Source organism: Neofelis nebulosa, chromosome 6 (genome assembly GCF_028018385.1).
Source record: "Neofelis nebulosa isolate mNeoNeb1 chromosome 6, mNeoNeb1.pri, whole genome shotgun sequence".
Taxonomy (NCBI): domain Eukaryota; kingdom Metazoa; phylum Chordata; class Mammalia; order Carnivora; family Felidae; genus Neofelis; species Neofelis nebulosa.
Genome location: NC_080787.1, coordinates 39587327 through 40551413, shown reverse-complemented (window position 1 = coordinate 40551413; position 964087 = coordinate 39587327). Strand labels below are relative to the sequence as shown.

Sequence of the window (964087 nt, the reverse complement as noted above, 5' to 3'; positions counted from 1 at the left end):
GCAAGTCAAACAAATAGCAGGACTTACAGACTGAAATAAAGTACACTTTTAAATAAGACCGTGTTTAATTTGTAAACTGTCCAGTTTGTTCTTTTTAAGAAAGCCTGCAGAAATTTGAAAGGGCTTACAGGCTCGCTCTGAACTTGGAATAGCTGTAAATCTGCATATCCTACAAAAGCAGATAGTGTATATAAGGGAGTGTGGGAAAGGTGGAAAGAGTAAATAGAGAGGGATAAAGCAATGTGGGAGGAAAAGTACAAAAGAAGAAGGACCAACTATCAAAAGGTGACTTGTGGGAACCAACGAAGACCAATGTCACATGTTAGGTACTAGAATTATCAAATGGGAGGGTGACTAGATTTACAAGTCAGTCATTTAAACCTTGTTTCTATGGAAAGAAGCTTGCTCTACTTGCTAAGTAAAACTTGCCAAAAGACAGCCCTTGTGTATTCCTTAATTCATCTCTGTATGCATTGAGAAGATGTATATTGGATCGCCAGGTGAGGGATTGGGATAATTCAGCGATTTCCCAATTAACTTACCTAAAAGTGGTGATATGAAATAGTGACATAGAGCACAAGTTTTCTTGTTTTCCACAATTGGACCACAAGACTGTGTAGCTGTCAATGTAAAATCAGTCTCATGTGAGTCCTTCACAGCTAAGCCCGGGATGCAGTTATAATACAGTGGTTTGAAGTAGGTGCTGATGGCTGAGAGAGAATTCCTGTAGCTTCCCTACATAGCATTCTGAGCACGATGCTTACAGTGTGTATAAATACTCCTTAGCAACACAACTGCTTGTGAAGAGGGTTATATTAGTAAGGATGCTTGCTGCTGGCAATAAGAAAAGACCCAACACTATCAGATGTCAAGAGGTTCTAAAAATGGGTTGATAGAGGGTTCAGAAATATCAAGATCGCTGGTTTCCTTCCACCCTTCCCAAACTGACATTCTCAGCATTTTCTTTCTGGGCTACTAATACTCATGATCAAAGGTGCATACCTACCACGATTCCAGGTATCCAGCATAATCCAACAATGTCCAGTAAAAGAAAATGACTTTCGTTCCTCCTGTGTCTTTAATGACTTTAAAGCCTTTCCCAAAGCTCCTCAGCATTCCCCTCATGTCTTGACTACATCTGGATCACTTGCCTGTTTTTAATCACTGACAAAGGGAATGGCCTCTCTGGCTTAGATGGGTCATATTTACTTGCCCACCTGAGGATGGGCACTGGGTCAAAACTGAGACTTCCACAATGTGGAGGAGCAAATAACGGCTTCTGAGTAGCATAAACAGAAACTGCAACAGGGTGAAACTAAATGTTGAGGACCTGTAAGAAATCAGACATTTCCTGCCCTTGAAAAGCCTGGTCTGAGATTGTAGTTCTCAACCCTATCAGACTTAGCAGACTCTTTTTATTATTACGTGGGAACATTTATAACATCGATCACACCCACTATCCTAAAATGAAATTCACATATAATTTACCTATATACACAATTCCAGAAATGGTCAGTCCAGTGACTCTATTGTAATATAAAGGAAAAGTGAAACCAATTTGTAATACAACATGAATTTTAACATACAAATGCCCAGATACTACTACACTAGAAAACAATGAAGTAGTCAGGTGCTTCCTCTTAGGTGTGAAAAAGTAAAACTGCTCACTCAAGTACTGTTAACCCTATTAGATATTTTATTATCTTTTTTCAGTTTATTTTTGAGAGAGAAAGCATGAGCTGGGGAGGGACAGAGAGAGGAGAGAGAGAATCCAAAGCAGGCTCCACTGTGTGTGCAGAGCCCAATGTGGGGCTCGAACCCATAAACCGTGAGATTATGACCCGAACTGAAGCAGCTGCTTAACCAAATGAGCCACCCAGGTGCCCAACACTATTACATATTTTATAAATTTTTTTTTTAATCTTTATTTTTGACAGAGAGAGAGACAGAGCATGAGCAGGGGAGGGGCAGAGAGAGAGGGAGGCACAGAATCAGAAGCAGGCTCCAGGCTCTGAGCTGTCAGCACAGAGCCCGATGCGGGGCTCGAACCCACAGACTGCGAGATCATGACCTGACCCGAAGTCGGACGCTCAACCGACTGAGCCACCCAGGCGCCCCTGGATATTTTAAAATAAAGACTGAATTCATGATTTATAAAGAGCTGTAAGTTTACGTATGTATGTAATGATGATAACAAGTATGTGTTATTGGCCAAAGAACATGAATAATGTTACTGTTAAAAATGTCATTTTCCAAAATGGTGATCAAATTCTTGCTGAAGTTTTGAATAAAAGAATAGTATTCCTTCTGTAGGTAGGAAAGTTTGTCCCTAGCGAATATTAAAATTATATAAGTAACAAGTAAAATAGGAGTTCTAGGCTCAGATAATAAAAAGGTGGGTTTATAATTTTTTTATTGAAGTAATATTGATATAGTGTGTAAGTTTAAGATGTATATTTGATACATTTATATATTGTAGTATGATTGCTAGAGCTAGCTAACCCCTCTATCATGTCACATAAATATGTCTTTTTTTGTGGTGGGAACCATTAAGATCTAGTCTCTTAGCCACTTTGAAGGTTATAATATAATAGTTGCCTATCAGCACTATCCTGTGCAGGACTTACCTACTGGTTGCAAATTTGTACTTTACATTTTTAGAAATTTTAGAATAGTTTTAGATTTATAGAAATGTTGCAAAGATAGCACAGTTCCCATATACCCATGCCCAGTTTCCTTTATTTTTAAAATCTTACATTAGTATGGTACCTTTGTCACCACTAATGAACCGAAGTCTACACTTTATTCACATTTCCTTAGTTTTCAGCTACTTTTCTTTGTTACAGGATCCTATCCAGGATACCATATTACATATAGTTGTCGTGTCTCCTTAGACTCCAGTAGGATGTGATAGCTTTTCACACTTTCCTTGTTTTTGAGAATTTTAATAGTTTTGAGGAGTGCTAAATAGTCAGAGTGTTTCTCAGTTGGAATTTTATTAATATGAATTTTTTCTCATAATGAAACTGGTATTATGGGTTTTTAGGAGAAAGCCTATAAAGTGTCCTCAGCACATCTGATCAAGGGTACACATTATCAACACGATATATCAATGTTGCTATTAATCTTGATCACTTGGCTGAGGTAGCTTTTGTTGTTTCTTCACTGTGAAGTCAATTTCCACCCACCCTCTTTCCACTCTGTGCTCCATGGAAGGTAATCAATATGTGAAGCCCACTTCCTTGAAGGGAAAAGCAAGCTTTTTACCTGTATGAATACTCGGTGAGATTTTTCAAAGTTGTGCAGGCCTTTACAGGATGTCTCACAGCCCTATCCCTTGTCCAGTAAGAACCAGTTGTGAAACCCAACCAAAAATGCCCCACGAGTTTCCAAAACTACCCCTAGGGGTCAGTAATGCCCTGTGGAGAACCACTGGCCTAAGATCTAAAATCTAGTTTCTTTAAAGTGGAGTGTGAACTTAAAGCATTTACAAAGGAATCTGAGTTCAGAATCCATAGTTTCATGCTTTTCTCCTTATTCACATGTTTTTTTGCCTCTAATTCAGGAGCAAGTTATTTTAGCTGTCTTTGAGAGTTCTTCAGGATATTCAGCTTTCCTTGTACATAAACTCATTTTATTGTTTTATATATTTCATTAAATTATATACTTATCACTACAAGAATAACTCTTGAACATGTGATCTGTCAGTGGACACGACTGACTTGATAAGCACACAACTCATCAGGTAAGTGGAAGTGTGCAGGTGTCCAAGAGAGTGACCAACTGGTTATAGTTATTCAGCCCGCCAGGGCATCAGTTCTTTACTGAGGAAATGGTAAGTCAAATCAAAGCAATAATCAGTGAAGTGGAAACTGGTTAAGAGAATTTTTACTGTAAATGCATCGATTTGAGTCCTATCAATATTAGCAAAGATTACAGGAGATTTTTTTTAAATGGCAATACCTAGGACTGCTGTACTTGTAACGAAACAGGCACTTTCATAGACTTAATCCAAACTATTGACACATCAATTTTACATTAGGTTTCAAGAGTCATTAAAGACTTTAAAATGTTCAGATCCTGGGTGGCTCAGTCGGTTAAGCATCCAACTTCGGCTCAGGTCATGTTCCCGTGGTTTGTGAGTTCAAGCCCTGCATCCGGCTCTGTGCTGACAGCTCACAGCCTAGAGCCTGCTTCAGATTCTGTGTCTCCTTCTCTCTCTCCCCTCCCCTGCTTATGTTCTGTCTCTCTGTCTCTTTCTCTCTCAAAAATAAACATTACATTTTTTTTCTAAATGTTTAGATCCTTTTATCCAGTGTTATTGTGATATTCTGGGAGTTCTATTTCCTAGAAAATAATCAGTTTAGTTTTAAAATTATATGCTATTTATTGCTTCCATCATTATTCATAATAGCAAAAACTTAGAAACAACTTAACTGTCCAAAAATGGGGAAATAGTTAACTATCATAGCATCCTCATGTGAGAGAATATTATCTATTTCAACACATTGTGTTTTAAACAGACATTTAAAGATATAGAAAGATACTCATGAGATACACTAAATGAAAAAGCAATATGTGAACTTATGTACATTACTTTCTTGATTTTGTTTTAAAAGAAAACAAGTACACAAAGAAATGACCAGAAGGAAATGTATCAAATTGTGATTATCCCTGGCTGCTGAGATTATCAGTGATTTTATTTCTGTCCTTATATTTTTCTGTATTTTCTAAATTCTCTAAAATAAGCAAGTATTTGCCACCCAGGGGCACCTGGGTGGCTCAGTCGGTTGAGCATCAGACTTCGGCTCAGGTCACGATCTCACAGTTTGTGGGTTTGAGACCCACGTCAGGCTCTGTGCTGACAGCTCAGAGCCTGGAGCCTGCTTCAGATTCTGTGTCTCCTTCTCTCTCTGCCCCTCCCCCTCTCACGCTTTGTCTCACTCTTTCTCAAAAATAAATAAATGTAAAATAAAAAAAAATATTTTAAAATAAGCATCATTTTTATAATCTGAAAAAGAATGAGAAATATTGTTTGATTTGCTAACATTTGATTTTTTTCACCTTTTGAATACAATGAGGTATTTTAACATGTTTTTGTCTGCTACTTAAACTTCTGTTCAGGATGGTGACATATTAAAAATTATGACATGCTTCTATAGTAAGTTATATTAAGTTAAAAAGACAACATTCTAGATGAGAAAGTTCAATTCAGTGACATTCAAAATTTCTTTTAACATTTAGAGAGAATGTTTAATTTTTTAACAGTTGAAACAAGTGGGGCGCCTGGGTGGCTCAGTCAGTTGGGCATCTGACTTTGGCTCAGATCATGATCTCATGGTTAATGAGTTTGAGCCCCTCATTGGGCTCTGTGCTGACAGCTCAGAGCTTGGAGCCTGCTTCTGATTCTATGTCTCCCTCTCTCTCTCTCTCTGTTTCTTCCTTGCTCGCACTCTGTCTCTCTCTTTTTCTCTCAAAAATAAACATTAAAAAAAAAAAGTTGAAACAAGTGATAATCCATGAAGGAAGTTAGTAAGCATTGTATTTTTATCTATATTGTCTGCTCTTAGCTGACTGATTCTGTAAGAACTTTCTTTGTTTCTTATATTCATTTTTTATTTTATTTTATACTGTAGTCCAGGGGCACCTGGGTGGCTCAGTCAGTTAAGTGTGACTCTTGATTTCGGCTCAGGTCATGATCTCATGACTGGGATTGAGCCCTGTGGTAGGCTCTGCACGCTGAGCATAAATCCTGCTTGGGATTCTTTCTCTCCCTCTCTCTCTGCCCCTCCCACCCCCCATTCTCTCTCTTCTCTCTCTCAAAATAAATAAAAAATAAACATAAAAAAATTTAAAAAACAAAACGAAAAACTGTAGTCCAAAATTGGACCTCAAGTCAATGGCACACTTCGAGCATGAATGTCACCTGTGTTTATTTGAGAAAGTGCTAGTCAATATATTTGGAAGACCAACATATTGTAATCCTCTTACCAGTATATTGAACAGCCTCACTACTCCCAAGGGTGGTCCCTGTATCAGCAGCATCAGCATCACTGGAGGGCTAGTTAAAAATTAAGATCTTCAGGCTTCACTTGAGACCTACTGAATGAGAAGCTTTATTTTCAAAGGATCTCCAGGCAATTAGTGTGCACAATAGTTTGAGAAGCACTGTTGTACAGACTCCTTTTTAAAGCCACTGATCTCAGAGAAGTATATTTCCAAAAATATGAATTTTTTCTCCCATTGTTATATAGTAAAACACTCATTATTTGTAGCAATGAATATAAGGGATTCATATCTAATCTACAAACTCAGAGGTGAAAGAATATGAATTTTTATTCCTATTGCACATAGTTTAAAGGCCCCATTTTCTGAGGGGGTTAGGTAGAAAATGAATCTCAATAAATTCAGGATCTCTCCTGCTGCTGTTCTCTGAGGTAAAATCTTAAGTTCCTGTAATGTCTAGAAGGTTGGGGGAATGTGAGCATCTGATCTTCCACAGGAGAACCATTCTATTGGCATTTGCTAAAATGTCAAGTGTCCTGTTTGGTCCTTTGTTATAGATCTAATGTGGCTTGCTGTTAGTCCATCATTCATTCTTATTGCCGAGGCTCTTTCAGGTCTGTTCCCTCCCCTGTGATTTTATTCTGCTATTTCCATGTTATGTCAGCTATTTCCATTCCACTATTTCCATGCTGTCAGGGAAATCTTTGGGGCTAAGGGTTCTCCTCTACAACATTTACCAAGGGAGCACTGGATGGTTCTGCAGCTCCTACATCACAAGGGGATGTTTCCATGGGGAACATAACTCATGAGGTTTATATATGGTCCTACCTATTAGATATCTCTCACACCATTTCTTCAGGGATCTTGCTGACGTCCAGGTTTCTACCTTGGAAGTCAGAAAAAGGGCCCTTTTCCATTCAGATCTGAAGATACTCTGTCTCAGGACTCTGATTTCCCTTTACCTTAACCCACAGGCGCAGAGGAAGGTACGGCCTCTTCTTGGGGATTCACCAGGTCTCAGAGCTCTCCCTCGTGACCTGTCTCCTCACAACTCATAGCATAAAGGCTTATATTTTTGAAAGTTAAAGGCTTTTCTCCTTTTGTAACATTCCTAAGGCCTGTGTTCTAGCCGCCTGAGTGAAGAAGGGCCATGGGTCACAGAAATGTTGGGAGAAAAGTTAACGTTTTAAAACATCATGTCACATGAATAATAGGATATAAATCCTTGTAGGATTTATAAATCTCATATAAATCCTTAACGGATTTATATCCAATTATTATTTTATTATTGTAGTGTGCTCAGCATGACTGGGAGCACACAATCAATAATATTAAGTGTTTTCATAGAACCAGAAGGCTGGAAGTATAAGACAGGGATCCTGTTCTGTGAATGTTATAGTTTGTGGAGGCAAACTGCACAAAACAACTACAGCACAACAGCAAAGCAAACCATCAGGAGTAAAGTAGGTTTAAAAGCAATAATAGCTATCCTACTTGGGGCTATTAGTGGCAAGTTATAACACCTGGAGGACTTGTTAGAAGAATCCACCCTTAACTCAGTGTTCCCTGGATTTGGGAGCAAGAACCTCCAAACAAGCAGGGCCAAGATCTGTAGGGATAGGAAGCACAAATGCCCCAAGTGAATAACCAAGCAATGGTGGCAGGCAGGGGCTGCTTACAGTTCTATCCACTGGTTCCTGAACCCATATAATGCCTATTGGGTGTACAATACTAATAATGATACTTGCTTTAGGGTATATGATGTGCCCTGGCAGATGGCATCTCATCATTGCAGGCTTCTATCTCCAAGTGGACACCTCAGCTACACCTTCAGAAGAGCTTCTCATCACACTCTCATACCAGCAGCTTCTTATCTCTCCAAATCAAATTTGAACTGGCTCAGGCATCCACATGCCATTTAAGTAGGAAGTTCAGAACCACTCTTTTGGTGCAGTACGTGATAGATCTAGTAAGTTCTGTGGCCATGTGTCCACTGCTACACCTCTTTTGCTGTAAAATGGACCCTTTGGCTGCCATCACCATGAGAAAAATATGCTCCAGGCAGCCACTGCCCTTCTAGCCTAGAGCCCAGCATGGGATGCATGGAGCAGAGCCATCCCAGGTGTCCGAGAGCCTGAAACAGAGTGACCTTAGCTGATCTGCACAAGCAAGAAATAAGTGCTTATTGTATGCTACTGAGATTTTTGTGACTGCTTGTTACACAGAATTTTTCTGACAATAACTGGCACACTTCTTTATCGTTATCCCCCAAATTTCTTAGTTTATCTTGTTTTATTTTCTAATTTCTTGAATGATTACTTATCAATACTACTTTAAAATCTGAAAAGTGCATTTAAAAAGATTAGTTTTTCCTGATGATACAAGCAAATGGAAAGATGTTCCATGTTCATGGATTGGAAAAACAAACACTGTTAAAATGCCAATGCTACCCAAAGCAATCCAGAGATTTAATGGAATCCCTATCAAAATACCAACAGCATTTTACACAGAACTAGGACAAATAATCCTAAAATTTGTATGGAACAAGAGACCCCAAATAGTCAAAGCAGGCTTAAAAAAGAACAAAACTGGAGGCATTAGAATCCCAGATCAAGATATACCACAAAGCTGTAGTAATAAAAACAGTATGGTACTAGCACAAAAATAACACATAGATCAACAGAACAGAGAGCCCAGAAATAAACCCATGATTATATGGTCAATTAATCTATGACAAACGAGGCAAGAATATGCAATGGGAAAAAGAATGTTCAACAAATGGTATTGGGGAAAATGGAGAGCTACATGCAAAAGAATGAAACTGGACCACTTTTTTACACCATACACAAAAATAAGCTCAAAATGAATCAAGGACCTAAATGTGAGACTTGAAGCCATAAAAATCCAGCACAGGCAGCACAGGCAGCAGTTTCTCTGACATGGAGTATAGCAACATTTTTCTAGATATGTCTCCTGAAGCAAGGGAAACAAAAGCAAAAATAAACTGTTGGGACTACATCAAAATAAAAAGCTTCTGCAAAGGAAACAGTCAACAAAGTAAAAGATAACCTACTGAATAGAAGATACTTTGCAAATGACCTATCTGGCAAAGGGTTAGGAGCCAAAATATATACTTATACAACTCAACACCCAAAAAACCAAATAATCCAATTAAAAAATGAGCAGAAGACATGGACATTTTTCCAAAGACATACAGATGGCCAACAGACACATGAAAACATGTTCAACAACACTAATGAGGGAAATGCAAATCAAAACCAAAATAAGATGTCATCTCACACCTGTCAGAACGGCTAAAATAAAAAAACACAAGAAAACAGGTTTTGGCGAGGATGTGGAGAAAGGGGAACCCTCTTGCACTGTTGGTGGGAATGCAAACTGGTGCAGCCACTGTGGAAAACTGTATGGGGTTTCCTCAAAAAATTAAATATAGAATTACCCTATGATCCAGTTATTCCACTACTGGGTATTTGCCCAAAGAATATGGAAACACAAATTTGAAAAGATATATGCACCCCTATGTCTACTGCAGCATTATTTACACTAGCCGAATTATAGAAGCAGCCTGTGTCCATTGATAGATGAATGGATAAAGAAGATGTGATATATATGTGTGTGTATATATATATCTGTATATATCTCTATATATGTGTACACACACACACACACACACACACACAGTGAAAGCTTACTCAGCTATAGAAAGAATGAAATCTTGCCATATGCAACAATGTGGACAGTATGAAGCTAAGTGACATAAAACAGGGAAAGACAAATACCACATGAGTTCATTCATGTGGAATTTAAAAAACAAATGAACAAAGAAAAAAAGAAAAACCAGAAAACAGACTCTAAACTACAGAGAACAAACTGGTCAGCAGAGAGGAGATGGGTGGGGGATGGATGAAATAGGTGAAGGGGGATTAAGAGTGCACTTAACGATGAGCACTGAGTAATGTATAGTTGTCCAATCACTATATTGTACACCTGAAAGTAACTTAACACTGTATGGTAACTGAAGTGGAATTAAAAAAATAAATAAATAAAGAGGTAATTGTTAAAATGAAAATAAAAAAAATAAAAATACTAGTTTTTCTTTTTCCTCAGAACTGTTTTGGTCACATAGTAAAGCTTTTGATGTTAGATGTCATTTACTGCATTGTGGCTAGTGAATGAGAACTGTATCACTTCTTCCTTTCGAAATTTACTATAATTTTCTTTGTGAACAAACATGCTTGACACTCGCGGACAGTATGTATCTTCTGTTATGGGCTACTAAGTTCTATTTACAACTGCTAGATCAAAGTCACTGAGAATTTAAGTAACCTCCACAGCCACTGCTATCTCCTCCCCCTTCTCCTTCCTCTTTTTCTTCTTCCCCCTCCTCTTCCTCTTATTTGTCTACTTGGTGCATTGAATTCTGAGAAACACATATTAAAGTCCCCTAAGTAAATTTCTGAAAAGTTTTTGCCTTATATAGTTTGCTACTATAGTGTTTGATACATAAAGATTTATAACAGATCTTCACTTCTTGGGCTTTTATCATACAAAATATCCTTTCTTTCTCTGTGTAATGCTGTTGATTTTGAATTGCATTATATGTGAACTTAATATTGCCACCTCTGCTTTCTTTTTGTTTGCATTTAGCTGAAAGTTTTGCTCTTCTTTCTCCCTTTTAAAGTTTGTCTACTTTATTATCTTTAGCTAGCCAAACAAAGTATATAGAAAAAAAGTGAATAGTTGCCCTCTCCTCCTCCAATAACAGTTATCTTGAAGAAATTTACATTAAAAAGTTGGTGTATACCTGTCCTTCAACACCATTCTCTAAGTCCATAAAAGTAAGTATAAATGTGTTGCACTTGGCTGAATAATGGCTCCCTGAAGTAACCAGGTCCTAATCTCTGGGGCCCATGAGTGGTACGTTATATGGAAAAATGGTCATTGTATATGTAGCTAAATTGGGGATCTTGAGATGAGGAGGTTATCCTGGATTATCTGGGTGGGCCCTAAATGCAATCATAAGGGTCCTTGTAAGAAAGAGTCAGAGGGATATTTGACACAGAAGAGAACAAGACAATCTGACAGTGACAGTAGAGATTGGAGTGATGTGGCGACAAGCCAAGGAACGCTGGCTGCCACCAGAAGCTGGAAAAGACAAGGGACAGACACGCCTCCAATGACTCTGAAGAGAACATGAAAATTAAAGATATTTATAATAATCTTTTTTTTTTTTAAATTTTTTTTTTTTTCAAGTTTTTTTTTTTTTTTTTTTTTTATTTATTTTTGGGACAGAGAGAGACAGAGCATGAACAGGGGAAGGGCAGAGAGAGAGGGAGACACAGAATCGGAAACAGGCTCCAGGCTCCGAGCCATCAGCCCAGAGCCTGACGCGGGGCTCGAACTCACGGACCGCGAGATCGTGACCTGGCTGAAGTCGGACGCTTAACCGACTGCGCCACCCAGGCGCCCCAAAGATATTTATAATAATCTTTGATATGTCTCTAGACACATAATGGGTATACAATGCTCCATTAACTCTCAAGGTATGAATATAGTTCCAGCACTCTTATCTCTCCTAACCAAATTAAAAAAAATTTTTTTTCGTCTATTTATTTTTGAGAGACAGAGAGAGAGACAAAGCATGAGGAGGGGAGGGGCAGAGAGAGACACACACAGAACCCGAGGCAGGCTCCAGGCTCCGAGCTGTCAGCACAGAGCCCAATGCTGGGCTTGAACCCACAAACCATGAGATCATGATCCAGATTGAAGTCAGACACTCAACTGACTGAGCCACCCACGTGCCCCGCTCCTAATCAAATTTAAGTTGGCTTAAGCACCCAGATGTCATTTAGGTAGGAAATACAGAATCCTTCCATTGGGCTATTCCCATTGACCCTAAATTGATTTTTCTCAATGAAATATGCATACCTTCTGTATCAAATCATCTGGAGGTACTGTTAAGAAAGACTCACAATATCCATTAATCAGAATCTCTTAGGAGTGTCTGGGTGGCTCAGTCGGTTATGCATCCGACTCTTGGTTTCGGCCCAGGTCATGATCTAACAGTTCGTGAGTTTCAGCCTCACATTGGGCTCCATGCTGACAGCACGGAGTCTGCTTGGGATTCTCTCTCTCCCTCTCTTTCTGCCCCCCCTCTGCTCCCTCTCTTTGTCTTTCTCAAAATAAATTAAAAAAAAAATTTTTTTTAAATCTTTGGCAGTGGGATGCGACATGCCCCAGATCACTCTTTTTTTGTTTATTTTTGAGAGGGAGAGCGAGCAAGAGAGAGGAGAGAGCAAGGGAGGGGCAGAGTGAGAGATAGACCTAGAATGTGAAGCAGGCTTCAGGCTTTGAGCTGTCAGCACAGAGCCTGGGGCTCGAACTCGTGAACCACGAGATCATGACCTGAGCTGAAGTTGGATGCTTAACTGACTGAGCCACCCAGATGCCCTGCCCCAGGTCATTCTTACACACACTTAACACATGACCTTTCTTAATTCCTATGAGACTGAAATTCCTATGAGACTTTTAGACTGGCACTCTCCAATAGAATTTTGTACAATGATAGAAGTGTTCTACACATGCACTGTCCAGCCTATAGCCACATGTGGTTATTGAGCCCTTGCAATGTGACTGGTATTACTGAGGAACCAAATTTCTAATTTAATTAAATGTAAAAGGTCACATGTGGCTAGAGGCTACCATATTGGACAGCGCAGTTTTAGACTATTAGTCCTTTAGGCACCCTCTGTGCCTGGTACATGGTAACCTGTGAATAAAAACGGAAACAGGAAACAGGTCTGTGCTATTTCAATTTTTTGAGGTTCCTGGTATATTAAGAAATGACAAAACAGGATTACAAAATTTGTGGTATACTGTAACTGTTTACCTTACACTCTTTGGTTTTCTTCTGATGAGGAATTTTAAGATCTCCTCTCTAAGCAGTTTTCACATATGCAATACCATACTACTAACTACAGCCACCATGCTGTATATTCCATCTCCATGACTTATTTTATAAGAAGTTTGTACCTTCTGACTCCCTTCATCCATTTCATCCACTCTCCATCCTCTGTCTCTGGTAACTACAAATCTGTTCTCTGGACGTTTGAGCTTGGTTTTGTTGTTATTGTTTTAGATTCCACATTTAAGTTAGATCATAGGGCGTTTGTTTTTCTGTCTGACTTATTTCATTTAGTATAATGCCCTCAAGGCTCATCCAAGTTATTGTAAATGGCAAGATTTCATTCTTTTTCATGGTCGAATAATATCTATTGTTCATATATACCACATTATCCTTATCCATTCATCTGTTGGACACTTTATTTCCGTATCTGGGTTGTTTTAAAGAATACTTCAGTGAGCATGGGAGCACATATATGTTTTTATATTAGTGTTTTTGTTTTCTTCAGATATATACCCAGAAGTGGAATTGCTGGATCATATGGTAGTTCCATTTTTAATCTTTTGAGGAAGCTCCATACTGTTTTCCACAGTGGCTGCCCTGACTTACATTCCTGCCAACAGTGCATAAGTGTTCCCTTTTCTCCACATCCTCGTCAACACTTGTTATTTCTTAACTTACACTTTCAAAGAAGCCTTATTGTCCTATTCTCAGGATAATTACAAGATTAAAATATTACATCATAGGCACATTATTGTCTGATGACAATGCCTAATTGTTATGGGGTATTCAATTGCCTTTCTACCTTTAAATTAACCAACATAAAAGATGTATTAAGACAATGATGAATTCTGCTTTAAGATTTTCCATGTACCTTCAGTTAAAGCATATATGTGCAAATACATACATCAGTGAATACAAATCAGATCACTAATACATGGTAGAAAGGAATTTAAACCAAGAATATAATTTAGATTAGATTACAAAAATTCTGGCTTACTAAAAGAATATAGAGAGGTTCTGAGAAATTATTTGGTTGGAGAATTAGAGATTTGAAGTTTCCTACTTATGTTTGCCAATCATTACTTTATCTACCTCTATCAGAAGGAAAAAGCAAAATTAAAAGAATGACATGGTAAAGATCTGCAATGACATTAAAACTTCTTTGAAAATAATTCGTATTCCTAGCTTTATTTAGCTGAAGTGAAACCCTAGAGACCTTATAAACAAGACATTGTTATCAGCATGGAAGAAACTTAAGTTTCAACTCCTGCTTGAAGGGTAAGTGGCTGCCTTTAAGGTAGTCATCATTAAATGTTTATCATTCATTTCTCTACATTTTCCCACAATCAATTGAGGTGGCTAGTGCAATTACACATAGCATGTGGAAAGTTATAAATAAGTCTGAGCAATAGAAAACCCAAATTTAAGTAGGTTAGGACCAGGAAACAAATTAGAATGCAGATAGGCAGGCCACAGGTTCCTATTCAGGCACTAAAGCTGAACTGAAACTTGACTCAGAGCTTCATCATGGCCAAAGTGAAAAGGGAAACACATCCAATTATATAATCTACTTGTCTGTAAGGAAGACATATTCAGTTATTTAAGGATAGCCAAGCATTTCATGACACTTGGCTCTGAAAAAAAAATGTCTCATGGGATTTTCCATGAGAAACATAAAATGACTGAATGCACAAAAACTCTACAGTAAACGCACTAGTGGGCTCTGTGGAGCTGTCTCTTCTAGAATCCCTTAATGTATGCTGAAGACACAATATTCAAAAACAAGTCATTAAAAGGCTCCTGGTAGGGGGCAAGGAAGGTTTATGTGTGTATGAGCTCAGGATAATACAATCAGGTATGTAATTTTCTAATGAACCAGCTAATATTCTGTAGTTGACTGAAGGCTAATTCATATTTAGAATTCAGTAATGCAAATAGCAGATCGTTGACAGCCTTTTGTGAAGAATAAGTCCCAATGAGATTCTCACCTACATAGAAACACTTCTGTCTACAAAGTGGTGAACAGAGTGACAAACTAGAGGGAACCCAGGATTTTCCTTTAAAAACAACTCTTCAAAAATAAGAAAAATTAATAAGTAAGTCCATAAAGTTCTACCCAATTGAGCAGAGGGTCTGCAAACCCACATACTGTTTTGTTTGTTTTGTTTCGACAAAATTCATGTTAGTTACCAATACTTAGAGATCAATAGATTTCAAGTCTGGCAACCCTGGATGCTCCTATCACGACTTGGCAACAATCTGTTGTGTGAAGAGTACAGCGCTCACTCATCCCTGAGGCATCTGAATGCCCTGTTGGAAAATGAAGATTTGGATTGAAAAATCTTCAAAGAAGAAATTATCAGTTGTTCACGTTGGCTATAGAAAAATCTGAATGCTCCCCTGAAATGAATGACTTTTAGTGGATTATCCAGTAAATCTACCTGCAGGAATTACTTGCAAAATATACCCTTAAATAAAGAAATGAATCTGGTATTAAGTTACTGGATCGAAGCCAATTAAACTTGAGAACATGCACCAAAATAATACTTTTAATTTTAGGACAGGTGATCTTTATCCATTCTTTCAGCCAATGGTAAACCACAAAATCAACTGTATATTAAAGATCATTACAATAAAATATCAGCATTAAGGAAGATAATCAACTTCCTATCTCTAAAGCAAGGTAGCATATGTCAAAAGAATCCATGGTAGATTGAAAGTGGTTTCAAATTACTTAGCTACAGGTTAAAAACAAGGAGGGCCACAACTTGCTTCTACTTGAAATATCTTCTGATATATCTGAACACAAATTCTATTCATCTGGACTTACAAGAAATGCAGAAATCCTGGTTTCCTAGGAACTAGGATTCTGTATTGAACTCATGGAATTTAACCTGAAACTAGTTCTTGTCCACAGAGTAAAGTCTGAGAAATCATTTGATGAAAGCATGCTTTTGTTTGCTTTTTTAAATTTGTAATTATAAATGTACACTGTCAAAAATTTGTAAAATAAAGAAGAGTTTAGATTATTTTTCCCCCAACTTTTTAGTTTGAAAAATTTCAAACCAACAGAATACAGATATGCAGGCCAACGCAGTTACTAAAGCTGAGGCACAAATTTACTTGGAACTTCTAGGCAGTCAAAGTGAAAGGAGACAACAGCCAGTTATATAATTCACATTGCCTATACAGAGAAAACATATCAGTTACTCAAGTATAGCCAAGTGGTTCATGACATCTGGCCTGAGAAAAAATTCTCTTGTGTTCATTTAATAAGGAATACAAAGCAATATCACACACAAACAACATTCCTACAGTAACTGCATTGATGAGTTCTGGAAACTATATCGTCTAGAATTCCTCCATGTTAGCAGGGGGTGCTTGGTATAAAGGTAGCAGCCTGGAGGTTAAAAGCATGGACTCTAGACCTTCACTGCCTAGGGCTGAATCCTGGCCCCATCAGTTATTAATTGTGTGAAAATCAAGAAAAATATTTCCTGATTTATAGTATTGTGATTAATATCACAAATATCAAAGAGCTGGTATGAGGCTCAAGTGGGCTAATGCCTATTATGTACTTAAAACAGGACCTGGAACAGAGCAAGCATCATCGTAATTACAGTAAATGCTAAAATAAAGGTGTGCACATGATGTAACAGTACAGAGGAAGGGCACTTAAACCAAGAGCCTGAGGGAAGGTTTCCTGGAAGGAGGATGCCTGTGCTGGGTCCAAATCTTAGTGTACTACTTAACTGTTGTTAGTATGACCTTGATCAGATTATTTAAACTTTGTATCCTGACCTGCTACAACAGAGATATAATGTCAGTTGTTGATACAATAAAGCTGATGTTTGCAAAATTAAATGAGATAATACACGAGAATTAGATGAGCAAATGTAATAGAGCATGGAAATATAACAAATAGCTGTTTCTTCTGGGATTTGGTAGAAAAGTAAAAAAAATTCCTCTTGCATTCAACTATTATGTATGTCCATTTTTTCCAGTTAAACAGTGTTCTTAGCTGGGAAGTAGCTGTACATGAATAATCTTTCAGATCACAATAAAACTACCTAAATGGAATGTTAAATGATCAGCATTGGCTTAGCAGAGCTCTCATTTTTTTTAATCACCGTGGAAAATGTCTTGGTACAGTTACATCCACCTTTGAGGTATGCTGTGCCTACCTGAGAGAGTAGGTAAATACCTTGATTTCAATTAGACAAAATCAGTTACTCCCTTATCTGTATCACTTTATACATACTCCATGTCACTTCATACAGATTTCTACTACAGCACATAGTGTGTTACAGTTAAGAGTTCATTCAATTTGTACCTTGCTTTGTTTTAAAAAGAACTACAGCAATTAGTTATATCGTTATGTGTTTATCTCCCTTCCAAAATTGTGAGCTTCTCAGATAACTGGGTCATGTCCACCTGGACAGAAGCTAGTATATAAATATACTGACACTCAATGTTTGGTGAAATAATCTAAGTAGGATTTGAAGTGTGCTGTTACAAGCAAATGAGTCTAATATAAAGTTGGGGGGATTATCTAGGAATTTATGTGAAAATCATAGGCTCAGCCTGATCTCTCCTTCGGTACAAGAGAAAACCAAAGCCTGGAAGAGTTAAGTGACTTGCCCAAGGTTACCCAGTTAACTGCCAGAACCAAGCAAGACTAGAGTCTCAAACTCCCATCAACCAGTCCGAAGGCCAATCCACTATATTGACCTGCCTTTCAGACCCCAGTCATTTGATGTCTATATCCACTACTTTACTAAAGCCATTATTATTGGTCACCAATCCCTTTTGTGTTGCTAAATCTAGTCAGTGCTTTTCAGCCATTGATATACTTAACCTGTTTGTAATCTCTGACTCTGATGACCCCATCTCCATCTGGCAATTCCTTCCAACCTTGGCTTTTGAGGCATTATGCTCACCTAGCTCTTCTATCTCTCTGGCCATTGTTCCTCAGACTTCTTTGTGGGCTTCTGTTCATCTGTCACTCCCCTTTACTTATTTATTTATTTATTTATTTTAAATATAATTTATTGTCAAATTGGTTTCCATACAACACCCAGTGCTCATCCCAACAAGTGCCCTCCTCAATGCCCATCACCCACTTTCCCCTCTCCCCCACCCCCCATTGTCACTCCCCTTTAAAGTCAGTGCTTCCTGGGACTATATTCCTTGGTCCTTTTTATTGTTTCTTCTAGATTTTCTCCTGATTGATCTCATCCATGCCTAGGACTTAAATTACCAATTACAAGTTAACGTCCTCTAAATCTATTTTATTTTGACTCAACTTCTCTCCTCATTCATAGATCTGTGTAATTCAACTGCTTATTGGATGTTTTCCTCTGGATATGGAGGTTCCCTCCATCAAGTCACAGTTACAACGCAGCAGTCTTTGAGGGAACCTGAGGAACTTGCACCCTTCTTTTTCAGATAAAGGAGAATGTGGCAGAAGACCAACCATCATCTTTACTACTGACTATTAGTTTCCTATTCCTGTTGTAGCAAATACCACAAACTTAGTAAAGAACACAAATTTACTACCTTAGAGTTCTGGAGATCAGAACTCCTCTAAAATTGAGGTATCGGCAGAGCTGCGTTCTTTCTGCGTTCTAAGGAAGAATCCATTCCCTTGCCTCTTCCGGCTTGCAGAGCTGTCTGCATTCCTTGGCTCCATCTTCAGTGCCAGCAGTGCAGAGTCTTCAAATCTCTCTTTCTCTCTGACCTTTGTTTCCTTCATCATATCTCTATCCCTGATTCTGACCTTCCTGCCTCAAAGCCCAGCCAGATAATTGAAGATAATCTCTCCATCTCAAGATTCTTAACTTAATCACACCTTGCAAAGTCCCTTTTGCCATGGAAGGGAGGGAGCATACTCAGATTCTGGAGATCAGGGCATGAACATCTTTGGGGGGCCATTACTCTGTATGATACAACTGGCAAAGTTGATATTGAATATTGCCTGTGGATAGCAAGCTTCATAATGCCAAACTCTGAAATTAAATAGGTTTACTAACTTTGTAGTCCTGGACCGGGCACCCTCAACCCCACCCCAGGTCCTGGTCTTCCAGAACAGGAGAACACCAGGGCATTGCACTCTGCCCGATATGGGGCTTGAACCTACAAACTGTGAGGTCATGACCTGAGCTGAAACCAACAGTCAGGTGCTTAACCACTTAGCTTAACCACTTAATTTACTGAGCCACCCAGGTGCCCCTAGTTTTTCCTTTTAAAATCACCATCAGAAAGTTACTGCTCCAGGGAGGAGTGAGCTGGGGCAGGTGCAGTGAGAGGCCAGGAGTGTTATTTTAATGGATTCACTCCAGATGGAAAGAGACATCATGAGTGGAGAGTGTTTCCCCAACAAATATATCTATATTTGAACTCATCATCATCTCATCCCACAAATCTGATCATCCTCCGAGGCTGTCAACACCACTATCTATTAACTTAGTACAGAGACTTTGTACTCATTTTTCTTCCCATCTTGTGAAACGGTTCCACCATCTACTATGGCACCCATACTAGAAACTTGGTCTACTCACGTATCCTCCAACCTCCCACTCAGTACTGTCAATTCTACCACCTTAATAGCACTCACATCTATTCCTTTCCCTACATTCCTACTGCCAATACCTTTGTTAAGACTCTTATCGCTTAACTGGAATACAGCAATGGCCTCAATACTGGCCTCTCTGCCTCAAGACCTAACCTCTTTCCTGTCCATTTTTCACTTCCATACCTTTGCTCATAAAACACCTTTTGCCTGAAATTATGTCCTTTTTGGTTAGTCTCCAAACCGTGGCACCCCAGTTTGCCCAAGCGTCAAGCAAAACTGACTATCCAACATCAGCCAGGATCAGACTTAAAGTTAAGTTTCTGACTCCAAAGTCCATGCTCTCATCTGCTCCTGCTCGACTGCCTTCTAACAAAAATATTTTAAAGTCTAATGGGCTTTATACTTTACAAAGAACCTCCGCATACAGTATTTTATCTTAGCTTCACAATTCCTCAGTGTAGGCAGGATGGGTACCGTTACCCCATTTATAAAATGAGGAAACGGGAGTTCAAGGCTCGATCCATCACACCCTGTTGCTGGGTTAACGAGTGTCACTCAGCAGTCTTCCCCGTTAACCGCACCCTCAGCCCGCTTTGGTCCCCCTTTTGTATAACCTTCCTGCACTTTGCAGAAGTAGCCCATAGGATCCGCGCCAGTCTGGACAAGGCAGCTGCTCTTTCCGCCACAGGCGCCCTGGAACCTCGCGACGGGGACCTTCCCATCTGCCGTGACGCGATCGGTGACATCACACAGTGACGTGTGGTGACGTGCTTACCCGGAGCCAGGTGCCGGCAGGGCAGCCACACCCTGGGGCCCCCAACTCAGGAGGGCGACGGGTCGGGCGGGTGGGGAAACGGCGCAAAACCCGCCAAAGGCCACATCCGAGCCCTAAACCCTCGGATCCCGCCCGCTGCCGACCGGTTGCTAAGTGACGCCAGCGCGCAGAGGCGCGTGCGCGGCCACGGCGGTGTGCGTGAAGGCGGACGCGCGCCGCGGCGGCGGCGGCGGCGGCGGCGAGGACGGCGGCGACGGCAGCGGCCGAGGGGGCGGTGGCTATAAGGGGGGTGCGGAGCAGGCGGAAGAGGCGTCCGTGCGGGCGGCTAGGTCGCAGAGAAACATCGTTGGGGTGAGTAGCCGGGACCTCTCAGGGGAGGTGGGGCCTGGCCGCACCTGCTGCGCGGGCCCGGGGCGCGGAGACGCGCACCCCCACAGTACCCGCGCGCGCCGCTCCACGCCCCTCTGCCGCTTTTTCCGGGGGCGGGGAAGGAGAGGGGACGGGGGCTGGCGAGGGTCAGTTCCTAGGCGCTGGCGCTCCGGGAAGCGGCAGCGAGGTGCGGACGGAGACTGTGTGTTCCCGGAAGGTGTAGTGGGAAGTAGGTGTCTGGGGGCGTCGAGGTGGCTTTGCCAGGCTCCCCGACAGAGGAGTCGGAATCAGGAGAAGCCCGGGTTCCCAGAACAGCCTCGCAGCCTGCCTGAGACGAGGTTGACCGGGATGGAGAGGAGGTGGAACCGGGGACGTAGTAGGGCTGGGATTCGGAGAGTTTGGCACTGCTGGGGCCTTCCTCGCCCCTGCCCTGGCTGGGCTCCGAGGAGGAGCCGGTTGTTATGGAGAGAGTTGTGAATCAGTGCCTGCGTGCGGCGTCAGACACACCCACGACCTGGGGAAGGCGATTGTCAGTACTGATAGGGGGCAGCTAACCTGTTGCCTGGAGTTTCCAACTTCACATGTGTGTGCACGTGCGTAATGCACGCATACAACTTTGCCCTAGGCATTTTATCACGTTGCTACAGATTTTAAGGTCAGGGGGCAGATATCCATCCTAAATTCTCACTTCCCTCTGGACTCAAATCAGCTGTTTTATTTCTCAGAACCTGTTGTGTTTCTGTCATTACTAGGGCCAAAAAAAAGTATGGAGGCACTGTTTTTTATTTTCCTTAATAGAAGTACAGACGTCCTATTTCCTAGGCACAAAATACAGATTCTGTTCAACGTGTGGGCTGGAAAATGTTGGTGGACAGACAAGCCTGAGTGTGAAGGTGTAGCAAATCATCAGCCCAGTGCTTTCAATGCGCTGGCTCCCCTCGTGAGTCAATGTGTGGTGATTGTAGTTGCCATCCTTGGGAGAAAAGAGTATTGAAGATAGGGAAAAAGTCGGTATTTTCTGACTTTTGATTAAGGCAATGCCTAGAACAGAGGTAGATGATACTGAAATTTAATCAGGATCTGTGCAAGAAAATTGAAGAAACATAACTTGTAAGTTTTCATTCAGCTCTAAAATTTTGTGGTTCAGTTTCATAACTGAGGATCTGTGAAGTATGCTGCCTGAGGTGCTTACGTCTTGGAACCAGTAATCTTGCTCTGTAGCACCTAGAGTACTGGAAATTCAGTGTCTCTTGCTCACTGGACTAGGTAGCTTTTAGGACAGGTGTCGTATCTTTTTTATTCATGGCTTTATCTTCAGCATCTACACAGGTTTTGCCACAGAGTAGGCATACAATAAGGTATTTGTCATATATTACACTGTGTATGAGTGTTTATCAATGAATCTAGCTTAGTCCATCAAGGAGTTAATATACGTTCTCCCCCCCCCCCCCCCCCCCATCATGTTATATGTGGGAAAAGGGAAAAGAGTTATATGGGTACAAATGACATAGAAAACCTGGCTTTTTTTTGATAAAGAGCAAATAGACTGGGGGTGCCTGGGTGGTTCAGTCAGTGCAGCGTCAGACTCTTGATTTCTGCTTAGGTCATGATCTCACTTTCATGAGATCAAGCCCTGCATCGGGCTCCACACTGAGCATGGATCTTGCTTAAGATTCTCTCTCTCTTCTTCCACCCTTCTCCCCTGCTCATGCTCTCTCTCTAAAATAAAAATAAATAAATACATTTCTAAAAAAGTGTAAATACTCTGGGCACAATTGGCTAAGTGTGATTCTTCATCTTAGGTCTTGATCCTAGGGTGGTGAGTTCAAACTCCGCATTGGGCTCCTCACTGAGTGTGAAACCTACTTGGAAAAAAAAAAAAAAGCAAATAGTTTGTTATGTGTATGTCAAATGTATGAGCAAAAATATGTCAAATCATTATGAAACCAAATGAGGCAGTATGTAAACAGGTGCTATGTGAGATGCTATACTTTAAGTGCAGTAGAAATTTAGAAAAGATAAGACCTGTGGTGGACTGAGTTAATGAACTCTTTGGAAGAGGTGAGATTTGATCAGGTCTTTGAAAGAGCTATAAAATTTGAATTAGAGAAGAGGTAAGGTATCATGTTGAGAAAATTGTGTGAATGTGCTTGATGAGGGAGATATTGAGGAGACCTACATGTCTGGTGAGTGTAGTTTAAGGTCTCTGATAGGGAGATATTGGAGAGAGAAGGTTTAGCAGATTGGGAAGGAAAAGTGTTAAGACTAAGGCACTCACTGATAACAAGATAGGGGCTGCTTGCTAGGTGGGATGGGAATTGTGTTAGAATAGTCTTAGACAAGAATAAGTGTTATCCTTACTTAAAATTAAGGGATATTGGGGCGCCTGGGTGGCGCAGTCGGTTAAGCGTCCGACTTCAGCCAGGTCACGATCTCGCGGTCCGTGAGTTCGAGCCCCGCGTCAGGCTCTGGGCTGATGGCTCGGAGCCTGGAGCCTGTTTCCGATTCTGTGTCTCCCTCTCTCTCTGCCCCTCCCCCGTTCATGCTCTGTCTCTCTCTGTCCCAAAAATAAATAAAAAACGTTGAAAAAAAAATTTAAAAAAAAATTAAGGGATATTATGGTTGAATCAGGATTGGGTTGTTGTATACTTCTGATGTCAATTACTAATTTGAATAAATGCCTCATTAATGTGAGTGTATCTTATGTACTTTGTCAGCAGCGCATGTCCCCATTTCTAAAATCTACCTAATGTGCTTGGGCCTTTCCACTGGAAATCTGAAATGATGTACCCAAAGCAATTATCCAGCTATTCTCAGTGACACAGTTTTGCTTGGGATTATCTTTTAGAGTGCCCTGTGAGGTTTGTACTTAACCTCTGATTCTGTAAAATATACAAGTAACGTTTGCTGGGAAAGGAGTCTGAAGAAGGATGCTAAAAAGCATTGACAAAAAGATTTGAGAAAATTAAAGATATTGCTGCTGAGTATTGAACCTTTGTTCTTCATAATATCTTTTGTTGTTATGTGGAAATTCTTCAGGCCCATTAAACCTGAAGCTGAATTGCTAACCTACCATGTGTAAAGTTGCAACACCAAATGTTGCATTATTTAACAACTCAGCAAATATTTATCGGGTGCTGGCTATGGCTAGATATTGTGGTGGGTGATGGGAAGACAAAGAACATGACACGGTAAGCCCAAACCCTGTGAGTTACTACATGTTCATTAGACGAGACAAACCCCTAAACTTGGGATGTTATGATAAGAGTTAATCACTTTGGAATAAGTAAAATGCTGAGGGCATTGATCACTTTGGAGGAAAAAAAAATTGATAGAATCAGGGAAAGCTTTAAAAAGAAGAGGATAGAACTTAGCCCTGCAGGTTAAGTAGAATTTTGCCACATGTAAAAGGGAAAACACACAGTCCAGGAAGAGGGGAGAGCATAAGCACAGTTGCTAGAGATTAATATCAATAGGGTTTTTGGAAAACCTTGAATTGTTTCTTGATGAGACAGGAAAGATATGGTTGCAGCCAAACTTTGAGGGGTTTTCATTCCATTCTAAAAAGCCTATATTTTCCCTCCTCCCATTCCAACCCCCGTGTTGGTGATGGAGGGCCTTGGAAAGTGGACTCATAAGAAAGTTAACTGGCAGTTCCCGTGCAGAGCTGCATTGGCATGGAGAGGCTAGCAGACCGGTTAGGGTATATGTAAGAGATGCTGGGAGCCCGAAGAGGGACAGCAGGAATGGATGGATTGTAGAGATATTTTAAAATCTCTCTAATAGAGAGTTGTTAAAATCTCTAAATGTTATGACCAGTTAGAGGTGAGAGAGAGTGAGAAGTTAAAGATGTGTCTAGCTTTAGTAACTGGTGATTATGATGACATTAAATTAGAAAATACAGGAGAAGTAACAGAATTGCAGTGGAGGGAAGAAATGATGGCATGTTAATTATCAGGTCCCTGTGTAGAGTTTGGAGAGGTCCGCTGGGTGATTGGAAATTCTACTCCAGAGTTGATGAGACAGTTTAGGAATAATTGTAACAGTCTATAGGGCCAAGAGAATAGTACTATTCTGGGAGTAGTGTAGTAGTTAACACTGTGGACTTTGGAATCAGGAAAACCTGAAGTCTTGTCTATTTCACTTACTGATTGGGTCAGGTGACCTTGGACAAGTTTTTTAACATCTCCAAGCCTTAATTTCTTCTGAAAAGTGGGGTTAATAATACTTCAAAGAATAGTTGTGGAGATTAAATAAATAGAATGTGCACAATGATTAGCATAATGCCTAGCTTATAAATGCTTAATAAATGATAGCTGTTGCTATTAATAGTGGTAGTAATAGTGACAGTTATAGAGGTAGTAGAAGAAGATACAACTACCCAGAAGAGTGGAGAATGAGAACTGGAAAGAACAAGGAATGGAACTTGTGGACATCAACACTTAGATTAAATTTAGATTGGTTCTCAAACTTGAGCATGCATTAGAAATACCTGAGGCCCAACGATCTCTTTTGCAGTGCTGGTGGGAATGCAAACTGGTGCAGTCACTCTGGAAAACAGTATGGAGCTTCCTCAAAAAGTTAAAAATAGGGGCGCCTGGGTGGCGCAGTCGGTTAAGCGTCCGACTTCAGCCAGGTCACGATCTCGCGGTCCGTGAGTTCGAGCCCCGCGTCAGGCTCTGGGCTGATGGCTCGGAGCCTGGAGCCTGTTTCCGATTCTGTGTCTCCCTCTCTCTCTGCCCCTCCCCCGTTCATGCTCTGTCTCTCTCTGTCCCAAAAATAAATAAAAAACATTAAAAAAAAAAAATTAAAAAAAAAAGTTAAAAATAGAATTACCCTATGACCCAGCAATTGAACTACTAGATATTTATCCAAGGGATACAGGTGTGCTGTTTCGAAGGGATACAGGCACCCCTATATTTATAGCAGCGCTATCAACAATAGCCAAAGTATGGAAAGAACCCAAATGTCCATCCATGGATGAATGGATAAAGAAGATGTGGTGTGTGTATATATATATATATATATATATATATATGTACATATATATGTATATATGTATATATGTATATATGTATATATGTATATATATATATATGGATTATTACTCAGCAATCAAAAAGAATGAAATCTTGCATTTGCACCTATGTGGATGGAACTAGAGGGTATTATGCTAAGTGAAATTAGTCAGAGAAAGACAAATATAGGACTTAACTCATATGATAACTTTAAGATACAAAGCAGATGAACATAAGGAAAGGGAAGCAAAAATAATATAAAAACAGGGTGTGGGACAAAACGTTAAGAGACTCTTAGGGGCGCCTGGGTGGCGCAGTCGGTTAAGCGTCCGACTTCAGCCAGGTCACGATCTCGCGGTCCGTGAGTTCGAGCCCCGCGTCGGGCTCTGGGCTGATGGCTCGGAGCCTGGAGCCTGTTTCCGATTCTGTGTCTCCCTCTCTCTCTGCCCCTCCCCCGTTCATGCTCTGTCTCTCTCTGTCCCAAAAATAAATTAAAAACGTTGAAGAAAAAAAAAAAAAAAAAAAAAAAAAAAAAGAGACTCTTAAATATGGAGAACAAACAGGGTTACTGGAAGGCTTGTGGGAGGGGGGTGGGCTAAATGGGCAAGGGACATTTAAGGTATTTACTCCTGAAATCATTGTTGCACTATATGCTAACTAATTTGGATATAAACAAAACAAAACAAAAAAAGAAATTCCTGAGGCCTTGATAAAACACAGATTGCTGGGCCCCACCCCCACAGTTTCTGATTCAGTAGGTCTGAGTGGGGATTGAGAATTTGCATTTTGAACAAGTTCTCAGGAGATGCTGATGCTGGTGTTCCCAAGACCTCACTTTGAGGACTACTGACTTAAAGGATGGATGAAAGGAGAGAAACCGGCATAGAGACTAACAAAAACTGGTGGCAGAGAACCAGGAGAGAGCGTAGAGAAGGATAGGGAGGCAGCAGCCTGCAGACTGTAGATCCACCAGTGTGCTTTCCAGTTCTGTAGACTTCATCTTGTTCTTATTTCTGTCTTCTCCAGAATTTGGCATAATACTTGGCACATAACAATGCTTGTTTGAACCTTGAAGCCCCTTACTACTGTCCTTGTGCATGATTGCATGTACTTCATGTGCAGATTTCATTCATTCTCTTATATTTCTGCTGAGTCATAGGGTACTGTTTCTAATGTTACACACACACGCACACACACATACACACACTAACTACAGAAAATTTCTTTCAAATAGCTGATGCATTAGCTAGCTGCTGTGACTTTGAATTAGATATTTTACCCTCCCCCCCTTTTATTTTTAATGTCAGAGAGTCCAAAATAATTGTCAGTAACAAGTGTCAGGAGGATAGTCTGTGTCCTGAATTAGGCACTTTGCAGGTTTACAAGGTAAGCAAATAGTATACTCCCTGTACCTTGGAAGTTTGCAGTAGGATGGGTGAAGGAAGGGAACAGGAGGAGATAAGATCACAGAAATGTGGATTGAGAGGAACCTCAATATAAAGGCTTTTTTCCTTGTTTGCTGGTATACTTTGGATCTTATGTGTCTGAGGACTTTAGCATATAGAGCAAATATTAGTTCTAATCTCTGATAGGAAGTTAAAAGATTTACACTGTAAAAGGAAATCAAACACTAGTTGTGCAAAGATATAAGTACTATAAAGAAATTTCAGGAGTTAAGTTGTAGTTTCATGATGGACTAGTTAGCTACTCACCATGCTTCTTTGGTTCTTGTTATCTCTCATTTATTTTTCTGTTAATATTTAAGTATTTTACTTACTATGTGCCAGAAACCGTAAAGTGCTGGGAAATAATTCTCTGGGCATCTAACACTGGCTTTAGTTAGGGGGTATGATACTGTGTAAATGAGTGTGCACACATGTCAGGAAGATCTGATATCTGCATTTTATAATTTTAAGAATATATTGATATGAGCAGACATCAAGAACTTGAAGTTAAATTCATTCAACCTATGTATGCAAGGGACCATGAAAAAATATAAGCTGAAAACCTGAGTGTCCTGACTTTCTGTCTTGTACCCTCATATTCTATCTTGTTCATAATCCCTCATATCCATTTTCTCCTTTCCATTCTTACTGCTTTTATCTTCGTTGAAATCCTCAATTTCTTGCCTGGATTATTGCATTAGAGTCTTTAACTATACAGCAGTGGTTCTAGGGACAGCATTAAAGTCTCCTGGTAACTTGTTTCAAGTGGAAATTTGTGGACCTCACTCTAGAAATTCTGATTCAGAAACTCTGGGGATGGTGCCTGGCGATCTGTTTTATTGCTCTGTCTAGGTGGTTCTGCTGCAACTAAAGTTTAGGAACCATGGACAGGGTGTTTGTAAAATTGTAGGAGCTTTTAAAGAAATTAGTAGATGCCAAAAGTGGAGAAAGAAGTGAACAATCTGTGAGAAGCAGGAACACATGAACCAAGCTGACTAGGGTGTAAGGTACCTCCCACAAGGGGGAAGGAAGACTCATTTGTTTCCCTTCTGGCTGGCTTATTTGTCCTGTAGGGTACGTATTCTTTGGCCCAGGATCCTAAGCTCACACTGACGCTTTCTTGCTGGGACCCCAGCTCGCATAGAAAACGTCTGTATCTTTTGATGGCTTCCCTCAGGAATTCTACCAGACATTTAAAGCAGAGTTAATACCTATCCTTCTCAGGCTGCTCCAAAAAATAGAAATGGAAGGAAAACTTCCAGACTCATTCTATGAAGCCAGCATTACTTTGATTCCCAAACCAGACTGAGACCCCACAAAAAAAGAGAACTACAGGCCAATATCCCTGATGAATATGGATGCAAAAATTCTCAACAAGATACTAGCAAATCGAATTCAACAACATATAAAAAGAATTATTCACCATGATCCAGTGGGATTCATTCCTGGGCTGCAGTGTTGGTTCAATATTTGCAAATCAATCAATGTGATACACCACATTAATAAAAGAAAGGATGAGAACCATATGATCCTGTCAATATATGCATAAAAAGCATTTGACAAAATGCAGCATCTTTTCTTAAAACCTCTCAAGAAAGTCAGGATGGAAGGAACATACTTAAACACCATAAAAGCCATATATGAAAAGCCCACAGCTAATATCATCCTCAATGGGGAAAAACTGAGAGCTTTCCCCCTGAGATCGGGAATATGACAGGGATGTCCACTCTCACCACTGTTGTTTAACATAGTTTTGGAAGTCCTAGCATCAGTAATCAGACAACAAAATGAAATAAAAGGCATTTAAAATTGGCAAAGAAGAAGTCACACTTTCGCTTTTTGCAGACAACATGATACTCTACATGGAAAACCCAAAAGACTCCTGGAAGTGATACATGAATTCAGCAAAGTCACAGGGTACAAAATCAATGTACAGAAATTGGTTGCATTTTTATACACCAATAATGAAGCAACAGAAAGAGAAATAAAGAAACTGATCCTGTTTACAGTTGTACCAAGAACCATAAAATACCTAGGAATAAACCTAACCAAAGATGTAAAAGATCTGTATGCTGAAAACTATAGAAAGCTTATGAAGGAAATTGAAGAAGACACAAAGAAATGGAAAAACATTCCGTGCTCATGGGTTGGAAGAATAAATATTGTTACAATGTCAATACTACCCAAAGCAATCTACACATTCAGTGCAATCCCAATCAAAATTGCACCAGCGTTCTTCTCAAAGCTAGAACAAACGATCCTACAATTTGTGTGGAACCACAAAAGACCCTGAATAGCCAAAGTAATACTGAAGAAGAAAACCAAAGCGGAGGTATCACAATCCCAGACTTTAGCCTCTACTACAAAGCTGTCATCATCAAGACAGTATGGTATTGGCACAGAAACAGAGACATAGACCAATGGAATAGAATAGAGAACCCAGAACTGGACCCAAAAATGTATGGCCAGCTAATCTTTGACAAAGCAGAGAAACATTTCCAAAGGAAAAAAGACAGTCTCTTTAGCAAATGGTGCTGGGAGAACTGGACAGCAATATGTAGAAGAATGAAACTAGACCACTTTCTTACACCATACACAAAAATAAACTCAAAATGGATGAAAGACCTAAATGTGAGACAGGAAACCATCAAAACCCTAGAGGAGAAAGCAGGCAACAACCTCTTTGACCTCAGCCGCAGCAATTTCTTACTAGACACATCTCCAAAGGCAAGGGAATTAAAAGCAAAAAACGGACTATTGGGACCTCATCAAGATAAAAAGCTTCTGCACTGCAAAGGAAACAATCAACAAAACTGAAAGGCAACCAACAGAATGGGAAAAGATATTTGCAAATGACATATCGGATAAAGGGCTAGTATCCAAAATCTATAAAGAACTCACCAAACTCCACACCTGAAAAATGAATAATCCAGGGAAGAAATGGGCAGAAGACATGAATAGATACTTTTCCAAAGAAGACTTCTAGATGGCCAACAGACACGTGAAACTATGCTCAAGGTCAATCATCATCAGGGAAATACAAATCAAAGCCACACTGAGATACCACCTCACACTGGTCAGAGTGGCTAAAATGAACAACTCAGGAAATAACAGATGCTGGCGAGGATGTGGAGAAACGGGAACCCTCTTGCACTGTTGGTGGGAATGCAAACTGGTGCAGCCGCTCTGGAAAACAGTGTGGAGGTTCCTCAAAAAATTAAAAATAGAACTACCCTATGACCCAGCAATAGCACTGCTAGGAATTTACTCAAAGGATACAGGAGTGCTGATGCATAGGGGCACATGTACCCCAATGTTTATGGCAGCACTTTCAACAATAACCAAATTATGGAAGGAGCCCAAATGTCCATCAAGTGATGAATGGATAAAGAAGATGTGGTTTATATATACAATGGAATGCTACTTGGCAATGAGAAAGAATGAAATCCTGCTATTTGCAGCAATGTGGATGGAACTGGAGGGTATTATGCTAAGTGAAATAAGTTACTCAGGGAAAGACAGATATATGTTTTCACTCTTATGTGGATCTTGAGGAACTTAACAGAAGACCATGGGGGAGTGGAAGGGGAAAAAATATTTACAAACAGAGAGGGAGGAAGGCAAACCATAAGAGACTCTTAAATACAGAGAAAAACTGAGGGTTGATGGGGGTTGGGGGAGAGGGGAAAGTGGGTGATGGGCATTGAGGAGGGCACTTGTTGGGATGGACACTGGGTGTTGTATGTAACCCAATTTGACAATAAATTATATTAAAAAAAAAAAGAAAAAATGTCTATATCTTAAAACTTCCTGTTTCTGTTGTCCAGCATAGCACACAAACAGAAAAGTATGTGGAACACAAATACTGCACTTAATGAATTAGTTTAAAGTAACATCCAATTTTTTGTCCCTCAGCTTAAGAATAAAACACTGTTGGGGGTGCCTGCGTGGCACAGTCAGTTGAACATCTGACTTCAGCTCAGGTCATGGTCTCGCAGTTTGTGAGTTTGAGCCCTACACCTGGCTCTCTGCTGTCAGCCTGTCAAGTCAGAGCCCGCTTCGGATCCTCTATTCCCTTCTCTCTGCCCTCCCCCCCCCCCCCGCTTGTGCTTTCTCAAAAATAGACATTTAAAATTAAAAAATACATAAAAAATAAAAAATAAAACACTGCTGGTCCCTAGGCACTCATCAGGTGCCCTTTCCTGGCCCTTCCCAATCTCAGCATCTCTCCCAAAAGTAAACACTGTCCTGACTTTTATATTACTTCCTCTTATTTTAAGTTTTATCCCTTAAGTATACACTTCAAATACTTATAAGCTACTTGGCCTATTTTTGAACTTTTTATAAATGAAGTCATAAATGTGTATTCTTTGTGTTTGGCTTGTTTAATATTACATTTTTGAGATTATTCATCTTGTTGCATACAGCTAATTTTTTGATTTTCACTGCTGCATAGTATTCCATTTCAGGACTATACAATTTATCCTTTCTGCTTTTGGTGGACTTTTGGGTTGTTTCTAGGGCCTTTTGTTTTTTAGCTAGGATATTCTTATACATGCTCATGAACATATTTTACCTTAGGGTATAATAGTGTAGAACTACTGAGTCATATATTATACAGGTCTTTAATATCTGTAGGTAACAGCAAACTTTTCTAAAGTGGGTAACCTACTTAAATGTTTCTATTTATTTTTGAGTCTTTATATTATCACTTACATCAAGCCAGCTATTACTCCTACCATAGTTTTCAGTACCTAGCTGAAATCCTAGAAACAGAGAAGGCAGCTTAATGAAGAAACACCCTTTGTAACCAACACCTCAGCCAACATCAACTCATTACCTTTTTTAAAAAAATCATTTTTGGGGCACCCGGGTGGTTCAGTCAGTTAGGCATCCGACTTCGGCTTGGGTCACAATCTCGCGGTTTGCGGGCTCTGTGCTGACAGTTCAGAGCCTGGAGCCTGTTTCGGATTCTGTGTCTCCCTCTCTCTCTGCCCTCCCCTACTTGTGCTCTATCTCTCAAAAATAAATGAACTTTTAAAAAAAATCATTTTTTGAGGAGGTAATTTATGGACATGGTACAAAATTCAAAAACACAAAGGGGTACACAGTGGAAAGTAAGTCTTCCTTTCATTCTTACCTAACAGACCTCCAGTTCTTCCTTCTGGGAGCAGCCACTATCACCACTGATCTATTAATTTGTTCAGCAGATTTTTATTGAGTGCCACTGAAGCACCAGGCACTGTTACAGTGTTTGGAGACAGAGGAGTGAATAAAATAGGCAAAGATCTGCTCTCACTCATGGATTCTTCCATTCTATTAGAGGTGATTAAAAGTAGTAAAGATGCCTGTATACCTTTGCAGAAATATTCCGTGTGTATATGGCGTATTTTGTATTTGTTCTTAAACATAAATGTCACATACCACATTACTGCCCTTGCTTTTTTTGCATTGTATCTTGAGGGCTGTTCCATATTAGTAAATGAAAAGCCTGCCTCATTCTCTTTTAGCGGCCCTTACAGTGTTCCATTGTATGGTTGTTGTCAGGAAAAAACTGCGGAGGACTGAAATGGGCATAAAATATCCCTGACTGCCCTATCTAGTGCACTCTTCCAGGCTGTCTGTACCTTTCATTTTCTTTGAGCTGTTTTATAACTGTAAATTGTAGAAAACTGATAGTAATGCAGATGATTCTTATCCATAGGGACCAAGTGGGTTTTGTCTAGTGGAATGCAATCAAATGTTGTCCTGAGGATATAGACTAGTTTTGCATCTATTTGTAAGGCAGTGTTAGTATTCCACATAGGGTGCGTGTGTCTTGTGTGTGTGTGTTCTTTGACTTCTCCATTTAACTGATTATAATATCTTAATGAATGCTTCATTAATTAATGATTTAAATAAAATCATTAAAATATAAACCATTTGATATGGTTTATATTTGTATGTGTCATGATTTTTAAAAAATACTACCTTTTAACAGATACATTATAATAAGTTCCCTCTAGATGGCCACTTTATTTCTTCAGAAAGCAGTTCATACGAGTTTTAGACAGTTTTGGGCACAGAAAATCTGTGCTATCATAAAGCAGTACTTTGTGATGCTTCAACAAAGAGATTAATGGATGAGACTGTTTTGGTAGATCTTCCATCAAGCATTGTGACCTAGTCCCTGCCCTCAAGGAGTTTATAGTCTAGTGGAGGAGGAGGAGGAATGGTGTCAGATGAAGTGTAGCATGGATACTGGATAATCTAGGAGGTAGCTAAAATGAGGTTCCCCTAAGGGCAGAAAGAACAGCATGGACTTGCTTTCCTCACAGGATTTGCTTTTTTTCACACACCCCTGGTCTGGGCTTACTGAGGCAGAACTAAACATCGCCCTCTTTTCGATGCTTGGTGCCAGTGTACTTGTTTTTATGCTTATTGTGGAACTAGTCAAGTCTTGGGGACTCCAGTGGAATCCCGTGGCTCCAGTTGCCAGCACAGTGGTTTGTCTGTTCTTACAGATGGTGGCATTAGCAGGAGAATATAGTGGAGTCACATAGTTGGGGTGGAAGTGGGTTAGTGGTTATATTCTAAAGTCAGGACAAAGTGTAAAAATCAAGTACTGTGAAAATTTTCTTTAGAAGACCCTTTAATGCCTACAGAATCCCATGTCATGGTTCTCTTAATACAGGGAATGTCCCCAAATAAGGTAATTTGGATTATGGAGTTTAATTTTATTAGAAGTTTTGTTTGACGTCCTTAATTTGGCTTATTAACACCTCACCATTACTAGCAATTCCTGGCTTGCCTCTACAGCACCACTAGGAAACTGTCTTGGCAGTTATGTAACTGGTGTTTGATAAAGTTCTCTCCGATACCTAGTTCCCTATTCTGTCAGTAATCATCTTGTGTGCAGTTATACTGTTTGCATTGATTTCTTTGCTCTACTGTTCTGTCACCCCTCCAGTAAGGTTTAATTACCCAAATATTAACGTAATGTTACACTTTGTTAACTACTGAGGAATTATGTACAATTTATTTCAATGGTATTAAATTCTTTTGATGTGAAAAAAACACTCTTTCAGAGGTTTTTTTTTTTTTTTAATGTCTGTTTTTGAGAGAGTGCAAGTTGCGGGGTGGGGGGGAAGGATGGGGGGAAGGACAGAGGATCCGAAACAGGCTCTGCGCTGACAGTCTGATAGCAGCAAGCCCCATGTGGGTCTTGAACTCACTAACCAGGAGATCATGACCTGGAGCTGAAGTCAGACATTCAACCGACTGAGCCACCCAGGCACCCACCCTCTTCAGAGTTTTTAAAGAAAGAGTTAATTTTCCTAAGGCAGGATAACTCTGTTCTACCACTTCTCTTCCTTTCTGTTGTCAGTGTTTCTCTTAGGCCTTCAATTAATTTTTTTGCCACCTCCGGTTATCAGTGATTGAGAAAATTCCCAAATCATTCATATCTTGTTTCAGGCTTGACTACAGCAAGGAACACTGAATGGAATCATTGAGTCTGGAGTGATGGGTAGCTCCAGCTATTTCTGACTCCTCTTTCTGTATAAGTAATCGAATTCACATAAGTTAAATTTCAGTATGATGTGACTCCTTTGTGGTAAGAATTGGCCTAATTCAGATGGAATTGGAGATGAGATTCCCAGGCAGCTTCCCTTTCATCCATGTAAACATCTGTTGATCTCCTGCTAAGTTATATCAAGTGCTGCAAATACAAAGGAGAATAATTTGTTTCCTGTCCACAAAGGATTTGTAAACTAGTGGGGGAGGTAGATTTAAAGGTAGATGATTGTAATATAAAGTGGTAAGTGCTGTGAGAATAATATATCAAGACTGTTAGCTTAGAATTTATATGCCATGAATACTTAGTCTATCAGTACTTCTGTGGAGATTCTTAATAAGCACTGATGTTCAGAGAAGGCTTCCTGGTGAATCTGATACCTTATTACCCCTAAAGAATAAGGCTTTAACCTGTGCAGGGGGTCAAGGGAATATGTATTTTTGACAGGGAGGTGGCAAAGTGTGTCAGGGTCAGTGGTGTTGCTGAAGCATAAAGTGAGAGGCAGGGCATCCTCAGAGAGGAGGCTAGAGTGGTAGGCAAGGGTCAGTTCAGAGAGGCCTATGGATGTCCTGTCTGTGAACTTGTATACCATTCCAATGACCATTATATGATCATTAATTATAAAGTTACTAATAAACCACCCGTTAAGCACTTACTATATGCCAGGGACTATATTAAGTGTTCTGTAGTTATTTAATCCTCTTGGACATTCACAAGTGAAAATATGATTGGTTGGTTATTGGTTGGTTATTGTACAAGCCAAGTGGATGTGGAACTAAGGGGGATAAAATGGGAGGTGGGGAGATAGTTTGGAAGCTGTTGAAGTAGTGCAGGTGAGAGATGGTTGAAGCCTGAACTAGAGTAGAAGTTATTGGATAGGCATACGAAGGATGAATTAGAGGAATAATATTTAGGAGGTAAAATAAGATCTAATTAATTGATTACACAGGGTGGGGTCAGGGAAAGGAAAAAGTCAAGGGAAATATACAGGTTTTTAGCATGAGTTACTTGTGTGGTGATACTACCTTTTTTTTTTTTTTTTTTTTTTTTTTCCCCAACGTTTTTTATTTATTTTTGGGACAGAGAGAGACAGAGCATGAACGGGGGAGGGGCAGAGAGAGAGGGAGACACAGAATCGGAAACAGGCTCCAGGCTCCGAGCCATCAGCCCAGAGCCTGACGCGGGGCTCGAACTCACGGACCGCGAGATCGTGACCTGGCTGAAGTCGGACGCTCAACCGACTGCGCCACCCAGGTGCCCCGGTGATACTACCTTTTAAGGTAAAGGACACTGGAGGAGGGCCTGCATGAAGAGAAGATTAGTTTGGTATCGAGTATGCCGATTTGAAGTGCCAGTGGGGACATGTGGTGGAATCATATTGCAGGCACACAAATCTGAAATACAGAAGAGAGAGAGGTCTGGCTGAGAGATAGAGATTTGGAAGTTGGCAACCAGCAGTTGAAACCAGGAGGAATGATAAACTCACAAGGAAGGCGTGGCCCTGGGGAGTATGCGTCTTAAAGACGAAGTAGTGAAAGAAGAGACTCAGAGGTAAAATGAGAACCAGGAGAGGAGAGTGTCACAGAGGCTAAGGGAGTAGAGTTTCAAGAAGGGCATGTTCAAGAGTGTCACATGCTACCTCGAGATCCAGAAAGATAAGAATGGAAAGTGAATCTTGGGTATTCCAATTAAGAAGTCATTGATGACCTTGGTTAGAGCGGTTTCAGTCGGGTAATGGGCCGTGTGAGACTTCAGTGGATTTAGGAGTGAATTGGAGTTTAGAAAGAGGAGGCCAGGGGTGTGGATAATCTTATGAAAAGTTTGAGTAAAAACTGGAAAAAGGATTAGAAAATATGTGTGAGGTGTAAGGGTGAACAGCTACCTCTAAACTCTTCATGCTCTCAACCTTAGGGAAGCTGGTTTGGGCTCAGTTCAACAAGTTGAATGTTTTTGAAACCTTCGGAGAGTGTAGACTCAAATCCTGAGAGCTAGGGTCAGCTGTTTCCTGTGTAGCCTCCCAGTAGCCCTTCTGTACCTGAATGGACTGTAATTTGGTCTAATTTGTTGTCAATGCAGTGTATGTGTCAGAAAATCATCACCAAAGTGCACCATCCTAAATGATATTTTGGCCAAAAAAAAAAAAAAAAGTGACGGGAGAAATTAGTAAAGGAAACCCTGGGAAGGAAAAGGTATCAATCATTGTACTATGTCCTTCGCATGTCTTATTCTATACTTTATTGCATCCTCATAGCCACCATTTTGGGGGTGGGGTTATCCTCATTTTCTCAATGAGGAATTGAGATCCTGTAGTCCTATGTCTCCTTATCTTACCCCAGCTTCTGCCACTGATGACTGTGACCTTGGATAGGTTTCTCAGTTTCCTCCTCTATAAAAAGCTGTGGTTTTGATCCTTAAGTCCTTTCCAGCTCTAGGGTTCTAGGCATCTGTGAATATTTATTAGTGTTGCTATTTGGGCATGAAAAAAAAAAAGGCTATTCAGGGAATTTCCCCCCTCTCAGTGAATTAATAACTTAATAGTAACACTGTCAGGTTGTTCGGACTAAATAATTTATTTTCCCATCACAAAGTGAGTACCCATTATGTATGTGGCCTTAGAAAGCTACTGTAAAATAAATCAAGTAAATAGGCTTGGTGACAGGCTCTCCATCAGTTGTTACTAGCCCTGGGCACATGGGCAAATCGCTACCTGCAAGATTGTGTGATGATTTTAAAGTGTGTTATAGGTTAAGTGCTAAGTATTTTTATTAATTTAGGAAGTACTTTGGCATGTGGCCTTTAAAATTGCATTATTATATTATCATAAATCTTGATTAAGGCAACAAAACATATTTACTATGGCCAGCTTCACAGCTGGGGTGAAATATTTTATAGCGTGTATAATGAGCCACTAGATGATGGTGATTCTCTGTTCACATCTGAAAGATGAGAGTTGGGAAATGAATTAGAGGCTTTAAAGGGCTATTTAATTGTGAAAATTAATTTCAAGGAACAGTATCATGTGCTCAGTGAGTATTTAATAATTGAGGAGGAGGAGGGAAAAAAGGGAATTGTGAGGCTTTCAAACCTTCTTAAGCCCATTTTGGAAAAAGGAGAAAAATATAATGCTAATGTGACTTTCAAAGACATGCTCTACAACAGTAATGTAAAAGAAGCAAAATTAACCAGTACTAGGCATTTTAAGAGTTAAATATTCTCCCATTTTGAAGCCAATGTGTTCTAGATACACTGTGCCTGGCAAGCAGATGTTTTCAATGGATGTGGAATCTCTCAGAGGGCATTTTGAAAACTTACAGGGGCATTTTTGTTTTCTAATGTGGTTGAGATACATATTATTTTATTATAAATTATTTTCTTTTGTTTTTTCCCTTACATTTTAGCCAGTGTCTTATTTTAAGTTGCTGAGTAGGTTCTAAATCTCTGAATTGTATTTCAGAACAGTGTGTGTTGGGGCAGGGGGTGGTTAGCAAGATATTTGTTATAAAAAATAAGTTTGGGTCTGATGGGGTTGATGGCCATTATATTAGTTTTCTATTGGTACATAACAATGAACTACAAACTTCCAGCTTAAAGCAGCAGCCATTTTTATCTCACAATTTCTGTAGGTCAGAAGTCCAGGCACAGTATAGCTGTATTTTTGCTCGGGGTGTCCCCAGGCTGAAATCAAGGGGTCTGCAGAAGCTATGATCTCATCTGAAGCTTGGAGTCCTCTACCCAAGCTCATTGGTGATAGACAGAACTCAATTCCTTGCACTCATGTGACTGAGGCCCTCATTTTCTTTCTGGCTGTAAGCTGGGCTGGCGGGGGAGGGGGGGTCACTCTTGGGCCCTAATCACATGGCCTACTTGTAGTCCAGCAACTTCTTCAGAGTCAGCAGGAGAATTCTTCCAGTCTGCTTACACACACACACACACACACACACACACACACACACACACACACACATTTATATATAAGGTAGCCTAATCACATGGATGACTATTCCATATTCACAGGTGCTGCCCAGACTCAAGGGGGGATTGATTATACAGGATGCATACACCAAGGGGTGGAAATCACGGGGGCTGTCTTACAATTTCGCCTACTGCATGGCCGCTGGTATCAAATCTTCATACCTCTGTCTCTTATCTATGTCAATGGACCTCACTTATTTGAAACAGGACCTGCTAGCTCTTTTAAGCATTTGTAGAGGTATTGTCTACTGTGCAACAGGTATTTTTCTAGGCACTGAGATGAACAGGGTAGTCTTTGCTCCCAGGGAGGTTATCTTCTAGTGATGCAGTGAAGAAAATAAAACAGAATAGAGGGTTAGAAGTGGGGTGGAGGGTGGATGTTCCTTTAGGTGAGGTGATCAGGGAGCAGATACCTGAATGGTGAGTAGTCAGTAGTGGTCTCTGAGGACAAAATATTCTGGTAGTGCGGACATAATTATAAGGGCCCTGAGTTCAGAGACCAGCTTGTCTGTGTTTAAGGAAGGCAAGACCAGAGTGGCTGGACTAGAATGTACGAGGAGGAGGGTAGGAAATAAGTTTTGGGGAGGTGCTTGGTCACAGTGCATGCAGAGCCGTGTTAAAGGGTATGATTTTTATTTAACATGAGATAGGAAGGCGTTGAAGAGTTGTAAGCAACAGGGCGACCAGTCTGATACACATTTTCATAAGGTTTGTGTTGAGAAATGGCCTGTCAGGGGGAGGGCTGTTGTATAAACACAAAGAGATGAATTCTGTGAAGGAAATGATTGCGGTGTATGAGTGTAGAGGACAAGGGACCCAGACTAGACTGAAGTCAAGGAAGGCTGCCTTGAGGAAATGGCACCTGGGAGATGGAAGGTGAAAGACGAAAGGTAGTCCCAGAAGGGGAACAACTTATGCCAAGGCTCCATGATGTAAGGGAGCTTGTCAAGTGAGGGAACATTAGGGGAAATAACCGCGTAGTTAGGAGGCAGATTCCACAAGTCTTGAAGGCCTCGTTAATTGTGTTTTTTTTTTTCTTTTTTTCTGTTGTTCTTTCATGTTAAGAGCGTTGGGAAGCCACTTAAAGGGTTTTAAGCGAGAGTGGTGTCCTAAAGGGAGGGGTTGAAGGAAACGGTTCATAATCAGTTTTAAAATTTGACAGATTCCAGTCTGGCTGCTGTGTGGAGGATGGTTTGGAGTGGAAGCAGGGAGATCAGTTAGGAGCCAAGTGATGGTCCGAGTGAGAGACAAGCCTGGCGTGGACTCGAATGGTAGCATAGAACTTGCCATGAAGCGAGTCGATTTCAGAGTTCATTTAGGAGGTAAAACCGAAAGACTTCCTGCTGGATTAGGGAGGGAAAGTGAGCTTAAGGGAGGTGTCGTTCTGGTTTCTCGAATTGGGTTCATTGAGCTGGCAGCAGTGCATGGGGACAGTGTTTTCATGGGAGAGAGGACATAGAGAGTATGAAGTGAGTTTTGAAGTACTTCTGAAGTAACCCAAGTGAAGATGTAAAGTAGGCAGTATATAGAAGTCTGGAATTCGGAGAAGAGGTCTGTTAGTATCTATATGAACTTTTTTGCTAATTTTGAGGGCTTAAGTATGTCTGACACTGTATTAGATTCTGGGAATATAAAGAGGAGGGAGATGTTATGTTCACTCGGTATTTGTTGAGTACCTCTAGGCACCATGTCATGGTTGTTGCCCTCTGTGAGTTTACTGACCAACAAGGCAGGTGTATAATAAAATCCTAGTGTGTTGTAATGGGGGCAGTGATAGAGGGAAATAGCATGTAAAAAGGGCGCCTGACCCAGATTGGCAACATCAGCGAAGGCTCTTGCTGAAAGGCATGAAACCTGTTCTGAGCCTTGAAAGAAGAGACAGAATTAGCCAGACGAGGGGAATATAAAAAGTGCCGGTAGTAAAAGTCCTGGTTGTCTGAGAGAAGACAGTGGCGTCTCAGCAAAGCCATCAGGTCTACATCCCTGGCTTTCACTAGAGGCTCGACAAGTGGGAAGGCAACGTCTATGCCGGAGTTGGATGTTTTTACGGTGGTGGTGATGGGACTCTTAGGAAGCTACTCTTGCTCTGCAGCCCTTTTGGAAAGAGGGGAGAAGAATATTCATAGCTGGCAGGGACTTCAGAGAATTTGTAGCCCTTTCTTCTCATTTACAAAGTAGCCAGTAGCCAGAGGAGAAATGATTGGCTGATACCTTGTCAGCAAGTCCGTGTCTCCCAGAGTCAAGGCTAAGGGTCCTCACACTGCTACAAGAGTGGCAGTGCCTTTAACTACTTGTTCCCACACTTTCTCTGACATCTTTCGATGGAAAGAGAATGTCCTGGAAATACCTAGATACTGCCTGCTGTTGAGTAATGCGGGTCTCCACATGGGCTGTGTCTTTGGGAGCTGATGCTAGCCTAGGTTTAGTTCTTTACCTGTGTGGCAAAGTGGACTTGGTCCTTTCTGGGCTGCCTCTTTAAATTTAAACAGAGAAATCTCTCCGGACAGTCCATGTTTGTAACTTCTCTCCATCTCTCTACCCATTTGTGTCTTTGTCCTTTTCTTCATCACGCACTGGTAGTGAATCGTAATAATAGTAGTAGTTGTAGTAGTAATGATAGTAGTGGTAGATATTTACTGAGCATTTATTATGTGCCGGTTACCATAGTATTTGCTTTTCTTTACCTCATTTAATTCTACCAACAGCCTCCAAGGTAGCATTTTCTTATTGCCATGTTTACAGAAGAGAAAACAGAGGCTTAGAAAGAGGTTAAGTAATGTGTCAAAGCTTACACAGTAGTATATGGTGGTGCCAAGATTTGAACTCAGGCAGAGTGACTTGAGATACTCTTTACTGCCTTTCCTAAGATAAACTATCTTATAGAAATTCTATATTTCTATCAGAAAACTATAATAGAAATATAAGGTGAGCTACAAATGCAAGCCATGCTTGTAATCCAAAATTTTCTAGTAACCATGTTGAAGAATAAAAATAGGTAAAATTAATTTAAAAATTAAAAATTTATAATGTTTATTTTTCAGAGAGAGGGGGGAGGGAAAATATGAGTGGGGGAGGGGCAGGGAGAGAAGGGAACAGAGGATCTGAAGAAAATTAATTTAAAAATTAAAACTTTATAATGTTTGTTTATTTTTCAGAGAGAGAGAGAGAGAGAGGGAGGGAGGGAGGGAAAATATGAGTGGGGAGGGGCAGGGAGAGAAGGGAACAGAGGATCTGAAGCAGGCTCTGCACTGACAGCAGTGAGCCTAATGCGGGACTTGAATTCACCGACTGTGAGATCATGACCTAAAGCGAAGTCGGATAGATGCTTAACCACTGAACCACCCAGGCGATCCTAAAAATACTTTATTAGGCCCAGTATATCTCCCATATTATCATTTCAACATCTACTCAACATAGAAAAGTAAATGAGATGTTTTACTGTGTCTTTGAAATACAGTGTATATTTTATATGTACAGTACACCTCAGTTTGGACTCGCACATTTCAGGTGCTCAATAGCCACATGTGATGAGTGGCTACCATTTTGGCTAATGCAGCTCCAGAGGTGGATGAAAGTTCTGAGCACTTTCTATTGCTTTAGTCAACTAGAGAGAGAAAAAAATGTGCTGGAAATCAGCAGATGAGGCAACTGAAAGGGAAGAAAGCAGAGCAGTAATTCCTGGGTCTGACCCCTGAGCAGGAACAGGTAGAGAAGAGTTTCCTCTGTTTTTTTCCCTGAAGCCAGCCAGTAAGGTATCTTTTTTCTTTCCAAATTGAGACTCAGCATTTGCCCATATTGTTACTCTTCGGCTTATTTTCATAGTGGTCCATTCCTTAAGATGCTTTGGGACTAAACAAGCATTTGTGACTGGCCCATCAGATATTGCAACATTGTTTCTATGGAAAAGATTTAAGCCTCCTGAGGTTTCTAAAAAGTTGTTTTTGGAATGTCGTCTTTCATACATTGTGGGGAAGATTGGAGAGGAAATTATAGTTATCATTTGCTTTATGATCTTTAAGTCACAGATCAATGATCTGTTAAAGCACAGAAAGAAGAATAATGAACTTTTTTAGTTCCTATTTACGGGTAATGTTCATCACCTGTTACTTTCTTCCCACTGTACTGAGGTTCCTAGTAAGCCTTCACCAGTTGAAGATTGGCTGAGAAGCAAGTATCTATAGAACTATTTGAATCATTTCCTTCATACACTTGCTTCTGGTTTGGTCCTACCCCTTATAATTAAGCAACACAGGCTCATCCTAACAAGCTAAATAATGTAGAAGTATAGAAAGAATGGACTTCCTTTGTTCAGAAAATGCAAACCTGTCTATTGGCTAAAAGCACATCGACAGGATTTTTATGTTTTTGTGAATGGAAAAATAGGATAGTGATATATTAAAGATTTTAAGGGAATGTTGGCTCTCAGGTTTATACTGTTGTTCATGTTTGTTTATATTCTATAAAAGTACGTATGGCATTTACTATTGAAAAAGCTTTGCATCACTAGAGACTTAGAGAACACCAAGAAAGGTGTTGTATAATAAAGTGGTTTTGTAAGTTTAAAAATATTTGAAAGAATTTGAGAAATATGAGAAACAGTATGCAAAGTATGATACAGGAGTGTAACTGTAGACAGTAAAGTGGAAATTAGGAAATCAAATACCTGCTGAATATTAGGGGGAGGGAAAACTTGTTGATAAAAACATTTGATTGTAAGTAGTTGAGAGATTTTTTTAAAGCCGTTAATTTATTTTGAGAGAGCATGCTCCCCCGTGAGGGTAGGGGAGGAGCAGAGGGAGAGAGAGAAAGAGGTAGAGAGAATCTCAAGCAGGCTCCATGCTCCGTGCATAGCCCAGTGCAGGGCTTAATCCCACGAACTGTGAGATCATCGCCTGAGCTGAAGTCAAGAGTCGGATGCTTAACTGACTGAGCCATGCAGGAGCCCCAAGAGATGGTTTTTTTGTTTTTTAATTTTTTTGAAAATCTTTATTTTTGAGAGACAGAGAGAGACAGCATGACTGGGGGAGGGGCAGAGAGAGAGGGAGACACAGTATCTGAAGCAGGCTCCAGGCTCTGAGCTGTCAGCCCAGAGCCCGACGTGAGGCTCGAACTCACGAAATGTGAGATCATGAGCTGAGCTGAAGTCAGCCGCTTAACAGACTGAGCCACCCAGGCGCCCTGAGAGATGTTTTTAAGATGAGCACATATATTTTTATCCTTGATCCCCAAGAATGACACAGTTGTACATTTGGGTCTATAGCCTACAGCCTGTGCTTGGATCATTTCAATGTAATATTTATTGATTGAATGTTGTCCTTGTGGAACACCAGGGAGCAATACCTAGTTACTGTTCTCTAGGATTTTGTGTTGTAACTCATTTTCAGGTAACTCCTAAAAATCTGTTATTTACTAAATTTCTCTGTGCATCAGAATTTGCTCATTTCTACTCACGTTGCTTCTCAGTAAAGTACAAGTCAGATCTTGTGTTTTCATCCTTTTCTTAAAAGCCTTTTGATAAAAATATCTTACCACCTTTTTTAAGTTTCTGCTTTTTAAAGTTTATTGAAATACCGTTTATGTAAAAGATAAATCAGTTATTGTTTTAATAGAAGGAAACACTTTAGAAGTACAATGAGTTTAAATGTAAAACTTCCTACTCTTTCCCTTGAGGGCCCCCACCCCCTCCCCTCCCCAGAGGTTATTGCTGTTATTTCCCATTTGCTGCAGTCATGGACGTTTAGTCCCCCAGCTTTTTGCTGTTACAAACAATGCTAAATTAATAACTTTTTATATATCCCTGGAAGTACAATTGTGGAGTTATAGGAAGTATATATTTAAGAATTTGGCAGATTCTGCCAAACTAACCTTCACAAAACTGAACCAGTTTGTTATACTTCTAACAGTATATAAGAGCATGGCTTCTACACATATGATTTAGCTATAGAATTTTAGAACTTGAAGTTATCACAGAATGTAGCCTACCCCCTCCCACTCCTTTTCCAAGGTAGAAACTGAGTCTCAGGGACTGGAAATGGTTTGCCTAGATCTAACCCAGCAGAACTTATGAGTACTTCCCAGTCTCAGATCTGTGTTCCCTTAGAGGCATCTTAGTTTTAGACACATTTTATATTGTGAGGTTCTACCAGACTGTGTATCTGTTTCTATCTCTTCTCTGTTGTTAATCAAAACAAACTTACTTTTCAGTCTCATATTTGCAGATATTACCCCAAGACTCCTGCCTTTGCCATCTTATCTGCATGGAACATCTTTTACTTAATATCCTTAAAAAGTGACCTTCTTCCATTATTTAAAACTCACCTTATCTACAGGGTGTATGGGTTACTTTAGATATACTCATGGTTCTGCACAGTGTTTTAAGAATCTTGTTTCCTCAGCAGCAGCTAAACCCTACCTGGGTGGCCAAGTAAAACATAAGCTGCTTCTTTCTTTATGAACATAGAGCATTTCTGCTATATTTGATCATTTTGTGTTTGTCAAATAATATAATACCGCTTCAATGAAATGAAATCTAACTTAATAGCATTAAAAACTTTATTAATCACAGTATATTTTTTTCTCTTAGAAATGACCTTCAGAAATATTGTGCTTCTAAAGTATGAATAGATTCTCCTCTTGTGTGACTATATTTATTCCTTAGGTGCCTGCATTGTAGCCTTGTTTCTCTTATAAAGGCATGGTCTTAGTATCTTTTCTTGATGGGCTATGAGAATTTGTGTCAGTGATATCCCAAGTTGGTGCTGTAGCTGAGCTGGTCACATATCAAGATTATGACTTTAGGTAAAGAAACAGCTGATGAAATTCTAAGGAACAGAGATCAGCCTTGATGCATATTTTGATCATGATAAAAGAGATAGAATTCAATATTAGATATGAATTAAATTTGGTCCATGAATGTTGTTCAAAACTGAGGATGGCAGTCTAATCATAAGCTCATCAATTATTCAGTAGCATCTTGGGGGTATTAGTGTATAGAATATAGAAGACCCATATACTAGCCTTTAGAGTCTTTGTTCTAAAACAGAATGAAAAAAAAAATACAGTATTCTCTCTCTCTCTCTTTTTTTATGGGTTTTATGCTCCCACAGCGTAAGTGAAGTTTATACATGCACCAGAAGAGGGTGAAAGACAGGGCACATATTTGCTTATTCACGGGGGTTTGTGGAAGATTTAGGGGAAGATTGTTTGGAACATGACAAGATGACAGTTTTACAGGAAAGGTCAATTTTCCTAAGCTCAGGAGACATGAACTTGAACTTTTGGCTAAGTTTTTCTGTTGCTAAATGAAGGTTGTTTGCTTGACATGTGCTGTTCGTTCCCTTATTCTTACATATGCACTATAGCTTTGGATTTGGCTATAGATTTAGTTTGGCTATACATTTGGAGCAGTGGCTGTCATTTCAGACAGTAACTCCTAGTCTGCAGGATGGTAATTACTCTGATTTTTATTCTTTTTTTTTTTTTCATTGCTGTAGAGAATGCTATGTTGAAGGAATTAAAGACAATGCTCATAAAACTAAAGAGAAAAGGGGGAAAAAAACAAAAGGAAGACTAGTATCAATTGTGAACATTTCCTTTAGATTATGTTCTAGAATGGCAACAAATAAACTTATAAGTCAAGATTTTTAGGTGGACTGACTTCTAAGACTTGATCTTTTTTTAAATTCACAGCTCACAGAAAGTAGCCTGGATATGGGGTTTAACAAACTGCATCAAAGTATGCACAGTAGAACATTATTATAACATCTACAAATGAAAAGCCAATTTCCTTTACACAGACAGTAATGCAAATGTTCACAGTAGCTTTGCTGCAAAGAAATTAAATTGTTGCAATTGATTATTCTACTGCTTTAATGGGAGTTCATGCTATAATGTTTATTAATTAGGAAAATATCATATAATTTAAATCTGGGCAAAATATTATAGACCCATAAGTTGCCACTGAAGAAATTAAACAGAAATGGCTTGTCCTGTATTTTCAAATATTATTACAACTAATAACCTCTGCACTCATCATGACTTATTCATTGCTTTTTGGCTCTAGGTGCATATATATTTTTTTGCTCCCAGCATACAGTTCATGCAGTCTTCAATGGACTTGGGACCAATAAGACTGAGCACCTGAAAAAGGATGTTTATATAAACTCTGAGAAGTATAAGTGATAGTCACTTCTTAGAGTTGTAGCCTGTGACTTGTCATTCCCAAAAGTCATCCCATCTTTTAGATGGTTGCCTTATAGGGGCTTAAACAGTAGAACAAACATGACCTGAGAGACTGAGGGAAGTTGGTAGCTAGATAATGCATGTCTTTGGGTAAACATTCAGAACTTAGGTTAATAAAATCTGATAGTAAGTTTCACCTTATGCTTTTCTGAAGCATAAGCTTAAGAAAGTACTTTGTAGGGAAGAAAGAAGAAGTTTCAGTATTTAGGGAAACTTTAAAACAACAGAAGGAAGCTCCCTTGGGTCATTTGATATTTTTGTTCTAGGATAGCTGATTTAACGCTTTTGTTTGTTTGCAGGTATTTGGGAAAGATTGTTTTAGAGATTGGAGCCAGAGAAACTGAAGACAGAAAATAAAATTAATACTGTAAATTATATACTAGGCTGTTTTTGCCTTGGGAATCTTAGATATTTTTGTGATGGAGTAATAGAATAGGTTCCCCCAACCACCACAAAATTAGATATCATTGCCAAACTGAGCCAGAAGCATTGCCTTATCTAGGAGAATGCTTCTCAAAAATGGCCAAGGCTACTGGTGAGCCCTGATCAAAAAATATTGGCAAGTGTCAGTCGATCTCATAGTCTTTCATTTATATATATCCTTTGGCAACTTATTAAAAACCAACCAAGTGAAGTGTTAAGGGTATGCAAAATGGCATTCATAAACCCACATTAGCATAATACTAGAGTCTAGAAAGGATTTTAATTTTTTTAATGTTAGCAGTATTTTAATATATATCTGGATAAATGCCGTGGTGCTCTCAGTACCTTTTTAAAAAATTATTTTTTAATTCAAGTACAATTAACATACAGTGTTATTTTAGTTTCAGGTATACAATTTTATATTCTGCTAATAATTCTGGCTACTGTGTAGTCTGTAGCAACATTGCAAAGCTCCTGTTCCATGTATGAACATGCTTAAGTTAGAATTATTTTACATTTTCAGAGAGATCCATATTATCAGTGTATGTTGGGTTGGTTGTACTTTTCACAGTTGTTTCTATTCTTGTTTTTTTATTATAAATTGCTGTTCAGTTGTATCATTGTCAGCTTAGTTTGTTATAGATTTTCTCTTAACCCTGTACTGTACATGGATGCATATTTGTATTAACAATATTCTTGGTCTGTAATTTTTCAGTAATTAGAATTTAACTACATTCAGTTAAAATCTGAATTATTCTCCCTATATTAGTAAAGCAGATGTGTACGTAATCTCCAAAAGCTGGCTTGAAAAATGACACTTCATTCTATCAGCCAAGGCATATTTTACCTAATCTAAACAGGGTGTCTTGAAAAGAATTTGAGGACTGCTGGTCAGGGAAGCTAGTTGGCAGGAATCATAGAGTCATTTCTGATTTCTTCCATGTCACTGTGGCATAGCTCTTGTTAGTTCAGGCCTTTGACAGACGTTGGTTTGGATGTGCTGTTTATTGTCTGTGCCCTTGGACTAGTGCCTAATCTTGTCTGTGTCTCAATTACCTATCTGTAAAATAGAATTAAAAACAGTACTTTCCTAAGCTAGTTCTTTGAATATTAGATAAGATGGCGTGTATAAAATACTTAAGAGTCTGCCTGGCTTATAGTAAGTCCACTGTAAATCGTAACCATTATTATTAGGTAAAAGGTACTTTCTGTGTCCTACTGCAAAATAGTTAATTTGCTACTAGATTGTAATTTTGTTTTAAACTTATTTTTGGGTTAAAGCATTCAACCAATGTTTGTTCAACATGTGTTTTAATGCGTTTTGTATGAAGGTTCGTTGTTTTTTTTTTTTTTAAGTTTATTTATTTTGAGAGAGAGAGACAGTATGATCAGGGAGGGGGCAGAGAGAGAGGGGGAGAGAGAGAATCCCAAGCAGGCTCTGCACTGTCAGCTCAGAGCCCAAAACAGGGTTCAGTCCCACAAACCCTGAGATCATGACCTGAGCCGAAATAGAGTAGGATGCTCAACCAACTGATTGAGCCACCCAGGCGCCCCTGGAAGTTCATTGTTAATAATAGTGTATATTTCAAATGATCTTCTTGATTATTTCAAATTTGGAGGTCACTTTTTTACTGAAACATATTTGACATATAGCATCATATAGACTTAAGGTGTGTAACATGTTAATCTGATATGTTTGCATGTTGTAATATGATTGCCATTGTAGCCATAATTACCACCTTTATCATGTTACATGATTAGCCTTTCTTTTTAGTAGTTGCAATAATTAAATTCTAATGTCTTAGCAAGTTTGATGGTTATAATACAATTTGTTGTCTATATTCACTGTAGTATGCATTAGATCTCTAGGACGTATTATAAAATCTGATTACTAGGAGTAGAATTATCATAATGGGCATTTACTTGTTGTTTTGGCATTGTTCCATTATCTTCAATCAGCGGTTTCCTTGCAGGAACCTTTTTTAGTCTATTTGTCGTTTTGTGAGCAATAATTTAATTAAAAACCAGATAACATTTGGAAAATTCACATAAGCAGGCATAAGTAAACCTGATACTTACTTGAGCAAATGAGTATACTTCCTGAGCCGTATGTCTTTGTTGAATTCCCTAGATGCTTATTTATCCTAGACAAGTGAGTGTTTTTGACATGTAGATCATGAGAGAAGGCAATGTTCATCTACATATTAAATATTACTGAAGCTTAATTTTCCCTCTCATTTTTCTAGGTTAAAAATGAATGTCAGTAGAAGCGTTAAGGCTTTCTCACCAAATTCCTGTGGCTTGTATTGTACTTGCTCTGGGATGTGAACATCCCTTTTTGGAGAAAAGTAGTAGCCAGTTGTTTGAATATTAACTTTTACTCTGATACAGGGATATAACATAATTTTCTGAGTTCCTGTTCATTTAATAACCTGTTTAGCATAGTTGTGGTTGCTTTAGTGTGGTACTTACAGAAGATGGCTGTATTTTACTTTCTGAACATCATAAAATCATGGCTTGCTAGTTCTAGAATTAGTATTATTTGCCTTCCGAAGTCCTAGCTTCCTCAGCAGACAGTGAGTTCTTCAAAGGTAGCAACTTTATCTTTTATTAATCTTTGTGTTCCTGTCACCTAGCACTGGGCCTGTATCATAGAAGAGAGCTCAATAAACCTATTTTTTTCTTCAATAAATCTTTTATCAGATGAATCATATACAGATTCAGAAACTAGTTTGTCCCTTGACAAAGTGGAGAATCAATGTGGTAATTGGTAAATGGAGTTATATACACTTCGATAAAATAATCTTGTTAAATGGTCTTGTTATAATATAGTTCTTTAGTATTCCAAACTGTGTATATCCATAAACATTTATTTACAAACATATAAAATCATAGAGTGACAGGAATTTGGAGTGGGACTGGATGTTAGAAATCATTTCATCTTTCCCAGGGAAAGACGTTTCGGGCATCCTGAAGCCAGAAAATGCCTGTGAGACACAGTTGTGCTGCTCACACAGCCCTTACTGCCCCAGTGACAGGACTCTGCAGGTTTAGGATTAGATTTGCAGAATATCAGAGTCAAGGTTACACCTACCAATATGGGCAGTCTACACCTGTTTATTCAGACTTTTGGATGACAAGGGTAGAGTATATATCAAAAGAAGTGAGGTATCCCTCCCATGAGAAAGTAGAATGTGATTTTTTTGACAGTGCTTAAGATGCAGACAGGATATCTTTTATCTCCCCAGGCGATATTAATTTAAAGTTTAAGGAATACTACTTCAAGTTACACACCACATGGGTACCAAGAGCAGAAAGAAATTGCTAAACCATATGCTTGTAAATGCCATTGCTTTCCTCAAGAGAAAGATCATTTATATTTTGTAATTAAAGAGCAGAAGGTCTTTTTAGCCGTAAAGGCCTTTCAGCCAGGAAATAGGCGGGGCCAACAGGGCTTCCCAGGGGGATTTATACAGCATTCAAGGACTCCTTGGCATCTCCACCTGGTGGAACTTTGCTCTTTGTCTATGTCCTGATTAAACACTGGAAAATAAACTTTAATTCTAACAAATGTGGTGGAAAGCCCTTCTTAAAAGTTTGTAAGCAGTTCTTTCAGAAGTGAGCTTTAAGTAAAGAAACTGATATTTAGGTAGGCTTGTTTGTTTGTTTTCAGACTCCTTAAGAAGTAATTATAACATTACAGTGTTAAAAACGACACACGGTGATCTCATTTTATTGATGGACATTGTTTATTATTTTGGTTTGAACAAATGGGTGTGGGTTTCTTATTGCATAGTAAACAGTCAATAACCCTTAGAATATTAGTACTGCTGCATTTGTCGTTTTTTTTTTTGTTTTTTTTGTTTTTTTTTTTTTATGCACTTGAACCCATGAAAGTTACCCAACCATGAAAAAGAGTGTTGTTTCTATACCACAATCCCTTGTAAATAAATCCATATGAAGTCCTGGAACCCTCAATTAATCGTAGTAACTATATGCTCTCACGAATGGTGCCATTTTCTGGTGGTGGTATTCTTGCCCTCTCTTCTAGTAAGTCTGTCGGTATTCCCTCTGCCTTCCTGTTCTCTTTCCTCCCACCTTGAAGGAACAGCTTGAGTGAATAGATTACCCTTGCCTTATCCTGTGAACGTCAGCAAATTTAGACTGGGGCTGTCAACAGGAGCAAATCTCAGAGCACTGTTTGCATCTGAAACAATGTGCCTTCAGTCTAGAAAAAGTCGAACTGAAAACCTCTAAGGTGAAGACCTTTAGTTGGGATATATCAGATACAGTGCCCTAGTAGGCCATGCTACCCAGGTATCTGATAATCATTCCTGCCTTGGCGTAATGTCTGTCTTAGTGTAATGAACTTTTTGTCCTTGTCTCCAAGTTGTTAATTAATTTTCATCTGTAGAGATAATATATAGTCCCTCTGCTTACTGTTTTTAGTCGCTAAATCAGGTACTATTCGTTGTGGCAAATTAAAACACTTGCTGTCTCATACCTGAACTAATTTATTTTGTAATTTTAGTGGCCAAAGTTACTGAAATATTTGTATAAAGTTTTATCATAAATGAAAAATCTTATAAAATTTTAAACATTACAAAGCTATGTAGTGCGCTATTTAAAATTTTCACATTAATTAACCCTGATCCATTGGGTTATTAATAACTCTTAACAATTTGACGTTTGTTTTTTAAGATTTTATTTAACAGAATAACATTTTACTCTAGTACTGTTTTGCAGCTTGCCTTTTTCCACATAAATACATATATTTCAGATTTTTTTCAATGTCAATGGTATCTAAATTTATTCTTTTTAAATCATTATATACTATTCTACTCTATAGATTTACCATTATTTGTTTATCTAATTACCTTTAAATGAGCATTTACATTTATTCCAATTTTTTACTGTTACAGAAAGTGCTGAGGTTGACATCTTTATGCATTTAATTTTGTGTTCTTGTGTGAATATCCAGGTTACTTTTTACAAATGGCTAGCCAACATCTTTTATTGAAAAAAATCCATATTTCCCACTACTGAATAGAAATGCTGTGTGTGTGTGTGTGTGTGTATATACAAAATACATATATTTGTAGTGAATTCCTGTGTATAGTTTATTTCTGGCCTAATATGTTCCAGTGATCTGTCTCTAATATGACATTGTTCTAATTGCTCTAATTTATGATTTGCTTTCTCATCCACTAAGCTGGGCCCCCACTGTTTTTTTTTCCAGAATACACACACACACACACACACACACACACACACACACCAAATTTCATATTTATTCTTCCAGATGAACTCCTTTATCCCAACTTAATTTAAAAACTCTGTTGTGATTGTGATCAGGATTACTTTTAATTCCTGTATTAATTAGAACTGTGTTTCTCAACCTGAAACACCTCTTGATAAATATAAAATTCTTATTTCTCAGTGTCAACTTTTTTGTCCGTGCCCATTTACCAAATTATTGTTATTTAACTGTGTTATCCCTACCAAGAATGTTTTCTTGAATTTTGAGGTTTCAAAACATTTTGTGTTCACAATTTAAAGTACAATAGAATTTTTCATATGGTGATTTAGGGGTGATAGATCTCTTTAAACATTGAATCTTTCTATGTCCAAACAATGTATGTCTCTTCATTTATTTCTCCTAAATTCTTTTATAGAGTTTGATAATTTACTTATTCTATGAATTTATTCCCAAGTATTGGATAGGTTTGCAATTATAAACTGCAAGTCTTTTTCTTTATATTTTCTAGCTGGTGGTTTTGGTGTGGAAGGATGCTATATATTTTCATATAATAATTTTTTGAGATTACTTTAGTGAACCTCCTTTATTTTCTTTCAGTTGATTTTATTTTTTTCAGTTGATTCCTCCTTTATCTTTTTTCAGTTGATTCTCATGGATTTTTCTTTTTTTTAAATTTGATTATTTATTTCAAAAGGAGAGATGATTTCAGAAAAAATATTTAAAAAAAACTATGTTGATGCACTCTCTGGTTCTTTAACATAGAAGCACAAAGTGCACAGAGAGAGAATCCTTAGAACTATGTCTATAATAAGAACATGTTAGGACAGACTTCTTAAAATTATGTTACAATTCAAAGATTGTTTCTTACCTCTTTTTTTTTTTTTTTTTTTCAATATATGAAGTTTATTGTCAGATTGGTTTCCGTACAACACCCAGTGCTCATCCCAAAAGGTGCCCTCCTCAATACCCATCATCCACCCTCCCCTCCCTCCCACCCCCCATCAACCCTCAGTTTGTTCTCAGTTTTTAAGAGTCTCGTATGCTTTGGCTCTCTTCCACTCTAACCTCTTTTTTTTTTTTTTTTCCCCTTCCCCTCCCCCATGGGGTTCTGTTAAGTTTCTCAGGATCCACATAAGAGTGAAACCATATGGTATCTGTCTTTCTCTGTATGGCTTATTTCACTTAGCATAACACTCTCCAGTTCCATCTCATGGATTTTTCATATGGGGAATCAGATTATCTTCAAATAGTGATTATTTTGCCCCTTTGTTTTCTAATCCATTTAACTTTCACTTGGTCCGATTAATTAATTGCATTGTCTTTTGTTTCTGAAAAATGTTAATAGTGATAAGAGTAGACATCCTTGTCTTATTTCTGATCTTTCTAGGAATGGTTCTAGTGTTTTATTATTAATTAGATGCTTATATCCGTTACGGTTAAACTATATGTATGTATCAAGTTAAGGAAGTATTAGTATCCTAATAAAAGGAAATATACTTTTATTCCTATTCAATTAGAACTTTTAAAAATAAATTTAGTAGTGATTGTTTAAAAATATTTTAGCTTTTATTGAGCTAATTATATGATGATTTTTTTCCACTTTGGCCTTTTAATTTGAGGACTTATTTTTCTTAATATTCGTCTGTCATTCTTGGAATTGACTTACTCTGTCATGAATTGTTCTGCTTAATTCTGTTTTCTAATGTTTTACATAGGATTTTTGTTATTTATGATGGTTTTTGAGTTTGTAGATATGGTCGCATCTTCCTGTCAGGGTTAAATTGACTTCGTAAGAAGCAGCAGAAAACTACTTCTTCCCATGTGTAGGAATTGTTTAAATAACACTGGAATTATCTGATGCTTGAAATTTTGAAGAAAGCTGTCCCTAAAACTATTTGGATCTGGCATAATGGGAGGTCCAGGGTCAGGAATACATTTGGGCAGGTAAGGTAGGCTATTTTCTTGGTATTCCTCTCTCCAGGCCAAATCTAAGATTCAAGAAGTACATCAGATAGGCTTTTAAATTCCTTGTTTTCATTGCTTTTGCTAACATCATTAGATCCCCTCATTGTTTCTGGAACTATACAGAAAATGTCTAACATAGAAGGACTGAACTGCAAGGTTGGCCCTTGTCTGGCATCTAGATGGAAACTTAGATTTTAAAAGTGTTCCTGCCACCAGTTGATAAGAGTGGCTCACTCTAAGCAGTTTGTACAAACAGTATGGTCTGTATTGAACTCTAGTCCTTCTGGGAGTCTGGAATTTGGATACATGCCAGGCAGGGGCTTACTATTGGAACAGCCCCCATTATAAATCCCCAGGGCATCAAGCCTCTAACAAGCTTCCTGGTTGGCAGCATTTAACGTGCTGTCAAAGCTTGTTGCTGGGGGCATTAAGCATGTCCCATGTAATTCCTGGGAGAGGAATTGGCAGATTCCTGGGAGAGGACCCTTGACAGATTATGTCTTGTTCTCAACCTTTGTCCCATATGCTTTTTCAAAACCTTTGCTAATTTTGCTTTGTATTCTTTGGCTGTAATAAATCACAGTCATGAGTTACAATCAAATGCTGAGTCACAGAGTTGATTTCATATGTCAGGCCAAGACACTGATATTAAAAGGCGGTAGCAGAGTTATAAAATATAACTTTAAAAAAAGTCTATAACCATGTCATTACAGGTGTGGAAACAGTCTAATTGAAGTTAGAAAATTTGTCAAAGATCACATATGTCGATAGTGGCAGAATAAGGTTTAAAGTTTAAGAAACAAGTCAAGAAACAGTTTTGCTCCATTAACTTTAACATTGTCCCCATTTTATTTATCAAATTAAAATCGGCAGTTTAAAAAATTAACTTTATTGGTACATGTTTCTAAAACAGGCCTTTTAAAATGCAGGTGGGTGGGCCCAAACTATTACTTTGTAAATAATCTAGGGCTTTGGGCAAAAATATTTTGAAATATTTTTTGTTTATAAGCTGTGGCGTTGGTAATTTTGTTAGAATCATTTGCCTCTTTGCAGTAAGATTCAAAACAGAATCAAACCCTCAATGAACTTTCTCAGCAGAAATTTTGTTTGTATATTTGTGCATCAGAGTAAGCTATGTGACCATACGACAACAGAGTCTAAATCAGTGGCTCCTTTTCGGCCTGCTCATTAAAATCAACTTCTGGAAAGTGATTCCACATTCCAGACCAATTGAATCAGAATTTCTGATGGGTAGGGTTCAAGCATCTCTCCACACCCCCCCCCCCCACCTCCCTTTTTTAAAACTCCTCATGTGATTCCAGTGTGTGTAAGCTCATTGACAATCTCTGCTCTAATTAAATTATTTCTACATGGCTAATAAAAATTGTATTTATTCCGTAGTAAGTGGATAGTCGGAAAAGCATAATTAAACCATAAATTTAGCAAAATGAAATTGTATGTATTAGAAGTACAGATCTGGAGAACCTATTAAGATATTTATAAATGTAATGTTAATGTTTATTATATATCAGTTGAAGAATTAAAAATTTATCTTTGTGCTAGTTAACCAAAAATCAGTCATTTCTCATTAATAGTCACTTAGTCTCACTTATGACCTAGATAAAATTTTAAGAGAATATTATACCAGAGAATATAGTCACTGGTATATGCATAGCATTTGTTCAGGCAGAGAAAGAGTCTGTTTTGTTTAGAGCCATGCACCATCCCTGAAATATAGGATAGTGATGTGAGAATTCATGTTGAAGAGGAGTGAGATTTTGAAGTCAGCTCCCAGTAGATTCCACAATTTCATGGCTAACACAGAAAATAACCATGTTATTTTGAACACTGATTGGGTAACCCAGCCAGAAATCAAAAACTAGAAAACAGTCTGATCCTTTGTCTAGAGTACAATCTTTGATCATATGTTAGAGGACGGTTTGGCAAACTATAGTCTTGAGAGTTCTATCTGTCCCTTTCTGTAAATAATTTAATTGGAACATAACCATGCACATTCATTACTTACTGTCTATGGCTGTTTTTGGCTTCAGTGATCTGTATAGACACCGTATAACTTGCAAAGCCTAAAATGTTTACTATCTGACCCTTTGCAGAAAGTTTGCCAACTCCTCTATTAGACTGTTGTATCTTGCATTAAACAATCAAATCATGCATTATTTGCTGACGCTCAAGCTGAATTTGGTCTTTCATACACAGGTGACTGGAGATGATTCAGTTTTTAAGGCTTTCAAATGGAGATTGCAGTTGAAGAAGAGGAATTTGCCTTGGCAACTAGGGAACTATGCTGTTAGCCCTCTGATGCTGCTACGATAAGGGGCCAGGAACTTGTCCACTTACCTGGGGCAGGTGTCTCCTTGCCTCACTCATCCTCCATGTCCTTCTGTGTCGCTGTCCTTGCTGGTGCTTTGTCTGCTGGGGGTGAACATGGAGTAGCAAGTAACTGGGGAACCTGGTCTGTGAGGATCTTTCACTGCAGTATCTGGGGATTAAGGCCATTTTTTGTACACCTTGCTAATAATGGATCTAGATACGGAAGTTTAAAGATTGGAGTGGCTTAAGCTTTAATCCTGGTCCAAGTGGAGAGTTCAAGAAGGTGTGGATGTGTAGTGAAGAAGGCACATTCCCCTAGTCTCTGGTGCATTAGAAGGGTAGCAATAGAGGCTGAGCTGTCAGCCACATCTCCACCTTGGGCACCTGAATGCCAGTGAATGCTCTTACTCACTTGCTGGGTAACTTACCCTTAAAAACATTGTACCTGCAAATATTGGAGAGATTGGAGAATATAAACACTTTTAGCTTTCAAAGAACATAACTCCCCTTTCAAACAGGTAAATCTATTAATGATGTTTCAGACCTTTGATTTTCAGTTACATCTGTAGAAAAGCATTGCATGCAAAAGCAAGGAAGTGCCTATAAATAAGTTTAAGTGTACAGATGTTTTGGTAAGCAATCTTATCAGAGCTGCAAGTTTATACTAGAAATTACAGTCTTGAGAAAAATATTGGGGTTATTTTTTTTTGAGGGAGGGTTAAGATTTCATTAATGCCAGGTTATTTTTGTGACTCTAGAAGATTATGATTTTTATAAAATATTTAAGATATTTTCAGAGCAAAATCCCTGAAATTATTTGAAATCTGATGACTTAGTTTATTCTGTTTGTGATTTAGGTCTAGATATATGCCTGGATGACTTTTCAACTGGGTATAGTTAGTGATACCCAACCTCATTGAATAGATCTACGCTATAAAGAGGAGTTCTTCTGGTTGTTGATTTTCCTTTCCTGAGGTTCTGATAAATAAGGGGCCTGTATTTGGGCATAGTTTTCTAGAATATGATGGCTCCAAGTTCTTTTGTATTGGAAGACCTGGCATTTTTGTTTTCCTAGTGTGATAAGACATTGAAGGGAATGGAATTAATGGAGTCAGGCTCAATTACTTCCCAGAATAAATTGGTTGATAAAGATACCAGTAATGATAAAATCTCTCTCATGTGAATTTTTTAAAAGTACTTTAAACAAAAATTAAAAAAAAATAAAATAAAAAAAAAAGGGGCGCCTGGGTGGCGCAGTCGGTTAAGCGTCCGACTTCAGCCAGGTCACGATCTCACGGTCCGTGAGTTCGAGCCCTGCGTCAGGCTCTGGGCTGATGGCTCAGAGCCTGGAGCCTGTTTCCGATTCTGTGTCTCCCTCTCTCTCTGTCCCTCCCCCGTTCATGCTCTGTCTCTCTCTGTCCCAAAAATAAATAAACGTTGAAAAAAAAAATTAAAAAAAAAAAAAAGTACTTTAAATTCTTGCTTAGCTATGTTTGTGGTATGTGATTTTCTAAGTATACTTCCCTCTCCCCCACTAATTCTTATCCCTCCTTTATATAACAGATCAGCGACTATCACCTGTTCTACAAGATGAGTAACAGTCACCCTCTTCGCCCCTTTACTGCTGTGGGCGAAATTGATCATGTGCACATTTTGTCTGAACATATTGGTGCCTTGCTGATAGGGGAAGAATATGGCGACGTCACATTTGTTGTGGAAAAGAAACGCTTTCCTGCCCACAGGGTAATTTTAGCAGCGAGGTGCCAATATTTTCGGTAAGTTTATATTACTTTTTGAAGATTCAAGTTACTTGTGGAAAACACTGGTATTTTCTACTCTATGAAAAATATGTAACAAAGCATAACAGTAAATTCTAGCAGTCTTTCAATTCAGCATCTGTAAGAATTCCATCTTTGTAGACTTTTTGTTACTTTTTAATCACCTTTTCCTTCAGAAACCATCTGAGAATTAGTGGGATAGAAGGCTTTCCAGGCTAGACAGTCTCACACCAACCATTTTTCAAGGTCTTGAGAATATTTCTCAGGCTGAATCTTTGTTGCCCTCACCTGCTTCTCACAGTTGAACTTCAGCTGATTTATTGATTTATTGGCAGATAGGCTTCTTGTTGTGTGGGTAGACTGACCTCTGGACTTGCTAGTAAATATGTATACCTCTTAGTTTCAGACCACTGAGACTCAGGTAACCCAACAGATCTATCTCTAAGATATGCATTTGGCAATCCCATTAGATTAAAGGGAATTCATTTATTGAAAGGAAGTTTCATAGTTACATTAGAATTAAAACTAAGCAAAATATTTATGGACTAATGTAAAAAAATCCTCCTTGGGGTGCCTGGGTGTCTCATTCGGTTAGGTGTCCAACTTCAGTTTAGGTCATGATCTCATGGTTTGTGAATTTGAGCCCCACATTGGGCTCTGTGCTGACAGTTCAGAGTCTGGAGCCTGTGTCTCCAGGGATTCCTCCCCAGAGGGATTCTGTGTCTCCCTCTCTCTGCCCCTCCCCCGTTTGCACAAGTTCTCTCTCTCCTCTCTCTCTCTCTCTCTCTCAAAAATAAATAAACATTAAAAAAAAATTTTTTTTAATCCTCCTTATACATAACTGTTGTCTGTTACTCAGACCTTTAGCTTCCAGGCTTAAGATTGTTAAGCTAAGCTCTAATGACTCTACATTTTACCTAATAATTGTTAAATGGGAATCACCACTGAATTATAGACTGAGTGATAATTTATCCTTGATAAATCCTTGGAGTCCATGGAGTCCATATCCATAAAATCATGGATTTACCTGGGAAACTTGATATCTAAAAATTAAGATGCCAAAGGCTTAGAGAAAATTTCAGTTACCTTCTAGTGAAAACTGTAGTCTGATTTTTACAATTAGAGTTAAGTAAGTCAACAGAACAGTATCTAGAGTCACACACACACACTGTTGTGAAGTGAGTCTCTTGGAAATATTTACCATTTGTCTAGAACGCGTTTAGTACATTTTAAACATTTTTAGAGCATTCCATTTTGTACATATAAAATGCCACTGTCGATAAAGCCAGGAGCTTCGAAAAGAGAGCGCACACTGTCCTACTCCCCCTGCTGGTGGTCAGTTCAACCCTGACTGCTGGCCTTGGTCTAGTCATTTTTCGTTACCAGCCTCTATCCTCTGCACACTTTTCCTTTGTGTTTCTGTCCCTTTTCTTACTTTTGGTCCACTCATTACTATTAAAGTGTTTGAGAGACCATTCCTTATTAGGTCAGAACTTTTCAGCCTTATGTTTTATATTTGTTAATATTATATGCCTCTCTTCTTTCAAAGATGATTTGAGACAACTGTGTGTGGGTACCTTTAACTGTTCAGGATATTCTTAAAAGAAACTCACATACTTTTAGAAATTTGAAGATCATTTTGAATGAATGGAATGTACTCCCCTCGCTTACTGAACTTGTTCTTGGTGTCTCTTTGTGGATATTAAACATTTATAATCTATGATGGCTCACTAGGCTCAATTCAGAGTCATTACCAAAGCTGTCTTAGATTCTCATTGCGGACACTGTTCATATGCCAAGGAAATTTAAGAGAGGCCCTAGTGTTGTCATAAAGCCTATCAATTCCCACATAAGGACAAACTAACTGTACAAGAGGGGATTTTTCACAAGTTGGGGGTTCATATTTAGTGTTCTAAGGGAGCCCCATGAAAACCACTTTTAAAGTATTGAGAATTTAGGTAAATACCATGGATCACTCTGCAGGGGGAGTAAGTCTTGGCGAGCCCTCCCTAGGAAAGTATTCTTTAATCTAGTAATTTTAAGGTCAGGGTGGGGTGCTCTCTGGATTAATGAAAACCTTTAAGAGTGTTTTTAGGCAGAGTATATAACCGGGTGAAGAAGTATGCTCAGAATATTTGTGAATCTTTGCCTGGATGGTTTCAGCTGTTGCCCTGAGGCAAGCCAGAATGCCAAGTTGGCCTGGGGAGGGTGGGAGAAGTTCCAGCAGGTATGGAGGGAACCCTTGAAATGCTAGTCCTGCTCTGAGAATCTTAGGAGCAGGGGGAGTCTCTTTTTCCCCTCCTTATGGTCTTGTTTTCACTTTTACACATTTCCTTTCTCACTTGTACTATCCTTTTCTGCACTCCTCCCTGGTCCTCCTCTGGCTGCCCTTTCTTTCCTGATGGATTAGAGGTTTAACTGGCTCATATTATTCCTCCTGTAGTAATAGAAGTAGAAATTCAAATTCATTGCCTGACTGGATTGTCTGGTTTTCATTTTTTAGATGAGCAGATAAGCAATAATATGGGGATTTTTTTTTAATCTGAAAAATACTGAAAAGACAGGAGAAAAAAAAAAAGTTAAATCACCCATAATCCCATCACCAGTTTCATTTTTAATTTATAAAGTAACAAATGGAAGTCCTTCCCTACCAGCCATCTAATCCCATTCCCCAGAGACAACCTCTGTTAATAGTGTAAGGTGAATTTCCCCTGATTTTTCTCAATATAAATAGATATATCCACATTACCTATGTGCATACATGTGTAATTATGTGGTATATGCTTTTTTCCATGCAACCCATGTGGGTCTACAACTTGACTTATCTACCGTATCCTGGACATCTTCCAAGACTGTATATATTGATCTTCTTTATCTCTGTAATAGCTGTATAGAATGCATATATCCATTTTTTTAAGTGCATTTCTGTTGATGGACATTTACAATTTTTTTCAACATTTTCATTGTTTCAGTATACATTCTTAAGATGTATCTTTGCTTTGCTGTATTATTTCTCTAGAATTGAGTCCTAACAGATTACTTAAATTACTTTCTCCAAAAGGGTGCCTATTTATAGGCTCAAAGCAGTGCATGAGAGAACTTGTTTTTCTATTGCTTTTGCAGCACTGAATAGTTAACAGGATTTTTAATTTCTGCCAGTCTGACAGGGGAGAATGGCATCTGAGTGTCTGTAATTGTTTTTATCTGATTATATCTTTTCCTACAGATTTTTATTTTTTAAACATCCTTATCTACCTTTAATATGTTTATACGGATTTTGCTGTTTCTTTCAAAAGAGTACTTTCATCTTTCTGTTTAATGAATGTTTATTACATATTTAAGGTCTCAAGATAATTTCATTAGTCCAATTGTTTATGGAATTAATCCAAAATAGTTTATATAAATAATTTCTCTTCTTTTAGAGAAATAAAGTGATTACTATGCATTTCTTCACCTGAATCTTTGTGTCACTAAACAAATTTATGTTTGCATAATGCTGCTAACCATCGTTTCATGATATTGTGGCAAATCTTATTGGAGGTTTTCCTTACGCATTTCTTCTCTCATGTGCAGAGCGTTACTGTATGGTGGGATGCGAGAATCTCAGCCCGAAGCAGAAATCCCTCTTCAAGACACCACTGCAGAAGCATTCACAATGCTGCTAAAATACATCTACACCGGGCGGGCAACGCTGACAGATGAGAAGGAGGAGGTGTTGCTGGACTTTCTGAGCCTAGCTCATAAATATGGATTTCCAGAGCTGGAGGACTCTACCTCTGAGTATCTCTGCACCATACTTAACATTCAGAATGTCTGCATGACTTTTGATGTTGCCAGCCTCTACTCACTTCCCAAGTTAACTTGCATGTGCTGCTTGTTTATGGACAGAAATGCTCAGGAGGTGCTCTCAAGTGAAGGCTTCCTCTCCCTTTCTAAGGTGTGTCATCATCTGCAAGAACTTCACAGGCATGCCCTGTACAATTTAGATCTGTGCTGTAAGAGTAGAGCAATAGACTGAGATTAAAAAAAGTAAAAATCATCGGTCTAGAAGAGGTCATCTGTCTAGCCACCTGCCTCTGGCTACTGAGACTCTGTGTGGATCATATAAAAGAGAGGCAAATTGCTTTTGGTTTCTTTTTTAAGATTCTTCTGGTAGGTTCTATGTGTAAAAGAGACTGTGCTACAGAGCGGTATCATCAGTGTGATGATAGTCAAATAGGTTCCTTTGTGGTATTGCATACTATGTTTTGGTTTTGTATTTCTCCAACAGAGAGTGCAACTAATAATTCCATATTATGGGAGGGATAATTCATAAAAGAGATCTGATGTATCATTGGATGTCTTTAAGTCACTGCTGTTTTGTTTTGTTTTGTTTTGCTGGCTGAAAAAAATAGTCACATTATTTTGCTCAAAATCATTCTCTGAACCCTGGTGGTTGTCTCTCCTTTCCTTTTTTGTGTTCGTCCTAGAACCTGAATATTTCACATGAAAAAACCTATTTGAAAGCTATCTATTTTGGCTTGAGTGTAAACTATGATTTTTATTATCCTACTTACTTTTTAGAGGCAAGGGTCTTCAAGGGTCACACCAAGGTTACTGGAGGTCAGTCTAGAAAACTGAGAACCAAAAATATGGGAGTGCAGTAATGCTGTGGAGCAAAAGATTTTGAATTTTAAATTCCAGCTGTATCTTACTGACTTAAAAAAATTTTTAACTTTTTTTTTTTTTGAGAGACAGAGAGAGACAGCCTGTGAACAGGGGAAGGGCAGACAGAAAGAGGGAGACACAGAATCCAAAGTAGGCTCCAGGTTCTGAGCTGTCAGCACAGAGCCCAATGTGGAGCTCAAACCCACGAATGCGAGATCATGACTTGAGCCAAAGTCGGACTCTCAACCGACTGAACCACCCAGGCACTGCTGACTGACTTCTAAATGTAAACTCTCCTGAAGAACCTGCATGGAATGACAGCTCCCCATGCTGCCATTTTTCTTCTTGTTTTATTGAAGATAGGTGCACAGAGGATGTGTTGGAAAAACTAGGCATTTGGTGTAGTGGTTAAAGATGCCCATGGCTATTCATGGAGCCCTTATGGGCAAGAGAGTATATGGCACGAAAGTTAAAGAAAGAAGATGGTCAAAGAGAGTTGCTGAGATATAAGTGATACCTGCAGTTCTGTAACATTTTGCTGATTGATCATACACATGGTTGAGCTCCTTGATAACTGGAATTTTTTGTTTTGTCCTTTTCAGACAGCACTTTTAAACATCGTATTAAGAGATTCATTTGCAGCTCCCGAAAAAGATATCTTCCTAGCCTTGTTAAATTGGTGTAAGCACAATTCAAAGGAGAATCATGCTGAAATCATGCAGGCTGTGCGTTTGCCTCTGATGAGCCTCACTGAACTTCTGAATGTTGTGAGGCCTTCAGGACTCTTGTCTCCTGATGCCATTCTGGATGCTATTAAAGTTCGATCTGAGAGCCGGGATATGGACCTCAATTACAGAGGCATGCTCAGTGAGTACCTGCTTATCCTGCGTTCCTTAGGAAGTTTTCTCCCTCGTCTGATAGTTTCAGCTACAAAACGAGCCACAAAACTCTAGTTGCAGGTATATGTGGTGTGTGGGTCTAAGAACATACAGCTCTGCTTCCTGTTGTTCTCCTCTTAATTCCTCCAGAGACTGATGAGCCTTTGCAGAGCCCAAAATAGCGATTTCTTGCCATTTCTGGATGGATTTCTTTAGCTGTTCCCTAAAATGTCAGAAATAGACACTTTCCCAAACAGCTTCTCATGCTAAGACCTTTCGTGCCTTCCTTCATCACATCAGCACTGAGTATGTGCTACACACTTACTATTTTAGGTCCTGTGAACATGGATATTCTAAATAATAATAGTAGCTAACACTTGTGTTACATTTCCAACACTTATGTGATTTTTCTTATTAATAAATATAATAGTGGTTAACACTTACAAGGTGCTTATATATATATCAGTAATAGTTCTACATGATCATTTTTTTAAATGTTTATTTTAGAGAGAGAGAGAGAGAGAGAGAGAGAGACAGACAAGTGCAAGTGGAGGCGGGGCAGAGAGAGAGGGAGACGCAGAATCTAAAGCAGGCTCCAGGCTCGGAGCTGTTAGCACAGAACTTGAGATGGGACTCAAACTCATGAATCGCGAGATACGATCTGAGCTGAAGTCAGACACTCACCCTACTGAGCCACCCAGGCGCCCCTCTACATGATCATTTAATTCTCAAAACAACCCTTTGAAGTAGCTACCATTATTGGCTCCATTTCACAAATGAGGAAACTGAAGCACAGAGAGGTTAAATAATTTGCTGAAGGTCACACAGAAAGATACAGAGCTGAGAGTCAAACCTACTAGGTAGGCTGTGTAATTAACCACTACGCTGTGTGTGTAAATGCAAAATAGTCTCTGCATTTGAGCCTTTTTAATTTCCTTGTGGAAATAAGATCTACTCCCATGAAAAGTTCAGTACAACAGTGTTTAAGACGAGCCCATGCTGTGAACTTCTAAGGGGAATCTAGGTTCAGAAGGGTTGAGGGAGATTTCATGGAAATTATGAAGCCTGAGATGAATCCTAACGTTTGATGCGAGGGGTATTGGGGCAGAGTGTATTCACAGGGGAGGACTGGTTATGACTGAGAGCCGAGGTGGGACATTTCAAGGACTGTCATCAGGAAAGCTCAGCTAGAGGTAGAAGGCTTGCATTGATAAACAACACAGGCTGTAATGGTCAGCTCAGGCAAAATCATAGAAGTCTTTCAAAGTAGCTTGGAATCTGGCTTATACACAACCAGAAGGTAATTTTCAAGAGGAAGAAAGACCTGAGTATGGTGGTGGTCTTGAAAGATTGATCCATGATGTAATACTTGTTGATTTGAAATAGTGAAAAACGATTCAGGGAGACCAGCTGGGTAGGTGTCTGACTTGTGTAAGGTTGATAAACTAGAGTGGTAGTAGGGAAGATGGAAATTTTGTATTCTAAAAAATCAGATCTTGGTGATTTAAGGGATTTAAATCTGAGGATTAAGTTTAGGAGGAAGTTAACCATATTTTATCAAAGCTAAGAAACCAGAAGTTTTGAGGTCCCATTGTGTTATGTACCACTAAGAAAGGAAACAGTATTGCCAGTTAAACCATGACATACCATCATGTCTGTGTCTCAACTTCAGAAATGTTAAAATTTGAAAAACTCTGTCTTAGAATTGATGAAATGTGGTAGTTCTCCAAAGATGCTGAGCTTGTTTTTAGACTTACTGAGTTTGAGGGTTTCTGGAACATCTTAGTACTCTGAGTTCTGTCTCATGTTAGTCATTTCCCTGAGTGATCTTTTCCTTGACCATGGCTCAGACATTCTCTTGAAAACTGACTGATCCTAAATAGGTGTCCTTAGTCTGGACTTCTCTCCTGACCCATCAGATTTAGATTCCTTTTCATTGGGCACAGAAAAAAAAGCACTGGCTTTGGAGCCAGACAAGTTTGACCTCAAATCCGGAATGAGTCACTTACTAGTTGTGTGACCTGGTATTAAGTTACATAAGGAATTTTACCTTTGGTTTTAACATTTCCTTATATTGTTATGAGAATTAATTGAAATAACGTGTGCAGGGATGCCTGGGTGGCTCATTCGGTTAAGCGATTGGACACTTGATTTTGGCTCAGGTCATGAATCTTGCAGTTGTGAGATGGAGCCCCATGTTAGGCTCCACTCTTGGTGCGCAGCCTGCTTGGGATTCTCTCTCTCCCTCTCTCTCTGCCCCTCCCCTGCTTGCATACTGTCTGTCCCTCTCAATCAATCAATCAATAAACATTAAAAAAAAAATAATGCGTGCAAATAACATCTGTAAGCTCAATCAAGGATGATTGTTTATATTATCATTATTTGTATTCCTCCTCATCTTTATGTGTCTCTGTAGGAATTATCACACTGGTCACATTGTTTTAAAATTTTTTGTTTGTCTTTGGTCCTTGAAGGCAGAGATGATCTTTGTAAGGCCTGTTAATCTTTGTACCCTTTAACATATTCTATACCATATAGGAGACATTTGGTGCATGAACTCAAGGAGAAATGACTAATGGCAGTGCAAGCATGCTACTGGAGTTTAGGAAGCAATCAGAACTGGTGAAGAAAGAGTTGAAACCTGGGCTAGAGTGTAGAGAAAGAAGTGAAGATCAAAGTCTGAGACTTGGAGAAGAGCTTTAGCCAAGGGGCTAAAGGTAGAGAAGGAAGAATTAAGTAGGAAGAAAACGGGGTAGGGTTACAGAAGCCGACAGAGGAGAGAACTTTTATAAGGAGAGGGTGGTCACAGGTGTCCAGTGATGCTGAGATATAAGAAGAACAAGAATTGAGAGAAAACCTTGGGGTATAAATTGTGGTGGGTTGCTGAGTAGTCTGGGCAGAAGCTTGACTAAACGGGGGGAATTAGGCCATAGGTTTGAAAAGATAGTAAGTACCATGTGTTGACCGTCCAGTGTGTAAATTGGAGTGAAAGGCAGTCGAGAAATAGTTTGGTAGCCAGAGGGAATAGGTCGAGGGAGGTCCGGGTGGAGATTGGAGGTGCTAGAGAGTGGTCCTAGTTGAGGGTCAGCCTTGGAATAAAGTGTGGGAGGGTGGACGGGGGAGAGATAACAAGATAAGTAATATAATTTTAGACTTTCTAAGTTCTCATTGTCAGATCCTCTTGTGTAAGTTTCTTTTTTCCCCTTCTTGCCCTGGCTTTGGTTTGAGGTGTTGGGAAGACCCTGTAACTGGATTTGCTGTTAGGATAGGTTTGGTACATTTTTGTGGGAGGGAGATGCTTTGGACATTTCACGTAGTTAATGATAGCTTAGGATTGACCAACTGATAAGTATAGGTATTAGACATGGGTTATAATAAACCCATGAAATCACCATGAAAGGGACTACTCAGTTCTGGAATGATATATTTACTGTACTTAACTACTCATAAGTATTAAATTCTTCATTCTGGAATAATTCAGTGGGGTCTCAAGGAAGAGATTATACAAATGTTTGGGAATCTTTTATCTAATTTGTGAACTTGAGAAATGAAAAAATAGCAGGCTGTTTTTCAGACTTTTTAACTATATGGATAGCAAAATCAATACTATCAATACTAAGGATGCATATCACTTTCCTATCAGATACTAAAAATATAGGTTATTTTCTAGGTAAATGTTATCCAAACATATTGTTTTATCACATTTCTTCACTGTTAGGAAAAAAGGGTCTAAAATTTGAGAACTGTTCCTGGGCTGTTCTGGAACAATAGTTCTGCTTATTTTGAAACTATTGACCAAATTTGTTTGTGTCATTGTTTTCCCAGGGTATAGTTTCTGTGTCTTTGGGGACTTTTCATGAACTGTGGAGAGGTTCTATTCTGGACTAGGGGCAGCACAGATACTAATGGTCTTACTTGGAGTTTATTAATATTAGTTTCTGGAAAGTTGTACACTTAAAACTGTATATCCTGGGGATTTTAACCAAATTGCAGCAATTTTTTCCTCCTTAAAAAAAGGGGGGGGTGTACCCAAAGGATGCTTTTAATTTACCATTGATGGTTAGTCTTCCTGAGAAGGTGGTTTTGACTAGTTTTATACATACACCTGGGGAAAAGGAATTAATTTTTAATGAAATTATTTTCCCCCCCTTAGGGTATTTGAACTACTAGCACTCAAACCATTCCTTTAATGCTTAGTTTTGTCTTATGGAGCCCTTTCTACCTTGAAAGTTAGTGCTTTTTCTGTTTGGGCTGAGTTGTACTTTGTATTGCATGTCTTAGGTTTTAGACTTTGAGAAAAGGTACAGTAATATATTGCTTCTTCATGTTTATAGCAGGGAGCTTATCACAACTTCCATTCTCAAAATTTCTTTATTTAGTAAAAGTCAGTCTGTTCATAGGACTGCTAAGTTAAATTATTGGTTGATATGTAAATATGTGTGTGTGTTTAAATCTGTGCTGTAGGTATATGGTACCACGTAGCCCTTCTTATAGTTTCCAGTAACTCAGATGGAGAAAGCTTGCCCCTCTTGCTTTTCTTGCCTAGATTCCTACAAGACTGAGCTTCCTGAGGACTGTAATTATGCCTTTCACCTCTGTTTTTCCAGCACCTAGCACAGTGCCCAAATCTAGACTTTTCACAGTAAATGAGTGACTGAATGGATCCATCCCTTGCTTCTAGACTAGATTTCAAAATGTCTCACCTGTCACATATAGGCTATAATAACAGCAGTGAACCTTTAATACTTTCACAACCCTTTGACTCCTCTTTTATTTATCTTCTATAGTTCGTAGTATCTTCATCTGTAAACTAGGGGGGTTCACAAAGAATCTCTCCTGAGTGTTCTTCTGTGGAGGCATTTCATGTCTGATATACACTTGTCTGTATTAGATGGTGAGCTTCTGAGTCCAGCACAGTCCAGCACACAGAAGGCAGCTTAGAAATTTTTTTCTTTAAATAAATAGGATGAAGGTCCCATTCGGCTCTTAGAAGTTTTCATTCTGTGATCTTTATAAGTAACTTGCCTAAAGTTACTGAGTGAAATCAATGCCTGAGCTGGAACCAGTGCTGCTCTGACTCAGGAGGCCGGTGCTCTTCGGTAAAGTCTCCTGCCGGGGTTATTTTCTATCTCTGTTTTGTGTTTGGTGTGTTTGAGCACCAGTACTGTTAAATGTGGAAAGGAGGCCTGCAGAGAGTGGAGATAATGGGGCGAGTCAAGGGAAGACAAGAGTTGTCAAGAAGGCCACGTGTAGTGCCACATGTGTTGGAAGGGAGGAGCCACACATTTTTTTCAGGGTTTTCAGGTTGGGGAGTAGAAGATGATTGCGGCACAGAATTAGGTAAAGAGATTGCAGTGGGCAGAGAACCAGGTATGGCTCCAAATGACCCATCAGGGGTGGACAGCTATCTCAGCCTAGATGTAATAGAAAGTTCAATAAAGGAGGAGTAAGAACATAACACAACTAAAGAAAAACACAAGATAATTAACCTAGAACCACTCAGATTTTGGCACTGTGTTGCTAGCAGCAGGTCCTACTCCATTTCTCCTTAGCTTTTCTTTCTAATACTTGGCTTGTTTCTGCCTACCTGTGGAAATTCAAAGCTTATTTTTTTTCTTCATGTTTGTACAGTGTATCAAAAATCACAAATGTTAAGAAAACTGTTGTTACCTGCTATGTGTTTAATCTCTAACACCCTATATTTTTTGAGAGCTCTTTTCTCGACTGATAGATATTAGGCAGTAAGAATACATTTATGGTCACTTTTCTTCTTACCTTTAACTGTGGGTCTTGTGCGTGTGTGCAGGTGTGCGCACGTGCACATAGACACGCACAAATACTTGGGGGTTGTGTTTTTATCCCGTGAGATACTCCGATTATGGTCACCATGAGAGGCTTGCCACTTGTGTAAGTGTTCTCCATTTTAAAGTGAAAGATACTTTCAGGGAATCTGTGTCAAGAACAGTTAGAAAAGTTCTCAAGCGCCCTTGAAATAAACTTCAGAAGAAGACTTTAGACTTGCAGTAGCACTTTCATTTCCATTTTAGACTTTTAGTTACAGTCACTTGAAACCCTTATGCCTAGTGTGTTGTTGCGAGCTTGATAAATTTTAGAGAAGAAGATGCTTGTGTTTAGAGAAAGTCAAAGGGTGGCAGCCATTTCTAAGTTGGAAAGCTTGAGTTCCCCCCTTCTTGGCTTGGTCTTGACTGGTGGTGGCAGAACTGGTGGAGATGGGTTCCAGTGGTCTGTAGCAACGGGCTTCAGACCCCCCCCCCCCCATTTTACACTGAGCAGTAAGGGAGAAAATACCTCTTTTTACCCAGTGTTACGCATTATTAGCACTGAAAAGTGGAGATTGGAAGTTTTTGCTTGCTTTATGAAAAGCTCCATTTCTTGGTTGGAGGCATCAGGAGGGCAGGGCCCATCTCTGTCTTCCTTTCTGAGGCATTCCAGGGTACCTGGTACAGATTGAGTCCTCGGTAAGGGTTTTTTGACTGTTTGAATGCTTTACACTTCCCATGATCCTGTAGCATATCTTATTTGTAGTATGATCTTTACAGTAATCCAGTGAGTGGGTTGGGCACAGCATTATTTGTAGATGAGAAAACCGATCCATAGAGACTGACAGGCCTCACTCAGGGGGAGTGGGGAGTAGAGCCTGAGTCTTAGACTTAGGTTTTCTCACTTTAAATCCAACTTTCTTTTTTTTTTTAAAATCATACCAGGCTCTGTTTTCTTCCCTCTGAGTCTCAGGCGACCCTATTGGGAAGGGTTTGGAGAGAGGGGTAAGTGTGTCTTCCTATCAGAAACCCTTACAAGGCAGGTGGCAGGCAGGGCTCCTGGAAGCAGACTACAAGAATGCATATATATGATTACCATGAACTAAGAGAACTCAGGAAATTCTAAACCTGTATCACTTCATCACAAAAAAGGTTGAGCCTGACTAGGTTTTGTTTTCTTTTGTTTTTTTCTGAGTTGCCTTAGACTTTTGCAAGTTAACTAAACCTGTCCAGTCCCCACTGTCAGCAGCATTTATTGTTATCTTCTGGAGCCACTCCCTTCACCTGGCTTAATTTGAAAAATGTTAAAAAAAATTTTTTTTATCTTATTTTTGAGAGAGAGAGAGAGAGAGAGAGATAGTGCAAGTGGGGGAGGAACTGAGAGAGAGAGGGAGACACAGAATCTGAAGCAGGCTCCAGGCTCCAAGCTGTCACTGCAGAGTCCCATGCAGGGCTCGAACTCACGAACCGCAAGGTCATGATCTGAGCTGAAGTCAGATGCCCAACTGACTGAGCCCCCTAGCTGCCCCAAAAAATGTTTTTAAAACCCACATTTTGGAAGAAATATGCAGTGATGAATTAACCCCCTTTCGCTAAGAGTCTAATTAAGCTCACACTTTCCCCTATTCAAATCACATAGTTGAGATGTACTTGTACTGTGAGAATTCAGTATTTGTTTACAGTCTGTGAACTTACTTAGTTCTCTTATTATTGTCTGTTTTTTAGTATATGTTTCATAATAATAATGATGATGTTTTTTCTTAGAGAGCTTATTGTGTGCTTCACAAACATTATCTCATTTAATCCTTGCAACAAATAAACAAAAACATCTGGGTCTAGATACTGCCTTCTTGAGAAACTGAAGTTCTGAGAAGGTAACTTCCCCAGAGTCATTTGCCTCGTTAAAGGTGTAGCCCCTATTTGAACTCTGACCTTGAAGCTCAGGCTCTCAACATCTGCTTTATGCTGCCTCCTGTCTTTCCGCAGAGAGTGTCAGTCAGAATGTCGGCACCTAGAAAACACGCTCTAGCTCTGTGAAGCAGCCTTTGCATAGAGGACTTCAGAGTTCCAGGAACAAATGACACTTAATAAATCTAGTAGTGTTGGAGAGGGGAGGGGGCTTAATTATAACCATAATAATGATTTTGATGACAGACTGAATTTCCGTTTTTAAAAATCTCAATTAAAGTAAAAATAGATCTTCTTTTAAACATACTGTTGTTAGCTAGATTAACTGCTTCAGCATGTCTGTGTGTAGGGTTCGTGTCCAGTATCTCCGCTGTATTGGAACGTGTCTTCTTCTGTTGTCTTATCAGATATCTGACCTCTCTGCTTTGCTTTTATATGTCCAGATGGTGGGTACAGGTCATCTTATATGGCATTTTTGTCCTGTAGATAGTAAATTAAAGCTCCTAATAGAGTGAACTCTGCAGAGCTGGTTTGTTTGCCCTAGTACCTGTTTTTTTTCCTACTATTATCAGCTTCTTCCTCGTAGCACTAGTCTTAGGCACTTTGTGGCTATGCTGGCGTCATTAAATCTAAATGGTAGGTGGTATCTTAACCCTCGTAGACATTCCATGTCTTCTATCTCTATAGACTTGTTTCTGCCACTTTTGATTAAATGCACATAATAGAATCAACTAGAATGTTAGAATTTGTCTTTTTCCCTACAATATAGAATAATTTACTAAGTAACCATTAACCTTGCTTTCCTATTTTTAATTGTAGTACCAGAAGAAAATATTGCAACTATGAAGTATGGAGCCCAGGTTGTAAAAGGGGAGCTGAAGTCTGCCTTATTAGATGGTGATACTCAAAATTATGATTTGGATCATGGATTTTCTAGGCACCCAATTGATGATGACTGCCGTTCTGGCATTGAGATTAAGCTAGGTCAGCCATCTATTATCAATCACATACGGATACTCCTGTGGGACCGAGATAGCCGGTGAGTGATTAGCATGACTTGGACAGAAAATGACATTATATTTGATTGAATTGGCCTCATTTTGTGGTCATCTCCTTTGGTTTTACAGTTTGATGCTTTATTTCCTTGGGATTGTTTTGCCATTTCTCCTGAAGTTTAGTTCTGGGAGAAGAGTGAAAGGCTGTATTCCTTTTAAAAAAACATTTTTTGCTTTTTTTCTGTTTATAAAAGTAATGAATATGTGTTTATCATGGAAAACATAGAAAATATAGAAAAGCACAAAGAAGAAAATAGAAATTGTTAGTAATTTGCCAGCCATTAATAATCTTTGCATATATCTAGTATAGATGTAATTATCCAACTTTGTATATATTTAACTAGTTATACGCACACGTACATACACAAAACAAAAACCTGTAAAACCGTATAGTTTTATAAAATGAAGATTCGATGTCTGAAGGCTGACTTCACTTTGTAGTTGTGAACATTCTACTCTTTAAAAATACTCGTCTAAAATATTACTTTCAGTGGTTGGTATTTCACCACCTGGGTTACCATTACTTATTTACTTGATTATAACCTTTTAAATGCATTTTACCCTATGAATGAAGAAAATAAGTTCTCTTTTAGTATATGTATAAATAATCATCCTGAAAACAAAGGAAGTTTGTGAAAAAAATTTGATGGGCTCCAGGCTAGGAACCCCCCAGTTTTGTGGTGGCTTCAAGATTCTGCCTTCCTTCTAGCACCTCTGACACTTTCACCCACTGTGGTTTCTAGGGTTCAGCCATGATGCTCAGAAGTACTAGAGCAGTATAGGTGACCAAGAACTGTCTTTCTCATCACTGCCCATCATTAACCTAAACCCTACATACCCAGAAATTTATACAGAGTCTCCTAGGCCCTACTCATGCCACTGAGCCTGGGTATGGAGGACTTGATAGTAATGGTGATGATACCTTGTAAATCTTGCACATTAATTCATTTCTCTTAGCACCACTGGCCATCACTCTTTTAAGCCATTTGAACCAAAGATGAGGAAGTTTTATGAGGTAGGAGTCAGTGTTTCCCATAGGCATAGGTGTTCAAGGTCCCCAGGTTATCTTCATCTGTTTCTTTTTTATTAAGAATGTATTTCCTGGGGAATCTGGGTGGCTCAGTCAGTTAGGCCTCCGACTCCAGCTCAGGTCATGATCTCACGGTTCGTGAGTTCAGTCCCCTCATTGGGGTCTCTGCTGTCAGTGTGCAGCCTGCTTTGGATCCTCCGTCCCCCCTCCCCGCCCCCCCTCACCCCCCACTCCACTCACACTCTCTCTTTCTCTCTCTCAAAAAAAAAAAAAAAGAATGTATTTTCTGATATGTATCTTGTTGGATATAATATGATGTTTAGTTGGCAAAATGGAGCTAATTCACATATCATTTCCAAGAGTCTCTGGATTAATAATAACAGTATAACAATAATAATACTTATATAGCACTTTCATTACTTTTATGTGATCAGTACTATTCTCAAATCTTTGCGTATATTCACTCATTTAATTAATAATGAAATTAGTATAAAGATAATAAAAGAAAAGGTTAGTATGTTTGAAACTGAAAGTAGTTATTATCGTTTCCATGATGTTAAATATTTATGGGCCACTTTGTTTTAGTATGTGCTTTACATTCACGGGGGACTTAACTTTCCCACAGAGCAGTTCTGTTCTCACAGAAGTGGTTATCATTCTAAGCAAAGGTGAAAAATGCAGAATCTTAAGCCCAAAAGATTCTGACATGTGTTGTAAAGTTATATCCTGCATTCCTGATAACCCAGAGAGGTTCAATAAAAGGTTATAACCAGTTTGAGACCGAGCGATAAAATGAATGGGAATGAGGGGGCAGCAGAAAATGAGGGGATGACACAAAATAAGCTGACCTTTTCTGGTCACAACTGTTGGTTGCAGGCTGACATTTATGGTCACCTAAATCTTCCGAGATTGTTCCTGTTGATATTACAGTACAAGTAATAACTGCATCTCAAATTTAAATTTGGCTTATGACAGGGGAATATAGATTGGTTCAGCATGGGACCAGCATCTAATGGTCCAGGGTAGCTGACTAGGGGAGGGTGATAGGCTGTTTTCATTACTGCTGGATTATTAGCTGCCAAATTCTTTGTTGTATCCCAAAGAAACACACATTATCTCTTCACCCATGTCATTTATTTTTCCTCAGGCTGGATGTATATGTGGGATTGTGGGAGACTGGGAGGGAGCAGGAGATAAGCTGGCCTTTCCTGGGAACCATTCTGAGTTGGCTTTCCTGAGAGAATAGGGCTGAGCACCCAGACTAGGGAAGGCAGAAGGAGAAGGCATACCTCTTACTTGTCTGTTTTCTGTCCTGTCTCTTGTCATGGGTTTATTAATCTGCTGATGTAGTAGGAGCAAGGTAGCTGGCTCTGTTTGAAAAGGAGCAAATGTCTTGTGTGCCAGATATGTGCCAAACAGTGTGCTAAACCCCGAATATGTGAAGATGAATATGGCGTGATCCTTGTTCTTAAGCAGCTTGTGGTCTACTAAAACATACAGACGTGCCCGAGGGGTAATCTCGATACATTGTGGTGAACGCTACAATACAGGGATCTGTGCAGATGTTATTATTTTCTGAATTTGATTGTTATGGAGAATAATATGACCATTAGGCAGAAAATGTAATTAGTGAATACTGTAGTTTTTGTACCCTTTAACGTTTTATTAAAGTATAATGTGGTTTTGTTATTTTAATATGGTTTTTTCTGCCTTTTTCCTTTTGATTCATAGGTCTTACTCATACTTCATTGAAGTGTCAATGGATGAACTTGATTGGATCAGAGTGATTGATCATTCGCAGTATCTGTGTCGTTCTTGGCAGAAATTATATTTTCCAGCCCGTGTCTGCAGGTTAGTTCTCATGGCTAATTAATGATTTTGATGTTTATTTAAGGAGATTTGGACTTTGAGAAATGGACTACATTTTTTTCTGTCTCATGGAAGAAGACTTTTTCAGGATATCAGCTACTAAATGCATCCCAAGTAAAAAACTTAGAGAAAATATGGAAAATTAAGCATCTCGATTCTAGAGTATACTGCGGAACTGTTTATCCACAGTATTTTGTGCCAGACTTCGGAAGAAGGCCCATAAGAACAAGAAGGGAGAGCGAACACTGAGAAGTAGAGATGCTTTTTAAGCTCCATGCTATATACTGAAAGCAGAGTGATTGGTAGGGGTTGTGTTCTTCCCGCAAAAGCCATGGGAGATATTTCTGGAGGCTTCCTTGGTAGTCCTCAGAGCCAGGAGGAGATTTTTATATGTTAGTGTGCATGTTCTGAGTAGCTGTGTTCTTTCTCTAGGTTGGTGCTTATCAGTGGAGTTTGACAGAACCAAGTGTTTCTAGTGGTTTGGGCTGGGAGCAGGGGAGGCTGAGCTGGTGGGGCTCCAGGCTCACACTCTCCCTTCAACTAGAGCACCTTCGTTCTTATTGTTGTTACATATTGTAATCCCATAGAAGGTTGCTTTTAAAAAATGTTGATGAGCTACTGTTCTAATATTTCATATTCTTCCTTTAGGTTTAGGCCATCTTTTAAACCTTCTGAATTCTGTAAAACCTATACAACTAATGAATTTGGGTGTTGGAAAAGGTGGTGCCCAAAGTTCTGCTGTTTTTTTTTCTTTTCTGTTGTAATTTTCCCTTTGGAAATTGCCCTCAGGTATTCCTTATCTTAGAGTCAAAAGATCAAAAGCAGAAAATGATTGGTTCATTTAGTCAGGTGTGGCAAGAAGAGAAGGAAAGGTATTTGGGGGTGTAAACCAGGAGCAATGTGGTTCTGGCCTCTTACCCACTCCCATCCCCACCCTCATCATGACCCCAGCTGACTGATTTGGAGCAGATGGGGGTGCCCAATAGCACTTACTCTCCAGGTCAGAAGATAACCTTATACTTAATAAACTTAGGACCTAACAGCATCAGGGTGAATTCTTAACCTCCACCAAAGAAACTCCACAAAAGCTCTCCGCCTTCTGGTACAGTAAAGAATGTTGCATGGTTTTTTTTTTGTTTTTTTTTTTTTTATGGGTATGACTGGACACAATATTGTTACCCAGGGATCCTCTTGTGTAAAAATGAAGGAAATCAATTTCATTTCCCCAAAGAGAGACTAAAGTGTTGCAGGTCTGGCAGTTGCTCTTTTATCAGGAGTTTTGAATGGATTAAAAAAAGAAGGACAAGAAATTGAGTGAAGATTTTGTGTCTCAGAGCTGCCTAGGGATACTTTGAGAGTGACAGAGGGGCCCCAACTTGAAGGAGAAGATTGAGTCTGCATTGACTCAAGTTATTATGGTTGTATTGGATTAAAAAGTAAGCAACATAGCAACCAAAGCATCTGATGTGGACTGAAGGACTGTATGGGTTGCATTTAATTTGAAACAAGAGGAACTGGACTCCCAGAACAAATCATCATGAATATAATAGTAGCCATGACAGAGGCTGTATGCCTTACCCCCTCGGAAATTCCCACCGTGTGGAGGGAGATTTATGCCTTCATTTGCCATCTCTGGCTTTTAGAAAATATACTTCACCTTATTTACTAATGGGTATTACTTATACTCCCCTTTCCTTATTTAGTCTCTTCTGTGTGGCCTTGCTTTTTATTGATGTAGCTTTTATGTGTTGTAGAGCTTGGCTGTATTCATGATGCTGGTTTTTGTCTTGGTATAGCCAGTTCCCAGCCCTGGTCAAGAAAAACTGAGCAAAGATAGTGTTAGAGATGGTGATAACAAGACAAGGAAAGAATCTTGATATCCATAGTAGTTAAGAAATAAATTTAAAAAGATTTATAACCACTTTTACATGTTAATTACTACATTCCTTTATAAACTGCCTTTTGTAATAGACTGGAATTTTGGTAGCCTTTAAAAATGAACCTAAGACTAAGTCTCAGTTGATTATCCAAGGATGTCTTATACTTGGTGTTTCTTATCTTCACACTCATTTGTTGACTGTCTAAACAATTTTCTAAATACACATCTTCCAGGAACATTACTGGGTACGTATAAATTACTTTGCGTTATTTAGTTAATTTGCACATTTGTACATCACCTTTGTTTTTCGGTGTCCTTTGAGTATTTGTCTTGCCTCTGATACTAAAATTACAAAGTCTTGGAAGCAAGGAGTATGGATTCTAATCTTTCAGTATTCTTGCATGGTACTCAGGCTGTGACTTCGTATGCAGTAGGTACTCTATAAATGTTAGCACAGGTTTCGTGGGGTCAAGGCCCTGACTGCGTAATGAAGAGAATTGATTCAGCATTAATATGTATATACATTCATTGGCACTTTTTATCCACGTATTTGTTAAAATATATATTAGTGCTTGAAAGGTCTTGGAGTGGTACGTGGTTCTGTACTGTTTGCAGAGGTAACTTCCTGTTTTTCATCAGGAAACTGAATTTTGAGGTTAATCCTGAAGGATATGGGTACGAGGTGTTGATGAAAGATTACATCAACTATATGCACAGAAGAGGAGACTGTGAGTTGGGGAGTGTGAGACTAACTGGCTCTCTCTGAGTCTTGGCTGGATTGCACGGAAATCAGTGCTGTGTCATAGAAACCATGGGCTGTGGAGCTAGATAGAGCTCTTCTTACATTCTGGTTTCACTGAATACTGGCATGGTGATCTTTGTTAAGCTGTGCTTCTCCAAGCCCTAGTTTTCTACACCAGCAAAAAAACAGGAATATCACAACACCATTTATGAGGTCTGCTGTGGGGAGTTAGATGACACGGCATATGTACAAACATTGAGTACAGTGCTTGGCCCAAAGGAGAGGCTCGGTCAGTAGTGGTTTTTATTTTTATTGTTTTTGTTTTTATTATTTTTATTATTTTTAAATTGCATTTATTTATTTATTTATTTATTTATTTTTCTAATTTTTGAGGCTCTCAACTGGTGTTTGACCTTCAGAGAAAGAGATTCGTTCTTGCCATCCTCTTTGGCCATGGGGGCTCTCACTATGAGGAAACTGTTCCTGACCTCAGGAGCCTAGTCTTCTTAACACTTTTCCATATTGCCAGTCCATACATAGCAGTCCAAAACATGCCTTAAATGGTTTGCTTTACCTCATAACCTGCGTATTGGTGTGTTTCTAACGGATTTAATGTATTTTCATTTTGGTAAAACATGTTTTATTATAACAGAATATATATGGCATAAAATTTGCCATTTATATATATCATGTGGAATGTAGTTCAGTTAGCAGCACTTCACTTCGTCAAGGTAGTAGAGTTTATCTAGTGGCAATAAGGATAATGTCAGGCTTCAAAGTCAGAGTGATTATTCCAACCATAATAGTGAGTGGAGGGAATGATCTGCTCTGTCTTCTGGGCCCTTTTTTAGGAATGTGCTATAGATTAAGTGGGGACTGTTCTCTAGAGCCAAAGTCTAGACTAATAACTCCCCCTGCTCAGCCCCCACCTAGGGATGAAGAAAATTGACTTGTCCACGTTAGTATAATCTTTCAGATGCACTCAGAACCACGTTATGTCTTACCAGCTTCCTCTTTCTCAGGAAAAGGCAATTTCTGCTCTACCCATAAATTCTCCAACCTTTACCTTGTCTTGGCTATCTAGTAAGCTCTCTTCAAGCCCTTCCACATCTTTCCTAGATGCTGGAGCCAAGGACTGAGCAAAAAACACTAATAAGGAGTGGCAAATATGGAGTGCTTTAAAAAACTTTCTGGCTGTTTCTCAACATGGTGCTAATAATTTGGCAGCCATACAACAGTGCTAAAATAGGAGAGGACTTGAGAATGTGGGTGTGAATGGGTAGAGGTGGATTTTAGAGCCTGCAGGCAGCTAGTAGCTGGAATTACCAAGGTGATCCTGGGGCCACACCTGGGAGTTGAGGGAAGGAATAGCAGGCCTGCAAGCACCGTCCCCCAGGTATGCCTGTGAAGAGAGAGAAGAAAAGACTAGAAGGCAGGTGTGTTTTCTGTACGGGCTGGGCTGGTCAGAGACACGGGAGGAGTCAGGAGGAGCAGTGACTGAAGATGAGGCCAGAAAGAGTATTGAGAAGGGTGTGGCTTGACAGGAATGTGGCACCAGAGGGATGACCTCAGTTAACACAAAACGGGGCTTCTGTCGTCGTCGTCGTCGTCGTCTTCTTCTTCTTCTTCTTCTTCTTCTTCTTCTTCTTCTTCTTTTTTTTTTTTTAAGAGTTTATTTATTTATTTTGAGAGAGAGAGCACGCGCACATGCCTGTGAGCAAGGGAAAGTCAGAGAGAAAGGAGGAGAGAGAATTCCAAGCAGGCTCCATGCTCAGTGCAGAGCTCAACTCGGGGCTCAATCCCGTGACCGTGAGATCATGACCTGAGATGAAATCAGGAGTCAGGTGCTCAGCTGACTGAGCCACCCAGGCATCCCCCCTTTTTTTTTGTAATTTTATTTTATTTTTTTATTATTTTAATTTAATTTTTTATTTTTTAAAGTTTACATCCAAATGGGGCGCCTGGGTGGCTCAGTCGGTTAAGCATCCGACTTCGGCTCAGGTCATGATCTCACGGTCCGTGGGTTCGAGCCCCTTGTCGGGCTCTATGCTGACAGCTCAGAGCCTGGAGCCTGCTTCAGATTCTGTGTCTCCCTCTTTCTCTGACCCTCCCCCATTCATGCTCTGTCTCAAAAATAAATAAACGTTAAAAAAAATTTTTTTTTAAATTTACATCCAAATTAGTTAGCATATAGTGCAACAATGATTTCAGGAGTAGATTCCTTAGTGCCCCTTACCCATTTAGCCCATCCCCTCTCCCACAACCCCTCCAGTAACTCTCAGTTTGTTCTCCATATTTATGAGTCTCTTATGTTTTGTCCCCCTCCCTGTTTTTATATTATTTTTGTTTCCCTTCCCTTATGTTCATCTGTTTTGTCTCATAAAGTCCTCATATGAGTGAAGTCATATGATTTTTGTCTTTATCTGACTAATTTCACTTAGCATAATACCCTCCAGTTCCATCCACATAGTTGCAAATGGCCCCTTTTGTTTTTAAGTACAAGAAATGGGAATGTCTTGTTCATGACATTTTTATTATAAAATTATAATGTAGGACATATTTTAAATACTGATAAAGCTTGCCCTCTGGTAAAGGTGTACCCAATTTCTACCAATAACACATGAAAGTGCTGTTTCTTTGAGTCCTTACCAACGTAAGCTTGTCAACATTTTGCCATTGTGAGCCTTGATTTATTAAAAAAAAAAAAGCAACAACTTACTTTAATTTAGATTTCTTTTATCATCAATGAGGTAGAATAGTTTTTAATAATGGCCATTGTTCTTTCTCATTTATGAAAAGCCTGTTTTTGTCTTCTGCATATTTTTCTTCTGACACAATTATCTTTTTCTGTCTTGGGAGAACTTATTCTGATATATTGACGTATACACATTGAGATATCTATGTATACACACACACACATATGCCATCCTTTTGCCTGTCATGTACAATTTGTTTTTAGTTTTTAGAGTTTCACTGGTACTTTTTGCCATATAGAGTTTCACTTTTTAAAAAATGAAGTCCAAAAAATACATACATACCTGCATACATACATATGTATATACATTAAGTAGTCTAATCTGTTAATCTTTTTTATGATCCCTGGTGGTCTGCTATCATGTTTAGAAAAGGTGTTTCTCATTCTAGCATTAAAGAATATTATATTTTTATAAACTTTTTCTACTATTTGTTATTTTTGTCTTTAGATATTTAATTCAGCCAGAATATTTTTTGTGTGTATTTTCAGTAGGAATAGTCAGTTGACTAAGACCATTTATTTAATAATTGTTCCTTACCACATGAATATGAACAGTCATACTTATCATATGCTAAATTCTAGCATATTCTCCACTCTGTTTCACTGATTTCTTTGTCTATTGCTGAAAGTGTTGTAATTATTGTAGTTTCCCTTCCCTCCTTTTGATATTATAAAGTGCCAAATGTGTCCTGGAAAAAAGAAAGGATGTTATAGAGCATCTGCCGGCCTGTCTTCTGGTCTCAGTGGTCACATTAAAGGCCATAAATGATGATAAATATCTCACTAGAATTGTTCTACTTTCACTTACAACAAGAAATTCAGGCATGCTTCACCAGCTAAGAAAATAGATTTTTCTTCATTTATTTATCAGTTCGTTCGTTCATTCACTCATTCATCACTTACTCATTCTGCAGTAAGCTCTACTTTGTGCTCTGCACTGTACTTGATACCGAGGCCATAACACCTGCAGAAGACTGCCATGGTTTCTGCTGTCATGGAATTTGGGAGAAACCAACATCAACAAGTGATAATGCATCAAGTCATTTTAAGTGTTGTGAAGATGGTACTGTGATAGTGACCGGGGTCCAGGGGAGGTGTTGGGGAGGGTATTTTAAAAAGGTGGTCAGAGAAGGCCTGAGCAGGGAGGCGGGTATTCTTTGAGATGAAAGGAGTGATATTTTCTGGTCATTGTTTTAGATAGTTAGCCTTTCTTTGGTGTACATTGACTGTTATTCAGGAGTAACTGGTCTACTGTAGGAGGCCTCATTAGAGGGATACTAAAACTGCACTGTTTTTTCACATAGGACACTTTAATCTCTTTTATTGCTACCATACATTCCAGGTCCCTCCTCATCTCTGCCATCATTAGGTGCAGTATTTTTTTTTTTTTTTTTTTTTACCCATCTTCATTAGATTATGGTACCCACAGAGTGCTATAGATCTACAGGACATAAAACAAATGAGAAAATAAACATTGCTATTTATGGAAGCATTCTTTCCCAACCATGTTAACATTATACAAAAGCTGCATGTCTTCTTTCTTTTCTCTCTTGTTTTCCCCTGCTTCTGTAACTGGGCACTGATACATTCCTTTACTTTTCAAGGAAGGCACTTACTCATTGGTTCACCAGGATGCTTTAGAATTGTAGCTAGGATTATGCTGAGGCTTTATTTCTTTATGTGATTGGCATCTTCAGAATTCAAGCAACGCCTTATCCAGATGTAGGGAAGAAAGGAATAGTTTCACTTTTAAAAAAGGAAACATTTTAGTGCATACTTAGTGTGAATTGTACCTACAACTTTGACGTCATAATTGAACTAGTATAGAGCAAACCTGCACGCAGGAACATTTTCTTCTGAGAATGCAAAGCAAAGTGCAGCCACATGGTGTCACTAAATCATAACAATTTTACTTGAGGCCAAAGAGGTTGAAATTGCTTTTTTGTTTTTTGTTTTTTAAATAAAACCATATTTATACATAGATTGTTCTGAAGTCTATGACTTATGAAATAATATGTGAAATATTTGTGAAATAACATGTGAAACTATTTGTACGATTTAAGTCTTTCAACTCACATGAAACATTATGTGTGAAGTCTGTAGATAGCAGCCAGCTCTTGACCCATCATCTGCAAAGTATAGCAGCTATGTGGGCTTCTGTAGTACATTTGTCAGTTTCATACAAATAAGGTGGGTTTTTTTTTAATCTTCCTTTGGAATTTTGAAAGAAATAAAAGAGTAACTCAAAGGAGATAGATCCATTAAGTAGTTATAAGGAATCGGGGAGCAAAAGAAAGGAGGATGAAGAAAAGAGAGACAGGATTACAGGACCTCGGGAGAGACAGGAAGGGACAGTCTAACAGTGAAGGAGCATGTTCTCTGGGCCAGCCGCGTCATTACCTTGTGTATCCTCACGGTAGCTCTACGAGAGAAAATACCGCTAACTATCTAATTTTACAAACGAGGAAGCTGAGCCTTAGGGAAGCTAAATTTGCAGGTCCCATCTGACTGTAGTTAACATCAGGGCCCTACATTGCCTTTGTAGGATATGAGGTAAAGAAATAGCTCTGGTTTAGCGCAGGAGGAGACATGAATCCCCGAAGAAGCTCTTGCTGCCTCTGGGGCAGCAGCAGTTTCCAGGAATGCCGAAAGACAGGGCCCGGTGTGGCCGCATTCTGTTCTGCTCATGGGGGTCATAGCCACCCAGACTACAAGGCCACTGACGATGTGGATGAGGATGAGGATGATGATGAACAGTTGGGGAAGTTTTCTCTTTTAAAATGTGCCAAAGGGAGTGTAGCAATCCTTTATTGTCAGTTTGTCAATAGAGCTTTGAATTCCCTGGCCCCTTAGTTCCCAATAAGATCATTGTAGCCTTTATTATTACAATAGGGAGCCTGATATTCTTAACTCCTGATTGGCTTTGCGTCCAGTGTATTTAGAAACATACTTCATATATTATAGATTCTCTCTTGAATTACTTTTTTTTTTAAGTTTAGAAATTTTCTATTTATTATTTTCACTTACAGTCCTCTTATTAGGCCAAAAGAAAAAAAAAAAAAACCACTGTGTTTTGTTCAGTAAGACCTTGGAGACATGACTGTTTGTGCTTAAGTTATTAAATCACATCCAGGCTTTTTTTGCTTGTTTTGTTTAAAGAGTAATAACACGTTGAACTGTTGTGTGTTCAGTAGAGGAATTGGAATATGAGAAAACAGAACAGGGTTGTCCTTTTCTTTTGCATTTTATTTTATAATTTTAGAATATAAATTACTGCCTTTTAATAAGCCTATTGCATAAGATGATGTTAATAATACTAATGACCTGTTGTTATTGTCACAAACAGCCGTTGTCTGTTTTTCATTCTGGAAGGGCGGGAACTATATTTGGTGGCACTAATAGTTGCTCCCCAAGCAGTTAGGTCCAGGATTAAGTTCAGATAGTACCTCTCTGGTTGAGCATCAAAAATCTTTTTTCTCATGCTTTCACTCTCCTCAGCACTGCTCTGTTACTTACAGGATTTATTCGTGTAGACATTCATCTAACAAACATTTACTGAATACCTGCTGTATTGCAGGCACTTAGTCTAGGTGTCAGGCATAAATGGATGAACTAGACACAGTTTTTGCTCTCCTTCCAAGGACTGACAAAGTAAAATACGATAGGTGCAATGATAAAGGAATATATAGGGTATGCAAGAGCATCATTATAGGGGTTCCTACTGAAGACAGGATTTGAACTGAGTCATAAAGGACCAAGGGATTGAGCCAGCAGACAAATGGAGAAAGGATGTTCTGTGTATGCAGGACACTTGCCGAAGTCAGAGTCTGCACTGGACTTGGCCAAACCTGAATTCTCTTCTCAAGACTCTTCATCATTTGGTCCTTCTGCTTCTGTAGCTTCATCCTTGGTTCTTATTAAAAATGCCTTATTTTTGTCTCATCAGTCAAAATTGTCTGTTTACCCTCTATCTTCCCATACCTCCCTAAGTTCAGAGACATGTACATGAATGACAGTCCTTCTCTCTTTATGTGACCTTGTATAACTGTTTCAGGTATCTGGGACTTGGTTTTATTTAAAGTTTCTTTCTTTCTTTCTTTCTTTCTTTCTTTCTTTCTTTCTTTCTTTCTTTCTTTCTTTAAATGTCTTTCAATGAGATTAGAAGACTCCCTGGGGAGAACTGTAAATTAGGTTAATTTTCACAAATAATATTCAGAAAAGAGTAAAAATTCCCAAGAAGCAGAGAAAAAGTTCCTGTTTTGGATCCAGAATTTGAGTCAGTGTGTCTTTTGCTTAGAAAAAGAATACATTTTCATAAGTATTTCGTTGCTGAGTATGTGCTGCATGTAAAGAAATGGACATTAGGAAATCAGCTTTCCTGTTTGAGATCTTCTTTTGGAATCTGTTTTGGTACTGCAGTGTTCCCAACACTTATTTATGGAATTTAGGAAATCCTGAACCGGGAGGCCAGGTACTGTGCGACTTGGCATGGGATTATGGGTTTATCAAGTAGAACGCAAGGAGGGAATAGAATACAAAGCCATCTGGGACTCTGGGCTTCTTAATATGAGTGAGGAGCCTCCAGCATAGGTGAGCTGTGGGACGGGAATAGGAAACCAGGAATTAATGGAAATGGTGGGAAAGAGTTTCCAGGACCTCCAGCACAGCTTCCAGAATGAATAAGAGCATGGTATCAATGGAGTAAAGCTTCACTGACTTTGCTTTTTTTTTTTTTTTTTTTTTTTTTTTCAACGTTTTTTATTTATTTTTGGGACAGAGAGACATAGCATGAACGGGGGAGGGGCAGAGAGAGAGGGAGACACAGAATCGGAAACAGGCTCCAGGCTCTGAGCCATCAGCCCAGAGCCTGACGCGGGGCTCGAACTCACGGACCGCGAGATCGTGACCTGGCTGAAGTCGGACGCTTAACCGACTGCGCCACCCAGGCGCCCCTGACTTTGCTTTTTGAAAGATCAAGAAGAGGGAAGGACACCTAGATCTGAGATCTTGGAGATCGGAAAAAAAACTTAAACACAGATTTATTTGTGAATTATATAACCATTTTTACTCTTGTTTACTTTGGAAATGGTAACATAAAGAAGATATTGGTCAAGTAGTTAATAATAGTCTCAGTGGGGAGTTAGGCCTGTGCATATCAACACATCACCCCACACGGCCTGGCAGTGATTGCTCTGACCTTTTAACATTTATAGCTTAAATCACCCAATTCAGACATTAATTACATAATATATGTTGTATGCCTCTCTAATTATTATTATTATTTTTTTGTTTTAATTTTTTTTTTAAACGTTTATTTATTTTTGAGACAGAGAGAGAGCATGAACGGGGGAGGGGCAGAGAGAGAGGGAGACACAGAATCGGAAACAGGCTCCAGGCTCCGAGCTGTCAGCACAGAGCCCGACGCGGGGCTCGAACTCACAGACCGCGAGATCGTGACCTGAACCGAAGTCGGCCGCTTAACCGACTGAGCCACCCAGGCGCCCCTCTAATTATTTTTTATTGTAGTTCCTGGACCTCACTGTATATTCCTTTGGTAGTAGTTGCTCATCAGCTATCTTGTTGAATCTCTTTAGCCTTCTAACATTCCTGAAGGAAGTTGCCTGAATAATAATCTGTTTTTCTGGAAAAATCCTTTTAACATTGCTGTTTTTTCCTCAATGTTAGAAAGAGATACTAGGAAACTAGTTTTTGTAATATTTCTTTCCACAGAAAATATGCTCAAAGAGGACTATATGTACAAGCCCCATGGTTAATAAAACCATCAGAGCTTTCTCAGTGATCTTTATAAATGGCACAAGTTCCCTAGACCAGGGTGCTTTCTGTGGATACAAGGTTGGCTCAGGGGAGAGTGGACCAGAAGTGAAACCAGATTGCTTGTCTGCTGCCAGAAATTCTGGGCAGAGTGCCAAACTTGGTTCACCTTCTAAAAATTCATCTCCCAGTATGAAAATAGAGGGCTCGAACCCTGCAAAGAATGGTGGTCGCATGTACCCTTGGACTCCCTTCAGCCCAAAGCACATTATCGATGATGTGAGGAAAGGTGGGGGAACTGATTGGTGTGGACTGGTGGCTTTGACCCCATTTAAGAGCTGTAATATTTTCCTGAACAGTCTTACTTCATTATGTTTCAAATTATAATTTCATAAGTTAATAATTGTTCTTCCAAATAATGTGGGTCATATATACACATGAGTATGTTCTGCCTGATAGGAAGCTGTAGGTTTAATTTCTAATAGTCATAGAAATTCTGTGCACATTAGGAAGCTATTAGGATGTAACAGCTGTTTTAGTTCTTTTCACCCTGCAAAAGAAATGTGATGCAGACTAAAATGATCAGTAATTATGTATTTTGAAAGCTAAAGCTCCAGTTATAGAAAGAGCTAATTTACACATTAGATACTGATAAAACTACAGTATGCTATGAGTTTCAAAGTTAGTGTTATCTCTTGCCTAAGTCTATGAAAGAGAGGCTGTGCCAAAAGACATTTTTCCCTCTCTGAAATCCTCTTTTGCATTGCCTATTGTAATTTTGAAGTTGCAAATCAACAGTAATGAAGAACTGCTTGATATTTTTCTAAAGAAAAAAATTAGAAGGAATGTTAGAGGGAGTGGGATTTAGAAGGATTTTATTTTATTTCTGTTGATCAGTGCCTACCATCTGCCTTCCATTTAATGTTGTAGAAGCATGCATGCGTTTCTCAGTTCTGAACAGATGATGTGCATGGTTTGTTGAGATATATGTGTATTCTGGATGTGTGTGTGTGTATATATACCTACAGTGCTTAAAATCACACTTGAAGTGTAAAACAGATAATGAGTCTCCATTTTGGGCTAATTTGCATATTCGGCTCTTGTACACAAAACAAAAGACTACAATGACACTGATTTTCTTTTCTACTTTAGAATCGGCACTAACCAGCTGTCAACAAATATTTTGATTAAACACTTTCCTTTATTGGGGAACTTTGGGGCACATTCTTTGTATAAACATATTGTTTTCTTTGATTTCAAGGGACATATTTTCAATATGATTCATGGATGCATCACACCGGTAAGCTGTCATGCACAAAAATATATTTCTCTCTGTAAACTTCCTTTTTACCGTTGATTTCTCTAGGGCAAAAATATGGCTCAGAACAGAATATTCCAACTCAGGATACTTGCCTGAAATAAAGGTGGCAAATAAATGTATAAGTCTGCTTTAAGTAAACTGAAAATTTTAAAGTACAGTTCGTTAAGCTGGACTTTTCCAAGAGATTGTTAAAGAAGATTTAACAGTTCCTCTCATACATTCAAAATGTAATTTGAGGATAAAAATTTTGTTAATATTTTGACAAATACTCATTGAGTCTTTCTTCTGTGTATCACGGTATGTAAACGTGTAATTTATAAAAATGGTATTATGGCGCATATACTATTTTGAAACCTTGCACGTATATATTTATATTCATTATTTTTTTTTTTTGCTTTATCCTTTTTGAAAGCACAGCATTCTTTTTATTTATTTATTTATTTATTTATTTTTTCAATATATGAAGTTTACTGTCAAATTGGTTTCCACACAACACCCAGTGCTCATCCCAAAAGGTGCCCTCCTCAATACCCGTCACCCACCCACCCCTCCCTCCCACCCCCCATCAACCCTCAGTTTGTTCTCAGTTTTTAAGAGTCTCTTATGCTTTGGCTCTCTCCCACTCTAACCTTTTTTTTTTTTTCCTTCCCCTCCCCCATGGGTTTCTGTTAAGTTTCTCAGGATCCACATAAGAGTGAAAACATATGGTATCTGTCTTTCTCTGTATGGCTTATTTCACTTAGCATCACACTCTCCAGTTCCATCCATGTTGCTACAAAGGGCCATATTTCATTCTTTCTCATTGCCACGTAGTACTCCATTGTGTATATAAACCACAATTTCTTTATCCATTCGTCAGTTGATGGACATTTAGGTCTTTCCATAATTTGGCTATTGTTGAGTGTGAAAGCACAGTATTCTGAATGTACTGTTGTTTACCTAACAGTCTCCTACTGAGGGACTTAGAATGCTTTCAGTTTTACTGTTATAGAACACTCTAGTCTGTATACTTATCTGATTATCTCTTCACATTGGCAGAGTCAAAGGATATGATCATCTTAAAATGCAAGACCTATTGGTAAATGCCACCCAAAAGCATTATACCAGTTTGTTCCTACCAGGAGTATATGACAGTACCAGTTTCTCCGCAGCCTTATCAACAATGGGCATTATCATTGTTTTTAATCTTTTGTCAAACCGATAAGCAAACTGCGGGCTCTCATTTGTTTTAGTGTGCAGATTTTTGATTATTTGTAAAGTTAAACAATTGTGCATCTGTTTGTTGATAAGCATCCATATTTTCATCGAAAAGACGAAATTTAAGTTGGCTTGGAAAAATGAGTTGAGTTTTGACTGGGTAATTTTAGAGGGCTTTTTCTTGAGGTCATCTAGGAAAGTGGTTCTCCACTGGGGGTGATTTTGCACCCCCCAGGGGACATTTGGCAATGTCCAGAGACATTTTTGTCAGCCACACTTGAGGGGCAGGGTGCTACTGGCATCTCGTGGGCCTGTACGGTATACAGGACAGCCGCCTGTGACAAAGAATTATTCCACCCAAAATGTCAGCAGTGCCGAGGTTGTGAAACCCTCATTTAGAAGTTTGCAGTAATTCCATATGTGAAGGGGGCTTGAATTAGGATGTCTTTGGTTAACACAGAGAAAGAGAACAGGTGTGAACGACAAATGAAAAACCATTCAAACTCAAAGACTGGTTGAATATGGGATAAGAATAATAAAAAGTTGAGTCAAAGAGAGCTTCAAAGCTTGGAACCTAGGTGGCCAGGAGGTGGGATGACATTGGTGTACAGAAGTTGTGAGGAAGCCAGCTTGAGCTAGTTGCAGAATTAGCACTTAGGAAACAAATGGTGACACTCTGCGAGTTCAGCTGCTTTGCTTTGGTATAGCAAGATTTTTATTTCACGCGTGGTGGCAGGATTATGTTGGATTTTGAATTACAAAATCTCTAGTACCAAATATTTGATCTCAAACACTTTCCTCTTTCTGAAATGTTCTTTCATCTTTAACTACTGAAATCTGGTCTGTTCATGTAGGGGGTTGAAATGCCATTTCCTCCAAGAAATCTTCCTTAATCTCCCCAAATGAAATTAAGTATGCTTTCCTCATTTATTCAGTAAATTCTTACCAAGTGCCTGCTACATGACAGGTACCGTGCTAGGTAGTAGAGCTCCAGTGGAGAGCCTTAAACATACATCTCCTGCCCTTGTAGAGTTTACAGCTTAGCAGGAGAGTCAGATATTAGAACAAGATAATTACAAGTAAAGGAAGTATGATAAAGGCAAAGAAGGAAGACGCAAGTGAGCACTGGGAGTATAACAGAAGAACACAGTTTCAGCCGGGTGAGTCAGGGGAGGTCTTTTAGAGAAGTGCTATTTAAGTAGTGACCTACGTGATGATTAGCAGTTAAGCAGGCAAAGCAAAAGGGAAAAGCATTTGGAGCAGAGACAGGAAAGCTTTGAGGGAGAAGAGAAGTTGACCTGTTTCTAAGGACATGAAAATAAGTCATTGTGGCTGGAGAGTGGTGACATGGTAGAGAGGCAGAGGTAGGTAGTGGCCAGGTTGTTCAGGACTGGCAGCGCCACATTAAGGAGCCTGAGGGCTAGCAAATATACAGTCCTGGGGGAAGGTATAAAGCAAAGGTGTGACATAATCTGACTTAAGTTTTTTGAAGACCGATGTCCTTGGGGAGTAGGTTCAGGTGGGTGGGAGACCAGTTGGGAGGCCTCTGCTACAGTTTAGTAGGAGAGGTAGGGCAGTTGCTTGTATAAGAATGGTGGCAGAGAAGTTAGGGAGAAATGGAAGGAATTGAGATGTGTTCTTCCGCTTGTGAGAATTCCAAGAAGTGTTGTTCCATGTACAGGCTAGGAGCTGAAAAAGGAGTTGGAAATAAGAAATTTAAGAGCTGTTGTCTTAGAGCATGGTATCTGAAGCCACGAGAGTTGATAACATTCAGAAGAGAATGCAATAGAGCCTAGAAGGAGGGAAGAGGACCTAGAACTGAGTCTGAGTGCTCCAGAACTTGATCAAGTAGGAGAGGAGAAGCCAACCAAGGAAACGAGGAAGGAGCAGCCAACAGAAGGACAAGCAGGCAAGTGTGGCTTCAGGAAGGAGGGGCAGGCCAAGATGTCAGATGTCATTGCGAGATCAAGTAGATGAGGAATGAAAAGTATCCCTTGGCCCTGGCAACATGGTGTGCACTGCCCCACTTAGCAGCAGCTGGCATGGTAGGGGTGGAAGCCAGGGTAGAATGGTTGAAGAAATAAATTTATAATGTGTCATGAAATTTACAGTGCACATACTCCTTGGGGCAGCAGTTCTCCTCCTAGTAAAATTCATTCAAAGAAACTTGTGTGTGTGTAAGGATGCTTACTGCAGCATTATTTGTAGCATTGAAAACTGGAAACTACCAAAATGCCTGTCAAGAAGGAAATTCATTTCAATTAAAAACAATTAATTGTATCTATATGAATTGACCTAGAAGGATTTCCATAAAAATTGTTAGATGAAAAACAACATGATGCAGATAGTGTGTTAATTATGCTGCTTTTATCAACAAGCAAACTACCTTACATATGTATATAAATGTCTGTGTGGATTTATATGAGCATAGAGAATGGTGTGGACGGACAGATACACATCAAACTTTAATACTGATTACTTAAGGAAAATGAAGATGGGGTAGGGAAAGTAAAAAGATAATATTTGATATTTAAAAATTTTTTTTTTTACGTTTATTTTTGAGACAGAGAGAGACAGAGCATGAACGGGGGAGGGGCAGACAGAGAGGGAGACAGAACCGGAAGCAGGCTCCAGACTCTGAGCCATCAGCCCAGAGCCCGACGCGGGGCTCGAACTCACGGTCTGTGAGATCGTGACCTGAGCTGAAGTCGGACGCTTAACCGACTGAGCCACCCAGGCGCCCCAATAATATTTGATATTTGATTTTTATTTATTTTTTGTTATACTTGCTATAACTTTTTTTTTTTTTTTTTTAGTTACAGTTGAACTTTAAAAAAAGAAAAAGCTCTGGGAGGTAAGCAAACGGAGAAAGAAAGAATGGATAACTCTTTTGGGAAACTTTGCTCTGAAGGTGAATAAAGATACAGGTTGGAAGGTAGAAGTGGATATGCCGTAAGGATAGAGGTACGAAAGCATGTTTAAATGCTGATTAAAAGGATCAGAGAGAGAGAGAGATTGAAGAGGAAGAGAGAAAGATAGTCAAAGGAATGAGAAGCACCTTCATTTTGTATAACAGGAGGAAGGGAAGAGAAAGAACAAACCCAGTTCCAGGCTGTGTCAATGTGATGGCTTCTGTTTCATATGGGGCATATGGAATAAACATCAGCTGTGGGTGAAAGGGAACTTGCAGGTTTGAGTAGAGAAAGATCAGAAATTCATAGTTGTTGCAGACAGTGGGAGGGTCTATTTGAGTCTATTTGACTGTTTATTTGAGCCTGGTAAGCATGATCTGCCAGTGGTAGATTCCATCTGCCTTGTATGGTTGTCTTTGGTGAAATCAGTTTCTCAGGTTAATGTTCAGAAAAAATGGGTGGTTGAGGCATGGGTGAGAGTTTAACTAGTCCAGTGCAATAGATGGTGGTGGGGCAAGAAAGGAGAGAGTATTTGCAGAGACTCAGAAAAGTCTAGAGGGGCACCTGGGTGGCTCAGTCGGTTAGGCGTCTGGCTCTTGATTCTTGCTCAGGTCATGATCTCCCGTTTCGTGGGATTGAACTCCGCATCGGGCTGTGCACAGACAGCACTGGGGCTGCTTTGGGATTCTCTCTCTCCCTCTCTTTCTGCTCCTCGCCTGCACATACACACAGCACTTTTTGCCATTTCCTGTGTTGTACCTAGAAGGGCAGTGCAGTGTTTGCAAACTTTTCAATTGCTTGGTAAATTGAAAGATTATTTTGAACATTGTCATTGAACAGTACTCATTATTTGACCATTATCCCATTGGTTTTATCAGTTTCTTATTTATGTTTTCATCTTAGAGAAGACATGACCAACAGATATGACATCTTTGGAACAGACCTCAGGAATGTGTTTTATTGCTGTCATAAGGTGTTTTAAAATATACCTTATGGAATGTGGGTCTGAAGGACTCTGACTCACATACTGATCTCTGGAGGTTTGGAGTTTGTTCTTTTAAAATACAAATTGTTGATATTCTTATTTTAAAAATGACATTATCTGTAGAGTGTTGGTAATAAAGATGGAAGTCTTCCTAATACTAGGTGCTTTTACATAAGTTACTTTTTTCAGTTCTTAAAATAATTAAAAAAAATTTTTTTTAACATTTATTTATTATTGAAAGACAGAGAGAGAGCGTGAGCAGGGGAGGGGCAGAGAGAGAGAGAGGGAGACACAGAATCTGAATCAGGCTCCAGGCTCTGAGCTGTCAGCACAGAGCCTGACGCGGGGCTCGAACTCACCGCGAGATCATGACCTGAGCCGAAGTCGGATGCTTAACCCACTGAGCCACTCAGGGGCCCCTTAAAATAATTTTTTAAAGATGGGTTTGATTATTCTCATTTTACAGACCCTGTGAAAGGTTAAGTACTTTGCCCAAGATCTCAAAATCAGAAAGGGCTAAGATTCTAACCCAGGTGTATCTGGCTTCAAAGAATCCATTCACTTACATAACTCACTTTTATTTGCAAGACTCATTAGGTATGTGCTTGGGTCTGGGACCTTATTTAGTGGGGGAGGAGCTTTGTTTATAATACTGGCTTTATCAAGGAATGCTGACAAATTCCACATAATGATATCATAGCACCTTGTTTTCGTAGATAAGTAGAGCCTCATTAGAGACTTCTGGAAGTTTTTATACGGTCATAAAAACTATGGTCATAATGCCTGAAAGAAGGAGGTATTTATTCAGCTAAGATATGGTTTATAGCTCAGGTACTACCCACAATTTTCCAGACACTTTGAAGTATTTCATTAAGTATTTCTCCTTAACTGGGAGCTAAGCAACCATTGCATTTCACACATGGGGAAAGTGGGACTTGGAGAGCACAATGAACTTACAGTCACACAGCTGGAACACAGCATCTGAGATTGAGGACCAGATCTGTCTGACTCTAAAGGTCTTTTTTAACACACAATGCTGTCTTTTCCATCTCTGTTTATCATCTTGTGGCATTATCTTTGTTTTCTTGTGAGGCTTCATAGATAAAAAAAATTTTTGTTTTATTTTGGACTTTAGGATTCTGAAGTAATAGCTTTTCCTGCAGGATAATCAACACACACACACACACACACACACACACACTCACTCACTCACTTTCTAGAACAAGGATAATTACCGTATGCTACATATTTTTTAATCTTTTAAAAGCACTTAGTACCCTCAGTAGATCCAGATTCTTACAGCTGCCAGATATACATTTGGATGCTTAAATTAATAAGTCAAGATTTTAATTTTGCTGCTGTGGTTTAGCAAATGATGCCAGAATTAAATCATTTCCATTATCAAAGAGTAGGATGCATACTAGGTATCATTTTATTCAGTCTATCCTCTGATGATAGGTCATGAAGACAGGCAATGTTAAAATATAAACTGTTAGGTTGTGTTTCTGGAATATACTTGTAGTCCTCTGAGGAAGATTTCTAGTTCCCAAAGACCAGCGTATCTGTGATGGCTGTGGCCTTTCATATATGGCTCTCCTTGTTATCTGAATCTACATTCTCTCATGCCTTATAGTTGCAAAGGTTTCATGGGGAAACAGAAGTCATTATAACATAAAAATGTTCACTCGTGAACTGTCCACGTGTAAAATTAGTTCCCACTCAGACGTTCATTCCTGATGAATACTCTCCTTGTCCATCCTGTTAGTTACAGTGTCTCAGTGATTGTTGGGAAGATGTAAAATCATTGTACTCGATTGCAGAGTCAAATGCAGATTTTGCAAAAATACAGGAAATAAAGATTTAATGAAATCAAGAAAAGTAATGTTGAAGAACTGCCAGACTTGCACGCAAAGTCATTGGCAAATGAAATCTGGCAGTGTTAGACCAGTGAACGACTGCAGAAAAGAAAATCCACCAGAATAATGACGTGTTAGGCATTTTAGAGAAGGATCTGACTATAAAAAATTAAAGGAAATTTGGTGATAGCTGTATTTTTGGAAGAATGTCTGTCACTATAATTGTGCTGGGAAAGTTAGTTGGGAAATGTTAGAAAAAATATACCTAAATGGTGTTGATTGAACAATTGTTACTACTAGTATTTTGGTCAGCACAGAGTTGCATTTATTATTTCTGAAATAGAAGATAAAATACACTTGTATTCAACCTCGCACTTCCTTAACTTAATGAAACGCTCACGTTCACCGTGAAATTTTGGTCCCTGTTTTAAGTGAATTGACTTTAAATGTCCTTGTTCATATAACTGTTGTCCTCAAACAATGAGACCCTCCTGTACTGGGTTATATACCTGTCTTTATGTTTCTGTATGTTGTTCCTCTCCAGTTATGCTGGTAACAATCAGCAGCAACAAACAAACATTTTACTCATCCCAAGTAAAAATGTCTTTCAACCAGTGAGGCAGAGACAGAAACTTGATGAGCAACAATCTCTTCCAGAAGAATGACTAACCAACAGATTACACTTCTGTGTTGGAGGAAGGGCTTCAGGTCACTCATTAAATCAAAAGGCATTCCCTAAATAAAGATTGCCAGTTTGGGAGCGGTTGAGGGAAATGAATGCCTTAGTATTTATGTTTTTGAAGTTTTTGTTTCTATTCAGTAACATTGCCCATAGCTTTAATGTTACGCAGACTCAGATATTTTGGAACTTCCTAATCCATTTGAAAAGAAAAACGTGTTTGTAACTTCACCAGCCTTAATTTGGCCCACCAATAGACTTGGCAGGCTCAGCTGAAACAGCAAGAGTGGAGCCGAATGAACCCTCCCGGCTGCTTTCACTACAGCCAAGGTTCTGGATGCCCGTTATTTCTGGAGATGGTGTTCCTTTTCGGATTTTTTTTTTTTAAAGTCTTGGAGCCCATGGAATACCCCAAGGGGGTGGCAGTGGCAGTGAATTCAGTATTTTCTGAGTTTTGAAATTAGTGTAGAGAACATATATCAGTTGAAAGTATAATGCACAGTTGATTTTCTGGTAACTTCCAACAACCTGCAAGCCCTGTTCTGAGCAAAATCAGAAGATTGGTTCTTTTTTTTGGAGACCTGCAAAGTAATGTATACCTTAAAACCATTTTCCAAATAGAGCTCATTCATAATGACCCCCGTTTACATTCATGCTTCCCTTGAACTTAGGCCAGAATATTTATCTGTGCAATGTAAGTAGCAACATGTTAGTTAAGTGCTTGATTTAAAGTAGCTGGCGTTTCAATTTATTTTTCTTTATTGGAAAAGTTCATCCCTTTGAGAGGGGTTGAATTAGTCATTGTGTGGTTTAGGTAAGTCCCTTGATCTGGGGACAAAACATTTGCAGGATTTGTGGAGTTGTCTATAGTACCTGCGTAAGGGACATGTCATGAATCTCTTGAAAGTTGTGAGATTGCTTTTCACTGAAAAGTATGACATGTGTGACTAGCTCCTTCTCCCCCATTTTATGGCAAATCACGTAGCTCATATATCATGCTAACCATAAATCTTAATTTATATTTGTCCAAGGATTTTACTCTGAGATTCACCTTCTTAGAGCTGAAAAGGTTCAATACCATATGGTTGCTTTTTATTAGTATGATTAAGAATGTATTTTCATCAAAGTATACCATCTGTTTGTTATAAGAAGAAAACAGGTAAATATATTGGTATGTCTACTTCACTTTTTTCCTTTTAACCTCCATCCAATTAGCTGATCAGTATAAATCTCTTAGAGTGGATTATTTAGAAAATATTTTAGAAAATTTAAAAAGGTATATGTTGAAGCAAGAGCTCCTTCAGGGCAGGTTTTAGCTGTTTTGTCACACACACACCTCGCATTATGTTACATACATAGTAAAATTTTAGGAAATGTGATGAAGCGATTTGTAACCGTGGTGTTTTCCGTTATATTATAAAACTACAGAAATATATTATCTGGTTGGAATTACATTTGGCTGCCTGAATAATTGGTTTCTTGTTCCTGGTCTGGTGCTTGGCCCTTATTTAGCATTCAAGGTCTGCATCTTGACTTAGCTAATGAATGAATGAGTTAATTAATTGATTCTTAGGATAATTTACTCTGATGCCTAAGTGAGGCATAAGACCAGTCCTATAACCTTTATTATTTAATAATGTGGTTTTTAAAATTTTTTTAAATTATTATTATTTTTTAATGTATGTTTATTTTTGAGAAAGAGAGAGACAGAGCATGAGCGGAGGAGGGGTAGAGAGAAAGGGAGACACAGAATCTGAAGCAGGCCCCAGGCTCCGAGGTGTCAGCAGAGCCCGACGCGGGGCTCAAACTCACGAGCTGTGAGATCATGACCTGAGCCAAAGTCGGACGCTTAACCGACTGAGCCACCCAGGTGCCCCTATAATAGTGTGTTTTAATGATCTTGCAAGAACAGAATTTGCTAAAAACATTTTCTTTGTAATAAGTTTGCAGTATTTATAAGAGTATGAAATAGTCTCAAAACCATAATTTATTTTTTTCTTACATTTACTATCTAAACCTCTGTTGAATTTTGTGGGGGTTTTTTGTTGTCATTTTTTCCATTGAAGCTCATAGGTAATATTCTTTCTGCCTAGATCTTTATGTTTCTAAATGAGGTTTTAAGGGTCCAGGTTAATAAATATATAACCCAGGGGTCACTTGGAGTCTTTCACTCCATGCAGTCTGGGTAAGAGTGCCTGAAACTCCCAATTCTGTGGTCTTAGAAAGTCCAAAATTTCTCCTAAGATATGTGAAAAATCCCAGGATTTAGTTCTCTACAGCTTTGCTGCCTTTGGTCTCCTTTATCCTTATGTGCTAAATTTGTGCTGCATCAGGTTGCCCAGATGTGAAATTCCATGCAGTTTTGAGTTCCTCCAGAAGAGCCCTTTCCAACAGAAGCATTAGCAACCAATGTACACTTTTCTGAGGCTTTCACTGGGAGAGAGAAGGAAAGGTTTAACATCATTCATCCCATTCTGAATGCGTTTAAAAATCTGTTTTAGACATTATTTTTCGTTTACTCATTGAAGAATATTTAATGAGTCAGGCACTGTGCTGGGCACATGGTAAGCAGGGATGAGCAAAAAGTAGACATGTCCCCATTTTCATGGAGCTTATAGACCAGCAGTGAAGTTAGGTCATCAAGCAGGCACACAGATTAATGTAAAATTCTAACTGATAAGTTCAGTGAAAAAGAAGTATGTAGGCAGTACTTGAGGATGTTTAATGGAGGTGGGGCGAATGAAGATTAAAGGAATTACCTGGCCATGGAGGGAGGGCATGGGCATGGAGGAATGAGAGGCAAAGAAAGGCCAGTTTCTAGAGTCTCTTTACCCCACACTGCTGTCTGTATTTTCCTCTGGGGCACTTCTGTCTCTCAGTGCCCAGTCTTGTTGGCTGCCTTCTCCAGGATTTTCCCTCAGAACTTCCAAGGTCTTCTCCCTCTGTTAGAGCAGTGCTGCTATCTTCAGGTCCTATCCAGAAATTAATTAATTTCTATAAAACACTCCATATGCCTGCCAAGATTTCACCCCCAGATCAAGGGAGCTATTCTAAACTGCACACTGGCAGCATCATTCATTCATTTTTTTTTTTTTTCATTCACTGACCAATATTCATTGTGCACTTGTTTTCTGCAGTTTGCCTCCTAGGAGCTAGCAATATAACCCTCCAGTGTAAAGTCCAGGGAGCACAGGGAGCACTCAGTTAAACCTCCTTGCAAGACGGTTGGGCTTATGAGAAACCAGAAGATTCTTTTATGACCTATGAAACAGTCACTTTTATAAAGTGTCAGGGATGCATCAATGAAACACAACCAAAAAACTGTGGCTTTCAACCTAAACTGTGGCTTTTAAAATAAATGGAAAAATTTGAAAGTTGTATATGTTTTGATTTTCCAGACTATCAAATCACCAAATTAAGTGCTATGTAAGTCTTTTAAAATTTATTTATGTTTAAATATAATTATCTAAAAGTGGCCTTGCCTGTTATTGTACCATCATTTTTGCCCAATTGGATCCTAAAGGAAACAACATCAGGTATGTGGGTGATTTTTAAATAATTGGAAGAGTTTTTTATATTCCTGTTTTCTGTGAGTATGTGTGTTAGTAAATTCTCATTTTGTGTGGCATTATATGTTTTCAAAGGCAGGTAGACTGTATTAAAATTATTAACTTTCTTTAGCCCAAAAGCATACTTCCTTGATAAGCCTAATGAGCTTTCCCAGCGGGATCATGGGGGATGAGGGGGGAGGGGGTCAGCCTCTGTAGCAGAAAAATTGACACTTGGAAGACTAAACCAGTAAACAGGATATTTTGTTGGATGTCTTCCATGTAGCCAGTATTGCGAACAGTCTAGAAAACCACTGGATGCAGAACTTTGTCTTCACTATAGCTTAGTGATCAGTTTTAGATCCTTTAGGTTGGCTCATTCAGCTAGATTACTAATGGGAGGTCTTGCCATCATCTCTGTTTTTTTCAGGGATGGAAGAATTATCAACTGTGGGCTCTTATGCCAGACAGCATCCTACATTATCTAGAATCTTTTAGCATTTTTTTTAATGTCTTCATTTATTTTTGAGAGAGAGAGAGAGAGAGAGAGAGAGAGAGAATGAACATGAACGGGGGAGGGGCAGAGAGGGAGGGAGACACAGAATCCGAAGCAGGCTCCAGGCTCTGAGCCGTCAGCAGAGCCTGACATGGGACTTGAACTCACGAACTGCAAGATCATGACCTGAGCCAAAGTTGCGCTCTGAGCAGACTGAACCACCCAGGCACCCCTAGAATCTTTTCAAAAGACTTTTTGTTCTTTATTACTTTTTTAAAGTCTATTTATTCATTTTGAGAGAGACAAAGTGAGTGGGGAAGGAGCAGGGAGAGAGGGAGAGAGAGAATCCCAAGCAGGATCCACACTGCCAGCATGGAGTCCAATGTGGGGCTCGAACTCACAAACTGTGACATCATGACCCAAGAGTTGGACACTTAACCAACTGAGCCACCCACGTGCCCCAAGACATTTTGTTCTTGATCTTCTGGAGAGGCCATATGTCCCACCCCTCTGTTAGTAGGAACTGAGGGGTAAGGTCTATCCGGTTTTTTCTTTTTGGACACTCAAAATGTTAGCCTTAAAGCTGCTAGAACTGAGGTAACACTGCCAGAGGCAGCAGCTTTTTTCTTGGATCTGTTTCAGTGACCAGCCTGTTCCCTCTAATTCTGTTCAGTATTGGGTGAAAATTATAGTCCCCTCACCACTGCTTGGAGTTAATTTTACTTTCAGATTGACAGACCGTGGTGTGCTGATCCTGTTTGTCTTTTGCCCCCTTCATTTTAATCACATTTAGTGTCTGGTGGCTCTTTCCCCCTTGTGATGATATATTAACAATATGCTGATTGAAGCAGTCAGAGTCCAGGACACTGACTGTACTGACCAGTGAGCAAGATTGGTGGATTTTGAGTAATCACACAACTATCGAGTCTTCTGCCTTTCATTTCCTTTATCTCTGGGATTGGGGTGGCCTTGCCATCTTGTTCTCTCTCCTGAGGGTTTCCTGCCTCAGTGAGGTGCTTCTGCCATCAGGTTCTCCTTCAGGACTACTTTCATACTTTCTCCTTTCCTATGGGCAGTGTAGTAAATTGAACCAGATCACTTCATGTAATCAAGCTTCCATTTCATGAGCATCTCATTCTCGTTCTCTCTGCATGAAGCCTGAGTGTGATTGACGCTGCTGCTTCAGGTCCCTGTACTCGTGGTTGGCTGAACTTAAGGAACTGTAGAGGCCCTTAGTTGCATCTTGATCCTAAGCCAAATGCTCTAATCCAGCATCACTAGATTCCTGCTTTGTAGTATTTGGATGTTAAACTAACTGGTGATAGAGTGGTACTTTGATTTTCTTTCAGCTTTTGATTTGTTTTAATGTAAATATATACAGAGAGAATGGTAAATGGCAGAGCAGGAATTCCAATGTCTTCAGCCATAATACTACCAAAACTCCTACTAATTTCTATATTCTGGGTCTAAGACCTGCCTGCCCTTCTCTCTCCTTCCTGCCCTAAGTTCTGCCTTCAGAATCTTTAGGTTGTACCTCGCTATTCTCTTTGACCTTCTCTAGTCCATTCTCCACACCGTAGTCAGTCGTCTTCCTATGGTACAGACTAATCTGTTATTCCCCAGTGTAAAAAACCTTGTCTATACCATGAAATCTGATATTCTTGGCACAGAGGTAATATGGTCTAATGGTTAGGAGTACTTTTCTAGAGTCTGTCTGCTTGGCTTTAAGTTTGCCTTTCATTTATTAGCTGAGTGGCTTTGGCTAGTCAGTTAATGTCTTTGTCTTCCGTTTGTACACCTGAAAATGGAGATAACAGTAGTGTCCTCTATGTACAAGAAGGATTGCTGTGATGGTTGAATTGCTTAAAAACAGTGTAAAGGAATTAAAGCAATGCCTGGCACGTAGTAAATGCTTAGTAAGTATTAGACCTCTATTTTCTAGCCTCACTTCCTGCTGAAACCTTAAGCCAACCAAAACCAAACTGCTTATGGATTCCAGATGTATACTATACTAGTTCATTATTCTGTATCTGTAAACATGATATGCCTTTTGCCCAGAATGAACTTACCCCACCTGATGACTGAGCATCACCTTCCCGGTGAAAATATCCTGGACTAATCTGAACAACCTGAATACTGTAGGCATTGAGGTTTCAGCAAAATACAAATTGCACAAAAATGCCTGTCTCTGTGGAGATTATGTTCTAATGGGGAGAGACAGACAATAAACAAAATAAATAAGTTTAAGCAGGGAAGAGAGACTAAGATGTTTATGGGGTAGGATTAGCAATTTCAAATAGGCAAGGCCTCATTTTAAAGATGACATCTGAGTAACGACCTGAAGAAGATTGGGGAACCTGCCAGTGTGGGCAAAGAGTGTTCCGGGCTAAAGGAACAGCACCTGGCCCCGACTTGGGAATATTCTGCTGTGCTGTACGTGTGGTTAGGAGCCCACTAGAACTGGAGCAGAAGGGAAAATAGTACAAGATGGGGTCAGAACAGAAAGGGGGCAGGTTTGTGGGGCTTGGTTGAGTGAGATGGAGAGCCGGTGGAGGGTGTTGAGCAGACAAATCATGGGATCTTATCATCTCACGCTCATGGTGAGGTTAGGCTAGAGAGGGGCAAAGGTCATAAGGATAATTTAGGCAAAAGATGGTGATGATTTGGATGGGCGTAGAAGCAGTGGAGGTAGGGAAAAATGCTTTTGATAAAAATATGTTTTGAAGGTAGAGCTAATGACATTGGCCAGTAGATTTGGAGACAAGAAAGAAAGAAAAAAGAATCGGTGATGACACCAAGGCTTTTGGCCTGAGCAACCAAAACGATGGAATTGTGGTAAACTTCGATAAAGGGGACTGTGAAGGGTTGGTTTTAGGGTGACTCAGTTTGAGCATGTTCGATTTAAGATGCGTCTTAGATGCCCAGGTGGAGGCATTGAAGAGGCACTTGCATGTGTATCTACAGTCCAAGGGAGTCTGGGCTAGATCTATAAATTGAGGAATTATCAGCATAAGATGTGTCCTACAGCTGCAGGACTGGATCCGAGCAGTGTTAAGAGGTTGAGGACAGAAGGATCCAGCACACTAGAGCACAGTTAGACGAGGATGGAGTCTTGGAAGCCGAGGGACGGAGTGACCAACTGTGTCGTGCTGCTGAGAGGTCACGTAAGATGGAGACTGACAGTTGGCAATGGGCTTTGGCAATAAATTGGCCCTGTGCCCTTGTGCAGTAGTTTTAGGTGAATGGTGGGATGGAAGCCTGATTGGAGTAGGTTCAAAAGAGAAGAGAAGAGGGGAATGGGAACAGCGTGGATAGGTAGCATTTTTGAGACACTTAACTATGAAAGAAAGGAAAGAAGTAGGGCAGTGGCTCCCTACTTTCTGGAGGCTTAGCTACATAGTCACTTCTGCTATCAATTGTCTGGGAAAAGTTATTTTTGCAGAAACCTAGTTATTACCATTAAGATTTTTTTCCCTCTCCTGACAGCTGTCATTTCGGGTTGCTTCCCTCCTTTACTTTGACAGTGCCTAAGTTAGGACCTACTGAAATCTCTCTTTCTGATCCTTAAATAGGATGCAAAAATACCAAGCTAGCCCCTGCTTGGGAACAGAGATACTGTCCTCCAAATCAGTTGAACAGGAGTGTCAGTTTGGAAACGCAGCATTTCCTAAGACTTGGGACAATGCCATGCACGCAGAGGAAGAGAACTAATATTTATTGAGTGCTTCCTCTGTGCCAGCACAGCCCAGGTGTTTTACATCATTATCCATTTAACCATAATAGCTACTTGGGGTGCTAGAGCTTCATAAAGAGAAGCTTACAGGTAAATAACTGGGTTTTGTGACAACCCTCTTAGCATTGTGTTTTATCTTACAAATGATAGCTCATTGGATGCCCAGGGATGTTTTATGAATGACTTTGAAGTGCCAGGCACATTTATGGAACTGGGCACAGAAGCATTAAAAGGAGTTATATCGTGGCTTGCTTTTTAAAAATATTATGAACTTCTGGTTAAGAAGATAACCTTAATTTTTTTTAATTTTTAAATGAGAGGCTGGAGTTTTGGGAGAAACACCCCAATTCAATGAAAATCTTCCAAAAGATCTTAAATCCTTAGAATTTACAGATTCCTTTTACTCCTGGGTTGTGTTGTCCCTTTCTGCAGTTATTGATTTTTCCTAGTTTCTTTTCTATAATGTCTGCCTGGCCCGTATCCACTTCCATATGGATTTATTGCTCATCTTTTTACCCTGCTCTCTTCAGAGGAATACTATGTCAAACTTTTATCCCTTCCATCAGGTTACAACAATTTAAAGGTAGATTGTGCTCCTGGCCTAAACATGTTGACAATGACCCTTAATATTTGAATTATAGGGTGGTTTTCTGGTAAACATCTTAGTATACTGTTTTCTTTTTATGTGTGGACCTTGCTTCTTTACTCATTTACATTTCTCTAGGGAAAGATAATGCCTGAATGGGACAGAAAAGAAATTTTGCTTGGAAATTGCTCCATTCTTTTTTTTTTTTTTTGAGGTGCAACCTAGGAATACTCTATTTTAAAATTTTGAACTTTGCAGGCACATTTTCATTTTAAAAGAAGAGGGAAAATGACTTTTTTTTTAAATTTTTTTTTTTTTCAACATTTTTTATTTATTTTTGGGACAGAGAGAGACAGAGCATGAACGGGGGAGGGGCAGAGAGAGAGGGAGACACAGAATCGGAAACAGGCTCCAGGCTCCGAGCCATCAGCCCAGAGCCTGACGCGGGGCTCGAACTCACAGACCGCGAGATCGTGACCTGGCTGAAGTCGGACGCTTAACCGACTGCGCCACCCAGGCGCCCCTGGAAAATGACTTTTAAAAATGTGTTGGCAAAACCTGAAAAGAAAGCTCTAAAAAAAAAAAAAGGACTCTAGCCTGACAAGGGAACAGGAAGAAATGATTACTGATGATTTCAATTTCCAGTAAATTACAAAGCATATGTAATAGACTTCGAAGAGAAATGATTCCTATGGCATACTTCATGCTGCCTTTCAGATAAGTGTGTAAATGAAGGGAAATGAATTGTTTCAGTCTGGCAAATCTGTACCATTTTGGTGGAATGAAAATGAATGAAATTGAAATAATTCTATCATTCCTTACTGAAAATAAAACATATAAATGTTTTTGATGTGTTCCTAGAGAATAGCATACTTGTAGATTTGCTATAGTACACATAATACTGAATCAGAGGTAACTAAACAAGTATCAAAAATAAGGGTGTAATAGTGTGTTATATAATTTACACTGCAAAATTTGAAAATTTGAAATATTGGTGACTAGGAATGATTTTTTTAAAACCTCTTTAGAACTTAGCAAATTTTTCACAATGGGAAAGAAGCTTCATATGTGTATTCATTTTTTTTTAATGTTTATTTATTTTGAGAAAGAGAGAGGGAGGGAGGGGAAGAGAGAGGGAAAAAGAATCCCAAGCAGGCTCCATGCTGTCAGCGCAGAGCCGGATCTGGGGCTTGATCCCACAAACTATGAGATCATGACCTGAACTGAAATCAAGAGTCAGACGCTTAACCAATTGAGCTGCCGAGGTGCCCCCATGCATGTCTTCATTTAACAAATATGTTTTGAAAGCCTACAATGTGCTAGATTATATTATCAATAAAACAAAAAAAAATTTGGCTAGCTCCTGCCATTAAGGACTTTATATTCCAGAGGAGGAAACAGATAATAAACAGTCATATACATAATTATATTATTTCACTTATCATACCATAAAGGCTGTAAAGGAAAAGAGGTCCTCCCTGAGAAAATGATGTTGAAGCTGAGACCTGAGGAATGGCAAGGAGGTAATGACAGGAGAGGCAAGGAGTTCAAAGCACTGAGAGAAGCAGTGAGTCAGGCAGTATGGATAGAGCAACAGAGCGAGAGTGGAGAGGTACAAAATGGAGGTGGAGTAGTGAGCTCAGGACAGGTCCTATAGTGCCTCATAGGTCATGTTGTGGATTTCAGACGTTATTCTGAGAGCGCTCCTGGAGAAGCTAGTAAAGTATTTTTAGCAGGTTTGCATTTTTAAAAGCTCACCATGGCCAAAGGACCTGAGCAGACATCTTTCCAAAGAAGATACACGAATGGCCAGTAAACACAGGTGAAGATGAAGATGCTCAGCATCATCAGTCATTAGAGAAATGCCCGTCAACACCACAATGAGATAACACTTCACAACCAATAGGACGGCTGTTGTCAAAAACAAAGATGGAAAACAGCAAGTGTTGACAAGGATGCGGAGAAATTGGAACCCTCATGCACTGGTGGTGGGAATGTACAAGATGCAGCTGCTGTGGAAAAAAATCTTCAAAAAGTGAGGCATAAAAAATTTATTTAAAAGCTGTTGTTTAAAAATATGCATAGAGAGTTGAACACATAAATAAAAAATAAACCGTATGATCCAGCAATTCTACTCCTAGGTATATACTCAAAAGCATTGAAAGCAGACACTTGAATACTGATGTTCACAGCATTATTCACAGTAGTGATGAGGTGGAGGCAGCCTAAGTGTTCAATAGCAGGTGAATGGGTAAACAAAATGTGGTCTGTCCATACAATGGAATATTACTTAAGCCTTAAAAAGGAATGAAATTCTGATACATGGTACAATATTGATAAGCTTTTGAAAACACCTTAGGTGAAATGAACAAGACACAGAAGGATACACTCTTCTCTTTAGATATGTAGACTAGGCAAATTAATGGAGACAGAGAGTAGCATAGAGGTTATCAGGGCTTGAAGGTGGTGGTGCATGGGAAGTCACTATTTAATGGGTGTAGAGTTTCTGTTTGGGATAATAAAAAAGGTCCAGAAATGGATAGTGCTGATGATTGTACAACATGGTGAATGTGCTTAATGCCACTGAACTGTATACTTAAAAATCATTTGGATGATCAAAACAAAGCATAGCATATTTTTATTTTTTATTATTTTTAAATTTTTTATTTATTTTAGATAGCATGAGTGGAGGAGAGGGGCAGAGGGAGAGAGAGAGAATCTTAAGCAGGCTCCACGCTCAGCACGGAGCCTGATGCAGGGCTCAATCCCATGACCCTGGGATCATGATCTGAGCTGAAATCAAGAGTCAGATGCTCAACTGACTGAGCCATGCAGGCACCCCACATAACATATTTTAAAAAATATTACCATGCATATTAGTTAAGGATGCATTTTAGTACAAATCACAAGAAACCCTATTAATGGTTTAAATAATTAGGGTACTTATTTTTCTTATATAAGAAAACTGGAGGTTGGTAATCTGGTATATAGTTCAACAATGCCTTCAGGAGCCAGGCTATTTCTGCCTTTCCGTTCTGATATCCCTAGTATGTTATTGTCCTCATGCTTGTCTCTGTAGGTCACCAAATGTCTGTTCTCCTCCAGGCCCACCTCCAGGCCCTTATCGGTATTCCAGGCAGGGAAAAGGAGGACTATGAGGAAGGAGCAGCACCTGTATCCAGAAAGAAAAAGCTGATTGGTTAGAACCTTTGTGTCACCCTGAATTTCTTTTTCTCATATACCATATCTACTCCAGCAACAAGTCCTGTTAGCCCTACCTTCAAAATACACCCAGAATTGGAACCATTTTTCACCATATCTGCTGCAACTGCACTGATCCAAGTTACCACCATCTCCTAGGTTATTATAGTGGCCTAATACCTCATCTCCCTGCTTCCACTCTTGCACTCCTATAGCCCATTCTCAACCTCTGGAGTGTTTTTTTTTTTTTTTTTTTTTTATTAAGACATAATTCACATGCCGTAAAATTCAACCTTTTAGAAGGTGTACAATTCAGTGATTTTTAGTCTTTTCCACGGGATTGTGCAATCATTACCACTATATAAGCCCAGAGGGTTTTCTTTTTTAAACATAAGTCAAAATCCTCTTAAAGCCTTCCAGGAACTCATGTCATTCAGGATAAAAGCATAGTTCTTGAGCAGTCTGCAAGGCCTGTATGATCTGGCTCCCCTCTCATCTCAGACCTCGTCTCCTGCAACTCTCCCCTCATCACTGCTTCAGCCCCAATGGCTTCTTGCTGTTCCATGCCAGATGCACCCTTTCTTTGGGGCCCATGCACTTGCTGGTCCCTCTACCCAGAATGCCTCCTCCCTTACCTCCTTCCAGTTTTTCCTGATGTCACCCTTTCTGTAAGCCCTCTCCTGACCCCCTATTTAAAATTGCAGCCCCCTCTGTACACAGACGCATGCACACTCACACTCACTGACACACATTACCATTCTCCCTCTATCCCTTTCATACTATATTTGTTCCTTCATCTTCATCACCTTCTAGTATACTGTATAAACTACTAACTTATTTTATTATCTGTCCCTCCCTACTAAATGATAAACACCCGGGGGTAAGGTTTTTTGCCCAGCGTCTTGAACAATTGTAATATGTATTTGTTGAGTGACTAGAATGTGTTATATGGCACCCCAACTGGCAACAGAGGCTAGCTTCTAGGTTAGTGGAAATGAGAAAAGGGGTTGGGAATGAGTGTTGACCGAGCCCATTGAAAGTTGCAAGAGCTATTATGGTAGTACATTATGTATTTGACAAGTACTTATTACTAAGTGCTAAACAGTAGAATTAGAAAGGCGAATAAGACATTTGTGGTTCCTGCTGTAGTGGAGTGTATGTTCTAGAAGTTGGTATATCTGTGTGAATATATATACGTATATATGTATATATATATATATTGTATATATTGTTTTTGTTAATGGGCATTTAGGTAGTCTCTACTTTCTGGCTATTATGAATAATGCTGCCATAAACATGCACAAGATTTTCCACGTGTGGGAACATATTTTTTTCATGTTAAAATTTTTATTTGAGTACAGTCGACACGCAATGTTACATTGGTTTCAAGCGTACAACATAGTGATTCAACTTCTCTCTGCCTTATGCTATGCTCACCAGAAGTGTAGCTACCATCTGTTACCATACAACGCTATTGCAGTATCATTGACTACATTCCCTGTGCTGTTCCTTTTATTTCTGTGATGTATTCAGTCCAATTGCAAGCCTGTATCCTCCACTGCCCTTCACTGATTTTGCCCATCTCTCATCCCCTTCTTCTTTGGCAACCATCGCTTTTCTGTATTTATAGGTCTGATTCTGCTTTTTTGTTTATTCATTTGTTTTGTTTTTCAGATTCCACATGCAAGTGAAATCGTATTGTATTTGTGTTTCTCAGTCTGACTTATTTCACCTAGCATAATACCTGCTAGGTCCATCCATGTTGCAAATGGCAAGATACCATCCTTTTTTATGGCTGTGTAATATTCCTGCATGTACACTTGTGTATATGTGCACCACATCTTCTTTGTCCATTCATCTGTCAGTGGACATTTAGGTTGCTTCCATATCTTGGCTGTGTAAATAATAAACATAGGAATGCATATATCTTTTTGAATTAGTGTTTTTGTTGGGTAAATACCCAGTAGTAGAGTTATTGGGTTGTATAGTGTTTCTATTTTTAATTGGTTAAAGAACCTCCATACTGTTTTTCACAGTAGCTATACCAGTTTACATTTCCATCAGTAGTACATCAGTGTTTCTTTTTCTCCATATCCTCTCCAGCACTTGTTGTTCTTTTTGATTCTAGCCGTTCTGACAGGTGTGAGATGATCTCTCATTGTGGTTTTGATTTGCATTTCCATGATGATTAGTGATGTTGGGCATCTTTTCATGTATCCTTTGGCCATCTGTATGTCTTCTTTGGAAAAATGTCTGTTCAGGTCCTCTGCCCATTTTTTAATCAGATTGTTGGCTTTTTTTTTTTTTTTTTTTTTTTTTTTTTTTTGGTATTGACTTACATAAGTTCTTTATTCTGGATATTAACCCCTTATCAGATATATCATTTGCAAATATCTTCTCCCATTCAGTAGGTTGCCTGTTTGTTTTGTTGGTTTCCTCTGCTGTGCAAAAGCTTTTTATTTTGACATAGTCCTAGTAGTTTATTTTTGCTTTTGTTCACCTTGCCTTAGGAGACATATCTAGAAAAATGTTGTTGGAGCCGATGTCAGAGAAATTACTGGCTTTGTTCTCTTCTATGGCCTTTAGGGTTTCAGGTCTCACATTTAGGTCTTTGATTCAGTTTGAGTTTATTTTTGTGTATGATATTAGAGAGTGGTTCAGTTTCATTCTTGTGCATGTAGCTGTCCAGTTTTCCCAGCACTGTTTGTTAAAAAGATTGTCTTTTCCCCATTGTGTATTTTTGCCTTCTTTGTCATAGATTAGCCATATAATCATGGGTTTATTTCTGGGCTCTTTACTCTGTTCCATTGATCTGTGTGTCTATTATTTGCCAGTACCATACTGTTTTGATTACTACAGTTTTGTAATATATCCTGAAATCAGGAATTGTGATATCTCCAGATTTGTTTTTCTTGCTCAAGATTGCTTTGGCTATTTGGGGTCTTTTTGGTTCCATATGAATTTTAGTGTCATTTGTTCTAGTTCTGTGAAAAAAGCTGTTAGTATTTTGATAGGGATTGCATTGGATCTTTAGATTACTTTGGGTAGTATGGGCATTTTAGCAATATTAATTACTCCAGTCCATGAACATGGAATATCTTTCCATTTGTTTGTGTCATCTTCAGTTTATTTATTTATTTATTTATTTATTATTTATTTATTTTTATTAAAAAAATTTTTTTTAATGTTTATTTATTTTTGAGAGAGACAGAGACAGAATGCGAGTGGGTTGGGGCAGAGAGAGAGGGAGGCACAGAATCTGAAGCAGGGTACAGGCTCAGAGCTGTCAGCACAGAGCCCAACACAGGGCTCGAACTCACAAGCTATAAGATCATGACCTGAGCTGAAGTTGGACGCTCAACCGACTGAGCCACCCAGGCGCCCTCCTCTTCAGTTTTTTAAATCAGTATTTTATAGTTTTCAGAGTACAGGTCTTTCACCTCCAGGGTTAAACATAATTCTAGGTATTTTATTCTTTGCCCCAAAGAATTTATGTTTTTACTTTAAATCATTGTGGAGTCATTAGAAAACTCAGCTAGGGAAGTGATATGATCTGATTCATATTTTAAATGTGAACTTGCATTTATGGATTCACATACTCATTTTCTTTCACTGGTCATGTAGTGTAAAAGTATGTGGCAGGCTGGGACGCCTGGGTGGCTCAGTCAGTTGAGTGTCCAGCTCTTGATTTTGACTAAGGTCATGATCTTCATTGAGATCGAGCCCTGTGTCAGGCTCTGTGCAGACAGAGCCCTTCTCTCTACCCCTCTCCCCCACCTCTCAAAATAAATAAAAATAGTAAACATTTTTTTTGAAAAGTATGTGGCGTGCTTACATAAAATGATATTGAAACGTCATTGATAAATGGCAACTTTTGACCTAATTGTTGGGAGACAGTGGAGAGAGATGGCTAGCAAACAGACCAAGAAAGTATCAGCCCTATGTCGACAGACACAGCCTCCTCTGAGCCCTACCAAGTTTAATCCAAGTGGAATTATATGGCTATGTTGCCATGTCTTTTAATTTTCGAAGAGAAGCCAGGAATCCAAATTGTTTTTGTTAAACTTTTCAATTTGTAAGTATTAGTAACTAATGTAAGTAATTTATGAAAATATTATGGGCCAAACAGAACAGCCTTGCAGGTAGAATAGGTTTCCAAAGATGGCACTTTGCAATCTCTGGATTAGGGTGATGGCAGTGGAGATATGGAAAAACAGATGGGTTTGTGATGACAAACATGGTGATAGAGTGGCTATAGAAGGTACAGGAGAGGTGGCGGAGACAGAAGCCTCACCATTGACACTGAATTTCTGGCATGTACAATTGGGTGCATAGTGGTCCATTTACTGAGATAGGGAAATCTAGGGAAAGGCAGGAACACCAAACGTTTGGTATTGAGAGATTTTGGATTTGAGATGCCTGTGAGTCATCCAAATGGGGATTTCCAGAGAAAGTTGCATGAAAAGGACTGGCACATGGAAAACAGGTCTTGATTGAAAATGTATATTGGGAGTTAACTGGCATATAGTTGAGTTGAAGCTATAGGAGCAGATGCGCTCAGCTAGGGTGAAAGGTTGAGAGAGAGTACAGAAGAGGGTGTGTGTCTAGCCTGAGAGGCATAACTATTCCTTTGATAAGCATCTCTGCTCTTCCTCTTTCTATACCCTTCTCTGTGTAAACGTATGGGTTAAACATGTAATTAAGTTTATGTTTCCTGCTTGAGAAAATAAATATTCCTCTTATCTTTTTAGTAAGTGTAACAGTGATCCTAGGAAGCTTAGAAACTCAAACTCATAAGGAGTTACTCATATACAACTAGAGGAAATGGCTAGTCTTATCTTAAACTTGCTAGAAGCAGAGAGAAAAAGCAGTGTTTTGACTAATTCTCAGTAGGGATTTCAGGCCAATCCCAGAATGAAAATTTTATAGTCACCCTCTATGTTCATGCTCCACTAAAGTCCATCCCGTTTGAATTCTTCCCTCCTTCCCCTCTTCCTCCTGCCTTCCTCAAATACTTGAGCACCTACTATATGCAAATCATTATATAAGCATAGGTAAGGTAATAGTCAAAACAAAACCAATAAGACCCATGAAACTTACTATCTATTATCAGTAATGATATATGTTTCTTTAAACATTCTGCTACCCTGAAATTCATTTTGTAAAATTTTTTCATGCTTTTTTATATGGGAGGGGGTAGTGTGGGAGGCCTGAAAGTAAAAATCAGAATGAATACGAATAATATACATCTCACTTTGGGGATCTTTCACCTGAGACTACCAGAAACATAGTCATTAAGTTTCTGTTTCACCTATGTGCAACATTAAGACAGCTTTTGTGTTTTCTTGGCTTGCTGTCCTTCTGATCAACCTATGAATGGATGTAAAAGAGGAGGACCCTGCTCAGTGCAGACCATGCGAGGGTGATGCTGTGTGCAGAGTATTGGCACTCTAGCATCTGGTATCTTAGAACACAGCAGGAGATATATATCACAGCTCTGCTTTGCTTTGGAGTTAAATTCAGAGTGGTAATTTTATTTTTAAAAAATTTATGTTTAAGCCTTTAGATATCTCAACACTCACTCCCAGTGAAGCACCCCTGAAGCTCTCCTGCTAGTTGGTTCAAGCTTTGGTGTCCAGAGATAACAATGTTTTCTTGGGTTAGACTTTTTATTTTATAAATCTTTATAAAGTTGGCCCTTTTGGTTGACCTTCAGGTATAAGACATACTGCTTTTGTTTAGTGCTTTAAAAAAAGAACAAAAAGTGAATCTGAACAGAGCCTAGCTTTTCTTTTCGTTAGGATTTTGTATCTGCTTTTATACCTTGTGGGCGCCAGAGGCATCTTAAGATGGACATGATTTTATAAATCTTAAATAAAAAATAAATGCCTTATGGGCTTGGGGTTTGCAAGTGTGTAACATGCTGTAAGTCAGTGAGTCTGTTGTAATACAATAAGGTTTATTGTAATACAAACCAATTTATCACAACTATGGTCATGGATTACTAGCCTCATCCATAAAATGGGTCCCACTGTGGAGCATTTCATATTAATTTATTATACCTCCACTACATGTAGTATTGCTACTTAGCCCTTATTAAATCCCAAGTTTCTTAGGCGCTGTACAAAATCAGATGACAGAACTTGACTCAGGCCAAAATGTTGGCACACTGACATCGGAGCCAGGCAGAGGAAGGACAGCCCTGCTTTTCTGTGGTCCACCTGTTCTGATTCCCGTGACCCTACCATACTGTTGATTCCTAAATGATTTCAGTCCCATATACAATTTGCTCATGATTCACATGCCCTATGCATTGTAGGTATTGATAAAGAATCTTAACCTTAACTTTTAAGAGGAAAACGCTAATAACATCAACATTCCTGCCCTTCATTCTGTGAGAAACCTTTAACACTGGCAATGCAACCACCAAGGGGTTTCTAGATCTATTTATTTCCCTTCACTTGTGCACTCTAACATAGCACAGAATTTTTCCTTAGTCACATCTCTATGAGTCTAATCCCACATACAGCTTAATACAGAATCGTGCTTTAAAATATTTTATTTTTAATACCTCTAGTCAAATCTCATTTATCTCTTATAATTTACTCTGCCTTCTGTTTTATTTGCAGTGTATTTTTATGCCCGTGTTGAATTGGTCCAGCTTCCAGTTATGCTCCCATCATTTGGCTTGGACCCAAGAAACACAAATCATTTTTCATATTATCCCAAGAAAAAGATAATCAAATAAATCTCTTTAAAAAATTAATAGACATTTCAAAGCCAATTAGAAGTGATTTGCAGATTGGTTTTGATCGTCTGTGCTTCTGCCTTCAGTTAACATAAATAATCAAAAGTTGGCTGTGGCACAGTATGACTCCTGAGCAGAGCAGTGGTCATCTGGTTATAAATACTCTCAAGACCAGCCATCTGTCCTAAAGGAATTGGGACACCAGAGTCTCAGATTCTTCACTTCATTTCTGCCCATCTTGGAAATTAGTGTTAAACCTGAGTTTATTTGATCAGAGGAGTAAATACATTTAAATAAGGCTGATGTTGGTAATACCTGTTTGAACCAAATTACAAAAACTTAATATTACATTAGTTGTTGACACTGTTGATATTAGTTAAATGTGGTGCAAGCAATTAAAAATTTGGTAAACAAAGGGCTGTGGACTTAGTAAATTTTGATTAAAAAACTGATGTAGATGATAATTTGGGAGGTATTGAAATTACTCCTGCTTATATATAAAAACTGTTATGTAGATAATACCTGTCACTCCTAAAATGTATCTGGATTTCAGCATTAAAATCAGAATGAATACCCTTACCATTCCTCCCAGTCCTATTTGCTTTTTTATTGTTAGTATAGACAATGCATATGCTCCTAAGGAACCCCTTAATTTCCCCAAAGTAATTTGTGATTTTTATCATCTTTTGGGTTTAATACTGTGGAGTCAACCATTACTCTTTCATCTTAAGAAACTAATGAATTCCTAGGTATCGAGTGTGTAGGAATAGATTTACACTAGGTGACTTTTCCTCCCAAATTGGTACCTCATTACTATGAATTTGCAAAGAGTGGTTGCGGGTTCTAATATGCAGTTCTGATGTTTAATTTTACCAGTATCTGTATCAGTAAGGGAACAGATTAAGCTATTCTGTCAAAGAGACCCAGTGACTTTGATAAAAATAGAAACACAGTTATTTTTTTCTCACTTAATAGAAATCGAGGGCTGATAGGCAGGCTCCCCCTCCTAACCTCATGGGACTCAAGCTGCCAGGGTGACCCTGCCATCTTTAGATGTGACTTCCATGGTTCCTCTGGTGGTTTCATGGTAGCAGAGGAGTGCATGCCCAGTGTATTAGATCAAGACTTGGAAATAATTAGCCATCACTTCCACTCGCATTCTGTTGGTGAGGACTTAGTTACTGGCCACACCTATTGGCAATGGAAGATGGGAAATGAAATCTCAGTTGGGTAGCCATGTGCCAGCTAAAATTTGCCAAAGAGGGAGAACAAGTTGTAAAGGCATGCCACTCCATCTTATATCTAATATTTTCTTTGTCCGTAACATAAGATTCAATGTCATATTGTCAGTACGTGGTAGTTAAAGTGAAGCACTTTCCCTAACTCTCCTTCATCTCCACATCTCTAAGAGAAATAAAAATGTAAGAGACACACTCACCCTTGTGTTAAAATGGAAGATTAACTTGATACAGTAGATCTGCAAAATCAGCAGAAATGGATAGAATTGCTCTTTGCCCTGCAGGAGTCTTTGATTATCTGTGTGTATTTACATATCCAAAAAAAAAAAAAAAAAGTCAGTCCGAAGGACTGTTGGCCACTTGTGAAAGGATAGTAAAGGGAAATTCACTGAGATAGATTCTAAGAGAGTTTATCCAAGCATTTTATAAGAGAGTAGTTGTTTCAAGTCCCAAAAGTAAGGCTGTTGATTGATGCCTTTGTTCATTTGAATCCTAACTTTCTTTTGGGGAGTAGTACAGACTCATCAAGCACCTTCCTGAGTCCCATGCCATTCTCTATACACAGAAAAAAATGCATCAATCATGCAACCTATAAATATTTCTTTTTTGTTTTTAAATTTATTGATTTATTTTGAGAGAGAGAGAGAGAGAGAGAGCATGCACGTGCACAAGCAGGGGAGGGGCAGAGAGAGAGAGGGAGAGAGAGAATCCCAAGCAGGCTCCATGCTCAGCATGGAGCCTGATGTGGGGCTCAGTCCCAGGAACCATGTGATCATGACCTGAGCCAAAACCAAGAGTTGGATGCTTACCCAACTGAGCCACCCAAGCGTCTCACGCTATAAATATTTCTGATTTCTAGGACACTGATTTCTCACGATTAAAAAGAAGTGGCTGGAAATCATAGTGATATATTTCTTCCTTCTCTCAGAAATTAGTCTCTGGTTATCATTTTGACTAATATTGAAGTGGTTTGACTACAGGAATGGAATGTGCTATTCATGTCAGTATGCTTTCACCCATGTGACAAAGTATTTTTTGTTGTAAACTAATAAACCACTCTGGTGCCTACTCCAGCCTTAAGTGAATTTTACTAAGAGTGAGCCCATTTCTAAGGGCTTGATCACCCAGACACTGACAAGATAGCCAGATTTAGCTGGCCTTCCCTTGTTTGGTGCCACCCTTCCCAGGGAGTGAATGACTGATTCTGATCTTTGTTAACTCATGTCTTCATCATGAGCCATGAAAAATTTAGCTAGTGGACAGAGACTACCTTCTTGTGGTTTTATTATATAATGTTTAGCAAGTAAAAGTGGCTTGAAGAAGAATTGAAGTCTGCCTCAATGCTGCCAAAACAACTATCACTGTGCCAAAACTAAAACTCGTTTCTGAATGGTTAGAACTACATAACTCCATATTGTAGTCAGTGTGTACATTTTTCAGAAGACTCACAATGTTGGACTTACTGGAATGCAGTTCTGTGTAAAAGTTGTGTTCTACAGGAAACAACTTGGATAATTTTGTGGTCAAGGTAGCTCATCCATTTATTAAATAAACATTGATTTAAGCCTTGTTCACTGTTCTAAAAATAATCCATCACTCTACTCAGTTTTTCTTAAGCAGTTTTCTTTCTTTCTTTCTTTCTTTCTTTCTTTCTTTCTTTCTTTCTTTCTTTCTTTCTTTCTTTCTTTCTTTCTTTCTTTCTTTCTTTCTTTCTTTCTTTCTTTCTTTCTTTCTTTCTTTCTTTCTCTTTCTTTCTTTTCTTTCTTCCTATGCTTATTTATTCCCGAGAGAGAGAGACAGAGCACAAGTGGGGTGGGGCAGAGAGAGACGGAAACATAGAATCTGAAGCAGGCTCCAGGCTCTGAGCTGTCAGCACAGAGCCCAGTGTGGGGCTTGAACTCATGTACCACGATATCATGACCTGAGCTGAAGTTGGCCACTTAACCGACCGAGCCACCCAGCCGCTCCAGCAATTTTCATTCTTGAGAATCCTAAGGAGAAGAGAAATCCCTTAGCCTGTCTTAGAACATTTTGTAATATATGACCACTAAAGAGTTTTTTTTCCCTAATATTCTGCATATGGATTGTTCTATCATCTGGAAATGAAAACCCAGCCACTAAGCAGCTTTTTTTCAATATGCTTTTGATATAACCTTCTATACTTGGAAATGGTTTGAAGTGACCCCCCCATCCCCCAATTTTTAAATTTTGGCTAGCAACTCTTATTTCTGACACTTTCTGATATTTTTTACTTAATAAATCTATTAATTAAGATTTATTAATAGTGATTAGTAACTGGAGAAATCTAACCTCTTGTTTTCCAAGTAGTGTTGTTGGCTAAGGAGAAAAACATTAAATCTCTCTTGTCTCCTTCTAATAATTGAAGAGATGTCTCAAAGCAGCTTCTTGACAAATGGACAATATGATATAGGCAAGAAATCTTAAAGGATTCCAGATTAGCAGGAGAACACAACAGTTTAAAAAACATAAACTTTAGAGCCACATTACCCAGGTGTGAACTGTGGGCCCACCGCTCACAGCTATATGTCTGGATAGTTGCTTAGCTTTCCTGTGCCTCAGTTTCCCTAACCTTTAAATAGAGATAGTAATCGTACCCACCTTGTAGCATTGTGAAATGTAAATTAGTTAATATATATATATATATATATATATATATAAAATGTTTAAGACAGTGCCTGGTATATACTAAGCATGCTATAGTAATAATACCAGGAATAAAAAACATTCTAGACCATAACACTGTTGGAAGATTTTGGGGTGGATTAAGCTGAAGGACAGACAGAATTTGGGTGATCTTAGAGGAGGGGAGAGACCTGTCCAGACAAGGCAGGGAGCCTGCATGATGGGTAGAGGGCACTCATTAGACTGGTTTGGTTGGGATGGAGTTGTCTGAAACATGAGGATTTGAATGCTGGCAGAAAGGCAGACTTATGCCCAACTCTCAGACTTTCAGTGTATTGTCAGGAGTTTGGATTTAACCTTTGTAGCAGGTAGAGTAAGAGCATGTTTTAATTTTGATACGAAGTAGTTTGCTGGATTGATTGGTGGAGACAGGTGGTTAGTGATGGCCAGTGACATTATAGCCATCGCACAGACTTGAAGTGGGATGGGTACAGTAAAAACGGAGAAGAGATGTCTCTGCAAGAGGCATTGTCATGGAAAATTGAAAGGCTCTGCCTATCTTTTGAGCACTTTTCTCCTGCCTTGTATGTGCTCTCCCTTCACTTGGTATTTTTAACTACAGAGGGAAAATCAGAATAAGAAGCAGTCCGTGGATAGAGTATCAGATTTTTTGGACATGCTTAGATTGAGAATTGGAAATGTCTGACAGGGAGTTGGATATGAAGGACTGAAAGGAGAGAAGTTGAGGCCGGAGGTAGAAATATGGCAGTCATCTCCTTAGAACTAATATTTGAAGCGTGGGAAGAGTCAAAATCTTTGAGAGAGAAAATGGGAAAAGCTAGGCCAACTCCTTGAAGAACATCTGGTTTAAGGGAATATGACAAAGCAGCCGAAGAATTGGGGGGAAACCAAGACTGTGTTAACAATTCACATTAAAGAAGAGTTTGCAGAGTGCATAATGAGCAGTGTCAAGCTGCAGAACAAACAGAATGAGACCTAAAGTTGTTATTGAATATAGTGATAAGGAGGCCATTCATAATCTTGGGAGGTAAAGCTTTGATAGAGTATAAGAAACCGGATTTGGGGACTTTTGCCTGAGAAGTAAGGATGTGAAAGGAAGAAGAAGAAATATTGGATGGCTCTGGTAGGTCCAAGTTAACATTTTTTTCCCAAAAATGATAGATGTGCATATTTTCAGAGAGAAGCCAGTGGAAAGGGGAGATTAAAGTTTTGGGGGAATGTAGTAAACTGGAAAGGAGCTGGAGAGTGGAGCCCATGGGCTTAGCCTCAGAAGGGAGGAGGCACACACTCTCGGGCAGTGGCCTGGAGTGTTTCACCTCAGACAGGGCTGCACACCCAGCAGGTATTTGGAAACACTATATAAAAGGAAGAATACTAGTTATAGAAACAGATATTCAGAAATAAGAGGTGAGAACGAGTGAGTTAATGATGCCTGTTGTGTTAGGTTCAGTCGTTAAGGTAGGAAACAGTCGTCAGACAAGATGTTCGTGAGGATGCTAAGAGTGATGGTTAACATCTACTGTATGTTGAGCACCATTCTCAGTGTTTTACATGTATTATCTCATTTATTTCTCAAACCTGTAGGGTAACTAATAAGGAATATTCATGAACATTTAGGACATTTATGGTGCTAATGGTGCCTAGGAAGCAAACTGTAAGATATGTTTTTTTTAAATCTTTAATAGCAGTGAATTTCTTTTTTTTTTCAATATATGAAGTTTATTGTCAAATTGGTTTCCATACAACACCCAGTGCTCATCCCAAAAGGTGCCCTCTTCAATACCCATCACCCACCCTCCCCTCCCTCCCACCCCCCATCAACCCTTGGTTTGTTCTCAGTTTTTAACAGTCTCTTATGCTTTGGCTCTCTCCCACTCTAACCTCTTTTTTTTTTTCCCTTCCCCTCCCCCATGGGTTTCTGTTAAGTTTCTCAGGATCCACATAAGAGTAAAAACATATGGTATCTGTCTTTCTCTGTATGGCTTATTTCACTTAGCATAACACTCTCCAGTTCCATCCATGTTGCTACAAAGGGCCATATTTCATTCTTTCTCATTGCCATGTAGTACTCCATTGTGTATATAAACCACAGTTTTTTTTATCCATTCATCAGCTGATGGACATTTAGGCTCTTTCCATAATTTGGCTTTTGTTGAGAGTGCTAATAGCAGTGAATTTCTTAAAAATGACTTTTTTTTTTTTTGTGAAGGTAATATATGCTCATTGAAGAAAATTTAGAAAATAAAGCATACATTTAAAATTATTTTTTTTAAATATTTATTTGGGGCACCTGGGTGGCTTAGTTGGTTGAGCATCCAGCTCTTGATTTTAGCTCAGGTCATGATCTCATGGTTCGTGGGATTGAGTCCCACTTTGGGCTCTGCACTGACAGCGGGAGCCTGCTGGGGATTTTCTCTCCCTCTCTCTCTGCCCCTCCCCCACTCATGTGCACTCACACTCCCTTTCTCTCAAAAAAATCTTTATATATTTATTTTGAGAGAGAGGGAGAGCATGAGTTGGGGAGGGGGAGAGAGAGAGAGAATCCTGAGCAGCCTCCATGCTCAGGGTGAAGCCCAACTTGGGGCTCAATCCTACAACCATGAGATCATGACCTGAGCCAAAATCAAGAGCTGCACACTTAACCGACTGAGCCACCCAGGCTCCCCAATAAAGGATACTTTTAAACAAAGTCATTCTAAACCCACAAATAAACGTATGTTGACAATTTCGTATATTTTTGTGAATCTTTTTTCTAAGTTTATTTTTTCTTTTTACAAAATTATATGAATGGGTGTATGTGGACAAGTATATATACTTTGTGGGATTTTCACTTAAAATGTTATTGAGACTATTATTTCATGTCATCAGATATACCATCAAAATCTCACCATTTTTCTTTTGTTGAACCACTGGGTCATTTCTGTATTTTGTTCTTGTAAATAATGTTACAGTGAGCAGCTTTCTTTGTTTACAGCTCTTATTATTACCTTAGGCTGTATATTAGTCAGGATGGCTTGGTGTGTAAGTGATGGGAGCCCACCTTGAACTAGCTTAGGTGGAAACAGAATATTTTGGCTGGGATATATAACCGCTAAACTCTCAGGGCTGCAACTGGGCCTCAGGGGTAGCTGAGGCCAGGGACAGCTCAGACTCCTCAAAACACTCCCTCCTCATTCCTAGTTCTCTGTGTGTAATTGCTTTCAGAAGCAGTTTCCCCTCCATACCTTAGGAAACGGGACCACAGATCACTCCTGGGCCATAGCTCACAGCACTGGCAGCAGGGTGGGACCACCGCTTGCTTTTCCCAAAAACGATTTTATTATAAAATTCTTCAAACAAAAAGATCTACTCTTTAAGCATGTTACTTATATTTCCTTTTTCACATATCTATCAGTCCTGTTATCTATAGTGCATCTTTTGAAAATATGTTTCAGAGTCAATTATAGACATCGGTATACTTCCTCCTAAGTCCTTTAGCATCATATCATTAACTTAGAGTTCAGTATTTGTTTACTTTTTTTTTTTGATGTAAAATTTGCATGCAAAGAAATGCACAAATTTTAAGTTAAATTTGCTGACTTTTGACAAATCTGTACACCTGTGTAACTCAAACCCTTAAGATGCCCACTTTTTATGATCTTAAGATAAAAAAAAAAAAATCCCAGGAAATTGCTGTGACTCACCTACTTTGAGTCTGGCGCCCATTCCTGAGCTCACATAGTTAGAGTGAAGGAGGCAGCATTTCCCACCATAAGAGGATTCCGGACAGATAGAACTGTAGATATCTGCAGGAGAGCTTTCTAGAAGTTGAATTACACTAATTGAATTTAGACAGCATGACTTTATGCTATGTAAAAACACGTATATTGGTTTTCATTTTCTTTAGAAAGCCACATCTGATGTCCCAGAGTAGCGATTTCTTGATTCTGTGTAACTGTGCTTCATCATTTTTTTCTTTAATTTATAGATCATGTATTTTATATGCCTTAAACAATAGATAGTAAACTCTTGAGGGCAAAAACCAGTTATTTTTCAAATCTAACTTTATCCCTTTTATAATGGCATGTGATGGTAGGTACTCAGATTCTTCTCCAACCAGCCAGATCCTTTATGCATCAGTGAAGATGCTTTTAACTGCATGTAATAGGAAACTGTGATTCAAAGAGGATTAAATAATAAGGAAGTATGCTTCCTTATGTAAAAGTACAGAGATTGACCAGCTTCAAATTAAATGCTGTTAATTTGTGGCTTTACGGCATTGTCAGAGACCTAAGGTTTTCTGTCTTTAGGCTCTCACTGCTTTAAGCCATTGCTGTGTCAGCTTTGTCCTCAGACTGCATCCTTTCATGGTCATAAGATGGCTGTTACAAGTCCAGGCATCACTTCCAGGTGCAATAGTATTCCTTTTTTTCTGTCTCTCAAAAGAGCTAAGAAACCTTTTCCAGAAGCCTCCTATCAGACCTCCATATGTCATTGGCAAGAACTAGTTGAAATCATCAACCCCACATCAGCCACTGGTGTAGTGTTTGATTCTTAGTATATTTTTAAAATGTGCATTTTAATTGTTTCTTCTTAATTTCACCTGGAATAGTTCCTGTAAGCCTAATGTCTAAGCCTGGGTTTCTGGAAAACAGAGCCTGAGGCAAGGAGTAAAGTGTTGATGCTTCCTTTGAGAGGTACAGATCCAGGTCTGCAAGGGGAAGGGCAAGAGGAGGTGAAGCAAGGAAAGATGCAAAGAAATGGATGTGATGTGTTGTTGAGTAGCTGTTGCTTCACTACAGGCTTGAAGAGACACAGCAGGTCACGCTGTGGGCATGTTTACTTGCCAACAGGATTTCTCTGAAAGGGTAGCAAGGAGGAACCATACATGGAGTAGTCCTCGGAAAAGATAAGGAAAGGGGAATTTATCTACCTGGTTTGCTCCTGTCTCCTCTTCCTAGTTGTTGAAGGTTTGTGCCCTGGGGAGCTGACTTCCCTGTACTCCTAAGCTGAATCACCCAGGCCCTTTATGGCCACTTGGGATGATAGATGCCCTGCAGTGGGGTAGTTCATCCAAGTCCAAAAGTGACTTGGATGAAGAGGCACCAGCCGAGTAAGGAGGTGGCAGGAAGGAGAGGGAGGTGGTTGCAGGTATCAGAGAAGGTACGCAGGTTTGTGTCCCAATATTCCTAAGAAGATTGAAATTGAACTTACTTGCTATATAGCTTTATAGTAGTCTCCCTTTATCCATGGTTTCACTTTGCACGATTTCAGTTACCTGTGGTCAACAGCAGTCTGGAAGCAGATAATCCTTCTGACATATCATCATCAGAAGGCCAGTAGTAGCCTAAAGTTACATCATTATGCCTATGTCCTTCCCCTCACTTCATCTCATCATGTGGGCATTTTATCATCTCACCTCATCACAAGAAGAGGGTATGAATACTGTACAATAAGATATTTTGAGAGAGAGAGAGCACATTCACATAGCTTCTTCAATAGTACATTGTTAGAATTGTTCTATTTTAATATTCTTATTAACCTCTTACTGTGTCTAATTTAGAAAATAAACTTTATCATAGGTATGCATGTATAGAAAAAACATAGTAGATACAGGGTTTGGTACTATCTGTGGTTTGTGGCATCCACCGGGGTCTTGGAATGTATCCTTCCACAGATAAGTGGGGGACTACTGTACTTCGGTTTTTAATTACTTGGAAACATAAGAGTCAGAAAGTGAGTCAGACAGTAAGTCAGAGACTGTTTTTGCTACCCAAGGCTATGAAGGTTAAGATTATCACCTTATGAAATGTTTTGCTTTTCTCTGGTCTGGGAATCTCTTTAAGAGGCGTTGGCAATGTTCCAGAGCTCACAAATCATATTGGTTGTTGTGGATCTAGGTCAACATCGACTTCTCCATAGTCTTCCTGAAATATGACTGAGACTGAATGGAGTGGCTCTGGGCACTGTGAGATTGTCTAGTCTTTCCAAGTTTATCAGGATTGATGGGCTCTTTGGAGCCCCAGACACTTGGAAATCCTCTGAATATTGGCTTTGAATTCTGAAAGTTCTTACAAGGCCACCTTCTTTTCAGAGAGCAATTTTTGCTTTTTATTCAGCGTGAAGAGAGACAATTGTATTGAATTGGTGACAGAAGAGGCACAATCTGATAGAATAAAGGGAGGAATGTCCTTTCTGACTTGGTTTGGTTTTTGCATTCTTCGTTTGTTTCTTCCATTTTCTTGGGTGAAGATCTCTTTGTTTTTTTCCATTAGTGTACTTTAGTCAGATCACTGTGTCTGCTTAATAGGTATTACAGAGTGATGGTAGCTGTTTTTGTGTGGGCGATTAAAAGATGAGCTTGTCAGAGATGAATGTTAATTGGCTGCATCTAATAAGCCTGAGGAGACTTCCTGCTTCTGTGTCGTCATAGGAACTGAGGCAGAGCAGTTGGACATCCTTAGCATGTCTCTAACTGAGTGTTCCCGACCCATTCTGCATTGCCTACAGGGAGCGGCACTGGCATGGACACTGGGAGGCCATGTAGCCCTGGGAGCTGCATTGAAAGTGGGAGAATCCCCTGCCAGCTTTTGGTGTGTGCTATCCAGATTTTTGAAGGTGTTCTGAAAGGATTTGTGGGTTTTTTCACCAGGCTTTATGTCTAGACTTTACCTAGGGATATAAAGTCACATTAGGTATATTAGTGTTCTAGCATAGTTTCTACCTGTATTATCTGGTTATTTGACCCTCTTCCTGTTTTAAGCAATTTATGGAATGACTGTTACTTACTTGATTTAAGGAAATCTTGAAAATAAAAAGTCCCTGCCTCCATTTTCTGGTCCAGTGAAGATGTTCATTTGCCTTTCTCTTCTGTTCACCTTGGACACTTGTTACCAACCATGAAGTGTGAGGCTACTTGTAGGGCTGATTTAAGGTGAGATATTTTCTCCGTTTTGAGGCTCTACTTATGAGCTAGAGTCATAAAAATTCAAGAATCGTGCCAAATGTTCTTTTGTTGATGACTGTGATTTAGTCTGTTATGTAACTGTAATGTATAATTTACACATCCTGAAGATCATCAGTCTCTGTACAAAGTGACTATATTTAACCCTCACTTCTTTGGAAAAAGAGAACATTACCAATTATCTTTGAAACTGTATTTGTGAGACAATGCACATTGACCCACCCTCTGTCTCCATTTTTAATTTTTGGTGTGCTAAGTAGTATTTTATGATTTATTCTGTGCTTTTTGTGTATAAAGGCTCAAAGGAGAGCTTGGTGGCTGATGTCTTGAGGTCCCCATTGCTCATATTGTCTACACCAAGAACAACGGACATAGTATCCGTGTCATCTCTGTTAATATTCAGGTCCAGAGAGAACAAAGGGTAAACTTCTTTCTACTATTATTTTTTAGTTGTAGAAGGGGAGTGAAGAGAGAAGATAGTGAAATATTAAATGGTGAACAGTTCTATACATAGTAGTATGAAAACCACACTTCCTTTTTCTGTTTTGTGATGCCACTAGTGCCTGTGTCATTTGGAAGGTTTTTGAGAAAGAAAATAGTTAATGTTGATTTTCTTATATCTTAACCTTTGTAAGTTAAGTCCAGTTTTAAGCTCAGATTCCATAATGGTGTCTCGTAAACAAATTCGCTTATTTACCACAACATTTTGCCTCACTGCCCTGCCGCAGGCTCTGTTTATATGAAGTTGTCATGATGTAAGAGGAAATGTTGACTGTGTTCACATAGGACTGTGTTCCCTTAAGAAAGAAAGCCTTGAATAAGAAAATGATGTTCTCATTAAATCAGCTCTTTAAGAGTAGGTGGGAGGAATTGCTATCGATCTAATGGATTTAATAGTTCATATACAAAGTCTGTGGAATAGAAGTAATATTCTGCAGCTGAGTAACTGTAGATTAATCCATCTTCAGACAGTTCTGGAAGCATCTGTAAAACTGGAAAATTACTTTTTCTTTCCTTTTTTTCAGGCACAACTGGACTAAATGTATTTCCCAAATACTTTAGAATTAAATTATATCCACATAAGTAGATCTACTAAAAATTATACGAAAAATTGAAATAAAATCATAAAATATAACTGTTAGGTTCTCCTTGGCTACATTTACTCTGCTGCTGGTTTGTTTGGAAGGGCTGCAGTGTTGAAGGGTAACCAGAGGTCACTTGTAGAAAGTCTTTCTTTGTTAGGTGGTTCTCTAATAGCTAGTAGTGGTCTATTTTAGTTCAGTTGGATGAAGTAGTCCTTTTAAGGTGGGTGGTGAAATCAGACATTTAAGCTTCTCTTCATGCTCGCCCATTGACCCTTTTAAACCCTTTTCTTTTATTCCACTCACTGAAAGCACATCACCGAGCCCTCCTTCTTTGTCAGGAAAGGCCAACCATTCCCTTTCCCCTTTCCGCCCTAACCTTTAATGAGCGGTTGGTTCTGTGAGGCTATGGGGGCTCCCGGCACATGTGAGACTTTTGATAGGTATAGGTGACATTCTGTGGATGGGAATGAGGTGTCCCTGATCATGTTCATGCTTCATGCCCATGTCAACTATGTATTCCATTCATGCCTGACACCTACAGGATAGTCCACCTGGGTAGCACATGCCATTCGAAGGTTCTTGAGGAAAGAAAAAGTAGAATAATCATAATAACAACTACAACTCTGTGTATCAGAAAAGGAAAAATGCGGAAGGAATTGGGACTCTTGATAAATTGACAACTAAAAGACACATAGAGCTGCATTAGGAGCAACAGCAGTCCCTTGTGTCTCTGTAAAGCATCGCAGTTTACAAAGCACTCTCTGGGTTTTGTGTGGTCTTCCCTGATAGCAGGAGAAGGGTGTGAATTGGCAGGATCTCATGGTTTCTTTAGCCTTACAATCTCTGGATCTAAATATTCACACCTGGGATTTTATTTTTTTAATTTTGAGAGAGCATGAGAGAGCGTGAGCAGGTTAGAGGGGCAGAGAGAGAGAGAGAGAGAGAGAGAGAAAGAGAGAGAGAATCTTAGGCAGACTCCCTACTTAGCATGGAGCCCAATGCAGGGCTCGATCCCATGACCCTGGGAACATGACCTGAGCCAAAATCCAAGAGACAAACGTTTAACTGACTGAGCCACCCAGGCACCCAGTCACCTGTGATTTTAATTGGTATGATTGCCGCGTGTTATTATTAAACTGCTCGAACAGTCAGATAGTCTGTTACTGGTGCAGCTGTTCTTCTTCGTGTTTAGTCTTTTCCCTCTTCTGCTTCTCTCATCACTGTCACTTTCCAGTTTGGAAACTAGAGCATATGTAGCCATCTTTATTTACTTTTGTTCTGTGCTAGCATTTGCCTTCTTCTAAATGAGGTTGTCCTTTATGAGACAGCTGGCAATTTGTTTCTACAGTCAGGGCTCATATACTGCATTTCAGAACCTGGGATATGTTACTAAGCCTTCAAAAATAAAAATATCATCTGAATGAGCACTGCCCCGGTGCTGGTGTGCTATAGACACCCCTCCCCTGCCTCTTCCCTACAAAACAAAAGTCACACCTGAATGTGTCAGTGACACAATGTCAGTGACATTGGTACTTCTGCTTATTTACCCCACCTCTCCCAATAGTTTTACAGTCAATAGTAGTCTGTGAGAATGGCCATAAATAGACATGTATGTGTGTATGTCTTCATATGAATCTCTTTCTCCCAAGCAGGACCATTTCTTTGGTTCATTTTCATGAGCAGTACTCTTAATTTGATTTTATTATCAGCCCACGGAGCATTTTTTTCTCTTTCATTTACATCAGGGTAGTTGAAAGCATCATGGGACTTTTAAAGCACAATGGGAGCACTTCTTAAAACATGCTTTTATTAAATCAACCTTCTAAGAAAAACTCTATAAGCCAGATAAACCCCTGAGTTCCCTGGGCTTTAATGAGGTTCATAGTTAGGCATTGGGTTAAGGGTAGGGCACCATGAATCAGTCAGAATTTATACTTGGGATGTGTGGACTAACCCAGGCAAAAACCAGTGCTTTTTGACCGGATCCTTGGGATATCTTCATCAATTCTGGTGTTTTTAGATTCTGTGTATTTTCGAACCTTGTTATTTTTACATTACATGTATCACAAACTTCAGCATTAGGGTACATGGAAATACTTAAGTCTCAACCAGTATAGTCTAGCATAGTATATCACTCACTATAGTGGTTAGTTAAATATATTTATTTAAAGAAAAATTTATAATGATATGGATTCATTTTTAAAACCTACCCTTTCATAGTTAAACGCTTACTTCTTAAGGATAATGAAAGTATTTTCTGAAATCTATTAAACTGTTGATTACTGCCTCTAAAAGGATTATTTGTTTTGTTTTGTTTTGTTTTGTTTGTGAAAGGGTCAGACTAAGTAGTTTACCTCCCAGCGACACGTCTGCTCTGTTATAGAAGCTGGTAAAGATTTTGCAAGAGCAAGGTATGTAAAGTTGCTAAAGAAGAATTCATTTCAGTTCAGTAAGCGAACTCCCACCTTTTGCTTGGCACTGGAGAGACAGAGACGGCGCGCCCACATCCCTATTCTTAAACAGCTCACAGTTTACTGGAAGAGTGAATTTTATGTGGGTCATCTCAGTTGATTGCACGTAATTGATAGGCACCATATGGTGTTTGGTGTGCACACATTCCACAGGCCCAGTGTGATTACGCGGGTGAGGTGAACCATACCATCCCTTTCCTTTGTTAAACTTGGTGGTAGCTTTTCATTGCTCTGTGGATCGAGCTCAGTATGCCCACTCTGAGCTTTGGAGAGCCACACGCCATTTCATTTATCTCTCATCTGTTTGCACATATGTGAGGTTAAGTCTTCCCCAGAATTGTACCTTGTGTCCTTCCTGTCATCTATATGCAGGCAGATCTTTACTCTTCCCTGTAAAAATTTTTCAGATGTATGTGAAAAAAGTTGACAGTCTCCCTTCATACTGTGAATTGTGCATAATGAATGTGTAGGTAATCACCATAATTCTAATATGTAGGGATTCAAATATACTGAAGGTATTTCCAAACTACTCTGGGAGAGGAGCACGGTGGAGGAAATGATTATTTCTGGGGAGTTAAGAAAATGTTTTATAAAGAAAATCATGTTCATATAGATTGTCAAGGATGAGTTGGAGTTTCTCAGGTGGGAAGTTTATTTTGGGCAGAGGGACTAGTGTATGTGAAAAGTTAGGGCATCATGAGAGAATGGCACCAGCAAGATTTGTATGATAAGCTCTGAAACGCAAAAGCCAAGCCTAGGCAGCTCTTTGAGAATGCTGCGTACTGGCGCATTACCAGCTGGTTTAGGCACTTGATAATTTTTTTTTTTTTTTTTTTAATGAAACATGAGGCTAAGAGTAGCTGGTTCTTTGATCAGGGAAGGAAAATGTGAGTAATCCTGTAAGAAGCACATTCATTCATCATTCATCAGGCATTCATTCAACAAATATACACCGAGGCTGCTACGCTCAAAGCAACAAGGGAGATATAAAGATGTTCCTGCCTTGTGTATGCAATGCCTCTTCCCCAAATACAGGGTTTTATTAGATTTTTCTTTTGAAAAGTGTTAATTCTGTGCCATTTTATTATGTTTTATGTATGCTTGCTACCAAAGCACTGTATATTACTGCTCTCTCTGAAAGGTTCAAAACCATTTAACCCACTCCACTGCTTTATTTCAGGCGTTCTCAGTCTGCGTTTTGAGCAGAGTACAGGCGCTCAAATGGCCGGCATTTTTCTGCATATTGTGCCTTGCTAGCCTGCGTTTATAAGGTCAAGTAGGTGGAGCCTGCAGTATTAGAGATGTGAAAGCTGATTTGTACTGAACCTTTTAAGCCTAACATATCTTAGCTGCCATTCTTTGCTTATAGTCGATGCAAAGAGAATACAGTTTAACTGTAGCAAAGAAAAACTGAATAACACTGAAAGCAGAATAGAAATTGTGTTCTTAAAGATTGGACTCCTGATGATATATCCTATTATGCATGTGTGAAAGAACATCCAAACCTGTTCTTGAGGATTATTTTAAATTCATCCCTTCCCTTCCTTTTCCTTCCTTTCCCTATCCTTCCCCGCCCTTCCCTTCCCTTTCATCCACCCACTGCCTGTTCCCTTCTTTCCTTTGCCACATATTTATTGAGTAACTTGAATGTGCCAGCAGTCTGCTGGTATTGGTTTTCAACCATAAACTCCATGTTTCTTGTCCTCTGGGAGGGTACAAGTTATTCTCAATCCTGGCTGTGCATTTGCTATACATGTAAGCCTTTAAAAAGTACAGGTGACGGGGTCCCTGCCCTGGAGATTCTGATTCAGTGGTTCTGAGGTGCATAGGTAGGATTACTGATGAGTTAATAGGTAATCACAGTTCTCTGAAGTAAGGCTGCAGGATAGTTCGCAAGTTCAAAGGAGGATCACCTAGCCTAGTCTTGGAAGATCAGGGTTGGTGGAGGGGTGCAGAGTAGAAGGCAGAAGCCTTTTTCAGGCTTTTAGGAGTAACGTGTGGACTGCAAGAAGAGAGAGCGTGGGAAATTGGTAGTTTATTGTGGTTGGAGCAGAGAACAGGAGGCAAGGAGTAATGAGAGATGAGACTGGAGAGGCAAACAAGAGTCCAGGTCATTCAGGGCTTTGTCAGCCAGGTTAACAAATTGGAATAATGTCCTGAAGACCATTGAATAAGGGAGGGCAATTAGAACAAAATATGAACACTTTTGCAGATATCTGGGCAATAAATATCAGTGGCTTGAATCAAAATAGTGGAAATACAGAGTTGTGGACAATTTAAAGAAACATTAGTTAAAAAAAATTAATCACCTACAAGAATAAGTATTTCGTTGATTGAGTATACTGACCTTGGTTAATATTAGATGTGTTACTAGGGCTAGGGGTGAGAGACATCAGTGTATCAAAGACTGGATTCTTGGCTTGGGCTCATGGGATGGGGAGAAATACCATTCACTGAGATGAGAACACAGGAGAAAGAGCAGATTTGGCGAAGAGAGGTGATGAGTACAGTTTAAACATGCTGAGTTTGAGATGTCAGTTAGACATCTAAGTAGAGGTGTCAACTGGACATTTAGGCAAATGGTCTGAAGCATGGGAATAGGATCTGAGCTACAGATAAAGATTTAGAGGACATTTACATATTTATTGTAACTGAAACTTTATGGGTGCATGAGATGATTGATTCATTGTGTACGGAGAGAGGGTTCTGATGGGTTAGAACCCTTAGGAGCACCAACATTTTAGGAAAGGAGGAGAAAAGAGGAAGCCTTAGAGGGATATTGAAAGGAGTGGTAAAGGTAGGAGGAACATAAAGGGAGTAAATTGTCATATAAGGCAAGAAAACTTTTTAAGAATGAAGGCATGACCAACACGGTTAAATGTTATAAAGAGGTTAGTAAAAAAAAAATTCTCGTTTGCTTTGACAACTATCGGAAGGAAGAGCAGCTGCATGGCATAGAGAGAAGTGGGTTGAAGGGTCTAAGGTGAAATAATCATGAGTAGTATCAAACCATCATATTGTAAACACCTTAAACTAATACAGTGCTGTGTGTAAATTATATGTCAGTAAAACTGGAAAGCTGATTATGAGTAGACAGTTGTTTCAGGAGGTTTGGGGCCACAGAGATAGGATGGATGGTAGTAACTAGAGGCAGAAGGGTTGAAGGAGAATTGCTGAAATAGGAGAAATGTGATCATTCTGTTGATCCTTCCCCCGACCCCTGCCCAGAGTGATGGATCTTTGAAGGTTCTCTGTGAGTCAGAGTCTGTGTTCTATGCTGAGAAGAAATCCTTGTTCTCATGGATCTTAATTGTAGTAGAATGGCTTCTTAGTAATTGAATAACAAACAAAAATAATGAGAAGTACTATGAAGGAAATAAGCAGGATGCTAGGGCTGAGAATAAGAGGACCTTCTTTATTAGATAGTGTGGTCAGGAAAGGTCTGTTAGAGGAGGTGTACTTTTAAACTGACACCTAAAGGATGCAGAGGAGACAGGATGTAAAGAACCTAGGCAAGAGTATTTCATTCAGGGGAGTATTAAGTGTATAGGTCCTGGGATAGGAAGGAGCTTGGTGTAGTCTAGAAACCAGCAGGAACAGAAGATTTTCGTGGCCACAGTGAGGTGACCTGGGGAGAATAGTGTGAGCTAGGTCATATAGTTTATGTTTTATTCAAGAGCAGTGGGAAGCTATTGGAAGAGCTAAAATGATGCAATCTGATTTAAGTTCTGAAAAAGTCCAGTGGCTGTTTTGTGGAGAATGGGTTACAAATGGAGGTAGGGCAAGAGTAGAAGCAAGGAGATCAGTTAGTGGTTAGTTGGATTAGGGTGGAGGTAGAGAGAAGATCGATAGTGAAATGTATTATGAAGATAAGAATCAGCATGATTTAGCTGATGATTGAGGGATTGAGGGATGGGGAAGAGGGACCACTTCAGTGTCTGGTTCGTGTCTGTATAAATGATGGCACCATTTACTGAGGGAGAAGAAACTGAGAGGGGCCCAGATTTTCAGTGTGGGTTGGGCCTGGGAGGACATGAGGAATTAAGAGTTCCTATATTATGCATGCTAAAATTCAGCTGCATAAGGATTGGGCTCAGCACTCGGATATAGCTATGTGGAGGTTAGAGGAGAGGTTTGGTCTGCGGCTAGAGAGTTAAAGTTTGTTGGCATATGGCTGCATTTCAAGCCATGAGAATGGGCAGGATCACCTGAGAAGAGGATGCAGGACCAAACCCTGAGGAAAATACTAGCATATAGAAGTCAGAAGAGACAAAGCTTGCAAAGAAAATTGAGAAAGCAGCTAACGACATAGGAGGAAACTCATGCTACACTGGAAGCTGAGAGAGGGGTGTTTCAGGAATGAAGGGAGTGAGCAATTCTAGAATGGTTCTCATACGATCTGAAAAGTGACCATGCATTAGGCCTCGTGTGGAGTAATAGTGACCACTGCAAAAGCACTTTGGTGTTATAGTGGGGACAAAAGATGAGTCAAAGACAGCAAGTGAAGTAGAGTTCTATTAATTGCACTAGATCTACTAGAATCTGTTGAATCGTTAGCTGCATGATGGTCCATGGTGTGGTTCTGCCGTAGCTCATTCAGTCTTACGTTCCGTGAGCATTTGCTTTGTTTTCATTTTTGCGGTTGAAAATAAGGCTATCATAGACATTCTTCCCTCCGCCCACCTTGCTCCACATGTTTGGGTGTGTGTGTGTGGTGTGTGTTTATCCTTACACACTGGTGAATTTATTTGCAAGGAAAGATTCTAAAGGCAGGATTACTGGGTTCAAGGATATATGTATTTTATGTCATTTTAGCTGGTATTGTTAATTACTCTCCTGAAAAGCTGTGAAAATTCACATTTCACTAGCAGTGTGTGAGCGATTGATGATTTGGGAAAGGAGGTCTACCTGAAGGTGCAAAGTTCTTGAATAGATAAGAAGAGATGGGTTCTGAAGCACCTGTGAAGGGACTGGGCTTTTGTGGGGAAAGGGACACCTTCACCATTCTAGTGGGGGAGAAAGAAGGTCTGAGATGTCCATAGTTTTGCAGTTTGGGTGGTAGTAACATGAGGACATTTTATACTCTCAGTGAAATAAGATATGGACATCAGTGAAAAAGGAAGAACCTGGAAGGCTCAAAATATGAAGTTGTTACTAGAAAGTTGAAAACAGAGTCTAGTAAGATTGCTGGGCCATGCTACGTTTATTTTTTTAAAGATTTTTTAAGAAATGTATTTTTTTGTTTTTGTTTTTGTTTTTGTTTTGAGAGAGAGAGAGAGAGAGAGAGAGCAAGTGGAGGAGGGGCAGAGAGAGAAAGAGAGAGAGAGAGAATCTGAAGCAGGCTCCCCGATGACATCAGAGAGTCTGACGTGGGGTCGAACTACTAACTGAGAGATCATGACCTGAGCCGAAGTCAGATGCTTATGAGACAGGTGCTTTAGCCAACTAAGCAACAAAGCCAGCTGCCAAAGTCAGATGCTTAACCGCCTAAGCCACCCAGGTGCCCTGCCATGTTGCCTTTAAAATGAATTCTGACTGTGGTTTTTCTCTAAATACATACTGTTACTTAGGTTTGTGCTCAGAGAAGCGGGTACTTGGGGTCATCTCGTGCTGGAGTTTGCCAGGCAAGTATGATGGACAAGGGAAGTCAGGGTATACTGCAAGGAAATGCTTACACATAGACCATGCAGTCTAAGCTCAACAAAGGAGGGAACAAAAGGGGACAAAAAGGGGTTGTAACATGGTGACAGGGAGAGAATTTTTAGCCATGAGGATGCTTAAGGCACATGAACAGAAAGGATGGGAAGGGGTGTTGGAATGTGGGGTGTGCGAATTTAGAATTTTGGCTGAGGTATGATTTCTGTTGATAAAGTCAGGGAGTTGCCCGTGGATTTGGGTCGCTGACATATAGTGGAAGAGGGATCCCCAAAAGAAGATCTTGAGGACAAGGCAGGCTGAGATATTGTTTGTGCAGTGTCCATCCTGTTGACACATGGTAGCAGGAATGGGAGTGGAGGGCCGTGAGCCAGGAGTAGAGGTTTCCAGTTGGTGGCATGAGTATGAAGTTGGTGGAGAACTGTGGCAGCCTGGGGTGGGGCTTAAGCTTTGAGAGAGCAGGGAGATTTGCAGGCAGAAGGGGAAGAGGAGGGTTGGGGGTAGTGGTGGGGAACAAGGAGAGTTGCCTCTTCTACCTCCTGGCTCTGGGATTCATGGGGGATTGAAAGAAAGAGAGCCTCTTGTGAGGGGTGCAGGGGAAGCATGTTTATGGGGCAGTGATAAGGAATCGGGAGCGAGGGGAGGCTGTGGAGGGACAGGTTGGAGAGCAGAGGTTCCTGAGAAGGGAGAATAGGTGGGCTGTAGTCTTAGTGGAGAGATTAGCCTTGGCCTCCTCATAGAGGGGCAGCAGGCCTGGCTGTGGGTTGGGTAGCCAGAGGCTGGTGCCTCTTTCTCTCTTCTCTGCGGGAGGTGGCAGGAACAGCTGCTAAGGGTAGGACTGTAGGGGATTGCACAGGAGATTGAAAGGCATGGAGGAGGTTTGAAATAGCACCTGTGGAGAACAGACAAATGGAAGTCAGACATGGAAGGATTGTCAGGAGATGGTGAGCATGCTCAGCTGAGGTTGGAGATGATGAGTTAGGCATAAACTTCTCCCTCTCACCCTTCCCTTTAAATATGTAATGTCTATTTTACTGTATTCCCATCAGACTGAATGAATTGCTTTCTCATCTGTGTTTCCATAGTGTTAAACACCTACTTTTATATCACTCATCACATTGTGTTACAGTGATTTACCTGTTTTCCCTTTTAGAGTGTGAGTTCCTCGATAGTAGGGCTTATGTCTCATTTATCTTCTCTCCATGATCACCTAGAATAATGACTGGAACATAGCAGGCACTCACTTAGTGTTTACTGAATTGAAGTGAATTGAATTACACAAGCATAGTCATTTTATTTTCTAATAGTTCTTTTTCTTCATCGATCTGACACCATATATTCTAAACAATGTACTGGTGTCTGTGGGCACAGTATGATCATTAAGGCCAAGCCATCCTATTTCCATGCTATGCAGGAGCAAGACCTGTGTCGAAGATTAAAGTATCCCACTCGTCTACAGCTTTGACATGAATTTATTTGCCTGCAGAATTTCTGTCAACGGAATCTTTGTTTGCCTTACTGTTGACCTTACTATTTGACCATAAGGACATTTTTGGAGAATGTAAGTGGATGTCCATATTCTTCTGAGTAATGGTACTGTGCTGTGTGATTTGAAAGCTGTGGGGGGCTGAACATGGAATAGAGAACTTTTCTTACAAAAAGAACCCAATAAGCAAAATAAAAAAGTCACCTTGCTTCCAAAATGTTGGAAATAATGTACTGCCATGAAGACCACACAACCATGGAAAAGTATTAATTTGCCCATTAACACGCTCATATTGTTTTGTGGGTAGGAAAATGAAGGGACATCAAGTATTATTCACATTCCATGTCAGTAGCCACAACTTAGGAAGGAATCTTCCTTAGGTTCCCTCTAAGATGGAACTGCAGAATCTCGTGTGAGAAGGGACCACGGAGAGCAGCTGGTCCAGCCGTCCAGTGCAACATTTGAATCCCCTCTTCAACATGCCCACCAGGGGAGTACCCAGCATCTGCTTGTATACCTCTAAGGATCAGCAGTTTTCCTGGGAACAGAAACCAAACTCTGTGCTGATACCAGAACGTTGCTGTCTCTATAACAGTAATCTTAAACTCATATTCCCAGGAGCCCTTTATACTCAAAAATTACTAAGGATCTCAAAGAGCTTTTGTTTATGTAGGGTGTATCTATCAATTATCTATTTATTTATTCATTTTAAAATGCAATACTATAAGCCCCTTCCAGGTTGACATAAATAGTATTTTTGATGAAAAAGAACTGTATATTTTCCAAAACAAAATAAATTTAATGGCCTTGCAAATCTCCTTAATATCTTTTATAAGTAGAAGACCTCTGAATTCTCATATCTCTTTCTTATTCAGTCTGTTGTGATTTCACAGATTGTGTAGCCTGTGGAAAACTCAAGTGTATGTACACAGGAGGCAAATAATTTCTTAGAATTAAGAAGGTTTGACCTCCTAGACCTCCTGAAAGGTTCTCAGAGATCCCTTGGAGTTGCCAAACCATAACTTGAGAGCTGCTGCTCTCGTGTGTACACCAGAAGATGGGGTGATTGATGAAGTAGGTTGTCAGGTACTGGAACCAGAGCAAAAATAGATACAAGAGAGAAGGAAAAGATACTCATATCTGTGGGCAACAAATACTGCGTGCCTACCATGTGCCTGGATGTAAAGCATTGAAAATATTAACACATCAATTGTTCCTTGCCTTTGTCAATAGGAAAAATATCTTAGGAGTGTAAATTAGCTATTTTACCTATATAACCTATTAATTGAGCAAATGACAAAAAGCTATGGGTAATTTGGTTACAGTTTTTAATAAATTTCTATTGTAATTGTCACAGCAGTGTCTGTGGACATTAGAAAATGAATCCTGTGACTGTGTTTTTATACATTACACAGCTGGTTTACAGGCAGTGCTTGGTGTCCGTGGGGATTTGCAAAACCCTCGCAAATAACTGTACCTGGCCTGCGTAGCTGCCCCTGCCACCTATCGCCCGAAGGCTGGGAACCATGGTTCTGTGGGTTTTTCCCCCCTCGGAAGTCATTCATCAGTTCTTGTCACCAGCTAAAGGTGTTGAGTGATAGAGTTGTTCTGGAGTTGTTTTGAGGCCATTATGACTTTTGGTGCCTTCAATTAAGATGGCGGGGTGTCATAAAGGAAAGCCAAAGACAAATAAATGCGTGTGCTTCTGGGGCTTCTGGTTCTCTTCACTTGCGCTGCTCTTGCCAAGACCAGTGGATGGGCACATGCAGATTGAGCACATCTCCCCTGCTCTGTGAAATATTGCTGAGAGCTTGTGGAAGAGAATCGTATCGAGAGAGTTAATATTGAGTTACAGAAAAGTGGAAGTGTGGTAATAGTGCAAGGGGAGGAGTGAGAAATTAAATGGTATCTTTTTAGAAGTCTGCCTTATTGCAGTCTGCATTGCTCCTTGGGGATTTTTCTACTGAGTACAAGAAAATCAGCAAGCACTTCTTGAAAAACCCAGATGAAATTACTGCCATAAATTTTTATTTTTTTTTCATGGTATAAAACCCTTAATTTAGATGGGGAGGGTTTATTACCAGTGTTTTCTTGGCATGGCTAAGTTCAATTAATTTCAGATGACAAGCTCACCCCCCCCCCTTGCCTTTTCCCTTTTTTTTTTTTTTTTTTTTTTTCCCCAATATGTGGAAAGTACAATTTGTTATTCGTTTGCCTTTGGCTCTGGAGACCTCATTAAGGGCCCGAGAAAGGGATTCTATCTCTCTTTCTTTGACACCTTTCTGTTTTCTGCAGGATTCAGCCCATTTACATTGTCACATGGAAAGTATGTATGGTGTGTGTAAGGGGAAGGTTACTAGATAAAAGTGGTGGTGTTTATACTTTTAAAATACTGATTCGAAATGACTATTGCAAGTTAAGAAATTGTTACCACAGTGTTCAGCTGAGATAGGGAGCTCAGCTTAAGATGAGGCCTCTGAAAAGAATGTGGGCACATTTAGACAGGAAACTTATTTAGCTGTTGTGACAGTTCATATGTAACATACCTGGTTGTTTGAAAGCAGGAACAAGATGTCAACAGAATATTGTATTTGCTCCTAACTCCTAAGACATAGCATGCCGCACCTTCAAGTTCTTGTTCCTATCAGAATACTGTGAACATATCTTGCAAACAAGGGAAATAATCTATGGTGTTTTGTTTTGTTTTTCTCTGCATGGTAATATAGAATCTATTGTAGTGTGAATAAAAGAAGTCACAAGAGATTCATTACTGTTTGTGAAGTGTGCTGTCTAGGTCTTTCAGCATGTGATTCTTTATTTTACTTACAAAGTAGATATAAAAATTAGAATTGAGGTGATGGAGAATATATATTGCATAAATAAGCAATTCAAACCAAAGTTTTACCATTATAACAAATAAATACCCCGCTTCAGAGGTTGGAGATTAGAATCCTGTTACATTAAATGCTTGACAATTAATTAGCTATTGTCTATAAAGTTCCCAAGATGACAAGTTACTTAAACACTATTATTAGGAGTAGCTGGATTAGTAATAATAATGTTCAAGTGCCATGGGCAACAATGAGGAGATTTTAAAAATAAAGATAAATGGGTGTGATCACAGTCAAAGTGATTTGTGTGCTGAATGCCGAGCAGGCGGTCCCTGCGCGCAGTGTTTTCTGAGCCTGCAGTGTGGAATGTGCAGGGCTTGGCACAGTGTTCTGAGGAGGATGAGACAAAAGTGCTTCATTTGTTAATATTTTTTCTCTGCTTTTTGTGTATTGCTTAACCCCTTGTCAAAATAGTGTTCACTTAGCAAAATTAAAAAGAAAATAAGAAAGCTGACAGAAAATAGGCTCGGCAGAAGGCCAAGAATCAAAGATGAACCTCTAGCCGTTGCTGACAGGCATTGTTTAAGATTCCAGATATGCTAGATCATTCATTAATGTGTTTTGTTTTTTTAAATATGGTACATAATTGGTATGGAGAAAAACGTGTGGGAATTTAACTTGATTGTACAGGTTTTTGTTCTGTGGAATTTATATCCTTAAGGCCCCATGCGTTTTGGATATAATTTTGTGAGAAAATCAACATGGAACCGAGAACTGGCCCAGTATCAGTAATAGGGGAAAATTTCCACAGACAATGATGCACATGTATCCTTATTGTGGAGAGTGAGCGGTGTGGGGCTTCTTGATTTTTAGAATCCAAGAATTAAATGGGATGATGTACAGAAGTAGTAGGGCCCATCAACTATTTCATATGTCCCTTACGTGACCCAGCCTCTGTTGCTGTCAGGTTTGGGCCATGTGACTCGCTCAGGCCAGTGGGCTCTGGGCAGAAGGGATGTGTGGCCAAAGCATTTAAAGGCCAGTGTGCCCCTTCCAACCCTTTCAGGGTTACTTTCCACTCTGCATTTTTTCAGTACTAGATAACAGAACAAAATAGAACCATACACATTTTGAAATATATATGTGCCTCTAAATAATGACAAAAATCCAGCTTATGTTAACACATACCTATTTAGCACAATCTGCTATTTAGAAGTATGCATAATAGCATTTTCTTCTCCATGAATATGGAATGTGGATGACAGACTAGTTCTGGTATTGTGAGTGGTCCTTGAGACCTCATAGGAGTCCTGGAAAAACCTCACTGAGGAAAATACTGGGATAGGTTGAATTTGGTTTTAGATATTATAGACCAGTGCCTTAGCCAGCCAAATTCGTACAGTAAACCACTTTTATAAGTGATCAGATTTCTGTCTCTGATGCTTTGCCAGGAACCACTCAAATGTTGATCTTCCTAAAGATTTGTATTAATGGGAAAGTCAGGTGTTTTTGTAAAGCTAACAGAGTTCAAACATAGCAGTGTTAAGACCAAGGGGCACCTCAGCCTTCAATCCATTTGTTTTCAGAGGACCTAACACATTATTCTCCTCGAATGCCTCTTTCTATAACCCTGGCTGTTGCCACCTTGGTGGTTTGCTTGCAGTTTGGTTCTAGCCAAGCTGGTTTAACTAAGACTTGGAAAAAGTGCTTTTAGCCTTGCCTGGACTTGAGAGAATAGGCGCTCTGAAGCCTTTATTTGCTGTAATGGCTGCTCAGCTAGTTGGTGAGAGTTCTGTAGCAACAAGGTTGGGAAATCCTCTAGTACATGATGGTTTTCATTGTAATAGGTCTGGCTGTAAGGGGCAGTCATCTGTATTGAGGAAAGTTCTTACTGGATACTTCATTTTTTCCCTCTCCCTTACTCTCTTTCCTCCCCGCAGCGTTCTCTTTATAATGAATTCTGAACCTTGAAGAACGGGACCCCACTCTGCTCTATGTGTGGGGTCCAGGAATCCTGATTGTTTGGAAGAGCTAGCCAGCCAGCTTCTAACTCTATACTTAGGAAGTATCTTACTGAATATGGCATCTTTTGTGATGAGTGAAATGATAAAAGAGGGAATGTAATTTGAAGGGGGGAAAAAAAGGAAAGCATATTCTTGGACCTACATTAGAGAATATAAATCGCAGATCAATATAAAGTTCAGATAATACTTCTTCATCCAGAAATTATATGTGACAGCAATGAGAGGTTGGGAGAAGTTCTCTCCATGTGTACATTTTGAGAAGCACAGTGTTTTTATTTGGTACAGTTGCATATTCATTTCTAACAGACTGCATCTTAAAAGGATTGGACTTTTATAGATTCTATGAATATTCAGAGAGTCACCAAAACCAATTCCGTCTTTTACCTTATGCATCTAAAGCCATCTGTCATTTGCTCCCTAGATGGTCCTAGGTCTGTATTGTGAGCTCTCCCTTTTGAGAAGAAGGTATTTCCTGTGTGGATGGGGGTGGGGGGAACATGTGGTACCTTTGCTGCCCTGGTTGAGAGTTTCCGCCCGCAAGGTGGATCTCGGTGTGTGTCTCTGTCTGTGTCACTAGGCCCCCTTGGGGATCTGGCGTCAGCTGTCTCATGCTTTTAGGGTGTTGTGTAGGACACTGACACAGCGAGAGGAGGCATAATGGCCGTTGCTGCTAGTAAGTCATCAGGGTACTTGGCAAGCCGGCAAAAGCTAGAAACCTTACTATTTTCATTTTAATTGGCGTGACCATTAGCCTAAAGCCCGAATTTTAGAAGTTGTCCCTTGAGCCCTCTCTCCCTTTTACCCTCTCATTTTCCTGATTCTGATTTGCATCTTCTAAAAGAAATGTTTCTCAACATTCTAAGCTCATACTCTTTTTAATAAATATAGAAATCTTACGCCTCCTTTAATGTTATTTAAGATATCCACTAAAAAGCAAGAATTGTAACAAAGAATCAAGGCAATGCCAGTCTTAGAGCAATGCCTTTTTTTTTTTTTTTACTTCAGTCACGTGAGATCAGTGTGAAAGTGGGGTCCGCTCGCTTTTTGCCACAAGCATTTTTCCTGTTGTTGCTAGTGACAGAGCACAGCATAGGTAACTTTCACACCAACCTGTTCAACTGCTTTGTTTTCACGGTCACCAAGGGCAGAGAGCCTGCTTTGCAAATATAGTCTATGTTATTATAATTCTGAGAGTGCATGTTCAGACTACACATGTGCCCATCTTCCCCAGAAAAGATGTTGATATGACTCCCATGCCATTTCCCACCACCTCACTGCTTTAAATACTTAACTATAAAGAGAAAAACAGATGAAAGTAATTAAGAGGGGATAAGTAAGACATTCTTATTCATGAGCACATCCGCATCTCCTGGCCACAGTCCCCATGGGTCTCTCTTATTGATCCTCCTCTTTGGTGTCCTGACCACCCTCAGACCCACCTGCCCAGCATTTGGGCCCCCCACTGCAGCCTTATTCGGACAGAAGCAATCTGGCATCACCGATTCCCATCACAGTCATAATGCTGCGGGACGGAGACTTGTGGTGCCTTAAATAATAAGAAAGACTTGGTACAACAATAGCGTAAGACGCCCAGGACAAATGTGAGTTGTGTTTCCTTTCCTTCCCTCCCCAGAATTCACTGATTTTGCTTCCAGAATCATCTTTGGGTCTTCTCATGTATGAATAGTAAGAGAGGACAGAGTTTTCATGGATGAAATCCTAAGTGGGTTTTACTGATTTATCCATGTGCCTTCATCTCTTCTCACTTTGGTTCCAGTCCTCCTTACAAGGAGGATAGGACTTTTGCATTTTTTTAATGTTTATTTACTTATTTATTTTGAGAGAGCAAGAGAGAGAGCGAGCAGGGGAGGAGCAGAGGGGGAGTGAGAGGAGCCCAAGCAGCCTCTGCACCGTCAGCACAGAGCCCAGTGTGGGGCTCAATCCCACGAACCCTGAGATGATGACCCAAGCCGAAATCAAGAGTCAGATGCTCAAGTGACTGGGCCACTCAGGTGCCCCTTTTGCATTCTTTTAGTGGTGAGAGTGGGTATAAGAAAACCAGCATTCTTTGAGGATCTCCATGTGAGTGCAGGCACTGGGCCGAGTATTTTACTAGCATCATTACATAGAATCCTCACAGTGTTCCCATGAGATGAGAATAATTATTTTCTTTTCATAGATGAAGAATGATCTTCATGAGATGAGGCACAGGGATGTTATGTGGTTAAGTTGCTCTGCAGTGGTGGAGTCAGAATCCAAGCTCAAAGCCATTTCTCTTTACACTGTAGAGTTAGTTGCTCTGTTGGTTCCAATGAAAGGAATGATAATTTCAAAAACATGTTTAAACCTTTCTGGCTTTTGGGTAGGCAGAAGAAGAAAAAAATTAATTAGGTAATCCTTATTATTCTTTGGAAAATAATGACTTTACTCTGCCTGGTAACGATTTGCTGTAGGGTCTGGGGCAATGTTTTCCATACCTTGCAGTTTATAGACTAGAAAACCAAGAACGTTATAATCACTGGGCTCTGTTTTCACTTGTTATTGTAATTAGAATGATGATCCCCTTTCATACGGGAAATCAATGTATTTTCAAGAATAAAAGTATTATACGTTGGCCTAGGGGAGCCTTTTTGATAACCTGTGAGGGTAACTATCTTTCCCTGCTTCTTTACAATAATATTTGGAGATTTTTAACTTTGGATCCATTTTGATAGAAGTTGTAATGATGAGAATATAATGTACATACAATGAATCTTTGATACTGTTATGTAAAAACAAATGTTCACATATAGAAAAAACGAGTAAAAGACATTTCTATAATTTTTAAGTTGCTCTTCGTACTCATTGTAGAACAGTCCTGTGATTTTTATAATCTCGCTCTAGAGTTTAGATCCAAACACATAAAAATTAGTTAATACCACTCTAGTGCTGGCATCCCAGCCGTTTTTCTGGGCTTACAGAAAATAATTCACTCATTGTCATGACTCTGTGTAAGGTTTTTGGTTTCACTTTGATTTCTTTTTTTATTCTCCAGAACATTTTTTAGGAGCAACTTAGATTTGAGTAAAAGACTTTAAATTCGGTGAGGAAAATTGGCAATAGAAAAATGGCCACATGTTGAAATGTACTAATATGTGCTGAGATAAGCCATTCTAATAAAAATAAATAAATAACAGGAGCTAACGTTTTGTTATTACCATTCACCATGGAAAAATTTTGCTATTGAACCTCTCTCTGCCTTTGGAAATTGCATTTTGAGCCTTTGACCACTGGAGGGCGCTGTGCTACTGCAAACTACCTATTCAAGTCATAAGTCATCAAATCTCTTCATTTGTTCTTCTCACTAAAAAGATAAAGGATTTATATTCTTGTAATGCCAAATCAGTTCATACTTAACATTCAGCCCTTAGCTGTAGAAACTTGTTTGAATGACAGTAATGGCTTCATTTCAAGTTATTTAAATGTTTAATGCTGTGTAATTTACTCAAATGTGTATAATCCTTTATTTAACTAGATGAAAATAATATACTGTTAACATTGTTTTTAGCATTAATTAATTCGACTAATTGAAGTTAAAAACACTAAAACCAATTTCCTCGTTTTGTTGCATGATCAGACTGCAAAGAGGTATCCCCCCGCCCCTAGCCCGGGCTGATCTTGGTTCAGTGCTTACCTCCCCTCAGTCCTGCTCTCTGCCCCACACACACTCCACCCTCTCCCTGCTATTTCTGTAGTTAATTTGATTTCAGTATACTGACAGCTACGGTTGGTAGCAAAACTGATTAACTGTAGATCGTTTCCCCTCTGAAAACTTGTCTTTGCAATGCATTATGACAGGAGCTTCCTAACATTATTTTGTTATTCCAAAATAAATGTAGTAATGATCGAAATCACCAAATTACTCCCACCTTAAAAGGAGGGAGAAGAGATGGAAGTACTTGTTGACATCGCCCGTCATGGCAGTCGGTGAGAACTCATTTTCAGCAGGAAAAGGTGGAGCCTCAGCATTCCTGCCTGAAGACCCCAGGAGCACAGCTCTGGTTGCCATTGACTCTTAGTAGTAATGACAAACAAAAACCAAAAGCCCCTGCTGTTTTCAAAGCTTTGGTATGGTCTTGGAGTTCAGAGGAGAATAAGTCAAAACCAGGTAACACCTTTCTGGCAGCTTGCTTATACTACTGTGATGTGTTATATTAGAACTGCCCATTACAGTTCTCTGTTTGTAGGCATACATGATTCTTTCTCCTTAAACATGGCTCCTCCAGGGTGCCAGAGAAAGGAATATTTTTGCTTTTTGGAATTGTTGATAAATATCTTTTATTCGTCTAATTGTTAGGTCACAGTATGCTTTGTTATTTTAAACTCTGGAAGTTTTGCCTACAAACTGGACAATTTTTTAAGGCTTAAAAATGCAGAAGCAGCTCATTATTTTTAGATTAAAATCTAGATTAGAATTGTCTTAGTTTAAAAAAACGCCAAAAAAAAAAAAATTGTCAACTCCTCACAGTATTTTATGTCCTCATGTGATCCTGTATATGCAGTGGCACTATTTTGTTTTGTGAATAAAATCTTAAATAGAAAATTTAAATTTAACTTCATGAGCAAAAGGCGGTCTCATTTAATTTAATGAGCAAAGTACACATTGGCTCTGGTTTATTTGTTTATCAACAATTTTTTTAAAGACTTATATGACATTTGTACCACAACATAATTTTCCTTTATCATAATTTTAAACATTATATGTGTATGTTTTATAAACATACATATATTAAAATATGTATTTCTTAAACATTGTGTATACTGTTAAAAAACAAAATTCAGCTGAGTCAATGTGAGTAGCTAATAGGCTTTATTCAATGATTCATGAATCAAGTGTCATCCCATCTAGCAAATAGAAAAGATCTTGGAGGAGCTGTACAAAATGGAAGGCTTTTGTTGGCAGAAGGAGGCAGGACAAGGAAAAGGCGGACTGCCTCATCTTTCTTTGGGAGATGGAAGGGTTGTATCAGGCAGGTCACCTCTACTGCTGACCAGGGACTTCTAGACTGACCCATTAAGATTAAATTCCTGGGAAAGCTTCAAATTGCAGTTAGGTTCGGTGTTAAGTTTCGGTTTGGGGATGTGGGCTTAAGGTAAGTGACTCCATTTGGGGCCAGTTGTGTCTTCTTTTTTTTTGATCAGACTCTCAGCTTAGAAACATGACCAAAATTTCAGTGCCACTTCCAGCTGCCGCTCTGAAGTTCTCTCAGTTTTTGTTGGTCCCTTGTGTGGTATTCACAGATCATGACATTTTCTGCTTGATCTCTGTGGTATTCACAGGTCATAACTTAAGGCTCATGATTTTGATTTTGATTTTACATTTATTTACTTTGAGAGAGAGTGAGAGAGCGAGGGAGGGGCAGAGAGAGAGAATCCCAAGCAGGCTCTGCACTGTCAGTGCAGGGCTCAGACTCACAAACTGTAAGATCAAGACCTGAGGCAAAATCAAGAGTTAGTCGCTTAACTGACTGAGCCACTCATGTGCCTCTTAGGTTCACAATTTTTAAGTCAGTCATTCTTCTCATTCCTTTTCTAACGTTTCTTGTCTTAGGGAGATCCATTGCTTGGTAGTTAATGGGTGTCAACATGCATTTAAGGCTTTTAAGAGAATAGAGCACACCAGGGAGATTACCGTGGTTATTATAAGGGTAATTCCCGATGTCTGGAGTGCACTCTGGAACTGTGTTCCCCAAGATTCAAACCAGTCAAAATCAAATATGTCAAAGAAAGAGCCCACTGATGGAGTCACCTTTTTAAAACCAAGTGGCTTCTGCAGTGATCTTATGCAACTGAGTTTCAGCCTCCCCAGAAGTGTTAATCCAGGTACAGCGGATGGCATTGGCCACAGCACAGACACCTCCTTGCTCAGCTAAAAGTTAATCAAGGGCTATCCTATTATCAAGGACAACTTTGGCCAGAGAGTCTGAGGATTTTCACTGGGCAACTGTTGGGTTAGCAGCAGATTCCGTAGTACTTTGAGAATTAAGGAAAGGTTCCTGATCATAACCTCACTTGTATTCACTTCTAACCAAGGAGGTAGCACCCTGCCAAAGGAAGCAAATTCTGAATCATGAATGTTTCCCGATAATTCCCATTTGAATCTGTGGCTCAAGACAGGAAAGGTGACAGGCATAGAGGCCAGTAAAAATTTTAGGGTCTATAGACCACGAGGTGATTTTATTCTGGTTATCCCCCATGTCCCTCTCTTTGAACAGAGCCCAGTCACACGTTTCAGTGTTTGGGGTTGTTAACCAGAGACAGAGACGTTGACCACAGTGTTGTTAACTAGCATCACAGACAGATGGGACTTTTGATGACAAATACAGCAGTCTGAAAGGTGACCCCCCCCCCCCCACCCCCTTACCAATGGTTTGGGAGCTATGGATGATAGCATTATCTTTCCAGGCCAATGCCAGAGTGAAGAAAAGAGAGGAGAGAAGGCTTCATGTTTAGTTAAAATACAAAGTCTTGATCCAGCATTTGGGATGAAGCAGTCTACCTCAATGTCAGCTACTTCTTTTCCTAGTCCGTTTGCTTTGGAGGTCTCCAACGTTGGCATAAGACCACATGTCAGGTGGAGCCTTTTTTACCTGTAAGATGTGTATTCAGAGTTCAAGTCCCTGAAGTTTGGCTGCCAAACTTCTTAAATTCTTATCCAGTTCAGTTTTATGATCTTAAAGTTGTCAGAAACCTGTACTTGTCAAAGGTCCTTTTCTTGAATTTCCTTGAAGATGAAGTACTCTTGTAAGAATACTTTTGCAAAGAAAGCATCAGAGTAAAACAATAACTGCCTGTAGATGACAAAAGACTTAAAAATTCCCATTGTTAGGGGTACCCAGCTGGCTCAGTTGGTAGAACGTGAAACTCTTGATCTCGGGGTGGGGAGTTCAAGCCCCACCTTGGGCATAGAGCTTACTTAGGAAAAAAAAAAGCCACTGTTAAAGATCTGAAGAGAGCTGATTATAATGGAATTGACAAAGAAATTTGTCATTTCTGTGGCAGAAATTTGTTATTTCTGTGACACACAATATTTTAAGAGAATAACTGGAAATATAACTGACAAATATTACATATCAGATTTTTAGAGATTTTATATAATTTCTGGAACACTTATATTAATAACATATATGCATACAAGGATATCCATAAAGATGGTTTAACATCACTTATTTGAAAATGCTTCTCATGTGAATTATTATGTCAAATACACTTAATTAGTTTAACATCTTCCTTTTTGTAAGGAGAGAGAATGAGTCTTAAGAGGTTCCAGAGACTCTCTTGAAAGTTTCTAAATTAGTTCAAGATCAAAAAGACTTCATTTAGAATTTGATTTTGGAAAGCTTGTCAAAAATATCAAAAGGTTTTAAAACACTTGGTTGAAAAGGATCATAGGTCAGTGTGAAACAATACTTAGTTATCTGTTTAATCATGGTGACAATTAAAGATTTTGCAGACAAATACACAAAATTAAATAGTTGTATAACTTCTTATTAAGAGTAGACCAGTAAACTAAAAACACTTGTCTTTTTAGTAGATGAAAGAAAATTAAGACTTAGTTGTACATAAGCATACTATTGATGCTTTTTTCAAAACCCTTATAACAAATTTGGTCTTGTACAGCTTGACCGCACACAGAATTCCTTACTCAACATTTTTTTTCCCACAGACTTCCTACAGCTTGTCCTGTTTTTCCTCTTTTCCACTTTGAAATAAGCAGCCTTGCTTTAGGACAAAATTACATTCTTTTCCCTCAACAAAAAAAGCATTTCCATTCCTCATATCTTCTTTTACTGAACACACACATCCTACTTTCCTTGTATACAGAGTTGTCTCTCTTGATATTTCTAGTAGTTTTAGTTACATATGTGAGAATTCTTAACCCTTAAAAACCTAATTTCTAATGAAAATAAAGAAGTAAACAATTGTGAACATTGTATAGCTTGGCAAATTTATAAATATTTTTTATAATTTTTAGAACAGATGCTTTCTCATAGTAAATTTCTCAGCATGGCACAAAATATGTTTACTAATAGACCCACATATCTTTAATTCCTCTGCAAAAGGAAGCAAAAAGTGGAAAAACCTATGTTTGGTAATTAATGTTTTAGTATTTTATCTTATTTAGAAATAATCTATATTCAATGAATTTAACTTGATTCAACCTTTAACTTAGCAAAACTTTAAAGGTTTCGGGTGTTGAAAAGATTTGGGGAAACTTTAAAAATTTTTTATCTTACTCATACCTATCTAATTTACTTGTTCTTAACAGTTATGTGTAGATTACCTACAAAAACTTCATGAGACATTAGACAAAGTCAGCCATCATCCCAAGCTATTTTTCCTGCTGACAAATTTTGTAAGAGATAACATGAACTCATTTGACCTTTAGTAAGTGGAGGGAGAATAAAAGCTGTATGTCTGCATTATTTTTAATCTGGATATCTGAAGACATATCTATGTTAATTAAACCAACAAACTTTAGTCATTAAAATTTTTTTTAATGTTTATTTATTTTTGAGAGAGAGAGAGAGAGAGTGCAAGCAGGGGAAGAGCAGAGAGAGAGAGAGAGAGAGAGAGAGAGACAGAATCTGAAGTAGGGTTCAGGCTCTGAGCTGCCAGCACAAAGCCCAATGAGGGGCTCGAACCCATGATCATGACTGAGCCAAAGTTGGATGCTTAACTGACTGAGCCACCCAGACACTCCTAAATTAGTTATTTTTAATGTTTATTTATTTATTTTGAGAGAGAGAGAGAATCCCAAATAGGCTCTGTGCTGAGGGGCTCAAACTCAAAAACTGTGAGATCATAACCTGAGCCAAAATCAAGAGTCAGATGCTTAACTGACTTAGCCACCCAGGCACCCCTAAGCCTAAATTTATTTTAATACCAAATATTTTTTCCCAGTTTCTGTGAACCTGAAATTCATTTGGGTTGGTTTCTGTTCTTAGAATTTTATTTCTGTAAATACTTCATTTTCTTAATACCAATTAAATAGAGCTCTTTTACAAATTAATCTTAATGATAACTATCCAGAGGTAGAAAAATACCATAAATCCACAGCACATCTATGTATAGACACCCTCAACAGAGACCTTATAGTTTCTGTTTTAAAATTACTGCTGTGAATCAGGTACAGAACTCACTAATGATAAAAGAAGTTGGATCTAAGTTGTTTTTCTGCTTTTGTAAAGATTTGTGAGATAAGGACAGTTGGTTTTAATTCTTTAAACAATGGGGTTGTAACTTAAATAATACCATAGGCTGGTCCACCCACAAATCCTTTCACAAGGGCTTTGGAAGGTTTTTCTTTGCCTCTGGGTACTTTAGCTTTAGGGACAAGGCCTACCAGATTCTGAACTTTTAACCAGAGAGATATTTACAAATCCTTTTAATTATGTTACCAGTTTTCAGTCAGGACAAACTGCAGCATTTCTGAGAGTATTAAGTAACCCTCTTGGATGTAAGAGAGGTCCCCAAAGAGGATACAAAAGATATTTTGTTTTCCTCTGTCTACTGGGGACTACAGGCAGAAATCTGGGAGAGCTGACCCTGATAAAAATTCTCACTCTTGCTGACTTCTGCCAGTTTCCCCAGGATCTACTCGGCAGGCTCAGAGTGGGGTTTAGAGAGGGTAGCTCCGATATCTCCCAGAATTGGACAAGGTTTTTCATTAATTTTAATTTTAGTTTCCCTTTGCTATGTAAGGGAATAATAGCAGTTTACTAGAAAAAACCCTTGGAATCCCGTCAACCCCCAGGAGGGACCCATACAGGGGCCCTTCTTTGGGAGCAGATATGAGAGCATCTATAAAGCCACTAACTTGATGACTTTGTTTACAGTTTTGTTTCAAAGTCCTTTCAAAGTGCTCGGCTATGGCAATGAGTTCAGTCAGAACAGTGGCCTCCCATTCTGTTTTCTGCCTTTTTATCAATCCACTAATCTCAGGAGGTAACCCATTTAAAAAAAACTTTTGAGGATCCTCCCTGGGTTTGGGAAATTCTTTGACTATGGCTTTAGATCAGCTTTTGACCTGGGAATGAGATACCTGAAGAGGAACCTTATAACCTCGAGTGGTCTCATTTTATTTTATTTTTTTTATTTTTATTTTTTTTTAGTTATCTGGATTGTTTTTATTTTTCCCATTTATTTTTTTTTTAATTAATTAATTTATTTATTTATTTTTTAATATATGAAATTTACTGTCAAATTGGTTTCCATACAACACCCAGTGCTCATCCCAAAAGGTGCCCTCCTCAATACCCATCACCCACCCTGCCCTCCCTCCCACCCCCCATCAACCCTCAGTTTGTTCTCAGTTTTTAACAGTCTCTTATGCTTTGGCTCTCTCCCACTCTAACCTCTTTTTTTTTTTTTTTTTCCCTTCCCCTCCCCCATGGGTTTCTGTTACGTTTCTCAGGATCCACATAAGAGTGAAACCATATGGTATCTGTCTTTCTCTGTATGGCTTATTTCACTTAGCATCACACTCTCCAGTTCCATCCACGTTGCTACAAAAGGCCATATTTCATTCTTTCTCATTGCCACGTAGTATTCCATTGTGTATATAAACCACAATTTCTTTATCCATTCATCAGTTGATGGACATTTAGGCTCTTTCCATAATAAAGAAGACATCCGGATGGCCAACAGGCACATGAAAAGATGTTCAACGTCGCTCCTCATCAGGGAAATACAAATCAAAACCACACTCAGAGTGGTCTCATTTTAAAAGGTAACTGTTTAATAGTCTCTTCAGAGAGGAAAGGCAATTCAGACAGAGGATCACTACAATGAGTGTCAAATAAAGGAGGACAGAGAAAGGCAGTAGGAGTTAAGTCAGTCTTGCCATCTTTTGTTTTAGGTACCTCTTATATGTTTATATATATATTTTTCTAGTCTCTTGCAGCAAATTTTTCAATGAAAGTATTTTGGAATTTTAAAGCCTTTTGGAAGCTTCTCATGCCAGTTAAAATAGGCATCCCATTCTGTTTGTTTCATTTGGGAGCCCTTGCTTTTCCATGCACTTCTTCAGTGATCTTCCCAGTCGGAGCATTTCTCATAATGGCCATTGTAATTCTTGCCTGTAATTCCCCCAGAGAGCTGGCAGCAGTTTGGTAGGACCCTAGCCACAGATGGAGTTTAATCCACCTTTTATGTCTAGCCATATCTAGCTGTAGATGGGGTATAACCCATATTTTGGGGGCCCTCAACAAATGGTTACCACACCAAGTTCTCAGGACACAGTAAGATTTTGCATTTTTGTGTATGCTTACAGCTTCTGAGACCATAGTTATTAGACATAAAATAAGTAGGTGGTATGTTCAATTCTTTGAAATTAAAGGATCCTAACTTTTTTTTTAATTATGTATTTATTCTTTTATCTAAGCTTTGGGGTCTCAGAGCCAAATTAATACCTAAGAGGGAGGTACTGCAGGATTGGAGATTGTGTGGTGTTTTACAGTGTACCTTGCACAGAAATGTACTTGAGGTCGGTGGGTGATGTAGTATCACTCTAACCCATTCCCTGACCAACTTATCCTAATATGGGAGTCTTTGAGTAGGTGGTGAACATTCTAATGCTTTTAAATGCTTGACTTGTGCACACCAATTTTTGCAGCTTTTTGGTTTCAGAAATCCCTATTAGCAATAGCCTTGGTCTTCACAAAATAAGACAAACATATACATGTACCTTAGCATAGCAGTAACCAAGAGCCGTTACTAGACAGTGGCCAAGAGAAGGGCCTGTATGTACCACCAGTAATTCCCAATCTGGAACTGGGACTGGGGAAAGGACTGAACCTAGTGGACCCCAAAAATGAGAAGGGGAGACTGGATTGGGGTTCCAAACAACAAGGGAATTGCAGGCTGGAAAGCCAATTAGATCAGGAGCACAACACAAAAAGAGCGGAGCTCATGCCCTGGAGAAACTCCCTGATGGCCTTCAAAAATGGTGAGAAAGACAGTTCACAGGGTACCATGCCTGTATTTTTTGTTGTCCCCAGATATCATCAGGATTTGCTTAAGATCCCGCTACTGCCACCAAATCTGTTAAAAAAACAAAATTCAGCTGAGTCAGTTTGAAGATCTAATAGGCTTTATTCAACAATTGATCAATCTAGCAGCTAGAAAGGAGCTCAGAAGACCTGTACAAAATGGGAGGCTTTTGTTGGCAGATGGGAGCAGGACATATTCTTTGGAAGATGGAAGGGTTCTATGAAGTGGATCACCTCACTACTGATGACCAAGGAATTCCAGACTGACTTGTTCCATTCCTGGGGGAGGTTGAAACTACAGTAGGTTAGGTGTTAAGTTTCGGTTTGGTGACGTGAGCCTATCAGATGTGACTCTGGAGCTTGTTGTCTCTTTCTTAACAACTCGCATAATAGTTATCTCAGTTGGGTAAAACAAAATAGTTGACACAAAATACTATGTTTATTCTTAAATGTATGCCATATGGCTCTTTTAGGAGATGAGTTTATGAAATTAATGAATGACAGGATGATACAAGTTTAAAAATCATTGTTTTAGTTATATTGTTCTTCTCTCTCAAGTCCATAAATGACAAGGATGCCCAGCACTTTATAAAGAGGCCTGCCTTCCATTTGATCTTTATAAACACTATGTCAGGGAGTCTTCATAAATATTATAGCCCCATTTTATAGTGAAGGACATGGAGCTATCAGAACATTAAAATTACTTTCCCGAGATCCCAGTATTAGCGTGGTGTGAGGGTGAGGCTGAGACTGAGCTCGGTTTCCTGCTCTTTCCCTCCATCCTCTCTTCTTTGAAGGCTGCTGTGGACCCTGAGGGGTGGCTGTGAATCCCAGGAGAGCCCTCCTGCAGGGGAAAGCTGGCCTTTGTTTCCCTGTGTGTTCTAGACTTGCTTAGGCTGTTTTTGTGTCAGTTTTCTCATCTCTAAAATGAGATATAGTTAGTCTTTGTCCAGTTTCATCCAAGACATCATAAATAATAACGAAGTTGTAATTTATTAAAAATTTTGAGCCGGAGGGTAAAAAAATCTACTAACATTGTGGTTGTTGTTTGTTGTTATTGTTTTGTTTGTTTTTGTTTTTGTCTTATTTTACCTCCTATGTTTTTGGAAGGGGCAAATGGCTCTTTTCTTCCTCTTTATGAAAAACAGTAAACAGGCTTGAAAAGGAAAGTGCTGGAAGTAAACAGATGGATGAGGCATCACTGAAACACAGGGAAGCAACTCTAACTATTCCTAATAAGCCTTCTTGCGCCAGGTGGAGGACTCAGGATTTGTTTTTCTTCCTTCATTGCTTCCTAGGTTTGTAGTTTCTTCTCACTTGAGAATGAGGTCCTTTTTTTTTTGTTTTTAATTTTTTTTTATGTTTTTATTTATTTCAGAGACAGAGAGAGACAGAGCATGAGCAGGGGAGGGGCAGAGAGAGAGGGAGACACAGAATCTGAAGCAGGCTCCAGGCTCTGAGCTGTCAGCACAGAGCCCGATGCCGGGCTCGAACTCACAGACTGTGAGATCGTGACCTGAGCTGAAGTTGGTCGCTTAACTGACTGAGCTACCCAGGCGCCCCCTTTTTTTTTAAATGTACTTATTGGTGTGTGTTAATAGATAGGCTGATTTCTTTAATAGATGCAATGTTATCAGTGTTTGACTGCAAAGATTAAATTAAACCATAAATTAAGACATAACATTTCCTGAAGACATTTTATGTTTTAATCAGTGCTAAGATGAAAAAGATAAATAACTGCTCAAGTAGCAATAAAGTGAAGAAAACGAACCAGTGTTACCACTTAATATTATGCAAGAAAAAATAATTCCTTGTTAAGTACATGTAAATAAATACTAGTCAGTTACCAAATAAAGGTAAGAAGGGCTGTAGCTCATTTAGGTGATTTCTTGTGATGGTGTGTAGCCTGGACTGGGGACTTTGCTGGTAGTGCCCATAACACAGTGTCACTCTTCTTTAACCAACACCTTATCTGTCTTGCCAGCGTCTCAATAGTTGAGAGTGCGTGTACTGTTGCATCACAGTATTGTGTCTTGCAGGTACTTCACAGGGCTGGGGACATCGCTTTCATCTCTGTCACCACTGCCAACCTATTCTTGAGACGTCTCTTCTCTGTGCTTGAGTTTCATGGTCTTTTGTCCCTTGTCGTGTCCCCCTCATGCCTTCCCTTGAAAAGCTTCCTCTCAACCCAACCCTCACACCTAGTGACATCTTCTCCCTTTCACCTCAAAACTTTCACTGCTTTTTCTCATCCAAGTGCCTTTGGGGGCTTTGTTATTCTGGCTTTTGTGCCATTATCTAACATGTATAGACCCCCAACTGACTCAAGAGGAAGCCACAGTGAGGTTACCTGGTGCCTTCTCTGGAAAAATCTGCACATTAATGTTGAGCCCTTTTCCAGCTTGCATTCTGTCTGCCTTCGACCCTGCAGATGATGCTGGCCAGCTTGAAATGAATTTATATAACCCTCGTGTCAAAAGGACTTTAAGTTCTCTCCTGTCAGACTCTCTTTTGCCATCTCTCACCTTCTCCACTCTTCTCATTGACAGGTCTCTCTGGGGTGTGGATTCCAACTAGACTGCAACATCTAGTACTGAGTTCCCTGCCTTCAAGTGTCAAATAAGAACGAGGCTTTGAATTGGACATGCCTTTTGAGATTGTAGTGTCCATGCCTCTCATTTTATAGGGGAGGCATATGGTGCCCAGAGAGACCGTGGGATTTGCCTAAGGACATTCAGCAAGTGGGCAGCAAACCCAGGACTAGCATCTTATCCCCCTGGCTCTTAAGCCATCCAGTAGGGTTTCCTCTACACATTCCTGCCATCTGGCCACCGCCGAGCAGAACCTGTGCAGGCCGGGCAGATTTGGAAGAGTTACACTGGCTGCTTTTTGGAGACTAATGTAGGTCGTTGGCCAGCACCAGGAGATATGGCCCCACATCAACACTGGGCTATACTGATCTCTGTCAAAATCACAAAGAACAGAGGCAGGGGATTTGACCAGATGGAAATGCTACATTGCTGAGGTTAAAAAAACAACACATTTAAAAAGACAAAATTAAAAGGTAAATGGCAAAGTGGGAAAAATACAAAATTTATGACCAAAAAAAAAAAAAGTTGAAGTCTTTACTGTTTGGCTTTTAAAAAGAATAAGATGAATAACCTAGAAGCAAAATGGGAATAGGATATGTGACCGTGGCAATAGAGAGTTCAGGAAAGAATGTGTGAAAATAAATGTTTATGTGAAGAAAAGACCACCCTCCTTGTGAAATGAAGAGAAACCATTTTGTGCTTATCAGATGGGAAAATACTCTGAATTATGCTCATAGTCATGCTAATAAGGGTGGGGTAAAACGTTCTTTCATACATGCCTGTCCTGGGAGGATTAGTTATAGGAATTATGATACATAAATATAATGGAATTGTCCCACCATTAAAACAGTTTTAGGAGAATTTTGTATGACACAAAAATGTTCACGAGTTGACTTGTAACAAGTGGAAAAAAAAGATACTAAAATAAGTGATATTCTAATTTTTTAAATGACATATGTGTATATGCACTTTTTTAAAAGCTGTAAGGAAATACACCAAATGTTAAGTGTTTATCATTGAACAGAGGGATTATGAATGATTACTGTTCTCTTGAAATTTTTTTACGTTTGCTAAATTTTCCGTAATGAATGTGTACTACTTTTAAAGTTAAAGAAACATTTTTTATAAGAGGGATTGAGAACTTGGGCGCCTGGGTGGCTCAGTCAGTTAAGTGTCCAACTTCGGCTCAGGTCATGATCTTGTGGTCCCTGAGTTTCAGCCCTGCGTCGGGCTCTGTGCTGACAGCTTCGGATTCTGTGTCTCCCTCTCTCTCTGCCCCTCCCCTGCTCATGCTCTCTTTTTCTCCGTCAAAAATAAACATTAAAAATAATTAAAGAGCTTCCTGAGTGGCTCAGTCAGTTGAGTGTCTGACTTCAGCTCAGGTCATGATCTCACGGTTCGTGAGTTCGAGCCCCACGTCGGGCTCTGTGCTGACAGCTTCGGATTCTGTGTCTCCCTCTCTCTCTGCCCCTCCCCTATTCATGCTCCGTCTCCCTCTCTCTCAAAAATAAATAAACTTCAAAAAAAGTTTTAAAAGAGTGATTGAGAACTCACCTTTAGATCACACGTTCTGTGCAGATCTGCTTGTTTTCATCTGCCCTATTTTAAAAGCTGTCTCCCTCTCTTCTGTGTGCAGATTGTGTCTCTGTAGTGAGGTGAAGGCCACTCGGCACAGTGGGAATAGACCCAGCCTAGGAGCCAGCGTGAACCACTGAGCTGTGTGAATACGTTCTGGCCTGAAGCTCATTGCTCCTCCACCAATGGTCTCTTCATTTACAGAGTGAAGGAGTTGGTTCCCAGTTTCTGCAACGCCCCTTGCAGCTCCAAAATTGGATCATTCTGATTTTCCCCAAGCTCTTCAGGAATCTTGTTTCCTTTTTATGTCCCCTTATATCATCTCATTGATCCTAGTCTGGGAGGCCAGATCCACCTTAAAATCTTGCCTCTGGGAAGTTTTGTTGTCCGTGGTATTTTAAAAAACAGAAAGAACCCCTTCATAGATACTTTCTAAAACCTTCCTAGAGTTGCCTTTTCTAAGCAGGTATTTTATTCTCTGTTACAACTATTTTATATTTTTGCATCCATTTTTAAGTTCTAGACCAGGGGTCAGCAAGCTTTTTTGGTAAAGGGCCTATAGTAAATATTTTAGACTTTGTGGGCCACACAAAAGTCTCTGTGACATGTTTGTCCTTTTTTCTTTGAAACAACCCTTTTAAAAGATGTAAAATCCATTCTTGGGGCATCCGGGTGGCTCCGTTGGTTAAGCGCCTAACTCTTGGTTTCAGCTCAGGTCATGATCTTGCGGATTTGTGAGTTTGAGCCCTGCATTGGGCTCTGCGCAGGCAACACGGAGCCTGCTTGGGATTCTCTCTCCCCCTCTTTCTCTGCCCCTGCCCCACTCGTGCTGTCTCTGTCTCTCTCAAAATAAGTAAATACACTTAAAAAAAAATAAGTAAAAGATGTAAAATCCATTCTTAGCTAGGAGGCCACAAGTAAGCCATGATTTGCTGACCTGTGTTCATAGCCGTAGAGAAACAAGAAATTATTTTCTCATAGCTGGTGCTGCTTGCAAACTTGTTCTTTTTTCCCCATATTTCTAAGCCTGGTCGTCAGACTATAAATAAAGTAATCGTTCAGGATGACAGAAGAGAATTTATATAATGGGTAACCGAAAGCACATTATTTTGTCTGGTTCATCAAATGTCTATTGAACCAGAAGCTCAGAGATGAAATCTGCATTATAGGACTGTTTTAAGTTGTTTTTTATATGATTTTCTTTGTACTATCCCTGGAAATACCTTGGAATCCTAGATTTGGGTGAAGACTCAAAAAGTTGACTCTCACACTTTCAGGAGGGCTACATCCAGTGCTTTAAACTCTCCTTTCTAAACATAGTACTTAGTTAAGAGTGCAGATTTTATAATCAAACGGACATGGGTTTTGTCCCAACTTGATCATTTATCCACTGTGGGCTTTCAATTTAGTTAGCCGTCCTGAGCCTCAGCTGCCTCGTCTCTAAAATGAGGACAATAACCTCATAGAGTTGCTGTTAAGTGTCGAAGGAAATCAGGCTTATAACACAGCCTTGGTATGGCTCTTGACACTCCTGGGGGCTACTCAGTTGGTAGAGGATTATTATTATCCCTTTGTTTTAAAAATTTTTTATTGTTTTTTAAATTCCAGTATGATTAACATAGAGTGTTATATTAGTTTCAAGCATACGATATAGTGATTCAACAACTCTACACATTACTCAGTGCTCATCATGGTAAGTGTGCTCTTAATCCCCTTCATCTATTTCACCCATCCCCCACCAACCTCCCCTCTGACAGTCACCAGTTTGTTCTCTATAGTTAAGAGTCTGTTTTTTGGTTTGTCTCTTTTTTCCTTGTTTGGTTTCTTAAATTATACATAAGAATGAAACCATATGATATTTGCCTTTCTTTGACTGGCTTATTTCACTTAGCATTATACTCTCTAGATCCATCCATATTGTTGCAAATGGCGAGATTTCCTTCTTTTTTATGGCTAATAGTCCACTGTGTGTACCTACCACATCTTCTTTACCCATTCATCAGTTGATGGACATTTGGGCTGCTTCCATAAATTGGCTATTGTAGATAATGTTACAATAAACATAGAGGTACATAATATCTTTTCAAAATAGTTCTTTTGTATTCTTTGGGTAAATACCCAGTATATTGCATGGTAACTCTATTTTTAATTTTTTGAGGGAACCCCCCCACCCCCACACACACACTGTTTTCCACAGTGGCTGCACCAGTTTGCATTTCCACCAACAGCGCATGAGGGTTCTTTTTTCTCCACTTTCTGGCCAACACTTGTTGTTTCTTGTGTTTTTGATTTTAGTCATGCTGGCAGGTGTGAGGTGAAATGTCATTGTAGTTTTGATATGCATTTCCCTGGTGATGAGGAATGTTGAGCATCTTTTCATGTATCCGTTGGCCATCTGTATATCTTCTTTGGAGAAATGTCTGTTCATATCTTCTGCCAATTTTTAATTGGAGTATTCGTTTTTGGGGGGGTTGAGTTGCATAACTTCTTTATATACTTTGCATATTAACAATCCCTTTTTGTTTTAAAAGGATGTTTAGTGTTCTTCCTCAGAAATTAATTACAATCTCAAATACTAGTCAATCCCAGGAAGTGCTTCTATGACTCTAACTCACATCTCATCTACTCTAGGACTCCTAGTTTTAGTCTACTTAGCCTGCAGTCCATCTCTTTCTATTTATCCTTGTTAGACATACAAATAAATACATACATGCATACATACATACATATACACATACATACCAGTAATGATGTCCTGAAGAATGAAAATAAAATACATCCTCATTAATTTTAATTCTGTTAACCTTTTGCCATAAGTCTGATTTCCCTATGCCCTGGTTATTTTTATTTGTCATCTTTACCCTTCCTGTGCTCTTCTGCAGTTGAAGAGCAAAGAGCTGGGCATGGTCCTCAACAAGGATTTCATCATCGTTTCATTTATTCCATAAATATTTGCAGAGCACTTGCAGTGTACTGACCACTGTGCCTGAAGCCGGACATAAACAAATGAATGAGACCAAGTCTCTGCCCTTATGCTCTTTACACTCAAGCAGGAGAGGTAGACAAATGAGGTGTCAAGAAATAGGGGCACTTGGGTGGCTCAGTTGGTTAAGCGTCCGACTCTTGGTTTTGGCTTAGGTGATGATCTCACGGGTCTGTGAGTTCAAGCCCCGCATCAGGCTCCGTGCTGACAGTGCAGAGCCTGCTTGGGATTCTTCCTCTCTCTCTCTCTCTCTCTCTCTCTCTCTCTCTCTCTCTCTCACGCGCGCGCGGTCTTACTCTCTCGCTCTGTGCCCCTCCCCCACTCATGCTCATGTGCTTTCTCTCTAAATAAATTTTGAAAAGAAAAAAAGAAAGAAATATGACACTGCTCTGCTTTGAAGAAATTGGAACAGGGCAATGAGCTAGCAGGTGACTGAGTTCAGAAAAGGGACATTAGAATGGGATGATTAGGGAAGACCTCTCTAATGAAGTCAGTTGAGTTGAGACTTGGATGATCAGAAGTTGGGCATGCAGAGAGTTTAGAGAAGAGTGTCCCAGGGTAGTGAATGGCCATGGTACAGGTCGTGAAGTGGGAACTAGCCCAGGGTGTTTGAGGAACAGAAAGAAAGTTGTATATGTCTAAAATCTGGTGATAGTCTGCAGGATGTTGGGAGAAGGTGTGGCTATAAATGAGGGCAGAGAGGAGGCAGCAGCCAGGAAACACAGGCCTTGGTAGTATGGAATTTATTCTAAGAAGCCATTGGAGGGTTTCAGTCAGCGAATGAAATAACTTGGTATGTATTTTTGAAAGATCACTGTAGCCACTATAAAAATTGACTATAAAGGGGACAGGAAGTTAGGCAGGCAAGGAAAAGCAAATACTGAAAACCGGGAAGGAGCTGCCAGGGAGGCAAGAGGGGAAAAAAGAGAATCTTCATGGAAGCCTAAAGAAGACAGTCTTTCAGTAAGGGCAGAGGGGAAAGGGAAGTGGGTAGGGATGCTACCCAAGGCGGGTAAGAACAGGAAATTGACTAATGGATCTAGCAAGGTGGAGTTTATTGGTGACCTTGCTAAGAACCAATTCAGTGGCGTCATGGGAGGAGAGAATGGAGGGGGAGGTAATAGGGATAGCAGGCAACACAAGATGAGAGGCATATCACTGGGAAGAGAAGCAGAGGAGTGGCCAAGAGGCTGGAAGGGCACTAAAGGTCAAGGGAAGATGGCATTATTGTATGTGAATTGAATGATTCTGCAGGAAGGGAGGATTTGACCATGCAAGAGAGTGGATCTTTGTAGGGAGGGGCCAAGTGAAAGAAGGACTGGGACCTCGAACTCAAGTGGAAGTTTGGCTTTAGATATGGATGAGGTTCCATCTTCCCTTATAACAGAAGGCAAGGCAGCGTACATGTAGAATGGATATATACTGAATATAGACGGGTAGATTGAAAGAGACAAAAATGGAAGAATTTCCTTCATGTTCACAATCCTTGTGTTTTGCTGCATCTTTCTGGTATGTTATGGCCCTCTAGATTTTTTTGTGTGTGCTGTTGTGCTGATTTATTTGTGCAATATATTTTTTTCTCCTTCTGCAGGCCATGTATCTTACATACAGATCTGTTTACATGCCTGTTTTTCCCACTAAACTGGCATCTCTTCAACAAGAGTGGGTATCTTTGTATCTCCAGACACTGCTCACTGTTTGGCAAGAACTGAGTTGAAGGAATGACAGCTACATCAGTACAAAGGACTCATGTAACAGCTACACAAACATGCAGTAGAAAGGAAAGTAATTCAGGAGCATGCATAAAATTCAGTGCTTATATTACTTAGGAGAATTAATCTTTTTAAAATTGAATAAATTGTTACTAGTTACCAGAACTGGGGAGTAGTTAAGGCTAAAAAAGGAACCACCTCACCATCACCTGGAAGGAGGTGGAATTTTAGCAGCCCCTTTGGGTAGGGACGAGTTAGTGTCTGGCATGCTATGGTGGAAAACACATGGGGAAAACATAGATTCAGAAGAAAGTGACACTTAACTGTATATGGGAGAAAGCAAATCCCAGTATGGTCAGCTTGTTTGAGGGGATCTCAGATTAGCAGGGAGGTTGTGTGCTAAGAACAAGATTAAATGCTAAAGAGAAATGGCCCATGCAGATTTGTGCCAAAATGAGTGAGAACAACTTTATAGAAAATTTCAGTTTAGGGTGCTCAGTTGGTTAATCGTCTGACTTCGCCTCAGGTTATGATCTTGTGGTGTCTGGGTTCAAACTCTGCATCAGGCTATCTTCTGTCAGTGCAGAGTCTACTTTGGAGCCTCTGTCCCCTCTCTCTCTGCCCCTCCCCCCACTCTCTCTCTCAAAAATAAACAAACATGAAAATAAAAAAAAGAAAGGTTCAGTTTAGCATGCAAAGCTCGTTCCCAAATGCTTTCTACTTGGACTGGGAAAAAAACCACAGCAAAACAAAATAGTTAACTTTCCCCTTCAACATTACACAGCACATCCTCAGTGAAACATGACTTTCTGAGTTACAAGCTGCCCCTGGCAAAGACACTGGTTGTAAGAGCATAATCCAACGCGGCCCTGAAATTAATGTTCCATGGGCACTCCAGATTTGTGTGACGTACTGTAAGTTATATCTAACCCAACTGTTCTTTAAGCCGGCTGCATTAAGTATCATGAAATGAGTTGCCCTGAAAGGAACCATCTGAATAAAGAAGCTTTTACTCCTTTATAACTCTTTCTTGTGTGACCCGAGGTCACTGCTGTTGATATTGGGAGCTTCCTCTCCCACTTTTCACTCTCTTGCCTTTAATGGATGGGAGGTCTCCACACCAGGCTTTCTTTCTCTTTTTGGCTGCTAGATGCTAGCAAATGGTGCTGCTGTCCCCCTAGTCGCTGAAAGAGGCAGGCACTGGCCTCTCCATCATGTCTCTCCTCTTCCCAGCGGCCCGTGGGGTACCAGCTGAAGAAAGGTCACAGTCAGAGCTGCCCACCCCACAAGAGCTCATTTTCTCCAGACTTATGAAAATGCTGTATTCATCTTTCCCCTGGACTTTTACTTTTCAAAACACTTTTCCGACGTGTGGCCTCATTTTATTTTACATTAAACTGACAACATAACATCTCACCAGGTTATCAGCTGGGAATACAATTCTTCCCTCACTGTGCTGTGCCATCTTGTCAGTTCTGTCTTCGTTACTCAGCTCTCATTCAGAAAGGAATTAATTTGAGTTACATGATGCCGTGGTTGTCTCCTTAAAGAAAGCTAGATTTTTGTACAGCTTGGGAAAGTATCTATCTGTGAATGTACTTGAATCTTCTAGATTACACGCCATTCCTCTTTTCTTTCCCTTTCACATCATCGCGGGGTCCCCTCAAATTAGAGCTAAATCTTCCTATTTCTCTCTCCCTACTCAATGGGATTTTACTCAAGGGGCCCATGGTTTCTGTCTTTCATTTCCTTTTGCCTTAGAGAAGTTGATACAAGTGGAAAGGCATTTTCTAAACGTAAGGCTACTGCCATAAAAGAAGAGAATTTTTACTCTGCTGCAGGTGCCCAGGTGTTAGCTTCCCCAGGAGGATTTTGAACAAGCTTCGATTTGGAAATAAAAATTCTTGACCCAGGGTGTGTTGATTGAGCAGTAATGGCAACATCAGTGGCCTGGTCACACAGATGTGGTCCAGAAAGGGAGTGTTGCTTGTATAGCAGTGATTCAAGCTTGGACCTGGATTTTAAATGTTGGAAAGTTTTGAAGAAATGGGATTGTTTTCTTCCAAAAATTTGAATAACTTTGCCATTGTGTTGTTAACGTAATCACTGCCTCACATTTGTCTTGTAGCCAATTTATGGTTTTACTAACATGAAGGACAGTATTCTTTTTATGTTTGTCCTTTCTGTCTTTCACCAGGTACACTGTGAATTATCATAAACAATTTGGACGGTCGGTACTGGGTTAACCAGGGTTTAAGTGACAGTGAGAGTGGGAAGCTGGGTGGGACAGGGGTAGGGACCGAATGAGTTGTGTGTGTGTCTGAACTCTGATCACTTTGATGGGTTTCATGTTGGACCCCTGTTAGCTTCTACTCACCCTTCATGGCATAGTTAGAAACTATCTTACAGGCAGAACAAAGTCAGGGAAATCTCTACTCTTGCAGTTTAGGTCGTGTGCATGTGGTTTCCATCTGTAACAACATAGTGTAGAGAGAACTTTTCAAGCTTTTTGAGAACTCCTGAGACTCTTACTTTGTCTTCGCTCGCAACCAAGATAATTGAAGCTTTGTCAGTCTGTTTCAGGGGCACATCTTCAGGTAGAATGTGATACTATTTGGGATGTTTAAATGGGCCAAAGGGAATGCAACTTGTAGCTCTTCCTGGAGCTATAATGCTGGTCCTGTGTATGATGAAAACGAAATGGAAGTTTTAGCCCACAAGACATACTAAGGCAACTTAGTCATTATACAGTAGCAGCCTCTCTTGTAATTTCCGAAGTCTCCTCAGATTTTTAGTCTGGTGATCATTCATTCCCTTCTTCAAAGAAAAAAGGATTCCTCAGCCCTTCACTGCAATTGCTGAAATGGATTCACACAAAGTTTGAAGGTGAGTGAAGTAGGTGAGAGCCCATCCAGGAGCCAAGAACCCCCATTTCTTCCCTTTCTTAGTCTTCTGCATTGTCTGTCTGTCCACATTTCCTCTCAGTGAAGACAGAGTCAAATTCAGTGATGCAGAATGGAAAGAGAGTGGTTGTTCACGAATGATGAGATCTGGCACCATCCTTATCACTGCCAGGCATGTAATTCCCACCCTACCCCACCCCCAAAACAGGAGACAGGATAGAGATAGATCATACTAATAGACCATTTACCTATATACACATGCCCGGAGATGCCTAAAAGGCCGGTAAGTGGAGATGTCAAATGATATATATATATGTAAATTAATGTGATATTCAAATGAGTAAAGTAGCAACAAAATATGTTAAAGATGGTAAGGCTCATGAAAGCAGAATAGTCACAAATATATAATCTTCCTTTGCACACAGCCCCTTCTCTCAAATACCTACACACCCATGCAGAGACTGACGGTAAACATTCTGGACCTCAGCTCCCTTCCTAGTGGAAGGGGACAGACAGGAAGCAGCATATTGATCGACCACAGGCTCTTTCCTCTTGGGCACTTGCACGTACTTTCATCTCACCTCATCCTGCACAGCACCTTGGTGCAGCACGGCTATTCTCATTTTACAGAGGAAGAGATTGGAACTCAGAGAAGTCACGCCATTTTTTATAAAAGCAAAAAAAAAAAAAAAAAATGGTGGGACCAGATTTCAAAACTAGGTCTGCCTGACTCAGTGACCTTGCATGGATTCTTTTTCTGTGAAACCATGCTGCCTCGCTAGAAAGCTACTGACGTCTTCTCCTGATGTATTTGTAGCATCGTTGCTCTTCAGTTTAAGCCAAGTTAGTGATTCTTAAATGGCTCCAGGATAAGAGGACCTCTTGTTGAGGCTTTATGAAAAACAAATCTTCCCAGTAAGTATTGCTTTCATCTTCACTTTCTTAACTATAATCAGCATTGATTCTTTCTTATTCCCTGATAGCATTAAGTTATGATAACATTAGGGTGACCGAAAATAAAATTGGCAAATATAGATACCACTTAGGAGATCAGAATGTGAGAATTGGCAACAGTTAAAGTAGGTCTTATCTAAAAAGTATGAAGGTAAATACAAAGTACAGGTTTAAAAGCATTTCATATAAAGATAGCTTTGTTTGCTAAACAAGGATTTTTTTCAGGTGTAAAGGAAAATACAGTCTTGCTGCTGAGCATCTTATGATAAGCATGATTCTGCCCCTGGCATGTCCTATAGATGAGAGTTGGCACTTATGAAAGAAGCCATGTCTATTCAGTTGTATTCAGACTACATTTAGCATATAGTAGGTACTAAATAAAGGTTATGTTATGGACTGAATGTTCGTCACCCTAAAATTCATACATTGAGGTCGTAACCTCCCTCTCCCCCCCATGTGATGGTATTTGGGTGGGATCTTTGGAAGTAATTAGATTTAGATGAGGTTGTGATTAGTGTCCTTATAAAAAAGGGAAGAGACCAGATCTCTCACTCTCTCCCCCTCCCTCTTCCCCTTCCCCTCACCACTTGAGGACACAGTAAGAAGGTGGCCATGGGCAAGCCAGGAAGAGAGCTCTCACCAGGAACCAAATCAACTAGCACCTTGATACTGGGCTTTCCAGCCTCCGGGACTGTGAGAAATGAATGTCTTTTATTTAAGCCCCCCCGGTCGATGGTGTTTTGTTAGAGCAGTGGAGCTAAGACAGGCTCGTTGAAATGAAACAGAAACTCGGTCTCTAATAAAATGTTGCCATCTTTCCACTACTTCATTTTGCTTCTGTTCCTTTCACCTCTGAATGGCTGTACTCTCCTCTAGTTTTGACTGCCATCCCCAGCGATTCGAGAAAGGAAGCACAGATTAAGGCTTCTCTTTTCTTTTCCCCAACTTGTGCCTCATTTCCATTTCAGGAAAGACGTCTGTCTCTGTCGCATATCCCTGGTCCTCAGCCCTTATTAATCATCCTCAAATCCCACCCATCCCAGGTGTCATCTCGTGTACACCTGAACGGCATTGGCAAGACCCTTCGGAGTATTGCCATCCCCTCCCTGAGTGTATTTAAAAATCAGTTAGCAAAAGTTTCTATTTAAAAGCTCCAAGGGAAAATTAGGTAGAGTAATAACATTTTCATATGATTATTTGCCATGTTGGCATTAAGGCAGAGAAATCTGTTAGAAAAACTGTTTGCTCTTTTCCCATGTGTCCATACTGAATAATCTAGAGTTGGATATGCTGTCTCTATTCTGAAGCTGTCATGTGTTGTAATAACTGGTTTGACACTTATTATCTTTTTTAATGCAAAGAGGAAATTGTCAGAGTTCGCAACAGTAAAATAGATCCTTTGTTATTTGTATTATTTTCACTTGAAAGTATATTTTACTCTCTTTGCCTTGATAAAACTGAAGTTTATGCGGTAAAAGATGACGGCATGACATGAAATGCCAGAATTTGGACAGTATCAGAGCAGGATTCAAATGAATCGTTAATTGGTTATTTTTAGAACCAATGTTTATAGACAAAGCTGTCAACTGAAATCATAGCCTAACCTCATAGGATGTTGGTGCTTTATCAGAATAATTATTCATCAATGACTTTAATCCATCTTCCTGGGGTGGCTAAAAGCGTCCTTTCCCTGCTCGTTCATAAGCACATATCACACACCCTGGCTTTCTTTGGGCCTGTGTTCATGTACTGTAGGGGTGGAAGGAGGGAAGGTGTAGCCTTGCGGGTACACTGAATTATGCTCTTAATTCTGTATCCCTGGGAGGAATTTGTGATCAGGTTATTCTAGCCTTTGTATTGTGCTGCCTTGAAAACAATTTCTGAAATGCCTAGTGGTTAACCTTAAACACACTAGTTTCATTTACTTTCAATGAACCTTTGATATTCAACAGTTAGATTAAACAAGAGTGAAAAACACAATGGCAATCCCAAATTCATTTTCTCCAGCTTGTCAAATGGACATCCAAGATACGGAATGGATGTTTCCAAACTTGCTTGCCATTTTACATTCTTGGAAGAGTTAGAGGCGCTGCTGGAATTCCAGCCACAGGATGGGCCAGGGAAAAGACCACTGAATTGGAGCCATTGTGTTTCTAGGCCTGGCTCTGCCACTCTCTCTCCCAAGGACCTGAATGGAGTCTCACTTTTCTCTTTTACTGATTTCAGTGATTCAGCTAGACCCTATCTCAGGTCTCTTCTCTGCCCCAACAATCAATCAGTGATTTAAAGTGGCAAGTATGGCAGCAGCCTTTGGCCATGAAGCAATAGGAGATGATGGCTCTGGTAGACTTCCAAGAGCCAAACAGTGCCCCCAGTGTGGAATCACTTCATTCCGAACAAGCACCAAATATTAAATGGCTGTATAGAAGGGGCTGTGTTTGGTGCTGTGGGACAGGATGAAAAAACAAAAACATAGTCAATTTGACAGAGAAGCAAGAGCTCAACGCACAGAAAAGACATTGATGAGTCAAGGCAGCATGTGTGGTGTCAGATGACTGCTTTGTGTAGTAGAGGTTGGGAGCAGGGATTGAGGTACTCTACAGCGAACTTCTACAGTGCTGCCATGAGCAGTACAGCATTGCAGCCCCAGAGAAGATGCTCAAACATTAGCAGAATGGCTAATGAATGAATATCACAATCTCAGTATGTAAAACTTGAATGGAAGAAGTCTATAGGTAGTCCTCATGGACTCAGAGCTGTGGAGCAGGAGCAGGCCTTGTGCAGGCAAGGGTAGAAGCAGGTCCCTGGGAAACAGAACCACAGACTTCTGAGCAAAGACTGGGAGGGCAGCCTGGGAGTTAGGCTGGAGTCTTTGCCTTTGAAATGGAAACATTACATAGAGATTTTCTGGAAAACACCAGAAAAACATGGTAAGAAAGTAAAAATCACTCATAACTTCCTAATCCATAGATTACTACCTTAAATGTTTTTAAGTTTGTTTATTTATTTTGAGAGAGAAGAGACAGAATTCCAAGCAGGCTCTGCATGCTGTCAGTGCAAACCCCGATGTGAGGCTTGAACTCACAGAGTGTGAGATCATGACCTGAGCTGACATCAAGAGTTGGATGTTTAACTGACTGAGCCACCCAGGCACTCCCATAGATCACTACTTTAATCTTTGATTTTCTTTTTGGTCGTGTGTATGTATGTGTATTTTACAAATGAACTTCAGATCATATATGTTTTATGTTGGTTTTTTGTTTTTTTGGTTTTGGCTTTTTTTTTTTTACTTAACATTGTATTACTTTTCTCCACATTACTAAATATTCCTTGAAAACATTTTTCAGGACTGTATATTATTTCATTAGGTAGAGGTGCCATAATTTGATTGTTCCTTTATTGAAGCACATATAGGTTATTTGCTTTGATATTGTAAATAATGCCATGATGAATATTCCTATAAGTACATTTTTTCTTGTTCTTGTATATAAATTTTGTGATTATTTGAGATTTCAAAAAAATTGTACTTCTACTTTTAAATAGAATTCAATGTGGCATTTGAGGAGCTCAAACTTTGTATTGTAGACTTGAGATACAATCTAAATTTTTTAAATCATGATATTGATTACTAATTTGACTCTAGAAAGTAACTGTAATTGTATCTCAGGAAGAGACTGGAGGATGCCTCTACCCTGGGACAAGCAAGAGTATCATAAAAGAAGACTGTAATAACTGATGCTGATACCTATTTATTGATTCATTCATTTGTGTGAACCAGAAACTGTGCCAGACGCTGGGAATGAGGATGGCTTGGATTCGTTCAAGTCCCTGTCTGTTCTTTCTAGGACTTCTGCAGTCGTTTCTTAACTAGCTTCCCTGTCTTACACTCTTGGCTTCACTCCATTTTTGACCTAGAAGCTACAGTGTTCTTTTTAAAACAGAAATCAAGTCATGCCCATAACCCTTTAGACTTCCCGTCATTCCCAGGATAAAACCCTGTGCCATAATTGTGGCCACTGTACTGCCTACTTTATTACCTCCAGCCTTCTGGCCTTTTTTCATTTTCTAAAAGGTGTTGGGCTCTTTCTTACCCCAGGGTCTTCCCACATATTGCCTCTCTTCCTAGAATCTCTTCCCCAATCTTCACCTAACTACCTCATTGCTTACCTTTGAGTCTCAGCTCAGTTTTCACCAGCTCAGAAAATCTTTTTGACTACCTCTGCCCCTTATCTTAATTAAGCCCTCTCATAGAACTCAGTCTTAAAGCACTTATCACAATTTGTAATGATGCTTTTGTGTATTTAATATGAGTCCTCTGCTAGACCCTAAGCCCAGTGAGGGCAGGGACCATGATTGTCTTGCTCACTTTGGCCCAGTGTCTGTAACTGTCCTTGGCGTATGGTAGAGGTGAAAGAATAAATGAAAGGTGAATAGAACAGTCATAGGCCCAGTCTTCTTAGAGTTTATAATCTTAATGAGCTTCCATATTGTCTCTGAGAGGAAGAGAAGAGGAAGAATCAGAAATGGTGAATGAGGACTTGAATTTAGATGGTTGGTAGGATGCAAATGTCATTAACAGAAATGGTTAGGCTTAGTTAAATTAGGAGAGAAATGATGAACCCAATTTTTGGCACATTGAATTTAAGGATGAATGGGGGATAAGTGGAATAATCCATTGGAAAAATCCAGCATTTCAATACCAATCTCTTGCCTTAATGAAACAAAGCCTTAACCCAAGATTACTGTTCATTTCTTATTTGGAGATGTTACTCGTGAACCAGAGAACTTTATTTATTTATTTATTTATTTATTTATTTATTTATTTATTTATTTTCCAATTGAGGCCCTGCAGTTTGCTTTTTTTTTTTTTTTTTTTTTAAGAATATTACATTTATCCTTCTAAATGGCAGGTGAGCAAATAGAAAGAATAAAGCCATCATTTTAGTCTCCCTTGAAGACATGGCATTCTGCCATCTCAATTACAGAAGCCTTGACACCTCCCTGTTCTGTGTGGAGAAGAAAAATAAGTTGGAACTTTCCTCCTCCTTTCCTACCCCAGCCACTGCCATTGACTCCTACTTCAATTATTTTGGAAAAATATCGCAATTACAAATTTGGGGAACTTCCATAGTGTTTTCATATACTTGCTGGGATCTAATCATAGTATCAGGCTTATAATGTTAAATTTTGAATGTAGTGTTTAAAGGCTTGATATTTTGCAGAATTGCAAACATAAATTTAAATTGGAATCTGATTTTCTCCAAGAAGTAATAGAAATATTCTTTGCTCTCTGAAATGTGAGTAATGCAAGAATGGACTTGATTATGACTTGAGCAGGATTATGGATCTTAGAAAGCCAAACCTAGATATGAGCTCATCTGTTCACATTATAGACCTAGCATATTTTTAGAAAATGAATAAAAATATAAACCAAAAAGCCCATCTCACATAGGTGCCTTTGGCCTTGGATCTCTAGAAGTCATCGAATTTATCCCTGGACTGGTTGGTGGTTTTTCACTTGTTTTCAGGATTGAGACTACCTTTGGGATAGTAGTCAGGCACAATCTGTAGGTCACAACGTGATTTTTTTTTTTTTTTTAAGTTACTTAAGAGTCTAAGGCGTTGTCTTTTGCTGCTTGGGCACCTTTCTGTGACAGTGCCCAGCTCTCTTTTTCAGTAACCGACTCAGCCTGACACAGTTGTACTTGCTGCTTAACGCTCTGTAAAATGTTATTTAAATATTTCTAACTTATTGTTTCATGCTGGGTTTTATGGAACATAAATTTCTATTTAGGCCACTAATTTACAGTAGAAGTTTGTTACTAATATCACTGCAGGCTCCATCCATCTAAAAATATTGCTCATAACCTACGCTAAAAATATGTTATATATTTGCACTGTATGTAAACAGTGTTGTGTTTTATTAGTGTGCAGTGCTTTGTCTATGGAAATGTTGGTATTGCGGCATATATTTAGTGGGGATAGGAACTCAAGTATGGTGGAAAGTCTACAGAAAAGTGAAATCCCTGCAGGATGGGATTTATGGAATTTTCAGTGTGCTTTGCAGAAAATCTACATACAATATCTACATTCTCTACAAAGACAAAGTGGAATCTTGCAGAATGTTGTAGGAAGCTCTGTTATTTCCCGTATTATCCATCTTTCTAGGTGGTTTATCGAGGATTGAAACTGCAAATATATTCAGCTTAAAAGAGGCAATCATTATTGCCATAATGACCATGTTTTTATTTTTTAAAAAATATTTATTAAATGGACCAGAAATAATGTAAGCCCTATCTTTCTGATCGTGAAGAAACATAATTTCAAGCAATGGGATTTTGTTTTCTTCCTCTTAAGTGTCCTTGAGCCAGAAGAGATGATTTAGAGAATGAAAGGTTTAAGACTTTGGAAGAGTTTCTTGGGATCATTTTGAGTAACCTTCAGTGACTACGAGTTATTTAGACTGGTTAACTGAAAGTGTTCAGCTCTTGTCCTATCCTTCACTAGCAAAAACGAGGGAAAGAAAGCAGATTCATTATGGTTAAATCCTAGTTACACAAGCTTGTTTCATTCCTGCCAACCTGATGGACCTGATTCCCTGGCTGAGGCAGCCCATGTGCTGACCCCATCCTCCTCTTTCTGATAACAGCATAGCTTCTGGGCATCGCCTAGTGAATGCAAAACTGGTGCATGTTGACTAGTCAGAAAGATGTTGTGTCTCAAAAACAGACTGATTTAAGTGGCCAATTAAATCACCAGAGCTGAGCTTTTATCACCTTTTAAAGGTATGTTGAGATTTGATAGCCAGGTTCTTAAATGGAAAATCTTAGAACTTACTTAATATACATTGGCTGGAAAGCAAGGCCATCGGTTCTTCCCCTAAAATAGGGATGCTGTGGTAAGAAGTTTATCATCCTGTGTTTACATGGCTCCCCAGAGTGCCAGGAGCCGTCATCTGTGATGAAGATTTTTTACAAACAACTCTCAAAGAGTTTTAATGTAGCAAATGAATCTTGGAGAATGACTGTCTTTTTATTTTACTACTTCATTCAATGCATGTTAAAGAAGAAGTGGGGAATCACATAATTAAATGTGACTTTTTTAAATCCTTTGAGGTGGCACTTTCCAAACGGTACTTATTGGCATTTTGCTTGGCCTGTTGGACTGAAGCAGGAGGTCATCCAAAGCTCATCCCTTCTGAATTCAGACCAAGAGTAAAAGGTGCTTTATTAGCAGCGTGTTGACTCAGCATGCCTTTAGATAGCTCACATCATCACGCTGTCATCACTCTTCTTAGGCATGGACTCCACCAACTCTTCTCTTGTTGGTCATGTTTAACTTAGAAACTTACAAATGTTCACATTAAAATGCTAAAGCTTTCTCCAAAAGCTGACCACTAGATTATTAAGAAAAAATGGGATAAGATTTAAGTACCAAAGGTTTTCCAAAAAAGGCCCGCTTCCTCAGTTGACAATAAAACGAGCACTCCCTAAACCAACATTTACATCCACAGACAAGGCATTTCCTGCAACTTCCTGAGCTGTAATCCATCCCACCTTCAACCTATGCTTTCATTTTCAAGACCAAGACAGACTTTGGCTACATGGAGATTCTTTGGGGAGGACCATGGCTGCCCTCCCTTCTCAACTTGGCCTCCCATCCACGCTCAGGCCTGTGCTAGGCAGGATGATAAATGTGAAAATTGGACTGCATTTCGTGGCTGGGTTCTTCACTTTGTCATTTTCTTTCCTCCCCTGGTTATTTCTTCTGTTCTTATAAAAAGGAAAACAAAGCCCATTTAACAACTGCAAAGCACACAGTCTGCAGAGGCCTTAAAGATTACTGGCAACAAAATATATTTATGTCTTTAATAAGGATTTGAAATTTACCACTCGCTAGATAAATTTTCCCTCTCTGTTCTTTCTCTCTGGAAATCCTTGGTGTTGGGTGAAACAATTTGGTCTACAGGATATTACATTAATGTCTTTTGATTTCTGAGGAAATATTTTATAGTTTTTTCTGCCAATAATAAAATTTTGAGATAATTCTAAATTCTGGCATACATGGGCAGTTTTGAATTAAACATTAAATTATTCTGTATGACTTCCAATTGTCTGAAAACTGAGAGCATATCACATGTAAGGAATGCAGGTGGATATGAGAGTTTATTGGAAGGGCAAAGATGTGGCTACAGAATACAGGTCATATATTTCAAGGTGAACATGGAGTGATCGCTTGTAGAATCCAGATTAAAATCAGATGAAATAATTCTGTTGCCTGTGTAATGGTCTTTTATCAAAGCCTGCCTTAAAAGATGAGGAGGTTACCATGCCACAAATCAGGCAGGGTATTTTAAGAGTAGGCTTTGGGATAACTCCTGGTCCCCCTTTTCCTTACTCTTTAGGAGAAATGGCCAGACAGGTCTCAGAGACTTTATTTGGAGATGAGGGATCTGGAAGTACTGTTGAAGTCACTGTGGAGTACATTGGGCTAGGCCATCCACTGCTTTTGCCTCAGTCAGGATATTTACTTGTTGGCCGTTTGTCCAGCATATCTGAATAGGCTTTTTTTGTTTGTCTTTTGGATGCAACTTTAGATTTCTACAAACATACAAACAAGAATAGTAGGCATGAAAAAATTGACATTTTATTTCCTTATTAAGGAATGGAGCTACTTTCTTTTCTTTATATTATCATTTAAAATTTTTTTTATTTTTAGTGTTTTGATAATCTTCTGAGTCCCATTATCTGCTTTGATTTGAATCTTAAAATACTATTTTAGGAAACCTAGAGAGTATAGAGGAAAATAAAACATGATTCCTGCCTTCAAGTGGCTTACAATTTGATAGTTACAAAAGAACTCTAATGAAAGCAGTATGTGTTAAGTGAGATAAAGAAATACAAAATGCTCTAGGAGTCTAGCAGAAGGAAACCAGACTATGCAGCGATATCATGGGGAGGCCCTAATGTCTAAAAATTTGGGGGCATCTTTCAAGGCCTAATATAAATATTTCCTTAGGAAGCCTTCCCTGATTATCCCTGAAGTGCAGTTGCCCTTTCCTAAATATGTTCTCACACCCTCCCCCCAAACCCTACTCCCCGTTCTGCTGTAACTCTTTAAATGTAAAACATAGGGAGTGAAGATACAGGAGTCCACTATGATCAAACTGTAAGCTTGGGTAATCTAGGAAAATTGTGCAGCCTGAACAGAGAGGTTAAGGGGAGGGAGGAGATAAGATTTGATGAGTTGATGAATCTTCTAGATGTGATGAAAGTGAAGTGCCACTAAGATATCAAAGTGGCTTTGTCGAGCAGGCAGGTGGAAATGTGGAGTGATGTTCTATAGGGTAGATTAGGTTTTTCAGTTGACTGCACAAGCTGACGCTATGGATGTGGATGGAAGAAACTGTCTATCTAAAGTTCTCCTAACTCTAACTTTGTGATACCCAAGTAAAACTATTCCTCATACTCGTGATTAATATCTAAGTTGGCACTATGGTCTGCTCTTCTGTTGGGAGGATGGAGATAATTTCTGTGATTTCTACCTTGGATTATAACTGAGGTATTTGTACATAGTGATGCTAATTAGAGCTGCGTAAATTCAGAACCAGGTAGATAGGTTTATGTTTGTTCTTGTGAAAATGACAGGCATCTCTTCCCTAGGTCTAGGGGGAGAAACCTTGAGGACAAAGAAAGACCTGACAGCTTCTGGAAATCAAAGCTGAAAAGAAAAAAAAAGGATGAGATCCTTTTCCATAGCCTTCTCTCTCTGTGGGTTTGGGAAACAGTCTTATTAACTTTTTCTACTTCTGTAATCTTTTTTTTCTCTTTCCCTAAATTCAAGACCACAAATAGGAAAAGCTGTCATTTGCATTTTAGTTTAATCAGCTCTCTCATTAGCACATTTTTAATGTAAGAGTTCCCTGATTTATTGACTGAAGTTTACTGGATGCCTTATGTGTGTTTGGTTATGCATACATTTGTTAGCTGTTGTTCTTGAACTTTGGTGGTGTTATTTATCGATAATATAGCTCATCTGGGTGTGAAGAGTGGTCCAGATTTCAACGATTTTCTAGTTTATTTAAAATATGATTGAACAGTGCCAGTTTTTTTTTTTTAAGTGTATTTATTTATTTTGAGAGAGAGAGAGAGCAAGTGAGAAAGAGGCAGGGGGGGCGGGGATAGCAGATCCGAAGCAGGCTCTGTGTTGACAGGAGAAAGCCCCCATGTGGGGCTTTAACCCATGAACCCTGAGATCAGGACCCGAGCCGAAATCAGACCCTTAACCCCAGCTGAGCCACCCAGGTACCCCTGACAATGCCAGATTTTTAAATGATGTCAGAAATTTATTTCTGGCTCTGTTCACTCAGTGTAACCTTTCTTTTGGGTGTTAGCACTACCCTACCACACACCTATGTCTTTGGCTTTTCTACCGTTATGTTTGTGGTTTTAAAATACTGAATGATTTCTAGATAAAGTGCATACCCCAGTTAAAATATTTGACCCATTTTCATAACTGGATTGTATCCATAGAGAAATATTTTGAAGTTTTAGTTCAAAGCACAAACCAACCAACAAAAATAAAACAAAAAACCCACTTTGCCTTTTTCTTTTTTTTTTTTTTTTTTTTTTTTAAATTTTTTTTTTTTTTCAACGTTTTTTATTTATTTTTGGGACAGAGAGAGACAGAGCATGAACGGGGGAGGGGCAGAGAGAGGGAGACACAGAATCGGAAACAGGCTCCAGGCTCCGAGCTATCAGCCCAGAGCCTGACGCGGGGCTCGAACTCACGGACCGCGAGATCGTGACCTGGCTGAAGTCGGACGCCTAACCGACTGCGCCACCCAGGCGCCCCCCACTTTGCCTTTTTCAAGAAGAAAATGGAAATGTGGAATTCAGAGTTTCAATCAACTTGGAAGAGGTTACAGAATCATTACAGATTCTACAGATATTAAAATAATGAGAATATTATGAACAATTTTGTACTAATAAATTAGACAATATAGTTGAGATGGACAAATTTGTTGAAAGACAAAATCTACCTAAGTCACTCAGGAAGAAATAAATAACCAGTATGTCCAGGTATCTATTAAAGGAATATAAATTTACAGCTAAAAACATTTCCACAGAGAAATGCCAGGCCCAAATGACTTTACTGGTGAATTCCATGACACATTTAAGGAAGAAATGACATGGATTCCACACAAACTCTTCTAGAAAAATTGGAACAGAAGGGACTATTTTCCAATTCATTTGTGAGAATGAGGCCCTAATACCACATTGGGCAAAGATATTACATAAACATTAAGAGGAAAACTACAAACCAATATCTAGTTTTCTTCATGGAACACAGGTAAAGAATTCTTAAAGAATTTCTAAAATTCAATTTTAGCAAATTAAATCTAACAATCCATAAAAAGGACAATATATCACGGTGCCTGGGTGACTCGGTCGGTTGAGCATCTGACTCTTGATTTGGGCTCAGGTCATGATTCCAGGGTCATGGGATCAAGCGTCATGTTAGGCTTCCTGCTGAGTGTGGACTCTGCTTAAGATTCTCTCTCTCCTTCTGCCTATCTTCCCTGCTTGCACTCTCTTTCTCTAAGAGAAATATATTTAAAAAAAAAATATATATATATATATGTAGGACAGTATATCATAATCAGGTAAGGTTTGTTCCAGGAATGCAAGGCTAGCTTAACATTCAAAAACTCACTAAATTAATTCACCATATTAATAAACTAAAATGGAAAAATCATGTGATCGTTTCAGTAGAGGCAGAAAAAATTTCACAAAATTCAATATTCATTCTTAACCTTCATCAAACTAGGAATAGAAAGGAACTTTCTCAAACTGATAACCCTTCTATGAAAAGCCTGTAACTCACATAAAACCTAAAGGTGAAAACCTGAATGTCTTATCTCAACATCAGGAACAAGTCAGGGAGGATGTCTACTCTCATGACTCCCATGTAGCACTGTACTGGAAGTTCTAGCTAGTGTAGTAAGGCAAGGAAGAGAAATAGAAGGAATTCACGTTGGAAAGGAAGAAGTAAAATTGTTTTTATTCTCTGACAGCATCATCATCCATGTAGAAAATTCAATGGAATCTATAAAAAAAAAAAAAAGCCACTAAAGCTAATAAATGATTTTAGCAATGGTGCAGGATACAAGATCATTGTACAAAACTGAACTTCATTTCTGTATCATATCTACAAACAATTGGCAATAAAAAATTTTTTTGAAACAGTGCCACTTACCATAGCATCAAAAATTTGACAAAAGATAGGCAAGACACTGAAAACTACAAAACAATGCTGAGAGAAATTAAAGACCTAAGTAAAGGGAGAGGTATACTGTGTGTATGCATCAGAAGATTTAATATTGTTAGGCTATCAGATCTCAAACTGATCAGTAGACTCAGTACAATCCCAATTAAGATCCCAGCAGGCACTTTTGAAGAAATTCTAAAATTCATGTGGAAATGTCACAGTGCCTGGGTGGCTAAGATGGTTAAGCGTCCAACTTTTGATTTTGGCTCAGATCATCATCTCACGGTCATGAGATTGAGCCCCACGTCAGGCTCCACACTGGACATGGAACGTACTTAATTAAGATTCTTTCTTTCTCTCCCTCTGCTCCTCTCCCTGCTTGCATGCTCTCTCTCTCTGCCTCTCTCTCTCTCTCTCTCTGTCTCTCTCTCAAATTAAAAAAAAAGAAAGAAAGAAATGTAAAGAAGGTAGATTAATGAAAACAACTTTGAAAGAGAAGAACAAAATTGGAGACTTAACATGACCCGATCTTAAGATTTATGTATCTAGACATTATGGGATTGATATAAAAGCTGATAGATTGAATGGAACTGAAGAGAAGATCTTGTGGAAGTAGATCCACATAGTTATGGATAACTTGTTTTCTTTCTTTTTTTTTTTTTTTTTGTTTAATCTTTATTTTTTTTTGAGAGAGAGACAGCGTGCGAGCAGGGAAGGAGCAGAGAGAGAGGGAGACAGAATCGGAAGCAGGCTCCAGGCTCCGAGCTGTCAGCACAGAGCCCGACATAGGGCTCGAACTCACCAACTGTGAGATCATGACCTGAGCCGAGGTCGGACGCTCAACCAACTGAGCCACCCAGGCGCCCCTGGATAACTTGTTTTCAACAGAGGTACAAAGGCAACCCAGTAGAGAAGGGAAAGTCTTCAACAAGCGATGCTGGAACAAATGGATGTCCATAAGCCAAAAACACAACACAACACACTTCAGTTCATACCTTGTACAGTGGGAAAAACTAACTCAAAGGATCACTGACCTAAATATAAAACCTAAAATTAGAAAAATTCTAGAAGAAAACATAAGAGAAAACCTTTGTGACCTTGGCATAAGCAAAAGTTTTTAAGGTACAGCATCAAAAACATAATCATTAAAAAACATAAAATCATTGAATTCGATTTTATCAAATGTAAAAACTTTGGCTCCTCTAAAGACACTGTTAAGACAATGAAAAGATGAGCCACAAATTAGGGGGAAATGTTTGCAAGTCATATATCTGATAAAGAATTTGGAGTCAGGACTCAGAGAGAGTGCTTATAACTCAATAATTAAAAAAAAAACAACCAAGAATAAAAGGGCAAAAGATTTCAAGAAATAGTTCACCAAAGAGGATAGATGAATAATAAATAAGCACTTGAAAAAAATGCTCACTATCCTTAGTCATTAGAGAAATGCAAATTAAAACCAAAATGAGATGCCACTATGGGGTTGGCTCACATGAAAAAGACCAACCATACCAAGTGTTGGTGAAGATGTGAAGGCACTGTAACTCTTACGCTGCTGCTCTGCTGGTGAGAATGTAAAATGGTATAACCACGTTGGAAAATAGTTTGGCAATACTTGAATTGGTAATTTCCTAAAATGTTCGGCATGCATCTGCCTTATGATTCAGCTATTCCACAACTAGATTTTTACCCCAGAAAAATGAAAGCATATATCCATACAAAGACTTAGACACATGTATTCACAGCAGCTTCAGTCGTAATATCAAAAGCTAGAAACAGCCTTAATGTCCGTTAGATAAACGGAGAGATAAATTTATGATGCATCCACGCAATAGAATACTACTCAGTGATAAAAAAAAAAAAAAAGGAAAGTATTGATATATGCAACAATATGGAGGAACCTGAAAATAGTTATGTTGAGGGTTGTAAGTTTGTAGAGGAGAAATGGAAGCAAAGCAAGGAGATTATTTGACTGGCTGTAGCTTAAGTGGTTGCATTATTTGGGAAAGCCTGGTTGGCTGTTTGTAATTGGTTCTTTTTGTTCTTGAGGCATTTATAGGAATTAATTCTGGCTTAGCTTTCATTTTGCTTATATAGGCTACCAAGGCATTGGAGCCACCTCAGTCTAATGACTTCCTTGTTTGATTACTTGAACAAGCAAAATAAGCCAAACGAAAAAAAAGTCATACTGTATGATCCCCATTTATACAAAATTTTAGAAAATTCAGTTATCTATAGTGTCAAAAAGCAGTACAGATCGGGAACAGGGGTGGAGAGTGGGGAGATATAGGAGGGTAGGATATCAGAGGGACCCAAGGAAACAAGTGGGAGTGATGTGTATGTTCATTACCTTGATTATAGTGATAGTTTCATATGTCAAAATGATCAAATTATAGGGGCGCCTGGTTGGCTCAGTCGGTTAAGCATCCAACTCTTGATTTTGGTTCAGGTCATGATTTCACGGTTCCTGAGTTTGAGCCCCGCATCAGGCTTCTCACTGACCATGGAGCCTGCTTGGGATCTCTCTGCCCCTCCCCTGCTCAGGCACATGTGTGGGCTTGCGCGCGCATTCTCTCTCTCTCTTTCCTCAAAATAAACTTATAAAAATGATCAAATTGCACACTTCAACTACATGTTGTTTGTTTCAGTTAAATAACTGAACTACAACAACTACATGTACAACTACAACAACAACTATAATACAATAACAACAACAATGCAACTACAATACTACTACAGTACAACTACATGTACAATTACAATGACAACTACAATACAATAACAACAACAACTACAATAACAAACAACTACATGTTGTTTGTTTCAGTTAAATACCAATAAATCTGTTAAAAGCAGACAAAACCACTTTCCTTTGAAGAGGGGAGTGGAATTCTAAAGCTCGGAGTATTTACCAACCTGGAAGAGATTTTTAGGACTTGAATGTGGGTCCAGCTTGCCTGAGGTATTCATGATGGAAACATGGAGGTATGTGGCTGTAAAATTTACTATGCCATTCCCTTCACCTTAAAGGACAGAGAATGAAAGTCCTAGTCAGAATTAGGGGGGTGATTTCCTAAAGCACAAAATTTAATTACTTTTATAGTTAGGTGACAAAAATTAAAGATTTCATCAATTATGAAGTTATCCAGCTTAAAAAAAAAAAAAAAAAGCCTTGGTTGTGAAATAATTAGTAACAAATTCCAAGGGTTGCTGAGTGTCTATATGGTATATGAAGAAACATTTCTTTTTGTTTATTATAAATTCACTAGCTATTAGTTTAAAGTATCCTATTGTTCTTATATTACACTAGTAAATTCTTTTTTTTTTTTCTTTTCTCTTGGAAGGAGAAATAAATACACAACTGCAGTGTGCATAATGATGTTCAGACTTATGTTGTTACCAACCAAAAAACAAATAGCAATGTGTTGTCAGCTTCCTGGGTTGAAATGACATAAGGGGCAGACTGGTTTTATCATTTCTCAGATCCAACTGTTTGATGATTGCTGTGATATTACTAAGTTAGAAAGGAAAAAAACTCCACAAAACTTAAATACATAGAGAAATTCATGTAGAAATAAGATCATTTGCATTTTTTTACTGAATAAAATTTAGATTGTAGACCCTTGGAAGTTTAGTGTTGTAACAATTAGTCTGTTAACTACGTGTTAAAGTGTAAGCAAACATTATTTCTGAAGTCATTACAGACTCCCCACACTATTAAATAGGCTATTTGTGTAGGATTTTTAGTTGATATCTCTATCATAAGTTAGCCCGATATGATCCCCTACAGATGATGAAACAAACAGAAATCTATGGCTTTGTGCATAGAATGTTGCCAACCACAACATACAAATCAATTCAGGAGGCAACAATAGGAAACAGAATGGCTTTTTTAACATCAAAGACAGCATGCGGACTTCTACTTTAAAAGAATTAGTCTTTGCAAATAATTATACTTGCAAATAAAATATAAGTTTGTGCAGTGTGAAATGGGTTCTTTGACCAAAATTAGTCTCTGAACTGATCTCCTGATTATCCGTAGTTATAAATATGATTTTCATCTGTGAAGGTGTATTAATAAGGATAGACTAAGCTATGTTGCAACAACAGCAACAAAATCAAAATCTCAGTAATGTAGCATAACGAAAGTCTGTTTCTTGTTGACATTACATATCTACCCTGGGTAAGAGATTCTGTTCCACAGAGTCTCTTAAGGCTGGACGCTCCACTATCTTATAGTTGTACCATCTGGAACATGTGGCCTCCTTGGTCACTGCAGCAGGGGAAGGGAGAGTTGGAGAGGCACACACTAGCCTTTTTCAGCATGAAAGTAACATGTTCTTTCACTCACAGTGCATTGGCCAGAACCAGTAATATGGCTCCACCTAAAGTAGCTGGAGAATTGTGGGGAGCCCATGCATATTTAGTGATAAGTAAATGTTTCTGCTGAAGAAGTATGGTCAGATTATTATATAACATGAACTCTACTTTGCTTGGCATCTTTGAAATAATACCTTAATAGAAAGTTTCATGTTAAATAATTAAAGTATCCAACTGCTAAAGATGCTTTATAAGATGGCCTTTTATGTCACACTTAAGTTTTTTGTGTATTCTCATTTGTTAATAAGGAGAGGAAGGGGAGAAGAGAATCTATATATTCTTCAATTTGCTATTATTCATATAAATAATAAATTACCAGTTTCCATTTTCCAAATAATCAAAATGACCTTTGACCCAAAGTGAGATATTTATGTGTGTGTGTGTGTGTCTGTATAGAAATATGTGGCTATAATGAAAACTCAAAATAGATTTTAAAAATGGCCAGAGTGATTTTTAGTATATTTGGTTGGGAGTTTCTCCTGTTAGGAATCTTTCAATCCCAGTTTTTACTGATTTTCCCACCAATAAAATGAAACCATTGAGAAGACTCTTCTATCATGATAGAATTATCTTGAGGTTATATTTTGGCTATTTCCTAAGTCTTTTGGGGTGACAAATCAAATGAGGCAGGACACGAGGATAGCAGTGGCAGGGACTTCTAGACTTCCTTTGCATTCTTAAGAACACCAGGGAAATTATTTATATTCAGACCCTTAAATCCACATATATTCAGTCTCAGTTTAACCCAGTCATCTGACCTATTAACATGTAAATTTTAACGAAGGGAAAGAACTCATCATTACTTTGCTGGTAGGAAAGTAAAAGTAGTAGAAAGAGAGTCCTCAACAAAAGTTCCCCTTGAAAGCCAGCTTCCTTAATTTGTTAGCAAATATATTGACTGCTGTTTTGAAGAGCCCCTTTTGCTTGAGACACTAATTGCCCATCACGGACACTGCAAAATCTAGCACTTGAAGTTTCTACTGTTGGGACTACCGTCTCCTTAGAGCTGCTCATTATTGCCACTCCAGTCCACTTTAGACATCCTGATGTTCTCTTCCCTCACGTATTATGCCTGTGAGAGTTCCACAGCCACTTTTAAGCACTTGTTAAGTATCAGGCACCAAGATTTGTTAAATATAGATATGAAAAAGACATGATCTGTGTACTTGAACTAACAAGCCAGTGAGGGGAGAGAGACGGGTAAACATATTTTAGTATCATGTTGAATGCTGAGGGCTTTGTCCTGAACTCCACTTTTCTCTCCTGTGCCCTCCTTTCTTAACACATGTATGTACTCCTGGCTCTCAGATTTCTTTCTCTAGTCCAAGTTTCTCTATTATTGTGTCCCAGCTCTTGACCTGAAATCTCTACTTGGGTGTCTCTTAGACATCTCAGACTTCACACGTCCCAAACAGGTCTTTGATTTTCACTTCCCCAGTCAGTTCTTCTCTATCCCAGTAAATGCCATTATTATCCACCCCATTTCCTTGGCTCCCAAGCCTAGGAGTCATCTTTGATGCTTCCGCTTTTCTTGTTCTTCGCATTCTAGCCCACGGGAGAGTCCTGTTGGTTTGGGCTCTAAACAAAGTCTTAAATCCATCCACTGCAGTCATTTTGCACTGCCAGCACTTCATTTGATGCCAGCATCATTTCTTGCCTGGGCCGTAGTGGCTTCCCGACTGGTTTCCTTGCTTACCTCTCCAGTAATTCTCAGTGTAGCCAGACAAGTCTTTAAAGTTAAGGAAGATCGAATTATTTTTTTGCTTACAACCCTTCATTGGTGTCTTGCCTTCAAATTCCTCCAAAACCTGTAAGATTTTCCCTGCCTCTGCTTCTTCATCTTCGTCTCATGCCTCATTCTGCTTTGCTTGTTGAGCTCCAGCTATGATGGGCTATCTTCCTTTCCTTGAACTTGGCCAAGCTCTTTCCCACCAAAGGGGGTTAGCCTTGCCCTTCTCTCTGCCTCTCTGTTCTTCTCTGTGGTTTCAGTGCCTGGGTGGCTCAGTCTGTTGAGCATCAGACTCTTGATTTCAGCTCAGATCATGATTTCATGGTTTGGGAGATTGAGCCCCATGTTGGGCTCCATGCTGCACGTGGAACCTGCTTGGGGTTCTCTCCTTCTCTCTCTGCTCCTCCCCCACACACTTCCTCTCAAAATAAATAAGTAAATGGTTTTTTATTTTTTTAACATTTTATTTATTTTTGAGAGACAGAGATGGAGCACAATCAGGAGAGGGGCAGAGGGAGAGGGAGACACAGAATCTGAAACAGGCTCCAGACTCTGAGCCGTCAGCACAGAGCCCGACATGGGGCTTGAACCCACAAACTGCGAGATCATGACCTGGGCTGAAGTCAGCCACTTAACCAACTGAGCCACCCAGGTGCCCCAATAAACATTTTTTTTAAATGGAAATTAAAACCACAATGAGATAGCAAAAACCACAATAGGATACCACCAAATGCCTGTTAGGATTACTTTTGTTAAAATAACCAAAAAACTGATTATGCTAAGTCCTCACAAGGTTGGAGGGTATCTGAAATTCTCATTCATTGCTGGTAGGAATGCAAAATGGCATAGACATTTTGGAAAGCAGATCAGCAGTTCCTTAGAAAGTTAAACATACACCTACATCTGACACAGCCATTCTACACAAAAACTTGAGTATTTATAGTGACATCATTAATAATCGTATAAAAACTGAATGTAACACAAATATCTCTTCAGCTGGTGAATGAGTAAACAAATCTTGGCATATCCATATTATGGACTACTACTCAGCAGTCAAAAAATGAACAGGTTACTGACAGCCACAGCAGCATGGATGAATCTCATATGTATTACACCAAGTGAAAGAACCCGATACTACATACTGTATGCTTCCATCGCATGTCATTCCTTGGAAAGCAAAACTATAGCAATTAAAAACAGATCAGTGGTTGCCATGGTTAGAGGTTGGGGGAGGTCTCACTGAAAATGGCACAGGGGAAGTTTTGGATTGATGAAACTGCTCTGTGATTGTCGCCGTGGCAATTTTTAAAATTCAAAGAATGGGGTGCCAGGGTGGTGCCATCAGTTAAGCATCTGACTTGATCTCTGTTCAGGTCATGATCCCATGATTCGTGAGTTCCAGCCCCACATTGGGCTCTGCACTGATGGTGTGGAGCCTGCTTGGGATCCTGTCTCTCCTCCTCTCTGCCCCTCCCCCACTTGTGCCCAGTTGTGTGCTCTTTTTCTCTCTCTCTCTCTCAAAATAAATAATTTTTAAAAAGTAAGGTTTTCCTTTAAAAATAAAATAAAATTCAAAGACCAATACACCAAAAAGAGTAATTTTAACTATTAATTTAAAATTAAACTTAAAAACAGAGTAATCATGGGCATTGCTCTGTAAACCTTGATTTTGGTTTTTTGTTTCATTGTGCTGGTTGTTGTACCACCGGGCTAACAAAATTCAGTTTTTATCTTCTTTCCAGTAAAGAGGTATCTAGTTACAGGAAGTGTTGGTTTCTCTCAGGCAGCCCACACGACAATGACATTCTTCAAGCTGATAATGCTGTATTGATTCTTCTCATTTTTTATTAGCTTTTGTTAAATGAATGAGGTTTAAATTTCTTATCATGAACTTACGTTATTATTTCCAGTATTTAATTTTACATTAATGTTGCTTTTTAAAACTACTTGTGGAAAGATATTTTTTTAAACTTGCATTTTCCTAAGAGCGGGATGATTTTCAGTGCTTAATACCCAGCATTCCATATGTGAACTTTCACCTCAAAAATAATTAGACTAAGAAGGTACATAATTTTTAATACTTTGTGCTCATCTCTACTAAAACAACTGGGTCCACCAGAGGATATGAACATTGAGCTAACACTTGTCAGACAGTGTTTTGTACGCTAACTTCATTATATTTTGTCGCAATCCATTGTGCAAATGTTAGGTTAATTACTTGAAACCCAGACCTACTTGTCTGAAGAATTTCCATTTTGAAGTACATCAGAGTCATTATTCACTACACCTTTTGATCTCCTCTGAAAAACTTCCCAGCATTTATTTTTCTATTATCTCCCTCAACAAAAGGAAACCACTTTTTGAGCAGCTGATGCACGACCTGGTGTGTATGGTTCTGTTTCCTGAGTCTGTGGAATACATGGATGTAGAATGCGTTCCCAACATGCCTGCCCCGTTTGAAACTTATCCCACGTTCTGACGTCTCCTCTTTCCAAAAAACAGCTTGATTTATTTACGTGACAGTCACAGCAGCTTTAACATTTTAATTCCCTCTATCATCTTCTCTCTCCATTTGGGATGATATGCAATATGCAGGCGGACATTTGATGTTCCAGTGGATATCATAAGAGAATGTTGAAGAGCTAAGTAGGAAGCATTTTTCATATGGAATCTATCCAGTTACCAGGCTGTCCTCAATCACAGGGTGGTTCCGGAGCTACATCCTCATCTACATCATAGCATTTCTTTTAAAACTTGTCATTTAAAAACTATAAAGCCAAATATTTAAAAGCACTCTGGGTGTTTACTTTGCTGAGGCTCACTGTTGATTTTGTTGTTTTATGGAAGGCTGTAGAGGAGTCCATTGTTAATCACGTCCTAACCCTATAAAATATGTAACAAGCTGCTGAACAGAATGATGACAGCAGACAGAGAACAGAGTTTCATTTGAATTCATGCAAATGTAGAGGTTTCCCAGAAAGCCGTTTTTAAAGTATGAGCCACATTTTGAAAATAAAACAAAGAATAACGCCTTGGAGTAGAAATCTGTAATGAAACCCATAATAGCTGAAAGAGTACAATAAATTCTGCTGGGAGACCATTCCATTTTCTGTTCCTTTTCAAATTCTAATACTAAACTCTATTAGTAGTCAGTATAAAATAATGAGACATGAAGCCCTGCTGGTGTAAAACTATTACTAATCTGTTACTTTGCATAAATTTTCACTCAAACGATTGTCTGTGGTCTTCTTATGAAGGACCTGTTATATGCTTTCCAGCTAAACAGATGAGACCTATTAACCATCTCCTTTGAATGAATGACGGTGGAATTTGCAGGCATTGCACTTTTTTACAAGTTGGAGAAAGAAAGAGATTGCATACAAGGGACACAAGGGTATTTACTCCAATCAGAGATCAGTGTTCTCATGTGAATACATGAATTGAAGTCCCTTTCAATAATTTTACGGTCACGTCAAGGAAAAGCAGAAAGGCATTTTTGCTCTAAAGATAGGTATATTCTAAAGTCACCTTCCTGCATCTTGGTCACATCATTGTTTTACTTTTCATAATTATAACAAGAAATTTATGGGGTTCCTGGGTGGCTCAGTTGGTTAAGCACCTGGCTCTTGATCTTGGTTCAGGTCATGATTTCACGGTTTGTGGGATCAAGCCCCAAGTCGGGCTTGATGCTGACAGTGCAGAGCCTGCTTGGGATTCTCTCTTCCTCTCTCTGCCCCTCCCCTGCTCATGCGTACGTGTGTGCTGTCTCTCTCTCTCTCTCTCTCAAAATAAATAAACTTAAAAAAAATTTTGTCATTTCCTCTCCTGCAAACTCTGATCTTGCCCTTGTCATTCCTGTTTCAGTCATATAGTTTCTTGGTCACACAGACTTTTAAATTAAGTCCATTTTGATTCTTTCTCTCTTCATAGGTTTAAGTAGCCGCCAAGTCCTTTTGATTCATCTTTCATAATTTCTCTCATATCCGTCTCTTTTTTCCATTTGCATTGCCAGCATCCTACTGCAGGCCATTATGGACTCATGCCTAAATTATTACATCTTTAATTGGTTTCCCAACCTCAAGTTAATTCCCTTCCAATCCATCCTGCATATTACCACTAGATTTATCTCACTAAAAACATGGCTTTTCTTACACTCACCCATTTGAAAGTTTGGAAGTGATTGCAGAAGTAATTGAAGCTATTAGTGTTATGAAGAGATGGCGTGGTATTGTGGTATATTGGCTTTGGAGCCAAATAGACATGGGCTGGGATCTCAGATTAATCCCTTAGTAGTGGCATGACCTCAGGCATTGAGTTACTTGACCTTTTGGGGCCTCAAGTTCTTCAACTGAAAATAGAATAATACCATGGTTATTATAGGGGAGTAAACACAATATGTAAAGTACCTCGCTTAGTGGGCTCAACTAATGATGGTTATGCTGGGTAGAAGTATTATTGCCGTTACTATTAGGACAAAATGGAAGATGGAAGCAGAGATTAGAAAACATAAGGGAAAAGAGCCCTTCTGCATTGGTAGGTGCTTCTGAAAGAATGACAATTTTCTTTTTTTTCTTTTTTTAAAATGTAATTTATTTTTTAAATTTACATCCAAGTTAGCATCTAGTGCAACAATGATTTCAGGAGTAGATTCCTTAATGCCCCTTGCCCATTTAGCCCATCCCCCCTCCTACAACCCCTCCAGTAACCCTCTGTTCTCCATATTTAAAAAAAATTTTTTTTTCAACGTTTTTAATTTATTTTTGGGACAGAGAGAGACAGAGCATGAACGGGGGAGGGGCAGAGAGAGAGGGAGACACAGAATCGGAAACAGGCTCCAGGCTCCGAGCCATCAGCCCAGAGCCTGACGCGGGGCTCGAACTCACGGACCGCGAGATCGTGACCTGGCTGAAGTCGGACGCTTAACCGACTACGCCACCCAGGCGCCCCTCTGTTCTCCATATTTAAGAGTCTCTTATGTTTTGTCCCCCTCCCTGTTTTTATATTATTTTTACTTCCCTTACCTTATGTTCATCTGTTTTGTCTCTTAAAGTCCTCATATGAGTGAATTCATATGATTTTTGTCTTTCTCTGACTAATTTCACTTAGCATAATACCGTCTAGTTCACCCACGTAGTTGTGAATGGCAAGATTTCATTCTTTTTGATTGCCGAGTGATACTCCATTGTATAGATATACCACATCTTCTTTATCCATTCATCCATCAATGGACATTTGGACTCTTTCCATACTTTGGCTATTGTTGATAGTGCTGCTATAGACACTGGAGTGTATGTGCCCCTTTGAAACAGCACACCTGTATCCCTTAGATAAATACCTAGTAGTGTAATTGCTGGGTCGTAGGGCAGTTCTGTTTTTAATTTTTTGAGGAAGCTCCATACTGTTTTCCAGAGTGGCTGCCCCAGTTTGCGTTCCCACCAGCAGTGCAAGAGAGATCCTCCTTCTCCGCATCCTCGCCAACATCTGTTGTTGACTGAGTTGTTAATGTTAGCCATTCTGACAGGGGTGAGGTAGTATCTCATTGCAGTTTTGATTTGTATTTCCCTGATGTTGAATGACGAGCATTTTTTCATGTGTTGGTTGACCATCTGGATGTCTTCTTTGGAGAAGTGTCTATTCATGTCTTTTGCTCATTTCTTCACTGGATTATTTGTGTTTTGGCTGTTGAGTTTGGTACGTTCTTTATAGATTTCGGATACTAACCCTTTATCTAATATGTCATTTGCAAATATCTTTTCCCATTCTGTCGGTTGCATTTCAGTTTTGCTGATTGTTTCCTTCACTGTGCAGAAGCTTTTTATTTTGATGAGGTCCCAATAGTTCATTTTTGCTTTTGTTTCCCTTGCCTCCAGAGATGTGTTGAATAAGAAGTTGCTGCAGCCAAGATCACAGAGGTTTTTGCCTGCTTTCTCCTTGAGGATTTTGATGGCTTCCTGTCTTACATTTAGGTCTTTCATCCATTCTGAGTTTATTTTTGTGTCTGGTGTAAGAAAGTGGCCCAGGTTCATTTTTCTGCATGTCTCTGTCCAGTTTTCCCAGCTCCACTTGCTGAAGAGACCATCTTTATTCCATTGGATATTCTTTCCTGCTTTGTCAAAGATTAGTTGGCCATACATTTGTGGGTCCATTTCTGGGTTCTCTATTTTGTTCCATTGATCTGAATGTGTGTTTTTGTGCCAAGAGAATGAAGATTTTAAAACATTTATTTCTCTTATAGCATTTGCATTTTTTATATGTCTAGGTTCCCTCTCCTTAAATAGACTACAGTGTGTAATTTTTCAGATACATTAAGACTTCTTTGCAAAGCCAAAGATCAAAGGTCATCAGTTTTTTTGTTTTTGTTTTTTTTTTTTTTAAATTTTTTTTTCAACGTTTTTTATTTATTTTTGGGACAGAGAGAGACAGAGCATGAACGGGGAAGGGGCAGAGAGAGAGGGAGACACACAGAATTGGAAACAGGCTCCAGGCTCCGAGCCATCAGCCCAGAGCCTGACTCGGGGCTCGAACTCACAGACCGCGAGATCGTGACCTGGCTGAAGTCGGACGCTTAACCGACTGCGCCACCCAGGCGCCCCAAAGGTCATCAGTTTTGATTAGGAACTAGTCTCATATAGGACAGTTGGTGCCAGACAGGATTGAAAAAGAGATGGGCATAAGAGAAATTATCAAAGGTAAATCAAAAGAACTTCAGAAAAAAATGCCAGGAGTAAATTGTAGAAAAGCAGAGATAGCGGTAAACCTTTTATCCGGTAGGTTTAGTGAGAAAAGAAGGAACAAATAGGGCACTAGCTGTGGTATCCCTGGCAGGGAGAAGGGGAGGCTTTTCTACCATAGGCTGGTGACATAAAATATTGAGAAGACAGAAGGGAACCACCATTGAGGGTAAGTGTGGAAGTAAGGACCTCCATGGGTTGGAAGGACTGATGATTACTGTATTTCACATGACACTTGGGCTGCTCTTGGGCACTACTCTTGTCTTCCTGTGTGGTCACCATCCTTGTACCACAGACAGAGTGGAGACTGCTACTCTTTATGTCTCTCTTCTGCAACTCTTGATCGTTTGTAGATGTTTGAAGTACACATTTAAGGCTAGTGGGAGTTATAAGAAATAAGTAGTGGCAGGTACTAGATGAGACACAACTGTGTTTTGTAAAAATGTCTTATTTAAAACCCAGGAAAGAAATGGCTGTCACTCATCAGTGAGTTTGATTCAAAGTTTATCATACCTTCTGGTCTACTTAAGCACTGCACTAGGACCACAGTGACTAGAGATGAGCACCTGCCTTCACGGAGCTTACACATAAGTGAGCACAAAATACAATATAAGACATACATTCATTCAGCGGATATGTGTTAAATTTATGTTTATAACACAGCGTTATAACTTGCCAACTTCTGTACAAATAATGAGGGTGAAATGGGTCTGAGACACAGACCTTTCCCTCCAGGTATGTGTTGTTAACTCCACTGTGTAGTAACAAGTTCCATTGGTGTAGTTAAAAATAGTGATACAGTTTAGAGTAATTAGGTGTCACACGTGCTTGGAAAATCAGCAGAGAAATCATTTGTTGAAGCTGTTTCCTGAGGGGGTGGATGGGCTTTCAATGGCCAAAGAAAAGGAGTTAGTAAGACTGGAGTGAGGATGTTTCCTGACAGAGGCATCAACACAAATAAATGATCAGAGCAGGGAAACTGGTTGGACAGCCCGAGTGATATTGAGGATAAATGATAGATGAAGATTCAGAAGTCACCTGGTCTAGTCCCCAATCTTGAGTGTACATTAGGATCATCTTGAGGGCTTGTTAAAGTGCAGATTCCCAGGCACTCCCCCATTCTGAGTCATGAAACCTAGAGAGTAGTCTAGTCTAGGAGCTTGCATTATTTCCTGAATTCCTATTATTTTCTGTTCGTCAAGCACATCAAGTGGTTCTAATTCAGCTTCTCCTCATTTTACACTTAAAGAAATACTGACCTGGTCCCAAACTTTCAATCAGTGCTCAAAACCCTTTCTTAGCATCTAAGTGGTTATCTACCCTTTGCATGAACTGGGACCCTGTCTTCTGAGACAGTGTATTCCCTCTTTGAATAGCCCTGCTAAGCAAGCTTTTCCTTTTGTTGAGCTGAAATTTCTGTCTATTCTATCTGTTGATGTTCACTATCCCACCTTGAGGCCATAGGAAACAATAATAGGCATTTTCCCATGTGAGAGCCCTTCAAGTATTAGAAGGCCTCTCTTCTTAGGCTGAACACATCCAGGTCCTTATTGGTTTGGTCTTGAGTCCTTTCCCTGTCCTGGATGCTTGCCTCTGAATGCATTCCAGTTTTTCTGTGACCTTTGTAAAGTGTAGCACCCAGAACTAAACATTATTACTGCATGGTCTCTGAGTTGTGAGTGAATAGTACCCAGATGGGCCATGTGGTTTTATCAATTATTTCCTCATATGGTCCTCATAAATATTGTAATGGAAACATGGGGACAAAGGGTTGATTGCAATAACCTTTATTAAGAGATTTTATGCCACTGAGAAAAAGAAAGAGACTTGAACTGGCTTGTGTGCTTGGTAGTTGTCAGCTACTAAATTTTGGAATGAAATAGAATGAGAAAGAATACTGTTCTTGTCCCTTTTTTTCCTCCTCTGCTTAATTTCAGTCTTTTAAGTCTTATAAAAATATGCATCTCTTAACCTCCTTCTACCATAATACTTTCTTTTTAAATTTTTTAATTTAAAAATTTTTTAAATTTTAATTTCTGCATAGTTAACATACAGTGTTATATTCGTTTCATGTGTACAATATAGTGATTCAGCGATTCTATGCATTACTCAGTATTCATCATGATAAGAGTACTCTTAATCCCCTTAACCTATTTCATCCATCCCCCCACCCCCACCCCCCTTCCCCTCTGGTAACCATCAGTTTGTTCTCTATTGTTATGAGTCTGGGTTTTTTTTTTTGGCTTTGTTTTGTGTTTTGGTTTGTCTCTCTTTTTTCTCTGTTCTTTTTGTTTCTTAAATTCCACATATGAGTGAAATTATGTGGTACTTCTTAATGCTTTCTTTTTTCTCTCCCCTTCCCTGTCTTTTTTCCTTTCCTTATGTGTGAAGAATTTTGCATGTGTCTGTATCTAGAGAAATTAGCTGACCTTTCATCTCATTCCAGGTACTTTCCAGTAGGGCAAAATGGAGAATCTAGGTGATGCAAGAGGGGTTTCAGTTTGGGGACAGAGCAGTCCGCCATTTCCATCCCATTCTCCCTCCTGTGTGGTGCTTGGCACACCCTGCCTGCTGTAGGAAGTTCTTAGGCTGGGGCTCGGGGTTAAGCTAACCAGAGCTGCATCTGAGCAAGCTGAATTTAAGTCATAAATTGCCTTTTGGAGGGTTATGTAAATGTACGGTTCTAGGTCTGTTCTAAAGCTGTTGAACCAGGACCAAAGAATGTTCTTGTACCTTCTGCAGACTTCATTGTCCAATGGCTGTAGTTTTAACTCAGTTTTTGCATGCTAGCAACTACTTTGAATTTTCCCTCAAAAGCTTAAATGTCAATTGTTTGAAGATGGGGTATTTTTACAGTGTGGTAAACTATATTGTATAGCCTTCCAACAAAGAGGCTGGTTGGGGCGGGGGGGGGGGGGGCAAAAAGGGAGATACAGTGTTTTTTCCTTTACCTGAGGAAGCCTGATAATAATTTTTCCTGTCTTGTAATCTTAATTATTAAGAAAAGATGTCTGTCAATTAGCTCTTTTATGTCAAAGTTCAGTATAACTGGACAGAGCCTGTACTCCAGCCTCCTTGAATTTTTCCGCTCTCTTGCCCTTTAGCAACATGTTAAATTGGTTGATGACTGTTAGACCTTTTATTTCTTCTCCTGCTGATATTTTTCTTCCAGAATAAGGATGCCAGTGGGCTTTACATGAACTCAATCACAGTTTCCAAATATTACCAACGTTTTAGGTTCTTTTTGACTTTGCTGAATTATTTGCAGCATCTTCTGTCTGTTGCTTGTCATACCAGGTGATTGAAAAGTCCCTTGAGTTTCTTCCTACCTTTCTGATCCCAAAATTGACAGCTGAATTGTAACAAATTGCTGTATACACTGACCCAAATTCTCTGTCTCTAATTGATGGGTCATTTGTACTTCCATGAGTGTTAACAAAGCAGCAAGATTTTTTTGAGTCTCCCCTCTACTACAGTGTTTTGTCTCAAGACCAATCAGCTTTTATAGAGCTTGATATATTTTTCCTTACTGGAAATAAATAAATAAACAAATGAATGAATGAATAAAACAAAAAACCCTGCAGTTAAGTACCCTTAACAAAAATGTGAGCAATGACAGTTCTTTTGATGCATTGTAAAATTGCCATTTATATAGAAGAAAAATATTAATTACATGGGGAAAAGTTATTGTTCATTTAAAAAAAAAACGAGGAGTTTTTAAGATAATTTTTGGTTTTCTGATTAGCCAGGTGCACAGGAATTTTGCCTGCTCTGATTTGTCTAGATTTGTGTGCATGATTTGACTTAAGACTTTGCAGTATGTGCTAAGAGATTGATTCCACTCTGCCTAACCACTTCGTCTAGTGTACTAGGCATTTGCCTTGACATCGAACAGACCTGGGTTCAAGTTCACCTGTATGACCTTGGGTAAGCTACTTGTCTAAGCCTCAATTTCTTTATCTATTAAATATGGCTAATAATAGATCCTACCTCAAAAAGTCCAAGGTTAAATGAAATCATAAATGTAGAGATGCACTCAGTGCCTGGCATAGAGTTAGCACTCAATAAATGGCAGGTATCAGGGTGAACAAGAGTGTTGCATGAACAGAGTCCACCTCATTATCTACTGATGGAGAAAGCTGCTAAACAAATCCTTATGAGAGTACAGGCGTATCTTGTTTTATTGTGCTTTGCTTTATTGCATTTCAGAAATAATGCGTTTTTTACAAACTAAGGTTTGTGGTAACCCCGTGTTGAACAAGTCTGTCAGTGCCATTTTTCCAACAGCATTTGCTTATTTCATGTCTCTCTGTCACATTTTGGTAATTCCCATAATATTTCAGGTTTTTTTCATTTCTGTTATATTTGTTATGGTGATCTGTAGTTGGTGATCTTTGATGTTACTATTGCAATTGTTTTGGGGGAGCCACGAACCACGCCCACATAGGACAGCAATAAATGTTGTATGTGTTCCGAGTGCTCCACCAACCAGCTGTTCTCTTTCTCTCCCTCTTTTTGGGCCTCCCTGTTCCCTGAGACACAACAATAATGAAATTAGGCCAATGAATAACCCTACAGTGGCCTCTAGGTGTTCAAGTGATAGGAAGAGTCACATGTCTCTCACTCTAAATCAAAAGCTAGAAATGATTAAGCTTACTGAGGAAGGCATGCCAGAAGCCAAGATAGGCCAAAATATAGGCCTCTTGTGCCAAACGGTTAGCTAAGTTATGAATACAAAGGAAAAGCTTTTTGAAGGAAATTAAAAGTTCTCCAATGAACACATGAATGACAAGAAAGTGAAACAGCTTTATTGCTGATATGGAGAAAGTTTTAGTGGTCTCGTTAGATGATCAAGCCAGCCATACCATTCTCTTAAGTCAAAGCCTGATCCAGGGCAAGGCCCTAACTTTTTTCAGTTCTGTGAAGGCTGAGACAGGTGAGGAAGCTGCAGAAGAAAAGTCTGAAGCTAGTAGAGGCTTTAAGGAAAGAAGCCATCTATGTAACACAGAAGGGCAAGAGGAAGCAGCAAGTGCTGATGTAGAAGCTGCAGCACATTATCCAGAAGATCTAGCTGAGATATTGATGAAGAAGATGGCTACACTAAGTAACAGATTTTCAATGTAGACAAAGCAGAAAACAGCCTTCTATTGGGAGAAGATGCCCTCTAGGACTTTCATTGTTAGAGAGAAGTCAGTGCCTGGCTTCACAGTTTCAAAGTATAGTCTGATTCTCTTGTTAGGGCCTAATGTAGCTGGTGACTCCAAGGGGAAGCCAATGTTTAATTACCTTTCTGAAAATTCTAAGGCCCTTAAGAATTATGCTACATTTATTCTGCCGGTGCTCTATAAATGGAACAACAAAGTCTGGGTGACAGCACATCTATTTACAACATGGTTTACTGAATATTTTATTTATGTATTTTTTTAAGTAAACTCTACCCCCGGTATGGGGCTTGAACTCATGATCCCAAGATCTAGAGTCACATGCTTTCCTGACTGAGCCAACCAGGTGCCCCTGGTTCACTGAATATTTTAAATCCACTGTTGAGATCTACTACTCAGAAAAAAACAAAAAGATTCCTTTCAAAATATTACTACTCATTAATAGTGCACCTGGTCACCCAAGAGCTCTGATGGAGATGGGCAACGAGGCTAATATTGTTTTCATGCCTGCTCACACAACATCCATTCTGCATCCATTTCATGGGTCAAGGAGTCATATCAACTTTCAAAATGTATTTAAGAAATACATTTCATAAGGCTATAGCTGCCATAGGTAGCAATTCCTCTGATGGATCTGGGCAAAGTAAATTGAAAACCTTCTGAAAAGGATTCACCATTCTAGATGCTATTAAGAACATTGGTGATTCATGGAAAGAGGTCAGAATATCAACATCCACTGGATTTTGGGAGAAGTTGATTCCAACCCTCATGGAGGACTTTGAGGGGTTTCAGACTTCAGTGAAGGAAGTATCTGCAGATGGGCTGTTAACAGCAAAGATGTGACTGAATTGCTGCAATCTCATTATTTTAGTTTTTTTTTGTTTTTTTTTTTTAATGTTTATTTTTGAGACAGAGAGAGACAGAGCATGAACGGGGGAGGGCAGAGAGATGGGGACACAGAATCTGAAATAGGCTCCAGGCTCTGAGCACAGAGCCCAACGTGGGGCTCGAACTCACAGACTGCAAGATCATGACCTGAGCTGAAGTCGGACGCTTAACCGACTGAGCCACCCAGGCGCCCCTGCAATCCCATGATGAACTGTTAATGGATGAGGGGTTGTTTCCTGTGGACGAGCAAAGACAGTGATAGAATCTACTCCCGGTGAAGACGCTGTGAAGATTTTTGAAATGACACCAAAGGATTTAGAATATTCCATAAACAAAACTGATAAAACAGGAACAGGTTTGAAAGGATGGACTCCAATTTTGAAAGAAGTTCTGTGGGGTAAACGCTGTCAAATTGCATCACATGCTACAGAAAAATAGTTCATGAAAGGAAGAGTTGATCAATGTGGCAGATTTCATTGTTGTTTTACTTTAAGAAATTGCCGGGGCGCCTGGGTGGCGCAGTCGGTTAAGCGTCCGACTTCAGCCAGGTCACGATCTCGCGGTCTGTGAGTTCGAGCCCCGCGTCAGGCTCTGGGCTGATGGCTCGGAGCCTGGAGCCTGTTTCCGATTCTGTGTCTCCCTCTCTCTCTGCCCCTCCCCCGTTCATGCTCTGTCTCTCTCTGTCCCAAAAATAAATAAAAAAACGTTGGAAAAAAAAAAAAAATTGCCATAGCCACCCCAGTCTTCAGCAACCACCACTCTGCCCTGATTAGTCAGCAGACATCAACATGAAGGCAGGATCCTCCCCCAGCAAAAAGATTACAACTCGCTGAAAGCCCAGATGATGGTTAGCATATTTTAACAATAATGTAGGTTTTTTTTTTAATGCTTATTTATGTTATTTTTGAGAAAGAGTGCAAGTGCACACACTAGCAGGGGAGGAGCTGGGAGAGGGGAGGAATCCCAAGCAAGCTCGTGCTCAGCGCAGAGCCTGACACAAACTGTGAGATCATGACCTGAGCCGAAATCAAGAGTCAGACACTTAACCTACGGAGCCACCCAGGTGCCCCAACAATAATGTTTTTAATTAAGGTATATACATTGTTTTTTAGACACAGTGCTATTATTGCTGTGTTGTGTAAAGATAACTTTCATATGCACGAGGAAACCAAAGAAATGATTTGTTTTATTGAGATATTTGCTTTATTGCAGTGGTCTGGAACTAGAAGAACCATAGTATCTCTGAGGTGTGCCTATAGTTGTTTGATTTTGATTACCTATGCAACATGGGCAAAATACAGGGTCCATTTAAAGAGGCTGCTTTTCTGTGGTCAGTCCCTTTTGGTGGTTTACATTGACTGAATGTGCTGTGTCTTCAGCTGGGCTGATTACCCGGATGTGTGTATGGGAGCTAGAAGTGGTGTGAGAGGGAGGGAGAAGAAAGGTGGGTGGAAAGAGAATGAGAGAGACTGGAAAGGAGTGAGAAGGAGAGAAAAAGAGAGGGAGGGAGGGGAGAGAGAGAGAGAGAGAGAGAGAGAGAGAGAGAGAGAGAGAGAGGTTAAGGCCAGTTTCTTGATTCCTGGCTTGAATGCTGAGTGCTTGCTGTTCCCTACCATCAACAGAGAGAATAGTGGAGAAACCTTTGGAGGGGAAGACATAAGGATGTAGCATTATGGACACTTGTAGTGGGAAACAGGAGTGGAAATGCCAAGATAAGGGGAGAGTGAGACAGGGACAGGTATGCATCGTGAAATGACTACAAAAACATGCCAAAAATTAAAGTGAGCAGCTAGGCTGTGACACATCTCTAGGTATTGAGGCATGAAAAGATTCAGCCAGGGAAAGACACATTTGCATCTCTTCACATGGACTCAGGACCAATCTAAACTAATCTAAATGTATTTTCTGTTTATAGAGGACTTTTGTCTGTAATACTATGTTTCAGTCTTTTTTTTTTTTTAATGTTTATTTTTTTTTTTGAGAGAGAGTGTGAATGGGGGAGGGGCAGAGAGAGAGGGAGACACAGAATCTGAAACAGGCTCCAGGCCCTGAGCTGTCAGCACAGAGCCCGACTCAGGGCTCGAACCCACGAACCGTGAGATCATGACCTGAGCTGAAGTCGGACGCTTAACTGAGCCACCCAGGCGCCACTCAGGTTTCAGTCTTTGTTAGAATCTCTCACAAAGGCCTGAATCTATTTTCTTTGATTAAGTCAGTATAGAAGTATTATCCATTCTTGTGTGGGAAATTGTTCCATGTGGCTTTTTGTGTCACAAGGTCATATCACCACAGTCCATTCGCCTGCTAAGTAAATATTTTTTGCACATACAAAAGCAGAAATGAAGATGATTTTCTGCAGTTTGAGCTTGTTACAATGTTTTTTTTTTAAAGCTTTGCTACTTCTGTATTCATTATCACAAGTGACATCATTCTACATTACTCTTTCCAACTTTCCTTCTTCATAGGAAAGGGGCAGCTGTCACTGACCAGAGCAGATAAGGTGAGCTTTCTGGTGGCATCATTATTAGCGTGGGTATCTTCTTACTGTCTAGAACTCAGTACTTTTGTTTTTATTTTATACATACCTCCAGCAAGATTCTGTTATATGAATTCAAGTTTATTACAGACTAAATCTTGTCCCCACAAAATAATAGTTGAATCTAACAAAAACCTGCTCCCCAACACTAGCATTACGAAGGTCCTGTGATTTTGTTTTTAGTGTTTCTATACATTTTGGTACAGGGGAGCCAATCTGTCTTGCCATGGTTTTGCTTGGGCCCTTAGAATAGGAACTTTTGCTCTTCTGTGGAATTCTGGGGAGGAAGCTTCATGTTTAAGGGAGTGACCCTGGAACCAGAATGCCTAGGTTATGTCCTGGCTCTGTGCCTTCTAAATGTGTGTTTATTTTTGAGAGAGTGCTAGCAGGGGAGGGGCAGAGAGAGGGAGGGAGACAGAGGCTCTGAAGTGGGGCTCAGTGCTCACAGCAGAGCTGGCTCTGTGTTTCCTAGCAGTGTCACTGAGCAGTGTGACTGTGTGACTGTATTTGTACCATGTGTAAAATGAGACTGCTGGTAACATCTACTGTACTTCATATGTTGTTGTCAGGAATAATGAGGTACTGTACGTAAAGCACTTAGAATAGGATCTGGCACATAGTAGATGCTCAATAAATGTTACCTGCGATTGCCTTCCCTCTGTCCCCCAGGTTGGAAGTGATAGGTTTTCCTTTCTGTGACACTGTAGCATCTGATATAGGATTCTATATTCAGAAACCTCCTGCAACCTCTTTTCTCTCTAAAAAGTTGTAGGAATGAGATAAATGGAGAGAGGCTCACTATATCCAGAGGAACCACTAGCACCCAAGAGAAGTGAAAACCAGTGTCAAAACTGAACCCTTTTGAGCTGTGAGCAGTGCCACAAGCTTTGGCCTTGGTTTGGGTCACCTAGCATTCTGTGCTCCTGAGGGACTTTCTCTTTTACCTTAGTATGTTAGCTCTCAGTTCTGTAGAATAGTGTTTGTTTGTTTGTTTGTTTGTTTGTTTGTTTTACCCCGGGCTTATAATTCCCTTTATTGCAGTTTCATAGGTGGTCATGCTGCTTCTCTACCTCTCCACAGGGTGTTTCTGGGAGTCCTACAATAAAATGAGTTATAGTTTTCTATAGAAAAAATACAAGTGTAAATTACTTCACTAACTTAGACCTCAGTATCAAAAAACATTCTGGTTTTGGCCAGTGCTCGATTAGAAAAGTAAAGACAGATCAAGTGAAACAACTTTCACTTAAAATGAATTGCTAAACGTTGTATGATTTTAAGGTGGCAGAGGACTTAGAAATGATCTGGTCTGACATTCATTTGACAAGTAGTAAAAGAGGTCTGGAGATGCTGTACTCACCATCCACCTGCCCTCATCACGGCCACCAGTTACTTCCACTGTGCTGAGCCCGGCGGTCTGTTAGGACCTGGTCCTCTTTCACCGACTAGCAGCGTTTGATTCAGTGGGTCACACTCTGCTCCTTGAAACACTTCATCTACTTAACTCCAGGACAGCGCTCTCCCTGACTCTCCTCCTACCTTACTGGCTCCTCCCTGTCTCCCTGCCCTCTAAAATTGAAGTTCCCTGGACTCTGCCCATGACCCTCTTTTCTTCTCTGTTTATACTCAGGCTCACACTGTTGGTGATCTCATCTGGGCTCCAGGGCTTTAAGCCATTTCTAGGCTGAAGATGCCCATATTTATATCTCCAGCCCAGACTTCGCCCTTGAGTTCCAGACTCATAAATTCATCTGCTTACTTGATACCTTTATTTGAATGTCTAAGAGACATCTGGAATGTAACGTAAACAGAGTCACACTCCTGAGCTAGCCCTTGAAACCCCCATCCTCCTGTGGTGTTCCATACTTTGGCAAATAGCAACTCCATCATTTGGCTCAGGCCAAAAACCTTGCCATCTTCTAGTCTGTCAGCAAGTCCTGTTAGTTCTACCTTCAGAATATTTCTGGAACATGATCTTTTTTCAGTGTCTCAACTGCCCCCACCCCTATTGAACACCTGCCCCCCCCCCGTTGGATTATTACAAAAGCCCAGTAACTGAGCTCCAACCCTTGCCCCCCCCCCAGAGTCTTCTCTCAACCTAACAGCCAAACTGATCCTTTTATTATTTTATTAAATGTTTATTTATTTATTTTGAGAGACAGAAAACAGGGGATGGGCAGAGAGAGAGAAAGAAAGAATCCCAGGCAGCCTCCACACCCATCAGCACAGAGCCCGAAGTGGGCTCAATCCCACAAACTAGGAGATACGACGACCTAAGCCGAAATCAAGTGTTGGATGCTTAACCAACTGAGCCACCCAGGTGCCTCCAAACAGATCCTTTTAAAGTGTCAGATTATTTTACTGCTGGCAACACTCCTAGCTTCTTCTGTACTTCCCATTCCACCCTAATTAAAAGTCATACTGCTTACAGTAGCCTACAGAGCCCCACATTATCTAGTGCCACTTTACCTCATAGACTTTCCTTTCTACTACTCTTTTCTTTATTTTTCCCACTCCAGCCACACTGACCTCCTTGCTGCTCCTTGCACACACAGGGCATACTCTAGCCTCAGGATCTTTGAATTTGCTGTCCCCTCTTTTGGAAGCTTTTTCCTCCAGATATCGGCATGACTCATTGCCTAACCTCCCTTCAGGTCTTCACTGAAATGTCATTTTCTCAGTAGGACCTTTTCAGACTACCCTATTTTGAAAATTGCCAAATGCGTATGTATCATCCTTCACTGTTTTATTTTTCTTCATAGCATTGATCACCACCCATCATATGTATTCTACTAATTTATTTTGTCTTATTTAACTTTTTTACTATCTGTCTCTTCCCCACTAAAATCCCTCCTAGGTCCTCCAGGATCTCGAGCTGTACATGAAACACAGTAGATGCTCAATAAACATACTTGAAAGACTGAAAGAATGAACTCTTGCTCTTCCTTGGTAGCTTTCAGAGGAATCTGTTCACTTAACTGAGGTCTGAATGACAAAAGTTCCTTGCCTATTGTTTACATTTGAAAACATTGCCTTATTGGTAGTACTTGGGAGATATTTGAGTAGATCTATTTGTGTCTTCCCTCTGAGCTTGTGCCCTGTCCATCACTCCCATAGCCCTGCCAGAAGAATTGGAGTCATCTACATGCCATCCTAGTTCTGAAAGGCTGTTAGCTCCTAGTCTGCACCTTGCATAGGAATCATCATCTACCCACTTCTACTGTTTGTCTGCTACCCACACTTACATTAAAAGTCCAGAGTATGTGAAAGCAATTTTTTATGTACCACATTGCCATAGAGCAGCGAGACAGTAGCATTCTCAAACAGTAGCTACAGATGTTTCAGAACTTCAAAGTCAATGCTGTCGATGTAGGTGAAAGTGTCTTCCTTCTCTGTCCCCAGAGATCACTGGACTTTGGAGCTGGTGGGTTTTGTTTAGATTAGAATTCCAGCTCTGATGCTCATCCAGGTGTGTAACCTTGAAAAGGTTTCTTAAAATCTGAGAGTGGGTCTGAAATGTCACCCTTCAGCACAAGTTGCTTCCCTTTTCCTTTTCTGCTCCTTTATCCCTTTTCTCTTCCCATCCTGTACCCAGAAAAGAGACTTGACTGCTGGGTTTTCAAACCTTAAATACAGAGGTCTCCATTTGGACATTGTCCTGTGCTTTAAAACTGTATTTTAGATTAATCTTGCACATTTCAGTGTGATCTTTCCCCGTTAATTGTTATTAATGAAACCACCTCCTCTACGTGACTGTGTACTGAGAAAGCCTCGAATCTGTGCTCTACAGGCATTGCAAAGTGAGACAGATATGTCTTGGATGTAAGATTAAAGATGACTGCATTAGAAAACATGTGGAAGGGGTATTACCGCTTTCACAGTCCTTCTCAAGATGCCATTCTTTTTCAAAGAAATAACAAGAAACCCAGAAAAGGACATATATTATTTTCACACTTCTTTTTTTTTTTTCAGTGAATAGAAGTAAAAATGAATAATAATGGGAAAAGAACATGAATCTAAATGAGATATTTGCATCTTCCTCTATTTCTTCTTCCTCAAGCTGTTGTGAGCTGAGTTGGGAAACCTCAGAGCCTTGGAGCCAGGGGCAAGATACTGAGCAGGACCTTCTTCCCTCTTGCAAGGAGTTACTGGTTGCTGTCACCCTTCCATGTCTACAGTAGGGGAGTAGGGCACATCCAGGGTTTCTTGCCATTAATGTCCCTGTTCTCCCTCTATCTTTGTGTCACTTTGACCTTTCAGTCTTAAAACATACATGTCATCGTCGATTCTGCATTTATGTATTCATACTCCTTAAGCCTTGGATTTACTGTAATTTGTATTAATTAGTATATTAGTGTAGTATACATTTTCCTCAGCCCAGCTTTTTGTGATACCATGTTTGATTCTGCATCTTTCAGAGGACAGAAGAAACTAGTTTGCTTCAGGTATCACAGGAAGCAGAGGAAAAGCTGGTTGCTCGAAGAGTGGGGCACACATACATATTCCTGTGACTACAACTATCATCATCATAGGCTTGTAATTTATTGCACTTCCTGTTTACAGATACTGTGAGGGGTTCACTGTGTGACCTGAATAATGCCAACAGCTGACTCAGATAGAGATTCTGGTTCTTGCTGAGGGAAAAGCACAGAGCTAGGGACTGAGGCATCCAAACCTGTCCTGCTCCCTTTTTTAATTTTAAAAAAAATTTGTTTTAACGTTTATTCATTTTTGACAGACAGAGCATGAGCGGGAGAAGGGAAGAGAGAGGGGGAAACACAGAATCCAAAGAAGGCTCCAGGCTCTGAGCTGTCAGCACAGAGCCCGAGGCAGGGCTTGAACTCACAGACTGGGAGATCATGACCTGAGCCGAAGTCGGGTACTTAACCAACTGAGCTACCCAAGCACCCCTGTCCTGCTCCCTTTTTTTAAACGAAAGCCTTCATGAATGAGAATGTTGATGTTAACATATATCCATCCAGATTAGAATTTGAGTGGCTGTTCCTTCATTAGTTTCATTTATAAAATATTCTGTAGCCTTTTCTTGCAGTGTTAGACAATAAGATATGGGGGTGGGAGTGAGTGGGAGATTGGGATTTAAGATGAGAAATTGGAATGTGTTTTTTGGATGTTCCTCACTCTAATGCTTCTATTAGCTGTGGGCAGGGATCTGTAACTGTTAGCCTCATTTTTTACCTTTAATAGAATGGTACTTCCTATTTATCTGCTTATTAGTACAAGGCAGAGATTTTGTATAATATCAGGTTCAAGATACTTAAGAGATTTATGACATTTAGTGATTTTGCTCCATGTTGTTAACTTTATATTCAGAGTGTTAATATTGAACATTCCCTTAGACCTGTGGTTATACCAGAATATACTTATGCCTCAGTGGATTATTAGAAAGATAGAGATCTTATGGAGTACTTCTGTTCTAAAGGCTGGTTGTTTTTGGTTTTTGGTATGTTCTAGATTTTTGTTTTTGAGAGCAAATGTTTAATTATTTTTTCTCTAGGGTCATATTTAATAGTTTTCTGTGACCCATGCTTGTGAAAGGTTAAGAGGAAAACCCGACATGTTTCCCTAGGCTAACAGTGAACCAAAGGACATAGCTCCTTAGCTGTGGTAAAACAAGTCAAACCTGTATTAAGCATTGTATATGTTCTTAGATTTGGGGGGATACTAAAGAAATAACAGCATATTTCCCCTTTCTGAAAGGTTTACATGGATAGACACAGATAATCTCTTCTATATCCTTATCTGTATCTATATCTGTGTAGTATATATATCTATCTGTATATGTAAATATACATGTTATCTATATCTACGTATAGATAGCTACCGTATGTATTTATATATACATGTACATACATGAAACAATTAAAATGAAATTTAATGTATAATCATAGACTTTGAATGTGGACTAGTACCAGAGAGAGAATGAAAGAGAAAGTTCTTTGAATTCGGATGAACTCATTCAACAAATATTGATCGAGTGCCACGCACTCACTGTTGCAATCACTGAGGATACAGCAGGGAACCCAATAGACAACGTCCCTGTGGTTGTGGAGCTTATATTTTATGGTAGAAGAAAGAAAGATAGTAAATAAACATTGAAATAAATGTGACAGTTGCAGATATGATGAATGCTAGAAGAAAATAAAACATGGCTTAGGAATGGAAAACTTCAAATTCCATGGTCAAGAAGATAAAATTGGAGCTGAAGCTTAAATGGCAGGAAGGAATCAGGTAAGTAAAGACCTCAGGGGGACGGACACATTCCTGGCAGAAGGAGTGCTCTGGGAAAGCCACAAGGCTAGGATGAGCTCTGTTATGTAGAAGGACCAGAAGGAAGGCCCGTGTGGCCAGAGGGATGGTGGAATGTGTGAAGCCACAGATGTGGCTAGAATCCTAATGAACTAAGGCCCTGCAGGCTCTGTCAGGGAGTTTGAGTTTTATTCCAGTGAGATGGGATGCCATTTTAAGCAACTTTTAAGAAACTTGAAAGAAGTCTTACTCTTGTTGCAGTGGCGATATAGGCCGAGGAGAAAAGAAGCAGAGAGACCAGTAAGGAGTTAAAATGGCCTAGAGGAGAAGTGATCAGAGCTGGGCCTTGTGTGCTACTAGTGGAAAAAGAGAGCTGTGATCAGATTCAGGATGTATCTGCAATTTGCCAGAGAAGTAGATACAGTTTGGGGAGGAGAGAAGTTTTTGGGTTAAGCAAGTAGATGTAAGATGGTGAGGAGGACCATGGGAGGAGCCCATTTCAGGGATGGGAATCAAGGGTTTTGTTTTGGTCATGTTACAATTCACATACATATTTCTAACAGTTACTGGCTGTGGAATATTGAGCAAATTGTTCCAATGTCCTCATCATTAAAAAGAAGGGTTGTAACAGCACCTGTGGTATATGGTTGATATGAAAATTAAGGGAATTAATACCTCTGGAGCACTTCAGACAGGGTTGGACACCTATTAAGTTCTCAATAAATGTTAACTATTGCTGCTACTGTTATTAATATTGTTATGATTGAAGTGTTATGTATCCAGGGGTGATGTTGAGTAGGCAATAGGATGTATAAGTTGAGCTCAGAAGTAAGGACTGGAGATGAACTTTGATAATTATCAGTATTATAGGTGGATATTTAAAACCATGGGACTACATGAGATTGCCCATTGAGGGGATGGGAGAGGGAAGGGAAGGGAAGAGGGGCAAGGACTGAAGCATGGGGCCTCACCACCATTTAGAGGTCAGGAGAAAAGGCAGAGTCAGTGAAGAACTGAGAAGATGCTGTAAGGGGATGTGAGAGAAACCCAAAGGGTATGGATGACACCATGGAAGCAAAGTATAGAAAGTGTTAAAAGACAAAAATTGACTGTATCAAATGATGCTGAAAGTAAACTAAGAGTAAAAAGGAGGACAGACCTGATAATTGGGTTTGTCAAAGGGTAAATTGATGGCAACCTTAACAAAGAGCCACATCAGTGGCATGGTGGGAGTGAAGTCCCTATTGGAGAGGCTGGGGAGAATGGGGAGGTCAGAAATGGGGCAGTAACTAGAAAGGGGAGGGGCTTGGAAGATGTCTTGCATTTGTATGTTACCTGGAATGATTCCGCAGAGAAGGAAAATTTTATGATAAAAGAAGGAAAGGGAACAATTATTAAGAAAATGTCCTTGAGTAGTCAAGAAAAGGATATGATCCAAGAGAGACATTGAAGGGGAACAGAGATACTTCTTCCATGTATGTGGAGGTGAGGCAGAATATGGACACAGCCATAGTGGATTTGAGGATGGAACAGGGGTAATTTTGTTTCATGGCATACCTTTCAAAATGAAGTATAAGGTGAAATAGTTTAAGAAAAAAAAAAAAGGAAGACTTGGAACTATTCACAGTGAGCTCAGGATCTGGACAAATATTATAAGGTAACAAAAACTGGTTTAAAAAAATTCAAAGCTACATTCTATACAATAAGGAAATAATAAGGAAGGGATAGTCCTCATGTTGCAAAGATGATCTGGTATCATGTATTACCTCTGATAAAACAGAATTATTAAATTCCTGACTTCTATTTTCTTCAGTAAGGAGTTTGGCCTTCAAAAAGGAACATGGTTGAGAAGAAATTGAAGCCCAGGGTGTAAGAGAGTCAAAGGAAGAGTAAAGAAGTATCTGTAGCTTTAGATTAGTTTCTAATCTGTAGGCTGTGCTAAATTACACCCCAGGGGAGTCAGGGAACTTTCAGATCTGATTTGGGATTTTTCATTTACTACGATTTCTAGACAGAAGACTAATAATACAGGTGATTCCCCCCCCCCCCCAAAAAAAGAGATTCTCTTTACAAATAACAATACGCCTGATTTTTTTGTGTGTGGTAAAATTCTAGAACTAGTGATTGATTAATTAACCGGATGATTTATAAGCATTTAAGGAAAAATGCATAGTTCTAGTAACCAATTTGAGATGTCTAAAAATAAGTCATTCCCAAATAAATGGATTTTCTTTTAGAGTTTTATTGGAAAATCAGGGCAGTGCTGTAGCCATAGTATGTCTTGATTTTAGCAAAGTGTTTGATGCTGTTTCTCATGACATTTTCAAAAGTAAGGATGAGCTAACATTTAAGTATGTATGTGTGCAAGGCACTTGATAAGGTGGTGAAATTATATTGAATGTTGGTTCTTAAATCAGCCACCCCCATAGTGGAGTGTGACAGAATTCTGTTCTTGGCTGTGTCTTAACCAATGGTCTTCAGCAATCTAGATGAAAATATAATAAGCACATGGAGAGAACTAATGCAGTAGATGACATAGCCAAATGAATAAATCATCTCAATGACTGGATAAGCTGTGTTATTTAACAGTCATTCAGGAACCATTCATTAGTTCATTTATTGGTATTTATTGAGAGTTTGGTATCAAATACTCTTCTTGGTGTTGGGAATACATGGGAAAACAAAGAGCAATGAGTCATGGTCCGTGCCCTCAAGGACCATATAGTATGCTAAAAGAATGCATTAATAGAGCAGTTTTCAATATAGAGGAGTGTACAAAGGTCTTTAGGGCATCAGGAAGGGAGTGGTCAGTTCATCTGGGGTGCTGTTCCATGCTGTGCTGTTTTTTCTTCCAAGTGTCCAACACCTGTTGAAAAGTCATCACTTCAGTCTCCTTGGCCCCTTTTTAAAAAGTCCTCTGTGTAGCACGTCTTGATGTTTAAATGTCACATGGAAGTATCTCACTTATTAGCCTTCGCAGCCCCATCTTTTCTTCCCCACCCTCATTCCCACCACCGTTGACAAAGCACCCCTCTGAGAACCGGTAACCTTGGGAGTAGCTGTTCTTTGTTCCCCATACCTTTGAAAGGACCTAGTTACCTCCTTTTATGCAAATATGGAAAAGTACCTTCACTTATGCAAATGTTGAACATTAACACTTCCTAGTGCCCAGGAGCAATGTTCCCTCAAACATTACACTGTTCTGGAGTAACAAACTATGAAGGTTAAGTGTACAGGAACAGTTTAATCTTGTAATCAAATAAAACTTACTTTAGTTAACGCAAAACACGTAATAACGTACCTTATCGTTATTGTGCTGCATTGTAATTAGTCAAATAGAGAGTGGTTGACCTAAGAGAATACAATTAGCATTTCTTTTATATATGAAAGTAGATCTTTTGTGCTGTTTTCTTTTTGTTAATTCTCTGTTACCTATAATTATCTTTACTCTCAACAGTTTTTCTTGAGACCAATATAACCTAATCATTTTGTGAGCTCATAAGCACACACACAAATACTTTGACACACAGGTTAGAAAAATAAAACTCTAGTCCTTCTAGTTCCTGGGATTCCCTCTTCTCCCTTCTAAGGGAGGTGTCTTTTCTGTGCTTGGTTAACTCGTGCAGTGTAAGGCTGCTCTTGCTCCCCTGGTATTGACTTCAGCTGTCTATTGGGGATCATTTGGGGAGTTTTTATAAAACCATGATGCCTACATACCCCCCTCACTGAGACTTTGAGGGTAGGTTTGAGGTAGGTCTACTACCATCAGAATTTTTTTAAGGCTCCTCAGGTAATTTTAATATGCACCTAGGGCTGAGCATTCACTGCATCTAAAGGGATGGAGGTATATTGGCTTCTTGATGTGTCCCAGGAGGGTCAGTGTGAGCCTTATGGTGCTGCTGTAGAGGGCAGAGAGGTCATGCCAGCCTGGAATGTAAGATGCAGAGCCTAGAGAGACTCTAGGCACTTAGGAACCTGGGGAGACCAGGAATCAAAGCTTCATTTCAGGCATTTAAGGGAGTATTGAAGGCTGGGTGATTTCTGTTTCCTACTCCACACATTGTACCACATAAGACATTCTTCATTATTTCTTGCAACCCCTAGGAATAGGCTTGTAGCAGCTCTAGATAGCCCCTCCTCTCTTCTTGGAGGTCCATCCTGATCCTCCTTTTCATAAAGACGCCAGAATTATATTAGATTTAGTTTCTGGGTTGGGCTTGCCATTAAATACGATGTGATTGTGAGGGGCAATCCCTCTCCCATTCTCTGCCTTGGGTGTAACTTGTAGTTAGAATCTCAGAGTTTGAAGAATGACTTATCATGAGACATTGAAACCTATAGAAATTACATGAGACATTGAAACCTATAGAAATTAAATTTATTGCCTAATGTCACACTAATGTTGTGTTAGAAATAAAATGAAAACCCAGTTCTCTTGGCCACAAGTTCACTGTCTTTTCTATACATCATACTATCTTCTAGTATATTCTTCTGAATATTTCCAGTAGAAAATACGTTTGTATTTTGAAGATAGATTAACTTTTAGAAACTTTGTAACTCATTCAGATTCAAGCCTAGTAGGATGGAAAATTTACCTAATATTTGCGGTCTATAATTGACAGAAAATTTACAATGAACTCGAGCATTGTCATCGAGCCAATTGTTGGGCAAGATTACTTTTTCTGTATCACAGAGAATTTCTCAACTGCCTCAGAATTTCTTCCTTATAAACTGCATGGACAGTATGACCTTGTGGGATGAATTTTGAATGTACTCTGCCATCTGCTTGCTGATGCCTGAAGTTCCTTTAAAGGAGAAAAAGATTTTCATTCCACAATTAGAAGTAAAAGCCTTAAGATGCAAATGCCTGGAGACATAATCCATTGAAACTCATTCACTCATTCACAAATCATTCAGTAAGTATAAAAATAACACTGATGGCCATCACTTCCTTAGTTCCTCTTAGATACCTAGCTCCTAGGTGCTTTGTGTACTCATCTCCAGTAATCCATACAAAAAGTTGAATGTCAGTATTATTTCCATTTTACAGATAAGGAAGCCAAACTTCTGAAAGGTCAATTAACTTGTCCAAGGTCATGCAGCCAGTAAGTGAGAGTGCCGAACATGGCACTGGCTCATGTCATGAGCCAGTTAAAAATATACCCATTTATTCACCTTGGGGGAATAGGCCAACAGGTCTGGTTTAACTTTTTGAGATTCCAGAAACATTCTTTTAACCCATTTCATTATTTGATTTATCATTTTTTAGATTGTATGATTTAACTACAGAATCCCAGTAGTAACTTTTATCCTTTGACCAGATGGATTTCCACTTTTGTTAACCATTTTGACTTTTATTGCCCAAATTAAAAATGAGGAGTTTATTTATAATGACCTGTTTGGCATTAGTGTATGTGTGCTTTGGTCCTCTTATGATAATTTATAAAGGAGCTAATGGATTTTGGTGAAATCACTTAAACTCCTAAAGGGTATCAAAGCATACCTATGCCTGGAAAACCCTGGGTAAAATAATTAAATGGGCAAGTCATGACATCTGAGAAATGGGGTTTTTAAATGGGTATGTTCTCAATTAGCATCTTCAGTAAATTTTGTTTTTCACGGAAGATCTAGTCTTAGAATATTAAATAGAGGAGAGTGCCACATCCTTAAATCATTTAGGACATTGGTTGTTATATCTATGAGGCCCAACATTCCCTTTTTTATAAGAAATATTATGCAATCAATGGCCCTTAACATCCTGAAATAAAATTTTAGAAAACACAACCTACCCACAAAAATAAATTTAAAAAAAATCAGTATAACCCCAACTGTTTTTTTAGTGGAATTTAATAGGCTGATTCTAAAACTTATAAAGAAATATAAAGGAACAAAAATAAATCACCTATGAAGGAGAAGAGCAGGGTGGGAAGACTGGCTTGACTATCTGCCAGGACTTACCAGGAAGGGGCATGTGCTGGGCTTCTGGGGTGCTGGGCATGGGTTTATTTTACAGCTATTCGCTACATTGTCCCTTTGTACTTTATCCATTTTTCTACGTGTTGGTTATATCACAATGAAAAGGGGGTTTGAATGAATCAATATTATGTTCTTGCTGTGGCATAAGGAAGAAATAAAAGGAAAGGATTAGACTAGAAGATAAGGTGCTCCTTTTCCAGGGCGCCTCCTAGAGTGATACCCTACCCTCCCTCCACGGAAAACCTCCGATTTAGAGAATTAACTTGATAGGGAGGTTTTACAGTTGTATTTGATGGCACTGGTTTTTTATTTAACCGGTTGAAGACCTGTTTCTTAATTTGTTATTCTCAGTCTTAACTCGTGCTCATTCTGATCGTCTGTGGAAACTAAGAGCAAGTGATCAGTATTTCCAGAGGCAAACATGCATGTTTTTGGCCAAGCTGTCTGTATTTTAGTATTTGTACTCCCTATTTCCAGTCCTTTCTTCATTGTCTTTTGCTTTATTGATGTACCGTATACGTGTCATAATGAACTTAATTATTTATTCCATTGACACTTTAGCTTTAGTGAGAACTTCTAGTGCCTAGCTAATGGCTTGCTATTTGGTACCACCTCAGAATTCAGTGGCGTCTCCTCATGCAGTTGTCTGGTCATGGATGCAAATGTTAAACACGCAGCACTGTTAAAGCTGGCCACGTTACCGTGAACCCCTTAAGTCCTTTGCTCCATGTGCCTTATCCTGAGGCCGGCATACAGAAGCAGGCATCTTTGAGATGAGCTGTCCCATCTAGAAGGCAGCCTACAATCTGTATATATACAAAGGAAAGTGTTAAAAGATAAGAACAAATTTTAAAACCAAAACATGTTCAGAAACAAGTGAACAAAATAATCTTGCCATCTAAATAATTTTGCCTTCTAAAACTAAATGTTTTCTAAAACACTTTTGTTGTTAAATACGCTTTAAGACATCATAAAAGGAGATAAAAATCCGAAAAGTTTAATCTAGTCATATCAGTGTAACATTTTAGTTTTTCTTTTTTACCATATTCAATAGCTCTAAGGTCTTTTTAAATTAAAATTTTTGTGCTTTTCTTATGTAGCATTGTCTTTCAAGCATTTTGTGTGTAGTCAGCACAGGTGCCAGTTTTAACGGCTGCATAGTATTTTACCATTTTGATAAAACCTACTGTTGACATCTTGGTGATCTTGAATTTAACAAGTCAGAAGCAATCACAAAGGTCTACGATCCAGGGATTTTACTGAAGCACAAGTTTGGGTCACTGTTGGCATTGCCCCAGAGGTGCCAAATGAGTTTCTTACATAGTGAGTGAGCAGAGTCCCCTGCCAAACATACCACCTTAGTACCTTCATGCTGTTTTCTGTGTGTGTGTGTGTGTGTGTGTGTGTGTGTGTGTGTGTGTCTGCATTGAATTTATTGTATGACTTCCTTTTTTTAAATACAATTTATTGTCAAGCTGGCTAACATACAGTGTATACAGTGTGCTCCCGTGATTCATTGCTTACATACATCACCCAGTGTTCATCCCAACAAGTGCCCTCTCAATGCCCATCACCCATTTTCCCCTCTCCCTTGCCCCGCCCCCATCAACCCTCAGTTTGTTCTCTGTATTTAAGAGTCTCTTATGGTTTGCCTCCCTCTCTGTTTGTAACTATTTTTTCCCCTTCTCTTCCCCCATGGTCTTCTGTTAAGTTTCTCAAGTTCCATATATAAGTGGAAACATATGATATCTGTCTTTCTCTGACTGACTTATTTCACTTAGCATAATACCCTCCAGTTCCATCCATGTTGCTGCAAATGGCAGGGTTTTATTCTTTCTCATTGCCAAGTAGTATTCCATTGTAGATATATACCACATTTTCTTTATCCATTCATCAGTTGATAGACATTTAGGCTCTTTCCATAATTTGGTTATTGTTGAAAGTGCTGCTGTAAACATTGGGGTACATGTGCCCCTATGAATCAGCACTACTGTATCCTTTAGATAAATTCCTAGCAGTGCTATTGCTGGGTCATAGGGTACTTCTGTTTTTAATTTTTTGAGGAACCTCCACACTGTTTTTCAGAGCTGCTGCACCAGTTTGCATTCCCACCAACAGTGCAAGAAGATTCCCGTTTCTCCACATTCTTGCCAACATCTGTTGTTTCCTGAGTTGTTAATTTTAGCCACTCTGACCGGTGTGAGGTGGTATCTCAGTGTGGTTTTGATTTGTATTTCTCTGATGATGAGTGATGTTGAGCATCTTTTCATGTGTCTGTTGGCCATCTGGAATTCTTCTTTGGAAAAGTGTCTATTCATGTTGTTTTCCACTAGTCTTTATGTGCACAGTAACTCTTATACAGTGATTAAAGAAAAATACCCTCACAGACTCATATAAGTTCTTAGATATTGTCACCATAGTAACGATGCAGGATAGTGTTTATTTAATGACAGAATCTATTAGTCTTATAAAAAGTTCTAGTCATCTACTTATAGAGTAATTAAAAGCTTGACAGGGTTATTTAATTAATTAATTATTTATTTATTTTTATTTCTTTGTCAGGGAAGTGAGATGTTTTCAGTAGTTTTGCAAAATTTGTAGATTTATGAGTACCTTGGGATAAATCAGTTTTGACTGTTTCAGGTCTAGTGCAATTTATATTCCATTGTTGGACATGTAGTTGGTAGAGAAGGAAGCTTGTTTTGACCACCATAAAAAGTGTTAAAATGTTTTAATACGTCTTTTTATTTAAAAAAAAATTTTTTTTAAAGATAGAGAATGAGTGGGGGAGGGGCGGGGGGGGCAGGGAGAGAGAGAGAGAGAGAGAGAGAGAGAGAGAGAGAGAATATGAATGAGAATGAGAATCTTAAGCTGACTCCAGGCCCAGAGCCCAGCATGGAGTATGACGCGGAACTCAATCTCATGACTGGGAAATCATGACATGATCTGAAATCAAGAATCACATACCTAACTAACTTGAGCCACCCAGGTGCCCCTCTTAATTCTTCTGAGCCCTTATTTTAGAGTCTTCTAAAATGAACATTTTCTCTTTTTTCTGGAGTACATCATACTCTGATTCTTTTAATTACCATGAATTTGAAATTTTAGACAAAGAAAGGGACTGATCAGAGGGTCTCATAAATGTGATTTCCAAACATTTCTAAATTACAAGCACTACCTCTTTTTTTATTATTGAGATATAATTCACATACCAAACAATTCACCACTTAAAGTATACAATTGAGTGCTTTAAGTATATTCACAAGAGTTGTGCAACTATCACCACAATTATTTTTATGACATTTTCATTGCCCTCAAAAGGAACTCCATGCCCTTTAGCTATCACCCTCCCCATTTCCCCATCTCCACCCCCAACCCCAGCTTCAGGCAATCACTAATCTTTCTATCTCTAGATATGCCTGCTTTGAATATTTGGTGTAAAAGGAATCATAAAATATGTGGTGTTTTGTGAGTGACTTCTTTCACTCAGCTTGTTTTCATGGTTCATCCATGATGTAGCATGATACATGCACTGATAAGTACTTCATTCCTCTTTATGGCCAAATAATATTCCATCGTATAGATATGCCCCATTTTGCTTATACATTCATCATGGAAAAGTAGGATTCTTCAAGAACTTGAAATCCCAGTACCCTAGAACTAATGGGGTTTACTGGGTAATAGGAATGGATATGGAATGTTTTGCCCATAGCCAACCTCCCCCCAAAAAATAATCAGCAAGTGGAAAGGATGTCTTGACCCTTTTCTGTAGAACTTTTTGGGAACAGAAATTGCAGACAAAAATTAAATCTATTCCTAATGTCCCATAAACAGAATCCCCCTTGGGGCATCAGGATGGTGGGAGGGAGAGCAGAGAACATAGGGCTCTATCCCACGTATTGAGTAAAGAGATAGGATTGCCACATAAGAAGATTACGAAATGCATACCAGTAGTATTCTTACATAAAGGCATGTTCCATACCTGAAATTCATCACACTAATTTTCCTCAAATGCAAACACATGGCTATTTTATAAGAATGGGTTTGGTGATCTTTGGCCCACCTTGCTTAAGAACAGGGGTTACCATGTTCACACCCTCATGCATTCTCATCAAGGGAGGATATTATACACAGGGGTGAAGATTGTCTCTCAGGGTCAAAAAAAATCTTACTCTTATGTATAAAACACAGATGTATATGCAGTACATAAATAAATAGATCGTTGTGCTACTAAAATTTCACTGGGGGTGAGGATAATTAGGAAAAAAAAGTCTACAACAGCTCCTTAGGAGGGATGGTAATGAAAAGTATGATGAGAAATACTGCCATAAGGAGGAAAATCATTATTCTAGAGGAACCTGGAACAGTTTAGGCTTCATTTGGGGATTTTCCTGAGGATTTCATAGAGCAGCCAGGAAACTTTAGTTCGCCCACTGCACTCATACATACGTTCACTCTCTCTTCCTCCTACCTCCTTTTCCTCTCCTCTTTTTAGGGGTAGGGTAGGAGGTGTTGGGAGTGGTAGAGCTCAAGAGAGAAAAAGGACCAGAATTCAATTGGGTAGAGAAGTCCAGACCATTCTGTAAATGGACAGTCTTATATACAATTAGGCCAATTTCTGCATCTGGACCATAACACATTTACATGATAGTTGTGCAACCCTAAACGTATTTCTCTGTATATTAGAGTCAGAAAGAGTGATTTTGTGTAATTTATTTCCCTTGGAAGGCTCATCTCATACCAACACTTTTGTTTCATCAAGATCCTTTATATTTTTCCCTTAAAATTTCAATGCAGTTAAATCTGACTCTTTATGGGCCATAAGCAAAGACATAAATGATAATAGAAAAAAACATTCTTCAGTTATAGCAGGCAAGAGTTCGAGGGTACATTGTTCAGCTGCTTTCTTTTCCCATGGTAGAAAGCTGATAAATGACTTTTAAAAAGGTTTTCCTTTTTTTTTTTTTTTTTTTTCCATCTTCCCCTTTGGGAAAATGTAAGTTGTGATAATCAGTTACTGAAAACAAATTGTTACTCATACTGTGGGAAAATGAAAAAGTCAACTAAAACTAATATTCGTATACTGATTTATCAACAAATGTTTGACTACCAGTTATTTGTCAATACTTTATTAGGTACTGGGACACAGAGGTAAATATGACAAAGGCTCACCTTCAGAGAGGTTACATTCTAGGCAGAGGAAATGGATGAAAAAGCAGTTAACCCTTATATCTCAATGAGATGCATGCAACAGTAGAGAATGTCCCAGGCAGTGTAAGAGTTGACAGGGGGCACGTAACTCAGGCAGGTGGGGCTAACTCAAGCTCTACCTCTTAGGAGCTGCCCTTACAGACACATAAGGTGCTTGAGCAGAACCTGGGTGTTGCAGATAGAGCCACAGGTGATGAGAGAGAACATAGCTCCCCAGATTTGAGCAGACAAATTACTTGGTTCCCTTTTTAGAAGTATTGTTTAATAGTACTTTAGAGATACTGAGGGCTATAGAAGAAAGGGGCTGAGCAAGTGCTCTGGTGACTGGGTCCCAAATTGCAGAGCCTTTCTGGTCATGTTCTGAAGTTAAAGGGATAGGCCTTTCTTAGATGGCAGTTCAACATCTGTTTTGTGCCACTCAGGACTACCCCTAGGGACTTTCACCCCTCCCCAGCCTTCCCATATCCCAGTGTTTGCTTCTAACCTCATACAGTGCTTGGTACTTTGGAATTCTCTAAAGTGTAGTTTTCCTCCATCTCTTTATGTTTCTAGCAATGTTTAGCCCCCAGCAATATTTTAATGTCCCATATAGCCAATGTTCTGATAGGGCTTCATAGACTCTGCTAGGATATTTGAACTTGGTCCTGAAGTCATTGATAAAGTATTTGAAGAAATATGATTAAGGAAGGAAGGGATGCTTTTTTTTGTTTTATTTGTTTGTTTTAGAACTCCTGTAGCAGGCAACAAGTATCAGTGGATAGGAATGAAATTGGATGAGACTACTAAACCAAAAACAGAAAAAAAACAGTGGGAAACTATGATCATCATCTGACAAAATAAGATGATATGGTGGTAATGGGGATGAAGAAGAGGAATTAGATTTGAAAGTTATTAGATGGTACATCAATAATACTTAGAGAGTAACTCTCTACCTTCTGCCTTGGGTGCTGGATTAGTTTCCTATTGCTGCTATAACAAACTACCGCAAACTTAGTGGCTCAAAAACAGCACAAATTTATTGCCCTACAGTTCTGGAAGTCAGAAGTCTGAAATGGGTCTCAGCAGACTAAAATCATGGTGTCACCAGTGCTTCATTTCCTTCTGGAGCCTCTATGGGAGAAGCCTTTTTATTAATTTATTATTTTTGCTATTATTATTATTTCAGTCTTTTTTCCAGATTCTTAAGATTGCCCACATTCCTGGATTCCTTGACTCATGGTCTCCTTCCATCTTCAAAGCCAGAAATGGCTGGTTGATTCTGTCTCCTATCATATCCCTCTGACTTTGGATCTCTACCTTCTTTAAAGACCTTTTAGACTTTATTTTCCCACCCAGATAATGCAGTGTAATTTCCCTATCTCAAGGTTAGTTGATTAGCAACATTAATTCCTCTTTGCCAGTAACCTGGACTGTTCACAGGTTTTAGGGATTAGGACATGGACATCTTTGAGAACAGGGCTACCTACCTGTTGTGCCTACCATAAATGCCTATGTAGATAGTGGTACCATTGCTGTGTTGGAAAAGGAAAAAGTTTCTGTGGAGGGAGCATTGAGTTGATGATTACTATCTTAGATGTTTGTGGGTTAAAGTCCCCCATGGAACCTTACAGCGGAAATGTCCAGTAGGCAGTTGGAAGTATGGGTTTGGAGCTTAGAAATGATTAATTTGGGTGTTCTTAGTTTAAGAATAGTAGCTGAAGTCATAATTTTGGGTGAGATTGCCTAGGATAGGTCTACAGAGTAAAAACAAGAGAAGGCCAGGTGATATCTTGGACAACACCTGTGTTTAAGGGACAAACTAAAGGAAAAGAGCCATGCATAAAAGAGGAAGGTACTGATGAGGAACATAGAAAGAAGAGGAGAAGAATAAAAGGAAAGAATGGTGTCACAAAAGAATGCCCAGCAGTCAGCAGACTGAAAAATACCTGAACAAGTCCTGTGAAGTGGTGGGGGCAGAAGAGCGATGGCGGCACACTGAGGAATGAATGGGAAAAAGGAAAGTATGGATTGATATGAAGGACGGAAAAGAGAAAGGGCAATAGCTAGAGGGAGGATATAGGTCTGAGAAAAGTTTTTTTTTTTTTTTTAAATAATAAATGGTTGGGAAAAAATGATGACTTCATAACAGCAGGGCCCTGTGACTTGCATCCTGTATGATTCAAAGAATTAGTGAAATGTATTGGTAGAGCCAGTATTAGCTATTACTTTTGAGATGCCAGGGAGCACAAAAGACAGCTGTAAAAAACTGGAGAATTGCTTTTGGATCACCCTGGTAATTACAGATGTCTTCCTATTCCAGATAGCAAGGAAGATACTACAACATATCATCAAACAATCCACTTAAAATAAGCACCTTGACAAATACTAGGCACTGAATAGCAATGACTATTTTTGCAAATAGCAAATTTTGTCAGTTGTTAAGTCTCCTTCAGTGATAGGCCACAAACCCAAAGAGATAATAAATGTAACATCTGAACTTTGGTGAACCTTTTGGGGATGTTCTGTATTGTATAATTGTTAAATGTGCATAAAGTTGACATAGGTACATTGATAGCATTAGTCGCTTTGATAAATTTATGTGCCAGACATTGTGCAGAACACTTGATATGTATCAAATCATTCAGTTTTCACAACAGCCCCATTAAGTAGATACTATATTATTATTCCCGTTTTATGCGTAGGGAACTTCTCAAAAATCACACAGTAAGTCAGTGAGACAGAGGGCCTGAATCAGGCATCAAAGCAGCTGGCTTCTAATCCGAACTCTTACAGGAAAAAAATTAGTTTTGTGACTGTGGGAAAGTCCCAACACAGGATGATGCACTACTTCTTTTTTATTTTTTTTAAAGACTGAGATTCTAGAATGCTTCTATAGGAAATGACACGTAAAACTAAGATGTCACACAATGCACCAGTCCCGTCACATTCGTAGAAAATTATGTCCCCTTCTGATCTGTATTTGGACAAATGATGTCTAACCGGCTGCTTTAGAGAAGAGCAACCAGATGATGAATCATTTAAATAATAAGCCCCCTTCAAAAACATTTAAAATAGAGCCTACAAACTGGAGGTCTAAACAGTGGCATTTTTGCTTGACCCGTACAATGTAAAGAAGTCTGAATTGGATGTTAACTTAAAAATTGGGGAATTTCCCATAAAAAATCCAAATCCCTAGCTGCTCTTGAAAAATAGGAAACTTTGTCAATCCTCCTTGGCTACACTGAAGAGAAGTGTATGTTCTCCAGTATGCCCTTCCTTGCCCTCTGCCCATGACACCCACATGGACATTACAGTTTGCCATTCCTAGTTCAGGCCATATGGTTAGAGAGGGGTCTAACTTTGAGACAGAATGCTTTTGAGAAGAGGGATGTTATTGTCCTCCTTGAGGGAGTCGTTAAGAAAATGAAAAGAAAAAAGGAAGGAGAGGGAGGTGAGGTTTAGGAAGAAAGGAAAAAACTTAATTTCAATCAAAATGAGAGTTTGGTAGGAAGAAATGATTTCCTAAGGGTTAGGTACTTGGTAGCAGGGCTATATATTGAACAGCTCCAATGGGCACCACTTTGAATAGCTATGTGAAAGTCCCCCTGTGGTGGTGTACACACCCATCATGTACAGCTATATATATGCAGCGGGCCGGATTGCGAATCTCTAAGGCAGGGTACAAAATTCCCAACTGTGGACTTTTTTACATAGTGCAAATGGCATGCCAGTTCCATAGTACCCTGTCACACAGTGGTAGGACCTCATCCCTTCCCTCAAATGCAGATCCCACCCGCGATATATGAGAGGCTGGTTTCCCCCACAACATTGCCAACAGAGTATGTTTTTCAAGCTTTTGGAAATCTACCTGACGAGAGATCTTTACTTCTCTTAAGGGGAGGGAAGTTGAGCATAATTTCGCGTTTCAGGGATGCTTGACGATTCTGTGAACTCTGCTCAGTTCTCTCTCCCAGTTTTCTGCACAAGTTTTAGTTCTTTAATTTTAGGAGTTCTTTATGTATTAGGAATATTAACCTGTGTATGTGATAGGAGTTACACAGATATTTTTTCTCATTTTGTTATTTGTACTTTTTGTTTTGTATATGGAGGTTTTTTGGAAGTTTTTTGTCTTTTCACTGTGTACAGTTTTGTTTGTTTTTATGTAGTCAGATTTACTAGCCTTCTTTCTTTCTACTTCTGGATTTTGAGTCCCTTAGGAAACATTTCTCCACTCCAAGGATGTGGAGCGATTTACCCATTTTCTTTAATACTTAATATTTTTTCATTTTTTTTCTATTTAAATCTCTGATTTATTAGGAACTTATCCTCCTGTATGATGTGAAGAATGCTAACCCGAAACTACTTACCAAAAATGTCAGTCTTTTCCAAGCCCTGATCTGAGATGTTAACTCCTTTGTAAAGTATGTATATATTTTCATGTACAATTTGATCCTGTGTCTTGGATTTCTTCTCCATTCGACTGAGCTGTTTATTCATGTGCCAAGACCACATTACTTTATTTATAGAGGCTTTATAACATGTTGTAATATCTGCTCTTCTTTTTCAAGGTTTTTCCTAGCCTTTCTTGCTTGATCATCCTTCCAAATTAGCCTTTTAATTAACTTGTCATTTCAGGGGGGAGGGGACTGATGGTATTTTTGTTGGGATGTTACAAGTTAGGAATTAGGGAATAGGGATATCCTATGATTTTGAGTCTTCCTCTCCAGGAACATAGAATGTCTTACCATTTGTTCAAATCTACTTTTATGCCATGTTCTTTCTTATACATGTTGTCCATCAGTTTGGGCCAGGCTGAATTTGAAGAGCTTTGAAGAGTTCAGTGCAGGCAGGCAGGCAATCTCAAGAGAAAGAGGTTGGGCTGGAAATATATGCTCGGAACCGCTTTCATTCATCATAGATGATTTCATGAAATGACATTTTCACTGTTGCATCTTTGAGTTAGTTATTTAATAACATTTTCTAATGAACTACCTCTTTTAAGACATTTAATTCATACTAGATACAAGACCAAGTAACATTTTTATGCCTTATCAGTGATAGAAATGTTTAGAACTGTTTTTAAATCCTGTGTAGCACAGTTTTTCAGTTTTGTGGAACTAGAAAAACAAGTTTTTGAGACTGTTTCATTGGCTAAATTTCTTTCTAATTCTAAGACAGAAAGATAGATGTTTTCGACTTTATCAGGTATACAGAAATATTCAAATAAAACCATCAGTATTTTTTAAGTCATCAATTTCTTAGAAAATGCAAAGAAAATGGCAGTGTTTTAAAATAAAAACTCAGTGATGCGTTATAGCCCAGAAAATGTAATAGTTTAGTTTCAGAACTTAGTAATTATGGAATTGGGTTCACTATAAGGAGATGACTAGGTGAATTAGTTTGAGTTATGCCTTGCTTTTGGTTTTATACTCCGGAAATCACGCACGCGCACGCGCGCGCGCACACACACACACACACACACATTCTAGAGATAGCCTTTTAAAGAAATTTGTAAGCAGAAAAGTAAGGTAGAGTCATAAGTATCTGTTTTTCTGTATTTTAGAAATATTTTTACAGATTAAAAATTAAAATTAAGGCAACTGCTGGCTAGTCTCTATCTTATGCATTATCCTTCATCTCAAAACGAATTAATACCTCTTAGACCTGTATAGACCATCTTCTGAAAGTAATGCCATGGTGTTGCAAATTAAACTTGCTTAAAGAATTAAGGTAATTAACTTTACAGTCTAGGCCACCAGATATTTCTCTTTGGAGAGTTGTCTGGGTATCTATTTTTCTCTAGCACTAGTACCTGCAATAGTAGCTAAAGCAGTTGAATTTCATACCACTTTCTCTCTTGGTCCTTGCTTTAGGCTGTGTGTGTGTGCAGAATGGACTGAGGGCGGAATGGAAGAAATGCCTACCTTTAGCCTTAGTGGCAGAGAAAGAGGGATATAGACAAAAGTAATTTGGAAGTCCTGTTGGCAGCCAAGACTTAGGAAATAACAAAAACTGTTGCCTCTTTTTTGTATAGATCTCTTTTTTTTCCTTTGTGGATTCTAGTCAAAAGCTATTTTCTTTGGAGTATTTCTAGCTTGTATGTTAAATGATTTTTCAGGAATTTTTCTTATTAGACCAATATGCAGCCATAATGACCCTCAGACTGTGTCTCTTGACAGGGGGCTAAGGTATGAATGTCTTAGAATTGTTTCAACCCAGGCAGAAGAAAAACAAACGTTGGTGGACCTCTTGCCCTATCTGCATTACAAAGCTTTGGATTCTTCCAAGTTTCCAATGCATTTAACCTTCGGGCATTAGAATAAGTGGGCAGAAGGAATAAGAGATGTGAGAACATTTTTTTTTTTAAGTTGGAAAATGGATAAGATGTTGCATTGTCACTCATACTGCATTATGACAACGGAAAGTACATGGCAGGGATGGCCTTTGGAGAGAGTGAGTCACAGGTGGCAGTGACACAAGTTGGCTACTGCTGTCTGTAGGGCCACCTCAGGGAATCATGTTCACTCACTACTTAGATGCTATGATTTGAAGTCACAGCCTTCAAGTGTGAATAAATAAAAAAGCTTACTTTCAGGTTATATATTAACTGTTTCATTGGTACTCCTTTTCTGGAGAAAAAAAAATCCATTATCTCCAAAAAGAAAGCGTAAAGCAGCTCTCCTTTGATCATACATCTGATCATCCATCAGAGAGGCCCATGCAGGTTCTTGAATGCAAGGATTCTTGAATCGATCTGTATGGGTAGACAGGCATCATGGATTTTGTTCATTTTCTAATTAAATCCAGGTCTGATGATCATTTGCATAGTTTTTTCAAGGTTTCCTATTGATCATCCTTGTAGCCATTAACATAGGAAAACATTGTGAAAACACCTTGGCGGAATGAGATAGTATTTTGCTTTTTGTTGAAAACAATCCCTTAACGGATTTTATCCTGCATACTTACCCACATTTAACCACCCAAGCTATCTCCCTTTTCTAAATTTGAACTGAAGTCTAGCACATTGACAGAATGACTTTAAATGCATAACCAGAATTCTTCAAAACCCCACCACACTACTCAAGCGGATACTACAGATTGCACACAGGAACAACAGTAACTGATCGAACTCCTTAGCCGGATTCGCACACAGCCAGGCTTGTGCACAGACGTGAGAAAGGGTAAACATACCTGATAAAGAATTGAACATAAAATTTCAAAGAACCGGAATTCAAAACTGATGCCAAAAGAGCTTCCTCTCTTATTGCTCAGAAGTGATCTTTCAATTTGGGCTCATTCTGAAAGCTACCATTTGAATTGGAGTGAGAACAAAATGTTGAAATTTACTGAAAACAACTCATTGCTTAATCTCTGGCAATTTTGTTTCATTATGTGATCAACAGATGTGTTGCAAGTCGGATTCAAAATGAAAATAAAAGTTTAGGGGCGCCTGGGTGGCGCAGTCGGTTAAGCGTCCGACTTCAGCCAGGTCATGATCTCGCGGTCTGTGAGTTCGAGCCCCGCGTCAGGCTCTGGGCTGATGGCTCGGAGCCTGGAGCCTGTTTCTGATTCTGTGTCTCCCTCTCTCTCTGCCCCTCCCCCGTTCATGCTCTGTCTCTCTCTGTCCCAAAAATAAATAAAAAACGTTGAAAAAAAAATTAAAAAAAAAAAAAAAAAAGAAAATAAAAGTTTAAACAGTTATAGTGTGGTCATCAAATAATTTTCCAGACTTGTAGGAAAATAAAATCAAATTCTGAGAATTACTCTCAGATGCAACACAGATTTTTATTCTTGTTCATTCCCATCTCTACACCACTGGTTATATTTGTGTCTTTGTTTACAAAAGTCAGTCAGGTAGCGGGACCAGAACAAGGAATTTGGACTCTGAAGACTTCATTTCAGGACCTGGTTCTGTCCTTTATTAGCTGTGTGAATCCTTCTCAGACCGGTCACTGAGTTTCCTTGAGCAAGGTGATAAAAGTACCTGTCTTCCCTCCCTCACCAGGGCGATTATTGATTTCAGATGATATGATGCATTTAGAAACTTTAATTTATCCCAGTGTCATAATGAGATCACACACCCAGGATCGGTCCTTTGATCTTCTGACACTGTTTTTGAGGGTAAGGGTATCAGAAAACTTTCCCAGTCTTTTGTACTCCCACCAAACTCTGTGGAATTGGGAATGCCAAGTCCTTACTGTAAGAAAATTTAATTCCCTAATCTAAGATTCCTTTCCAAGTGCCAATTCTGACAAGAAATTTAATGGAATGGTAATGTATGTATAGTCCTATACAGTGTGACGTGGGACTTGCTGATAAAGTTGCTGATAGTCAGTAGAATTTGGAGATTTTTTTTTTTTTTTAATCAGTTCTCAGACTATAGATCAAAATGTCAACAGTACTTACAACTTGGCAAAGAATTTCACCTTTGGCCTGTGCTGATACTCCACATAGTTTCTCTTTTGGGGACTCTAAAATGTTAGAGCTCTGTTGGAGCCAAAGATTTGTAAAAAGGTGCTAGGTCCCCCTCCTTCTGAACTGCAAAGAATTTGTTTCCTTATCTTCTCCTGTCCTTCACCTAAGGACCTATGACTGCCTGTTGGATAGAAGCTCAGATTCTGGGTTGAGAGGCCTAAAATTTAGCCCATTTGAAGGGTAGCTTACTTATACATCTCTTTGCTGGTGCCAATGCCTGTTGACATTCTTACCACTATTACTGAGCTCTGAAGCTCCCATGTTTCACCACCACCCCCCAACATCTCCACACTTCACCAACTAATCCTCCAGAGGCTCTTTAACAATTCAGTTTGTAAGTGTTGCACACACATGACTTGTAGATTTAGTCTGAGTGCTGAATTGTTCATTATTTTAATATGAGAATATTTATGATTAACGAAGAAATTCGAGTAGGCTTTATGGCTGCTTTTCCTGATTGCACTCCTTTCTACTTATTTGAGGACATTTGGCTTTAGAAATCAAAGAACAAATCGGGTTAAAATAATTTGAAGGTGCAGTCACAAAACAATGTATCATTTGCACTGGGAATGCAACACTAGCTGTGTGTTCCATTCCTTCCTTCCTTCCTTACTTCCTTCCTTTTTCTTTCTTCTTCTTCTTTTTTTTTTTTTTTTTTTAACAATCGCACCAATAAAATGGCTAGTATGTGTTTTTGCCAGAGCTTACTTCTCATTATAGCTTCAGTACTGGAACAGAGATTAAGTTTCTGAATTTGAATCCGATTTTTCAGACTTCCAACTTCCTATAAGTTTTTATGTGCTGATGCAGGGTTGCTGTTTTTTAGGTCATAGCGATTTGGCTTTTCTAGAAGCTATCCTTTTTCTAAGTGACTGACAGGAATCATTACTCTCCATGGCAAGAAACCAGAAGTTGGCAGGAGCCCTACAACAACTGTCCAGTTGGATTTATTTTTTTTCAGTGTTGTGCCAATTTCAAAATTATCTTCAGTTATAGGGCATCTGTTTTCTTAAAAAGGTTCAAAGCGAGTGATACACATGTAGTGACAGCTTTGCCCAGGTCAGTTGTGAGGGGACGGGCCCTCCCTCAGACAAAGACTTTCTATTTAGTGCTCTGGACAGAAGCCAGAGATCACCATTCATTCCTAGAATTGTGCCAAGCCAAAGCCACAACCATCAGGCAGTTTTGTATTTGTTCCTGAAACTCTCACACTGCGACTTTGATTTCTTCTGGTTGTTTAGAGGTATGAATCTGACAAGGATCGCTTTGTAACGATTGACAATAAGCACTGAAAGCCTCAGTGATTATACTAATATTTCCTGCCTCAGCCACTTCCCAGTATGAATTTTAAAACACTGAAAAGAAAGGGCCAGGGCTCTAATCTGAAGAGAATTCTGAATTTGCCTCTTTCCTGAGAGAATTAATTGACGTAGAAAGTGCTTCAGGTGAGGGCCACCCGGAGCTGAGCCCTACGTTTTCACCTGTATTGAAAACAGCCCCACTTTTATCCCCTGCTTTGCTGGCCAGGGCAAATTTGATAATAACAAGCCCAGAATGAAACACATCTGTTTATTTTCCCTTATCTGCTGGTAACAACTAGAAATGCTTTTTGCTTGTTTGAGCTTTGCCCTCCCCAGAATCTTGGTATTTGTTTTGAATTTGGTTTTTGGCAGGATGATATCCCTTGCGTGCCAGGCAGACCAAGGCATGTGTGTTTAGTAGTGTGGGGCTTTGCTTTCTCTTTTTTTATTGACTTGCTTTGGGCTGAAGCTTTCAGTTTTTAAATGTCTGCCTCTTCTCTCATTGTCCTAGCTATGCTGTCAGTAATAAATGCGTCCTCTATTTTGGAATTGTGCTGGATGAGATGCAGATTTGTCTCTCCTGTTCCTTTATCTAGTGAGTTTCCCCAACCGGGCCTGATGCTGTTTTAAAATTCTCAAGGCTTGGGGCAGCTGGCTGGCTTGGTCAGTAGAGTATGTGGCTCTTGATCTTAAGGTCGTGAGTTTGAGCCCCACATTGGGGATAGAATTTAATACTTAAAAAAATTGGGGGGCTCAGTCAGTTAAGTGGCTGACTTCGGCTCAGGTTATGATCCCACATTCATGGGTTCGAGCACCGCATCGGGCTCTGTGCTGACAGCTCAGAGCCTGGAGCCTGCTTAAGATTCTGTGTCTCACTCTCTTTCTCTGCCCCACCCCAGCTCACACTCTGTCTCTCTCTCAAAAATAAGTAACCGTTAAAAAATTATTAAAAAATACTTAAATTTTTTTTTAAATACTCAAGACTCACAGAACTGTTCCATGTTAAAAGAAGAGGGTTATTCTGTAAGTCTGCCCAGCAGTCTAGTGTTGTAAAGGAATAGATCTAGATTAGCTTACCTTTTTTAAATTTATTTTTTATTGAGATACAATTCACATATCATAAAAGTCACCATTTTACAGTGTACAATTAAGTGGGTTCTAGTTGTGTGACAACATTCAGAAGGTTGTGCAACCATCACCACTATCTGATGTAACATTTTCATCACCCCCAGAACAAACCCCACACCCATAAGCAGCCACTCCCCATTAGCCTTTCCCCCCACTGGCAACCAGTGATCTACTTTCTGTCTCTATGAACTCGTCTAGTCTGGATAGTTCACGTATTTCATACAATATGTGGCCTTTTGTGTCTGCCTCCTTTTACTTACCACCTGCTGTAATGTTTATCGGGTTCATCTGTGTTGTGGCATGTTTCAGTACCTCGTTCTTCTTTATGGCAGAATAATGTTCCATTGTGTGGATATATACTATTTTATTTACCCACGCGTTAGTTTTTGATGTTTGGCTTGTTTTCACCTTTTAGCTGTTATACATAATGCTGCTATAAGCACTCATGTACAACTTTTTGTGTGGACATGTTTTCACTTCTCTTGAGCATAGACCTAGCAGTGGAACTACTAGGTCATATACCAACTCTATGTGTAACTTTTTAAGGAACTTTCAGACCATGTTTGTGTGTGTGTGTGTGTGTGTGTGTGTGTGTGTGTGTGTGTGTGTGTTTGGAGAAAGAGAGATAGCAGAGAAGGGGCAGAGGGAGAGGGAGTGAGAGCAGGCTTAGTCTCAGGACCTTGAGATCATGACCTGAGCCGAAATCAAGAGTCGATACTGAACTGACTGAGCCCCTCCAGAGCCTCCAGACTGTTTTTGACAGCTGCACCATTATACATTCATCCCCACCATTAGTGTGTGATGGCTCTTACTTTTCAACATCCTGACTGACGCTTGTATTACCAGAATTTTTGTTGATAGACATCCTAGTGACTATAAAATGATAGCATATTGTGGTTTGTTTGAATTTACCTGATCAGTAATGATGTTGAGCATCTTTTTCTTGTGCTTGTTGAGTATTTGTATATCTTCTTTGGAGAAATATTCAGATCCTTTTCCTGCTTTTTCATTTAGTTATTCTTTTTCTCTTTTTTTTGTCCATTATTTAATCAGGTTGTCTTTTTATTACTGAGTTTTAAGAGTTCTTTATTCTGTATTATAGACCCTTATCCGATACATGTTTTGGGAATATTTTCCTCCTATTCTATAGGTTGCCTTTTTCTTTCTTGATAGTGTCCTTTGAAGCACAAAAATTTTAATTTTGATGAAGTCCAGTTAATTTTTTCTTTGCTTGTGCTTTAGGTTCATATCTAAGAAACTATGGTTGCCTAAACCAAGGCCATGAAAATATATACCTGTGTTTTTTTCTAAGCATTTGGTAATTATAGCTCTTACATTTATGTCTTGGATGCATTTTTTAAAGGTATTTTTATTTATTTTTGAAAGAGAGAGAGAGAGAACAAGTTGGGGAGGTGCGGAGAGAGAGGGGGACAGAGGATCAGAAGCAGGTTCCCTGCTGGCATCAGAGAGCCTGATGCAGGGCTGAAACTCACAAACTGTGAGATCATGACCTGAGCTGAAGTCGAAGGCTTAACTGACTGGACCACCTGGGTGCCCCAGGTGTTGGATGCATTTTGAGTTAACTTTTACATATGGTGTATGGCAAGACTATAAATTCATTCTTTTGTGTGTAGATATCCAGTTGTCCCAGCACCATTTATCGGAAGAATCTTCTTTCCCCATTGAATTGTCTTAGCACCCTTGTCAAAAATTGATCATAGATGAATGGGCTTATTTCTAGACTGTCAGTTCTACTCCTTTATTATATGTGTCTGTCCTAATGCCAGTACCATGCTATCTTGATTGCTGTGGTTTTGTAGTAAGTTTTGAAAACAGGAAATGTGAGTGTTCCAACTTCTTTTTCCTACAAGATTGTTCTGGCTATTTTGGGTTCTTTCCATAAGAATTTTAGGATTGGGTTGTCAATTTCTACAAAAAAGCCAGCCGGGATTTTGAAAAGGAGTACACGTAATCTGTTGATTGCTTTAGTGGTGGGGGGGGGGTGGGAGGAAGGGGGGGGAGTATTGCTACCTTAACAACACTAAATTTTTCAACCCATGAACACAAAATGTCTTTCATTTATTTAGGGCTTCTTTAATTTCTTTAAACAATATTTTGTAGTTTTCAGTATACACATCTTTCACTTTTATTAAATTTATACCTAACCATTTTATTCTTTTGGTGCTATTATAAATGGTATTATGTTTTTCATTTCACTTTCTTTTTTTTCATTTCTCATGTATAGAAATGCAGCTAATTTTTGTATCCTGATTTTATTCAATACTTTTAAGAGTACATGCTGTTATAATTTCAAATATATTGGAACCAGTTGATAAAGCCAGTTTTATCTTCTTTGCAATTCTGTAAAGATGAGAATATGTATAGATATCCACTGAATTATTTTCATTTAATGTTTACCTCTATCTCCATTTTACGGTGACAAACTCTTGCCCGTATCCCTACTGTTAATAAATATAAGTGGCACAGCTGAGACTTGAACCCAGATCTCTTACCATTCGACCATACTGTCTTACTGGAAAAATGCACAGTAATCTAAAGCCAGGCAATAGATTAAGTAACATGGAAATATTTTTCTGGTCTCTAATTTTTGTTCCTTATCAGAGTTGATCATTTTTCTTTTGTACAGAGGTGATTCTCTCCCTCTTTGGGGAAATTTTAATTTCAGAGAGATACTTTAGCAAGAACATGAGCCATTGTAGAGCCTGGGAGCAGGAGGTTCTCAACAGGCAGGAGTGATTAAGGAGCAGTAGGGAACATGAGATAAGGTTATGGCTTTGAGAGACATTTTGAAAGTAGAATCAAGAAGCCAGTTATATATGGGAATGAAAAAGAATTCCTAGCCTAGGTCTGTCACAAAGTATATGCTTTAGAACAAACAAACAAAAAACCTTTTTTAAAGGTGCTTATAATTAGCATGAATACTTTTATAGTCAGAAAGCCAGGTAAACTTTATTGTTTAAAAGTCATTGAAGCTCTGGAAGAGACTGAATTAGCCTTGGAGAGTGAATTTGCTGAAACAAGAAGATCTGGGATTCTTAGGGAATGACCATTGGGGTAAATCCAAGAGGATGCAGGTGCAAAAGAACCTGAGAAGGAAAGATGAGACAGGCAGGAGGAGATGGGGAGAGTGTTACAGAAGGTGGGGGGGGGGGGGGGGGAAGACTTTTGAGAAGAGAGGGTGAGTAATTATGCTAGATGCCCTTAAGGCTGTCAAGTAGGACAAAGACTGTGAGAAGTCATGGCCCTTATGTTGTCACCGGTCAGTCTTTAAGATCAGTTTCAGTAGAGCAAGGAACGAAGAGGGTAGACTAAGAAGTTAAGCTGGAGATGCAGAAATGAAAGGAGCATGTATGAACTATGAGTTCAAGAAGTGTGATAAGAAAGGGGATAATTTCATACAGAGCAAGTAGGGTGAGAACAGGTGTGTTGTTTAAGGATCTGGTCTGAGAGGAAGTGGCTGGTGGAGAGAGAGCAGCTAAAGATACTAGGGAGGAAGGAATTGGTGAAGGAGGCAGGATGGAGCGGGGCCAGAACAGAGTGGAGAGGTGTGTATTAGAAAGGAAGATTGACAGGGAAGGAGGAAAATAGTGAAAAGAAGGAGAGTTGGAAGACGCCATGTCAATGGCCTCCATTTTCTCCAAGAAGTAGGGGGCAGGGATGGAGTAGAGTGCTCCAGGAGAGAGGTGAAGGTTTACAATCTCCATAAGGAAGAGAGGTCTACAGAAAAAAGTATTTGTGAATTCTAGTGGCTTTGCAAAATATGGTATAGCTAGGAGGTATGATAATGTGTTTTTTCTCATTTACATGGTGTTAATTAATTTGTATAATATACTTTATAACTTACACAGTGCCTTTACATATACTGTTTTTTTCTGATCTCTGGTAACCCTATAAAGCAGATGCCTAGATGCATTGATTGTCACACCTTCATTTTTGTCTTTCCTTCTTTCTCCTTTTCCTTACAGAGAACGTTGTCAGTCATTGTACAGGTATTTATTATCTACTATGTGCCAGGCACTGTGGATTCAAAAGCAAACGAAACAGGCACAGTTCTGCCCTCACCGAAATCAAAGCCCTAGCTGGGGAAGCAGGCAGGTAAACAAGCAATTCAGTACAAGTGTGTTAAGTAGTAAAATTAGGGAAATGTACGGTTTTATGAGACCACATAGGAAAAGTACCATATCAACTAGTATTAGGTTCCATTGCATGTAACAGAAAACCCAAGATAACAATGGCTTAAGCACACAAGAATATACCTTCATGTAAAATAAAGTTGAATGTAGGCATTCTATGACTGACATGGTGACTCCACGAAAACCTGAAGAACCAGATTGCTTTTATCTTTGTGTTCTGCCATCATGAGTACTAGCTTCTTTTCTCAAGATTGCCTCCTTGTCCAAAATGGCTGCCGGAACTCTAGCTATCAAGACAAAATTCCAGACAGTGGGAAGAAGAGAAGTGCAGAAGAATGCATATCCCAGTTGAATTAGCAACTTTTGAGGAGCATTCCTGGCTGTTTTGCACAACTTTTCTTTCTTACATCTCTTTGGTTAGAACATAGTCTAATGGCTATTCCTAGCTAGCTGAAGGGAAATTTGGGAAATGTAGGTTTTATTTCAGGCAGCTATGTGCTGAGCTTAAAAAAAAAAAAAAAATCGGGGCGCCTGGGTGGCTCAGTCGGTTAAGCGTCCGACTCGGCTCAGGTCACAATCTCGCAGTATGTGGGTTCAAGCCCCGTGTCGGGCTCTGTGCTGACTGCTCAGAGCCTGGAGCCTGTTTCAGATTCTGTGTCTCCCTCTCTCTCTGACCCTCCCCCATTCATGCTCTGTCTCTCTCTGTCTCAAAAATAAATAAACGTTTAAAAAAATTTTTTTTAAAAAATCAAGGTTGTTTAAAGACGAGGAGAATAGATTTTGGGGTAGGTAATTCACAGTCTCTGCCATAGATAACCAGACCCATCCAGCCTAGTTGGTAAGCATGTGTAGAGTTAAAATTATTTACTAGCTCATCAATTACCTCATTTTACTGACAGTAAGGAAAGTTAAGTGGCCACATTTCACATGATGAGTAGATAGCATAGCAGAAACTAAAGTCTTCATACTCCCAAATCTAGCATTCTTTCTCTTGCACCATTGCTTTTCATGTGATTATATGCATGTAGTATTGGTAGTTCAACTAATTGACAATTTTAAGATTTAGAGCTTTACTTCCAGATATCTAAATATTTTGAATCTAGGTAGTATTATATGCATTATATTAAAGTCTAGAGAGATTAAGAAGTCAGTGGGATTTAGATGTGGTCCATTGAAAAGCTTTTTATAATGGGTTTAATTTAGTTTTTGTTCAGAAACTCGTTTGGCTTTTGAGACACAGGCATTTCTCAGTGTTTTGTAAAATGTTTGCAAATTCTTCCCACCAAAGGACTTACTATTATATCATAAGTAACATTGGTGAAGGCTATTCCTGAATACCATTTATTTTAAAAACAAACCTTTTCTTAGTGAAAACCATCTTAGTGTTGTGAAATGCATTTCATCTTAGAAAACCCGCAATGGAATGAAAAGCTGTGTGATTGCAAAGGCTTTGAACTGAGGAGCAAAGAGTATGTGATTCTGGGCAAGTCACTTGTCCTAGCCATAAAATAAAGTAATTACTTTTTAAAAATGGGTATGAGATTGGGGCGCCTGGGTGGCTCAGTCGGTTAAGTGTCCGACTTCGGCTCAGGTCATGATCTTGAGGTCTGTGAGTTCCAGCCCCGTGTAGGGCTCTGTGCTGACAGCTCAGAGCTTGGAGCCAGTTTCAGATTCTGTGTCTCCCTCTCTCTCTGCCCCTCCCCTGCTCACACTCTGTCTCTCTCTCAAAACAATAAATAAACATTAAAAAAAAATATTTTAATGGGTATGAGAAATTAGAGGGGAAAAAAATGAAGTGCTTAAACTTACACATTTGCAATAAACAGACAATGTTAAACTGTCTTTCAGCCACTAGCTTACTTCCCCTTCACTATCATAATTAATTTGTTTGGGGATTTTCTTGTTTTCCTGACTTGTTTGCCTATGAGGGGAGGATAAGTGTGTGATGAAGAGCTGAAGAGCACATGGATGGGGGATGGTGAGCAGGCCTGGATGAAGTCTCTGCTGGATAATCAGCCTGTAACTTTCATTGTTTCTTTTTAGTTTGAGCTGTTCAATGACAGCCCTCAAGAAGGTATTAACTTCCTTCTTCCTGAGTATTTTGCCTAAATATGTGCTATGCTACTTTAAAGTGAACATTGGTTCCTTCGTATGCCTATATACTCCTAACATTCAGGCTTACACCACATATTATCACCTGAGAGTGAGTGAAGGAAGGAGGATGGAGAAGGGGAGAGGGAGAGACTTGTGCAACTGGCACGAGTACCATTTTATACTTTCCTCACCAAACCTTGAACCATAGGCTGTTTAGATTTTAAGGCGTGGAGAAATCATCTAGCCCAGTGGTTTTCAAATTGTGCACCATGGAACTCAATGATATGTCAGGGCCAAGTGGATGGGGACTCCTTTTTGTTAGGAACATGTACCTTAAAGAATGCTGTGAAAATCAAATGAGGTCATGTCACTCCTCTACTTAAAACTCCCAGGACCCCTCCCTCCCCCACCCTGCTTGGCCTACAGAATGAGATCCAGGGTCCTTAGCTTGAAATACAAAGCCCTTCACCATCTGCTCGCTTTGTGCTCTTGTGGTTTCTCCTGTCCCATTCCTCCTTTGTTAGATTCCAGTAGGACCAGACTCCTGCTGTTTCCTGAATTTGCAAGGCTCTTTCACAACTGCCTGCATTTGCTCTTGGTGTTTCTTCTATGTAGAAGGCTCCTTCTCTCTCCATCCAACATTGTTCCTTGTTCCCATCTCGATTATTCCCAGACTTAAATAGCGACCCAGCCCTATCCCATTTCTCACTGTCCTTTGATCCTGCTCTATTTCTGGTATAACACCCATCACAATCCAGAATATCCTTAATGTGTTTGTTTATTTGTGTTCCCTGCTCTTCTCACTTTGCACACCCTCCCCAGGTAATCTCATGGGCTCATGTGACACCAGTCCAGCAAGATCTTCAATTCCTGCCTGAATATCTCCCTGTGCTTGTAGCTAACACACTGAAATGGCCACTGTGTAGTTTCCTTAGAGTGAACAACAGAATGCTTCAAGCTAACTAATTCTACACTCTAACACGTTCCTCTTCCTATGTTCTCATCTCAGTGAAAGACACCCACTTGTGCCAACCAGAAACCTCGGCATCAACTTTCGTTTCTCCCTTCTTTCTCCTTCTGCAGCCAGTCCTGTCAGTCTTGGCAGGTCCTTTCTCCTCAGATTCCTTCCCATCCATCCTCTTTTCTACATCTCCACTGTGACAACTAACTGCCCTTTTCGTGTCTAAATGTGTGTTATTTTAAACTTTTACATTCAAAAAGGTAAGAAGAAATAAGTGAAATTAACTTCAGCAATCATTTTTTTGTTGTTGGAAAATCATTTCTTTTTTTTTAATATGAAATTTATTGTCAAATTGGTTTCCATACAACACCCAGTGCTCATCCCAATAGGTGCCCTCCTCAGTGCCCATCACCCACTTTCCCCTCCCTTCCACCCCCCATCAACCCTCAGTTTATTCTCAGTTTTTAAGAGTCTCTTATGGTTTGCCTCCCTCCCTCTCTAAGTTTTTTTTTTTTTCCCCTTCCCCTCCCCCATGGTCTTCTGTTAAGTTTCTCAGGATCCACATAAGAGTGAAAACATACGGTATCTGTCTTTCTCTGTATGACTTATTTCACTTGGCATAACACTCTCCAGTTCCATCCACGTTGCTTCAGTAATCATTTAAACCATTATATGCAAAATATAATCAGTTCAGCAGTAATCCATATTTAAAATTATTTATTATACATTTAAACCACTTTTAGGTATGATATAACAGAAAGCTACACACATTTAATATATACAACTTGGTGAGGTTGAAGGTAAGCATATACCAATTAAACCACTATCTAGGCCATTAACAACATAACCATCACCTCCTAAAGTTTCCTGCTGCCCTCTTTATAGATGATCTTGAGGATGTTGATGATCTTCATCAAGAAGAAGATGACGATGACAACTTAACATACATCCTACCCCCCTTAGCAAATATTTAAGTATAACAATACATTATTGTTGACTATAGGTATATGCTGTGCAATAGATCCCTAGATCTTATTCGTCTTGTGTAATTGAAACTTTGACTTTGACTGATGCCTGCCCCAGCCCCTGCAACTACCATTCTACTCTCTGCTTGTATGAATTTGACTATTTTAGATTCCTCATATGACTGATACTATGTAGTATTTGTCCTTCTGAGTCTGGCTTATTTCATAATGTTCTTATGTCCCAAAGTTCATCCATGTATTCACATGTGGCAGGTTTTCCTCCTTTTTAAAGGCTGAATAATACTCCATTGTTTACATATGCCACATTTTCCAATACAAAAAAATTATTAATGAGGTGTTTTAAATTCTCTTTTAATACTAAGTCTTCAAAAATCAGTGTGTAATTTAAACTTCCGGCACATCTCAATTTGGATTAGCCACATTTCTTTTTTTTTTTTTTTTAATTTTTTTTATTTTTAAATTTTTTTTTCAACATTTTTTATTTATTTTTGGGACAGAGAGAGACAGAGCATGAACGGGGGAGGGGCAGAGAGAGAGGGAGACACAGAATCGGAAACAGGCTCCAGGCTCCGAGCCATCAGCCCAGAGCCTGACGCGGGGCTCGAACTCACGGACCGCGAGATCGTGACCTGGCTGAAGTCGGACGCTTAACCGACTGCGCCACCCAGGCGCCCAAGATTAGCCACATTTCTACCTCTAAATAGGCAACTGTAGTTAGTGGCTGCTGGATGCAACATCATAGCTATAAAATACAGAGCCTGAAGCAAGGATTAAAGTGCTGACATTGCCTCTGGTACGTTCCATCCCAGAGTGGTGAGGGTAAAGGTCAGATAAGGAAAAATGTGAGGCAGTAAATTACCATGCTGGTCACCACCTCACAACCAGTGCAAAGACACATAGCAGGTTGTTCAGTGGACATATTTCTCTCCCATCTTCTGTCACCGTCAGTTAGGGCTCACCACTTGGAAAGCTAATTTCTCTGTATTTCCTCTGCCCCTTGACAACTGTTTAGAAAGTAGTATGGCATTTTATCCGAGTGCACCTGTGGAAGGGTGCCTCAGCATGGCTTAAAGAGAATGTTGGAGGAGGTCGAGAGAATCACAGAGTCTACGTCAAGTTTGCATCCAGTACAGTGAATGAGCTTTGTGTCTCTGGTTTGTGTCTCTCCAGTACATTCTCCACACTGTAGTCAGGTGCTCTTGCTAAATGCAAACCTGACTCCATCATTTCCCTATTTCAAAACCTCCCATGACTCCTCATTGCTTTCAGGATAAAGTCCAACACATGTTTTATTCAGAGTTTTACTTGATCTGGCCCTGTCTACCTTTCTAGCTTCTGGTCTCAACCACCTCCATCCCTATCTTGGTTGCTATATGTATTATTTACCTATCTCTGGGTAACAAATTATCTCAAGCATAATGATTTTAAACAATAAGCATTTATTATCTTATGGTTTCTATGGGTTTGGATTTTGAGACTAGATTAGCTGGGTGGTTTTAGCTCAGGGTCTTTTATGGGCTTGTGGCCAAGATGTCAGCCAGGGCTATGGTCATCTAAAGGTTTGACTAGGTTTGAGCGATTCACTTTTAAAGGTAGCCAGTTCTCTGCAGGCCTTAGTTCCTCTCCTCTAGAGGGCTGCTGGAGAGTCCTCACAGCATGGTGGCTGCTTTCTCCCAGAGAAGGATCTAAGAGAATAAAGTAGAGGCCACAGTGCTTTGTTGTGTTTTGTTTTACCTAGTCTTGAAAGTCACACATCGTCATTTCCATAATATCCTATTGCTTGCAAAGGTCAGCTCTTTGTAGGGGTATGAATAACAGAAGGCAGCCAGCAAGGGCCATATGGGAGACTGGCTACTACTGAATGGTGCATCTACAGAATTTCTTTAAGTCCTTTTAACATGATCTGATTTATCTCTGAGCATTCATACATACTGTTCGTGCTTACCACAAAAAGAATTCTCTCTTATTTCTCTTTTCCTTGTTTGCCTTTCTAACTCCTGTTTATCCTTCACCAATGGTGTCCTTATTCCATGCTATCAGAGTACCCTGTCTTTCTCCTGTCATAGCACTTATCACATTTTGTAACATTTACCTGTTTCCTGGCCTATTTCCCCCATTTAGGCTCTGAGTTCACAGGACCAGGTCTTTCTGGTTCATTGTTGTATCCCCAGTGCCCAGCACAACACTTGGCAAACGTTGCAGGTTGGTTGGAAAGATGAAGGAAAGGATGTGTGAATATATGGATGAATGATTTACCAGACATCTTATCTTTTCTACTAGAATCTGAAGTCCTAGAGAACAGTGCACTGGTCTTTTCATTTCTGTGTTCCAGGATGGAACATAGAGCCCAGCAGATGACAGGCCCCTAATAAATATCCCTTTCTCTTTTCTACTCTTTCCCCCTATTCTTCTTAGTGGAATAAAGATTTCTAGAGACTCAACATCTCTATGGATCTGTCATTAGGGATAAATCTGATTATTTACAAAAATTCACCTGTTGGTTATTTCTAATTTCAATTATTGCTGATATTCCCCTGCAAGTGAACATTGTAATAAGTTTTCAGATCATTTATATTTGTGTTTAATAACTGTAGCAGTGTTTATTCAAGCTTAAGCGGATGCCTTGAACATGAAAGGTGTTTTGTGAATGGTACATAAATTCAACATATCAATAAGTGCTTTTTAATGAGTAACTGGTAAAGCTTCAAGTTGTGTGAGAAGTGAATAGTTTTTCCTAGGTCTTGATTCTGTTAACACAAGGAATTACTGACATGTAAGTTGAAGTAAATTGTTTCTGTTTCTGGATTTGAAATTTAGGAGAAAATTGACCTACTACTGTGGCATTGGATTGTTTTTAAGGCCAGTCCTCTTCAGCTACCCTGCTAGCAACATAAAGGTAGCAAGTGCAAGGGAGGCTAATTATCAGTAATGCTGGTCCTGCCGCCCAGAGGGTACAGAACCAAGGGCTAATTATGAAGAATCCAGTAGGATGAAAGCAATAGCCTGGTAAATAAAATGTGGTGATGTGGTCCTTTTACTCTTTTCATTTCCTTTAAAAATTATGGTCTTGGGGCGCCTGGGTGGCTCAGTCGGCTAAGTGTCCGACTTCGGCTCAGGTCACAATCTCACTGTCCGTGGGTTTGAGCCCCGCGTCGGGCTCTGTGCTGACGGCTCAGAGCCTGGAGCCTGTTTCAGATTCTGTGTCTCCCTCTCTCTGACCCTCCCCCATTCATGCTCTGTCTCTCTCTGTCTCAAAAATAAATAAACGTTAAAAAAAAAAATTATGGTCTTATTTCATATTTTTATTTATTTTTATACCTTATGAATTAAGTCCATATTTGTTTTTGTTTGCATTTTCATTTTCACATTCCCTACTAGCGGTTCATTAAAAGGTTGTGGGCTTTGGAATTGAACAGAACTACATTCAAATTCTGACTGCTGCTTCTTACTGGCTTTGAGTCATTGGACAAGTTACTTTATATCTCTGAATCTTACCTTTTTAATGTGTAAGATGAAGATTGAAATGACCCCTCCGTGAGATTGTCATCGGGCTCAGTAAGGTATTTTATGTAAAAGCCTAGTGTGGTGTTTGGTGTATCGTAAGTAGATGCTTTGTCGTCAAGACTGGGGAATACCCCTTCCTTACATAGGTTTGCCCGGCTTGAAGCAGTGCTTAGCACTGTGTCGTGACGATCTGAGTCAATTGATGGGGTTTTGGAGTGATGGTGGGGGTTTGTAGCCGATGGCCAAGAAAGAATTCTTGAAAAGGTCTTCGGTGCAAAAAAGGTGATTTTATTAAAGCACGGGGACAGGACCCCTGGGCAGAAAGAGCTGCTCTGGGGTTGTGAAGAGTGACTGATTATAAACCTTCAGGTTGGGAGGGGCTTAGGGACAGTGTTAAGTCTCTAAGGAATTTTGGAAGCAAGGTTTCCAGGACTTTGAGAGGCTAGCTGTTGCTAGGAAAACATCATTTATTACTATTTAGTAAAACTTTAGTCCTGAGACCCTTCAGATGGATATCAGTGGGCTATATGCTTGGAGGATGATTGCCAACATATACTTGGGGGTTAAAGATAAAGGAATTTTTGTGTGTTTAAGGAGACCCATAGGATCCTGGGGAACCTGTGGGTGGGGATCAGGATAATAATAAGCCAAGATTCCCTTTTGCCCCTAGGGAAGTGTCTTCACCGAGGCAACTGAGCTCCTAGAGGAAGGTCACTCGGCCTGATTCAAGGACTTGTCAGTGGGCTGTAGGCAGTAAGGGAATTTCATTTCTCATTTGCCTTTGTTTTCCACATCACCATGGCAAGCACTTAAACCCCGTTACATCTTGATGAGAGTGATATTAGGGCTCCAGGAAATGGAGTCTATAGGTTCCTGGAGATTAGGCTATGGATGAGATTGCCTTTTTCTTGCAGTTTACGAAGTTATCCGTAAACTGAAAGACTCGTGTCCTGCATGCCTGTGATTTCTGTCAGTCAACCGTTTGTTTTCTTTCTTTTCCCCTGTTCTTGAGCAGCCAAGAGTATCTGAGGAATATCACCCATAGCCCACCAGGGGGGCAGGGAGGGGGTGCTGTTAGCCTGTACTTTGCCCTCAGCTTGCCTCACACTCCCTCATCAGCATTGCCCCAGCAGTAAGTGACACACATCTCTTCTGGCAGAGAGAGGTGGTTCTCTAGACCATCTGATGAAACTCCTACTCTGCTCTCTTCCTTAGTTTATTTCTCAACCAACCAAAGTAGTGTAGAGAGTATTGTGCTTTTCCTGTATGTGTTTTCTTTTCTTTCCTGTTTTGCATTCCCTTTCCTTCTTTGACCTTGTTTTTTTCTCCTTCCCTTTGATGATGACCGATATTTTTAGATCCCTGCTTACTTCCATTTTCTGATATCACCAAGACTCGTTCTTCACCCTGCCTGCTTTTGCCAGGCCACAGACTCCAGACTGTCTTCCTGGGAAGCCTTTGCTCCCAACGCTCCTAGCTGGGCTTTACTTGGCATCCTGCCAGAGAGTGGTTGTTTGGTGATGTGTCCTCCTTTTTCTCCGTATGATCTTCAGAGAGATCTGTCTGGGAAGACTGTGATGGGACCTACAAATAAACCGTGTGGGTATACAGATCTTGAGTTGAGTGGCCTGTTAAAACAGGTCTGTGTCAAAAGTGATGAATAGTTTTTGTGGGTTTTGAGCAAGTTGCCAATCGATCAGCTACTGTTTAATGAGAGAGAGGCACTGTAAGAGGAGCAAAAGCCCAGCTGCCTGTTCAGAGAGCCACCTGCCTTTTTTCTTTACTTCATTTTCTTGCTAATGAAGGAACCAATTGGTTTAGAGCGATCAATGCTGACCTATTAGGATCAGACATTGTTTTGGCATTGCCAAGGCAATTAAATTCAGCAGGGTGAGGATTAGAGAGAGAAAGGCAGTGAAAAAAGAGAAACAAGAGACTTTTTATTCAGAAACAGCCACTCTGGTGTTAGAGGTATAAAAAGGATTAGTTAAAAAAGAATTAATCATTAGAGCATTTTCTTTCTTGGTAAAATAATCAGAAGATTTGTTGACATTAGTTCTTAGATTTAGGGAGATAGGAAGTGCTGCTTTGCTGATCTGACTTAAGGTACAAGCCTTTATTATTTCCTATTTAGAGCTTTGACTCATCCAAAAAGCCTTCTCTAAAAGACTGCATCAGGTAGTAGGTACCATGACCTATATGTGCTAGATTTTCCATAGCAGCTCCAACTTTAAATAGTCTTGCCCCTCATAGTGCTATTAACAGTTGATGTGATTCAGAAATTGTTAATCAGTCTATCACGGAAGACTTGATGGAGAGCATAGTACATAAAACCCTTGAGAGTAGGGTTCATGAGCTAATCATCTTGGCACACACAGTCTTCTTCCTAATTCTTTCAGCCAAGCATGGTGCCTTCCATTTAGATGCTCAGTAAATATTTGAGTAAACTGACAAATTGACTGGGTAGAATTTGAAAACTTGGTGTTCCAGGGTTAGGGAAAGAGCAGAAAGAAGCATATCAAAGCAGAAATGAGGGGTGCCTGGTGGCTCACTCGATTAAGCATCTGACTCTTGGTCTCGGCTCAGGTCGTGATCTCAGGGTCGTGAGACAGGGTCCTGTGTCAGGCTCCATACTGGGCACGGAGCCAGCTGAAGATCATGCGCGCGCTCTCTCTCTCTCTCTCTCTCTCTCTCTCTCTCTCTAAAAAAAAAAAAAAAAAAGGGGCAGGAATGACTAGAGTAAGTTAGAGAGACCGTAGGTCCTATCTAGAGTAGAAGGCATATACTTCCCAGACTGGGATTTCACCAGCCTGTGTAATTTCCAAAAGTAATTTTGCTAAGCAGAAATGTTGACTGTCTGTTGTCCCGTAATACCAAAATATAGAATGTATAGAATTTTGGCCCCAAAAGAGCACTTGTTTATATATTTTGCTATATTTTTAAAATCCTCTGTAGTTCTCTCTGTTCTATACTAAGAAGAGCTGTTTGCACAGATACAGGCGACAGCCTCTAATATCTTGGTCCTGGTGGAGTGCCTCCTCAGAGTTGTCACTAGATTGCCTTTCATGGACTGCTGATGGTGTGCCCAGGATGTAACTATGATCACTGCCACCGCCTCTTTGCAATGAGGGTAGAGACAGGCATTAGCTTACGCGATGGTGACAGTGAAGGTGATTTCCGACAAGTCCCTCAGAGTGGTGTAATATCCCTGAATTGGAGGCAGTATCTCGATGTCTATATCTGGTGGATCTTTGATTCTCCCACGGGTTTCCCATACTTTTTGGTTTAATTTGTATGTCATCTGTGGAAGTGTCTTTTTTCTTGACTAAATGCCTTGCGATGTTTGCTTCAGAATGTTCTCTGGAGTTTTCATTGGATAACTGCCCTGAAATTGCCAGAGAACTTTATACCAGTGGTCTCAGAATTTTTTTGGTCATGCACACCATTAGTTTAAAGAATTGCATGTGAATAAGATAATCAACATTATTAGTCATCAAGAAAGTGCAAACCAGAACTACAGTGAAACACCACGTCATGCCCAGTGGGATAGCCCGAATCAAACTGATGGTTGCCACAGGGGAGAGGGGTGAAGAGTTAGGCAAACTGGGTGAAGGGGAGTGAGAGATACAGGCTTCCAGTTATGGAACGAGTAAGTCACCAGAATAAAAGCCATAGCAAAAGGAATATAGTCAATGATACTATAATGCCAGTGTAACAGGACAGATGTTAGCTACACTTTGGTGAACATAGCATAATGTACAAACTTGTCAAATCACTAAGTCATACACCTGAAACTAATATAACATTGTGTGTCAACTATACTCAAATGAAAGGAAAAAATGTGGTATTAAAAAAAAAAGTCCCTGATAACAATAAGTGTCGGCAAGGATGTAGAAACACAGAACCCTCATAAACTGCTGCTGGCAATGTAAAAATGGTTCAGTCATTTTGGAAAACAGTCTGACAGTTCCCCCTAAAGTTAAATATAGAGTTACCATTTAACCTAGCAATTCCACTTTTAGGTATATACCCAAGAGAAATGAAAATATGTATCCACATGGAAACTTGAACATGAACGTTTATGGCAACAGTATGCCAATAGCCACATGGTGGAAGAGACCCACATGTCCTTAGCTGACGAATGGATATAGAAAATGTGTTATAGCTGTGCAGGGGATTATTATTCAGCCATTAAAAGGAATGAGATACCTATACATGCTACAACACAGAAGAACCTTGAAAATACTATGCTAAGTAAAAGAAGCCAGTCATAAAAGATCACACATTTTGTGACTCCTACTGTATGATATGTCCAGAATAGGCAAATCTATTAAGACAGAAAGTAGATTAGTGGTTGCTTAAGGCTAGAAAAATGGGAGGAAAATAGGGGGGTTGATGACTTAAAAGATATAGTGTTGTTTTCTGAGGTGATGAAATGTGCTAAAAATTGATTGTGGCAATGGTTGTACACCTCTGTGGATAAACTGTTAAACCACTGAACTGTGTACTTTAAATAGGTGAATTATAAGGTATGTGAATTTTATCTTACTGAAGCTTTTACAAAAAATATACAAGTGGGCACCCCAGTATATTTATTTTGTTTATAAATTATATGCCTATATTCCCATACCAGTATGTATTTTATAAAACACAAAAACATAAGCATTTTAAAAGCCTACAGTAAAGGTAATGGTAATATAAAATCTAGTATTTTCTTCTGGAACTAATGAATCAAAATTTTACAAGCCCCTTGGGGCGCCTGGGTGGCTCAGTTGGTTAAGCGTCTGACTTCAGCTCCAGTCATGATTTTACAGTTCATGAATTCAAGCCTCACGTCGGGCTCTGTGCTGACAGCTCGGAGCCTGGAGCCTGCTTCACATTCTGTGTCTCCCTCTCTTTCTGCCCCTCCCCCTGTATGCACTGTGTGTCTCAACAGTAAATAAATGTTAAAAAAAAAAAAAAAAAAAAAGAAAGAAAAAGATTAAAAAAAATAATTTTACAAGCCCCTGGAGTGCATGCACCCCACTTTGGAAAGCACTCTTTGTGACCACATGATAGAGGTCAGTGTATGTGAGACAAGCCTGCACAGGAAGGCTAGGTGTTGCAAGTCCAAGGAGCCTTCTCCCCTCTTATAGCCCTACATACACAGATAGGTGATGGCACCAACATTTCCAATCATTTCATTGTACCATCAGAGAGAAGTTTGAGTGGCATATGCTAACAATCACTGATGGGCCTTATAACCTTATATTTCATAATTACTAGTAGAATATATTCAATATGTATGTGAGACTCTACAGAGAGAGAAGGAAGAAATCCTATTCCCAACTGAATGACATAAAGCTGTATTTTTATTAAGAGCTTTGACTGACAATATAAATCATGAATCACCAACATGAAGCTTGAGGCCCAGAAGCCAAAGAGAAAATATAACCTATAAAATGTACCATTCTGGTGTATTTTAATATTCATAGCACCCAGGATTTTAAGGCTATCATATACTAAGTTAAGGCATCCAATTTTTTTATTCAGTATTTTCTTTTTTTCAGGTGAGTTAGTCTTCTTGATCCCTTGTGTAATTTCTTTATCACATCAGCCAGCAGTAATCAGTTTGGATATTTCTCTGTTTGAGTGGTTCATGAAAAAGATGGTGAATAATTACATACTTTTCATGACATTGTTGTATACTGTAGTCACTCTAAAGCATACTCAGTTGTGAACGAATGTGAATACCCAGCAGCATTTAGCATGGGTCTATAAGTGTAGTGCACACGTGTTTAATACATATTTATTGGCAGTGATATTGATGTTGAAGGGTTAAAAGGGGAATATTTTCAAATTCCCAGGCTCTGTTTGAAATGTACAAAGAACATGGTATTGCATTTGCTTGTTTTTTGGTGCAGTAATGTATCATTAACAATTTATTGTGGTGTATCAAGCCATGAAACAGACCACGTATTGAGCATATTTCTCTGGCAGACAAAGGTGCAGATTTTATGTATTGAGTTAAAGGAAATGAAACTTTCCCAGCAAGATTAAGCAGAAAGAAATTTGGCTCTAGATATAATATATGTCTTTAAAATCTGGTAAAAATAAGTTAAAAAGATTCTTTATTAAATCCTCACCTCTATCAAGTAAACTATAAATTATCACAGATTTCCTGCCAGTTAAAGACAGTTAAAAGGTCAAGTGGAGAGTTTGGTACATTACATAGTCCTAAAAATAAATTATTGTACTATTGTCATTTGCCCCCTTTTGTTTAAAAATTGTTTTTGCTAGTACCTGTGGTCTAACACAGCTCAAATTTCATTCTTGAGAAAGGATAAGACAATGCATCATAAAATACAATTTATGTAACCCCTTTAAATGTGCTTTTTATGGTGACATTTTAATATTTCAGAAGTCATGAAGGTTTAACTTTAAGTTCCAGTTTATACGGTTGTCGGGTTTTGGATATTAGTGTTTATTAGGAACAAAGTCATTTCAAGGTTAAAGTTTAGAAACAGCATAGGTGTTTGTATATATATACAAAATATGTACCATCAGAAAGAAGGTACTGGCCAAAGAATTGATGGGGACTGCTGTTTTCAACACACTTCATTTGAAAAGGACCATATCAAATCTTTCAACACACTAAATTCAGCTGGTATATTCACTTTCAGTCAGTAAGAACTCTGGTAATACAGAGGAGATAAGAAAAAGCTAATACACTGTGTGCAGAAATCCACAAATAGCTCCCTGTTCCAAAGTATCTTTGTTCCCTTTTCCTTGGTGAAAAACAGAAAGCTGTAAGACAAATCATTATAAAAGTCCTAAGTGGGCTATAATCCTAACAGCTAATATAGGTGCTAAGTGTTACCATCTTCCTTTTCTTCATTCCTTAAAAAGCAAAACAAAACAGCCCCTAATGTTGGAGAGCTAAAGCGGCTGTCATTGTACAAGCCAAGTAGGAGAGGGGCCCTGATTACAGCCACGCGGTCTGGCTCCAGCCAATTAAACTGTGAACCTCGAAGCTGTTTTACTAAAGCAGACTTTTTGTCGGGCAGTCATACTAGAAGCATTTTCTTGGCACAAAGTACACATCTGAACATTTAAATCCAAATATGCTAACAGATGTCTCTTGAGCAAGAGCATCATAAAACCAGATTTCACTTGAGTGAGGAAAATACTTTTTCCATCATTTTATATTTTTCACTTGGAGATTATATTTCACTTTAGACGATAGCCCTATGGACTGTGAGTAGCATCGGCACATCCTATCAGGGTGAGTTGAGCACATGCATTTTAAATCAAAGTGATGTTACCTAGTTCTGAGAACAGGGAATGCTAATGAAACGGACCATTATTTTCCTCTTTTGGATTTCAGGCCTGTTCGACCCACAAATGTCTGACACCCTGTGAATCCGGTCTTCTCCTTTATGATTCTGCATAAATGTATTTGGCATCTGGGCAAGTTCTTTCCCCAAGAATTTAGTGGAATAGCTTATCTATTTGGCTGATTTCTCCTCTGGGCACAGATGGAACAAGCTGAATGTTACTCATTTAGAAGGTCTGTCCCAAATCCATACAGCCAGTCATGTGGCCATCACCCATAATCCCTGCTGCACTGACCGGATAGCAACTGCTGAATGATGCACATTAGACACAGGATCCCTTCCTATGGTTTTTGTCTTATAATCTAGACTTAATATAATGTCTCCCCAAAGCAAACAAATATGCGTGGATCTTCACTCAAAACATAGAAGTAGTTGAAATAGAAATGATTATTTACCTTGAAGTTCCTAATAAGGTGAATGTCCGCAAGGAAATTCATAAGTGTTTCATTGTTCATTCTACTGTATGTTATACTGTACATTATCTCTTCTTGCAACATAATACAGAATGTCACTTTAGAGGTACACCGGATACATAGTTTGGCAAAATGTAAAATTGAGACCAGAAATAGAGAGAGGACTTTTGACAAAGAATTTGAAAATGTATCCCAAATATAAATATCATTACAATTTCTACAGTTTTAGGAATCAGAATTTTAAAATTTGACACAATATGATAGGAACCAGCACCCTCAGCACTACCATCTGTTAAATTGATCCTATGACCACTATATTGCATGATAATAGACACTTTGAACTAAAGTCTGATGATTCCTAGTGGCAGCTCATTTTTCTGTAATTCTGTATTCTTCTTTTCATATTTATTCTATTTAAATTGAAGATAAGTATCATGGATGTTATTTATGTTAGAGTCTTCTCTCCTATGAAAGTTGGAGGTAGCGAAGTTGACATCTATCTTAAATTTATCCTTACATGACATGAAGATTTCTCAAATAGAATTGTTTCTTGAGGGGCGCCTGTGTGGTCCAGCCAGTTAAGCATCAGACTCTTGATTTCATCTCAGGTCATGATCTCGTGGTCATGGGAGCCCCACGTTGGGCTTTGCGCTGAGCGTGGAGCCTGCTTAAGATTCTCTGCTTTTGCCCCTCCCATGCTTGCATGCATGCTCTTGCTTGCTCTCAATAATTTTTTTAAAAAAAGCTTTTTAAAAAAGGAATTGTTTCTTGAAACTTGTATCCTATGTGAAAGAAAATAAATTTAAATAGAGGTTTTTTGCTTATGGTTATGAATAACAGTTCACCAAATAATATTAAGAAGATTAGAATTGGGATACTATTTAATCTCTAATAGTTGGTCTGGTATTTTTAAAAATTTTATAGAGATATTTTGATTCAAAAAGCATATAATGGTCTTCCTAAAGATAACTCGTGAATCTGTTTCTTAATATTTGCAATATTAATCTATATCCCTTTTTATATGACCATTCTGATTTTTAATAATTTTATACATAAAGTTAATACTTTTGTAATGATTTTCACACAGTAATAATTATCATTATAGCATTTTAGTCTCACGGTAATGAACACAGATTCAAACTTCAGCTGATTAAGATTTCAGTATCCAAATTACAGAAAGAGCTTTTCACACCAAGTTGTATCTAGCATGCTTGACTATATTTGAAAGTGAATAAGTAGATACTAAGGATAAGTCCAAATGGCATACCTTGTTCATAGTACTTTGGTTGTTATGTTAGTTGGGTTTTATAGGAGCCTGCATATCACATGATCATTATCATGAATGCATACATTCAGTTGCCCAAAATGACACTGAAGCAGATCGTAGGCTTTTAACTCCCTTCCAAAGACTAAGGTTGAAGCCAATAGTAGAGAACTGAGGTCAAAGCTAAAAGAATCCTGCACATTTAGATTTGATATGAACCAAGTGTATTTTTGTCAGTATATTCCAAGCAAGATGAGAGAAGATTCCCTGTGAAGCCTAGATGTCTTTTATCCTTTTTTTTTTCCCCTATTGAATTGGCCACCATATTCAAGCATTGTCTTCTTGTGACATTTGAAGTCATTCAGGAGTTATCAAATATACCCCAGCCAAACTGTTTTCCAGTCTACTGGGGCCTGAAAACACCGTGATTTTCTTTATCAATTATGTGACTAAGGAAACACTAGTTGTGAAGACTTTCTAATATGTATCTTTTAGAAATGGGTTATTCTAGGGGCGCCTGGGTGGCGCAGTCGGTTGGGCGTCCGACTTCAGCCAGGTCACGATCTCGCGGTCTGTGAGTTCGAGCCCCGCGTCAGGCTCTGGGCTGATGGCTCGGAGCCTGGAGCCTGTTTCCGATTCTGTGTCTCCCTCTCTCTCTGCCCCTCCCCCGTTCGTGCTCTGTCTCTCTCTGTCCCAAAAATAAATAAAAAACGTTGAAAAAAAAATTAAAAAAAAAAAAAAAGAAATGGGTTATTCTAGTTTATTAATGCTAACTGATCTAACTTCTGTATGAACTAAGCAGACCTTTACTGCTGGGATGCATTTGCAAATCCAAAAGAACCATTTGCCAAAGGCCGAGGCTCAGAGGAAAGATAAAAAAGAATTTATATCTGACAGCAATCTTTGTCTCTTTTAATACCATTTTATTGAATTCTTCATAAGGTGAAAACTACTCAGTGAATCTAAAGATATACAAATTAGGCCTGGAGAATCAAGCACATTTGATGTTATAGCAGAGAGGCAGTAAAACTTTATATAATGCAGTGTGCTTTATTTTTATATAGCCTAATTCACAGTATCACAAGACACTTTACAGAGAGAATCAATTGCAAGCTTAAAAGAAAAAGAAAACTTTTTAGGTGAGATTTAAGGATAGAAAATACTCTTATTTTGTACTTATAGTACAACTGAGTCAGTCACTGTTCCTTATGTGCTGCCGTGAAAATTAGGCGTATGGTTTTCCCACTGAGCCCTATAATGTCAGCCTGACAGAGGGGAATATTGTTCTCATGTGGCTCGCCAGTTGTCTGATATAAAAGGCACTGTCTCTGCTACAGTGCATTCAGTCATCCTGGGATTAGGGCAAAATCCCACCCAAAGTCCATGCCCTCTGTCTCACCAACATCTTTGTCATTGTCTCCACAGAACCTACCTTCTGATTTTATTCCAGTCCTCCTTATCATTGAGTGTTGTGTGTGCATATATATGCATGTGTATGTGAGCTATTATTAATTTTTTGGCTGAACATTTGATATACTTAATGATTTTTGAAAGGAATTTTTTAAACTTCTTTAAACTAAGACTGTCCCTTTAAAATTTTCTTAAAACCTTATTAGCTGGACCATAAAAATTTTTGTCTGAAATAGACCATACATGCAAAAGAAGGCATATAATGTTTGGGTACAGTTTAAACAGTTTTAATAAAATGAAGACCCATTACTCATCACTAAGTTTAAAAGAGATCAAACATTACCAGTACTTTCGGCATCTTTACAATGTTGGGTCTTCTTATCCATGAATGTGCTGTGTCTCTCCATTTGTTTTGGTTTTCTTTACTGTCATTCAATAATATTTTATAATTTTCTCTACATCTTCCATCTTTTTGTTACAAATTTTGTGACATTTTAGAGATATATGTAGCAAATATATATATGGCAAATATATATATAGGCATAAAATATATATATTTACTGCATATAAATATAGTATCTTTAATATAATCTGCATATTACAAAATGTATAGACAAGTAACTGACTTTTGGATTTTGATCTTGCATCTGGCAACCTTGCTAAACCCTTATTTACCATAATTGTTTGTAGTTTCTTTGCAATATTTTATATGGATAATAATTTCATTTGGTTTTGTTTTCCCTTTCTTTTACTCTGATGGTAGGAAATCAGAATGATATTAAACAGAAAGAGCACTGATGGTCATCTTTCTCGTATTTGTTTGTTTTTAAATTTTAAAAGTAATGCTTGTATTTTACCATTAAAAACACATTTGCTAACAGGATTTTGATACCTACCCTTTATCAGGTTAGGGAAATTGCCTTATATTTCTGGTTGGCTAAGAGTTTTTAAAATTTTTGAATAGTGGCTGCATTTTATCAAATGCTTTTTCTGAAAATGTTGAGATGATCATATGTTTTTTCTTGTTTAAAGTTAATGAAGTAGATTATAATATTTTCTAATGTTAGACATACCTGGAATCCCTGGAAGAAATCTAACTTGGTCATGATAACTTTTTGTATATAGTTGGATTCGTTTTACCAAATATTTAGTTTTGCATTTGCATTCGTAAGTCAGGTCAACTAGAATTTTCTTGTACTTCCTTGTCTGATTTTGTTTTCAGGTCTTATCAGTCTCAGAATGTGTTGTGGGGTTTTGCTTTTTTTCCCCGCTAAAATATTTTTTTTTAAATACTAAATTTGTCTGTTTCTTGACTGTCTGGCAGAACTTACCTGTTAAACCTTCAGGGTCTTGTGGGAAGATTATTAGCTGTTAATTAAATATCTTATTATTTATGGAACTAGTCTTCTATTTTTTATTGAGTCAGTTTTAGTAATTCATATTTTTCTAGAAATTTGTCCATTTCAATTAGGTTTTCAAATTTATTGGCTTAAAGTTATTCATAATTTCTTAAGTTTTTAATCTCTGTAGCATCTGTAATTATGTTCTCTTTCTTATGCCTACTATTGTTTATTTATCCCTTTTTACTGTCATTTCTGATCCATCTTATTACAGTTAACCCTTTCCAAGAACAGATTTTGGTTTTTCTGATTCTCTACATTATATCATTGTTTCCTGTTTCAGTGTTTTCTGTTCTTATCTTTATTATCTCTTCCATTTTCTATTGCTGTTGTTTTTCTAATAACTTTAAAAGTTAATAACAAGTTGATTCAATATCGAATTCAGTAATTTTCAGTCTTATTTTCTAATGTAAGCATTTTAAACTATAGATTTCCCACCATGGTGCACATAATCTATGGCCTACAAGTTTTAAAGTCTTTGTCTAGTAAATCTAGTATCTTCTTGGCTTCCTCTTGGATAGTTTGTATTAATTTCTCCCCCCACCCCCATTTATGGACCATACTTTCCTTTTTCTTGGCATGTCTTGTAATTTTTTCCTGAAACTTGAACATTCTGAATATGATAATAATGTGACAACTCTGGAAATCCCCCCCCCTCTTCCCAGGGTTTGTTGTTGCTGCTAGTTATGGGTTGCTATTATTTAACAGCTAATGACTTTTTAAAATTACTTTTAAAAAACGTATTTTTTGGTATGTGCAGCTTTTGAGGTCTGTGTTCTATTGCACAGTGTTTTGACCTAGTGTTTTGACAATTTCCTTAAACACTTGGAGCCAAGGAAAGAAAAGAAAAACCTCTCCCAGATTGGTTCTATGTTGAGGAACTGCTTCATTGCTTAACCAACCTGTCTACAACTCTGCTTTATTTAGCCTTTACTTCCTGCTTGCACAGAGCTTGCAGGCCAGCCAGGAGTGAAAGTTTAAGGGTTTCTCAGGCCTTTTTGAGCATGTACCCGGCCCTTGGAATGCCTGTGGATTTCTCTGTCCCCCCTTGTGCAGGAGCTTTTCAATCCCCCACGTGTCTCCTTTTCTATCGTCTTCTTTCTCAGGCTTCCCAGTCTATCATTTGTGCCCATTGTTGTCCCTTGTCAAGGCTGCTCAGCCAGTAATTGTACTTAAGTGCTTTTGGTATATAGCCACTCAGAAAGCCAGCTGAGCCCTGGGAATGTTACACGTTGAGCAAAAGAAAGGTAACTCCTCACACCAGTCCTTAAGGGTACCACCAGATACATTGAAACCCACAACCACAATTCTTTGGAAATAAGCTCCATATTGTTCCCTCTGGTGCTGGAGCCCTGCACCAGGAATGCAGCTGCTCTCTTCACAGCCACTGCCCTGAGGTGTGAGGTGCGAGGGACGAAGGATGGTAAGTCGGCAGTTTAAGGTTCACAAGCACTCTTTTCCTGCAAGCAGGTGCTTTTCTTCACCTAGCCTTCTTCTAGTGGTTCTCAGTTTTTGACTAGACTCCAGAATCCTGCAAAAGTTGATTCTGACGGTTTCTGCCAGCTCATGAGTTGATTTTGTAAAGAACTGGAGTCCTGGAGCTTCTTATACCCCACCATTTCCAGTGACAGCCCCCCATGAGTTTTAGTGTTATTTTCATTATTGTTCATATCGAAGTATTTTCTCGTTTCCATTACTGGTTTCTTCTCTGACCTGTGGGTTATTCAAAAATATATTGAGGGGCACCTGGATGGCTCAGTTGGTTAATCGTCCAGCTCTTGATTTTGGCTTAGGTCATGATCTCACGGTCAGTTTGTGGTTCGAGCCCACATCAGGTTCCGTGCTGGCAGTGCAGAGCCTGCTTGGGATTCTCTCTCTCTGTCTGTCCCTCCCCTGCTCGCTCGCTCTCTCTCTGTCTCTCTCAAAATAAATAAATAAATTTAAAAAAAATTTTTAAATATATATTGAGCTTACAGATGTATGGGGTTTTTAAAGTTACTTTTAAAGTGTGTGTGTATGTATGTTTGTATGTTAATTTTTCAGTTAACTGACTGCAATCAGAGAATGTGATCTATGTGATCATGAGCCTTTAAAATTTATAGACAAGTGTAGTCTTTTTTTCTTTGGTAAAAAATGTCTTTAGTGTGCTTGAAAAGAATGTGCATGTTCCAGTTATTGGGAATGTTATTCTCTTTATTTTCTTTTATTTTTAAAAAATATTTATTTATTTAGAGAGAGAGAGAGAGCACACAAGCAGGGGCAGGGGCAGAGAAAGAGGAGAAAGAGAATCTCAAGCAGGCTTCATGCTATCAGTGCAGAGCCCAGCATGGGGCTCAGTCCTACAAACCTTAAGATCAAGACCTGAGCCAAAATCAAGAGTCTGACACTCAACCAACTGAGCCACCCAGGTGCCCCTGTGTCCAAGTTATTTTAATTGTATTGCTGACATATTCTGTATCTTTTATGACTTTTTGTCTGGTTGATCTATCAAATGCTGAAAGAAAGATGTTAAAATCTTCCAATGATAGTGGATTTGTCATTTTCTCATAAGTTTGTCACTTTTGCTTCATGTGTTTTAAAGCTGTGTCACTACATGCATACACATTTAGAACTGTTAAATATTTCTGGTGAAACAAAATATTTATCAGTGTGTAATTATTCTCTTTAGTAATGCTTTTCACTCTAATGTTTTCTTTGATGTTATTTTAACTTCTGCATATATACCCGATAGATCATTTTCCATACCTTTAATTTCTGGCTTCCTTTGTCCTGATGTTGTGTGTTTCTTATAAACAGTGTATCATTGGATTTTTTTTCTTGAGTTTGGCTTTCTTGTCTTTCAAACTACAGAATTAGTCTGTGTATATTGATTGTGATTCCTAATAAATTGGGCCCTTGAACAACATGGGTTTGAAGTACATGTGGATTTTTTTGGAACTTACACATGGATTGTTTTATACACACATGCACACAGACACACACACACACACACACACACACACACACACACACACAGTATGGTTCTCTCAATGTATTCTTTTTTCCTTATGATTTTCCTAATAACATTTTCTGTAGCTTACTTTATTGTAAGAATATAGTAGATAATACACAGAACATGCAAAGTCTGTAACTGATTATGTTATCAGTAAGGCTTCTGGTAAACAGTAGGATCTTAGTAGTTAAATTTTTAGGGAATCAAAAGTTATATGTGGATTTTCAAATGCATGGATGGGAGGAAAGGGGTCAGTGCCCCTAATCTCCACATTATTCAAGGGTCATCCCAATTTTTAGGGAATCAAAAGTTATATGTGGATTTTCAAATGCATGGATGGGAGGAAAGGGGTCAGTGCCCCTAATCTCCACATTATTCAAGGGTCATCTGTATTTTCAGTCTGTTTCTATGATATAATATTTTGCTTTCTATTTGTCCAGTTTTTTTCCTTTAAATTTCTTATTTTACAAAATAATAAATTTCTTCTTTTATCCTTCCTTGTATTCTTTTATGTTGATTTTTTTGTTATTTTTTCTTCATTCTGTTTTCTCCCCCTTCTACTAGTTTGGAAGTTACATATTCTGTTTCCACTTTAGTGGCTATACTAGATTTTGGGAAATAAATCTATGTTTTTACCCTCTATTTAGATTTCATCCGGATCTTAGAAGACATTTATCTTCTGGGGCACCTGGGTGGCTCAGTTGGTTGAGCGTCCGACTTTGGCTCAGGTCATAATCTCACAGTTTGTGAGTTTAAGCCCCACATTGGGCTGCTTTCCTCATGGAGCCTGCTTTGAATCCTCTGTCTCCCTCTCTCTCTGCCCCTCCCCTGCTTATGCTCTTTCAAAAATAAATAAAGCATTTAAAAATTTAAAAACAAAAAGAAGACATTTATCTCCCATTATCCCTTATCTGACCAAATGCTGTTCCCCCCACCCCCATCCAGAATTTTGTGTATACCTTGATTTTTTTAACCCCACCAATGTGACATATTATTATTGTTTTACCTGGTCTATATGTGTTTAGCATTAACCACAAATATTTCATATTCTTGGCACACTATTCTTTCTTGCATCTCAGATCTTCCCTGCCGGATCATCTTCCTTCTTTCTGAAATATGTCACTAAAAATTTAAGTAAGAACCTATTGGTAATTCACACCAGTCAGAGTGGCTAAAATGAACAAATCAGGAGACTATAGATGCTGGCAAGGATGTGGAGAAATGGGAACCCTCTTGCACTGTTGGTGGGAGTATATACATATATATATATATATATATATATATATATATATATATACACACACACACATATATATGTGTGTACATATATATATGTATATATATATACGTGTGTGTATATGTGTGTATATGTGTGTGTGTGTGTATATATATATATGCATATATATATATACACACATATACACACACACACACACACACACAAGCAGTGGCATACTACTTGGCAATGAGAAAGAATGAAATATGGCCTTTTGTAGCAACGTGGATGGAACTGGAGAGTGTTATGCTAAGTGAAATAAGTCATACAGAGAAAGACAGGTACCGTATGTTCTCACTCTTATGTGGATCCTGAGAAACTTAACAGAAGACCATGGGGAGGGGAAGGAAAAAAAAGAGGGAGGGAGGCAAACCATAAGAGACTCTTAAAAACTGAGATAAACTGAGGGTTGATGGGGGGAAGGAAGGAGGGGAAAGTGGATGATGGGGCATTGAGAAGGGCACCTGTTGGGATGAGCACTGGGTGTTGTATGGAAACCAATTGGACAATAAATTTCATATTACAAAAAAAAAAAAAAGAACCTATTGGTAATTAATGCTTGTCCTTTGAAGATTCTTCATTTTGAAATTCTGAAAATTCTGTCTTTATTTTACCTTTATTTTTGAAAATATTTTAATTTTGGTATATGTTTGTGATTGTCTTTTCTTTTTATCAAAGTAATATATGCATATGGATTAAAAAGTTGAATAGCAGTTAAAAGCATATATAACAAATACAGCTGTTGCCACACTCACTCATCCTTATTCAGTACAGACTCCATCTCTAAAAGTGATGACTCCAGCTTTTTCCTCAGCATTTACACATACCTATAATTTTCTAGTGATGCATTAATTCTTTTGATTAATCAATTGTAGCCATTTTCTATTCACTCAATAAGGAGTTATTATGATGGTTATTGATGAAGATTTGGCTCCCTTACACTGCCATGTCTCCTGTGCTATTGGCCCCCCCCCCCCCCCCCCGTCTCCCAGTGTAGCTTTATTACAGTTTGCAGTTAAAGCGTTTTTTTACTTTACTTTGTTTATTTTGTTGTCATGCAAATATTATTCACACCCAAGCATACATAATATAATTGTTTCCCTTCTGATTTTTTTCCCCTAAAGTTAGTTAAAAAATTTTTTTTATTTATATATTTATTTTGAGAGGGAGAGAGAAAGAACACAAGTGGGGGAGGGGAAGAGAGAATGAGAGACAGAATCCCAAGCAGGCTCTGTACTGTCAACACACAGCCTGATGCGGGGCTTGAACTAACGAACTGAACTGTGAGATCATGACCTGAGCCAAGATCAAGAGTTGGAAGTTTAACAGATTGCGCCATTCAGGTGCCCCCTAAAGTTAGGTTTTAGTAGCTACTCATGATTTTTTTCACATGTTCTAATAGCCTCTAAATAAAATTTTCTTTGAGCACTCCCTATCAATTCCGTTTTTGTTCCTGATACATATCCTTCCTGGAGACCTCTATTCTCCTCTGGTTGCTATCTCAGCCTTATAAGCACCTGTTATTCTTGGGCTCTTCTGTGCAGCTATCCACAGAATTCTCTGCCTTTCTCCTGAGTTGTATTCTCTGTTTCTTTGATTTCCTACCTTCCATTTTTTGTTTCACTCCCTTGCTTTAGTAGAGCACATACTCCAGAAGTTGCATCAGACTGCAAAGTGTCCAGTGGCCACAGGTGTGGTGATGAGAGCCTTCAGTATTCCTGCCTTTTGAGTTACACTGCTCCCGTCATTCAGATTGCTTACCCTCTGCGATGGTCATAGTGGTCATCTATGCTCTTTCAAAAGAGCATAGATACCCCTTGGAGATACCCCTTGATTCATCCTGGAGATACCCCTTGATTCTCTTCTTTGATAGATCTTGTTTCCTATATTCCATGATTTGGGATAAATTATTTTCCATCAGAAGTTTAAAGGCATTTCCTATTGCTTTCTGGCTTCAGTGTTCTTGAGAAATCTGATCCCTGGTTTTCTGTTTCTTTGTTTTTCTCTCTCTTGAATTTTCTAAGCCTTTCTCTATGTCTGATGTTACAAAGTTTCAGGGATATGCTTGTGCTATTTCATTTTGATCATTGTTCTTAGCCCTTTAAGTATGAAAGTCTACATCCTTGAATTTTCTCCTATCAATTTTTTTTGGATGTCTCTTTCTGAAGTTTCCATTATTTGAATGTTGGCCTTCCTGGATTGGTCTTCCAATTTTCTTATCTTTTCTCTCTTACTTACCTTTTTCTAAAGTTTGTTTTTGTTTTTCAGCTATATATTCTGTGATATTTCCACATGTTAATTTCTGACTTTTATTTTGATTTTTAAAATTTCTGCTATTCTGCTTTTAATTTTCTTTTTTTTTTTTTTTAATTTTTTTTTCAACGTTTTTTATTTATTTTTGGGACAGAGAGAGACAGAGCATGAACGGGGGAGGGGCAGAGAGAGAGGGAGACACAGAATCAGAAACAGGCTCCAGGCTCTGAGCCATCAGCCCAGAGCCTGACGCGGGGCTCGAACTCACGGAACGCGAGATCGTGACCTGGCTGAAGTCGGACGCTTAACCGACTGCGCCACCCAGGCGCCCCTCTGCTTTTAATTTTCAAGAGCTCAATTTTGCTCCTAAATAATTATCTTAAGGTTGTTGTTGTTGTTGTTGTTTTTAGAGTTTCTGTTTCCTCCAAGTTGTGGTGGTTTTTTTCCCTGTTTTTATTTTCTTCTCTCTCCTGTTTTAGAAGACTTTCTCATATGTCCTCTTAAGTAACCCTTGATTTCCCTCTTATTACTAATGGAAGACAAAAAACTGATTGGAAGCTTTGAATATGTTTTTGAGTTTCACTGTAAGGTAGTGGTTCTTAACCATGGCTGAACCTTAGAATCACCTGGAGAGATTTTTTTAAAATCTCAACTGTTGGCCATCTCCCCACACCTTCCCTCCCCCAAGACACTCTTGGGAGTGGAACCCAGGCACCGCTATTTTTTCAGAGCTTCCAAAATGATGCTAATAAGCAGCCAATATTGAGAGCCATTGGTAAGCCGTTTGTTGTGTAATCCCAGGTGTGAATATTTTAGGATTTTCTCCCATAAGCTAGTGAGATTCCTCAGAGAAGAAACATCTGCCTAGAGAGGAAAGGTCCAGCTGACATTGTTCCAGTTGCTGAATAGGGAAAGAGGGTTGGGTATCTCAGCATAACTCAGTAAGTATGGTCACTTAATCACTTGATTTCAGTAAGGAGCCCATGTCTTCAACTGCCTAGGCCAACTTCTAGTCCAAAGCCTGTTTTATCCTCTCTGAAGGATTTACCATCAAGTGTTTTGCTAGGACAAAGGCTTACCCAGTGGCATGGGGTGGCGAGGGATCTAGGCAGTTAAGTGCTTAACGGTTAATAGCTTTCACTCTGTCTCACCTCTCCTTTACCCCTAGTTCCAGAAGTATCAAGGACTGCTGGTTTCTGAGACTTTTCAGGATTCTGTAGCATAATAAAGACTGATTGTTATCTTCCCCCACTACTAACTAGGAATCTGTGGAGAACTAGCCTGCTATGCCAGTTCCCAGCCTTCAAAATTTTGTTATTATCTTTTCTCCTTTTCTTCCTGTCCTTTGGCTTTGACTTTTTAAAAAATCTTTTTATTGGAGTTTTAAGGGATTTCAGGATTGAACTTTTGGTCAATGCTAGCTTTCTCTATAACTCTTTGATATTATTACACTGTCTTCCATTGTTGCTATTCAGAAGTCAGATGTCAGTCTCAGGGTCTAATCAGCCTGTGCACGTAATCTCTCTTTTTTCCTGGCTGCTTTTCAGATCTACGTTTTGGTTTTAATGTTCTTCAGTTTCTCTAGTGTTTAGGTATGGATTTCTCTTTATCCAGATTGGGGTTCTTTGGGATTTCTTTTTCTGAGTATTAGTATTTTTCAGTACAAAATACTGTTCTGATATCTCATTGAATATTGCCTCTCTCTCATTCTTTATATTCTTCCTAGAATCTTGATTAGACTAGATGTATTTTAGGCTTCCTCACTCTGTTCTTCATATTTCTTAGTCTTTCTTTCATATTTTCCATTTCTTTGTGTCTCTACACAGCATTCTGTGTAACTTGTTTAGCTCTAACTTATTATTTTCTCCAACTGTCTTTGATTTTTCTGGTTGACTTATTCATTAGATAGTAATTTAAATTATATATTTTTAAAAATTTTTAATGTTTTTATTTATTTTTGAGACAGAGAGAGAGCATGAGCAGGGGAGGGGCAGAGAGAGAGGGAGACACAGAATCTGAAGCAGGCTCCAGGCTCTGAGCTGTCAGCACAGAGCCCAATGCAGAGCTCGAATTCACAGACTGTGAGATCATGACCTGAGCTGAAGTCAGACACTTAACCGACTGAGCCACCGAGGCGCCCCGTTAAATTATATATCTGTGGGGCGCCTGGGTGGCTCAGTCGGTTGGGTGGCCGACTTCGGCTCAGGTCATGATCTTGCAGTCTGTGAGTTCGAGCCCCGTGTCGGGCTCCTTGCTGACTGCTCAGAGCCTGGAGCCTGCTTCAAATTCTGTGTCTCCCTCTCTCTCTGCCCCTTCCCCATTTGCACTCTGTCTCTCTCTGTCTTTCAAAAATGAATAAATGTTAAAAAAAAAATTAAATTATATATCTTTAAATCTAAGTACTGTGTGGTGTTCTTTAAATATGCCTTTTCAACTTTGGTAGTCTTATGTTGCATTATCATACTTTGTCTCCCCTTTAAATATATTAAGCACGTTCTATATTCTAAATCTGATGATTCTAGTCTCTACAGTTTATACCATTCTGATTATGGTGTTTGTTGTTTCTGTTGACTCTCATTCCTGAGGCTTCTTTCCACTTGTAAAGTGATTGTTTTTATTGTTTGTTCATATTCCTTGGAATTTTTTTTATGGGAATTATTATTTGAGACCTGCCTGTGTGTTCCTCCATGGATGACTTGGTTAGCTTCTCTATGGTACCTAAGGGCAGACTACCAACAAGGATTATTTGAAACTTAATTTTTAATTTCAGGGTTTCTTAATGCTACCCTGTTAAGTATGGATTCTGTCCTGAAACCTGAATGAGAGTGAATTTGTGCTTTGGAATTTTCAAAGGAATTCTTTTTGCCCCCTTTTTTTTCTTTTCACATATATGAAAGAGTCAAGTTCCAGTTAAACATGGCTGTCTTCTTCTGTAAGACAAATTTCTTTCATTTTTTAATTTTCTTTTCTTTTTTTAACATAACCACTATTCTGGTATCACCCTTTGTGAGTCAGGGCTTTGTTTTGGGGGAGGGGGGTCTCTGGGTCAACATCTCACTCTATGCAGCCCCTAGGCTTTGTCACCTTCTCCCATGTACACATGTGGCCTGTTAAAATCCAAACTGCTACCAAGGATCAGCAAAAGACTTCAAGGTATGGTGACATATATCCTGGTGTGCCTGGAAAAGTTTGAGTTTGTTACAGCTTAACTACCCGTACTCAAAAATGTCCTGGTTTGGCCGCCCAACCAGAGGGCAAACACCAGCTGTAAGACTTGCTCATTCCTGTGAAAGGTTCTTTTTCAAAGATTCTTGCCTCCAGTTATTTCCTGTGCTTTACTGCCAACTTAACCATATGTTTAAAAGAATTTTAAAAATATGTTTTATCCATTATTTTTAGATATTCTTCTTGGGGAGGAGTTTCTCTGCATATATAGTCAGCTAGTTGCTGGAAATGGAAATCCTGCCTATATCTTTTAAAAGATTTTTTTTTAATGTTTATTTATTCTGGGGGGAGGGGTGCATGAGTGGGGCAGGGGCAGAGAGGGGGAAGGGGGAAGGAATCCTAAATAGGCTCTGCACTGTGAGCACAAAGGCCAACATGGGGCTCAAACCCATGAACCATGAGATCATGCCCTGAGCTAAAATCAAGAGTCAGATGCTTGACCATCTGAGCCACCCAGGCGCCCCTAAAAGAATTTTTCAAGAAGGAATCTAAAGATTTCTTTCTTAAAAAAGAACTTACTATGTTTCTTCCTTATACCTCCCTATTGATTATACAACATTTCATAGATTAGAAAAAGTAGTAATTCTATCAAAATGGAAAAAGTACTATGTGGAAAATTAATGTGTTAGGTAAACATGATTATTAAAAAAAAAAGAGGAGCATCCACGTTCTCAAATATTGTAACTGGAAGTTCCTAGGAAAGTCCAGAATTATTAAAATGAGAAATAGTTCTGGATAAATCTAAAAGAAGATGTGTGTGTGTGTGTGTGTGTGTGTACACATATGTGTGTTCTTGATTTTTATGAATCCAAGAATGAAATACACAGTAAACTGAGAAACAAACTCAAAGTAGAGGTTAAATCTTATTCCTCATCTTTAGACAGTAGGATTGCTTTGGCCTCAGCTGTTAACAGTTGTACACCCTCACTGGTTTCTGATATTATTAAAAGGTGCCATGGTAAATAATGTCTGTTCCTTCATCCCTAAATAGAGAAGATGATTTCATTCTGCTCTGAGTAATTGTTTCCGATGGAAATACTAGTCTTAGCCCCAGAGTAGCTTCCTTGCTGTGCCTGACATGGTTTCTTCTGAGAAGAATATATTAGGCAGCAGTATATAGTTACATTCTCAAATGCATCTTCTACAAAGAAGTAAGAAATCATTATGTAAAGTGTTTACTTTTCATTTATATACATATCAAAATACACTTGTAACAAGTTCAACCAAAAATTTATGTACTTTCTGAACCAAACAAGACAGTTATAAAAGAAATATAGTAGGTTCAAGTAAGTGAACCTGATGAAATATTCGAGACCTCATCCATCAACTCAAGAAATTGGTTGAGATAAACCTAACTTTGCTCAAAAAACTTAACTCTGTGCCTTGGAAAGCAGCCTTTAATACAAGGCATGCTGGGAGGGTAGGTGTCACCAGTAGGATAATGCACTTAAAGGAAATTATGACACACAGTATATTCCGATGGCAGTCATTGTAATTCTAATTATCCAGTCCATTCAAGGTACTGGATAGCTTTTTATGATTATAACCACTCCAAGAAGGACAAATATAAGGTAATAAGCATACAGAGCTATTGAGTACCCAGAGTGCGTAGGCTAGGTAAAATGAATGATATTAGAATACATCAGCTTGTCTCCAATTTTCTTTGTACACAATTGCAATAAAATTTGATGTACATTGCAGGGTGTTAGGAGGTTTCTTAGTGGTTAATGATTTACATAATGATTTCCCTTTTATCAGAGAGTTAACACAGCTCTTGTTTCTAGGTTTAGAATAATTTTGTTACAGCCTTCATTCTGTTTAACTTAAATGTCTATCTGCACATATATCTGCATGATTTGAGATGTGTATTTTTTATACATTAACCTTCATACATGGTATTTATATTATATAGATGTGGAAAAGTTCTGACATCGAGGATAAATTTTCTTTCCTTTAATTCCTTTTTCTCCTCAATTCCTTGTTTCCCTAGCACACTAACAAATATTACCCAAAAAACTCTTCATCCTTGGAATACTCATAGATGTTATTTGTAGAGAGTATGACCCTGTTTAGTCAGCCTTTAGCTAAATGGTATGTGCTTAACTCGTACAGTCTTTCTGTTTGAATTGCCCCCTTTTTTCCACATCCATTGCTTTCCCTAATTTCTCTTCACTATGTATAACATCTTTTTTTTTTTTAAGGAACTTTTCCTTTGTGATTTCTCATGCTCATTAAGCAGCAAGGGATAATTTGGTGTTAGCTTTTGGGCCCCAAATATGGGTATTATGCTTTCTGGTTATATTGAATGAGACATGAGATTGCAGACAGGGCTTTATTTTCCTATTATAGTTACCTCTGCATGGTTTGTTTGTTTTTTTTTTTTTTGGTTGGCTCAAGGTTAATTACTTTAGATAAGTTTTTGCTAAGTCCAAATTTACTTTTATTTTAGTAATAAACTGATGTCCAAAACATACTGCCAGTATCTTAAAAGAACTAGAATTGTTCAGTGTGCAGTGTATGTGTATGTGTGCGTCCACCCCTAGTGACTCAAGCATGGCTGAATCTTCCAGCTTGCCCTTTCCCACAGACCTTGTCTCCCTTGAAGAAGTCTGTTCAATAATTCAAATGGTTAAATTCCTCTGAGCAAGAAAAGGTCTGATATTGTTGCCAGAGTTCAAATATCTGGTAACCCTTCATGCTATGGTTAGCAGTGCTGGATTGTTATCTGGAAAACGTTGTTCCCAGCCTCAGCTCTCTGACTTTAGATGCTTGCCAACTTCCCATCCTCAGCAGTTAGTGGATGCTGTGATTAGCATCTGGTACTGCTTGAACTCATCTTGAAGATTACAAGCACTTTCAGAGCACAGACTTTCTAAGTTACATTAAAACTTCTTAATGCCAACTTCTAGCACAGTAGTATGCATCTTATGATTGCTCAGTAAATATTTGATGCTAATGAAAAGCAGGATACAAGCAATTCAGTTGTCCAAATAAGCCTTTCCACAGTTCCTGTTGAACGTGATTTTAACCAAATTTATATCTCATTATTATACTGACTGTCAGTCACTTTGCATTCTGAGCAAGAGCTCATGTGGACAACCCAGCAGCATTTCTTCTACTGACTTTCCTTGTACTTATGTAGTCCTGGCACATCTTGCCTCCTGACTTCTCCTTCAATGCTGGTTTTATCAGGGGACTTAGAATTCCATAGATGGAGGGAATATTGAGAAGTGATTCGGTAGTCCTGCCTTAAAGACAAGAACATATGAAAGACAACTGTAAGCCTCTTTTTCCCTCCTCAAATCTCCAGAGTGATGACTATCACATCTCAGCTGCTGCTGGACACTGCCTTGTGTTTTTTGGGCATTGTGTTCCAAAGATCACTAAAATGTCGCTGCTGACTCTGAATCACTTTCCTTGTTACTATAGTCAGGGAAGAAAGCCAGTGATACTTTTCTAAGACACAGTAAGTGTATCCATAGGTCTATCAGTGTTTTCAAGGCCACATAAAAGGTATTGATTTCATGCTGATTTCTATGCAGGGTTAGTTCTCTCTGTAGGTCGTGTGTGTGTGTGTGTGTGTGTGTGTGTGTGTGTGTGTGTGTGTGTATTGGGGGGGTGGTATCTGCATGCATGCATAAATTTTTTTCGAATAATTTGTTTTAAATTGAAACATTTCATTAATTAGTTTGTTCATTCTGGTGATTATGCTAAAAGTGAGAAGTCTTGGGGAGACAGTTCTAGTTCTTTTATTAGGAAACAGTAAGTTGAAATAATTTATAAAATTTTCAAATAATGGTATTTGTAATAATACAGACATTTCAATAAACTTGGCTTTGAAGTTCACAGACTATAATCTCTATGCTGTCTCTTCTTGCTATTATGTAGCTAGAGTGTTGATATTTAAAAAGCTTCTAGGGGTGCCTAGAAGTGGCTCAGTTCGTTGAGCGTCCAATTCTTGATTTCAGTCAGGTCATGATCCCAAGGTCGTGAGATCAAGCCCTGCATCAGGCTCCACACTGATTGTAGAGCCTGCTTGAGATTCTGTCTGTCTGTCTGTCTCTCTCTCTCTCTCTCTCTCTCTCTCTTTCTCTCTCTCTCTCTCTCCCTCTCTCTCTCTCTCTCTCTCTCCCCCTCTCTCTCTCTGCCCCCTTCCCTGCTTGTGCTCTCTCTGCCTCTCTCTATGAATAAAAATACAAAGATAAATTAAATAAATAAAAATAAAGTAAAAAATAAAAAGCTTCTATTTCAGAGAAATGCTAGGCATTGAAGCAGAGTTAAATGTTGACCTTGATAGTTTTGATATTAACTTTTAAACCTGAGTATTAAACCAATATTAACAAGTTTGTGTGTACCTCCCAATACTAAATATAGCAGAATGCTTTTCTAAAGTGCATATTTTATGGTCTCATTAAAAAGGAAACTATCACAATAAATTTCCTTTAACACAAATAGGGTATTTAAATAATGTACTAATAATGTGGGATATACAAAGATGACTTAATCACGGTTCCTATATTCAGTGAACTTAAAACCTACTAAATGAGATCCAAAGCGTAATCAGGAATTTTTCTGAATTTAAGGTTATTTTCAGTATTGTCCAGAGAATTCTGGGAAGCAGCAAATGACACATTTTATTCTTGATCCCTTAAGGCTCTCTGTGTAGCTTCCTGAGGAGGGTGGCCTGGAATGACCAACACCATGTTTTTTTTCAAATCATGGTTTCTAAGTTCTTGGTTCTGGTCATCACACAGTTAGCCAGCAGACCTTAAGCTGCAAAAAAAAAAAAAAAAGCTAATAGAAGAACTTAATTCTCTGAAAGATAGAGAAAGGTGTGCACATACATATGCAAGGCATACAAAACCTGGAGAGGATGGGGCTCCTGGGTGGCTCAGTTGGTTAAGCAACCGACTTCAACTCAGGTCATGATTTCGCAGTCCACGAGTTTGAGCCCTGTGCCAGGTTCTGTGCTGCTTCGGATTCCGTTTCTCCCTCTCTCTCCCCCTCCCCCGCTCACACTCTCTCTTTCTCTCGAAAATAAATATTAAAAAAAGGGGGGAATGGTAGAGAAAGGCGTGGAAAAAGAAACAAATGGAGAAGGAAGTCCAGCTTAGAGTTTTCACAGAATGATAGACCTTTGCTCTACTTGTTTTATGGCAAGTGTGAGATGCTTTTGGCTGGAAGGGAAGGCATTTGGATATATCACAGGTGGAAAAGGGTAGAAATCATGTCAGGTTGGGGAAATTGTTGGAAGGAAGACTGAAAAGAGGCTCATGTGGTCTGAGTGGAGGGTATAGAGGGCAAAGCCGGGGAGTCTGAACAGCCCTTCTAGGACTTTCTAGCACCAGATGGGTGGGCCATGCTCTCAATGCTGACAGTGCCTAACGTGTATTCCCTAAAAAGGGAATATAACACAGAAAATGATAAATTTGTTTTTCCTGAAAATATGGATGAAAGGGGTTTTATCCTGTTCTGCTTCTTCATACTTTAAAGTGTTCTTTTTTTTTTTTTTTCTTGAAAGATCTGTAGATTGATGGAGCAGGATTTTCTTCGAGCTGCTGTAGTGCTATGTTTGATTTTTAGAAAATGGGTTATGTCAGTCCATACCAACCCACTAAAACCCCAGCTCTCCGCTGCAGAAATAGCCTGAGGAAGTGACAAATTAGTGTACCTCATCATACTGTGATTAGGCTTAGCATCTTTTAATAATGAGTGTGACTCCATGTGAGAAGAGAATAAACTGGCAGTTTTTACAAAGATACAATTTCCCAGGGATTTTGGTGATATTTAAATTTTAATCATTTTAGATTTGGGGTTATGAATGAGCCAAAGATAAGGTTAAGATTCTGTTGCTCATGGCCCAGGGACACTTGTCTCCTTATTGACACATGTGGCTGATGGCCTAGGAGATGGCAAAACGTATGTACTGCCTTTTCCCATGGGATTCTCAGGGGTAGGACATCTAACTGAACATACTTGTTTTACGTTGAGGCGCTGTGATTTGTTGTTACATTGAGGTGTTAGCCTGTGGATAAAATTCTCTTGTTTTATTTGCATGGTCCAAAACTATATACTAATAATCTTTCCTTCGATTTTATAAAAAGTAGATACAGGCATTGAGGCCATAAAAGGCACCATAACTTAAAAATTTTGTTTATTTTCGCAGTTGCAAGCACAGGTTAGATACTGCTCTAACAGTTCAGAGAAATGAAAGATCATCAACCACGTCATGCTTACTCGATTCACTGTGGGTACATGCCTTATTTTGTGAGCTAACCTTGTTTACATTATTTTCAATGTGCTGGTGTGCAGATTACAGAAAGATTGGAAAGCTGAGAGATTTATTATTTACAGAAGGTGGACAGTAGAGTCTATTGCTTTAGGAAAACACAGCTCAGAGCAGCAGCCTGTTCGACATTAATGAATCATGGCCATGGCAGTGACCTTGAGAAGCCATCCATCTCATTCACCCCATGCTTCTGCACAGGTCTGTGTCTCACAAACACCCCTGGGCAGAACAGGCCTGTCTGTCATGTGCGGGATGAGATCCTGAGAAGGAGGGCCTACAGTCTCCCCCAGTCCCCCTGGCCAGGGATGATCTGGTAATCCTGAGTGGCTTTCGCATCCATCGCCATCACTCAGGGCTGATTTTATTCATTGCTGCTTGATTATTGGAACATTTTCAGAGTGTAAATTTCTCTGTCTTTTGGAGAGAAAGCCAAAGTTAAACTCTAGCAAAATAAAAGGTCTCATCTGTGCACAATACATGGAATGGTAAATTGTCCCAGACGCACTGGATCGCCTTTCAGTAAACTGACACTGCTGAGATCCATTAAAGCAGTGGGGGGCTGCCAAGTACTCACATCCTAGACTCATCAACTTGTTTTTTTGCTGACCACTCAGTCAGTCAGCAAGAGCAATGCGATAAGTCCTGGATGATAAACATGGTTCTGTTGCAGAGACAAAATGGATCACGGCAGAGAAGAAAAAATGTTTCAGATGAAAAAATAAATGCCAGGAACAAGGTCCTTTTAGATTGGAGCAAGTCCCTTCAGATCCAGGAGAGTCTCGTTTCCCACATGGAAACTGGGCAGGGGTGTGGGGGTGGGGAGGATTTAAAAAATGTCCCACACCAGGCCCTTAGCCTCAGTCACCTGCAAGTCTGCAGAAGCTCTCGAGGGGAACCCTTGACTCTCTGGCATCTTAAGGGCAAATTTCAGTACTTGCTTAATAGAGTAGAGACATTTGTTGCCATGAAATGCAGATCTGCTGTTGGTGTGAATTTATTGTGCTGCTGTAGCATCTTTATTATTTCCTATAAAATACAATCTGATTTAAAAATAACTGGTCCTATGACACTTACAAGGTTGAATCTGATGGGATGTCCATTGCAGATGAATAGCCCTGTAAATAATTTATATCTTTTGTCACTTGTGTGTGTATTCTCTTAGACCTACAGTAATTAGCAATAAGTTCTGGAGTAAACTGGAGAGTGAAAGTATCAGAAAGTCATATAGGTTAGTGAGTTCTATTGATTCTTTAAAATAATTCTATAGTAACGACTACGGGAAAGAAGCCAGTGTTTTTCCAAGTCTGATTAATAGCTGATTTAATTCATAAGCCTTAAAGCCCAAAGCAAAGATTCATTTGTTTTCAATTCTGTTTTATGTTTTTTGGAGCATCAAAGCTTGGATAGTTTATTTAAATGAGGTACATTTATGACTTTTGCTATGATTGCCCTCCCATTTACACAGAAAGTAATATATTATTTTCAAAGAGGCAGGACGAGTGAGTACCACTGGCTCTGAAACAAAAGAAGGTGATGTGGATCCCATGTTGGATCAGTGCTGTACCGATGCTGACATCATCAAGTCCCTTCTGTTGCAAGGAACAGAAATCTACTCAGGCTAGCTGAAACAAACTGGGAATTTACAACCAGGAGACCGGGATAGCTGTTAGAACCAGGAGACTGGGATAGCCGTTAGAACCAGGAAGGAAATGTGGTCAGGCCTCATTTGAGACCAGAATAGGGACTAGAAAGTGATCGTGAGCTCGTGTTGCTTTCGTTGTCCCTCCAGTCTTTTGTCTCTCATCACTGCTTCTATGCACAGGCAGACTTTCTTCTTCACTGTGAATATGTGACCAGCCATGGTTGCCTTCATTTCAGGTTTATATTACTTCCCAGTTCAAGAAATACCTGCCAACCAGCTAGGATCCTGATTCCTAATTCCAGATTCCTTGAAATAGAAACTGATTGGCCCATTGTGGTCAAGTAGCCAAAGAGCTATGTCCAGGAGGACAGGGTAGTCCAGCACCAGAAGGGCACTAGGGCCAAAGCTCCAGTTTTGCCTAAGATGCTTCTTGTCATTCCTCCTCCCTTACCTGCCTGTCTTTCTTCCGTGAGCATTACAGACGTTTTTAGAGCAATTACTTCATAAGGTGCAGAAGGGAAAAAAGATACCGAGGACGTTTCAGGCAGAAGAAATGGCAGGAATGTGAAGCGGCATGATGTGCCGTGTGAATTTGCACGCAGTTGGTAACAGCCGAGCCCCAAGTGTGCAGCGTGAATGGCATGAAAATGAGACAGGAGCAAGTGATTTGGAGGCTCTGCTAGGAATCTGGGACTTCATGTGTGTATGGGTTTGTCTGGGTATCTTTTTTCCCCAGAGAGTTGGTCATTAAAGGGTTTTAAGTAGAACTGACAGATTTTGTATCCTTGGAAGCTTACTTAGGCAGAAGTTTGAAGAATGGATTGGCTCAAGAAGAGCAACAGTAGAGGCAGAGACATCATTTGAGAGTCCTGGGTGGGGATGGGGCCTGAACTAGCAGAGCAGTAGAAGGGAGGGACCCATGTGAGAAACATTAAGGAAGAACAATGAGCAAGACTTGTTGATGGGACGACTGTGAAGTGAGGAGAAAGGAATCAAAGTTAATGCAAATTTTTTTCTGCCTGGGAGACTGGGAGACAGGGTGATAGGAACTGAGTTGGAATCCAGAAGTAGGTTTGAGTGGAAGACCGTGAGCTTGGTTTGGACAACTGAGTTCGAAGTATCTGTGGGACATTGAAATAGATATTTCTCTTGGCCTCAGCATCTGAGTCTGAAACTTGGAGATGAAGTGGGATTCCAGAGTACTCAAATGGTAGTTAGAGGGATGAGAATACGATAACCCCAAGAGAGCATGCAGAGCAGAGATGCTTAGCCTAGGGCCCATGGACAGGCCCCAGAGGTTCTAATAAATGTTCTGATTGTATATAAAATTTTGTACAGATGTGTTAGGGGCGGGGAGAGGGCGGGAGGAAAGGGTCTATAGCTTCCATCAGATTCTCAGAAAGGTCCATGAATCAAAAAATTGTTATGGAGCTTTGGTGTAAAGCATGCATTCTGAAAGGGGGCAAAGAACAAACAAACCAACAAACAAAAAACCCGTGTTCTTTTTACTGTATAAAGTGTAGACTTACATATATGCAGTGTACCTGTGGTGTTAAAATTTCATCGGAGCGATTAGAAAGAAAATGTCTTAAAAGGCTCCTTAGCAGAGTGACAATGAGGAAAGGGTGCAAGACATCGATGTGGAGTAAGAGAAGCAGTGGGCGTTCCTTACCATCCGTGTCTGAAAGCCGAGAACAAAAAGAATCTGTAGTGTTTATTGCTGTCAGCCCACCTTTTCCCCCCATCTGTTACAACCCATCACTGTCACTACCACCACACACATACCCAGTATATACCTTCTGAAAAGTTCTAGTACAGTAAGCTGCAGTTACTAAGAGGACCAGGAATAAAGGGAAAACGCTGCATTTTCCAGAAATGGTGTGTGTGTGTGTGTGTGTGTGTGTGTGTGTGTGTGTGTGTGTGTGTTCGTTCCATTTCTGGTACAAACCTCTTTCAAAATGATGCACATAATTAAGGTTATGAACATCTAGAGTTGGGAGCACATTTTAAAACCAGTCTTCCCCATTAATAGAGATGTCTCCTAACCCTGTCTGCTAAGTGAGAAAGAAAGCAGCGTTTGTGGTCTGCACTTGCTAGAAGCTTCCAAGAATTGTACTCCCTTGGGCCTTTTCTCTACCTTCTCTTCTGTGGCTAATAAGTTCCTCCGCTGAGTGTCTATTGAGGCCTCACTGCCCATGACACTAGATCTAAATGTTGAGGAGCTTTACAGAATTCAAAGAGGACCTGGTATGCTCTTTGAGGACCTTCTCTTTCCCTCAGAAGTAAAAGCAGCCGTTCATTTCAGAGGCAAGCCATTGCTGCTGTGTCATTGTCAGAGATCACGCTCTGTGTCCCAGAAAACCTAAGTCACTACAAAGTATCAAGGGGCTGTCACTTCACCGGGTAATGTATTATGTATGTTTCTTATCTTAATTCTTTTATTAGTTGCTTATGAAAAAATATGGTCAAATTAGCCAAATTTCACTCATCTTTCCATTCTTTTATTTTAATGTAAATTATCGGTCACCCTTGGGGCCAGAGCTGAGAGCAGCAAGTTTTGGAAGGGGAAAGCAAGATCAGCAGGTTTCTGGCCACCGTGGTTCATTAAGCCAGAAATCATTTATCTGCATTAACTCTTGTCCTAAAGTGTTCAGATTTTTAAACATATGTGTGTGAGGGTTTTCATAGGGTAACTGCACTTCAGGAAAACAACTCGGCCCTTTGAACCTGTACTCATCTTGAAGCCTTATTACTGAAAATGGTGCTATTCTCAGGCCTCCACAGTCAGAACGTTCAGAGCATGCTATGTGCTTACCTTTCCTACCCAAGCACCAAAATGCAGCAAAACTGCAATAGCAACAAATTGGGAATGCTAGAAGAGACTGAACTTGTATCATTAGACGGAAAGATCATTCTTCTTTCCATTGCTAGTGAATGGTCATAAAACTGAAAGCCTTTTTTTTTTTTTTCATTCTTCCAAAAGGCCCCTAAAGACAGATCACCATTACATTTATCATTCTTTCCCACTTTCTTTCATGGGATCAATCACAGTTGTGTGCTTGAAACTACTTAGGAGCGTTTTGATGTGTAGCAACTCCCAAAATTATGATTTTAAATGCCTCTTTTGTTTTTAATTCAAACCAATAATACTGTTTTGTTAAGGGAAGGCCGGGCCTCTGTTTTACACATACTCTTTGGTTGTGCCCTGTAATGAAGTCTACAGTATATACATGCTTTTTATGACATGCTTTGGGGACAGCTTTCCTTTTCAGACCCTGCTTTTTGTGTCAGCTGACTGGCACTCCCAGTGCTGGGGAAATGGAGTGGTTCCTTGGTGACTCCAGATAGCTGTCAGAATTAATCTGTAGACAGGAAAAGATTTTCCCTGAAAAGAAGCTGGAGGAAACTGCCGAGCAATATGCCTGCACTTCATTTTTAAGGAGGCATTTAATTGCTGTGGTGGAGGCGAGGAAGGGGGTGCGTATTTTGCAAATTAAAATTGTGCACCTCTTTTCTTGACAAGTGAAAATCAGATTCGGTGGGTTTTAATAAATGTTTAACTTGCAAGTTCTTTACATTTTGATAGATCAAGCCTATCCACTTATGAAGCAGATCATATTCTCCTTTTTTAATTCTGAACAAGTAAAGCTGGCATTTTTCTCACTCTCAAGCACTACAGAACCAGATACCTTACGGAAGCAACCGTCTTCAATGTTCTCTCTTCCTTTTGAGTGAGAGGTATCCAGTTAATGTTGGAAACAAAAGTCTGTGTTTTCTGCTGTTTCTTCTGAACCTTGCTTCTGGAAACCGGCATTGTCTAATTTGTGAGCAGTCTTTCCTTCCATTTTTTAAAAGCAGAATTTATTTTTTAATCATTCATCTACAAATTATTAAGGAGATACAAAAGTGTTACGTACGGATTGACTTGGTCTTGAGGGATTGTATTATGTACCAGTTGTGGTAGCTTGTTACGGTTACTAGTATGCATACCATGATTGTAAGTGGGTCAGATTTTTACTTCCTGTTTTAGCTATGGAGATTAGACCCCAAGGCCATGGCCTGGGACTTATGGACAGATGCAAGTTTAAGTTTTTTTGGTTTTTTTTTTTTTTTTTTTTTTTTTTTTTTAGAAAGGAACCTGTGGTGCGCCCGGGTGGCTCAGTCGGTTAAGCATCTGACTTTGGCTCAGGTCATGATCTCATGGTTTGCGAGTTCAAGCCCCGTGTCAGGCTCTGTGCTGACAGCTCAGAGGCTGGAGCCTGCTTCAGATTCTGTGTCTCCCTTTCTCTCTGCTCCTCCCCAACTCGCACTCTGTCTCTCTCAAAAAATAAATTTAAAAAAATACTTAAAAAATTCTTTAAAATAAAAAAAAATAAATAAAAAAGGAACCTATGACTTACCATAGCTGCTGTGTGCTGGCCAAGCAGTTTTAGTGAACGTTTAAAACGAAGCTTTGATGTGTAGCCTGGTTCAAAGCGTAGCTCTTTACTTCCCAGCTTGTGAGCTTGAGCAAGTTGGTAAAACATGGGATTGTGCCTCATTTTACTATCTTGAAAATGGGGATAGTAGTAATGTCTACCTCATGAATTATGAAGATTTGATGAGATAAAATGTGTAAAGTGCTCAGTATAGTGCCTGGCATAGACTCCATGCTGAATTGTTTTTTCCTTGCCATAATTCTTATAATGTTAGCATTATAAACTGTTTGATGTTAGCCTTGATGTTGTAAGTGTTATAGTTTAACACTGTCCTGAAAACACCTTCCGGGGCCTGGACTGTTCAGTCTCCCTCAAGTACTTGGGAATTTCTGTTGTCATAGGATTCAGTGTTCCTAGGGCTTTATTCAGTGGTTTTGAGGAATCTCTGGGACAAGTCTTAGAGCAGGGAGAATGCATCACCTCTCAGGTGCCACAGGACCTTGTCTCATGCATCAGCCTGTTTGGCTAGGTTTTTTTGCAGTCACTCATATGTCAGTATTTTCATCTTACCCTGTTTGGAGAGCTGAAAGAGTAAGGTGAAAGGATTTGCTCTAGATTGCCTGGGTTTGGTAGCAGAACTGGGCACAAAACCACTTTGACCGCTACTTGTGGAGGTGGCTTATTAACATGAAACCCTTCCACAGCTAAGTTGACATACGTACCATATCACATGAGTTGCCAAGGTCAGCCAAGGAATATTGCAGAGTTTCGTATCTCGTGGATTGAATCACTTAAATGTTAATTCTAAACATTTTATCATAAATATTTAAAGCAAATAACCAATTTCCACTTAATCATAAAGCACAACTCTTGTTAGTCTGAAAGCATTTGCATGGAAAATTACACATCACTTTAATGTATTTTCTGTCTGCTTTTGTGTCCATATAAAAATAACAAACCACAGATGCATGATGACATCATCATCACTGAACCAAAGAAGGAAGAAAAGGAAATTATTTCATGAGCTGAAGATTTAAAGATTTAAACTGTTCTCTATCAGGTTGTCAGTGCTTTGCTTAATATTTTTAGGAGGGAGGGCCTGTGTGTAGAGTCAGCTGTAAGACCAAGGACCGTTGACACTTCTTCCTGCAAAATGAGTCCAAAATTTAAACACAGTGTCCTCCAAATGTCCGTTGGCACCGATGAATGTGACTTTTTTTTTAATGCTACATTAGCTTCTCTAGTTCATCCCACTCAGCTCCATTGCATTTTCTCTCATGTTGTGTCCAATTTTAAATGACTTGAGTGATGGGACTTCCATCTTTTACCTGGCCAGCGTAACCCCATGGTGCCCAAGATTCACAAGGTCTTTCCTGTGACAGCCAGGCTGCAGCAGACCCAAGAAAGGGGTGGCAGAGCTCACAAGGTTTTAATTGCTGCCTAATAGGCTGTAGCAACCTGAGCATTTTATTAAGAGGGCATTTAAAATTAGCATTATTATTCCAAAAGATGCTTTCACACTGCAGTAAAAATCATGCTGAGAGAATGTCTGATATGCAACCTAATTTCACCATTTTCTTAATTTCTTTCCATTACTCCTAGTAATATACCTCTCAAGCCATTTTATATTCTCTTTGTACTTCTCTGATGACATAAATAATTTTATCTCCTCCCTTTCTGTTTCTCCCAGGTACGTTTGCCCAGAGCATTCATGGCAAGCGTAATCCTGCCGCTAGAACTGGAGGGTGTTACCTGCAGACTTCTCAGAGTGAGAGTAACTTTTAAAAAGCACATGCCGATGAGTCCCATAGAAGTAGGCAATATGCACCTTCTCATAGCAATAATCAGGATAGTTTTGAGGGGTTTTTTTTCTTACTTTTACCTTCATCTTCCCCTAAATCATTCAGTTCTATCATTTCCGGGCTACTCTTTCCTATTACTGACACTCCCATGAGTGAAAGCCGGATTTCAATATCATCCTCTTTCTAGAGAGGAATTTTTATCTCTCCTCTGTGATGATATTTGAGCAACTCTGCTATCATACCACGGTTATTTAATTCTATTGTATTTATAAGCAATTCTCTAACCTGCTGACGGTTGTCATTTAGAATCCTTACTGGTGTTTTTCCTTTCTTCTGCTATCCTCATCAAATCCTGCCACCTCATTCCTGCAACTGTGCACTGTCCCACCAGGATACAGCTACCTTATAAAAAAAAGGCTTTGAAAAAAGAAATACTGTCTAATCGAGACTTCTAATATACTAAAGCCTAAGCATCTACTTCCATACTTGGTATAACACTGCTGGAAAATTCTTTGTCCTTTGCCCTTTGGGAATAATTTATATTCCTCTAAGAAGTAATTTCACATAAATATCATTTGCTTTGATGAATTTTAACTGTCTTTTAAAATTACTATATCCTTTTAAAAAATTCTTAAATCCTTAATGCAGTTCTTACAATGATCACTTTTTGTTTATCCACATTCATTCATTCATTTAGCAAACACTTGAGGGCATTCATTGTGCCCCACTGGATACCGTACTGGGTGCTTTGAAAAGGAAAATGAGGTCTCTGTTTTCAGAACGATCAAAATCCAATGGGGGGAGGCCCGAAAATGGACACTGAACTGTCATATAATGTGAGATATGCTATAATAGAAGTTATGTGAGCACTAATCAGGGAGAAGTTAATGCTTCTCGGGATAAATCAGTATCATGGGATATTACATACAGTGTGAGCCTGGATTTACGGGAGATGTTAAGGTTTCACTAAGGAAGTATGGAAAGAAGGGTATGCCCGGGAGCAGAAACTCCATGAGGAAGGCATAGACACCTGAAGCACATTGAGGAATGACCCATGATTCAAACATAGGGCATATGATAGAGGTAGCTAATAATGGAGCCAGAAAAATAAGTGGAGGTACACTGAAAAAGTAGAGCAGCGGTCCAGTGATCCAGGGGAGGATTAATCCCAAACTAATCAGTCTTTGCTTTTGAAATGGGTGTCTTTATTGATGTATGACTATAGGTGTTTATTATGATTTAGACTAATGGTTCCCACCCCTGACTATATAGTACAGTCTCTATTAAATTAGAATCTCTAAGGGTGGCATCCATATATTTTTAAATCTCCTCAGTGATCCTGATGGGCAGCCAGGGTGGAGAACCACTGATACAGACCTCCTCAACTCTTGAACAGGTTAGTGGAGGTACCCAGTGAGACCCTGACTCATTAGAGGTGGAAAGGGGTACCCTTAAGTCAGAACCCACTCCCCTCTTGACTGCTAGGAAGCAGCAACCTCTGCCTCTCTACTCACAGCTTTTTCCCGTGTAGCATTTAAAGCTTCCTGTATCAAAAAAATAAAGTAAAATAAAGCTTCCTGTATCACTTCCACTTATAATTAAAACGGACCCCTCTCCTGACTCTCCAGTCTCCCTCTAGCCATCATCCTGCTGTTCTCTTTATAGCCAGGCCCTGTGCTTCCAGTTCTCTTTCTGCTCTGACCCAGACAGTCTAGACTCTAGTCCCATTGTGCTGCCCAGGCTTGCTGACCTTCCAGGGTATCACATTCTTAGACTTTGCATGTGCTGCTCTTCCCCCTGGATTTTTCTTCCCCATACGTCTTTTCCCTGGAATTACCTACTCATCTTTCAGTACGCAGCAATCACATCTGGGAAGCCACCTCTAATCTTCCCAGTCTGGATTAGGTGATGATCCTTGGTGCCACCATGCTATTTTATATAGAATTTGCATAATAACATTTATTAGTTATCTATTTTAATTACCTATCTGCACTAAAATGGTAGACTTTTGAGGAATTGACTTACTCATATTTGTTTTTATATCTAGTGCCTAACAATGCTGAGTATATAGTAGTTCCTCAATAAAAAAAAATGCTAAATTACACTAAATGTGTTCATTTAACATTTTTAAAAATTCCCCTCTTTTATTTTTATTTATTTATTTTTAAGTAAGCTCTACATCCAACTTGAGGCTTGAACTCAAGAATTCAAGATCAAGTGTCACATGCCCTACCAACTGAGCCAGCCAGGTGCCTCTCATTTAACATTTTTGAGTACTGACTACATGTTAACTACCAATTACGGAACTTATTATGTGCCTGGTCAAGTACTGGCTGCTGGGCACATGTATTTTTAATCTTAATACCAGTATTATTTTACCCCTAAGTTAGGTGCTGTTATTTTTCCCTTTACAGATGAGGAAACTGAGGCTTTAAGAAGTTAAGTGATTAAACCAGAACTGAATTGCCCTTGTGGTAACTTTCTCAAATTACTATTTTACATTTAATCTGAACCAGCTGGAACTTCTCTTATTTAGGCTGTAAATTGTTAGGTGTTTTGTTTTTTTTTTTAAGTTTGTTTATTTAGAGAGAGAGAATGTGAGTGAGGAGTAGGGGGGAGAGAGAGAAGGAGAGAGACAATCCCAGGCAGGCTCCATGCCATCAGCACAGAGCCTGACGCAGGGCCCAACCTCATGAATCAGGAGATCATGAACTGAGCCAAAATCGAGAGTCAGATACTCAACTGACTGAGCCACCCAGGTGTCCCTAGTCTGTAAGTTTTTAAAACACAACATACAATCATCTGATTATATGAATTTGTAAATTGGCAGCATTACCAGTTTGTCAGATAATCTTTTTAAAAAGATGGGACCCTGTGTGGTTAACTAGTAATTTTTTTGTCTTTTTGTCTAACATTTATACTTTTGCTAGCCCTTCAATGAAAACTGAGGACCAACAATTCATCCTATTGGGGAATTAAGAGAATCTAAGTGATTAAAATCAACATAGTGCCCAATCCCCAATTCTCAATTCTCTGTCTCCACAGAAAAGCCTCTGGAGCCAATAGTTTGAACGCCCTCCCTAGAAACCTGCTCATAAAAAGAAAAATCGGCTAGATCGACTTGCCCCCTCCTCCTCCCTGCTAATGAGCAGTGAAATGGCCTAATGAGTGGGGCCAGAGGGAGGGGAGAGCAGAGAAGAAAGCCAGAGTAATGTGCACTCTGAATTATCAGCCTCTGTGTAATTGAGTTTTTTTGGCTTCCTTCTTTTCAGAGTTCAGCATTTTAGAGTTGTTGAGGGGTGCACTGTCTCTCCAGGCCCTGAGACGAGCCATGGTTTCGGTCTGTGCCACCATCGTTTTGATTCAGCTGTGTGGGCTAGAAGGCCTGTGTGTCTGATAGGGACTCCAGAAAGGAAGCAGGGAGAACTCTGGATGGCACAGCTCCCTTTTCCACTGAGAGGCAAGCACAGAATGGCCTTTTAATGCCCTTGTCTTGTTAGACTGTGCATGATATAGGCTGAAAAGTGTTTGTGTGGCAGGAGTGGCCCTGGAAGATAAGGAAGGTGCTGAGTGGAATATGAATGCAGCCAGCTTCACATAAGCCCCGGAAGGGGAAGTAGCTGTTGGTGGCATGAGGTGAACATTTATCCTGGTTTGCCTGAGACTGAGTGGTTCCCTGGGCTGTGGGACTTTCAGTACTAAGACCATCGCAGTCCCGGGAAAACCTGGGTGGTTGGTCATCTTGTGTGCTTTAACTCCTTTCCTCAGCCTAAAGAAAAGCTCCCAGTCAGTTGGAAATCATTTCCTATTGTCTTTAATTCCTGTCTTGATTTGTTGAATGAGAACAAACAAAAAACTTGAGAATTTCCTGGATGCCCTGGAGTAAGCAGTAAAATTGAATGGACACTTGTTGAAAGATGTCTTCCTCCTCCACTTGCATCTAGCTCTCCCCTTGCCTAATTTAGAACCCCTGGCCGCCCTGCTCCCCACGCCTGTGAGGTATTTCTTTGTTCTTCCTCCCCTTCTCCTCTTGCCGCGGTCGCAGTAACTGCAAGGATTAAGGAGGATGTACAGTATGTACTTTCTCCTACTTTGGCACTGGCTTCCCGTGGCTCTGCTTAGATGCAGCTGGCTGAGCTGGGGCATTAGGAAGCCTCCAGGCGACCCACAGCTGAATCTCTCAAGTCCCCTGCAGCAGCTGTTATCTGAACCAACTGGGTCCTGCCGACAGCAGCAAAGGAAGGGTGCAGTGCGAATGTGCAGGAAGAACACCAGACAGGCCTGTCTGTGCTCCAGAGAGTCTAAATCACCCCATCTGCATGTGGAGCATGGTGATTGTTCTGGAGAGAGTGGGAAGGGGAGGAGACGATGTTTTTCCACAGTTATCAAGATAAACAGAGCAGCCAGTGCTGTCTGTGCAGCTGTTTCAGGGTGAGGATGAGCCGAATTATTTTATTTTTATTCGGTGGGAATTAACACTCTCCCCCGCACCCGTTTTCTTCTGGAGAGAGGGAGGCTGTGGCTAACCAAGTCACTCGGTGATTTGAATCTTTCTGCAGAATGCTGATAATTTGTGGGACTGTCTGGACATATCCCTGTTTGGACATTTAATTAGTGAAAAACCAGTCCAATAAATAAAATAGCTAAATCATCAGAGACAGACATTTGAAGAGCTGGTAGAAGGAATGGGGCAAGGAAATGAGATGGAGGGACGGCAACAAGGTGACAACGTGATGTCAAGACAAGAAGGGATACAGAGCTGTAGCCCTCAGACTAAAGACAGGGAAGGAAATGAGGAAGAATGGTTATTGTCTCTCGTATTATCGTCCTAACTACCAGACAGTTTTAAAGGTTGTACCCTTGTGGCCATAGCAGCTTGGAAGACCCAAGGTCTCAGACCCAAGTCTGGCGGAGATCTTGGATTAAAACGGTATCTTATAGGAATAACCGCAGCCATGGACATACTCTTGTGACAGATGGTTAAGGTTTCAGGTAATGGTGGCAGATTGAACACATATTGATTGTCATGACTTTTAGGACAATACTCCACTAAAGTGACAGTAAAGGGATTTTTTTTTTTTTAGGTTATTAACCTATGAGGATAAGGAAAAGGGGAAGAGGAAGTAAAAACACAAAAGAAGGAGCTGTAAAGCAGATAAACGAGTGGTAAAAGATTTAATAGGCTCAAGAAAACTCATTCCTAAGCCACCGAATTCTCAAAGGCTTAGGAATTAGAGGAACCAGGCACCTTTGAAGCCACAGTGAATAAGGCAGATAGGAAAGGGCTAAAATGAAGATTGGTTGACTATGTGTTTATGCGGCAATTAAGAGCTCAGATTCCCTTCCCTGCTCCACAGAACTTTGACTGCTTCTCCCTCACTCTGATGGAAAAGTAGAAATGTATTCTTTTCTTTCTCCAACTTTATTGAGGTGTGATTGCTATCTGACTTTGTGTAACATGATGTGATACACTTACACATTGTGAAATGATTACCACAGTAGAGTTAGTTAGCCCCTCCATCACTTCATAGAAGTCCTTTTCTTTTGTGGGGAGAACACTTAAAATCTCTCTCTTTGAAGATTTCAAGTATATAATACAGTTTTGTTAACTGTAGTCAGTCACCATGCTATACATTAGATCTCCAGAGTTTATTCATCTTATACTGGAAGATTGTACTCCTGGACTAACGTCTCTACATTTCTCTCCTCCCCTCTCTCCCCACCCCCCACAACCACCATTCTACTGTGTTCTATGAGTTAGGCTTTTATGCATTCCACATGTAGGTGAGATCATGTAGTATTTGTCTTTCTCTGTCTGACTCTGGAAGTTTATTCTTCGATGAGGGGCAAAACAGTGTCTCTGAAGCAGGAAAGATACCATGCACAGTTGAGGAAGGCCATGCTATATAGAAAGATGTAAGTGGCGTATGCTGAGAATCCCCCCCTCACAGTAATTATGCACACACCCCCCCCCCCAACACTCACACAGACAAATACCCTTTGCCCTCTTTCATCACTTAGCCTCTGGAACTCTGGCAGGCAGACCCATACCATCCATGCAGAGGATTAAAAACCTCTTCCTACGTAATTTGACTATCCCAAGTGGGAAGAGCCAAAGAATCTGAAAGTCAGGTTTTCCTAGCAGGTGACCCATTTGGGCAACTGTATTCTCAGCATTTCCTATAGTATGTCCAGAGGTTCCTTCCTAATAACCTTCTTGACAGCGAGACATTTGAGGAAACTAATATGAAACGTAAAAGACTGAAACAGAAAAAAACAAAAACAAAAACAAAAACAAAACTATACATGGAGATGAAAAATTTAAAAAAAAACCACATTGTTTTCTTCAGAGAGATTGAGTAAATATGGCAATCTTAGACCAAGAAAATACCATAAAAAAGGAACATTTGGAGAATAATAAGTATACTTGGGAATTTAAAATATTAAAGCAGATATGAAAAACTTGGTAGTTAGCACAGGTGATAAAGTTGAAGAACTCTGTCAGAAAGTAGAACCAAATGACAAAATGGTAGCAAACAGAGAAACTGTAAAAGTGTGGGTGAAGATAAGACTGTTAATATGCAAAACAAAGAGCTTCGTAAAGAGAGATTTAGGGGCTCCTGGGTGGCTTAGTCAGTTAAGTGTCCGACTTTGACTCGGGTCATAATCTCATGGGTTCTTGAGTTCGAGACCCACATGGGCTCTGTGCTGACAGCTCAGAGCCTGGAGCCGGCTTCGGATTCTGTGCCTCCCTCTCTCTCTGCCCCTCCCCCACTCGTGCTCCATCTCTCTCGCTCTCAAAAATAAACATTAAAAAAGAGAGCGAGATTAAAACAAAATTCTAAGGAAGCAGTCAGTACCTATAATTCAAGGAAATTTACCAAAACTGAAGTATATGGGTTTCCAGATTGCAGGGCCTTCTGAGTGCCCAAACTAAGGGAAAAAAATAGACCCACACTAAGGCACATCTTCATGAAATTTCAGAATACTAAGGATGTAGAGAAAATCTACATGCTTCCAGAGCGGGACATAAATTTTCTTAAAAAAGAAGAAAAAGAGAAACCAGATAAGGCATCAGCATGACTTCTCAATGGCAAAACTAGAAGCTTGACAGGCAGTAGAATAACACCTTCAAAGTTCTGAAGGAAAACTACTAACAACTTAAAATTCTATACCCAGGCAAATTACCAGTCAAAATCAAATATGAAGGTAGGCCGTAGGTATGTTCAGACAAGCAAAGCCTTAAAATCTTTACCCTCCAGATAACATTTCTTTTTTTTTTTTTTTAATTTTTTTTTTCAACGTTTTTTATTTATTTTTGGGACAGAGAGAGACAGAGCATGAACGGGGGAGGGGCAGAGAGAGGGAGACACAGAATCGGAAACAGGCTCCAGGCTCCGAGCCATCAGCCCAGAGCCTGACGCGGGGCTCGAACTCACGGACCGCGAGATCGTGACCTGGCTGAAGTCGGACGCTTAACCGACTGCGCCACCCAGGCGCCCCACTCCAGATAACATTTCTGAGCAAGCTACTGGGAGATGCTCTCCACCGAGATGAGGGAGTAGATCAGGAAAGAAGACAGCATGAGATACAACAGAGACAGTCCAGCACAGGAGATAGATGAAAGGAGATAGGGAAGACCTATCCCAGGATAACACCTGCATCACATCAGAGGGTACCCACACTTGACTGAAACTAGCCAGAGGCCTGGGAAGACTTCTTCAGGAAGAGGAAATAACTAGAAATATCTGATGTGTCAGAATGTTTTGAGGGAACTTTAGTTCAAATAAGGGACAACTGGGAGAGAGGGGGTGAGTTAGTATTGAGCACATACAAAACTAAGGAAAACAAAAATCAAGACTATTTTTAACTCTGTAAGTGAAAAAAATGTGCAGGAAAAGAAAGTACTTCCATATATTTGTTATGAATAATGTTTACATAATCATAATGTAAACACTGACTATTGATTCAGCTGAAGTTACAATGTAATCTAAATTGGGGATGGGAAAGGGTGCATGTGGAGAGGGGAGAGCTATATACTTACCCTCCACGATAGTAGATTGTTGGTAAAGCCTAAAATCAGAAAATCAAGAAGTAGCATTAAAAGTGTGATAATTATAGATGTGAAGTAAATCCTAAAATAATCCACGTAAGCAGGTAAAAACAGTTGTCTGCAGGGAGGGGAGGAAATGGAGCACGGAGGAGTATTTTTTTTTTATAATGAAGCAGGCGATTTGACCTTTCAAACTATATATGTATAAAACTTTATCTTAAAAATATAAAAGAAGAAAAAGAAATAGTTAAGCCAGTTTTATTTTAATGAGGCCAAACACCACAACAGTAGCCATGACCATTGGTCATATTATAAAATTCTCTTGTTTATTAGAAAATTCCCTCTTACCAAGTATGCATTTTACTTGATGTGTGTTCCTCTCCTAAGTTTTCCTCTCCTTGAATTTCTGAAACAAGTGTAAGGATTGACATTTTCTCTCTGACCACTGGCTTAGCACTAATACTGTACCAGTAAAGTCTAAGTCATGAATGGTTGAACTCTCAAGAAGCTTTGGGGAGGGGGAACAAAAGCCTTGCCAGACTACTACACCTCCCAACCTGCTTGCTAATCCAGCAGAAATATGGACTGGGAACAGGCTTCAAAACTGAACCTCAGTAGTACACAGGACTCTTAACACAAAAGGTGTACGGGGAAGTGTCTTCAAATGATTGGGCAGATTGTTAGATTTGGACCCGGCCCATGCCTGCTCACCCCGTGCTCTAGCTGCAGATTCTGTAGACCACCAAATAGTGCCAGCTGGGGCATCTTGCTGTTTCTTCTCTGTTGCTCGTGTGAGAGTTCTACCACACTGACAGATTTTAGCAGCAAAATCCCTTACAGCAGTCTAGTGCTGAAATCAGTAATCCTTCATGCTGTTCAGAAGCTTGAATCCATTGGAATCAGCCCTTCACTCCCAGCTTTAATGACCCCTGAGATATAGGACATTGTACATATCCATACTGACTTTTGCACCCAGGACAAAAAGACTTCTGTTTCTCTCTTCTGCTATCAGTTGCATATTTTGTGGTGTTGGCGGTGAGCATTCTTCCCAAGTTTTCTGTAGTTTTATTTTTATTTACTTTGATTTCTCTGCCTCTTGTTGGTAGGTTTGTACATAGTTATATTGATGCTCAAACTAATGTGCTAGGTAAACCTCTGGGACTTTTTTCTTTTCCCCCTCATCCATTTTCTAGGTAAAGGTCTAGAACTTCTCAATGGACAAAGGAGCACCCCTCAAATTTCCTGTGAGCATCGAAGCAGTTGGGGATAGTATATGGCAAGTGTCAGACTTTTCTGGGTTTCATTTAGTTCTCTGAGGAACTATTATTGCCTGAAACACAGGTTTCTTTGCATAGCATGTAAAGAATTCAGAGGCTTTGGGGGACATAGGTTCTGTTGATCTTTGATATCTCCAGCCTGATGGTATGTGTGTGTGGGGTATGGGTTTTCCATTAAAGGAAATAATGCATTGCAAAGCATAGCACATAGGAGGTGTTCAGAAGTTGGTGGCTTTTATTTTAATTGCACTGCTGGTTTCTCAGGGGTCTGGAGTGAAGATCTGCAATTTCCTTACCCCATGATCTCTTTATTATTCTCTTGACTTTGACTTTGTTTTCACTTCTGTTATTCTTACTGTCTTGAGCAATTTTTATCTTCTCAGTATGTCAAATATTTACATTCTTAGAAGTATTCTTAGATTTTTCTTTGGGGAGCAGCAAATTCTTTCTCCTTCTCTTTACCTCTCTTCCTTCTCTCCTTATCTTTTACTCTATAAGGACAGAGGCGGTGGGGGCAGGGTGGGGGGGGCTCCTCCGACCCTTAAAATTTTAAGTTATAATAAATTGCATATACCTACCATAGTCTTAGATTTAAAAAAAGAGTACCTTTCCTTACCCACCATGATCCTAAAGCAGGCTTGCTATAGGTCATGGTCACCAAATGAGTTCTTACAGATTCATAGGGAAACTAACAAATTTAATTTTCTTCTGCTTTTTCTCTAGTGAACAATTCCATTAGACTCATTTGTCTACATTCGTGGGAATGCACAGCCTATTGGATAAACTGAAAAAGATAATGCAGCCATTTAAAAGATAAAAGTAGTGAAATCCTCTCCCCGGCCCCCAGCATCTTGGGCAAGGAGAAAAGTTAATGAAAAAATGCAAATGTTGAACTTTTGGTAATTTAGTTGTATTTCTTAAAATATACTTTTTGTTGGTTTCAGTGTTTTACTGAGTAATAAAATTGGTTAACAGTATTCCCACATGGGGATTTGTTCACATCAGCACATAACAGAGACAGAAGAAGGGATTGGTTTATTCATATTCATGCTCTCCCCCTCTCTCTCTCTCTTCCCCTCCCTCCCTCACTCCTCTCCACTCCCCACCCCTCCCTTTACCCCCCTTCTCTCTTCTCCCTCCTCCTCTCCCTCCCTGTCTCCCTTATTCATTTTTCATTTTATATCTTCTACTTCCCATTTTGTCTCTTTATAATCCCCTGAAAATTACAATCTAAAAAAAAAAGCAAAGATAAGAAGAAAACTAAACCATGAAATAAATAAGACATTTCTTCACATGAAATTCAAATCAGTTCCTCTTTCCAGATCCTAGGAAGCCTACTTAATTAGATTTTTGCCTGTATCCTGCTAAATATCTGTAATAGGTGAACTGTGTCTGTACATCAGACTCATTTACACTGTATCTGTGTTCTCAGGCTCAGTGTCGCACCTTCCCATTTGACCCTTTTATTCCTGCAGGGAGAGGTTATATAACTGTTTATTCTTCCAGTTTAGCAAGTTTGTCTATAAAGTTCAATGTTAAATAGATCACCTATCAACCAGCGGGTAATTATTTGATTTTTTTTTTTTTTTATTTCTTGTCTGTCCCCTGACCCTGAAATAAATATTCCACGGGGAAGAGATTTTATCTGTACTGTTCAATCCCATATCCCAACATGCAGCAACAGTACCTAGCACATAGTAAATACTGAATTAATACTCGTCAGGTGAGTCATTGATCATTTGTGTGTATGTGTATGTGAGAGAGAGTCTGAGGATTATTTTTCTTTTAGCCACGTTTGTTTTGTTTTGGTCTTTGAAGCAAAAATAGTTCACAGAGAGGACTTTTAAAGTTCATAGTGCTAAATTCAGTGTTATAAGAGTTGGCTAACCTCTTCACCATGTATGAATAGATAAGAAGCTCTTATGTTTTTCTCTTGACCCCTACTACTAATGTGTTTTAGTCTTGCCTTCTGAACTACACTGTAACCTTCTTCAGATGAAGGTGTGTGTCCTGTTGTTTGGGTCCATTCCTTACAGTGCTTAGCACAATTTCTTGCACCTAGTAGGTGTTTCTTAAATCTTTGTTAATAGCAGATTTACCCCGTATCCCTACAAGGACTGTTGACTGGTTAATGTGCAATCAGGAAGTTAAATGTTATGTATTATATCATTTTCACAGGATTTATGTAAATATTATAATTAAGTTCTTTTTGTGATATTAATTCCAAATATAATTACATGAGTTGAACGTGTATTATTATGACAGGATAAGTTCTACATATTTGGGGGTGGGAGAAGGCCTACTATTGAAAATTCACTTTTTTTCCAAATAAAAAAACAACACTTAAATATTTATCTCTAATGTTGAAATGACTGTGTATTTTGGTAGCACCGGGCTACGATGTGTTAGTAATATTTACCCATCTTATCCCTTCTGCACACTTGATTCGATACAGCATCAATTTTCTCGGGAAACCAAGATGACTTCTTTCATTTGCCCTTCAAATTGGATAGTGGAGGTGCTGGGACATGATCGCTCCCTCTGCAGGCCTTATGGTCAGACAGCATGGGGGCTGCTCTCTGAGAGGGTAGCCTCTGATTAGGCTAACTCTGGACCCAGACTCTTTAACCTTTCAATAATTCTTCCTCTCCCAAATAAGCAAATGCTGCTGGGGCCCTTTGCTGAAGTCAGTAGAGGAGAATCTATAGCTCCACAGATCAGCCAGAGGGAAGGTTTTCTAAGAGTAACAAATCTTTTCTGTTGCAACCTGCTTTTTCTAGAAGCTTTTTGTCATTCTGGCAGTAAACTGTTTTCCACTTGCTGCCTTAGCAACAAGACCTGAAGTCACTTCCCCCTCCAGTCTGCGGTTTGATTATAAGAACACTAACACCGTACACAGAACTGGAAGAAAATACCATACTGGAGAGACCTGCAGACATTACCTGCTTCTTGGGTCAGAGAATTATTTATGTACATTCTTAGCACCTCCTTGAAAGGAAAAGTCAGACAAGAAGTCTTACAAGTGATGAATCCAAACCCCACACAGTTGCAAGTCCCTAGCAAATGTGGAGCTAAGGTTCTCGCTAGATGGCTGCATCTGGCCGCAGCAGAGTTCTCTGGCTAGCTCAGAGGAAGAGCCAAAATGTTAAGGAGCCCTTCTTGCATTACAGTCTCAGGCTGAATCTAGTTTCCTCAAGAGTCTGTGTTTAACCCAAGGGTATGAAGTTCACCTCGAGAATAAAACTTTGTTTACCAAAGAATAGAATTCTGATGGATTTTGGCTTCAGGTGTTCCCTTGAGAGCTCATTTAACTATTTCTTACTGAATTCAATTTTATCTGGTAGCAGAACCCACTCAGTACAGACGTGGGTGATCCTGTAACTAGAGGCAAAGGTTAAGGGTTAACTGTAACCTCAGGTGGGCTTGTGGTCCACCAGAACTGAAGACTAGAGAATACCAAAGGATTTAGAGTGGGAATGTACAAGTTGCTATTTTTCTATACTTTCTACTTTACTGTACTTCCCTTAGTATGTTAAAGATGTATGTGACTTAGAAATCCAATCTGGTAGCACCCTGACAAGAAATGATAGAACAATAGGTGAGGAATAGGAATCTGTACATTCCCAGAATTGGTAGGGAATGCAGTGAGTCTCCAAAGCAAAATCCCACTAGGACACAGTATTATGATGTCTCTCTGTTAGGAAATGCTAATGTGTTTTCTTTAATGAATTAAAACTCCAAACTTCTAGAGTTTGCACAGAAACGAAACTCTTCTGTGGGCTTGGGTAACTAGACTCAATATGGGCAAAAGATTCTTGGCTTGCTTCTTCATGTAAAGCTGACTCAGGTCAAGAACATTTTAAATAGACTTTTCTGGGGACTAGACGCTTGAAGAATGAAATGCCGTAGAGCCAGGTCATTTGCAGCTGGAATGTGTACTGCTGTGGCCACAGTGCCTCTGCTGTGGTGCCCTAAGAGGAAGAGCGAGTGCCAGCCTGTGTTCTTGAAGTCTGCCCCTGGGTGGGCCTGCCTCCTCCTAGACGAACCTTCTTAACAGCCACAGCTAGGGACACTCTTCCAGACAATCCATGTTCTCCGGGTCCAAACCAAGATATTTTGTATCCAGTGATCTCTACTCTTCGAATTTCTGATTAATGCCGAGCGCTGCATTAAACACTTTAAATTCTTACCTCATTTAAATATCTTATAAGGTGTGTGTTACAGACCACATTTTATAGAGAAGAAAACTGAAGTTCAAAAGTTTAAGGCGTTTTGTTTTTTGGTTTTTGGTTTTTGGTTTTTTGCCCAAAGTGACAGAACTAATTAAGTGACGCGGCTGGGCAACAACTGTGGTCCTGTTAGACTCGAAAGCACACTCTTCAAAACTCCATAGTTTTAGAGTGCTCTCCTTGGAGGCTTTAGGTTTCATTTCATTAAAGAAGAAAGAATCTCTTTTTACCCACAATATTACAGCTCCTGGAAACTTCTGCCTCGAAACATCCTGTTGTGAACTGTGTTCCGGGATCCTGCCCCCGTCGAGGACGAGGAGACAACTAACCCGGGGAAGGGAGGAGCACATTAGAAACAGACGGTTACATGAGGGCTCACGTGGACAGCATTCATCCCCCTCAGAAATGGCCAATCTGTTGCATATGTGCCTTTCTCAGCGCTGTTTAAGTTTTAATTATCTTCCAACTGTCTGAGCTGCTGTTGAGGATCTCTGAGAGAACAAAGGCCGGCTGCGAGATTTTTCAGCAGTGCTCCTCTCTGCACACTGATGAAGTCACTAGCTGCCACTGCCCTTATTATCAGGTTAAATCAGAGTCTGACTGTGCTTTGGAGAGATGCCGAAAGGAGAAAGAATTAATCTTAAGCTCTGCCCCTTATTCAAAATCTTTTGTGGCAGAGAAAATGTGATATCCACTCCTGTTTAGGTGTTATGACCCAGAAGCAAGTCTGGCTTTGTTTTTCAAAAAAAAAAAAAAAAAAAAGAAAGAGAGACTGGACCCTCTCCTATCCCCATCCCTTGGACTTTCAATAGTGCAGGTAATAACTTCTCTTCTGCCTCAGGGATGCTCCATTGTGAGCACCATGAAAGAAACATGCTTGTCATCAGAGATGGTACCTGTGCTGGTCCCTCTCCCTCTAGGCACTGCTCATGGGTCCAGGCCTCTGAGTTCTCAGTGTAGAGCTCCAGGTACCCCTGCCAGTCACTGAAGTTGAGGGATTAGTGGAAGCCTGTTTCCCACCTTCTAGCACAGACCTTTAGTGAAGAACAGAGTCCTGTGCTAAACAACACCCTGCTGAGAAAGAGGAGTGTGGTGTTTTTCTTGTGACTTGGTTACCGTTTTTTTTAAATGTATTTGAATAAGGACTTCATGCCATTTTTGTGAATTATGCTATAATTTTGTGGAGACTTTGAAAGTATTGTAGAACCAGAATAATTAAACTTGTTATGAGCATTACGTGTAACAGGCTAATCAAGAAGTGTGATGTACAGTGGCGAATTGCTAATTTGACCTGAGGATTATGCGGCAGAGATAACATTATCTTCATTTATATAGAACTTTCTATCTGGAGGCATCTCTCAGTGCTCTTCGAACCACATACATTATCTTGTTTGTTATCATAAGCACCATCATTAAAGCTGTAAAATGTATTCCAGGACAGTCTTTTGTTTGCAGTTTCCTACAATTGGAAGATGAGGGAGGGAGGGAGAGGTCGTATATTTTCTCTTATTTTTGGTATTTGCACCAGGGTTAAGTTTATCTAAAGTTGGAGAACATGGTACCATGTAATGATTTAAAAAGAAGTGGGTGGGGGGGGACATTACTGCATTCCCTTAGGTCAGCGTGGAGTCTTAACCTTAAGAACTGCCAACGAGGAAGGCTCTGATCTATCTGTCATTTCCTGGCTCCTCTACCTTGTACAGTGTTAGGAGAGCTGCCTCTCCTTTGGTGGAGACTCAACCTAGGGAACAGGAAAGTGATCTGATCAAATTCCCCAAACCACATTCCCTCCATTCCCTCCAAGGTTGCAGACAGGAGCACTCAGGCTGTCACGACCATGAGCACCTGAAAGTGCTATGCTGTTTGAGTTCTTGCAGGTTTAAGGAAATGGACAAAATTAGATCCAGGCCACTGTTCCAGGCTTAACACACCCCTTCCCTTCCAGAAAGTCCGTAGAGACCTGTCACCACCAGCAGTAGAGAACAGCACAATTCCTGTTCTACACAGACCACTTAGAACTTATGTTACACGAACCGCACCTACCCACCCAAACCCAGTAACATCAGTACCTTCTATCTGCCTTGAGGGCTCGAGGGAACAGATCGGGGCCAGCCTCCTGCTTAGCCAGAGGGCTCTGATGAGTGCAGCAGTTGTGGTGACTCTCCACACAGGAAGGATGGTGTCTCCCTGCAGTGGGCATGCCCGGGAGATAGCATTCATATGGGTTATGAAGATGAGTGGCCAGCTCATGTCAAGGAGCAGATGGCTAAATGAGGTGTACCGGGAATGCTGTGAGATTCATGCTTGAAGGAACAGGAGGGAAGATAGCTTATGAGATAAAAACCCCAAATACAGTCTCCTTAATGTGAATATTTTAAATTGGCATTTACATTATACAGTTAAGTTGGAGTGATGAGAAATGTAAGGGAATTACCGAATTAGTGAACAGCGATTAACTCAGAAGTAAAATTATATCATCTAAGTCGAAGGTTGTTTTACACAGCAGAGGAAGGATATTACTAAAACCTTGCCCGGTCTGTCATCGCCTAATTGAAATGTGTTCATTTAATATGCCCCATCCTTCAGAGTGCATAGCTCATAATTTGGGAGAGTGCTATCACTTAATCTAGTTATTTTTCCTGGTTCTTCCTTTGAATCCCGGTAAGACAGTGTGTGTGGCACATTCCCCAGGGATTTGTGTGACACTCAGAAGAATGAGTTTGTCTGTTCATTAACCTGTGAACTGGCGGGTCCCTTTGGAGAGTGAAAGGAACAAGTCACTCCAAGGTTAATGCTTGTTTGTCGGAGGTGAAGCCTCCAGGGAGACGCAGAGGGTGAGCAGGCCGGGATGCTCAAGGACTGCCCCATGAAACTCTGCACTGTGTCCGGATGCCAGATCCATGTGGCCAGGAGGGAGATTGCCGAGCAGGCTCGGTACCTCTGCGGATCACTTCCTCTGGTCAGGAGAAGGCTTCCCAGCAGTCAAGTGGGGTGGGGGTGGGGGCTGGCGTAAGTATATAGGGTTAACTTTCTACAAGGATCTAGGAGCAGTGTTGAAATATAAGAAACTGTGAACAGTTTCGGTGGATCTGTCTTTTACACAAGAAGGCAATATTGATTTCATGCATTTGCCTCCAATGGCTGAAATCTTTCCTTGAGTTGGAAAACATTTGATTTTGCGAGTGTTTGTGCACCTGTGCACAGGCACATTCCTAACCACAAGACGAAGGTAGAAGCGGTTTGTTATTCTCCAGTGTAAATGCCTCATGGACATGCAATTATACTGACATTCAGGGGTTGAGCTTGAATAGCACCTGGTCTGAATTTCTAGGTAAATCAAATCTAAGTTCTGCTTAGTTCTCTGGAAAGTGGTATGTCCCTAATTTTGCCGTAATTCTTCTGGGCTCAGTTGGAGCTAGCCCTAAGGAGCAGGTAGAGGGTCTGAAGTCAAGTTCAAAGTCTACTTCAGTCCTAGCACACTGTATGTGTACAAAATGTACTTTATTCTGTTGTCTCTGGATTGGTTGTGATAGAAGCTTGTTTTCTTCAACAGATTTTCTTTTTACCCCCAGGTATATTCGAATAGTTGGGACTCACAACACAGTGAACAAGATTTTTCACATTGTGGCTTTTGAATGTATGTTTACAAACAAAACCTTCACTCTTGAGAAGGGGCTGATAGGTAAGTATCACAATTACATTTTTGTATATATGCTTAGATATTTTATCTTCAAATATTTTGCTATCTCATTAACTCATCTTAACCCACCTCTTAATCAGCTTTTGACTAAAAATTGGTTGATTTGAATGCCTTATGGCTGAGTAACATAGAAGAAGTCTTATATTTTTAGAAGTAGTCAAAATAATAATAACCTTAAAAAATATAAATATTGCACTAGGAGTTAAGAATTGATAATGTTCTAGTGATGCATTCAGACTTGCTATGTGAGGAATGCTTATGATAGTCAGGCAAAGCCTTTTACACCAAAGGCTTTTCTATATTTAATGGTAGGTAGGATCACGGAGGAAGTCTGTAGAATATTGATCCAACGCTCATGCTTTCCAAGGCTATGGAAGTATTTTGGCCTTTAGTTGGATATGAATGCTGTGCTCACTGTGAGAGTATCTTCTTTTCATGGACACATCAGTCCATGTTTGCACTGTTTAGCCAAGCTCACCTCCAGAAAATGCCTGCCTGTAATTTAAATAAGACCGGAGTAACTGAATTGTCATTGTGAAAGTCAGGTTATCTTGTGGGAAATACTGTCTGACTGATCTTTCAGAAGAGTATTTTTAGTTGCTATTTGGTTGTGTTCTGTTGTGTTTTGTTTTTGTTTTAGATAATACTTAGCCTGGCATTGTTTACAGCCCATCCCGGGTCTTGGCACCCTAGATAGCACAAGCCATGCCCCCGGCTTTTTATACACGTGCTGCAGAGATCCTAGTTTGACTAACTAGTGCCTCAGATCTGTGTCTTTACTGCAGCTTCTTTGGAAAGGGACTGTGTACGTTCAGGTGCCCTTGCCTTGCTATTTCTAAAATAGAATTTTGTCCCTTTATAAAGGGATCCACGTCTTCTCTCCTTCTGAGGTCCCCTCCATCTGGGACGTAACATACGGACACACGTCCTGAAAACATGGTGATGACCAGAACAGGAAAGATGAGTGTAACTTGTAAATGTTTCCTAACTCTTGGGAAGGTCCTGAGTCTAAATTTCCTTAATACCTGCTGTGTCCTAAATGTAATCCTTTACTTAGGGAAGTTTGGAAGACTAATATTAATAGTGTAGCAGGAGTAGAAATTATTCCAATGTGTAGAGAACATTTAGGGCTCAACTAAGATAAATAATTTGGTATTACCTTTGTTGTGCATGTAACTTTTGATATTAAATACAAATGTTAATCACTGTGGTGACTTGTAAGTAATTTGAAAGTCGACAATGCTGAAACATTTCCTGGTATTGTTAAGGCTTTTAATTCTGTGGGCTGTATGGAATTGTGGTGATGGATGGTTGCAAGGAGGGCACATATTTTCACCTGCTACCCATGTTCTGTTATATGTGGGCCCCACTGTGCATGTGATTGTGTAGTTAGGGGTGTCCTTACCGAGAAGGATCTTAGAAACCCAGCCACCTTCCTAGTCCTGGCGTGCACACCACTTGGCTACCCATCTCGACCCCGTGCACTGCGTTCTTGAACATGCTGCATAGCAGGCACCCTCTACTTCAATCAGTCTCCCCTTCTTATTGGAGGAAGAACAGGTTTGTGGACATGGTAATTATCCAAGAAGCAGGTCTGTGTGGCATGAGAATCCATTACAGGATGAAACTCAGGATCAGTGGTGGTGAGGGATGTTGTTGTTGGTCTGCATTTTTTGTCCAAAGCGAAGTAGTCAGCATTATCAGAAGCCATAATGGTCTCAGACATGTCAGGGGATGAAAGAAGATTGCAGAGACGCAGGAAGTGTGTTTGGTTTCTGGTCAAACACTTTTCTTCGAGCCCTTTTCTCTGATGCTCATGAGTTTGAGTGCAGAGAGCACTGCAATCATCTGCCTGTCATCGTCCCTCAACTGAATGGGAGCAGTGGGGCAGGTTGGCAGGTATGTACGTGCACTTGGTGGTGGATGGCCTGCAGTGGGATCCTGTCTGGCCCTCCTCCTGCCATCCTCACAGCTCAAGCTGTCCCCACGCTGGGCAGACAGGGAGGCGGTGTGAGTCATAGGGGAGTGCAGGGGGATTGCATTATCCTTGTCTGACATGGCAGCGCTGCTTAGTTTAAAGGGGCGTTTGAAATAGCAATGGCCAACATTCCACATTGATGATCTCAGGTGCATTTTGGCTGCACGCAGGCCTCAGCCAGCTGCCCGTCAGGGGCCTCCAAGAAGGGAGTGGTTCTCCAATGGGGGCACAGTGTACGTCAGAATCATCTGGAGTCACTTTTCGATGGAGCTGCCTGCTATTTACTCCTTCCTGTGCCCTGTGAAGTACACACTTCTTCCTTGAGAACCACTGCTATGCACTCCCGGCTTTCAGGGAGGAAAAAAGTAAAAAGTAACATAATATCGTCGTGAATGACTAGTAGGGTATCAGACCCTCCTTTTACGGTTTAAGATTCAGAACCTCTCTCTTTCACAGCTCCTGATCTTTGTTTCATAGTTCCCGCTACTCCCATTGGGGCAGTACTCTCCTTGTAGGCCTCAAGATTACTTTAAACATATTTGTGGTGGTTTTTTCTTTTAATCAGATTTTAGGATCATTTCTTACAACATACCATGATGCCAGGAAAAAGTAAGCTTTGTGTGGTTTTAGTCTTGTTTCCCAGCGGAGAGTTTCTTGCATGTCCGTCCCTCACACATCTTCACTTGTGCAGATTTGTGGGGAAATCCCTGGGAACAGGCCCTACCTCGACCACACTGACCAGATCTGGTGTCAGCCTCTCCCAGCTCATCGGCTGCTGCCCCCACAGCCCCTTCTCATTTGGTGGCTGCTTCTGGATCGTGCTGGGATGTATCCTTGCCTGTGAGAGTCAGCCTGTGATGACCATCTCCTCTTTGTTAGGAGGTGTTGATAGAACTCTAACCTTCTGACCCGTGAGGCATGGAAGGAATAATTAGAATAGATATGACCGCTATTTTACAAGCATTCAACCTCCCAAAGAAGGCATTTGCTTTGCCTTAGCACTCCACCTTGTGATACACAATGGCATTTGCCAAGTCCTTGTACTTTTTCATAATAATTGCCAAAGCTTCCTTTCATTTAATCTTGCATTTAAATTCACTTACAGACAACCTATTTTTGTCTGTATGCTGCCCACTTCCTGTCTGTCATACTATTTTGACACCAGTCCCAGACATTTTATCATCTTATCCATAAATATTTCAGTATGTTGTCTCTAAAAAGTAAGACCCCCTTTTTTTGTACCCATAATGACGATGTCATTGTAATATCCCCAAATTGAACTGTAACTTTTTATTGTATTGTTTTTTAAGTTTATTTATTTATTTATTTATTTATTTATTTATTTTTAATTTTTATTTACTTTTTGAGAGAGAGAGAAAGAGAGAGAGCAAGCATGAGTGGAGGAGGGGCAGAGAGAGAGAGAGAGAGAGAGACAGAATCTGAAGCAGGCTCCAGGCTCTGAGCTGTCAGCACAGAGCCCGACGCGGGGCTCGAACTCACAGACTGTGAGATCATGACCTGAGCTGAAGTTGGACGCTCAACTGACTGAGCCACCCAGGCGCCCCTATTTATTTATTTATTTATTTAGAGAGAGAGCGTGCACACACAAGCATGCGAGGGAGGGCAGAAAGAGAGAGAGAGAGAGAGAGAGAGAGAGAGAGAGAGAGAATCCCAAGCAGGCCCCACGCTGTCAGTGCAGAGCCCAACAGGGGGCTCAAACCAACAAATCTTAAGATCATGATCTGAACCAAAATCAAAAGTCAGACACTCACCTGACTGAGCCACCCAGGTGCTCCAGGATATTTAATACTCATAAAAAGTTACAGTTCAAGAGTGACTCTTGATTTCGGCTAAGGTCATGACCTCACGGTTCATGAGTTTGAGCCCTGTGTCAGGTTCTGCGCTGACAGGGAGGAGCCTACTTGGGATTCTCTCTCTTTGCCTCTTTCTGTCTCTCTCTCTCTCTCTCTCTCTCTCTCTCTCTCTCAAAAAAACATTAAAAAAAATATATCCAGTCCGTGCTCAGATGTCCCTAATTGGATCAAAGTCTAGAGTGAGTTTATGTGCTTTTACAGGTTATTTAAATCAGAATTCAGATAAGGTCCATACTATCAATAAACAGTATGACTCTTAAGTCTCTTTAAATCTGTAGGTTCCCTTCCACATTTCTGTCCATCTCTTTCTCTCTTGTTTTTCTCTCTATTGATTTATTTGTTGAAGAAACTAGGTTTTTGTCCTGTAGAGTTTCTAACAGCAGGATTTGGGTGATTAAATCCCCATGGTAACATTGTCATTTTTTTTTGTTTTTTGTGGTATTTTTTGTAACTTAGTAGTTAGATAGAGACTTAATCTGATTCAGGTTCTGGGGGGTTGGTTTTGTTTTGTTTTTTGTAAAAATGCTGTGTAGGTGGTAGTATATATATGTTTATTAAGAAACACAGAAAATCTTTGATTGTCTCTCTCTTTTGGATGTTCCCCTTCATTCATGATTATTTCCTGGATTCATTATTTCATAATTTGCAATTGCAAAATGATTATTTTCTTATCGTATCCTTCCTTCTTTATTTAGTGGCTAGGAAGAGAAAAATTTCCTCGACGCTTATTTGATAATTCTGAGATGCAATTGGCCAGGGAAAAGAAGGGTAAATGTCACACCCTTTCTGTGTATTTGCCATTTTCAGGTAGGTAGTTACCTACCCTCTTACACATGGGACCACTGAGAATTGTCGGTGGGGACTGTTGGCAGGGGAAGGGAGAGGAATACACATCATTTTCAATTTATGGGATTAAACAAATTGGACACCTTTTGATCACTTGCAGTTACTATTATTGACATTCAAGTTGTCCCCTTCTTTAGCCTTTTCATACTGGCTCTTGAGTCCTTCTGACATGACCTCCATAGTCCTTAATAATTCCTTGATTTCTGGCAGGACATGACATCCTGGGTTCGTTTTGTACATTTCCTGCCCCGATCTGGAATCAGCCATTTCTGCAAGAAGCCCTGCTTCCTTTCAGTGGGAAATGACATTTGGAAACCTCAGTCTAAGCCCTTGCTGCTGGGATGGTCACTATTTCTGGGTCTTTCCAGTGGATGGAACTAGGAAATGCGTGCACATTTCTTTATGTGTTTATCATATATTTGACAGGTTAAATATATCATGAGTGCATGCTGACACATCCAGTTAAAATTCAGTACGCAAAGTTTTTGTTTAGCCTTTCGTCTTGCAGCTCCTTTTTCCCATACTAAAAATCTTGGTTACCAGTGATACAGCACAATAATTCATTCGCTTTGTCCCCAGAACATACAAAACAGCCTCAGAATTACAGTATCATTGCTACCATATGGTTACTGAAAATAGTTTAAGATTTTTGCAATTATTTTTGGGGCCCTTAGGGTATATCCCACTAGAGATATATATTAAAATTACTGTGTTATAAAGTCATCTAAAATAATTCTCTGTGTGGTCATGCCACTGTTTCAGTATACAGTTGGATTCATTTACTCCATTTTGCTTTCAGTGTTTGGGAATTGCCTTTAAAGATTTTTTGTTTTGTTTTATAACCGTGTAAACTATATACACAGTTCCAAAGTGAAGTCTGCAAAGAAGCTGTATTTAAAGAAATCTAGCTTCTGTTCCTGTCCCTTCTACTTCTATAGGTGATCTCTTTTCAAAACCCTTGAGTTTTTTGGGTTATCCTTCTATTTTAAATGATGAAAAATAAATAAACCAATATATTTTATTATGTTATATTACATATAATTTATATTTTGTATCCTCGTCAGTATTCTTTGATAATTGGTAGCACACCATGTGCTATTCCTACTTTCTTTCTGTGGCTGGCCTTTTTGTACTTAACACTCCTCCCAGAACTAGCTATATAGGAGGATACAATGCATTCCTTTTTCTAGCTGCATGGTAGTCATTAGAATAGATGTACTGTAGTTTATTTGTTCAACTAGTTCTCTGTTGATGAACATTTGGGTTGCTTTCTGTCTTCCCCTACAAATTGTGCTATTGCCTCGGGTAGAAGTCTTTTCCTGGTTTTCCGACTCTGTCCTTGGGCTAGATTCCTAGAAAGGGGATTACGTGGTCAGAGGGTAAATGCATGTTTAATTTTGCAAGGTGTTGCCAAAATCACCTCCACAGGGATTATACTATTTTGACGTTCTCATTGGCAGTATAGGAGAATGACTGTTTCCCCACAGCTTTGCCAGCGGAGGGTAGTATCACGCTTCTGGCTTGTGGCCAGTTTGCTAGGTGAGAAATGGTGTCTTCGTGCGCTTTTAACTACGTTTCTCTTTTGAGAGAAATTGAGCATCTTTTCGTATGTCTAAGGGCCATTTGCATTTTTTCTTTTTTAAATAGCTCTTCTCTTCTTATGAGTCTTGTAGATGAATAAAGAATATGCTTTTAGTAAGACTTGGGGGAGCAGTAAACACTTTACACTGATATTAGACTGTGGTATTTAGCATTACATGAGTCTAGTTTCCCTTCTTAAGGTCTCCTACTTCTGGGAAACATAAGCTGTCATAAGTCCCTCTCCGTCCTTATCTTTGGCTCTACCGCAGCTTAAGAAAGAGATAGTAGGCTAGAGCATGGAGCCCTAGGCTCAAAATTCAAGGTCCTTTAACCCTTCCAAAGAACAAGAAGCTTCCATTACCAGCTTTAGGCCTTTAAGGGCTACCTCTGTGTCTGCCGGCACGTATCCATGAGGACCAGTGGCTCTTTTGCTCTAGTTTCTTGTTAGTAATTGATGTAGGGCAACCCAAATACAGGAATTCTGTTTCTGAAGCTCTGGGAGCACTCACTGCCACCGCCACTGCCACCATGGAGTCGTGCTGTCTGCACAGGAACATGGGAGCCGGTGCTCATCTGCCACCAGAAGCAGATAGAAACATTTCCTTTCTTCCTCCCACTTTCCGGTCTCTCACTAGTTTCTTCTACTGGCAGAACTTCACCAAAAACCAAGCTGGCAAGCTTGGGAGATGTGGTTTGGGGAACGTTAGCCTCCGAGATACTCTGAGAGTATTTAGTTGGGCTCTGAAGGAGTAGAGATATTTTCTTGCCTGGTAAGAGAAGGCTTCTTGAAGAACAGTTGTATTCTGAGGGGTGCCTGGGTGGCTCAGTCGGTTGAGCGTCTGACTTCAGCTCAGGTCAGGGTCTCATGGTGTGTGGATTCGAGCCCTACGTCGGGCTCTGTGCTGACAGCTTGGAGCCTGGAGCCTGCTTCGGATTCTGTGTCTCCCTCTCTCTCTCTGCCCCTCCTCCATTTACTCTCTGTTTCTCTCTCAAAAAAAATTAATAAATATTAAAAATTTTTAATGGTATTTTGAGCTGGGCCCTGAAGAATTCAATAAATAGTATAGAGCACTACAAAATGCTAATTCACATAGCAGCAAAAATGGCTGATGCTCAGTGCGCTCAGAAGAGCTGGAAGCAGGAAATAGAAATAGGTTGTCTATAGTTGCTACTGTCATCTGAAAGTATTTTGAAATTGTAACAGTGTGTTTAGAATTCTGTTAAGTTCCTGGGGAAATAAACAGTTACAAATCTGTGCTGTGAAGGGCTTTTGGCATCCACTGAACTAAGAATATGACTTCTGTGCTTTGCAACTGTGTTTAAATAATAAGTGTACTCTGGAGCAAAAACAGAGATTTGGGGGTGGGAGAGTTCACTAGAGAGTGAACGTGTTAGAATGTGGCATCGAAGCAAGCTTGCAGGAGGTGGCAGAGGGGCCCTAAAGACCTTAATGCATATGGTTTCCTAAAATGACACTACTGAGTGTGGACTAGTCTAGACCAAGAGGCTATGCTTTTCCCAGCCTATTTCTCTAACCAGATATTAAAGCTGGTTCTAATTGTCAGTGAAGCTTAACTTCTTTATCTACTGTAAATTACTTGGCATTAAGCAGACATTTATTAAGAGGCTGCCAAGTATATCTTAGGCACTGGGGATTGAAAAATACAGAGGTGTAGTTTCTGCCTTGGAGGATCGTGTGAGCTAATGGAGGAGAAAGACACTTAAATAGAAGGTGACAACACAGTAAAATAGTTCATCTATTGGGAGATTTCAGCAGATGCTACATGAACACTGGAATGGGGGCACCCAACCTGAGTTGGGGGTGGTGTCAGGGAAGAGCCCCCAGTGGAGGTGATGAATGGGTCAGTCCCTGAACAAAGTCAGAAAGTGGAGGGTCAGGGGAAAATCACGGAAAATGATCAGTGTGTGCAAAGGCCTGTCTATCTCTGACCTTCTTCAAAGCCGGTGCCCGTTCCAGTGGACCACCTTGCATCTGGTCAAAGGGTTGGAGTAAGAGTTAAGTTAGTTGTGGTCTCTCAACCTTCCTGAGGAGAAGGTTAAGCACTGTCTTCTTACAGGATCTTAGAGTTTAAAAACAAACTCAGATAAAGTAAATGCCCCACAGTAATGCCCACAGAATGTAACACAGTTTGCCTCCTTCCCTAGTGAGCCTGTGTTCGCCAGTGGAATGGGCTCCAGTTCTTACGTTGGGCAGAGGGCGAAGGAATGGTTAGAAAGCAACTTACTCATAACCATTTAGGATTCTCAGTCTAGTGCGTGGTCCTTGGTGCACATGGAAGTTTCATTTTCCTTTATACCTATATTTTGTTTCTGGTGGTGGTGGTGTTTTGTTTGAGAATAAAGACAACCTGAAAAAGATTTTATTGCTCTAATTTTACAGAATTTGCTTCTGTAATTTACAGGATTGATTTTTTTTTTTGGATCCTACTTAATATATCCCCTTGTTTGTAACAGTGGTATAGTGGGGTGTGTGTGTGTGTGTCTGTTCATCCAGGTTAATATAAACATGCACAAGTTGTCTTAAATAGGACATCATGGAGCATAAATCCAACATTATGCAATAGTATCACTTTCTCACAAACCATGGTTCTCCCTCAAACTAGCATTAAGAATAGCCACGTTGTAAATAGGCAGGGTGTTTCTCTGGCACCTACTATGAAGGATGTTCCAGTGGTCAAGGGGGTGTAAAATCTAATTTTGTTGGTCTAGTCCCTAGTGCAGGCCTCTACCCCAAACCTAGTAGGTAGTTTTTTAATTTAATATTTAAAAAAATTTTTTTTTACATTTGATTTATTTTTGAGAGAGAGAGAGAGACAGAGCACAACTGAGGGAGGGGCAGAGAGAGAGGGAGACACAGAATCCAAAGCAGGCTCCAGGCTCTGAGCTGTCAGCACAGAGCCCGACGCAGGGCTTGAACTCACAAACCGTGAGATCATGACTTGAGCCCAAGTTGGATGCTCAACTGACTGAGCCACCCAGGCGCCCCTAATTTAATATTTAAATAGATAATACAAATATATATACTTATTTCCCCCTTTTTATTAAAAATCATAGCACATATTCTCATACATTTTTTTCAATTTGTGTTTCTTGGCGATCTTCCCTTACCAGTATACATAGAGCTTTCTCATGCTTTTGATTTTTACATTTGTGCGGTATTCCATTAAATAGAGGTCCTGTAATTTATTTAAACAGTCCCCTTTGATAGGCATGTAGGTGTTTCCAGTATTTTACTATCAATAACAATTCAGTAATGACCCATTTTATAAATAGTGAGGCTTAATCAGAGGTGATTCTAATAAAGCCTAAAACAAACAAACAGACAAACAAAAATACCCATTATAATTCCCAGGACCAGCTATATAATTTGCAAGGCAGAAGGCAAAATGAAAACATGGAACCCCTGTTCAAAGAACAGGCAAAATGCTATTAAAGGTACTTGTTTCCCTTTTCTCTTTCTGCATATTACTCTATGTTCATCACATTAATTTTACACTTAATCCCCTTACTTATTTCACCCATCCCTCCATCCACCTCCCCTCTGGCAAGGAGAGTTCATTCTCTGCATAAGTCTATGTTTTTGTTCCCTTTTTTTCTTCATGTGTTCATTTATTTCTTAAATTCCACATATGAGTGAAATAATATGGTATTTGTCTTTCTCTGCCTTATTTCACTTAACAGTGCAGAGCCCGACATAGGGCTCGATCTCGTGAATCGTGGGGTCATGACCTGAGCTGAAATCAAACGTTGGCCACTTAACTGACTGAGTCACCCAAGTGCCCCCAACACTTGTTATTTCTTATCTTTTTTATTCTAGCCATTCTGACAGGTGTAAGGTGATATCACACTATGGTTTTCATTTGCATTTCCCTGATAATTAGTGATATTGAGCATCTTTTCGTATGTTCATTGGCCATTTGTATGTCTTCTTTAAAGGCACTTTGAAAAAAATGTTTTTCCTTTCTTTTGCAATCTTTCTGCTTGGCGTGGTGTTGTGTGTGTGTGTGTGTGTGTGTGTGTGTGTGTGTGTGTGTTTTCAACAACAGATTTATTTTTTTTAAAGGAATGGATTTTGAGGAGAAAAAAACATGGGGCAGAGGTATGGAATAGAAAATAAATAGAATGTGAGCCATTTTGCTAATTGTTTTATGACCACAACAGATTCATGTGGAGAATTCCCTGTACAAAAGAACACAATAAAGGGGCAAAGATTGAGGTGATCCCTAAGGCGAGGCTGAAGATTTCAGTCTCTGGTATTTGGAATAGGCTGTGGTCCTTGTTTTTAGATGGGTCACTGAGTGTGTGACATAGCCCACATATTGGACAGCATAATGGCCACTTGACCCAGACAGAAGTAGCTTAAAGTGTTTGGTTTCATGTGTCACATAACTAGCCAGGTTCCTCCCTAGGATGCAGTACCAGGTTGGAGAGAGGAACTACTTCTTGTCAAGCTCCTTCTTAATATGAGCTACAGTGGCTTTCTCCACGTTCCATTTCAACACCAAGCCCTGTTGCATCGCCTCCGACATATTGGCATTTTGGATCACAGCCTTCGATGGCACAGGGTTACAGGGGAACAGAGGATGGCCTACCGCAGCAGTCTCCAGGGGGAGGGGCTGGTGACACTCAGACCCAGCGGGAGCCACCTTTGCTACCTAAGCCTTGGAACATCTGGGGTGGCATGATGTTTCTGTTTACCATTTAATGTCATTCGAAGTAAAGAAAATTTAAACTTTTTCTGAGAGAGAGAGAGCATGAGCAGGGGAGAGGGGCAGAGGGAGGGAGGGAGGGAGAGAGACACAGAGAGAGAAAGAGAGAGCACAAATCTTAAGCAGACTCCATGCTCAGTGTGAAGCCCAGTGCAGGGCTCAAGCTAATGACTGTGACATCATGACCTGAGCCTAAATCAGGAGTCGGACGCCTAACCAGCTGAGCCACCCAGGTGCCCTGAAAAAATAAACTTTTAAATTATTAGCACAAATTTTATCATTCATCTTTATATTATGTATTGGTGGTTTTATTTATTTTATTTAAAAAAATTTTTTTTAACGTTTATTTTTGAGACAGAGAGAGAGACAGAGTATGAACGGGGGAGGGTGAGAGAGAGAGGGAGACACAGAATCTGAAACAGGCTCCAGGCTCTGTGCTGTCAGCACAGAGCCCGACCCGGGGCTCGAACTCACTGGCCGAGAGATCATGACCTGAGCCAAAGTCGGACGCTCAACCAACTGAGCCACTCAGGCGCCCCATGTATTGGTGGTTTTAAATGCAGATAAAAGAGCATTTATCTTATGTGTGGAACCAAAATTTTACAGTTCACATTTGGTAGCTCATGTGTATGTGTTTAGTTCTTACCAGAATAGTGGAAATTCTGCGCAAAACTGAATTTTTTTATTTCACTTCTTAATTCACAGACATTCCATAAAAACTCTCCACCCTTGGCTTAATCGTTAAGCCTCCTTAATAAGGAAGGACTGAGGGGGAAAGGAATTATGGGTTGCCTGATCTTTCCCTTCCTTTTTTATCTTATTACTACCAGCATAAATATTTGGCTATAATAGGGAAACAGGAGTGAAAAAAGACAGAATGCAGTTCCTTGGTCATTAGTGCTTCTTGGAGCACTGTTGCCTTCTTTCTCCCTTGGAGGCAAGTTCTACCTTGGGGAAGTGTGGCTTCTCTAGGCTGTCAGCAGCCTCACTCACTCAGTCACACTCACAGTGTGTTTACGTCGTCCTTGCTTTGAGTCTCATTCAGCACCTATATGGTGTGGGTTCACTGGAATTCTGTACTCAGGGGGCAGCAGGTAATTGTGGACACACATGTTGCGTATCTCCTGTATTCATAGGCTTGCTCCATAGTTCCATCAGACTTTACTTAAAAAACATAAATTCAGAGATAAGATTATTAAGAATTTTAAGACCAATACAATAGAGCGTTAAACTCATGGCAGGTCGCTTCTGAGTGCAGGGCCTGTCTGAGAGCACTGGTTGCATGCCCATGAAGGGGCCCTGATTACTGCTGTTATTTAACATTGGTACGTCTGGAAGTTCTGGTGTGGGGACCCGGGGAAGAACACAAATAGGTGTGATAAATATTGAGGAAAAGGGACCAAATACCATTATTTGCAGATGAGATATGATAAGACATCCAAGGAAATGAACTGAAAAATTACTAGAACTAACAAGAACTCTGAGGAATGTAGCCAGTCACAATAATAAATACAAATAAAGTGTTCTCAAAACAAAAACAAAAACAACCCAGGGAAAATATAATGAGGGAAATTCCGAAATTCCATTCATAATAGCATTGAAAACTGCCAAACACCCAGTAACAACCCATGAGCCATACATTAGTCCATCCCTAGCCCTGTGACCAAGGATCAGCCATCTCCAAACCCCTCTTACGCCTTTAGAGATGGGAGCAGGGTCAGGAAAGCAAAGGTGGGAGCCGTAACTGTAGATTATGAGGGGAGCATGCCAGGAAGATCTGCCAGAATTTTTAAACTTTTCTTCCCCTCACAAACAATAAATACCTACCAAGGAATAAAATTAATAAATCCACATGTTCTAATTAAAACTATAAGTCTTTAAGAAACACTGAATAATGGAAAGACGTATTTCTGGATGGAAAACTTTAATGCAGTAAAAATGTTGGTTCTTCCCATCTTAATCTACCAGTTTTATGCAGGACGACTCAGAATCCCAACTGTGCTTTAAAAACAAAACAGAACAAAAAACTTTGAGTTAAAAAGAATTTTTCCAAGAGAATAAATACATGGAAATCCCTTCCCAAAAACAGGAAAAAAAAAAAAAAAATGAGAGGTCTAGTATTAAGGTATTAAACTTAGTACTACATACTGCAGTAGTATGGCATTAAATATAAGAATAAACTGGTAGATAAATTAAGCCAACTCGGAATTAGATCTTAGCATATGTAAGAATATAGTGCAGGATAAAAATGACATTTCCCATGAGTTGAGAAAGGAAAGGTAATATAGTAAATGCTGCAGCAGTTGGTAACTAAAAACACCTGAGATTTTCCCCACATACGGTATACCAAAATAGTTTCCTGTTAAGAGTTAGATTGTATAATATTACTCCAGAAGAACCACAGAGAACTGTTAATAAGTATTTATCTGAGCTCAAGGTTGAGGAGGTACTTCCTCGGCACAAAAGCAAAGGCAGAAAGCACAAATAGAGCTCAAAGGTGTTTGACAAACTGGGAAAAAATAATTGCAGCATACATGAAAATGAGTAATTACCTTTAATATAAAGAAAGTACTTTCAAACGAGTAAAAAAGTTGTGGATTCCCAGGGTACGTGTGTGACTCAGTCAGTTAACCATCCGACTTCGGCCCAGAGCATGAACTCACGGTTCGTGAGCTCTGAGCCCTGCATTGGGCTCTGGGCTGACAGTGTGCGGAGCCTCCTTGGGAATCTCTCTCTGCCCCTTCCCCACTCACTGTCCCTTTTCTCTCTCTCTCTCAAAATAAATGAATAAAATAAATTCATTAAAAAAAATGAATTCCCAGCAGGTAATGTGCACAAACAGCAATTTATTAAAAAGGAAAGAAAAAGCATAATTGTCAATAAACTTGACAAGAGTGTGGCCTCACTAATAATCAAAGAAATACAAACTAAGATACCATTTTTGTCCTCTTTTATCGGCAAGTATTTTTAATTTAAAATTTTTCATTTACATGAGCAATACAATCATTTCTCACCAAAACACAAACACAAAAATATATACAGTGAAATAAGATATTTCCATTTTAACACGTATTAGCCTAGTTATTGCTAAACTTGAGTATCTTTATGTTTATTGGCCATTCCTACTTTTTTTATGAATTATATCTTCATGTTCTTTCTCAACTTCTTTTTTGATTGCTTGTGTTTTTTATTATTAATTTGTAGATTATGGATAATCATTCTTTGTCTTTTATACATGTTGCAAATATCTTCTCCCACACTGTTATTTTAACTTTGTGATGTCCTTGTTGTGCAGAAGTTTTTTATTTTGACTTAGTCATACCTGTCAGTCATTTCTTTTCTTGCTTCTGGATTTTGTGACTTGCTTCGAAACTCCATCCTCAGCCCAAAATATAAAAATGTGCTCCTCTTTCACTGTTGTCAGTGGTTCGTTCTTGTTGTCTTACTGCTACATGTGTGTGTAGCATTTAGCTCTTCAATCCGTTTAAGTTTTATTCTGTGTTTGGTCTGAGGAAGGGGTTCCCCTTTTATTTCTAAAATATGTGACAAGTTGGGGGCACCTGGATGGCTCAGTCAGTAGAGCATGTTACTCTTGATCTCACAGTTGTGAGTTCAAGCCCCATGTTGGGCATAAAGCCTACTTAAAAAAATAAATAAAAATAAAATACGTGACCACTTGTTCTGAAATCCTTTATTGATTATTTCATCCTTTCCCACATTGATTTAAAATAGCAGGTATCCTGGATCTCTCCATCCTAGATTCTGTGACACATCATTTAAATAACTGCAGCTTTATAATCTATTTTGCTGCCTAGTATTGCAAATCCATATTTATAGCTATTCTTTTTCTAAATTTTCTGGGCTATTCTTTCAGATTTTCTTTTCCAATGAACTTGAAAATCAGCTTGTCAAGTTTCATTTCAAAATCGTGTTGGCAAAAATATTTTAAATGAAAATACTTCGTATGAGTGAGGCTGTCACGATATGGGCAATGTCATACTGTGGAGAAACGTGTAAGTTTTCTTGAAGGCAGTTTAGCAATAGATGAAGTGTCTTGAAAATACCCCTCAATCTACTACTTTAGTAATTTATCCTAAGGAAATATGCAAGAAGAACATTTCTTTTACATGAATGTATAATGCAGTGTCATATTTATGATAACCAAAAAAGTGGAAGGACTGCAATGTCTAACAATAGGGGCATAGTGAAATAAATTCTGGCACGTTCACACATCAAAATTTCTATATAATCATTCATAACATAGGGAAATGCTTGTAATATAAAGTAGAAGCAGGATGCCATCTTTATAGCCAAACTGATGCCAGTATTTTAAAGATAGTATGTGTATTTTTATATGTGCGTATATTAATTTGCTAGGGCTGCCATAAAAAAATACCAGAGCCTGGGAGGCTTAAACAACAGATGTTTACTTTCTCCCAATTGTAGAGGTTGGAAGTCCAAGATCAAGGTGTCGGCAGGTTAGGTTGGTCCTGAGGCCTCTCTCCTTGGCCTGCTGATACCTGTCTTCTCACTGCGTCTTCACGTGGGTTTTTCAGCATGCACTCCCATCCCTGACGTCTCCTCCTCTTCTGATGAGGACATCGGTCCTGTTGGAGCAGGTTTCCACCCTTATTTAATCTTGATTATCTCTTTAAAGGTCCTATCTCCAAATACAGTCACGTTCTAGGTTAGTGGGGGTTACCCCTTCACATTATGAATTTGCAGGGTACGGGACACAATTCAGTCTATAACAGTTCATGAAAACAGCCCTTGTTATAACAGGACAATAAGAAGAACATCAAAATGTTAATCGAGGTTATCTGGATGATGAGATTGTAGGCAATTTTAATTTTTTAATTATATTCTCTGCATTTACATATTTTCTTCAGTGAATATGTGCTACTTTTATGATCAGAAAAAAATATTAATGTTTCTTTTTAAAATAAAGCTATTTCCACACTGCCTATCCTAAGAGAGAGACAAGGCAGGGTGGATAGGGCCAGCACCGGTGCCCTCCAGGCACCACAGCACCCTACGTGCTCCCAAATATAGCCCGCTAAATTAAGTCCTATTTCTGGGTTAGGTAGGGGAATTTCTTAGTGAAGTATAGTGATTCACCTGATGATGATTCTGTCGAGTGAACTAGGAGTCCCTGAGAATCTAGATGAAAGATGCCAAACAAAAAAAAGAAGATATACTGTATAATTCCACTTACAAGCAATTCTAGATCATACAAATTCACATATAGTAACAGAAAGCAGATTCACAGTCCTCTGGGGCTGGGGGAGGGATTACAGAGGGGCATGAGGAAGCTTTTGAGGATGATGGAAAGGTTTGTTATCTTGATTATGCTAATAGTTTCATGGGTGTGCACATATGTCTAACTCATCAAATGCTACATTTCAAATACGTGAAATGGTTTGTGTGTCAATTATACCTCAAGAAAGATGTTTCAAAATGAGAAGAGGGAATTGGAAGGAAAAATTCCAATAGCCTTTGGGGCCTTACAATATTCCTTATTTATTAAAATAGCAACGCGAGGGCCGTGCTTCTGTGAATCAAATGAAATCCTTGGCATTTGGAAGCTGTTGGAGCAGGCTGCTGTGTAAAATGTTTTGGGAGGGGACCTCTAAACCTGATGGCCTTTTCCTGCCTCATAATTCAGTGTAACAGGGCTTGGGTGTGTCACTGATTTGAGTAAAATTAAGTGATTGCATGATACTGGGTGCCTGGTAGGTGAGCCAGTCCGGGACGCAGCAATCTTTTTGAATTTATTGGCTCGTTAATATTGTGAAGATGGGTATGTTTCTTTTATAGCTGCATTCGATACTTAGCTTTTTAAAGACAGGAACTGGTACAGTGCTACAAGAGAGAAATGTACTTAAAATCACAACATTACCTGTGGTAAAATTATCATAAAAACCACCCAGTACTGAAGCAGGGGATTACTTCAATCCTGCCCTCATAATGACAGGCAATGGTCGTTGGTGAAGTTGTTTTCCATGAAGCTGTGTTGAAATCAACTAAAATGGCAATAAAGTGGAGTGTAAAAATGAGGGGCTCAAGTGAGATGTAAAAGTGCAGAAGGTGTTAGATGTTCAAATTAGAATCTTCAGGAAATGATTCTGTAAAATATTAAAGATGAATTGATTGAGTTCTAACTTCAGGACTGTAGGCACCACAGGCGGCCCTTGTGCCTGCCGGAGGCAGACGCTGCACCCCCGTCCTAACTGGGCAGCTACTGCTTTGCTATTGGCCAGCGAAGCCGGCTGACAGAGCAATGGTCTTTGGTGGCAAACGATAGTTTAGGGAAGAGCTTAGAGCCCCATTTCCTTCCTTCTTGCTCGAAACCAAGGAGCCAGTTGCCCCAGGAGCATTATCAGACTTTTTCCCAGTGATCCTTTGATGAATGTTCAGTGGTTGCTGGTTATAAAAAACTGGAAGCACACCTCAGTAAAACCTCAGCGAGCTGTGGAAGCACACGAAGACATGTATCATCAGAGATATTTTTATATTATAGAAATAACTTATATCGATGCTGCATTCCAAATGTCAAATGTATTCCCTTCTTGGCCCCACGGCCACTACCATCCGAGTGCGAGCCACCACTGGCTCTAGCACTGCTGTCATGCCTGGCTACTCAGCAGGGTCCCGCATCCTCTCCAGTCCTTCCCGTTGTTCTCCACATCCCCATGGAGCACTCCTTTGCCCAGAGTCACTCAGAGCCTTCCCGTTCCTCTTAAGAGAAATTCAGTCTTCACCGTGGCTTGTGAACCCGTGTGTAATCTGGAGCCCGCATACTTGCTTCAGCTTATACCGGTTCCCATCTAGCCTTCTGCTGTTCAAGCCGCAAGCCTTCTCTTCATTCCCAGAACGGACAGGGCATTCTCTGACCACGGGGCCTTGCACTTGGCATTCTCTCCGGAATGTCCCTTACTCTCCCCCCATTACACCTCACCCCCTTTATCTAGGTAACCTCCTATTGATCCTTTAAATTTCAGTTTAAATGTTACTTCTTAAGAAAAGTTTTACCTGACCCTCTACCTTTGTATGATGCTAATAGATATGGATTTTTTTCCCTTCAGAAGCTCTTAGTTTCATTTGCAATGATACATTTTATTCACATGGTTTGATAATAGAAGGGACCGTGTCTGTTTTGTTCACTGCTATATTCCCAGCACGTGGAATCCCAATACTCAATAAATGTTTATTGAATGGATGGATGGACAGTATGGTGTGCTGCATTCTGAGGACCAGAAGATTAGCCCAGATTCTGGTTCCCACTCTGCTGCCGATTTGCCATGTAATATAAGACAGCATCTCTCTGAGACTCAGAATTCTCAGCTATAAAATGAAAAAACTAACCGAATGATCTGTTTCTTTTTTGTTTTGTTTTTAAATAAGCATCCTTTGGGTGTAGATAATTGTGTTAATCATATACCTCAGGGCATTAATACATCATCCTTGGTGTTCCAAGCAAGGCCTTTTTTTTAAATTTGTGTTTCTTCTTTGCTTTGAACCCTGCTTCTGTTCTCCTTCTCTGTGACATCATCTTGAGCATGTTTGGCTATATCCTTAATATGCACTTATATTTGTAAAATCTATAACATTGGCATGTCTTGTATATGTGTTTTCATCTTCAAAAATGTTCGTATGCTATAAATCTTATTCATTTTCATACTTTTCTCAAGGAATATTATATTTTTAAGACCTATGTATCATTGCTTCTTAATGTGACTTAGCATTCCATCATAATAATTATAAATATATTAACAAACTTATATAGTCCTACTTTTTGCCAGACGCTATCTAAGCTCTTACGTACAATCATTTAACCCTCTCAACAGTCTTGTAAGGTAGGCAGTTACTCTCTTACCTGTTCTACTCATTCATTCCCCATTGTGATGGATACCTAGGTTGCCTCCAGATTCCTGCTCTCAAAAACAGCCCTGTGACGGATGTCCTCGTATCTATCTCCTTTGTACCTGCATGGGGATTTCTCTGGGACCTGTATTCAAAGTATGATCCTTGAGCACTAAAGCACACGGCTTTCATTCTGCCCCTTGCTGCCAGATTGCCTTCCTGTATGGCTGCTGCTGGTTTGCATTCCCAGCACCAGGAGTGCATGAGAGCGCTTTTCCTCCCCATCCCCTTAACCCACATACAAGGTGGGTGTTCTGTTCTTTGCCCTTACAGTGACCTGATGGCCCTAAGGTCATAGTGTTGTTCAATTTGCACTTCTTTCATTCCTAGTGAGTTTCTTGCCACTGCCGCTGCTACCACCCCAGTGCAAGCCACCACCATCCCCCCAACTGCTGCGTAATGTTTCTGCCCCTGGCTCTTCCCGCATCCTCTCTAGTCCTTCCCACTGTTCTCACACTCGAGCCAGGGTGAGCCCATTGGAACACCCTTTTGCTCAGAATCACTCAGTTTTGTTTTTTTTTTCTTTAATCCATTGAAATGATAGATGCTCTGATGATGACCCCTACTTGCATTCCTAAGATAATTGCTACTTGAACATGATGTATTTTCTAAGTAATTGGATTTGGTGGTGGTTAATATTTATTTTAGAATATTTATACCTATTTTCTTTCTTTCTTTCTTTCTTTCTTTCTTTCTTTCTTTCTTTCTTTCTTTCTTTCTTGTTAGTTAGTTAGTTAGTTAGTTAGTTAGTTAGTTAAAGTAATTTCTGTGCCCAACATTGGGCTCAAATTCACAACCCCAAGATCAAGAGTCTCATGCTCTTCCAACTGAGCCAGCCAGGAGCCCCTACGTCTATTTTCTTAAATAAAATGGGCCTGTAAATTTCTTTTTTTGACCCATCTCTAGGTCAGTTCACAACCAAAGTTATATTAAAATGACTTGAGCAGCTTTCCCTCCTTTTCTGTTTTCTGGATCAATTTGTAATAAGAGATAAATTATTTATTCCTTGAACTAAAAGGTTCTCAAGGTTCTTTTCTAACTATAACTTCGATGACCTGATGAGCTCTGGTAGCTATGGGTTTCTTACCAGTGTTTCACTGGTCTTGTGGATTAGCCAAGCAAATTCACAAGTATTCATCACCTCAGTGATACAAGAGAGGGTTAACCGACCGTGCATGCAAAAATGGTGTGTTTTCCATCGTGTGTACAGATGGCTGTAAACAGGAGCTCCATGACCAACTCGTAACTATTTTCATCCATGCATCAGTTTTACTAAATTGTAACCACAAAAATTTCGTATAAATTATATCTAATACATTATAAAGGAGCTTTCTTGGCCTTACTCTCACCCCAACTGACTTCCTGGACTCTCATTTCCTTGCCCATAGAAATACACTGCTTTATTTTATTCCTTCCTCCTCCCTTCTTTCCTCTTCTCCTTCCCATCTTTCTGATTTTTATGGCTCTAGAGAAAAATTGGGTTCTTTGAACCTAAAGACAGAGGCATTGCCAGAAGGGGTGGGTTTTGCAAAATTGGAATTGTAGGTAATGGAGGGAGGAGATTCAATCTCTGCAAATTTAGCAGGTGATATAGAAGAAATTCTCATGCAGGTGCATATTCCATGGTGAAGAGCTTCTGGGGCAGACACAGGGTGTTGGTGTCCATACCCAGTGGCTTTGGAGAACTTGAGCAGTTACACACTCACTCTTGTGAGCTTAAGCCACTTGGACAACTGCATCATGATTCTCTGAATCTCAGTCTCAGCTGGGACATGTGACATCACTATTCTGACATCTCCCATTCTTCTTAGTACATACCACTTTAAACCATAATAGTAATTTTTATATCATGTTATGTTTATTTCTCATTTGGCTGAGGACACAGTGCATGCAGAGAACATTACTCGTCAGACAGCAACTACCCGGCACGCACAGTCCATATAATGTCAGTTAAGCTGAGATCCAGAGACTGACAAACAAGCTATAAAATCTAAAAGGCAGGATTTCTTGTGGTAGATCGGTTATAATAACTTTATGCCTCAGTATTTTACATTTGTGACATTTTGTATAATAAACAATTAACTGCCTGCTTTTGACATTTGAAAGTTAATGTGAAGAGAGTTATAAAACAGACACTGTAAACATCACCTCCCAAAGTGAAGTGGTAAATGGCTATCGGCCTCTGGGAGGGTAAGACCTAATTATTCCTCACAGTGCACTCTGTACCTTTTTACTACCAGTTTGGTTTTCATTGTCTTTGATAAACAAGATAATTGATATAAATGAGTGTGATCCTGTAAAATGGTTCCCCAATTGCAGATTTTCATGCTGGAGGTATAATTTTCCTTATGGCACATTACTGTTAATCTTTAAATGGATAGGTTGGTTAATCTGCCTTCCATGAGAAGACATTAGGTGACTTACTCCTTAATCAGAGCTGATAAAAAAAAAAAACTTTGGGTGTAGCCAGGGCACAGGAAGAAATGACTCATGGTCACATTAACGAGAAAGAGCATGTGGATTTTTGATCAGGAGGTTCAGAGTTGGGAATGCCAGAAAACGATGTTGGAGAAGAAGCCACAGCCCTCAGGAAGAGGACACAGGCAGTGTATGTTGAAAAGTGAGGCCTCAGCACATTGGGCTTTCCCCTCTCCTTCTCAGTTCAAATGCTGATTCCAGTTCAAATGCTGATTCCGCTACACTGACTGATGAACTGAGGATCTTAAACAGGCAAGCCCTAACGTGTTTTCTTCCTCTTATCTTGTGGTAAAGGACTGGGGCTTTTTGTCCCATAAATTAGCCCTCAACATACTTGATCTTCAGTTGGGAGGCTTTCTTTAGGAAATGTCAAGAGCCAAGGCAGCAGAGGAAGCATGTAAGCTTGCACCCAGTTGGGAAGTCTGTTTAACATCATTGGCAGTTTGCTTTGAGGAACCCATTTCTCTTTATGCATAAAGGACAGCAAGGAAGAAAGAATGAAAAAAGAAAGTGGACAAACGCTTAGGAGAGAGTATAAAATGGCTTATCCATGACTTCTCTTAGGGGAATGTTACCACTCAGAGTCAGGGCAGTTTAAAAAAGCAATAATTAATAATCAGTTACTTGTCTAGGGCATTCTAATATTTAGTTTTAAAAACTAATTTAAACTCATGGCAGGGAAGGCCATGGTGAAATGAGATTTCTCCCAGGACAGTTCTCTTTGGCAGTGTTATCACACAGCCTTTCAAAGATCCAGCAGGCTCAGGGTGGTTTGCTGTCCGGTTTAATGTCATCTCTTCACTGGAATACGTGGGCTCTCTCCCTCCCCCGCTCCCACTCTTGAAAGGTTAGCCTTTCTTCAGAATAGTACAGGTTTTTCCAGCAACATCTGTCAACCTGGCAACGAGCACACCCTAAGGAAATTATGAACATTTGAAGACCATCTAAATACTGTAGGGAACCTTTACTCTCCCTCTTCCTCCCCTCTCTCCTTGTGCCCCCTCCTGCCTTCCCCCAAGAAGAGTGGGGCAGCCACATGGCATTTACCACTGCCTGCCTCACTGATAAATGATATGCCCATTTGTGTCTGCAATATTTTTAATGTGTTTTGATTTTGCTCACTCAGTTGTGATAGTTCATGAAACCTCAAAGCAGTGACTCTTCTAGAAGACAGGCTGCAGGCAGACCCCTTAGTTTAGTGAAAAGACACCCCCAGCCACTGTACCGTTAGCACAAAGAGGCTTCTTTGGTCTAATGACTCAGATGATCTTGATCTGATTCAGTAGGTCAGAAATTGCTGTCCCCAGCAAATATCGACCAGAAGGAACTGCTTTCTTGGTTATTCTGAAACTGCCAGCTGCATATTACACTAGCAGGTGCTAATAGTTTTTGCAGGTCAGTAGAATTGTTACTGGTTCTTCCTTCCCTTGCGCCCTGTCCTTTTGCAATTATGGGGTACCCCGTGGGAAAAAGAGCCTCCCCTCTTGTATGATACCGAGATTTCTGAAATGCTGGTCCCACCTACCCATACCACGTGGCCAAAACCCTGACTCTTTCATGGCTAAGAAAGTACCAGTCCTGGGTCTTGTGCTTTTTTGGTCTCAAGGTGCTTTTGTAAACATCTATTTTTTTCTGTCAATATTCATAAGAAGGTAGAGAGAAGAAGGGATTATTCACTAAGGAAAGAAACTCAGTCCCAGAGCAGTTAAATGGCCTCCTCAAGATAGCCTAAGAAACCATCCCCAGAACTCAGGGTAGTTCTTTGGGTGCCTGCATTCAGTCCATGGCCTGGTCCATTGGATGTCAGAGCTGAAGGCGGGAAGGGGAGAGCAGCATTTCCCCTCTCAGAATTAAAGTGTGTAGATATGATATGAAGAAAGCCAGAACTCAAAAATGAGATGCTTCTTATTAGGCGGGTTTGACAATATTCATAATAAAGTTCATTTAAAAATACTTGCACCCATTTTTCATTTCCCAAAGCACTAAGTGTAAACCATTGAAAGAATAATCGAAAATAGTAGCAAAAGGCTCTCTTTAAATTACTTTTTTATTGTATTTTAGAAAAGACTTTTTTCATCACACACTGTAAGTCTACTGGAAAATGCAGCATGATTGTGTTTCCTCAATCTGGATTAACTTTGGCCTCCAGAAGGTAGTATACATTGTAGGTTTTGCTGAGGCTTTTTTTTTCTTTCCTGAGAACTACTTAGAGTTATGAATAGAGTTGCTCCAGGTCACTTGGAAGACTCTGATTGTCAGTCTTTGAAGCCAGGTAGCCAGATTCTCCCAGGGACCCCAAGTTCATCAGTTAGGAGGCATCACTTGTGCCTCACCCAGGGGGACTGCTCCATTCCCCCACAGCCCTGGGTGGTCCCTCAGACTAAAACTGGGAGAGTGCCCAGGAGGCAGGATTTTTCCCTCAGGCATCCTGTGTGGTCTGACTACAGAGTCTTAATTCTGAGAGCCCAGTATTCAGAAGTTGAGACTCACCTTTACCCATCTGTTTCTTCTAAATTCCAGTCTTGCTCCCTTGAGATTCTCAGAGATTCTTTTCCTTCTCACATAACTCAGTCCAGGATGGTTTGTGGGAGCTAAAACATGTGAGAATTTGGCATTATCTCCACCTTTTTCTGTCTACCTCCAAAAGGTGTGGCAGGAAGATTCTGCCAAAGCAGAGTTGTAGGAACATACTTGTCACAGATCCGATCAGGACATTTTCTGTACAATGTACAGGGCTCCACTTAATGTTTGGGATGCCTCACTACTGACACTACTTTGAGTAAAAACTCAAATTTTATAGTTATTGATGCATTTTAAGGAAATATCATTCAGGATCTTAAAACTCAAGAGTCATCCATGATCCCAGAATCATTCTGATTGAAAATTGTTAAAGTGTGAACCAGATGCATGCTTCAGCTTATATAAAAAGAAAGCCACTGCTTGATTAAAGGAACTTTAAAAAAAAAAAAAAATCTCCTTACAAAAAAGTATTGAGCAGGGCGCCTGGGTGACTCAGTCGGTTGAACCTCCTACTTCAGCTCAAGTCATGATCTCATGGTTTGTGAGTTCGAGCCCCGTGTTGGGCTCTGTGCTGACAGCTCAGAGCCTGGAGCCTGCTTCGGATTCTGTCTCCCTCTCTCCCTCCCCTGCTCTCACTCACACACACACACACACACACACACACACACACACTCTCTCTCTCTCTCTCTCCCTCTCTCTCTCTCTCTCTCTCAAAAATAAAGAAACATTAAAAAATTTTAAAAAGTAAGTATTGAGCAAACCGTTACTTCTTTCGTGGGGAAAGAAGTAAAAACCTTTTGCACATCCTTTGTTCTATGCCCAGCATGAATGAGAAATACTCCCCCTAGTTATAGTAACAGCTCTGATCTTGAGTCATAAAATTGTTGTGGCTTGATAAGACCTTTTAACCAGTGGTGGGGAACAAAAATAATTCTGTTGATTTCACCATCTTTTAGGACATAAGGAAAACTAAATCCATGTAAAACTTAATGATACCACTCATAGAAAAAAATGCCTTTTACGTTATAATTTTGTGATTTCTTTTGAGAGTTTCCAAAAATTTCAAAACCAGTTTCAGCGACTCTTTGTTATGTTAGGTGTTTCCCCCTGTATGAGCTTGAATCACTTGTCCTGATGTAGAGGCTCTTTCTCTAATAGATTATGTCCAGAGAAAAGAAAAAGTCACCCCAATGAGATATTGCCTATTAGTTCAAACACATAGTTGGATGTTTGGGATATCTTTTTTCTTACACCTGGAAATGCCTTTGTCCTAAATTTCAAGGCCTCGCCTACAGAGTGAATCCCTCTTTGATACACTGCAGTGGTTACTGCTGTTAAACATCTGATGCTTGATTCTTTAAGGTCTTTTTGCATTGAAGATTTTCACAGCTAAAACCTCCAGCATTCAAGCTACACCTAAGAGAGTAAACCTCTTAAACAGTTAGTTCTGGACCATGCTTTCCTTCAAAGGCCCCAGTATGAGAGAGAATTCACTGATCCTGGTGAATTTGTACCTTTGAGATCCACTGGCCCCACCCACCTCACCTTGGCCCTGGGGATAACCACCTCTGATTTCTCACCTTCCCTCTGAAGTGTTTGGAGCTATGGCCTTACATAGTTTGCATATGTTTGGGGAAGGGGGAAGGGGGGCACATTTGAACTTTGGAAAAGTATTACCTCCTCCTTTCACTGTCTAAGTAGAGCCCAGCATGACTGTCAAAACCCTTACAGTCTCAGGAGATGGCGTGATTTGGGCAACTTTGATAACATCCGGAAGTGGAGCTAGACAGGAATGATGGGAGCATGCAGATTCATACTAACTCAAACAGAGGAGAGTGAAAAGCAAAGAGAAAAGGAAAGAGACACAGAGGAAGGTGAGGGGGGGCGGGGGTGGTCCAGCATTCAAAAGGCGTGGTCTGTTTTCTTCTCCTGGGCTTCCCCTGTGAGTGCGGAGAGGTGATCCTGTCCAAATCCTTTGCAATTGTGTTAGGAAGCAGTCTTCTCACAGAATTGGGAACTGGGGGAAATTTGGGGGAAAAAGTTTAAACGTTGCATGCCCTAAATGATCAATGGTTCTTCTTCAGTGATACGATTGATGTAACATATGATTGAAAAGTGATTTTTTTAACCTGATGGATAAAAACCAGGAATTAATGTAACTTAGTGCCAGTGTTGTAGAATACATTTTTGTAGCTTTTTGATAGTTTCCAAGAATGATGGGCTTGTGCTCTAATTAGCTATTGTTCTTTTACAGCTGTTAAGATGTAACAGCTGTGGGTATTTTCTCCTTTGAAAAACTGGACCAAAGGTTGGATTGCAATCCGGTTGGGAGTTTGCATGCTCTGCAAAGTTGCAGTATAGCCCTGCGGGTAGGAGCCTCGGGCGAGCCCCTTTTTTTATAAAAAAAAGTTTTGGGAGGCGCCCAGGTGGCTTAGCTGGTTAAGCCTCCGACTCTTGATATGGGCTCAGGTCATGATCTTGCAGTCATGGGATTGAGCCCCACATCTGATTCTGTTCTGGTAGCACGGAGCCTGCTTGGGATTCCCTCTCTCCCTCTCTCTCTGCCCCTCCCCCCACTCACAAGCACACTGTCTCTTTAAGTTTAAATAAATAAACTTAAAAAAGTAAAAATAAAAAGTTTTGGTCTGTAGGGGAATACCTAGTGTGATCTTAAGCTAATAACCTTAGTAGTCTTTTTGAAAGAAATTCTTTGTGAAAATCTTAGCAGTGGAGAAGAATCATGAGTCACTGTGCCATTAGAAAACAGTTTGTAATAAAAACAGCCAGGGAAACATTGAATAAAGCCTAACACAGGTATGGTTTGTGAGGATGACGGTCCTCTGTAAGTGCCACATGTTCTTTCATTTTTAAAAATCTGCCTCAAGTGGGTTTTTTCCCTCACCTCTCAAAGGTGATCTGTGGAGACAGTTAACTAACATGTCTGTCTTATCTTTAAATGGAGCTGGTACAGGTGGCCCTCAGGTCATGTCCCAGTGAAGTAATACTGCCTTTTAAAAAATTTATTACTCCTGAATTAAATTTACTGGCAAGCTGTTGGCCACCCCTGCTGCCGAAGGATGGTGAAAGAAAAACAGAAAGAGACAGACACAAGATGCTGGATTTTGGCAGTATGGTTTTGTAAACAAAGTGACACAAATTGGGGCAGAAATTCCAGGGGGACAAGAGAGGAAACTGGAAGACTGGAAATACAGCACAAAGCCAAGTCCCATCCAGATGGTGTTTTTAATACATTTATCAGACGCATTATGAAAGATTGTGATGAACATTCAGACGGGGGGTGGCTTGGCCCCTACGAAGAAGAAAAAAAGTAATGGCACCTTCTGTGCTTTGCAGGCAGAATCACTCTCTAATTTTTCCCAGTAAAAAAAGACCACAAAATTTATTCAAACCGTTGAGTAATTATTGAGACCGTTCAACTAGGCAGGCCGAAGTTTGTGTTTCTAGGAAGAGGAACTTAATAACAGAATTACTTTCTGCTGACATGGAAAACATGGTCTCTATGTGTTAGTAGGCCCAGAAGTGACTTTCAGGACAAACCTCTTCTGGAAGGATTCCTGTAGTGTAACTAAAGCAGATAGCACTCTCTGCAGGCATACAAGAGCTTTTCTGTTTTGTAAAAGCCACACTGTCACATACGTTCCTCCTCTCCACAGAATGGTTTCTCTGCCAGAAGATATTTTTGTCTACCATGAGCGACCATGCTTTCTGTATGTGGGGTAAACTTTTAGGGAAGGAGAAGTCAAGAGGGTTGAAGGTGTGTGGAATGCTTACACAGCAGCTCTTCCACACTGACCGTATTTACTTTCTTTTTAATGTTTGGGTCAGGACCCAAAAATTGATCATACTTTACTTTTCTAAGAAAACTTTCACCGAGAAAGCATTTTTTTTTTCCTGCTTTATTCAGTAACTTTGAGATTTTCTAGCTTTTGGTGAGGAACTATGTTAAGCAAGGTTAAGCACCACAACTTACATAAGCATCCTTTTTTTTTTTTTTTTTCTGTCTCTGATTCATTCATTCAGCAAATATTTATCTAACACCTACTATGTATGCTCAGCCAGCCCTGCTTCTTAGCAGTTGGGACTTGAGCAATGAAAACAAGAAAAGCCCCTGCCTTATGAAACTCACATTTTAATTCTCCAATTGTCCTTAGATGGGATCGGCATACTGGTCAGAATGTTAAGAATCGGCACAGTGCTGGAATGATGGTCTCATCTTGATTGCCTATAAAATGTCATTATCCTCTGGGTTTGTGCCTAGGTCCCCATTCTTTTCTTCTTTTGATCATTTAGTATAATTTGGTCATTATGTTGTTAATTTGACTCGTTATCAAAAAATAGGAGTGTGGGGCGCCTGGGTGGCGCAGTCGGTTAAGCGTCCGACTTCAGCCAGGTCACGATCTCGCGGTCTGTGAGTTCGAGCCCCGCGTCAGGCTCTGGGCTGATGGCTGGGAGCCTGGAGCCTGTTTCCGATTCTGTGTCTCCCTCTCTCTCTGCCCCTCCCCCGTTCATGCTCTGTCTCTCTCTGTCCCAAAAATAAATAAAAAACGTTGAAAAAAAAAATTAAAAAAAAAAAAAAATAGGAGTGAGAATTAAGAAAAGTAGTAATCTTTTGATTTTGTACCTTACCGGTAGATACAGTTGCTTATCAAGTTGCCAGTAGAGTTCTAGCAAAAGCTGTTTCTTAAAAGGAAATTTGGGACTTGGGGTAGATTTCACTAATACAGTTTATCTCTGTGTGTGTATGTTGAGATGTGTCTGTGTGTTTAAAAAAACAGTGTTTAAATGTGTGAAACTTGGAAAACAAACAATATTCCATATGTTCAAAAGAATATAAAGAACATATATGTGAAGTCTGGGGGGTAGGAATAGTCACATGCTGACCACTATGCTGAATAGAATACTGCCAAACGTCTAAAGCCCTGTGTGTGTCCCTCCCCAGCCCCCACTCATGCTTCTCCACTCTCTTCTTGATTTCAGTGTTTACTGTTCCCTAGATTTGCTTTCTGATCTCACCACCTAAGTGTGTATCATTAAACAACAGAAGTAGAATCATACTCAGTATTTTGTTTTGTTTTTTGATTTGGCTCTTTCCTTAACCAACCTTCTTTGTGAGATTGACCCTTGTTGGTACACATAGCTCTAGTTCATTTATTTTTAAAACTGTAGTTTTTGTTTAATAGTGAAATTTCAGTAACTTGGTGAACAGGTTAAACAGCAGATTAGACACACCGAAAGAATTAGTGAACACAAATAGTAATTTTAAGAAATTGCCCAGAATGCTTCAGAAAGGGGTACAAAGAGGAAAAAAATGAAAGAAAGGTTGAGAAACATGGAGGAAAGAATGAAAATTTCCAACAGAGGTCCAGTAGGAATTTGAGAAGCACAACAGCAACAACAAAACAGAAAAGGAGAGAGAATTGATATTCAGGGAAATAATGGCCAAAATTTTCCAGACTTAATAAAAGCCATAAATGCTCTTATTCATGCCTGAGAAGGATAAATGTAACCTATGTCTGGGTACAACTCAGTTAAATTGCCAAACACCAAAACCAAAAAGAAAATCTTAAAATTAACTGTAGACAAAAACAATTACAACAGTTAGGGGGATAGCAGACTTTAGCAGACATAACAGTAAAAGTCACAAGACTATGGAATAATATCATCAAAGTGCTGGGGAAAAACAGCTTTTAACTAGAATTCCATATTAATTAACCTATTTTCCAAGAGTGGTGGCAACATGCACTTTCAAACAGAGACTTTGCTGAATGCTAGTGGACATGTCTTAGAAAGAAGGAAGAAGGTGGGCCAAGAAGAAAGGAGGATGTAAAAAACAGTAATGGTGAATAAATTGGTAAGTGTGGGTAAATAAGTTTTGACTGTATGAAAAGAGGAAAGGTTAATGAGTTGAGTATTCACTTCAAGTAGTTGGAAAACAAAACAGTAATTTAAAAGGAGTTGAAGAAGAAATAATAAAAAGAAGAGCAGAATTTAGTGAAATAGGAAATAAAGAATCAACAAAACTAAAAGTTGGTCCTTTGAAACGCTAATAAGTAGACAAGCCTGTATAGGACTGAAAGAAGAGGTACAAATACAGATATTTGGAATGAAAAAGGAAGCATTCTGAAAAATTTTATGCCACTATATTTGAAAGACTGGGTAAAATGAAAATTTTTTCTAAAAGGGCCAAGAATATCTAAGACAATTTGGAGGAAAAAGGAAAAGGGGGAAGGAGAGAGAACAGAGGTGTTCACTGTATCAGATTTGAAGATTACTGTAAAATCCCAGTAGTTAAAACAGCATGGTAAAGACACAAGGCTAGTCAAATCAGTGAAACATAGCACAGATCTTAAGAAGAGACATGAATATATATGAAAACTTTGTATGTGACTGAAGTCTCATAAATCAGTGGGAGGAAGAGTTCATTAAATGGTGGTAGGGAAATTAGCTAAACTTATGGGTAAAAAATGAAAGTAGATTTTCTGTGTTATGGTAACAAAAATAAGTATGTGAAAAGCAAAATTTGAGAACTTGTAGAATAAAATACAGGAAAATATCTTTATAAAATGAGGGTAGGAAAGAATATATAAACAAGAAAGGTACCAATCTTAAAGGAAAAGATGAATATTTCATCTCAAAACATTAACCAACAGAAGACTGGCACCCTGCAATCAATTAGAAAGACAACAGAAAAATAGACAAAAGATAAGATAGGTAGTTTACAGAAAGGAAAAAAGAAAAAAAAATTCAACTTCATCAAACAAAAAAAATGAAAAACTAAAACCACATTGAGATATGTCACACTCATCTGTCTGACATCACCAAGAGCTGATAAGGATGTGGTGCAATGAGTTGAGAGTGTACATTTTTACAAGCACTTTGGTGACTCATTTGGGCAATATCCAGGAAATTGAAGGTAACTCATAGCCATGAGCTGCACAATATCTTATGTATTCCTTTAAGAAACTCTTAGCCATGTACACAAGAAGACACCTTTGTGATCGCCAAGAAAATGGTGGTAACAATCTAAATGGCCCTTTGCGGAGACTAGATAAATACATTTTGGTATGTTTATGCATTGAAATATGCCATATACTTTACATAAATTGACTAGATTTATCTTTCCGTTGAAAGTTCCTTCATCCTGGTTTAGTGTTTGTGCTAAAAGTTAATACTATTCCCCAAGCATTCCCCTTTCTTCTCCTGGGCACACAGCAGGGTTGTACTTTTCCCACCCCCTTTGAAGTTAGGTAAAGTCCTGTGACTTGCCTTGGTCAACCAAATGTGACAAAGGTGACATGTGTTACTTTGAAGGAAGAGTCTTAAGAACCAGGACACAGGTCACTTCTCATTGCTGCCGTAATTGAGAAAACCCATAGCAATACAAAGCCCCTGTCACTTGGATCCTTGTGTGATACAATGTATGAATACTGTGTATTCACAGGGAACACAAAAAATAAATATGGGCTGTGGAAAGGGAGAATGGGGGCTGTTACTGCAGCCTAAGCTATGACTGCAGTATTATTTTAATTTTTTTAACGTTTATTTATTATTGAGAGACAGAGAGAGACAGAGCATGAGCATGGGAGGAGCAGAGAAAGAGGGAGACACAGAATCCGAAGCAGGCTCCAGGCTCTGAGCTTTTAGCACACAGCCCAACATGGGGCTCGAACTCACAAACCGTGAGATCATGACCTGAGCCAAAGTCGGATGCTTAACAGACTGAGCCACCCAGGTGCCTCAGACTACAGTATTATTTTATGTCTCAACTCAACTACTGTGCATCTTCTGCCACTTCCTTAAGTTCTGCCTTCCAAATCACGCAATACTTCCCCTTTTCCATGAGGTAGAGGTACCATGACTTAGCCTCCAAATACAGTCCTTTCTGGTCTTTCCAAAGTCACCGGGAACTTCTTTCTGAGCCCCCTCCTTCTCTGCCAGGAAACTGTACTCAGAGGTTATTTCTTGTTGCTTAGAGTGTTTTTGCTTGTTGCTTTGGAGTTAAGCTTGATAGTCAAGGGATTTATCACCAAAAATCCATCCTCTCTCCCTTCCTCCTTTCCCTTCTCCCTTTTTTAATCTGTGGATGGCTTCCTCTGCAGAGAACAAAGCAATTAGTGAAGCTGTGTAAGATGAGGACTCAAGTCAGGCATGCCCAACTTTGGAAAATAAATGCAATGCATCATGTAGAATGTATGTTTAAGATTATTTACTCTACATCATTATAAAGGTAGAAAGTTTTGGTATGGTGATAGTCTACTGCTTACCCTCTCTCTTCAGAGAGTATGTAATATACTGAAAAGTATAGTATATATCTAATGAAAAATTGTCTTTTTGCTAACCTATTTTTAAATTATGTAAATAAAGTAAGTTATAGACCTTGAATGTAAGTAGCTGGGTTTAATTGTAGATTTGGTTTAAATAATAAATTACATTAAAACCCCAACACTAGTAAATGCACAGAAAAGGTCCCAGGGGGACTTAAAAGGCCCTGACCTTTTATCGTACTCGTCTCAGAGAATCTATATCCATCTTTCTTTTCTTTTCTTTCTTTCTTTCTTTCTTTCTTTCTTTCTTTCTTTCTTTCTTTCTTTCTTTCTTTCTCTCTTTCTCTCTTTCTCTCTTTCTCTCTTTCTCTTTCTCTTTCTCTTTTTCTTTCTTTCCTTCTTTTCTCCCTTCCTTCCTTTCTTATTTTAGATTTTGTGGGTTTTTTAAGTAACCTCTACACCCAACATGGGGCTCTCATAACCCTGAGATCAAGAGTCACATGCTCCACCAATTGAGCCAGCCAGGTTCCCCATATTTCATTTTTAGACAGCTGTCATTTTGTGGAAGCCCTTTACTTTTATAAGTGAGCAGATTGGTATGGATTTGAAGTAGAGAGAAACTCAAAATCAAAACAAAGCTGGCTCAAAATATAGCAGTTCATGAACAAAGAGAAGAGCATTATGTGTTGAAATGTTCAGAATAGTAAACAAACAAAAAAGGGAAACGAGTCCTGGCTGAGGGCAGCTGTGTATTCTGAAAAGGGATCGGTACCATTTCCTAGATCATCTTCCTGCTTTATGAATTTTAAAATAATCTATTATATCATGTTTCTCCAAACAAATTTATTATATTTACCAAGTGCAGTAAATATATACAGTTTAGAGTATACTAATAAAACAAGTGCCTGTGTATTCACCACCACCTAGCTTAAGAACACAACAAGACCAGCACTTTTGAAGCCCCTCCAAGATTTCATCTTGGAAATGAAATCAATTAATGTTTGGACCCATTGGTAGGACGCCCTGCGAGATTTCATTCCCCGTTCCCAGACACATTATACTGAGTTTGATATAATAATTCCCTGGATTCCATCCTAAACAAAGTGTATTTCTAGTTTTGCCTTTTTAGAAAACTCTGTATAAATGAACTCATATTCTGTGTTTTTCTTGTGCCTCGCTTTTTTCACTCGACATTATGTGTTTTGTTTTTTGAGTTTTTAGCTTTTTAGAAGTCACGTTTTTTTATGAAGCAACATTATGGTTTTTGATTCATCTATTTGTATATAGCTATAGTTCACTGAGGTCAATTACTGTGTAGTTTCCTATTATAGTAATATTTTCAAATGTATTTATCCATTCTGTGTTTTATGCAGTGTCATATTTCTTTATAGTAAAATACTTCAGGGTTAATTATTACATGCTGTTTGGTTTGTTCCAATCTTAGGTTCAACTTTTTGTGTTGAAGCTATTTGGCATGGAAAGTGTGTTCATGTCTTGAGATAATCAAGATGTTCTAATTTCCCTTTTATCAGTGATTTGAGATTGTAATTAATTTTGTTCATTGTACACTATCAGGATATATTTGGCTTCTCTTATCTTGATGCTGAATCTTGTGTTGCACTCACAGTTCCCATGGAGAATGTTGCAACAATTGCTGATTGTGCCAGTGTGATTGAAGGAGTCAGCCGGAGCCGAAATGCCTTGCTGAATGGGGACACCAAGAATTATGATTGGGACTCTGGCTATACGTGTCATCAGCTAGGAAGTGGTGCAATTGTGGTTCAACTGGCACAGCCGTACATGATCGGGTCAATACGGTAAGGAGATTCCTTTTCATTCATTACTTTTAAAATGGAAGACACATGTGCAAATTCTGTTTTAGAACAATGACGATACCATTAACTTCAGTGAAGATACATTTCTGTTCTGTGCTCTAAATATTGAAGGGGGAACAGAGAGAGATACAGGGTGCTTGTTTGGATCTTCTGGTGGGAGGATACACCAAGATTAGACTTGCAGAGAGACTAGATTAGAGGCTCTCCCTGGGTACGGCTCACCTCCTTTTTTAAAAAATGTTTATTTATTTATTTTGAGAGAGAGCATGAGAAGGGGAGGGGCAGAGAGAGAGAAAGAGAGAGAGAGAGAGAGAGAGAGAGAATCCCAAGCAGGTTCTGCACTGTCAGCTCAGAGCCAGATGCAGGGCTCAATCCTATGAACATTGAGATCATGACCTGAGCCAAAATCAAGAGTCGGAAGCTTAACTGACTGAGCCACCCAGGCCTCTGGCTCACTTCCTTCTTAAGTCTGTTTGAGTTGGTTAGGGGCTTAGAGGATAATTCAAGAGAGGTTATGTAGAATCAAAACTAATTTTCAACTTCAATAAATGGCTTTACATATGAACCAAACAAATGCGAGTATGAGACCTGGTACTAAAAAAAAAAAATCTTCTTAATGAAAAATCTGGGCTTGGGGTGGTTGTTTACATTTTGTTTTGTTTTGTTTTGCTTTGTTTTTTAAGAAAGGAACTTTAACCCAACACTGTTTGACATATAGGCTCATATAATTTTAAAACGCGAGACTAATGATATCCCCTAGAGAATATACTTTAGTTCAAGAGAGCCATCTGGGTGTTGAATAGGCTGCCCTTTTTTGCTTTTTTTTATGAAGGTTCTAACAAGGCCTCTGAAAAACTAATATATACATATTTATGTTACATATTTATATTTATGTTTAGCAGTAGTTAAGGTATTTTACATGATAACCCACATGGAGATGTGGGTGGGACAGGACTGCCTCCCCCCCTGCCCCATCACTGTCTTCCACATTTGCCTTGTTGTTTTCTGTTCTCATTGTAAAGTCAGCGTATATAAAGAGAGAAATAGCACCAAAAAAATAAGGTAGTAGGATTCTAACAGGCAAAGGTTTATTGATGTTAAGGCTAATAACCACAGAGGTTACTGCAGCTTGCCAGTCCCCAGGGGCCCCCTGACGAGTGATGCTGGATTGCTGGGAGAATTCTGACTGTGGATTTCTTCATTTAAATTGTTAACCCCTTTTCATAAAGGGCTACATACAGGTTGCATAACATAGGCAACAAGTCACACAGATAGAGAAGCACTGCAGACCAGACAAACCCACTTTGTGCTTAGGAAGGGGGAAGAGAAGCCACAGTCAGTCTGGACAAGCTACCAGTGCAAATAAACTTCTGTCAGATAGCAAACAACATCCCTGTCCTTCCTTTTTTCTCAGCTGTGGGTGTGAAGTAAAGCAGTCATAGGCCATCTATTTAATAAGCCATTCTAGAATTTTTGTCATAGATGGTGTGAAACTTACCCAAATGTTTCCCATTACAATCTATTCCTCTTCGCTTTAAAAATCTGGGGAACAGTTGTCCTTCTCCGGTCACTGGCACTCCTTATAGTCTTCACAGTCTCTTGAAGATTACCAATCGTGGCTCTGAGATTACATCTGCAATTTCTTTCAGCAGGCGTGGGGTGTAACTCACCGGAGCTAGGAGACTTGGAATCTTTAAATTGACTAGATACTCTCTTTCTTTCACTTCACCTATTTGGGGCTTCAATTTTCCCTTTTTTTACGGTTGTTCTGCCATTTCTAATTTGAAGACCAGTCTTCTCGCCAATGAAGATGGAAGCAAACTGGCAGCTTAGTGGCTCTTCCCACTCTCTTGTAATGTTCCCTGTGTTCTATCCGCTTACCTGGTACTCCACCTCCGCCCCCAACAATGTTACACATGCATCTCACACCGACACGCCGGAAATGGAATTCCGTTATCCTCCCTTCCCCTGCTCAAGTCACCTTGAGATTTCCCTCAGCTCATTCAGTGGTACCACCCATCTATCCGTAGACTGCGCTAAAAGTACGGCAATCTTCCTGAATTTACTCCTCTCCCTCGCCTCTCCTCTTCAACCAGTTCTGTCCGTACTGGCTCCTACATATCTCACAAAGCCTTCCACCCTTCCCCACGCCCACTGCAGTTGTACCTTTGTAGTTTCTCCTCTCTGCCTGGTCTTCCAGACTTCCATCTGGCCCTTCCTTCCCCACCTGCAGCCAGCTCCTCACCCCAGATCTGACGCGGTCACGCCCCTTCGGAAGAAAGTTCAGACGAAGGCATTTAAGAACAATCTGACTTGCTTCTGTCTACACAGCCTTCTCCTGTGCTTCTCCACCCACCCCTACATGAGCCCGTCTTAGCCTGTCCAGCTTCCTGCAGTTTTGCACATGCCACCCCTCTCTCACCTCTATGCCTTCAACTCTTTGAACGTGCTGTTCCATTGCTAGTGTCTCTCACTGCCTTCTCCTCACCCCTTTCTACCCAGCTCTTACTCCCCCTTCAAGACTCTGTTCCTCTGGGAATGCTACCCTAACTGCCCATCATCTCCTGGGCTGATCTAGACCTCCTTCTTCAGTGATCCCATTCATTCTCTATATATTCATTCCAATAGGAATTATATTTGTTTTTTTTTTTTTTTTTTTTTTTTTTTTTTTTTTTTAAATTTTTTTTTTTTTTTTTTTTCAACGTTTTTTATTGATTTTTTTTGGGACAGAGAGAGACAGAGCATGAACGGGGGAGGGGCAGAGAGAGAGTGAGACACAGAATCGGAAACAGGCTCCAGGCTCCGAGCCATCACCCCAGAGCCTGACGCGGGGCTCGAACTCACAGACCGCGAGATCGTGACCTGGCTGAAGTCGGACGCTTAACCGTCTGCGCCACCCAGGCGCCCCAAATATTTGTATTATAATCATTTACTTACTGCCTCCTCACAGCCTCACCTGATATATAAAGCCTGTGGCAACTCACAATAAGCATCCCTGTCAGAGAAAATGTGTAGAAGGGGAAATTATAGCAGGTGCAGTAGGAGATCTAGAATTTTAGATCCAGCAGGAACACGTGAGGTCACTGCCCAAGTGACAACTCAGAGTGAGACAAACAGGCTCTTTGTGTGACAAAGCCTCCTTGACTTCTGGCTCTACCCAGAGAATCAGAGATATTCAATCTGACTCCAGAAAAAGGTGTCACTGGGCTTAAAGCAAGAGAAAACAGTGCCCATTTGGTTTTCTTTAAACATGGAATGAAGATGGTTCCCCTGAACTAATTTTTCTTTCCATGACTCAGAGTGGCGATAATGAGCATGAACACAACCAAAGGTAGAATTGTCTATCTCAGCCTCCAAACTTCCTTAAGCCCAGCTATTGTTTTTGCAGTGAGAAAATCCATGCAATTGAAGCCCCATGTAACTGGCTGAGCACTCAAAGAGACACGTTTCTGTGAAACTAACATTATGTTGTCAGGATCTGCATTTGCCTCTTCTGTGACATTATTAAGAACAAAGGGAGAGGGATTTCTTAACCACCGATGCCTGTGGACAATGCTAGATATCTTGGCGGGCCATGGTTAGCAGCTGCTGATGTGCCCAGACAGACATTTATTGATAGGAAACTAGATCAGTGGCACCTCTTCGTGGGGGTAGGTAATTGACCAATGACAGGATGATTAGTCAGTGACATTTGACCCGCAGCTTCTATTGCTTGTGATGACTGACTTGCTTTCCTAGTCACTGTATCTGAAAAAGCTCAATGATTCTGAATCGACACCCAGAGGGAGAGTGTTACAGAGCTGAGTAACTAACACTTTCCCCGTCTAGGAGATAGGAGATCTGGCAATCCTGGAAACTCTTCCTCTAGGAAAGGAAGCCCAGTCACATGGTACATTGGCTTTAAAAATTCAGGTTTCTTTGTAGACGGTGACTAGGAAGGCAAAGGACTCAAACATGAATTGTCTTAATCACTGTGATGTTTTTTCCTAAGGGAGGATGTAAGTGTTTTATGGATAGAGATGTCTTTTGTTTGTCTGTTTTCATCCTCAGAAATCATTTCTTCCTTTCCTGAGCATTTAGCTGTAGGCAGGTAGGAAGGCAGAGCCGCCTTCTTTGCCTGGCGATGCTTGCTCCTAACCACAGTCCTCGGAAACCTAATTCTGCTAGTGTGTCTGGTACCAGTACCTTGTGGTATCCTGGAGAGGCTGATCGTGAAACATAACCCCTGACCATCCCTCCTCCCCCCATTTTCTTTCATTCATTTAGCAAACATTTATTGAGCCTTCTACTGTGTTCCAGGCACTGTTCTCAGCCATGGGGATAGAGCATCGAATAAAGAAAACAAACATCGATGCTGTCATAGAACTGACATTCTTGTCAGGGGGAGATAAACAGTAAACAACACTGTAATATGTCAGATTTTTCGAAGTGCCACGGAGCAATCAGGAGGGAGGACTAGCAGGTAGAAACAGTGCAGTGTTAGATGCAGTGGTCAGGGAAGGCCTGTGCAGAGCCCGAAGAAAGGGAAGAGCAAGCCATCTGGGGACCTAGGGGATGAGCATCACAGAGTGCCAAGGCCCCAAGAGGGAGCATGTCTGCCAGGTGGCAGGAGCAGTGAGGAGGCCAGTGTGACTAGAGCAGGGTGAGGGAGGCTGAGAGCAAGAGGCAAGGCGAGGGAGGTGACTTGGAGAGGCGACAGCCCTGAGATTTGTTGCCATTTGGTTTCTGTATTCAGTCACCAACTCCCAAAACCATCCCACCCACCACCACACAGCCATCCCTGCATTTCATTAGCACCATGAGAGAAGAGTTTTCTGGGCTGAGGAGAAGAGGGGTCTGGTGGGGAGGCCATCACGCCTTCAGAAGCGCCTTCCTTGCTCCTGACCTGCCTTTATCCAGCCAACTCCTGGAAGAGAAACCACAGAGGTGTCCAGTCCTTACAGCTCAACAGGAAACTTGCTCCCCAACTCCCTCTTCTTTTTCTCTCTCCTAAGAGCCAGAGCAGGCAGTGTAACTGGGAAATAAAGAAGCTTGGCTTTGTTGTTGCTAGGTGTACAGGCACAGCCAGAGTTATTCATTGTCTATGAGAGAAAAAGAGAGAAACTGCCTGCAATGTACCTTACGTGTGGGTAACTGAGTAGTAATTATATCATTTTCGTGCCCCTTTTAAACATTAAAATTTAAATAACAGGAAACCTTCAGAGGCCTGATCACATAAAAAGACCAGGGTAAAGTCATAATAACTAACCAAATCTACCTAATGTCTTAGTTTATAGTCCCTCTGTCACCTTAGTTTAAGACTTACTATCTTTCTACTTGCTAATCATGATATCTTTATCATTGTTTTCTGGCTGGTATGAGAATCACATATGCTGTGTATTACGTATGCCTGTCACTCAGTCTTTTTCAGCTAACCAGTGACAGCACTTTGTGGAAACCTTAATTATAAGATAGTCAATTGAATTAACAATTTTTACATTTGCCTGAAAATGATTGTTTTGTAATTGATATGTGCAATGCCGTAAGTAAAACGCCCCGAATGCTTTAACTAACAAACCTCATTGTGAGTAGGCTATCCAGAGATGACGCCGTGCATTAGATGCCACTGCCCATAGTCTGTCTGAGTGCTGTGAGGATTAAGGAGTTAATGACACAAAAATAGTTAAGGTTCCTCAGTTGGAAAATGTTATATGAATATAACATGTAAGGACAAAATGGGTCCAGCCCAAAGTATGTTCTTGGTGGGTATTCATGATCTCTTCAGTCTGTAGGGATGAGCCTCTTTTTATTTTCTAATAGGGAAAAAAGTTCTACCGCTTATAGAAGTTAATGTGGTGCAGAATGTCCAAAACATGAATCAGTTTCTCTCTTGCAGTTATTAAACATAGAGAAAATGAAGCAACAGCAAGTTGATCTCAAAAAAAAAAAAAAAAAATTAGGTATGCCTCTATGGTCCTTATTCATCCCAGTGTATTTTTCTTTCTCTGGGAGCTGTCAAGCCCAGGCCCAGTTCAGCCGCCCTTTCATTATTGTATGGCTACAAGCAACTGTAGATTATCTCTTCCGTTTGTAAATTATGGAGACTCCTTTTCAACTGCTATTTTCCCTTCTTCCCACTGCTTACCACCCTGCCAAGCTATTGCTCATCCACTTCCCTCCCAAAGGATAGGCACAGAAAAGAAAAAGGAGAGGAATCACAAACCATTCAATTTCCTTTCCTATTTAATAGTTCCAAATGAAGCCTTGGTCGATAGGGTGGGGGAGAGGAATTGAAGCTAATGATGCAAAAGATGTTTTGTAATTATTTGAGTATTTTCGACATCCGTGCTGCCCTCGGTCTCTCATAGGAGCACGGTTAATATCCGGTTGAAGATAGTGATTTTATAGTACTGAGATGGACGTGGGTTCCTGGCGGTGGTTTCCAGGTGCCTAGTACAAGTACTCTGTGCTGTGAGTACTCAATAAACACTCATTGACTGAACTGACAGCATAGTATGTTAGAGCAGCGAAAGGGAGTTCTATCTATCAACTAAATTGGACATCATATTTGCTCAGTGTGTCTGATCTAAGTGTATGTGAGGAAACTGCTAAAGATTTGGCATCTCCAGCAAATGACTGAAATTAAGCTCCGGAGTCAGGTGCTCACATTAGCACAGGTAAGGGCACTCGCCTCACACGTTTCATGCCGCTTCCATTTCATTCTGTCTGAGTGCCGCACAGGCAAGCAGTACATCTATTTACATCAGGAGAGCCTTCTTTGCAACCTAGAGAGCTAGAAATTTCCTTTTTATAGTTTAAGGAATACAACAAACATCTAAATATATGACTCCTCTGGCTTGGATTAAGATTGCCTATAATTCTAGTCAAAATTGGAAAGATATTTTACGAAATTTGCTTCATATCAGTCATGCTGAGCATCTCTGTCACAGCCCTGAACCAAAGAATTCTTCCTTGTCTCACTGATCCATGATTTATTTACCAAGCGTTGTTTCTCTCTCAGCCTATCTGCCTTGCACTAAAGTCTTCTCTTATCACCCCCAGACCTCAGAACTCTGGTTCCCAGAAAAACTGTTGAATAAGAAATTGTATGTGTGGTTCCCAGTAGACATTGGAGTCTGAGCTGGGTGAATGCTTAGGGGACTAGAAATCCTCGAGCCTAGAAACAGATAACAGAGTTTGGGGGCAAGGTAAATATGTCTCAGCCAGTTTCATCCTAGAGGTATTTCAAGACCAGAAAGTATTGCTATGGCAACTAAGTTGAATGTTAAAAATACAGGAGGGGCACTAGAATTCAGATGTTCTTCGGAAAAGCAGGAAAGGTTAAATGCCCCCAAAAAAGGAGAGAGAGAGAGAGAGAGAGAGAGAGTCTGTGTGTGTATGTGTTTGATTTACCTCACATGTCAGCCATTTATTTCTCTTGAGTGATTAGAGAACTTGACAACTAGTCACCATAAAATATAGCTGGATACATGAAAAGAAAAATTTTTGTACTTTTCAAAGATTAACCCATCAAGAAGACATTTTTATAGGCGCTATCAGCCCATTTGACCCAGTATTTCATGTACAAACATGCTTAGTAATTGTTCAGAATTTTTATTTAAGACACTTCTAAGGGGCGCCTGGGTGGCTCAGTTGGTTGAGTGTCCAACTTCAGCTCAGGTCATGATCTCGCCGTTTGTGAGTTCGAGCCCCGCATCAGGCATTGTGCTGACAGCCTGGAGCCTGCTTCAGATTCTGTGTCTCCCACTCTCTCTGTCCCTCCCCCACTCACACTCTGTCTCTCCTTCAAAAATAAATAAACATTAAAAAAATTTTTTTAAGACACTCCTTAAGAAAATCTTCAGAAACAACCACAAAACAAGTAATAAAATGGCAATAAATATATATTTGTAATTACTTTGAATGTAAATGGACTAAATGCTCCAATCAAAAGACTTAGGATGACACCTACAGATTAAAAGTAAGGCAATAGAGGGGTGCCTGGGTGGCTCAGTTGGTTAAGCATCTGACTTCGGCTCTGGTCACGAGTTCACAGTTCATGGGTGCAAGCCCCACATCATGTTCTGTGCTGACAGCTCAGAGCCTGGAACCTGCTTCAGATTCTGTGTCTCCCTCTCTCTCTGCCCCTCCCTGGCTCATGCTGTCTCTCCCACTCTCAAAAATAATAAACATTTAAAAAAATTTTTTTTAATAAATGTAAGGAAATGGAGAAACATCTGTCATGCAAATGGATATCAAAAGAAAGCCAGAGTAGCAATACTTACATTGGACAAAATAGACTTTAAAACAAAGACTCTAATAAAAGGACATTATATAATAATAAAGGGGACAATCCAACAAGATCTAACAATTGTAAATATTTATGCACCCAACATAGAAGCTCTCAAATACATAAAACAGTTAACAAACATGAAAGAATTAATAATAGTACAATAATAGTAGGGGGCTTTAACACCCCTTTACATCAATGAACAGATCATCTAAACAGAAAATCAACAGAGAAACAATGGCTTTGAATGACACACTGGACCAGATGGACTTAACAGATCTATTCAGAACATTTCATCCTAAAGCACCAGAGTACACATTCTTTACAAGTACACATAGAAAATTCTCCAGGAAAGATAATATATTAGGCCATAAAATAAGCCTCAGTAAATTTAAGATCGAAGTCATACCATGCATTTTTGCTGACTACAACACTATGAAACCAGAACCATAAGAAAAAGTCTGGATAGATCACAAATACATGGAGGTTAAATAACATGCTACTAAACAATGAATGGGTCAATCAGGAAATAAAGGGAGAAATTTTAAAAACATGAAAATGAAAACACAACTGTCCAGGGGTGCCTGGCTGACTCAGTCAAGAGAGCATGCAACTCTTAATCTCTGGGTCATGAGTTCAAGCCTGATGTTGGTTGTGGAGCCTACTTTAAAAAAAAATTAAGAAAAGAAATTCATTGAGAAGACACAACCATCTAAAGCCTTTGGGATGCAGCAAAAGGGGATCTTAGAGGGAAGCTTATAGCAATACAGGCCTACCCTCAAGGAGCAAGAAAAATCTCAAACAGCCTAACTTTACACCTCAAAGGGCTAGAAAAAGAACAACAAACAAAACCTAACACCAGCAGAAGGAAGGAAATAATAAAGATTGCAAAAGAAATAAATGATATACAAACTTAAAAAAAAAAAAAAAAGGGACACCTAAGTGGCTTAGTCAGTTGAGTATCCAACTCTTGATTTCAGCTCAGGTCATGACCTCAGGGTTGTGGGATTGAGCCCTACATCAGGCTGTGTGCTGAGCGTGGAGCCTGCTTGAGATTCTCTCTACCCCTCTCCCATTCACACTCTCTCTAAAAATAAAAAAATAAAAAAAATAAAAAATAAAAAAAAAGAACAATAGAACAAATCAATGAAACCAGGAGCTGGTTCTTTGAAAATATCAATAAAATTGATAAATTTCTAGCCAGATTTATCAAGAAAAAGAGAAAGGACTCAAATAAAATCATAAATGAGAGAGGAGAAATAACCAATACCACAAAAATACAAATAATTAGAAGATATTATGAAAAATTATATGCCAACAAATTGGACAACCTAGAAGAAATAGATAAATTCCTAGAAACATAAACTGGCAAAACTGAAACAGGAAGAAATAGGAAATAAGTAGCAAAGAAGCTAAATCAGTAATTGAGAAAGTCCCAACAAACAAAAGTTCAGGACCAGATGACTTGACAGGCAAATTCTACCAAACATTTAAGAAGAGTTAATACCTATTCTTCTCAAACTATTCCAAAAAAAAAAAGAAAAAGAAGGAAAACTTCCAAATTAAATCCATGAGGCCAGCATTATCTTGATACCAAACTGGATAAGGACACCACAAAAAAAGAGAACTACAGGCCAGTATCTCTGATAAACATAAATGCAAAAATCAGCATAATAAAAGCCATCTATGAAAAACCCACAGCTCACATCATCTTCAATGGGGAAAAACTGAGAGCCTTTCCCCTAAGGTCAGGGAAAAGTCAAGGATATCCATTCTCACCACTTTTATTCAACATAATACTGGCAGTCCTAGCCACGGCAATCAGACAACAAAAAGAAATAAAAGGGTTCCAAACTGGTAAAGAAGTAAAACTTCCATTATTTGCAGATGACATGATACTGTGTATAGAAAACTCAAAACACACCAAAAATCTGCTAGAACTGATAAACGATAAACTTTCAGTCAAGTGTAGAATACAAAATTTTTGTACAGAAATCTGTTGCATTTCTATACACCAATCATGGAGCAACAGAAAAAGAAATTAGGGAATTTATCCCATTTACCATTGCACCAAAAGTAATAAGATACCTAGAAATGAACCCAACCAAAGAGATGAAAGACCTATACTCTGAAAACTGTAAAACACAAAAATTGAAGATGACACAAAGAAATGGAAAGACATTCATGCTCATGAATCAGAAGAACAAATATTCTTAAAATGTCTATACTGCCCGCAGCAATCTATACATTTAACATAATCCCTATCAAAGTACCAACAGTATTTTTCATAGAGTTACAACAAACAATCCTAGAATTTCTATGGGACCACAAAAGACCCTGAATAGCCAAAGCAATTTTGAAAAAGAAAAGCAAAGCTGGAGGCATTACAATTCTGGACTTCAAGTTATGTTACAAAGCTGTAGTAATCAAAACAGTATGATACTGGCAAAAAATAGACACATAGATCAATGGAACAAATAGAAAAACCAAAAATGAACCCACAACTATATGGTTAACTAATCTTCAACAAAGCCGGAAAGAATATCCATTGGGGAAAGGACAGTCTCCTCAACAAATGGTGTTGGGAAAAGTGGACAGCAACATGCAAAAGAAAGAAACTGGACCACTTTCTTACACCATATACAAAAATAAATTCCAAATAGATTAAAGACTTAAATGTGAGGCCTAAAACCATAAAAATCCTCCAAGAGAACACAGGCAGTAACCTCTTTGACACTGGCTGTAGCAACTTCTTTCTAGATATGTCTCCTGAAGCAAGGTGAACAAAAGCAAAAATACAGTATTGGGACTACATCAAAATAGTTTATGTATAGTGAAGGAAACAATCAACAGAACTAAAGGCAGCCTATGGGATGGGAGAAGATATTTGCAAATGACATATTTAATAAAAGGTTGGTATCCATATTACATATATAAAGAATTTATAAAACTCAACACCCAAAAAACAAATAGCCCTATTAAAAAAATGGGCAGAAGACATGAACAGACATTTCTCCAAAGAAGACATACCGATAGCCAACAGACACATGAAAAAATGTTCATCATCACTTACCATCAGGGAAATCCAAATCAAAACCACAATGAGATATCACCTCCCACCTATCAGAATGGCTAAAATCAATAACGCAAAAAACAACAGGTGTTGGTGAGGATGTGGAGAAAAAGGAAACACTGGTGCACTGTTGGTGGGAATGCAAACTGGTGCAGCCACTGTGGAAAACAGTATAGAGGTTCCTCAAAAAGTTAAAAATAAGATCTAGCAGTCGCACTACTGGGTGTTTACTCAACACAAGAACACCAAGTTACACTAATTCAAAGGGATACGTGCACACTGATGTTTACAGCAGCATTATTTATAATAGCCAAGATATGGAAACAGCCAAGTGTCCATTGATTGATGAATGGATAAAGAAGATGTGGTGTATATACACAATGGAATATTACTCACCTGTAAGAAAGAATGAAATCTCACCATTTGCAATGACACGGATGAAGCTAGAGAGTATAATGCTAAGTGAAAGAAGTCAGAGAAAGATAAATACCCTATGATTTCACTCATATGTGGTATTTAAGAAACAAAACAAATAAGCAATGGGAAAAAGAGAGAGAGAAACCAAGAAACAGATTCTTAACTCTAGAGAGTTAAGATTGGTTTACCACGGGGGGGGGGGGGGGGCGGGGGCGGTGTGTGAAACAGGTGATGGGGATTAAGGAGGCCATTTATTGTGATGAAGACAGAGTGATGTATGGAACTGTTGAATCGCTATATCGTACACCCTAAACTAATATAACACTGTATATTAACTGGATTTAAAAACTTAAAAAAAAAATAAGACCCTCTAAAATGAATACTACTTCACCAGTAGTTTGTTAAACAGTCATTTTAAACACCAGAATCATTCACCTTGGAAGAGCAGATGAAAGGAAAGCATCAACCTACTCTTTATGTGGTTTCACTTTGGCAGATAATTTACATACTGCTCCCCCGACCTGGCCCCATAGGCCATACAGGGCCACAGAAATGCAGCTTTTCTCATGAGAACTTACAGAAGCATAGAGCTTTCAGCAAATTGCCCAAAATTACTACAAATTTAATACATCAAATTGCTTAAGTATACCTTTTAAGTATTAAGTGAATAAAGCTATTCTTAACGCTGATGAAGGGTCACAGACATTTAAGGTTAATCCTTGAATTAATCCAATGCAGCAATCTGCCTTTGAAAAAACCTCACTTCCTTAGATGCCCTTAAATCAGAGATTGTTTTTCCCCTAGGAGCCCAATTTTGTCACCTTGTTAAATTGCTTTTGATGCATCTTGCTTGGTAGCACCTGATACTATGTATCTCTCTCTTTTTAAGCTTAGCCCTTTGTAAACTGGTAACCACAGAGGCATTTGATTGAAACATTCTGAACCAGCAGAAGGACTGAGATCAAGAAAAAATGCTTCCAACACCTCTTCTTGCCTCTCCCCTCTGCCCACCTCCATCCTTCTCCAAGGAAAAATGATTATGATGACAGGCTGGTTGGTGCCCCTCAGGGACTGTTTTCAACAACTTTCCTGGATACTCAGGGGCTGAGATCCAGCTGAGGAATCTTTTTTGTCTTTCTGCTGTGTTGCATCTTTCAACAATGTATTAGATTCAGTATAAGGGGTATTGGTTACCTAGATAAATGCAGAGTATGCTTTTACTTCTCCCTGGATTTTCTTTCTTTCCCCCCTTAAGACCTCACAGTAGGATCCTCTTTCTTCCTTTTGCCTTATGCTATCTGAAACCATGTCCCGCAATGATTATGACATAAGCCCCCCTGCCACATTATTCTTTTACTGTAACTGAATACCAGTCTAGACTGTTGAGATGTTCCATACAGTTTAATGTTTAGAAATGGCTAATGGTCCTTTTACTTGCCATGTCTTACAGTAGCTCTGAAGCTTTAGTTGCTTCATTGTCTCCATGTAAGAGGTGAAGAAACCAAAGTATAATTTGAGTTCCTTCTCTTTCTCTCCACCATGAACGTGACAATGCAGCCAGTGCTAAAACCCTAGCTGGGAAGATTCCAGTGTATTGCACAAGCCTACAGAGCTTCCTATGGCCTTAAAAAGAAAATGAGAGAAGGCATCATACTTTCTGTTCAATCCATCTTCTTTCCTAAGGGTGTAAGTTACAGTAACTTTCATTAAATGTTGTGGCTAAGCTTTGACTATGTTTGTTTTTATTGCTAGCCTTCGTTTGCCCCAAAGGAGCTTGCATTTGGGCTGCATTTAGCTACAAATAACAGAGAATCTGATTAAGACTTTTTAAAGGTGTGTGTTTGTTTATTTTGCCTTGGCTTATTTGTTTTGGTCTCACATAACAAAATGTCCACAGGTGGATGGTTGCTGGTATTAGTTCTGCAGTTCGGTGAGCTCTTCAATTTTCTTGGTCTTTTTCACATGCATTTTGGCCGCAGGAAAATGTTGGCTGCTAAGGCTTTAACTACCTCATCTTCATTTAGGCAGAAGGAAGGAGAAGGGCAAAGGGTAAAGAGCCCTGCCAGCCAAGTCTGCACCTTTTTATTAGGAAAAGCCAAAGCTTTGTTTGAAGCTCCACCCAGGTGACTTCCACTTAGTTATTGGGTTGAACTATGTTACACAGTCAGCCCTGGCAGGTTGGAGAGGAAGTTGAGGGTCATGGTAAGGGGTTGGCTCATCCAGTCAGCAGTTCTGCCACAGAACCCTACCTCCTACTTGACATTTCACATCTACCTTGGAATTTTTATAAATCCCCATATTTCATGTGGTCTTTTTTTTTTAAACAGCCTTATTGAGATATAATTCATATACCATTTACCCATTTAAAGTATACAATTCAATAGGGTTTTTTTTTTTCTATTTATTTTTTAAAGACACCCTTTGAGCTTGTAGCTTCTGGGTTTATCCAAAAGAGTAAATATAATAATTGTATTTTATATTATTCTCAGCTTCAAAAATGTTCTGTAAGTAAAAAGCCTATTATCTGCCTACTGGATAATTCTGATCCAAAACAAGCAGAATTACTCATTATATATGTTTGACTTCTTAGTCATGAAGTTTATCTCTTGAAAAACACTTCACTTTTTGTTACAAACTGTTGCTGTTTTCTGTAACTGGTCTTCATGCTTTACTACCATAATGACAGTGGATGCACCAAATGAAATTGGAGAGGCAGAGCAAGATCCCAGGTACCTTCTAATACATTAAAAGGTGAATAAATTTTATTTGGTGTGGTTTTACTCTAGTTATCTAGTTCGGATATTTTATCATATCTGAATTCTTGTTAAAATCGGCAGTCCATACAGAGTCTGTTAACCAGACATACTTACTTAACTAACCAAAGCACCTACTTACCTAACCAAGTTATAGAGAATTGACTTTTCTTCTGTACCTATCACATTCTCACATCAGAACTTCACTGCATATCCGTGTTATTTTATAGTGGCAGACGAATTATGTCAAAAGTCCTGCTAGAAATAATTTTTTAAGTCTTTAAAAGATCTGGACTCCTATCCATCTGTCCTAAATAAAATGATACATTAAAAGATCTCTGACTTTCAAAGGGGATGTTGGGCAGTAGCCGCCCTAGCACCTCCAGTTTTTCCCTCCTCTGAGTTCTTAGAATGTGGTATTTTGTTTCGTAGGATTATAGTGAGTGTTTCTGGCTTTGGGCTGATGAACGGATAAAGAATATGTTGTGTATGTGTGTGTGCGTGCGTGCTGATGAATGTGATAACAAATATGTGGTGTATATACACACATGCACACATACCTGTATATACACACACACACAATGGAATATTACTCAGCCATAAAAGGAATGAAATCTTGCCATTTGCAATGACGTGGATCAGGCTAGAGAGTGTTATGCTAACCAAAATAAGTCAGTCAGAGAAAGACAAATACCATATGGCTTTGGAACACTTGAAATAAGAAGTACAATCAGTCAGAGGGTGATGATAGTAATACTATGATTTTAGATCTTGAGAGAAGAAATTCAAATACCCTCTGCTTTTCCTGCCACTATTTCTTCACTCCTCCCCAAAATGCTGGTCATGGTCAAAGCATTTAGTTTTTTTCCAGGAAAGATGCTGATCATATTGGTGAGTTTGTAGGACTGAGAGTGGGCCACAGTTCAATGGAATCATTTCTTGTGTCTCTGGTCTCCCACTGGGCCCTAAGTGGTATGGGCCAGGACTAATTCTGTTAGAGTGATGTCCTGCCTTCCCTCCTTGTCCCAACCTCTCCCAGTCTTCTCCTCACTCCTTTTCTCTCTTCTGCCCTCACAACAAAATGGTAAGCATACCCATCCTTTTGTCCTTGGGCACTCTTACTTCCTCTTTTATCTTTTAGAGCAGCTGGGGTAAGGTAAGGTAAGCCTCAGCTCAGGGACAGTTCAGTGCCTGACAGCAGAAGCCAATGATCTCTTACCGCTCACTCTGTTTCGGTGGTATTGTTGGGTTGATCCTTTCTAAAATTGTAGTGGTAAGAACCAAGAATAAGTTTTGGGTGTTGAAGAAGAGACAAGGCAGGCCACCTAGCTTGCTTTGGTTGAAATTGTTGAGGCATAACCAACTCGGGAATAGGGAGTACTCCACATCTTACGCCTTTTGCATAAGAGTTTTGGGCCAAAAGTTCCACTAGTGGATCACGTATCCCTTCTCACTTGCTTCTCACTTGCTGGGACTCTCTTTGGCGTATACAAGAACCTTGTGGGGAAGGGTAGTTGTGATCTAGGCTAATAAGATTTTATTCCTAAGTCCCTTAGGCATCTACCATTTAATGTCCTCTGATGCCTAATGCAAACCTTTCTCAAATCTTTTCTTGATATCTAATCTTCTATATTCATTTCTTCCTGGAGGTTAAAAAAATAATAAAGCATCTATAATCAAATAGGTATCTTTATTAGGAAGTTTATAGTAGCACTGTTAGAAACAGATAAGTATAGTCTATAGAGAATTGCCTGAGAGTTGGTGGTAAATCAGATAAATAATATCCTTTTGATAACAGCTTTCTTGATTGAACAGGTAAATGTCACGATTGTGTTCACTATAGTGAGATTTTAGCTGTATATGTTAGACTCACAGAAAAAGTAGAGAATTCATGGAGATTGGTTGGAACTATTTGGGAAGAACATGTTAAACAGAGTCATCCCTTTAAAATTGGTTTCATTAAAAGATTCCAAATGAAAAGCTCTGTTAGCACACCAAACACTTTATGGTTTTTATTGTTCTGTGGTCATAGACTGCCCCGGTCAGCTATCTTGTAAGATGCTTTTTATACTCACAGTTAGACAGAGCTGGAGAGATAGCAAGGGGATGGATCCATACATATCTATTTTCTCCTGGTGACCAATAAACAACAACACTGTCTGCCTAATTAGTGTGGTTTCGTCTGTGGTGTCATCTTCCCCTATAACTGATACATTATTTTACTGCTGTCATATTAACCACCCTATCAGTGACTGTATAACTTTCGTGTGCACGTATTGGTTATTGACTTTAAACATCCCTGGAACCTCTTCGCCTTATCCTACTATTTCCATGCCATCTGGAGAGTGGTGGTCAGTAGCGACTGTCCTGTTTGCACATGTCTTCAATTTGAGGATGTGGCTCCTGGACACTTCATCAGTTCAGGGAGTAAGAGAGGGTTTGGGAATGGTTTTCAGATTTTTATTTTTAATGGGAGCTTTTTTTTGGGGGGGGGGTCTCGTTTCCTTTCTTGTTCTTTTACCCTTAGGAGAAATACCAGAAATTTGGGGTGAAAGGCAAGCCAAGAATTGTCAGTACAGTTGTCATAGAACAAAGACAGGACTATAGCAGAATCGAAAAACTCCACATGGAATTTGCTATATGAAAATCTGTTGAAACACTTTCAACAGAAGAAAGATTTTAGACATTTCTAGGCTAAACTCTGCCTTGGTTTAAACTATACCTTTATTTCTTGCCTTGGTGCCATAACTCTTTACTGCTCAATAAGAACAGCTCTAGGGGCGCCTGGGTGGCGCAGTCGGTTAAGCGTCCGACTTCAGCCAGGTCACGATCTCGGGGTCCGTGAGTTTGAGCCCCGCGTCAGGCTCTGGGCTGATGGCTCGGAGCCTGGAGCCTGTTTCCGATTCTGTGTCTCCCTCTCTCTGCCCCTTCCCCGTTCATGCTCTGTCTCTCTCTGTCCCAAAAATAAATAAAAAACGTTGAAAAAAAAAAATTAAAAAAAAAAAAAAAAAAAAGAACAGCTCTAGTTTTCTGCCTGTTCCTGGCGCCAGCAAACTTTTTCTGGAAAGGGCCAGGTAGTGGATATTTTAGACTTTGTAAGCCATAGTCTCTGTCACAACTGCTCAGCTGCTGACTGGGCATGGCTGTGTTCCAATAAAACTTTATTTACAAAAATAGGCAGCCACGGGCCACAGTTTATCTGTGCTTAATCTATCCAGTTCCTTTCCTCACTAACAGCTCTGGTCCATACAGGTGGGAGCAAAGAATTAGGGAAGCCCCTTTGCCTTTTATAGTTTCAAACAATGTGAGTAATAATACCTATAAGCCTGTTATCAAGAGACATGAATATTAATATCACTGTTTAGTTGGGAGTCAGTCAACATGCACACCATGACGCAGTGGTTTTTCCTACCGTGTATGTAGGAGGTGAGCCTTGGGGGCTGACATAAGGACAGGCTGATGAGAAAGCCTGGCAATGAGACTTCATCCCCAACTCTGACCCTGGTAGAGCAGTTTTACTTTCATCTGTCATGGAGATTGAGGTTCTTCTAAGATGTTGTCTGTGAAGGGGTTCTGCCACCAAAGAACATTTTTTAAAATGTTGGTTTACCTTTTTTTTTTTTTACAATTAGTAAAGGATGCTAATTGTATCTACTAAAAGATATCTAATACTAATAGATACTTTCTAAGAAGTACCAAAGGATTTATTGTGTACTACTTTGTGATTATAGAAAAAAAAAAACAGATTAAAATAAAAGGAACCACAAATCATCTAAATTAAAATTCATCTCCCTGTCTTCTCCTACCCCACGCCCCATTAAACAGATTATAAATCTGCGAGTATAGGGTTCCAAGACCGAGGCAGAGTTGAGACCCCTGTCTCCCATCTGCCACCACTGCTTCTGGTTATACCGCATTGCTTCGGAATGTCCTTGTGTCCCTCAGAGGCAGTGGGAGAGTCATTGGAGCTTTTCCTGCTCCAAATAGACTGAGAAGATCATTTGACCCAGAATGCCACTTGAGGCCACACTGTTTTCCTCTTCCTTGCTCACATTCCTTCTTCCTTTGAGCTACCAGGAGCCCCCAAGCACCTGAATGCCCCAATTTCCAGGGTACAAACTGTGCCAAGAGCTGGACTAATTCCAGCACCAACCTCTTTGGAAGTTATCCCAGATCTGTCTCTCAGCCTCTGGCACCTAAACATCGTCGGCTAGGTAATTGTTGGTTATCTGAAGAGCATTAGTTACAACAGTATCACGTGTGACTCAGACAGGCTGTCTTAGCCAGTCTCCTTCTGCCTCTCAACTTGATTATCAATGTTGACTATTGGGATTTGGTGCCAGAGTGGGAGGATACTTAGAAATCTGAGATCTCGCTACCTTGGGTATGATTTCTTCCCTGGCTTGTAAGAGTTGTTCATCTTTTCTGCCTGTACATTTCTGAAGGTGAGTCAGGGCAGTGATATAGCAGGTGAGGTGTGTGTGTGTGTGTGTGTGTGTGTGTGTGTGTGTGTGTGTTCACGTGCATGTACATGAACATACATACACTGGGTGCTTGCGTGGTATGAGGACTATGCTCTCAGGATGTCCGTGTATATCCTATCAGCCAAAATAAAAAGAAAGTAAAAAGGGGGTTCGAGGGTTATGGGGCAGAAGGGAGATAAATGTTTGTTGTTCTTGGTGAGGAAGCACAAGCCAGATCAACAAAAGAAACCACTTAATTCGCAGAGTGCAATGTTCTAATGCATCCTCATGCTGTGTTTGAGTCACAATGGCAAGGTATGGCTACAGCAGGGCCTTCGACAGATTATGAGTGATTTATTCATCCCTGCCTCCTTCACTCAGATTTTCTCCTTTCAGCCATCCAATATCCATCATCAGAAAGCCCAGTTTCTATATAGGAGTTTACCCTGGTAGCTTGCCTGGAATACATTTTGAAGGATTAGTGTCCATGGCATGGAGACTGGCCCCTGTGCTCGGTACACTCTGGTGAATATTCATGTTGGCACCCGGGAGGGTTATTTCTAAAAGGGTAGTTCCTACAGAATGCATTCTAAAGAGGGAGTATTTTTCCCATCTGATGATCCTTCAACCAAACAAATGTGGGAGGGAGGGGAAGCTGTTCTGCAATGCTGGTGAGTATTTATGAGACAGAAAACTGCATTCTTCCATCTCCTGCAGCAGTGGGGGGCACCTTGGCCCCTCTGAATTCGGAGCCTTTGCCCGGGCCTCCCACCCTGGGGAAAACAGTATAGGCAATTCCAGAAAAAAAAAAAAAAGGCAAATGCCTGTTTAGCCTTTGGTCCTGTAACCCACACGAGTTTGATTTGATTACAGCTGTTTAGCAGTTAGAAAAGTTAGAGTTATTAATGTTCAGCTGAAAACGTTTGAATTAAAACTTATCATCCCAGCTTTGAAGACCTGGATCAAGAAACCTGTACTGAGCGGCCAGTGATCAAAAGAATTCCACTGAAAAACATAATTAGCCATTTTTTCCTCTAGCCATTACAAAAAATTCTATAAAATCTTGCTTTTTTTTCCTTAATTCTTGCCATTCTTCAAAAGCTTTATCACATAGTTACATATTAAATTAATTAATTATCTTTTGTTTATAAGAACTTGTCATAGTTAGGATTCTCACTTTTATGTAGTGGTAGAGATGCCCCTATTATTATTCTCACTAATGTGGTCTTTATTTTAATGGTAAGTCATGTACTGCACGGAGGATTATGATTTGTCAGACACCTCAGACTTCAAATAGAATAATCTGCTTAAGTGTTTTAATTTTATAGCACTTGCAACTATACAGTTTTATTTTTTCTGCTTTAGAGTCTAGTTTTGTTTTTTTTTTTTTTCATGTGAAAGCCTTCACAGAAGAATTTCGTGAAGGAAGTTCATTAGAGAAGGGACTGAAAGGGAGGCAATTTAGACCAGGTGAGCATGAGAAAAGAGTGCAGACAAGCATCTGATCGTGCAGGGCCGAGGAGGATAAATACTAGAGTTGGGAATACGACGGAGGGGGCAGTGACTTAGCAGAGAGGGGACATGAAAGAGGAACAAGCAGTGGCTAACACAGCTGGTGCAGTTGACGGCAGATGAGGGCCTGTATTGGATGGGCAAGTGCTTTCAAATCATTTTCGTCAAGAGCCCAGCACTTTATAGGTTGGGCCCTGTGGGGAAAAGGAGCTGATTCAAAGCTGGAGCAAAGGTTGAAGCCCAGATCTGATTTGGGTGAAAAGGTCAGGCTGGTAAAAAAAAGAGACACATAGGAAAATAGTACTGGCTGTGTTAAGAGAGACCAGGGGAGAGATTTGGTGAGAACAAAAATAAAGAGATTACCTGCCTGAATAGGAAGATTTTTGCCTTATTGCTCAGCCCTGCTGGAACGCTGTAATATTCAGAGTCAAGCCTTCCCCACCTTTGTTTTGCCTCTCCATTCTCTCCCTTTATCACCAGGTTGAGGTAATACAAAGATCTACCTGTAGCTAAATTGTGAGTTCTCCCACAGACACGGATTCCTGTGAAAACTTGACCTAAGGGAATAGAAAGGAGCTGTGGAGCTTATTAAATTTCTCTTTGGCTCTGCTTCTTGGAGCTTTGTAGGCTGTGTGCATGTGGACACATACTAGCATGTGGTCAGAGGAGGGGCAGGAAAAAAAGCTCAAGAGAAGAAATAGCAGTGAGAATTAATGTACTTCATAAATTTTCTCTTTTTTAAAAAAATTTTTTTAATGTTTATTTATTTTTGAGGCAGAGAGAGACAGCATGAGTGGAGTAGGGGTAGAGAGAGAGAGGGAAACACAGAATCTGAAGCAGGCTCCAGGCTCTGAGCTGTCAGCACAGAGCCTGACGCGGGGCTCGAACTCACGAGCTGTGAGATCATGACCTGAGCCAAAGTCAGACACTTAACCGACTGAGCCACCCAGGTGCCCCTTCATAAATTATCTCTTAAGTGAGACCCTGCAAAATGGAGTGGGAGTGGAGGACTGACTAGGGGGGTGTTTCAGCTTGAAAAGTAATTTAATGGAGCATTAAAAGATGGAGCTACCTGGGTTTTGTGAGAAAGGGGATTTATCTGTAGTTCCCTGTCTTCTCTCCATCATCCTCTCCTGTCCTGTTCCCCATAGCTCCTTTACTTCAACTCAGTAGAGCTTATGACATGCCCGGGACCATGGGGAATACCAAGACATTAGCCATGCATGATCCCTGCACTCTCAAAGCATGGTCAGGGTGGTTCCTCTTGGCTGGACTTGGTCTGAAAGTTAAAGGAGGGGCCTTTGGATGGTGTTATACAGGGAACCTGGAGCCAGGTGACACTTTACTCCCCTACCTGTTGGATGAAGACTCACACTGGGGCCATCTTATTTTACAGGGGTCATAAAAGTGAGTTAAAATCCAGTGAGTCAGATCCCTAACACACAGCTGGTAGATCAGTGAGCTCTGAGCTCTTAAACATGCCAGCACCTTCTCACCCTTCGAATAATTTCATAGAATTGGGTACAGGGAACAGAAACGCTCTCACAAATGGATATTGTCCTCGGCCATTAACGGAAGAAACCAATTTTTGCCTTTTTAAATCACAACAGCCTTTCCTAGCAAATGCCACTTAAAAGTGAGCTGGACTTGATATGTAGGGAGCCAAGCCCTGTGGTCTGGGTGGGGCCTCTCTGTTTCTACCTCTTGCACATCCTTTTCCAACCCTGTTGGTGGGCCAAATTGCACCCATGTCACTGATGTTATGTGTGCGTCATGATGAGGAAGCTGCTGGGATCAAGGAAGACGGCCTTGCTGCCGAGAGGGACATTGATGATGCCAAATTTAAACACAGGGAAAGATCTGTGAAAGCTGCACCCCTGCTCAATGTGTCACTGCCAAAAAGGTCTACAACATAATGAGACTTCACCTTGTAAAATATAACAAGACCATGTGAAATGGCTCCCGATGGTTTTGATGCCAACGTTCTGCTTCAGGAAGGGACTGTATTGGAAAGAGGCACCTTGAAAAGTAGACAAAAACTGCTTTTCTTCTTAAGGGCTGTTTGGCCTGGACAAGATTTTCTCACATGTCCACACTGAGAGCATAAAATGAAAGAATTTCCGTCAAATTGGACTGTGTCGTATGGAATCTAGATCATAAGTCTAGGCCAAACCTTATTTATTAATAAAGGGTTTGCCAAGTGATTGAGTGAAATCTGTGAAAGATTGCTTGGGCAGTGTTTGGCCCCTGTAAGAAAATTAACCAAGTAACTTAGAAGAATAGATTTGCATTGAAAGCAGGAAATGTGCTGATTGTAAATTGTGGGTTTTTTCCAAATGTGATAATGCATGCAAAAACATTTTGAAGCCAGTGAGGTCTGTGTGAATGTGAGGTGGGATTATGATTAGTCTATCACTGTTCGTTCCAGCCTTGGTGTTTGTTGAACGTTGCAGAGGCAGCCATGCTGCCTTGTATGTTATCACCTAAAACTTGAAATTAAAACCTTAATCCCGCCAAGGAGTGAAATGATAGTCTCAATTAGCTGTTAAAAGTCAGGAGTTTTGTACTGTCTCAAATTCCTGGAAAGTTTTGTCCCGTCCCGCTATCCATATAGCCCTATCCTGCGGGCATGTTCTCCATCAGCATTTCTCTACTGCCATAGAATTTACCTGGAATGTAGGATTTGTAGGAGAGAAAGCCCCTTCTTTTATTCCCTCCCTTCTCAGTAAACCAGCCTGCACGGTGAAGCCCGAGTGTATGCTTTGCCCCATCTCCTCACTTTTTTTTCATCCTGGGGCTTCAGTGACTAAATGCAGAAACTGCATATGCCAGACGACCGAGCGCTTGCACCTGTCTTTTCCCTCACCAGCTGCAAGAGAATCTTGTTAGCCAGTGCCATTATTTCTTCCTCTGTTGGAGAAACCGCCCTCTGTGTCCAAGACATGGTCAATTCCGCGGTTGCAGACAGTGCGTAGGCTCTGTGATGCCCTGTGACTAACACATCTCCCAAGATCCCCTTCCGTCTGGCGAGCAGCCTGTCTCCCTCCTCCTGCTGTCAGAAGAAGGAGGGTGTCCCCTTCACCCTGAAAGGCTGTAGGGCCCCTGTGGTGGCCGCTCCTCGGGGGTTCTCATGTCTGGAATCTGCAGGGCAACCACCTGCTCTGCCTCCCGCACTTTCCATCAAACGTTGTTACTTGGCTCCAGTCTCCTGCTGAGAATCTCATTTTGGGCTCGTGGTCCTCCAGCAGCTCGTCTCAGCTCGACCTTGTTCTTCACCTGCAGAGGAAGCTGCGTGACTGAGCCCCGTGACAGCCCACAGTGAGGGTCTCTCTCATCTGTGGGAAAATTCCAGTTTCTCCCCCAGGAAAATACTCTTCCTCCGAAGCAGTATAATTCCTTCTGGCAGCTGTTGCCTGCTCCCCCCTGCCTCTCAGCAGCAGCGATTAGAGTGGAGCCTCTGTCATGATGTTTGTCTTCCGGCTCCTCACTCAGGAGAGTGAAAACTGGGCTCCCATTGCTTACTGAAGTTTCCCTCTGTGGCCACAGCTCCATACCCTTCTCCCTCGCCTCTATGTCTGCTGCATCTGTTCTTTTGCTTCACGACCTGTAGTCCCTCTCTATTCTGAAAGTCAGTCAGCCCCCTTTGGCCCCAGTTAACTCCTCAGCATCTTCAAACTGGCCACTGCTCCAACTGGCCCTTGTCTTCCCTGACCCTGCCCTGAATCCCCCTTGCCACTGGTGGTCCTGAGTTATCAGCTACACTGAGTGTCCTGTCTCTGCAAGGCCCCCTCCCTCAGCTCTGCAGACCCCACAGAACTTGCTCCAAAGCTTAGGTTGCCTTTCCACCCCCAATGCAGCCCTGCCACTCTCAGCTTCCATCGAGAATCTTCTTTCATACTTGAATGAAGATATCCATTCAAAGTGAGCTTCCTCACCATCCCTGTCCTTCACCTCCTATCTCTCTGGTCCTAGAGCCATCACATCATCCTCATCATGAGAACCTCTGCTGTAAGTTGAGTAGCTTTTCTGGCTCATGCACTCTCTGCTAGGAGCTTATCTTAGGCTCTTTGGTTCCAAGCTAAAGAAACCACATAAATATGGCTTAAGCCATATATGGCAAGTTTATTAAAATGATGGGGAGATTTCTCATAGAATACCAGGGCAGAAACTCTGGTGACCCTCATAGGGACTATAGTCAGATACTAGAATCCTGCTGGGAGCCCAGATAACCCTCCCTGGGCCACATCATCTGTCTTCTTTGTTTCTCATTGCAGGTAACTTTCTTTGCTTCTTTGTGTCTCTGATGAAAGAAAGTCACCCCAGAAGGCCTGCATTTTCATCATCTTATTTTAAGTGAACAGGACCAATTAAGCTAGAATCTTATGTAATTCTCAATTTTTGAGAAACGAAATTCAGTTGGTACAGCATGGGCCATGTGTCTTCCCAGCATGCACTCAGGTCCACAAGCCAAGCTCAGGAACCCCCTATGTCCACCTTAGGGCTAGGCCAGAAACAGTTCTCTAAGAAGGAGGTTACTGTATAATGGACAGACATGCAAAGAAAAAACTAAAACTAAAAAACAAACAACCCATCACCTCTACTGCTGTCACAGCAAATTATAAAATGTTAGAACTGGAAGAGCCCTTAGAAACCGTTGAATCTAGATCTTTAATTTCACATGGGATGAAACTGAAGTACAAGTAAGTTAAGTGACTTGCCTAATGTCACTTAGTCAATACTCAGTAAATATTTGTGGAACAGAAGAAAATTATTTCTAAAGAACTTAATTTCTCAAGATCTTTAACAAAGAATGGTCTCCAAACCTGTGAGGTCAGACTCTCTTTGATTTTGACTAAGAGATTAGAAATGGGTTTGATAATAAATTATGTTACTAATATCTTGGCAGTTCTCTTCTCTCAAGTTGCCTGCTTTTGCCCAAGCAAGGAAACATGGCAGCAGCAGGAGAGGTGACCCCAGGCCTTCCAGTGGAGTCTCCCACGAACAATGGACAGTTAGAAACAGGCAAACAGACACTTGCTTCTGACCTAAAAGATACCAGTTCAGTGGAGAGGCTGTTGATCTCCACTGTTTAAACCTCAGCACTGTTCACAATCTGGCACAGAATTAATCCCTTAAGAAAGGGATGAAAAAAATGCCATTCAGCACAACATAGTTTGTCATCGCATGCATAATGCAGACTCTCCAATTAGAATGCTACAATTTGAAAACTTTCTTCACAGACTGATGAGAGAGCAATTATTTTAAAGAAGGGAAAACTCAGTCCACTGGGTTTGCCTCAAGTCACTTCTGACTCAAGCCGCAAAGACAGGAGTTTTGAAAACATATTCACTATTGAATTTTGTATCAAAACACCAGCAAGGAGAGCAATTAGTTGCTGTAAACCGAACCCCGTAATCAATGGTATGCAGCCAGCCAGGGCATTTATGGAAGATGTAAGCAAAATCACATCTGCTAATCAATTACAAAAAGCCCAGCACTTCACTGCTTTTAAGGGAAACTCCACAATGAGTCTGAGGGAAGATGGAGGAGACAGTGTTTAATATCACCAGGCATCTCATGCAGTGCTCATTAGGTAGAGGGGTTCATGGCAACAGCTGAGTACAGACCTGATCTGCACCAATAGATCTTGGCCAGCAGCTTCCTTTATTCAGCCCCTTTTGAAAATAGCTTCTGATGTCTGGGTGGAGGTGTGTAGATGTAGGGGGATATGTTTAAGAAACTCTTCTCAGTTAAGGTCAGAGGGGGTGTGTCTGCCCTGGGCAAGCTCATCGGGCAAACATTCCTTGGCAGATTACAAATCAGAAGTATCTCTGTGTTGTTGCAGGTGCACAGACGTGGGAACAGACTTTGCTGGCAAGGAAAGAAGTGAGGGAGTTGGTGGGTTTTTCAATTGTGCCTTATTAGAACAAAATTTCTCTCTGTGGAAAAAAAGAGATTGAGCCAATTTTTCCTGTAGTGTCCTTAGACTGTGCTTGCTTTTTTCAGTTGAATCAACAAAGGTATTTTCATGCCTGGCTAAGCCGAAATTCCAAGCAAATATGCATCCTGGCACATGAATTAGAATCTGTCTTAAAAATTCCAAAGTGTAAGTGGCTTGATAACCTGAGATCCATCAGTGTCCCTTCTCTACTCAGGAGTCACCATGACCCCCCATTTCCAGCCCTCAGGGACTCTTAACAGAGGAATAGAAAGGAGATGTCTCAACCAGTGTGTGCATTTGGCTGCTGTTCAGAAAAAAGAATTTAGGCCAGGAGAAATTATTGAAGTAAAGATCGATAGAGTGAGCTAATAAAAATTAATATCTTCAGCATGCCAACTATGATAGGCAGCAGATTAATATCCGTCAAATATAGAGGGCATCTTGTAAGTCATTAACAAAAGGATAAATATAAGTAGAAAATGTGTAAAATGTTCAAGTTCAATGATAAGTGAAAGGCTGCAAATTAATGACAGAGATTTCATCTATCGAATTGGCAGTGTTTTTAAAGATAATACATGATTATCAGCAGTGACACACAGAAACAGGCGTCTCTTATGCACTGCTGGTAGTATGAGTATAAATTGGTTCAGACTTTTGTTTAGGAGAAAGGGAAAAGCGTGCAGCTGTTTGGTAATACGCGTCAAGGCCTCACGTGCTCTGCTCCAGCTTCACCCACAGAAGCTTTCATAGGCAACAGTCATAGATGTGTAGTGTAAGGACGTTCATCACAGAGTTTTACTAGCAGTGTAATACTGTCACCTACCTAAATGACCACTAATAAGAAACCGATTAAATAATTTATGGGGCATCCATACAGTGAAATTCCGTGAAGCCAGGACGTGTGATGAAGAAGAGTATTTGATAGGTACAAAAGAAACGTATTCATAATACGTCGTTAAGCAAAAGAAACAAGTTACAAGAAAAATTGCACCATGTCTATGTGTTTACACCTGGAATCACAGGTGATGTTCCTTTTAAAACAAACATTTGTCTCAGAACAAGTTGGAGGGCTTATAGGAAAAGCTACTATGGGACAAAATGTGTGCAACCTTAAAAATTATTTTAATATCCTATTACTCCCAAGAATTTCTACCAGAGCATTTATAGTGCTTACTTATAACTGGTCTTCCTTTTTATCTTCTTCATATCCTATCTCCCACATCCCAGTATTTTTCCATGAAATATTTTGGAATCTAGTTACATTCTATCCCAAAGGCTTGATTATTTTCATTTGGATACACTGGTAGAAACACTAACTCATGATTATCCAGAAGGATAGGGATTATCATAAAACTGGCTCTGCATCAGTGATCCAAAATCCCCTTGAGAAAATAACCTCAACATTGTCTCCCAAAAAGCCTGTTACCAAGGCTGTTAAGTGAAGAGAATGATTAATTAATTTGAAGGGTTTTTTTTTCTTGTTTTTAATCTACTCTGGCAAAGTTATAAGTTATTTCAGCCCAGAACATGTATGAAACATACACTATGAACAGAACCCATATGTTCAGAGTAGAATTTTTTAAAAAGAGAAAGATCAACAGTCTTTCTATAATCTTTACAAGAGCTAGACCAACATAGAAACAAAAATTACACTTTTACAAGTTACTCAACATGAATGTAAATTAACAAGCTAACTGCATAAAAGTGCTAAGAAACTAGAATAATATACCAGGAAATGACTAATGAGGGAAATGATTCGCTTTCTTACCAGGCAAACTGGTAAAGAGCAGAATTATTAGACACTTAAAAACAATAGGGTGGAATCCTGTCTGATTCATTCAGAGTACTTTGAGAGATTAAATACTCAGGTGAATTAAGGTGAATATTCAGATAGATTAAGGCAAACTCTGTTTCTGCTTTTCTTAAAAGATGAATTCCAAAATATCAGGTAGTGTGGGTTTAGTCATTGATAGCAAACAAAATTACACTTGAAAATAAGGAACAAAGGGTAAGGGGAAAGGGGAACACAGTGGCATTTCTGATCCCCAATAATAGCATTGTAGGTGACACTAAATTGAGCTTTGCAAGGGTGTTTATTGATTATAATCACAAGATTAAGGAGAAATAATATGAACTACTTTTGTAGAGTCATAGGTGGCAGGTTGTAAATTGGGACCCAGGCCCATAAACTGGGAGTAAAGAAGCACTTGGCAGAAGGATGACAGAAATGGGCTTTGGCCAGGATACCAGGTTTGATGAACCCCCTGTATCTGCCAACACTAACTGAGTATAGACACGTTACCCAACAGTGTTAAGCCTTACTTTCACCGTCTATAATTTGACGAAAGGGGTGCCTGGGTGGCTCAGTCGGTTGAGCATCTAATTCTTGATTTCAGCTCAGGTCATGATCCCAAGGTCATGGGATTGAGCCCCATGTCAGGCTCACTTGCGCTCACTCTCTCTCTCTCTCTCAAATATTTTGTATTTAGATGGAATATATAAATTAAATATATATTTTATATATATATATATAATTAAATATATATAATTTGATGAGAAGAATAATGCTTGCTAAGGGGATTTTTGGAAGGATTTAATAAGATAAATTATATAGAGCACTTAACACAGGGACTGGTACACAGTGTGAACATTAAAGGTATGTTGACTATTATGATAATAATCGTCATAACAAATAAACATTCATTGAGTATAGGCTCTTTGAGACACTGTGCCAAGTATTGGGTATAGAAAGATCAAGAACACATAGGCTCTGCCTTTAAGGAGCTCACTTTCTGTTCTAGCTGGTGGAGGAAGCAAATGTGCATGACCAAATATAAAACGGTAAGATATCCTGTATGGGAAGGACTTTGGAAGCTGAAATCATAGAAAACAGTGGTCTCTCGTCCCTCACCGCTGTGGCACTGTCAGAAGCAAAATGCTGGACCGAAGTCTAATCCTGTATTGCAATTCTTAGATCCTTTTTTCTTATTGTAGGTTTTAAATTGAGGAATAACACACATACAGTGCACAAATCTTTTATATATAGTACGAATGAGTATTTACTGTGTGTATACCCATGAACTACCACTCAGTCAGAGTCCTCACATTTCCAGCATCCTGGAAGGTTCCTTCATACCCTTTCCAATCATTACCTCTCCCAGAGGTAATCACTGTTCTGATTCCTGTCACCATGGATGAATTTTGTCTCTTTTGAGCTTCATGTAAATTAAATTACATAGTCTATGCTTTAGTTCTTATCTGGGCTCAAAAGGAGATAAGAAGAACAGAGCCAAAATAATCAATCTCTAAATAATAAAAAAGTTTTACTAATGAATATGTTTGCTTGTATCTCCAAATCAGATCATTATACTACAGCTATGCAAAAAGTCTGCTAAGAATGAGAAGGAATTTGAAACATGATAGTTAAGGTCATTGGGACTTACTAGTTACTACCAATTAGAAAGCATCCCCATGAACAGGAGTCTCAAGGATATCACTTTTGGTCAGCCCAGTCAACTGGAGATGAATCAGGAAGGAGGATTTGGGGCCATCTTCTCACCGATAAGCCAACCAAAGAGCTTTGACAGAGGCTGCCTGAGATTGGGTGACTTGTGAAATAAATTCCTAAAAAGACACTGCTTCTTCTTCAGACTGACTCCACCTCCTCCAACCATACTTTTGCTGGGATTCTCTTCCTTTTTCCAGTCCTGGAAGTGTGGTGGGGCAAAGGAGGCAGGGAGGAGGGGTACAGCAGACATGGATTCACTCATGCCCACAGCCTCAGGAAACAGCCAGTGAGAACATTCACAGCATTCTTAACGTATTTTTCTTTGTTCAGGTTATTACTTTGGGACTGTGATGATCGAAGCTATAGCTACTACGTTGAGGTTTCCACCAACCAGCAACAATGGACCATGGTGGCCGACAGAACTAAAGTCTCTTGCAAGTAAGTTACATCATTTCTCAGAATTTATTACAAGTTAAAAGAGTCTTATCTGATGAATTCAGAAGTTTCTAATGAAGATTTGTGGAATCACCAAATTACGTTCTTATTTGGAGGTTGAAAACATCCTAATCCTTCATTTCCATTTTGACTCTTAAGTACTTCGGTGAGAATTTATATGCTCAAACAAACTTTCCTTATTTTGTGGTTTGAACTTGACTCTTGAAAGTGACATGTAGGGGCGCTTGGGTGGCTCAGTTGGTTGAGCGTCCAACTCTTGATTTCGGCTTGGGTCATGATCCCAGGGTCAGTCGTGGGGTCAAGTCCTGTGGAGCCTGCTTCGTATTCTCTCTCTCTCTCTCTCTCTCTCTCTCTCTCTCTCTCTCTCTCTCCCTCCCTCCCTCCCTTCCTCTCCCTCCCTCTCTCCCTCCCTCTCTCTCTCTCTCCCTCCCTCCTCCTTTCCCCCTCTCCCCATCTCACACTCTCTTGCTCTCCCTCTAAAAATAATAATAATAATAATAATAATAATAATTTTAAAATAAATAAAATAAGTAAAAATTAAAAAAAGAAAATGGCATGTACCTGAGCAGGGAAAAGAAGGATTTCCATATGCAATCCTCTTTTGTGTCCCTGCCCCCATCACTGCACACTACCTCTTTAGAACTTGTTTCTTCCTTCGAGAATTTTGCTGATGTGATACACACTTTAGTAGTTATTCTGGGACTCCATTTTCCAGCCACATATGATTCTCAAGGTTAGCTTTAAATATTTATCTCATCTCAGTGTTAGCTACACTGTTACCTAAACCAAAGAAAGCTTGATATGTAGGTCTCTAGTCATTTAATGTATATGGCATTGAGCCTCTGCATTTACGTTGTTGTAGGGCAAGCTAGGAGGAAGGATTATGTGGGTTCTGACTGGCCTGAGATCATGACTAGAATGATTATTTACATGTGTATATACCCATATAACTCACTCAGATCAAGATTAGCATGTTTCCAGCATCTTAGAATCATACCTTTTCCCAAACATTACCTAAAAAGAGTTCAGTGCCTTTTTGTGTAGAGCCAGATTCACTGGGAGGCAAGGTAAAGAAAATAGCTGAGATTTTTCTTTTTTTTATTATTGAAATATGATTCACATACCATAAAATTCACCCTTTTAAATGCACAATTTAGTGATTTTTAGTGTATTCACACTGTTGTACAGTCATCCCTACTATCTAATGTTTCAAACATTTTCATCCCCCCGCAAAAGGACACCTCCTACCCATTAGCAGTCTTTTCATTTCCTTCCAGTTCCCATAGCCCCTCACCACTAGTAAGCTCCCTTCTGTCTCTATGGATTTGCACATTCTGAACATTTCATACAAGTGGAATTAAATAGTATGTGATCTCCTCTAGCTGTTTTCACTTAGTACATATTTTTTTTCAAACTTATTTTTTGTGTTGCAGCACGTGTCAGCATTCCATTCCTTTTTACTGACTGAATAATATTCTATCATATGGAAATATATATGTCACATTTTGTTTATCCATTCATCAGTGGATGAACATTTGAGTTATTTGCACTTTTTGGCTAAAATGAGTATTTCTGCTGGGACATTCCTGTGCAAGATTTTGTATGCACATACGTTTTCAGTCCTTTTGGATCTATTCCTAGCAGTAGACTTGCTGGGTTTTATGCTAACTCTGTGTTTAAGTTTTTGAGGAACTGCCAGACTTTTCCACAACAGCTGCACCATCTTGCATTCCCACCAGCAATACAGGAAGGTTCCAATTTCTTCACATTCTTGCCAGTACTTGTCACTGTCTATCTTCTCGTTCACGGTATCCTAGTGAGAGTGAAATGGTGGCTTAAATTTGCATTTTCCTCGTGGCTAATGATGTTGAACGTCTTTTCATGTACTTACTTGGCCAGGATTTCATAATAGCATCAATAACGGCTTGTTTGATGCAATGTCTGACACACTTACCGTCATTATTATAGTACTTATCTTAGAGCATGTTTAATGTTTGCATTGGTTAAGATAACACTTGCTGCTGTGACAAAAAGTGGCTTCAGCATTCCAATGCCTTAACACAGTAGCTATTTCTCAATCATGCAACAGTCAGTAGGGGTGTTTGTGGTTGTCAGGTGGCTCTTCTCCACACATGACTGAAGAACCCAGGCATCTTCCTTCTTGTGGCTCTGCCCTCTCCTAGGGCCTCAGCAGCAGCATCTGCATCTGGTTGGCAAATGGGGAAAGAACAGAAAGAAGGTATACCTGGCTCTTCTGAACGGCCTTGGCCTAGGTGTAGTGACCATCCCTTCCACTTATATTCCACTGGGGAGAAGTAGTCAGTTACCACATTGGATGCTGGTCGGGCTGGGAAGCATGGCTCTGCTGGGCAGCCACTTCTCAGTGGAGCACACATCTTGTGGCCATCTCTGCGATTGGATGAGAAAACTAGCAATTATTCAGTAACTAGTATTCCATCACTTTCCTGTATTTTGTCTCATTTTTTCCTGAATATAAAACACCTTGTGGGATATTGTCCTCTCTTTCTAAAAGAGAAAATGAAGGGCTCTTTCCATTGTACCTCAAAGCATTACTAAAGAGGGTTAAACCAAGCTAGATGATGGAAACAGGGAAATGAAGTGATTACCTTATTTCCAAGCTCCCAGAACCCTTTCCATACAATAGGAAGGCCTTCAAGGCCCACGAACAACTGCCCATTTATCTTTTCAGAGCCATTGCTCATTGAGTATACAGCTCACAGGCCAGACCCTCTGCTTCCCCATCTTTTACACATCTCACTGGTTACCATCACCCATCTTGTCTGTCATTTTATGTGTTATAAATTAGATTCCTCATCTCTTTATGTCCCCCTACTGAAGGTGTTATACAGTATGAGTTTTTGACAAGAACTGGTTGACTAACTGCTGGCACAGGTACATATTATAATGGTTTTATATTTATTCAAATGGGTTTTTGCTTGATTCAAAAAGGCATTCACTCATTAAGTCCTTCCCATTAGCTTTGTATTAAGTCATTGACATCTTCCCCCCCCCTTTTTTTTAATATTTTATGTCCATTAGTTGGTGGATTTAAATAATTTATGTTTTTAACCTTCCATGTTAGCACATATATGCTACAGCAATAGGTGTTTTAGAGATTAATAAATAAATAATATATTTTAAGAGTAAGAAGGCAAGTGCCTGTTAACCCCCTAAGAATCAGTGGAACCAAAGGTTATGATTTTATGTTTATAGGTATAACCCGGATCTGTTGTGCCTTTCGTTTTTTAGTTAGGTATTAAAAAATATAATAGAAGATATGCAGATGATAAAACAGGAAAGCCTTCCCTTTTTAACTAATCTACTCTAGAGCAGTCCTTGAGAAGATTCTACTAGCTTCAAAAATTATAGCCTGCTTTTTATTGAAATGAAGTATGTGAGTCATGTTATGAATGAAATTCTATAGGATCTTTAGAGATCACAGCCCTGCCTCTTGATAGCACTCTACCCATGTCAGGAAATTAAATGACAGACTTTGGACAGACCTGGAGAATGAGATTCTCCAAATGTCTTCCCTTAAGACCCTATGCTCCTAGAACAGGACGTTTTCCTTTATTGCTACCCTGAGTCCTTTCAGCTATAGCTGCAGCTTGGCTTGCTTTACTTTTAGGATAAAGGTTTATTTACCATCACAGGTAGCCATGTTTTTGAATAGGCAGATTTTGGGTGTTTTCCAGCTTTTTCGGAAATAATTGATATATAACATTGTGTAAGTGTATGGTATTCAATGCAATGAGATATATAGCAAAGTGATCACCACAATAAGTTTACTTGACACAACTACCATCTCACATATCACATAGTTACAGGGTTTTTTTCTTGTGATGAGAACTATTAAGATCTCTTAACCAACTTTCAAATATGCAGTAGTTTCGTTTGCTGTAGTCACCATGCTGTACATTACATCCCCAGAACTTACTTATCTTGTAACTGGAGGTTTGTGCTTTTTGATCCCCTTCACCCATTCCCCCCCACACACATGCCCCTCTGGCAACCACCAATCTGTTCTTTGTTTCCATAAATTCGGTTTTTGTTTTTAAGATTACTCGTTTAAGTAAGATCATACAGTATTGTCTTTCTCTGTGTGACCTTTTTCATTTAGCATAATACCCTCAAGGTTTATCCATGTTTTTGCAAATGATTTTCTGAAATTACTTTTTACCCCTCTTTTTTCACATAATATAATTCTGTACCTTTTAGCTTTATTCCAAAGACGTCACCTTCAGTCTTTGATTCCTTTTCTCTACCATCTTCTAAATTGTTGAGCCCTACATCTGTTTTGATACAGTAAGGCACTAATATCAGTTTTTTTTATTATAAATGTAAAACATGCATGAAAGATTAATTTAAACAATACAGGAAGATAGAAGTGAAAAGTAAAATTTTATCTTCCCATCTTGTGCTCAGAAGTACTTTTGACTTTTTTTTTTTGGTTTTCATAACGTCTCAACTATAAATAATATTTTTATATCTGTTTATTAATTTATCAGCTTTATTAACTTAACTACCTCTCATTTTTTGTTATATTTTTCTCTTTAGTCCTGCTATTACTTACCTTTTAAAATTAAACAATATACTGGGGCGCCTGAGTGGCTCAGTCAGTTAAGCATCTGACTTTGGCTCAGGTCATGATCTCATGATCCGTGAGTTCAAGCCCCACATCGAGCTCTGTGCTGTCAGTTCAGAGCCTGGACCCTGCTTCAGATCCTGTGTCTCCCTCTCTCTCTGCCCCTCCCCCACTCATGCCCTGTCTCTCTCTGTCTCTCAAAAAAATGAATAAATGTTAAAAAATTAAAAATTAAATTAAACGACATACTTAAACCTCTGTTTTTTGATCCATCAATTGTAGATAGTATTTCTTTACTCTCCCTACTATGTATGAAGAAATTACCACCCTGCATTTCCCTTTCCCATCTTCTGTTAACTGTCCCACCACATTGACATTTTAAAGATTTATGATACTTATTTTCTGTTGGGTAACTTATTTTCTGTTGGGTAACTTATATTTAACTTAAGTTAAATCTTCCATGTGTTAACTATAAATTGGTCCTGAAAAGGGAAAGCCAGTAAAACCTCATTATAATATTATGATTATGTAAACATTATTCACTACAGATCTATAATTCAGTGGATCTATAGTAAGGGAAATATTATTCTATATCACTAAACTTGTGTCCCTCTTGAAACAATTGTACTGTGTTCAGATCAAATAGATTTGGTTTTCTTACAAGTGCTCAGAATTATTCTACAAGTAATAAATAAGTAGCTTCATATTAGCCAGCTTTTTGTTTTCTTGGAGTTTCTAATTACCTCTTTTTTCCTGTTTACAGAAGCTTCTGGGGCACACTATTTGTTCATTGGTTAATTTTGAACAGACTGCTTCCTAGGCCTATATAATTCTTACAATTCTTTTTCTTTCTAGGTTGGTTTTCACTTTTTCTTGGATTTCTTTTTCTTCTTGTAGCATGTGGGTAAAGGGTTAACAAACCCCTGTTTGCTTTGCAGTGAGATACTGACCTTGGGCCCAGTTACCTTTTTAGATCTTTTCTCCTGAAAACATGATAGAAGTAGAATGTCGGCTATTAGACGACATTGCTTATGATGAAAATTACCCCTAACAAATTGCATCTGGCCTGGAAGGACTGTAAATATCTGGTTGGAAGCTATAGCTTTGGGTTTCCTGAGTACAATAACTTTTGTGACTGGGCATGTCCCTTGTGAAAATTCTAGGATCTTTGTTTATGGAGCTATTACAAGAGATAATAGTTTGGACTTGGAATGTGGGGTTTCTAAGCCAGAGTGGCTCCACCCCTGCCCACTCACCTGAGCTGTCCTCTTGTGTGCCAGCAGGAATAGCTCCCGTACAGTTGCATAGACCACTACAAGGACTCCCACTAAGGAGAAATGCTTGCTGCTGCTCTAGTGGCATGGTCTTCTGTTCGCTCCCCTGCATGAATCCGAAGCCAAGTAGAACTTGGTTGGGTCTCAGTCAAGATCTCTCAGAGGCATTGCACAGAGTAAATGTATTCAGAATTGTTTTCAGAAACAAAGGGTATGTAGAAGGCAAATTTTTAGAATTCTTGCATGCCTGAATCATAGTTTGGGTATAGAACTCCATTCCTTCAGCATTTTGAAAGCTTGGATTTATTGCTGTCTTGCATCTAATGTTGCTGATGAGAAATCTGGTAGAATCTGATTCTTCTTATTTGTAGTAATGTATTTTTCCCTATAGAAGCCTTAGAAACTTCTCATTATTGGAGGTGTTAAATTTCACAATGATATGTCTGGATGTGGACCATTTTCATTTATCCTGCTTAGTTTGCTTCATTATGGAGATCTGCCCAGCTCCCCACTGATTTATAAATAATATTTCATCCACCTGCCATTTTCCAGAAATTCACAAAAATTTTGATTTGCTTATATCCTTCCCTCCAGTTTGCAGCACCTTTATGAGTGTATTTCCTTTGTATTTCTTTGATGTCACCTCATTGGTTTTCAGGAAGGGAGAAAGGTCAGTGTGCCTATAGTGTCATCCATCGTGAACCTGAATTCCCTAAAGCTCTATTACATGGGCTGTTGATACTCCCCAGTGACCCTAAATCCTTTGCCTTTCCTTCCTTGTGCCTGGCTGCCCTTGTCCCATGTTATATAGCTGTCTTTTTTCCTGCTAGCATGTACTCCTTAACATATTGACCTCATTCATGTTCATTTTTTAACCATTTCTTCACTTTGTCATGGTCCCATTGACTGATAATTTTGTCTGTAGAAGTAGTAATGACCTCAGCCATTATCTTTCCAAGACTGTGCCCTTTGCAAACGTTTTGGCAAATATAAATAAATTATCAGATATAAAGAATTAATCATTGATAATACTGAATTTTTTTCCACTTGAGAATTCTATGATCATAACTTAGAACTACCTAGGATTTCTAGTTTTTAGCTGAATTTGCTCACAAGCTATCTGTCTGCCTGCCAGATATATTATCCAGATTCCCTTTTAAATAAGTTTTTATCTCCAACCTAAGTGTTCATTAAAAATGTTGTGAAAGAGTTTTTAATAACTTAAGAAAATACTTATATAATAAGATATTTTTAAAGCAGAGTACAGAACTGTAAGAGTATTATATCACAAGTAGAAAAAGAAATATGGAAGAAGAAAGCCAGATGGAAATACACCAAAATGTTGTTAGTGGCTGCCTCTATGTACTGGGATTATGTAAAGTATTTCTAGTTTTCTATATTTTTGACCAATTTACATATATTTCTTTTACAATCAAAAAGAAGACTGTATTTGAAAAGATTTTTTTTTCTTGCTGCAGCCATAAATGTTTTGTAGATGTTTGTCCTTGCCTTTATTTGAGTAGCATATGCTAGCAGAGTGCATGGTTTATTCACTGCCAGCAATAAATTAAAGAAATTAAGTAAGTGCTGTCCATAGCAATATCCTAGTAGCTTTTCAGAACCTTGCAGCCACTTACCCCAAGCACGAGTTGTGCTTTCCTGAAAAGGACACCTGAGCTGCCTCTTCCCGTGAGCCTCTTAAAGCCCCATTCTGGGAGAGTGCTTCCTCCTTTTGCCTTTCCCCAGGACTTCAAAAGTCCATTTCTACCTGGGTGTCCCCTCTCATAGAGGTCTGGCCTGCTTGAGACCTTGGAGCAGTCCCATGGATCAGGCAGTTTCTATAGCATCTTAACTTTAAACGTTTCTCCCCTGTGCGTTCCCTGAGGAGCACTTTGACAGCCTCAGTCACCTGGCAAGGCCTCTGTGGGGTCAGCTCACCTTCTCCCTGGGCTTCAGCATGATGATATTAATATGCGAGAAGCATTGTGTCCCCCTTGCTGAATATACTGTCATTTAGTCCTGGCGAAGGGCAACTCTTTCTGTCCTGGGGTCTGTTTCCATAGTTGATGCTATTTATTCACCAGGAACCTGAGAAAGAGGAGTCATGTTTCTTTTTCTGAGTGCTGCAGTGGTTGAGGACAATGGGATAAATTAAAGGTGCAGAGTTACAGCCTCAGAAAACTCTTCTAAAGCATAGCAAGATTGAAAAATGAGACATTTGAACCTAGGCTATTTACCTTGCCTGCGATTTTCTGCATCTTCTTTGCCATTGTCAGTGCTAAAGTTGAAAAAGCCTTCTTTCCGCCAGCTTTGTTTCTTAGCCTGACCCTTAACAAAACGAAAATCTTGGGCTGATTCCAGGAGGTCACAGCTAACCATGTGACCCTGGGGGTTGTGTGTAGAGAGCTCGCACCACTAATGTGATGCAATAGAACGAAAGTGGGTTTTAAAGAAGGAAATGTCTCCTCCATTGAGACCGCTGACAGAAAAAGTTCATACCAAGTGTCAAGTTTTAGTTTCCAGGACAGGATTGCAGCTCTTGGCTGTGGCAGAGGTCCTATATTGAAATATTACTAGTTCTTGCAAGTCTGTGCTGTGCTAACAGACGGTCACCCTCACCTGCCCAGCTGCCCATCCCCGTGAGGTTGGAGGAGTACACTTGCCTGCTCCTTCAAGAAGAGTGAGCCAATTAATGGGCTCTGCTTGTGTAATTGTCACTGTTAAAATGCTCTATGGAGATTTTATTTTTCTCTTTTCAGACTTAATTCCATTTTTCTACACAGCATTTGACAGTAATGAAAAAAGCCAGTCATGTTCTTTCCTGTGTTTTTTTTAAAGGGCAAAAGCATTGGTGTTAATTTTGTCACGAGTCTTAGAACTTGAATGATAAAGAAATATGGACTTGTAAGAGAAATGGCAAAAAAAAAAAATGAAAAATGAAAAAAATAACAGAATTCAGATAGCGCGCGCACACACACACACACACACACACACACACACACACACACGGAGGACAAGTCTGGTACTAGGCAGACCCCTGTGTTAATGAGAAGATATCAGAGCCTGCCTTGTAGAAGGCATCTGTCTATTAGACTTGGAGACACTTGTTAATCAAACTGTTATTTATGCAGTTATAAAGTACCAGAAATAGATGAATATTCTGGAGTAGAAAACATCAGTAAGGAGTCAGTTACTCATACCTACTCATCTAGAGAAAGTGTTTAAACTGTTGTTCTACATAAACTTTTTATGCAAAACTTTACCCATATGTTGGAAGCCATGTGGATAGTAGATTTTTATGCAAAGTATGTGAACTAAGTTCTGAATTTAGATATCAACAGGTTCTGTGGACCACCACTGGGAAGGCCTCTCCACACCACAACATTTGATGAAGGAGCATGAAGGAAATGAATCCCCTCAGATAGCAAATGACCAGAAGGAAGAAGCTAAGAGCTCTTTTCCCTCCCCTTACTTAACCCAGGAGCCACGTTACTCTGTGAAGACAATAATTTTTCTGTCCCTTTTAAAAAAAAGAACAAAACAAAACAAAGCATACCTCAGTAAAACTTTCTCAGTGAGCTGTGTGAACACACTTAAAATATGCATGGTCAGAAAGATTTTTCTTTCATTATGGTAATGACTTTCATGTTAATATTACATTCTAAATGACAAAAATCAATCAAGAGCACACTAGCCCAACTACAGTCATCTCTGTCCTGTCCTCCACTCTGCTAATTGCCCCCACCATGGTCTCTCTATACCATCCCTCAAGTTACTTACTATAGCCAGAGTGGCACATCTGAAGCACAATTCTGATATTATATCTGCATGAACCCTTAACTGGCTTCCCATTGCTCTCTGGATAAAGACCCAAATTCTTCACATGATATAGACTACCTACACAATCTGGCCCCCTCCTGCCTCTGCAGGCATTTCCTGCATCAGTCTTCCTATGCTCTCTGTGTTCACATCAGCCTGGCTTCCTCTCAGGCCCCACCATGCATCATGCTGTCTGCCCTCCCACAGAGCCTTTGCACACGTCATGACCTCTGTCTGGAACCCACACCTTGTGCTTTGACTGGCTAACCCCCATTGTCCTTGACTCACGGGCCACTTTCTCATGAAAATCTGCCCTGACCACCCATCTCAATCAGAGTGCTTTTTTATTCCGTCTCGTAGAACCAAGCTATTTTCCTTCACAGCTGATACTGCAGTTTGCAGGGACCCATTCCTTAGCGTAGTATTAGGTCACTGTTTTTCCTCTCTGCTAGAATCTAAGCTCCATCAGGGCAGGGATGTGGTCCATTTCATTCTTACCCATGGTAGCCTAGCAAGGACCTAGCACTTGTTGTCTGAATGAATGGTTGGATAAGCACTACCACTCTGTCTCTGATCATGATACATGTTGGTTTCATTTGTCCTGCAACTATCTGGAGCTGTTGTCTTCACAGGGCTTAATCTGGAAGTCTGTCCATCCCAGTTCAGAGGCTGTCACATGGAGCAAAGGAGAGTTTGTGGGAGAGCATAAAAGGTGCTCATTGACCCTGATCATGTAGTCCTTGTAGAACTAGGAATATGTCTTCCCAACTTCTCTTTATGAATCCATTATTGATCTGCCATCATCGATTCATTCACAGCCTTATTTCACAGATTCAGTCCTTGCCAGAGGTTCAGTTTGCTCTGGTCTCGGCATCTATCCTTGCCCCTCAAGTTAATGACTTGGATTCCCCAGTAACAGTTTATCACTCGAGATTGGTTACTGGCTGGAAGTCCATTACTTTTATTTTTAACCACTCTTAGAGTGAAGTTTTTCTTTACAGAGGGGCCATGTGCTTTACAGACTGTTTGCCAGCTGTGCCCTTTCACCTCGGAAATTGATTTGATTTAAAATCCCAAGTTTGTCAGCTTAATATGTTTTAATTGCTTCTCTGGATTTTTAGAAGAAAAGGTTAAAAACAAACAAACAAAAACAAAAAAACAAAAAAAAAAAACCTGGCCTTATTCTCCAGAAGGGAACTCCAAACCAGTTGCCAAGGCAGTCCATGTACCTGTTCCACCAGGGTAGAGTTTGTCCAACCGAACAGACCTTACTCTGAAGTCCTGGAGCTCTGAACGATAAAGAAGTATGGACCTGTAAGAGGAATGGCAAAAAATGAAAAATGAAAACCTTCCCCTGGTTTCAGGATGGCTGCGGAGGGTCCTGTCCCAGCACTGTCCAGACGGGTGCTCAGGAGGTACCCCTTACCATGACCGAGCCTTACCAAGACCTTCCCTGAGAGAGGCATTGCCGTTAAAAGCAATGCAGATAGCCCCTCAAGGGGCCTCCAGTCAGAGTCACATAACCTCAGTGAAGGCAAGCAAGTTGAGCACACAGTGACACTAGAATAGCAGTCCTCATAGAAATCCATTTATAAAAATGAATAGTAAGCATGCACATCTGCAAAAGGAAAGTAGAGCCTATTTGTTAGGCAGTGAACAAAGGCAGTGGGAAGGAAAGTCAGTATAGTTTGATCATATCTGGTTAAAGTGGCCTGCCTCGTTTGTCTCTGGGTCCAAGTGAGGAGTGCTGTCTTGGTAATCTCACCATGATTAATGCTGACTCAGCTCTAGCCCAGAGTGTGAAGGGGCTCATATTTCTTCTAAGTTAAAAAAAGAAAAAGGAAAGGGATGCCTGGGTGGCTCAGTCAAGTTTCCAACTCTTGATTTCAGATCAGGTCATGATCTTGGAGTTTGTGAGATCCAGCCCCACACTGACTCACATTGGGCTCCATGCTAGCAGTGTGGAGCCTGCTTTGGATTCTCTCTTCCTCTCTCTCTCTGCCCTTTCCCCACTCCTGCATGCACTCTCTCTCTGTCTCAAAAAAAAAAAAAAAAAAAAAAAAAGACACTTAAAAAAAGAAAAAGAAAAAGTGTTCCTGTGAATTCAGAGATCCAGCATGCATATAGAACCAATTTTTAGAGCTAAAAGGGCACTTTTCCTTGGCTCTCTGATTTATTCTCTTGGCTTCAGCTGTCTCTTTCATTCATATTTTCCATTAAACATTGGCCCCATCTAGAATGGCTTTTCAAACTCACCTTGTCTAAAACTGAGCTCCTTATCATCTTTCCCTGTAAGCCTCTTGTCCTTTGATGTCCCTGCTTGTGTTGGTGGTAAACCCCTTCTCCTGGGCATCTTTTACCCTTTGACTCTGGCCTTCTCCTTGCCCCTCCACAGCCATTCAGGAACCATGTCTTCTCTGTTACACCCTTTTTTCTTTATTCTGTTCCCATTGCCTCCATCTTAACTCAGACCTTCTACCTCTCACCTAGCTTATTGTAGTGATTTCCCCCAATCTGTACTCTATCTGCATCTATTGCTGTTTTGGTATCTGGAACACTGTTGCCAGATCCATCTGGCCATGACTCCTTTCCTCCCCTGAACAGGCTCCTCCAGTGGCCAACTGAGAAAAGCCTCAGATCTTTGCCTGGATCACCTTCGGTCTCCACACGACCAACTTTTCCCAAACATCTCGTTTTCAAATATTCTGCCCTACTGTTAGACTTCACGTTCAGATTTCAAATATATAACGACCATAGTTATCTGACTCTCACCAAACTTTCTTACCTTTATTTCTTCAACTCTCTCCTTGTAGGTATCATTTTTCCTTTAAGTCTGACCCAGTTGCTGCTGTCAAATGAGTCCATGCTTTAGATCAGCTGATTATTGCCACTGGCCAGTCTTTGAGTCTCTAACCCACCCCAGTTGCCTTAAAGACCCAGCCCAAAATGCCCTGTGAGTTCTTCCTTGATCTTTCTCCTCCTAAATACAGCCAACTGCTCCCTTTGCTGAATGCCCACTGTACTTTGTTTCTGTGTAGCTGGGACAACATTCACTTTTTCTTGGTTCTGTGTCAGAGGAGGGAGAAAATAAGGGGCTAGGCTGGGAGGAAGTTTGCTTTTTAAAAAGCTGGCCATTTTTCAATGAGAAAGAATGAAATATGGCCTTTTGTAGCAACGTGGATGTAACTGGAGAGTGTTATGCTAAGTGAAATAAGTCAGGAAGAGAAAGACAAGATACCATATGATTTCACTCATGTGTGGATCCTGAAAAACTCAACAGAAGACCAGGGGAGAGGAGAAGGGGGTGGGGGGAGTTACAGAGAGGGAAGGAGGCAAACCATAAGAGACTCTTAAATACTGAGAATAAACTGAGGGTTGATGGGGGGTGAGGGGGAGGGGAAAGTGGGTGATGGGCATTGAGGAGAGCACCTGTTGGGATGAGAACTGGGTGTTGTATGGAAACCAATTTGACAATAAATTTCATATTAAAAAAAAAAAAGAGCTAGCCATTTTTCAAGATGCACTGGGATCTATCCCCTGGAAGTACAGGCCAGATCTTTCCAGAGTAGTCTCTGGTTACTACATCTGAAATCAAATGCATAGCCCAGCCAGCTTTGATTCAGCCTAGTATTTGTTAAGTGACCCTGGTAGATAAAAGCTACATTGTGAGGGCAAATACTAGGAGACACAAGACACTGTTCCAAAGGAACTTACAGGATGTCCACAATTTCTGAATATTTAGGAACCATCACACCCACACCCACAAAGTACAAAATACAAAACAGGATCCTGTAGTCATAAAATAGTTTAACTAAAAATACCTTGGAAATCATAGTCTAAGCCTCTCATTTTACAGATGGGACTCTGAGACAGGTACAGAGTACAAATGCCTCCTCAAGTTCTCATCTGATGGATCCAGATTCCAACCCAGATCTCCTGATTCTGTATCCCTTGTTCCCAGAATGCTGCATAGCCAATAAGCCCATGGTGAGAGACAGTCATATGAAGGCTATGAGAATATAGACATGATCAGAATATACCATGCAGCTAGGGACTTTTTCTGAGAAGATGTATTTTGAACTTAGTCATTCCCAACCAAAGGAAGCTGTGAACTTCAGATTTGAAAATCACATAAAGGTACAAGTCGGAAGTAGACTCACCTTCCAGAAGGCCTGATGAAGACTATAGATTACAAAGAAATCCACATATATTTTCACATGATCTCTTACCTTGCTCTCATTACTACTTCTTCCGCAGAATATTAATGTATCCAGCCTGTTAGCTGTATCATAATTCAGATTTTACAAATTGGTTTTAAAAGCCTAGTCTCTATATCAAATCACCTAGGGCTTCATTATCCAGGTTTGGAGTCTATTAGTCTCTGTTTTTTTTTTTCCCTTTTCCTTCCTATTGCCTACCAAAAAAAAAACCCAAAAAACAAACAAAAAACAAAAAATCATTACCCTGTTCATTAGGCTATTTATTAGATTATTCCCTTCTACCAAAAGAGACTTGCATGTGTGTTTTTCGTCTGTTTTCAGCCAAGATCCATAAAGCATATTTCCCCCATAGTTGACATTTTCTTTTCACAAGCCCTTGAAATGGAATGTACGAATTTCACCACGGTGTTGTAAATTACGTACTGAGTATCAGTAATAAACATTTCTTACAAAGTTTTAAAGTGTAGTTGCAGATTGGTGATCATGTGGAATTGCACACATTTACCAGCTGCTTTGGAGGGAGTTACTGAGTGCTTTCTGCTCATACACTTTTCACCTCTTTATCCAAATTTATACCATAGTACAGAGCCCACATAGTAAACCTAAACTGAGCAAAAGAATGTTTGCACTCCCAGGAATGTGGCTTCACAGTCTGGACCTGGAGGGGGTGACGAATAGTCGTCTTGTTTGTATTTATCCTTCCAGGCATTTTGCACATTAAACTTGTACCAGAGAGTTCCTGATTTTTCTCTGGTGAAAAAACCTGGATAATATCCCTTGCTTCCTTATCTCTGGTTCTCAGAGCCTCTACTATAAGTTCCTTAGGTGGGGGTGATGCTCAGGCAAAGGAGGGCAGCTCCTGTTGGTACTGCTGCTATTGGATGAAGGTAACTTATTTATATCGTTCTTTTTTCCTTCCTTATTCTCTAGGGAGTTACTGAATTCTCTATAGGACTTGGCAGTAGATACATAGGCTTAATAGAAATTCTGACTGCTGGAGCTGTGAAATGTATAGACTTTTCTCCAGGGTGTGCCAGGAGCCGCGGGGAGGGGGTAAGGGGGGGAAGGAGAGGCTCATGGAAGCTTTGGGCTTGCTTCACGTTTCTGAATCTTCTCAATTCATTTCTCCTAAATAAAATAAAAGTCCAAACCTCCACTAACGTAATGTTGGATCACAGGTTTCAACTAACAGGAGGGTATGATTCTAAAGTCCATGTTCTCACAGCACCATTGAGCCCCTCATATACAGCCTCTGTCTGTTTGTAGGTCCTCCAGGTAGACTAATTGAAGGCCTCAAATACATAGAGAAGTGGTTCTATTGCCCTGTGGGGACAGAGAACCACAATAGGTGTTTCATAAGACGTGGTGTGTACTGTCATCAACAAATGCATTCATTGTTGGGTTTCTTGTCTGATTTTCAAATTTATACCTTCACAGTGCATTAATATCATATTCTTACATTAATATTAATTAACTTTATAAATTTCTGAGGAGATGAGAAGGGAACATAGGGCACATTCTTCTAAACCATTCATATTTGGAAATGGAACACCTGATACTCTCAGATACTATTTTCTCCTTTTGCCACTTCCTTAACTAAGATTATCTTGCAACTAATACTAAATCACTGCTCTGCTAAAGCCCCCAGTCCATGGAGCATGGGCCCATGTTAACCCCAAACTTGCTGTTTATCCATCCATTAACTTAACAGCAGACAGCCTTCGAGCCACTGCGCTAGGTCAGGCACTGTGCTGGGTGGGCACTTTCCTCCTCTATGGGCTCATTATATTTAAGCTTTTCCAATCAGCCCTGGACCAGCAGTAACTGAAGGGCCTTGATCTAAATGTAAATAGAGGCAATTGTGGACTCTGACACACTTAGCTAGACCAAATCTTCTCTGAATGACTCAGTAGGGATAACATTTATGGGAGCAAGCAGCATGCTAAATCTGGACACACATACTACATAGAAGGGAGTGGGCTTGGCCTCGGTGGATAAATAAAGATCACTCCTCCTCCCTTCAGCCTGCTGGAGGGAAGTTCAAGTGTGCCTTTGAGCACAGATCTTCCCGGAGGTGGCAGGATTGCAGCCTGTAAACTCAGCCAGTCCACTTCTTTGTCACCTTTGTATTGGTAACAATAACCTCAGCCGTAGGGATGCTTAGCAAACTGAGCGTGTTTTGTTGCACGCCTGTGCCCATGCTCTCGCTGCCCTCTCTGATGATAAGTGTGATGTGCAGTTTGTAATGAGCACTTGCAGTTGCTGTAAACTGTGTAATACCATATAATAAGCAGTAGTTTTCCACTTATCCTTGATAATAGGAGGTTTCTGCTTGGCTTTTAGCAATAGCCAAAATGTGGGTTTTGTTGTTTTTTTTTTTTTTCCAGCAACCGCCCCCCCACCCTCACCGACATGATGCATGAATTTTCAGAGGCATCTCTCTTTTCACAGATAAATTGACAGGTTGTTTTCCAAGTGTGTCCAAAATGTGTATTGGCTAATCTTTGCCTTTAAAGAGTCAAAGTCAAACAAAATGGTTCCAAAGTAGCCATTTATAATAAAATGACTATATACATTCTTAAGCTCGTTTTAGCTGTCTCCTGGCTATGCTTTTCCTCAAGGGATTAGTAGCTTGAAGCTTAGCCCAATAGCTTGGATGATAAAACTGCCAAGTCTCAAGTTATTGTTTTAAATTTCCTGTAAGAGATTATATCTTAGGTATAAAGTGAATTTACCCTAGATGACTTGGTGCTCTTCCCTGAGAGGAAGAGGGCCATTATGCTGTGTACTTTTCTCTTCCGAGTCACACACTGTCAAGACTGGATGGGGTTCTTACTATGATTTCTTTTTAATCATTGGGAAATACTTTCAGAAAAGAAATGGACTCAAGCTTTACGTTGAAATCCCTCCACCTCTGTTTAAAGTCATCTCCTGACTTTCCCTTGATGCTCAGAAGACCATAAAATTCAGTGTTTCCCTGTAATGAATTAAGATTGCCTTTTCATCAGACAGTCTTCTCCCTTTCTGAGATGCTGCTTGCATTATATATTCATTCGTTCATTTCTGTGGGCCTCTTGGTAACCACTTATCCCTATCAGATGGCCTAAGCAAGACCAACAGCTGTTGAGTTTGTGATATCAGGGAGATCTTATGAATCATGCTGATGGGAGCCCTGGTACTTCGTGATCACTGGGCACTGCCATTTGTCTGTCACAGAGCTGGCCTTCCTGTGGATTTCTTGCCTGGCACTTCGGTGTGTCTGACCTGCTAACACCAGGATGTCAGTGAATGGCTGCAACTAAGGTGCAGAAGTTGCCTGAGCTGACCTCACATTTAAAAGACGATTGTGCCTTTCTGGCACAAACGGTTGCATTTTTTCCATCAGAGTGATAGATTGATCCTCTCTGCGTGCAGAGCTCCATGTGGGATCACGAGGAAAAGAGAAGATGGACCACTTGCCTGTAGTCTAGTTCAAAAACAACATTACACATCAAAAAAGACTCTCTTTCCAAGTGTCACCTAAAAAGCAAACTGAAGCCCAGTGATTGTTTGCTCTTCATGTCTGCTTGAAGATTCATCGAAATTACACAAGAGCTAGTGTGCGGTTTATAAAGACAATGTATTAGAACTAAAAAGCAAGCAAGTCGCGCTTTTACCAAGTTAGACCGCTGATCAGGGAGATGTGGGGAGGAGCATGTGCTTGGGCAGAGACCTGGCTTCCTGCAGACCCCACAGTGGTGACAGTGTTGCTCAAAGAAAGTGCTCTCATCCATTTGGTACATCATATTCTTGCAGCTCTTTTGTTTCCCAGATACGAATCCAGATATACCATTTCAGTGGCTCTGGGGTTTGGGGAGCTACTGCTTTTCTTTTTTTCCTCCCGCGGGGCCTTCCATTGACACGGCTACTCTGCATGCAGAGCTGAATCGTGCCTGTGAAACGCACTGACCCAGGTGGAAGCAGATTTTTAATCAAGTGCCAATAGAACGACCCATTTTCTGCCAAAACCTCTGGAGCCCTACCATTACCGGGTGCCCACATTTTCCAGTTGTTTCCTGGGATTTGATTTCTAGCCTAGCGTGTTGTCTTTGGGTGTACTAAGATTGATTTAATTAAGGTAGGATTTATAGCTCTTGTGATCCTCTTACTTAGGAACTTTACATGGAGACCCCCGCTACAGACAGAACTTGTGTGTTGGCAGACAGGTGTGATGACAGTGGTCTTTCCTTCAAAGCAGAAGTGGTTTGCCCTACCTTTGACTTGGGTGTTACTGCTCAGCCTTCGGTAGGGTGTGGGATGTTTGGATTTGCAGGTTGGGGTAGCTTTCTAAGCTGTTCGAAATGATGTTACAGACCAGTGTTGTTCTTTAGCAATGTATAAGTCAGATGATTTGTTAATTTTACTACAGTGAAAAGTAAAGTAAAGGGGAGGTTGCTGTGGAAAAAACAGAATTGTATTTTCAAAGAGAAGACCTAAAATTTGCACGAGTGTTGCCAATTCCTGGTCTCCATTCTGTTTCGAAAGGGAAGCTGAGGAGGAAAAGTAAATACCAGGGAGGATATGGGGGAAAGGGCATGGGGAAAGCAATATAAAAACCGCTTTGTTTCTTTTTTTAAAAAAATAATTTATTTTTTAATTTACATCCAAGTTAGTCAGCATATAATGCAACAGTGATTTCAGGAGTAGATTCCTTCATGCCTCTTACCCATTTAGCCCATCCCCCCTCCCACAATCCCTCCCGTAACCCTCAGTTTGTTCTCCGTATTTATGAGTCTCTTATGCTTTGTCCCCCTCCCTGTTTCTATATTATTTTTGTTTCCCTTCCCTTATGTTCATCTGTTTTGTCTCATTTGAGTGAAATATGATTTTTGTCTTTCTCTGACTAATTTCACTTAGCATAATACCGTCCAGTTCCATCCACGTAGTTGCAAATGGCAAGATTTCATTTTTTGACTGTCGAGTATTGTGTGTGTGTATATATATATATATATATACATATATATATATATATATATATATAGCACATTTTCTTTATCTTTCATCCGTCGATGGACATTTGGGCTCTTTCCATACTTTGCCTATTGTTGATAGTGCTGCTATAAACATGGGGGTACATGTGTCCCTTTGAAACAGCACACCTGTATCCCTTAGATAAATGCCTAGTAGTGCAATTGCTGGGTTGTAGGGTAGTTCTATTTTTAGTTTTTTGAGGAACCCCCATACTGTTTTCCAGAGTGGCTGCACCAGCTTGCATTCCCACCAACAATGCAAAAGAGATCCTCTTTCTCCACATCTTCACTGACATCTGCCGTTGTCTGAGTTGTTAATGTTAGCCGTCCTGATAGCTGTGAGGTGGTATCTCATTGTGGTTTTGATTTGTATTTCCCTGATGATGAGTGATGTCATCGTTTCTTAATGAGGCGTTCCTTTCCCTTAATAAGAGCATCTAACTTCATGTTTTCTTGAGAAATGAGGATTCTGATAGAAGGAGGTCTAGAGTCTCCAGTTCTGTCCAGGTTCTGAAGTCTTATGCCACGTAGCACAATTATGTCAGGTGATGAGGCTTATTCTTTTTGCCTCCTGCCAGGTGTCTTTCAGTGTCCTTTTGGCCATGGGGCCTGTGGACAGCACTGTAGTTCATTATCATTGGTTTCCCTGCATGTTTGGTTGTATGCATTCGAAAACATTCTGAGAAAGGGGTTCATAGGCTTCACCAGATTGCCAGAGAGAGCCACGGCACAAAAAAGGGAAGATCTAAGGGTCAAAGGAATATTCACATATGTCTGCTTTGGATAAAGCAGACATTTTGATAAAAATAGGAGATGTTGGTTACAGACATCTTTGTAATTGTGTTATTTACTTTTTTTTTTTTTTTTTTTTACCTGATTTCTAGTTGTTCTTCAGTCACCTTTCCATCTGGTGTGCACCTTAGGTCTGGGGCCACTTGCCGCTAAGGTGAGCATGTCAGGCTCGTCCTCGTTACTGACCTCTCTATCTTAAACCTTGAAATTGGTGACTTCAGTTGTTCTGCTTCAGCCAGTGCTGCTGAGGGCCAAATGAAGTTCACGCTGAAACCGAGTCCTCCTCACCAGGCTCAAATTTCAGAATCATTTCTGCCTTCACAGCTGCATTTGTACATCAGTCCTGAAGGTTGTTTCTAAAAGATTAGGGCTAGGGAAATGTAGCCAGCCCTTGGCTTCACGTCAGCCGATGCTCTAGCCCTTCAGGCCCACCTGCCCCCTTCTCAGGGCTTCCTTTTTCCTGGCAGGAAGCCTGTGCAGATCTTGATTGATTCATTCAACCCATTTTTATGAGGTACCTTCTGTGAGGTTGGAACTATGCCAGGCAAGCATCCACCTGACCACAAAAGTCAAGAGCGCATGGGAGTGGGCTGGTGCTTGCATCTTGGCAGCCCCAGTTGACTACCGAGAGTGTGAAGTGCAGGCTGCCTGTGGGTTAGCAGTTTACTGTTCACCTACTGCTTCCCAGGCCCTCGGCTGGTAGAGACATCAGAGCCCCGCCCCCAAGGAGGGCACAGGCTAGTGGATGAAATAACGTGCGCATGGATAAAAAATGAAAATCTGTGTTGGAATTGTTTGGGTTTAATGTAAAATATTTCAATCTCAGCCTTTATATTAGGGATTTTGTTCTTGAAGTACTTACCAGTATCTTTCCACCAGAAAGGGAAAGTGTGCAATACAGTACCATTAACTGCACGTGCAGAATAAAAATCCCTGGACTAGACATCAGGAGGCTTGGCTCTCAACCATAGTTCTGCCTCTGACTGGCCAAGCATCCTAGGGCAAGTCCTTTACTCTCCCTGTACCTCTGTCTCCACCTCTGTAAAACACCAAAGGCTTATGTGCAGGCTCTGGGAACTGTACTTATTAAAATAGTACAGTTTGTTGTTATCAACAAAAATGTGAAACAGTTATGTAAAACATAAAGTACAATGGATTTATCTCTAACGTTCCTTCTAAAGTTTACATACCACAATTCTCAAGTCCTACTAGGGTATGTGTTGGCTGGACAGATGTACCGACACCAACATGCATGTATGCTATGCATATAAAATATATATATGAGCTTTAATAAACTCCTGCATGTGAGGTAGAGCCAGCTGCTTCTCTGTCCTCTCCCTAGCCCCTGGAAACTCTCATTTTTTGCCATGAACCGGGCCCAAACAGCTACGAGGAGCTCCACCTCTAGAGAGAGGCCTGCAACCTCTGATATTCTTGTTGTTGAGTGAAAAATAAATAAATAAAGTGAAATATATTAAATACCTTGAGCTTCCTGAAGATAAAAGCTGTAATACATACACTAAAGTTATATTTGAAAGAAACGTGGTCATGTAGAACAACGAATAGAGGTTAAATGACTCTATTTTGAGTCATTGTGTTGAAAGAAGGGTCAGGAAGTTCACCTCTTCCTTCTACAGTCACTAAGTACACACCTCATGACTGGAAGCCGTTTCCTAATGAAATATTAACATCCAGTAGATGGTGGGTATGCATTAAAAATGTTTTAACATTTGTATTTTTAGCATGGACACCGTGGTATCAGTTAAAATAATTAGCCCTTGCCTTTAATCTAAAAGCCTTATCTCTTTACTCTTACTTTTTTAGAAGGCAGATGTTTTAAAACTGATTTGAAAATCAAATTTGCCCTTCAGTGATTTCATTTGGAAGAAACATAGAAGTAAACATTATAAAGGAGGCTTTTCAGTACATTATGCATGCAAATGTGGCAGCCGAATTCAGGTTCACAAGTGGAGGTGGATGACTGTTCTGGTTGAGAAAGGTTGAGTTGTTTAAATGAATACAAAGGTCATCCACCCTCAGAGCATGTTCCTCTGTCATTTAGTAGCAAGGCTATTTCTTCATGGTAAACTCTATCTGCCAAAAGGGAAGAATTGAAAGGCTTTGGCAGGCAAAGTGAAGCCGCGTTAATCGTGCAATGGCCGTGGATCGCTTTTCATTGAGCCCCTGCTCTCTGCCTAGCCCTGTGCCGGCTGTAACAGAATGGGGCTAAGGGGGTTTTGTGCTCCTCTGGAAATACCCACTGCTGGTGTTGAGGCTGTGGTTACAGCAATTAACTGTGTCCTCAGATATATTTACAGGTTTGTCTGATACTCCTCGAGGGTCTGGGACTATGTCTTATTTGTTTCTGAATCACCAAAACTCAGCACACAGACTGACATGTGGTAGGAGCTTAGAAATGATTCGTGAGCAAATGAATGAATGAACTTATGAATGAATGATGAGGGATTATATTTGGGGGGCATTTTTTCTTAATGGAATGGGAACACAGGTTTTCAGACTTACAGGGAATTAATTAGATAAAGGTTATCACTACGGAAGAGTGGAAAATGAGATTGAAACTAATCCAAACCAAATTATTGCTCTCTGTCCAGGAGATAAAAAACCTGAGCCCTCCTACAGGTCTGTAGAGAAGTAGTCTCCCATCTAAGGAGGTGTGACCACCCTGCTTACATTTTGGATTAAAAACCCTGTAGGCCTAGCTCCTCACTGGGTGGATTCAGGAACAGGATGAGTGGAGCATCCCTTGGGAAGAGCTTGCTAGAGCAGGCAGGAGGAAGCCTGGGCTTTAGGAGGAAGCTTGACCTCTTTATGTGATAGTAATCCATGATCCAGAGAGACTCGTTTAAAAAGGCCTCATTAAGGGCGCCTGGGTGGCTCAGTCGGTTAAGCGGCCGACTTCGGCTCAGGTCATGATCTTACGGTCCGTGAGTTTGAGCCCCGCGTCGGGCTCTGTGCTGACAGCTCGGAGCCTGGAGCCTGTTTCCGATTCTGTGTCTCCCTCTCTCTCTCTGCCCCTCCCCCGTTCATGCTCTGTCTCTCTCTGTCTCAAAAATAAATAAATGTTAAAAAAAAAAAATTAAAAAATAAATAAATAAATAAATAAATAAAAAGGCCTCATTAAATGAACTGCAGCTCTAAGTCCAATGACAGTCAGGAACCTTCTGGGAAGAACTTTATGCCATGCTACCTCTCTCTTGTATCTTTTATCTCTTTCTATTTAAGAATCCTTATTTATCTCAGGTTTCTTAGGGAACATGATAAAAACTTTTCTGGGTTGTTCCCTGTTTTCTACCCTCCTTTTCTGCCGGGATGGTTCAGATTAGGCGGGAGGTTCCATGTGTAGCGCATACCCCCTCCCATTTGCTCCTCTGGCACTCTCCTCAGCCTGGGCAGACAAGACCACCTTCGCCTCTGGTGTTGGACTGGTGCTGATGGCTCCAAGAGTTTTTCCCGAATACTTCTGGCTGAAGCTACTTCTACATCTCTAATCATTGGAAAGCATAAAAGGGGCTTCTTTCAACAAATATTTTGGCATGCACTGCACACAAGAGAGAGTCAGCACTACATTCATAGTCATTGTTCTGTGTCCTGAATCAGGTTGAGAATTCACTGAACTCCTCCTTGAGCCCGGGAAAGTGGACTTTCTACATCATAGGTCTCCCTAGGAAGCCCTTGGAAGGCAAAACTTTCAGCCTATTGACAAACAAAAAAGTCTCTGAGTTTCTTAAGAACCTAAGTCATTCCATGAATAAAAAAGATGTGGTGTGTATACATAATGGTGTATTACTCAGTCGTGAGAACGGAGGATATCCTGCCATTTGTGACCACATCAATGGACCTTGAGCACATTATGCTAAGCAAGATAAGTCAGACAGAGAAAGATAAATACTGTTTATCATTTATATGTGGCACCTAAAAAGGCCAAACCTGTAAAGCGCGCGCGCGCGCGCACACACACACACACACACACACACACACACACACACACACACAAAGTAAAATGGCAGTTACCAGGGGATGGGGTGGTGCATAAGAGTGACGGTGTTTAAGGGTACAAACTTGCAACAAGTAGTAAATAAGTCCTAGCGATCTATTGCACAGTATAATAAATATAGACAACAATGTTATACTATAATTATGTAACTGATAAATATCACTACAATGGCAATCATATGATAATACGTAAATGTATCAAAGTAACACACTGTACACCTTAAACTTACACAAAGTTACACGTCAGACATTCAATAAAAAAATTATTGTTAAAAAAAAACCTCATTCAGGGAAGAGAAAGGGGTGGGGTGGGAGAGGTGGAGTGTACCTGCCAGATGCATGGATGACTGATCTGTTAGGAAGCAGAGACTATGCCAGCCCCACTCATTTGTCTTTGTGTCTCTCAGAGGCTGGTGTAGAGAGATGATGAAGGAAATATCTCATTGGTTTCCTTTACGTTTGAGGCACTCGTGTAGTTATGAGCCAAGAGAGCTAGCACCGGGGTTCTCCATTTTACCCCTGCCCGTAAAAGCATCCTCTGTCAGCAAGGGACAGCACCAGCCTGTGGGGCTGTAGACGTCCAGAGAGAGCAGGGGATGGGGAAACCTCCACGACCAGCTTCACATGATGGCCCACAGTGTCCTCTAACGAGAACCCCGAGGGGGCCGTCTCACAGACTCCTCAGGGTCCACTCTTCTCAACTTCCTTCTCCCCTGCTGTCCCACACAAGCTAATGCCTTCTTCCATATTCACATCCATTTATTCCCCCAACCTAGAAACATCTAATCATACTCAACTCATTTCTTTCCATTGTCTAGATCGATTGTGTTTGCTTCTGTCTTCTCACCGACTCTCAGCTGGTCTCCACAGCCTCCCCCTCCACCTCCTGTCTCTCTTCCCTTTTTGCCTCTATAGTTGCCATTATAAAACAGAGCTATCATACCACCACTTGCCCACAATCCAGGTGTCTCTGCCTGACATCTGTAGGATCTCTGCAAGATCCTACAGTCTGACCCCAAACTTCACATCCACCTCTTTTCCTCTTGCTTCTGTATCCGCCCTCTGCTTTCAATGCCGTGGGCCCCTACTTGTTCTCTGGACCTGATCTGTGCTTTCTCGTCTTGGTGAAACGTCCATATGTTATTGCTCCTACCTCAAATGCTGGTCTTTATTGTCCATCCCTAACCCCTGCCCCTTCTCTGGTGAATTCTGGGTCATCCTTTATGCCCAGCCTAGTGTTTGTTCTCTATGAAGTGCATCACGACCCCTCCAGACTAAACGTGGAATAGCTAGAATCCCCAACTCAGCTAAATGTGGGAACCGCTCTTCCTTGATCAGCCCTGAAACTGGACTCACAGACTTAGCAAGGAAGCGGAGGATTTCAGGCCTGGCTAAATGACGAAGCCACTTAAAGAGTTCAGAAGAAAGTATTTTAATTGCATGGTAAGGAGGGCAGAACTGAATCTGGTTTGTTCACTTCCATGTTCCTGCCATTTGGTACAAGTTCAGTACATGCTAATGTGCATGAAGGATCCAGGAGACCATGTGTGTCCTGATCTAGAACTTAAAAGTCACTGCTGGAACTTGAGGAGCTCGTGGATAACATAGTCATCAAAAAGGAACTGCGGGACCCAGAGACTCCCCTTCTAGGCATACATTCAAGAGAAGTGAAAACGTATGTCCACATAAAAGCTCGGACATGTGTGTCCATTCACAGCAGCACTAGTCATAGTGGCCTCAAATTGGAAACACTCCAAAAGTCTACTAACTGATGAATGGATAAACAAATGTGGTACATCCATGGAATAGTATTTGGCCATAAATAAAGGAACGGAGTACTGATACATGCTGCAACCCGGATGAACTTTGAAAACATTTTGCTACATGAAAGAAGCTGTGTATTATATGATCCATGTATCTGCAATGTCCAGAATAGGCAAATCCATCATAGAAACAGAAAGTGGACTATGGGCTCCCAGGGGCTGAGGGTGTTGGGGAGAATGGGGAATGACCATTAAAGGGCAAGGCGTTTCTTCTGGGGGAGATGAAACTGTTCTAAAATTGATTGTGATGACAGTTTGCACAACTCCGTGAATATACTAAAAACCATTGAATTGTACACTTTGAAAGGGTGAATTTTATGGTACGTGAATTATATCACACTAAAGCTGTTATTTTTTAAACAGAACAAAGAGTCAGTGGAGCATTCCCAGGTGGGGGCTAAAAGTACCCTTGCACGAAGCAGGAAGGACTCGTGTTAGGGACTAGGGACAGCTCCTCACAGTAGGAAGGCCCTCACATTGCCCCGTTTTGTTAGCTTGAATTCCAGCTTCCAGACCCCCTGCAGCTTTGGCTCACAGAAGGACCACACTGCTGTTGGTGGGCTCTTAGCTCCTAGAAAGAGACTACACTGAGACCGCAGCAGAGAAACATAACTTCTCCCCACTACATTTTCTCTGCCTTGTCCTTGCAATTCCTTTGAGAAGGAAGAAGAGAGGCATGGTTAAGAAATTCACTTTTCCCTTCTCTCCTGTTTCCTGCTCCTGTGTGGCTGGGCCAGGGATTACTGCTCTAATGCATTTTTAATTTACAAATGCAAATTCAGAGATTTCATTCTGGGGCTTTGGGGTGAGAAGAGAGCAAAATACAGACAAGAGGGCCTTGCTTACATAGTAAAAAGAATGGTCCTATTTTCCTCACATGTGGCTGGGCCACCACTGAGCCATTGCAGCCCCATTTCTAGCCCACTTAATATGTTGGATACCAGGTCAACAGTATGAGTTCCTTCTATAGAGTCTGACATTGTAATGGGACTCTAAGTCAATAAAATTCAAATTTTAAAATCAGAATGATTCTTGCCCCTAATGTTACACTAGAATAAGCATATATAAATGCACAGGTTAGAGACATTTACATGAACTTGACCTGATTGAGCAACAGCCCTCATAAATGGTCCTTGTGATGTGAAAACAATCTAATCCTGTAACCACAGAGCTACATGTGACATGTTAATTCTGCACCAACATCATACTAGAGGTCTCTCAAAGTGGCATGTCTGTGTTATCTCACATAATACATTTTTACTACCAATTATTGTCTGACCTAACTCACTGCTGGTAATTCTGCTTGATTCTTTTTTTTTTTTTTTAATTTTTTTTTCAACGTTTTTTATTTATTTTTGGGACAGAGAGAGACAGAGCATGAACGGGGGAGGGGCAGAGAGAGAGGGAGACACAGAATCGGAAACAGGCTCCAGGCTCTGAGCCATCAGCCCAGAGCCTGACGCGGGGCTTGAACTCACAGACCGCGAGATCGTGACCTGGCTGAAGTCGGACGCTTAACCGACTGTGCCACCCAGGTGCCCCTCTGTTTGATTCTTTAATAGCATCATAAAATATTGATAACAAACCAAAGTTGATAACAACAATGGTAAGAAAGGAACCAAGAACCATTTTTATTAATACAAGGGAAGTCATAGCAAATTTATTTCGTTTCTCCTGATTCCGTAATTCTCACTGTTATTCATCCATTTAACAAATAAATTGAGCACCCACTAAGTGTTAGGCACTGAACAAGAGTAGACAAGATACCTACTTACATCAAGTATACATCTTAGCAGGGGGAAACAGGCAATAACATAAATAAGAAACTTCCAGCTACGGATAAATGCTATGAAAAAAATCAAACAGAATAATAGATAGTGATGAGGCTGTGTTAGGCAAAAAGCAGCTACTTGAGCTCAGGTCTCTCTGACAAAGTGACATTTGAGCTCAGTGATATAGAAGCCAGCCTTACAAAGGCTTGGGGAAAGAGAATTTCGGGAAAATTTAAGGTCACGAAGAAGAAATGAACTTGGTGTATGTGCAGAACAGAGAAATAGCTGGGGTTGCCAAAGCTTGAGGAAGGAGTCAGAGAGTGGTGTGAGATGGGATGGAGAGGCCAGGACCTCTCAGATCGTATATGACATTTAGGTCTTGGTGTAAGGAGTGCAAGTTTCATTCTAAGAGCAATGGGGAGGGGCGCCTGGGTGGCTTAGTCAGTTAAGCATCCGACTTCGGCTGAGGTCGTGATCTCACGGTCCGTGAGTTCGAGCCCCATGTCGGACTCTGTGCTGACAGCTCGGAGCCTGGAGCCTGCTTCAGATTCTGTGTGTGTGTGTCTCTCTCTCTGTGCCTCTCCCCCGTTCATGCTCTGTCTCTCTCTCAAAAATAAATAAACATTAATAATAAACAAATTAAAAATTAAGAGCAATGAGGAGTTGTTGGAGGGTCTTAAGCAAACGAGTGGTATGAACTGATTTCTACTTTTTAAAGATCACTCTGGTGGCTGTGTGAGAAATGAATTGAAGGGAGGTAAATATGGAACTGAGAGACCAGTAAGGAGGCTGGTGCTATAACCCTGAAAAGCCATGATAGGGTCTCAGACTAAGGTGGTGACACTGGGGATGATGCGAAGTGGTTGGCTATGGAAAACATACTGCTGATGGACTGGACGGGGAGCCAGAGTAGGGATGGGAGAGAGGAGAGAAAGAGCTCCTGGTATATACCTTTTGACTCTGTCCTTAGTCCTGGACATTTCAACATTTCACTGTTTTAATCAATGCCCTGAAAGAAGACAGAAGGCAGACGTGAGATTTAAAATGATCTCTCCATCCTCTAATGTGGCACCAAACCAACAGGATGGGTTTTAATGGGAATAAATGGGATGCCCTCCATTTAGGGTCAGAAAATCAATTGTACAGCACAGTATGGGGGCAGTGAAGCTTGAGAAATGTTTATGTGAAAAAAAGCTGTGGTTTTAGTTGACCACAAACTCAGTATGAGCTGTTAGGATAAGGCTGCGCTGGCTGCATAGTGTCCATATGCCCACGAGACCTTCCTCTTGTGCTCTGTGCTGGTCAGGACGCATGCATCCATATTTAAAGAGGTACGTTGAAGATGACTAGATGATAAGAGTTCAGGAAGCTGATTCACGATGGAGGGGAGTGGGCAGGGTATCAACTGAAGGAACCAAGGACAAAAAAAGACCCCGGTATGACAAGACCAAGGAAGTGGGTTGTGAGGTCACGATGATGATCTCTCTCTTTTTTTCTTTTAAAGTGAACTTTATGCCCAACATGGAGCTTGAATTTATACAACCCCCAGATCAAGAGTCACATACTCTACCAAATGAGCCAGCCAGGTGCCCCTGATAATGATCTTTAAATGTCTGCAGAGCTATCTTGTGGAAAAGAGACTAATTCTATGAACCCCAGCAGTTGGCACTAACATTTTTTATCCATACCTTCAACACACATTTAATGAGCATCTACTCTCTCCCACTTAACAATTTTTTTTAAGCTCCTGAACTTACGGTGCTCTGTTACGGTCCAGAGAGACAGATACATAAATAAATAAATAAGTGCAGTAGAGTATTCCAGATGCCACCATAGAAGTATTCATTGAGTACAATGGTGACACAGTGGAGGGAGCGACCATTCCAGCTGAGAAGGGTTAAGAAAGGTCTCTTGGTGGAGGTACCACTTACACTGAATCTTGAAAGATGAGTAGATGCTGGCTGGGGCACCATGTAGGGTGGGGAGGGGTATTTGGAGGTGCCTCAGGCAGCAGGAGTGATGTGTGCAAGGGCATGGGATGTGAAATAGCTTGGTGTGTTCATGGTTTGGCATGACTAGAGAGTGGGGTGGGAGGTCCAGGGACTTCCCCTTCTTGGTTCAGGGCTGAGGAAGATTTGTCCAACAATGTACCCTGGGCTGCCCCTGACGTATAGTGTGACAACAGGGAACAAGCTGGAGAGAAGGCTGGAGGGACAACCTGGGACCAGACTGTGGAAGTCCCTGGATGCCATGATGGGGAGTGTAACCTTGGTCTCCTCTAATGCAGAAGAGAGGACTGCTAAAGGTGTGCTTCGCTCAGGTAGATTATGCTTACAATAGTAACTAGAATGAATTGGCAGTAAGAGAACCAGGAGACAGGAAAACGGGAAGCAGCCGTTAGAGACGAGGGTTAACGAGCATCTACACTAGAATGGGAGCAGTGTTCCGGGTGAGAAGCTGAAGTGGGGTGGGGAGCCCTTTAGGGAGAGCAAGAAAAATTTTCTCTGTGCTCTAGTGCCCCGGGGCAGTGGGGCAGAACTGGGGCAACCAGTCAGCAGGCTGGACAGCCAAGGGCCCAACAGAGGCAGAAGGGCTTCTTCTGGGCCACACACATGTTGTTCCAGAAGTGCCAGATGGCAGCAGAACCCACTGATCTCAAGTCTGCCCACCAATCTGTGTCCTGGTGCCTGAGTTCTCAGCATGGAGAGACTGCGGCCTTCTCCCATCATGCTCTCCCTCAGAGCCCCATCAGCAGGAGGAGCCGCAAGCACAAGACAGAGTGGCCCCTCATTTTCTTCACAGACACAGAGTCGCGGACTTCTGCAGAGGCCACTTCTGAAGCACTCTCGAACCACTTCCTCAGCCAGCTGACTCTGGCTGCCACTGTGGCCGGCCAGCCCTGCTGTCTTGTCCGCCTCGTGCCATCAACCACTTTCCTTCTGTCCTGCCCCACCAGAGCAGCGGGGACAAGGACAGTCACTGCCGTGCGTGTCTAGGACTCTGTAGCATCCGGCCAGCCTCACCATGTGGCTCTTTATTCTACAGCTATTTAAAAAAAATTTTTTTAAACGTTTATTTATTTTTGAGACAGAGAGAGACAGAGCATGAACAGGGGAGGGGCAGAGAGAGAGGGAGACACAGAATCTGAAACAGGCTCCAGGCTCTGAGCTGTCAGCACAGAGCCCGACGCGGGGCTTGAACTCACAGACTGTGAGATCATGACCTGAGCCCCGAAGTCGGACGCTTAACCGACCAAGCCACCCAGGCGCCCCACTACAGCCATATTTGAGAGGCTCATTGTTCATTCCTTCAAGAATCTCTGGATTAGAAATCTGAGGAATTTGAAGCCAGCAGGTAGCAGAATCTAAGCTGGGAAGTGCAGAATAAGTATGTACCCTTAAAACAACAGCAAGTGGCAGCACTAATGCCTATAGCCAGGACTTCAAAGCACAGACCCCAACAGTGGTCCCATTTGGAGAGAAATCAGAATCCCAGCATTTTTGAAAACTTGAAGAAAGGAACTACCTGACCGTCTGGATGACGTTCTACGTCTCCTTGCGGTACAGCATTTGGTCTCCCTGTTAGGTGGCCTGCACAGGGGAGGCTGGAGGTACACATTGGATAAGAAAGCCACTCCAGGACACTCTTGTGAAGTGTTGTAAGCCTCGCGCTGCCCAAACCTCTGCTTGTCTCAGCTGTAAAATCCTGGGTCAAATTGTGGTCATAAAGTCTATTGCTTCCAAAGCAACCCTGCTGTCTTTAGGTCTTTGTTTTATTCAGGGCTGCTCTGTGAGCTATAGCTTGCCTTTGATGGGCCACAGCAGTGTTTTTCATGTCTAACTAGTGTGTTAATGTTTGTGAGAGGCTGTGGTTAATTGGATCCCCACGGTACCACAAATGGCTTCAGACGCCGCTTACGTTGGGGGAGGTAACTCTGTGACTGTGTGCATGCGTGTGCGTGTACACATGTGCACTCACACCTGAGCAAGCACCATGAGACAAGTGTTCTTGGGCCCAGGTCTCAGCTTTGCGAGTGTTAATACTTGTTTTTCCAGAGTCAAAAGTCTTGGCATCATCCCTAGATTCTTAACCTTTCTTCTCTCACACTCTTTTGTTGTGTGTATTGTTCTCGGGCCGATTGGAGCTGCTGAGCCAGACTCTTCTCGACCATGGCTTAACCCATACTCGCAGACCCCTTACGAACTTCCACCATCTTGCTGGCTGCTGTGTGCCATTCAGTCCCCATTTACTGACTTTCCTTTCTCAAGGTTGCAGCACCAGCAGGGGCTCCCACTGTCCCAAATCTGTAAAAGCTTTCAAGTACCTTCCTGTTGCCCTGTCTTGCTTTGTTTTGTTTGTTTTTCATCACTGCATTATTTAAGGGCTCATGACTGACAGCCATCCCAGCCCCAGCCCCTTCTTCCTCTACAAAAGCAACTTAATATGAAAAGGAGCTGTTCTGCCAGGGCCCAGGCTAGGGGCCTGTGGGACTGCAGCTTTAATTCTCAGGCCACAGGCCTCAGAAGGCAGGAAAGGGGGGCAGGCAGTCCAGTTCAAATGGGTGGAGTGCTGGTGAGGTGGGTGAGGAGCCTGGGAAGTCCTGGAGAGCCCTTGCCTGGGATGACAGGACACCAGGGCAAAGGAGCCAGCAAGTTAAAGGCTTTCAAAGTGAGGTGAATCCATGCCCACAAGCACACCCCCACAGCCATGCACACTCACAACCACATCCGTACCCACTTCATACACACAAAGGGCTGGGCTGCTGGGCAGGTCCACAGCAGGTGCGACTGCCAGGGAAGTGGGTCCTCTGCCATGTTACTGGTTGGCTGCCTGACAGGCATCTGTCTAATCTCTGTAACGTCCACTGCCTCTGACAGGTAATGTGATGGGCTTGTGGGATTCCTCTAGGCATGCCGTTCAAGAGATGATCCTAGTGTTGCTGGCATGGTCCATTTTCTCCTCACAAACTTCTCGTGGTTACAGGAGGGGCAGGTGAAGTGGGGCTCTAGGGAGCCTCCATCTTTTTGGAGGGGCACTTCCATTCTGACTCTCTGCATCCCATGTCTATAAAAAGGCGAACACTCGCCTTCCCCTGTTGGGATGACCCCCGGAGACCATGACTTCTCTAAGTCACCATACTTTGAATTGTGCAATCCAACCACCGAGATAAGGATCAGCGTTTTAGCATTTTTCCAAAGAGAGGGTTTCACACTCCCATCCCCTCTCTAAAACCAGTGGTGACCTATTTCTAGGAACTTGAACAAGCCTAACTAACATTCCTGTGGGTGGAGCAGAGGGCAAGTCAGGGCAGGTGTTTTTGTAAGGAAACAGGAATAGGTAAGTACCCTGGGGCAAGGCAGGCTGCTGTGCCCTAGGATTTGGGATGCTTGGAAAGCAGAGAAGTCAATCTGCCTCTGGCTTCTAGCCTTATATTCCATCCCAGCCAAGGGACTGTGCTCGCTCATTGAGCACAAGTATTGTTAGTCTCTTTTTATGTGTGTGCCATACCTGCCTCAAATCCGTGTATAGGGAGGTCATCTCCAAGTGGTAAAACTCTGTGCAAAAGTAAGACATCACTAGATCTCTTCAACTAAGTCATAATCTCCTTCAGATCCAAGATTGCCTCTGACACTTCTTTGGACTCTCAAAGGTAGTCCCTAATCTCTGCTCTTTGCCTGGCTGCTCAAGTGACCATTGAGCCACACTGGTTAAATGACCATTTCCAGGCAAAGTAAAGTTGGCCTCCTCTGTTAGTCTCTCTCATAGCACCCTGTTTTTCTCCTTCATAATACCTGTCACCATTTATAATATTACGTTGCTTGTAATTTACTTACTAATTTCTGTCTTTGCTGTAGACTTTAAGTTTCATGAAAGTAGGACCTTGTCTGCTTTGTTCATATCTACATTACCAATACCCATATAATACCTGGCACATATTAATATTTTTTGAGTTACTAAAGGAGTGGTTTTGCAGGAGGACATTAGCCACTATAGAGCCAGAGAATGCCTCTGTTCTCCTAGATCGTATCAACTAGGGAGGTCCTTGACCTTCACCAGTTTTTCTGGACTAGCTTCTTCATGAATCCTGAGCATCCCACCTCTTCCCATGACCACTGAATTTGACTGCTGGTGACTTGATTCAAATGGATCTCAGAGCCTCTAGGGACACATCACTGGGTAAGAAGTGGCAACTTCCTTAACCAATTTGTCTCATTCCATTTGTCCCTGGTGTTGTGGGAGGTGAAGAGATGGGTGGTTTTGAGGCTCTGGAGGCACAGAGCTGGGTAGGTGGACCTCTGACCAAGCATGCAGGGCCAAGTGCAAAGGCCGCCCTGGGGAGCATCCACAAAGAAAGCATACTCTCATATCTTCCTGTCCATGGCGACTATATGTGCCCATCTCATAGGGAAGCTCATTAAGACATACATTTCACCACATGCCAGCAAGAATTCCATCAGAAGTTACTTACCTTAAGCTGTGACTTTCTGACCCACATTTATGGGTTTACCCAAATTAAATTGTGGAATTGCAGCATCACACTTCATTATTACCTTGAAATTACAATCCCATCCTGAATGACCAAGCCTTGTAAGCAATGTAAGCACCACCTGACACGCACGCTCTGAAACAAGTCCCATGTTAAGCTGCACAAGTGTGTAATGGGTGATACTTGGATAACTCTGATTAAATATATAAATCATGAAAATTAGAAGTGGGAAAAAAGTCAGCTCTCTGCTTGGATTAGCTACATACTACTGTTTGGCTCAGTAATAGATCATTTTCTCTCTGCAGATCTTGCTCTTACACAGCATTTTTTTTTTTTTTTACATGTTTACCCTTCTTTCATGGCACTTCCTTGCCCATGTTCACACCTTCCAGTAGACAGAGCCTCTCCATTTCTACTCTTTGTACATTGTGTGTACTTTGGCTGGTAATCTCTAAAAGGCTTTGTGCAAGGTTTTTAAGTATTTTTCATCCAACATTGGTTTTGCCCCAAGGATCATCTTCCCCCAAGCAGTGACACTGGATTTTGACAATCCTTTTCTTTCACATCATTATGAGATGGCCCTCATCCAGAAGTATGCTCGTGACCATATCCAACATTAGGAATATTGCTCAGAAGGCCAGGGGCTTGCCAGCTGAGCCAGGCAGACTGATAAATCCAAGAAGAGGAATGACAACATAGAAAAAGAGGTTGTGCAGGCCAAAAGACTCGAATAAATCTTACTACTGAATTATCCATACTTCAGAATTATAAAGAACTCCCAGACACTCCAAAAGACTATGGGAAGAAGACCGACCAATACAGGGATTTCAAAGCAAGATGAGAAATTGGGCAAGTTAGGGGAAGATGTTGGGGCTGGGTTTAAATTATTAAAAAAAAAAAAGAAAGAAACAAAACAAGAATGAAATAAAAGAAAACATTTGGCTGAAATGGAAAGGTTGAGCAGGAGCAGTGTGACAGGGTGGGGACAGACCTGTGGATGGGGGAGGAATTGGTAAAAAGAAAGATAATTGAGTATCTAAATCCCAAATGCCTATGCAAGGACAACTTCTCGTGTTTAGAAGGGTGGTTATCTGGCACTACAGTTCGGTGGGTTCAGCTGTTAGAATCCTTTTAAATTAGGGGCACCTGGGTGGCTTAGTCAGTTAAGCATCCAACTTCAGCTCGGGGCATGATCTCACAATTTGTGGGTTCGAGCACCACATAGGGCCCTGTGCTGACAGCTAAGAGCCTGGAGCCTGCTTCGGATTCTGTGTCTCCCTCTCTCGTTTGCCGTCTCTCTCTGTCTCTCAAAAATAAACGTTAAACAAAGTTAAGAAAAAAGAATCCTTTTAAATTCTTTATTGTGATAATCTACAAATCTTCTCCCAAACTCAGGATTATAACTTCATTTCTGCTGGTTCACACCACATCAGATCTATTAAAAAAAAAAAAAAAAAGGTACAGAATGGGTAAAGAAAGCAGTGAGAGGAGATAGAATGGAATATGCCAGAAAGACCATCTGTGGCCACCCCCCTGCTTACATGTGTGTAACATGTCTAGCTATAAGTGAACATTTTATATGGATGTCTCATTTACTTTTGATGTATGTGGTGTTCCTATTTTTGAGAGACAGAGGTGAGTGTTGTATATTCTTTAGCTGGAACCTTTTCAGTTCATGGTGCCTCCTTGGGATTATATTCTGCATCTCATTTTGTCCATTATTAAAATCAGAGGTTTTTTGTCAAGTCAATAAAATGATTGAGTTATCAATGCTAATTTAGTCCTTTCTCTCTTCATCAGTGTGATTTTGAAGCATTTTTATTAATACCTTTAAGTGCTATGTTTGAGTAGCTAAAAGTCCTGTTTTTTAAGACAAACCTTATATTTCAGTGTCAGATGTATCCAATTCATGATAAGTGCTTAGACCAGTCTCTTAGCTTCTCTGGGTTTCATTTCTTCTGAACAATGAGTAATTATGCCAGTTCCTCCCTACGCGTAGGGATATTTGGAAGGTAAATGAGATCACATCTCTGATAGCACTGCCTGGTCTTCAGAGGAAATCTGCAGTATTGTTACTGGGCTGTTACTGCTCTCTTCCAAATTGCACAGCACATAATGCTTGTGGCGCCCACAGTCTAGCTGGGCTTTCACTGGCAAAATGATTTAAAGGCACTGGCTTGTCTCGGGCCATGCTCAGGGTTCCCTGACGTTCTGTGGGTAGGAATCTGGTGGTGCTCTTGGCCTCGTGTGTGTACAGTGGGGTGTTGAGTGTCTGAGCCTGGAATAAAGAAGGTGGCAGTGGGCTCCTGGTGGGAGGCTTTTGGACGGGAGGCGTCTGGGATTATAAGAAGGCAGGTGCTGACTTACCTGTTTGCCAGTTTATTTTCTTTGGGGGAGGCAGTGTTTCAATTTACTGCATTCCTTGGAGGTTTGACATATCAATTAGATGTTATCGACAGTAATAGAGGGGCAGTTGCTGTAAATGTGAAGTTTTTACTGGTAGGCCATGAAATGACACCCCAAGGGACTGTAGCAGAGTGGCATGATAAATATCGTGTTACCTGCACACGGGCAGAGGGACTGATTAATAGGGGAGGATGATTCTATCTCCTGCACTAAAATGTTATTTATTCATTTGCTGTCAATCAAACCTTCTGTTCTAATTGGCTGAAAGGTTAAATCATCAAGATCTGCTCATAAACCAAGTTAAGGTAGGAAGAAAAGCAGCATTAAATCATAATCAGTAGCTTGTTTATTTACAGCATTATTGTATCTGTGTGACCTTGGAGAGCCTCTCTCTACCCTCTGGTTACAGTAGCGGCCCTGAGCTGGGGACTCACATGCATGAGTGGAGGTTGCTGGAAAGGAGGAGATGGTTGCCATGCCTGGTGGTGTAGCCAGAATCTGAAGAAGGCAGTGCTCAGCGCAGTGTTGCCTCAGCGTAATTAAACCACTGCTACTCTTTCTGCTGCATTTTTAATGTATGGCTCTGGTATTGCACAATACTTGTAAAAGGAAGACTTATTTTCAAAAAGACAAATATATTTCCACACTAACAGTTTTATAAAGATGTCAGTGAATAAGTATAGGCACCATTAAATCACATTTTAAAGGCAGGCTTCTCATCGTGATAAATCTGCATTATCAGGTCTCATTTCTGAAATGAATCACGCATTGTAAAACTTTATGGGAGTTGAGTTAAAGATCCCTTGTTGGCCAGTACAAGTGTATATTGTCAAACCACGCGGGAAGGGTAGCTTCAAATCCCAGTGAAAATGCTGATAGGGTGACACCCCTTTCTTAGAAGCCGTATTTCAAGTACAAGCTACTTTGGGGAGGTAAGAAGCTTTTCTCACTGCCAAAGAAGCTTATTCAAAGAAAGCCAAGAGTAAACTCCCATTCAAAGGTTCTCTCTACTCAGCTTGGCGCCACGAGACACAGCTTGCTCTTCAGTGGGGCTGGTAAAGGTCAGTAACCCAGAACCACAGCGCCAAGGTGGAGGGGGCCTGTGCTGATGGGGCGTGCTCACCCTAGCATACTGTCCTTACCACACGTACCACCCGCGACACACCCTGTGCTCCTGCTCACTCACCCCCACCTCCTCCTTCAGCAGTCCAGACAGGCAGACACTGCAGCCTAAGAAGTGACTGCCCTACCTTTATCTTGATGTTTAACAAATTCACTTCCACGGTTGCTTATTTGGATATTTTAGCCACAGGTAGCCATGTCAGCTCATGAATCGTGAATCTGATAGACCATATTACCATGTTAAATACCATCAGTCTGCCGTATTAAAAATAAATTTGCCAAAGAGGGTCTGATCGTCACCTTTGTGGAGGGCATCTGCAAGATGACCGCTGAATGCCTTCCTCAAGGTTTGAAATCATTTGCGTGTGTATTTTAGGTCATCGTATCTGTGGAAAGGTGTAACAAATGTTTCTAGACGGCTCATACGGCAAAAATGGCCAACATGATCTGCTTTTTCATCTTCAGTGACTGCTGAGTTCATTTTGCTGTAAGAACACACACCCACTTCATGACCACCCAGCCTCATTGTTCCTAGTGAATTACAAAGCTGTGCGGTCATGCCCACCCGGCCTCGCTCGTTCTGGTGAATTACAAACCTGTGGGGCTGTGTTGTTCTGCAGTCAGGTCGCACATAAGATGCCGACACTGTCCTACATGGTAGGACAAAATTGGAGGTTGCTTCAAGTCTGAGAATTAATCAGAAAGAGGAAAGTTAAGAAGCTGGACGTGGGTGGCTAATTCAGTAAGGAGAGACTATTTAGTCTAAAGAAGAGAATGTGATAAATGAATGTCCTCTGAAGGAACAGACTGAGCAGCACTGGAGCGTGTGGCTTCTACCCACTAAACCCTCCACAAAGAGCTAGTCAGTCATCAGTAGCTGCCAGTGTTAACAAACCTGGTGCACACTCCGGGGGGTGGGGGGCACTCACAAAAAACTGTGTAGGAAGTCACACTCAACAAATTGATTGTTTTCCCCTATCAGACAAAATGTCATACCCACCTAGAAATTAAATTTCATAGAAATGACATATCCTGTGTAACTAGTCATTAAAGGTTTGTGCCTGAAAAATACGCAATCTGCTGATCATTGGGATTTGAGAATAAAGAGAATTAAGACAACCAGTGTTTCCTTTGTTATGTTGCCCAGTCATCATAGCTTCACATGGCTCTCCATGTTGAGTTTCTGTCCGTGTTACACACACTCAGCCTATAGGCTAGAACTCAGGCAACTGGTGGTAGATGTTCCAGATCAAGAACGTCAGAACTTGGACATGGGTTCAACTTCCTGCTGAGATGGAAGAGAAAATTTGAGAACATCTCTGCAATAGGAAGGGGCAAAAGTCCAGATAAGCAGTCCTAGGAGGAAGTCTGGTAGGTCCAGGAGGTCGTTCTAGAAACAGCACAGCCTAGGAGCTGGTACTTAGGGAGTGTTCCAAGCAAGGTGCAGAGACCCCACCTTGGATATTGGAGTTCAGAAATAGACTGTTGGACTGGAAAGGTTATAGCAGGACCTTAGGACTTTAGGGAATGAAGGGAATTCAGCAGAGCAGGGGTTAGGGCTGTATTTGGCCCACAGCCTGTTTTTATATGGCCTCTAAGAATAGTTTTTACATTTTTAAAGGGTTGTAAAAAAAAAAAAAAGGAAAGAAAGAATAGTATGTGACAGGGAGCTATGTGGCCTAAAATATTTACTCTCTGGCCCTTGATAGTAAAAGTTTGCTGACCCTGGGGGTAGGCGTGGACTTGAGTACAGAATAATTACTGGAATGTGCTTGTTGAATGACAAGGAATGAGGTGAGAGCCAGTTCCTAGGACCCAACTACTTGAGAACAGGGTCCAAAGCAGGGCTCACCTTAGTGCTGAGTAACTTCCTGCAGAACCCCCCCCCCCGCACTTAGGGTGGGGGGAGATGGAACTAGGTAGGGACTGCAGGGAAGGGAGAGTCAGGTGGGTCCCACAGCAGGTGGAAATCCCTCAAGGACACAGGTAGTGTGGCAGCAGAGGGATTTCTGACATTTATAGTAACTCTTTATAGAGGGCTCTCCCAGCCTCTGCTTCCTTTGACTCCCTGCAGGATAGGTATTTTCCAGGTGTGACAGCAAGGACTCCAGAGATCAAGTGATTTGCCCAAGGCCATAAAGCTAGTGAGTGGTAGAACCAGCCAAAACCCGGATATTGTCACTACTGGCTGATGAACTTCCTGCTCCAACACAGCTCCTTTCCCAGGGTAGTGATCCTTGGCCAGCAAACCTCTTCACCTGACCAGGATACCTGTGGAGTACTTTGGAAAGCTGGATTTAAAACCTTCCTGCTGGGTCACCTGGGTGGCTCATAGCACCTGACCCTTAATTTCGCCTCAGGTCATGATATCCCGGTTCATGAAATCAAGCCCCACATCAGGCTCCACACTAGCAGCATGGAGCCTGCTTCAGATTCTCTCTCTTCTCTCTCAGACCCTCTTGCTGCCCACAGTATCACTTCCATGTCAGTCCCCCATCCTCACTACCACGTAATTGTCTTCTTATGTCTTTCTGGTCACCTTATTCTAAAACTACCTATGATTTTTCCAGCTTGCTGCCTTCTACCTAGTGTAACATAGGCTTGTCCTCTTTGTTACAAAATAGAACAGTGGATCTCAACGTGGGGTCCCCCGTTCATCAGCATCACCTGGGAAATGGGAACCTGTTAGAAACTCAAATTCTCAGGCTCCACCCCAGACCTGCTGAATCAGAAACTCTGGGGGTGGGGGCTGGCAGTCTCTGTTTAACATATCCTCCAAATGCTGCTGATGAGTTTGAGACCCCCTGGAACAGTACATCAGAATGTGCATCAGAATCTTATGGACTACACCTCCTCCCTCCCTGTGGGAAGCCCTGAGCCTAGGGCATGTCAGTGTTCCCTCCAGAAGGTGGTTCCTGTATTCTTCAGTGACCATGAGGGTGTTAGTGACAGCTACAGCACAGGTCAGGGTATACTGGTTCAGTTATGAGAACCAGTGGGAATTTCAGTGCCACGGCAAATTCTTCAGATGCTGTCATCAGCTGCTAAGCACCCCTGTACTGGGGGGAGAAGTGTAAGAAGATGGAAAATAAACCTGCGACTGTACATGCAGGGACCCAGACCTGGGAGTCCCAGTATCCAAGATCTTCAGCAGAAACCTGTGTTTCCCAAATGCTGCATTGCTGTGGAATGCATTTTAGTGTCCCTAACTCGACTCAGTCACTATAAAAAGAAGGCTGAGACAAGACCCCTCTGAAGAGCTCGGCAGAGCCTATACCAGTTTGCTGGTCCCAAGTCTACTGCTAACAGGGTATTTTGACCCAAAGTTGGGAGTCGTGATCATTCCCAGAAAAGATTATAAAAATGAAGAAAACGAAAATCATGAAAACAAAGATGGATATCCATATCCACCACCAAAGATGGGGCAGCCATCCCCAGTTATATGCTCTGAGTCAACAAATGTAGCAGTGCCCGCTGCTTTCCAAGTTCAGTGTGGTTCTCTTTCACGACGTTTTGTCACATCCGGGGAAATGGCTCCAAAAAGGACATTTGCCATCTTTAGTCGTAGAATAGAGCAACGGTCCTTCGTGACGAGTGAAGGGCAGAAATATTGATATCCTCCCTAAAGCTTTAAAATTGATGTTGAGGGGCCTTCTCCCGGGGGCAGTTTTTAAGCTAGAGCTGGAGCTGTTCTTAGTGACGGCACTGTTGGTTAGGGTTTTGTTGTTGTTGTTGTGTTCATCTGTAGTTCAGAGTCTCAGATCTAGAATTCCGCTGACTTGATGGAAAAAAACAAGCTGAATGACAGAACAGCTGAAATTTCATCCATTTCTACACCTCACATCCCACAGCCCTTCAGGACTACACAGCAGGACACCAGCGTGATCCTGATGGGGGCAGAGCCACAATGAAGCAGGGAAAAGAGTAAATCCTCTCGCAACTTCAGGAAAATCTACTCTGTGCTTTCACACACTTGGTTGAACTTTTCAAAAATATTGACTAAACAACTTGCCAGCTGTGATTACCAACAGCTCTATTTGGCAGTCGTTGACAGAAAGCCAATGGGCGTGTGCAACGTCATCTAGTGCTAACAGGGCCTTCATTAGCAACTGTTGAGGAGATGAGTGCTCTCCTGGACCCAGAAGAGTGATTCCTGTCCCCTGGTGGTGCTCACTCAAGCATCAGTAAACTGTTTGCTTAGCAAGCCCAGGGGCAGACAGGAAGCCTGCCTGTACATCTCCATCACTCTGAGGGTTTTTTATGTCCCGAGCTCCAGGAACACAAATAATATTCTTTCTAAGCTGCTCCAAAATGCAATTGATAGAAAATATCATGGAAAAGGTGAATTGCCAGACAGTAAGCCCTCATGACCGAGAGCTTATTCATAAAATGATGACAAATTTATTGCACACATTCACTGCTGGCTTTCTGAGATTAATAGCTGATCTATCTGATTTTAAAGGCTGACAATGGAATCAGAAAGAGTTACTGGTCAGTTTTCTCACCCATCCCTTCACCTAGACACCTTCCTCCCCAAGAAATAATACAGAAAAATAAGCTGATTAAGCTTCAGCAACCGTCTTACAGTATTTTATTGCAGGAGATTTCCACGTGCCAAGGGTAACTTTTAACCTTGTTGAATGCAGTTTGACTTCTTGGCATCTGCCTTCAACTCTGCAAAGCCCTCAGGGCAGGGGACTAGCACAGCAAATAACTAGGGGTAGATTAAAACACAGCCTGAAAGGAAACCATATTTTTGTGCGTGTTTCATGGCTGCTTGTTTACTATGAAGTAGTAAAGAAGTCATTGTTTGATGTCTTAGCCTTGGGGCATGAGCAAAATTCAAAGCAGGTGTTAAGAGATGCACTGCATCAGATCTTGGTCCCGGACACATGTGTACACACACAAACACACACACCTGTGTGTACACACGACGTCTAGGTTTACAAAATACAGGAAGGGAATCTCTGAGGTTGCTGGCCTGAGGGGACTCAGGATTCATCACAAACAGTGAGATGCCTCCCATGCATTTTGCACCTATGGTTTTGATCCTGATTTTGCTCCTATGGCTTATTAAAATGATCCAAACAGACCCCTGACCTCCCATACCTCCAACCACTCTCCTTGCCCAGCTAAATCCCCCTACCTGTCTTGGCATTTGATTTTTGTGTCATAAATTACCTAAATTATTTAACCTAATTTTGGTACTTCATACCTGCCCTGGTTGTCTCCTGTCCTGTTGCATTGACCACCATGTTTTATAAGCTCACAGGGAGCCAAGGGCTGCCTCTTTCCCTCCTGCACTACGGTGGTGTGGCTGAAGACACTAAGACGAGCAGAGCAGGGTCACAGGGTGGAGTTCTTCCCTGCCAGCATGTAGGCCTCAGTCCAGGGAAGAGGTCAGAGAGTGACTCAGAACCAGGAGAGCCAAGGGGGCCTGCAAGAGAGCGCACGCACCCAGAAATCCATTGATGCTAAGCTGGGGTGTGGGGTGGTAGTGACTTTTTATCAAGAAAGTGTTTGAAAAGAGAGAGAAATTATCTTTTTAAGTTCCACTTTTTTATTAACAGAAAATGTCCCAGAAGAAAGATTGTTACATACTGCCTTACATCGGCTTTAATTGTGTTGAATGTGGCAATTTATGCAAATTCCAGAAAGGGCCTTTATGGGACCTGCCAGAAACACTTGTCACCTTTTTATTGTGGAACTCATATCAGAGACTCCAGTGCGTTCAGCGGCTCTAGGCTAATCTTGGACGGCTCCATGCAGAGAGTGATAGGTCTCATCATAAAGAAACATTCTTTTGTACTCTGGAGATTTTTAAAGCTCTCCCCAATGCCCCCAATTTCTTACCTGTTCAGCTGCAAGTATCAGGCCCTTAATGGCTGGAGAGGGAGAGTCTATTTTTAAGTTTTCACTGAGTATCTCCCCAGTGTTAGGTGCTGAACGAATTTGGCATATGTCATCAGATCTGGAATACCCGCAGGAGCTCGGTGTAATTTTAGTTATGAAATTGGTCAGATTTGATTCAGAGAATGCCTGGCAGTCCTTCTGGAGGGCCACTGGCTCACCTTAGGTGTATGTGCTGTGGTGGGTTTCTGAGGTCAGGGTCGAGTTTTGTTCTGCACAGGCATTTGGTGTGAATTTCCATAAAAGCAGCCCTTTTTTAAAACCTGCAACGCAGGACTGTTTAGTCCTCATTGTGTTCTCAATCCTTTTGGTATTTAAAACACTAGGAAACGAAATTGCCAAATTCTTAACATTTGAAAATTGGCTCCTGCTCAGGCATGGTCCTCACATTTCCAGCGTGCATCTCCGAGGGAACGTGCTTCTGGAGGAGAAATGGAGGTGGCGTTGGACAGTCACACAGAGCCAAGGAGGAGGAGGCTCTCTCCTCAGAGGCAACAGGCTTTTCAGAGCGAGCCTGCTCTCCTTGCAGGCTGAAAGGAGCCACTCACGTCATTAAATCAATAATTCTGTTGAGCGTTGTACTTGCCGGGGACAGGGGATCCTCTGGGGAAGAGCAAACTGAATGTTCTCTCGCCCCCACCAGCCTCTAGAGCTACCTGCTGGCAGAAAAGTATGGCCAATGGCTGGCTCTTCCATCCATTCAGTGGAGACCAAGACCCAGGTGGTTGTTACATTTCAGGCAGATTTCAGCGGAATTCCTAAGCACCTGAGCTGGGCAGCAAACGATCAAAAGTAGGAACATCCCTCCTAAACAATATGGAGCAAATCAAGGTATGTGGAGCCTGTTCAGGGCCATGAGGGAGAAGAAGTGTGTCCCCTCAAGCCCACCGTAGGCCTGGCCTAAAGTAGCCAAATGTGTCCTGGACAGGAACTTCACAATACATGAAACCCAGTTAGAGCATTCTCCCCAGCTGCCATCACTGAGCGAGGTGAATGGCCCAGAACCTGTGCGACAGAGAGAGGGCTGCTCCTGTCCTGGTCTTTGACATCACCAAGGACGGGACCTCACAACTTCCCGGGTCACCACATTGATGTTTCTAATTTCTCTGGTGGGCTGAGAGTTACTACTCAGTTGCCAGAACCATCATGTTGCTGAAAGGGTTCATTTCCCTTCTGCACATGAACCAGTACTGGGCCTAGTCACATCAGAAGAGTCAGTGGGTGGACTGAACACACTGGTGGCAAAATGTTGGTCTAGACTGCTCTCCCTGGCTTCCTGAAGTCTGGTCTGTGTCTTTATTTCCAGAGTGAGCTAGGAATTTTGGCCTCCCAAATAAGGGGCAGCAAGAGTCCCTATGTTTGTTAACTACACAGACACTCCCCTTTTCAACCTCTTCCTGCCTGGCTGTCACCAGTGTGGGGACTACTTGGTGGTATTTATTCTTCATGGGGGAAAAAAAGGATTTTTGTCTCTGATGTGGACCGAGAGCCAAATGAATAATGAATTTGTCTGGAGAAGATAGTGACTGGTGGGTAATCCTTCAATATCAGACAAGGGGAATGTTTTTATACAAAATCTTGTATTTATTGGAGCCTTTGAGGACACCAAGGAAATGGACAGTACCTGAAGTGTTTAGGGGTAAGGACTCCCCATCCCCACACTGTATCTTGTAAAGTAGTGTGTCGACATCTTTGCGGGCTCTGGATCTCTGGACTTTGAGCAGGATTATCTTGGATAGTAGCTGTTTCTGAGGCCATTTTTTATTCCCTCGTGCGTTCAAAAACCTTAGAGGTGTGAACTTTGTAACATAAAATCTTCCTACCTAAATTGCTCAGCTCTCTCTGGCTTCGCCAGGAAAACTAACAAAGCTCCCGAAGAATACGTTTTACTCTCAGCGGGGAGAGGAGGGGCATGATTAGGCCGGGGACTCGGATGGCACGGATAGCACATGACCAAGTGGTGGTTGGGAAGGTCTGCAGGGACTCCTAACACTGTAGCAATTGGCTTGAGACACACTCTCCCTTGGAAGAGCCCCAAGTTTTCCTCTCGTACCTGATGGGCTCTTGGAGGAGGCAGATAATAGGCAAGGGTAAAGGTCATTAATTATAAGATCCAAGTGTGACAGAAACCCTATTAGAAAGAACACATCTCTTCAAAAGACTTCCCAGACATTTAGAACTGTTTCAACAGAGTTTAAATTTGCGAGAGAAGCCATTAAACCTTGGAAGAAAGAAATGCCAGACCACGAGGGTGCCTTATAGACACTAATTTGATTGACCAGGCCTCCCCTGTTGCTATACTGCGCAAAAGCTCTTGCCCAGGTGCAAACGTGGGCACGTGCACACGCACACACACGCGCACGCACCAACTCCCACCACCGGCTGTGTACAAACATGAATACAGAGGCAGGAAGACACATAGATTTTCTTTTTTTCTGCATGATACTCAAAACCATTGCGTTTCTAGCACAGCTGCTGCAAGAGAGAGAGAAAGAAAAGCTCTTGGCCCCAGAGTCTGTTTATGTGTTTGAGCCGAGAAAGCGATTTTTGTTGCAAGGAGCTCTAAGTGAGACAGACAGAGTCAGAGAATAAGAGAGAGAGAGATAATTATCTAAATTATGTTCGTGCTATTATCGAAGACGAATATAGTTAAAATGTAATTAAATATGACGGGCTAGCAGGATGTAAGCCAAGCTTTGGAATGCTAATCATCAATTACTGCATCCCCTTAGGGGAATCAAGGAGCGCTCCGTGGCAGGGAGTGGATGGCACAGAGTGGGAGCGGGGGCTTGGGGATGGGGGGCTGAGTGCAATGCAGAGTATTAAAACGGCCCCTCTCCCCTTTGCTCCCCCACTGCTCATTTGAACACTCTACGAACATCCCCAGGACACAGACCTTCCTGTGGCTGCCACAGGGTAGGAAGTTTCCGGCTCCACTCTTACGAGGAGCTGGCAGGAGGGTCCTGACCCTTCCTTTGAGAGGAAACTCCTCTAAAAGGGAAAATTATGCTAGGAGCAGGGAAGGTAAAACCCAAGACCAGTTCATGTTAGAACAGCAAATGCAAGTGCATTCACCAGAGAAAAGAGGCCAGAAAGCATGAAATGCCCACATAGGTCCAGAAACCCCCAGGGCAGGAGGAAAGTAGGGGACGGCTCACCTGCACTGTAAATAGGAAGGGACACACGTGTCCGTCCCAGCAGGCTGCCCCCCAACCCTCATCCCCAGCCAGGGGAAGGGCTCCACCCCCACTGGACAGTGAAATGCCCTGACGAGTTTCAATGGGACTCATGCAGAGCCCACCCCCAGGGATTCTGAGTGTAATCAGTCAGGGGCATGGCCTGGGAGTTGGACGGAATGTTTGGAAGCTCCACAGAAAACCTTCTACTACTGACTGTAGCCCAGGGGAAGACAAGCAGCAGTGACTAAAGACTATCGGTATCCGCTGTTCTGCCCTCAGTCGTACCAGTTCTCAAGGCCAAGAATAGAACAGTGTAAGAAGATAGTCTTTTGTAAAGATTTTACTTCTAAGTAATCTCTACACCCAAGCTGACGCTTGAACTCACAACCCCGAGATCAAGAGTCTTATGTTCCACCAACTGAGCCGGATTTTTTTTTTTTTTAATTAATGAAACATAATTTGTGTATCTATTCTGGTGCTAGGTTCCCAAAGAATTTGGAGGTGGTACGATTCCTGTTCAAGAGTTTGATATTTAATTTGTTCCATTTTAACACTGTCTGAGCTCTCTCTAAGGCTGGGATGGAAACCTGGCCACTTCCTTGGGCCAAATGGGTGATGGGAACAAGCACAGCAGGCCAGGACAGGCTCCAGAGAGTGATGGAGACCACCAGAAGCCCGCTGACCTCAGTCTGTCTTGTTCACCTCAGCTCTAGCCAGTGTTGTCTCTGCAGAAAAGAGGACCCAAGGATGCCAGATCTTCTAGCTTTCAAAGGAAACTAGAAGTTTGTATTTTTATGTGAAATCTCCCGAATTTTAAGTGGGAGATAACTCGGATTTTTAAAAATACTCAGTAGACCAGCAAAATATGCTTAGGAGCCTCCCCTGTGTGACCTTTGATCTCAGTAAGCATGTGGCTGATCAGCATGTGACTAAATGGTCACAACTCCCAGGTGCTCCTAACAGTCTGTTTTCCTGCCACCTCAGGTCTGCAGTCAGGTTAGACTAACTTAGCAGTGTTTTTCCTGGGCCTGGCATGTAGAAGGCTTTCTGTAAATAGTTGTTGAATGGAGAGACAGACAGGGTAAATGGAGCGAACCCAGAATTCCCTGGAAGTCAGGGCAGTGAGACAGCCATAAACTCCAGTTAAGCATCGTGGAAGACAAAAGAATTTCCTCCCATGGTGCCAGATTAGACCTGCACCACACAGAGGCTTCCCTTTAGACTGGCGTCCACGATCTGAGGACCAGGAGCTCTTGGGAAGGGGTTCATCAGAATCTGGGCCGACCCTGCCTCTCTGCTGCATAGGGCACCATGTCACTCTGCTTCTGGGGCAAGGGAGGTGCTCCCTGGATGTGCCAGGTGCTCACCAGATGTGCAGGGGAGAGACACACCGGGCCCGTTTACAGACTGTCACAACTCTAGAATTCTCGCCTCCCCCAGTGCTGTACAAGCTGCACCGTCCCTCACATGCCCAGGCCCCAGTGAGGTGTTAGATCTGATTAGAGATGAATGTGGGATCCTGGGCCTGTCGCAGCTGTGAGGCAGACAGTAAAAACAGCGCGTGCGAAGGGACGGCAGGCAGCTGTGGGGTCAGCATGAGAGGCGCACTCATAAAGAACTGTCAGAGGGATCTTCAGGCTAGTCTGGAGGCTCACTCAAGGCCTTTAATACCTGTCACGTCTCAGCACCACACAGCTCCGAGAGGGCTCCGATGTCACTGCAGCTCAGTTGATAGGGGACAGCCTTTAATATTCCCTTCCTTTACAGGAATCTTCTCCGAAGGTTCATGTTTGCCTTCCGGCCCTGCTCCCAAAGGTTGTAAATAAATCTATTCCCCACATACCCTTTCCATGCCTCCTCACCGTAGGTTTGTCTCCTCTTCTCGGCTCTGCTTGTATTTTTCAACTTCTGAATTTCCTTATTTTTTATCCAAGTTATACATGTACGTTGTTTTAGAAGTCAGGTAGAGGGGCACCTGGGCGGCTCCGTTGGTTAAGCACTGACTTCAGCTCAGGTCCATGATCTCACAGTTTGTGAGTTCAAGCCCCACGTCGGGCTCTGTGCTGACAGCTCAGAGCCTGGACCCTGCTTCAGATTCTGTGTGTCCTCCTCTCTCTGCCCTTCCCCCGCTCTCTCTCTCTCTCTCTCTCTTTCTCTCAAAAATAAGTAAACATTAGAACATTTTTAAATAAATAACTAAAAGGTAGCAGCACAAGATTTATTAACAACAGCAGCGCTATGCTGCTTCACCGCCCCCAGCCCAGGTCCCACTCACCAGAGGCAGCTGCCTGCCTTCCTCCTCCCCAACAGTCTTTTAATGTTTGTAAAGGACAATACATTCAGAGCAAATGCCTTTAATATGGTTAAAAATTAAGGACTAAAGACAGCAAAATGTATCTCACCCACCACCTCTTGCTCCAGAGATTCGATCATTTATACATAAACAAATGTGTGTATTTTCCTGTTTTTTTTTCATACAGATTTTTCTATACCTAGGAGAACTCTAGAATGTTGCCTTCCTCTCTCCCTCCCCCACCCTCTCCATCTCCCTTGCCCTCTCCAGCTGCACAGTCTTTCATCATAGGGAAAGAGATGTACCATAATCCACTTGACCAGTGAGGAGCATTTGGGTTGTGTCTATTCTGTTGCCGTTCAAGCAGTGCTACACTGCAGTCCTTACTCCTGGGTCCCCAGGCTGGAAACGTGTCATAAGCTCAAGTGATGTAAGAGGAATCGCTGGCTCTGGGGGTATGCACATCTAAAATGTTGCTGGTTGGCACTTCCTTGAGCGAGCGGGGTGTGAGGGCGCCTGTGTCCTCCCACTTGTCCACCATAACACATGATCAGACTTTTAGACTTTGAGGCAAACATGTTCATGTCTCATAGACCTTTATTTTGGTCAGTACCTTCAGATTTCTAAACTATATGCTTATCCTGCTGCTTTTTTTTTTTTTAATTTTTTTTTTTTTTTAATGTTTTTTATTTATTTTTGGGACAGAGAGAGACAGAGCATGAACGGGGGAGGGGCAGAGAGAGAGGGAGACACAGAATCGGAAACAGGCTCCAGGCTCCGAGCCATCAGCCCAGAGCCTGACGCGGGGCTCGAACTCACGGACCGCGAGATCGTGACCTGGCTGAAGTCGGACGCTTAACCGACTGCGCCACCCAGGCGCCCCTATCCTGCTGCTTTTTAATACTGTTACCAAAATTATCTATCATCTCCCTACTTTGGAAGATAAGGATTTAGCTTCCTTACCCTTCCCTCCCATGATCATATTTCTCTTCCTCTCCCCTCTTCTCACTCCCGTTAAATCAGTTTTTAGCATTTAGCGTTGGCATTAGTATGACTGACTATTGTTCTGGACTAAGCCACATAGTTTGCTAAAATTGCCTTTCTTTGTAATATAATTTGTTATTCCTGGAGTTAAAAATTACTTAGGAGGCGCCTGGGTGGCTCAGTTGGTTGGGCATCCGACTTCCACTCAGGTCATGATTTCACGATTCGAGGGTTCCAGCCCCACATCAGGCTCTGTGCTGAGAGCACAGAACCCGCTTCGGATCCTCTGTCTCCCTCTCTCTCTGTTCCTCCCCTGCTCGTTCTCTCTCTCTCTCTCTCTCTGTCTCTCTCTCTCTCTCAAAAGTAAATAAACATTTTTAAAAATTACTTAGTTTTCCATATTATCTGTCATTCATTAATTTTATAGGTACATATCACTTATTTTTGTCAGAGCCACACAAATCCCCGCAGCCTAACACCTCTTGGTTTTTCCCTCTTGGAGCCCTGCCTTCCCTCTCCTGCAGGGTTGGTCCCCTTAAGCCTCTGCTCAGCTCTCGTCCTCAACTTTCCCTTCCCATCCTCCTGGGTCATCTCTTTTCTGGATCCTGTAACTTTCTTTGCCTTAGTTTAATCCTTTGTTATTGATGGAGTACATTTTCCAGAAGTTTCTAGTGAATACCCTGGAGGTAAATGTTTTCAGATTTATATGCCTGAATCCAAGTTTCTTTATTCTATCCAAATATGTGACTTGGCTAGGAATAGCCCTCTGACTGGGACTAATTTCTCCCTCAACACTTAGAAGGAACAGCTCAGCTCTGTCTTCTCCTGACTCCCAGTGTTGCTCTTGAAAAATCTCATGTAATTTTGGTTCCCTCATCTTTAGGTTGATTTGCTTTTGCCCTGTCCAGAAACATTTAGATCTTCTGAAATTTCTCAATAATATGTTTTGTGTTCTTACCTATTGTAGTGACCATTCAGTGGGCTCTTTAATTTAGTAAGTTATGTCCTCCATATATGGGAAAATTTCTTTTTACTTTGACAGTATTATAGCTCATACCTTCTCTGCTCTTTTTTTCTGGGACACCTCCTAGTTGGATAGTGGACCTCTTAGTTGGTCCTCTCATTTTCTTATCCTTTTTCTTCTATTTTCTATCTTTGCTGTCTTGTTGGATGTTCCACAAAATTTCAACTTAAGCTTCATTAGATTTTTTATTTCAATTCATAGCCTCAATTGATAAGAGCATTTTCTTGTTCTCTGAATATCCCCTTTCATATCATCTTATTCTTATTTCAAGAGTGTATGGGGCATCTGAGTGGCTCAGTTGGTTAAGCATCTGATTTCGGCTCGGGTCATGATCTCACCGTTCGTGAGTTCAGGCCCCGCGCCGGACTCTGCTGACAGCTCAGAGCCTAGAGCCTGCTTTGGTTTCTCTCTCTCTCTCTCTCTCTCTCTCTCTCTCTCTCTCTCTCTCTGTTCCTCCCCCACTCTCACTCTGTCTCGCTCTCAAAAATAAATCAAGATTACAAAAAAAAAATTTTTTTAAAGAGTAGAATAATTCTTTTATCTATCTGGCAGTGTATAGGGGTTTATTCCTGAAGTTTTATTCTGTCTACTGAATTATAACTGTATCTTCTGAATTATTTTTCTTTTCTCTGTGCTTTTGGTCTCTCTTTTCCATGTTAGGATTTTTGGTGATCCTCGACTGGCTGTTCTCCTTCAAACCTTAGGTGATGAGAAAGCTGGTTGGAAGATTTTCGTGTGAGGGTGGGTTTGCGGGCTTCCTTCTGGGTTATCAGACAGGGATTTGGTGTTTCACTGGGAGATCCCTGCCCGATCTCATTCAGGTCCAGCACAACAGCTGCCTTCTGTTTCTTCTCACCAGAACACTCTTCCAGATCCACGTGGCCATTTACTCCGCTGGTGTAGGTCTTCGCTCACTTGTCACGTACCAGAGCGAACCTCCTTAAATATGTTCTCTAAAAGCAGTGTGCACTTCTGAATCTGCTTACACTGCTTTACTTTTCTACTTAGCCCTATATTTATTTGTCTCTTTCTCCCACTAGAATGTACGCTTCTTGATGGCAGAGTCTAAAATAGGGCCTACTCCATAGTAAGCACTGAATAAATATCTATGGAAAGTAGACTGGAGGGACAGGAAGAAAGAAACTGGATAAGTGGCTCTCGGTCTTTCCTCTTGGGCTGGTTAGAGTCTCCAGAGGGATCCTCCAGAGGGATCCTCCAGTGTCTTGCGTGGGGATTAAGCCTGGATGACGGTGGCCTGAAAACCAAGACAAGGAGGGTAGGGGACTGGAAGTCTCACCATTTGAGACATTCACTTCATGTAAATCCTTCTTCATAGACCCCTAGGTTCCCACCCTCTACTATGCCTCGATCCCCTGGAGTAGACCCTCTCTGTTCAAGAACTCCAGAGTGAAATCTCTGTCTCCTGCCAAGGTGGGAGAGGGCTCATCCCTGCTGTACAGGAGGAAGGAGAAGGGATATGGGGAGTCAATTTGCTCCTTTCACCTACTTTCAACCAGTTCTCATAGTTGAGTACCCTGTATAACCCCCACCTTCCAAGGTAACTGATGACGCAGGGACACGAGCTTTTCTAGGGTTCTGTAGTGTGAATCTACTTGCTTCCTGTGCATTGTCTCTCAGGCAAAAACACAAGAGAGGGTAATGTGTCTTCACTGTTTCTCTGCTTGGCGTGTGTGCATGCGTGTGTGTTAGAACACATATATTTACTATTTGATATGATGCATATATTAGATTTCCTTACTGCCCTTTTAGTGGAGGGAGCAAAGATTAACCCGTGTGTTCAGTTTGCCATGTTTAACTGCCAGTGTGGCCCTGACCATCTCCCCAGTGTTTACCAGGTCTGCTCCAAAAAAGTTCTGACCCTGGCATTCTCTTTATAGCATAGGCATCAGAATCACATAATTTTCCAGAACCTAAAAGACCAGCTTCCCTTGGTACAGGATCTACAGGACCCCCAGAGAAGGTAGGATGAGGCTTAGGATGGAAAGCCAATCTCAGCTGAGTCCTGCTGCCTTCCTTTCTCTGGTGGCCCTTGTCACCAGAGCCATTCACACAAGCCTGGCACCTACAGATGGCCGCTGCACCCCTCCCCAAGCCGGCAGCTCTCCTGTCCTCTGCTCCCACAAAGACGCACGTGTCCCTGGAGCCAGCGGCGCTACCTGGCAAATCCACATGCCCACCAAGGGGCTGACTCCACCTAGCCCCCTACGTTTTATATTTGCCCTTTGGTTAACTCCACCCCTGGTAAATTCTTTCTCGTATAAACACAGGCACTGTTTCACTGCCTTTCTTCTCCCTCTTTTTTTCTCTATTTCAAGAACTGTTTAAAATGCAGAAAAGAATAAGAAGTATTATAACATTCACTCACATACTCATCCCCAGAATTGACTGTAGTTAATATTTCTCACATGCACTTCATCTTTTTTATTTTAATCAAAGAAATAAAACATTCCAGTTAATGATGAAGCCTCCTTTGTACTCCCGTCAGCAAACCCATTCCTCACCCTCTCTCTGAGACAACCACTGTCATGAACTCAGCCTATCTCCTTCCAGAATATTTAAGAATATTTCGTAAGCATGCTTGTTTCCATGAGTAATGTGTGTGGCTGTAGGGGTGGGGGGCACATTGTAGATGCAGTCCCCTGACTTGCCTGTCAGTACGACCCCATGTGTTCTCCATGTCTCCATGCTGATCTGCGTGGAGAGGGAGCACCTAGGGAGCCTCTTCTTCACTCTTCCATACATGTATGAAGACAGAACAGCAGCCTGCAGCCACTGTGCGCCCACCGTGTGCCAAACACCATCGCCCCATTGAACCCTTCCAACCAGTTCACCGCCATTGCATGTAGGGACCCAGAGGTCAGCCTGCGATCCACTCACGCGCATGATCTCCAGCTTGGCATCACGGTACCAGCACATAAATGAGGTCTGAAACTCGAGGACCCAGGCGACAGGGATTAGTCAGTGCCCCAGCCTCTCGGTCAGAAAGTTCCTCACTGTGCCCTTGGGTGGAAGGAGCACAGACACCCATTAAATCTGGCTTCTGTTGACTCTACACCTGGTGGCACTGGAATGTGGACAGATTACCTCTCTTTCTGCCTCAGTGTCTCACCTCAGAAATGGGATTGCAGTTGGCTGCCTCGGTACCTAACAGATTGCTGGCAACCAAATGTGATAGATCATGATCGCGAAGCACTTTGTGACCACGCAGTGGTCTGCAGACAGAGGACAGCTCCTGGCCTACTTTTTCACTCCTAAACAGACCACCTACCGTATGCCAGCCACAGGCGCCTGATTGCATGCGCCTGACAGTACTTAATCCTTCGTCAAGCAGCAGCTTTAGAGAGACTGTTCTCGAGCTCTTGTTTTTCTGGCTTGTTTAATTACCACGATGGCAACAACATCATTTTCTTCCTTTTTTTTTTTTTTTTAACTTCATATATATAGTATTTCAGCCTCATTATGGGTTAAATTGAATGTTATGGGTGGGTCTGGAAACCCAACCAAAATTTATAACTTTATTTCTCTGGAAAAATTGCGTCCAAGCTTCAAACAACCAATTACAAGGGAAGCGTTGGAACACCACCAGTTTGTGAGTTGGGACCAATGCACTGTTGACATTGTTCTCTCCGTAGTTCACAGAAGGGTAGCTGATCTCCCCAGAGAGATCAGGAAGCCCATAAGGGCCAGCACTACGTCTTGCATGGATCCCCTGGAAAATCAGGTGCCAGGCTCAAGAGTATATTCAAGAAATGCTTGCATAATTCCTCCAAAGCCCAGCCACCTTGACTGCCTCCAAGAAATGGGTGCTGATGGGGTGCCATGGGTACCCCTGGGAACCTCTGCAGTAGTCAGTAAATCGCATAGTAACAAACTTGGTGACTCCCAGATGAGGCCCAGGAAAGCAGTGTGTCCTGTCCAGACTCTTTTGGCTGAATAGTAATTATAGTAGTAATAACAATACCATATCCAGTAGTAATAACAGTACCATTTTTAGTGCTTTAGTACTTAGTACATGGTTCTAGATGTTTTATACTTGTTAATGTATTTAATCTTTACCCAAAAAAGCTAGATATTTTTATTATCTTCATTTTACAGATGAGGAGCCTGAAGCCCAGAGAGGTTAAGCAGCTTGCCTAAGGTCACAGAGCTGGTAAAAGTGCAAAACTGAGATTCTGACCCAGAGCCCATGTTGTCAACCAGTGTGCCGTACCACCTCTAGTTCATGAAGGGCCAGGATCAAAGCCTCCTGTCTTGACTGTCACCCCCCTTGCCTTGCCCCGTTCCCCCCCACTAGAAATATCTTGCATAATAGTATAGCGTTGGTATGTTCACTTGCTTCATGTCACATGATCTGCATTAAAACCTTGAGTAGTAGGCAGGACAGGTGCTTTTCAAAAATGCTTACCTCTACATTCTACCAAATTCAGACAGTGCAGAAAAGTACAAAAGTGTAGTAAATATCTCTGGGAATTCTTTCATCCAAAGCTAAAATCCTGATCAACATTTTGACAAACATTCTTTCGGATCTCCCTCTGAACACATCTGTGTGTAGATACATATTTACACTCCCGGGTCCTTCCGTCCTTCGGAGCACACTCCAGGTGAGGTTACTTCTGTAACCGGGGGAGCCTGTTCTTGAGCCTGCAGCTCAAGGCGGGGAGTGGTTCCTGTGGTCGAGAGCCCCTCCTGCAAGTAACAGCTTGGGACTTCAGTCCAGGGTAGGGCTTTCTGTTTTAGTGTAAGTGCTCGAAGCAGAGACCACATGTGCTTTGACACCCGTTGCTCCTGTGCAGACACTTCCTCCGTCACCCAGTCATGGCCGTGAGCCAAAATGGGTGCCGCGCCCCTAAGACTCCGTTGCCTCCCTGGGCATGCTGCCTGCTGAGGAAGGGACTCAGGGTACTTGGCAAGGAGGGATATTTTATACAGCTGTCAGTAAAGCTCAATAAATATGGCAGTGGAGCCTCGTGTGGACTGAGTGATGGCTGTAGTTTCCTGGCGCTGTGAGATCGCGGCTCAGGCAGCCGTCCTCCAGTTGCACAGTGATTGCATACACGGCCCCAACGTGACAAGGACTTCCGGGGCCACCTTATCATGTCCGCATCGAGCAGCATTTAAAGTTGTTTGCAAGAAGTTGAGGGGAAATGGGATCTGATACTTGGGTAGGGAGAGATGCTCATTACCTCACCCTAACCAGCATCCCTTCCTCCTGATATTTTGTTTTAGGGTCGGTATCCAGTTTTGCTGAAAATGAAATCATCTTGCAACTCTCAGGCTGTGTTAGTGAAAATGAACTCTAATGTGATTAGATATTAATGCGGTGTAATGGAGGATTGGTATTAAATTGAGGCCTTCTGATCTTATTACTCCACAAATGCTCCCTCCCACTTGGGCTGCTGCCCTGCCAGCCCTGCTTCCCCAGGCACAGGCAGGGGGCACACGCGCCCAAGCCGTGAGCCCGCTGCCCAGGGAGCCCAGCTCTGCCCAAGGCGACTCCCGCGAGATCTCCCTCCCTTCCCTGCCTTGGGCGCCCAGCCCTGTTGTGAGAGGAGGACAGGTGGGACCTCAGGAGGCATCATTTGGATCCCCCAGCACTCTCAGGGCCACAAGCATGTTGTTGAAGACCGTGAGCCAAGTTTTACCTCTATGTCCAGAAGCACTTAAGGATTTTTTTGATAGGCATGCAGCTAGAAACCTAAGAACACAGTCTGCACCTCCTCCACACCCAGCCCCTCTCCACTCCAGTCCTTTTTCTGAAACCGATCGGAACATAATAGTTGTCAGCGGCTGCTGTCACTTGTCCTGGCTCTGTCTCTCTTTCCTGGAGGGCTGGTCTGAGAAGCAGGCAGTGGCCCAGACTCAGTGTGTGCTTCCCTTAGGAACTGGGATGGGCCTCTGCTGCCCCACGCAGCGTGGACCCCTCACTTCCTCTGACCTGCCAGAGGAAGGATGCCAGTCCGTCAGTCACACAGCTCACTTCAGAAGTGACAGGTTTGCCTGTGGGAGCCCAGGCCCAGGGTTGAAGCCCCACAGGGCCTCCCTCTGTAGCCCTGGCCCAAGCCCACGGGCTGCATCCCATCCAGCAGACTCCCCAGGGGAGCCACATGGGTGTGGGAGCAAAACACCCCCCTCCCCCCCCCCCCCCCCCCCCCCACCGAGGACAGGGGCCAAGAGTGCAGTCTCTGGGGATGATCAGATGGCATCACCTTCACATATGAATGATAGCATTTTTGCAAAGAGAATGATTTTTCTTACGCTGTTTCCAGAAAACTGCTTTCAGAGGCACAGACTTTGCACACAGGATGGTAACGACTTTTTAATGACCTGAAGGGGCCTGGGTGTCCGGGCAGCAGTGAATCAATCTCAGTGGGAGGCTCACAGTGAGAGAGAAGATGGAACACCTGAAACCAAAGGGGGAAAAAACAAACCACAAATACATATATTTTCTTTGGTAGCATTGCTTGGTAATTAGACAATTACAGGAAACAGCTTCCCAGCAGCTGGCATCTCCACTGTGTGAGCGGAGGAGGGATGGCAACAACTGTGAACTCCTCACATTTATTACAGAAAATATTATTGGAGTTTACAGTCGTGGGTGCCGAGCTCTCCTCCAGTGCATTCTGATGAGCTGTGAGCCTTAAACCAAGAGCAGAGCTCCTCCTCTCGGGGTTGCTTCAGAGCCTGCCTGGCTGGGCTTTAAAGCAGCTGGCTTTGAGCCCGCCCAGAGACTGGCAGGTCCTGAGAATAAGCCCTTGGGGGGATGCCTCTGGAAGCAGGAAAGGGGGGGAGGTGGAGGCCTGTGGAGAAGCCGCGTCTTCTTCCCCAGGTGCCACCACTTGCACTCATGGCAGTGAGTGAGCCCCTCCTCCCCCTCCCCTTGCCCTGCCCTGCTCAGTCCACATTCCTGCCCTGGTTTAAAACTCTCCTCCCAGAACCCACCACGCCTCTCAGGCGCACGCCCATTCAGCCAACAGGCCCGTTTCACAGATGAGGAAATGTGTTTTGTGAACTCTCACTGACCTTGATCACTTTTCGGCCTCACAATTGTTCCCTCGTGAACTTGGTCTGTACTTTGTGTGTGTTGATGGGGGAGCTTTATGTGAGTCCCAGGTTGCCTTCACAGAAGGTAGGGACACTACATACTGACTGCCTTCCTCAGGCACACATGAGGGAGAGCCCTGTTCCCATTCCCCTCCCCGCCCCCTCCGCCCCTGCCACCTCACAGGCCTCCTGAGGATAGAGGACAGGCACCCTCCTTCCTCAGCACCTGGCTCCCCCTGCCTGCCGACAGGGTTAACCGTACAATCTAACCAGGCAAATGGTTGTGCTTCCTCTCACAGGTCTTGGCAATCTGTAACTTTTGAAAGACAGCCTGCCTCCTTCATCCGAATCGTGGGAACACACAACACAGCAAATGAGGTAAGGGTCTCCTTTCATGAAAGACGCTGTGCTGTTTCATGATGTCCAGGTAAATGCTACATCCCGAGTTAAGTGGAACTGTTTGTTCTCCCCGCTAATGGCCTGTTGTTCAGACAGCTCGGTACAGAAGAAAGTCCTGCTCCTGCACAGTGGGGATATCATTATCATTTCTAGATGTCTCTTCACTGGGAAATGAGAGCCAACTCCTATGGCTTTGCTTACTCCCACCAGCCTCCCTATGGAATCGGCAACCACAGAGACCTTGAGAGGTCAAACAACCCTGTCCTCAAGTCTTCTGCCCTCCCAGACGACAGCTATTTCAGAGGTCCCTCAATGCTCTGAACGTGGTGTTTAAGGGACCCCAGCCCCACGGGACCACCGTGGAAGACAGTTGCTGGTTTTCTCTGCCTGTCTATTCTGTCCTGGGCCTGACTGCACATAAATGTTTGTGAGTGGGCCTGTTCCTCCACTGGTGTCCAGGTCTGGATCGCCCCAGCAGATCATGTTGTTTGTAGACGTCCCTTCATTTTTGGAGTTAACGGGGGGAGAGTGGGCAGGTTGTTTCCCCCCATTTTGGGTACCCACAGTCAGGGCAGCAGTCAGGTGATGGGTCTGAGCCTCAAACCACCAGGCTGTTTTCTCGGGAATGTAAATGGCCCCAGAAAAATGCACTGGATCCCTTGGATCAGGAGAGAGAAGACAGTGCCCTTGGTGAACAGAGAAACCAGGACACTTGAGTGTGAGGGAGGGCATGATTCCTAATCACACTAGGACGGCAAGTGTAAACCAGACATGAGCCAGGCACGCCTGGACCGTCATCCCCTCGACAATATGGATTTCCAGTGAGCTCACAGGGGCACCTGCGGATTCAGTCACACCATTTAAGATGTGAATAGTGTCAGTCAACTGTAAGTTCGTTACTTACCTTTTCTGTTCTTTGGGTGTTGAGTGAGCACTAGTGGCCACTCTGTTGGCTTCATCTGCTTATTACACCCTTGCTTTTTATACAGTCATGAGTGTTGAGTGTGAACCTCTGAAGGACTGCTAGTTAAAGGCAGGAATCACGGGGTGCCTGAATGGCTCGGTTGGTTGAGCGTCCAACTCTTGGTTTTGGCTCAGGTCATGATCTCATAGTCCAGTGGGTTGGAGCCCCATGTCGGGCTCCGTGCTTCAGCATGGAGCCTGCTTGGTACTCTCTGCTCCTCCCCCCACTCTCGTTTGTGTGTGTGCATGCTCTCTCTGTCTCTCTCTCTCTCTCTCTTTCTCTCTTTCTCAAAATAAATAAACTTAAAAAAAGACAGGAATCATAAGGAACAGGAAAGCTGAAACTCAAGAGGAAATGAAAGGCATCAAAATAGTAACCATTCTGTAGTTTTCACCTCAACGTGGTATTTCTCAGCTCTGCACAAGACTGGCTTCATGGGCATGTGACCAGGGCAGTTGCGTGAGGCTCCACACCCAGAAGGGGACTCTGTGCTTGGGGTTTATGTTCTCCAGCACCATCTTGAATTCTTCACAATTTAACCTGTGAATTTGTTTTCATAATGGGAGCCCCATGGGGAAGTGGAGCACTCACCAGGGGCCGGGAGCCTCAGTTTACACACAGACCCACCTCTGCCCCCTCTCACCTTCCCAGGACAGGTTCTCAGCCACCCACTGACCCCTGGTACCTAGACCTGCCCAGCCTCCCCCTCCTAGCCTGGCCCATGCCTCCCACCACGCTCCACTCCCCCTGGAGGCCCAGCGTGTTTGCAGGGAGGGTCAGGGTCTGGTGTGACCCTCACCTGAGTCACGGGATAGGGCCCCGGGCACCTATGTGGGTCTGCCCCGGCCTCGGAGTCCCCTTGCCCAAGGGGTTGCAACATTAAGTAGCAAAAGAAAACCCTGTGTCCGGTCAAGAGAGGAACTGTGGGAGAAAACATAAAGCTTTATTCCTGCTTTTTTGAACAGAAGGCTCTACATTTTCATTTTGTGCTGAACCCTGCACATTACATAGCTGGCCCTGGGTTCGTGCATTGTGGTTGTCAAATCAGGATTCTCCAGAGCATACCAGGGTGTTTCTGGTACTTCAACTCGCATTCTCAAAACTGAAAATATTGTGATAATTTATACTCATTTTACCTTTTTATTCATTTGCATTTGCATTTTATTCATTTAGAACAGTGTGCCTACAGTGTGCTTCTTAGAGAGCAGAGCTTATAAACAGTAGTCTGAAACTTTCTCTCTTACCTCTTTGTTTCTAACCAAACCTGAAAATTGTAAAAGTAAACAAATTGATATTTGTTAAGGCACAAAATTAAAGAACTCTAAATATCAGGTCATAAAAGCACTTTTTTTTTTTTTGGATGAGGTAACAAAAGTAAATTTGAATCTGAATCAATGTATATTTGAGGCCCAAACCAAATATCCTATTTTTAAAAATTTTTTTCTAATCTTTTTAAAAAATTGTAATTTCAGTAAAGTTAACATACAGTGTTAATATTAGTTTTAAGTGTACAATATAGTGATTCAACCGTCCCATACATTACTCAGCATATTTTTTAAATTTTGCCAATCAATCCCAATTTTTTGCCACTTATACTTATATTATGTGTTTTTTATTTACCAAGTTGGAAAACAATTTAAATTTATCTTCACATAATATATCAAGCTAAAATTGAATATTTTTCATGTGCAGTCACTTCTTATATAATACATCCCCAAAAAACAAACCAGTTCTGTCTTTAATCCCTACATGGGACTCTGAAGTCTAGTATTCCAGCAGAAGGAATTCTAGGTCAGAGAAGGCCAGGGAGCACTGGGATGTATCTAGGAGAGTCTCCTGGCACTCAGCCCCAACCCTGTCACCTACCTGAGTAACCAAATGAGGAATAATTTCCCATTACAGAACCCTAAAGTTGGAGTGCAAGACCTTCTCCTCCCAATGAGTTTCCAGAACTGTCTATGCAGGGAACTCCAAGTACACTCACCAGCCCATCTGTACAGGTTGACTAATTAACCGGTGATCTGTTGCATCTGGCTGAGCAGCAACTTGCCAGGCTGCCTGACTGAGTCAGTTACTGTTCAGGGAAAAAAGCCTCAATGTGGTGTTGCCAACTGGGAAACATCTGAAATCATAACATGAATAATGAATGGGATCATAAGGCAACACCCACAAACTGTCTTTCTCAGAGCACACAAGAAGACGCAAAAGTGCTGAATCTCCCTGAGTGTCAAGAATCTAGCACTCTCTCAGGGCCCCTGGGTGGCTCAGTCAGATGAGCGTCCAACTTCGGCTCAGGTCGTGATCTCATGGTTCGTGGGTTCAAGCCCCAGGTCAGGCTCTGTGCTGACAGCTCAGAGCCTGGAGCCTTGCTTCGGATTCTGTGTCTCATTCTCTGCCCCCACCCCCTTGCACTCTGTCTCTCTCTCTCTCTCAAAAATAAATATTAACCAAAAGAAATTTTTTTCTTTAAAGAATATGGCAGCTCTCAAAGCATTCTCTCCTACAGCATACTAGTTTTGGAAAAAGTATCACCTATCTTAGAGAACAGTGGGAATGTGTCTAAGTTGGGGTGGTGATGTTCAGAGGTGTGAGAGACAAGGCTGTAGTATAGGAAGAGGGGTGACTAAGGTTGGTGGGGCAGGACTCCTGGGGAAGGCAGCCCTGGAGGAGAGCCATGATGGCACAGACAGCCAGGGAAAGGAGGCTGGGGGCAGAGTCAGGAAACCAGGATGGCAGGGAGGTGGGGGAGGTCCCATGGAAGCCAGAAATCTGCCATCAGGATATTGGGGTCTGGGCCCCTCTGTCTCACAGTTGAGGGTGGTATAGGGAGAGGCAGAACTTCCTCAGCCTGTCACTGCTTGTTTGCCAAATGACACCTGTGGCCTTCATTTAGTCAGAAGCAGGACCTTTAGATACTAAGTGTTACCAAGCCACAGGCTTTGTGCTAATTTTAAGAAGCGTAGATGGAATTGGTTTTGAGCATGTGTGGGTAACAGAGAAATGTGGGTAACTGCCACATCTCCCAGGGAAGACTGTTTTCTGCAGGTGCTGCCCCCTCCAGGGAGAAGGTCTGACAGGGGATGGCAGGGAAGGCCCAGCTCAGAGGTTGCTCTGACTTGAACACTCCTGGGGGGCACGGGCGGTCTGTTTTGGTGGCAGGTGGAAAGTGGCCCGCACAGTGTGTCAGTGGCTGGGGCTACTAGCAGCTTGCGGCTGTGGTGCTGGAACCTACCCCGACCCCGGATCCCGGCTGCTGCTGGAACAGCAGAGGCCTCTGAGCTGAAACAGCCTGGGATTTCCTGCCCAGCATGGGTGTGCGTCCCACCCCAACCAGCCAGGCCTTCGTGCACCCGAGGTCCGCCTGCGACCGCTGCATGTTAATTTCCCCGCTTCCCTGCGATCGGGCTCTCAGGTGACAGCAGCCTCAGCCACTGTGGAGGTTCAGATTTCTTGATCACCTGTTTTGGCACGCTTCTGATTTCCTGCAGCATTTCATCCCTTTCCTCTGGGAAGTGTGTGTCTGCTGCTGGCATCTGTCTCTCATCTATCCTTTGTGAGCACCGCAGCAATGAATTCATTTCATCTTTTAGCTACGTTTACGACTTCTGTCAATAAATTTCCCTAACGCTTACCTTACAGACTCCACCGCTGCCTCATGTGACCTCCCGCTCCTTGTGTACTTGGCATCATCCTTGTCACTTATCTTCGCTTCTTACGCTTCCTCTCCCTCCCCGCCAGCGTGTGCTCTGTCATCCCCTCCGCAGTCTCCCTGTGCTTGGCGTGTTTCCCACACGGCTCGAGTTTCTCCCCTTTACCCTCGGTTGCCTTTCTTGCATGTCTTCTCTGCCCACGCGCAGGGTTTCCTTTGTCTTCTTGTCCCGCTTGGCACTAGATGGCAGACACGCGTCTTTTAGCATGCCCGCCCTCTCATCCTGCTCTCCTTCAGTTGTTTCCATTTGTCTGATTCTCCCCAGGGCCAGTGGCCCGAAAGGTCCTCCTGGGCTGTTTCCTCAGTCACGTTATGGTGGTCTCAGCCGCCAGTCTGGCAGTCGTGAGGTCGTTCCCGCACGGTTGCCCATCTTCCTCAACTGCTAATCAACTCTGCGTGTTCGGGAGGCAGGTACTGCTCAGCTTTCTGAGGCTCTCTTGTCTGGAAACGGTCGCAACCCGGGCCTTGTCAACAACACCACAAACGTCACGGCAGATCTCCAGTTTCAGCTCTGGAGACCGTGGAGGAGCCCTGCTGCTTTTGAAGCAGCACCTCGCGTGGACCCCTTCGTTTCCATTTCATTAATTATCATAGCAGGGCCACAGAGGGACACGCCTCCATCCTCAGAGGCCAGACGAGGTCCAGACGAGAGCTGTCTGCAAATCTGTCCGTGTATTAAAGGAAGTAGAAGTGGTACCTGTTTCTTTTTATGGCTTGGATGGGAACCCGGGTTTGAGAGCACGTTCTGGAGCGATTTTTCAGTAGGCAGAGAGCTCAGGGGCACAGATGGCCCCTGGGGGCTCAAAAAGACTATAGAAGAAACTATCTGCAATATAGAAAGACTGGGGTCCCGCTCCCAAGAAGCCACATGCAAACCTTTGCCAAGTCAACAGAAGCTGAGGATAGAGCTGATGGTCTGTAGGCTGCTCTCAGGGTCCCACTTCACCTATTGTGTGTGTGCAGCTGAGGAAAGAGGCTGTGTCATATTTATCTTTGTATCCCAGGCACCTTGCATGGGCCTGGTGCGCATCAGCATAGAGTACCTGTTGGCTGAGTGAGTGAAGGAATTGTTCAGTCTCCCTTGTGCATCAATCAGCCACGTAAAGGGTTCAGTGATACAGGTTCTCACCATCAAGAGACTGTGGTGGTCTAAGGCAGACTTTCTGTAGTCACAATGAAGAGTTTCTTAAACCAGTCGCTTTTGTAAGTGGAAAGGTAAATAAGCCACATACCTCAGCATGTCCTAGTTCAAGACCCTTTATAATGATTATTCTTATTATAAATTATAAAACAGGAGCTCATGTGTACTGAGCACTTACTGTGTGGCAGGCTCTATTCCAAACCCTTTAGGTTTATTACACTATCTAACCGTCATATGGAAGCAGATTCTACTCTCACTCACTTTTTAAAAACGAGGTAGCTCAGGGGAACCTGGGTGGCTGTCAGTTAAGCATCCAACTTCAGCTCAGGTCACGATCTCGTGGTTCGTGGGTTCGAGCCCTGCGTCGGGTTCTGTGCTGACGGCTCGGAGCCTGGAGCCTGCTTCAGATTCTGTGTCTCCCTCTCTCTCTGGCCCTTCCCTGTTCGTGCTCTCTCTCTCAAAAATAAATACATATTAAAAAATAATAATAAAATATTTTTTTAAAAGTGAATTAGCTCAGTACCAAGTGTTGGCAAAGATGAGGAGCAGCAGGCAACTCACATCCAGCACTGTGAGAGTATGACCTGCTGTAGTTGCCGAAGAGGACGGTTTGGTAAGATCTACTAAAGTTGAACATCTGCATGCTGCCCTAAGACTAAGCATCTCACACTCGTGTGTTTTCTAAAGAAGCTCTTATGCAAGAATGAAAATGTTCACAGCAGCACCATTCGTTCATACCAGACCCAAGTGGGACACCACCCAGTCATCTGTCCAGGGAGATGGATAAGCCAAGCCTAGTACGTCATCCAGGGGGCTGTGATCTACATGATGAATATCACAGCATGCCAAGGGAAAGAAGTCAGATACAAAAGAATACGTAAATTAGGATTATGTTCTTAAAACTTCAAGAACAGGTAAAAGTAACCTATCACATTTGAAGATGTGGACACAGGTGGTAAAACTTAAAGCAAAGGAATTATTATTATTAAAACCAGAATTGTGGCTTCCTCAGGGTGGGGAGGCTTGGATCAGGAAGGGCCGGCCATGTGGAGGGACCATGGTACACCAGCAATGTTCCTGGGTTCTTGAAAGTTTGAGTGGCTTTTGTTACATAGTTATTCAACAAGCTATACATTTGCATTTCCATGTACTCTTTGGTGCATGGTTTTCACAGCCAAAATGTTTCAAGCAAAAAGGAAAATTTGATGAGGAAACTAAAGCCAAGTGATGTTAAGTGACTTGCTGGGTCATGCTGCTAGTGAGTGACAGAGTGAGGATTTGAATCCGGGTAATTGGTCTCTCAAAACATCCAGGCTGCTCTGTGTCCCACAAATGCATAATAAATAGTAAAGCCACAGAGGTGAGCCCATCTCTGCTGCGGCACAGTCAGACTTAGCAAGTGGCTTCTATGGGCACACTTCCTGTGCCAGCCAGTGCCTAGGAGAGAAACCACGGCAGGGCCCTTCCTTAGAGGGATTTCAGCCTTGCGCCTGGTGGAAGTCAGCCACGTGAGGGGCGCCTGAACTCGTGGCACCGTGGAGGGCAGCCCGCGGCAGAGACGGCAGTGCGGGCTGCCAGCCCAAGCAGCACAGCTGGCGTGCGTGGATGCGGGGCCAGGGCCGGAGGAGGGGGTTTCCTCATCCGTGAAATGGGTCAGATGATCCTGGCCCTGGGGACCCCATAGACACGAATGAGATCGTGTCGTGGAGGGTTGCGGAGGGTGGGCGATTGCAGACTCCCCCGCGCGCTCCGTGCTCGCCGTGGCAGAATAGCAGTCAGCTCGCGAGCTTGCCGCAGGAGGGTCCTGCGCACGCCGGCACCAGCAGGACAGAGTGTCAGCAAGTGGCTGCTTGAGCTGCCCTCCAGGACCACTCAGCGCGGAGCCCGGAGTGAGGCAGAATTTATTTACAGGCTTCTGTCAGGCCGGTGAGTGGCTGTGGGTCCCAGTGCCATCCTCGTTCCCATAGCAACATGTGGCTCTAGTGAAGGGAAAAAAACAAAAACAGGGAAATGGGCTCTTTAGAAACAAAACAAAACGGAAAAGGCTCCTTCCTGGCCTGGTGATAATTATTTCCCAGAAACCCCCACCAGGTCTGATCACTCCCTCTCTGGTCCCCCCGGGATTTCCCCGGCAGCATCCTCCGGAGGCTGTGCTCTAAGCTTCCAAAGGCAGGTGCACGTCACAGCAGTCATAGGCTGGCTCTCAAGGCCAGAACTTCCGGTCGGTCAGCACCAGAACTGAAGCAGACATCCTAGCGGCAGAGACGCAGAGAGATACAGAGAAAGTGGACCAGTGAGTCTCTCCCTCGGAAGACCTACAGACAGAGACGCAGTGTCAGCCCTCAAACTCCCACTTCTGTCAGGGAGAAGGAACCGGGCCATCTGGGGGCATCATGTGGCAGTGATGGGGAAGGGATGTGCACAAAGAAAACCTACTCAGGAAGAGAAATAACAAGCACAAGCCAGGTTTCAGGTGGCACCTGGATGCCCTGTGGGGTGTATGCAAGATGGAGGTAGTATTTGCAAGGGCGGGACCAGGTGTGGGCCAGAGACCAGGGAAGCACAGGAACAGCAGGGCCCCGGGCATGGGGACAGGTAAGCCAGCCTGGCATCTAGGAGTTTGCTTAATTAATAGAGGCTTTGCCTGGGTCCCGCACTATATTGCACTTTTTTTTTTTTAATTTTTAATGTTTATTTTTGAGAGAGGGGTGAGGAGCAGAGAGAGACAGAGGATCTGAGGCAGGCTCTGCGCTGACAGCAGAGAGCCCGATGCGGGGCTCGAACCCACGAACAGTGAAATCATGACCTGAGCCGGAGTTGGATACTAATTATGAGCCACCCAGGTGCCCCTCCACCGCACTTCTTGAGAGCAGAGACAGTGTCATGGTATCTTCGTGTCCTAGCACCCAGCCCCGTGCCCCACACACAGTAGCCCCTCCATAAATCAGACTGAGGGCCATAGCTATAGTGCAGTGTTCTGAGGAAAATAAGCTCTCAGGAATCACCTGTGACAACTTTCATCTGAGGAACGAGGAGGAGCTAAAGATTGCACCGGGCTGTCATCCCCATGACCTTGGAGAATGGCAGGGCTGTGGTGGCTGGGGGAAAGTCTGTGGAAGCATTTAGTTACAAGATACTGTAGGACACAGTGAGCGGGAGTTACAGGTGCCATCCACACAAAAATGTGGATTTAAGGAGTACACATGTAGCTCGCAATCCAGGTCAAGTACCTCAGAAGTCGAGCTAAGAAGAAAGGGCTGGAGAGGGTCTAGAAGTAAGCTCTGAGAAATAACCCTGATGTGCAGGCTGGCAAAGTAGGGAACGAACAGAGGAGGAGAGAGCAGAGGGTGGAAGGAAGGGAGGGAGGGCCTCGTGGAGTGTGGCCCAGGAGACCCCAGCACTGGTGCCAGCCTCACCCCCCCCACCGACCAGCTCTGTGACCCCCCAACAAGTCACTTCACTCCCTGGCTCTCAGGACGCTTGTCTTTGAAATAAGGAGAGTGAATTCGATCTTAAATCCAGTCTCCTTCCCAGTGAGACAGAAAAAGCAGGAAGATACTTAATTTGTAGCATAATTACAAAAGAAGACCTGTTCTAGGCCTCTTTATTCTTAAATGCCTATTATGGAAGACTTGCTTGGGAAGAGGGAAAACGACCCAGCAGTGAGTGTGTGTCATTGCACTTACACTGTGATCCGCAAGGTCCTCGTGTGTACCATGCTGCAGCCACACCGACTCGGCACCAAACCACTGCCCTGGGAGGCGGCGCCCAAAGAACCTGAATGGGTGAGGCGTGGGGCCGCCCAGCAGCAAAGAAGGGAGATAACCCGGCTTGTGAGGATAATCTCGAATGGCGTCCTAGTGCCAAGCCAGCAGTTAGCAGCCGGCCCGAAATCTCCAAGCAGCTGGGGCTGCGACGCGGAGCAGACACACATCACCTGGAGGAAGTGAAGAACTTTCCCGGAAAGCTGGGGCTACGCGTGCCGGCCTTCCGGGGCTAGTGGCCACAGACAGACTCTCCCTTGATGTGGGAAGGGGGCCTTGGTAAGGCCACACCTGCCAGGCTCTGCCTGGGAGCTAGAACATTTCCCGTTTCTGTTTCTTAGTTTTTCAAAAATAAAAAGCCACTAATACTCCAGGGCCAACTTAATTACGAAGAGAGTAAATCGCTCTCCCTGGAACTCTGGAGTGTGCACACATCAAAAACAGTAACTGGGGATTGTGGGGCTGCCTGTATTGATAGGTATTGGAAAGACTCTTTTTCCAGAACCTTCCAAGCAGTGAAGTTCCAGGGATCTGTGGGTGCCCTGGCCTACATGAATATGGGAAAGTGATACTGGAAAGTTTAAAAACTTGCCATATAAAAGCAGTGTCACCAAAAATGTACTTCTACGTGTATTAGGACTAAATATTTGTGCAAAACGATGTGGGCATCCTATCATCTGTAAGCAATACTGAAAAAGTATTGTTCAGAATCTGGAAATATCTCCCTCTGAAGAGGGTTTCTTAACTGAAAACAATGGTTTGGGCTGTTCAGATGTACAATTACAGAACTTTTGTTTATAAAAAGGGGTGTTTTGTCGGAGACACTTGGACTTCATTTTTAAAGGAACAAAAAGTAAAACATCCCCGAAGCCTACAGAGGGGACTCTTGACCTCTGCCCCTGAGGTGAGTGTAAGAAAGATGTCAATTGTCACAAGCGTCAGGATCTGTCAATGCTCATTGAACGCACAGTGGGTGTGGGGTGAAGAAAGATCGGCAGTCTTCAGGGTGGCATAATTCAGAAGCCATGTCTCTGTGTCTGACTTACGAGCCGATATCACTGAGAGGTGGTATCTATTTTATAAAGATATGTCACCTTGGAAATGTAAGCTGAAAGCTTGGGTCAGGAATCCTATTTGTATTGGTTGGCATGAAAGCAGTCTGTGAAAATTACTCAGGAGAAACCAGAAAAGCAAGGTAGAGCCACGGATCAACATTTATTAAATTTTCCCAATTTCTGCTACAGTTCACAGCAGACTCTTAGTGCAACTTGGGAAAATTAGCAGAGGCTTCTCTGCTTCTAAAACCCTTGAAGATGTGTCGAGCACAGCGTGCTTGGGGAGTCCCTGTAATGAAAGGCGGCAGACAGCGGCCAGCCGAGGAGCCAGCCCCGTCACCGAGAAGAGGCCAGAGCGTTTGTGCTCATCCTTTCCAGGGTTCACAGAGAAAAAGAACACCCCAGACTATCTCAAACATGTCGAAAATTATGGCTCCCAGAGAGGAAAGGCAAAGTGATAATAAACAGCAGCTACCAAAAAAAGGACACCCGGATAGCGCTAAGGCTGTGTCGGATTCATACACACGACTACATTCCAAATTAGCCGGCTCCTCTCCAGGGATAGATCCAGAGGCCATTGAAGCTGGTTCAGCGAAGGTGCCCCTTTGTGAGCGGCGGCAATCAAACAGGCTAATGGGATACATGATTGCCGAAAAGGGGAAGGGAAAATGATGCGGCGGCGGTCGTAATGGTTTTGCATAAATCAGTAGTGCGACTCTGCCCTGTATGCCTCATTCACTTTTGGTCACATCGTTTCCGAGGGGTATTGCAGTCTTGGGAAGGTTCGCAGGAAAGAAATTGAATTGCACAAGCTTCTGAGCGAAGAGAAACTCAGAACCTGGCTGTTCCACCTAGAGGGAGGCTAGAGGTGCACTTGGGCAGAGCAGCCTGAGGGTGTGGCGGGCAGGCGGCACACTTTCGATGGCACCCCGCGCCCCCGAGCCATCGCTCCCTCCCCTGGTTTCCGTGTGAGAGCAGGGGCCCTGCGGCAGGAGGAGGGAGGCGCTTCAGGCCCCTTCCGACCAACGACCAACGTGACCCCCGAGGAAGGAGCCAGTTTCCCCACAACAGGCTCGCCTTCCACCCCCGCTCCTGAGAACAGTTAGGCCCCCTCTCTGGGTGCCCAAGGTCCCGACGGGGGGAACCGCAGTTTTGCACGAGATGATGGTGATGAGGTGCCGTAGCCCAGGACGTGGCGGGTGTTGGCTTCGTACTGTGTTAGGTTCAGCTGGCGGGTGGGTGGATCCTCAACCACAGCCCAGCCTGCACACTGTTCTGCAGACGGGTGAGCCGGCTCAGAGCTGCTTGGCCCTGAGGCAGAATGCCACCACGCATGTGACCTTGGGCACACTGCTGCCTCCTTTGCAGAACAGTAAACTCCTACAGGCAGGGGCACCCCTGCTTAGCGCCTGGTCAGTGTTTGTGCTCAGTGGGGCAGTTGAAGTGTGAAAAACAAAAGCAGGGAAAGGATCTGAAGATGAGGACGGGCCCTCGGAGGTTGGCTGAGCCGGGAGCCCCCTGGGACCCGCTGCTGCCATCTCTGTCCTCCCAGAGAATCCCTGGAGCCTTTTCTTTCCTGTGTCGGTCTCACCTCATCTGTTACCCAGTTCTGTTACTCTTCCTTTAAAAAGGACTCTTTCTGTTTATCCCAAATGGCTAGTCTACATCAGGGGGTTTCAGTGTTGAAGGGTTTGTTGTCATCTACCTTCCTCCTTTAACCACTTTTATTAGTTGTCACCTTAAACATGTATTTCTTTTTAATATTTTAAATTTAATCCCTTTTTAAGAGTCTCTTCTGTCCAGAGCCCCTGTCCCCTGCTCCCCACCCAGGTCTGGCCAGTCCCTCATGGTACTGCCCTGGGCCATGGCCCCACTGCCCCCAGCCTGCACCCTCCTGCTCTCTCCATCATCACCCTCCCCCCCCCGCCCCCCCCAAGGCTAGAGCTACAGTAGCCTCCCCTCTCCTGCTGCGCCAAGGGCTCCCTCCTCTGGCCTTTCCTGCTTGGCTGCCTCAAGCTTCCCGACTCAGCTCTGGCATCTCCTCCCCCAGGAAGCATTCCCTCAGAGGCACCCTCTGAGGGGCCAGGACCCGCATGGTGGGCATGCAGGTGGTGCATCATAAGTGTTGCGGAGTGAATGAATGCACTCAAACCTCCTGACCTCCAGGCCCCATTCACCCGGTTCCTCTAGCCACACCTGCCGCCTGTGTGGGGCTCGCTCTGTCCTCAGCGCCTGGCACGCAGAGGCACCCTTCATTTCCCGACTCCCGCCCGCCCTTTGCCTGCTCGTTCTGATTCCCACTGCACGTTTTACCTCTTCAGTGACTCCAGTCACTGGGTAAGACTTACCCACCTTTCCATTTGTAAAACCCCCTTTTCCACTTAAAATCCTCACTACACCAGTTTGTGACTTAATAAAATTAACTGTTTCCTGTGTGTTGCCTTTGAATCTGGCAGAGCCTGCTCGGCTCCCTGGAGATGCTCAAGGAACCCATGTTAAAGTTAATTGGTCCTTCAGCGACACTCAGGATTCCAAGTCCCAAACTGAAGCTCAGCTCGGAGGTGTGGCCCCATCCCCCGGTCCGGTCACATGTGTGCCCACCCCGGGGCCGCATGGACACAGTCAGGCAGCTGGGATTTCCACGGCCTCCGGTCTGCCCTACCTCAGGTGGAAGGACTGACCACTGGTGGCAGGGGAGCAGCGACTATGATTTCTCAGGGAGGAATAGCCAGAGCAGAACACAAAACAGCCAGTGGAGATTCGCTGTCAGCATTGTGAGGTGTGTTGGGGATAACAGCCGTTTGCACTATTATTTTAAAACAGGTGGGTCAGATGGGCTAAAGACGGTTGTGCAGTCAGCATCACCCAAGTTAAGAAAGAAATGCAGGCTAGAAGCGGGAATGACAGTGGAAATGAGGGCAACAAGAAGCAAGCCAGCAAGCATTCATTAGGCACCCACTACATACAGTCTTCCCAGGCTTCACCAGCACCAAGCAGAGCAGATGGTAGTGTCGCTGATGTGGACCCTTTCCGAGGTGAGAGGCATGTTCTGAAGGACCAGCTGTTAGCGCCCAGCCTCACTGAGAGTTTTTTAAATTTTATCTTTCAATCCAGAATTTGCACTGATGTGTTTATCATTGTGCAAGGGCTGCCTGGGAGAAAGGGCAGCCACACCTTGGTCCTTGAGTTGCAAGGTTGCAAGGTGGGTAGACAGAGGCAGGAGGGGGCCGGGCTTTGGTAGGGGAGCCTAAAGCCTCGCAGGGCCTGTGGGGCAAGAGCTCACCCAGAAATTAAGGACACTGAGGAGAAGGAGGGGGATAAGTCTCAGTCAGTGCAGGGATTAGCATCAGCTCAGGGGCCTGAGGGATAAACTCTGGAGATCGGGGCTGAGAACGCAGGCGATGGGATTACACAAATAACAGCACGATGGGACAGGAAAAGGGCTCAGGGTTGGAAAGGGGAAGGTGCAGTAAGTACAGCATGTTCAGAACATTTCCCTCTCAGAGGGTGGAGATGTGGGCTCTGGGGACAGAGTGTGACCAGTCGGTCGGACTGAGAAAGAGAACAGGATGTGTGCTGGCTTAGGAAAAGCTCCAGGGAGGGGCTTGGGAGAGGGGGCAGGGGTGGGGGGTGGGGCTCCAGGCAGCAGAGCTGTGCCCAACAGCACCATCCCCTCCCTCCCAACCCCCCACCCCCTCCTTACTTGGAAAGAGGAGTGTTAATAAAGCCAGAGGACTGTCGCTAACCCACCGAAAGATGGTCTTGTCACTTGAAAAGCTGTGAGAATGTTAAATTGATGGAGGGGAATAGATGGATAGCTGCTACCAGGAAGCTGTTCAAAGTTGCCCTGCATGGTACAGGTCAGAGCCAATGGCCCAGACAGTTTAAAATCCCCATGAAAGGCTCTCCCATTGAACTTTTGACCAGTAAGCACCTGCAGATGGGCCCAAGCAGGGAGATGTGCTAGAACAGGCAGAGGAAGGAAAGAGAGGAAAGGAGGCACGGGGGTACTGAGGGCAGCTGGCACCGTGAGGCCCCCAGGAAGCACCATGGTGAGGACAGGGCCACCTGAGCTTCAGGGAGTGGAATCTGCTCGCTCTGAGGGAGACCGGCTTTGCCAAAATGAACAGGATAGACCTGAAGACATATGGCCTCAGTCTTCACGTTAGAGTTTGAGATGTGAAATTTGAAACAGCTGTAGATAAATGAATTAAAGTGGGAATGTGGAGAAAATAGTGATGCAGGAAGGTAAGCACAGAATTTATAATCTCATAGTTGATATCGCATTTGCCTTCTGTGAATTTGATTCTACAGTAAAAAGGGTGTGTGTGTGTGTACATGCACATGTGTGTATGTGTGCACGATGCATGTGCATGCACACACTGGAGCCATGGAGGACATAGAGCCCCCGGGACAAAGGAGAGATGGTTCCTCGTCCACCCCCCGCCCCCCACCTTCTGCTTGCACTTCCTCCCTTGGGGAGAGAAACAGGTGCCCACCAGCCCTGCCCCACATCCTGCCCACTCCCAGGATACCAGTGCCATATCCACTACAGATGGACCCTCATCCAGGAGCAGACTCACCAAACATGGGCAGATCCAGAGTTGAATGGCTCCTCTCCAGCCAGCAGGCCCTGGGAAAGAAGGGGTGGACCCCCATCCAAGGGAGCAGGGGTTGCAGTTCTCCAGGAAGCACTGGGTGACCAGGGAAGGGCCGGGAGTGTGCCATGCCCCTATGCCCCTGTGGCACACAGCCTGCCTCGCACGCTGTCTGCACAGGCTCCAGGCTCCCACCAGCCCTTTGCACGAATATCACTACAAAGCAGTTACACACTCAGCATCTGCAGCCAAGTTCAGTGGTAACTTTACAAATTTCACCACTTACTTCTTTAAGCAGAAGCCTGGGGATGAGAGGGAGAATGAGGTGTTTGTCCAGGCTGCTTGGGTCTAGCGGCTGGGCTTCTGCCCATCGGTCCCCCAGCCTCAGTTCCTGTCCCAGCCCAGCCTAGCCTAGCATACCAGTTTGTTTAAGACTCTCTTGTGCCATCAGGCCCCTCAGAAAATGGGACTCATCCCTAAACCCCATTCCAGGTGAGGCTTCATCTGCCCCTATTGCCTCCCTCCTGTCACCCCCCTGCCTCTCGCTGGGATCCACCACTGCCAGAGCCCTCCTCACCTCTCAGTTTCCCCAGTGAGCCTGTGCGGCCCCTCTTGCCTGGGCTCCAGCAGATGCCTGGGCTCCAGCCTCCTGTGCCAGCTCATCTCAGAAGTCTGGGACCCCTCTTGGATTTGTCCCACTTTGCTGAACTTCACCTCTAACAAGTAACCAAGATCAATGTGTGTTTCTCTTTAATCACCTCATGGCTGTAACTCCTCTCCTTGGCCTCTTTGACCTCCCGCCCAAAGCTCTCACCCCTTGTTGAGGACAGCATGTGGGCCCCAAGCTGACCACCCTGCCCTCATTGCCAGATGAGTCTTTTCAAATATCCCAGTAGCGCATCACCAGCACGGGTCCTTTTGAGGTCAGTCTTTGTTGTTGGATCTGATGTACAGGCCCAGCTCTGTGGGACATGGGATGAGCATGTCGTGGGGTGTTCCTGCCTCAGAGACCTCGCCGGCCCTGCTGACTCGGATCTTTTCCTCCGACATCACTGGGCCCTTTCCTCCCCTGTGTTATTCCCCTTGCCTGGAACACTTCTAAATCCAATGCCCTCTCCTTCCCTCCAAGCCATGCCTATTAGCTTTTTTTTTTTTTTAATATGAAATCTATTGTCAAATTGGTTTCCATACAACACCCAGTGCTCATCCCAACCAGTGCCCTCCTCAATGCCCATCACCTACCCTACCCTCCCTCCCTCCCCCATCAACTCTCAGTTTATTCTCAGTATTTAAGAGTTGCTTATGGTTTGCCACCCTCCCTAACTTTTTTTTTCCCCTTCGAGTCTCCTAAGTACAGCAGTCATGGCCTTCAAACATTTTGTTCACTTATCCCATAAAAGAACTTTGGAAAAAAGTAATCCTTTGAACATTTAAGGTTGAGAAGTGAGATACTAAGTTTAAATACAATTATTTTTATAAATATGAGGTTAAAAGATAAACATTTTGTAAGATGGAAGATGACCAATTACTAGGAATAAATATTTGGTGACATGATTTTAACCAATTCATTAAATAAGGCATACCAAATCCGAAAGTCATTGTGCAAAACTTTTACTCATGGGCCTTAGCCAGTGTATCTTGAAAATGTTTTAGTTCTGGAAAAATCCCAATTACGTTTAAGAAATTACATGAGGCACGAATACACTTGAGCGGATCTTCACCCTCAGAGGGGCCAGGAGGTGTCAGGGCCCCTTGCTGAGGGCAGGTGAGGGGGCTGTGCTTTCCTTCTGTGAGGTGGGGAAGGGTGTTGTGAATTCAGTCATGTTCTTAGACAGTGTTGGAAAATACAGATGTTGAGGACCTGGAAACGGATTCCCTCAGAACTGCCAGCTTGCTCCTTGGAAAGTGAATCTGTGTACCCCACACCAGAGACCACCACTGCAGAGGATGTGATTCCTCCCCTTCAAGAGTTCAGGGCAGGCCCCAGGGGGCTAGAACCCCAGAAGGATATGGTTGTTAGTGAAGAAAGGAACTTCCGTGTGTGCAGGGGAGGGCGTAGGTCAGCTTCCCCAAAGGCCCATCTCTGACAGAGTTCCTGACTGTCCTCTATCACTATACCCCCAGCTCACACACCTTCTGTTTCACAGCAGGTATGTTAGGCTCTCACACACAAACACACACACACCCCATGCTGTGTATTCTCAGGGTCGGCCATGCCTCCCCCTTATTTGCTGAGCTCTGTGCTGTGCCCTGTTCACATAATAGTTGGCCCAACACTGAGTACAGAACTCGGTCATGCTTCCAGGTAGTAAGCTTTTCCTGGCTCCTGGGGGTGGCTGGCTCTTCCATGTGAGGGTTTCTTTTCCTTTTTTTTAAAATCTAAATCTTAGTTAACATACAATGAAATATTGGTTTCAGGTGATTCATCACTTACAACACCCAGTGCTCATCACAAGTGCCCTCCTTAGTACCCGTCACCCATCTAGCCCACCCCCACCTCCCTCCCTCCATCAACCCACAGTGTGTTCTCTATCGTTAAGAGTCTCTTGTGATTTGTTTCCCTCTCTCCTCTTTTTCCCCCCTTTCCCATGTGTTCATCTGTTTTGTTTCTTAAATTCCACATATAAGTGAAATCATATGGTATTTATCTTTCTCTGATTGACTTATTTTGCTTCGCCTAATACACTCCAACTCCATCCATGTCGTTGCAAATGGCAAGATTTCATTCTTTTTGATGGCTGAATAAAATTCCATTGTATATATACCACACCTTCTTTATCCATTCATCAGTCAGTGGACATTTGGGCTCTCTCCATAGTTTGGCTATTGTTAATACTGCTATAAACATTGGGGTGCATATGTCCCTTCGCATCTGTATTTTTGTATCCTTCGGGTAAATACCTAATACTGCAATTGCTGGATCATAGGGTAGTTCTATTTTTAGTTTTTTGAGGAACCTCCATACTGTTCTTCAGAATGGCCACACCAGTTTGCATTCCCACCAACAGTGCAAGAGGGTTCCCCTTTCTCATCCTCACAAGCACCTATTATTTCTTGTGTTGTTGATTCTAGCCATTCTGACAGATATGAGGTGGTATTTCATTGTGGTTTTGGTTTGTATTTCCCTGGTGATGCATCTTTTCATTTGTCTGTTAGCCATCTGGATGTCTTCTTTGGAAAAGTATCTATGTCTTCTGCCCATTTCTTAAACTGGGTTATTTGTTTTTTGGGTGTTGTTTGGTAAGTTCCTTATAGATATTTGATACTAACTCTTTATCTGATATGTCATTTACAAATACCTTTTCCCATTCCATAGGCTGCCTTTTAGTTCTGTTGATTGTTTCCTTTGCTGTGCAGAGGCTTCTTATCTTGATGACGTCCCAATAGTTCATTTTTACTTTTGTTTCCCTTGACTCTGGCGACGTGTCTAGTAAGAAGTTGCTGTGGCCAAGGTCAAAGAGATTGCTGCCTGTGTTCTCCTCTAGGATTTTGATGGTTTCTGGTCTCACATTTAGGTCTTTCATTCATTTTGAATTTTTTGTGTATGGTGTAAGAAAGTGGTCCAATCTCATTCTGCATGTTGCTGTCCAGTTTCCTTTTTTTTTTTTTTAATTTTATTTTAATGTTTATTTTTGAGAGAGAGACCGAGAGTGAACCGGGGAGGAGCAAAGAGAGAGGGAGACACAGAATCCGAACCAGGCTCCAGGCTCTGAGCTGTCAGTACAGAGCCAGACACAGGGCTCAAACTCACAAACCTCAAGATCATGACCGGAGCGAAGTCAGATGCTTAACCAACTGAGCCACCTAAGTGCCCCAACTGTCCAGTTTTCCTAACACCATTTGTTGAAGAGATTGTCTTTTTTCTATTGGATGATCTTTCCTGCTTCATCAAAGATTAATTGACCATCTAGCTGCGGGTTCATTTCTGGGTTCTCTATTCTGTTCTGTTGATGTGTGTGTCTGTTTTTGTGCCAGTATCATACTGCCTTGATGATTACAGCTTTGTAATAACAGCTTGAAGTCCAGAATCCACGTGAGGATGTTCATTCTAGGTTGGCCCAAACCACGTCAGGGTGAAGCCCCTTCCCCAGCAATGCTGCCCAGCAGATAATTACACGTCAGGAGCTGTTCCCTTCCTGAGGGCACAGGAAGAGCATGAGAGGGAGGGACTCACTTGGACCCTTGGAGATAAGCTGCTCCTCCCCCAGGGTGACACCCTGCTGGCTTTTTATTTTTAAGGGCAACTTTATTGAAATATAATTCACTTGCCATACAACTCACCCATTTATAGTGTACAATGCAGGGGGTTTTACTACAGTTTTGCGCTGTCACCAGTCAACCCCTGTTGACTTTTAACCCTGCTGCCAAATGCAAGGATTAATTAATTTAAAAAGAAGAGCTCATATGATGAAGGTAACCAAAAATGGAGTCATCCGGTGAGAACAGTCTATAGGAATCCATGTCGTGCTGGCTGTACCTTTTAGACCCTCGGCCCATGTACTTTTCACCCCACCTGACTGAACCATGTGTCACCTGTTAGTCACTGTCCCAGGTCTGCGCAGGGGCGGCGGGCAGGACGTCGGCAGCCTCCGGAGGCTGGACAATGGCCGTCGCTCACCGGCCTTTGCTCTCTCTCTGCAGGTGTTCCACTGTGTCCACTTTGAGTGTCCAGAGCAGCAGAGCAGCCAGAAGGAGGACAACAGTGAGGAGTCGGGGACGGGAGACCCCAGCCTGGTGGGGCCGCCGCTCGACCCCCACGCCCTGCAGGCCCCCGGTGGCAGCTCACTGCCTTCCAGCCCAGGCTCCGTCTCCCGCTCTCCCAACCGGCAGCACCAGTAACCGGGGCACAGATGTGGAGTGATGTGGGTGGGCCCCAGGGGCAGCGGCAAGAACCGGTGTCCTCCCAGGAGGGATCTCTGTGGACTGCCCCTCTCCCCCTCCGGGAGGAGCAGACCTGGCTGCAAAAATGGACACAGAACAGGCTTTCTCCCAAGGACAGAAAGGGGCTGCTTTGTTCTCCTCAATTTGTTCAAATCAGGCTGGTCTCCAGGGGGAGAAAATGGGTCTTCAATCTTCATCAAGCCCACCATTAACACCCTACCTCTCTAATCTAACCCGGGCAAAGGGGACAGGAGGAAGCGGTAGACAGGCCCGTGTCAGAATACAGAAATGGCCCGCCAGCACTCAAGCGGAGGAGAATATGTTAGGCCTTTATTACCTGGAGGCTCCCTGTAGGAAATGGGTTTCCGTAGAGTGTTTACTTTCATGGAACACATCGCCCTGGCAACTAAATGATTTTTTATTTCTTGGTTAGCATCCATTTGCTGAATCATAGGTGTTCCAGTTCTTTTTGAAACGCTCAAACAGCAAATCACTTGTTTTAATCCCTTTTGATGCTGTAATTTTCTTTCCTTGGTTTTGAACGGTTAAGCCTGGGGTGGAGCAGAGATACTGTGCACACGGCCTGCACGAGGCTGAGATTCGGCTCATCATGGCACCCGGTCTGACCAGGAAAATCCTTTGAGGAAGTTCAAGAAAACACACAGCAAATCAGTGCGAGGACACTGGAGTTAATGGTCACTCGAGTTCCTGAGTGACTCGCCTGTCATTCCTGAAATGTACCTCGCCTCTAAGCTTGGGAGGCTGACAAGGAACTAGTTCTTATGCCACCCGCTAATTTAATGTTCACACGTATGTAAATGTATATATATAAGTCTGTAGCGGCTTCCAGTTGGGTGGAACCCTCCCTCCAGTCACCACAGGTTAGCTGAGCCTGGGGGAGGGCAGCCCTCCTGCCCGTCGGTGTCTGGAACACAAAACTGGGCCTTTGCAGTTCGGGGGTTGCTGTGTTTCACCCCCAGACCACACGATTCAACTGGGGATTGGAAGAAAAAGCCGTTCTAAGAAGCTTTTCTCCTCATCCTCCTCGAGACCATCTTCTCTGACTGCCGTCGCTTCATCTGGCTCTGTCATGGCTCTCACTTAGTAATTTCCAGTCTAGCACTAACTACCCCGTGGAACTTGATCAGACTGCCTTTTGATTTTCACTCCTCTCCGGAGCTCACCCGAGGGCTCTGTCACACTCAACTCCACGGGAAGCTCGGTCAGGCTGGGCACCGTGGCCCTCTGGTCCCCCAGATGCACACCCAGGTCCTCTGCACACCCTGTGACCCCACTTGGAGGAAGATGGGCTTTCATGGGGGCTCTTCTCTGGTGTCTGAAAGATATCGGTTGTGGGCGTACACAGAACCACTGGCCCAACTAACTAAATGCTTTCCCCAGTATACCTTCGTTTTGAGTGATCTATTGACATGGGAACAGGGGGTCATCAAACCGCATGATTAAACAGTTAAGTTAGGTGGGCTTTCTGTTTGAACGTTGGCAGGAAGGAGAAACCATGGGGCCAGCGTCCCTGCTTGTGCCACAGGGGGCTCCAGGTCCCCCTCTGCCCTCAGCCCATGCATGTGACCCCTTCCCCACTGTGTGGGGTGAACGGCACCCCTGAGGGGTGCCAGGCAGCTCGCGAGGGGAGGGAGGCTCCTGGAACAGATGGCAGTGCCTCCTGCTTGCCGTGGGTGGCTGCCCTCTGTGACTTGGCCGCTGCCTTTGTCAGCATTCAGCACGTGGTTGCCAGTTAGCCTGGAGAATTCCTGTCCACTCGGCACTTCCTTCAGCAGTGCAGTCCTGCCCAGCGAGAACAGAGGAGCCCCATAAGTCAGCAAGGGCTGAGTTCCAATGTTTGGAAAGTATCCATTCAGAGGGTTCCTTCTCAACTTTGAAGTCTCCTGTCCAGAGAGGAGTCCCTGGGCTCAGGGGCTGGCACTGCTGACCTGGGAAGAAGGGAGCGGGCTGGCGAGGACCTGGAAGGTTCCAACCCTCTACGTCCAGACCGTGCAGCCCCACTGCCCCACGAGGTACATGTCGCCATCCCAGGCACAGGTAACCAAGCTGGTCTGGCAGCTCACCGTCCCGTCCAAAAAGGCACAGACCATAAGGCTTTAGCACCAGACCCACATCTGGGCCTTGCCCAGCCAGCGGCTTGCTGTCTCCTCCTCTCTCCCACAGATTTCCATCGGTGTTCCCACCTTCCACACGTCGCTATGAGGTCTTGAGAGAACGGACTTTGATCCAGTAAGGGAAGAAGGGGAAGATGAAGCCATGCCGATCACACACAACAGTGGGCGGGAGGGGTGGGGTGGTTCTGAAGGCATCTCCGCAAGCCATCAGCTGGCCATGCCGTCTCCCGGTGCTGACTGGAGGCCTTGCCTGCAAGGAAGCCTTCTCGGGACCCCAGGCAGACACCGACAGAGCTCAGAAGCTGCTCTGGTCTACCTCCCGTTACCAGGCCAGTGGGCTCCATCTCCCATGATGGGCCTTCTGATCCGGGAGCAGGGAGGGGCTCCTTCTGCTGGCTGGGCCAGGGCCTTCTGGATGGGGCCTGCAGAGCCCGGTGGAGGTGTGTGGCACCAGACAGATGCCGGGTGAAGCACAGATCTCCGGGGAATGAGGGGTGAGTGGGCAGCCAAGAAGAGGTCCTCAGTTGACTGGCATTCAGGGCCCTGGCTGGCCCTGCGGAGGACTTCTCCCTGCAGCCAACTAGACCAAAATGGCCCGAAGCTTAAACAGACTAAGGGAGCTGAACGGGAGAGCAGATAAGACAGCCTGGCACACAGCTGGAAGGATTCCCAGATGCCCACAGAGTCCTCAACCCAACAGGCGGTGGAGGCTAACTCCGCCGTGAAGTGTGAGGAGGGAAACGGCCCAGCGATGAGGGGGCCGGGGCCAATGAGGGGCTGTGGCTCCCCCACCCCTATGAGGATGCAGCCCTGGTGGTGTTTGGTTTGAGGAGAGGCCTGGTGAGGCCTGGCCCCCAGGGGAGACAGACAGAGGGGTGCTTGTGGCCCCTGGCCCTTTACTGGGATGCTTCTCAGTTAGAAACTGTGCAACCACTGCCCAAGTCAGGAAACAGAACACTGCCAGAACCCCCTGCTCATCATTTTAGATCATGTTTTTCAGGAGAGTAAAAAACAAACCGCACTGGGGCTTTGGCAGGGGATGGCCTTCACCTTCTGGTGGCTCCTGGGAGGGCCAGCCGGGGTGACAGCAGGCCAGGCGGGGCGTGTCCCAGTGGGGCTGGCGGCCTGGTCAAGGCGGTCTGAAAGGTGAGGTTGCTGCCGAGCACTTGGGACCCGAACCAGCTGTAATAGTAGGACACGTGCACACACCCACCCAGACACAGATGCTTGTTTTCTCATGGTCTCAGTGCTTTTTCTGGTTTTCTTCTTCTCATTTTAGTTAGAACCATGAGCCGTGATGAATGCGGGACTCTTCTCAATTGCTCTTTAAATTATCACTTTTTAAATCTTATTAAATGAAGTGTCGATTCCTGACATACATTAAAAGTGTTTTATTCCTAGAAGAGTTGGAAAAAGAAATTATTTTCAGCAAGAGTGGGATGTGTTTGTTAGACTGATTCCTTGGCCAAAAAAAAAAAAAAAAAAGAGTTCTCAATTGTGCAAAAAATTGCTCTGTAGTTATACTGTCACCCCAATTGTCAAATCGCTGTGCAGATGGATCTGAACCATCAACTTCACCTTTTTTTTTTTTTTTAGAAGATAACAAAATTGTAATCACTTATTCTTTCTAGATAGAGACTTGGAAAAGAAAACAAGGTATCATCTGCAATAAAAAGGAGAGCATGGTGTGTGCCAGGGCCACTGGGTAATAGAGGGAGCATACATGCCCCACCGCAGGCTTCAATCAAGAACCTCCCTTTGGACAGGGAAGAACGGTGTGAAAAGAGGAAAAGAAAATTAAACTTCTCCTTCCAGGAGTTTCTCCTCATTAGCGTTTGCATTTTGGTGTTACCTTTTAATCCTGCCTTCTGTGCAGGTGGTCGGTTCCTCTGGATGCTGCGAGGTCAGGGTGGCCGTCGCTGGTGATGGCTGTGGTGGGCGTAGGCCATGCTCCATTTATTTTTGCGGCCACAGCCATCGATTCTGTGTGTTTGTCCTGACAACAGCTCCAGCAGGAGTTCAGTGCTCATTAGTGGCCCTAGGAATTTAAAATGCAGCTCATGGTTCTGTACCACCGTGGGTTTTATTATTATAATATTAAATTAGAAGTCATCCCAGTGCCTGGTGTTTGCTCAGGAGTTTCTGGAAAAGGAGAAGGGAATGGTTTACACACCATGCAGGACAACTGGGACTCTTTCTCCTCCTGGAAGGTGACTGGTCACCCCCAATTACTGAACAGGATTCTAGAAGCCCCAGTGGTAGGAGAGCATACATGGAGAAGGGTTGGGTTGGAGTATAGGACCAGCTTCCCATATGCCTCGGCCTGACCCCTGTGCAGTGTCGTGGGAAAGGACATGGTGATTCTGCTGGTTTCCATCAGACTGGCTGGCAGGGCCCTGTGCCTCCTGCCTCTGCAGACAGGGTCTGTTTAGATGACTGTGAGCTCCCCCACCACATACCCCCACATCCCTTAGGCAGGACTTCCTGCCGGAAGGATGCAGGCAGAACCTGTCTCCGTGGCAGGAGTGTGGAACAAGTATAGAAGAGCTCCCCCGCCCACCCCAACAACACACACTTTTTGAATATCACTGGTCTCTTAAATGGTTAAAAAACATTAAAGGGGCACCCGGGTGGCTCAGTGGGTTGAGCATCCGCCTCTGCGCAGAGCATGGAGCCTGCTTGGGATTTTCTCTCCCTCCACCCTCTCTCAGCTCCCGTGCTCTAATTACAAAAAATATATCAGTAAAGTAACAATGCTCATGGAATAACATTCCAACCTAACAGTAGGGACAAAGGTGCCCTCCCTTTCATCTGGCTCAGAGTCACCCTTGACCTGAGCCAGGTCATTCGTGTCCTCTGTGATTGACTCACTGAGGGGTGGTAGTGCCCCCTGCCCCACCCCCAGTCATCCTTCCCCATACCCTGGCCTCTCCCAGACAGAAGCCAGGCTATGAAGGGGCCCTCCTGGACATCAGGTTAGTTTCTTCTTTTTTTTTTTTTTAAAAGAACTGAAATATTCCCCCAAGGGGCCTCATGGCCTAAAGATTCACAATCATCCACCTATAATTTATAATGAACATCTAGAGCATTTACCATTTGCATCCTGAGTATTTATAGCCCTGAGAGGGGGGAGGCAGAGGAGGCAGCAGCCTACACCTGTCTCCGCTTTTGTCTCCTGCTCAGCTGTCACTGGCTGTCACTGGGCTGGGACAGCTGAAGAATGCCAACTTTGAGAACCTGTGGAGAGCGGTTCCATCCCATCTAGAGGTGGGAGGGAGGCCTCAGCTCTGTACAGAATGAGGGTGGGGTAGCACTACCCCGAACAGCAGGTCTGAGAGGCTTTTAGGATAGGGATCTGGGCTCTGGGGCTTGGGTTTCCATGGGTGCCCTGGGAACACTGGCAACGCTTCTGTCCACCCATCCATCACCAAATAGTCCCATCCTGTCACATCAGCCCTGGGGTTTGTGGCCCAAGACAGGGCACCTGACCCAGACGGACACACACATCGCTGGGGTCGGTGGCCTCTGCTTGCTGTCCAGGGGGCAGGGGCAGGCTGGTCCTCCCATGGCTGCTTCCAGCCCCGGGGTCAGTGTTAGTCCCCATCCACATCTCCTTCCACTGGGGCCTGATGGTGCTCCCTCCGAGACCTGTCCCAAGCAGTCGGGTCTCGCTTTCAGCAGCCCACACCCCCATCCACGGTGCCACGCACTGACCGTGAGATCTGAGAAGCTTATAGGCAAGGACAGCAGGGCACAGAGCCTACTGACCACAGCCCTGGGGCGCCGCCTCTCCTGGACTCACTCCCCTGGAGGGCAGCTCAGCTCTCGGGGCTCCCTTCCAGAGTGACCTTCTGGGAGGCAGTGCCCACTCTGAGGAACAGAAACCTCCCCCGAAACTAAGGTCCTGAGGCCACCCCAGCCCAGCACCTGGAAAGGCCAGAGGTGCGGTGGGCCTGGGGCTCAGCTTCCAGGGGACTGTGGAGAGGGTGATGTTCCGGGGCTGGCATGCGGCTTGACCTCTGAGCTACTCTTGCCAAACTTGTGTATACCCTGAATTTACCAGACACCATGACCCTCCACCCGCTTCGGGTTTCTGGGCTGCAGAGGTTGGTGGGCGCTGCCCCCACCCCCCTTCCCAGGCCTCCGGGATGTGGGGGGCTCATGCTGGACCCGGGGTGGGAACAGCCCTTCTCAGCCATCTATGGAGGACTCCAGGAGCTCCGTCCAAAGTTCTAAAAAAGCCCAAAGGGCAGGTTGCTGTTTAGAATAAGCATTAATTTGTGAACAGGATGCAGCCTCTTCCTCATTTTGCAGAGCAACCTAAGTTAGCCAATATACCAAATGTATGAGTTCAAAACACCTGTAAGGTCCTGTCTGTGAGCCTGCTGCTGTGCGTTTCCTCTTAAAAATAAAGTGACGGCTGCCTGTGTCTGTCTTCCCTCGTCCCTCTCCCCTCAGCGCCTCTGCCAGCCCCAGGGCCCCCCCCTTGTTTTCCATGCCTCTGGGAGGGAGGGGACAGACATCTCCGGAGTCAACCGAGTCGGCGCTGTCCGCTTGGGTGGGGCCCCTACATGCAGTTCCAGGACTCGCCCTGTGACCACACTCCCTGGAGCTTTCTCTGAGCAGGGACGGCCCGGGAAACCCTTTCCAGGCCCCTGTGAGCCCTCTCAGCCCCTGCAGTGCCTGTTCCATGCCAGTTCTGGTGGAGAGAAAATTCCATCACCTTGAGCCCAGGCCCGGTTCCCTCGTCGTTTCTGCGGCCCTGGTCAGTCCGGCTGCCATCCTTTTCTCTCTTCTCCTGTACGACCGACTCACAGGTGCTCCCCTGTGGGTGTCTCGACCCTCAGCTCCCTCTCACTCAGCGCCTTGTCCTTGCATGTGGCCCCCGCATGACGCCTGCAAGTGAGGGTGACGTTCCTGCAGCTCCGTTGCTGCCTGCCTGGCCTAACTCCACGCGCCTGGGGGCGGGGCCTAGACTCCATGCGTGGGGACCGGGCGAGACTCGAGACTCCACGTGCGGAGGCAGGGCTAAGACTCCATGCACCTGGGAGCCCTGACGCCAAGCGCCAGAGGGCGGGGCCCTCACTCCAGGTGCCAGGGGGCGGGGCCTAGACTCCACACGCTGGGGCGGGGGTGTGACTCCAAGCGCCAGAGGACCTAACTCCACAGGAGGCAGTGGGCCCTGACTCCATGCGTGGAGGCGGAGTCCTGACTCCACGTGCAGAACGCAAGCCTGCACTTGGCCACGTCTCACCTTGGGCTCACACTGAGCCCTTTTCACTTGAATCGGGCAGCTGTGCTACTGCTAACGTAGTTTCTTTTCTGAACCTAAACTCAGGACTTGACATTTGTCTTTGCCAACTTCCATCCAGTGGTTTTAGCTGAGCACTGGAACTTACTGTCAAGACCATTTTTAAACTTGATTTAGGCACCATCATGTGAGTGAACCCTCCTAGTTTTTGATCGTCTAGCACTGATAGCATTTCCAACAATCCCTTGATGTACTGAACAAGACAAACCCCCCCAGAGAGCATTGGGGTTCACCAAGCAGCTGCTCCCCCAGTCCCCTCAGCCTGTGAACACCACCAAGCTCAAGTCGTTTTTGTTTTTTTGTTTTTTCCCGTGGTAACAGATATAAGGGATTTAATTCTATCATCCCAAACCAGACTTTCTCCTTTGATTCCAAACAGTTTCATTTCTCTCCTTAAAATGCATCAGGGAGGGGCACTTGGGTGGCTCAGTCAGTTGGGCATCCGACTTCGGCTCAGGTCATGATCTCGAGGTCCGTGAGTTCGAGCCCCGCATCCTGCTCTGTGCTGACGGCTCAGAGCCTGGAGCCCGTTTCAGAGTCTGTGTGTCCCTCTCTCTCTGACCTTCCCCCATTCATGCTCTGTCTCAAAAATGAATAAACGTTAAAAAAAAAAAATGCATCAGGGAAGGTTCACTTATGACATGCAAGGTGAACAAAGGACAATCAGAAATTCACCAACTTTAGAAAGTGTAGGTAGTCTCCGGCAAAGGCAAGTGCAAAGGACCTAGGCCAACAAAGAGCATTTCCAATAAATAAATTTTTCCTAACACCATATAGAAAAACACTTAACAGGAAATGACAGGGAAAACAATTTAGTAGGAACCAGAGTGCTTAAACAATCTTTTTAAGTAATAGGCTTCAAAAGGAAGTTCTTTATCCTTAAAACATAGCTATTTAAGACCTGATACAGGGCTGCCTGGGTGGCTCAGTCAACTGAGCATCTGACTTCCGCTCAGGTCATGATCTCACAGTTTGTGACTTCGAGCCCCGAGCCGCACATCGGGCTCTGTGCTGACAGCTCAGAGCCTGGAGCCTGCTTCGGATAATGTGTCTCCTCCTCTCTCTGCCCCTTCCCCACTCATGCTCTGTCTCTGTCTCTCAAAAATAAATGTTAAAAAAAGAAAAAAAGACCTGATACAATTACAAGTACTCAACTTTCCATGCTTAAATGCAATCGCAACAGATAAACTTTCATCCGTTTTTTAAAATTCTTTTTTCTTAGTGATTTAGAGGGACTATTTTCAAACTACGATTAAATATTTTGTAAGTACTATCTGGCAGTTCCTAATAAATTGAGTATATTGTACAATAAACCACTTCACATCTTTCAGCAAAAAAACCCCCACCACATATTTTTTTTAACGTTTATTTTTGAGACAGTGACAGAGCACGAGCAGGGGAGGGCAGAGACAGAGGGAGACACAGAATCCAAAGCAGGCTCCAGGCTCTGAGCTGTCAGCACAGAGCCTGACTCGGGGCTCAAACTCATGGACTGCAAGATCATGACCTGAGCCAAAGTCAGATGCTTAACTGAGTCATCCAGGTGCCTCAAAACCCACAAAATTTGAATAAAGCCATCACCCAATGAATTTGGACACAGTTAAAGTTTGCTTTAAATACTTCTTCGGGGGAGAAGATACCAAGCTGGTACTCAATTAAAAGAAACATTTTTACAGTCTTGAAAAGTCTTTTATTATTATTTTTTTTTTACATTTATCATGCTATGAATTCATAGGGAATGGGTTCCCAGCTCAGGCTCCTTTCCACTGGTTCTCACAAAGTGTGCTTCTCTGGGTGGCGCAGGCTGGTGCTTCAGTTGAACCCAAGTACCTTTCTCCTTGGCTTCCTTCTTTTTCTGATCATTTTCCTTCACGTGCTTCAGGAAGCTGTCTCAGCTCTTTGCTTAACGTGCTCAACATATACATGAATTCTCTTGGCAAGAATCTTGCCCTTGTTTGTTTACAATAATGCCAACAGCATGCTGGGTAACATTGCAGACTCTTCCAGTTTTGCCTGGGTAACATTTGTGGGGCATTCCTTTTTGAACAGTGCCCATTCCCTTGATGTCCACAATATCACCTTTCTTGTAGATTCGCGTGTATGTTCCTAAAGGAACAACTCCATGTTTTCTAAAAGGCCTAGAGAACATATAGCGAGTACCTCTCCTCTTTCCCTTTGTGTTGGTCATTTTGGTGAATTACTGGAAGATGGCGGTTCCAGCTGAAAGGCAGCTCAGGTCATTTTCTAAGTGCTGGGTATGTAGCAACGATCAAAGAGGACAAAACAGGCCAATGGCCTGCCTTCATGGCACTTACATTCCAGAGGAAGGTGACAGACAAGAGACAACATACACGAGTGTAAATGTGGCTCACGCCTGTGTACTCATGTGAAGGAGAGGGCTAGAAGTGGTTGCCCAGGTAGAAACCAGAGAAGCTTTCAAAGCCCTGGGGACAAGGGACAAAGACTGAGGCCCAGGGAAGTGTGTGTGTGTGGGGGGGTTCTTTCCAGGAGAAGAGAGAGCAAAAGGGAGGGCCCTGCCTTGCAGCATGGTTGGTGTGGTGGGGACTAGTGAGAGGCAGGGGTGGGACGTGAGGCCCAGTGTGACAGGTCCAGTGGGCAGGGGAGGGCCCCGGGATCCTTAGAGAACATTGGGTTCTTCTCTAAGTTGTGGAGCCGGTGGAAGTTTGTGAGCAGAGGAGGGCCCTGGTCTGACTCACACTTTAACAGGCTCACTGGCTTCCTGATTGGAGAATTCTTGTAGGGATAAGGGACAGAGCAGTAGGGGTGAGGGCTGTTGTAGAAATCTGGGGAGAGGGGGTGCTTTTTGGGCTCGCTGAGCTTCAGGGGCTGGGGCAGGCAGGGTGACAGGATTTGTAGGTGGGTGCGGTGAGAGACGCCACAGAGTCAAGGTAGACTCCAAGTGGGGTGGCCTTCACAGAACCAGGGATGGGGGGAGCCTGCTTGGGACATGCTGGGTTTGTCCAGAGAGAAGGCAAGGAAGCTGAACTTCTCAAGGACCTGCTCAACAAACACAAACCCAACACGCGTTTAAGGAAAACCATACAAACTTTACAAGGTGCTCAAGTTCATACTCATCTGTCTGTGATGGAAAAGGAGCTACTTCTCACTTATCCCTAGTCCTCAAGGTCACAATTTACCTTGGTACATCAGCTCAGCAGAAGTTAGGGATAATACTGCTTTAACTCAGTATTGGTTTGCAGGAAATATTCAAGACTGTATTGTTATGGGAACCAGAGCATGTCAGGATGGCTCTGTTAATTTCAGTTTAGCTCAGGGTGCTGGGTTTCTGTTTTCTCTGAGAGTGGTGTGGAAAGTCTGTCATGGTTGTACCAGGAAAGAGAGTCGGGTTTTTTCCTAGAAGTTTGAGATGAGTACTAGAAGCAGTCCTCAGACCACAGCACAGATCAATCCCCCGGGAACTTGATAACGTGTCCACGACCACACCTGCGACCTACAGGTCTGGACTCCAGGGCTGTCATGGCCCAAGGATCTGCATTCTCAAGCATCCATTGCTACAGTGCTGACAACCCACCCTGGCCTGGAGGAACACTGAACTAGATGTGCGAGCCCCTGGGAACCTGAGCCCCGAGCCAAGGGCTGAGGTGTCAGCTGGGGAGAAAGGTGTCACCACCAGTGTTCAGGTAACTGGGAGGAGATCACCAAGCAGGGAAGAGATGGGTCCTGAGCTGAGCCCTAGAGCTCCCAGTGGATAGAGCCTGAGGAGGTGAGAAGGAGCAGCAAAGGTGCTGAGGGACCAGGAGACCCTGTGTCTGAACACCTGGTGGTGATAGCCCAAGTGAGGGCAGATCGGTGTGTCAAATCCCCTGAGGGTTCAAGAAAAGAAGAGGGCTGAGGACTGATGGAATTTGGGGGTGGGGTGCCCGATTCTGATGGTATCTGGTTCTCTGGGCTTCTTTTCTGGAACTGACCACTTCTGAGACAGTGCCTGAGGCTATGAACTCATGTGTGGGCACCTGGGGTCCCCACTTTCCTTTCTCAATGTTTACCTAATACACTCTTCCTTCATTTCACTAAGGACTGGCATCAGACTTCAAGCACAGCATTTGCCTGCCTCTGACAGTCTTAGTTCTTCTTCCACTGACAATATTTTTCCACCAGTGACCAATGGTTATCTTACAATATCTGCACCCAGGACACACTTGCCCAGGGCTTGTTAGGATGAACCCTTTTGAAGTGGCTACACATTTTCTGTCCCTTCACCTGTCTGGGACTGCAAAGCTTCCAGTATATTCTACAGGTCTCATCTATTTAAATTTTAAAGATCCTGGACTTTGAATTCAAGATGGCAGACTGCTATTTGGAGTACAATCTGGCTGTCTTGACTAAAATTTAGCGTGTGCAATAAGGTAAAATGAGCACACACTGCCTCCCCCTTCCTCTAAATCACAAGCAATGACCAAAAAGATACAGAGTTTGAAAATAAAAATAACCAGAGTGGAAAACCAGGAGGAGATTTGAGAAACTCAGGAAATGGTGAAAGATCAACAGAGGGATTGCCTAAAACCATGAGCTTGATTTGACCTTGACACACAGAACAAGATACACCACAAACGGAGGGCATTCAGAATGACACACACAGCGAGTCTTCAAGTGGTTATGGCTCTGCTGGCACCTTCTGCATAAAGCATGGGGACAGAAGGGGATGTGCTGGGTCCTCCTGCTGGGGCCCCAACCAGTGTCCAGCAGCTGCTGTTGTTCTGGAGAGAAGCAGCCAGGAACTTAGGCAGACAATCGCCGTCACCTCGCCTCTGCCAGCCAAGAGTGACATTCCATACAACTGGGGAGGGTGACATCAGTGTGTGACAGTCTCCTGGGACAGCACCTGGCTCCAAGTAGGTGTGTCATAGATGCCAGCTGTTGTGATTACCTGTTGGCCTAACGCGGTGGCCTGGTCTGCATTTCTCTTGCTCTAGACATAGTTCTGAGCTGTACTTCATAGGCACATAGTCCCCAGGCCTCAGCTCCCCGATCTGATGCTCTCCTTGGAGACGCCTCTTGGTGCCCTTTGGAAACTTGAGCCCAGAACATCTTGAGCACCTCCTCCTCAGGGGTGTGATCCTCTGGGGGTTGGTAGGCAGGGCCGGGGGCAAACGTTGACCTTGGACAGCCACAAGGGGAAAGCCAAGCAGGAGAACCTGATGGGAACATAGGGGTTTTGGGGGGATAGGGTAACAGACCCTACCTGGGCGGGGCCTCTGGTGAGAACAGGAGACACATGTTGGTCTACGATGCTCCAGACTTGGAGACGGCATGGTTCCACAGAGGCCCTGGCTCTTTTTTTCCTTAGTGGGATTCCAACACAATTTAATGTCACATTCTTTGTAAACTCTTCCCAGTAATATTCTCTGGCCATGAAATCACTTTCCTCTTGCTTTTTAAACCTGTTTGGCTTTGATCCTTGGTTAATGCTGGGCAGGACCTTTCCTGGTCACAACAGGCTCCAAGATGACAAATTCCTTTGTCCGGGGGCCCTGGCTCCTCCATGTTCAGGCCTTCCACCTGGTCAGGTTTACAGGGAGCAGCAGCGGTCTTGCATCCTGCATTTCCACACCAGTGATCCACTGCCGGGTAGGCTGGGGGGCTTCTGGGTGCTCTTCCCATGGCCTCAAGGCATCATCAGGTGCAGCAGAGGTAAGTCAATGCCTGGTTCCAGTCAGCCCAGCTGTCAGGAGTAGCCAGGCCACCACGTCCCTCCTGAGTCTGTGTCATCCCTGCCCCGCGGGATCTGGGGCACCTAACCAGTGAGTGCTGTCTCCTGGGCCTGGTTGGCATCTGCAGCATTGTTAAGATGTGTCCTTCTGTTTCCATCAAAGGGCCCACCCCAGCTAGGGTGTGCCACCCCAACAGCCTAAAACCCTGGTGCCATTGGCTCACCTGCTGGGGTTTCCCCACATGGCTGCTCAAGGTTAACGGTTTGCCCCTGGTCCTGCCCACACCCCTGAGGAGGAGGAGCTCATGGGTGATCTGTTTAGAACCCAACAGATGCCCACGGAAGAAAAGCACACTGCTGTTTGGGGCAGAGTCCGATGTCCTGTGTCACATGCTGTTGCTTATCTTCTACAGGCTCCAAAGTTTAAAGGGGAAAAAATGGGAAGACATTTTTGAAGAAATCCACCCAGTACTTTTTTTTTTTTTTTTTTTAGATTTTATTTTTAAGTAGTCTCTACATCCAACATGGGGCTCAAACTCACTGCCTCAAGATCAAGTCGCACACTCCACCTACTGCCAGGCAGGTGTCCCCACCCCAGTACCTTTCTAATGAGTTGTTAGCTGGGGTACACCACTTTGAGAATTAGTGTTTTGATGGTTACAAATACACTCACTCTCTGTGCCCTCTTAGAATGGGGCAGGATGACAGCAAAGGAAACAACCAACAAAACTAAAAGGCAACCAACGGAATGGGAAAAGATATTTGCAAATGACATATCGGACAAAGGGCTAGTATCCAAAATCTATAAAGAGCTCACCAAACTCCACACCCGAAAAACAAATAACCCAGTGAAGAAATGGGCAGAAAACATGAATAGACACTTCTCTAAAGAAGACATCCAGATGGCCAACAGGCACATGAAAAGATGCTCAATGTCGCTCCTTATCAGGGAAATACAAATCAAAACCACACTTAGATATCACCTCACGCCAGTCAGAGTGGCCAAAATGAACAAATCAGGAGACTATAGATGCTGGCGAGGATGTGGAGAAACGGGGACCCTCTTGCACTGTTGGTGGGAATGCAAATTGGTGCAGCCACTCTGGAAAGCAGTGTGGAGGTTCCTCAGAAAATTAAAAATAGACCTACCCTATGACCCAGCAATAGCACTGCTAGGAATTTACCCAAGGGATACAGGAGTGCTGATGCATAGGGGCACTTGTACCCCAATGTTTATAGCAGCACTCTCAACAATAGCCAAATTATGGAAAGAGCCTAAATGTCCATCAACTGATGAATGGATAAAGAAATTGTGGTTTATATACACAATGGAGTACTACATGGCAATGAGAAAGAACGAAATATGGCCCTTTGTAGCAACATGGATGGAACTGGAGAGTGTGATGCTAAGTGAAATAAGCCATACAGAGACAGATAGCATATGTTTTCACTCTTATGTGGATCCTGAGAAACTTAACAGAAACCCATGGAGGAGGGGAAGGGAAAAAAAAAAAAAAAGAGGTTAGAGTGGGAGAGAGCCAAAGCATAAGAGACTCTTAAAAACTGAGAACAAACTGAGGGTTGATGGGGGGTGGGAGGGAGGGGAGGGTGGGTGATGGGTATTGAGGAGGGCACCTTTTGGGATGAGCACTGGGTGTTGTATGGAAACCAATTTGACAATAAATTTCATATATTGGAAAAAAAAAAAAAGAATGGGGCAGGATGCTGCTGCGTTTGAGCAGCGGCCTCAATCTAACTGCACCCCAGAACGGCCTCGGGAGCTTTCAACAAACATCTATGGCCATGCTTACCTGACACATTCTGGTTGACCTGGTCTTGGATGGATTTGGGCATGGAAATTTTTGTAAAAGCTCCACAGATTATTCTCAAGGACTTCTGTGAGCCCCCAGGGGAGTGTCCAGGATGGAGAAATCTTCCACATTCCCCAGCAAAGGAGCAGGCCAGAGGGGGGGGGTCCCTTGGCAGAGAGGCACTTGGGAGAGGCCCAGCTGGACAAGATCTGTGTCCTGCCTCCTGGGGTCAGGGCTACCCCCCCGCCACTGGGGCTGATCAGGCAAACTTGGGAGGGGATGGTTGGTCACTGTTGAGGAGCTCAGTGAAGGTGCCAGAATCCACTGCTTCATCAGCACCTGCTTGAGTCCATCGTGACGGCTGCCACCACACACTTGTTCCTGGTTACCCTGGGCACCCTGGGGTGCCCTCACCCCTCATCTAACCCCCCCACCAGCTGTCTGGTCCACAGTGCTCCGCTGTCCTTGCTTGGCACTACCACCTCTGATCCCCAGTGCCACCCTCCAAGAACCTGGCTGGCTGAACCCACTTGCCATTGTGATGCCCAGGGGGCTGGGGACTCCCTGCAATTGTCAGACATCACCTGCTCAGCTCACATTACTGCAGACCAACCCTCCCAGGACCTAGTGGCCTAAAACACTTATTTTGATCACAAATCTCCAGTTTGCTAAGGGCTCAGTGGAGACAGCCATCTCTGTTCCCCTTGGTATCATTTGGGTCAGACAGAAAGGCTGGACCAGCTCATCTGAAGACTTGCTCATTCCCCACGTATCTGACAAGTGCCCTGGGGACTCAGACAGCTGGGCTCCTGGACTTCCCTCTCTCATCCTGGGCTCTCCACATGGTCTCTCCAGTACACCGGCTTTGGGGCAGCCAGGCTTTTTTTTTAATTGCGGTGAGATTCACATAACATAAAACCCACCATTTTAAATGAACAATTCAGTAGCATTTAGTATATTTGCAATGTTGTACAAACAGCACTGCTAAGTCCAGAACATTTTTATTACCCCAAAAGGAAACCCATACCCATTAAGTGCCCATTCTCCTCTCCCCCCAACCCCTAGTAACCACCCACCTGCTTTCAGTCTCTATGAATTTGCCCATTCTGACATTTTACCTAAACAGAATCATGTAACGTGTGATCTTTTGTGACTGGCTTGTTGTACTTAGCATAATGTTTTCAAGGTTTGTCCACATTGTAGCATGTGTATTTGATTTCTTCTTGTGGCCGAATTGTATGGCTATACCACCTTTTGTTTTCCTGTTCGTCTTCTAGTGAATACCTGGGCTGTGTCTCTACCTTTCGGCTATTGTGAATAGAGCTGTCGTGAACATGTGTGCACACACATGCTGGAGTCCCTGCTTCCAAGTCTTTGGAGTGGATTCCAAGGAGTGGAATTGCTGGCATATGGTAATTTCAGTTTAACTTTTTGAGGAACCACCAGTTTTCTACAATGGCCATATTATTGTACACTCCTACCATCAATGGATGAAAGTCCCCATTTCCCCACATGCTTGCAAACACTTATTTTCCATTTTTTGATCATCACTGTCCCAGAGGATGTGACTCACTTATCAGCCCTGGGCTCCCAAGGCACATGTGTGAGAGAGAGCCCAGTGGAAGTCTTATCCTATGCCTTTTAGATCTAGCCTGGAGCCAGGAAGCATCACTCCTGCCATACGCTAGTCATCAGAAAAGCAAGTCTCCACAGCCAGCACATGTTCAAGGGGAAGGGCTCCTTGGTATCTTCATGACATTTCTCATCCAGTGCTACTCAAAGTGCCAGCCTGTGGGATGACAAGGTGCTCACACCAGCACACTGCTTCCTCATCAGGAGAGTCTGTCGGCTGACCCAAGCGAGTGCTTAACTATTTAGCCGACTTACATTCAGACCCAAGCTCATCTGGGCCTGTGACACAGGGGAAGGGCTGTGGGGCCCCTCAGGTCTTGCTGGGAACTAAGCCACCATTTCATGCCTTCAACTCTCTCCCAGCCTTTATGGAGCCCTCTTTAGGAAAAAGAATAAAGAATATGATTATAAAGTCAGGCTCAAAGATGAAGAATTAGAAATCACAGCGAATCACCCATTTTTCAAAGTTGACACATACCCAGACATCAAGAATTCTAGAAAACCAACACAATGGTTTCAGTGGCTGTGCTGCGCGTCTATAAGGCTTGGGCTCTGTGCTGTCGGATCACCCTTTGCATGATTTCCTGATGCCATTCAAGAGCAAAGAGATTCCTCAATCTTCCATCCCTTGGTCAAACTTTGAATTACTGATACTTCACATTTCTTTCCTCTTCACAACTCACAATGGCACGGACATAAGTTTTGGGAACTTTTGTCAAATGTGAGGAAACCACCATTAGGTTTCTTCCACGTGTGAGGTGTAGGATTCCAGGGCATGTCGGGAATTCCTAGGCTAATCTTTAACACGCTTTGCACTGCACAAGGCACATGCACTTACAGTTGTATGTGCCGCACAGCCCAGCATGCTAACAAGAGGAGATTTCCATCTTGAGCAGGCATGGATGAGAATCAAGTCTTGTGCTTGTAAGTTTACACATCCAATGACTGGAAGAATTTTCCACAGACTAGCCTCTGGCTCCAAACATTTTTTTTTTTAAGTTTATTTATTTTGAGAGAGAGAGAGAGGGTGCGAGCGTGTGTGCGAGTGGGAGAGGGGTAGAGAGAGAGAATCCCAAGCATGCTCCATACCTTCCACGCAGAGCTCGACAAAGGGCTCAAACTCACAAACCATGAGATCATGACCCGAGCCGAAATTAAGAGTTGGACGCTTAACCGACTGAGCCATCCAGGAGCCTCCCAAACATTCCAAATCTTGTCTCCCTTCTGTGCCTCCCCTCCTTCTAGTCAGCGTGGTGATCAGCATGGCCGACAGCAAAGTGTCCTTCTGAAAGCCATCCTTTCTCCCCAGGAAGGCCATCAATAACCCAGTAAACATCGAAGTGACAGCAAACCACACAAATACGTCCTACCACTCCAAATATGTCCCCAACTCGACTTCACCTTGGTCAAATCCCCAAAATGCCCACATCACCTCAGCACCACCCAATAACAGAAGAGAAAGTTGGAGTGGAGAGAGACCAGCTTTAACCAACTGCAGCTACAGAATCTCACCCTTGCAAATTTTATAAAACCGTGGGCAGAGGCAGATTCACTGCCAAGGCCGGCCACCAGGACTTAGAAGGGGTCTTGGTGAGTGAGGGGCCTAGAGCTAAAACTTCATTTCAGTAGAAGTCCACCTTTAACATCTCCATCAAACCTTTCCTGCTCCTTATCCAACCTCCCTGCACCTGATGACCCTGCTTCCCACTTGCATGAGCAAACAGAACAGACAGCTTCCACCTGCCCACCTGTGCAGGCACCACTCTTGACTTTACCCCTCCGTCCTACACCCCTTACCTCTCCTGCTCTGATGGATCATTCCCTCAGCATAAACAGTACTTCTCTCCTGCCTCCACACCCACTCCATTACTGCTCCCTTCTCTGCTGTCAGTGCAGCAAAACCCTAGCGGGGCTTTCCAGCTTTTTTCCCCAATGGCAGGTCTCTGGCTGCTGGGTGCCCAGGCAACACCCCCATGGACTCCCTTCTCTTTGAAATTCATCATGATTCCCCTCTCTCTGGGTCTCCTCCTTCTGCTGGCAACTTCTTCTCATCTCCCAGGACCTTGCAATACCACAATGTTCCTGGCACAGCCTCAGTCTACCTCCTTTCCTCCCTCAGTGACCAGGCTGGGACCTGAAGTACTGGCTGTGTGCCGAGGACTTACAAATGCTCATCTCTAGTCAGGATGTCTCTACTGAGCCCGCAGCTGTGTACCGGGTGTCCCCTCCACATTTCCACCCGGACGTCCAGTCTGTGGTGTCCACCTGACCGTGTTCCCACCAGAGTCCTTCATTAATGGCACCTCTGGCCCTTCATTCTGGCCAGAGCCATGAGGTCCTCCTGTTTCTCACCCACAGCCCATCTGTTGGCATCTCCTGTTTTCACTACTTTCAACCCAAGTTCACAATCTGACTTCTCGCCCCGAGTTCTGTGCCACCACCATCCACTGCCTGATATCAAGCAGCCTCCCTGGCCTTCCGCTTCCTCCCTTGCACACAGGCAGGGAGACTGTGTCCCCTGTGGCTCAAATCCTTGATGGTCCCCATCTCAGAGAAAAGCCCACAGGCCCTGTGCTTCTTAGCCACCTTCCCCATTTTGTAGCATACATTTATCCTGTTCTTTTGTCCCATCCCCACAGCCAAAGTAGGCACTATTTTTGGTCACCAGTACCTGGAATTGGTGCCAAGCACATTCCAAGGGTTGAATGAGGGTCCCCACAGCCAGGGCTCCGAGCTGGAAGGGCCCCCGATGGGGCTCACAAGGTGTACACAAGCTTCTGCCTTTGGGACCTGTGTCCTGGTGACATCCCCTTTCCTTTTGGTCACTGTGTCACATGGAGCAGATCCCTCCCCTCCTAATCTGGGACCCTCTGCCCCCGACCTCCTTCTGCTGCCTGGTGGGCCAAAGACCACGGGTCCCCCTAACCTGGGGGTCAGCTGATTCTGACATCTGACCCTGTGGCCTGCCTGCTCCCAAACCTTCCAAAGCCCTGGCCCCCGCCCTGCCCCCCAACAAATCCACACTCCTCCCCACAACAGCTCAAGCCCTTCCCAGCCCTGGGAGATCAGAACAGGGCTGCCTGGAGATGGTGAGGTAGGGATGGAGTCCTAGGAACCACTGGACCAGCCAGCCTGGCCTCCCAAGTACCTAACAAGGGGTCATGCACAAACCTATTACCCACACGCGTGAAACCAGAGACCCCAGTCTGGGGAGCATCTCACTTGCCACTTGCCAACAGCTTAATTGCCCAAACCCATGAGACCAGCCCCTAAAGCCCAGTGGCTACACGTGAGCCTGGCGGCTACGTGCCCCTTCCCAGCCAGGCCCCCTCTCGCACATCCTAAGGGTGAGCCATCAGTTTTATTTTGTATGTTCTTTGCCAAAGCCCACCAGTCTCCCCAACCTCTTGCTCCTGGCTTGCTATATCCATTTCAAAGTCCCTCCAGTGACTGATCAGAAACACCCCGACATGTAAACCTGGGGAACAGGATGCAAGTCAAGGGAAATGTGAAGTTCCGGGAATGTGCCAGGTGATTCAAGTTATGGGTCACTGGGACAGCACACCAGAGATCCATGTAAGCCAGGCAGGCCTGGCTAGAATTAACCCCCAGCACACAGAGGGTGCTCAAAGAACAGGGGTAACTTGTCCCAAGGTGTGATTATGAGAAAGCCCGGAGGTAAAATATAAGCCATGGGCTGCGTATTGTGATGCACTAGCCACCTGCATCTTCTAAAACATCTCTGACCAGGAAATCGGCTTTCCACTTGGCATCACCAAGGACCTGAGCTTCTTGAAATCCACTTTTGGGGAATGCTGGACAGGCTGGCTTCTAAAAACCCAGCATCCTGACCTCCCTGGGAGAGCTGGTCCCTTCTGTCAGTTTTTAAACTTAAGGAAAAAAAAATCAACGTTGCAAATGTGTATAGTCCTAGAAATAGAAAATATAAGGCTTGCTGAATTCCCATCCTCCACCCCCACAGAAAACCACTAAACTTCCAGCGTTTTCTTCTGCATTTACCTCCACATTAAAAAAAAAATTTTTTTTTAATGTTTATTTTTGAGAGAGAGAGAGAGAGAGAGAGAGATGTCAGGGGGAGGGGTAGAGAGAGGGAGACACAGAATCCAAAGCAGTCTCCAGGCTGAGCTGTCAGCAGAGCCCCACACAGAGCTTGAACTCATAAACCAGGAGATCATGACCTGAGCCGGTCAGATGTTCAATCTGCTGAGCCACCCAAGCGCCTATACCTCCACATTTCAAAATAACATGCTTACATTGCTCTCTTGACTTTCTAGTTTACACATTATTTAACTTCCCACTAAGGACAATGAGAACGTAGCCCCATTATACTCTATACATACGCATGCACGTACTCTGGTCTCCTAAGAGTTCTGTCACCAGTTTTTGCCAGAGCAACATTCATCATTATTTATAACAATCACAGCTGAGTCATGTAAGGTCTCTGGCTCCTCTTAATACTTTTTGTGTGGCATTAATAAATGATCTATTTTAATTTGCTTACTTTTCTACCTATGAGATTCATGCCCAATCCCTGGGACAGAGGCATGGATCAAGTGTGGACCCTCTGAGACCCATGAGACTCTCACTGCCCACACCACCCACAGCTGGCTGCATCCCCCATGACATCCCTTCCCAGTCCTCTCCTGAGTTTCCAGGCCTCCACGTTTTTCTCTTCTTATTCCTCTTCTTCTGGAGCCCTCCTTTAGGCAGGTTTGCGAATGGTTGTAAAGGAGATACGTTTTTGAGACAGCTGCAGAATTTTCCTGGGTATTTCTGTTGCTCTGCTGACTGCTGGGGTGCTCTTAGTTCGCTCCTTCTTTGGAGCCAGAGGGCTCTCTCAGTTTGCCTTGAGGACCACGTCCCGCCCCCAATCTGCCTGCGGGGTGGGGGTGGGCTTCCTGCTCCTGTTCCTTGCTGTGGCTTCTTTCCAGAGCCATCTCTTCTGGCTGTGGGCTCCTGCTGGCAGAAACAAAACCTCCCAGATCAACAGGAGGTGCTAACCAGGGACAGAGGTGCGGTTAGCGGGTTCCAAGGCCACCACACTCCTGTGCTCTTTGCACACATCTGCCTGTTCCCCTCTACCATACACCTCTAATTTCCTCTTAGGATTTCTCATCATCTTCACGGCAACTGTGTGGTCAAATATTCTGCCCTAAAGGTGGGAAGGAGGGATGCTACTCTCCTGCCACATTTTCAAACACCTGAAGACGTATCAAATGCCTCCTCCACACCAGAGTTGGATCCTCCCGTGGGTGGGATCTGGGTCTCTGAGATGCTGCCCCTCCCTGCCCCGCAGGACCCAGGCACCCCTAAGCCAGGCACAACTGAGGGACTCCCTCAGGCCTGGTGTTTATTTCTTCCTGTCTCCCCTACATGGGTGACCTCCTTGCTGCCAGCAAAGACTTGGGCCAGCAGGCACACCTTCATCCAGGGTCAGCCCGGGGGCCTCCCAAAGCACAACCCGCCAACAGAAACAAGGAGAGCGACCTCCTCTCGCCACCGCCACCCCCCACCCCCACCCCCCCCGCGGAGAGAATGGAGGGGACGCTGCACACAAGAGCCACCTCCTCCCTCATCTCTTCCTAGCTCCGGCCAGGGAGACACTGTACCGTTTTTCTGGTTATACAGGTAGCACTTCGGAGAACTGGCGAAACAGAGAAATCCAAACTTTCATACGATTGGTTTAATTTTTTTTTTCAGCAGGAGAAAAAAGAATAAAGTTACAAGATTCTTTTAATATTTTCACAATGTTAAAACTAAAACTGAGCTCTAGGCTATGTGTGTAAGTAAATCTAAAACACAAAAGGGTTAAATAAGATCTTCTCTTTTAAAGATACAAGAATTTAAGCTTTCCTTACATTTAACAAACTTCACAGAACAGATACTGCAGGGGAACAAGCCCTCCCCCCACCCCCAGCTCTACCATCAGGAAGTGAACATGGGCTGCGAGCCCTGTGTGCCACCAGGCTCCCCAGAGAGCCTGCCTCCCATCCCTGCCTCGAAGCAGCAGCGGTGGGGCCTGAGGAGGGCCAGAAGGGCGCATGGGTGGCCTCTTCGGGATCAGAGCTTGGCGGGGGGGCCTAGGCGGCCGCCTCACTGAGGATGGCCATGTACTGGCCGAGGGCCGTGGCTTGACAACAGTGGTAAACGCGGGCAGACCTGGCCCCTCTGCCCTGGGCTGCCTTAGAGCAAGACACCAGTCTGGGTCCTGAAGCAAGAATAAGGCTGGAGATTTTGCAGCGGATTCCACTCTGGTGGGGGTGGGATGGAAGGAAGAGGCTGGGAAGAGCATGATTTCCTATTTCAGTATTCCGGATCAAAACCACTTGTAGTTGCAGGTGTGTAGCTGTGAACTGCAGACAGAGTCGAGCTGCTTGTTGTGGTATAAAAGGGAAAGTTTGCTGGGTTAACTATTCCAGTAGCCTGTGTGTGGGCAGATCCAAGCCGCCTCTGCAGGAGCCTCCGACTCTCACCAGCCTGGACCAGATGGGGTCTCTGGGCCACTCAACCCTGTTCAGGCTTAGGACAGGAATCTTAATCCTGTCCACCCTCCCCACCCCACCCGACCGGTGATGATTCCCTAACACGGGCAAACAGGCCCAGAGCCACCCTCCCCACCTGGCCTGAGCTATAGTGGCTACTGACTCCTTTCCGCCCGCATGAAGAGGGACAGGCTGATAAATGTGCCCTCCCACCCCACTGCCAGAGCAAAGGTCTCTCAGAGCCGGGCCGGGCCACGAACCACTGTTCTAGACAGATCAACCCACAGCTCCTCTGGCGTATGCTGCCTGCCCGTCCTAAACCTATGTGGTAGAGGTTGTCCCTGGACTACAGAGCTGCACAGACACAAGGGGCGAGGCCATGGTACCATCCTCTCGGCCCACAGAGAGCTGAGTGGGTGCCACTGGAAGGGGCAGAGTCTGCGGACAGCAGCTTCCCAGACGCTCCCCAGCCCTCCTACTGATTCCCGTTGGCCATGAAATGTCTTTTTAAAAAATCCCAATATAGAAATTTAGCTGCAGAGGCCAGTTTGTAGATCCCAGCCGCAGCTGCTGTGCTGTAATTAGCCTTATTTGATCAATTGCCAGATCCCTGCACTTGGCAAATGGCAAACCAGAGCCAGTGGGGTCAGGGTGCACCCTGGCTGCTTCTCACGACCGTGGGTCCTGTGTAGAAAAGATGGGTCTTGTACATGGACTAGTCTTGAATGGAACTAATTTTCAAAGTGAGGTTATTGTTTCTCTTCTCCTGTGATGAGAGAGTTTTTTCATAGCAAGTCAGGTAAAAAAATTTTCCTAAGAACCTGCCCCCCCACCCCCATTTCCAGCTCTGTGGGAGAGCAAAGCCACCACCCAGCCCAGCCACGTGGCCAATCTCAACAGCCTCCTGTGGCCAAGGCACGCGTGGCCATCAGGTATCCTGGCTACTGGGACTAAGGATAAGTGAAGAGGTGAAAGGCCGAACATTAACCAGAGTTTCTGGCAAAGCCATGTGCGTCATGGGAACTGTAACACCAGCTTCTACTCCTCTATTAACTCAGAGTCTCCGTCTGGAACACTTTCCGCTTAAGGCTTTTTATAAGTTTGACTCCAGCAGTGACAGGTATGTGTTGTTTTAAATCCACTAGCCATGCTCAAAAAAAAATATTCTTCACGTTTTAATTTTATACAATGGCTAGCAGGCACCTTAGTAACCAGCCAGAAATCAATTTCAACCACCATCAACCCCTAAACTACAGTACCAGGATGGCTGGCTAAAGAAAGGAAACGGACTGGCTGTAGTCTGACGCGTGCCCAGTACAAGGTGTCTGGCTGACTTTGTCCTAAATAAGGCTAACATTAGTGAACTAAGAACAGCGTCATGTGGCGGCCATGCCTGGCCTTCAGGAGCACCCCTCCCCAATGCGCTGGCAGGAGCGCCCCACTTTCCGGTCCAGTTTCACCATTTTCATGATGGCTTCCTCTCGGCCGCGGCCCATGTGGTCAAACGTACAGTCATGCTGCTCGGGGAGGCGATGTAACATACAGAACACATAACCTGCAACAGTGGGAGAAGCAAAGAAAACAGACTGTTAGGTGGACCTCCAAATGTCCAAACCCCAGCTTTCGTTCTGGCCTGGAGGATGGAGGGGCATCTCAGCGAGCAGACAGTGGCACACAGCAGGCACTCCTGCCACCGGAGAGAGTTTACACAGTGGCCGCCTGGGAGGAAGGGGCCTTTACCACATCTCCTCCTCCAGGACCTCAGAAGGCCAGTGACTTCTCAGCTGCTACAGTGAGACACGCCGCCCCCTTCCTGATGGCGGTGGTGGGGGGGGGGGGGTCTGAGCCCCTCCTTCCCCACCAAACAGGCGGGAGGGCAGAAAGCTGCCAGCTCAGCACCTTCCCAGCTTGGGCAAACTGTAACAGCCACAGGACACCCACCATTTCTAAGAGGCAGAGACGGAGCAGAAATGATTATGGCTTAAATTACATCCTGTACAGTGAGGGCTTAGGGGGGACAGTGGGTGTGATCAAACCACAGCCCACAAGTGAGTGGAGACTCTCAAAGAAAAGGGGATTATTTCAAGTGCCGGAAAAGGTATTACATATAAATAGGGGAAAGAACAGAAATGTTGAGCTCTAATCGCCAGCCATCTCAAAGGAGCCTGAGGCTTCTAACTCCACCTGGTAGGTAGGAGGCTACAGGACTGCTCCCTCTTCCTGGAGCAGAGAAATCAAGGGAAACACTGATGAGCCTGGCAGAACAAAGGACTGAGGAGAGGCCAACAGAGCAAGGAGATGGTGCAGGTGAAGGCCCTCTGATAGGAAATAATAAGAGGTGGCCCTCAGGCAGTCAGCAGGAGGCTCAGAGGACAAAGGTAACACAGAGCTGCCAAGGATGTGGCCTGTTCCCTCCCCATTCTGCTCCATTTCTAGAACTGCTGATGTCCCCAAGGTCTGTCTGGCCCTCTCTGTCAGGGAGGGGGAGGGAAAGATCCAGGCTGGGAAGCCACCTGCCAGTGCTGGCTGGCCCGTCGCCCCCACTCATCCCATCAGTCGTATGTGGCCACAGGCCTAGACCAGGTCCACAGGACCGACCTGTAGGCGAGTCTTCCCTAAACCTCCTCTCCCTGTGTGCGCGGGCAGGCATCCCACAAGAGCCCCACCAGGCAAGGCTCTCCTCGCAACCACCACCTCTTCCCAGAGATTTCTTTTGCGCCCAGATCTCACTGCTCAGAGCGAACGGCCAGCCACTCCCTTCATCCATCTCCACAGCCTCCATTTCTTTTCTTTTCACAGAAGAATAACATTGGTTGAAGCAAAGATTGAGTGGCCAGGACAGGCGACAGTTTCAACAGCCTAACCTATAAGGTTAACTTCATCTAGAGAACACTCCTCAACTGACCCTCACAGCCCTGCTCTGATGCCCTAAAGCCCATGCTGTGCATAGAGCACGTGCACAGGGCCCAGGAGCCTGAGTGACCAGGCTGACTGGACCATCTGCTGTGAGAGAAAACACATTATTAACTGCTTCCCAGGGAGAGCAGGGCAATATGTTTGACTCTAAATTGGGACTGGGTTTAAGGAAAAGAACAGAGATGAAATTTTTGTCTCCTGAGAAGCCGAGTTCCCACTTGGTCCAAAAGCAAAGTTAAGATTAATGAGCTCATGTGTTATATTTACTGATAAGTTCATTACTCGAAGATATTGGATAGTGTTGTCTTTGTCCTAAAGGACTTCCCAGCCTAAGTGTGGATGGCCTCAATATACATCCTCCATCTAACCAGCACAGCTGTCCTTTGGGGCAAGCCTACTTGTGGGGAGAGGGGCTCTGATGGGGCGCTGGCAGCCTGGCACCATGACATGCTGGTAGGCATTTTCTGCCACCAAGTCCTGACATACTTCTGGAACTTGGGCATCTATAAAAAGGGCGGGAGAACCCCCACTGCCCCCTTCCCTCCTTGTTTTCAAGATACTGAGATGATGTAGGAGAAGGTCCCAGGGGCTCTTCTCTGCTTCTGATGAATGGTGCCGGCTGAATCAAAGTAGCAAGAAATGGATTACCTCTGAAATTAACTGAGCCCTGGCTCAGCCTAACACCTCATTAGTCAAAGGCAGACTGGGGCAGAGGGGAGAGGCTCCAGCCTTGTCCTCACTACACACCCCGCACAACTTTGCTTAGCTTGCCTTCCCCTGGCTAAGCAGCCCCCCTCAGGGATCTGAGAGCCCCAGGCTCTGTGTGGAAAAGGAAACAGGGCGTGACAACCACAACAGCTGCCTGATGCTCTCTCTACACACCCGAGGATTCTCCATCCAGCCAGAAACACCTCATTTCTCCCTCCGAGTTCTGTGTACCTCTGTCAGACACAACTTGACACTTGGCTTTGATTTCTGAAAGGTGAAAACCACTACACAGCAGCTACACTTGGGTGCAGCACGGGTAACAATTAGAATATATGGCGTTGTAATTCACTGGGGAAGAGTGTCTGGGCAAATTCTAGAAGGCTAGCTTCCCAACTTGCTGTAGTGAGGTTAGTAGCTGGAATAAATTAAGTCAATCCCCTCTCCTGTCAGGGTCACTCACCAAAAGGAAGTTACATGCTGGAACTTGTCCCAAATGCTGAGCAGGTATTATCCACTGACAGCAGCCAATCGGCTAAATGCATTTTGGTGTCAGTATTCGGGAATGGGTTGCTCTGGATACAGACGGGGGTGGTGGGGGGCGGGAATGACCCGTGGGTAGACGAATCTCTATCCTCTTTTCTTGGTACCCACAGATCTGTTTCCAGAAACTATTGCAAGTGTCATGAACTTTCAATTATTCTCTGATTGAATTCTTTAAACAGAGCTGGGTATGGAGAAATGAGTTCAGGCTGCTAGGGAAGATGATTGTTCTTAATTTCAGTGATGAATACAGTTTAAAAGTGCAAGGGGATTTACAGCCTCTGTCTACATCCTCCACAGTGTTCATTAGAAACCAATTAGGGCCCTTCCAGAGAGGGTCAACCAAGGCAGTGTCCGAAGGGATGAAAGCACAGAGGACAATGAATTGATCAGCTGAGCTGCAATATGGGTTTGGTATCGTCACCAGAGGATTACACAATTCTTTTCTCCCCTAATTTAAAAAAGTTATATATCAAAACTGAATTCACTCATTCATTTGCATACATACAATCAATCCATACCTACACTCTCGTCATGGCCCCCATAGTTCAGCATCACGTACTTTGAAAAAAAATTCCATATACGTTTGCCTATAAGAGCTACATACCACATGGTACTCTGGCAGGATGAGGATGGATCAGGGTAGGAGAATATGATTAAAAGGACGCTGATTCCCAAAAGAGAATGAAAACACCCAAAGCCAAAGTTTTTGAAAATATGACATGCCTGCTCAATGTGGTTTAACCTCAGCCCTTGCCCCTCTGGTGTCACATAACTGGCTGCCCTGCTCCCGAGAGGCCCGGATTCCTGGTTTTCCATGAAATACTGGCGTAGGAGGAAGCTGCAGAGCTCCTACAGGCTGCTGGGGTTGTTTTCAGTACATCTGCACGAAACACTCGAGAATTTGTGTGGGTGTTTCTTCACTAGCTGGCACTGAAGAACAATTTAGGATGAACCCTTGATTAAAAAGGGAGGGTGAAGCAGCAACTCTGTGTGCACTTTGTTCCATGCCCCACCCCCCACCCCTCCCTGGCTTCTGGCCGCCCATCCCTCACGCAGGAAGAGGAAGAGGAGGCCCCCACAGCAGGTGATACCAGTCAGCCCCCTCCCAGTGAGCTGAGCTGGAAGGTCTCCAGCAGCTACATCCTCAGTTTGAAAAAACCTTCTTTAACTAAGCAGGCAGCATCAGGAGGGAAGAGGATGACTGTGTAGATGGTCACAGGGCTGACCTACTCAGGCTCATCCCAGTGCCCTGCCCAAGCCTGTGGCTATGGACAGCAAGAGGTGGGGGGATACCAGAAGCTTCCCTAACTCTATCATTCAGAGATACAAGAAAGGGTTTTTCCCTCACATGGCATGAGAAATACAGAAGGCAGCATTCAAGTCACTGGCCCTCAACAGAGAAGCCTGGGGGCATTCTTGTAGGACAGGTATTTTAATGGAAACCACTCCTCTGGACTCAGCCCTCCTGATGTGGGCCTGGGGCCTGTGGCACCCATGACCATATGCCATATCAACATAAAGATGGTCAACACCCAATGGCCCTGAAAATACATTCCCCGCACAAAATGAAACTAAGGCTCATTCTTCTAAGACTTGAAAAGGTCTGAAAGTGCATGTTTCTAAAAATGCTCATTTGGTGGGAACCAAACTTCTGACTCTTTAGCTTTTAAAGTTAATGTCTGGAAGCCATACAATTCATTCTGATGCCTTCATCCACAGTTAAACTTCACATCCGCTTACACGGGTGTGTGTGTGTGTGTGTGTGTGTGCGTGTATTTTGAGACTAAACACACAGGATAGAGAATAATTTGTACAAATGCCATCATCAAACAAAGATGACACCCAACACCTTGCTCTAAGTGCTATGAAAGTTTTAACACTGTTTTGTTTCACTAACTTGTTTACAAAAATCCACAACTATCACTGCCCAAGAGGAACACTGGGAAGATGCCTCACCAAAGACCTGAGGAGAAAGGGTCTGTGTCCTTTACCTCTCAGTAGTGCTGGTAGGCAAGGCCCTGAGGGCACTAGAACCAGATAACTGCCTCACCTACCAGTTCCATCCCTCCACTGCTCCCTCACCCACAAGCCATGGGAAATGGCTAAGGTACTGGGGGCAGGGAGATGGGAGGAGGAGGAGCTGGGGGGCAGAAGGAGGGAGCCAACCTTACACTCTGTAGACAGCAGGCAGGGTAGCCCTTACCCTCTGGCTGACTCCTCCCCCCCACAGCCAGCACTTCCCTCCAAACCCTAAGAATTAAGCAGGGGCTGGAACTTTATCCATGGAATTTCCTAAGGGAGGCAAAGAAAGTGATGCCAAAATCCACATTCCAAGTCTCAGCCCTTGACATTTTTATTCAATCTCTGTCAGACAGAAATGCTGCTTATCGGCTTTATCTTAGAGTAAAAAGCACCATTTAAAGTTGGCAAAGTTGGGCAGCTCTGGATAGTTTTAGACTTTAATTAATTAAACATTTGTTTTCTTGCAGGATCTGACCCCCCCCCCCCCCGAAGGCTCACCCACCGCGGTGGTTTTAGTAAAGCCACAGACCAGGGCAGGCCTCAGCTCCAGCTATTTAGGTGTTTCTACCTCACTTGTAAGAAATATTTTACACTTTCTTGCTCATTTGAATTTCAAATTGTCAAAGCAAAGGTTCAAGCAGAAACTAAAAATACTGACAAGCCTTGGGGACCGAGGCCCTGTAAAATGATCCACCAGTGAGCAGCCTGAGGTGGCAGTGCACGTGTGCATGCTGTCTGTGCAGTCACGTCTGCCCTCCAGCCCCCTACCTGTGCTGGCTGCAGTGTACGTCCAGTTAGGAGGACAATCAGAGACTGTTCCTACACGTGAGCATGGGCTCCAGCAAACACAGCCTACCCGACGCCTCCCGAAGCTTCCTGAGAAACCTCGGCAACAGACAGTCCAAATTTCAACTCATCAATAGGCACCACTTGCTATCTTTTTAAAGAATGACAAATGTACCTGACCCATGTGTCTGAAATGACCAGGCAAGCTTGTTAGAAAAAAGAATCACATTTTTTTTTCCAGCAAGGTAAAAGTTTCTTAAAGCTCAGGACAGCACAGTGACCTCATAGCTCATTTGTAAGTACATGCTGGGAACAGCAGGTGGCTACAGGAAAGCTTGTTGGAAAGCATTAGCCATTTATACTCCCACCAGCAGCAATCCCGGATTACACCACATTCACTGACCCAATGCCCAAGGCAGAATTTGTAGCACAGAAACATATTAAAGGATCTTAACACATTTTATTTCATCAGACCCAGGGTATGGGCAAAGCAGAGCTACAAGTGATTCAGGAACGGAGTGTGTCTGCTTTGCATTCTCCTCCATCTCTGGCTCTGCATGGTGGAGGGGAAAGCATTGCGCTCCAAGAAACAGAACTGGATCGTGGCTCATGAGTGGCCAACACAGTGCTTAGCTGGGCCGGGGGAGAGAATGGGTGGATGGGCAGGGGTCAGCTACCCAGGGTGCTGGAACCAAAGCCACAGTAGATCACCAAGGTGGGCATCGGTCTGTTTTTCAAAGGGAAGGAGAGCCTTCAGTTTGTAAGAGCCCATTCTAGTCAACAATTTAATAAAAACCACTAAAATATACCAAGACAATTCTAAAACAGAAGCAATCATCTGTTTTCCCCCAAATCAATTATAATACCAGTTAGATACAAGCTAAATGTTAGAACAAAAAAGCAGTGTGACAGCAGGCAAAGATATGGGAGCCTGGTGCCCTGAGCTCCTAAGGTGGCTGTGTGCATTCAGCAAGTGGCTCTGGGAGAGGAGACAGCAGCAGAGGGAGAAAAAGGTGTCGTGGTCCAGTGTAATAACAAAGCTCCTGAAGCAACTTGCACACATGTCATTTTAAAAGTATACATGGGGCGCCTGGGTGGCTCGGTCGGTTAAGCGTCCGACTTCGGCTCAGGTCATGATCTCACGGTCTGTGAGTTCGAGCCCCGCGTCGGGCTCTGTGCTGACAGCTCAGAGCCTGGAGCCTGTTTCAGATTCTGTGTCTCCCTCTCTCTCTGCCCCTCCCCTGTTCATGCTCTGTCTCTCTCTGTCTCAAAAATAAATAAACGTTAAAAAAAAAATTAAAAAAAATAAATAAATAAAAGTATACAGAATTCACCCTCCTGGTATCCTTTATTGTTCTCTAGACAGCTCCCTTCTTGCAAAAACTCTACTGACCTCTTTCCTCTCCTCTGGGGGGAATGTCTGCCTTGTCCCAGTAATGTCTCCTATCACCCAACTCAAGCAACCTTGCTTTACCTGACATTCACAGAACAAGTCCTGCCCCCTTCACTCTTGCCTCCACCCAGGAAAAGCCTAGTCCTATTTTTGCCACCGTGGGTGGGAGGTAGGGCAGGGCACCTGCATCACAAAGGATACCGTGCCATCAATTCTGACTTGTGAGAACCCTCCAAGCATGCCCGGTAACACCTCAGCGCACAAGGAGAAGGGGGTTGGCTGCAGGCTCACATTCTGCTGGGGTGTTTTATCTACAGATGAACATATATTTAAAAACTATGAACATATATTTAAAAACTAAGAGAAAATGGCTCAAGGCAGTTTTTGCCACAGGAATAATGACTTGCATTTTCAAACATCATTCCATTTTAGTAGCAAAGGCAGGCAGTATTAGCCTCTTGGTACCTGAGGCAGTTTTAACGATCCAGAAAAACCCTAGCAGGTGCCTGCACTCCCAGCCTCTGCTCTATTCCTTCCCCCCACCACAGGCCTCTCAGTGTCTCCAGATAATAGTGAGGTACTGGCAGGAAACTTCCATTTCTTGGGTGACCTTATCCTCCTCCCAACAGGCTGGAGATTTCTCTTTCAGCATTTCCTTGTCCTTTAAAGGACTACCTTCTCAAATGGAGAACCCTCCTAGAAAACTAGCTCCAAAGCTGCACTGTAGGCAAGAAAAAGGGCCCCACCCACCCTACCCAAGAGCCACTGAGGGCACAGCCTGGGCCCAATGGAGCAACTTAGCTGCCAGGCTCTCCAGAGAACTGTGGCCTGTTTAGCCATCCCTGAGGCTACACTGGCAAGAGCCAGTTCACCCAAGTCACAGAATGTCAGGGGGCCTCCGACTGTAAATGCCATGTGTCTCTCTCCAGAACAACACTTGGAAAGGAAAGGAATACTTTCGCCATTTTTCTCTGTCGGCCTTTCAATCCATATGGTGAGGTCACGGGAAGATGACAGATCGGAACTGGGAGGTACCTATGGCAAATCCCATGAACAGGGCAACCTCAAGTTCTCTTTCTGCAAAACCCAGTGAGAAGCTTGTGCTTTGGAGCCAAAGTACTGGATTCAAGTTCCAGATGCACTGCTCTGACAGTTGTGTGTTACAGGTAAGTCATTCAACCTTTCGGAGCCTCACTTGTACCGCCCATAAACGGGGTTACGGACATTAAAGCAGCTAGTGCACACGAAGCCCCGGGCTGGAGGAAGGCTGCTGCTGGATGGCTCCTCCAGCTTTTGTCATCCCCTCACCTTACAGGATATAACTAACAAACTCGACTTCAAGGCTGGGAGCCCCCTTCCCCTTCTTCCTCCTCCCGTTTACCTCTCAGTCTAGACTCTGGTTTCCTTCTGAGAAACTGCTACTGACAAAGGAGAATGAACGTGAAATCTTCCTCTGAACACGTGGTCTCCTCTGCCCCTCTTCACAAACCTCGTTGTAGAGACTACAGATGCACAGTAAGTGACAAGCTCAGTAAAGATTTCTGTTGAAGATATGCAAATTTTAGAGCAACTTGATTTAAATATATGAAGACTACACAGGGCAGCCTAGAAAGCACTCACTGGTTAGGGACACCATGAAAGGGACACAAACTTTCCAAGGACAGCAGAGAGCAGCTTCTCTGCTCCTGTGGGGGCTTCTCCACAGGTATGGTTGTGAATTCTGCAAGACTCTCTCACAAGCAGAGGCAGAGCAAGTGTGTTTCCAAGTTTGGTCACGTACTGACCGTGCGCTGAAGAGCCCGTGTCTATTTCCCTGAGATGGTTGAGCTGGGAGCTGCGGTGAAAGGAGGAACAAGAGAAAGGAATGGGCTGTAGACATTCTGAAAACAATTATGCTTTTATCCAAACGGTGCCAATGTCACGTGCATTTGCTTTGTGCTTCTTTTAAGAATGAAAAGTCTCTCTACATGCCTCTTGTTTTCACATTAACTCAGAAAGGTCATTCTGAGGGCCTCCAGAGTATAAGGACGCTCTTCTTGATTTTCACAAAATTTAAGCCTTAAAGTCACAAATCCCACAACATGTGAGGTCCACTGTTCTAAGTGTGTGTAGAGGGGAGGGGAGGGCAGAGAAACTGGCTTCTTGATTCTCCATTTTTAAAGTTACTTTATTTAAACACCCCTCATCTGCAGGGAGAGAGGCTTACTCAGTGGCAGAAGAATGCTCTAGCTGTACACATGAATTCAGACTTGAAACCAAACCATGGATATAGACAGTTAAAACCCCCAATGAATGGACCACCCACTCCAGGATCCTAGAGACTTCTTTTCTGCCTGGGTGGGGGGAGTCACAGCCCAATTCCCTTTCACTCGGAGAGTGGGTGGGGAGGGGGGCACAGATAAGGTTATACAGTCCAGGTATATAAAAAAATGCCATGAATGGAGCTTGCTCATTGCTAAACCCAATGGGCTCTTTTCAGTTCTCCTCGATAGTGTCTGAACAGTTGACTACTCCCACGGGCACATACTGCTTTCCTTGTTTCTGTGACTACTCCTGTGGGCACATACTGCTTTCCTTGTTTTTATTCTCTCTCCCTACTGTCCTTTAAGTATGAGAATTCCTCAGCGCTGGACTCTTTTTTTTTTTTTTTGTCTCACCCACACTTGTCCCAATGTTTAAAACTCTAACCACATAGGCCAACAACTCTGAAATGTCTTTCTCTGTCCCAGACCTACCTCTCTCTTTGGAGCTCTATGCCTCTGTATCCAATTATCTACTGGCTAAGTTGGATATCTTAGATTCAAGGTGCCCAAAATGGAACACTTGCTATTCCCTCACAAACATACTTCTTCAGTGTCCCCCACTCTAGCAGAACAGGCTCACCTTGCAGCCAGTGGCTTATGACATGAACCTGGGTCATCACTGATATATTCCTCATTCTTCACATTCAACTACCAAGTCCTGTGGATCCTAGTCCCCATAATCAAATTCATTCTCCTCCTTCCACCTTTACCACCAGCACCCAGTCAAAGCCACCAGTGTCTCCTACTAGGGCCACTCCAACAACCTTGTGATCCCACACACCCCGATCTGTGATAATCACACTCTTATTTAAACCCTTTAGTGGTTTCCCAAGAATGACAATCAATTTCACCATCTTAGCTCACTCTCATACCCCACTGCCTCTTTGTCTCTCCTCATGCCATTCACCCCCCCACCCTCCTGTACTCTATGTCCTTGACACACTCACCTAACCAAATGCTTGCTTCCTCAGGCCTCACTTTGAATGGCTTCTCCTCAGGAAGACCTCCCTAGACCCTCAGACTAATCTAGAGCCTCATTATACACTCTCATGGCATCCTGGACTTTTCCTTGAAACACTGGTCACAATTATACAGTCATTGTGTAATGTTTTCATTTAACTTGTTTTCCTGATTTCATGAAAGCAGGAACCACGCTTTTGCAATTTAATGCCTAGAACAGTGTGTGGTTCACTCAAAATATTTCAACTGAGTTAATGAACGGGAGGTTAGTTACAGAGACTGTGTTCTCCGAACCTCAGGGGACAGACAAAGGCCAGTCAAGAGCTCAAGTGGCCAAATCCAACCTGCTCACCCTCACTTCTCAGCAGCATCTGTCTCCCGTTCCTTTCTTGTAGTATTTCTCTCCCTTGGCTTCTATGGTGTTCTGTGATGTTCCTCATCTTCCTCCCACCTCACTGGCTATAGCTCCTTGGGACCCTTTACTGGCTTCCCTTCTGAAACCACTACAGAATGTAGTCCTCTTGTATTTTTGTACATTCCCTCCTGTAGGTAATCTCATCCAGACCCAAAGCTTCAAGTACAGTCTAAATATTGATGCCTCTAGGGGCGCCTGGGTGGTGCAGTCGGTTAAGCGTCCGACTTCAGCCAGGTCACGATCTCGCGGTCCGTGAGTTCGAGCCCCGCGTCAGGCTCTGGGCTGACGGCTCGGAGCCTGGAGCCTGTTTCCGATTCTGTGTCTCCCTCTCTCTCTCTGCCCCTCCCCCGTTCATGCTCTGTCTCTCTCTGTCCCAAAAATAAATAAAAAAACGTTGAAAAAAAAATTTAAAAAAAATAAATAAATACTGATGCCGCTGGAATTTTTATTTCCATCCACAAATTATTCCCCTAAACTCTAAACTCCTATATCTAACTTACTACTTGACAAACACACCCAAACAGACTGGTTAATAGGAACCTCAACTGTAACATGTTCAAAACAAAAGTCCTGTATTAGCGCATCTCCTAATCCTCCCTGCCTCAGGGAGTGATACCATATCCACACAGTTGCTCAAGCCAAACCCAGGCCTCTTTCTTGGTTTCTTATTCCCCGCGCCAACTTTATTATTAGTCTTGTTGGATATACCTCTAACTGATGTTCTAAATCTGCCCAAGTGCTTCTCGCCATCATCTCATGCAAAACTCCCGTGGCAAGAATGAGTGCGGCATGCTGATGGAACAGAACAAAGGCCAGCAAAGGCTGAGATGCAGTGAGGCCAAGCCTCCAACATGGCTACCTGGAGCCCACGATGCAGTTGCACTCTTCTGCCTTTGCTGCCTTCCCACCCCCAGCCTTCTCTCTCAGAGCAGTTAGAGGGATTTCTTTCTTTTTCTTTCCTTCTTTCAGGGCAAGTGACTTGAGATGTACTTTTTAATATTTGTTAATTAATTCCTGTTTGAATAGGCAATACATGAATATAACAGAAATTCAATTTGCAGGAAATAATATTCAACAAAAACTAAGTCTCCCTTCCCATTCTCTCAGTTGCCCTCCCCAGAGGCAAAGCAACCACTACGACCAGTTCTTATGTATTCTTGATAGTGTATGCATACACAAGCATTTGTGTTCATGTCCCAGAGAGATAGAAATGTAACATAAAATGTAAATCAGATCACGCCACTCCTTTGCCTAAAGCCCTTCAATGCCTTCCCACTACTTTTACTTAGAGTAAAATTCTAGTAGACCTTGCAAAGGTCTAACTATCCCCCATCTGGTCCTGCCCGCCTCTCCTCATGCACTGTGCTCCAACCACACGGGCCACCTTTCTGGTCCTGATATGCTAGGTTGTTCCTCCCTCAGGGTCACCTCACTGTTCTCTCCATCGAGGACACTTCCCCTGCCCAAGCTCTCTGAATGGCTGGCTCTCCCAGTTTTTATGTCTCAGCTCAGCTTTCACCTCCTTCCAGATGCTAGCCTCCCCACCATACCTGCAGCACCCCCACCCCACACCCACCCAGGGCAGAGCCCTTCTCTTTCTCCGTCATCCTATTACACCACAGCACTTACTCCTACCACAAAATATCTCATTTATATCTTTTCCCTTGTTAACTGCATCTCCCTCCCAAAGAATAAAAGCACCATGCGGTCAGGGACTTTGTTGCTGTTTTCCCTGCTGTTCCTCTGGAACTCAAGTAGACTGAATAAATAAATAATTTGAGTCAACATCTGACTCATTAAAAATAGAAGAAAATTACTTTTGGCAATAAAAGAATGTTTAATGCTGGTAACTGTGCCCCTCCCTGCCACCCCTGGAAATAGCAGACCACACAGTCTACTTCCAATTACCCGGGTGAACAGGAGCACAGTGAGTGCAATCTAAAAACTATTACTGTCTGGCTTTGGATATATTCCATTGTTTTGCAGTATCTGGTTTACTTTCCTAATTATGCTTTTCTATTGCCATTATTAATATGAACCTATATTCACTGAGCTCACTCTGAGAGGCAACCCAGAAATGTCCAAGATGGCATTAGATGCTCTCCTGGAATTAAAACTTTGCTGTAACTCATAATGATAAATGAGCTGAGTACAGATAATGAAGAATTGAAGCATAATCACCCAAGTTCCCACTGACATTCATTTCATACTCTACCCCCCAGTATTTTGGTCATTTATTCCAGATTCCATGGAAAATTAATCCTGGGGTAGTTAAGTTCAAAGGAAGAGCAATTTAATTGATACAAGAGTATTAACACCAACCTGGCCCTTTAATTTGTAAATCTGGAAGCCTTCCCCTTCCCAGGTGAATCTGTTACACTGCAGTGCACTGCTCTAGGGAGCACATGTCATACTATGTTATTAGTCACAAGGATGCACAAACTCCATCATGTGCTGACTCATAGTTTCCATCTCCCAGGAGCCACCGGGCTGACACGGTTCAAGAAGAGCATGGAGTGTGTGGAGAGGCCTGCTGCTATACAGCATAATCTAGAGAGGAAGAAGCCTGCTCAGCTCCTCAAGGCACAAGTGGGCTGCCAGAAGTCTAAGCCTCCATTACCCACAGGAAACGTCTTCAACAGAGTATCCACTGCCTGCCACCTCCCACCTTACAGCCTAAGAACAACCCATCTGCATCCAAGCAACATCTTGATTGATACTTAGAAAATTCTGGCCATAGGAGAGCATCCAACACCTGCATGGTATACTTCCCCCTTGTCCCTCTGCAGCCGGAGAGTACTGTTCTGGAGAATTCATCAGGATAAATGAAGCAGTCTTGGCTGTCTGCTGCAGGAGAGAGCCACTGGGCAGAGTTCCCCATAGGCCAGTGCCATCTGTCTCCCAGTCATCCAACATGACATTGCACATTTCAGCATGTACAACAGTCGGTGAGGCCCCGTGATCATGTACAGGGAGGTACCCAGAGAAAAGAGGAGCACTTCTTGTCATCCCCTCCTTCCAAATATGCCCCTGTGTTGCACACTGAGAATAAAGCAGACAGTACAGGTGGCTCTACCTGTCAACTCCACAGGCGACAACAGGGAAAGGGAACATCCTTCAAATCTCAGGAAGAGGTAAGCTGGGGCACCCTCCCAAGCTCACACAACCCCTTGAGTAAATGCCAGTGGACTTTCCCCACCCCACCACATCTCCATTTCTGCCCTCTTCCCATTTCCTTAGATTTCTAGTCCTTTTCTACTTTGTTTTCCTCCTTTTTCTAACACCTCCCCCCAAATCCCCCCACTCCCGCTGTTTCTCAAGGTGCCTCAGTAGCTATGGTTGCCTTGACACCTGCTCTGACCACAGAGGGGGTTTTCTGGACAGCAGGATCAAGGGCAGACCGAGTCTGGTGGACAGTGGGAGTATCCACACTATGTAGCTTCTACATGTGCAGCTGTCATCTGTCTGGAAAGTACATGGCAGATGACTTCATCTCCTGCTCAATTCTGCCTAAGCCTGAATAGGGATGGGAATAATGTTTGTACAAACAAGGATATGTGGAAAGGTGAGCAATTTCGTAGAGAAGCCAGCTGACCCAATTATCTTAGGCACTTCTCCAGTGAATTATAGGGCTGACTCATCCTTTTTGGTCTTTGGCCTCTGAATTCTGTGCCATATTTCACAGTGGGCCTTGACTACCCCAAATCAGCTCTTCTTCTCAGCAGCTAGACAGTGCCATCTCTCAGCACTTATCTCCCACCTACCCAGCATGTGTACGTTTGGAGTCTCTGGGTCCTGTCCCAGGGACGCTCTCCCTAGTGGCACTGAGTTTCAGAGACTGAATGGTTCTAACGACGCCAACCACTATCTGAGAAACTATAATCCACAAACACTGTGATGGGGCTCTGGTCAGTGGGCAGACAATACGTATTGAGTGCTAAGGTGACGTTCCTCATATCTGTCTTCTAAAAGATGGCTGTGCCCCCCAAATGCAAGTTCTCTTTTTATATATAACACTGCCTATAATATCAACCGATGCTGCGGAACCTGTGTTGCTGATCTGTCACAGTCTTATTCAGGCTCATTGCTGGCCGCAAGATAGCCAAACCTGAAGTGGTGAGGCTTTTCTTGGAGTCTACATCTCTAGGGCCCAATAGTTGAGGAGTAAGGACTATCATGTGATCTTATCAGAGCCTTGGTCTGCTTAGGTAAAAGCACTTTCCAGAAGCAGAAACAAACTTCATTGATAATGATCTCTTCAGAGGAAAGGTGCTATAGAAATCTCATCTAATAAATAAAGGATTCAGGCTCCAGTGTTGGGCTGTCAGTCCAGCAAGGAAAAGAAGCTATCAGGCTCAAGGAGTCAAAAGTATTTATTGGTCATCTGTGCAATGTTTACAGAGCACTATTCTAGGGGCTGGGTGGAGGAAAAGGAAAAGAAAAAAGTCACTAGTTTTCCTGCCTTTCAAGACAGCTGGAGATGTGCAGAGAGGAAAACAGCTGAAGGACACAAGAAGCAAAGCAAGAAATCAACTGCAAATAAAATCAATACAACCCAGCTATATGCAATAAATCGGGGGCACTGAGGAGAGGTCAACTGCATAAGGTATACTGGAGTGGGTAAGTTTTCAAGGACAATGAGGACATGAATTAGCACTCAGGAGAAAATGGAACGTTCACATCAATAAGAATTAAGTGCCACTGTGTCTCACATTACCCGGGCGCAGTGGGAAACAAAAAGGTGGCAACACTATGGACCTTGTCCTCCAGAAGCATCTTATCTAGATGGAGTGACAAGTGGCACATGGAGCAAACCGGAAACAGTATATTGGGATGACTTATTACCACCGTCTCAAGTGGTTCTCACATAGTAGGCTGCATACATTTTTACCATTCATGGTTCAATAAAAAGCATCTCTGAATTGGGGCAGTGCTTAACAAATGGGCTAAGATCTATATGGCTGAAACTAAATGTAACTCATGCTGCAGGTATCTCTCACTGTTTAGGACACCCATGGGCCAGTAGGGGGACATGAACACTGGTGGGATTCTGGGAGCTCAACAGATCTGGGCTCCAATACTCCCTTAGTATTTGAGTTACTCAACTTCAAAGCTTGAGTGTTCTCTTCTGTAAATACGTAGTACCATTTCACAGCAATGCTTTCATCAGGGTCAAGTGATGGAACATAGGAGTAGGCATCCACTGTATAGTAGGTATTCAATAAAGCTGTTACTTTCTCCTTTACCCAGAGGATCACAACTGCAATGGTAGAGTTCACTCATTCACTCGAATGTTCACTAGGTATCAGTGCACTTCTACTACAGTAGAAGCTGCCGAAGAACACCATATGGTCCCTGCCCTCCAGTGCTTATGGTCTAGGAGGAAGGAAAGCTAATGTATGTTCTGAGAAGTATAACAACAGAGGTCGGCCATGGACTCCATAAAAGAGAAGACTTTTTAGCAGTTTCAGAAGGAGATCAGCAGGTAAAGAAGGGTTTTTGTTTAGAAAGACATCCAGATTTTGTAAGGGTTTCTGATGAGGAATTCTGTGGAGACAAACACTGAGCCCACTCTATCATTCCTATATCCCATCCTAGGCCATAACATCCCCACACAAGTTCTTCAGTCCTTGTGAATGGACTTGCTACTGGAGGACTGGGGTGCCGGAAAGCCAAAGCCCCTGTGTTCCAGTATCTGAGGAACAGGCTTGCAGGGGAGGAAGATGATTTGTGACAGGTCACTCTGGAGGACAGAGTGAGGAGAAATAAGGGCACATTGTAGAAAAAGGCTGTTTTTATTCAATGGAGGAAGCACCTAGGTGGTCTAAGCTGCCTGGCAATAAGACCTGCCACATTCCCTCCAGGCTGAAGATGTACACGGTGGCTGGATTACCTGCAAGGGCACTGCTGCTGCTGTGGTTTCAAGGTCAGTTTGAGGGGCTGGCCAGGCACCAGATGGGGGACTTCTAAGTCACTTAAGTACTTGAAATCTATGCCAGAGTGTGACAGGTTAGGCAGGAATGAGAGACTGATGTGGTTATATACAGCAGGTCTGTGACCTCCAAAGAGCTCATTTTATTCATGTGCAAGATGAATCACAGGTTTCACTAATGCAAACACACTCATTCCCAAAGTCGAATATTTAATTAAACCATAAGCTTATCAAATATTTTTAATTACACCAAGCAAGCAATTCTACCCTATCTGATGTATGTATGTCTTGGCTGATTTCTACCCCCTACCAATAAAAATTCAAGGCAGATAAAAGTATGTAACAACAAATAATGGTAAGGTTCCCTATCTACACCTTATTCCTCCAGCCAAATATTCCACCGGGAAACCCTCAGGTTGCACATGTACCCTGGCTTCCAGAATTAACATGGAGACCAGCCCAGACATCCTCCCATTCACTTGCTTGGCATGTCTTCGACTACTACTACAAAAGGGCTTTCTCCTAAAGATAATCAGCAGGCTCACCAGAACGCCGCATTTCTGTGACCTCTGATTTGTCTCGCACATTATTAGTCAACACTGTCTGGGTACCACCATAGGCCACATACTCTAATAAGGGCATTGGGAAGCTACAGAATAATACAAGATCCTGACCCTTGAGGATTTCAGAATCTAGGAGGGAAGAGAAGATCAGTAGAGGAAGGCATGTGTTAAATACTCAGAAGATGTAAATTTCTAAGTAAAAGAGAATGGAGTTGACTAGATCTGATATAAAACCTCTATGATGTGGATCACCTTATTTGACATGTCCAGTAATTCTATTTGGTCTTAAATTACCTTTGCATTTCCCATGAAAACAATGAGGTATTAAGTATGCAGATAGTTTATCAAACATTGGGGTATAAGAGAATTACCTGAGCAACTGCACTTTTACTTTCTAAAGAAGCATCCCCTTCTATCTAGGGATAGGCCCACATTTTTCAAGCAGCAGTGCTCATGAGGGAATCGCAGTAAGAATCTCTTTGAGAAGACTGGTAGTATCTAATAGCATATATTTGCTATTACAATGTACTACATTATGCATATAGTACTATATATGTATATAGTACATTATGTGTATAGTACTACAACGTACTATACAATGTATACAACGTATTCAACACAAATTAGTTTTAACTACATACATTAAAGGCTTTGGAAAGAACATTTAGCAAAACTCTGTGAACAAATTGTTGTTAATCTGCAAGAAAAAAAATTTAATAAAAAATCCTGTTATTTTGTCTAAATACTAACTACTTTATTTATCTTTACTGCTAATGGTCTAATCTGGTGACATTTTGCTGCAAAGGGTTCATAGAAGAGTCCTGAGTTCTGAGCTAGGTTTTGGAGGCCAAACTAAGAGGAAGTGAAAATAGTCAGGTGTATTAACTTGAAAGAAAGACCAAGAAATCTTTTTGGGTACTTCAGAAGAGACCAGTGGGATTTGGTGGTAACAACAAGCCAACATCCAGGATGTGTGATGAAGAGTTATAGTTGGGCGGGGGGGGGGGGGGGGGGGGGGGAGGGAGGGAGGCGGCAAGACCTATGTGATGGGAGCAGGCACCGCTGTGAGCAGTCACCCTGGGCAGGAACTTTTTAGTCCCTGAGCTTTACAACAAAGGCTGCATGAAGTACCAATATTTAGCACACAGGTGTGATCTGAGGCTAGTGGAAACCTTTTTGATCTGTTTCCTCATTTATAGAAAAAAGTGGGGTTGGCATGGCTGCTAAGGCTCCTTTATTATCTATCTACCCACAAATTTTTGTGACTGTGTCTTGTGGTAAAAGCACTGAATTCAAGCAAAGCATTTCCAAGCTTCTCTCAGTGTGGTTTGCTTTTATTACCTCAAGTGAGAATAACCCAGACAGAATAGCATTTTGGTGTCTTGTTATGATATTGGTGTGAGGAAAAGAGGAATATTCTCAGGGCACAGGTTTTCCCCACTATAGATGGAGACACGTTACACAGAACTGTGAACAAAGGGAATATGCTTCAACTGTAAACAGAAATGAATTCATGGGATGGTAAACTCTTATTATTATTTTTTTAATGTTTATTTTGAGAGTGGTTATGAGCAGAGGAGGGGCAGAAAGAGAGGGAGAGAGAGAATTCCAAGCACTGAGAGCACAAAGCCCAATGCAGGGCTTGATGCCACGAACCTTGAGATCATGACCGGAGCTGAAATCAAGAGTTGGACGCTTAACTGACTGAGCCACCCAGGTGCCTCTGGATGATAAAACTTTTAAAACACAGTTTTGCTTTTTTTTTTTTTTTTTAATTTTTATTTATTTTTGAGACAGAGACAGAGCATGAACGGGGGGAGGGTCAGAGAGAGAGGGAGACACAGAATCTAAGCAGGCTCCAGGCTCCCAGCTGTCAGCACAGAGCCCGATGCGGGGGCTCGAACTCACAAACTGAGATCATGACCTGAGCCGAAGTCAGACGCTTAACCGACTGAGCCACCCAGGTGCCTCTGGATGATAAAACTTTTAAAACACAGTTTTGCTTTTTTTTTTTTTTTTTAATTTTTATTTATTTTTGAGACAGAGACAGAGCATGAACGGGGGGAGGGTCAGAGAGAGAGGGAGACACAGAATCCAAGCAGGCTCCAGGCTCCCAGCTGTCAGCACAGAGCCCGATGCGGGGGCTCGAACTCACAAACTGTGAGATCATGACCTGAGCCGAAGTCAGACGCTTAACCGACTGAGCCACCCAGGCGCCACTTGCTCATCTTTTTTAGGCCACATGGTAGTTCACCATGGGCTATATCATCTGTTTGGGGGGATGTATTTGAATATTGCCTGTTTTCCTAGAATGTATTCAACAGCTACAAATATTACAAATGTCAGAGAAGGGCAGAGGTGGGGAACAGCTATAAAAAATCTACAGCAGATGGGGTGCCTGGCTGGCTCAGTTGGAAAAGCATGCACTGATCTCAGGGTTCTGAGTTTGAGCCCCACACTGGGTGTAGAGATTACTAAAAAAAATTAAACTTAAAAAATCTACAGCTAAATCATACTTAGTTGTAAAACACAGAATTTTACCTAAGATCAGGGAAAAAGGCAGAGATCCAGTCTCAACACTTCCATTCAACATTATGGTAGAGGTCATGGCCAGTACAACAATGCAAGAAAAAAACTGGCATAAAGTTTGAAAAGGAGTAAAACTGCCTTTATACACAATGACATGATCATGGATGTAGAAAATCCTAAGAAATCTAGAACTAATAAGTGAATTAGAGCTGCAGAATAAAAAATCATATGCAAAAATTGTGTTCTGAAGTGACAGCAAAGAACAATCTGAAAATACATTTTAAGAATTCTGCTCACAACAGCATCAAAAAATTAAAATGGGAATAAGTTCTTTAAAAGGTACTGAAAAATACAAAATATTGCTGAGAAACTTGAGAAGACTTACATACCATATTCGTGGGTTGGGATATTGTTAAGATGGCAATGCTGTACATCTTTTTTAAATGGTAAAGATACTTGAGGTATGGACTCTTCACAAAAGAACTGATAAATAAGTAACCAAAAAGCTTATGAAAAAGATGCTTAATATCACTAGTTATCAGGGAAATGTGTGATGGGAAATTAATATACCACACCAAGATGGCACCACATACCCACTAGAATAGCTAAAGTTAAATCAAAGACAATATTAAATGTTGACAAATTATGGGTAAATTGGAACCATAATGCACTACTAATAGAATTTTCTTAAAGTGCTAAACGTCAGAGTCATTCAACCTGGCAATTCCACCCCTGTATCTACCTAAGAAGAATTAAACATATATCCACATAAAAACTTATACATGAATATTTATAGCAGCTTCATTCAAAACATCCTCAAACTGGTAACAACCGAAATGTATGTCAACCGGTAAATGTGTTAAGATCCATATACAACGAAATACTACCCAACATTATAGAGGAATGAACTACCAATACATGACAATATGGATCAATCTCATAAACACCATGCCATGTAGAAATACAAGACTATATACATACTGTATGAATCCACTGATATTAAAATTATCGAAAAGGCAAAATTACAACAACAGAAAAGCAGATCAATCAGTGGCTGCCTGGGGCTGGAGTAGGGGAGAGTAGGGATTGACCGAAAAGGGGCGCAAGGGAAATTTTACAGGTGACTAAAAACATTTTAAAACTTGAATTTGGTGAAGGCTGTACCACTTAAATTTACCAAAACTAACTGACCTGTAAAATAGGTGAATATTATGGTATATAAATTCCATCTAAAAAAATCTGTTAAAAAAAAAAAACAAACCCATGCACACTCTGCTGGACAAAGAATTAACTGAAACTATTTACTCTTGGAGCCAAAACAAAAGACATCAATAATTCATTTTCTTTTGCAACGATCCATTTTTTCCCCCTCCCATAAGGAAGTATTTCTAAGCAGGGTAACCTAGCCAAATAGCTTTGATAAAATTATTGATAAAATTACTGTGCTGTTATTGCTGCTCAGATTGGACTACAGAAGTAGTTGCAAATTTGCTGTCTAGACAGAAAATATTTCACTTCATGGGACAAGGGCCTCCTGGTTCACCTCTCAGTAGGGTGGGAATGTGACAAAGGCTTCAGCAGATGTGTTCTGTACATTTTGTCTTTTGAAAGCTCAGTCTTTGATGCTCCTTTGCTGGGGAGGGGAGCTCTTCACGTTTCTGATTTCTTTCTACACCCTTGTCAAAGGGCATATGGTAGGTTGGATCTCTGAGACAGTGCTGAACTAATGGGCTAAATACAGAGTTAGTATTCAGTAAAAGGTTTGATTTGTTTTGCTCTAACATCTCAATGTGCAATTTACAGAGGAGCAGCAGAGGGACTAATCTGTTTGGTTTTAGACTAGAATTCTTATACATTAAAGATTAAATGGGGAACACAGACAGCATACTCTTGTTCAGGTGAAAGTACAGTGAGAGCGAAAGAGAGTAGCAAAGGGAGAACATTTTCTCAGAATCTGCCTCAAGATATCCAATTACTCTTAGTTCTCACATTTACAGTAACTCCCATCAAAGGGTGTTTTTGCTTTTGGGAGGATGGACAGGACACCTATGTTACCATAGGTAACATACCCAGCTGCTGTCTTATAAGTAATGGAGAAACTTTAGCCTTTCATTGCCAGACTCAGCATGAAAACATGAAAAGGGCTGAGGTCTTGGTAACCACACACTCTCTCCTGTAATACATGGCAAAGCATAAACTCACCACTCAATAGCAGTAATGATAACACTAAACCAACCAAATCAATTTGGTCAAGATAAAAGATCTCTGGTGTTTCCCTGGATAGCAGAGTTTTCTAACGGATCCAGGCTAGAACTCTGTAAGGGAATAAAGCCTTTATAAAAACATGCATTGCCTTGCTTTCTTTTAGAGACAAAGGACAGAATGCCACGTGTTCCTGACAGGTTCAAATCACATGTGGATGAGAGTTAAATAAAGGCGCAGATACATGGACTTATTTGTGATGATTTCTGATCCTGGTGAAATGGACCAGCCTAGTCATTTCATGTCACCAACACACCTCATTATCGCCACAGCTCCTTGCCCAACTCTGGACCATAAGATATCACCATTCATTCACTCTGTAGTCCCCTGTAGTGCAGGGATGGCTGTGACAGAGGCACATTCCTTTTCACTTAGTGAATTAGTTCACATTCTTCCCAGATCATTCCACTTAAAAATATTCAACAATCTCCCGGGCCTTCTTGTGTGCTTAACTGGAGCGGGGGAGGGAGTCAAGGGGCACCTGGGTGGCTCAGTCGGTTAAGCGTCCAACTTTAGCTCAGATCATGATCTCCCAGTTCACGAGCTCGAGCCCTACGTCGGGCTCTGTGCTGACAGCTCAGGGCCTGGAGATTGCTTTGGATTCTGTGTCTCCCTCTCTTGGTGCCCCTCTCTTGCTTATGCTTTGTCTCTCTCGCTCTTAAAAATAAACAAAAATAAAAAAATAAACACACACAAAAAAGCGTGTTGACTATATTCAAAACCACGGGCAGCTTCTCACTGCAAACCAACATCCAAACCCTACAGCCTGGAGCCTGGAATCCTTACCCTCCCTTTCTAGTAGTCTCTCCTCACTCAACCCCAAGGCTCCATCCAGCTGTATAGAGGTCACCATCTTTGACCAGGTAGTCCCTCTTTCTCCACATCTAAATCCCACTCTGCCTTTGAAGCCCCAATTGTCACAACCTATACAAGTACTGTAGTTAGAATTAATCTCTCTCTCCCCATGTTCCTACATATATGGCTTATGCCTCAGTTAAAACTCTTATGGTAGGCTGCCCTGGATGTCAGCTATTTCATGCCTTCCTCTTAGGCCCAGCAAATCCCTATTTTGAATGCATATTAAAACCACCTTGGGGATACCTAGAAAAATGGCTGATTCCAGGAGCTGGCAAAGGTCAAGTACAAGACACATCCAGAACACATCTTATAACTGCCAGAAAGTAAGGAAACGTTTTTGGTGCAGTTTGAGCACCAAAATAATTAAGTATAGTAATGAATTATGAACCACTGATAAAAAAGAAGAGCTCATGAGCCTGTAATAACAACAGATAAATAAATGGGGAAGAAGGGTTTTCACTTACATATGAACGCTGAGTGTCAAAGGAGAAATGAAGAAGGAGGGTTAGAGTTAGAAAATCATCATTTTGCAACGATCATAGTAAAGACTGGTTCAGGGGCACTTGGGTGGCTCAGTTAGTTAAGCATCCAACTTTGGCTCAGGTCATCATCTCATGGCTTGTGAATTTGAGCCCCATGTCAGGCTCTACGCAGACAGCTCAGAGCCTGGACCCTACTTCAGATTCTGTGTCTTCCTTCCCCTCTGTCCTCCTCTGCTCACGTGCTCGCTCTCTCTCTCTCAAAAATAAACAGACATTAAAAAATTAAAAAGACCAGGGGCGCCTGGGTGGCGCAGTCAGTTAAGCGTCCGACTTCAGCCAGGTCACGATCTCGCGGTCTGTGAGTTCGAGCCCCGCGTCAGGCTCTGGGCTGATGGCTCGGAGCCTGGGGCCTGTTTCCGATTCTGTGTCTCCCTCTCTCTCTGCCCCTCCCCCGTTCATGCTCTGTCTCTCTCTGTCCCAAAAATAAATAAAAAACGTTGAAAAAAAAATTAAAAAAAAAAAATTAAAAAGACCAGTTCAGGCAAGAATCATCAATGGATGCTAAATCTAGGAGACACTTTTGATGATGAGCAGGATACTGACAAGGTCACAAAGTGTTTTCCCACAGACTGCTTACTACTTGCGTGGTCAAAGATAGTAACTATAGAGTACAGAAACTGGGCAACACTTTGAGTGAATTAAAATTAGTATCTACAGTGAGGGGGATGATGGACATCTGTGTCTAATATAATATCCTGAGAAAGACACATCACTTAATAGTAGTCTGAGACTAGGCCGGGAATAAGTAATCTGAATCTAATCATGAAGAAACACCAAACACCAAATAGAAACAAAGAGAGTTCTATTAAAAGCGGGGAGAGGGCTATAGTCTTCAAAAATATCAATATCATTAAAAACAAAGAAAGGCCATAAAAATGTTTCAAGTTAAAAGGGTCTAAAGAGACATGACAACTAAATGCAATACTTGATCCTGGACTGGAGGGGGAAAAAGTGCTTTTACAGGAGACATTTTTGGACCAACTGAGAAAACCAGAATATGGGTGGCAGATTTAATAAAAGCACTGAATCAGTATCAATTTACTAAAATTGATAATTGCTATGGATATAAAATAATATCCCTATTCTTGGAAAACATTCATTGACGTTTATAAAGACAAAAGGCCATGTTTGCAGCTTACTCTCTCAAATGGCCCAGAAAAACACTTTAAATTTCCAAATAAAAAGCTAAAACAATAGCTGGTGTCCTTTTCTGATTTAATTATTTAGAGTGAGGCCCAGACATTCTATTTTTAAAAGCTTCCCAGGACTGAGAACTGCCTAGAGCAGTGGTTCCTCAGACCAGCAGCAACATGACCCAGGACCTCGTTACACATGCACAGGCCACTGAGTCAGACCTCTGGGAGGTGGGGGGTGGTCAGCAATGTGTGTTTGTCACATCTTCCATGCGAGTCTGATGTCCACTCAAGTTTGGAACCATGGACCTAGACTAAGAGCTCCTACATTCTATATTTCTATATCCTACATTCCCCACAAAAGCTAGCAAAATACTTTGTGCATTGTCGTATCTCGATAAATGCTTGAAGAATTTAGTTTTACAGTGAATGATAATGCAGAAAATGACCACTGAGGCACTTGGGAGATGATAAACTAAAGGGCTAAAGCATTACTATGGAGTTTCTAAAGTGAATGTAAAATTTATTTTGAAAGCAATAATGGAAGTCAGATTATTCAGGTTGTTAGTAAAAGCACTGTTATCCCAAAAGGGAGCATATCAGCTTACAGTTTAAGTCACTGTCAACTGAAAACAGGTGATAACTTATGCAAGCTCTTAGACTGGTATTTAAAAATTAATTCTGTGGTTCTGGGAAGCAAGGCACAACAATTACTAAGCCACGCTGTGTGCATCATGCAAGATCTGCTTAGAGAACACAGCATTCACATGGCTGTGATGTGGCCCAGATCTGATGAGGATGGTCAAATTTCAGAACATCTTCTAGTTGGCCTTTGGAGAGACAAGACTCCTGTAATGAGAATGAGCTGATCAATTTGCCTACTGAGTAGAAAATGAAACAAATAAATCCATTTTTATGCCAGTGTTTTCTATCTTGAGAAGCTAAACTGTTGAAGATGCTCTAGGATGCAGGACATCATCCCAGCCTCACCACATGCCTTTTCTAATTGGCATCCTGAGAGATTTCACAGGAAAAGGGTGTTACTTTGGTATTGTTGATTTAAAGGTTATCTAGTCACAGCAAGGCAGAGAAGAATTCATCTTCAAAATTCACCTCCTTATTGAAAGCCCATGGAGTATCTTGGCAATTAACAATTCCTATCACCTCTAGCTGTTCCCTATGTGAGAAGGCTCAGAACTCGCCTTACAAATTGCTCTTTTGAAGATCAAAGGGAAGCTGAATGTGTCTGTGTGTGCTCTCGATGAGACTGTAATTTAATGGAATTTTTAGAGAAGCCTTGCTGGCAGTGTTTGGATGACAGCCCCGGGGCGGAGGATTCAGGGGAGCTTGGCCACTCTTCCCTTTGGTGCGTCTTCTCTGTCTTTAATTGGCACCTCATTAGAAATTAATGAAAATGACATCCTCTGTTCTTCCTGCTCTAGGCATCGAATGCTACAAAAAGGCCCATCACAATTCATAACACATTCAATTTATATAGCAATGGCTCTTAAGCATTATTTATGAGATGTGAATTTCTTGTCAGCAGTTAATAACCTGTACAGAGTGGAAGGGGAATGGAAAAAAAGATTGTGAATATATATATTAAGAAAAAGATTTTCTGCAGCGTGCAGCGGAGAAGTGTTCTGTTTGAGTTCAAACTACCTTCCTGAGTCTTCACTTCTAGCAGGAAATTACCATGCCCCCCCACCCCCAACCTTTCAGGGCAGTTCAATGTCTCTTCAACACCCCATGCATCCTCAAGGAAATAACTACACAACTCACCCTTTCCTAGAGAGATCCGAGCAGACAGGCAGGAAGAACACAAGAGCTATTTGTCAAAGACAATCCCAGAGGTGTATGTTCCCACTGCTCTATTGCTGTCCTTTATCTTTTAAAATGTGGCAGTAGACTCAGTCATTTTTCTGGGCATGTAAGTGTAACACTCTCAGTGGGCCAAACTGAACTCCCCACTCTCTCTAGGAAGGCTACAACTGGAGGGAGTGCACAAAGCTCAGGGCTTTCTTTCCCAGCATTAAGATCAAATCTCTCTGTAAGTAGATCCTCAGAATTGGGCGTAAGCCAAGGGACTATGTGTTAGATCATTTAAAAAGAATGCATATCTGTGGTAAACCCAGCAGGCACTCAGAATTTACCAAGACAGTCAAGTTGGCTTCACTCAGGAGCACGTAAAATCATCTAACATGTATTTCTAGATTTTTTTCAGCTGAGTGCTTAAGACCTTAGGAAATCTGGGAGACCTGGTTACAATACTTCTGGATCTCTCAGTGCTAAACTGTGAATTCTCACTGCTTGCCTGACAAGGACAGGAGGTATCAGCCATTGCCAGAGGCAAGACAGCATACTTTATGGATCAATTGCTTGATCCACTAGGGCAAATCCTGTGTAATACCCAGGATTCAGTTGCTTTCAAGAAGGAAACAATAACATAAGGTACAGGAAAATCTCATGATTCTAATTTAGGAATAACCAAGAGCACGTGTTATAAAAGTAATAGGCAAAACGGTCAGGTGGGCTTCACAACACTGATAACAGACTGAAGTACTGAACCCCTGCCCCCCCAAAAGTTCATGTGAAGACCAAAGCTAAGAATCTGCAGACCACCAAAGACTAGACAAGCCCTTCAATACAGGCGAAGGTGGTTAGCCACCATGCACCAGAGTCCGCTCTGGCTAACCACAGTATTCCTTCCCTGTTTCACTATGGATTTAAAATCACGTGGCAGGGTTGCTGAAGATGCAGTCTAAGAATAAGGTTCTGGGCTCTTCTGGAGTTCTACATGAACACAACTGAAGTCTGAAAACTCTGCTGACAGCCTCTCCTCTCACCTTTTCTCCTATCTCTCTTCTTTACACTTTCACACAAGTGTTTAATAGGGTAAGTAAATGCCAAGCTAAAAAAATAAAAACTCATCCAGTGACACCTGGACTCCCCATGCTGGTGTCTGTTTCTGCAGTTGAGCATACACTTCCAATCTCATTGAGTACCACACACCAGAGCATGCAACAAACAGATTCCTGGTCTTGATGACAACAGGAGTTCTGACTTTGTTTCCATGAGAAGCTGGTACCCCTCCTTTCCTTTTGACTTCCAACAGGGTAAATAACTGAGGCACAGGGAAGCAACGGCTGCCTCTTCAGAAGATGAAGGACTATGAGTAACTGTAATTTTCTAACTGCTGAAAGAACCATCTAGTCCTGCCTGCCAGCATCAGTACTTGTAGGGTATCTATGGCTATCGCAGAGGAGAAGGGAAGCTTCTACAGCTCACTCCTTAGGGCAAAGAATACAAGATACTCAGAGGCAAGAGCCAGGTCTCTAAGTCTGCCTGATGACAGCTCTTGTCCCATAGAACAATTTTATAAAACAAAGCTTTAAATCAGGAAATAAAAACAGGAACAGGAAATCTGTAAGTCAGCCTAAATAATGCAGCTACACAATTCTGCTTCTCTGTGACATCACGTACATGGTCAAAGGGAGAGAAAGAATTGGTCTAAGTTGTGTTCCGTTGTGGGTAGTCATGAAGGTTTTAAAAATACATCCCTGTACAGCAATTCTAAGAGCTAGTATAACACTGGATAATACAGAAGGAAATGTTACTTTAAAGCTACTTCAAGGGGTTAACTGACAATGAATTATGATTCAAAGAAAATGTTCCAACCAAACTTTAATTTAAAAGGGGTATGGGGGGAAAGAGTTTCCATTTATTATACATAGTGAGATGTTCATTCAAAATGAATAACTGAATTTTATGGTACATATCTCAGAATGTCACTGGTTTGGTTAATTTCTAAGTAAGTCATCAATGACTAGGAACTAGAGTAATATGTAGTGGGGAGAAGTTGGAATCAGTAAGCAGTGACAATGCAACTCTAACGAAATAAATTTAAGAGTGGGAATGTTTGTGCCTTGTTTTTACGTGTGGGAGGAAATAAAGGGCATTTAGAAGTAAGACTTCTCTGCTCCTGCTTTATGAATCTCCAAACCAGTAGCTTGCAGGGAAGTACTCAGGAGAAGAACGAAGGGCTTCAGCCTCTTAGGAATAATTTCCAAAGCTATGCCAGGGTGTCAAGGACCAGTCTCCATCATGCCACTGGGGGAGATGCTTACCACAGCGGCATGATCCCAATTCCTGCTGCACCAGCTCCAGTTTGGTCTGACACTGGAAGCACCGACGTCGACTCTTCTGTTTAGACCGGCTGGTTTCCTCAGGTCGTTCGGTGTTCTCCAGTAGTCGTGCCCGTTTCACTGGCGAAGCCTCATTCTCAGACTGTGAATCTGACCAAAACAACACATTTAGGGGTCAGGGTTAGTGCCTGGCCTGGCAAGCACAGCTAATTAATGTACTGCCAGGCCTTCTGCTGCCCTTTTCCAGGAACTGGACCTGTGTGAGCAAGAGCCAGTTTTGCCTGGCCTGGTTTATACTGCACAGATTGTGACAAGAATGTACCTTCAGGGCAGACTTCTAATAAGCGAGGCCTGAGCTAGGAGAGGAGAGCAGGGTTACTTACCAAAAATCAGTCTGATGCTGTTGTTTTTAAAAACAGCTGTTTCTCTGAGGAGACCATCCAAACTGGGATCCTCTCTTTCTCTGTACCCCATCTCTGGGCCTTACTGCTTGTACTGGTTATTTACTGCTTCTTAGATATTTGGCCTCAAGTAGATTGTAATTCACTAGAGAAGAGACTATATCTAATATTTCTTTATATCACCATGTATAGCACAATTCTATACCCAATGCCAGTGTTTGATGGGTGACCCATAATCTTTTCTAGTAAAAACACTCCTGTTTCTAGTCCTAAATGTAACAAAACACTCAAGAATCAGGTTCTGATGCTGCAAATTACTTCAACTTTATTCAGAGTGAAGGAGTATACTCGTTTATTCACAAGCAGGCTATCCCACGGCCTCCACTGTGGAGGCTACCGAAGCAGCACTCTGCACCACAACCTTCAACGTTGGTGCCAAATTGGCAGGTGGAGGGAGGTATGCTGTATGACAACTTGTGTTTTGTGGAACCTTAATAAAGTAACTAAAATGAAATAAAGTTCTTGTCATAGGCAGGCTGCGAATAACTCTTGCCTTCAAAAGAAAGGGGAGCACTTGGGAACTCTGTATTCTTGGACTTGCTCCACTGCAAACTGAAGATGCACCTCTTGCCAAGGTTCTAAAGGGGTTTGTGCTAAACCATCTCTGGAACACAGTCTCCTGAACGATTTTCTTCAAAACACATCCAGATCCCACCACTTCTCACCCCTCCACCAACACCACGATTACCACCTCACATCCAGCTTAGTATAATAGCTTTTTAACTGGCCTCCTGCCCACCCCTAAGCTCCTACAGTCTGTTCTCCACAGCCAAGTGATCCTTTTAAAAATCAAGTTAGAATCATGTCGCTTCCTTGTTCAAAATCTTTCTAAAGCTCCCCTTCCCAGAGTAAAAGTTCAAACACTTACGACTGCCCCATAAGCACCTGCATGATTTGCCCTCCTCTCTGCTCTATCACCTCATCTGCTGCTCTCTCCCTTTACTCCATCCACAGTAGCCTCCTTATTGTCTCCTACCTCAGGGCCTTTACACCTTCTCCTAAAACACTCTTCTCCCAGATCTACATGGGATCTCACCTCTTTTAAGTCTTTTAAGTCACATTTTCAATGATGTCTTCTTCCCTGTTCACCCTATCTAAACCACTCTTATCCCCCTTCCCAAGCACTTCCTCTCCTCCCAACTCCTGCCTTTTACTCCTCCATAGCACTATGCCTTTCAGTATAATCCTCTAGGAGGATGTAAATTCCTGGAAGGCAGGAGGTTTCACCTGCATTGTTCATAATCTGCCTTCCATGCCTACAACTCAATAAATATTTCTTAAATGAATGAATCTTGTCCTAGGCAGTTGGATTTTCTATTTAAAGTGGCCCTAGTGAGAAGCAGCAGACTGCTGGATGTATTTCAGTGGAGGCTGTCTGTACCTTTTTCCCCAGCCTCCCTCTGTGTGAAGATGCTGCACTTCACGGGAGAGCGCTCACTGCCCCACCCTCTTCAGCCCACCACACTGTGCACTGACGTATGGAAGGCACGCACCATTCTTAGCAATTGTAAACTTCATTTTTCATCTCATTTAGTTCTTCCAGTCCTACATGACATTTTCCCCCAATACAAACCAACTAAACAAGGTCTTTGATGAAAACAATTGAAAGCAAGTTCAGCCTATTTCCCAGCTCTGCTGAGCGAAGCTGTCCAAACCCAATTGGTGTGATGACTGAGGCAGCCACAGACAGAGCCCCTTCCCCTACAACAGCAACAAGCAACAATCTAAATGTAAATCATTACAAAGCAGCCAGCCAAAAGGAATTCACCTCCTATGAGCCGCAGCGCTCTCCTGGGGGTCCTTTTTCACAAACCAGCAATGGCACAATTTGTATTAATAACCCTATTTAGAGATACTTTTTTTTTTTTTGTTACAAGAAGAGAAAATTCTAGAGTAAGAGTCATAACAAAAAAAATGGTGCTTGTTCTGAGACAAGGTCCTAAATATGAAGCATCCTTATGAGAACTTATCTCCCAACGCTGGGGCATGAGGTGGGGAAAGAGAGAGAAAGGAGCCCATACAAGAAATGGAGGCTATTGATGCCTTTGCATTATTAATATTGTTAAAATCCAGAGGGCTCTGACATGATGCCAGCACATCTCTAATGTAAAAGAGGACTGCTTAGACCCTAACCCTCTTTCATTCACACTGCTATCTGACAGAACCAAGCCTGTGTCTAGAAATGCAGAGTTCACATTCAAAAGTGTTTTCCACATGACACTGTCCCAAACTGTCAAACATGCTATCTACATACGTCTCCATTTCTAAAGCAAACCTTTGCTACAAGGAGAAGACATTTTTTCTTTTAGCATGGCAATGCTGTCCACAGCTAAGTATGCGCAGATAAGCAAGGGAGTGATAGGTAATACTTTTTAACGTATGATTCTCAAGAATGGGAAATGGAATTCACATTTATATAATCATCAGTTGGCCATTACCAAACAACCCACCTGATGGGACTCTCAAAAGTTGGAGGCCTGTCTTTTCCTCTGATTCCCTATCTTGTCTGACCAGCAAGCATCCAATAGCAAAACTAAGGAGTAAGTTTGCGTGATCTCATGCTGAAACTTTCCTTTCCCCATTCCACATTTTTTTTTTTTTTATTTTTTTATTTATTTTTGGGACAGAGAGAGACAGAGCATGAACGGGGGAGGGGCAGAGAGAGAGGGAGACACAGAATCGGAAGCAGGCTCCAGGCTCTGAGCCATCAGCCCAGAGCCCGACGCGGGGCTCGAACTCACGGACCGCGAGATCGTGACCTGGCTGAAGTCGGATGCTTAACCGACTGCGCCACCCAGGCGCCCCCCCATTCCACATTTTATATAAAGACTACTTGGTTATTTGTTCAGGTAAGCAGGGGGCATGGGATGTTGCAGAAATTATAGGTCCCAACCGGCTTTTCTGATGCTGCCGACCACTTCTGGCTGCACTGCCTTGGCCATCCTAAAAGAGCACCACTCAGCCCTAGTCAGTCCTCTAAGAGTCAATGTCTGGGCATCTGTGCAAGTCTAAGACAAAAGGCATCCATGTATATAAAGTCTGAACCACGAGAAGCAGTCCTCAATGATTCTAAGCCAACACAGATGAAAAGTTTACCAGAATATGTGTGTGTGTGTGTGTGTGTGTGTTTTAGGATCAAGGAACTGGTCTGAGACACTAAGAAATCCATGACTTTTATGTTCTGGAATATGCCCACTTAATCTTCACTCTAATGGTCTATTAGATGGAAAGGAATCCCTGTGCCCTCTAATGATCCCTGCCAGAAAGAAGGAGGGAGAAAAACCTTCCTAAACTGTTTACCACCCTCCACATGCTGTCATCCAGGAAGGTGACAGTGTTATATATAACTTCTTGGCAAAGCAAACCATTCTTTGACATTTTTTCACAAGTCAACTCAGTGTTTTAATTAGTAGCTAATGAAATAAATAGCAGTCTACAAGATCATCATCATGTCTGCATAAGAAATTTACATCTCCTCTGCTAATTACTTAATGAAACTTTGTGCCATGGGGTGAGTTGCCTAAATAAGAGAAACAGATGTCCAGGGCAGGATTCTAATTGCTTAATAATGAACTAAATAATTCAACTATTCAATTATAAATTTTATGTCAATTTAAAAAAGACTAACAGAAAAGATCCAAATGTGGTCAACACTAAAGGAACCCCCATCTACTGTCCATATTTGAATAAATTAAACTCTGATTATTTACTTTTTGCTCGAAAATATCGTTCCTGTTACTTTGAGACATCTTTAACTTCCTCGACAATGACGGAAAACACCCAACACTCTACTTGCACAATCTGAACTTGGGCAGTAAGGGTTAAACGCGGAGAGAAAGGTGAACAGAAATAACTCTTACATGCAGCTTTAACTGTCAGAAGAAACACGTCCTTGCAAGGAGCATGCTCATTAGCAGCAGGAGGAGCTGTAGTGGCAAGCTAGAAACTGTTTCCACCCCAGGAGTTAAGAGTGACTTCTAATTAAGGTCCTTCATATAAAGGGCCAACAAAGCACATTTTTTCCAGTATGCTTTTTCTCGAGAACATAATCCAATCTGCATGTACCCACGCAAGAGCTGCCACACTCCCATGCTGGGTTCACAGTTCTTGGTACTCACCAGATCCCCTCTTCCTCTGCCTATGTTTAACAGAATGAGAAAGATATCACATCAGATTTTCTAAGTTGCAGGAAAGGTTGATCAAGAATCGTAATGTGATTACATGAAAAAGGAAAACCTTAAGACAAAGTATTTTACCTATCAGCTCCTTAGGTTTGATGGTAACTACTGCTTAATTTGTGACAGAGAAACAAGTACAGAGATTTTAAAAACACACAATCTTCTGAAAAGAGAAATTCTTCTAATTGTACTATTTCTTAGCCAATTGCAGAAAGCAGTGGTAAGACTTTCAATTTAGGAACACAGTTTAACTGGAAAGCTTGAGACAACAAACAGAGTTACTTCTTTTAAAATTCTGTTTTGTCTCTGACAGAAATTCACATTTGTTCCTTACTGTCACTGTTCTTGTCTTTATTACTCATGTTCTCTCCTGAAAATTTCCAAATAAATTGTGTCAGGCCTGTCAGAGTTGAATCCCAATCTCTCTTAATCTCCCGTCACTGTGCAGCTGGCAGCATGCACACACCCGGGGCTGCTAACCATGACTGTGGCCTTCTGACGTCTCAGGCAGGCTCTTAGCCCTCTGTACAAGCCAACACTACAATTTAGAACAGGAGAGTGGGAGAAGCAAAGTGGCAACAAAGAGAAGGAAGCCTTCCTCATTCGCTTCACCCACACCTTCCCTCACTTGTAAGAAAGAAAGATGAATCTGTTTAATCTCAGGCTGTATGACAGCTTTTGAGGCACTCAATCAGTTTTTTTAGAACCTATCACAGTCTCTTGACAGATTGACATTTATGATCCCAACAGCCTGTGCAAACATCAGTAAGAGCAATAATTAATGAACCTCACACATCACTGCTGTCTCTCCTTCGACCATTTAAAAGGAGCTTAAGCTGCTAAAGCCTCTGTCCATGAAAAATACCATTCTCACTGGAAAAACTGATAAAAGGGACCTTAAAAATCTGTTTTACAGGTACTTTCTCTGTTTCTCCTCATGCTTTCCTTTCAGTGTATGCAGGGATTAAATCCATCCTCTCCTGAAGGAGTTCAGGAGAGAAAACTTCCTTAGGACCTATTAAACATTTTTCCCTATGGTGTCCAACTGGGATTTCCTCCTCCCTTCTTACTGTCCTAATGGCCTTAGAACAATTTGGGAATATACACCTGTTACAAAGCTATTACATGGACAAAGAAAGAAGTTCAAGTCTTTGGTGGGAGTGGATTATTAAAATTTTGTGGAAATGCTTTTATATATGATATATGACATGGAGATGAATGTAACTTGAAATATACTTAAGATGCTATGTTTTATATCATAACCATTTTAAAGGTCAGTTGTTCTCAAACTGCCAGGGAGTACCATTCTTAAGCATCAATCTCTCTATTCTTCATCCAGTTCCACTCCTACCCCGGCCCCCTGCCCCTATTTTTTCTGGCTCTCTCCTTTGCTATTAGAGATACCTGAGGGTGGTCTCCTTCTCCATCACAACCTCAAGACTGAAAGCAGACCTCTGACTCTTCCCTCCCTGTTGAGAACACAAGATTGGGAGACCTGAGGCAGCTGATCGGTAAAGCGGACTATCCTGGGAGTGCACTTGAATATTTGGGGTCTCTGTCCTCAAAATGCTCACAAGATACAAAACATCAGAAATCTTCTTGGGGGTAATTGTATCATCTAGCTGCTTCATTTTGGTCATCATGATAGCACTGCGAAAACTGCTTCCATAGGGACTTTTTTTGGTTAGAAGACAGCTTTAAGAGCAGCTGAACACATGGAAGTTGTAAGTCATGATAATTTGTACCCAAGTGGGAGAGGAGCACCCACAAGTCCCAAAGCCATGTTTTAAAGACTGGGCTCAGATTTCTCACTTCCCCAAAGCCAATCTTCCCCTCTGATTCCTGCTGGACAGGAAGGTGGATGCTGATTTTCATGGCACACCTTGACACCAGAAAAAAATGATTGTAAATTTGTCAATGGATCAAGTAGGAGAAGCTAACGGGCTGTGGGGAGAGCAGCTCTCCATGAAATAAAACAATCAAATAAAATCATGGCACCAGAGCCCAATAGTTCCAAAGGAGGGAGTTTTCCCTCAACTTTTCTATTCTGCATGCCTTTTTATTTCTTTTTCTTGCCTACTGTGCTGGCTAGGCCTTCTAGAGTAATGCTGAATAGGAGTGTTGAAAGAGGACATGCTTGCATTGTTTCCAACTTCAGGAGGAAAACATTCAGCTCTCACGCAACTTTTCATTTTGAGAAATTTCAAACACATAGAAAAATTCAAAGAGTACAACAAACACCTGTGCACATTCCATTCAGATTCAACAATTGTTAATAATCTGTCACACTGTTTTATCTCTCCTCTCCATATTTATGCTTTCCTCCTCCCAAAACCATCTGAAAATAATTTGCACATATCAAAATACTTCATACACACACATCTAAAATAATAAGGGCATTTCCTGCCATGACCAAAATATCACACCTAAGAGCATTAAGAATAATTCCCCAGTGTCATCTCATATTCAGTCCATATCCAAATTATCTTCATTGTTCTCAAAGGCATGTCCAATCAAGTTTCATGTGTTACATTTGGATCTTATGTCTAAGTCTCTTTTAATCTAGGACAGCATGCCCTTCGAAGTGTTGGTTTTCCTTCATTTGTTCGTTTCTGCCATCAAATGACCTAAACTTTTGAACAGTCCTGGTTAGTTTTCCTGTGGAACATACCATATTCTAGATTCTTTACCTACTTATCTACCTTTTAATGGCATAACTTAACTTATAAGGAAGGGGATTTTTAATTGTACATCTCCTCTGTTACATATTCAGGGCCAGAAATTAAAACTTGCAGCAAGTCCCTGACAAATCCACATGGCTGCAGGGCCGGCACAAGCAAGGGCAGGTAAAGAAGAGCAAGTACTGGGTAGTCAATCAGCCCAGTTCCTACTGCACGCTGCAGTGGGGGGAGGCATGTTCTTCCTCTAACGGGTTCTACTGCACCCTTGCCACATACTGGACATCAGAATATAGTTCATCTATGCCTGGACAAGGGACGGATGCTCAGGCAAACATTAGGAGATGAGCTAGCTCCAAGTGTTTAAGCCCATGATTTCTTTTTTTTTTTTTTTTCTTGCCCATGATTTCTTATAGTCTGATGGCATTCCCTGTGACTAAAGCTGGTCCCACAGGCCACAAGTCATTCCTCCAATTATTTCCTTGCCAATAGCCTCCTGGCCTTTTTCCTGATTGCCCTCCCTCTCATGACGGACTACACTGTTGTTAATTATTGCTATAAGACATCTCTTCATTGCTAAACCACTCAACTCTCTAAAATTCTTCGTTATTTTAAACCTAAGGAAAAATTTCACCAGATTAAAAAATATACAGCAAAAGCCCAGGGATGTTCATCTGCAAAAATAATCACAATCTCATAAAGTACAGTAACATTCTCAGTTTATTTGCTCTACTTTATTTAAGCCTGTAGATTAATGACCACTCTGTTCAAGGCCATGACAAACAGACCATATATTATTATTTCTCAAGTGCCTACTATGTGCCAGGCACTGGGCTTTGAACTGGCAAATCAGATCTGCATATGGTAGTGATCTCTTCCCTCAAGGAGGCCACAATCCAGAAAGACAGACATATATACAAATAAACCTATAGCACAGTGACATATTAGTATATGAACAGAATGCTATGAACACAAAATGTGGACATGGTAAATTCTTTTGGGTGGGTGATCAAGAAGCAGAAGACAGAAAGGTCAGTAAAGGTACCTCTTGAACTTAAGAACTATATTAAATATATGCAGACAGATGATTTTTTTGCTCATTTTTGTCATCTCCACATTCTTTTCTGGGGAGCCTGCTTTTCACAATACCATCTGCATATAGCTTACAGCTTGTTCATCTACCTTCTTCTCTTTACCAAACTCCCTATCAACTAATAGACCCTTTCACAGTCTCAGGAGCACAGGTAACTGGAGAACACCAGTGAGCGGTTTTAGGGAAATAAAGCTGTTGTTACCTTTCCCCTCTCTTTGGCCCCAAATGGTTCAAATTTTTCCTTCCATCATGTTTATTAACCTCAATATTGGCCTCTGTCTGGCTCAGACACATGCATGGCTTTAACTGCCAACTTTTATCAGGAATCTTCCAAGCCCATTTTCTGTTTATCATTAATCATTTTAGTTTGAGATAATTCGAGGTTCACATGTAGTTAGAAGAAATAAGGCAGAAAAATCTCATGTACTCTTCACCCAGTTTTCTCCAATGGTAACATCTTACTAAACTCCAATATGATAGCACAAGTAGGACACTGATAATGATACAGTCAAGCTGTATAGCATATGGATATAGTCAAACTACATCCATCACCACAAGGACCCCTCATGTTGCCCTTTTATAAGACAGACCCATCTCCCTCGTTCCCCTTTTGATCCCTGCCAACCCTTGGCAAACATTAATATGCCCTCCATTTCTATAATCTTGTCATCTCAAGAATGCCATTTATATGGACAAACAGAATCATATAGTAACCTTTTGTCCAAGCTCATTTCTAAGGCCACTACCACAGTAGGTGAATATGATAAAAGAGATTCCTTAAGTTAAGCTTCAGTAATAACTGCAATAATAAGTACTAACACAAAGCACTTATTTTGTAACAGCACCTAAATGCTTTTACAGTAGTTCCCTCTTATCTGTAGGGGATATGTTCCAAGAATACCCGTGGATGCCTGAAACCAGATAGTACCAAACTCTATATATGTTTTTTCTATACAAACATACCTATGATAAAGTTTAATTTATAAATCAGGCACAGTTAAGAGATTAACAACATAACAGAACAACTATAATAATATACTGTAAGGTAAGTTATGTGAATGTGGCCCCTTCTCTCAAATTATACTGCACTCACCCCTTGTCTTCTTGAGATAACGTGACAGGGAGAATACCTACATGAGGAGATGAAGGGAGATGAATGATGTAGACATTATGATGCAGACTTAGGCTACTACTAACTTTCTGATATGTCAGAAGTAGAATCATCTGCTTCTGGACTGCAGCCGACTGTGGGTAATTGAAACGGTGGGAAGGGAACCAGTGGAAAAGGAAGCCATGGGAAGACTAATTACTGTACATATATTAGCTCTTTTAGCTTTTGTAACAAGGCTATATGGAGAGTGCTATTATTACCCATATTTTAAGACGAGGAAACTGAGGCATGGGTTAAGTGAATTGCCAAGGATCACACAAAGCTGGTAAGAAGAGTTAGAATTTGAACCCAGGGTGTGTGTGTCCTAGAGTCCTTGCTCTTAACCACTTAGCTATCCTGTCTCCAATGGTTATTACACTTCAACACTCTGCTTCTGCTCTTCCATGAAAATACCTAACTGCAAAGACTAGTTTCTACCACCTCCTATGTATACAAAGACCCAGCTGTCTAGGGGTGAGGGGGAAGCAGATCCTAAGCAAAGTATGGGAAGGAAAACAAGAGACCCTTTCGGTTCCACTTAGAATCTTCTTACCCAAATAAAATGGTACAATTTCTCTAAAATACATCTCCGCTGAATAATCCTACTTGTCTTCTGCTCTTAGAATATGATTTAAAAGACTTACTCCTGGGGCACCTGGGAGGCTCAGTCAGTTAAGCACCTGATTCCTGATTTCGGCTCAGGTCATGATCTCGCTATTTGTGAGACAGAGTTCCACCTTGGACTCCATGCTGACAATATGAAGCCTGCTTGGGATTTTCTCTTTCACTCCCTCTCTGCCCCCTCCCCCCCACACATGCTGCACACATTCTCTCAAAATAAATAAGCAAACTTTAAAAAAAAAAAAAAAAAAAGACTTAACTCCTACCATTTTCTTCCCATTCCCGCAAACTTTCTGAATTTCTGTGGACTAGACTTACAGCATTTAGTTTACACAAAATGAGCTTCATTTTTAATTTTCTCTGTTATTTTCAGAAATCTGTCCACAAAAGTTTCTTTACAGATTATTATAGGATGATATAAAAAAATACTGTGCCCCTAACAGCAAAAGTCAGTTATTTTCACTTGAAATTTTATTTCTTTTAACGGTCAGAAAAAGTAAAACGTGCTTTTTTGCCTTTTTATGAGCCCCAGAAGTCAAAGCTTCCTCTTCTCCACCACGTTTGACTGCTTCCTACAGGTCATACACCAGGTCTCTTTAAAAAGGCACTGATGAGGGTGGGTAGCCCATAAACCACTCCTGGGTTCACAGGAAAAACTGCAGCCACCATCCTTGCATCCTTGTTTGTTAAATGCCATTCCTACTGCACTATTTACTTAAAGGGTATCCCCAGGAGCTACAGTCTACAGAGGCGCCACTTGGTCAGTGGAGCCTAGCCTGTCATACCAGCAACACAGCAGTCTTCCTTTGTAGCTGATACTGGCCTGGTACCACTTCCTTAGCTTCTCCATCAGCACAACACCTGTCCTGCCTGCCCATCTAAACCATATTACTTTTCCCCACAGATTTTTCAGTTACTTATTTTAACTGACACATTACCCGCAGTATATAATCTTTCCATTTTATAACGTGCTTGGGAATTTTAGAGTTCAACAACATTACAAAGCATTGATTTTTTAAAAATATTACATTTATAGCATCAACAGAGTACAGAATAAGGTTAACACTATTAAGGTTAGACAGAGAGAGAAGCAAGATTAAGAAACCCATGAGAAAGATAGACCTCTCAAAAGGTCACATGCCCAAGTCCCCTAACTTCTGTTTCTTGACAACAAATCTAGGTCCGTTACCATGAGGGTTTTAAGACTCTCAAAGTGCTAAGACTGGTCTTGAACTTCTGTTCTACTATCTTTTCCAATATTTCTAGAAAACTAAGATCAGCCACAGTTTATTTTCATTTATCCAAAGAAAGGAAATTTGAGAGAATCCATGAATTATCTATATATCCAGATTTACCATCCTACAACTGTTTTCATCCAGTTTCCTAGAACACTCATTTAGAAGTTAAACTGCCTAAAAATACAGATTAAGTCTTCTACTTACTCTGCAGGTACATGAAGCCTAGAAGTTTTCAAATTACACCTTAAAAAACTACAGTCGACCCTTAACACAAGTTAAACTACTTTAAAGTGGGTCTACTAATATGCAGATTTTTTTGGATACAGTACAGTAATGTAAATGTACTTTTTCCTTATGATTTTCTTAATGACATTTTCTTTTCTCTAGCTTTATTGTAAGAATATAGTATTTAATACATATACAAAATACATTATCAATAGACTTTATATTATTGGCACAGCTTCTTCTGGTCAATAGCAGGCTATTAGTAAAGTTTTTGGGGATTAAAAAGTTATATGTGGATTGTCAACTGTGCAGGGAGACGCGGGGACAGTGCCCCAACCCCTGTGTTTTTCAAGGGTCAACTGTAGACAACTGTTCAGAGCAAAACTGGACAGTAATGTGACTACAGGCATCTTTCTACTGTTGATCATATACGAAGAGGCCTAGTGGGAAGGGACAGGTCAGGAGTCTTCAAGTAACAATGTAATAACGGACCCCCCCTACCCCCCCCCCCCCCCATATTCGGTCTCCAAAGCACAGATGACTTGCTTAAGTCATGAGTCTTTTTTAAGAAGACTGAAAATAGCTGTTCTTTTTGGAAAAACACTGAGTATGGGGGTAGGGTGGGGAAAAGGGGAAAGAATAAGACACTAATTTAATTTTTTTTATTTTCTTAAAAAAAAACATACAAAAAGTCAAACATTCCTATGCCCATCATCTCACTCCTCTGAAGCTTAACTACCCTCCCCAAGTGTTCTTAATTTTCCAACTGTTTTGCCCATCTGGCTAATAATGCAAGTCTCTAGGGGCAGGGGCAGAAGTGACATATTTAGTACTCCACTGGTGCTCAACAACAACAACAAAGAATATCTCTGTAACAGGGAATAAGTCCTTAATGATGATGATCTCGCAATGAGAGACAGTCATTTTGTGGGCTGTGGTCCAGGTTTAATGTAAGGGGAAAAAAAAATTTGAACATTTATATTATGCTATTTAAAAAAATCAGCTTGAATGTATAAGTAGATGCTAAAATTAAATAGCTGATTTGTTTTTAAACCATTTTTGTTTCTAATTCAGCATCAGCCTAATTCAGCTCCTCTCTTACCTATCGTTTAGTTTCTTCCACCCAAGATCTAGTCTTTTGACTCATTGCTCCCAGGGTAAATCCTTAAGTTTATGAATAAATACTTCTGTGCCTCACTGTTACTCTTTCTGATGTGAGGCTAATTGAACCTAAAGTTAGAACACAACATATGATGACAAAGCTTGCCCAGAGAAAGCTTTGTCTGTTTATTTTCCTGAACGAGTACCATTAGGTATTCATTACTCGGGGTTGTATCAGGGCTGATGCACGTACTACCATGTATGTAGAGGGATGAAGAGAGCTGCCTTAAGAAAGTGGCTTATGAAGAAAAAAGAAATAATCTCATTTGTAAAACAAGTTGCTGGAAAATTAGAGGTAAAGAAGTCTGCATAAAATTATTATGAAAATTGTCTTTAGCTCATATGTGAAACATGAGAGGATCAAGTGCCTAACATTTTAACCTCAATTCAATTGACTTTGTTCATCAGCCACTCTTCACTGAAAGATTATTGATCATAATGTCCATGCTAGAAAATCAACTATATATTACATCAATGTTTACTTCACAATTTTGCAAACTGTACTGTGGCTATGTATACCTTGATTTTAAGAATTACACACTGAAGATTTTAGCATAATAAAGGCACCTTACTCAAATGGTTAGGGATATGGAACGAACACACACACACACACACACACACGAGGTCAGTAGGGGGGAGGGTAGAAAAAGCCCATATAGTAAAATGTTAAATCTGGGGAATGGGAAGGTGGGGGCACAATAAAGTGAGAATTTGATTTTCTTGTAACTTTTCTGTAAATCTGAAATTGTGTAAAAAAAAACCCAAAACACCTATATTCCAGGGTAGCCACACTTGCATACTGGCTAGAGTGTCTGCCAAATTATTTCCCAGATGTTGACACTGCTTAGGTCTGATAGGAAAGTGCATGGCAAGATGGCTGTAGCAGGTAATCAACAGTAATGTCAACGCTTATGCTTCTCCAGGTTTGTAGTGAAGTCAACACTTATCTGTTAAGTACATTTTAATGATTAGTCAGACTTTTACATATCACTTCCTTAATCTATACTTCCTCCAATCCCAGTAAGGACCCATTTTTAATTGCATCAATTACTGCAACTGCTATTCCAGGAAGGATGATGACCAAGACTTAAGATGTGATTTTAATCTTCTAGAAACGGATTTATCAACAGGAGGCCAAAGAAAAAGTAGATCTGAATCCTTGTCACTTACAGGAACTATCAGTTAATGCCAAGTTGAAAAACAGACTTTGCTGCAGCTAACACCTCCCATTCATATCAGTACTACACATATTCCCTTCCCAGCCCAACTTTCTTTTAAAAGTCATCCTGCATATTTGGACATATAACTCAAGCTGCAATGTAACAACATCTTTGGAAAAGAGTTGTTCAACATTCTGTCAAAAAAAAAAAAAAAAAAAAGCAGTGCTCAATATATTTTTTCAAGTAAATACTGGCCCATATTCAAGGTAAAAATCTTAAAAGACTGTCTGTTGTATTGTCTTTCTTTATCCCTTGCTAAAGTAACACAGAAATTAACACAGTCTGAGTTAAATGCCCCATTTTCTTGCTTATATATGTATATACATTTTTAATAAGTTTTGATGGGGTGGATGGATGTGGGCAATGCATAGCATGCAACTAATTCCCCTGTCCACTGAGCTAATAGAGATGTGGTTTATTTAAAATTCAGAGTTGTGTTCTGCTACTTGGGAATGGTTTTCTGAAACTCTGTAGGTGGATACTGGTAATGAAACAGAGAATTCAGAACGGCAGGGAGCATAAGGCCAAATAAGCTTTTATAGCAGTGTGTGTGTATGCACTAAAAATAATTATACATATGGAGTGGGAGGCTGGTTAACTTGAGCCCACAGAGGCACTTGGTTGTTCAGATAACTAATCACAATATGAAGTCCCCCATGACAAAAATGTTTCCAAGGTTAAACTGTCTGATTTTTAATCATAAAGAAGTGAATTTATTGGCTAAAGTTCTCTCATGTTGTTGGTCTAAATGTAACAGCCAGCCTTTTTCATCAAGATTTTAACCACAAGAAAACTATCAACCTTCTGTGGCTCCTAAATTGAGATTTGCTTCAGAAAGAAAAGGAGTTCTCAATTATAATATAAAAGCTTAGAGAAGAGTTCAGGATGTAGAAATGTCTTTCTTTTTTTTTTTTTTCCTTGAAGTCAAGCTTGTGAAATCGCTATAAGGATTACTTTCTACCAATACACACAATATTAAAATTTTACTTTTAAAACTAGGCCCAGAAATAAAACAGAACAAAAAAGAAGTTTGATTTTCCCAATTCTGATGTCCAGTTTTCTTAAGAAAGAGTTTTCTGGGCTTCCTGTCATTCACAGCCCTCACCCATTCAAATAGGGGCTGCTAATGGCTCTCCCCTCTTCCCTTGACCTCACTGACCTCTACTCTCCATCTGCTTGGCTTTGGGTCCTCATTACCAGTTTCCAATTCCATGTCTTTTTCTAACCAGACTACTGGAGTTGGGAGTTCTTTCTTACTTTCCTCCTTCAAGTTTCTCCTCCATCTCCTTTCATCATCAGGTACCTTCTGATCTTATCTCTACTACCTACTAAGCATTTATCAGGCACTATGTCAGGTGCTTTAAATGCATTATCTCATTTCCCTCATAACAACTCTACAGTTCAATCTGTCATTTTACAAAGGAGAAAATGGAGGCTCACAGAGAGGTCCAACAGTTCTTCCTGTGGTTGGGAAACCGGAATGGGAACCCACATAGTCCTCTAGAGCCCGCCTCGTCAACCACCACATCCTACAAATACACCTTCAGTGGATCCCCCGTTTTCTGCCCTGCTTCTCACTCTGCTTAAGACTTTCTTTGCACACCAGTGGCTGTCACCCCTGCAATCACGAAGTTTCAGCCTCCACCCATTCCCATTAAAATGGCTAGAAATATGTTTAAAATCTTTTGTTGATTATGTTAAACACACACAATTATATTTATTATAGTGGGTTCAGTCTTCATTACCATTATTTTTGTGCCTTTATTTCAGTTGGGTCTGGGGAGGGTCAGAAGAAAAAGTGTTTAGCCCTCTTAAAATAAAAGTTACCTGCAAAGTCAGGACTGTGATTTCTGATTTAGTCACCAGTGGAAGAAAAAAGGTTCTAGCTTCAAACAGAAAGTTGTGGTTCTCAGTAAATGTAGGGGATGAGATGTACCCAAGCTGTCTATACATTAAAAAAAGAAAACCTATTTATCTATATCTGTATCTCTTTCCTCATGCCTCACGCTACTAGAGGCAACTAATGCTTCTGAGTTTTTGCGTCTAAAAAATCTTCTTTGTGTATCTCTTCTATTTCCCTGTAATATTTTCTATTCTTTTTCCTTCCTGTGTACCTTTCCTTTGTATCTTTTTTTAAAAGTTTTAATTTTAATTCCACTTCATGAACATACAGTCTTACATTAGTGTCAAGTGTACAATACAGTAATTCAAACAGTTCCAGAACATCACCTGCTCATCACAAGTGCCTTCCTTAATCCCCATCACCTGTTTCCCCCATCTTCCCACCCGCATCCCCTTTGGTAACCATCAGTTTGCTCTCTATAGTTAAGAGTCTGTTTTTTATTTGTCTTTGTCTCTCTCTCTCCCTTCTCTTTATGTAATTTTTTTTCCTTTGGTTGTTCATTTTGTTTCTTAAACTCTGCATAGGAGTGAAATCATATGGTATGTGACTTTCTCTGATGTGTTGTGTTTTGCATTATACTCTCTAGCCCGATCCATGTCGTTTGTTGCAAATGGCAAGATTTCACTCTTTTTTATGGCTGAGTAATATTCCATTGTATACATATACCACATCTTCTTTATCCATTCATCACCTGGGCTGGACACCTGGGCTGCTTCCATAATTTGGCTATTGTAAATAATGTTGCAATAAACATAAGGGTATATGTATCCCTTTGAGTTAGCCTTCTTGTATTCTCTGGGTAAATACTGGGTAGTGTGATTGTTGGATCATCCCTTCCTTTGTAGCTTACCAAGGGCAAAATATTTCCCTACCTTAACCACCTCCATGTTAAGAAATGCCTAACTCCGTTCCTTCTCCAACCACCACTACTTACTGGTTTTTAATGTCTCACCTAACTCCTTAACTGAACGCCTTCTGTCTGCTGCCCCTATTTCCTTGTTATCAAGAACCTCTTTAATGACTGCTCATCAGACTTTGGTTTCCCACCATGACACACTAACTTCTTTTATGTTTCCCAATGATATTCTGATAGCCACAGGCAACAATTTCCTGAGTCCTCATATCTCCTGGCCCCTATTCTCTTACATCTTTCAAGATCCTGTGTTTGGCTTGCTCCTTTCTTTAGCTTCCTTAACTCACTGGTTTCTTCTTCCCTTTCCCAGCCCCCCAAGTACAGTCCTTAGCAGCCCCTCATTCTTCTATAAGTCACTCTCTTACCCACTTTCACACTCTTAATCATTGCTTCTAGATCAATGATTTCCAAACTAGGCCTATATTTATAATTTTCTATAGGACTATCCACAATAACCTAAAATTTAGCTCATCAGAAACTGAAAATAGTTTCAACCAGTTTTTCCTCTCACTCTTTCCCTGACATCAACCATTATCTTTCTTCCCTCAGATCCCCAATTTTTCAACTCTGCATTCTTTCTTGAGCCAACTCTAATCAGCCATTAAATCCTATTATTATTTTAAAACATTTTTCTCAAATTTATCTCTCTTCCTCTATCCACTGACCACTACCCACAAAACACCTTGAAAAAATGGGATAAGGAGGAATTGGTAAGTCAAATTATTACTTTATACACAAAAGGAAAAACCTATCCACATTAGCCCAGTGGCAAGACACTTTATAGACTGTAACATTAATTTAGTTTATCTGGTTTGTAATATTATCATATATCCACATTCTTAAAAATGAGCCAAACCTATGCATAACTTAAGGCATCAAAGAGCTCCACAGAAAAACCACAATTTTTCCAACAGCAGGAAGTCTCCTGACAAGTTAGTTTTCAAGGTAATACATAAAGAGATGTATTCATTTAAAGGCACAAATGGCTGGGGCGCCTGGGTGGCGCAGTCGGTTAAGCGTCCGACTTCAGCTCAGGTCACGATCTCGCGGTCCGTGAGTTCGAGCCCCGCGTCAGGCTCTGGGCTGATGGCTTGGAGCCTGGAGCCTGTTTCCGATTCTGTGTCTCCCTCTCTCTCTGCCCCTCCCCCGTTCATGCTCTGTCTCTCTCTGTCCCAAAAATAAATAAAAAACGTTGATAAAGGCACAAACGGCAACTGAACTACCAGAATGCCCATAAACTCCTGGATCAAACTGGTAAGCCCTTTTCAAAGCATTCCTCTGTAGCTATGCTACATATTTCTCCTATCCCAAAGGTCTAATTACTGTGATTTAGTGAAGTTGAGTGATCAGAGCTGAACAGAATAGAGGTGTATCTCAATTTTCCCAAGTGTTAGGTGCTTATCTGCTACTCAAAAGCAATGCCAAGTCATACCTGCTGTCTTCCATTCACTGGAAAGCAAAGTCCTATTGCTAGACTTTGCCTCCACCTTCCAGTGTCCCCTTATCACTCCTACTGGCTCTAAGGAACTAAATTTTAAGCATTTCATCAGGAAGATAATCCTTTTAAAAGATACATTAGTATTATATTTGTTTGTAATAATTAACATAATTAATCCTCCCTGTGCTCACTTTAGAAAATAAACATTAGTTATATGTCTTGCTCTCTAAAAATGGAATTAGTTGTGTTTGTTTCTGGACTTATTTATAGTCCAGACCATTCTGGTCTCTTTATAGCATAAGCTGCCAGGGGCAAGATGCACGCCTATCACTTCTTTTGCATGTTCCTACAGAATTTACCACTGGACTGTCATAGTGGTCTTTTAATAATGTACTGGACTGGCTGAGTGACTACAGTATCTCTCAGCTGGTCCTATATTACACATAAGCAACCACTTCTGAAGGTGTGATCTATAACCATGACAGCAGGCAATACAATAAGATTATAGCTTTAATCGGCCATGATTATGAAATATTTCTTAAGATTCATAAGGGGGGGGGGCCTTAGAAGCAGACACAGGTGTGAGGAATACATGCCAGCCCACCTGCTGACAGAACAGGCAATGAGACTGTCTCTTCAGACAGATGAGCAAGAAGGAAAACGGATAACACAACTTGTCTTGGAAGCAAGCAGCACGATGAGGCAGTAAAAACCCATCAGCATACATCACCTTATCATGGCTAGTGTCATTCCCAGCCTCTATTAGCCCTCGCTGCATCAGCGCAAGTCCCAGACACTTTATCCTGTTTATAATTGCTGATGAGCAGTAATAAGGCCTCCATGCCTCAGCTCCGTCCGTTCCACTTCGGTACCCACCTATTAGGTAATAACTTTTATTTACAGCCTTGCTTGATGCGCTGTTCTATTAATACAGCCAGGAACTGAGCGGGGCAAAAAAAAGAGTCTCCTTAATGGGCAGTATCATCGCAAGGCTTGGATGATTTATAATGCAGCTTTGTGGCTGTTCTATCACGCTCCTCTGGTAAGACTGCTCTAGGAAAGCTATGTTTCTAACGTGCTATCCTCTAAAAGGCACACATGTGCTATGGAGCAGCACCTGAAAGGCATCCCCAGATACATCCCCGCTGCCCCCCACCAAAATCCAAAAGTTTCAAAGGAGGAGAGGGGTATTAAATTCCCTTGATATCCTTTTTAAATAGTGTTGGCTCAGGCATTTTGCCCCAGTGGAGCAATAGAACAGCTAATTAATGGAAGTTCAAGGCTTTTCTCCTTGGTAAGAGTGCAAGCTATGATAAAATAAATGACCATAAATGCAAACACGCATGCACACACACACACACACACACACACACACACACACACACAGAACAGCTTTCACTGCATTCAAATAAATAAGCAAACTGAATTTACACAAAGCATGTGGACCAATAGTAACTAGTAGCTCAACACCAAAGCCAATGCTTCTCATACACACACATCCAAAATAGCAGCAATCCTCATCACACTTCCTTTTCCTTTTAATACTGGAGTGTATTTTTATCCATTAAATGCAAAATTGCCTCTTGACAAGACTGGCACCCTGGCTTGATATTCACTTTTATCAGCTTTTGTTCAGAGGAGAAGCTACCACTTCTTATGAGCAAAATTCAAACAAGTACTCTGAAACAAACCTTTGGCTTCAAGTCCAGCAAACTTAGACATTATTATGTGTCTAGCTGGCCTATAATGCAACCACAGTGATTAGTGGCAATGGGTCCAAACTCTCATTTACAAGTACAGGTAACCTGTAATTTTCCTCTCCCTAAACTTTTCTGAAATCTATACATTGTGTGAGGTGCTTTTAAAATCACCTATTATTCACATATTGACTATCAAATCATCTATTTATACAGTGTCCTGCTACCTCATTCTGTTTCTTAATATAAGCAACAACTCAGGAAGATGAAAGTCTTTACAGAAAATAAACCAACACAAGAAAAAGCATTTAGCAGGTTATTTCCCTACCCAGTTTTCCACGTACTTGTCAAAAAACATGGAGTATCAGTAAATAGCCACTAAAACATACTAAGATAACCTGTGGCTTGTTTTCTACAATAAAACACAGGAAGACAGACCTTTTAGAGAAATGTTGCAATCCTACCAAATATGCAGTATTCATCTTGTCCCCTACCCCAGGAATCAAATGAACTCTTTTAGGACCCAAGATGATGAGTGCACAAGGTAAAACATTTTTTTAATCCTTTTTTTCTTTGCAATGACAGATTTACTGTTTTGATCTTTCTTCAATGGTTACATTAAATGCTAATAAAAAATGAAAGGTTTATATCTTCCCTAATAGTCTCCTGATGGGAACTTGCATATTACATAAGTAGGTCAAATTTCTAATTTTCTGTCTCAAATGCTGATACTGCAGACCTGAGGGAAAAGCTATACCTGAAGGACCCAGGAGAAAAAGAATGAAAAAGAGAACTGAATTACACTTGAACTCATGCCCAAAGCCACCTCTCTTTAAAGCTCCACAGCATCCTTTCCAGAAGCGCCACAGACAGTATGTAATACTGACCAATACAGCTGGTTGAAATGTTTCCATGAATACTGACTCTACCAGGAGGTAAAACATACAACTGTAGGTATTTCTCAGATTTACAGAGCCACCTCTGATTTAACACTACCACCCTTTAGCTTCTGAATCAATTTAAAATATCTTATATAAACCTAACAACAATGAAACATTTCCCTTTAACTGGCTTCTGAACACTGATGTGGAAAGTGTTCGGCACATCAATCTTCTCTTAACTCCCAGGTGAAAGGGGGTTTCTCCTCTTGTCTTTTTTTTTTTTTTTTTTTTTTTTTAATTCTCTTGTCTTTGTAAGAACAGACAATAATATCACAAGCAGATTGAGAGAAGTGAGTCAAGAAAACGTTCTGGGGGAGAATAGGGAAACAATGAACAATACAAGGGTATCTAGTTCATGTCACTATTCATCACACTGAAAGGAAAACAGGTAACCCAAAAGGATAAACATGGGTTTTCGAGGGGGGGGTGGGGGGTGGGTGGGAATGGAAAAGGAAAGAAAAAAGAAAAAAAAGTTTTAAAAGAAAAGAAAGCATGCAAGGGCTATACAGTTAAACAGAAATAACATGCTTCTTGTAATAGAGTGGAATTGATGATACTTTCTGCAAAAACTTGCCTTGATGTTTAATGGGACAGTTTCTAGTCCCATCTGCTTTCATCTCAGGCAGTACTGTAACTCCCTTATGGCCCCACAAATGGTTATTTTACTTGCTATTCTACTAATTATAATCACATTTTTAACATACACACAGCATTTAAAAACCATCATTTTTCAAGTCTATCAGAGAGAATATTATTTACTCAACATACTTGCTAGAAGAAGAGTAAAACTGAATATAGAATATATTGAATATAGATACGGTAAACCAAAAGGCTGTTGGCAGTACCATTAAGTTTGAAAGTTGCCTATGACTTTTTCCCTATTTTAACTTCCAAAATAAAGAAGCTATAAAATGAAAAAACAAAATCAAGGCACATAAGAGTGGTGAATTAGGTAAGGAGCAATTTCCTTTTTTTCATACACTAAAAAGTCTACCCCTTGATATATTCAACCTAGCATAGAGTGAAGAGTTGGTTACTGCCTCACCTGGAAGGATCAGGGTCCTTGAGTTAGTTACGGTTCAAGGGTCCTTGTGGAGACAGACCATTTCTCCACAAAAATTCCAGGCAAGACATGGTTCTGTCAATTACAGCTTAAAATTTAAAGTTCATCAATAGCAAGCTCCAATAAATGAAACACAAAACAACATATTTCTTTTGCTGTAACTCTCTGTAAAAAAAAAGAAAAAGCTACAGGTCTTTAAACAAGAAATCCTACAAAAAGGCAACAAACTTCCCTCCTGTCCCACAAGGCACTTTAACCATAAAAATATGACCACATAAAATATTCACCTAAATATCCAAATACCTTCCAAATAAAACTATCTAGATCACAGCTTAGATTACAACATTTGGCTTAAGATAGAACTTGATAGAAAAGATGAAGGACAAAAGGGAATCTTCCGATAGTCTGTTACCAAGGAAAATGAACTATTTCTTTCATAATATACTCATTCTTGGCAAGAATGTTGTGAGAATTAACAAGGGAACATGTGCAAACCATTCTGAGCTCTTGGAAGAAAGTAAGTTCTCTCTAGTAATCTGAAAGTATGAAATGCTTTAACTCTCACATTCTAACCAAAAGCAACCTGGGACTTGGCAGCATTTTTCAACTCTTTGCTGACTGTTGATATCACAAAGCCACACGCACCTTCACTTCATTTTTCTCTGCTTGAAAACCACAATGATCACTGTGTGTGTGTGTGTGTGTGTGTGTGTGTGTTTGTGTGTGTGTGTGTGTGTGTTTTCCATCCAAAGATCACAAAGAGTCTAAATGTTAATAGTTCTATGTGGCTAAAAGCCAGCATCTAACAAAAAGCCATTTCTCAGCAAGCTCACAAATACAAACTGATCTTTCATTTGCCACTACTGTTCCTTTTTGTAATCTGCTTCTGAGACTCACAATCCTCACAAAGCAATTTCTAAAAGAGTTCCCCCTCTCATTTTGATGGTTGCAGACCAACCACTCTACACCACTGTCCACCTCTCTAAATTACAATACCCACTGATCAAGAAGTAGTCACCTGAAATGTAAATAGAGACATAATCAACCATTCCACGTATTAAAATCATATAATAACATGTCTGATGCTAATCTTCATATCTAATTTTCAAAGTACTAAAAAGAAATGACATATTTACTGAAGAGGTCACTAACCTTTTCTGAGTGTAAACACCTATCTAAGACATTTAGCTATGTACCTATATATATGTATGTATATAGCTATGTGTATATATATATACATATATATATACACACATACATGCATACATACATACACATACACACACACACACACACACACACACACACACACACACACATATTTCTCAGGGCACCTGGGTGGCTCAGTCTGGTTAAGCATCCGACTTTGGCTCAGGTCATGATCTTGTGGTTCCTGAGTTCGAGACCCACATTGGGCTCTGTGCTGACAGCTCAGAGCCTGGAGCCTGCTTCAGATTCTGTCTCCCCCTCTCTCTGCCCCTTCCCCACTCATGCTCTGTCTCTCTCTCGCTCTCTCTCTCTCAAAAATAAATAAACATTTAAAAAATAAAATATATATTTCTATGTGTATTTGCTTGCTTTAAAGTATGTGCATGGACTAATATATAATCATGAAATCAATCTGCAAAATAGAAATTTTAAAAGCCTGACATAAAGAGCTTTTACTATTTTCTCCCTATACTTGACAGGCTTTATATATTGTGTGCCCTTCTTCAGGGACCACCGACTTAAAGAACCACTTTATTCTAGACTAAGTTACGTATTCTTTTTCTAATTTCACGTCATTATTACGCTAGAGGATGCTTTAGGACCAAATCTGTATGGATAGATTAGCTGGGAAGAGTTGGTATAGTCAGAAGGTCTCACTCTACAGCTCCTAAGAAATAACATGTGGCTGTAAGATAATCTTTTACTGATCATCTATGCCTGAAGCCTGTGTTCTGAGAGACCGTTAGGAGAGCTACTGTTATGGTACCCACTGTGGCAGAAGCACTACAGGGCATGTGTTAGAGGCATGAGTCCTATTCTTGAAGAACTTAGACATAAAGAATACAAGACACTGTAGCAACATAACAATAAGTAATTGGTGGTGATTCATAGGAAAAATGCCCAGAATCCCCACGATGAGCTACCTGCTGATTTCAGAACAGCAAGATGGAAACAAAGACAGTCAACCTGTGATTCCCAAAGCAAATCTACCTTTGAAAATCAGGAAGTTCTGCCCTCTAGAGTCAAGCCATTGTGTAAGGCTGAAGTCATCTACCTAGCTCAAGGAGCCTGAGGGGGCACAGATAGGTTTCTTGAAAAGAAGTGCAGCAGGCTGAACCTGACGGCCTTTAATGTCCAAGCTAAGAAATCTCAACTTTCTTTCAGACTTTTTGGAGATGACTTGGCATGTTGCATTAATGTCCTTCCAAGACAGAAATTCTCAATCTCTTTTTAGTTAAGAGGTATGTGTTCCCCCAAAATGAGGCCTGGAAATGTATGACTGAGAGCTCAATGCCTCCCTTATCATTTCATTTGTGGAGACCTAAAAATATTACCCTCCTCAGTTCCTAACATAGTACTGACATACAACAACATAATGTGAACAGAATGTGATCAACATAAAATCAATTAATGAAAGTAGATATGGCAATACATTCTGGTAAATTATAATCTACTCCTTTCTGCCTAAACTACCTATTAATGTAATATCAATACCATGTGTATACAGTTGGCAATCATATACATATAATCTTTAGTGACAGCACCTACCCTTATTGAAGACCTATTATGTGAGCTTTATGCATAGTATTTCTCACATCAAACCTACGAGACAGATTCATTATCCATTTTACAGATGAAGAACAAATTTTGAGAGGTTAACTTATTTATTCAGAATCACATTTTGTAAATGGTCAGGCTAGGATCTGACACCTGATTTGCTTCTAGAACTCACACTTTTATTATTATTTTTTTAAGTAGTCTTCACACCCTGATCTCATGACCCTGAGATCAAGACCCGAGTTGAGATCAAGATTCAGACACTTAATTGACTCACCCAGGCACCCTGTAGAACTTACATTTTCAAACTACTTCACAATATGCTATGTTTCAAAATCTTGTGTTTCTCTATCTCCATAATTCATCAATGATATGCTTTTCCACAGTCTGGCTGGGAGTATAAGTAATTACAATAAAATGCAATACCCAGTGACGTTATATTGCAGAAAACAACAATGGCTTTAGCATCTCAAAGATCTGTGTTCAACAAAGTGGCAGTAAACAGGGGGAGGTGGGTGGGGCAATGAGTGAAAACAGGTGGTGGGAATTAGAGTACACCTAGCATGGTGGGCACTGAGTGATGTACACATTTGCTGAGTCACTATATTGTAAATCTGAAACTAAAATAATACTGGATGTCAACTATACTGGAATTAAATTTTAAAACTTAATAAAAAAAAAGATCCATGTTCAAGTCCTGACTCTTACTAGTAATATTACCACCCCAGGAAATATACTTAACTTTCTGAGTGCCCATTTATGTCATCTATAAAGGAGGAGTAATTATCTTCCAGAACTGTTCTGAAGATGAAATGGGTATGTATGTAAAGCATATTGAATGGTACCTGGTAATGTAGTAAGCATGCAATGAACACTGTTATTATGTTTGGATATATGAAGCAGAACAGAGGAAACAGATATGCCTAGAAAATGAAGCACACAAGTACATGATATTCAGGAAGGGTTCCTGCTAGTTTCAGTGTCTAAGCTGAGCATGAGCCTCCTTCCTAAGTCTCTGAGGATGACTCAAGGTACTTGAGGCCCATTCCCTGACTACCTCAACATGTTAGTAGTCCCAATGGTAAAGTCTGCCCTGAGATCAAAGACTGAAAGGAAAGAAGAAAGACTAAAGTGTAGTGTGCATGTGAAGTGCTGAGATGAAAGGGCTCTGAGTGTTTCCAAGCTTCTGGCTGAAGTGGGTAGGAAGCTGGCTCTCTGACTTCTTACTGGCTGGTCGGGATGGCCTGTCTTACCCCATGACACAGCTCACTTCTATCTTAACCACGAACTACTGAGGGGAGCTTGGGTGCTGGGCACAGAAAGGATGAGAGCATGCCAGGACTATCTCACACCTTGCCTCAATACTAGGAGAGTAAATTTAAGTTCCTCAGAGTTCAATGCCTGGATCTTACTCTAAAACTGTGCAAGGACAGGTCTATTTCAGGTTTAACATCAAAACTATGAGCATTTAAAGGGACTGAGGTTTCAGTTTAACTTTGTACACAGAAATAGTTTGTGCTATTTCTACTGGGGAAAAAGACTTTGTGACCTTTAGAAAAACAATATAATTACTTTGACTCCTCCAAATATAATCTTTATTTTAAATAGTAGGCAGCATTATTAGAAAAGGCAAATATTGTTTAAAGTAAATGAAGCTACAGACTAAGGGAGTGATGGACATTACGACTGCTCTTTAGAAAGTTGTAAGATTCATGACTTCATGTCTAATAAAAATGTCACAGATGCACAAAGATGTTTTTGGGATTCAATGCATCTAAAAAGAATGACTTCAGCATACCTCTGGCTTTAAGACAAATGGAAAAAAATCTTCTGAAACTATTAGGATACTACAATTATCAAGTTAAAACGCTGATTATCTGCACCACAACTTCTTTCACCTTCCACCTCCATCTAAACAATGTTTTTTTTTTTTCAGTAGGTCCAAGACAGACAAATTAGACACATGCCAGAAACTAGGCAATTACTTGTATTTTCTGTATGTTTCATGTCTTAATAGTATTCTTCAGATATTAGGAAGTAGGTAAATTTTCATGTCCATCCTTCTTGGTTCTAGCTGCCAGCATTAACTCATTCTGACTTCTAAGAGCACCACTGTGACCCCCTGTTCACTCCACTGCCACTCCCAGAACTTAGCACATAATAAATATATCACCTTCACAACTGATGTAAGAAATTAGAGAATGCCCTGGCAAAGACACCATGTTTAAACCAGTAACTAATTTCTGTGAAGAATCCAGATAAGAATGAATCCAGATAAGAATGAATCCAGATAAGAATGATGTACGTACCTGTACCACAGGATCTTTTGGTTGGTGTGATTAACGAGACATGAGCTGTGTCTGTGCATGGCCCACCTAGAAACAGAAAGGCAGGCACATCAGTCAGGACATATCTTCTACATGCCCAAAGTTGCTATCCTGGATAAAGAGAAACCTAAAAAGGCAGGGATCAACCTGCAAATATGCATGAAGAGGGGCAGTAGGAAAGATGGTGGTGGTAGCGGAAGGCTAATTTCTAAGGACCTAATTTTAGCTCAGCAGTTTAGACTACAGGTCCATAGTCTTTCTAAATTACAACATGCTTTTCATAAAAAATTATTGAGTTCCATAATGTTCAGAAGTTAAGGATATAATTTTAACTAGAATTCTGATGCAGGTGAGAGAAAATTACCCAAAAGTTTGGGAAGATGAGTTTTTCCACAAAGCAATAAGCAGGAGCACTCCCTCTTAAGTTGATCTCGGCAGTCACCCTACCTTTAAATTTATTGTATTTAATAAATGGGCAATAAATTGCCCATAGCCTTAAAGAGGGAGAACACCCAAAGGAACAAAACACTGCTTTACAGAAGAAATAAGGATCATTTTAATATATAAAGAGAGCATTACTGAACAAGGAAGAATATCTAGTTTAATTATAAGACTATGATAGAAAGAGGGGCTTTTATGGAATCTTGTGAGCCCAGAGATCTAGTAGATAGACATAATTCAAGAGTATGCAAGAGATATAGTCAGTTTATATACTGGGTGAAGGCTTGAAAAGCAGTAATTTCATTCTGCACAATCAGGACCATCAATAAATTCTTAAGTTGATATTGATATATATACACCAACACTCCCATACTGGAGACCACACCCTACCTTCTGAAAAAGGAAGTTACTGTATAAACATGAATACTAGTGGTTCTTGACATACCCTAGGAAGGGCAGTGGTGGTGATCATAAAGGAGTAAAACAGGCAAATGTTACACTATTCTGAAAAGGTTCCTCAGGTGATGATGACTAGCAAAGGGATACATGGTTTCTTGGCATAGCTGTAAGCCAATAATGACAAGACTTCTTATCACTGAAGTTACCCACTGAAAAGGAAGGAAAGGTGAAAGAGCTCTGAGGTGAATGAGTTCATGCCACCAACATCCATAGGTTTAGGGACCTGGAGATCCCACGTAAGAAGTTCATCATTAGTTCCACCCTTTCCTACCCCAACGCCATAAGAGCAGCAAACCTTACCGGGTGTAAGACAACACAGAGGGGAAACAGAAGGGAGGAAAAACCAAGCAGGTGTACTGTTAATGTCAAACAGGTCTTAGTAAGTCCTACTATTTGTCACCACATGGGTTAGTCTCATGCTCAAGGAGTTTATACTCCTGTTAGGAAGACAAAATTTGTGTAAAGAAAAAACAATACATGACAGCAAAAAAGAGCTGAATGGGAAATGATCAAGTACCAAACACTATGGAACAAATAATAAATGCTAAATGTAATCAGGAAGAATGATATCTATCACTGGCCAGCATCACCTGGAAATACATCTCAAGAATTTGAAAATGAAGGACTGAAAATTAGAAAGGCCAAAAAAGCAAGACATTTCAGTTAAAATTTTTTCTACAAACATCACAAACTAGAGAAAGCTCAACATGCTAAAATTCCAGAGTCCAAATGGGCAACTGTGACATGACAAATAGGCAACATGAAGAGAAAACGGGCTGCCGGAAAACAGATACAGATCCCACATCCATAAGAACCCTCTTGACACTGGCTTCTATAGTTCCATAAATAAGTTAGCTTTTTCCTCCACATGAGGTTTTTGATTTTAGTTTTGTTTTTTGTTGTTGTTGTTAATCGAAGCATTTTGATTTCTGGGAAATGATAGGCTGTTACAGAAGACTCCATTTAAAGTCCTGCAGCTACTCCCTACTTGCTCAGTAATCCTGGGTAAGTTTAATAAAAAACATGGACGTCATAAATTGCCCATAAGCCACAGTGTTGATGAGATCATCTGTACAAAAAGACTTCATAAACTATATAAAGCTTTATATTATGTATCATCACTTTCTCTTCCACCAGATTTTACGCTCCCAAGAGCCAAGACCTACTTTGTCATCTACTCTTGGGTCATGACAATGTCAACAGTGGGCAATTAATAGTGTTTATTAAGTGACCACTGCAAGCTGCTTGATGAAATCGGGAGAGTGCATTTTTTTTAAAGCTTTTTTTAGGGGCGCCTGGGTGGCGCAGTCAGTTAAGCGTCCGACTTCAGCCAGGTCATGATCTCGCGGTCTGTGAGTTCGAGCCCCGCGTCAGGCTCTGGGCTGATGGCTCGGAGCCTGGGGCCTGTTTCCGATTCTGTGTCTCCCTCTCTCTCTGCCCCTCCCCCGTTCATGCTCTGTCTCTCTCTGTCTCAAAAATAAATAAAAAACGTTGAAAAAAATAAATAAATAAATAAATAAATAAATAAATAAATAAATAAATAAAGCTTTTTTTAAATTGAGGTATTAGATAAAGAAAATACTAGGGGCGCCTGGGTGGCGCAGTCGGTTAAGCGTCCGACTTCAGCCAGGTCACGATCTCGCGGTCCGTGAGTTTGAGCCCCGCGTCAGGCTCTGGGCTGATGGCTCGGAGCCTGGAGCCTGCTTCGGATTCTGTGTCTCCCTCTCTCTCTGCCCCTCCCCCGTTCATGCTCTGTCTCTCTCTGTCCCAAAAAAATAAAAAAAATAAAAAAATAAAAAAAAAAAAACATTGAAAAAAAAGAAAATACTAGAATGAAGCACGTAAATCTTAAATAGACACAGTGAAGGGTTTTAACATATATATATATATGTTATATATATATATGTTATATATATATATGTTATATATATATATGTTTTATATATATATGTTTTATATATATATATATGTGTGTGTATATATATATATATATATATATATATATATATATATTTGCATAACAACTATCAGATAAATATACTAGAACATTTTCAGAATCCAGAAAGTTCAAAGGAGCATTTTCAAGATACAGATTCCCAGACCCAGACTCTGGAAATTTTGATGCAAAAGGTTCGGGTGGGCACAGGAAGCAATTTTAGTGCACATTTTAAAACCAGCTGAACACAATGTAAATATTAACAACCCAGTCAGTTCTAATCTCTGATAACATTTTCTTTAACTCCCAGCTCAATATCTGGCCAAGATCACAGAGTACCCACAACATCGCAAGCTGCACAGAGCACAAGAGTCAATAACAACCTAACTAATGGAATACTTTTTTAAAAGGATACAACATAATTCATCCAGTAAAATTATGAGAGAAGGGAGAAATTGGTCACATCAAGACCCCTACAGAAATTTAGCTGGGACTCATGACTTAACACTCCCATGTTTACAAATGTAATCTTTACCTCAATCTGTAGATTGAGAGCTGATCCTTTTTAAAATTCCTAATGAATGAATTTCTGTAGGCTTTGGCAAATACGCAAATAACTTTAAGGCTACCTAGCATATCTCAACATGCATCATCATGAAAGTGTTCTCCAGAGAGCTTGTTAAACTAACAACCCAATCCAATGTATTCACTACATTATAGTAAACTACAAATAGAACCATAGTTGAGCCAAAACAAATTGACAGCATGAGTAACTGGCAGTGATAATATATCCCAGCTTTGATAATTGGACAATATTATAAACAGAAAGCCTGGAATTAAGTTTGGTCTGGCAGACTATAACCTATGAAACTCTTTAAAATCCAAAACAGATGCATATGAGCACCACACATATATTCTACACTAATTGTGCTGTCATACAAAATTCCTTTACTCTCACATAAAAGGAAGAGTCACAGGAGATATTATCTACCTTTACACACCTCAACTTATGATGGGGTTACGTCCCAAAAACCCATCATAAATTGAAAATCCTAAGTTGGAAATGCATTTAATACACCTAACCTACTGAATATTCTAGTTAGCCTAGCTTGTTTCTTAAATGTGCTCAGAACACCTACATTAACCTACAGCTGGGCAAAATCATCTAACACAGAGCCTATTTTATACTAAAATATTAAATACCCTGTCTAATTTATTGAATAGTGTACTGAAGGTGAAAATGGTTGTATGGGTACAAAATGGGTCTAAGTGTATTGGTTGTGGACCCCTGTGATGGTGAGGCTGGGGGCTGTGCTCATTGCAGCTGCCCAGCATCACAAAAGGGTACTGTAGCATGTATTATTAGCCGAGGAAAAGATCAAAATTCAAAATTCGAGTATGGTTTCTATTGAATGCCTATGACTTTTGCACTATCGTAAAGTCTAAAAATCATCCTAAGCTGAACCATGTTAGGTCAGCGACCACATGTAATTCCAAATCAACTCTGTTAAAATGAATACAGAAAATTAAGGACCACTCAAGGGGAATCTTTTCAAGTTTTTGTCCACAACAATAAAAATATAACATGGGTGCCATGTGGTTATAGCAAACAAAACAATTTTGAGAGCTGATGGTGAGGGTCAAAGTCAGGGCACCTGTTCATCAAATAATGGAGTTGGCTTTTCTTTACTGGGCTTTCTAATGCCTGAGGGAAAGGCAGCATATGGTCAAGTCATTGTAAATCCTGCTCTTATTTTTGGCCCTACCTCCTCTCCGTTCCAAGCAGCAGGGTAGACAGAGCTAATAACTGAAAAGCAAGGTGAGGAAGCCTCTTCACGACTGGGTTCTATAAGTGAATATAACGTGTGTGTATGTGCATGTGTGTTATGTGTTGAGTGGGATCATGGTTAGGAAAAGAAATGTATTTCAAAGCACAGCATGATTCACACCATTACTGTCTAGTCTACAATAGTGGCAATTGAGTTCAGAAAAATAAGTTTTGGGTTTTTGAATATGAAAAAAAACAAACACCATAGTTAAAGTTCCTTGTTTAATAACAGGCTCTCTGCAAATTCTGAACCAGATGATATCAAGATTAACCAACCTAAACTAACTTTTAGACAGTCACTGAGAGTACTTTTTTGCTTTCTTTTGCTAAGACATATTAAATATCTGTTTTTTCAAATCTCTTCACTATCTGCTGATATTTAATAACAGACTATAATTTTGCATTTGATATTACATCCAGAGGACTTTTTACTAAGTTTCAATAATTTAGAGTCTGGAACTTCAAGTAAATAATGTTTGTGGTAGCTTGTGGTTTGTGACCCCAAGTCTGAACACACTATTTTGTCTTCTAGGGGATGTTTCTATTCTTGTGTTAAAGGTGTCCTACGTAACGCAGCACTATATGGATTGCATTTGCAATTTCACATGAGAGGCATGAAATACAATTCTTCGGCTATATTCCCAACAAGAGATCTTTATACTGTTTCTAATAAGGTAGTGGATTTTCTTAGAGAAGCAGTACTAACTTCAGTCCTGTACAGTTGAAGGGTCAAATCTGCATACTAACTTCACTGTAACTTGCAAAACCAGAAGGACTGAATGAAGGTATCCCATTAATCATCAACATTCAAATTTCAAACTGAAGTAGAACTCTTAAATTTTCTGTCAGATTCCTATAGAGTTACTGAGTATGTCAAAAAAACCTCTGAGCTACCTATGTAGTAGTCAATCTCAGACTGGTTGAAGTCTGTGACTCAAGGAGGAAGCAGAGAACACAGGCTTAGAGGCAGCTGTGTTTAGGATTGCAATCATCTTAGGCACTCTAAATCTAAGGCTGAATACAGAAAAATAGTATTTCTCCTTAACCCTGAAAATAGAGATGAACAATCTACCCAGAAAGGTTTTGTTAAAACAGCTGTGATGACTGGTTATTTTTGGCTTCTGGATCCACTAGCCCTCATTGGCTGCAGGTATACCATGTGTTAAAGCACATCAATTAGGAAAAATGGACTGTCAAGGAGTCAGTCAGCTAAAAATTGCCAGAAGCCCAATAATGAAACAAATATTCTACTATCAGCTTTTCATGGTAACTGCAAAACATTAATACACAAAAATAGCCATTCCTTTTGCAAATTTATAACACTTCAATATTCTTGCTTAATTAACATGACATTTACATAACAGTATCTAATTAATTTCCAACTAAAGGCACTATGGGCTAATTAGAAATGCATCATCCTTTTTTAACCAGCTTGTCAATTCCACTCTATCATAATCTGCACATTGTTTACCTTGCAGCATCTCACTTTCCTAGGCTCAGTGTTCAAAAGGTGATCTCTGACAACAGATTCAAGAGCTACAATTCTCCTCACTCTCAAGAGATTTATAGTATCTTATCAAGAGTTTTTTGATGAGACAACTCAAAGGAAAAAAAAAGGAAAAAACAAAAAGCCTATGCAACAGAGATAGAGAAATAAACTCTACATTGTCTCCTGATGTGGCTATATTAAGAATGTAAAACTATCTTTTAAAAATATTCAAAGAATCTAGATTTCTTTTGCAATAAGATATTCCTTCTCTAAAAAGCCTTCAATACACACAGACACTTAAAACAGTAAATGGTAAGAAATGACCAGTAAGAAATGAATATCAAGGACAGATCAGAATGCATAAGAAAATAAGTCATCTCCCCTTCAGAAAAAAGTCAACTTCACCCTAAACCTGCAATTCATGAATTGTTTTAATCAGAAAGAACACACCTAATCTATCTACATAATTGAGTTTGAAAAGCACCATCGATTAAAAACAAGGATACATAAAGATATAATGAACGGAAATCTAAGTATACAGAAAATCTTCAGCACAGATAATAGCCCTCCCATTTCTCCAAATGAAACTTTCAAACTAAACCATTTACAAAGCTTATTACAGAATCTAAGTGTTAATCTCTCAGTCAGAAGTTCTAATCCTAACTTCCTGCATGATCTCTCACACCATTTAGATCTAAATTAGGGATTCATGAGAAGGGGATTTTCAAAGTGGGTCACAAGTTGCCATTGGTAGATATCTATTCTGCTTATAAAGGGCTTCTCAACAAAATTTCATTACCATTCTACCCCTGCTCCCCTAAATAAGTATCATGCTGGGCAGCTCTGCAAATGTTAGTGTATGTTTGTGTGTGAGTATGCTTATTAGCCTATTTGTCCAATAGAAATAAAATTAAAAATCCTCCCATACCACCTTCCCCAGGGAACAGCACTACAAGCAAAATGAAATCAGTATGCTTTCATTCACCTAGTACTGATGGACTCTTACAGGAGTTAAAGTGGACATCCCTGCTGGGGCCAGGGAATGTGTTTTGGAAGAAATACTCTCATGACCCAGCAATGGCCTTAAATGGAATGAGCCTCAAGGGCAAGGGTAAAGTCTGACTCATTTTAGTAATCTCGCACGTTAGGTTTTCAAAAATGTATTTTCCACCGCTAAATGAAAATGACCCAGGCCAAAAGCAATTACTGAACATACATAACTATTCAGAAGGAAAATGGAACAATTTTAAAAATAGTTGATTTTCACCGTATTTACATGTTGATATAGCACAACAGTTCTCATTTTAGTCTTGGGAACTTTTTACACTTAAAAATTATTAAGGACACTAAAGAGCTTCTGGTTATATGGGGCATATCTACTGATATGTACCTGATCTGAAATCAAAACCGAAAAAATTTAAAAACACAGCTTCACTTAAAATTCACAAAATAATTACGTGTCAACATAAAAACATACTGTTTTAGAAAAAGCAATTACACATTTTGAGAAAATTATGAAGAGTTGTCTTAAAGGAAGACATCTGAATTTTCATATCTACATTCAATTTTAAATGAAGGATATCACGAAAAACCACCCTTCACACAGATACACAGTGGGAAAGGAAGCACCTTATAGTGCCCTGAGTCGATCTTGGGGACTTTATAGGTCCTTGGGCCACACTTTGAGAAGGACTGGTATAGAACAAAAAAATGAATCTAAAGGTTAATATAATTTCCAATTTCTCCATACTTTCCTCACATGTCAATTGGTTTATTCTGGTCTTGCAGAGACCAACTGGATGCACTAGTAGTAATAACAGTAAAACACTGAGCTCATTCTCAACAAAATGTTCAATATTTAAGCAAATACAGAAAGGCAAGGGGGTAGCAGAATAAACTCTATGGTCATAATTTCAACCAGGACATTTTGTTTCTGCTACTTATATACTAAGAGTAAAAACGTGTTTCAAGGAATTCAAAAAATTCTGAGCAATTAAACGTTTGATTTCAGTTTTTCAGATGTGATCTCTCAGAACCCCTTATGATCAGAACAGAGCTTCCAATACATTAGGAAACTGACAAACATCCAACATCACATCCAAATGTGATAAAGTCCAATAGCAATTAACATTGAAATTCTAAGATACCACCATCTTAGGGATCAAAACTAGAACCCTTTTGGGGCACCTGGGTGGCTCAGTAGTTAAGCATCTGACTTCGGCTCAGGTCATGATCTTGCTGTCTGGGAGTCCAAGCCTGGCTGTCAACTGTGCTGACAGCTCAGAGTCTGGAGCCCAGTTCAGACTCTGTGTCTCCCCCTCTCTCTCTGACCCTCCCCAGCTTGCACTCTCTGTCTCAAAAATAAACAAACATGGAAACACACACACACACACACACACACACACACACACACACAAACACACACACCAAAAACTAGAACCCTTTTTTGAGAGGTCCAAATATCACCTAGCTAAAAGTTCTATTTTTAGATACTTCTTTCTCTGTGATAAAACTTATTTAATATGGATATGAAATCAGGAGCTGTCACTTCTTCAATTTAGGCTTCAGTTCTAACTCTTTACAGGCATAACTAACGCCCAACACAGATTTCTGTATTTGCATTTTACCATCAACATGAGCATGAATCTCATAACACTAATGGAGAAACCACTCAGCATTATAAGAGCTTTTATTTTTGACATCATAGTTCAGCTACCAAAGATGCTCTCCTAAATCTTGGCCTACGTCAGCAACTGAAAGGCTGCAATGCCCTCCTCAGAAAGAAGTTACTTGTGCATGTTCTTTGTAAGACACTTTAGATAAAATGGAAAAAGACATTATTTAGGCCACAGATACGCCCTGTGGACATTTAAAAAGAATTCTGAATGCAGGTGCCTTCTTCCTTGGCCTTTGGTGAACCTCTCCTATACGTAGCTGCACACTGCTGACAATGTGTTCACAGTGACATTGGTTGTAAGGTACCTGCGTCCAACCTCCTTGTTCTACAGAAGCAAACGCTAGCAGGTCTTACCAATGGGACCTCTCTTTGCAAAAACAGAGGCACAATTTGAATTATGTAGAGAAGGGTTTATACTGATATTTTGAAATTTAAAAACTTCCTCGCAAAGATGGCATCCTGTTTTTATTAAACCAAAAAATTGTCCTTTTGATAGATCAAAAAGTGAAATGGTTTATGAAATTACAGACCACGTGAATATAAAACATAAAGTATATATGTAGTCACTTTTTGGCACTGGCAGCTTTGAATTTTAAGAGAGAAGTTCACAAACACAATTAAAATATAAAGTTAAAATAACCACTTTTAACACATCCAAATAGATAGCCCTATTAGAATACGATTTTTTCAGCCAAACGCTTCTGTCATAATAAAACTTAGATTTAGTTTCAAATTGACACTGTCACCCATTACTTGTATCAACGCAAAATAAAAATATGACAATTGCAAAGGGCTAAAGCTGTGTGAAATGTAATTGTTCACTGTGACCTTTACTTTCACAGCAAAGTACAGAATACTTCACTTAATAAGAACATAAAACAAAAATCTGCATTTGCAAAGAGGGGGGCAGTGATAATGTTGCTTCAAAACCTAGTCTGAATATCAGTAACTGTATAATCTCATAGGTGCCTGAGGAAATCTTTATGGGAAATAAACCTTTCAGATTTGTAGACTTCTTAAGGGAGCCTGAAAAATGAGTATTTAAAATCTGCTAGTCTTCTGTATGGCAAAGGGGAATCCTAAAGGGGGAAATTGAAGTGATAAAAGAAATACTTAGAAGCAAAAACTGTTACTTCACAAGCAAGTGGCTATTTACATAGTTAAAAAAAAAAAAAAGACAGTCTTCCATTATTCCAAATCTCTGGTGGATAAAAGAAATTAACTGTCACTACAACAAGGCAACCAAATTTCAAAATTTGGTAGGGAAACTGCCTTTTCGAGGTGCTTCATCTTGGGGTTACTGAATGGCACAGTCACAGAAAATAATAAAAGAACATTAAATAGCTGTTTCAAATCAGGTTCAGGCAATAACACACTTCTCTTTAATGTGCCAAAACACATGAGTTTTCCAAAAGTTAAGAATTAGAAAACTTTTCTAAGTATTTAAATTAGTAAGCATTTACTAAGTACTGCCTTGCCAAGCACTATGCTGGGTGCTCTGGGGAAAAGCAAAGCAACATATAATAAAGCCTTCGCTAATTCTGGACTTACCCTCTAAGTTGGTACAAGGAGATGACATTATTTTGTCAAAAAGATAACCAAAACAATATGCGATTAGATGTTACAGGTAGGAAGTGGAGGAATTCCTTGGAGGAAGCAATTAGTGTTGATAAAATGGTTTTGAGATGGCTTCCACAAGCACGAATAAAAATGGTTAAGACAAGTGCCAGGGCATCTTCTGAGGACACCAAGGGTCTAGCATGGTTCAGAGCTGAACATCACTGCTGAAATGGGTAGCCTGGTCAGATACAATCAATGAGTGTCCAGATTACAGTGGAGGATGCCTGATACAAAATTAAGAATCTAAATGACCAGACAGATGATGATAAGCCAACTAAAGAATTTCCTTTCTTGTTTAACATGATATCAATGGGAGGTTCTTGTGACAAACTTAAGGACTAGGACAAGAGTAGAAGATATGGCTGTAATGCTGTAAAAACACAATGGTGGCAGTGACAACTTTCCAGACCTTTAACATCTCTCCATTAACTAGAAGATCATAAACAAAGAAATTAGGTAATATAACCAATATCAGTGAAATTAAGAATAAGACTTAGTTTGGGGCGCCTGGGTGGCGCAGTCGGTTAAGCGTCCGACTTCGGCCAGGTCACGATCTCGCGGTCCGTGAGTTCGAGCCCTGCGTCGGGCTCTGGGCTGATGGCTCGGAGCCTGGAGCCTGTTTCCGATTCTGTGTCTCCCTCTCTCTCTGCCCCTCCCCCGTTCATGCTCTGTCTCTCTCTGTCCCAAAAATAAATAAAAAACGTTGAAAAAAAAAAAAAAAAGAATAAGACTTAGTTTGTGTACTTGGTATAATATATACTCTAAAGCTAATAAATGAGTGGTGCCTGGGTGGCTCAGTCAGTTAAGTATCCAACTTTGGCTCAGGTCATCATCTCAAGGCTCATGAGTTCAAGCCTTGCTTTGGGCTCACTGCTGTCAGCACAGAGCCTGCTTCGGATCCTCTATCCCCCTCTCTCTTCCCCTCCCCGGCCTCAAAATTAAACAAACATTTAAAAAATATTAAAAAGTAAAGTTAATAAATGAAAGTTATGCATTTCAAGAAATTTAGAAGAATAGATGAAATGGATGTTTTTATTAATATCAAACTTGACTTTAAATAAGGTAGAAAATATGAAAAGTCCAATATCAGATATCAGGCCAATCAGCTTTATGAATAAGTTTTCCAGCTTTCAAAGAATAGACACGTTACATAATGTGAGAACATAATACAAAAACCTGCTTAGAGCACAGGAAAAGATGAACAGCTTTCTATGAGATTAATGTAACTGATGCCAGAACTAGACAGGAATAGCATGCCCACAATAATATAAATACACATATATATAAAATTAACTTACTTGTTAAAAAGGTGTAAAATTTAAAATAAAATTAGCATTTTGAACCCAGCAGTATACTGAAAGAACTAGTAGAGTTTAATTCAGGGAATGCAAAGATAGTTTAATGCTGGAAATCCATTAAATTAAGAGATTACATATTAAAGGAGAAATCCATTTGATCATCTCCAAAGATGCCCCCACCAAAGGTATTTTATAAAATTCAACACTCCTCTCTGACTTAAAAATAAAAAGTTAGCAAGCTATAAATAAAAGAATTTCCTTCAACTGATAAATAATAGCTACAAAAACAAAAACAAAAACCCCACCACAAATACTAAACCATGAAATGCTACTAGAAGTAGTCCTATTAGAGTTAGAAATGAGAAAAAGAAAAATATACAAAGCTGGAAGGGAGACAATCTTGTAAGAAATGTTTAAGATTTACAAGAAGAAACAATAGGTGTTTACTCAAAAATATATAAGATCTGAATAAATGAAGACAAACAATATTACTATGAGAAGGCCCAATAGTGTATTAAATGTCAATTATTTCCAAATAAATCTACGTATTCCATATAATCCTAATCAGAATCACACTGTAATTGTTAATACAGCTTGACAAGCTGACTATAAATTCATCAAGAAAATACAAAAGAATAGCTAATTTAGAAAAAATAAAATAAACTAAAGCGGACTAGCTCTACCAGACATCATTACATACCACAAAGATATATTCCAGTTTTAGGAATATACAAGTAGACAACTGGAATAAAATAAAAGAGCCTAAAAACAGATCTGTGTTTATATAATATTAATGGAATTACAAACCAGGCCTATTTAATAAATGGTTTTGAGATCACTGGTTCTCCATTCAGAAAAATTATAAAGGTAAATCCCTATACTCCTATCATATACAAAATGAATTCCAGATGGATTCAAGAGCTAAATATAGAAAAAGATAAATTATAAAAGTATTAAAATACATTAAAAAATATTTTTATAACCCTGTAGCAAAGAAAGCCTTCTAAGAAAGACACAACCCTAGAAGACAAAAGACCAAGACTTAACTTTAAAAAACCTGTAAATTTTCAACTAAAATTTCAGGCACCCAAATCAAAATTAAAAGCCAAGTGACATACTAGAAGAAAACATTTGCAAGATACATAACAAAGACTTATGAGTTCCCACAAATCAGTAAGGAAAAGAGTTAATAAAAAAAATAAATAAGCAAAGAATAGAGATAGGCAAATCACTGGAGGCATGAACAGTTAACAAATGTGCAGCAGTGCTCAATCTCAGTATCAGGAGATGTCAGGGGAATGCAAATTAAAATGAGCTATTCTTTTGCCTACTGTCTCCTCCCCCCAGAACACCTAACAACGGTAAAAGTACGGGAAACACTCTCAAACACCATTCTCAGGGGTATATTTGATAATGTCATTTTGGAAATTAATTTGGGCCATGTATATCAAAAGTTAAAATATATATATACATATTCTGATTCCTTAGTTCCTCCTCCATGTATTCATCATGGAAAAATGACACATGCACCATTAGTCATGTACAAAAATGTCTACTTCATATGGCTTATAGAGAAATGTTAGAAAGTCTCAAAAAAAGAGAAGATAATAAAAATATGAAATACTATGCAGCAGTTTAAAAAGAAGTAGGCAGATCTTTATGTATTGATCTGACAAGATCTCTAAAATATACTGTTAAATGGAAGAACAAGTTATAAACAATAAATGGAATATGCACTCATTTGAATAAAAGTGAAGAAAATTGGGGAACCTGGGTGGCTCAGTAGGTTGAGCGTTCAACTCTTGATTTCGGCTCAGGTCATGATCTCAGGGTCCTGGGTTTGAACGTTGGGCTCTGTGCTGAGCATAGAGCCTGTTTAAGATATTCTCTCTCTCTCCTTCTCTCTCTGCCCCCTCCCTCCCTCCTTCCCTTTCCCTTTCTCCCTCCATCTGCTCCTCTCCCCTAACTGCATGTTCTCTCTCTTAAAAAAAAAAAAAAGGTTTTTAAAAATGAAGAAAATCTTTATGTATGCCAAAATACATATAACTTGAAAAAGAATGTATAACCCAAAATGAATAAACAATGGTTATCTCTGGAAAAAATGGGAATTTAGCGGGGCTTGGGGGTGGAGATATAAAAGAAGTATTTTCACCTTCTATTCTATATAAACCTGTATGTTTATTGTATATTGTGTATGTTATTGCTTTACTTGTGTACTTAAAAAATAGGATTTACAAATCTTTTAAGAAAAAAAAAGCCATCAAATGAGTAATTTAAAAATCATTGTTTTGCTTTGATTTGGTCTTTATTTTGACTACTTGTTGAAGGTCACATGATCCTATAAAGTGCCTCAACAAGTTTCAACCCAGATAACATTATGGAATAGAAATAATTTGAGTAAGAAAACACTGCTAAACTGCTCAAGTCCCTCTGCTTTTTGACAGGGATTAATTTAATGATTCCATACATTGATTCCTGGTAAATTACAGCCATTCAATTTGATACATCATATAACTGTACATTATCATACTGTACTGCAAAGTATCAATCTTTTTAGTACACAGCCATAATAAAAGCAGAATGCTTTAGAGAATCAGCTCCAGGATAAATAAATGCACTGAAAAAAAAAAATACCTTTAAATTAAAATCAAAAGAGACATTTAAAGTTTGGGCATTCTTCATTATGGGAAAGAATCTTCCACTTCGAGACTATTATATATCAGAAAAGCTCCATCTGTTGTATAATTATCTCTGATAAACGGCCTGATGCTTCGAGCTTCATTAGAGAAAAGGGAAGAGAAAGACACATACAGAAAGAACTGTGAATAAATCTCCCCACCGTATTTCACTTAAAACCAGCCCAGCAGGAATTCATAAAGTATTTTTTTAATAGGTAATATTTTCTAAATGTTCTACTAGAATAAGCCAGCCTGTTTTGCCCAATATCTATCTGGTTTTCTGAAGTAGGCATAGTCCAAAAAAGGGAAAACTAGTTTCGCTGAAAGATTATTAGAAATTTAATTGGTAAAAACAAACAGTCTAACTACTTGGTGGCTGTGATATTCATTTTTCAGGGGACATTAATTTAACCACAGATAAAGAATGTTCTCAAATTTCTATTTTGGGAATCACTGTCATAATTAAAAGAAAATCCAGCCAGCACTTGGAAATGAAGCTTTAATCATTAACAATCTTCATTAACATTCCAGTTAGTATGGTTCTCACTTTTTCTGTATATTTTCTTTTGGCTATAACAAAAGCATCTCTTGGGTGGATGCAGTAGAGAAGAATATGAAAAATCTGGAGTATTATAGATGAAAAAGGCCCAGAGCTGAGTGCTAGTCCTGTCATGTGACTCAAGGCAAATTAGCATGCAAACCTTTTTCTCAGCTGTAGAATAATAGGAAGAATAGCTGCCCTGCCTACGTTGCACATGGTCAGAAAGATCCCAGGAAAATAATGTTTGTTAAAGTGCTCTGCTAAACAGGGGTTAGCAAACTTTTTCTGTAAAGAATCACTGGGTTTTTGTAGCAACTACCCAATTCTGCCATTGTAGTGCAGAAGTAGTCATAGACATAATACATAAATGAATGAGCATGTCATATTCCAATAAAACTTTATCAACACTGAAATTTAAATTTCATATAAGTTTTACATGTTACAAAATATTGTTCTTTTGACTTTTTTCAATCATCTAAAATCATTACAGGCCATACAGAAACATGTGATAGTCTAGATGTGGCCCATGGGCCATATTTTGCCAATTCCTCTTATAAACAATAGTTTTATATATGTGGTGGCTGCTGTTTATTTCTTAGTATGTGCCTCTACAGAGCTTAGGAAAAGTATTCTGTATGAGGTGGGCACTCTCTAACTGCTGGATTAGAATGTCAGAATGTTTGAAAACAAGCCCATTTCTTGCCATCACTCTTTCCTAGGTATGGATTTCAACTGTTTGAGTATCAGTTCTCTTCCTCTCTTGCCTTGAAAGAAACAGACCAGCCAAATCTCCTCCAACACCTCTTTTTCTATCCAGTATGTAGTGGGCCTGCGGAAAAAAAACCAAAACCCAAAACCTAGGTAGGTACGCACATCAGAAGTCTCCTAAACAGGTCTACCTGTGACATGCTCAGGATAACAAGAAAGCTGATTTATAAGACAGAGAAAGAAAAGGACATTTTTTCATCTTTTAAGCCCTATCTGATAAGACCCTGACTTAAGGTGACCAGTCAATATGCCCCCCATTTAAAAATAAAACAACTGGTTCCGGTGTTTTCTATCTACAATCTGACATTATCCTTTCTCCCTTTAAAAGCTGGGTCAAGGGGCGCCTGGGTGGTTCAGCTGGTTGAACATCCAACTCCTGATCTTGGCTCAGGTCATGATCTCACAGTTTGTGAGATTAGGTCCTGCCTACGGCTCTGTGCTGACAGTGTAGAACCTGCTTGGGATTCTCTTTTCCTCTCTCTCTCTCTCTCTACCCTTCCCCCTCTCTCTTGCTCCCATTCTCTCTCAAAATAAACATTAAAAAAAAAAAAGTTGGGTCAAGAAACAGAAGTACAAATCACACTTCATCTCCTCTATGAAAACCCTGGAAATTGGGAAAACAGTGAATAAGTAGCAAAAGCAGAAGAAAGGTTATTTTGCTCTTGTTAAATGTTTATGCAACATTCCTTCCTCTGTAGTTTACATTTGCACGCAATGTCCTTTATACCATAAATCACCACAGAGGCAGGAAGTTATGGTGTGATGCCAGAATCAGGCTACTGTGATCTTGGGTAAGATACTGAACCATCATCCTGTGCCTCCACCTCCACACCTGTGAAACAGATATGGTTACAATCTCTACCATACAGGGTAATTATGAAGATAAAGTAGGTTACTGCAGATAAAGTATTTGGAATAGTGCCTGGTACTTGAGGAGTCCAGAGCTAGCTGTTACCATTGTTATAGCATTTAAATACTGTGACAAGTCCTTTGGTCACTCTTTGAGTTTTGTTTACACTGCTTTTTTAAACAAGTTTCTAATGGCTTAAAAGTTCCACAGACTGTTCTGTAGTCACACAACAAAGGGAGAGGAAGAGGTATGTGAGTGTTCAGACAAAAAACACAAACTTTATCTGGAGCTTTTGGATATCTGTGTTATTTGACATTCAGTCAGGTTTTAAGAAATTCTTCTGGATAAAAATCTGCCCTGCTTCTTTGCTTTACATGCTTGTCAGTAGTTCTTACCCTATCTGCAGTCTTTTTAGAACAGCACTAGTGCACCCAGACTCTCACCACATATATTTCATTTCTTGTCCTATATTCATTTCACAGTGGGAAGTAAAAAAGCAGATATAAATAATACCCATTCTCTTGATTATTACAGACAAATAAAAACTTTCCACAAGTCCTGAAGAATACACTACACTTCCAGTTCTACATAGTAACAGTAGACCCACAATTACTGTATAGTTAACAAAGTACGTAGTACTCGGATCTGCAACACAAACCCATTTCCCAGCAACTCCCACACCCCACATCTCTTTACCTCTATATAAAAGAAGCTACGAAGGGCCAACAGATGAAATTCTGGTCCCTTGAGGTTGCTGAAAGATCAACAGAAGTAATCCCCTTCCTCTGCTCCCTCCACCCTGCTTCTACAGTACAGCTGCAGAAATCTCTAAGGTGCCTATCGATCAGGCTGTCTACTCTCACCTGAGTCTTCACTGCTACTTGGCAACCACCATAATTATCTCATGTTGACTTACAATGCATCTACCCTAACACTTTAACAAACTTCCTTAGTTTCTTCATCCCTATATCCCCCACCCACAAACCAGGCACACATAGTTTTCAATCTTGTTGAGGTAGCAACACCCACCTGAGAAAGCTTTTACAAATAACCTGCTTACTGACCACTGTTCATGCTGCTGCCTCCCTGACACCCCAAATTCTTCTGAACCCATTTGGGAGAATAAGCCAGAATCTCAGGGAGTAGCATATATATTTGAAAAGGTGACCTCCTTGGGGGATAGAGACCTAACCTTACTCATTTCTGTAGCCAGCACTTAACCTAGTACCTCACATATAGTAGGCTCTCAGCAAAGATTGCTAAATGAATATACAAGCCACTGAAAAAGATTATTCAATAGCTTATACTTAGGTAATCAGTCTCAAGATCATCAAAACCAAGTGTCTCTGGTCAGCTGACACTCTCTACAGCATTTTAATGATGAGGCAATAAGCTATTGTGGGTGCTTGCAAACACTTGCTTTGGAGCCAAATTAGTGGGCTGGAACATAAACTATATCGAGAAGCAGAAGCTCTGTAACTTTGGACTGAAGTTACTGAACCTTTCTACTCTTTACCTTCCTCGTCTGTAAATACAAGAGTAATAAAAGCACCTACCTCATAAGATCCTGTGAAAATTAAATATTACTACATGTAAAGAGCTTAGAAGAGTGCTTAGAATACAGCAGACACTTCATAAATGTGACCTTACATTTTCATTATTTTTTAAGTTTATTTATTTTGAGAGAGTGCACATGTGCAAACAGAGGGGAGGGGCAGAGAGAGGGAGAGAGAGAAACCATCTCAAGTAGGCTACATGTGGGGCTCAATCCCACGAACTGTAGACCATGACCTGAGCCCAAATCAAGAGTCTGACGCTTAACTGATTAAGCCATATTTTCACTATTATTATGAAAGACCACATCATAAAGTTGAAATTTGTTCCTTGGCTTCTGTGACCTTACCAATTATCATTCTCCTCTTCTCTGACTTCTTCAGTTTCCTACTCTGTCTTGATTTCACTCTCAAGGTTCTATTCTCACTGCTTTTAATTGCTCTCATCTTTGCCAATCTCATTTAACCATTAAGGCTTCAACTATCATCTCCCAAGTGTTTGAAGCTCACTCTGACTTCCCCTTCTCCTGAGCTCTAACTCAAACTGCCCACTTGAACATGAAAGTCATCATCATATCTCAGATTAGCAAACCTCAATTCCTCATATCTATAAAAACCTGAGAACTACAACAATGAGCCTCATAAGAGTTAGGAAATGAGATTTGTTTCAGAGTTTAACTCAAACACAAAATGGTTCAAAACAGTAATGTCATCAGAGAGAATGGATCTGAAGCTAGTAGAACTAGACATCTTTACTCAGATGGAAGGTATTTATTTATCAAAAGAAAAAACATGGCAGTGTACAATGGCCCAGAATTGCAAGTTATGGAAACACAGGAGGTGTTGTGTCCTAGGGGCTCCAGAGCTCAGGGTGGGTGTAAGCCCAGGCAGAGAAAGGAGAAAAGGGTATGAAGATGTAATCTTGCATTGAATGCAACACCTTCCCTGTATGTAGTTAGAGTGTACCTCACAATCTGCTGGACTCAATTAAATACTGAGGCCATACTTTGCCATTTGCTATATTAAATCCTTGTTTGGTTGGCTTTCCAGAAAGGTCTGCCTCCAGAGAAAATCTTTTAGTCATATGTATAAATTTTTATTTGCAATCTCTGTTACAGGATTTTTCATGATGAATTAACAAAGTAACTTTTGGTTATAATTTGAGTTTCCACATACCTTAATTATAGAGAGACAAAGTGCTGATCTTGCCAACACGAAAATTTCTATTCTCTGTGGTAATTATGTTTCCCATTGTGAATTAACTAATCAAAAGTATGGATTCTGAAGCCAAATGTCTAAATTTGAATGCTGGTTCTAGTTGTTTGTGACCACAGGCAAATTACCTGACCTCTTTGTACCTATTTCCTCATCTGCAGGATAGGGATAATGATAGTATCTACTGTACTGGATTATCATGAAGAATAAGAGAGAAAATATGCAAAACATACAGAACACTATCTTGCACATAAAGTCCTCAATAAATGATAGCTATTATTATCTTCCTCTTGCACACAACTTGGCTGCTCAAGCTGTTTTTTGTGGTCTAATCCTGGTATGTATGAATCCAATCAGGTAAGATCCTGGCCAGCTCCAATCTTTCCCTTAGACAAGGAATTCTTCACCTAAAGGCTACATTGAGCTTAAAAAATTTTTATTCAAAATTGGATAGTATGTATTTTTCTGAGACAAGGAGTCATACCTTTTATCAGTGTTTCTCAATAAGTACATGACACAAATAGATTTTTAATAACAAAATAAAACCCATTGCCTTAACATTACTACTACTATTTTAACGTTTTCTTCTTCCCTCCTCTTAAATGATTTCTACACCTTCCCCTGGGCCTCTATTCAATAAGTTACAATATTCAAAAAATTCTTTCTCTGCAATACTATTCTAGTATAACCCTTCCCATTTTCAGGGTTACTTCTCCAAAAGAACTGTAATAATATTACTTTCTTTGCTCAAAAACATGACTATCATATAACATCCAAATAGCTTAGCTGGGCATTTATGACTTGACCATCATCTACCTTTCCAACCTTGTCCTAGGGGTCACTTGCCAGTATAAAACCCTATGTAGCTTTTCTGCACAGCTCATCCTACTCTGTCTAGAATGTCTTTTCACCATCTGTGTCTATTTCAAGACCACTTTCTCCAGTAAACCAACACCCTTCTTCAAGAGTCACGGTCTTTAATACATAAGAAGAATCATTAAAATGGGCACATAAAACCAGGTATCAGGGTTTATCAACACTGGCATTACTGACATGTCAGGCTGGATAACTCCTTGCTGTGGAGAGCTGTCCTGTGCAGTGTAGGATGTTCAGCTGCAGTGGTGGCGGGGGGTGGGTGGCAAAATTACTCCTGGTTGAGAACCACTGATATAACAAATATATTTAATTTCCTCTAATAAGTAAATTCTCTGAAGACACAGACAATGGTCTTCCTTACTATTATATTCTCAATTTTACCTAGTACACTGGCTTATGATCATTTGTTCTCTGCTTATCTTTCCAAAGTTAGACAGAACACTCTAACCTACCATATTCCAAGGATTTCTATATGCTCATTAACTCTGAAACAGCAAACTTCAACCTGTTATTAAAGCTTTTAAGAGGCAAAAACTGCTATGTCAAAATGTGCCTAAAATTTTCAACACATATGATTATAAGTTGTGTCCTAAAGAAGATGGTTAAAGCATTTAAAAATTTAAGTGGACAATGGACTTCCATATCACATATATAATAACAATAGTATTCTACCATTGAGGACTTATAGAAGAACAGAAACCGCTTCCTACTCTCTTCAAATATCCTATGTTCTATGAAGTTACTATCTCAGTTAATTGCCTAGAAACATTCAAGGCCCAGTTAGTGACATAGGTAAGTTTTCGATCCAAGGTTCCTAAATTAGAAGTTCTCTAGACCAGTGGTTCTCATCAATTAGCACACATTAGGATCCTCTGCAAAGTTAAAAACAAAACAAAGCAAAAAAAAAACAAAAACAAAAAACAAAAAACAAAACAGAAACAGATCCCTGGGCCTCCCTCTAGGTCAATAAAATTAGACTCAGGGAATGGGGCTGAAAACTAAAATTGTTTTTGTTTTTTTTTTTTAAATCTCTAGTGGGTTCTGTTTTGCAGCCAGGATTGAGAACCACTACCCTAGCTAGACTGGTTCGAAACTTCGTACTTGACAGTTAACACAGAAGACTATCTTTTAAAAAAGACCTTAAGCTCTACAGAACAGCTAAGACATATTCTCTTAACTTGTTGAATTGGGCCTACATGTCAAAACTTTATCTTGAATTAGAAAAGCTGCTATCTTGTTTTCTAGACAAGGCATTACCAAGAAGCTCATGATATGATTCTTGGGCTGCTTTCTCTACCACTTCACAGGATCTGGGCACTTACACTCCTCTTTACTTGGTGAAGTTACATTCAGTTCTGTCGGAAGCGGCTGCTGGCTGGGACTAAGAGTTGGCGTGGTTATCGAGGTATTGTTGTTGTCACTGGTGGTCTCTTCAGAAAACAAATCTGATTGGCTGTTACTGGTACTTGGAGCAGAATCATCGTCTGGTTGTTTCTTTTGAAAATCTGAAGAAAAAGAGTGATATAACCAGCTTAATTAAGGAGTTCACAATTTCCTTGGGAATTAGAAGACAATAAAAGTTAGTACAAAAATAAAAATTAAATGACACAGCAGCAATAATACACTTGGTGATAAAAAAAAAAAAAAGGAAGTAAAAAAAACGGATCAAAAACATATACCATATAAGCCCTTCACTGACAGAGGATAACTGGAGTTAAAGCTTTCCGAGGTCCATGTATTGTTCAGAGAAATGGTAGACATACCAATTTTAATGTAAGAGTTTACAAAGCCAAATACAAATTAAAATTTTAGGAGTAATCAGTAGAAGGGAAAAATAAATAAAGAAAAGTTACTCAGGGGCACCTGGGTGGCTCAGTAGGTTGAACGTCCAACTCTTGATTTCAACTCAGGTCACAATCCCAGTGTTGTGGGATTGAGCCCCGTGTCAGCTCTGTGCTGAGCCTAGGGCCTGCTTAAAATTCTCTCCCTCTCACCCTCTGCCCCTCTCCTCAGCTCAAGCTTGCTCTCTAAAATAATAAATAGATAGACAGGTATATAGATAGACACATAGATAAAGAAATTTTAAAAAAGTTATTCAAATCAAGACAGGACAGGTAAAAAGGAAAAAATGAGCACAGAAAAAAAACCAGGGTAAACAGAAAACACATAATAAGATTGTAGAGATAAGTACAAATATATTAGTAATGGTAATAACTGTAAACTGACTAAACTAAGAAAATATTCAGATTGAATAAACAAAATCCTGTTTTATGTAGTTTATGAGACACACTAGAAACATGAACATGAGTATAAAGAAAATTCTAAAGTACATTATAATAATACCAGCAAAGATACATGATTAAAAAGCCAGTTATAGCCACAGTACTATCAGAAAATGTAGACTAAGGCAAAAAAACAAAACAAAAACTAGAGAAAAAAAGAGGATTATAGAATAGTTAAAAAAAAAAAAAGTTTAAAAGCAAAGAATTTACCAGGAAGATAAAACAATTCTAAACCTGTATGTACCTAATAACAAAGCCTCAAAATATATAAAGCAAAAATGATTCTATTTATGGGAACCTGACAAATTTACTATCATAATGGGAAGATTTTAATATATCTGTCTAAGCCAAAATAATTAGTAAAATTAAAGAGGATTAATAAGCATAGACTCATATACTCAACAATAAGATAATAAATTATTTTCAAACATATGAGGAATATTTATAAAAATGGCTATACCTGGCTAAATGCTGATCGCACATTAACCTATAAAGCAGAAGTCTTAACAGATGCCAAAGAATTAGTAAGATAAAAGCATTATTAGCTGATCACTGAGCAAGTAAATCACATTCTGATAAAAAATTCTGTATTTGAAAATTTTTAAATGTTTTATTAAAAATTTAAAGTAAACTCATGGGTCAAATCAGAAATCAGAAAATACTTATAAATAAATGATAAAGATATTACTACTCATCAATATCCAGTAAAGATAAACATGTACATAACATTATACCTCAGTCATTTCACACCTAGATCTATGTCTAACACACATGTACAATGTCAATGCACATGTGTAAGAATGTTAATTATATATTGTTTGCAATACCAAAATGTCAGAAACAACCTGAAGGTCCATAAACCATACTGAATTCATATAAAGGAATAATGTATATTGTGAAAATGACTGCTACACACATCAGCAGGAATGAATCTCAAAATCATAGCGCTGAAAAGAAAAAAACAAGTCACTAAATAACACAGTAAGATTGTGCTTATGTAAACCTTAAAAAGAGTCAAAACTCAATATATTATTTAGAATTTGTATGTTCAAAAATTTTTTTAATGTTTATTTATTTTTGAGAGAGTAAGAGAGTGAGAGAGCTCAAGCGGGGGAGGGGCAGAGAGAGAGAGACAGAGAGAGAGACACACACAGAATATGAAGCAGGCTCCAGGCTCTTAGCTGCCAGCATAGAACATGATGTGGGGCTCAAACCCATGTACTATGAGATCATGACCTGAGCTGAAGTCAGAAGCTCAACCACCTGAGCCACCCCGGCGCCCCTAGAAATATGTATGTTTAAACCATTAAAAAATAATTAATACAATTCAGGCTAGTGGTTACTTCTTAGGTTGAGGGAGGGGGGATGTGAAGGTGAGAGGTATGCAAAAATAATAGGAATAGTGTACATTGACAGAACAGATTAAAATAAAATTTATGCATAAGGGAATGCTAGAAGGCAGTTAAAATTAATGGATAATACTACAAATACAACAAAAACAATGTTGAGTGAGAAAAGCTATGGAGGGATATATATAGTATAATATTTATATAAAAATTTATAATATGTAAAAATACCATATATTGTTTATTGATACATAATTATAATATAATGACATGTATGGGGATGATACACCAAATTCAGAATAATGGTTATGTCTGGGGTGGGGGGAAAGGGAGGGCAAAGAGGAACAGAGATCTTCAATTCTATCTGTAATTTTTCATTTCTCCAAGTTGGTGTTGGGTATGTAACTTAAGACTATTAGGTACAGTCTCTGTATTTTTTCATTTAAAAATCTAATGCTAGTCTATAAACTACATATTATACTTTATCAATTCAGAGAAGGAAAAGAAGATCCCGACAACTCTACATTGCTTTACCTTTTAAACCACAGAGAAACTACTATTACGCTCTTATCACCTCATCAGAATCACTGTTTTAACATGTACTGAGCTATTACTTATGTTGTGCATACCATGTGCCAGGCAATGAACTAAATGTTTTATGCGTATAACTCATGTACATCAATTCTCATGACAACCCTAACAAGGGAAGTATAATTATATAGTCATATACCACTTCACTGATAAAGAAACTGAGGCTGAGAAAGTTTAGGTTATTTGTTCCAAGTTAAAGTTACTAAGTAGCAAGACCAGGAATTAAATACAGGTCCATCTGACACTAAAACCCATCCATGGTCTTTAATCACAACCACAGGATGTAAAATGATGAGCACTAGTTTGGCTCAAAAAAAAAGACCTCCATGTCAACTCCCTAATGATTCACAGAACCCATGTTGAGTGCAAGGGATTTAGCCAAAGAATCACTAATCTTTGTGCTGATTAGTGATCTAAAGCCTCTATTGCTTCTTTTCTGTATATTTATTTCTCCTAGCTACTTCCTCATTCTTCAGTGTTTTGGCATTTTAAAATGGCTTATTACCTCAATGTTATTTGTACAGCACCTTTAGAGGAAAAGGTACCATAAAAATGGAATAAAAATACTATAATAATGTAACAATGATGCTTCTTTATGTCATGTCATCTCATTAGCTCTCTTATGTCAATAATCATCGTGTCCCTCCTATAACCATCTCTACCATTTAATTGGAAATGTTACAAGGCCCTAAAAGAACTAAGTCATCATTATACCATCTAGCACAATCCCCAATGTCTGGAGACAGACACACAAACTCACTCACTCAAGCACAATAACACTTAAGGGTAAATGACATTGGTGTCCACAGACAATAACCAGGTCCCACCCACACAAATCTCCAGCCCAGGCTTTCCATGCTCAAGTACTTTTAAGTTTTCTTTTGTGAATCTTCAGTTGACACAATGTGCCTTCTTTTAACCCATTCTCCCATGATGACTTTTCTGTACCCCCACAGGATGATCAGGTGAAAAAAAAAAAAAAATCATCATTACAAACCAAACTGGCTACACACAAGAGAGCTAGCAGAATCTCTACACATTCTCTGCTCGGATTCAAAAAAGAGCCCAGAAATCAAATAATTTTACAGTCAGAATTAACTTTAAAGATCCAGCCCAATCCTCTCATCTTACAGATAAAGAAGAAAGCAAGGGCCAAGAAAGCTAATTCAAGTCACCAGAAACTCACAGAGCTAAATCCTAAGAGTTTTCTAACTCTCGGGCCAATATGAGCAGCTTATATACTACAAAGAGCTTTAAAGTTGGACCTGGATTCAAATCCTAACTTTGCTATTTAATGGACACATGGCTAAAAGAAAACTGTTTAACCTTTTGGGGCCTTGTCTGTAAAACAAAAGGAGGGAATTATTTCTTCCTCTCACAATAGTGTGGATTAAATAAGATAATGTGCATAAAGTAACTAGCACATGGGTACTCAACAAATGCTAGCCATTAAAAATAAAAGGTATTTTCCCAGTTTATAGAAAGATCATGAATTCTCTTTTCCTTTTAGCCCTGACACTTGCATCTTAGTTCCTACTCTCTTGTTCCTTTCTTTCTGAATCTTTTGTTATCCAACTTCTGACAACTGACAAACAAACAAACACAGAAAGGAAAAAAAAAAAAAATCCCAGAAGTCTATTCCAAGGTTGAAGGGGAGCAGATCTGCACCACACGTAAAAAAGTGAACAAAGCAGGCAGAGAGACTGCCTTTCATCACTCTACTCTGAAAAGCAGTATGGAAAAGGTGAAGAAATAGTCACTTCATTTGATCCAGCCACAGTAAAGCCTTGTTCCATTTGTTGTACAGTTCTCATATAAATGGGAAAACCAGAAAACTCCGAGCTTATCAACTTCTATGAGAAAAAAAAAAAAAAGGAATAATTACCTATTATTGTAAATTGGTAGAGTTAATTGTATATCCGAAGGTGTAAGCTTGGTGAATGTAAATACAGTTTTCCAAAATAGTTTTGTAAAACTCAAGTAAAAACCTTTGGATTAATAGGATTGCTGTGCAGAAGTGAAAAGAAGCCAAGATCCTGGCAGCTTAACTTATTATCAACTAAAAGCAAAAATAATTTCTCAATGAAGGTAACTCTTAGAATCTGAAATATCTAGAAATGGGATGTTTCCACAAGAGAAAATGACCTACTGGTACCAGCTGAGCCAAAATGGCCAATATAGTCCCTGAGACTACTTGCCCATATACTCACTGGACATATTTTTTCCCATTGCTTTTGCAATGCTTTCTTTCACAAGTCAATCTTATTAGAAAGTGTACCTCAAAAGACTGAGAACATTGTAACAACACCTCACCCTGCTCTGCTGACAAGCCCATTCACCTGAGCAGCCTCGCTGGGACTATACTTTATCTGATTATTACTCAAAACTTACCTTTGGTTTGTATATCCAATGTACTATACAGATTTGGTAAGCGGCTTAGCTCCTTTAACTCCCATCCCACTTCCAGATTAGGACAACTTTTTGAACAATTTCTTTAAGGCAGAGAATACACAACAGTGATTCAGAAAAGATTTCACTAAACTTACTTTCTTTGATAATAAATTCCTTTTTTTAAACCCTCTTCTTAACCTACTTTTTGCTCTGAGCAATATATCATGAATATTTTTTGTCACATACAGACATGTGTGATCACTCATGGGTATGCAATTAAACCAATTCACTATTGTTGTATCTGTGCAGTTACCAATTTTTCACTATTATAAGTAAGATTCCATTGAACTTCCTCAGGTTATATTGCTACAAGCAGAACAACTGGGTAGGAGAGAAAGTGCATTTTTAAAACATTTGGTACAAAATATCAAATTCTCTTGGCACAATACCCTGTGATTTCCCACAGCACAAGACCTACTATGGTACGTTAAGAATCTTCTGTTCAGTATCCCACAATATATGGCCCCAGGATAAAAACACTGCTCAATAAATACTAACTGAATGATAAGTGGCCAAATGTTTTCCTGTAGAAAAACCCATCGCTGGATTACATTTAAAATTATTTATCCATTGTCATTTCAAACCTCTCACAAACTACTTTGTGTGTCTTCAAGGGCACTCCTAAAATCACCTGGATTAGCATTTCTGAAAGATGATGTACTCAGTACCCATGAATTTCTATTTTCATAATTAATTAGTAGAAATGAGAGATTCCACTGCATTTGTTCTAACTCACTAAGTTTATATGGCCACTAATAAGGCTTCTGTATCATTATTATAGATACTAAAGCTGGGTATAAAGAATATCAAATTGGTGGTGAAAGAGGAACTACAATTTAAGTGCCTACTATGAGCAAGGCACTCTGTCAGAGGACTTCTGTTCATTTTCTCATTTAATCCTCAAAATAACCTGGGCAGTAGATGCCATCCTTACACTTTAGCAGAGGACAGTGGGGCATGGCAAGGGTGGGCAATCTGCCTGTTCCTAACAAGTGCTGGAGCTAAGGTTTTGAGACCCAGGTTTATGTGACTCTAATGTCCATACTCTTCCCACTACAGCCAACAACAGTGAAGCAACCACTGCCCAGCTTGCCAAAATGCAACAGCTTGCAGACTGCAGGGGTTACTTTTCCAGTTCCCACATCCCATTCCCAGTCTCCAAACTCCACCTGACTGTAGATTATAGATCTACAGATTACAGGTTACAATTCCATTTTCCCACTGGAAGCTTTATTGTAGCATTTCACACCGTAACATGCTTCATGTTTCAAATAGCCAATTAAAGTGGAAACGTTGCAAATAAAAATTCAATAATCTTAAAAGTTCAGTTCATGGAAGGCATTGTATAAAGCCTCCTTTACAAGAACAGGGTTTTTTTTCCTTCTCTTCATCCCTTCCCCCAATTTATGTCCTAAATAGGCTAGAGCCTCCATTCATAAGTAATTTCTAAGGTTTTTTAAAGCTGTATGTTCCTACCCCGACCCCAATCATAAACTTTAGATGCCTTATTTTTAAAAGCTACAAACCCATTATCCATTAGCCAATTCATAAACCAGTTTTAGCCTTCTGATTAAAATCCTAAAAAAAAAATTCTCCTAGTTGGATGTTAACCTGCGTTTAAAAGCCTCAGCAAAAAACAAACTCGTTGGAACAAAAATTAGCAAGAACCAAGGACAGATTACTATTAACACCTTAAAAACTTAAAACTTTGGATCTTATGGGGAAAACAGTGATCTACTCAATATGGCTAGGTTCATTTAAACTTTCTTTCATTAGTAATCTCTTTTAGCTTTTTAAAAAACAAAAAACTTTACCCTACCATATTCTCACCTACATTCTCATAATGATTCCTTCTCTTTAAAACTGAGACTGTCTTCACTGATCTCAGAAGAGACACTGTCTGACACTGCTTTGATACTAATTGACATTTTCAGGTAAGTTTAAAATATGTACATTACAATCTCCCACGTACCACATACATCCTACTAATGGTAAATGACTCCTGTCCTGTGTCCCCATCTGTGCCCATGAATCTTTGAGGTATATCTCAGAAACTATAGACCCTTGTCTTCTGCCCTTCTCCCCATCTCAGGGGATGGCACCAACATTCTCCTGGAGGCTGAAGCCAGAAGCGAGGGAATCATCTCAGACTCCATATTCTCCTACCCTTAATTGTACATCTCAAAAAATCTCTGAATCTAGTTATTTACAACTCCAATATCTCTTGAACCCAGCCATTTCTCCATTACCACGCTAACCTAAGTCGTCATCATTTGTCAGATTCCTTCAATGGTATTCTATCTGATTTCTTTGCATCCTACTAGCTCTTGGCCCGCTCTAATACATTCACCACAAAACAACCAGCATGGTGGTGTAAAAACCAAATTCCCGTAAGTTCATTTTCCTCCCTAAACCCTTGAATGGCCGCACCTTGCCTTTATAACTAGATCCAAAATCATAAACACAGTTTAGAAGTTAACAAGTCTGTTTAAGAATTGGCTTCTGGCTATCTCTTCAGTCTCCTCTTAAGCCACTGCTTCTCCTCTCCCTCCTCCTACTTCAGTCACTCAAGGGTCCTTTCTGTTTTTCAAACTTTCCATGCTTTTTCTCAACCTGGAGTACTTTGATCACAGCATGTGACTATTTTTCTTTATCTTGCCATTTGCTTTGGTAACTCCTACTCATCTTTGAACTTTAACGTAAGCATGATGTCCTCAGGGAAGCCCTTAAGATTATATCCACAGAAGCACTTAATATATACTTGTTGGATGAAAAATAAATGAAGGTCTTATTCACTGTATACCCTAGCCCCTAGCAAAACAATATTATATCTGCCACATAATACACAATATACATTTGCTGAATATAACTTATTTGATCTGCTCAACATACTAAGCTTAAAAAATTTATTAGTTGTCTCAGACCTTAATGGACTTCAAATTGCTACAAAATAGTTACAGGAAGTGAATGTTTCTATATACAGTAAAAATATTAAACACCACTGTCAGTAAGCAGATGTTTACATTTTACAAGTTATCCCTGCACATAAAAAGTTTTCTTCTTTACTACTCACCACAGGTAACTAGTTCTGATAGGACTCGAAACGTCTCTCAAGTCCTATTTGCTTAGGTCTAGACCACAGGGTTGTAAGCCTTTGAGAACAGAAATAATATTACACTGCTCCCCAAAGTATGTCTTCAAATGCTTCTTGCAAAAATAGTCAACAAGAGAATATATGAAGTTGACAAAGCTTACAAGCGAAACTCTTATCAGTAATTAAGCTTCTTTTATAATCTGGTTTATCACAAATTATACACAGTCCCTAGATTCTTCACACCTATAGAGCCTACTGCTCAGAAGTGTGAACCAGCAAAAAAGTTATTTGGAGGAAGGCTTATTTCTTATACAGCATTTATTGTGCAGACTCTACAGTTTTTTCAGTAACAGTGTCTCGTACTCATTTACAGGGCATAAATTAACATGTTAACATTACAGCAAATATCTAAAGATCCATTAGTACTACAATAACATGCACCAGAGACCTATTTACTTCATTTCAGTCTAACCACAAAATGTGTCAGTTTTTTAAAAATCGACAACACAGGGAGAAGTTTTCTAAATATTGTGACATTAGCCTAGGTCCAACAAGATGAGCATTTGCTGATGTATGTGTGTGTGTATGTGTGTGTGTGTGTATACATATATGTGTTCATGTGTGTGTGTGTGTGTGCATACACACACACACACATATCCTACACATATAGCTCAACCATCAGAAGTATTGATAGGGCTAGGAAAATTGTGGAAATATTAAGAAAAGCTGACAAAACAAAGGCCAATTACAACCTAAAAACAAAAACCTCTGACTTACCTGTTTGTAGCTGATCCTTCATACCAGTTAAAGACCTCTCCTCAGGCCATTAGTCCCTGCTATCATTCACAAATCACTACAATGGCATGTGTGTAGAATGAACATAACTGCTGGAGATGTTGGAGCCTAGATTTTTTTTTTTTTCCAGTTCAGACTTAAGGTTTCAAATGCCCATAAAGATGCAATAATAATGGAACAAAGAATTAGAAAAGTATCTGGGAATAAATTACAAAAAAGTCAGGTTACCTCCTTTTTCAAAGATTTCTGATTGTTTTTATAACTCTACCTACAGTCTTCATAATACTATCCCTTCATTTCACCATGTAAAAGTAATAAAAGAAAAAAAATACCTCCCACTAGCATGTCCCTTTTTGCAAAGTGGCAGGGGAGCAGCGTTCATGCTCCTGCCATTGGTACCCCTACAACTTGGTCCTGTTGTCTTGGCTTCCTTCCATCCAGGAGGGCACCTCTTACCTTTAGCGAGCTATTCCCACCCCCTAGTATTCCATTTCCACTCAGTTCTCAGCATCACCATCTCGTATCAGGTCACATACTACCAATCTCCTACATTTAACCCTATTGCCAAGCTGATCACTTCATCTGCTTCAGGACTTTCAACTTGGGGTGGTGGTGGTAACTTCTGAGACACACATTTCCTAAGGATAAAATCCACAGAATGTTCAGCACAAATAATTATTTTTCAAACAATGCACTATGGTATATTTTAAGAATGTCAATCTCTTTCCCAAAAAGTAACAGACTACACACTGTTTTAAACTACTAAAAGAAAAAATTTTAAAGGATAAAGTGATGGGTTTACTAAACACTTTCTCATTACACCTATTAAAATATATCACGGGATGCTCAGAAAAAGACTAATTTTTATCCAGTGAACACAAAGTATCAAAATAATGTATGTTTGCATGATTCACAATCTCCAGGAGGCATCTGTCTACTAGTAGAAAGAACAAGAGATCTTTCTGAAGAATACTATGGCTGGTTATGAAAAAGCTGTAGAATATAAGGAAAATCTTGTCCTTTACATAAAAGCCACCATCAAAAGAGGTAAGAGATTTCTCCACTCATGAGAAAAGCTCATGCAGTTATCTACCCCGTCATAGTATGGTGTTTAGGAGTGTGGAATCCGACAGTTCAAATCCTGGCTCAGCCTCTTCACTGCTGTGTGACCTTGGGCAAGTTATTTAACTTCTCTGGCTTCAGTTTTCTTCTATAAAATGAGAATGATAATTTTATCTACTTCATAAGGTTACTGTGTAGATTATGTTAGCTACTACATGTTAAAGTCTTAGAACAATGCCGGGTACATAGTAAGTCTCTAGGATTTTTATTATTCCATTCTGGCTTCTTGCATACAATTTTCTAAAACTTTGCTATTGCAAGGCTGGCAATGAAAAATATTTTCTCTGATGCCAATAAAAAATGGAAATTATACTTAACTCGGTTTCATTAACAATGTAAGCCAATCTTGGGGTTATAAATTCAAAAGTTTTCAAGGATCAGGTAGTTAGAAATGTATAAAGACAGCTGGCCTAAAGGATAGGGAGTAGTGGTTACTGTGGTTAACTGGCAAGTGTAAACCTCTCCTAAAGGCATGTGGGGGCGCCTGGGTGGCCCAGCCAGTTAAACACCTGACTCTTGATTTTGGCTCAGGTCATGATGTAGCAGTTTGTGAATTTGAGCCCCACATCATGCTCTGTGCTCACAGCTCAGACCATGTTTTAGATCCTCTATCCCCCTCTCTCTGCCCCTCCCCTGTTTGTGTTCTCTCTCAAAAAAGATAAACGTTAAAATATTTTTTAAGTCTTGCTGTTCGATAATATTGAATTATTAATTCCATATATTGGTAAAAATGATTTATCCAATATATGTGCAACAGATAGATAGGAAACTGTGCAACTGGATAAATAGGATAGTAGAGATACAAGAGAATGAGACAGACCTATGTTTGATCCTCACTAAGCTTCTTAGAAGCAGCATCCATAAAAAAGTCCATACTTGTTTCTTCACCTGCAAAAAATGTTAAAAACCTACTCTATAGGACTTTTTCTGAGGATGGGCAATAATGTAGGTATCCTTCATGAAACAGACGTGTTCAATAAAATTTTAAATGGATAACAAATGAATGTCAAAACATTCATCTAGGTCTAGAATAGAGACTCTTAATCTGGGGTTCTTATATGGTGAGTCATCTTAGGATAATTTAGGCTGTAGTAACAAACAACCCTAAAATCTAGAGGCTTTACAACAAAAATAGTTTGTTGGTTTTGTTCACATGTGTCTTCATTCCAGGAATCCAGAATGAAAGAGTGGCTCTAACCGGAACACTACTGCTCTTGTGGTAGAGGGAAAAGGGAAAGCTGCAACTATACCCTAATTTTCTGTTCACTAGTGGCATATGACTTTTTCATTCACGTTTTATTTGTTAAAAGATATCACATGGCCAAATCTGATGATGAGAACAGAGAAGTATTATCCTCCCATCAAAGGAACAGTAAATATATGGAAACATGTATAATCCAGAGTTTACAATATGTGTGCCCAGACAATTTTGCATTTAATTCTGGGTTAAATCTGGGAAATTAAATGCAATACGGTGATGCATACAGGCCCATTTTTCCCCTCAGCAAATGGAGCATACACAGTATATTATGAAAAGTATCACAGACCAAAATGGCCTAAAAGAAGTCAGATTGGGTTTGAAAGAAGTCAAGTCGCAAACATACAATTATTACTAGTGATTTTATAATAGCAGATCAATAATCCTAACTATGATTTTCCTAGCTTCTGGTTACTGGGCAGCATGAGCCAGGGAAATAATGCAAACTTTCTCCCAGAAAGTATTAAATTCTAGTATTGTCTTAATGAAAATCTGAATCACAGTAAAACTGTTAACAGGCTGATACTGGTTTAATAAAGATTCATCTGAAAAGAAAAAAACCCTGCTATTTCCAGGCAACTTGAAACCCTTCATGAAATACAAGATAGTGTGATCCTAATTCAAATTTTGTGTGTTTTAAGTTAACAAGGTCATGCTATGTTTATTATATTTTTTAATAATTGCCAAGTCAGCCTTACATTCTGATTTTCAAATAGACAAAGACTACTAAGTCAATGAACTGAAACATTTAAAGCTCCCTATCAAATAGAAAAAACAAATCAGGGGTGCCTGGGTGGCTTAGTTGGTTAAGCGTCCAACTTCGGCTTAGGTCATGATCTCACAGTTCATGAGTTCGAGCCCTACATCAGGCTCTGTGCTGACAGCTCAGAGCCTAGAGCCTGCTTTGGATTTTGTGTCTCCCTCTCTCTCTGCCCCTCCCTGACTCCTGTTCTGTCTCTCTCTGTCTCTCAAAAATGAATAAACGTTAAAAAAATAAAATAAAATAAAAAGAAAAGAAAAAACAAATTATTAGAAAGTCCTTCTTAGGAACCAACTGCCTTATGCTAATTAAATAATCCAGTCTGATTTTGTCTAAAATTCACTTAATAAAGGTGAAATTTGGCAAAACTAACTCCTTTAAAAATATATTTTTCATTTGGGAATAGTTGTTTTTTTTTTTTTTTTTAATTTCACTTGTAAGTATGGGTGAATGTGTTTTGAATGGGATGAGGAAGAGGAGCAAGTTATTCTAAAATTATCTTTTAAATGCTTAATGGCATTTATAGACAAGTTCCTCCTTTTAAGGTTGTATTACTACTAAACAAATTAAGTGATAATGTTCTACGCAGATACAACTCTAATTGTCCCTTACTCTATAGGTACCCCAACAAGAGGCCTTGTAAATCGAATTTTTTAGAACTTTTTCTAATTTAGGCAACTAACTGGGCTTAGATCTTGCATTAGTGTGAGATGGTATTTACCATTAATTCTGACCAGTGAGAAAAAGGAAAAGGAGATGTATTTGGACTGTCAGTGCTGGTACTCCTCTTTCAGAGAAAATGCCTTTGGCTTCTTACAAGGGATGTTATGAGAAAGAATTGTGTAAAACAGTATATTCTGAAGAACCGTTATTAAGAACACTGCTCCCTACTGTTCTCACTGTCTGCTTTAGAGCTCATAGGATGGTGATCTGTGAACTACTTGCATTTCCATTTCTGCTCTGGCTCCTAGGAAGCTCAGGTTTCAATCTGTACTCTGTCTTTAACAGTTATACGGATGTTTATGGGCGTGAATTTGTGTACAAATTTCTCTTGTCTTTATCCTACTAATCAATCTGAATTTTCCCTTTTTCCTGATTCTTTCATTTAAAAAGAAAAAGTCTATTGTACTCTGTATGTTATTTTTTACTAGACTACCATTTTTTGGAAAGAAGTAGTGACACATAAAAAACTAAATGCCACAATCTCATTTTTATGTGGGTATTTCATAAAGATCAGCATTTATAAATAATACATATGTCTGTATACTTGAGTGAAGGTTACTAATAAAACCAAAAGGGAGGAAAATTACTAGAAAATTTGTGAGTATATTAAATTAGGAATAAAATTCTACATGAACTATGTTGGAATTTCTGTTATGAGTAGACCATAGTTATGCATTTTTTTCACTTTACCCTTTAGGGTAAAGAATGCATGCAGTGGAAATATCAACCAAATAGAACTGAACAGGTTTCAAGGCAAGACATGCCAAGTCTAAGTAACAGATCTAAAACTGTGAGAAGCTGAAAAGTAATGGACAAACAAAAACGAACAGAAGATGCATAGGAGGCCAGGTACAACACTGCCAAAGCAGTACAATTTCCCTGGCAGTTTACACTTCAATGGTCTCAGCACAAATCATACAAACCTAAAAAGATATGCTCTGAAAAGAGAGAGCAATTACTTTTGCATTTTCGAATGTACTTTATCAAGAGCAAAAACATCTTCCCAACACAACCGGCCCCAAAGCTCCCATTTCATGAAAGTGATTTACCATCTCACTTGGCTCTCTGTGTGAGTAACGCTGTAGTGCAAACTTAAGGGAACAAGCTAGCATGTCAAGGAGGATGGCAGCACATTCCCAATTTCTCTTTTAATACTGTGCTTATCAATTTGATGGATGTTAAATTCCATTCATCTTTTTTCCTAAAAACTAAAACTGAGAGTGACAAGGAAAATTACATTCTCTACAGCCAAGTTCTTGCTGAGGCATTAGAGATGCTGGCATGCCTATTCAAGAGTAAACTGTGGCTCTAGAGCTCAGGAGCTCAAATTCTTCTGCAAGATGGCTAAAGGATGAGCTTTTGTTTCCATTTTATTCATGTTTCCATTTTATACAGGTCCGGTAGGGAAAATATAGTTACAAGCTTATTTGCATAGATAACAGTGTTTCTCCATACATCTTTTAAAAACCTAAGAGAGCTGGTCTTACTTTCAACCAAATTCAAATCCAGCAATAAGGTTTTTTTCCCCATCAAGCTTTTCCATTAACCACTTAAGTCATAGACAGAATTTAATGCAACCTAGGTAGCAATTACAGGTGGCTCTTGAACAACATGGGTTTCAGATGCACAGGTCCCCTTATACAGATTTTTTTCGATACAGTACAGTCAACATATTTTCTCATCCTTATGATTTCAGTAACATTTTCTTTTTTTTAGCTTCCTTTATCATAAGAATATACTATGTAATACATATAACAAATTCCAGTCAACAACAGGCTATTAGTAGTTAAATTTTTCAGGAGTCAAAAGTTACACATAGAATTTTGACCGCGTGGGGCCTAGCACCCCACACTCACATTGTTAATGGTAGTATATTGCTATGGATGCAAAAAAAGAAAAAGAAAAAAGAAAAAGGTAGAGAGGGTCAATTTAATGGGGGAAGGGGAAGCAAAACTGGCTTTATACTAGCAGTGATTATAATTGGAGAGACATAGTAAAGACTTTGAGCTAGATTTTTATGGAATTGTTTTTTGTTGAAGTGGCTATAACTATCTATACAAGAGAAACTGTTCTTTGTGACTACTCTCATGACACTTTGTCCCCCAAAATCTATATTTTTCTCCTTGTCACTTTAAATCACAAAATATACTCATGTGATTTTGGAGCTGAAGAGCTTTTAGAAATAATCTACTACAAGGTTTTCAATCTAAAAACAATTTCAAAGGTACCACCAGCATTTTAAAGAAACAGAATAGAAATGGAGTGTACTGCAGATTTAGTAAGGCTAAATTTTTCATAAAACTTTTGACTTTGTTACAAATATGCATTATTAGGCACACATACATGTATACTGGATCACAACATAAAATGTACTTCTTACTGCATGATGTGGTTTAAAAAGTTACGAAACCAATGATCCAATACATTTTCATTTTATATATGAGGAAAGTAAGGCACAGAGAAGAAATCAACTTGTTCTGGGCAAATGCACCCCCCCCCCCCCATGGATGTTAAGCTGTAACTTCTCCAAGTAGATTTTATCACTTAATGTAAGTTATATATTGCCAATCATCTACTCTCTAGAATATACTCTAAAACTCTGGCAATGAAAGATAAACCCTTCTTTGTCTCCCTTTCTTGCAGATGTTTCTTTTAGTTGAAAACCAGTAAGGACAAAAACTCCTTACACTTTTTTTTTTCAAGTACTCCTTATGCTTCTTAAAAGCAGCAGGTTAATGTTTAAGTGTACTTTTCCCAACCTCAAACGGGCCAGCCACAAGGATTTACTCAGGCCATACGTTATTTGAAATGTGCACTTTTCAATTCAGCAATTCTACTTTAAGAAAACTGTTTTAAGGAAAACAAGTGCAAAAGTAGTGTACATATTAAGAAAATAATGGTGATGTAACAAAAGACCACAGAAATCAAGCTGAAGGTATTCAGAGTGGCCAAATTAGGACAATTTGAACCTTAAAAAAAAAAAAAAAAGAGGATAGTAATGAAGTATAACTTACTGAATAAAATAGAAATTCATTGGTTCATACTGATGTAATTAAAATGAAAGAGAGGAGAAAGCTCTTTGTTACAGCAGAAAGAAAACTAATAAATACAGAAGAAATAATGTGGTTACTAAAAATCATCAGTGGGTGCTAACACTACTGGGTGAAATTTTGATGAGGAACAGGATATTTATGTAGTAGTCTCAAAGCACCTACCCACAAATTCCTTATTAATTAGAAAGGAAACAGTAATTTTATAGTAGAGAGATCTGGGGACACCACTTTAATCACATGCCTCTCGATAGGATGCAATTAGAATACAACAATCATTTGTGTGAAATATCTCTCAAAAATGCATAATTTGACCTAATCATGAAAAAACATCAGAAAAATATAACTGAGGGACATTCTACAAAATAATGATGTGCATTCCTCACTAATGTCAAGGTCAGGAAAAACAAACAAAACAGGCTAAGGGACAATTCTAGACTAAAGGAAACTAAAGAGACATGACAAGTAAATGCAATGAATTAGACTATGATCCAGGGGAAAAATTTGCTATAAAGGGGATTACTGAAACTGATGAAATGTGATTATAGACTATGGATTAGATAATAAAACAGTATCAATATTAGATTTCCTGATTTGATAACTTCACTGTGGTGGTTATATAAGAGAATATATCCCTATTTCTAAGGAAATATACACTGAAATATTTAAGGATAAAAAGGCACATCTCCAATTTATGTTCAAATGGTTCAGAAAAAGATGTGCACATGTGTGCCCCCATACATACATATACAGAATGATAAAACAAATGAGGCAGAATGTAAAAAAATGCTGGATCTGCATAAAGGAAATATAAAATTGTACCAAAATTACAAGTTTTTAAAAGGTGTGTACTTGGGAAGCAGCCCAAGTGTTCACTGATGAGTAGATGGATAAACAAAATCAGGTATATACACATGGCAGAGTATTATTCAGCCTTAAAAAGTAAAAAGAAAGGGAATTCTGTCTCATGCTACAACGTGGATGACCTCTAAACGGCATTGTTACAAGCCAGTCACAAAAAGACAAATACTGTATGATTCCACTTATGTGAAGTACCTGGAGTAGTCAGATTCAGTGACAGACAGTAAGATGGTGGCTGCCAGGGACTGGGATGGGGAGGAAGTGGGCAGCTGTACAGGTATCAAGTTTCAGTTGCGCAAGATGAAGAGTTCTGGAGATTGGCTGCACAACAATACGAATGTTCTTAACATTACTGAACTGTAAACTTAAAAATGGTTAAGATGAAGCTTTAGGATATATGAATGGCCCACAATTTAACAATTCTAAATAAAGTGAATTTTTAAAAAGCTATGTATAAAATAGTCACTACAATCTTTTGTTCAACAGTGTTAACCATCAAAATGTCCTTTAAGAGGAGATGAAGCAGATCTGTACCTTATAGAAAGAGTGGGGAAAAGAGTGAAAAATCTAAGTTTACAAAATACTATGTTTAATATACCATCTGTATATGACAATTAAAACTTCTAATTCTTTTTTAGTGCTTTTCTCCATTTCTCCCCCCAAAAAGTCTAATAGAGATGCATTATAAGTTTAGGAGCAGTAATATCCGGGTAGTAGAATTAAGAAGGGGAATATTATTTTCTGTCATTATGTCACAATTGCCTTTTTTTAGACAATAAGTATGTATTTTAAAATCTATTTAAAACAAACATAGAAGGGGGTGCCAGGGTGGCTGGGTCAGTAAAGCATCAGACTCTGTGCTAACAGCTCAGAGCCTGGAGCCTGCTTCAGATTCTGTGTCTCTCTCTCTCTCTGCCCCTCCTCTGCTTGCACACTGTCTGTCTCTCTCTCTCTCTCTCTCTCTCTCTCTCTCTCTCTCTCTCTCTCTCTCAAAAATAAACATTGAAAAAAAAAGTTTTTAATAAAACAAGACATAGAAAACGATAAATACCTGCATTCTCACCACTTAGAAGTAACTAATTTTGGTATCTATTGTATTTGCAATACGTGTGTGTTTGTGACTTTTTTAAAAAGTACTGATAGAGTTGTGGTTCTCCACCCTAGTGCTCTTCGGTTTCAACCATTACCATGGATTTGGAATGTCTCCTTGTAAATCATGTATTTTACTTGTATTACCCAGGCAAGTTTTAAAAATTTACATAAATGACACTATACTGCATGTCTCATACTATTACTAGCTTTTCCTCAATGTCAGTTTGGCATACATCCATTTTGACACACATGCATCTAGTATTTTCATTTTAACTTGTAAATACTACTCCAGCTTAGGAATATACTCTCCTCCTTCCCACTTCTGAGAAAAGTCCCTGGGAAAATTCTACAAATCCTTAATAAACATAGAATGAAAATGTGTATGGAACAGGTTAAAGAGGAAAGAGTGGCCAGTTAGGCTTTTCCATATATGTCTGAAAGCTGATTATGGACAATTTTAACCTTCAAGTTGCTAAGAAGCATTGACATAAGTCAGGCAAAACTCTTGAGATTCTTTATATCCTATGATCCTCTCATTCTTCCCAAATAATCTTTAGTCTTGTTAAGACTGATTGTCATTTGGTAAAAAAGGAAATTTTTTTTTTAATTTTTTTTTTCAACGTTTTTTATTTATTTTTGGGACAGAGAGAGACAGAGCATGAACGGGGGATGGGCAGAGAGAGAGGGAGACACAGAATCGGAAGCAGGCTCCAGGCTCCGAGCCATCAGCCCAGAGCCTGACGCGGGGCTCGAACTCATGGACCGCGAGATCGTGACCTGAGCTGAAGTCGGACGCTTAACCAACTGCGCCACCCAGGCGCCCCAAAAAAGGAAATTTTAAGGGGGATAAGGCACTAACTTGTAGAAACAAGACCCCACACCTTTTAAATTTTACTAACAAAATGTAATTTTATATTAAAAACAAAAACACTAAATTTGTTCACTTTAGTATCTGTGGTTTTACTTTGACCTCAAAAACCAAAAACAGCCAGGTATCAGTTAACTTGAGCTTCAAGCCAAGCACGTTTCAGGGTATAATCCAACAGCTTCGAGAGGCAGTGATGTCCTAAAAGCCGATTATACAGTAACAGATTCAGCTCCTTTTTGGTGTGCCTTGCTTTCAAACCTTTGCATCTAGAATGACATGTAAAATCTCAGACTACTGTTATTTGGCAAAGGCAAATGACTAGGAAGGTCTACTGACACTGAAAATGTTCAGGTGACAATTCTGAATCTTCTAAATTATGCCAGAAACACTTTATTTTCTCTCTTAAAAAAATTAACGTACAGATGTGGGGAAATGACTTTCAGCTAACTTTTCCTATATGAACATCTTTGGAGACCCTGCCTCAGAATGCTTCCCAGAGGCCTAGGATGAACCTTACCATTTTAAAATACTCCATTTTATAAATAATTTCTCTTGCACATCCTTCCCAAATCCAATTAAAATGGTACATTTGCTTGAGTTTTAGTTGGTAAGATTCATTTAAAGTTCACACATTTAAAAATATCTGTATGAAATAAAAAGTCATGAGCCCTTTCATAAAGAGCTAATGGACCAACATGCTAAGCAGAACCTCCTGTTTTGACTGCAAGCAAAGGGGTACACTACAGGTACCACCTCTACCTCTGCCATACAGGAGAGAGCAAAGTGTCATCAACCGGCTAGAGGGTAATAAAGCTTTGAAGCTGAGTCACTTCTACTCTTAGGGTCCTCAATACAGCAATGGCAGAGAAAAAGACAGGATGAGATGCCTACAACCAGAGACATCTGGTTGGACCAGTTGATTAATCCTTGAAGTCCTGCTTGTCTAGGCTCCACAGAGCCCTGGAAAGCCCCCTGCTCCATGTGTAGACAACTATGAAGGAGCAGAGTGCAGCCCTTCACTCTGCTTTTAACTCTCTACCTCCTCCGTTCTTTGGCACTTGTATTAATTAGCTCATATCCTTCCACACAATCCCCTTATTAAGATCGTGTGAAAGAAAAGTCACTCCCTCCCCCCGCAAAAAAAAGATTAAGGACGTGCAGTCTGGAAAGTTAATCTTTGATTCACCCTATACTGCAGTACACAGTCAGGAATACTCTGGGTTTGTTATCAATTATTTATACTTGGTCAATAGGCAGACCCTTGGCTAGTCTCCAGGAGAGATGAGAGGGAACAAGAGAGCACAACCTATACACCTAACCCTCAGGAGAATGACAAAGGTGAGCTTAAAGGACCCCAAGAATCCTCATCTGGATTAAGGAGCACTGGCAGTGACTGGGCCCTTGTGTGGCCCCTCCGCAATAGATGTGCTACTGCGCCCCCTGCTCTGGGTACGGACAGGCTGTTTCTTTTATCTACTTTAACGCATGTACCCCCCAGCTGGTGCCTTTCCATTATGTTATCATCATCACCTAATTGCAGGGCAACCTGGCTGGTAGAAAATTTTTTATTATTAATGCTCGTTAAACAAGCATTATCACACTTCTTTGGGAACAGTAAGTTTGAACTATCACATAATCTAAATTCTTCCCAGAGAGAAGTGAATACTGGGTCAGCTTAAAGGAAAATTAAAGTTATTATATTTATTTAAGGATGAAAATGTCTGACTATTTAAGAAACCAGGACACAGGGAAAAAAAGATTTTCAACTCTTATTTATAATGAATTCCTGCATTATGGGTATGCCTAGCTAGAGTACTCCAACAATGCTCATTCTGATTGAAATGTTACACTTCATGATTTGAAAAATCTGAGATGAGAATATGGCAATATACAGTGTTTACTGACATGGTGAGAGGCGAAGTTCACTCAACTATCCATGGCAGAAATTCTATTCTGCTGAACCCCAGAGGGCTAGCTTGTGCCACACATCAGGAAGACCACAATAGGAGAGGTACCCAAGGCTTGGCTATCATTCAGATAAAACTAAAAAGATTTTCTATTCATTTCCTGGTATTTTACATGTTGTGTGTGCTTACCCATTACATTCTACAACGCTTTAAGAGATTCTAAGCTAGAAATGGCCACAGAATACCTATTCTCTCTTCCCTAAAAGACTGAGTAGCTCAAAGAAAAAAAAATATGTTGGGTTAGCAGGATATCACATGACTAGAATTGAGATCCTACTCCTTAGCAAAAGCTACATTGTTTTATACAAATTCTGAAGCATTTTGGTATGTTATAAAGCAAACAGAATTAAATGGAAACTATCATCTGTCCAAGTGAGAAAAGTATATGTTACATAGAAAATGAAGTCGGGGCACCTGGGTAGCTCAGTCAGTTAAGCGTCTGACTTCAGCTCAGGTCAAGATCTCACGGCTCATGGGTTCGAGCCCCACATCGGGCTCTGTACTGACAGCTCAGAGCCTGGAGCCTGCTTCCGATTCTGTGTCTCCCTCTCTCTCTGCCCCTCCCCTGCTTGCACTCTGTCTCTCTCAAAAATAAAAAAAACATAAAAAAATTCAAGAAAATGAACTCGATTCTACAGTTTTTGCAAATCCCACCAGACGGTTTACCTTTTAAAATATATTCATAAATTTACTATTACATGTTAAAGTTTGCTTACCTACTTAGCTTCTCTATTTCTATTTGGTACATTTTTCTTATGTCTATCTATTGATATTCTCTTTGATGAATCACTGTAATCACACCTTCCTTTAAACATATTTATAATTATACAATTTAAAAACATATTGTAATTTGAAGTCTTTGTCTACGTCCAACATCTGGACCCCTTGAAAGGCAGTTTCTATTGCCTGCTTTTTTTTCCTGCATAAGGTAACACTTCCATTTTCTCTGCATGTTTTGTAACTTTTTGTCAAAAACTTGACTTTTTAATTGAAAAAATTTTCTTTTAACTGGCCATTTTAGATTACATGTTATATGCCAGCTCTGATTACTTACTCTCCCTCTTTGATTGGGTGGTTATTTGTTTAGTGACTTGGTTGGACTACATCTGTGAAGTCCATTTACCTGCAGTGTATATTCTCGGATGACCCTGCTCAGACTTTCCCTTGTTTTTATCTTTTAACCTAGGTACCTAGGGGGTCACATATTGATCAAAGTTTGTGCTTGCTTAAACCTCCTGAGCCAGTTAGTTTTCCATCCTTTACTCTTCAATATGTGTGTGGCTTTGAGACTGCTTTCACTTTTCAAGGAATGTATGATATTGTCCTGCATTCTGCCAGGGACTAGCAACTTGGGGGTTCTCTCTCTCACTACTAACAGGGTGCAGCTTGAGCATGCCCAGCCTTAAATACCATCAGGGAGGAATGTAGAACACTGATTTCATTTTTAAGCCTGGCTTTCTAGGCATCCCCTCTAGATCAGATTGAGTTATTGTTCAGTTAGTGTTTTTTCACACATTGTGCTTAAGCCCGTTGAGCCAGGAAGACTCCACACTTCACTAATGGATCTGTGTGTGACCTAGGGAATGCTTTCAGGTCCACCCCACATCCTGCTCAAATTGCTCCTAAGTGGGTGCAACATAGTGGATGTGCACAGCCTTCCAGACCTCAAGAAGTGGCTGTGATCCTAGGAGGGATCTTTTGGCTTTTTCCTTGGTTCTTTTCTATTTCTGGCTGGTTTACCTTTTTGTTTATTACTACTAGCATCACAGAGCTACCTCTACCCACTTAATTATGCCACTGTTTCCAATCATGGCCTCAGGTATGAACTTTTCTACGATTTGTGTCAAATAAAGTCAGTGTCCACTCTCTCCCCTCCAATGCAGACCCTCTACCATTTCACAGGTGCTGAGATGGAGGAGAGAAGTTAACTTCTCCCACAGTGACACCCTGGTTCATTTTGGCTTGCCCTTCTTGGTATAGAAACTGTGCCCTATGAGCAAGGTGGGCAAGGGCAAACAGAGATCCAGTACCTTTGTCTTGTTACGTCTAGGGCAGAATCCTTACCCCATGAGTGGAAGGAAGCTGGGTTGGAGAAGGAAGCCCCAGTCCTCTTAGCCACCCCTGCCCAAAACAGTGCTTATGCAATATGAGGCTGGAAGCACTTAAGAGAGGCTAGCTGTCTGTCCCTCATGCAGTGAAACTGTATCCCTAGACTTGCAGTTGGAGGAAGAAAGAGCTCTCTGTACCTGCACTGGACATATCTACCTGGGGCAGATGTTCTATAACATGGAGCTAAGAGAGTTTGGAACAGGTTGTGACTCGAATGCCATAGGCTCTTGCGGTTCTTACCAAGATTTAGTTGACTGTGGGAAGTGTTTCTCTATTTACCGTGCACACTTAGGACACTTTCCAGAAATTTAATTAAAAAAAAAATTTTTTTTGCTAGATGACTGTTTCACTAGGGAGAGGGTCTACCAACCTTCTCATAGAGCCATTCCACAAATTCCCACCCTGGACTATTTCTAGGAAATTAAAACATGGAAATGAGATGATAAATCTTTACCTTTCCTAGATAAGTGGTGCGTGTCTGTGCTGTTCTTGAATGACCCAACACTGTTTATACAACAGTTTATATTACACAAAAACAAAATGTAGAAACCTTTACAATAAGAATTATGTTAATGAGGAATTCTCACATACTAATTAAGCAATGTAAGTTTATTGTTTTGTCTGTACCTAAATATAAATATTATTGAATACTCTTTCCCCCTTTTTGAGGGTTATTTTTAAGAGTTTCAAAGGTAAAATACACCATCCCTTAAATGCTGGACATATATGCCCAGCCATGTATCACCTTGGTTGCTTAGAAACCACGAGGCACAGCCTGAATAAGCAAAATTAGAACAGCAGAAGGAAAGAACCCTTTGTTAAAAAGAAGTTCAGGAGAAAATGCCCTGGCTATATTATGTATTTTGAAAATGAGAGACCGCAAGATAAACAAACATAATGGAAGGTTTAGGATGTCACATGTGAAGATGCCTTCTCCAAAGCACCTTCTTACTACTCTTGAGTTACATACTTCAACTCAGTTGTACTTCATCAAGGAAGAAGAACAACTTTAATGCATGTACAAAATTTCCATAACCCCATGCATCAAAGTGTCAAAAAACTACCAAGAAAGAAAAGCTGACCTATATTTATGAACTCCAAAGGTCAACGTGAAATCAACGTTACACCAGGCTCAGGAGGTGTAAAAATTTAATTTCCACTCAATTCTGACTATTTAATAGCATGAATCAGGTGTAAGGCAACTCATCAACAACTCTATGCATTTAACAGGAAATTAAAAACTTGATTATCTTAATAACGACAAAAGAAGACCTGCAAAGGATGTAGTCCTTCTGATCGCATATGGAAAATATTTACTTAGATTGGTTCTGGTTTACATTAGCTATGAAATGTCCATTACAATTTATACTTGGCTGTATCTAAGCAAAAAATGATATTTAATAATTAAACAAATTTAAATTTTTTTATAAGTTTATTTATTTTTGAGAGAGACAGCATGAGCAGGGGAGGGGCAGAGAAAGAGGGAGAGAGAGAATCCCAAGCAGGCTCTGCACTGCCAGCACAGAGCCCAATGCAAGGCTCAAATTCACGGAACCATGAGATCATGACCTGAGCCAAAACCAAGAGTCAGACACTTAACCAACTGAACCACCAAGGCACCCCAAAACAAATTTAAATTCTAATTGTTAGTATTCACTCTGGATCATCAGCCTCATAGGAGATACATGTGCATCTGAATTTAAGCACTCAACTTCCTCTGAAAAGGAGCATAATAAAAAAATAATACACTGCAAGAGCAAGTGGCTAAAGCACTAATTTCTGAAGCAAGAAAGGAATGTTCTATTCTTTTCTTTTTTTAAAAGAAAAGTAAAATGATTTTTAAAGTTGCCAATAATCAGCAGTTCCTATAGTGGATAGGAAAATTACTCCAGAAACCAATATGAAATATCACATAAAATTTAAAAATTCTTAGGCAGAGTCTCTCTTACAGACTTTTATGGTTCATTTGTTTGTGAGCTAAAATCTGAGAGAACTTACACAATTTGCAAATGGTGCTCATTCTCCTAGCTGTACAGAAATCAAACAAAGGAAGGAAAGGATATACCACCCAAAAAGGGTAGTGGTACCTCCTGTATATTCTCAAAGTCGGCAGAGGGACTTGTATGCTTCTTGTCTGTACACAACCTGATTTCCACTTAATAGTTCTTAATCGTTTTTTTTAAAACACAAGATGAACAGTCTGAAATTCCTGAGAAAATGGACTATTTCCTATTCTATATTCAGCCTAATTCTAGAGCTAGAGAAGTTTTATTTAGGGTCCAATCTGACTTTCTGCTAATACCTGTGAGGCACACAGAACAGTACCTTGTATACTGTAAACCCAACGAATAGAAACCGCTATCATCCTTATCCTGCAGACAAACTCCCCAATACAGAAGTCACCAAGGGCCTCCACCTCATTTCTAATGATATTTATCTCCATTCTACTTCAGCTAACCATTCCTAAGGCAATAACCTGACCCTCACGACCCCAAATGGCCCATTTCAGAAAATTTGAAACTCACCATCACATACTCTAACCACCATCTCCTTTCCTTCCACAATCTGTACTCCTTTCCTTTATTCCTATTATTCTTCCTAACTCTTATTATTCGACCCAACCCAAATTGCTTATGGTCCATTATTTGGACTATTGTCACCAATCCTTAACTCCCTTGAAACCTTGTCTTCTGTTCCATAGGCCCTACAAACAAGCCTCCAACCCCAGATCAGTTCCATAATCTGCTCCTAATCTAGACTGCCAAATTCTGCTAAGAAGATTTACGCAACTGGGTAAACTAGGGCCACTTTGGGCCAATGAGGCTCCTTCCTACTGGCAACTCCCACTATTTGTTGGTTCCTTATCATCAGCATATAAACATGCTAAATTGGATTCCCATGATAGATGCTTTAAAAAAAAAACAACTCTCTTGATCCTTGACCCCACAGACATCACTCTTTTTTCTTTCTCATTCAAGATTCTCAAGACAGAAAATTCAGATGACCTTAGATTCATCAATGACTTTTTAGATGTAACAGCAAAAGCACAATCCATGAAAGACTGATAAATTGGACATTATTGAAATTAAAAATTTCTACTTTGCAAAAGACACTGTCAAGAGAATTAAAAGACAAACTGCAGACTGGGAGGAAGTACTTCCAAAAGACTTCTCTCATAGAGAACTGTTATCCAAAATATACAAAAAACTCTTAAAACTCAACAGTAAGAACACAATCCCATTAAAAGACAGACCAAGGCTTTAAAAGACATCTCACAAAATAAGATACACAGATGACAAGTAAGCATATGAAAAAATGTTCCATATCACATGTCATCAGGGAAATGCAAATTAAAACAAGATACCATTACACTCCTATTAAAATGGCCACATTCTGAAAACACTAAATGCTGGTGAAGATGTAGAGCAACAGGAAATGTTCATTCATTGCTGGTGGGAATCCAAAACGGTACAGCCACTTCGGAAGACATTTTGGTGGTTTCTTATAAAATTAAACATACTCTGACCACACAGTCCAGCCATCATACATCCAACTGGTATTTACACAAAGAAGTTAAAAACTTATGTCCACATAAAAACCTGTACAGAGATGTACTTTATAGCAGCTTTATTCATAATTGCCAAAACATGGAAGCAACAAAAATGTCCTTCAGTAAGTGGATGGATAAACTGTGGTATATCTAGACAATGGAATATCATTCAGTGCTAAAAAAAAAAAAAAAAAAAGAGTTATCAAGCCATGGAAAGACATGGAGGAAACTGAAATGCATATTATTAAGTAAAAAAAAATTTTGAAAAGGCTACATACTGTATGATTCCAATTATGACATTCTGTAAAACACCAAACTGCAGTGACTATAAAAAAGATCAGTGGTTGCCAGGGGTTTTATAGAGAGGGAGGAATGAATAGGCAGAGCACAGAGGATTTTTAGGGCAGCAAAACTACGATACTCTAACAGTGGACCTGTATGATCATACATTTGTCCAAATCCATACCATATATAGCATTAAGAGTAAACCCTACAGGGGCGCCTGGGTGGCGCAGTCGGTTAAGCGTCCGACTTCAGCCAGGTCACGATCTCGCGGTCCGTGAGTTCGAGTCCCGCGTCAGGCTCTGGGCTGATGGCTCGGCTCGGAGCCTGGAGCCTGTTTCCGATTCTGTGTCTCCCTCTCTCTCTGCCCCTCCCCCGTTCATGCTCTGTCTCTCTCTGTCCCAAAAATAAATAAAAAACGTTGAAAAAAAAAAAAAAATTAAAAAAAAAAAAAAAAAAGAGTAAACCCTACAGGCTTTAGGTGATGATGATGATGTATCAATGTAGGTTCAGCCACTATAACAAATATACGACTGTGCTGGTGCATGTTGATAATGGGGAGGTTGTCCATGTGCAAGGGGGCAGAGGATATATGGGAAATCCCTGTACCTTCCATTCAATTTTCCTGTGGTCCTAAAACTTCTCTTAAAAAAAAGTTTCATTAAAAAAAAACATTCTCAAGATACAAATTCTTGCTTGATTTAAGTTTAAGAAGAGGTGCATGTAGTAATAATAACATCAGAGGCAGTAATGCTTACACAATACAAGGATTAACAACTCAAAGCCACCACCTGTTCACAAGCAATTGACTACAGAGGGTCAGATACTATGGCTAGTGACTTCCGGTTTTGAGTAAGTAGGGGCTCAGAGAGATGAGGAAGCTGAGGCTTACAGAGATTAAATAATTTTTCTAAATCATATAGCTAATAAGGGATAAAAACAAACAGGACATACATCCAGAAAGCATAATATTGTGAAGTGATTTTATCCTTAAAGCATTAATACGGTTCCCAGAGAGGTAAAATCCCTTGATGTGAGAAACTGGTTTGATAACACTGGTGAAGAGAAGTAAACCTATCAGTCACTGCCATGCTTAATGTATAAGATTTGATTTTCAGTCAGTCTAGAAATAAATATGAAGTTTTACTACTGCAATTATCTTCCTCGAGGAATCCAAGATTCTAAATTATAACCAGCCTTGTTAATTTGGTCCTTACACTCAATACAGTTTGAATATTAAACGCACAAGTTCAACACAGTTCATTATGGCATATTTTTTAAAGATTCTTTTTAGGGAGTAGTACTAGAACAATTGTATTTATCAAATTACATGTTTTAACTACACAATAAATATCACTCAGTAAACACGACATTTCTCATTGGTTGCTCTATTTAATTTTTTTTAATGTTTATTTTTGAGAGAGAAAGCGAGCGCGCATTGACAAGAGAGACAGAGACAGAGAGTGGAGGAGGGACAGAGAAAGGCAGGGACAGAAGATTTGAAGCAGGCTCTGTGCTGACAGCAGACAGCCAGATGCAGGGCTTGAACTCACGAACCACGAGATCATGACCTGAGCCAAAGTCGGATGCTTAACCAACTGAGCAACCCAGGCACCCCTAATTCTCCTTTATAAAAAATGTGTAGGTAGACTTTTTGAAGTGCTTACTAACATCATTCTAAGAACCATTCTTTAGAACTGATAGTTTTCCATATATCTGAAATCTCTGGGGGGGAAACCCAGTATCAGCTGTTAGGAGAGAAATCTCTTAATTTTTTTTTCTTCTAGCGTTATCTAACATGAATTTTGAACCCTGAATAAAAGTTCTTTATTTTTGGGGCGCCTGGGTGGCGCAGTCGGTTAAGCGTCCGACTTCAGCCAGGTCACGATCTCGCGGTCCGTGAGTTCGAGCCCCGCGTCAGGCTCTGGGCTGATGGCTCGGAGCCTGGAGCCTGTTTCCCATTCTGTGTCTCCCTCTCTCTCTGCCCCTCCCCCGTTCATGCTCTGTCTCTCTCTGTCCCAAAAATAAATAAAAAACGTTAAAAAAAAAAAAAAAAGTTCTTTATTTTTAATTACATTCATCTAGAATCTTTAAAAAGACACTGCATATTTTCCAAGATAACTCAGCAGACACAGGATGTGCTCCCTCTGCTGGCTTTTTGAAGGAGAAATGAAAAATACAACTTTTTCTAACAAAACAACTAGAGAAGGGTGGCACATCTCATTATAATGTATTAGATGGCCTTTTATCAAAGTAGATTTAGCAAGAGTCTGTTAAACCAATATCAATGGACTTTCCCCTTTTTTATTCTGGATTATTTTCTTATCTCCCATTTCTCACATGGGTTGGGGTAGAGGTGGGAAAGCTAAAACTTCACAAAAAGAGAAAGGGCAGAGACTAGTTTATTTCATATACACACAAAAAAACACACTGCAACATGAAGTATGGCATATCTGAGTTTACACAAACGCTGAAATTGACTGTAAAACATAGTTAGTAAATTCAAATCTATTTTAAAAAGCTGAGGAAACCACTGTCTCAGTCAAAAGGCCAACATTATAATGCTTTTTCAGACCCCAAAGGGGATGGAAGGTTAGAAAACCAATGCACAGTCTAGAAAACATTCTTTCATTAAGTTATATGTTTTAATTCCTAAAGTTTTAAGTCATTTGTGAAGTAAAATTTATTTTGAAATAATATCTAGAAGTAGTATATTTAAACAAAAGCTTTAACTCTGCTTGCTTAAATATCTAAAGCTATTAATTTTAATTGTTTTGCCAAGTATCATTAGATGAATGTCATGAGAACTGTTATAGAGATGTCCTGTGATTGACTGACTAAGCTATCCTGGAAAGGCTTCTAGGGAGAACATGAAAATTTACCTCCTCCTTGACTATCACTAAAATACAAGATGAAAGAACTTTCAACTCAAGGCACAGTTGCTAATTGTGTAATGAGTATAGTACATTACCATAGAAAACTGTGGATTGGCATGTAAAACTCAGTACAAACAGAAATGTGAGTAAATGGAAGGGTAAATAATCCTTCCAGACAGAGCTGAATTGCTGCTTTAAACTACTGGCTGTCACCCACATGCTGTTCTAATTACCTGGTTAAAGCAGCCTGCATACCACTCCCATGGGCCTCCTACAAATGACAAGCTTGGTCTCACAATGAGGTAAGGAGGGGAACACTGTAATAAATACAAGTTCCATTAACTAGATCAAACAAGCAGCTGGCGTAATGACATCAACTCCAGCTAGAAAAACATTTCAACTTGACACACCAAAAATGCAAAATTTCCACCTTAAACACACATACACAGAGACACACACACACTATAAAGACTGGCAAAGCTGGATTGATATTTTCTAACCTATCCCTGAATTCTGTCCCTTTTCTCATCAGTGAGACTGTATTAATGAAGTTTAGAGTTTCTATAAAAAGTGAACTAAAGCCAAGCTTAAGTCCATTCCTATCTTCTCATATTAGATCTAAGTAAGTTATTTCAAATTTAGATCTCAGGAATCTAGCTCCTGAATAAGGGTTTACTTGCAGTCATTTTGGCTAAGGTGTTTAAAGTTTTCAGCTAGCAGGCTTCCAGGTCTTTTCAATAAACTCATTAGTTTTATAACAAAAAGATACATGGTTTTGCCAACAAAGTATTCACATTTTTAGCAAACAACCAAAGCTTGGGTCTTACACAGAGTAGCAACATGAGCCTGCAGATGGTAAATTCAGTCACAAAACCAGGTCTGATCTTTATTTTCTAGTTCCTAAATGTGAATAAACAATAAATCAATTCAGAACACACCTTTCAAATCAGTCAAATGCTGATTACAAGCAAAGAAGTTTGCTAGGCTCTAGGTAAGATATCATACAGCTCCCACATACACTTGAGCAGAACCAAGTCCATGCACTCCTGGTCACCATTCTCCTCCAGAGTTACTAGATAAGCACCTTCTTTCAGTTGCCATTAATTCTACCTTTTAAAAGAGATGCAGGGTTTATCAAACACCTTTTGAAAACAATCTAGACTTCTGTCTTCACCAGTAGTTTCTCAGTACATTTTAAAGGAAATGGGTGCTTAGAGTTTTGTTCTCTTTTGAGGTCCAGGCTCCCTATAACTTGCTCTGTCACTTACAGCCCTTTATATCATACCTCCATCACCACTGAGCATAGCCCAAATGACATTAACTGTCCCAAAGACTTTGGCAAAGTTAACTTCTATTGGTGAAACTTTCAATTAGTTAATACACTCAATGAAAAAATGATTATAGCATGTTCATATAGCCTGGATTTTTAGATCCCAATTAAGAACATTTCCAAATATTTTCTTTTTGTATTATATATTATTGTATCATAATAATATGTTGAGTATAATATGCACTATAACAGAATCATTACCATTATATTAACATGGAAAAATGTGTGTCATAACAAAAATGCACTATACAAAACTAAGTAAAAGTCCAGTTATGTAAAAAATACATACATGTGAAAAAGGAGATGTATTAAAATGTACTAAAATATCTAGGCAGAAACTGTTGGGCAATTAACTGTTAACTGAACCAACCAATAATTTTTTGAGGTAGTTATAATTTATCTTCATTTACACTCAGAGAAACTAAGGCTTGTGGAGACTGGGAAATCTGCTCAGTCACACAGCTAGAAAGAGGCAGAACTAGGATACAAGTAGTCATCAGGTCTATCGGATTCCAAAGCGGGAGCACTTACTTCCTCTACACACCAAGGAAAAATGCCAGAACTGAGAAAGGCTTGCAACCAGGCCTTGAACCAAGGACATGATTGAACATGCTATGGGGAGTCTGTCATCTCCAGAAAGGCAAAATAAGAAAAGGTAGGGCTAAGCATACTAGGGTCATCAGGTATAAATTTAGGTTTGAAGTATAAAACACAGATCCACTGAAGAGCAGAACAGTCTTTATGGAAGATGAAAGTGAAATTAGTAAGAATTGAGGTAGCTAGTAAGGAAGTGAATAAAAGCTGTAGTAAAATCCACTGGAGTGCAGAGTAACTATGTGTCATTTTAAGGAAAAAAACAAGGCACAAACAAAGGAATCAAACAAACAGGTGGTAGCACCAAGACTGGAGAAGAAACAAAAACATTATGTCATGGAAAAAGCACCAACTTGGATATAGAAAGATCTGGGTTCTATCCTGGCTATATAACCTTAATGGAGACCACCTTCTTTTTTGGCTGTATTCTTAACCTATCATATTCTTATTCATATTATTTTTTTTATCTCAGATATTACTAGAACCTTAGCTGGTTTTTGTGGCATTCATTGCCCTTCTTCCTTTATATTATTGTCATCCATTTTTGTTCAACATGTATTTTAAACTCTAGGCGACACTGGAACTGTTACTTTTCATTGTCAATATTCATTTAAATTAAGCCAACTTTATTTCATCCCTTGCTATTCACTACCTCAATCAGTTTTGTCTGGCATTTTTCCCCGTCTTGACTGAAGGTTTTCTTTCCTTTTCTTTTTAAGTGTTTCTTTTAATGCAGATATGTGGGTGACAAACTCCCTCAGTTTTTGTTTTCACAAAAATGTGTTCTCACTTTTATTTTTGAAAGATATTTTCCCTGTGCTTGAATTATAATTTGACAATTATTTTCTCACTGACTTTCTAAAGATGCCATCCCTTGTCTTCTGGATTTCATTATTTCTGTTGGTCCTCATATTGCTTCTTTTAATGAAATGTGTCCTTTTCTCTGAATACTTTAGTTTTCAGAAGTTTTATTGCAGTTGTCACCCAATCTCTGTGCTGCCAAAGAATCAGTTTTACGATGAGAAGCACTGGTGTGGTGTCTCTCTATTAATGTTTTCATGATAGAGCTAAATAGAAATTACACAAATTGGAATACAACTGAAAACAAAGCATGAAAAATAAAGAACAGAGTATCCAAGGCCAGTTGAATGAACAGCCTTAACTATGTGTAATTCTTATACTAGAAGAATAAGAGTGAGAAAATGAGGCAAACTTAATATTTGAAAAAACGATGGCTGAAAATTTTTCCAAAATGAATGACACCAAATCCCAGTACAAGAAGCTCAGAAAATATGAGGATAATCCTCCACCACCACCCTGGAGATACCCTACTTTCAAGGTGCTGAAAACCTAGAATAAAGATAAAAATCTTGAAGATAGAGGAAAAAAGACCTGCTGAAGAGTGAGATAAGAACTACAGCAGACCTTCATATCTGAAACTCTTGAGAACCAGGAGAAAACAAAGCAATAAAAAGTGCTGAAAAATAGCCAACCCATAATTTTATACCCATGGAAAATATATTTTGGCCTCCCCCCCGCATTTTTACAAATGAAGCTATAATGAATGTCCTTATACCAAAATCTTAAAAAGAATCTCTATTTTTTCACAATATATTGTTTAAAAAGGGTTACCAGTAAACAGCTATATTTTTAATGATTTTGATAACCATCACTTAGAGTGTTATACTCTCAAGGATGATATATAAGTACAAATTCTTGTAAATACTACATCATTACAAAATCAAACCTACCAGTTCAGTAGTGATTAATGTTACCTGATTTCTCTTCCTAGTGATATTGAATATTTTTTCTTATACTTACTGTGCAAATTGTTATTTTTTTTAAGTTACATATTTATATTTGTACCCAGGTTTTCTGTTGAACTTTTGTCTTATTTTAATTAGAGAAAGCTTATTATAGATTAACAAGAGTAAACCATTGCTATATATGTTGCTAATATTTCTAATTTGACATTTACTCTTCAAATATTTTTATGGTATGACTTTCTCTTCAAGCATTCATGAATATTTATGTTGTCAAATTCTTCAGTCTTTTATTAGTTTCTTTTTTTAATATAAAATTTAGAACAGTTTTTTTCACGGAAGGTTAGAAAAACAGTTCCTTATTATTTTCCTCTACCTTTAAAAAAAAAATGAGGTATGGGCTGCCTGGGTGGCTTAGTCAGTTAAGCTTCCAACTTCAGCTCAGGTCACGATCTCAACGGTTTGTGAGTTCCAACCCCGCATCAGGTTCTGTGCTGTCAGTATGGAGCCTGCTTTGGAGCCTCTATCACTCTCCTCCCCCTTGTTCTCTATCCAAAATAAATAAACATTAAAAAAAACTTTTAAGTATGTTTCATATGTTTATTGACCAGTTGCATATCCCCTTTTGTAAAGTGCCCACTGTTTGCCTATTTACCTACGAAGTTGTATTTTTTAAGGTGGAAGGTAGTGTTCTTTTTAAAGTAATATGTAGATATTCTTTATTTATACTAAGTAGGAGTCCTGACTTTAGTACTGCCTGAGAGATTACAAACTAATAATAATCATAAGTGCTGTGTTGTTTCAGAGGTAGTAGATCCAAATGAATACTTTTAAGAAAAAGGTAGGAAACCACAAGGAAGACATTTTATTAGTCACATATTTAAAATGTTTTACTCGTTGATATTTAGTAACAAAGAAACTGGTTAAAGGAGAAGTAAAACCAAAAGATAAAATCAGAATTCCTATCCTTCCTGAGATCCAGATACTGGAAATCTGTACAGTTTATAGGATGATTGTCAGGCTGTACAACTTTAGGTCAGGAGTCAGAAAAAGGGCCAACCACCTGCAATAATTTGTGGATGTATTTTGGTGGAAACATTTCAAAAAATAGTTGTTTCTTTTTTTAATTTTTTTTTAACGTTTATTTATTTTTGAGACAGAGAGAGACAGAGCATGAACGGGGGCGGGTCAGAGAGAGAGGGAGACACAGAATCTGAAACAGGCTCCAGGCTCCAAGCGGTCAGCACAGAGCCCGACGCAGGGCTCGAACTCACGGACTGCGAGATCATGACCTGAGCCGAAGTTGGATGCTTAACCGACTGAGCCACCCAGGTGCCCCTCAAAAAATAGTTTTAAAAACGGCACTGTTTAAAGAAGATGAGTAAAAAGGTCTAACAGAACTTTAATGGCTTCTATAAACACTAATTTTCTCAAGGTAGGAATTCAGGTGCAACTCAAATAGCTAGCCAGGCCCAAGACAGAAGATTTGGGTCCTACTAACTTCCCAATTCCTCCACTGGCTAGTAAGTAAGCCTTCATCAAGACAGTCAAGAGAAACAGATGTGCCTGTGATGAGAGTCAAGGTCAACCTCACTGAAAACACATCTAATCAGAGGTCATTAAAACAATTCCTTATAAGCAGAAAACAGAAGCTTGATTTGGAGTGGCCTATTTTTGCTCCATCCTTTCTTCATAGAGAAAAGAAAAAGCCAAGTTACCTAGTTATGCTGTATAACAGAATTCCACATGGAATATATGAAATCTATCCATTATAAACCAGAAAGCAGGCCAAGATCCCACAGCATGACTTCAAGACAAGGTAAAAAGCTAAAACTTGGAATTTACTAATTAGTAAGTTAACTTTGACCTTATTTTTATTTTGTTGCCATACGGTTGAGGAGAGGTCGGTAAGTGGATTCTTTCCTACCTTAGGTCAGACAAGCTTTACTTGCATCACCTTCTAAACCTAATCAAGCGGATCTGTAGTTGTCTGAAAAAATTAACTTGGAAAAAAAGGCATCTTGACTGGACAATAAATACAAACAAACAAAAAATACACTCATCGTATACAGACCATTGTACATTCAAATTGCAGTTTCTTAAGACTATCCAGAGATGGGGGTTTGTTTGTTTGTTTGTTTGTTTGTTTGTTAAAGATAAAGTTGAGGGGCACCTGAGTGGCTCAGATGGTTGAGCATCTAACTCTTGATTTCAGCTCAGGTCAGGATCTTAGGGTTGTGAGATCGAGCCCCATGTCAGGCTCCACACTGAGCATGGAATCAGCATAAACTTCTGTCTCCCCCTGCCCCTCCCACTCATGAGCATGCACGTGCTCTTTCTCTCTCAAATTAGAGAAAAAAAAAAGTAGAAGAGAGAATTTTTTTCTAAGACAGTACAGAAAATTTGGTATAATATTTAACTAAAACTCTTAATAATATATACCACACAAACATTTAGGTCCTACAAACCCTACCCAAAATTTATAATGGTATACCACAGTACTGTGTGCTTTTAAGTCTAAATTTTAGTAGGAGGCACAAAACTATGGAACAGAGAAAAAGAAAGAGTCAGCTTCCTTCTTGGCTTAATGGTATTTCTGGGTATTGGCTAAAAGGAGGCTTTACATACATACCTCTACAAAATAAGGAGCTGCAGATAATTTCCAAACACTCTGATAGCAAATGTGCCCTTCTAAAGGATGTTACAACTTGGAGAGAGCAAACAACATTCTGGGGGAATGTTCCTTAACCACCTTTAAGCCTGAAAAGCAGTGACTTCTCAGTTACTGAAAGAGGCCTGCATGAATTACAGAGAAAACAAAAGCAAGGATCTACTGGCCAGCATAGCTCAGGATGAGATCAGCTTGTCCTATCTTGGACTGTGGCTGAGGGCTGGGCTCCCTGAGAGATTCTGCTGAGTCAGTCTCCCACTCACCCTATCACACTTCCCACCCTCCTAAAATATCCATATTGGTTTCAAAGCCTCTGCTGAGAACATCAGCCTTTTGTACAAATATTAATATTTTATATCTACCAAGGCAGCCAACCGTGAAGAACAGTTTTTCTTCAAAATTTTGCTTTGATTCCTTGCTACTCTGTCTGAGCTACTGAAAGCTAGATAAGTTACACACATACACCGCTGGGTTTTTCAAGCCTTAGTACATTCATTAATATTTTATAGACTTAATTCTAAGGCAGCTAAACAATATATTCTATTAAAAATGCTCTATTAAAAAAAAGAGGTACCTTTAGAAGGGCAAGCTGCTGCCTAAAATATACTTACAAAAGGAAAAGTTAACCTTGAAAAAAGTATCTCCAAATGCTATTCAAAGCTCCTTGGGTTTTTTTGAGAAGAACCTTAAAGATTCCATGAAAATTCAGCATGGGGTTTCTCAATGAGGACTGAATGAGCGACCATTTATAAACAATGAGGCATTTAAAAGGCTTGCTGAATTTATTTTTAGGAGAAATACTTTAAAAACAGAAGGTAAAAGGACATAGAAGAAAATCACTATAATCTACTCTCTTAACTATCCCTTAGACTGAGAAATTAACAAATGTTTGTATCCACCTAACACCATTTTGCTTGTGCTCACTGTTCATTACCCATCACTAGAGCCCCCCTGTAGGCTCTTCAAGATCTCTCTTCCTGCACTGGAGACTAAGGGAAATATTTATGAAATAGGATAGGGATTTACTTAGTTCCAAAAGTAGACAGTTAGTAAATCCATTCCTTATTTTAAACATTAATCAATAAAAAGACTTGGACCTGGAATTTCATCTCAAAGAAAACTAGCTAATGTGTAGGCAGACAAACTAAATTTGCTCCCCAAGTACAGCATGTATACATTGAAGTGATGTTTCGTTTTATACTACACACACACACACACACACACACACACACATCAGGTGATTTTATTAAATTACAAAAGCCTAATACCACATATGGTAGAGGGAAGATGTCCGCTTTCAGATTTTAAAAACATTTTAAGCTCATCTAAAGAGATCCTAAAATAATACAAATGATAAATGCTTACACAATTCAAAATGTGGTGCAGAACTTTATGGCTGAGTAAGCATACTCTGAGTCCTTATATTGTTAAGAAGCATTTCCTAATGCCTCTGTGTATAAACAAAGTCCTGATCACAGTGCTAAATCAATGTGCAAAAGAAGCTGTTCTAAGATTTGGGACTGAAGAAGTAGGATTCAAAAAGAAAAGTTATAAAAACAATGTATAAAGTATAAAATGATGCAATATAAATTGGATATATGAATGTTTAGGGGAAGAGATTTCCTTGAAGAACTGCATTTTGAAGTGGATCTGGAAAAGGATTTGTCAATAATTTATAATAAGAGAATGTTTCTTTTTATAGTACCTTTATTGAGGTAAAATTCACATATACAATATATTAAAGTATATAATTCAATGATTCAAAATATATTCACAAGGTTGTGCAACCATCACAACCAATTTCAGAACAATTTCATCACCTCAAAAAGAACCCCTGTACCTGTTAGCAGTGACCACCCCCCACCATTCCCCCACCATTTCCCTCCAACCTCCTATGCAATCACCAAGCTACTATCTATTTCTGTAAATTTGCCTATTCCAGACATTTCAGAAAAATGGAATCATACAATATATGGTGTACTGTAACTAACCACTTTCATGTAGCATGTTTTCAAAGTTCATTAACACTGTAGCATGAATCAGGGCTTCATCCCTTTTTATGCCTGAATATTTTCTGTAGGGGTTCAACTGGCTAAAAGATGAATAAGCAAGTTATTTGTCAGATTCCTCTTTAAAGTCTAATGTTTTGGGGCGCCTGGGTGGCTCAGTCGGTTAAGCGGCCGACTTCGGCTCAGGTCATGATCTCGTGGTCCGTGAGTTCGAGCCCCGCGTCGGGCTCTGTGCTGACAGCTCAGAGCCTGGAGCCTGTTTCAGATTCTGTGCCTCCCTCTCTCTGACCCTCCCCTGTTCATGCTCTGTCTCTCCCTGTCTCAAAAATAAATAAAACGTTAAAAAAAAATTAAAAAAAAAAAAAAGTCTAATGTTTTACAGTCATGAATATCACGAATTCAGCATAATTAAATACTTCCTAAGAACAAAACAGACAAAAAGAATGATGTGTTCACAAGAATGATACAATGATATTTCCATGTATACTTTTAGTAATCTGACTGCAATAGTTAATGTTTCAAAAAAAAATTTTTTTTTAACATTCACAGAAGTTCTCTTCTCATTTGATGTGCATGATATGGCCTTTTCCGTCTTCCTCTTCTTTTTTTTTTTTTTCTTTTGAGAGAGAAAGCCTGTGCGCACAAGTGTGGGTAGAAAAGAGAGACAGGGAGAGAGATAACCTTTAGCAGGTTTCACATGCAGCACAACATGGGGCTCGATTCCATGACCATGAGATCATGACCTGGGCCAAGATCAAGAGTCGGATGTGTAACTGACTGGGCCACCCAGACTCCCTTTCCCTTTTTCTTCTTTGACTTGGATATTTTGCCTACTAAAAAGAGGATGAAAATAAACTACCACTTCTAATTATGAAGCAAAAACATCCTAAGTAATGAAAAAATGTATTGATGTAACCAAAGGAAGACCTCTGCTTCTCTTCAGTAATGTCTACTCTTAAAGAATTGTGAATTCTTTTTTTCTTAAGATGTCATGTTTATAGCAACTCAATTAACAACCTGAGTTAGAAAATGAAACTTATTTCTAAAGCAAAAGAATGTAGTGGTTCTAGTATTAAAATGTACTAAACTCAACTTTGAAATCTGAGAAGAGCATCTCTCAATTCTGTGACATGTGAACAAATACCAGATACATGGAACCAAAGAAGAAATTATGAACAGTACATGTTATTTCTTTACTGAGGTGAATTCCTACATAAAATTAACCATTTTTTTTGGGGGAGAGAGAGAGAGAGAGAGAGAGAGAGAACATGTTAGGGTGCAGATGAACAGGGGAGGAGCAGGGAGACAGGCAAAGAGAGAATCTTAAGCAGGCTCCAATGCCCAGCACAGAACCCAACACAGGGCTCAATCTCACTACTGGGAGACCATGACCTGAGCCAAAATCAAGAGTCAGAATCTTAACTGAATGAGCCACCCAAGTGCCCCTAAAATCAAACATTAAAAAAAATTTTTTTTTATTACGTGGGCAGCTTCTACCTTTTGGCTATTGTGAACAGTGCTGCTATGAATGTACATGTCCTTGTTTGAATACCTGTTTTTAATTCTCTGGGGTGTATATACTTAGTAGTAGAATTGCTGGGCTGAATAAAAGGAATACTGAATACAAACAGTGATTTCTACGATTGGCCAATATCATTAATCTGATTATTTCCTAATAATGGAGTACTTTAAACACCGACAGAAAGTATTAGAGACCAAAGTGAATAAGCAAGTAGAAACAAACTTAAATTACTTGACATCTTTTTTTTTAAAGCTATTCTTTCCTTGAATCATTTCTGATTTTTCCAGACAACTAATGACATTCTTCTTGTGGGTGTATGAAACTGCTCTTGCATTTGGATATTTTCCTCTTGCCAAAATGAAATGCTTCCACCTTGTCTATGCCAAAAGTCAGATTATAGGCAGTTTAGAGACAGTACATTCTGGATTCTTCTTTACAAGAATTAACTTTCAATTCTTCTTGTAAAATATAAAAACTTCCACGCTATTAGTATTAAAATGTCTTGTTACCAATAATACTTCAATCAAACTAATGTTCAATGAAAAGGGGATTGTCTACCTTAAAATAACAATTTACACACACATGCATAGCTCCTTCTCTTGAGAGGTTTTTTGAATACAAACTATCAGAAAAATTAAATCTTCCTCAATTCCGAGTGTTTGGCTAGCTCACCTCTAAAAAGCCCCTTCTAGCCTTATGGATTTGTTAGAAAGGTTTTACCAAACACTTTTTTCCCCTAGCAAATTACAAATTGAAAAACCCAAGAAGGATAATACATTCAAGTAGCAAACGTGATTTTACTTATTTGCAAAGGATATGCAAATTCTTTGTCTTTAAAGCTAATCCCTTCCACATATACCTGCTCCCCAAGTTTACAAGGAAAAAAACAAGGACAACAACGAGTCACTGAGTTGGTGGCAGAACTGTGCTAGTCTAAGGCTGTTTGTTCCAACCAACTTGTATTGTGCCCTTTAAGATCAAAAGAATGAGAAAATCAAATATTCTGAATAAAAATTATACAATTCACCTATCTGCTCTCAGATAATTTCTGACCAAATGGCACAGAGACAGGAAAGTACGTTGGCTAAAGGGCTTAGGGCTCTGACACTCAGCCTTAATACTTAAATGTGTGACCTGACCAAGACATGTTAGAATTCTCTAGGCCTAGGTCTTCATTTAAAAAAAAAAAAAAAAAAAGAAGGAAGAGGAGGATGCTGTGTTCTAAGGATTAAATCAGAGAACTTTATAAACTTAGCATAGTGCCTGGAACAAAGCAAACTTTTTTTTTTCTTTTTCTTTAAGGTAGGCTTCAAGCCCAGCACACGGAGACCAAAGGGCAGCTTGAACTCATGACCTTGAGATCAAGGCTGAGCTGAGATCAAGAGGTCACTTAACCCACTGAGGCAGCCAGATGCTCCCACAGCAGACTCTTAATAAACGGTTGCTGTTGTTATTAAAAGAACTGCAAAACAAAGAAGTGACTTATTCCTGTTACAGAGATTAGGTAGAAATAACTTCATTTGTAAATAACATCTCCAGGAAGATGCAGAAACAGCACCAAACAATGTGGCATTGCAATAACACTAAAATCATGATCAGGCTTACTGCTGATAAAATAAAAGGCATTTCTTTCTTTCTTTTTGAACCTTCTTGCCTACTTTGAACAAAGGGAAAAACAGAGGAGATGCTCATTTTAGAAATGCAGGCTACTTTTTATAGCAGAGCTTCTCAAAGGTTAATGGATATGCAAATAACGTGGGGAGCTTGTTAAAAGGCAGAATCTGATTCAGTATTTGGTAGGTCCGGGGCAGCCCCTGAGATTCGGCATTTCTAACAAGCATCCAGGTGATGAGGAAGCTGCTAGTCCAGAGATTATACTTTGAATAGCAAGCGTTTACAGGATACCACATTCAAAAACAACAACAAAAAAGAACACCTAACTTTGATCCTGATACCAGATACTTGAGTACCAAATCACAAGACTAAATGCCACTTGACACCATTATAAGTTTGCTATGATCTATAATCTGTGTTTAAGTACTGGTAGTTTCTTGAATACTCATCTAAGCCAATCTTTCTCTGCTAGGGTACATATTGCTTCAAAATGATCCTGGTGCCACTCTGCCTTACACTGAAGGTCTCAGAAAATAGAGGCACTTGCAGCTGAATGAAGAAACAGGCACTGTCTTGAGCAGCCCTTCTGAGTCAATGAATCTAACATTATAACTCAATTTTACTTTTAATGATGCATGCAGTGGGTGAAGAGAGAAGGTGCCCTGTCACTATCACCACTAAATTTTCACCCATTCCCCTTTAGACATCTGCCCCAAAAGGAGAGATCATAATACCACAACTCATCTTAGGGAAAAAGGAAGACAAAAACTCCATCACCAATAGGAAGACAGAAGTGAGCACTTTTAAATTTCTATAAGGACCAAAGTGTTTTTCTAACCCCTCCTCTTTCCAGGTTCTACCCTACTTTCGGCAGTCAATGAAAAATTCTAGCCCTTGGGAATACACTTGAAATTTAAAGCTTCTTCAGTTTTACCAAGGGAGAAAAAGCTAGTGAACCACTAATTAATGTAAAAATAAGCATATATAAGCCATAAAAAGCATGGTCCCTCCTTCTTCCCTTCCATCTTTCTCACCTCCACCTTTTAAAAAGGGGCACAGTAGAGACTTAATGTTCACTGGTTTTCACAGACAAATCATTAATCTTCTCCATATTACTTATCATTGCAGCTAGGATAATGTTTGCTCTAATCTAACAGATTTTCATTTCAAAACCAATTCTAAAGCTCAGCAGGGTGCTATATACAACTTTAATGAGAGCTTCTTACCCAAGACTCTTCCACTATGTGCTTGTTCAGAACTGTTGAATTTTACTGGTGGAGGTTGTTGAATGAAGCAAGGGAAAGGTTAACCAAGAAACAGAATTTAAAAACTGAAACTCACTTGCTTATCTTTTTTATTCATTTAAGTATACAACATTAACAAATTGAACCAAACTGATGACAGGATTTATGTTTACCTTATGTGATACCTAAGTCAGCTCTATGTATCTCCTTTATGGACCCTTCTACATTGCATCCTGTGGCTCCCTACAATTAATGCAAAACAAGGGAGTAGCTCTGTAAACCTGCTGACAGCTGTTTAATGGGAGAGGTGGAAAGTAGTGGACGTATCCTGGCAGTGTGCTTAATGGATACACAAACACCACAGTCATCAGCCTGAAGTGATTCTGGCAGAAAATTAACTTAGAGATACAAAACTCATTTGGTGAGAAGACCCACAGTAATCTGAACAATATCAGACTGTGTAATGGGGAAAGGGGTAAAATAAGATGATGTGTTTTCTAAACTCCTCTTAAGAAAGAAGCAGAAACATTTTTCTTCCCCACATGCTACTTTGTAGCTTCTTGCTTTAACATACAAACCTGCAGTTGCTTTCTCTTAAAGCAAATGCTACCAATTATAAATGACACACCGGACAGAGTATGTCAGAGATTTGTTTGTTAATATCCAAGTGTTACAAAAGCATAGTATTTTATGACATAACCTGAAATGTTATCATCATCAACTGATTTTTCCTTTTTAATTTTTTCCCCAGCATTGTGACATTCAGGTTAGAGAAAGGAAGAAACCTAGCATGTGTCAGATTATAAACTGTGACACTCGGCTCCAAGGAAATAACATTGTTTTAGTGAAAATGAGGGTGGGAAAGGGGGTTAAATATCCACCAACAAGAAACTAATAAATCATAGTATACCATAAAATTTTGCTACTGTAAAAAAGGAGTCAATGAAAACACCTCTAGAACATGATGGCTGGAAAGAACAAGGTCAAGCAGAATCTGGAAATAGGAGAATCAAAATGAGTATATATAAAGAGGAGGAAACTATGGATGGGGATCTAGAGCAGATTTTCTTTTAGTGATGTGCCCTCTTGTAACTTTTAAAAATTTTGTGGAACACGTCTATACTTCCTTTTCAAACAAGATTCAGTGTTTACATTTAAAAAATAAAAACATATGCTTTGAAAAGACAGTGAAAAAAAGAAAAGCATATTATTTGAGACAACTTAATTATAACCATTTATGATATGCTACAATATGCAATATTTTATTTTCAGCTTTACTGAGATATAAATGACATGTAACACTATGTAAGTTTAAGGTATTCAACTCACTGGTTTTGATACACTTATGTACTGCAAAATGATTACCATAATAGCATTAGCTAACACCTTCATCTTGTCACATAATTATAATTTCCTTTTTGTGTTAAGAATTCTTCAGATGTACTCTCTGAGCAACATTTAGGTACATAATACAGTATTATCAGATTTGATCACCATGCTGTACATTAGATCTCCAGAACTTGTTAATCTTGTAACTGGAAGTTTGTCCCCTTTGACCAGCATCTCCCCATTTCCCCCATACCCCAGCCTCTAGTAATCACCACCCTACTTTGTTTCTCTGAGTTTGGCTTTTTAGATTCCACATATAATAAGTGGTATCATGTACTATTTGTCTTTCTCTGTCTTATTTCACTTAGCAAGATGTAACAATAAAAAAAATTGTTTTTGCTTATTTATTTTGTGAGAGACAGTGACTGCGCAAATGAGGGAGGGACAGAGAGACAAGGAAAGAGGGAATCCCAAGCAGCTTCCGTGCTGCAAGCACAGAGCCCTATGTGTGGTTCAAACCCATGAAACCGTGAGATCATGACCTGAGCTGAAACCAAGAGTCATACACTTAACCGACTGAGCCACCCAGGTACCCTAGCAAGAAGCTTTTAGTATTGTATTCCAAAATGCAAACAAAATGTTTTCTTCATTTACTCATGAAGAGATATTAAAGGACCATGTAGATGCCTTGTATAATAAAGATTACACATGACAAGACAAGGCTAAGAACCACCTTACAGAATACGCTTTAATTATTTAGGAGATAAATTAAAAGTGGCATTATCTAACCTAACCCATCTTATTTTGAAAGTCACACATAAACATGGTAAATTTATATTCTATTAAGATAACTGACTCTTCACCTATGATAGTCTACACCAAGAACCATAAAAGGGGGCAGACCTTAAAATTCTATGAAAGGTGGGAATGTGGCGGGGGGGGGGGATGATGAAGAAAAATAATTATAAACAGTTTTCCAGGAAACTAGGAAAAGCACACTTTTGAGAAAAAAGGTACAGAGACCTGGGGGAAGGGAGAAAACAAAACTCAAAATGAGGAATCCAAGAATGCTGACAAGAATGTTACTGTCATTTGAGAAAATATATTCAGTTAACACCTATTTCCATAAAGAAACAGCACAGATGGAATAAATAAATAAATAAATAAACCAGGCCCACCGTATCTTTGGCTAGAAAAGTAAATGATGAAAGAAGTTCCTTAGAAGACAGAAACATACATCTAGAAATATATGGTTCCTTTTATGAATATAGGGGTATCTCTCTTCAGTGAGACAAACAACACCATGTCTTCTCCCTCCACTCAGTTTTTCAAGTATCAAATACAGAAATTCTAACTGTATATATGCTTTGTGAGCATCATTTACTTGCAGTTTAGTATTCACAAAATGAAAAGACAGGCTCCGCTAAAGTGCCTTCTGAAAAAATATGAACAGTGGTTTAGTGGAACTAAGCAGATCAAGCTTTTAGACTTTATTTCAAAAACACTGAGCTACCTCAGGAATGCACGGCTCACTGGGCACACTAATAACTAGCTTCAAATACCAGTTGAAGTCATTGTGGAATGCAAAGGCAGGGCTTCTAACGGAATGTCAAGCAGTCCCTGTCCCCATCTCCACACAGCAGTTCTTTCTTAGGTGCTAACCACAAAGCTTCTTGCTTCTCTGTGAACTGTGAGTTACCTTTTGGGCAAGTGTTTCTAGAAGTGATCAATCTTTCAGAAAGACTGGGTGAGAAAGGTGATCCTATTTTACCATATGGCTGGACTCACAAAGCCATTCCCCAATTCCCCTTGGCTTTGGGCACCTGCCATATACCCAACAACTCTAAAATGCCTAAAATTCTGGCACTGGGGGGGGGGGTGTCCTTCAAGAATGAGATCTTCTCAGATAATGTATCCCCACCCCTCAATTTGATGAATCTGAACAGAAGGCAAGCAATGCCTGGTTACGGAAGTTCAAGACAGTTTAAAACAACAAAAATCCAGGTTCACCCCCTTCTCTCTTCTATACACAGTAAAGAATGGCCCCCTGGCTAGATGCCTGAGTTAGGCTTATGAATACAATGTTTCTAAAGATCCCTAAAGCTAGTTCTCAAAAGACTGTTAAAAAAATGTTAGCAGTAATCCTATATTAAAAGTTTTTTTTTTCTTAATCACCAACAGTATCTTCACAAAAAGGATCTTTTTCAAATCATTAAATAAATTTTCATCTATTATACCTGTATCTGTTTTTAATATAATCATGCCTAGTTTCTTTATTCATAACTTTCACTAAACAAATTAAGGATGGAAATTTCAGCTGTTGAAAAATTACAAGTAACTGACCTATTTTTAAAGAACTTTTTTCCTTTTAAAAAAGCAAGGTTACCCAAGAGGAAAGCACAGTAACAAAGTTAACCTCAATGATCATTCATAATTGAGTCTGTAGGTGGAACAGTACAGATATATAACTCTAATGTGGTTTCTAGGTTTTGGCATATATTTTGTATTCTAGAAACTTAAAAAAAAATTTTTTTAATGTTTATTCATTTTTTGAGAGAGGGAGACAGACAGAGGGTGAGCGGGGGAGGGGCAGAGAGAGAGGGAGACAGAATTCAAACCAGGCTCCAGGCTCTGAGCAAGTGGTCAGCACAGAGCCCACATGGGGCTCGAACCCACGAATTGTGAGATCATGACCTGAGATGAAATCGGATGCTTAACCTACTGAACCACTCAGGTGCCCCTAGAAACTTGTAATTACACCAGTCATACTGGAAACAAGCAATACTGTATATTTAACACATTTTCCCCATATCACCATGACTCTACCGAAGAATGGCTCCTTGAAAAACTACATTTATTTAATGTAGGTGGCTAAAGGCTAACTTTAACTATCAGATATTGAGTACCTGTCCCATACTGTTCTTTTTAAAATCTCACAACCCATCCCCAGGAGATAAATCTGACTGCTACACTTCACAGATGGCCATACTAAAGCCCAAAGTCAGACAGCTAAGTGGATAAACTGGGATTCTAACCCAGATACACTTGACTCCAAAACCTAAATTCTGGCCCACTGCCTTTAACCTCAGGATTACATGCAAGAGGTGGCCTGCTGTTCCACAATACTACTGATGACTGAATTCATGGTTACCACTACAGCCCTGAATGTATCTAAAATACAAATATACAGAAAGTTACAGAAAATAAAATGAAGTATCTAGTATTGTCTAATCTTAATATTTCACTGTATTTGTTTCAGAGTCTTAAAGAAGAAATGAAACACTGCAGGTCAGGTGGAAGGTCTCTATGCACTCCTTTCCCAATCTCATTCCTTTCTCTTTCTCTGAGGTAACCACTACCCTAAATTTGGTTCAAGATTTGCATTTCAAGCCATGCTTTTATACTATTTCTACAAACAAGCATCCATTAAAAAGCATGATTTTTGCATGCTTTCAAACTTTATGTAAGTGTGCCATACATAAACATCATCCAGAAACTTATTTTTCTACTCAGTCATGTTTTTGAGGTCTTCCATATGGAGAACTGCACAATGTTCTGGTGTATAAACAAACCGCAATCAACCTACTCACCTAATGTTGGACAGTTCTTGTTTCCCATTTTTCCACTAATACAAACACTTATTGTGCCTGTCTCCTTTGCACAAGCATTACAGCATTTCCAGGGTATAGACTTAGAAGCAGAAACGCCAGGCCAAGAGGAACTGTACCTTTACTAAATATTGACAAATTGCTCATGAAAGTGATATTCAATTCATATTCCTACCAATAGCAGAACCCACACATCCTCACCAACACTTGGTAATGCCAGACATTTACATTTTTGCTAATATCATGGGTGTGAAATTACCTCATTTTCATTTTAATTTGTATTTCCCTGATTAATAATGAGACTGAGGGGCGCCTGGGTGGCTCAGTCGGTTAAGTGGCCGACTTCGGCTCGGGTCATGATTTCACGGTCTGTGAGTTCGAGCCCCGCGTCGGGCTCTGTGCTGACAGCTCAGAGCCTGGAGCCTGTTTCAGATTCTGTGTCTCCCTCTCTGTGACCCTCTCCTGTTCATGCTCTGTCTCAAAAATAATAAACGTTAAAAAATTTAAAAAAAAAAAAAAAAAATAATGAGACTGAGCATGTCTGCATAATTACTAGCCACAATTTTTTTAAAAAGAAAGGCCAATAGCACAGTAAATAATTAAGTATCAAGGACATAGAAGTAATATAAAATGGATATAAAAGTTTTTCCTACAAGTAAATATTCAATGTTGAATTCTAAATAATAAGAGAAAAGTAAAATATATACTGTTATTTATCTGAAATCTCAAATAAAGTGTAAGTTTTCATCTATCAGTCTAGTCATTTACTGGTAAAAAGCAGGTTAAATTAAACAATCAAAGGTCTCTTCCAACTAAAAATGTAATTCAAAACACAGTCAAACCCTATTATGAGAAAATCATATAATTTCATGTATGAATGAATGAATCAATTCATCAATGGGTGGATGAATGAATGAATGAATCAAAGACACACAGAGTAACCAACAAATTGCTTTGGGTTTAGAAAACCTTCGTTAATTATTTTCTGAACTTGCATCCCCTTTTTGGCACCTTAAAGGAAATAGTATTTTAGCCTATGAAGCAGAAAGAAAATGAGACGAAGAAAAGTGGGTTGTTGCTTAACTAGATTCCATCTTCTCCATTTCCTAGGAAATAAAAGGAAATGCCCTCTCCCTTTAGGAGACAGGGCCCCAAGAAAGAAGAGAATTTCAGACAAATGACAACATGAATGAAAAGAGATGACTGAAGCCACATGTACTCTGTCCAACCCAGTGTTTTTAAAAATGAAAAACAAAAATCTCTCTAAATATTTTACCAGTTAGTGATCTGAATGAACAGAGCTTGGTTTTTATAGAGCTTGGTTTTCATAAAGCTTTATAAACTTTTACAGAAAAGTACAAGACTAATATAAGGACTCCCATATATCCTTTACAAGATTAATTCACCAATTGTTTATGTTTTGTCCAAGCTGCTTTATCATTCTTTTCTCTGAATATTTCTGGAGCCACTTGAGAATAAACTGAATACCTCTTTTAACAGTAAATATCTGGATATTAAACCTGTTATTCATAGGTCTTAAGCCACCAAAGACCTTTGCATCTGGCTTGGAAAAGGTATTATTGTCCCATTAAAAAGCAAAGTTTTAACTCTAGCAGCTAAAAATGGCAGGAGTTTTAACTCTAGCACCTATGTATTATTATAGGTTAAATAGGGCAGTGGTACATAAACTGCTTTAGATTAGTATCATGTGGGAGTCTTTAAAACAACAAACAAAAAAACCAAAAAACCAGATGCCTGGGCCTGGCTCCCATCCCAAATACTCTGATTTAATTGGTATTAGATGTGACCTAGGCAATGGGATTTTTAAAACTCCCTAGAGTTTTAAAACATGCCCCAAAGTTTTGAAACCAGTTTTAGGGACTAGATACCTACACACTATTTGAAATACTGGTTCTAGGAAAATATGTTATAGTTCAAAGCAACTGATGACAATAAACAAGTAAATACAATCAAAGTGCAAACTGGGGCAGGCAGAAGTATTCAACATTTCGTTTTTCATATAAATACTTATTATGTGCTTTCTATGTGCTGTTCTGGGACCGCAAGATATAAAAACGCAAAGCCAGGAAGTAGGCAACACAAGTAATAACTACAGCATAAGTAATAAGTACTAGATTTAAAATATTTTAAGACTAACAGGAACACAGAATATATTTACTCTGAAGGCTCACAGGAATGGCGAGTGGTACAGAAAGAAAGTTCCACATGAGATAATCGTTAACGTATGAAGAGGACTTCACTAAGCAAGACTGAACTACAGTGAAAGAACATTTTGAGAAACAGCATCAATAAGAACTCTGCTCCACGGAAATGTTAGAAAATGATCAGTTGTTCCATGAAAACCCCAAACAGGGTTGTGTGAAATTCAGGCCACAGTATATAAACCTTGTATACAGGAATCAAGGAAACCAAAATCTGTATTTTAATGATTAGGGATGCCATATTTAACAGCACCCAGCACACAGAGGTGATCAGTAAGAGAAGCTTTCTTGCCTGAGTCTCCCTTTTTGTTTATCCATTTAAACAAAAACTTAAGTGAATAAACTCAGAAAATACAGAAAAGTATAATTATAAAAATAGTCATCCACAATCATACTGCCCAGACAACCAATTTTGATATTTTAAGTAACTCCTTACTAAAGCTATTAGTCCAGATTTTTTACTCTGTAACACAAAAAAAGAATTCTATAGAAACAATAACCCCCTCAGCCATTATCTTTCCTGGCGGATACTAAGAGGATCAGTTCAAGTTGCAATATGGCCATAGCAACCACTAGAGGGTGGCCAAGTCTGATGTATCCATCAACTTCCCATACTTTCTCAAAGGCATTCAAGTTAAGATCTCTTAATTGACATTCAAGTTAAGATTTCTGGACCCTAACACTTCATTACAATAAAGACTGAAAATTAGTTTCAAGGAGAAAAGAGAGACTCTTTCCAGGCAATTAAGTGTTAACAGGATACCAAGTCTGCCTACTCAGATATTTTACCAAACGTGTCCATCTACTTCTTGGGAACAAGACGCAATTTCTCCAACGGGGCTCAGTGTACAGCAGCATTCTATTTCCTACTTCCCCCAACCCCACCACTGACGTACTGAAGCATATTAGGCTAAAATTCTCAATTATGAATACTTACACAGAATTGGCCTCAAAGTACTATATCCATATATAGTGCTTTTATACATACTATATATATTCCAAGTATCAAATGTTAATACTTGAGTGTTCTCTATTTAAAATTTTCATATTAAAGTTTTACAAAAAATGACTTATAAAATACAGCTATGTATCCTTACATTAACTGAGGAAAAAAACATTTTGAAGATTTACATTAGGTTTTATTTCCCCTGAATCCTAATTGATAAAGTACCATCACAAAGAATTATTTTAATGATACAATCATTTATAGTATGTTGCCAATATAGGCTGCCAATTCTAAGCAACCAAAAAATAAATTAATATAAATACATTTGCTGATTGTAAAGAATCAAATTATGTTCTGAGAAGATAAAGATTATAAAGCAAAATGGTAATAATCTGAAGAAAAAAAAAAGAAACTAACCCACAAAACTTCTTCCTATTTGGAGCTATTAACACAAATACCAACAAAGTACACATTCACACCCATTAAAAACAAACCTTAAGGAAATGCAATTTAAAACCATAATGAGGTATCACCACCCACCCAGTGAAATGGCTTAAAGTCAGAAAAGATTGACAATATCAAGTGTTGACAAGGACACGGAGCAACTAGAACTCTGATGTATTACTGGTGGGAATACAAAATGGTACAGCCACCTTGAAAATCAATTTAGCAGCTCCTTATATAGGTAAGCATACACTTGCTATAGCTTATCATACATGCAATCCAGAAATGCCACTCTCATGTATTTATGCAAATAAAATAAAAGCCTGTGTTGATACAAAGACCTACATTCAAATGTTCACTGAAGTTTAATTCAAAATAGTCCAAAACTGGAAGCAACCTAAATATCCATCAATTCAATAAATGGAAAGCAATGACAAGGAACAAACTACTGAAATATGCAACAACATAAATGAGTCCAAAATGCACTGTGACAAGTGAAAGAAGCCAGACACAAAAGATTAATACTATACACTTCCACTGATATTCATTTTTCAGAAAACACAAAAGTTACAGAAAGCAGGTCAGGTTGTCAGGGGTGATGGAAGATGATGACTACAACGAAGTATGAGGAAAGTTTGGGTGATAGAAATGCTCCATATATCATGATTGTGGTGACGATTATACAACTGTATACATATGTCAAAACTCATCAAATTATACTCTTAAAATTAATGAATATTACTTTAAAATTTATATCTCAAAAACCATGGTTTAAAATTTCATTAAAAACCCACAAAATAAACTGATTCTAACACATAATAATAGGTCATGACTTAATGAGTTCATCAGAAGAATAAAAAGAGATGGTCAAAACAAAGACATTCACATAAGGGAATAATAATTCTCCTTCAGATCTTTTTTGTAATGTTTGTTTATGTTGGGGAGGGGGGGGAGAGAGAGAGAGAGGGAGAGAGGGGAAGAGAGAGAGGGAGAGAGGGAGAGAGGGGAAGAGAGAGAGGGAGAGAGGGAGAGAGAGAGAGGGAGAGAGGGAGAGAGGGAGAGAGAGAGAGGGAGGGAGGGAGAGGGAGGGAGGGAGGGAGGGAGAAACAGAACCCAAACAGGGAGGAACAGGGAGGGAGGGAGACACAGAATCTGAAGCAGGTTCCAGGCTCTGAGCTGTCAGCACACAGCCCAATGTAGGGCTCAAAACTCACCAACCCTGAGATCACGACCTGAGCTGAAGTCAGACACTTAACCAACTGAGCCACCCAGGTGTCCCTCCTTCAGATCTTTAAAGAAAAGTTCCTACGTGTAAAGATCTACACATGCAAAACATTCATGTGTATAGGTGGTAATTATTTTACTCTTCACAACATGGAGGAGCATTCAGTCACTGTTGCTTACCACATTAAGATAGGAACATGCCTCCTTATCACCGTTCTTACATGGTCATTGCTACAAACCAGCCACAGAACCCTCAAGAAACAAGCCCAACTTCACCCAAAATTCTGCGTCCTAACCCTTAACAAAACACAAATGAGGTAAACCATTCATTCCACATCTAGGGCCTGCCCTAATTAGTAGGCAGAGCAACACAGCATGGCACTGACCAAAACAACCTGTTTCCTACATCTTTACCACAGTGTCTAAAACCTCCATCACTGGAGTCACTGTTTGAGAGGTCCACAACTAAGTACAAAATACGTGGCTAAGAATTCACATTAAGTATGATCAAATCAATATAGTCTATGGATATAAAATTTCTTTTCAGGAAGATGAAAATATTCCAAAATTAGATTGTGGTAATGGCTGCACAACCCTGTGAATATACTAAAACCTACTGAATTGTAAACTCTAAATGGGTAAATTTTATGGAATGTGAATTATATCTCAATAAAGCTGTTTTTTCAAAAATCAACATAGTTTATCATGTTAGTTTAGAACTCAACACTGGAACCAGGAAAATTTTAATGCAGCATGTAGGCATGAGCTAATGATGGGGAAAAAGCCAGGTGGGTGTCAGAGGGAGCCTCAGTGACTACTGGGAGAGGAATATGGAAGAGCAGAAAGGAGAGAGCAAGCACTGGCTCAGGGTTGGGAAAGTGAACCTCAGGGAGGATGCTGAAAGGATGCTTAATGGCATGCCAGGGCTGGTCCTGAACATCTGTTGTTCTTAATACAAGTCTATTGCTTTTCTACAAACTATTACTAATGCTAATGTTTTTTTTTTCTTCTCTTTCAAACTTCATGACTATCTACTTTTTTTTTCAATCACATACTAAATTATCTTAGCCAATTTACTTCTTCATCTATAAAACTGCCCTGAACTATATAAAATGAGATGAATAATCACAGGATATTAAGAGACCTTAAATAACACATTGCCTACTTTCCTATTTTTACAGAAGAGGAAATTAATGCACAGAAAAAGTGGTTTGCCCAAGGTTATCAGCTAAAAATGGAATAAAGACTAGAAAAGATTTCTAATCTAGAACTGATTTTATATGACAGCATACATCACCTATTTTAGAAGTTTACAAAGGGTGTTCATTATTTCCTAAAATCATGTAATCATGCCCCATGTACAAAATCCCTTAAACATATAGAAAATGGTTTTTTAATGTACCCAACAGAACTACAAAATAACCAAATATGATCATAGGCACACCCAATATACTTGTGCTGTCATTCACACTCAATTCAATTCGTAAAGGAAGGCTTCACTATCAAGCTGAAGATTTTACCAGAATGTAGCAATAAATTATAAGCTCATATTCTTTTCAGGGTTCTGTGACAATCACAAACTATTAGATATGTAAGGCACAGCCCTATGGGAACACATCTATCTTCAAATGTGACCTTGCAATTAAGCATGTGCCAACTATCTTTCATATGCTGCATACAAAGTATTTACAGAAAAGTTCACCTAAATTAACAAACCAAAACAGAAAGTTAGAGTTTCTCACAATCTGTCATTACTCCATTCCCACCGAAGCTCTAACAAAGGCATGAAAAGACTAACAGCTGCAGATGAAAGTAAAAGACACACCACTAAACCTGAATTAATCTAATCAAAATGATGCTATTATATATGAACTTTCAAAATCCAGTTAAAGTCCTGTACTGAGGCTTTGGTTCCAAAACGGCCTGTATTCTTATGGCCAGTTATCTGATAGAAATGGAATAAAGTAAACATTTTTTCTCCACAACCCTCCCATCCCCACCAAAATTCTCATTTCATCAGGAAGACTTAAGATTTAAACTTTAAATTTCCCAGACAGTAATGTAACTATAACTTATTGTTATTTGGTGACTGATTACACACACTGTAACTTAAAAGGCAGTGATAACTACCAGTCATAACATCTGATCCCTTAAAATGTGTCCATATCAAAGCAAAGAGAAGGTTCTCTCTTGGTGTATGAATACAACTGGAAGGAAGGAGACCTACTCTGGCTCAGGAATTCCTTGGGAACACCCCAAGGAATTACCAAAAATTTGCTAAAAGTAACTAAAATCAACACTTTTCCAAAATAAAATCTGGATGGTGGCTACATATTATAGGTTATGGCAGGGTCCTATAAGAGTTCTGAATGCAGTTTTGGCAGCCTCTTGCAGACTAACAGATGTATGAGAGAGATTTGGAAAGTGGCCTTGTCTCTTCCAATATAACTATTTTTGGATATTTACACTGAAGACTGCAGAGTGGGAGATAAACACTGGCTCCTTCATAACCTGGTATCCAGCAGTGTTTTGCAAGTTACTTGCCACTGTGGGAAAAAAGAGAAGAAACCCACCACTCAAAGTGTAGGCTGTTAGTAGGAGTAAGGCCAAAAGCATTTATTCCTTGATGAGATGCCACCCAAACCTTGTATTTTCTCCCCTTCCACACAAAAGTGGCTGGCATCAGAAAAGACACAAACTTAGTGAAGAAGTGTAGAAATTTTTTTCTTTAAATTTTATTTATTTAATTAATAATCTATTCATAGGGCTTCAAAGTCAAAAAGAACAAGAAGGTATACAATGAAGACTCCCTCTGCTCAGGTCCTTCAATCATTCAGTTCCTCCACAGAAGGCAATTCAGGTACTTACCACTTACTGAAAAGACAGTAAGGGAACCAATTCTAGTGCAGAAGTAAGACAGTCAGTCTTTGAACAAGATGCTTGCAGGTAAGCATCCTCAAAGGAATTCTTAATTATAGGGTATTAAAAACTCTGAACCCCACATACAAGCATAAAAGGAATGCTTATATTTTAAATACCTATTACTAGAAATTCCACTGTAATTCTTACAGATCATATCACACTTAGCAGGTCTAAACCTATGCTCTTCAACCAGCCTTTAAGAGTAACCAATAGTCCTTGTGTAAGTAACAAAGTCCTCAAAATGTTTAGTACAGTCTTCCAGAAGCTTAAATTTAAGCTAACAAACTATCTGGGATGGGAGTGGAATAAGGGAGACTGGGGGGGGGGGGGGGGAGAATGGGGAAAGGATCTCCCCACTGCCACACATGTCCAGATAGAGAGGAATCCTCATGTTCAAAATGTTCACTGTGAACAGAGCCCTGAAACTAGCTGGGCTGGAGAGGGAGTGAGTGGAGTAGTTAACTTCTAAGGCTGTTTCCAACTTTGTTTTCATTTGTATTTCAAAATTCCACTGCTTGTTACTATTTAGTCCAAAATTGTGACATAAATTTCTTACTGCTTAAAAACTGTTCTCTATTTGCAATTTTCCCTAGGCTTTTCTAAATATAAAACTCTGAAAAGATAAACCTTAAAAACAGCTTCCAGGGGCATCTGGGTGGTTCAGTTGGTTAAGCATCCGACTGGGCTCAGGTCATGATCTTGTGGTTTGTGGGTTTGAGCCCTGTGTCGGGCTCTGTGCTGACAGCCCAGAAGCCTGAGGCCTGCTTTGTATTCTGTGTCTGTCTGTCTGTCTGTCTGTCTCTCTCTCTCTGTCCCTCCCCCACTCACTCTCTCTCAAAAATGAATACACTTTAAAAAAAGATTTTTAAAAAGGGCAGTGCCTACATGGACCACAATAAGAAATTTCCATAAACGCACGCGCGCGCGCACACACACACACACACAACCAGCTTCCAATTCCTTTAAACATCAGTTTATATCTAACTGATAAGCAATTATAAATTGTATTACTATTAATGTAAGTCTCAAGGCCTCTGTATACCACATTTTTAGGCTGGCCTCAGTTGCTATTTTAAACAACCTATTTCCTCTAACAATCCTCATTTTGGAATACTTATTAGATAAGGCAAAGGCCATGTGAAAATTTCCTAACTGAAATTCCTGCTTTCAGAAAAGTTCCCTAAGTCAGTATCTAATTCTGTTATGCATGTGAATCACCTAGGGTTCTTGTTAAAATGCAGATTTTGAGCCAGCAGGTCAGGGCCTGAATTCTGCATTTTCAGCAGCTTCCAAGTAATGTTACTGTAACTAGTTCCTGGATTATACTTTGAGTAGCAAGGCCCGAAATCATTGCTCAAGATCTCAAGGAATCCATTCCACAATCTCATGAGAATTGTATTGTGAGTTAATTCAATACGGCAATATATATGCCACACATCTTTGTGAGTACCTACTGAGCCTGATCTGAATTGCTTTCTCAGTTGTGTTCAAATTTTCTACAAGCCTCTGTAGTTGATGAACCTGAATTTAATTAAAAATACTATTTTGCATGGGGTGACTGAGTGGCTCAGTCAGTTAAGCACCTCTTGATACTGGCTCAGGTTATGATCTTGCTGTCATGAGATCACATCCACATCAGGTTCCAAGCTGTCCTACTTGGTATTCTCTCCCTCCTTCCCTCCCTCTCTCTCAAAATAAACAAACTTTAAAAAAAAAAAAAAATACTATTCTGCAGCAGTGCTTACCATCAGGGAAGAATTAACTTTGAGCTGCAATAGGCTAACATTATAGGTTTTCATTTTAAATTGTTACATTATTGTTCAAGTTAATTATGATCATTTGATCAATAACTTCTAAATATTGGGCCACAGACCAGGTGGTCTTCTCATTTCATAGCGAAATGAAAAGAGTAAGAACAATATCAGTTTTTCATAAGGCTAAATATATTCTACACTGTTACATTTAATGTTCCTTATAATTTACTTATTTGTAATTCTTTTGGTGATTTTAAATATCCAATTGATTAAATAAAAGTTAGCAACCTTGTGTTGGTCACTCTTCCTTCTCTCTTTTTATTTTAACAATTTAATGCAATCCAAAGTCTGAGAACCACCAAATTCAAGTAACTTCTCCATACCCCTCTGTTCTCTGGGACCTGGGGGTGCTGGACTCTCAACAAACATGGGCGGAGTGGGTGGGCGTGCGCACTAGCACACAAGAACAGTAAGTACCACTTGTGGCTTTTTTTTTTTTTTTTTTTTTTACTTGTGGCTTTTTTTTAATCCTCTCCACCAATCCCTAGATTGTGGATTTACCAATGGAGCTGATAAGATATTCAGACACACTAAATGAGGCAGTTCCTAAGGTCTTTGGAACTTTGATAGCTGTGGTTTCAAGGAATCTACACCCTTTGCTCCCCCCATCCTCTCTAAATAATCCAGAGCTGGCAAAACCATCCATCAAAATCAATCAATCTCATCCTCTACTCTATAGGCTGAGCACATGTCAGTATTATGCAAAAGTTTTATTTTCTCCTGAAGAGAAACATGGTGATGAGTTTTGTACTCTTTGCTACTCATAAAGCAAAGAAGGTTAGGTTTTAGCTAGGTATAAGCACTTATTTTGCATTAATAACACTAAATGAGGACAAAGCACTCTCAGAGCAGCAGATTTCCTGAAGAAAATTAAATCTGTATTTAATTTAGAAAGGAAAGCTTCTTAATTAGGCAAATTTCACATGTTCTGTATAAAAAAACACAATTATTTAGTGTGAAATAAAATTAGCATGAAATTTCTCATCAACCCACATTCTTTTACATTAAATGTAAAGACACACAACAGCTGGTCAACTTATGTCTTCTGTTATTAAACATTACCTCAAAACCATTAAACTCACTTTCTCCCCCACCCTTTCTCCCACAAAAGAGCATATAAATTGTACACTGTGTGTCATACTGGGAATCTGATGCACACTGAAGCTGACACTACAGGAAACTGAAGTGAAAGTAACCTATTTCACACATCTTCAATGTTAGCCTCAGAGCTAGCTACACCATGCAGGGAGAGTTGCTGAAGCTAGCTGGCTCTGCCTTCATCTGAGTTCATTTAGCACACCACTGAGAAAACTCTTCCGGTTCAATGATCTGTGATTACCTAATTAATAACTTTTTACAGCGATTTCAAAGGAGCAGAATTATGGGCTTAATATATGTGCCAAATGTCCACATATGAATTCATGTCTCCCTGAACTGTACGTTCAGTTTCATGTAGATTGGTAACACTCAAGTAGTCCACTTTATCTCATACATAGCAAAGAACCATAAAACCACAGTAATATTCTGAATCCTATTTTTTAAAATGTTCTAGAAACCTGATCAAATTAAGATTTTTCAGATGTAATATTCTCCTCTTGGCAAGCCACACGTTATTAACTATGTAGAATGTAATAACTGTATAATAATTAAAAAGGTTTTTTAAAAATACATCATTATAAGAAAAGTGATTTGATTTAATGTGTTCAGATTCTTGTATGACAGTCTATAAATGGAAAGCTATTTGTCATAAGTGGCAAAGGAAACAAAATTACTCTGATTTCAATGGTGTTTTAAGAAAGTTAGCTTCTGTCAAGTGTTTTCTACTTCTTACAATAAATAATTCCACCATGTATGCTGAAAATATACATGATCGTGACTTACTTAGAATCAAGTAAAAATATCACACAGTTCTTACTAGATTCTACACAGAATCCTAAAATGTCCAGGTCTTAAGGAACATCCACCATCAGGTAGCAGGGCACCAAAGATCAGATTTAAACATACTGGTACTTCCCTATTAAAATCTAGAATATACCTTTGACTTCAGTGACTTAGCCCTAATTATCCTTCCAGAAATCAATCTTAAATGCTTTCATCTAAAAAGGATATAAAAATGCAAAACCAGTTTTTATCCTTTCCATTCCTTTTTTTTTTTTTTTTTAAGAGAAAGAGCATGAGAAGTACAAGACTAACTTTGAGTCTAAAGGGAGAAAAAAAAAAAGAACATGGTGTTTAGAAAAAGAGTAACTGAATTGTTCAGCAGACATAAGTTACAGTCCTGGGAACTGGCAACTTACCAGCTATGTGAGACAGATGTCAGTTTCATTAATTCTAAAATAAAAGAGTGTAGAAGCTGATTTCATAAATATTTTCACACTATTGGATTCTTCCCCTTCTCAATCATAATATAGGCTTGTGAAGAGAATAATGGCCATGAATTCTTTAAATACTATTTTCAAAATGCTTCAATATACCTATTTTATTTTCACAAGAATTCTATGACACACAGAATAGACAGTATTATTAACATTCTACAAATAAGTAAACTGTCTCTCAGAGCAATTAAATGACTTGCCCAAGAGCCCCAAACTGAGAGAAGGATAGAGACTTGTCAATCTTTCTTTTCTTTTTTAATGTTTGTTTTGGAGGCAGGGGGGAGGAGGGGCATTGAGAGAGTGGGACAAAAGATCCGAAGTGGGCTCTGCCCTGACAGCAGTGAGCCTAATGAGAGCTCAAACTCACAAACCATGAGATCATGACCTGAGCCATCCAGGCACTCCTCAATCTTGTTTAATAACTCGTTCTACTATGCTACAGGATTCTGATCTAGAAAACTTGGGTGCTATGAAAAGTCTATTTTTGGCAGTCAACTGTTGTTTCTTATTGGCAATGTAATAATACATACCTATACTTATTTTATATACTGGCACTATAAAGAAATTAAGGTTTGATTGCAAGGAATTACCCTTAGAAACCATCTGTCAATGTCTGCCATATTTTGGTAAAGATATTAAACCCTATCTTTGAGACTGCAGTACTCTTTTTCAAAAAATGCTTAGACAGATCTGTCCACTGAGAGTAGATATATAGAATAGAATAGGTCCATAACAGAACCCCAAATAAAACTATCCTATGTGGAGCTCCTGGGGTTTGAAGTGGCTCTAAAGAAATTTATCACAGATTCTCTGCAGATCTGCTGAGCAGACTCTCATTTTCAATCTTGCTCATATAAAAACTTCAAAGCCACTGCTTTTTCAAAAGCTGATTACCTTGGTGAAGACTGTCCATCACTTCTTGTGAGAGGTTGAACATTTCACTATCCACTAACTTGTGATGCCAAGAAAACTGCCAACAATCAGAGTTAGAAGGGATCATAGTAATTTCCTACTCTGAAGGGACCGGGTGACTCAGACAGTCGAGTGTCCAACTCTTGATTTCAGTTAAGGTCATGATCTCATGGTTCATTGAGTTCAAACCCCACATCAGGCTCTGCGGTGGCAGCATGGAGCCTGCTTGAGATTCTCTCCCTCTCCCTCTCTCTCTCTCTACCCCTCCCCTGCTCACGCTCTCTCTCAAAAACAAATAAATATTTATTAAAAAAAAATAATTATTGGAGCACCCACGTGGGTCAGTCAGTTAAGCCTCCGACTTTGGTTCAGGTCATGATCTCACAGTTCATGAGTTCAAGCCCCTGTGCTGACAGCTCAGAGCCTGGAGTCTGCTTCAGATTCTGTGTCTCCCTCTCTCTGCCCCTCCCAACTCATGCTCATACTCTGTCTCTCTCTCTCCCTCTCTCTCTCTCTCTCTCTCTCTCAAGAATAAACAAACATTTAAAATAATAATAATAATAATAATAATAATAATAATTTCCTAGTTTGAGACCTGTATTTTATAGATTTCAAGTAAGCCCTGAGTGATTATTGACTAAGCCACCCAAAAGAACTGTCACTGTGTTTTCCTATCTGGCATACTTTTACTACATAGTGTTAAACCGTTGTACAGCTACACGTTTAATGATAGATACGAAAGTTTTAACTCTAAAGGTTAAAATCAAAGACTGTGAATTATCTCTGGATCTTATTTTTCCATACCATTCCTATTCTACAGTAACATGTGTCGGGCTAAAAAGTGAAGTTTGAAGGTTATGAATTTATATGTACACATTCAAATATTCAAACTTTACAAAATAAAGGCTCAAAATCACAAATAAAAAAGATGTTACATTTAGTATTGTTCACTTCTATCTGAATCAACAGCTCCTATTGACGAAAACAGATAAAGATTTTTGCATCTCTAATAAGCGTGTTGTCTTATCAGGATTCTGCTGTCCTAAAGCAACCTAAAAAATTGCTGAATGGAATGATGAACAAATGGAAAGAGAAAGAAATCCCACAGAGTAAGAACACTGGATACTGCCATCCTAAAGCAACCCCAACAGATGCCCTCATAAATTAAAAGAATGAAGGGGAAGGGGAAGGAACGGAAAAGAATCCCATAGAGAAAGAACACCGATCACATCTTCAAGGCAGGCAATATAATGCTAACAGCTAATGTGCTGGAAATCAGATTTCTCCTTTGCTGAGATTCTACCAAATATCTGCTATCAGAAATCAACCTTATAATACACAAAAGTTTTATAGAACCACAAAATCCCAAACTGTGTATTATTCAAGTTCTAGGATATTAATTAGAAGCCACTGCCATAGCCTCTCCCCATATTCTACACCCAACATAATGTTACCAAATTTTAAAAAATACAGTACTCAAAACTTCCTCCAAGGGACCACTGTAAAACCAAACCCTGGAAAGCTGAATGGTGAGCCTATGGTCTAATACAACAAAATTAAAAGGACAGTTGAGAGGAACAAAAAGTTAGTTGCCACTCAATATTAGAGTCCCTAAAAAAAAAAACAAATTCACAGTGTTTTCATTCAGGGTCTCCTGGGTAGCTCAGTTGGTTAAGTGTCCGACTGTTGGTTTCGGCTCAGGTGTGATTTCACAGTTCGTGGGTTTGAGCCCCGCATCAGGCTCTGCGCTGACAGTGCAGGACCTGCTTGGGATTTTCTCTCTCTCTCTCTCTCTCTCTCTGCCCCTCTCTGGCTTGCTCTTGTGCTCTCCCTCTCCCTCCAAAAAAAAAAAAAAAAAAAAAAAAAAAAAAAAAAAAAAAAAAAAAAAAAAAAGAGTGTTTTCTTTCAGAATACAGAAGATGATGGCTGGGTTACAGGGAACCAACAGTAATAAACAATGATTCATGGGTACCATGAAGGCAGAAGGAAAAGAGATATAAACTGGAACCTCAAGATTCTGCATGACTTTTAAACACTAGAAGTTCATTTACTCAAATTTCATTAATTCCCATTTATAAGCAAATACAATATAAACATATTTTAATAGTTATAAATTAAATTAAAATATTGTGGTATAATTCAAAGCTAGACTCTAAGTTTCTTGAGGGTATCATATTTGTACTCATGACTTCACACTGAGATTGGCAAGTGTTTATAAGCCTAGTTTATGATTATACAGGCTTATATAACACATGAACACTTGTAGTACTATATTTTGTTATTTTAAACAAAATCACATCTCTGGGTATTCTATAATTCAGGCTCTCATTAAATCAGACAAAACTTCTGGATCATCCTTTACTTAAAATGTTCACATCTGATTGTATTTTCACTGATAAATAACACCCATCCATCTGGTAATACAAGAAATTAGCTCAACTTTTCCGTTTCTGGTAATTACACAGCAGACATCTTGATCATAAAAGAGGAAAAAGTATTTTTTTCCTGAAAACCCACTACATAATTTGTTAAGCCCTGGGGGTCAGATACACCAGCATCTAACCTTCAAGGACATTAAAATCTAGCTAATCAGTCAAAAATAACCAGACTATGTCACTCTTTTTACAATTTATTGATTTTTGAGAAAGAGAGAGCGCATACATGCACACACGAACACCCAGGAGCAGGGAAGGGGGGGGAGAGGGAGGGAGAGAGAGGGAGGGGGAGAGGGAGAGGGAGAGGGAGGGGGAGAGAGAGAACCAAACTATTTTTTTTTTATCATTGAGTAATTTGTTCTGAATTAGTCTTATTTTCACTAGTATGTCAACTATTTCAAAGGAGAAATAGAAATATCAGAAGCTCAGTAGAATTTTAGCCACTTTAAAACAAATCTAAAATCTTAAGCTCTAAAGTTTCAGTGAGTTTGGGAACTATTCTGATCTATGTTTCAAATAATGAGAAGACTAAAACAATAACCAGAGAATCTAGCATAAAGGCAGCACATGACTGTTAACCTCTGCATTCATACAATGTATCAATATTTACACAGAAAAGGGGTGAGAAGAGCTCAGGCCAACAGCCACTGTTCTTTTGTGTGGAATAATTTTTATTCCCTGGGACAAAAAAGTTATCTTCACTTTTATTCCTTTTTCTCTACAGAGGTTGTTGGGAGCTATGGAAATGTACCAATACATGTTTATCCATGCTCTGAAAAAGGTTTTCCAAAACTACATAAATCAGACATCTCACTATACCAATTACATTGCACAATTTTTAGGATATTTACCTATGACCATGGGAATGAATTAATGGCTAAAAAAAGAGCAAGTGCTAATACCAAGCCTTTAATTTTATGGCATAGAAAGTAATGCTATACTTTCTAAAATCTGGAGCTCTGCACTTCTGGCCCAAAGCCCAATAAAAGATAAGATTCCAATATAGTTTATGTTGCTCCACTCTGTGAAAAGATCCCAGAAACACAAAATAAATTGGGCAGGAAAGAACACCAGGATGGAGATCATTTATAACAGAACACAGTCTGTCTCACCACATGCATTTGCATCAAGCCCTTTAGTTCTCAGACCCAGCTACAGTTCCAGGGGTACTCTACCTTCCAGAAGGTCAGACACTAGTAGAAATGGACTTGTGAGAGTGAAGCAGTGAACCAGTTTCAGAAATAGCTGAACTTTGTTTCCAGAGGGTTAAGGATATTATTCAACCTGGACGTTGGTAATATTGTCTCCAAGTTGGGGGGCGCCTGGGTGGCTCAGTCAGTTGAGCGTCCAACTTCGGCTCAGGTCATGATCTCACAGCTTGTGAGTTTGAGCCCCGCGTCAGGCTCTGTGCTGACAGCTCAGAGCCTGAAGCCTGCTTCAAATTCTGTGCCTCCCTCTCTCTCTGCCCCAACCCACTCACATTCTGTCTCTGTCTCTCTCAAAAATAAATAAACATTAAAAAAAATTTTTTTATCGTCTCCAAGTCAACAAAGCATGACCTATTTATGCAGAATGAATAAAGATGTTTCAGAATGCTTTCTAGTCTCAGGCTCAGAGTTTATTTTGGAGATTAAAAATTTCTCCCTTGCAAAAGGATACATATGCATTTGTTGCATTTCTAAATTACTCTGCATTCTTCAACCAGGTTAAGTGTAATTAGAGCAAACTTTGAGCTTTATTCAGTGCATCAGAGGAAGATTCAGTATCTACAATTCTTCATTTGTGAATATTTCTAGTAATACACAAAAATAAACAATTATTAAGCAAAGTAGTAGGTAAGCACAAGACCCTTCAGGGTCTATGGACTTTTCACTCTTTCTTAAACCTGTATGGAGGGCATGTGAAAACCAGTTTCCATTTCTCAATTTCAGAATTAAATTACAAGAGTTTATAATTAATTAAAAGAAGCTGCTTGGGTCTTGCAAGTGATAAAGAATATTTTTTTTTTTAATGTTTTTTATTTATTTATTTTTGGGACAGAGAGAGACAGAGCATGAACGGGGGAGGGGCAGAGAGAGAGAGGGAGACACAGAATCGGAAACAGGCTCCAGGCTCCGAGCCATCAGCCCAGAGCCTGACGCGGGGCTCGAACTCACGGACCGCGAGATCGTGACCTGGCTGAAGTCGGACGCTTAACTGACTGCGCCACCCAGGCGCCCCTGGGTCTTGCAAGTGATAAATATGAGAAGATAATTCTCATATTGGAATCTCTAGGATCATCACAGGAACTCTTTGGGTGGTTTGTTATCCAAAAAAAAATTTTTTTAATGTTTATGTTTCAGAGAGGAAGAGAGCACTTGAACTGGGGGAGGGGGGAGGGGAGGGAAGAGGGAGAGAGAGGGAGAGAGGGAGAGAGAGAGAGAGACAGAGAGGATACGAAGCAGGCTCCACACTGACAACACAGAGCACCACGCGGGGCTCAAACTCACAAACCCTGATATCATGACCTGGGCTGAAGTCAGATGCTCAACCAACTGAGCCACCCAGGTGCCCCTAATCGCTTTTATTTACAAGAAAAAATTTTAAATTCCATTTGGGAATAAGGGTAAGCAATTCTACCTGTGTGCCACTCAGAAGTCTTTTTTGTAAGATTTTCAGAACATTTCTAGTTTATAGAAAAGTTGCTAATATGGTATAGATGATATAGAAAGTTCCTATACACCTGGAACCCAATTTCCCCTATCATTAACATCTTATGTTAGTCTGGTATATTTGTTACAATTAACGAACCAGTATCGATACAGTATTAATTTAAGTCCATACTTCATTCATGCATTTCCTTAGCTTTTACTAATTTTTTTTTCTGTTCTATAATTCCATTCAGGATATTACGTGTAATATACACGTAATCACATTACATTTAGTTGTCATGTCCCTTAGGGTCCTGTTAACAATGACAGTTTCTCAAACTTGTTTTTGACGACCCTGACAATTAGGAAGAGTACGTATCAGGTATTCTGTAGAATGTCCACCAATTTGGGTTTTTATGATTTTTTTTTCTCATAGTTAGACTGGGATTATAGTCTTGGGGGGCCAAAGACCATAGAGGTAAAGTGTCATTACATCATATCAGGGGTAATTATCACTGCTGATGTTAATCTTGATCACCTGGCTGAGGGAGTATTTGTAAGTTTCTCCATTTTAAAGTTACTCTCTCCCTTTCCATACTGTACTGTTTGGAAGGAAATCACTACTCACCACATTTTAAGGATGGAGACTTAGGGTCACCCTCCTTGAGGGAGTACTATCTACCAATAAATAATTCTGAATTCTTATGCACAGTAAATTTGTCTCTTCTGCCACATTTATTTAATCAATCACTAAGTATAGCAGTATGGACTCATGGAGTTTTATACTTTGGATTATAATCTATTACTACTTTACTTATTTTGTTGCTCAAATTTCTCCAGCTTTGGCTACTGGGAGCTCTTTTCAGTTAGCTCTTCTGTTCCTTTGATGTGGTTCCATCATTGTGTGTGTGTGTGTGTGTGTGTGTGTGTGTGTGTGTGTGTGTGTGTTTTAAGTACTTCCTTTACTTTCTAGCATTACAATATGCTCCATGCTCATCTTGCATATTTCCTGCCCCAGTTCTGAAACTCTGTTTCTCCAAGAGCCCTGGTTTCTCTTACTGGAGAGTGATATTAAAAACCAAGATCTGGGTGCCAGGTATGCTTGTCACTACTGTATGTCATTACTTCTAAGCTCATTACTTCAGTTGACCAAGCAAGAAAATATAAGTGTGTATATGAATCTGTGTGTACACACAACTATAAATATTTCCATATGTAACCATCTAAAATAAGCTACACATGAGCTCTTACTAATGTCTCCAAATCCAATCCATTAGGACATAGATCATCCTGAACCCCCCACTACCTTGTTTATCTGTAAACTCCCAACAGTAAGAAGAAATCTGACTTCAATCAGCAACCATCCATTTACTTTATTGTTCCATTTCAGTAGACATGTATAGCAGTTATCAGAATTGTTAGCCTGTACCCTGTGGGAAACAACTTTATCAACTGGAGTATAGTATTTATGTATAGGTCTTTTGCCTTTAGTCTTAACAGACTCCACTGACTTCCAAAGTTACTAAAGGTCAGCACCTTTTCCTCCTACCTCTTCAATGAGATGGTTTCTTACATCTGTAATACAGTAAAGTCTGTTTTGTCACACTGTCTTCCACCCTGGGATCTCGGAATCCCCTAAACTACTTTTTAAATTTGCATATATTAAAGTTCCCTCTCTGTGAAGATAAAGTTCTACGAAGCTATAAAGTTCTATAAAGCTATAAAGTTCTGTGTGTTTTGACAAATGCACAGGGTCATGTGCCCACCATTCTAGTATCATACAGAATAATTTCACTGCTCTAAAACTTCCCATGATTCAATCCTTCTCTCCTCCCAAACCCCAGCAACCACTGATTTCTGTACCATCACTTTAGTTTTCCATTTTCCAGAACATCATCATATAGAGTGTAGCCTTTTCAGACCAGTTTCTTTCACCCAGTAAGAGGCATTTAAGATTCACCCATGTTTGGGGCTCCTGGGTGGCTTAGTTGGTTGAGTGTCCCACTTTGGCTCAGGTCATGATCTCACAGCTCATGAGTTTGAGCCCCGCATCGGGCTCTGTGCTGACAGCTCAGAGCCTGGAGCCTGCTTCAAAGATTCTGTACCTCCCTCTCTCCCTGCTTCTCCCCAACTCGCCGTGCTCGCTCTCGCTCTCTCTCTCTCTCTCTCTCAAAATAAATAAGCATTTAAAAAAAATTAAGAAAAAAAATATTCACCAATGTTTTCTTGTGGCTTAGGAGCTGATTTCTTATCACATAACAACATTCTATTGTATACATGCCCCATGGTTTGTTTATTCATTTACCTACTGAAAGACATCTTAGCTATTTCTAGTGTTTGAAGATTATAATAAAGCTGCTATAAACATTCATGTGCAGGTTTTTCTATGGTTTTAAGTTTCTTGATGATAAAAATTCTCAACAAAGTGAGTATAGGGGGAACATACCTCAACACAAGAAAGGCCATTTATACACTGATAAGCCACAGCTATTATACTCAGTGGTAAAAAGCTGAGAAAGCCTGGGGCACCCGGGTGGCTCAGTCAGTTGAGCATCCAACTTTGGCTCAGGTCATAATCTCACAGTTCATGGGTTCAAGCCTCACATCGGGCTCTCCGCTGACAGCACAGAGCCCACTTTGGATCCTCTGTCTCCCTCTCTCTGTGCCCCTCCCGTGCTCATGCTCTTTTCTCAAAAATAAATAAAACATTTAAAAAAAAAAAAAGGTGAAAGCCTTTCCTCTAAGATCAGGGGCAAGACAAGTATGTCCATATTTATCACTGTTGTTCAAGATAGTACTCCTGGCCAGGGCAATTAGGCAGAAAAAGAAACAAAATCATCCAAACTGGAAAGGAAGAAATAAAACTGTCACTATTTGTAGATGACATGACATTATATATAAAAAGCCCAAAAAACTGTTAGAATAAATGAATTCAGTAAAGTTGCAGGATATAAAATCAATGCACAAAAATCCTGTTGCATTTTCATAATAACAAACTATCACAAAGAGAAATAAAGAAAACAATACCATTTACAATGCATCAAGAAGAATACAATACCTAGGAATAAATTTAACCAATTTTAACCTCCTTGTAGGTGACAGCTACAAGATATTAATGAAAGTGGTTCAAGAAGATGCAAATAAATGGAAAGATATTCTGCAAAAGGATTGGAGGCATCAATATTGTTAAAATGTCTTTACTACTCAAAGCAATCTAAATTCTAATGGCATTTTTCAAAGAAATAAAACAAGTAATTCTAAAATTTGCATGGAACCACAAAAACCCTGAATAACCAAAGCAATCCTAAGAACGAAGCTGGAGGTATCACACTCCCTGACTTCAAACTACATTGGAAAGCTATAGTAATCAAAACAGTATGGTATTGGCATGAAAATTAGACACATCGCTCAAAAGAACAAAACAGAAAGCCCAGAAATAACCCTGTGCATATATGCTCAATTAATTTACTACAAAAGAAGCAAAAATATACAAGAGGGACAGGACAGTCTCTTTAACAAATGGTGTTGGGAAAACTGGGCAGTCATATGCAAAAGAATGAATCTTGACCACTATCTTACACCACGCACAAAAATTAACTCAAAATGGATTAAAGATTTGAGCATAAGATGTAAAGCCGTAAAACTATTAAAAGAAAACACAGGCAGTAAGCTCCTTGACACAGGTCTTGGCCATTATTTTTGAATCTGACACCAAAAGTGAAAGCAACAACAACAAAAAGTGAAAGCAATAAAAGTAAACAAGTGGGACAACATCATACTAAAAAGCTTCTGCACAGCAAAGGAAACCATCAACAAAATGAAAAGGCAACCTACTAAATTGGAGAAAATAACTGCAAATCATATATCTACCTGATCAGGGCCTAATATCCAAAATATATAAAGAATTCACATAACTCAATAGCAAAAACACAACTGATATTTTATAAAATGGGCAGAAGATCTGAATAGACATTTTTTCAAAGAAGGCATACAGATGGCCAACAGGAACATGAAAAGATGCTCAACATCATTAGTCACTAGGAAAATATAAATCAAAACCACAATGAGAGATCATCTCATATTTGTTAAAATGGCTATCATCAAAAAGTCAAGAAAACAAGTTTTGGCAAGTATGTGGGGGGGGGGGGGGAAAGGGAAGCTTTGTGCATTCTTGGTGGGAATGTAAATTGGTGCAGCCACTGTGGAAAGCAGTATGAAGGTTCCTCAAAACGTTAAACTACCAGATAAACCAGCAATTCCACGTCTGGGTATTTATCTGAAGAAAACAAAATAATTAACCTGAAAAGCTTATATATACCCTCATGTTCTCTGCAGCATTATTTGTAATAGCCAAGATACAGACACCTAAGTGTGTATCAATGGATGAATGGATAAAGAAACTGTGACACCACTGCACACTTGTCAGAATGGTTAAAATTAAGAACTCAGGAAGAAAAAAGATGTTGGAAAGGATGTGGAGAAAGGGGAATGAGCCCTTTTGCACTGCTGGTGAGAATGCAAACTGGTGCACAGCCACTCTGAAAACAGCATGGTGGTTCTTCAAAAAATTAAAAATAGAACTACCCTATGACCCAGCAACTGCACTACTAGGTATTTACCCAAAGGAAACAAAAATGCTGATTTGAAGGGGCACCTGCACCCCAATGTTTATAGCAGCACTATTGACAATAGCCAAAGAATGGAAAGAGCCCAAATGTCCATTGACTGACAAATGGATAAAGAAATGGTATGTGTATGTACGTATGTACACAGACACACACGCGCGCGCGCGCACACACACACACACACACACACACACAGGAATATTACTCAGTGATCAAAAAGAATGAAATCTTGCCATTTGCAACAATGTGGATGGAACTAGAGTGTGTTATGCTAAGCAAAATAAGCCAGTCAGAGGAAGACAAATACCATATGATTGCACTCATATGTGGAATTTATGAAACAAAACAGATGAATATAGAGGAAGGGAAGGGAAAATAAGATAAAAACAGAGAGGGAGGCAAACTATAAGAGACTCTTAAATACAGAGAACAAACTGACGGTTGCTGGCCAGGTGTTGGGCATGAAGGAGGACAATTGTTTGGATGAGCACTGGTGTTATATGTAAGTGATAAATCACTAAATTCTACACCTGAAATTATTATTAAACTGTATGTTAATTAACTTGGATTTAAATTTCAAAAAATCAAAACAGAAAAGAAAAACTGTGGTGTGTGTGATAGGTACAACAGAATATTATTCAGCCATAAAGAAGGAATGAAATTTTGTCATTTGTGATAACATGGATGGACCCTGAGTGCATTTTGCTAATAAGCAAAATAAGTCAGACAGAGAAGACAAATAGCATATGATCTCTCTTATATGTGCAATCTAAAAACAAAAACAAAACAAAACAAAACAACAACAAAAAGCATGCTCACAGTTACAGAGAACAGACTGGCGGCTGCCAGAGACAGAGGGTAGGGCTTAGAAATAGGGGTCAAAGGTGAAAAGAAAAAATTAAAGTAAAACAACAACAACAACAAAAGAAGTTTCATCAGAGCAGTTAACCATCAACTCTTCTTCCTGAGCAACCTTCCAATTCTGTTAACCATCCACCAAAGCCATCAAAATCTATTCCTACCAACTTGGTGGACCTGTCCAAACAGCCTCAAGTAATCTAATAAAATTTTCACTTCATATCTGCTAGCCACTCTTTACAAAGCTCATCCATGAAATGAACTCAACTGAGTATACATTCACTAAGGGCCTACTATGCACTGTACTAAAATTCAAAGGATGAAACCACGGTCTTGGCCCTTAATGAGGGAAGCAAAGCATTTCACCTAAAGCACAAAACACCACAAGTGCTTCACAGAGCACCCAGCAGCTACCTCTCCCTGCACTAGCTGTCTTAACTTCAAGTAGGAGCTAGCTTGGGGCTCTCTAGGGGTATGAACTGCCTGCATATTTTTATTTGAGCCTCTTCTCTTCTGCCACTATGCACCTGAGCTGGCTAAATTCCTAGCTGTCTTGAAGGTCTGACATAAATTCACTGTCATTGTATATAGGCATTCCTGAACCTTATTCTATCAATGCAACAGCATTCTTCTCTCCATCCGTATTTTCCTTACAGAGCTTGGAATCATATGCCAGTGATATTCCTGAAAATGTAAAAACAAAAAGACCATGCCAAGAATGATAAAACTGAAATGCTTTAGCACTTCTAATTTAATATTGTCTGTATCTCTGCATTTCTTACATTTCCCAGTAGAAATAAGAAAATAGTATAAGTAACTCAACCTCTGCTGTTCATATGCAAAATGACTAGACAATGGAAAATGACTATAAGGAATAAAACACATTTTGTTCTGCAAATCTGTTCCTCTCTAATTAGCATCATAAACGTATTACTAGGCACAAGCTAACATATGAGGTTCAAGAGTATATCTGACCCACTTCTGGGAATTTATCTTATAAAAATAATTCAAAAGAATAAAAATATTCTATGCAGAAAAGTGTTCATTGCTACCTTATGTAAAAACCTGAAAACCAGAACAATACCAAAGTAGAAAAATGGATGAGCAAATATGAATAAATTAGATCAAAGCATAATATATAATACAAAATAATTTTAAAAAATTAGAAGTATGTGAAATGTCCAACAGAATGACAAAGTAGTAGTAAGATATAAGATCATAAATATGTTTACACATTGCAAATGTATGTATATAATGGAGAGGCTGAAAGGAAATATATAGAAAAGGATTTAGGTAATGAAATTAGCTACATTTTTCCTTTAAATTTTTCTTTTACAATAGAAGTTTAAAGAAAATAAAAGTTATTGTATTTCTCCACTTATACTGCGTTTTGCAGGTTCTTCCAAATCACACTGAAAAGGGGTGGAGGGAAAGGCATAGGAGGTGAGGGGATTAACTGAGACCAAGAAAGAAAAGCCACTCAGATATGTGACAGCCTGGTTTGAATCCAAGCTCTGTCAGCCATTATCTCTGTAACCGTGGGACATTTACTAATCTCTAAGAATCCCTTTATAAAATTGATTCTTAACATTTTGTGGAAAAAAAAAAAAAGAAATAGTGTAACAAGTGTATGATAACAAGTGTATGGTTATTATTCCATTCATATATGTGTTGATCAGATAATAGTGTTGAAGAGAAATACTGTGAAGACTATTAACATAATCTTAAAGTAGCACATATTTGTGTTGATTATTTGGTGTTGAAGTTGACTACAACTTCTGAAAATCTTTTGAATTTTTTTCTGTAAGAGCCCTATTATTTAAAAAAATTTTTTTTTACTTAGAATAATTTATTTGATAGTATCATCTAAAAAATTACCAATTGATTTTTGATATTTCAAACACATTATTTACGCTCATTTTACTTGTTTTACTTTTTGTACTAATTACAAAGCTTTTTAACAAATAAATTTTGATTCAAGAAAGAGGCTCTGCTTTACTCATCTTTGTATTTCCCCAGCACCAGATACAGTAACACGTATAATCAACAATCAATAAATACTTGCCAACTGAACTCTTTAAACATTTTTTTTCCCACCACTGCAGAATTAAAATTATGCAACTGTCTGGCTAAGGAATAGTTAATCACTGCACATTCCTAATGTAACTTTCCAAAAGGGAATTCCTATTTTATTCTAGAACTTTTTTCATTAAACTAACAGAACGTCGCAATCTAGCACTCACTGGTAGTTAAAAACAACTCAGGATGAGAATTTAACAGCTGAAGACAGGAAGTTGTAAAACGATCACTCTTAAAATTGTCAATGAGACTGATGCCTAAGACAAAAGTTTCCCTCACCTTAAGAAACCTGAGAAAAATAAATTTCTAAGTAAATATGTGATATTTACTTACTAAATATTACTAAATATCCTTTTAGGGGTAAAAAGGAGGAAGAAATTCTGGTTCATCAGATCTGCCAGGAGTCAAGAGCTGCCTTTTTGTCCTTGACACGGCACACTGCATCCATGAGGGGTCTCCAGTATTACCTTACCTTTCTGTTCCTACCCTTGCCTTTGACTCTCTTGTTCATTTACTGTCACATTCAAAAGAATCTTTAAACTGCTATGCCACTGCCAACAGCAAATATAGAACCAGTGATCAGCTACAGACTAGAACATGATCATTAGGATCACCCCCCTCCTCTCTGAGATAGGAAACTTAATGGCTGGCCACTACTGCATGCCAGTGTACTTGGGAAACCTGCCCGAAGTCTGGTCAATAAAGATGAATGCTAACAAGGCACAGAAAAGCATCTGCAAAAATTCTGCCCTCTTGGTAAATCTTCTTTGTTTCAACTTTACTGAGCCACAAGGTATAACAAACTGTTTAATCCTGTCTGATTTGTAACTAAGCAGCTACGCTTTACTGATGGAATTGGAAGGTAAGAGATACAAATCACATATTTAATATTATAAAGGCATCTACATTGTATATGATAAATATAGACACCCTGAAGAACTAAAGAAGTACCCTACACCGTGCCAAGCACACAATGTCAAAACAGTGAAAAATGTTAAGACTCCAGCTCATAACTAGTCATTCTACTGCTAGGGAGGTGATGGCAGGCAATTTCTGTGGGAAAAGTAATGTCTGAGCATGGAACAAGCAGTCTCTCTACCAAAGAAGTGGACACTTAAGAACTGCTTTAGCCTGCTCATAAATATTCCCACTCACTCAGAGACAGACGCCAGGTGATCTACCTAACCTACCTGATTCTGAGTAGAAGGCAGTATAAGAAAGATGAAGCCAAAGAAAGAACAAGTGTTTTCTCATTTCGTTGGTCCACTATAAGAAATAGGCTGCCTGTTCTCCAAAGACACTTTAGGATTTTTCTCCCACTGACTTTAACTTCTTTGATCCATCTCCGGAATCGTAACATTATAATTGTTATATAATTACCATTTTTTCTTACAGAAGCCAACACACACACACACACACACACACACACACACACACACACACACCATAAACTTGTCCTCTGAACTACAAACACACAATTCTAGTAAATATATGTACAAATGCAAAAAGTTGGATTCAAATTCTCTCTGATTCTTTGACACACCCTGTTTAAGTGGTAGTTCTATGACTTATCTTTACTGGTCACATTCATTCTTTAAAGGAGGATTTCTGTATCCTTGCAAAAAATGAGAATACCACAATCAGCCCCCAAAAGAATTCAGAATTACATGCTAAATAAACAAAACACTACTATATTGTGTTCTATAATGTAAAATATGGTTAAACCAAGCCAATCATTACTGCATGGCAATTTTGATTTGGCTAGATTTGAAAACGGATTACTAAATAGTTCAGAAAACATTTTTTAAGTTAAAATTCCTGAGCTTTGAAAGAAAACAGATAAATCAGCACCAACACTTTATTGTTACAAGTACCATTACCAATAATTTGTATAAAGAAATAGTCTCCTTAAAAATAAAAAAATCATTTTTAAAAGGTTAAGAGAGGGGCGCCTGGGTGGCTCAGTTGGTTGTCTTTTTTTTTTTTTAATTTTTTTAAATGTTTATTTATTTTTGAGACAGAGAGAGACAGAGTACAAGCAAGGCAGAGTCAGAGAGAGAGGGAGACACAGAATCTGAAACAGGCTCCAGGCTCTGAGCTGTCAGCACAGAACCTGATGCAGAGCTTGAACCCAAGAACCGTGAGATCATGACCTGAGCCGAAGTCAGACGCTCAACCAACTGTGCCACCGAGGCACCCAAAGCGTCTGACTCTTGATTTTGGCTCAGGTCACAATCCCAGGATCATGGGACTGAGCCATGCACTGGGCTCCACACTTAAGATTCATCCTCCCTCCCTCCCTCTCCCCCTCTGTCCCTCCCTCCCTCTCTCTCCCCCACATCTGTTCCTCCCTCCCTCCCTCTCCCCCACTCACATGTGCTCTCTAAAAATAAAAAAGAAAAGAAAAAAAGAAAAGGTTAACAGAAGTCAGCAAAGGCTATATTTCTATGGTTTCATTATGCTTAGAGTTACATAAAGGAAACAAAAAAAAGTATGTCTTAGGGCTAATAAATATCCAGGTTTTTTTCTAGATTAAAAAGATACTTCCTGAATTCTATAGATCACTTAGTAACTATGGACTGAAAAACATATATATACACATGAAGTGATCCAGGTGTCACCAACTTAAACAAGTGATCAAACTTAGCTACTAGTACCAAGAGCAGCACGACCCAACTCCTGGGAGCATCTGATGTGATGCAATAAGGAGCACATGTCATCTATAAAGCACTCTTGCAAAAAAGTGTTTAGGCTGAATTTAGTCATAAGGAGACCAATTAGACAAATGTGGAATGTTGGACACTATATAAACTTGGACTTGACCAAGGCTTTAGCTCTTAAAAAAAAAAAAAAAAAAAAAAAAAGTCAGGAAAAACAAAGAAACAAACCAAAAATGATACAAAAACCACTGTGTATTAAAATAAAATTAAAAAAGACATAATCAAATGCTTAAACCTTGACTGGATCCTGGATTAAAGACAAATTTTTTTTTAATTGCTGTAAAAAACATTTTGGGGACAATTAGGAAAATGTAAATAGGGCCTGTATATTGAATGTTATAGAATTAGAATTGTTGACTTTTTCTTAGGAACAATAATAGTATTGTGGTAATTTAAGAGTATTCTTGTTCTTGGAACACCTGGGGGGCTCAGTTGGTTGAGCATCTCACTCTTGATTTTGGCTCAGATCATGATTTCACATCTTACGGTTTCCGGGTTTGAACTTCACATCAGGCTCTGTGCTGACAGCATGGAGCCTGCTTGGGATTCTCTCTCTCTCTCCCTCCTCTGCCCCTCCCCTGCTCACATTCTCTCCTCTCTCTCAAAATAAACAAACAAACAAACAAAAAAGAACATTCTTATTCTTAGGAACTGCATGCTGAAGGACCTGGGGGTGGGGGAGGGGGAGCAGCAGGATGTCTGAAGCCTGCACACAGCAAGGCAGCAAAGAAATAGCAGGAGAAGGAGAAGAGAGGGAAAGCAAATGTTAAAAAGTATTAATTGGTCAGTCTAACTGAAGAACATAATGACACTCGTTGTAGTCTTTTAACTTTTCTGTAGGTTTGAACATTTTTAAAGTATAAAGTTGGGAACAGGGAAGAATGGGTGTGAGGGAGGGCATCAATGTTTTCATCTTCTTGCAGTACTGTGCTTTGCCTGTATCTCCAAACAACACTCAAATTTATCATTACTTTTCTCTCAGCAGCAAAAGATGATAAATTAAATGCTGACGCATAATAGGCAGCACAGATATAAAATTCTTTTTTTCCAGGCACAGTAAAATCTGCCTCAAAAAACATTCAGAACAGAGCCCTTCAAGGGTGAATGGATTTAAAAGTCTTGTCTAGGAAACAACATAGTTCCCAAACCTTATTACATACGTTAAAAGAAAAGCCCCAATCAATTTGAGGAAAGCCAGTCAGCAGGAGTAGTAAAATATTTTCAAAAAATGCAAATCGTATCACCCATTTATAAATTTAAAGGCTTTATCAAACATGACTTATCACCACGGGCAAGAAAATCTTAACATTTCATTCGTTTAGCTTCAAATGGGCTAAGTGTGAAAAGAACGCTGAACCAATATAAAAAGTTTAATAAACAGAAAGCATTTTTCCTAGTAGGATTTCATTACGTTGCTTCCAATATGTAAAAGTAAAAAGAGTGAACAGTCTTTGAACAATAAGAAACTCCAAAAGAAGATCTGTAAAGAATAAAAAAACTGTGCCACACACATAGTGGGAAAGCAAATACTTGTTAAACGAGTACTTACAGAAGGCAAAGAAAGTGCACCATGTGCCCTTAAAATATGCTACCACCCAGCAAAAGAGGGGCATGTGAAAAAAATTCCCCCTAATTAAGACTGTGACACTGCAATAATCAGATATGTATACAGTATACCCTTGTCAACAAAAATTGATATAGTGGTGCTTTCAACAAGTAGATTTGCTCTATCAAAAACTAATCACAAGTCCTAAGGGGATCCTCCTTCACTAGGAAAAAACTCACAGACACATAGAAGGGAAAATGCCTTGCCCATAAGTTAAGAGGCTAAGTTCTAGAAACCAACAATATGCGTTTTTAAGAATCAGCTATTCCTTACAACCTCTGGAAGTTTCCAGAGCTACTTTTCCAGTGAGAAATATTCAAGCCTGTAGAACTGACAAGAGACCTTTCGACGACATGGGGCTCTAATGTGGCACAATATCCTTGGTGGAAACAGACTCCCAGGAATACCAACCAGCTCCTTGTCCCTGACTGATCTCTTGAGAGACAGAAAAGCCTATATGCAGCTCAAGGATGCCTGCCATGCCCATGGTCATTCATTCTGCATAAGGAAAAAAGTTTCACTTACATGTGTATAAGTAATTAGACCAAGAATCAGTACCTGAAGCAAGGCACAATGGAAGTGGCCAAGACGGGTAGGGTGAAGAGGAGTGGTTAGACGGGCACGGTCTAAAACGGTTGTCACTGGCCACACATGGTTATTGCTCACTTGAAATGTGATTAGTCTGAATTAAGATGTGCTGTGTGTATAAAATACATGCCAAATTTCAAAAACTTATTAAGAATGTGAAATACCTTATTAATAACTTTATTATATATTAAATATTTCATATATTTGGGTTAAAATGGTTAAAGTTAATTTCGCCTTTCTAATTTTATTTTGCTTACTTAATACAGCTACCAGAAATTTTTAAATTACATGCTGTTCTGTTCATATAGCCTTTTTAAAGAGCACTGACACAATAAACCAATAGAGTTTGTTAAAAGAAGCAGCAACTTATTATTAGTATGGGCATTTACCATGTTTCAAGTACATACTATTTTGTTGTTGTTGTTGCTGATGTTGTTAAGTAGGCTCCGCACCAGTATGGGACTTAAAAGTCCCAACCCTGAGACCCTGAGATCAAGAGTCACGTGTTCTACAGACTGAGCCAGCCAGGCGCCCAAGTACAGGCTATTTTGAATATACTATTTCTTTTATTCCTCACAAAAGCTTTAAGAAATATATACCTTAGTTCAGGGAAAGGAAAATGTGGCTTGAGAGGGTGCAAGGGGAGACAAAAAAAAAACAAAAAAAAGAAAGCAAAAAACCCGCCCCAAATCACAGAGCTAATAAATACCAGAACAGGGATTTGAACTCAAAACTGATTCCAGAGCTTAAGCCCCAGAACCTCTAGGCCAGTAGTTCTCGAAGTATTGTCTGAGGACTATCATCATTACCTGAAAACTTGTTAGAAATGAAAATTCTCCAACTGTACAGCATACCCAGAGACCCAAACTCTGGAGGTGGGGTTTAGTTAGCAGTCTATATTTTAACAAATCCTCCAGATGCTGCTGAACTGATTCAGCCAAAAATTCTGAGAACCATTTCCCTGTGTTATCAGGTAGCAGCCAGTCAAATCCTCTCAAAGGAGGAGAACTTGAGAAGTCTGAGGAAAGCCTAGTCCCTGTTGCTATATCCTTTGTTGAAGCTCTTCAAGAAACATGCTCTATCCGGTAAGCACTGAGGTCCTGCGGTTGCATCCCAACTTTACAGAGCATCCCTTCAACAAACCCATCATCTAGTGCAGCATTTCATTTACGATCCTGATAAAGATTAAAATGCAAATAAAATCACAAAAGTACTGGCAAAAAATACATACTTTTAAAATAATGTTAGGATAAAGACCTAAGTATGAACCAAACCCTGACACTATAAAAAAACTGATTAATTCAATAATATTAAAAAAAAGTCTTGAATTGCACAAAAACACAAGCTTTAAAAATAAAAACAAGGACAACTGGGGCAGGCTGACTTTTGCAACAAATATCACAAAGAGCTAATTCTTTCATTTACAAAAAGAATCACTACAAATCAAAAGAAAAAGAACCACCCAAGAGGAAAAGGTCTCTCCAAATTAACTAATTAAAATAAATGGGTCACAATAAAGGAAATGCAAATGATCAATTTCACTCACAGTAAGAGAAATACAAATTAAAATGATTTTTTTTTCACTTTTCAGACTGTCAAAGATCAATGGGTTTAAAAAATGTGTCTAAAGGTAAGTTTCTAATATTCTAGCTCCCACACCCATGTCTTTTGATAATCAGTTTTTGGTGATTCCATTCAGGAACTGCTCAAGTCAAAAATCTTTATATCACACTTGATTTGATCGCTGTCTCTTCTTTCTCCTTCTTTCCCCCTTTCTCCCACTTCTGATCTGCCAGCAATTCTGCCAACTCCACCTTCAAAAAAGATTACAAATTCAACTATTTTTCATCACCCTTACTGTCATCACTCTGATCTAAGATATACGAACTCTCCCTTGGATTATTACTGTAACCTCCTAACTGCCCTTGCTCTTGTCCCCCAGTCATTTCTTAACACAAAAGAACAGCTCTAGCTACTAAAAGCACATCAGATTATATCATCACTCTGCTCAAAACCCTTCAATGGATTTTCATCTCATTCAGTAAAAGCTAAAGTCTTTACCATGATACCCAAGCCCTTACCTGATCTGAGCCCCTTACCCCTTGACATCATCTCCTATTATTTACCCTTTGCTCTCTCTGCTCTAGTCATACTGGCTTTCTTGCTGTTCTTTTTTTTTTTTTTTTTTTTAAACGTTTTTTATTTTTATTTTTGGGACAGAGAGAGACAGAGCATGAACGGGGGAGGGGCAGAGAGAGAGGGAGACACAGAATTGGAAACAGGCTCCAGGCTCTGAGCCATCAGCCCAGAGCCCGACGCGGGGCTCGAACTCACGGACCACGAGATCGTGACCTGGCTGAAGTCGGACGCCCAACCGACTGCGCCACCCAGGTGCCCCTTTCTTGCTGTTCTTAATCAAGAAAACTTCTGCCTTTGGATCTCTGCACTTGTGTTCCCTCTGTCTGGGATGCTCATCTTCTAGATATCGACATGGCTAACTCCCTCACATCCTTCAGATTTTTACAGTGACATTCTCTAGTCACTGTATCTAAAATTTTACTCTCCAATCCTGGTATCTTATATATTGCTTTGAAGGCATCCCTTCATTGATTCACAGCATCCAAAGGCGCTAACAAAGTCTGGCAACTGGATTCTCCTTAAGCAGAGAATCTGGTGTGAAATTTCTTTTAGAAGCATTTTTTTTTTTATGTGTTAAGAAATTTTATCAGGTTAAAATCTTGTTATTATTTGGTGTAGGTCCACTAATTTTGAAGATTTCAGATTTCAGTCTTTAGCACTGCAAACTTTCTTTCACTATTTTGACCCCCCTCCCATTTTTTTTTTTTTCCTGCTTTCCCTTTATGGAACTCCTGTTAGACAAAGTTTCTGAGGGATATCACTCTGAATTTAGGCCTTTCTATGCAGTCACACAGCATTGACACCAAAAGAGCAAAACACTAACGTTTTCCAACATGACTGTCAAATGTACCACATAGTTATTTCTGATAACAATACCAGAGCATGTTCTCCAACAAAAAAGTGATCCTCAGCAGTAGGAAGATGTGAAATACAAGAAAGAATTGTAAGCAAACACGAGTTAAACTCACAGTTATGTCTAAATATATCGCTATTTTTTTCATTTTTTTAAATTATACATTTTAGCTAACTCCAGAGAAACATGATTATCAAAACAATTTAGGTGACCTTATCCAGTCTAACAGCATCTCAAACTTAACATGCCCCAAACGCAACTTATTTTCCCATCAAAACTGCTTCTCTGGCAGCCTACTTCATCTCAGTAAAAGATACTTCTATTCCTCCAGTTGCTTAGACCAAATATCTTGAGTCATCTTTGACTTTCAAAAAATTCTCTTAGAGATACCTTCAAAGTATATCCAAAACTGTAACAGTTCTTCCCAACTCCATAGCCCTGGACCACACCATCTGATCTCAAATTCGAATTACTGTAATATTCTCCTAAGTGGATGTTCTGCATCCTCCTTTGCCCCATGTATCGGCCCAAGAAACCCTTTTAAAATTATGTCTGATCACATTCCTTGGATTTCATCAAACCCTGCTCTACGCTGGCTTCCCATCTCATCCAGAGTGAAAGCTCAAGTTCTTACTAAAGCCTTCAAGGTCCTTACTAACTCAAGTCTCTTGTTACTTCTGACTCCATCTTTTTACCAGTCTCTTAGTCTTTGAGGCTGCACCAGCCAACAGTGGCATTTTGCTGCAGCTCCTAGAACATATCTTAAACACTCTCCAGCCTCAGGGCCTTTGCATCTGCTGTCACTGTTGCCTGGACACTCTACCCCCAGAAAACCACATAGCTTGGTCTTTACCTAATTAACTCCCTTACATAAAATAAGAAATCTACACATTCACATATTCCTTCTCCTAGCATCCCCTCTGTCCTTAATTATTCTTTTTATTTTCCACAGCACTCATTATCATCTGACACACTACATATTTATTTCTCTTCTCACAACAATATAAGGTTTTTTAGAAGTAGAGACTTTGCCAGTGTCATTTTCTGGTATATTCCAGTGCCAGAATAGTGCCTAATATACATTAGGTGTTCAGTTAAATATTTGTGAAGTTAATAAAAACTAGACACTTTAAAAGCTTCTCATTACTCTATTTCTGGAGCCTAAAAGTCCCTGACACAGAGTATACTCAGAAAATGCTGGAGAAAGGGAGGGGAGGAAGGAAGAGCTAACAATCTACATTGAGACCACATTCTTTTTTAATTTTAATTTAATTTTTCGTTTTTTGAGAGAGAGCGAGCATGCACACAAGCAGGGGAGGGGCAGATGCAGACAACCTTAAAGCTGACTCCATGCTACGTGCAGAACCCAACACAGGGCTCAATCCCACAGTCCTGGGATCACGATGAGAGTCGAAATCAAGAGTCAGACGCTTAACAGATTGAGGCACACAGGTGCCCCAAGGCCACATCCTTAAGTGAACAAGAGGAACAAGAGTTGTTAGAAGCAATATGAAAACAAATCAATGTCAAAAATTTATCTTAGAAATAATGGCTGGCTTCAATGGAGACATCAAGCTAAGAAAAAACATTTAGGAAACAGCATATTTTAATTTTGCAAAACAAAACAAAAAAACTCCGTAAGCTTCCGGTTAGAAACTGTATTGAGATAACATTAACATCTTGAATTATATGGGGGCAAACAATGAAGAATGTCAGGAATGGAGACAAGATGGCAAAATAAACAAATTTCAGAGCAGTGACATTTCTGGCAGTGAGTGGGGGAATGGGAAAGAGTTGGCAGCAGATGCAGCAAGACACCACTGCAAGGACAAAGTTTGGCAGGAACAGAAAGTATAAAGGTCAAACTGGAGATACATATTGAGACCACATATTTACACAGCTTACCAGGAAAGCAGCACTGAAGTTCATACCCAGTGATACAGAAAGAATCCTATGTGCTTCTACAGTTATCAGGAAAAGAGCATTAATCACACAGTCGAATGGGGTAATAAGGCCCCTGTGAGGGCACAGATAACGTTACTATGGAAACTTTGCTTTTTTTTTTTTTTTCAACTTATTGGCAAAATCAGTATGTTACTTCTAACGTAGCATTAAAAATTTTACCAAAAAAATCTAACTTACACAGTATTTATTGTGTCTCAACTCCAACAACTTTATCAGTTTTCAAAACGTCCTGCAAGTAACTAGAACAGTTCCAAGACTTTCCTGAGAAACTCAGAATTTTTTCCCAGAAAATACTAAATGTATTAAAAGATATCATTTTATTTATTTTTTTTTTTTTTAATTTTTTTTTTCAACATTTATTTATTTTTGGGACAGAGAGAGACAGAGCATGAATGGGGGAGGGGCAGAGAGAGAGGGAGACACAGAATCGGAAACAGGCTCCAGGCTCTGAGCCATCAGCCCAGAGCCTGACGCGGGGCTCGAACTCACGGACTGCGAGATCGTGACCTGGCTGAAGTCGGACGCCCAACCGACTGCGCCACCCAGGCGCCCCAAAAGATATCATTTTAAAGAGGAAGTTTCATTCTGAAGGCATGTCCAACAGTAATAATACTTCCTTTTAAAGAAAGAGAAGTTGAGGGGCACCCTGGTGGCTTAGTCTGTTAGGTGTCTGAATTTGGCTCAAGTCATGATCTCACACGCAACGGGCTCTGTGCTGCCTGCTTCAAGTTCTGTGTCTCCCTCTCTCTCTCTCTCTGCCCTTCTCCCGCTAGCACTCTCCCTGTCTCTCTCTCAAAAATAAATAAACACTTAAAAAAAATTTTAATAAAGATAGTGCAGTTGAGACCAAGGAAATCATGACCTAGGGTCACCAGATCCATACCAGTTTCCAGTGAGAAGAGTCAGAAAGTCACCTAACCTATCTGGCTCTTGCTTCTCTCTCCACTCCTCTTAACCCTGATTCAACAAAGTACAAGCAAATGGTTTCAGAAGTTCTGCATCAGGACAGTAGTGTTTACACAGGGGTTAAGAGTTAGATTCTTCTAAGTCTGAGGCAGGTGACCGAACTACCATTTGAAAGCAGACAATTACTGCATTGAGAATGCTTATGATTTCTTCAGGTTTTATAGGTTTAGGTTTGTAGTCCCAATACCACACACAAATACAGGTATCCTCATTTTTCTCAGAATGAGGTATTCCAGGATATTCTAAATCTCTATACAAGCGAATTCTATTTTTTCTATTAATTTCCTATTGATTGTAAAGTTATGACAACAGTGTTACCAATTAAAGTATAGCTATTGTTACTGGGAGGACTTTTAGAACAAATTCAAAACTCTAAACCATTTTTTCAAAACCTAGGAAAACAATCTCTCTGAACATCATCATCTGTAACCTCTGACTCCGCATATCACAGAAATGAATTTCTCTCATGCTTGGAGATATGGGGCCTACCTCACTTCGACTCCCCCACATTTGTTCTGAGTATTTACATTATCTCCTAGAACTGAGGTTAAATTTCAAACTTTGTCAACGGGTGCCATAATCTGATCCGAAGTAAAACCCTACTCCAATCTAAATATTTTAGAGATTTTTCCAAGGTCACTGATCTCCAAGATAAATCACTGGCCTACATTCGGGAATAAGTTTTAAAATTGGTAAGCCACAGGCTATCTGAATAAGATCATATGTTGGTCACCTTTGTATTCCCCTCCATACTTAGAACATTTAGCAAACATTCTGAAAACTTTTTTCACAGTCATAGTTATGACTTAGGCTTCTTAATAGCATGGTATGAAGTAAGTTTGCCTTTCACCATATAATAAAGGAATAAATAACGAGTGGAAATATCCTTCTTTCAGGGTATGTATGGATGGTTGAATATAACATTCCTGCTTTCTTCAAAGATTCATCTCTTGCTATATACCCTTTCTTAAATTATGATAATTTTAAATGATAAAAGTAAGTGATTTGCCAAAATGCTTAAAAAAAAGAAGCTGGGTCAATGTAAAGTTGGACAGAAGACTCAGGGAGTTTTACTAACATTTATTTTTATATACTAAACTAAGGGATTAAAAACCCGCAACAAGGGGCTAGCCACTATATGTTATCTAAGGAAACTATGTTAAAGAAACTAGTGGTTACTTCACTTCCCAAAGTAAGGCATTTCTTATGTGCAGATGACACTAGTAAGCAACTTACTAAGTACAATTTTTGGTGCCTATCGCAGAATGTTATTCAACGATTGCCACCAGCCTCAAATCTGTTAAGTCCCCTCCTAGTTGATGAATCCTATCAGAGTTCAAGGGCAAAGGTTACAAACTGAAATGTCTATGGGAACTGGGCAGGTAAGAGAAGTGAGTAAAGTAAGCTGGGTTCAGAACAACATGAAGTTTTAAGTCTGTAACAAACTCAGGAATGCCTGTCAGTCTAAAGGGGCAACATCTACTCAACACCTGAAGGCTGGAAACACACCAAAATTAAAAAGAGGTAAGAAAAACAGTTTGTAAAGAGAAGCCAAACATTCAAAATTTATGTAAAAAGCTCCCCAGGTTTTAAAACACTGAAGGCCTGGGCGCCTCGGTGGCTCAGTCGGTTAAGCGTCCGGCCTCAGCTTAGGTCATGATCTCACTGTTTTTGAGTTCAAGAGCCGTGTCCGGCTCTGTGCTGACAGCTCAGAGCCCGGAGCCTGCTTCAGATTCTGCATCTCCTCCTGTCTCTGCCCCTCCCATGCTCATGTTCTGTCTCTCTCTCTGTCTCTCAATAATAAATAAACATTAAAACAACTTTAAAAAATAAAAAATAAATAAAACACTGACGGCCAAAATGAACACATTTATAGACAATGTCTACTTTGTGTTTCCTATTAAAACACACATGCTGGGGCGCCTGGGTGGCGCAGTCGGTTAAGCGTCCGACTTCAGCCAGGTCACGATCTCGCGGTCCGTGAGTTCGAGTCCCGCGTCAGGCTCTGGGCTGATGGCTCGGAGCCTAGAGCCTGTTTCCGATTCTGTGTCTCCCTCTCTCTCTGCCCCTCTCCCGTTCATGCTCTGTCTCTCTGTCCCAAAAATAAATAAAAAATGTTGGAAAAAAAATTAAAAAAAAAAAAAAAACACACATGCCCCTGGAAAAGTAGGTTAATCAATTTCCATCTAGGGATATGAGCATAATGCCTTTAGCACAATGCCTTTAGTACTCAATAAAGACTTTTGGGTTGGACAGACCTTATATTACAAGACAATTCAGATGTTAAAAGAGAGTAGAAGAATAAAAAGCAAATCTCACATAGCTTCACAATTTCAGAGATATCTGCCTCTCTTGTCCTAAACGTTTACTTCTTCTACATCTTAATACTCCTTTCTCGGGGCGCCTGGGTGGCGCAGTCGGTTAAGCATCCGACTTCAGCCAGGTCACGATCTCACAGTCCGTGAGTTCGAGCCCCGCGTCAGGCTCTGGGCTGATGGCTCGGAGCCTGGAGCCTGTTTCCGATTCTGTGTCTCCCTCTCTCTCTGCCCCTCCCCCGTTCATGCTCTGTCTCTCTCTGTCCCAAAAATAAAAAAACGTTGGAAAAAAAAAAATACTCCTTTCTCTGTTCCCCTTTCCTGTTCTGTAATTGCTTATGCCTTGCTCTGTTGGTATTACCAATGACTTAAATGGTAACACCGACCTAAACTTTACTGATGATTTTTTTTTTAACTTTGAAAACTAAAATGTTAGTATAAGGATTTCAAATAAAGTCTAAGGTTTTTTCAGGCCAAGACTATTATATTCATATTTATGTATCTTCCAACTATGACTTCCCTCTTCCTGGCGTCACTGAAGTTCCTAAGAACTAAGTATTTCTTAGACTGAGTTAGTGTCATTACAAAGAAATTTTTAAAATTTTATTTCACCAAAGGATTCCCCTGAATATCACATTCCTCCAGTGCCTCAAACATACTTGGTGCTCAACAGTCATTGCTTAGCTTACAGGTCTTTATTTACTAAGCTAGAGGAAACTGAGGGAAATAAAATCAAAGTACTAAAAATCTTACATAATTGAATAATTACAAATGAAACTCTTTTAATTTTTTTTCAGTTTTCACATTAAAGTATGTTAAAAGAAAAGTGTAACTGCTGCAGCAGCTCCAAGAACACAGAATACATATCCTCTCTGAAAACTAACAGACCAAATCCCAGGTTTTTATATACTCAAAAGGGTGATGCACTGACAGCAACTACAACTAGCTCACTGTGTTAGACAGGTTTACTGAACCCTGCCTTACCCTCTGCAAGATCAGCTCACTCTCACACACTGGACTCATGCTGCACAAATGAATGCTAGGATGTCCTAAAATCATTCTTTAAGTCAAAGTTTCTGCAAACTCACTGTCAGCATTGTATCCGGGATGACACTGCTTTGTTCAAATTATGTAATCAAACACAATTTAAAGGTTGCCAAAAAGTGCAATCTCTACATCCTACCATCAACTAAAGAAGAGACCATAAGCTGACTGGCATTCAAATCTTTAGTGTGCTCTCAGACACCAACTGGGGGAATGTGGAAACTAAGACTGCATTGAGCACATCTCATCCTCCATTCCAAGCAATGGATGGTTGTGCCACTAACAATGCACTTCAACTTCTCATATATACAATGGGAAAACCTAGACCACTTTACCTTAAAAGCTTTTAACCCTCAGTTCATCAGACCCAATTTAGTTTCCAACTTATTTTTCAATAGTTCTAATTTAAGATTCATCTTTATTGACCTCTATTCACAGACTCAATGTAAGAAACTTCATGCTCCACCTTGCAATTACCATATTGGTCTACTGGATCCATTTTATAAATCTAACACATAAGTTTAATGATCTTATTTTCTCTATATCTTGAAACATTTTTGCAGTTTCATCATCCTGGGAGTTACTTTATCATTACTTGCCATTATTTATCAATTATATCCAACTATGCTTTTAAAAAGGCTACAATAATAAGAAAAAGGGAAAAGGGAATTGTCTACATTAAAGGATGATGCAACAGTGAAACAATCATACCCTTCCATTTTCTCATTGCATTGTACAAAGTATTTGCATCGTCTTTCAAGAAGGAATAAAAGGGCACCTGGGTGGCTCAGTTGGTTGAGCACCCGACTCTTGATTTCAGCTCAAGTCATGATATCATATCCCCGTTCGTGAGTTCCTAAGCCCCCAGCATCGGGCTCCATACTGAAAGTGCAGAGCCTGCTTGGGGTTCTCTCTCTCTCCCTCTCTCTCTCTGCCTTTCCCCTGCTTCTGCATGCTCGCTCGCGCTCTCTCGCTCTCGCTCTCTCTCTCAAAATAAATAAATAAATTTAAAAAAAGAAGATGAAGAAATTAAAGACTTGAAGATACCATCTTTGTAATCTGCTTTACCTTCCAATAAATGTAGCTGAGAAATCAGAATTTTTCATTTTCTGCCAAAGATGGCAGAGAAAATTAACAGAGAAAGATGGTTCAAAATTATTAGACAAATCAGATGGTTGCAAAAAGACAGAAGCACTCTAGACTGTTAAGAATGTATTTCTAATGTTAAAAAGAAAACAGAATATTCTTGGGGCACCTGGGTGGCTCAGTCAGCTAAGTGTCCACTCAGGTCATGATCTCATGGTTTGTGGGTTCAAGCCACATGTTGGGCTCTGTGCTGACAGCTCAGAGCCTGGAGCCTGCTTCAGATTCTGTGTCTCTCTCTGTCTCTCTCTGCCCCTCCCCTGCTCCCTCCCTCCCTCTCTCAAAAATAAACATTAAAAAAAAATTTTTTTTTAATTCTTTCTCTCCCTCTACCTCTCTCCCCTGCTCATGTTCTCATTCTCTCTCTAAAAAGTAAAAACTAAATTATGGTATTCTCATCTAGTCATTTACTAGGAAGAACTCTGTCACATGATCTTTTGCAACAAGAACACAGATCACCCCATTCTGCTAAAAAGTACATGTAACTGTATTCTTTCATCTTTTATGATGTTTACATGGCTAAATTTACATGATAAAAAAAAGTTTGCTACATTTAAATCTAATTAAAATTCATGAAGCCTTTTTCACTATCCTTTTTTTATTTCTGTATATTTTTCATAATGACTTAAAATATAAAAATATGAATATCCACTGTACTCAAATGACAAATAGTGATTATTTTTCCAACCTACCAGAGACTGAATATCAAACTTCCTTTCCCTACCCCCTATACTCACCCTTTTAAAGGTTGCTACACCATTTACACATCATTTACAAATACAAAAAATGTATAATTGGCTATATTTTTTATTATACAACTCATGTTGCCTTTCTACAAAGAAAAGTTATTATTCATGTTATATTTATATTTAAATACATGCTATAAATAATTTATACCATACATAAATGTTATATTTTATATGTAAATGCAGATTTATAAGACTAAAATACTGTATTTCAACTTACTTCTTTCATTCAAAAATGTAAATAAACATTTTAAAGTAAATTTACCCCCAGTTTCAATAATTACCGTAGGATTCCTTCTACTTTAACAATTAACATACCAGATTACCTAACTATGACCAGAAGTCAACAAAATACCCTGTGATTTCATTACAGAAGTCACAGACATGAGACTCACATCTGCTCTCAAATGGATGAAAATGATTTAAAAAGAAAAAACACACTCACAGAGGAGCATCATTTAGTCTTAATTCTTAAGTAATAGTAACAGCTCTCTTCTTATTCCTGAGTCCTGATTTTGGCACTACCCTTTGTAAGTGATGACCTTATCGTATGATCTTTAAGTACCCCTAAATTTCTGAAAATAGAAGAAACATGTTACTCCTATGAACATAATAGGATCCTAAGTCAGCCCTAATTCTTCTACCTACCCATCTAATACTATCAGCCTTTAGGCTGGAAGCACTCTTTAGGTGTGGGTCCCCCCAGGCTCAAGCTCCTGATTTTCTCATTTCTCTTTTTGGAAAACCTTATATATTTTAAATTTACCCTCTTCCCTTGCTCTGTACTCTTAAAAGTATATTCCAATTGTGCTTTTTTGTGTACAAAAACAAGTAGAAAGCAGAGAAATAAATTCATGTTATAATTTTTCCAGAAGGATTCTACTTCACCAAGCAAGATACTGCTTACCCTACAATTAATTTTAATATTGTAGCAGGGAAGATTTTTTTCCTTTATGTTTTAATCTGGGGACAAGAACAAATCCAGTAATAGAACGTCAACATTAATTTGAGGGGAGATGAAAAATGACTTAATAACACTGCAGCAGGATTAATATTGTACGATAGATCATGAAGCCATAAAACTCTTGACAAATTCATTTTTGTATCACTGTATATTCTTGCTAATAGGGCAGGGCATATCTGAAAGGCTGCTAATACCTTCCTGCACAAATGCCGATCAAATTGCACTGCAAGGGGATGCATTTTGAAGGAGATGGGAGAAAAGAGAATTGTCCTCACCCATCTGCAACTTACATTTAAATGCAATACAGAGAAAAATAAGGGCAGAGTGATTTTTTTTTAATTTTTTTTTAATGTTTTATTTTTGAGAGACAGACAGAGAGAGAGACAGAGCATGAGTGGGGGAGAGGCAGAGAGAGAGGGAGACACAGAATCCGAAGCAGGCTCCAGGCTCGGAGCTGTCAGCACAGAGCCCGATGCGGGGCTTGAACCCACAAACCAGGAGATCACGACCTGAGCTGAAGTCTGACACTTAACCAACTAAGCCACCCAGGCGTCCCAGGGCAGAAGCTAGCAGGAAGATAACATTTGCCTGAAGTGGTACAATTCAGAAAATGAGTTGATGGTTAACATGAAGTCTGCTTCTACTTCAAGACCCTATAGCCCAGGAATTATGAGCGGAAAACAGATCAGCAAGTGTGACACAAGACAGATTTTACCCAAAACAGCTACCTAAACAAGATGCCAACCCCACAGATCAAATAGGGGGAAACTAGTATAACACAAAAGAAGCTACCAGGTCCTTAAATGAATTAACAAAAAAAAGCAGCTATCAGATCTTTACACCAAAAATAACTTCTGTTTCCAGAGCCAAGACAGACTAACAGGAAATGAATTTATCCTCTTGCCTGAAACAATGGCGGATGGACGCACGGAAGGAAGGAAGGAAGGAAGGAAGGAAGGAAGGAAGGAAGGAAGGAAGGAAGGAAGGAGAAAGAAGAAAGAAAGAAAGAAAGAAAGAAAGAAAGAAAGAAAGAAAGAAAGAAAGAAAGAAAGAAAGAAAGAAAGAAAGAAAAAGAAAGACATGAGATAAAAGTTTTCAAAATTCAAAATTCACCATCTGACAAAATAAGGACAACAATAATTCCTAAGAGATAGGAAACAAAGGAGACAAGCCCTAAGAATGCCTCAGCTTATAGCCTTGGAAGAGGTCTCCAGGCCACAGAACGTGGAAGGGAAAAAGAGATGAAACCCCACAGCAGCATTAGCTTCAGGGGCTTTGCAACCTGTGCAGCTGTAGCTCAGAAAGGACCTGTGCATAGTTTAATGTTCCGTTGTTGCCACCTTGAAATTCAAAAAGTTTTGGGGCACCTTAGTGGCTCAGTCGGTTAAGCATCGACTTCAGCTCAGGTCATGATCTCACGGTTTGTGAGTTTTAGCCCTGCGTCGGGCTCTATGCTGTCAGCTCGGAGCGTGAAGCCTGCTTCAGATTCTGTGTCTCCCTCTCTCTCTGCCCTTCCCCACTCACACTCTGTCTCTCTCTCTCTCAAAAATAAATTAAAAAAAAAAAAAAAAGAAATTCAAAAAGTTTTTTGAATAATCGGCCCACGTTTTCATTTTACACTGGGCCCTGGCAAACTGTATAGGTGGTCCTGCCCAAACGCCCTGAGCTGAGGAAATTAGCTGCAAATTGGCTGAGACCAACGCGGCTAGATTTCATAGGACAGATTAACAGTGTATAGATCAGTATGTGTATATTTAAAAAAAAACTATCCAGGGTGCTTGGGTGGTTCAGGGGGTTGATTGTCTGGCTCCTGGTTTCCAGTCAGGTCATGATCTCACAGTTGTGGCATGGAGCCCTGCATTGGGCTCTGCTCTGTGTGTGGAGCCTGCTTGGGATTCTCTCTCCCTTGTTCTGCCCCTCCCCTGCTAGCATGCACATGCACACACTCTCTTGCTCTAAATAAATAAACTATCCAAGGCCAGGAAAAGAATCCAAAAGGATTAGGAGGAACAGTACCTGTCATGCACACAAGGCTGGGAATGGTGCCAAAGGTCAGACGAAGAAAACTCATAATTTAGGGCAAGGGTAAAGTGCTCAAGAAGATCTTGCCTTGCAAGTGGAGAACAATTAACCCTAGATTAAGCACCACTTCAGACCCATATTAACAAAATCCTAAAAGCACAACTCCAAAAGATCAAATTGTTTCCAAAGAAGTTAACTGCATCCTGGGACAAAGCTCAAGAAGATTCGTAGGTAGACACAAATATACAGCATCCAACAAGGTAAAGCTCACAATATCTGGTATCCAAAGATTACCAGGTACACAAAGGAGTAGGAAAACACCCATAAGAAGAAAAACCAATCATTCACAACTGCTATGGTCATTCACATGCTGAAATCCTAACCCCTAAAAGGTGATGATATTAGTAGGAAAGGCCTTTGGGAGGCAATGAGCTCATGAGAGTGGGGTTCTCATGAATGGGAATAGTGTTCTTATAAAAGAGGTATCACAGAGCTAAGTAGCCCCTTCCTTCATGTGAGGGTACAATGAGTTATCTATGATCCAGAAGAGAGCCATCATTTGGCCAAACTGCCACCCTAAGCCAACCTCCAGAACCATAAAGAAATAAATCTCTCATTTATAAGGCACTCAGTCTGTGGCATTTTGTTATAGCAGCCTGAAAGGACTAAGCCATCAACTACCAGAACTAACACAGATGTCAAAATTAGCAGATAAGAACATTAAAACAACATAGCAGAATCTGTATTGCTGCTAAAGCAATAATTAGATGGAAAATTATAGCACTGAAAATCTTTATTAGAAAAGATCTTAAAAAAAAAAAAAAAAAGAAAAGATCTTAATAAATTTGGCTTCTATCTTAAAAAACTAGAAATGAAGAACAAAGTAAAATTAATATTCAGAAGAAAGGAAGTAATAAAGATAAAAGTAGAGGTGCCTGGGTGGCTCAGCCAGTTAAGCTTCCAACTCTTGACTTTGGCTCAGGTCATGATCTCACATCTCCTGGGTTTGAGGACACACTGGGGCACTGTGCTGACAGCATGGAGCCTGCTTGGGATTCATTCTTTCTTCTTTCTTTCTTTCTTTCTTTCTTTCTTTCTTTCTTTCTTTCTTTCTTTCTTTCTCTCTCTCTCTCTCTCTCTCTCTCTCTCTCCCCCTTTCCCGCTCACTTGTGTGTGCACTCTCTCAAAATAAATAAACTTTAAAAATATGTAACTGTATTTGTAGTTAAAAATCCTCCCACAGAGAAAATTCCAGGCATAGGTGGCTTCATTTGTGAATACCAAACATTTAAGTCAGAAATAATACCAATTCTAAACAAACTGTTACAGACAATTGAATTGAAAGGGATACTTCCCAACTCAGTGTCTGAGGTCAGAATTTCCTCTGATAATAAAACCAGACAAGGGCATTACAATATAGAAAAACTATAGACTAATATCCATAATGAATACAGATGTAAAAATTCTAAATAATATTTTACCAAAATGAATCCACATTATCCACTAAAAGGATACCACATCATGAAGCAGGGCTTATCTCAAAAATGCAGGACAAGGTTTGAAAATCAGTCAGTGTAATTAATTCACTAGATTAACCCCACATTAAGCTAAACGAGAAAACCATATGATCTCAATAAGCAAAGAAAAAGCATTTTACAAAATCCAACATTCTTGATAAAAACTCTCAGCAAACTAGAAACAAAAGGGAACTTGCTCAACCTAGTCAAGACCATCTATAAAAAAAACCCTAGAGCTAACTCCACATATACTTAATAGTGAAAGACTGAACACTTTTCTGCTTAGATCAGATATTCGGTCACCACTTCAACACTGTAGTGGAAGGTCCAGCCAGTGCAATCAGACAAGAAAAAGAAATGAAAGGCATCCAGATTAGAGAGAAAGAAGTAAACTCCCTTTATTCATAGAAAACCTGTTAAGTCTACATAGAAAACCCAATGGAATCAATAATAAAGCTACTAGAACTAATATTTAAATAATTTATAAACATGACAGGATATAAAATCAATGTACAATCAGAAATAGGAAAAACTTTAAATACTACTTATAACACCAAAAATAATAAATCTGGGGGGGTGACCGGGTGGCTCAGTCAGTTGGGCATCTGGCTCCAGCTCAGATCATGATCTCATGGTTCGTGAGTTCAAGCCCCATGTCTGGCTCTAAGTACAGCTCAGAGCCTGGAGCCTGCTTTGGATTCTGTGTCTCCCTCTCTCTCTCTCTCTCTCTGTCTCTCCCCTGCTTGCACTGTCTCTCTGTCTCGAAAACAAATGAAATATTAAAAAGACAAAAAAGAATAACCCTGACAAGAGGTATGAAAGACCTATATAGGAAGAAATACAAGATATTACTGAGAGAAATTAAAGTCTTAAATGAATGGAGAGAGAGAGCTTGATCATAGATAAAAAGACAAGACTGTTAAAGTGTCAATTCTTTCCCAAGAGTGGTACTGGCATAAGATAGAGAAACAGATTAACACAACCAAATATAGAGTCCAGGAAACAAAAAAAACTTACACATATTAATAAAACAACTGATTTTTGACAAAGGCCTAAAGGCAATGAAATAGTAAAAGGAAAACTTTTCCAACTATTGGAAGCGGGGGTGGGAGGGTGGGGGAAAAGCTTGGATCCATACCTCATACTGTAAATATTACTACAAAATAAATCATAGATCTAAATATAAAACTTTTAAAACTATAAAACTTCTCGAATACACAAAGAAATTTTAGAGAATAATCTAAAACAGAACAAATGAATAAACTTGAACTTCACTGCAATTTAAAACTTCTGCTCTTCAAAAGTCACTTTAAAAGAATGAAAATATAAGCCCCACAGCAGTAGAAAATCTTTAAAAGCATATATAAAAAGGACTTTTATCCAGAATACATAAAGAATTCTCAAAACACAGTAATAATAAAATTAACAATCCTATTTAAAAATGTGCAAAAAATTTCGACAGTTCACCAAAGATACATGGATAGCAAATAAACACATGAAAAGATACTCAGTGTCATGAGAGCAATGCAAATTATAACCACAATGAGATACCAAAATACACCTATTAGAATGGCTAAAAACTAAAGAGTAACCATATCAAGTGGTGGGGAGGATATAAAAGAATTACTACCCCCATATGCTGCTGCTGAGAGTATTAAATGGTATAACCCCACTGGGAAACTCTGGCAGTTTCTTAACAAATTAAACATACACCTACCCATATATGATCTATCCATCCCACTCCTAGTAATGCCCAAAAGAAAAGGAATATAAGGAATATATGTCCATATAAAGTCTTCCACGTCAAAGCCTTGCTTTATCTGTAATAGTCAAAACCTAGGGGCACCTGGGTGGCTCAGTGGGTTAAGCACCCAACTTCAGCTCAGGTTATAATCTTGCAGTTCATGAGTTTGAGCCTGCATCGGGCTCTGTGCTGACAGCTCAGAGTCTGGAGCCTGCCTCAAGATTTTGTGTGTGTGTGTGTGTGTGTGTGTGTGTGTGTGTGTGTGTGTGTGTGTTTGTGTGTGTGTGTGTGTGTGTTTGTGTGTGTGTGTATGTGTGTGTGCCCCTCCCCTGTTTGCACTCTGTGTGTCTCTCTCTCACAAAAATAAACATCAAAAAAAAATTTTTTTTTGAACCTAAAAACAACCGAAATGTCCATCAACAGATAAATGGATAACTTACAATATATCCACACAACAGATCTGATTTAGCGATCTGAAAGGAATGAACTGTTGACACAGGCAACAATATGGATAAATCTCAAAACAATTATGCTGAAAGAAGCCAGATCCACTCCCCAAAAGATCCTCCCACAAACTGTTTCTTCGCCTTTTGGTTATGGTTAAGTGAAGAGCCCCCTGCCAAAAAAAGTATACATCCTACGATTCTATTTATGCAAACTAATCTATTGTGACAGAAAGCAGATCAGCAGTTGCCTGAGATGAGGTGGGGATGGGAGTCTTAAGGTGTGAGAGAAAACTTACTTGTGGATGACAAGTATGTTCAGTATCTCAGTTGTGCTGATGTTTTCACAGGTATATACATACGTCAAACACACCTCAATCAAGTTTTTTAAATGTACAATAAACATATTTCAAATATAAGAAACAAGCTAATCCAGGTTACTATCCTGTCTCCACTAACACTGTCTCCTTTTTTTCATTTCAGCATTTCAAATACTACCAGTAAATGCACTTCTCAAACTAGAATACACGTCCTTCAAAAATTTCCCTCTAGTTTCTGCATTACAAGCAAAAGTGCATTTATACTTAATGAAATGTTTTTAGTGAGTCCTTCCAGCAAGCTGATCTTCCTAAAGCCTATTTGTCAGCAGTGGATTAATGTGAGGTATGCTTAGAGTAAGGCTGCTTTGGGTGAGACTCTACTAAAAGGCCAAATTAGCCTTCTCTTCCCAGTGTCTGCTAAGAACCACTTTTCTGAATCAGAAGAGGAACTTGAGAGAAATCATTATTTCTTTTTTCTTCAAGTTTTGATTTAAATTCCACTTAGTTAACATACAGTGTAATATTAGTTTCAGGTGTAGAACTTAATGACTCATCACTTACATACAACACGCAGAGAAATCATTATTTCATTCTATTAATCTTCACAAAAATAGATTTCTTGCTGCTATAGTACAAGCAAGGAAACTGAGGCAGCTTATAATGAAATAGATGGAAATGTGAGGAGGTAGCTCACCAGTTTATGGCTAACTGGCCAGGTTCTTAAGGCAAGAATGCCCAACTTCATCTAATGCATTATCAAAAATTAGTAATTTTTTATACACTGAAATCTATTTTCCCACTGATTAAAGTTTCACTCTCAACTGACCTTCAATTGATGACCCAAATAAGTTAAGGTCAAATGATAAACTTGAGAGCTGCTAGTTAGATGAACCTATAACGACCACCTTTGAAAAGCAAGAATACTTTAGTAATCTGAACAATTACTCCCAAATTTACCTACATGCAAGAATTTCTAAAGCAAAGAATACTTGCAGGTGGAAAACTTTTCAAAGAAAATAAGTAATGAAGGTAGAAGTGAAAGTATGAGAAGTAGACAAAAGAAGAATTATTTGTTATGAAAAGGCAAGATCTGATATTTCCACTTGTGAATCTACCAGTTTTAGTAAAGTGAAAGTTGATTGTTTTCCTACCGATACTAGGTAATAAACTCTCAGGTCACAACAACGGTTTGAGACAGAAAACTAATCTGACCTATATAAAATATACTGACTCCTGCACTGCTCATCTAAGATTATAGTAAATACTTAGTATTTAGTGGATGAGAAAGAACATTTCAGAACTTCCCCAATGTAGAAACTGGGAATAGTGGAAAACAGTCCCTAATTTATTTCACAGAAGAATCCAGAAGAGTGACTCCAGGCAGTATTCAGGTCTTCAGCTTCAAGACAATCCCAGTGGGATCACTTTCTTTCAGAACCTCTAGCTTAGGCACCCTATATAATGCTCCAGAGCTATGCTAATACAAGGTATAGCAGCAAAGAACTGTGCTGTCACATGTGGCTATTTAAATTTAATAAAATGGAAAATGCAGTTCCTTAGTCACACTAGCCACATTTCAAGTGCTCAATAACTACAGGTGGCTATCATACTGGAGAGCACAGATCTAGAACATTTCCACCATCACGTAAGTTTTTATTGAATAGTGCTACTCCAGATTGACCAAGTTTAAAGATGATGGCTCTCTTTCACAAGCTATTTCAGTCCTTTACTAATAAATGAGGTTCATCTTTACAAAAATGGCATTTTCATTTAAAAAAAAATACAGTTTTGTGAATCCATGCTTTTTAAAGTCCAGAAAGCCACCCATGGAATGAAATTAATTTTAGAAACCATCCACCTAAAATGCAGCACAAATTTTTTAATCATATAGTTCCTTTACCTTGGGTGCATTTAACTACTTGCTAAGTGCCATCAATAATCTATAGTACTCAAAGTTGTTCTGCCCCTTTGGAACATCTGAAGGCTGACAGGGAAGAACATCATGATAGTTTTACCAAATCAGCAGCTCAGGAACTGAGAAAAAGTAGTCAAACAATTAAAAGCCATGAATACAATGACAGAAGATCTAATGACTTTGACAGATGAACTCAGGGGAGCGAAGTGCCAACAAAACTCAGAAAGCGCAAAAGTTTTTTCAAAATAAACTATCACTTTATCAATGGATATTAAGTTGGCAAACTGCATGAATAATTCAGGTCTATTTTCATTTAAGTGGAATCTTCACTGAAGCCATTACATTATTAACTTCACCACACCTGTCTTTCAGCTGACTGCTAACAAAACTACTCTATCACAGGTTCCTGGAGATGAATATTACCCACTGTTCCCCTACCTCTTTAACTTAAGTCCCGTCTGCCAAAATAAAATCTTGCCCCAAATGTCATACAGAATCTAATACGGCCAAAAGCTTTACAAAGGGAAGAGAGGGCACAAAGGACAGCACCTGGTCCCAACTACCCATCCACTAATAATACAATCCCATTCAAATAAAATAACAGCTGTTGTGATGCTAACCATTATTCTTTGATGTTTCAAATCATACTAAGTCCTAACTCTTTATGGATCTTCAAAATGAGCATGCTCCCAATTCCATATACCTGCAAGAGTCCAAAAAATGCTAGGCAAGCACATCTGTTATTCTAACAACATATTTAATACACATCAGACATCTAGGGATATAAATTTTCATTAGCAGAAGAATCATCGATTATTTCTGAAGCCTTGCTGAGGCAAGTATAAGACTCTGGCTAGCAAAAGACTGGTTTGAAGAACTGATGCTCTAAGAGTGAGGCTAATATGTTGAACCCAGCTTTATGTGGGTCTTCTGTACTATTGAAAAAAAAAAAAAGGTGCTGCATTGAGTGAGGTGTCAAGCCTCGTAGATTGCTAACAGGTTAAAAAATAGAAGAGAGGTTGTTTAAGGGAAAGAAACAGGAGAATAACTCAATTCAGATGACTCTGGTCTTCCATTTTTTTCTAACTCCCTCTCCCTCATGTACCCAGAATTCATTTGGGAAAGCCACTATTTAATAAGGACAAGAAATATTAGCTAGAGAAAATTAATACAAATTCAATAGGAAACCCTCATTTCTGCTATTAAGTTGGAGGGAAAATAATGGAAATATGAAAGCAAATGCTGTTCATTCAGGATGAAACCTTAAGTAAATCTTAGAAATAAGCACAAGGCTGCTGACTAGAATGAATCGAAAGTAGATTTAGCCATTTTAGAAGAGCTTGGCAACATGAGGAAGTGTGTCCAAAAACTTCACCCAGCCACCAGCATCAAATTTAGAATGTGTTTATCATGTTACTCAGAAGGCAGTCAAATCAACAAGTATTGAAAGCAAAAATTTAATTTCAATTGAATTAGTGAGACCCTTGGCCAACCCAGAACTAATTCCCCTCACACAGACACAGAACAGCATCTCTGTCATTTACAAAATGTGCTTGAGTGTATACAACAGGGGGCCGTTTATTAATTACAGTACTAAGGGCTGGGCCACAGGATGGCTTAGAAAAAGTCAAATAACAACCTAAGGCCTACATTATGGGTTCAACTAACAAAGATTGCAAAAGTGTTCTGTGCTATGTAAAGTACTTGAGAGTGAGAGGAGTAGAGACTAAAAATTATACTCAAATAAAAGCTAAAAGATATTCCTGATGCAGGCTGGATGTCATCACTCAGATATCTCGGAACAAAACACGTTTATCAGAATCATGAACCACATCACCAATCCAAATTTTCAGTGCAGATCATCACAGAAAGACTGAGGAGGAATGAATGAGAGTCCTTAGACCAAGGCATATTTAATCTTTTTTTTAATTAGTGGGCATTTCCATTCCAACTATTCTGATATTTGAGTCAAGATCGTAGACCTTCTGGGTCCTGTGAGACAGGGAAACTGAAGGAACCCCATAAAAGAGAAAGTTGTTTTTTCCTTTGGTCCTTTTTCTGCTTCTATTCTTGCTAGGATCTGCACCCCCACCTTACACAGGCCTTAATGTACATCCAACTTGTAAAGGTCAAGGAGTTAATAATTTCTTTGGAGTCTTCCAGCACAACAGATAACATTCAAGGAGTGTCCAGGTAAGGTCATCTTCAGTGTTTTTTAAGACCACTGACTCGGGGCGCCTGGGTGGCGCAGTCGGTTAAGCGTCCAACTTCAGCCAGGTCACGATCTCGCAGTCCGTGAGTTCGAGCCCCGCGTCAGGCTCTGGGCTGATGGCTCGGAGCCTGGAGCCTGTTTCTGATTCTGTGTCTCCCTCTCTCTCTGCCCCTCCCCCGTTCATGCTCTGTCTCTCTCTGTCCCAAAAATAAAAAAAAAATAAAAAAAAAAAAACGTTGAAAAAGAAAGACCACTGACTCAAGACAACCTCATGTCCAGACCCTTAGCTCCAGGGCATAAGTGGCTTATGAAGGACACCTGATATTCATCATTTTGACCAAATCATGGATGCCTAAGAGGACAAGAACACCAGACTACCATACTCAATAAAAACCCCAGATCCCAAGCAAAGATGAGACTCATCCTCCATTTTCTTTCTGAGTCTCCTAGATGCTCTGTCTGTATCTGTGTTTGATTTCCATCCTGTGCAAAGCCAAGGGCCCTCTTGGCTGATCCTGTGGGACTCCCTCTGGGCCCTCAGACCCGAAACGCCTTCATCACTTGTTGTCAATGCTGGGGTACTACATAATACTTGCCACAGAAACAAATTCTTTCAATACTAAGTCACCGGCACGGGCTCCTCTGGCCTCTCACTACACCGTAAGAAACTGGCTGGAACCTTGGCAGCAAAATTTTTTGTGACTTTTAATTTTTTACATAATTGCAAACTTCCAAATACTCTAAGAATGATACAAGGAACTGCCACATACATTTACCCCAGATCCATAACCGCTAACATTTTCTTAGCATGGAAAATCTGACACATTTTAAATTTCTGACCTATGTGTTTTTTTCCTTCTGGAAATGACCTTACATTCTACTAAATCCTGTTAACTTCTCTCATTTTAATGATACTAAATCAATTCAATAACCACAAGGGGATTTGATGCTTTCCTGAAGATACACACTGAGCAAGAATTTACTAGCAAGGTTCCCATCAAACAGTTTTCCTCAGATATTCGGGGACTAACTCCTAAATTACTGAATTCAGAGAGGGAACAGACAGAAAAAAATTATGGATTAATCAGAGCAAATTTCAGTAACTACTAGACCAATTTACCCCCATATGTTGAGTTATTCTAAGTTATTTATTACTCTGGCCATTATTGCATATTTGATTCACTAATATACCTTTCTCTTGCTTAAAACAAAACAAAATTCCAAATACCATACAGTTTTCTTTAACTGCACTGAAATACATCTTTAAGAATTTTAGGGGTAGGATTTCATAATATCCCTATATCACTAGATATCCTCTGGTGTTATTTCAAGAACAGGGCTGGAATAAATTTTCTTATCCATTTTGTCTGATGAGAAAATATAAGAAAGTACATAGCAGTGGGAATGAGCCTACTCTAGCACAGTGTGCCACATGGCTCATTCACCATCCCAGTTCTCACTGTTAAGAGATTTAAAACCTCCCTCTCAGTAACTGCTAGCTGTCCTTCCTGCTTATTGTTCCCACAGAACAGCACAGACCAAATATAATCGTCACCCCACACCCACATTAACGCCCAGCTTCATGCCTCCTACTAATCCTGTGTCAGACAGTCTGCCTTTACCCTTCCAAGGAGGAGTCTGCATCTAGTTTGCCCCAACCCAAGTCTCCATCCTGTTTGGCTCGGTGAATACATAACATCCTGCCAATGGTTAGGCCTAGCCCAATTAGTCCCTTCAGAGAAGATTCTTTTTTTCCATCCATTCTAAACCGTCTTGCTGACCCAGGAACCTACCTCATTCTACATCCTCTGTATAACAGTAAAATTTGTTTTTCTTTTCAATCTCTAGTGAGAATTCCAGAGACAGCCCATTAAGCCCCAGTTTCTTGTCAAAGGAACAATTCTAGTTCTCTGATAATCTGCAGAATACAAATTACTAACCCAGGCTGATCACAGGAAATGTTATTTCTCAGTTCTAACATTCAATTCCTCCCACTTAGATATTTTAGTTGGTGCTCTCCTGCTAGCAGGACAATCATTTCAGAGAACTCTTAATGCTGGAATTTGTATATAGTGGCAAAAACACCAAATAAGAGGAAGAGATAGTGTAATACAGTCATTAAAAAAATTCACTTGGGAGCCCAAGCTGAAGGAGAACAGTATCCTACATTGGGAGAGAGAAAGTGGGGAACTGACTGGAATGGGAGTCAGAGCCCAAAAAGGAAAAGCAGGGCATCCATTCAAGAGGGGAGGCAGTGATAACAGAGATGGGAGACTGGTAATATATAGAAGGATTGATCACTTAGCAAATATATTAAGGACAATGAAAGCCACGTTTCTCACAATAAGAGAAGGGGTTTAGAAAATAAGAAAATGAGAATGAGTCCTGTGGTATTAAGACTGGAATTGAGGGGCGCCTGGGTGGCACAGTCGGTTAAGCGTCTGACTTCAGCCAGGTCACGATCTCGCGGTCCGTGAGTTCGAGCCCCACGTCAGGCTCTGGGCTGATGGCTCAGAGCCTGGAGCCTGTTTCCGATTCTGTGTCTCCCTCTCTCTCTGACCCTCCCCCGTTCATGCTCTGTCTCTCTCTGTCCCAAAAATAAATAAAAAACGTTGAAAAAAAAAAAAAAAAGACTGGAATTGAATTTAATATTAATTCTTCACTTTCAACATATTTAAAGATATAAATAAATACAGAGGTAAATGTGTAAGTATCCACTACGAAAATCTAGGAGCAACAACATTCTAACAGCAGTAAATACACTAAAGACCCATATCTTGTCTTCTGAATACTATTTTCCACTAAAAAGAACCAAAGTTCCTTGGAGAAATGACTGATTCCAGGATTGGAGCAAGAAGGTACAAAATAAGCCTGGAACATCTTGTGCCAGAAAGCAAGAAAAATCTCAAGAGTATTTTGTCAAGGGATGTGTCAAAAAAGACACAGAAATCAACCTGAAGAGGCTCTCACTGGCCAAATCTGGAACAATGTGGCCATCAAAATATGTAACAGTAGTAACAGACTATAACAGACTGAATAAAACAGGAAATATGAGTCCATACAGATACAAATTTAATGAATAAGTAAACAGTGTCATGAAGATGGAATATTTACATAGTTATATATTACTTTCCTACAAAACATTAATTACAAAAGTGACAAGAGTAAGTAACTTTACAGTAATGAAGCCCAACAGACAACACCTCAATTAAAGTCGTCAAAGTGGTCATCATTAGTAATGGGTCAAACTGAAATTGTAGGACATGTGACATGGTACAATGAGAACATCACTTATGTGATACTCCTCCAAACGTAAGATAACCCCAATCAAGAAGAAATAACAGATAAAACCAAAACAAGAGACATTACACTAAATAAATGCCTTATAATCTCCAATAGTGCCAAGTTCACAAAAGTTAAGAAAAGAGTGAGGAACTGTTTCAGAAGGAAATACAGAGAATTATGGGGATAGATGCTATATGAGACATCATTGGGATAACTGGAAAATTTGAATGCAGTCTGAGGATTAGATAATAGCAATGTATCAAAATGTTCTTGTTTTCAGAAAACAAACACTAAAATATTTGGAAGTGATAGAGCCTCAGGTTAGCAACTGACATTCAAATGGTTCTGGGGGCGGGGGGGGGGGGGGGGGGTGGAACAACATTATCTGTAACTTTCTCATGAGGCAAAAAAAACAAAGAAAACTTATTTAGGAGTCTGGCAAATCTAGTTTCAAAATCAGGTTCAGCCACTTCCAAACTAAACAGCTTTAGACAAGCTGCTTGATCTATGTAAACCTCATTTGCTCATTTAAAAGTGGGGACTGGGTGAAGAAATGGATGAAGAAAACATGGATGAAGAAAACATGAATAGACACTTCTCTAAAGAAGACATCCGGATGGCCAACAGGCACATGAAAAGATGCTCAACGTCGCTCCTCATCAGGGAAATACAAATCAAAACCACACTCAGATATCACCTCACGCCAGTCAGAGTGGCCAAAATGAACAAAGCAGGAGACTATCGATGCTGGAGAGGATGTGGAGAAACGGGAACCCTCTTGCACTGTTGGTGGGAATGCAAATTGGTGCAGCCACTCTGGAAAGCAGTGTGGAGGTTCCTGAAAAAATTAAAAATAGACCTACCCTATGACCCAGCAATACCACTGCTAGGAATTTACCCAAGGGATACAGGAGTACTGATGCATAGGGGCACTTGTACCCCAATGTTTATAGCAGCACTCTCAACAATAGCCAAATTATGGAAAGAGCCTAAATGTCCATCAACTGATGAATGGATAAAGAAATTGTGGTTTATATACACAATGGAGTACTACGTGGCAATGAGAAAGAACGAAATATGGCCCTTTGTAGCAACGTGGATGGAACTGGAGAGTGTGATGCTAAGTGAAATAAGCCATACAGAGAAAGACAGATTCCATATGGTTTCACTCTTATGTGGATCCTGAGAAACGTAACAGAAACCCATGGGGGAGGGGAAGGGAAAAAAAAAAAAAAAGAGGTTAGAGTGGGAGAGAGCCAAAGCATAAGAGACTGTTAAAAACTGAGAACAAACTGAGGGTTGATGGGGGGTGGGAGGGAGGGCAGGGTGGGTGATGGGTATTGAGGAGGGCACCTTTTGGGATGAGCACTGGGTGTTGTATGGAAACCAATTTGACAGTAAATTTCATATATTAAAAAATAAAAAAAAAAAACTGAGAACAAACTGAGGGTTGATGGGGGGTGGGAGGGAGGGGTGGGTGGGTGATGGGTATTGAGGAGGGCACCTTTTGGGATGAGCACCCAAATTGGTATGGAAACCAATTTGACAATAAACTTCATATATTGAAAAAATAAATAAAAATAAAATAAAATAAAATAAAAGTGGGGACTGGGGTGCCTGAGTAGCTCAGTCAGTTAAGTGTCTGACTCTCGGTTTCAGCTTAGGTCATGATCTCGCTTCATGGGTTTGAGCCCCACATCAGGCTCTGTGTTGACAACACAGAGCCTGCTTGGGATTCCCTCTATCCCTCTCTCTCTTCCCCTCCCCCAATCATGCTGTCTCTCTCTCAAAAAATAAACTTTAAATAAATAAAATAGGGGGATCAATCTCTAATCTGTGGTGGGAATTAAGTGAGATATGTTTATAAAACACCTTTAGCACAATGCCTGGCACTAAGCATGTGCTCACTGACAATTATACTCTCTCTGAAGACAAAATCTGATAATGCTTGATTCCCCCTAAGATACTTGGAAGAGAATCTGCATCTAGCATTTTGCAGACATTTGGTTGTCAACCACAATTACTATTTGTAAAACCTGCTGCTTGCAATTCTGTATCACAGATACTTGCTCTGTCACTGCTTTTGCATAGAGGGAAAACACAAACGCCAAGCTCCTCTGTCTATGGTTCCCCATTGTCCACAAACACACAGTCTGGTTTGAGGTTGTACTTTAGGAGACCACACTGCCAGTGACTAATTCACCTCAGCCCACAAGGTACTGGTACTCAGAATCCTCTCATCCCCTTAGCAGAGCTGATTTGTCTAAGACAACGCATGCTTATCCGGCCTTCTGAGAGTAGAGTTCTCTTACCTCCAAAGTGAAGAGAAATTAGAGAACTGCAGAGCTGAAAGGCAAAGAGCAACAACTTCAAGAACTGGGAAGGGGCAGAGTAACAATCAGACGAGGACATTCCAGAGGCTTCAGACATCCCTCATACATTGTCCAGGTCAAGAAATGGGTTTGAACTGCTAGCTACTAAATGTTATTCTGTTTTGTTCCCACCTACACGTTAGCACACACATGTTCTGCCTTCTAGGAGATTGTCCATACACACTAAAACAGTGCTACTCAAAGTACAGCCCATGGACCAGTGATACTCTGCAAAGTATTAATGGCCTGTAATGAGATCAGTAGAAATGTTAAGGGTAAAAATTTTAAAAATGTTGTAGTAACTTGATGGAATAGTTTTGTCTACTAAATATAATTAAAAGCAGGACTTATGGGACACCTGGGTGGCTCAGTCAGTTAAGCATCCAACTCTTGGTTTCAGCTCAGGTCATGATCTCGTGGCTTCGTGGCTTCAAGCCCTACACAGGGCTCTGTGCTGACAGTGCAGAGCCTGCTTGGGATTCTCTCTCTCTCTCTCTCTCTCTCTCTCTCTCTCTCTCTCTCTCTCCCTCTCTCTCTCTCTGCCCACCCACCCCCCCACCCTGTTCACATATTCTCTCTCTCAAAGTTTTAAAAAATTGGACTTATATTTTATGTCTTTATTGTTGATTTTTTAATCTAGTAATTCAATCTTATTATATTTTACAAAAACCTGGATTGTGACAGGTTGAGGGAAAAAAGAACTTCTTTTTCACCACAGACAGTTTAGAAAGTAATAACTGAGATTTTCATACCCTAAGTTTGAACGCAGTAAACTAACATTTATTAAGCACTTACTACATGTCAGGTACTGTTTGCTTTACACACAATACTTTATTAAATGCTCACAGCAAGCCAAGTCCAATCTCTACCCTAATTTTCCAGATGAGAAAACTAAAGCGCTGAGTACAACTTGGTACAACTTGCTTTAGTACCAGAGTAAATAATATATTTCACTTCTGAACTTAAGTCCTTAACTACGAAGCCATAGAGTATTGAAAAAAATACAAAGTAGGAAAAGAAAATGGTCAACATACTCAGAAATGAAAGGAGAAAGAATTCTTGAATGCATGATGGACCAGGTGGCATTCGACAAACATGGGTATTTTGGCCTAGACACAATTACATGTAAGAGAGAACGTAACCCACTTTACCTGCCCCAAGTAAATACAGTGGGTGGTCACAAGAACACATACATGTAACAGGGTTTCAATACTGGATGTGGGCCATTGTCAGAAACAAAAGCTGGCTGGCCACCTCTCTCAGGGGCTGTTCAGTCACTGATTTTATACATGCTCTACTTTCTTCTCTCTGCCAGAGCTTCCTCTGCTTCAACCTGTGCATGACCAAAGATGACCCAATGCAAGTTCCCTGACCATCACCAGTTTAAAATTTCCCTTTGCATTTCTCAATGGTTCACATTTCTCTGATGAGCCACACAGGTCAGAGGTTAAAGACTGGCTACCTCATTAATTAGGCACCCCCTCTAGTCAATGGTGGCCAAATGACACAGAACCTGGGTGAATCCACTTACAGTAGCTAGGGGTAAGGAAATATAAGGTCCATTATTTCTTCTATATTACCTAATCTTTGAAAAGATGGTAATCGTCTATAAGGTCTGAAGAAAGATTTAGACATAAGGGATTGTTTTCATTTTGCAAGACTTGAGGAGGAAGATTTTTAAAAAGTTGTTAAAAAAAAAAAGAGGAATGGAACAGAAGGTAAAACAGAATTACAACAGAAAAAAATAAGATGTACAAAGAAGATTTTAAAATTTTATAAAAATGTTTATGTGGGGTAGGGGCGTGGGGACACACACAGGGGAGGGACAGAGAGAGAGGGAGACTGAATCTGAAGCAGGCTCCAGGCTCTGAGCTGTCAATGCAGAGCCTGATGCGGGGCTCGAACCCACAAACTGTGAGATCATGACCTAAGCCAAGGTCAAACGCTTAACCAAATGAGCCACCCAGGAGCCCCAGATGTAGAAAAAAGTCTAATATATGAAACACTGGTCAAAACCAAAACCAGTAGACAATTCAACAAAAGTAGCATTAGTAAGATATCAGACATCATAATTGAGACCCCAAAATAGTACTGGAAAGCAGAGAAAATATGCACGTATATATGTCCACCTTATGTACTGTATATTACTGGATTAATCCTGTTGCAGTATGATAGAGTACTATACCCAATAGAGAAAGCCTGGATTAGAAACGTTTGACACCTAGATCAATAGAACAATGTTAAGTTCTAGGCTCAGAGGGAAGCAGAAAAATAAAAAAAATAAAAAAATGAAAAAAGAAAGGGACTGGAGAAGGCTTCCACATTCCACAGAGCAGAAACCTCCACAGGAGAAGCTTGTTATTATTGCTGGTGAAAAGGGGGGGGGGGGGGAGACCTAAGAACTAGAAAGCACCCATGACCTTAATTTTTAAAAAGAGGAGGTAAGGGGGCTCTCAGGACAGATCATTTAACATGGAAATCAGTAAAAACTTTAGTAAGAGTAGTTTCTGTGGCTAAAATGCATAACAAATAAGTGAATATGGCAGCCTTTTCTAAACTTCTCAATAATGGGAAGGTACACACATCAGAAGGTAGCTACAAGGTTCTGGGCTGATTGTTTGAGTATCAGCAGTGTGGTACATGCAAAAAGGATATAACTCATGGAGAGTGAGCGAGCAGTTCCACAAAAGGGACGAAGCTGCCATGCTCAAGCAAATGTCCTGATGGCCCTTCCTATCACTTCTGTTGGGAGTGGAAGGCTGTGTGTATGTATGTGTGCTGGCCACAGAGATCTGAAATGTCTGTCACACTAAACATTTGACCCACAAGGGTATAACACCTGGGGGGTTTCAAGGTTCGCTACATGTTATCAATTATTTGGTAAGTATGAATTCGAACTGTGCTGTAGGACAGCTGTGCAGGCATGAGCTACTTGGCTCATCAGTAAACCCAAGCAGATCAGCTCAGTGTGGTTTTACAGCTTTTATTTAACCCAGGGTCTCAAATAATTCTCACAACTGGGGAAGGCAGGGTATTATCACCCACATACTACAGCTAAGACATCAAAGAAAAAGATATACTACACTGGTATCTTGAAGGTTTCGGAACACATCTCCCACAAATTTCAAATTTTTGATGTTAATGATTATCTCGCCAACTAGACTTTGAGAGTTAGGGACTACATATGCACTTCTCCCTACAGTGCTTAATGTAAAGCAATAAACATAGCAGATACTCAAGAAAAGTATCTTATGGATAAATGTAATTTATTTACTTATAACACTTCTTTTCAAGTTTCAGACACCCCAGCTTTAAGTCTTCTCTTTAGAAGGAAACAGTTCAAGTTTAAATCAGAAGCCTGAAGAACTTACCTCTACTTGGTCAATTTAATTCTGGGTCTGGAAGGTAAAATTTATCCCATTTTAATGTAAAGATTTTCAAAGTACAGATAAAACCAAGAAGCCTAGCTCCAGAAAACACTGATTTATATAAAGCAAGAACCACAAAGACAGCGCCTTTTAAGGTCTAACAGCATTCACATCAAATTCTTACAAAGCCAACTACTTATATATGACAAGTTCTGCAAAATCATTACCATTTCTATCGATAATGTGCATCTGTATTTTTCAAACTGACATGGTGAAATACCACAGATAAAATACCACCATAACCAACAGAAAACACATGGTTGTGTTAACTGCTTAAAACTATTTTTAAGTAAAAATCGGTTTTTAACCTTGTGCATGTAACAGTAGCAGGACAGAATTCACAGATTTGAAGCCATCTATAGGATTCCATACTAACTTTTCTACCTTGATGAAGTCAAGCTAAGTGTTTGCAGGAAACCATCACTACTGTGGAGAAACTACACTAATAACATTGAAACCTTTTCTGTTGCTGCACATTAATGTCACAAAGCTAGACTGAAGCTTGATTTATGGATCACTGTACTGTGTTAGGTTGTATGTGGCATTATTTTGGTTACAACTGCAACACAAAAGCAAAGACCTGCATTTAAGAGAATTCCAATGAAGGGACGCCTGGGTGGCTCAGTTGGTTGGGCGTCCAATGTTGGCTCAGGTCATGATCTCACAGTCCATGAGTTCAAGCCCTATGTCGGGCTTTGTGCTGACATTTCAGAGCCTGGAGCCTGCTTCGGAATCTGTGACTCCCTCTCTCTCTGCCCCTCCCCCACTTATGCTCTGTCTCTCAAAAAATGAACGTTAAAAAAAGTTTTTTTAATAAAATAAACAATCTGGACTTCAGTTTAGTTTAAAGAGAGAGAGAGAAAGAATTCCAATGAAATGGACTGCCAAAAACACACCACACCTCAGCACTCCCTATCCCATTTCTACTCACCATAGACTTAGCTCTTGAGCTCTTCATCAAGCAATACATTCAATATTACAAATGGGTACTGAACCTGAAGATGACTGGTGCTGAAACCTGTGGCAGGATTTGGGCTCCTTTAGCCCTTTTTGTAAGTTATGCTAAGACTCCACTTGGCAGATAAAATTAATAAGGGCTAACCATCTTAAAGCTTGGCAAAGACCTGAAGCAAACTTAGGAGAGAAATTTTACCCCAAGTTTACCCTCATGGTGAGATCATGATCTGAACCCAAATCAAGAGCCAGACGCTTAACTAACTACACCACCCAGGCACCCTGGAGCTGATGTACATTTATCCAAAATTTTATTGTTAGAACCATGTCAGTTCAGTTTCTTCCTAAATAAAAATCAAATCAAGTGCTCAGTATCTTGGATCAAATACTTGGTTTCCAAGATTAACTACTGATGACAGTGGTATAGCATTATAAAAATAACCTCCTTTACATATAAAATGGCTTAGAGTAAATCTAAAGCAATTTTTAACCTTATTTTTATACTAAAAATTTATATATCTAAATAGACATAAAGAATAAAAGACAAGTGTCAAAATATTTTATGGCTAATTTTCTGTCCACATTGATATTATAAATTCTTCTCCCCAGGAAAAAAAAAAAAATCAAAATTTAATTCTGCTTTCTATCACACTGATCTGGTCCAATCTTCCTATTTGAATTATGTACAAGATTTTTGGACTAAATATAGAGAAGCAAATTATAGACTGTAAACACCCTATATGTCACATACACAGCATATCTGAGTTTTCTCCAAAGGCATATAAATAAATTATTCCACTAGGAATATTTACCAGTGTGCTGCCTTTCCTCATAATTTCAGTCTAGGTCTGAAATGCAGCTAACATATGAAAGCAAATACAAGTTTCCTAGAATACATCACATTTGACAACTAGAAGGTAGAATTCTACCACATTACTTATGGAGAAACTAACTGTCAACTCTTTTTTCATTATATTTGGTTTTTTTCCTCCCAACTTTATTACGGTCTAATTGATAAGTAAAAAATGTGCATATTAAGGCGTTACAAGATCATGGTTTGATGTATGTACACATTGTGAAATGACTGCCACAATGAAGCTAATTAATACACCACCTCACATAGTTACCACTTTTTGTATGTGGTAAGAACATTTAAGATCTAGTCTCTCAACAAATTCAAATATAAATACAGTATTAACTGTAGACACCATACTGTACAGTAGATCCCCAGAATTTATTCCTAACTGAAAGCCTGTACCCTTTGACCAATATCTCCTAATTCCTTCACTCCTCAACCACCTTCTGTGAGTTTGACTTTTTTATATTCTATATGTAAGTGAGATCACATAGTATTCGCATGTCTCTGTCTGGCTTATTTCACTTAGCATAATGTCCTTCAGATTCATCTATATTTTGACAAATGACAGGTTTCCTTCTTTTTTTTTTGACTGAGTAAAATTCCTGAGGTAGATATTTTCTTTATCTGTTCACCCATTGACAGACCCTTACATATTTCCTTATCTTAGCTATTGTGAATACTACTACAATGAACATGGGAATGCAGGTATCTCAGGCACTGATTTATGTCCTTTGGATACATACCCAGTAGTGAAAAAGCTGGACCATATGTAGTTCTTATTTAAATCTTTTTTTTTTTTTTTTTTTTTTTTTTGAGGCAGAGAGAGACAGAGCATGAACGGGGGAGGGGCAGAGAGAGAGGGAGACACAGAATCGGAAGCAGGCTCCAGGCTCTGAGCCATCAGCCCAGAGCCCGACGCGGGGCTCGAACTCACGGACCGCGAGATCGTGACCTGAGCCGAAGTCGGCTGCTTAACCAACTGAGCCACCCAGGCGCCCCTTTTTTAAATCTTTTAAGGAACCTCCTGAGTATCTTCCATTATTTAACTGTAAAATTCACATTCCCACCAACACTGTACAAGGGTTCCTTTTCCTCCACATCTTCACTAACACTCATTTTATTCTGTCTTTTTGATAACAGCCAATCTGACAGGTAGGAGGTGATACCTCATTGTGATTTTGATTAGCACTGACCTGATGATTAGTGATACTGAGTACCTTTTCAAATACCTGTTGGCCATTTGTATGTTTTCTTTGGAAAAACGTTTGCCTGTTTTTAGTTTGGTTCTTTCTGCTACTGGGTTATAGGAGTTCCTTACACACTTTGGATATTACCACCTTATCAGAGATATGGTTTGCAAATATTTTTTTCCCATTTCATAGACTGCCCTTTTACTGATGGTTTCTTTTGCTATGCAGAACATTTTAGTTTAACATAGTCACCCTTGTTTATTTTTGCTTTTGTTGCCTGTGCTCTTGGTGTCATATCCAAAAAAACCACTGCCAAGACCCATGTCTAGGAGCTTGTTCCCTATGTTTTCTTCTAGGAGTTGTAAAGTTTCAGGTCTTATAGTTAAGTCTATAATCTATTTTGAGTTAATTTTTGTGTATGGTGTGAAATTTGCATGTGGCTCTCCAATTTTACCAAAACCATTTACTGAAGAGACTATCCTTTCCTTATTGTATATTCTTGGCACACTTGCAAAGATTAGTTGACTGTATGTGCATGAGTTTATTTCTGAACACACTATTCCTTTCCTTTAGTCTACTGTGGCTGTTTGTATGCTGTTACGATACTGTTTTGACTATTACAGTTTTGTAATGTAGTTTGAAATCAGGAATTGTGATGTCTCCAGCTTTGTTCTTTCTCAAGACTGCTTTGGCTATTTGGGGGTCTTCTGTGATTCCACACAAATTTTAGATTTTTTTTAACATGAAAAATGCCACTGGAACTTTGACGGGGATTGCACTCAATCTGTAGACCGTTTTGGGTAGTAGGAACATTTGAACAAGATTCTTTCAATTAATGAAAATAGGATATCTTTTCAGTTATGTGTCTTCAATGTCTTACGAGTTATGATTTTTTAATGTTTACTCATTTTGAGAGAGAGAGAGAGAGAGAGAGAGAGAGAGAAGCAGAGAGAGGGGGAGAGAATCCCAAGCAGGCTCTGCACTCAGAAATGGTGAGATTATGGGGCACCTGGGTGGCTTGGTCGGTTAAGTGTCCGACTTCGGCTCAGGTCATGATCTCACGGTCTGTGAGTTCTAGCCCCGCATCAGGCTCTGTGCTGACAGCTCGGAGCCTGGAGCCTGTTTCGGATTCTGTGTCTCCCCCTCTCTCTGCCCCTCCCCTGTTCATGCTCTGTCTCTCTCTGTCTCAAAAATAAATAAACGTTAAAAAAAAAAAAAAAGAAAAAAGAAAAAGAAATGGTGAGATGATGACTTGAGCAGAAATCAAGAGTAGAACACTTAACTTGCTGAGCCATCCAGGTGCCCCAGGAGTTTTCAGTTCCTTATGTGTTTATTTTAAATCTATGCAACAATTCTTCCACACCACCCTCTGGTTTCAAGATACTACAAATTTTCTGCTTGAATAAAAACCAAATATAGACATTAGCATTTTTATCAATGTTTTATTACTACTGTACCTAATTAGAAAGTTACATGTGTAAAGGTTTATAGTTTACTAAGTACCTTGCAGATTTATTTGATCCTTAAAATTCCCTGCAGGACAGGTTATCACCACCCTCATCAAGCAAAAGAGCAAATGGAGACTCAGAAAAATTGATGTCATTTGCCCAAGGTCACACAACAAATAAAAGGAGAGTTAGAACTCAATGAAAAAACTTTTGATGTTAAATCCCGAGCATTTGATCAAGGATATAATAAGACGCAATGAAATATTTCTACTAGAATTGTCAACTGAAAGGAAAATAATTCATAATCTTCCAGGATAACAGACAACTTGTGTTTTTCCTAATAGAGGGGAAACTTGCTTAATATGTCACTGAAAGACTGTTAGGACTGAATCACCCAAACACAGTAAATTTAGTTCTGACCTCTCTGGAATAGAAAGGCAGCAAAGGAACAAGTGGCCAGGAAAGGAAGTCATGAAAGCCATGGGCCATTTCATTTTCTTGAAATGAATACATTTTGTTTCATAGTACCCCTAAAATTCAGAAAGTTGTGCAGACTATCACAGGTTTATTTTAAGGACCTCTATGACGGGAAATTCCACAATCATCAGTCCACTCCCAACAATACTCATAATCATGAAGAATCGACTGTCCATATCCGCAATCACTTCCTCCTACCTTCTCACTTTTTCTATCTTATACTCTCACTTCCACATCTACCACTCTTAATGAGACCACTCTAAATCCAAATTCTTCACTAGGATGCGGGTGGTCTCAATGAAATTTATGAACCTGCTAAGAAATGTGTGCCAAACTATAAAGACATGTACCTTTGATGAGAATCCACAGTTCTCATCAAATTTTCAGAAGTATGTGACTACAAAAGAATAAACATTGTTAAAGTCACATATACACTGTCATTCAATTTGACAGTCATTACTCATTTTTCTCTCTCTACCTCACTTGATACCGCTTATTATCCAAATCTGAAATCCTAAAATACATCCTTTCTATAATCTATATCACAAGTGTCATCCAGTATCTGGTGGTCACTACTGCTATGACCTCTGTGATTTATTTCCTTTCATCTTCCTCCACTAAGAATCAAAGCACCCCTTTGTTCACTCCACTAAGTTAGTGGTTGTCAAAGTGTGATCTCCAAACCAACAGCAGTAGCAGCATGACCCGGTAATCGGTCAGACATGCAAACCACTCCAGCCCCACACCATGCCCACTAAACCAGAAACTCTGGAAGGTGGGGCCCTGCAATATGTGTCTTAAAGGCCCTTCCAGGTGCATGTTCAAGTTTGAGACCTATAAGCTGAGCACAATAACCTTCAACTCTATTATTCTGTCTTTCAAATATTTAGTGAACAGCAGCTGTATACAAGAACCTCATCTTAATATGGCAGCTTCTCAAAACAGACTTTAGACCTTTCACACATTCCCAATTTCTGAACTGCTTATAGAAAATATGCAGTCCCTTCATCACCTCAAATTTAGTCCAAAATCAAAGTCATCGACACTCCCCTCCCCCAAATACAAACACGCAAAACACAAGATTTTCCTATTCTGTTCAGTGCATTTACATACATATTTATCTTTTCCTCTTTTTCTACATATGAATCTCAACAAGGATTCCCACATTCTTTTATCCCAACATAATTTAGAATTTACTCCTTGATCTCTATTCCCACATTACCATCCAGATCTGGGGCTTTACCGTATTTGCTGCACAGGTCTCACCAGTAACTTCCCCCAGAGTTAAGTGGCAGAGATGAGAAATAAACCCAGAGGCTATTTGACCCCAGAGTTCAAGCTCTCACTTATACGCTACACAGTTGACCCTTGAACAACAGGGGGGTTCAAAACACCAACCCCCCCACACAGTCAAATATCCATGCATAACTTCTGCCTCCTCAAAAACCTTACTAATAGCTTACTGTTGACCAGAAGACTTAACAATAGCATACAGTCTATTAACACATACTTTGTATACTATATATATATGTATATACTATATACTGTATTCTTAAAATGACTTAAACTAGAGAAAAGAAAATGCTATTAAGAAACTCATAAGTAAGAGAAAATACATTTACAGTACCGCACTATAAAAAACTGGCATGGGGCGCCTGGGTGGCTCAGTTGGTTAAGCGTCCGACTTCGGCTCAGGTCACGATCTCGCGGTCCGTGAGTTTGAGCCCCGTGTTGGGCTCTGTGCTGACTGCTCAGAGCCTGGAGCCTGTTTCAGATTCTGTGTCTCCCTCTCTCTCTAACCCTCCCCTGTTCATGCTCTGTCTCTCTCTGTCTCAAAAATAAATAAACGTTAAAAAAAAATTTTTTTTTTAATAAAAAACTGGCATATAAGTGGACCCATGCAGTTCAAATCTGTGTTGCTCAAGGGTCAACTGTTATTATGGAGGAACTGAGAACCACAGATTTTTCATCACAATGTAATAAGACCACTGTCTTTAAAAGAAAAAAGGCAACCTAGAATTCTACACTCAATGAAAATATCTTTAAAACAAAAACTAAAGACTTTTTCAGGGTGCCTGGGTGGCTCAGTCGGTTGGGCATCTGACTTTGACTCAGGTCATGATCTTATGGTTTGTGGGTTTGAGCCCCACATCAGGTTCTGTGCTGTGCTGACAGCTCGGATCCTGGAGCCTGCTTCAGATTCTGTGTCTCCCTCTCTCTCTGCCCGTCACCTGCTCGCACGTTCTCTCTCAAAAGTAAATAAACATTCAAAAAAAATTTTTAATAAAAGACTTTTTCAAAGTTACGAAAACAGAAGAATTCATCACCAGTAAGAAATATTAAAGTACATCCTTTGGACAGAATGAAAGTGATACCATATGGAAATACGGATCTATATAAAAGAATGTCAAAAGTAGCAGTAAGTTATTACACTGATAAACATAAGATTTTTCTTAATTCTGTTTAAAAGACAACTATTGAAATAAAAATAGTAATAATGCAGTAAAAATTTTACAAAACATGCAAAAGTAAAATGTATGACAGCAGCACAAAGGTAGGGAAGGAAGAAAAGCACACTATTACAAGGTTTTTATACTGCATGTGAAGTAATCTAGTACATAACACGAACACAGATTATGAGAAGTTAAAAATGTGTATGACACACACTAAGGTAAGCACTAAAATAAAAGTAAATCAACAAAAAACATACAATAGTATCATTAAAAATGTTCGATTAATCCAAAAGAAAGAAGGAAAAAATAATAAATGGCATAAATAGGAAACATATATCAAAATAATATTTAATTCATATTAAATATGATAGATTTAAACCTAACATACTAATAATTACACTAAATGTAAATGGTCTAAACACCCCAAATTAAAAGATAGAGATTGTCTAAACAGATTGAAAGAGAGACATCCCCAACTATATACTTCCTACAAGAAATGCATTTAAATATAAAGACAGATAGAATAAAAGTAAAGAATGGAAAAAGACGTATCATGCTTACACTAAGCTACAGAAAGTAGCTAAATTAATCTCAAAGTAGACTTCAGAATAACTACATCTAGAATATACTCATTTCAAAATGATAAAGCGATCAATTCATAAATACAAAAAAATCCTACACATCTATGCATTTAACATAGCTTCAAAACCCACAAAGCAACCCATGATAGAACTATAAGAAAAACAACAGAAAAATCCACATTTATAGTCAGATATTTCAATAACACTCTCTCAGTAACTGATAGAACAAGTAGGCCAAATATCAGCAAAGACACAGACTTGAACAACAATATCAATCAAATTGACCTAACTGACATTTAGAGAACACACCACACAACATCAGCAAATTGAGGGCGCCTGGGTGGCAAAGTCAGTTCAGCATCTGACTCTTGGTTTCAGCTGAGGTCCTGATCTCACAGTTCCTAAGTTCTAGCCCTGCACTGGGGTCTGTGGGGACAGTGCAGAGTCTGCTTGGGATTCTCTCGCTCTGCACTTTCCCACCTGCCTCTCTCTCTCTCTCTCAAAATAAATTTTAAAAAATTAAAAATAAAAAATTTTTAAATGAAATTTAAAAATCTTAGAAGTAAATTTAAAAATTAAACATAAATTTTAAAAATTAAGAATAAAAAAAAAATCAGCAGCGGATGTGCATTCTTTTTAGGTGCAAACAAAACATTTACCAAGACAGATAATATTTGGAGCCACAAAACAAGTCTCATTAAGTATAAAAGGACTGAAATCACACAAAATATATTTTCTCGATACAATAAAATTAAAATAGGAATAATAGAAATATCTCTGGAAAATACCCAAAGAAGGAAAAAATAAAGGAAATATGAAACACCATTATATACTAAAAAGCCCCAAAGATCATAATATTTATATACCCATAATAACATAAATACTCAATAATTATTTAACCAAAAATTGCACTACAAATATATTTGGAGGAAGGATAGTATAAGAATACAAACATTTTATATATCATAACAAAAAGTAAAAAATGTGTAAAAGTGACAAATCAAGTAGGAGCATAAATATGGAGAGTATGAATTTAGAAGAAACAGCAGAAAGAATTTAAAGTAGTTGCTTCTGGGAAAAACTGGAGGGAGGAGGGAGGAATGGAGGAGCATTTTGCTACCTGTAGTAATTTAACTATTTCAACAATATGCATGTAGTACAGTACTTTGACAAAGAAATACTTAAAAAAAATTTTTAATGTTTATTTATTTTTGAGAGAGAGAGACAGAGCACGAACAGGGAAGAAGCAGAGAGGGGGACACAGAATCTGAAGCACGCTCTGAGCTGTCAGCACAGAGCCCGACATAGGGCTCAAACTCACAAACTGTAAGATCATGACCTGAGCCAAAGTCGGACACTTTACCAACTGAGCCACCCAACCGCCCCAGGAAATACTTTTAAAAGACATTTCATCTACATTATCTCATTTGATTCCTAGTGAGGAAGGAGGTATAATGACTCCCATTAGACGAATGAGTTAACTGATACTCCAGGTTACACCACTTGCTCAAAGTCAAAGCCACTACTTTTCTTTGATAATTACATACACAATACTCGTCATGGCATCATTTAAACAAATAATAAGCAGAGGAAAAAAACTGTTCATTTTTCATTTTAATTTATTACTTCTATACATATTTTTAGTTTTTATTCTCCTCTAATGAAGAGGACTAATTTATTGGTTGCACAGAACAAGAAGGAATATTCTCACTTAACCTCCCATTAATAACAGATTTTTATTTTTTTTTTAATTTTTTTTTTCAACATTTTTTATTTATTTTTGGGACAGAGAGAGACAGAGCATGAACGGGGGAGGGGCAGAGAGAGAGGGAGACACAGAATCGGAAACAGGCTCCAGGCTCCGAGCCATCAGCCCAGAGCCTGACGCGGGGCTCGAACTCACGGACCGCGAGATCGTGACCTGGCTGAAGTCGGACGCTTAACCGACTGCGCCACCCAGGCGCCCCAATAACAGATTTTTAAAAGAAATCTGAACAGAGGTGGATTCTTGGCAAATGTGGAGGACAAAATTGTAGTCAAACTCCAAGATTAAATATTTCTTTAAGACCTGTAACTCTTAATCACTACTTTTAACTATGGTAAAATACACATAACATTAAATTTACCATTTCAACCATTTTTAAGTAACACTTCAGTAGCATTATGTACATTCACACCCTTGTGCAACTATCCCCACCATCCATCTCCAGAACTTCCCCCATTCTCCCTTCCCTCCAGCGCCTGGCAACCACCATTCCACTTTTTCTGTCTTTATGAATTTGACCACTCTGGGTACTCTAAATAAATGGCATCATAGTTTATTGTCCTTTTGATGCTGGCTTATTTCTCTTAGCAATTATGGTTGCAATCTAGGGTTGTAGCAAAACTTTTTAAAATTCGTGTCCAAAGCAGTGAAAAACAATTCCTTGATAATGTTGTAAGAAATTAAAGCGCCAGTGAATTTAAGAGATACCAGTTAAGAAAAATTGTTTCCATCTCCCTTAACCATGATCAAGGCACAAAAGAATAAAAATAATATGTCACAATTTTAAACTACTGAAAAAGGATGTCTTGGCACTTTATAACGTACACAAAGAAAGGGGGAAAAAACCTACTTTTGTTTTTGAAAAATCCAAACAATTCCTTTTCCTCTAAGGTTGGTGCTCTTTTGTATTGTGCAGCAAAGGTCTATAAGGAAGGGCCTCTGTGAATGCAGACTGGGTCTCTGCTTTCTATTTTAAGGGTGGGGTCACACAAAAGACAAAAGCACTAACAATGTTAGGTGTTCACAAAATACTGAGTCATGGTAAATATCTTATAAATCAGAAGCGAAATAGCCTCCATTCAGTCACACAGAGCTCAAAGAGGAAATACATGAAACTTGACCTTTACAATATACTTTGAAAAGGTTCTCCTGGCTCCAGTTTTAAAAAACAAGCTTATTGTGTACCTTTACATTCCCCTCCATTCTCTTTAAATCTCTGCCCTGAATACCTGCATTTATTTCCATCTAAAACTCAAAAAAGGTCCCAAAAAGTCTTTCAATGGAGACACTAAAGAGACAAATTACACCAGCTCTTTGAGATATCAAAAACATCACTCTGATATTAGGGTGAGGCTGGTTTTGTGAATTTTGATTTATGATGCAACTAGAGTCACCCAGAAAATTTTAATAAATAATAAGGACTGATTACCAGTAGTGCCTCAAGTACCCAGGTGCCTGACAAGCATTTAAGCCAGAGCTGTGCTTTTCATAGGTTTGGAATATTAACACTAAAAAAGAAAAAATGTCCACTTAAAACAAAGTCAGGTATTTTCTATAACAACTTTATAAAAAAACTATATAAAAAAGTGTTTTAGGCAAGACATTCATTTTTGCTTTATGAAGACTATTCTACTTGGTATGCCCAAGAGTTAAGTGATTACCACTTCTAAATTTTTTTTTTTTTAATGTTTATTTACTTTTGAGAGAGACAGAGACAGCTTGAGCAGGGGAGGGGCAGAGAGAGAGGGAGACACAGAATCCGAAGCTGTCAGCACAGAGCCTGACGCGGGGCTCGAACCCATGGACCGTGAGATCATGACCTGAGCTGAAGTCAGACACCCAACTGACTGAGCCACCCAGGCGCCCCAAGTGATTACCACTTCTAACATAAGACTATGTCAATGATGTTCCAATGCAAAATGTCCCATTGTCCAAAATTATCTGATTCACTTGCTATTTTTCTATATGCTATATAGTTTCATGAAACCTCTCGACAGCCAAAATATTAAGTATCTAGCACTACCACTATCTAAGTTTTTAAATTGCTACATAAGGTACAAGTGGCACCATCTCTGTGTGCCACCCACTGGAGATAAAACACAAGACTTCACTCATACCCAAAGAAAAATGAATTTATTGCTTTTGACCTTCCCTTCAATAAAGACAAATTATAGTCTGAGGGAAGCATACAAAGTTTTTTCTCTCCTCTTTTTTAAGCCCCTCCTCCTTCAGGGACTTTTAAACTTTTTGAGAGAATTTTGTCTGTTTGTGGTATGTTATACAACCAGACTACTCGATAGAAGGACACCATAAGTCCATTCCCAAACAGCATATATCGTGGGACATGAAACTTTTTATCTTGGGTTGAAAAATGGTGGGGGGTTATAATAAAAAAGACTTTTGGTCACATTCAGGGGGATTTCTTTAAGGCACTAACGATGTAGAAAACATTTTAAGACATTTTACTAATTCTATAATTGCTCTATGGGAATAAAACCTCACATATAATGCAAGCCTCTTATTTGAGAAAAATTTTAGGAAAAAAAGTTGTAATCAATATATCTTTAGAAAAGAGGCAGCTGAGTGGTTCAGTCAGTTCAGTGTCCAACTCCTGATTTCGACTCATGTCATGCATGATTCTCACAGTTTGTGAAACAGAGGCCCAAGTCAGGCAGAGCCTGCTTGGGATCTTCTCTCTCCCTCTCTCAGTCCCTTTCCCCCCATCAAAATAAATAAACTTTAAAATAAATTATATAAGGTTGTCAACTGTACCAACTCTACAGAACAATGAATAAACTTAAGAAACTGCAAAACTTAATCAGCAAATGAATGAACAGTAGTAAACAGAAAAATAGGATGTCTTAGGAGTACCCATAAATAAGTGTTATTGCCACTTTGTTATAGATTGCTTTCTAGTCCCAACTTCAAGATTACTAACATAGCATAGTTACATTGGAAGAGAAAGGGAATTATGAAAGACAGATATAAAAGATGGAAAAAAAAACAAGCCAGTTTACCCCTACCACATCACTTAACTTGAAACTAATTCAGCAGACATTTGGAATAAGCATCAGTGTTAGAAAAGCTCTAAGACTCCTTCCAAATATCCTATGACTACCATCTCCTAATATCACAATTAATGGGATTCAACACTTCTAGACTTCCTAAAAACAATGTTACAAAACACAATGTACACTGAGTAACTGAATGCACATAGAAGAAATGAACAATCTAATTTAGCTTTTGGCTACCATTAGAAGGTTAGGACCTGTGCTTAAAAACTTTTTCAAAGAGGCTTTTTGACATTAATTTTTGATTCAAGTATGGAAATTAACAGCTACTAGATCTTAAACCATATGAGTCAAAGAAAACACCATTGTCACTCTGTGCAAAACTGGCAAATTCAGTGATTTCTGAAGATGTTGAATATTTTCAAAGTTCTTCTTGGCTTGTTCAGCCATAGATTAGAATGTTAAGAAGAAGACAGCAGCAGATTTAAGCCTTAATTATCTTTACTCAGAAAACTGTTTGAACTTAAAATATTATCCATATGGGTGTTAATCTTCCAAACTGAGGTACGGGACATTTAATAATATTATGACTGTCTCCTCAAACCATCAATATAGTTTGCAAGACTTTCATAGGGCAGTGACAGAAATGCATAGGTTTCATTTAATTTAGTCCTATTAAATTAGCTAGCTTCCTCTGGTACAGAGCTCATTTTTCCAGAAACAGCTTTTTTCAACAGGGCACACCTACATACTTTTTAATTGTTTCACAGAAATGTAGTCCTCTTGTTCTCTCTTGCTTATATAAGTTAATAAATGTTATAATGTTTCTAAAGTCATTACCAAGTCTTTATACAACTTTCTTCTTGCTGTCTTTATTTCAAAGCTTTTGACAAAATCCTACTGTCTACTTCATAGTAAGTCCTATGGAAATCAAGAAAACACAAGCAACGTCATGCTTTACTTGTATCATTGTTGAGTTCTAGAGTTTATTTGGCATTTCAACTAAAAACGGAACTCTATCAACTGTAGTATAGATACAAATACAATACTGGAACCAACTCACATGTGGTGTCTCCCTATGCTGTGAATAAGTAAACTGTCTGCCTATGAAGATCTATGCAAAGACATCTGTCCTTTAAATGTTTGATAGAAGTAGAAGCGCCTGGGTGTGGCTCAGGAGGTTAAGTGTCTGACTCGGGCCCAGGTCATGAGCTCACGGTTCCTGAGTTCAATTTAAATTTGAAATGTCTGATGAAAGTGCTACTAAAATTCTAAATAGTTTTTAAGTCACTGATGGCTCAAAATTCTATTATCATATGAAAATAAAATAATATCCACACACTATGGCAAAATCTTATACTTCTCTCATCATTTTCAAGTATCTTTCAAGTATCTACTATATTGAAAATTTGGCTTCACATATTAGAAAAATAAAGAGGCTAATAACATACCTATGGTTTTATATGCCCTCACCTTCCTCAACATGAACAGTTCAAACTTCAGAAACTGCAGCAGGCACTAGATAATTACTCAGGAATTTAGAGAGTTTTGCTAATGCATGTCTCAAACATGAAGAAAAAAAGTATCAAATGACAATCTTTTAAATTGATTTAATCTAGGGGGAAATTTATAAAACCGTATTTTGTGGAGGTAAATCTTTACCTTTCTTTCCCCCAAAAAGTGCTGATCTTTAGTAATGACTCTTCTTTTTAGTCAAAGAGTTAAAACCATCTCTTTTACTCCCAAATGAGTGTCAGTCCTACTCAGAGGTGCCATGTTTTATTTAAAACACACTCTTTCTCAGTAACCACTTTGTTCTAATTGGCAAGGCAAAGCCAGGTCCCTAAAGCACATAGCTCGTTACATTCAGTTTGGATTACAAAAACACAGGATGAAACAAACTGCATCGAAATGTACAAATTAACAGCACCGGAATATGGGACAGGGAGGTGGAATTAGATTGTAATATGGAACAAATCCCACAGGGAGGCCGAGGAACAAATCACTAGTGTCTCTATAAACTATACAAGGTTTCCAAATGAGCAAATACATAGGCAGAGGACAGGCTTTTCCATAACTCAACCAAATTGCTAAATATGGATACAACAAAACAAGACTTTTTTCTTTTCACTATTATGCACACATGTTTGAGACAATGGGAATACCAAGAAGGTTTTAACAAATGAAACCTGCAGGATGCACTGTCTAAATATGAAACTCATCTTTGCTTTCACACTGACAACGTGCGAACAGCCCTGCAATTAAACCACACCTCCAAACATTTTTTAAAAAATCTTCTGAGAAGCTAAACACAGGAGACTAAATTAGAAATGGTGCTTCACTATGCAGCTTAGAGAGCAAGGTTAATGAGCTAAAAGTTATAAGAACAAGAAAAAGAAAGACGTTACAAAATGAAGATCCCGCCACCAAAACAGAAAATGCAGTAGACAACTCACCCCCCTTCCCGCCACACATGCACACCTTTTCCAAATTAGATACTCAGTGAAGCTTCCGGCACTGTTTCTCTGATCTTCCCTAGAGATTTAGAGACAAACTGCAACTGAACTAGAAGAGAACAGGAAAAGTGTATATACCCTTAACTTACACACAAATGCAAAACAATGCTACTGCTATATCTTCACAGGGTCTTTACAGTACAATCCCATCTAAACCTACCTTCACTCCTAACAAAATTTAACAGTGGGTGAAGCTTATAATTAAGTGTTTAAATACCTGTAATCAAATCTCAGTTCCTTGCTTTAAAATTTAAAGCGCCTTGGGGCGCCTGGGTGGCGCAGTCGGTTAAGCGTCTGACTTCAGCCAGGTCACGATCTCGCGGTCCGTGGGTTCGAGCCCCGCGTCGGGCTCTGGGCTGATGGCTCGGAGCCTGGAGCCTGTTTCCGATTCTGTGTCTCCCTCTCTCTCTGCCCCTCCCCCGTTCATGCTCTGTCTCTCTCTGTCCCAAAAATAAATAAAAAATGTTGGAAAAAAAAAATTTAAAATTTAAAGCGCCTGGGTGGCTCAGTCAAGCGTCCGACTTAGGCTCAAGTCATGATCTCACAGTTCGTGAGTTCAAGCCCCACGTCAGGTTCTGTGCTGACAGCTCAGAGCCTGGAGCCTGCTTCAGATTCTGTGTCTCTCTCTCTCTCTGCCCCTCCCCCACTCATAATTGGTCTCTCTCTCAAAAATAAATATTAAAATTTAGTTAATCGTGGGAACATTATTTAATCCATTTAAGCTACAGTTTCCTTATCTGTAATATGGAGATAAAATCACCAAAGTTTTGAGGATCAAATCAGATAATATTGTGCAAAATGGCTTTATAATATAAAAAGGCTACAGAAATCTTAGTTATTGCTGCAATTACTTCACCTCAGGATTTTATAATTGCCTGTGCCCTTTCTCCCTCTTATTTCACCAACAGTAATTCTTATGCTTTTATTTTATGTATCTTTTTTTTTTTAAGCATTCCCTTTTAATATGTACTCTTGTTATTTTTCTCCAAACCAGAAACCTTGGGTTAAGGTATCTTTTTCTTCTCTACATCCAGTATTTAGTCTAAAAGTAATTTAAAAATTTAAAACAGGGGCACCTGGTTGGCTCAGCTGGTTATGCATCCAACTTTGGCTCAGGTCATGATCTCATGATTCACGAATTCGACCCCCACGTCTGACTCTGGGCTGACAGCTCAGAGCCTGGAGCCTGCTTCAGATTCTGTGTCTCCTCTCTCTGCCCCTCTCCCGCTCATTCTCTTTCTCTCTCTCTCTCTCTCTCTCTCTCTCTTTCAAAAATAAATAAATATTTTAAAAAATTTTTAAGAAATTTAAAACAGACCTTTTGTAATAATTAAGACTGTTAACATATAAATAAGACTGGGGGGCTCAGTCAGTTAAGTGTCCAACTCTTGGTTTCAGCTCAGGTCATGATCTCACAGTTCATGAGTTTGAATCCCGCATCCGGGGATGTTAGCTGTTAGCACAAGAGCCTGCCTGGGATTCTCTCTCTCCCTCTCTTCCACTCTCTCTCAAAATAAATAAACTAAAACAAAACAAAACACCTGTTAACATACAGTGAGTTCTACATCACACACTAAGGACCAACTGAGCAGTGGGGCTTTTAAATGATAGAGAATTCTGTATTATTAAAAATCATATTTTAGTTACACATTAATAGCCTGCAAATAATGCCTAATCACTGTACCCACCATCCCTACTGTGGACTAAGGATTAAATGCTTGTGGGCTTTAGCCAGGAAGCATCAAAAAGCAACCTCATCATAACCCTGTCATTCAAGGCCAAAGAAACAGTGAGATCAAGAATTACTCTAAGTATCTGTAGCACAGAGGAGTCAAGATCACTGAAGCACAAAAAGAGTTTCATGGTACTTTCCTGAGTCTATCTGATAGCTATCCATATCCCTGTCAGGCCTAAAAGGAAGCCCATAAACCTACCTGATCATTTAGTCTGCACAGACTACTGAGAACATGAAACACAGGAAATGTTAGCAGTTAACTTCTATACAGCTTTTTATGTCATCAAGAGTTGTTGCCTTATTACACGAAGGTACCAACCACATCTAACCCAAGCGATCTCAGAACTAGGGATCTCCAAGCTTCTTTGATAGGGGTATACCATCAGTATAAAATTTGAGCACCCACCTTCTACATGTGTGTGTGTGTGTGTGTGTGTGTATACACAGTTATATATTCCTGCAGTGAACTGAATGATGTGACCCCTTCTCACATCCCTCACCAGAAAAAGTCTTGTGTGTGTGTGTATACACACACATGCACACGCACACACACATACTTTTATGTATTTTATAGTGGGGGCACTAAATCGTGTGTGTGTGTGTGTGTGTACACACATCCCCAAACCTGTAATCTTATTTGTTAAAAAGACCTTTGCAAATGTAATTAAGAATTTCAAAATAACATCATCCTACATAAGCAGGGACACTAAATCCAAACAACGGAGACACACGAGAGAAGGCCATGTGAAGATGAAGGCAGACACTGGAGTACTGTGTATATAAGCTGCCAAAGAATGCCAAGAATTGCTGGCAGGCACCAGAAGCAAGGAGAGGCATGGAATGCATTTCCTCTCTGAGCCTCCAGAAGGAACCAAGCCTGATGGCTGACAACACCTTGATTTCAGACTTCTGGCCTCTAGAACTGTTGTTTTAAGCCACAGTTTATAGTGATTTGCTATGGCTGCCCTAGGAAACTAACACCAATAAAAATATGTACATTATAAAAATCAACAACATATATACGGGATGATAAAAGTATAGAAGTAGAAATTCTAACATTTCTTTATGCCTCAATGGATAATCCGATGCACCATTATGAAGAACACAGCTGTAGACCAACATGTGGACAGAAATAAAGCCAAACGAGGGCGCCTGGGTGGCTCAGTTGGCTTCGGGTCAGGTCATAATCTCACGGTCCATGAGTTGGAGCCCCCCATCGGGCTCTGTGCTGACAGCTCAGAGCCTGGAGCCTGCTTCAGATCTATGCTCCCTTCCCTCACTCTCTCTGCCCCTCCCCAACTCACACTCTGTCTCTCTCTCTCTCTCTCTCTCTCTCAAAAAATGAATAAATGTTTAAAAAAAATTTTTTAAAACAGAAAGAAAGCCAAACGACAGGGCCAAACTATCTTAAAACCCTAATGACCATTAACTTTCTTTTATTTTTCCTAAAATACTGACACACCATGATGATTTTTGTACATTAGGCCTAAAAGCTACCTTTCCACTACTTATAGCACTGAGAATTTTTTCATTACAAATGCAACAATTATTTTTGACATAATTTCCATGACAACATATCTTCAATACACTGCTTCACTTATCATGACTAGCATAATAATTAATCATACAACTTAAGAATGCTCACTAGTGGGGCGCCTGGGTGGCGCAGTCGGTTAAGCGTCCGACTTCAGCCAGGTCACGATCTCGCGGTCCGTGAGTTCGAGCCCCGCGTCGGGCTCTGGGCTGATGGCTCAGAGCCTGGAGCCTGTTTCCGATTCTGTGTCTCCCTCTCTCTCTGCCCCTCCCCCGTTCATGCTCTGTCTCTCTCTGTCCCAAAAATAAAAAAAATAAAAAAAAAAAGTTGAAAAAAAAAAAAATTTGAAAAAAAAAAGAATGCTCACTAGTGAAGGGCACCTGCATGGCTCAGTTGGTTGAGAGCCCGACTTCGGCTCAGGTCATGATTTCACGGTTCTTGGGTTCAAGCCCCGCGTCGGGCTCTGTGCTGACAGCTCAGAGCCTGGAGCCTGCTTCTGATTCTGTGTCTCCCTCTCTCTCTGCCCCTCCCCTGCTCGTGCTCTGTCTCTCTCTCTCTCTCTCTCTCTCTCACAAAAATAAACATTAAAAACAATTTTTTAATAAAAAAGAAAAAGAAAAGAATGCTCACTAGTGAGACAGCAAACGGCTATCCACCAAGAGGTCAGAGAGTGCTGCCAGAGTTCAGCTTTGCTAATCAATGTAAGGACCTGCTGCCCTGTGTCTTGCTTTCATTTGAGACCAAGGAAGCTATACCACAGAGAATATGGTTTCTAACACAGAAATAGTCAACACAGTCAAACAAGTTTTTAAAAATAGAGAAAACATAAGGTTGCAACTGTGATATAAAGAGAGTAACTGAAAAGAGTATGTCCATTAACAGGGGACTAGATCAATTGGGGCATGGTATAATGAAGGCGACCTATAATTTATCAACCAACTGGGACACTTTGAAGAGTACAAAGGGGTATCATTAGTTTCACTGTCATAAACACTTTAAACTCTATTTCATGTAAATCAGGATACTGATTATAATAATACTGTAACAGTTAAAATGAACTAGAGCAACATGTATCAACATGATTGGTTTCTAAAATCATTATTAAGAAATGTAAGTTGTAGAATGACTAGTGCAGCATACCACTAGCCATTTACACATTTTTAAAACAGAATCATATATTGTTTACATAAATACCCACTCAAAATAAAAAGTATAAATACAAAAATAACAATAGTGATTCTCTGTGTGATGAAAAAAGGATGACTGAGGTAGAAGAAAAACTAAGTTTAAAATACAATATAAGACAAACAAAAAGGACAAAAAAATGTCAGTATTTGTTAGTTCTGGTTTGGGTTATGGATGTTTATTATATTATTTTCTAACTTCAGACACTCACACCAGATACCCACCAATGGACACCTACTGGTTGGGAAAATTCAGTGAGCTAAACGGTCTCTTTTTAACCAGTGCATGACCTATGTGTTTGTTATACTTGAGAAATCTTTCTTTAAAAACTCAGTTTTTAAGAAATCAGAGCATTCAACAGTAAGTCAATTACAAAGACAGAACCACCCTATTCAAATGCTTCATTTTAAGAGCAGCAGCTGCATTTCTTCTGGGAAAGGTGATTTGAAAAATCAAGATATGACAAGCATACAAATTCTAGTATCTTGCCCCAACCCCACCATGCTATAAAATGACTCACTGGAGAGGGTAGTTTGTTTTATACCATTTTAGTGATGGGTACAGAGTTCCCATAATTTCTAAAAGAAAACATGCATAACAAGAAGTGCTTAAATTTTTCAGATTTACTCTGTTCCTCTTACTGCAGATCCTCAAAATTCAGCTGTAACCTACAATTCTTCCCTTCCAAAAGTGACTGGTATCAAGCCACTTATACTTTGAACTTCTAAAACAGAATGGAAGCAGAGAGGAGATTAGAGTGCAACTCCAAAAAGTAAGAATTGCAGGTTCATAAGGAAATGTTTTAATTTACTTGCCATGAAACAGCAATTTATTGCCCTGTTCTAGAAATAACCATGGAAAACAAGTCACTTTGAAGAGAAATGTTTGCATTTTGGCTTATCTACCCTTCCACCCTATACCTTGCACTGCTGTATCACTTAATTCAAATGCCAACCTTTAGATTCTCTTTGCTGCAATTACAGCCAATTTATTTTCCTCTCATTTCAGAAAGAAATTAACCACTTCCAGAATGTGTCAGACATAAGTAGAAATGAGCTTCACTTTTTAAAAATCTATATAATATTATTTGCAATTAATAAAAGTCTGAACGTACAAACAAAATTAAAATTAAAATTCCCCCAATACGCCTACTCTGAGACTACCAAAATTAAACTTTTCGTGTACCTTCTTCCAGCTTTATCCCATGCAACCATAAAAATTATGTATAGTTATGGGTATTTACCTAAAGAAAACTAAAATACTAATTCAAAAAGATATATGCAGCCCTATCTTTACTGCAGCATTATTTACAATACCCAAGATGTAGTAGCATCCTAAATGTCTGGCAATAGATGAATGGATAAGGAAGATATGGTACAAACACACAATGGAATATTACTCAGCCATAAAAAACAAGCAAACAAACAAACAAACAAACAAAAAACACAAGATCTTGGAGCACCTGGGTGGCTCAGTCAGTTAAGCATCCAACCTCGGCTCAGGTCATGATCTCACGGTTCATGGGTTCGAGCCCCGCATCCGGCTCTGTGCTGACAGCTCAGAGCCTGGAGCCTGCTTCAGATTCTGTGTCTCCTCTCTCTTCCCCTCCCCCACTCATGCTCTCTCTCTTTCTCTCTCAAAAATAAATCAACATTAAAAAAAAAAAAAGGAATAAGACCTTGCCATCTGTGAAACATGGGTAGATCTAGAAGGTAAGTTGCTAAATGAAATAAGTAAGACAGTGGCAAGGGCCACCATTCTGACTGAGCAACCCTAGTGAAAGGAGCCAAAGAAGTAGCACAGGATGTCCCCATTTTCCCTCCCCCTTCCTTTCTCTGGTTGACTTCCCAAACCCTCTATACGTCAGTCCTGGTCCCACCATGTCCTAGAAATAAGAAGAGGAGAACCCTGCACAAGAGACTGGTGACAAGAAGCAGGACACAGAGGAGAAAGGAGGTATTCTCCCTGAGAGAGGAAAGGAGGCAAAGCTAAAGGCCAAATATCCCGTAAGACAAAAGCCAGATGGCTCCAACTTCATGGAGAGACTCCAGAAAGGGCGAAAGTACTTTGACTCAAGAGACCACAACATGGCCAAAGACAAGAGGAAGAATAAGCAGTTGCCAAGTGCAGGACAAGAGAACCTGGCTACTGGTAATCACATTCCCACCACACAGGATTTGCCCCAGAGAAAGTCCTCACTCATCACCAGCAAGCTTGTAGGGTAACCTCAGCTCCCCTTCTCTCTTCTTCCTCACCCACTGAACTTTTAATATATCATAGGCTGAAGTGGAATGAGTGCCTGGTTAGATCTCAACTTGCGAGCCAGAAATGACCCTAATTCCCATAGGAGCTGCTGAGAAGATGATGTGGGTTGAAAGGGGGCTCTGAGTTCATTTCTTTGGTTAAATTGAGATTTTCACACCCTCACTGAGCCCAAGCAAGGGCCAGAAATGAGAGACTAGGATTGCATAATGCTGTAAATGCTCTTTTTTCTCTGTATGAGAACCTGGGAAGATGTGATTTCTCCTTTTGGAAGAGAATATCCCAAAACTGGTTAGGCTAAGCCTTAAGAATAATATGGTAGGTTTACATCTGGAGGCCAACCTGACAATGCTGGGAAAGGCAGACTGAATAATATCTGCTTTCTCTGCTTCTACATGTTTTGTTTTTGTTTTTTTTTTTTCCTCTTAGGCTGCTATTGCTTCATATTTCCATTATGGCAGGTTTAGAGAATCCTCAAAAAGAAAAACTCATTTGCTTGCCTAAAACTACAATGCCCACCTAACCTCCCTTACTAAGTGTCTCTTGCAGTTTTCCCTGCATCATTTACATGAAACGGGCACTTTCTTTCTCTCCTAGCATGCTTTTGAAAGTATCATGGGACAGTGGAAAGAGCACTAGGTTTAGAGCCAAGATATCTGGGTTCCAGCTGCACTGCATCTTCGTAAAACTGATGTGTAACCTTGGTAAAGTCATTTAACCTCTATGGGTTTCTATTTCCTCATTTGTAAAAGAGTTGAATATAGATAAGACTGATTCTAATTTCAAAATTGTATAACTGCCAGCTGAAAAAAAAACAAACAAACCATGCCATTCATGGTAAAACTAAGTGAGGAAAGCCTGTGGGTGAGCCTACAGACGGGAACCATCTGAAGACTAAATGGGGAGAGAAAAAGTTGAGACTTGGGGGCTATATATTCGAGCAAGAGGGCCTCATAAATATCATGGTTTTCAGCATCAAGGAAAAAGTTCTAAGAAGCTAGCTTCTAGAAGCATCTTGCCCTCGCCCACTTTCCTGGCCTTTACTGCTAAAAATTGCTCTGGCAGCCAACCTGTGGGCCTGAGGACACATGCTTAGTCACACACGTGTGGTGGAGTCCCACATTTCAGATGTAATCAGATGCCAGGTGTATTGTTAAGGAGATCAGAAGAAAAGGGACACATTGAGCAAGCCTCTGGGCTTTGGTATTATGGCAGGGCTGGAGCAGCAGGTCCCTAGGAGATGATTCACCTTGGAAGAAGCCGGGGGGGGGGGGGGGGGGGGGGTGTCAGGTGGTCCGGGAGAGAGAAAGGGAACATTGAGAAATCTCTGCCTTCCTAGAGCTCAGTAACTTGACTCCTTGACTCCTATGGGATGAGGAGAAGCAGCAATGTGAATCCATGAGCAAGTGGAAAAGAGGGGTGCGGGTGGCCAGCACCTTCATCCTATGTATCACTAGTCTGGCCTGAATCCTACTGCTAATTAGGATGGCAGGAGTGAGAACTAACCATTCAAGAGGGTAAGATTTGTAACCCTCTCTCGTCCTCTCACCTCACAAATTCAGATACATCAAACATTGGGCCCGATGAGAATGACCATGAACCTGTTGATACACGTGTGGGGTGATAACGGGTGTGTATGCTTCTTCCTGACTGGCCATTCACTTTTCAAGCTATCAGATTGGATAGGAGAAAGCTGGTGAAGAAGGAATAGAGAGCAGGATCCCTGGATTCCCTGGGCCCCAGACTCCTTGACTGTCACTTGTATATAATTTTTGTGTTTCTTGCTCCGTTTCCTCATGCTGTCTTCCTTAGTATAAAGTCTGTGTGGGAAGGGAGAAAATGCAAAACATCCATGTATAGTTTCCTCAACTGTCCCAGCCATAAACATAAATATGTCATGTTATTAAATATATACATAATTTTGTGTGTTCTCTTCAAAAAAAATCATCAGTAAAAGACAAAACACTGTATGATTTCACTTATATGTGGAATCTAAAGATCGAAACAAATGAACAAAAAAGCAGAAACAGAGCCATATATACAGACAACAAACTGGTGGTTGCCAGAAGGAAAAGCAGGGGTATGGACAAAATGAGTGAAGGAAAGTGGGAGGTATAGGCTTCCAGGTACAGAATAAGTTATGAAGGTGAAAAGTACAGCATAGGAAATACAGTCAATGATACAGAAATAGTGTCGTATGGTGACAAATGGTAGCTACACTTGTGGTGAGCAGAGCTTAACATACAGACTTGCTGAATCACTGTGTTGCACACCTGAAACTAATGTAACATCGGTGTCAACTATACTTCAGTAAAAATAAATTATATGTAGTCTAATTAAAAACAGAACACTACAGGGGCGCCTGGGTGGCGCAGTCGGTTAAGCGTCCGACTTCAGCCAGGTCACGATCTCGCAGTCCGTGAGTTCGAGCCCCGCGTCGGGCTCTGGGCTGATGGCTCAGAGCCTGGAGCCTGTTTCCGATTCTGTGTCTCCCTCTCTCTCTGCCCCTCCCCCGTTCATGCTATGTCTCTCTCTGTCCCAAAAAATAAATAAAAATCGTTGAAAAAAAAAAAAATTAAAAAAAAAAAACCAGAACACTACATATACTGCTTTGTAGTCTTCTCAATCGGCATTTAATTAATGTCCCTGTTATTTTTGAAAGGGAAAACAAAAATCCCAAACTAATGGCATGTTAAGAGTATAAATTAGGTAACTCTATTACTCAATAATAATTTTTGATTTACGTAGAAAATTTGACAGCAACGAACAAGCCTGATAATTTCCAAATTGGATACAAAGTAAGCAACAATGAGGAAAATGAAATCCTGCTTGAATACTTAGGCTATTTCAATCACTTAAAGCCTCCCCAAAGTCCATTTTGAATTGAAAACAGTAACTATATGACAAAATCAAGAAATAATAAACGTGAAAATGAAAGTACTGTACAGAGTAGTTTTCTCCCAGCCGACAAAACCTGTAACAAAAATATATTAATTATAACAATATTTTCTCCAAAGTTAAGTATCATAAACTGGCGTCTAAGATTACTCATTTGAATAGGTACCTGAAAACTGACTCCCACAAAATAAAGTACGCACCTAGCTCCAGAGTCATATTAAACTATGCTTCTTAGGGGCACCTGGGTGGCTCAGTCGGTTGAGCGTCCGACTTTGGCTCAGGTCATGATCTCACGGTTCGTGAGTTCAAGCCCCGCGTCGGGCTCTGTGCTGACAGCTCAGAGCCTGGAGCCTGTTTCGGATTCTGTGTCTCCCTCTCCCTCTGCCCCTCCCCTGTTTACACTCCGTCTCTGTCTCAAAAATAAATAAAACATTAAAAAATAAATAAATAAATAAATAAACTATGCTTCTTATATGACAGGTATTATTTTATTCATTGCAATATTCTTTATCAGTAACGAGGCACAGTACACAAGTAACCATGAAACAAAAATAAGCTTAGCTTAACTATCTTCCCACTAAGAAATACAGGTATGTGAAAAGTCACACCGAAATGAATTTTCAAAAACTTAACTTCACCATTAGCTCATAATTTAAGAAATGTTTTATCTATAATTTTAATTCATCTTCAACTGACAAGACATCCCTTATGCGTTAGTTCTTCTATTCTTGTCCCTTTCTGTAAATTGATATAGTAATGCATTAAAACTATTCTTTTGGGTGGCTCAGTCAGTTAAGGTCCAACTCTTGGTTTCTGCTTGGGTCATGACCTCACAGTTCATGAGATGGAGCCCCACATCGGGCTCTGCACTGACTGTGTGGAGCCTCCATGGGATTCTCTGTCTCTTCCCCCCTCTCCCCCACTTGCACGCATGCACTCTCTCTCAAAATAAACTTTTTACAAAGTATTCTTTTTACTTTCTTATTATAGTTGACACACAATGTTACATTAGTTTCAGGTATAAGCCTCAGTGATTAGACAAGTTATACCTATACTCATCATAAATGTAGCTACAAACTGTCACCATACAATGCTACTGTAATATCACTGACTACATTCCCTATGCTGTACCTTTCATCCTTGTGACTTACTCATTACATACCTGGAAGCCTGTACCTCCCACTCCCCTTTATTCATTACGCCTATATCCCTATCCTCTCCCCTCTGACAATCATCAGTTTGTTCTCTGTATTTGAGTTTGTTTCTGCTTTTTATTAAAAGTATTACTTTTTGAGGGCGCCTGGGTGACTCAGTTGGTTAAGCATCCGACTTCAGCTCAGGTCATGATCTTACAGCTTGAGTCGAGCCTGACGTTTAGGCTCTGTGCTGACAGCTCAGAGCCTGGAGCCTGCTTTGGATTCTGTGTCTCCCTCTCTCTCTCTGTCCTTCCCCTGCTCACACTGTCACTCTCTGTCTCTCAAAAAATGTATAAATGTTAAAAAAAAAAATTGGGGGGCCTCCTGGGTGGCTCAGTCAGTTGAGACACCGACTTTGGCTCAGGTCATGATCTCATGGTTTGTGACTTTGAGCCCGGCGTCAGGCTCTGTGCTGACAGCTCAGAGCCTAGAGTCTACTTCTGATGCTGTGTCTCCCTCTTTCTCTCTCTCTCTGCCCCTGCCCCACTCATGTTCCATCTCTGTCTCAGAAATAAACATTAAAAAAAATTTTTTTTAATTTTTTTAATAGAAAAATGTAAAAAAATTCTGCCTTCCCCACTTGTGGCCATCCTGCTTCTTTTCTCACCCATACTTTTATTTAGCAAAAACATTCTGTGAAAAGCATTGCTAATATGGTAATACAAGAGGTCTTTGTGAATGAGGTACCAAATGTCCCAAAATATCAAAGGCCACTTTAGTATCCAACTCATAAATTCATAAACTGGGTTTGCACTCAAACAGAAAATAAATGATACCATAGCCAAAGGTCATTTTTACCTTTGTAAGAGGCACCCTTTAGGTGCTATGCTTGACTTTTCATATATATTTTAACCTAGGAGCAATCAGGTTAGTTCATGCTTACATACAGAAAATCATGTAATTCAAACTATTCAAGAGCTCAGAGTAGACAAAGGTCACAAAAAAAATCAACTGGTTAATGTTTTGCCTAAAGACAGAAAAGAAATATGTACTATTTTCCAAAGAAAATGGGATCTCAAATAATTCAATGACTTTCTAGTGAATTTCTGCAATTCAGTGATTTTTAAACCACAGTGGTTTTTAAATCATAACCCTGGTAATATATATTTACATCACAACCTATTACGCACTATTTTCATTTACATATGTAACTCAAACAAAGGTTTCACAAAACAATACTTGCCCTTAATATTTGTGATGCACTGATTATTTCCTATTCTAGTCAATTTTTTTTAATATATTTTTTTTAACGTTTATTTATTTTCGAGACAGAGAGAGACAGAGCATGAACGGGGGAGGGTCAGAGAGAGGGAGACACAGAATCCGAAACAGGCTCCAGGCTCTGAGCTGTCAGCACAGAGCCTGACGCGGGGCTCGAACTCACAGACCGTGAGATCATGACCCGAGCCAAAGTCGGCCGCCCAACCGACTGAGCCACCCAGGCGCCCCTCTAGGCAATTTTTTAAATGCAGTCATGACCCATTGAATTGATTTCTCTAACCACAAATGAATCACAACACCAGTTTTGAAAAAGTGCATTAGAAAGTATTGTTTCAACCAGTAAGTGTTTATTCACCATAACGTAACTACAAATACCATATCATGAAATTTTGTGGCTATTATAGAAATTACATTTACCAATTTTTTTGGTATAGTCAAACAACAATATAAAAATGTTTACTAAAAGGACAGTATGAAAGAATATTTTAGAATATTATCAAGGGGATAGAAAAGCCAAAATTAGACCAAAAAACATGCTCAATAGTTATATAAATTACAAAGATCTGTGTGGCAAGATCAAATGATAACTTAAGTTCAAGGGTGCTTAAATACCACCCTTTTCAATAGTTTAGACATTCTTTCCATAACTTCAAATAAACTGCAAATCTGTTAAATAAATCTTTTTTTAGAGATAATACAAAAATAACTAACACACAACTGGAAGGATAATATATCAACTCAAAGGTGGGAGAATTCCTTATCCAAACTGCAGATGTCTCTGGTTTCTGCTCACAGAACAGTCTTAGTCTTAAAAGAGAGATATATTCACATTTTCAAACAAATATTCAAAATTGTGATTTGAAGAAAAAAATAACACGTAAAAGGGGATTGAAAATAAAGTAGGAAAACAACAAATACTTATGGGAATGGAAAAAATATACTATGATAAAATTAACTTCTCCTGTTTTTTTTTTTTAAGACTATAAATAATAACCTCAGGTAAAGAGAACCCAGGAGAATGTTTCCAATCCACTGTACCTCAAATCATAACACTACAGTCAATCATTTCTTAGTGCCTTCCCAGAATATTTCCTTTAAATACCATAGTGATTCTGGCACAAGAAAATCTTGGGATGATAAGGGTCTTCAGGTCAAAGGCACTTTAAGGCTAACAAAGTAGCATACTGCACATTTTGGGGGCTGGGGGTGACTCCAAATGGCCTAAAATGATTTCAGCCATGCCAAACCAGGAATCTAGATGTCAAAAAATAAAAATAAAAACCGTATCTTCCCATTTCAAAGAGACAAATTTTGGTTTAGCTGTAAGCTTGTTAAGAACAGCAAATCCAGCCAGCTTGGATATACATTTCTTATTCTAACAACATGGAGAAACACTATTATTTGCATATAATTTACCTGCAAAATTAACAATTCAATGGTTTTTTAGTAACTCTGACTTTGCATACACTCATGTTCTTTCCCTCAAACAGCCCAGGAGTCTTTTATAAAAAAAAAAAAAGGGGGGGGGGGTTGGGGGATCTGAAGCAGTAGTAGTTACTAGGGCAAGTGCTCACCATTTGGCAGAATATTTCAATGGAAGCAAACAGTCATCAAAGTGAGCTTTAAACCGGCACCCACAGTTCCTAACTTGGTAATCTAGTTCAACAAGATTTTAAACATGTTTTTACTCCAATTTTACGTAAACAAGTTCCAACAAACTCACTCACTTTTCCACCACATAGATTTATTTTGAAAAGCAAAATAAATGTGTCTCTAATGGGACACAACAGCTGTTTTTAAAGTAATTTTTCCATCTTTTAAAAGTACATTGTATACTTCATGGTACACTTTAAAAGAGTATTGAAAATCACAGTGGCTTTGACCAAAATAATCTTCTTGTTGTTCTATACATCTCATGCCTCTACACTCTACTTTCATTCAGGAATGAAATCCACAAATATATTGTAAACTTCAGTGACTTTTTTCCTGTACTTCAAAAAGAACACCAAATGCTACTTCCGCAAGCAGTGTGTTACTAATCATTCCTTTCAAATGATGTCAAATGACATTGAAGACATTAAGAATATGGGGATAAAGAAGGAAAAAGATTATTTTCTTTACGCACTTGAAAATACCCTTAATATTTTTAAAAGCAAAAATGACAAAGCTGTATAAAGAGTAAATGTACACAAATCACCAGAGAGACAATAAACAATTATAACCATAAAAAATAAAACTGTAACAAGTACAAAGAAATGCAAAGACCAGAGGTGATAATTTCTAAAATTTTATATTTAGTTAGGGACAAGAGACAGTTCTTGATTTGACATGAGCCCTTTCTCCCAAAGCCACTCTTTACTGAATTGTAAGGGGAAGCTAGCAATATATGGAGACAGTCATCAATCTAATATACATTCTGTCTCATTGCTACTTTCATCTTTACCATAAAATTTAAACTCTCACTAACGAGGAAGTAGTTCTTCATATCTGTAATTGTAGACATATAAGTAAAAAGAGCAGAATACATTCATTTAATGGCAGAGATACTATTAAAAGTTGGATAAAACCAAACTTACCAGTATTTTTTTTTTCTTTTAAAGACCTAAAGTATTTGACAAATTCCAAACTTTTAACAGATATAAAGTACCTTCCCCAACCCTGGGCCCTGCAACTCCCTCCCACCAATCCCCTAGCTTAGGCATAAATGTAAATGACTAAAGCCTAAATAGCATAACGAATAGAAGGTGAAAACTGACAAAAATTCTCTCCTTGGCCAATCTCTAGCAGGCTCATCTGAGCCCTGTGCTCAACTAGAACTCAATCTCAGCTTATAAAAACTACAGACTCCACCCCCTCCCCAAACATTAAAATATTTAAACAAACACTAACACAGTTTCTAATCAAGACCCCATCCCTAGGATGACCCCAGTCCCTCTTAAAGTGCCTGCCTAAGAAAGCTCAAGGCTGCCTAAAGAATTTAAGATTTTATTAGCTGTAACACCTGACTACAGGCCTCTGAACATCCTATCTTAGACCATTTACTGAAAAGAGTTTTTTACAACTGTAAATTCTTCCTCTGTCCCTTTGAGATGCGTATGCATCTCCTACATCTCAGGAATCCCTGTCAAAGACATGAAAAACATTTCTTTAAAATATAAACATTAGAAAGGATAGGGCCTCAGTCTCTCAATCTCAGTAGGAGGGCAGGATCCTAACTTCCAGACAGTCTGCTAATAGATACAACCAACCTAGTCATCATTTACACCGACAAACCCTTTGTGATTTTTCACTTCCCGGACTACTAAGCCAAGTGAGCAACCCCTCCTTATTCCCTCATTCTCCATTTAAAATGCCAGTCACTTCTGCATGAATAAAAGTTGTGTTCAAACTGAACTCTTCCCTATTGCTATATATTACTGTTCAAAGTCTGTCCTTAGCACTTTAACTAGCGTCCAGCTTTATCTACGACAGAATGAGTAGAAAAGGAAAGTTAAACATCTCTCAGTTAGTAAAGACTCAGGTATTTTATTAAGATCATCAGATATGAGGGGCGCCTGGGTGGCGCAGTCGGTTAAGCGTCCGACTTCAGCCAGATCACGATCTCGCGGTCCGTGAGTTCGAGCCCCGCGTCAGGCTCTGGGCCGATGGCTCGGAGCCTGGAGCCTGTTTCCGATTCTGTGTCTCCCTCTCTCTCTGCCCCTCCCCCGTTCATGCTCTGTCTCTCTCTGTCCCAAAAATAAATAAAAAATGAAAAAAAAAAAAAAAAGATCATCAGATATGAAATTCTTTAAAAAATGAAGGTTTAAGTTCATGAAGGAGTCATAATTTAAGGAGTCAACCAAATAGCATTTGGGGGCTGGAAAAGGACCTTGGCAAACATCAAGTCCCAAGCCCTTCATGTTAAAAATGACAACTCTAAGGTCTAAAGAGATTAAGTGCTTTGCCCAAAGTGACTTCAATAAGGGATGGGATTAGAAAGGGCTAATTCGGCATGATTTTCTTCCTGACTCCAACATGAAAATATCCTTTCTCTTATATGCTCACTGGCAAAAGCAGAATTTCAAGCCAAGATCAGAGATGAACATGTATTACCCTACAACAACACAAGATTTTACAGTTCCACTATACATCAACAACTGTAAACTATGGAAAGCTTGGTGCAAGTACACAGATGATTTCATTTCACTCAGGGAAGGCTATTTTAATAATCCTAACAAATATATGAAGCATCTTGGTAAGGAGAATCTGCTTTCACACACCAGCAAAGAAAACAAAACCCCATGCATAAACACAAAAGGCGGCCAAATAATTTAGATCATCTTAAAAACAATCAAAAAAGAAAAATAAAAATAAATTAAAAACCTTTTTTCTGCACTTACCAGCAAAGCATTTGGAACAGAGGTTCATAGTCTTGCTGGACCTGGGGCAAAAAAAAAAGAAAGAAAAGAAAGAAGAGCTAAAAATTCCGTATTACTCTAATGAAAACATAAAGATGTTTGAAATGTAAGCAAGAATCCCCTGGCCAGGCAACTGAACTAATAAACTAATAAACTAATAAACTAACCACCCTCTCCCACAAGGAGACAAAACAAACAAAACAACAAAAACAAAATATGATACTTTATTATCAGTGAGTTAACCAATGCTTTGTTTTTTGTGATTAGCAAAACTCAGAAATTAAGTAGCAGCAAGTTCAGAATTACTCTAACACACCCAGAAGATGACACAGGAGTCAATTTGTCCCACAAGATTACCACTTTCCGTCTGTTCACACTGGAACATATACCACAAAATTATCACTACAGACAATGAAACTTTTGTCTCTAAAGGAGTAAAACTTTCTCCCCAGATATATACTTATTTATCTCCATAACATTACTTAAATTTTTATGTCCTCTTCTTTCCTTTCATTCTAGTCCTATTTCAGATCCTGGTCACATTATGACCCTGTAGTTTAAAATTCTTTCTTCAGATGTTACCAATCAAATTATTTTTCATGTCCTTTCATCTGTTAATAATGGCTACAATTCACTGAACACTAACTCTGATGGACACTAAACACATTATCTTATTAATAAACCCAATATCTGTGAGATAGGTATTACCATATTGCTTGCTTCTAAAAATGCACTTTAAAAAAAATCACATTAAAATGTCTAGAATCAGGAATCATCATATGATTGGCTACAAATGATGACTAAATTAATGAAATATTCCTACCACCTCCTCCATGGTGTTATTAAATTGAGGGATCTTAGGAAATCAAGGACAGTCTCATCTCCATTTGACCAGCTAGCATTTGCCCAAGGTCACAGAATTAGGAAACGGCAGAGAAAATAAATGACCTTGGGCCTGAGCCAATGCCAAAGGCCATCCTTTGTTCACAGCATAACACAGCACCTGGTACCACACAGCATCCCAGGCACAACAGGGCGGGCAATCAATAACTTGTCTATGAAGTTCTTCTCATCGCTGTTTCCCTTCCTGATTCTCTCCCAAGTGCACTCATTCCTACAGCCATCTTCCAAAAACCTCCTACAATACTCTCTGTTGGATATAAGCTGACCTATTTACAGCCTCATTCCCCAGCAACACCCCTCCCAAAATCTTAGTCTTTGCCCAGAGCTGCTCCTACACAGAATAAGCCAACTTTCTTCTGCCCTTCCTAGTAAAGTTTATAATTAATGAAAGCCTCCCTCAGGAAGTATTCCCTGATGGCTATGAAGGTTTCCCTATGTACTGGAACCCAAGACCTAAGGGTAAGTAACTGTCACAAGATGACAAAATTGGGGTGGGGGTGGGGAAGTCATTGCTTCTATTTCCCAAAAGAGATGCTACGTCAACTGGAGGACCTTTCTTTAGAATTCTGCTTAAAGACATCAAAGGCAGTAAGGAAATCTTAACTATCACTAAATGAATAAAAATGAACAAAGAGATGAAAAGATGTTAAGAGTGGAATCTAACATTTATTATATTACCTACATGTGGTAAGCATACCAGATGCCTTCAACCCACTTTACCAAACGAGGAAAGGGAGCCTTCCAGAGGGTATATAACTTGCCAAAGGTTACAGAACAAGTGGATGACCCTGGTCTGCCTAACTCCAAAGCCTGTGTTTTCACCCAAATTAAGGCCTCTGCCCCCAATACAGAAGCAGAAGAGTACACATAATTCCCAAGTCAGCACTCTGGTCGTTTGGGAAAATGGTCCCATGAGTAAAGACTGAATGTATGGTAATCAAGTCAGCTCCCTGAGAAAGCAGAGCCTTCCATCAGGATAAAGCCCAATCCCTGACTTCCCTTCCAAATATACATACACATGTATGTGCAGGGAAGCAACCTTGACTGACAGTTATTTCAGTTCCAACTGAAAGAGAACTGAGGATGAAAGAATATCTTTGTTACCAGAAATTCCCCCCAGGAAAGCAGGGCTCTTCCAGATATGGTCACTATCTTTGTCCATGCAGCAGCACTGAAAGCAAGAGGTAATTTGTTTATCACTTCTGCTGCCCCCCACATCCAGCAGGTATCATGGAACGCCTGCAAAGAACCACTGAGGGCAGCTCGGCGCCAAGTGTGCAGTGTTACCGTTTGTGTTTCACAAAACTGGTTAAGGAAAAAAATGGCAAAATAGCATTTTTCTCTGCATCCCCTATTCTTTTCAGAGAATTTATGTAAAATACCCACCATACCTAAATTTTAAATGACATCCATTCCACTTTCTGAATAGGAATTTTCCAGCAACATGCTTATCAATGAGGTTGTGAAAGACATAATACAGCCACTGATATTATTAATCAAAACGGAGATGCCTGAAATCTAAAATAAGCCAACCTTTGGCTATAGAAATAATGGCCACTGGTAATGCCAACTTGGATCACACAGGTCAGCAAAACAGAACTTGAAAGAACTGGCAGAGGCTTCTGAGAACTTTTCTCCTTTCTCATGTTCGACATGTGAAACTTGAAGCTAACCATAGGCATACGACTACCGACTGCCCATGGAAAAGCAGTGTGATCAACTTGCAGTCTTGGGACAGACAAGAGAGTTCTCTATGTGATAGCAAACATGAAAGGTAAACAGGATTCTCTTATGTCCCACTGCTCCAAAGAAACAGCTCTTATTGAGATCTCCAAAGGCTACCATGTTTCTAAAACCAAGGATTAGTGGCTTGAATAATGGCCATCCAAAGATAACAAATCCTAATCCTTGGAATTTATTTTATCTGGAAAAAAGGTCTTTGCAGACAACTTAAAGATTTTGAGTTTACCCTGTATTATTCAGGTGGGCCCTAAATGATATAACAAGCATTTCTGAGAAAGGGTAAAGGAGTCTGGAGAGACACACAGAGGAGAAAATGATATAAAGATGAGGTAGAGCTGTAGGAATGTGGCCACAAACCCAGGAATACTGGGACAGCTAACAGAAGCTGGAAAAGGGAAGGAATGGATTCTTCCCTAGGGCCCCACAGAGAGAAGGCAGCTCTGCCAGATTTTGGACTTCCAGCTTCCAGAACTTTAAGAGAATAAATCTCTATTGTTGTTTTTTAAGTTTATTTATTGTTTGACAGACAGATAGAGTGGGGGAAGAGCAAAGAGAGAGGAGAGAGAGAATCTCAAGCAGGCTCAGTGCCGTCAGTAGCAAGAAGCCCAACACCAGGCTCAAACTCACAACCTCAAGATCATGACCTGAGCCAAAATCGAGAGTCAGATGCTTAACCGAGAGAGCCACCCAGGTTCCCCTAAGTCTCTGTTGTTTTAAGTCATCCAATTTGTGTTAATTTGTTATGGCAGTCTCACAAAACAAATACACAGTTAGGTCTCTGATCATCTCAATGCCTCCCACTCAACAGCATTCATCCAGATCCATCCCTCTTGAAACTCTCTTTACTTTTGCCTTCTTGTTGCTTGGATCCTAGATCAAATTTACCCCCCCAAACCTAGTCTTCCTCACCTAACTGCTCTCTTTTAGCCACCTTTGCTGGCTCCTCCTCCAATGTCAAGACCTTTACCTGGAGGTCCCAGGACTCAGTCCCTGTTACCTCCACTTCTCCCATGGCTTTAAATATTGTATCTAAACAACAGACTCACAAATAAATGTTCGCACTCATCCCAAACCTCTTCACCTTGCTCCAAACTCATGTATTAAAATGTCTATTTGATATCTCAAAATGCAGCTCAGAGTCAACATTTCAAACTAGAACTTTCAATACTCCCAAACTTGCCTGATGCATTTTATCCACTTTTATGAATAACAACACCTTCTTTCCAGTTGCTCAAGTCAAAATTCTAGAAACCAACTTTGATTTCCGTCTTTCCTGCAGTCTCTCATACACAGTACTCAGCAAGATCCACTGGGTCTATTTCCAAACAGACCTCAAATTTATCTACCCTCTCCTTTGTCAATGCTTCCACTCTGGCAACCATTACCTCATACCTGGGTCATTGTAAATGACTTTTTAGTGGTCTCTCCATTCCCACTCTTGATTCCTTAAAATGATTTTGCAATGAGTAATCTTTTAAAAGCAAATTAGATCATGCTATTTCTTGCTTAATGCCATCCAACAATTTCCTACTGCATTTAATACAAAATTCAAACATCTTACCAAAACCATTTAGTTCCCTCATGGTCTTGCTCTGCCTACCTCCCCTCTTTATTTCTCACCATTTTGCAACCTTCACTTACCACATTCCAACCACACTGGCCTTTTTTCCTGTTCCTAGAATGTGCTGTAGAGCTCTTGCCCATGCTGTTTCTTCTACCCTCAAATCACAGTAAGACTAGCTCTTTCTTGTCACTCAGGTCCTGGTTCAAACCTCCTCAGGCTTCACCTGACCACCAATTTAAATCAGTCCCTCTTCCTGTTTTCTTTTAACAAATGACCCTCTTGGTCACTCCTGCCTAGTACTTAATAGGTACCCAATATTTGTTAAATGAAGAAATGAATCCCCCTTCCTGAAGGCATGACACATGAAACCCTAAGTAGATTTAAAAATGTATTTTGTAAAGGTCATTCAACACTATCTAGAAGAAAGGGCACCCACAATTCCTGTAGCTGTCAGCCTGTCATTTCTCAGGAGCTCTGTCATACTGTATTACCTACAACTGGGAGATAATGCCACCCTATGTACCTGGCCATGATTTGTCACTCAGGAGATAACAGGTGGCAGACACTTTCAGAAGTTTCTTTCCAATGAAATGGAGTTGGAAAGAAACCAGCTTAAATTTTTCTCTCCTTTCAATAAATGTTTAATATTTTCTAGTTTTGAAAATACATGACCCTTGTACAGAGTTTAGAAAAAGAACATAAACATTTAAGTGAAAATTAAAGATCAATGATAATCCAATCCCCCAAAATGAGAATTGTTAACATTATGAAATAACTCCTTCTTATCCTATGGATATACATAATTAAGAACAGTGTTGGTAAAATTGTATGGTACGTTCATAGGCGTGCATTTTATTAGGTGTTATAACACATACACATTACATACTCTCTTTTGCATAGATCACATATTTCACTTTTAAAAGTGTTATAAAAATATGTAAATTTCATTTTCATTTTGTATTTACGTTTACTATTTCCCATGTCATTACATATTCTTGAAAAACATGCTTGTTGGGGGCGCCTGGAGGGGTGGCTCAGTTAACTGGGCATTCAACTTCAGCTCTGGTCACGATCTCCCAGTTCGTGGGTTCCAGCCCCATGTCGGGCTCTGTGCTGACAGCTCAAAGCCTAGAGCCTGCTTCAGATTCTGTCTCTCCCTCTCTCTCTCTAACCCTCTCCCACTCACGCTCTCTCTCTCACTCACTCTCAAAAATAAATATTAAATATTAAAAAAAGAAACAAACACCATGTTTGTTGCTCTGTAATAGTCCAGTACATACTAATCCTATAATTTATTTAGTCATTCGCTTAGTTTTTGGATGTTCAGTCTTTGCCCAAATTTTTTGTTATAAATATTCCTATAATGAGCATTTGGGGACATAAATCTTTGGTCATAAATCTTTCATTAAATTGATTCTGAGGAGAATTGCTAGGTGAAAAAGTATGGTTTTAGTAAGTATTGCCAAATTCCTTACCAGGTAAGTTCTACCAATTTACGCTGTCCTCAAAAGGATCTGAAAGTACTTTTTTCAATACAGTTTCACCAGCATTAAGTATTATTACTTTAAAATCTTTGCTTGATGGGAGAAATGGTTATCTTAATCTGTTTTCTTCCAAAATAAAAAATTTTCCAATTTTGAAGGATATCAATTTCTTAATGAAGAATCAATTAACTTCTAATTAATTCATCATGGGGAATTAAAACAACATTACTAATTTTTGAAAATCCTAGAAACATTTTGTATTTTCTTGATCTCCATATAACACTATTGTATCTCCCTACCCAGATATACATGCCAGGTCCTCCCCCACTAAATATTTTAATATAAATGCGGAGGGGTGCCTGGGTGGCTCAGTCAGTTAAGCAGCCAATTCTTGGTTTTGGTTCAGGTCATGATCTCACAGTTTTGTGAGTTCAAGCCCCGAGTCGGGGTCTGCACTGACAGCATGGAGCCTGGTTGGGACTCTCTCCCTCTCCCTCCCTTTCTGCCCCTCCCACCTGCACAGTCTCTCCCTCCCTCCCTCCCTCCCTCTCTCTCTCTCTCTCTCTCCTTCTCCCTCTCTCTCAAAATAAATAAACTTTAAAAAATTTGTTTTAATGTGGAAACAAAAAACACTGTCACCATATCAATGTTCCTTCAACAATAATACTATTTTTGGGCCAACAATGAGGAAGAAAGTGAGGCACAAAAAAAAAAAAATAAAAAATAAATAAATAAATAAAAAGAGTCAAAAAGAAAACAATGGTACCAGCACGGAAACATGCCAAAGCCCTTCCTTCCAATCTTAAGGTCCCTAAATTTCTCTAGGTTAGGCATGGATCAATAAAACTACAAAAATTTAGACTACAAAGTGATTTCTTTTTTTTTTTTTTTTTTTTTAAAGTAATCTCTACACTGAACCTGGGGCTAAAACTCACCACCCTGAGATCAAGAGTCAAACACCCTTCTGACTGACTGAGCCAGCTGGGCACCCCAATGCGGTTTCCTTCTTAAAGAAGAGAACTGATCTGTAAAAACCAATTAGTCACATTTCCTAGTTCAATCTTCTTTAATAATCTATAAGAAAGAGAGGAGGGAGGAGAGGTTGGGGAACAAGGAAGGGAGAGGGAGGTGAAGGAAGAGAAGGAAAAATCAAATCACAAAGCCTTCTCCACTCTAAAAATCTTTCCAGTTGCCTAGAAGTAAGATTAGATGATTAAAGGCCAGTAACAATATGTGTGCCAACTCGTACACTTAAAGCCAGAAAGTCTAACTTCCTACAACAGCTAGGAAGCAAGAAACAGCTCTACTAAATCATCACTCTTTGCTCATCCCCAGCAAACAAGAAAAAGGACAGTTCAAACAGATGACATTCTAGCTGGCAATGATAAAGGAGGCTTTCAACAGTGCATCCAGCCTGTCTCAACTGTTACACATCACTCTAAATCATTCAGACAATGTCTGCAAAGTTTTCTTTTTAAGGGAATATTACAAAGAAAAAGATGGGGTTGTTAATAAGGAGGATCATTTCTAGAATGTAGCAATATGGGTCATACTACTTTAAAAGATAATTTCAATTTAACAACTTAGATTCCAGTTGGGGTACTGTAATGAACAGTATCTTAACATTTTATACCCAAATTCAAGGAAAGCAAGGACACAGCATACACCTCTGGTTTTATGTGTTTTAAGTCCCTACACTAAAAAGACATATAAATGTAAAACAAGTCACCTGATCATCTGTGACCCTGTATACATTACTGAGAGCTTAGTCCAGCACTAGCTAACAAAACAAGATGAGCCACGTCCATCAATAAACTAGTAAAAAGAAAGACAAAAATTAAAACATGTAACAGCTGTCACAGGAAAGGAGGAAAAACAATGAACTAAATAAAAATGCCAAATAATTTTTCCACATAAGAGAAACTAATGACACTATCAACTCTAACACAAAATGGTATACAGTGGCTGCAGCTGTCTTACCATATATGCCCAAACATAAGGAAAGGATTTCTTCCCCTAAAATTATCCATAAACACACACACACACACACACACACACACACCTGTTTTACAATTAAGTCTTTACTTCTGAGGCTGGTACCAGTAATCTTATACTAAATGCCAACGGGGGAGAAAGAAGAGCTTCCAAAAAACCTAAAAGTGAAAAACCCAGGGAAAGGGCATGGGGAGGTTTCAAAAGAGGAAGACCATATCAATAGAATTAAATGCCCAGGGGCATTTATCCAGTCAGAGTCTGTGAAAAGGGTGAGGCAGTAAAGTTCTCAAGTTTTAAGGGGAGTAAAATGCAGTTTTAAATACAGATTTCATACTATTTTCTGGAGTATGATCTCATAATTACAAGTAGTCGATCCCACTGAAAAAGGTTTTTGAAGATGACTTAAAAAGCAACACAATAAAAGCCTTGGAATGTTAGGAAGATTACAAATAACATTAAAATGATGGCAATTCTCCTAGTGTTATATGAATGGATTCTTGTGGCTTCAGATAAAATTTCCAGTAAGAGCAACATTTACAAATTTTTACAGTGTTCTACCTCAAATAACTTGTAAGGAAGTGAATAACTGAAAAACTGTGCTCAATAACTTTAAATGTGGCTTTAGTAAACATTGAAGACACTGATGTCTGTGAAGATGCAGAAAGTTCAAATAGATTGGTTTCATAAAGAGAGTGTGGAAAACCTAGTTGTTGTTGTTTTTTTTTAATGTTTGTTTATTTTGAGAAAAAGCAAGCAAGCAGAGGAGGTGCCTAGAGAGTGGGAGTGAGTGAGAAAGAGAGAGGGGGTCCCAAGCAGGCTCTGTACTGTCAGCACAGAGCCCACTTCAAGTCCTCTGTTCAGCTCTCTCCCCCTCCCCTACTTGCTCTCTCTCAAAAATAAAATTTAAATAAGTAAAACATTTAAAGTTTACATTGGGAACATACACAAATGCATACAATTTTATATAACCTGTGATCTTAAATAAGCATGTGAAGTCATCATAGTGATAAAATAGAGAATACAAATCTCTTTGTTATTTTCTTTACAACTGCATATAAATCTACAATTGTCTCAAAATAAAAAGTTAAATTAGAGTTTTAATACATATATGTGCAATTAGCACTTTAACTAGACATTTAATTACTTCACCTATACCCTTAAAGGTTTCTATATTCAAGTGGACCAAAACACTTCTTTCTCTTATTGAGAAAATGTAAGATTGCCTTATATCTGGGTCTCTTCATCTGCAAATATATGGTATTTCAGGAAATTCAAACTCTGTGTTAGAATAAAACTAACGTTCAGCAGAATTCACTTTTGTAAAGGTAGAGAAAAAAAAGACTAAGTTAACTGCTGTCCAGCTACCTAAAAAAATTTTATACACAACTTTTTTTTAATGAAGTATTTTTTATTTTTGAGAGAGCGCAAGCAGGAGAGGGGCAGAGAGAGAAGGGAAGAGAGGATCTAAAGCAGGCTCTGCACTAACAGCAGAGAGCCCAGTGCAGGGCTCAAAGTCACAAACCACAAGATTATGACCTGAGCTAAAGTCGAACACTAAACCGACTGAGCCAACCAGGTGCCCCAATATACACATTGATTATTAAATTTCTCAAACTATTCCCATCCAGTTTGCAAAAAAGTTTCTTAGAATTCTATAGTAATGGAAGGTACTTTCTGGAGTGATAAAAATATTCTTTACCTGGGTGACGATTACACATATACATAGTACACACTGATCAAAATTCATTACATCATACATTTAAGATTTTGTATTTTACTACATATAAATTATAGCTCAATAAAATATTATAGCTATAAAAAAATTTTTTTTAATTCAACACCTCATTAGGCACTACTACTGTTACATTACAAAAGACATTCTTCATGTTGCCATGAAAACAGTGAGGTTTTTTTTCCCCCCAACCATTTGGTATAGGAGCAAAAATCTGAGAAACTGAGAACAAACAAACAAAAAAAAAAAACAGAGAGACACGCTGAGGTATTCCCTGCCTTATTTTTCTCCCGGCTAGCCATGCTGCTGCTCCCAAAAGGTAGGGGAAAGGGACACTACATTTATGGAGGTCAGAGTGTTTTGCCTTGAACAGTGAGCAACATAATTAAATGGCAATGAAACTTCTGCAATGGGTTAATAATTAAACTAAAGAACCACTTCTTCCAAGGCAAAATAAGGGCTTTGCATTTTCCTTCATCTTTGCAATTATCATTACATAAAAACTACTGAAGAATTATATATGTACAGATCTTATTCAAGTGGCAAATCTTTGTTTCATCCTGGTGACGCATACATTTATCTACTCTTTTTACTAAAGTAATTTAGACTTGCAAGGAGAGGCATTCACTTATCCATTTATTTATTTATGGAAAATCAGATCAAATGAAGGATAATTTTCATGACAGATGAAAAGTAAACCTAAAACATTAGATCTTTATCAGAAAATGGGACATAAACCTGGGAGATGACAGAGTTACAAGGGTTCAACTATAAGGTTAACCAAGCTTAGCAAGGGTAGATGTAGGGCTAAGGAAGAAAAGCACAGGTATTTCCAGCAGCTGGAAAACACCCAAGTAAAAAGACATCTACAAGATGCAACATTTCAGTGCACATCACTTAGGTGAGGTGCAAGCACCAACATGACATCTACTAGATATGGAGGAGGAGAAAGCAGTATCTAGCAATATAGAAACACAAGAAAAACTTAAATGTGTAGGTAATGTTATCAACATTAAAAAACAAACATCTTTTATACTTCAATACCACCTTCCATTTGTTTAAATTCTAAACGCTTTATGTGCTGTGTCAATCTAAGATCTATTTAAGGGGTAGGTGAAAAGGTCAGGATCACACCTACCTTGTGTGATGAGATATGGTTGAAAGGTGATAGAAGAGAACCTGCTCTCCTTATTCCCAGTCCCAAGCTCATTGAAAGAGAAAAAAGTTCACAATTTCCATTTCCTGACTATTTTAGTCATTCACTTTAATATACAAAATTGAGTAAAGACTGCAAAAGAAAATTCTCCATGTAATCAACCGCAGCAGAAAAACAGAGGCAGAAGGAAACTCAACAGTACTTCTTTTATGTCTCTGTCTCAAGACTTAAGAGTATCCCTGTTCTATAATCACCAGAGATTCCATTTCTTCTTTCTGTGTACTTCACTACTGCCTTAAAATCATGAATTTCTAATGTCTTACTATAACCTTCCTACTGTGGTAAACACCTTTATAATCTTGTCGTCAGTGTAAAAACACAGGCTGCTACATGGGTATTGGTAAAAGCAGCAGCCTGGGAAGAAAGGGCCTGGCTTGGTATAACCTCAGTTTTGGGTTTTCTTACCCATTAAAATAAAGTGGGTTACTTAGACCGGTGACTATGACGTTCTAGGAGTCAATGGTCAAACAATAATATAATCATAATATAATCTAACAAGAGAACTACTGAACTCTCCATTATTTCTAGGCTAACTACCTACTAAAACCTTCTGATGGGGACTATTTCCTAACTATTTAGTTTTCTCACTCTGGAACATTTTTCCAAGTGCACTGAATGCATACACTGTAATGGTCTAATACAGAATATGGTAAAGGGATGGCCCTGTGATTTCTTTAAGCACCATTCCAATTATATGACTTGTTATCAATGGTTTTAAATTTTTTTAATGTTTATTTATTTTTGAGAGAGAAAGAAACAGAGTACAAGGAGGGGATGGCAGAGAGAAAGAGAGAGACACAGAATGTGAAGCAGGCTCCAGGCTCTGAGCTGTCAGCACAGAGCCCAACACGGGGCTGAAACTCACAAACCACAAGATCACGACCTGAGCCGAAGTTGGGACGCTTAACCAACTGAGCCACCCAGGCACCCGTTATCAATGGTTTTAAATGCAAAGGCATCACTGACTCTTATTTAACTGGTTTACTTATCACCTTAGAATTCTTCGTACTATCATTGGTACCAACCCAATCCTACTCCTATATGGAATTTCCACAGCTGTTTACTTTCCTTAAGGAAATTATCTTGCTGTGATCCTGAATAGCATACTATTTTTATTTGCCAACTTTTCTAAATCTCAGATATTTAGAATTTTAATCCAGTTGCCTATTGAACCATCGATCCCACTCAAACTTGAACTCATTCACAAACTTAATAAGCATAACCTGTGTGCCACAATCTAAGACTCTGGTGGAAATATTAAAAAGCTCAGGACTCATGTGACAGAATTCATCTTGGAGTATACAGCCCCCCTCCCCAACGCTGAGGACTGGTGCTAAGCTGTGGCTAACTGAAGAAGAGCTTAATAATCATGGATCTACCTTCCAGGCCACAGAGCTTGCCACTCACTCTTCACAAACATAAGCTACCTTAACCATCACAAAAATTAAGATGAAAGGCTATAAGCTGGCAGAAAACGGGACTCATAACAAATAACCTGCTCTAGGCACCTTAAGATGGTGAGTCTGCAGCAGCAGCATCTTCTACAAAGAAGATAGCAGTAGTTTCCTTTGCAAGACTTCCCTCAACTGGCTATATTAACTGACACTTGAGACCCTCCATAAAACGGACTGACATGCCCACAGCTTGGCAAATGCTCTCCCAGCCAGCAAAGCTTTTTTCCAACACAGAGGCTTATTTCCACTCGTATTAGTTAGCTGAAGGTTTATGAAGAACTAGTTGTCTTTTGTTCCCAAGTCTGTCTATATCTTATAATTACACCTATTTTACTTGCTGCTGTGATCACACAACTACCTAAACCAGTAAGTACAAAAAGAAAACATTATTTCTATAAAATCTATGTTGAATACTTTGAATAGATAAAAGTCATGTTGATATTTTATTTTTTTTTTTTAATTTTTTTTTTTTTCAACGTTTTTTATTTATTTTTGGGACAGAGAGAGACAGAGCATGAACGGGGGAGGGGCAGAGAGAGAGGGAGGCACAGAAGCGGAAACAGGCTCCAGGCTCCGAGCCATCAGCCCAGAGCCTGACGCGGGGCTCGAACTCACGGACCGCGAGATCGTGACCTGGCTGAAGTCGGACGCTCAACCGACTGCGCCCCCAACAGCATTCTTTTTTTAAAATATCAACATGGGGGCGCCTGGGTGGCGCAGTCGGTTGAGCGTCCGACTTCAGCCAGGTCACGATCTCGCGGTCCGTGAGTTCGAGCCCCGCGTCAGGCTCTGGGCTGATGGCTCGGAGCCTGGAGCCTGTTTCCGCTTCTGTGCCTCCCTCTCTCTCTGCCCCTCCCCCGTTCATGCTCTGTCTCTCTCTGTCCCAAAAATAAATAAAAAACGTTGAAAAAAAAAAAAATTAAAAAAAAAAAAAAGAATGCTGTCACATTAGGCATGGGCATCTTAGACAACTTTAACGATGAGAAACAAATATAAAAACCTAGAGCGCTCTCAGTTGCTTCACAGATATCTTTATAGCGTTTCAGTCAATGAGACCAAATCTGGACTTTAATTAACAAGCCCTTAAGCACTTATCTGCCAGCTACCACCAAAATTAAATGAGTTAACCATTTTAAGCTAGCATGTAGTTTACAATTACTAACTTTGCTATAATCAGCATTTTGCACATGGGAAAACTGAGATGTTGTAAGTAACTTGCCTAAGTTCATGTTTTAGTAAGAGGCAATTGAGGGTTCCAGCTCAGAAAGCCCAGTTCCCAGAGGCCATATTCCTAATATGTTAAACTATCACAAATGACATACTATTTGTGTGACTTAAATAGCCCATACGGATGGCTCTTGAATCATTATTGACTCATATGCAAAGAAAAGGTCTTAAGCCTACTGCAAAAAATATAAATTATATACATTTGTTTTTTAAATTAACCTAAAGCATCAAGTTGTTTTTTAGCATTCGATACTTTAACACATTTTTTTCACTTACTGATCAGTCTTGTTAGAATAAAAGACTTCTGGTATACAATCCCAAATTGTGGAGCAAGTCAGTCACAAACCACAATGACAGAGTAAATGGTTTCACATTAATGACAGGTATTATTGAAATATCATATTCTCTTTTCCAGTGAAAAGAAAGAAAAGTATTACTGGTTTAAATGTAACATTCTGAGATTCTACCCATGATGAATCAGCATCATAATACAAGCAATTTCAGAATGCACAGAGGACAAAACTACCAACTCTACCAAAATCATAAAAAAAAGGGGAAAAAAATGCAGAGAAAAAGTAAGCTATATACGAAATATTTAACATTCAGAAACAAATCTTGGAGTGGGGGTTGGTGAATTAGTTGATATATGTTTACTTACTATACAGAAAGTGTTCCTTCTTACCAGATTCCACTAATTTGTCTACGGTCTTATTCAGGTGAATGCTAAACTGCAATCAAATACCAAAATCAACTTCTGAAACATAAAATCCATCTCCACACCTTACATGCTACTATAATAAATTTCTCTCTGAAACTGTGAGTACAATATAACAAGTCAAGGAGACATCTGGAATATATTCATCCAAGCACAGAAACCAAAGGAAGATAATGCAAAATGCCTTTTCAACTACACAACTAATGAAGTTATTTTTCAAAAGCATTCTATGCACCCCCCTCAGTGTGGTAATTACTTCAAGCAATGTTACTAAAACCATTAGGTGAAAGGTTATTGAAAAACAAGACAGCATATGGTCTGGAAGTTTCATCCTACAAATTACCTGCTAAATACAAAAAAAAAAAAAAAAAAAAAATCATACCTTTGCAATCTGGCAGTCAATACCTTAACCAAGTGATCCCATTTAGCTACACAAGCAGAGACATTACATTCATCCTGATTCAATATACATTTATGTTTTAAATTATTTAAGGTATTTTTATGATTCCACACATTACTTATTTTCATTTAATCATTGGTGTATAAAAAAGTACACAACCTCACCTATTAGGTACGCTTACCAAAAATGTTTAAATTAAATCACAAGAAAGCAATGAGACAAATCTAAAATTTGGGATAACTGGCCTGTATTTTTCTAAACCTCAGCAACATGAAAAACAAAAGAGGCAGAGGAACTATTCCAGATCAAAAGAGATTAAGAGAAATAACAACCAAATGCAAACCAGAAGTGTCTTATTTTTGGATCCTGGATTAGAAGAAGGGGGGGGGGTGTCAAAAAAAAAACCCTCTAGAAGACACATTTGGGACAACTGGGGAAATTTTAAATATGTATATAAAATAGTTGATATTATGAAATTATTGCTATTTTTTTTAATGTTTGTTTATTTTTGAGAGACAGAGCACAAGCAGGGGAGGGGCAGAGAGAGAGAGAGAGAGAGAGAGAGAGAGAGAGAGAGGGAGAGAGAGGGAGAGAGAAAGCACAGAATCTGAAGCAGGCTCCAGGCTCTGAGCTGTCAGCCCAGAGCCCGGTGCAGGGCTTGAACCCACCAACTGTGAGATCATGACCTGAGCCGAAGTTGGATGCTCAACCAACTGAGCCACCCAGACACCCCTATTGCTAATTTTTTAAGTCTGATTATGATTTTGTGATTATGTATGAGAATGTGTGTCTTTGTTCTTAAGAGATTCGTGCTGAAATACTTAATAGGTAAACTGTCGTTATAATCAGCAAACAATTCTGCAAAAGGTGTATTCATAAAAAGAGGTAAGGAGGCATGGGTAGCAAATGTTAACAATCAGTAAACCTAGGTGACGCATGTATAGGCGTTCATTATATACATTTATTACACACACACACACACACACGATTTTTGTTATTTCTACTTTCTGCAGAGTTGAAATTTTACAGAGTAAAAAAGCTGAGGGAGGATGTCCACACATCCTCACATAATGAATGTTATGAACATTCATTATTCATAACAGACAAAAACTAGAAACAATTCAAATGCCCATCAACTGATGAATGGATAAATAAAATGTAATATAACCCACAGATTTAGCAATAAAAGGAACACTATGTATACATACTACAACAATAAACCTTGAAAACATTAACTGTAAGAAGGCAGTCTTCTTTCTACATACTATGATTACATTTATGTGAAAAATATCAAGACATAACTTTAGAAACAGAATGCAGATCAGTGGTTGCTTGAGGTGGGCACAAAAATTTACCACCAACAGTGCTGAGGAAACTTCTCAAGCTGCTATAAATGTTCTAAAACTGCATTTGGTAATGGTGGTACAACACTACAAATTTACTAAAAATCATCGAACTATATACAGTTACAATGAGTTGATTTTATGGTATGTAAATTATATCTCAATAAAATTGTTAACAAAAAAGCTGAGAAAGGAACATTCTCTAAACTGAAAAAAATCAACATAAAACAACAATAATTTGGAAAGGAATAAATTTGGTTATTAGCTAGTATAGACTAGAGGCAGGGAGTTAAGACATCAGGCTAAACTATATAATTAAAGGGTGTTATAGGTCTACAAAAAACAGATGGAAGTATTCAATCAAATGTTACTTCAAAAGTAAAGAACTCAATGGGGCACCTGGGTCACTCAGCCAGTTAAGCATCCAACTCTTGACTGGGCTCAGTTAGGATTTCACAGTTGTGAGACAGAGCCCCGCACTGGGCTCTGTGCTGGGCAAGGAGCCTGCTTAAGATTCTCCCTCTCCCTCTGCCCTTCCCCTACTCACAAACCCACACGTACTCTCTCTCGAAAATAAAAAAAAAGAAAAAATCCAATCCTTTACTGTTATAGTCCCAGATAGATTTTATATTCCCAAATAAGCCCCCAAAAAATGACACATAAGTTAATTTTATAACCAAAAGAGTCTTCAACAAGAAAAAGACAAAATCCAACTTAAAAATGGGCAAAGGACTTGAAAAGACATAATCAGATCTACTTCACACCTAATAGGATGGCTATAATAAAAAAGTATTGGCCAGGATGTGGAGAAATTAGAACCCTTATATACTGCTGGTGGGATGTAAGACGATGCAGCCACCATGGAGACAGTTTGGCAGTTCCCTCAGTAAGTTAAATATAGAATTATGGTATGAATCAAAAAGAACTGAAAAAAGTGTTCAAACAAAAACTTGTTACATGCATGTTTGCCGCAGCACTATTCACAATTGCCAAAGGGTGGAAAGGGCTCAAATGTTCATCAACTAATGAATGAACAAACAAATCATGGTATATATCCATACAGTGGGTTATGGCAACCACTAATCTTCAGGCTTGGTGGATTTACCTATTTTGTATGCTTCGTGTGAGTGGAATCATACAACTTGTGACCCTTTGTTATCTGGTTTCTTTCACTTTGTATGTTTTAAGGTTCCTCTGTGGTCCAGCATATATCAGTTCTTCATTCCTTTTTATGGCTAATTAATGGATACAGGTTTCCTTTTGGGGTGATGACCATGTTCTGAAACTAGATAGTGATGATGACTGCACAAAATGTGAATGTACTAAATGCATTCAATTGTACACTTCAAAAGGGCTAAAATGGTGGATTTTATGTTCTATGTATTTTACTGTATTTTATTATAATTTAAAAAAACTGCCTGTGGGTACACATACAGGATATTTAACTTGAATGTATTATAATTTTTCTACTTCTTTTGGCTTTTACATATACCATAGATCATATAATAGGTATGCCTTAAAATCTAACATTTATTGAGTGCTTATTATATGTAAGATACATGGTAGGCATTTTTTTTTATGCATTTTAATCCTTAAAAACCTATAAGGTAGGTAGGTATTGTTATCTCCATTTTATGTATAAAAAACCAAGGCTCAGAGAATGAGGCAACAACTATTAAGAGAGCTAGGATTCAAACCTAAACATTTTTAAGATTGTGATATGCCACAGGAAAAAAAAAATCATCTTTCTTCAGACTTTTCTGACAGATTTCTGGTGAAATATATGGACAGAAAGTCAAAACCAGTTCTAAAAGACCTTCAGTATGATATATGCTAGCATTTCTTTCCTGCCAAGACATAATTACTGTGCTGGTTATCATTTCCAGAGAAAGCAAAAGGTCCAAGATAATTGTCACCACTCATTTCAGAGTAAGCATGAAGTGGGGCAGGGGAGTGGCTGTACATAAGCACCCAAGGAAAGGAAATTTTTTCTAAAATATGGATTCCCCGGGGCTCCTGGATGGTTCAGTCGACTAAGCATCCAACTTCAGCTAGGTCATGATCTCACAGTTCATGAGTTCAAGCCTCGCATCGGGCTCTGTGCTGGCAGCTCAGAGCCTGGACCTGCTTCGGATTCTGTGTCTCCCTCTCTCTCGGCTCCTTCTCCACTCGCGCTCTCTCTCGCTCTCTCTCTCAAAAATAAATAAACACTAAAAAAAAATTTTTTTAAATAGATTCCCAGTCTCCACCCTAGACTCAGTGAATTAAAACTCTGGCTAATGCCCAAGAATTCTTATGTTTTCTTAAACGTTCAGGTGAACTGACAAGTGTAGGAAATGCCATAGTCAAAGTGGGGAAAAAAATATTTTTTAGTCAAACAGAACAGATAAGCCTGCTCCAATTAGCACTGATTTTAGAATACAGGATTATCAGATTTATAATAATCTAGAAATGATATCAGATCTTTTTACTATACACTTACATTTCAGAGGACATGATTCTACTCAAAATACATTTGAATCTTTGCATTATAATTCATGAAATTCAACATATCAAATTGTACCAATGCCTTTAGAAATCTTTTATAAATTCTAGTTGTGTATGTGTGTGTATATATATACATGTATTACTATGCATGTACACGTATGTGTATGTACACACACACACACACACACACACACACACACACACACACATTTTATTAGTTAACCCTATGCAACATTTAGCATGGTGCCTGACAATCCAGCCTCAAAACGTTTTCAAATGGACAAGCACAAATACATTCAATTAATACTGATACCCACTTCATGTGCCAGGCACTGTGCTAGATGCTGTGAATATAGGCAGGAACAAGACATATTCTCACAACACTTATTATTAGCAGGGATATCAGTCATTAAGCAGGCTGCTGTGGAAGTACCCACCCTTTTTCATCATTTTCCTTATTTTACTTTTAGATGTGAATTCTGCTTCAGCCTTCCCTAGGGCATTATAGGATTCTCACTTTGTCATATCAATCCCTTTAAGTTCCAATTTTCATTTTACATGGGAAAAATGTACATCCAAGCAGCCTCCGTTACTATTTCAGAGCAATTGGAAAAATCCCAGAATCCCCATTTCCAATGGGCTGAGACTTTCCAATATGCCTAATAATGATACTTTATGACCTAGAAGTTCCAATGAATTGGTAGTAAGAAAACATTGATCTGCTTCAGTGGCACTGTAATTGGAATGGTGATTAAATGCATCATGTTAAATTTACCCTGGGCCTTTTCCAGTGTGGCAAACATAAAATGAGCTATCAGCATCAGCAGAGCCTAAACCACTCTTTCCTTCTAAAATGATAGTTTTCCTGCATGTCAAAGGCGCTATATTTGAGCTTCTCCATTAATAATTGGGTGGCATAACACGACAAACCGTATACACCCCCATAAGCTTCCACAGGATGTACACTGCCCAATATGGTTTATTGTATTTAGCAACTTGGGAAAACCTTATGTATGTCAAAGCAGTGCATTTGCACCACTATAGTTAATGGTCTGTCAGCATTTCCATTATAAAGCAATTTTCAAAGGTTTATTGCTCTGCTGAAGAATTTGCTCTGAGCTGAAATTTGGCATTCCAGAAAAGCAAAAACTGTAGCCTGTAGTTGTTTATTCCCTTCCAAGTAGGCCAAGTAGTTTGTTTTTTTAAAGTTAATCTATCCCTTTATTTGAGAATTTCCTCATAAAGCCCTTTGGGAATATCCACAGAACAAAAACCTCACACCTCACAAAGGGACTATTGTTTGGTAATAGCAGCTAGCAACTTGAAGGTACAGAGGACACAGATTCCAACTTATTTACGAAAACAATTTTTAAAAAGCAAGCATATTTTTGATGAACAAATTGCAAGTTTAAAAACTTTTTCATCAATTCTACCTATATTAAATTATTCATGCTATTAGAGTATACCACCATTCATAGCAAAATCAATGGGTGACTTTAAAATTCTCCTCTACTGTTAAGCCTCCTTTTATCCTTCCAAGAACCATAGCTACTACTGACCTAATGGGAATCTTTCATACTCTCCATTCCCTCTAGCCCAACTAGTCACAGGGAATAAGTGTTGTAAGTAAAAGCTAGGCAGCAAGAAAAGTTACAAAGTAGACAGAGAAGCTTTGAAGGTAATTTAGAAAATTCAGCAACAATGATCAGCCCCTGAGTGACAAAGTACACAGAAAACAGCTGTGGTAACCTATAAGGCTGGCACATTAGCGATAAACAATTTTATTCAACCTCTGGAAACCGTTCTATTAATCTAAAAGCTTACCAGAATATTTCATGTTTCAAACAAACAAGAAATCAACTATTCCAGTACTTTGGTTTCTTGTTACTGAATCTAACTTGAAAGCTTAAATATTTATGCTTTAAATTACAATGGTTTTCAATTATACAGCTAATTATAATTGACACAACTCTACCCAATAAATGAAGTAGTTATAAGAATGGTTTTCTAAGCTTAAAAATTCTTATCACTCACAAATAAAGAATCTCTAAAATTTTGGCAATCAGTGATCAAAATAACCTTTTAAAAATGAATACTTTTTAGAGAAGTCTAAAGATTCATCCTAAATTACTACTGATATAGCTTAATATATTTTGCCAATTTTCCAACTAAATTTTACTCTGAAGACAACTATTATCTCAAAGTATTAATTTTTAAAACCATCTATGAAACCACTTCCACACACAATAACAACACAGAATAATGTTCGTAAAGTGGTAAGTAAACAGGATCCAATTCGTGATTACAGCTAATAGAAGTATAGACATGAATGCATCAGACCAGGACTGGAAGGGTCCAAGAAACAAAAAATATAGGCAAAACTTTGCTTTATGATTTTTCTTGATGTTATATTCTTTTTAAAACATTTTATATTCAGATTGCAAATTAATCCCACCTCTACCTTTGGCAGACGTTAATCATACTGGCTAAATTTACAAGTATAAAAGCTAAAGCCCCCAAAAAATTATTTACTAAGGATAAAACAGAATACTCAAGATTAACCCTCAAATAGCATCAGTGTTACAAATTAACTAGATCGACATATAGAATCTGACATCTAAAGAATTAAGTTACTTTTATCTTTTGCAATTTTGTTAGTGGTCTCAACTAAAAGGAGCCTCCAGTAGTTAACCAAAGGACTTGTGAATCTTTCTGGCTTCTTAAATGTATATTTTTTAATGTTTATTTATTTATTTTTGAGAGAGTGAGAGAGATAGAGTACGAGTGGAGGAGGGGCAGAGAGAGAGGGAAACATAGAAACCAAAGCAGGCTCCAGGTTCTGAGCTGTCAGCACAAAGCCTGATGCAGGGCTCTAACTCAGGAACCCTGAGATCATGACCTGAGCCTAAGACTTAGTCATTCAGGCATTCCCTCCTTTTGGCTTTTTAAAGAGAAACCTCAAGGAAGCCTGCATGAAGAGGCAGCAACCCAGTATATGGTGTTGGCTATCACACCTTTGACTCAGCCTCACTGCTTTTATTCAAAGGATGGACACCTCTATAAAAGGCTTAACTGAAATCCAATGGCAATTAGTTATCGATGGTTTCAGTTCCATGTTAGAAAGACAAACATAACCTTACTAATAATAATAATTTTAAATAATAGCAAAGGAGCTTATCGCCTATGTTTTCTTCCAGGAGTTTTATGGTTTCAGGTCTTACATTCAAAAGTCTAATCCATTTTGAGTTAATTTTTTATATAGTGTAAGACAGTAGTCTTGTTTCATTCTTTTACATGTGGCTGTCCAATTTTCCCAACACCATTTATTGAAAAGAATAAATGTCCATTTATTGTCCTTTCCCCATTGTTTATTCTTGCCTTCTTTGTCGGAAATTTAAAAGATGACCATAAGCTACATAACATCAGTATCAGCAATTTTTTTTTTTTTATCTGACTCCAAAGGTAAGGGAAACAAAAGCAAAAATAAACAAATGGGACCACATCAAACTAAAAAGCTTTACACAATGAAGGAAACCATCAACAAAATGAAAAGGCAACTTACTAACTCGGGGGAAATATTTCCAAATCATATATTTGATTATTGGTTAATATCCAAAATATATAAAGAACTCATACAGTTCAATAACAATGAAACCCAAACAATCCAATTAAAAAATGAGCAGAGAATCTGAATAGACATTTTTCCAAAGCAGACATACAGATGGCCAACAGGCACATGAAAAGATGCTCAATATCACTAATCATCAGGGAAATACAAATCAAAACCACAATGAGATACTACCTCACACCTGTTAGAATGGATATCATCAAAAACACAAAAGATACCAAGTGTTGGTGAGGATATGGAGGAAAGAGAACACTTATACACTGATGGAAGGACTGTAAACTGGTGTAGCCACTATGGAAAACAGTATGGAGGTTCCTCAAAACATAAAAAATAGAGCTACCAGAAAATCCAGCAATTCCACTACTGGGTATCTATCCAAACAAAATGAAGACACTAATCTAAAAAGACAAATGCACCTCTATGTTCACTGCAGCATAATTTACAATAGTCAAGACAGAGAAGTAACCTAAACGTCCACTGATGGGTGAATGGAGAAAGAAGATGCGGTGTATATATACAATGGAATACTATTTGAAGGAAGGAAGGAAATCTTATCGTTTGTGACAACACGGATGGACCTTCAGGGTATTATGTTAAGTGAAATAAGTCGGAGAAAGACAAACACTGCATGATTTCACTTATTTCTGAAATCTAAAAACCAAGAAAAATCAACACAAAACAAAACCCAGACTCAGATTTAGAGAACAGACAGGTAGCTGCCACAAAAGAGGTAGGTGGGTGATGAAATGGGTGAAGAGAATTAAGAAGCACAAACCTCCATTTACAAAAGAAGTCATGAGGATGTGATATAACATGGGGAATATAGAAAATAATACTGTATTGACTTTGTAAGGTGACAGATGGTATCTAGACTTATTGTGGTGACCATATCACAACATATATGACAGTCAAATCAGTATGTTGTATACCTGAAATTAATACTGTATGTCAATTATACCTCAATAAATAAAAAAATAACAGCAATGAGTTTTACCAGATTTGATAACAACTGCTCATCTCCTGTCCACTGACCACTCAAAACTCCCTTCTTTCTCACAAAGTACTTTTCCTTAATAATGCTGTTAGGAGAATAATATATTTAAAGGAACCACTTACTATCAGTTTTGAGTAAGAAGGTCCTGACCTGACAACAGAAAAAGGACCAAGATGTCCTGTGGAAAGTAGGGTAGCTCCCTGCTCCCTCATCTCTAACACTGTAGACTCTTTCATTAAAATGTATTCTTATAAATGTAGCACATGATAGAAAATTCAAAAGACACTAAATAAAGAGTACTAGTGAAAGTGTGTCACATTCCCACCCATGTCTGCCAGACACCCAGATCCTCCCTACGTTAGAAGTAGCCACTATTACCAGGTTGTTGTAGATTCTTCCCTGAGGCACATCCCATTTTAAAATACTATCCTATCCTCCAAACCTCAGCACTCCCTAGCCTGCCTGCATGCTTCATTTTTCTAACATTATTATTTACTATTATACACTTAATTACTTTACTCCTCTCCCAATCCTAACCCACAACAAGAATAAAAGCTATATTCCCAGAGTATACAACAATCGGTGGAACATAATGGAATCCTGACAAGTATCTGTTGAATGAGTTAATAACCTCATCACTACAAATACTAGTAACAAGCAAGTTATCTATTCTTTGCAAAATACTGATGCTTTTCCAAAAAGGAAAAAAAAAAAAAAACCTACAGAAATAGTGCACTCTGCTTAGGAAGCTAAATCAGCTTAAGAGTATCTAAAATTGCAAACACTCCATATTGCCCATTATTTGAGATTATAAATTTTACACTGACTTTCTACATAAAAGGAAGTCTACTTAAATACCACTTGTAATATCACTTTCCCTTGAGATTTTCTCGAAAATGAGATGTCTTCTGCAAGTCTAAGAAAGTAAAATTGTAATGTGCAATCTCAGGAGTGCTGAAAAGGTAGTTTGCTATGAAATTTTTTCAGAATAAAGTAGAAATACATTATAAATAAAAACATTAAGAATAAGTTTGGGAAGAAATCTTCACACATATGCAGAAAGACATGTATTACAAGGCTTTCTACAGCATTGTTTCAAATAATTAACTAAATAATAGTTAAGATTGTCAAAAACATGAACATCCATCAGAAAAAGACTAAGTATGCTGTATCTATCGAGTACAATATGAAGCTATCCAAAATGATACATTTCTATATAAGCTAAAATGGAACAATCTAGAAGATATATATCACAAGAAGATATATAGCACAAAACCAAATGTGTATTATTTAAATACCTAACCATTTATGGAATGAATATATCACAGGAATGAATATATCACAGCAAGAGAATACACTCTATGGTATGGTAAAAGATGGCAGCTATACTTGTGGTGTTTACAACATAACCTATAGAACAGAACTACCAAATCACTATGTTGTACACCTAAAACTAATGTAACATTGTACTTCAGTTAAAAAAATTAAAATTCGGGAGCTTGGCTGGCTCAGTCAGAACATGCCACTCTTGATCTCGGGTTGTGAGTTTGAGCCCATACTGGGTGTGGAGATTACTGTAAAAAAAAATGTTTAATTAAAATGTAAAAATTAGCTAATTAACATAACCATTAAGCTCAATATAATATGGAAGGCTAACCCCCACCAAAAAAAAAAAACCTGGTAAGAGACTGCTGCAGGGCAAAGAAACCATGAATTTGGGTGGGGTAAAAAGATTTACTTTTTACTGTAAACCACTTGCAACTGCTTGAATTTTTACCATATGAAGATTATTTTCTTCAAAATAGAGGGGGAAATTACAGAATAAAACTGAAAAGAAATATCATTTAAAATATGCAAAGATAATGGGCATCTCTGGCATAAGGGCTAAAACTGGAAATCACTCATCTCTTATTTCAACTATTACCTTATAGAATTTAAATTCAAATATACATCTAAACTGGAGAGATGAACAATAAATACTTTTGGATCATGACAAGTATTCATGCCACCTCAGAAAAATCACAACACAAAAATAAATAGCAACACAATGACATATCATTCTAACCTTCATCAAAACAACAATAGAAAGCTAACATCACACTTAATAGTGAAGTATTGTACATTTTTTCCTGATGTCAAGAAAAAGGCAAGGATGTATACTATTCATATCTATTCAGCATTATACTGGAAATCCTAGCTGGTGAAATTAAGCAAGAAAAGCAAAATAAGAATCCTAAAGATTACAAATAAAAAATTAAATGCCATTATTTATACACAAGACTGGATACATTAATAACATGCAAAAGAGTGGCTCAGTCATTTAAGTGTCCGACTTTGGGTCAGGTCATGATCTCAAGGTAGTAGAGCTGAAGCCCCATATCAGGCTCTCTGCTCTCAGCACGGAACCCACTTTGGATCCTCTGTCCCCCTCCCTCTCTGCCCTTCACCTGCTTGCAGGCATACTCTCACACACGCGTGCAAAAATAAGTAAATAAACTTTAAAAAATGCAAAAGAAGCTATAAATATTAACATTAGTAAATGAATTTGGCAAGATTTCTGATTATAAGGTCAACCTCCAAAATTTTATTTCTACATCTGAAGCAACAATCAAATAAATAAGAAACTTTAAATCAGGAAAATTTACCGTAGCAACAATAAAAAATATCAAATACCATCAAATACCAAAAAATAAATCTAAAAGATGTACAGAGCTGCTTCACTAAAAATGTAAACATTACTCAGAGAAATTAAAGAAAATTTAGCATAAAGAGGTATACACTATGCTCATGGTTGGAAAGCTCAAAAAAATAAAGTGACAGTTCTCCCCAAATTGATCTACAGATTCAAAAGAATATCAGTCAAAACCCCAGCAGATTCTTTTTAACTGAAACTGATTCTAAAATTTATATGAAATTGCAAAGAATGCAGAATAGCTAAGACAATGTTAACAAAGCTGGAGGACCTACGCTACCAAATATCAAGACTTATCCAAAAGCTACAGCAATAAAGACAGTGTGTTCATTAGTGCAGAGATAGAGCAGAAAACTCCAGAAACTGACCCACATATTTGGTCACCTGATTTAAGACAAAAAGATACCAGAACAACTCACTGGGAGAAAATTAGGTTTTCAATAGTGTTAAAAATGAGCTTTGACCTTTATCTCATATCATGTCCAAACATGTGAAGTAGACTCAACTGTAAAACTTTAATAAAGTGAGAAAAACAAAACACAATTTTTTATAAACACTTTTTTTAAGTTTATTTTAGTAATTTCTACACCCATTGTGGGGTTCAGACTCTCAACCCCAAGATCAAGAGTCACATGCTCTTCCGACTGAGCCAGCCAGGCACCCCAAAACACGGAGTATGTTTATAACTTTGGAGTAGGCAAAGATTTCTTAAACACAAAGAACACTAACCACATAAAACAGTAATAAACTGTAATTCATTAAAATTAAGAACTTCTGTTCATCAAAATGCTAAGAGAATGAAAAGTAAACCACAAACTGAAAGAAGAGTTGCTGTATATATATACACACACACACACACATCTGTGTGTGAATGCAAGTCAAAAATATATAAAGAATTCCTACAAGTCAACAAGACAATGGACATCCAAATTTAAACTGCACAAAACATTTCAACAGGCTCTTTAAAAATGTGGATATCTGCAGTCAATAAGTTAATGGAAAACTGCTCAATATTATTAGACATTATAGAATGCAAATTAAAATCACAATATAATACCAACAGAAAGGCTTAAATTAAAAAGACTTTGGGCTGCCTGGGTGGCTCAGTCAATTAAACGTCTGACTTGATTTCAGCTCAGGTCATGACCTCAGAATCATGGATTGAGCCCCAGTCGGCCCTGCTCTGGGCAGGGAACCTGCCTGTGATTCTCTCTCTCTCTGCCCCTTCCCTGCTCGTGCGTGCACACACTCTGCCAAGATAAATAAACATTAAAAAAAAAAAGACTGAAAATATCCAGATGTTGGCAAAATTGGCAAAGGTGTAGAATGCTAGAATTCTAACACTCTGTTGCTGGTCAACTGGTATGGCCGTCACGTAAAGAGCTAAGCATACATAACCTAGGACTCCCCAATTCCCACCTGTGTATATACCCAAGAGAATTGAGACTGGATTTCTAGTAAGAGACATGTGAAGCAATGTTCATAGCAGCATAATTTATAACAGAGATCAAAAATAACCCAAATATCCACCCACAGGAGAATAAACTGTTCTATTGTCACAGAATGGAATGAGTACTACTACCACAAGCAACCACAAAGATGGACCTTTCAGACAAAGTTCTGAGGAAAAGAAGCTAGACACATAAAGAACCTATGATTCTACTTAGATGACGTATGAAATAGATAAAACTCAATCTGTGTTGACAGAAATTAAAATCCTGGCTACATATGAAGGCAGCTTTGCCCAGGACCAGGCCAGGAAGAGACTACAGGGGCTCTGTTATTTGGATCTAGATGGTGATTTCAATGACATATAGAGATATAGATATAAATACAAAATTGAAAATTCACTGAATTCTAAATTTAACATCATACACCATACTATATGGGTAATTTTAAAAGAGGATATATTACAAACAGAAGTATTGTAAAATGGTAGATAAATTTCTAGGGGAAAAAAACTTCTCAAAACTGAGAAGAATAACTAGAAAATCTAAACAAATTCTTAAATTCTTCCAATAACGAAAACTTCAAACTCAAATGGCTTTGCTGGCAATCCATGTAGAGTTAAAGAATAAGTCAGTAATAAAAACACAGCAGAGAATGGAAAGAGAAGAACATTTGTCTATTCCTTTTATGAGGCCAGCATAACCTTAATGCTGAAACTCAACAAGTACATTATAGGCAAACAAACAAACAAACAAATAAATAAATAAATAAATAAAATAGAAATAAAAATTACAGACCAGCATCATGAACACAGATGCAATAAATGTAAGCAAAATTTAGTAAACCAAAATAAGTAATAAAAGAACACTATAGCATAATAAAGTAGGTTTCTTCTGGGAACCAGGTTGGTTTAACACTCAGCATCAATCAGGGCGTCTGGGTGGCTCAGTCGGTTAAGTGTCCAACTTTGGCTCAGGTCATGATCTCACGGTTCGTGGGTTCAAGCCCCGCATCAGGCTCTGTGCTGACAGCTCAGAGCCTGGAGCCTGCTTTAGCTTCTGTGTCTCCCTCTCTCTCTGCCCCTCCCCTGCTCAGGCTGTCTCTCTCTGTCTCTCAAAATAAATAAATTTAAAAAAAAAAAAAACCACTCAAGCATCAATGTAATATAGCACATTAAGAAAATAAAGGAAAAAAACGTGAGAGCATCCCAACAGATGGTGAAAAATTAGCTAAAAACTTACATGCATCCATGATTCAAAAAAATTCATTTAAGGGGCACCTGAATGGCTCAGTCAGTTAAGCATCTGACTCCTAGTTTCAGCTCACGTTATATCACAGTACATGAGTTCAAGCCCCTCGTTGGGCTCTGTATTGGTGCCACAGAACCTACTTGGGATTCTCTCTGCAACTCTTCTGCTCCTGCTTGTGCGTGCTCTCTCTCAAAAGAAATAAATAATCTTTTTTTAAGAATTCATTTAAGAATATAAATAAACTGGGGTGCCTGGGTGGCTCTCTTGATTTTGGTTCAGGTCATGATCTCAGGGTCATGAGATCGATCAAGCCCCACGTCAGGCTCCATGCTGGGTGTGGAGCCTGCTTGGGATTCTCTCTCCCTTTCCCTCTGCCCCTCCCAAGCTCACACACACACACACACACACACACACACACACACACACACACGTGCTCTCTCTTAAAAAAAAAAAATAATAAAATTAATTTGAAAAAAAGAGAGAGAGAGAAGAGGTACCTGGGTGGCTCAGTCCTTTAAGCATCTGATTTTGGCTCAGGTCATGATCTCACAGTTTATGGGTTTGAGCCCCATGTCAGGCTCTGTGCTGACAGACAGCTCAGAGCCTGGAGCCTGCTTCAGATTCTGTGTCTCCCTCTCTCTCTGCCTCTCAAAAATAGATAAAACAGGGGCACCTGGGTGGCTCAGTCGGTTAAGTGTTGGACTTCTCAGGTAATGATCTCACAGTTTGTGACTTCGAGCCAATCCCTGCATCAGGCTCTGTGCTGACAGCACGGAGCCTGGAGCCCACTTTGAGTTGTGTCTCCCTCTCTCTCTGCCCCTCCCTGGATCGCTCTCTCTCAAAATTAAACAAACATTAAAAAAAAATTTTAATACTTTAAAAAATTAAAAAAAAAAAAAAAAAAAAGAATAGGATTGCCCGAGTGGTTCAGTCGGTTGAGCAGTCTGACTCTTGATTTTGGCTCAGGTCATGATCTCACAGCTCATGATTTTTTTTTTTTTTTCAACGTTTTTTATTTATTTTTGGGACAGAGAGAGACAGAGCATGAACGGGGGAGGGTCAGAGAGAGAGGGAGACACAGAATCGGAAACAGGCTCCAGGCTCCGAGCCATCAGCCCAGAGCCTGACGCGGGGCTCGAATTCACGGACCGCGAGATCGTGACCTGGCTGAAGTCGGACGCTTAACCGACTGCGCCACCCAGGCACCCCTCACAGCTCATGATTTTGAGCCCCGCATCACACTCCGTGCTGACAGTGTGGAGCCTGCTTAGGATATATTCATTCATTCATTCATTCATTCTCTCTCTCTCTCTCTCTCTCTCTCTTTCTCTACCCCTCCCCTGCTGGCACTCTCTTATTCTCTCACTCTCTCAAAATAAATAAATAAACTTAAAAAAAAAAAAAAAAAGAATAGAAGTTAGAAGTGAACTTCCTTAATTAGAAAAAGAGTACTGCAAAAAAATTATTTAGATAAAGCCAACAGAGAACATCAAGTAATGGTGAAAACCTGAAAGCTTTCTGTTTCACAACAATATAAGTAAACCCGTTACCATGACATTTATACATCTGTTCAATTATATACAAGGCAGCCCAGTCGCACAATAAAAAGAGAAACAAGTAAAAAGGTACAAGAATTTAAAAGAGAGAAATTAAACTAATTCACAGAGTAAATGACTATATAAGTAAAAACTATTTGCAAGACCTCTATTCACAGAACTATAAAATATAGTTGATAAAAATTTAAGAAAATCTAAATAAATGAAGACACCATGTTTATGGTTGAAAGATACAAAAAGTTCTCCCCAAATCTAAAATTACCAACACAATCCTAGTCAAAATTTCAATTTCTGAAAGAAAATTAACAAGCTTATTCTAAAATCTATATGAAAATTCAAATGACCAAAAATGGTCAAAATCAATCTTGAATAAAAACAAAGCTATAAGACTTACTCTATCAGACATCAAAACTCTCTATAAACTGTGAAACCAGGGTAACTAAACAGTTTGGCACTAGAACAAGTATAGACAAGTAAACTAATATATTAGAATATAATGCAGAACAACCACATCCATGGACAACTGATTATTAAGGACATCAGTCAGGGAAAGAGGGTTTTTTCCAATAAATAAATGGTGTTGGCTCATTAAATATATCTCTATATATCTATAGATATAGACATAGACATAGATGGAATAAAATGAACTTAGTTCCAGGTGAATTACAGATCTAACTGTGAAAGACAAACCATAGAGCTCCAAAATGCTAACAGAAGAAAAATGTCCTGATGTGCTCTACATAGAAAAAGATAAGATATGAAGCACTAATCATAAAGAATTACTACACTGGAATACATTAAAATTACCTTTTCATTCATAAGAATCTCTCTTCATTAACCAATACAACAGAGTAAAAAAGCAAACTACGAATTAAGAAAAACTACCTGTAGCACACATAACTAACAAAATACAGACTGTATAAGAACTCCTATAAATTGGGGCGCTTGGGTGGCTCAGTTGGTTAAGCACCTGACTCTTAATTTCAGCTCAGGTCATGATCTCACGGTTTGGGAGTTTAAGCCCCATGTCAGGCTCTCACTGACAGTGCAGAGCCTGCTTGGGATTCTCCTTCTCCCTCTCTGCCCCTCCCCTGCTCACCCACTCACTCACTCTCTCTCTCTCTCTCTCTCTCTCTCTCTCAAAATAAATAAATAAACTTAAAAAAAAAAAAAAAAAGAACTCCTACAAATCAATGAGAAAAAAACCAAAAGAAAAAGGGGCAAATGTCTTAAATAAGTACTTCCAAAGAGAATGTTTTAAATATATGAAAAATAACACAGTAATCAGTGAAATGTAAATTAAAACCATAATATGATAATGTGAGACTATCAAGACAATAATTAATATCTAAAAGAACCACAAGAATGTGAAGTTACCACAACCCACATGTACAATTTTGAAAAATAGTTTGCCATCATCTATTAAAATAGACAATATAGAAACCTCTATCTTGGCATATGTCTTAGCACTCCTAGTTATACACTCAAGAGAAACACATGCTCAGGTAAAAGATGTTCACAGTAAACACCCCAAATGTCCTTCAACAAAATGGATAAATATATTGGCATGTTCTCATAATTTCATACACACACACACACACACACACACACACACACACAAAGAAAAAAGATGAAGACTTCCACTTTTCACCAAGACAGAGTAACAAGAACCAAATCCACCCTCCCACCTCAAACAAAAACAAAAAGAAACAAAATACATGAAACAAAGGTTCTCAAGAAAATGGTCATGAGAAATAAAGTCACAACAGAAAATGAAGGTCACTGATCTCTAAAAGACAGTAAACAAACAAAATGAGCTTCTGGTTTCTCCATTTTATTTAAACTGTATTCAGGCCACAGCCAAGGACAAGAGAACCTAAGAGGGCCAAGGCAGCTAGAGTTTTCAGCGCAGTTACAAAAAAGGAGACAGTTACAAAGAAAACTCTGGAGATCTGCAGGGTATCCTCTGAATATTTAGCTGAGTACTTCATTTGAGGTTCATGTGAGGAAGAGAAAAGAACTACCAGAAAGGATTAGAGGGAACAATAATAGCTATAACTCACACAGGGCCTGGAATAATGTCTATTCCCATCAGTCAGAATAGAAAACCTCATAATTGATGAGTGCTCACAAAGGTTTTCGATCAAGAGTGGAGTAAGTCAACTTTAAATTAAGTACTGATCTGGTACAGCCTAAAAAACAGCTTAAAAGATATGAAATAAACTCATTCAAAGAAACTGAACTGCATTCATAACAAAGTTCAAGAATACTTAGAAGAATACAAAATATCTACCACCTGGCCAGGTAAAATTAATTATGTCTGGTATATAATCAAAAAGTACAATAAGCATGCAAAGAACATGAAAATATGACCCAGAGACAAGAATAATCAAATCAAAACCAACCCAGAATTGGTGCAGATGACAGAATCAGTAGCTGACAACATTAAAACAATTATAACTGTATTCTTTTTGTTCAAAAAGTTAAGTAGGGACTTGGAAGGTATAAAAATGAACCAAATTGAACTCTTAGCAATGTAAATTACATGGTCTTAAGATGAAAAATACACTGAATAAAATTACAGCAGATAGACACTGCAGAAAAAAGATAAATAATCTTGAAGACATAGCAATAATAAATACAAAGAGAGAAGAAGAAAGAAAAAGAATAAGATATGTAAGAAAACTTCAAAAGGCTTAATATATGTGTAACTGGAGTCTATGAATGGATAAGAGGGAAACAAAATTTATTTGAAGTAGCAGAAACATTTTAAAATTTTATTAAAACTATAAACTTGTTGATCTAAAAAAGCTCAACGAACCAAACTCAAAAAATATAAAGAAAACAACACCAAGGTATATAATAATAAAAATGCTTAAAACTAGTGATGACAAAAATCTTAAAATAACCAGGGGAAAAAAAGACACAGAAGAAAGATAAAAATGACAGATTTCTTGCTAGAAATGATGCAAGCCAGAAGGCAGTGAAGCAGTATCTCTAGAGCACTAAAAGGAAAAACTGTCAATCTAGCATTCAATACTCAGCAAAAATATACTTCCAAACGGAAGGAAAAATAGACCTCTTCAGACATACAAAAACTGAAGGAATTCCATACCAGCAGACCTGCACCAAATTAAAATTAAAAAAAAAAAAAAAAGTTAAAGTAAGTATTTCCAGGAGTAAGAAAACAGCATCAAATGGAAATAATGGACCTATGCAAAGGAATGAAAAACATGGAAACAATGACTATGTGAATAAACTTCTAATTATTCATACATTTTAAAAAATACTTTTAAAGCATAAATAGCAAACATAGTATAAATATTATAACATATGAAGAAGTAAAAGCACATGGTAACAATAACATAAGTTCAAGAGATGAACTGAAAGTCCTTATACCACACATGAAGTTTATAATATCACACTTTAAGGGACACTGCCATAAGACAAAGATAAAAGTAAACACTAAAATAGCAACAAAAAGTTATACCTGGCTGCCTTTTATCAGGTTGAGATAGTTCCCCTCTACTAGTTTGTTGAGTGTTTTTATCATCAAAGGGTATTAGATTTTATCAAATGCTTTTTCTGACTCTCTTGAGATGATCATGTGATTTTTTATTCTATTGATATATTACATTACTTAATTTCATAATTGGAAACAGTATTACTCTTGACATAATCCTACTTGGTCATGTTATAGAATTCTTTTTTTGTTTTCAGATTTATTTATTTTGAAAGAGAGAGCATGAGCAAGGGAGGGGCAGAGAAAGTGAATCCCAAGTAGGCTCCACGCTGTCAGCACAGAGCTGTCTGACATGGGGCTCAAACTCATGAACTTCCAAGATCATTACCTGAGTTGAAACCAAGAATCACTTAATGTCTGAGCCACCAAGCACTCCTATAATTCTTTTGATAATGTTACTAGTATATAGTTGATCTTTATATCCACATTCAAAAGGAATACTGCTATTTGGTTTTCTTGTGATATCACTGGTTTTGGTATCTGGGTAATACTGGCCTCATACAAAAAACAGCTGGGAAGTCCACCTTCCTGTTTTTTTCTTTAAAAATCTGTTAAGAATTGGTATTATTTAATTTTTCTTTAATTCCTCTTTAAATAAATGTTTATCAATTTTGTCGATGTTTTCAAAGAACCAGATTTTAATTTCTTTGATTTCCTCTACTGTTTTCTATTACCTATTTCATTAATTTCTGCTCTAATCTTTACTGTTTCCTTCTTTCTATTTGCTGTAGGTTTAGTCTGCTCCTTTTACCACTGTCTTATGTGGGAAGGCTAGAGTAGTGAGTACTCTAGTACTAAGTACTAAGTACTTTGTTCTTAGTACAGGCATTTACAGCTATAAATTTCCCTATAAGCACTACCTCAGCAGCATCCCACACATTTTGATATGTTGTATCTTTTCATTCATCTCAAAGTATTTTCTGATTTCCCTTTTGATTTCCTCTTTGACCCACTCATTATTTAGGAGTGTGTTGTTTAATTTCCACATACTGATGAATTTCTCAAATTTCTTGCTGCCATTGACCTCTAATGTCATTCCATATGATCAGGAAATACAATCTGTATTATTTCTATCCTTTTAAATTTACTGAGGCTTGGGGTGCCTGGGTGGCTCAGTCGGTGGAGGATCCAGCTCTTGATTTTGGCTCAGGTCATGATCCTAGGGTCGTGGGATCAAGCCCTGCATCAGGCTCCACACTGAGCATGGAGCCTACTTGGGATTCTCCCTCTCTCTGCCCCTCTCCCTTACTCATGCTCTCTCTCTCTCTAAAAACATAAAAAATAAATTAACTGGGGTTTGTCTTACCACCAGCAAGAAGTTCTATCCTGGAGAAACCCATGTGCACTTAAGAATAATGTATATTCTGTCATTTGGTGAAATAGTCTATAGATGTCTATCAGGTTTATTAATTGGCTTATAGTATTGTTCAAGTCTTCTATTTCCTTGTTTACCTTCTATCTAGTTGTCCTATACGTTACTGAAAGGTTCTGAAGTTTTCCAATTATTATTTTCTCCTCTTTCCTCCCTGCTTCAGATGTCCTCATATGAAGGGGGATACTTGGAGCTGCTGCTGCTGCCATTTTATAACCATAATGGGAAGGGAAGTGTAGACCTGCTAAACCCACCCCGGCATCACAGATTCCAGACTTCTTGTTAAATGAAGTAATAACTGTCTGTGCAGTTTAAGCCCACGCTACTCAAAGGGTGGCCCTCAGACCGCTGCTAGTCTGCAAAGTGTGTGTTACCAGTCCACAACCACAATAAATGTGTGAGAGCAGGCATTCAAAAACTTTATAGTAATTTTATATTCCCACATTTGTATTGTATTTTAAAAATAAAATTCAGCAATGAATTGAAACTAACAAACAAAAAAACTGGTCCTTCACCACGTAGTGGGAAAACATTTAAGCCACTTTTAATTGGGTATTAAGTTACTTGCAGCCAAAAACATCCATGAACCCAGCAACATCCAAAAGAAAGTAGTCTACGCAAGTCCTCTTATAGACTGGCACATTTTAAGAGTAACCATTCTGGGGGCGCCTGAGTGGCTCAGTCGGTTAAGCATCCGACTTCGGCTCAGGTCACGATCTCGCGGTCCGTGAGTTCAAGCCCCACATCGGGCTCTGTGCTGACAGCTCAGAGCCTGGAGCCTGTTTCAGATTCTGTGTCTCCCTCTCTCTCTGCCCCTCCCCTGTTCATGCTCTGTCTCTCTCTGTCTCAAAAATAAATAAACGTTAAAAAATTAAAAAAAAAAAAAAAAAAGAGTAACCATTCTGCACATAACATACCAGGTAAACTTAAACAAAAACAGAAATGAGTATCATTGGAGACTAGCATTCTTGTCTCTCATGCAATCATTCATTTCTAAGGATCCCAGAGCACTACGGAAAAGGGAAAAAGGAAGACATGTAAGAAAATTCAATGTATATACAATCCAATGACATGAAAAAAATAAACTCTAAAAGAATAAAAGCACAGATGATTGAATCATTATGCATGCCTACTCAAAGAATAATTCACATTCTATAATCAGTAGTTAAAAGAGCTTGTCCAGAAATTACAGTTATAGTTAACAAACATCTTAACTGCCTAATGAGATTAACTCTAATTGAATAAGTGCTCAACTACTAAACAAGACAACCCTATTTTTTTGACCAAAGAAAAAAAATGCGTCTATGGTATACTTATGGAACCTGCATCTTACACCAAATAAAGTTCTCCTATCTAAATAGAAACAACACTGGGGCACCTAGGTGGCTCAGTCAGTTAAGGGTCCAACCTTGGTTCAGGTCATGCATAGTCTCTTGGTTCACAGGCTCAAGCCTCAGGTTGGGCTCTGTGCTGACAGTGCAGAACCTGAAGCCTGCTTCGGATTCTGTGTCTCCCTCTTTCTCTGCCCCTCCCCTGTTTGAGATCTGTCTCAGTCTCACAAAAATAAATGAATGTTAAAAAAAATTTTTTTAAATAAATAAATAGAAACTAAAGAGCAATTTTATATTCAAATTGCCTTGGACTTGAAATATGCCACAGATAAGATTCTTTATCAGGAAATACAACTGAAGGTGAGGTTTTTTTTCTTTTTATCACAAGTTTATTCCCAACACCAGAAGTCCCAATTTGATTATGTCTTTTTTGTAGTATACGTTAGGGTTACTTAACATGTTTAAAAGGTACATATTTCTTTTAACAATCTTGATATAGAGCAAATGCTTTAGTTGGTACAAAGTACTAATGATTTTTATTTTAAAGAAAAAAGTTATGATGATTACATAATATAAAATTCTTACACATGCCAAAAACACTAAACATATTACTTTTAAACTAAGAAGCGCACCTCTGATGTACTTTTACAAAAGAATTATTTCCATTACTCTGCAATTTCATGCTTCCAAATCCAAGAACAAGATTTATATCTAGAATGACATTAAAAAAATTTTTAATATTTTTGAGAGAGAGAGAACACACACAGGCAGGAGACGGGCAGAGACAGAGGGAGACTGAGAATCCGAAGCAGGCTCCACACTGTCCAAGCAAAGCCCAATGAGGGGCTCGAACCCACCAACCACCCACTAACTGTGAAATCATGACCTGAGCCAAAGTCAGATGCTCAACCGACTGAGCCATCGGGGCTCTAGAATGACATTTAAAAGAAAAGGGGCTTGTTTCACCAAATCACCACACTTCCTACTTCATTAAAACACTCCTTATGCTTTCTAATTTCTTTGAATGAATAAGTTACCAGTTTAAGGAACAGAAGCATGATGTACAACCAAGAGTTTCTTGATTATAACATCCATAACATGGAATCTTACTTGTACCACATACATGGATATTCATATGCATATATACTAAGCCATCTTAAGTTATTTTAAGGCAATGGCTTTACTGACTGAAAATGTGCTGAACCTAGAACTGCTCTAAAATACAGTCTTCCGAAAAAAATTTTGTTTTGAAAACTGAAAACATTTGCTCAGCTGTTCTGCTCAAAATTATACATTTCCCCCCTTTTTCTTTCCTTTTTTTTTTTCTTAAACAAATAAACCATACGCCCTTTTAAAGAAGTAATCTCGGGGCACCGGGTGGCTCAGTCAGTTAAGCATCTGACTTCAGCTCAGGTCATGATCTCATGGTTCATGGGTTCTAGCCCCACGGTGGGCTCTGGACAGTTCAGAGCCTGGAGCCTGCTTCAAATTCTGTGTGTCTCTCTCTATCCCTCCATTCACACTCTCTTGTCTCTCTTTCAAAATACATAAATAAACATTAAAAAAAAAAAAAGTGGGGCACCTGGGTAGCTCAGTCGGTTAAGCATCCGACTTCAGCTCAAGTCATTATCCCACAGTTCGTGAATTTGAGCCCCGCGTCAAGCTCTGTGCTGACAGCTCAGAGCCTGGAGCCTGTTTCAGATTCTGTGTCTCCCTCTTTTTCTGCCCCTCCCCCACCCATGCTTGCTCTCTATCTCTCTCTCTCTCTCTCAAATAAACATTAAAAAAAATTTTTTAAAAAGTAATCTCAAGGAAGTTGTTCTCAACACTGGAGCCATTACTCAAAAACAATGTCAGACTTCTTCAAAACTGTCTTCAGATCTACATTTATAAACCAAAAGAAGGAATTAACATATAGTCAATTACAAAGTCAATTACAAACCAAGCATGGAGACTCTTCACTTATTCTTCATACCAATCCTACAATGTGAATATCTCAGCTTTAGAAATAAGGAAACCAAGGTCAGACAAGACCTGTGGCTGCAAAGTCCCTGGATATACCTCTGGCTCCTCTCATTGTTACCATAATAGAGACCTTAAGTATTCAACTTAATAGTCAGCAACTCTCTTTCCAATCTTGTCTCTAAAAACATTTGTTAACATACTCCACCCCTTAAAAGACATATCAAAGCTCCAAGAAATGATGGGCCACCATAAAAAGCGGTTAGAACAATGTTCTTCAGTACCTGAAGACAGACCCAAGAAAGAGACTCCAAGACATTCTGAGTAATGATGGGACTGCTGGAATAATTAAAGAAGCTGAAAGCAAGAGTTCTGAAAAACAATCATGTGGATGTCTGTTTTAGAAGGCTTGTAAAAACAAGGATTTACTTGTATCCCAGAAGTGGAATTTGAAGGTGGAAGGAAAACAAAGATGTAGTCAAAATTCCTTCCCAAAAATTCATGCATGGATTTGGAAACTACTACTATCTGGCAAGAACTGAAGTGAAAGAGCCATAATAAATATTCTCCATGCAACAGCAGTTTGAGGAACCCACTGATAATTTGTTTCTTCATTCACAACTCTCAGCAAAGTGCTGAGTGACATCACTGCATACTTGAATGACTACTATTTAATTTGCCTATTGAAAATCTTGCCTTCCCAATTAATATTTAGAGTAGCAGACAAATGGTACCGATGAGAGACTTTTTTCACAGGTATCTTGTTCTGAAACAGCCTAAGGCCACATTGGAATTTTATTCTAGCAATCTCTCAAAGGATATGCAACCTTAACGTGTGCAATATTTTTGTGAATCAAGACACACTTCATTAGGAGTGCCTGGGTGGCTCAGTCGGTTAAGCAACCGACTTTGGCTCAGGTCATGATCTCACTGCTTGTGAGTTTGAGCCCCACGTCAGGCTCTGTGCTGACAGCTCAGAGCCTGGAGCCTGCTTCGGATTCTGTGTCCCGCTCTCTCTCTGCCCCTACCTCGTTCATGCTCTGTCTCTCTCTCTCAAGAATAAAACATTTAAAAAAAAATTTAAAAAAGACACACTTCATTTTCAACCACTTATAAAGCCCTGATTGATCCCAAACAATATCAAAACTATACCAAACAACCTCCCACTTTTATGTGATCAGATTCAAAATTAACCTCCATTACAAGAGCTACACATACACCAGAGCTTTTTCTACCTATACAAGTTCTTAAGGACCTGGAGTTCTTGGTCATCCAAATCTTCTAGATGATGACTGTAACCTTTAGAACCTCTAGCTCAAGGTTCCTAGGCCTGGAAAACCTCCAGAACATCATGAACTACTTGGGTGGGTGGGGATAGAGAAAGTAGACAATAAAAGGGATATAGGATAGATTTCTAAAGGCTTAGCTATTTAAGAACATTTGGCAAACTAAACTCATTTGTAATCTATTTTTCATACTGTCAATAGCCAAAAAAGAGACAGAGAGACAGAGAGACAGAGAGAGAGAGAGACAGGCAGACAGACAGACAGACAGACACACAGGAAAGGTGGGGAGGGACAGACAAATTAAGAACAGAAAAAATGCAATGTTAATGCTCTTCACAGTGACAAAAAAACCTGCTGGTACCAAGGGATAAAATTATCCTAAGATGCACTCACCCCCCATACATGCTTTGTCCACTACTTATACTATTTGTGACTCAAATTATTGATTTATTAACTAGGACTATAAGAAGTTTTAAATAAAAACATGGACTGGATAGTGCTAGTGAAACAGTAAACAACCACTGGAATGTCCTAATAAGCAGGAGTAAATGTTTATGGGGGTAAAAAATTTTTCCCAGAGTCCCACAGTGATCAAATATAAAGATACACAGGGGATTTCTGAGAAGAAATCCCAAAAGAACTGGCCAACTAGTCCCTGTTCGTTCCTCATCTTTTTTTAAGTGACAATATATTTTTTTAAGGTTTTATTATTTAAGTAATCTCTACATCCAACGTGGGGCTCAAACTCACAACCCGAAATGAAGAGCTGCATACACCACCAACTGAGCCAGCCAGGTACCCCGCTTTATTCCTCATCTTTATGTAAAGTCCAGCCTAAGAACTGGGCTGATCTAGTCCTGGCCCTCATCTCTAATGTCAAAAAGGAGAATAAAGATGTAAACTCTCCATACTAAACAAAAGGAGATGGGGTTGGTGCACAGACCAGTGAGGTTCGGAGTCTCTGGATTATGCAGGAGTTACACTCATGTCTGCATTTCTCCTCCAGTGGACAAGTACAGCAGCAGAGACTGACCACTAGCACCGGAAAACACACCTTCGAATGCAATGCTTCATTCAAGCACCAGAGGAACCCAAGGCCTGGGAGCCCTACCCTTAAGTATCCCATCCTTGGACAAAGGGAGAAGGAAGAGAGTAAGAGGATTATATCAACATTCTGGTTTATCACTGCCCACCCAACCACCACCAACAACAAACAAAACCAGAAAAGACTAAGGTTAAGTGTTTACCGGCTACTCTATACTGGTAAGAGAGGAAACAAGAAACCACTGCTAATCTAATCTAAACAACTTTAAAAACTTTTACTTAATTCAGCATAGTTAACCCAAGGCCGCTGTTGCTCCTTTGTATTTCAGAAGGGGTTGTATTACTTTAATGACAGACACAAAGAGTAATATTTTTGTTAACACTGGCCCTAAAGTAAAATCCCCTTCCACCAGCCCCATATCCAGGGACCTAACCACACAAGTGCCCTGTCATTGAAAATCACCCTAATGTCACAGCTATCTCTGCACTAATCATGTTTTAGAGAAACTGGAAAATTCAACATTGGGAACATTCTGCTGCAACACGAGTGAAATTAAATTGGCTATTAGGTAGTAAAAAGAACAAAACTGTCCTCACACAAACCACCTGCTAAGCTCTGTACTCCAGTGACCTGTAGTCCTCATATGATTATATGGGAATCTTTTTGAACCTCTTATACTTTTTAGCCATATACTAGCATCCAGAGGAATATATTTTTTTAACTACATTTGTTAAAATTCTAAATATAAACAGTCTTCAACTCCACTTCTGCCTCAACCCCCATCCCTCCCCTAATACCAAATCTTTCCATTGGAACCCTAAGCAGCTAGGAACAAAAATCTCTATGAAGGTTCCCAAAGACTTAAAATTCTTGTTTTTACCACTTAGTGGTCTATTGCTATTCAAAACCCTGTACAGCAGGTACCTTTTAGCTAAGGAGATCAGAAAACACCAAAGCCCCAGCAGCCCAACTGTTTTCTTTTCTAATTATTGAAAGGGGAACCTATGGAGGGATTAAAGATTTAGCCTTACCCCAGAGCTAAAAGCCTCTCTCCACCAGCAATCCTATCTCTTGCTGGCCTAAGCAGAAAGACAGAACAGGGAATCAAATCTAGTCTCTAGCATCACTTTATAGGACATTAATAATGACAGTCTGACCAGCCACCCAACAGCTCTTTAATTTAAAGGTCAGCATAATCCCAAGCCTTCCCTTATAGACTATCTTCTGTGATGTACTGGCATACAACAGTGGGGTATTTAACAATAAACTTCTCCAATCACATATAATGGGACAGTAATTTATGATCAAGAACTATATACCTTGTTTTAATTTTTTTTTAATGTTTTATCTATTTTTGAGAGAGACAGAGACAGATAGAGCATGAATGGGGGGGGGGGGTGGGGGCAGAGAGAGACGGACAGAATCTGAAGCAGGCTCCAGACTCCGAGCTGTCCGCACAGAGCCCTACGCGGGGCTCGAACTCACTAACTGTGAGATTGTGACCTAGAGCCAAAGTTAGACACTTAACTGAATGAGCCACCCAGGCACCCCAAACTAGATACCTTTTTTTAAAAAAAAACCACTTTCCATATTAAATATACCCTTCATGGAAGATGTTTATAAAGAATAAAACATAGCTGAAAAACTAAATTCTGATTCAATGATTTTAGGTAATATTTTCTCAAAACTTGCAATATAGACTTTTTAATTCCTTTAAAAAATTTTTAGTTCAGAAGGGCTATCTCATCCTGGAGGATTTTGCCAGCTTGATCTTCAATTCCAAGTACTTCATTCAAGTCAACTCTGGAACATCTCTAGTGAAAAGATTCTCACTGAACTCCCTTAGCAAGTTATTCCATTGTCTGACTGACCTCACTGTCAGGTAAAATTTTAGCAGGAGATTAGAACATTTTTCTTTTTCAGTTCCACAACAGAGTAGTTTTTAGATCAAAAAGAATTGCTGCAGCATCCCTGCTGACACAATAGGATAAAGCAAAGAAAAAAAGCACTGGTTAATACCATTCAGCTACTGTAGAGTTTATTTCTAAAGCTGTGAATATAGTTTTGAAATATGAAGCTTAAAGTAACATGGACAGCCAAAGCTGTATGGTTTTTGTTGCTTCATTTTTTAAAATTAAATCCTTTAATGGCTATTTCGTCCATTCACCTTTCTTTTAATACCAAGAAAGGCGAAAAGAAAAACATTTCATGTTAGTAAATGCTTTATTGACCTAACTCTTATCTGAACAAAAATGACCCATATCTCACAACCTCTAAAAGCTTGTAGATTTTTTTAAGCCAAATATACAAAACATCACATGCGAAGATTTTGCTTTTAATCCTTAAAGTACAGCCAGGCAGCTAGCACTAAATGGTCTGCGCCCATGCATATAGCCTATTACACAATCCCTCAAAAAGTTCCCAACCGACAACTTTCAGCTATCCTAAAAATAATACAATATTTAATTCTTTTGAATATGTGGTTATATGTGCTAGTTACCTTTTCATACCCAGATTGACATTCTTAAGGGATCTATATATAACAAGCAAGATCTGTTCTACCAATAATGAATTTCCTATCATCCATATTAAGATAAAAAGCATGTTCATTTATCCATTGGATTCAATTATTTGAATACTCTTAAACTATTCACTAATAACACGCAAAACAAAGCTTCAGATCCACACACTTAGGTACCCTTGATTATGCAGTTAACTCATTTAGTTGGGTTCTGGTACATGGACATACCTATATATTTGTTAGTTACACAAAGAAAAAAACTCCTTTTAATGGCCACAGGAAATAATCACCCCAGTATGCAAATCTACAAAATCAAAGATAATAAAGGTGGTTCCATTCAGTACTCCCACTTTCTAAAATCAATCCCACCACCTGCACCTCCTCCCAAAAAACCTCTTCTGCATTTGAAATGAATATTAGAGATAGAGCAGAAGCCTGTTTCTGCTCAACCAAAGATCTATGAAGCATCCTACCACACACAAAGTAATTTTGAGCAAAGTAGTCCCAACATGTTCTCTGCCATCCTATCCCACTCACCATTTTAATTCCTCTAAGGTGTACCTTGTTAGAAACACAGAAGCCAGCAATCACACAAGCCACAGGGGTTTGAATGAAGAACAGTAAGTTTACTTGGGCTGGTAGTCAACTACACATGGGTTGGGCATGATGGGTTTCCCTCTGAAGTTCATAACCCCAACTATGACCAACAAGGATCCTGCTCCAGGCACAACAATGCTAAATCAATCCAATCAAACCCTGTCTGTAGGATCAGTTGAAAGGGTCAAGCTGTTATCTGGAGAAGTTAGCTGGTCCTAAAGCAAAAAGGGAGACACCTTCCTAGCTATTTAAAAACCACATCAGGGGAATTGGGGATTGAGTACTACCTAGGCAGTGAATGAAGCAAATTTCCTTTTGTACCTCTCACTCCATTCTTGTTATCATGTGCCTCTTCCTCATCACTGAGAAACCTGACCAACCAGATCAGTACAAATTCTTTTCAGAAAGTAATCTAATTCCGAAACCTAACAGCTTGAAGTTGCTTCCTTTCTCTTATTCAGTTTCAAAAAAAAAATCTATACAGCCAGGAACCAAGGAAATAATGCATTTCCATGTAATCTGAGATTCATATGAAATATCTACAGAATAATAAAAGAGAATGCTACACTAAGAAATTTTCCCCTCACAAACACAGGGAAAGTACCAAAAGAAGAAATGTTTCCAAATGAAAAGTGGTATGATCATCCATCCTCAGGATAAATAATGAAAATCACCACCTTCTTTATGCCCATCAAAGAAATGATGATACATTATCCAGAATATCTTTAAGGGGCACCTGGCAGCTGAGTCGAAAGAACATGGACTCCTGATTTTAGGGTCATGAGTTCAAGCCCCTAGTTGGGTGCAGAGGTTACTAAAAATAAGTAAGTAAATAAACTAAAAAAAAAAAAAAAAAAAAAAAGTCTTTAAAATAGATTATTTAACACTCATACAAAACTCTACAGCTCTTCTTTCACATGCATAAAGTGCTTGCTTGCATAAATATACAAACATTAAAACCCAGGATCCATGTGTCACTCAAGAAAATGATTGCTGCAGGCACAGAATTAATACATTCCCAGAGTTTCCACAATAGAGCAGGAATACTTTCAAAGCAATTTAATAAATATGTATAAAAAACAGCTAAACATCTAAAATAACTAACTTGGGGCGCCTGGGTGGCTCAGTCAGTTAAGCCTCCGACTTTAGCTCAGGTCCCATCTCACTGTTCATGGGTTTGAGCCCCACCAGAGCTTGCTTCAAATTCTGTCTCCATCCCTCTTCTGCCCCTACCATGCTCACACTCTCTCTCAAAAATAAATAAAATGTTGGGGCGCCTGGGTGGCGCAGTCGGTTAAGCGTCCGACTTCAGCCAGGTCACGATCTCGCGGTCCGTGAGTTTGAGCCCCGCGTCAGGCTCTGGGCTGATGGCTCGGAGCCTGGAGCCTGTTTCCGATTCTGTGTCTCCCTCTCTCTCTGCCCCTCCCCCGTTCATGCTCTGTCTCTCTCTGTCCCAAAAATAAATAAAAAACGTTGAAAAAAAATAAATAAATAAAAAAAATAAATAAAAAAAATAAATAAAATGTAAAAAAATTAAAAATAACTAAACATCTAAAATAACTAATTTGGGGCACCTGGGTGGCTCAGTTGGTTCAGCATCCAACTCTTGATTTCACCTCAGGTCATGATCCCAAGGTAATGGGATTGAGCCCTGTGCTGGGCTCTGCAGTGAGCATGGAGCCTGCTTGGTATATTCTCTCATTCTCTTTCTCTCTCCTCTCTCTCTCTACCGCCTCACTCATGATCTAAAATTTAAAAAATAACGAATTTTAATAAGCCAATTTATATGTGTGCGTATTTTAATCTCAGACACAAGACAAAAAGAGGATGCAATGGCCATCCCGTTCAAAGCCAAAAGAGACACAGCTCTACACAATATCCTCATATCAATATGTGATATGAGATAAGAGACTCATAAAAGAGACTCACTGCTCTTTCTACCACACTCCAAAATGCCCTCTGCTTCTACGTTAATAAAACACATACCATAACTGACTACTGTTCTTTACAGACCTTTAAGTGTTGGTATGACTGACCAGAATTAAAACTATCTCATTGCCTCCTCAAAAGAACCACAGATCATTTCAACTACATGAACAAATATAAGAACTGCTGCACAAAGAACATATTCCAAAAATATAGCCTTTAATATACAAGAGGGACAGGATCCTTCCTGTTCTGTATTTTCTTCTATACACTATTAGCATTGTCAAGAAGTATCTATTTTAAATCCTTTCTATGCTTGCTTGTTTTGCTGTAATGCTGACAGTGATACCTTCTCTTACCACTAATACACAAGAAGTTCTTTCACCCGTTCAGGAGCTAGTAGTAACTCTACTTAGCTTATACCAAGAAATAATAAAGCATGGCATATCTACTGAAGTTGAAGGTAGAAACAAAGTACCCATAGGGTTCTAAATGTTGCTAGGGAAATAAAAAACAAAACTTGGATAACTAGTAACTTGAATTGATTTCATTTCTGCTGTGCCTTCCTCATCAGGATATTAACCCAAATTAAAATAACCAATTTCCTTTATCTCCTGCCTCACCTTTTCCTATTAGGTTATATATGCTAAATGAGCAGTTTCCCAAATTGTCAAGTAGTAAAAAACTTCCTTTCAAATGAAATCTTACAAAGAGCATGAATATAAAATTGAAAGTAAGTGTTCTACAGTAAATAAATTTTCAAAGTTCAAGTGTACAGCTTTCACTTATTATAAAGCCAGTTACCAAAAATACAAGGTTAATTTGATTAAAATACACTGAAATCAAGGATTATAGATAAAAATCCTACATGCAGGGGTGCCTGGGTGGCTCAGTCGGTTGTATGTCTGACTTCGGCTCAGGCCATGATCTCACAGTTTGTGAGTTCAAACCCTGAGTCCCACTCTGTGCTGACAGCTGAGAGCCTGGAGCCTGCTTCAGATTCTGTGTCTCCCTCTCTGCCCTTCTCCCTTGCGCGCATGCATGCTCTCTCTCTCTCTCAAAAATAAACATTTAAAAGAAATGAAAAAGAATCCTATATGCAAAGTAAGTATTATACTAAGAAGAACTGATACATAGATGGCAATCAAGAAAATCCTGATTCACACATATACACTGCTAACAATGATGCTCTTTAAACAGAGAGCAAAAAAAATTTTTTTGGAGATCTGCACAAAAATTACTATAATAGCAACAACTAAAGCATTAGTGGCAACTCATATATTAAAATTGAGTTTACTTTTAAAAATAAAAAAATTTTTTAACATTTTATTTTTTAAATAATCTCTACACCCAAAGTGGGGCTCGAACTCAAAACCCTGATATCAAGAGTTGCGTGCTCCTCTGACTGAAGTAGCCAGGCACCCTAAAATAATTTTTTGTTTGTTTGTTTTGGGTTTCTTGTTGTTTTGTGGGGGTTTTTTTTTGGATAGCTTGTTTATTGGTAACCTCTTTTTCCTATATTTTTCTTTTTAAATCTAAGCTTAGGAGTAGATGGTTTCAGGAGTAGAATTCAGTGATTAATCACTTACATATAACACCCAGTGCTCATCCCAACAAGCGTCCTCCTTAATGCCCATCAACCACTTAGCCCATCCAGCAACCCTCACTTTATTCTCTGTATTTAGAAGTCTCTTATGGCTTGCCTCCCTCTCTTTTTTATGTTATTTTTCCTTCCCTTCCCCTATGTTCATCTGTTTTGTTTCTTAAATTCCATGTATAAATGAAATCATATATTTGTCTTTCTTTGACCAATTTATTTTCCTAAGCATAATACATTCTTATTCTTAGTTCCACCCATGTTGTTGCAAATGGCAAAATTTCATTCTTTTTGATCACCAAGTAACATTCCATAAAATTCTTAATAAATGTTTATGAAAGCCTTAAAAGCAATTCTACTGAACACTGAGCAACTACTTCAAATCACTAATCTAAGCCAGTTTTTACTACATTATAATATTATAATTCTAACCCACCTCCCAGGAACATCTCCAATTAGGCTTGGCGGCGGGGGGGGGGGGGGGGGGGGGAATCTATTCTTTCTAAATTATAAACAGAGTCATGGTTATTGGTTATTTGAGCCTGAAATCTAAATATCTCTGGTAAATCAATATAAACTCTTGTCCCTCATATTCAAAAATGAAACTGATGACTGTCCCTCTAGTGAATCTCAAGAGTCCACAAAATTAGCCATCTCACCTAAAGATGCACCTAGCATCATTTGGGAGCTGGTAAATCCTACAGTTATCATCTCTGCCCTAATCCGTAAGTCAAGTGCTACAAAGTGCACCAAGCTGGCCAAGTCCAGGCCATCCCACCTGATTTTTAATGATCAAAAGCTAATAATGATGTTATGGGCACATCTGGGTGGCTCAGTCAGTTAAGCATCTGACTATTTTGGTTCAGGTCATGGTCTCACAGTTCGTGAGATGGAGCCCTGAGTTAGGCTCTGTGCGGACAACAAGGAGACTGCTTAGGAAGAATCTCAAGCAGGGATTCTCTCCCTCCCCCACTAGTGTGTGTGTGTGTGTGTGTGTGTGTGTGCGCGCGCGCGCACATGCACTCCCTCTCAAAACAAATAAACTTTATTAAAAATAAAATGAGTATTATATATTGAACTGTGCCTCCCACCCCCAAACAAAAAAGTATTTTGAAGTTCTAACCCCCAATATCTCAGAATGTGACCTAATTTGGACATACAGGATCTTTACAGAGGTAATCAAATTAAAATGAGATGGTGACAGTGAGCACTAATCCAGTATGACTAGGAAAATTGTACTCAAAGACAGACACATACAGAGGGAAGACAATGCAGAGACACAAAGATGGCCACTTACAAGCCTAGAAGAAAGGCTGTAATAGATCATTCCCTTACTAAGAAAGAAAGAACCAACACTACCAACAACTTGATTTCTGACTTCTAGCCTCCAGAACCCTGACGCAGTAAGTTTGTTATTTAAGCCGATCAGTTTGTGGTACTTGCTTATAGCAGCCCCAGCAGACCAATACAAGTGGTTTTTTACCCTGCAAGTGATTGAAAAAAAAATCAAAAAATATTATTTTGCAGCATGTAAAAAATTATATGAATTCACATTTCAGTGTTGATAAATAGTATGTAATAATAACTATTCATATATGTATTGTCTGTGATTGCTTTTGTGCTGCAATGGCAAAACCAAGTAGCTGCAACACAAGTCCCTAAAAATATTTACTGTCTAGTCCTTTACAGAAAAGTTTCCTAATCTTAGAATAACTATTTTGTCATAAAGCATCACCACAAGGTGAAGATGGACCCCAAGGTCAATCTCTTAACATTTTCTGTTACCACATTCTTTCAGCTGCTCTTCTATATCCTGCTTTTAGCTTTACCATATCTAATTTTTCCAAGATTACTGTATACATCAAGTAAGTACCAAATATAAATGCCTCATTAAGCTATAAAATATAAAAATTATAAAATTCCATCCACACAGAACATAAATAAGTTATAACAAACAACTTTAAGGACAACTGATATACTCCTGGACCATGAACCTGATGGCCTACTAATGTTAGCAAAACTTATGTACTGATAAAACTAGATAAAATACCTCATATGAGTGTCAATGACAGATCCAAGAATTATAACCACATAAATGATTCCACTAAATTCAGTAAGCCTGAGCAAGCAAACAAGCAAACACATATTATATATGAATTAAGGCTGTGTTTACCCTGTATTATCAAACTACCAATTTGTCAATCAAACACTAAGGGGCTAGCACATGGTAAGAATGATGAATTGTGTTTGTAATAACTCTTTGATTTCAATTTCCTAAAACCTAATATTTGTTCATTAAAAAAACAATTAGGTACCACTTTGGTCAATTGTTTGGCCAATACCTACTACAGCTGAACAAAAGGGTCACACCCATGACCCAGTAATTCAATTACTCAATATATACCCAATAGAAGTGAATACACATGTACACCAAAAGACTTACAGAAGAATGTTCAAGCAACACTTCTGTAATAGGCCCAAAATGGAAATAATCCAAATACCCATTTACAATAGAAGGGACAAATGAATTATAGTAAATTCACACAATGAAATGCTTTTCAACAATGAGAATAAACTACTCCCACACCTGACATGGAATAATCTCACAAACATAAAAATAGACACCAGACAAAAAGCAAAATACATGAATTATCAGTTATACAAAGTTCAATAACAGGCAAAATTAATCTATGGCACTAGAAGATAGGAGACTGACGACTTTGGAGAACCAGGTAGGCACAGTGATTGGGTAGGGATAGAAAAGGGGCTTCTGAGGTGCTGGTAATGTTCTATTTCTCTAAGTCATGTTCAATTTGTAATAGGATACTGAGCTGTAGAGTTACAATTGGTGCACTGTGTGTGTGTGTCTGTGATATATCATACTTCAATAAAATGGTTAAACAAAATATTAAGTTCCACACCCAAGAGCTGCTTCCTAAGATTACTGGAGGTGGAACATAATGTGTTCTTATTGGACCAACTGTCACAAAGATATAAACTATAAACTCTGGACAAAATTAAAAAGTAACTACCGGAAGACAATGAAAAGCAATCAAAAGCAGAAAAGACACTATAGAGGAGTTCCTGGGAAAAGGAATAGCACTGGGGAATTTTTTTTTTTTTTCTTTTTTAATGGCTTTCTGCCTGAAGGCAGGCCCAGTTAAGCATTATTAGGTAATAGAATTTGGACAGAAACCATACTCTTACACTGGCATGAAAAACCAGAGAACAGAGTTCTGAATGACTCCACCAGGAGGGAATTGAGGGATAAAACCAAAGAAAAATCAGCCACAATGGGATAGGTCCAAAGTCTACTTACAAACTTTGCCCCAAATCTGTAGCTGATCCCTGAAATAGGCATAAGTGAAAGAGACAAGGATCGAGATAAGACCCAAAACTGAATACAGATTTAAACTGCTGACCACAGGGGAAAATGATCTGGAACTTGAGCCTATCCTTACTGAAACAATTAAATAAAGTAAAACAAATGAGTCAATATTCTTTGGAGGTACACAAAAGATCCAAAATCTCTATAACGAATGGTTCATAATGTCCAAGATTCAATTCCAAATTACTAAACATTCAAACAGGAAAAGGTGGCCCACAGAAAAGACAACCAAAAGAAACCAACACCAAGACAATCTGGATGTTGTTATTAGTAGAGGAGGGCTTTTAACCTCCACTAAAGTTTCTCTAATGTTAACATTTTAGATAACCCCCATAGAGCTATAGAAACCAGGAAATTAATTAATGATAAAATACTATCAACTACTTTACAAACCTTACGTAAACTCTGTCAATCAATTCACTAATATCCTTTTTCTGGCCCAACTTCCAATCCAAGATCCCACACTGCACTTAGTTGTCGTGTGTTGCTAGTCTCCTCCAACCTGAATATAGTTCCTCAGTATTTACAGACAAGATTTTTTTTTTTTTTTTTTTTTTTTTTTACAGAGAGCAAGCACAGAGGGGCAGAGGGAAAGAGAATCTTAAGCAATTTCCACATCAGCAAGGAGCCTGACACAGGGCCTGATCTCAAGACCCTAGGATTATGACCTGAGCTGAGATCAAAAGATAGATGCCCAAGCAAACCACCCAGACACTCCCAGACTAGAATTTTAAAAGCTGTTACTTATAACCATACTCAAGGATTGAGGAAAATATGCTTGCAATAAATAGGAAATATCATCAGAGAAACAGAAACTATAAAAAAGAACCAAATGGAAATTCTAGATTGAAAAATACAATATATCCAGGGGCGCCTGGGTAGCTCAGTCGGTGAAGCTGTGCTGACAGCTCAGAGCCTGGAACCTGCTTCAGATTCTTTGTCTCCCTCTCTCTCTCTGCCCCTTCCCCACTCATGCTCTGTCTCTCTCTCTCTCTCTCAAAAATAAACATTTAAAAAAATTTTTAAGAAAAATACAATACCCAAAATAAAAACATCTACTGAACGCAGACTAACAATGGCCGAAGTGTTGTAAAACGATCTATCACAGCTGCCAACTCAGGAAACAAACAGGTAAGTTCTGGTGCACTTCCTCAGCCTAGTGTTCGATCCTGGGGAATCCTGACAGAGCTGAACAAACCAAAAGCGTAGTTCCTGGCTCCATCTGCCAACAATGTCGTGAAACAAACCCGAATAAACTCATCCCAAGAGAAGTCTGTAACTCAAGAGAAGAGGGTTTAGAAAAGAGAAAGGGAGAAATTTATTTTGGTGCTGGCAGCCAGGAGATGTGGCAGGCTCAGGCCCTAACAACCAACCTTTCTGCCCACAAGAGGGACACCCAGAGTTTTACCGAAGAGGTTCTGGGCGGAGGGGGACGGAGGGGGGTTGGGGGGAGAGGGTGGGTACATGCAAGGTACATGAACATGAGTGGGATCACTATGTGTATCATGGATAGGGAAGCATAGGGTGTGTATGGTCTGGGCATTCTATTGCTACCAGGGCTTTTCTGGTCTGGGGGCTGGAATGTTCTGGGTCACTGCAAAACTTCTCATCAATGCCTCAAAAAAGTGCAATAAGAAATAAACACAGTGGATTTACTCACAAGAGTGAGTTACACAGTCTTGCCTATCTGGTTTTAACTTTTGAGGTTTATAGTTGAGCAAGAAGGCTTGCTAACAGAGTCAATACACTTGAAGATCAGTGGCTATTATCCAATCCAAACAAGAGAGGAAAAAACAATTAGAAAACTGAAGAGTAATATGTGACATGGGGTACACTATCAAAGTCTAAACAACTGTGTAAGAATAATTGGAGTCCTATAATCAGAAGTGAAAAAAAAATGGAACAGAAAAAAACTTTGAAGAAATAATGGCTGAAAATTTCCCAAATGTAGAAGTTGGAAATCTGCAGATTCTGGGAGCTCAGTGAACCACAAGCAGGACAAATACAAAGAAAACACCTAAGCACATCCCAGTCAAACTGCCAACAACCAAAAATAAAGAGAAAATTACTAAAAGAACCAGAAAAAAGTGAAATATCACATATAAGAAAACAATACTATAAATGATCAGTGACTTCTCAAAAAAAATAATGGAGGTTAAAAGACAGCAGAAGGACATTTTTTAAGTGCTAAAAGAAAAAACCTCTTGACAACCCAGAATTCTACCTTCAGCAAAAATATCCTTCAAGAATGAAGACAAAATAAAAGTATTTTCAGGGGTGCCTGAAATAGTTGAGCGTCTGACTCTTGATTTCAGCTCAGGTCATGATCCCAGGGTAGTAGGATCAAGCCCCACATGAGGCTCCACGCTCAGCATGGATTCTCTCTCTCCCTCCCTCTACCCCTCTCCCCTGCTCAAAAACACTCTAAAATTAAAAAAATAAAGCAACTTTTTTTTCAGAAAAATAAAAGCTAAGCGACCCATCATCAGCAAACCTACACTATAAGAAATGCTAAAGGAAGCTTACTTAGCAGAAGAGAAATGATGTAAGATGGAAATTCTGATTTAAAAAAACGAAAAACAGAAAATGTTAATTATGTGGGTAAATAGAAAACACTGTTTTTTCTCTTAAATTCTTTAAATATGTATGACTTTTTAAAAAACTTAATAGCACATTCCTAATAACCAATAAGTCAGAGAAGAATTCACACACACACACACAAAAAATTAAAAAAACATTGAGATGAATGAAAATGAAAACCTATCATAAGTTCTGAGATACAGCTGGATCAATTCTCAAAGGAAAACAGGTAACTGTAAATGACTACATTAAAAAAGGTGAAAGATCAGGGGCTCCTGGGTGGCTCAGCGGGTTAAACATCTGACTTCGGCTCAGGTCATGACCTCACAGTTCGGGAGTTAGAGCCCTGAGTTGGGGTCTGTGCTGACAGCTTGGAGCCTGGAGCCTGCTTCGGATTCTGTGTCTCTAGCTCTCTCTGCCCCTCCCCCAACTTGTGCTCTCTGTCTCTCTCAAAAATAAACATTTTTAAAAAAAGAATGACTATGCCCAACAAATTAGGTAATCTAGATGAAATGGACCAACTCATATAAAGACACAAATTACCCAGGGGCACCTGGTGGCTCAGTTAAGTGTCCAACTTCGGCTCAGGTCATGATCTCACGGTTTGCGAGTTTGAGCCCCGCATCAGGCTATGTGCTGACAGCTTAGAGCCTGGAGCCTGCTTCGGGTTCTGTGTCTCCCTCTCTTTCTGCCCCTCCCCTGCTTATGCTCTGTCTCTCTCTGTCTCAAAAATAAATAAAACATTAAAAAAAAAAAAAGACACAAATTACCCAAACCAACACAAGAAGAAAGAAAAAAATCTAAAATACATATACAAATAAAAAGATCAAATTCTTTCACACAGAGAAAAGCCAGGCTCAAGTGGCTTCACTGGTGAATTCTACCAAACATTTAAAAAAATAATACCAATTCTTCACAAACTTCACACACACACACCAAAAAAAAAAAAAAAAAAAAAAAAAAAAAAAGGAAGAGAAGGGAACATATTCCAACTCATGCTATGTGGCCAGTGTTATCCTGAGACCAAAACCAGGTAAAGACATCACAACAAAAGAAAACTGCAGCACAGTATCCTTATGACAAAAAATACAAAAATCTTCAATAAAATACTGGCAAACCAAATCCACCAAAAAAGCATCATACACTGTGACAAGGTGGGATTTATCCCAGGACAGCAACATTTATCACCTAAAAATAAACCCATGTAAATACACCATATTAATAGACTAAAGGACAAAAGCCATATGATCATCTCAATAGACAAAGGGAAAATTTCTAACAAAATCCAACACTCTTTCATGATAAAAACTCAACAAAAGTAAATGTAGAAAGGAACTTCCCCACTCTGATAAAGGGCATCTGTAAAAAACCCACAGCTAACATCACATTTAATGTTAAAGTACTAAATACTTTCTCCCTCAGATCAGGAACTATGGTAGGATAAAGCAAGATTACCCCAAAATATCCAATTCCTAATCCCCAGAATCTGCGAACATGTTAAAATGAAATCTGCAGATATATGATCAAGGATCTTGAGATGAGCAGACTATCTGGGTCAGCCCAATATAATCGTCAAGAGTCCTTATCAATGGGAGGCAAGAGAGCTCAAACACATAGAAGGCAAAATAAGGACAGAAACCGAAATAGAGTGTGGTGCGCTTTGCCAACGTTAGAAAGGGCCACAAGTCAAGGAATGTAGACAGTCTCCGGAAGCTGGAAAAGGCAGGAAACAGATTCTTCCCTAGACACTCCAGAAGGAGCCAATCTGGCCAATACCCTGATTTTAGCCCCATAACATGCATTTCAGACACCTCCAAAACTGTAAGAGAATAAATCTATGTTGCTTGAAGTCACTAAATTTGTGACAATTTGTTGCAGTAGCAACAGGTAACTAAAACAGGATCAAGGGGCACCAGGGCAGCTCAGCCAGTTAAGTGTCTGACTCTTCATTTTGGCTCAGGTCATGATCTTGTAGTTTGTGAGATGGATTCTCTCTCTCCCTATCTCGCTCTCTGCCCCTCCCCCACTCACTCTTTCAAAACAAACAAACTTTAAAAAATAAACAGGATCAAAACAAAGACGTCCACTCTCATTTCAATTTGTACTAAAGGGTCTAAACAAGGCAATCAGATAAGAAATAAAAAGTATCCAGACTGGAAAAGATGTAAAGCAATCTGTATTTGATGATGATATGATCTTGCATACAGTAAATCCTAAGACTTACTAAAATACTATTAAAACTAATAAATTCAGCAAGGTTGCACGAAAAAATCGACATACAATAAATGTATAGCTGACCCTGCAACAACGTGGGGGTTAGGATTACCCCCACCCCACGCAATGAAAAATCCACATATGACTTTTGATTCCCCAACAACTTAAACTACTAATTGCCTCCTGTTGACTAAAAGCCTTAGTGATAACAAAAACTCATTCAACATATATTCTGGATATGTTCTATACTGTATTCTTACAATAATCTAAAGAAAATATGAAGCACCTGGGTGGTCATGATGATACAGTTTCATGGGTTCAAGTTCTGTATCAGACTCTGTGCTGACCACATGGAGCCTGCTTGGGATTCTGCCTTCTCTGCCCCTCTCCCACTCATGCTCATTCTGTCTCTCTCAAAACAATTAAAAAAAAAAAAATCAATAATCTAAAGAAAATGTTAAGAAAAAGGAGAAAATACATTTATAGTACTATACTGTATTTATTGAAAAAAATCTACGTTTCAGTAGACCCACGCAGTTCAATCCCATCTGGCTCAGGGGGTCAACTGTTTTTCTACATACTAGTAATAAATAGAAAACGAAATTATGAACATCAAGATGAATAAAACATTTTGGTATAAATTTAATAAAAGAAAGTGCTAAGACTTGTACAGTGAAACTATAAAACATCACAGAAAGAAACTAAAGAACTAAATAAATGACACTGGAAGATAATATTGGTAAGAAGGCAAAACTCTCCAAACTAATTTACAGATTCAATGCAATTCTTATCAAAATCTGACAGTCTTTCTGAAGAAATTGATAAGCTGATCCTAAAACTCATTTCGAGATTCAAGGGACCTCGGACAGACAACAAAAACAATCTTGAAAAAAAATAATATGACTCATATCTCCTGATTTCAAAATATACTATAAAGCTACAATGATTAAGACAGTATGGTCATAGCAGATAGATATATGGATCAATGGAACAGAACTGAGAATCCAAAATTAACCTGCTCATTTATGTTCAATTAATCAAGACAATTCAACATTTGTCTTTTCAATAAATGGCACTGGCATAACTGTATATCCACACACAAAAAATAAAGTTGAAACTTCACACCCACTCAAAAAAAACTCACAAAATTAATCCTAGACCTACCTATATAAAAGGCAATATAACTCTTAGGAAACAGAAGTAGAAATCCTTATGACCTTGGATCAAGCAATGATTTCTTTACATATGGCATCAAAAAGCAGAAGCAACAAAAAAATTAGACTACATTAAAATTTAAAACCTTTATGCTACATGCTATCAATACAGCTAAAAGACAACCCACAGAATGAGAAAAAATACCAGAAATCATGTATCTGCTAAGTGACTTGTATCTAGAATATATTAAAACTCTTACAACTCAGTAACAAAATAATCCAATTTAAAAATGGATAAAGAATTTGAATAGACATTCCTAAAAATACACATACACACACACACACACACACACACACACACACACACACACACACAAATGGCAAGTAAGCATATGAAAAGATGTTCAACATATAGTCATTAATGCAAATCAAAACCACAGTGAGATACCATTATATACCTACTAGGATGACTATAATTACAAAGACAAGGGATGGTAAGGATGTGGAGAATCTGGAATCTTCATACATTGCTGGTTGAAGTGAAAAATTATGCAGCCACTTTGGAAAACAGTTTGGCAGTTCCTCTAAAAGTTAAGCACAGAGTTGCCATACAACCCAGCAATTCCACTACTAGGTATATTTGCACATCAAATGAAAACACACATCCACACAAATACTTGTATACAAATATTCACAGCAGCATTAATTATAATAACCAAAAAAAAACCTGATACATGATAAAACATAGCGTAACCACACAATGGAATATTATTCTACAACAAAAAGCAGTGAGTACTAACATATGTCACAACATGGATAATCCTTAAAACCATTCTGTCCAGTGAAAGCAGCCAGGTGTAAAAGACCATATATTTTATAATTCCATTTATATGAAATGTCCACAACAGGCAAACCTATAGGTAGAAATCAGATCAGTGGTTACTTACAGCACAGGCAGGGGGATTGGAAGAAATGGGGAATGACCACGAACAGGTACCTAATTTCTTTTAGGAGTGACAAATGTTCTAAAACAGGTGACAAAAGTGTTCTAAAATTAGATTTTTGTGATGGCTATACAAACCCACTGAATATATTAAAAAAAAAAACTGCACTGTACACTTTAAATGAGTGAATTATATGATATGTAAGTTTTATCTCCAAAAAATTGTTAAAAGAAAATGAAAAGACATACGACAAAAATGCCAAATGTTCAATTACCCCCCCCCTCAAAAACAGGAAAATGTGAAGAAACAAACAAAAAAGAGATGGGACAAACAAAACAAATACTAAAATAGTAGACCTAAATCCAACATATCAATAATTACATTAAATGTTAGTGAACTAATTTAAGCACTCCAATTAAAAGGCAGACAATGTGAGAATGAATTTTTAAAAATAAAAACTGAAAGTATACTGTCTATAAGAGACATACTTTAAATATAAAGAATCTGAAAGGTTGAAAATAAAATAATGCAAAAGGACATAACCTAGCAGGAAGTAAGAAGCATAAAAAGGCTAGGGGGCCTATATTCATAACAGAGGAAGCAGACTTGATTAGAGAGAAAGAGGGCTATTCCATAATGATAAAAGGGTCAATATATCAGGAAAAATAACAATAATAAATGTATATAAGCCTAATGTTAAGGCTTCAAAATACATGAACCAAAAATTTCCAGAATGTTAATGACAGAAAGACAAGTCCACATAGTTAGAGATGTTAATACTCTCCTCTCAGCAATTAATAAAACTAGATTTACAAAATCAGTAACAATACAGAAGGTCCAAAAACACTCTATCAAACACCTTCAACTAATTGACACTTACAGAACACTACACTCAGGGCCCCTGGGTGGCTCAACAGGTTGAGTGTCTGACTTCAGCTCAGGTTACAATCTCACAGAGTTTGTGAGTTCAAGCCCGATGTCAGGCTCTGTGTTGACAGCTCAGAGCCTGAAACCTGCTTCAGATCCTGTCTTTTGTCTCTCTCTGCCTCTCCCCTGCTCACATACCATCTGTCTGTCTGTCTCTCTCTCTCAAATATAAACATTAAAAAAAAAGAACACTATATTCAACAACTGTAGAAAACATTCCTTTCATCAAGACCAACACACTTCTAAATAACTATAGATCAAAGAAAAAAAATCACAAATGAAATTAGAGAATGTTTTGAACTTAATCAAAATAAAAATACAACATACACAAATTTGTGGAATACAGCTAAAGAGGTACTGAAAGAAAAATGTATGTTTTTAAGTGACAATATTTGAAAAGAAAGTTATCTAATGTCCTAAGAGTCTGCCCCAAGAAGCAAAATAAAACAACAACAACAACAAAAAAAGCAAAGAAAACCCAGATTAGAAAGGAAATAAAAATAGGAGCAGGGGTGCCTGGCTGGCTCAATCAGGTAAAGCATGAAACTCTTGATCCTGGGGTTCTGAGTTCAAGCCCTACATCTGGCACAGAGATTACAATAAATAAATAGACAGTAAATTAAAATAGCAAAAATCAACATAACAGAAAATTAGACAAGGGCACCATACAGACAATAAATAAACAAACAGTAAATTAATTAAAACAGAAGCAAAAATCAGTGTAATAGAAAACAGACAGGGGCACCTGGGTGGCTCAGTACGTTAAGCATCTGACTCTCGATTTCCTCTCAGGTCATGATCTCACGGTTTGTGAGATCAAACCCCGCATCAGACTCTGCACTGACAGCGTGGAGCCTGTTGGGACTCCCTTTCTCTCTCCCTCTCCCTTTCTACCTCTCTGTTGCTCGTGCGTGCCCTCTCTCTCAAAATAAATATTAAAAAAAAGAAAAATAGAGAAAATGAATAAAAGAAAAAGGTTTTCTCTAAAGATTAACAAAATTGATAAACACCTATTACCAATATTGGAAACAGGTAATATCACTACAGACCCTACACTGTGTTACATGAATAATAAATGAATACAATGAACAACTCTATGCCAATAAATTCAACAACTTAGATGACAGGGACAAATTCGGTGAGAAATACAACTGTAAAAACTGATATAACACAGACTAAAATATCCTAATGACCCTAACTCTACTAAAAATAATAATGAAATCCTAATCAAATGAATTCTCACAAAGAAACTACCAAGATAGTTTCACTGGCTAATTCCCTCAAACATTTAAAGAACAACTAAACTCTTCCAGAAAAAAGAAAAAATAGTTACCAACTCACTTTGAAGCCAGCAAAACGTGATAAAGAAAACTACAGACTAACATTCTTCATGAGCATGTGAACAAAAATCCTTAATATACAAATGGAAGCCAGCAACATATAAAAATTATGATGTCACGACCAAACAAGCTTTATCCCAGTAATACAAGGTTGTTTTAACATTAAATAACTCATCATCCACAATGCATCACTGCAGAAGAGATCTCTTTATTAAATAAATCTAATAACGTCCATTTCTTTTAGGTGGCTCCCCCATACCTACATACAAGACAGAAACCTTTTTACCATATGTTAACTAGAATTTAAATAAAAACTTGAAGAAAAAAAAGATAGAAACCTTACATAGCACAGAAAGGATCCTTTCATAACTCTGCCTCTGCACAGCACCCACACCTCTGCTACCAACCTCCAATACGCAGTCCATACTCCTGCTTACAACGGCCACACCCTGTAAGATAAGACACTCCCCTCCTTCCTTCCACTCACAAATTTCAAATCCCCACCTGAGCTGAGTTCCTCTGAAAGCCTTCTGGACTTTGTCAAGTTGATTTCATTACTCCTCTCTCTACATTCCCACTGCATCTTTTGTAACCCTCGATTAGATTTTACCAGTATTTCTTTTTCTTTCTATTCAACTACCACCCCTACAGGACAGGGGCCAGATCTTTTTACCACGTTAACAGTGAAAGAAAAACCATATGATCTTTCAACAGATGCAGAAAAATCATTTGTCAAAAGTCAATAAAATCTGTGGAGGAAAAAACTCTTAGCAAATTATGAATTAAAAGGAACACCTGGGTGGTTCAGTTAAGCATCCGACTCTTGATTTTGGCTCAGGTCATGATCTCACGGGTTCGTGGGATCCAACCCCATGTCACAGGTTGGTGGGATCCAGCCCCACATCAGTCTCTGTGCTAACAATGCAGAGTCTAATTGGGATTCCTTCTCTCTCCCTCTCTCTGTCCCTCACATGCACATGTTCTCTCTCTCTCCCAAAATAAATAAATGTAAAAAAATTAAAAAACTAAAATAAATTTCCTCATTTTCTTCAAAGTCATATAAGAAAAGTCTACAAGTAACATCTTTTTTAACATCCAAGTAGCACTTATCTCAGTAACACTATTCAGCATTTATAAATGCTTATTTATCTCTCACTGGTCCTCACAACAAACATGTTGAGAGGGAGGGAGGGAGGAGCTATTATTGTTTTGTTCCAACTGGTAGAAGAGTAACTCTGGGTCAGAAATATTAAATCATATGCCTAAGTAAGAGAGCCAGTACTAGAATCCAGGCTTTAACTTGAAGTACCTCTCCACTAGAGTATGCAGTCTCTCATCATCAGGCTCATTTCACAATAAACAATTCATCTCTCCCACAAAGCATACTTTGGTATTCTTGTCAAAGACTAGGTGCTGGTCCCTGGTGTGGCAATTCTTAAAGTTTCTAGCAATGCCACTGGTTTAGAGAATTATAGCAAATAGTAAGATACTCAAACGATTATAGTTCCTTAGTTGATAAAATAAAATAGGACAAGTAACACTAACCTGGAATAAATAATTCTAAAACCCACATTAAAAAGAACCTCAGGGGCACCTGGGTGGCTTAGTCAGTTAAGCATCTGACTTCGGCTCAGGTCGTGATCTCGTGGTTCGTGGGTTCGAGCCCTGCGCTGACAGCTCAGAGCCTGGAGCCTGCTTCAGATTCTGTGTCTCCCTCCCTCTCTACCCCTCCCCTGCTCATGCTCTGGGTCTTTCCATCTCTCAATAATAAATGTTAAAAAAAAAATTAAAAAAAAAAAAAAAAAAAAGAACCTCAAATCAGGGTGCCTGCCTGGGCAGCTGGCTCAGTCGGTTAAGCATCTGACTTCGGCTCAGGTCATGATCTCCCAGTTTGTGAGTTTGAGCCCTGCATCAGGCTCTGTGCTGACAGTTCAGTCTGGAGCCTGCTTTGGATTCTGTGTCTCCCTCTCTCTCTCTGCCCCTCCCCTGCTCATGCTCTTTCTCTGTCTCAAAAATAAATAAACATTAAAAAAAAATTTTCTTTAAAGAAAAAAAGAACCTCAAATCCCCCTTCTACAATCTGTCTGTAGTCTTTTCCTTCATAGGTCTAAAATGCAAAAGATAAACAGATAATTCAAGGCCACATTTAAATTTGTATCTCCAATCTGCGCCTTATCAGCTGGAAGCTTAGGACCACAGCTCCTTAACAGAGAAACCAAAGTGCCAAGGCCACTTCTGAGTTTCTGATTCATATGAATTTTTCATGCAGGCAAATATGAATGCTGTCCTAACATCTTTCCATGTGTGATACATCCGCAACCAGCAAGTTCCACAATGAGGTTGGACTTGCTTCTTTACTGCACAACATGCACTTCACTTCAAAGCACACAGGGAAATCCAACTCTCTTGAAATAATCTATTAACAGAACTACCAAAAAAAAAAAAAAAAAGGAAAGATGTTTCTTTAAAGTAGTTTTGCCAACCAGCTGCCTAGACACCAGTCACTTCTATGCATTCTCTTTTGTGTTTTTGTGTTCTCTAAAAGTGAACATTTGACTTTGAGTCATCACTTATCCAGGACAAAACATTAGACAAGTAAGATAAAATAAGCCTTCTCCATAAATACAGTTGTCTTCGGTGTGAACATCCCAGGTTCTTATGCAGGAACCCATATGTTCCATGGTAACACAGTGCCCTTTCTACACAAGTTCCTAAAGGGCTTGGTGAATTTTTTATCTGACCTTACTGCTGCTGCAAGTCAGTGACCACAGAGGTATCTCTCACTGACATTTACAATAACTGAAGTAAAAATAAGGACCTCTTTTCTTCAAGTGACACAGAAAACTCAAAGGTCACTGGATAATACACTACACCAAGGAAGAGTGCACCAGCATCTCAGATAAATAGCTTTCTCATGACTACTTTATGGATAAGTCAATAGTACAACTTCAAACTTCTCTTTAATTCCAAGAATTCAAAAATGTTTAGATGATGTCTTTAAAAATAAGAAGCCCTTTTTAAACTTAATTCTTTTCTTATTAATCACTAGGCAAAACAGGGAGTTATCAAAATAATTTAGAATTGCCTCAAGTACCACACCATGTACAATGTTAAGCAAACTACAGACCAAAATTCCTAACTTCACAATATCACCTTCAAGTCTAATTACAGGAAGAAATTTAAAATGTTCAAAGAATGATAATCTCAACCAATCACACTTTTTTCTTTTCTTTTTTTTTAAATCTTGCCTCTAGCTGAATAATTCCAAGCAACCTTCTCACCATCAGCCTGGGGCTGGCAGAGCTGCTGCTATTACACAGTTAAAGTCAGGAGTTGCCACCTTAAAAAGACAGAAGTTGCCACAAAAGATGTAGCACTGAGGCACACAGACCAAAAATTAAATAAATTGGGCAGAGATTCAGGTATACTGAAAGGTAAAAGCCCCACTCCCAGTTTCAGAATTTGAGGAAAGAAACTTTTTCACCCACTATTCTGCCCCCAAGCCTGCCTATGGACCACATTCTGTGTGACCCACTCCTACTCAATCCAGCTCTCCGTTCCCAAGAGCAACACCTTTCCCTCCTGCTTCCTCAGCACTATGAAGCTCTAAAAAATTGTCCTTTGTGTCCCTAGTCTGCAGCTGAACTGAGGCCAAATTATTTTCTCTACTCAAACTGCTCAAACCACATTCCCAACAGTCACATTTCACATAAAATTTGTTCAAAGATCTAGCATTACAAATACTACAATGCATGTGAAATATACATTTCTAAATCTTCAACAAAAAATAAACTTCCTCAGTTAAAACAAGGCCAAGAAAATGCATAATTGCAATTAGAGATACTGCTTTATCTGAGCTTAAAAAGCATAATGACAACAGAGAAAAAAATGATAAATATGTGCATGTTGACAAGCCTTATTGTGTGTGTGTGTGTGTGTGTGTGTGTGTGTGTGTGTGTGTGTGTATAATTTTCTTGAATTGGTCTTCATACAAAAAAGGCTATTCAACTGTTCTGCACTGTTGGTGGAAATGTAAACTGATGCAGCCACTATGGAAAACAGTATGGAGATTCCTCAGAACATTAAAAATAAAACTACCATATGATCAGCAATTCCACTTCTGAGTATTCATCTGAAGGAAACAAAATCACTATCTTGAAAAGAAATCAGCACCCCCAAGTTCTCTGCAGCATTACTTACAATAGCCAAGACATGGAAACAACCTAAGTGCCTATCAGCAGATGAATGGATACAGAAAATGTGTTATATATACACATTTATAATCATTCAGCCATGACAAGAGGGAAATCCTGCTATTGGAGACAACACAGATGGACCTTGAGGGCAGTATACTACGTGAAATGAGCCACACAGAAAAAGACAAACACTGTATATAATCTCACGTGTAGAATCTAAAGAAGGAGGGAAAAAACCAACTCATAAATACAGAAAATAGGCTGGGGGTTGCCACAGGTGGGGGACAGGGAAGATGGGCAAAACGGATGACAGGGGACAAAAGGTACAAACCTCCAGTTTAAGATCAGTAAGTCGTGGGGATGTAATGTACCGCATGGTGACTAGAGTTAACAATAGTGTATTGTGTACTTGAAAAGCTGCTAAGAGGGGTTCCTGGGTGGCTCAGTTGGTTAAGCGTCCAATTCAGCTCAGGTCATGATCTCACGGTTCATGGGTTCGAGCCCCGCGTCGGGCTCTGTGCTGACAGCTCAGAGCCTGGAGCCTGCTTCAGAGTCTGTGTCTCCCTCTCTTTCTTCCCCTTTCCTGCTCACATTGTCTCTTTCTGTCTCTCAACAATAAATAAATGTTTAAAAAAAAATTTTTTTTAAGAAAAACTGCTAAGAAAGTAGATCTTAAAAGTTCTCATCATAAGAAAAAAAATTTGTAACTATGTATGGTGATAGATAGTAAACATATTGTGGTATTCATTTCACAATGTATACATATATCAAATTACTATGCTGTACACCTAAAATGAGTACATTATATGTCAATTATATCTCAATTAAATTTTTAAAAGAGCTGTTCAAAAGAGATACAATACACTTGGACAATCTACTACATCTCATCTCCTAATCATTCCTCATTATGTCCCATAGGGAAGAATCTTGCAGGAAAACCTATAATCCTTCCCATGTAGAATTATGATAACTACTCAACATTTCTCGTATTTAAGAAATCATCACTTTGCTTATTTTGGATGCCCAGAAAATTGTGCAATTATGGAAAATGTTGTCTGGTAAGAACATAAAAGGCAAATGCCTATATATGTAAATGCAAAAAGAAATCATGATGAAGATCCAATTTAGGTCTCAAAGCCTAAATTTAATTTTTTATTTAAATTCAAAAGTGGAACTTTTAAGTTGTCACTAATCTTAAAATTGATCAAAGTATGCTTCATCAGCTGCATTAACCTGGTAAGCATTTATCCTTAATCAATTGGGAAAGTTTAAGACTCTCTACCTCAATCCTCAGTAATCCAGGGAGTCTCCTGCCCTCAGTGAGTTTAGTGTATGTTACCAACCTACTAGCTGTCCTAGCCTTGGCTAGGCAGTTGTTATAATCAAAGCTGTGACTGCTTAGCCACTTGAAAATATGTCTGAGAAATAATTTTGGTTAAACTTCATGGAAGAATTCTGTGAAAGCTAAAACTTTCAATAACAACACCAAAATAGATCATCAATACAAATCAAAGACTCAAAGTATAACTTAAGAAATAAATTGAAATCACACGAAATTTTCTTATGCCATTCCCTCAAGTGCATTTTTTTAAAAATTATTCTGGGGCCAGATCCAAACTCAACAAGAAAAAGTGCTGTGGGCCAATTATCCTATTTCCACCAGTAGCACTGGTGGGGAAAGGGGGTGTACAGAAGCAAAACACATACATGTTTTCTATCCCTACTACCTTTCAGCAAGGCCTAAAACAGTAAAATATTGGAATAAAGCTCCAGTTACCTATACCTAATGCCTAGGAAAAAATATTTCTAAAATAAAGTTAGAGGCTGAAAAACAATACAGTATAATACCTATGCCCCATGGCCCTCTCAATAAGGGATCTTTAGTTACAGCCAGAGAAGCAAAGAATTCATCTGTACCCTTTATATACAACATAAAATCCTATTTAACCCCTATAAATCTAACTTACTTCATCTTTGAAATGTACAGAGCCACACCACACCAGAAGATTAACATGAAGATTAAATCAAGTAAGTATGTGAAGCTCCTAACACAGTGTTTTTCACTGTACCCTAAATAAATGACACTAATACCCTACTTACGCATTTTGTCATGATGCCCCTCTGCCTAGAATGCCTGTCCTTCACTTCTCCCCTTCTGCCTATCCAAACCACTTCCATTCTTCAGTCTTTTTCAAGTCACTCTTAATGCCTCCTGCCTTATCTACAACACCACAATGGCCTTTTTCAGCTTTAATATCCAATTGTTTACCATCTGTAACATTCATCGTGCTATTTAACAAGACATTGCTCTGAATTTACCTAATATTTCACTGGCATATAGTACAGATCTCAAGCAGAGGAGAAGCTCAAAACCTTCACGGAGTATCATCTCATCCTTCCATGTCTACTTCAACACCTATCAGTGCTTTACAGAAACTAAAACAACATTCAGTAAATAAATGTCGTATGAGTGAAATGAGTGAATGACCAAATGGAGGCACAGAAATTACAAGCTGTACTGTTTGGATAAAAACTGTGTGTAAAAGGTAGCTCATGAGAAGGCTCTTGAGAATCCAGAAGAGTAAATGCATGACACATGCTATAACTGAAATCTAGTTTACCTTTAAAACAAAAACAACAAAAAAAACAAAAAAAAACGCTAAATAAATATCCTCTTTGCATTAAATACTTCACAGAAGTTACAAACAAGAAAAGGCATAATGCAATCAATTCCTTACTCAAATTGACACCTCCTATAACATTAACCACTTCTATAGAGAATATAAAATTTGATAGACATTCTTGGCTCAAAATTAGGATTCTTTTCTCTAATCCATTGTATTTCTAAAGAGACAGCCAGCAGGGGGAGCACAAGCTCATGTACACCAGAATCACAAAATATGTAAGGCTAACAAATTTCTGAAATTCTGAATTTTTTTTCAAGTTAAACTCCTGAACATTAACCATAAAAAGTTAATGGAGCCCATGTGTTTATAAATTATATTTGATAATATTATTTCTAAATCATATAAATACTCCATAAACTGTCACTTCTTACCTCAAGTTCTTTTGTGATATAGGTACATTCCAAAAATTAAATTTGAACATACATCCTTTTTACAGACATAAAGAGAAATCCAAATGACAATGGAGAAAAGCTGCTACTTTCTAAAAGGTTACCCAAACTAAAGTACAAGTCCAGTCTCCTAAGCCCAGCACCCATTCATCAATGCAGTCTTCATCCATTGTTCTTCCCAAAGCCTCATTTGCTGGTCTCCAGGCTGCTATTATGCCCCTCCCCAGAAAGCAAACCTCACTTTTAGTCTGTGACTGTAAGATTTCTCAGAAAATAGTTAAGACCCTGGAAATTCTGAGATACAATTTTGGAAGAGTATTCTCTGTTGACAACTACAGACAAGCATGGCTACAAATGGTATGGAGGAGGGGTATAACTTGTGGAACAATAGGAAATCCTAATTGCCTAAGGCAGAATACTCAGATAAAATTACTCTAAGCGAAAGTTAGTCATGATTGTCTGTTTTTAATAAGAGAAACTAAATGTAATAGAACCTAAATGTAATACTGAAATTTTCTCTGCTCTGCTTAAAAAGTACTTCTATAGGGGCACTTGGGTGACTGAGTCAGTTAAGCATCTGACTCTTGATATCTGCTCAGGTCACGATCTCTCAGTTTGTGAGTTCAAGGCTCCACGTCGGCCTGTGCGTTGACAGCACGGAACCTGCTTGGAAGTCTCTCTCCCTCTCTCTCTGCCCGCCCCTCCTTCTCCCTCACTCTCAAACTTAAAAAACAAAACAAAAGTACTTCTATATACATTACCATATTTGATCCTTACAACAACCCTTCTGAAAAGCAGGTAACATGCCCATATTTTTTAAGTTTATTTATTTTGAGAGAGAGAGTGTGCACGAGGGAGGGGCAGAGGGAGAGGGAGGGAGGGAGAGAATCCCAAGTAGACTTCCCACTGTCAGCCGCAGATCCTAACAAGGGCTCAAACCCACGAACCCAAGATCATGACCTGAGACGAAATCAAGAGTAAGACACTCAACCAACTGAGCCACCCAGGCACCCTAGTAACATGCCCATTTTAAAGTTAAGGGAACTGAGATGCAAAGAGATTGTCTCATTCAAGATAACAAAGCTATTCAAGATAACAAGCGATAGGAAGAAGATGTCAACTTGGGCTTTCTGGCTCCAAAGTCAAAGCTCTTTGCATCACAAATTGTCTTCCTAAAACAAGGACTAGAACACATGTACTGGAAATATGGCTGACCTGGTCACAAAGGCACAAAAACTCTTTTTTCAATAGGTATATAAACAATTATATTCCAACAAATTGGACACCTTAGAAGAAGGAAATGAACAAGTGGGACTACATCAAACCAGAAAGCTTCTGCACAGGTAAGAAAACCATTAACAAAATGAAACACAACCTACAAATGGAAATATTTACAAAACAAAATTGCAACTGCAAATCAAAACCACAATGAGATATTACCTCATATCTGTTAGAATGGCTATCATCAAAAAGACAAGATGTAACAAGTGCTGGCCACAATGTGGAAAAAGGTGAACCTTTCTGCACTATTGATAGGAATATAAATTGGTACAGCCAATACAGAAAAGAGTATGGAGGCTCCTCAAAAAATTAAAAATAGAACTACCTTATGATCCAGCAATTCCATTTCTAGATATACATCCAAACAAAATGAAAACAGGATTATCAAAAAGATACCTGCTCTCCCATGTTCACGTAGCATTATTCACAATAGCCAAAATACAGAAACAACCTGAATGTCCATCAACGGACAAATGGATAAAGAAGATGTGGAATATATACACAAGATGATGTGGATTACTATTCAGCCTTGAGAAAGAAGGAAATTCTGTCATTTGTGACAACATGGATGGAACCCCCAGGGACATTACACTAAATGAAGTAAGCCAAACAAAGGCAAATACTGCATGTTATCACTTTTTGTGATAGCCAAACAAAGGCAAATACTGCACAGGGGTGCCTGGATGGCTCAGTTGGTTAAGGGTCCAGCTCTTGATTTCGGCTCAGGTCATGATCTGGCAGTTCGTGGGTTTGAGCCCCGCATCGAGCTCCACACTGACAGTGTGGGGCCTGCCAGGGTTTCTCTCCCCCCCCTCTGTCCCTCCCCCACTCATGCTTTCTCAAAATAAATAAACTGTAAAACAAGCAAACTCACAGAAACAGAGTGGATCAGGGTCGGGGCGGGGGGGGGGGGGGGGTGGTAAAAGCGTACATCATCAAGATCACAGATAGATACATGACTACAAGTCAATGAAACATGCCCAACGTTGGCCGTGGTAGCAAGCATATCTGTTCTTTTTGCTCTTCCAGTCCAAAGAAACGACAGTGCCATCACTGGCACACTCAAAAATTGTATTTGTAGTCAAACACTGTGAACACAAAAGAGCCAATTATGCATTAATAGCTCTTCAAGGAGCAAACACATTGGTCTTGAAAGCACTACACAAAAGACAATTCTAAAACGACAGCTTCACCTTTTATACTTTTTCTTTACCTGGTTTAACAAATAGGTTTTACTCATACCCAGCAAATATTAAATACACAGTGCTAGAAAAGTTGGAGAGCAATATGTGACATTAAAGTTCAAATGGACAAATATAAATATATAATAGGATGTGTTTTACAATCAATGCCCCCACTTTTCAGTCATCTAGGTGGGAAATGTAGGCTTTTGTTATATATGTGCAAATTAAATTTTTTAAAGAAAAAACTACCCTCTTCTTCCATGAACCTAAAACCTCCAGAAGGACAGGTTTCAAAGTCTTTTTATAAAGATTTATTTTTTTTTTTTTAACATTTTTTATTTATTTTTGGGACAGAGAGAGACAGAGCATGAACGGGGGAGGGGCAGAGAGAGAGGGAGACACAGAATCGGAAACAGGCTCCGAGCCATCAGCCCAGAGCCTGACGCGGGGCTCGAACTCACGGACCGCGAGATCGTGACCTGGCTGAAGTCGGACGCTTAACCGACTGCGCCACCCAGGCGCCCCAGGTTTCAAAGTCTTAACACTCCACAATCTATTCAAATGCTGGTTTGTTTTGTTTCAAATCTTATTCAAAACTTTGTGCACTTCAAGTTTAACTCTTCCCCCTACATCTTGACATTTCTATCAGAAGTCCTGAAAGCCCTCACTACAACTTACCATCATCCTCCCCAGGAAAAGTGCCCCAAGAGGTCTTTCCGGCATAAAGTTGCCTGTGTCTATCAGCGAAGATGACCCTACTATTTTAGTTGTGTCAGATTAAATCAGGAATTGGTGTTCCAGCCTAAAGCTGCTGTGAACTGAATGGACATGTAGGGTCAAACCCGGCCCAGGGTTAACTGCACATGGGATGGTGACATATCTATCCAAACAGACCCTCCATATACACTAGGGCACAGAGAAGGCAGGTCACTAGAGTTTAGGCGGTACCCCCAAGTTATTCTAAACTCTCCATGAGGATTACTCCATATTCTCTAGCCTGGGAAATACTAGGGTCCTGAGTGAATGTGCAACTAACAAGCAAATAATACCCTATACTACGGCACACTCCTCTCAATTAAGCCCCATGCCTGAAGGGAGATCTCCTCTGCACAAACCTAAAAAAAAGTCTATCTAACACAACTGATGTACTTCTCTAGACATAGCAACACATTCACACATCCCACACATGGACCTGGTCACTGGACAGCCGTGCCTTCACATAAACACTATACTCCTCTGGCAGCAAGGGCAGGTAAAGTTGAGGAGAGACCCTTCCCATTACATAAAATTCTCTCTCATCACAATCAACCATAATAATCCTGAGCTGCCTGACAACTCACCTCCTTCACGAAGACTTCTCCAACTGATCCAAGTGACATTAAATTATTCTATGACCCCTCAATATATTTATAGTTTGTTCTCTAAATCACACATTTCAGTTAACTTCTGAGATTCAGTCCAACCTATAGTAACACAGAAATTAACCTCATGCTAAACATTATTTTAAATTTGCTGGGTTACAATTTTTGTTTTATAAAGACCTTTATTCCCCCATGATTTAACCGGTATATTCATTTATACTGTATCCACAGTATGGTGTTCTTCAGAGTCTTTTATAAACAGTATTTGTCTCCCCAATATAAAAACTAAAGTCTTGGGGCGTCTGAGTGGCTCAGTCGGTTAAACGTCCGACTTCGGCTCAGGTCATGATCTTGCAGTCTGTGAGTTCGAGCCCCGCGTCAGGCTCTGTGCTGACAGCTCAGAGCCTGGAGCCTGTTTCGGATTCTGTGTCTCCCTCTCTCTCTGACCCACCCCCGTTCATGCTCTGTCTCTCTCTGTCTCAAAAATAAATAAATGTTTTAAAAAAATTAAAAAAATAAAAACTAAAGACTGTATCATGACTATTCTTTTACACGTTTCCACAAAACCCAGCAGTATTTTACCCTTACCAAATGAACAATTTCCTTAATAAACACAATATTCATCCTAAACATACTATTCTGAAGGACTTTTGAAAATGGGATATTTTTATTATTTCACTATTCTGGATTTTCTAATACAGCTACAGAAACAAGTAAAAAGGACAGTTATAACCATGGACTGTATTTTAGATACAGTATTTACCGTGTTAATATATTAAATATATCTTCACAAAATTGTTGCATATAAACAAACTACAAATATGTATATTTCATTATTGACAAAGCACAAAGTATTAGGCAGTGAACATAGTGCACGACTGTCAAAAGAACAAAATCAGATTGTGCCCTAAGGAATTCAAAACAGACAACCTATCTACAAACAGTATGCATGCGGGAGTGAAGGATGTCCCTGAGAAAAAGAACAAACAGATAAGGGAAGGTAAAAAGTAGTGTTTGCTTCACTGAACAGGTGGAGTTTTGAGTATGACCTGAAGCAGAGAAAAAAACTAAATATGTTGAATATTGAAAGAAGCAGGTATCTGGCACAGCCAGAAATGGAATATCAGGTGCACAGAAAGAAGAGTAACATGGATCCAAAAGAATGCTTCTACATGGAGCCATGCAAGGGAGCTGACAGAAAGAAAAGAAAAGAAAAGAAAAGAAAAGAAAAGAAAAGAAAAGAAAAGAAAAGAAAAGAAGACCAGACCAAGGTTTACACGGGAAAAGACCAGATCTAAAAGAGGAAGAGAGGAAATGATAACAGGTTATGGATCAGCCTGTGTGCAATGTCAGGAATTCAGAAGACTATAATGCAGTATTATGCCTGTACATGAACAATGTCATTATTTTTACAAAGTTTCTATCCAGAAAGAAAAATCTTCTTAGTTATTTCTCAAAGAGTAAGGCAACAATAATTAGAAAATACATTAACTGTGTATATTCACATTACATAAAGTTTCACATATACTGTCTCATTTCAAAATGCAACCCAGATTTTACATTCACTAAGTCATTGCAGCCACCCAAAAATGAAAGAAAAGGTGTTGCTTTTCACTTGACTAACAAAATCAAATAGTGTACTTGCTCTCTCCTCTCTTCAAACTTTAACCCTTGGGGCGCCTGGGTGGCGCAGTCGGTTAAGCGTCCGACTTCAGCCAGGTCACGATCTCGCGGTCCGTGAGTTCGAGCCCCGCGTCAGGCTCTGGGCCGACGGCTCGGAGCCTGGAGCCTGTTTCCGATTCTGTGTCTCCCTCTCTCTCTGCCCCTCCCCCGTTCATGCTCTCTCTCTGTCCCAAAAATAAATTAAAAAAAAAAAAAACGTTGAAAAAAAAAATTTTAAAAAAAAAACAAACTTTAACCCTTGAAGGTATCCCTATTAAAAAAAAAAAAAAAAAAAAAAAAATCCCCTAACATCAAAACTAAATTCCATTCCTCTTTCATTAGATTCAAGTCACTATCAAAAAATTAGTATGACCAAAAAAGAAAATCAACAATCAAATTAAATTATGGACACAAATTTCAACGGTCACAGAATCTAAAGTAACTCCCTCAGTGCAATCTTCCAAAAAGCAGGACTTCAGATGGTTGTTATCAGAGTGGGTCACCCAGAGATTGGAAAAGAGAAGAGATATGAATAAGCATCCATATCATAAGCCAGCAAGATTCCAAATGTCTCACCACAGAACAATTATACTTTGTGAACTTCAGACTTCGAATATTTTGCCTTCTGAACTACACTTAAATTTTATTGCCTTTAGCTTTTTTAGACTAAAATAGAAATAAATGCCAAAGCTCATCAATATAAACAATCATAATTAAGTAATACAGTTTAAGGCCAACCTAGTCCTCACACACTGGAAGAAAATAAAATAAAATTTTTAAAAAACTTGACGGTTTACCCCATGTAGTCTCATTAATATAATTGAGAATATTCTGGAATCAAACACACCTGGTACAATCCTGACTGTCTGATCTTGGGCAAAGAACTTAAATCTGAGTCTGTTTCCTCATTCATAAAATATAGATGCTACTAAAACCTATCTCATAGAGCTGTTAAGGCTAAAAGGAGACATGGCATGTAATACCATTTGAACTGTGCCTGGCAAACAGAAAATGTTCAATAAATGTTTTAATCACCATTAATGTTTTTTAAAATCGATTATCATAATCTAGGGACCTCTATTACTACCTTCAAGAACCTCCAAAAAGTAGAGGGACCTGAGATTTTATAATCATGTCCTATATGTCCTCCACTACATTTTGATATTAAATCAATAATATGCTTCTTAACTGATTTCATGCCTTCCTAAAGATGGAATATTCAAGAAAATGTTTTATCTGTTGTTTTCTCTCTGCCCGGTAGACTTATGGTGGGTTAGCCCACTAAAAAAAATAGGGCAAAGGCCTTATTTTGTGTGTTTGAGTTTTCTGTCCTGAACATATATTACTTTTGTAATCAGAAAATGCAATAGATGTTGTAAAATTAGTTTTTCCTCTCAATAATTTATTTTGGCAGTCAGGAATTCTTATGCAATACACTTATTTTTTTCAAGTGCCTAATAAAATAGTTTAGATTCTTAGAGGTTTCAGCGTTTTCTTCCTACTTCTTATAGCTATTACATTGCTCATGAGCTAAGGCTTGGAAACAAACTTACTAAATCATATTATATAAGTAAATTTTAAATACCAGCAGTTCCCCCTTAGAGTACAATCTGTTTTTAATTAACTTGTTTGGAACTCAGGCCTCATTTTCCCTTAATGTTGTAAGTATGGTTAAACTTCCTACATTAACCAAAAAAGATTATTTAGCCAAACTATTACTGAATTCTACTAGTAAGAGTTATTGACCTAGGTTCTAAAATCCAGGGTCAAGCCACACACAATAGCAAGAATTAGAAGTTTGAAAAGCTGAGCTCCTTTTTTGAAGCTCAGTAATGGCCCTTGGCAAAATTTTAAAACAGGCAGCTTACCTTGGTATCTTTTGAATGCTTTCTAATTTGTGCCCTGGGGCTCTCCTGTTGTCTTGTGCCCATCAACTATGGAACCCTATCCAAGCCTGGTCTCCCGTGATACAATTTTACAAAGTCCTCTTTTCCCATCCATCCCACCACTGTAACTGATCACATTTAAGTATTACAGAGTCAACAAATGAACCAACTCATCAATTGAACACCTTAATTCTAACCTGGAGTATTTCTGGTCATATAAATAAAAGTGAATCTAAGTCACATATAAATAAAGTGAACTACACAGACCATGTCAAAATAGATATTACTGACCTAGAAGGGCACCTGTCACAATCAACTTCTCACAACTCTTCTTTCTAAGCCCACCAGGTTTCAAAAAACAACAAAACCCTCTCAGACATTTACAGAGAAGCAACTTAGAAGCACAGAGTAGACATCCTTTGAGAAACTTAAAAGTTAACGAAATAAACCTAAGAATTTGTGAAACTAAAGAACTATCGTTAGTTTACATTAACTCCAAATGCTAAAGGAACGCAAAAATGAGGTCCTAAGAGACATTCTAATTACATGAGGAGGAGGCAGAAGTTATTCCAGGAAGAGAGAAAAGGAGAAGGCAGGGAGACTGGAGAAAAAAAGGTATGTACAAAAGGTGATAAAGACACCACAATGGGATAAAAGAGGAAGCAGCATGGTTTTAATTGGGAGGTATACAGGACCAAGCAGAGAAAAAAAGTCTTCAAGTGAACAGGTACAATTTAGATTTGAATGGACCCAAAAAAAAAAAAAAAAGTCACTGCCAGGTAATTCTTTGCTGTGAACAATGTCCTGTGTATGGTAGGATGTTTAGCAGTACCCTTGGCCTCTACCCACTTGATACCATTAGCACCTCTTTCTACCAAGTAGTGACAACTAAAATTATCTCCAGACACCGTCACATATTTTCCAGGGGACAAATTTTCAACCTTCCCATACCCACTCACCTAGTCCAAATCCTTTATGAGATAAGGAAACTGAGTCCTAAGGGAGTCACATAACTTGCTAAGGTCAGACAGACTAGTTTTGGTGCTGCCAGAGCTAGAATATAAGCCATGCCAAGCCAAGCCAAGTGCTACATTAGGCTTTGTGATCTTCCTAAATTATGTTTAGAATGGCTTCTAATGATTCTTTAGAGGTCATCACAAAATTAATTTTAATACCTAAACTGGACATTTTACCTGCAATGTATACTATACATGTTATAACAGCTTTCTATTGTTTCTGTAATGCTTTACAGAATCAATCATTAACCAAAAAAATCCAAACAAAACAAAAAATGTATTAAGTTACCAAAGGAACACAGCAAGTAATATCCAACTACACTAAAACTAGCTGGTTAGATCCCTGAGCACCTGGGTGTTCTAAAAAGCCAGTTTTTGGGGCGCCTGGGTGGCGCAGTCGGTTAAGCGTCCGACTTCAGCCAGGTCACGATCTCGCGGTCCGTGAGTTCGAGCCCCGCGTCAGGCTCTGGGCTGATGGCTCGGAGCCTGGAGCCTGTTTCTGATTCTGTGTCTCCCTCTCTCTCTGCCCCTCCCCCGTTCATGCTCTGTCTCTCTCTGTCCCAAAAATAAATAAAAAACGTTGAAAAAAAAAAAATTTAAAAAGCCAGTTTTTCCTAACAACTTAAAATCTGTCCTTACAGATACCAAGTTTCTCCCCACCCACGAGTTGTTTTTGTTTTTTTTGTTTTTGGGGGTGGGGGGTTGTTTTGTTTTTTGAGAGAGAGTACACAAATCCAAGTGGTGGAAAAGCAAAGAGGGAGAGAATCTTTAAGCAGGCTCCAAGCCCAGCAAATCCAACATGGGGCTCCATCCACCATGACCATGAGTTCATAACCTAAGCCAAAATCAAGAGTTAGATGCTTAACCGACTAAGCCACCCAGGTACCCCTCTCCCACAGTTTTAACTCTTAGACAGATATTTTTACTTTTAACTAATGCCTTGCCCTCTTAAGCGAGAACATCAAAGACAATTTAAACTCTATTTTAAGATTCAGTCATTAGGAAATCCACTCATAATGGTACTCTAACACTTGGAGATCTTCAGAGAATACCGTAAGTAGGTAACAATTAGCTTTATGTGGCTCAAGGAGAGTGCATGTGGAAAAAAAGTGGAAGATCAGATGAAATAGTATAGTTTGGAGCCAGACTAAGGAGTGTGAATTTTATATCAGAAGAGTAGGCATTCCTCAGGCTCTTCTGGGTGGGTAAATGACAGGAACAGGTCTGTTTTCCAAAGATCACAAATGAATAGAATGGAGGAAAGAAAAGGCAGACTCCAGCAGGAAGCTCCATTTAGAGGTAACAGGCCGAGCAAGAGGCAGAGGCTGCCTGAACTACAGTGGCAGTGATGGCAAAAAGGGAGAGATAAAATACAAGAAACAGCTAGAATACCAATTTGGTGAATGAAGGGTGGGAAACAGAGTGGTATAAAGAGTCAAAGAAGGCACCGGCTTCTGGCTGGGTAGATATCAAATAAGACTGGGCAAACAGTAATAGAACCTCATTTCCAAGGAAAAAGAGACTGAGCTACATTTGGGTTTAAAGGTCTAGACCCATGACGTCAGTAACATAGGCTTTACTTAAACAAGTCAGATGTCTACTAAGTTTCACCCTCAGTAAAAATGGTGAGAAAGAATATGTATCCAATTCGTTTGCAAATATTGAGAAAGTAAAAGTACTTTGGAAAAAACCAGTCTAGTATAAGGAATAAATACTTCTTTTCTTTTCTTTTTTTAATTCCTGCCAAAACTACTACTAAGTACAATCTTCACTGGGTACTGGGTAGCTCTATTTCCTTACCACAAATCTTTCTAATCATCACCCTGAATGATTCACATTAAAGCCACCAATGGCTTCTTCCCAGCCATTTCTGTTCTACTATCTTTTTTTTTTTTTTTTTTAATTTCACCACTATGTGTTTCACCTCTGCCCTGACATTCTACACAACATCTACTTCAGGAAAATCACACTAAGAACATTAATTCTGAAAGTTTCTTTTCCATTAAAACATTTTTCATCTTGGGGTACCCTAGGTGGCTCAGTCAGTTAAGTGTCTGACTCTTGATTTCAGCTCAGGTCATGATCTCAGTCTTGAGTTCGAGCCCTACATCAGGCTCTGCACTGACAGCAAGGAGCCTGCTTGGCATTCTTTCTCCCTCTCTCTCTCTCTCTGCCCCTCCCCAGCTGGGGTACACTCTAAGTAAATAAACATTTAAATAAAACACATTTTTCATCTTTACATATTCTTTTCTACTGCAGTCTTGTCTATTTCTTACCACCCCAGTCCCATTTCCAAACTGTACTACTTCAATGGTCTCACAGTTTCCAACATTTCCCCCAAAGTTAAAATAAAAAATTCACCCTACTCCTCCTCCTCCTCCCCCCCACCAAAAAAAAAAAAAAAAAAAAAAAAATCCCTCCTGGCTGTGAAGGTCTGACTAGTCTGGGTTAAGGGGAGAATCACTGAAGTGAATGTGTATTGTGTTAAACCTCAAGAAAGAAAAGGGTTGTAGAAAGTTAGAACACAATACCTCCCCTCTCCCAGAGCAGACTCAGACTCTGTAAAGAAAATTAGAGGAGTTTCACAAAGAATAAGAAAAGATGAGTAGGAAAAAAGGAAGAGAATCCAAAATATCGAAAAGTAGATGACTACAACACACAACGGGTCACACTTGGTTACATGTTTTACTGAGCATGTTTCATGGCCTCTATCTACCTTCATAATCTTCAGAAGTAACTGCCCTGTAGAAAACTTGCCCTTTAAATAAAAGATGGACATCAGACATCCCTGGGGGAATAGGGGAGTTAGAAAATATCCACATGTTGTCACAAGGGTATCAATTAGATTCCCTTGTGAGGCCCTACAATCCCTACAAGGGATTTACAAAGGTGTGGTCTCAGAAGCAGCATCAGCACCACATCATTGGGGAACCTGTTAGAAATGCAAGTTATTGATGAATGCATAAAGATGTGATGTGTGTACACACACACACACACACACACACACAATGGAATGTTACTCCGCAATCAAAAAGAATGAAATCTTGCCATTTGTAGCAACATGGATGAAACTAGAGTATATTATGCTACGCTAAGCTAAATTAGAGAAAGACAAATATCATGACTTCACTCATATATGGAATTTAAGATACCAAACAGATGAACATAAGGGAAGGGAAGTAAAAATAATATACAAACAGGGATGGGGACAAAACATAAGAGACTCTTAAACAAAGAGAACAAACTGAGAGTTGTTGGAGGGGTTGTGGGTGGGGGAATGGGCTAAATGGGCAAGGAGGGCATTTAGGAAGACACTTGTTGGGATGAGCACTGGGTGTTATATGTAGGGGATGAACTGCTGGATTGTACTCCTGAAATCATTATTGCACTATATGCTAACTAACTTGGATGTAAGTTAAAAACAAATAAAAATTAATAAAAATTAATTTAAAAAAAGAAAGAAACACAAATTATTTGTTCCCATTCTAGAAATGGGGCCCAGCAATCTGTGTTTCGAAAAGCCTTCCAGGTAATTGTGATGTAGTCTAAAGTTGGAGAACCCCTACGAGAGAAAAACTTGGCTATTATTAAGGTCCTCAGAGTCCCCCTAAAAACAGGTTTTTGGATTTTGTTCTTGGATTAACTTGAATACCTAGAATAGCACCTGACACAGAATGCCTGACTCAATAAATAAAATAAAACTCCCTCTTACTAAACTAGCTGTAATGAAACTATTTCTTATAACCAAAGTAATCTTCATTAGGAAATGAGTATGTGAAGTGTGGGCAGAGAACACAGAAGACAGCCTGAGTCATTTTGAGGTAGTCCATGGGACCTTAGAGAGCTGGGACATTGTTTGGAGAAGGAAGAGCTAAGAAACATACCCTGTTCAAAAAAGAAAAAATGAAAGATATGCAAGGGGCAAAAATGAGAGTTTAAACAACAGGGTCAAGAAAATTGCAGGTTTGGAGCGCCTGGGTGGCGCAGTCGGTTAAGCGTCCGACTTCAGCCAGGTCACGATCTCACGGTCCGTGAGTTCGAGCCCCGCGTCAGGCTCTGGGCTGATGGCTCGGAGCCTGGAGCCTGTTTCCGATTCTGTGTCTCCCTCTCTCTCTGCCCCTCCCCCGTTCATGCTCTGTCTCTCTCTGTCCCAAAATAAATTAAAAATGTTGAAAAAAAAAAAAAATTTAAAAAAAAGAAGAAAATTGCAGGTTTAAGAAACTGTGATTTGACCTTGTACAAGGCTCTGAGGCCAAAGCAGAAAATCATCATGCTTTCTCTAGGGCCTAAGAAGTTAATAAAGACGTTGACCTCTGCCTCAATGAAGAGTGATAAAAGTCTACATACCTAATGATTTGCCCGATTTGTATGTAATTTGTACCTTAAGATTCCATCATACCGTGGAAATAATTTATGCCTTTCAACTCTGTTATAGCAGACAAAACCTTGAAAAATAAGAGCAGACTAAATTCAGAGAGCTTAGAAATTCTACCATGATCCCTGTCCCTTGATACCAAATATTGACATAAGAAATTTACTACCTAAAAGGCAAAAGGATAAAACAAATGAAAACTTTTTTTTTTTTGGGGGGGGGGGTTGCCTCTATTGTCAAATCCCTTAACTCCAATTCCCTGTATCTCACAGAAAGATTCTCCTTCTCAAATAACGTAATAACAATACTGCAGCCCTTCAGTGGTCTCATAAATCATATTTAAAACTACTCACCATGGCCCTTTTTTTCAGGCGGGCATTATTCCACTTCTTAGACTATTTCCCACTATATCCCCACCTATGCCCTCTGCTGCATTAAGTGTCACCCTCACGTAGGCTACATGAGGGCAGGGACTTGTTCTTGTATTCCCAGTGCCTAGAACCATGCCAGGCACAAAGTAAACAGTAGAATATTTGTTGACTGATTGACTGCCACTCCCATTCCTAGTCCCAGTTTTTAAAAAAAATGTTTTTAATTTTTTGTTTGCTTGTTTTTGCTTTTTGAGAGAGAGACAGAGAGCATGAGCAGGGGAGCGCAGAGAGAAAGGAAGATACAGAATCCAAAGCAGACTCCAGGGTCTGAACTGCACACAGAGCCCAATGCGGGGTTCAAACTCACAAAGATCATGACCCGAGCAGAAGTCAGATGCTTAACTGACTGTGCCACCCAGGCTCTCCTAGTCCCAGTTTTTTAAATCCCTTTATTAATCTCAGTCTATCCTTTCTCAGATTGAAAACCTCACCTCTTTCAAAAAAGCCTCTTCTGACTGGCTCCCAAGAGTTTCAACTGAAAGAAAACCATCTTGCTTATGTTAACACTTATGTACAATGATCACTGATTGTATGTCTCAGTCAGCTATGCTTTTTTCTTGTCTATCTTCCATTTTAGACAGGCCACTCAAGGGCTAGAAGAAAGCCCCTATTCAAGTAGTAAAACCTAACTGGGGCCATGTCCAGGGTGAATGCAATATCCCAATGATCCCCTGCTCAACTTGTTGAATAGATGCAACATAGCCATTTTACAGGTACCTTCAGCAGGCAAAAATGGCAGCAGCAAAGGGGAGCAAAAGGCAGCAGAGAGGAAGGGATATGGCAGAGAAAGAGAAACCTAGATAAGACTATGGGAAAGGAGGGGAGAGGACAACCAAACTCACAAAGTCTCACTCATTTGCTTACTCAGGACCATCATAATGCCTCCCACAAGGCAGTGAAATCAAATTATAAGTCCATAAGCTATCCTTCAGAACATTCTCCTACTATTATTACAACTCTGTTTCATCAAAAAGAGTAAATTTTAAATAAAATCAAAATAGTAATGACATAAGCACAAACCATTAAATGAGACAAATCATCTGGGGGAAATTGGTTTTTATAAATTACTTACCACCCGCCTCCTCCAGACAAGGGGTTGGTGAGAAAGACAAAAAGAAAAAAAAAAGAAAAAAGGAAGAAAAAGAAATAGTACAAAGCAACTCTAAAAGGAGAGCTCTGCTGGGGCACCTGGTTGGCTCAGTTAGAAGAGCGAAAGAACCTGAGACTCTTGGTCTTGGGGTCATGAGTTCAATCCCCACATAGGGTATAGAGACTATTTAAATAAAACTCTTTATTTTTTTAATTTTAAATAAAACTCTTTAAAAGAGAGTGAGTGAGTTCTGGCTCTCGGATGTGGTAGATCTGTACTTACCACCCCTTTTCCCCATCTCCTCCATCCTCTATCTTCACTGCAACTTTCTGGCCATCTGCTGCTACTGCTGAAGGGCAGCAGGAATGTGAAATCTGAGCCAATTCATCTCAATTTGCAAGGCAGTTAATTTTAATTATGCAAATAATTACAACACTATTGGTCGATATGCCTTAAGACTTCTGTTAAACTTTGATTTTTTTTTTAAGATCTATTTTTTTATGTTTATTTATTGGGGCGGGGGGGGGTGGGGTGGGATAAAGAGAGGGAGACACAGAATCCCAAGCAGGCTCCAGGCTCTGAGCTGTCAGCACAGAGCTCGACGTGGGCTCAAACTCATGAAATGTGAGATCATGACCTGAGCCCAAGTCAGACGCTACCCAGGTGCCCCTACTTTTTTTTTAGGTAGGCTTCATGCACCCAGAGTGGAGCCCAACACGGGGCTTGAACTCACAACCCTGAGATCAAGACCTGAGCAGAGATCAAGAGGTGGACACTTAACAGACTGAGCCACCCACATGCCCCAAGATCTACTTCTACAGGAAAACATGATGTTGAAGAACCTCACTTGTCAAAACTAGATCAAAGGTATACAAAATATAAATTTAAAGGAAGAAGCCAACAGCTTTCTCCTTCTTATCTTTCAGCTTCATACAAAACTACAGCATTAAGGAAGAAAACACATCCCTCCCGTTTTCTCAAGTCTTCATTGATAAACTGTTACGTTCTAAGCTACACAGCTCCCTCTCCAGTTTAAAAGTTCCATGGCTAGTTTAAGTTATGACAACCCAAGCAGTTCTATTTCTGCATTTCCTAATTAAAAACTTACCAGAGAAAGGATCCTTAACTGAAGCCAGAAAGAGGTTAGCAGAGAGTAATTTATGATGAGGCTACAGAGACAAAGGGAATATTCCACAGAGGCAGACGATACAGTCTCCCTATTCAGAGCTGCAGCTCCAGGAATCTAATGATTCTTCATCTATTCAAAAATGAAAATGATAATAAAATTCCCTAGTGTTGACAGCAAGTGATTCTTAACTTCGCTGCTGCCTGACAGGCACCTACAGGCTTTACCTGGCCTCAATCTGTCCAGTTTGGAACTGCCAATTAGTAGCTTCTCAGAAGCAAATCTCAATGTAAGCCATTAAAAAAAGTGCTTTTCAAAGTGTCAAATACAATGGATTAGTCAAACTCAGCACGTTAGAACAAAATAAAACCTGGGTGCCCAATTCAGGTTTCAACTGTCAAAGCCAAGTGACAAAGAATATCAATTCCAGAGCAAAAAAAAAAGGATCAAATTCTCAAAACTGTTGTGATACACACAGTCCCCTTAAATACAAAGAACGCTGCAGCGGTCTAACAGGTGTCTTTTCAGAAGTCTTAGCCTTTCTCAATCAAGGTTCCACAGGAGAGAATTAAGCACTAGTGCCCTAAGGAAGAAGTTGGCAAACCTTTTCTGTCAATATTTCAGGCTTTTCAGACCATGTGGTCTCTGTCACAACTACCCAATTCTGCCACTGGAGCTCAAAAGCCGCTGTCAACAGTTAAGTAAATGAATGAGAGTAGATAGTGTTGCAATGAAACTATTTGAGGACACTGAAATTTGAATTTCATAGAATTTTCACAGAAATGTTTTTTTCAACAATTTAAAAACATAAAACTGTTCTTATTTCATAAAAAAAAAAGGTCATAAGTTCTTTGGATAGATTTGGTTCTGAGCAGTTTACAGAGCAATTCCCTAAGGCATCTTTTGCATATAATAGATTGACCTCTCTCTTATTCATCCAGAATGGTACTAATGGTACTAATTATGTATTGTACTACAGAAAATTGAGAAAATAGTCACTCAAATCATTTTCTGTGTGTCTACAGTACTCTAACAGAATAATATGTAGTGTGAAGCTAACTGGTGAGATTTTATTAACATTTGTTAACTTGCACAAGAAAATACACAAGCTATTTTTTTTTAAGTTTCAAAATATTAAAAATTATAAAAAGGAACTTCTATATCCAATATATTGCCAATGGATGATATAAATCAAGATGTTTCAAATTAAATCTCTGGTTAATGTATCACTAGAAACAGTAAAGAAATTCTTATAGTAAAGTCACGAATTCAATTACCATCTTTCAATGTATATATTCAGACATTGTTTCTTCTTAAAACAGAATCTACCTTGAATAAAAATCAAAAATATAAATTACAGAATTGCCTCAGACCATTATATACCAGAGCTAGGTTCCAGCTCTACCTCTTTCTAGGTGAGTGAGCTTGAGCAAGTTCCAGACTCTCTTACTCATCTGTTAAGGAGAGGAAATACCTGCAACCCTCCAATAGTAGTCAGAAGTGTACAATTAAACTTAAGTGAAAGAGTTTGTATACTATACAGTACTACAGAAATATCAGTTGCCATTATTAGTATTTGATATGCCTTCTTCATAATTTTCCACTTTTGAATAACACTAGTTTCCGCTAAGCCTTGGTTTTAGTGGAATACTGTGCACCCACGAGTATATTCCACTCAACACATTTAATTTAAGCAAAGCCTAGGGGCGCCTGGGTGGCTCAGTGGGTTTGGCTCAGGTCATGATCTCACGGGTTTGCGAGTTTAAGCCCTGTGTTGGGCTGACAGTGCAGAGCCTGCTTGGGATTCTCTCCCCCCACCCCTTCTCCACTCGTGCACATGCCCTCTCTCTCTCAAAATAAATAAATACACTATAAAAAAATAAATAATTTAAGCAAAGCATAAAGTGAGGCACTGTGGAGGAAATAAAAATGACTGAGATGGGGGCGCCTGAGTGGGTCAGTTGGTTAAGTGCCTGACTCTGGTTCAGGTCATGATCTCGAGGTTCCCAAGTTTCAGCCCCGCCATCAGGGCTCTGTGTTGTCAGCTCAGAGCCTGGAGCCTGCTTCAGATTCTGTGTCTCTCCCTCTCTTTCTGAACCACCCCCCCCCCCCCCCCCGCCAGGCTCTGGCACACGCGTGCCCTCTTTCTCAAAAACAAACAAACAAACAAAAAAAACATGACGGAGATGGGCTTGGCACTCAAACAGCTAACAATGATCTCAAACATGTACACTGTAAGTCAGTGCTTTAAGAGAAGCAACTGACAACCAACATGAATGTACTGTGGAATCAGAAAAAAATTCACAGGTATTTATAATAAGGGTCTGGGTATATGATGGGAGACAAACAATTAGGGAACAGCAAAAGGTGAGAGAACACTCCACACACCCCAGAATGCAGGGCAGTTCAAGTTCTAAAACAAATTCCCAAAAGGGGAGTTTCTCTTTTAAAATCTAATCAGGAAAAGAAAAACCTCAACCATTAGTCTTTAAACCTCTGAAACGTACACACCTTAAAAGACAAACGGGGGGGCGCCTGGGTGGCTCAGTCGGTTAAGCGTCCGACTTCGGCTCAGGTCACGATCTCGCGGTCCGTGAGTTCGAGCCCCGCATCGGGCTCTGTGCTGACTGCTCAGAGCCTGGAGCCTGTTTCAGATTCTGTGTCTCCCTCTCTCTCTCTGACCCTCCCCCGTCCATGCTCTGTCTCTCTCTGTCTCAAAAATAAATAAACGTTAAAATAAATAAATAAATAAATAAATAATTTTTAAAAAAGACAAACAGGGGCCCATTTTAAGCAAAAGACTTAGGAAAATTATGAACCATGCTGGTTTCAACCCATTTCATCATTTCCCAAAGCACTTAACTGACATTATCTAAAAGAATATGTTCAGAGGGGACTGCGTTAAGAGAAAGGGACAAGTCTGGCCTAGCAAGCTCTTAGGGAGTGGAGACTGACATACTCTGCTTTTTTTGATGACACATGCAATTCATCAACCTGCTTCAAAACCAATTTCTTAAATTCTGCAAATTATCACAATTCACTGTAAGAAAAAGCAACGTCACAAGTTAGTTCTTGTAAGAATAAGCTATTTATGCTTCCTTGGGAGGAAGAAGACTAGGAAATCTGTCATTCTTCTAGAGTTTATTTTCTTGTCTACATCATTAAAAACCTCTTCCATACCCAAATTTTATTCCTGTTTACCCCTTTGCCAATAACAATAACAAAATATGTTTACCTTGGAACTCTGCCTGGGCATGGTAAATTTTAACCCAGAAGAAAATTTCTTAAAAAAAAAAAAATAGTAATAATGAATAAGAAGGGTATTCTGTAATTCAGTTACCTACCCCTCCCAACACTGCCAATGCACCAGTGAAAGATTAAAGATGGCCCCAAACTGCTACTCCACTCTTTGACAGATGGAGTCCAATTTCCCTCCCCCTGAATCTGGGCAGGTTCTCTAACAGCTTTGACCAGTAGAATATGGCAGAATAAGCTATGCCAGTTTCCAGCTGAGCCTGTCAACTAACTGTGAGAAGTGATACTAAGTTGTTTTTTAAGACTCTGAGATTTGGAGTGATTTGTTAAGAAGCAACAGGTAATTAGCACAGCCACCAGACACAGTTCAAGCTTTCACGACTTTAAACACACCAACAGCCAAAACGTAAAAGGAAATAAAAACTCGGGAGTTACAATTTGGGGGAATAGAATATGCTGTCAACTAGCTCAGAGCATAAAAAAGAAGACCACAGTATCCTAATTCGTCCTAAGAGATGCAAACTGCCAAAAAATAAAGTCAGTCAGGTTCTATCAGGAAAGGTTATAAAAATAAAACTCCTTGAGTATACCAAAGTGATGCATATATTCTTTAGACTAAAGAAAACTCTTTGGTCTGGACGGTTACATACCAAATAGCAGTCACCTCTGGAAAGTAGTATTTGTGAAGGAGGGAAAGAAACAACTTTATGCTTTATACAATTCTGAATCACTTTAAATAAGCATGTAATACTTCAAAAAATGTTTTAAGTTATTTCCTCTGAAAAAAAGCAAACCACTATATCCCTAACAACTTTTAAATGTCTTTTTGGTACATTAAGAATGATAGCAGGGGCGCCTGGGTGGATAAGCGTGTAACCTCAGCTCAGTTCATGATCTCACAGTTCATGAGTTCGAGCCCCCCACTGGGCTAGCTGCTGTCAGCGCAGAAACTGCTTCAGATCCTCGGTCTCCCTCTCTCTCTGCTCCTCCCTATCCCCTCCACTCTCTCGCAAAAATAAATAAAGATTAAAAAAAAAAAAATGTTAAAGGCATTTAACTCAGACTCAGTCAAGTGTCTGACTTTGGCTCAGGTCACGATCTCACATTTCAGAAGCTGAGGCCCTGCATTGGGCTCTCTGCTATCAGCGCAGAGCCCACTTCAGATCCTCTCTCCCCCTCCGTCTCTGCCTCTCCCCCTCCGTCTCTGCCCCTCCCCCACTCACAGTGTGCGCTCTCTCTCTCTCTCTCTCTCTCTCTCTCAAAATAAACTTAAAAAAAATTGTTTTAAAGAAAGTAAGAATGACAGCAAATACCACTCTTAATTATGCTTTCAGAGAATAAAGGATGGTGTCAGCCCCTAAATGGGCACCTATTTTTAACAATGAGTTTAGGGGCACCTGTGTGGCTCAGTCTGTTAAGCATCCAACTCTTGATTTTGGCTCAGGTTATGATCTCAGGGTCGTGAGATCAAGCCCCACGAGGAGCCCTGAGATGAGCTCTGCATCAAGTGTAGAGTCTGCTCTCCACACTCTCTCCCAAGGTTCTCTCTCCCTCTCTCTCTCGAGAAGGGCACCTGTTGGGATGAGCACTGGGTGTTGTTATGGAAACCAATTTGACAATAAATTTCATATTAAAAAAAAAAGAGTTCTAGACAGAACTAAAGGCCAATAAATACTGTACTATAAATATAAAATTAATACACGATGATTAACATAAGTAATCTTAGATAGAGAAGTGTTCACATGATTGTATATTGTCATCCTAAACTTGAGTATAGCATCCTAACTGAGTTATTCATACTTTAATTTTCGCCAAAAAGTTCATGTTTCATGGAGTTTATTACCATATAATAAGATTAAAAATTAGGCATCATGGTAAATTCTCTCAGAACCTGAAACTGTGTACAAAACTACAGTCCACATTAAAAATAATAACCAGGGGCGCCTGGGTGGCTCAGTCGGTTAAGCGTCCGACTTCGGCTCAGGTCATGATCTCACGGTCCGTGGGTTCGAGCCCCGCGTCGGGCTCTGTGCTGACAGCTCAGAGCCTGGAGCCTGTTTCAGATTCTGTGTCTCCTTCTCTCTGTGACCCTCCCCCGTTCATGCTCTGTCTCTCTCTGTCTCAAAAATAAACATTAAAAAAAAAAAAAAAATTTTTTTAAAATAATAACCAAAAGCTAAAAACAAGAGTTATTGAGCAAAATGGTTTTGTGCTCTACAGAACAGTAGTGACCCTATCACCTAATCAACATAGGCCAGTAACATTCCTCAATAATCATGAGGGGAAAAAAGATGGTTTCCATACTTCCAAAATCCTCCAGAGAAACCATACTGGGAATATTTACCTGAGTTTTGGATTAGTGTTATTTACATGTCTTTCCTCTCACATTATGTTATATCCTAAAATTTCTTTCTTTTTTCTAAACATATGAGTTCTTCTGATAAAAGTTTTCTCAGTCACAAAGCCTTAAATCCCCAATTTTCCACAGTTCTTTGAAAACTAATTTTTGAAGATTCAATTAATGTTGAATGTGAAATATTTCTAATATCAACATGTAACATTTATCATTTTTATTACAAGATATTGTTACCAATTTGTTATTTTTACCACTAGACTTCCTTTTATTTTTTAATTACTCAATTCTTCAAGTTTTACATATTGGGCACATTTTCTTCTATAATTTCAATAAATGCATTTTTGTCTATAAATTATAATTTGCTGGGTTTTAATTTTGTTATCTTAGTGTCTCATGCACATGTATGTGGGCATACGTAAAAAAAAGATGGTTCATGCATGTCATTAAATCCTTGTAAAGAATTAAATAAAATTTCCAGCTGATATTATAAACTAAATAATATTTTAATTGACATATAGTTAACATACAACATATTTGTCACATTATGTTATTAAACATAATTATTCAATATTTGCATATAGTGTGAAATTATTGCCCCAATAAGTATAGTTAACACCCATCATCATACATACTTCGATTTTTTTCTTGTGGTAAGAATTTTTTTTTTTTTTTGGTAAGAAATTTTAAGATCTACTTTCTTAGCAACTTTCAGATAGGCAAGATGGTATTACGAACTATACTTGCCATGCTGTATATTACATTCTCATGATATTTATTTTATAACCAAAAGTTTGTTATCTTTTGGCTCCCTTTACCTCTTTTGCCTACCCCACACTCACCACCAATCTGCTATACTCTACATCTATGGACTTGATTTTTTATTCTTTCTTTTCTTCTTCTTTTTTTCAGATTCCACATATAAGTGAAGTCACTATTTCACTTAGCATAATGTCATCAAAATCTACCCATATTATCAGAAATGGCAAAATGTCATTCTTTTTTATGACTGAATAATATTCCTCTGTGTGTGTGTGTGTGTGTGTGTGTGTGTGTGTGTGTGTGTGTGTTTTGCATTTTCTTTATCCATTCATCTGCTGATGGACACTTGGGTTGTTTCCATATCTTGCTATTGTAAATAATGCTGCAATAAACATGGAGTTGCATTAAAAAAAAACTCTCTCTCTGTTCACCCCTCACAACCCCTCCCCACATGCTCATGGGCACACGCTCTCTCTCATTCACTCTCTCTAAAAAAGGAAGAGGAGGAGGAGGAGGAGGAGGAGGAGGAGGAGGAGGAGGAGGAGAAGAAAACGAGTTCAGCCTATGTTCCCTCCACCTTGTATCTCTTTCTTATCCCTCTAGCCACATGCTGCAAAATGGGGCACTCCTAGTTAGCACAGTGCCCAAAAAAGGGGTGGAGGAATGTGAAACTGCTTTGTCTTCCTTCTTTCAAGCTTTGAAGAGTACTAGGTAAGATAAAAACAATTTGAGAACTTCCCTCCACACCTCCAGCAATTCTGTCAAGGCATCTTGCAAACCGTTTCCCAGGGTTTTTGTTCTCAGGGCCTCTGCCACACTCCCAACCCCAAGAAAACTGGCAAGATGATCGGATTTATATGAAAGAGTGTGGAAGCAAATCAAATCACAAAGATGCAGAGCAGAAAAGAAAATAATTCCTCCCTTGAGTATCTTTAAGTTTTCATAAACTATCCATATCTCTAACCTCTTCTCTTTAGACCAATTCCTTCCTCCTAAGAAATTCCATCAGGAGACAGGTAAGGAAAAGGTAAAATTCAGAATACTTTGCTCTGCTTCTGGTAATTAACATCAAGTAAAGTACCAAAGTGGAAAGGAAATCACCACAAGGAAAGCTACAAGGTTTTGAAATTATCACAGGGTTTTGTTTAGGCTTTTCTGCCATGTATCATTAAATGTTGAGAACTCACTGTTATCTATAAGTGCTTCCAGGGAGCCCTTTCCAACCCTCAGTTTATCAGATTTCCTAAAAGGACAGAAACACGAGTGTTCAGCAAGTTTAACTATCAAAGTTTATTACAAAACATCATTTATTAGAGTCCTATAATCTCAGATTCAGGTTTTTCTCTTTACTAAACCCTAATACTCCAATTTCGCTTACATCCCTCATAAGAAAATAGAGATAAACAAAGAGATACAAAATGAACTGATATAAAACTAGGTAAATATAGAAAAATATTAAGTACGGGTTAGTAAATTTAGAAATAACACATAAAACAGATTAGTGAAAATGACCAAAGGATCACCCTTTGTGTCACATGTCTATTAATAATAGAGAGCAACTTGAAGGGCAGGAGATGAAGAAGAGGGAATTATTTTTAAAGCAATATAATACATGCAAAGTTAAGAAATAATCTTACTGGGGCGCCTGGATGGCTCAGTCGGTTAAGCGTCCAACTTTAGCTCAGGTCATGACCTCACAGTTCGTGGGTTCGAGCCCATGTCGAGCTCAGGGCCTAGAGCCTGCTTTGGATTGTGTCTCCCTCGCTCTCTGCCCCTCCCCCCACTCATGCTCTGTCTGTCTCTCTCTCTCTCTCAAAAATAAAAGCCTTAAAAAAAAGAAATAATCTTATTATATTAAACATTAGTTAGACATCTTTTAACTTTTATTGTATGTTCCAATCACTTTCAGGGAGAGGAGAGATGGAAGAAACACTGATGACAGAAAAATTATCAGAGGTCTGGAAATGTTAAGGGAACATGAGACAGTTATCTGATTTACCGATGATTGTGAGGAATAGAGATTTTTAAATTGGAAAATGTTGATTAATTGCAAAAAACAGGCTCAAACATCAAGTCATTAAGCTAACACTGGTCTCTAAACAGGAATACAGCAGGCCACATATTAGGCCACATAAACTCTCATATTAGTTCTTAGTACTGTCTTTGGTTTCAGGGAGACAGGTAGAATTTTACAAAACTGGATCACAAGACAGGCACACTTCATTTTCAAAAACAATAATAATTAATCACCTTAATAGGGCACAGTGACCTAAAGGTCACTAAGATTTTTAAAATTTTTTTAAGATTTTTAAAATCATCCCCTAGTAGAAATCAATTCATAATGGATGAGATGGTTTGGAACTGGGGTGCTCATGAGGCTAGGGCATCTCCAAAACTATACCTAAAATCAAATCAAGGGAACTAGAAAAAGCAAAGCTGGAATATAAAGGGTTTTTCTTAAGAAAAACTACAATTGTAAGAAAACTACAATCTATTCTAGTCTATTTCCTGATGTCATGCTTGCTGGTAATTGATTTTTGTATTGTTATTATTTAAAAAGCAAATTAGGGTGTCTATAAACAGAATAGACAAAATGGTGGTACAGTCACATAGTGGAATGCTATTTAAAGCCATGCAATAATAAAAAGGAACAAACTACTGCTACATACAACAGTGACCTATATCAAAAACACTACACTGAGTCAAAGACCCTTTAGCAGAAAGAGTACATACCATATGATTCCATTTACATGACTTGAAAAACAGGCAAAGCTAATCCACAGTAGAGGATTAAAAAAAAATTAATGGGGCACCTGGGTGGCTCAGTCGGTTCAGCGTCCGACTTCACCTCAGGTCATGATCTCACAGTTCGTGAGTTCGAGCCCCACATCAGGCTCTGTGCTGACAGCTTAGAGCCTGGAGCCTGCTTCAAATTCTATGTCTCCCTCCCTCTCTGCTCCTCCCCCGCTCATGTTCTCTCTTTCAAAAATAAATAAAAACATTAAAAAAAATTAAAACAGTGACTGCCTGAGGAAGGAAACAGAAAGGGGGGTTGGGAGGACAGACTGACTGGAGAGGGACATGAGGAAGCTTTCTGAAGTCTGAGCAACATGTAATATGGTATAATCCAGCTAAAATATGTATATATCCTGATAGAGATTTGGGTTACACAGGTATATGCATTTGTCAAAACTCATGTTAATATACTCAAGATTTATGTTTTTCAATGTATATTGTACTTCAAAATAAAAAGGAAATGTTAAACTCTAATTAATAACATGCATGTCATAGTGTTTGAAGGTAAAGTACCAAGGTCTACACTTTACTTGGAAAATAAAAAAATCAAATGGATTAATAGACGGATAGAGGGATAGAAAGCAAATAAAGCAAAATGTTAACAGACTATAGATAGCAGTGATGGTTGCACAACTTTGTGAGTATACTAAATTTCACTAAATTGTACACTTTAAAATAATGAATTTTACGGTGTGTGAACTGTGTCTCAATTAAAAAAAAATTGATGAGGAACAAAGTAATTGAAACTTACTTTTTCCACTCAATAATACATAAGACCATGTCCAAAAATTTTCAATCCCAAGGTTTCAGCTAAAACAAATAGCAGTAGAAGTAGCACTTCAAAGATGCATCTAATTCTGAGCCAGGAGCCCAAGCACCAACTTTCTAATCTTTCTGGGTTAAAATACAGCAAGTTGTCCTCATTTGCTGATTCAGCCAGTGCCCATATTGCAGCCCTGGGCCTTCCTATGTGTCTCCATGTTGTAAAACACCAAGGAGTCAAAACAGCATCAACCTCACCCTCCTGACCTAGGATAGTCTAAAATGAATCAATGGCAAGCTGCCAGTATACTTATTAAAATATTTACCATTAACACAATGGTGTACACAACTGTACCTTAATAAGAGTTCATCTATAAATTCAAATGATCTGGGGCGCCTGGGTGGCTCAGTCGGTTGAGCGTCCGACTTCGGCTCAGGTCATGATCTCACGGTCCGTGGGTTCGAGCCCCGCGTCGGGCTCTGTGCTGACAGCTCAGAGCCTGGAGCCTGTTTCGGATTCTGTGTCTCCCTCTCTCTGTGACCCTCCCCCGTTCATGCTCTGTCTCTCTCTGTCTCAAAAATAATAAACGTTAAAAAAAAAAAAAAAAATTAAAAAATAAAATAAAATAAAATAAAAAAATAAAAAAATGATCCAACTGCCTTTGATCACAGTTTAAATGTTCAAAAGCTTAAAATTCCTTAAAGTCATTAATACAGTAGTCATATAGCTAAATAAACTAAAGACTTTGCAGAAAATAACAGGCAGCAAAATAATATTTTCATAGTATCAATCTGACCTTACCTCTCAATCACACTATGCGTGGACTAATATGCCCTTCTTGTGTCAATACTGACACATACAACCCATAATCATGAATGAAATGGTATAAATCAGTATCAGCCAGGAAATTTACCTGCCCCCTCAATTTTACTTCATACCTCAGCTGATTTTTCCTAAATATATATTTAGCTTAATTTTTAAGAAATAGATTTCATCACCTCCCTTATGACTGGTTTCATTCTACCTCACCCTAACCTATACCCGCTTGAAGAAAAGAGTGGAAGAGGAAAGGAGGAAGAATAAAGTGTTTTTTCATTGACACAGATGTACTTCAAAAAGACATCACATTCAACTGGAACACTTTAGAAAAGATATCTGAATATTTACAAGGATGAAAGTCTGGACTAAATAAAAGAGACTTCTTCATAGAAAAACAGAAGCTTACACAAGAAGATTAAATCTATAAAACTAAGTAAAATATCAAGACAGATGAGGTGAGTGCAACCTTTCCCACCAGAACTTAGAGGTTATAAGTATTTCTTCAAACCTAAATTGGTAGTTCAAGTTTTGTTTTTAAATCTAACATAAAATCTTAAGTAATCTGTTAGTGTAAAATAATCAACAGAAACGAAAATTGTAAACAGATCCCAGAAAAGTTTCTTAATTCCTGATTATCAGATTCTTGGATCGTTAACAGAAGTTGTTAATTTCTGGTACATGTGGGATGTAATTATGGCGATTTTTCACAAAAGGTATCTTGGTACCACGCTCAGCCAGAACACTGCTGAGATGCACATGTCTAAAAATGTATTATTTAAATCCTTAGCACTTTAAAGCAGCAGAGAAGTCTCAATCATCATCTTACTTGGCCACTCTTTGCAGCATGACCCGACTGCCACTTCTGCACTGAACTATCCCTTTGGTTTTGGTAACCCCACACTCACCTGATTTCGATCTCTCCATCCATCTCCATCTCAAACTCCTCTTCTCCTACTTGTGGTTACCAAGGTTCCATCCTCAACTATCTTCTCACCCTATACAACTGGATCTTAAATGAAAGTTACACACAGGAGCAGTAACCAAAGGACGGAACAAAAAAGGCAAGAATTGCCCAGATCCCACCTTGGACACACTAAATTGGAGCCGGGGGAAGCAGCAGTAATGTGTTCTAGAAAGGTTACTAAAGTGATTCTGACAACCCCATCTCTACTCCAGAGGGAACCACTGGTCTAACAACACTTTCTAGGTGACCCTACCTGGCTTCAGCTATGACCTATGTACCCATGTCACCCTAAATGGTGCAGCCATGGTTCACCTTCCCTCCCAAACTTCAGACACCTAAGTTACTTCACATTTAGATGGTCCATAAGCCCTACAATTCAACATACCCTATACCATTTTTTGTAGCATAGTAATAATAATGACAACCACCATCAAGTATTGACTAGAAAATCTGGTTAAATTTTAGTTTATGCACCTATTGGGATACCGTGCTGCCATTTAAAAGAAGGTAGAAATGTATATGCTAACTTGAAAAGAACTCTAAAATACAGTTAAAAAAAAAAAAAGCAAGTTACAAAATAAGGTGTAATGTGCTACTACTTGTGTTAGAAAAAAGAATAATGTGATATATGCACAGGAAACTTCTGGAAGGATACTCAAGAAACTTAGCTATGATTCTCACTAGAAAGTGGAACTCTGGGTATGGTGTAGAAGGGAGTATACCCATATACAAATGAATATATACTGTATACCATTTCTGTTATTTGAATTTTCTATTATATGAATGTGTTCCTTTTGTAATTTAAAAAAAGAAATTCAAAGATATTGCAAAACTATATAAGAAAATGTACGTGCTATCTGAAAAAGGACTTGTATCCAGAATAAAGAATTCCTAAAAATGAATTTAAAGAACCAGACAACCCAAGAGAAAAATAAACAAAAGGTTTGAATAAATGCCTCTCACTGACGTTTAGCCAAATCGCCAACAAAGAAAGTTGCTCAATTTCATTAGTCATCAAGGAAATGCAAATTAAAAACCATAATGTAATAACCCTACACACAACTAAAATGAAAAGACACAGTCAGTATCAAGTACTAAGGAACATGTGGAATAACCAGAACTCTTATATACTGGTGGTGGGAGTGTAAATTGATAAATACTTTAGAAAACTAGCGATATCTACTAAATCTAAACACATATACATACACTTTATAATCCAAAAATTCTTCTGCTGGGTATATGCCCAAAGAGAAATGAGTGCTTATGTCCACCAAAAGGCACATGCAAAAACGTTCACAGCCACATTATTAATAATACCCCCAAACGAAAAGGCTCCAAAAAGTGGAATGGGTAAATTATGCTATCATATAATGGAATACCACAAACCAATGAAAAATCATTACCTCTCTACACAAATGTAGATGAATCTCATAGTCATAACGCCGAGAGGGAAAAAGTCATACATAAAAGAGAAATACCATATATTCCCGTTACATAAAATTCAAAAACAGGCAAAACTAACCTATAGTGACAAAGGTCAGATAAGGTTGGGGGAATCACCTGAGGTAGGGAACAAGGAGACTCCTGCTGGGATATTGGAAATGTACTATTTGTCAATTTGAGTAGGTGGTGGTTATATACTTGTATACATATGAAAACAATCATCAAGCTATACATAAAAATCACCAAACTTAAGAAAATGAGAATACAACCGGGAGAAAAATTTTCCAAAAGAGGTACCTGATAATCAGAGGACTGCATCCAATATGCACAAAGAACTCTTAAAACACAATGAGAAAACAAACCCAATGAAAAAACAGGCAGAAGACCTAAACAGATATCTCACCAACACCTGAACAGATACCTCACCAAAGAAGATGTACAGATGGCAAATAAACACCTCAATATTCAACATCACTTATTACAAGGGAATTGCAAATTAAAATAAGATACCACTACACATCTATTAGAATGGCCAAAATTTGGAGCACCTAGGTGGCTCAATCAGTTAAGCATTCGACTCTTGGTTTCGGCTCGGGTCATGATCTCGGTGGTGAGATCATACCCCACATCGGGCTCCCCACTGGACACACTCGCTTTCTCTTCTCTCACTCTCAAAAAAAACAAAACAAAAAGCCAAAATGCAAAACACTGACAACACCAAATGCTGATAAGCATGTGGAGCAACAGAAACACTCATTCACTGCTCTTGCTGGGAATGCAAAATGGTACAATCACTTTGGAAAATAGTTTGGCAGTTTCTTATAAAACTAAACACACTCTTATCATAATCCAGCCATCACATTCCTTGGTATGTACCAAGCTGACAACTATGTCCACAAAAAAGCTTGAACGTGAATGTTTAGGGCTGCTTTATTCATAACGGCCAAAACTTGGAAGCAATCAAGATGTCCTTTAGTAGGTGAATAAATAAACTGTGGCACATCCAAATAATGGAAAATCATTTAGTGCTAGAGAGAAATGAGCTATGACTTATGAGGGCGCTGCACTTATGAATGGGATTAGTGCCCTTATAAAAGAGGTTGAAGAGATCCTTATCCCTTCTGCTACCTGAAGAGTATAGTGAGAAGACAGCATCATCAATGAGGAAGCTGACTCTCCCCAGACTTAGAATCTGCCAGTGCTTTGATCTTGGTCTTCCAGCCTCCAGAACTATGAGAAATAAATTTTTATTGTTTATCAGCCACCCAGTCTGTGGTATTTTGTTATAATCCCCTGAATGGACTAAAATACTCAGGTTTCAGCCTAGATTCATTCTTAGCTCTCCTACTACAGCATTCACTCAGTTGCTTTATCTTGGGTCCACAGACCCCACAGTCTGTGGATAGAAGTGCGTTTAGATCTAATTGGGTTCCTTCATAATCACAGGTGTTTTATTTTATGTATTATTCTGAGAAGAGATCCATGGTCTCCATCAAATTATAAAAAAGGATCCATGGCCCAAAAAGGTTTAAATGCTTTAACTGGACTCTGCTTCAATGCTTATGCCCTCCAATTCTCCACACTGCTGCCAGTTATTTTCTGAAACATAAATACCATGTCATCACCCTTAAAATCCTTAAATGGTCCCAAATGCTTCCAGGATAAAATCTAAACTCAACTGCATGACAATCAAGAATGTTCATAACTGGCTCCTGCTTATCTCCTCAGCTTCACATATACTGCAGCTAAAATACTGAGCTGTATCTACAATTCTCTCAATTCTGCATGCTTTCTCACTTTTCTCTGCCTTTGCACAAGCTGTTCCTCCAGCATTTTATACCCAGCTTAAGCACCATCTCCTCAGAGAAGCCCTCCTGGCCATCCTCCACTCCCAGTCTCAACAGGACGCCCTGTCAATGCTCACATCACTTTGTGATGATCCCCCAAAGCACTTTCCTCATGGTATTTGGTCAGTTTATCGGTCTGCGTCCCCTTCTAGACTATGAGCTTTTTTAGGGCAGAAGCCAGAGCAGAGTATATCATGCCTCTAGACCCACAATAAGAGCACTCAACAAATGCTTACTGAACAAGAGATTGGCCTTGGAAAATAGCCAAACTGGCCAAAGGCTGGTCAGAAACCTCATCAACTAACTAGGTAACACTGATCTGGAGCCTGCCATTAATGCAAATGCTCAGTTAAGTAAGATAGTTCTGCCTCTACTAATCTACCACCAATGTTCCTTCATTCAAGGCTGGGAAGTTAGCCTTTAATAAATGTAATTACCACAGTCAGGCACTGTGCCAAGGGCTTGACAGGCATTAGAGCTCACTAAACCTCAAAGCAACTCTAAGGTAGTCTGTTTGTTTGTTTTGTTTTGTTTTGTTTTAAGTTAAAAAGGCAGAGAGGCAAACTACCCAAAGTCAAGCAGAAAGTTTCAAAGTCAGGTTTGAAACTCAGGATTCTAATTCCAAAGCCCATGCCTAGCTGAACTCAGTTGGTTTTCTGGAGATAATAGATCAGCATGCCCTTGGAAGAGCCTGGATTGGATAAGAGAGTACATTTCATTAGCCATTCAGCAAATGAGAAAGGTCTTATTCCCCAGGCAGCACTACTAGTAAATTCTTTAACATTTAATGTAACCTCCCCCATAAGTACTAGCTGCAAAATCTTTTTAAAGAGAAAGGCTTAATGAGAGTTGTTTTTCCAAGAACAGCAAGTAAAGCTAGTGAACAGCAAGTAAAGATGGGTGAGACTTTGCTGAACTCTCCATCAGGCTTGGGGATTGAGAAGGGAGAAGAACAATCAGTCTCAAGGAATGGAGTTGGTTGTGACAATACCAGTAAAGGAATGGAGAAGGTAGATGGAATCTCCATGGCCTGCTGCAAAGAGATACCATGAAGCACTATCCTTTAACAGACTGAAAAGGTGTCTTTAAGCTTAAAAAAAGAAAGAGCCCATGAGGTTCTAACAGACGGAACACCAATTTGCCAAAAGCTGCTGCTGTTTCCACTAAACTTTAGCCCGGAATTTGCACCACAGCTCTTACCCTCTGATCTTTAACTTCCCTGCAAGACCCCAGGGGACTCACACCCTGCACTTCAAGGGAAGACAGAATGTTTTCTTTAATCCTACCCACCACCTGTTCACATTAGTTTCTCTAGCTTTTACAGATGCGACCACCTCTCATATTTTGAGTAGAAAATAGTGACCACAGAACATCTTCATTCCTAATGACCACCACTCCACTTCCATTCACATTCCCCCATCATCATCCCCCTCACATTACAGTCTTCCTCTTAACCACCTTCTGTGTCCTTCCTGCTCCAACTCAGCCCCAAATCTATTGTGATACATATCTATCCAGTGACTTTTAAAAACAAAACAAACACAGTCCATTCTTCCTAGTCCCTAGCTCCAACCGAAACAACATACCATGTAAGTAATGAAAACTATTCAGGTAAACCCAGGGGACTTTCCACTAAGATCAGAATACCAAATCACTAAATAGTTGAAAACCAAGGGTGAGAGAATGCAGTCTGTAGGGACATATACTTCCACTGAGCAGACTGTACATGGTTATCATTTTCTAAACTAATCCATACTGACACTGAGATCATAAACGCCTAAAGAGACTCACATATATACCATCCAATCTCCATACTTTCATTCGAGACTGTATTTTTATCATTTAAATCACAGCAACAGTTTCTTGATTAGATCCCACCCAATATGCACTGAAGAAAAATATTAGCCTTACCAAAAAAAAAAAAAAAAAAATACATGGTTTGAGCACCTCTCACTGGCAGTGGGGGTTGGAGAAGAGGGGTGACATGGAGACAGGGAGAGCCAATTAATAGTGACTTACCCACAGAAACAAGGAATATAGGCCTCAAAGATTACATGAACACATCCCCCCAATCAACAAAAGTTCCCCTAACCAAACATTTCTGTGGATCAACATCAAGAACATTCCTTTATTTTTAAAGGTGAGTAGCACGGCTTTGTATTATTTCAAAAGACAAACTACATAAAACTATGTAAAGTCATAAACTATGAAGATTTTATATACACGCGCAAAGTTTCATATGCAAACACACAAAGACTTGAAAAACCTGGTTTTCTGGATTTCAGTGGCATCTGAAGAAGAAAACAAATAATACCATCCATGCCTCCCCAAGGACAGAAACCTAGAAATAACAAAACTAGAAACAGTTCACGCTGAAATATACCACACCTGGGGCTCCTGGGTGGCTCAGTCAGTTAAGCATCTGACTTTGGCTCGGGGTCATGATCTCTTCGTTTGTGGGTTCAAGCCCCACGTTGGGCTCTGCACTGACAGTGCAGAGCCTGCTTGGGATGCTGTCTCCCTCCCTCCCTGTCCCCTGCTTGCTCTCCATCTTTCTTTCTCAAAAATAAATTAAAAAACATTAATTTTTTAAAAATGAAATATACCACACCTTCTCCCACCTCCAGTTTGTTTTTTATTATTTTTTGCCAGTTAATATACTTCTGGCCAGTTTAAGAATGACTGTATTATTCAACCCACTTTGTATCTCACTCATTACATTAAAAAAAATTCTTTCAGGCTATAACTTGCCAGCACATCTATTCATATACGACACCGTAGAAATGGCTGAGAATTGAAAAAACAATGACCTGAATGAAATAGGCGGACTTTGAAAGCACAAATATGCTCAGCAAAGCCCTCCACCCCCACTGTGTTCTCCAAATTCCTGCCCCCACTCTTCCAGCTAGGTACTATAAGCTACAGAAACTTCACACTATGTTCGGAAATTCTACCAACATAAGCATGCGAGAGAAAATCAAATGCCTGGCATAAGAACCTGACTGCAGAAAGAATATTTGTGATACTTTCAGGGGCGCCTGGGTGGCGCAGTCGGTTAAGCGTCCGACTTCAGCCAGGTCACGATCTCGCGGTCCGTGAGTTCGAGCCCCGCGTCGGGCTCTGGGCTGATGGCTCAGAGCCTGGAGCCTGTTTCCGCTTCTGTGTCTCCCTCTGTCTCTGCCCCTCCCCCGTTCATGCTCTGTCTCTCTCTGTCCCAAAAATAAATTAAAAAAAAAAAAAAAAAAAAAAAGAATATTTGTGATACTTTTGAATGGTCAGAATACTTCTCCTTCCAAGAAGTGTGGCTGAGAGTGATTATTTTATATAAAGGCACTTCACCTTACCAATGTGTAAGAGTCCAAGAAATAGGTAAGACATCAACAACTGTTACTCCACACCATTCCACTTGAACAGAAAGAAATGAGAAAAGGCACTCCCCCCAAAGGTCCCAAGTGCATCACCAACCTCACTCTTTGCCAGGTCATTAATGAGGCAGCAATGCAGCTAACTAGAGCCTGTCCACAAATTAGAAACACAAAATGCTATGGCGTGGTCTGCTCCTATCCCCCTCACCCACCAATCACCCACAGCCAGGGTGATAGCAAACTCCATTAATGACCTCTCCCAGGACATTCTTCTGCCTTAATCACACCTGCCTATGATACAGGACATCTGGTACAGTTGAAGGAATTGATGCAATCAGTAGCCAGTACTGTACCTTCTTCCTACTGTATTCTTCCTTCCTCTGGTTAACAACTGCAGCCACAACTTCAGATGTCCGGCACTGCTTGCAATTCTGTCCCCTGGCCTCAAGGATGACAAGGCATTTTCATTTATCTTGTACCATTCCCTTAGCCTGGTTTTGCCCAATGCTGCTGGATTTTTCTGTACGTGGGAACTTGAATTTACCAGAAAATCCAATGCACTTATTCCCAATCACATTTCAAAAACTGCCGTATGAGATTTACATTTGTAAAAATAAATATTCCTCCACAAAAGTCAGAGTCCAAGGTGAATACCTTCAAAAAGTCTCTCACTAAAAAGAAAAAAAAATCGATTCTCTATTACCCCAACACCTCCCTGTATGGGTCTCTGAGGTTCCCAGTTTAACAGTGCTAAGAAAAGAGCAAAGATGATTGACTCAAAAGCTAACATGAAAAAAAAAATGTTCAAATTATGGACTAACTTGTACTGACATTTTAATTCCCAAAACTGAGCAAAGGAGCACTTCCCAGTAATCTGAATTAACAATAGCATTGCTTCCCCCAATGAAAATAAAATGTTAGAGCTGGAAAGCAACTTAGAGCTAAATTAGACAAGTCCCTCATTTTCAGAAGACAAGAAAACAGGGGTCTGGAGAACTCACAAAATAAGCTTGAATGTCAATTATAGCTCAACAAAACTGAGGAGGAAAAACAAATAGGCTTGAAAATCCTGGCTGGCTGTCAGGTCAATGTTCTAGATGAGCACTGTCCAAAAGAACTTTCTGGGAGTTTGAAGTGTTCTATATATGTGTTCCCCAATAGGGTAGCCACTAGCTACTGAGCTAGTTAAATACTACTTAAAAAGTAGCTACTGCAACTGAAGAACCGAAATTTTATTTAATTTTAATTAGTATGAATTTAAATTGCTGTATGTAACTAGTAGCTACCGTATTGCACAGCACAATTCTAGAAGTTGTTCTCAGATTCTGGTTTTTAAAACTTCAAATGAAGCTGTTTAACCTCTCTTCTTAACACATACAGAAAATTTCTTCTTTATATCTAAAATATCTCATTCAGCAGCATAATCTTGTTATGTGGAGACCCAGCCCAGAGCAAGATCAGCCTGTTTCTCAAAGCCCCTAGCAGAACTGAGTGACATTAGTGTCATCCACCCAGTTGGACTGAAGTCCCTCTTTCACCAACCATTCACACAAGTCCCACAAGCCTAACACTACCCAACAAGCCTGAATCTGGAAGATTTTTCAAGTGCCTCATTAAAATTATACAAGTGTTGGAGTGTGACCAGTCACTTCCTACATGTGGCATTGTTGAGATACCAAACTTTACCTTTCTTCAAAAAAAAAAAAAAAAAAAGGAATTTTTAACGTCAATCTTTATCTATGATTACTGTAGGATTCCAAAACTTTCCTTCAGTTTGCACACAACCTTTTTAGGATCTAATAAAAATCCAAATCATAGGGGTGCCCAGGTGGCTCAGTTGGTTAGGACTTGGACTTCAGCTCAGGTCATGATCTCATGGTTCATGAGTTCGAGCCCCACGTCAGGGCTCTGTGCTGACAGCTCAGAGCCTAGAGCCTGCTTCAGATTCTGTGTCTCCCCCTCTGTCTGCCCCTCCCCTGCTCATGCTCTGTTTCTCTCTCCCTCAAAAATAAACATTAAAAAAAACAAGATTTTTAAAAAATCCAAATCCTGTTAGTTCTCACTGTCTTAGTACTCTGCTCTCAGTAAATACTAAATATGCTTGGATGTTTTTTTTTAAGGACTTTATTCAGGGGCACCTGGGTGGCTCCGTCGGTTGAGCATCCAACTCTTGATTTCAGCACAGGTCATGATCTCACAGTTTGTGAGATCGAACCCCACACTGGGCTCCATGCCGATAGCGCAGAGCCTGCTTGGGATTCTCTATCTCTCTCTCTGCCTCTCCCTTCCCCAAAATAAATTAACAAAAATTAAAAAAAAAAAAAAGATTTTATTCATTTCAAAAGATCCTTAGCCTTCTGATTTTTCTACCTAGGAAAAGGTTAGTCTGTGAAAATTAATGTTAACTTTAATACTATTAAGGATTAAGAAGAATTTTAGTGAAAACTTTTCAGTACAACTTAAACTCCTGGATTCTCCTTTTTAGGAGGAGGATGGTGAATGGGAGAAGAGGATGATACCAAAAGAGCAGTATGTCCTATATGTTAACTGAATCTAACTTTAAAAAGCTATTGCTTCAAACCAAGGTAAACAAAGACCATGTTTTCCTTAACAAAAAAATAAATAAACTCCCTGTGTTCCGTCAAGTCAAAGGGACAATTTCATGTTTTCTGAATACCCAAATATAATCAGGAAAATGGGGCAAGTAGACAAATGCACAGTGAATACTTCATTACATCACACTGCATCTTCAGGTGCACATAATACTGAAAGACACAAAGTAAAACTGCACAAATGAGCTGTTTTGTTTTTAAGGTAACGTTTAAGGGAATTTTATAATCGAGGGGTAATTAGTGACATCACTGAAATAATCATTCTACTGATTAACTAGTAATTCATGCTGTGTTCACATGAACTTGAAAGCCCAGGTTAAGCTGGTTGAAGCATGGCAACATGTTCTAAATTGGGAGACTGAGACTGAAGAACCAAGGGCCACACACTGTTCAGAACCAGACACACTAGCCAGATGACTCACAAAGTGACAGAAACAGGGTTCTACATCAATTCCCCAGCCTGGGATTGGGGGGGGGGGGGGGGGAAGAAAGAGACAGATTTTATTAAACTAACTAGTCAACACCTTGTTATTCCCAAAAGTGAAATGAAATAGAACAAATCATCTTTGATGTTCTATCAACTTTCTACTAGTAACCTCTTCAGAAATGGAATATAGTTTGTGAGATTACTCTTCATCTCTGCCTAACCCCATCTTTATTTAAAATACATTATTATCTAGCAAATCTAGTTGGTGAAATAAAATGCTTCAACAGAACAGATCACAAAAATAAAATCCTAATAAAATCTATTTCCCTAAAGAAAATTCATCCATGTAACATTTATTTTTTGACATGGTTCGTTAAGAAGAGCTTATTTTTTAATCAAAAACAATGAATAGTTTACCAAATAAAACTCAAATTTATTTTTTTTTAATGTTTACTTATTTTGGACAGAGAGAGAGAGAGAGAGAGAGAGAGAGAGAGAGAGAGAGAGAGAAAATGAGCGGGGGAGGGGCAGAGAGAGACAGAGACACAGAATCCGAAGCAGACTCCAGGCTCTGAGCTGTCAGCACAGAGCCCAACATGGGGCTTGAACTCACAGACCACGAGATCATGACTGAGCCGAAGTCGGATGTTCAACCGACTGAGCTACCCAGGTGCCCCTAAAACCCACATTTAAATGTTCCATTATTCCCAAAGAACAAGACTGAACATTTGTCAACTATACTTTAAACTAATTTATGAAAGAAACAGTAGTTCCCAAAGTTTCCATAATATTACAACAGATTGTCTCCAATTGTAAAAGCAAAATATCAGTACTTGATTTTTATACTTAGTAAGTAAAATTTGAAAAAAGTCCATTTTTTCTACCTAATTATCTTTTTTTCTTATCCTATAATATAGTCAGTACATTAGTGTCTTAAGTCTTCTCCCTCTTTTTTTAAAGTTTATTTTATTTATTTTGAGGGAGAGAGAGTCAGCAGGGTGGGGGCAGAGGGAGAGGGAGAATCCCAAGCAGGCTCCTCACCGTCAGCACAAAGCCTGACTCAGGGCTCAATCCCACAAACCGCGAGATCATGACCTGAGATGAAATCAAGAGTTGGGCACTACAGAGCCACCCAGGCACCCCTCTTCTTCCTCTCTTTTTTAGAATATTTCTAAGTCTGTTCTTTCAACACCGTTTGAAAATGCCTGTAAAGAATCTACGCATTTCAGTACATTTTAAACGTCTAAACAACTTAAAATGCAACTTCAACTAGTAACAGTTATACCCATATCATTTAAAAGTGCTTTTGTGTATATATATATTTCTAAAATACTATTTCTAAAATAATATTTTTATTATTTTAAAATACTATTTCATTTCAGGTTTGATTATTACAAACTAGTATGTTTTTCGCAGGACTACGGAATGCCTAAAAATTAGCCAAGAAAATACTCATATTTCACTAAAAGTTTTAAGTACATACCTCAGGGAAAAAAACGGTTTATGATCATTAACTCTAAAAACATTGCACACACCACACAATTTTCAACTTTTGGAAAGAGGTAAATCTTCAACAATTTCCAAGGTAGCAAAGTTTCCCAGTGGAGAGATGGTCTCTCTGTAGAACAGTAACTTAATTCCATGCCCACGATTAAACAACATAAACCAAGAGGGAGAGAAGTAGAAACTTTTCCTTATTCCAAATACTCACACATTTGCATTGTGTGCTCCTCTTGTCATTCTACTTTCTAACTGTTGCATTCCCACAAAACAGACCTCACAGCTCTCTTGTTTAAGCAAGCCCCACTGACTGGTGTCCTGACTGGACAATGCCAGGCAGCAAGTCTGGCAGCCTAAGTAACTAAAGAGCAATCTTAAAGGAACTGCCTTTAGTCTACTGGTGCCAGAACATTCTGCTAAGAGGCTCCTCTGCAAAGGGCTGTGGCTAGCTGACTTCACAGACCTATGGCTTCCACAGAATGCAATGCTGACTGAAGTTTTCAGGTAACACACTCACCTTCATTTCCATGAAAGAAAAAGGCACAAGATACCTACTGAATGGCTCTCACAGCTTTCTACTTTTCTCCATTCTGTCTAGCTACCACACAGGTGCAGGCCCCAATCATCCCTGGTCTGGATTACTCCTCCTGATAAGACTTCTCTACCTCTAGTAATACCCCACGAACATAAAAACACCACACTCCTATACACACACACCCAGACCCCCTCAACATCATCCGATCTTTCACGTTAAAGAAAATCACGTCACTACGTGTTCAAAGTTCTTCAACAGTTCCTGAGTGAACTCAAGATAAAAGTCCAAAGACCTAGGCATTACCTACAGAGCCCTACATCACCAACTGCTCTCACCATCTCACCCTCATCTCTAGCAAATTGCCCTTCACAATCTACCAGTCAACTCCAATGAACTTTTAAGTTCCTCAGATGTGGGGTGCTTTCTCTCACATCCAGGACTTCACCCATGCTATCCCCTCCACCTGAAAGAAACTCTTCTAATTCCATTCTCCCCTACCCTTCCTGCAGGCCTAGGCCGGTGTCACTTACTCCAGGCTACCTTCCTCTACCTCCACCTCAACTAGGTAAGCGCCCCTGCCATTACACCCTGTACCAGTCCTAACATACTTATATTCTGACACTTTACTTCTGCTCCCAGAAGGCGGGGCCAGTGCCCCCTTGTCCACCATTATACCAGAGACACTCAATTATTCGTTGAATATATTCAAGGTTACTTAATGAACATAGTATGAATGTGGCCCATACAGTAAGAAATACATGTTCGGTTCGGAGTCAGTCATGATAAAACTCTGCAGCAATATCATTACACTTTGGTATAGAATGCAAACTACACAGGTACCTACAAACTCCTTTAGAAAAGGTTAAAACATTACACACTAAAAAGAACACTTTTCAACATAAAAATATTAGTTTTGTGCTCACAACTCCTATCAGGCAAACTGCAGTTCATTAAAAAGGGCCAGAATGGGGCGCCTGGGTGGCGCAGTCGGTTAAGCGTCCGACTTCAGCCAGGTCACGATCTCGCGGTCCGTGAGTTCGAGCCCCTCGTCAGGCTCTGGGCTGATGGCTCAGAGCCTGGAGCCTGTTTCCGATTCTGTGTCTCCCTCTCTCTCTGCCCCTCCCCCGTTCATGCTCTGTCTCTCTCTGTCCCAAAAAATAAATAAAAAACGTTGAAAAAAAAAAAATTTTTAAAAAAAAAAGGGCCAGATTGAAAGTATCAAAAAAGCAGGACTAATTGCTTATAGGTCAAGTATGATACCAGTTTCACTAATCCTCCCTGCAACTATCAAACTTTCTTGGCATTATTCAGAACTCTGCAGCCTAAAAGTAAAAGGCTATTCCATTTCCTTAGTTTCTATGTCTTGACATAAGTCTTTCGATAAGGGTTCTGCTCAAGATAATGGTCCCAAGGACAAACTTGTTGCCAGGAAACAAGCCTCTCTCTGATACATCCTGGGCATTAGTTGCCATTGGCAGCTACTTTCTTTTAGCCACATGTCTTCTTATGAGTTACAATCAGAGGCTTGTGACACCAGATTTTTCCAGGGCAGCAGATTGATGTCATAAATGTGATGGTACTAAGCACTCTGACGAGCTCACCAGCTCCACCCTACACTCACTGCATACAAGGGGCAAGTTATCCACCTCTCAAAGCCTCAATTTCCTCATCTATAGTGGGATAATGGTTGTACCTCCTAAGATTCTGTGGGAATTAGATTGTCCAGGAAAGCACTTAGCAGACAACCCAATTATTAGGAAGACTATAAAACCTAAAATATTTTCACATCTTCAAAACTTTTGCTAATACCATAACTTATTTTTGACTAACATCTTTCCACCAGGTATTTTTTTAAGAAAAGGCAGAAAAGAGGACAAAATGAGAATCTATTTCTGTCACGACCTTTCAATTTGACAAATTCCACAGAAATCTACATTAAGATCCACTTTCTTTCTCTTCACTCCCAAAAATCCCAGACTTAACCTGTACTTCAACCATTCCTAACATCTGGGGGATAGCAAAAATAAAATACTTAAATACATCTTTCCAAAATGTTCTCACCAGAAATAATCATTTCCTTACTGCCTCTATACACTATGAAATATACTAGGTCTTTGGAAAACAGAGGAAAAAGGGATCAATCACAAAAGTCCTTCAAAGTCTCCCAATTCCCCTACAATAAGAGTCATAAGGTAGGATGGAGGCACCTGTTAGGTAAGAGGGATGGTAATCCATAAAACTCCAAGTGTTAACAAGGAGAATTTAAAATGTAACTGTAGGTGAAAAAGTTAATTTCCCACCTCACAGTTTTTCACCCTAACAGGATGGTCAAGCAATAACGCAGGCTGGCCAATGTAAATATTTTTATCATTAAAAAAAAAAAAAAAAAAAAAAAAAAATGGAGAGAGATGAATTTGAGCCAACTGAGCAAACTGGCTCTCACGTTCCCAAGCCAGGTTGACTTGAGTTGGGTGTTTTGGGTTTTTGTTTTTTATTTTTTGGACAAGGAAATTTTACAGAACTCCTGAAATGTGTTTTAAATAAAGGGGAGACCTCCATATTCTTATAACTTTACCCTAGACTCGGCTCTGGGCTCGATTTTTAAAGATGGGTGATGTGTGAACAGCTTCCTAAAAGCAAATAGGGCACTGGGATATAATTTAGGAAGTGATGATGCAAGTCTCTGGGGGACAAGGAGGGAGGGGGAGGTGAAAAAGTCAGAGGAAATACCCTCCTGGTGCCTGGGCACCAACTCATACCAAGGCAGGGAGGGAGGGCTGGCCTCCACATGCCAAGGGAAGGGGGCACCCCAGCTTCACCCGGAGGTGCCAACACCGCCCCCTCATCCCTCTCCGCTGCCCTGCCCCCCCTCACCAGTGGCCCGGGCGGCCCCTGTTGGCCCAAACCTCTGGCAGGAGAGTCCCAGAGGGTGGCAGTGCACCCGGGCCAGGGCCTTCTCTGCCCACCTCCAGCTCCCCACCCAGCGCCCCTCCCGGAGACTCGGCCCCTGCCCCCTCCCGGTAGGCCCAGCTAGGGCCCAGCCCCCAGGGTTCCGGCCACCCCCGGCCCCGAGGCCTGCCCGGGCAGCCCCCGCGCCAGCGCCCCCAGCCCCCGCCCCCACCCCCACCCGGCCGGGCACTTACCCCCAGAAGCCGCAGGGACAGCGAGGCGGCAGGCTGGGCGCTTTGCTGCGCTCGCTCCCGGCGTCTCCCATGGTGCTCGGCGGCGGCGGAGCTCGGCGGCGGCAGCGGTGGCGGCGGCTGGGCCTGGGCCCCGCTTGAAGGAGGCGGCGGCGACTACGGCGGCGGCGTCGGGGGGCTCGGGGCGGGGGGAGGGGGAGGGAGCGGGCGCGCGGGCGGGCGCGAGTCCGAGGCTCCGAGCCGGGATTCCAGGCCGGTCAGCTGGAGGCGGGCCGCACCACTCGGCCTGCAGAGATGGGGGGGCCGGGGGAGGCGCGGAGAGGGAGGGTAGCTGAGGAGGAGGGGCGTGCGGGTGAACCGAGGACCGCGGGGGAGGAGGGAAGACCCGGCGCCCTCGGCAGCTCCCACTGCCGCTCGCAGCCAGAGCGATGTCCCGCGCGGCGGCGCTGGGAAGGACCTGAGGTCCCCGCCGGCTCTGGCGTAGCAGCGGCGGCTGTGAAGCCCCGGGCCTCGCTCGCTCCGTCACGCTCCCCTCCCCCGAAGGCTGCGCTGACCGGACAATGGCCGCTCCGCCCCCTCCCCTCCTCACACACCCCTCCTAAGGAGTCACAATGGTCTCGCCCGGGGGAGCCGCCGCCAAAGCCCAGCAGCTGATCAGCTGGGATCCGGGCGTGCCACTTTGTTCAGCCCCTCAAAGGAAGAGTACGGGGCTGTGGGCAAAGCCGAGAGCGTCGGGCTATCACCCGGCGACGGGCCTCTGAGGTTTTCATATTCTTGGAACTTTTAAAATCTGAGGCAAACTTACCTTCTCCCTGTCTGAAGAAGGGGAGCAGGTTTCTGAGTACCCTGGGGCACGTTGCCTCCCCCCAAACGCGAATGGTACGCCCCGAGCGGGAGGGGGAGGAGTAGATTAGTTGTTTAGGGTAAGTCGGGCCAGTCCCAGAGCGGCGGACAAGTGCTACGCATGCGCCCGGAGACCCCGTAACCGGGTACTGGGAGGGGCCAGAAGGGAGCGCTTCCAAATCCGGAAGTGGGTCTCGCTCTTCCCGGGGTTGCGGGGGTCTTTAGCTGCTGGGAGGTCTACCAACCGGCTGCTGCTCCCTGCTATGGGCGATGCCAGGGTCCATTTCTCCACTAACCGCCAATCCCCTAGAAATCTGTCTTCCCAGTCCCCCCACACCCGACCCACTCTTCCAGTTCCACCCGGAGAACTGGTCTCTTCTTGGCAGTAATGAACTTAAGGGAAATGTCCCTCCCCTCCCCCGCCCCAGGAAGGGCGGGGTGCTGGAGGGTAGTGTCTCTGTGAAGTTCCTAGCTCCTCCTCCCTTTTCGGTGCCCCCAGCCTCAGAGACGCAAGTTCACTCCCGATACCCAGACTAAAAGAGCCTCTTTTTTTTCTAGAGTGGACATGTTTGGTTTGGGGAGGGGACCTATGGCCGAATCAGTGATGAAAATTAATGTAAGCAAAGAAGTTCGAGCCACCAAAAAATAAGCCTTTAGCGCTTCTTGTCTTTCATCTAGAGCTCATTCTGAGTTCCAGCCAATCGTGAGCAGAAGGCGATTGTAGATGGCAAATGTCAACGCGGAGGAAACTTCCACCGTATCTACTGGAGAGGTGACCCCCACAGCTGAGACCCTTGTTGGCGAACTTCGAAGGTCACTGCTACTTCCGGAAGGCTTCCTGGCTGTTAGAAAAGGCAGCTGTGTACCCCCGATTCGGCAAGAATACGAGACCCTCAGAGGGTATTACCTAGATTAATTTTATTGTCAAATGTTATTATTTCTATATCTACCATTATGTCTGTGCATGCTCTGTGGACTTGTTGACATTTATGTCGCTTCTTTTAGCCTCTAAAGAGCAAGGATCACATTTAGCTTAGCATCTTCTAAAAGATGCTGTGGATGATAAAGACAAATGATTGCAAAAATCAAGTTCTTTACAGCCAATGCACTTCCAAAAGTGAGTGCTGATTTTCGTAATATTTAGTTTCGACTTTGTGCATTTTCACAAGCCTTCAATAAGTAGTTATGTTAAAAGTCCATTGAGTGGATGAAGCCATACAGCCATACAGCTAGGTGCTTTCATTGGACTCACATTGCCCTTAAATCTTCACTTAAACTAACATAAAATTGCCACATTCTTAAGAGACTTATAGCTTTTGAGTTTAACAGACCAAGATTAAGTGGGACTCTCTCTCTATTGGCATTTTGATGGTCTTTTATATATGGAAAAAGAAAACCTAAAACCAAAAGGAAAATTTAATATAAACTGTGATTGTCATCTTACAAACTGCTTGCCTACCTGTCTGCTTGCCAGTTATTCATTTTAACAAGCATTGACTGACTACCAAGATGTGCACAAAATTTTCTAAGGCCTTATCCCTCCTGTTACCCTCTGCCCCACTGCTCTTCCTCTCTCTTGCCCAGGACACTACTCCTGCCCATTCAGGCATATGTTATCTCTTCAATGCCTTGCCTTTGCTAACAAGGCAGAATTAGTCCCTCCTTCCTCTGCCCACATAATCTCCATTATAGGACCAAGAAATATACATGTTTGTCTCCTACCACAAAACCTAACTCCAAAAGGTTTGGCTGATAGAAATAGCTGCTAAGTACTCTCAACGCAGTGGGGATACAAGATGCTCAGAAGGTATCACCTAGATTAATTTTATTTGCAAATATTATTTTATTTCTATAAATGCCATTCTGTTTGTACATTATCTGTAGACTTGTAGGATCCACAAATCACCATGGGATTGAAGCCAACTCAATCCATGTTTACTGAATGGAAGAGCTTATTTGATAAGAAGCCACTCTTAGTCAAGCCTCTTGTATCTACAAGGAACAGAAACCCACTGAAACTTCATGCAAAAATTAATTAATTGATTAATAGGGGCACCTGGGTGGCTCAGTGGTTGAGCTTCCAAATCTTGATATTAGCTCAGGTCATGATCTCATGGTTTGTGGGTTCGAACCCACTCTGGATCCTCTCTCTCTATCCCTCCCTTGCTCATGCTGTCTTTCTCTCTCTCAAAATAAAATAAACTTTTTAAAAAAATTAATGAATTAATAATAATAATTTATTGAAGGAAATAATCTTAAAGAACCCAAGAGCACAAAGAGCAAATAGATCTCATGAAGGACTGGAAGAGGGATCTAAAATACTAACAGAAGCCAAGTAGCTAGTTTCTCATCTCTTTTTCTCTCTGGTCACACATTCTTCCATCTCTTTCACTCTACAGAGCTGCTTCATTCTTCTCTGCAGACCTGCTTCCACTGCTTCTCTGGGAATACAGTGGAACATGACTATCTGAGCTCGCCTAGCCTCACCTCAAGAACCAACAGAAATTAATTAATTATCTATGAATCCCAGTTCTCAAGAGAAAGAACCTTATTGGTCAAACTTACGTCAGGTTGTCTATTCTTGATAGGATAACTTTGAGCCAGTCAAGGCTTTTTGTTTTGTAACGCAAACATGACTGTCAGAGGTTCATCCTTGTAGCCTGTGGTTCTCAAAGGTCAGTTATGTTCTTGGCAAAGATTCCAAAATGTATCTAACACAGACCAAAAAAGGAGTAAATTACAGCCTAAAATCAAAAAGCATAAAGAAGAGTGGACATGTTCAAGAAACTAACTCCTATTTAAACTATTTCAGGCCTGGAGCACCTGGCTGGCTTAGTTGGTAGAGCATGCAACTCATTAATCTCAGGGTCATGAGTTCAAGCCCCACATTTGCTTAAAAAAAATTTTAGGGGCGCCTGGGTGGCTCAATCGGTTGAACGTCTGATTTTGGCCCAGGTCACAGTCTCAAAGTTTGTGGGTTCAAGCCCAGCATCCAGCTGTACACTGACAGTGTGGAGCATGCTTGGAATCCTCTCTCCTCTCTCTTTGCCCTTCTCCTGCTCTTTCGCATTCTCTCTCTCTCTCTCTCTCTCTCTCTCAAAATAGATAAACGTTAAAAAAATGTTTTTAGGGGCACCTGGGTGGCTCAGTCGGTTAAGCGTCCGACTTCAACTAGGTCATGATCTCGCGGTCCGTGAGTTCGAGCCCCGCGTTGGGCTCTGGGCTGATGGCTCGGAGCCTGGAGCCTGCTTCCGGTTCTGTATCTCCCTCTCTCTCTGCCCCTCCCCTGTTCATGCTCTGTCTCTCTCTCTCAAAAATAAATAAACGTTAAAAAAAATTTTTTTTAATGTTTTTAATTTTTAAGTAAAAATAAAAATAAATACCAAAAAAATAAAAAAAAATTATTTAAAAAAAAAAAAACTGTTTCAGGCCTAAAATTAAATGGCATTCCCTCAAAGAAGCTTTCATTGACCACCCCCTAGTCCCACTTAAAATTATATTACCCTATTTTTATCTTCTGTGGCACCCTTTTCCTTTGTAGAACTTATCACAGTTTATAATTAAATATTTATTCATGTTTTCTCTCCAAAGATCATGTCTGTCTTGTTCACCATTATTTATACAATGCCCAGGACACATTTGGTAGACATTAATAAATATTTGTTGAACAACAACAACAAAAAATAACATGAAACCCATATGTGAATTGGCACCCTATTCAGACTATCCTGGGGGAATGTGTACCACATACCTTCCCTACAAGACACTGAAACTCACTGCAAGCTTTTTCATCACACAAAATGAGACCCAGTGTTCATTTGCTCCCTCTTATGTTCCTAGCTGGCTAACTTTTCACCCTTCGTTCCCAAGGTTTCTATCGGAAAAGCCCTTGAACCAGTTCCTATAACATGCCCACTTAGTTGGTTGAATGCTCAGAGAGAACATAAAATTTCAGGGCATCATCAAATTAGGGGACCAAAGTGTGGGGGTAATTGTCAGAAGTGCTTTTGTCATAATTGTCTTGACTATTTTCTAGTGTAGATTACGTTCCAGATGAGCCTGTGATGTGACTCTTGGGAGTAGTTTGCAATCACCATTGGCCTAAAAGGAGCCATCTACGTGCTCAGTAGGGTCTAGTAAAGGATAATATTAATGCTTCAGCAGCCAGAGCTCTTGAAGTAGCAACTGAGGTTGTATGGGAAAGAGCCAGGTATGACTCAAGGGCATGGGCTCACAAAGGCTGCTTTCTTAGTAATACTGAGTCCAAAGACCTTAACCCTGCAAGAGACAGCCAAAAAGGAGGCACTCATGGAGACCTGAGAGAAAACAGATGGTCCTCTAACTCAGATTCTAATTCTTACCCCACAACTCTAACTCCCAGGTCCAACCCTTCCATCATTAGAATTCATTCTACCTTGGTATTAGCCCCAATGTCCATTCTACACTCTAGCCTCCGTCTTAATCCTAATCCTAACATGATCTGGAAAAATTAATCCTAGATTTCAGACCTAATCCCAACCTTAATTCTGTGAGCTTAACAAAGGCTCCTTGCCTTGCCACTGAGTTATTTTCCTCAGTTCCTCTCTCTTATGTCCCTTGACCCTGACCCACTCCTGGGAACAGAGAATCCTATAACACTCTGGCCCCCTAGGCAGAATGGGAGCCAGTTTTAATAATCCTAAAAAAAGAAAAGGGCCTTGGGCTGCTAAGAAAGAGAAAATGGGGCATTTTTCACCTGCACGGGAGGCAGCAACCATGCCCAGTCACAACATGTCCTGTTTGCCTAATTCAGACTGCCCAGCCCTCTGAAAGTCCAGAAAAGATGCAATCCGAGTTACCTGTGTAGACTTAGGAATGTGTGACATAGCCGGCCAAGAGAAGAAGATCTGAGACCTTTCTGCAAAATGATAGGGTTAGATTAGATGACTGTCTTTCAAACCACATTCTCAGCAAGAATTCTGGTTTCTGCGTTCCTCCCACACTTGGGTTTGGTTTTCCAAAAGGGGAAAAAAAACAACTTTTTTTTTTAAAGTCACTGAACTAGACCCTCTCTAAGGTTTCTTCTGGCCCTGGAGTTTTCCGATATGCAGTTGATTCTTTTAGTCACTTACGGTCCACTTGGCATGGATAAACTCTCAGAGCCAGGGGAAAAGAAGAGCAACCAAGCATACCATCTTCAGCCCTTCTCGGAAACTAAAAATAAATTAAATAAAATGAAGAGTGCAATGGAGAAGAGAGGGGAGGGGAGGAGAAAACGCTGCCATTTCACGTCTCATGTTCCCATGTTCATGAAGCAATTGCTGATTTCCCTGCTGCTCACACCCATCTTGGTGTGAAATTTGATTTTACTGACTTTTAAATTTCTTTTCAAGAATGGAAATACTGTTTTTCCCTGAAATAGTTGACCTTTGTGAGGAAAAGTTTTCAAATAATAAGAAAGCAAAAGCCCTCCCTAATATCACTTCCTAGAGAGACCCTTTGTTAACAGTTTGTTATGTAGCCCTCCAGGCTTTTCATTTATATATTGTTATATAAACGGGGTCATGTAACACAGTATACTCTAGCCGATTATTTTTAACTTAGAAATATGTCATGAACGGGGTACCTGGGTGGCTCAGTCGGTAAACGTCCAACTTTGGCTCAGGTCATGATCTCCCAGTTCACGACTTTGAGCCCCACATCGGGCTCTGTGCTGACAGCTCAGAGCCTGGAGCCTGTTTCTGATTCTGTGTCTCCCCCTCTCTGCCCCTTCCCCACTTGCTCTCTGTCTCTCTCTCTCTCTGTCTTTCTCTCAAAAATAAACATTAAAGATAAATAAATACATACATACATACATACATACATACATACATACATAAATAAGAAAAACGTCCTGGACATCTTCCATATTCATGCATGTAGCTTGGCAGTATTGTCTTGTGGCTAATTATTAGGGTTCTCTGGATGGTTAAGATATATATGAAACCATATACATGTATACATATACATATATATGTGTGTGTGTGTGTGTGTATATTATATATATAGAGAGAGAGAGAGACACACAGAGACAGAGAGAAGGAGAGAGAGAGAGTACAGTGGACCCTGAACAACACAGGTTTGAACTATGCAGGTCCACTTACATGAGGATTTTTTAAAATAACTATAAATGAATTCTCTCTCCCTTATGATTTTCTTAACAGCATTTTCTTTTCTCTAGCTTACTTTATTGTAAGAATACAGTATATAATACATATAACATACAAAATATATTTTAACCAATTGTCTATGTTATAGGTAAGTCAATAGTATGCTACAAGTAGTTAAGTTTTGGGGGAGTCAAAATTTTTGACTCAGTGGGGAGGTGGTCAGTGTTCCTAACCAACCCCTCCACGTTGTTCAAGGGTCACCTGCATAACCACATATATGAGGTTTATTTCCATGTGTTTATAATATATATGAGTTTTATTATAAGGAATTGGCTCATGCAATTATGGAGCCTGAGAAGTCCCAAGAACTGCCGTTTGGTCTCCTGAGAACCAGGAGCCAATGGTTAGAAGTTCCAGTGTGAGTCTGAAGACAGGAGAAGACTGATGTTCAGCTAAAAACCATTAGGCAGAAAGCAAATTCTTGCTCAGCCTTTTGATCCACTCACACCTTTAACAAGTTGGATGGGGCCAGCCTACACTGGGGAGGAAAATCTGCTTTACTCAGTCCACTGATTCAAATGTTAATTTCATCCAGAAAACCCCCTCCCAGACACACTCAATGTTTAACCAGATAGCTGGGCACTCCATGGCCTAATCAAGCTGGCACATAATATTAACCCATCACACTATAAATCATGGGCTCCAGAGTCAAAATGACTGTATTTGAATCTGGCTTTTACCACCTTCCAGCTCTGAGACTTTAGGGAAGTTACAGAGCCTATCTGTGCTTCAGTTTCCTCATCTGTTACAGGAGGCATCTGTAGTGGTCTGTGCTTATCATCTGCCCATTTTCTTTTTGGTGGCCCTACTTCTGCTCCCAGGCCTCCTCAGAGATGTACAGATAACTAGCTTTAGTCAGGGAGTGCTATCTGGACTTTGCAGTTACATGGACCAATAAATTCCTTTTTTTTTCTTCCTAAGCTAATTTGGGTTAGGTTTCAGTATGCTTCAATGAGAAGAAAAGTCCTGACTATGCATGATAGTATTTACCTATGTGATAAGTTTATTGTGAGTGTTAAATTATATAATCCATGAAGAAAATCATAGCATAGTATGTAGCTGACAGTACATGCTCAATAAACATTCACTATTATTATTCATTTATTTTTAATGGCTACTGACCACTCTGTTGTATGGATAAACCATTTAATGTATCTCCTTTTGATTAATTTATCCTATCATTCATTCATTTATTCATTCAGCAGATACTTTTGGAGCACCTACTATGTGTTAGGCACTGTTTTAGGCATTAAGGATACAGTGGTGAGTGAGACAGATAAGGTTCCCTACTCTAGTGGTACTTATCCTCTAGTGGTGGAGGCAGACAATTAAAAAGTTTTCCTGAATGTCTTAAAGGACAGTAATGTCCAGCTTTCCACATTTATAAAAAATCTTACAGTGAACATTTGCTTGTTTGTCCTTTTAGTGTCTTGGGTACATTTTTTAGAAAAAGAATCAGGGGCACCTGGGTGGCTCAGTTGATTAAGCATCTGACTCTTGACCTCAGCTCAGGTCATGATCTCACTGTTCGTGGGATGAAGTCCCTCATCGGGCTTCATGCTAACAGCACAGAGCCTGCTTGGGATCTCTCTCTCTCTCTCTCTCTCTCTCTCTCTCTCTCTCTCTCTGTCTCTCTCTCTACTCCTCTCCCGCTCAGACACACACTCTTATCTCTCTCTCAAAATTAATAAACATTTAAAAAAAAAAAAGAAAACGAAAAAGAATTGCAATACCATTTGTTATGTATGGCCAAACTTTCCTCCAGAAAGGTTGTACGAATTTACAATCCCTTCACCAGTGAATGAGAAGGCTGTTTTCCCCACACCTCAGTAGCCTTGGGATACCATTACTCTTTTTAATCATTGCAAGAGTAAAAGGTAAAAAATAGCACCTAATGGATGTTTTAATTTGCATTTGTTGGTTATTAATGAGGTCCAGAGTGTGTGTGTGTGTATGTATGTGTATATATATATATATATATATATATATATATATATAAAATATATGTAATATATATATATATAAAATATATGTAATATATATATATATAAAATATATGTAATATATATATATATATATATATATATATATATATATATATATATATTGAGGGCACCTGGGTGGCTCAGTTCATTAAGCATCTGACCCTTGATTTCAACTCAGGTCATGATCTCTCAGTTCATGAGATTGAGCCCCATGTCAGGCTCTATGCTGACAGCACACAGCCTGCTTGGGATTTTCTGTCTCCCTTTCTCTCTCTGCCCCTCCTCTGCTTGCTCTCTCTCTCTCTCTCTCTCTCAAAATAAGTAAATATTTTTAAAAAGTTTTTAATAATATTAGCCTTTTGTCATATGTACCGCAAATTGTTTCTTTATCTCTTAGCTGTATCTAGGCTTTTGACTTTGAAGAGTCTAAAATGCAGGGGAACTATGTGAATTACCTCTCGCTAATGTTTGAATTGCCAACATGGCACTTTTTTGTTAAAGCCTCTAGGTTGCTACTTAAACGTTAAAAAAAGATGATGAGAGAAGTATAGGGGAAAACACAGGAAATTGCAGGCAATGGGGGGCAAGCAGGGAGAGAACCCCATCCTCTCAGCCTACCCAACTCTGCCTCATCTCAGGCTATGAGGCAAATGGCCAAGGCCTCCATAGGTCAGCTCAGCCCCTGGGCCAGGCCTGAGCTCCCTGGGGTGAATCACCCACGACATATATCTCAGCCTTCCTGATATTCTATGTGTAAGTAGAAAGGCCACCAGAAGCTGTGGCCCTATAGTTCTGTCAGCCCACAGGGACTGGCCTGAATTTCTCACCAAATCACTTGCTCAGGTCTGCAGAGGTAATTTCTAGGAGTGAACGATACCACATGTGGCCAGGCTGGGCTTCGAGAACTGACCCAATGAGAAGAACTAAGGCTACTTGAGGAAGAGGGAAAGTGGTTAGAAAAAAAGGGTTAGAATTCATGTTTAGGATGAAATTAGGGAAGAATTGGGCTAGGGAGTCAGAGGAAGCAGAATTGGTGGCTCAGGGACACGTTTGTGACTGGGCAAGAGGTTTAGCTGTCCAGGATGGGGCTGAAAGGCTAAGGCTGGTGTCTTCGTCTAGATCCTCCACCAGAAGCTGACCCTTAGAGATCAGGAGGTGGAAAGAATACTTGTAGGGATGGCAAGGTGGCCAATAAAGGGTGTGTCATCAAGCCATCTGTCCATGGGAGTGACCAGAGCTCAGTGACTAGTCCTGTGAGTGCCGTGCAGAGTCACACCTTGAAGTTACCCCAGCTGAGGGATGAGGGAACTGAGTATTCATACATCTGCTTCTGTTCGCGGTTGATGGCTGCTCTCGGCACTTCAGCCCATCTTTTTCTGGCAGAGCAGCCTTCCCTGGTTTCAGAGAAAGCCCTCAGGCAGAGAGGTGCAGGGACAGGCCACTCAAAATTAGTGGGATCACTCTGAAGTGTTAAGGCCCCAGGGACTATGAATGAGACACCCACAGAGTCTGCTATACCTGGGAACAGTTTGGGGTGCGTGCATATTTGGTATAAAATCATGCAGGGATTTCTTCCTAACGTTGTGATTAATTAAGGAAGGCTGAATGCCTTTTGATTAGTAGGAGCTAGGGAGGAGAGACAAGGTTAAAATTGAGATTAGAAGGTTAGGGTTCTGTAAAGGGCACTCAGAGAGGCTACTCATCCCTCCTGAAGTTACACAGCTAATAGGTGGTGAGCCGGGGCAGGATTGCAGCCTGGGCTGTGTTACTCCAAAGCCCATTAAGAAGCAGAGTGCAGGATAGCCTGGTGAAGGGAGGGAGGTATCCACAGGATCCTTGCCGCCTGGGCTCCTTCCCCAGCAGCCAGGGAGTGGGGCTAGGAGAAGGCTGTGCAGATGCCATCTGTTCTCTTGGCTCCACTGCCTGGCAACTGCCCGCCTATGTCTGTTCTCTGCTCCGGAGGAGGATGCATTCCTCCATGGCCCATCGGGCAGGATGAGGAGCCATGCCCTCGCCAGGGCTGTACCACATGATGGATTCAATGATCATGAGTTTCTGATGTGGAGGCTGCTCAGTCATGGAGCAGACCCAATCCCATCTGGTGTGTCTTTCTTGAAAGAGCTGCTAGAAGGAAAAATCTGCATACTACTCACGCTGTTAGGAGCGTATGCGTGTACACACAGGTACAGGTGGGCATACGCAGGTGTGAACTTCTGTGTGTGTATGCGCGCACATGTGCGTGCACAGGTGTGATGTGGATACTTGGAGTGCAAAACCATTGTGGTTCTATTTCTCAGAGATCATTTAGCAAACAAGTCATTGATTAATAATGCTACCATTTTTGAGTACCCTCCATATGCCAGTAACTGTGGTGGGTGCTCTACACCCATTGGTTATTGTAGTTAGCAGAAACTTTACAGCTGCCATACAAGAGAAATTTTATCTTCCTCATCCTGCAGATGAAGAAACCAAAGTTCTCACGGCTAAATGAGCTGCCCAAGGACTTCTTTTTAGAGCCAGGATTTGAGACCATGTCTGTGATTTCAAAGTACATGGTATTTAAAAAAAATTTTAATGTTTATTTTTGAGAAAGAGAGAGAGAGAGAGAGACAAACAGCATGAGTGGGGGAGGGGGGCAGACAGAGAGGGAGACACAGAATCTGAAGCAGGCTCCAGGCCCTGTGCTGTCAGCACAGAGCCTGATGAGGGGCTTGAACCCACAAACTGTGAGACAGTGACCTGAGCCAAAGTCAGATGCTCAACCAACTGAGCCACCCAGGTGCCCCAAAGTGCATATATTTAATTTCCATCTCCTCCCAAATCTCAGAATAAGAATGAACAAACTACTGCTACGCACGACAATAGGAATGATTCACGTAAAACTCATGTTGAACAAAAGAAGTCAGACACAAAACACCTACTACATAATTCCATTTCCATCAAGTCCAAAAACAGACATAACTAATCAATGCTGATGAGAGAAGAATGGTTACCCTCGCAAGGCATAAGGAGTGGCTGGAAGGGGGGCCCTGAAGAAACTCCTGGGGGGCTAGTAATATTTTATTTCTTGATTTCTGTGCTGGCCACATGGATGCATTCAGTTTGTGTGAATTTATTAACTGTGAATGTATGATTTGAGCACTTTTCCATATGAATGTTTCACCTCAAAAAGAAGTTCAAAAAAATTTTGCAGGGTGTTGTGAGGTATTCAGAGAAAGGAAGCATCACTGAGCCTGCCTTTTGAGGGGGGCGCTCCTGTTCTAATCAGGACACAATTGTGATGACACAATCTCAGACTCGGGAAGCTTCCAGGCTATGGAGTGGAGTGGGGGATTGAGGTTAGTGTACTTCAAGCTAAATGCTCCAGGGAGGCAGGGTGCCTGGGTAGCTCAGTCAGTTAAGCATCTGACTCTTGGTTTCAGCTCAGGTCATGATCTCACAGTTTATGAGTTCAAGCCCCGCATTGGGCTCTGTACTGAGAGTGCAGAGCATGCTTGGGACTCTCTCTCTCTCTCTCTCTCTCTCTCTCTCTCTCTCCCTCTATCTCTTTCTCTCTCTGTGTTCATCCCCTGCTTTCTCTCGTTTGCTCTCTCAAAATAAATAAAGAAATTTTTTTAAAATAAATGCTCCATGGGGGCTGGCTAAAAGGAGTGATAGGGCCTAGGGGAATTCACAATGGTACCGAGTCTAAAGACCACGACAAGAGAGAAGCTTCTTCTTCTTGGTCAATGTGTAGAGGCCAAGAGAATATTGTGACCTTTGAAGCCCAACAGACCTGGGTTGACCTGGCTTCCTCCTCCACCACCTGTGGGACCTAGAAAAAGCTATTTATCTTCTCAGAGTCTTGGCTACCTCCCCTGTGCAATGGCTCATTGCTAACAGAGGCTACTGTAAGGATTAATTTTTTTTTTTTTCAACGTTTTTTATTTATTTTTGGGACAGAGAGAGACAGAGCATGAACGGGGGAGGGGCAGAGAGAGAGGGAGACACAGAATCGGAAACAGGCTCCAGGCTCCGAGCCATCAGCCCAGAGCCTGACGCGGGGCTCGAACTCACAGACCGCGAGATCGTGACCTGGCTGAAGTCGGACGCTTAACCGACTGCGCCACCCAGGCGCCCCAGGATTAAATGGCATGATAGAGTCAGAGCACTTGGCACAGAGCATGCTACATGACTGGCATTCAGTAATGGTATATTTGGAAGGTAGAAGTAAAGATACTCTGAAATCTGAGATCTCCCTCAAATATCAGAGGGGCTGGCAGGTGGAAGATGCCTCACACTCATTCTGGGTAGAATGGCCAGGACAAAGTGGTTTATTAATCATGCAGTGGGACCTGGACATAATGGGCAGGAAGGAGTAAAGTTAGTGGAGGCACCTGGGACTGACTATCGGCTCTGTGGTGAAGGTCCTAGTGAGACAGATCCCAGAAAAGGACCCCTAAAAAAGGAGCCAGGCTTAGAGCAGCAGGGAGAGGTTTCTGGGTCGGCAGCTGAGCCAGAGAGCAAATTTGGGGAGAACAGCCAGCAACAGAAAGCTCGTGGAACTGTGCACTGTGGGTGGGAGTTCTTCCTCTAGGAAAACATGTGGAGTCTACCCCTGAAATTTTTTCCACAACATACAGAGACTGATAGAATTTGTTCTAAAAACTGGGGAAGGGACCAAGTTTGGCCAGACTGAGAGAACATACGCCTTCTTAAGACACAGTTGACAGATGAGATACCGAAGGAAGAACTGCCTGACTGTCTCCTAACTTGACTGCCATCTACCCCAAGAAGCTTCATTCCACCGAGAATTCCGTATTTTCACTTTCATGCTCTTGCAGCATGCTATTCTCACTGCATGGCCCATTGGACATTCTGCCTGGAGAAGGGAGAGAGCCTTGCATTCCATTATTTTTCTGATTATGACCTAAAATCTGAACGGCAGTGGCTTAACCACAATAGCAGTTTACTTCAGTTCCATTCAAGGGAAGTCCATCAAAATGTGTGCTTCGGAGGGTACCACCAAAAAAATGAAAAGTCACAGACTGGGAAACAATATTTGCAAATCACACATTTGACAAAGGGTTGGTATCCCAAATTTAGAAATAATTCTGGAAACTCAATAACAAAAAGACAAATAATCCAGTTTAAAAATGGACAAAAGACTTGAAATACACATTTCACCAAAGATACCTGAGTAGCTCATAAGCACATGGAAAGATGCCGACCACTGCTAGTCGTTAGGGAAATGCAAATCAAAACCACTTCACATCCAGTAGGATTACAACCAGAAAGACAATAACAAGTCTTGGTGAGGAGGTGGGAAATCTAGACCCATGTGTATTGCTGGAAGGGATGTAAAATGGCACAGACACTCTGAAAAGTAGTTTGGCAGTTCCTTAATAGGTGGACCATAAGTTAACCGTACAATCCCACAATTCCATTTCTAGGTGTGTACCCACCAAGAGAAACTAAAACATATGTATGTCTACAGAAAGACTTGCAGACAAACGTTCATAGCAACATTATTCATAATAGCCCAAAAGTGGGAACATCCCAAATATTCATTAACTAATGAGTGGCATACCCACACATTGGATTCCATTCAGCAATAAGAGGAGAGAGGCACATTTACATGCTGCAACAGGAATGAACCTCAAAAACATGATGCTCAGTGAAAGATCCAAAAGTCCATGCATGATATGACTCCATTAATGTGACATGTCCAGAAAAGGCAGACCCATAAAGGCAGAAAGTAGATTTGTGGCGGCCATTGTGGCGGCCAGGGGCTGAGTGAGAATAAGGGCAAAATGGGTACAGAGATTGTGGCAAGGGTTGTGCAGCTCTGTAACTTTATCAAGTTACTGCTGTTGTTCCTTAACTTCTGTTTGTTTTTATTGAGGTATAACGTACATACCAAATAAAGCATGCAAACCTTAAGTGTGCAATTTAATTTACACACACGCACACACACCTGCATAACCACCACTCAGATCAAGATAGTGAACATCTCTGGCACCCCAGAAGGCCCCTCCTAGCCAGTCCCCCCACAAAAGTGACCATCGTTCTGACTTCTGTCACCATAGAGGAATATCACCTGCTCTTAGCGCAGACCAGGCACTCAGTGGGAGTCACCCACCATTTTCTATTCTCACATGGCTCTTAATGTTTGCCCTGGGCTCCTTGGCTACTGTCTTCCTATTTCAACACTCCACCCTACATTGGACACCACCCCTCTTTCTTCATCCCTCTCAGAGTGCCAGTAACATATCATGATGGTGTTGATTTTTACTGAAGATTTGGAGTCATTTGGGAGTAATTGCAGCACAGGGCAGAAAACAACCTAAAGCTCCTTGTTAGGCATCACAAACTCCAGAATTACATGGGCCAATCTCTGGCTCTTGGAAGATCCCTCCCAGGTCCCCCCTCCACCAGGTGATTGCCCGCCCCCAGTAAAGACAACAAACCCCAAATCCTCCCTGGGACAGGGAAGTAACTAGCATTCATGGTCAAGTGGTTCTGTGATGAACTCCAGACTACAGGCCCCATAAAAGAAGGGCAGCAGCATTCAGCTCCAACCTAAAGTTGATAAGGCAGGAAGAGGAATGTGTTTTTAATAAAAGTGACCTGCATTTGACCAGTGTGCACTATCAGCTCCAGACCTCTCTGGTCTTTCTCTCCTTCCCTCTTTCTGGGCCTCTTACCTAACGTCCCCTACTTTGTTATACAAAGCAATTCAGTCCCATTAGCCTCAGGGCTCCCCACCCAGGCTAGGCCCACGGCACCTCCTCTTTCCCACCAAAATCACTTACCAGGACTCATCAAGGTATCTTCCCAAATGAAAGAACTAGAAGAATGTCTCAGCTTTTTAAAATAGCACTTTTGTTTTTCCTCCTGTGGTCTTATTTTAAAGATGAAGAAACTGAGACCCAGAGAAGTTAAATAACTTGCCCTGATCAAAAAATGCTTAAGCAGGGAAACTGGACATTGAGCCCAGACTCTAACGTCCATGAAGGTGGCTGGTCCATTTCTGTATCCTCAGAACTTAGAAAGTGTCAGGAATCAATTAATGCATGTTGTAGTTCGATTGAACGAAAGGGTGGGTGTGCAGAAGGAAGGCGTCCTAGGCCAGTGAGAAAGACTGGAGAGGAGAAAAGACAAATTATTTAAGAAGTGGAGGGCAGTGAAGTGAGAAGGGGCTGGGCCCCTCCGGCTTCTGGGAGTGGGCTGCCCCTCATGGCTTCCCCGCCTCCTGCCCAGCCTTCCAGGGAGACTGGTGCTCCTGGCAAAGGCTGCTGCCATCATTCATCAAGGCCTAGCAGCCTGAGGAAGCTCAAGGCCTATCCTGTAGGACACTTTCAATCAACTTTGGTTCAATTTATTCCCTCTAAATGACTCTGAAATGTAAATAAAATTAAATTAATCCTACTGTGTTTGTCTCTGGTTAGGGCTATAATGGGCTGCAGTAATGCTGCCCCTGAGATCAGCTGTGGAGAGAGAAGCCCAGACAATAGCAGCGTGGCCAGCGTTGTACCCCTCCACACACATACCCCCATCCCCTGTTCTGGAGGGACAGGCTGCACTATCCAGATTCATCCATGCTGGGAGGTGGGGGGTGGGCATCATGGCACCTCCACTTTTCCTTCTCCCACCTCAGACCAAGCCAACCTGGACCACATAATTACTGTCCACCGGTGGCCCCATTTCCACTGCCCCCATCACTCTCGAATTTTGGGAGCTGCAGAACAGGGCAGAATGGCTTTTTCTTTGCCCACCAAGCCTAGAGCCACACAGGGCTCCCGCACCAGGGCATGATCACTGGGACCACTCACCCCTCCACAGAAAGGGCTCCATTGCCCAAGATCAGGGTTTCTCAATCTCACCACTATGGACATTCTGGGCTGGATAATTATTTGTTGTGGGAGACTGTCCCGTGCATTGTAGGATGTTGAACAGCATCTCTAGTGTCTACCACCAGATGCCAGTAGCATCCACTCCCCTGGTTGTGTTAACCAGAAATGTCACCAGACGTTGCCAAATGTTCCTGTTGTGGACAATCACCTGTAGTTGGGAAGCTCTGCCCTAGAGGAGGGGAGTGGGGGACCAGAGAAAGGGGGAAGTCTGAGGGAAGGGTGGACTATGTGGTGCACATGTGTCTTTCACTCCTTGCCAGTCTCATCTACCCTGCTCTCAATACAGTTTCTTAAAACCATGGGCGTGTAGGTGGCTCAGTCAGTTAAGTGTCTGGCTTCGGCTCAGGTCACGATCTTGTAGTTTGTGAGTTCGAGCCCCACATCAGGCTCTGTGCTGACAGCTCAGAACCTGGAGCCTGCTTCAGCTGCTGTGTCCCCCTCTCTCTTTGCCCCTTCCCCACTTGCTCTCTCTCTCTCTCTCTCTCTCTCTCTCTCTCTCAAAAATAGATAAACATTTAAAAAATTAAAACAGCAACAAAAACAACAAAAAAAACCATACTAACATTGTTGTAACATAAATAATGAATGACCATCCAAACTTTGCACTAAAAACCAGGACCCTGACCTCTTCCATGCAGAAGCCTCACTCCACCCTCCATCACCCCAGTCCTCCAGTTTACCCAGCCCAACCAGAACCCAAAGGTTTTCCGTTAGGATTTCTCCATTGATAAAAATGTCCCCAAGTGAAGAGGTTCTCAATGGATTGGCATTCTCCATGGAGGGACAAATGTCCTGCCAAGAAGAGATTCCCAAGAGAAGGAAATTCCAAGTAGGAGGCAATTTTCCAATAGAAGTAGGCCCCAGCACTTTTTACAGACTGGGCTATCAGAATTCCCCCAAAAGCTTCCTAGTACCTTACTACTATAGTAGGTGGTGTAGGTTGGGGTCTGGCAGGAGCCTTTCCCAGGGTGCTGCCCAGTGGGGCCTGAGTCAGGAGAAAGCTGGAAAGGGAGAGAAGCATTATCCTACAGCATTCAGAGGTTCTGATACCAAAGGCAATAGCAATGAATTTGCCCTGGGAAGAAGTGGGGGGATGGGGGCAAATCCTCACTTCAGTGTGCGTTCCATTCCTCACTTCAGCTATTTCATTTTACAGAACCAAACTATGGGGGAACAATCCGGGATTTTAACTCTATTTATAAATCTCTTAAAGCTTTCATGTGGTCCAGAGGAAGGTCTCGCCAGACCGGTCCAGCTTACGTAGAAAAGAAGTCAAAGAAAATGACTTATAATCACAGGACAAAGACTGAGCCCAGAAGCCCGAGAGCCTGGGAGGCTCCCTACCTCCCTGCTGGATTCATTACCATAAAAAGAATTAAAATCCCACCTCCCATCCTTGGATTTCATCATAATCTGATTTGTGTAAATGTGTTTGCTATATTTCTATCTCTTGCCAAAGTCTGTTCCTGGCAGAATTTCTGATTTCCATAGTCCAAAAAGTCCGTTCATAATCTGGAGAGAGTCCATCAACCAGCTTTATGTTCATAGGATGTTTATTTGACTCATGGCTGCTAGGCTCACTGACTTATCAAAATGTGCTGATCTGGACTCAAATGTATTTGTGCTAAGCCTTTGTGCTGATTGGATGGCAGCTAATTCTGCCATGCTAGGAGACCCTAATGCAGATGATAAAGAAGCTACTGACAAGATGGAAGGGTGAGGACTTCACGCATCCTTGCATTGGTCTATCAGCATGGCAGTGATCTTGAGGTTCAGCCTCTGCTCCTTCCAGGTGTACAGAAGAGCTTCCTTGATCACTCCATCCTGGAGACAGTGTGCACTACCCTCTTGAAGACAGGTGTAAAGGGGTGGGCTTCCAGTGCGGTGGGAAGGACTGGGGTTGCCCTGGCTCCTCCAGTTCCTCTACAGAGTCCCTCTTTGGAACGGACTCGTGGCTTCACTGGACCTCTGACTGCCTGCTCCCTCTGGCTACAGCCTCCCTGGGCTCCCATCTCTGGATGGAGTCTCATCTTCAGGGGCCAGGGGCAGGGCCTGCCTGGCAAACATGGGAATTTCATGGACCCTGTGTCTCACTATCAAGTTCTAGAGGTGGTTGGAAATTAGAAGTGGACTGCAAGGAATCCAGATCACTTTCCAGATCCTTCCTGGGGAGCTGAGGTTAAATCCATGACTCTTTCGCTCCAAAGCCCATTCAGAACAAAGAGGATAAGGGAGATCCTGTCCACCAGGACACTGCCCTCCACTCTGTCTCCCCCAACCCCAGGTGTCCATGTCCCCCAGCCTCCTCTCCAACAGCTGCCTCCAGAATGAGGCATTAGCACTTTACTGATGGCACAGCACTTGGTCACAGTGCCAAGTTCCCCTTTTTGACTTTGATGGATGATGAGCAATTGGAATGACAAATGTGTGTGTACACGGGTGTGTGCTAAACAGATAGGGGTGGGGAGGCAGACAGAAACCGAAAGATAGGACAAGAACAGGAGGCAGAAGGAGAAGTCCAGATACAAAAGTTGACTGAGGAACAAAGGCAGAGGGTAGTTGGGAGGGAAGGAGAATCAAAATGGGGCTCTAAAAGAGACCTCAGTTGATCCAGAGCTGCCCAAGGAGCTGTTTATTACATCCCTGTGCCTTAGTTTACTCATCCATAAAATGGGAACAATAATCATATAGCTACCTTATAGTGTTATTGAAAAGATCAAATGAGTTAATATACCTAAAGTGTTTACAGCGGTGACTGCCTGTTTTATACCACCTTGGTTGTATGAAGTATGAGATAAGGCTGAACAGATGGTTTAGATTCAGTGCCGGAGGGGCTTGAATGACAGTCTGAGTTTGCGTTTTGTTCTGAAATAAATGGGGAGCCATGGATGATATTAGAGAAAGAGCATGGCATTGGGTTTTGAGGGCTACTAAGTACAGGGTAGTATTTTAAGTTCTTTTTAGTCATTTGCATGTTTGTGAAAATGAGTTTCAAATACTTCCATGGGAACAGGTTTGATAGCAGAAAAGAGAAGGCATAAAGATTTGGGACAATTTGGCCTAGGGACAATTGGCCCTGATGTGAGAACTGATATAGACTCTAAGCAGCCAGGCCAAGCATTTTATCCCAGGCACTCTTCTATAATGGAACCTGGGCTGGGAGCCAAATAGAGAATGGTATGCACCCAAGTCATGCTGTGTGTGGGTGTGTGTGCATAAACATGTGGGTTGGGGGCCAACGCTCAAACACACGTCTTGGGACACAGAGTAGAATCTCCATAGCGTTGTGGGGGGTGAGGAGGTAAAGGGCCATGGTTACAAAAGCATAATCTGGAGGGGTGCCTGGGTGGCTCAGTCAGTTAAGGGTCTGGCTCTTGATTTCTGCTCAGGTCATAATCTTACGGTTCACAGATTCAAGCTTCGCATGAGGCTCTGTGCTGACAGCGTGAAGCCTGATTCTCTCTCCCTCTCTCTCTGCTTTTCTCTCTCAAAATAAAGAAATAAACATTAAAAAAAAAAAAAAGAGCATAATCTGGCACCATACTGCCTGAATCCAACTCTTGGCTTCTGGATGTGTAAACTTGACTAAGTGAATAAAGCACTCTGATGAGCCTCAGTGTCCTCATCTGTAAAGTGGGTGTAATGATAATATCTACCCTGGGGCTGTTTTGAAGAATTAATGAGTTAATACACTTAAAATGCTTAGACTAGCACCTAGCAATAGAGTAAGTCCTCGGTACGGCATGGTTCATATTATTACCATTATTATTTGTTATTCTTGATATTATCACACCATTATTATTAGTTATAAGATTCTGAATTGAGAATGCAGACATCTTGATCTCATCTTGGACTCTTAGATTCCTCCTTCTTCTCTCCCACACTCATGTGGGGCTAGTTACCCAATGTTCCATCATTCCTCAAACTGCCCCTCCTTCCTTTCACAGGAAGTCCCTGGTCTCCCAAGGCCAAGTTAGTTTGCTATGGCCCTGTCCACTGGCCCCTGGGACTGGATCAGGAATGGCACCTGCACTGAGCTTCAACAGTTGGGGGCTCTGCCTAGGCATTTGAAATTGGGAGAGAGAAAGAAAGTTCCAAGGAGTCTGAGTCCGACCTGACTTGAGGATGCTCCGGTAATCTAAATTCATTTGGGACACAGCTTGCATGTTGGGGCCCAGCTGTGATGATACCTATAGATTTCATAAGACACTTCTTTGTCTTTTTTTTTTTTAAGTTTACTTACTTTGAGAGAGAGAAAGAAAGAGAGAGAAAGAGAGAGAGAGAGAAAGAAACATGAGCAGGAGAGGGGCAGAGAGAGAGAGAGGGAGACAGAAAATCCCAAGCAGGTGCCATGTTCCACGTTGAGTCTGACGCAGGGCTTGATCCCATGACCCTGACATCATGACCTGAGCCCAAATCAAGAGTCAGACACTCAACCGACTGAGCCACCCAGGCTCCCTTCCTCTGTCTCTCTAATAATAAATTTCCCCTTTCTTTCTTAGATTAGTTTTTGTTGCTTGCAACCAGTAGGGCAAACACGGTCTTATATATGTGTATAATCTCATTCTCTGTGCACGTGTGTATTTGTAGATACGCTCCTACTCCAGTACACACACAATTTCCCCCTTCGGTCCCCTGTCGTTAATCAAGGTCAAGCAGGTACTTCGGCCCCTGTGGCTAAAGAGGAGACAGCTGATGGCAGGCCAGGCCTTCGTCTCTTGCAGCTGCTTCCTCCCACTTGGGCTCCAGGCCTAATGGCTTCCTGAAGTTCCATAAATACAGCCCATGCAGCCACGCCCCCATGCCTTTACACATGTGGTATCCTCTACCAGGATGTCTTCCCTTTTGGCTAACTTCTCCTCCACTTTTGAGATTCAGCTCCAGCATCTCGTCCTCCACAAAGACTCCCCTGGCCCTAGCCCTTCCAGCCAGCCTGCGTCTGCCTCCTCCTGTGTCTGGCACTCCACCTCCATGCTTTGACGGGAATTCCGCCAACCCGTCACTGGCAACTGCGTCTGCTTACCCATCTGACTTCCCACGGATTGGGAGTCCCTGAGGGTAGTGACCGCATCTTCTAGTTCTAAATCTCCAGCGCCAAGTGATGGGGAGGCCCAGTGCTGACCCGAACGTAGACGTTGGGGTGGGGTATGCAGGCAGATTTTATTAGTATCTACTATGTGTGCTAGTTTTTTTGTACATGTTGCTCTCCTTGATTTTTCTCAGAGCAGCCTTCATGGCAGACATTGTTGTCTCCATTTTATAGATCAGGAAACTGAGGCTCAGAAGATATACGAGTTAGGAATAGGTTCTGCTACAAGTCACAAAGACCCCAGGATGGTTTGTTTCTTGCTTATGTGAAAGTGCAGAGGTGAGCTGTCCAGGCTGGTAGGCAGCTCTACTGTATCAAATCCTCAGGGCTTATTGCTCCATCTTTCCTAGAACATAGCCCTTGTTATCATGGACCAAGACGGTGGCTAGAGCTCCAGCCATCACATCTTTGTTCCAGGTAGAAGATGGATGAGTGGAGAATAAAGAAGAGGGCAAAAGATGCTTGATTTTGAAGGAAGATTCCCCAGGCTGCCATATGACGTTTCTATTTATTTATTTATTTTTCATGTTTACTTATTTTTGAGAGACAGAGACAGTGCGAGCAGGGGAGGGGTAGAGAGAGAGGGAGACACAGAATCCAAAGCAGGCTCCAGGCTCTGAGCTGTCAGCACAGAGCCCAACACGGGGCTCAAACTCACGAACCATGAGATCATGACCTGAGCCAAAGTCCAGACGTTCAACTGACTGAGCCACCTGGGTACCCCTGCCGCGTGACATTTCTGCTTATATCCAGAACTTAGTCACATGGCCACCCAGGTACAAGAGAGGCTAGGAAATGACTTCTGGGTGGCCATGTGCTGAGCTAAAATTTGAAGGTGCTGAGCTAAATTTGAAGGCTCTATTACTATAGAAGAAGAAAGGCCACACCAGCAGTCCTTGCAGGAGAAAAGACCTACCCAATGTTACACAGTAGAGAAATTGCTAGAGCTAAAACTCAAGCTCATCTCTGTGAAATATGGAAGCCAGTGTTCCTTTTGGTAGATCATGCTGTTTCTTACAATCAGGAGCACAGGGCAAGATGTTTACAAAATTTTAAGGAGGCAGTGAAGCATGTTAGGGGTTGGTGATGAGGAGAGTTCTGGATCAAGAATGACACAAATATATGCATTAAAACACAAGTTCTGGGTCATTCCCACAGGATGACAACCTCCACATAAGGGGCTGGCAAATACCTGTGATGCTACTAACTGGAGCATCTTCTCAGAAAAGGAGGTTGACTGGAAGGAAGGCTTTAGGAAGGACTGGGGTCACTTCCTGGGTGACAGCCCCAAGGGCCAGAGTCTTACAGCCTAATCCCAGACGGGGCAACAGGGAGGACATGGGAGAGGCAAGATTTCCTCACGACAGTCTCAAGCACCCCAAGGTGACCTAGTGCTGGGCCATGGAGAGAGACTACCAGCTACTAACAGGACATTGCTGGATTTCACCTCTACTTTGAAGTCTCAATCACTTCTCGAGTAAAGGCTTACAGGTTTAAGCCCTCTGGGATTGGACTTTGTTCTGTTCTCCCAGGGGGACCCTCCAGTCAAGGTGAGGCACTCTGGTGCCAGCGGGGATGAGCAGGAGGGGTGGAGGGAGACTGCAGCCTCAGCCAGTGGAAGCAAAAGTGCTTCACCAGTGGAAGCAAAGGTGTTCCCCGCCATGTCGAGGGTAGGAGCCGGCTGGACAGTCACTGAATGTGCCGCTGGGCTCCAGCACTTGCAAACTTGTTCAGACTCTCTAAACGCCCTCTCCCTCCAAAAGCATCAATAGTGCTGTTTCTAGCCATGAAAGAGCTAGGACAAGGCACTTCCTATCGCTGAGCCTCAGTAACATCATCTACGTAATGGGCAAACTTAGTATTTTAAGGTCAGACTAAAGATTACCCATGGTGGGTATTGACTGGAATGAAGCATGAGGGAGCTGTCCGGGGCACTAGAAAAATGCTCTGTATCTTGATCTGGGTGGTGACACAGGAGTGCATTTAGGTAAAGATTCCTCAAACCTTATGTGCAATTAAGGTTAGGGTACTTTATCGCACATGAGTCATATCTCACCACAAAAGTAAAGAAGCAGAGAAGATGCCCCTCATCCTCAAGTCTAGCCCAAATGGTAGTTGTGAGAATTCACAGAGAGGCGGAAAGCAAAGTATTTAGCACAGTCTACGTGGCACTATCGTGTTCTCTCATTCCCTGTTTGCACCCCGGTGGCTTTGTGAGACATAACCTCAAGGAAAGCAGTTTCCCTGAATCTTTCTGGGGAACAAGACTGGAAGTATGATTAATTACATGTATCAACGAGGACAACTTCCCTGACTTACACAACCTGAGGCATCAACCCAAAGAACAAACAAGACACCCTGGATTTAGGCAGGAGAGGTAGCATCGTGCCCATTTTGAAGTTAGCTGAGGCACAGAGGGAGAAAGTCCCTTGCCCAGGGTGGCCGGTATGTAGGAGGCCCAGGAAGGACTAGCACCCAGGCGCCTGACTCCCAGTCCAGTGCTCGTGGAAGCACTGGAATCTCTCAGATGGCCTGAAGGCCAGGCCTGGCTCCCCCTCGCCCCCCTGTGGCCAGCCTGGGAACACTCGTGTTGCAAGGCTGCTAGGACTGCCGGTGCACAGATGGGCGAGGCAGCAGCCCTCCGCTCTGCAACCCTCTGCGCTCGTGACAACTCAGCCGTGAGTCATCCCAAAGGATGAATGAGCGAGAGAACAAACCCCACCTCCTTGAGGTGGGGGCAGGAATCCCTGAACGGCTTCCCTGCCTTGCTGCACATCTTTGCAAACTTGCTTGCCTGGCCTCTGGGCTTACAGAGGGACAGAGCTGGCAGCTTTATCTCCTGGGTGCCCTGGCTGACCTCTTGACCCAGCCAGCTGTATGCTGAGCCCCCAGGGTCCCCATATTTAATGTGTCCCCTGTGGTTCCCCTGCTCCAAATGCCTCTTTCTCTTCTCTACAGCCCCCTTCTCCCTGCTTCCTGACATGTACTCTCTAACCCAACCCTATTATCTGCTGGGCCACCAGACCCTTTCTGGCTGAGTTGAGAGCCTGCCAGGGACACCCATCAACCCTGTGGTCCCACCCAGACGGTTTCTCCATCCCAATAAATCCCAGTTGGTAGCCATTCTAAAACAAGGCTGAAAAGCAATTTTCATGTGAATGCCTGGGTCTATTTGGTTACTCCTCCACTCAGTCATTCAATAAGCATTTATTGAGTGCCAACAGTATGCTAGGTATTATGCTGGATACTGAAATTACAGACAAAAAGCATGGCAAAGGCCCCCAGTCTGGCATTCAAAAATGTTCCGCTCCACTCTTCTCCCTTCCCTTTAAGATATCTGATTCTGATTTTTTTTTCCTGCTTACAAGCTGTGTGACCTTGAGCAGAAAGTAAACAAGAAAAAAAACCCATTATTATAAATGCCAAGTACTATGCTAGGTGATTTACATCTGTTATTTAATTCTCCTGACAACCCTATGAGGTAAATATTATTATTCCTATTTTTCTACGTGAGAAAATGGAGGCTCAGAGAACTTGAATACACTTGTCCAAGACCACACAGTTAGCTGTTGGCCGTACCAACATTTGAACCCAGGTCACTCAGCCTCTCCAGATCTTTGCTTTCTCGTCTGTGAAACAGTATCTGTGCCATAAAACCCATGCTAGAGATACCCAAACAGGTTTTAAGAACCTTTTTTGCTTTTCTTGCCCCTAGGTAATGGGTACAGACATTGGCCAGGGGCTCAGCCGTGCCAGAGACAACATGAGATTCAAGGCTATATTGGGAAGGCTTATGGGGTCTGTCCAGGGGGTCCCGAGGCCGCCTTCTTCTCCCACAGATTCATCCACAGTGCAGAGCTCTGCTAATCTCATCCCAGCACAGCCCAGCTCAGTGGGAGGAAGTGGAAAGTGGTATATTGTTGCTTATTTTAAAAGTCAAGTATGTGTCTCAAAATAATGTTAATGGATTCATCAGAAGAGAAGCACTAGGGTGTTCAGAGCAGCTCCATTCATAATAGCCAACACCTGTAAACAACATAAATATCCACCAGTGTGAAGTTGAATAAATAGTGGTTATTTATGTTTTATATATTTTTACATTTATGGAGGGAGATACTACTCAGTAATGAAAAAGAATTCCTATAACCACATGCAACAACATGGATGAATCTCAGATATGATGTTGAGTGAAAGAAGCCAGGTGCACAAACATCACACACTGTATGATTCAATTATATAAAGTTCAGTAAGAGGCAAAATTAACTGGGTCGCTCAGTCAGTTAAGCGGTTGACTCTTGATCTCGGCTCAGGTCCTGATCTCGCAGTTTGTGGGTTCGAGCCCCGTATGGGGCTCTGCGTTAATGGTGCAGAGCCTGCTTGGGATTCTGTCTCTCCTTCTTTCTGCCTCTCCCCGGCTTGCACGCTCTCTCTATCTCTCTCAAAATAAATAAATACGCGTTAAAAATTTAAAAAACAGAGAGAGAAAAACTTTGCTTAAAAAATTAACTTACAGCAATAGAAATCACAGTAGCAACTATCTTCAGAGGGGTGCTGGCTGGGAAGGGGCGTATACCTCTTGAGGTGCTGGAAACGTGGAAATGTATATTTTGATCTAGGTGGTGGTTACACAAGTGTATACATATGTAAAGATTCATGGAACTGTACGCTTAAGACTCATGTTCTTCATGGCATATATGCTGTATCTCAATTTAATAAAAATGATTTTAAGGGTGGCTGGGTGGCTCAGTCAGTATGCATCTGATTCTTGATTTCTGCTCAGGTCATGATCTCACATTTTGTGAGATTAAGCCTTGTGTAGGGATTCTGCTTGGGATTCTCTCTCTCTCTCTCTTTCTCTCTGCCCCTCCCCCACTCTTTCACAGGCACATGGGCACATGCACTCTCTCTCTCAAAATAAATAAATAAACTTTAAAAATTAACAATTTTAGGGGCCCCTGGGTGGCTCAGTCAGTTAAGCATCCAACTTCAGCTCAGGTCATGATCTTGCAGTTCATGAGTTCAAACCCCACATCCAGCTCTGTGCTGACAGCTCAGAGCCTGGAACCTGCTTCAGATTCTCTGCCTCCCTCTCTCTCTGCCCCTCCCCCCCTCATGCTCTCTGTCTCTCAAAAACGAATAAATGTTAAAAAACATTTTTTTTAAAGGAGAGACAGTGTTCAAAACCCTTGTAGGTGTTTTACCTTGTTCAAACCTTCAGGGTTTGTTGGATTTTACTGCTGAGGAAAGAAGCCCTGAGAATTGAGCAGCATGGGGAAGGTCTCCAGGTGAGTTACTGGGGAGTGTGCCTGAAGCCCAGCCTCTTCTGTCCCAGTGAGGGTGCCTGATGGCCAGAGTAGGATACCGGAGTCAGATGCTGGAATCTGGAGTCTGGAGGGACTTGCTCCAGGAGGCGTCTCAGAGAGGGGTGGGCTGGGCAGAAGCTGCATCACTTCAGCACAGGAAACTGTGTATGAGACGGAGGCTGTTAAGTGGTGACTGGGCTGGTGTGAGGGGTACTTTAACAGCTCTGACCTTCCTTCCACCTCACCCCAAGGGAGAAGAGAGCTGGAAGTTTTCCCGCTTTTCTATCTCCATGCCACCCCCTTCCCAGCTGCCCACCTCCTAGGCCTCTGCCTGCTACCCTTGGTGGTTCTGAACCCTTTCAGTTCAGTTCACGCTATGGTTCTGGCTTTCAGAGAATTTCCCTGTGTTTGTTGGCCGGTTGGGAGGGCTGAGAGTGGAAGGTAGGGCTGGAGAGACCAGGATGGGAGGCAGTCTTGTGCCGAGAAGAGGGCCCAGAGGGTGGGGCTGAACACAGTGGTGTTGGGCCGTGGGTGGCAGGATGGGGTGGGGTGGGGTGTGCTAGCTGATCCCGTTCACGGGAAGCAACGCCTACAGTTCCTCTGTTGTGTGGGAAAAAGGGTGAATAGACACAAAGCCTGCCCTCCAGCCAGCTTGGAAGTAGGAACAGCTCAGCCTTTCCATCTAGAAAGTTCTCTCTGCCATCTAACTTCCACCTTCCTGTTAGAGTTTATTCTCCACCCTTTTCTTCTGTCTTCAGTGGAAATGGAGAGGCCAAAGGAGGTCAGAAAGCAAAGAGACATTCATTCCAAACCCCACATCCATGCCTTCCCTTTGAGATCCTGAGAAATCTCTCCTAGACCCTCCTCACTTAGGGGAGACCCACCTGCTTGCTGCTCTGCATCAGTCTCTCTGGGTCTGAGATGGCACCGGGCACAACCGGGGTAGCCCCGGTAGGTGACTGGTGGTGGGCCCAGGGCCCAGACATCCAGGAGGCGTGGGTGGCAATGGTAAGGTTCTCCAACCAAACCCACACATTCCACAGTCCAGGGCTTCCAGGCCATCCACTTAATTATCAGATATTTCCCATTTAGTTTCAATTTTATTTTTAATGACTAGGTTCTCCACAAACACGTTCCACTCCTAAGTTCTTCTCAGAGACAACTCACTTCATCCTTTTCTTGAGTCTCCTTCTGAAGACACGTGCAGACCCATAGATGCACATATATTCTGTTTCCTACTTTACACAAACATACACTGCTCTGAACTTTTTACAGGGTATCCTGGGGGTGGTTCCACGTGAATCCCTATCACGTGATCCTCATTGTTAAGCAGCAGCATTGTATCCCTTGTATGGATTATAACATATATTCAAAGCACCTACTAGGTGCTGTGTACCACGCTAGGCAGTGACTCATAACAGTGAACAAGCCAATCAAAAAGTCCCTGCGCTCATGGGTTTTATAGTCAAGGTGAGTTGAAGATAAGAACATAGGCAAGTACCAAGCAGGCTCCAGGTTGTGAGCTGTCAGCACAGAGCCTGATGTGGGGCTCAAACTCATGAACCACAAGATCATGACCTGAGCTGAAGTCTGACGCTTAACTGACCGAGCCACCCAGGAACCCTGAGCATCTCACTTTTGATTTCGGCTCAGGTCATGATCCCAGGGTCATGGGACAGAGTCCCACATCAGACTCTGTGCTGAGTGCAGAGACTGCTTGAGATTCTCTCTCTCTCTTTCTCTCTCTCTCTCTCTCTCTCTCTCCCTCTGCCCCTCTCTCCCCAATCACATGTGCTCTCTCTCCTCTCTAAAAATAAAATAAAATAAAATAAAATAAAATAAAATAAAATAAAATAAAATAAAATAAAATAAAATAGAAAGCCAGGGGAATGGCAGAAAAGGCTACAGACGGGAGCAATGTCTATAGTGAGGCCAAGTGGGCATTAGCCAGATGGAATATGAGTAGGGATGGAAGACAATTTAAAAAAAAATTTTTTTTAGTTTTTTTAACATTTATTCATTTTTTGAGAGAGAGAGAGAGACAGAGCACGAGCAGAGAGAGAGGGAGACACAGAATCCGAAGCAGGCTCTAGGCTCTGAGCTGTCAGCACAGAGCCTGACACGGGGCTCAAACTCACGAATAGTGAGATCATTACCTGACCGAAGTTGGATGCTTAACTGACTGAGCCACCCAGGCGCCCAGGGAGGGAAGACAACTTTAAGCTGAGGGGACAATGTGTGTACGGGGGAAGACATTCTGGGCACTTGATGATTCAATGTGGGGGTGGGGTAGGAGGACACTGGTATGGTAAGAGAGGTCCCAGTGGGCTCTCAGCCATGGAGGAGCAAAGGGCTTTGGACTTGACCCGTGCAGTGGGGAGCATGGAAGGGATTCAGGCATGACTGACACGATCGGGCCTATGTTTTCAAAGATCCTGGTAGCTGCCGTGTGGAGGGAAGATGGAGAGGATGAGGGACCACATGAGCAGCAGGGAGGCCAGCTGGGTACTCCATCCACCAGGCCTGAGGTCTAATGTTCACTGGCTCCACATCAGCAGCCCACCCCCAGCCCATCACCATGCGGACCTGGGGGCAGTCACAGCCTTTTCTGGCCACATTCCCTCACCTCAAAATGCAGGGAGGGACAGTGGGTTAGACGACACCCCCCGTACCTTTCCTCCCCACACCTTTTCCTCCATGGATGCTGTGATGCAGACTGGGTGCCCCTTCTGTCACCCAACTCTGCCGTCCCTCACCCCTTTTCAAGCGCGTCAGTACTTGGAGCCTGGTAATCACTCAACTAGCCCCTCCTGCTCCCTCTCCCTCCTCCACATTTGCAGGCAGATTCCCATTCTCCTAGTTGGTTATTCAGCCATTTCTTGGGGTCCCAGTTCTGTGCAGGTCTTTTTGGTTCCCCAACTGATGTGTCAGCCCAAGGATGCCCAAACTCAGTACCTCCTCACCTCTAGGGTTGTTCCCTTCCTCTCCCCTCTAGACTCCCCCTTCTCTATTGGATCCAGAAAGCCCCCCTGGAGAACTTCCCATCCCAGACTGGTTGTCCACTTCCCTTCAGATCCACTTTCGGCCCTTCCTGCACTTTGCTCTGTGCCCCAGAAAGCTGACCTCTACCTCTGCATCTTTTGGTTTCTGCTCTCTGGCTTCAGGTGGGCTTGGCAGGCCAGAGGCACTAGCAGTAGATCTGAGAGCTGCAGGAGAGAAAGGCCAGGGTATTTAGTGCCCCTCCATCTTTGCCAGGCTGCAGTTTGGGGCTGAGGCTGCATTCCTCCACCAAGCTGTGGGCTGCAGCTTCTGGGGCGGGGGTGGGGGTGGGGGGGTTGGTGGCGGGAATGCCAGTCTGCCAGCTCCCTTAGCTACAGCTCTTGCTAGGCCCCTCCCCTGCTCCCTCCCGCTCCCCCTCCCTTCCCTCCAGGAGCCCTGGGTGCTTCATCATTTCTTATTCATTTCTTTAAAGCTGCCCACACCTCTGTAAGTAGTTCCTTCATTTATGCCTTCAATTAAACCTTTGAGTATGCTCTGTGTTTCCTGCCAGCACTGATGGATGCACTCCTCAAATCCCCCCACCCATCACTCTCCCTCCACCCTCGCTAGCACCCGGGGTGAGACAATTTGCATATCCCCCCTTGGGCACTGGTGATTCTTCCCTTTGATACTGGACAAGTTGCTTATGCTCTCAGTTTTCAGGGCAAATGGGAATAATCATCAGACCTCATTCCTAGGGTGGTTGTGAGCAGTCAATGTGTGCTCATGAGTCATGTGTCTAGCAGAGTGCCGGGTGCATTGGAGAATCTTGGTGAATGCTGAGTTCTTTCCCCTTTGGGCAGTGGCTTCCTCTTCCCACCTGCCTCCCCCCTGAGCTGGGGGAGTGTTTCCTCTGAGGGGCATCTGAGCCCAGGAGAGAATCATGGGCTAGAGGGAGTGCTCCCAATGACAAATCCTGTCCCCAAACCATGAGAGTGACTTGGTTAACTTAGAGAATGCCTCTCAAAGCTTTGCCTACCAAGGAGCCGAGCAGGCTGGGGTATGTGTGGGCTCGGCTCATTACAGCAGAGGCCAGAGAGGCTGCTCTCTTTGGCTGGGCCCATGCTGTCCACCGTTAGCACAGCCCAGCCAGGCGCTGCTTTCACTCCATTAGCCTTCAGGAATAAAAAGAACGATTTCTTAAGTCAAGAATAATTATTTCAACCAGCTTTCCTTCTCAGCTCGCTGCTGCGCCGGCTGGACTGCGTGTGCTGGCTGACAAATTAATTTCTATTATTTATATTGGGCTAGAGAGGAGCCACATGCCTGGGGAATGGGGGTGGGGCAGAGGGGTGCTGCAAAGAGAGGTGGGAGATGGAGATGGAGAAACAGGGACAGGGAAACTGGAAGAGAGGTGTAGGGAGGGGGGGATCAGAAACAAAGAAGCTGAAGAAAAGACAGTTGGTGGTTGGATAGAAAGAAGCCAGAGGGAAGGCAGGCTGGGGTGGGCTCCAGGCTTGAGGGCCAGCCTGGAGGCTGGGGTGTGGGCACTCACTCTGCTCCCTGCTTCTGTGGGGACTGCTGGGTCAGGGCACACAAGCCAGCAGAAGTCTGCCCCTCCAGGATTTCTGCCAGTGAGCCAGCCTCCCTGTTCTCCCCATCTGGGACATGCACTGGCATATCATCTGGTACTCAGGGCGAATGCTCTTCATGACCCATCAAAATGCACAGAAATGTCTCCATCTTCCCCAGCCTCCTAGGCCCCTGCCAGCAACATGCCTCCTCCCTGAGACACTAAAAGGTCTCACTGAGCTTATCCCACCCAAGTCATAAACACTGGAGGCTTTAAGAAAATGCACCCCTATCTACCCCTTGTGTGCCCCCAAATCTCCTCCCTTTTCTTCCTACCTCTTTCCCCTTTCATCCTCTCACTTCCCCTATCCTTCCTGGGATAGAGAGAGAACTGGCCAGGCAAATACCTTCTCCCCCCACCCCACCCCCGGTGGGGGGCGGGGGAGAGGAGGGGCACAGAATACAAACACCTCTCCCTCCTGGGGACACTCAGGACCTCTCCCTCCAAAGTAAGAGAGAGTGAGTCAGGGTCTGTGTCTCCATCCCTACCTTCTTCCAGGATCCAAAGCCAGAGTTTTCTTGCTATCCAATCTTGGCCCTGACTCTTTAAATGATACATATGACTGGGGCGCCTGGGTGGCTCAGTTGGTTAAGTGCTCTGACTCTTGGTTTCAGCTCAGGTCCTGATCTCACAGGCTGTGAGTTCAAGCCCTGCCTGGGGCTCCACACTGGGTATGGAGCCTTCTTGGGATTTTCTTTCCCTCTCTCTCTCTGTCCCTCTCCTGCTCTCTCTCTCTCTCAAAATAAATAAATAAATAAATTTAAATGAAATATATTACACATTTATTTCCTTATTTATTCATTTTCTTTTTTGTGGAGGAAAATCTTAAGAGTATAGCTTGAAGAGTCTATATATATACATAAAGAGAATACATACACACACACACACACACACACACACACACACACACACACAAATACCCTTGTAACCATCAATCACTTAGATCTAGATAGCAAACGTTTCTAGCACCCGAAAGACCCCCTTCATGACATAGTCCTGGTCTATGTCCATCCTACCCCCTACCACCTCGAGGTAACTATTATTCTGATCTCTATCACCACAGATTAAGCTTGCTTGTTGTGAACTCTGTATACATAGAACCATGCAGTAATACACTTTTGTATCTGGCTTCTTTTGTTCAACATTTTGTCTGTGAGATTCATCCATGTTGCTGTTTGTAGCAGTAACTCGCTATTTTTCATTGCTATAGAGTACTCCCTTGTACGCTGATACCACAGTTCATTCAAACATTCTCTTGATAGCTATCTGGGTTGTTTTAGTTTTTGGCCATTGTGAATAAAGCTCCATGAATATTCTTGTACCTGTTATGCTCTGCACATTAAGAGCAGTGTAACCTGTGTGCCCGGGTGGCTCGGTGGTTAAGCATCTGACTTTGGCTCAGGTCATGATCTTGTGGTTTGTGAGTTCAAGCCCTGCATTGGGCTCTGTGCTGACAGCTCAGAGCCTGGAACCTGCTTTGGATTCTGTGTCTCCCTCTCTCTCTACCCCTCCCACCCTCTAAAAAACAAATAAACATTAAAGTCTATTTGTTTTAAAAAAAAGAGAGCGGTGTAACCTTGGGCAAGTGCGATATTATGATTTGTAAGAAATGTTTGGTCTTTGTCATGGTTTCTAGCTCACAGCTCCCAAAATGCTTGGCCAATGCTTGGACTTTCCTGAGTAGTGAGAGCAACGGGAGCATCGTCATAATATTTAGTCTCTTGTCCTCAGTTCCCGAAATGGCTTCAGAGCCATAAATGTGACATGAGTGTCTTGTTATTCGTAACAAGCCTCTTTCCACCACACCTGAGTTTGTGTTAATGCGGTAACGTTTGGAAATCTTCTAAGGATGGGGGCTGGTTGCCAGGGGAGCCAACCTTGAATAGAAAGTCGGAACTTTCAGTCCCGGCCCCTGATTTCCCAGGTGGGGAGAAGGGCTGGAAGTTGAATCAATCATCAATGGCCAATGATTTAAGCAATCATGCCTACATAATGGAGCCTCCATAAAAACCCCAAAAAGGAGGGATTCGTAGAACTTCCACATGCACCATGCCTGGCCCCAAGCTCCACAAGGACAGAAGTTCCTTTGTTCCTCTGCATCTCTACATTTGCCTGTGAATTCATATCCTTTAATATTCTTGTAGTAAAGCAGTAATCAAGAGATTTAAACAGGTTTCCTGAGTTCTGTGAGCCACTCTAGCAAATCAATCAAACCCAAAGGAGGGGGCTGTGGGAACCTTTAGTCTATAGCCAACTGGCCCAAAACATAGGTAACGACCTTGGCTTGTGATTAGTATCTGAAGTGGGGGGTTAGGAGGTGGGGAGGTCTTGTGGGAATGAGCCTTTAACCTGTGGGGTCTGATGCTGCCTCCAGGTAAATAGTGTCAGAATTGAGTTGAATTGTAGAATACCCAACTGGTGTTGTGGAGAACTGCTTGGTGGTATGGGGAACCCCCACCCCAACCCCGCTGCCACCACTTTACCCATACATTGGATGGTGGATGCAGAAACTTTTAGCAAGGTACCTAACTTCTCTGAGCCCCAATTTCCTCATCTCTAAAATGAGAGAGAGGGAAGATGTCAACTGTTGACTGTCCTGTTAGGTGATCACGAGGTGATCATGAGGTAACACATGCAAAGTGACCAACACAGCATCTGGTACACAGTAGGTGCTTAATAAGTGCCATTTCCTCTATCTATAATTTGTTGGGAGCTGGGAAAGGAGGTTGCAGTATATAATTTCCAGCCGGAATTCTGAGGTCAGAAAGCTATCTCAATAGCAACCATCACCCACAACAAAATAATCCTAACAACACTGGTGACTGCTTACTGAGCACTCGTGTGGCCAGTGCTGTGCTATAGATTTTACTGTCATTTCTGCCATCATCCATAACTGCTCCCTGAGACTCAGTTGTCTGTGGCTTTTCATTCTTCCTAGAGCATCATCAGGAATGATTTTCATTTTACAACTGGGGAAACTGAGTCACCGAATAATTGAAAGGATTTGCTGCAAATCATTCATTCATTTGGCCTGAGAGTAAAGAGAAGTCTCTTTTACTTCTGTACCTTCTTGTACTCAGCAGAGGATCTGACTCAGGGTGGAAGCTCCTATTCGTGGAATAAATAGAAAATGAAGACTCTCCTGTGCTCAAGCCTTCCTTCTGGGTAGCCTTTACCAGGGAATTATGACTGCCAATCTCTGCACATGATTTTCCCCCTAGAGAGGGCTCTCTTGCTGTAAACTGTCATGCAACAAGCAATGAGGAGCTTTACAGCCACTTCTGAAAGTGAACTGGGTCACCTCATTTGCTCCTGCCTCAAATATGGGAGAATCCAACATCCTGGGCTGATAGCAAACTCCCAGGGATTGTCACATTTGGCCTCTGGCTTGGGATAGGTCCTAACCAGGTCAATGGCCTGCCTGACCTCTAAAGCCCTTTAAAAAGGGGCTGCCTTCTCTAATGCTGGGGGAGGAAGCCAAGGAGACGTTAGGCTGGGGGTGCAGTGGGGACCGTGCTGGATACCTGACTCCAGTGTGGCTTTCTCCGTGGCCTGAGTGGCTTCTGGTGGCCTCTCTGGACCTTGCTTTTCTTGTCTAGGACAGGTCTGGGTGAATACACACACTGCGTTGTGTGCTTTGGAAGAGAGGCAGGGGTAGCTGTGCTCCATTCCAGAGACTTGGGTAAGCCAGTGTATGTGTGTGTGTTGGGCGGGGGGTGGGGGGGGGTGGGGGGGGGGGGTAGTGGAGGTCACCACGGCAGAGCCTTGGGCCTTAGAGGCCCCACAAGGCTTTCTTTCCCTCCTGCAGCTATTAGGAGGAGGGGCTACTGATTGCGAGGCTGTGGGCCGCTAATGAGCCCACTGAGGACCTCAGAGACAGCTCTGATGGTGCTAAAGGGCTTTCCTGAGTTTCCTTAAAAGCCCTGGTGGCAGTGAAGCCTCCATTAGCCGGAGGATTAATCACCAGACAGGTCTCGGTCACCCCCTTTCAAGGTGCCCCCAGCTGCTCCCAGCTGGACCTGCTGCCCCTGCTGTGCTCTTCACGTTTAGAGATGCCCTCACCCATGACCTGCCCTATCTGGTCTCAGATGAGGCAGCAGAGTAGGGAAATGGGAGCATGCGGGCCTGGGCCTGGGGGACATCAGGGGACAGTGGAATAGGGGATGGAGACCTACAAAATAGGGGCCGGGGCCTCTAGGGAGTGATCACAGAGGTTTTGACAGACCCCTAAGGGAATGCAAATGATATGCAAAATATGCAAACCATTAGTGGTTAGCTGTGGGTCAACAGCTCAGGTCGTTTGAGTAATAAGTTGACAGCTCTGTGCTCTAAGCCTCTGATTAGGCCCAGGGGAGGGTCAGGCAATGTGGCCTCTGTAGGCCTAGACCAGGACTTCTGACCCCTCAGCTTGCCAGCCCTTCTAGCACCCTCCCAGGCCACCTGCCCTGGGAAGTGAGAGCTTCAGGCAGCCAGAGGCTCAGAGAAACCCCTGTTCAAGTTGCAAAATGCCTCACCCTCTCCAGAGCCCAGGGCAGTGCTTAGTCCTGAGGAGGCCAGGCCAGGCTCCAATTCCCATCTCCCCCTCTCCCCTTGGGGAATTCCCCTCATCCCCCTGCTTTACCCTGCCCTTTCCTCTCCAGCCTCTCAGTCCCTGTCTCTTTCCTGTGCCTGGTCTCTGGATATCCCCATGTCCTGCCTGCCTCTCCACCTATTATTCTAGTGACCTTTCCTCAGTGCTCTTGGTGGAAAATTTACCAACTTCAATGCCCTTGTGACTCAGCCACCTAATTTGCACCTGGTTCTTATCTTCTGGGTACAGAGAGCCCAGCCAGCCCGGGGGGTGGTGGTTGGAGAGGGAATAGGACCTGCTCCGTCATCTCACTTCATCGAGAAAGCCCACAGCTGCCAGTCACACCTGCCTCTGAGGGCAGCATGGTGGTGGTGGGGGGTGGGGTGGAGGGGCAAGAGGGCACCTTGTCCATCTCCCTGCCTCCCACCAAGCCATGCTGGATGTGCGGACAGGCCTTTCCATGCTGGTAGGACCCAGGAAGGTTGCACACCTTTCTGAACACCCCGGCCTGCACCCTGATACCCATTTGAGGGGGAAAATTCTTCCTGGAGTCTTTGCCATGGCATGGGAAGAGAAGAGAATTAGTCAATATTTGCCAAGTCTGGGCAGTATGCCTGGCGGTGCCTAGGTATCATAAGATGAAGTATGTGTGGGGGAGGGGCAGCAGGCAGGATACCTTCAGAGAGGCCACCTTCTCAATGTTCCCTCCTCAGTGTGCCCTGCCAGCAAGGGAGGGTCTACAGGCCTGGCAGGCCTGTGTAGGGGGGGCTCCTCCTTCTTTGGGAAGGTGAGAGGCCCTGAAGCAGGGCAGGGAGAGGCTACTGGCCCCACTTTCATCCCAGGAGACCAGGCCCCAGGGTCTGACCCTCTGTTGTGGTGCATGTGGATAGGAAAAAGCAGGCAGTTGTGAGTGGAGGTCAGCAGCATCTCCCAGCAGCTCCTGCACCTGCTCCCTCTGGTGCAGACTCCAAGGAAGGTGAGCTGAGGTTGGTGTGCAGACTCCAAGGAGGGTGAGCTGAGGTTGGTGTTGTCCTGCATGGGAACTCTGGGAGCCAGACATGTTGTGGGGGGTGGCGGTGACGGTGTTTGTTCCTCATCTGACCTTATCTGCTCCCAGTTTCTTTCATCACTCTCCCTTCCCATCCTAGAAACAGAGGCCCAGGAGGGGAAGAGGAAGCACCTGGAAGGTCTGGGCCTCTGAGCCTTGAGGACAGCTGGGGCTTCCTGCATGGAGTTCCCTCATCTGCAAAATGGGAATTGTTCTGCCTGCCTCTCAGGTGGTGGCAATAACCAGATGAGAATGTTTTTTACGGGCCCTGGGGACTTTATGAAGCTATGCAAAGCTAAGGTCTTGAGTGCATAGTGTCTCTCGAAGATTGCTTTGCATTCTGAGCACTCTGTGACACACCGTCTTCCTGCTGACCACTCCCCTTCCCCCCAGAACCTCTGGGATGGAGACCCCCATTTCCCAGTCGTTTCCTTCCCTCCCAGTCCAACCCCCCACTCAGCAGTGTCCTTTGTGACATTGCTAGAATGGCTGAAGATCAGACCCCCACCTCCCAGAGGCCTCTCCAGGGTGTGAGCAGCATCAGCTTTCCAGCAACCCCCACTGCGGTGGCCCAGACACCACTGGCTTCCCTGACCTTCAGGCAGTGCCCGGACCCTCTTTCATCTCTTCTATCCACTTCCCCCCACCTCCAGCCTCCACCCTCCCTGCTTGTTGTCAGGCTATAAGGCTGGCTAGCTCTGCAGCCCCGAGGGGGGATCAGGTGCCTAGAAGTGACTGCCCGGCTCCTCCCTGGGGCTGAGGAGGAATGAGCAACCTTTCCCTTCTCTGACTCAGCAACGTGAGCCCCCATCTCTCAAACTGGACCAGAGGAATGTATAGCTGAGAAGGGGCCTGCAGAACTTGTCTGGATTCTGGGAATCCTGAGGCCCAGGATGCTTCGCTGGGCTGGGCCTGAGGCTGGAAGGGGTGGAAAAGAAGAACAAATAGATAGAGCCTGGATTAGGATGCTCACTCAGCTCAGCATCAAATTTACGGGCACCAAAAAAACCCTCAGCAGTTGGCACCTGGGTGGCTCAATCAGGTAAGCGTCTGACTTTGGCTTAGGTCATGATCTCATGGTTCTTGGGTTTGAGCCCCGAGTCAGGCTCTGTGCTGACGGTTCGGATTCTGTGTCTCCCTCTCTCTCTGCCCTTCCCCTGTTTGTGCTCTGTCTCTCTCTCAAAACTAAATAAACATTTAAAAAAATGTAAAAAAAAACCCAGTAGTAAAGAGAAATATTTTCATGCAATATCTAAAAAAATCTAAATGCAAAACAAAATCCATGATTGTCATAGGAAGAAAAATGCTGCCCCCCTCCACTCCCACTCCACCCACCAAGGTCTGTGTCCTTATCCAGAATGCGTGAATGTGTTAAGTTATATGGGAAAGGGGAATTAGGGTTGTGGGGGAATTACTATTGTTAATCAGCTGGCCTTAAGTTAGTGCGATGAGCCTGGGTTGTCCAGGTGTGACCATTGTCATCACAAGCGTCCTTAAAAGTGGAAGAAAATGTAATCACAGGAGCAGAGTCAGAGTGATATGATGTGATGCATTGTGATATGATGAAGATCCCACTGGCTTTGAAGACGGGATGGGGCTACAAGCCACAGAATATAGGTAGCCTGTAAAAGCTGGAAAAAGCAAGAATATAGATTTTCCCCCTGAGGCTCCAGAAGTAAATAAAGTCCTGCTGACACCTGGGTTTTTGCTCAGTGAGATTGATGTCAGACTCTGTCCAAAGGAAATGTAAAATAAATTTGTATTGTCTTGAGCCACCAAGTTTGCAGTGATTTGATACAACAGCAATAGGAACCTAATATAATAATGAGCCAAATATTAACATTTTAAATAAAAACAGGGTCAGGAGTCTCCAGGCTCCTGGAGGGGGTATACAGATACACATATTAAGATCTTGAACGTCTGAAATGTCTTTATTCTACCCTCCCTTTGTTGATAGTATTGCTGGGTATGCAATTCTAGACAGAAAGCCATGTCCCTTAGCATTTAAAATGCATTGATTCATTATTTTCTAGCTTCTGCTGTGGTTGAAAAATCTGAGTCCATTATGATTCCTTTCCCTTTCCAGGTGACTTTTGTTTTTTTAATCTCTAGAAGTTTGTAGGATTTCTTTTTTTATCACTAGTATTTTGAAATTTTATAATGATGTGGCTTTATAGAGGTCCTTTCCTATTCATTGTTCTGGATGATCTCAAGCATGTCTCTTAGTACTGGGAAAGAAATTTTCTTATATTACTTCTTTGCTTATTTCTTCCCTCTATATTCTCTGTTTGTTTGTTTTTTTTCTTCTTCTTCCTTTTCTGTTACTCCTACAAGACATATGTTGGATCTTCTCAACTGATCTTTGAATTTTCTTCTTTTTTCTCTTCCATTTTCCCACTTTTTGTCTTTTTATTGTACTTTGTGGGAGATTTCCATAAATTTATTTCTACACTTTTTTAAAAAATTTAAATACTTTTATTTATTTATTTTTGAGACAGAGAGAGACAGAACATGAGCAGGAGAGGGGCAGAGAGAGAGAGAGGGAGACACAGAATCTGAAGCAGGCTCCAGGCTCTGAGCTGTTAGCACAGAGCCTGACGAAGGGCTTGAACTCACAGACTGTGAGATCGTGACCTGAGCTGAAGTTGGACGCTTAGCTGACTGAGCCACCCAGGTGCCCCTATTTCTATACTTTTATATTGAAGTTAAGTAGCTGTCCTTTTATTTTTATTTTTACTTTTTTTTTAAATGTTGGTGACTGACCCAATTTTTTTTTTAATGTTTATTTATTTATTTATTTATTTTTGAGAGAGAGACAGAGAGTGCAAGCACGGGGGGACAGAGAGAGACAGAGACACAGAACCTGGAGCAAGCTTCAGGCTCTGAACTGTCAGCACAGAGTCCAATGTGGGGCTTGAACCCACTAGCCACAAGATCATGACCTAAGCTGAGGTCGGATGCTCAACCAACCGAGTCACCCAGGTACCCCAAGTAGCTATCCTTTTAAATTATTTTTCATTTTTAAGAACACTTTTTTTCAGAATGATTCCTTTTATAGTATTTTGTTCTTATTACATGGATACAACATATTCTCATCTCTCTGGAAATAAGTTTTATATTGCTTTTTATTTTGTAAGTTCTCATCAGCTTCCTGCATGGTTTCCATTTTGTCAGATTTCCTTTCTTTTCTGCTTTTCTGTTTGGTCTTCATCTTTTAAACTGAAGACTCTGCACACATGTGATGATCCCTGCTATCTGTTCATACTTAAAAGCGGGTTACTAGGAAATCATCTGACAGCTCTATGGGGAGGCTGTCCTTCCCACCCAGTGGGCCTCATGGGTAGGTGATCAGGTGGGGACTTAGCTGCTTCATTGGCAGATGCCCAATGTCAGCACATATAGACTTTTCTCTTAAGATAGTCAGTTTCTCCAGGGAGAGGTTCTCCAATCTCCTCCAGGGAGTATAAACCTGACTGCCAGCATGCTTAGAACTGAGTAGGGAAAGAGAGCTGGAGTCCCGCTGTTCGGAGAACAGACTGTCACTTATCATCTCTTCCAGTAAAATACCTGCAGTGAGTTGTTTGGCTCCCTAAAAGGTGCCCAAGTTGTAATTCCTTGAACCTGCCAATGAGAACATATTTGGAAAGAGGATCTCTGTGGATGTAATTAAGCTAAGGATCTTGAGATGAGGTCATCCTGGAGTATCAAGGTGGGCTCTACATCCAATGACAGGTATCCTGTAAGTGACATACAGAGAACAGACACACAGAGGAGACTTCCATGTGAGGATAGAAGTGGAGTTTGGAGTTATGTGGTCACAAGCTAAGGAACCCCCAGAGCCACTGGAAGTTAGAAGGGGCAAGGAAGGATTCTGCCCTTGAGCTTTTGCAGGGAGCACAGCTCTGCTGACATCTTGACATAATTCAGACCTCTAGAACTGTGAAAGAATACATTTCTATTATTTTCAGCCATGAAAATTATTTTTGATTGTGTGTTATGACAGCCCTAGGAAACTTGTATAGCACCTTACTTCCAGCTGGCCTGTTATTCGTGAGACTGGAGGTCCTTTGGTTCAACCCCTCCTGGGAATAAACATCCAGGCTTCTGCTGGGGTGGGGACAGGGTAACTGACTGAGGTCTGAGAGGAGGCCAGAGCGTCTAACTGCTCTTACTAAAGACTTTTATTGAGAGAGAGAGAGAGAGAGAGAGAGAGAGAGAGAGAGAGAGAGAGAGATTCCCAAGCAGGCTCCACGCTCAGCATGGAGCCCAAATCCAGGCTCCATCCCACAACCATGAGATCATGACCTGAGCCGACATCAAGAGTCAGACGCTTCACCGACTGAGCCACCCAGGTGCCCCCCACTAGAGACTTTTTATTTTATTTTTTTTTAATGTTTATTTATGTTTGAAAGAGAGAGAGAGCGTGCCTGAGTGGGGGAGGGACAGAGAGAGAGGGAGACAGAGGATCAGAAGTGGGCTCCACCCTGACAGCAGAGAGCCCTTATAGGGGGCTCAAACTCACGAAATGTGAGGTCATGGCCTGAGCCGAAGTCAAATGGCCAATCAGCTGAACCACCCAGGCACCCCTCTTTATTCTCTTTTTGTGATTTTGTTTTTTGCCTTTAAAAAGATAAATGTGCATATTCAATTACATTGTTTAACCAGAAGATTCATATTCTTCATTTTAATTATTGGGGTTTGACTGCTATAAGGAAGGCCACACACTCTCTACTTTGCCACAGACCTCTCCACTCCCTGCAGTTCTATATCTGGTCTAATTTGCACATTTGTGTTTCCCACCTGGCTTGCCCCTGTAGGCATCTACATTTGTTATCACCGGTTCAAGTGCCTCCAGAGAACCACAGTGAAGGAGGGGGATGGGTATTTGGCAAGACAACTTCTAATTCTCCCCACTTTAAAGATCCTAAACCTGAGCTGGAGACATAGAAAAAATTATAGGTAGAAGATCGGGGTAGGAGGGGCGCCTGGGTGGCTCAGTCGGTTAAGTGTCCGACTTCAGCTCAGGTCACGATCTCGCGGTCCGCGAGTTCGAGCCCCGCGTCGGGCTCTGGGCTGATGGCTCAGAGCCTGGAGCCTGCTTCCGATTCTGTGCCTCCCTCTCTCTCTGCCCCTCCCCCGTTCATGCTCTGTCTCTCTGTCTCAAAAATAAAGAAACGTTTTAAAAAAAAAAAAAAAAAGATGGGGGTAGGAGAGGAGGAACTTAAGGATGGCTCACCTTGGCTTGGTTGAATATCTAATTCCTGGTGTGTATAACCTACTGGTTCCTGTTTTTCTAGCCCCCTGCCTCAGTTTCCCCATTTGGCTAATAGGCACAATCATCTATGCCCAGTGGAGTGAGGTTGGCATGGTGAGATAAGACATAAAAAGCCTCAACAGAAGGAAAACTGAGAACTTTGCTATTTTTCACATCTATCTGTAATAAGTTATCTTGATTGGCATTGAATTGATTACTCAGATACATCTGCTCTCCCCATTGGAATTAACCACCTGGGCCACCTTGGCCCAGAATGTTGTTTGTTGGAAGGAGAGATCTTGATTCTAAGAGTCAATGGTTTGGGAATCCTACAAACTGGTGCTTCTCAGCTGGGAGACCCAAACACCATACCCTGGGTTCCTCAGCAGTCCCCAAGTCAATGCTGGAGGGTGTCAGCTAGGAAGACACAACAAGCAGTAAGAGCGATTCTGGGAGGACTAGAGATGCGATGGTGGTTGAGGCCAAGGTCTGAGCTCAGGGCTCTGTGGTGAGTTTTGGAGGGAGATACTGAGCAGGTGTTGTTGGGGGGTGGGGAGGGGAGAGGGAGAGGGAACTAGTTCTCCAATAAGGGCCGACCAAGCAGTGGTGAAGTGTTTAACATCTCCTCTTTCTCCCATCCCTCTCCTCCTCCCCTAAAGCCCCCAGGGTCCCAGCCATACCTTCACACAGTGTAGGAGTTCTGATCAGTGGGGGTTGTTGTTTGGATTGAGTTGAATGGCTGTACCTCAATAATCTCTGTCCTTCCAGGAGAACGGAATCCGGGGAAACAGCGTTCAGTATTTCAGGCCATTAACTGCTCTCTCCAGATCAGCCAGGGGCAGCCACCGTCACCACCCACCAGGACCATGATACTGGTTCTGGACAAGGGGAGCCTGGAGCCAAGAAGGAAAAGGGGAAAAGCAGAATCTGACAGTCCTAAGCCCTGCCACCTCCTCTTCCTCTTTTCCCCTCTCCCCTCTCTCTTGCCTCTCCCTCGCCATGCCCCAGGAAGCACCAGACACAATCAGCAACTTTCATTTTTTTAAAAAAGAAAAGGCACTTTAGGGCTTTTACGGAGGAGGCTGTGGCCCATTAAGACACAAATTAAATCTTTGTGGGAATAACCAGAGTGCAAATTCCCAGTGTGAGGACCGCCCCTCCCCGCTACAGCTGCCCCCAGCCTCAGGCTTCCACAGTCCTGAGCCCCACCTCCCTCCCTGCAGGATTTAAAGTGCGTCTCAGGGGTTGAAGGAAAACTAATCAGTCTTGGCATTGAGTAGGTCTTAGGGCAGGGCTAGAAAGGGGTAGGAGGAGAGAGAAAGGAGCAGGTGAGAGAGTAGAGGGGTAGGGGGAAGAGCAGAGGAAAGGAAGGGGCCAGCCAGACACTCTGACACTCTATGTGTTGTTTTATTTAGCCCTCTCACCAAGTGTAGGAAGGAACTATTGTTATCCCCATTTCACAGATAGGAAAAAAATGAGCTTCTGAGAAGTAGCGTGACCAAGGTCATGCTGCTAATGCCAGCTGGGATTTGAATCTCCTTTTAGAGAGTTGCAGAGGAGAAAAAGGGGAGAGAGGGGCGCCTGGATGGCTCAGTCGGTTAAGCGTCCGACTTCGGCTCAGGTCATGATCTCGCGGTTTGTGAGTTTGAGCCCCACTTTGGGTTCTGTGCTGCCAGCTCAGAGCCTGGAACCTGCTTTGGAATCTGTGTCTCCCCCTCTCTCTGCCCCTCCCTGGTGCATGCTCTCTCTCTCAAAAATAAATAAACATCTTAAAAAAAATTTTTTTGTTGTTTTGTTTTTGTTTTTGTTTTTTTGGTATTTTTAATGACTGAAACAAAACAGATTTAAAACCGCAGCTTCTGGGGGCGCCTGGGTGGCTCAGTTGGTTGAGCGTCCGACTTCGGCCCAGGTCATGATCTCGCGGTCCGTGGGTTCAAGCCCCGCATCGGGCTCTGTGCTGACAGCTCGAAGCCCAGAGCCTGTTTCGGATCCTGTGTCTCCCTCTCTCTCAGACCCTCCCCTGTTCATGCTCTGTCTCTCTCTGTCTCAAAAATAAAAATGAGCATTAAAATCAGCTGAAGAGCTTTAAAAAAAAAAAAAAAACCACAGCTTCTGGAAGAACCATTTGTTCTTGCTGGTCTTGTGCCTCTCCTCAAAGTTGACCTTGGCCTCTCATCAGACCTTGCATTTAAGAGCAGGGTCTCTGAAGACATCCTTGTTGACAACAGTTTTGTCCAAGGGGATATCCCCAGAGTACCTTGTGGGCATGAAGTGATTGTAGTTATAAACTTTCACAAAAGACTTGATCTTTGACCTCTTGGCGATTTTCTTCTTGCCCATGGCAGCTGTCACTTTGCGGGGATAGAGGTCAATTCCAGCCACCAGAGCATGGCTGTAGGGACAGTCTGAGGTGCCATCATCGATGTTCTTCCCGATGGCCGCCTAGCGTCCCGAGTAGCGTCCGGCCAGGACCAGCACCACCTTCCCAGATTTCATGAATTTGCCCATCTCGACACCAGCTACTCGACCCTACGGCAGAAAGGAAGAAAGCCCACTCTTAAAACTTTTTTAAAAGAGAAAATGGGGAGAGAGCTACATGCACGCTGTTCCCCTTCCTTCATTCCCCCCTTCCCGCCCCCCTTTCTAGCATTTCTCTGTAGTCTGAGCATTTCTCAGGAGCCAGGAAGTCCATCTAATTGCACCTTCCTGGGGCGCCTGGGTGGCGCAGTCGGTTAAGCGTCCGACTTCAGCCAGGTCACGATCTCGCGGTCCGTGAGTTCGAGCCCCGCGTCAGGCTCTGGGCTGATGGCTCGGAGCCTGGAGCCTGTTTCCGATTCTGTGTCTCCCTCTCTCTCTGCCCCTCCCCCGTTCATGCTCTGTCTCTCTCTGTCCCAAAAATAAATAAAAAATGTTGAAAAAAAAATTAAAAAAAAAATAATTGCACCTTCCTGTGAATGGTCACTCTTGAGGGTACCACAGAGAAGGTGTGCTTTATTTGGTCCAGGGCACTAGAGCACATATGGTACCCATGGGTGGGTGGGTGTTGGGTGAGGGGCCATCAGCCAGTCTACCCAATTAACCTGTTGGGAGCCATGCCAGGCTGAGGGGTTTGGTCATTGGAGTTGGGCAAAGTGGGACAGGCAGAGACTGAAAAGACCTTGGGCCAGGCAGTCTCCACGGTGGGGGGGGGGGGGGGGTTGGGAGCCAGTGGGGAAGAAGATGGGGAGTGGGGCTTTCCAAGAGGCTCTGGGCGCCCCTCACCTCCCTCGTACTTGGTGCTGCTGGCCTGTCACTCATTCACTCAACAAATGTTTATTTAGCACCTGCCGTGCAGCTGGCGGGGGGCTAAGTGCTTCAGTTAGGAAGCAATATGAAGGAGAATAATGCTGTACTTCATCTTTCTAAGAAACACATTTTCCCCCACAATTTTAGCATTTCTGAAATCAGGATATGTCTTTCAAGCAGTGAATTTTGGTTATTTTCAGCAGTGTTTTATTTTTCTTAGAGGTACCTGAAGTCATGGTGCATCCAAACCATGACAGCTTAGATCTGATGAAATTTGGCAACAGCTATGCTTACAGTACTTCCTGCATGCCGAGCACTGTCCTAACTGCTCTGCGTGTGTCAGCACATTAGGTCTTCCCATCCGTCGCCGAGGTAGGAATGCTTGCTGTTCCCGCTTTAGAGATGGGAAAACTGAGGCACAGACAGGTGCATTCTCATTTCCCCTTCAAGGAGGGGGCAGCACAGAGGCTGCCTGATAAACACCAATGCCAGGCTTGCTACCACGGCGGAGCTGTGGCAACAAAGAAAACCCCAGAAGGGGAGAGCCCACTGCCCCAGAAGTGGGGAGCCCCGCCCTGGAAATCTCACACCCAGAGCTGGCTGTGAGGGTCCTCCCAGGCCCTCCCATTTAGCTAAAGAGTGATGCCCCCCAGTTCACTTCTTCCTGCCCCCACTCCCCATCCGCCTCTCCTCTGTGTGTGGTTATAGGGGTTAATCACGGAGGCAGCTGTCATTCCTATCAGCCCCACGACTCTCAGCTCAGTCCTGACCACAGGGAAGGGGATGACGGGATAGGGGGTAGAGGTGCAGAGCTGGGCACGAAGCGCCTCATTATCCCTGGCCCCTCCCTGGGGTAGACACAGCACATTTTTTTCGGCTTGAGTCTCTCCTTTTCCTAATCTGTCTCAGGCTAGGAAGGCCCCTGCTGATAGGGAAGGTTTACAGCAGGGAGGAGAAAGGAAGAGAAGTTACCAGAAATCCTGTCCCCATTGCCACCTCCTTTACCAACCACACTCCAAAGCTGGCCAAAGCCACACTGGAAGGCAGAGGGCCCGGAAACCTCCCCCCAAACCTGTGACCCCAGGCAAATCTGTGTGCCTCTCTAGGCCTCAGTTTCACTATTTGGACAATGGGGTTAATTCTCCACAGGAGACCCTGGATGGGAGGGGGGATGGTGCCCAAGAAATGCGATGCTCCAGGCCTTTGTTTCCCTTGCGTCCTCTGTCTCCTGACTATGTCCCGATCCCATTCATTCCTACCCATTCCCTGACCCAACTCTGCCAAGTACTGGGAAATGAAGACCTCACCTGCCAAGAGGGGCTGGGAGGGGCCCTGCAGGCCCTGCCAGCAGCCCTGAGCTGTCAGGCTGGCTGCTTTCTCTTGCTGGTGCTGGCAGTAATTAATTAATCCATCCAGAAGCCCAAGGCAGTCTTCGGCAGCATCTCGCAGATAGAGACTGCAGCAACTCCAGCTGGGTTACCGGCTGGGGGGGTCCTACCAACGGCGGCCACATGGACCTTGGCTCCTGCAGTCTGAGAGGGGCTGGGAGGGGGGTGGTGGTCATCTTCCCAAGCCCTGTGTGTCTCATGTTTGCTCACTCATTCAACAAACACTGTTAAATACCCGCTCTGTGTCTTGGGTCTGAAAGCAGAGCCTGAGCCAGGGATTCAGACATACATGGTTCATTAAGGGGTGCTTGCTTTTCAGGAACTCCTTGTAGAGGAGGGAACTGTCTTAGCTTGAGCTGGTATAACAGAGCACAGAATATATTACAGAATACCACAAGATTGGGTGACTTAAACAGCAGACATTTATTTCTCACACTTTTGGAGGCTGAGAAGTCCAAGATCAAGGTGCTGACAGATTTGGTTTCTGATTAGACCCATCTTCTTGGCTTGCAGACGTCTGCCTTCTCACTGTGTATTGACATGGCCTTTCTTCTGTGCATGCTCGTGGAAAGAAAGAGAGAGAGGAAGGTCTCTCTTCCTCTTCTTGTAAAGGCACCAATCCTGTAATGAAAGTCCCAACCCCATGAACTAATCTAAACCTAATTACCTCCCCAAAATTCCACTTCCAAGTACCATCACATTGGGGATTAGGGCTTCAACATAAGAATTATGCGGGGGCGTGGGGGGTGGGGGTGGGGAATGGGGAGGGAAACACAAATATTTAGTCTATAGCAGGAGTTGAGCATGGATGTGGTCTCTGCTAACACCTAACATTAGTCTGATCTTCAGGAGGCTTTGGAGCAAAAACCACACCACAGAGTTGTCCCCCCCTTTGAGAGGAGGGCCAGCCCTTTTTACCTCCTCATCAGTCAGTCACTAGCTGTGGACTATAGTGGGTGGGTGACCTCGAGGACAAGGTGCTTCTCATTTGCAGTGGGTGATACTCCAGCAAAGGGGCAGCTGGGGTCCCTTCGCAGCCAACGTCCTCAGCAGTTGAGAGATGATATGCCTGCTTTGGTGTAGGGGACCTGGGCAAGGAATCAGCAGGTTCTACCACACCAGTGTTCTTACCACCGGACCAACAGTATCAGCATCATGGGAAACGAACATTGTCAAGCCTGATTCTAGAGACCGTAAATTGGAAACGCTGGGGATGGGCCCAGCGAGCTCTGTTTTCATCAGCCTCCTAGTAATTCTGGTGACTGCTTACTTTGGAGAACACTGACCTGCAGGGTACACAGTGAGCAGTGCAGTCACCATCCCATTATCGAGTCCAGTGTGGCCAGACCACCAGGGCAAACGTGGGTCTGTTTGTGGGTTTGTGGGCCCAGATCTGTGGCTGGCAGCTCAGCAGGTTTGACCAGAGTCTCTTGGCAGTGGTGCTACTCCCCCCCATAGACCTTTGTCTTCAGAGTCCTCCATAACAGAGGATTTCCCCACCCCCTCATTACACCCAAGGAACAGTACCCTTCCTGCCTCATCCTGCCATGGCACCACTATAAGGGAAGAACGTTCATAGTCAACCAGCATGTACTGAGTCTTTTCTGGGCTCACTGTCATAAGCTATTTTATTTGATACCTTTCTATAGCACCCTATGTTGCAGATAGTAGCATCCCTCTTTTACAGCTGAGAAAACCAGGGTTCAGAATAACTTGTTAATAAGAGAATGAGAACTTGGACTTTTCAGTTTCGAGCTTGGCGTGTATTCTGCTGTAAACAACTTTGGCAGAAGTCAGAATACGGGTTGCCTTGGGTGGGGGATATGGTGGGATAGAGTACTTGGGGGTCTTCTGTGGCTCTGAAGGGACTTATCTTGATTTGGGACATCCACGTATGCCTAGGTAAAAAGTCCCTGAGCCTTACATCTAAGATTTATGCAGTTTATTGTTTGTAAACCATACCTCATTTTATCTTATTTAAAGTTCATTTATTTTGAGAGAGAGTGAGGAAGGGAGGGGCAGAGAGAGAGAGACCAAATCCCAAGCAGGCTCCATACTGTCAGGGCAGTGCCCACCACAGGGCTTGAACCTACGGGGCTCAGATCATGACCTGAGCTGAAATCAAGAGTCAGGTGCTTAACTGACTGAGCTATCCAGGCGCCTCTGTACCTCATTTTAAATAATGCAAAAATAAAAGCCCTAAACAGACACAAAAAACCTGAAATACTATATGACTTCATTTATGTGAGGTATCAGGTGTGGTCAAACTCCTAGCAACCGAGAGCAAATGGTGATTGGCAGGGAGAGGGGGGAGTTGATGGTTAATGGGCACTGAGTTTCAGTTTTGCAAGATGAGGTTCTGGAGGTCATCTGCACAATAATGTGAATATAGTTAACACTACTAAACTATACACTTAAAAAAGGTTAAGATGGCAAATTTTATATTACATTTGCCTTATCACAAAAGGAAGATTAAAAAATTAATCTCTCAAAATTTTGCTTTGAGATGTTCCACGGATTGAAAAGGCACTGTGGGATCAATGCTTGCCCTTTGAAAGTGCTAACCGGCGATTGGCCTCCTGAATGAACTGGCTAGAACTTTGGACGCTTGAGGTCAGAGAAGGCAAGCCTTCCCATCTCGTTCTTGAACTCTCTCCTACAACATCCTTGCTAGGTAGTTTCCAGCCCACGCCTAAACACCTTCTGGTTTCAAGGCGCTCACTCCATCCACACTCAAGACCAAACCAGTAATGCTAAATAATGATGGAAACTCTCTAGTTGAATGAAGCCCATCCCCTGCCCTTTGGTTTCTATTCCAAACCTTAGGGCTGTAGAGAATGAATGACATCTTGCACAGGACTGCCCTATAGGGTTTCATTTTGTTTCCTGTTTTGTTTTTGACTCCGTATATTCACACTTGTTTTCTTCTCCATTAGCCACATACTTCCAATGTCAGGCATACAGGGCACACACGTATGGACTCTGGCCTTCTGACTCTGCCCCGTTATGTTACATTGCTGAATGGATGGAAGGAATACTCTTGAATGTCACCCCTGCACCAGGACAGCTAGCAATAGCACAGCTATGACGTGGAAGTGACTGAGAATCAAATAAACATGTCCACTACACCCAACCCAAACTTAACCTAGTTTCCCCTGGGCTGGATCCCATAAATGCCCACAGCCACTAGGATACCACATAACATGGAGGAAAATGTGAGGAGGGGAAGTCAAAGTGGAAAGAGAAGGGGATTTTAACAGGTTAGGATTAAAATATCTATGTTTGCAGATTTTACAAAGCTATATGATCATGTGAACATTTTGTCAACTCCCCTCTGAGAATCTTGGAAGGGGCCTATTTAAGTGAGGGGCCCTGAAGCAGCAGCCGTATCAGCTCCATGGTGAATCCATCTGTGTCCATGGGTTATGATTTCCCAGAGCGCAGGGCAGCCTGGCAGGTTTTTGAGGACCCTGACCATTCTCCCCTCTTCCCCCTCTTCCCAGGCTTCTATTTTGCTGGTTAAATACGGCCAGTGTCTTCTATGGTTCCTCAAAGACAGGTCCCAGGTTCTTATCCGAGCTGGTGTCAGTTTGTCTACATCTCTCTTTTTTTTTTTTTTTTAATGTTTTATTTATTTTTGAGACAGGGAGAGACAGAGCATGAACAGGGGAGGGTCAGAGAGAGGGAGACACAGAATCTGAAACAGGCTCCAGGCTCTGAGCTGTCAGCACAGAGCCCGATGCGGGGCTCGAACTCACGGACCTCGAGATCATGACCTGAGCCAAAGTCGGCCGCTTAACCGACTGAGCCACCCAGGCGCCCCTGTCTACATCTCTTTAAAAGGATCCAGAACTGACTGACAGGCTGTTCATATCACCTGCCAGAGTAGGACACCTAGGTCTGCACGTACACTGTTTCCCCTACAAGGCCTGGGGGCCAGGCACGGTTCCATCCTCCAGTGGAGGATTAACTTAGCAAGTATTTCTGAGTGCTTTGTCTGTGCCGGGCTCTGGGGTGGGCCCCGGGATCCAGAGGAGGGACCCTGTTCTAGGGGTGTTTACACCCTCAACTTAAAAAGTTAGCTTTTAGCCCCAGTCACAGGGCCTTCCGCAGATCCTTGACTCAATTTCATCTTTTTTTTTTTTTTTTTTTGACTCAATTTCATCTTATTAGATTTGCTTCACTTGGCCATTCTGCCAAAATCATTTTGGATCTTGCTTCTGTCATGCCCTGTCCCCTCTCTCCCTCCCGGCTTTGTGTCGTCTGTGAATGTGATAAGCCTGTCTGTTATGTCTTCATTGCAGTCTGGGATAACAGTGTTTGACTTCCCAGGACAAGGACAGAGCCCAGAGGCATTAGGAGTTTCCCTCCAGGTGGACATTTATTCCTTAATCAGCACCCTTTGGGGACAGTGGTTCAATCCACTTAATTACACGGTCACCCAGCCACATTTGTCCATCTTGTTCACAAGGACATAAGATGCCTTGTCACATTCCTCAGTGAAGTCCAGACGCACTATGTCTGACACAGTTTTCTTGCCATCAGTCTGGCAACCCTGTCAAAAAAAGAAGAGTGAATTCTGTTCTCCAGCCACAGACACCACACTGTAAAAAAGAAAAAAGAAAGAAAGAAAAACAACAACAACCAAAAACTTTTTACTGAAGCATGCATTCAGAAACAGTGCTAAATCATAAATGTACAGCTCTCGGTTAAAGAAATGGAACAACCCTGCCCCCCCACCCCCAAGCCCCCTAAGTTCTCCTTCTGGTCACTGCTACCTGCCAAGAGTAACCCCTTTGTGCCTTCTCACACCATAGATTAGCTCCTCCCAGTTTTGAATTTCGTGTAAATGAATCATAGAGGATGTATGTTTTTGTATCTGGTTTCTTTTGCCCCACACTATCTGTGAGGCTCACCCATATTGTATATAGTTGTGTGTGCTCATTCTCATGGATACGTAATATTCCATTACACAAATACAGCATGATTTATTTATCCTTTCTACTGCTGATGATTGGAGTTGCCTCCAGTTGAGGTAGTTATGAGTAGCGCTGCTATGAACATTCTGTTATTTATCATCTAGTGCACAGATGTACTTGTAGTTTGAGTCTATCCCTAGGAGCGGAATCTCTGGGTCATGATGTATACATTTTATAGATTTTTGCCAAACAGTTTGGGAAAGTCGTTGTATGATTTCATACTCCCACCAGAAACATATGAACATTCTCACCAACATTTGGTTTGTCGATCTTTTTAATTTTATCCCGTCTGTGGGTGGGATGTGGTGGTATCTCATTGAATTTGCATTTCCCTGATGCCTAATGATGTGGAACACCTTTTCTTGTGCTTATTGGCCATGTGTATGGCCTCCTTTGTGAAATGTCTGTATAAATATTTTGCTCATTTTTCTATTGGGCTGTCTGCCTTTTTCTTATTGATTTGTAGTAGTTTCTTTTTAATTTTTTAATTTTGAGAGAGAGTGCGAACAAGCTGGGGAGAGGGGCAGAGGGAGAGAGGGAGAGAATCTCAAGCAGGCTCCACACTCAGCAGGGCTTAATTCCATGACCCTGGGATCTTGACCTGAGCCGAAACCAAAGGTCAGCTGCTCAACTGACTGAGTCACCCAGGCATCCTTGTAGTTTCTTTTTTATATTCTGGATGTGCACCGACTCTGCTCTTAACTTCAGCCAATTATTCTTTTGCAGATGAGTGTATCTGATGCTCAGAGACAACTGGAAGAGAACAGCTATCCCTTTAGGTGATATCAGAGCCACGCCACCGAGGGGGTGACGTCACAGCCGCACCACCGAGGGGCTGGTAGCTCCACTTGTCAGTGTTCCATAATCAGGTTGCTATGTTGCTCTTGGAAAGTGGTGAGGCGAGGTTGTGTGGAAGATGAGAGAGTGCGGAAGCCACATGTGGAAGGGAAGAGGGCAGAAGGGGCAGCCCCAAAGCCTTGGTGGGGGACTTTGAGGGTCCTTGTCAGAAACCCTGAACATGGGCACTGGCCCCACCACTTCTGAAGGTGTTATCTCAGCTAAGCCACTTAGTCTTTTGGGGGATCTCTTCTCTCCTCAAGGAAGTACAGACAATACCTATTTCACAGGGTTTTCTGAGTTTAAGTGAGAAAGCAGTTTATCAAATGTAATATTCCATGCAAACATCATGTATGTCTTGGAGTTGGGAGGACTCCATGAGTCTGCCTTAATATAGTAGCTGCTCAATAAATATGCATTGTTGAGTGCCTGCTGTATACTAATCTGGCAGTCTGGTGGTAAAGAGGCTCTGATGTCAAATTACTCAAGTTCAAATGCCAGTTCCATCACTCACTTAGCAATGTGTCATTAAGCAAGTTAATTAGCATCTTTATGCTCCAGTTTCCTTATGGATAAAAGAGGGATAGGCTACTACCTAACCACACAGCGTCAACATGTGAACTAAATGAGATAATTTATGTAAAGACCGGTACCAGGCTCATAGAAAGCACTCCTGTTATAATCAGGAGTTTACGTATGTCCTCTCACATAGTCATCCTAAAGAAGCAAGGTGTGTGTTATCATTTCCATTTTATAGGTGAGGAGAGGGTAAGAGAATTGCCAAAGTCATGTGCCCTGTAAGTACCAGTGCTGAGATTTGAACCCAAGCTTCTGTGAGTATGTTGTTAATCTAGTGCATCTAACTGTACTGCCGTCCAGCTCATATTTGTCTGTCCTATTTCCAAAGATATTTGGAAAACCCTCGTCAAATGCTTCCCTGGATTTTTGGGGTTGGGGGAAGACAGGCCTGAGCCTTTGGATGCAGCCACGGGGCAGGTTGGGCCTGCCAGGCCTGGTGTGCAGGGAGAGGAGAGTGAGGCTCTGTGAAGTTCAGGTGCACTGTGCTGCAGAGCCATCGGGACTGGGAGTCTGCAGTGGGTGCTCTCTTGAGCCCCAGGCCAGGCAGCAGGGAGAGCGTCAGAGCTTTCTGTAATGAGCCTGCCACACGACTGGACAGAGACTTATGACTTCTGGTGGCTGGGCTGCCTCCTCCCACTTGTCCTCCCTGGTTATTTATCACATTTGTCCCTCTGGAGAGGCAGGGACATTGCTTACACTGTCCAGAACAGGGAATGCAATAAAGCCAGTTCTACAGGAGGCCCTGAGCCCTGTCCCCTTCACTGAGGGGGGGAGGGGCTTGAGGGGCTCTCCTGGTGGGGGGTGGGGCACCAAAGCCAACCTGAGTCCAGCTTCCCAGAAGGTCTCCAGCAGCGTCTCCAGGACCACAGTGACGAACATCATTAACTGCCACAGCTAAGCTGGCACTAACCAGACCACTAAGCACCCCAACCCCCACTCATGGTATCGTCCCTCCCACCACCCAGGCACTGCCACCACCAGTAAGACTAACATCATCTCCGGTGACACCACCTTGAGCTGCCACAGATGGAGATGATGTCACTATCACCAGGATCACTGCCATTATCACCAACAGGAAGATAATTATCAGCCTGGCTTCATTACCCACCCTAGCTTGGCTCAGAGAAACAAGGTAATCAGAGTTTTATGGCTGTTTCTACCTCTGCTCCTGACCTTCATGGCTCCTGGAAGAAGTAGTCCTTCTTGTCTGGCTTTCCTGGTTATATGGAGATGGAATGGGGTCATGAAAAAAGCTTAGCTCTAGACAGACTTGACCTTGAACTCGTCTGTTCAAGGTCAACAGATGAGAGGCCCAGAGCCAGTAAGATGCTTTCCTGTGCCTCAATAGCCTTATCTGTAAAGAGAGGATAGTAAAATTCACCTCACTGTAGGGAATAATTGTAGGAATACCGTAGGGATAACAAAGTGTCTGGACCACTGTAGGTGATCAATACATGGCACATTAAATAACTATCATAATTATCATTATTACAGGATGAAACTGTTTTCTTAGAAACTGCCACTTCCCGGGGCACCTGGGTGGCTCAGTCGGTTGGGCATCCAACTCTTGATCTCAGCTCAGGTCATGATCTTGTGGTTCATGAGTTTGAGACCTGCGTTGGGCTCTGCGCTGACACCATGGAGCCTGCTTGGGATTCTCTCTCCCTCTCTCTGCCCCCCCCCCCAAATAATAAATAAACTAGGAAGGAAGGAAGGAAGGAAGGAAGGAAGGAAGGAAGGAAGGAAAGAAAGAAGGAAGGAAAGAAAGAAATGGCCAATTCCCAAAATGGCAGGCTCCTTATGTCTGTCCAGAGCATCTCCTGGACCTCCCATCCTGGACACCTAGCCCAGGACAGTGGCTTCCCTCTCTCCATCCTGCTGCCTGACCCAGTTTCTGTGAAAACCCAAGTTTCTCCCTAAGCAGAGGCAGCAGTCACATCTCCAGGTCTCATCGTCCTATTAGGACAACATCAGTGTAAACATTAGTTATTCACAAACCCAATTACATTTTGATTGCTCTGACCCAACCGAGATTGGGGTTACTCTCAATCCACATTTATTTTTTGGCACAAGCTTCCTAAGGTGCGGGAAGAGGAAAACAACCTCCCTCCTCCTCCGCTGCACCAGGCAGGAATCTTCTCCTGGGCTTCCTCATTCCTTCTCTGTCTGCGCTCCAGAATGTGACCGTCCCTGGGCACTCTGCTGTTGAATGGACAGCAGGAGGGGCTGGGCCAGGGAGAAAGGGAAGTCCAGATACCTTTGGAATTTCAGTAAGAAGGAAAGGAGAGCCTGTAACAGGGAAGGGGGAGGAGGCAACAGAAAGGGCACAGGAGGATGTCTTTGGCCAGCTAGGGGACTGAGAGAGGAGCTGCCTATGTTTGGGGTGGGGGTGGCAAGCTGCTTCCCAGCACCTGGGACACCATGCTCCCACAATCTAGGCTGCACCCTTCCTTAACATGTCTCAACTTGAGCTCTGGATCTGCCCCCCAAAACCTGCTTCTCCCAATGTTTTCTCCATTCTTGTAAGGGATGCCCAGACCAATTGCCTGGGCCAGAAGCTCAGTCCAATTCATTAGCAAATCTTGTTGGCTCTACTCAAAATATGTCTAGAACGTGGCGGTTTCTCACCACCTCCCCTACTCCCAACCCTGGTCCAAAGCACCATGGTCTCTTGCCTGGCTGGCTGTAATAGTCCCCTAAGTGGTATCCCCTTCAGCTGTAGTCTATTCTCAACACAGCCACCAAAGCAGCCCTTCTAAACATGTAGTTGACCAAGTCATTTCCCCATTCAGAATGCTGCAGTGGGTCCCTGTTTCACTCAGAGTAAAAGCCAAAGTCTTAAGTGCCTATCTGACCTGACCTGGCCTCCTGCCTTCTCTCTGACTCTGTGTCTATTATTCTCCCCTCACTTGCTCTGCTCCAGCCACAAAGATGCCAAGCAGTCCCGTCTCTGGCATTTGCATTTGCAAATGTTTCCTGTGCCCAGGAAACTTCCTTCCAGATATGCACATGGTTTGTTCCTTCATCTCCTTCAGACCTCTGCTCAAATGTCACCTTGTCAATGAAGCCATCTCTATCTGTCAGGTCCCTGCAGAAAACAGATGGCACGCTCAAATTCAGATCCTCTGAAGAGGCTTTACAGAGACGTGGGCAGGGGGGTGGGAAACCACACGGATAGTGCAGGAGCCCTAGGCTATTCACAGTGAAGAGCTATGACCATCCCAAGGCGAGATGATGGGATACTGCGGTTGGTATGGCAGTTAGGTTGGAGGGAGGCAGCCAGTCCACATGTTTTCCGCCTTCCCTCTGATCTCCTGTGGGGCTTCCGATTGGCCACACTTAACAGACACCAGACAGGCAGGGGGTCTGGGTGATGCAGTCCACGTGGGTCAGCCTCCAGGGGCACAGCACTAGGTGAAGGGTAGGGAAGGGTGGAGAGTGGGTCTGGAGATGCAAAGGGATGATGGTTAGATCATCACTCATGACTGCACTACTTACATATCACTCCCAGAACTCTGTCCTTCTTCCTGCTTATTCTTCTGTATCCCACTTATCACCTTCTAAGACACCATATAATTTTTGTTTATGTTTACCCACTGGATTGTAAACTCCACGAGGACAGAGATTTTGTCTGCTTTCATCCACTAATCTATCCCCAATACCTAGAACAGAGCCCGGTAAATCATAAAAGGTTAATACATATGTGATGAAGAAGTGAATGAGTGAGTAAAAGAGGGGAGCAGCATGGGAAGGGCTAGGTGAGATCCAATGGGGCCTGAGATCCCTGGATTTCACCCTGGGAATTGCCATCTGTAATGAAGAAAGAATGCATTTGTTGTTCAAGTAATTGGTAGTAACTGATGGTAATTTCAAGTAATTAAACACTAATTAATTCAATGAGTCAGTAATGTATTTATTTATGGTATCTGTGTTTGTTTCCTTATAAATATTGGTATTACTTTTGTCACGTAATTAAAATTCACTGGGGAAGTCAGTGAGGTTCCCGGGGGTTACAGAGGCTTGGCTTGGTCTGGACCAGGAATGAGCGGTGGGACCAAGGTTGGGTGAAGGCTGAGGTCGGAGTTCACTTGGTGTGGGGTGGGCCAAAGCAGGCACTGGTAAGGGGTTTTGCACTTTTGGCTTATGTTAGTTTGGGGTCGGGGATTAAGACACTTAACCACAAAATCTTTTCAAACTTCATGACTTCTTTTATTCCCCTCCACAACTCAGAAGTATTCTTTTTAGATTGGAATACATGAGGTCCATGGGGGTCATTGAGTATAGGAGGTCTTTCCCTCCCTGGACTTCTTTTCTAAGAGAACAGCAGTATCTTGAGCTCTTGGCCTTCTTCCCTGAACTCTGATCTCCTAGGCATGAGACCAACTAATTCTGGGCTGGACAGAAGATGGAGAAGGAGAGGAAAAGGGGATACCCCAGCTTGTAGGCCCCAAAGGACCCAGAGCAGGATCTGAAGGGTTGAGAAAAGTTGTATGGGGGTGAGTGATGCTGGGGGAGAGCACAAGCTCATAACAGGCAAGTTCAAGGCTCTGGGGGGTTCTCGATAACTTTGGGCCAGGCAGGTATAAGTATCCTGGTCACGCAGATGGACAGGCACGAAATGACACAGAATGATGGCACCCATAGAAGACACTGCCCTCATTTTTCTAGATTCCCAGCCCACATTCCTCATCAACCTCAAACTGGCAGTGTCCAGCCTTAGGCCAAAATGTAAACCTCCCCTCCCCCATCGTACTTTGCTTTCTAATGTTTTTATTTATTTTTGAAGGAGAGAGAGAGAGAGAGAGAAAGAGAGAGACAGAGCATGAGCGGGGGAGGAGCAGAGGGAGGGAGACACAGAATCCAAAGCAGACTCCAGGCTCTGAGCTGTCAGCACAGAGCCTGATGCGGGGCTCGAACTCACAGACTGTGAGATCATGACCTGAGCAAAGTCGGACGCTCAACTGACTGAGCCACCCAGGTGCCCCCATGTACTTTGCTTTTTAGTAGACCCTCAATGGCCACTGGGCAACTTACACTTATTACAGGTTAGAAAAAAGACAAATGGGCGTGAAGAAAGCAGAGAAAGAAGTGGGGGGGGGGATAAGGGCTGGATGTCTCAGAGGCTATAGTATGTAAGAGATCTTTCTCTTCACGTGCTTTCTCCAACTGCTGCCCTCCTTCCCCCTCCAAAGTGGCAGCAGAGAGGTGTTCAGGCACAGGTTCTGGAATCAGATGACATGGGGTTAGTTAGATTCTGGCTGTTTTACCACTTCCTCTCCATATGATGTGTTGGACAAGTTACTTAAAATCTCTGAGCCTCAGTTTTCTTATCTGTGAAATGGGGATAATAATAGTATCTTTCCCATAAGAGATGTTTATAATGTTATATATTGCAGTGTGGGAAAGGCAATATATATAACAATACATTGTTATAATGTTTAAATACACTTATGCACATAAAGCACTTAGCCCATGTAGCCTGGAAGGCAGAAAGTGCTTAATCTGCCTTAGTTATTAGAATAACTAATGTAGGTGTCCAGCCACCATGACTCACTTTTTGAGGTCCAGCTTGGCCTCATCTGTAACCACAAAGAATCTCATATCCCTGTTGGTGCTGACCGGCCCTAAGAATTCTCCTTTCAAGGGCTCGGATGAAAGAGGACTGTCCTTCGAGATCTGACCTGGGCATCTTTTTGCAGCAGACCTATACTCATGGCTCGGCTTTACACAGAGGCCTTTCCTCTATCCCTGCTTCTCTCCGGCAGCCCAGCCTGTGGAGTAGCCCCAGCTGTGGAGTGCCGTCCAGCTTCAGGTTTCTTACTATGTCTCTGTGACTCACCACCATGGCAGTCTTGTTCTGCCTCACTGCCTCTGTCTCGCTGTCTCTGACCCGGTCCTGGCCTCTCTGGCCTGTCTTTCATTTGCCCTTCTCCATTGCCCCTCTGTTCTCTCTGTTTGTCTCCCTTAATTAGCCATACTTTGGAACCGAAGTGTTTTTATTATGTTTTATTTATTGAATGGCTGTACGTTTCCTGTTCTTAATTTAAAAGGCAGATCGATAAAATGCTTTATAGTCCTTGCTTAAAACAAAACAGAACTAAGTTAAGTTGTTCTTGGTTCATAGAACTCTTTCTTGCCTATTTCTTTTTTCACAGGAAGAAAACGTTCCTCATCCCTATTCCCTTAATTGACAAGAACACTTAATTCACCCACTGGCTCATTCATTCAGTTAATTACTCATTAAACAGCTATTGAGCCCCGTCTGTGTGCCAAGCACTGCGCAGGGCTCAGGTGCCATGCAGAGACTTACCAAGTCCTGTTCCTGCCCACAAGGGGCTCCTAGCTAGCTGGGGAAACTTGTTTGGGCACCGGCACGTGCCAGAAAATGTTAGAGGTGCCGTGTCAGTGTGTGATAGCATTGGATGTGGCACAGGTAGGGAGTGGGAAAGGCTTCCTGCGTGGGCAGCAAGCTGGGCTACGAATTCAAAGATGAGTCGATGTCTTGATTTGGGCTCTCCCAGAAGCAGACCCGAAGACCAGAGAAGGAGTAGAGGTAGTTAATTCGGGAGGATCCCAGGCTGCACTAGTAGGGGAGTCGATACAGGGGACACCAAGGAGCAGGTTACCACTGTGGGCAACTGGGGCGCCCTCCTTCCAGAGGCTCTGGGAGACTGTGCAGAGCACATCTCTGAGTTGTCTCAAGTGAGCGGTGAAGGAGCTGGAGTATTTATACTCCTGTCGACTCCCACCAGTCATTGGTGTGGGCCTCCCTGGAAAGTATTGATTCCTCCACACTCCTGACAAAGTGGGTGCTGGTGATCAGAGAGAGCCGTCACGCAAAGGATGTGGGTTCTGGGAGTTGGGGGTCAGGCTGGTGTTCACCGAGGCGATGAGGACAGGGTAGTGCAGTGGGGCACCAACATCATCTGATACAATAGGTGTTGGGGGAGGGGAAGGGAATGCTAGTCAGGTGGTAAGTGTGAACACACAAAGGGTGTGGTGACCCTAGGAGCCCACACGTAGTTCTGCACGGATCCATATTTCAAGTCCAGAGATTCTGGCATCGTGTGGCCTGGGCCTCAGCTTCCTCATTTACAGAAGGGGATATAGAAACACCTTCCCTCCTCATCCAAGATGATTTGCACAGACCTCCCAATGTGGACCCTGCAGAACAGGGCCCACGTCAGCCCTTTCCTTGAATTTCTCCACCATGCCTCCCGCCAGCCTCCGAGGCTCTGGATATTTGAGGCTATTTATGATGCCCTGTCGATATCTGTCTTGGCGGAGGAGCCTGGAGGGGGACGGATGGAAGCTGGGGCCCTATCCATCAGTCACTTGGCTGCAATCTCTAAAGAGATTTTAATTGTGAGCTCAGATTTACTCCAGTCATCAGCAGTGCCCGCCCGCCTCTTTACTGGCCGAGAGCGGGGCCTGCAGGCCCGCTGTGGTTTGCCAAATGGACGTCTTGTAGCAACGCTGAGGAAATATTTGCTGCAGTGAAACAATGTGCCCGGCGGAAAGCAATCGTCCTAAATCGCCCCCTGACAGTGCGCCAGAGCTCAACCGGGGGCTCCTTCCACTGTACTCACAGCTATTTTTCCAGAGCTGTATCCCTGCTACCTGCCCAGAGAACAAGGACAACTGTCTCAGACTGAATTGGAGGGAAACTGAGGCAGGGAGCATCACTCAACTTCTTCTGGGCCATGTGCAAGAGGGGATAGTAGGGGAACAAGGTGGAAGTGGGTACGCTGGGGGTGGCATGGGAGACAGAGCCCTGGGTTAGGAAGACCTGTCCCAGGCCCAACCTGGGCAAAAGAGATAGTAAATGTTATTCCCACTTATAGCTGAGGATACAGAGGCCCGAGATTGCACAGCAAGTTATGATGGAAGAAACTGGGAATCTTGAGCATTGGTCTTCTGGGGTTTTGCATAGGGTTTTGTCTGTGGACCCCTGAGTATCCCTTTCTGAACTCCTTTTCCTACATCTCAAGGCTTCTTTGCTCCCTCTTCAGAGGACCAGGGCCCTTTCACTCTCAAGATTTGCTCTGGAGCAGTTACCTGCTTCCAGGAGCTTGTCCCTATCAGTGTGTTTAAGCGGCCATACCCCGGATGTGGTCAAGTCTTCTCTCTGCCTGTGGGGTACACCTACTTGTATCTTGATCAAAGGAGAACCTCTGGGGGAGAGGAGAAAGAGAAACTGGAGGAGGAGGAGGAGGAGGAGGAGGAGGAGGAGGAGGAGGAGGAAAAGAAGAGATCCTTCCTAGATTGTGAAGTCACCCAAATAAAGCCTCCTATTCTGCCTTCAGGGCTCAGGACTCAGGAGCAGGTCTGGCCTTGGTGAACATTCCCTTTGACCCAAGCCTGTTGTTGCAGACTTTATCCAACAGAAAAAACAATGCCCACAAGAATCTCATACACGATATCTACTGTCACAGTGCTGGTGATAGGAAAAAAAAACTAGAAAAATGAATGTCCATTAATAGGAGAATGGTTGACTAAATCATGGTCCAATTTGGGAACATCATGCAACTATCAAAAAAGAGGAGGGGCAGCTGCTGGCTCAGTAGGTTGAACATCCGACTCTTGATTTCAACTCAGGTCATGATCCCAGGGTTGTGGGATCAAGCACCTTGTTGGGCTCTGCGCTGGGCATGGAGCCTGCTTAAGATTCTCTCTCTTCCCCCATTCTCCCTCTGCTCCTCCCCTGCTCATGCTGTCTCTCTTAAAAAAAGAGAGAGAGAGAGAGAGAGAGAGAGAGAGAGAGAGACCTAAAGGTTGACTTGGAAATTCACACATGAAAAAATCAAGTTGCAGAATAAAGTGTGTGTTTGAATTTCATTTTTAAAAACTTGCATACGTTTGTATTTTGGGGGTTAGGTAAGTAAAAGCATTTGGAGGGTTCAGATAAGGATCAGGTTCAGTTGTGAAAAATAGAAAAAAAGACCACATAGCAATAGTTTTTTTTTAAGTTTATTTATTTATTTTGAGAGAAACAGAGACAGCATGAATGGCTGTGGAGCAGAGAGACAGGGAAACAGAGAATCCCAGTTAGGCTCTGCATTGTCACTGCAGAGCCAGACCCGTGGCTCAATCCCACAAACCGTGAGATCATGACCTGAGAAGAAACCAGTAGCTGGACGCTTAACCAACTGAGCCACCAGGAACCCCTAGTTTTGGGTTTTTTTTTAAGCTTTCTTTCTTTCTTTCTTTCTTTCTTTCTTTCTTTCTTTCTTTCTTTCTTTCTTTCTTTCTTTCTTTCTCTTTCTTTCTTTCTAGAGAAAGAGAGGCAGAGTGTGAGCAGGGGAGGGGCAGAAAGAAGAAAAAGAGAACCCTAAGCAAGCTCCATGCTGTCAGTGCAGAGCCCAACGGGGTTTGAACCCATGAACTGTGAGATCATGACCTGAGCCAAAGTCAAGAGTCAGACGCTCAACCAACCAAGCCAGCAGGGAGTCCCAATAGTTTTTTTTTAAGTTTATTTATTTGTTTTGAGAGAGAGAGTGAGCACAAGTGGGGGAGGGACAGAGAGAGAGGGAGAGAGAGAGAATCCCAAGCAGGCTCTGCTGTCAGCATGGAGCCCAACATGGGGCTCAATCTCATAAACCATGAGATCATGACCTGTGCCAAAACCGACTGAGCCACCCAGGTGCCCCAAAACAATAGTTTCTTAAACAGGATAACATTTACTTCTCTCTCACTTAAGAGTTTTGGAGGTGGGGTGCCTGGGGGGCTCAGTCGGCTAAGCATCCAACTTCAGCTCAGGTCACTATCTCGCAGTTCGTGGGTTCGAGCCCCGTGTCGGGCTCTGTGCTGACAGCTCAGAGCCTGGAGCCTGTTTTGGATTCTGTGTCTCCCTCTCTCTCTGATCCACCCCGTTCATGCTCTCTCTCTGTCTCAAAAATAAATAAACGTTAAAAAAAAAAAATTAAAAAAAAAGAGTTTTGGAGGTAAGTGGTTTAGGACTGGTGTGGTAGCTCTATTCCTTGAAGTCCTCCAAGTTTCTTCTAGCCACCATGAGTGGCCTCCATTTCCATTTCTTCACCTTATCACCCAATATGGCTGCTTTAGCTTCAGCCATCATTTCAACATCCTAACCAACTGAAAGGAGGAAGGCACCAAGAGTAGCATGCCTTCTTCACTTAAAAGGTCACTTCCTCAAAGTCTCATGTATTAGTTTTGGTTACATCCCATTCACCAGAACCTATTCTCATTGCCACACGTAGCTGCAAGGAAGGCTGGGAAATGTAGTCTTCATTCCCAGTGGCCATCTGCCCACCTAAAAGTCTTTTAGGAAGAAGAGTATACATATAGGGGATTGCCTTTGCCCAGGAGAAGGAAACTTGATATTGATCACTTTAGGGAAGAGGTTTGGGGCATGGAAAGTAGTCAAATATTAGGGTTTTTTAAATATCCTACACTTAATGCTTGACCTATTTGAGTTATTATTAAAAATGCATTATTTTATTGCTTTTGTAACAAAGAATCCCAATAACAGATTTCTTTTTTTTTTTTTTTTAACGTTTATTTATTTTTGAGACTGAGAGAGACAGAGCATGAACGGGGGAGGGGCAGAGAGAGAGAGAGACACACACAGAATCGGAAGCAGGCTCCAGGCTCTGAGCCATCAGCCCAGAGCCCGAGGCGGGGCTTGAACTCACGGACCATGAGATTGTGACCTGAGCTGAAGTTGGACACTTAACCGACTGAGCCACCCAGGCGCACCCCCAATTACATATTTCTTAAAAACCTCTCTGATTGGGTGGCTCAGTCAGGTGAGCATCTGACTCTTGTTTTGGTTCAGGTCAAGATCTCACAGTTTGTGAGTTCAAGTCCCACGTCAGGCTCCACGCTGTCAGCTGTCAGCCTGCTTGGGGTTCTCTCCCTCTCTCTCTGCCCCTTCCATTTCTCATTCTCACTTGCTCTCTCTCTCTCTCTCAAAATAAATAAATAAACTTAAAAAAAAAAGTTAAAAAAAACCCCTCTCTGATTGCTTTGTTTCTTTTAGAATAAACTCAATCTCTTAGCATGGCATTCAGAGCCCTCTCAAATCTGCCTAGGCCACACTTTGCAACCTCTTCCCTCTTCTGTGCACCTTGTTATGGCCACACTTTTTTTTTTCTGTGAACCATCCCCTTTTCCCTGTGAACTCCCTCCCTCTGTGACTCTGTATATTCTGGTTCCTCTTCCTACAATGACCTTTCTTCTCCTTGTCTCATCTTTACAGATGCCACTCAGGAAATCGTCCTTCCTTGCTCTGGGTGGTCGCCCCTCTCCTTGCACCTCTGCTGCCTTCAGTCTCCTTGTGAGCACACACTGTGCCCTCTGGTGATTCATCCCCTCTGCATCCACTTTCCCCATTATACCAGGAGCCCCTCAAGGGCAGGGGTAGGGACTGTCACTCATTTGCTCATATCTTCTGGCACTTACTTATAATGGTACTTGTTTCATAGGAGGTGCTCAACGAATGTGCCAGAGATTCCCTGCAAGCATCACCTCATTTCATCTTCATATCAACCTGTGAGGTCAATACCATCATTCTCCGTTTTACAGGAGTGGATGGCAGTACTGCAGAGTGGTTATAGACAAGGAGCCAGGCAGGCCTGAGTTCATGTAATAATACCTGGGTAAGTTACTTAACTGTCCAGTGTTTCCCCATCTGAAAATCAGAGCTCATGATATAGGTCAGTATACAGTAGACACTCAATAAATGACAGTAATTTTGGACTATCAGATGGCTGGGGCTAGGATCTTTGTCTCTTCCTTCCTCTCTATAGCCCTCCTCCACTCAGGTGGAATCATACCGCCCACATCCTTTGCCCAGCCCTGTGGCCAGGTCCAGGACAGGTCAAGTCCACCCCAGCCTATCCTCTCACCAGCCCTGATGTGGAAGCTGGAGGAACAAGGGGGCAGAAGCATTATGTCCCTTAAGTGATCATACTTTCTTCCCAGTGTGTTCTCCTATGGCTTTTCCACACCTGGCTTCACCAGTCTGGACAGAGTCTTTGCAGCCGGTTCTGGTTCCCTCCTCATTTAAAAAAAAATTTTTTTTTAACGTTTATTTATTTTTGAGATGGAGAGAGACAGAGCATGAACAGGGGAGGGGCAGAGAGAGAGGGAGACACAGAATCTGAAACAGGCTCCAGGCTCTGAGCTATCAGCACAGAGCCTGACTGGGGGCTTGAACTCACGGAGTGTGAGATCATGACCTGAGCTGAAGTCAGACGCTTAACCGACCAAGCCACCCAGGCGCCCCTCCCTCCTCATTAATAAGAAGGGACTTTCTCTGTCTGCAGGACCCTGAGTCACCCTTCTGGAGTTGAGATGGGACATTGGCAGATGTCGTTTTCCAGGACCCTGAAAAGAACAGGTGCCAAATGGGGGAAGAGACCCTTACCCCATCACCCCCATTGTTGGTCAATATCCACCCTGGCAGCCTGCCTGTACAGCTTCTGGCTGGGCAGCCCTCCCTCCCTCCCATCCTTTGGCACCCATTCCCTGGGTCTGCCACCCCAGGAAGAGAAATCATCCTAAACTGTAGGAAGAGAACAAAGACAGGCTTCCCATGCAGAGGAGCAAGATTCTTCTAGCCTAAGCCTGGGAGCCCCGTAAATTCAGCCTGTAGATGACCTTAACTGGACCACACACACACACACACACACACACACACACACACACTCAGAGGCTAGCAGTGGCCTCCCTGGGGACCCCACAGCTCCTCCCCAGAGTCCTGTGTGGTCAGAAATCATCAAACCTTCTACCCCATATGTCTAACTATGGCCCCATAGTTAGAGGCCATGCAGAGAAGAAAATGTCTGCCCCTCCTCGTCCTCTGGCTTCTGTTAATATCCACAACCACCACCTCATCCAATGATACCTTCTGTACTGAGCCAAGTGGAAGTCAGAAAACTGTTGAACCAGGCTCTAACTTTGGTCACACATGAGCAGAAGCATTTGGGAGGGGGAAGTTCAGGGAATGAGCACAGAGGATTCTGGAAGGATCTACCATGAGCCTCCAAAAGTGGATGGTGAGTTCTGTGGCTGATTGCTGGGAGGGAAATCTGGGATTCATTCTCCTTTCTGGGTGGGGGAGGTGAGCCAGTAGGCAGAGGCAGATGACCTTTTACCAGGCAGACCAGGTGACTTCTGGGTTCTGGGGTCTGAAGCCCTGGCTCCCACACCTCATCCTCTTTTGTCACTTGTTTTCCTGTTCTGAGGCTGTGTGTTTAATGGCCAAGTCCTGACTTTCCCTCAGCCAGGTGGGAGCGGGGTAGGTGCAGAAACCTCAGCCTCCATCACCAGAAAGGGGCCTCCTGAAGGCCAGAACCTGTGTCCTCCAGCAGACACGGAATGACTTCTCCTGTCACAGGAGGTACTGATTCCAGAGGATGGACCCTGCCTCCCGCCACCAGGCTGGGCACCCAGCTCTGGCCTCAGCGGCCCTCAGCTGGAGTGGGGGGTTTGGGCAAGAAGAGGCGGCAGGAAGAGACCTCCTGTCTCTGCCCTCTGCCCCCACCCCAAATTGCCTCCTTCACCTTTCCCAGGTTGTGTTTACCTTGGCCTCCTCCTCCTGCCCTGTTCTCCCAGCCGATCTGATTGCTGTAATTAGTTAATCAGTAACTGGCATAATTTCCTCCTGATTAATGCAGAAATAATCACCCGCCAGGGCTGCCAGCAATTTGCTTATCAGAGTCACTTTGAAACAGCTTTGAAAAAGAACGATTGGCACCTTCCTTGGGGTTAAAATTAGAGCCTGAGGAGCCCGCCCTGGGCCGTGGGCGTCTGGGATATTGGGAGGGGCCCACAGGGGAGCCCCCAGCCCACTCCCTGTGCAGGGGCCTCCCCTCTGGTCGGGGGCGGGGCAGGCACACCCTCGGCCTCCGGGGTCTCTCTCGGTCTCACCGGACTGACCTGTGAGTGGTCAAGGTCCTCCAGGCTGCTTCCGGTTAGCCCTGGGCTCAGCTGCACCCCAGGGAGGCACGGAGCTTCCGGAGCTGGCGAGCGCCGAGGTCCCCACGGCGTCTGGCTCCAAAAATGTTTGCCCAATGGATGGAGGAGAGATGCTGTTCCTGCCACCGCCACGCCTGCTACACGGGGCTCGCGGAGACACAGGGAGGCAAGGCGCACTTAACTCGCTCATACCTTGCAGCCAGGCGGTCATTTGAAGGGCGGGTGGCGGGGTACTGCGGCGCCTTCCGGGAGGGAGCTGGCAGGTGGAGACCAGGCATGAGGCTTGTCCAGGAGTAGGAGGCTGTTGGTAAAGGGACAGGGCAGGGCGATGGCCCAGAAGGAGGGGCCTGGCCTAGGTGGCAGTAACAACAGCAACAACAGCAATGATAATAATAATAGCAGGAGTGAAAGACAACCACCCAACCTCTTATGCAGTACAGGAATCGTACTACATTCTTTACGTACATGATGTCATTTAATCCTTATGAGATAATAATAAACACTTAATGAGCACATAACTATGTGCCAGTTCTGCTTCTTCATTTTTATAAATTTACTTTTAATTATGGAAAATTTCAAGCAAACACAGAGAGAATTGTAATAGTGAACAACTCCTAGGTACTCAACGCCCAGTTTCTGCAATTTATTAGTACTTTCCTAATCTTGTTCCATCTCTTCCACCCTCCATTCTTGTGCCTGTTTGAATATTTTAACACCAGTGCCAGTTCTATCATTTCACCTGTAAAATGAGATGCAGGTAAGAACATGATCCTCACCGGGTTGTTGAAGGATGTAATGAGATCATGCACGCGTAGGTCTTAGGACACATATGCACGCCATAGATATTGGTTATTATTATGTAGAAGCGAGGGAGTGTTAAAATCTTATCTGCATCTGTAAGGCCTAGAGGAGAAGCAACAGACAGGGCTGGGGTGTGAGAATCTCCAGGTGCTGGTGCTGGGGTTGTTGAGTCAGGTCTTGGGGTTTGGGTCAGGAGAGGCTGGCGTGATTGTTGTCAACGTTTCCTGTGTGCGTGAGTCACCTACGGAGCTGCGAATGGCAACTGCGTTCGTGATCACAGGGGCTGCTGTGGCCTTACAGCTGAGCTATGGCCCCTGGGTGTTCTTTTTTGGCTCATCAAATACATGACTCTCTCCCCAGGTCTCCTCTAGTAGCCTGAAGAACTGAAGGAGAGGGGCAGGTGGGTAGTCAGAGGCCCTGGAGGACTCGTTCCAATTCTCTCAGAAGGGGGCATCGTGGCATCAAGTCAGGAGAAAACGGGGCAGTCCCTAGAGTACCTCTATATGCTGGGGGGCTGGGGGTGCTGTGTTGTTGGTCCCAAGTGCGCTGCTGGGTAATGAAGGATATGGGAAAGCGGTGGTGGAAGCCGCTGTCCCTGGCCATTAGGAGCCCACAACCTGGTTGGGACACACTGAGTTAAACGATAATCTACAAGACGCACAACTGTCACATGGTGTGGTGTGATCGTCCAGGTCAGTTCCCAGGCCCGGCCTGCTGGGGACGTCCGAGCACACCTTGGACTCACGCTCCTGACTTGCAAATGCGCTGTCCTGCACACACATTGTCAAGGGGACACCTGTCACCGAGAAGCTTTTGTCAGGGTAAGAAATAAGCAGAGGTGACTACAGAAACATTTCTCTGTCAGACATGTGGGACTGTATGACTAGCTGCATTTAAAAAAATAGCTCCACAAAAGATTAAAAAAAAATTTTTTTTAATGTTTATTTATTTTTGAGAGAGACAGAGACAGAATGCGTGTAGGTTAGGGGCAGAGAGAGAAGGAGACACAGAAGCAGAAGCAGGCTCCAGGCTCTGAGCTGTCAGCACAGAGACCAACGCGGGACTCGAACTCACAAACCATGAGATCATGAACTGATCCGAGGTCAGACGCCCAACCAGCTGAGCCTCCCAGGCACCCCTGGCTCCACAAAAGATTTTTAAAATGGACTTTGTTTTAAGTTTATTTATTTATTTTGAGAGAGAGAGAGAGCGCGCGCACACGCATGCATTCGAGCAGGGGAGGGGCAGAGAGAGAGGGAGAGAGAGGGAGAATCCCAAGCAGGTCACACACGAACCCAACCCCATGAACCCTGAAATCATGACCTGAGCCGAAATCAGGAGTCGGATGCCCAACCAGCCGAGCCACCCGGATACCCCTAAAATGCACTGTATTTTTAAAGAATCAAGCTGTTTTCCATGCTTGGCAGCTGCCATTGGTCAGTTTGCAGAGAGCACCGGTAAACAAGCTTGAGGGATCAGGCATAGGAGGGGGTGTCTGTATTTCTGAAGGTGAGGCTGCAGCCCCCTCCCCTTGTCCTCCTTGTCACCCTCTCCCCACCCCTTTCTGGGAGCAGGGTTGGCCTCCTCCCTTTGACTGACATTGACACTTTGTATCCATCTCCTTCCTTCTTGCAACTCTCACTCCCTCCATTTTGCTGACACGGAACTTAGTCACTTCTCCTCCTACATCTCTGGCAGGCCCTCCTCCTCCTCCTCCTCCTCCTTTGCTCACTCCTCCCTCTGCCCTCCCTTTACATGCAGGCAGCCCCTCTGAGACTCCCTCCCCGGCAGAGTTCCATCCTGGCACCACCTGTCCCCGCCTGGTGTGAGCTCTTTGATTCTCTTGTTTTCAGCTCCTGTATTGCCACCAAGCAGACTCCCAAACACATCCCCATCCCTTATCCTGATCTTTCTCCAAGGACGCTGGCCGGCGTTCCCCTTGTGTACTGGACACTTCCACTAGGCTCTCCTGCTGCGACTTCAAATTCAATTTGTCTTTATCAATTTGTCATAATCTTCTTCTGCAAATTAGATTACCCTTCTGCAATCCCTAAACCCTCAACGGGCACCACCGCCCTTTCAGTGCCTTTATCCAGAAGCTCAGGAGTCACACCCAGCCCCCCCACCCCACCCCATAACCATGTGGGTCCAGGGGCTTCCATCCTGGATCTGTCTTCCTCCTCCGCTCTCCTCACCATCCCCCACTCTCCCACTGCCACCCTCCTGCTCCTCTCATAGGGACTCTGCCTCTCACTGTGTTCTGTCTCTCCTCCACCCTTCAAGCCATAATCAGGGTATAAAGTCCAGACTACTCAGGGAGGCACGTGTGAGCTCCCTGTGATGGGTTCTAACCAGTTCCTCCCACTGCACCTCCCTGTGCTCGCTTCCCTCACCCTGAACCCAAGCATCACCCTGGGTGTGGCAACGTCCACAGAGCAAACCAGGCACTTGCATACATTTGTCCCTCACCCTTCCCAGCCCCGTCTCCGATTTCTACCTCTCCCGTTCCTACTCATTTTACTACTTAGCATCAGGTCCAGCTGCAAATAAGAGAGACCTCAAATAATAATGCCTAAAGGTAGATGTTCTTTCTCTTTTATGCAGAAGTCCACATGGAGTGTTGCTTCATCAAGTCCTCAGGGACCCAGATTCATTCTAGTGTACTGGTTTGCCATCCCTAGGAATGGCAACCTCGTGATCCAAGAGGACAGCTAGAGCTCCAGCCTTCACCTCTGTGTTCCATGTAGCAAAGAGGGCAAAGGGTATGGGCGGACCTGATCAGGTGGGGGGCAGCGGTGCGGGTGGTGGAAGAATTCGCCCGGTGTAGAAGAAAAGAGAAGTTTATCGAATACGCCCCAAAGGAGCAGCCGGCAGGACAGAGAAGGAGAGACTGCTTTGAGGGGCCACAGCTATATGACAGATTGAGGGGGTATGGGGACATACGCAATTTTCCCTTTCTTGGTAACTGTGCCTGGTTGTAAGTAGCCCATTGCTCAGTTAGGGCCTATGGTTTTCGAGGTGGGTCGCTTCCTGAGCCTGTTTGCATTCGGCAGAGTGGTCAGTGGTCGCTGTGGGTCCTTTTGTCTTACTCAGGTTTCCATTGCTCAAGCCTGTTGCCTAAAAGTGGCCTCTATGAAGGGCGTGTGTGAGTGTGTTAAAGGAAGGCTCCCAGAGGTACTTACGCTGCTTTTCCATTTATATCCTCTTAGCCAGCTGCAAGGGAGGCTGGGAAATTTATTTTGAATCACGTACCTGGCGAAACCTCTGATCTTGTAATATACTATAGAAGAAAAGGAAAGAGGCTATTGGGGGAACTATTAGAAGTCTCTGGTACCATCTGACAGAGACCCATTTAAATGCCTCTCCTTCAAGTGCTTTCTCAGAGCCCCACATGGAATTAACCACTTCTTCCTGGGCCCTTGCCTACAGTACTTCTCAGAAATTCTCTCCACTGTCTATTGCAGTCAGTGGTGGAGTTGGTCTCCCCTCCCAGACCGTGAGCCCCTAGAGGCAGGGCAAGTGTCTCCTACAACCTCGAGCCTCCTCATGGCCAGTCACGAGTGCAGCAGAGCGGGTACTTGGGGAGTGCGTGTTGACCAGATTGAGCCCTTGAGCACCTCAGGTCCTGCCTCCCTGGGGAGCAACAGCATGGTTTCAGAGGTGCCTGGTTGTCGTCAGGATCACAGCCTGCTTGTGGACCTACCCTGTGGCTGTGTTTGTTTGCTTTCACATAATGGCACTTTACTGGGGTGTAATTTATATACCTTCAAGTGCCCTAATCTTAAGTCCAAATCAATGACTTTTGACAAGTGTACACACTCATGTAACCACCACTCAGAGCAAGAGATAGAACATTTCTAGCACCTCTAAAGGCACCCTTGTGCTCCTCCCTAGTAATAGCCCTTGCAGAGGTAACCGCTGTCCGGGATTTTTGGTGGCTGTGGTTTTATGGGTGCTTATATTGACTTCAGCAACAATTGGCTGCTTGGTGGCTGTGTAGAAAGTAGGAACTGGGGTTGGGGAGCATTAATGTCCCTGCTCCAAGTCTTCTCCCATCTCTCTATGTGCCAATCATACTAGTCTTTAAGTTCCTTTAACTCGCGCAGCTTTCTCTGGCCCCAGGGCCTTTGCACATGTCATTTTATCTTCCTGGAGTATTCTTCCTATGCTCATATGGCCTGTCTTATTCCTGTTTGATCTTCAAGTCTCAGCTCAAGCATCACTGCCTCATGAGGCTGTCCCTACCTTACTCAGACTGGGTTCTACATCCCACAGCACCTGGCACCTTTTCTTTTGTAACAACCATCACCATCGTAAGTCTTTAATTCCTGCATGGCAGACACACCCCAAGATAGCCTCTCACTGAGTCACATATCTGAGTCACATATGATTTGTTTCTCATCAATAGACTATGTCAAGGGTTATAGGATTTCACAGTGCCAAATCAATTGATTTGGGGTTAATAAAAAATTTATTCTAAGTTAGCCTTACTTAATCATGTTAAAGCTCCTATAAAAAGGACGGGGGACCTCCTTGAAGTCAGAGACTTTTTTCCTGGATTCAGAGAAGCAAGTTACCTGGAGTCCCACCTCTATGTTGAAATTAATTTGGTTGATGGAGCTTGGAAGCAGATCTCTCTCCAGTTAAGCCTCTGCTGAGAATATGGCCCAACTGATGCCTGGATGTAGCCTCGTGGGTCTGTGAGTAGAGGACCCAGACAAGCCACGCCTGGACTCTGGGCCCACAGAAACTGTGAGATAACAAATGTGTATTGTTTTAAGCTTCTACGTTTGTGGTAATTTGTTACATCACAATAGATGACTGCCTTTACTAATACATCTGCCTTGGGGTTCCTGGACGGTTTCCTTGGTTGAGTGTCCATCCGACTCTTGGTTTTGGCTCAGGTCATGATCCCAGGGTTGATCTCAGGTCACGAGCCCCATGTTGGATTCTGCACTGAGCATGGAGCCTGCTTGGGAATCTCTCTCTCTCTCCCTCTCTTTCTCCCTCTGTCCCTCTCCTCTACTTGCACTCTCTCTCTCTCTCTAAAATAAAAACAAAAATCCAAAACTAATACATTTGTCTGCCTCTACCTCTAAACCATGAGATCCTTGGGGGCAGGGACCTAGTACTCTGTGGCTATCCCTGTCTTCTGATGTAGAAGTTCTCAAAGCTTCTTGGTTCACAGTATCCTTAATGTCTTAATTTTTTTTCATGGTGTCTCTAGATCAAAACTACTAACACTTCTGTTAATTCGATAGCTACACCAAACAACTTAAGTATTTATGTCCTAACAACTTAGTAGCCATTTGCAAAAAATAATGCACATAGATTAAAAGAAAAATTATATTATTCTATTCTTAACTGCAATTATTTGCTTGTAGGACGTGTGTACCTGTCGGACACTGCACAACTTCTCCAACCTTGGAATCAGAGTCGACACCACCACACCACCCTCATCCTGGTTTCCTTTTCTACATTGATTTTCACTCATGGAGTGAAAATCTATCTTCGTGACATCATTGAAAGGAATGTAAGGCAAACTAATAGCTGATGTGAATGTGAACCAGCTCAAGCTAGTAGCTTGCATGATGATGTACAACAGGTGTTGCTGTGTTATCTTTGAAAATGTCAAATGGGGCACCTGGGTGGTTCAGTTGGTTAAGCGTCTGACTCTTGATTTCGGCTCAGGTCATGACCTCATAGTTCATGAGATCGAGCCCTGCATCCAGCTCCGTGCTGATGGTGTGGAGCCTGCTTGGGATTCTGTCTCTCTGCCTCTCTCTCTGCCCCTCCTCTGCTCAGATGTGCATGTTCTCTCTCAAAATAAATAAATAAACATTAAAGAAGAAGAAGAAGAAGAAGAAGAAGAAGAAGAAGAAGAAGAAGAAGAAGAAGAAGAAGAAAATGTAAAATGTCCCACAGCTCCCCTGTGAATTGACTGAGATGCCCCAGGGCTCCTTGACTGGCACAAACCATAAACCTGTATGAGGAAGGGACTCAACAAATAGTTCATGAACTGAAAGGCGACTGACTGCCTGAATGGGTGAAGCATGGTGGGAGGGGGGTGCCCAAAGAGGAAATAGAGCTTTGAGTGAAAAGGCCCTGTTCTTCTCCCCTAGCACATTGGCTCTAGAGGGCTATCAGTTAGAGTCCAAACAGGACAGCAGAAACCACTCTAGATGTTTCAAAGAGGAGGAACTCAACACAGGGGATTGGTTATGCAAGTGGTGGAGGACCAGAGAAGATGGACAAGGGCTGGTGAGGTGACTCGGAGATTGGTGAGAGCTGGAAACTGCTCCTACCCTCAGGCTGTAGACACATAGGAAGGAGGGTATTACCCACAGCAGGCCTGTCAGGTAGGAACTGGAGCCATGAAGGAGACACAACACTGCTAAAGACGCCAACCGAGGCGGGGGGGGGGGGGGGGCTCTCCCTTCTAATTGCCTTCCAAGCTCTCACCATTGGCCAAACCCAGCAAGACGCCAGGTGGCATAGAGCCTGACAAACACAACCTGTAGGGGTCAGCCCCTGTCAGAGAGAAGAGTGGGGGAAGAGTAAAACAATAGACCTCAGAAGGGGCCCAGGAACTGCTCAAGAGAGGTGGAATGAATTAACTGTGTCTGGGACAGAGACTGGGCTGGGAGGAGGGTCCCTTCACCCAGGCCCTTACCCTGGCTTGGGAACAAGCAGGTATCATTCCGAGAAGGGTCAGCATGTCCAGGACTGGCCTGAAATGGACACCTTCTGTTCTCTTGGACGCCGGGGAGGCCCCTCCTCCCAAATCCAGAACTGAGACCAGGCCCACTATAGACCTTTGGAGACAGGCCTGTTGCCAAGTGCCTGAGTGACTTCTGTCAGGTCACTTAACCACTCTGAGTTCTGGCCTTCTCACCGTAAAACAAGGGCTCGGACAAGATGACCTCTTGGATTCTTCCTATCTTTAGGATCCTTCGATACATGACTAAGCCAGACTTTGAAGAAGTTCCAGAGGGGCAGTTTGTAGATGGGGGAAGGGGTAAGCAAGAAGGTGGGGCCAGATTCCACTCATTTATCTAGGGAAGCAGGGGCTAGAGGCAGGTCACCAGCCTCGCTGGCAGGATCTGGGGGAGTTGCCTTCTTCCTGGAGGTACTGCCCGCACCCAGGAGCTTTCTCTGGAGGGACAAGAGGCCCCAAACAGTCTACACTTCTTTTTTTTTTTTTTTTTTTAATTTATTATTATTTATTTTTGGGACAGAGAGAGACAGAGCATGAACGGGGGAGGGGCAGAGAGAGAGGGAGACACAGAATCGGAAACAGGCTCCAGGCTCCGAGCCATCAGCCCAGAGCCTGACGCGGGGCTCGAACTCACATACCACGAGATCGTGACCTGGCTGAAGTTGGACGCTTAACCGACTGTGCCACCCAGGCGCCCCCAGTCTACACTTCTTAAAGGGTGGAGAGAACTTGGTGTCTGGGAGAGAGGATCATCTAACTCTGGAGGCATCTGCAGTGATCCCAGGGAGGGGAATAGAGCTTGGGAGATGGATTCAAAGACCCAGGAAGATTGGAGCAGGACGAGGAGGAGTGAACTGGACCAGAAGTTGTCAAGTGACTCATAGACCTGGAGAACGTCAGAACTGGAATGCACTTGACATATTACCTAGTCCAGTCCTGTTGCTTTCCAATGAGGAAACTGAAGCCTAGAGAGGGAAAGTGACTTGACCAAGACTCCTCATCTCTTACTAGCCAGCCTCTGACTCCCAGCTTGGGTCTTTCCTGAAGCATAGCTGCCTCCCACCTCACACTCAGACCAAAGCTGACTTGATCTGGGTCCTCCTCTCTGAGGACTCTGGTCTGGATTCTTCGTTGCTCTAGAAAGTGAACTGAGCAGTGAGTTTTCATTAAAACACAAGTTTAATATGCAGTCCTACTAGCATGTCAGCCCCATGAAGGCAGGAATGTTACCTGCTTGTTTTTCCTACTGTACCCCCAGCGCCTAGAGCAGCGTCTGCCACGTTGTGCTCCCACTCTGCAGTCTCAGTCTGCCCGGATGATGTTCTAGGCACAAAGTGCAACAAATGGTGGGTATTTTGAGGCTTTGGCTGGGGGAGCCGTTTGAGATCCCCCCCCACTCAGGAGTGCTATGCTCCTCATGCTCGCTCTGAACAGCCACCCCTTGGACCCCAGGGGAGACTGTTCGAGCTCTCCTCAGTTCCCCCTGCCAGTTTTCTCATCTAAGAATATCTTTAGCCGGATCTGCTTGGTCAGAGTCTCTCCTCCTTCCCCTTCGCTCCCTCCTTCCGAACATCCTGTGGAGCCCCGTGCAGGGGATTAAGAGAACCGTACCTAAGACCCTCCCTCCCTCTTGGCCCCAGCCTGGCATCACCCTCGGAGCTGTTTAATCTGAAGGTGTTTTCTCAAGAGCCAAGCTCACATTCTCAAATGCTCAATAAGCATTTCCTCCTGGATGGTCATCATGGGTTGAATTACGTCCCCTAAAAAGATTTATGAGGGTACCTGTGAATATGATCTTATTTGGAAATCATGCCTTTGGCAGATGCAATCAATACTAGATTGAGATAGGCTCGGAATCCAGTGACGGGATGTTGTTTTTAAGAAGAGAGAGATTTGGACACAGATGCAGGGAGAATGCCGTGTGTCAAAAGAGACAGAGATTGGAGTGATGTGTCTACAGGCCAAGGAACACCCGGGATTGCTGGTCAACACCAGAATCTAGGAAGGGGCAAGGGGAGTTTCTTCCTTAGTGCCTACGGAGGGAGCATGGCCCTGCCGCACCTTGATTTTGGACCTCTAGCCTCCAGAACGGTGAGAGAAAACGTTTCTGTGGTTCTAAGTCACCCAAGTGTATGTTAATTTGTTACAGTGGCCCTAGGAAACCAATACAATGGTTTACTGGTGCCTCAAACTCAACAAACATCCCAAACAGAGATCATCACCTTCCTTGTCAAGGCTGTGCCTCTGGCAGCCACCCTCCACCCACGCTTCAGGTCTGAGCTCCGTCTCGTCCCATTCCTTGGCAAATCACTGCCAACTGTTGTGGTCTGCCCTGCCCCTCTGTCCCTCTCCTCTCCCCCCACCTTCTTAGTTTACGCCCTCATCTGGATCTCGTGACCCCTGCCTCCGATCCATCTCACACAAGATTGGATGATTAATATTCCATCATGCAGCTATCCCATGATACCCCACTGCTCTCTAGCTAAAAATCCAAACAAACCTCCTTTGTAAGGAACCCTGCTGACGGCCCAGCAAATCCCCTTCATTTGGCATGTGCTCTTATCCCCCAGCTGTTGTGAGCATTGACTGACAATAACTCACAACCGTTCCTTCTTTGGAGAATTGCCCTGGGCCAATGGGAGCCATCTTTTCCAGGAGCTATGTCCTCTGTACCAAGGGCAGCCCGCAGCAAATGACTGACTGATTCAAGGGCGCAAAAGGCCAGCCCCCTTGCCTCAAAGCAGGGCTAAATCTGTGGTATAATTCATTCTCCAGAGCTTCCTGGGGGATCAGGCTGAAGCCAGACTCTGGGCAGAGACCATACCCTTCCTTGACCCCTTCCCCTGCCCTACCCTGTTTCCCAGTTTCTCCTGAGAGTTTTATCTCCATAATCACATCACTGAATATGTGTCCCGGGCTTTGCTCTCAGGGAGCCCCCCGAAGATGACCCTAGGTAGAGCAATGGCATTTCTTAGTAAAATCCACACCTTTTTACTTGGCATTCAAGGCCCTCCATGATTATACCCAGAGCACCTATGTTCCCACCTTGAGTCCCCTCTTTCCCCGTCCCTTGTACTATGCTGGTGCTAAGCATGGCAGATCATCGACCCGCATGCTGAATCAGGCAGGCGTTCCTCTATTTCTCACCTCTGAGCCTTTTCTATGATCTTCCTCCTGCTGGGCCTCCCTACTCTGCCTCCCTCATCCACACACATGGAAGCACTTACCAACTCTTCAAGAACTGCCTTCACCAAGTTTTCCCAGCCCTCGAGCAGGAAGTCCCATGTTCCTTCTTTGATCTCCTAAGCGCGTCCTGTCTCTCTCCAATGACATGAATCACTTTCTGCTCAGGAATCGTAGGGTAGTACCAAGTTAAGTGGCACAATTTCTGTCTCAGTGGAGGCCCTGAGTTACCAGGTGCCAACTGGCCCATATCCAAATTGGGGTGCAAGACCACTCCAGCAGGACCTACAAAGGAGGTGGCCGAGAGCTGGCCCTCACCTCCAGGCCATCGGACAGATGGGGAGGCTGAGAAGTCGGAGGTTAGGAGGGGCGAGCTATTGGTGATCTGAGTCTCATGATGGCAGATGGGTCAGCATCTGCAGGGGTTAAAGATGCTGAGGATTTCCCATGGAGCATCTGGGCACCAACTGGGATTCTTTTCAAAGGGATGGTCTAGCAGATGCCCAGAGAGGGGGGCAGATGAAATGAGAGCTGGGGAGTGCCACACCCATGTCAGGGAACAACCACAGGTGAGAAAGCCCAGCAATGGGTTCCCACCAGAGGAAGAGGCAGCTTTGTACACCTGCTGAGCCCCTGGACACTCACACTATAGTATGTGACAGAACCAGGCAAGCAAAACCTTTCCTGCCCCAAACCTGGGGAGGACAGAAGTGGCCCGGTGATTGGGAAAGGGAAAGGGGGGTCTATCAAGGAAAAAGAAGAGAAGCAAGTGAAATATGTCTCCCCCCTTCCCACAGCAGAGTGAGGCCTCACTTGGGGCAGGGAGCCAGGGAGGCACTTGAAACGTATGGGACAGTGCCTCTCTGGCAAGCTGTGGACTGGACTTAAAAAAACACGTAAGCTGTATCATGGAGAATTTCAAACATATCCCAAAGTAAAGAGAACAGTCTACTGGATTCCCACTCACTCTGCTTCTGTAGCCCAGTTTCATCTGCACTCCTGCTCTTTTCCCTTCCCCTTAATGGACTAGATGTTTTCATTAGCAAACGATAATTTGCTTTTGTTACACTGGCAAATGAGAACTTACTGCCTAAGAATAGTTTTGGCTCTGTGTGGCCTTGGGATAGTGGTTATAGTTACTATAGTGCTATAGTCACTGTGCTATAGTTACTGCCAGGGCATGATCCCTGTCCTTTTTTTTTTTTTTAATGTTTATTTATTTATTTATTTATTTATTTTTTTAATTTTTTTTTCAACGTTTTTTATTTATTTTTGGGACAGAGAGAGACAGAGCATGAACGGGGGAGGGGCAGAGAGAGAGGGAGACACAGAACCGGAAGCAGGCTCCAGGCTCCGAGCCATCAGCCCAGAGCCTGACGCGGGGCTCGAACTCACGGATCGTGAGATCGTGACCTGGCTGAAGTCGGACGCTTAACCGACTGCGCCACCCAGGCGCCCCAATGTTTATTTATTTTTGAGAGGGAGGGAGAGAGAGAGAGAGAGAGAGAGAGCAGGGGAGGGACAGAAAGAGAGAGGGAGAGAGAGAATCCCAAGCAGGCTCTGCACTGCCAGCCCAGAGCCCGATGCGGGGCTTGAACTCATGAACCGTGAGATCACGACCTGAGCCATAAACAAGAGTCGGACACTTAAGCGACAGAGCCCCCCAGGTGCCCCTGATCCCCGTTCTTCTGACCTGGAAGATGCAGGCCAAGGAGGTCCTCTGGGAATGATCGCATGCCGGGTGGATGGCAGATGGTGATGACAACAGTGGTGACTACCAGGACCAGAGGGTCAATGGATGGCGTGTGTGGTTGGAGTATGGGTGACCCGCGGTTGGGTGGCATGTGGACAGATGCTGGATTCGTGGTAACTGGTTGGAGTGTGGTGACGTGTGTGGGCACATGGCTGGCATGTCTGTGGCATGTAAGTGGGAAACTGGATGATGTGTCGGTTGGCACCTACATGGCGTCCAAGCAAGGGGGTGCGTGGGTGCCGGCTGGTTCGCTGTGGGCTCAGGGTATGTAATGATTTATCTGATTTGCCCTCCGCTGTGCCTCCCCTCCTGGCGGCTGACTGCATCTCATACATACAAAGGTTCTTATCACATCAAGAATTCATAATCATCCCAAAATATTCAATGGGGACATGAAATATTTACACACGAGGCGCCAGACGATGAAATGAAACGAGCCTGTCCCCAGACCCTGATAGAAACCTCTCTCCTGCAGGGACAGGAATGGGGCTGATAAGCGGGGGCCTCTTCATGGGTTCCTGGTTCTCTCCCAGAGCTCTGGGGCCCACAGGACATATACCATATGTGCCCTTGTTTGGTGGGGGAGAAGCAGATTTCCAGACTCCTCCCTGTTCCCTGTGTGGGCAGGGGATGGCTGGGGGGGTCGTGGGAAAGCTGAGAGCCGCCAGTCCTGTATCATAGGAACCCAGAATCTTGGAAATGGAAGCAATCACATCATTCACTCACCTTCTCCACAAAATGCTGCAGGGATCCTCATTTTATCTGCTTGCTTAACTCTACCAACAGGAAGCTCAACCCTTATTCAATAGCTAGTGTGACTCATGGTTAGAAAGCTCTTCCTTGTATTCAAATGCCTGTAAACTCCATTTGCCAGTCTTCTTCAGCCTGACGACATTTCAGCTCCCTCTGTGGGTCACCTTGTCCATCGCCCTGCCAGCCTGGTCCTTAGTATCTTGAGGCCCCCAGCCCTGCCACCCGCCCTGGGATGGCCCAGAGCACAGATAGGCCCCTGAGCAGCTGTAATGGCATCGTCTGTTTAATTAGCATGCAATTAGCCTAATGCATATTTTAACATCACACCAGAGCTGCTTATCAATCATCTGTAGCCAGGGACAGACAGACAGACTGGGGATCTGCAAAGCTAGGAGAAAGGAGATTTTCTCAATGACTTTTAGGGGCACAGCACCCCCAGAGGGTTACAGAGAAGCCTGAAGGGTTGTGCCGTGTTAAAAGACCCAAAGTCCTTCCCTCCAGCATCCAGGGCAGGAAGATGATGCTCAGGCCTCAGTTTCCCTGGTTGCAACTCTACCCTCACTTAGGCCAGCACTAATGTCAACTTCTTAAGGATACTATCTCCGCCATCAGGCTGGAAATCCTTGTCCTCTTTGAGGACAAGTACCCTGTCTTCTCTTTCCTCCCCTGACCCCTTCTCACTCCGCCTGGAATTCCCAGCTAAAAACTATGATCCAGAACAGAAAGAGCACCGGACTGGGAGTCACTGGATGTGTGTGTTATGTTGACCAAGTTGTGTCTTCTGGCAGAATCTGTCTTCTGGCAGAATCTGTTCGCACCATGGTGGGGTAGAGACAACAGAGGCTTGCAAGCTCGATCAGTGTTTCATTTCAGCTCTATTACAGGCTAGCTGGGTGACCTTAGGAAAGTGTCTTAACCTCTCTGAGCCTCTGTGTCCTCAAATGCAAATGGCTCATAATAATACCTACCTTATGGGGTTGGTGGGAGAATTAAATGAGTTAACACAGTGCCAGCACTTATAGTACCGAAGACATGATATTTTCCTCCCTCCCTCCCTCCCTCCCTCTTTCCCTTCTATCTCATACTGTCTTGAATTCACACGTTCCTCCAGGGTTTCTGGCCACTTTGCTGGTGGGGAGGTGAGACTGGATCTCTGGGGGACAAAATAACCGTTATTGTCTATAAGAGCTCTTGGGTGGAGCCCTGAGTGGGGAGAGCTGGGGGTGGTGCTGAGCAGGCAGAGGTAGCCTTAGATGGGTGAGGCAGGACATTCCTGACTGACACCTTTTCCATGAGGATAAACTGGAATGTGACATTGTTACTGCCAGATCCTGAGTGGCAGAACACAGAGGAGTCTAAATATTTCATGGTCAAATTCATCAATAATGGAGACCGAGACTAAATTACATAACTGTCACCTTTCTGTTAAATAGTATTTTCTGGAAGGGGGGGGTTCTGGGAAGGGGCCATGGAGGCCTTTACTGAAAATCATGAATGATTTAGGCCAGCAAACAAAAGGGATCAAGAAGAAAGGAAGGGAGAGGGATTTTCTAGGACCACCTATCTCATCATCCAGGGGTAGCTGGATGGAAGCTGAAAGGTGTGAGGGTCTTGGGGGAGAGGGTACCGGTTATAAGGCTTTGGGGGTTGGGTCACACCTTCCAGAACAGAGTGGGGTGATTCACGTGCTAACCTGAGTTTCACTGTCACTAGATCCTTTTTCATGGAGGTGGACAGAAAGAAGCTCAGAGACAACTATAAATCAGGGGCTCTGTCTCCCCATCAAACTATATTCTGAGTGTAGGCGCTTGTCTCCACCATCAGACCAGGGACTCCCTGAGGCAAGAGCTTGTCTGTCCCATCAAAACAAGGGCTTCCTGAGGGCAACGGCTGTTTCTCCTTCTTGAAGGCAGGAGCTGTGTCTTACCCCATGAAACGGGGTTCCCAAGGGCCTGTGCCTTCCTCATCAGAGAGCTCCCTGCGGACAACAGCACGCCCTCCTCATCAGACTTGGAGCCCTTGAGGGCAGGAACTGTGCCTTTCTGACAGACCCAGGGCTCCCCCACTGCATGGGCATGTCAGATCAGGGTTCCCGGAGGGCAGGCATCCTGTACCCCCCGTCAAAGCGGGGCCCCTGCAACCAGGAACTGTGTCTTCACCATCAGACTGCACGCTCCCTGAGGGAAGTAGCTCAGTCTTTTCCTCACCTTCGTTCTTTATTCAGCAGAAGAGGGAAGGCATGAGGCCAAGCGCCCGGTGTCTCAGGGCCTCGGCAGCAGGGTGCCCCTCCCCTCCCCAGGAGGGAGCCTCAGTGGGCGTGTGTGCAAACTCACCCTGCACCGTCAGCCCTTCGTGGGAAGGGTGAGGGTTGGGAGCACTATGCCCGCTAAGTGTATAATTACACAGTACTTGGGGTAATTTTCCTCTTCCTCAAGAAGCGCATGTTGGCCCTGATTTTCCTATCTGCAGATTGTAAGCTCGTAATTAGCAGCAAATTACCCACACAAGTGACAAATTTTTGTGCTTTCAAGTAAACAGACAAAATACCCACAGTTCATAAATTGCCTCTCGGTGCCGCAGCCACCTGGCTCCCGGCGATGCCCAGCCTGCCCACACGTGGCAGAGAAAGGGGGTGGAGAGCCAGCGTGAAGGCCAAGGCTGCAGTCAGAGGGATGACGAATACACTGGCTCGCTTTAGAATCAGTCCTTCCCACTCACCAGCCAGTGTGGCGGGTCAAAATCCTTGGTCCAGGTCAGCTTCATGGTGCTCGCTATGGATGTGAAGCACTGGGGTAGCAGCACCAGCCTGGAGGGTAAGAAATAGGTCCCCAGGCCGCCGTGTGTCACCCAGGATTTCATTGAAGCTGACCCCGTGTCTTCTCTCAGCCAGTATCACCTTGTGTAGGTCACACAGGCCTGCTGAACATGGCCTCTTCCTTGTTTGGGAACACAAGTCTTACCTGTTTGGTGCCGCGGATTCTTTGGAGATAAGGCGTTTAAGGAGGTAATTAAGGTTGAAGGAGGCCATAGGGTGGGGTCCTAATCTGATAGGACTGACATCCTTCTAAGAAGAGGAAGAGACACCAGATCTCTCTCCTCCTCTTTCTCTCTCTCTCTCTCCACCCGGCCCCCTCCACGTGCACGCGGAGGAAAGTTCAGGCGAGGACACAGGGAGAAGGCGGCTGATGTAAAAGAGATCCCACCAGGAACCAATCCTGCTGGCGCCTTGATCCTGGACTTCCGGACTCCAAAACTATGAGACAATAAATGGCTATTGTCTAAACCACCCAGTCTGCAGAATTCTGTCAACGGCAGCCTGAGCAGACTGACATACCACGTGGCTTCTCTGAGCCTGTTTCCTCACAGGCAAGACAGGGGTAACCGTGGAGCCTCATGTAGGACTGTAAGGATTAAATGAGACAAGGTATGTAAAATTCTTATCAGCATTCCTGGTCCATGGCAAGTGCTCAATTGCTGCGCTGTTATGAATGTAGCAGGATGCTAAGCCCATCAGCAATGACCCCCTCATCCTACAGTGACCTCATGCCCAGCATGGCCCCCTCGCCAAACTTGAAACAATGAGAACCCGGGGTTGGCCTCCCTCTTCCCTGGTCCCTGGGAGAAAAGAAGAGTAACATTTACCTTCCTCCTAATTTTGTCCTTTTCAAATGTCAACAGGGAAGGGAGGGGATTCTGTTCCTCTCTCAGCTCCACACGGGCCCTCCCTAGCAGAACACTTCACTCCCTATCTCCTTGTCTGCTTCCGTGGGATGGGGGAGGGGTGTGAGGGCGGATATCCTCCGGGATCCCTGGAGGATCAGGGTGGCTCAGGGGCAAATGAGGCCACCCCTGTTGGGGTGCAGAGAGCTGGGGCGCTTCCTGGAACCAGGTAATGTGGAAAGAGATGTGGAAGGTAATGAGACAGTGGCAGGGGACACAGGTCCATCTGGCCCTTTGCCTCAGGATCGATGGTAGTTCTACCTATCGACGCATCCTAAAGTACCCCAAAACTTAATAGTTTAAAACAATAAACGTTTTATTTGGTCACAGTTCTGTGGGTCAGAAATTCAGACAGGTTATGCCAGGGGCAGCTCATCTCTGATCCCTGTAATGTCTCCTTGGGCTAGAATGTCTATGGCCTCTTCATCCACAGGTGGGAAGGCTGGAGGCCAGTTGGAATGTCTTGACTGGGTCGTTTATCTGGCTTCCTTGGTTCTTAACCATGTAGTCCCAGGGTCTCTTCTCCCCATGGGGCTTTTCCAACCTGGCGGTCTTTCCTGAAAGGTGGCTGAACTTCTTACGTGTGGTTCAGAGCTCACAAGAGTTCAAAGGTGGACGGTATGGGGCGCCTGGGTGGCTCAGCTGGTTAAGCATCCAACTCTTGATTTTGGCTCAGGTCACGATCTCACAGTTTGTGAGTTCAAGCCCCGTGTCGGGCTCTGCACTGACAGTACAGAGCCCGCTTGGGATTTTTTTCTCTCTCTCCCTCCCCTCTCTCTGTGCCTCCCCTGCAGGCATTCTCTCTCACTCAAAACAAATAAATAAACTCAAAAAAATAGATCCAGAAGTGGAAGCTATTGGGCAGTGGTGTGCTGGTAACGAACTGGCTTTACAGGAAAAAAAAAAGGGGGGGGGGCGATGAAAAAGGAAGGAAGGGAGAGAGGGAAGGAGGGAGGGAAGGTCCTTGGTTTATAGTATTTGCCAATTTCTGCGGTATACATACTTCCACCAAGACTAATTTCAAGCTACCAACTTGATGTCGATCAACTCATAAAATTCCTCAAAATTTAACGATCAGCTCTTGCAAGCTAATACAAACCAGGGGTGCACGCAGGGCTTCTTAAGGAATTTCAGCCAGGAATTGAGCCAACATCCCTTCTGCCATATTATACTGGTTAAGGCAGGTCTCCGGTAGGTGCAGAGTCAGTGTGGGAGGGGAGTACACAGGCTATGTTGCATGGAGGTGTCCTTCTTTGGGGACCACCAAAGTAGCAGCTCACCAGGGATGGTAACACTGATCACAGCTATCATTTCATTGTACCAGATGCTCGGGACAGGCATTTTGCAAATATTACCCCTTTCCGGCCTGAGGAAGTATTTAAGATGAAGGCCCCGAGATCAGAGAGGGTGGCAAAGTGCCTAAGCCTTAGATCCTATTGCCTCCAGCATGGAGGCATCTCCTCTCTAGGAGGGCAGGGTGTTATAGTTATTAGATGGTATTAGGGAGCTTCAGAGTTTTGGGGAGCACAAGAAACAGATTCTTATTAAACGAGTGTTGTCACATCTGGGCGTACGGTGGGGAGTGACATGAATGAACATGAAGGGGAGGGACAAAGAGGGTATGAACTAACTCACTGAAACCCTATAATATAAAGGAGGTTACCGGGAACAAGTGTGGGGGCAAAACGAGGGTGCCCTCTCCATCCCATCCCAGCACCCCTGCAGCTGGGTAAACTCAGGATTCCAACCAGGGGCGATGCCACAGGTCTGCCATGTTTCCAGATTTCTGACAGCTACTAATTGGAATCCTGAGAACTCTTGGAAATTCATAAAAGCACAAATTATTCTGTATTTTCCAGAACACGATACTTACGCGTTTTATTTTTTAAAAAAATTTTTTTTCAACGTTTTTAATTTATTTTTGGGACAGAGAGAGACAGAGCATGAACGGGGGAGGGGCAGAGAGAGAGGGAGACACAGAATCGGAAACAGGCTCCAGGCTCCGAGCCATCAGGCCAGAGCCTGATGCGGGGCTCGAACTCACGGACCGCGAGATCGTGACCTGGCTGAAGTCGGACGCTTAACCGACTGCGCCACCCAGGCGCCCCTATACTTATGCGTTTTAAATGAGTGACAATAAATAACAAACAGCGAATCCTTTTTCTGTCATAGGGTTGTGCTAAACGTTTCAGAGGTCTTTTGTTTCTAAAAAAAAAAAAGGTATAATGTTAAATGCATGGCTTATTATTGCTATGAACCAATATATTTTGACAAGATTATATATTTCAATAACATGTAAAATTGCTCCCTACCTGAAATTGACACTTGATAAGAGAAAACACTAAATGAAGATGTAAATATCAACACAAAATTAATGATAAATAAAAATCATTAAAAATTGAAAGATAACAGAAATATTTAACATTTAAAAATTTTCATTCTTGGGGCGCCTGGGTGGCTCAGTTGGTTAAGTGTCTGACTCTTGGTTTCGGCTCAGGTCATGATCTCACAGTTTGTGAGACAGAACCCGGAGTCTGGCTCTGCAATGACAGTGAGGAGCCTGTTTGGGATTCTCTCTCTCCCTCTCTCTCTGCCCCTAGCCTGTCCTCTCTTTCAGTCTCTCTCAAAATAAATAAATAAACATTTTTTTAAGTGTTCATTCTTAAAACATTTTTATTATTTTTTTTAAGTTTATGTATTTATTTTGAAAGCGAGAGAGAGAGAGTGAGCACAAGTTGGGGTGGGGTAGAGAGGAGGAGAAACAAAATCCCAAGCAGACTCCACACTGTCAGTGCAGAGCCTGATGTGGGGCTTGAACTCTTGAACTGTGAGATTATGACCTGAGCAGAGATCAAGTCAGATGCTTAACTGAATGAGCCACCCAAACTCATTAAAATTATATATATATATATATATATATATATATATATATATATATAATCATATATATGATGATAAATATATACCACCTATATCATTTTAATGTTTATTTAGTTTTGAGAGAGAGAGAGAAAGAGAGAAAGTGTGGGGGAGGGGCAGAAAGAGAGGGAGACACAGAATCCGAAGCAGGCTCCAGGCTCTGAGCTGTCAGCACAGAGCCTGACACATGGCTCCAACTCATGAACCATGAGATCATGACCTGAGCCGAAGTCAGATGCTTAGCCAACTGAGCCACCCAGGTGCCTAAAATGATATTTTTAAAACACACAACACATTATTTGATCTGACAGTCTTGATCTTTGTTTTACAACAAATATTCCAGATATAGAAAAAAAAAATCGTTTTTGTTGACATTATTTGAACCATCAAGCAAATGTTCAAAGTATTTTCAGCTTGGGTGTTAGGGCACACGGTGCTTCGTATATGCTCTCTCTCTTTTTTTTAAACAATGAAAATCTTTGTGTGCCTGCCCTGATCTTTTTTTTTTTTTTTTTGCCATTGAAATTGATATTGCTTTTGCTCATTAAGATTTTAGATCAGTTTCTAATTTCATGTCTGAGAATTCCACAACATTCCTATTTCCTTCTCTACATTTCTTCCACAGTGAGTATCTAAGCACAGGCAAATGCCAGTGACCATCCTGGTAAGTACTTAAAGACGGTAACATTCATATCCTAGCAAGGTTAACAGCACTTCACATATCAAAATTGACAGTTTAAGGGCTTATTTTGCTTCCAAAATTTATTTCTTAGAGTACTGATAATAGGATTTATATGAAGTATACCATGCATATAAACTTCTTAACATTTATTTTACTTGTAAGAATGTCTCACCATTGGTAGCACACAGGGCCACAATCACATCTTGATATAATGGCAATAGCTATGAGCAAGACTGATTGCTTCTCACCTATGAGCTCTTGTCCCAGTTCCCAGAGATGTTGACATTAACCTTCAACTCCATGGTGAAGGACTGTTTCCAGCTCTTGTTTTCAACTTGACATCAGTTGATCCTTACAAACCAGCAACATCTCTATGTTGATTATGAAGCTTTAGTTTCTGCAGGGGAATTATAACACTTTTTTTCCATTTTTCAGTTTTCTTGACTTTTCTTCAGATTTTGAATTCAAGAAAGAGAATTTCTGCGAAATGCTGGGAAGACACTACTGTGTTGTAACGCTGGGTCTATAGCATGGCTGAAGGGATGTGAGCTCTATCCAAAAAAAGTGAAGTCTTGACATGCCTACTCCTAGATGGGATGTTATGGCCGAGAGGTTGGAAAGGTCATTAAAGAGAGGGCTGGACTCCAGTAGAAAGACCACCCAACCGTGTGGGCTCCCTAGTGTTCTGTCTCCCCTGCTGACCTCTTGCAAGGCAATGTGCCCCAGGGACCTGTTTTTAGCTCCTTTCTTGTCTTCATCTTCACGCCCTCTGGGGCACCCCATTCATGATCTTGGTTTCCTTGTAATGATGAAACCCAAATTCACATCTCCAGCCCAGACCCCTCCCACTTTTCTACCTAAAGATCCATTTGCAAGTTTTTTGCTTCCAACCACATGATTCCAGACTTTGCTGGTTTGGAAGTCAGAATATCCAAGGTAGAAATGCTTCTACGAGGAGAAAAAAATGGTTCCACTAAACTGGAAGTTGAGTTGTTACCAGGCCCTTTTGTTTCTCATGCACAAGAGGGATTATAGCGCTGGTTGGGGCAACTCTAATTATCACTGGGAAACAGTGGGACAGGGAGGTGTTTGGGGCATTTCCTAGTACTTCTAGGTCAAGTGGTAAACGTTAATGGAAGACCATAGCAACCCAAACAGGCAATACCATCCAAGTCTCAGCCTTCTCCAGGCAGAAAGTTAAGATTGCCCCCCCCCCCCCCCCACCAAATGAAGAACTCTGAGTAGCTGACATACTTGTGAAAGGCAAATCGGAGATGGGATAAAATGACAAATATGAGCTATGGTCTTGTGATTAAATGCAGAAGTGAGAACTATAGTATTCACCCATATTGTACTCCTTGCTTTGAGATGGATATATTGATCTATTTTATTTTGATAAAATTTCCTTCTTTCTCCCATCCTGATATCCTATTATTTTTATATAGTGACATTTTTGATGGTTCTATTCGCAATTTGTTGGACAGGTTATAGAATATCAAGATTGGATCATGATGGAATTAGAAAAAGAATGTGTCGTAGACTCTGGGTCTGGAGTTCTCTCTTGTCCAGTGAGAGAGTGGGACCCAGGATTCACATGCTAGAGAGGCTAATGTCCAGGAGGAGACAAGAGCCCCAAGTAAGGGTCCTTGCTCTGTTTTTGTTAGGATCAGAAGGCTTACAAGAGTGATGGGCATACACAAAGAGACAATGAAACTGTGAACACTAACTCATGGGCGTGGGGGAAAGGGGGTTTTGAAGATATGTGGTCTTAGGGGTTTAGGTTAATATAAAACAAAATTCTGGTGCTGGGTGGAAGGTTGTTTACAACAGATATGAGGGCCATCTCTGTTTACCTAAACTGCCTAGGGGACAAGAAAGACAGAGCATGCACTTCAAGGTCAACAAGGCACCTTTCTTTTGCTAATTAGGCACCTTTCTTTTGCTAATTAGCTCCACTCTGGGCAACTTTGCCCTGTTGTGGCCTAAAGTCCTGTTTACTTATTTTGGTCCTTCTTTCTAGGGAAAGCAGCTTTCTGCTATTGTACTAAATTGGGGGGGCGTTTCTGCCCTGAACACCTAATCTTGTTTACCTCATTTTTGATGCTTTCATCCTGAGGCTTTTCTATTCTTATATCTTTGTCCTATACTGGGGGCCTTTGCCCTCTTTACCTAATCTTGGGTGTGTTCATCCTGTCGCTAATTCTTTATGCCTTGTTAACCCTTTGGTGCAGGCTCAGGGAATTCCTAAGCTTATTCTCCACAGAATGGACATCCCAGTTATCCGGGTTGAATGACTGATGTAAATTTGGGTTGTCCCCCTTTGGGGAGAAGGGTTAAGTTTTCATTTGTGAGGAATTAATTACATTACATTAGGCAGAAGCAGGTTATGATGGAGACTGCTCATGGTGGGTAAGTTTAAGAATTGAAGAAAGGGGAGGGCCTGCATGGCGTTTGGTTAAGGGTCCAACTCTTGATTTCGACTCAGGTCATGATCGCAGGGGTCATGGGATCGAGCCTCGTGTCAGGCTCTGCATTGACTGTGTGGACCCTGCTTGGGATTCTCTCTCTCCCTCTCTCTCTGCCCCTCCCCTGCTCAAGCTCTCTCTCTCGAACTAAACATTTTTTTTAAATTAAAAAAAAAAAAAAAAGAATGGAGAAAAGGTGTATGTTGATGTTGGGCAGCCAAAACAGGGATCATAGTGGACCTCTGCCATTCTTCTTGTCTGCCTATATCTTTTAAACTTTCTTCCTTTATCTGGGACTTCCTTACCCACTTTTCCCCTGAGTAGAAGGCAGTAGAGCTCACTTTCCCAGAATGCCTTGCACCAGGCATCTAATTTAATAGCTAACATTTTTTGAGCACTTGGATTGTGCCAGCCACTGTGCTAAGAACTTTTCCTGCTATATCTCAATACTTACAACTACTTTATATGGTAAGTACTATAGCTTCATATTGGAGACAAGGAAACAGACTCAGAGAGGTTAGGCAACTTGGCCAGGGTTAGGTAACGGTCTGACTGCACTGACCGTACTTTTAACCGTCTGCCTCCAGGCAACATCTGTGTTTGGTGGGAGAACACACAGATTAATGTCACGATAATCTCAATGTGTTGAGGGTATTACTCTGGGAGCAAGGAGAAGCAACTAGTGGAGATCCAGGAAGACTTCTGGGAAAAGACATAACCTGAGCTGAGTCTTGAGGGATGTGGGGAACAGGTTAGACGAAGGGGGACGGGCAGGGCACTCCAGACTGGGAACTGCACATGCAAAGGCCCAGAGGAATAACTGGCATGACTGCAGTAGCCATATTTCAGTGTGTGGCAGGGAACAGAGGGAAGGAAGGCAGAGTCCAGATTCCTCAGAGTGCCTCGTGCTAAGCTGAAGAGTCTGAACTTGATCCTGGAGGCTACGGAGGGCGACGAAGGGATTTGCAGTGGATTTGTGATTTGGAAATCTCTGGCAGAGCAGCAAGATGGCTTGTGGGGTGTGTGGGCTGGAAGCAGGGAGCTTGAGGAGGCCTTAGCATAATCCAGGTGAGAAATGAGCAGAGTCACACGAAAGAAGCTGCAGTGGTCGGGAGGGGAAATGGACAGAGGGGATGGATATGACAGACATGGATGAGGTAGAATCTGCAGAGTTTGGATGTGGATTCAAAAGGGAAAGTTAGAGCTCAGGTTCAGTCCCAGGTGCCTGCCAGGCTAATGGGGGAAATGGCGAACCATTCACTGAGATGAACACAGGAGGAAGAATGGGTTTTTAAATTTTAAGCAGAAAGGTGGGCAGCCTCAGGGACCCTCGGGGAGCCCAGGGCTGACGATGCACCTAATAACAGCTAACAATGACTAGGTGCCTACAGCACGCTAGGCTCTGTGCCAAGAGTCAACTTTACAGGGATGTGTAAGGATTAAATGAATTAATACACATGATTAAATGAGTTAATATGTGTAAAGTGTTGAGAATAGTGCCTCTCACAAGTGAGCACCCTGGAAGAATTTGCTGTTATTATTACTATTAGTGGCCTTGATTTAGAGGGCTTAGGGAAGTGAGGTAGCTTGCCCAAGGTCACATAGGGAAGGAGCAGCCACCTGATTCTAAGGGCCATCCTCCCACCCCCCACCTCACACCTTGCTGTCTGCAGGTCAGAGTGTGGATGCTGATCAGAGCCCCGGGGCAGATGAGCTCACAGCGGCTGGGGAGGGGGTGGTGGGCATGGAAAGGACAAAAGCGTGGGCTGATTGCTGAGGCCCATAGGAACACTGATAAAGCTGTCCTCAAAGACCCTCAGCCCATTGCATGCCCTCAGGGCCCCCCTGGTACCTGTGCTTTAATGCACACACTGCTCACCTCTGGAGCATTTAAAACAATTTTTTTAAAGTTTATTTATTTTTGAGAGACAAAGAGAGACAGAGCACAAGCCGGGAAGGGGCAGAGAGAGAGGGAGACACAGAATCTGAAGCAGGCTCCAGGCTCTGAGCTGTCAGCACAGAGCCCGACGCCGGGCTTGAACCCACAAACCACGAGCCGAAGTCGGACAGTTAACTGACTGAGTCACCAGGCACCCCATGGAGTGTTTTAAAATAGTATGTTCCTAGTATATTCCTGCGCCCCACCCAAGAACCTCTGCCTCGGTCGTTCTGGAAGAGTCGAAATCCTGGACCAACCTGGAGAGACCCTGAGCTCACAGTGAACTCTGTCAGCACAGGAGGGATGCTGAGTACCCTCTGCTGAACGGTGCAGAAAAATGTAGTGCCTCTTAGAGGGCTGTGGTGAAGGTCGACATAATGTTGTACATGTACTCCATAAAGTTTAGTCTTTATTATCATCAGCCATTATTATTATTGCTATTGGTGCTCAGGCTTGAATCTCTGGGGTTTAGCACGGCTTCTAGGACTTAATACATAACTGCGGAATAAATGTCTGGATCAGAGCACCTCGGTTCTGGTTCTAGCTTCCCTTTGGGTGAGTCACGCAGAGCCTCAGTTTCCTCATCTGCAGCCTGGAGACACTGACCCCCCCTCGCAGGGCTCCCTGGCATTAAATGAGAGCACGCAGGTCTGTATTTTGAGGGCTGAGAAGCGTTCTACAAAATGCAGTGCAGTGTCATGCTCTCTCTCCCCTCCCTGGAGGCGGCTGGTGACAGACCAGGGGAGGTGAGTGGGAGGCTGCCTTCAACCGGTGGGATGCTCTCGGTTCCTTGTGAAACAAGTGGGGTGAGGCCAGCAGGGTCCTGGGAGGATGTGGGCCAGACGTGGGCCGCCACTGGCTCACCAAGTTCAGGAGGAATCATTGAGGCTAATGGACTGTGGCCTCCTTTCTGCCTGGCGCAGCTCACGTCTGACGGTCCGGCATTCAGTGGTGCTGCGTACAAGATGCATGCTTACCTCTGCACACATGTGTGTACACGTCTGCTCACAAGGCGTGCACACTTAGGGAAGCCTCAAATATCTCCCAGAGCGAAGGGGTGGCAAATATGAAATCTTTGAGAAGCCACCTCTCACATGCAGTAGAGATAATTGGGATATGTGGAGCGTTTGGATTTGTCTGCGTGTCTGTCCTGATGTCCGGAAGCCGAACATGTGCACACATGTCTGTGTGAGCTGCTAAACGGTGCCGATGAGCCACACGTGGAAAAATGAGGGGCCAGTGGTGGTGAGGCCAGCCCGGTGGCTATACGCCGTGGCTTACACTGGTGGTAACAATGTCGCTGGTGTTGAGGGTAGGCTGATGCTGGCCTCTTGCCTGTCCCTTTCACACACTGTAGACATTTTCCTTGTAGGTTAGGCCTTTTCTTGAGAAGGAATGGTGATGAGGAGGAGGTTAGGAGGAGGGGAAGGGAGGAGACGCATCCTTAGCACTTAGCACCCAGTGTTCAACCAGCAGTCTCTCCCTGACAATCCAACTCTTACACTATCATTTTTTTTGCTCTAGAAAGCAGTGCACTTTTGCTATGTAATTAGGAAGGTAATAGGTGGGAGCAGCTCCCCTGCTGTGGCATTAAAAAAAAGGTTTTTTTTAATGTTTATTTATTTTTGAGAGAGAGAGACAGAGACAGAGACAGACTGCAAGCAGGGCAGGGGCAGAGAGAGAGGGAGACACAGAAACCAAAGCAGGCTCCAGGCTCTGAGCCGTCAGCACAGAGCCTGATGCCGGGCTCGAACTCACAAACCGCGAGATCATGACCTGACCCTAAGTCGGATGCCTAACCGACTGAGCCACCCGGACACCCCATGGCATTTTTATCTGGGTGGAATGAACATACTCTGCCTGGGTCTTCCTCTAGACCTTTGCTGAAACTGCTCCCATTATCCAGAATACCCTCCGTTCAGGCTGACATCTCACCCAGCCCTAAAGGCTCAGCTCAAATGCACCTCATTTGTCATGTGATAGAATTAAATTCTCTCTCCTTGCTACTCCTTGGTTGCAAAGATGACTGTATAGTGGTTTTGTGTGGCTCTGAGGCCAACAAATCTAGGTGGGCCAAAGTTACACTAAAAATGTGGTCAATGTCCTTCTCTGGTTTAGACCATAAGTACTTGGGGTCCAGACCATAAGTACTTGGTGTGGCCCGAGACACCAAGGCCTGATACAGTGGTATATTGGCAAAGGTAATGTTTAACAACCAGGTATCTTGGGAGGGGGGGAAGCCCTGATTTGGTCTACTTGCCAATTTCCATGGTATAAATACTGCCACCACATTAAAGCTACCAACATAACACCACTGCGGGTGTGTTTGGGAAGAGATGTATACCATCAGCTCTATGAGCTCGTATGAGCTGGTTTCAGTATACAATTGCTGATTCATGTCCATGCTCCATAAATGTTGACTAGTGCCCGGCACATAGTAGGCCGTCAATACATGTTTGAATGAATGGACAAATCAGTGAATACAGAGATAAATGAATGGTTGAAGAACCAGTTGAGTGGGTAAAATTAAATCAGGTGGCTACAGCGGTGGTGACTCATGGCTGGCTTTGGAAGGGGGAGGTAGGAGTAGAGAAGAGGTTGTGTCTGTGTCTCAGGCAGGGGCACCTGCCTGGTGGCCAGCACCAGGCAGATCCAAGGGATCTCGGTCCCCGCCCAGAGGGTCTTCCTGCCTCCCCCAGGCTTCCCCTGCAGCTGAGACTGCTTTGCATTCTCTCATAAATAAGCTGTAATGCCGCTGAATTCAGTTTTCTTGTTGGGTCTTTTGTTTCTTCAATCATGACAAAAGCTGTACTAATGAGTTATTGGAAAAACCAAACCCTGCTCCAGTCCAGAGAGGCTGGGTGAGCACAGAGTGGGGGGGAGGTGCAGAGCACAGCAGCTCAAGCAGGGCTGGAAGCAGAGCCATTCCCCGAAGAGACCTTGCGAGTGCTAGAGAGGGGATTTAAAAAGCCCTAATAGCTCATATGTGTCCAGGGCTTTCCAGTTCACACAGACTATCTCAAGGAATCCTTCTCCTCAAGCTGCTTGGGCAGGTGTTAGCACTATGCTGCCGCTCAGGTGTTTCCAACTCAGGGCCTTCCCACTTACTGTTCCCTCTGCCTGGAACACCCTTCACCCTTGCAGCCAGATATCTACTGGTCTCCCTCCCTCCCTCCCTTCACTCCAGTCCTTGACTGAACTGTACATCCCCTTCTTAGAGGGACCTTCCCCAACTACCCTGTCTAAAATGATGCCATCCCTTGTTCCCTACCTCCTTATCCCCTTTAAATTTTGTTTTCATAGCACCAACTCTAATCTGATGTCTTGGATTGGATTTCCCCAGAGCAGACCCAAGACAAGTAGTTGAGGACAAGTAGTTATTGGTGACTCCAGGAAACATCCACGGGAGAATGGTGAAGTGATACAGGGAAGGGAAGGAAGCCAATAAGGGGCATTTTTGAATCCAGTTACTGTGGGAACTGGAGCCCAATCCTGCTAGGTACTCTGGGAGCTAATGTGGGACACACACCTTGGAGAGACATCCTGCCTGAGGGGTGAGGGAACCGGGGTATTGATGCACCAGCTCTGGGAGTCCCTGGCCCTTCTAGCTGTTATGTGGGTAGGCAAAGTAGACCTTGAGCGAGGGCGCACCCTAATTGGGTGCTGGCCGTTAGAAGTCAGCCAGAGGGCACCGCAGTTAGCGTGAGACGATGTGGGATGAGCACCCACAGCACCTACTAGACCCAATATGATACAACAGTTTTATCGTTGGTCTTGGAGGGACTTCGTCATGTTCCCTGGTCCATCCTCTGTGCCTGAACAGTGTTCGGTAATCATGACATAGTTGTTGAATGAATGGAGGCCCATCGTACAGATAAAGATGGTGAGGCTCAGAGTCCTGAAGGACTGTGCCGAGATTAGATTCGTGCACAAGAGAATTATTTACTGAGCACCTATTTTGGGTCTAACACTTTAGACGCTCTGACTCCAATTCCTGGGCTTCCCCTTAGGAACTCCCTTCCCCAGCCTGGATCCTAGGAAGGGGGAGGTGGAATTTTCGTGACTCCATTCCACATCCCTGGCAAGGAAATGCTCGACTGCCTCTGTCTGACCTCATGAGGAGAGGTCTGAGAAGCCATCACTCAAGGCATGAGTTGTATAACCAGGATCTATACTGAGATGTTACTGGGTGTTTTTCCCACATCACTTGGAATAATGACAGACATCTCCCCCTCCTCCATCCCAAGAAAAGAACCAAGGTCAGTGTCTTCTTTCTGGGCTTTTATTTATTTATTTATTTATTTCCTCAAAGAGCTTTGGGTTTTGTTGTCAAAGCAGCAGGGGACCACCCTCTTCCCCCAGTTAGGTTTGGGAGGTAGAGGTCTCCTGAGAGGGGGTGAAGAGAGAGAGAGGACTGGAGAAGGATGAGGAAAGGTGGTTTGACTAGGAGAGAGAAGGGAGACAGGCTTCTCCAGCCAGGGGGAGGACAGAGATTTGGGGCCTTTGTCTGGGGCCTTGTGTCCCTCTGGCCAGAGGTGCCAGATGGGAATATTTGTGAAGGCTGGATGCTAAGCACAGAGGCCTGGACGGTGTCCAGGGCCTACTTGTGGTCATTGAGAGGGATGCCATGGAGACCCCAGAGCCTGTCCGGGGCAGCTGAGCCCAACTGAGGTGTGGCTGGGGGTTCAGGAGACAAGGTGACAGGAGTCAATTACCACGGCAATGACAAGGCCTCAGGCCTCTTTTCCTGGGTCCCAGATTCTTCTATGACCTGAGACCCCTGCCCCCCCCCCCCCGCCCAACATAACTAAGGCTGATTTCTCAGAACTCTGGCAATTGGAGACTTGGGATCAGAATTTATTTGACTTGAAAAAATAAAACAGTATGACATTTATTGCATGTGGATGTTGCTGAGTAAATTCAAACCCACTCCAGTGCAAAGGGACCTGAGGGCTTTTGGATGAAGGGCACACACGGGCCTCCTGTCTGCTGACAGGCCTGGCCAGGCAAAGCCAAACCTCAGGGCAGGCCTCCTGGGTGTTTGGAGGGCCAAGGAGGCCACAGGGGAAACACTGGAGGAATTTAATAAAAAAAAAATGTATTTGAAAATCACGTTTGTTTATTTCTGATTATAAAAATAATACATACTGCTTGTAGGAAATTGGGGAAAAATAGAAACATATGAAGACAGAAATGCAAATCACCCATAATCCCACCGCCCACGATAATCATTAAAATGGCATTATCTATCCTGCTCATCTTTCTTCTGTATACAGCTTTTTACACAATTCAGACCATATTAATATTATTTATATAATTTATATTCTATCTATCATGGACAACAGGTCCCTGAACTCTGCACAGTGAACGAATGAAGAACACACATACACAAATACTCCCACACAAACACACCTGTTAATTTGCATAGACAATGGAGAATGGACCAGGAGAAAGGACACTGAATGGTACTCACAAGTCCCTACCCTGCTATTAACCAGCATCATGACCCTGAAGAAATCACTTCACCTTCTCTGTGCCTTACTTTCTTAATCTGTAAAATGGAAGGGTTGATGAAACCCCATTTAACTGCCTCCCAGCAATTTGGGGAGGGTCAAACGTGAAAGTTCTTTATCAACTGTAGTGGTATCATTAGGCCTCGTAAAAGAATTAGGAGCTCCTGGCTTTTGCCATTTAATGTGCTGTGTGGCTTTGAGCCAGTTCCTTAGTTTCTGTGGTCTTAGCCACCTACTTAGTTACATGCAGGACTGGACTAAGATTCCTAATAAGGAAACTAAGAATTTTTAGAACAATTTATTTTGTGCCAGGCACTGTACTGAGCACTTTGGATGCATTTTCTCACTTAATCCCCCTAATAGCTCCATGAAGTCAGAACTATTTTTGCCATGCTTTTACCCACAAGGAAATAGACCCAGAGAAGTTAAATGACTTGCTCACAGTTGCTCAGCTAGTAAGCAGTAGAGCTGGGGTTAAAATTAAGGACTCCTGAATCCCGCTGTCAGTTAAACCCCTATAATGGTAGAAACAGCCTCTCTCCCTATTGTCCAATAGGGTGGCCACTGGTCATGTGCAACTCTTAAGCACTTGAAAAGTGGCTACTGTGACTGAATTAGCTAGTGGCTATGTGTCAGCCAGCGCAGCTGTAGGGTGTTAGCCTTAGGCCCTCTTCTATGTCAGAGGCAGCACCAAGTAACGGTGAAGAGTGTGGACCCTATAGCCTCTGGAGCCAGATTATCTGGTTTGATAATCAGTTTTGCCACTTATTAGCTGTGTAACCTTGGGAGAGTGACTGAACCTCTCTGTTCCTCAGTTTCCCCATCTCTAAAACGAAGATGATAAAGCTCCCTGCTCCTTTGATGGCTGTAAGTCCTGGGTTAGCCGACCGAAATGGAAATGGAGAGACGTGGGGATAAACTGGCCTCACAGGGCTGAGTGGGAGGGTCCCTTGGGTACTCACTCCCACGGCGGGGACCATATGTGGCTCTGAAGGCCCGGGCTAGTGGTCTTGGCCGATCCCTGAGGAGAGCAGGGAGAGCCAGATAATGAGCCGAATTCATCAAAAAGGCAGCAAGTCTCTGGGGCTCCCAGTGTGTGCGGAAGGGCGAGCCTGCGAGCCTGCGGGGCGGCCGGGACCCCTTTTTCCCTGACTGCGTCCTGCGGGGGTGGGGCGATTAGGCCTGGCGTGACCCGGAGGGGAGGGGGCTGAGGGTGGGTTGGAAGTGAAAGGGCGGGGGAAATGAGGCACAGGACGGGTTGACACCAGCTCGTCCTGGGGTTGGCTCCGAGCAGAGGGAGCTGAAGCAGGGCCACCACTTTGCACACTGGGGTGGGAGGTGGGCGCCATTCGTGTTGTATTCTGTGTAAATGGCGCCCCCTGGAGTTTATGGCACGCGGTCCTGTCCCTGTGCGTGCGTGGGTGTGTGTGTATGTGTCTATGATTATTCCACTCCAGATTTCCTGCCTCTCACCCCTTTACATGGGTCAAAAAGAGGTGATGACAAAAGGAACGAGAATTTGCTGGGGGAGGTTAACCAGAAAGGAAGCAAGAAGAAACACCTGCCTGGTACCTGGGCCCAGCCCTGGCCCTGTTCCCTCCCCTGATTTCAGCTTCACTCCGCGTCCTGCCCTTTCCTCCTTTCCCCACACACCCTAGCTTGACTTTTCAAGCTTGAGAACATTTGATCCGGCTTCCTTCCGAAGAGCTGCCCTGGAGAAGGTGAGAAAGACCAGCTCAGCGAAACTCGATGCTTTCCTTTGGGGCTGCTGGGGCCCTGGGAGCAGATGCCAGAGGACAGAGCCCCCTTCAGCCTGGCAGAGCCCGGGGTCTTCAGGAAACCCACCAGACCCCCACTCCCACACCCCTCCTAAAAAGCATCCCAGAATGAGGCAGAAGTGGAAAGTCACTTCCCCTGCCCCTTGTTTACGCAGGATTTCCCAAAACCTTCTGCCCCTCGTTTGCCTACTTCCCTAAGAATCTGCTTCCCCTCAGCCTGTACATAACACAAATATTTCGTCTTATATATTTATTGTTTATATTTGTCCCTAATCTACATATTGTCTGGATAGTTTGGGCTTCCCTTATCCTGGTAATTCAGGTCTTGACCAGAGCCTGTTTTTGTTCGAGTTAGTGTAATCCAGATCAGCTCATTTTAATGAGCGGACATCAAGTGGCTACTGGGTGCTCAGCCCTGCACTGGGCTACCTAATAGGAGTGGGGCATCCACCCTGCCCTCGAGCTCAAGGCACAGGTAGAAACAGAGCACATGACACAGATGCCACCTTGAGCCTAGGGTCGGAGGTGACATCCATGAGACCAGGTGGAACCTTGGGAGAGTTGATCTCCAGGTGTTCTGCAATCCCCTCGGCCAGATGTGTCCCTAGGGAGGCTAGTGGACTGAGGCAGGGATGGGGTTTGTTGCTGGGCTGGGGCCTGGCCCCCAGAGAGAGTGGGTTTTCTTCCCTACAGGGGCTGACTGCTACATACCAGCCTCACAGTCTTGCCTCCAAACAGGCCTGGTTCCCAGGAGCCCAGAGAGACATTTGCATTAGGAGAAAATACCCAAATAAAACACCAGGCTGCTTCCCCTGGGCTTGGTTGAAACTTGGAAGGCTGCAGGCAACCAGGCTTAAAGCAGGGAACAATCTTGCAGTAAGAGCCAAGAAGTCAGTGTAACCAGCAAGATGTCTTCCTTGTTCCCTATCTCCTTAGCGATTACTTTATCACTGTTACAACATATCTGCTCCTAGATCTATATCCTGACTCCATTAAAAAAATTTTGTTTAATGTTTATTTATTTTTGAGAGAGAGAGACAGAATGCGAGTGGGGTGGGGCAGAGAGAAAGGGAAACAGAATCTGAAGCAGGTTCCAGGCTCTGAACTGTCAGCACAGAGCGCATTACAGGGCTCGAACTCACAAACCACAAGATCGTAACCTGAGCCGAAGTCGGATGCTCAACCGTCTGAGCCACCCAGGTGCCCCGACTCCGTTTTTATAGCAGGATCTGTAACTCCATAGTAGCAGTCTCCTCTCTCAGACTGGGGCTCCCGGAGGCAGGGCTGTGTCTCTCCCCTCAGACTGTGTCTCCCCCTCAGACTGGGACTCCCTGAGACAGGACTGTGTCTGTCTTCAGACTAGGGTCTCTGAGGTCAGGGCTGTGTCTCCCCCCTCAGACTGGAGCTCTCTGAGGGCAAGGCTGCGTCTTTATTTGTTGATATCTCCAGCAGAATACCCAATATGATGAAGGCACAACACCTGGCTCAAGAAATATCTGTTGAATTAATAAACAGTCAAGAGAGCCCAACTTTTTCAGCCTGTTCACCCCCTTTCCAGACCAACCCAGTGGGGAAGTAGAACCGGGTAAATCAGTGCTCCTTACACGCACTCAGAGTGGGAAGACCATGTGTTTTCCAAGCCGGTGTTAAAACCAAACTACTTTTTTTTTTTTTTTTAATTTTTTTTTCAACGTTTTTTATTTATTTTTGGGACAGAGAGAGACAGAGCATGAACGGGGGAGGGTCAGAGAGAGAGGGAGACACAGAATCGGAAACAGGCTCCAGGCTCCGAGCCATCAGCCCAGAGCCTGACGCGGGGCTCGAACTCACGGACCGCGAGATCGTGACCTGGCTGAAGTCAGACGCTTAACCGACTGTGCCACCCAGGCGCCCCAAAACCAAACTACTTTTGATCCATTGGAACATCAGCTCAAAAAAATTAAAACTCCCCCGTTCCAATATTAGTGTGGACAAAGGGAGCTTGGGACAGCTTAGGTGACCCTCACCTGAGAAGCACTGGCATCGATAACAGGCCACTGACACAGCTCACAAGCATTTGGAGTTTGGGCTGGGAGCAATCTCAGGGGAGGCGGGGCACATCTGCTTGTTGTGAAAATGTGAATTTGGAGCCCAGAGATGGAAGGCCGCACGGTGAGGCATGACACGCTTGTGGAAAGGTGGCCAGAGAGGGGAAGGGACTCCTATCTCTTTTGTGTCCCCACCCCCACCATTCCAGGACTGGTATTTTCAATAATTAATTGTTAAGCCGGTCAGCAAATGTCTCTTTGGCTCAGTCTTCACATCTGTGAAATGGAGGCCACATGTCTTACCTCACAGGCACGTTTTAAGGACCAAATAGGGTAGTGGGTGTGGAATTCCTTGGAAAGGTCAAATGTGAGGGTACCCTTGGTGGTTGTAAAATAATTTACAAGAGGACCCATATAAATTGGACTTTCAAAAGTGATGTTTCCCCGTCTCACAATCCAGCCCCATCAAGTTTTATGTGCCAATTCATATGACAAGCATTTATTGAGCACCCACTAAGTGCCTGGCACTATGCCAGGTGCGAGGGATACTGTGGTGCCCCCTTTAGTCCCTTACACAGAGCCAGAGTGAGCCTGCTAAATTCAAGTCAGATCCTCTCCCTCTTCTGATCAAAACCCTGCCAGAGCTCCCATCTCCTGGGAATAACACCCAACCTCCTGCAATGGCCCTAAGGCCCAAAAGACCTGTCCCCTTAACCCCTCTGATGTCAGCTCCTACTACTCTCCGGTCACCTATTCAACTGCAGCCAAATCCTCTTTCACCACTGCGGGGCCTTTACACCTGCAATGCTCTTCCCCCAGATATTGGCACAGGTTGACCCCCCCCTCTTCTTCAAGGTCATGACTCCAGTGTCAGCGGAATCTAGTCCAGATACTCTCTCTCACATTTTGGCCCTCCTACTGCCTCCTCCTCTTCCTAGCTGTAGTATTTCCTTGCTATCTAAATACGATTTCGTTTCCTTATTCATATAGTCTTTTGCCTGCCTCTTCACCAGAAAATAACCTCCCTGAGGGTAGGCTCTGGTCTGTTCATTCACATTGAGTCTGCAGTGCCTGGAGCAGTGCCTGGCACAGAGACGGAGATACTGGTTAAGTGAATGAATGGTGAACAGACAGGCTCCCAGAGCAGAGGATCTGCCAATGAGGAGGGAGGGGAGGGGCTACAGAACCTGGGTGTCGGAAGTCTCCTCCCTCCAAGGGTGTCATTGCAGGACTGCATTGTCACTAGTCTTGAGAAGCACGTTTTAGAACGGGAGTTAACTGCTTACTAATTAGCAGCTGGAACCACTAATTGGCTATTTGTTAGAGCCTGAATTAATAAACTGGTCTTCCTGCGAGGTCATAACTCTGCTCATTCTTTACCCCTCCCAGTCAGCCTTCACCCCACCTGACCAGAAAGTGTCTTGCCCTGAGATTGAATCGATACCTGCCACTGTATGATTTTCAGAGACAATCTACCTCGCAAAGGCGACAACACCATTTCCACAAAGACTTCCTCTCCCTCTCTCTTTCTCTCTCTCTCTCCTCCTTCTCCTCCTCCTTCTCTCTTCTCCCAGGCTCTAACTTGCCTAAGGCAGGAGGAGATGGGGGAGCTTTCTAGGAAGGAGCTCTCACAATAAAAGCCCTCAGCTGCCCTGCTTGGCCAAAGTCTGGGGTTCCTGGTTCCCTGGCCTGTCACACACACCCCTCCCCCCCCCTCAATCAGCAGCTAGTTCCTGAAATCTCTTGGAATCCAAGGACTGGGATTTCTCCGGGGCAGAAGAATAGGGTTTTCCTAGACTATCTTGGGTGGAACTCAGGAGTTGACATCAGGTGCTACCCACGGAGCCTCCCGGCAGCCCAGCCTCAGTCGGGCTCAGGTCCAGTGGTCTAGAGCTCATATCCCCACCCCTCAACAGCCCATTTGGGGCCCAGTGAATTGTTCTCTGTGTGTGAGGAGAATAGGAAACATTTCTTGTGAAAACATTTACTAGGCACCTAAGCCCTTTTCAGTATAGAGCAGTAGGAAAGAGCAGTGTCGTGGAGCCCAGCTACCTAGGTCAAGGCCCGGTTTGGCCACTTAGCTGTGTGAGTCACTAAATCGTTCTATGTTATTCTATGAGAATAACAGCCCCATCTCACATAGTTGTTATGAAGATTAAATAGTTACCGACATGTAGGGCTTAGAATAGTTCCCGGCCCATGGTATCAGCTCTTATCCACTCCTGTTTCTCAACCATTCTGTGCGATAGGGATCCTACTCACTTTACAGCTGGGGAAACTGAGGCCTAGAGAGGTTAGGACTGGAACGTCGGGCTGATGGTTCTCAAGTCTAGTACTTTTTCCCTTCTCCGGGGTTGCCAGACAGAGGGCCGTGTCAGAGGCGGCAGACCAGGCACACTTGGGGGAGGAGATGGCTGAATCTACAGGCACACGCAAACAGGATGTCAAGGTATTTACACTGCATACAATTAGCTGCAGAGTATTCACAAGTGAATTAGCTACAGCAAATGTTCAATCCCAGCCTGGCTCCCTCACCCCCCACCCCTCCTCCTGGTCTCTCCCTGACCATGAGTCTTCTCTCTCCTTCAGGCCAGTGTGTGTTCAGGGAGGGCAAACTCAAATGCATGTCAGCTGAGTCAGTGGGGTTCCCTGCTCCTCAGTAATACATCCCAAGGCCAAAGAGGAGCAATCAACTGCTGTCTGGGGTTGGACCAGCTAATTGGAAAATGGGAAGGCAGTCTCCTATGACATGGATACAAGGTCATTTAATTCAGAATGGGCGAAGCCAAGGAGAGCGGGGAATCACCCTGAGAGCTTCCTGGAGGCGGTGAGGGTTTCTAGGAATTTTTGAACAATGGGAAGGAGATGACAATAAGATATTCATCATCACACCCTCCATCGATGCCACTTCCTCTTCAGACTTCCTGTGGAGCAGGAAATGGATTTTTCTCTTTGGGGTATTGGTTTGGGGTGGAGCGTAGAAAGGATGGCTGTATGGAGGGTATCCTAAGTCTGTGGTCTCTGGCCTTATGATGGGTATCACTCATCCATTCATTTAGCAGATCTTCAGCTGGCATCTGCCAGGTGCTCAGCACTAAACTGGATCCTCTTATTCAGCCTTGGATCCACAGGAAACGAAAGAGAGAGAAGGGGGTGGGGGGAGATGAAGAAGGAACAATCAGTTGGAGGGGGGCTGAAAAATAAGATTCTTCAGATGTTTTCGGACTTCCCAGGATGGACCGAAAGGGAACTGAGGAGGTGCCAACTGATGGCACACCCCCAGTGGCGGCCTGGCATTTCTCCCAATACCTCCCACTGCTGCCCGGTCACGTTCTCCGGTGAGCAGTCCCTTGAGGGTCAGGGGAGGGGGGGACCTAGCAGGAAACGACCTGGGGAAGGGGTGGGTTTTATTATTTTTTAAAATTCATGTTTTAATTTCCATATTGAAAAATTAAATCTTTTTGGTGTAAGTTCTTTGAGTTTTGGTAAATGCAGAGTCGGGTAACCACCATCACAGCCCAGATACTGAACAGTTCCGGGGAGCGGGGGAAGGAGGGTTAAAATCTCCCCGCTTGTTAGCTGCTGCGGTTGTCCGCGCTCCCACGGGCCGCCCTGATACAGTCCTTGCGCACAAGCCGAGATAAATAACGGCGACAGGTGGAGCAGGTGAGATTAGCAGGACCGGGGTAGGGGGACGCGATCGGAGGCGCAGCGGAGGCAGCCCTCCCGGCTTCCCAGCCGACGCCCCCTCCCTGCTGGCGTTTGGGAGGAGCGCTCTCCCCACCCCAGCTCTTGGGGGCGGGGTGAGGTAGCGGAGTTCCGGAGTGTCTGACGCCCGCAGCTGGAGGGGGCCCCGGGCTTGGCTGCCGGAAGAGAGTGCGCCCCTGGGGCGCTTGGGGGCGCTTGAGGTCCTAAGGAGAGGCAGGATGGGGAGAGACAGGGGCAAGCCGGGGAGAATGTGGGTGGCCTCGGAGAGCTCTGGTGGCGGGGTCCTGCGGACAAACCTGTTGGCAACCTGTGGGCCGAGGCAAGGGCTGGAGCTCTAAGCGTGCGCTCTCCGCCCCCGGCTCAGCCAGCTGCTCTGGCGGTGGCCCCCACGCCCTACGCAGGGAGAGGCCGAGGCTGCCTGGAAAGGGGCGGGGGCTCGGCCGGGGGCGGAGGGACTCCGGGGCCGCGCAGACAGCCCTGCAGACCGACAGCAGGCGGCCGGCTCGCGCGCCTGCAGGACCCCAAAAGACGCGGGCCCTTGGCCTTTCCCTCCGACCTCCGCTGTAGTTCCAACCACCAAAAGTGCAAAACATTTACAAAGTGTGCAGTGCCCCGCAGGCTTCGGTCCCCGGGGCGAACGGCCGTGCTTGCCCCGCGAGCGTACTGGAATCGGTGTACCCGGCTCGGCAGCCAGTCTGGGTGTGCAAGGGCGGGCGAAGAGCGAGCGTGAGAGCGTGCGAGCGCGCGGCTGCAGAGCCCGCGCCGAAACCCACGTCCCTCCGCCACTGTCCTCGGGATAGATGGATCCATTTCTGCTTTCTGACATTTTCCTGCCGGGGGGGGGGGGTGTGGGGGGGCGGAGAGAGGGAAAGAAGGGGGAGGGGCAGAGAGAGAGAGAGAGAGAGAGAGAGAGAGAGAGAGAGAGAGAGAGAGAGAGAGAGAGAGAGAGAGAAAGAGAGGGAGAGGAGAAAGCAGGCAGTCTGCTTCCCCCAGCCCTGTTTTGTTTTCTCTAATTGGTCCTGGGGGAGGCGAGGAAATTGGACAGAGGCTGGGCCGGGCGAGCGAGCTGGGCTGCCTTTAATTGGCTCCTTTTTTTAACTGGAGGGGAATCAAACAGGAGAGCGAGCGACAAAGGGTGGGAGAGCGAGAGACCGAACGAGGAGACGCGAGGAGGGAGGAGGAAGGGAGGGAGGGAGGGAGGCGGGGGGAGCGCGGAATGAAAAGCTCCGAGGGGGGAAAAAGCAGCACAGCGAAGCTCAAGTTGCCGAGCGAGCGGAGCGCTCCCGCGGCCCCGAGCCCAGCGGCCGCCGCGCCCGGGAGCCCGGCCCGGCCCCGCCCGCTCTGGGCCCCCGCTGGCCGAGGCCGCCGGGCGGGGGCGGGGACGACCAACTTGGGGCGCGGCGCAGCCCCACTCTCCGGAGAGCATCGAGACCGGGAGCGCCACGGCCGCGGCCAGACGGCGGGAGCGAAGCGCGACGAGCGGAGGCGGCGAGCGGCGCCGGCGCCGCAGCCCCGGCCTCGCCGAGAGCGCGAATATTTTTCAAACGACTCAAACTTTCCTCCTTTCCCCGCTTTCCCGGGTCTCTCTTGGCTGGAATTGCTCTCCTGATTCCCGCGGGGCGCCGGGGCGCGATTCCTCCCCGGGGCTCCTCGGTGGCTCGGGTAACTTCGCGGACCTGGGGACCCGTGGATCTCGCCCCTTGGCCGAGCCCAGCCAGCGCTTCTCCCCTGCTCAGGAGGGCCGGGGCCGGGGCTCCTTCGCCTTTGGGAGGGCGTCCAACCCGGCCCCCTTGGGTCGGGCTACTGAGACTCCAGGACCCGCCGCAGGACTGGAGACCGCGGATTAACCCGAGCAAAGCCCGGGCCTTCCAGCCCCCACTCCGCGGAGGGGCGTCCCCTGGGCGGGGAAAAAGACAAGTTTGTCAGTCGTCGGTGGCCTGTTGGATCGAAGAGCCCCTGCCGCCGCCGAGGGGTCCCTGGCGCCCAGCACACGGAGCAGACAGCCCTGGGGACCCGGGGCAGATCGGCGGCCGGGCTCCTCGGGCCGGGGCGCTGGCTGCTGCGCCGGGCGCGCCAAGGCACCCGGGGCCGGGCCAGCGCCCCCTGCGTCCCCACGCGGGCAGCGGCCCCGCCGGAGGAGAAACCCGGGTCGCCGCCGCAGCCACCGCCGCCTCCTCAGTCTCCCGGTCTCCGTCGCCGCCCCCTCTGTCGCCTCTCGGGGAAAGGGGGGACGCGGGGGGCTTCGCGGGGCCCCGGCGGATGCGCCCCCCGCCACCTCTCGGGCTGCGCCGCCTCGCGGGGATGAAGCACCGGCCGTGAAGATGGAGGTGACCTGCCTTCTACTTCTGGCGCTGATCCCCTTCCACTGCCGGGGACAAGGAGTCTACGGTAAGATCCCGCGTCCCGCTCCACGCTGGCTTAGCACCGCGCGGAAACTTTGCAAGAGGCGCAAAGTGCGCGCTGCCGGGGTTTGGTGGGGACCCCGGCTCGGACTCTGGAGTGGATGCCCGGGTCCCCGCCCTTTTCAGGGCGCGAGGAGATCGAGCTCGCTGTTTTAGAGCACGGAGACGGGTCGTAGGGTCTGGCGTGAAGCCGGGGATGCCAGGGGGAGGCACACACTTCCTCAAACCTTGCCGGGGGCCGGAGTGACTCGAAACCCTTGAGAGCACCCAGTGGGCTCGGGAGATCCCGACTGACCCCAAACCCGAGCCTGGGGCAGCGACTTGCACGGAAACCTAGTCCTACCCTGGCTCGGCCTCCGGAGTACAAGCCGAGCGATGCACGATCCGGAGTTGCGCGCGGCTTGCGGGTGAGCTGGCTGCCAGCACGGCGGCGGGGCGGCGGGCTCGCCTTCCCCGCTCTCGCTGCGGCTTCGCTTCTTTTACTCGCTTCTTGACTGCCAGAGCGGATGCCAGCATCCCCTGGATTGGGCACCTAAAACCCCGGCATCCGTTTTCGGATCTAGCCTGAGCCAGTTCTTCCCATCCCCGGTTCCCAGCTACAAAACCCCAGCCCCACCTTCTTTCTCCCTGAGCGCATACACGGACGCATTCAGCCACCGTCCCCAGGAAACGCAAACACGGCACGCACCCATCGGGCTACGTGTTCAAACTCTGCCTCCTGCCACGCAGCTTTGCTCCTGCGTCCCTACGCCTCGCTTTCCGGCGCTAAGGGGACTCTGGCTGGTTACCCCTTCTCCTGTCTCTCCCGTGGGTGTTCCTGGGGAGAGGTCCTGAGAGCAGGCATCAATGTCCAGGATCACCCCAGGGCTCACCACTCTCAGGGACCCTCCTTCTGAGTTCTAGTAGGTTTCAGTGCCCTGACCTTACAGTCTCAGGGCCTAGTGGCCCTTACTCTGCCTTCTGACTGCAGGATGGTCTGCACAGATCACTTTTTAATATTGTATAGGTGGGGTGGGAGGGTTCCCCGTCCCTCTATCCTGAGTCCAGGGCCTAATTATTCATCTTTAGATCAGGGGAGAGTTTGACCTATTCTGTTGGTGTGGAGGCAGAGACATTGTCCCCCCAGCTGCCAGCCTGGGGCGCAGATGTTAAATGCTTCCTTCTGGGGGGTGGCTGGCGTTGCCTCCTGGTACCTCGCGAGAGGCAGGGGTGTCCTGAGGGGTGTCTGGGAGGTGACATGCTCCTGGCTCTATACAGCTAGCTGGCTTGGGCATAATTCCCTGGGGAGGCCGGCCCAGGCATCTGGCCAAACTCTGCTCTTAATTAGTTTGTGTGTCTCTTACTGCCTGGCCCTTTACATAGGCCAGAAGAGGAAAAAAGAAGGAAGAATGTAGCAGGGACCTAGAGAGGCTGGGTTGTGGGGAGGAGGCCACTGAGCTAGCCCCAGAGGCCTCCCCGGGGGCAGAGGAAGACACCAGAGGGCTGGGGTGGGGGGGGGGGTTCTTTTTCTTCGTTGTCCCCAAGGTTTTCTTGTAGCTTCACTGCCTCCTTAAGAGGTGGCCTAAGGATGGATGTCACTGAGGTCTTTACCTCCTCACCACACCCCAGGGGCTCTGAGGGTGACAGAGAACCCTCACTATTCCCTACTGTCCTCTACCCTGCCCCTCCCCCCTAAGTGTCCTTGGGCAGATCTGGCGAACTATCTCCTGGTCATCCCTCTCCTTGGTCCCCTCCAGCTTTTCCAGACTTATCCAGGGCTGCACAGTGCCCATGTTGGGGAAGCCCCTCTGAGCCTAGTCTGGAAACCCCAGCAATAAGGGCAGGGTTGGGGTTGGGTGGGGGCTATGGAAGCAGTGTCTGTAGACCCTGATTTCAGAGTCCTAGGGGACCAGGATTTAGCCATTGGCTTAGCTGCCTCTCATTTTCTGTATTTTCTCCTCCCTCATGTGCCTGGATCTCACTTTTTGTTGCTCTCCACTTAGAGCAAACCAAGCTGGGTGTACCGGGGCCAACCCCAGGGCTCTAGGGTGACAGTCTTTGCATCTTCCCTTTGAGGTGTTGGCTCCAGGGCAGGCTGGGGCCTCAGGGAAATTGCAGAGTGAAGCATCTTTATTGGGATAGATGGGGAAGAGGTTAAGATCTAATATGAGAAGGAGGATGGCAAGAGGCTGCTGAGTTCTTTGTGATGCTAGAAGCTTTGGCCAGAGACAGCAGAAGGGGGAACTATGGTACTACGGTAGTTCTTCTGCCCACCTCCCCCCCCCCCCCCACCCTGGTTTCCCTCTCTGCCTAAAGCAGATGAAGCAGCGTGAGAAAGAGTAGAGTGTAGGGGTGAGAGATGGCCACTTGTGTCCATCATTGTATCCTGGCATCCAACATGGTGCCGGGCACACAGCAGGAGCTCGGCAAATGTTTGCTGCAGGAATGAAGGGCCATGGTTGTGGGTGGCGGGGCGTGGGGGGAGGTTGAGGAAATGCTTTTTGAAATTCTTTCTCCCCAAGAAGTCTGTCTAGGATGTTTTCCAGCAGGGTAGTGGGGCACACTCTGAGGGTCCCTGCTTTAGGGAGAGTCACAGAGTCCTAGACTGGCAGCTGTAGGAGACCTCAGGGAGGAGGAGAGAGAAGAGGCTGAAAGCCCAGTGCTGCCTTGGCAGTGAGGAGAGGCCGGTTTTAGTCAAGGCACAAAAGAAAACAGTGTGTCCTGGGGAGGGAACCCGGCCCCTTCCCCTCTGCCTAGCCCTGCGTGGCTGAGGGAGGGGTAGATTAACATGGAAGCTGAATCGAGAGGGCAGAAGAGCAGGAGGGCAAAGCCGGCAGGATCTATCTAGCTTGGGCTGTGGGTCTCTGTTGAGGCTGGTAGGAGGCAAGTGTCCAGAGCCTATTGGCTGCTTCCATCTGAGGGTCCTGTTGCTGGGGTCTGAGGTCTGCTGTCTGCAGCAGGGCTGGGGAGGTGCTCTCAGTCTGGCCAGGTGGTTTTGCTCCTTCTTTGGGACACAGATGCTACGGCAGCCCAGTGCTGGACCAGATGGTCCATTTGGAGCTGATCTCCTCTTCCCTCCCTGCCTCCCAATCTCCTGGCCCGGTTTGTTGTGCTCCGTGGTGGATTCTGCAGTCTGTTTTCTGGCCGGCCAGGGGGGTGGGCTGGCCCCAGAGGCCTACTCCTGGGCAAAGGCAGGAGCCAGGTGATGGAGGAAGGGCATCCCGTGTGTGGAAAGCATCAGAAAACACCCGCTCCTCCATCCTGGCTTCCGCTTCTCCCCGTAGCTGCCGGACGCCCGGCCAGGGCAGGTCAGTGGGATTCCACTCCCTTACAAAAACACAGCAAACCTCTGGATTATTTAATATGCAGGAGTAGGAATTGACATTATCCTTAAGACAGGTTGTTTGCAACTTACTGGTGGAAGTCAAAATATTTCACCAAAGGTGTCATCAGAAACTACCATCCTATGCTAATTTTTGTGGGAACATGAAGACAGATGTTGAATAATTTGACAAGAGCAACATAGCTTACAGAATTATCACCAAGTCAGGGTTTTTTTCCCCCTCCTCTGAGGGGTGCAGAGAAAGAATTTCAGGAAGTCCGTCTCCCAGTGCCATCTTCTGGGTGTTGATCCTGGCTGTGGGCACTCTTGGGATTTCTCACTAGAGTTTCTACCACAAGTCTTGAGTCTGGCTGTCCAGATCTAACCCTGCCCCTGGAGAAGGCATGCCATCAGAAAACTGGTCCCCTAGGGCTAATGGAAGGCTCTGGGGGTTTCTAAATGTCCTCAAGAAGGTTCCAGCCTCTGTTCCTTCTTCCTTCCCAGTTATGGAAACTGCATGAGAGAGAGACGGAGCCTTGTGCCCACAAGTCAGGCTGGTTTCTTTGCCTTGCCCGCATTGTCTTCCCACCCCCCTCCACCTTTCCCTGCTGAAGTTGATGTTGGCCCCTGAGCCAGCCTCAGGACTCCCCAGGTCCAGTAGCAGAGCCTGGAGAGCCCCACTTAGGGTCAAGATCTGCATGGTGCCCCATCCTACACTGCAGGCAGGGGATCGGTGTTTCATGGGTGGTGGTGGGGCCCTGGTGAGGGGGTGGTTAGAGAGGATTTTATTAGCCAGGAAGGCACCCTTGAGGGAGTGTGCTGGGGACATGCCAGGGGCCCACTTGTAATTAATTGGCCAGGCTTGGCTGTGAGTTGCTGGGGCCGGGCGGCAAAGCTTCCTTTAGAGCCTGGTATTAGCTCTGCTTTGCTAGAACAGGGAGGAACGGGGCGGCGGGGGGGGGGGGGGGGGGGGGGGGCGCTGTTGGCGGGGAGAGTGCTCCGGAGGGAGAATGGAAGGAGCTAATCACGGCCGCCAAGGCCCGGCAAATGAATGATGCAGGAAATCAATACCTGGGGGCGGGGGTGGAAATCCGGGCAGTGGTAGCAGCCCCAGCGTCTCTAGCTGCCCAGGAGGCACGGGTGGGCCTGGGAGTAGTGAGACAGGCTGAAGTGTGAAGGACCCCTCTCTGCCACCTCCTCCCTTCCTCCTTCCTCATCACTTCTCTGCCTTTCTTCTCCCCCACTCTTGTCTTCCATCTCCATGTTGGGTCAGGCAGTGCTGCACCCCACAAAGGCAAGGGGCCTGGGAGAGAGGACCTTGGGCCTCTCAGTCCTGGCAGGACATTGCCCTGCCCCCTACCTGCGGTGCTGGACACCTGAGCCTGACCAGGCCCCAGGTGCAGGGAGCGTGCGTAGCTGCCCAAGGACTGTACCTGATGCTGCTGGCACTGCCACTCCAGATGTGGCCAGCAGGGGGAGGGCTTGGCCACCACATTGCCTTTTCTGGGCTCCCTGGGCCTCAAGCCTCCCGGTGGGATGAGTTATTCCAGTTCCTCAGCCTGGGGTCTTTGGGAGCTCCTTAAGGACTTCTGACGCTCCAGGCCACCTCCACCTCCCACACACCCAACCCCCTGTCCCAGGGCATTTGCCTGTGCCCAAAGCCACACTTGCTGCACCCCATGCCGCAAGAGAGCTCGGCAGTAGGACTCAGCTCTGTGGGATCCTGCCCAGGTGGGGCGGTGTGCAGAGCTGGGACTGTTTCCCTCACAGAGCTGTCTCTTGGTGAACCTGGGGTGTGGCCCCTGTTCTTCATCTTCCTCCCCTTCTCAGAACACTCTGCTTTGCAGGCACACAATCTGCCCATGGCAGGAACTAGGTATTAAGGGACCCTACTGCATTTGAATGCCGATACAGGAGTCGAGACCAATGCTTAATAACAGAGGAATCTTTTTTTAATAATGGAATTGTTACCCCACCCCCACCCCCGCAGTCAATGAGTAACACGTGCTCTTTGCAAAACAATGAGAGAATACAAAAAATTATAAGGAAGAAAGTAAAGCTCACTTGATATCCCACCCTGCATTTGGTGATGGTTCTTTCAGGTGTCCCTTTATGCAAAGAAGAATGACTCTTTTCGAGAGAATCATTGGTTATTACAACAATCCCTCATAGGGAGTAAGTGTCATGTGCCTTTACCCAGTGCTCGTATGCCTCTGATTCATGTAAGGTTCTGAGAGGTTAGCATAGCACGTCCTATTGTCCGCATTTAAGAGAAGAGGAGACAGACACTTAAGTGACCTGCTCAAGGTTACACAGCTGGTAAGAAGTGGCCACGAGGCTCCATCGCTGGGGACCTTCTGATTTGGAGGTAGGAAAGATGGAGTTTCCTCCCTCAAGGAGAAGGGGAGAGGAGTTGCACACAAGATGGTTCCTGAAGATCTTGGTAAATGCCATGTGGCAAGGGCAGATAAAGGACTGAGGGAATTCAAAGGGTTAGGAAGTTACTTCCAAGGTCTTGTGAAGGGGGCGTTTCAACTGGCTCGATGAATAGAAGTAAGGCCTGAGGAGAACATCACAGATGGAGGGCTCACTGTGGCAAAGGCATGGAGGGTAAAGAACCTGGTCTGTGCAGGGAGTAATGAGTTGTTCCGTCGGGCTGGAACATCGTTTGAAAAAGAATGGGCACTTAGACTTGGCACAGCAAAGGAACAATCATAACAATGGCTAATGTTTACTGCCTGGGCTGAGATCACAAACGTGCATTCACTACAACGCTTGGAGTGAGTCATTTTCAGCCCATTTTACCAAAAAAGTAAACTGAGGGCTCAGAAAGATGAAGTCACCTGTCCAAGTGCTGGAGCTGGGCTCAAACCCATATCGGATTACGGAGCCTGTGTTTGGGTGTAGGAGGCTGGAATTCTGGGTCTGGGAGAAGCTGTCAGGAAGGTCCTGAGCAGAGAAATGGGTTGATGTCAGCCATATTTCAGGCTGCTGTGCAGCTGTGTGTTTTGAAGAGGGTATATATGGTCAGGAGGAGGGAGACTGGTTGGGAGGTTCCGCGGTTTTCCGGGGAATTCATAGGGAGAACTCCATCCAGGGTGGTGGCTGTGAGAATGGACAGGAGGTCTCAGGTACAAGAACCACAGGGAGTAAAGGCTCTGTATGGAACATGAGTTATCTGGCGAGAGAAATAAGCTCTTACTCTCTTAGAGTTTGCATTCACGCTGAGGGGAGACAGACAGTAAACAGTAAACAAGTATAAAATGCATCCTATGGTGATGGGTTCGATGAAAAAGGGGAAAGGAGCTTAAGGGACAAGGAGGGGTAGACTGTGGTTCAAGTTCACATACAGAGTAGCTGGGAGGCTTCCTTGTATAGGTGCCACCAGAACAGAGAGCTGAAGATGCGGAGGGAGGAAGCCCAGTGGATATCTGCAGGAAGTATATTCCAGGCAGGAGATTAGCCAGTGCAAAGGCCCTGGAGTAGGAGCCTGCCTGGCCTGTTTGGCAACAAGGAGGAGTCCAGTATGGCTGGAGCAAAGTGAGCGATGCGGGGGGCGGGGGGAGGAGGTGGCGTGAGAGAGTTAGTGGGGCCTGGTTGTTTGCAGTCTTGAAGGCTATGTAAGGATGTTGGCTTGTATTCTGAGAGGCGTGGGGGAGCCATGGGAGGCTTTTGAGCAAGAGAGAGACATGAGTTGACACCTTTTTAATAGAATCCCTCTAGCTGCCATGTGGAGAATAGACTGTAGGGGGTTGGGCGTGGGGGAAGGGATCTGGTTAGAGATTGTCGGAAAACGCAAGAAATGAGACTGTACAATCATTAGGGTCCAAAAGGGTTTCAGGAAGAGCACAGGCAAGAGCTGGGGCTGAAAATGGCTCTGAGGTTTGGCACACAATGGCAGAGCAAAGGCCACAGAAGTCAGGCAGGTTTAGGGCAACGGCGTGACGTAGTTAAGAGCTTGGAATTCGGGGTAAGAAACCAGGGCCGAACCCCAGCTCTGCCCGGCACCAGCCACGAGAGCCTGGAAGGTTACATCAGCTTTCTCAGGCATGGCTTTTCCGCTTGTTGGAATGTTTACTGCCGACAGTAGTAAACTGCGGTGGGTAGTCGAGCCCACCGCACACGTTTGTGATAAGCACGCCATGAGACCGTGCTGGGGAGCCCTGGGCACTGTGCTCGGCACTCAGCCAGGCCTCAACACATCGCTTTATTCTAATGACGACGCCTGTGCAGTTTTGAACTTTGTGGGATTGTGGTGTGGGATGTGTGGGAGCCCTGGTGGTGGGGTAAGTGGACACGAGTGTTCATGCTCAGGAGAGAGAGCATTCTGAAAGAGGCCGATTTGCACACGTGGATTTATGTGCACAGAACAATGTGGGCTGAAATCATGAGTGGACTGAAATTGCCAGGGAAGAGAGAGTAGAGTGAGGGGCACTGGACTGAGACCAGCACCCTGGGGGTGGAAGGAGTGAGAGGAGGCAGAGTAGAAGGCATCAGGGAGGAAGAAGGAGACCTAAGAGGGGACAGGGATCAGAAAGCCAGGAGAAGGGCCAGGGTCTATGGGAGGAAGGGCCATTTAAGGTGGAGGAGGAGACAGAGTAAGGGCCATCTGGGGACTAGGAGGTTGACAGAGAGGCAGCAGGGCTCCTCGAGATCCTCTGGGGACTTGGGGAAACCTCAGATGCTGATTCAGTGGGTCCGGGGCTACGCTGAGATTCTGCATTTGTAACGAACTCCTCGGTGTGATGCCCATGCTGCTGGTCCAGTCGCTCTTTGGATAGCAAGGGCATACAGGAAGGAGGTTAGACTGAAGCGGCAGACTTGGGATGGAGGGCCAAGTAGGTGGCTTGCTGCTTGTGAGGGGCTGTGGCCCAGTAGCCTCACCTCCGAGCCTCAGTTTCCCCATCTGGAAGGCCGGTTTAGGCATGCCCGCCTCTTAGGATTCCAGAGAAGCCCAACAGTGATGATGCTTTGCAAGCTCTCAGGCGAACTCTGGGGACTCTGTTTCGCGAGAGCAGAGGGGGTGGCAGACAGATGGTAGGGAGCCCCGGGTGTGGGTGGCCTGTTGAAGCAGGAGGTGCGGGCTGCGCTTTTGAGAAACGTGGCGGGCCAGGGAGGGCTTGAACAGCAATTCCTGCTCCCCTTGCCTGGCCTTCCGCCTGTGGGAAGCTGGGCTGCAGGGGTGGGCGATCTGGGTCAGTGGGTGGTGACCTGAGCAGGCATGAGGACGCTGCTTGGCCAGCTTTGGAGATTCCACCCCGCGCTCTTCTGGGTTCCTTTCCAGTCCAAGAAACTCTGCTGAAATAGACTTTGATTATCTGGAGGGCTGGAAGCTGCGTGGAGAAGTGGTTCTCAACCCCAGGGGCATGGCAGAACCACCTGGAGAGCTTTTTCAACGACAGATGCCCGGCTCCACCCCAGACCTCCTGATTCAGAAACTCTGCAGGTGGCATCAAGGCAGCTGTGGTTGTAAGAGCTCTCCATTCGATTCTCGGGCACAGCTGGTGTAGACAGTGCATCCGAATGAGTCAGGCCCAAACAGATGTCTTCTTCCCCTGGGCTTTCTGAGGGCATTTCTGGGTTTTCTAGGTCACCGCCCAAGCCTTGTTTCAGCCAAGCTCTGGACCCTGGGGGTTTAAAAAAAAACCCTATGCTTATTATTCTGTAAATTAGGAGCAGGGAGGCTTTCTAGTTTAAGAGTTCTAACTGGCAAGTGCAGGTCATGATCTTTGGGAGACTGACCCCTCCCTCTGCTTCTGACCACGGGATTTCCAGTCCCGAACCTAGAGAGCCTGAAAGAAACTGCCCCAGAAATGCTGTTTTCATTGATTTTCAGTAGGTAAATTCTGTTACCATGTTGAAACGTTGCCCTTTTGTTTATTCTTTTCTCTTTTTGGTTTAGAGAAAAATGAAAATTTCAGAGCTGGACCACATCACAGCAATTCAGTGTAAACCAAGCAAATATTTAATGAATATCTATCTGCCGAGTGTCTGGAAGGGTAGTGGGTGCCGTGGCTGCAGGGGTGAAGGGCACCTGCCCCCAGGGAGCTCACAGTGGAGCAGGAGAGTGCAGTCCTTTCCAAAGCCCTCATTTTGGAGAAGCTTGAGTGATTTGCCCAAGGCTGTAGGGTTGGCAGGTAGTGGAGTAAGGATTTGCACTCAAGCCTGCCCAGTGCAAAGTCTAGGGTCTGCCTGCTGCCCCACATGTGAGGTTCCTGAAGGAAGTATCTGGCCATTTTTTGTTCCCCAGCCTGTGTTGTGGAGGATGGGTTGGCTGAGGACCCTCAGTCTTATATCAGATAGACATCACATTCTGTTGCTAGAAACAAAGTCTTGACTACGGAGCCTCCAACAAATGAAAGCTGACTTTCTTAAGTCGAGAGGTAGACTATCCATGACTGCTATGGTGACTCCCTGGTCAATGCAGATCCATTCTCTTTCCATCTTATTGCTCTGCTCTCTTTACAACGGTGCTTCTCAAACTCTGCCACGTGTTAGAATTACCAGGTTGGGTGCTTAAAAATCCTGATGCCTAGGTCATACCTCATACCAGTTAAATCAGAACGTCTGGGAGTAGGAACCAGGCATCAGTGTGTGTGTGTGCGTGCATACACACACACACACACACACACACACACACACACACACACACACACACATGTTCAGCATAAAGAACTCCAGCCTTAGAGCATTTTGCTTCAAAGTCGCCAAAGGGCTGCTGGGGCTCAGCCATCGTGACACATTCCAGGCAGGAGGAAAGGAGGAACATTTAAAAGGGTGGACCTGCCAGCTGAGTCAGCTTCTATTAAAGAGCTTTTCCAGAAGCCCCCTCCCAATGACTTCTGCTTGCATCCCATTGGCTATTCTTAGCTGCAAGGGACGCTGAGACATGTAGTCTTTTAGGTGGGCACATTGTCACCTAGGAAAATATCAGGTTACGTTAGAAAGAAGTGGAGAATGGGTATTGGGTAGGTAATGAGTAGTCTTTACCACAAATCCCTACCTTGGGGCCAGTTGGCATTTCTTGAAATGAGAGAGGATTTAGATGGATGTCAGCGCTGCTCTCACCCCTCCCTGCCAGCCTAGCTCAGGGGCTCTGGCTGCTCTGAGGATGCCCAGAAGAGACATAGGGAGGGGAGACATAGGGAGGAGACTTGCTTAGGGTCACCCAGACATTCATGAGGGGTCTAGTTTCCCATCTGCCAGTGCTCCTTTTTTTTTTTTTTAAGTTTATTTATTTATTTTGAGAGAGAGAGAGAGAGAGCGCGCGCGCGCACACGAGCAAAGGAGGGGCAGACAGAGAGAGAGGGAAAGAGAGAGAATCCCAAGCAGGCTCCGAGCTGTCAGTGCAAAGCCTGACGCAGGGCTTGAACTCATGAACGGTGAGATTATGCCCTGAGCCGAAATCAAGTGTCAGATGCTTAAGTGACGGAGCCACCCAGGTGCCCTGTATCTTCCAGTGCTCTTGTTCCTTCCTCCCCACCCCAGCACCATTCACACTTGCTTGAGGTTGTTCATTTCTGCTGGTCGATACCCCTTTCCACTAGCAGGTAGCTCTTTTTGCTCACAGCCACCAGGAGGGCACTGTGGATTTTTAGACCAGAAACTGAAGGTCCATACTAGAAGCCAGGGACTGGAGAGTACTGTAGAGGTGATGATCTAGCTCATTTTCTCCCTCTCAGGCCCACACCCATCCATTGCTGTTTGCTCAGTGTCTCTGGTCCTTGTTGCTGGAAACTTCTCATTGTCTGACCCTATTTCCACTCACCTTAACATAATCTCTTATCAGAAAGATTCAGGAGCTGAGGCCTTTGAGCTGAACTTGAACATCTCTTTGGCCCCGAGACTTTCCCTATGTGATTCTTAAGGAACTCTTCATGAAGGCACCTTTTCCCATGCCTGAGAGGGACATCAGGAGGGTAGAGGTAGGGAGCTGGATTCTGGTGGCCCCATCTACCTGTGTTTGGTTCTGGCATTTCAGTAAAATGCAGAGGGACCTTGGGGGAGGTCACTTTAACTTCCAGTAAAGTATATAAGCCCACAAGGCAAGCTGGAGGTGGCAAGGCCTGGCTTTACTCTCCTTTCTGGAATAAGGCCACAGAGTAGACAGAGGGAAGGCCATGAGATGGGGTCTCAAGGTGTGGCAAGGAGTGAGCTCATCTGCCAGGCAGTTGCCTTAAGTAGTGACCCAGAAGTAGATTTTCGAGATTCAGTGCAAGAAGAAACAGACCAGTGAAGGTAAGTGGCTTGCCAAGGTCACACAGCAATGAGGTGTCAAAGCTGAAGTTAAAAGCCATGTCAAGGGACTCTACAGCTGCATCTTTCTCATTCTCCAGTATCACCTCGTAGGTTCAAAGAGAAGCCAGGACCTGTCTACATGGTATTTACAGACTTTTTTATGTCCACACCTTTATAATTCTCCCATCACCCCTGTGAATGCTATGTCTCATTCCCAGGCCTCATTACATCTGGACTGTAGGATCTGGGGCTCATTCTGGGTCCAGGGCTCCTGCTTAGATGTTAGAAGTCCTTAATGGAAATGTCAGGGAGGCCCCCCTTGTGGGTAGAGGAAGCAGTTGGCTTGGCAATGTGAACTTCTGCCAGTCCCCACCAGGCCCAACATCTCTGTCACACTGCCTAAGTCTCACCTTAGAGTTATTGACAAGTTAGCCAGCAGAAGCATGGTCTGTGTTACCAGAAGGTTGTTCTGGGAGTACCTGGCAGCCCTCAAGCCTTCCTCCAGTGGCCCAGGTTGGTTGATCAGATGAGTTGGATCTTGAAGTGTTGGTATTCATGCAAGGAAGTTTCCAAGGAAGTCATGGGTGGAGGTAGGGAAGCATGGTAGGTTATGTGATGTTGGTGGGTGTGATTGTTAAGCAGTATGAGGGTCCTGGGTTGTGGCCGTGTGAGAGATTTAATAGTGGACACCATGGTGATCAGGATTGGCTTGGGCTCCCTGTCTTAGTTTGGGCTCCCCAGAAGCAGATGCCGAGATAAGGAGCCAAGTGAGGTAGTTTATTTGGCAGGTGAGCTTGGAAAACTCTGGTAGGGAAATGGAGATGTAAGACAGGGAAGCACAGGGAACCAAAAAAAGGTGCACCGTCAAGCCAGTCACTACTGTGTCCCATTGGGGACCTCTGGGACACCATGTAAAACACTCTCCCGCCATGGTGAAGGAGCTGGGGCATGTATACACCAACTCCTATCTGTGTTGGTTGAAGGCTGCTCCTGGGGGTATTAATTTCCTGGTACTTCTAGCCCAGTAGGCATGGAATGTAAGCTCTAGTGGCCAGAGATGGCCTCAGGCAGAGAGAAGCAGGTTCTGGCCAGTGTGCAATGAGGTGGTCAGGGGAGAGGATGTGGTGCAGAGAGGGGAGGCACCAACAGCTGTATGACATCCTGCCTAAGCCATCGGTCTTGCTTTTTCAGATCCAGCCTGTTTTGCTGAGCTCTTTGTTCTTAGGTCTTGTCTTCTAGATGCATGTATAAGCCCTGACTCCGGGATAAAAACTCTCCCTTGCGGCCATCAGACCTGTGAGCTGCTCATTTACTTCCTAGGATTTTGTGACCAGAACCCCAGCACATCGATTTCCCCAAGACCTTCCTGATAGAGTCCAGGCTCTCCCTGATGGATTGAAGGGGGCCTTACACTTGGGGAGGGCAGGGTTGGGGGATCACTGAGGACAAACTCAGAGTCTACAGGTTTTTGGGCATTGCCACCAGAGGCATGATCTTTAGCTACCCACCTGCTGAATTCAAAACTAAGAAAGAGGTGGGGACAATCTCTGAGACTAGCTCTCCGCAGGCAGAATTCTGTGTGGGTGAAAAAGTAGATTGCTTTCTGTCCACCTCCTTCTCCAGGAACCAAACCTCCTCCCGTGGGCAGACTAGCCTGTACCCCTGAACATCCCTGGGCCTAATGGGTCCGGATCAGAGCACCTCCATCCTGTTGTGAATTTTTGTGTCTCTTCACTACCCACCTGAGATTAACTAATTAGTCAGATATTTATTGAGCACCTCCTATGTGTCAGACACTGTTCTCAGCACTGAGGATACGGCAGAGAGCAAGACAAAGAGAAGATCTAGAATCACAGGCTTGTAGAGTCAGAGCCAGGAGGGATCTTAGGGCAAATCTGATCATTTGTTCGGGAGAGAAACCTGAGGCCGAGAAGGAGCAAGAGAAGCCTTCATGCCACAGAGCAAATAGGGAGCCCAGCCTGGAATCATGGAAGGTCAAAGATAATGGGCTAAAAGGTCACCTTTCCCTAACTGCTCAGTTTTTAGAGGCAGAAACCAGTGGCCAGAGGCAAGAGTCACACCAAGCTAGTGGCATGGGTTTTGCCTGCCAGTGAACACAGCATTCTCTCCTGCATCCCTTCCAAGCCAGACTTGGGCTCTGATGTACTGAAGGGAGTGTGTGTGTGTGTGTGTGTGTGTGTGTGCGCGCGCGTGCATGCATTGTGCCTGTGCCTGTGTGGCTTTACATGGGCTAGGGCAGCCAGCAGGAGATATGAGTGGCTTTCCAGTGATCAAGACATCCCACCTCCTTCTGGGACATACAGTGAGCTCTCCCCTCCTGCCTCCTCTAGCTCTCCCATACAGCCATGGCCCCTGGCACTGCCCACTGCCACAGTGACCTCGGGCAATGCTGGGAGGGTTCAGTCCTGAAGGATGCCCTGATGTGCCCGAAGCATCAACATCCCTGACTGCCTCACTCCCTTTTTCTGGAGCTGAAGGAGCAGAGGCTGTGAGGCTGTCCAGGGCAGGGGTGGGATGCATTGCACCCAGTCTGCTCCCCCTCATTCTGTTGGAGCTGGGGCAGGTGTAAGGAGTGGCTCTAGAGAGCCAGGCTGAGAGGCAAAAGGGGAGGTAGTTCTGTGTGCTGGTAATCAGTGTGTGTGTGTGTGTGTGTGTGTGTGTGTGTGTGTGTAGGACCATTGGCATGAGATAAACTGCTCCCACTGGGTACCTTGATAGGAGCTAAAATACACCCCCCCCCCCGTTCTCTCTACCCTGTGCACGTGCACTTTACATGTATTTTTTGTGTACCCATAAATACACCAGGGCATACATGTGCTGAAAGTGATGGTGATGTACAGAAGAGCCTGTGTACAGGGGACCAGATGTGTACATGTGGGGAGACTGCTGACCTCTTTCGGGGGTCTTCTCTGGGTCTACCTTTATCCCACTGCCTCTCCAGACAGCCCTTGGCTCCCAGGCAGGGGGCAGGAGCAGGCATCCAGCACTCTGGGCCGCCAGCTCAATGCTTATATCCAGCCTGGGTTATGGCTCATCTCCCCCCACCCCGCTTCTAGGAGACCTGAAGTGGGGGCCAGGGGCAGGCCGAGGCTGGCCTGGAGCTCCTGGCTAATTTTCCCCGGCCTCCATCGATCCAGCAGCTTCTCCTGAGTCTATTAGCAGTCGGCGAGTGAAAATATCCCCCATTGCGAGCCCTGACCTGAGACAGGGAGGAATCCATAGCAATTTGTTCAAACAGAGGAAAGCGTTTCCTTCTGATTTGTATTCCAATTTATTCTAGGCAGGAAGGGGGTCAGGGTGGGAGGGGTGAACCCTGGCTCACCAGTGCTGGGCCCGGGCCCATCCCCCTCAGCCCCCCATGCCAGCCGGGGTGGCAGCTGGTGCTCCCCATGGTTCCTGGGGTGGGGGCTGAGGAGGGGAGGGTGGGCCCCAGCAGGGGGACGGGAAGAGAGGCCCGCCAGCCTTCCCAGCAGGCCCTGCTTGGCTGGAGAGCTCAGTTGTGGATTTGGTTTTCACAAAATACAAAGCCGCCTGCTCGGAGCCTCTCTCCCGGGCGCTGGGGCCTGTGCCAGGCGTGCGCTCACCCGCTGCGCCCGTGCCAGGATGGGGGCTGGGCCGGGCCCATGGACAGTGGCCCCAGCTGGGCTGAGTGGCAGGAGGGTCTATTCTCCTGAAGCCCTCCCCAGCCAGCCTTGCGGGAACAGAGCCGCTCAGGCTCTGAGGGGAGCTGAGACTTTGGAAAAGCTGCTGTGCAGGGTGGAGAGCCCCTCTCCACGGGAGTCCCAAGTGCATCTTCCTGGCGCAGTGCTCAGGCTTCGAACCTGGTCTGAGCGAACTGGGGCTCACTGCTGTCCTGCCCAGGAAGACTCTTTTGAGCACTTACGATAATGACAGCTCTGACTGACATTCATTAAGTACCTACAGTTTGCTGGGCACTGGGCTAGTGCTATTGAGTAACCAGTCCTTGCAGGTGCCAGGCCGCCTCGTGTGCCTCAGTTTCCCCCTCTCCCACATACTTCTGTCACCCCGCCCCCCATCTCTGCTCAGTCTCTCTCACTTCCTCCTGAGAATCACTTCTCCCTTCCACCTGAGGGTGGCCCTGGTGACAGAGTCTCAGTACTGACGCCTCTGCAGCCCCCTTTTCCAGAGGGACCCCATGAACAGGCGAGCTCCTTTTCTTCCAGGTAGCTTTCCTTTGGCCCCACCTCACCCTCACCGCCAGGACCCCGGCCTCTGCAGAGGTGGCACCATGGCAACAGGAGACAAGGATTCTGGGAAGGGTCAGCCAAGTGGTCCTACAGCCACCCCCCTCCACTGCTTTCCTTCCTTCTTGGGTCAGTGCCCGCAGGGAGGGGAGTAACCAGAGACGTTCTTCACACCCAGGTGTCAGCGACTCGCAGCTCTGAGGTCAGCTGTTGCACATGATTTGCCAGGCTCCATGACACCACCAAGGTCTAATTTCAGAAGCCAGCAACTAAATATACCAAAGCTGATGAATAATCATCTCTCTCAGGTGGGAGCATGCGGCCTCAAGGAGCAGAGGCTTCTGAAACAGATCTAGGTTCAGGTTCTGCCTCAGCCGCTCCCTGACTGTGCGATCCCGGGCAGGTTGTGCTCTGTGCCTCATGTACAAGATGGCATTATAATAGCACCTTCCTGAGGGGGCAGTGGTGAAGAGGGAGTGGGAATGCATGGGAAGCCATTCTTTTTTTTTTTTTTTTTTTTTTTAATGTGTTTATTTATTTTTGAGAGGACGAGCACGAGCAGGGGAGGGGCAGAGAGAAGGGGAGACACAACCCCAAGCAGGCTTCGTGCCATCAGTGCAGAGCCTGATGCGGGGCTTGAACTCATGACCTGAGCTGAGATCAAGAGCCCGACCCTTAACCGACTGTACCACCCAGGCGCCCCTCGAAAGCCATTTTTTGCCAGTGTCCGGTGCATGGGAAGTAAGTGACGGCGACCGTCCAGGGGAGGCCCTGCTAAGTGGGTGCTTCCAGTGCCTGGACCTGGCTCAGGAAGCTAGTGAGTCACAGAGGCTGCCACCAGGGAAGTGGCATGTGAGGCTCTGTGTACGGGCATGTGACGCATTATCCGGAGAAAGAGGGAGCAAGACCGAGACCCTGTTCCAGGAGAAGGGGTGGCAGAATTCCAGCCCTCCTCCTATCTTCCTCTTGGAAGTTTATGGCAACAACGTTCCCTTTCAGCCACTTTGTAGGTGGGGAGACAGGTGTGTTTTGCACCCAGCCCTTTACTGCACCACTGCCTATTCCAGACCTCAGTTTCCTCCTAAGAGGCAGCACCCCCCCCCCACCTCCTCAGCCTCTGGGCACTTCCTAACAGCAATGACTTTTCCGTCTCTGGCTGTGATTGAACTCTGGTCCAATTGGCCTCCCCCATCCCCAAGTTCTTCACTTTTCTCCCCCGACCTACTGGGTTCCAAATCATTTACAAGTTGTTCAGAGGCTCAGCATTATAATCAGATCCTATGGTGCAAGCCACTTACGTGGTTTCTAAAATTTTAGCCAAAAAAAGGAGTGAAACCCTTCAGTGATGGAGAAAAAAACAATAATGAAAATACTTAACAGGGGGGCAGGTATTGCATTTCTTGATTTATAAATGTACTCAATGCTAAAGAAAATATGTTCCCAAACTTTATGCTTCCTGAATTGACTCTTGGAAAAAAGGAAAAGAAGATTGTTCATCCTTTTCAGGGATTTCACATGCTTTCCCTCCCAGGGGTGTTTGCCTTTTGAAAGGGACACAGAAAGAGAATAAATGAGTGACTGTTTAATATTCAAGGTGTAGATGAGTGTTATGAAGAACACAGCAGGGAAGGGATTGAAAATGGTAAAAGTGGGGGCAGGCATGCTGTTTTAAATGGAGTGGTCAGGGAAGGCTTCTCTCTCTCTCGCGAAAGAGCTGTAGGAGGTAAGGGAGAGCGAGTTCTGGAAATCGGAAGAGCAGTCTGGCGGCAGGAGCTGCAAGTGCAAAGGCCCTGAGGTAGGAGTGGGCTCGGCCTGCTTTGAAGAACAGCAGAGAGAGCAGTGTGGCCACAACGTGGAGTGTAGTAGAACCCAAGGGAGCAGATGACAAGGTGGCATGGTAGCCTGTTGAGAAGGCATTGGCTTTGACTCCACATGAGATGGAAGTCATGGTAGGGAAGAGGAGAGGAAGCAGAGGAAGGATGGGACCTTAGTGTTGTAAAGGGATCCCTCTGGCTTCTTGCAGAGAACAGACTGAACCGGGCAAGGGAAGAAGGAGAGCAGACCTATCAGGAGGCCGCTATGGTAATTGGGGCAGGAGGTGGTGATGGGTAAACTAGAGTGGTATCTTAGGGGTCAGAGTTAGGATCAGTTTTTTGTTTTCAAATTCATTTTGAGAGAGAGACCGTGCGAGTGGGAGAGAGGCAGAGAGAGAGAGGGAGGGAGGGAGGGAGGGAGGGAGGGAGGGAGAGAGAGAGAGAGAGAGAGAGAGAGAGAGAGAATCCCAAGCAGGCTCCAAGGCAGGGCTAGAACTCATGGACCAACAGTGCAGAGACTGACACGGGGCTTGAACTCATGAAACCATGAGATCATGACCTGAGCCGAAACCAAGAGTCAGATGCTTAACGGACTGAGCCACCCAGCCGCCCCTTCGAGTTGGGAATCAGTTTTGAAGGTCAAGCTGAGAGGGCTTGCTGATGGATTGGGTGTGGGGTGTAGGAGAAGGAGAGAAGTCAGGGAGGACTGTTTCTCGCTGACAGCAAGGGACAGAGTGTTTTCACTTATGGGGGTGGGGATGAGGAATGGCTCTTCCGCCTTGGAGTCCTGGGGCGGGGGCGGGGGGGAGTAAGTGCTGTCCTCCTGAGGTCACTGGATGTGGAGAGAGGCGTAAAGTGAATCAGGCCCTTACATCTCTGCTCCCTGATTTTTAAACCTCAGAGCTAATCTTCCTGCCCCCTCTGAGCTGGGGTGAAGGCCAGCCTGGAGGGGCCGTGAGACATTTGAAGCAGTCAGGTTGTGGCACCTATAAGTCCACCCCACGGCTGGGTGGGATGATGCCTGGAAACCCACAGCGGCCTGGGGCGGAGTGGGGGTGGGGGTGGGGTGGTCAGACTGCTGTCTGGCGGTGGTAGGCTCTCCAGAAACACTGTCCTTCCCTCCCCTGCTTTCCCATCCTGGGGTCTAAGGCCCCACCTGCTCTTAAGCCACAGGATTGATTTTGCTTTCAGGGTTGTTATTGTTATTATTACCCACTTAAACAACTTCATAGGGGGAAAAAAAGGAACCCAATGACCATCAAACATTAACCATTCATTCTAAATTCCCTTCCCATACCTGTCAATACATTTTTACATAGCGGTAAACAGTCGTCTGTTCTGCTTTGTCGGCCGACTTTATCTCCTACACACGTCTCCTGGTATTGACTGAAACCTCGGACCTGTCACTTTAATAGCTACAGGGCACCCCCTGCATCGATACTCTGGAGCCTGGTGACCATCTCTCTGTGGCGGAGTGTTTGGGCAGGTGCCAATTTCCCCTTCTTCTAAATAGCTCTGCCGTGAATATCCTTATGTGAATTACTTTTTCCTTTTAAATTATGTCCTTGGGGCCTGTTCCCCAAAGTGAGATTGCCTAATAGGTCATAGGATAGGAACAGTTTTATGGTTCTCATTTTGCACCGCCGGGTCGTGCGACAAAGAGTTTGAGCCAGCTTTGCACACAGCCCAGCCGCAAAGGATTTGATCCTCCTAATTTCTTTTCACTGGCTTAATAGGTGCATTATGGCTTGTTTCTTAACTTCCAATTTTTACTTCCTGAAGCCACGTTTGGGTCTTTGAGCACCCAATAAGACCTGATCTGTGCAGAACTTCAAAGTTTACATGGAGCTTGCTGATATGTCACCTCAGTTAATAAGGCGCTGTGAGTGTAATATTACTGGCTTCTGTTTTGTATGGCAGAATGGGAGTTTAGTCAAGTTAAGTGCCGGAGCAAAACCTCCAAACAGTTCTTGCGGGTTTGTTATATAGGATTCCCACCCACCTGTCCCCATCCCATTCCTTCTGTGGGCCCAGGATCCGCAGGTACCCATTTCAGCCCAAATTCAGTGCCCTAGCCCTGTTGTCTCCCATCGGCTCCCACAGCCAGCGTGGGCCAGGCCCCAACCAGTGCCCTGCGCTGCCAGGTTGGGTCTCAGCTCCGTGGGGCTTAGAGGAGGCCTCTGCATTTGGGGGTCAGGTGTGGCTTTGGGGGTCCTTCAGCAAAACCATAACTCTTTCCATTGCCTGGCCTAGGACTGGTCCAAGCTCTGTGTTCTGGGTTGGGGGTCTAGACTTGGCAGCGTGTCTCTGGTCCCACCCAAGATGTGCCCCAGGCCCAGTGTTGTACCTAACACAGGTGCACTGGAGCCTCAGTGCACCTAGGGACAGGGTCACTCAGGGGGCTGTTGGGCTCTACATTGGAAGTTGTAACTCTCAGACCAGGGGCTTCTCATGGCAGACACACCAGAGCTGTGAGTTTGGTTTTATTTTGCTCCCTTCTAGCTATAATTCTTGAGTATCTACTAGGCAGCATGCACTGTGCTTGGCGGATGGCATTCTTACCGTATTTCACACTCACAATAGAGAGCGCGCTTATGCCCATTTTATAGTCAGGAAACTGAGGCTCTAGACTAGAGGGTTAACGATTTGCCCCAGGCCACACAGCAATTACTGCAATGGCCTGGACAAGAACCCCATGCCCAGGGCTGTGTCTACTCCAGTAGGTTTGGATCCTTCCATGGGTTTGGGTCAATAGGTGTGGGGGCTTGGTCATATCTAGTGTCCGGTCTCCTGCCAAGGTGGGGAGCCAAGTGAGCGACAGTGATGGGGTCCCCAGGACTGGCAGAGCTTGGCAGAGCTGGGTAGCTGGGACTCAAGCAGGAGAATTAACACGAGTGACCCCGTGTCCCTGGGCCACACATCCCTGGGCCCGGCAGCTGAGGTCCTGGGTTCTAGAAGCCATTCTCTGCCCTGATGGGTGGCAGACTCTCTCTCCCGCCGTCGTCCTGTATGTTCTCTTGGGGAGATCTTTCCTTCCCATGATTACCTCCGTTAGCCCACCTTGCTGTTCTTATCTCTTGAGATCAGGGCTCTTGGCATTCTCCCTAAAGTAGACCTCTTCATCCAGTTTTACATTTTCTTTTCGCAGGCCCTTTGAGCAGGTTCCCGAAGAGTCTCGGGCTATATTATCAAATGGAAAAGGGACTAACATTTGTTAGTACCTACTAGATACTAGTCATTGTGTTATGGACCCAATGTACGTTTTCTCATTTAATTCTTGCAACCCAGAAGTTATCTCCCCTAGTGCCTGAGATGTATTTTCTCCATTTGCAGATCGAAGAAATTGAGGCTTCTGTTTCTTATAGTAATTAGATGAGAGATGGAGTCCTGCCTTTGGCCCCTCATACCACACCATCCGGGCAGCCCCCCAGGCTTACATTTACAGCCTCAGATCAAGCAGAGCCAGATTTAGGGCATGTGCCTTCCTCCTCTCTCCCCTGAGCATCCTACCTTCACTGCTTAGAGCTGCCCTAGGTCCCCTCACTGTTGAGAGTTTTGATCCTGGTCTCCTGTGACCCAGGGAGAACATCCCTTATAGCTACCCTCAGGGACCTCAGAATCCCAGTTTAGAGGGCTTTCCCCATGGCCTGTCCCGACATCCCAGAGTTCCCTAAGTGGTGTGCCTATCACACTTCTGTTGATGCACAATGAAGAGTCCAGGAGGATAACCTGGCCCTCTCGACAACTATGTGCCTTCTCATGAGGCCAGGATATAGGTGCAAGGGTGCTGAACGTTCTCTGGGCCCCGGGGCACAGGTGGACTGGCCACCACTTCCAGCAGAGGAAGTGTGTCAAGGGCACCAGGCTGTGCCAATGGCACGAGACCCCACCCCCAGTATCGGCTCCTGAAGACGGAACCAGGCCCTGCAAATAGTGTCAAGCCCTGCCTCTGACCACGGAAGCAGACTTTTCACGCTCAGCCGTGGTGATAGGGCGGCAGCCTGTGTGCTGATCCTTCCTGCGATGGCTGCTCTCGTATTCAGTGACAGCACCTTGTACTTGGAGGTCAGAGACAGATACGCTCGGGTCGGGCAGAGATTTTTGTGGTCAGAGAGGAGGTCGGCTGCATATGGGTTTGGTTCTGATGAGCAAAAAAAGAGCTTGCGGTGGGGAGCAGACTCTACTGTGGTCTGCCGCAGAGCGAAGACAGAAGTTCCTCACTGAGGATGGCTCTGCCTGATTCGGCTCTGATTCTGTCCGGTGCCGGGGCAGGACATTTCACACAATAGGTGCTCAGGAAATACCGCAGAACAAATCAATGAATCGATGGCAAATAAACAGGCAATGTGTGTGTCTTTGAAGCGTTGGGAGGCAAGGAACGAGAGGGAGGGTGGCGAGGGAATCAGCTTGCACTGAGGTCTAATGGCCCGAGAGAATGACCGGAGTGCGATGGTGCTTCCCCTCAAGATGACCAGCATTAAGGTGAGGCCAGAAGAGATGGGGCGGGATGGGAGAGACTGTTTCAGACTGGTTTTCTTAGCGTAGAACTGGAGCCTCCCTTAGACTTGGAGTGCTCCTGAGAGGTCACCTGGTTCATTCTGGATGGGGAACAGAGGACAGGTATTAGCTTGCTCCACAGACAGCCAGGGCTAAGGGGAGGGCAGGGCAAAGCCCTGCTGTGGAGAGCACAGAAGGGCTGATTTTCCCAAGAGGTCCATGTTTGATGGTCCATGGTCTGCTGAAGAGGTACAGAGCATTGTCCCGTGCGGAAGGATGCCCAGGCCGAGCTGGCCAGGTGCCCTGCCCCAAGAGCCTCCTCTAAGACCCTGGCCACCATTCTTTGAGCGGCTAATTAAAAGAGAAAAACCTGTTAATATTTCAGCACTGTTAACTCTGCTAAATTATTAAGTGTCCATTTGCATTACATGTATAAAAGGATCAATAAACATGTGCATACCAGGAGCTGGGAGGGCGAGGGAAGGATAGCTTCCAAGGATGCTGCCTGGGACTGGCTCAGGTAGCGACTTGGAGACTGTGCCCTGCACCCTGAGCCCTAAGTCCTCAGCACTGTGTCAGGCACTTAGGACCTGGAAATGCATGGGGCTTGGCATAAGAGTGAGAGAACCAGACTCTAAATCGGCAGGGCATCCTTGAACAACGTACTTAACCTTGCTGAGCCTCTGTACGCGTCCCTAGTTCTCCCTGGCACCAAGCTCAGCACCTCATATCCATAAGGATGTGTTGACGGTCTGATAGAAGGAAGGACCAGAGCACAGATCCTGATTCCGTATTGCCTGGCCCAGAGCACTCAGTGGTGCTGTGGGAGGCTGTTAGGATGATGGCATTCACCCTGTCCGCTGGTAACTGGGCGGAGAGAACCAACTCCAGGCTGGGAAGTCTGCAGCCTGCTTCCTTTCTCTCGTCCCCACCTCCTCTGCAAGTGTCCCAGGCCTCCTGCAGACACACACTTTCCCTGAAAGAGTCAGGGGCAGAAAGCACGACAGCAGCCCATATCTGACTATGATTAATCCTTTTTTTTTTTTTTTTTTTTTTTTTTTTTTTTTTTTTTTTTAATGATTAACCTTTCTAAATGTGGGGTAGGAAACCTGAAGGAAAGCTGATGGAGCTTTAAATTAAGGTTTTCCAGGGGCACGTGGCTGGCTCAGTCAGAAGAGTGTGTAGCTCCAGATCTTGGGGTCACGAGTTCGAGCCCCACATTGGGTGCTAGAGATTGCTTAAAAAAATAATTTATTAAGGTTTCCCTATTCATTTTGCTATCTGCCTGCTTTACATGGCTCTACGTCTTACCGTCTCATCCTTGTGCATTTGATAGCACCCTCTGTACCCTAGCTCGCGCCGGGGAAGAAATTCTCTGATGAGGGATGAGGTCCTTGATGAAATTTCCCTTCCAGGTTCCAGTGACAATTCTCTCCCAAAGCCCAGTGGGCAAGTTGGAATTCGTCTTAACATGAGTCCTTGAGAGTTTGTGGCTTCCTCCCTGGGCCTGCTGGGTGCTGGCTGTCCCTACCCGCCCCTCACCTGGAATTTGGGGTCTGTGTTGTTTTTTTTTTTTTTAGGGGAAAGGAGTACGCAGATAGGCCAGAAGCACTCTACCAGGGACTCACTATTTCTGCCTCAACTGAACTCCTTACGATGTTGCCCGGTGGGGAACATCTCTCATGCTGGCTTGGCTGTTCTCGGACACAGGCTGGGGAAGGCCATGCTATTTGTCTCCATAGCCATTAGTTTTATACTGAGCTTTGGATCAACATTTCTCCACTCGTTTTACACAACGCTTCTAGCTGTCACGATACTAAGAGATCCTCTGTGAGGAAAGCACTACGCGGTCAAATTTCTTTGGAAGGCACTGGCTTAACACCAAGTTACATAGGTGTGTTTACTGCAGGACTTTTCAGAGCCTTTAATAACACACACTTGGGTGCCGACACACTCTGGGAAGGAGAGAAGACACAGCATCAGCATACCTACTCCACAGAGGACTATCGATCAACACCTTACGGCACACAGCTTGGGAGACACCATTCTCCTTTTCCATGGGAGTTTGTGGCTAGAGCTCAGGAGAGTGAAATAGGAAAAGTCTCATAGACAAGAGGCAGGGAAACATACTTGTTTCCAAAATCCCGCCCTATTTTCTACCGATGTGGTGTCAAGCAGAGGGGATCAAATCCAGCCTCCCGAATTTCCAAGAAGCTTGTTACAAATACAAACTCTGAGGCCCGTCCCTGAAGAGTCAGGGCTGGTGGTTCTGTACTGTGACAGGCTCCCTGGTGACACAAGGCAGGGGTAGGGGAGTCCGTGGAGGACTGGGACAGTGAATGGAGTGCCAAGCTAGCAGGTGAAAGGCCTGGGTTCAAGTCCCAGCTCCGCTCCTGTCCTGTGTCAGTGAGTGACGTGGACGGGGCATTTTCTTCTCTGGGCCTGGGTTTTCTTCTCTGCCGAAAGAGGCTAAATAGGACTTGCTCTTTCTGCCTCTCTGAACGAGGTGAGGAGCTTGGAAATACACACAGTGGACGGCAGGAATGTATCACTCCTCACCATCTGTGGCGGATAAGGCAGGGTCCTCTTGTGCAGAGGGCTTGCAGGCCCCCAGGGAGGTGGATTCTTGAAAGGAGTGCAGGATCATTTCTAGAATAATGATGCCAACATGTGTGGATGGTTTACTGTGTGCCAGACACTGTTTTAAACACTTTGTGTGAGTTACTGATGTATTCCTCACAACAACCCCGTTTTACAAATGAGAAAATTGAGGCTTAAGTAACTTGCTAAAGTCACAAAGTAACTTGCCGAGAGCTAGACGTGCTCGATGCTAAGAGGGATGCTCAGAGGGGTCCCATCCCTCCCCTTGCTCCCAGCTCCTCTGAAGCCATGCACAGCCCGCGACATGAATTTTAACATATTCGTGAAACATCCCTGTCGGCTTTATGTCTGTTTTGAGTGTCTCCGTGCTGGGATATAGAGGGAGCCACAGAGGGTGGTCTCCTGTCCCCATCTCTTGTCCCTATTTAATCATCTCAGGAACTGTCATTTATTTATTTATTTATTTTTTATTAAAAAATTTTTTTGACGTTTATTCATTTTTGAGAGACAGAGAGAGAGCATGAGCGGGGAAGGGACAGAGAGAGGGAGACACAGAATCTGAAACAGGCTCCAGGCTCTGAGCTGTCAGCACAGAGCCTGAAGCGGGGCTCGAACTCACAAACTGTGAGATCCTGACCTGAGCCGACGTGGGACGCTCAACCGACTGAGCCACCCAGGACCCCCTATTATTATTATTATTATTATTTTTAAGAGGGAGGGAGTGGGGGAGGGGCAGAGAGGGAAGGGTGAGAGAATCTTAGGTAGGCTTCATGCCCAGCATTAGCCCAATGTGGGGTTCGATCCCACGACTGTGACATCATGACCTGAACCAAAATCCAGAGTCAGGAACTCAACCAACTGAGCCATCCAGGCGCCCCAGGAACTGTCATTTATTGAGAGAGCACGTCTTGTTTGGCCAGATGTTTTACAGGTCCTGTATTAAACCCTCACACCGGCCCTGGAAGAAGGCATTTTTGTTCCCATTTTATGAATGAAGAGGCTGAGGTTCAGAGAGGTTAAGTAATTTGCTTAATGTCACTCAGCTAGTGGATGGCAAAGCCAGGAGGAATTAGTCCCAGATTGTCTGCTTTTCCCATTTCTTTAAACCATGTCTCTCCTCTGCTCACTGTTCCGTGACGCATCCCCTGCTCTAGAGTAGTCTTAGCACTTACAACACTCTGAAACCACCCTGTTCATTTCTGTTCCCTTGTGTGCTATCTCTTGTCTCCCCAACAATGCTCTTTCATTGTTTGCTTTTCATGACAGTCTGTCCAGCACCCAGCACAGCAGCCCCCGCTCGGAGCATTTGTTGTTTGACAGACTGAATGCAGGGATTATGATGTCATGGTACCTCTTGACACAGGCCCTGGCCTAGTTGCCTTTGGAACCGAAGATGCTACTGCTTGCTGGTAGTGCCTTCCTGGGGTGTGTGGAGCGGGAGGTTAAGTGGGACAGAGTCCCATTAGGGGCCCGTGAGTTGGTGGGGACTCTGTTGGTTCGGGGTCCAAATCACAGTTGTAGCCACTCCAGAGGTGACCAGAGTCAGAGAGGCTGATTCATGTTAACAAAGCTCAGTGGGAGGTGATGGGGAGATTGAAATGCCAAGGCCAAGGGGGCCTGGGCACCACTTGCTCCAGAGGGAAAATCTGCACTGTGAAGAAGTCAGCCATGGGAGGCAGCTCATCAAGGAGTCAGAGTGAAGGGAGTGGGTAGGGCAATGGTTAGTGTCAACAGAAGGAACTGGGTGATCTCAGTGGGCAGTTTTTTAAAACTGAAGTGTAACTGAGGTACAGTAAAACCTTAAGCAAATAACCTGACACATTTTTACATGTCTATCCACTCATATAACCACCACCCAGATTAAGATGTAGACATTTCCATCCCACCAGATGGGATCTCATCTTCTCCCCAGAAACTTCTTTTGTGCCTGTCCCGGTTAATAATCCCTATCCCCACCCAAGGGCAACTACTGTTTAGATCTCTGTTGCTTTAAGATGGGTTTCTTCCAGTTTTGAATTTCAGATATATGAAATCACATACTCTTTACTCTTTCGTCTCTGAATTCCTCCACTCAAATTGTGCATGTGAGATTCAACAATGACGTTGTGTCTATCAGTTTTTTTTTTTTTTAGTGTAATATTCCATTGTCTGATTATACCAGAATTTATCCATGCTAGTCTTGATGGACACATGGGCTGTTTCTTGTGTTTAGCTACAATGAAGAAAGCTGCTATGAATATTCTTGGACCTATTGTTTGACTGTTATTTTTTAAAAAATTTTTAATATTTATTTATTGTTGACAGAGCATGAGCAGGGGAGGGGCAGAGAGAGAGGGAGACACAGAACCCGAAGCAGGCTCCAGACTCCGAGCTGTCAGCACGGAGCCTGATGTGGGGCTCGAATCCACAAACTGCAAGGTCATGACCCGAGCCGAAGTTGGACGCTCAACTGACTGAGCCACCCAGGCGCCCCTATTGTTTGGTTGTTATAAGCACTCGTTTCTACTGGGTACAACCCAGGAGTGGGATTGCTGTGTCATGGGGTGTACCCTTGAACAGCTTGAGTAAGTACTGCCAGATTCTCTTCCAAAGTGGTTCCATCATTTTAGAGTTTGATGTTCTTAAGAGTCAATGTCATCAAAGGGAGTTGGGTAATCTTCATGATGTCATCATCCATGATGCCCCATCTGCGGTGAGGAAACTTGTCAGGTGGCCAGAGGCCTTCTGTCTGCTGGCCAGGCCCCGTTTTTTCCTGGCCTGTGCTGTCCAGACCCTGAGAAAGTATGGCTCTCCAGCTCCTTTTCAATATTCCTTATCAGTCACCAAACCTTCTGTTGTGACAACACTGCCTGGCTATTGGCGAGCCAGAGTGTCCAGGATTCCAGCTTATCTTCCACTGGAGCCTGTTAAATCAATGTCTTCCTTGTTGAGAGGCACCCCAGGCTTCTTATAGACATCCACGCGACCTTCTGGTCTTATCAGCAACTGGCATGCACGTCCTGCATTGGTGGGTCATTTCCTGACGAGATTGCTGGGGACCTCGGCCACAGATGGCTCTCACTTCCATGGTGTGGTGATGTGCCTGCATTTGCATTGGAGGGAGGTGTGTGGGTGACAGTTTCAGACCCATTCCCCAGACTCTAGGGTGCATCTTCTATATGGACTATGCGCTGATTACAAAATTCATAGAAAGTGTGAGTTGAAAGGGATCTCAGAGGTCATCTAAACCCACTCCCGTGCTATATAGGTGGGGAAACTGAGGCCCAGGAGGTCTGACTTGCCCAAGGTTGCGTAGCTTATCCCCTGACGACTAGCCTAGGTTCATTTTTCTGTGGCAGCCCGGTGGTCCAGAAGGTTGTCTGGACACTCAGACTCTGGGTTCTTGGCAGCTGCCACTGTTTGCAGGAGCCTCTGCTGTTGGCAGAGACTCTCCTGGTTAAACATGGCCCTGTGTTGCTCCCTGTTGCTGCCCCACAGCTTCTTGACCTACAGCTGGGCTGCCTCTGTGGAGGCACCTCTGTAATTAGTTCCTGACTGCCCCAGTGGTATTGGTTGGAGAGGTTCTGTTGAGGTCTACTTGCGGCAGCTCTAGAACACATTAGGGGTCTCCTAAGCACTTGTCATTTTGCCTGTGTTACTGTCACACCCACCCCTGTGAGTGCTCAGGCCTGGCAGCATTCTCTCTGTTTCAGAGATGAGAAACTGAAGGTCCAAAGACCACTAAGGGTTTACTCCAGGTAATACGTATTAGATGGGACTCTGCCCGGTCAACCTGCACAAAGTCCCTTGTTCTCTGAGGCCTGGTTAGAAGGCTATCTCTTCCATAGAGCCTTCTGTGATGCTTTCTCTAGCAGACAGTGCTCGCTCGCTCTCTCTCTCTCTCTCTCTCCTCTGACCTTCTGGGCCCTCTCTACCTCTCTTACAATGCTTAGACACATTGCCATGGGATGTTCTTGTAAATTCATTCACTCAACATTCACTGGGAACATCAAGGTGAAACTCATGGTTGGGTAGGCAGAAAGACAAGAATCCTGAATCTGGCAGACACACAGATTGATGCTTTGTTGTTGTACTGGGATAGTGATGGATACAGAAGGAGGGAGGGTGCAGGTGAATCATGGGATGATTCCTGGAGGAAGTTACACATCTTATGCACAGGGTTTATCGCATCTTTGTACACCTCTTTAGGGCAAGGACTCTGTTTTCACCCCCTTGTGCCCCGGATTAGCCTTCCTACCTCCATTTTCTCTACCCTCACCTGAGAGCAGACAGGTAGGAACTCGGGGGGTCTTGCCCTCCTTTTCCAAGCCCAAACATTGCTGGGCTAGGGGCTAGACACTTAGGGAGGGACTGTGTACTTTCCCAATCCAGTCATTTTCCCTTTGGGTGTCCCAGCCACATCCTAGCCCTGGTCCCCCAGCCCTGGTCACGTGAGAAAGGCCAGGGAGGAGCCAGTCTTTTGGAGGCTTCCTGGCCCTTGGAGAGAGGTGCTGTCCCTAGAAGAAGAGGTTGGCCTGCTTGAGGAGCAATGGGGGAACAGTAACAGGCCTTTGGGTGAGGGCAGTGAGCAGTCTGTGGGGCTGGGAAATATGTTAGTTAAGCTCTCTAAAAGTAAAGGCTGGATGGTTGATGGGGTATAGTTCAGGCAAGTGATTTGCTGGGAAAGTGCTCTCAGGAGAAACTGGATGGGGAGGCAGACAGACAGACAGAAATGTGGTTCAGTTGTTTTAGCCTCAACCTATCCCCAGGGGGGCTCTGGAGTGCAAATGGCACCATAGTCACCCCACCAGGAGACGGGGATCTGTCAGCCATTGGACTATGTGCATATGCACTAGGGGAAGGGGAGAGCTCCCAGGCATTTCTGGCTCAGGCAGCTCCCACTGGTGAAGGACAGTTCCCAGGGGAAGGTGAGCTGTATGTGCCTAGCAGCTGGGGGATGGATGTACCCAGCAGGTATGGGGACCTGGGGGAGCGCCAGCAGTCTCTGCTACAGAGGCTGCTAAGACAGCGATGCTCACGGAGAGATGACCCATCTGTATGGATTACTGAGCCCCTCATACTCATCAGCTCATTGAAAACACAGAACTCTTGCAGGGAGGGTGGGATGAGGAGGAACTGCCCCTTTCCTGAGTCCTTGACCTTTCTGGGCCTAGCCTGGGACCCTGGGAGTATTCTTTCCAGAGCTCCATAGGTCAGGCCTCTAAGGAATGGCCTGGGGAGTTCTGGGCTGACATCTCCCCCTAACACACTCAGAGAAGGGAGCCTTAGACCCCCGCTGGCCTTGGTGCCTCTTACCTAAACCTGCCCCCTCTCCCGCCAGCTCCCGCCCAGGCTCAAATCGTCCACGCGGGCCAGGCGTGTGTAGTGAAGGAGGACAACATCAGTGAGCGCGTCTACACCATCCGGGAGGGGGACACCCTCGTGCTGCAGTGCCTTGTCACCGGGCACCCTCGGCCCCAGGTAAGCCCCACCCTGGCCTCGCACGTGCCTCCCCTGCCCTTACCTCCTCACTCCGCGCCCCACTCTGGGCCCAGAGCTAGAGAAGAGGCAGCAGGAGCTGGGGGTAAGAGGTGGATGTTGGCCAGTAAACCCAACACAGAAGGCTGGGGCTAGGAAATAGCTGGAAAATGAACGCGGTAGGGAAGGGCTGGAGTCTGTGAGCGTATTCACCTGAAAACATCGACGACTGAGGGAATAATTCAATGTCAGTGGTTGAATTCTACTTCATTCCCATTGTATCTGTTGTGCAGATGCTTCCTCACACGCACCTCCAACCTCCGTTTGAGGGAAGACCACGTGCCAACACTGTGCTAGGTACTTCCTCCAGTGTTTTCTTGTTGGAGCCTCACGACCATGCTGTGAAGAAGACATTAGGGCACCCACTTCACAGCTGAGGAAATCAAGGCTCAGGGAGGTTGAGTAAACTCCCAAGATCACACAGCTCCTGTGAGGGTGGAAGCAGAATTTGAATCCAGAACCGGCGTCCGCTGTAGCTTTAGCGCACCTCCTCCCAGTGTGTCCATCTTTGGGTTGGAGGCTCCAGGAGTTACCAACAACATATAATACATTCTCTCCTTCAGGAGGCTTCAGGTAGGCAAGCCCCACATTCTTGATGGTAAAAGCCTGAAAGCACTTAGAAAACAGCAGAAGATGAGTAAATTTACCAGAAGCCAGGTAAATTTTGTCACAGACCATGTATATGGTTCCATCAGAAGCGTTGGCCAGTTCTCACCGAAGCTGGTGGCAAGAGGCAGGAGCCGGGCTAGAGGAATGATGGAATTTGCTGGTGAGCTGCCATGGCATTTAAGAGCAGCAGAAAATTTTTCATTGGATCCTAGGGAGGACAGTGAAATGCAAAATAGTTTTTTGGGATAATCTTGGGAAGAGGGATGGCTTTGATGGGTTTGGCCTTGAGACCAGCAGATGGACAAGGAGACCCCTAAAGTCTCAACCTAAAACCGTTATCACTGCTCGCTTCTTCTCAAAGTTTTGTTTAGAAGTGACAACAATGCTGCCAGCCTTCAGGTTGGTGTTTGTATCAGGTGTGACATCGGGACGGCCCTCCCTAATGCCAGGGAGGCAGCTGGGCCGTCTCTCCCTAAGGCTGCACTGGCCACCTGCGTGTGTCCCCTTGTGCATCGCGTTTTTGAGTCGTTCGTGTCTGTGGCTGTGCGTGCACACACTCTTTTTTCTACTTCCATCCATGATTTCCTTGTTCCTCCTGCTGCCTAGGCTCAAGCCCTTGGGCTAATATTTGACTCTGCCTTCTCATTCCCCACATCTAGCCAGCCTCTGAGACCTCTGTTTTTATGTCTCCCGCATGGGTCTTCTGCTTCTATTCCTCATTACCTCTGGAGGCCAGACCTTCAGTCCTATCCCTTGGACCACTGCAATAGACTAACTGGATCCCCATGCTTCTGCTTCTGTACCCCATTCCCAGAATCATCATCTTCAAACCTGCTCTGTCCTATCACTCCCCAGCTCAGACACCTTCGATGGTTTACCTATTACCTACCAGACCCATTTCAGGCTGCTAGGGGTGGAAGTGAAGACCTCCCATAGGCTGGCCCCACCTGCCTTTCTGCCTGTCTGACCTCCACTGCCATCCTCCTCACACCCTGTGCTCCAGTCACACTTTCCTGCGTTAGCCACTTCTGCTCCCTTCTCCTGAAATGCCGTCTACCTCCTTGTTTGCTCAGTTCATTACAACAAATATTTATGGAGCACCTGCTATGTGCCCAGCACTGTGATGGGTCCTAAAGATACAGTTACAGTTGCTGTTGTCATGGAGCATCCAATCTAGTAGGGGAACAGGGAAGCAGCATCTCATGGCCCACTTTGAGGTCAGGATGGGGGGCTGAGTGGGCATGGAATTCCCCACTCCAAACAAGTAGCAACAGAGAGGGAATCTTGAGGGCCAAAATGAAGGATCTATAGCAATGGCAGTGAGCAGAAGGTGAAGAACTCCTTGGAGGGGCTTGGACTGCGTACTCACCTCAGGGATAGTAGTATTAACACACACATGGGGGATATGAGTTGAGGCCACAGGTCCATCTATGCTTGGAAGTTAGACCTAGACTCTCTATCTAAAGCAGGAAGCTGGACAAGGGCATCACCTGTGAATGGGGACCAGAAGAGCTCTGTCCCACATCCTAGAGTCACAGCAGGGATCAGATTCTGCTTCAGGGCATGGGTATAAACAGAGTCACCTACGAAGGAGCACAACCCTTAGGCTGTCTGTGTCTTGCACTATCCAAGTGGTGAGGAAACCCTAAGCTGAGAAATCAGTATAAAAACTAGTTGGAACCTGTGAACCTATGTGTCTTGGGCATTGGGAACCATAAAAGCTATACCACAGACAGGCCTGTGAGGGCCTAAGCGGGACTTCTGTGGAAGAAAACTCCCATGAAATGCAAGCCTGTGGAGTAAAGTTTCCAAACACATTTGAAAATACACTGCCAGGAGAGCCAATCCATAGACCACCCCCCCCCCAACAAAAAAAATTGAGCAATCCACATCTGAGGAAACAGAGATAACAGAACAATCTAAAAGGATCTTTAAAATAAATATGATTAAAGTGTTTCAAGAGATAACGAAAGGAATATAATCCACAAGACAAGAGATTATACAACCCGATCAGTTAGATATGGGGGAAAAAAACAAATAGAAATCCTAGAGATAAAAATAACACAGTCTTTTTAAAAACTTGGCCTCTGTGCATAGAGATAGCTAAAGAGAAAATTAGCCAATTGGATGATAGATCCAGGGAAATCAACTACAGTGTGGTCTGGAGGAGACAAAGAGATGGAAATGTGGAAAGGAAGCTGGGAGGCATGGAGAATAGAATGACAAGCTCCAACATAAATGTAGGCATTCTGGAAGGACAGACTAGAAAAAACTGAGAGAAGACAACATTTGAGGAGGTAAAGACTGAGAATTGTGCTGACCTGAAGAAAGGTACAAACCCTCAGGTGGATAAAACAAAGCAAATCCAAAGCAGTTTCTAAACACATCCCATCTAGATAAACACAGTAAAACTGCAAAGTGTCAAATGTAAAAGAAGAGATATTCTCATGGCCTTGGTTTCTCTCCAAAGCACCCTCTGACCTAAGTATGAATTGCCTGAAATTGCCTATAGCCTTCTGCAGGTTTTGTCCCCTCTAGATCCCTGAGGGAAAAGTTGAGGGTGGCGGGGGGATGACAGTAGCAACAATGAGGCCTGCAGTGACGCTTCTCTGAATGAGAAGGTTGCCCTTCACCCACTTCTCCTGAGCCTTGCTGTTTTTGTGCCCTATTCACCAGCATCAGGCACCTTGCCCTGTCTCAGTAATAAGCAATTCTCCCCAACTTTAAGATGGAAACTTCCCTACCCCATCCCCCAGTCCTCAAGACTCAATCATCTGGAACCGATCAATTTTTCTTAAACGTCTGGTACCCTGAGGAGTAGCTCCAGTTTCTTGTGTGATCCTCAATAGTTTCCCACAATTTAGGGCAAATATAATAATAGGAATTTGTTGAATGACTAATATGGGCCAGGGGCTACCTCACAATGACTCTGCAAAGTGAGTATTATGCTATACGATAGTTACAGTTATCTATTGCTGCATAACAAATGCTCTAAAACTCAGGGACTTAAAACAGTAGACACTTAGTGTCTCACAGTTCCTGTGGGATCAGAATCCAGGAGCAGCTTAGCTGGCCAGTTCTGGCTCAGGGTATCTCAGGAGGCTGCAGTCATTTGAGAACTGACTGGGGCTGGAGGACCCACTTGCAAGCTAACTCCTGTGGCTGTTGACCTGAGGTTTCCATTATTTCCCTGTGGACCCCTGCACAGGGCTGCTCGTGACAGCCAGATGGCTTTCCCCAAGACGGAAGTCACAGTCTTTTACAACCTGGTCTTGGAAGTGACATACCATCATGCCTGCTGTGTTATATTGGTCACACAGACCAGCCCTGGTACAAAGTGGGAAGGCACCACAGAAAAGGACTAGAGGCAGGGATTACTGGGGCCATCTTGGAGGCTGGCTACCTCAGAGACCTCTTTCACAGATGAAAAATCTGAAGCTGAGAGAGGAATAGCCTACCCAAGGCTACTAAAAATTTTACCAAATTCTTAGTCTTACAGGCACTAAGGCACTAAGGCACATGTAATCCTCCCAGTAACCTTAGGAGGGCATAATGTTCTCTATTTTACCAATGAAGAAAGGAAGGCAGGAAAGGTTGGGTAATTTGCCCAAATCCATGCTCTTAACCACTGCACTACACAGCCTTATTTAAAGCCTCCTCCATCCGACCCCAGATTTCCCAGGCTCTTCCCTGAGGCGTCCTACCCCATCTGTGTATCCCTGGGAGTCTGTCTGGGTTAGTTTCCCAGGCCCGGGTGTGCCCCCCGCACCCTCACTGCCACATCTGACCGTGTCCCACCCTGCCGGTCCAGGTGCGCTGGACCAAGACTGCGGGCAGCGCATCCGACAAGTTCCAGGAGACGTCAGTGTTCAACGAGACGCTGCGCATCGAGCGCATCGCACGCACACAGGGCGGCCGCTACTACTGCAAGGCTGAGAACGGCGTGGGCGTGCCCGCCATCAAGTCTATTCGTGTGGATGTGCAGTGTGAGTTGGCGCCGTGGGTGCCCCCGCGTGCTCAGCCTGGGAAGAAGGAGGCGGGTGGAAAGGAGGCTGAAGAAACAATAGCTCCATGGAAGAAGACAGTAGAGACCTTCTTATCTCTCCCGGACGAGAGGGGCATATCTGCTGTTCCTCCAATGTGCATCATCCTATACAATTCACACATATCCGTCTGTAATCTGTATGGACCTTGCAACGTCCCTCTAAAGTGGTCAGGGAGGGGCCTCTGGGTGGCTCAGTCGGCTAAGCCTCCAACTCTTGGTTTGGGCTCAGGTCATGATCTCACTGTTGGTGAGTTCAAGCCTTGTGTGGCTGTCAGCGCAGAGCCTGCTTGGGATTCTCTCTCTCCCTCTCTCTACCCCTCCCTCCCTCTCTTGCCCTCAAAATGAATAAACTTAAAAAAAAAAAAAAGGTCAGGGAGGGCAGGACAGTTTGGATTATACTCTTTTTCACAAGATGATATGAAGTACCAAGGGTTTGTGTTTGTGACTTGTTCACCTGCAAAGGTGCTCTTGACTCTGGTCCAGTGCCCTTCCCACAGGACCTCATATCTCTGCTTTTGTCCCAAGGGTACCTCTGAATCTTCCCTACCCCCACCACCTACATAACCAAGCACCCCTCAGTCCTTGCTGCTGGTTGAATGAGAAGCCCCTAGTCCCTACCTACCTTCCATGGAGATACCCCATTAACCCCAAGAGGCTATTTTACTGCTTGCCACCTGCCTCTGTGCTCACCCAGGCTGACCCTAGGTACCCAGAAACCGTAGAGCCAACCCAAGGGGCCTCTCTGGCACCATCTTAATTTCTGCAATGATTCTACCCATTAACTATGCCTCACGCCCCCCGGTGAGACCCCCAAGTGGTGGCCACTGGAACCTTAGACCCTTCTGTCTCCCATCAGCCACCCAAGGGCCTGCCAAACCCTGGGGCTGAGGATCATTTTTTGAGTTATTGGTGCTGGAAGGGGCTGGCGGGCATGGCTTAGGTGTCATCAATGCCTTACCTCCACCCATGGTCTTTGTTATGACTTCTGTCCAAGGGGGCTGTGCAAGGAAAGAGTGACGGGATGTTGGAATGCCTCTTGTGGGATGTTAGACTGTGGGTTGTTGATTCCTGTGGTTCACAACACTGGCTGTACATTAGAATGTCTAGGGGCTCTTGTTTTGGTTTAATGTTTATTTATTTATTTTGAGAGAGTGTGTGTGTGTGTGAACAGGGGAGGGTAGAGAGAGAGGGAGAGAGAGAATCCCAGGCAGGCCCTGTGCCATCAGCACAGAGCCTGACATGGGGCTTGATCCCAGGAACTGCAAAGATCATGACCTGAGCCCAAATCAAGAGTTGGACGCTTTACTGATTGAGCCACCCAGGCCCCTTCTAGGGGATCTTATAAAGAAAATACTGATGCCTGGGTCCCACTTCCAGAGATTCTGATGTAATTGGGGGTGGGGCCAGCATTGGGATTGTTTTCATTTCTTTTTTTTTTTTTTTAAGTTTATTTATTTTTGAGAGAGAGAGAGCACAAGTGGGGGAGGGGCAGAGAGAGCAGGGGTTGGGGGTGGGGGGCGAGACACAGAATCTGTCTCAGGCTCCAGGCTCTGAGCTGTCAGCACAGAGCCCGACGTGGGGCTCGAACCCACAGACTGTGAGATCATGACCTGAGCCAACATTGGATGCTTAACCAACTGAGCCACACAGGCGCCCTGGGATTTTTTCAACTTTTTTTTTTTTTTTTTTTTTTTTTTTTTATTGAGGATTAACTTACATCCAATAGAGTTAACTAATATTTTTTTAAATGTTTACTTTTTAGAGCGAGAGACAGAGTATGAGTGGGGGAGGGGCAGAGAGAGAGGGAGACACAGAATCCAAAGCAGGCTTCAAGCTGTCAGCACAGAGCCCGATGAGGGACTTGAACCCACAAATCGCGAGATCATAACCTGAGCCGAAGTTGGACGCTTAACGAACTGAGCCACCCAGGCGCCCCTAGAGTGCACTAATCTTAAATGTACAGTTCAATGAATTGTTATGTGTATGCCTATGTAAACACCAACCAGGTCAAGAGCATTTCCAGGACCCCCGACAGTTCCCTCATGCTCCCTCCCAGTTCAGTAATCTCCTTAGAGGCAATCATTCTTGTGACTTCTGACACCATCAGTGAGCTCTGCCAGGCTTTGGTATTAAAAAAGAAAATCTCCATGTGATTCCAGTTTACCAGTGAAGAAAGAGGCCCAGAGAGAGAAGGGACTTAGGCAGGCCACACTGCAAATTAACAGGTAACCTTGGATTTGGACAGTGCCCTGATTTCCAGTGTGCCCTGCTTCCTCCATCCCATGATGGGAGGGTGAAGGTAGACACCCCCATGCAGTTCCTGTGAGGGACAGCTAGGAAGCCATGAAGTCCATTCCCCTGCCTCTAACAGGTTGGTCAAGCAAGCAGGGCTGGGACGGCATCTGACTCTCCGGAGGCATCCCTTGAGGGTGGCTTAGCTTTCCTGGGGGGCTTCCAGGAGCCCAAGCCCCCCACCGTGGGGGTCACCCAGCCCTGACCTCACTGGGGCTCTGTCCTTGCAGACCTGGATGAGCCTGTGCTGACGGTGCACCAGACGGTGAGCGACGTTCGAGGCAACTTCTACCAGGAGAAGACGGTGTTCCTGCGCTGTACTGTCAACTCCAACCCGCCTGCCCGCTTCATCTGGAAGCGGGGCTCCGACACCCTGTCCCACAGCCAGGACAATGGGGTCGACATCTATGAACCCCTCTACACCCAGGTCAGGATGGACGGCAGCTGGCCCGTCTCCTCACGGCTCCCCCCACACTCTTCCTTGTGCACCCAGCAAGGGAGGGGAACGTGGGGACTGAGGCCTCATGATCTGGTGTTCCAGGGGCTGCCCTGACTCTAATGATTCTGTTCTGACCTCAGAAGCATGCGTTCTGATTGGGCTTCAGAAAACTTGGGCCAGATGAGATCAGGACAGAAAGGTCAGGGAGCAGTGGTGAGGACAGCAGAGTCCCCAAGGCCGCGTGTCTTCCTGGAACATCGCTTGTTAGAAAAGTCACCCCCGAGGGGCGGATGTGTCATCCCTGCATGCACATGGTGGGGGGGGGGGGCTCCTGGGCAGGCACAGCAGGAGTTGGGGGGCAGAGAGATGACTGCGCTTCCCATGGGTCCCCTCCAGTCCCAGGAGATGGTGATGAATCTGTCCTGCCAGGGGAGTCTTTCAGAGGTGGCTATCCCTGGTGGCTGTCAAAGCTCCCCATGTGGACGTGGCCTGTGGGCCAACCCCATGTCTGTATAGGTTGTAAGACAGGGCAGGATTCCTTCCTTATCCTCCCTTTCCCAGAGCGGGAAAGCTGAGGCGTGGTCCTGGCTGTGTGTACCAGGACATCGCATCCAGAGACGCTCAAGCTCAAGCAGAGAGCGCAGTATCCATCCCAGGCTCAGGCTCCCTGGGGATAAACGGTGTGGAGGTTGGAAAGATAGGAATGAAAATAGGAATTTGCTTCAGCCGCTGGTGCTGGGTGACTGTGTGCGGGATCCCCAGAGACCCAAGCAGGCCCCTCAGCCCAGTGATGTGCTCCTGCCCTAGGGGGAGACCAAGGTCCTGAAGCTGAAGAACCTGCGGCCCCAGGACTACGCCAGCTACACCTGCCAGGTGTCTGTACGCAACGTGTGCGGCATCCCGGACAAGGCCATCACCTTCCGGCTCACCAACACCACGGGTACAGGACTGCCCTGCCCATGCCCTTTGCCCACCTGGCTCACTCCCCAGCCAGGAGAAAGTGCCCCACCCCACACAGGACTCCAGGCACGTCACCATTAGTGCGTCCCCTCCTCCCCCACGCCTGCTCCCTGACTTCTCCCCTCTCTTCTCCCTCTAGGCCTTCTCCAACCCCATGGTTTCCCTGGACCCCACCCCTCCCCCAGCCCTGCCTCCTGGTCCCCTAAGACCCCACCTCCTTGTCCTCTTAGCACCACCAGCCCTGAAGCTGTCTGTGAATGAAACTCTGGTGGTAAACCCTGGGGAGAATGTGACGGTACAGTGCCTGCTGACAGGCGGTGATCCCTTACCCCAGCTGCAGTGGTCCCACGGGCCGGGCCCGCTGCCCCTGGGTGCCCTGGCTCAGAGCGGCACCCTCAGCATCCCTTCAGTGCAGGCCCGGGACTCTGGCTACTACAACTGCACAGCCACCAACAACGTGGGCAATCCTGCCAAGAAGACCGTCAACCTGCTGGTGCGATGTACGTGGGTCAAGAGGGGTGGGAGGGGACTCGGGAGGCAGACAGCGTCCCTGTCCTCCAGGAACTGCCAGTGACCTAGGAAAGGGGCCTGTCTGCTTCCTTTTCGGGGATGAGATATGCCGAGGAGGCGTGTTCCAGGCACTGTCATTTCCCCGCAACTCAGGTGTCTGCCCGCGGGCAGCAGGACCACGATTTGTAGAACGTTTTATTTATAATCTCCTCTCCCAAATATCATCTCAACAATGGAAGAAGGGAGAAGGGCTGGCGTTGATTACCTACATTTTTTTTTTAGATTGGGAAACTGAGGCTGCGAAAAGCTAAATGTGGACATTCCAGTCTGCAAGAGAAATTTCCTCTCTTCCCGTACAATGGTTTCTACCTTTTTATTTTTTTTATTATTTTTTTAAATGTTTATTTATTATTGAGAGACAGTGAGAGATAGAGCATGAACATGGGAGGGGCAGAGACAGGAGGAAACACAGAATCCAAAGTAAGCTCCAGGCTCCGAGCCGTCAGCACAGAGCCCGACGCGGGGCACGAACCCACAAACCGCGAGACCGTGACCTGAGCCGAAGTCGGACGCTCAACCGACTGAGCCACCCAGGCGCCCCTGGTTTCTACCTTTTTAATGGAGTTAAATGAAAGTAACATACATTTACACATACCTCATATGCAAATCTTTATTAGCAAAGCGTGTCAGTGAGTCTGAAGGTAATTAGTAAATGTAAAAATGATACAAAACTTGGGGGCGCAAATGAAGTACAAACACTTCCCTTATGAAACTTCAGCCTCATTAGCTGCTCCGTGTGATCTTGATTTTGCTCATGTGCTTTACAGAGAGAACTTTAAATTCTTCTGACTTAGGAGTAACCTTAGGTTGTTTGTTCGTTGTTTATTTGAAAATTTTAAAGATCTCGGCTTGATTCCAGCTCTTTAGCACTTGAAAATAAAGTACAGCTTCTGTCAAATTCAGTAGAGAATCTTCTGATGAAATGGACTTTCCTTTTGTTCTTCCCTCACCAACCAGTCTCTCTCTGACTCTTCTCACAAAAAGAAGCTAGCTCTCAGTGACTTTTTACTTAACCAGAGCAAGAAACACAGTAGCCAGATTGTTGCTGATGGCTATTTCTTCCTCTGATGGTTCTTCTTCTGTCAGATTAGTTTTCTCCACCTAATTACATTCGGGGCCTTTAAAACCTGGGTTCGTGAGGTTGCAATTTACATCAGATACTTACGGTTACCTCTTAGGGTGACATACAGCCTGCTTTGCCCCGGCCAGTCCTGGTTCATGGCCATTGTGCCATGGACCTATTGAATCAGCACCCAAATATTAAGAATGCTGTCTACCTCTTGGCTACGTCAGACAATATTCAGGTTTTTCTTTTTCTTTCTTTCTTTTTTTTTTTTTTAAAGAAGTCTCCAACTTTCTTTCTTTTTTTTTTTTTTTTTTAATTTTTATTTATTTTTGAGACAGAGAGAGACAGAGCATGAACGGGAGAGGGGCAGAGAGAGAGGGAGACACAGAATCGGAAGCAGGCTCCAGGCTCTGAGCCATCAGCCCAGAGCCCGACACGGGGCTCGAACTCACGGACCGTGAGATCGTGACCTGAGCTGAAGTCGGCCGCTTAACCGACTGAGCCACCCAGGTGCCCCTCTTTTTTTTTTTTTTTTTTTTTTTTTTTTAACATTTAGACTTTTCAAAAAAGGCTAGACCTTTCATTTTTCCAAATTCTGTGTTTTTATGTAACGTCATGTAAAATTACCGTATTAGGCTTTCATTATAAAAATTACACAAACTTATTGCAAAGACTCAAACAGGACAACAGGATAAAATGTGCAAATTAAAATTTCCCCTCAGTTCCACTCTTTAGATAGAAGTACTAGTACATTCTGGCACATCTTTCCAAAATTTGTATTTTGCATATTCAAGGTTTAGAAAAGAACAAAAATAAAGCAGCACAGCCGTTAAGAGCGTAGGCTGAGTCTGAATTCAAGGTTGGCTACTTCTTCGGGCAAGTTCCTTAAACTGTCTGAGCCTCAGTTCTGTCCTTTGTAAAATGGGGACAGGAAAGTGCCTCCCTCAAAGACTGTGGGATGGGTTAAATGAGTCAACCCATGTAAAGGGCTTAGAACAGTGCCTCTCACATAGTGGATGTTCAATCAACAGTGGCTAGAACAATTACTAAACCTACTTTTCTGCAGCCAGCTTTTCTGAACTTTTCAAAATGCATCTGAACAAGCAGAACAATTTCCAAGTAAAGTGATGGTTTCTCTTGGGGGTGGGATGGGGTTGTAGCCCCCAGCCTGCAGGGAGGGCTGGTTCAAGGAGAGAAGCTGGGTCTGGATGGGGGTGGGACATAGAGCCTTGGCTTTGGGCCAGCCCCAGCCACCCTTCCCTCCCCATCCACCTGTAGCCATGAAGAATGCTACGTTCCAGATCACCCCAGACGTGATCAAAGAGAGTGAGAACATACAGCTGGGCCAAGACCTGAAGCTGTCATGCCATGTGGATGCGGTGCCCCAGGAGAAGGTGACTTACCAGTGGTTCAAGAATGGCAAGCCGGCACGCATGTCCAAGAGGCTGCTGGTGACCCGAAACGACCCTGAGTTGCCTGCCGTCACCAGCAGCCTAGAGCTCATTGACCTGCACTTCAGTGACTATGGCACCTACCTCTGCGTGGCCTCCTTCCCAGGGGCACCAGTGCCTGACCTGAGCGTCGAGGTCAACATCTCCTCTGAGACAGGTGGGCAGCTGAAGCAGCATGGGGTGTGTGTGTGAGGGAGCTGGAGAGGCCCATAGAGGGGAGGTGGGGACAGTAGCTTGAAAAAAGGAGGCCACAGTGAGGGGAACACCATTTGTTCATGTTGCACACATTTATTAAGCACCTATTATATGCCAGGCATTGTGCTAGGCTCGGGGGTAGAGTGGTGGGCAGATAAGCTCTGCTTACATTGAACTAAGTGGGAAGGCAAACGTTGTTCAGATAGTCTCACAGATAAATATATGACTGCAAACAGTGATACGTGAGAGTCAGGAAAGAGTTTCCTCAGAATGTTTGATCTGAGATCTGAGGGAGGGGCAGGTTTTACTAGGCAAAGGAGAACAAGGGAGGGTGGAAGAGAAAGGCAGGCCAAAGAATCAGCATGTGCAAAGGCGCTGGGGGCAGGTAAGCGCATGGGCCATTTGGAGCACCCAAGGAGAGTGCGACTGGGAGAATGGAGTGAGATGTGAGAGAGTGGAGGGGCCAGCAGGGGCAAGATCATGCAGGGATTTGGGTCTTTATTCCGATAATAATAAATAAGAATAATGAAATAATGACTAACATTTATTGAGTGTTTACTATGTGTTCTGATGATTTCATATTGATGTCATTTACCTTCATGGTTTACCTTATGGGATAGTTTATCATCAGTTTTGAGAGATGAAGAAACGGGCTCAGAGAGTTTAAGAGACTTACCTAAGGTAACAAACAATAAGTGGTGTAGCTGGGATTCAAACACGAGCAGTCTGACTTTAGAGCTACACCTGAAGGGTTTTCATTTTATGCATGACGGAAGTTTGGAAGGGATAATTTTGGAGAGAGTTTCTAGAATCTTATCTCCAGCCCCTAGCCCCTTGCACTGAGGAGCTGGCTGACTTTGACTAAGCCTCTTTAATTCTCTGGGCCTCCGTTTAACCTCTGTGAGACATTGAACCAGATGGCTTCGGAGGTGCCTTCAAATCCTGACTTTTGCTCAGGGAGACGACTTCGTGTCCGGGGAGAGTATCCCTTACAAGGGGATCCCATAGCTGGGATACAGGACGAGAGAGGGAAGATGAGGTGGGAAAGGCAGAGACGGGAACAGGACCCTTGTTTGCAGACGCAAGGAGTTTGAGTTTTAACCTGAGGGCACTGCAGCCTCAGAGCAGGGAGACAACAGCCCTTTAGCGTGTGAGGGCACAGAAGGTTGGGGAGCTGGGATGTTTTAGAAACAGGGAAATCAACGGGGCGCAGGGCCATTTCCTTCATTTGGCTCATCAGCCTGATGCCTGCGGCACGGAAGCTTTTTAAGGGCTTGTGGAAATGATTCAGACCCAGAAAAAGAAATTAATTGGCTCCAAAATACAAAGAGAAAACTGTAAAATTAAAGCCAACACATGTATAAATGTTTACAGAGTATAAATTATGCTAACTAGATAACTGGACCTCAGCGTGCCTTGTAGAGTTATTTATAATTCATATTTGATGTCGGACATTTTAATTTGGTCCATGTCATGTGGGATGGGACCCATGGAAGTCTTTTAAATTCTTTTTTTTTTAACGTTTATTTATTTTTGAGACAGAGAGAGACAGAGCATGAACAGGGGAGGGTCAGAGAGAGAGGGAGACACAGAATCGGAAACAGGCTCCAGGCTCTGAGCTGTCAGCACAGAGCCCGATGCGGGGCTCGAACTCACGGAGTGCAAGATCATGACCTGAGCCGAAGTTGGCTGCTCAACCGACTGAGCCACCCAAGCGCCCCCATGGAAGTCTTTAAAAGACTCTCCAGCTGGGTGATGTGTTGGGTTGGATTAGGTTTGGCGGTGAATAACAGAAAATCCCGAAATGCTACTAGTGGCTTAAATGAGGTAGATGTGTACTATTTTTTCTGGTAAAAGTGAGCAGTCTGGGCTGGAATAATGGCTCTGCTCCACCAAATCCTCAGGGCCCCAGGCTCCATCTTGTCTTGTTACCCTTAGCGTGCACCGCCTTGTCCACAATGGCAGTCCCAGCTGCAGCCATCAATCTGCATTCCAGCCTGCAAGGAGAAGGAAGGGAAGAGGGGCACAGCCTCTCCCTGTGAAGAACCTTATTTTCTGTCACATCCCATCGGCCAGAATTTGGTCACATGGCCACAGCTAGCAGGCTAGGGGACATCATGGTTATTCTGGCTGTGTGCCCTGCTAAACTCCAGACATTCTATTACTTTGGGAGGAGGGGTAAGGATGTTGGAGGACCGACTAGCGATCTGTAATAGCACTCCAAAAGACAAGATGGAAGCTTTAATTAGAGCAGGGCCAGTGGGCAGGAGAGAGGGGGTTGAGGGAAGGCATCCTTTGGTAGAACTGTTTAAAAGTGGAACCCCCTTTTGTTGGGGTAAAGGGAAAGAAGGAATAGGCCAGGATGACTTCAGCCCTTTTTCTGAGTTGGGAGACCCTCGGGGGTGCAGGAGGTGGGGAGAATGGGGGGAGGCGAGTTGTGCTTTGGAGATGCTGAGGGATCTTTGGGACATCTGGGATGCGCGAGGGAGGCTCCTAGGGGGAGGGGAGCAGAAGCCTCACGGCAGAGGCTAGCGGGGAGCTCTAACCTTGCTCCTACCCGCTTCCCCACCGCAGTGCCGCCCACCATCAGCGTGCCCAAGGGCAGGGCCGTGGTGACAGTGCGGGAGGGCTCGCCCGCTGAGCTGCAGTGTGAGGTTCGAGGCAAGCCGCGGCCGCCGGTGCTCTGGTCCCGCGTGGACAAGGAGGCAGCGCTGCTGCCCTCGGGGCTGCCCCTGGAGGAGACTCCGGACGGGAAGCTGCGGCTGGAGCACGTGAGCCGCGACATGAGTGGGACCTACCGCTGCCAGACGGCACGGTATAATGGCTTCAACGTGCGCCCCCGCGAGGCCCAGGTGCAGCTGAACGTGCAGTGTGAGTCCCATCGCCCCACCTGGACCACATCAGAGCTGTCCCTCCCGGTTAGCAGCCTGGCCTGCCCCCCTCTTCACCCCTTCGTACACTCCAGTCCAACCAGCCCCCTCCAAGTACTGCGGATACCCCTAACACCTTGCCACCCCCGTGTTCTAAGGTGGGAAGTCTGACCCTTGTCACACTTCCAATACCAAGTGCCCCTCACCCCCATCTGCATTCCCAGGGACCCAGTGAGCAAAGAATAACTGATTTTGACAGGTAGACACGGGAGTTTGAAAGACTCTCAAGGGAGCACGTTGTGTCTGAGACTATAACGATGAGAGTTAACTCACCTTGTGCCAAGCACTACTCTAAGAGCATTTTAATGCATGAACTTATTTAACCCTCCACAGCCCTATAGACTCTATCATTCCCTTATTTTTACAAATAGAGAAACCGAGTCCCAGGATAAGTAACTTGCCTAACGCCTCACTAGCTAGTTTGAGGCAGGGCTGAGATTTGAACCTAAGGCAACTAGCTCCGGGGATCATGCTCTAAACCCCGACGTTATGCTGCTTTTTCACTACACGGTGGGGTGAGGGGACCCTTTGAGGCAAGACTAAAGGCCCAGTCTGGGAAGCACGGCTGGAGGAAATGGCCGGGAGGGGGGTGGGTATCTGCAGGTCAGGGAGTTCTGAGCGTGGCCATTGTGTTATGTTGCGAGCGTGTATCCGCTCTGAGATCCTTCCAGGCTGCGGGGTGCGGGAGCAGGGTCGAGTGCGTCGCCTTCAATGGGGCCGCTCCTCAAACCCCACTCGGCCCCGCTGACCGCCGCCCCCGCCGCCCCCACCCCCAGTCCCGCCGGAGGTGGAGCCCAGCTCCCAGGATGTGCGCCAGGCGCTGGGCCGGCCCGTGCTGCTGCGCTGCTCGCTGCTCAGAGGCAGCCCCCAGCGTATCGCCTCGGCTGTGTGGCGCTTCAAAGGGCAGCTGCTGCCTCCGCCGCCGGCTGTCCCCGTCGCCGCCGAGGCTCCCGACCACTCCGAACTGCGCCTCGACGCCGTCACCCGCGACAGCAGCGGCAGCTACGAGTGCAGCATCTCCAATGACGTGGGCTCGGCCACCTGCCTCTTTCAGGTCTCGGGTGAGCGTCCCGTGGGTCCCGCCCCACCCAACCGCGCCCACCTGGGACCAGGCTCCGCCCCAACTCCAGCCCCCGCCCACTCCCGGACTGGGCCGCGCCCCTTTCCAGTTGCTCGTACTGGGTTCAGGCCCCTGCCTTCCCAAGACCCGCCCATGCCAGGTCTAGGCCCCGCCCATGCCGCCCGGACCTAACCATGACGTCGTTTACAGCCAGATCCCCTCCAGACAGGCTAGATCCCTTCGCCCACGCCCACTCCAGGTGTAGATCGTCTCAAGGTCCGCTTGTACGTGTCCTAAGCCCCCCTCCCCCCGCCCCCGTTTTAGCTCAGCCCCGTTCCTTGGCCTCGGACAGCCCTGCCTGTCTCAAACCCCTCCTTCCCCCGGTTTAGGCTTCTCCCCTCCAGCCCCTGGAGCACCAAGTTTGGGCCCTTCCCTCTAAAGACCCGCCCACACCACGCCTAGGCCCTAGTTGCCTGACGCATAGGCTTCACCCCTTCTACCCTCGTCCAATCCCAGCTCTCCATTTCTTGCTTTTTTTTTTTTTTTTTGGTAGCAGGTACGCTCCAGCCCCACCCACACCAGGTTTAAACCCGCCCACTCAAGTCCTGGGCACCGCTCCAGCCCAGCCATCACTTTTCAAGCCCCTCCTCTTTAATCCGTGGCCCCAGAAGCTGCGGGTGGGGGACTCCCTCTTTTCGTGACCGCAGGCCCAATATGAGGGGCCAGAGCTGTAGCTTAGAGGAGAGAAGACGACCCTCAGCAGCCTCTCTGGAACGTCGTGGGTGGCTCTAGTCCTGCCAGCACGCATTTCCTGAGCTGTCACCCCACAGATTCAGGCCCCTCGGTACCCAGAAATCCCTCTCAGCCCATCTCATCATCAAGTCACTCCCGGTTGGGCTGTTTGGGGCTGCAGGCGGGCCTGGGTGAGTCAAAGGGCTGAGGTGAGAGCCGAGGGGAATGCATAGTGGCCAAAGGAGTTGCTGATCCCCCCCCCCCCCCCCCCCCCCGCTTCATGAGGGAGAGTTGGTTCCCACCGCTAGACCTGGTGGCAGCACCCCAGGAGGAGAGCCACAGTTGTGCCTGTGCCCTTCTACTGCACCCCAAGCTCTCCCAACAGCCCCTACTGACTGGGTGCCCCTTTAGTCCTCATTTGGATTTCCTCACTCAACAGCAGGGGGCCAGGACGGGTCACTTCCCAGCCCTTCCCCACCCCACCCAGCCCTGCCAGCCAGAGGCCCCTGTGACATTTCCCACCTCCTTCCCCTCTCCCCTGTTCTCCCATACTTTCCTTGTCTCCCCACCTTTTTGTCTCTCTCTGTCCTCCTTTCTCTTCTCTTCCTTGTACCTCAATATCCTTACCCTTCTTTGTGTCTTTTTCCCCATCCTCTTTCCCTGTGTCCTCTCTAATATCCCTCCCCCGTGTCTTCCCAAATTTCTCTTTTCTCTGGCTTTTCCTTGGCCTTTCCTCTCTGTTCTCACCAATACTACCTCTTGGAATTCCCAATCTCCCTTTTCTCCATTTCCCACCTTCCCTGTGACTGCACCTCATTCTCCCAATCTCCTCCTCTCCCACCGTCTCCTCTTGTCACTATATTCCCTTTCTCTTTGTCTCCCCATGCCCTCTCTCTGTTCCTCGCCATCTTCTTCTGTCTCCCTTTCCGGCACTCCCTCTCTCTGTATCTCTCCCCATCCCCCACCCTCCCCGGCCCCACGCCCCCATCCCCATCCTCTCAGCCAAAGCCTACAGCCCGGAGTTTTACTTCGACACCCCCAACCCCACCCGCAGCCACAAGCTGTCCAAGAACTACTCCTATGTGCTGCAGTGGACCCAGAGGGAGCCTGACGCTGTCGACCCCCTGCTCAACTACAGACTCAGTGTCCGCCAGGTGGGCCAAGGGGGACAGGGGCCCGGGTGCAAGCTGACCCTGGGAATGTCCATCAAGCCATGGGAAGGGGTTGGAGGCAGGGCCTGACCCCCTTATAGACAGCGCTTCAGACCTAGAAAGTGTTCTGGACACAGCAGCAGAAACTGGGAGGCTCTAGGGACCTGCCCCCTCTGGACTCCTGCTCTGGGCACAGGCTTGAGAATTGAGCTGGGTCTGCTGGATTCAGACAGGAAAAAGGGCAGAGCCACCAGCTGTGTTCCCAAAATGTAGAATCTGCTCTTGGGTCAGGAGCTTAAGGTGGGGTGTGGGGTCAGTCTCGTCCACAGGATCTCTAGAATGCAAGGCCAGAGCTATGCGGATGTTTTGTATAGTCTCCTTCGGTGTAGTTCTGCCCAAGGGGCATTAGGTGTGGAGGGTAAAAGTGTGGCTCTGGGGCAGACTGCCTAGGCTAGAATCCAGCTCTGTATGAGCTAGGGCAAACTGCATCTGTTTGGCCTCAGTCTCTTCATCTGTAAAATAGGAGTAATTATAATGTTCCACCTCATAAAAGTGTTATTTTGAGGAGTAAATGAGTTAATAATGGCAAATTACTCTGAATAGCGCCTAGCACACTTTTGTTGTTTTGTACGTGTTGCTATCGCTTACTAAGACAGCTCTAGGAGGCAGGCATAGAAGGAGTGATTGTCCTATCTCACAGATGGGGAAACTGAGGGTCTGGGTTCTTAGTCCTTTATGCTTTCTGCTCCCTGACACTGCCCCCACCCCACCCTCCAAGTCTCACCAGGGCCTGGGCTGGTGCTCTGGTGGAGGGTGTGGCCCGCTGGGCATCTGGGAACTCCCTGTATCTACAGTTGAATCAGCACAACGCCATGGTGAAGGCCATCCCAGTGCGGCGCGTGGAGAAGGGACAGCTGCTGGAGTACATTCTGACTGACCTCCGTGTGCCCCACAGCTACGAGGTCCGCCTCACACCCTACACCACCTTCGGGGCTGGTGACATGGCCTCCCGCATCATTCACTACACAGAGCGTAGGTGGTGGTGGTGGTGGTGGTGGTAAGGGGGGGGCCCATCCCATACCCTGGGGACCCCTTCCAACCTCACTACATGGATCCAGAGCTTGGGTCCCCCCACTGTGTCGTGTTCTACTCTGTCACCCCTCTGGACCCCAGTCCTGGTTTCGGGAACCCTGTCCCCTGGTGCCAAGCCTGGGCACCCTCTGTGCAGTCCCACACCTCAGTTCTGACTTGGTTTTCCTACTTTGTTTCTCAGCCATCAACTCTCCCAACCTGTCAGGTGAGACAACTCCCTCCCACTTCTTCTTCCCTTTGGGGACACAAAAACTCCCGTGGTGGGAGGAAAAGACCCTGAGAGATACTCAGAAAATGGGTGGAGGCCAGCAGCTGGAAGGAGAAGCCAAGGGGAACAGGGCTGGGCTTGGAGACATGTATATCCAGGATTTATTCTGGGGCTTACAGGTGGTGTGGCGGGGGTAGGGGGGTCAGGGGTGGGAGATGTCTTGAACTCAGGGCCTTTCCTCTTCAGCCAGTACCATTCACAGTCCTTAAAAGAAAAATAGAGACCAGGCTAATCCACATCCCCTGTTCTCTCTGGCAGGGGTACTTAATCTGAGACCCAGGAAGCTGCTCCCCACAAAGGATCTGTGTATAGATAGAATTCAGGGGGGTCTGTGATCCTGGAACATAGAAGGGCATACAGTTACTTCTTCATTTTCCCTAACTTCTAGCAGAAGTTTAACATCTCCTTCAGTGATGAACGTAGGCGACAAACCGCAGTAGTAACATCACTACCTGTGACTTTGTCATCAGTACAAACCTGGTGCTTTCACATCACCTTAAAGTTGTTACAGCTATTTCTAAATATCATTAACATTCATTAGAACTTCAAAATCACAGCAGTTATTAGACCCAACACTAGATCTTGTTATTTAATTAGATAATAAAGAAGCCCACTTATTATTATTATTACAACACAGATTTGTTTTTTAAATATTTTGACAGCTGTATCTCAACATAATTGATTTCCTTTGTAACCCTGTGTATTTCATTTTATGCATCTAAAATTATTATTCTGAGATGGAGTCCTTAGCCTTTACTAGATGACAGAGGGTCTGTGGTGCACAAAGGTTAAGAAGTTCTGTTCTGGGAACAAATTTGTCAGGGGCCCAGTTGCCTGGTTTCTCAAGCCCTGAGATCCTGGGTCCACCGTTTGGATGCACGGGACCTGCCTTGGGGTGGCCAGGGAGGGCAAAGCTGGACCAGGGGACCCAAGGAGCCTGACCCTCTTTGTCTCATCCCCACCCTCACCCCAAAGCAGACAACACCTGCCACTTTGAAGATGAGAAGATCTGTGGCTACACCCAGGACCTGACAGACAACTTTGACTGGACACGGCAGAACGCCCTCACCCAGAATCCCAAGCGCTCCCCCAACACCGGTCCCCCCACTGATATCAGCGGTACCCCTGAGGGTGAGGATATGGCCTGCTGCAAGGAATGAAGGACAGCATCAGGGAGGGGTCTAGTGCCAGGGAGGCCAGTCTGAGGCGGGGAACACAGCCCTTCCCTCAGGGAGCCATAGTCTGAGGGGGAGACACAGCCCTGCCCTCAGGGAGACCCAGTCTGGGGGGGGAGACACAGCCCTGTCCTCAGGGAGTCCCAGTCTGAGGGGAGACAGCACCCTGCCTCAAGGAACCCTAATTTGAGGGGGAGACACAACTCTGTCCTCACGGGGATTCGGAAGAAGAGAGAGTACAGTAGAGCTCAGAACTGGCCCAGACTCCGGTGCTGTGCTGTGAGGCAGGGAGGACAAGGTGCCGTGGGGGTCAGATGAAGTCAAGGCAGTGAAGGAATCAGAGGGGAAGAGGCCTGTGTGGGGTGAGGCGGAGGCTGCTGGTGCATCTGCCCCTTCCCAACAGGCTACTACATGTTCATTGAGACATCAAGGCCTCGGGAACTGGGGGACCGAGCCCGTTTGGTGAGTCCCTTGTACAATTCCAGCGCTAAGTTCTACTGCGTCTCCTTTTTCTACCACATGTACGGGAAGCACATTGGTGAGTCGGAGCACCAGGTGGTCTACCCAAGCGTTGCTGGGGCTGGGAGGAGAGAGGGAGTCCACAGGAGGCTGGGTATTGGCCCATGTGAGGCCTGGGCTTCCCAGCTTAGCTGAATCATATCCTTGGAGGGGGTGTGGGCAGAATCTGGGCAAGGGAGGAAGGCAGAGCCAGCTTGTCTGAGGTTTTGAGATGATGAAGGCTTCCTGAGTCTGCAAAGAAAATGGCTCCAGCCGGACAACATGCAAGTCTTGGAGGAGACGGAGAAAACAGGTAAGAGGTTGCATGTATTGAGTGCCTGTCAGGTGCCAGGTGACCTCCTGGGAGCTCTGTCTCCGTGGTCTCATTATCTCTCACAACCAACAGGTGAGGGCGGTCTTACCATATAAATCAGAGAGGTTAAGCATTTTCCCCGAGATCACACAGCAACCCGAGTTGTCTTCCTCCCCGAAGCCCTAAACACAGAATTGGGAGGGTGCTGTTTTGTGAGCAATGAGGGGAAGTCCTGCTTCTTAAGTGTGGGTGTACATTTGCCCTTGGAAAGAGATGGTAGGAGAGTCACATTAATCAACGAACTCATCATTCAGCCGTCACTTCCAGAGCTCCTGCTCTGGGGCCAGGCATCAGGTGCTGCTACGAACAGGACCGACCAGTTCCCATCCTCGGGGCACCTGAAGTCAAGTGGGAGAGATAGGCATTGAACAGCTAATTGCAGCAGATAAGATTGAGCAGCCACTGTGACACATGTCCACAGCAAGACAGGGGCCAAGACAGCTGGTAACAGGGACTGACTGTGGGGGCTGAGTTATGGAAAACTCTGCTGAGGAAGTGACAGTCTTTAAAATTTTTATTATTTGTTTGTTCACTTATTTAGGGGACAGGCCATGTATTTTGCATGGGTCAAAGGTACAAAAGGTACATAATGAGAGCCCCCTGCTCCTCTCAGTCCTCCTGCTGCCTAGAACCCTTTCCCACAGGCAACCACTGCACTTAGACTTGGGGGCAAGTTTCCAGAAACGCTTTATGCCTACAGAAGCCAGTACATGTGTGTTTGATTTTGCCCCCTTTTATACACACTGTTCTGTGTCTTGCTTCTCCCTCTGAACTGTACATCTTGGGAATCATGCCTTATCAGACCACAGAAAGTTTCACAGTAGAGGAAGTGACTTTAAGCAAGAGTAGACCTATGGCTCTTTATGGACAAGTCTCCCCAGCTAAAGTAGTGAGTCATGCTGAACTGATTAGCCAGGATGGGGTAGGATGGAAGGTTCTGCGTCCACTGGGACCTCCAGACCATCCACCCAGACCAATGCACTCGTGGCTGGGTCTGGAATTTGTGGGAAGATTCCTGTGGGGTAGGTGGGTTGGGTGACCAGCCCTGCGCTGCCCAGGCCTGTCGTTTCCATTTGGCTCCTCATTTGGCCTTCCTGAGGAAGACTCTGTAAGCATCAGATCTGGACAGAAGGACTTTCCAGTAGGGATGCCATGGAGGGGCCCCCTGTCCCATGTCATGTTACTGCCCTGCCCTCTTCATCACCATATTTTCTAGGCCTCCAGTACCTGATCTGGTCCCTGCCTCCTTCTCTGACCTCATTTTCTGCCACTCTCCCCCTTGGCTCCTACTCAGCTTGAGCACACTGGGCTCCTTGCTTTCCTTTAAATACTCAGGGCAGGTTCTTGCCTTAGAGGACTTTGCTCATGATGTTCCCTGGACTGGAACACTCTTCTCCTCCCCTCATTCAAGGTCTCCTCCTCAGAGAGGTCCCTGAAAGCCCCAACTAAAATACCTCTTTATTCCTTTCCCTGCATTGTTATCTTTATCATGCCCATCACCAATAGAATGTAAGCTCCAGGAAGGCAGGGGTCTTTGTCTTATTGATTGATGTATATCTAGTGTCTAGAACAGCCCTTGGCACGTAGTGGTGCTTCATTAGTTGAATGAATGAATGAGAGGGAGGTCTGAGATTCATGAACCCAAAGTAACTTCTAACCATGAGGCTCTATGAAAGTCCTTTTTCAGTTGTGAGGATAGTCATGAAAGGTTCTTCAGTCAGCATTTAATTATTGAGAACCAATACCAGTTTGATGCAGACTTTCCCTCAAAGAGTCAAATGAGGAGGAGATGTTAATCCCAATAACTATCACACCACAGAGCAGAGAGTGGTCTGGGCCTGGAGGGCTGCAGTTGAAGCACCCAGGGTTCACAGGACACATAGAGGGCTCCCAACTCAAGCCTAGGAAGACTTCTTGGAAGAGAGGACATTGCAAGAAGGATTTGGCCAGGGGAATGTGGTAGGGGAGGGAGTCTCAGGCAGCTGGAAAAGCCTGAGCAAGAGCCCAGAGGCTGGAAAGCTGGGGTATATCTAGGCTCCAGCATGTAGTCCACTTTGGCTTTGCAGGAGGCAAGGAAGATAGGGAAGAATGAAGTGAGCAGGCCCACCATTAAGGGAGGCTGAAGGTCTTGGGCCCTTGCTGATCCCTGTGAAAGGCGGTCCGGAAGCCCCCCGAGCAGGGGAGATGCTGGAGATGAGGGGGTGCTCAGGGGAGAGGACAGAAACCCAATTTTTGTTTAAGTAGTAAAAAGGAGGGGTTCCCCCATTAGTGTCCTGGGGGCAGGGTGGTGGAGGAAGAAGAAAAGGTGGAGATTGAGGGGGATAGGAACAGGGGGAAGAGCTCCAGGACAGGGAAGAGAGAAAGGCCCCTTTGGAGCTGGTGAGGAGCCTGAAAAGTATTGGGGCTTGCCTCCTGGCCCCCTGGAAGCTTGCTGCAGCCCTGTCGTGGCCCCATCTGTCGGTGAGGGTCCCCACCCAGGCCTAGCTCTGCTGCTTGGGAGGGGGTTTTCTTGCTGTCCAGTTCCCTCCTCTTCCTTCCTCTGCTACCCCACCTGGCAGCTCTGGGCACCAGCTGTCCCCAGACCTTGTGTCTCGCTGACTCTCCTCCGTCTAAGCCAACTCCTTTCATCTCAGGCAGGTAACATTTGGTGGCTCTCTCCCACCGGGGGTCTGTCTATCTGGTGTCACAGATGGTGTGCCTTTGTCTGTGGGCAGAGCCATGGAAATGCCAGCCACTGGGCACTGTCTAAGATTGATTCCCCTTCCCTCTGAGCCAGGTCTTTCACATCACTAGGGGCTTGAGGTGGGCCGGAAGAGCCAGGAAGGGGCATGACATCGCCTGGGTGCTCTTAGCCAAGCCATGATTCCCTCCTTCTTTTCCGGGGCTCCCAGCACCTCCAGAATTCCAGGCCTCTGTGGCTGTGGGCAATGGGCCTCAGCACCCTCCGTCTAATGCCCTCAAAATTGTACTTTCACTGTGCTTACCATGGCTGTGTAGCACAAATACTAACATCTCTCTTTAAAGAAACTCACTCCTCTTGTCTTAGCTTTGTCCTAAGCATCAGTATTAGAGAAACTGTGAGTTGGAAGGACTGGCTTTATTCATTTCTTAAAACATACATATAAGTATTGAAAATTTTAAAATTTTAAAGTCCATCCCTATGCCTCCAGAAATCATCCCATGTATCATGCCCTGCCAGGGGTATGCCCTGTGTGCTTTGGGAATCCTGCTTTGTGCTCAGTCATAGGCCCTGCTGCCCTGGGATAACTCCACTGTTGAGAGGAGGAAGGGGTGTGTGTGTGTGTGTGTGTGTGTGTGTGTGTGTGTGTGTGTGTATGCCGGGGTGGGGGGAGGATTAGTTGACTAGAAAGGAAGGGGAGAGGGGCACCTGGGTGGCTCAGTTGGTTAAGTCCAACTGACTTTTGGCTCAGGTCATGATCACACGGTTCATGGGTTCAAGCCCCGCGTTGGGCTCTGTGCTGACAGCTCAGAGCTGGCCTGGAGCCTGCTTCGGATTCTGTGTCTCCCTCTCTCTCTGCCCCTCCCCTGCTCACGCTCTGTCTCTCTCTCTCTAAAAAATAAATATACATGAAAAAAAAAAAAAAAAGGAAGGGAAGAAATGAACGAAAATTTGCAAGTTGTCCTGATGAATTGAAGCCCTGCTGCTGTCTTCTCTTTCCTGTGTGGAGGTCCCTCCCCCGGGAAAATGGGACAGTGAACCAGTCTGGGATGGTGCTGTGGGCAGTGGCAGAGAGGAGGGTTTGGGGAATGTGGAAGGGTAGGGGTGTCCTTGTCCAGACCTCACTGCCCCCCCCTCTTCATACCCACCACAGGCTCCCTCAACCTCCTGGTGCGGTCCCGGAACAAAGGGGCCCTGGACACACACGCCTGGTCCCTCAGTGGCAATAAGGGCAACGTATGGCAGCAAGCCCATGTGCCCATCAACCCCAGTGGGCCCTTCCAGGTGAGTCACTGGGTGTGGGGGCCCCCGAGGTTCTCCCAGCCCTTGGGCCATTGCTCTGACCAGGGAGCACTTAGGAGGACTTCATGCTCTTTCTGGGGAGCTGGGGAGAAACTCAGGCAGGGTAGGGGGGGCTTTCAAGTGTACTGAAGGGAAGGGATTGGGGGCTCTGCCTGGCAGAACACCCCTAATCCCTGCTCTCTGACCCCGCCCCAGATTATTTTTGAGGGTGTTCGAGGCTCTGGCTACCTGGGGGATATTGCCATAGATGACGTCACGCTGAAGAAGGGAGAATGTCCCCGGAAGCAGATGGATCCCAACAAAGGTGCCAGATGGGAAGGGATGGGGGAGCCGAATCTATGGGGAGCTGTGTAGGTAGGCACCTGTCCGTATCAGGAGAAGGTGCTGGTGTCTGAATGGTGGTTCAGAGTGACTAGGTGGTGGGATGTGTGCGTCAGTGACTATTTGAGCAGGTGTTGGTGTGTTTGGTACCCACCTTGGGCTCCACGTTGGCTCAGGTTATGGGGCATATGTAGGGCAAGGAGAAGACTAAACTCTGCCCTCCTGTGAACTTACTGAGTTATTTACAGTACCCGAGTGCCTCCTGTGTCTGCGTCCAGGTATGTGTGGGTGCAGATGTGAACGTGTGCCCCACCCCCCAGGGCCAGGTGTTTGTAGTTATAACAGCTGGAATTTGCTGAGTGATGACCATGTACCAGGCAAAGTACAAAGCCCTACATGTATCTGATCTCATTTAATCCTGATGACAGCCCTCTGGGGTGGCACTTACTATTAGACTCATTTTACAGATGGGGAAACTGAGGCCCACTGAGGCCAGTGAGCTGCAGAGCCAGGATTTGGACCCTCTCAGGCTCAAAGTTAACCCCCACCCCACGCCACCAGACGTCTGTGCTTACAAGTATGTCTGTGCACAGTGAGGGCAGTGTCTCACTTTAGGTCCCCCAGAGAGAGGGGGAAGCCTGCTAGTCCCTGACATGCTGAGCTGATCAGAGCCCTGGCCTGTCTCCCTTTTCTCTCCTGTCACAGTGGTGGTGATGCCAGGCAGTGGAGCCCCCCTCCAGCCCCACCCACAGCTCTGGGGGCCCATGGTCATCTTCCTCTTGGCGTTGCAGAGATGATGAGAGCTGCGTGGCCCCCCCACCCGGCCCCCGGCACACCAAAGTGTCCGCATCGTACCAAAGACTGACCCCCGCCAGCCGGGGTGCCCAGGGGCAGGGCCGGCCCGCCAGGGAGGGGGCCTGCATTGGCTGCGAGGATGAGCAGAGAACAAGGACAGAGGCCCGGCGCTGAGGCCCTGGAGACAGTCGTTTGACACACGCACACACTCACACACTCACACTCACACACACAGAGATATATTAAAGCACAAGTTTCTATCCGACCTGCCAGCACCTTCTTTTCTGCGGAGACAAGGGACTCGCCCGAATGGCGTCCACCACCCCAGAGACCTCGGCGCCACATAGGCCTTGTCCAACTGCACCTGTGGCGTGTTTCTGACCTTCCCACATTCCTAACTCAAGGCTGAGCCCCGGCCCAGTGGCTTTACCAGATGGGAGCCAGCAGAGGAGCAGACTCAGGAGCCCCACCCTTGGCTGGACTCTGGGACTCCCTGGGATGGGGGAGGCCTGGGTCAAAGGAGGCCAGGGGGTACTTTGTGAGCTCTGTGAATGTCCCCGTGCAGGTGATGGCGAGGGAGGTCAGGCACCTGTTGCACGCACCTCTGTTTACAGGGCGAGAGCTGGAAGGTGGAGATCCCAGGTCACCCTGATCCCTTGACCTGTTCCTTGGACGTCATATCTCACCTCGATGTGCCCCTTTGAAGGGACCCAGCACAGGGTCCTGGGCCTGGGCAGTCTGAAGACTGACACCTTCCCTTCTACCCCATCCAACCCCCACCCCACCCTACGAGGAGCTGGATTCCTGAGAGCACAGTCCCCACCCTAGTCAGCTGGCCTGAATTCAGCACCCACCTGCATCTCCGAGGAGCCAGGAGGGGTGGAGGCCGGCTGTTTTCTGGGGTGAGGCTTGACTTTGAGAGGGGCAGAGGAGAAAGCCTGCTTTTGTGAGTTTGTGCCCCCATGGCATTTGGGAATAGAGTGGAAACTTCATTTCTTATATACTTGGCATGAAGGAGTGCCCTGGATAGGAGGGTATACATAGAGGGGGTGCCCCTGCAAAGCACTGTCTAGTTGGCTGTTCCCTTCCCTGCCCAGGGTCCGTGAAGGGGTGGGGGGTGTGTGTGGTGGTTTGTAGAGCAGCAGCAGAGGGTGGGGCAGTTGCTGGCCTCCACGTTGCCTGGGAGCCGAGCTCATGCCCTGATCCATGAAAGGGCTCCCTGTCCTTGGGTTCTGGGATAGGAACCTAGATGGGCAGGGTGGAATCTAGACCAGTCCTTCTCAACATCACCCATGAGACCCCAACCAGCCGTCTATGGGAGAGATGAGGACCAGCTCTTTCCAGGGTGAGCCTTCACGCTTGCGTACGTGTGGCTGTGTGTGCACGCACATGTGTGCACGTGCGTGGGCTGAGCTGTGTCTGTGTAGCACTGTGGGGACGTCTCTGGGCAGCAGTGTGTGCGAATATGAGTCTGCATGTGCAATTACACATATCTGTCTGTGAGGCCGGGTCTAAACCCTGTTTCAGTGAGTGCCTGTGGATGTCAGCATGCACGTCTGCCTTCAGGAGGGACACGAGTGTTTGTAGGGGGCTGGTGGAATATACCACTTCCGGCCCTAGTCTGTAGTCTCAAGCTGCCTGCCACCGCCTGAATTTCTACCTTTCGTCCCCTCTGGATGACAAAGAGTTTACAGATGACCCTATTGAAATGCAAGCACCTTTGGTGGGGGTTGTCACAGGGATTCACCCGGAGCGTTCTGCAGGGACAGTTGCCCAGAAGGGGCAGCACTGCAATGCCAAGAGGCAGGCAGGGGACCAGAGGACAGGCCTGTGTGATCATCATCACCCACAGCTGGCAGGGGGCTGGGCCAGGCCTGGAGCAGGGCCTTCTGACGCCTGACCAGCCCGGCTGCCTTCTTGGCCCAGCCAAAGCCTCGGTCCGAAACGAGTGGCTCCAGGTTCCCAGAACACACTTCCATCACGCCGGCTGGGTATTGTTCCTTAATTGTCCCATCTGTGCAGGGTCTGCTGCCCCAACTAGACTGTGAGCTCCTCCTCTGAGCCTTCCAACCTTCTCCCCCACCCCCGCTCCCAACCTCAACGCCCAGCACAAGTGGGCCTGTTATGGAAACCACAGCGGGCTTTGCCCAGCGGGAAGGATGATATTAATCGGTGGTTCCCAGCCCTGGCTGCAGAAGAGAACCACCTGAGGGTCTTTTAGAGAGCCATGATGCTTGGGTCCTACCCCCAGAGGTTCTGATTTGATTGGACTGGTTGGTGTTCAGCCTGGCATCAGAAATGTTTAAAAGCTCCCCAGAAGAACCCGGGAGTGGGAACCAGTGGCCTATCACCTGCCAAGTGCTTCCTTTGTGCCCTTGCTGGGGTGGGTATGGAGATCCAGGGATGAAAAGCACCAGGTACTTCCTCCTTGGGACACTGAGGTCCTGGGTCCTCACGTGTGGATGGGTGAGACTGGTGTGTGTGTGTGTGTGTGTGTGTGTGTACGCGCGGTGCAGGCAGGTCTGCAGGGAGTGTGGGTGTCACTGTGTATTAGCATTAACAGTGTGCGATGAGAGCACTTTAGAGTGTGCCAGTCAGTGTGTGTGTGGGGGGGGGGGGCGGGGGGAAGATGGGGTCTGCAAGGAAGGAGTGTCTTTGTGCATCTGTGTGTGCCTGTGATTCAGCACCTCTGTATCAGTGTCACTTGTGCTGTGTGTGTCTTTGAGTGCCTGTGGGTGTCAGCACCGTTGTGCTGGTAGGTGGCCCATCAAGACCCCCAGCCCAGGGGAGACCAGGCTGGCAGGATCCAGTGCATCTCCCCCTGGGGCAGTCTCGCCCTCTGGGTCAGGGTGGCTGAGGCATTTTGTGGCCTTAAAACAGGGAGTCCAGGGTCAGCCCTCATGGTGTTGGGGTTTGTTCAGCCCTGTTGCCCCTGATTTGATGTTTTGGGGAGACCCCTAGGGCCAGGTGCTGTACAGTTAGGAGAGGGGAAGTCTCAGCTTGGCTGTCCTGCCCTGGGACCACAGACAGCCCTCCAGGGTGCCCAGCTAAGCCTGCGGACCACACGCCCATCTCCTAGAATGCCCCTCCCACTTGCCTTCTCCGGGATATTCTGCCACCTCTTTCCCTTTCATTCTTTCTCCCTGTGCTCGCTGGCTCAGGCTCTCATGGCCAGGGTGGGCCTCAGAGGTCTGAGCCCCTCACCTTGTAAATGGATAGGAGCAGGGGTGGGGGGGGCTGGCCCAAGGTCACATGGCTAGTTGGGGTGGAGCCAGCCTTGGAAGCCGTGCTCTACAGCCCCGAGGGTGTCACACTGCTGGCCACTGCCTCCTGCTGGCAGCCAGACTGCCCTGTCTCTGGGTGCTGGTACAGATGTGACTGGGCACCTGCTCTAGGAAAGGTGCTCCCTCCCTGCCCCAAATTCTGGCCTCTCATCCCAGGCCACCGCCCCTCCCACCCCAGATCAGGCCTGGGTGCCCTGTGAAAGCTGCATCCCTCTGCCCACCCAGGCTTTAGCTACTGCCCAGGTTCCCAGACAGAAGGGACTGTTTCCCCTCCCTGCCCTCTGTCTTCACATGAGCCTGGGCTCCGAATGAAGGTCAGTGTGTCCTTGTGTCCTCATCCTGTGGACTTATCCCTAAGGACCAGGAGGGCAGGGGTGAGAGTGTACAAATTCTTGTATTTTCTTCTCCCTGGATTCGAGGGGGTTGGGGGGGGGGGGTTTCCAAGGTCTGTCCCAAGGAATGGGGTGAATGAGCCTGCACTGGGGAGTCCCTGTGGGGCCCCTGGTTGAGGTTCTGGGCTCTGGGGAGCCCTCCTCATTTCCACAGGCAAGATAGCACGCCCCTTTCTGTTGAGTCAGTGCTATGTGTGAGGCTGTGTGTCTGTGAGGGTGAGGGTGGGGGGGTGTGCATATGAATGTGTGTGAGGGAATGTGTGTGTGAGGCGTGTGAATAGGTGTGAGGGTATGTGCTGGAGTAGAAGGACCACTCTTTCCTAGAGATCCCTGGACCCTTAGAGCTGGAAAGGACCTTAGAGACCATTTAATCCAGTGCCCACACTGTACAGGTGAGAAAGCTGAGGTCAGAGAGATGGCACTTGTCCACCATCACCCCTCCCTCATGTCACCTGCATTCATTTCCCAGGGGCTCCGCTAGACGTGCCCTCCCTCCTGGCACCTCCCCACCCCCCTCCACCGCACCCATAATCACAATCTCAGCTCGACTCTGCAGGGCCCTCTGCCCCTGTGGCCTCCAAGCACCCTTCCTGCCCCAGGTGGCCAGTTCACCAAGGCCTTTATCCCCAACCCAGAAGGGGCAGGGGAAGGAGGGGACTGCTCCAGCCTTGAGGCCTCATAGACTTGAGAGAAAAGCCAACCCCTCCATGCCCAGGCTCACCCCACCACCAAGGTAAAAGCACAACAGGAGACCCTCATTATTGGGTGAAAGGTATTGGGGTCGTTGTAGTCACACGACCCCGTCCTCACCCCTTTGCCTTGCTCTCTGTCTCCACCCCAGCCTCTGTCCCCCCCTCTTTGTTCCTCTTTCACCCCCAAGCCCCCCGAAATGTAACCTCTAGTTGCGGACGCGGATGTTTCAATAAATAAAGCTGCAGTGTTCTAGTGCTTCGGGTGCGGCTGTGTGTGGGGCGGCAGGTGGGCCGGGAGGGGGCGCTAGTGAGCTGCTGGGGTTCTTTTCAGGTCAGGGGGAAGAGCCTTTCTCTTTGCCACCTGCCGTTATGGGTCCTCCTCTGCCTCCCCGACAGTGGGAACCTACGTTCCGGTCTCCAGCCCAATGAATTCAGTGTCCTCATTGATTTATTCCTTCAAGAAACACTGGCCAAATACCACCTTCGTGGAAGCTTCTGCTAAGTGGGGGAGATGGACACGAATCTAATCATTACACCAGGAAGCACATCATTATCAATACAACTAAGGCTGTGAAAGAAAGTAAGAGCATGTTCTTATTTGGGTTGGAGATTCAGGGATGACTTCTTTAAAGAAGAGGCATTTAGGAGACACCCAAAGAATGATTGGGGTTGGCCTACCAGGGCAGAGGGGGTCTTCCAAGCAGAGGGAACACAGCATGTGCAGGCCTAGAGGGCGGAAAAACCATAGAAGGCTCAAGGAAGGGGGAGGAGAATGAAGAAGGAGGAATAAAGTTGGTCAACCACCGTATGAACTTGGCTTTTTGCTTCTCGACACCCCGGCCTACCGTCCCTCCTCTGCTCCCCTACCCGATCCCCTCACAATCCTCCCCTCACAATCTCTGGGTTCCTTCCTGGCTCCATCAACCCCACTATGCACCCCAATTGGGGCTGCCTCCATCATTCACCACCAATGAGCTGCCCACTTGCCCCTGAATCATTTTGTACCAACCTTGTCCTTTTTCCCAGACCCTCCCAGAATCCTAGAATTTCAGAGCTGAGAGGTCCTTAAAGGTCACTTAATTTCAACCATCTATCACCGTTTTCCTTAGGAGAAATAGCTTGCCTACATCACAGGGGCAGGAAGTAACGAGGAAAATTCACTCTCCTGTGCACATTTGTGCAGTGACTCCAAATCAAGGGCATGGGTGTCATGATACAAACTACAGCAAGATCAAGCAAATGACAGGAAGAGTCTCACATTACTTGGTTACAATGACTCAGGTAAGTAGAGCAGATAGTTTCACTTCCATGCTCCAGATGGGGAAAGTGAGGCTCAGAAAGGTGACAAGACTAGGGGTTCCCTATCCCAGCTTTATCAGATCATATCTGGGATAACTTGGGATTATTCTTCTAAGAGCCGAGGACCCACCACTTGGTTAGGTTGGCTCATTGTGTACAAGCAAGAGAGAGACCCACTGTAGCTCACTCAAGTACAGGAGCATTATTGTAAGGACATACATAGTGAAGGGGACAGCCACTCTCAGAAATCCAAACACAAGAGGTGTGAGAGGGATGGGATTCTTGAACCAGATGGCATTCTGGATTCAAGGATGACCTAGGAGTTTATGACCCTTCACCTGTAACAATGGCCACAGATCCTTATCCTACCTATAGAGGGGAAGTCTAATTTCCTTCTTCTTGAATCTGTATTAGTCTTAGTGACTTCTTTGGCCAGTAGAATATGACATTGTGAGATGAAGATGTCTTCAAGGCCCCTTAGGACATTCTCTCTGGGAGCACTGAACTACCACATAGGATGTCCAACTCCCCTGAGACCAACATGCTGGGGAGACCACATGAAGGGCTCCAGTTGACTGTCCCAGTAGAGCTCAGACTTCCAGCCATCCCCCTGTTCCCTCAAAGCACTAGCTATGGGAGTAGAGCTGCCTTGGACCATTCAGAACGGACCTTCCACTAGCTGAATACCTTTGCCAACGCCACAAGAAACAGAAGACTCGTCGAGCCAAGCTTTGCCCAAATTCCTGACTCACAAAATCAAGGGATATAAATAAAATAATTATTATTTAAAGCCCCTGAGGTTGGGGGTAGTTTGCTACAACAGCAATAGATAAGCACCCTGGAGTGATTCAGCCACTTTCCTTTCTTCACTTTCCACTTGGCCCACATGGTTCCTCTCCTGACTTTCCTACATTAGCCTCTCCAGCTCCAACTGTCCTTCACAACTTTCCAATGGCAGCTCCCCTTCAGTCCCGATCACTGACTCAGCCTCTCTAGAGAAAGGGCCGGCTGGACTGGCCCACCATTTTGTGCCTAGTCATAAACGCATCATTGGGCAACCAGCTGACTGGCCACCCTGGGGTCAGCCCTGGTCTAATCAGCTGGGTAGGAGGAATCATGCATATAAAACATGACTGCCTATGGCCTGCTGCTTCTAGAAAGGCTGAGACTTGGCCCCCTTCAGAGGGGCAGTGGCTGGCAGGCACCATAAATGTACCTCCTTGGTCCTCCCCTCTGTCATCTCTCCTCTGATGACCATCTGCTCCCAGGGCCACAGTTGTACAGTGTGTAAACTATGAAAGTGACCCCATCCAAGGGCAAGTCCTAGTGTAAACTATACAGGTAGGTCAGGTAACTTACAGGAACAGTGAGTGCCCTGTATTAGACTTATGATAAGGCAGATATATTTATTTTTGTGTTTAGAGATGGGGAAACTGAGGCTCAGAAAGGTGCTGTGGTTACCCACGCTCATCAACTTAGGAAGGGGGAGGACCTGGAGACGAAGCTAGAGGTTTGACTTTGGGTGCTGTGTCCATTCACATCAACCAGATTCCCTCCTCTTCTTCCTCCCCATTTGGGGTCATTCTGCTTTTCTCACCAGCTCATCCCCAGGGGCTGGGAGAAGCAGGGCCCTTTTCTATGCAGCCCTCCACTTCAGATGGAAATTGTTCCTGGTCCTGACTTTCTATTTCTAGCTGCCTGACCTTTTTGCATATGTCCTTTGTGGAAAGCTACTATAACACCTTTTTAGAAGGAGGTTGGGTATAAATAAATCCAAGAAAAAAGTCGAAACTCTTCTCCTTGAAGTCACCCCAACCCTGAGTGGAAGCATCTCTCCATACTGCTTCCCAAACCCCCTGCTCCTAAATTCATCTTTCCTGAGCATGAGGCCCTGGCAGCACCCAGCATGTCTCCCTGCCCTGAGGTCAGCTTGGCAAGCCCCCCAAATGCAAACCTCACCACTGAATCCATCACCCTGTCTCTTTAGCAGTTTTTGGTCTTTAAAAATGTTTTGAGCCTTCCATTTCCCTCAGGCCCCATGAGACTCAGCCAGAGCTCAACTGAGTGGACTCAGCACTTTGCAAGGCCTCATTCCATCTACACAGGCTGCCCTAAGTGGAATCCTGCTCTCAGGGTCCCCATCCCCCACCCCCCCAGAACCACCCACCAATCAACTCTCCTCTGCGAGGCAGCGAGAAGAAGAGTGAAACATGAGTCAGAGAGGCCCAGAGTGCCAAATGTCCCCACAGTGGGTGTCTCGGCTGCCATTTAGAGATGTCCATAATACATTGCTGAGACAGAAGGGCAGATAAGGAAAAAAAAAAAATGGGCCTAGTACTATTTCATTTTTTCATATAAAAATATCTGTGTGTATAAGTGTGTGCATTTTTTTAAGTCCAGAAGAATATTCACCGGATTATCTGTTGTTATCTCAGCAATGAAATTTCAGATGCTTCTGACTCACGTTTTTAGATTTTTCTGTATTGCCTGAATTTTTTTATATGAACAGGTATTATTTTTAATAACCAGGAAAAAAACCTATTTTCTCGAGAAAAGCAAAGCCAGAAGTCATCAAGGATAAAGGTCACTTTCTGTTCTTAGCATTATTTTTATAACCATACATCACAGAGATGGGGAAAGGGCTTTGCATTCAGGCCTTGGAATCTTTTCCTGCTGATTGTTCAAATAAAAGTACACAGACAATTGGGAGGAAGAAGGAGGATGGGGTTGTGTTGACCAGGGTTGGAGGGGGGGGTAAAAAGCCAAGTCATGAGGAAGAGAAAGCCCAGGCAGAGCTAACAACAAATGCTAATGTTGGAGGTACGCCCGACACCGGTGTGCGTGGGGAGGGGTGCAAGCGTGCACAGGGGCTTGCATTCCCGTGCAGGTTTCTGCATGCCCTCTTTGGGACACCTGTGTCAATGGCAGGCCCTGTGCAGCACTGGTGTCTCCCTCCCTCTCATGATTTTAATGAGGCCTCACTCCAGCCAAGGTGAGTGTGTGGGCGAACGTGTCACATAGTGGGAAGCGGGAGGGCTGTCTTCGGCAGCCAGGGGAGGGCCTGGACGGAGGGGCAAGATCTGTGGCTGGGTCCTTTGCAGGCTGCTCCTCAATCCTCCCCCCACCCCTGCCCCCCATCAGGCAGACAGACCCCCTTGGAAACTCAGACTCTTGATCAGAAGCCTCCAGGCCTCTGCTGATCGTTGCTTCCACTGGTGAGCGGCAGAGAGAAGGGATTAAGGGAGGTGGAAAGTCACAGAGCTGGAGCCCACTGGAAAGAGCACTCTGAGGAGAGACAGGGATGCCTGGGCCCAAATTCCGGCTTGCAACCTGGAATAAGCGGACCCATCTGGCCTCAGTTTCCCTGTGAAATGGGGGAGGTGTGGGAGGTTTGAACTTGAACATTCTTTCAGGCCTGGGATTTAAAGAAATGAGGGGTTGAGGTATTCCTAAGCAATGCAGAGAAAGGGGACCCCCCACACACAAAAGAAATGGAAACCTCAGTGACATAGCCCTGTTTCTGTTTGTGGGACTGAGCATCTGTGGTCTCTGTCCCCCTCCCCAGCACTGAGGCCACTGGGAAAGCTGGTCAATCTGGTCTCTCCACACCTCAGTCCCTCAGTTGGGTCCCACCCCCACCTAGAGGTGGGCAGGTGGCACGAACGAGCCCAGCTCGAGCCCTGGGAGTCCTGGCCAGGCGCCCTGTGGTGGCGGCGGGGCGGTGGGTGTGGGCACAGAGCCTGACCGCGGCGGCTGAGGGACCACGACAGGGAAGGGGGCGCAGGGCTCCTCGCCCAGGGGCGGGCAGCCTGCTGAGCGCCAGCAGCGCAGGCCTGGGAGATGAGCGGGACTGCGGGGGGGTTCTGGCTGAGTCCTGAGGCAGAGGGGTCTTGGCAGTGTCGGCTGGGTGTCAGGATCACCAGAGACTGAACCAAAGACAGAGGAGAGACACACAGTCTGCAGAGAGGATGGCTGTAGGGTCCTGGAAGACTGCAAGCCGGCCTGGATGGTGGGGGGTGGCAGCTACTAGGACAGGCAGGAGGGTCCCGCTCTCCATAGATCCCAGAGGCATCAGGAAAGTCCTGTTCAATCTGGGCGGCGAAGGGGGGCAGCCCTGTAAATCCACAAGGTTCCCAGAAGGTCGCTGGCCAGCCCCAGACATCCTCTCCTGGAGTGAAGGTGAAGGAGGTGGGAGGTGGGGTCTCAGAGATGTCGCTTTGCTCCCTTTACCCCGAGTCCAGAGATAGGGACAAGATGAGGTGCTGTGGGGTGCAAAGTGCCCCTTTCCCTCTTTGATGGGAATTTGAAGCCCTTTTCTTTGTCTAAAATTTGAAGAGCAGAGTAGTTTCTAGATGCTATTCCCCTGGGGACTCTGGCAGGAGGGGTGTGCTGCATTCTAGCAACTTCTGGCCTGTGGAATGGTGATGGTGGGGCCGGGGGCGGGGGTCCAGGTCTCTTCTCTCAGTTCAGATCCCCAATCTCTGGTGGGTAGGCCTGGCTCTGAGGAATCGGTGCAGCCTCTCCTGTTGGCCTGGAATGCCCCCTGCCCCTCGGGCCTGCTTGGCACAGGGCCACACCTTGTATTCATGAGCAAAACATACATATATATATATAGCTATAGCTATAGATAGACATATAGATGTATAGATATAGATAGACATGCCGATATATAGTTAGATATAGATATAGACATATGATAGATATATAGATAGATAGATCTAAAGAAAGTGAGAACAGATACGAGACGCCAGTGCCAACTGCACCTCGTATCTGTTCTCATTCATTCATCAAATTCATTCATCAAACACGTATAAATACATACTGTGTGGAAAGCACTGTGCCTTGTGCCAAGGCCCCAGATTTCAGGCTGCTCATGGTCTAGTGGGAGAATAACATGAGTCTAGACATTCAAATCCAACAAACTTTTGTGAGCGCCTGCTCTGCCCAGACACGCACCCAAACTGAAAAGCAAAGAGCACCAATGACATTACATTTGGTGGGCCATGGGTCGGCCCCCCGGCTCCCTCTTCCCCCAACTTCGTCTGAGCCTAGGCATATAGGAAGGAGGGAGAACACTGACAATGGCAAGTGAGGGCCTGACCCTCAAAACAAATCTTTGCTTTAGGTTCTAATGGGAATCCTGCCTGCTGAAGTGTACATTCTTTTTGTTCTTGGGTGTGATGGGGAGCGGTACCAGCATCTCCCCCGGGGACCCCCTTCTGATGCCTCTGAAGAAAGGCTGTCAGTCTCGCACCCTCCGGGTAGTCAGCTGGCTCATTTCCTTTGGGAAGCAGAGAATCGTGTGAATGGTTCTCACCCCGTACCTGGCACACAGCGAATATGCCACAGGAGTTTGATAAATGGATGAAGAATCGAGAAGTATGTGGTAGACTGTGTTTTCCAAAATTGGCCTCAGTAATGTTCCTGGTCCTGTATTAGCTCTTCCAGAACCTGACCATCCCTCATCAAAAGGTGGAACTCTTTTCTCTCTGACTGAAAGGTGGTTTTGTGACCGCCTCTGCCAAAAGAATGTGATACGGCTCCTCCTGGGTCTGTTTCTCTGGATGCTCACCCTGGGAACCTATCTCTATGCTGGGGGAAAGCACAGGCCACGTGGATGGACCCCATGAAGGTGCTCTGGATGGTGGTCCAATAGGAGGTCTCAGCCGATAGGCAACATCGGCTCCCAAGCACATGAGTGAGTGAGCCTCTGGTCACTTCAGCCCCCATCCTTCACGCCACCCTGGCTGGTGCTGGGTGGAGTAGAGATGGCCTGTCTCCACCAAATCCTGCCCAAGTTAGAGATTCCCGAGCAAAAGATAGGTTGTCATTGTTTTAGGCCGCTAAGTTTTGGGATGGTTTGTTATGCGGTGAGAGATAACCAGAACGACGTGATAGATTTTAAATGGCCACGGATTCTCTGCAACTCTTCCCACCAAGAGATGGAGTCTCCTCCCCAGCCCTCAAATCTGGGCTGCCTTTGACCAGCAGAATACAATGGAAGTGATGTCACATGATTTCCAAGCCTAAGCCTCAAGGGCATCGCAGCTTCTGTTTGCATGCTCTTAGTGCCTGGAGACTCCGTGAGCAGGAATGAGCTATATCCTCCTAGATCCTGGAGACATGAGGTCCAGCCCACAGGCAGCGCTGACCTCCAAACACGTAAGTGAATCCATCTGCAACCATCCTGACTGCGGCCACACCAGGGGTCCTAGGTCAGAGCCCAGTCCAAATCACTGACGCCCAGTCCTGGGCGTCAATGAAACGGTTCTTGTTTGAAGCCACTGCGTTTGTTACACATCAACGGATAATACCTGATAATAATACCAGCTTCTAATTTCTGAATCAACATGTGGAACCGAGAGGTGTTTTGGGTGCCCAGTGCCGCGTGGGGATGGAGGTAGGACACAGGATTCTCGGCTCTAGGAGCTGATGGCCTCGTTGAGTCACGGGGAAAATGAAGTCTCACACCGGAGTCAGATCCCTCGCTGACGGCTCAAACCCATCCTCCCTTCATCATGGGGATCGCATCGTGGCTCAGCAGCACGTGGCTACCCAGCTGCGCCTTGTTTCCTAGCCTCCTCTGCATCAGGATTTGTCACATGACCGGGCCGTCTCCAATGGGATGTGGGAGGGAGTGGTGGAGGCCACGCAGGGCCAGAGCCTATAAGGACAGTGGGGCTGTTTTTCCTCCCTACGGGAATAAAAGGAGCCGGTCTCTGCTTTTCGGTGACGAGAGCCGCTCACCACCCTAGCCAGGATCATTGAGAAAGTTCTAATCCTCTTATTTATGCTTTGCGTTCTCTGTTGTGGGAGGTTAGCTTTGTCCTGTTTCCTACTGCCAGCCTCTCCTGCGTCTTATGTCCAGACTAGAAGCTGGGGGCTGGGGTTGGGGGAGGTGGGGGGCGGTTCCTTCCTTAGACCGTGAGCTCCCAGAAAGCAAGGATTTCTGTCTGTTCTTTTTGTTCACAGCTATGTCTCCAGGCCAGTGCTGGAAACGGAGCATGACAGATAGATGCTTAATAAGTATTTGTTGGTTAGATGAATGAACCAGGGAAGGAGAAGTATTTCCTAGTAATTCTGGAAGCTTCAAAAAGGCTTAGGTCAGGGGCCTCAGACGCAGACCCCCTGAGGGCAAGGCTCCCTGCACTTTCTCAGGCTGAGAGCAGTTCTCTGGGAAGCTGAGACCAGTGCAGGGCAAGACTCTTGGCTGTCCCTCCTTGGCCTCCCAGCCCCCTGTGACGTGGCAGTGGCTATGGCAGGAGCCACAGATGGCATCCAATGATGCCAGAGGGTGGTTAAGCACCCTTGGAATGAAGCTTAGCCTCATTACAGCTTGTTTGAAAGAAGAGCCAATTAGGGAAGCAATTTTCCTTGAGCAGTCTGAAGAATGGAGTAAAACGATACCCAATCAGACAGGAAGCCAGCAGCCCCCACACCTCAGCTGGCTCTATGGAGGCCCCCTGTCTGCCCCCTCGCCTCCTAGGAGTGCCCCCACCCCACCTCCCAGCCACCTGGATAGAGCCAGTGGGTAGAAAGGGGCAGTCGAGCCCCACCTGATGCCTCAGGGCTCCAAAAGGCGTCTTGACCGATCCCATCCAGCACTCAACTAACTTAACTTATCGTGGATATGACCACTCCCAGCTTCTAAGAGCCTCATGCTCCTGGCACTAGGAAGTTCTTGATCACTAAGTGTCCTCTTTGGGGCTGTGATTTCTTTTCATCATATTCTTTGTGGGGAAAGAAAACAGGAAGCACACTTAGGAGA

The 964087-nt window shown here is 41.9% G+C and overlaps 4 protein-coding genes, 3 long non-coding RNA genes and 2 pseudogenes across 16 annotated transcripts; 3 read left to right on the top strand and 6 right to left on the bottom strand.

The window, feature by feature from the left end:
- The first annotated feature begins 20429 nt into the window (after positions 1-20429).
- BTBD9 (BTB domain containing 9) lies at positions 20430-438372 on the top strand. 3 transcript variants are annotated; one of them, XM_058733797.1, is made up of 11 exons: positions 20438-20634; positions 58426-58637; positions 62214-62577; positions 63890-64154; positions 72673-72892; positions 75670-75789; positions 291985-292094; positions 325955-326144; positions 356429-356536; positions 414650-414728; positions 434622-438372. In XM_058733797.1, exons 2-11 carry the CDS (start codon positions 58453-58455, stop codon positions 434817-434819), a joined length of 1839 nt encoding a protein of 612 aa, XP_058589780.1. In that variant the 5' UTR covers positions 20438-20634; positions 58426-58452; the 3' UTR covers positions 434820-438372. The 3 variants fall into 3 exon arrangements, with proteins under 3 accessions (XP_058589782.1, XP_058589780.1, XP_058589781.1); XM_058733798.1 differs by lacking the exon at positions 20438-20634 and adding an exon at positions 20808-20881; XM_058733799.1 differs by lacking the exons at positions 414650-414728; positions 434622-438372 and adding an exon at positions 376367-377809 and having other exon boundaries at positions 20430-20634.
- Positions 413472-420669, bottom strand: LOC131514151 (uncharacterized). The gene is made up of 3 exons (XR_009262955.1): positions 419346-420669; positions 417698-417835; positions 413472-413710 (listed from the first exon to the last, which is right to left on the bottom strand). It is a non-coding gene; the product is annotated as an uncharacterized LOC131514151 (long non-coding RNA).
- Positions 438373-442917: 4545 nt separating the features above from the next.
- On the bottom strand, positions 442918-449411 carry LOC131514150 (large ribosomal subunit protein eL21-like; annotated as a pseudogene).
- Positions 449412-457131: 7720 nt separating this feature from the next.
- On the bottom strand, positions 457132-787235 carry ZFAND3 (zinc finger AN1-type containing 3). 5 transcript variants are annotated; one of them, XM_058733793.1, is made up of 7 exons: positions 787100-787235; positions 786298-786580; positions 677476-677516; positions 675560-675583; positions 536580-536762; positions 487938-488105; positions 457132-459500 (listed from the first exon to the last, which is right to left on the bottom strand). In XM_058733793.1, exons 2-7 carry the CDS (start codon positions 786366-786368, stop codon positions 459346-459348), a joined length of 642 nt encoding a protein of 213 aa, XP_058589776.1. In that variant the 5' UTR covers positions 786369-786580; positions 787100-787235; the 3' UTR covers positions 457132-459345. The 5 variants fall into 5 exon arrangements, with proteins under 5 accessions (XP_058589776.1, XP_058589773.1, XP_058589775.1 ...); XM_058733790.1 differs by lacking the exon at positions 787100-787235 and adding an exon at positions 515011-515076 and having other exon boundaries at positions 786298-786510; XM_058733792.1 differs by lacking the exons at positions 675560-675583; positions 787100-787235 and adding an exon at positions 515011-515076 and having other exon boundaries at positions 786298-786498.
- On the bottom strand, positions 465361-467045 carry LOC131514148 (uncharacterized). Its single transcript, XR_009262954.1, has 2 exons — positions 466395-467045; positions 465361-465647 (listed from the first exon to the last, which is right to left on the bottom strand). It is a non-coding gene; the product is annotated as an uncharacterized LOC131514148 (long non-coding RNA).
- On the top strand, positions 667400-667744 carry LOC131514147 (alpha-endosulfine-like). Its single transcript, XM_058733795.1, is given in 1 exon segment — positions 667400-667744. A coding segment is annotated over 1 exon segment (345 nt).
- A 43940-nt stretch (positions 787236-831175) lies between the features above and the next one.
- LOC131513429 (large ribosomal subunit protein eL27-like) lies at positions 831176-831604 on the bottom strand (annotated as a pseudogene).
- A 6505-nt stretch (positions 831605-838109) lies between these two features.
- Positions 838110-841118, bottom strand: LOC131513428 (uncharacterized). The gene is made up of 2 exons (XR_009262579.1): positions 840970-841118; positions 838110-838309 (listed from the first exon to the last, which is right to left on the bottom strand). It is a non-coding gene; the product is annotated as an uncharacterized LOC131513428 (long non-coding RNA).
- Positions 841119-893358: 52240 nt separating this feature from the next.
- MDGA1 (MAM domain containing glycosylphosphatidylinositol anchor 1) lies at positions 893359-950917 on the top strand. 4 transcript variants are annotated; one of them, XM_058733786.1, is made up of 17 exons: positions 893359-894440; positions 924452-924591; positions 929069-929243; positions 931825-932021; positions 932841-932973; positions 933224-933493; positions 935908-936237; positions 938850-939146; positions 939982-940266; positions 942052-942151; positions 942927-943180; positions 943422-943445; positions 944487-944639; positions 945087-945221; positions 949388-949518; positions 949732-949840; positions 950563-950917. In XM_058733786.1, exons 1-17 carry the CDS (start codon positions 894374-894376, stop codon positions 950652-950654), a joined length of 2892 nt encoding a protein of 963 aa, XP_058589769.1. In that variant the 5' UTR covers positions 893359-894373; the 3' UTR covers positions 950655-950917. The 4 variants fall into 4 exon arrangements, with proteins under 4 accessions (XP_058589769.1, XP_058589768.1, XP_058589771.1 ...); XM_058733785.1 differs by having other exon boundaries at positions 944484-944639; XM_058733788.1 differs by having other exon boundaries at positions 942000-942151; positions 943003-943180.
- The last annotated feature ends 13170 nt before the right edge of the window (positions 950918-964087 follow it).

What these genes read in the sequence shown, in the direction of transcription:
- BTBD9 (XM_058733797.1), top strand. Translation starts at nt 58,453, where the DNA reads ATGAGTAACAGTCACCCTCTTCGCCCCTTTACTGCTGTGGGCGAAATT. An exon ending in GCTTCCTCTCCCTTTCTAAG is followed by an intron (nt 62,578 to 63,889) that starts GTGTGTCATCAT and finishes TGTCCTTTTCAG; the next exon opens with ACAGCACTTTTAAACATCGT. An exon ending in CAATTACAGAGGCATGCTCA is followed by an intron (nt 64,155 to 72,672) that starts GTGAGTACCTGC and finishes TTTTAATTGTAG; the next exon opens with TACCAGAAGAAAATATTGCA.
- MDGA1 (XM_058733785.1), top strand. Translation starts at nt 894,374, where the DNA reads ATGGAGGTGACCTGCCTTCTACTTCTGGCGCTGATCCCCTTCCACTGC. An exon ending in CGTCAACCTGCTGGTGCGAT is followed by an intron (nt 933,494 to 935,907) that starts GTACGTGGGTCA and finishes ATCCACCTGTAG; the next exon opens with CCATGAAGAATGCTACGTTC. An exon ending in TATCAGCGGTACCCCTGAGG is followed by an intron (nt 944,640 to 945,086) that starts GTGAGGATATGG and finishes CCTTCCCAACAG; the next exon opens with GCTACTACATGTTCATTGAG.
- ZFAND3 (XM_058733790.1), bottom strand. Translation starts at nt 786,368, where the DNA reads ATGGGAGACGCCGGGAGCGAGCGCAGCAAAGCGCCCAGCCTGCCGCCT. An exon ending in CTGTTCCAAATGCTTTGCTG is followed by an intron (nt 675,584 to 677,475) that starts GTAAGTGCAGAA and finishes CTACAATTACAG; the next exon opens with ATATGAAGAACTACTTCCTC. An exon ending in GAAGAACTACTTCCTCGTTA is followed by an intron (nt 536,763 to 675,559) that starts GTGAGAGTTTAA and finishes CTTTTTCTTCAG; the next exon opens with ATTTTCAAAAGAAACAACCA.